General features: G+C 39.4%; 5 protein-coding genes, 1 long non-coding RNA gene and 1 other non-coding gene across 27 annotated transcripts in view; 4 read left to right on the top strand and 3 right to left on the bottom strand.

Moving 5' to 3' along the window:
• The first annotated feature begins 241,095 nt into the window (after positions 1 to 241,095).
• Positions 241,096 to 322,299, top strand: Acvr2a (activin A receptor type 2A). Of its 2 annotated transcripts, XM_034494417.2 has the most exons (13): positions 241,096 to 241,233; positions 241,594 to 241,726; positions 289,924 to 290,131; positions 292,620 to 292,729; positions 292,910 to 293,064; positions 304,795 to 304,818; positions 308,267 to 308,410; positions 310,276 to 310,419; positions 311,529 to 311,674; positions 313,141 to 313,255; positions 315,424 to 315,562; positions 317,593 to 317,723; positions 318,668 to 322,299. In XM_034494417.2, the coding sequence occupies exons 2-13, from the start codon at positions 241,672 to 241,674 to the stop codon at positions 318,860 to 318,862; spliced, it is 1,566 nt and encodes a 521-aa protein (XP_034350308.1). In that variant the 5' UTR covers positions 241,096 to 241,233; positions 241,594 to 241,671; the 3' UTR covers positions 318,863 to 322,299. The 2 variants fall into 2 exon arrangements, with proteins under 2 accessions (XP_034350308.1, XP_076784836.1); XM_076928721.1 differs by lacking the exons at positions 241,096 to 241,233; positions 304,795 to 304,818 and having other exon boundaries at positions 241,517 to 241,726.
• Positions 322,300 to 323,635: 1,336 nt separating this feature from the next.
• Positions 323,636 to 362,822, bottom strand: Orc4 (origin recognition complex subunit 4). Of its 10 annotated transcripts, none has more exons than XR_013108586.1 (15): positions 361,862 to 362,019; positions 354,601 to 354,805; positions 351,645 to 351,712; positions 348,976 to 349,052; positions 348,297 to 348,387; positions 346,753 to 346,828; positions 346,286 to 346,371; positions 342,869 to 342,917; positions 340,527 to 340,678; positions 337,001 to 337,174; positions 331,517 to 331,603; positions 328,556 to 328,612; positions 327,777 to 327,872; positions 327,624 to 327,691; positions 323,636 to 324,551 (listed from the first exon to the last, which is right to left on the bottom strand). XR_013108586.1 is itself a non-coding variant. In XM_034494421.2 (15 exons), the coding sequence occupies exons 3-15, from the start codon at positions 351,693 to 351,695 to the stop codon at positions 324,363 to 324,365; spliced, it is 1,305 nt and encodes a 434-aa protein (XP_034350312.1). In that variant the 5' UTR covers positions 351,696 to 351,712; positions 354,601 to 354,805; positions 362,684 to 362,822; the 3' UTR covers positions 323,636 to 324,362. The 10 variants fall into 10 exon arrangements, 8 of the variants coding, with proteins under 8 accessions (XP_034350312.1, XP_034350313.1, XP_034350310.1 ...); XR_013108585.1 differs by having other exon boundaries at positions 328,556 to 328,615; positions 354,601 to 354,792; positions 361,862 to 362,015; XM_034494421.2 differs by lacking the exon at positions 361,862 to 362,019 and adding an exon at positions 362,684 to 362,822 and having other exon boundaries at positions 328,556 to 328,664.
• On the top strand, positions 362,161 to 715,318 carry Mbd5 (methyl-CpG binding domain protein 5). Of its 10 annotated transcripts, none has more exons than XM_076928712.1 (18): positions 362,219 to 362,284; positions 362,892 to 362,928; positions 435,587 to 435,672; positions 506,113 to 506,163; positions 522,835 to 522,926; positions 533,927 to 534,079; positions 582,172 to 582,276; positions 632,687 to 632,863; positions 649,371 to 650,036; positions 654,085 to 654,187; positions 655,204 to 655,384; positions 660,122 to 662,257; positions 675,037 to 676,053; positions 677,542 to 677,750; positions 681,475 to 682,683; positions 702,555 to 702,628; positions 711,982 to 712,057; positions 714,716 to 715,318. In XM_076928712.1, the coding sequence occupies exons 9-18, from the start codon at positions 649,924 to 649,926 to the stop codon at positions 714,785 to 714,787; spliced, it is 5,190 nt and encodes a 1,729-aa protein (XP_076784827.1). In that variant the 5' UTR covers positions 362,219 to 362,284; positions 362,892 to 362,928; positions 435,587 to 435,672; positions 506,113 to 506,163; positions 522,835 to 522,926; positions 533,927 to 534,079; positions 582,172 to 582,276; positions 632,687 to 632,863; positions 649,371 to 649,923; the 3' UTR covers positions 714,788 to 715,318. The 10 variants fall into 10 exon arrangements, 9 of the variants coding, with proteins under 9 accessions (XP_076784831.1, XP_076784833.1, XP_076784827.1 ...); XM_076928713.1 differs by lacking the exon at positions 362,219 to 362,284 and adding an exon at positions 538,253 to 538,428 and having other exon boundaries at positions 362,786 to 362,928; XM_076928715.1 differs by lacking the exon at positions 362,219 to 362,284 and having other exon boundaries at positions 362,786 to 362,928; positions 649,371 to 649,628; positions 649,729 to 650,036.
• An 8,635-nt stretch (positions 715,319 to 723,953) lies between these two features.
• Positions 723,954 to 739,248, bottom strand: LOC143441304 (uncharacterized). The gene is made up of 4 exons (XR_013108587.1): positions 738,929 to 739,248; positions 735,600 to 735,657; positions 724,205 to 724,308; positions 723,954 to 724,126 (listed from the first exon to the last, which is right to left on the bottom strand). It is a non-coding gene; the product is annotated as an uncharacterized LOC143441304 (long non-coding RNA).
• Positions 739,249 to 798,288: 59,040 nt separating this feature from the next.
• Positions 798,289 to 798,427, bottom strand: LOC117704741 (small nucleolar RNA SNORA29). The gene has a single exon (XR_004606276.1). It is a non-coding gene; the product is annotated as a small nucleolar RNA SNORA29 (small nucleolar RNA).
• Positions 798,428 to 852,958: 54,531 nt separating this feature from the next.
• Positions 852,959 to 942,391, top strand: Epc2 (enhancer of polycomb 2). 2 transcript variants are annotated; one of them, XM_034495753.2, is made up of 14 exons: positions 852,959 to 853,185; positions 881,407 to 881,566; positions 905,032 to 905,177; positions 914,565 to 914,771; positions 919,082 to 919,230; positions 920,232 to 920,364; positions 922,288 to 922,479; positions 925,570 to 925,659; positions 926,845 to 926,993; positions 927,095 to 927,438; positions 936,369 to 936,505; positions 938,074 to 938,233; positions 939,045 to 939,378; positions 940,377 to 942,391. In XM_034495753.2, exons 1-14 carry the CDS (start codon positions 853,033 to 853,035, stop codon positions 940,447 to 940,449), a joined length of 2,427 nt encoding a protein of 808 aa, XP_034351644.1. In that variant the 5' UTR covers positions 852,959 to 853,032; the 3' UTR covers positions 940,450 to 942,391. The 2 variants fall into 2 exon arrangements, with proteins under 2 accessions (XP_034351644.1, XP_034351645.1); XM_034495754.2 differs by lacking the exon at positions 922,288 to 922,479.
• Positions 942,392 to 1,015,298: 72,907 nt separating this feature from the next.
• Positions 1,015,299 to 1,153,433, top strand: part of Kif5c (kinesin family member 5C) — a 157,050-nt gene continuing 18,915 nt past the window's right edge. The window contains exons 1-24 of the mRNA XM_034494594.1: positions 1,015,299 to 1,015,802; positions 1,063,510 to 1,063,600; positions 1,072,138 to 1,072,211; positions 1,079,262 to 1,079,366; positions 1,084,822 to 1,084,870; positions 1,085,127 to 1,085,182; positions 1,085,884 to 1,085,971; positions 1,089,049 to 1,089,173; positions 1,091,529 to 1,091,633; positions 1,091,984 to 1,092,132; positions 1,103,436 to 1,103,584; positions 1,114,999 to 1,115,171; positions 1,119,958 to 1,120,026; positions 1,122,054 to 1,122,260; positions 1,124,667 to 1,124,813; positions 1,128,125 to 1,128,313; positions 1,131,731 to 1,131,848; positions 1,134,008 to 1,134,084; positions 1,134,637 to 1,134,746; positions 1,137,369 to 1,137,470; positions 1,137,680 to 1,137,740; positions 1,142,186 to 1,142,257; positions 1,146,286 to 1,146,390; positions 1,153,214 to 1,153,430. Of these exons, the coding sequence (XP_034350485.1) occupies positions 1,015,677 to 1,015,802; positions 1,063,510 to 1,063,600; positions 1,072,138 to 1,072,211; positions 1,079,262 to 1,079,366; positions 1,084,822 to 1,084,870; positions 1,085,127 to 1,085,182; positions 1,085,884 to 1,085,971; positions 1,089,049 to 1,089,173; positions 1,091,529 to 1,091,633; positions 1,091,984 to 1,092,132; positions 1,103,436 to 1,103,584; positions 1,114,999 to 1,115,171; positions 1,119,958 to 1,120,026; positions 1,122,054 to 1,122,260; positions 1,124,667 to 1,124,813; positions 1,128,125 to 1,128,313; positions 1,131,731 to 1,131,848; positions 1,134,008 to 1,134,084; positions 1,134,637 to 1,134,746; positions 1,137,369 to 1,137,470; positions 1,137,680 to 1,137,740; positions 1,142,186 to 1,142,257; positions 1,146,286 to 1,146,390; positions 1,153,214 to 1,153,430 (2,764 nt within the window). The 5' untranslated portion in view covers positions 1,015,299 to 1,015,676. The remainder of the gene's footprint in view (positions 1,015,803 to 1,063,509; positions 1,063,601 to 1,072,137; positions 1,072,212 to 1,079,261; positions 1,079,367 to 1,084,821; positions 1,084,871 to 1,085,126; positions 1,085,183 to 1,085,883; positions 1,085,972 to 1,089,048; positions 1,089,174 to 1,091,528; positions 1,091,634 to 1,091,983; positions 1,092,133 to 1,103,435; positions 1,103,585 to 1,114,998; positions 1,115,172 to 1,119,957; positions 1,120,027 to 1,122,053; positions 1,122,261 to 1,124,666; positions 1,124,814 to 1,128,124; positions 1,128,314 to 1,131,730; positions 1,131,849 to 1,134,007; positions 1,134,085 to 1,134,636; positions 1,134,747 to 1,137,368; positions 1,137,471 to 1,137,679; positions 1,137,741 to 1,142,185; positions 1,142,258 to 1,146,285; positions 1,146,391 to 1,153,213; positions 1,153,431 to 1,153,433) is intronic.

Consider the following 1,153,433-nt stretch of genomic DNA (forward strand, 5'->3'; position numbering starts at 1 on the left):
AGATACTTATTTTCATTCAAAGGATCTAAAATACTCAAAAGTTCCTTTGCAAGGATCTAGTGATTTCTAAAAGCATCTGATAATCAGATTTGGCTCTGTCTAAAAATTAGCCACTTCCATTATTCTGGATTCTATTTCATCAGATCTTTTGGGAGTAACATTGCTGTTGGCTACCCACTAAGGCCCTCTAAGTGTCTTCTCAGGTTCTCATGTTCAATGACTAAAAGTAGTGCCACAGAAAATTCATCTTTTAAAGGAATAGGGAGTCAGATACTGGGACTAAAGCTGGAAAGGGCAAATGACTAAGAATTCAATCAAGATGGGAATGCTAGCAAGTCAGCTTTAGGGATACTGGCCATGGACATTGATGTAAAGTTAGCTGAACTATAGACTCTGAAATGAGCAAGCATGTTCTTGTCTGTTCCTGGAAATGGGGAATGTGGGTCACCCATCATCCCAGGCTCCCTTGTAACTAGAGTGCTGTCACATGGTCAGCTCTTTGCTCATCAGGTTGGTGAACTTGACTCACCACTCAGGACTTGGCTCAGACTGGCAGAGATATAGAATATCGTTGCAGTGGCAGGTGGCATGGCTCTGGCGAGAAGATCCACTTCCTCGGGCATCACGTACAGAAGACCAGTAAAGACAACAGGACTGGCAGGACCTACACTACAAGCTGAAGCCTTTGGAGTTCCTTGGTGGCAATTTGAAGGCACAATTCTGCCAATGGAAAAAAAGTAATTGCATACAGAAATGAATTAAAATTAGTCAGACAATGGAACAAGAAAAAAAAAAGACTTAGTTCAAAAAGTTCTCTAAATTAAAACTAAAATGTCTGTCTAGTAGAATAGTATGAAATGTGTTACTTTGACCCAGGGGCTAGATCCATACAATTTAATGTCACCCCACAGAAGATAAATAAATAAGGGTGCCAGGCAGTTGGCAGGGACAAAGTGGGACCCTAGATCCTTCTGGGTGAAGTGGGTGGAACCATCATGCACTAAAGTGATTCTTACTTCTCCTGAACTGACTCAAGCAGCACTTTCTCTCCTTCATGTCTTAAAGTGTTGTGACTTCTCCCTATGTAGCAAGACTCTTGTGTCCTGTCTTCCTTTTTACTTCTGGTGTATCAGTAGAAAGTACTCCTTGCCAAAAACCACAGCATCCCTTGCAAGCTGTAGCCCCGCACTGTGGCATTTCAGATTGACTCACTCTGAAAACACTATACCTACCTTCCTACCTTGTCAGACAGGCTGCTCTGACACTCACCTGCATCTTTAAACATATCCCAGGGATGATGTTAAGTTCTGATTCTCGCCCCACTTCCACTTCCCAAGTATTGCAAACATGTGGGGCCACAGACAATTTTTGTAGGGCAAGGTTAGAACCTAGACGTTTGTGCATGGGGAGTAACTGAGCACAAGCTGAGCTGACTACCCAGCCCTTCTTACTTTCTAGTTAAAATCTCTTCATTAGCAAGATGTTATGTACTCACACAGCTTCAAATTGCACTAACATATCAGTGACTATTCAACTTACATATCCAACCTGAGTCCTAGTTAGTTTCAGCTGCCACCTTGACACAGTGAAGGGTCAATTGAAGGACACTCAGTTGAGGGATTGTCCAGATTGGATTAGCCTGTGGTCATCTCCATGGGGAAATAGTCGTGATTGTTGATTGACATGGGAAAGGGCCCAGCCTACTATGTCAACTTCGGTCCGGTGGTCCAGAGTAGTATTGGAAAGCAAGCCAACTGCTAGCAAGAGGGAGCAAGCCAGTAAACAGCTATCCTCCATGGTTTCTGCTTCAGTTCCTGTTTGAGTTCCTGCCTGGAAGTTCCCAGGAAGTGTAAGCCAAACAAACCCTTTACTTCTTGTTGTCTTTGGTCATGATGTTTATATCATCAACAGAAATCAAACTAGAATATCTTGTATCCAAATGATTACTTAACAGAAATTCTCTAATTTCTCAAAAATAGTTCAACTATGTAATTTTTAGAATTAAATCTTGATTTCTCTTTCCAATTTGCTCCAAATCCAGCACTCCCCAATTTTGTAAATGGTATCCTTTTTACCCAGACAATTTCACAAGCCCCCAATTTGGGCACTAAACTCATTTTAAACTTTCTCATTTATCTTCTTATTCAAGCAATCACCAAGTCCAGTCTATTTTACCAACAAAATATATCTGAGATATAGCAACTGCCTTTGGTTCTTTCCCTGGAGTTTAAGGTACCTATCATGATTTTATTTTCCATTAAAACAGACTCCATTATCCATTTTTGCTTCTTCCTCCAGTAGATTTTTCTCATATCTAGAACGTTCTTTACTATTTAAAACATATTGTGTGATTGTTTTATTTACAAGCTTACAGTGGCTTTGTTGTATAAGTCTAGATTATCCAGAGAAGTATCTGTCTATCTATCTATGTATCTGTGTATCTATCTATCTATCTATCTATCTATCTATCTATCTATCTGTGTTGGTCTGTCCGTCTAAAATTCTAAGCTATAGCACTGGTCTGGCTTGATCAAGTTCCCATCACTGCCCATCCATAACACCCTATGCTTCAGCCATGGCTGCTTTTCCATCCCTTCCTAGCTGTGGTTGGTTCTTTTGCACAAAGCCTTCACGCTTGTTCAGCTACATCTTTCAAGCAGTCATCACTCCAGATCACTTACTAACCTGCATGTTGTTTTAGTATCATTCTCAGAGAAGTCTTTCTGACTTCTAAAACTATTATCTGCTTTGAGGTATTCAGTTGACTTGGGAGAGGAAGTTACTGATTTTTTTTTTTTTTTTTTTTTTTTTTTTTTTTTTTTTTGGTTTTTCAAGACAGGGTTTCTCTCTGTAGCCCTGGCTGTCCTGGAACTCACTCTGTAGACCAGGCTGGCCTTGAACTCAGAAATCCGCCTGCCTCTGCTTCCCAAGTGCTGGGATTAAAGGCGTGTGCCACTACTGCCCGGCAAGTTACTGATTTCTAAAGGAAGAAGATAGCGCTACATGACTTCAGAACAAAGAAACAATGTGGAAACCAAGGGAATATCTGGGATACCATGGTGTGACACCTCAACTCAGTTATCTGGATGACGGGTTTAGAAAAAGAGAGCTCAGGGTATGAGCTCAGACCTGCTTAGCGTTCCCAAGCTCCATCACATAGAGTTGAAGCTATTCAATTTAATTTTTGTTTATCTTCATATTGTTCATACACATAAAGGCCCTATTAATCCTTAATGCTTCAAATGTGGTGTGCATACAGTTTCAAGAATTACAAGTATGTGCTTTTGTACATTTTAGAAAGAGGAATGAGGCATACTGTTTCCTATCACTGAGCTGCACTCCGGTCTCTCTGTCCAGAGGAATAAACAAGAACATTCTGCATTTGATTTTATGGTTCAGCTTGTCACAAACATCAAATAATGAGACTGAAAGAGATGCTACATGGATGGCAAAAGAATGTCCAGAGCTATGAATAATATTACTGCAAAATCTCAGGCAAAGTAAAATAATAAACAAATCTCATACCACTCCTGGCCCAGATCTAGTGGTTAAATTGCTGTATCACAGAAACTCAGCTTTCACCATGTTCATTAGAAGTACATGCACTGGCAATGGGAGAGCACAGTCCTCTCATTGTTACCTAAGGAAAAACAACAAAAGCAAAACAAATGAACAAACAAGTCAGATCCCACACTGTGGAAAGTCTGCTTCACATTCATGTTTACATGACACACATTTTTCCTAAAGCAAAAAATAAAACAAAACAAAGACAAAAAAAGAAAAAAAAAACAAAACAAAACAAAATTGTGCTTAAGGTACATCTTGTCCGAAAGTGGAATGTTTAATTTTATTAATTATTTTAACGATGGCTTATACATACATAGATAATTTTCTAGTATAATTATACATAGATAATTTTCAGTGTAATTATTTTCTAATCTCCAGAGGAATCATGCCAAACACATGTAGATTGAAGTGGACATTAGATAAATTAGAAAATAAGTATGAACTTATATCACAAGCCTATAAAATAAAACTAAAGCTTCAATATACCATCTTCCACATGATGTGGCAGCCCACTGATACACCATCAGGAAACTAGTTGAGTAAAACTTAGCCATTTTTTAAAAGATAGTAAAACTCAACCTGCAAGTTCAATGTGCGATGCCATGAGATGTGAATAAGAAAAACTCACTTTCAAATGTATTGCTCTTAGGCATTTCTGGCTCGTTCATGACTTGAGGTTTTAATGAGTCTTGGGTTATTTACGGTTGGTAATCACACTCATAAATTTTGGTCATGAGATGGCATTCACAGGAGATTAAAAGAAACTCCCCACTAATCCCAAATAATCTCATCAAGGTTGGTTTCTTGAGCAAACCACCAGTAGGTATTTAACTGGTATTTTATCTTTTGCCTGCAAAATAAAGATTGTAGAAAAAAAATTCTAGCTAACCAGAATCTGATAAATAAATGACTTTAAGAACATGCAAAATGTCCCCATGTAACACATCCCCTAAACTAGGAAACTTCTAGTTGTGTCACCTTTTGATGACATTCAAACTACCTCTTGCAGCTCAGGAGATGTGGTTTGGGAGAGCAGGTATGGTCTCAGGCTCTCCACTGTATTCAGGTCAGTTATTCAAACTGCTAAGTTTCTCCATGGAAACAACCAAGGTATCAATCTATCTCCGTGAAGAATTCTGCCACAAAACAGTAGTAGATGTGCACCTTGGCCCGTCACCTATGGTACAATGATGTCCCAGATAAACTATGTTTATGCTTTAAATACATACATTTTCCTATGTATCCTGTCTACTTTCCTGGCTCTGGCCACGAAGCAATCCTGTCTGAAAGTTTTGACTTCATTCTAAGAGCCCAGTGCATAAGAACAAACAACATTTAAACTAAACAAAAGTCATGTGGAAAATAGCAATAAATAAAAAGGCACAAGGGCTAAAGAAAGTTAAATAAGTCACGGGGAAAATGATTCCATTTGACACAGGCATATTATTGGGCCTAAACTCTACCCCTACTCTGACAAAGAACAGCCACTCCAGGTCCATGACACTGAGAGCCAATCTTACAAAGGCCTTTGTGGAATGGAATCTGCACTTTCTCACTGGTGACTGTTCAACTCTGCCTTGAAGACATACACAAAAGTAGCCAGCCTCTCTGTGAACCGTTTCCCAGCAGATGTGGCTGCATTCCACAACCCTCCTTCAGAGAGGCTCCAGAGGTACCAGAATCTAGCCATTGCCCTCACTCCCCTTCTCCCACCCCTGTCCTGTCATGAAGTCAAGGTAAACCTGAATCCTAATGACCTCTTCCATCCTCACTAGCTTGCAGAAGACTGGGTCAGAACCAGATTTAATTAAAAGCTGAGCTTACCTGTAGTCTGAGGCCAAGCAGCATTGACAATGGGGCCCACCCACCGTGAGAGGGGAAATAGTCTTTGGCCCCACTGTGTGTTTTCCTTTCACATCTAATACCATCTGCCAAGCCAAAGAGCTGGACAGAGTGCCTCCTGCTTCTGTTAGTTTATTTACGTAAAATGTCACTGATACTATGTGAGTGTCTCAAAGCCGCAGAGCCAAGGAGGGAGAGCAGCAGCCTTCAGCGAGATGGAATTTTGCAGGAGTCACTTCTCCTTGTATGGTGGTCCAGCCACAAGCTCTCTGCTTCTCCATGTTTCCCAGCCATTTTGGCGGCGTGTCATCGTTCCAGCCTTGAAAGTTGCATATGGTGAGGATCTCACTGTATAAACTGACAGCAGAACTGGTCCAAGTTCTCCCCCATAGAAAGGGACTGGTGGTGGGATCCCCTTGTGTCAGAAAAGCAGGAAGAATTTGTATTGCAAATAGCAGCATTTCCATAAGGAAAAAAGGCTCCAAGGTACTCATCCTAAGCAGGATTTCCAACCTGTTTTATTTTTTTTTTACCCAGTTCTTTTTGTCTAGTTTATGATGCTCTCTCATGCTCATACTGCAAAAAGTACAAAATAAACACAGACATTTAAAGGAGACAACTTATATTTAACCACTAATATAAAAATATTTTAAAGACAAACGGGAAGTATAGTATTATTTTTTCCAATGCATTAAATAATGTGATCTAACTGGAGCCTGAATTGATTGAATTGATTGATTGATGAATGGATGGATTGATTGATTGATTGATTGATTGATTGATTGAAAAGATTGTCACACTTTCCTCTCACAGTGTTGGACACAGACCAACTTCATGAGATAGAAGGTAATTGTCAGGAAAAAGATCTTTGACTTTGTATCATTGACTGATACAAGCCAAAGTACTGCAAACACTACAGTTGGTTTCTTGGAATTACATTAAAAGAAAATGCATGTGTGGGGGAGCACCCCTGGGTAGGGGAGCCTCCTCATAGAAGCAGGGTAAGGGGGGATGGGATGGGGGTTTGCAGAAGGGAAACCTGCAAAGGGGATAACATTTGAAATGTAAACAAACAAAATGTTCAATTAAAACATAAAAGTAAAAAAAGAAGGTGTGGCCCCGTTGGAGTAGGTGTGGCTTTTTGGAGTAGGCGTGGCACTGTGGGTGTTGGGCTTTAAGACCCTACTCCTAGCTGCCTGTAGGCCAGCATTCTGCTAGCATTCTGCAGATGGAAATATAGAATTATCAGCTCCTCCTGCACTATGCCTGCCTGGATGCTGCCATGCTCCCACCTTGATGATAATGAATTGAACCTCTGAACCTGTAAGACAGCCCCAATTAAATGTTGTCCTGATAAAAAAAAATATTTAAAAAAAAAAAAAGGGAAAAAAACAGGCTGAGGCAGGAGGATTGGCAAGGCCTGGGCTACACAGTACATTCAAGGCTATCATGAACATGAATAGGAGACTATCAGAATTATAGATTACACATGGTCTTCTATGTATCAGTACTGATTTCCAGATTTTGGTTAATTATACAATGATTACTTAAATAAAAAAAAGTGCAAAACCAAAGAAAGTGCTAAACCAAAGTTTAGCGACCTTTTGATCCAATCCCACAAGATCTCTGAATCCTACCCTGGAGTTCAAATGAAGAACTTTGACCTTTAGCATCTCTAGGACTTCCCGCTACCCATCCACCCTGCCCACCGAGTCCGTCGCACATACACCTGAGAGTTCCGGTTCAGTGTTTTCTAGTGGTATTATCTTGAAGTGCTAGGTTAGCTTTACCTAAGAGACAGTATCGATCAGATTACCCCACTAAGCCAACAGCTAATACATTCTCATTAGCTCAATTAGCACATAAGCAGTGTTTCCAGAGTGAGATCATCACACCAGAAAATAGTGACTATTCACATTCACATATATTTCACAGTAGGCTTTAGAGTTGGGTTTGTTTGTCTCTGAGGCTGCCTGTGCAAGCCAAGTCGCAGATGAGAATAAAAGGTGAAACCCTGGTTAAATGAAAATAGAGACCTTCTTACAGCAGAAAACTAAAGAAAAATCTGCTACACGGCACATACAAGCCAGCTGTTTTCTGCCTTCATCTCACCGAGTCAGGCAAAAATCACAAAAACTCCATTTAATTCATAAAATTGGCTTTGCTTTCTATTTTGCTTGCTGACGTTCCCATTTTCTTACTCCTTTTCTGTAGGTAGTAAATGCACTCGCAAATAAACATACCTCTTTAAGTCACACCCCTTTTTAATCACTGGATATCTGTTTTTACTCCTCAACTAAATTGCAAGTTATGGGGAAGGCAGAATGTATACCTTTCTTGCTAAGGCAGCAAGCACAGTGCTGTGCACATTGAGAGAATTGTAAGTATTTACTCACTGATCAAAAGTAAATAAGAAATACATTTAAAAGAGGAAGCTAAATACATTAACTTCTTTGCTGAACACTCTTCGTTTTTGTGAGTTCTGCTTCAAAAATGAAACAACAAATATGGAAGACTCAAGAGAAGGAATTGGTGTGCTAAGAGTTTGGGCAGTAGTGCAGTTGTTTCTAAGAATAAGCAACTGATTTAGAAGTCTCTCTCTCTCTCTCTCTCTCTCTCTCTCTCTCTCTCTCTCTCTCTCTTTCTCTCTGTGTGTATGTGTGTGTGTATGTGTGTGTGTGCGCGCGCGCGCGCGTGCGCATGTGTATTGTAAGTGTGTATGTGAAGATCTGAGAAGTGCATAAAGTGTCCTATTCTATCTCCCTCCATCTTTTTATCCCTTGAGGCATGATCTCTTGATGAGCGTGGAACTCATAAATTTTGCTTAGTCTGGATAAGCATCAAACTCCAGAGACCCCCTCCTATGTTGGAGATTGGTTTTAATGTTTTAATTCAGTTGGGAATATGCGTGCTTAAATGTTAAATGTTCTTGTCCCAAATTGGTTTTTGATCGATCAATAAAGATGCCAATGGCCAATGGCTGGGCACAGGGTAAGACGCGTAGAGCTGAGCAGAGGACGCAAAGAAGAATGAGAGAGTATCACAGTGACTGCAGGGTAGGAGGATGGGATGCAGGAGCAGCAGGAAATAAAGCCAACCAGCCATGTGAGACTTCCACTGGCCACTTCCCTGATTGGGCTTGGGGTATCAGGTGAAGATTTAAGAGTGCCCAGCCTTTGAAGTAGCCAAGGCATTTTAAAAATAAGCTAACGTGTGTGTGTCTTTCATTTGTGGATCCAAAAGATAGCTCCTGGTTGGGCGCACCACTAATGGTATAGCAAAAACTCCCACTACACGAATCCTGTCTCTGCCCACCCTCATTTCTACAGAGTTATAGGAAAATACTCCAGCTTTTTCTGGAGGCTGGGATCTAAACTCTGGTATTCATGTTTTTGAAGCAAGAGCGCTGACCTGCCGAGCCATGTCTCTGTCCCTTGGAAGGCTGTTTAGAGTAGATGTGATGGCATGGACCTCTCTGTGTGTTCTCGCACTCACTCATGTTTTCATTGATGCCCAGCCTTGCTCAGTGGTAACTAAGAAGAAAACCTGATTTGGGTCTTGAAGAAATCAAAGCCTGGGAAATAACAGTAATCCAGTTAACCTCTCCTTTCCTCTATTGCTGCCCAACTTAGACCTCAAACCAGTGCAATTTCCTACTGTCTTTAGCACGTTTCCAACCATTTGTACAACATAACCTTCTTTTTCAAATCATATTTCTGCCAAATAAATATTATTAATGATGACTGTCAATAACAGATAAATGGATGATAAAGCAAATACCCAATAATAGAGGTATGCTGATGAAATTTTATTATAGTACAATAGAAACTACACTTATGAAAGATTTTAATGTGTTATATTAATGCAATATTAAGTATAAAAACTTAAAATAGGTTCTTTATGCAATGTGATTACCACATGTATGTGTACACACACATACACACACGCACAACCACAGAAATAGAAATGGATTACAACCGATCAAAGTAAAAACCATGATTATAGTTATGAGTGAAATCATTGAAACCACGGAAATTTATTTTCATAAGTGTATAATGAGAATTTACAACAGATATACACTCTAAAACTCATCATTCCCTCTGCTAAATAAAAAGGAATTTTTAAAAACACAAGTCTGAATATATAAACTATAATCCTGGCTCATCAGCTTTAAGTGCCTTGTTCTACAGAAAAACAACACCCATTCTCTACTAAACCAGCTTCCAAGGGGCTAGGAGTGTGGCTCAGTGGTAGGCTCGTGCCTAGCATCCTCAGAAATTCTGGGTTTGCTCCTAGGCACTGAGGGAAGGAACTTTTTCTCCAAGCTGCTACCTCTCCCCTTGCATCTTTCTCTCTCCTCTACTGCAGATGGTACCTTGCATTCTGGGATGTTACTCCCAACCGCTCCAGCCTCCAAACTTTTGCTCAGACTGTTGTATCTTCTTCCCAGCACTAGAAGAAGGCCAGATGGCAACTACCCGGTAATGCTCAAAAATAAAAGGAAATGGGGCAAACTGTGTTTACTAGGACTCCTTTCAGAAACAGCACTGTAGGTGCTAGGGAGGAATAATTTAATAAAGCCATTTAGTAGCAGGAAGGAGTGCCAGAGATTTGTGTGAATACCACAGCTAGACTGTCTTCAAGGAGCACAGCAGGCTCAGGTAACTACAGAGCATTTATCCTGCTAAATAGGGCATGCAAGCTTGGGGCCAGAGCTGCATGACTCACTCAGGGTAATAGAGAAGAGGATTATGTGGGGCATATTCTCGACAATAAACAAATGTTGAACAAATATTTAAGAGCACCATAAACCTGGTCAGTTGTATACCTTTGTCCTGTAGCCTCTATTGTAAGTCTCTCAAACATTATCATTGCCTCTGCTCATGATAGACCGATGAACATCTTCCTTTGATGACTTAATCAACATAGCACATCGTGTTTGTTCAGTCTAGTTACCATTTGTAGATTTTCCTTTGTAGTTACCATTTGTAGTTTTTAACTGAACCTAGTCTGATACTCAACACATATGAAGAAAGTGAATGATTGAACTAATTAGAAAATAGGAAACCAAGTTTAGTGTTAAGCCAACGTGAATAACTAAGAATAACCAAAGGTCCTTCCAATAAATTACAAAGTGTTCTGGGGGACTGTCTTGAGGTGGGGCATTGAGAAGAGAACAGAAACGTAGAGATGACCCCACTTTGGCATGAATGTAACCTAGAGAAATCAACCCCAATGTATCTAGGGCCTTCCTCCGAGCTCAGCTCAGTGTTACTTTCTGATAGCTGGCTATATACAGTCCTGTCCCTTTCCTGAGAAGTGTTAATAATTTGGATTTCTGTGGGAACCCCCTAAGCAACTTCACCCAGACAAGCTGCTCTTCAGCCTGACGTCACACTGAGGTTCTAGGGCAGAGGTAGGAGTTGAACAAACTCAGAACAGTGTGCTATAAATAGAAGAAGACTGCCTCACGCCCTCTAGTAACAATAACCATCCGTGAGCTATTTAGCCATCACCTGCTATATTTCACACTGCTCATATTTCCCAACTCGTTTGCAAGAGTCAGGCCCCTGCCATGAGTCACTCCCCATCACTAGCTCAATCCATTCTTCCTGCATTCACCTCCAAACTCATCAGAAAAGCACAAGTTCCAGAGAAAGCCATCTGGCAAGCCGGCAAGTCAGATCGTCTTGCTTTTCCAGCCTCTGGGATGTATCTACCCAACTGGCCATTCCCTATCTAGAGCCAGGTCAGGTCCTTGCTCAGTCTCTCTGGAACAACTAAAGAACTCCCTCCTTTTACCACCAACAAGGCCCACATGAATCCCTTCCTATACATTCTTCAGTCATAATTTCATGGGTTTGAGTGCTGGCTAGCCATGAGGACTAGAACTTTCTTTCTTCTGTTTGTTTAGATCCTCTCTTCTCTCCTTTATACCAAATAACTTCACATCACATTCGCTTACAATACTAAGATACATAGGTATGGTGTCACTTATTTTCTACTTGGGACTCTCCTACTAAAAATCCTGTTTTGAAAGCAATTTAAAATAGACCCGATTTAAAAAAAAAAAAAAAAAAAAAAAAAAACTCAGAAATGATGGTTGTTACACATTAAGTTTAATGCTTCCTTTCAGCTAATAATTCATACATTTTAGGCCTGTTCTAATGGGTCATTCTAACTTCCGTGGCACTAGGGAAATTATCCAAATGACATTCTCTTAAGAGGATTACAAATCTCTATTTTCAGACCTGCTGAAGTGTAGATTCTGTTAGACAAAAATCTTGCTTCACCAAGGTTCAACCTGTGTTGGACTTGGTTATGTATTGGGGTGTTTAGAACTCCACACAGAAACCTATGGACCATCTGTTAGTTCCCTACCACAGTAAAACACTGTCAGGTTTAGAGCAAACCATAGTCCAGTCACAGGGTTTCCCAGAGGTTACCCAAGAGAAGCTTAAATATTCCCTCCATATCCTTGAGCACAGTGACCAGTAGGATGCCTCCTGCCTCCTGAGGATGTATCCTGCCTCCTGACTGATTGCATCCTCTTTTGAACAATTCCAATAGCTTCTTTTTTTTTTAAGTTGTTTTTTTCCTTAATAAGTACTCATAAAGCAGACATCAAGATCTGCTAACTTAGAACTTACAGCTCTGGCATTTTGTCCTTCTCATTTTATAAAAGAAATTAAATATTACAGATAAAGTTGAGGTTCTTCCTTGTTGTATATATAGACAGTCTCTGTATCCAAAGGAGAGCTCATGAAAGCTTTTTCCCCCCCAAATTTTTTATATTTAGAGTGAATAATAAGGATTTTCTGATATTTGATTTTGTGTTTACCTAGAGTTAAATTTCATCCAGTTCAACATAACTCACATGTTTTGTGAATTAGGTTTCAATTTTTCCATAAATGATATTGTACCATGCATATTAAAATTTTCGTTTCACTCAATACCATGCTTTTAAGGGTCAGCACACATTTAAAAAACTGTTGTTTCTTCAACAGTTGTATGAGATTCTGTTCTGTGAAAGGTGTTGTCTTTGTTAGGGTTTCAATTGCTGAGAAGAGACACCATGACCAAGGCAACTCTTATAAAGGACAACATTAATTGGAACAGGCTTACAGGTTCAGAAGTTTGCTCCATTATCACAAGGAGAGAGCATGGTAGCATCAAGGCAGGCACAATGCAGGAAGATCTGAGAGTTCTCTGCCTTGATTCAACTGCATCTGGGAGAAGACTGGCTCTTTCACATTGGGCAGAGCTTCAAAGCCAACCCCTACAGTGACGCATTTTCTCCAACAAGGCCACACCTCCTAATAGTGCCACTTGCTATGGGTCAAACATATTTAAACCACTACATGTGTCATGGTCTAATTATCTACCATCCAGGGTTTCATTTGTTTTGTGATTACAAAATAGTTTAGCAATGGCTGTTCTTGTCTATTCAACTTGGAGCACTCATTCTGAGGAACTGAGAAGATGGGCAATTATTGGACAATGAAATGCACCTTCAGTAAAGTTAGAGGATACCAATTAGCTGGTACCAGCAAAGACACTAGAAGTTCTACTAACAGTAAATGAGAGCTTTTGTTAGCATCCAATCTAACCAATCTAGACACTGAACTTTCCCACTGTAAAGGGTAAGACACTGTTAATATGATTACACTGTAAGGCCTATTCAGGTATAGTATTCAGATATTACTTCTTCCCCTTCCACCAAAGTCTGTAACTCTGCCCATCTACTACCTTAACCTTTGTCCTCTGGTTCTCTTTTGGTCTTAAAGGTTATTGGGTATGCTAGTAAGCTTATGTCATGTGAGTCTTGTCCATTATTAATATTTACTACATTGGAAATTTTAATTAAGAAACATTTAAATACTTGCTATGTAAAATAATAAGCTGCTCATGCATTAACATAACTAAAGCATTTCATTAGAAATGACAAAATAAAAATGCAGAAGAAGACTGGCATCATTTTGCATCTTTGCAAATTACATAGCTGTCTGACTTCATGAGAAACAGTTGGATTCTCATACCTGTTTCTGCATCCAATCTGTTGCGATACATTCTCAAGTATGTGAAGAAAATCCAGCCTCACATAGATTCTTGTCCTTGGGAAAGAAAAGAGAATTTTAATAGCTTCTGCAAACTACTGGAAATTATTTGACACTATCAAAATCAGCAAGCAGCAGTATCGTAAAGGCTAACTGCAATATGGAATCAGAATTCATGTCAACACACAATCTATCTACTGGTGCATTAAAGCCTTTTGATGTGTTTCACACTTTCATGAATCTTTGACTCATAGATGATTTTGAAGAAGCTCTTACTGGCAATTTAAAGAGTATTTATTCATTTGCTGGGGTTGTGGGACCTTTTAAATATTGGCAGAACAAGCCTTATATAATACCAGAAAGTTACATTCATAGTATAAGAGTCCTTATGACCTGGGAAGTTGTTAAGTTCATGGAGGCAAATATGGGGTTTCCAAAATTGGATTCCTTACCTAAGAGAGTGAATATTATCACTGGTGATAAATGTTCTCTCTTCTTCTGCAGCGACAGGTTCATTTTGTTGTTAATTTTTGAGAAAAAAAATGTCTACCAAATACTTAAAATTGTATAACCGTAGTCTGTCAGTCACTCACTCAATTTAAAATGCCATCTTATGAAAAAAAGCAACTTGCAATTCAAACAGCCGCACTTCCTCCAATTCAAACTTGCCTTTCTCAGAGCAGCCACACTTGAGATGCAGCAGAAGCAATCTATGAAACCCTTCTCATGCTATCACATGGAATGTTGGAGAGCAATGTTCCCCAGCTTCTTGGAATATTCATAAAATTAATAACTTTGTCAAGACACTGTTTATTTACTGAGAGTATAGAAGCATGTATTTGACTCTCCTTGGTTAAATAATCCATCTGTAGGAAGGAAGCTGAGTAATATACTCTATGCTTGCCTTGCATATACTTGCTTAATACTGCTGATGTTCATGTTACCAGAAACTTAGTGTCTTAAAACAAAATAAGTTAATTACCTCAAAATGCCAGACACCAGAATTCCAAGATAATTTTTTTTTGAGATGTTAAGGGTTATGGGGGAGAATTCATTTCCTTTACCTTCCTAGATTCTAGAAAGTATCTACTTTCCTGAGTGTGCAGTCCCTTCTTCATTTCTCAAAGTCAGCAGTAGAGGGCAAGTCCCTTTGCTACACTTACTCCATTGACCTTCTTTTTTGAGTCTGTGGACCTTTGTGATTGCACTGAACTCACACACACACAGCAGGAAAAGTCCTTTTCTAAAGTTGGCAGATCAGAGCCCTGAATCTGGTCTGCAGCTCCATGCCTCTTTTCCATATAATGTGACATATTCACAGATATCAGGGATTAGAGAATAAACATCTTTGAAGAACCGTTAACTAATATCCCCTAGTACAGATTGCTTTGTAGGGAAAAGGGAAGGCAGGTCGAACAGAGAAAATGGCCATCAAAAATGTCGCTATTTTTTGAAGAGTTATGAGCGTTCATGACATTGTACTGTGTTTTACATTTGAGGGTATGCATAGGTCAGTTGGTTCTCTGGGCAGAAGGGGAGACTATAATCTAAAATATGAATATAAAGCAAGCTAGATGTTTGTCCCCCAAAACAGGTTCATTTATACATAGAAAATGCTTTATTTGTCTTTCTTTGCCTAAGCCCAAAGCATCATACTTATAGATAGTAGCAAATGTTTGTTTAGTACAGGGTAATAGCTAGAAAGAGAGCAATAATGTAAATGACAATAGATTTCATACTCACATACATTCTAAAAGGCAAAAATGAAGATACAGTTTAACACAATACATAAAAATAAGTGCCATGGAAATTGAAGGAAAAAAACATGTAAATCAGAGCACATATTACATTATTTTATTTCAAGGGGCTATCAAAAATAGAAAAAAAAAGTGAAGTAAGCTTTCTCTTCTAATTTTAACGCAGGAAGAAAAGGCATCCTTTTCTCTCCTCAAAAAAAAAAAATGCAAAATATCAGCAAAGTAAGTAGCAAGGCAATAACTTTAAATTCAGAGAGTAAATTTTTATAGTTACATTAAATTACAGCCCCCCGAGGCTTCAGTAATGGAAGCGCTGACAGACCCTGAAACACAGCTGCTGTACCCAGAGTCCTCCACCCCACTCTTACCCGCCCCTTTATAGTTCCACAAGAAGTAACCGGGCTACCTTTTAACTAGTTTTTGTTTTCTACATTCAAAGAAAAGTCTACCTTGAATCAGAAAAACGCATAAAAATATGGTGTCCTTTGCCAAAAGCCATAGTGTTTTTTATTGACAGTCTGTCCTTGAATACTCTGTATAAAACCAGCTTCTTCGTTTGACACCAGATACTCCCAATCAGGGATTTCAAAGAACAAAATCAGAAGCAACTTCTGCCAACTCTTTATATCTGCATCCTTTGTTAGCTATGGAAGAGGCTCTGAAGAATGGCAAGGGTGTGGGGGTCACAGTGGGGAGGAATTCTGGGACACACTGCTAGGAGAGTTGTCAGTGCTTCTTCTGTAAAGAATGGTGTCGTTGCTGTAGCCCCCAGGACCACTGTCTGGTTTTCCATCCTGCTGAAATCTTTGGAAGGATTTTAAGTGAAGTCACTGTCTTCTGGAAATTCATTTTATGTACACAATGAACAATTCTTGCTGATCCTAGAAAGGATGAATATCCTCACAGGTTATCCCTCACCCAGCAAGACTGCAGCTGTCTTTGGTTCTGCTGACTGCAGTTATTGGGGTTGCATACAGAAGAGAGTCAACTCTTAGGGGACAGTATAGCACATTGGCATGTCTCAATGCCTCATATGGAATTATAGAAGCAAATAGACAGGATTTTTTACTATAACCATCCCCCTTTCTCATCTTGGGAATGTTAGGAAAACTGCAAACTATACCCTCTTGTTACCACCTGACTGCTTTCAGCAGCCCTTCCCCTAAGGTGCCCTCAGGATAGATAGGTCTATCCTCACCAACAGTATTCTCAACGCTTCTCCCACCAGTTATTGTCTCCACTCAAACTACATCTGTCCCTGTCCCATGCCCTCCATTCTAGAGACCTGTGTAAAATTTAACAGATTCTTTCTAATGAAAAGAAAATTAACCTTAAAAACAGAGAAGAAATTCAATATTATCAAAAAAAAATGTTTGAGGAGTTGAAGAGAGTAGTGGAGTTGCCATCTGTAGTGGGAACAAAGGATCCTTAGCTGGACTGGGTTAAGAAGTATCTGGAAGGTTCATAGGGGACATGTGGGGTGTGTCTGTGAGGGTACTGCTCAAGAAGACTACTGAGGAGCAAAGACCTGCTCTAAATGAATGTGGCAGCCTCCCACAGTTTGGGGACCCAGATGGAGTAAAGAGGAAGACTGGGAGGAGAGCCCCCACAGCATTCACCCTCTCCTTACTGACCCTCATGCTGTGACTGGCTCTTTTCCCCCATGACTTCTCCACCATGACCAACAAAAACCTCCAAAGCCAGTTGATTCTTGTATGTCTGACACAGGACAGAGAGTGTAACTAACGAAGCATCCTCCAGGTCAAACCATATAGATGATCTGTGTATAGGGCAGGCTATGTGTGATTTATCCCTTCAAAACAGGCATTGCCCATTGCTACTCATAGGGAACAGGTCAGAATATTGATGTGTCAGAGAGCTGTTGCCTGTATAAACTTTACAATATGACCGGCAAGACGTGGAGATAAACACAACGAGAGGCACAAGAAAGGAAGACAAACACAGCACCAGTCACAATGTATCAACAGGCTACTGCAGGATGTCTAAGTTGTGAACACCATTCCTCCTAAGGAACAAAATCTGCATATATTTCTAGTCAGTGACACAATATATATGTAGCCACAATTATGCTATTTTCAGCTGAGCACACTACTTTTACGAAAGCCTCAGCTAGATTTAACCCCTTTCTCTGGTTATGATGTAATGGCATTTATAGCAAAGAGAAGAAAGGAAAAAAAAAACTAATCTGATGAGAGAAGAAAGCAATTATACAGTTTTTAAAAATACCCAGTATGAATATATTTTTTTCCTTCATAGCCGTTGCTGGTTTAAAAAAACAAAGGAAAATCCACCACCTCTAAGAAGAAAGCATTAAGTTGGGTGCTGGCTTGATTCTGCACATGAAGAACAGTGTTAAATGCAAGGCAGTCCTCCTTGCATTTAATAGAATGCTGGACATTCTTTGAGCAGCCTAAACAGAAAAGGGCATCTGAAGATTATTCCCCGAGTTCTGCTTATCTACATGTTGCTAGGTAAATTTTAAAATATTCATCAGACGTGCATTTGGATAGTTACTGGCAGAGGAGCCCCATCCCAGGCTCTTGGATATTTCATTGTCACCATCTCCGAAACCTCACCTGCCTGGCAGATTGCTTTGCTTTGAGTGAAAAAAAAAAATAGTGCTCTCTATTTTAAGCATCATGATCCTTAATTTCTTAATCTTCTGTTCTTGAGCTCTATACGAAATCATTCAAAGCTGTACGTATGCATTAAGAAGCATACAAAACTCACCCTTTCCTTTCTCCTCAAAATATTAGTCTTTTAATTCTGTGTTTAAATGGCTTTTAAACCAGTTCTCTGAGCCAACTTTCTAATGCACACACCACAGAACAGGGGGATCTATTCTTTTCTGTTTGCAGTAACTGGTACAATATGTGGTACAGTCATTCACCTACCACAGTCTTAGATGGAGTCGTGGATGGGACTGAAGGGTATGTCCCTTCAAAATTCTAACCCCTATGGCTATGAACTCAGGATGAATTCCACTGGGAGGGGACAGTGACTAAAGCCCTCATGAGTAGCACTAGTGCATTTATTAAAAAGTCTTCAGGAAGATTCATCACCTACTCCACAATGTGAACACACAGTGCAATGCCACTATCTATGAATAAGAAGGTAGACCCCCCACCACCACCACCAAACAAAAACTCCATGCACATCTTCATCTTGGAGTCTGGGTCTCCTGGAGGTATAAGAAGTGAGATCCTATTATTTATAAGCAAACTAGATTATGGTACTTGGTTTCAACTGGTGGAATGAACAAAAACCAAGTATTTTCTGATCTGTGGTAAGGCCAGTTCTAGAACAATGGGATGAGAGTATAGTATTTATAATACTATAATACATAATCATCCTTCTATTTCTCATCAGGGGCCACCAAGTAGTCTCTCACTTGCTTTCTTCAAGCACTGGCTTAATTGATCTGGAGATGTGTTTTAACACCAGAGCCCCTACCTCCTAGGTAGGGTTAGGAGCAGAGCTCTGTGTCTAGAGTCACACCAAGTCTCCATGCGATGCAGATGAAGGTGATGACTTCTCTGACAAGCACAGGGTATATCCTTCCTTGCTTTGTCCATTTGGTACATGATTGTTGGTTGGTTTTAAAATACGCAGTAATATCTAGAGGTTAGCCAATGGTGAATAAAATTAAAAGGGGGCACTGGGACATGAGCAAAGATTTCTCTGGTCCCCTGTTTTATTGGTTATGTTCTTTCCTTTGCTCAGGTCTTTTCTCAGCCTCACTTAAACTGTATTTACAACTCTCTGGCTGGTTCTGGGAGCAACAGCTTTCAAGCATTCTTCATGGGGACATGGTTCTCTGTTCCGCCACCTATTCCAGCTTTGAAAATAAACCCAGGCGACTACAGACTACAAACAATTCGGAGGAAAGTAAAGATGTGTGAATCAAATTTCAGTGTGAAACTGTACAAGGCCTTGCTCCTCTTTTCCCTCCAGCTAGATAGGCACTGGTCTCTGTGGGGAACAAGGAGGTTCTGACTACAGGACTATGTTGTCTCACAGGGGATAAGATGTTTAGACAGTGATGCCAATGCAACACCAGTGGGCTGAGGGAAAAAAAAAAAAAAACCAAATGCTTAAAGCAATTCAAAATAGGTTCTAAAGCTTAGTCCATTGTGCCTAACCTGTGTCTTCCCATCATTTTTACCAAGATGAAGAAGGTAAAGCAGAAGCAGCAAGAGCAACTTCCCAGATAATCCAGTGCTTGGGGGAGGGGCCAAGTGTGAGGCGCATGAGGCTGCAATGAAAGGGTTGAAAAGAACAGATTAGCCGGGGTGCTAATCACAGCTCCTTTACACACCCTTGTTCATTTCAGCTCCACTGTCTTCTTAAGCACATGAGGGAGGAGAAAGGATTGGACTAAGGGGCTTTCTGCAAGTCTAGCATCAAAATAAGCTTCAGGCCTGCGTCTTTTACCAACTGCAACCATAGTTCAGCCTCACCAGAAGCTCACCTCTGCCCTGCAGAATTCTAGAAACCATTAAATGAGAACAAGTTTAATATTGATGTCTAGAAAACTAATAAATGGAAGTAAGCACCTAGAAATGATAGATGATTCTAAATTTGTACAGTCATCTTAAGAATGATGGTGTTCTGCTGTCCCCTTCATTATTAATGAACAAGACAGGCACATTTAAAGCCAACGATGGCAAGTAGCAAGAAGATAAATATTTCACATTTACATTCAAGACTGTCTCTCTATAAAGAAAAACTTTATCTTATAAATATCTCATGTTATTTTTTCAATCACTTCACTGTATTCTGTTCTTTCCTACCTGAAGTTCTATGGGGAAAAGAACTTGCCCCACCCCCACCCCATCCCACCCCCCCCCCATACTTGAAATTCAGGGCCATTCTTTATTTTGCACTAGTTATTATAAAACATTTTCCTTTGTCCCTCACAGATTTTAATACTCAAAACAGTCCACTTCTCTTATTTTAGAAAAGTGATCATTTGCTCAACTCCGAAAGTGTGGGAAATCACAGGACTTAGGCAGACAATGATGCATTTCTGCTATGCCAGTTCTAATCATCCTGCATTTGTGTTACTTTCCAGTTCTCGAGATATATGCATCAGGGCATGAGTGGAAATCTCATTACCACCAACTGAACCAGACATTCTTATTTCAATGCACCAAACACAACCAGCATGTGCTACATGTTGACTAACTGGTTAAAATGTGTCATGGTCTGCTTGGTTACATGATAAACTGCTCACTTATATGAAATAGAAACATATTGCTTACAGCTCTAAAAGCTGGGCAGTTAAAGATCAAGGAGCCAACAAATGCAGTGCCTGACCAGGTTACCTTGCTTGTCCCACAGCTGATGGCTTTGTGCTGCCTTCTCACAAGGCAGAAGTAGAAATGAAGCTCCCTCTGGCCTCTGTCATAGGAGAGCTGAGCCTATTAGCATTCACTAGAGCAAGGCCATTGCATTCAGACTACAACCCCACTCTTTAAACAGCTCTAAAGAGAAGTGTGATGACTTGTATATAAATTAACCTCCAGTATAAAAAATGCTTTAACGTATCTCATTTGATCCCATCAATCCAGCCATTCGCCCATTTTGTAGATTAAGATAAGGTCATTTCATTGCTTTTCGAAGAAGCTCAGAGTCATAAAAGAGAAGTGGGAATTCTTATGACTTTCTGAGTACAAACTATATCTATTATGATAAGGCAAAGCAAGGTACACAGGGTACCAGACAATGGCAACTCTGAGTCCCAGTCCTGGGATGCCACCCTGTTGTAGTAAATATCCAACCCAAATAAGACTGGTCAAGGAAAATACAACTCAATAATTATGAATATACGCTGCATGCCTAGATTGGGCAGATTCACCACTTCACTACTCTATTCCCCAGCTATGAGACCCTTATAACTTGAGGGTTTTCCAGACCCTGCATTTGTCCTTCCACTTCCTGCTTCCCCATCATTGTCCTCAGTCGTCTTCTATCTCCTCTCTCCTCCTGCTCTCCTCCTGCTCTCTTCCCATCAACCTTTATTTCTCCACCTCCCCTTCTTCTGCCCAATCTCTAGCCTTTGATTTACAAATTAAGGTGGGCAGAAAGTTCACTAGAATTCACCTGTGTAATGAGTCACCCCTCTGTAGCCCTTCCCAGGAAACAGGAATTAATGTCAAAATACAAGCCCAAGGCTATCCACAACTGTCAGGAGCCAAACCCAGGAAATTACCTGCTGTTCTAGAAAACCTAGTCAATACAAGGTTAAGAAAGGACTTTCTTGGGTCCCAGGAACTTAAAGAACATCCGGTCTGGCATTTCCTGGGAGCCAGTTATGACAGTGGGATAGTCTTAGGCAATAGGGAGATAACAATGGGATGGTCTTAGTGTGATAGCCCTAAGCAATGACTCTAGCCCAAACTTCCCATTTTGCTGTGTCTTTATAACCTGCCCCCAAAATTAAAGTATCAGGGCTTGATCAGAACCCCAGACTAGCTCTCATTCTTTGTGTCTCTTGTCCCTTCATTCTTTTGCCCCCTTCCCTAGGGTCTCTTCAAATCCCCGCAGGCCAGGACACAGAATATTTCCTCCTTTCTGTCCAATTAAAAGACTATTTTCTCCCAGATATAAATTAAACACAACTATATTACCATATTGTAATTGTTAAAGTACAAGATAGACCTAACATTCAGTCCATCATTTTTGTTAACTAAATAGAAAGAACCTCTGTCATCTCTCCTATCTAAAGGACTTAGCTCTGAACCTGGCTTATGTCCTGTCTTTAGAATGAATGCCATCTGAAAACCATCTTTTCAAAGTAAATAGCCTGGGTTGGCTATGAGACTATAAGTCTTCAACCCCATCAGAAATCCAGAATGACTGAATTAACTGAAGATATGGGAAGCACAAAGCATAGCTTCTAAAACTTAGCCAATTTATAGAGACCGCTGAACACTTGGACAGTCCCTATACTACAAAACGTTGGCACATCCAATCTTCAGCCTTCTGGTCCAGGATCATCTGACAGACCTAGTGATGCAGAATTATTAAGGGCTGATTACTCTGTCTTGGCAGATATAATCAGTTGACTATTCCACAAATGTATCCTTTTCTGGACAGAAATTTGTCTGTAGATAAAAAGAGGCAATTCTTACCTAGTGGCTGTCTCACCACAACTGGAGTAAGCCCAAAGATGCTCAATTTCTTCTTAGAATACAAGACAGAGAAGCTGTCAGGAGCAGACAGGTCTTTAATCAAAATGAACATTTATAGGAATGTTTGTAATGTCAATTCTATAGACTTTTGACATTTTTGAAAACGAACTATCTATGTAAAACAATCTGGACTTTTGTCCATTAACTCTTCTCAGCTATTTCTAATTTAAATCTAGAAAACACCCTAACAATAAACTCAGAGCCATGAATTTGCTATTGGGCCCTTAGCTCACATTGCTTAATCATCTAAAAATGGTTTATAATAGCAGTCATAGAAGGACTGGGTCTAAGCCTTATATTCTTAAAGGTGTTATATAGGCACAATGCCTTATGAGAGTAACAATATTAATCCCAATTTTATATCAGTAAGAAATTCATACCAATAAAAACTTTAAATTTGTACAAAATAAATTCTGTACCAATGTAATAGATTATAACTTCAAATAAGTTATGGCTATGTAATCAACTCTAGCTATTCCTCCCTGTTCCAATAAAATCATTACTTTTCCTTAGAAAGACAGCCTAATATTAACCACCCCAGTTCCCAAGCACAGGGAATTAGGGTGTTGACTCTTCATTAACTTCTTCAAGCTGAATATGGGTATTGAGATATTAGAAGAGGGGTGAGAGGGAAGGTAAATTGATAAGCCTCTGATGTCTGTGTCTTCACTGCATCCAGCTGAAATTCCAGTACTTCAGAGGTTTGAGAAGGTCTGCTCAACTTGCTTGATGAGTAGATACACCAAGACTGTGTATCTTGTATTCTGATACATTCTGATGTATTCTGCAATATACAATTCTCAAAACAAATTTTAGTATCAAGATAATTTTTGTTTGAATTCTGGAATCTAGTCTTCTGGTGGCCTGCCTCTGTCATATCTAATCCATATAATTCTAGAAGGTATAACTACCTTAATGGCCTGTTCTGAAAACACACAGACAAAACTCTTTCCCCAAATCAGCATATCCTTGAACCAATAACCAGACAAACCTTTATCTTGACCTCTTTCCCATAACTTAATGGCTATGTCAGCTTTATCCTCAGCTTTCCTATCTGACCTTCTGGTCCTATACATTTAAGCCACCTGGCACTTTGTTTTATTTGGGATAACGTCCCAACTCCTTGAAACTGGATATCTACTTCTTGAAGTGGCCAACTTTCAGGCCAAGAATTTGAAGAGATAATGGTGACATCTGCTCCAGTGTCAACCATCTCTTCTATCTCAGTATTATTCACTAGTATTCTTAGTTTTGGTCTTTGATCCTCTATAAAAGTTTGTCCAATGATTCGCTTTTTGCTCCCTGTAAGGCCTTCTGAATTGTCTATAAAACTTGCCTTAGCCTTGTCTGGTCTCAGAATATTTGTTTTTGAAGCAGTGACATTTAATTGTCCTGAAGATGAGAACTCTCCCTGCCTGGCATTGGGGCCTTCAAGAGGCCCCCCCTGGGAGTTTTTTGGCAGGGTATTTCCCCATTTGTCTGTTGTTGCTCTACATTCCCTAGTCAGATGTGGGCTTTTGCCACATCTTTGACATATTCCAGAAGGCATAGGCTCCCCTTTTGTATTACTTTGGTTTTTCCTGCAGTCATTTCTGAGATAACGCTGTTCACTACAATTAAAACATTTTAAATCTTGGGTCAAATCTAGGTGTTTAGTAACAGCTTCTCCTATTACGGTCATATCAGCTGAGCAAGATCCAACATCAGCTGTGTATCTAATCCACTCATCTATTGATGCTGACCTTGCCCTCAGTAGTCTGATTATTTCCTTGCATTCAGCATTTGAATTTTCAAAGGCTAAAGACTCAATTATTGCCTTTCTTGCTGCTAAATCTGATATATTCCTTTCCACAGCTGAGGTTAGCCTTTGTAAAAAGTCAGGGAAGGTTTCTTTTGGACCTTGTATGACTTGAGTAAATGGTTCAAGCCTTTTTCTCTGATTCTGCGACTTTGTTCCAGGCCCCTTTAAGGCTGACAATCGACACAATGCCAGAGGTTTTTTTTATCATATACAGCCTGAACCTCTACCTCAGCAAAGCAACCTTCACCAAGCAGTTGGTCTATGGAAATCTCTCTTTCCCTGGCTCTATTTTCTCATGCTATCTCCGTCACCTCATCTCTCCACCATGCAAACCACTGTAAAGTTTGCAGCAGGTTCTAGTATTACTCTTGCCATATCTTTCCAGTCTTGGAAAATTATTTTATTTTTAATAGCCCAAGAAGTCAGGATTTGTTTTACGAATGGTGAGTGCATTCCAAATTCACTGACACTTTCCTTAAATTTTCTCAGATCTAACACATCCACGGGTTGTCATTCAAATTCCTGATAACCCTGTGGATAATTAACATCCAAAGGTCTTTGTTGTATATTAACCAGATAGACTAAAGTTTGTTTTTTAATAACTCTTAGTTGACTTTCTCTAATTTCTACTGTCTCCATCTGAGTATTTTCCTTAATTAAAATTTTAAATTCCTCCCTTAAGGTCTGTGTCCACGCTTCATATCTCTCCTTTTGTCGCTCTTCCTGTTCCTTAAGTTCCTGTAGTCTCTGTTCAACATTCTGCCTCCAGATTTTGAATTTTTCCTTATATTGTAAGTTCAATATTTTACTGTCTATTTTATTTTGATTAATTGTAAAAGGTTATTCTCCAAATCTTGCTTCCATTCCTCATTATTTTTTTCTCTGCTGCTCAGTCTGATCTGTGAGCTGCTGCATCCTCTGTTCTATCATCTTTTTTTTTTTTTTTTTTTTTTTTTTTTTTGTTTTGTTTTTTTGTTTTTTGAGACAGGGTTTCTCTGTGTAGCCCTGGCTGTCCTGGAACTCACTCTGTAGACCAGGCTGGCCTCAAACTCAGAAATCCGCCTGTCTCTGCCTCCCAAGCGCTGGGATTAAAGGCGTGCGCCACCACCGGCCGGCTCTATCATCTTTTCAACCTCCTGTCTCCCACCTTAATTTTCGTCTTTCTGTCTCTTATTCTGATCTATAATTTCCTGTGTCTTCAATTCTATTGTTTCTTCTAAGCCCTGTTGCCAAGTCATAAGGTTTTCTTTCTGATGTTTATGTTGCTCTATAATTTCCTGTATCTTCTGTTCTAAACCCTGCTTCCATAATCTTAGCTTCTCTTTATGTTGTAATTGTAATATTACAGCATCTGCTTTATTTTGATTTGTTAGCTTTTATAAATTATCTTCTAGACTTTGTTGCCAAGTCTTAAGCTTATTTCTCTGTTCCTCAGACTCACTTATAAACTTCTGTTCTAGCATCTCTTCCAGCTTCTGTGTCCAACCTTCATTCTCCTCTTTCTGTTGCTTATTTTGATCAATAAAATTCTGAACCTTTAGTTTTAGTGTTACTTGTAATCTCTTTTCTATGGCAAGGAATTTTTAATTTAAGACCCTGTCTTTTGAGAAGACATAGTAAATCAAGAGAATAAATATTGCAATACCGATAAATGATAAGGTGTCTATTTTTCCTAAGTCGATTCCTTTCAAACCATTCAAAATATCATCACATAAAGCTCAAAAGATATGTATTGTGTTTCTCATCTTTAAGTATCAAAAAGTTATATATCTTTTCTATATCAAAGAATTACCTGGTTCAGAGCTCTCAGTTCACTGTTCCTGCCTGAAAACTATCTCACAGGCAGTTGTGTTCTAGAATCACCTGTTCCTCCTTGCAGTTTTTACAGGGCACTGATCAAGCCCAGCTGCAGGCTGAGTGCTGCTCCTGACTCTGGTCGTAGCTCTTTGTTTGGGGGTTGGAGGAGGAAGCCTCTCTGCTGTTCTTTGTAGGCTCCTCAGATTCACTCAGCTTTTTATGGGGGGTTTTACCTCAGGTTTGTTGAGTTCTAAGCAATAAGTTGGGCACCAATTTGTTTCAGTAAATATCCAACCCAAATAAGACTGGTCAAGGAAAACACAACTCAATAATTATGAATATATGCTACACACCTAGATTGGGTAGATTCACCACTTCACTACTCTATTCCCTAGCTATGAGACCCTTATAACTTGAGGGTTTTCCAGACCCTGCGTTTGTCCTTCTACCTCCTGCTTCCCAGTCATCCTCAGTCATCTTCTCTCCCCTCTCTCCTCCTGCTCTCTTCCTGCTCTCCTCCTGCCCTCCTCCTCCTCCTGTCCTCTTCCCGCTCTCCTGCTCTCCTCCCACCAACCTTTATTTTTCCACCTTCCCTTCTTCTGCCCAATCACTGGCTCCAGTCTTTATTTTACAAATTAAGGTGGGAAGAAGGTTCACTAGAATTCACCTGTGTAATGTTTCACTCCTCTGCAGCCCTTCCCAGGAAAGGGGAATTAACGTCAAAATACAAGACCAAGGCTATCTACAACACCACCTTGTAACTTTGTGACCTTGGGAAAGATAACTCCCCCTAAATCTCAGAAAAAAATCTGACTTTCCAGGTCCTTGGATGGTTAGATAAAACTTGTTCTGATGCCTGTCATAACCGTGCAGAGGGAGATGCTTTATAATAAAAGGGACAATATTCAAGAAAAGTCAGCCCATATGCTTGGAAAGACATAACAAAATGGGTCACTTTGGGTTGGAGAGATACTCAGTGAATAAGAGTGCTTGCTATGTGGGCAAGATGATGTGAGTTCAAATCTCTAGTACACACACAAAAGCCAGGCATGGCTGCATGCATGAGCCTGTGACCCCAGAATTGGAAGATGGAGACAGGTAAATCTGGGGCACTCCCTGGCCATCCAGCCTAGCTTCACCAGTGAGACACTGTCTCAAAACATATAGAGGAAAGCCACAGAGAAAGGTATGCAGCATTCTCCTCTAGCCTCCACACAGGTGGAGCATACATCCTGTTCCCCCTCCCCACGTGCATACACCACACAAGTACACACACACACACACACACACACACACACACACTCACAGGAAAAACTTGTCACTTGATATCAGCAACACAGATGCTATATTCCTTATAATGATTGGGTCTTTATTCCAAGGGTTTTACGGAAGCAGGCCTTCCTTGGACAAGGAAGTTGAGAAAATGGTGCTCCTCCACCTTTGCCATCTGCAAAAAGAAGCTTCATCTACATAGAGAAGCGCTCTATTTTGCTTTAATACTAAACAGTGATATTTTCCATGAGTATTTTATGGACCTTTGTGGCTTGATGTTCTAAGAAGTCTGACAAAACTATGATCTTGTGCTTATCCTTCCCTCATTTCAGTGACCTGACCTGGGAAACAAACATCATTTGCCAACAGAACCACATCACAAACTTGGCAGTCTGTGTTCCCGGCTTCCTTCCTTCCTCACTGTTGCTGCCCAGACCCCCAGCACATGGGATTCCTCCAAGAAGGACTTGCATGGAATCCAATTCAAAGACATATAATTGGCAGTTTTGTCATCTTTCAAAGGCCTTTTCAACAGTCATGATGCCGCTGTCAGACTTGCTTTGATTCTCCCAAAGCATCGCCTCACCTCCCAAACTGTTGCTAGGATATGGTGGGTATCACAACTCCTGAATACACAGGCAGAAAAAAGATGTTCCTCCTTCTTATAAATATCATTCCAATCCTTGCTCTGTTTCTCCTCGAGACTGAACTGAGGACAAAGAACAGAACTGCCAGGAAGAAATATTTAAAAAAAAAAATAAAAAATAAGAAAACCAGAGGAACCAGTGTCTGACTGGGAATGGAGATGGGAGAAACCCTGTGTGAAAAACCTCTTGCTGGGAACAGTAACGAGGTGACTGCTGTGTGGTTACAGTACAGAACCAGAAAGGATGATTATGCATCACAGTCAGGGGAGGGTATTTAGAACAAACCAACCAGATACAAAATTGCCCCTTCCTTTCCTATCTAATGTCAGTAAGTCAGAAATAACCCCAGACTGTCCTGAACAGCATGAAGTCTCATTAGTATCTAACTCTGGTATCTGGAAAGGCTAACATTTAAGAGTTAACCAGTGGAGTACATTGGAAATTTATCTATAAATTTTTGCTATTATGCACCTTAAAAGGTGAAGGCCTTAAGTGTGTATCTTATTTTGTGATTCACTTGCAGCTAATAGAATGGCAGGTGACAGAACACTGGCATGAGACTAGGAAACATCTCCCTTCTCATCTCTCTTGTATCATATATACCAGAGGGGAAAACCAGGCCATAAAGACATTTGAACAAGCCTGTGGAGAATCTTACAAAGGGAAGGACTGAGGCTCCAAACAATAGCCAGTGAGGATCTGGTCCATGCCTACATAAGCCACCTAATAAGGTGAGTCTAAAGACAACTAAAGCCCCAGATGATGACTTAACTACAGCCTCATGAAAGACCCTCCCTAGAACGCCTGGCCAACCTCCTCCCAGATCCCTAATTTAATGAAACCATAGGATAATAAATGCCTGTTGTTCTGAGCCACTCAGTATTGGGTCTGTGGTTTTGAAGTAGTAGATACCTAACACGTATACTTTGATCCAGTAACATATTACTTTGGTTCACTGTTCATTAAGCTACCAAATAAATTAGGGCTGGGACTAGATAGAGTTAAGTGTTAGAAAGGAGAGGAGCCTGATAATTTAAATACTCTTTTATAATTAATTCATATTGACAGAAAAGACAAACCAAAATGGGACACAGTAGGAATTCTTATGCCATCAAATCCAGCAGGGCCCAGCAGGAAATTGGAAGATCCAGGACTTTTATCTTCTCGCTGTCACCTGGCTCACAACTCTGTCATCACAAGCCTACTTCTGCTTTCAAGAGATGAGATTAGCCTATGCCTAATAGGACAAGGCAACAAGCATCGGAAACTGTTCATGTACTAAATGAAAGCAGGAGAAAGAACACTCACAGCCAAGGAAGTCTCCCATACAACTACCCTAGGACAGGATGACTGACAATTCAAACCCTTGGATTTCATGAACATCGTCATGTGCCACATATCACAAGGCTAAGCAATTATACAAGTCAATGTGACTACATCATGATCTCACAGTAATAGTTCTTAAAGCTGATACCAGAGGACCTGCAGAAAATACAAATCACCTGCCCCCCCTCCTAGAACTTCTAGAATTAGAATCTGTGGGAGGCTTAGTGCTACACCTGAAAAATACTAACCTTCTCAGAGTCAGAAAGTCAAAGTCTGAAGGTGTTGGATTGGTGGTTTGGGTTCCATTACTCCCTCACTCAGATTCCCCACTTACAGAGCAGGCTTAAATGCAATTCCACACTTGCTCACAAGATGAAGAAATGATGAGTTTAACAGTGCCCATTCATCAGAAGAAAGGTGCCACATAACACAAGATTTGCAGGTACTTCGATTCTGAACATACTTGATTTTAATCCTCTTTAAGTTGCCCAGATGTTTGTTTTCCTTTGGGACACACACACACACACACACACACACACACACACATTTTGAAGCTGCTCATTATCTATTTGAAAAATCACAGAATGAGATGACTTCCAAAGATATTTATTCTGGAGATAGCTTTTAAGATAACAGCAGTTTTGTTGATTGATAGACTGACTAGTTGGTTGTTTGGTTGTTTATTTGTTTGGTTGTTTGTTTGGTTGTTTGTTTGGTTGGGTGGTTGGTTGGTTAGCTGTTTGGTTGGTTGGTTAGCTACTTAGTTGACTGGTTAGTTGGCTGGTTGTTTGGCTAGTTGTTTGCTTGCTTGCTTGCTTGCTTGCTTGCTTGCTTGCTTGCTTGCTTGCTTGCTTGCTTGACTGGGTGGCTGGTTGGTTGGCTGGATGGCTGGCTGGGTGGGTGGTTGGTTGGTTGGTTGGTTGGTTAGCTAGTTAGTTGACTGTTAGGAGCCGCAGCGAGTGGTGATAACATTCGCCATTACAAGATGGCTCGGGCATCCGGTGATCCCACAAGTAAACAACTAAACTGCGCAGGTGCAAGAGGCGAAAGTGTGCCAAGCCACTGCCCATCCTGGGGCATAATATGGGGTGATGAGTGAACAGCCAATCAGAAGTGAACATACCACTCTAGGGTGCATATAAGCAGTGCCTTTTCCGGGCTTGGTGTCTTCCGCTTCAGCTGATACAAGAATAAAGCCTCGTTGTAGTAACTACCCGAACACTGCCTCCTGTGTCTCTCTTGCGGGCAAGGAGACTCGGAAGGGGCGCGGAACAGTTGACTGGTTAGTTGGCTGGTTGTTTGGCTAGTTGCTTGCTTGCTTGCTTGTTTGCTTGCTTGCTTGACTGGGTGGCTGGTTGGTTGGCTGGCTGGCTGTTTGGCTGGGTGGTTGGCTGACTGATTGGCTGACTGGTTGGTTGGTTGGTTGGTTGGTTGGTTGGTTGGTTGGTTGGTTGGTTAGTTGGTTGGTTGGCTGGCTGACTGACTGGCTAGCTGGCCATTTTTTTTGGGGGGTGCACAGTTGATAGAGACTATCAAGGGCCCATGTCCATGGTTTGCTGTATCTTGGCCTTCATGGTCATCATCTTGAAAACTGAAGTGATATTCTGACAGCATTTCACTCTTATCACAGAAGCTCATATGCAAATCGTAGGCAAAAAGCCACTAATAGCAGCAAGTAGATGTTTCCAAAAGCATTCCCAGTTTATAGTTATTCATAGCAGACACACACAGGAAGGAAGTACACTAATATGTTGATTATGGCTATTGCTGGGTGTTAGGCTCTCTTGCAATTCAACACTTTTCTTTTTATAGTTTTATGGTGTTTCCACTTGTTTTTTTCCATAATGGTCATGTAATATGCTTAATCAGAAAATAATATGTTAGGGTTTCTTTTAACACAAACAGGAAAAGGGGCTGGAGGGATAGTGCCAGATCCCAAATCCAGCTGGATCTCAGCAAGCTGAGCTGCGGAGTGTAAGGATGATCATCGGTATCTGACATATTTGAAAACCAGAGATGCTGCTGAAGCTGAGACCTGAGACAGAGAGGGACCAACCAAGAAGATGTTTTTCATGTCTTCTGTCATTCGTATTTCTTGCTTATACATCTCTGACTGAACACATTGGACCAGGCACAGCCTGAAAAGGGCCAGGAATCAGTCTAAAGACAAACTGGGAAGTGATCGGTATTACTGGTCAGAACTTACCATTTTATCTTTCAGGGTTTAGGAGCAGGGGTGGGAGGGGCAGAGTACCACGGTAACGGTGCTGGTAGTTGTCTAGGGGATTGCTGAGCTCGTTCCTTGGCAAGAACTGGGAAAGACAGAAGACCAGGCTGTGAAGAAAGAAAGTAACAGCTTTATACATTCAGGATGGGAGAAGCCTGAATCTGGAAGTCTGGTAAGCAGACGCTGGCTTGGATATTTATTTTATAGGGCTCCTGGGGTTTCCCCCAGACTTTCCCTTGTCTATATACCTGACCGCTTGCCTTTCCACCATTTTCCACACAATGTTTTCTAGAAACAAAAATCAGTTTTCTCTGGAAGCCTACTCTCACATTCCTTCTTGGCCTCTGCCCCTCTGTCTCTGCTTCACCTGATAGCAAAAAGAGAATGGATTTAAAACACACTACCCAGCTAGATTACATAAGCTGTCGATGTTGTTTGCTTGCTTTGTGGAAAGGCCATAAATCCTCAAAACCAAAAGTAGGATGAAATAGTTTATTATTTCACAAAATGAGCATTATGGCTCTCTGGGGACATTTATACACAGGTTTAGATATCCAGGCTTTTTTCTACAAGTTATGAATGTCTACCATTTGCGCATGGGGCCTCACAGTTTATTTGAGGAAGCAGAAGATATGTAAGTAAGGCCAAACTGTTTAAGTTAGTCATTACTTCCTTTACCTTATTTGCATATTATATAATCAGGCAGAATTCTGAAGCACAGCAAATCTATTATAATTGCAAAAGTAATATATTTTTAAAAGGCAATTTAATACCTTGCTAGCTGGGAATGGGCAGAGATCTTGTGGTTATTCCATGTCTGAAAAAAAAAAAAAAAAGCAAAACACAAAAACAGAAAAAAAAAAAAAAAAAAAAAAAAAAAAAAGGAATATCACCCATGTCTCCGTCACCTGCTCTTATGTTACATTTTGAGAAATATCAGACTGTGATATGTTTTACACTCTACATGATCATCTGCGTGAGCTATCTGGGTCCCATTTTTGAATGATCATCTGTGCAAGCTACCTGGGTTCCATTTTTAAATCTCTTTATTTGTGTTCCCCATTCATTTATTACAATCTTTAAAACTGCAGCTTTTGCTAAAAGCCAGTCCACAAATACAATAAAAATTTCATTAAAATATTTAAAACCCAGAACAGCAGCAATAACATCAAAACGAAGTGCTAGCAGCCTGCAATAGGAACTCTCAAGGGAACCTTTTACCATGTAGCCCTGTTGAAAGAGGCAGCATTTCACACTTTGTCCTAAAAGCTATTAGGCCTGGCCTCCAAAAGGCCAGAGACCACATGAGCCAAGCTTGACAAAGCCTTAAACTGTACAAAGAAAATGTCTGAAAGCCACTTGGTCTCTCTTTTGTATTCTTTTTCTGTTTTCTATACTTACATACACAGTAGATAATGGCAGAATGCATTACCTCGTAGAACTGAGCAGGCTTTGAACTCTGAGCCTCTGAAAGCCCAGAAAGAGTAGAGAGCAGCTGCAAACCCCAAGGACAGAGTGGCAGCTTAGAGACTCCTAACAGAGACTCCTGTGTACAGCACCATCTAACAACACTGTTCAACAGGAATTAAGTGCCTAACATAAGCCAGACATAATTGTGTTTCCCAAACTGAACTCAGGAAACCAACCAATAATAAAGGGTTCCTTGCACAGAACAGAGTTTGAGGAATGAGGAATCATCAGCCTTGAGGTCTGAGTGTAGATTAAAAAGAGCCCATGGGCCCGAAGAGCAGAAGTTAAACCTCTTCTAGAATTTTGTCTATAAGAACCTCCCCACTTGAGCCCATTTCCAGACAATTTTAGAATCTTCTGAAATCTCTTTAATAGGGGTAGAGTTCCAAAGTTGGCAATAAAAACTTCAAACAGCAAACACACCTGGGGCAGGTAATAATGCTAATTTGCTTTTTGTACAAGGCCTAAATAGCTACTTTCCTGAGACTAGTTTCTATGAGCCGGAAGACTGACTGGCCATAAGGGAGAGATTTAGCACAAGAAGTTATATACCTGAAAAGGAGTTGTCCTGCAGAGGAAAGGAAAAATCAGCCAGAAAGGATGTCTGAAATAACTCTTCTATGGTGCATCCCAGGGAAGAACTTCGGTGGTTTTACCATTACATCCACCCCCTGTACACAAATGCATTATGGTTGCTATGTAGGGACATCACTCCACCTTGGCTTAGGGCTTTGCTCCACTCTCCTGGATGGTAGGCAGAAACAGATTTCAGAGCCTGGAATGATGAGCTCATGATTGCAGCAGGCTGGGAAAGAGTCACAGCAATGTGAAACACAGGAGCTATGCAGGGAAGAGGTCACATTCTGAAGAGAAGGACAAACAAGCCCATATTCCCTTAGGTTCCTTGTTCGTTTCAAAGCTCCTGTTTTGTTTTGGAATTGGTGATCTCATCACACTTGCTAGTCATGGTATAATGATGTTTTCCCCATAACAACCAAGTATCCTTTATGTCCAATAGCCAGCCCTGAAATGCCAATGCCATGACTGAATTTTTACTGTAATATTTTTACTTCTTTCAGAATTTTATAATGCAAACACTGTGTTTAAAATGCAAAAATCATTTTCGGCCCTTACTCCCACTGTATCCTCCCAATATCCCCATCCAGCTTACATCATTGAGTCTAATCATTGGTTGATTATGCTCCAGTAGATAACCTCACACCCAATCATGTATTATTGCATTTTTTAAAGAGATAAGCATAGTTACATGACTTGCCCAGGGTCACCAAGCAGAAGTTGAGCTCAGATCTGCTTTTGACTTGACACCACAGCAACTGTGAAAACAAATCTTTCAGAATACAAACCTACCTGTATTTCAGTATACTCAAAAGTAGCTTCTGCTAATATCACAATGTCCTTAATGGAGTACAGAGGTTCACCATGGATCTGTGCCTCGTGCTCTGACACACCCCTTCCTCCTTCATTGCTTCTTGTTACCCTCTGATATTTTCTCTTTTCCTTCTTGGTGCTGGCACTCTACTCCTTCTACACATGGCTGACTGGCCTCAAACACAGTTGGTTTATTCTGATAAAACTACTTCAAAAATGTTTCTCAAGCAGAATTTCTTGTCTGAACCCCAGAAAAACAAGGAATTTTTTTCTGATTCTTCTAAGAATAGACCAGGTTATTATAAGTAGCATGGAAGAAATAATAATTTTGTCATTCATAAATGATGTCTAATCCAGGTGTTGTAATGCATCAAACTTGCATGAGATAATATGCAACTTCAATTAAATAATAAGAAAGAGAAGGCAATACATTAAAGAATAAACTCAAATAGTAATTCGTCAACATTTTTGACATTCACACAACTTTACTATTGTTTTTTTCTATAAACATTATCACTTTCTTACCTTAAAAACCCATATTACTAATTAGATTACAAGTATCTTTATAACCACAACTAAACAATAAACTTCATATTGGTAACTGCGCAAACCTGTCTCCTTTATGCAATCAGGAAAAAAAAAGTGGAAGAAAAATTAAAAGAATATTTTGTCTCCATCAAATCAGTTCCCTCCAGGCTCAGGGCACCCTGAGGAAGAGGAAACAGATAGTCAGAGGGAATGGATGACATGAGGAAACAAGGTCTTCTAAACTCAGCAAGACGGACACAAATATGAAATCACAGAGACTGGCAGCAGGCTCAGGGCCTGCACCAGATTGAAATGGCAGGTATGTTTAAACAGGGTTTAAACTGCAATTTTTGTTTTTTAAGATTCACTGCATTACAGTAAGTAAGGACCACCCCACCCGCCAAAGTCAGCTCTGCCTTCTCTTTGGAAAATATACAAGAATTTGGAGACATGGCTGAGCAGTTAAGAGCATTCACTGCTTGTAGAGGACTCGGGTTCAGTTTCTAGCACCTACATGGCAACCATCATGGATATTCAACACCATCTTCTGGCCTCTAGGAGTACTGCATGCCTATTGTGCACACACACATACACTTATGCACATAAGATAAAAAATTAACAAACTCTGTGTTATATGCAATACATTTAAAGTCCCCAGGCCACAGGAAATCAGGACTGTTGCCTAGGGACAAAAATCCAGTTCCACAGTAAACAATCTATCAAGTGGTAAGAAAAAACTTCCTAAGCAAAGAAAAAAACATTGTATGATTGCAGATTTGAAGGTCTAGCTCATGCATCTTTGATGACATGGGTCATTTACTTGATTCTTACTATTAATTCAAATTCTAAACTTCTGTCTCTGCAGGGGTGTGTTTCCTGCTTATGTTTGAATCTCATTATATAATCATCTCCATAAAGTGATTTCATAATTATTATGAAAATAATCAATGTCCACTTAGTATTACTGTAGCAAGATAGTTGTTGTTAGCTTCTTAATCATACCATGCTCAAGATGCCCCTGTTTCAATCAGTCCATTTTATTACTAAACAATTATATATATTTTGGGCTGGAGAGAGAGCATGATGGTCAAAAGCAGTTGCTACTTTTGCAGATGACCCAGCCAGGTCTAGTTCCCAGCATCCACAGGATAGCTCATCTATCTGTAACTCCAGTTTGAAAGGATTCTATGTCAACGCCCTCTTCTGGTCTCCACAGGCACCAGGCATGTACATGATATAAGAACATTCATGCAGGCAAAACTCATACACATAAAATAATGTTTAAAAAAATATAGATATTTAGAATAGAGAGAAACAAGAAAAGTCAATAAAGAAAGACTCTCCCTCCCTACAGCTGTCCCTGCCATAACTAACTAATGGGGATAAAAGCAGGAGAATGGGTGTATTTCAGCAATAATGATGAAAATCTAATGCCAGACACCTGCATATGATTTTTTTTTACAGTTTTCTTTGTTAAAATATTTGAAACACTGTTTCACTCCCTATGCCAAGTGTCCAGAAATAATTTAAGTTCACTTTATTAGCCCAATGTCTCCAAGGCCAAAGAGCCAGGGCCTTTTTGAAGTCTCCACATTAACAGGGTACACATGTGTAAATAAGGAAAGCCAGCTTGACAGCTTGGAGGTGTGTAGGCCTGGATCCCACTCCCACAATGGTTGAAAAATCCCCAACCTGATTAACTTTCATAGCCTATAAAATGCTTTGAGTTACTCCAAGCAAGATGCTATATTAATACAAAGTCCTATTATTGGGTGGCACTGGAATTTACTAACAATTTAGTTACTTCATCTTGTTTCTTGGGACAATAAATTTTGTTCTGGCTTGTGCGTATCCATCTGCAAGGCTGTAGTGACATTCTGTCCAACGATTCCAATAGGTGTGATCTCTCGGGCAACAAAGAAAGTAAAAATATTCTCATTAACTAGAAAGAGTTAAATGTGTATGCTATGACACTCTCGACCCCCAGTGACCTGAAACTAGTCCTACTAAGCCACACCCAGGTTCAGCCACATGTGACTCTTTTTTGTTCAGGTGGCACCTTACAAGCTGTTATAACTGTACCTACTGCAAAAACAAATACACCCAAGAGAATACTCATATTTTCTCAGTTTGTTTTCTCAGTAATTTAGCTGAACTCCCATGTTTAAATTATTGGATATTGTGAAATTTCTTACATTTAATATTAGCTATCAAAGTCATAATTTATTTGCCAACGAAGTAAGAAATATTTACTTGTACCTCATAATAATTAAAAAAAGAAAACTTCACACGTGCAGTTCTGCAGGGAAGGAATATGGAATGCCAAACATATCCAAAGGATTGGGAATTCAACTAAAAAAAAAAAAGCAGGCATATGCACACTTAGACATGATTAATAACACAGAGCTGATAGTTGCTTCTCATTGAATGAATTAAATCAGACATTATATTAATTACAAGTAAATGTCCCAGCAGGAGGCCAGAGGAACAAGAGAAATTGAGAAATGGATCATCAAAGCCAAACTGAGACTAAATTGGTGGTCCAGGTTCATTAAAAACACCTGGAGAGCTTTAAATATGCTACTGACACTGGGGTCTAGCCCCAGACCAATTCGATTAGAGTCTCAGGAAGTAGAGCCCAGGCATAGTGCTTTAAAGACTCCCAGGGAAATTCAAAAGTGCAGCAGGAGCAAAAAACCAATGGGCGGCACAACCAATGGGCCGAACAAACAATGAGTGGGGACTTAGAACACTCGGTGAAAGAACTACCAGATCCTAGCTTGTGGCCTTGGAGCCCGGTGAGCCAACCCAAAGTGGAGTCAGGAGGTTCTATAAGAGAGTTTGGAGAAAGGAACAGATCCAAATACGCAGGCCATAGAGTCCAGAACCACAGCATGACTGTTATTCCTTTCATGGATTTTGCCAGTCTGGGCTAATCTCTTTATAGTCATTAGAGATTTTTAATATTTAATTTTTTAATTTAAAAATATTCATCGCACTTCTAGAATCTCTTTCCTCATCTACACTAAATCTCTCACAGTGCAGTCGTTTCACATAAGAATCTGAAGACTTCTTAAAATTCAAAGCTCAGAAAACCTTCATCCATAGGATGGGCTTTCCTTAGCCCAGGGGAGCCCTCTCTCCTTCAACATTGGTGCTGGCCAAGGCCCCGAGGTAGTGGGCCCTTCCTGCTTTCTATGTAGGTCACATTACTGCATGCAAATGAGGCTTCTAGTCAACAACACTGCTAAATTTAGGTGGAGGGTTCTTTTGGGGGGGCGGGGTCTGGTTTTGTTTTCATTTGTTTGGTTTTTATAAACTGAGTAGTAATTCTATACATGATCATGTTTTAACTGTACGGACTTCATATTCATCCCTGTTCTATTTCAGTATATTTGTTTTGGCCCGCTCTCCAGCCTCCTTCCTTGAAAGTTAATTATGTTTGATTAACATGATCTGAATGTGTCTGTTTCCAAGTGCCAAAGTGAAGTGTTCATTAGCCCTTCGGTGTGATGCACAAATTACTCCACCAAACAGCAAGAAACCAATTTGGACCCTTGGGAACAATTTAACTCAATTCCAAGATGCTTCTGTGCCACTTCCCTGGTATTCCTCCTACCTAAACAATTTACATGAAGGAAAGGCAGCATGAAATTGATGATCTAAACAAAGAAGAAAGGCAGTCCTGAGCCCAGACTTTTCTATCTGTCTTTGTACGAGCCTGGATCTCTCCACATCATCTTCACTTCTTTTGGAAAAGTCCATTGCAAGAGACAACATTCATCTCCAATCTCCTTCTGCCCCTTTGTTCTGCACCACCATAAACTGATTTATTTCATTCCGAGATCAGAAGCTGTAACCTATTTTCCATTAGAAGCATCTTTGCAATTGAACTGAGAGGAAGGTAATCATATTTAGAAAACGGGAGAGGAAGGCAGAGTCTCCAATTATTCTTCTTCTCCATAGAGCAACCTTCACCTTTACCTGGACTTAGCTGTGGCCAGGGCTCAATTTCCTGCCTGCAGGTCAGAAATCATATTGACCCAGTTCCTTCAGCACAACTCATAAGAAGCTGTTGAAGTACTGTCCAATATAACATGACCCGTAAGTGCTTTGTGTTCGGTGAGTGGCCAGGACAGTCACTCACTTCTAAAATTTAGGTACCATGTGCTAAAGATTGCATCTTAATTACAACTAGGAGAATCCCATGTGTTTGTAAGAGTGTCAATTTTTCCTTGCCAGGTTATCTTAAATAAATTAGATAACCCAATGAGGGTTCGCTATGCTGTTGATAATAGAGTTAATTATGTGATATCTTAGAGCTCCGAGACAGTGTGGCTACACACTGAATGCTGGATCTGTCCGTGTGTGAACATATCTAAGCATGGATGCATATTTGTCAACACACAGTTGGGAGCAATATTTTGTCTATGATGTCACTTGCTCACCTCTCTGAGTAGTGACTGCTCACAGGGAAAGGTAACTCTGGACATTCGAACAATGAAGACAAAAGACTGCTTCAGATGCCAACAGGAATTGTGATAATTGTGATGGTGGAACGGAAGAGTCACGTGGTACCAGCCACTTCACATTCACATTCTGCAGCTTCTAAAAGTGTTCAGCATGCCTAATTTTCCCCCATTGCTGATATTAATAATGATAGCACTTAGCATTTCTAAAACACTTTTCGTCTTCAAAGCACTATATGAACATTACCTAATTAACTAACATTAACTAATTATAATTAAACTTGCCCTGGGCTTAGAAATCAGGAGAATTTGAAGAAGGGAGGGGAAAGGGAAGACAGGAAAAAAAAAAAAAAGACACTTTTTAGACAGACAGGTTCCCCAAGTTTCAGACTGAATTTTTATTCAAATTATCACAGATTTTTAAACAGTCCTTGAGATAACCTAATAGGCCTCCCCTGCTTCCCAATGGTTAAATATTGATGAGAATGATGGCAAATGGTCTCCGAAAAAAAAGAAATTATCATTTTTATACCAACCTGAATTAATAGAAGAATTTAAATGTCACTTAAAAGTATTTGCTCTGAAGCAACACGCTCTAACACATTGAGCCAAAGAAATCTTCCCCTAGAATGACTTCCTGTGCATGCACGTGCCCCACGAACACACACACACACACACACACACACACACACACACACACACACACAAGTTGGCAAGGACACACCCTGCTCTGTGGGGTCAGAATCCCTACTTCCAAGCTCTAAGTGCAATGATCTCAGTGTACTAACTCTTAAAGCCTGTTTCAGACATTTTAATATATCTATTGAATTCCCTTTTTTATTAACCTTAGCAAAAAAAAAAAAATCAGTAATATATCCCAGGATCAAATAAAACATCCCGCTTCCATAATTCCTAGACAGAAAAGCTATATAATCAAATGACTCTATTTGGATGCATACGTTCTATACACTTCTCTAAATGTGTATACTCGATGCTAGGTGGGTGGGGAGACACAGCTTGAGGTCTCTTAAAAGTTCCCTGTTGTTTTCACTCTTGAAACATCCAGATGAAATATGTAGCCACGCTTGACTGGAAGCCATGCTACGGCTTTGTTCTAGTCAGAACTTGCTCAGGCTCTGTCCTCCAGCTTAGAGGGCTGTGTGTTCTGTCTTACAGAAAAATTTAACATTCCCACTTTGCTCCTCTTTGCAGGTCAGTGCTTATCAGGATGAATGCGAGAAACGTGGCAAAAAATGGCATAATTTACCTTGGTTTGGCTTTTAGCTTTATTTCACACTGCTTGCTTGCAGTAGTAAAATCACTGTTTCCAACAATAAAGCCAACCTGTGGAATGTGGCAGAGGAATCATTATAACATGCCTGAATCCTTACAGGTTTGCTTGCTGTAAAGGCCTCCATGCTTGAAACGGATGTAGTTCACTTCCCAGTGAGTCTCAGAGAGGAACAGATAAACCTCAGCTAACAGTGGTTACATTCAGAAGCCTCTCATTAATCAACTAAGATAATGACGTGTATCACTTATCTCTGCTGAATTGGAACTTTTTATTGTGCTCCTCCAGTCTCAATATAACAAGATCCTGCAGGCCCTCCTCTCCTCTGGTCACCTCTACCTTCTGTTTACCCACAAGGCCCCCAAGAAGACACACCTCACTTTTCTCCGCTGAAGCCTGAATCATATGCCAGAGATCACAGAAGGTGGGGCATGAACAGGAACTAGAATGACCATCAAAATACCCCATAAAAAAAAAAAAAAAAAAAAAAAAAAAAAAAAAACCACAGCAAGTCTTGTCACTATCAGGGTTTTGGTTTCTCAGAGAGAATCATTAGGCTTATACTTTACAGACATCCAACCATGTTTGAGTTGTTTGCTTTCTTAAAAGGACTTGGATATTTTTGTTATTGTTGTTTTGGTGGTGGTGGTGGTGGTGGTGGTGGTGGTGGTGGTGGTGGTGGTGTGTGTGTCTGTCTGTCTGTCTGTCTGTGTCTGTGTGTATCTGTGTCTGTGTGCGTGTGTGTCAGTGTGTATCTGTAACTCTGTGTGTGTCTATGTGTGTCTCTGTGTGTTTCTTTTTCTGTGTGTGATGGTTTTATCAGCAGGGTTAATTCAGGGTTTGGAAAGTGTCTAATATCAAAGAAAGCCGTGGATTATAAAGAACTCAACGTGTCAGGTTCTAAGGAGAAGCCCTTGGGCATCCCCAGCCCCATCCATCACAGACCTCCTCAAGAAATCTGAGACAAATAAGAGGAACCACAAAGAAGCAATCAAAAGAGAACATGATTTTGAAGAAAGATATTTAAAAATCCCCTCTCTGTAAAGGCTAATGGCATGTGCCATTTTTATTTGATGGCCTGAGGCAAAGTCACCTAACAGTGCTTAATGCTCACAGGACTGTCTCTTTATTTTTCAGTTGCTCCCAGAGAAGTCATGTGACACCTCATGGCATCTTACGGAAACCTGATTGCCAGTGTGTACCGATTTGAGAAAGTTTGCTTTACTCATCTAAGTCTCCAGAGAGATTTATATACTACAGGGTGAAATTTCATTTTTGAACCCTACCTATTTGCCTTACAAAATTTTAGATTCCTGTGATATAAAATCAGCCCAAACAACAGGCAGCTATTCACAATGAGATTATCCTCAAATACTCTTGAAAAAAAAAAAAAAGGAAATAGACTAAACACCATGAGCACTGAGCCTAACAAAATATAACAAATGACACAGATTTGTACGTGACAGTAACACAATCACAACATAACTCTTTGGAAGCCCAAACTCCCTGTGTAGAGATAGGTTCAAACCCCAGCCTAATTGCACAGTATTTTTCATTATTTAAATTCATTGGCTAAACACTGTGATTCCTGCTGAAAACTCAGGAAGCTGTGATGGGCAGGATCCCCACACTTGTGCCTTTGATCTTTTCTGCTCAAGAGAGGATGAAGACTTTAATTAGAAGTTGAGTTTTGAATAACTTTTTCCTGCATAAAGGTAAAATGACTTCAAAAGCTGAAACCTGTCATCTTTCAGATCAAGCTTGTTTACTTGGGGGTTTTGAAGCAAGGAAGGATCCTTCACAAGATGATAGCGAGTGGGAGGACAACTTTAGGACTGTGATTCTTTTAGATTTCAGAATGTTTGAGCATTCCCAAGCCATTCTCCAGGGCTGTACCTTCCTCCCAGGGACTCCAACCTGTCAGCCTTCTCTAACCCACAACGTTCATCAAATCTGGGGTCAGAAGCCAACCCAAGAAGTTATGGGCAGAAAGGAAACTGAGGACATAAGTAGTGAGTGAGCCAAGACAGTCCCTGAAGTGACTGTCACCTGCTATACTTCATTTGTGCGCCTCAAGAAAAGTGGTGTTAAAAAAATAAAGTCTATATCTTTAAACTAAAAATGTCCCTAGATTAATAGGATAAAGAATCCAGGACTAAACTGAAAAGATCATTACAAAACGACAAAGAGACAAAAAATCTTAGGAATTTTTATATCTCCATATATATTCTCAATGTTTGTCTGGCAAATGCAAATATATGAAACAAAAATGGTTAGCAAGTGAACCAGCAATTTGTTACATGTGAAGAAATCTGTCTTTATACTGAATGGCAAAAATTTGATTTTTCTTCTAAAGGAATTATCATTGGCAAAACTAACATGATGATTCCAAAATGTTCAATAATGATAAAAGGGGTTTTCCGGTCTTAATTGGTTTAAGCAATTAAAGTGGGCAACCCAAAAAAAGCCAAAAGAGTGTAAAAACACAAACCTGCCTAAGCCCCCTCACTGAAAGTCCAAGGGGAAGCATAACTCCAGACTGAGGTTCTAAACCAAGCCAAAATCAGCATATGTGAAGAAGGCAAATTGCCCAGATATGTTTTTCTTTGCTTCTTACCTGTGTTGGTTGCAAGACTAAGAAGATACCCAAAAAGCTAAGAAATTCATAATTTCTTAAGTGTTTCTACATGAAGTGTTTCTACAACGCTACTATTCACCGAACCTGCCACATAAACCTGCCACACTGGGAGCCGGAAACAGGCAGTTTTTTGTCTCCCCCAATCCCTTTTTAAGAAACAAACATAAGACATTCTTGATTTACCAATTTTGAGAGTATTAAGAAATCTAACATTTTCTTTCAATGGGAAACTTATCAGTAAGTCTTTCCCAGAGTGCATCTTGTAGGGCTAGCTGCTTTCTCTAAAGAAATGCCAGTTTGGGGGGTAACTGTAGAATATCCTGCCCTGCTATCCAGCATATTTTCAAGAGATGCCTGTCTGGTTCACTGCTGGTGTTTTCTTATCTACTGTGATCTCAGCAACCTGGAACACAGTCTGTAACACCAGTGCCCTAAGAATCTTCACTATTGAATCATACATCATTTCTCTGTTCCCAGAGAAGATGGCTGTGAACTACCCCCATTTGATCTTACACCTGACACATCTTAAGAATACTGTTTTTCTCCATGGGGAGAGCAACAATACCAACCAACCAGAGCTCCCCAGGGTCTAAACCACCAGCCTGGGAGCACAAAGGGAGGGACCCATGACTCCAGCAGTATATGTAGGGGAGGATGGCCTTGTCGGGCATAGGTGGGAGAGGAGATCCTTGGTCCCATGAAGGCTGAAGACCGAGTGGATGGGAATTCGAGGGTGAGGAGGTGGGAGTGGGGGGGGTAGGGGACACACCCTCATAGAAGCAGGAGGAGGGGGGATGGGATAAGAGGTTCATGGGTGGGGGGGGAATGCGGTAAGAGGATAAAATCTAAAATGTAAATATAATATCCAATAAAAAGAAAGAATACTGTTTTTTTTTAAACCTCTATTTAATGCTTTTGGAAGTACTATTTATTGTCAGAGACAATAATGTAAAATGACAAGACCTGGAAGGTACCTATTGAGAGTCCAGTGTTTCCCTGGACTTAGACTTCCTACTGACCTTCCCAGAGTTGCAGCCAGTGAGTTGCCATCCATTTTATTTCAGGATACTCATGAAGGAAGCGGTCTAGCTGATTCAGAGTACCAAAGACCATACTAGATGCTCTGATCAGTGACACAAACAGCTAATGGGTAGACAGGCTCTTGATATTGTTTAGACCTTGCTTAGCATCTGTTAGTTCTTTTCAGAGGTTACTCAGACTCTGGGATACTTAGATATGTTTGCAGATGTCATCTTAACTGGTGCCCTAGCAGACTGAACATTTTATTCCAGCAGATGGTAAAGGTTTGCTCAAAGAGAATCATACTGTTTAGTGTGTGCTTCATTTACAAACTCAAATTGTTTGATCCTGAGATGTTAGAACTTTTTCACTGAATACATCTTTCACTGAAGTTTTGTGCTTAAATTGTTTCTTTAATAGCAAATATGATAATTTGAATCTTGTCATAGATTTTAGTTAAGGGATGAGTTATCAACCAGGATATCATTTTCAGAGCACCCTCAACTATCTCTCTTAGTTACTATCATCTTACTTAGTTATTGCTGTAAAGAGACATCAAGACAAAGGCAACTCACAAAAGAAAGAATTTATTGGGGGCTTGCTTACAGTTTCAGAGGGTGAGCCTATGAACATCATGGCAGGGAGCATGGCATCAGGCAGGCATTAATGAACTTTGAGCAGTAGCTGAGAGCATACATCTTTATCTTGAAGCAAAGACAGAAGGGATTAGTTGGGAATAGTATGGTGTCTTAGTTGGGGGTTCTACTGCTTTGAAGAGACACCATGACCAAGGTATCTCTGATAAAGGAAAACATTTAATTGGTGCTGGCTTCCAGTTTCAGAGATTCAATCCATTATCACCATAGTGAGAAGCACAGTGGCATGCAGGCAATTCATAGAGCTGAAGAAAGAGCTGAGAGTTCTACATCTTGATCCATAGGCATCCAAACAATGCCATACTAAGCCTATCTTGAGCATATAAGAACTCAAAGCCTGTTTCCACAATGACACATTTCCTCCAACAAGATTATCCTTCCACTAAAGAGGCCATACCACTTAATAGTGCTATTTCCTATGGGCCAGGCATTCACACACATTAGTCTATGGGGCAATTCCTAATCAAACCACCACACATTCGTTTTGGAAACCTCTAAGCTCATCTCCAGTGACATAATTCCTCCAAGAAGTCCATACCTCCTATGTGCTGGTTTGAATATGCTTGGCCCATAGGGATTGGTACTATTAGGAGATATGGCCTTGTTGGAGAAAGTACATCACTGTGGGGATAAGCTTTGAAGCTCCACCCAGTACCAGAGTCAGTTTTCTCCTGGCTGCAGTCAGATCAAGATGAAGAACTCTCAGTTCCTCCTGGCTTCCTGGAAGCTGCTATGTTCCTGCCTGAATAATAATGGACCTCTAAGCTAGCGCCAATTAATGTTGTCCTTTGTAAGAGTTGCTGTGGTCATGGTGTCTCTTCACAGCAATGGAAACCCTAACTAAGACATCCTAATTCTATCCAAACAATTCCACCAACTGGAATCCAAGAATTCAAAGGTATTTTGGGCTGTTACCTCACCCCCACCCCATTCACCTCTCATTACCCTCAATCACCACCACTCAACCCATCTATTATCTCTTGCCCTGGCCTGACTAGCACCTCTCTCTGTCTAGTATAAACTTGTTTATTTTTTCATAGTCATTCATTTCCTTGATCTATGTATTCTTATTATTGGCTGTCTGCTCCTCAAAGTGGAGAAAAATTCTGCTTGCTTTACTTACCTCTCTGTGATCAACGGGTAGGAAAATAACTAACACATTTGCAGGTGCTCAACATTACAAACTGGATTATGTGCTTTATCTTAAGCTAGTATATGGACTTTTACAAGATATTAACAATTATACCATTAAATAATTCAAAATGTGCGTTCATATAAATTTTATCTCAAACAGAGGAGAAAATGTCAAAAGGGTACGAAAACATTACACATGGAAACCAGAGCCTTGCAGACCCTTGTCAGTGAGGTGATGTGGCTTGAAGACCAGCAACATAAACATTACAAAGCGTTCACATCCACATTATCCAAAGCATGTGCTGTCAGTCCTTGGCCAGAATTTGCTGAATCAGAATCACTATTTAGCACAATGCAAAAAGTGTTCAAACATAATGCAGATTTTAGAGGCGCTAGGAGCTACTGCAAGAACCTACACAGGAAGACAGTATTTGGTTGAAAACACCACACTGCTTTCCCTACCATAGATTTCTAGCAGCCACAGGACAGTGCAAAGAGAGAGCAAGTGCCAGTGATTCCTTCAGATCCCTCCAGGTTACAATGAAACTCCAAGACCGCCTTACCCTGCTTATAGGAACACTCTTTTCTTGCTCAGTGATGCTTAAAATTTCTTTAACAAGTAAAAAAAAATCATTTTTATTTCCCAACCAGAAAAAAATTAAAAATATAAAGTGAAATTTATTTAGAAAGATAATGCATAGACAGAAACTTAGTCATACTAAGGTAAAACCCAGCAACAAGATTAAAAGACAGATCAGATTTCTGCAAGTTTTTCTGGAAAGGGAGAAGGTGAGAGAAGAGGGAGAGATTTGGGGCTTTAAAGTTATTCACTAGGGAGACAAATATGACAAAAAAGGGGGAGTAGAAATGAGAAAATAGAATTTAAGGTCCTAACAGTGTTTGTAAGGAGAAGTCTATGTTGTTTGGCTCAAATGAAAATAATATATTCTTGTTCACATAAATTTACAAAGCTTTAAAACTTCTAACTTTGTGGAATAAAGTGCTTCATTCTCACAGTTTTGGTAATCCCAGTACTGTCCAATAACGCCAAATAATTTACAGCCCACTGCCCTCCATCCTAGCATGGGAAGACCCAGCCCCGAAAGGCAGATTGAGAACAAGAACTAGATCATTGCCATTTGGAGAAACCAGGATAATGAAAACACTTTTTCTGGGAACTCGAACTCAACCTGCTACCAGCTGATAGTCATCGTGAGAGGTACTTCTCTATAAATCACTGTAATTTAAAAGCCAAATGCTTTAAAACTCCTTTTGCCAGATCAAATCAAACTGGCTCTCAGTTGGTGGAAGGCCCAGATGTGAGTTTCACAGCAAACATCAATTACTATCTAATCCATCACTTGTAATGACTGAATGTGCTCAGTGCCTTTCCAGAGCCAGTGTCATGGAAACAAATAACAGCACCTAGGCAGGAATGGAATAATAAAAAACTGTACTAGTCACTGTCTGCAAGGCATGAATTGAGCATGTATAAGCACATGCTCTGTTTGGCCTTTTAGTCTCAAGCCATATCATATCTTGGGCTATTTAAAGCACGAGCTGTAAGCAGCCAAAGTTGTTGCTATGGCAAAATGTCAATTTCTCTATGAGCTCCTGGGACACTTATCTGGTAATAACCAAAATTTTCCAAGCAACGGTGTGTCTGCTACCACGCTCGTTAACCTCGGTGACCGCCACTTGTTTCTTCCTCCACATGAGAAGTGTTGGTTTATTTGTGTCCTTCACATCATAAAATGCTTTCAACAGACAAAAACACCTCGAGTCTATAAAATGTGAATAAGCTTACAACAACATTAAATCACACCATATGCTGGTTGAAAAAAAAAAAGTATTGTCACAGCAGACTTCCTAGTCTGGTGCCATCCTTGTGGGGTGTGTCATATGTGACTTCATTTTCTATTTGGGCAAGCTTATTGAACCATGGGGAAGTAAGTATTTTAAGGAGGTGGGCAAGAATCAGCACATCTTTAACATTACTGCAATTTACTTCGGGTTTACTCTGTGCTGGGGACAACTCTGTATATGTCTCATGTAGTAATTTCTTCCTTATAAATTTGTAACATGGCAGGTACTTTTATTATTTGTTTTACAAATGAAAGAACCGAGGTCAGAGTAGTTAAGGAACTTGCATGAGGTCACACAACAAATTGCATTGGGGGCTTAAAACATGTAGTCTATCTCACCGGTCCTTGTTACATTTCATTCGTTTTGGTACACACAGACACATCATCCAGTGTCCCTCGACAGCTACAATATTACCAGAAAGAAAGCCAAAGGACTATAAGAAGCCTACTGGGGAGGCGTCTTTGCATGAAGCACTTCAGCAGTCGGAAAATACCATGCACGAGGCTGGTACTGAACATGCCCAGCCAGATCTGTGTTTCAGAGCTATGCTGTAGGACCAGAAGCCTTCAAATTTCAATACTCTGCTTGAGGAGATGGCCCAGAGGGCACAGTCTACTGGAAATCAGCTTGACAGGAGCATTATTTGCTCTCATGGGTTGTTCATTCCAGCCACTGAAATCTTAACTGTGCCGCTGAGAAGCAAAGACTTCATGCAGACTGCATATGATTCCTGTCAATCATATAGATTCATGGGTATGAAGTAAGATCCATATGCATTTTAGGGAAAAGTAGGGACTGCACATATACATACACAAAAGTGATATTCATGTGACCTTACACTACCCATATACTTTTCTTTTACTTTCATTCTGCTCATTCAATATTTGATGATGACTCTCAGGCAGACAGGGCTGAGACAGATTCTATACAGCTCCTAACACGGTTTCTCCTTCCACTGCCTGTCTCAGTTTGCCTCCTCCATCCGTGGTGTCCCGTCTTTTATGGGATCACTTCATCAGGTAAATTTTCACACTGATGTCTAGAAAATGCCTTACTCTGTCCTTTTGTATCTGCACAGGGCAGGACTTATCTATATTTATATCAGTAGTTCTAAGGTTTGCTTCCTCTGCTAGTTCTCAGAGATTCTGCCCAGCTAAGATGCCTTACTCAACAGGAATTAGTCTTCAGAACTACTCTTGACTCCCTGGTCTACTTCAGTTGTCGTTCCATCTTGCCCATCTGTGACTACCCTGAGGTACTGGATAAGTATCTACTTAGCTAGATTTGTTCCTTTCACTGAAAATAAGTATTCTTCATGTTGGGACATACACAGGATGATTGGCCTGTCTCTCTACTATAGGTGGAGGAAAAGATACCCACCTTTGTCTTTTCATCCTTATGGTTTATTTTGAAACCAAACATTCTTACTGACTCATTGAAGAGTTAGCACATGATGGACCTCAACTCATAGGGAAAATAATTATTTTCCAGACTAGTTTATGTACCTCACATAGGACAGAATTAAAGACATGCTGAGGATTTATCTGAGAATCACTGTCTCTGTGTAAGGAAACCTGGCTTCATTTAACACAGTCAGTACCTTCTACCTTTTCCTTGATCCCCGAAGAGATATTTAGCATATTTTGGTAATAGAGCTAGAAATATTTTTAAATCCCATGAAGTTGTTAACTTTGACCAAGGAGAGAAAAAGATTCCTCAAAAATATGTTTATACAAACTGACTAAAAAACAAGAAAGACTAATGTTCAATTTATAGCTGCCAGAGAAGTTCTTTGGCATATACATACATACATACATACATACATACTTGCATACATGCATGCACATACACATATGTACATATATATACATATACACATACACACACACACACACACACACACACACACATATATATATATATATATATATATATATATATATATAAACTAGAGCCAATATTTTGTATCAGAAATAGGGTTTAAAAATATTGGTTTATTCAGTTCAATAGTTGAGACACTAGAGGTGGGGAAATCACACAAATAGTATTAAAAATGAAAACAACTGAAACCTAATTCAGGATTCATTTGCAAGTAAAGGAGGCTTAATTTAAAATTGGTGAAGTCAAAAGCAAGGAGAAAAAAAATGTATACCTTAAAATAACGTAGTAACATCAGGAAAACTGAATCAAGTTTATAAATATCAGCATCTGGATACAGTTTCTCCCTTCCATTTACACAAACCTGGGTTGACTGTACTCTCAGATAAACCACACTCTCACAAGGTATTTGAACTTCTTGTTTACTTTTACCTACCCCTGTCAATCACTGCGAAAAGAGATCATCTCTTCTCACTTCTAAAAAAATGCCCGAATATTGACAAGGTTATACGTCCATCCCATATCCATAATAGAACAGAGAAGGTGAGAGGGTGATGCTACATACAGTCTCCTTATACAACTCCAGGACTGAAAGAACTGGGGATTAACAGGGCCACAAAGTAAAATCAAGGTGCCATTTGCCTGAAGAGAAATATGTCGTGTCTAATCCAGCATCCAAATGAATCCATTTTCCAGCCTAAACCTATAAACTGATGACAACATGTTTTTTATGAAGCACAATGATACAATGTCATCACTGCCACTCTGGACAAAGCAGTAAGTGAAAACACACATTCACAAATATGTCAGAACAGGACCTTTTCCATTTCCATAACCAGAAAGTGTGTGGGTCACTCAGAAGGGAATTAAAATCTGAATGCTCTCAGAAATGTTGCTAAGTTGGTAACTCGATTTTGCCATTATCAGCGTCCAAATACATGATAGCATGCTCCCATGTCAAAGAGGCCTTATTCCCTTCACATCCGTTTACTTCTAGCCCTGACATTACACCATATGGTGTGAGCCAAGTGCACTTGTATGCAAACGAGTTCTGAGTTAATGAGCTAAAAATGCCTCCTATTCACAATGGCTCTTCTTTCAACTTAACTGTGAACACTGGATTGCTCCAAACACCAAAATAATAGTGTTGCTAATGAGGAGAAGTGCTCATACACACCATACTATCAACTATAATGCTCAGCCATAATGGTTATTATTTATTGATATCTTATGTGTATGCAAAGCAGTGGCTGAAGTCAAAAGCAGCCTTTTAACAGAGCCCAAGTTTATTAAGTTGTGAATACTTATCTCCTTAGATATTTAAAACAAATTTTTTACTCTAAATCTCTGCCATCTGAGACATCTTGATAGAAAAGGCAGAGGCTGAGACTTGAAGTCAGAATGCCTTCTGTAGTCCACCCTATAAGAGAGTAGAACCAATTTCCAAATGAAAACCTGTAGTACTGGTAAGCGCAGAGACAATCAGGCACTTTCATTCATCTTCAATGGGACTGCCTTTGATCCAGCCTTTGGAAGAGAAATCTGACATGACATATTAAAATTTAAAAGCTTATATCCTCTGACTCAGCAGGTCTGCTTCTGAGAATCAGTCCCATAAAAATTAAAGTGCCAGTGCATACGACATATTTAACGAGGATGATTATTGCAAATGCTGTTGTTAGTAATGGCAAAAACTTTAAGCAACTTATATGCCTACAAAGAGTAGAGAGGGTAAGTAGACTATAATACAACCTTATGGTGCCAGTTATCATGTGACTATTAAAATAATAAGTCCCATTCACAAGTCGTCTTGGAGAAGTGTGCACAATGTAGTATTAAGTGAGCAATGCAAGGTACAAGGGAGGACAGGTGGTAGACAGAAACACGCGCACATAGCTTAGCGACATCTTTAAAAAGAAGTATAGAGTTTGAGTTATGACTTTGCAGTTAAAGTCATCTTGTCCTCTATTTCTTCATCTGCCCAATAAAGCCGGTGTTTTATAAAGATAAGATTAGATAATGAGGAAATTATTTGTGAGCAGTAAAAAGTGTTAAAATATCATAAAGCAATACTATTATATTACGTCCTTTCTCAGCACTGAAGAGGTGTCTCGGCAGTTAGGGGCACTTGTTGATCTTTCAGATGACCCAAGTTTACGTTCCAGAACCATGTAGAAGTTACAACCACCTGTAACTCCAACTCCCGGAGGTCATTTTTAAAATATTAATTATATAATCCACAAACGTTAGAGATCTTTCACTTTTCTGAAGTATTCCTCAACCTCTTCAAAGATTTGAAGATTTTATTCTAAAACTTATTTTTATACCCACAGACAAGAGTATCTGTCACTTTGCATTAAAGAAGTTGAAGTTTCTCCTTGCAGTAACTAGCTCATTAGAGACAGCCACACAACTGTTATAATGTAGAACCAACTGACTATGGGAGACAACCCCAATGGATGCATCTACAACACAACTCCTGTACTCAGACAACATTAGGAAACAACAGATAGAAAGATTGCAAGAGTCAGAGGACCAGGAAGTCTGCTGTAAAATTGTGTTTTCCAGAAATGACAGAGAAGCTATACCCATGACGCTAGCCAAGACCTGAACAATGACTACACCAAGAGACATATTAACAGATGAGGAGGAAACTTCCTCTGAGTCCCACCCCTAGACAAAGGACTACAGGCACCTGAGAGAGAGAGAAAGTCTCTCCCAGGGATCAGACCTGAAATCTCAATCTCTCTCTCCCTCTCTCTCTCTCTCTCTCTCTCTCTCTCTCTCTCTCTCTCTCTCACACACACACACACACACACACACACACACACACACAAGCACATACACTCATGGAACACTAAATAAATTAAGCAGAATATATATGCATAGATATACATATGTGATATATATATATGTATATATATGCATATATATACATATATATATTAATCAAAGAAAAAGAAACCATCAAATTGATAGGGACTGAGGGAGCATATGGGGAAGAGTCAGAGGGAGGGAAAGGAAGAGGGCAGTAAAGTAATTATATTTTAATTAAAATAAAAAACAAGAATGAAAAAACATGGTCTCATGAAAGCCCTAGATTTGGGCTCCACAAAGATCTCCGAAAGAACTATTGACTTGAAAAGTAAGTATTTTAGATCTTTCTATGCTAATATCAACCATCTCCTTGGGTCTCCAATTGGATGTAACCAGATACACAAGAGAGATAACAAATGGTGAAATTTAGTTAATACCACTGCAGATCACTCATCCCATGCCAGAAAAATTTGTGCACGAGTTCCCCAAAGGAGCCATGCAATCCATTCAATACTTTCAGACTAATAGGATTATGTTTATTTTGATGTGCAGTTAAGCAGCTGACCATAGAAGATAATAGCCTTAAAGGAATATGGTTATATGAAGAAGAGTTTCCACTTTTTAAAATCAATGTATTCTCTGTTTGCATAGATTTTTGTAGAGGATTTTAATCATACGATAACACAATCTTATACTGTGACTTTTAGATCTGATGACATGTACGTCTATCCTGGCTCTACTTCATTCTAGGATGTAGCTTTTTTTATGCCTCAGTTCATTCTGTTGCAAAATGGGAGTAATACCAATATCCACACTTAAGACTGTGGATGGTTAAATGAATTGAAACATTGAAGAGCTATATTATCTATTGAATACTAATTAATATGAGGTGTTATTATTCTAATCTTTCTGTTTAACAAGTTTACATTCTGTCATCTTTGTAACCATCATTTTATTGATGGTTAGTAGTCCAAAGCCACCCAGCTCTGTCAAATGTCCAGCTTAGCTGGGTATCATGCCAAATAAAGGAGTAGTGATTTCTTATTCCCAATATTTTCCTGGTAGTTCATAGTTATAAATATCTTAACATTTATATAACTGTTATTTATGTATCTTGAGATTTATTTATTTTACTGTGGGTATATGAATGTCTTTCCCACATGCATGCATGTGTACCACTTACAAGGTCCCCTGGAAAAGTAATGTGTGCTCCTGCACACTTATTATAGCTGGGTTAAGATATGTCGGCAGAAAGAGGATAAAGGAAGAAGAATATATCAGTCTTTAGGTATGTTGATACATATTGAAAGTAGGACTTACGGAATGACTGCATTGTTACTTACTCCTTTCCAAACCCCTCTTAGAACTTGGCATGAAGTTCTTCATTCAGCCCTTCAATAACCCCTTGAGATTTACTCTCTAAATTCATTTAGAGATCATTATACAAAATTCTCCGTATTAAAATTAATCTATAAAAATTCAAACTTTTATAACTCAGTCCCCTAAGCAAATCACTTCATTTTAGAGTCATGATACTAATAAGGAAAATTTGAACTAAAAAAAAAAAAATTCCAGGAAAACCCACTTTTCAATGACATTTTTAGAACATCAAATTCTCCCTATGAATCATATGTTCATAAACTATGTGCCCCTAAACATTTAGTTCCTCTGACTCACTCTGAAATACCCTGACAACTTCTCCATTGAAATTTGGCATTTCCCAGTACTGTAAGATCAGCCTTGTCTCTAATTACTTCCCTTCCCATTGGCAAAATATAATAGCTATGATCTCTCTGTATCTACAGACTCTAGAATGAAGCCCAAAGCTGGACCCTCCAACAGCCCACTTCTGTTTTCTCCTTCCTAGGTGTGCCTCTCTTACCCCAACAGCGGACTTCCCCTGCCCTTCTCTCTTGCCACTGCTCCTCATTTCTCTTAGAAGGCATTTTCTCCTTCAAACCATCAGCAGCTGTATAAAACTCTATTTCCATCTGTATTAGAAAGGGGAGCAGGGTAAGGAATTGGACTATGTGATCATGGAGGCTGGGGTGTCTCAAGATTTTCAGATGGCCAACTAACTGGAGAACAAGGAGAGGCACTGTATAAGGTCAGGTCTAAAAGCTGACAAACTTGAACCCCCCAAAGAATAGAAATTTCAGTTTTAGTTTGAAGGCCAAAAGAGACCATGTCAACTCGAATGGTTAGGTGCAAATCATTTACATCAGAGTCTGACAGACTTTCTGTCATGTTTAGACCTTCACTAGGTTGGATACAAGTCACTTAGCATTAGCTAGAACAATCTGTTTTACTTGATTTCCCAGAGTTTATCTAGAAACATCCTCAAAACACACACACACACACACACACACACACACACACACACACACACACACACCAAATACATTGGCAGCCCAGTGGCCCAGGCAAGCTGAAATGTGAAACTACCTATCCCACCAGCTACTACTGAACCCATGTGCTCTGTGCTCTACCTTCAGGGTCTGCTTAAATGATTCCACATTTCCCAAGGTTTGTGAAATTCTAAAGCATAGCAAGTTTTCCCATTATCCTCCTCCTCTCCCAACACCCCTGGGAGGCTCCATTGTGCATAGGGTCACTGTATACGCACAACTTAATCCACAGAGAAGAAAACTTGAATCTGAAATGATTACGCTCAGTGGATCTTTCCTTCATTGCCAGTCATTAGTTATCATTACCACCCTGCTACTCCCCTGCATCAGAATCTGAAATTCATTCCTTCGCATATTTTTCTATTCTGTTGCTACAAATCACACTGGGCTGTTGGTCTTCCATGCTAACAAGTTTCTTTGCTACAAATTTATTGAATTAATTAAATTTCCAGAAAGTTCACTTTTTGTTTTATCTAGTGCATAAGTGGTACTGAGGGATAGAACATTTTATAGGAGGAAAGCAAGCTGAGTGCTAATTTAAGTCATCATAAAAAGCACTTTAAAAGCCCACATCTTCCAAGTAGACCCTTACTGACCATACTCAAACTCTCAGGCTGGACCAAGTAAGTGACTTCGGAGAACTGGAAGTTGGCTGACTTGAATGAACCAAGGCTAAACTTGAATTTAAAGTCACCCTTTGAAACCTCACTGGAAATACAAACAGTATGGCTGGGACGGTTCTCTGGCTGGCAGAACTACAAGTCATGTATCCTCTTTGCCCTTGCCTCTTCATATGTGAAATGAGGAACCCTGACTTCTCAGGGTGGATGCCTGTGTCTAATTAATTAACACTCGTCCAAAAGATAGACTGCAGAACACCTTTGCTCAGCCGCCTAAGTATTCAATGTTCCTTGCCTGATCTAATCGATGTTTCCTTAAAAGTGTGCTCCTTTTCCAATCTATAATATACTTTTATCATCACATGCAGACACTTTCCAACATGTATGCAGACTTTAGTTTCCTGTTTTCAATGCTGCAGTTGTTAAAGGCTCATGTTTTCCTTATCAAATGTTCACTGAGGTGCTTGTTTATTTCAAAGAGCTTTAGAAATCTGTGCCAAAAGATTTTACTTCCCACTAGCACATATCTGGTCAAAGAACCCACATCAAACTCAGTTTTACTTTCCCTACTCCAAAGCACCTTCTGTGGCTAGACAAGAGATGATGGAAGCCTCATCCCAGAACATCAATCCCTGCCAGGCACATTTCCATCTGTCCTGTTGGAGATTGCCAAAAGCTCTTTCCCCCATTGTAAAAGAAGTTAGTCAAAAATCCTTTCAAGCTTAATGAAGACTAAGAATGGTAATAGTCTCTACTCTAAATGTTCTCAAGAACAACGGGAGCATGCCTGAGAAGAAAACAACTAATGCATAACTGTGATGTGTTCAGGATCTACTTTCAAAACACACACACACACACACAGAGAGAGAGAGAGAGAGAGAGAGAGAGAGAGAGAGATCCCTCTGCAGGCAAAGGAAGATAGATCTTTGAGTTCAAGGCCAGCCTGGTTTACAAAGTAAGTTTTAGGACAGCCAGGGCTACATATTGAGACTCTCTCTCCAATAGACAGAAAGACAGATGATAGATTAGATAATAGATGGATAGATTAATAGATAATAAATGTATAGATAAACAGATGTGTGTGAGAGAGACAGAGAGAGAAGAAGAAGGAGGAGGAGGAGGAGCAGGAGGAGGAGGAGGAGCAGGAGGAGCAGGAGGAGCAGGAGGAGCAGGAGGAGCAGGAGGAGCAGGAGGAGCAGGAGGAGGAGCAGGAGGGAAGGAAGGAAGGAAGGAAGGAAGGAAGGAAGGAAGGAAGGAAGGAAGGAAGGAAGGAAGGAAGGAAGGAAGGAAGGGAAAATGCCTTGAACCCTGAAAGAAAAAGGAGCCTTTACAGTAGAACCTGAAGTCAGGAGTTGGAAGAGAAACCAAAGTGACACCAAGTAGAAAGGTTTATGCCAAGAGCTTCGGTGTGAATTATATGGTGAGTAGATAGTTATCTAAATCAAAACACAAACTGCCATGTTGACATTGGAGTAAGCAAAGTCTAGTGGGTGTGTACATGGAGAGCATTAGTGATGTGCATGCTTGTTCGCTTTCTGAGGCTAAATCTAAACCACTAACTAGGAAAGCTTTTTTAGGCTCTCTGTCCTCTGACACTTTGCTAATTAATCAACTTGTGTAAATTGCACCACATATCATTTATGATCCTACTTTTCAATGTCCCCCAATGTCCTTAGGACCTCCAAATACCCTATAACCTCATCTTAGCCTGATTTTCTTTTCATGTTTCCCCTAAACAGTATGTCTGGATGATGCTTGCATAGTGGTATTCAACATGGTAATGAATTTTTTTTTCTTAACAAAGCTATGGAGTACTGATTAAAACTAATCCAAGAAAGCTTCCTAAAATAAATTCTTCATTGTGCCAGTAGAATTTGCCTCTGTAAATACAATTTCACTGGAAAAAAAAAAAAAAACCCACATTAACAAAATAACATATTGACAATTTAAAAAGAAGAAGAAGAAATTTAAAAGACGTAGCTAAATATGCAAAGGCCAGAGGTTCAACCACAGCCCTCGGAAATGAGGTCAGAGCTGACTGGAAAAAGTGACCTCTCTGGCTGCCTTCGTGTTTTTACTTCCTGTTTGTTCTCCCACTCTCCGTCCTCAGCTTCCTTCTGTGATTTGCTTGCTGACAACTGGCTGCTCTCACATTTAATGTGCACCAGGACTGCCTAGAAGCTTATTAGACAAGATCTAACATGGATGCAGGAGGTCTGAGACAGGCCTTCAAACATCCTTCACAAGTAAGACTATGTACTGCCGCTGGACAAGCACCTCTAATATAACAAATTGCCTTAGTCCAACAACCGCTTTACTGTGTTCTTGCCAATGTGTGAATGCTTCCATGATGAGTCAGCTGGAAGACATGTTGATATGAATTCTTGTTCTATGTATTGCATATAGAGAAGTATCAGTCACATTGGGCAGGGAAAATAAAAGGAATGAAAAGGTATAAGACAGTTCTCCAACTATATAAAATGGACCAGGGTTTTAAGAATACAATGTAGAAGGAAAAAAAAAAACATGTGTTCTCTATTCTTGTTTACATGTAGATCAGGAAACAGATAATTGGGCCACTGAGCTAAAATTACAGGAACAAATGCTAAAAGTATTAAGGAAGATTTCATTAGGTTGCATTGGTAGAAGAAGGTAGTAAGCCTGGAAGCCAAGATGCACGTACTCCTGCCTCTGGATGCTTCAAGGAGAAGATGCATGTAGAAGCCCGAAGTGCTGCTGTCCAACATTCTCCCCTCTTTCCTCCTTCTGGTTCCAGCACCATTTTGTGTTTTCACTCCCTTCAATGTAAGGTCTGGTCCCATAACTTGTTTTTCCAAAGGAAGAACAATGCTAGATACATCTCTTCTTGCTGAAGATCTTAGGAGACATGTACAATTAACCACACTTTGTTTCCCTACTGGTGAGATGAATCTCCGGAGCACACATATTAGATGGATGAGCGAACGGCAATAGGGTAAAAACCTAGCAAAATCCATGAAGTCAAAGAGAAGCTTGGCTTTCATGAAGAACAATCGGGACTAATGTGGTCTGACAAGAACATTTTTAGAGAGATAAATGCAGTGTCGACTGAGATCAGAGGTGCAAAGGACTGATATTGTAGCTTGCATTAAGAACCATTAATTTAATTTATCTAAAATGGGAGGTAATTGCAATATTTTAAGCATAGGAGTGATGTAGTGTTATACATGCTTTCAAAGGTAACTGTGCTTGTACCTAGACAAGGTCAACCATTGATTCAGGTAAATCTCAAAAGAGACTGCTTCGAGATTGCTTTAGCGTAACTCTTACTTAAATGGTACTTTCATAGTTAGCACATCTTATCAACATAACCTCAGAGGAGATGAAAAGTGTGATCCCTGGATTCCTGCAAAAGCCAAGTGACATTTTCTCTTGGTAGGGGAAAGCCTAACAGATGGTTGCAAGGTTTTCTTGGTTCTGTTAGTGGTCATTCTGCATTTGGAAGTAAAACACCCTATCATCAGGTTTTGTCATAGTGGTAACCACAGAGCTTAAATTCTGGCCACTGTCTCAGCTCAGCTGTATTCTTAACTAGAAAATAACCCCCTCCCTTATAGCCCTTTCCTGAAGTTACCAAAGCCTAAAAGATGTTGAGGTTAAGATGTCTCCTTTCTCAAGCAGAGTCATGGTATACAACAACATATTCTCTAATACAGACCTGTGATTTAGAATTACAATATTGTTGAGATTTTTACATCAGAACATATCCTTTTGTTACCAGGTGCTTTCTGTTTCTATGGATACGCTCAGAATGCATTTATTTAACTATGGCCCTGCTGCAGTACTTGAAGCTTTCTTGCTTGGATAAAATATAGTTCCACCAACTAACTACTTCCTTAATCTTTCAGATCACAAAGTAAGAGCGGAATCTAGGGTGGCAGAGTGCAAAGGCTTCTTCAGAAGCCTTCTCAATATACACAGCGTGTCTTGGGTAAATTACTTAATCTGAATTTCATTTCCCTCATCAAAAACAATGAGAATAATCTACTTCCCAGGATTAAATTACTATAGCAAAGGAAGTATTTTCTATAATTCTAGTACAGAAAAGGTCTCCAGTAAATGTTTGTTATCTCTGAATAGCTGCCAATTCTCTTGCAAACGAAACCACACACAAATTACTAAATTGTCTTGAACGAACAAGGTCAAGATTACAACAGGGCTCAGGACATAGTTAACTATGCATGAATGCTGTCCCTCAGCTCTACCTCGGGACATGCTTCAGAGCTCCAGCGGCGTCTATGTTTTCATGACATACATACAGTTTTTTCCAAAATGTGACATGGAAATGTAGCTCAGTGATAGACCACCTGTGTATCAAACACAAACTCACAGATTTGATTTCCAGCACCATAAAAATAAAATAATCATATTCTCTCATATTGTGCATACTGTAACAGTCCTCCACCCCATGGAGAACAAATTAGTGATGTCCTTGACGTTTCTGGATGCATAAATTCTTTGGGACAATTCTACTTCTAGGAATTTATTCTATAGACATGCCAGATGAGGTGGCATGTGCCTCTAATCTCAGCACTTGGGAGGTCTCTTTAACAGATTTCTTGAAAGTTCAAAGCCAGCCTGGTTTGCATAGATATAGTACCATATATTTAATATATGCACAAAGACACTTACTGTTTTATTATTTAGAATAAGAAAATATTCAAGGTAATTTAATTCCTACTAAATAAAATAAATAAAGAAAATAAATAAATGGTGATATGTCTATCTATAGCCAGGAACACTACAAATGAAGCAACACAAAACAAACAGAATAATCTCCAAACTAAATCAAGACACAAAAACAAGGTAGAGTATAAATACATTTTTATATTTTTCCAAATAGTAGCATATTATAGTTACAACTTCTCTACTATATACATTTATTCATACCTACATATTTGGGTGTGTGTGTGTGTGAAAGAGAGAGAGAGAGAGAGGGAGAGAGAGAGAGAGAGAGAGAGAGAGAGAGAGAGAGAGAGAGAGAACATGCATGTCTAGTGCTTTCAGAGGTCAGATGCCTGTAACTGGAGATAAGAATTGTGGTGAACCACTATATGGACACTGGGAACTGAACCCAGGTTCTTGGCAAGAACAAGAACTTTTAACCACTGAGCAATTTCTCCTGCCCCTGTTTTAATTTTTTAAGTTAAAATTATTATTATTAGGTTAATTATTCATAATTACTTTTAAATAGTAGAAAGAGAAAAAATATTAGGAAGAAATATATAGCTGGTTAAACCTCCGTTGCCTCCACAGCAGACTGCCCACCAATTCACAAGCATTGCTGAGTTCAGTCCTTAATATTCTGCCTAAAGCAACGGAAAGGACCCAGGCTCTCCCCACAGGGGGCTCAGAGTTTAGACAGATGGATGAGTGAGACTGCCAAAGAAATATTGAGCAGCATCTAGTAATAATGACATATTATAAAGCATGGATGCTGGCTGCTTAGACAGACTTTGCAGGGGCCCCCTTAACAGAGATGCTGACAGTTTAAGGGACAAGTTATATCTCCTTTTCTTCTTCATGTCCTTGTCTTCAAAATGGAGTAATATTCCCTGGTTTCCATCTTACAGGGATGACACTGGGATTAACAAAGTAGTTTTTATTTATGTAGCATCTGTCTTTCTCCTGAAAACCCAGAAGAGTGCTTTGCAAAGTATCCTCATTAATATTCCTAGGCTGGCTTCTAGATTTCCCACCTTTCACTTTGGAAGTGGCACATCTATGCCTGAACACTCTACTTCTTCTCTTCGTCTTCCTCAGCATCACTCTCTTTCTGTACCAAAATAGTGCAGATTTGAGCTTTAAAGTTGGATGGTTTTATATAGCTCAGGGCTAATAACATCACACAGCTTGCCTGCAAAAGAACCCACCTGTACATTCTAAAATTTCCACAGTATCCATTATATCCATATGCATGACACACCTGAGCACATGGTAAGGAATCAAATACCTCAGAGGGAAAACTGTTTATAGTCAAGACTGTTCTCGAAGAATGGTGCATCTCGATAGCAGTGAGGGCTTTGTGGGTTAGATTTGAAAATTTAGGGATAGAGTAGAAGCCCCAGCTCCTGCTGATGCTCCCATGGACCAAATCATTCTGCTTAACTGGGGTCATCCAGGGTCATGTGAAAAGCAGAGCTTATGCAAAGAGAGAGAGAGGAGGTGAGCAGACACAGGAGGAAGGAGAACGGAGGCAGGAGGTCACAAGAGGTCATATAGGGTAGGCTGTGATTCTCCTCTATTATAAAAAAAAAATCCCCACTGAAGTTTATCAAGTACTAGAGGTTTATGGATATTCTTCTGTCTGTATGAAACTGGGCTATTTGTACCCACAATTCACAGAGATGTTGAAGTATAAAACAAACAAGCTAATAAACCTAGAAAATTTATAGAACAACATTGGACTTTCAATGGCTTGGGACTGATTATGATCCAAACTAATAATGCTAAATCCCTGTGTCCGCAGTTCTCAACTGGTGGGTGGGTCACAACCCCTTTGGGACTCTAAGGACCCTTCCACAGAGCTCACCTAAGACCATCAGCAAACACAGATATTTACAGTGCACAACAGTTAGCGAAATTACAGTTATGAAGTAGCAACAAAAATAACTGTATGGTTGGGGGTCACCATAACATGAGAAACACAGTATTAAAGGGTCGCAGCCTTAGGAAGGTTGAGAACCAGTGCTCTCAGTGATAAAGACTCAGCCCACTGTTGAATATAGGTATGTGGAGTGTTTACTCATGTATACTATTTATGCATATTTACAAACACCAATGTGTCTAGGAAGTAAAATTTTACTTTTAAAAAGATGACCTGGTTCAGCAAAAGATGTGAGACAGACAAGTAAACAGCTTATCTTTCCAATAACCAGAATGGAATTCAGCTCCCTTTCCTCTCGGCAGGTGCTGGCTATATATCAGCAAACCAGGCCACCTTCCAACGTGTCTTTCTTCAGGCTGACCTCTGGCCTGCCTGGATGTTTGAGAACAACACTGGCTAAGTACTCCACAGGCTCTGTAGTAGGAGGGCTGCCTACTCAGATAGCACTACCTGTTTGGCCCTAGGCCAGTATGACAAAACAAAGCTTCTTGCCGGCAACTGAGAAGAAATCATTTGCATAACTTAAAGCTATGTTGGAGTGTTGTGCTTCATGTCTGAGCGGCAGAAGTCTTGAGCTTTAAATAGCCCAACCCTAACATATATTTAAGAGAAGTGTTTTAAAGGCTGTGTTACATAAAGTGGAACAGTTAGTGACACCACAGTTAAGTGCCAGGTCCCTTTCTTGCAAAATTGACAGAAACCAGCCTCAGTTAGGCAGCTGGGAGGAAAAGTTTCCGATGATAGGAAACCTAAAAGAGGTCACCTGTCCTCATAATTTGAAGGCTCTTAGACTGTTCTCCAAGCCCCAGTGATCTCCTTTCTTGGTTAGCCACTGTCTTATCAACCTTCTACCAACCACCATGAGGTCACTCTGGCAGAATAGACAGACAATAAAAAGAGGAATCATAATGAAGGAGTGCTGGAATGTGCCCCAGGTACAAAGAAAGAGCCTTGGCTAGGAGACAAAGGTGGTAAACATTTTTTCCCCTTTGGCCTCTTTTCACATATAGACCACAATCTGGCCTCAAACTTGAGCCCCTCCCATTCTCTTACCCGAATTCCGAGATCTATGTTTCTTTTACTTTTCCAAGCAGGAAGTCTGCCCATCCTAGTGGAGACTCTTCTCCCTTGATTGCACATTGGGGTTACTTAGAGAGTTGAATTTTAATTACTTTCTCTCTTCATTTCTAATAGTTGTTTCCCACTCTTAGAGAACATGAAAGACCAAACTCAGCAGATTCATCCCTGCAACTTTTATATACTATGCACGCTTAAAATCCACCCCAAATTTACCACAACAGAATCTGGAACAGAGGTTTGACCAGGTGTGCTTGAAAATACGCCTACATATTCTTCGATGCAAATTCCCAACAGTGAATACAAGCAGGATGGAATAAAGACTAAGCTTAAAGTTGGGATAGAAGCATACTAAACATCCAGCGATTAGAGAAATAAGAGCAAAGCACAGATTTGGTCTGATCATCATACTCTAAGGATGGAAGCACAGTTGCTTTAAGGTAACTTGAAAAGAAGACGAAGATTCCAGACCATGCTTGGAACCTCTCCCACCAAACGGTCTACATGAAATTTAAAAAAAAGAGTTGTAACCCGTAGTCACAGCCTTAGGTGTTGGCGTTCACCTCTTCATTCAATTTAATACTTAATGGCTTCTAACGCCAAGGACAAGGTTGGGTGTTAGAGATAGAAAGAATATTGAGTAAAACCAGATGCAATCTATATACCTGTGAACCTTAGGTTCTAGTCGGGGGTGCGGGGATTAAAGATGTAATTACAATTAGATGTGATGATTGATTTGGTAAGGAAGTAGAGGATACTACGGGAATACATAATGAGGGAAGTAGCTTCTTGTAAGAAAGACTTCTGGAATGTAGATGAGTAGGTGATCATTAGTCTGGTAAGTGGTGTAATATCTAGTGAGGGACTCCATTTTTAAAATTCTCCAAGTAACCTCAATGTGCAACCAAGGGATAGAGCTTCCGCTAGGAACCACAGACTTCCTGTTTAGGGATGTAAAAGAAACACAGATCTCAGGTAAGGGAATGGGGTGGGATGAAGCTTGAGGCTAGATCATGTAAACTATGTTAAAGAGTTTGTATTGTATCTTGAGGTAGCAGGATTATTCTCCATACGGAACATGATGCAATTCACACTTGTGGTCCCTGTGAACAAGAAAGAAATAAAGGAAGACTAGACACAGTGATGATGAAGACTTGGACTGAGGTACTGACAGAGCACGTGAGGGAAGAATGGAAAGGTGAGGATCCTCAAAGGGGAGGAGACAACAGGGCACAGGGATGGGTATAAGGATGAAGAGAGAAGAATGAATCAGCAGTGACTTCAAGGTTTTGCTTGAGCAGCACGGTTGGCTGGATTTTTCTTTATGAAGATGAGGCTTCACAGCCTCAAAGACTTCCTCTTGTACAGATGCCATGCTTAGATCACCCCAAGCAAGTGAGCATTCCAGCAAGATTGCATATCTAAGGAGGTACACTTCCCTGACTTGGAGACATAGGGGAATCTGATCCACACCCTTTGCTAGCTTCTGGAGGTCACTAGAGAGTGCTTGCCTTCCATTACTTGTAGATGGATAATGACAGTGTCTCCTCCCTCACGTGACTTTCTTCTCAATGTTGCTGTCCTTTCCTTATAAGAACTTAGCGTCCACCCTCAAACAATGTTACAGCTCACTCATGACACCTGAGAAGACTCACTTTCCAGATAAAGCACATTTTAAGTTCCAAGGAGATGTGGATTTGAGAGGGGCTTAGCTGCATGTCAAGCTTCGGTGTCACAGATAATGGTTAAAACAAGCTCCGTGTGGAAGGAGTAAAGGTTTCCCAAACATCCATCATGTGTGTGCCCATCATTCTTGTACCAACTAATGAAAAAAGAATGGGGAGGTTATAATGTTTACCTCTGGGACCAGAACAACGTTCTTCATATAAAATATGTACCTCCACATTACATACCTCACAATCAGAATCCATTTTTACAAATTAGAAACATATTCTTTTTGCCTCATTCATCAACACCTTTTTTCCTCTTCTGTTTTAAATCCTAAGCCTAACAAATCAAAACACAGCTAATTTAGATCCCGCACATTTCTGAGCTAATTTTGCATCCTACTCTTACAGAGAAAAAGTGAGGGAAGACCTTGTAGACATTACAGGACAGGACCTCTTGGGTAAGAGGAGTGTTCAGAGTGTGACATTCCACCTAGAAATTATGACCCTCCTGTGGTAATATCTTCAAATACAGCTAGTTACTATCTGAAGGAATTCTGACTTAAGATATTCAAATAACCTAACACATCACAGTCTATTTTAAATGTAACACATTAAAACACACCGCAACATAAACCCATAAATGAAGTGAAGATGTCTTAGAGGAATAGTTTAGCTGTGCTTCTCACAGCCTAAATGCAAACTCCCCTTTAGTCTAAAAGCATTAAAATCATAATAATGAAATTTGCCATTAGGAGTCAGAAAGCACTTTTCTCCTTAAAAAGACAGATGCATTAAACTTTAATTATTGTCTCCCTACCTGATTATCAGACAAGAATAACTCACATTCTGGGAAGACAATACACATATGTTCACCAGCACAGAAATATTTTTAAAGACTCCACAGAGACATTACCCAATACTTACCCCAAGTACAAAAATAAAAACTGTAATTGACTAGATATATGTGTAATAAAACAGAAAAGCCTGTATACCGACTGTGTAAGCAAACAGACATGAAATGGGTACTTCAGAGATGATTTGGGACTTTTAGTCTCACACTCATTCTCTCAGTCACTAGAGACTACATGTACTTGAAGTGGTGTGACCTCCCATAATGCCTTTCTTTCCAAGCTAGGTATGTACAGCATCTGATCCGGAGCATGAAGTCTCGCAGCAGCAGGAACACAGCATATCTCTTCCCTAATTTATGACTGACTAACTGAAACTCCTCACTGTCAGCAAACTCTGCCGTGTTTACTGGTTTGACAGCATACACACATATGGCAGAAGCCAGATGGACCTTCTCCCCCAGCTTCAAGCTAAGGGTGCTTCATTAGGAAAGAGATGCAGCCAGGCTTTGAGATCTTTGAACAAGGCTTCCTAGCACTACACGCAGGCAGGCAGTCTGCAATCTGAACAGAGAGGACCTTCCCCTGGTGAGAGATCAGGTCAGGAAGAAATTTACACTTGCCCAGTTGAAGCACATAAGTTTTAAAGAACACATGGCTTGTCCTCCTAGACACAGAAGTTGGACAGCTGCTTCCAATGAGATCGCTTGATACAAACTTTGCATTCCATCTACTTAGACAGAGTAAATAGGACAATAAATCTACTTCCTAAGCTCTGGCTCATAGTTAGTATTGTGTCAAAAAGTTTGGGCAAACTCACAAAGACTGTGGCAAAGGAGCACTCTAGCCACCATGAGATATTGTCCCTAAGTTTAAAATAACAGCTCTCCGAACTGAACAATTTCATCCTAAAATTTGTGTTTGGTTGTAGTGGGGCTGCTTTTCCTGGGTTATAGAATATGGCGGTGCTCTGTTTTGCTTTTCTTATTTTCCTGGCATGTGATGCCTCTGCTTCTTCTGACCTCTCCACCTACATCCACTTTCTTTCATTCTCTGGTCTCCAAGTTTTTAGTGTATCTTAAGAACATTGTGCTTACAGTCACATTTTCTTATTATCTACCTCTGCGCCATCAAGAGGAGAGATCCTGGTAAGGCAATTCTGAACCTGCCCTCTCCCCAAACCTAGAGCAAGCTTGCTTTGAGTGGTAAAAAGTGACCAGAAGAAAAGTAAAGGACTTGCTGCACTCTCTAAATGATCAAACCATCTCTGACTCACTCACATACATTCACTAATTCTGCTTACAGTGGAGCCTAATTCCAAACAAGAAAATGTATACTTCCAGAGAGGAGGAGAAGAAAGTTACTTGTTTAAGGCATGGCCCTGGCTCCCGTACCAAGTAGATGTTATTGGAATTCTAGAATTCCCCTGCTGCCTCCAAGGCCCCTGTGATGATTAAGGATGAACAAGTGAACGCCACCAGGAGAGAACACTGGACATGGTTGAGAACTACTTCTGCATTCCCTACAATTAGTTCACACTGACTTGAAATTCTCCTCCCTCTCAGAGAGGCTAAAAATTATATATTTCTACAGAATGGGCAATAGAAGCAACTAACAATTTTCTCAACATTCTACGACAGAGTTTAAAAGAAATCTATTTCTCGAGAGCAGCCTTGTAATTGAATGTTGGAATATATAAGGCCACTTCTAACTCCTGCCATTCTAGGAAGGGTAATTAGATGTAATGCTTTCCGTAGACACATCAGGACTCCAGGCTTGGTGTAAGGCATTAACCTTCTGTGTAAATGTTATTTCCCAGTGCTAAGAGCAACTCCTAGCATGGGGCTGTGGGTGGATTTTAGCCTGGTCCTTTTTTTTTTTTTTTTTTTTTTTTTTTTCTTTCTAAAGTGAACTTTGAGATGATTTGAAACACAATGGCTATTGTTGATAAAACTCCATTGAACAAAGCTCCAACCGCAGTCACACACAAGCTAGACAGAGTGCTACAGGGCCTCACACCCTTCCTATCACGTGTAACTCAGAAGAACTGTGAAATGTTCTTAAGAATCCCCTCTTACAGCTAAAGAAGCTGAGGAACAGAGAGCAAACTGGCATGGACCCACAATTCTGTTAGAGACAAAGTAAAAACCTCAGCTTTCTATACCTAAGAAGCTAATAGCATCCTGTTACAAGAGGCTCCTGCTGAAAAGCCAGCACAGCTGCCATTTAAATGGCAAATTTTCAGTTAATGGGAAGAAGTATCCAATGGATTAAAAAGGATAGGCTGTGTTTGATTCCAGCTTATCGTGTGTAAATATAATAAGGTAGTGCAGAGTAAAGAAACGGAGAAGCAAAACAAAGCCAGTATAGCCAACTTCGCTGCTCAGCAAGCTTGCTCCTGAGTTCTCTACAGTTTACACCTCAGACAGCCCTAGTCCATGAGAACGGAAGTGAAAAGAAAATGCAAATTCAGCTGCATGTTACATCCACAGTAAATGCAAAGACAAATTAAGAATTAAAGACAAATGCAAATTACTCTGCTCATAAAAGAAACCTATACAAAAGACAGGGAATGAAAAGGCTCTGACAGTTATGGATGAATCTCTAAAGAGGCACAGAGCGACCGTATTTCCAAATTCGAGCCTTTTAAAAACTGGTTAGAAGAATGAGAACAGCTGCTGCAGAGAAAGGGGGGAAATCTGCTGCAAACAGTAAATGAAACTACAGAGCACAACTGAAAATCTCGTCCTTATTGTCAAGGTGAGGAAGAACAGCAACAAAGGGAGGAAGCCAGAAGAATTCTCTCACCAGAACCTCCACAGCAGACTTGAAAAGCCAAGCCCCTGGCATGCCTCAGGCTGGGGAAGATGCAGGAAGCAGCAGAACAAAGAATAGGCAAGGTAGAAAAAGAGGCGTGATGTTGGCAAAGAGGAAACCCACAAGATGTCAGAGCTGGAAATGACTGTAAAGACGAGGGACTATTTGGAAACCCAGATGACTGACAGGTCAGGCAGGTAATGGAGACCCTGCCTGGCTGGAAGCAGGGCACTGTGGGAAACCATCTAAAGGCTTTCAAATGCACTATTACAGAAACTGTTGGACACCAACACAGAACATGACTGTGCACCAGCCTGTGTCATAGCATAGCTAAGCCCTTTGGTGCCTCTTCAAATCTGCGGCACACGACAGGTATATTTTAAGTGTTAGTCAGATGTGTAGGTGAATAAATTAACCCCTCATTTTCCAGATTCGGTAACAGACTCCAAAAGATTAAATGATGGCTTCTCTGAATCCATTCTTCTAGAAAATAAAATAAAATAAAATAAAAAGCTATCACTTTCACTTATGCTTCAATGCCTCGACAAGAGGAAAGTCAATGCCTCTACCAGACAATGGCCAGGAAAAAGGTTAACTGTGTCCGTGACACCTAAGAGTCTTCATGTCACAGGCTGAACAATCATGTAAGGGTAAAGCACTCGGCTTTAGACTTTTGGCAAATAAATAAATAAATAAATAAATCCTAGAAAGCACATTGAGGCAATGGAGATGAGGCAAGTGGACCTTAGCAAACTACTGGCAAATTGGGAGAAGAATTTGCTCCATCTTCGGGCATTCTACCTGGCTTTAGCCAATCATAACTGTCTAAGAACATAGACCAGCTGTTTGTAGAATTGTCCAATACAGAACATAAATTGTTCTCGGTTTTGGTTTTTCTCTGTTTGTTCTTTTGTTCTTTTGTTGAGATAGGATCTTACTGTATAGCCTAGGTTGGCCTCGAACTCTTAATCCACTTACCTTAGTCTTTGAACTACAAGAAAATTTACCCATGCACCATAACACTTAGGGTTTTTCTTTTTAAATGTCATTTTATTTTTTTTTTAAATTATTTTGATTTCTTTGGGAGGTAGGGCATAAGTGCCACAGCTTTAGGGAGTCAGAGATACATTTTCAGGTGTTGTTATTTACCTTCTACCACCGTGTGGGTCCCAAGGATCAACTGAGATCATGGGGGTTGAGAATAAGTAGTTTCATCCTCGGATCATCTGCTTAGCCTTAAAAATATTCATTCATTCATTTTCAGTATTTTTACTTTCAAAATATAACCATTTTTAGCTTAATTCATATGTTTTTGTGTGTCTGTTGAATGGGTGCAGGTACCCAGGGTAGCCAAAAGAGAATGTTTGATCCCCTTGAGCTAGAGGTATAGGCAGACCAATGTGAAGGGTAGGGAAGAAACTTAAGGCCCCTGGAAGGCCAGCAATAATTCTTAGTTATTCAGCCACTTCTCCAACCCCAGAAATGCTTACTTTTATCTGCAGCATCTTCATTTTGAAATGTAGCAATCGATTCTTTTTTAAACCTAGTGAGTGTCAAACAAAGTCAAAGATGGCTGACCATCTTTTGGTCAAAAATGGTTGAAGCACTGCCAGTCACCTACCTCTGACTAATCTGTAGCTAGTTTAAGACAAGATAGAGTAGACTCATGTCAGAACCCTGTAAGACTTGAGCTCTCAGAGGCTCATGGTCTAACACTGTCTAGTTTTATGAAAAGATCAAATATATGAAGTCTATATTATTGTCAGAACAAGAGTCCCCAGGAAAGCCTCAGAATTTATATGCTTATCTGTCACCTTTCCTAAGGTGCATGTTCTCTTTAGCCCTGGATGATATTAACTTCTGTTTGCTTTTCTTATCTATCCAGTTAGAACAGTTGTCAAAATGAGACCATGGCCTCTTCCTTTCTTGTATTTATAAAATAACTTACTGGTTTTCACACGACAAATGCAGTCAAGTTCGGACCTCAAGTGGTAACAAAGCTAAGTTCTGGCTAAAGTGAAATTTTAGATAATAGACTTGATTAATTTTATAGAGATTTGATCAGAAAAGAAAAATTTGTTTAATGATGGTCCAGATCCATAAAAAAAACTACATAACTCATAACTCCCTCAAACAGATAAAATTGTATTTTAAAGCAACTGTTTTCACTTCATTTGAAAAGAAAAGGAAAAAAAAAAAAAAGGTCTTCTAAAGTGATTAGAAAACTGGTTTTGTGAATTATCCAAGAAATGGAATTTATGTTGTTTTTGCTGCAATGAGCCTCTGAGGGACGATGTCTGTACAATGACCCGGACCTCAGAAAGAAAGCTGTAATCTAAAACCTGGAGGAATGTGGCTTGGTTTAGGGTGCCTGGCCCTTTCTCCTCACCAAACCCCAGGCTTCAGAAATAAAAGTAGTAAATGTTATATAAATAGTGTGTGACATTTGCAAAGGTTAAGAAGACTCTCTTTACTCTCTTTCTTTTTTTCCAAAGCATTATATTTGAGCAGTGAACCCCAAGGTTTCACTATTCAGGTACAAGCTTGCCGGTCAGATTACTGACGATAGAGGAAGATCAGGAATTTCCAGCCTGTTTGTCCCTTGGAAGAAAGCAGGGCCTTGCTGGAAAAGAGGGCACAGAGGTCGCTCCAGCAAGGGGTGCTGCGGCTTGTGCTAGGGGGCCTGGAGCTGCTGAACTAGCACAAAGTGAAAGGGGCTATGCCTTCAGATTCCACACGGAATGCAGGTACAATTTAGAAGTGCCTTACAAAACGACTCCAGTCTGTCCTGTCTTAGCGAGTCTCCGGTTTTTCTTCTTCTTTAATCCTCCTTTTCAAACAGCTAAACAAAGAGGTGGGCTGTTGCTTCTGTGAAATCTGAAAAAGCATTCAGCAGCTAGGATATCCGAGCAGCTAAGGTGTTGGAGTTTCTAGCCCACAAACGCAGGGCTAGAAGACCTCGAGAGCTGGTCATCTATGACCTTGAGGGTTCATTTCTGAAGGAACCACTGGCTCCTCAGACTTTGAGGGGGCATGGGGAGTTCCCCTAGTGTCTCTTGTCTGTGTGTTTCTTTACAAAGCGGCACAGCCCCTCTCTTTGGTAGTGTAGACAGCATGCATTTGGAACTATGTCCACACTCATGCGGCAGTGGTTTTCGGTGTTCCAGGGAACGATGGTTCAGCTGAAGAGGTACCACTCCCATGCCACCACTGGTAGAGATGCTTTGGGATTATTTAGGGGGTTCAATAGCCAACTCTCCCCATAGCATCAGGATATTTACAAACCAGGTTTCGTCTCTGACTCATGAGTATTTATACCTACTAATTCACCATTCAAATGCACTCCCAGAGAGCATATAGCCACTTGGAGAAACTAAATCATAGGTTGACCATGCATGGCTTGATTAATGATTGTAGACAGTGCCATCTTGCCAGAGGCCATTCTGGCTCACTTTCCTAACTCTTTCACTCAACTTTATTTGACAATTCTCTTGTCCTCAGCCTATGTCTACAGTTGCCCTTTTGGTGTACCCCTAGTAAACCAGCCTGCCAATAGTCAACAGTTTAGCACTGAACAAGAACCAGAGACGCGACATCGTTCATTAGGGTCTGCTTTGGATTCCTGAGCATGTGGGTTGATGATGCAGCAGCTGCTCTAATTAACTGTCCAAGATCCTACCCAACTTGTGCCTCCAAGTTAATCTTCTACCTTGAACCTACCAAGAGATGTGCCACATAGTACTAACTAGCTCACAAATGCAGAGGGCAAGGCTGTCACAGACCGGACCAAACCTTATAAAAGCTGATTCACAGGAATCGTCAACAAGGTCAACTGTATTTTCTTAGCATAGAAGGCAATAAGTGAGGTTATTTAAATTTTGTCATTTAAGATGCAGGCTCCCTACCTTGGCTTGATAGTGTTCATGAAGTATGAAACCCAGCAGCAACATGTACACCTGAGAGCTTCTGTTACTGGGGAGATACTGGATGAGTATCTTCACACATCCAGACCTCTAGATGTGCAATATGTACCATAAAGGTTGGAGAGTCCTGAGCTAGGGCATCACTTCTTCATCCTGGCTGGACATTGCTCCAAACTCCTGATGCCATTACCTCCCTATGCTAAAGACAGCATGGAGCTTGGGCTTACAAGGACTCAGCAGAGAATCTGGGAGCACAGTCAGAGTGTGAGAATCATTCCCTTAGGAAAGTCTAACTTCTCCAGGCAGTGGTGGCACACGCCTTTAATCCCAGCACTTGGGAGACAGAGGCAGGCAGATTTCTGAGTTTGAGGCCAGCCTGGTCTACAGAGTGAGTTCCAGGACAGCCAGGGCTACACAGAGAAACCCTGTCTCAAAAAAAAAAAAAAAAAAGAAAAAGAAAAAAAGGAAAGTCTAATCTCCTTTTCAGATGTGAGATGGTGAGATGTCTTTACTTGGCTATATCAAGTGCTATAGATCACATGCTCATTGGAGACTGTTTCGGATTCACACTGGCTCAAGTCACAAAGGCCCAATGTAAGGTTCAAATCCTACTTCGACCAATTTCTAGAAGTGTGACTTTGAGTAAGCGCTTTTTAAAAACCTCTCTGAGCTGTAGTCCTCGTATGAAATGGATGGGTATTACAAACCTGATCTGATGAAGGATTAAAAGAGATAGTGTCTTTCAAAGTCTTTATATTATCCATCTTCTTATTTCCTCTTAGGTTTATAATACACTGGATCCTTTCAATATACAAAGTTTCTGAGAGTCCAGGTTGGAATTGCCAATGTTTTCCTTGAAGCAACACTTACTGGGCACCTGTGCAGAACAGAAATTGAGACTTGAAGAAGAGTGAAACAACTCTTAGCACACCCCTAGCACCCCTAACCTCGGCTGATGGAACTTGTGCCTTGGTTCTGCCTCTTCTCTTAGAGAAATGAGTAGACACAGGTTGCTCTGAGCCTTTGTAAAAGTAAATTTAGGCAGACTTTGAAGATATGACAGTGTACAGAGTAACGCTCCTGTTTGTGACCACAAGGAAATCTATACAAAAGATGTGACATCTGAACAGAAGAAAGGCCTCCAAGGGCACATAGCTTAAGAGCATTCCAGAAGGAAGGAACAGTGTGTACAAGTGCAAGGAAGTGTGCACTTCTGTGCTATGCTAGGAGAACTACAAGCAATTCAGGGTCACTGTAGCGTGAAGTGATCGGAGAGTGGCGGGCTCGTGGGGAATGAGTTGGTGAGTAGGCAGAAGCCAGAGCCCTGACAGCTTTCACTCCCTTGTCAAGCAGTGTGAAACTGACCTGTGGATGACAGAAGCTAGGAAAACCATGAACTAGCTTGTTCTGGTGGTACCTTGCAAGGGAAGCGGGGGAGATCACTCTGCAGTCTTCCAAGATGTGGAGTCAGGAAAGAGAAGAAATAGGGGCTCTTCATGAATTGACTGTAGCTGAGAGGCCCACCCTACAGCGCACGGGAAAGTCTAGGATGGACAGAATTCCTGACTACATAGTCACAGCTGTGCTAGTAAAACAAGAGAGAGAGCAATGAAGAGAGGTTGCTGAGCATATAACATGTTTACAAGGGCTGCCTGTATCATGTTACTCGTGACTCTCTGAGGGTGTTTTCATGAAAACAATTAAATAAACTCAAAAAGAAAAAGCCACTCCACCCCCAGTCCTGCTCTTGGCCATGGCGCTGTTTCAGCTAAACCTTCCTGCAAGCTATGTCTGACCCACTGATGCTTCTCCATCCTTTGATGTGGTCCCAGACCACTAGGATTTCCTAGATACATCCCATCTTAACCTTTCGTTCAGCATTTACCTCGATCACAAAAAAATAGCCATTTTCATGAAGATGATTGGAAAGTGCATATATAGTATAAAACAAAAAAATAAAACCTGTAGTTCTTTCCTAAGCATATGAAATTTGTTTATGGAATAAAATTGCAGTGTATATTTTTATTTATGTAGGACTAACTCTATTGAGTTTCTTTTTAAGAATGAGCAAGAAAGTAATATTTTTGCTAATTACAGGTACCTAGAGAGGTCTAGACAACTTCTCTCCAGAAGGACACAAAAGTCATGAGCAGAGAAAGGTAGAAACAAGACGCCATAGACGAAGGATTCTGGGGAAAGTAACTCCTGTTCTTTGTGGGTTTCTAGTTAAAATTAGAAACTGTGACTCTGTCTACCCTCTTTCTCGCCTTTCCTTGCAGTGTTTTCTGTCTTCCTAATAAATCTCTCTACTTCTTAAGATTCTTTGAATGCATTCTGTTTCATGCACACAAATAATTTCTAACCAAGATAAAAAAAAAAAATCCTGAAATAGACTAAAGAAGATTTGGCCATGAGATGGCAGATGGATGGTAAGTTGCTTAAGTAAACAAACGATGTTTATCTTGAAGGTAAAACTTCCCCCAAAGAGCCAGTTCTGTTCTTGCTGAAGTTTCTATGCCATGTTATTTCTCACCCTCAAATGTTAGATACAAAATTTTATTTAACACACCATGACAACCTGTCAAAAAGAATGACTCCCGTGCATTGTGTGGTCCAAGCATCTTGATTTGTTTTCCCCTCGAGTTGGATAATTGCCTTGCTTATTCCTGTCACCACTGGGGACAAGGTAAAATGATAAAGTGAATCAACATTCAGATTCTGATTGCTCGGTGGTTCTGACCATTACACATTTATACTGCTAACAAGGTGGTAAAACTCTGCAGTTTCAATCACAGAGAGTGGTAGCTTCCTGGTAATGCAATTGGATAAGGGATCAAGACCTTTTGCTAAATATTCCTTCAATAGTACAGACAAAGTGACTGTGCATGTCAGTGGGAATTCTATCAACTTACCTCCTTTAGTCACTCTGTGACCCACACTTTCAAGTATAATATATTACCCATGCTATTTTTCACTTTTTTGAGTTTGGCACATGTGCTCACACGATTACACACAATCAGTGAATTTAGCAAAATATTTTAAAAAGAATCTCTTCCATAAAAATGTAATTCCTCACCCCCCCCCATTTGAGCATGGCTCAACATAGTACCATATTTATCTTTTAATTCTATATCTATTGCACCAGAAAAATGTCATTTTCTCAAGGACCAGAAGGCTCTGCTCATTTTATTACTGGTGTAACACAGAACCTGACATAGAATGGAGTCAATAAATATTTGGTGAGTGAGTGATTACTCAGACGTAACAAACTGAGACTTGGGTAGGGGTAGAATTCCTGGCAGATGGGGTATCTTAGTGTTTCTTTCTTGAAATGACAATACTAATTTATACTTAAATTTGGGCAAGCAGATCCAAGACAATTAGGCACCACCTTTGTAGACAAGCTCATTGGGACACTGAATTTTCTTTATTGGTACCTTACACTCAAACACTGCATCCAGATGTTCCTTCTAGCCTGAAAATGGAAGGAGACAGCAAGTGAGGTTCATGCCATCCCATAATCTCTAATCCTGAGATGCTTCTGTCGGCTTACCTCATACTACCTCAATGAGGCATCATTGAAACTTCAGCAAAAGAGACATTTTAATCTTTTTATTTTAAATAAATGTAGACCACATATGACAAAAATAAAACAAACAGCAAGTGTTAAAAATGGTAAAAATTCTAGGACCTCTGCTTTAATAGATTTCATATGTGAGATCTACAATTTTGAGCCACAGCGAGCATGATATATGCCTACTATACATTTCCAAAATGACTCACCTTTGAATTTTCTCTAATTTACACTCTTCACCTACTCTCCTTCCAAATTACTAGGTCAAGAAATCCTTCTCGTTTTCCTCCGTTACTATGCTGCTGCTGCAGCTATTAAGCATCCCATATTAAGTTTTAACTTATCGGCTCCAGTGACACTCTGATCCCAGGGGGAATAGGGATAAAATATGTGTTTTTCCAAGGTGCTTTCATGCCTGGGTTGCAATTTCTAATGTCTGAACTATTGCTTGCTCTGAATCTGTGAGTCCTGAGGAAGAGCTATTGATCTCTGAAATCTCACCAGCACATTTCCACCATCTTATAAAATCCCAAGGACATTCTAATTAAGGGCAGACTCTAGCTACAAATTAGAGAAAAAGAGGCACTCGGGCATTCAAATAGAATTCAGACCTTTGGCATCCACATCCTGCTCAATTGGGAAGCAGATCTAAGAGTCTCCTTAATCAATCAGCCAGGTTCTGCTGTGTCCCAAAGGCAATAATAGTAAATAAATAACAAACAACCACCAACAAAATAAATGCAAATTACACCCTGTGTTATTACAGGTGAAACTATTGATCCCACAGTGCACAATTTGTGAGTTATATGAAGCAGCTCGAAGCAGTCAGAGAAACACTTGCTGTGGTACCCAATGCCCAGAGTATCTCATATTTTAATCCAGAGGCTTCTTTGACTGGCTATATGTTCATTTTCTCTATGACTCTCAATTCCTTATTTGTACATTAAAAGTAGCAATGACTTACCTCAAAGATTACAAAGAACTGCCACGAGGGTTCCAAAGAGGAGATTTACCAACCCCCTTCAGAGTTTCATATTCTATACTATTAGTCGGAGGCTACCCAAACAGCATTTTTATCATTCAAAGTTAATAAAGAAAAAAAATGGAAAGAACAGAGATGGCCGAAATGGCCGTATGATTCTGCTTCTATAAATATAGAGACAAAGGGAGGAGCCCAGAGTGGGTAGGTCCTAGAAGGTGTGTTTGATAACAGGTAAAAGCCTACTCCTCCAGGCATTCAACCCAAAGCAATAAGGACTGGTAGTGGCCACCAAGTCACTCCTTGGCCAAGGCATAAGTTGGGAGTCAGTCTGAAGCTAAACCTTAAGAGAGGAGACATGACAGCAGAGAATGGCAACTACTCTTTCAAGTAGCATAATTGTGAAAGAAAGTAATTCTCACCTTCTTCATCTTGAGGACTAGAAAATTTAATGGCAGAAATAGTGCAAATGGGAGTGTTATGCTGTATGAAGGTTCTTAGTTACCCAGATAGCTGTCACCTCTCCCCCCCCCCCCCCCCCCGTGACAGTTCGTCAGCTGCGGCTCGCTAGATGCCAGCGTCCTGCTTGACTCTCCCCTGCCTGGAAATCTCTGAGTGGCATTTATCTGGTTTCATTTTTGTCTTAGATCTTCACACAGTACAGTAAGGAGTTAGGTTCCTCACTAGTTCATAAGGATGGGGAATAATACAGACACGGGCAGTATCTTGGCTTTACCACTCATGGACAGCATAAGCTTGACTCGCTTTTTATCTCAGTATCTGCATGGATAACATGGAAATGGCAAGAATTCTTTGGGGGTATTAAGATGACTGAATGTGTTGGGTGGTGGTAGTGCACACCTTTAATACTAACACATGTGAGACAGGAGGATCTCCAAGTTCAAGACCAGCCTGGTCTACAGATCCGAGTTCCAGGACAGCCAGGCCTACAAATAAATAAACCTTGTCTCAAAATGAATTGATACTTGAAAAGCACTCAGGCTAGTTCTTAGCCCCTTGTACTTGGATAAATATTGTTGTTAGAAGTTTTGTGCTAGCCAGCATTCCTAAAGCTAGGGTAGTCCTGCTTTGCCTGATCCTCCGTTCAGGCTGCCTCTGCTTCTCTGCAGTCCCGCACTGTCCTGATATCCTAAGCCAATCATTTTCTTGTTCAGTCCTTTTGTTTTCCATCCTGCTAGAGCCTTTCTGTAATTTGAGGCCTACAGCTAACAGCATCCTATAATAACACCAGCCACGGCAACTGCCTGTTATTATTGCTCTCCACAAGCCAGACTCCATGCTAAGGGTTTCCTTTACAGAACAAGCTCCCAAGTTCACAGGATAGTCATTATAAATAAGGAGCCCTGCCACTCAATAACACAGTCAGGATTTGAATCCAGGTTTCTCTAATTACACAGCTATGTTGCTCAGGTTATACTGCCTGACAGATGGGGTTCAGATATCTTGCTTCTAGGAGAGCCTAGATTCTTTCGTCACTTCTCCTTTAATGTAAATGGTTAGGTATCTGAGTGGTAGATTAAAAAAAAAAAAAAAAAAAAAAGCTACAAATTTTCCCACATGCTCTTGAATTCATGAAAAAGTGAAATTTATCTTTTCAGTCCCAGAATCTGAACTGAGATTGCAACTTGTTCTGGCCAGTAGTTAGAAACAGCTGCAACCTTGTACCAAAAACCTTGTGTGTTTTCACTCATTCTTTTGGAACTCATGAACCATCAGCACATGATCAAGTCCTGGGAAGTAAGTAGTCATGTAGGGAAAGAGTGAAGCACCCCAGCACAAGCCAATCAGCCCCAACTGATGAGGTACTCGGTTATAGTGCCCGAATGATCTCAGCCAAGAGCCATGAAGCTGGCTCTCAACATTTAAGCAGCCAAGCTGTGCACACCCCAGATTATCAACCTGCAAAACCATCCCGTAAATAAATAAACACTTTCTGAATCACTGTTTTGGTCAGTTGAGTTGCTAAAATAAGAAAAACCATCAACAGGGAAGTTAAAATAATAAACACTTATTTGTTCTAGAGGCTGGGAAGTACAAGACTAAGACAGTATCAGCTGTTGGGGGTTGGGGGGGTGGTGAATCCTGGTATGCATATGGCTGCCTTCTTGTCATGCCCATGCACAGCAGTAAGAGAGCTAAGTTTCTCTCCTCATATAGGTTACTGACCTCATCATGGGGCCTCTACCTTCATGACTTTAAACTAAATTCCATCCCAGATATCTTACCTCCAAATTCCTACTGTTTCAATATCTGAGACTATTGAGATGTAAGCATTGGGTCTGAGAGAGGCACTAAACTGGATGGGCTAGGTCTTTATACAGCCAACGCTCACTGATGCAGCTGGCAAGTATCATTTAAGGTTTAAGGTGTTAACTAGTTAATTGGCATTCCAGCTGACCAATCCCAGTGACTAGTCCCATGGACCCCCAACACACACTGCTTTTGATGAGGCCATGTGCAAGAGATAAGCAGTGTTAAACAAAATCTCACTAGCACTTCAATAATAAACTTCTTTGTTTACAATCCAAACCTATTCTCATCACCAAATTCCATGTCGTCATAATTTGCATTACAGTAGAGTATTCAAGTGTTTGCCAAACGTGGTATAACAACAACCATAAATGAATTTACCTTCTAACAGACATCCAGCTAAGACTTAAAGGCCCATAGATTCCCCCTCATCTGCCTCCCAGTTTACAGGTAACAGGAACACTTTCAGGCCACAATTTATAGTCTAAGCTTTACCCTCAGCCTGTAAACTTGTATATTGACTCCCTGTTCAACTTCTTCTCTTCAATATCCTAAAGGCAGCATAGATCCAACTTTGCAAAACTCAAGTCATGTTCCTAAGAAATCCAGACCTATTCCAGTACATTTCATCTTTGTGAGCAATACCACCATCTGCCCAGGTGCTCTGGCCAGAATCATGAATGGTACCTATAGTGGTAATGCTACCTAATAACCTCCCAAAGCCCCATGTCTCCACCAGCCTGGATTTATATGAAAACGTGGTACAGCGCTTAAGAGAAGTCTTATTGGATGAAAACTAGGTTTTCATCCAATGTTTGGGGCATGCCTTTAAAGGGGGAAATTAAGACTCAGGGAAATTAAGACTCTTCCAATTTCTCTCTTTGTTTACTGGTTACAATATGTTAGAGAAATCAATTCTGCCATGTGTGAAAGTCTATGCTACCACTGGCCAAAGCGTTGGTCAAGTGGCCATAGATTGAAACAATGAAACGAAATAAATCTGTCCTCATTTCAAGTTGATTATCTCAGGTATGTTGTCAGTGTAAGAGGAAGCTCATTAAAATGTCATCTTTGACCTTGCCTCTTAATTGCATCTTTAGCCAACACATCATTACAGTTTTTATTGCCTAATATCCATTAATCTACCTATGTCTTTTCATGTCCAAATCTTCCATCATTATCCAGTCCTCTTGCCTTTTGCGAAAGATTCACTTTTGCCTTGAAGCCTTTGCACACCCTGTTCCTCTGTATAGAGTTCTCTACTTTCTTCTCTCACTTAAGGGATGCCTCCTATGCTTCAGAGTTTAGCTTACTCCCCACCGCGGTAGTCTATTCTGAATATCCAGAGCTCTCCTAGAGAGTTTGGTAGTTCAGTATTTTTCCCCACATGTTTCTGTGCTAGAAACGATGTTTTATGGAGACAAGATCACCCTGTCTTGTTTAGAGATGTATTCTCAGTTCCAAGCAAAATATCTAGCATTGTGTTTTCAACAAATGCTATTTGAAGTGATGAGCAGATGAATAAATTATTGAGTTAATAAAAATAAAATCTGCAAGCAGACGGTCTCACTATTCCCAGGAGGTCAACAGTAGGCTTGACATACTCATCAGTGAATGTTCAATCATTGTGTTATGTGTGTGTGTGCTGGGGGATGGGGGCCTGAATAAGATGCTCAGAAATAATGTGAACATGAGTACCTTCATTCACTGGAAGATGACTACTACATACAACCCAATAGGATACAGGTTCTTAGGCAAAGCTAAGCCCAAGAGCCACCAAAATAACCTCTGCTGTAGCAACTTGACCTAATTTACAATACAAACCCAATGGGCACAACAACTGAATCTCTGAATATTACAAATACCTTACATGGTGCCTTGTGAATGGCAGTGCTCACTAAACACTTGCTAAATGAATCTTAGTGTCATGGTTACAAATAACCAAGAAGTATTAGGATACACACATTGAAACCCAGACAAGAGAACTACAAGATGGCATCTAAAAGACAAACAAAAACCTCAGCTATTTGTAAGGGGACAATAGAATCTTTAGTTTGTTTTCACCCAAGCACAAACACCACAGAACATTTCACTCTAATACATGTTAACATTAGATTTTTGCTTTAAATGTACGTATTTTTTTTAAAAAAAAAAAAAAAAAAAAACCAAATACTTTAGTTCCTTTCATCTGTGGAGCATCTACTTACACAATTTGAGCCATGGTGTGTTATTGTAAGTATCATCTGAACCATGCATTAAGGTGTGTTGTTGCAAGGACCATTTGAGAAACAGACCTAGTAAAGCACTTTCTCAAGGTACTATAGCTCACAAAGCAGCTTGGAAGGGTGAAGGGGATGTAAAGAAAAGACACAGTTTCTTCCCTCTACCCACACTCAAGCCTGATCAATTCTGTGACCAGCTCTGTGCACAGTTTTACCCACATACCAAACAAGTATTAAGTCAATACTGCCTTGGTATTCTATAATTTAATGCAGCTTGGCACTACCTACCCAGAGACAGCATCTTTTTTCACAGGTTGGGGGCTTAGTCCCACAGAAGTACCTCTTCCTCCTCCAGATGCCAACTGCAAGGACTCCATTGCCACCTCTCCTTCTGGCTCACTGGATAGAATAAGAAATCCTGTTTCTTCCCTTCTTCAGTGAGATTAGTTCATTAAGATTGAACCTAAAGTCAAACATTTGTTGCTGTTTTTCTATGAAAGATATGGATGAATGACCTGATGAATACATGGAAGGACAAAGTGTGGGGAAAGGACATGAAGACACTCATACCCTACAGGAAATTCAAAAAGTTGAAGCAGCGGGCAAGCATGCTCCATGTTATGCTTCAGCAGGTAGAACATGCTCTTTCACTTCCAATTTCCTTTTTATTTCCACCTTACTAGCTTATGGGATATGGCTACAGAGAAAGAACGAGCATGTCCAAAACTCAGTGGATATGCTCAAGAGCAGAGAAATTGCAAAAAGCTAAAGCGACTGCCATTAAAATGTGTATGACAGTTGCTTTCTCTTGGCTTCAAATGCACATTTCTGTCTCTGACAAATTCGCATTGTGATTTACAAAACAATGCACAGGAGTACTACCTGAATCTCATTGCTATGGAAAGAATATGGTGCTCAAATATTCTGTACCAATGATACAAGATACGATCATTTTTGGAAAGATACTTGCTTTCCCACAACATGCTTCAGTGCATTTTAAAGACTTGATCGTCTAGAGCTCAGCTTCCAAGCTACCCCAAAATAGCCAGAAGAGAAGCAGTCTTCAGGCCCTTCTAACAGAATTAGCACAACTGTCACCCTAATCTTCCTCTGACTTGCACTGGCTGTATTGTGGCCTGAGGTGTTTGCTGAAGCAGCCTTAAGAATCGTTACAAGCTTTCTGAACAGTGCTCTAATTCAGAGCCACCACTGACCCTTGGAAAGCGAAATAGAACACAGCTAGCAGGATTGGGCAATGAAATTGTATGGAAAATAGGTGTTGTCATAGGAGGACTCTGTTGAACTGGGGAGCTTGCTAAAGTGATGAATCTGAATTAGTTGTCTCTATGATGGAATCTGAGACTCTGCCTTGGTGTTAACATCCCGTGGGATGGTAATTGTACAGAGAAGTGGGCCTCACTTCTGAATTACCTAGATTTTTAGACTGGTTTAACAAAGCCTTGCCCATGGTGCATAGCCTATTACAGTGGCCATTTTTGTATTTGTAGGTACATGGCAATAATACCTGTGTCCCCTACATTAAAAAGGTTAAATATTGAGACTATGTCACTTGAAGCATAGTCAGGTAAACAGAGACTTTACCAGGAAGTTTAATAGAAGGAACTGAATTCAGAAAACAAGTTTCAAAGGTAATAAAAGTTGAGAGGCTACTGGCCAGTTGAAATGCCTAGCCTCTGCAGCATCCAGAGTCACTACAGTACCTAGATTCCAGCCAACCTGAATGAACAACTATCCTTGGGAATCCAATGTGGCATGCAGTTTCTGTAGCTGAACAAGTTTCTTTTCCATTAGGCTGTGGTCCAGCCTTAAGAGATAGGGCTGGGTGAATATAAAAGACTCTCGGGACAATTTGGTTTTACAGCAGCATTTATCTATAGCTAGCATAAGCCTGAAAAACTGTTAAGCTGAACTTCACTGCCTAGAGATCCATCTTTGGTACAAGCTCAATTATTTTGCTTGGATCTTAAGAATCATCACAGACTAAAGCAATCACTAATAGCAACCACCTTTTCTGAGAACTCCTTATGTTCCTGGCACTCTCTGAAAAACATTCCATGCTTTCTCTCATCTGTCCTTAGCACAACTCAGGTTGATGTTATTATCTTTGCCATCTTACATGACCGGAAACTGAGCTCAGAGACCAAGTTTTACATTAAGGATAATGTAGCAGGTAAATGACAGAGCTGGACATGGATCCAGGTGATACAACTTTAACTCCCAAGGAAAATTTCCCCGAAAGAGCCTGGATCCCTTCCTGTGGTCTCTGGCACAGAGCACGGCACTAGGGTGACTTCATAAAGCAGACTAAATTTCATGTCTGCTTGTGCCTCCCTTTCTTGGCATCCATATATCAGCCTGGCTATTTGTCTTAAGAAAAGGCTTCTCCTGTTCAATAACTCTTGATAATGTCAGCAAGCTTTTCAAGAGATCAGAAGCAGAGGCCAACAGCGTTCCTTGCTTCTAGTGGCATTCTGAAGTGTAGCTTCACAGTACAGTGAGCAGGATCGTTTGAGAAGTGCTCCCTCAACCCTCTGGTGATGGAAAGTGACTGTGACACAATGCCATCCACTCTGACCCACCTGACCCAAGTCCACAGAACTCAGTGACTTTCTCTGGCAGTCTATTTAGCATCTGTCAAAGCCAGGCTTTACTGAGAAGGACAGGCAGTCTAGAAAAACTGTCAGATAGATTTAGATTCCTGAGGCTGTACTAAGCAGTTCTTCTATGCCCATTACTCTCTAAAAAGTACATGTGCTACCAGGTGAAGTGTTCTGAACCAACCAGAGCCCCTGTGGGTGCAAAAAAATCACAGAGTCATTTATTCTGTCCCCTTACTTTTTCCATTCCAGGGGCTGCCTTTGGAGCTTTCCAAAGACAAAAAGAAGCCAACAGATGCTTCCCCCATCTCTGACTTTTAGGAAGGTCAACACCATTAGCTCAAGAAATTTTCCATTAAAAAAAAAAACAACATATCTTTATAGCAATCAATAAGGGTAGATCTCACCCCTCATCAAAGATGCTTCTTTCACAGTCGCTGGAGACTTTTACAGAGATATACAACTCGTCAAAACACAGAGGATCAGTGACTGTGTGAGTTTCCCAACACCACCTAGTACATCTCCAAGGCAAACCCTATTTCTAAGGCTCAGGCAAAATCTTGGAACAGAGAACAGAAAGCTTTAAAAGCCAGAGGTCCAGGATACCTGCCTCTAGATATTATCATTTAGATGTAACAGAGAAGCTGCGCCCATGAAATCTCAACATTACAGCTGCCCAAATGACTTGCACAATGATGACATCAGTTGATATGCCAATGTGGAATGGGTAAACTTCACAAGGCAGCAGGCAATCAATGGCTGCAGAAAGGGAATCAGTTTTCTCCAAGAATGAGCTCTCTGATAGGTCGTTCAGTATCAGGTGGTCAGCCCTAAATATATGTACATAGGAGCAGCACGAAACAGATTTAGTAAATTATGTAGGTGAAAGGGGGTGTTTGTACCTAACAATAATAATTATTCAGGAAATCATGAATTTGAGAGTGGGGGGGCCACAGGAGGAGTTGGTGAAAGGAGATAATATATAAATAAAGTTCTTGTGTATCAAAGTCTCAAAAATATAAATTCGAAAAGAAAATTCACATTTTCTGGACTAGAATTTTATTATTAAAAGCTTTGACAATCTAATTATATTTGACAGTCACTAGTTATGTGTTGGGCACAGGTATAAGTATAGAAATATAGGTGTGATCCTGCACTTTAGAATATTCTTTTGGAACTGGAGAAATGGCTCAGCTATTAAAAGCACTGGGTACTCGTCCAGAGGACCTGGGTTTAATTCCCTACACCTACACAGCAAGTCACAACCATCTGTAACTCCAGTTCCAGAGACCTGACACTCTTTCCTGTCCTCTTTGGCACCACGCACAGACAGAAGCAGGCAAAACACCCACACACGTTAAATAAAAAAGGGTTAAAGTGTTTTTAAAAAGAGTATACTCTTGCGGTAGGATGTCAGCTCCATATCTTTACCATATACTGCATAACAAATAACCACTCACAGAGTGAGCTCTTAGCAGTTTGCACGGTTGACTTTGCTCAGTGGAGCCCACCTCCACTGGAGAAAACAGTGGAGCTGGTTTCTCTCGCAGATCTAGGCCTTGGCTGTTACAAGATGATCCACAACAACTAGACTATGTTGACTGAGATGGCTCAGTTCATTTCACGGGATTCTCATTCTACCCCTGACAGCCACAGTATGAAAGAGCTCAGGACAATGGCAGATGATTTCTAAATAGGAACTGCTAACATCCTTGCTTTGCTTTGGGTTCTTGGTGCTGAGGATTGAACATGGGACCTCACGCTCTCTAATAAAAAAAAAAAAAGAAAGAAAGAAAGAAAGAAAGAAAAAAGAAAAAACCAATCTCTGACTTGGAGCTCCCCCAGGATCTCAACCGGGATCTTGAGTAATGGATTAAGACTATGGGATGGAAGACTCTGAAATAATACATGGCAAAATTAAGGATACAAAGTTATGAAATAGCTCCACGAATAGGATCTACATACTGCGCGTGACTAATAGAGAAAATATTGAAGAAAGAATATGACCAAGATCCCTAGGCACAACCATGGGTGGTATGGCCAGCTCTGACCTACACCCTCAGCTTGTTTCTTTGATGTGGCTCATCTACCTAAATACCACAGGAGTATTCTCACAACCTAGCTAAGTCTACTTCCATCTATGTGAACGGCACATCTCTCTCTCTTTCATCCGGCCTCACATATTAAAAAAAAAACAAAACCTCCTTACTTTTCAAGCCTCAACTTGGCCTCTAACTTCTCTGGTCTAGCTTTTTAAATCCTAAGACCTGAATTAAGTGGCCATCCTTCGACCTGCTCCAGACAGTCAGTTCTGCCTGTGGCATGTAGGACACTGCATTGTCACTTAGAGCTTTCTTTGACAGTCTTTTGCTTCTCTGAGAGAAAATGTTCTGAGAGCCTAAGCTTGTGGCCCCGGGGGCCCAGCACAGTCTCTTGCTCAAAGCACTAACTAATAGCAACACATATTCCATGAATTAAACTACTCAGCATCTTAACACAGCTGGGGGGGGGGGGGGGGTGAAGGAAAGAAACAGGAAAAGGACAATGAGTTTTAAAACGGAAGAGGTGGTTTCCTCCTCCAACACTTGAGTAGGAGTGACTCATAAAGACAGCCTCAAAAGCAGAAAAGGGCCTGCAATGAATATTGATGGGGCACCTTAAGAGTCCCTGTAAACAAACATGAGGGTAGGTTCATTTCCAGAAGATCCCAGGAAAGGTACTGTCGGACAAAGAATACAATGTGAGCCCCAGATAAAGATCCACTTAGCAACTGTTACAGGTTTTTGGAAGCTACATTATAAAAATTAACAACAGTCAACAGATGAAATCCTCTTTAATAATATTTTTTTATCCCAAATTATCTAAAATATACTTTCACCAGGTAACCAGTATAAAGGATTAGTAGTATTTTTCATTCTTGTGTCATATCCTTTAAATCCCAAAGGTTTTATGCTAATGGGTATCTCAGTTTGAACTACTTACGTTTCCAGTGGCTAGTGACTACTATCTTGAACATTGGAGCTCTGGGAGGAAAGATATTGCCTACAACACCTCCAGGACAGTCATCATGATAACAATGGTGGCAATAGAAGGACTGGAAGAAAGGCAAGTGCATGACATGGCACTGGCAGAGTTATCTGGGAGAGCCCCCAGCACAGGAAATGTATGCATACACACTTGGCCTTCAGTCTGCATTGGAAAGAAGAATCAGTTCACATCCAAGCTGGGATTTTGTTCATATTTCTGTTCTCAAAGATAACTATTTGTTAGTGAAATCTACCACCTTTATCCAAGCCATGAATATAGTGAAAGTACTTCCTGAAGGATTTCAGAAATATACACTAGGCTGACTCCTAGTGTATAAAATGTAACACTAGTGAGAGTTTAGTATACCCTGTGGGATTCAAAGCCATGTGGATCATGGTCAGCTCAATTCTACAGCCATTGAGTGAGTTCCCACTAATTAAGGCCCTGAGCTTGGGAGAGGAGTAAACCAGAGTGTAATTTACTAATTTGCTAACCTTTTCCAGATTCCATAATTTGCTGTTAGAAACCTTTATTATGCTATGCTGTTATGACTTAAAATTATGCAGCTATATTTTGTTAGACTTGATATTAAGCCATTCTTTGAAGTTCTCTATTCTAGTTTTCTTTCAGCTCTAACTTTTCCATTTCACAAGTGAAAAGTAAAAAAAAAATAAAATAAAACTTTCCTAAATTTACTTTGTAAAACATTTACAATCACACTGGGTTTCTTCCTTTTTTCTAGGCAAGAGATTTTGTTGGGTTTATTATATTATTTATGGCACTTGATAGCCTTTGTTTAATTCCATCTACTTGACATAAAAGAAAATCAACAAATGTTCATATACAACAAGTTATGTTTGGGTATTTCTATGTGTGTATATAATAAATGAGTTGGTTGTGCCCATTTCCTTAAAAAGTCTCTGTTTATAGGAATATTTTTAAGTTTATATGTTTTTACTAAAATAAGTTTCAAGTGAAGACCACAAGGCTCTTACAATAGGTTTGATTTGTTCTCAAACTGTATCTTCATATTAACAGATAACTCGCTTTCCTCTTATGTATATCTAACATATCTCTTTAAACAATCTGGATTGACTGTCTAGACTGTTTCAAGTTCCCTGGATAATTTCACAACTCCTTCTTTACTCTGGCAGTCTGCATGTGACCTTGAGTTAGATTAGAGTTTTCTTTCTTCCACATTCTTCATATGTACTTCATACATCACTTGATAGTGGAGGAGATCTTTTGCTTTAAATGCGTAGGAAAAAATTCCAGTCAAGAAATACTAACTACCACTTATCTAAGCTTCTCAGGTTACGTGACTGCACATTTCCAACCTTTTCTTTCTGAAAATGAATCCATTGTTATTGAAATGTAAAGAAATTAATGCATTTTTAATCAAATCAATACACATTTGCTGTAATAGCACACAATCCATTTTGAATTGTGCACTATGGCTTTTTAAAACTAATAAAAATCACAGCAGGTCAAATACTGGAATTTAACTAAAGATAAGTCTCTCTCTCTCTCTCTCTCTCTCTCTCTCTCTCTCTCTCTCTATCTATCTATCTGTGTGTGTGTGTGTGTGTGTGTGTGTGTGTGTGTGTGTGTGTATGTCTTTGGTGCTAAGAATAATGTGGAGCTTCTGATAACTCTCAAGGATTTGATGAATTCAGGAGCACTTGGGAATAGTAGGCGAATATTCAGAATATTCTTAGTTTAGTTTGTTCTGTCACATAACAATGAAGGCAATAAAGAATTCATAAGTCAGTTTAAAAAATACTCACTTTCTCCAAATATAAGGTCATTTCACAAAGCATGATGACCTGAACCTTTCGACCCAAACTTAACACTAAAGAGTATATTTCTAGTTCTTGTTTATCTTTTCTTATAGCATGTCAAAGTCTGATAAATGGAGATTATCTCAAAAGCCTTTCATAACTTTCACTAATTACATTCAGAGTCATGATGTCCAAGAATCTTAGATCTACTTTAATCCTGGTCTTTCAATTGCAGATTCAGTGTGGAACTTAAATTCCATGTCCAGCTGTTGGCACCTCTTGAAGTAAACTTCCATGAATTTGATAAACAGGTCCCTTAGAACTCAACACTATTTCCTTGAAGTCACTTAGATACTATTTGTTAAGCTGCCAATAAGTACAATAATGAGCTAGCACTCGAAGCTTTAAGGCATTGACCGTGGCTCTAGCCTTCAGATGTTGGGTAAGTCTCGAGTCACCCTTCTCAGACCCTTCCGTGACTTTATGTACTTCAATCATATCCCTTCTAGTCTTCAACTTTCATATTATCCCATCCAAACTAAAGACATCTGAGGATCTGAACATTTGGAAGCTTTCCCTTTCATTTCCAGCCAAGATAAAAATAGAGGTTCCATTGTGCTCTCAAGGAAAAAAAAAATCTATGCATTTGGTACTTGGAACTGTCTCAAAAATGGGATCTTACAAAATATCTCTCTGTAGAGGGCATACCAACAAGAGCCAGTTAGGTCGACAAGAGATCCAGGGACAAACACCTGCATCTAGTTTCCTTATGAAAAGACAGCTCTTGCCAGCAGCAGCCTGTCAGAGGTGCGGTGATGACTCGTTTCCCTCTTTGTATGTGTTGAAGGAAACCGTGCCAGAAGAGGAAAGGTACACTGTCCCAAAATATTTCTTCCACAAAACATTTTCTTCTTTAACTTCTGCATAAATGCAACTGATTCCTTTGTTTGAATAGACTCTGAGGATAGTTTTCAAGTCAGAACATTTCCCTGAACATGAGTTTGAAAATGCAAGCACCGTGTTTACTTTTCGGTTGTCTAGAGCTACCTGCACATGGCTTCAATCACACCGTGTTCCTTACTGACACCCAGATGAGATGAACACTGAAAGAAACAGGAGTTTTAACTGCATTTCAACCACTGAGGGCAAGTTGGAAATTTTGCACCACAAAGTAGTACATCACTAGTATGAAATCTGAGGGCCAGGACCCTTAGTTAGAGGGTCAGAAAGGATAGTATACATGGAAAAGGGATAGGAAAAAAGGGCCTATGACCAATGTGCCCAAACAAGTGATTTTACAGGAACATGAAAATTTTATATTCATTATATCATTTAATTCTCACAACTGTCTTGTATATTATTGTCCCAACTATTTTATTGACAGGCATGAAAACCCAGGCACATGGAGTCTAATGAAGTTTCCAAGGTCCACACAGCTAATTTACTGTCCTAATTAGTTTTCTATTGCTGTCATGAGCAACAGACCAAAAACCAAAACAACAACAACCACTTGAAAAGAAAAGGGTTTATTTTATCTTGGTGCTTATGGTCCATCACTGAGGAAAGCCAAGGTAGGAACTTAAAGTAGGAACCTGGATGCAGGAACAGAAGCAGAGGCCATGGAGGAGTGCTGCTCACTGGCTTGCTTCCGTTCGCTTTCTCATATAACCTAAAGCTGTCTGTCCAGGGGTGGTACTGCCTAATGTGTACTGTAGACTCTAACTTCTATCATTAATCAATAAAGTATCTCCCCCAGACTTGCCTACAGACCAATAGGATAGGTGCAATTCATCTATTTGGCATTTCCTCTTTGCAGAAAGCTTTTTGTCAAGTTAGAAAACAATAACAACAACAAACAAATAAACAAACAAAAAAAACCCTAATCAGAACACTCAGGATTTGTTGGATATTATAGATTAAATCATTTAGGTACTTTTCATGTAATCCTCGTAATGATTCTAAAAATTGGATGTTGTCTGCATTTTAAAGTTGTGAAGCAGTGACTTGGCAAACATGAGGTATATTCAGTAATCCAGGGTTAGTAAGGCCCCGTCATAACTCTGATCTCAAAGCAGAAAACCCCCTCCCCCACTCAGGGTTTTGCACTCCCAGCAGCACAGGAGCGCAATCTTGGGACTACTTTGTTGCCTGAGGTTTTAAGCCAGAAATATTTTTCCTCTTCCTTTTTCATGTATAAATATTGTTGTTGTTAATTCTTTGAGAGTTTCAGACAATCTGTTGTGACCCTATCCACTCCCAATTCCTTCCTTTAACTCTTCTTAGATCCGTCCCACCTCCCAACCCTGCAACTTTGTATCCTTTTTTTCTACTTTATTTAATATTTTATCCCAATTTGTGCTCTCTGCCTACTTCTGAGTATGGAGCTATTTCCGTAAGGTGACCATCACCTTAAGGAAAACTGACTTTCCCTCCTCCAGAAACCATCAACTGTCAATTAGGGAAGAGATGCTCATAAACCTTTTTCAGCTCTGTGCTGGAATGCTGACTGGCTTAATCTTGTGCAGGTCTTGTGCCAACAACCACAGCTGCTGTGGGTTCATGAGTACCAGAGTCCAGAACCCTGTCTTCATTGACCTCTGGCCCTTACAATCTTTTCTTCCCCCCTTTCTGTGATAGCCCCTGAGCCATGGAAGAAGGGGTTAACATAGATGTCCTATTTGTGGCTGAACAATCCTGAGTCCTTTTATCTCTCTATTTTGAGGACTTGTGCATTTCTGGATTAATCACTATCCATTGTGCAAAGAAACCTGTCTGATGAGTAGAGAGATACAGATATAGAGTGACTATAATATCCATTTAGCAAAAGAATGTCAGCATGTTCACCCTTGGGGACTGTGAGCTCCCAATGGTGGGTTCTTGGATCCACAAAGAAAACATATTCCTGATACAGGCATAGAACATGGATGATTGGAAAGTGATTGCCTACCCCCCTAACAAATGGGCCACTCTCATACCCAGAGGCATGTCTTACCATGCTAGCTTTCACTTTCAAGTCAGTACCTGAATAATGCTTGATAACCTTTCCCCACAGAATCCTACATAGCACCATCCAGTACTATGAGAGCTTGGGCAGCATAGAGAAAAATTTCTGGTCAGTACCAACTGTATGTAACCAATGTGTTTGCTGTCTTCAGCCATATGGTCTTTCTATTAAGTTTCATTGGGCAAACAATAGCAATGTCAATAGTCTGTATTTTGGGGGTGTTCCCAGGACACCTGTTACCATACATTGAAAGGAAATTATCCCACACCTGGCAATTGGCTTTTAGAAGCCATGGGTTATTCCTTTTTAAGGTGGTTCTTTATATAACCTCATCTCTTTTGCTTTTATGCTTAAATTTACTCAGGAAATTTTCATCATCTCCCTGGTAATGTCTGCTCATGAAAGCCTTTCTCTGAAAACTAAATATCCCAGGAATGATTTTCAGACCTTCCTACATGGTTAGTTGAATGAACATCTTTCCGTGATCCAAGTCACCAGAAGAAACAAAGTCTTGTCTATAGAATGAACAATAATGTTTGTTGCTCTCTTTGCAACAAATTTCAAATCTTATTAGCATGCATTCTGTCTACCTAGATCTTTTCTTAACTATTTAAACCTAGTGATGTTCAGTGAGTCCTAGAACACACTAGGACATAGAAGCTGTGCTGTTTAACCTGTCATGGGCAAGGCAACGTATCTGAGGAGGATGCATATATGCTGTGTTCCACCCACTTATCATCAATAATCCCTTGGGAGGAAGGAATGTAATATAGCTCAGTTATTTAGGGATGACCATTTTACTGTTGCACATTCTCTACACATTGACTATTTTTCTGTTGATCACTATCTGTGGTGGTTAGAATAGGTCTGCCCCTCTCTCCCAACCTTAGACTCATGTGGTTGAATGTTTGGCCTCAGTAGTGGCACTATTAGGAGGTATGGCCTTGTTGGAGTAGGTGTGGCCTTGTTGGAGGGAGTGTGTCACTGTGGAAGTGGACTTTGAGATTTCATATATAAGCTCAAGCTTTACCCAGTGCAGAAGACAGTCCCCTTCTGCTGCCTGCTGATCATGATGTACAACTGTTGGCTCCTCCAGCACCATGTCTGCTTACATGCTGCCTTGCTTCTTGCCATGATAATAATGGACCAAGCCTTTGAAACTGTAAGCCAGCCCCTAATTAAATGTTTGCCTTTATTAAGAGTTGCTTTGGTCATGGAGTCTCTTCGCAGAAATAAAACAGTAACTAAGACACCATCTATTGCAAAAAAAAAAAAAAAAAAGTTTCTCTGTTGAGAGTTCAGAGATGCACTAATCTATGTGGATGGCATGTTATTAGGAGTCAGTTTCATACTTTGTCTATTTAACAAATAAACAATAGTAGGTTGTCTCCTAGGACCCACAACCTATGTAGACATAGGTTCTTGGCCCAGGTAATGATGCTGAGTATGGGTTTCAACTCATGGAGCAAACCACATCTGGTTGGTTCACTCATATCATATACCAGTGGGCATGTCTTGCTAAGTCAATCATTGTTGGGTTATAGGGTTCTTATCTGGGTAAGATTTCTTTCCTTCTCTAGCAGAGTACAGAGCACCATTCAGCACTATGAAAGGTAGCCAGTAAGAATGAAGCTTCTAGGTACGGACCAGCTTGATTTCGCCATGTCCCATGCATCAAGTATGTGGCATCTTCAGTAATAGGGTCTTGATGTTAAGTTCTGGCTGGTTAACAAGAGCACTGAAAGTAGCCTGCAATGCTTGGAGGACTATAAGACTTCAGGTTTCAACAACCTCAAAAGAGGTAACTCATTCCTGGCACTTGGCTCTAAGTTTGTTTATCCCATGATATCTTCCACTATTCCATTTTAACCATTTACCTTATTTTTATTGCTTTTTATCTACCTACTCCCCAAATCCCCCCTCCAAGGCCCTTTTCTAATTTCCTGACCTTCATCGACGGGAACACACATATCTAAAGAGTCAAAATCAACAAATTAGAAAAAACATAAATGTTTGTAATTTTGTGCCTGGATTACCTCATGCAAGATGGCTGTTTCCCGCTTAATTCACTTATCGGTGAATGCTATAGTTTCATTTTTCTTAACATTCCATTCTATAAATTCACCACATTTCATTATCTCTCATCAGTTGATGGATATTTTTACTAGCCAACTTGTAATGAATAGTCAGTATATACCAAGCAGTATTTCATACACCATGCAAAAAAATTATTTCATTGAATCTGAATGCCGGCTTTATGAGCTCTATGCCCTTGCTTGACAGGGAAACTGAGCCTAAAGAGAATGAGTTAGCTTGCCTGTAGTCCCACACTGTAAGTGGTAGAGTGAGGATTGAACTTCAGCTACTACATTTCAACCTATCTATCTTCCTTCTTCTGCTACTTTCACTTTCCTCATAGTAGGATTTAAATGCAAGCATACATAAGATGTCATGGGAGCAGAGACAGCGAACACACGATATACCTAAGGCAACAGACATTTCTAAAAAATAAATAAAATAAAATAGATAAAGGAAGGAAGGAAAGAGAGAGAAAGAAAGAGAGAAAGGGAGAAAGAAAGAGAGAGAGAGAGAGAGAGAGAGAGAGAGAGAGAGAGAGAGAGAGAGAAAGCAAGCAAGCTCAATGTAATGGCTATACCTGGTTGCCAACTTGACTATATCTGGAGTGAACTATAATCTAGAATTGGAAGGCACACCTGTGATCCAGATCTGGAGGCAGAGTGGACATAAAAAGCTTAGGCCCAGGCAAGTTACTACATGCCTTTAATCCCAAGAGACTGAGGCAAAGAGATCTTTGATTTCAAGTTCAGCCTGGGACAAAGCAAGTCCCAGATCAGGTGTGGTGAGGCACACCTTTAATCTGTGCCACACCTTCGGCTGGGGGGGGGGCTACATAAACACATTGGAAGAAGGAAGAGTCGCTCTTCTTTGACTGCTTGCACTTACTTGCCAGCACATTTGTTAGAACCTACTTCTACAGAAGAGCAGTTTAAACAACTATCCTCATGGGACTGAGCAACTTCTAGATTCTTGGACTTCCCATTGTTCTTTGTTGGGTTAGTTGGACTATAGACTGTAAGTCATCACAATAAATTCCCTCAATATAGAGAGACATTCCTTAAGTTCTGTGACTCTAGAGAACCCTGACTAATACAGATTTGTGGTCATTGATATTTCCTTCAAGAATAAAAATAATTAAGTGATATGAAAGGATTGGGTGCAGGTAATTGACACTCAAAGCATGAAAGAGGATACACAGCTAATTCAAAGTATAAAATTCAATGTGAGTCTCTGTAGGTATTCTACTCTGACCCACTGTTTGCTATTACAACTGGATAGAAGTTCATTGAGATTCATAGACTTTGGTACTGGTTAATTTTGGTGCATTACATTTTTATTTGCAAGGATTGGGGGGGGATGTTTTTTGTATTTTGTTGTTGTTATTTTTGTTTTTTTTTCATTTGTTTGGTTAGTTGGTTTGATTTGGTTTTTAAAGACAGTTTCTCTGTGTAGCCCTGGGCATCCTGGAGCTCACTCTGTAGACCAGGCCTTGAACTTGCAGAGATCTGCCTGCCTCTGCACTGAGTACTGGTACCACCACCCAGCCTATTTGTAAGTTCTTTAAAATAAAGTTTTTACAAGATCTAGTTATTCATGCTATTAAATTCAACACAAGCTTTGAAAGCATTGTGACAAATTATCATGAGGCTAAACCTGAGCGAGTACAGAGGTGTAGAGCAAACAATATACTTAAGACTTCACACATAGCACTTAAAACCAGCAAAGGGTGTTTCTTTTAGGGCTCTCTTAATTGAAGTTCAATAAGAAATATAAAGGAATGTTATTGAAGAGGCCAATGTGCTTTGAAATCACCAACATAGGAAACCATCACTTCAGCCTTCACAGTCTCTAGTGACCTGTATTTCATTTGTTTTTCCTAGAAGATCAACTTTTTAAACACTCAGGAAAGAAACATTTGGGGCCTTTTCTTTTTTGTTTGACTTAATTCGTTTAACACAATAGCCTCCACTGTTTATTCTCAAGTTTTAGGACACACACCCATCTCCTAGAAGATTTATTTACAATTTACATTCTAGATGGTGTCCCAGGAATCAGTATTCAAGAATATTTTAATGATCCTGAAGTGTCAGTCTCCAAACTCTTTCAGGGAATGCCATCAAAGGTGTCCACAGAATCACCTTTAGAGAGAAAGGACTCAAGAAATACTGAACTCCACTTTTCTGATTGCGTCTGACCCAAGTCCATTATAGAAAAGGATTTTTCAGAATCCTCTTTTTAATTTACAAAAATGTTGAAGAGCTAGGCCTGTGGGAATGCACCAATAATCTCAGATACTCAAGAGGTTGGGGGACAGAAAGACCACACGTTCAAAGCCAGATTGGGCTGTTTGATGAGGCTCTGCTTCACACAAGCAAGCAAATGTGATACTGAGGATTTGGAGTTTAAACAGTATAAAAGGATCATCTTACTCAGTGACACACTTTGGGGATGCTCTTGAAGACTCAGAGCCAAACCTTAGGTAGAGGTAGAACCCTGTGCGACCCCTGTGCAAGATGATAAGAAAGGAGCCAGAGGGATCAAGGACACCAGGAGAACTCAGTCCACAGAATCAACTAAGCAAGGCTCACGGGGGCTCACAGAGACTGAAGTGACCATCACAAAGCCTGTATGGGTCGAAGTTAGGTCTTCTGCATGTGTTATGGTTGAGTAGCTTGGTGCTCTTGAAGGACTCTTAATAGTGGGAGTAGGTAGGGGGGTTTATCTGAGTCTTTCGCCTACTTTTGGGACCTTTTTTCTTTTAATAGTTTGCCTTTCCCACTTTGATATGACAGTTTGTGCCTAATATTGCTGTAATTTGTTATGCCATGTTCTATTATTATCTCTGGAAGGCCTGCTTTTTTTTCTGAAGGGAAATAGAGAAGGAGTAGATGAATAAAAGTTGAAAAAAGTTGCGGCAGAGCCTTTTTCTCATGATGATAAAACTGAAGATTTATCTGGTACACATCAAAATGGACTTGCCAACAGACTTGGAGAAAGGCAAAAGAGTCTCAGGTTGAATTACTGATAAGCACATTTATGGAAAATCAGAAAGTGCACATACATACCAAAAACATCATTTCAAAAGTACAGTATTATAAGACTAATATAAAAAACATGCATTTGGCAAATAATTTACAGACATTTTGCAACAAGTGAAAAAAAATTAGACAAAGGCAGAGATGTTGAGAGGCATGGAAATTTCTCCACCATGATTGACAGGGAATCTTCTTTAAAAACAAGATTTCTTTAAAATCTTCTCACAAAACAAGCCACCGTGGGGAAGACAGGTTGTTGAAAAGTGGGTAAGTAAGGTCTCTCTTGGGGAATTTCTATGACATGGTCTATGACATAGGTCAGGTAGGAAAAAAGGGGTAAGTCTCAAAGCTGTTTACCCACTGGTCTTTCATTAAAGGCCCTTCCAGATGATCTGGGCAGAGACTGTGCCCAATGACCTGTGAATACTTCATTATGCCTTACATTTAAATGTCAGAGAGGGAGAGGTAAAAAGCATTGGTGGAGAAAACAAGGTTGCCAATATGCAAGGACACATTAGTAGGACCCCCCAAAATTGAGTAGTTTATTCTGACCCCTCTACACTCCACTTCCATCAAAAATCTTTATGTCTAAGTTTAAAAACTCCAGAATCGTAACATGTCCCAGAAAGCAAGGGGTGAGTAACTTTTGTTGCAAGCCCAGGGGAGAATCGTTAGATAATGCAGACCAGGCACTCTGCCTTTTCTGACCCTTCTGACCCCCACAGATATATAGCATGGGCAAATTTATTTTTACTGTCTGGTCTAAGTGTTATATTTGGTTTTGAACTAAACCTAACAATAAAAAAAGATGAGCTTGAGATCAGAAACTCTGAAGTCCGGAGAGGCTGTCCTAGGACATCAGAAGCAAACATCAGGGTGGGAAAGGTTCAACAGGGGGCTGCAAAACTCAGGGAAGAGGAATTGTTTCTGGATTTCAAAGGCACAGCAGGCAAACCATTGGCACAAACATTCTACAGTGTGCTTCAAACTGAGTAGAAGAACATAAACTTTCCAGGGAAAATGGCTATGCTTAGGTTAATGTGATGGCTCACTGGGTAAAGGCATTGCCACCAAGCTGGATGACCTAAAATCAATCACAAGGATCCATATTGTGGAAGGAGAGAATTAGATCCTGTGACCTCTTCATGCCTGCCAGTGGCACGTGCACATTCACACATATGCATAAATAAGTAATAAAAATATTTTTAAATGACTATGTCTGAAAAAGTGGAAGTTTTATTACCCTGATTCAATTATTATGCATTTTATGTTGAATTACTATATATTTTTCATACAGATATTAAATATTATGTTCAAATGCTTTTTTTTTTTTTTTTTTTGAAAATGAAAGTAACATATTGAGGTGTCTGGCTAACCAGACATGAATTTAGGAATTTGTGAATAGATGAAACTTCAGCTCCCAAAGTTTACCCTCTGGTGCTCATACCAAATGACAGTACTAGAAGCCCTGAAAAGAAATGTGATCTGATAAAGTATCCCTTGACTTTTTAGTCAGTTGAAGCATTGTTTGTCTATTTATTTATTTGCTTATTTATGACATTATTGGGCTTTTAAAATTCATTTCAGGATGTTTACAATCCAAAGACTCTCACAGATCAGCCAGATCCAACCTTCTGACCTTACAGGAGAAATCCAGTTCAAAAGCTGCAGTTTCCCAGAAGGACTTGCAAAGAATCTCTAAGCTCTCTCAACGTCACATCATGAATTTGCAACCGTGGGAGCATATTAAAGCATACTATCTTAACAGTTTCCATTTGTTTGTATTAATGGCTGCTTGGATTTTATTTTAGACCCAAAGATAACTAAATACAAAACAGAGCCCTCAGTGCTACAGCTCAGCTCTCAGAACAGTCAAAGGTCATCTTTCAGTGCTCAAGCTCGGACTGGCTCTAACTAGTGAGGGACGAGGAGAATGCACACATTTGCCTTTGATACTCCAGGAAATCCTCAGAAACACTGATAGTTGAGCTATGAAGCCCTCTAGAAAAGGGATCCTCTGACACGTCGCTGTAATGTTCAGATTTTGATTCAGTTAGCCAATATTTATTCGAAGTCAATGAAAATGTTGCCATCCAGGGAGACTTGAATCTTTTGTGAAAATTGGATTCCAGAGTCTGTTACCTGATGTAAAAATCATAGTTAAAAGTTTCCCCCAAGATAAAGTTCTACCAGGAAGTCTGTACTGAGGCCTCCTTGTTCTGTTGATGTACCATATCAGGTTATACTGTGCTTTTCATGGTCATCAGTATGAAAAAGGTTTCATGAAACAGTCCTCAACATGATAAATATGTCAGAACTCAGGCCAACCCATCAAGGGTTTTCTGCATATTTGTTGTTGATCATGACCAGAAGAGCCACATGACCATTTCAGTTCTTTATCATTCCTTCTTTCCTCCCCAAGGTCATCTGGTCCAAGTTACTCATTTGAGATTTTGGGTTCATTTGTGCTTAAGAGCCAAGGCTTCACTATGTTGCCTAGAATTCCTGGACTCAAGCACTCCCCTTGCCACATGCCTGAGAGGTTGGGAGTACAGACAGGCCTATGCCACCATGCCCAAGTCATTTAAATTTCCTTGTCATAATCTGTCTTCATTTTTTAATTCTCTTGTTTAATATAGGAACTGTTTTGTTAAATTGACCCATGTCTACCCGCTGAAGAGAAATTTTTCTAGATTTATTTTATTCTTCTCACATACATTGCATCCGGACTGTAGGTTCCTCTCCCTCTATCTCTCCTGATCTCCACCTCCCTTCTCCCCTAGATCCACTCCTTTTCTGTTTTCCTTCAAAAAATGAGCAGGTCTCCCAAGGATATTAACCAAACATGACATTACAAGTTACAATAAGACTGGACACTAATCCTCATAGCAAGGGTAGACAAGGCAACCTAGCAGGAGGAAAAGGGTCTCAAGAGAAGGCAAAAGAGCCAGATGCACCCGCCCCAACACACACACACACACACACACACACACACTCCTACTGTTAGGAGTCCCACAAATACACTTAGTTATTCAACCATAACATACGCAGAGGACATAGCTAAGACTCATACAGGCTCAGTGATTGTCACTTCAATCATTGTGAGACTCTATGGGCCCTGCTTAGTTGATTCTATGGGTCATTTTTTTCCTGGTGTCCTCGACCACTCTTTCTTCTACAGCCCTTCCTCCCCTCTTCTATGGAATTCCCTGGCTCTGCCTAGAGTTTGCCTGTGTGTTTCTGTATCTGCTCCCAGCAGTTGCTAGATGATGCCTATCTAATGACAACTGGACTAAGCACCGATCTATGCGTATAGCAGACTATCATTAGTAATCAGTTCATTTAATTCTTTTCAGTAATGTTTGATTCTATCCTGGGTCTCTGAACAGTCCTGATGATGGTTCCTGGCCATCCAGGCAGTGCCAGGCATGGGATCCCTCTCATGGCATGGGCCTCAATTTGAACCAATCATTGGTTGGCTACTCCCACAAATTCTGTGCCACCATTACCCCAGCACATCTGACAGCCAGGGCAGATTGTAGGTCAAAGGTTTTGTGGCTGGGTTACTGTCCTAGTCCCACTGCTGAGAGCTTTGCCTGGTTAATATAAGATGGCTGGTCCAGATACCCCATTGCTAGGAGTCTCTACTAGGATCACTCTCAGATTGCAGGGGTTTCCACTGTACTAAGTTTCCACATCACCCCCCAAATGTGCCCCAATTCTCATCATCTCACCCAGTACTCTATCCCTACGTCTCCCCTTGCCCCATAACCTAATAATGAGATGGGGGAGAGCCTGAGATTCCAGCTCTCAATGACTAGGTTCTTAACCCTGCTACTCAGCTGTGCGCTCAGCAATTTTCTTTCCTCTGCCACTGCCATTGACCCCTGAGACCTGACTTCTGCCAACTGAAACACAGGGGAAGTGAGTTTGCATGGTGGTCTCTAAGCCTATCTAGCCAGCAGTAGGCCTCACCGTCCTCAGACTCTTCTTTTGACCCTTTGTTTTCGCACGATCCCAGCTTCATATTAGCCCACAGCTTTGGAATGGCTATACATTAACTGTTTGGGTCAGTAACAAAGTTTGGAAAGACTTCTCCCTATAGTCTATCCTCTCAGACTCCCTAAGCTCTCAGTAGGGAGGTAGAAATTGTACATAAATTGTTTCCAGAAACCATGCCATTCACAGACTATTTATCAACCTTATGGAACAAAGGACACCGTGTGGCACAGAATTATGGGGATTCCTGTTCATTAGAAGCAGGATTGACAGCAACAGCTTATTTCACAGGGTCCTCTAACTGGTCATTAAACCCAGGGACTCTTTGATTGGCTCTGAGTTGGAAACCAAAAGATAAAAGGCTCCACATTTCCCATCTTTAATCGCATGAGCCACTCAGCCTAAACCCAAGGCTTTACTGTCAAGCATCGTGCTACATGGATCAGAATAAGCTTGACCAGATCAGGCTCACCCAAGCTATAGGATAACAGAATCAGGACTTGTAACTTTCAGGCTAGTGGCCACAGGCCAGCAAGAGCTAATCTTTCTCTAGCTTTGAGAAATCTGAAATATCATACCACAAAGAAAAATAGCCAGTGTGGCAGCTGCCAACTCCACTGCAATGTGGAGTTGGTGTGGCTAATTTATTTTTATTTTCCAATTCTCATTATGTTTCCTACACTCTTCATTTCCAATAAACTGATTTTAATGAAAGACTTTAAGGAAAAGGGTTACTAAAATACATGTAAAAAATACTCTTTAATACATACGTGGTAATTAAAATGTGAGCATGCCCCGAGGGCAGAAAATGGATACCACTGTTAGGAATTTCAAAGCTAATAAATACAACAATATAAACACACCATTAAATTACATTGTAACCAACAAACAGATATGAATTATTGAGCTACACATAAATTTAGGGACCTGACTGCAGCAAAGACCAAAAAGCAAACAAAAAGGGGAGCCAGACTAGTTGAATAAGTAATGGAATCCAGAAGGGTAGAAGGTTTCAAACTGGGGTAGCTGGTGCACTGAAGCAGAGATTCTCAAGAGAAGAATGAAGCCGAGCAGGAAGCAGGGGACAATGTACACAGAAAAGCCCAGACATTGTTCTGGTAAATGTGCATTCTGAGTCAGGTGTCAGTGCCGATTTCAGTTTGGTTGTGAAGACAGCGTTTCACTTAGAAGCTCAGCAAGGAAAATAAAAGTTGATTCTCTTCTGAATCTGTGATACTCTAGATGGACACTTCTTTAAAGCCTACAGTAGGACATAAGGGCACTTTCTAGGTCACAAGTACTCTCTCGCATTAAACAGCTTTAAAGACAGACAGACTAACTGTATGGAAGAAGAAAGGCCAGACACTGGATAAGAGAAGCATGGGACAGAAATCCCCTGAACGAAGGAAAAAAGAACTCAAATCTCTGTCTCAGGTGTCTATTTTTGCTCCCTGCTGAGAGTTTTAAAGCCATGACAAAGACTGCAGGAGGATAGAGTGAATGGTGTGTGGAGGATGGCCACAGTGGGTAGACTTGAGGACCAGAGAGAAAGGAGCGGCATGAACCACACATGCTGACCTCAGCAGGTTCCGCCATGCCTTGCCTATGTGCACAGGTATGTAGAAAAGTACTCAACACTGAGCAGAGGAAAAAGCAATCAGACTTCACAGGGGTCTAGAAAGAATCCCTGCTCTGCTCATCACTGTGGGAAACCCTCATTATACATACACAGGTTAGTCAGGTGCTGCTGTCCTTGGGTTGTTACCCCAAAAGTTGGAAAAAATGACTAAAAATTGACTCTTTTCCCACCTAACAAAGTTTATATTAAAAAAAAAAAAATCTCCAGGATTGTATATGTGTCCCAGTTAGTTTAAATCTGGAACAAAGCTCAGGGATGTTCACAAGAAAACAAAAAATATCTAGTAAACAAGAAAAAAAAAATCACAGTAACTGCTATCTAGCAAAGAATACCAAGATAGAAAGAGGGATAATAAGGAAACAAGATGGAAGTTACATGGTCAAAAACATTAACAGTTACAGTATGTAGCCCAGGATTTCTCGACCTGGGCCCTACCAATGTTTGGAGACAGGTAACTCTTCGTTGTGGAGGCAGTCTTACACATTATAAGACACTCAGTAGTATCCTTGAGCTTGGCCCACTAGATGCAGAAGCACACTCCGTACACCTGATATGACAACTAAAAACAACTCCAAATGCTGCCCAATGTCCTGTGCAATGGAATCGCCTCTAGGTGAGGACCATGAAGATAAAGAAAGACATGCATAAGTTAAGAAAAAAAAAGCATGGACAGAAGAAAAAAGTACTCTATTCAAACTGTATTAGTAAAAATCATAATATGGAGGTCAAAAATAATGAAATGAATAGCACATTAGACCCAGGAAAATAAAACACACAGTGGCTCTGAAGATACAGCAACAGAAACTCTTCAAAACTGAGTGAGTAGAATTAAGAAGACCAGCTAAAGGGCTATCCCAGCAGCTCCCAGTGACAGGAGCATGCTGAGTTGAGCATCGCAGACTCAACCATATACATTCGCGCAACGACTTCTACATCGGTGGAGCTAGCTAAGAGCAATGCGGCTCGCACCAGATACTTTGCTGAGTATCTCCCGTGCATTCTTTGTCATTCTGTGTTCGAAGCAACTCTGAGACAAGGTCCTTATCAGACAACTTTAAACGAGCTGATCACAAGGTCACATAGTCACAGACAACAGAAGAATGAAAATCTCTTCTGCTCTGTCACCTGTGTTCTCAGGGTTACTGTCTTTCCCCAACACAGAATGCTTAATTGGAGGAAGAAAATTTAGAGATATTTGAAGAATTAAAATGGAATTCCAATGATTAGCTTGAATCAGGGGGAAAGAAAATGCAATTTAACAAACACAAAGTGTATTACCCAAGAAACAGCAGAAAGGTAATATATATTATGTATAACTCTGATACACACACACAGACCATGGAACTCTGGGGTTGTAAAGACTCTAAAATCTATCTCTTACAAATACATGCACACACACACACACACACACACACACACACACACACATTCAAAAAGATTCAGGATAGTCACTTTCCCTCCTTACATCTTCTGAGTGCTTTAAATGGCTTATCAGTTTCCCCACTGCTAGCTGGAGACTATGCTAAACACTAATTTTCATTCCCTTTTTAATCCAACACTATGCTCCTCCTGAATGAACATGCAAACGTTGCTACCCCATGCTTGCTTAGCACATGGCAACATCTCAATAAATATTAGATGTTTCTATTGACAACCAATTAAGCCATTCAAGATGACTTGTGCATACAGACACAGAATTAGTCCCATAGGCCAGACCCATACTAAAACTGGCTCAGCCTTTTTTTTTTTTTTTCTCGAAATAATCTTATTTACTATCAAGTGATCTAGCCAAGTCACGATTAGGGTAAAGAACAGATGTTCTTAGGATTATTTCCCCTCGTGTAATATGTTCTTGAAGCTCCCTCATGCTAAAGAGCCTAACACTCAAGCAGAATGAAAATAGAACAAACATTTCCCCACAGATAACATTCCTGTGTTTGCAACGTTTTTCCCAGGAGTGAGCTAATAAATGTGACCCACATGAACGCAGTACTGAGGCTAAGTGAGCCCTTCTTTATATGTGCCCATACCAAAGGCTGCCTTTAACGGCTTCATCCCCATGCTCTGCTCACACAATTGACATGCTCTGTTAGACGACTTCTGTCATGTAGAAAAGTGTGTCTTTAAAGAGTTTCTGCACCAACCCTTGGCACCAACATTTCCTAGTGTTTATGATTTGAGAGCAGAGTGTGAGTGCCACAGTGCTTGGTCACACGGAGGTGCCTTTTGCTCTGTCAGTTCACAAGATCTTCAGTTTTATTTAATGGCTTAACTGCTTCGTAATTGCTCATATTCAGCTGCTCCTAAGCCTGAATGGCCTCGGCTTTTAATATGCCTTGTCTAATTCTTAGCCACATCAATTCACACAAGTAGCTCATCACCGCTCTGAAATGCTAATGCTTGTCACATATTTCAATTGCCTCTGGAAGACCTTGTTCTTATGTCCATAAATCGTGATAACATTACAGGACCTTTGGTTTTCTTGCCCAATGATTGTGTGTGTGTGTGTGTTGCACATACACAGTCACATATAAAAGGCCTATTTCCTCTAAGGATAGACCTATTTTAAATAGAGAACATAAATGGTCAATGCCCTGCTTTGCTACTCAGCCTGGGCAGTGTGACTTAACAGCCTTTCATAGCACCACAGTATACTATAAACAGAGAAGAGAAGATGATAGCCTCTCTACTTTCTATGCTTAGTTGTATATTGCCCTTCCTTCCTCTGAATTATACACACATTGAATCACCTGGGAGTGGGATAAGGGGCAGTCAGGAGGGGACTGGGTGGCCAGAAACCACTTTGAAAGATAGTATCTGGGTTGAAACCTGAAAAACTAGACTGACGAGCTGCAGTAAAACTGGTTCCTTACACACACACACACACACACACACACACACACACACACACACACACACACTCACACACACAGAAGAGCAGGCTACATGGTCTGTACTGCATGACAATGACTGGTTTCTACACTGGTACAAGTGATGACATCATCAGAAAGAGTCCAGAGTCACCTGTGCCAACTTTATATGTGTGGGCTACACAATAAAGCACCCCACAGAACAGCAAGGAGAGATCCACAGAGATCCTCTACAGTGATGGGGCCGGAGGTCTAGCTCTGTGTTAAATATTGGTTGATGTGTTGATATTAGTCTGACATACTATCCTTTCTGATTATATTAGAAGGCTTCCAATACAGAAACTACTTCAAATGCCATGCCTCCACTTTGGTTCTCATTTACAGTGTATCACCTTTCAGAGTGCAGAGACTGTCAGGTGGCTCATAATTGCACACCCAGCCCTCAAACTAGGCCCACAACATTCAGGGTGCCAAACAAATGGATTACCAACCTGGTGTCATCACAAATTTATACTAGTTGTCAATGAGACTATGGCTCTTGGGCTTCAAGGGGAGCCTTTATAACTAATCTATATAATTCATATTTTCTTTCTTCCTCTTTCTGTTTGATTTTATGTTCCATGTACTGCCCATGCCTCAGACTGAGATTCTACTAGCTTGGCCTCTCAGATGCATACCACCACAACCATTTTTATAAAATGTCTTAAGACTTCATGTATGTGTGTGCATGTGCATGTGTTTGTATGTGCATGTACATGTGGTATATGTTTGTGAATGTGGACATCCTCTAAAGCCAGAAGAAGACATTAGATCCTGGAACTGAACGGCTATGTAAGCAGTCTGAAAAGGATGCTGGGAACCTGACCTCACATCCTTCACAAGAGCAGCAAGTGCTCTTAACTGCTGAGTCATCTCTATAGCCACACTTATTAAAAGCTTTTATTCATTTATGTGTGTATCATTTGTTTACTGTTGCGCTGAGGATAGGATCCAGGGTTTTGCACTTGCTAGGCAAGTGTTCTACTAATGAGGTACGTCCCTAGCAGTATCTATTTTTAAAAACACAAATAAGATTTCCTATAATAAACAATTATCATGCTGGCCCCATATTCTTTAAACTGTGAGTGCTGGACATGCAGACTCCATGTAACTCCTCTCTTCCAACACCAGGCCGCTCAGAGGCCCAGATCAAAGCAAAAGCAAACCACATTGGCCACAGGAACCATCTATCTGCATCTGGTGTCTGTCTGGGGCATCTTCAAACACCACCATGGGGTGTGAAGGAAGCCTAGGCACCTGACATCCATCTCCAAGCCCTCCTCTTCCTTATACCCTACTCCAGGCAGAGTGGGTACTTAATTTCTTTTCCAGTATCTGATCTCTTGCAAGACCATAGATGAAAGATTCAGGGTTTGTATTCATTTCATTTTCCTGTGACCCAGAGCCTCTCATTTTCAGGACACAATCATTCAGGGAAACAGTTACCATCACCAAGCATTATCCAACCATTTCCAGGTCATGGTGCTCCCCAGAAACTAAAACATAAGGCACTTGACAGCACCATGATGGATGCTTCCACAAACGTTCCAGTGAAAGCATCGATCTCTCACTGCTCAAGTACTAGCTACCTTTAATAACACGTTATGATAGAGGACTTTAGCAAAAAAGACTGTTAGCTTAAAACTGTATCCTGTGAGTTATAATTTTTCTGCTATGGAAAATATTCCTTAAGTACATTTAAGTAATAAATTCAGACGTCCACACTACAGGTACATTTCTTTTTTTCCCCCGTAACTTGTGTCACTTTCTACAAGCTTGGGTGTTTCCAGGGTTGTCTTCAGCCACCAGTAACCAAATATTTAACAAGGTTAAATATTATACACTGGTCACTGAACAATTGATTCAGACAATGAACCATTACCTTATATAGTATATACTCCTCTCAATATTGATACACATGCATGTGCTTCTCTCTCTCAAGTATATACTGAATGATAATTTAACATTTGAGCAGCACACTTCAAATCATGTTTTACTTAGAAGTATCAGAACCCCAGAAATTTTTACAAGAATTATAGCTAACAGACCTTGCCTGGGTCTGATTTCTGCTGTGTTTCATTTTTCAGCCTTTGTAAAGAAAAAAAAAGTGATCTGGGAGATTTTCATAGCTTTCCCCAAAAGGCATCACCCTCTGTTTTAGGTCCTCTTCTACAGTTCTTATGTGAAATGATTCTCAAGATGGAAGGATCAGCTTTCTTCCAACAAGAAAATTGCTCAGGCCTTTAGGAAGCAAAACCATTCTCCTTCTGGCCACCATCATATAAGAGGGTGGCAGACTGGTGGAGACAAAGCTGTCAAGTCTGGTAACAGTCTAAGAAAAGGCAGTATAATCACTGGACAGTTTACCAGCATGTGCATCTAGCTTCTGTTCTGGTTGTTGGCATTCATGCCTTGATTCGGTCATGTCTCTTTCAATCATTTTTGTCTTTGACTTTCATTCAGGCTTTTTAAATTTTGACTTAAACCATTTCAGATCCATCTTCTCATACTGTTAGGCCTTTGCACACTTTTTGCCAATGAAACTGAGTCTTCCACCAAAGAACGATGAAATTTATTAAAGAAGCCAGGGCAGGCAGAGGCATTGTTTTTGCGTGATCTGAGGATTCCAGGTGAAATCTCTAGTGGCCCTACAGGAGAATTTACCTCATCCCAGTGATCAGACATGCGCTGAACCAAAGCTGCTGTCAGAGCAGACCAAAGGAATGTCCTTTTAGACCAAATGACCTTTGCAGATTTGGGGACAGCTGGTTTAAATGACTAGGCTGAGTAGAAACTTAATTATTTCTGGAGAAAATTTCAGAACTGTTCTGCACACTTTGAAGACCAGGAATTAGAGTCACTTTTAGAAACTGTTTGATCTATATATAGGGGAAAGAACTATATAGAGGAAGGAAGCACTGGGCCAGGTCTATATGAGGCACAGCAAAGCCTTTTCTAGCAATTTTTTGCATATGGAGCCAGGCTGGCGTTACATTGAAATGATTGAGGCATCCAGACGCTGCAACAGGTCTTGAGAAGACCACAAATCATCAGTATAACATTTGAGAATCCTTACAGATCTTAACGGGAACAGAATGAAAGCATCTGGGGATGCTATTTTATGCATGATCCCAGCACATGCAAAGCTGAGGCAGGAAGATTCTTACTACTTCAAATCTAGGCAGGGCTGCACAGTGACTTCCAGGCCTGAATAGACTGCAAAGTAAGACCTTATTTTAAAAACAAACAAACAAGTAAAGAAACAAAAAAGCAAGCAAGTAAACATTTAAAACACTACAAAAGCTAAAAAAAAAATACATAGACAACAATGAACAAGATTTCAAATGTCTTCTTTCTTTAAGCCAAACAAACAAACAAACAAAACAAAACACACACACACACACACACACACACACACACACACACACACACACACAAACCCTATACATCTGGATTTGAGCTGCAAGTCTGATCCATGCATACCTGTTTTGGTGAATAGCATCCAACTTTTCTTTTTATGTATTTACAGTTAAAACACATACTCATTTGTCATAGTCAGGGTTTCTATTTCTGTGATGAAACATTATGAATAAAAATCAAGTTGGGAAGGAAAGGGCTTATTCACCTTACACTTCCACAGCTCTGTTCATCATCAAAGGCAGTCAGGACAGGAACTCAAATGGTAGAAACCTGGAGGCAGGAGCTGATGCAGAGGCCATGGAGGGGTGCTACTTACTGGCTTGCTTCCTATGGCTTGCTCGGCCTGCTTTCTTATAGAACTCAGGATCACCAGCCCAGGGATGGCCCCATCCACAATGTGCTGGGCCCTTCCCCATCAATAACTAATCAAGAATATGCCCTACCACCAGACCTTATGGAAGTATTTTCTCAGTCACTTTTTTTCAGATGATTTTAGTTTGTATGCCAAGTTGACATAACACTAACCAGCACATTATCCTTTGGTTCTTATTCATAGGTTCTTTTCTACAAGGAGTCAGGCCATATTTGATGCATAAAGCAGGTCTATCTGTGTCCTATTCCCATGCCCAGGAAGCCTAGACTTGAGGGATGGCACCCTTACACAGAGTTGACACTGCACACCTGTCTCCAGGAATCAGTTAGTGATTCATTTTTCCAGTGTAGAGTTACTAGTTTATAGTCTACTCATGATTGCTTCCCATTGCCATGGTTAATCAAAAAACATTCCACTCCGTCCTCCTCTAGAGGCTATATTTGCAAGTAGAATTTGACAGAAATATTTAGCTAACATGCTATTTCACTGTGTTAAGATAGGCCTTATTCCAATGATGCTTCATAAGAAGATCCCAGATCACAGAGGGAAGGCAGTCACAGACTAACAGAAACAATGGTAGAGTAGGCTGCCTCAAGCTAAGGACAGTTACCACCAGCAGAAGGTGGAGGATGTTGGGACCAGAAAGATAGCTCAGAAGGTAAGGTAAGATCCCTAAGACCTACATAAAAAGCCAGGCATGGGCAACATGTACGGCATCAGATCCTAAGGGCTTACTGGTCATTCAGTTTAGCCAAAACATCAACTCCATGTTTAATGAGAGACTCTGCCTGAAAAAAAAAAAAAGTAAGGTTTAGACTAAATAAAGAAGATATCCTGACATCAGCCTCTGATGCCCACAGGTACACACACACACACACACACACACAGCAAGTCCAATATTCTTGGGAATTCTCCACCAGAGCCTATGGAGGCACCTGCTCTACCTACACATCTAGAGTCCTCTCTTCCTAGCTCTAAAGAAGGGTGAAGTTTTCCATGAGCTGGCAGAATGGACCTGGGAAAGCATTAAAGGATGTGCGTACCTAGGAAAGCATTAAAGGATGGGCTTGACAGTTTGCACATCCAAACTTCTCCAAATCTAAAGCTTTTGCATACTGACAACATGAACATTCCACACCTGGCCTAAGGAAATGGATCTCCGTCAAAGCTCACACCACAATTAAGTATGTAACTTCCTTCAGGCCAGGTATAAAACGTATGCAGAAAATAAATGAATTTTGGGTTAAATTTGAGTTCAATCAATCATCGAGTCCAACCAATTCCATATCTTATTATGTAAATAAATTATTTTGAAAAATAAATAAAATCAAAAATAAATAAATCTGAAAAATAAATAAATAAAAAAAAAATCTGAAATTCATCACAATTCAGGTCCCAAGCATTTAAGACAGGGTAAGATGGTCAAGGTGCCGTGTTTGTATTTACTGAGATTTCACAGTTCTGAACTCATAAGTGATCAACAAGCAGTGTTTGCTTACTAACATGAGGAAGCTTTATGATGATAGACAGTTAAGAGCTGGCCTTCCAGTGGAGTCAGGGGACCCTCCTCAAGATGCCTAAAGAGTTTTGAAGAGACAAATATAGACAAAGCCCAAGAGGTGAACAAAAGCAGAAGAGTCCATGGAAGCTTTTATTTATGGTGCCAATTACTACACCCAGCGGATTTCCTATTCCAAAAGCAATCTCACACCTACATGTTATTTTCTCCTGCTCTTTGAATGGAGCTGCAGGATGCTGAGCAGAGGTAAGAATTCTTTTTAAGAATCACTTTGCTTTGAGCCTTTGATATGTTAATTTGACCGCTAACTTCCATGACCATGTATGGCTTTCAAATTTCCCATATTTATTTGATGATAGATTGCTCTGAATTTGAAGAGAGTGTCCAGAGGGATAATATTTACGTTATCTGGTTTGGAAAGCTGACCTAATTAATTGCCCTTACCTTCCTTCCCTCACCTGCTTCCTTCCCTCTTTGCTTCCTTCCTTCCTTCCAGGAGACTCTTTGGGCTGAAAGTAATAGCAAAAAAAAAAAAAAAAAAAAAAAAAAAAAAAAAAGAAAGAAAGAAAGAAAGAAAGAAAAGAAAAAAATGATTCTGAATGGCTTATGCAGTAAGAATTCATTTCCTACACAAATAAGTTCCGCTGAGTGAAGGGGAGTTATGATATTGGCTCACGGGCTCCCACAGTGCTCTTGTGAATGCCCCGGTGCTTTGTTCCTCCTGCCTGCTATGGGGACACCAGCCATCTGAATCATAAAACCAATTTTCACTACCAAAAATAGTGAAAATTTTTCCTCTCCTCCTCTGTCCCATTTACTAACACGAAGACACTTTATGATGGTGAAGGCAACCTGCTCAAGTCACCTTATATCTCATTGGCCAAAATTGTGCCACACTTCATCTTGATCTCACCACTGACAAAAGAAGGAAGGTTCAGCTTGCATAGATGCTCGTATGGCAAATGTTTGTGGACTGAGAATGGCCCTTCATAAGGAATGAGTTCGCCTCCACGCCAGTGTGAAAGAAAACTCAGTCATACTGTCACTGGTCAGTGTGCTTCTCAAAAGCCACACCCTTCTTCTATACCAGAGAGCATCTTCCAAAGAACTAGATCATGCTTGCCCGTGTGTTTAAGGGATGATTATCTAAACCATCCTGGAAATCCCAGCATGTTTTCCAGATATCAGTTGAACATCACGAACCCAAAACATACAAAATCTGAAATGTTCATGCCTAAATCCTAAACATTTTGAATGTCAACATAATAACAAAAGCAGAAAAATCTACCTAATGAAACTATTGTGCACAAAATTATTCTTAAAATACCATAGAAAATTACGTGCAGGCTATGGGTGTAATGTTTATCTTATAAAATGTGAGTGAATTTTTTGTCTAGACTTATATCTTATCCTAGATTATACCCCAACACAAAATCTGACACCTAAACATCTATGGTTCCAGGCATTTTGGATGAGAGGCCTTAGCTCTACAGGCTTCAGACTCATATGTTGAGTTGTCATAGACAGCTCTGACCTATGAGATAGAAGTGAAAGTCTTCTGGGACCTTTGCGTATATTCCTATGTCTATCAGTGTATATGGGGGGGGGAGGGGAGGGAGGGATACCTTAAACCATTTCATCTCCAATCTGTGCTCACCCTCACTTCTTTATTATTAAATACAGCTACTTCATCAGGCATTGTGGCAAGTGCCCTGTGATGCTGAGCTAACTAGCTCTGGATTAAAACATCGAGGCCCTAAGAAAGATAAGGCCCCTAACAGAATAAACTTGTTTCACTGATGTTACCACTGAGCCACTCAGTTTACCCTGGATATTTACCCTGGGAACATTCTTTATATAAACCTCTGATCAGCCTGAACACACAAAGAACACAGGAAGTAGAACTCTGGGATATGGACATTCTTGAGTGGAGATATTACCACAGATAAATTAATCAACTATCCCTCCATCTCAAATGAAAAAATATATACACTGGTTTGGACAGTATGTCAATGGTAGTCAGGAAAGCACACACCAAGGTAGATTTGTCTAGAACTCTAGTTTTCAGGTATATCAGAAAGATACTCAAAGGATCTATGTCCTCCTTGTTGAGAGGACTGGGGACAGGGCTTCCCTGCTATGATTCAGGCAGCTGAAGCCCCTTGGAGATAAAATTGTGAGGATGAGGCAAGGCTTTCTCAGAGAATCACAACAACTTACCCAGATCTTGTAGACAAAGGACTGTGAGAAAGAACTAGCCACATAGGCTCCATAAACCCAGGATGGTCCAGGTACCAAACCACTTTTTATTTTTTTAATATCTCCTGTCGCTGTTCCTCAAGCTGAGCCCTGATCTCTGACTCATTGGTGACCATAGTTTTGTAACATGCAGGCCAAACACTGAGTTTGGAATTATATTTAAAAAGGGAAATGGAAGAAAACAGGAATAAAATGAGCCAAACTATGGCACAAGCAAGCAAGTGCCTGGAGGCGTGTCACTTGCAGAGAGGAACTTAACAAGTGTATGGAAGTGCTTCACTCATCTTCCTCAAAATATACCACTTAAAGGAAGTAGTGGTATAGGAGATTGTATGCCTTCACCATGTGCTTCCAGTATGTTCAATTAAAGCATTATTTGGTTCATTTATGTGTGCTGTGGTAGTCTGAGAAGCTTAGAAAGACGAGGAAGAGAAGCAATCAGGAGAGTAAGAAGAAGGAATGAATTTTCTAACAACAGGTCCCTGTAGAGGTTCTCTGGTTCCACAACCTTTCCTACTCAGCCAAGGAACAAAGAAATTAGCTTTGTGCCAACAGGAAAATCTGTATTTCTATAATTCCTCTCCAGTGCTTTTCTCAAGGGACTCATAATTTTAATTTCAACACAAGTTTGTCAGACTAGAGGGTGGGAAAATTTCAATCATAAATTATTCACATGGAAGCACATTAAGAACTTGCCACAAAAAAAAAAATATGCATGACTTGAAATCCATGAAAGTGTTGTTTCCCAGATCTTCTAGCTCTGTGGTGTGTCCTTAGTGATTTGTCTGAGCTCAGTCAGTTAGGCTCAGCAGACACAGGAACTTAAGAAAGGCTTAAGAAGGCTTTTCATTGCTGACTTTATCTAAACATGGGATCTATCAGGATGGACAAGTATTCACCAGTACAGCCCGTGCTTTCTGATAGTTTCTGCTTCACTTAGTGACTGGAGGTTTTCCATATGCAGATGACCTCTGCACCACAAGAAACAGGACCAGGGGAGGTGGGAAGGCAGGCCCCAAAGGCTCTCCAGACTTTAAGTGCCCCCTTACCCCTTCCTTCCCAGCCTCCTGATCTTTATTGGCTTCAATCTACAATCCCATAAGACAGCAGAGTCATTGATATCCATCTCTGTGCCCACTGACAGGCATTCCGTGGCTCCTTGTCTCTGCTCTGCAGTCATTAGGCAATCCTCTGTCTATGTGCCGCTCACTCTCCAGTCCTGTGAGCTCAGGTCCCTCTGAATTGAGAGGTGATCAAACACTGGCAGAAACCGAGTACCATCAACTCTGTTTTTCAAAAAATAAGAAGAAAAGGACAGAAATGGTGAAAGAACATGAGTTTAGCTTTGATACAGAAAACTAATTTGGAAAGTTTTCATGTCATGGCTGAAACCAGCACCATCATAGGAGTTTAAAGACCTCCAAATGTAGAGTGAAAAATTATAAAGGCCATCTTATCAAATATGTATAAATTTTTCGCCTTAGACCTTGGGCAGAAAAGCACCTGCCAGCAGGTTTGGGTCCATCTAATTAGTTACAGAGGAGGGGGGAGTTACAGTACAAAGGCCTGTTAAGAACATCCCAGAAACTGACTGGCCAAGGGAAGAACTACACCCTCCCCCATGGTACGGCCTACTAGTGTTCAAAAGAGGTAAAACAACCAATCCTGTGCACCCGCGCGAAAGTTCGATTTTTCCCTACCCCGCCCATATATAAGCGCTATGCCCCTGAGCCACGAGGTCAGTCCCTCTATCCCCTATGTGAGATATGGGATATGGGCTGGCCCAGAGCTCTGATATAATAAACCACCTCATGTATTTTACAGCAAGACGGTCTCTCGTGTGTCCTTTGGGTGCGTGTTATCCTGTGACTTAAGTGGACCCCTTTTTGGGGAGTCCCGGACCTTTCACAAACAACAATGAAACTGATCAATGCAGCTCAACCCTTTTGCTGTATAATCAAAAGATTTAGGTCACTCAGTCAACCCTTGTATTCCCTTCTAGATTCAAGAGTCTATGTTTGGACAAGATTAATAGATCAGAAAAGATGGGCAGATAAACTCCCTATCTATAAACATTTATACACCACATAAGACTGGGAACTTAGAAGAAAAATCTAAGATAGTTAACTTCTTTTCTTTTCTCCCACCCCTCTGCAAGAAGCAGATTGACTAGAAACCCAGGAGAAAGTACGAGTGTATAATATTCCTAACAAGTAACCATTTTCCTATCAGTAAATATTAAACAATGATGTGGGAGAAGGACCTACGTCCCTGGGATCAGGTCAGATTTCTGCAGGCTCTGCCTCCCAAACCAGAGGTAGAGAGCTTCAGTTGATGCTTAGCCAAGAGACACATGTATACCTGCTTGGTCAGTCTCTATTTCCAGATGTGATGGGCGATTGTTCTCACCAATGTGAGCAAGCATCTTCTGATTTGTTAAGGGGTCTGATCAGCAGAAGGTGGAAGAATGATGTGTTAATCTGTCTTTGCCAGGATGCCCATCTTCTCCATCCTGAAGTACAGTGTTCTTGCTTTTCACACTGAATCACGGCACCAACCCCTCAGCCTGATAATAGCAAAGTTTTTTTTTTTTTACACAGGGGACTTCTTTTGAAACTCTGGTTTCTATAATGAGTCTCCATTCTTCTGTGCATGTGTTCAATTCTATCTGTGCATTTGTGCGTGTGTGTGTGTGTGTGTGTGTGTGTGTGTGTGTGACAGAGATAGAGATAGAGAGACAGAGAAAGAGACAGAGAGACAGACAGACAGAGAGAGTGTGTGTGTGTTCAGGATGGTTCTGCTTTTTTTTTTCTAGAGAACTTGTCTGATGAATAGCACATTACCAGTTTGTATCCCTTTTAAGACAAATTTAGACATCTAAATTAAAATTCTTAAACTTAAAGTATATATAATAAAATAGACATCACTACCCTGGGTTATCTTCAGATACAACACAAATTACTTATATACACACATGTATATATTTGTGTTTCAATTTAATAGTGCTGTTAGTTGGAAAATAAGTGTAACAAGCATATAGATGTCTGTATTTGTCCAGTAAAACAGGCCAGCAATAAGTAAGACTCACATTGACAAATATGCCCTCAGTTTCCCTGGAATAAACTTTTTCTGGTATGAGAACAAAATGCCTGAGTTTGGGTTCTTTAAAATGAAAAAAAAAAAAAAAAAAAAAAAAAAGGTTATTTAGCTTACAGTTTTGGAAGCTGACAGTCCAAGATTACTTGTTTATACATATTCAGCCTCTGATGAGGACTCATAACAGATGACATTACAATGGTAGGAGCTTGTGGAAGTGATCTAATGGTAAGACAGAAAAACCAAAGTGAGGCAGGAGCCAGATTTTCTCTGTTTACTATGGCTCACTTTCACAGGAACTAACTGTGTTGCCAGGGTATTGCCTCTTTTAAGTGACAGAACCTACCAATGATGGATTCACATCCCAGTAGCCTCCACCTTCTGGCAGTGCCACACCCAGGATGGAGCTCCTAAATATGAAGTTTAGTATTCAGTGTGCATGATCCACGGCTCCTACCCTTCAGTCAGGCTCCACTTCCTGGAAGTCAGCAACTTCCTCTCACAATGGGGATATTTATCTGCTAGTGGTTCAAGGTATTTCTTTTCTAGAGTATATTTTCATATAAGTGAAACTTTGAGGTGTCACCTTACGTTTAAGGGACTACGCAAGAAAAGAGGAAAGGAGCGGGGTGGAAAATAGGAAAGTGTTTGATGGCAGATTCTCAGTTGGCCAGCAGATCCCTCTGTCAAAGCCCAAAGGAAAGCTGCAAACAGACATCAAGGAATTGAAACCAAAAACTGTCAACTGCTGAACTTGTAGATTTCTTTTAGGTGCCAGTGACAAAAGTATAATTCAAATCAACATATGTAGACATGGGACTTCACTTGCTCATGTCACTCAAAAAAGAAGGAAACAATATATCTTGGGAAGAGTGGGGACATTACCAAACTCCTGAAACTACAAGGCTCTTCCTCCTGTCTGCCATCAGCTCCAGTCTCTCTGTTCGTTGGCACCCTACGAATGCTTCTGACAGTTTCTAAGCCTTTCTCTGGCCCACAGTCCACCCAATGAGAGGATTGATCAGGCAAGTTTAAATTATCCTTTGACTATATAGACAATCCCCAAAGATGGCTGCCAGGACTAGCTGTTTTGTCAGATAGGGCTTGGGAGTGTAGCTAGGAAGGGCACTGGGTTCACTATGAGCAAAGAGCTTGGGAGAACTAGCGATGTACTGAGGGCCACAGGTACCAGGTGTCCTCTATACCCTCTCAGAGCACATGGTTGTTGACAATTTGACATCTTCACTGTCAAGAAAATCCCCACTCCTCAAATCGGGAATCCATTGCTTCTTTCAGTGGGCACTAGTACGTAAAGTATATAGTCCCCTTAGGTTGAACTGCCACAACAGTGAAGCATCAGCGAGGCAGCACTCAAACAAGGGGAAGAATGTGGTAGATGTTAACACTGTATGGGTACCTATAGGTCTATGCTTCTCAGAGCTTCTCTAGGAACTCTTGGAATTACTCCAAGGTGGGAAGGCAGCAAGACCGGTGTTGTAGAGGCTTCCATAATCATACCACTCTTCAACTAAGAAAACAAGAACAATTGTCTATATGAGACACAAGGCAAGAGGCAGAGGAGAAGCCCAGGCTTCAGGGATGGCCAATTCTCCCTCCACTGTTTCGTTGCTGTGTCACTAGGTAAGTGATGATAACTGCTTGCTCTTTAGAAAGAGAGTGTTTCCCTGACAGATATAGAGACAACCTCCTGATAACTAAAATATCCAAAGCAAAGAGTTTCCAATGATAAAATTGTATATATTCAATTATAGTTCAGGACAGAGAGCTACAACTGACACAGTATATATACCATATGGACATCTACCTCACTTCTGTGTCCATTATTCCAGTGGGAGAGGGATACATCCAACCCTTACTCTTGGACTACTATATCTCTAAGAGTCAAGTTGAATGTCACCTTTTCATATCTTCAAACTTTGGCTTGAGTAAAACATGGTGGTACATCTCTGTGACCCCAGCACCCAGAAGATAGATATTGGAGGATCAGGGGTTCGAGGTAGGTTCAGGCTACACAGCAAATTTCAAAACAGCATGGGATGGGCAGCAAAACTTTGTCTCAAATAACCAAGGTGGTTACAACTAATTTGAGGTTGGAGAGACGGCTCAGTGGTTAAGCGGCCTCCCAGCAATTCCAGAGGACCAGAGTTCAAGTCCCAGCACCCACATCTGGTAGCTCAGTACTGCCATTAGCCCCAATTCTAGGAGATTCAACACCCTCTTCTGGCCTCTTTGGGAACCCACATATGTAACACACACACATTTTTTTAATCTGAAATATAATACTTCATCAACCAGATCCCAAATCAGACTGCAGTTTGTGCCCAGCCCCAGTGATTCTTAGACTCTAAAGTTTCTTGAAACTTTGCTGGGGACATGAAAGGGAAAAAAGAGATAAACTCCAAGATAACTGAGGACTGGCTCCCTACTAAAAGAGATAGGAAGCATGGGGGAATTGACGCTGTGCAGCCCAGTGTAATAGTCCAGCACATCTCAGAAGCTAATGATAACACCCAGCTGCTCTCCAAAAGACCAAAGCAAACGGACTCATCCTTGGCCACCTGCCATGGCTCCACAATAATAGAGAGACAGGAGTCAGCCAGGTTAATTCGGGGCACCTGCCACTGAAGGTGGCAACGTGCTAACAGTGGTCTTACCCCTGCGTGAGGCCAGAAAAATGTCAACCTGCTCCAGGATGAAAAGCAGTCCCTCTGAACTTCTGAAGGAAGGCATCCTCGGGTTGTGAATGCAGTAAGGGTCCCTCCCCCACCCCTTGGGAGTTGCTAAACTTGTTACTGGAAAGAGTCTGATTCCTTAGATTGTTCCATATGCCCAAAGCTGACAGCGACACTGGCACACCATGATTCCTCATTTCTAAACTGTGTGTGGAGACGCAACTAAGTGACTTCCATGTCACATCCTGTTCTCTCAACCCAGCTCTGACATTTGCAGAGAACTCTTCCAAAGGGGAAAAAATATATTAGGCACGATAGAACTCAGTCTTTTCCCTTTACGCCATCTCTTGCTTTAACATATTCTTCATCAAAGATACACTAGAAACACTGTCTAGTGCGTAGAGAAGGTGTAATTTTTCAGTTTCTCACTGAGACGCAGGTTGGCAAATAGGTTAATTTTAACTTCACAGATTGCAAGGTGTGTGAATAGAACAGCTATATCAAGAACAAAATAGAGCTGAGAAGAAAGAGCTGCTCTGAGCTACCAAGCTGTTTCATCTCAAAGGTCATGGAGGGCAGCAGGGATTGAAACTGCACTCAATGAAGGAACCTCAATAATATGGGACCCTTTAATTCTCATCAGGGATAATGAAGAGCATGGAACATGAGAGAGAGAGAGAGAGAGAGAGAGAGAGAGAGAGAGAGAGAGAGAGAACTGTCTAAATTACCCATATCATCCAAACGGCAGCTAATATTTATTGAGTACTTACTACATGCCAGGGAGCCAGCTAAGAGCACAGCACACATGATCTCAGTCCTCACACCAAGTCAATGGAAAGGAGACAGTTCTGAGCTCTTTAATGGTTAAGGAAACAAGGGATTGGGATTGAAATAACTGTAGCTAGCAGGTGGAGGTGAGGGCTGAATCCAGCATGCCTGACTTCAGAGAGCATGTCCCTTTTTTCTACCTTGCCCAAACCCTCAGACAGGAAACAGCTTCGTTCACTGACCCTTGGGTGCCAGAGCACTTAGTACAGTTCATGGGCAAGCCAACCTTTCACAGCCTCTTGACAGTACTCATCTGCTCTCCTTCAGAAAAACAAGCAAGCAGGGGGCCATAGGTAAAAGCAAGAGTTAAACATGTCACTGATTTAATTCATACTGGAACTAAACCCCAGGAAGGGAGTCATTAACACCAGGAGTCAGAAAGATTGAGAAATAATTCCAAAGTATTCCCTGTTTCTCACAGAGGTATCAGACCCTGGGAAGGGAGTCATTAACACCAGCAGACAGCAAGATTGAAGGATAATTCCAAAATATTCCCTGCTCCTCAAGGAGGTATCAGACCGGAAGAGGGAGTCATTAAAATCAGAAGATAGTGAGACTGGAAGAGTTTTCTGTATTTCCTGAGCTTCACAGACCTGCAGAATCCAGCTTCCTCCAAAGCAGTCCTGTTTGCTTTGCCCTTTCACCCACCTAATTAGCCTAGACAAAGACATTACTTCTGATCTGAGATGGCAGTCCCCCACAGGACAAATAACTGGTTCTACAAGTAAGTCAGCAGCAAGACCTCACCCCTCAGATCACATGCAATTTAAGGTTGAAGGCCAGTAAGGAGCAGGAAGCTTAAATCATTGGAAGGACTCAACTCTACTGACAACTAAACCAAGCCTTACCGGCTAAAACCAAAACATGTTGATTGGTTTTTCAAATATCAGAAAAGTCCACGGAAGATTGTCATGCTCACCTGAATGGTGGAAATACAAGAGCGTATGAGCGAATGGTGTGTCAGTGCTGAACAATGGCCCTAGCTTCAAGGTGAGAAAAATGTACACATGTAGACTCCAGCATACTTTTTTCAATGACGCTATAATAATTAAGTGAATCTGTGATAAACATTTTGTCAAACCCTTAGTATGGGAAGAAGTCTTGGTGAGTGATGACAGTGTTATTCCCACTTGATCTGGGACAAGTCAGCTAGAACAAGTGCTGGAGTTATGTAACCTTGAACACTAAATACATATCTCTCCTTGGATGAGGTCACAGCTATCTTAATGTCTTGGCAAAAGGAGCTGCCATGTAAATCTTTATTATTATTATTATTATTATTATTATTATTATTATTATTATTATTATTATTTAATCTTTTTTTTACAGTCCAGTTGTTATCCCCCTCCAGGTCTGCCCTCTAACTGTTCCTCATCCCATGCCTCCTCTTCCCATCTCCAGGAGGGTGTCCTCACCCCCCCAACCCCCACCCCACCAGACCACCCCACTTTCTGAGGCCTCACGTCTCTCGTGGGTTAGGTGTATCTTCTCTCACTAGGGTCAGACCAGAAAGTCCTCTGCTGTGTATGTGCCAGGGGCCGCATATCAGCTGGTGTATGCTGTCTGGTTGGTGGCTCAGTGTCTGAGAGATCTTGGGGCTCCAGGGTAGTTGGGAAGGCCATGTAAATCATTTTGACAAAGTTTATCCCCTGAATGAACTCTGTCTTTTCTTGAAGGTTTTAACAGACATTGATGGGTAAAATGGACACTCATAGAACCTATTGGCTAAAACTCCTATTTTCCCCTTATGCATGCAGGTAGGCTGTATTTTGCATCTTCCTCTGCAGGTATATGTGGCCATGGGGCCAATAGGAAGCGTCACTTCTGTATATGGGCCATAAGATCCTCTTATACATGCCTTCTCTACCAGCCCAAGCATCAGCCCCACTCCTTAAGTGACTTCCTGGGAGAGGCAATCTTGCTGATCTGCTTGCTTCCCCATGTCATCTATCATATGAGAAACTAAGAAACATCTGGGTCTAGTATCTAGGTCCAGTATCATGGAAGTTAGCCAACCATGACTATCACAGACAAACTATTCAGGCAAAAAACCGTCTGCAAATTCACAATTTCAGTTTGTGGATGCCCTGGTGTGCTTTAGCTGTCTACATAGACAAAGTCTTAATTCTATTTACATAGAAATGAAGTCCCAGAGATTTGTCCTTGTGAGAAGCAGGCTGATTACAAATCAACATCTCAAAGAGTAACATGTGCTTCTAAGACCATTTACTTAAGACTCTTTTGGATAACCACTGGGATCCTGGCTATTGTAGTTTGTGTAGATTTGACTCCTGTGGACTGAGGTGTTTGAATCTATTAGGGGGTGTGGCCTTGTTGGAGGAAGTGTGTCACTGTGGAAGTGGACTTTAGAGGTTCCTCTTAGCTGCTAGAGGAAGACAGTCCTCTCCTGGTTGCAGTCCGATCAAAATGTAGAACTCTCAGCTCCTCCAATGCCATACCTACCTGGATCCTGCCATGCTTCCTGCCTTGAACCTCTGAACTGAGCCTCTGAACCTGTAAGCCCCAGTTAAATGCTGTCGTTTATAAAAGCTGCCTTAGCTATGGTGTCTTTTCACAGAATGGAAACCCTAACCAAGAACCATCTATGGAGTCTACATATATTCAAAGAGTATCTTTCCTAGCCACAGGCCAAGAGGCTTCCACTTTAGTCTCTTGGGACAGTGATCACCAGTCTCCTTGAAGTAGTTCTAGGGAATCTCTGAAAAAAATCTCTGAAGAAAATCTCTGACATCCCAATGGTAATAAGTAAGGTCGTGCATACTGTGTATTAATTCTTGCCTCAGCTATGGGCATAAAAGAAATATTCAGTATCTTTGACAAGGTGAGAACAGTTGAAAGCAAAGTGCACAAAATCCATATGGGCTAAATACACTTTTATTCTTTGATATCACTTGTAATTACTCATTTTGTAGTGATTTTAGCTACATATAGAATATCTACGGTATATAATGAATGTACACAAATCATTTTCCACATATAAGAACACCAACCCCTCCCTTCCTTCCTCATTTCTGAAGAGCCAGCGTTTTGAGGAAGTAATATGATTCCTCATTTCTGATCCTATCCATGGCTAGAATAGAAAATCAGAATACGGGCCATTTCTCAAAAATGGGAAGAGAAAAGGGAAGAAAAACAAAAGAGAAGGTGTGAGGAGAAGAAATGAAGAGAGCAGAGCTGATCTTAGAGATGTGGTAGAGGGCTCCATTCACCGAGAACATGGAGTAAAGAATAGAACTGAGGTTTGGAGTGGTTATCTACACATTGGCTATAGGGCTGTGTGAGGTGATATGCAGCCCCGACCCCAGTAGGCATGGACCAGCTCATTGGCCAATACATTATGAATATAGAATGTCTTTAATTCTCATGCTCGACTCACAATGGCACCCTCTGCAAACCATCACCTTCCACACTCTACATCCTCCACACTGTTTCCTGATAACCAGTCTCATACAGGAAAGGGCCTGTCACTTATTATTAGCACACTCTTATGATTTATATCACTAACAGATCCATGGGTCAGAAGCTGGAACACTGTAGGCTACCATAAATGAAAAGGCCAGATAAATGGGCTGGCTCTGGACAACCAGTGGTCCTCTCATTCAAACCCTGCCCACATTAGACAGAGGCCAAAATGGGTAATTCTCTGGTGCTAACACCTCTCAGTACTTCAGTTCTTCCTCTGTTGCCTCTAGGCTTGATTTCTTTGTAAGTATGTCTTGAAAGCAAAAGAAATCTCATCTCAAAATGGAGCCCCGTTCTGGATTTTGAGGTCTGCCAATAATTTGTACCATCTAAGGGCATCAGAAGCAGCTATTTTGACCATAGCCAGATGGCTGCAGCTTCCCAAATTATCTATATCTTCACTGTGACATTTTTTTCGCTTGTTGTAGGGAACTTTTTGTGAGCCTATTGGTACCATTTATTTCAGAAACAAAAATTCTCCCAAGGAACATCTTTTCAGCCTCCCCCTCAGTTTCTTTCTAATAGTTGACATTGTGAGGTTAAAATAATCTATTCAGTTCTATAATGCTTCAAAGAAACATCATTATCTTCTTGGTGGGCCATGCTAATTATCACACACTAATTAGCCTGGAACCACAGACTCTACCTCAATATCCACCCATCCCCCATGCTACCTCCAAAAAAAAAAAGACTCCTGACAAATGAGCAAACAAAAGCAAAGTAACATGTGCTGTGTATGTAATTTTATAGTCATATATTAAGTCAGCTTTATTTATGTCTAGAGATAATATATAAGTATAGATGTATAGACAGATATAAATAAAAGCAGATATAGGAAACTATGGGACCAAAGCACTAATACCTGAAGTTCACTCAAGAATGGGAAGATGGAAAGAAGACTCTTTGGGCTTATCACAGTAACCACCTGGATTATTAAAAAGATCTGATGTCTTCCTCCTCCTCCTCCCCTGCTTCCCATGACAACAACATTGATGTTATTAGAATAGGATATTTATGAATCTACTTCTCCTCTTCCCCCTTCCTCCTCCTCTCCATCCTCTTCCTTCTCCTCCTCTTTTCCTTCTTCTTCCTCCCCATGACAGCAACATTGATCCTGGTCTCTTCCTTGTCAAGGACAGGAACAGGACATGGTGACTTCAGAGTCAGCATGAAGCCAGCAGACTTTTGCATCCATTTCAGTTTTTCCCCTAGATCTTTGTGCTGGCTGGTGTTACTCTGGTAACACAATGATAAATAATGCCTCTTCCAGTTCTTCAGCTGGCACTTTAGAGGGAGGAAACTAGGCAGAAAAGAGAAAGAGGATGGCTGGGTGGAGAGCCGAAGGTGGAGAATGTGATCCTAGAAGCAGAGTTGTTAGCTATTGGTCCACACCTTCCACACCTGGTTTCTTTCCTTAATCATAAATCCTTGGGAAATAGCATGTAGTTTAAGTTGAGATACTGGCTGGAATTAATACCAGACCTTGTTTGCTCCAACTGGAAGTTAAGAAAAGCAATTCCCTATGTGTCTACAGCTACTCTGAAGGTTTGAGATGCTTATGTACTCGCCATTAAACATTCCAATTTGGTACTAGCAGGAGAAAGAATATTATGCTGAGATTAAACAAAACCAAGCAAACAGAACCACAGGACTGTAATCTCAGCAGGCAGGAGGCAGAAGGATTCAAGGTCCTCTTCAGCTATACACCAAGTTCAAGGACATCGTTGGCTACATGAAACCCTGTCACAGAACTAAGACACCAACAAAATAACTGAATCAAGATCCGTGTGACTTGATGTGGCATAGGTTAGCTATCTCACTCAAAATATTTCACAAGTAGGTGAGTCAATTGGCCACGGTGGTTGGTCTCCAAGGTAGCAGTGCTCATCCTTCAAATCCTAGGACCAAAATTTCAGCACCACTACTCTGGGACTGCAGTGTCAGGAGAAAAGGTCCTAAAGGTGCTGACCCTGTGATTCACCACCTTGGCCAAAACTTGTCATGGAACATCTCCCCAATGTGAGGAGTACAAGAAAAAGTAGGCTGTTCACAGTCACCGAGAATAACTGATACGTAAAATTTTCTTTCACGTGTTTATGTCAGGAAGCGGACTTAAAATGATGAAAAATATGAAAAACATAGATTATATTGTGAGAAAATTAGGGGCCAAAGTTCTCCGATTCTAATACCATTTCTGTCACTCAACTTGAGAAGTGTCTTCCAAACATAAACCAATCTATTTTACCCATCTTGTGGGGTGGTGGTGAGAGTCAGATTGGACTTTGCAAGTAACAAAGTGTTCTTTATGCAGAGCTGTGACTGGAAACCAGTGCAAAAGACAACCACATTATAACTGAGCCATTCATTCATCGAGCAGTTACTGTTTTATAAAATCTATACTTCCCACTGGATTCTTTTCAGAGAGAAGTTGTGGATTTAAAGAGAAAGATGAACTTCAACCCATGTGTGGGCCACCTTGAAACAAACACAGGGATGGTATCTATAAAAGCTAAAGACACAAAGAAGGCATGTCTTGGACTCGTGAATGGTGTCTGAGGAGCAGTGTCGGAGAATCAAGAGTAGTTGCAGAGAAGAGATCTCTGGTGGAGACATGATAAAGTCAGCTGACAAGTGTGCCCTAGATCCAGGTGCTAATAAGAAGCCACCGCTGGCCACTGAAGAGGAAGGTGACGCATCCAAAACGCTATTTAGCAGGATTAATTGGGCACCATATCTAGGATGATTTAGAGTAAAAAAAATGTTGAGTGAGAGGACCTCACATAATAATGTCTCAAATAGAGCTAAAGGATGGAGAGGAAGAAAAAATTGGCTGTGAAGATAAAGATTAGCACATTGTCCTACTGATGAGATAAGGGGTGAGAGAAAGGAGAGAAAGAATGTTCCATGTTTAAAACTAGGAGATAGCAAAAACTAGTTTGTAATTCTGTCATATAAGGAAGGCTATCTTAAAAACCTTGACATATGGGAGTTGTGCAATTACTTATTACTTAAACGAGGCCTAATGACAAATTGTTCACTTTAATCTATTTGAAATGGCCACATGAGTTTTCTGAGGGAAAACGAAATGCAAGGTTTGAGACACATTTTGTTCTATGTCCTCCCACCCCAAGCCCCCAGACCCACCTCCCCATCACCTCCATATAAATACAGACTTGATTGTGGCTCTTATGGTCTTTGTTAGTACATCTAACACCACAGATTGGAGCCTAGAATTCCCAATAACCTCTCATACACCTTCAGGCTTCTCATTTACACCTGCCTCAGTGCCCCCATATAACTCTGGGTCCTTAGGATACAACTTGTCTTACTTGGTTTGAGATTAGGACTCATGGAAGTCATGTCACTTCACCTCTACAGTGACCAGCTCATCCAGATTTAACAGGCACCTTCATTCCTATTACAAATAAAAAAAAAAAAAAAAAAAAAAAAAAAAAAAAAAACCCAAGAAACATACCATATCCAGACAAGCTGATCACTGCACCACAAACCACAGGTAGAAAGTATCCTAGCCTTTCTGAAATCCATCCAGTATTGATCATAGTGACCTATCAAATAGGAAGGCTGTGCTCACACTATTACTAAGTGATATCTTTATATGTATCATCTTAATAATCACAGCCACATGGCCAGAAAGATATTACTATTATAATTTTACAGATGAGGGAACTGAGGCCCAGAGGAGGTGAACAGCATACTTAAGAAACAGTAGTGTTGGGATTGGCTCCAAGGGGTCAGATTTCTTTGTCCAACAGAGAACCCAGGCATCAGAGGAACTAAAGCCCAAGACTGGCTGGCATTTCTACACAGTTGCCTTTAAACCAACCCCTACTTTCCCTAACAATGAGTTGTTTATTCTAGATTCCAGATATTCTTAGAAACTGTTGAACTGAGTTAATTGATTGAAAGATAGCTAATGTTGAGGTCGGGGAAATATGCACAATGCAGTATCTAAGCTTGCTTTCTATTGCTGTGATAAATACCATGGCCCAAAACAACTTAGGCAATGAAGGCATTATTTCAACAATGCACAGTTGTAGTCCATATGGAGGAAAGTGAGGGCAGGAAGCCAAGGCAGGAACCTGGGGACAGGAACTGAAGGAGAGGCCATGGAGGAGTACTGCTTCCTGGCTTGCTCAGCCTGCTTTCATACACCCCTCAGGACCACCGTCCCATGGACAGCACCATTCACAGTGAGCTAGGCTCTTCCACATCAATTATCAATCATAAAATTGCCTCCACAGTTCTGACCTCGGGCCAGACTAATGAGGTGCTTTCTCAATTGAGATTTCCCTTCCCAGATTACTTGTAACTCTAGCTTGTATAACATAGACATGACCCAACCAGGGCAGGAGTCATGGAAGGCAATTCTTCAATAATTTTCACTGCTGCAAAGGAGAAAGAAGGATGGTAATAAGGCTTCTCATCAGAGCTTAAGATAAAATTGCAGCGGTCTGACTTTCCCAAGTCTCACCTCTTTTCAATCAGATGGAAACCAGGCTCCTTTCGCAACATTTTTTTTTTCCCAGAACACTTCCAAGTATTACTTCTCATTATTCTTATATTATTCCATTTGCATTTTAAGCATACAGTGTAAAGGCTTGAAAACAATGAAACATGCAAATAAGGAAGCTGAGAGTGTTCTTTGAGAAGTTAAGTGATGAAAAGTAAGAGCATTCAAGCTCTTCAAATGCAATACATTATCTATTAAATCGGCTTCTCTGCCTTTCCTACCTTCCCCCTGCTTTTGTTACACTCTGCCTTCAAACAAAAAAAAATTCACAATTGCATTTTGGGGGGGTAGGGAAAAGTAACTTTCAGAGTATGAATTATTTATTTTTAATCTTACAAATATAATGTCTTTTTTTTCCCCCAAAGGAAAAAAAGTGTATCATGGGTGGGCAATTCTATAGTTTTCTATTGATGCTATAAGAGGCATTATTTAATTAACAGGGACACATATGACACTGGATATCGTGAAGATGAAGAGTATTCTTTTTTTCTAGGTCAGGGCCTGTGAATTCCACTAAGAACATTAACTAGTTGAACCTGATCATTCAAGTTTCATTACAAACAGCTAGATTTTATTACTTCTGCTTAACAATAGTCAGTTTCCAAATTGTTTGCTTTAACAATCTGCATGCTCCGGCAGGGGAGGGGAGAGAAAGAACCAATTCTACTTTATTTAACTGACTTTTGAAGTTCTTAAGATAGCCATCTATGCAGACACTACCCAGAGTAAGTATGTCTTCATGACCACAGTGAAAACAAAAGCTATTGGATCCTTCTTCAAGGCTGCCAAGAAGGTAGTAAACTCTTCGATATTTATTTAGAGGCACCTCAAGCGTTCTCTTGGGGGACCATGCTCTCCTTCTCTTCCATCCTTTAGCTCTTTCACTCTCTGAAAATGCTGATTCTACATCTGTTGTCCTTTGTAGATAATACTGAGTAGCATCGGCCCTCCGTGTATGGGTATGACTGATCTCAGGAAGTTTGGACATACTGGTGGTGAGTGACCACAAAGCAGATGATGCTTCTCTTCTGATCTGTCTCTAAGAATTTTACAACATCCTCATTTTTCACTTCTACCTCACAGGCCTTTCTTTGTCCTTTGGAGGGTTCATTTCTGACAGCTTCTCCAACCTGCACAAGTTAGAGGCCTAGGCACACAGGATTTTTTTTCCTCTCACAAGGACTTTATTATAAATTCAGATCCCCAAGATAAAAACAGCTTTACTATTCTTAAGTATAAAATTAATATAAACTTAAGTCATAAAATACAGAAAAAAAATTTTAAAAAGGAAAGAAAAACCCCTCTCATCATCCCAACCAAAGATAGACTATATCTATAAAGATTATATTTTATGCCATCATATATATATATATGTTTATATACTATGAGACCATACACACATGTTATTTCCCACAATTCTATTGAGTTACTGTGAATACTCAAAGCACTTTCTGGAAAATACCTGGTACACTCTCCCTGAGCCTTATTACAGAGGTATTGAAAAAACTATGCATTTAATAAATCAAGTCACTCAACATATAGAATCCAGAACAATTCTTCTAACTCCTTCTAGCCCTAAAACAGTAGGGCTCTGTTAGGGGTGGGACCAGCTCTTGTCTTCCAGAGTCAAAGAACAGTCCTTGAGCATTCAGTGTGTCCAGCCAGCCAGTTAGTCCCTCTGGTGCTTATTTGTAAGGTTTACTTGCTTGTGTCTCTTCTTCCTTCTCCTAGCATCCCCAGGATTATATTACATAATGACTCCAATAGCAAAAAAAAAGGTTCCAGGTCTCTCATCTTGGTTCTCTCGCCAACTGTATTTTCATATATTTCTATTTCCTCTTCCTGTTGTACCACATTCTTAAGGTTCTTTTATTTTTCTGCACTTGCACTAACGTATCTTCCTATTTATTAAAGTAATTTTATATAGTATAGTGGATTTTGTAGTGACATGTTTTTAAATTATCTCCATGTTGATGAACATTTATTTATTTCTCAAGAGTTGTTGCTTCTTAGTTGATCTATTTTATATGGTAATTTCTTGACTTTCTCTAAGAGTTTTTGTTTTTTTGTTTCTTAAATGACTCTTTTTTTTGTTTCTACTGAAATAAGATTTGTTTGCTTTTTTGTTTTCTATTCTGCTTATCTTTTCCTTTTTCCTTGCTATGCTGTAACATTTAGAAAAAAAGTTTCATTGTCACCATAGAAGCCTACCTGCTTGCTGCAGGGGCTCTTGTGTGACAGGACAGCTGAGGTAGGACCATCTGTGAAGAATAAACTAGCAGCCTCCCTGTATGGATGGAGAATCAGAAGCCAAGCTTGAAGAACAATATCCTACTTAATCCCTAAACAGAAAAGGGCTTCCCAGCCCCCAAAGAGACTCTCCCTAGGATTTGTTCATTTATTAGAGACCTGAAGTCTCAGAATAACATTCTAGGTATAAATGACTCCTTGGGTTTCACATTAATTTGAGGGGGAAGGCAGATATCACTAATGGAGATACACGACTTTAACCCTGAAATCCAAAGATTCCTTAAAAAGCAAAATTTTTTCTTCCAAAAGTTTATGGGAGTGATTCAAGGTCACAAACCTAAGATGAACTGACTTCAGCCATTACTTTTACATCTTGGTGTGATGGCATAGAATAAAGCATGAACATAAGGCCTTGCTGTGTCTACTTTGGAAGGCAGCCACTAGTTACCCTGTGGACAAAGAAAAGAGTTTGAGTGAGATGCTTTATCCAGTCCTCACTACAGTGTTTGTAAACTACATCCTCCCCCCAAGGGTATTCCATTCAAAGGACCTTCCCAAACCAAAAATAGCCATTCAAAAGACAAACTGTGAGTTAAATTGGTTTCTATTTTTGCACAGTTGCGTTTTTATAATTTTATAATAAATTATAAAATTATAATTCTAGATAGGTATTTCTTTAAAAATTTTTTTAACTTAAACTTATTAAGTTTAAAGAAATCATTAATGGGGCCTGAAAAGATGGCTCAGAGGTTAAGAGCTGCTGTTCTAGAGGTGCTGAGTTCAATTCCCAGCAACCACACGGTGGCTCACAGCCATGTGTAATGGGATCCAATGCCCTCTTCTGGCATGCACTTGTGCATAAATAAAAATGTAAAGAAAAAAATTAAGTTAGCACTGTGTGTACACACATGTGGGTGTGCTTTAAAAAAAAAACCAATAATAAGTTTTAACTGGGATACTCTATTTTATACACAAGAAGGAAAATTTTTAATGGTTCAAATGTTTTGGTATCATATGAAAATGAGTTTTCTTGACTTCTTCTGAGTTCTTTTATTCTTCAACTAGCTGTTATGTTCTCTGTCTTGTATGTGTGCACACATGGAACTGGGTCAAACTCAGAGCCGAAGACATGCTAGGCAAACGCTGCCTTTGATTGATATCCCAAGCCCACCTTGGTTGCTTTTTTTCCCCTGCCACATGTGCAATAGTCATGGAAACTGAATTTAAATCTACAGGAAAAAAACACTCATGGTGGAAAAAATTATGAAATGAACATTCATCCCCAAATGGCTCCTCAGCCAAAAATATACACATCAGCGCATATAGTCCATCAGTTTACTCAGACAGGAGCATACATTGTTTCCAGGTGCACATCAAGTTAGGAGGCAGAACTCAGATTAACCCCCCCCCCCAACAGAGCCCAAAGCTATTAATATTAAATCTGAGAAACATAGTTTAATTTAAAAAAACCTAGAAACTATTGTCAGACAGAAATCACCCCATAAAATAGTAATTTATAATGCACGCCCTAATTAATAATTTACATTCTAGGATAAAATAATTACCAAAAGTAATTACAATCAAAACATACTATTTCTTTCTTAAGTTTAAAACTGCTTAGAAGCTAGGATAATCTTGGGAAACAAATTTAACTACGGCTTCCTATTCATCAAATTTTATTCCTTTATTGATGTTAGTTTGTTTGTTTGTTTGTTTTAAATCAGAGGTCCCTGTGCTCACGGTCCACTCTGCTTGTAATTGTGACATTGCAAATGATAAAAAACCAAACAAACAATAAAAACAAACAAACAAAAAAACTTCTCGATGTGATCCAGTATAATTCCATCTAAGGAAGATATCTACTCATTTAAAAGCAGTTTAAAAAGTACAACCAGATGCTTAAAGCTTAATAAGAGATTAAAATTGGTTTAAATTAGGCCACACAGAGTTACTGGCCTAGAACCAAACTCTGATTAAACAAGAGATGGCAAGGAGAGTTCAGTGTAAACAGTATTTCCCAGATAGCATTGTTGTAAGAACAGGATCTCTATTTCGCATTGTCGTAGCCCCAGATTGTCCCACAGTGTCTGACAAATGGTTCATACTTAGAACTTGTAATTTTATTGAAAAAATTAACAAGTGTCAAAAAAAAACCCATATGAATGTAAGCAAATTGTGGTAGATGATCTTCACCTAAGAAACAGGACAGACTTCTGCCCCAGTGAGGCAGGAGGGATGCCATAGTGCTGGGTAATAATTTTTCCCGGGTACTTACTTCTGGGAGTCACCAGCTTTAGGCCCACCTGACGTCTGACTTGTTGCCTAGGTGACCACATCCTTTGCCCAGGGTGATCACATTCAGGAGAGACAGATCCATAGGAATGCAAAGGGCCCTCAAGTCTGTAAATGTTACTCATGTTCCCAGACTCACCATGTGGCTGTCTAAGGACACAGCTGGAATCATTTCATAGATCACCTCTTCCTTCTAACCAGGGAAAGGGCTTCTTCTTTTTCAAATTACCAATCACAGAAGCATTCCATAAATACATCCCCTCTTTGTTAGTCCCCAGAGGGAAAGGGTACTTGCCAAGAGAACCCCATCTATGACCAGATGTGTCGTATAGTTGAAAAAAATATCTTAAAGCATAAGTCCCTGGACCCCCTCTTGTATTTCCAAGCTTAGGATGAAATTCGGTGAGCTGGTGAGGAAAAGCTGGAGAAGAAAGACATCCAATGACACAGATAGGAATCCCAGTAGTCAGATGATCACCAATGCCACATCATTGGAGCCAGTCTCGTGAACAGGGAAACAGTTGTCCCCAAGCTTCAATAATGAAGATAATTATACACACAACTATTTGTTTTGTTGCCCATTTTATAATACTTGACAAAATATCTAAAACATCTAGTAGGAACTCACTAGAGGGTAGAGATATGTGTGTCACTAAAACCTATTTATTCATAAGAGAGGAGAAAGGTAACATCTCTTCTATTGTCAATCCCCCAACAGACCACTTCTGTTGCCTAGGGGAAAGTTATCCTCTGCACTTTGGGTTTTGGTGTTCAAAAATGGGAATGCTGGCATTCAGAGGAAAGTAAAGGAAGGAGTCTGGGGGAGTTTCCAACCTAGTGGTTTCTAGTGGTGGACGGAGTGTTTCCACTTCTGCCTATACTGACTTATATACTGCATGGCTTAATACACAAATTATACTTTTATATTTACATACAAGGGGGATGGAAAGCTATCTTCAATGAAGAACTTATCATCCAAACTAAGGTTAGAAAATCTGTGGCTTCCACTATAACAGAACAGAGATTTAAGAAAAATCCTCTCTCCCTAGCTATAAAGTTAAACAAAACATTCAAAGACATCATCTTGCTATTTTGGAATTGACCAAAATTATACCAAAAAAAAACTCAACCAACCAACCAACCAAACAAACAAAAACAACAAAACAGAGAAACATTTATTCCTGAAAACTACTGAACTTTGTAAGAGTATAGTACAGGCCTGGCACTTTGCCCAGGGCTAATACTATTACTTCTTCAGTCTGACTGGGGACAGCTAAGAAAGAAATACACTTTGCTCTTCCTTCTACTAAGGACACACTTGATTTAGCATTGTTAGGGTTTTGGTTTTTTTTTTTTTTTTTTTTTTTTTTTTTTTTTTTTTTTTTTTTTTTTTTTTTTTTTTTTTTTTTTTTTAGCTTGCAGTCAAGGGAAGGCCAGGTTCCATTAGCCTGATGTTGCTGATTTGTTTCAGGCAGGTATTGTCCTGACAGAGCAGGCAGAGTCGCAACCCCGTTAGGGAAAATAAGCCTTCTACAGAGGTCATGAGCAACATTCACAAGAGACCAAGCATATTCAGTGCCATCCTCTGCTCCTAGTTTACAAGAGCTGAATTTGAGCATACAATGCTCAAAATTGTACAATGGGGAGCCTTACTAAGAACATTCTAGTCAAAAGTCAGAGCTGAAGCAGACTTGAAGGTGATCTGAAATTGGAATATGCTACCTGCCCAAGCTCTGTCAGGGGAGAATGAAAGCCATCTGTGGAGCAAGGAATTTGGCATAGCCTCTCATAGATAACTGACTGAAATTAGGCCATTTAGATACAATTAGGCTCCAAACTAAATGTAAGAGAAACAAACTAAGGTCTCTGGGGCTGTAGATTGCAAAGCTGATGGGCTTTCTAGACTTAGTCCAGGAAAGTTATCAAACAAGAAGTAAACAAAAGCAAATTCCTCAGAGGAAAAAGGCCAAACCTGGAGTTGCTGTAAGAGGCCATCTAAACTGTCTAATAATTTGCAAATCAACTCCATTAAGACATAATAAAAACCAAGGAATGGTGGTCTATATTCAGGAGGCAGTGAAAGAAAAGTGGTGTCTAGAAATTGTTATTGAAGGAAACGATGTTGGATTTAGCATACAAAGGCCTGAAAACAGCTTCACAAATGTTTTCAATGAACTAAAAAACTCTATTTCAAGAGTTAAAGGAAAATACAGCAGTGCTTCAGGAGACAGAGAATCTCAGAAACATACAGGTTCAAAGGGTCAAATAAAAACCTGGAGTTGAAAAGTGCATTAACTAAAATAAAAAATTCACTTTTACCAAAATAAATGACATGGCAAAAAATGTGAGAACTTGAAGATACATAGAGAGAAGTTGCCTACCTTAAAATGCTGAATGATAGAAAATGAACTCAGCACTAGAGAACCATGAGAAATATCAAGCATACAGTATACATGTACAGGTGCTTCATAGAAGATAAGGAAAGGGATAAAAGTTAAGGAAATAACAGCCCCCAAATCTTCAAATTTAATTTAATAAAAAGAGCATTTATAAAAAAGATCCAGGGAGATCAACGAACCCCAAGTAGGACAAAATAATCTACACTCAGTAATGTTGTAGAGACAGTTTGGTGACAATCAGAGACAGTAAAAAAAAATAAATTTTGAGATTATCAAGATGTAGGACTTTTTGGCAGGTGGCAGCAATGCAATTGCTAACCAGAAATAACAGAATGACAAACTCAACATGATAAAAATCTATCATCCACCTTCAGAGTTAACTTTTGTGATAGTTAAAGGCTAAATCAGTAAACTTGATGAAATGAAAGCAAGCAGGGAGTAAGAGACCATGGTGGGACTGTTATACCCCCCCAGTTCACACTCTCCCCCAGTTCACACTCTCCCCCAGTTCACACTCTCCCCCAGTTCACACTCTCTCCCCCAGTTCACACTCTCCCCCAGTTCACACTCTCCCCCAGTTCACACTCTCCTTTGTCCTTTTCTTACCCTGTTCTATGTCCTTCACCCCCATCTTCTCCTCCATTCAGGCCATGGCTTCTGTGGCAACTATCTTACAGCTTTGTAGACTGCCATTCCAGAAACAATTCTCAAACACAGGAAAGCCCCAAAGCCTGCATTTAGATTACAGATGTTCTGGCATAGCCATCTCTGCGTTCAGATCTTTCCCTTTTTTTTCCCCCTTTGGAATGTATCTCTATTTCTAGGAAGCAATCTAACTATGGAAATTATTATGAAAAAAAGAAAAGAGGCAAGTTGGATGCGTAAAACTATAATTTCAAGGTGTCTTGCATTCCTAGACCAGTAGCTTAAGAAGCCTAAGGGAGATCATGTTTGTAGCTGGCTCCAGCTACGCAATTACATTTTTATGCACATCTAAATGCCTCAGCACAGTAGGTGCTTTATTTATAGAAAGCTCTTACTGTTTATACCTGTAATATCTACAGAAAAACATGTCAATCCTTTCTGCGCCCTGATTTGAAGTGAGCCTCAGGGAAGGAGTCCTTGAAAATCACCATACTTTAAAGGCAGCATCTTTCTGTAAGATTAATCAGATACAGACAAAATTGGGCAGCTTTTCAGATTGAAACTGAACACGACAGATAGGGGCTAGCATCAGGTGGGAAAGTGACACAGTGTTCTTGGAGCTCGGTGCTAATCCTGTACTGGCTAAGCTGCTACGCTTGTTGGTGCAGTATGCTACAAGGACATTCAAATTAAGCTCCTTTTTACAGTGCTGAAAGGACATAACGTGACGCGAGCTTCACAAAATAAACTTGTATCAAAAATGAAATATCAATTATTAGAACTCTACCCAAGCCAGCAGCTTGATCTGGTGGGAGAACTGAAGGCAGCAGGTCCTCCTAGCAAAGCCTTGGGCGAGGAATCAAGAATCCATTCTCCTTCTACTGCTGAGCCAGAATTTAACTATAAGGCAGCCTTTCCATTTGTTGGGTCTTGGTTTCCCGAGGATGAAGGATATAGGATGTAGGATGAAGACACTGGTTCATTTGACCTCAAGTCAAAATCACTTGGAAAGAAAAGAAGCTTATAAAATGGTTACCCATCCCAACTCAATTTTTTCAATTGCTAACACACAAATATTTTTTAAACTGTTTTGCCTGGGACTTCTTGCTATCTTCCACAAACAATCTGGCAGATGATTCTCTTGCATCAGATCATGAGGGCTCGACAGATACCAGGAAACAACTTGTCATCAAATTTTATCAAATTCTTTATATTAAAGAACCTTCCGGAACCAAATCATGACCAGATAGGAAAGAGCTTTCGATTAATATTCACAAAGTTTCCTCCTTCCAGATCCTCCCCAGGTGGAATCATGTCTTAACTTTCATTACAAGACATTCAAAATATTCTACCTACTTTCCATGGAACTACTGAAAGGTTTGGTTTAGATCTAGTTAGATACAAAGCATGATAGATCCAGAAGCCTTTTGTGCTCTGGTTATCACCGCATGGGTGCCTCACAAAATGTACCTCGTGTGTTCTCTGCATCGTTCTGGAAGGGACTTTCCTACCCCAGTATATGACTTAAGGAAATACATCTTGCACAAACCCAGAGTTAGATGATTGCCACATGGCAGGTCTGTTTTCACTTTCAGATAGTCGATGTTGAACTAAGGGAGACTAGATAGGAGTTGGGGGTGGGCAGGATGGCTAAATTCACCAATGGACAACATGCTCGGGGGCTTCCAACACTGAGTGATAACCCTTCAATCAAGAGCCCTGTTGCCTCTTCTGTTTTCTGACTCAAGTTCCCACTTTTGTGTGCTTCTGCCCAACCTCACTGCCGAGAGGTTAATGTTGCAAGCTAGCTATTTTTTTTTTTCTGATCAATTGTGGAACACTCTAATTTGCATTTACTCTAGTCTAGTCCTGGGAATCCATCCAGTAAAAAGGGAACAAAGTATTCTGGCATTTGGGATCGCTGATTTCTCCCAACGTAATTCACAGGTGAAAGAAAATCATCTTGTAAATACACATTATCTTAAGATGGTCCTTAACTCTTAATGGCCAGGCTCCTTACAGATCACATTTGACAGTAAGCCATGTCTGTTGTCTGTTTCACATTACAGTTCCTTAGCGCAACCATCTTGTAGCAACTTCATGAGAGACAAGTGCTTCCGTTCAGCAACAAGGCATCACCTTTTTCAGGTGTATCTCTATAATGCCATTATCATTTTTCTACACAAATTCAATTCTGAATATATAGAAAGGAATTCCTTTCAGTGGCTGTTCTTGCTTGTAAATTCAAGGCTAACTTACTACCCCAGATTTCCGTTAACTGAGCTGACTCTTTCCCTGAATGAGAAGTGGGAGAGAACTGAGGATGTCTGACAATAGATCGTGCTTCAGGGATGTTGTATATGAAGACACATTTCATAGTCACACATTTCCCCTTTGCCTGACCAAAGCTTATATCATCAGCTCAGCGGTGAGCAGGATAGACTACCATCTGTGTTATTTAGTGAAAGATGATCCGTAGCCATAAGCAGCAGCTAGCCCTCACCACAGCAGCTGGGATCTGTCTCCAAAGAGAGTTATAGAGGAATCATTGCACGCATAGCATTGCTTTGCAAGAATCTGATTAGATACAGCATGGTAACCAAAAATGTGAAACAAGCAGAGTACAACTTTAGAAAGTAGGGTTTACTAGTCTATTCCCGGTTCTCTGTGTGTGTTACATTTTGTCAGTAGAAAGCCACTATTTCTCTAAATTTTGTAGAGGCAAATCATTTTACATTATCTAAATAGAAATAAAATGATGAGAGGAGAAAGATTACATAGAGGTATGAAACTCAAAGCCAAAATTGTACCTCTGCCATTGGTCTTAGACAACGGGGGTGGGGGTAGGGGTGGGGGTGGGGGTGGAACAGCGCTGGGCAGGCAGTGTGTGACCTTGTGAACACAGAAGGGCAGTGAGGAACTACAGCAAAACTAAACTCCTGTGAGGCAGAAAGAGAAAAGTAGCATGTCTAATGAATTTGATGAATTTCAGAGTAACTAAACTTTTCCCACAATATTCCTTGAAACAAATCCCAAAAAGTCACACCATTTTAGAAGATCAAGGGAACAAAATCTCATCAAATGAGGACAGGCCAGTGAAGGAAACACTGGGCTCAGTAAATCTCTGCTGTCTGAGAAGCAGACCCCACATTGTCAGGTTTTCTAGTCTGTGAAGAGGTATGAAGAATACCCTGGTACTTCTACCTCCCCCATGCTGGGGTTCAAACCCAAAGCCTTGCACTTTAAGCAATTGTTCCCTCAGGAGGCTCCCAGCCCTAGGGAAGCCAGAAACCTGTAATGCTCTAAACAACTGTGCACATTCAATTTAAAAATTAGTCTAAATCCCTTATGCTTTACAAAACGAAGACACTGAGATACAAAACATTTAAATCCAAAGTCAAATAGCTGTCTCTGGGCAAATGCGGGTCTCTTGACACCAATTCTATGCTCGGCCCACGCCTGTCAGTAACTGGCTCACTCTAAGTATATCAACAATATAAAGACCATGGGAAAGAAAATAAAACTACAGGAGATAAACCCCTTCCATTCTCTTGCACAAGGGATCCAGTTTGCAATTGTGCTGTTGGAGAAGCGCATTCCAGCCTCCCTCCCTCTCTGCTGTGAGAAAGGAAGAAGCTTATGTGTGCAGCCACAGAGCTGCTGAGATACACAGGGCACTTCTCAGATTAGCATATGACTCAGGGACTACAAGACCCTTTCTTCTAGGATTGTGACACTTTCTCAAACTGACAAGTGTGTTGACATCAGGCAATAAACACAACTGACCAGTATTCACTAAGATGTTTTACTCCTCGATGCCTTGAAATAACAAACACTATTTTAAAACATTTTAAAAATAACTCAACTGCAGTATTTGCTTGTTCCTGTTGAGAGCTACAAACAAAAATAGCTGCTCACGAAAGCTTGCATAAGATATGCTACATTTTCCTATAAAATCAGAACCGGTTCTCTAATGTCAAAGGTTAAAACCAACAACCCTGCCAAAAAGACAAGATGAAGTAACCTAAGAGGGATATTTCATTTCTGTAAAGAAAAAAAAAAATAATGTTCTATGTAAGACTGTTGGTGGGTGCAATGACTTTCATCTTCCGTCAGTGTGGAATGCATTAGGTATGCATAATAGATTTGCAATGAGGCTAAGGATAGGGATGGAACAAGTGTACCTTGAAGGAACCTGCAGCCATGATTTCTAAGATAATTTAAATAACCAATACTGAAAATGTAAGTACACATCAGATTTTTGTTTTCAAATGCATATACTCCTTTGCACATAAGATCTAATACATATAATCCATAGACATTTAATATATTATTATAGTAAGGTTGATAATCAAAATAATCAAAGCCCAGCTTGGCATATTCACTAACTGAAGGGTTTTTATTTTCATCTATTTCTTTTAGAACTCTTGCAATCAACAACTGAAGATAGCTGGAAGAAACTGCTTTACAGAGGGCTGACTTAATTCCTATCAAATGTTACAAGTCACTCAGTACATTCTATGTTATTGAACAATTTCCAAAGTCTTTCTGACTAGGGAAAAATTATACTTACCCAGACCATATGACCAAATGTCCTCATATGTTATCAAAGAGAATCAGATTAGAACAGCACACATTGTAAATAGCTGGTCACATGAGCAGACATTAAGCTGGAAGGTCATTTTTGTTAGGACAGAGATGCTTTAAAAAGATCTAGGAAGACAGAAAACTGAACCGACAACTAAATACTACCATGATCTCATGCTTCATTTTGGGAACAGTGTAGAGGCAATAAAGAGAATTTTCGGACTATTTTAGATACAAGTATGCAAGGATGGTGAGCTTGCTGTCTGCAAGGAGCTAACTGCTCTCGTATAAATGTCAGAACTGACTCTAGAAGGATCTGGGCCAATATAACATCATCTCAAAAAATAACAGCTATTATTATAGATGATGTTGCAAGCAGTACTTTGAGTCATGCCATCCATACCATATTGTGTCCAAAGGCAACTTGTGTAGTTTTTACTGTTTCATTAGGATCTAACATTTGTATAGGCAAACACTGAGCCATGGAGTCTCATTTATTGTTATGTTTTGTATTGTGATTTTGGCTTTCCAAGCATGCTATATTTCTTTAAGGGGAGTGAAAAATCCAACCTTGCATCATAGCACTTTGGATATCTCATGCATATATGCTATCTAGCAGGGATCAGAACGTGCTCATATCTGCAGTCCATACCATGCAATGCTACTTCTAATGGCGTTGAGGCTTAATGTATCTGTAGATTGTGCATCAGAAAAGTGTGTATTCACCCATCAATCATTTTTCTTAGATTATTCAAGATTTTAAAAGCAGAAAATACATAACTTGTGCTATTTGTTTTATATGTTTTCTTTCATGCATTTTTACCTCCCCCCCCCACACACACACAAAAAAAAAGTGTTAGGGGCTTTTTAAAGCAAGAGTTTGTTTTTTCTTAAATGAAGTTTTTGTTTGTTTTCCTGCCCCCTTGACTTTTCTACATTTACTGTTGCAATCAAGGAAAAGTAAAATTCTGACTTTGTTGAGTGTTTACAACAGAAATATAGGTCTTAAGACATATGAGGGTCCCATCCTCTCATGAAGGACTTATATGGCTGCACATATAACATGTCATGATTACATTTCCCCAGGGTCTGGACAAATGTAATTAGAGCACAGCACCATGCTTTCAGAAGCCAACAGGGTACAAACATGAATTCTGGCAGCAGTTAGCTCACCGTTCTCAGCCCACAGGGGTCCCTTCTCCCTTTACCCTGTCAACCTACCCTTTGGCACAATCCCCAAGCCACTGTTGCGTCTGAACTTTGAATCAGCAGCTTTAGCTGAGAATATGAAATTCCGGTTGGCGTGGGCAGCTTGTGACCACTATCTGAGAGCCATGCTTCTGTTGACTATATAGTCTCCACCTCCAGACCAGTTTTCCAAGATACAAATGCTGACAGAGAGAGGTCAAAGCTGGAAGGCAGATGGCATGGCTTTGCTATTAGAAGTGGTATTCTCGGGCAAATAGGGTAACCTTTCCAATTTATTTATTCGTAAGTAGGAATGAAGACTCTGAGAAGCGGTATTTTGTAATGCAACTTCGAGAGCTGAAACTCTGCACTCTTAGCCTCTCACCCCTTTCTCACCTGTTCAGTACTGTACAGGTTAAACAGGGTAATAGAAATAAATATTAGGCCAGAGAGCTGAAAACTCTTTCATCATTGCACTAGCTCCTGTGGACCAGAGCAGTGACTCCCACTTGGTAGGTATCTAGTACATATTTGTCCAGTGAGTCAAGGTATGGTCTGAATAGATTCAGCACAGATACAGTTCCTTCCTAGGGCTACGCTGGTCCTGAGAAGAGGATCCATTATTCTGCCTGGCCTCCGAGAGGTACCCTCCTTAACAGCTGCCTACAGTTTGCATCAGGTTCACTGCAGATTTTAGAGAAGGCTTGTGGCTTGTTTTGTCCTAAATCTCTCAACTCCCTAATTATAGGATTGCTCAGTATTGCCATATTCTTAGTATGGTATAACTTACTTTTTCCATGACACTGATAACTGCTAACATCAACTATAAGACAAAGCTGCTCATTTTCAGATAGCTGTCTGGCAAAGTAGACCATGGATTAGCCATCTATAGTTAACCTCTTGGTCTAAGATACATATCAACCAAAAGATCATAACTATTTAAATTGTAATACTATTACCAGAACATGTGTCAAATGGTTATACTTATACATTTTATTTTCAGATGTTAGTCTTCTCTTTACTTTGTTTACATTTTTTTCATTTATGAAAATTAGAATATTATTTCCCAAGGCATTTTCCCCATATGTCAGTCTAAAAAAACCCAAGGTTTTAGTTTTGCTCAGAAAGAGGATAAGGTGAGTAACATGAAAGAACAATTTCGAGGAAATATTGTAAATACTGGTTGCATGATGAATATTATCAAGATAAAGGCCCTGATAAGTTCTATAAAGAAAAGAAAATCAATTTGTTGTGTGGCATTTTCTCAATCTATGTCCAAGAAATATTTTCCTTTGCTAGTGACATTTGGAAATGTTCATGAAGGAAAGGAACATTTTGAGAAACACTTGCAATCTATCCTAATTTGAGGCTAAAAAGAAAATACAACAGAATTTATTAAGAAATGACAACCTTCAAATTTACACTGCTGAAAACATTTTAGCCTTAAGCTTTACCCATGAATAAACTTTACAGTGAATAGGTAGCCGTGGATTTTATTAATGCCAACATTCAAGTATTAAGAGAATGGGCCCCACTGAGGCACACACTACACAAGAGAACAATTTGTAAGCTCAACAATTATAGGCAAGTGTGGAAATAGGGAGGGGCACATTTAATGGGTTGAAACAAGAAAGCGCCACACAGAAAATGACTTCTAACCAAGGAGGGATGATCTTGAAGAAATGTCGACAGGAGATCATCATCTTTCTGCCGGATAACTCCTCCTGATGCATTTTAGATATGGCAGAATATCAGGTTTTGTTTTAAGATTGATTTAAAGCATATATTCATATAGAAGAAAAACACACATGCTAGTTTATCCCAGTTTGATACATCCATGCAAAAGCAAAAAGAAAAGTTAGAGTCAAAGACCAACACAACTGATGAATGCTAGTTGTGAACTACAAAGTACCCATAATAGTACATACTCAAACAAGACATGGCTTCATGGGCAATGTCTGCCATTTAGAGGCACATATGGAGCTCCATAAACACAGAGAGATGTTCTCAGCTCAATGGCTTAACACCCTGTAGGTGACCCTTGATTTTGGATTTGACAAGGACACTACCGAGGGTTCAGTATAGATCCCTGCATACGCATACCCTATTTTTAATAGCTGAACTATAAGTCCTCTGCATCCTGAGCTGAGGACCACACTCTATTCTCATTCTAAAGATGTTTAATCTCTCCAGCAAAGGGAAGGAGAGAAGCCAGAAGTGAACAAAGTCAAAGAGAAGATTTTTGGCTTCTGTGGCAGGTCCTCCATGTGCCTTGTGGGAACAATGTGAATTTTGACTGAAGCATGATTTGAACTAGAGGATGAAGGTGACTTCCAGTGAGAGCAGTCCACAGGACAATGATGGTTATGGTGACTGAACACAGGGATGTAGGACGATTTCTAAAAACTCCAGAATGTGTCCATATGCATAGTCATCCACAAATTCATTGTGACATTGACCACTTGCTTAACACATGACATAAAAACATCTTTATTTCGCAGTGCTTTCTCTAACAGGCACTACCTATGAGTTCCAACCGTGATTTCCCATCATATAGCCACTAATCATTCAGCTACACTTACTGAATATGTCCCTTACATTTCAAAAGACACATGAGGTGTTGTAAGCATAGCATTTCAGTTACCCATCAGTGCAATGCAATGGTGTGTGTTCTGCTAGGTTTCTTGTACAGAGTGGGGAATGCCAGGTTCAGAGATACTAAAGAACTTGCCTAAAATCACATTGGTAGGAAACAAGTGATAAAGGAATGCTTAAACTATATTCTGCCTGCCCATAATCCATGCTTCTAATCATAGTGCCAAGATACCTGCCACACTCTCTCCAGGGACTGTACCTATGTTCTGGGCGATGCTGATGTCTGTCTTCCACTGTGAAAGGATGCTAGCTGGCAAAATCTGTTTGTCTCGCTAGCATCCTGAGGTAGAATGACATTTACTCTGAGAGTCAAGCATGTTCAGAACGTATTATATTCCCATAACATACACATTGTCTTGGATTTATAAGAATGACCATTGTCCTGTATCTCAAAATGACTAAGAAATACTTGACACCTGCTTGACCTATGCCTAGCTCTGTATCTGCTAGTGCCTTATATTACACTAATATATACGCCTTGCTCTTCCGCTTTCTAGGCCTCCTCTGCTCTGAAGAGTGGGTCCTTTATCCTTCATGGTGCATTATACTAACTAAAGCAGAATTCTAACTAAAGCAGAATCTTTAGACAGATTTCAGATTGCGATCCTAGAATATGTCAAATAGTATATCCCTCTCCTCAATTTCCTTTGGCCAAGCAAACTGTTAATTTTCAAGAACAGATTTCAAGCTTCATTGTAAACAGGTAAACTATCGTTTAATCAGTTCTGCTCACTACAGCAGTCTCCAGGTCTCTGGGGGCAAGCCATAGTAACCAGGCTTTGCTGATCTGGTTTCCACAAAAATCTATTAAAAGAAAATCCTTTAGAACAGATGTGTTGACAAATCCCTGTCCACAAAGCAGTCAGGCTGTTTAAGAAAAATGTTGGTTCAGTATTTGTTTTCTATTGTAACTGTAAGGTATGTTTGTGGGGTGCACCAAAGGAGGTGAAGGGGAGGGGTGAGAAAAAGCATTAGTTAAACCAGGTGAGGCTGAAAGGAGGACAGACACAGGAGAGGGGCTCAGATGGGAGAGAAAGAAGACAGGTCAGGAGTCAAAAGAACTGTTTCAGAGGCATTTGTTAGAAATGGAAGAAAGCTGCACCAGGATATTAGCCATTACCAGGGAATCAGGCCCAAGAGCTCATTTTTTAAGGAAGCAACCTTAAGTGACTTTCTACCTCACATTCCCTGCTCCCCAAGGTACCTTCTCTTAGGAAAAGAAACCACTAACTTCTTATGTCTGAAAAAGAGCCCCCTTTTCCTCTTCCTCATCTCTTCCCATCCCTCTGCTCTCTATCATCAAGTTATAATAACTTCCACTTTACTATCATTTAAAACTGTCCGATCTGTCCAACACTGAAATCACATTCCCTGTAGACTACTCATCTGCTGCTCTCAGTAACATACCCTCTTCCTAGTCCACCCCTCACCCGGGAGCCCTGAGGGCATATCTAGATATGACTCTGTACGGTCTTTCTGCCCCACCCTCCTGTCTCCATTGACATGGTGTTCTAACTCAACTTCATTCAAAATGACGAGTGAGACCCTTGGAGATTAGACTGCACTTACCTTTCCACTCTCCTGTTTCCATGGTCAATCCAAAAAGCATCCTTAGCCCTATCTCTCCTGTCTCTATAGCATTGCACATAGAGAACTCAATACAAAGATGGGTTCATCACCCTGGGGAGCTAGTGCCAGCCCTTTTGTCTTCAACTGAGACCAAAAAAAGTAAAATAAGGAATACTATTTATCTAGTTGAAAAGTCTCCAGATATAAAGAGTTGTTTCTCAATATCCTCAGGGAATTGATTTCAGGCTTGAGAATATAAAACTCTGTGAGTACCAGAGTCAGTTATATAAAAATAGTACAATGTTTTTATATAACCTTTTCTGTCTTCTCATCTAGTTTACTTATAATACTTAACATTGTACGATGTCAGTGCTCCATAAGTAGCTGTTGTGCTCTATGCATTGTTTGAAATTACATGAAAAGTTTGTGTATAGTCAGTAGAGATATAATCTTTAAAAATATTTCCCATCTACAGTCAGCAGACTCCATAGATGTGGAATCCGTGAACATGAAGGAACAAATTGTCCCAGCTGCCTAGCCCCTGCATCCCCACAATCCTTTGTGTTCACCTCTTTCAGAACGTTTGTCTTAGTCATAGGTTATTTTTCTTATGTGTATGTATGCTTTGTCTGTGTGTCTGTTCGTGCACCACATTCATGCAGTGCCTGTGGAGACCAAAGCAAGGTATCGGCTTTGACAGAACTCCAGTTACAGATGGTTGTGAGTATATAATGCTAGAAATTGAACCTGGGTCCTCTAGAAGGGCAAAGAAGTGATCTTAACTGCTCAGGAATCTCTCCAGACCCTCGTCATTGTCTTTTAATATTCAGACATTTTTGCCTTCTGAGGAAGAACTTGGTGCTAGCATTTTATCTAAGCTCTGCCCTAGAGATACCTGGCAACAGCCAAGTGTGCCTAAGTCACTATAAAAGGGGCTTCTTGCCCCCTCTTCTCTCTCTTGCTTTCTTGTTCTCTTGCTCATGCACTGTCCTCTCTCTCCTCCCCTCTCCCCATTCCCCTCTTCCCTTGCTCTCCATGTGCTCATTGTTGGTGTCTACTTCTTCTTCTTCTTCTTCTTCTTCTTCTTCTTCTTCTTCTTCTTCTTCTTCTTCTTCTTCTTCTTCTTCTCTCTCTCTCTCTCTCTCTCTCTCTCTCTCTCTCTCTCTCTTTCTGTCTCTACTATCCTCTCAACTCCCCTCTCCATGCCCTGAATAAATTCTATTCTATACTATACCGTCCTGTGGCTGGTCCCTCAGGGGGAAGGGATGCCTCAGCATGGGCCTGTGGAGACACCCCTTCCCCCATACCTGACTACACATCCACCAAACTTATTCCTTCTTCCCATATCTTTTTATAAAACACAACACTTGAGATATCCTCAGCGTAAGCCAGTGTTCCCCACACAATAGCTATTGGTTCTTGAATGGAAGGAATTATGTCCATTCCAATGCTTTCAAAGGTGTAACCATTATGTATCAAGAGTCTGCACCAGAGCAAGGCAATGGAGTGTAAAATTTTACATTCTACCCTACTACATTAAAAAAAAAAAACAAAACACCAATTTGATGTTTTGAGAATGTCATAATGAAGCTCATTAGTTTGTGAAATTGATATATGACAATAAAAGAAAGAATTCTAGAATTTGAAAAACATAAAATTAAGGATGTGCGTGTGTGAGTGTGTTTTTTGTGGTTTTTTTTCTCCTTTTCATTCTTATTTTTTGAGGCATCTTTTGTTGTTGTTTACCTGTTTGCTTGCTTCATGAAGAGAGAAAATAAGAAAGGGTATGGAATTAAGTGCATGGGAAAGTGGAAGGATCTGAGAAGAATTGAAAGGGAAGAAACTATGATTAGACTACATTGTATGAATAGGATTTTTTCAATTAAAAAAAGAAGAAGAAGAAAAATTTAAAAAATAATTTGAATTTAATTAATCGATCTGAAGCATTGAATTTTCTTGGATAATCTGGATGGTTAAAATGGGCTTTTTGCCTGCAGAGTACAGCAGACACACACACACACACACACACAGAGAGAGAGAGAGAGAGAGAGAGAGAGAGAGTCACCAAAAATAAACAAGCAAAAATCTCTTTGTGTTGTAGTAAAACTGATCTCTCTAGTGGAGTCCTATCTGCAGTTTAATCACAGTATTTATTGACGTTTCCATAAATGTATCTGTACTGAAGCACAGTTTATTTTCTGGACCACAGCACTCTAACTTCAACCACTCCAGAGGATACCCATCATTTTCATACAATTCCTTAACTTCATAGGAGGTCTTCCTTTCTCTTCAATGAGACAAATCAACCGTTTTCCATCATTTAAGCTCACAGTAGACACTATAGGGGAAGACCTTAGAGCAAGAGAGAACCATTCGTTAGACACTCAACAATACTACACTAAGTACGGGGCAGGGGTAGGCATTGATGACCTAGATAAAGACCCTGAGATAGAGCCTCGTTGTCATCTCGGGCACTTTGCTTCAGTATAGGTGTGAATAGTTGTCAATCTTAAATTGCTGCTGGCACCTCACTCCATTTCTCTCCTACCCTACTTCTTTTCCCCACCTCTCTTTTCTGTCTCCTTTATGCTTTTCTATCCCTTCTGTTCACCATACTGAAACACGACATTAACAATCTCAAATAGTTCAAAGTTCCAAGAGTAACACTAAACCTCTTTCTTGTTCCTCTTTCAACTTCTACTACCCGCCCATTCCAAATGGGGAACCCCAAACCCCTCTCTATAAGTGAGGAAGAAGTCCTTTGGAAAGTTTTTTTTTGTTTTTAACTTCTCTGAGCAACAACTTCTATTAATGGAAATCACATCTGCACGCTCTTCTATATCAGTTTGCCTTATCAGATGAGATAATGAATATAAAATATGCTAGCACCAAGAATACTACACAAATCCTATCACCATCCTGACATTTGCGTGCTTTTAAAGTAAAAAAGAAAAATTAAGCAATAAGCTGATGGTACCACCAAGACCAAAATAGCTCACTAACTCTTGATATATAACTGTGCCTAAATGTACAGTCACAAAGTCAATCTCACTATTTAAGTATGTACGTGCTAGGGAGGTGGAAGTTGTGGGGTCATTAAAGATGAAAAGCAAAGTAAATTCAGGGACTGGATTAGGATTCCCACACAGTCCCTTTGGGGGACATTATGACATTGACATAGGGACCATAGGAATAATGTAAATAATGTATAGGGAGAATTTATTAGGCAATCTGCTATGTACCAGGTACTCTTTAAGTGCTTTCCGTAGATTAACTCTCTCTCCTCCAAACAAGACTATGAGATAGAAATTGTTCAGATTCACTTGACAGAGAGAAAAGCTAAGACCACACAGTTGTTTAACTCAGCATCCAGAGCACTGTTCTTAGCCACTGTACACATTGCCTTTCAGAGCAATGCTGGGCTTAAGCACCCAGGTCATAGTGCCAAACTGCCTAAGGAGAGGCTCCTGTACCACCTACCGATGACTTTAGATTAACGAGATAATAAATAGCAAGCACATGGTTAACATGCCACAGATATTAGTCCACAGCACACTGCCTCAATTTGCTTTTCTTTGCTTCCCAAGCAGTGAATTAGCTCTACTGATTGTCCCAATGCAAAGCAGTTTTTGAAGGTAGTATATTTAAAATAAAGTCACTAAATGGACGCTCACACAGATGCTAGTAAACCTGAAATGGGTCATTACGTTCATTACCTCAAGCCCTCCCAGGCTTTGCAGTGGAATGGGACAGCAAGAAAACCAGTGCATTCATTTTGCCATTCACTCAGTACAAAGATGGCCCTCTGTGTATAGAATTAATTGAATTTTTGTTCCCAAATCAATCCATACAGGGTAAAGCAGACACAGCCTAAGGTCTGTCTCTCTAAACAGATAAGGTGAACCAGGGAGCAAGGCAATTTTAGATAATTTTAATGTAGTTAGTCCAGTTGAATAATTTAAGCAGGAAAAAAAATCCCTGTTTAGCCTTAATGAAGGTTTTTTTCTTTAAATGAAATAATTTGGGTAATTGTCTCAGATTTCTATTTCACTTCCCACATACCTACAAATCTTAAATTTGCAATTGAAAAACTCTATACTTATAAGAACAAAGGGCTTAGCTTTCAGTCAGATACAAGGAAGATTGTATGGCAGCTTGTACATCACTGGACCAAGCCTATTCTTAGTGAGGCTATTTTTCATGAGTTCTTTGCCAGGACTTCTTCTCCAGTGTTGCTTATGATAAATATATATATGACCAATTATTTCACAATAGGGTGTGAGTTACTTAGCGTAATGTTTCCCTAGAGTGTTTGCCACTTTTTGAAGGAAGAACATAACAGAAAATAATGAATCATGACTGGTGGCAATTTCAATTACCCACCCAAGGCCTGTATGTTTGAACAGGGCAACTTCCCAGCTTCCTCTCAAACCCACAGGTGTATAGTTTTATACTATAGCAATAAAAAACTTATTTTTTTAATTTTAAGAATCAGCAGCAATCTAGCATGATGTCTTTAAAAATGAAAAAAATATTATCACTGATAGAAGACCACAATCCACTGAAGTATTTATCAATTATATCAAGAAGCTAAGAAATATCAGCATGCATTTTGCCTGCTAACATTTTTGATGACTTGCTACAGTTGAGTAATATAAATCAACAGATGGCCTGGCAGCAGAGATCCATGGTAGAGTGTTTGCCTAGGCTCTGGGTTTGATGCTCAGCACAGGAAGGAAAAGCTGCATGTGCTACTGTGTGCATTCCAAGACTCACAGAGGACACCTGAGACCTCACTTCACTGATGCCTATATGATATGGTGAGGTTTCCTACACAAAATACACCTACGATGACATTTGATTTGTAAATGAGGAGCTGCAAGAGACTAACAATGATATTAAAATAGAACGGTAACAACTAAATAAAACTTCTGCAACTGTGGTCTTTTTTTCTTTAAGCACAACACTTAGTAATTTTGGATGGCATTTGGACATGGGTACCTATGGAAATAGAACTGTCGACAAAGAAACAGAGTTGTGTGCTTTTGAGGTCCCTGTAGGGAATTCTGGTGATTATATTACCAGATACATAATTCTTTAGATATAGAAGAACAAGATGATTATGCATCATGGCGCATGCATGTACTCAAGCACTCACAAGGTTGGAAAGGAATTTAGAGCATTTGGGGTCACCCTTAGCTACACAGAAAGGCCCATTCTTAATATCAAATAAACAAATGTCTCCAAGAAGTAAAGGCAAAGCAAAACAACAAACACATCGGCCACACAAGGAAGACACTGACTTAATAAATAATGCATGTTTTCCAAGGAAGCTAATGTGTCAAACTATGGGCCATAGCTTCAGGTAAGCATAGACATGATCTCTATCCAAGTGCATCCCCAAGAAAAATACCCCAGATAAGCTTTAGGAATATCTCCGTATTTCTTCAATTTTAACACACACACAAAAATGCACAGTTAAATTAAATTTTCACCCTCTTAGGATCTCACAATTTAACACGTTTGGCTGGGACATTCAAACCACATCAGGGCCTCTCTAAAAGGGTATTCTGAAAACCTATACTATATGAGACCATTTTGAAGAAGCAGCCAAATATTGTGTGCAGGAATCTGAAGGAAAGTATTATCACAAAAGAAACAGAACATGCAGGGCTTCTGAAGGTAGCACTAGGTTAAAAGAATGGCAAGGTCATCAGGTTGGGAACTTAGAGAGGACATGAAGAGATCATTCACATCACCCAGATCATGGGAAGAATTTGACACAGAAAGTGCATCTTTTTTACTTGGTGAGAGAAAGTGACAGTGGCGATGTTTATAACTTGCACTGGTCATCTCCTCCTGCAGCCTGCAGTTTCTTGATGCTGTTAGAAGTGAGGAGAGACAGAGGAAGACTCTCTTAGCCTGATCAGCTGGTTTCAGATAGTAGATCTTATCAGAGAACCGGCGAGACCTTGGAGAAAAAGGGAAGTCCCAAGAGTTTTACCTGAGACATGTTGAACTTGACATCAATGGGGACCCTGAGCAGGAAGATAGACAACAGCCTGGAGAAGAGGCAGCTTCAAAGACATCAGCTCTTACATGGAATTCATTAGACTATAAGCAGGAAAGAAGATGAATAAACCATTGCAGCACTACAGAAGAAGAAGACACAACCAAGACATCAAGAAGGAACAACAGACCAGATGCAGAAAAATCCAGAAAGTAGCAGTATTTAAAAAGATGTGCAAAAAAGGAAAAATAGAGTTCATGGATGATTAAACAGAAATGATTGTTACCTTTCTCACACTGAGGGAAAGTAAGATTTAAAGTTCACCATGATTCCTTTGTTCACCCCTCAAGTAACAAAGACCAACATTTGTAGTGTTCTATGGCAATGAAAATATAGGGAAATAGTCTCAGGCCGAAAGGTAAAAGAGGTACATGACGCAACACATTGCCTTTGGGAAGCAACTTGGTAGTATCAATATCACAAGTGTAAATATACCCTTTGACCAAGAACTACGACTTGTAGAGATAGATACAGTAGTATAGTAGGAAGATGCACAATTGCAATTGATTAGCACATACATTCCAGAATTGCAGTCAATAGTAATAAGTTGTAAACAACATGAATATCTTGAGGAAATGATTAAATAAATTATGACTCATCTCGAACACAAAATCTGCTTAATTATTAACAACAGTATGGCACTCTATAGGAATCATACAGAAGGCCCCAGAACATATTTGAATAAGTGAAACAAACCAACTTTATATTAGGATCTTAGTGTATCTGTCCATCATATATATGTGTGTGTGTGTGTGTGTGTGTGTGTGTGTGTGTGTATACACAGACACATATATATGCATATAGTTCATGTATGTTTGTATATACCTAGAATATTTGTGAAAAAATGTCTGATGTCCTATTTCTTCTGAATATTCTGGAAATATCTCTAGGAGAATAGCATGGTTACTACTGGGCATGGAAACTCTGTGGGGAAAATGTTCGTTGAATGCCCTTCTGTCTCATTAATGCCCTGGGGTAATTGTATGTATTCTCTATTCAAAAGTAGTTTCTTAAAGAAACCAGTCCTGCCAACAGGTCAAAGAAATAAGTGCCAGCAATCAAGCATTTGTAAGAAAAAATGGCAGTGAGGTCAGAGCATCTTCAGGATGAATTCTCTGGTGTCATCAGGTAAAAAACAAAGAACATGTTAGGTTGATAAAAAGTGCAAATTTCTAATCTGGACAGAACATGGATTTATTTCTACCTAGAAGATTCACACAGCCTCTGAAAGGCCTGGCACTTTATGAATAAGAGAAAGAAAACCATTTTAAGTCTACCTGCTGGCCGACATTCTTGCTGAGATCAATGAATATATTTTCATTGGTAAGCAATAAGCCCATTTAGATATCATTAGTTTTAAAACTATTACCTTGCCAACACGCGCGCGTGCGCGCGCACACACACACACACACTTTAAAACACTTTTACTTATCCTTGCTTTAACAGCAGCACAATAATGTAGAACTATATGATGTTTTAATGGAAAATCGTGACACCCTCTTTTCCCAGAGATAACTATGATTAACTGGTGTTAATTAACAATAGTTTAGAGGGTGGTAAACTATTCAGCTGGTAGCATGGAATGTTTGCCTAGCACGCAGAAGACCCAGGTTTGCTCTTTCTTACAGCAGAAACTGGCTGTGGCATACATATCTGTAATTCTAACAGGAGGATTAGAAGTCCAAAGTTATCTTCAGTTGCTTAGGAGTTTGTGACCGGCCTGAGATATACAACACATCCCTGCTGGGAGGGGGGAGCAAAAGCCTGCATATATTTTTTAATCTTCCTGATATTTCTCTGTTTAATTCTTTTTAACATCTTTTTATTTTGAAATTAAATGACACTTCTTTTTCTTCTCTTTCCTCCTTCCAATATCATTCATGCACATCCCCTTTGCTCTCTCTAATTTATGGCCTTTAAAAAAATCATTGTTACTACATATACATATATACACATAAAGATATACACACACATTTCTAAATACATAAATACATTCTACTCAATCTGTATAATGCTACCTGTATGTATATGTTCTCAAGGCTTACTATTTGATATTATATAACACATTTTGGGGGGAGGGTCCTTTGAAGAACAGTGCAATTAATATTCTTAAATGTATTTACAAGTTGACCCCTCCTAATGAGTCTCAATCCACAACTGAAATACCGTAACACAGTTCCATCTAATCAACCCCAAAACACACATTATCCTCGTTTATGTTTAACTCCCAATGAAAAAAAAAACACAAGGTTATTTTATATAGCATGAAAAAAAAAAAAAACACCTAAATAAATATGCAGATAGTGACAACAGGCTTGGAGATCAGTTAAATGTTACATTGCTGAGTTGAGCACAGATTGTAGCAGTGAATATAAGTCTTAATCTCCTTGAAAGTTAGTGAAACTGTCTGTATTTTTATAGATGCAGAATAAGAAATACAAACTGTGCTACTCTTTAGCCACGATCATTAAGAATCACCTGATTTAGCTCTGAATACTTAGTGGTGAACAACATGGTCCCACTTGAAAGAGAAATTTTAAAGATGCTATAAATATTCCTTCTAATCAAGTTAATCTTTGTTTGCATAAGCAGACCCATCTCTGGGGCAAACCAAAGAACAGACTTTGTACATAAATCATGCAGCAAACCTCTGTCTGCGATGTGATTTTTTAGTCTGTTGAAATGCAGTATGCATCAGGAATAAAGATCCATCTTTGGGAGCTGAGGGGACAGCTCAGTTGGTAAAGCTAGTGCCATGCAGGCATGGAGACCTGAGCTTGGATCACCAGCAACCACATAAAAAGCCTGCTGTGGTGGCACATATATGCTGGTAATCCCAGCAATGGAAGGCAGAGAAAGGAGAATCCCGGTGGCTTCTTCTGAGTTCTAGATTCTATGAGGGAGACTGTCTTGAAAGAGTAAATAATAACAATAACAATAATAAATTAATTAATGTAGACAGTGATAGAAGAAAACACCTGACATTGGCCTCTTCCTCATGTATATGCATTGGCACATGTATAGATAGATAGATAGATAGATAGATAGATAGATAGATAGATAGATAGATGACTAGATGATAATAGATAGATAGATAGATAGATAGATAGATAGATAGATAGATAGATAGATAGAAAGATAGAAAGATAGAAAGATAGAAAGATAGAAAGATATAGATGATAGATATAAAACATCTCTTTGCAATATACAGAAACCACTACAGAAAAATCACAACCAATCAAACTGCAAAGTTATGGAGCCCAGTTCCAGTAGATATATCTATAAAACACTACATCACCTACGGCTCAGGGAACACTGTGGAAAGGGAGACAAAAAGATGATAAAAGCCAGAGGTTCAGGGAGTTTGCTGTGAGATTGTGTCTTCTAGTAATGTCAGAAGCTAAATGCATAGAGTCTCACCGACATGACTGCACAATGTGAGCTGAACAAGGTTGACACCAATGGACAGGCCAAGATGGACTGGGAAAGGCCCAAGAAGCTTCAACTTTACACAAAGAACTATAGGCAGCTGAGGAAAGCTGGGAGCAGGAGAGATGGCCTTCCCCAGGGAAGAGCACACTAGCTGGCTGTCCAGTGCCAAATGGCCAGCCCAGAAAACATAAATACACATAACATTATATGGAAAGAACATGCTATGAATATATAATGTATTTCCATATAAATAAATATAGGCATTCAAAAATAATCAGTGAAGAAAGGGGCCTAGATTTGGAGTAGAGTGGAAAGGGCTATATGGGAAGATTTTGAGGGATGAACGGGAAGGGAGAAATGTAATTATATTATAATATCAAAAAATTTTTTAAAGAATTTGTTTTCTTTCTCGTCTTTTAATTCTAACATCTATATGCACAGCTAACCCTCTGGGAAAATAGCAAAATTTGGTCATATGTAAAGAAGTGCTTTGTCTTATTGGCTGTAGTGGTCTACTTAGATGCCACTATAAAGTACTTCAGATTGAGTGGCTTACACAATGAACATATGTTCTCACAGCTCTGGAGGCTTGAAACCCAAGAGCAGGTAACAGCGTGACATGGTTTGAGTTAAAGTTTCTTTCCCTAGCTTGACATAGCAACCTACTATTCATGCCTGCATATGGGAGGCAGAAGGCAAATTCCCTGGTGACTTTTTGTATAATCCCATCATGAAGATTGCCTTATCCAACTCTAATTGCTTCCAGTAGAGCCAAGGTTCCAGATGTGACGATGAAGGCTAGAAATTCAATCTACAAGTTTTGGAAGACACAGACATTTACTGCACAATGCCAGTCCTTTCTGGTAACTATAATGATGGGAGGGATAATGAGAGAAAACAATAAGTATCCCGGATTAGAAGCCAAGGGACATGAGATGTGTCACAAAGTCCTATGTGTCCTTGAGCTAGACAACCAATCCCTTTCAGTTTGGTCCACCTGTTCGGTAGAACCAAGATTCATCGTGAGAGCTGACATTCCATTTACTCAAAGGAAAAGGAATGCTATAGAGCTTCATTTTTCTAACACCAACTAAAACTAATTTCTATCCAGCTGTGAAAAGATAATTGAATTATAACCTTATTTCTCTTTTAAAAAATTATCTCTTCCAAACAAAAATCTAGTTTTGAGCCTAAAAATAAATTACAATATCTATAGAAAATGCACTTTTAGTGATGCGAAGCCATTTATTATGTATATCACATGGCTTATAAAGAACAGAGAGACACTGGGGAACAATACACCAGAAAAAACATTTAAATAATTTCATATTTCTTATTAATTTCCTTTCACTGCCTCATTGTCATCTCTGAGTTTATTCCTATACACTAGGAGAATATTATGGCCAGAACCAATATTATTAGTAATTTCCCTACTTTCACAGTATATATAATAATTGCCTAACTCATTTTGTGAGGGTGATATGTGGGTTACATGACTGCCACTTTCAAACTCTGTGAAACTTAGATGGCTATTTGGAATTTTGTTTAGTTTAAAAGATATCCTTTAAACTTCAAGAACAAAAATAACCTCCAAGTTTAGCCAATAGTGTTTAGTAAATATTTATTACTGTACAGTAAGTAAAGCAATGCTTGTTTTATTTAGTTACGAGTAAGTATAGAAGATATTTTATAGTGCCAACTGGAAGCCATAAAAGAATTTCTGTGCAACAGGGAGTATATTTCTCAGGTAGGATCAAGCCAGTAGCTGCTTTCTTATATCAAAACGTCATTGAAATACATATAATCATTTCAAACTATTTAGTTTAGGGCAGATCAAAAACCCTTAGAGAAACTAGCATCATAAATCAGTGGTAGCACATTTGCCTACTGTGTGAGGCTCTGGGTTCCATCTTTAGTACTGGCAGAGGTATAGGGCTCTCAGAGAAACCACGTTGCAGCAATTCCAGGAGAGAACAAACCTGCTCCATACACCAACAATTCCCAAAGAGCCCAAGGGCAAGGCTTTGCAAAATATAGGGAAGACATAGGCCTCTTTAAATTAAATACAACTGTAGACTTGAGAAAATTACACTTACACAATTATCTAAAGAAATGATTAATAATTATAAGAACTGTACTTAAACACTATGTAATTGTAAGGACAACAACTAAATGTCCTCTTCCAATGGTAAATCTGACTCTGCAGCATTGCATGTCCATTTTCAAGAAAGCACCGGCACTAAGCCCAAAGTATTTTTCTGCTCCACACTCACAGGTTCCACGAATTCTCTACTGTGAAGGGAGAAATTTCACTGTTGCAATGTACTCTGATAGTCATATTTTTTTGGATATAAATGCATGTTTAACATTAGGTACTGCAGTACTTATTTTTGCAATGTGCTTTCACTTATTCTCAATTATATAGTTATTACAGACCTTGATAAAAAAAATATTGTTGGGAGTACATAAATCCCAAGACTACAGCTATCAACTAGTCAAGATTTAATACTCAAAGTAAATGGACAGAGTAAGTAACACTATGAGAAGAGGTTGTTTTGACTCATTTTACTTTTTACTACTGCCAGGGTATGTGCTTTATTTGGGGGGGGGGGGGTTGTTAGTTTTTTTGTTTTGTTTTTTTGTTTTTGTTTTTGTTTTGGTTTTGGTTTTTTGAGACAGGGTTTCTCTGGGTAGCCCTGGCTGTCCTGGAACTCACTTTGTAGACCAGGCTGGCCTCGAACTCAGAAATTCGCCTGCCTCTGTCTCCCAAGTGCTGGGATTAAAGGCTTGAGCCACCACAGCCCAGGGTGTGTGCATTTATACTAGCGTTTCCCTAGAAGCTAAGGGAGAAACTACTAAGACAGGGAAACCATTGTCAAGATTTCTAGCATCTTGTTACATAGTTGAAGGAGCACCACTGAAACACATATACTTACAAATCAAGCCAAAAATTTCTATATTGAAACATTGTACTCAGCAGGATTTAAAGCTGTACAAGACAAGCATGGTCCTTGGCCTCAAAATAATTAAGTTTCCTAAGTAGAGTAAACCTAACAAGTAGGGCATAGAAGGCAGCTCAGCTACTAATGTGGTTTTCACAAAAGCTTGAGGACCTGAGTCCAGATACCCAGTATCTACATCGCAGTATGGTATGGTAGTTTTATAAACCTATAATGCCAGCACTGGAATGGTGAAAATAGAAGGATCTTTGAGGTTCAGCAGACAGTCTAGTCAACTAAGGTTGAACTAGGGTTCAGTGAGAGACCCTATCTTAAAAAAAAAGTATAGTGGAGAGTAATTGAGTGAGACATCTAACATCAACCTTCAGCTTTCACATGCATAGTCACACACACACACACACACACACACACACATGTGTGCACCTTCACACACACACACATGTATGCACACAAATAATGACCATAAAATAATAATTTCAAACGTATATAAGATTCACACAATGTGCTAGTGACTACTCCAAAAGATTTATGACAAACTCAGGATCTCATTCAATTTTCATTATTATCAGTATGCAATGGGTAGAATTATTCTTATAGTTTTAATGAGAGTAAATTCCCAAAGCGTAAGCATGAAAGTTAGAGTTATAAATCTAATACTTGTCGATCTGGCATTAATGAGCCGTAACTCATTTCTATGATATCTTCTTTCCACATGCAGGCCAGCCATTGTGATATAGCATGTATCCCAGAAACATATCAAAGAACAACAGGTCCTAATACAACTCATTTCAGCCACAGAATACGGAAAGGGTTTGGTAGAGATGTCCTTTGAACAGTAGTAAAGACTTTTTTCTTCCTTCCTTCCTTCCTTCCTTCCTTCCTTTCTTCCTTTCTTTCTTTCTTTCTTTTCTTTTTTTTTTTTTTTGAGATGTGCAACTGGAGGAAATTAGGTCTTTCCTGAAGGCAAAAGGTGCATAAATGTGTTAGTTAGCTCTTGGTCTCTGTGATTAAGATACCAGAGACAACTTAAAAGGAGGAATTATTTTGACTCATGGTTTCAGATGGTGCATTTTATTGTTAACTGGTTTTCTATGACTTTGGGCCTGGAGTGAAGCAGAGCATCATAGCCACAAGAAGCATATAGAAGAAGCTCACTACACTTGAGTCTATGAGGACAGCATTTAGTCCATTTCTGAGATGCCTTCAAAACATCTTTCTATGTCCCAATGCAAATTCCTTGGTTCTTTTAAAATTCTTTTATTACTTCTTTTACTTTTAGTAATTTTAATATAATTTTATCATTTTACCTTCCCCTTTCTTCCCTCCAAACCCTCTCATATACCCCTCATTGCTTTCCATCAAATTCATGGCCTCTTTTTATCATTAGTTGTCTCCATGTTCTTATATGTATATACATATATACCTCTGAGTACAGCCTGTTTCATCAGTATGATATTACTTGTATGTATGTTTTAAGGACTGACAGTTTGGGATTGTATAAGCAACTGGTGTGCTCTTTGCTGGGAAGACCATTTCTCTCACTCTCAATATTCCTTAGTTGCCTGAAGTTCTTGTTGCAGGGTTAAGGCCTTGTTGGTTCCCTCAGCCCTGCCCTGCCAACTTTATCATGTCTATTATTGCCTTTGTTCAGCTCAGATTTAAGCACTCATGTTGATGAGTCTTTATGGGGGTGGCTTCTGACATTACCAAGAGACATAATCTTAAGCAAACCTGCTATTCCTCTGTCTCTTTTGAACTCCCCATCCTCTCTTCCATAATGATCCTTGAGGCTTATGTGTGGGAGTTGTATTGTAGATGTATCTATTGGACTGAACTCCACAACTCTGAATTTTGGTTAGTTGTGTCTTTCTGTAATGGACTCTGTTTTAAAGAGAAGTTTCCTTGATATAAGCAAAGGACTACATTCATCTCTGGGCATAAGGATAAAATATTTATAATGTACCTAGAGATTACCCTGGTTTAGTGAAGTGGAAAGTATAGGTTCTTCTCCAAGATCTGTGACTTCACTAGTCCTGAGTAATTTAATAGGTTTCCAGTAACAAAGATTGTTTTCTTTTGTTGAAAGGGTCATATGTCTAATTGGAAATCTGTTGATTACTGCCAAGGTGTGTGAGTCATTGAGTCATTACATAACCTTAGGGTTATCTTGCCATACTGGTCGCTGTTACGATCCATAGACATTATAGCAAGGTAGGACTGTTGGTTGCCTCTCTGCTTCAGAATCTTGTGTGGTGTCTTCTGGTACCATGAAATCTACTACTCAAGAGGGAGGCATTACAGTCAGTTCCAGCTCCGGGGCCTCTGGGCCCTGAGTCTTAAGTGCATAGTGTCTTCAGCAATAAGAACTTACCTTTCGTCTCTGGTGGGTGACCAAGTGTAATAGCAAACAGTCTAAAATTTTTTTGGCTGCCCTGACCAACAATTTGAAAGAGGGTTTTTCATGCCAGGTGTGTGTGTGTGTGTGTGTGTGTGTGTGTGTGTGTGTGTGTGTGTGTGTGTGCGCGCGCGCATGTGTGTGCGCATGTGTGTAGAGTGAGGGTGGTGTTAGGTGATCTTTGGATCTTAAAGGGATAATTATCAGCCCAGATGAGAAAATTTTGAATAAATTATATATGGATGGTTATACCTACTTATATGTATTAGGTTTTTGTTTTTAGGTAGATAGTTTAACAGTATGATTTCTTGTAACTTTCTCCCATATACTTACTATTTTATTCTCTCTTCTCTCCTCTCTCTCTCTCTCTCTCTCTCTCTCTCTCTGTCTCTCTCTCTCTCTCCTGTATTTATCCTCTTTCTCTAACTAGAGCCCCACTGTTTACTTCCCCAATCAGATCACTCACACTTTGCTATTCCCTTTTCTGTGCTCTCGTCCTGCCTCTTCCCTGGCAGAGACCCCTTTTACTTTCCTAGGTGTTGAATGTAAGTTTAAGAAATTGGAGTCAGGAGCCTTTTAAATAGCACTAGTCTCTTCAGTAACCATACCTTCCTTAAGCCAACTGTACAAGAACTTCTGTGACCAAACTACAAGTTTCTAGTCTTTCTACTCTCCTTTTGTTCCCAGTTCTCAATGTAAATCTGGCTAAAAGCAGCGGGAAGTAACTATCTCACAGCTGACATGCTTGGCAGCTTTTACATTCCCTTTACCAGATTAATTAGTCTTTCCTCTTTAAACTCAGTCTCCTACACAATTTTAAAGTGCAGACAAAATATTGGTAAGTTCTCTGCCAAATGTAAATTAATGGTCTCTGGTATAATTCTCCATAAAAATCTTTGTTCCTCTCTATCTTATGTCCCCCTATTGTTATGATAAAGTACTTTAACCAAACAACCTACAGGATAAAGAGTTTATTTTAGTTTACGATTCAAGCAAAGTCCATCATGCTATGGAAATCAAGATAGCAGGAGCTTAAATTGTCAGTCATGTTGCATTCACAGTCAGAAGGCAATAAAGATGTGAGTTTTCGTAATCAACTTCCTTTCTCCATTCTAATACAGCCCAGTAGTCCTGCTTAGGGAATGGTGCTTACTACAGTGGGTAGATCTTCCTGTCTCAATTAGTGCTGTGGTGGTTTAATTGAGAATGTGCTCACCCCCACCATAAATTCATGTATTTGAATGCTTGTCTTTAGTTGGTGGAACTGTTTTTGGGAAGGATTCAGGTGTATGACCTTCTTGGAGTAAGTAGTAATGTCACTAGGGGTTGGGCTTAGAGGTTTCAAAAACCCACACCAGGCTTTGTCACTTCTCAGTCTCTTCCTCCAACTTATAGATAAGATATAGTCTCTCAGCTATGCTCCATCAACATACCTGACTGCTACCATGTACTATCCTCCCGCAAGGATGGTCATGGACTTATCCTCTGAAACTATAATAAAATCCCAGCTAAATGCTTTCATTTATAAGTTTCCTTGGTCATGGTATCTCTTCATGGCAATATAAAAGTAACTGTAGTCATGATAATGTCCCACAGATATGCTCAGTGCCCCATCTCCCAGATAACTCTAGATTTTTGTGACAATTAACAATTTTGTTGACAACTGTCAACAGTTAATGTTGACTTCTGAAAGCCTAAGAACACTGCCTTCCTGGCTACATGTCTATTGACATCCTTGGGAAGTACCACTCCGATTTCCCATTACATTCCACTTGTTACATTCTAGAGCTTCTTCAGTCCATGTCTTTAGAATCTCCTAAATTCATTCTGTAGGCCAGTTTAAAGGTATAGAAACCATGGTCAGGTTTAGTTACAGCTACAACCCTACTTCTTTCCTACCAACTGTGCGATTAGTTAGCTTTCGGTAGCTGTGACCAAAATATCTGAAGAAACAACTTAAAGGAAGAGTTGTTTGGCGTAGTATTTACTTTTCTCATCGCTGTAAAAGATACCTGACAAGAAGCCACTTAAAGGAACGTTTTATTTGGATTAAATTCCAAAGGCTGGGGTCTATCATGACAAGGGAAGTACAGGAACAGGAGGGGTGGCTGCTCACGTTACATCCACAGTCAGGGGACACGGATGCTGGCCTTTCTTTTGCCTTTTTATTCAGTCCAGGGCCTCAGCCTATGGAATGGTGGGACCCACATTTACAGGTAGGACTTTCCACCTCAATTAACCTGACCTAAAAATCTCTCACAGACATGTTCAGGGGTTTGTTTTCATAACCATTTAAAATCTCTTCAAGTTGAGATTAGCCATCACATTTGGGTTCACCATCTCGGAGGTCTCAGTTTGTAAAAGACTAATTCCATTACTTTGATGCTGAGGTAAGGCTGAGTATCAAGACAGTAGGAGTGACTTTGAAGAGGTGGTTGCTCATCTCATGGTAGACAGGAAGCAGATATGTGACCCTGGGACATGATGTACACTTTGAGAATTTGCCTCGAGTGACCTACTTTCTCTAAAGTTTTTAGAACATCCCTAAAAAATGTCACAGGCTGGGAACCAAACCTTTGCAGAACACTAAATGACCAAGCTGTAACAATGGGCAAAGTCATGAAGGTGGAGGAGCATAGATTTTGTAAAGGAGAGATGACTGATAAATCCATTTGGAGTAGCAGCCTACAAAAACTATGGTGGTATAGCTTGTAAAAAGCCTGCTTAGAAGCCGGTTGGACTCAGATGATAACAAGCGAGTTCTGTTTTATGTTTAGACTAGTTTATAGGTACCACTGACCTATTGAAAAGTTTGAAGATCTTAAACATTGTAATTAAATGAGAAAAACAGCAATTAGTCAGGATCCTATTTGACGATTGCTAGCAAACATTATCTCAGTGTGAGAAAGTATTAGGAAAGAGCCAGTGCAATGTTTGAAAAGCAGCTAATTAAATGACTACACTCTGACCAAAGGGGTCACAGTCCACGGTAGGTCGTGAAAGTTTACAAACTCAGTTTCCTCAGTGTAACCCTGTCCACCCTAGGAGAAACGATAAAGTAACGAGGAAAATAAAGGGATCGTTATTTCAGTAACAGGCAATTTTGAGTTCATATTGTGTACTGAGCACTGGGCCAGAACTCTTAACAATAACAGTCCAGGGTCTGCTCTGTGATCTCAGGCTCACTGCAAAGGAGGTTGGGTAGAATACAAACTATTGAAATCAGGGTTTCCCAGGGATCGGTGAGGTCATCACTTTTCAGATGACCAGCTCACTGGTGACAGTCTCCTTCCTTTTGAACCATCGTAGATAAACCCCAACAAAAATCCTCCAGTTTGCATTCGCTACCTTCCATTAGAACCGCTAGTCACGAACAGACTTCTGTCTCCAAGATCACAGTTTCTTTTACATTAGTTACATTTCATGGCGCTTGTTTCCCGGCACTTCTGTCTCTGCAGTAAACTCTCTTTCTCTAAATCAGAGTGTAGGATGGGTTATTTCTAGGAAAAGCTCCTCAAATAAACTGATTCCTCCCACTGCGCATTCATTCTGGTGTCTTGTTCCTGCGCTCTGAAGCACTTTTGGAGCCTGAAGCTCGCAATCTGCAATTGCTTACTTAAACTCCTTCCATGTGAGGGGACAGAGACTGTGAAACAGAAAGCAAGAGAAAAACTTCGTGGCCATTATCAATCTCGACAGGAGAAGTAGACTTACTCGCCCACGTTTCTACGCACAAAACACTTGCTGAAAGTGAGTAAGCTATGTGCTTCCCAGCCCCGTTAGGATGGAATGTGGGAGACTAAGCGCTGGGCTTGGGCCAAATCGTTCCTTATAAGTTCTTTAAGGATAGGAAGTACGTTTAATTGTTTTGCATCTCAGGACTGTCTATCACAGTGAATTACACACTCTGAAAATGAATAACTATCTGAATAACTGAATAAATCAGTGCTTTCATAGCAAATCAAAGGTCGAGGGAAGAAAACAGCGAAAATCAATTATGGATGATGTACTTATTTTAACCATGTATGTGAGAGTTTGTGAAAAGGTAAACGATAATCTGAGTTGAACTGAATTTTATAGATCTAATAGTCTGCTTTTCATAGTGTATATGAAAAATTCCTCTAATAATAAATCTGATTATTTAATTCAGCCACTGTGACTACTATGAGCTTGTGCTCTCAGCTAAGAGGCAAAATGTATGCATTCCTCCCCCTCACTCCTCCTGCTTGACTCCCTGTTTTTTCCACTTTTGTTAAATGATATGGCAACTGAATAATTGTCCGAGAAAAGATGTTCAAGTACCCAAGAACCTATAAAGATTGTTGTTTTGTTGGGAAAGGGAGCTTTATAAGAATTCTTAAGCTAAGGGTCCTCTGGAAAGTTCAAACCATAAATTCAGAAAGCGGTCTAAGAGACAGAAAAGCAGATGACAATGTGATGCCTCCAAGAAACACCAGTGACTTCACATGCCACTGAAAGTTGGCCCAGAAAAAAAATAAAATAAAATAAAAGATTCTCCCCCAGAATGAACCTCCAGCAAGAATGCAGCTTGCCAAAAGTAACTCCTTAACTTTGATCTTCTGCCCACCCCTGTGTGTGTGTGTGAAGGCTGGGAGGGGAGATAGAGACAGAGTCAGAGATAGAGACAGTCAGAGATGAGATTTTAAACTACGAGATTTGTGGTAATTGGTCACAGCATCCTAAGATCCTGATTCAAATGGCAATGCCCTCCTTGTCTAGGATGAACCTTAATTTGCTTCTTTTCTTTGATCAATAACCCATTCTTTGGCACTGATTTTGAATTATATTCAGATAGAGCTGGAGAGATGAATCAGTCGTCAAGTATATATATATATTGCTTTTCCAGAGGACCAGAGTTCAGTTTTCAGTAAGCGTTATTAGGTGGCTCATAACAGCCTGTAACTTTAGTTCTCCTTCCGTCATCCTCTTCTGGACTCTGCAGGCACCTGTACACACACACACACACACACACACACACACACACACAATTAAAATAAAGTAAAAGTAAATGTGCAGATCTGGAATCTGAGCACTTCCCCCTGTTTTGCATTCCTACTGATCCAATCCATAATGAAAACTAAGAGTCTCCCTTTATAGAGTCTGCTTAATTCCACCGTGAGTCCTACTGACTAGTCTCCATAAATACAGAAACTGACCCTTTCAAAACTAAACTTACAGTGAAAAACACTATAAGCCTCTCACTCCCAATCAGACCCAGAATTAAAGGGCAAATCCTCATGTTAGCCATAAGACCACAGTCACATTTTGCTTTAGGTTTTTTTTTTTTTAATTAGGTTATAGATTAATTTTGCATAAGAATAGTTTCATCATCACATTTCATATGTGTATGTAATGTATTTTGATTATTTTCATGCCATAACATTTTGTCGTCCCACTAATCTTTCTAACTAGTTCCTCTTCCGTGATCATGTCCCTCCCCTCCCCCACTCCTCCCCTTCCCTTCCTCCACCATTAAGTTGTTTACGAGTGCACAGGCAAGGTTATTTGCAGGACATCTCCTCTCCTTCTTTCCTGATACATTGCTGTTCTAGCTTTGGTCTTTGGACCTCTCTTGTCTTCTTTTCCTGCAACCCAGGAGCATAGTTCCCTATTCGAAAAGTAGTTGTTTCCTCAAGATCCACACAGATATTACATAGATATCACATGAATATCTCCTTCTTAGACATGAGAAAAAAACAACAACAAAAAGGAGAGATTCCATCTTATATGTTTCATAATCATCAATCACTTTTACTTTACAATTATAATGTTTCTCATATTTGTTGGTTTTTAACTATTTGGCCTGTTGTTACTGTCTCGTGAATGTTTTCTCAGCCTATTCAGAATTAGATTTCTCTATCATACGCTATATGTTAATTCCATTATTATTTAGTGACCTTACATGTTTTGGAAACATACACAAATGTCCAATGTTTTCCAAATGCTTGGAAAATACATGTGATAATTCATTAGTGACATCCATAAGTGAAATCAACATTGCTTTTTAATCAGAGAAGCAACTGTTATCTCTTCATTTCCCCACCAGAGTTAGAAACTACTGTCAGAACCACAAGTTGTGATAAGTTAATGAATAATGTAAGATAAATAGTTAAACAACATAGCTAGTTCGCTTCAGAAATGAATAAACCTATCAAAGAAAAAGCTATTTATCCAATATGGACAGGATGGTAGCAGGTATATTATCACTACAGGAAGTTCATCTGATTGCCAAGATGATGAGGAATAATTACAATTGTCAGGCAGAGAAATGATGAGATTGTGGGAAACTGAGCATTCCAAAAGTCTCATGAATGTGTTGACTTCATGTTAGAGTCCCCAAACTCAGTTTAATGCTATATGATCCAATTCACTTCTCCAGAAGTTATGGTTGCCAGGTTTTATCCTGCCAATTGTGAGAAGTTTCAATGTGATTTTTGTGTTTGTTTGTTTTATTTGTTTGAGAATTCATTATCACATTGTCAGATTTCTAGGTCATTGCTTAGAGATGCAATTTCAGAAGTGTTTTAAATCACCCATGTGATAAACCTTTTCTTTGGAAAGACCTCTGTCCCAATCATCCAAAATAATTTCATAATCTCTCTTGGTTGAGTGTTTATGATTCTTTCCTTGGCTAAGATAATAAATTTCCTCAGGCTGAAAGGAACTTTCCCAAACTATGTTGAAAACAAAATTGTGACATTCTACTAAGTGTCAATTTCAACAGATCAATTACCTTCAAAAACTGCAAGCAGATCAAATACTTTTACAAGGGAGACACTGTGTACCTTCTCTTGTTCTGTTAGGTACCTGGGTTGTAATGTTCATAAAGGTGCAGCGTTTCCTTTGAAGTGAGTATTCTTGAAGTCTCTGGAAGCACTGGGTTCAGATAAGTTCCTCACAGTCATAATAGACACAGACCTAGTATAATTTGTACAACGGCCTCCGGCATTACCAGTTCACACTGTAATTTTGCCAGACTTTATAAACTAAGCAGGCGTGGCCCTAGTCATTAGAGAGATGAGAAGCCTCCAGGGTAAATCCAATTGCTTAGAAACTATCATTAAAACTATTATTGAACATCTATCTGGTGCCAAAAATACATCTAACTCACTGTTGTCATTTGGATCCACAGCAAGACAATGCTTCTGCACCTCACAGGGGACACATGAACGCCTTGGCAACACCAACCGCAGGAAATGCTGAAATGGAAAAATGCTTGTCCCAGAAGGCACTCAGGCAACACATCCTGCCCCTTTGGATTCTGGACCAGTTCCAGTTCCAGCTTCCTTTATCATCCTCGTCTGTAGCCAAGACTCTGAAGGGAGGCCCAGATGTAATTTGATCATCTTTGGCCAATGTTATCACTAAAACACTTCTCAAATCTATCCCATATCTCTTCTTGCCAAATGCCATTGCCTTGGTTCAGTTCTGCCACTCATCTGAATAAACACAAGAATTTTCAAGTTGTTCTCTTGGTTCTCTATCTGCTCACTCTGGAAATCTCTTCCTTTATGTGTGTCCTCTATGCTGTACACAGTCATCTGCTGAAACACAACAGGGTTGTTTCACTCTCAAGTATAGTAAGGCTCTGAATTTATTTAGTTCATTCAATGACCAAGTCTCCAGTGTTCTAGAGCTGAGAATACAGCAGTAAACAAAACAGGCACACTGTTACCTTCTTAGGTGTTACATGGCTGTGTGTAAGACAGGCAATAAAGTGTGTGTGTGTGTGTGTGTGTGTGAGAGAGAGAGAGAGAGAGAGAGAGAGAGAGAGAGAGAGAGAGAGAGAGAGATATGAATATGATAGTTTTTGTAAAAGGTAATCAAGAGGGCCTTGTCTCAGTACAAAGAAACTAGGGAGAGGATTTACCATGAGATGGGAGAAAGGGATATAGGAAAGAGTTCAATAAGGCCTTACATTTTAGGCTTGGTAATATCCTAAGTGTGAAAAAAAAAAAAAAAAGCCATCGGAGATGTGAGCACAGAAGAATACCATTACTTAAGTTGAATTTTAGAGTAAAAACTCTTGCTTCTGAAAAGAGGGTAGACTTATAAACAAGGAGATATTCCCACCTAAGTGTACAGCCATGATCCATGTGCAAGCAATGCTGCCTTGGTCGAGACCGATGAGAGTAGTCTCATTTGGGGACAGCTTGACAAGATAATTTGTTTAAACACTGACTGTGGATAATGAAGAAATCAAGGAATAAAGAACTTGGCACTGGCTGAGGATAGAAAGACCAAGAGTGGCATCCAAGTCTGACTCCTTCTTTGACCTCCTTTCCTACCATTCCACATCTGAAACATTTCCCTACAGAACTCTGAATGATGGGAGTTCCCTGCCTATGTCCCCAGGCTATTTCATGCCTCTCACATTCCTCAGATTTCTTTTTATAACCCAAGTTTCTCATCCCTCCTAAACAATTCATTCTCAGCTTTCAGGACACCTTCAAGAAACCTTGTCTTGGACCCAAAGCTTGACTTTGTACCTTCCTTTCACATTCCTTCAATAGTCAGGAGTCTTGTCAATCATGATTCTGGTTTGGAGTTACCTCTCCTACCAGATTGTCACCTCCACAATCTTTTAATTCTTGCTTTGGTATTTCTAAGACTTCACTCAGGACTTGCATACAGCAAACATTGAATGAATGCAGACCTGCCAGATAATGAAATAAAAGCAATGGCACCCTCAAAGAGAAATGAAGAACAAAGCTTTTCTGGAGACAGTATCTTGCTCAGCAAAATGTGCTGGCCACAGGAATCATGCTGTTTTCTTATAGAATGCTCCGGACTGTAGTCAAAGTGAGCCAGCCTCTATACATCTGTGAGTGGGGGATATACATCTGTGAGTCAGGGATCAATGATGAATAACTTGGGAGTAGGGAGAAAGACCACACTTCCTGATTTCGTTTGGACATGGAACAGACATCTAGAGAAAGAAAAATTCAGACACACCATCTGCCTGATTCTTTGACCCAAGTTTCTAAGAGCAGCTCCTGATGCTTTTCTTAGTCATGTCTAGGAGACAATATCAAGAGATCAGTCTGCAAGCTGCAGGTACAGAGCAGTTTTCAGGGGATCTATAATCATGTTACATAAAGTGGGGTTTATATAAAGTTGACAGGATGTGCTGATGTGAGCCATTTACAGTTCAATTGTAACAGAGCAGTCTGGCAAGCAGCTAGCTTTATCTGGGATATGATGTACTTTGGATTCTGCTCTCAAGTCAGATTTAGAATACCAGTCTGAAGGGAATGCAATCCCCCCCTTTTAAAAGTCTGCCTTTTCTTCCTTGGATTTGGGGAAGCTAAAGAAACTAGAAAAGTCTGCAGAATCCCAGCAAACCTTCCATGACTTTTATTTTTACAGAAATGCAAACCATCTCCTTTTTTTTCTAGAGAAACATCCAGTACACAAAACTTAATGTCTACAGTGGACAAGTTCTTTTTTAGAGAAATGTTTTCTTCTTTTTTTTAAAAAAAAAAAATGACACATGAATTAATCAAACTGTTTTCAGCTTAGTTTTACTATGTATCCTAAAATATATGATGAAAATTCTATAAAGGGACTAAATTGTGGAAGAGGAAGAGAATATCCATGTAAGCATGCCTCACGGGTGTGAGCACACTGGAAACTGTCCTCTTTAAATCTTTGATTATAGTATGCCCAATGTTGTTTGCAGGTATATTTAAATGTTTCAAATAGTTCCCCTAATTTCTAATACTCCCTTCTGGGATTTTTAAGGATTTTAAGGGTTCTTTTACTATGCTGAAATGTTTAATTTTTATGGCCAAATATTCCAATATTTTTCTTTAAGGTTTTTTTTTTTTTTTGGTGTGTGTGTATGTGTGTGTGTGTGTGTGTGTGTGTGTGTGTGTGTGTGTGTAATTCTCTTCTGTGTAGGACAGTGAGGATGTACATGTACTCAATGGGAAAAAATGTTCTTCACTAGAGAGTACACACTACTGGCCACTGCCATTTTCTCTTAGTTTAGGGTTTGGGTTTTTTGTTTTGGGGAGTTTTGTTTGTTTTTGTTTGTTTGTTTGGTTGGTTTGGGTTTTTTCTTTGTTTTTGGTACTAATTATTTATTCTATTTGGAATATATTTTAGTGTAATAAAGTCAGTATACAGTGGTTTATGTTCTAAATGGCTTACCGGTTCTGTTATAATCGTCATAAAACAACTCACCATTGCACATCTGCCTTTATTATACAGCTTAATCTTTTATTTATATGTCTTCTTCTGAAGCCATCATTGCACCCTGTCCTGTTTATTTATGTGCTACAAGTAACACATCTCACACTCCCCAACCATCACCTTTCTTTCATAAAGCTTTCATTTGTGCTGTGTGTCTCTTTTGTGTGTCTTAGTTTGTGTGATGCAGTGTGTGTGTGTGTGTGTGTGTGTGTGTGTGTGTGTGTGTGTGTGTGTAGGCCAGAGGTTGACATCAGATATCTTCTTCTATTGTTAAGGTAACCTTGTCTTCTGAGACAGGGTTGCTCACTAAACCCAGCCTCCACTAACTGGCTACACTGGGCAGCCAACAGACTCCAGGGTTTTTCCTGTCTCCACAGTCACACACATTCTCAGTCCCACACTGGGGTGTACACCCCCATATCCCTTGTTTTGTTTACCCTGTGGGTGCTAGCCATCCGAGCTGTGGTCACACTTGGGTAACAGGCATTGTATGCTCTGTGCCACCTCTCCAATCCTTTATAGTTATCAAATCCACTGATGATTTAAAAAAATATTGTTGCCATATTTATGATCCCAATCATTAAGTCAACGTCCCTCTTCCAAGCCTATCTGCAGTTTGATTAGTGTCACTACTGTCTTGTGTTTGAGATGGAGTTTGAGATCACTTTCATCCTTGTATGTAATAAGTGTTTTAGCCAAAGGAGACTTTTCATCTCCTGACTCCTCTTAAGTCCTTTGGTATTTGTGTCACTGTCTTCGTAAGACACGTATGTTGCATGTTTATTTTATTCTTTAGCATTTTGAATGTTAGAAACTTAGAAATTATAACTTGGCCAACTCTCACATAACAAGACTTTTTTTTAAAAAAAAAAAATCTTATTTCCAATTTACAGTGAGCATACCTGTGAATATAACATGAATTTTAATGATTAGCTCCTCTCAAAACTACTGAGTTTTTAAAAATTGTTTTGTTTTTGAGATTGTAATTTCTCCTTTCTCTTTCTTTCCCTCCTTCCCACTCCCCTTCATCATTCTTTACATTGGTATATGCATATATGTATATATTCCTAAACACGACCTCTTGAGTCCATATAATTACTGATATGTATATTTTCAGGACTGACCTCTTGGCTCAGGACAGCCAGTTGGTGGTCATCCCTGAGTAAGACTTCCTCTCCTGCTCCTTGATTTCCTCACTTGTCACTTATTCTTGTGTAGGGTTGAGGTCTCATGGCCTTTTTCTCTGACTGGTTTGGTGTGTCCATTGGTTTTATCCTTGATCAACTCACTTCTGGCAGTCATGTTCATGAGACTTTATGGATGTAGATTCCAATGTTACCAGGAGATAATCTTACAGCAAACTCCCTGATATTCTGGCTCTTACCATCTTTCCACACCATCCCTTCCACACCATTCCCTGAGCCTTAAGTATGGGTTGGAGTGTTTTATCGGCATATCCACTGGGACCAGGCCCCAGGTTCTGCATTTTCATTGGCTATGATTTTCTAGAGTGGTCTCTTTCTGATGCAAAGAAAAGTTTCATTGATGAGAGATGAAGACTACACTTATCTGTAAATGTAAGGACAAATGGTTAATAGATCGTTGTTAGGGATTATGCCAGTTTAGCAAATTAGTGGTTGCAGATTCTCTTCCAATAACCATAAATTCATTAGCACTGAGTAGTTCAGAAATAGGGTCCAGAGACTCCTGAACTGGGGACTGGGCTGCATATCTCTCTCCTGAGGAGTAGCTTCTAGAACATGTTTTCAGAAGGTACCATGCAAACATCCAAAGTAGGAAGGCAACCAATGGTCTTACTCAGATATGTTGCCCATGAACCACAACAATGATCAACACAGAGCAATGACTTTAAGGAGGCAGCAGTGGCATGAATAGTTTAGCAGTAACCAACAGTTTTGTAATTGAATTTAAGACTCAGCAAGATTTGGTACTGGAATCCCAACTATCTACTCACTGAGTTTTTTAGTCAGAGCCTTTGGAACTTTATCAAATTGTAGCTGAATCATATCTTAAATACTATCAATGCTTCGATTAATTCTCTCAGCCTTGCCCACATGGAAAAAAGCAAAAGACACTGTATCTCTAAACTCATTTGCAACTACTGTGCGTAGGACCTAGGCTGCACAAAGCAAACACACCCAAAGCAGAACCAAAATCTAACACATGTAGAAAGTATCAGTGTGAAATGCACAGGAAGATTGATTAGGCACATGACAGTGGCAGTATCTGCAGGAGGTGTCTGCTGTTAATGTCTACATTTGACAACCAGCATAAATGGTGAATAAAGAAAGTGATGCTGTCTTGGACCCAAATTTCTCCACCATGATGAGTGCAGTTCCTGGTAATATTGATGCAATCGGCTACATTCTAACTTGGCCCAATGACCCTTCAGTCTGAGACCTACCCGAAATACTTTGATGCTAAGTTTCTCTCTTTAAAAAAGCCACAGATGCTGCAGCTTGCAAAACAAACTCTAACCAGTTTATAATCAAAGTCTGGGAAGCCTCATGAGGGGTGTAAGGAGAGGGATGGCTATGGGGAAAGGCAGGGCTTTACCTCTGCTTAACTTCTCTTGTTGAGGAATATTTCTTTTTGAAATGTGGGCTTTACTGTGCTAGCTAGTAAGAAGTTTCTGTGTGAATTCCTCAGATGCTGGTAAACCTGGCTCCCTGGTGTGGAAAGTAAACATACTTTCATAACACAGGGCTCTGACCCCTCCATCACATACTTTACGATGTGTTTTGGAAAAGGTGTCAGTTTGTTAATTTGTTTTTAAAAAAATTGTTTATGCAGAGACCATCAGTATGTCTAGGGATTTGACTATGGCTATATTTGAAGATACAAACTTAATATTCATTTATAACAATAAACAAATATATTTCTAAACTACATACTGGTCTCATCAATAACTCAGCTTCCAAGCTGTATTAATAAGTTTTAAAAGAAGTTTTCAATGTAATAGGACTACTATTTACTGCCTTGTTTGTGGGTTTTCTATTTCTGAATACCAATTACAGGTTTAAAAAAAAACTCTAAGACAATTAGGTTGTAAATTATGTGAGTGTTAAATGCATATTGTATTTTTTCTTTATCTCATTCCATTTTTTCCCCTCCATCTCATACACATGGCTGAGATCTTCTCCCATTCTGGCCTGTCTCCAACCCATTTTCTCAACTAGATAGTGGTATGTAGTTGTCCTCTATTTGTCTTTAATGAAAGTTCAAAGGTTTACAAGACTTCCTTTATCAAAACCAAAATCTCCCTTACTCATTCCCAGAAATGTACCTCACACTCTGTTGAAGACATCTGTGGGCCACTGAAACAGCTATTAATAAAGGATGAAGACCCAGAATCCTCACATCAACCTCCGGTGCCATGTTATTCCTTTGGCTTGGGGAGTTATAATGTCCACTTAAAAAAATACTGTCTCCAGAATCCCACATAACTCCTGATGCATAGAAAGGCACAAGTAGTGACTCTAAGTTATACTTTGATGCTGAATTATCAGAAATCAGCTTTTTCCAAGTATAGGAAAATGTATAATACTAAATTCTAATTGATAATTAATTTGAGGTAATCTATAGTCCAAATAGCAAAAATATTCTCAACCAGCACATATTTTTCTTTATGCTATTTGCTTTCAAAACTTATTTTATATCAAAGAGGACAAAAGAAATTTCATATGTAATACTCACCTATTATCATAACTGAATGCCTTTTGAAAAGTTATGTTTGTTATATGAGCAACCATATAAATTAGAAATAGCTTATCCAAGTAAAATAATTAACAGGAGCCATCTAATAAAGCATTGAACTAACGCAGTTAACCAGTGAGAATTAGTAGCATCTTCAGTATTTTGTATACTAGATTATTATGTCCAAATTCCACATCACAATAAAATTATGTGGAAAAATCTGCACAAAATTGGAGAGTTAGATTTTTTTTTCTGATCTAAGCAAAAGTTATCCTTTTCAGGCATAGCCTTTTATTGTAATAAAATGGCAAAAAAAAAAAATTGAAATTCTAGGTCTATCCACTTGGCTTTCTGAGAAGTAAGTCACAATCAAAGGGGCTGCTAGACCGGTCATTTCCTCTTTGGCACAATGATTCTTCTTCATCTACAGACTTTTCCTCAACAATAATCATAACAAAAATTAATAGCAATTGGGAAATCAAGAAGGATTCTACATGCCCCCTGCCAAGCTTAAAAAGCAAGAAGATCTGAAAATTTGAATGGTAGATGCCACTTATGAATCGTTTTCTTGAAACCGTTTATATATTGCCTCAGAATAACCATGTGGCTTAGAATTATTGGCTTGCATATAAATACAACTAAAAAACATTTTCTTTTCATATAAAAAGCAGATGGATTCTTGTTTTCTAATAAAGCAAAAATGATGACAGAATGAAAAAGGAGAAAAGGGAAGCTTTCCAAAATCTACAAAATCATAATTGCTGCTACTTCTTAGAAAATACAAAAGGTCTTTTCTCCCTCCTTCATACCCAGAGAATTTATCTCCTCAGCTTCAGGCATATTTAATAGAAATCTTGTATTTAATGTCTGTATATAACATTGAAAAGAGAGGGCAAATCTCTAGCCATGCATTTTTAAATAATGAGGCTCTTGTGTGAGGCCTTTGAAAACCACTCTGAAGAAAATCAAATACATGATAGTTGGAAGTAGAAGAATAAATAAGTGACACTTAGGTGGGTACTTATAAAGTGCAGGCTTCTTTTACTCATAAAGTCTGTGTATTGTTGCTATTCATCTGTGTGACCCATTTCCTTGCTATTTCAAATTTGTGTCAACTGTAGCCATCTCTTTTCCTTCTGTACCACACTGAAGATTAAGGTCATCAAATTTTCACAGAACAACATGAAAGGGAAAAAAACAATAGAAAAGAGCAAAAACAAAATAGAGCAAGGACCAATTTCAACCTGCCACTAGAGGGGAAAGTCAGTCTGGTAACAATTATCACATGGTCAAGACATGTACAGAACTAGATTCGGGATCGAGAAACAAAAAGTAGAACATAGTAGACATATCTTTTGAAAGATGCCAAATCCAATAGAGACGAAGCAAATAAAAAATGAGATAGAAGAATATAGAGAAAGAGTGGGGCACAGCTCTGAGTGTTTGCCTGGTATTGTGAGACTCTGAGGTCACTTTGTAGTACTGAAAAAAATGTAGGAAAATGTTTATAAATGACCTAAATGTTCTTGCTGAACCCAGTTCAAAGATGTCTAGTTTTCCTATCTTGACTCTTATGATGAACACACACACACACACACACACACACACACACGGGTCTTTACTTCTTTTCTGAATGTACATGATAGATGGTAAGACAAATTGCCCTCCTGCATCAACCTTACACTATTCAGTGTCTTGGACTGATCAAAGCCTCTCTCTCTCTCTCTCTCTCTCTCTCTCTCTCTCTCTCTCTCTCTCTCTCTCTCTTAGTCTGTGTTGGATTTTACATTTTTCAAAAGATGTGGCTACTATGTTCTACTTTCTGTTTCTCCATCCAGATCTTTCTCTTCTACACATCTTGTCCATGTGGCATGGACAAGATGGACAGACTTCTCCTCTTTAGTGGTAGAGTGAAACTGGTCCTTGTTCTATTTTGGTTTTGCTTTTTTATGTTTTTTAATATATAAATCCAAAGGATTTAAAGAGCTTTTACATCCCAAACCCATACTCTAGAAAACCATGAACCTAAATCTTCATTGAAAAGTAGATGTTTCCAACTACCCTCCTGTTTCATAAAAACAATTCAACTAGATCAATATTTTTTCATCAGATTTCTTAAGAAAAAACAAATTTGAGGAAGAAAAGTTTCTTCAATTGTGAATCTGGGCCAAGCGAACAGAAGATGGTGTGAAAGAAGAAAGCTGGCTGCCGCTACCCATGGAGCATCAGGGAGAGCACTGCGTGGCTCCTCCAGCTTCAGCTCAGAGGGAGCTGTCCAAACACCGGCGAGTTTCGAAAATCTGTACAAGATGAGCACAGAATGGCAACCTGGGGGGACTTGCCATGCGTGCCAAATAACTAATGCTCTTAACTTTCTCGTCCTGCATTTCCCAGTATTTGCTGATAATAACCCTCAAAACCTAGGATCCCATGCATTAAAGTGAGTTATACAAACTCCAATCCCAAAAATATAAGTTCCTAATGGGAAGAGAGTAAGCAGTGTACTTGTCCTAGTGGGAACAGAGTATGAGGCATGCTTGTCCCTCTTCAGAAAGACAGCGAATGCTAAGAATGGCAGTGGGTTTTGTTGGGTTTGCCTTTTCTTTACTTTAAAAAGAGTGAACAGGAAAAAAAACTCTATCCATCTGTCCTTAATCTGGAAATGCCTGGATGATTTAGAAGCTTTTGTTTAAAACCCACAGTATTTCTGTACATCGACTTGTCTACCTAAGTGTAAAGGTCAGGCCCCTGAGCAGACGCCCAAGTGAGAAAGTCATGAGAAAAACATAAGTTATGTTTTTAATAACCACTTATTGTCATCCAGTGTATTTAACTTAGTATCTTATGTCTTCCTTGACATCTAGTTAAAATGTTAGTCTCATCTCACTGAAATTGATGAAATCTAAAATGTATAATTAATGACCTCCTTTGCAGAAGAGTAGAAAATTAACTTTATTTCTTTTAGAAAAGGTGTTATTCTCATGAATAACCAAATTTGTCTAAGTTGTTGGAAGTAGTTTAGCTTAATAGTCTTATAAAAAAAGATCACAGAATTTTTATTCTTCCTTTTGCAAAAGAAATGCAAGCTGCATGCACTGTTAAACTAATTCTCCTATCAGAGGCACAATGCCAGTGGTCTATCTTTGTCACACTCATCATGGGCCACATCTCTCTTCTTTATAGTCTTCAGTATGATTTGTGCCTGTTCCTGCCCCACCCTACAAACAGTAAGGTTTATAAGGAACAACAAAGATGTCTCACTCATTAGAGTTCTTAGAGTTTCCACCTCCCTTCCCAACAGTTTCTGTCTACTGGGTACTCTGTAAAAGCTTGCACACAAATATTTAAAATTTTAAACCAATAGATTTGCAAGAGACCCCTTATGTTGTTATGCACAAAGATGACAGGTTATTGACATCACACCCCTGGAAACAGAATGACTTCCAAGTAGACAGATGATTTGTGAGCAACCCCTTTGCTACCTCTACCTTGCTTTTACCTGGCCAGGAGCTGCTGTTAAAGTTGATGATGTAGCAAGTCTTCTTGCTGCATAAAGATGCTTTTGATGACAAATATATGGTGTGTATCCCAAGGTTGATAGTGTATACTATCAACTTAGTGCTGTGAAATATCTCATTCCAAAACAAGACAGAAAAGGTCCTGGACTTCCCCAGCTCTCTTATCTATAAGGAGATTTCAACACTGCCCTATTCAGAAAAAAAGCAGAGCTTCTTAGACAATAAGTATATTCTCAGGAAGATGATCCCATGGTTTAGAACTGACTGGAGAAGGTAGGACTTCTCAGATACTAGAATTTGGTTTGGGGCAGTGAAAACACAATGGTAGTAAGGGTCACAAGTCTAGAGACTGTCTAACTCTTGTGATCAGTTGTGTTTCTGTCTTCAGCAGATTCAGTACTCAAGAACTAATGGGTCAGTGTGGCTAGCCTCTCTTTTCCCCTTCCTACTCAATCCAGGCTGATGAAACAAGGACCTTCAAGCAGGGAGTGAAAAGGACGAAAAGTAATCTTTTGGGTTCAGCACCCACAACTTTAAGAATAAAAGAATCTAGGAGATGATGTGCAGAATTAGCATTTGACTGTGCCCAAAAATTATTTACACAAAGTCCTGCTCCTGCACAAGATGGCTTATAGCATCAAGCCCATGGATGCAGCACAAGAAGGTTGATTGTTAACACAAGGACTGGAGTTTAAGGTAAAGAGGCAACAGGTTCAGAGACAGAAATGAAATGACACACCATGGGAGGAAGACTTTGAAAGTGTTCCATAACACAAACCCACTACTGTGCAAGGAACTTCCCGGGGCCCTGGCAGGTTTAGGCATATTTCCAAGGTTTACATGTGTGTAAGAAGGGGATGTTTATAGGATTCAGGATTATGTTTTAGAGGAGATAGTTTTTAGTATTGAAGCTTGTATGTTTCCCATAATAAGAATCAGAGAAGTGGACAACTGCTCCTGGGAAGGAATGAGAACACTGATGTGGAAAATGTCAAGGATGACAAGGAAGAGAACATTGATGGAGATCTAGTCAGTAAAGTGATGCTTTTGGCTGAAACATATTATAGGAGCAGCCAGAAATCCCAAGTGAGTGTACCTATCTACTATTTTCAAAAACCACAGGTATTTGAACTAAAGATAAGATAGAGGGCCAAAGTAACAAAAGAAGAGCTTGCTGAAGGAGTAGTTATGGGTACTTCTCTGTCTGTGATGTGCTAAAAGATCTGTAAATAACTTGACCCCCATAGTTAGATTACATGGCTAGACTCATCCTTTGGGACCTATGCATGTAGGTCTGGTACTTTTAGGATAGTTTTTGTAGGAGCAGAGGAGACTAGGATTCTCACTGTCATCAGCATCAACAGTACTCAAATGTTCCCTAAACATTCGCTAAACACAAGAGCTTATTCTAAGCTTTACCTATGCAGAAGGGAGTGTAAAAGCCCAAGTCATCATCTTTGTAGATCTTTTCTACTCTCTTCACTGGTTGATCAGTAAGAAAACTACTTATGATAATGTTCATAAGCACGGTGAGGAAAGGTTATCATGATAAATGAGATGTCCAAAGACAATCTCCTGCAGAAGGTGACTGTTTCATAAGCAGAATCATCTAGAACATCTTTTTCTTAACCACGAGCATGTGTATTTCTAAATGAATGGAACAAAATCAAGAAAGACAGAAGAAAATAGATGTCATGAAGGGGTAAGGGGTTTTCTTAGATAAAACAAACCCCTCAGCTTGAAATTGGGTGAGTATCCACAGCAGGCCTGCCACAGAAGCATTTCTTGGGCAACTAGACATTCTCTAGAGTTCCTGCCTTCTTCTACAGGAAAGTGGCAGAGCCTGGACCTCTCTGCTATGCCATTGTGGCATTCTCATTAGGACTACATGTAAATGCTACCTACAAATTCCTCATTGATGGATCTTCTGGATTCTTTTTAACTTTTCAGTATTTTTGGTACTATCTTATAAGCTATGATATTTACACAATATAATATATTATATAGTTCCAAGATTATTGGTTTTGGTCACCACCAGAGTGATGGCTAATAGATATTTGATAAATAGACCCAATCGCAAAATCAAGATAGAAGTCTAGCCAAAGAACCAGGAATTTGAAATAGAAAAATTAATCTAGATCGCCTATAGTTAAGAAATAGTTTGAAATTCATTCCTGAAATTTCCTCTCTGAATACCTATCCAATTAAATAAAGAAATTAAAATTATTGCACATCATTTTTAAAACAGCTATGGGAATTCAGGAGAGTAAAGGTTTACTGATTTGACATCCATGACCTATAAGAATTTAACAGAGAAAAGAAGGCCAGTTTAAACACAACCTTCACCAGGTAGTACTCAACATGGAAGGACAGCACAGTACAGCCACCTGGGCTTGTTACAGACAATTTTTAATACTTACAAGAAGATAATCTAAACTTCTACTACATTTAATTAGTGTGTGTGTGTGTGTGTGTGTGTGTGTGTGTGTGTGTGTGTGTGTGGTATCTGTATGTATGCTGTAGCCTATGCATAGAGGTCAGAGAACAACTTTCAGAAGATTCTTTCTTTCTGCCATGGGGCATCTGCTGAGAGGTCAGGTTATTAGAATTGGTGACAAGTACCTTCATTTGCTGACCCATCTCACCTGCCCAGGATTTTAACATTCTACTACTAATCTAACACATCATTACTCATGTTTTCAGTAACATCTTGTTCCTTTTACCCCCTCTAGACTATCTTTAAATTTTCTAGATAAGGTGGCATTTTCATCTAATATTCTCTTGATATAAATGAATATTATTTACATACATGAAGTGGGTTAAGAAATCAAAATGCTACCCAGTTGATATTTACAGACAGTTTTATCTGCCTCCTTTTTTTTTTCAGTTCCACAAAAGTTAAATTTAGCATTTTTCTGACTCGTGTTCCATTAGATTGGTACACTTAAGAGTTAAGCTGATTTTCTTTCATTAAACTTTAGTTGCTGTGGTTTAATCAGTGAGCATATAATTGCTTAAAGTATTCATTTTTATAAGATTTTTTTCAATAAATTATCAAGGATGCTTAAATCTAAAAGCTGGTGCTATTTTTGTACTGGTGGTCATAGATACAACAGCACACTCTTCCAGCTAGTCAGCTTGAACTACTTTAATCTAATAAACAAGTCGCAAAATGCTTCTCTTTTCTCTCTGATGGATTTATATTTTTTTCTTGTATGAGTATGGCCCTCTAATACCTGATAGTCTTGTTTCAAAGGTCTTATGCTTTTATTTTTAATTGCTTCTTGACTTAGCAGGTAATCGTTCACATTGCTGGAGAGCTTACTATATGTTAAGTATGTTATAATGAACTAAGTAGTTTATACCTCATAACAACCCTAGGAGATATCTACTGTTAGTCGCCTTACAAGGAGAATGAAACTACTGAACAAAGAATTTGACGTTAGGAAATAATACTCACCTTCTGTGTCTGCTGTATTCTGGTGAATAACAAGAGTGCATGTACAAAGCATGTAGCTGGCTAGCTACATATGGTCTGCCATGTTTTTCTTAAATGCAATGATGTACATGAAGCATTCAGCATAACACCTATCATGCTCTGCACTGTAAGCATACAGCTTGAATTAGTCTGTTGCATTTTCTGTGACTGTTGCTCCATTGTAGCAAATGTCTCACCATGTTCCAATTATGTATTTAGCTAAATGACCTTGAGTAAAGTACTTAAGAGCTAGCAAGTAGCACTGCAGGATTCTTCCTGCTTAGAATCCTAGCTCTTAATCAGTGCAATATCCTGCTAGATAAACAATATAGCATTGTTAATTTCATCAAACCAACACATAGTTTACCTTATTATGCTGTTACGCTTCATAGGGATGCCTCTATTACCACACTTATTTAGGAAGGTCACCTATAGTTGAATTGAGATGAGAATATCATGGGGTAAATACAGAAGAAAAATATAAATATGAGACAAGTACCCACAGTAAAATGAAGTGGTCTGTAGTCATCGTAATTACAAAAAAAAAAAAAAAAAATAAGATAGTGTCATTCTTCTTCAGTGCTGCTGATTGCTGTCTCTGAAACACAAATCTGGTATTCCTCTACTGAAATCTTGTGGTGGCTGCTTGCCTCTCACAAGACACACCATGATCCTGTGGTCTCCCCTTCTCTCTTATCCTTCATCTCATCCCAAGCTACTTGTGGTGGGGAAAATGTGGGCTTTGAAACCAGAAAAACACAAATTACAATTTCTTAGACACTAACTGTAAACTGGGCAGTGTGCAGGGAATCCCTCTCACCTCTCTGATCATTACACTTCTTCCCTATAATCTGAAGCTAACTACACACAAGTCCAAGTCCAAGTATTGTTCAAATTAAATGCTTTAAGCAGAAATATACATGACGGCATGATGTCATGACAATCATTTCATCAAATAAGCATTATATAAATCCAATTATCTTCAGCTCGTTACATTTTCTGTATGTTTTTTCCAAATACTGTGAGACATGGCATGTCCCAAATATGAACTCCTTAATTAATAAGACTTTGATTTACCCCCATCTTCAAAATGAGCATAGAAGTAAGCATTTATGTAGAAGATTTTCTATGAAGAGTAAAAAAATAACAGCAACAAGTGTGATAATCACTCAATAGACTATGGGGGAGGGAGAAAGACAGAGACAGAGATAGAGAGAGACAGAGAGAGACACAAAGAGAAACAGGGTTTCACTATGTAGACCAGGCTTAAATTATAGAGCACAGTCTGTCCATTAGCTGGATGTCTTTCTGTCTCAGCTCCTAAATATAGAAGTATATGTGTTTGCTAGCATGCTAGGTAAATATGAGCTGTCTTCTTATCATTTGCTGCTGGCAGTCCATGAGAGCTTTTAAAATAGAATTCCACCCGTCCCTTTTCATCCTGATTTCTTACTATGTAAGAAGTGTTTATCAAAATTTCAAAATGTGAGCAACAGAGTTTTATCTGTTTTAAGTCTCTTATTGAGTTGAAACTTCTTGGGACCCTCTCCAGATACCAGAACTCACCATAATAGTCAGGCTCATGTTTCTAGTCTTTCTGGGGAGTCCAGAAAGGAGCATTTCTCATAAAGGTGGATAACTACAGTCTAGAGAAGAGAAGCCCCCTAACAGCCAGGCTGCTTTACCTCATACTCACAGAACACTTTGGATTGCCAGTGGCTTGTGATGAACGTAAAATTGCCCCAAAACATCTAAATTCCTGCAGAATAGGATGCTTTTTCTGTTTACTTGAATAAATGCTTAAATCACTAACCAAACTGATACATATATTTTATATTCATTCCTGTAACTTCTATACTTAATCTTTCTAGTTTTTTATATGTATATGACCAAAATTAATAAATACTCCATTATAGACAGGGTCTGGATCTTCCTAAATGAACAATCAATGCAGAAAGCATGTTAGGATATGACGAATACTTAGTGGGCTTTCTAGTTACAGGAACTGAGCTAAGTACGTTGACAGTGTTAACCCACTTAATCCTCTCAAACAGCCTCATGGGAGAATTCCTATTATTACATATTATGTTTTTTTATTTTTTATTTTCTAGATGTAGTATCATAGGACTATAATACCAGCACTTGGGAACATGAACAATAGAGGTAGGAGGATCAGAAATTGAAGGCCATCCTCAATGACATAGTGAATCTGAAGTCAAAAGAAAGAAAGAAAGAAAGAAAGAAAGAAAGAAAGAAAGAAAGAAAGGAAGGAAGGAAGGAAGAAAGAAAGAAAGAAAGAAAGAAAGAAAGAAAGAAAGAAAGAAAGGAAGAAAGAGAAAAGAACAAAGAAAGGACAATGCCCAATATTCTGGAGTGCACTTGCACCAGCACTGGGGAATGGACACAGGAGGATCCGGAGGATTTGTAAGTCAGCCAGTCTGGCCTAATTGGTGAGCTTCAGGCCAATGTCTGAAACAAGATAAACCGAATTCCTGGAGATGAACCCAATGTTATCATCTGCTATACTCATTCCCAGATACACAGACAGGCATGCAAGCATACACACACACACACACACACACACACACACACACAAACACACACACATACACACACAATTGTTATCATTTTTAAAAAATCCCAGTTTGAAAATCATCTTTGTGCTTTTCAGAAAGGGTTGTCAGCTCCCCCTTTCACAGCTGGGAAGCACACAAACAAGGTATTTAGTCTCAGAACCTATGTTCTTAATCACATCTGCTATCTCTATGATGGAGCATAGATGGAAGAGAAAGAACATATTTTCAGTTTCCAATTACTGTCTTGGTCTTTACAAAGTGGAAAGGCTGTGAAGGAAACCACGTGGGCAACTTGTCATTAGAAACAACATAGACACAATCGTCCTTTATCTTTCTAACTTTAAAAAGCTACAGCTTTAGTGTAGCCTGAATTGACAGCATTTGAGTTATGAATTAGCTCAGGAGCTGCCTTCTTTGATGCCAAAAAGACTTTTGATTTGGTGTGGGAAAACAATACAATACGGTTTTTTTAAGGCTAACTTCTGAGCTGAACTCAAGATTTGCTTTTTGAAAAAAAAAAAAAAATCTGTAATCATCAGTCACCAATGGCTGATTTCCAGATTCTATTTTGAAAGTGATAATTAGGCATAGAATTTTTTTCTAACTTTGTTATGTAAATCACACCTTGGGTGGGGGGAATTGGACAAAATAGCACAATAGCAATAGAAAACCATTTTACCCTGAATGATTTTTTTTTAAAAAAAAAAAGTCTATTCAGTCAGATGAGACACATGCTCGACTCTTTTGCCATATTCAATGATTCCTGAAACATTTGAAAGTGAAGTCAGTCCCTGATGTATTTCAAAGACCGATATCTGGTTTTATTCATTCCAAGCTAACAGACAACCCAGGGTTCCGCAGGTCTTGAGCTCCTATCCCTTGACTAGAGATTCATCACAGACTCAGCCATTTAAACCTTAAGTACTTTTTTCTTTTATGTCGCATTCCCTTCCCCGCTTCATTTACAACTCTGCTCTGGAGAGAATATAAATAAATCCCTGTCAGTGTTTTTTAAAATTCTCATCCCTGCACCTTTTTAAAACTTTGAGAATGAATTAAGCAATTCCTCCAAAATGTCCTTATTCAAGACAAGCCCAAATGTAGACGTTCTAAACTGCGTGGCGCAAGGAGTGTTGAGATGGTTGTTGGGCCAGACACACAAAAGCATAACTGTACTGTACCTTTTCTATTGTCACTTACAGTGGAAACCAAAATGACAGTGCTCCAACCATGCAGCACTGAGCCTTGCATTCTGGCTACTTGAGAAGCAGTGTCTGGTTTAGATAGGAAAGTCCAATTCCAATGACAGACTCAAGACATCTGCAGAACTAAATATACACTAAATACAGCACAGCTTGAAAAACAGATCAGATCTGGTTTCAAAACACCATGCTGTTAACCCTTTCCAAGATGTGGAATTCCTTAAAATGATAATCATCCCAGTTAAAGTAAAATTTTATAAAAAAAAAAAAAATGTCACTAAAGACCATTTAGATCCAAAACATTTGCTCATATCTTAAAATATGTCATTCCTATGGCGGCTGCATGTTACCATAAATGACTTACTATATAGCATTTAATGGCTTGCCAATTGCTGTAGCTAGGGACAACAGCAAAATGGATGTGATTCTCCTATTCATTTGCTAAGGTTAGAATGGAGAGCCATGGAGTCATAGTCCTTTCTTCTCTGTTTGTTCATTTGTTATTATGAGCTATTGGATTGTTGTTTCAGTTCTTTTATCCGGGGCAGAAACATAAGGTCTAGGCCAGAAAGAATGATGTTCTAAATGGATCTTTTGTCTCTGGCTATCCCACTTGACAGAATGGACAGTTGGAGTATCCAGCCAGTTGAACAAAAATGCCTTTGTCATCCTGCCTCTGTGTGTTTTCTTGCTTTAATCACTCGCCAACATGCTTTGTCTCTTGTCTGTTAAGAGGGGCAGTTTCCTGAGCACATATGCTCTCTATTGTGACTTTATAATAATGTAGTTTAAGCTTTAACGTGTATTCTAACAGTTTGTCCTCTTTGAGAAAGTCACCTTTGCTTTCTTCACATTCTTTTCAATGACAAAGACCCTATGTAAATATGGCCTTTTCCTTCACCAAATCCAGATCCTAATGTATTTAGATTTTTTTGTAAATATGCTGACTCAAAAATTATCTTTCATAATTTCACAATGGTATTGCCCTTTTCTGTTCCTTGGCACAATTATTTAGAACTCATTTTTACTGTAGCTTTCCTTCTGCACTTGTAGGCCTTCCATCAAATACAGATTGAAACTATTATAGAAATGAATTGAATTTGTACTGATCATGTATAGATTTTTTCTGCCAGCATAACCTAAACAATATAGCACAACATGCATGTATGCATGTTGTATTGCACTGTATTATAAGTAACCTAGAGATGATCGAAAGCATTTTAGAGGATGTGTGTATGCTATGTATAAATATGGTGCCACTTTATATGAGCAACATGACTTGACCATTCAGACTTAGGTAGCCGCAAGGGATATAAAACCAATCTTCTATGGATATGAGAGACTAATTTACTGTGTTCTATACTTTTTTTTTTGTCTCAGCTTGATGGCCATCAAGTCTGTTGCACATGAGAAATACCTAGAAAAACTCTATCCACGTAGACTATGTATCACTCGACCGTGAAATCTCCCTAGGACTCCATATTGTTGTTAATAAGCTCTGACATTTTTTTCTTATTTCAATCTTTTTACATCGTCCATATGAATACATTAAGAAGTCCACAAAGTCTTTTAGAGTGTGGCCTGATAAAATCTATTTAAAGTTCCCAGTGACTATGAGGTAGGTAATCCATAAGCCCCTCACATTCAAGAATCTTCATTTGTACTCTATAGGATAATGTGTGTGTGGGGCGGGTGTTAAAGTAAAAATTGCAATGCAGAAGAGACTAAAGTACAAAGAAGGCTCAGCAGTTAGGAGCATTGTCACCAAGCCTGGTGAACTGAGTTAGGTCTTAAGAATCTACAGAATAAAAAAAGGATAGAAGTAACTCCCTCAAAATGTCCCTGATACATATTTGCTGTGGCCTGTACCCTTCCCACCACATACACACAATATGAATGAAAAAAAATAAACAACCAGGTAAGTAAAGAAATGTTAATTTCTATAAGTCTAAGGTAGCAGGAATGTACATGAAAGGGTCAAGGTGATGGGATGAACTAACAAATGGAGACTTTTAAATGCCAAGTTTTAAAAACTGTGGGCTCATTTTGTAGATAATGAAGTGAGACCAGAGCTTCTTAGATCAGGGGTGCTGTGGTTAAGCCACAACTTTACAACTTAATTCTGAAAACATCAAAGGATAGAATTGAGAAGGAAAACCTTGGAGTGGTGTGATGCCACAAATGTACCAGAAATTAGGTGAAGAAGGTCCTGGCTGATAAAGGACAGCAGAGAAGAAAGAGAAGTGGCAAAGGGTGAAGTGCGAAGCAGACATGAAAGGCTAGGTAGCAGAGGAGGTTGAAATACCTTTCGAATCTCAAGATGCAGGAAATCTCAAGATTAGAGGGAAGTTTGGAGTACTATTACCCAGAGAAGAGAGCACAGATTTTGATAGGAAGATGTCAACTGCTGTAATGTATTTCTTACTTGCAAATCAAATTCAACTTGATTATGATATTATACTCAGTAGATAAATAGAAGTTTGATTCTGGAATTCAAGAAGGAGTCAAAACTGGAAAAGTACATAGAGGTACCAATTAAAATGATTATAGCAGACCAATTCTTAGGGATATTGGACTACATGACAGTAAGAAAGAAGACTGGTATCAGTTTGAGGCCTTAAATTTGAGAGTACTATAGCATCTTCTGTCCCCCTATCAAAGCTGTGAGCTCAGTAAAAAGGCCTTTATGGAAGGCATGAGCAGGACTAACCAGGGACAGAATAAAAGGATCCAATAGCAGCAATGACTGCATCTATAAAACTGTGTCAAGCACCATATCAAAGAAGTAGTCTCAAATCTCAGGGACTCAACAGAGCAGCAGCAGCAGCAGTGTGTGTGTGTGTGTGTGTGTGTGTGTGTGTGTGTGTGTCTGTGTGTGTGTGTGTGTCTTGCTCATGTCAGAGTTCAGTAAGGGTAGTGTGACAGGGAGAGCAAGGGTCAAGGAGACGCATGACTCTGCTCCCTACACTAAGAGACCAGGTCTCCACCTTTCAATGGCAGTCTCAAGAACACCCTGGAATCATGCAGACAGAGGATAAGGAAAGAGGTGTCTGGAGAATAAAGGGGGTTATTTCAGAGGTCAGGCTCAGTGGTGTGCACCATCCTTTCTACATTCCACTGGTCAGAGCTCAGTTCTGTCTTTATCTAATTGTAAGAGATGCTGTTGGGAAATAGAGTGAATTTGTCTCTACTCTATTACAAGTGTCTCTGACACATGTACCCTGTGTTTATCATAGATCTTTTTAGGTCCTTCCTACCATAAGAGAAAATAAAAAGAGAATGTGGCAGACACCAAGGTAAAATAAAAATATAGCCATTAAGGTGAGCCTTAATTTAAAATGACAGGTGTCTTTGTGAAAGTGGGAAATTTGAAAACAGATATACAAAGAGGGGGAAATGCAAGGAAGACACAGAAAAGACAAGCAGATCACAGCCTTCAGAAGGAAGCCACCATGGTCAAACTGCTGTCCTCTGACAGCATCTAGACTGTGAGACAGAGTATTGTTCCTGGATCCTCTTAGTGTGGGGAATTTGGTTACCTTTGGCCCTCAGTGAGGGTTTCCTAACAGCCTCACTGTCTGTAGATGTCATCCAGTCAGCGAAAGGGCACAGGAATGTATTAATCAGCATTTTCTAGAGAATGGATATATATTCTAGAAATAAATATATTCTAGAATGAATATATATTATGAGAAAGGCATTATTAGACTGGCTAGGTAGTTCAACAATGGACATCTGCAAGTTGACTCAGAACCTGGTAACTGCTCAGTCCACAAGGTCAGGTACTTCAGCAGTCCCAATGTGACACTGAAGGCCTGGAGAATTGGTTTGTCAGTTATTCACTTCATTCAATCATTAAAAAAAAAAGTCCATTCAAGTTTGTGCAGCAGAAATATTTGCTGAATTCTATTATGGACTGAATTTTTGTTTGACCCCTCATTCATCTGGTAAAACTTCCAGTGATTCAAAAACTAAGGCTTTGGTGCATAATCGGGTTTGTAAGCAATCATAAATATGGGACTTGCAATATGAGGTTAGTGTCATTATAAAAATAAAGGAGGTGCCAAGGAGCCCCTTCTCTAGGCTGAGCACACATTGAGTAGACAGTGAACACACAGCACACTGAGAAGTTAAGAAGGGGGCCATTACCACATCCCTACCATGGAGGACCCCTAACCTTAGATTTCTCATTCTGTATGAAATAAACATTGCATAAGCCACCCAGCCTATGGCATTCTGTTATAGCAGCATGAACTAATCAGTTTATTCTACATGCTAAGCACAATGGTGGCTCTCCCCTTGAGAATCTCCAATTTAATGTGTGGGTGAATAGGCAGGTATATACTTGCCAGTAATAGGGCATTATATGTGTGTGTGTGTGTGTGTGTGTGTGTGTGTGTGTGTGTGTGTGAGAGCTAATAGAGTTAAAGAGAAATCAACTTGTACAAGTCATTAACCAAGAGTCATACTTTAATATATGTGTGTCCACAGTACATGCTGGCGTCTAATAGACACTAGTCACCACACTCCAGCATGGCTTTTTACAGCTGTTGCAGTGTTCCTAGATTATACATGATAATCAGGGACATTAAATTGTAAGTGAAAGGTGGATGGTGAGAAACACATTTATTTTAAATGCCTCTAAGTGGACATGTGTTACTTGTTCTGTGGCAATACTGTAACAAGTGCACTGAAGCATTCAGGCACTGCCCACACAAACAATCTTAACAGTTGTACCCACGTTTCATCCCATAAACCATGCTATAGAAAAGCTCTTCTGCCTTTGCCGTGGCTTGGCTTTCTCTTTGGAATACAGGCGTCTTTGTTCTCTGCATTCCTATCTAAAGCCACCAGTCCCTCATGTCTCTTACGTGCCCCATCTCTCCTACATGTATCAGTCTGCTTCTATCTTCACTTATCTGACCTCACCATTTATCGTACTTGAGAATACTATGCTTACCTTATATAGTTTTTTTCTATGACCAGACTTATAATAAATTGTGCTTTTATATTTTTAGACTTCTGACAGTTTCAAACACATATTTACATACACACATACATGCATATGTATGTATTACAGACATCTAAGTTGCTAGATCTTTTAAATATAATGACTACATAAAGTCTTTTCTAATTAAATGGATACTGGTGTAGCCTTTTAAATCTTTTTTTCTGCATACTTTTCACTTCTATTTTTAAAACGAACATTATTTTGTCTTTCTATAACTGTCAAGGTATCAAAGATTAGTTTAATCTCATATTTACCTTGTGGCCATTGACATTCTTGAATTTTCTCAAATCCTACCCATTCACTGCATCCTAATGTTGAAAGTTAACCTGATTTTCAAAGCTACATATCAGTTACAGGTACTGGACACAGCTGCAGCCTCATGGTTATAATTTTAGAGCATTTGTATAGTGGATTAATACAAGATGTAGGTAGGTAAAGCATAAATTTTCTCAATATTCTCCAAATGATAAAAATCATATATCCATGGGGAAAAATTCTGATCCAATGGCATCCAGTGAAATATTACCAATTAAGAAAAAAATCTCAAAATGTCTTGAATAATGAAAACCTATAAGGTATGTAATTTATAAAATATTTCCATATTGGGATCTGGAAGCCATATTGTAGTTGTTTATAGCTATAAAACAATTATATAGATGCTGGACAGCCACTGAAAATAAAAGGTTATCCTTTAAAGTGAATCATTTTCTGATTTGTGAACATTTAATAAAAGAATGATTATATTTATAATATTATAAATATATAATATATTGTATATATTAATAATATAATATATATTATATAATATATATTAAAGGGTAGCTTTCAGACTAATAGTAAATCAGCATAGTACAAATAAAATGACTCAATTTGAGCATAGAAACAATTTATTTTTCTGCAAATAACTGGCAGGTAGGGCCAGAGATATGGTGGCCCACATCCTTTAGAAGGTTCTAGCAGGCTCTGGCCACTTTTGACCAAAAGCATGGTTTTATAGTTTTATGATGAGCCTCACATACATGGAGAGTGTGTCTTGTTGATTTTCTTGACAGACACATAGTACCTTGTACATTTTTTGACATTCAAATGTACTTCAATATTATTATCAGAAACTTCTTTGTTCATGAGCCTTGAAAACAAGAGAGAAATTTTCACTTGCATTCAAATGTTCTTATACCATTTAACACCCAGCGATTGAGAAGTCTTCTCCACTCCATCATAAAATATTTTTATTATGTCAATTATGGGAAACTCAATCACTCAAACAATGCATGTTGAGATGGAGTATAGCACCTGGAGAGCTGTGTGGAGTAATCATAAAACCAGCCATGGATGTGAGCATAGTGATAGAAATGTCTTCTAATTCCAGTGATTCCTGAAAATTGAGAAAATTAATCATTCACTTCTCCCTTTTGACTACAAATATAGATATAAATGCATTTAAGTAGACACATAAGTACCATTATCACCAATTTTGATAATGGATTAGGTCAATTCAAATAAAGAAAGATAAGGAAAAAATCTAGCAGCGTCCGCTCTCTGCCTCTGGATGGATAGAGATAGATGATAGACAGGAAGATCAATATGATAGACAGATCAATACTCATTAGCAAATCAAAATGTATAAATAATAACAACATAAATAAATCCATCACACAGCATCCAAATAAAGAAGCAAATAGTTGTGGGGTGTGTGTGTGTGTGTGTGTAATTTGTATACACATTCACATGCAAATGTACACAAATAGATTCATGACAAGTGTCTTTCTCATTTATTCTTCACTTCACTTTATTTATATAGGACCTTACGAGCCTGGACTGTCTGGCCAGCCAGCCAACGAGAGCCTCCTGTCCTCACTTCTGCAACACTGGGGTTAATGGTATTTGTCACCACAGAAGGCTTCTTATTGGTGATGGGAATATAAGCCAGTCTTCAGGCTTTCACAAAAAGCCCTTTACCAGCTGAGCTCATCTTGGCCCTCTTGTTTGCTTTACTTTCTCCTTCCTTCCTTCTTTCCTTTTTTTTCTTAAACATACCTAGGCATTTATAGGCATTTCAAACATATCCAAGAGTACATTTTAATTACAAAGTTATTGTGGCATCCTAATAATCTATAAAATGTCACAGTTCTATTTTCCCTATGGCACACACACATACACACACACACACACAAACACAAATGGAGAAAATAACTCCCTTGGTCTTTTTTTGCCTTTATTTTATATTTTAACAGTTTTACTACTGAGCAACTTAACACAAATATGTTCATGAATCATACAAATAAACAAATCTCTGTGCTGTTAAAAGTCTGCTTAAAGTCTTTTTTTTTTTTTTTTGGTCATCTGATTAAAAAGACACGTTCAAATCATATCCTAAATGACACACAAATATTTTTAAAACCAAGAGCTGGTTCCAAGGATTGGTTTTCACCTCATTACAACAGAACTCCTGGAATGTGCTCTTGACAATGCTTTTCCCGGCTCCTCATCAATGGTTCCATCTGTTTTGTGCCTAGCCTCTCTCACTTCACATACACACAAAGGGGATGATGTAAAAGAACAAAGAAGCTCACCTTTAGACTTTGGAGACAGAAGGAATGGAGTTCTACAACTACGTCTCTAGAGAGGTGATGAGTCATCTTCTTCATTGTGTTCACCTCTCCACCCCAGAATGTGGGCCCACAGTCATTCCAAAAGGAAGAGAACTGTCACAGGTCCATCTACTCCTCTTCATAACTAAAACGACAGGATGTCTCTGTGACCCAAACCTATGTGTTATAGCAGATAAATGAGGAGGCACAAAGAAGGGAGTTCAAGGCTGACTGAATACTCAAAAGATGGTATTCTTCTAGAATCAACAATTTGCCAAACCTGACTGCAGACCTTTGTTCAAACAAGAACATTGAGGCTCAAAGCGTGCTTTTCCTGATGCTTCAAGTTGACAGCCTACATTGTCAGAAGGAAACCAAACCAAACTCGTTTCTTTTTAAAGTATTATATGTGCTTGAAGCCAAAGTATTCCTCTGAACAATACTATGTAGTGGGCAGGAGAAAGAACAAGGGGCACTCTAGTAGCTAAGTCTTATTTGTGTTTAATAAGTGCAGCATGGAGTTTACATATATCCATAGGTGCCATGATGTAACCTAATCTCAGCAAACTCAAAAGTTAACAAAGTAGTGTCTGGACATACGCATTACATAGGACAATGTATCTATATAAAATTACCAGTATTGTTGGTAATGAAAAAGCTTTGCTGCCTCTATTAAAAAAATTGAAAACAAATAGGCCTTCCCATAAGGTGTCTTGGGCTCACTGTCCTTGAGGCTCCATAATGTCCCCAAGTGTACCACCAACTGAGCTTGATCCCTGTTCACTTAGAATTGAACTCAGTTTTCTAATCTAGTTTAAGTGAACCCTCCTTCACTATTGCTAGAGAAGATTTGGCCTTAGAAGGGTCATATGTGTGTGTGAGCACTAGGACCCGTCATGCTTGCATCATGCAGAATAGGGTAAGGCATGTTGGAGTTGCTCTGTCCCTCCTCTAAAAAAAAAAAAATCAGTAAATTTATTTTCCCCATTTATATTCTGCCCCAAACTATTAAACTCCCACAAGACAGGGTTATTATCCCATTATTCTTTGTCTCCCTTGGCATTCTCAGTGTCCTTATCCAGCGCTCTACACACAATAGCCCATAGTCGTTGAGCCTGTACTCATCACCATTATACATATACCATTGCATTCAGTCACTTTAGAAGCACTATGGAGCAAGTATTTGTTTCATCCCCATTTGATAGACTATATTATCTTCACAGGGGTGTCCACTTGCTTGCCAAGGTACAAATCCTCATTTGCAAGTGGCACAGCCAGTACTGGGAGCCACAAAGTCACCCCCCCTCCACTAAGCAAGCACTCCATAGAGGTTTAATCAGTTTGTTCGTTTGCTTGCCTTTAGATAATTGACATGAGGACAGGTGATTTCAATAAGCAAGATAATCAAAATAGAGGAAAGAAGCTGAAAGCCAATGTTCCATTAAAGAGCCAAGTGTCCTTGAAAACGTAGTTCTGGTCCTTTGAGCCTGTGTGCAGACACCTAGTGATGCCATCTCTTGATCTGGACTGGACTGTGGACACTGATCCAGACTAAATGATGGTAGGCACTTCTTACCTGGCTTCCTTGTCTCTGATCTCTCCCTCTTGAAAACCAGACTCCATACTATCAAAACTATATCAACAGTCCTAGAACCAATTAGGTCAAAAGAACTTAATAAAATTGTCTCCTTTGTCTTAAAAATCAAAGCTTTCAGAGACAAGGACTGTACCTAAGAAATTTTCATGTCTGCTGTATTGCCTTTCAAATAAGTTCTTCGTGTTGAAATTAGTTACCCAGGAGCCTTGCCAGGCTTGGCTACTCTCTAAGTCAAGCAAAGGGCAGTCATGATTGACAGAGTAATCCAAGAACAAAGTGGAGTAAGCATATGGAAAGTTATGCACATAAATATTTGTAAATTCTCCCTTTGATTCTGAATTTTTAGAAATGTATTCAGCTCTATAACTTATAGAAAACAAAATTACATGGATCAAGCTAATGTATGTCCCCTTGTCTAATGAAGCAAGATCAGGTGTATCAGTGGCCATAGTTTGTGCAGCTGCTTAGTGGGCACTAAGGCTTCAACTACTTTTCTGCTTTGCATCCCTGCCCCTTCCCCAGCTATGCTCAATGCATCAGCTTTTCCTCTGCATGACTTTTATCCCATGTGAACAATGACTCTGTACATCAAATCAACAACAGCACAGGAAGGAAAGGAAAGGGAACCACCAGCCATCTCTTTTCTAAAAACATGTCACCAGAAGTTCTAACTTCCACTTCATGTAGACTTTTACTTACTTATTTCCAGTCAGCATTTGTAGCAGAGTCCATCATCCTAAAGGAAAGCTGGAAGAAAATTAGCATTCCTGTTCCGAGCCCCTCCGTGTCCCCTTCACCTGCGAGAAAGACACATGAGGCAGTGTTCGGGTGGTTACTACAGCGAGGCTTTACTTCTTGTATAAGCAGAAGCGGAAAGATGGAAAGACCGGAAGAGGCACTGCTTAAATACACCCTAGAGTGACGTGTTCACTTCTGATTGGCTGTTCACTCATTACCCATAATACGCCCCGGGATGGGCAGTGACTTTTGGCGGGCTTTTTGCCTTTTGCACCTGCGCAGTCAGTTGTTTACTAGTGGGAGGACAGGATGCCCACGCCATCTTGGAATGGCGGAATGTATCACCGCTAACCGCAGCTTCCTACACGTTCCCATGTGTTTTAGTAAAAAGAGACAGTTGGGAAAGATATTCCCAGTGACTATGGCTCAATCAACCCACAATGCCTGCTACAGGCTCTTCCTTGTGTGAGAGCTTATCCCACAATTCATAGCCATGCTTTCTCCCTACCATCTCTTACCAGCTAACATATCAAAATTAGTTCCAAGGAAAGAATATAAAGCTTACTGTGGGTTCATAGTAGCAATGACAGTTACCATTATGGTGTCTCCACTGGAACCTCTCAGCACACTCACTGTTGGCAATTTGAGTTAGACCAAGCTTTGTTCTGCTTGACTGCTTATGTCGAGAAGTTACCATCAACCCTGTTTCCTTTCCCAATGAACTGTAACAGCTCAAAATGTCTCCTTTGCATCCCAGGTACCCTGTGAGGTAGAAGGAGAATCATCGAACGAAGGCATGGAGTGCCAGGGTGAAGTGTCAGAAACAAAAACAGGAAATTGAGGGTGTGGGATTGTAAAAATGGCTTAGTCTGGGAAAACGCTTGCTCCCCACAGCATCTACAAATGGTAGCCAAATGTGGCACCTGAAATCAGTAAACCCTGCACTGGGACTTGGAGTGAGGTGGAAAGAGGCAGACTCCTAGACCTCACTGGGCTGATCTAGATGAATCAGGGACTTCCATATTCACTGAGAGAGACCTCATCTCAGTATATAAGGTGGTGAATAACCAAAGAAGATACCATACATTGACCTCTGACCTCCACATTCACCTGCACACACATACATATACATGTATACAACACACAAATACAACAAGACACGAAGAAGAAGAAGAAGAAGAAGAAGAAGAAGAAGAAGAAGAAGAAGAAGAAGAAGAAGAAGAAGAGAGAGAGAGAGAGAGAGAGAGAGAGAGAGAGAGAGAGAGAGAGAGAGAGAGAAATGTGTGCTATGTCAACATGGCCTCAGAATCCCTGAAAAATCAATGCCTGCAAGAAAGGAGAACAGCCTCAATAGCTTTTCTTCACTGTCTGCTGTAATCACTTAAAACGAAGACATTAGCTGAGGTCCTTGTCTGACTAGCATCTCCTCATCCTGCAATCTATCAAAGAACACAGAAGGAATCAGAGCAGAGTCAGTTAAAGTTTGCCACTTGTTAGAGAATGGCCAACACACCAGACATAGGTACACACACACACAGAGAGAGAGAGAGAGAGAGAGAGAGAGAGAGAGAGAGAGAGAGAGAGAGAGAGGAGAGAAATTTACAGGAAAAAAAAAAAGAGTTTTCATTGCAATATCACCCACACACCATGAAATTCACCCACGGAAGACACACAACTACAGTTTTCATTCTAAATGGATTTTACTTGCATCTGGGGGTTGAAGAAATAGATTAAGGTGTTCTCTAAAGACATCTGCTGCTCCTAAATTCATAAGCTGTGTTCACTCGTGTGTTCTGTTACCAAAGTGATGACAGTGGACAAAGATTGCCTAGTCTGCAGACATTGCTATTGACAGAGACCCAATTCCTGCAGGCCATGTTTGTGTCTGTGGGTGTACAGGAAGAATAGGACTTTGAACAATGCATGCAGCAGCTATTAATTCCCTAAGGAGCACAAATCCAACACTACCTTCCCGGATACTTATTTCCATGGCTGCATTAATTGGGCAGAGGGTAAGTGTGCTTATTTCAACTTTGTAAGAAGAATTTTTTTTTCAAATGTTTTTAGGTGGCTCAGTCAAGTCCCACCATTTATCACTGAGATTTCCAGTGTGATGGTTCTGTTTTTATCTCTTAAAAGAATAAACTTTAATGGCAGTTTTCTACAAAGTTGAAGAGCAAAAATTACAATAAAACACAATCTCTTTGTACAATGTGCTTGATGTGTTCTTTCAAACCTGATCTTTTGTTATTAACAATGAAGACTTAGCACTTACGTAGCTCTTTTAATCCACAAAGTACTTTTCAAATGTTAACTAATTAAACATCGCAAGTACCCTGGGAATAAGAAAGAAAGTTATTATATTAGAAATTATATGCCTCTGTAGCATGTATATTAAATACTTTATTTTGAGTTTCTCAGAGTATTAGAGACACGGATGAAGAAAATCTAATTTTCCCTAATTAGTTGTCTTCTTTACATAATGCAGTAGAAAATGATAATGGAAGTATTGATTAGATATTCTAAAACTCTCATTTCAATAAAATAATATGGGGCTAGGGAGGCATAGTATATCTAGTGTGACATATCAAGATTTAAAGCATAATACAATAATATCACTAATTGGATTGTTTCCAATCAACCATTGCAAGAGGGTAAAAAAATCATCCACAATAATAACATTTATCAAACATCCATTATGCCAGACGCAATTCTATGTGATTCACATTTATCAGTTATTTTACTTCTGGCAAAAACCCTATAATGAAGTACATGTTTCCATTTCACAGATAAAGAAATGAGGAAAGAGAGGATGGAGGACCTTGAACATGGTTCAACAGATGCTAGATTAGGGTCCCTGGCAAAGGCCATGTTCTTAATCCCCTGAGGATAAAGATTTATAAATTTGCATGTTAACGGCTCATGGGCAGTTATACAATTTGTCCAGGTACCTTATAAGCCTTCAATATATTTGTTAATATAAAAAACCAGCTAAAGCTCTGGCACTACTTCAGGTTTGAAATATATATATATATATATGATATAGTTTGTACTTTTCAAAATGATTTCAATGCTTGATAATTATTCCAAATGTACATATATTAAAAGTATTCCCTAACACTAACGAGAGTTAAATTTTTGAATTTTTAATTTGTCAATTTGTCTGTTAATAACTTTTAAAACAACTGTTAAAGCTAACACTGAGTGAAGGGGAAAATGCCATATGTAAATTTTTGTAGTTATGCAAAACTAAAGACGTGTGTGTGTGTGCGTGTGTGTGTGTGTGCGTGTTATAACATAAGCTAAGAACAAGCAGCATAAAGATCTCATACCAGAAAGAAACTAATTCTGACAAACATTGGTCCACATATTTTGTTTCAAATACCACAGTGAGTTCAATGACTAGCCAAAAGCATTCTCTACACTTACAGTATCTATGGAGCTTGTCCTGTGAATCTCTGGCAAAACAAAGAAATAATATTTGAAAAAATTTGTCTAGCATACTATCTGTATTTGACTCTATTACTACAAATATCTTGATAGAAAAGACAATGCTCACTTACTATGATTTAATGTGTCAAGATACATAATTTAACGTGTAGGCTGGATCAAAGTATAGTATCATCCTGTTTGGTTGTGGATTAGATCTATGATGCAGTGAACTTGAGTCTATCTTTCAGTAAAACACTGGGGAAAAACTACATGGTGAATGTAAATTTTCTCTCTCCTAGTGTTACAGTAGACTCTGTCAACAATGTTCTACAAGTCATCTTGAAGAAAGTTACCACCACCTCCTTGCTGATTCAGCCTAGAGCAAGTCCCCATGGTTCTGTCTCTTCTCCTCTTGCTATGATTCCCTTTCCCCTCCTCAGGTCCCTAGCAAGTGAGAAGCATGGTCATAAAATGCTATGAATAGGCAAAGACGTTAGAAAACTACCTTAAATGTTAAAAGCATTCTGGGTAGCAAATCACTTATGGGGAAGATATGCATTATGCTCTTTTGTTATACACTCTTTCCATTAAGAACGTCATCTCTTTTCCTGTATCCTTAGGATATAAACTTTCATTACACATGGGGTTTACAATTAACTATGCCACTGATAATTGAAAATTCTTATTAGCTTAATGCCAGCCTTATTAGCCCTCCACACTGAGTAACTTGTTTCCTCTGCTTCACCACAAAGACAACCATTTCAAAGGTATATGTCAACAGAAGGACAATAAAATTAGCAATGATTAGATAGCACATGAAAAGTCACTGATCATTTTTCAGTTAATCGGGATAGAAAGGTTTCCTTTCAGTCTCCCTTCTTTTTTTTTTTTTTTTTTTTTTTAAGCACAGCTTTGGGACTAGAAACTTAGGAACTAGAAAGGTCAGCTGTACAAGGCCAGTGGAGGAAAAACCATGCACAGACACTTGTAAATCTTCAGCCTCTCATCCATGTTATAGAGCCTTGGTATCAAACAACTCTTCCAATTTATGAGTCAATCAGTCTGATAAAAGCACCAAATTTGGTGACGCTAAGAGAAAGTTAGAATAAAAAGAGGGAAATGTGACAAAATAGCAGGGCATACTGTATTCTACCTTGTCTCACTAGAGAAATAATGTGCTGTAGTGTTTGATCACAACCTAGTTGTTAAGTGAAGTGACTGTGTGACAGAGGAGTCTAACATACGTGTCACAAGGACTGTCTAGGAAGGGAAGGAGTGTTTCGTGTCTAAGGGCAATATCTTGGTGTCATAACACCATGGCAAGAAGAAACACATTTAATAAAATTTATTGTTTTGTTATAAAAGGAATGTTTCCTGTGAGTGTCTGTAGAGTTTAAGTTGTATTATGGAATACACATTGACTATATATGAGTGCATATACAATATATGTATGTATATACAGTTTTCTTGTTCAGTCTTTTCTTTTAGCTAATAGTAATTTTTTCTTCCTTTTTCATGTGTGTGTGTGTGTGTGTGTTCATATATAGTTGTGTATTTATGTGTTGAGGGAGTATGCACAGAGGCCAGAGATTTAAGCAGGTGTTTGTCTCAGTTGTACTCCACTTTGCTTTTTGAGACAGAGTCTCTCACTGAACTTGGAAGTCACCAATTCAGCCGTATTGGCTAGCCAGAGGGCTTCAAGAACCTCCAGTCTTTGCCTATTCAGTGTTGGGAATGCAGCCACGTACCATCATGCCTGGCTTTTTACTTGGTGTTCACAATCCAAATTCAACTCTTCACACTTGCACAACAAGTGATTTCCTGACTAAACCACCTCACGATTCCCAGTAACACTTATTTCTTAGAAAAGACATAGAAAGTACAATTTGGGGATCCCACTCTACTATGTACCCCCAGTCAAAATGAAGAAGGGACAGTGGGAAAATGCACAGCTAACTAAACATGCGGCAGAACTACTACAGGGCTGTTGTTTATCGCTCAAAAAATGTTTTATCAACATTTACGATCATCTGAATGTTCAGCATAGGAAGGAAGGTGTGGCATGTGAGTGGAGTAACAAAATCCCACTCAAAGTTTCTTACCCAATGAAATAAACTAATCAGTCTTAAGAAGCTAAGGTAACTTGGGAAAGGATACAGTTAGTATGTTTTTGTTTTGTTTTGTTTTACCAAGGAGCCAACTAAATTTCTGTTTTCTGTACTTTGTCTTCTCTGGGTTGATTTAACCTTCTACCATCAATTTACTCCTACAGCCCCATCAATAGAAGTTGTAAACCTGACATTCTGATAAGAAATATTTGATAAATCAAGAACAAAATTTTTAGTTTGAGGTACCCTTTGTCTAGACTGGGTCATATGCGTCTAAACCAGAGAGCCATGTACTGAGATAGAATGAAGGCCCAACCTAGGGCTGAGAATAAGTTAAATACTACTAATAAACCCACTGGCTGAGACTAGAGGGAGATAGGATCACAGGTGAAGACTTCAAGACAAAATAAAAGTAAATAGTAAAATATGTGCTGTTTGTCAGCCTATTATTTTTCTACTATCATTGACTCAGATCAAAACTTTCTTGATCTACAATCTTTACAAAATAGCATTGAGAATGTGAAAATTTCTAGATGGTTATTGAGTGCAAACGCAAACATAACTACGTGTTCAGATTCTTGAGCCTGAAGGAGAAAAAGTCTGAAACAGGTCCAACAGACTGTATAGGAATAGATGCAAATAAAATATGTGATCTGCATTCTTTCCCTTTCTTAAGGATAAAGATACTGGTCTCCCAGGTTCCCTGTAATGAGTTCTTGCTATCAGATTCCCTGTCCTATCACAGAGCTAAGCTAGAATGCACTGTCATTATGGCTTAGAGTGGCAGAATTAGCCTGGCCTCTTGCCTAAGCATCTTGTCACTCATAAGCATAACAACCACAACAAGGGCCAACTTCTACTAACTATGAGCCAGACAGTGTGCTAAGAGTTTTATATGTATGCTTTCGTTTAAGTTTCACAGCTCCATTGGGTGGTAGTTATTATTATCCTTGTTTTGCAGATGAGGAAATGAAGTTGGGTTTCTTCTCTTTCAGGTCAGAGCCTATAAGCAGTGCAGAATTCTTTCTCTATATCCTGATGAGAAGCAGCAGAATGAATCTATACAGAGTCAGCTATTTTTTAAAGACAAGACACAGGGCTTTTTTTTCTTGAGGATATATTTATGTACTCTTCGAGGATAACTACCATGTCTTATGTTTTTTGAATTCTTAATTCATGTACTCATGATGATACTGACACTTGGTTACAATGGGCTGTTGGCGGATGAATTACTCTGGTGAAGGATAGCCTCAAACTATGGTTCAAACTGATCACTCCAATTTAGCAAACACAGAAGACATACTTGTGTCTTAAAAGTTTTTACATGCTAAGTTGACATAAACTCCATTTCTTATGATTAAGTTCTTCTGTATCAGTCAGCTATTTCTACATAAGAAACCAAGAAAATGTTAGAATCAAAGATACATAGCATTACTTTATTTCTCCTTGTATCTGTGGGTTAGCTAGAGTTTCCTTGAGCTGGACTCAACCTGCCCTGTCCCAAGGGTCAAGTGATATTGGCTTTAGGGATATATCCTTTTCTTTGTGAAAACAGGAGAGTGCAAGAAAGGGAAAATCTTAAGTGGAAGCACATACCAAATCTTGACTCACATACCACCATTTAACCTCATTTAACACCACTAAGATCAACATCAGCGTGGTAGGGTAATATACATCTCCAATGGACATATTGAAGGGAAGACACTGGGGTTAACTATTGGTTTAAAAAAATAACTTAATACGCGTCTCCAACCACAGGATGAAGGAGAGAGATTAACATACATTGATCATAAACTCATTTAGCCAGCAGTTTAGAAGACATTATGGAGTCTATTCAGTGGAGGAATGGTGGTGCTACTGGGATAGCAGCAATGAGCAAACATCTAGTGGCAAAACAAGTTCACTGTTGTAATTTGAGTCCCAGTTGTAACTCCATTAGGAGACATATTATTCCTTCTTTTGTACTGAAGAAACTGGGGCATCAAAAGATTCAATAACTTGGTCAAAGTCACCCATATCGTAAGTGGCAGAGAAAACAGTGGAATGGGAAGGTGATCAACTGGAAAGTGAACCTGAAATTCTCCCAGCCTCAGATAGATAGATAGATAGATAGATAGATAGATAGATAGATAGATAGATATGGATGGATGGATGGATGGATGGATGGATGGATGGATGGATGGGCGGGTGGGCGGGTGGGCAGACGGGCGGACAGGCAGACAGACAGACACATAGGTAGGTAGGTAGATAGATAGATAGATAGATAGATAGATAGATAGATAGATAGATACATAGATACATAGATAATCATTAGATTATTAAGGAACCCTAAGTTGTCCAGTTATAGTCATATGCCCACCACATGACTCAAAAAACAAGAGGAAATACAAGATGTCACTATGTCTATTCCTGCAGCCAAAGGCTGATGGTTTGTTGGGGCTGATGTTTCATAAAAATCATTGAGCATCTTCTCAAAGGCTATTCAGGTAACCAGATTGATATAACCACTGTCTCTCTTATCTGTGTGCCATAAGATCAGAGCATTATAATGTTTCCTTTCCATGGGAGGGGAGAATGCTAACGCGTGTGTTACTATTCTTTCCCCTTTTTCTAGAAAGCGTGGCGTGGACTTTAAGAAACACCTGTATTAGTTTTCTGATAACAGATGGAGTGTAGAGGAGAAAACAGCACATATTGGCAATAGAGCCAAATGTAATTTTCTATAGATAGCATTGGCCTGCTACTGTCCAATTTAAAATACATTTGAAAAATTGGCACCAAATGAACTTTATAGCCAGCTTTAGCTTTGAGGAAAATCAAAGAAATCTAATGTCCAGCAGATATCCTATAATGGTTTTCTTTTGCTTGGGATTTTTTTAAGGTAACAATCTTGCATGCAGCTGTCATATATTGGCCACTGACAAATCATGCTTCTAAACCTCTCCCCTAAGATATCCATACATACAAACAGAGGGTCTTCTTAATAGTGAAGAATATCATCCAATTGTAATGGAGTTTTACTTTCAGGTAAGTTGAGAAAAGCTAATTTTTACAGCATGGCTAAAATTATTTTTCTTAATGGCCTCGTTCCCAGACAGAATGTGAATCTCTAAGTAATAACATTGAAATTGGCTCACAATTAAAAGTGCAAAATGATTTATTATTTCACTCTGTTTAGAGCAGCTCCTAGGTGTCATGCACTGAGCCAAGCACCAGGAACAACAAAATGCATGCAAGGCATCCTGGTCTTGAACAGCTCACAGCCAAGCAGGGGGGAACGTCAAGAAACACAGGAAGCGCTACCAACCACTGTGTCTCAACTGCTATGATAGAACAGAGAAGCCAACACTTCACTTTTCCTAGTGGGGACAGAGGGGGACAGCGAACAGCTTTTAGATGAAATTGTACGAAAGGGGAGGAATTTTCTACCAGAGGCCTGGGGAGCATCATCTTCCAAGACAAGAAAGCAGTGCCTTATGACAGTTTTGTAGACTGGCTGTATCACTGACAAGATGAGCCAGTAAAGTAAGGATGACCAACAAGGTACCTGCAGTGAAAACACAGAGAATGGGTGTGGAAATAGGACCCCATGCCAAAGGATTTGAAAAATAACTCTGAAAACAAGGCAAGAGGTGTGTGGGAAACGGGAGAAAATGGTCACAGTAAGAGTGTAGAGGAGGTTGACGGGGACCTATAGGAAGATGGTGGAAGTCCGAGATGTGAAGAACAGAGCTAAAAAGAGAAAAGAATCGAAATGCCCCCATGTGTTCAGTGTAGAGACTGGCTGGCTAGCGTTAGCTTTAAAGATGCTGGAGATTATAGAAGCAGACAAGCAGGCAGGGAGTGCATTTGGCAGGGAGCAAAGCTGTGACTGCCTGTGCCTGTAACTCAATGTTAATTTGCTGTTACTCTGCAAAGAGCTACACGAAATTATCAGTTTTACCTACAGAACACTATTCTTTGATCTGTTTTGATTACCATCAGTTTTAATGTATTCACTGTGTCAACCCGAGTGTTATTAAATAGCAGTATAGAACGAATTAACTGTTTCTATATTCCCAGTACTGTATGCAGGGTGTACTTTGAGTACCAATCATCTCGTGTCATACTTAACCTTTGATCTTTATGACTATGGTTTTTGGGGGAATAAATACTGTCTGTAAAGTATGACTACATGTTTGGAGATTTTTTTTTTCTGACCTCAACTAATGACTTGTTACACTGAGAGCTGATATTTCCTAGCTTCCGTTTTTCATGTGGAGGTGGTGTTATCTATCCATAGAAGTATGTGTTAAACCTTTCCAATTGATACCTTCTAGCTTCTTAGCATGAGGGATCCAGGACCTAAAGATGCTGCTGGATTAGGATTAAGCTGTTGTTTACTACAAAGGATAATATCTACTAGTAGAGAAACATGTGAAAATTTTGTTAGCAATGTTCCAAGGGACTTGCTTGCTACTATAACGTTTATAGTGATCTTAGATAACATGTTAAATCTATATTATAACACGGGAACCGGAGATTCCTCTCACTGGGTATTGGAGGGCAGGTGTCTGCTCTCACACCACACTGAGTCTTTTCCATTTACCTTTCCTAATGCATTCAGGAGTTGTTAAAGTTTCTTATATAAAAATATGACTGATAGTAACAGTGACAGTAATTGCATTCCAGCGAAAGTAACCATTATAGTAATTTTCTTCAGGGAAGAGAAATCTAACTAACTAAAGTACCTAGTTACTTCCTCACATATTAACTCTGAAAATTCCTAACATGAAAATACTTGATAAGGGAAATACAGATTGAAGAACATAAAGCGAAATGCAGTATTTATGAAATGACTTCCATTAGGTGGCTCACAATTTTATGTAGCTGCTAATCATAAATTAAATGAAGCAAAATAGAGGGAGAAAGAATAAAATTTCTGCAAGGGTGGAGCAGTTCAACTAAGTCCTCAGGTGAAGCCTTTTCAAAGGTGACTCTAAGGTTTGGTTTTTCATCTCCATGCTATAGAAGGTAATGCTTTTCTAAAACTAAAAAAGATTTATTCATACCGTGCCCTTAGAAGATTGAATCAAATGCTATATGAACATATTATGATTGCAAATAGAGAAAAAACAATTACACGTGTGCATAGACAAGATGGTGCTGCATACAGTAACAACCTGTACATGTTAAGACGCAAACGAAACAGCATTACCATTTAGTTTTATGTATTCCACCACACACCTGAATAGTAATTAGCAACTAAAATAGGAAACGTGTGGTTTTGCATGTATTCATAAAATCTTCGTGCCGTATTCCTCAACCAGCAGCAATTTAACATGAATTGCACATTGAAAAAAAAAAAAAAAACTAGTTCATAGTTTCTACAGGCTTTTTTTCTTAAGATTACTTTTCCAAATCCCTGAAAGCAACATACCAACTTGAAAATTGATCAAGAGTAAGTGAAATCTTTGTTAAGCTTGGAGTCGCTTTGAAAAATATTTTCATTAGCCATGTTCATCAAACAATAAACTTGAAGCCTCCAACTCCATGTTCAAATACAGATGGTAATTCAAAGCAACTTACACCAATTGAATCAGCTCAACATTTTTTCAATGTTAAAGGGGCACAGAGGACATTAGGACACTGCTTCCGCCCATCCTTATCCTACTGCTGAAGTGGCTGCACAACTTCAAAGGAAAGCTTTATTTTGTAGTGTGACTTTATGATTCTCCTTGGCTGCCTCTCTTCATCTGCCCCCTTCTCCATTGTTTGCCTCTAGATTTAAATTGGCTTTGCAGTGCCTTCTGATTTACTTTTGGAGTTATTGTTGTACAAGAGGATTGCATGTACAAACCATATCATTACACTCACCTTTTTTTTTTTATCCACAATAGCCCATAGGTACTCTATAGTACACGCTAGGTCTTACTACATGTGGTAGAAAGATGAAGTGTGTGTGTGTGTGTGTGTGTGTGTGTGTGTGTGTGTGTGTCTGTGTGTCTGTGTGTGTGTGTGTGTGTGTGCACATGCACACACATGCATGACCATGTAGGTGTTAGCATGCATTCACATATGCCTGTTTGCTTTAAAAATCAGATGCTAAAAATTTAGCATAAAGTTTGCCCCACGTAAACATTCAGCCAAATCTTATTTTTCTTGAAGCCTAGTTCTGTTCCCTATATTATTACAGAAGAAGACAAAGGCAAAAGGCAATTACAAAATAATTATACCAGCAGACATCAAAACAAAAGGTTTCAAAGAAAAGAATCTAATACATATCTTCTAAGAAAAATCACAATGACTCGACAATTAGAATGCTTTTGGAGTTACAAACAAACAAACAAAGTGCCAGCTCAAACTTGAATAAATGCCAGACAGAACATGTGGCTCATGTATCAGAAGACAGAGAGGATTCTGGCATAAATGGTCAGACTTCTCAGCCCACATAGCTGCGTTTATCTCAGGGCTTCCATACTTTGCTAGAGAGTTCCATCCGCAGACTACCTATTTCCAGGTTGCAGTGTCCAAATGAACAGCAGCCAGATGTAGTTCTTTCTCACTCAGATTCTTTATGAACTAGTGCATGGTCTCCAGTCAAAGCATGAAAGCCTTGAGCATCATTTCATTGTGTCTCTCTTGAGTAATCTGCAGGGCAAAAAGGGCAGTTGTATTGGTTTAGATCATCCAGGGCAAATGCTAGCACATACTGATTATGCTGATATGACCCTGTGCATGTAAAGTTATTCAACTGCTTCTACACTGATCCTTCAGGTTCACCCACCCACCCCATATAGTGCTCAAGGCAACAGGAGACGAAAATGCTCTTAGCTTGTCCATTTTCCAGCAACTGAAACATCTCCAGCAGAACAGTAAAAACCCTTTTAAACTCTGATTCAGCAAGTCATCCATCCCTTCTGTTTGGTTGGATCATGCTCTAGTTGCTGAACATTTTAGATACTATCCCAGCCTGCAGCTCAGGGCAGGATTGCCAGCACTGTCTTAGTTCCCTAGGGCAGCTGCAATAACAAAGAAACACAAACTGGGTTCGCTATAATAACATCATTGCAGACTAGAAATCCAAAATGTAGGTACTGGCTAGGCCATGCTCACCCAACTATTCTCTAGGACAGGATTTCTCATTACCGCCCTCACAGTTTCCCTTGGCATATATGAGCATTCGTGAACTCGACTTTTCTATTTACATGGCTGTCCTCATTCTCTGTATCTAAATGTAACTGTCTTCGTCACTGGTCTATTGCTATGAAGAGACACCATGGCCATGAAAACTTATAGAAGAAAGTTTTTGAGAGTTTTCTTACTGTTTCCAAGAGTGAGTCCCTGACCACCATGGTGGAGAGCATAGCAGCAAGCAAGTAGGCATAGTGCCAGAGGAGCAGCTAAGAACTTACATCTGATCCACAATGAGAAAGCTGAGAGACTGATTCTGGTATAGGCTTTCGAATCCTCAAAGTCCATCCTCAGTGATACACCTCCTCTTATAAGGCTATACCTCCTAATCCTTCCAAAACATAGAACCAGGCGTTCAAATATTTAAGCCAGTGGGGGACATTCTCATTCAAACCACCACGTGCATGTTCTCAGATGGACACCAATCCTTAGTCTAGGGCTTACTCTTATCTAATATAACTTCGCCTTAACTTGATTTTTATCTACAAGACTTTGTTTTCAAATGTGATCAAATCTACAAGTTTTGTCTGGACACGAATTTGAGATTGACAGTATTCATCCTAGTACTAGGCAATGGGAAGGTAGAAATATTGTTAGGAAAGTCACCACAGTATTTATTACAGATAATAGATCTTCTGTGTCTTAGCGCTCTTCGTTTACCTGGCTCTAGTCAACAGCTTTATAGTTACCTGGCATTTCAGATTTTACGTGAATTTTCCGAGTTTCTTTAGGCCTAAGTACATGGACTTCATGAAGCATTTTAGGAGGTTGCCTAGCACAGCTTATACCTGTGTGACAGTCCAAACACAGTCAAGCAATCAGGCAATATATTCTACCTATGTAAATCTTATGTTTCCGATTTATGTAGTTGTGGTTAAATAGCAATTCACTTAAGACCTACGATTCCTCTTTTTCATTAGAATTCTTTCTACCAGTAGATAACAAAACACAACTATTATTATACTTTAACACATAGCCCCTGCTTGGAGTAAGAATAATGGTGGGCATATGGCTCAGTTGGTAGAGTGCGTGTGCAGCAAGCATGAAGCCCTAGGGTTAGCTCCCCAGTACTACACAATTATGATTGGATAAATCTGTAATCTCTACACTTGGGAGGAGGAAGTAGGAAGATCAGAAGTTCAAGATCATCTTTGACTTCATAGAAAGTTTGAGGCTTGATTGGACTACATGAAACCCTGTTTCAAAGAGAGGGACGGAGAAAGCAGATGTTTTACTAGGTAAAGTTACCTCATGACCCAAGTTTAACCTCTGGACATATATGGTAAAATGAAAGAACTGACTCTCGTTAGTTGTTCTCTGACCTCCACATGTATCTGTGGCAAGTACACACCCCTCTCCACACATATATAAAATAAATAAACACAATATAAAAAAGCAGAGGCCAAAAATAAACCAGGATAGAGTTCTGATCACGTTATAAGGCTGAAAGGACAATGGCTCAAACAAACATTGATTCCTTTCTGTGTAAAAGCTAGAGTCTACGGCATCCAGGGTCCATGTTGGAGCTGTCTCACATTCTTATAGCCCTAACTACCTTCAGCTTTGGTTTCTATCATCTAGAACACATCGTTTTTCCATCTCATGGCCTGAAACAGCTTTTGTAGCTTTCTCAGGAATGGCTGAACCCTGCTTATATAACACTGAGACAATCCTAAAATACACAGCCAAAAAATAGCAACAAGAGTAGCTGGGAAATGTAGTTTTATCTAAACAACCACAGGCTCAGATGATTCAGAGTCCCTTTACTGAGGAAAGAAGAGGGAAACTAATATGTGGTATGAAGATAATTAATCCTTAACAAAAGCAGCATGTACTGAGGGAGGCGTAATGGGCATTGGCAAAATTTGGCTTTATGTACCAAGCCTTATATATGTACCGGCGCTTTATGTATGATTCTTAGTCTCGGGTGTGTTTTCAACATAACATTCCAGGTTTTTACTATGATGCCTTCATTTGCCTTCTTTCATCTTTATCTCATTTTACTCAATCTAGTTACATAATTGGCCTACATTATGGACATCTATGGAGAGCCTAGACTTGGAAGGAGAGCGGTGAGTATTGAAGTCAGCAGGAAACTTTAGCACCATGAAGAGACGAAAACACAATGGAAGAGTTAACTATTTGGTCAAACAGGAGATGTTTAGCCCCTCTCTTTTGGTGATAAGTTTTTCAGTTACATCAAACAGGCTAAACAAAAATCAAACTAGAGTCTCAATGTTACACTTAACAAACTATCTGCTGAGTGCTCCAGCAAAAATGAGACTCTGCGTGGCTTGGAAAACCTGGAACACTGCTTGAAACCGGATTCTTCCCAAATAGGAAGAGGCATACCAAGGTCGTTATAAATATTTAACAAAACGATGAGCAGAAGAACATTGTAGTAGAAACAAACTAAAACAAACAACGATAATATTGGCACAAAAGGGGGGGGGAGGAAAAATGAAGTATTTTCACTATAAACATTGGGAGGCGATGTGACTGCTTATTTACTATTGCTTGAAGTTCTTCGTAGTAATCAAATGCTCATGGTTATCTTTATGAAGACCATAATTAGGAGCGTTTGTAAATGGAAACAAGAGACAGAACAATCTGTCTCTACTCTTTCCTCTTCCGTCATCTCACTTGCTCAGTGTCCCAGGAGGCTTGCTTGCCCTGTGGCTCTCCAATACATTCTTATCAATGAGATGTTAATGAGATGTTTAAGGTCCGATGGAACCCTAAAAAATGGCTTGACCCTGACCAAACCTTTGTAAATAGTCCTTTCATTGATTCTCCTCAATTGCTTCTTTTTAATGTTTTCTACAGGGACCCCTGGTGATTTTTAAAGAAAGGAATGATTCACTTGCCAAAAGTCTAGTCCTGCATGTTCAGTGGCTGATAGGTTGTTCTCGGGTTTGGAATTGTCTCTTCAACAATCTATGTTCTTTCCTGGTGCTTGACACATTCATAAACCATGTCTAAGCCAGCCATACAGCTCTACCTACACTGACCGTCACTTCCCAGTCCAGTTTATTACCCAACTCTCCTACTTTGGATGTTGGTGTATTTATAAGCCAGTTCTAGATTTGTTTGCTACAGGTTCTCCTCAGCCCAGAACTTTCAATGTCTCCAATACAGAGTACCCTGCCCCACCCACCTCTCTATTTTCTGTAGAAATTTTCTAAACATTTCTTGTGTTATAAACTTCTTAGCAAGCAGATATTCAATCTTTATTTTTTTTAAAAAAAAAAAAATCCCTGTTTTTAGAACTTGATTGGAAAGTATGGTTCACACAGAAAAATCCTCTCAAAATGTATTCCCTAAGCTATACTTTCGTTGGAACAACACATTTGCAAATCAGAGTGTTCCTGTTCAGCTTTATCTCTGGTCAATGCTGCAAGATCCCAGGGTTTTGTCTCTCTCAATAGCTTGTCCACTGATATCAGGTCTTCATCTACTTTGTTTTTTACTTCCGTTTCTATGTCTAATAGGCACTTTAATCTCAAACTTTGCATATGCAAATCAAACTTCTGACCTTCGTTTCACCCCCATTCAAAGCCTGTCAATGTTCTGGTCTTCCACTTCCAGTTCCTTATGCCAAAAACTTGGTGGTCATCGTTTTCTTGTCTCCTTTTTCTTTGTAACTCCAATGCCTACAAAACCCCTTCAGTCCTGTATGCAGACATCAGTCCAGAGTGTAACCCCTTCTGCTTCCTCTGTGACCTAGCAAAGTAGTCAAGCAATTATGATGACTTCTCTGGGTCTCGGCTCAACTTCCTCACTAACAGTTCCCAAGTCTGTCTTGCTCCTCCTAAGAGTCTTTTTTCTTAATGTTCTCTTGCTGTGAAGTGAAACCATGACCACAGCAACTCTTCTGAAGGAAAGCATTTAACTGGTGCTTGCTTATCATTTCAGAGGTTTAGTTCTTTGTCATCATGATAAAGAGTGTGAAGGCAAGCAGGCAGAGATGGTACTGGAGAAGTACTCAACCATTCTGCATCCGCATCTCCAGACAGTAAGAAAAGAGAAAGTCACCTGGCCTGGCTTCTCTCAAAGTCTCAGAGATACACTTCCTTCATCAAGGCCACACCTCCTAATCTCTCCCAAGTAGTTCCACTCCCTGATGACTATACATTCAAACCTAGGAGCCTATAGAGGGCATTCTTATGCAAAATACCACATCTTGCTGGCAAGTTATCTTTAAGAAAAACAAAAATGTCCTGACTTAGCTCATGTCATTTCTTTTGATCAAACTAGTTCACTCTCACTGTACTTACCCAAGGTCCCTGCCGCACATGTAGTATCCCATATGACTTTGTCTTTGCTGGTTGTCTGGCTGCATCTCCAACTCTATACTAGACAAACCAGCTTCTTTGCTTTGGGATAATGTATCTATTTGTTCCTTTCTTCACTAGAAATGCAAATCATCCTCCCTTCCTTCCCTCTGTCCTCCCTTCCCTCCCCTTCTTTAAATCTCCACCCCACTCAGAATGACTCCTGATAGCCTTAGCAGTGACTATCATTTGACATATTAGGTAGCACACGTGTTTAGCTTGATTTTGTCGTTTAGCTTCTTTATAAGAATACAAACTCTTTCATGAATTCAATAGTCATATATATTCTTACTTTTATTTACTGCATGTTCCCAGGTCTTTAAAGTTGTGACCAACATAAAAAGGGTATCCAAAATATATTTGATGAATGTCTGAAATGTATTCTACAATGTTCATCAGATTTATTCATTTATTGACTATATGTGTGCATGCATGTATGCATATGTGGGTGTACATGTCATGGTATCCATGCAGATGCCAGAAGGCTCTGTCCTATTATATGGGTCCAAGGGATTGAACTCATGTCATCATATTTGGTAACAAGTACCCTATCCACTGAGCAATCTTGCTGCCTATAAAAAGGATTTTTTTAAAACCTAAGTTCTTTTTCAAAGATAATAAGCTCTCAAATACCTGAAATAAATTTAGAAGCTCACACATGTAGAGTGCCAACAATGCGTTGAGCTCTAGATAGCACTTTGCAAGTAAGATCTCAGAGAGTTTTCCTAGTGGGTGCAACGTGGTTAGTCTTCATATAATCAATGTATAGCTGAGATGTTATATAATTAAGAAGCACATGAAGAACATGCTCTTGAACCGTGACATGTCTGACTTCAGAATCTATTCCCTTTCTAACATCATTAAAGCATGCCTTTTTCAAATTACATAAAACAAACCATCATCAACAATACAGAAGATGGAATTTGACCTTTATTTAAAATAGTATAGCTGAATGCCCCAGTTAGGAATCTAAATATGTAAGAATGACGTATCCTAGCACTTAGATGAACTCTGAGGAGGCCAGGCAAAAGGCTAAGAGAAGATTAGAATGGCGGACCTACATACACAAATGAAGAAGCTATAGCTCAAGAACCTCTCTTAAAGCCCCAACTTTCTTTTCCTTTTTATAGTCAATTATGAACCAAAAAGGTCAAAATGAAACCTACCCCCTATGACTTCAAACCACAGTAAGAACCATATGAAGTGTTCAGTGCACCAGCCCACATTCATATGAAGTTCATGTCTCCTTCACATGTTTTGTTCAGGGGCTGAGGAGATGGTAAAGTACCTGCTGGGTAAGTCTGAGGACTAAATATGAGGACCTGAGTCTGAATCATAGCATCTATGGAAATCGTGGCATCCGCTGTATGGAAATTCCACTTCTAGGAAGGCAGAGGCTGAAAGATCCCTCAAGGCTTGCTGGCCAGCCATTCTAGTCAATATTTTTTGGTACGATTTCTAATATAAGCAAACAAATAAATACTTCTGAGACCCAAAGTGCTCTCCTGGCTCTGCTTCTGCTGGCCATGTGAGGAGTCCTAGGCTTGCCCCACCTCTGTTCTTCAGACTTGCTTTCCTTTGAAAGATGTACTTTATTTAAAAACAAAACAAACAAATAAAACAGAAGACAGCAAAAATCATGGCATACCCCAGATAGAAGGAAATGCTCTTGGGAAGCATTTGCACGTAGGCATTTGAAATGAGACCACACCAATAAAAGAAGACTCAAGTTACATAAATGACTTTTAAAAAAAGACTCTGTGTGTGTGTGTGTGTGTGTCTGTGTGCTTGCCTACATGTACTGTCTATGTACCGTGTGCATGAAGTACCTCAAAGGAAAAAAAAAAAATGGCATTATATGCCCTGGGACTGGTGTTATATGGAGTTGTGATTCTCTATGCGGGTGCTGGTAATTTAGCTTGAATCCTCTGAAAGAGCAACCAGTTCTCTTAACCACTGAGCTATCTCTTCAGTTCCATAGGATAGCCTTGAATATCAAAACTTCAAGTGTATTTCAAAATTAAGAGTCTGATAAAATGAGACTCTATTCTTTCTAACAATCCTAAGGTCTGTAGTGCATGAACAGAGGCATCCCACTGATGAAGGTACAATTGCCCATAATTGTCCAATAAAGTTTCTTATGATTTCAGCTCTTTGTGGTACTTGATAAGGTTTCTTTATTTTTGTATTTATTATTATTGTAATCATCATTATCATCGTCACCATTATTTTAGAAGTAATGTCTCAGAGCAAACATTTATTTAATACTTGAATTTTAAGCATTTAACTGGCTTTCTTAAGAGAATTTTATAGAAAAGAGGTAAAACACAAAAATTCAGTCATATCTGAAACAATGCAATAAAATAAAATTTACAGGAGCAAAATTAGGATTTTAGGAGGAACAGGTAAAAATCTAATGTTCATAACTCTGACTTCTCCATTTTTTTATTCATTGGCTCAGTGGCCTCTTACATGAGCTGTACTATTTTTCTAATTATTGGAAACATGGCAAAATTGTTATGTGTTTTAAAGGAAGTTCTTCAACAGATTTCACATGGTGACGGCTAGTTCAGTACTAAGTTCAGGAGGCAGCTTAAACACTCGGAAAATAGCACTGAAAGTTGCTGGTATCCAAGGAGCCACTTAAAGGAGACACACTGTTCCATCTAATTTAAGGTCAGATGCTAGGTATAGAGAAAAGTTGACAACAATTCGGGAACCAGAAGTCTATGTCTCCTAGAAAGAGACAAGTGGACAGATCAGCTAAAAGAAATTAAGACATCACTCAAAACTCAGATATGCTAGGAAATATACTCTCAGAAAATCCAAGACTGCTATTTTTAAAAGTTCTATGCCCATCAGTAAATGGTTGAGTACTCCTACATATTTGAGCTAATATAACAAAAAAAGAAAACAGGCTTGGCCACAAAGTCAGTGAAGGTCAAATAAAAGCCTAATCTAAACAGATGAGACACCATCGGAAGATCAACAAAGACTATCAGTGTTTATTTTTTGACCCTGAATATTCTTTGACAGTGAGGAAGGTTTAAAAATTAGCCAGAAGGATTTGCCATGCTTGTCAAATGAAGACCGTCTCTAAAACTCCTACGACACAACCCTACTGTAGGACTAGTGGGAAAGTGGGTTTTTCCCCACCACCAGCCTCTCCCCCATGTCTTCCTTCTTATTTTCTTCATTTCTTACTTTTCCCTCCTCATCTTCCTTTTTGAAGGAGGAGAGACCTGGGAGAGGAAACACAGTCTTACTTATGTAGACTGGTGTGGTAGTTTAAGTGAGATCAGCTCCCTTCAGAACCCTGTGGTGCCCATGTCATTAAAAGGAAGGAGGGCTTTAAGTGTTTAAAGACTCCAGCCACTTAAAGCTCATCTTTTCTGTTTTGTGCTTGTGGTTCAAAACAAAGCTCTCAGCACCCTGCTCCAGCCACTGTGTTCTCATGCTTCACTATTCTCTTTAGAATTACATTTAAAAAAAAAAAAAAAAAATCCCCAGCAATACAGAAGATAGAATTAAACCCTTATTTAAAATAGTATAGCTGAATGCCCCAGTTAGGATTGAATAATCCTTTGGAACTGTAAGTAAATCAAAACCTACAATTGGTTTAGCTTTAAAAAACTTTTCTGACTCAGCTGCCTAATTTTTTTTTTGGGGGGGGGAGATATTGTTGTTTGGTGTTTTATCATGCAGTATAGTAAAAATCGCAAGGGTTCAAGGCAGATATGAGGGAGACAGGGAGATGAGCAAGACTGGGCTGGAATACTTGATGGGAAACTCACAAAGAACCAATAAAAATTTAATAAACAAACAAATACATAAAATTGCTACATTTTGCAAAATATAGAAGGGATAAGATGCTCTATTCATACTTCCTAGTTATTGTGGCTTGAATATAAAATCTTCTCCAATGGGCTCATGTATTAGGCTCATGTGTGGGGAGCAAGCTGACCCAAGTGGTGCTGCTCTTTAGAACGATCTTTGAACATTCAGGAAGTAGAACTTCACTAGAGGAAGTCTGTCACTGGAGAAGCCCTCGCAATATTAAATGCAGGCTCTACTTCCTGTTCACACTCCTTTTTTTGTTCTTGTTGTTGATAATCAATTTGACCTTGATCCTCCAGTTCCTGTGGACACGCTTTCTCCATCATGATGGATTCTATCACCTCACATCTATCACTTCAAACTGAAGCAAAAACTCCTCTAAGTTGCTTCTTGTCCCGGTTTTCTGCTACAGCAGTAAGAAAGGCAAAACAACGCCACCACTGGTATTTGTGAAAAGAAGCCATCGAAAGCATGAAATAAGGACAATGGTGCATGTGTGCAAAAGAGCTGTCTGAACCCCAAACATGGCAAGAACAAAGATTCTCATTGTGTCTTGTCACATTAGAATTTTTTATTACATAGGACATTTTGAAGGAAGGGATAGAGAGCACTACTTTTGCCTGAAGACATACTGCTTGACAATTTAGTAATGGGCAAAGTCAATTACGACCATCTTCTTCACTGACAGAAGAATCTAGCCTGAAGAGCACAGCACTGGTCAGTAAGAGGAATAAGCAAAACAGTCTGTTAATTATGTAAAACAAAGGAGCTTACACACACATGTACACTCTCCTTTATCTTTTGATTCCACCCTTTTAATACAGGAAATCAACCACTTGGTACCTTCAGGGCACACTTCCTAAATGTTTTAAAATTGAATTCTCCTCTACTTTTGTTGTTTCTTGCCATCAATATTGAAGACTTCTCCAGTGTGTCTTCAGAACTTTAAAGCTTTCTCAATGAGTAAATTGTTTAAGTCTGCTATAGAAAAATTGGTGGAAGGCACACTTCTTGAGCTGATTTTTGAGTTCCTTTGTGTTGAAGGGTTGCCTCCTATTTGTCTTTTGATTTCACACTCTTTTTTCATATTTAATTTAATTTGGTTTTACTTATTCACTTTAATCCTGCTCACTGCACCCCTCCTAATCACCCCCTCCCACAATCTTTCTCCCATTCCTACTCCCCTTCTCCCTGGCACTTCAAGCCTCTGTGGGGTTAGGCGCTTCATCTCCTGCTAGTAGAACATATCTCACATACAGGCATCAGCTTTTTGGATAGCTCCCCATCCCAGTTGTTCAGGACCCACATGAAGGTCAAGCTGCACATCTGCTGCATATGAGCTCAGAGGTCTAGCTTCAGTCTGCGTATGATCTTTGGTTAGTGGTTCAGACTCTGACAGCTCCAAGGATCCATGTTAGTTGCCTCTGTTGGTCTTCCTGTAGAGTTCCTAGCCCCTTCAGGGCCTACAATCCTTCCTTCAATTCTTCCATAAGAGTCTCCAAGCTTCATCCAGTGTTTGGCTGTGGGTGTCTGCATCTGTTTGAGTCAGCAGCTCAGTGGAGCCTTTCAGAGGACAACTTGATCCTGTCTGCAGGCATAACAGAGTATCATTAATAGTGTCAGGGATTGGTGCTTGCCCACGGATGGGCCTAGGAAGGCTCAAGTGAGGAAGCTTGAATCTCACTTAGAAGGGGGAATAAAATAGCGATAAGAGGCAGATGGAGAAAGGGAAATGAGAGGGAGAGGGGTGGGGAGAAGAATGAAAAATTCAGGATCAGGTGTGGGGAAGGGCAGGAAAGATGGCTAGATGGATATTTTAAAAAATGAATAGAAATCTGCAGCTGACAGGGGAGGGGGACATCTCCAGGAGGAGACAAAGTCCTGGGATAAGGGAGGTGCCTGAGAATCATTGGGGGTGACTTTAAGTATGACTCACTACATTGGAGATATGGAACCTGAAGAGGCCACCTCCTGTAGCCAGACAGGAACCCCAGTGGAGTGACAGAGGCACCAACTCACCCACAAAACTTTCAACACAAAACTTATCCCATCTACGAGTCACATAGGCACAGGGGAGGGAGCAGAGACTGAAGGAATGGCCAACCAAAAACTAGGCCAACTTGAGATTCACATTCCTTAGAAATAAAATGTTTACAAACTTACCAAGGTCATTTCTCCACTAAATATCCACAGACTTTCCATCTGGATATGTATAATATATCATCTTCTTCATATGGTTTTCTATAAAGGAACAACTATACTGTACTTCTTAGCTTTCTATCACTGTGATAACTGAGATAGGAATGGGGAGACTGTATCATGGATAAAAAACTTTCATGAAAACATGAGGTTCTAAGTTTGATCTACAGTAGCCACACCAAAAAAAAAAAAAAAAAAAAAAAAAAGTTGGACAGGAACTAGCAGGGACTGGTAGCCCTCCTATGTTCTGTGTTCAGGATGCAGAGACCGATCCCTAGGGAGCAAGCTGATCGGCTAGACTAGCTGAATTTCTATTGAAAGAGCTCTGGGTTCAATGGAAGACACTGCCACAGTAAAAGCAATTGAAAATGACTGTAGATGTCACTCTCTGATGTGACTCTCTCTCGTAGATGTCACTCATAGTGTCATCAATGACTTGATGTCACTCTCTGCACCACATACATATATCACATACACCCTCTTGCAAGCATGCATACATACATGCATGCCTACCACAATGTACATGGAATAACAGCCCTGACATCATCAGCTTATAGCAAGACAGGGTTTATTTGGTTCACAGTTTAGAGGGTTCATGTTGCGTTGGGCCCTGGCATGGAAAGTGGCTGGCATAACATTTCATGGCTAAGAAGAAAAAAGTAAAGGAAGAGGAGAGGTTCTTGGAGGGCCCAAGCCTAGGAACCTGAAGACCTCTCGTTACGTTGTACTTCTTGTATGTCCCACCACCTGCCCGGCCCCAATAGCACAACTCTCCCAACCAAGGCTTAACCATGTGGACCCTGGGGAGACTCTTGAGAGCCAAGCTCTCTCAGTTCTTACTCCAGCCTTCACCACTCACCACCAGGTTCATTCCCAGAAGCAGCTTGGTGGCTAAACATTCTGACTTTACCAAGAGGTGGCGAAGGCTAGGCTGTACGTGTTAGTCCCTTGAAGCTTCTGTTTTAGTAGAGCTGTTGCAGCTGCTAACCCTTCACCATAAATATATTCCCAGACCTTCACTGGCCTCTACTGAAACTGAGCCAGTCTTCCTGCCAGAGGTTTCACCAAAGACTGTAATGTAGAGTAACCATGACAACAGTTGTATGATGGAAAAAAAAAAGTAAATTCCAATCATCTAACTTTCCCTTCAGCTATTGTTTCAAGGATCTTAGGACCACTCTCTGTTGCAAGCTGCCTTATGTGGGACGATTACATAAAAGAGATACCCTAAGGATTAGAAGAATCTCATTCCTTTATTTGACTTTGTCTCCTCCTACTTCTTCCACTAGTGCTGCAGACTTGTTTTCAGTCCAGATTTAAAATGAAAATCAAATTGATCTTGGGGAAAAACACTTCATGAAAAGCCATTTTGAACCGTAACCAAAAAAGAAAAAAAAAATGCTTCTCTTAAAACATAAATACAAGCAGATTATAGCTGCAGAAGCTGGGTGGTAGGTACCTAAAAGTTCTGTATAATATTCTTCTGTGTGTGTGTGTGCGCATGCGTGTGTGTGTGTGTGTGTGTGTGTGTGTGTGTGTGTGTGTGTGTGTATGTGTATGTGTGTGTGTATGTATTTTAGTTTCTATTCTCTTGCTGTGAGGAGACCAAGGAAACTCATAGAAGAAAGTGTTTAATTTGAGACTCATGGTTGCAGAAGGTAAGAGTCTGTGACCCTCGTGGTGGGGAGCATGGTGACATGCAGGCAGGCATGGTACTGGGGTAGTAGATGAGGGCTCACATGGAGATATGCAAGCATGAGGCAGAGAGCACTAACTGGGAATGGGGTGAGCCTTTGAAACCTCAAAGTCTACCTCAAGTTACATTTTCTCCAAGCAGGCCATTCTCTCCCAAACAGTCCTATCAACAGCGGGCCACATATTCAAACATGTGAGCCTATGTGAGGCCATTCTCATTCAAACTACCACAGTATATCTTTAATATTTTTCAGGATAACAATAAAAGATCCAGTTTTCTTAATAAGATAACAAACATGTTTATTTGTGTTTGGCTAAGTATTTGATATAGGTAAAGTAGGAAGAGATGCTGTGATTACAAGAGTTTCAGTTAAGGAAAGGGTGGTAAGTAAGAGACCTGAGGAAGTGTAGCAATGGTGACCTGCTCACAGGCTGTCCCAAGCCAATGCAGCCACATTCAACAGCAACTCATCTCTTCTGTCTAGAATTTGTTCCTTAAATTGCCTGAGAGGATAGTACTATTCGTTGTGGGATTGACTCTGTGAACTAGATTTTGGTGACTATAATAGAAAAGGTGTGCTCTAGAGAGAGAAAGGGCTGTGGAGAAGTATTTGGAAGAGACTCTGGGGACTCTTCATTCCCTGGCTTTTTAAGTGGTTGAAAAGGAAAGGTTTCACTCAAGATTAAGGGCAAAGAAAATCCAGCTAAAGCTCTCTTCTGTTTGGGCTCAGAGAATGATGTTGTAACAAGCATTTAGAACTTAATTACAAAAGCATAAATAAAATGCCCAAGCCCTTTATTTTCTTTATAACCAGCACTTTCTCACTCTTCTTTATTTGCCTGAAAAGCAAAATAAGGCTTTCTAGTAGCTTTCCACAAACACATAACAGCTTTGTGGGTCCTACTTTATTAGTCTCATCTGTGATTTCAGAATTTATGTTGAGAAAGTACTTATTAAAGTAGCCAAATATGCAAAATTCTCCGACATGCATATTTCTTGAGAATGATTGAATTATAAGTCATCATCACAAATCAATGATTTTTAATGGAGAGAACTGCAAATCAGATCACTTAAAGAAAAGAAATAGCCGGGTTGGTGATCTCCACTTAGACTCTTAGTGCTTAAAAGGCTGAGACAAGAAGGCATTTGAGGCTAGTCTGGGATACATAGAAATATCCTTTCTCAAGGGGGGGGGCAAAATAGCTCATATTTCTTATGATTATACTTGCTCACCTTATAGTTTTTCAGGAAAATTCTGGTATTTTGGATGAAGTATAAGACAGACAGGGAAATTATGACTAAGACAATAGTTCTAATATGTCTCAGATATCCTCAAAACAATCATAGACCAGTGACCAACAAACCGTTCTCCATTGATACTCCAATGTAGTACAGTAGTATAGAGGGAGATGCAGAAATTCTTGACGTAAGTATTGATGGCTTCTTATTTTTATTAAAAAGAGATTCTTCTCTTATATAATATCTTGCAGGAACAGTTTCCCCACCTTCTTTTCCCCACTCCTTGGTTCACCACCTCCTCTCTCTCTCAGATCCATTCTATCTCCGTTTCTCTTTAGAAAAATGCAGGCCTTCAAGAGACAACAATTACCATCTAAGCTGTGCCATGTTGTGGTGAATGCACACTGAAAATTGCACTTGAGGTCATGCTTGAGTTGGGATGACAACCACTTTTTCTCAGCAAGACTGAAAAGAGAATGTTTCATTTTGGCTAACACTAGAATTCTAAGATCTAGGGTCCTTCAATAACCAGGGTTTAATATCACCTAAGAAATACTGAGCTAAGAGTTCCAGAGTCTTGGCCATGTATCTAAATTTGATATAATAGTGACTAGCACTACTCTGAAGAAACAATGTAAACACTGTGCAAGCAAAAAATGAAGGCTTAGGAAGAGATATAAAACTGCAGAGTACTGTAGAGGAATTTTAATCCAGCAACATGGCTACTATGGAAAGGGATTACATCCAAAGACCTGGGTCTGTGTGATCTGGTAGCAATACAGACACACCATTAGTACACACTTTTAATCCCTCTTCCTGGAAAACAAACAAACCTTTAGTATACACTTTTAATCTTAAAGTGATGTCTAATTGAGGGGTAGACAAAGTGATGAATCAGATAAAGATTTGACAGAATGAATCAGAGATAGGATGTTCCCGACTCTCATGAGGATAGAAAAGAGGTGCTACTTAAGAGCAGTGCAGGGAGAAAGGGGGAATTGTTGAGTTCAGTTGAGTTTGGTGCAGTTCAGTTAAAAGCAGTTGAGTTCAGGTATTCCATTCAGTTATTTGGTTCTTGCAGTCAGTGCAGTTCAGTTTGTGGGGTTAAAAGGCACTTTTTCCAAGCAAAGCAATTCAGTAGGAAGCTGAGAGAAGCTAGTTTGAATCAGTCAGCTTGGAGGGGAGTTTGAGCCAGGACAGCTGAGTTGAACCAGCCAGCAGACTTCAGAAAGAGCTAGAACAAGTGAGTTTATTCGGCAGTAAGCCTCCAAGGTTGGAACATTCTAGGCCTACATTAGCAGATGGAGGTTGAGAGCTGAAGTATTCAAGGTCTGGGCTTACAGAAGATTAGACTGTATGAAGACTAGAAACTTACAGGCCTAGGGCTAGGGATAACTGGGTAAAAATGCTTTGGGCTCAGCCCAATTCATGTATTTGTAAAGTTTAGGTACAGCTCTCATCTCATGCCTTCATCAGAGAAAATAAAGGAGACATTTACAAGTACCAAAGGCATGCCCCTGCAGACATACACAAATACATATACATTCCAAACACAACACATACACAAACACCCACCCATACAACATACCTCATGCACCACATGCAACACTCCCTCACACACATTATACACACATACCATATACACATACCACACATACGTACACACAAACAACCCCCCACATGCCACATACACATATCATACACACATACACACAAACCACCTCACAAACACATACCACACACATGTGCACACACAAGACAATAGCAATAGAACTGTGTAAAAAAGTGGCTTTTCCTTTTCTTTTATGTGATTTAAAAGGCAAATGTATAAAGTCATAGTCATGAAACTTCACTGATTGACCTTCATATATGAAAGATAATTCTTACAATAATAATAGAACTAAAGGGGGGTAAGAAAAGTTATAATAACGTGTTTATTCACTATTGAAATTAAGATACTATAATGTAAAGCACATTGTCTTTATTTTTGCATTTATTTACTTATTTTGTGTGTGTGAATGTATGCATGTATGTATACATACCACTGCATGCTAATGGAGGTCAGAGAACAATCTCTAGGAATCAGGTCTCTTTTTCAATCATGTGATTCCCGGGGAAGCAAACTATGGTCATCAGGCTTGGTAGCAACATTTACTGCTGAGCCATCTTGGCAACCCCTGAATCACATTGTTTTAAGTGAATGTGTTAGTTGCACTCTCCATTGCAACCAGTTAAATAAGACTGAAAATAATATAATACAAGAAACAATGAGAAATTCAAAATGGTACACTGGAAAAGTAAATACAAAAGGAGTGATGAAGAACAAGATATGGCATAGACTATGAATAGTAAAATGAATTAAATGAATCCTACCTTATCAGTTGACCTCAATGTATATTGATTAGTCACTTGACTCAAAAGTCAGAGATTCATAAATGAAATTTAGAAAAAAAACATGAGGTGCTCATGTAGAGTGTATTAAATACACTTTATATTCATAGAAAATACACTTTATATTGAAACCAAAGGACAGGGACGTTTCCTTGGATAATATAATACATACCATATGGTAGGTAAAGGCGATTTAGACTGGTTATACTAATATTAAAGGAAATAGAACTGAGGACAAAATGGTTATAGAAGATGGAAAACCACAAAGACGTTTAACAGCAATAGATGTTGTGACTTTTTCAGGGTGTCCTAGAGGTGTAAACATGGGCACCTAGTGCCAACCACGAAACTACATGGAGTAAAAGACAATAGAGTTGAAGGAAGCAGACCACTAAAAATTAGTGGGACCATTTATTAATCGTGTTAAGCAGTGAAAAGAACAAAAAAATGGATTAATAAGGATTAATAAGGATATAGAAGGCTAGAATAGCATAGGGAAACTAAATCAAATAGCTTTCTACAGAGCCCCCTACCTAAAGTGACAGGACTCATGTTCTCCCTACATGTGCACAGAACAACAGTCTTTATTAAGTCTTTCTATGGCTTAACATTATTACTTCATGTTCAAACTAAAATACTAAAGCCCTAACTTTCACTATGACAGGGTTTGATGATGAGTGCTTGGAGTTGTGGCTAGGTTTAGACATAAGGACAAGGTGCCCAGATAGGATTAGTGACTTTATAAGAGACGAGAGCTGTCTCTGATGTGAGACAAAGTGAAAGCTGACTATTTGTAAGCCAGTAAGTAGATCATCATTAAGAAGAGAACTTTCTAGCATCTTTGTCCACAGGCTTATCAATATCTAGAACTGTTAAGAATGGTGATTAAGTTTTGTTTTTAAAGTAAGTCAGTATATGTTGCTTTGTTATACAAGTCTAAACAATGACACTCTCTGTTTACTTTTAAAATACATTGTTTTCATATATGTTAGTCCTACAGCTATTCTGAGTGTGTTTATGTGTATACAGGTGAACCTGTATGTGGGGTACATGTATGTTTATGAAGGTCAGACATTGACCCAGTTGTTGTTCTGTAGGAGCCACCCACCTTGTCTTTTTTTTCTCATTAAAAAATAAATTTCATTAGATTTATTTTCATTTGATGTATTTGGGGCATATTTGTTCCCTTCCCCCAACACCTCCCATAGCCTTTCCATCTCCCTCCTCTCTCAAAACAAAATAAAACAAAAATGATCTCTCTCAAAAGCAAAACTAAAGCAAAACTGAAAAATCAAAACAAACTTAAAAAAAGAAAGAAAGAAAGAAAGAAAGAAAGAAAGAAGAAAGAAAGAAAGAAAGAAAGCCACAAAGAAATCTAATCATCAATATGTAATTACAAACCCTGTGCTCTACAACCATAACCTGGCTGCCAGATAGCCTGGTGTAATGGTGGCACAAATGTCATGAGAGCAACTAATCACTTTTGTATTGTAGTTAAGGCTTACTCCATAGGATGGAAAATATACCTGGCACTGCTTAAATGGCCAGAAATGAGACTAGATAGATATCGCCCTAGGGACAAACTTTTTTTTTTTTTTTTTTTGAGCTCTCCAATAAGATTAGCCAGCTGACCAGGGAGCCCCAGCTCCTTGACTTTTCTTTTTATCAACAGCCTCATGAACATAGGTAGTTACCCACAGCTTTGCAAGTGTTGCTTTTGTTCAATTCATGCTCTGCTCTTTCTTTAGGACTCTCGTTAGGTATAAACTTTGGTTTCACCTCCCCCCTTACCCTCTATTATCCTCCCTTCTGTATTTCCATTCTTTTTGACTTCTATGTTGGAATTCCAGTGCTTTCTGCAGCTCCCTCTTTCTCTTAACTCATTATTTTTTCTACCATGCCTATCTTATTAGAAACCCATCCTTTAATTCATTTTACTTCTTATAATTTTAGGCTCTAGCATTTCCATTTGTCCTGGTTTTAAATGCCCAGTAATTGTTTAATTGAATTTTGGATGTTCTGAGAAATTGCAACGACTGCATGAAATACACTTTCTGCTGAGAGGCTGGGATTTGCCCCAGCTGTCATATAGTGTGTGGACTTATCCTGTTCTTTCAGTTGGAGTTGGATTTCAGATTTTTTTTAAATGCTGAGAGCCCAGTTTGTCCTAAACCTTAAATCTTAGCCTTTACTTTTAAAGAATCTTCTTGGTTCTTCTCTGACGGCCTGAGGTATTTATTTGGGCTCTCCCTCCTTGGTGGTTTTCAAATTCTCATTTCTTTTTCCTGTGTTCTTCAAAATCTTGGCTCAGCCCTTTGCTAAAGTATTTTCTTGCTCATCTTCAAACATATCCACAGTGGCAAACTCCAACATCGATTTCTCTCTAGCCCAGTAAAATATCCATAAGCCTACAGCATTTCTGCTCTGTCTCTGTTGGCTTCAATTTGCAAATACCAAGGTAAAAACAAAACTGGTAAATACAGACTTCAATCATTGTAGTAACAGTTCAGTATTAACTAATGAAAACCGGGAGCACGAGAGGTGGTCTTTCTCAGAGAAGAGCACACCAATTGTTTGTCCAGTGCCTAACGGTCAACCCTATAAACATACACACAAGTAACATTATATGAACTCAACAGCTTATATCTAGAAACATAGATGTATGTAGATATACGTATGTGCATGCAATTCAATAACTTAGTTTGGAAAAAGGCCATGAAATTAAAAGAGAGTGGGGAGGGGTCATTGGGAAGGTCTGGAGGGAGGAAGAGGAAAGAAGACATATTATAAATGCAAAATAAACAAGTAAATAGAGCTGGTCAAGCTAGAAGGAGCAGTCCAGAAAGGGAAAAAAAAGTAGAGCGTCAAAACTAAGTATTTGCTTCGGTGTACTTCAAATAAGATTGATAAAGACAAGAAATCACATTTTCAAGTATTAAGGAATATTTATACAAATGTAATGCTACTCTTGTATGATTAGTCTAGATAACAAATGGAAAATAGATTGCTAAATAATCTAGATATGTAGATTCAATTTCATGTCACCACTTCTTGGTCCTAGATCTAAACTTACCATTGAAAACCCTAATGGGCTTCTAAGTAAGACAGTTTATGTTACTTTGTAGCATATTTTATGTTTTTCTTTTAAATTTATAGTGGTTTATTTCTAAATAGTCCCTTCTCTCTCCCTGCCTCCTTTGTTACATATGTCTTCTAGATGGGCATGCTCCATTGAGAGCCCTGTTTCCTGCCGGGGCAGGGGGGGCAATAAATATGTTTACAACTTGTGAAGTAGCATGGCTCATTGGACTAAGCTATGAGTCGGCCGTTTAGAGTTATAATCACATTTCTGTTACTGAATTAGTTAATGCCCGTGGGCAAGGTGCTTAACCTTTGTGTTTGTCCACCTGAGAAGGGAGATAAGATGATCATTTGTTTGTAAGAATCTGTATCTCTAGTAATAAGTGTTTTTTCATACAAATGAAGGCACTGTAATATATTTTACTAGTCAAATGACTGCAAGCGCTTGTACAGTTCAGTTTCTCCCTAAAACCTTAGTGATGCTTTTATTACAATCCTTCTGATTCAAGTTAAAATGAAGTACAGTAAAGAGGAGTAAGTGGTTCTTTTTTTTTAAATTTGAATTCTTAAACAGATGTATTGAAGTCTGAAAAAACAACAAAAAATTAAACTAGAAAGAAAATCTTTCTGCCCACAAGCTTTTTATAAATGTAAAAATGTTTTATCATATATATATAAAAGCTTTGGTCACTTTTACCCAAAATAATTTAGTGATAATAACAGTCACATCTTTTAAATCCCCCTTTCCTTAAAAATAGTTTAAATGTAATAATTATAACTAAAACTTTACTCCAGAAAAGCTTTAAAAAATGTTTTCTCCATATTCTAAAAGAAGAAAATATTCAGATAATTTCTTTGTCATTTTGTCTTCATTTGAACTAAAAAGAAGATTAAGATTTTTATCTATAGAAAATTTAAACTAACTTATATCTGAGAATGTGACAATAAAATGAAGCCCTTAAAAAGAGGATTTTAAATATTTAATAAGTAAGCCTCAGCTTATATCTAATAAATCAGTCTAATTTAAATTCTAGGATGTGGGCTAGGAAAAAGGCTCAAAGGTTAAGAGTCAGTATTCTTGCAAAATTCCATTCCCAGCACCCATGTCAGGTGGCTCCCAACTGCCTGTAACTCCAGCTACAGGGTTTCTGACACCTTTTTCTGCATTCTGCAGGCATGTGTGCTCACATGAACATCTACACACAGACATACACATACAAAGAATTAAAAAGTAATAGAAATCTTTTAAAAGGAGGGCAATAAATTAGGATGTGTCTACTTATAACTGTTTATTACTCTAAGAGGTTTTTGACAATAAAGGTTTTCCTTCTTCTATAAAATTATAGTATTATGCAGGTTAGCTTTCTTTAAAAGTGCTCAGAGAGGCCAAATAAGAATGCACACAAAGAGGCGGCCATGGGTCTCCTTGTTACCAATGGGCACTTTTGTCAGTGACTACAGTGGTAGTCTTCAGCTTCATTATTATTAGACAACTCTTAAAAACACTCTAACTTTTATTCTTTCATACTCCTATTTTTTTTCTGGCTCATTTGCTTAAGTGTCTGCCAAGAAATTAACGGGATATCTGCACAGTGTCAACCCTCTAAACCATCACTCCCATAATCTCTTCTTTTACATTTAAGATCACTGGCATGTAGCATTATACATAAAAAGTATATCATTATATTCTATACATGTAAATTATGTGTTTTGATCAGGCTCACCTTCTATTCCCCTCTCTTGTCTCCATTTTAACACCCGTTAATTCGTTAATTCCTTGTCTCTTCTCAACTGGTCCCCATCTTACTTTTTTTTTTTTTTTTTTTTTTTTTGTGACCCAGTTCATTGGGTTGTTATAGGATCACGAGTTTAGGGTTATCTGCAGGTAACTTATTAGTGGTTATATCACTGAAGAAATGTTGCATGTAGTTTTGTAATTACTGCCTTTGGGATCGTCCATCCTCTGGCTCGTACCAGGCTTCCTTTTGCTTTATCCACCTCTGCTCTGGGAGGTGACTGAGCTACCAGCCCAGCCCACTCCTGAGACCTTTGAATTCACCGATAAAAGACACACACACACACACACACACACACACACACACACACATTGTTACTTTACAATTTGCCTTCTTGGCACAATTGCTGGGCGTTACTATCTTCTGCCTGGAAAAGCATGCCCTTACTAATTTATTATCTCTGACTCTCCGCCTGCCCTAAACTTCAGTGGCTAGACGCCCCTAGCCCCTGCTCAGCATCCTTGGCCACCCTCTAGTAGCAGAGGCTACAGGCACCAGCTCTCCCTGAGACTTACATGGTTGCTGCATTCTTCTTCCTTCAACGCATAGCAGGACGACCCCTCTCCTTCCTTACCGCTGCCTTTTCCTCCTGGGACCCAGAAGTCCCCCTGTACCTTCTGCCCAACAATTGACCCCCAGCCTTCTTTACTGACAAATCAAGAACCAATTGGGGAACAGGATGTTCACCCCAGAACCTCCTCTTACAAAGAAAATGTCTTTCTCTCCTTCTGCAGTCAGTCGTTAACTGGCTGTAGATCCTTGAGAGAAACCCTTTTCTTTCATAATGGGAGTTTCTCATGTGCCCAATCATGTGTAGGTCTTATTAAGTTAGTCACAGCTGGTGTGAGTTCATGAGTGCAGAGACTGCATTTATGTCCAGAAGACAGCATTTCATAGCATTGCACCATTTTCTCTAGCATATTTTTTCCTACCAAACTCTTCTGTGGTGTTCCATGACCTTTGGAGGGGGTAACACAGATGTTCTATTTTGGATCCAGCATTCAAGTGTCAGTTATTACTTTAGCCATGTACGAGTCTCTGCAGTGACTATTTCCCACTGCAAAACGAAGCTTTTCTGAGCAAAGCTGATGGAATCACTAATCCATGAGAATAAAAGTCAATATTTAGAATGCAACTTGGTAGGAACACGTTTCCATTTAGCAAAACAACTGCTATATAATCTCCACTATGGCTTACAGACATCCCCAGCCATAATCTTTTGACCAGATTTACATACCAAGCACGAATTTTCATTGAGGAATGAGCCTCAAATCCAGTCAAGAAGCAGATGGTTACCACCATGTGAGTCATGCCACTATTGCTTCAGCGGGCACATCTTGCCATAAGCTTGGTAGCGTAGCATGCAAAACCCACAGCTAGGCAAGACTGTTGGCGACTTTTCTCACTGAGCAGCTGTATAGCACCTATGGAACTATGAAAGCCATCATTTCTTTTTTTATGCTAACTTCTTCTATGTCGCTTCTCTATCCGACCAGCACACAGGAATGACGCAACTCGGAGTTCTTCTCAACGCAGTTTTATTCAGGATCCTTTATTATCCTCTCTCTATGGAAGCCCTTCTCTCCTCTCTTTCTCTGGATGCCCTTCTGTCCTCTCCTCTCTCTGGATGCCTTTCTGATCTCTCCTCTCTCTGGATGCCCTACTCCTATCTCTCTGGATGCCCCTACTCTCCTCTCTTTCTGGAAGCTCTTCTGATCTAGCTCCTTAACTGCCGTCCTTTTTATACCCCTGCCTGTCCCGATCAGCACCTGCTACGTGGGCATGCCTCAAACAGCCCGATTCTGCGTAGCAGCGGGTCGGGTCTGCGCATTGTGGCTCAGTTAGGGAAAAAGCGCTCAGTGTGCAAACTGCCAAGAAGCAGCGCTGGAGCGCACCCGCTTCCTCACACTTCTAGGCTTTTCTTACTCTCCAAACTAAATGTCATTATTCAGTATTTCAGAGACTACACACGATCCCCACGACTTTCTTATATGTCTCTTTATCAAAAGCACTTACTAAATAAGTCCAAATCTTCAAGAACTAAATCCTCTGTCTTCTCCATGATTGTCAACACTTATATGTTTTAGGGAAAAAAAGCTGATGAGTAGAGATAAACACATGATCTCTGACTTCAAATAAACATTCAACCCTGACTACTGCAATCCCTCTCTCCCAATCTCCAAACTACTTCTCACCTTTTAATTACACAAGACCTCACTGTATACTTCAGAGAGATGATGGTTTCTCAGCAGCGACTACTATCATCCTGTACTATCTAGCCCTGTAAATTTCCATGTTTTGTTTACCCTTTCTTTTCTCATTTCTATCATTTTTTTTTTATAAAGAAGGTGAATGGAGAAGGAAAGAGAGGAGGAGAAAAAAGAGGATGAGGGTGGCACTGAGGAGGACAAGGATGAGGACAAATTGGTTACCTTACTCCTGAGCACCAACCAGCTCTCACATTTTGACATCTCCTTTATTGTCATAATCATAGTTTGCCTATATTTTTTTCTCTCTCTTCATTTTCAGTCTTTCTTCCTATGGCAGCACCCTATCAATTTACACATGTAGTAGATCACATTTTATCTGAAAATGGAAACAAAATAAATTTCTTTTATTGTGTATGTTGGAATTGCCCTGTTGTGTAACCAGGCTCAGCTCTCACTTGCAAGCTTCCTGTTTCAGCCTCTGGAATGCAGAGGTTGTAGGTATGTATTACCTATACCTGGCACCACTAAAATCCTCTTGATCGTGCATTTTCTCCTAGCCCCTACCTACCTTAACCTCTTAATTTATATAGCCAAATATTTAAATTTCACTTATCACCAACACTTCATACTTTCAATTGGGCTTTTCCTAAAACTAATTGAGGACACTCCTCCCTTTCTCTTCAGAAAAAGGCCAGATTCTATAGATATCAACTAGCCATGACATATCAATTTGCAGTAAGACCAGACACCTTCTTTTCTATAAAGGCTAGACAAGGCAAACCAGCAGGAGGAAAGGGTCCCAAAGGCAGGCAACAGAGTCAGAGACAGTTCCCGCCTCAGTGTTAGGAGTCCCACAAAAAGACCAAGCTACACAACTGTAACATGTATGCAGGGCCTAGGTCAGGCCCATGCAGGCTCCCTGGTTGGTGGTTCAGTCTTTGCGAGCCCCTATGAGCCCATGTTAGTTGATTTTGTGGGTTTTCTTGTGGCATCCTTGACCCGTTTGGCTCCTACAATCCTTCTTCCCCTCTTCCAAAGGATTTCTAAAGCTCTGCCTGATGTGTGGCTGTAAGTCTCTGCATCTGTTCCCACCAGTTTCTGGGCAAAGCCTCTCTAATGACAATTAGGATTATGAGTACAACAGAATATTGTTAGAAATCATTTTACTGTTTTTGTTTTGTTTTAATTCTGTCTGGTCTTGTTTGGTTCTATCCTAGGTCCCTGGGCTATCAAGACTTGACCCTCCAGGCAGTGTCAGTGGTAGGTTCCCTCTCACAGCATAGGTCTCAAACTACACCAATCATTAGTTGGTCACACCCATAATTTCTGCACCACCTTTACTGGTGCACATCTTGTAGGCAGGAAAAATTTTAGGTCAAAGGTTTTATGGGTTGGTGCCCCAATCCCACCATTGGAAGTCTTCCCTGGTTACAGGAGATGGTAGATTCAGACCCTATATCTCCCATTGTTTGGAGTCTTAGCTAGGGTCAGCTTCATTGATTCCTGTGAATTTCCATTGCCTTAGGTTTCTAGCTCATCCCAGAGATGCCCCTGATTCCAGTTGTCTCTTCCAGTACTCTGTCCCTCCCTCCTTCCCCACCTGATCCCTCCTGTTACCATCCCCTCAAACAGACTCCTTTTCCCATGATGTCTATTTCTTTTTTCTTCTTTTCAGTGAGATTCACCTTGAGCCCTCCTTCTCTGGGTCTGTGGAATGTAGCATAGTTACCTGAAGTGGAAACTTAAAGGTTCTTTGGAACATCAGTTGGATGGTGTTTTGCTGGAGCAAACACATGAAGGAACATTTCATTAAAGTAGACACAGGTGAAAGGCTAAGGCAGACTTGTGAAGGCATGTCTCACTGAAGCAAACACAGGAGAAGAGATGTTCTGCTAAAGCAAGCATGGGAAAGGACATGTAATGAAGGTTGCTAATGACATGCATGTATTGGTCCTCCTTACATTGTGTAGTTGAGCTGCATTTGTTGGGACTCAATAGAGAGAAATGCACCAAAAACCTTCTGGTGGTGTGCTGCAGTTTCTTGCCACTTCCAAGGACTTGGGCTGATTGGATGCATATGCTGAGAGGCAAGAAAGGCACAACTCCTGGTGTCCTATTGACTCGGTCATGTCACTGCTGCTCATTCCTGTTTGCTATTGCAATTCTACCAAACTGGACTGTTGAGGTATCCGTGAAGTGTTTGCAATTGGATTGAGCTGTCACCGCCTGCTGACCTGTGAACTGAACTGGGGAGGGATGTGATATAAAAGTCTCATTTATGTTTGAGAACTTCATAGGCACTTATGCTCTGGACTTTGACCAGTTGAGTCTCTGGATTGACTGCCTTTCGTTGCAAAGATAAAGGAAGAAAGGAAGGAAGGAAGGAAGGAAGGAAGGAAGGAAGGAAGGAAGGAAAAAAGGAAGGAAGGAAGAAAGGGAGGGAGGATGGGAGGGAGTAAGGCAGGACAGAAGAAAGAAAGAAAGAAAAAGGAGAAAGAAAGAAAGAAAGAATGAATGAATGAATGAATGAAAGAAAGAAAGAAAGAAAGAAAGAAAGAGGCTTCTCTGAGGAAGATCAAGAGCTTCACTAATGTATGGGTATAAATGTAAATAGCAAGCAGTTTGACACTGTGCACATTTTACAAAATAAACCCAGCTTCTTCCTCTAGGACTTACCCAGCCACAGACTCTAGGCCCACCTCATCATACCAGATTTTATTTTTCTCCTATCTTAGAGGTGGGGAGATAATAAACTTGATGATACTACATTACTGTAATATTAGCATTGGGGACATGGAAGCAGGAGGACTAAAAAGAGTCATTTAGTGAAACATTGTCCATAAAGAGAGAAAGCCAAAGCAAAAGAAAGAAAGAAAGAAACAAAGAAAGTTTGGGGAGGTTAGAGAAGGAAAGTGGAGTGGGTCAGAGGAAATTAAAGAAGGAAACAATATGTACATGGCACTCTGAAAAGCCCAAAACTATAGATTGTAAGTATAAAAGGAGAAGGATCTCATTTTAAAGACATAGAAAACTGTTTTTTAAACAATTATAACCTGAATTCCCCAGAATTGAGAAAAGAGATACACATTCCTTTTATCCTAGCGTTCAGGAGGCAAACGCAGGTGCTCTTTGTGAGTTTCCAGTCCAGTCTGGTCTGCACATCAAGTTGAAAGACAGCCAGAACTGCTGCATAGAGAGACCTTGTCTCAAATAAATAAAAAACAAAAACCCAAGCAGAGAGAGAGAGAGAGAGAGAGAGAGAGAGAGAGAGAGAGAGAGAGAGAGAGAATGTGATGACAATCCTAAGACATAAAAGAAATCTCAAATAAATAGACTAGACCACAAAAGATCGTTCCCTTGTCCTATTGTAATTATAATAAAAAGTTAATTGAAAACAGGAAAAGAGACAGTCCAAGTCACATACAAAGGCAGATTCATCAGAATGACAGAAAATTAAAAATTATTCACCTGAAATGATGTATTTCAAGTTCTGAAGTTAACTGGTAACCAAGATTATGATACCCAGCAAAGCTATCTGCCATAATTGATAAAAAAATAAAAACTTTCCATTATTTTTTTTTTTTTTAAAAAAAGACTAAAGGACTCTATGACCCCTAAGCAGCTATATAAACATATGGGGAGGAATCCTTAGGCTCAAAAGAAAACCATCCATAAGACCACAGGAAAGAACAAGCCACATCAGAATGATAGTCAAATGAAATAAAGAGTGCTCATCAGTTAGAGCTTTTGTTGCTCTTATATAAGAGATAAAATGAGCAACGTACCAGGCACAGAAATAGACATGTAGATCAATGGGATATAATACCAGATACAAGGCCATGTAAGTATAACCATCTTTTTTTTTTTTTTTTTTTTTTTTTGTCAAAGATGCCAAAATGAACATCGATGAGAAGGTAGTATCTTCAATAAATGGTCTGGGGAAGCTGGATATTTACAAGTATAAAAATGAAAGTATGTCTTTATCTCTCAACATGTACAAAACTCAACTCCAAATTGACCAAAACTAGAAACTCTGTAACTGCTACAAAATAAAAAAGAAGGGAGCATACTTCATGATATAGAAATAGGTAAGGGCTCTCTAAATCATACTCCAATCACTCAGAAAATAAGACTAATAATTGATAAATGGGATCTCATGAGATTCCAAAGCTTATGTATAGCAAAGGAAACTGCCAATCAAGTGAAGAGGCAGACAAAGAATACTAAATGAAAGTCTTTGTGAGGTATACATCTGAGAGTAGATCAATCTCTAGGATATAAAAAAAGTACTCAAGAAACTAAACATCAAAATAACAAATGCCCAATCAAAAAAATGAGTTCTCAAAAGAAGAAATACTAATAGCCAATAAACACTTAAAAATTCACCAAACATCATTAGCCATTAAAACATTTTAAAGTAAAAACTACTTTAAGATTATATCTCTCACTAGTCAGAATGGCTATCATCAAGAAAAGAAAGACCAAATAAGATTGAGGATGTGGAGAAAAGAGAACCCTATTCACTACTGACGGAGTGTAAATTGGTAATCAGTATGTAAGTTTCTATAAAAGCTACCGAAAGAATTTCCGTATATCCATGTATACTAGTCCTTATACTCAAAGGCATCCATAACCAGCTACAGAGAGACTTGGTCAGTCAAGTTTACTGCTGCTCCATTCACAGTAGCTAAACCATCCTAGATGTCCATCAACAGATGAATGGATAATGAAAATGTGAACGTATACAACTATTCTAGTTTCAGCTTTTTTTTTTTTTTTTCTGTGATGAAATACTGTGACAAAAATCATCTTTGAGGAGGAGGTGTTTATTCTGCCTACAATTCAGGGTTAGATTCACTTGATGGGAAGTCAAGGTGGGAACATAAAGCAGATCATAGCCTACTCACAGCCAAGAGCAGACAAAACCAAATGTGTACATGCTACTTGCTTGTATTCTGCTTGATTTCTTTCCTCTTACACGGTCCATGCCTAGGGAATGGAACCACCTACAGTTATCTGGGTCCTCACATGTCAGTAAATTTAGGAAAAGTCCCCACAGACATGTGTACAAGCCAACCCAATGTAATCAGTCCCTCAGTGAAACGCTCTTCCCAGGTGATTCTAGGTTGTGTTGAGAATTTAAGCTAATCATCAAAACATCGGCATTGTATTGTGCTCTTAAAAATATACAATTATAAAATGCATAGGTAAACAGATGATATTGGAAAATACTATAATAAGTAACCTAGGCCTAAAAAGACAAATGCTATATACTCTTTTTTTACATGTGGGTGAAAGCTTTGAGATTTTAATTTGTAAGTTTAATTTTGAATGCCTATCTCTTTAGAAATCAGGAAGGTAGAAATTCCCCATGACTGGGGGAGAGGAAGAGGCCTTAAGTGAAGAGGGGACAGTAGAATACATGTGATATGAAAATGTGGGCTAAAGGCTTAGGTAAGGATATGAAGGGGGCAAGGTAGTGATGGGTGGGTAGGAGGCAGAGTAATAAAAACTAAGAATGTATGAAAAGCTTTATAGAACCATATTTTTATAAGCTTATTAAAAATATAAGTTTGGAGGTGGGTGCAGTGAACTTCATTGATGGTATTCAAGAGGATAGGGTCCCTCATTTTCTCCTGGGGATCTGGGACGGAAACTATGAAGTGAGATGCTCAATTGTTGAAGGCAGAGTTGGGACAGGGACTCCTCAGTGGTTGAGGACCTCTCTGTTTCTCTCATTTTTCCTTCCCCAGGGTTTCTTATTCCTTGGAGGCTGTGTAGGCCAGTAGGTCCACCAGCCTGTTAATGTAGCTTACTCTTTGTCATACCTGGAAATAAGCTTTATGAAGTTGCCATTTAATTGTCATTACAAAGCAATGGTAGTCCCAGCATCAAAAGTGGGAGAGTGGGCTTTATTATTAAAGTCACAGGAGATAATATGGTCTTTGGTGTAGCTCAGGATGCCCTTTAGTGGGCCTTTTAGTGGCTGCTTCACTACCTTCTTGACGTCATTGTACTTGACAGGTTTCTTCAGGCGACATGTCAGATGCATGATTCACACATTGGCAGTCTGAACATGGAAGGCCATGCCAGTGAGCTTCCTGCTCAGCTCTAAGATGACCTTGACCACAGCCTTGCAAGCACTAGTGGATTTAGCCCCACAGCCATCACACAAGTTTCCTGGTGGGGCCATCCACAGTCTTCTGGGTGCCCTTGGTTTAATGGACTGTGGTCATGAGTCCTTCCATAATGCCAACGTTGTCATGGGTGACCTTGGCTGGGGTATGGTGGGAAGCAGTTGGTGGTACAGGAAGTATTGCTGACAATCTTGAATACATAGTCACACTCCTATGGTTCATACCCATGACAAACATGGGGTATCAGCAGAAGGGGGAAAATGATGATCCTGTTGGTGCCATCCTTCAAGTAGGTCCCAGCCTTCTCCATGGTAGTACAGACACCAATAGATCCCATAATATCTATATCATAATATCCATAATGGCACCAGCATCACGTTTGATGTGGGTAGAATCTTGCTCCTGGAAGATGGAGAAGGCTTTCCTCTTGATGACAATGTTCCAGTTCTCAGCCTTGACTGTGCTGTGGCACTTGTGGTGGGTAGAATCATACTGGAACATGTAGACCATGTATTTGAAGTCAATGAAGAAGGGTCACTGATGGCAAAATGGCAGTTACTACTGGCTACTACAGGCAGGCCTGGTAATGAGGCATCCACTATGGCCAAATCAGCTCACTTTGACCATCACCATCATGTCTCAGGGATGAGGCTGGCATTGCACAAGAAGATGTGGCTGCCTCTGTAACCAGGAGGAGCAGAGATCCAATTGTTTTTCAAAGAAGGAGTTTGAACACCAGTACTGTGTAGAGGTGGACATTGCTTTCCCCAGAAAACACGGGTCAATAAATGAAAAATCTCAGTATTCACTATGGGATTACTTCCTTACATGTTATGGGCCAGGCCACAGAGGCCTCCCAAACAATAGGCTATTGCTGTTGATCTTGCTAGATAGAAAGACTCTATAGTTAAAGACACAACACAGTTTGGTTATAAGACATAGAGAAATCAAGCTGGAACTGATCTGTAAACTATCCCCCCAGCTGTTTTTCATAGTGCCAGAAGGTGTTATGCACCTTGGGGCAAAAATTCATCAATAATATTACCCAACAGTGAACCCCAAATGTTGCATTATTGACCTCCTAGGCAAGATGTACACTGCAATAGTGGCATAAATATTAGGAAGATGACCAGCCACTTTCTGATTGGATCTGAGGTCTGTTCCACAAGAATAAATTCAGCATCTCTCAACCTGTGGGTTGTGACCTCTTTGTGGGGTGGAGCAACCGTTTCACGGGGTTGGCCTAAGACCATTGGAAAACACAGATATTGACATTACAATGCATAACAGTAGCAAAATTACACTTATGAAGTAGCACCAAAAATAATTTTATGGTTGAGGGTCACCACTACATAAGGAACTATATTAAAGGGTGGCAGCATTAGGAAGGCTGAGAACCACTGAAATAATGCCTAGTACTGCAAACTAGTCATGGCCCGGAAAGGACACATGCTGTCATGGGAGAACCTACTACTGTTGTTTTGTCAGGCAGAAATGTTGTCAATCTGCCTTCTAAGTATTTGGTTATACCTATATATTAGTGCTGTTGTCATCCTTGGCCGGGAACGTTTTCCTTTGCGGTTGGCAGCAGTCAAGGCAGAGCCTTGTAATTAGTCTAAGTGCTAAGGAGCAAGTGACTGTTGGGTGCTCAGCCCTAAATAGGATGTCTATATTAACCCCAGAAAGCTCAAGGAACACCATGGAGCATGGGAGGAAAGTACCAGCCAGAAGATGGAGTGCTGTGAAAGAAATACTAGCTTCTGGACACGGCACGGAAGTCAGAGGAGCTACGGTAACCCTGGCAAGATCAAGCCAGGCAGCAAATCCCATCTTGATGGGGGAGAGACTCACAAGGCCTTAGCTGAGAAGCCATTGGCGACTGAAGGTTTCTGGGAAGAGAGGGAGTCATCTTTCTCCAGGGATTTGGCTATGGGTAGATCACCCATGCTTATGCAGGCAGCACTACCTGGACTCAGTTGGGCTATGTTAAAAAAAAAAAAAAAAAAAAAAAAAAAAAAAAAAAAAAAAAAAAAAGAAGGCATGAATGTGGGAGAGGTGTTTACTAAGGGGCTCTAGGAGTACTGAGAGGGGAGCATTAGGGGTGGCTATGACCAAAATACATAGTATTTGCAAAATTTTGTCAAAAATAAGTAATATGGAGGAAAAAGGGCAGATTTAATAATTTCAGCTATTTCTATTTTCAATGTGAGCTTTGGAACTGTAGTGGGGATTGAGAACACTATCTTTTTAAGCCACTATTTCTGGATTTTTTTTTTTTTTTAAAGCACATTCTGGGCTCTGGATGGAGCTCATTTGCTTGCTAAGCATGCAGGAGGTTCTAGGTTGGATCCCCAGGACCACATAAATGCAACTCCATAGTGCATGTCCATAATTGCTCCATAGTGCAGCAACTGCAAAGTAGAGGCAGGAGGTTCAGAAGTTCAAGGTCATCTTAGGCTATCTAGGGAGTTCAAAGCTACCTTAATCGCCACAAGACCTCACTCACCCTGGCACCTCTCTGAAGCACACTGAAGAACAGAATGTATAGCTTTTGTTACTGGATGTCACTAACTCTCCCATGGGTTTACTTCAATTCATTGTTTGTAAAAACACTCTAATTCAGAATTTTCTGGAAATTATTACTATAGAAAATAATTTTATGTTCACTCATATGGCAAATTAGGAGGCAAGAGAAGACTATATGTGCAGCTCTTGTTATCTCACTTGCTCTGTTTTTAGCAATGAAGAAACATCGAGACAATGTAGTGACAAGACAACAGTAGGGCCTGATCCATCAAATCCCTGGGAGAAAGGAGGGCAGTTGGTTCTAAAGTAAACACTACTCTTCTATTTTAGGACTGTTAGTGGCAACTCTTAGTTTCTGTCCAGCTTAAAATGTTTGCAGAAGTACATTTGATTACTGAGGCATCTTGAGGACCAGCTTGGGATTTTGTTGCATAATACCATCAAATTCTGAGCAGGGCTTGAGAACTGGAAATCTTGGAGAGAGTTTAAAGAGCCACAATGATTATTAACCCTGACAAGTAGTAGAAACAGGCAGATAATTATAGGATGTACTTAATAGACAGAAATATAGAGCAGTTTATAGGAAGAGAAAAAGAAAACATAAATACAAGTGAGTTTGTGGAAAAATGTGGGTATCAGGGCACACTAAAACATTAATTACCCATCCCACAGTTGTTTCCTTTTTTTATTAAAAAAGAAAAATCTCCAAACACTGTATAGTACACAGAGGTTATTGTATTAAGCAAAGAAGGCAAACCTCTAGGTATTTACATATCTACTGAGGAAGGATTCCTGTCAAAACCTTCAGAGTGCTGGAATAAAGTGGAAAAAAAGGACAAGATTTCCCCCTTTATTATACTGAATTGTGGTAAATGGCAGACGTATTGACTCTAACAATCATTCTTTGCACGCTATAGCTAACTTCTAATATCCCAAATAGCCGAGCTTCTGGAGGTAGGGTTCACATTTTTACATTTTGTATTTGTTTCGGTACTTAACTGAACACCCTAAACAGTTCAACATGGCTTACGGGGTAAAAACAGGTCTTCTAAGAGGCTAAGAATTGATAAAGCCCACGTCTCTGACCGTCCAATACATTGAAATCTGCGGTTTTCACTTCAAGCCTAATACAGACTTTCATGCCAACTAGGAGCAAACCTGTTTGCGACACAAGGCTTTGTGTATACAAGGTATGGTGGAAAGGAGCCGAACCACACATCGTGCTAACTGGCGAGGGTGTCCTGACCTGGCGGACAGCCCTTCCTGCCTTTATTTTTAAGCCCAAAGACAAACGATGGGAGGCCTCCGCGGCGGAGGCGCGGCCGGCTCGCGAGCACCGAGCTCGCTCGGGCAGCAGCGGGTGCGGCTCCCGCCCACTCGGAGCAGCTCGGCGCGGCCTCGGCGTCCCCCAGAGGAAAGACCGGGCGCCGCAGTCGGCCTCGGCATCGCCCATCCCGCTCGGGCGCCGCGGCTCTCGCGCCCGGGCGGGCACCGCACTGGGCACGCCGGGCGACTCGTGGTCGCGGCAGGCACCCGCAGGGCCCGCCGTCCCGTCAGCCCGGTCTCGGGTCCCGCAGGCCTCGCGGAGCGCGCTCCAGCTCCGGCCCCGCCCCTCCGGCTCGCCCCGCCTCCCGGGCAATCTCCTCGCGCTCGCCGCCCGGCACGCGCGCTGCGCCCTGCCGCCGCTCCCGCCGCCGCCGCCACCGCCGCCGCGGAGCGTTTCTCCACCGCGCCTGGCTTCCAGCTTCGGGCCGGAACCGGAAGTGTAGGGGGCGGGGCCGGCGGAGGCCAGGAGACCGAAAACGCGGCCGAGCCGGGAGCCGGGAGCCGGAGCCGGAGCCACAGCCTGGACCAGAACTTGGCCGCCGCCTGCGCCGCCGTCTCCCTTCGCTGTCTCCCGCCGCCGCCTCGCACCGCCACCGCCGCGAGCTCGGCTACCGTAGTCCGCGGACTTTGGGTGTCCGGGTTGAAGGTCGGTCCGGACGTCGGAACAGCTCGGCTCCCGGACCGTCCGGGCGGCTGCGGGCGCCGCCGCCGCCGCCTCGTCGCCTCAGCCAGGCGTTTTGTTCGCTGAGACGCGAGAGGCGAGCGGAGCTGACAGTGATTTTGACAGTGATTCCAACCCGCTTTTGTTGTTGTTGGCTTTTCGTTGTTTGGTTTTGTGTGTTGTGCGTGTATGTGGCGGTTTTTCCCCCGTGGTACATTTTTTTAAAATTGTTGTGCCGTTTTTTTTTTTTCCCCCTTTTTTCAACCCTGTGAACGTTTTTTGCTCCCCCCTCCCCCCCGCCTCGGGGCTTCCGAATATGTTTTATGACGGTTGATTTTACACCAGGAGGTTTGTCTCCGAGGAAGACCCAGGGAACTGGATATCTAGCGAGAACTTCTACGGCTTCTCCGGCGCCTCGGGAAAATGGGAGCTGCTGCAAAGTTGGCGTTCGCCGTCTTTCTTATCTCTTGCTCTTCAGGTAGGTGGAGGAGCCGGCGCGGCGGGGCTGTGGCCGGTTGCCGTCGGCTGGGCAGTTCTCGGGCCGAGGCTTTTCCCGCGCCTGACCCCCGCAGCCCTGACAAATCTGGAAATCTCCCTGAATTCCACTTGTTTTGGGTTGGTTTGGCAAACTGATAGATTGAGTGCTCTGTTGTCGTGCAAGTGAGAAAGTCATGGTTTGTGGCTTTAACACTCGATGACAGCGCTGGTTGGGTTGCTGTTAAGCCGCAAATACCACAAGTGAAAATTTATGTAAAGGTTTGAGACCCAGAAGGAGGTATTCCGAAATGTCGTTTAGCCTAAGCTGTTCCAAAACAAGGACCGGTTTTGGTCGTCATCTAATTAGTGCTTCACCGGTGAATATCGAGACATAGATCAAGTGAGCTGGTGTTTAATTTTGACTGTGAGAAACAATGCATCCTATCAGCGATTTAATCTAGGTCTCGTCTCACGTCTTCTCCAACTTCATTGTCCAGTAGTGTTAAAAATAGTAATAGTTGCTGAGTATTAACCATAACACAGTGCAGGAGAGGTATGCTGCTGTGTGTTGGTGTGTGCTGGCTTTCACCCACCATTTGTGTGCTCTTTTCAGGCGTAGATTCTGCTTACCTACGGAATACTTCTTTTAAACGCTTTGTACCGACACATTGTTTTCAGTTTGGAAAAGGGCATGTGAAATTGTGCTCATGTTTAATACGCTATTCTTGCGAGATGTATTTTAGCTCAAGGTTAGGAGCATACTCTGGCCATTTTAATATCCGAAAATTTGATTATGTGAAGATATTGTATGGTTGCAACCAGTGGTTGGAAAAACTAGGCTTTTGTACTTGAAATTCTGGAAATGCATACATCTAGCTGAAAGGTGTGCAAATGCCTTAACAGGAGAGTTAGTTCGAGGGATGAAACAGTTTAAAAGTCACAGTGAATGCATTCATTATAAAAATTTAGTGTATACTTCCTAGGTTGTGGCAAGGAAGAGGGGTGGGGGACAAATTGACAGGTTTCATGGCTGTGCCGTTCCCTTGTATGTCTCAGGGAAATTAGAAGGTGGTAGTCTTTTCTTTGTGTACCTCTCTGGTGTGTGTGTGTGTGTGTGTCCATCTTCCCTACCCCACCCCCCTTTTAATAGAATCTTTTGTAATGTATAGAATTTTGCTGAATGGTACATTTCCTTGTGGTTAATAAATGGATAAAGTCTAGTCTTATGTCTGTAGTGGTATTGATCAGTTCCGGGTGGGCTGAATGTGTTGTGAAATGGCGATCATTGCCAGAGATTAACCAAAAGAATCATGTCTGTTTAAATGGAAGAAGGAACATGCTTAAGGCAGGCGGACAGTTCTTTTTGTGCTGGTTTAGAGAGCAAGCTAAACAATGGTGTCTGAAATGAATGGAAGCTTTGATAATGTTAAACATCTTGCTTTTCTGAACCGACTTAACCATGTAGTTTTCCACACACACAGTGCTCCCCCCCCCTCCCCCGACCCTATCTATATATCTAGCTGGTAAACTCCTGCTCAGGTCGCCTTTTTTTCTGATCTGCCCGTGAGGAGGAGGGGCATCGTGGCCACTGACCAAGGACTGTAGACATCGTTCTTTCTCAAACCCACCTGAGCCTCAGTGACTGATGAGGGAGGGTATTCTTGAGCAGCCCCAAGGTATCACTCCTGGAAAAGCAAGCTGACACTACAGATCTTACCTTCTGCTTGGCTTGGGAGTAAAAAGAGCTGAGCAGTAGTTCCCTTTACAATTATTTTCACTGGGCTCCCAGGTTAATAGCAAAAATTTTGAGGTTGAGAAGTTCTGCTGTTATAGAATATATAAATAATCTATTGAAATAACTTGAAAAGCTTTAATCTGTATTGATACATGAAAGTGTTTTTGTGTTTAAAATGTCTATTTTTTTAAAAGGACTTTATCAGGAATCAAATGCACTTTTAAAAGGTCTCTCTCTCTCTCTTACTCTCTCTCTTTGTGTGTGTGTGTGTGTGTGTGTCTGTGGTGTCTTCTAATTGATTTTTCTGTGTAATGTGTAATCTGGCACTAGAAGCAGAGGGTGGCTATTTTTATTAGAATTAAGTAATTTACTAAATTACCAGTTTGTTTCTGGGTATCTGACTTAAAAAAATCAAATGGGAAACAGTAGTAGTAAGGAATGTGTTTATTCTAGGTGTTCAGGAAGGATACATGGTTGCTGGTTTTTAAATGTTTTTTAGACTTTGGTTTTTTTCAGCTTCCATCCCATGGTATGTGCTATGGAGACTGATTATGCAGACTATTCCTGTAGGATATGGCCAAGTGTATAATTTCCTCCTTGCTCTCATTCCAGGAGAAACATTTTAAGTTTTGCCCTCATCCTGGAATGCCTTCAGATTCCCTATGATTTTTAATTTTTATTCCTCTTTATCCTTCTTCAGAGTCTGTTTCAAAACACAAATCTGCTTTTTACTATTTGAAGCATCATGGCTAATTTGCGTGTTTTCTTACAATTTGTAAAAATGTGAGGATGAATTTAACATTGCCCAATAATGAGGTTTATCCTACCTAGGCTGCTAAAGCTCCTGTGGTATTTGAGTGGCTGTGAAGTTGAAGATTCTTTAGGGTTGTGTGTGAACTGGTAACAGTATGGTTTTTCATGAAAGTAGCAGAAATACAGTAGTTGATAGCTAGGCATCACTGTGTAGTTGGAGGGGGAGCTGATAGTACAGTCTTCTAGGACTTCTGAATGTTGGCTAGCAAGTCATAGATAGTGATGCTTTTTCTTTTGTCTCCTTTCTTTTCCTTTTTGTAAAGAAGAGACTTATTTTTACTAGTCTTAATTATGTGTAGGTGTGTGTCTGCTTGTGGGTGGGCATGTGCATGCCAGAGGTGTTAGATCCTCTGGAGTTAGTTATGAACTGTCTAATGTAGGTGCTGGGAACTGAACTCTGGTCCTTTGGAAGAGCAGCAAATACCGCTTCTGTAGCCCAGTGCCAAATGGCTTCTGCAGCCCAGTGCTTTGTTTCTTAAAGGTAGAAATCTCTTACATGTATGCTGTTAAATCCCAGTATAATATGCTGAAACGTACAGACTAGATGAAAAACCAAAACAAATTCTCCCTTTCTCACATTCCACTTTGAAATTTTCCTGTTTAGGAGCTGAGCTAGTGTTCTCATGCTGGAGTGATTTTTGTCTCTCTTCCTCAGGAGAGACATCTGGAGAAATTTTTTATTTGTCAAAACTGGGGAGGGGATGCTTAATTGGCACCTAGTGGGTGGAAGACAGAGATGTTGCTAAACTTTTTCCACTGCACAGGACAGCTACAACAACAAAGAATTATCTGTCTCGAATAGTGAGCAGTGCTCAGATTGAGAAACCAATTTTTAAATTCTAAAGCTTTAAAAGCATTGATATGTTAGTGAAAGAGCTATGGGCTCCCTCCCATCAAAGTCAGTTATCTAAGTTTGATATGTGTAGGATATTGGTGAACTCCAAGTGACTCTGTGGTAAGTTTTCATTATCATTTACATTTAGAATGTGATTGAATTCAGAAAATAAGTTCTCACACATACATTATTTCATCCTGATATGTCATTTATAGTATTTTGCTGCGAGTTATGAGTGAAGTCTTTAATGACTTATTCTGACTGTTCCTGAAGACCCTTGTTCATGGACATGATGGATAGTTGGCCAGGGTATCATGTTAAGCCAAATTTGGTTTTGGTCTGGTATTCTCACCTTCTAGGACTGTTCCTTTTCTTCTTATTGAAATTCTGGAACTGCATGGCTGTGGACAGTGGGTGCTAAACATGGTGTCTAAAAAGTTTTGTATCATATAGATAAGAATGAATGCTTTTCCTGAATAATTCCAAGGTATAAGTGTTAGGGTTAGATAAGTTCATTATTTTAAAAGGGATATTTCTTTTGTTTATTTAACTTTAAAAACTTTTAAAGTGATTTCTTGATTGCATAATTTTCTTGAGAATAATTAGCTGGCTTTTGGTTATTATTACGCTCATTTAAAACACATCAAGTAATATTCTACAGTCCCTTAAAGACTTTGTACTTTTTAAGTTTAAATCTTGATTGTAATTAATAGATGCTTACCATGTTTTGAACTCTGGGTTTTAAAAACTTAACCTAGTCAGGCAAGATGAGAATTACAGTGAATCTCTTAAAATATGTGGTACTATATTATTCAAGAGAATCTAGGATATTTGAGATCAGATAGTCTTTATTTTAAATTTATTTTTATTATTTTAATTATATGTTGATGTGTGTGTGTCTGCATGTGACTGTGTACATGAGTTGGAGTTATAGACAAGCTGTTGGCCTTACATGGGTGCTAGGAACAGAACACTGGTTCTCCGAAAGAGCAGCCAGTGTTCTGATGCTAAGGCATCTCTCTAGCCCCTTCATAGTCTTTCCCGCTGTTCTTTCATTTGCTGGGTTTTGGACTATCACACATACTTGAGTAGTGTGCATCTCTGGTTTGAACTTCAAATTGTTCCTATTTTCTTTTTCATATTCAAGGTTTTTCTAACTCTTTGCTGCCTTTTAAAAATCTTTTATTGCCCTCCATTCATGTCTGTTTAAGCCAAAATTTGACCAGACCTGTGAGTGGATTTATTGCCACTGATGGGCCCACATTAGAGTTCCTCTGTTGTAGATTTAATTCTGTTAGGTTGTAACAGTCATGTCTAGACAGAACATTGATTTAAAATTGACTATTGAAGATGAAAGTTCCAGGAATGGAGTATAAAGGAAGAAGACAAGAAAACTATTGTAGATAGCAGTTGGCATTCTGTCATTCTTGACCGGATGTCTCAGTCACTGTCATGTATACCCAGTGCATCTAGTGGTTAGGCCTTGTTTAGTAAAGGGACTTGGAGAATTATATAGTTCTCTGAAGCTGAAATTTTTGAACTGTTAGAATGATGCGCTCAGAAAAAATATTGGGAGATTTTTATGCAGAGTGAACAAAACTGTGGCCGTGATGACTAGCCTGGGCTCCAAGTGCCAGAGCAGTCCATACCTAGGGAGCTTTTGGTTTTATTTTTCTGCCCCCAAGCTATTACTTTCCTCCCAAAGCTATACCCCCCCCCCCCCAACCTATTCTACTTACAAAAGAAATCGGAGGCTGGATATGATGGTACATGCCAGTAGTCCCAGCACATGGTAGGCAGAAGCAGGAAGATCTCAGCAAGTTCCAGTCTGGCTTGGTTTACATAGTGAAAACCTGTCTTTTAAAAAAAAAATCAGTCAATTAATCACTCAATTTTGCTTACAGTCTTTCACTGACAGAATCACCTTTAGTATAGTGACATACTAGGTCCTCCATCATTTGGGTCTTGCTTTTTCCAGTCTCTTGGTACAGTGGTTAGGACTCTGCATTCCATACTCAACTTGGTACAGTGGTTAGGACTCTGCATTCCATACTCAACTCAACTTGGTACAGTGGTTAGGACTCTGCATTCCATACTCAACTTAACTTGGTACAGTGGTTAGGACTCTGCATTCCATACTCAACTCAACTTGGTTTAAATCACCCTCACATCTTTGTCAAACTTAGTTCATTTTCTTGTGCCTCTACAAAATAGGGATATAAATGGTGTACACTTTAGAAAATGGTTTGAATGAGGTGGCACATGAGTGCTAGTGTAGGTTTTTGTTGTTGGTTGTTTGTTTTGAGACAAGTTTCCCTGTGCAGCTTTGACAGGCCTAGAATTCTGTGTAGACTGGGCTGGCCTTGAACTTTGAACTCAGAGGACCACCTTCCTTTGCCACCACACCTGGCAAACACTCCAACAATGTTGCCACTCCTCCGCCTCATAAGTTCTGTGCTCTAGTCTTACAAACTGAAAATGCAGTAACCTTTTATTGTATGCCTTGTGCATTTATGTGTGTTGTTTCTTCCTACTTTATCTGGTCAACTACTGTTTTTTTAAGATTCAGAAGTGTTATCCTCAGAAATATCTGCTCTGCCACCCAACCACTACTGAGGTGTAGTAGCTCTTGTTCTTTAACACTTTCGGAGTGACCTTAGTTTCGGTAATTGCTGTAAATGTTCACTGGCCAAGTACAAATGCTTACCTTGTTTTTATTTTTGAAGAGTTTCCCTTTAACCACTGTGTGTACACCCTGGAATACAGTAGCTACTCAGAAAGTACTTATTTAGTGAATGAAGTGGAACTGTTTTGCGTGTTTGTGCATAGATTTCCTTTTATGTTATTAAGTAATGAACTTGGGTTAGGTGATCTCTAAAAGCTATCTGATTTCTCAGGATTTGATCACAATAGGGACATACTATTAAGAAAATACAGTTTACTAGTGGTTGTTTCGATATCCTTAAGTTCTGTTCGCTTTTTAAAAATGCTTTGTCTCTAATCCTTAGATTAACATTTTGTTAGAATTTGAATTGTGTAGATTTATAGATTCTTCCATATCTTCAAGTTCAGTGATGTTCCTAATTTTTAAACTATAATCCACAGTGAGAATTATATATTGTATCATGACTTAGTCCCCATGTGATAGTGTCTGTGTGTATGTCAGACTAAAGCATCATGAATTATTTACTCTTACGGTATACAAGAGGGACACTTTGATTTATTGCTACATTCTGTTTCATTTATATATGATGAGTATTAGGGCTACAGCAATGTCTCAGCAGTTAAGAACACTGGCCGGTCGATCTTCCAGAGGACTTGAGTTTAGTTCCCAGCACTCACATGGTACCTCACAACTCTCTGTAACACCAGTCCCAGGAGATCTGACACTCTCTTCTAGCTTCTGTGAGTGGCAGGCATGCAAGTGATACCCAGCCTTAAATGTAGACCAAACACCCGTAAACATAAAACAAAGTAAGATGTAAAAAAAGTTGAGTGTGGTCCATTGAGTCAATGGCTAACTAATGGACTGTAATTGTCAAAAACACCTATCTAAGTTCTGCAGTTCCCTTATTCCCTCTGCTCTCTACTGTTTGAATGAGATTGAAAAAAAATGTACCAAAATGGCTTTAATGTTAATCTCTAATAGTATGTGCCAGTGTGTGGAATATAGAGCAGGCTGTCTTAGGAGAGAACTTGGACCTGACTCTTTGGACTCCTTTTTTCTTCTGGTCCAGTTGTTTAAATTACAGTTTCATTCTGTTTTAGCACTTTCTTGTATTTTGGGGATGTTTAGAATTTTTCACTCAGGAAATACTACTAGCAGAAGTAGATACTGGGAATACAAGATCTTGACAGGAAATTTAAAAGGATGTTTATGGGATGTGAAGGAAAAGCCAAGAAGGAGCATCGGAATGACAGGTGATACTTGAACATAAACTTGAGAAAGATTGGAAAGTGAGTTGGGAGAGACCTAATCCAAAGGAAATATTGGTGTCCTCAGGAACTCTTAGGCTTTGCTTAAAGAGATAAGCAGTCTCAGCTGAGGGCATACATTCAGATGGAAGAACAGAAACAGAGGTGACGTTGGAGGGGATGATAAAGATCCTGATGGATGTCCCGAATCCATATATTTGGAGTACAGGACAGAAAAGCAATGTGCAGATTAAGGTAGATGATAGCATTGCTAATACAAGTAGTAAGGAACTAACAGGCCAGAAGGAATTAGAAACTTTTTATACCTAAATAAATGTCTAGGTGGCTATGGTTTTCCATGGTAAACATGAATGAAAGTACACATGTGAATTTAGAAAAATAAAACCGCACTAAAACCCATGAAAAAAAATGTCATGAAATTTTACAAGAGAAGATACCAATGAATAGATAGCCATTGTGTTGTCAGTAATGATTCTGAGTATTAAGGGCTCTGCATGTTTGTGTTTAGAGGATAGTTACCTTCTAGTAGCTACACTTTTAACTCTTCTTGGCGATCTTAATCTTTCCGTTTTTAATTTATGTGAGGCGTTGTTCCTCAGAATAATACTGCTCTACACAAGTACACTGAGGTCTTTGCTGAAGTTGGTGCTATTCATGCTTGAAGTCTACCTGTTCCACAGGCCATTCTTTTTTTGTGTGTTTGTTTGTTTTTGTTTTTCCAGACAGGGTTTCTCTGTGTAGCCCTGGCTGTCCTGGAACTCACTCTGTAGATCAGGCTGGCCTCGAACTCAGAAATCCACCTGCCTCTGCCTCCCAAGTGCTGGGATTAAAGGCGTGCACCACCACTGCCTGGCAGGCCATTCTTTTAGACAAGATAAAAACAGTTTTTCTTTGTTTACACTATTACTGGGTCTGACTTTTATTTTCCAATGTTGCTGAAACAAGCACATGTAAAACAGGAAGACAGACCCCAGAAGGACTGGCTGCACATGTGGGGACAGATTGTTTAGAACATGTCAACTCTTTATATATTGTAATAAAATATGCCTGTTACAAAACTTGGAGCTTTAAAAAATTATAACCTTCATTCTTAGAGTTACTGATTTTAAAATTTATATTTGATAGAAATGATATTGCAAGTGTGGTGGTTTACTCATGTAATCTCAGCATTTGTAAGGCTGAGATAGGAGGATTGTCATAATTTCAAGGACAGTGTAGGCTTCTTAGTGAGTTCTGGGCCAGCCTAGGCTTTAGAGTAAGACCCTGCCCCAACTCTAGAATTCCATTATTTGGAAAAAAAACATTTGTTCACATCTTTCTGAGAATAGGTGTTACATCAAACTTGTAATCTAAGGCATTTCAAGATGACTGGGAGTGGGTGAGTTATGAGAGCTTGGAGGGTTTCTAAAACTCTGAGGTTACATTTTAATGTGTATAAGCCAAGTTGTATTAAATGAGATACACTAAATAGCATAGTAGCTGCTCCAGAATAACACTGTGCATCTGTTAGTAATCTTTGAGTCTAATTTAGAAGGACATAGTATATAAGACATTTAATATAGGTTCAGTTCTTGGGAGATATTTTTAAATTTTTAGTCAAATTACTGAGCAATTACAGCAAAACAATATTATAACAATAATATAGCCAAAGAAAATATAAATATAGAATGTCAGAGAGGTGCTAGGATCCCCTAGGATCTTCAGATAGAGTTTTGCTTTTTTTTTTTTTTTTGGTTTTGTTTTGTTTTGTTTTAAACGAGTATTTCTTTAAAGTTCACTGTTTTAGCATGGATTGAGGCAGGGGAGATTGCAGTGATTTTGAAGTTAGCCAGGGCTACATAGTAGCAGGCCAGCTTGAGCTAAACAGCCAAACCCTGTCTCAGGAAAACAAAAGTAAAAACAAAACATTAAGGTGAATATCTTATCTGATGGAATTTAAAATATTCTTCTTGAACAACTACATTTAAATATTGGGTATTTTAAAAAACTTTTTTATGCAAAAGTAAACTTTGAAGGTTTTTCTTTTCTTTTTTTTTTTTTTTAAGATTTATTTATTTTATATATATATAAGTATTCTATCTGCATGTACACTTGCATGCCAGAAGAGGGCAGCAGGTCCTATTGTAGATGATTGTGAGCCACTGTGTGGCTGCTGAGAATTGAACTCAGGACCGCTGGAAGAGCAGATAGTGCCACTGACCCATCTCTCTAGCCCATCAACTTTGAAGATTTCTTAAGTCTGATTTTAGATACCAGCTACATACGTCTTAAAAGATTAGTTGGTCAGTATGTTTTTTTTTTTTTTTTTCTTCTTTTAGATAAAAGGTCATGTAGCCTAGACTGTCTTCAAACTTACTACAAAGCGGAAAGTGGCCTTGAACTCTTGATCCTTCTGATTCTACCTCCAGAGTGCTAGGATTATTGTACTAATTGATTTGTATGTGCGCGCCTGGATGTGTGGTGAATGCCCATGAGAGTGTGTGTGTTGTAGTGTATGCACATGTAGAGGCCAGAGCAGGTCTTTGGGTTTCTTCCTTTATTGCTGTCTTCTTTTTTGCCTTGAGACCTGGCTAATCTCTCACTGAACCAGTTGTTCAGATGAAGACTATTTTCCTTATCGGTTTTCCATATCAGAAACTGTGGTTCTGTTTATACTGGTGACATATATTTACAAGCCTTGATTTAGGTGACATTTTTATTTATAGTTAGCAGCTTTGTATTGATGTCATGAAAGGGACTCACTTCACTAAACTAGAGAACAGAAGCTGTCAGCCCTGCCTTTACATTTTCAGAATCTTTTACTATTGGAACATGGCACCCTGTAAAGGGCTAGTTAAGTCTGTCTTTGCCTCCTCAGTATTAGGGTTGTAGGCATTTGGAGCCATGTCAGGGCATGTGTAGGATTCAGACCGTGTGCTTGTAGAACTAGCGCTGTTATCCATTGAGTCTTCTCTGTCCTCCAGTTGTTTGAATTTTAAAAATAAATATCTTGAAGACTATGATGTAGCTCAAGTCATAAAATGCTTTCCTAAGGAGCATGGAGCCTTGGGTTGAATTCCCTAGCAGCACATAAAAGGCATGGCCTAAGCTTATACTTTCAGCAGGAGGTTCTGAAGTTCAAGGTCAGTAAAGAGTTTGAGGCTAGGTTGAGCTACAGGAGACTATCATCAAACCAAACCAAACATTGGTATTTTTTCTATTTATTTTTATTTTATTTTTATTAGTTAATTAATTTTATTTGTTGTTATTATTATTATTGTTTTTTAAACTCAGGGTTTCTCTGTGTAGCCCTGACTGACCTAGAACTCCCTCTTTCTGTAGATCCAACTGCTTTTGCCTTCCGAGTGCCAGAATTAAAGATGTGCCTCCGCCATCTGGCAAACATCAGTATTTTAAATGTGTATTTGTGACTTAAAGAGTATGCCACTCAACTTGTTTCTGACCTTTAACAACATTAAGACCTTATTTTACTCATTCCTGTATTAAAGTAGATAATATTGATAACTTGTTCAGATAAACATGTGGATAACATGGTTGTCTTAGGGTTTTACTGCTGTGAACAGACACCATGACCAAGGCAACTCTTATAAGGACAACTTTTAATTGGGGATGGCTTACAGGTTCAGAGGTTATCATCAAGGTTAGAGCATGGCAGCATCCAGGTAGCATCTGAAAGCCACTAGGAGAAGACTGACTTCCAGAGAGCTAGGACAAGGGTATTAAAGCTCACGCCTACAATGACACACCTACTTCAGCAAGACCACACCTCTTAATAGTACCACTCTCTGGGCCAAGCATATATAAACCATCCCAAGGGTCAATGCTAAGTACTGCAGTGAACAGTACCAACATGATTATGTCCTATGGAACTCTTGTGATAAACATGTAGTGAAATAAGTCAAATAATTATGCATTGCTGTATGTGCTGTCAGAAATTAAGAGGTGGTGAGAGCTTAACACTTTATTTGCCTCATGCCACACATTACGTTCTCTATTTTCTAATTGTTTACCTTGTTTTTTTTTTTTTTTTCGTCTTATTACTAGAGTGCAAGCTGAGTATAGGAAGAAGTGGCCCGTCCCTTCATTACAGTGCCCCATGACATGACCTAGTTCCTGATGCCAAGTAGAAATTTCATAGATACTTACTTGGCTGCCTGAAGAAATTTGGGAATGGACAGGGGTAGGAGTTAGAATAAAATGGAAAGGACACTGGGAAGTAAAGAGCTTTAAAGAGGAAATGATTTGGTTAAGAACCTTTTGCAGATGAGAGTGTACAGGGGCAAAGAGCAGCTTCTTACATCAGTGTAAGCTGGAGAGGCTGGCCAAAGCCTCTTCTGAGTTTTCACAATATCTGATTGTATTATATAAAATGTCTCTTATTACCAGTTCCTTTAACATCACCCCTCCCCCAATTTGTTATTACTAAAACCAAAAACTAAGCGATGAACAGGCCAACCTACAAAAGAGATGATCAAATCCAGGCTAGTTTTTTGTGCTTTTGTAAAACTCCTGTCTATGAATTTTGTGCATATGCTATTTTATATTCTTATTTTTCTCTTCAAATATCCACTTTTTAAAAAAAATTGCTAACTCTTTAGTGTTCCAAACATATGGTATACTGTTTTATTGACATGACTGAAGATTCAGAAGTAAAAATGCAAGTGTATTTTGTGTCTTCATCCTCATAAGTTTATCTTCTTAGAAGTTTATCTGCTTAAAAATTTATCTTTTCAGGTTATGGAGATCTTATATAAATGCTGAAAAGATAAATTGTACCTTGGGCTGGTAGTTTTACTCAGGGCTTCAGCCTTTACTAACTATATAGTCAACTAGGTATTTTATTTAGAGATATGTCTAGCCTGAACATAGGCTTTTGTTTGTTGTAGGCAGGTGTACTTGGTGCAAGGAGACCAACTCTTCCTAGGACAGAGGTTCAGTAGCAGCTGCATAGGAAAAACTGCTTTCCTTCAGAGTAGTGCAGAGTGGTGAAACCAGATGAAGCCTGGCCTTTTCCCAGGTTTGAACAATGAGTAGTGGCTGCTCTGTCCATCCTTTTAGTCTGTATAAAATTATGTAACAAATCTTATTTGGTAATAACCTTTTCTTACTCTCGTCTTTACTTCCTTAAAATTATATAAACCTAGCTTGGGTGTTGAATTGGGAATTGCTACTTAAATTTATTTTGTTGTTAAAATGTAAATAGAGATTTCTTATTTCTTATTATTTCTAGCTGAGAGAGCTAGAAATAATAGAGGTAATTAAAGTAGGAAGATTGGAATACTGGCAGGGTCTAATAAACTGTCAAGTAACTTTCTCCATCTGGATGGTAGGCCTAAGAAGACCTATGCAGACCCCAGTTTTGAAGGCAGAAGTGAAGCCTAGGTTAGGATTAGAGAAGGGTAGGCAGACTTCATTTCTAATGGAGCTAGTGAAACTGAGTTTTATCTGTTATCTACAGGCTTTCTTACTGGAGCCCAAGAGTATTCCCATATCAGAAACTGTAGTTCTCTTTAGACTGGTGACTTATATTTATCAACCTTGATTTAAGTGACATTTTTATAATCAACAGTCTTGTATTGATATTGTGAAAGCGACTTAGCGCATTAGAGAACAGAGGCTGTTGGCCCTGCCCTTATAATGACAGAATCTTTTATCATTGGAGCATGGTACTTTCTGAGGACTAGTTAAAGAAATAAAAACCGATATTGCTGGCATAAATGTAGTTGCTTGGTTTACAAGAACAATTTTAAGAGCAAATAACTAAGAATTTCTCTTATCTTGAAATTTAGTATCAGTAATTAGTTATACTATCCTTGGATTAGTATAAGAAAAATAGCAAAAATTTGTCAGAGAGAGAACATAGGTGTTAGGACTTCTCACTACAATGATGTGTAGTTTGTTTTAAACTTGGAGAGATTCTTTAATCTTAGTTCCTTTACTTGTGAAGTGGAATTTGTAATGACCAACTCACAAGATTTATTGAGCATCTAAGACTACACACAGAAACTCATATTCCCATGTAAAAGTATACATGAAATGTAAAATTTTGATTTTAGTCACCAAATATTTGTAAGTAATACAGCCATTTGCCTGAAAGTTGACAATGAATAAAGTTGTTACTTCTGTAAGCAACTTAGTATCAACTATGAAAGGAATGCTTACTTCTACCGTGACCCCTGTTCACCTTTATCATTTGCCATATTGCCTCACTGATAGTTCCTACCAATTGTGTTTTGGCCTCTAACACTCAGCCCGCCCCTGCCACCTCTTATAATATGTAAGAGGACCATTATTCATTAAATAGTTTCCAGTATCTAACATACAGAAGGTTAATAAATGGTCAGTAAATGGTCAGTGCTTTCAAGTTTTTGGGACAGGGGTCTGTAAACATTTCTTATAAAGCATTAGATAGTAAATATTTTACAGCAGTCTTTTAGAGATATTAAATTCTACCTATTTTAAAACAGATAGCCATAATTATTATATAACTAAACCACCATAAATATATTGTAATAAGACTTTATTTGTAAATGCTGAAATTTCAGTTTCATATTCATATGTCACAAAATATTGTTTTGATTTTTTTAAAACCATTTTTCAGAGAGTGTGTGTGAAACCAGGTCACAAAGTAGATTTGATCTGGAGACTACTAGTCTCTTGGATACTTGCAGGTGGCCCATCTCTCTCAATTAGAAATAAATTATTACTAAACAAAATTTTATTTTGAACCTAGACACATTTTCTTTCCTTTTCCCCACCAATTTTCTATTTTAAGTGTGTGGATGTTTGCCTGCATGTGTGTCTGTTCACCACATGCATGGCTCAGTGCCTACAGAAGCCAAAACAGAGGCCAGAGGATGGTGTCAGATGCCCTGGAACTGGAGTTAACAGCTGGTTGTAAGCTGCTACGTGGGTGCTGGCATCAAACCTGTGTCCTCTGGAAGAGCAGCCAGTGCTTTTAACCACTGAGCCAGCCCTGGACAAGATCCTTGTCAACATTTGTTGGCTACCACCCCAGACCAATCCATACCACTAGTTTGCCTATTTTGTATTCTGGCCGTACTGTAAAACTTTATCCTTCGGAATAACACTATCTCTGAAAGAAGATGGATATTTAGTATTCTTTCTTACACCAGAGCAAATGCTCTCCCCATTAACAGCAGGATTTCTGTCTTTCTTGATCTCTCTTCTGCCTCCTAGACTTTGTATCCTAAAACTACCCTGTTCTAGGTTCAAAAAGCTATGTGTGGATGGCTAGAGAGAAGAGAATGAGAGAAAAAAGTTGGGGGAGGGGGAGAGAAAAAAATGAAAGGTAGTTTTCTTTCCAAACTATAGTCTGCAACTTTTTAGAGTATCTTGAAATTTCTGTAGTATGTCCATATTAATAGAAAGAAAGAAAATGGACAGTGATCAGAGTCACTCATTGTAGTAAAAGGATGTTTTGTGAAATTTCAGTTGTATTTGTAAATTAGGTTACAGTGAAGTGTATTGTGCTCAGGAAATTTAAAAGACTGTTTTCTGAGGGTTTGGGATACTGATCTTGAGATTCCACTTCCCCCTCTCCCTGCATCTCTGTCTTGTTAATTTGTGTGAAAGCCAAATGAGTTATGAGCAGGAATCCTGCTTGCTTTATACAATATGCTGTTTGTACATAGGAGACTGCTAGCTTACTACATTAAGAGAAGGCAGGATGACATGTTCAACGAGCTTCATAGCTGTGGCTCGTAGGTAGGAGCCCATCTCATTTAGGTGGTAGAAAGAAGTTATATATGGCCTTTGTGTTTTAGGGGACAAAACACATCTCAGTTTTTGACAGCTCACCAGATTACTAAGGCACCGAATTAGTTTCTGTACTTGGCCACTGGTCCAGTGGGCTGAAATGAACTCTACAAGAGTGACAAGTGAGAGGGCTGATTGCACCTTTATTCTTCCCTCTGCCATTTCGCCTTTAATTTGTATCTTCTTAGTTGGAGCCTTAACTCAATGATAGGAAAAGCAGGGGATTGAGAGGATTCAGTTGGTGAGAAAGAGTCACATAGTCATGTATTTGGCTGAAAGTGAATTAGAAGGAAACTAAAGTAGAAGGGCCATCTGGCTATTCTGAGGTGGCAGTTTACAAATGGGTGTGGGTAACACAGGACCTGCTCATGAGGTTAAGGTAAGAGTCTTGGCTTTTGGTACCTTTGATATGCTGATTGGATGGTTCTCTGAGAAAGCTAGTGAGCTCAGCAACATTAGATTAGTCTAGAATAATTACTCATTTTAAGCACTTAAAAGTCATAGTACATGTCTTTGAGACATTTTTTGCCTATAGTATGTTAAGTTAGCAAATATGGTGAAAATTAACTGATTTGATCTCTAATTTGATTTGGAATGTTATGAGAAGAAAAAGATTGGACAAGTTTTTTATTCATTAGAAAATTAACAAAACTATATATAGCAGATACACATATACTTAGGTAAAAAATGGCAAGATAACAGACTCTTAAAATGTATTCTGCTTTTGAATGGGAATTACCAATCATCTGGAATGAGTATCAGCTAGTACTTCCCAAAGACTTAACGTAGTCTCTTTTAGGCCTGCCACTTGTCTGCTAGCTTCCTTTAATAATGTGTTTGCCTTTCCATGTTATAATTGCTTGTTACTTTTATGTGTTTGTCTACCCTAAGTTCTTTAAACTTTATTCACTGTAAAATAAGTGGTTAGTGTTTACTGAGAACAGGAGAGGCAGATGGCCTGGTTCTCATCTAGGACATGTAGATGACGAATCTATCTACTTTATATATTATTGTGAAGTGTAAGTTACTGTAATGTGCTTGAACTGATTTCTCAGATGTAGTACTGAGTATAACTCAATAAATATTAATTTCTGGTGCTGATTGTTATTATCTAGCAGTGCTAAACTGTTTATGGAATATGAACAAGCCAAAATTTGAAAATCTAGGGCGCTCTGGTATTATTGAGGTACTGCACTTTGGCATTTGGCCATCTTGTTTTCTTCAGAATACAAATAATATTTCTGTTTGTTTGTTTTTTAAATTAGTAATATTTCTTTGACTCTGCTTTAATTTCACAACATTATTTGATTTTTAAAGAGTAATGTTCTCATTTTCAAGCATGTGATTTAGTAATACTATTTATATAAAAACTGAGAGATCTTATCAGGAAATTATGGAATAATTTTTCTTTCACAAGTATACTTCCAATGAGGATGCTTCAGAACTTTCTTTGCAAATGAGATAAAAGGAGTGGCTGTGTTAGGAGAGAAGATGAGATTTCCAAAAGTCATGTTTTCATTTTCAGGATTAGAGTAACAGTACTTCTGGGAAGATAAATTTTATCTATTTAAGTTTTAAAATGATTTTATGTGCCTATTTGATTCTTCGGGGGTTTATTTGAAGTAAATTTTATATGTTTGTTTAATCCAGACTTGAGATGATGTAATTTGTCTGAAATCACTATCTGTAGGGCTAAGACTAAAGGCCTGACTTAAGTTCAGAGTTCTAGAAAGAGTACACACTGGAGCTTAATCCATCCCCATTATTTCCAGACTTGGGGGGGAGAAATATTTGCAGTAATTTGTTATTGGTTGCTTTATACCACACTTTGAAGAAACCATGGTTCAGTCCTGGGGAGCCAGAAATAGTAATATAGCAAGCAATAAGCAGCACTAAAGCGAGTTCTAATTTTAGGGCAAATGTTGTTTTGCTTCTGCACTGAGAGATGGCAGCCATAAACCCATAGGCGATGTTGTTGCCAGAAGGGATTATGTGCAAATGCTGCCCTTGTTTGTTGGAGTGCTTTTCTCATTCATTTTTGCTTTTTGATAAGGAATGTTGAGAATTGTTTTTTTAATAGGTCAGTCTTGTGCACATGTGCTAGATTTTACTTTACTACATTTCCTTAATTAAAATTAGAACCAACCGGCAAGTTATGTCACAGCCCAGCCATATTTTTAGGTTCAATAATAATAATATTGCTAATGATTATCATTTATTTAAACTGCCCCCATCAACAACCACTACTTGGAATATGCCGTGGGTAAGATTGTAAGTTTTGGTGATAGTGTGTGCGAACTACCCACCCTAGTAGATAAATACTATTCTCAACTTTATAGATGAGGAAACTGAGACCCAGTATTACCTAAGGCTCTTTGACTGAATAAGCAGGAGAGCTGGGATATTTAAGCCTGAAAGATTTAAATTGGTTTTGTTGAATCAAATATTCTAAAATGCATATTGAAATATGAATCTAAAATGCATATTGAAATATGAATTACTGATATTTGAACAGTGTTTCCTTCCAACCTGTGAGGGCAAGGTTTCTTTTTCCTTTTCCCATTTTAAAAGCAGCTGATGTTGCCAGCACCTTTTGCAACCTTTGATGTAGCCGGAAATGCTGTTCCCAAACTGAGGTGTTGATGGTCTGTTATTGTTTCTGTGGCTGATACAGCAGAGCTTTCTCCGTCTCTGGAATGGAAATACAGCTATGTAAAGACAGAGAAACATTCCAGTAAGCCAGGGTTAGGACCAGGTCAGCACTCATTTGCTCTGATGACCACCTGAGTAATTAGTGAATTGAGCATTAGAAGTAAGTGCTCTGCATCTTCTTAAAGTGATGAACTGAATTCAGAGAAGCTGATTGGAATTTCTTGTGTGGGAAAAACAAATTTGCATTGTTTCTGCCCCCCATTTGGAAAGTCATTTAGTAGTAATGGTCATTAATTGCTTACTTGGTACGCATTACTTATGCTGGTTCTGTTATTAGGGTTTGTGGTTGCTTTCTCCCTCATTTATATTAAGGTATATTGATAAAAAGATGTAACACATGCTCTGTTTGTCCAAATTCAAGGACCTCAAACTGTTAAAGTAGCAATTAAGCTGCTTTAGTATGACAGTAAAGACAGTAAAATAAAATAAAGAGAATAGGAGGAAAATCCTTTTTTTTCCTCCTATATTTTTTAGAGTAGGGAATATGAATAAAATGACACATGAATGTTAGCAACATTAATTTGATTTGGATTTAGATGACTGAATTTATGGAAAAACATCTCTGTGTTTCATTTATGGATAAATAACAGTAGTCAATAATTAGGGGGTACCTACTAGGTACCTCAAGAATGAAGTCAACTAGAATTTTGTTTTTTTAATTAATTAATTTACTTACTTTATGTTTGGATCACAGCTTCCCCTCCTTTCTCTCCTCCCAGTCTCTCCCTTTCCTTTCCCTTCCCTTCCCCGACTTCCTCCCTGCTTTTCTCCTTAGAGAAGGAGAGGTCTCCAGAGGATATCTTCAACAAATGGTGCTGGTCTAACTGGATGAATGCATGTAGAAGAATGTAAATAGATCCATGTCTTATCACACTGCACAAAACTCAAGTCCAATTGGGTCAAAGACCTGATACACTAAATCTGATAGAAGACAAAGTGGGGAATAGCGTCAAATGCATTGGCACAGAGACAACTACCTGACAGCTCAGTTACTAAGATCAACAATTAATAAACAGGTCCTCATGAAATTGGAAAGCTTCTTTAAGGCAAAGGACACAGTCAATAGGACAAAGAGGCAGCCTACAGAATGGGATTTTCACCGACCGTACATCTGACAGATGGCTAATGTCCAAAATACATAAAGAACTCAGGAAATTAGACACTAATAAACCAAATTATCCAATTAAAAAATGAGGTATAGAGCTAAACAGAGAATTCTAGACAGAGGAATCTCATGTGGCCATAAGCACTAAAGAAATGTTCAATGTCCTTGGTCGCTAGAATTTTAAATCTTACATTCTAAAACTGAGTGGCATATATAAATATTAGGTACAGTGATTTCTAAAATTAATGGTTTCTTGTACCAAATAACTTATTTTTGTTGTTTAGGAATGTATGTGTGCACGTGTCTGTCTGTCTGTCTGTCTGTCTGTCTGTCTTAGTTACTTTTCTACCACTGTGCTAAAACAGCAAAGCAACTTATAGTAGAAAGCATTTAATTAGAGCCTGCAGTTGAGAGGGATAGGAATACATCCCCGTTATGGCCGGGAACAGGGCAGCTGGTAGCAAGTACTCATAACCACTGAACATCTTACCAATCATCAGTTTTTATTTTAATTAATTCATTAATTTAGTGTTTCAGTTACCTTTTTAGTAAGACTTTTACTAGGTTAAGAGTTTCATTGACTCAAAAAAAGTATTTTGTGAGTTTTTTTTTTTTTTTTTTTGCCAATTTTCTTCTGGAATTTACTACTGCTAAATAAAAGCTCTTTAAGGATAAGGATTGTGGGCTTTATATGTGTGCTGTTCTGTTCATTGTGTTCAGGGCTCAATGAATATTTGTTGAATAGATTAGTGGGAAAGAGTCTTTATCTTGTCTGTACCTTTTGTTCTCTTTATCTTACTGTTAACATGAAATAATTCCCACAAAGATTAAACTGATCGATTAATGAGACCTAAAGAATACTTTTCTGTGTTTGGTTTCACTTGACTTTGAGTTTGAAGCTGTTGTCTGCATTCCTTCAGATTTTGTTTTGTTGTTCCCTTAGTGCCTTCCCTTCTTGTGGCTATTGTCAGTTACCATCCTATCATTTATTCTCCCCATTGTTCTTGTGTTGCAGGTTCTTTTCAGTTTATTGGTTATGCAAATTTTTTTTGCTTACGCAAATTTTATTCTACTTGTCCTCTGCTGAAGCAATGTCATGTCTCATCTTCAGCTTTAACTAAATGTGGAGATCCAAGTTACATATCTGACTTTGATCCTCCCTCATAAGTTCCAGACTTATTTATTACTTGTAAACATTAAGTATATGTTGGATCTGGTATTATGGAAGTGAATAAGGCATGGTGTTTTCCCCTATAGGATTCAAAGCCTCACTTGAGGAGAATGATTAGTAAACTAGCAGTGACAGAGCCATTGTATCTATGTGAGAGGGGATAAAGATGGTCTTACTCACTTTGTGCTTTCCATCAGCAGTATTTGAAGTGATCCTGAAGGATAACTAGAAAGTCACCAGGTGAATAAGATGGGAAGAGTGGTTCCTTTGTTTGCTTTTCCTGTTAAGCCTTGTGTCAGTGCTTCCTGGTTGTTAGAAAGCTTAGTGTACCAAGTTTTCTAAGTCCTGGGAGCCTTGGGCTCTGTTGAGAATTAAGGTCAGTGTCATGCCAGCAAAGTCAAGCGTTGAGTGAGAGTGGTGACTGAAAACAGGAGACTCAACAATGTTTTCATTACGACTTACTCAAAACTGCGTGTAAGGGAATGATGTAGATGAAAGCTCAGAAAGTGATGTGTGCTTAATTTGCCCTTTTCTGATACCTGCTATATCTTGCAATTGCAGTAGTGGTCCCAGTAGATTAAAGTATACTTTTTCCAGGGTTTGGCCCTCATGATTCACTTGGAGAAACTGTTAAACTGTCAAGCATTGCTGTCTGTTCAGGGATGGTACTTGGAGCTGAAAGGGATTAAAGAAGCTAAGAGCCAATAGACAAACGGAACAGTTTGTATGGGTATATACACGATTGCTACATGTTTTAGGAAACTAGCTCATGAAACCTATATCGTGAACATATTTGAGACATTAGACAGTTGGGGGATGAATCACTGAAGATGTTGGGTAGAGGTCAAGTTACAAAGGGCTTGATTTGCTAGTGAATGTCAGCCTTTTGCAGAAGGATGATGAGGGACCCTTTTGAGTAACAGTAGTGCAGTTAAATTGACCCTTTATAATAAAGAGATCCATTATTGTCTAGTTGACAGCCTTCTGTCAAGTAAGTTACAGATGTAGGTCCAAGTTGAAGAGGTCCAGCCATTAGATATATTGGCATGGAATAAACTAAGCAGAATGAATGCAAAGCCAACAAAGGCCAAAATTAGGAGAATACCAACATTGGCAGGGCATAGAGGTCAAGGAAGAGCTTGTGTAGAAAACTAAGATGGGTCCAATAATTGAGAAAAGTATTATTTCATAAGAAATCTAGAAAAGGGGGGGGGTATTCAACAACTTGGAATCAAGTCAAAGTCTTAGAGAAATCACTGCTATTTTTTTTCAGTTTAGCTGTAATTTTAGATGATTTTTAACTTTGCATGTTGTTGGTAACTTCGGGAGATGTTTCTGTGAAGTGATGAAGACAAAATACAATGTTGTGAATGAAATGTAGATACAGATAGATTTAGCTGTGGCCTGTCGCTTTTCAAGATAGAGAAGAAAGTTAGGTTAGAAATGTTGGAGGGAGGGATGCTCAAGACTAAGCTTACAGAAAAGGTAACATTTGATCGGAGGCAGAAACGGCTGTTGTTAGTGTTGTGTAACTCTCCCAAATCTAGTAATAAGTAAATACTGTGGACCTGACTTATATTCCAGTCTCGTCTGCAGTTCCATTTCCACTCTCAGGGTTCCAGCCCTCAGACCCTGGGCTGAACTTACCAAGATTTTTCCATCTCTACTCAGCAAGTAAAACAAAAGAGGAGGTGGGGTTGAAATTTGGGTAAAAGACAGTCAGTCTTCCATTCTTCTTAGGAGAAGTGTACAAATCTGACTCAACTTTTTTTGCTAATTTTTTTTTATAATTTATAATTAGGTTATTTCTATCTTCCCTGTCTTCCCTTCAAACCTCTCATGAACCTAAAGCTCTTCATTGACTTGTGCCCCACAAATGGTCAAGCTTTTTCATTATATTTCCTACTATTACATTTCCCCATAAGGGCTATTTTTCTACCTTCATTTCCTGTCAGTTACTTCTTCCTTCTGGTCTTTTAATAACTGCAAAGCCTAGTGGCTTTTCTCCAGTTATGCACTTGATAGTTACCTCCATTCTGCACCCTTTTGTATTTCTTGAGTTTGCATCTCTTTTATTTCTTCCTTAGGGAGGTGTTAAGGGCTCTAAGTTGTGGAGAATATCCATTGTGTACTTACCCATTATTCTGTGTTATTGATGTTTTTCTATTTCTTTCTTCACATGACATCTGTAGGAATTACTACTGATTCATCTCTCTACCTTTGGCTTCTGATTTGTGCCAATGGAGTTTGTGTTTGTTTCATGTTCATTGTATTATGAAAAGAAATAAATGGAAGTTATGGCATTTGACTGGATCTGGGAGGAGTCATTAGATTTCTTCATAGAGCATTTTATGCAGCATATGTAAGAACTTTGCAGCATATGTAAGAACTTTGAGATACTATGTGTGATAGTATAAACAATATGCTGAATACTCCTTTTAAATAGGTGAGTAGAACTTACAATGGGAGGATAGGGCTGGGAAAGTAATTTGAGTACAAATCAAATGGAATCTTCAGTGGCACGTTTAAAGGTTTGTATTCATCGTTGCAATGGGCATTCCTTGTTACTCCAGTAAGTAGCGCTCACTTTTTAATTTTGAGGAAAGGTTTTGTATCCAAGATGTAGATAATTCTGATCCTTTGTTTTATTTTTTGTCCTAAAGAGTATAAGACTTTTTTTTTTTTTTGACTATATGGGTACTTCTGTCATTGTCTTTTATATCTTTAAAAGAAAATAAGTGTTTTTATAGTTTTTCTGAGATATAATTATTTAATTTCATGTTTTATCTTCTTTAATATTTGAATATCCTCTAATAGTCACTTATTTTTACTCCCCTTAGAGATATTTCTCAACTTGCTATTTTTTGGGTTGGTAATTGCCTGTCCAGAATTGCTTGAGGAAATCTTTAAATTTTCATGTTTTGCTATTTATGTGTTCCCCCAGGATATTTATAAAAAATGTTAAAGTTGGTTTTTCATCATTATTCACGAAGGTGAAAATTCATCCTTGCTTTGCTTATATTCTTAAGCCACTATCCAATTTATGAATGTAAGGCCCTTAGAGTTATATGTGTGTGTATTAAAGTGCAATATATTGAATTTGTGGGAGAAAATCCAGGAGTTGAATGTGTTTGGGGAACTATGAAACAAGATTAGGGGAAAGCAGGGAATAGTGTATGAAATTAAGACCCATTCAGAAGAGATGTATTGCTTCTTATGCTGCTGTGAAGAGAACAGAAAGCTTGAGTTTGCTATTCTCTAGTTGTAGAAAGAATTCTGTATATCAATCGAATGTAAATGTTACAATATAGTTTATATCTAAGTGATTGCATGAGAAGGCAGCTGAATACTAGCCGAATGAGTAGGAAACCCAGTAAGGTAACGTGGGTTAGCTTCATAAAGAAAGTGGGGCATCAGTGAACACTGAAAAATGAGTGAAGATATAGAGGTAGATGGGAGAGTGGCTGTAGATATTTGAGGATATGGACAATAAGAATGGCATGCTTCTGGTATAATGACCTGACATGGGAGATGGGTAAAGAAGGTGAGCCATTGCCATGTTTCTTTCTTGTAGGACCTTGGATGCCAGATAATGGCTTAACGCCTGAGAGATGATTAGGGGATGCTATAGGAGAGGAAAGGGTATGTGCAGGAGTAGGAGACAGGTGAGCAGAAATGTGCAGAGAAGGATCTGAGAGACTACGATTGTCTGACTAAAAAAACCAAAAATTATTAAAGAATTGTCTGAAGTATAAGAAGACCTTCAGTATCAGACTTTCCTGTTGATTGTTAACACTCTTTACTTCTGGCTTATTTCTTTTTCCTTGAATATTCTTCTTGATCATCTTTTTTGTTCTTCATTTAATGAAAATGTTACTTTTAATATAACTTTATATATTCGCATCTCCTTGAATGAAGCATACCATACTCTAGCCAAAATACTGTTTAACATGTCATTTTCCATTTTTTCTTATTAGAGCATTTGTGTCTTGAAATAGTGTTGGTGTGTAATTCTTTGGACAGCCTAGTTCCTTTGTGAGTTATCCAGGCTAAAGTTTGCAATAAATAGTGAACATTCACACATTATCCCTTACAGTTTCAAACCAACCTGCAGGAGTTAGTATACAGGGATGCTGAATCCATGAGTATTCAGTGGTCAACTAACTTTCAGAATGTGCACCACTTCCTAGTTTTGCATCTGTCAAAAAATAAATAATAAAGTATTCTCCCTAAATCAGCATAGAATGTAAAGAACAATTAAAAGTCTAGATATGTCTCAATATAAAGAGCTTCTATGCATTAATCAAAGTATCTTCATAGACTGTTCTGTATGTTGTGTAGTCTACTTAAAGCACTGGTAAAATACAATGTATCATACTTCATATTTTCAGAATACTTTCACCCATTACTATTCATTTCTTTTTCTGTCTGATGGCAATAGACTGAAATCTTTTTCTTTTGATATTTTGATTTATCTCTACCATTTCTACAAACTGTCATCAACTTATTTCTTGGCTTATACAATTAAAGATGTAATGATTTTATCTCTTCTTTGAAAAGGAAACTGCTAGATGACCACAGTAGTTTGAGTTGATTAGCAAGGTCCCCACGTCATCTGCTTAGGGCAGATGTCCAGTATTTCCTTTTTAAAATAATAATGATTTTTCCCTTTAATCTTCTAATTCCCAGAGTGTTAAGAGCATCCAATCTTGCATATAAATAGTAATGGGCATTTTACTTCCTATGGGTTATCATTCCTATGGGTTTGTTTTTTTCCTTTGTTAAGTTAGAGAAAATGCTCCAGGCAGTGGTGGCACACACCTTTTATCTCAGCACTTGGGAGGCAGAGGCAGCCGGATTTCTGAGTTTGAGGCCAGCCTGGTCTACAGAGTGAGTTCTAGGACAACCAGGGTTACCCAGAGAAATCCTGTCTCAAAAAATTAAAAAAAAAAAAAAAAAAAAAAAGCTAGAGAAAATGATTATGTTACTACGGGGGCACATTTTTAAGTACACAGAAGACTAAAATAAAGAAAGAAAAAGTCAATAGAGTACTTTGAAGAACTGGATAAGACTACTTAAGGATAGGTGGAGTAGTTTATACACACCTTTGAATTAGGTAGTGCATTTGCTACCTAATTTGTGGCAAATTAACTAACTCTACTTTGGAGATGTTTCTGGTAGCTTTATTTCCAGAAGTGTTCCTTTAAATGTTCACAAACTTATCACTGTTCTGAAACATTGTTTTAAAATTTTTATTATCAAATAATCTGATTGATAACGTTTTGAGATGTTTGGGCAGACTGGGTATGTTTAAAGAAGGTCTTATATTGCATCTGTTATAATGTGGGTAGTGGGCCAGTCAGGTTTAGAATTTTGGAGTCTTTAGAGTTATGTTTATACAAGAAATGTAATGCAAATTACAATGTGAGCTAGTAAATGAAATTTTATATATTTTAGTATGTATATTTAAAAAGTTAAAAAGTGAAGTTAATTTTAACTGTGTACTTAGCACAGTATATATAAAATATCATTTTAGCTTGTAATCAAATTGTAATGAAAATTAGTGATGAGTCTTTTTGTACTTCGTTGAAATCCAGACTATGCTTTACATTTCAGTTTATACTAGTAACATTTCTAAGGCTTAGTAACTAGATAAGCCTAGTGACCATGCTACTGGACAACTCAAGTGTAAACACTTAGCAAAATTGAGGTTATGTCAGAAAATTTAACAAATATGACTCCCTGACAAGCCTGTTAATGACATTCTCTGTAAGAGAGTATGTGAATTGTTTTTTGTTTTGGAGAAGGGGTGCAGAGATTAGATACTCACTCCTGTGACTAAAAGCTTTGGTAGATTCTGGCCAAATTATCCTTAAGTTTAGAGCAGCAGAGGTTCAGAAGTCATAAACACAATGGCAGAGCTGGGCACTCAGCAGTATTCCAGAAGAAGACTAACAGTTGGTTGTCATTTTAAGAAAATCATCTTTCACAACCCAGGGCTTTTTAGCCTAGGCAGTGTGTTGTTCCATATGGAGGAAAGAGGTAGTTAATACAGTGACAGCCAAGACAAACCACTAAGATCAGATAAAATTGATTACAGAAGCATAATGTGGGTGGTAGGTAGGGAGGGAGGATGGTTTGCTTTAATATAGGAGAGAGGGAGAATCAGAGGTAAATGATTGATTTTTATGAAGTGAAAACTGAACAAAGTTCTTTGTGACCTAAGAGCAAATGAAAGAGCATGCAGAATACTGTATCAAAATTTATTGCTTAAGCAGTGGTTAGAGGCCCTAATGATAGGTGCATTGCTCTTCTGTAACTATGGCAAAGAGCTCAGCTCTCTACCTTAGTTCTGTACTGACCACTTAACTTTGTATTCCTTACAAACACCAAAGCCATGGTTTTTGTTTTTTTCCCCCACCCATAAAACTGGCTGAAATAATAGCTTCTTAGTAGAATTATATAGATTAAATGAAACAAGCACTTAGTAGTGTTTACTAGTGTGACTGGTTAATTCTTAGTTTCTCATATGGGCTGGGGGAGTATGTTTTCTTGGAGTGTGTGGATACACCACTGAGCTGTTCACTCCTTAAAGCAGTTTCAGAGTTGAGCTTGGTGAAGCCTCTTGAGAAGAACTTAATGGAAACTTCTTTACATACATATTTCTGTGAGGTGAAGAAAGAACATCCTAAATTTCATTTATGAATGGAGTTGATAATGAAAAGGAGAACAGAAGTCTGGGATTAAGTCTGAGTTTCTCCATAAAGTGACCTTATTTTGGTCTCAGTTGAGATTGTCTTTCAAATTAATATTTGATGACCTTCCAGTGTGGGAACCATTTATGGGTACTGGTTAAAAATTGTAGATTTTTAAGCCCTATCTTAGACTTCCTGAATCAGTTGATGATGATAGAAGAAAGAAAGTTTTACACTTAAGCATAGCTTTTATGTACAGTGTGACCATTTGGAGAGCCATTAGACAGGATGGCCATAAAATTTCATTCAATTCAAGTACATACCTATTCAGGGTAGAATTAGGGTAGGAATACAATCTCTTTCCATATATCTTATGCAATTAGGAAGATCAAATGAGGTATTTCTAAGTTTGTAAAAATTAGATTTAGTAAACAGATTTTTTGATTATAGACTCTGATAGTATAAATGGCAGTGAGTCCTATCTATAAGGATTTCTGTAGATAGGTCTTGGTAGATCATAGTTTTCATCAAATAACTTTTGATGCCTCATTATCTATTTAGAAACTGATGAGCTTGCCTTTATCTCCTTTGTCCCCGGTTAATTTTGAATCTTGTATTAGAACTTGAGCTAAGTGTGATTCTGGACATTCAAGTCAAAGGAAATGGTTGCCATCCATATCCATGAATTTCACTGGACTTTATTTTTACATTTGTATACACTTTTCTTGATTTCTTAAACAACCCATTATATGACTGTTTGCACGTATTTACATTATTTTTGATATAAAATATCTAGAGACAATTTATAGTATATAGGAGATGTGTATTGCTTATATACAAATACTCCAGTAGTTCAGCATTTTATGAAGTACTTTAGTATCTGTGAATTTAGGCGTTCTTCACGGGAGGATATCCTAGAAGCATTCCCCAGAGATGCTGAGGATGTCTACATAGGATTTTAAAGAAAGATTGTTACCTGTTTTAATTTTTAAATTTAGAGGTTTACGGCCTGTCATTATGATGTGTCTCCTCCTCCTTACGATTTCTGTTACTCTTGTTCAGTTTACTTAAGGATTATGTAAAATCTACTTTTAATTTCCACGTTTTATTACTTAACTGCTTAAATCTCAACATAAGAAAGCCCCAACTCTGAACAAAAAGCTACCCTGCGATGAGTGCTTCTTCTGGGCGTGAAATATTGTTTATTTTCTGTTATTTCAGAGAGCAGGCAGTTCTTCAGCATTTATTTTCTTGCTTGAGAGTATTCTTAATAGATTCTTGCACATATTTCTCTGCATATAAAAAAGCAGCTTACTAAAATGCAGAGTTCCAGGTGAACAACTCAGGTTTAGAGAATTTGAGCTAGTGAATCTGGAATAGGCCAAGGAATCAGCAACCTGGCAATTTGGTAGAACTTGTTTTTTTAAGAAACATTGCCTCATGTTACTGTTTCATCAAGGGACATGGTTATAGGCACTCACTATGACAAAACTTACCAGAGGTGTTAAATATCATGTGTGTGTGTGTGTGTGTGTGTGTGTGTGTGTGTGTGTAACTTTTAATGGTACTAACAGATCTTAAATGAAGAAAGAAGCTTGAAGACCTGGAAGTTTCTTTTCAGAGGACTAGCTCATAACATTCCAAGGTGCTGTGTGAACTTCCAAGGGAAAAAAGCAATTAAAAGTCATACCAACAACAACAACAACAAAAAGCCAACAAACTATAATAATATCTAGTATGGCAAGATATCACCAAGGATGTAGTAATAGCATCTATTTCTCCAGGGTACCTAGCAGCTGTCTTATTGGACTTAGGGCCTGCTCAATAGGAGGGATTTCATGCATAGTACTGTAAATTCATGCAGCTTATGTGGCTACTGAGGTCACAGACCCTAGAAGACGATTTACTGCTACCATGTACCTAAACCAATATAATTCCCAACTTCATTCTAAATACCTATCCTTATATTTACAAGTAAGTGTAGCTTTTATCCTTTAACAAAGAAACTTTTCTCTGCTGTAGATAGAGACCATCACAGAAAGGCACAGCTTGTCAGAATGCAAAGAACACTGAACTATGAGATGTCCATTCCCAGTTGACATCTACAACACAACCCTAAGGCTCAGAGAACATCACAGATGAGGGGCTTAACATATTTAAGAGGTCCAAGGCTGTGAGATAGTATCTTCTATATATGACCAGGAATTGTACCCATGAAATCTTCACAATATGTTTAACCAAACAGGACCTAAATAGTGATACCACTAGTTGACATCCCAACACGAATGGAGGAACTGTCACGAGGCTCCATTCCTAGATAAGGAGATAGAGACAATTAATGGTTGTTAAGCGTTCTTCTCTGGGAACTCCTATCTCCAGTCCTTAAACAAATATACATTTAAGCAACATTAGGTAGATTCAGTGGGTGTTTGTTTGTTTGTTTATGTGTATATGTTTGTACATATGCAATAATAATTAAAAACATCTTGAGAGAAAGGGGATATGGGAAGAATTGAAGGTGGAAATATGGGTTGGATAATGATGTAAATAAAGTACTTGTGTGAAATTCTGAAAGAAAAACATGATATATGTTTAAAAGGTCACAATTCAGAAAGAGCTGATCCTCGGTTAAGTTTGTTTGTTTGTTTTCAGCCCTTCTTTTTATAGTAGTTTGAGGGTCCAGGAAATGTACAATATAGTGATCAGACAAAATGCTTGAGATTCGATAGTGAAAAAGAAACAGAAGCAGAAGAGGCAGGCAGTATTTGGCGTTTCTGCTAAGTGAAACTGTTGTGCTTTCTGGTGTACATGTATCATGCTTCCCAGTAGCATCTTTAACAACATTCATGTTCACCTGTTAGGCTTGCCTTTATCCCTATGGACAGTCAGTCCTGAGCTGTTGTCTTTTTTCCCCCTATTATTAAAGAGTCTAGTGCTTAATACTTCTGTTCCTCAGTTTATTAGTCCTGCCTTCCCTTTTTACTATACTATGTAATTTTAAAGTGAATGAAGTAGTTTATAAAGGAAAATTAAAATACCTAATAACCCAAATAAGCAAAAAGCATTAAAAATTAGGTTATATTACCCATTCTGTTTATATCAATGCTCTTTCCTTATTTCATAGATAGATATTTATACTAATGCCTCTGCTGAGGGGTTAGGTATGTACCATAACTTATTTATATTTAGAGATGCAGATATTAGAGATTTAGCTTTATTCTATGTAGCATCTAGAGGCACAGTTATCATTAGCCTGTGTCCTTGTTATCTGATTCAGTGAGGCTGTTAATACATTCTGAATTCTAAATTGTGCTTTTGTCCCCTCTTTTTAATTTGTCTTTAAAGGATAGATTAGGAGCTGGGAACATGGCTTAGTCAGTGAAATGCTTGTCCTGAGAACATGTAGAAGTGTCTTTGGATCCCTAGCTACTCTAGTACCTATATAAAAAGCTGGCTGTGGTGGCATACATCTACACCCAGCACTGGCAAAACAGAGACAAGAGATTGCTTGCAGCTCCCTGACTTGCCAGCCTGCATAGCTGTATCTGAGCTCCAGGATCCGTGAGTAACCCTGTCTCAAGCCATAGAGTGGACAGTGATTGAGGAAGACATGTGATATGGACATCAGGCTTTCACACGTGTGTACACACACTGCACTTACTTACACACATGAGCACACATATACCACACATTCACAGAATGCAAAACAAATGAACAGATGAATGTATAAATGTATTAAAAGCAAAACTATTCTTCATTGGAAATTGATGCAGATGGATGTTTAAGTGATAAGCAGGAAGAGGGTATGTGAATTCCACTAGGAATTGGTTTTCATATTTAGTAGAAAGCCAGGGGTTAGGATTGTTGACCCCTGACTCACTCACCAGCCAGCTGCTTAACTGAAATTGATGGATGGGTGCAGTTGTTTCCATGTCTTTCAACTTCATTTTGTCTCTGTTCCTTTTCTTCCTCTTATGCCTCCTGGTTCCCTTCTTTTCAGTTAGCAACTACACCATTCAATATGGGGTCTTGTCCTCAAAGCTTCTGTCTCTGACAGGCTTCTATGCTGAGGGTCGACCTGAACCAGAAAGTCCACCAGTTGAGCCTCACTTATATTCTGGCATCTCAGAGTAACTCGTAAGAACATCATCTTAGCATTGAATCTTCCTTCAGTACGGTTATTTAGAAGTTTGCCTCATGTTCAAATGATCCCCCTAAGTGCTAGAGTCACCTTGTTCCTTGAATCTGTGGTTCTTACAAGAACACTGAATGCAAACATTCTTGTATGGGAGGGTTTAGAACAATGTTTAAAATGTGCTAGCGAAGTTCCAGTGGTTTTTTTTTTTTTTTTTTGTAAGATTTATTTTATTTAAAATACAGGTAAATGTTTTTATTTAGATAGCACTAGTATTAATATTGGAAAGGTACAGAAAATATTCGCGTGGCCCCAGGAAGCAGTGGCAGCCATGAATACTTGGGAGGAATGAAGCAAGGAGTATTATATTGTTAATGTTTATTATCACTTTTTAAAAAGTGAGTATTTACTCTTTCTCTCTTCTGTGAATCCACATGGTCATACTCTTAAATTTGAAAAACTCCTTATTCTCTCAGCTTACTAAACATGATTTTTCTGGCTTATACTCTATACAGGTAGGAGCATATTAGAAAGAAGTTTGTTCACTTAGACAGTACAGCTCATCAGTCATTGATTACATTTGAAGTAAGCTGACATTTCAGATGCAAATTCAGGACATTTTGTGAACTGGTAATTTTTAACTTTGTCTATGACTGTTTTTGTTTTGCTGTTTTGTTTGTTTGCTTGCTTTTTAAAGTGCTGTAACAATATTTGAAGCAGGGTAAGGGCAAGTTTATTCTGTCATAGTTTTGGTGTCCTGGATGTCTGAGATCAGAGTTGTTAGGACCTTCCTGTTAGGTCTTTTCATGGTACAGAACATGAGGAAGAACACATTTTCAAAGCACCCCCCCTCCCCCCATGACAGTGTAAGCTTCATAGCATACACAGATCCTGTTTGGTCCCCATCCTAGTACCTTCCAGCAGAACTCTTGGAAGGGACACACAGCACAAGCCATGGCCTGCAAACCTTTCCAGGCACTTTCTTAGCTCCTCATTCAAACAGCATTAAGGCTGAGGAGAGAGGGTAGACTGCACTGTGGCCTAAGAGAACTGATGTTTAAAGAAAGATTGCTTATTCAGTATAAGCTGTAGCTGACCTGGAGTCAGAGTCTGAAAGGTCTTCTGAGAGTAACATGTTAGAGATTTTGATTGTGAGATCTACAAGAGTGGGAAGCCAGAGGAGTGGTTTAATTTTGTTTGCTGTAGTAAAGATTTAGCTTGATTTTTTTTTTTTTTCCTTTTTTTTTGGATGAAGAATTGATTGAATTGGGTAAATAGAGGTTGGAGGAGCGTGTGCCTATCTTACATTGTAAGAATAGACTGATCATGGCGTGCAATAGAGTTTTTACTTCAACTAACACCTTCTTAACAACAGCAACAAAGAAACTTGCTTAGACTTTATTTTCTAAGATTCTCTTAAGGTTTTTTTTTTTTTTTTTTTTTTTTTTTTTTTTTTTTTTTTTTTTTTTTTTTTTTTGTAGTGCTTATGATTTAAATCCCAGGTGACCTGATTTTTTATTCTCTTTTGTGGGGTGGGGGAAAGGGAACATCAGTTACAAAATCTTATTTGACAGCCTTAGGTAACATTATCTTAATTGTTTTATTGACTGAGTACTAGTATGAACAGGTGGTTTTATAATAGTGAGTATGAGTGTCTTTATAGAGGCGTATTTTCTGTGGTATCCTTTTTACTGTAGTATCAACAAGGAGTCAGTGTTGCTGCTGGCCTCTTAACAGGCAGCAGTGATGAGTAACCATGCTTCATGTGCTAGAATAGGAAATGTTCCTTAACTTTCACTTTGTTCAAGATAAAATCCTGCTTTTCTATAGACATCCTATATGACTCTTTAGTAAAAATGCATTGATAATGATATGTGCCTAAATTTCCCTAGGCCTTTTGATTTTATGCTCATCAATTCTGCCTTGTTAGCCACTTCACGTGAAAAATTAGACTTCAGTAGATCTTCAGAAGAATCTAAATATAATATAATATAAGCTATATATGCATGTTATGGTGTGTGTGTTGTGTGTGTGTGTGGTGTATGTTATGTATGCACCTGTGTATGCTAGAGGTTGACATTGGATATCTTGTTCAGTTGTTCTCTACTTATTTTTGAGACAAAGTCTCACACTGAACCCAGGAACTTGCTGATTGTCTAGACTGGCTGGCCAGTGAGTTCTAGTAATCAGGTCTTTATGCTTCTGTGACCAATAGTATGGGCTGAGCCATCTCTTCATTCTTGCTTTGTGAGTTTAATTCTACTTTCTGTTCCCCGTTTTGAAAATTAAGCTTTTCATTATTTCTTTCCTCTCAGGTTTGAGGTTAAGATGCTTTGAAATTACTTTCTTCTTCAGTATTACTTTCTTATTCAGTATTTGTTTAATGACAAATATCAAGTGCCTGGGACATACTAATCAATTCTGTATACGGGTTGATGGCAAACAATGCTCTGTGTGAAAGATAGAGAGAGTGTCCTTTAAAATTCTGTGTAGTGTGCTCTCAAAATAAACTTACTTGTAAGTTTCTTAGCAGTTATGGAAAGCCTAGACATGTGAATCCTTCTCTTACTAAAGGGGAAAAATACTGGACTTGTAATACCAACTTGAAATATGTTTCTGAACAACTAAATGGAAGTCATCCCTTAAATGTAAGAAGATGAAAGCCAAATACTGGTGTTTTGACATTTTCCCTGTTTGCATACCAACGTATCTATAATTTTTTAAGACTTTTGTCATTTTTTAGAAGTCTTTTCAGAGAAAACATTTTAATTGATTTCTTGATATTGACTAGTTCAGAATTTGAATTCAGGTCAGTTGACAACTTCCATTTTGGTTAGTTATTTTTAAAATTTGTGTATATTATACAAATAAGTAGGTTTTGTTGTACCATCTTTGCATAGGATGCTTTATCAGTATTTACCATCCCTCCCATTCTTTCACCACCTTTTAAGAACAATCTCTGTAGTATATTTTGAGGAAGAGTTTAAATAATGATTGTTGCAGTTGCCAGTTAATCTCTTCTCTAATTGGCCCGGTGGCATGTGTTCCTCACTACCTGCCTCAGTATTCTGGAATCCCGAATGAAAGATGCACACACACACACACACACACACACACACACACACACACACACACACAGAGAGAGAGAGAGAGAGAGAGAGAGAGAGAGAGAGAGAAGGAAGGGAAGGAGGAGTGAAAACCCTATATTTTAATATGTCTTTAGCATCTCAATGGTTGGGCCACTTCCTAACCTCCATGTGGCCCTCTGATATTTTTGAGTTATTACTTACTAAAGTTTATATTGCATCTTTGCTGTCATAGACCCAATTTGGGGGGGGGTCCCCCTGGGCCTGCTCTTCCCTGGCACTTACGTGAATGATATGCTCTCTCTTCTGGACCTGTCAGGCCTGCTCCTTACTCTTTTCCTGGCATGGTGGTTCTATATCTTCCTGTTCCTTCCTCAGTCTTTTGTCTGGGGATCCTAACTTCCTGCCTCTTTCTCCCTGCCCTGACATTGGCTGCCAGCATCTTTATTTACCAATCAAAACCAGCTGGGAGCAGGGTCCCTCAGCGTAGTGCAGACAAGAGGATTCCCATATACGTTTGAGGACCTAATTAACATAAGTAGCATTAGACCAAATCCACAGCAGATAATTTCCCCTACAGGTTTCATTAATAAAAAAACCGTACTTATTTGTATTATCTCTGTTTATACTTACATGAATTTAAGGAATAAGCAAGTTGTAAAGATGTCTGGCAAAAGGATATCCGTTCTAAGATCTGCAACTTTGTGTTGTAGTATTTTAAGAGAGTACATTTTCAAATCTTGGTCTTTGTTAAAGGCATATTTACTTGGTGTCGTATGTATGGGGAGAAACAGTCATTTATGCATTGGAATACATTTAAGTTTCCCAACTTTGTATTTATATTGTGTTATTCACGCTGGACCCAACTTGCTGTTCTTCTGCCTTAGCTTCCTGAAGATCTTGGTTTTATTTTTGGTATTGTCAGGAATTTGCATAAAGAATTAGTAAATAATGAGTAATTAGATGTGGACTTTAAGTACTTGTACTCTTCACAACATATAAATGTTTGTGGATGGCATCTAGTGCCTCAACATGCATTGTTTATGTTTTCAGCATATTCAGTATTTATTTTTTTAAAATAAGATTATTTAAAATTTATATTACCATATAGATGTTACTTGAGAGATCTAGTACTATTTTGTCAAACTGATAGTAAGTGCTAAGAATGGAAATTACACACACAGCAAACAAAACAAACAAACAAACAAACAAACAAACTAAAAAGTTCTGGGAAACATGCCAGAACATGTTTGTGTTTTCCTTTAGAAATGATTGTTTGGTAGTAGAAAGGTGCTTAATTTAAGGAAAAAAAAAAAGATAAGAGTCTTCAAATGTTGCATTTCTTTGCAGAAATAATATTTAAAATTTAATTCCCTTTAATCAGATACCTAACATATTTATTAGAAATCTTTGAGGATATAAATTTTGGATATTGATTGGTCCTGTAAAGAACTTGCAAATAAAAATCATTATGCATAAAAGTTAACCAGACCCAAAGGCAGCTATACCTCTCAATGAATTTTTATCCATTGAAAATAGCTCTTAAAACAATTAAAAAGTGCTCTGAGCAGTCATGTGTGAAAGGTAACTGCTTTTTGATATACATTAGTGTAGAAAACAGGATACTAAAATATCTCAAAAATACGTATAATTGTATAAAAACAAATCTGAGGAGGAGTTTCCTAATTGGATTTAAGGCCTACTCAATAGGAGGGAAATCTTGCCTGGTAATAGAAGCATAGACAACTAGCTGGGTAGTGAAGTCCTGCATCCTAGAGGAGAACCTATAACCTCCACTTTAATCAAGTGGGAAAGAGATCCTACAACAAACATGTAAATAGAACCTTTAGGTCCCTTTTCTTCCCTCTTTCTCTTTTGTCTTTTTCTTTTCCTCCCTTTCTCTTCTCCTTTTCCCTTCCTGTTCCTTCCTCCTCTCCCTCTGCCTCCATCACAACCTTCTTTCAAATAAAGTCTTACTATGAAGCCCATGCTTGTAAAAAAGTAAGTTTTATTTTCCTGTTGTAATTGTTCTCTGGTAGGCTTACTGCTTCTGTCTGCTAACCTAGGTCTAGTTCTGGAAGCTTCGAGCCTCTAGGACTAGAATGTTTTCAGCCTCTGAAACTTAACTGCTGAATAAGCTCACCCTTTCTTGTTCTTTCTGAACTCTGGCTGGCTGGTTCAACTCAGCTGTTCTGGCTTAAACTCCTCTTGAAGCTGATTTATACAATTTGGCTTTTCTCTTGGCCTCTGAATTGCTCTGCTTGACCTCAAACTAACTCTGGCAATCTTTTCTAATCTTCTGGCTCTTGCTTGTTCTGTCTTTACCTGGGTCTAGTTTGTTCTGTCTTCAATCTATTTCTGTAAAACTCTTGCAGTAAAACTGTCTCCTCCTTCTTCTCTGCCCTGCTCTCCATGAACTCTACTGTATTCCTGCACTATACTCTCCTTCCTGTACTGCCAGTCTTTCCCTTAAGTAGCTTCCCTTTCCTCTCTCTTGTGAAATTTGGGTATATTCTATTCTGTCAAATATTTCTCTGATTTGTCACTTTTTCTGCCACTCAATTAGACATCACTTTCAAACATGGCTGCTTTCTTCTGCAAATTAACTTTACCTTCATTGTTTGGGATTAAATGTGAGTTCTAAGGGTGTGTCTATATTCCAACCAGAGAGATTAAAGGTGTGTGCTAAGGGCTGAGCCACATTCTAACTAGAGACAGGTTCAAATATCCTGTAACACATGCTGCTCTTGAACTTCCAGTGGTCCTCATGCTTCAGCCTCTTTACCAGGTTACCAGGTTTGTAATACCATGCCAGATTTTTATTTCAGTTTTTATCCACTAGAAATTGCTCTGCTTGTAAACTGAAGAAACATAGTTAAAAAGATCGAAAAAGTTGTTGGTGATGTTTCTTTTACAACTGTGTCTGAATATTTTGACCATGTGGTTGTCTTTGAATCATAAGTAATCCTGGTAGGCCAGAAGAGAGCATTGTATCCCCTAGAACTGGTGTTTCAGATGGTTGTGGGTCACTATGTGAGTGCTAGAAATGGAACCCAGGATCCTCTGCTATTAACTGTTGAGCCACTAGCCTCTTAACTGCAGTTTTAAACAGGTAGATGTTACTTAGAAGAAAGAAAGCACTCCTGGTGAGAGGGGCCTTTTGTGTTCCTACTTCAGTCCTCAAGGGTGCTGCTGCTTGTTCCTCCATAGGTGCAGAAATGGTTACTCTCAAGGTCACTCACACTTACACTCATCTCTGCTCCCCCTCTGTCCTCACCTGTATCTTCACTGTCAGTACTGCTCAGGCTCCTTCTTCACATCCATCGATGTCATCAGCACTCTCTGTCATGCTCACCTTCATCTCATTCATTCTCACTTTCACTTTTTTGCATGAGCTTTTGGTGAGAAGAGGGTTTACATCTTCCAAGGACATAAAACATTCTGAGAATTTGCATTTCATCTCTTAATGCAGCTTTCACAATTGTGCATTTAAAAAATAGTTTATAAATTTTAATTTGAATATTCTATGCAGAGTTAAAGGCCATTCCTCAAATATGAACATCTAGTATCAGAAATTTCCTTTTTTTCTTTTTTAAAATTATTATTATTCTTTAATCTTTTTTTACAGTTCAGTTGTTATCTCCCTCCTGGTCTGCCCTCCAACAGTTCCTTATCCCATTCCTCCTCCCCCATCTCCAAATGGATGTTTCCTCCCTGCCCCCACCCCACTAGACTTCCCTACTCCCTGAGGCCTTAAGTATCTTGAGGGTTAGGTGCTTCTTCTCTCACTGAGGCCAGACCAGGCAGTCCTCTGCTGTATATGTGTCGGGGGCCTCGTACCAGCTGCTGTATGCTGCCTGGTTGGTGGCCCAGTGTCTGAGAGATCTTGGGGGTCCAGGTTAGTTGAGACTGCTGGTCTTCCTATGGTGTCACCCTCCTCCTCATCTTCTTCCAGCTTTTCTCTTATTCAAACACAGGGGTCCCTAGCTTCTATCCATTGGATGGGTGTAAATATCTGCATTTGACTCTTTCAGTTGCTTGCTGGGTCTGTCAGAGGGCAGCCATGCTAGACTCCTGTCTGTAAGCACACCATTGCATCAGTAATAATGTCAGGCCTTGGAGCTTCCCCTTGAGCTGGATCCCAATTTGGGCCTGTCACTGGACTTTCTTTCCCTCAGTCTCTTCTTCATTTTTGACCCTACAGTTCTTTTAGACAGGGACAATTCTGGGTCAGAGTTTTTGACTGTGGGATGGCAACCCCATCCCTCCACTTGATATCCTGTCTTTCTACTGGAGGTGTACTCTATAAGCTCCCTCTCCCCACTGTTGGGCATTTTATCTAAGGTTCCTCCCTCTGAGACCTGAGTGTTTCTCACCTCCCAGGTCTCTGGTGCACTCCACCTTCTACCTCCAGAGGTTGCCTGTTTGCATTCTTTCTGCTGGTCCTCAGGGCTTCACTCCTATCCTGTCCTCCCCCCCATACCTAATCATGTTCCCCCTTTCCCCTGCCACTCCCCACTCCTACCCAGGTCCCTCCCTCCCTTTGTTCCCCATGATGGCTATCTTCTCCCTCCCAAGTGGGATTGAGGCATCCTTACTTGGGCCCTTTGGCTTGTTAACTTTTGTTGAGTTCTGTGGATTGTATCCTGAGTATTCTGTACATTTTTCGGCTAATATCCACTTATAAGTGAGTACATACCATGAATATCCTTTTGGGTCTGAGTTATCTCACTCAAAGGCCTTAGTCATCAGGGAAATGCAACTCAAAATGATCGTGAGATTCTACCTTTTACCAATCAGAATGGCTAAGATCAAAAAACTGAGTTGACAGTACATGTTAGTGAGAATGTTAAGAAAGAGAAACACACCGCATTGCTGTTATGATTGTAAACTGGTACAACAATTCTGGAAATCAGTCTGGAGGTTCCTCAGAAAATTGGAAATAGATCTATCTGAAAACCCAGTTATACGACTCTTGGGCATATACCCAAAATATTCCCCACCATGCTACAGGGGCACATGCTCCACTATGTTCATAGAGGCCTTGTTTGTGATAGCCAGAAGCTAGAAACAACCCAGATGTTCCACAATGGAAGAATGAATACAGACAATGTGGTTCATTTACACAATGAAATACTATTCAGCTATTTCATGAGTTTTGCAGGCAAATGGATGGAACCAGAAATTTCCTTTTAAAGACTTGATAAAACTGGTTAGTACCACTTTGATGTAAATCATCCTTTGAAAGATTGCCAGAGAACTGTAGAATCTCATGATTTGACCTGGGCCTTTAAAGATAGTAATCACCCAGGTTTGTGTCTGTAGGCCAAAACTGTTCCTTGGCTTATCTTTGAAACTGTAACTTATAGTGGACAGTGATACTAAGCCATGAAGAGTTAACAGAGAAGCAGAGAGTTTAGAAGGAAGCATTGCCATCTTAGAAGTACAAGACAAACATTTAGAAGCAGCCAACTACCTAATCCAATAAATGAAACCATCTGATTTCTTACTTAGCTATACTGTGGAACTGAGGAAAGTGGAAGCTGGGAAGTATTCTGTGTCAGTCCTATCAGTGCCGTTAACTCCTCTGTCAGTGTGGAGTTAAGAGACCATTAGTTTTAAGTGTTGGTTTACTATGGCCTTTGAAGCTTTGTCTTGGTGACAATAACCTTTATCCATTGAGCAAACTTGCTGGACCTGTATATATTATGTTTGTCAAAAAAATTAAAAATATTTTTGGATAAAATTAAGGATATATATTGAGCATTAACATTCCATTTATTTGTGATAGCTTTTTTATTTTTTACTTTATGCATATAAATATTTTGCCTGCATGAATATATGTGAACTGTGTGCTTGCTTGGTGTTCAAGGAGATCAGAAGAGGGCATTGGAAACCCTGGATATGGAATTACCCATAATTGTGAGTTGCCATGTGGTTACTGGGAATTGAACCTGGGCCCTCTGGAAGAGCAGTGGGTGCTTTTAAATGCTGAGCTATTTCTCCAGTTTTTCTTTCTTATTTTATTTTTAAAGATTTATTTATTTTATTTATATGAATACACTGTAGCTGTCTATAGACAAACCAGAAGAGGGCATCTGATCCCATTACAGATGGTTGTGAGCCACCATGTGGTTGCTGGGAATTGAACTCAGGACCTCTAGAAAAACAGTCAGTTCTCTTAACTGCTGATCCATCTCTCCAGCCCCTCTCCAAGCCCTGTTTAGGAAAGGTTTTAAGTTTCTGTGTATGATTATGTAACAATAACAGTAAAGGACTGCTAAATAATCCTGCTTGAAATAATCATGCATATGTACGTGCACGCGCGCGCACACACACACACACACACACACACACACACACACACACACACACACACTTGCTTACAAGGTTTTCTGATATGTTGAGCATCCTAAAATCATTCATTTGTATAATGTTGCACAAAACATTTTGATGCTGCTTTATTATTTAATTTGTACAATAAGATGAATGAGAAAAATCTTTGGTTTCTTTTATCTGTCTTCTTAAGCTGATTCTCTGGACTTCTAGTTTGTTCCTAGAGTTGTTGAAACAGTGAAAGGGAAGTAAGAATTGCTTTTCAAATTATATTTTAAACATCATTGACTTTTTTCTGGTAGATTAAGTTCCGGAACTTAATATATATACATTGTGGGATGGCTAAGACATATTAATTTACATGTGTATTCCTATACAGACTTAAAATCTACACCCCCCCCCCCCGGTGTCATATATAACTGATTGAAATGAATGGCTGTCTGTGATTAGGCATGGGCATGCAGATCAGCAGTGTATGTCCTGCTCTAGCATACATCTTCGTCCTGTATTCTCAGGTACTTGTTCATAGCTTCTAGGAAAGAACTTCAGATTTTTAAATGGCCAAAACATTTTTTTCTTAATGTTGTTTCACACATAGGTAAGTTGTGAGAGAATGAGGTTGGTCACAGGATTCTGAAAGATGCTTTCTTAATTAGAAAAAATATAACATGGAATTATAATCACAAATGATACTTTATTTTCAACCACATGTTTAGTACTTAACAGATTTTTTCTTTTGTTGCATTGTATTTGCCTTTATCACTTATTAAGTACTTTGTATGTTAGAAGGTAGGTAAGATGGATAGTCTTATACAAAGCATGTTTTTGAAAAGTACATTTGTATATTTTTACTCAAAACTATTGGCCACACAGCTCTATAACATGGAGATGTTGGGATGGGGAGATGGCTCAGTGGTAAGAGCATTGATTGCTCATCCAGAGGTCCTGAGTTCAATTCCCAGCAACCACATGGCAGTTCATACCCATCTACAGTGGAATCTGATGCCCTCTACAGTCATGTAGGCATACATGCAAATGGAGTATTCATACATAAATAAATATATCATAAAAATGGGTAAGTGGTTTTTTATGTTGAGATTAACAGATTACAGCAAATTAATAGTTGTACTTCACAAAAAAGCAAAAGCTTAACAAATAGAAACTGTTGAAAATAAAATTAAGAAAACATGAAATAGTTAAGTAATTATTCAATTTCATGTTAAGTAATATCTAGATATTATACAGGCATCTACATATCTGTGTGCATCAGGTCACCAAATGTTGATTTTCATGTACTATACTAGATATGAGGGTCCAGTCACGAATAAAACGATTTTTTTTGCTAGAAAAAACTCTGGCATTTTGATAGAAGAAAGGCTATCAGTCATCACCATTTATGTATTGCCTAGCTAAATGAACACATGCCATTTCAGCACATTTCAAGCAGATAGCTTTCCTAGTTGATAAACCAGTTGTTCATGCCTTTTTATAAATTAATTTTTCTTTGAAAAATTGAGTACATTTAGCATATACAGCATGTTTTGCAATAAGTATACATTATACAATAGCTAAACCATATTAATTTATATATGTATTACCTCATAGATTTAAAATCTAACAGTCAGTGGCATTCTAACATGGAGAAGGATATATCCACACATGTGTACGTATGCATTCATTCACGCACAATTTCACACACAGACTGACTGGCATCAGTGAATAGGAGCTGGGAAACATCTCAGCGGTGTGGCTAGGCCTTAGGTTGGTCAGCACTGCAAAACCACGTGATAATAATAATAAAAAGAAATTTAGGTTATTAAAATTATGTGTAAAATAAATCAATAGATAGAAATCACTTTTCCATCAGATTAAGCTTAGATCAGTGAGCCAGTGAGCACTTTTGAGACAAGAAAGGAGAACTGAGGAACAGACTTTTAGGGTTTTTCTATGTATACCAGAAGAAAACTTGAAAATATATATATCTCAGATTTAGCCTGCAAAGATTCCTGAAAGAACTAGCATTTTAGGAACTGCTAGGCTAACAATGGTGAAGGGGGAAGAGATTCAAAACTGCTGTTGCTTACACAGTATGAGCTCTTCAGCAATTATTACTGAGAAAGCTACCCTTCCCCTGCATTGCTTTTATTTGTTAAAAGTTAATTGGTCTGGTTTGTGTGGATCTATTTCTGGCTTTGTCTGTATCACACATGTCTGTACTATCTTCCTGTATTATCACACTGTCCCAGTTTGTGTAGCCACATAGTAAACCTCAGCATTGAAAGAGTGAGGAGTAAACTTGCCAGTATTTTCTTTAAAAAAAAATCTGATAAACTTGATATGTTTACAAAAAAAATTGAGATTTTGATTGACTTTAAATAAAACTGTACATAACTTTAGGGAGAACTAACATCTGATTTCGAACTTTCTATTACTTGAAAATTGGATACCTCTACAAGTGTTTAGATACTTATTCCATTAACATTTTATAATTTTCACCACAATTGTGTTTTATTAGATTATGCTAGTTTCTAACATTGTATCTGGTCTTGAATTTTTTAGAATTTGATTTCATTTTACTAATTGTTAGTATATAGAAGAACAACTTTTTTCTTGTCACGAGTTCTAGCAGGTTTTCTTTTATATATAATCCTTGGAATTTTGTTTAGAAAAGTAATGTCATCTGCATATACAGTTAAATTTTTCTTTTCTCAAGATTATACCTGTGATTTCTGTCTCTTGCTTTGTAGCAGAAATCAGAACATCAAATACTGCCTTAAATAGAAGGGTACAAGGAATGTGGATGAGTGTCTGTCTCTGATCTTAGCCTGAAGCCTGCAGCCTTTCCTATTATGTATAGCCATTGAGTATGATGTCCTCCTGGGCTTGGGGTAAATTCTCTTTATGATGCTGAAAAAGTTCTTTTTTTATTCCAAGTATGCTGTTGGTTTTCATTATAAATTGGTGTTAAATTTTATCTGTTTCTTCTATGTTGGTTTATGTGTTTATATTATTTTTCACTAGACTGCAGTGAATAAGTCTGAATGCTGCATTAGCCTTGCATAGCTGAAGTAAGCCCAATTGTGGTGTCTTAGTTATCTTTTTTCTTTTTTAAAAATACATTATTAGATTGTGTTTATTAACATTTCGTTGAAAACTTTTGCATCCAAGATAGTGGTCTGTTTTTCCTGTGCTGTTACTTTATATTAGTGTAGTATAATTTCAAAATTGTATTCAAATTAATTGTTTGAAAATAATTTTTTCTTTGAAATGAATGAAGAAGTACTCTTTTTAATCCAGAAGAGATTGTATATAAAACTAGCATTGTTTTTTTTTATTTTTTATTTTTTTATTATTTTTTTATTAGATATTTTATTTACACTTCAGATGGCATCCCCTTTCCCCATTCCCCCACCCCCCACCCCCCTTAGGAAACCCCTATCCCATGCCCCCTTTTCCTTTTTGCATTTATACATTTTTTAAAAATAATGTTAATCATAGGCTTTATAGGTTTGGAATTGTTCAATCAGAGGTGTAACCCACTGACCAACCTAGATATAACAACTATCTTTGACTGGTGGAGATACTTGAACATCTGCCTCCCTGACTCCCCCCTCTTTCTCTCTTTCATAACCTAGCTTCTCCTCTCTTTCTTCTTCTCCTCTTCTTACTCCTTTTCTTCCTCTCATAAAACTAGCATTGTTATATATTTTAATATTTGGTACAAAACCCCAAATTATATTTACAAGTAATCTTTTAGGTGAAATTTCTTTTCTTTATATGGAAAAGTGTTTGTGATTTGATTGTCTTGGGTGTTTTTTGCTCTACCAAATTTCAAATCCTTTGTATAGCTTGTTTTAACTTTTTTTTCTAATGGTAAGAAAATGAAGCAGTTAGTGCCAGTTATCAATGCAAGTACTTTACATGAAATAGTACATAAGCTACTCAGATACTTGATTGTGACTAGAGTTCCTGATTTTCTACAATTAGACTTGAATTATGGATCTAGAGAAAAATGTAGACACTGAATCAGCCTGCTTTTTTTTTCAGCCTTAATTTTATAGATGTGGAAAGAGGTAGTGAAGGATTTGTTTGCTTTTTCAAGGTTACATATGAGGATGTAGGTTTAGTCCTGAATCTTTTACTAGGAAGGATCATTAGTTCTTCCATGAGGTTTTGCAGGAAGGAAAAAAAACCAAAACAACAATACATGGATATATAAATATATAGTATGTGTATATATGTGCATGTGTGTGGTATATGTGTGTATATATGGCATTACTGTATGTATATATATGCGTGCATATATAATATATGATGTATAATGTATAATATATAATAAATTTATAATATATAATATATAAAATATACAATATGTAATATGTTACATATTGTATATATTATATATCAGCTAAATACACTGTTTAGTTACTTCTTTTCCAGGATATAGAAAATGGCACTGAGTCATAAGAATGCATGAAACAGGATTCAAGAATGCACACTTTTATGCCTAATTATTTCTTTTAAAAATGGCAGTTTGGACTATTGGAATTATTTTGGTAGAATAAACTTAGGGAGAGAGGTTTAACATTTAAGAGAGCATTAGACTAGAATGTACCATCTGAACAATAGCATCCTAGTTTAGAATTATTTTTTGAAATCACAGTGTGAACATTAAAACTTTAAAAGATACAATTAGATACATTTAGTATATTTTCATAAGTATCATGTTACTTTATTTATTGTTTAGTTAGGGAGTGTATGGGACTAAGCTAGTTACCCAACTAACTTTAGGAGGAGGGAGGAGGATTGTCAGATGTTTCCCCATAAAGCAATTTTATTTTATCTATGGGGTAAAAATGATAGTCTGGATCTAGGAAATAATCCTGAAAATGTGTTTAACATTAAAAGATAAATGTTAGAGGTTCTTTCACAGTGATTAAAGTGATGATTTGTTTGTCTTTTATCTACAAACATATACTAATGTTTCTCCTTCCTTGTCATCCTTGTGTGCTACAAAATTTTCTTCAGACTCTCAGTAGAATACTTCAGGAAGCTACTGTTCATTGACTGGAAACCAAAAGTGCTGCCCATTTGGTACTTGGGCTACAAGCAGTGTTTGTTTTGGTCATATTTTAGTTTAAGATATTCCTGTGCTTCAATGGACTCTTCTTTTGAAAATTAAAAATAGCTATGCAGTTTTTAAAATTACTTTTATTTTTTTTAAGTCCAGTTGTTACCCTCCTCCTGTCCGCCCCCCGCCCCCCATAGTTACTCATCCCATTCCCCCACCCCTCTTCTAGCCACACCAAGGTTGCATATTTCCATTCATTCTGCTGGCCCTCATGGCTTCTCACCTGTTCCCTTCCCCCAATATCTGAACAAGTTCCCTCTTTCCCCTCCTCTTCCCCTCTCCTACCCAGGTCTCTCCCTCCTTCCCTCTGCCTCCCATGACTGATGTTTTTCTCCCTCCCATGAGTTAAGTGGAGAGAAATGCACACAGAACACCCATCTAACAAATCAAACAAAGGCAGGTCAGCCAGTCTCTTGGAGCTAGCAATGGCAATGCCTTAAGAGGGAGTTGCTGCTCACACAACCTGTGGGCCAGATGCATCCCAGAATGAATTTCTATATTTAAGTGTTTGGACAAAAATATCAAGGATAAGATTTTGTGAGAATATTATGTTAAAAATTACAAAAAGTTTAGTTTTTAATCTGCATAAATAAAGTTTTATTGGAACACAAACTCTGTTCATTCATTTACTGTCTATGGATACTTTTGTACTTCACAAGCAGAGTAGTTGCTTGTGCAGACCATATGGCCTGCAAAGCCTAAAATACATACTGTCTGGACCTTTACAAAAACGCTTGCCATCCCTGTTTTAAGAGAAGAGTGTGGGCAGTACATGCTTTTAGAATTTTTAGTACAAGAGAAACTTGGTTTGCTCATGTTTTGAAGAAGTTTCTGAAAAGAAATAACTTACATGGTTTCTGATGTGTCCAGATAAATAGTAGTAACAGACCTTCTCTAGAATACAGATGCCATAGTTATCATATAGTTTGCACTATGTCATTTCATGACAGCATTTCTGCACCTAGACACTACAAACTCATAATTACATCTCTGTTAGTACATTCTGTTAGTACACTGTAGAACAGCTGTTCCCAAGACTGACTTAGTGTCTTAGAATTAAGAAACTTGTGTTAGTTTGTTGTTGCTAGGATAACATACCAGCAGTCAATGACTTCAAAGATTTATGCTGGATCCCTGTCTTCTTGTCTCAGCCACTTGTTGGTTGTTTTCGTTGCTGTGGACCGAGTACAGATGTGAACCTTGTGACTGGGAATGTGCAGTCTAGCCAAACAGTTCATGGCAAACAGGAAGGAGAGTGAGGGAAGAGCTTGGGAGAAGGGATTGTGTCCCAAGTGACTTACTTCACTAGGCCTCCAGGGATCTTGTAAAATACCATACTATAGGCACTAACATGGGATTAACTCATTAGGTCAGAGACCTCAGTGTCTAGTCACCTCCCAATAATGCCACATCTGGGGACCAAATCTTCAACACACGAGCCTTTTGGGGTTATATTTCCTGCCCATAGCATAACTACCACAATTTTTTTTCCAGAAATGCAGATTGTATGTTTTCCATGTTAGAAACGAGGACATTTTAAAATGGCAATTTGTTAGATGGCAGGTGTCCAGTCTACATTAGTAAAAGAAATCTTTATGAAAAATGTTTTCTGAATGAAAAAGAAATGTGATGTAGAAAACAATGGGATTCCTTATCTGTTTTATTCAGCTTCCAATGTATGCTACTTTGATTGTATTATTTTGATTTATTCACACACAATTAACTAGTTAGAAAAAAGAAAATGTTTTAATAATTTTTAGAGTTATATTTTTTCTTTTATATGATACCAAAATTTAAGAAGTAGCCTCATTTTTTAAAAGTCAGTTGATCTCTCTCACCTTGATTTTTTTTGTTTTTGTTTTTTGTTTTTTGTTTTTTGTTTTTTTGTTTTCCGAGACAGGGTTTCTCTGTGTAGCCCTGGCTGTCCTGGAACTCACTCTGTAGACCAGGCTGGCCTCCAACTCAGAAATCCGCCTGCCTCTGCCTCCCAAGTGCTGGGATTAAAGGGTTGTGTCACCACCGCCCGTCTTTTTTTATACTTTTTACACATGAATGCTTTGTAACATCACATTAATTCTTTTATAAAATAACAATACTCTGAATTATATGGATATTGGCTCATTTCATTATTCAGAATTCAAAGGCCACTTTTGTTCACATCACCACTGAAACCATTATCACATGTTATCCTATTGCTAGTAGATGCAAGTCTCCGTCAATGCCTGTTTTTACCAACAGATTCAAATTTTACCACTGGCAATGCATATTAATATAAATTGCTTTACTTGAGTTAACAGACTCACTTTAGAGAGCATGTGTGCCAGATTCCAAAGTCTCCATGGCCCTGGCTTGTTTAGTCTACAGAGCTGAAGGAACTACACAGCCAAACTATACAGGAGAATCGTGTTTTCTTAGCTTGTATTTTGTCGCACAAAATATTAAAAAGGAGATCTAACAATGGAAGGGTTGAAATGTAATAAAATTAACAACTTTTGCTACTTTCTGTGTTTTTAAATGAAGCCGACATTGTCAGGAGAAATTTTGTAATATATGTGCGCAGTTTAGATTACTGTGGTTATTTCTATGCCTAAAGCATGGGGATGCAAATTCAGAGCTGCAGCATTGGGGCGAGGAGCTGTGGACATTGCAAGAGTACTTGAAGTGGCTGCCTTCTTCAGAATATTGATCTTAGGAATGGTTAGTTACATTAGTTTTCTGTTATCTTACAGGTGCTATACTTGGCAGATCAGAAACTCAGGAGTGTCTTTTCTTTAATGCTAATTGGGAAAGAGACAGAACCAACCAGACTGGTGTTGAGCCTTGCTATGGTGATAAAGATAAACGGCGACATTGTTTTGCTACCTGGAAGAATATTTCCGGTTCCATTGAAATAGTGAAGCAAGGTTGTTGGCTGGATGATATCAACTGCTATGACAGGTAAGAATTATTTAATTTTTATGATGGAGTTCAGTGACTTTCCTTCTCTCTGTCCCACCTTTAAAAAGGAAAGAAAGATCAATGCATGGATTTTCAAGTAAGAATTTCTTGCCATTTTGAAGATGAAATTATGAAGACTATCATAACATTCATCAGTGACAAGACTTTTCTTTCTAAGTAATAAACATACCTACCATATTTCTGCTTTATTTTTAATAAGTTTTGAATCTACAAGTACTGAGAGCTCTTATATATGAATAATTTTTCCCATCTTTTTATTAGCATTATAAGCTTTAATGCCAATTTAATATTTGCTTTAAAAGAAAATGTATATGTTGAAAAGTATATCCCTAAAGAGGAATAATGATTTGTTTCAGTATTCAGTTTTCATTCAATTTTTATTCCTTATATATTTGGAAGATATTGGGCCCTTTTTTTTTTTTTTTACCCCAAGAGATATTTATGTTGACATTCAGAATTATATCAGAACTAAAAACTCATATAAAGCTATATTTTCTTTAATACATCTTATTTAAATTATTTTATACTGGAATACATAAATGGTAATGCTATTGAGTACTTCTGATCTTTCTGTAGGAAGAAATATTGATATTGGAGTGATCATTTTCCTGCCTGGGCCACAGCTTTTGCACTAGGGGTGGGAGCTGTAGAATGGTAGAGGCCTGCATAGCCCTAGGTAACCAGTTGTTTTGGACCCAAGAAGTTGTGTTATAGCTGCTGACCATTCTGCCTGTTTTTAGGAGCCTCAGTTGCCTAGCGTTGATGATTGATTAGCCATATGTAACCTAGACAGGTATTGAATAAATTATGAAAGTTAACTTAGATCCACGATATATTAAAGTATAATCATGTGGTTATCTATTTAATATTTGGGTTATGCTTCAAAGTCTGTAAAATTTCCAAGTTATTTCTCTATATTGATAGTCTTTACCTGTATTTCTATTAGTATAGGTGCATAATCAAGTGGTATCTGCTATTTATAAAAGGAAATGGGAAGACAGTAGAAAAAAACGTAGAGGTCATCTTTATTCTAACTGATCTTTTATTAGTTTATATAAGAAAGCTGTGAGTGTGTGTTTGCATGTGTACATGTGCATATGTGTTATTTGTATACATACATACATCTGCATGTGTAGTTAAAAACTCCTGTACTTCTTGCCTGTCAACAAAGCGTTTTACTTGTGTGAGAACCAGGCAGTACTCATGCTTAGTGAATGCTTAAGAAATGCTTAGTGAGCCATTCATTGGAACCTCACAGAGAGCATTACTCAGCATAGAGTGCTTGCTCTCAGTGATAGCTCCACCAGCTTTTTTTTTTTTTTTCCTGGGGATTAAATGCTAATAATATAGAAATTCATGAATCCAATATTTATGCTCTAAAATTGATTGAATAAATCAATTGAACAATTGAGGATAGTATGAGAAAGAGTTTTCTTGAGTTAAGTGTTTTTCTTTTCAGTGCTTGGAAGCATAACTATTAATTTTAAAGTTACATATTCCTCATAAAACAGCTTGGTTCATCTTTTAACTTCTAAGTTGATGTTAGTAGATTCTCTTTAGAGTTTGATACTGGTAAAGCCATTGGCTCTTGAACTTTTATCTGGAGTTATCTCAGTTGTTGCTAATGCTACACAAAGCAGGCTCATTGATGTTTAACAGCAGTAAAGTTGATTTTAAAAGGACAGATTTATATAGCTGTTTCTTAGTAGCTGATTGAAGCTTGCTTCTCAAGGGCAACTTTTATCTAGGCTGCTGCTTTTTATTTTAATTTAGTTTGTCCTGATTGTGATCAGTCTGAGGGAGGAGGTCCTATGTGTTTGTTGTTCATATTAGTTTTCTGCTTTTTTGTTATAATAAAATACAATCTTGTTCATCTGTTTAAGAATTGAAATCTACTACTGTGAGAAAAGCTAGTTTGGATCTTTGATGCTGAAATAAGTTCTGTTCATGAGATACAAGCTCACATTACTTAGTGTATGTGTGTATTTATTTAGCTTTATATCTAGTTTTCAGTTTTTAATATTCACAAAATAGGAAGTTATATTTCCCATGAGCAAATGCAACTCCTAGACTAAATTGCCTCACTAACTTTATGTTCTTCTTCAAGCTTCTCTAATAATTAAAAAGAAAACAAAGGAGATAGTTACCTTAGATTGCTCATTTAACCACATTAAAGCAATAGTCAGAGGAAGTCAGTGTGATCCATCATAAACTCAGATGTTTGTTTATTTCTGCTGAGAATTAATAACAGAAGTCTAGGAACAGCTTTAAGAATTTATTAATAATTTATTATTTAATAATAAGAATTTATTTAGGAACAGTTTTAAGAATTGATTATTGGATACTCACAAATGTCTTGAATTTGAATATAATGACTTCTGTCTCAAGAAAAAAAAACCGAATCTATTGTGAGGTGAGTATAATGCTATATGTATTAATTATTCTTTCCTTTTCCTTTTTTAAATAGGACTGATTGTATAGAAAAAAAAGACAGCCCTGAAGTATACTTTTGTTGCTGTGAGGGCAATATGTGTAATGAAAAGTTCTCTTATTTTCCGGAGATGGAAGTCACACAGCGTAAGTGTATAGTGAAAATACATGCTTGTTCTGCTAGTAGATTGAAAAGAAAATACATTTGTGTTGTTAATTTACTACTGTTTTCTTATACTCCATCCCTCCTGCGCCCAGCTGTGGTAACTATTTACTATAGGATTGTATAGACCAAATCTAAGCCATTTCCTCTTCCATCTTTCACAGCCACTTCCAATCCTGTTACACCGAAGCCACCCTATTACAACATCCTGCTGTATTCCTTGGTACCACTTATGTTAATTGCGGGGATTGTCATTTGTGCATTTTGGGTGTACAGACATCACAAGATGGCCTACCCTCCTGTACTTGTTCCTACTCAAGTAAGTTATTGTCTTGTATTTTCTTTTGTACATTTTATATTTTAAAGAAGTGTTAACTAAAGTCTAACTGAATAATATGTTAGTTACTTTCTTTGGAATTCATTTTGGAATGTTTATTGTCATGGAAACTATAGCTAATTGCAGTCTTACTTACTTTGTATGTTGTAAACTTCTTAAAGGTTGAGGTAGAGTCAAGTCTTGACATCATCCCTATTCTCTGTAGTCTCACTATTATCCCAGTGCCTTAAGTATGGAATGCACTCTGCTTTCATATTGAAGTTATTAATGATGAAAAAGCGGTCTCAGAATCTTCTTTGTTTTGTCTGTGCTTTTCTCTATAGAGACTTAATGCTTTTTAAAAGAGCCTTTGGCAAAACACCCTTTGACTGTTAGAAATGACCCATACATAAACTTAGGCAAGAAAGTATGGAAAAGGGAAGTTTTGTAAAGAATTTAGGGATATAGATCTGTAAAGATCTTTCAAGTAAAAGTTGCAGAGAAATATTTCTTACCATGTATTACTGGTAATTCAGATATTTTGATTGGTTTACAGCATAGCAAATATTAATTGGATAGTAAAAACTTTAAAAAAAATGTCTTTTGATTTTTACCCACTTCAAAAATATTTCTCAAAATGTGAATGGGGTAATCAGATTAAACGCCCTGAATTTTCTTTATTATCCATGATGTAGAGTGCTGTCATTAGTCCAATGCCACACAGGACTTTTCATGGAAGTAGCTAATAATCTACATGTAATAATCCAAGAAAACTCATACTTTTGTTTATACTTCTTTGAGCTATCTCTAAATTCCAGTTTTTACTGTGTTTCTTTTAACTATTTAAGATTTGAATACCTTGGCCATTCTCTGTCTCTTAGTTTAACTGTGTTTTTCTAAGGCTAAATGGTAAAACTTGATAAAAGAAATTAGGAAAGTCTGTTTTTTTTTTTTTTTTAAAGATTTATTTATTTATTTTATATGTGAGTACATTGTTACTCTCTTCAGTTACACCAGAAGAGGGCATCAGATCCCATTACAAATGGTTGTGAGCCACCATGTGGTTGCTGGGAATTGAACTCAGGACCTCTAAAAGAGCAGTCAGTGCTTTTAACCACTGAGCCATCTTACCAGCCCCCCAAAGTCTGGTATTTTAATAAGAACAATTCCTTTATCTAAGCATTATTTATATAACATACCTTACACTATGTTGTTACATCATCTCTTTGATCTCTGCAACCTTTGAAAAATGCATATGGGAAAATAAACCCAGTGGTAGATAACTTCCATTCTTCTGTCAATGACTTGAAAATTTAGAAGAGAAAGTAAAGTACTTTGTGTTCTAATAATTCCCTGAAATTACCCTAGTTTCATAAATGTGACAGAAAAACCTAAAAAACACATTTAAGGGAACTTTATATATAATTTATGAAATTTTTATTAAAGGATGTTTTGAACATTAATATAATGTTATAGATAGAACATTGAAGTGTATCCAGTGTGGTATGTGAGTGTTGTTAAAATGTTCTCCCTTCCCCCTCCCCGTGTCTCCGTCTCTGTCTTTCTCTGTGTGCATGTATATATTAGATGACTTTCATAAAAAGTAATAATTAAGAGTTTAACACTTTTTTTTAATAAAGGAAAAACACTATTACAATTCATAAATAAGAGACGGAGATCTGTTATAAGTCCCCCCAGCCCCCCGGGTTTCAGATGTTTGTTGCTATTGATATTCTTAAAAACAAGGAGCCACTTTTGTGGTTGAATGACTTGGCATGGACAAATTTTTATAAAAAGACAACCCTGAACTAACTGACTTTAAACTTTCTTTGGATTTTAAACTGTATATAAAATGGCATTGTTTTTTATGTGGAATCTCACTTTGGTCACCTCAGACTTTCTCTGACACAGTGTAACTTCATGGTTTAAGTCTCATTTTTGATGAGAGTTTTTATATAAATTTTGTAATCTTTTTATATTTTAAAATAACTGAAGGTAATTACATCAGGCATTTACTGATTATTTAAGTGCTTGTTCTAAGGTGGTGTTAAGAAAAATTATACACATACACAAAACAAATACACAAAGGGCTTCTTTTCACTGACTTTTAAATTGAGATACTGGTATGTAAGTATCATCTTTGGGATACTTAAATCATTCACATTCCTCAACCATACTTCTGAAAGTATAGAATGGAACTGTTGATAAAGTATATTTAATAAGCACTGGCTTAATTAATTTTTATCTCACAGGACTTAATGTGTAGTATTAGATTACAGATAAACTGTGATGTCCAAAAGCTTACAAGTATCAGAGCTAGAATCTAAGCCAAGATACGTTCAAGCTTTGCTGCTTCTGCTTTTATGTTTTGCTTCTCTTTCAGAGAGCAGATACTTTTGAGCACCATTTAGGGAATTCAGTAACATCTTTGGCATCTCTGTATCACATCGTCGTCTAGTTTACCTTACTGCTTTAGATATTGAATAGTTGTGAGCACTGCCCCCATCTTGTTAGCTTCTTATGAAGATGAAAGAACATATATCACAGTGTACAGAAAACACATGCTCATGTGCTGTCCTTTAAAAGTTGTTTGAAAATGTACAATACATTTTTGAACAAGTGATTGGGTCATAGACAGACATTTCTGGCTACTGGTTTGATTTTACCAGTGTGCACTTATTGTTTAAAGTGTTTGGTAGTAGGAATTAATGGGTAGGTGAGATATACTTTACACTTAAAGTCTTGAGGACATGCCTGTACTTTACCTGCCAGGTGCCCACCTTTCCAGTTAAAAGACCTGCTAGGAAAAGGTCTTGCAATCTTGCCAAGAACATTTTCTTTGCACTTTGTTTAAGTTCTGTAGAGAAATGGCATAATATTTTTTTACTAATTAACTTTCAAATCTTTAGCTAATGGTTGGTTTATAAATAAACTGATATCTTGTAAATATTTGACCTTAGCAATATCAATTAGCTGGTTATGTCAGTTAAGAAATGGGAGTCATAGTAAAGACATTATTTATTTAGAGTATTTTATTAGTATTATCTTCAGTGATATTAGGACATACATAATTTAAAATCTATTTCTTTTTAATTATGGTTCTTTATGATGAACAAAAACTATTCACTGTAAAATAATTTAGCATGAATAAGGATACAAACAAGGCATTTCTCTGTGTGATTAATAATTGAAGCTACTGATGTTTCTTCATAACTCACCATTGTTTTATGGTGTCACTGCTTTTACAGTCATCTGAGATGAAAGTTGGAGAGCTAAGCTCTGCTGTTTCCCAGACCCCATTCACCACCTTTCATACTGATGGGATTGTATTCAGTAACCTTACAGCCAGTCTTCTTGTTTTCATGCTCTCCTTCACCTCTGCTATTGTTACAATAGTATTTGACATGTTGGATTATGTTTCCTCTGTGATTAAAAGTACTCAAGGGCTCTTACTGCTTTGCAGCCAATCTTATGTGGTCCACCATACACCATCTTCCGATGTTTTTTCTCCATTTTATCCCCAAAGCCGTCTAGTATACAAATCTAGAGTTGTAATTATATTTCTTTCCTCTTTGATTCAGATAAATAATTTCAGGAGAGAAAAGCTCATAGTAATCTGTACACATATTGTATCATATTTCATTATTCTTAAGCTGCTTGAAGACAAAGTATATAACATCTCTGTTTATAGTGTTTGTGAGGGATGACTATCCTGCAAGTACTAAATGCAATGTTGAGTTTGTTTTCTGTAGAGTCTCATTGAGATGATAAGATTAATTCCAGGAATTCCTGTAATAAAACATTCAGATACTTTAGAACCTTGCCTGGAGATAAATTTGTATTTTTAGAGGATATACCATAAGTTGAAGTATTTCTAGCTTTTACAAGACAGTGATGTGATCCCAGACTCAGGAAGCAGTCTCTTACTTTTTATTATATAGGTCACTTTTCTTTTGCTTATGTTGGAACTCTTTCCACACATAGGAAGAGAAGCTCATCTGCAGTGAGTAAATTGAATGTAAACTGGTTTTTCTGGTAATAGTGACTCATGAGTATAAGGGAATTGACAGACTGACTCTATTATTAAGCCTTATTGTGGTAAAGAGTTAATGTGGTTTCAGTAAAAATGTGAACTTAAATTTCCTGTTTGTAAGATCTGTGTTCATACTGATAATACCTACCACTTGATAAAGATTTGAGTCTAGAAACTGCTTACCTTAAATAATATATAAAGTTAGCTTTTTGTTCATTTCAACAGGCTATATATATCTGGCACTTTAGTATTGCAACATTGTTTTTTTTTTTTTTTAAAGTGACATCAGCTTTTTTAGTTCTTATGACATTTTGTCTAGTTGTTGGTTTGAGATGCACTAAGGATCCCCAAGTTGAGCATGCAAAGTAACCATTGACCTTAATATTAAAAGCAATAATAGGATGGCATTTCATGATGCGCCAAATTACTACCCTCTGAGAAACCAAGTCATCTCTGAAAATGCTTTGTAGGGTTTTCTTCTTGATTGTGAACCTATATACATATCTACTTAAAACTTGTAGGGTAACATTGAAGCCAGTTTAGAAAAATGTGATCCTTTCTTTCATGCGAAATATGTAGGGGAAACATACTAAATTTTATTGATAATGTTTAGTGTTTATAGAAGCACCCCTTCTAAAATACATTTTTACTTGAAATATAACAACACTATCCCTCTTTCCCCTTTGCCTTCTTCTGCAGGTCCACAACAAGTTCCCTTCCTCCAACTCCTCCCATGTCTCCCTGCCTCACTCTCACATTGACAGCTTCCTTTGCTCTGACTACTTTTGTTACCTATATGTATGGATAAGTGTAAAGATACAACCTGCTGAGTTGGATTTTGTTGTTTGTATGTTTTCAGATTCCTTTGTTAGGAAATTTATCCCTGGGAAAGACTAGTTTTCCCTTTTCTGTTCCTGTTAATTCCCTGGTTCTTTATCTAGGGGTAAAATTCTATGAGATTTCTCTCAGTCATTTCTAGGTAAGACTCTTTAATCACAGACTTCATGTTCCTTTAGCTCTTATAATTTTTTCCTCACTGTCTTATGTAATATTCTCTGAGCCATAGATACAGAAGCAGTGATGTAGATGTACATATTAGGCTTGGCTTCTCTGTTGATCTCTGTCTGCGTTGTGCCCAGTTGTGGCTTTCTGTGATTGTCTCTACTTGCTGTAAAGAGAGACTTCTTTGATGAGAGGTGGTAGCTTTACTTATCTGTGCATATAAGAATAAGATTTAGAATATAGTAAAGAATTATGCTGAGCTAGCAAAATAGTGATAGTAGATTCTTTTCTAAGATCCATGACCTCATTAGCCCCGGGGAATTTGGCTATAGTTTTGGTACCAGGTATTACTTTCCTCCTGTTGAGTGAGCCTTCAGTGCAGTCCAAAGTCAGATGCTGTTGGTTACATTTATTGTATTTAATGGACATTTCATTGTGCTGGTTATTGTTGTGGTTCAGAGGTGTCACAACTGGGTAGAATTCTAAAGTACTTCCCTCCCTTGGTAGCTTGCATAGGATTTTATAATACCATGGAAGCTGGACCACTGGAAGGAGGTTTTCAGGTCTGATCCATTTTGAATTACTATTGTATGGCAAACTTTTTCCTGGACAGATGAAGCATACATATCTGTTCACCCTAGATAGGAATCCCGCAACAGACCAAAGTCACAAATACCATCAAAGTCAAGCTTGGTGAACCATGAGTTTGATTGGGGTTATAATCAATGTGTCACTTACGGAACAAATATGACTCAAGGACAGCTACATCACCAAAGCCCACCCCAGTATGGGTGACTGCTCACAAACACTGGGAACCTGGAGTGCTTTGTGCAACCTGCAGCTAGCCCAACAGGTTAGAGAGTGTCCTTGCTAAGTGACTCTGGGCTAAATCTCTTTTAGGCAGCTTGGCTGATTGTCACTTCTTCTAGGCAGCTGGGATGGTCTCAGAGTGTTTTTTCAGCTTCTGTTCTTCTGAGTTTTCTTTACAGCTTAGCTTGTTAGGTCTGAGATGGAATCTCAGCTTTTGTTGCTTACTCTGCCAGAGAGGGGCCTAGTGAATCTGGTCAGTTCCAGGGGTTTCCTGAAACTGTTTTGAGTTGTGTACTTTCTTGTTTTAAGCAGTTATCCTGAGAGATGAATGTTTGAATCTGGGAGGAAGCTGTTAAAGAAGTAGGTTGGCAGCTTAATGACTGCAGTTTATTAATACGTGTTGTTTCTCTTCTGTCTGAAGGAAGACTTTGTTTGATTTATGGACACAAATTATTTCGAATGAGTTGTATCAAAATGAGAAATCATTTGCATTTCTTTTATCATTTTCTATAAATAATTTCAAGATTGGTATACATCCTTGGATAACTTTCTCTAGCCTCATCTGTTCTAGTTTATGGATTTTTTTCTTATGAACTATTAAATATACTATTTTTCTTTTACAGACTTTAACAATGTAGAAAAATAGTCTTTCAGCTTCATGTGCTATTTATCTCAATCCATTAAAAGATGCATCTTTAAATGAAACTTAGTAGGGTACTATTGTATACTCAGGAGATACCAACACTTAGTGTGTGTTGGTACAAATTTTGTACATTTAAGGTATACAGGGATATATGTAAATATATATATGTATTACACATACACACCACACACACACACACACATACACACATTTTACCAGTTTAGTCACACACACACACACACACACACACACACACACACACACACACTTTACCAGTTTAGTAGTTTGTATGAGATTTCTGATAGGAGAATATATATTTGACAAATATTTTCAACCATGCTTAAAACATGATATAATGCTGTTTTAAACTTGTTTTATACATCTTTGTATATATATATTCTTAAGAATGGTGCAAGGTTACTATAGATGTTTTTTCTTTTGTGTCTCATTGTGATATGTAATTGTTTTTTTATTCAGTAACTAAATTTTCACCTTCATTTAATATATACTTCTAAGCAAATTTTAAAAAATTATTGATAGACACACAGCTTGAAAAATTACCCTCACCAAGCACATACACTTGTTTTCTATTTACAAGTGCTTAAATACAGTTATTTGGAGATTGAGAATTCTGTATCCAAAAGTAAAAAAGGAATGAGAGAAAGACAAAAACCATGGAGCTTAACCCAGTTAGAGTACAGCTGTATACTACACTTAATTCGTAAAAGTGAGTTTTATGAGTGCTTTGGAAAGAAACATACCACTGCAGGTGACCCATTCAGTTCTTAGCATCTGGAATGCAGCTTTTCTTTTGCCAGCCTAGAAGTGGACTCCCAGAGGGCACACTTCATCTTTTCTTGAGAGCAAGTATTAGCAGGAGTCGGCACACCTTCTTTGCTTCTCCACATCAGTCTCATTTCCTGGACCTTATCCTAGACCTCTCTCTTCATTCCTAGCTGTACCACTGCTTTAAAACCCTTTTCTATTCATTTGAAATAGTAGAAGTAGAAGAGTTTGTTAATGAAGTAAATACTGTGGGTGCCTGTCTGTCTGGTTTTGGTGCTTGCCTCCCTGCTCTCAGCCCTGCACTCAGCACGCTGTTTAGTACACGTGCAGGATGCTCTCTGCTTGTCCTCTTGAAGCTCACAGTTACAAGCAAAGGCAAAAACAAGCTGCTTAGTTGGCTTTGTACTTGGAAAATGAAGGTAAAGTGATTCGAAGGGAGTGGCAGTGCAGGAAAGATCTGATTGACATTTTGTACTGCAGGGAGAACTGCACTTGAGTTGTTGACCAGTGTTAAAATGCTCAGTAAATGTCAGCTGTCATTGTCCTGTAGTCAAAACTTCAGAACTGACCAAAAGGAGTGACTTCCATAGAAAGTGCTACTGATGTACTATGAAATATCTGTTCTGTCAAGTCTATTTAATTGATGAGAAAGGGCACTAATAGGTAAAATGACCTGACTTATAATCCCAGCCCAAGTGGCAATGTCTGCCATTTACTCAGGAGCTACTGTCCACTGATTGGACAGCTTATTTTAATACGTAATTTGATGGGGTCCAAAGAAAACTAAATTAAGGAAAATTAATTATAGTTCACCGTTTCATACTGAATATAGGTTTTTATTTGTGCCTATACAGCCTGGTGGTTAAATAATTTTTGCATACCAGAATTTACTTTTATGTATACATATTCATTTCTATTTTTCATCTTTCACTTAGAGGTTGTAAATGTTAAATTAGATAAAGGTAAGCTTTCTTTATAGCTATTCCTAACCCTCAGCTTTTGAACAGCAACTAAGAGGAGAATAGGCTTTCCCTGTATCTCCTGGAGACTTTACGCCCAGTGCTGGCAACTCTGTGCTGTTAACTGATTAGGGAACCTGTTCAGAGTCCTTATTTTATCCACATTGCAGTTTTTATTTGTTTTCGGGAAAAGTAAGGAGAGAAACTATGAAGAAACTTGGGATCTAAGTAACAGAGCCATGGCTGACCCATTGACAGATGGGTCGGACATTGTAGCTGACCCATTTGACAGATGGGTCGGACATTGTAGCTGACCCATTTGATCAGATTTAGTCATCTATTAATCTATGCCCGTCCTTTTCTAGTTCAGAAACATTTGTTCTCAAGTTACTGTCTTATTTTTTTTATGGGTTTTATTTCTGTTTTTGTTTGTTGATAGTCTAAAAAATGAAGATGTGACATTTCTAAGAATATATGATAATTAAATGTCTTAAGAGAAGACATGTTTAGAATTTGTCAGTTTTTACATAGCATACATACTTGATAGTCCTAAGAAGACATTGTTGTTATGGTGTCTAAATAAATATAATTGGAAACTACTTACCTGTCTAGCTAGATACACTTAAGATATTCTCTCTCTCTTTCTGTCTTTCTCTGTTCATGTATGTATGTGTTGGGATTAAATAAAGTTTGTAGTACATGTTGTATGTGTATTTATGAGTAGTATGTAAAAGTCTCTATTTTTAGAATGATTGACTTGAATTTTAGATGTACATAGCTAACCGCTTACCAGATAGCTGCACGTGGATGTCTTTTAGAACTTCCTATTCAAGGACAATGATTGTTGTTTCCAATCTGGTTTTCAATAAATGTAGCACTTGTCCATGTGAGTGTGTAATCTAAAACCTAGGATGTCTCCCAGTATAGTTTTTCATTTATACCAGTGCCTCTGCTGCCTTATTTATATATTTTCTTCAGGGTGCTCTCCTCAGGGAAAAACGAGCCAGTTTATTTAAGTGAGGTTGCCTTACAGATACATAACAAGGTAGTGACTTCTTTGTACTGCTTTTACTTTTTAATTATACATTTATTAGTTCAAATCATCAACTAGTCTATCTTCTGTGAAGCTCGTAAGAGTTTGAGTAGTTAGTGTTTAACACGAACATTGTAGTCAGTAAACTTTGTTTGAATGAGTGAATAACTGAATGGGTGAATGAAGTTTTATATTTTCTGATGTTTGGCAGTAATTTCCTTTCTTCTTGATAAGCAGCAAGTCTCTTTCTAATCTGGAAACCTAATTACTTGGCATTAAGGTACTGATTTGATGTTTAGTTACTTACACTTTCAGTGCTGAGTGCTCAAAGCCACTGTTTGCACTTTGGGAATCCAGTTTGTTTGGTGAACTTATATCTGTTTGAATAGTCAGTGATCTCTTTTGCTGTTTTGACTATATACTGTAACAATTTCTACTTTGAAAAAGCATGTCCTTGGTGTCTCTTACTTACTTTGTGTCTTTTTGTTCTAATGTTCATTTATTGAGAAGTATATCCATAAAACTATACTTAAAATCTGTTTTTTTTTTTTTTTTTTTTAGTTATTTTTGTTTTTGTTGCCCATTTTTTATCACATTAAGGCTTGGTTTTATCTTCATTTTTGCGTTGGGTATTTTATAGCTTATTCTTTTCATTAGTTAGGAAATTTCAGAGTAGGCATAATATTTTCTAAGATTAAGAGTACCATTTACTTGCACTGACATTGTTAGCTCTGAAAGTTCTTGTATTTAAACAAGATCCCAGTGATTCTTGTGCCTTTGCATTTCCTGTGAAAGAGAGGCTCTCTCACGGTGTGGTAGGATTAAGCTGGCTTTTCCATGGATACAAATAGCCTTGGATGATTATCACAGGATGAAATTCCAGCAAATAACTGGTAGAGATAAGTGAACTGTCATTTCTTTTTATTAGTGGTACTGTTCTCTGTAGAAATAGTGGCAACTGGGGAATGTGGTCCTTTGTTTGGAGTTTTTAAGCTCTCTAGCAGTGGTTAACATGTATTTTACTTAATTTAAAATTTAGGCAGTTATCTCTTTTGTGGTGGCTTGTTTTCTTTTACTGCCTGACATCCTTAAAATCTAGGCACTGAAAAAATGTGCCTAGATACTTATTTCCAAGGGACTACTACTTATTCAGTTGTTACCTACTTTGTAAATTTAAAGTTGTTATAATACTGGAACCATATTTTGAACTGCTAATAAATGCTTAATTCAGACTGTGAACTAAGTCATTTAAATCCTGTTCTGTTAGGATTATTTTGATTTATTCATGTTGCTACAGCTGGACAGGGAGGTTTGAAACAGGTCTAGTTTATCACCAGGTTTTGTTTAATTCTGGCCATTGTTCTTTGTGTTTTCTTCCTGGTTCGTCTTTCCTGAGCACACACATGACATTATTCTGTGTTTCACCTAGTGCCTTCCAAAGAAGTGAGTGAGGTAATTCACTCGCTGAAAGTAGGAAATTTCAGAGGTTCTTATGAAAGCTGCTAAAAAAGCAAAACAAACAAACAAAAAGCCAAACAATCAAACCAAAACAAAAACCCAAACCACCACCACCACGCTAGAAAACAACAAAAACCTCAAACCCAAACCCAAAAACAACAACCAAAATAGCTCCAAAATAACACAACAATACAACACAAAACAAAACAAACAAACAAACCCTAGAGTTGGAGAGACATCACAACTCACAAAGGTACAAACACGCAAGTCTGATCCTTAGGACATATGCGGAAGGCAGGGGAAAACAAACAACTAAACAGGCAGGCAGGTTGGGTGGGATGCTGCATGTTTGTAATCCCAGCAGTATAATAGTTGAGGCAGGTGTATTCCTAGGCCTTACTGGCCATCCTAGCCTGCTTGGGGACACTTGCAAATGGCACTTTTGGAATGACACCTGACGCGGTCCCCTAACCTCCATGCACACATCCCTACACATGTATGCATACACTCTTGAAAGCTGTTAGAATCCCTGGTCTGAGAGAACTGGATTTCCTCAGGACTGATTCCTGGTGTTTGTTAAAGGCAATACTGCCCTCTGCTGTTCAGAAGCTAATTGCAGCTCCTATAGTCCCCAGAATTGCCTGTTTACACTCACGCTTTAGACTTTAAAATCTTTACAAGTAATACCTAATATTTGAAATTTCTTTTACTTGCTGGCTTGAAGCCCATTATATCAGGTAATTTGGAGTTATTTTTACATTAAACATTTTCTACTAATACCCTAATAGGTACAATCTAAGGATTTTTCCTTTATATTTTTAAAAATAACACTTTCCTCTGGTTATAAGGAATGTGTTTTCCATTCTTATCTTAAAAATATATCCCATTGAATCACTGTCAACTCTTAAAAAGCTAAATCATTCTTTCACCTTTGTAACTGATGTGTCATTTTTCATTTCATTCTGAATATGAATCGTAATTTCTTTTGCCTGTGTTTTTTCTTCACAAGCACGCCTTTCATATAATGATAGAGGTAAGATGCATTGATGTTTGTTTTATGGTTGTGAAAGCTGTGGATGCACACAAAACATTTGTCCTTAGAGTTTTGTTATTGTTGCTTTACTTTGCATTTTTTATAGTTTATCTACATTTTGTTATAAAAGTTCCCTCTTTTGTATCCAAATATTATTCATTTGACATAGTAAAAACATTTGGATTTGAAGGCTTGTTAACAGTAGTTATACTTATCTAAGGTAGGCTGTAGAAAGTACTGTTTCTTGTGATTCAAAGATAAAGCCTAATGGGAGCATTAGCCCTAAGAACTCAGTATTTTTAATTTTAATAGTATTTCATATATTTAAATGCCAGCCTGTACTCATTTGAATAAGAGATGACCTTCTGGTCTAGCTCATTATCTTTTAACTTAAAATACACTTTCCAATGTCATCTCTAGCTAATGAATTTGCTGCATAAATAACACCTTTGACAAATCTGTTGCTGTCTTGAAGGTTAGGGCTGTTTGTATTATAATGTACACTTAACTCAGAAATAAGCAGAATCGATGACAGATGGCTTTGCTGCCCCTTTAAGGAGTACCCCAAATGTGTATACTAATGCTACTGTGTAGGTGCTTTGGACAGTCAGAATTTACCAGTAACTGCAATTTCAGCATACTTTCTGATGTCCTGAGAAGGCAGCATAGTAGAGCCACTTATGATGCACATCTTCTTAGTTTTATGTATTGAATGAATGGTTAAAAGAGCACTGGGAACTTGGGGGGAGAATTTCTGTCTTCCAAGAGTTTCTGGGTAGCTCGGCAAAGCTATGCTTCACGAATGCCACCAGGAAGCGTAAGTTCCCATTTGTTGCCTTAGGGGTTCATATGTTTAATGATAGAAGTCTTCATTCCTAGAAACAAATACCGAGGTATTCTGAATAAATTACTCCTATGGATACTAATAAACAGAGTAATTTTTTAATATTCTTATACAATAATTAAAACCTAGATTTTAGGGATTTATTTAAAACTTCATCTTAGTAACTTGTTGCTAAGAAAGCAAAAAGGTCTATCAATGATTTGATAGTTTTGATAGTATTGTGTAGTTATTTTTATGATGACACGTGTTTTAAGCCCAATCTTAAGGATTTGTAAATATTAAATTGTAGTTAAGAGTACATCTCAAAAAGGTGTGATATTGGTAAGAATGAACCTTTGTAGATCACTTTCTTCCTTTTTGAATATTGGCCAGTATTTTGGCTTTTTATTTAAATTTTTTATACTGTCAAGAAAATTTTACAGTTGTATGTTTTGTAGCAATTAATGGAAAAATTATGAGTAAAATTGTAATATTAAATGTTGATCCAAGATTTTTCTCTGAGACAAAAAGTATGTTAAAATTTACTAAGGAAAGGCTTGTAAGCCTATAGGACCTTTCAAGGTTATCTTTCTATCTAGAAAACATTTAATATACTTTAACCTACTGTTATATTAATCTGAGGTACTGAAGATGTGATCTCAGTCCTGTTTCATGGACTAGATTCATGTCTGTACTTGGCGCCCTTCTGAACACAGTAGATGTGTATATTATCTCTCGAGACATTATTGGTCAGTGGCTGTGCTATCCTCCTCTCCTCTCTTCTTTCAGTTAGTGTCTGAAGATTATAGTATTGGTGCTTTGAAAAACTGATTATTGCCATTTCTATTTAGCTATTTCTTTATAAACTTGTACTTATTCTTGAACCTTGCAGACGGGATAGTTTTCTTTGCCTTTGGTAGATTAGTGTTCGCCTTTTCCTTTCCAGTCCCCTCAGTCAGCTTGTTCCTGTTCCTGTCAGTAGAATCATAGTACAGGCAGAGATGGTTGTAGAGTGGTAAGGAAGGAGATGCTTCCCACAGCAGCTATCCAGAGCCTGCCTTCCTGTAGAGCCTGTAGACAACCTCTTTGGTCCATCATTCTGCTAAATGGAAGCACTTTGGCTTTATTAACCTTATATTTTTAGTTTGAGAGGAACAGCAACTTTGTAGACATTTGAAAACAAACATGACTTCAGAATGAATCACAGGAAGTCTTTCTTCTGCCTTACTTTTAAAATAGGAGTTTTCAAGCCTTTAAGGGGCTGCCTACAAGTTGCATTCTTTTTCCATATGTATTTGGAACTCCTTTTCACTGGGGTAATCTGATGCCTGATAGAAAATTCATAGATTCCCTAACAGCCTGGTGCCTGAAGGATGCCTACAAGGAGCACTATAAGTTTGGAACATTATAAAGACCTAAAAAGAGAGAAGAAAGTTAGGGTAAGATGTACTGATCTTGGATTTAAAAATATCATTTTTAAGTATATGAAGTACCACCAGGGGTCCTGCCACAAAGATTTTAGTTCCTTCTCACAAAACTTAAATAGCCATTGAAACATTTCTGATGCTTTTTCTGTTTGTTTCCAGAAGCTTCTTCCATCTTGCTTTAGTTGCAGATAGTAAGCTGATAAAACACTTCGAGCAAAGGGTTGCTAGTCTATTGGCATAGGGATTTTCCTTGCCTTCCGCATTTTCATGTAGTTTCCTGGCCCTATTTTAAAGATCCATCATTGCAACACTCCTGTCTTTTATTTCCCATTCCATCTTTCCAACTATGACTATCACTTTTCTACATTTCTTTATACTTTGTTTTATTTTTCTTTTCAATTATCCTTAGAACATGATCTTTATTTCTGGTCAGTTTTGGAGAATAGTTAAAGGGATGAACTATTAGTATCTTGAAAAGTAAGAATGAACAAACAAAGTTTGTCTATAGAAACATTTCTTTCTTCTTTTGCTTGTTTTTTTTTTTTTTTTTTTTTTTTGTTTGTTTGTTTTTGAGACAAGGTTTCTCTGTATAGCCCTCTCTGCCCTGGTACTTGCTCTGTAGACCGGAGCAGCCTTGAATTCACAGAATCTACCTGTCTCTGTCTGCTGAGTGCTTGGATTATATACTTGTTTGAAATGACTGGACATTGTAAAATTAATGAAGAAAAAAGTTAATGTTAGACAGTCATTAGAGAAAGTATTAGATTTTGAGACTTTTGTTGTTGTTGTTGTTTTTTTTTTTTGAGAAATGCTCATACTTTGCTGTTTTGATACTTTTAAAATCTATATCCTTTAAGAGAATATCAACTGGATAAAGCCAATGACATACTATTAAGAGTGTTCTGAAATTCACAGAACGTCTTGAGAACACTGGTTAGATTGTCTGCCTACTCTTTTCACCTTTTCCTAAAGTAGCAGCAGCACTGATGTTGTTAAACACTGCCTGCTTAGTGGTTCCCACTAATTCCCTAGCATCTACATTCTCACAGGCTGAAAGTTAACATCCCGTTGACGTTACAGTCCCTCATGTGTTCATGGTCTCTGTTAGAGCATTCTTCAATATAACCAGCCTTTCATCATTTCAGAATCAATGTCTTATATTCTACTTATTTATAGCAGTATTATTATTTATCTCTAGGACCCAGGACCACCTCCACCTTCCCCATTACTAGGGTTGAAGCCATTGCAGCTGTTAGAAGTGAAAGCAAGGGGGAGATTTGGTTGTGTCTGGAAAGCCCAGTTGCTCAATGAATATGTGGCTGTCAAAATATTTCCGATACAGGTATGTTTATTGAAGTTCTCTAATCTATCTGCTTCTGTATTTTTAAAGCTGTAACTGGTTAGGACATTATAGCTCATAGACAGCCTGAAAACACAAACTTTCCATTCTAAAGTGATTGTTTGTCATAGATGGGAAAGTAGTCTAGCCTGCCTGTGCTGCTGTCACAACTGAGAAATGGAATGATTTAATGCAGCATTAGGCTTTGTCTGCAGAATTGGAGTCACAGTACATAAACATATAGTCAATCTTTTGTTAATAAAATCTAAAGTATTCCAGTCACAAAAATAAGCTCACTGTCTGGGTAGTTGTCTTGTTGTCTCCTTGACAAGAAAGAGCAGTAGACTTTGTGCTTTACTTTAGAATCAGTGTTTGCAGTTACATGGCCAGACTTTGATTTCTCTTCATTGCATTTTTGAGTATATATAAATACTCAAATAAGACATATATGTCACTTTAAAAAAATTTATTTGTTGGTAATTCCTCAGAGACAGTGATTTGGGTTTCAGAGTATTAGTTTACTGTTTCCCTTCAATGCAGCTGATCCCCATGGCAGCCTGAGCTGTCCCAGTCCCGCGGTGCTGCGGCTTTGCTCATTGCTGGTAGACTTCAGGGGCTCACCTTCCCCTTGCTCTGGCAATATACCCTTAGTAGTGAAGTCTCAGCTACACACCCAATCCCATCACTCCAGAGTTAGACAGAGACAGTTTCCTGAACATACCTAGCTTTTACCTCCTTACCTCATCTCAAGCCTATCTTTACCTTGGCAGCAGGGTAGCTTTTTTAGAGAGAAGCATTTTGTTGTGCTAAGATTCATAATAAGATTCATATTTTGATGAGTGAGGAATCTTAACAATATAAAAAAGATACTAAATATTAAGAGTAGAAATAGCAGCCGTTTTATCAAATGCCTTTATTGACAGAATAATAATTTTACATATTGTATGTTCATATATTATTTAGATATAAACATAAAATAAACACTCTGTCGACCAATAGTGCAATTATTCTTTTACTTCACTGGAAAAATGAATGATTTTTTTGTTTATTTGTTTTGTTTTTCGAGACAGGGTTTCTCTGTGTAGCCCTGGCTGGCCTGGAACTCACTCTGTAGACCAAGCTGGCCTTGAACTCAGAAATCTGTCTCCCAAGTGCTGAGATTAAAGGTGTGCGCCACCACAGCCCAGCTAAAATGAATGATTTTATAAAAGGAAGAAGAAAGACCAAAATTTAAACTAATCTTGGATACAGAGATTTCCTTACCATATAATACAGTATAATGTAACTTCATTGCCCTTTCATAGTGAAAACAAAACAGTATTTTGTAAGGAAGTATACAGTCGACATAGATCACTTGCAGGAATGAGTAATTGATAATTTAAAAAAAAAAAATAACCATAAGGCTCTGATGACTTTGGGAGATGGGTAGGGCAGGCCAGAGAGACTGCTCTCTGAGGTTCTATCTGAATTTATCTTTCAGGGAGATGACTGAGGTGATTGTGACTGGTAGCATAAATAACTGCACACTGTAGAATGCTTGTAGTAACTTGTAAGCAGAATGTGTTGCCATTTAAGATACAGAAATGTGGTCATTTTTGATGAATCCTTGTGTTTATAAACTTAGCCACACAGAAAAGTAGATTTTGAGAGACTGGGAAAGAATAAGGATTTATTATGGATTATTGTTATCACCTATCAGATTTCTTTTATAAAAAAGTAACAGAAGACCACTGTACTGAACTCATTTTGTTGTTGGACCACTTGTATTAGCTTGTTTTGTTGTGGTCACTTTTTACTGTAGTAAGCTCAGTGTGATTTGTTTTCTTGTCCTCTGTGTTCTTACTGTGCTTTCATTTTTTTTACTATAGGACAAACAGTCCTGGCAGAATGAATATGAAGTCTATAGTTTACCTGGAATGAAGCATGAGAACATACTTGAGTTCATTGGTGCAGAGAAGAGAGGCACCAGTGTGGATGTGGACCTGTGGCTAATCACAGCCTTTCATGAAAAGGTATAATGACTGACTACTTAAGTTTAGTTATGCTAGACTTGGTTTACCTAGTGTTAACTGCTGTATTTCAAGAGAACAGTATATTATCACAGTTGATTAATATTTGACACAAAATATATATCACTTATGAATAAAAATATTAAAAAGTGACTTTAAGGAAAGAACAGCTTTTTACCTAACTGTCTAATGATAGAAAATCTTTAGTCTTTATTTCCTGTGCTGCAGTTAGGAGTACTTTAGAATAGATAGTGCTGATGGTTTTCATGTATTACTTATGATACAGTTCATTTTATGAGCTTCACTTCGTTTTAGCTTTAATTTTTGTCTTATAATTTTTTAATGATGAACACAGAGTCACTAACTTGTAGTTATTACCAAAGCACACTTGCCATTCCATCATTTTGCAGTTAAAATTTTTTTAAAAAAACAAGTCTTCAGTGTAGCGCAGGCTGGTTCCAAGTGCGTGCGTGTGTATCATTATGAGTAAGGTGCATGTGTGGAGGCCCTGAGTTGTATTGTCAGTGTCTTCCTCAGTTGCTTTTCATGGTTTTTGTTTTTTCTTTGTTGTTGTTGTTTTCCCTTGAGGCAGGGTCTCTTGCTGACCCTGTAGCTCACTGATGCTTCCAGGGATCTACCTGTGTCTGTGTCCTCCTAGCACTGGGCTGAAGACTAATATGGGTTTAAGGCTTGGAACTTAGGTCCTGTGACCGGCACTTTACCAACTAAGTCATTTCCTCAGGAAGAGTCTATATATTAGTAGTTATTTATGTTTTCAGTGTAGTTCTATAATGTCAGTCTGTTTCACCTTAGAGATTAGTTTTTTTTCTAAGATTTTTAACTAGTCTTTTTTTGTTTGCTTGTTTTTAACCTCCCAAAGTCAAGGAAATGAACTTATTTTTGTAGTAAGCCTTAAAGTCAGTCTTTTGTGGTTGAATGTTCATTACCACGAATTGAAAGGAAATCTGAACAGCTGTATATAGTTTTTTTTTTTTTTTTTTTTTTTATTTGAAAGGAATGTGTTGCTTTCATATCCAGAGAAAAGTTTCTGTTTATGTAAAACTTTAATCAAGAGCTCATGGGTGTTTTCCTCCCACCTCTCCTTTCCTTAGGGCTCACTGTCAGACTTTCTTAAGGCTAATGTGGTCTCTTGGAATGAACTTTGTCATATTGCAGAAACCATGGCTAGAGGATTGGCATATTTACATGAGGATATACCTGGCTTAAAAGATGGCCACAAGCCTGCAATATCTCACAGGTAGAACAAGATTTGTATTGTCTTTCCATCAAACTCAAATGTTTGCTATTTAAACTTACAATTCTTGGAGTAAACTTTATTTTTGCTGTGGTTATTCAATCATATTTGAAGAGGCAAAGATTTTCATGTTTTTAAAATTAGGTTTGAGATTGGCTAGGATGTATTTTTGTTATGTACATGTTAATGTACATGTTAATCTCATTTATGAAGTCTAATGATCCCATGTTTCAATTTGTCTAATTTCTGAAGCTGTGTTTGAGAATAAAAGCATATTTTCTCTATTTCAAAGGAGAAATGATTTTAACTCAATATTTTGATTAAAGACAATTTTTAGTATATACACAGTGATAGGATTAAGGATAGATTAAGTATTTCTTTGTCTTTTGGATACATATACATTCATTCCTTGAGCTAAAGTATAAGTGATCAGTCAAGAGGAGACAGCTGTTCAGTTAAAAAAAAAAAAAAAAGTACACATCCAGTAAAGAAACTGTTAGAATCTTAAAAAGGAAAAATGTTTGTTTCTGGGAAATAAAATTAGTTTGCTATTATTTACCTTTCTTGGAAAAATATGGGATTGAGTTGTTGTCTTCTATTCAGTTTTAAAATACCTGTTTTAAAAGTAGGTATTAACATATTGATTTAGCAAATGTGTAGTTGAGTGTCACCAGAATGATTTTGCAAATAGTGACTTTAGAAAGTCCTCTCTTTCTTTCATCTTTATGAGTCCCCTAAATTATTAGTTATAGGGTCCTTTAAAATGTTTGATACTGAAACCACTTGGTTTCTGGAGCATTTGATTTTACCTTCATCCTGTTGTAGGACTAAATGACTACTTCTGAGTATACCTACTGATGAGAGCTTAGACATGTTCACTAGAGTTGTCTTTAAGTTGAACCACATGAGGCAGATGTATAGAAAGAATATAATCCTGACTTACAGCTGAGAGACTTTTCAAAGTACCAGCTCTGCGTTACGGCAAAAGGCTTCTGTCCTGTATTTGCAGAAGTGCTTTTCTTGAAAAATGGCTATGCAGTTCAAGAACTATTGCAAGGAGAGGGCGTTCGAAAATGGAAGTCTTTATCAACGACTTTATCAAATTTTAAAAATTTTCTTGTTGTTCTGAAGTTTTGGTTCTATGGGATTTTGTAGCTAAAAGATCTGAAGCATGCATTACCTTAAAGAAAGCGTAAATTCTAATCATATGGGAGTAACATAGATGAAATGCATTTCTGGAGTGACTATAAAAGTGCTTTATGGAGAGGACTCCTTCTTGCTCCTTTTAGGACAGGTTTGTTCTACATTCATGTGCTTTAGGCCAGGTTGAGACTCTGCCTAAGCATCTTAACTCTTTCTTTGCTCTTCTTAGTTCTAAGTAACTTTATTTTTATAGCACATTCTTCTTGCATTCAGTAGAAAAACTTAAAAGATAACTTGCTTAAGACATTTTATTTTTCTGTTTAAAGGGACATCAAAAGTAAAAATGTGCTGTTGAAAAACAATCTGACAGCTTGCATTGCTGACTTTGGGTTGGCCTTAAAGTTTGAGGCTGGCAAGTCTGCAGGTGACACCCATGGGCAGGTAAGAGCAACAGCTATAAAGTGGGAGCTGAGCTGAGCACATGGTGCTGTTAGTACTAAATGTACTAGTAGCTACTAAATGTACTAGTAGCTTACTAAATGTAAAGTAGACCAGCACTAACTTGATCTAAAGTTGGTGGGGTAGTCTTTGAAGCATCATCTACTAAAGAGAGATACATTTTTGTTTGAGAAGGCAGCATTTTTACACTGTTGTGTTATTCAGGTTTAAGCAAGCACTAGAACAGCATTCAGCTGTGATAGTATTGTTTTTTAAAAACAATTGGTCAAAAAAGAATCCAGTTCTAAATAATTTATCTTTAGGGAATATTTTCAGTGGTTAATTCCTCATCCTAACAGTGGAGAATAATGGGTCCCTTCTTACTACAGTTTATTAAATTCTCATTTCTCTCTAACAGTTTATTGCTCTGGCTCTTTATTGATTCAATTACAATTTAATTTTTAAAAAACTTCTTACTAGAGTTCAGAGTTCCTGAAAAGGCCAGAGCAAGTTGTCTAATTCTAGTTATGGTTTGCACAGATATATTTAGCACCCTTTAGGAAGGCTAAAGGAGATACAAACCCCATATATTTTATCCTCAGAAAAACCATGAGGCAAGGAGAGGTGCTACACTCGGATAGCTTGACCTCTTCACAAGAACAGGTTAGGAGTAGGAGACATGCCCCAAGGATTAAGAGTGCTTACTTCCTTTGCAAGAACCAAGTTTGTTTCCTGGCTCAGGCTGCTCAGATGTCTGTAAGACCAGTTCCAGGTAACCCACCATCCTTTAATGGGCTCTGGGGGCACCACAACAACATAAGCACATACACCTTCCTGTCTGTTCAATTAAAAATAAAATAAATATTTTCTTAAAAATATCTTAAAGTGTGATATTTCCTAGAAGGCCAAATGATTCTTTCAAGGCTTTGCCCTTATTAGTTTTGTTTTTCAAATTATTCAAGTTATTTGATTATTTCTGAGTTCTTTTATCTCATTCCATATTCCCTCGATCACCAGGAATATAGCTGTATTCAGTGTCATAGTATGCGGATTCTGGCAATGTTAATTAACAGTTTCACATTTGTTTCAATGTAATGTCAGCAGTTGTAGAATATTAGAAAGGCTGACATGTTTGGGAAGAGTACTACTAAGAATGGAGTGGCCTAGAGATAAAGTTTTGTGGTTATTCTATGATTAACAATCACAGGACAGTATGTATGCAACAGCTTTATCTTTTGGTATATTGCAAAACTAATAACTTAAAAAAAAACCTGACTCATGTCATTTTATAAATGTCCTTACAATTGGATTACAAGCTTAGGCAAAAATAAGAAATTGCCTACATGAGTAAAGAGTTTCCCTACTGTCTACCTTTGATTCATAAAAGAGCATATCTTAGACTAAAATTAGATAAGCTGTAATAGTAAAAGAAGTGAAAAAGTAGGCCTCTGAGAGACATTCAGAATATAGTCAAAATGTTTGTGCAGAACAGGAAAAGCCAGAAAGCCACTTTATGTTCTCATAAGATGAGTTAAAAGGTGAACTTAGTAGTTTCACTAATCTGTCCTTTCTTTTGAAAACCATTGCTCTATGTGCATTGAACTGCTAAAGTGTTGGTCAGAGTCACTTGACATTACCTCAGGGTGAAAGCCTGATGCCAAAGCTGCCTCCTAGATCTAATTAGGCATATACTGGTTTACAAGTCATAAAATGCATTTATACTAAAATGCAGTCAAGACCAACTAGCACCAGCCGCCCTAGTTTAGTGGCCACAGTTAAGGTACTACAAAATAACAAATTGTTGGGGACAAATGTAAATAAAGAACTAAGAAGAATTTATGAGTAAATAAGATTTTCTTTAAAAGTAGAATTAAAAAAATAATCTCAAACAATAAGTGAAGTGTTCTGTTTTCTCCATTCCATCCTTCTCCCAGCAAACCATTACTTGGTTCCTTGTGATTAGATCTAGAAAGGGAAGGAAAGACCTGTTAGCCTGTCTGGTGAGAGTATCCAGAAACCATCTTATTATATATCCTATGGTGTTATGATCATAATTTATCTTTCCCTGGATAAATAGACCATATTTGGTTTTCTTTCTATAAAACCATAGAGAAAACATGAGTTCATAAAGTCAATGAGGGAGTATTGTTTGATTTCAAAATCTTTTTCAGGTTGGTACCCGGAGGTATATGGCTCCAGAGGTGTTAGAGGGTGCTATAAACTTCCAAAGGGACGCGTTTCTGAGGATAGATATGTACGCCATGGGATTAGTCCTATGGGAACTGGCTTCTCGTTGCACTGCTGCAGATGGTAAGAGAAAAAGTAAATAACTACATTTTCTTTTATGAACTCCATAAGGTGGCAGAAGAGACAGACGGCAAGGTGAACTTGGAGGGTTGGGTATGAAAGGAACTGGCTTGACACTTTAGAGATAGAAGTAGGTTAGATAGCACATACTAAAAGAAAATACATTGCTTCAGAACTTGAGTGTTAGTCCTTCCTAGCAAACTGTGACTTGGTGGGGTGGTAAAGTAATACATAGTTAAGGTGATAATATACCTTCTGGAGAATGAACTCCAGAGTGAGGGAAGTGTAAACCATTAGTCCCGGACCTGGTATATAAGACATTCAAGTAACTATAATGAGGTGCTAAGAAATGGAAGGTGTGGTTTAGGGATTAAGAAGAGTTACTTTGTGGGGAAAGGAGTTATAGGGGATTCACAGAGTAAGAGGCAAGGTTATATGCTAATTTTTCTTAAATACCTTCTATGTGCTGTAAAATACTTAAGAGCAGGCTATGTCACAAGACAGAAATCAGGGCCAAAGGGAAAGTGAACCATATTTATGAGTGCATTTAAGTTTTTATCTAGTTGTTAGTTAAAATTCAGCAGTTCAAACTTGACCAATTTCTAGGAATCTTATTAAAAATAAGCCTCTGAAGGCTGGGGAAATAGGTTGGTTGTTAAGAACATTGGTTGCTCTTCCTTCATGGGTGCCACTCATAGTTGTGGTGCACACGTGCAGGCAAACCCACCATACACATTTTTAAAAAGAATCAGCAGCCTGGGCTGAGCAGTCTGTATTTTTATAAACTGTCATCGATTGGTGCCAGTGTCATTGACCCGTGAACCAAACAAAGATTGAAATTCTAGCGTGTTAGTACTAACACTGGACATACTAAGCAGTTCTTCAGCTATCCAAAGGTTTCCACAGGGCGGGTGAAATGGCTCAGTGGACAATTCTCATGACCTGATTTTGGTCCTGGGTCTCATATAGTGGAAGGTGAGAAGCTACCATTCCTTGCAAGGTGTCCTCCGATCTCCATATGAATATTGTGGCATGCACATGCAGGTACAACTGAGTGTAGCAATAAGAGACGGTGCCTAAACCACTGGTCCAGGGCTCAGTCAGTGCCTCTTTCAGTTCAGGATTCTGTTTGAAGTGTTCGCTACATCTTTATACTTTGCACAAAGCTAATATATGCACATCTGTTTCTCTCTGGTCAATGAAACTGTGCAGAAGTGACATGTTTTGAGTGACGAGGAGGAAAGTACAGACTTTAGATTTAGATTTCAACTCCACTTCTTAATAGTCACATACCTCTGTTCCAAAACTTTTAACTTTCTGAGCTATTTTATTTACAAAGTAGAGCAATTCCAACTTCACTGGTAGATAAAATATGTGCTTTCATGTCTGATATCTAAGAAAAACAAGTTATGTCCCTCAAAGCATTTTGTCATGAGTTACATTTTGACTTGATGGAAATTCTGGTTGAAGCACCTTTGTTTCTTGAATATAAAAATAAATAGCATTATAAGTATAATAAAAATATGTTTGTGAGGGGATAGAAACTCAGAAAGTGCATCAGTTACTCAAGTGGTCATGTAGGGTGTGTGAGCATGCCATAGATGTCTAGTTTTTGGAGGTGCTAACATGCTCAGAATGTTAATATTCTTATATGACTTGTTGAAATGAAGAGGGATTCCCAGCTTGATTTCTAAGTGCCAACACCTCTTTGTCATATATAGACATGGGCATTCAGCATATGTATTGTAAAATAGCCTGGAAGGCTGAATGTGAAGTTCAAGAGTTCAAAGCCAGCCAAACTCTTTAGTCTGACCCTGTCTTCAACAAGCAGCCATCAAAAACTCATAAAAACAGACCTTTTGGTTTCTCATAAATTAGATTCTGGTCCCACTGTGATACAAGTACAGCTAGGAGTCCATTTCTCTCCTTTCATTATCTAATACAGAATGGGAAAAGTGGGATACAGAATGTATTTTAAAGAGCTTGTACTAGTCAGGAATCATTTCAATGGATTTTCCTTTTTTACATTTCAGGACCTGTAGATGAGTACATGTTACCATTTGAGGAGGAAATTGGCCAGCATCCATCTCTTGAAGATATGCAGGAAGTTGTCGTGCATAAAAAAAAGAGGCCTGTTTTAAGAGATTATTGGCAGAAACATGCAGTAAGTTTATACACTTGTTTTCTATTTGAGATTTCAAGAAAACACTTTTAGGAGAATGACCTATCAATTCTATGAACATTTCTCTTCTGGGAAGGTGGTCTTCATACAGGGGTTTTGTACCTAAGCTTAGAGGCAGAAAGCTTTGTCTGAAGTCACAGAGCCTTATAGAGAAGGCTCTTCTTCAGCAATCTAATTAAGTTCAAGTATCTTCTGTTTTGAAAGCTTCATGAGGAAACAAATGCCTGGCTCTGAACCCATAAGTATCGTTTTAACACTTACTAAGCACTGAGTTTTCTCCATCCCATGAAGTCTGACGTCATTTCTTTCAAGACTTCACTTTACAGTTAGAGTGGGCAGAAGAGCATAGAATTGTGCTGGCAATTTGGTGTTCATATCACTAGAAACCCAAATAGAAATAAGGAACTATACCCTGAAGCCAGAGATTTGATTCAAGAGTGGCCTTTTAATTTTAACTCAAAGGGAGAAAAGCTAGAATCAACTTTAGAAAATGATTATAAAAAACAAACACACAAAAAACTTGTAACCCACATTAGACTTAGTTGTAAGTCTACTTGAAAAGCTCAAGTATTGAAATGATCAGATTTATACACACAGATTTTTGGAACTTAGAAACATACCTGTTGTAAAGCACTAGTGCTTGGAAAAGTGACGTATTTTAATGGTATGAAAATGGCATTCAGTAAAAGTGAATGCAATGATGCCATTCCATCTCATTCACATGTTTGAGGCAGAAAGATAAAGATTGTGAGACAAAGACTGGCTTGCATAATGCATCCATTACAAAGACCCAGAGTTGGCACTGGTCAGCCTTTGCTCATCTTGAAACCACTGTCCATGGAAATAGCTATTTCAGTATGACACTGTTAGCCTGCTTCCTTTCAGGAAACAATAGCTGTTAAGTTTGACTGTTCTTCTCCTCTTAGGGAATGGCAATGCTCTGTGAAACGATAGAAGAATGTTGGGATCATGATGCAGAAGCCAGGTTATCAGCTGGATGTGTAGGTGAAAGAATTACTCAGATGCAAAGACTAACAAATATTATTACTACAGAGGACATTGTAACAGTGGTCACAATGGTGACAAATGTTGACTTTCCTCCCAAAGAATCTAGTCTATGATGGTTGCACCATCTGTACACACTGAGAATTGGGACTCTGAACTGGAGCTGCTAAGCTAAGGAAACTGCTTAGTTTATTTTCTGTGTGAAATGAGTAGGATGCCTCCGGGACATGTACGCAAGCTGCCACTTGTGGAAAGCATGGATCTGGGAGACTTCACTGCATCGTCTGCAGCAGATATGAAGGGGAGTCTAAGGGAAAAGCTGCAAACTGTAAAGAACTTCTGAAAATGTACACGAAGAATGTGGCCCTCTCCAAATCAAGGATCTTTTGGACCTGGCTAATCAAGTGTTTGAAAACTGACATCAGATTTCTTAATGTCTGTCAGAAGACACTAATTCCTTAAATGAACTACTGCTATTTTTTTTAAATCAAAAACTTTTCATTTCAGATTTTAAAAAGGGTAACTTTTTATTGCATTTGCTGTTGTTTCTATAAATGACTATTGTAATGCCAACATGACACAGCTTGTGAATGTGTAGTGTGCTGCTGTTGTGTGTACATAGTCATCAAAGTGGGGTACAGTAAAGAGGCTTCCAAGCATTACTTTAACCTCCCTCAACAAGGTATACCTCAGTTCCACGGTTGCTAAATTATAAAATTGAAAACACTAACAGAATTTGAATAAATCAGTCCATGTTTTATAACAAGGTATTACAAATTCACTGTGTTATTTAAGAAAAAAATGGTAAGCTATGCTTAGTGCCAATAGTAAGTGGCTATTTGTAAAGCAGTGTTTTAGCTTTTCTTCTACTGGCTTGTAATTTAGGGAAAACAAAGTGCTGTTTTTGAAATGGAGAAAAAATATTGGTGTCACTCCCCCCACCCTCTTATATCCAGGTCCCAAAATATTGCATACTTAAGTAGCTCTTTTTTCTTTAAGGTGTGCTGTGTTTGGGAAAATTTGAAAACATAAAAGCATGATTTAAAATTTTTTAAGTGAGCTGTGACACTGGAAAGCTCTTCATTTTTCTTTTAAAATAGATTTCTTTTCCTATTTATATATGTTAAATGGTGGTGTATTTCTTCTTTTCACCAAACAGTGTGTGGGATATTCTAATCACTGTTTTATGATCACCTCAGGAAGTGTCATTACTCAGAATTCTTCACTCTGCTTCTAGACTTGTAACTTTTATCACTGTACTGCGTGGTGCCATCTTGTCAGAGTAATATTTGATGTCTGTGATATGGAGAGAATTATCTTAGGATAAAGATAGTGACCTTTAAGCACAGATTTCAGGTATTACTGCTTTAAAACAAATCAGGGATAACAAGTTGAACTTATAATATGCAATGACATTAAGAGGTAACCAGTGCTGGTCTAAGGAACACAGCTTAGCCTCCTCCCCACATTACTTTTACAGCTAATTCTAGACAGTTCATGCCTTATCCTTGCGAAGAATAACGGAATCGATGACAAGTATGTACCAGAGTGCTTTTAAAAACAATATTAGAATATATTTGGATCTTTCCTCAAGCTTACATAGGCCCAAGAAAAAAATTAATTCCCTGAATTTTTACATTACCAACAGATAGCCAGTATTATGTTATATACATTTTTGTTGAGTCACTTTAACATCCATACATTAATTTTTATAAACTTTTTACATTACTATCAGGAGCTCACTGTGAATGCATTATCTTCAGATGGTTAAGACATCAGACACTACATTTTACATATGATGTGCACTAATCTCTGGGAAGAATTGTAAACAATATTCATAGGTCAACAGACTTTAAGCGGGGAGGATAATAGCATTCTTGTCTGTATGCCACATACCATAGAGAATTGTGCGTTGTCTATGTACCCAAGGTCTCACTGTATTCCTAAGATTGCCAAGTTTAGTGTTCCCTGTTTTGATTTATACATATTTGGCCCCTCAAACTCTTGATTTAGGTTTGCTTCCATTTGTAAACTAATCAAGGAAGACCACAAGAAAATACGCATACAAGGAAATTAATTGTTCACCTCTATAAGCAAACTGCTACTGGTTGTAAACATTCAGCCTCCTTTAAAAACTGATTAAATGAGAGAGATTATGACCATTTGGCTTAAGAAAGCACTACAGATAAATTTTACCAAGACTGGTTCATGATATAAAATGCTTTGTCTTCATACTAGAAATTTTTTTTAAAAGAAATCTTGGGTATTGTATGTAAATCTAGCTTATCAATTTTAAAACGTGTATTCTCTCAAGAACTACATTAACAGAAAGCCTTTTTTATAAGCAGTAAGATTAAGAATGTTCCAGTGACTACCTGTCCTTATACCTAGTCTTGTTAAAACTTTCTTTTGCAGGGCATTTTAGTGTTTGGTTTACAGTAAGTGCAGAGTGGGCAGATAAAAAGATTTGAGTTAGGATACTGAAAAAGAAAGATCAAAGAATGAAAATGATTTATTTTTAGGGAGATGGCAAATTTGGACCCCTGTATATCTTCATGTGTATGGTGCTCATGATGTCTTGTACTTTGCCTTTCTGATACCCACCAGAACTGCTGCTCTTACTCTACCTTGCCCAAATCTCCCATGTGAGAAATGCTTTATGATCAACTGCCATAGGACTGATGGAGTAACCAGTGTTTGAATTTATTTGAAGTCTATCTATGCCCTGCACAGATCTTGTATGTATTTTAGATGCTAGGAGTTTTAGCATGTGATTTGTGACTCTTGTTTGGATGTTTTATTACAGGTACCTTGTGAATTCCAGAACAGAGACTGTGCCTCACAATTATTGGTCCCATGAACTTGCACTATCTTTCATGGTGATATTCTAAAAATACAACCAGGAAAAACAAACAAATACCTTTGGACTTAAAAAAAATCATGTATCACAAAATTATGAAAACATCGCTCTGACCCTTTTTCTTATCCTTAATAATTAAGTCACATTTAAGTAAAATTCAAATGGTTGGGGAAAAAAACCCTCACCAGATAGATGGTAGTTTAGTGGAATAGACTGATTACTGTTTTTTAAAAAAATGCTTCATCAGATATTTTCCAGTTTCTCTTTTTTACTTTTTTCAAAAATTACTTTTTAGGAAGATTTGGTATAATGTGCATAAAATTATTTACAATTTATGGACAAAGATACAAGTAGCATCTTGATTAAACATCATTTACCTCAGATATTCAACCAGCAGTACGTTTTTTATGCAGTCTCAACCCGTATCTCCCTATTTGTTACCTCTCAAAATCTTGGTAAACAATTATTTTAGCTTTACTCTGTATTTCTTGTCAGTGTTTTGGGCACAGGTTGTTGTACTACTGTCATATTGTACTTGCTATTTTTTTTTCTGCAAGTATTTAACAGAAAGCTAAAAATGAAAAAAAATCCCCATAAAATCCCACCTTGAATAAGTGATTGTTAAATATTGTACAAATAAAATGTATGCTATCCCCATTCCATCCCCATGTTAAATAAAAAATGAATATGGTATTATTTGCACATGCAGTTTTTCTTTAGTATTTATGTTGTTAAAGAGGGTAATGAGAGCTTTCCAATTTACAGTGAGGCTTCCGTCTTGAGATTTTCAAGGGTCATAAAATCAGGGAGGTTTGTAAATAAGGGAATTTTCCTTCTTCTGTTATCTGACTATGTTGGTCCTTCTTGCCCATTACCATAGGCTTATTCTTAAAGTCACAGATTCATCAGATTCTGTGCTCTCAGGTTAACAGTGAAGGTAACAAGAACCTGCACTGTCATTTTACTCAAATCAAAAGGCACACCATGGTAGGAAGTGCATTCACTGATACAAAGACACCGTTTTCCATTGCACAGCCTAAGATGTCTAACTCTTGTCAGTGGATACTATGTCCTTACATTATAAGACATTACCATATGGAAGTTTGAACAATAGATTTTAATAATTTTTCAGACATGTGTCTGTGTAAAATCAGGTGCCTTTTAAACAAGCTTCAGTAGGCCACATGGAGAAAGACTACATGGAAAATTCTTTTGTTTGTTCTTCCATCTCTTGGCCCAGGGGTCTTGAGCAGAGATTTTAAATTCTCTTCATTGCACAGAAATTTTCAAGTCAGACATTCTGTTCACAATCATTCCAACCTCTCCCCACCCCTTCTTGTTACTGAGATAACTCAGGCTAGTTTGGAAATGTTTATTTAGGCTCCTAAAAGTATCCACCTTTCTTGCTTAAGTTGTGGAATTGTATGTTTATAGACAGACACTTCCATGACAAACATTCTTATGATTTGTTTTTTAGTATCTAAGTTTTCTCATTTTAGAATTATCTAATAATGTAGTTTGAACAGCTTATAAGGTGAAAGTGTTTAAAAATTGGACATATATGTCTATGGATTCATTTTTATCTTGATTATTAAAAAAAGACATAGAAAGCTAAACATGTTTACTATAAGAAAGGCAAAGGCTGTGTATGAAGAAAGTAGGTTTTAACTGTGAGGTACTACATTAATGCACAGAAAATTTGTATTTAAGATTTCTTAAAAGTCAAATTATTTCCTACAGTATCCTGTAAAAATAGTAAAAAAAAAAAAAAGTGTTGTTAAGCTTTAGTTTTTAACAACACTGGCTTGAATGTTACTTAACCAAGTTGCATTCAAGGTCATACCAGTCATTCCCATACTGTGATCCTGGACCCTGACAATGGTGAGATTTCTAATCTGTAAATAATAGCATTTAATTCTGCAGATACCTTACAAATTGCACATAGAGGGTATATGTATTCTATAAAATCTTACTATAACTAAATATACAATCAAATATTCTTGAAAAAAAGGAACTCACCGAGATTAAGTACCATTTTAACCTGCTAGTTTTATTTATGTCTATGAATTTAGGAGGTGGACTCGGACCAACATACCATGTTCTTAGAGAATTCCGTTTTTTGAAGCTAACAGCTAATATTGTATTTGTGGAAGCAGCTGCCCAGAAATCCTTTAAGGTACCTGTTAGATGGCAATTTTGGTCCCTTCTGAAATAAAGTATACCCAGAATGTACATTAAAAAAAAGCTTCCTACAATTGTGATAAGCAGAGAAGAAAATGCTGAATTGTTTGGACTCTTTCCACACAAGCCCTTCAGCCCAAGTGGGCTAGTCTACTGAACTAGAACGCTGGAGATCTGGAGGATCCTATAGGAACCAACTCAGGAAAACCAGCCCAACCCCAACATTCCTCATGTATTTTCTGTTCCTATTTCTCCAGACTGCTTAAGATTATGATCTGTAAACTAAGTGCTTAGTTGAAGTTAACCTTTCCAATGGACCACATACACTTTACAAGAGTATCAAATCATCTTCTGGACCACCCATAAAATAAGCACAATTTATTCTTTTGAACTGCTACTTTTGTGGTGTAATTTAAATTAATAAAACTGTGTCCATGCATGGTCATTATTCAAAACACAGCCAAGATACTAAGAGCAAGTTTCCCATAAACAATATTTATAAACAAAGCAATGTAGTAGCATATCTTATTAAAGAGCAGTACTTTTAGGTCTTCACAGAAATGTAATTAAAATCTTCATAGCCAGCTTAGTGAAGATGTTGCCCACTGCCTAACATCTGTAGGGCAGTTGGAGTATTTCTGTAGAGCATTCATAATTTGAGTATTATCCAAAAGTAGTTTCACTAGCTGGTATTCTCTCTGAGAATTTACTGAAGTTCTTTCCATGGGTTTTATTAATTCCAATTGTTGTAAGTGCTCAAATGCCTGCAAGAAAAAACACAAAGCTTAGACTAAAGGGGACAGACACTTGTAGAGGACAGTTACTGGTTTTCGTAAGGTGTGAAAAAGAAGAGAAAGCACATTTGAAGAGCCTCTTTCCTAAGTGCACGCTACCCTGTGCACAACTGAATTTATATAAAAATTTTTTACTCATTTGCCCATTCATTAAGGTTTTGAAGACAGGATTTCCTTGTGTAGTCCTGACTACTGGAACTTCATTTGTAGACTAGGTGTCCAACTCAGAGATCCACTTGCTTCTACCTCCGAAGAACTGGGATTAAAGGCATGTACCACCAGGGCTAGGTCTAAAATCTTTTTCTTAATAAACTCCCAACTTTGTTCATGATAGGGGAGAAAAAAAGAATGGGAAGGTTGCCAATAGAGTTAAAATCACCCTTAGGAATGGGAATTTAGCTCAGCAGTATAAAGTGCTTACCTTGGACCACTAAACAAAATAGCCCCACCCCACCCTCAGATACAAGTTTAGTCAAATCCATAAAAACTGCATATTTGGAGAGAGTTTTGATACAGTTGTCTGTCCCCATAAACAAGCAAATGCCATAGACCAACCCAGCCGGGTGTGGAGGTATTTTACCTAAACCTTAAATCACTAGGTTTTGTGTCTAGGCAGACTGTACCTCACAGGTCCCTTTAGACTTTTCCAGTGGTGGGTGATGGGTACTGTACCTAAATCTTACTCATGCTCATCATAAACTCACCTGAGCTACATAGCTCCAGTCCTTTGTCTATTACTTTGATCTGAAAACCTTAATCTGATGAGTTTTGCTAATGAGATAGGTTACTAGAATATACATTTTCTTTCTCAATAAAACCTTATTGAACATTAAGTACAGCTATACACTAGTAGGTACCACTTAGTGAACATCAGTAAAGTTTCTCCTGCAACAGATGGGAACTGATACGGAGACTCACCACTGGAACCTGTGCAGAATGAGAGCCCTTGAAAGACTCAGTCCTAAGTGGAAGTTTTTCATCAGAACCCTCCCCTTCAGAGCTCAAGGAAAAAGGAAGCAAAAACACTGTCCAAAAGAGATGGGATCTCAAGATGGGGAAGTAGACTCTCTTTCTCTAACCAACAAGTTACCTCCAATTAACACTTGCTTGCAAAGTAGAAAATAGTTCTCCAATCTCTCTGGGTATGCAAATTACACTTAAGGATACAGACCATGCCCAGTAGCAGATAGCCAACAGAAAATGAACCCAAAGGTGGTATTATTATTATTATTATTATTTTTCTGTCTGCTTCATAGGGCTTTGTTTTAGCATTTTCTCCTGTTACTGTTCTCTGGCTTATGTATTATGACTTCCACTTTTGTTTATGGGTTTTATTTGTATGCCTCTGTGCATGCTTTCTCCTGAGGCTCTTTCTTTCTTTCTATTGTCAGTTTGTTCATTCTGTTTTATTCTTGCTTATCTTTTCTATCTGCCTGTTAGAGAGAGAGAGAGAGAGAGAGAGAGAGAGAGAGAGAGAGAGAGAGAGAGAGAGAGAGGGAATATGAATGAGTATGTGTGGTGTTAGAAGGGTGAGGCAGTGAGAAGAATCTGAGGGACTGATACCTGAATGCAAATAACTACTTTCAATAAAAAATTAAATAAAATCTTAAAAAGAAAAAAACCTTTAGCAGTTGTAAAACAAGACAGGTAAGGAAGACCCCAGAGTACAGGAAGGCCTATTGGGTGCATCATGTAAGTAAAGGATCCTGTAAAATGGCAGACCTGGGGTCAGGCAGGGGATATGTTTGTTTAACCCCCAGTTTCCTTAGTTACCTTAATGGAGTTCTTCATTGTTAGGTTCCTCTTAATCTACAACTCATGCATCACTTGATAGTTGTTTACATATGCTACTAAGAAAAAAACTATACTATGATGAAATACTAAAACAGTGACATACTGAAGTAGATTCTTGAACATTCTTACAGTTCCCCGTGAAAAGTATCACTGGAATATAGTCTGTTTATCATAAAAATTCTTATTGGAAGAAAAAAGCTCAGACACCATTTTGAAAAATGATAAAATATTAAATTCTTGAGGTGTAGCTGAACAAAATTGAAAACATATTTCCAAGATGCAAAATATACCCTATTTTAAAATGTACAAATAAGCTCCTAAAAAATTATTTCTAAACACTATCAGGTGCTCTTTTCAAAATTGCAACAACAAGACTGGTGGTTAAGGGAAGAATCTACCCTCAGGACTCTATGACTGCTGCAGCTTGATCTGGCAAAAAAAGAATGCTCACTTTTAAAAACTGCTACAAAACAAAATTCTCACTATGCTCTATATGGAATACCAAAGGATCAAGCTTCTAGTGCTTAAAACAAAACAAAAAATTTTCTCCCATATAGAACCCAGAACCACACTGTCTAAACAACACTGGACAAAGACAATCGCAAACTGTGTGGCTTTGTATTTACATTTTATTTAATTTTCATTTAATTAATGTAAGGTAAAAATACTTAGACTAAATTTACTTAGAAAAATGACTATAGTTCATATAATTTTAAAATGTAAATCTTTTTTTTAGCTATTTAATGAGTTTAAAAGAATGAATTTCTAAGGAATGTGCATTAAATTGGGATCTACTATAACTATTTATAAATCTACCAAATTTTAAAGACACAAAAGAAAATAGTTCAGGAAATACGTTTATCATGAATTTGGAAATTTTTTTTAATCAATTGGGTTATACTGTTACAACTTTATTATGCCTACTAGATAATGTAAGAATATATAATGTGATTTACATTTTCTTTGTAGTGGAGGATATCATTTTAAAGTTGTAAACTGATGTCTTACCCTAAATAAAACTTAACATCTTTTAGTTCCTTCTCAGTAGGCAAATGCTAAGAACAGACAGCAGAGGGCAATATACCTTCACAAACTGTAAAACAGGCTATCTACAGAATTATTGAAGCATTTCATTTTTACAAAATTTTGCTAAAAATATTCCTATAATACCTAAGTGTTCAAAAAGTTATAAAGTAAATAATAAAAAAAAAATCAATGGATCTGATAAAAAATACAAGTCAACCATACCTTCATGACCACAGGTTTCTCAAAGTTATAAACAGAATGGGCCTTTCTTTGAATGAATTTCTGAAATTCTGCAGAGTAAGCAATGAGAATATTAGTACTTTCAAATAAGGAATAGGCAAGAAATCTAGAAGAAAATGATGAACTTCATCTCACCATTATACACCATTTGAAAATTAAAGGGTTCTTCTTCATATATGTCATTTAAATGTTTCATTGCAATTATGAGACAGATTTCCAAGACCGACAGACCTAGAATTAAAGGGAGATGGACTCTTGAGTTGTAGCCAAGGGTTCATGCCACTAAACTAACTGCTGTCCAGAAAACAACGCAAGCTTCTGAAGGATAGAGGAGGTCAGGATTTCTCTGTATTTAAAGGTATTTCAACAAGTAAGTCATCTAACTTCCTGGACTTTAAGGCTTTTTTTCTGGGGGTGGGATGATCTATAACATACAGATTTTTCTAAACTTAAAGGGATGTGTTATAAGTATAAAAGGTTTGATACTATATCGCCCACAACAAATTGCACATATTATGATTATCATGTAATTTCAAGTATCATAGGCCTTTGGGAGGCATTTATTCAGAGAAGTTCTGGAAATTAAACCTAAAATATATCTTATATTTCAAAAGGGATAGTGAACCCAAATGAGCAAGTACCAACAAATAGAATAGCACTTAGGGTAAGCAAGGAGAATATCAACAATAGTCCTACCTGGAATTCCCATGTGGTATGGGATGTAGAACACAAAGTCTCTTTCACTTTAAGTGAGAGTGATAACATACTTAATACAGTACCAATTCAAAGTTGTATATAAAGCATTCTGTATTCAAAGCTCCATGCTCAAGACTAATTATAATCTCAGAAAACATCTAAATCTAAATTTTGAAAATCAAAGGATCAAAAGAAAGATTAACAAAGTAGTTTCTCACCATGTACAATATTTGCTTTAGAATCCAGGCTACACAAATGCTGTGCCTCCATCAGATCTGCTGAAGTCATAAATGGATGTGATACGGTTACTCGACTTAAAGCAAGCATCTAAAGAAAGGTGTATTTTAAAAAGTACTTATTTACTTGAATATTTTGGAGATATTTTAGAACAATTTTAAAAAATATTTTATAGTTTATTCTTGTAAGATAGAAACTAGAAAAATAACCTTAAAAACTTTGCTCCATGAAAATGTAGCAACTGTTCAGTTCAGACGCTGCTCTCTCTACTAGTTTGCATTTGAATCTTATTACTCTCCAAAAGAAAAAAAAAAAAAAACATTTCTAAAACGTCCAATAAGAAAAAAACTGAAAGACTACTAATCAAATACTATCACACACCTTAGAAGAACACCTATGTTTTATACAAATTTTTACAAATAATATGTAAAAGTAAGTTCAGTGTAGAAGTTACTAATTTTGAAAATAATTATAAACTTAGACTATCCTCTAAAACTATCCTCTTCATTTATTCTTCTTAAGCAAGCACCACCTTCTGGACTAAGTTCACCCCTCAATTAATGATTTTTATTTGGAATTCAAGAATGTAGAGTTTGTAGATGCAGCAGATATATATAGTAATTATATAGATATATGTAGTAATATATATACATGTAGCAAACATACAGCTTCAGGTTAAATGTGTGTGTCAGATACTCTACAGTTAGTGACAAGAGGCTGGAAATCGCTGACGTTCATTCTTCTACAAGTTAGAACTCAGACCATTTGTGGCTCTTTCCTTTTCTACTTTTTTTCTATTCATTGTAAGATATTTCTTACATTAAAAAAATCAAACAGAATAATATATCTATATGATATCCCTTTTATATTTTATAAAATATACCTGTTATAGATCTGTGGATACTGTTCTTGATTGTACTACACCCTTTGCCACATAAAACTGTCAAGAATCTTTATATTAATATATTCTTATAAGCTTTAAACTCTATACTGTAGGTATTACTAGATAACACAATTATTTTTCAAGCCTTCTATAACCAATGCAATCTAGTGTTAGAACTTTGAGTGAAAATTATAAGAATTAATTTACATTGTGATTTCAATTCTAGTTCACTCATTTTCTATTGTATTCCTTTGTAACTACCCACATTTCCTAATTTCCTGTTGATAAACATATGCCATTTTCATTTTGTGTAATGATAAACAAGACTGCAAATAAATATAATATTTAAAATGCAAATAATATTTAAAAAATAAATATTATACATGTTGTTTTATACATCTTTATGTATCTGTGGAAAATTTTTAATCTAAAGATTCTAAAGATTCTTAATCCATAACTTCATTATTGCCAAGTTGCTAAAAATGACATTGTAGTTTTGATGGGTAGAAGGGAATTAAACTAACAAATAGGAAACTTATTTGGAGAAAGACAACATTTGTTAGTAAAAGCAGATGTGGGGAATAAGAATCAGTAAAGGTAACATGGTAGAAATGTAATGATGCGTGCCATAGGCGTAAACAGCCTAACGGTGGGACTGAGCTTTGCCATTTACCTGCTGTGAAAGAAATGTTTAACTCACGGGTTTCAATTTTTTTTTTTTAAGAAGAAATATCAAAGAATAAGGGTTTCCTTTTATTATTATGATTATTATAAAATACCTAGATATTATGTAGAAAAATAACTAGTTACAGAGCAGGTATGCTACTTAACAAATGGTCAGTATTACTTGTTCCTATTATTGAAAATGACCAGAAACAAAAGGACCAAGAAATACTGTCTCCCTGAAAGGCATGTAGTATAATTTTCTAAAAACACTAGACTAATTTCAAATATTATTAATAAAATGAATTATAATTCATAACAAAGTATTTGATTAATACTGACATTATTTAAACACCCAGACATGACTTGCTCCCTTCACCAAGTGATAAATAAAAGATAAACAAAACCATGTAAACAAATCACCTTAAAAGAAGTGAATGTAATCTAACATATCAATCATTAAAGAAAAATTATATGATCATATCCACTGACCTAGCATCTGACAAAAATGTTAGATGGGTTCATAATAAACTCAACACATCAAGCATAAGAAAGAAGTTGAAAATGAGCATGTACAAAAAAACCTTACAGATAAAATTTATACCATACTAAAACCGTGAATATCTTCCTCTTAAAACTGGCAACTAGGAAAAATGTCTACTGTCACTACTCTGAACCAACAAGTCAAGGCGATATATAAGAAAGAGAAGAGAGAAGAAAAAAGAAAAGAAAAAAAAGGACTACAAAGGGAACAAGAAAACACACCTATTAGAAGATAATCTGAGTATGACTACATAGAAAATTCCAAAGAAACTATTTTTAAAAGTCTGAGAGTTCAGCAAAACTGAATGCAAAACATAAAATTAACATACAAAATCCAATCACATCTTTGTATAGTAAGAATAAAAATGCTAATCCTAAAACTTAAAAATTATTTACAACGAAATGCTTCAAAGGAAAATGAGATGCTTAAGTATGATATACTTAAAATATGTACTGGATCTGTGTTGGAGAAGAGTATCAATGAAAATAACCAAGCAAGAATCAAGTAAACTATGTATTATATTTAAATATCAGCACAACTAATGTAGTAAATGACATTTTTCCCCAAATTCATCTTTAAGTTTAAAATTTTCAAATCAAGATATAAGCAGTACTCTTGACTTATATACTATTAGTAGAAATGTAGAAATAGTTTAGCTATTAGTGAAAACGCAAGGCACTTCAAAATGTTAAAAATACAGATTATACATGTATGAATGTATCAAAACATAAGATAGTTCATTAATATGTATAGTTTTTATATGTAAAATAGGTATAATACTTATGTATTTATAATAATATAGATAATAATTATTTGTATAGATCAGGTAAAAATACATTTAAAAATACAAACCAATAGCATATGTAATGACTGCAAGTTTTTGTTGACATTGAAATGTTTCTGTAGAACTTCAAGCACAGTTGAATCTTCAGAGAGACACTAAAAAAAAAAAAACAACAAAAATCAATGCAAGTATAGCTTGACCCCAAATTTCCAATCTAATATGGAGAAACTATATAATCAAAACTAGTGAGATGGATGAACAGAATGTAGCACAAATCACAGCAGAGAAAAGTTCTAATACTTGAGAAGACAGTGGAGTCAGAAAGAATGTAGTGGGGAAATGAAGAGCTTTAAGAACATGAGCTGAAACAGATCATGTCACAGTGACAACAAAAAGGAGTCATCATGCACTTTAAGCACAGCCATTTGCAAAGGGACAGGACAGGAAGAAAAAAGAAAGCCTAACTGGAGCCAATTACAACTGTGGAGAGAATTCAGACACTTACACTAGACTTGCCTGATGAAGCCTTCATTGAAAAGGGGGGAAAAAAAAAAGAAAAAAAAAAAGATTGCGGGTGTGGGTAGGGGATGGGGCCGGGCAGAGTGCTTGTGCAGAGTAAGCTATGGTCAAGAAGTTATAAAGTGGTAGACAGAAAAAGGAGCAATGAAAAAAGACACACTAAAGCCTGGAAGAATGTACAAGAGACCACAGCAATCTAGAAAACATTCCTAAAGATAAAGCAGCTAAGAGAGTGTTTATTTTGGCCCTACTTTTGAAGGGTACAATCTACCATGGAGGGGAAGGCACCATAACAGGAGCTGAAAGCAGCATGTGCCAGTGAAAAAGCACTGCATCAGGGAGGAGGTGATGACGAATGTCACTTCTTAGCTCACGTTTTCCTTTCCATTCGGTATGGAACTCTAGCACATGAAATGGTGACACCCACATTCAGGACAGGTCTTCCCTCTGTAATTAAATTTTTCTGGAAATAACCACATGGACTTATGCAGAAGAATGGTTCCATGGCAATCTAAACTAGTCACACTGACATGAAGATTAACCATCACACAAGCAAAGAAGCTTCAAGAGGGAAGTGATAATCAATGATACAATACAAAGTATGTAAAACTAAACTTGAGATACATTAAGATGCCAATGGATACAGAAACAAGGGATCAGTTTTAAAGAATTGGGATTTTTAACAGAAGGTAAATACAGATGAAAAGAATGAATTTAACAAAAGCAAGCAAAGATGCAACAGCACTTGGCATAATTTTTCAAAAGTCCTCTGCTTGGTATAAAGGTTCCTTTTCTTTAAACAATTTGAAACAAAAACAGTAACAAAATAATGACCAGCATGGCAAGCTATGTCCATGGGACCAGAGCAGTAGTGTGCAAAAATTATGAACTAGATTTAAGATTCTCCACAGGAAGCACATGCCTAGTACTGTAAATATGGCCAAACCTATGGCTGGAGCGCTCTACTCCACTATTCTACTATATGGACACTTTATCTAACTGCCCTCTAAATTCCTATCTGGTACAGTGCTCAGACTTCTTTTTAAAGTTTATATAGAAGATGGTAGTTAATGGAGAAACTCACAACTGGTCAAAGTGCAGAGTCTAAGTGACTGATTAGTATTTGGCCAGAAATGGGACATCTATATATTAAAACTGAGACCATCTCAGAAGAGGGGTGAAAAGATTCTAAGAGTAGAAATGGTATATTTATTAACTAATGGCAGCTGTGGCTATCCAGACAATATCAAGCCTGTTAGCATTCTAGTACGATATGGGAAGGGGCTCATGAGCCCCAGCATTGGCTGAGGGTCTAGGACAGTTGACAGGTTCTAGAAGAGGTAAAGTCAGTTGTTCCTGGCAGGCTGGGCAGTCTTTAGCAGATGGCCCCACAACCGAGTATATGGGTAGCACAAATAGGACAGGGTGAGTTGTAAAAGAAACAAGATCAAAAAACAAAAACCGTAAGATTGAAAGACATTGTATAATATCTTTTAAAAATTATTAAAGACATTAACAAATCCCAATAAACAAAAAAATGAACTAAACCTCCATAAACAATGACAAAAAGAAAAAAAAAAAAGCCCCAGAAAACTAAACGTTTTTATTCCTACTAGAGCTTAACATCAGGGTTTGCTTCTTTCACCTCAGAAATATCTAAATTTAGGGAATAAGCTTTTGTCTCTTGAAATGAAATTTTACATTTTCAGTAGATATATTTTCTACTTTATTATTATTTTTCAATTGCTTTTAAAGGGCTTGTCGAAATTACAGGTTTATCTTAAACGTAAGCAAGCAAGTAAACAAACCAAGAAAAAGCGCACTACAGTGTCAGCAATGGCACAGAGGCTAGCTCCTCAAGCCACCTTCACCACAAACTCACCCATAAGGGAAAAAGTCTCTGGCCATGTTACTGACAGTCTTTCTAAATATATTTTATAAACACACCCATGCGAGGCAACACAAGATGACTGTCTGAAGAGAAGAAATCAAGAGCTCCAAGCCCGAATAGTGCTAGCTCTCCTTTGATCACTAAAGCTACAAGACTGCCACAAGGAAAGAGATCATCACCTACCATGTACCATTTAAGGCAGGGGACTATAAAGTCTGGTAAAAACAACAAGAAAACTAAAAGCAGGTAGTCAGGGAATCACACCCAGGGTAACAAGAAAAACCGCAGTTGTACCTAAGTAGCTCAGTACCCTGCTCAGATGCGGTTGGGCAAGAAGGAAAACTGCATCTGTGTCTTGAAAAAGGTGTTTCCCAATGGACATATGCTTTTCTGCAGCTAAACATCCTTGAAAGTAAAAGTAGCTCTTACCACCATATCGGAAACTAAGGTCTCAGGGAACTTTTACATACTAATGAAGGATTTGCATCCTCAAAAAACTTGGCATGTGGTTGTTTCTAAAGGCTCACAGGAAATAAAGAACCTAAAGAGACACCTGGTTCACCATGATTTTCCAGGAGGAAGACAGTAATGCTACCTCATGATCATGTCATCCATAAACAGTCACAAAACCTGAGAGGACTCAATGTGTTGCTACCTCATTCTTTTTTTTGAAGCATCATGTCCCTGTCTCTATGGACTGGACTACTTTGCTAAATAAATGTCACTTAAGCTGTATGTGTCTTGGTTAAATTCTTTACTTTGAGAAGCTTAAGACCAATCAGACAGACAGCTGATAACAAAACTAGAGCGGAACCACCCTATCATCAAATAGTATAGACTTTTAAATTCACCTAAACTAAGACTCACTAGTACTTAAACAGAAATCTCAATCATTCTTTATCTCTATTGATTACTGTGTCTATAGGAGGAACTGAATCAAGGAACTACCTCAGACAAAACGAAGGGAAATCCTGTTCTCTGATATGAGAAGATAGGGTAATCTGCGTACAGTATTTTGCATGTTAACACCAATGTACATTTCTACATGTCTTTGGATTACATATACTATATTACCTAACACAAAGTAAATGTATGTAAGTAGCTTTTTGTGCAGATTAGTAATTTTGGCAACTAGATCTAAAGTCTTGTGGGAAAACAGGCTCTCAACTAAGTAACTACGTCAAAATCAAACCTATCTGTCAGCATGTCTATGGGTGCATTTTTTTGATTAAGGATTGAAGTGGGAGGGCCTAAACCACTGTGGGTTGAACCATGTCTGAGCAGGTAGTCCTTGGCTGTATAATGAAGTAAACTGAAAAAGCTAGTAAAAAGCATTCTTTTGTGGCTTTCACTTCATTTCCTACCTTCAGGGTCCTGTCTTGGCTTTCCAGTGATGGACTCTAACCTGTAAGCCATGTAAACCCTCAACATCTCAAGTTGGTTTTGATCATAGTGTTTTATTATAACAATAGATCTAGGTCATTATTATACTGAATTATTAAGGGAATAACAAATAAAAACCTATATATGTGCAGTACATGTGTCATTATCTTATTGTTTAATTTTCATTTGTGGCTGCACCTCACAATGTAGGGCCCATGGATTTAATACATATATAGTTAGATTAATGATGGCCTTGGTTGTAAAGTCACCATAGGAAAAGAGAATAAATAGGCATGGAAATAGTAAAATCAATGGGAAAGCAGACATTTATATGTGAAGGAACAAATGCATTCAAATCTCTCAAAAACATGACAGAATAAGACTATTAATTAGTTAAAGGGCTATATAAAAAGAATGAAGGCCAGGAGGGCACTGAGAAGTAAACCAAGTGGCCAGAAACCTAGATGTTAGATTCCAGACGATAGTAAGAAAAAGAACAACGTAAAATACCAATTACAAGGAATATGCCCCATAGAGATCTTGAATCAGACACAGTGTTGGAGAAAACTTGCCTAGTTAACAATCTCCTGAGTTCTATGAAAGATTAGTCTGGTGGAAGGAAAGACTCAAACTAATTACTCTTAAAATGAAGAATACTATACATCTTAATATACAGTCTATTAGAGTATATACAATAGTTGTGATGGATAATATTGACTGTTGACTTGTTAATGAGAAATTATCTAGATTAGGATAAGCTCTGGTATATTCCTGTAAAGGATTATCTAGATTAGTTAGTTTAACGAGGTGGAACTTTTGTAATGGTATGAATAAGAATGGTTCTTATAGGCTCACATATTTGACTGTTTAGTCACCAAGAAATGGAACTGTATGAAAGGATTAGAAAGATTAGGAGATGTGGCCTTGGTGGAAGAAGTGTGTCACTGGGAGTGAGCGGGCTGTGAGATTGCACAAGCCCCTGACAGGCTCAGTTTCTCTCTCGGACTCTGCTTGTGGATCAGGATGTAGCTCACAGCTACTTCTCTAGCACCATGCATGCTTGTGTACACACTCCCTGCTGTAATGATAATAGAATATGTCTCTGAAACAGTAATATAGCCTCCAATTAAATAGTTTCTTTGAAAAAGTTGCCTTGCTCATGGTGTCTTTTCACATCAATATAACAGTGACTAATACAATACATACAAATAGGTTTTCCTATGTATTTTTTACAGCAATAATTACAGGTGGGCAATTATGAATCAGAACAAAGTTAAATATAGAAAGAAATTATATCTAACCATTGAACCTGTGTTAAACAAAATTTAGTTTGCAAGTAAGGTGTAGTTGTCTGCTTGCCTAATATACATAAGAGAGGCACCACAGCCTAAGCAGTCTCTTAATAAACTAATGCTAAGAGTCAACGATCAGCTAATAAACAAAACTCGTTTATGAGAACTGAAAATAAAAACATATATAGAAATAAATATGAAATATTAATGTGGTTTCTTGCCAAAATACAGAAATACAGAAAATTTAAACTATGCAAATTCACTAAAAATTTATCTAAAATGTAAACCAGGTATGGATAAAAACTTCAATTACTGACAAGAATTTTAAGGCTTAACCTGAAGTTCTTCTGAAGAGATATTTTAGAAGACAAGATACTCTATTATTCTTAAATAAGAAGTTTATAATTTGTGTTCCCTTAGTAATACGTAAAGATATACATTGCTTTGTGATTCTGCCTTTAACTTACGTGAACATTCTCATTCCATCTCTCAGCAAAAACCTTATCTGGGAATTCTGCAGGTAGAGATAATTGTTCTTTAAATATTTTCAAATATTGTGGAAAATCAAATGAATTCATTAAATGTATCTGCCGGTGAGAGAATCTTGACTTCACTCTCTTTTCTAAGAGTTCCAAAATATCCTTGAAAACAAAAATGAAATCCATATAAAATGCATGTTGACAAAAAGGATGTTAGAGAATAAGCGGACTACAGCTTGTAACTAGTAACATTTATAATCTACAATGGAGTATAATTGGAGGGGAACTGAGTCCGTGGTTCTCAAGCTTACTGATGCAGTGATGCTTTAATACAGTTCCTCATGTTGTGATGAAACTCCAACCATAAAATTATTTTCATTGCTACTTCCTAACTGTAATTTTGCTACTGTTATGAATTATAATACAAATATCTGACATGCAGGAAGTCTCAGCACTTTGATCCCTGAGGAAGTGCTGTTCAAACCCTAAACAGGTTGCCACCCACAAACTGATAACTACTGAACTAAATAACTCCTTTCTAGGCACCAGTATCTCCTGACTGCATTCTAGCCCCATTATCAAGTGCTAACATTCCCAAACCTACTAGGGATATTCAAAAAGTTACTGTTCCTAAACAGAGACTGTCAGTGACATTAAGCACACCAGTATGGTATTCTGCATAGCCTATAAAAAATAAAAAATCACATAAAAATTTGAGGTAACAAAATGCAACAAGACTTAATACCATTAACAAAAATTCAGAGATCTTTCATGATTTTGTTTTAAGAGCCTCAAGAATACGATATATAACACAGCAAACTCTATTTGCTGAACTACAAATAGTATTAAGCTAATTTGATCTGTGGAAGGAACCAGTACTGAGAACTGAATTCTCATCCTTTCCAATGAGAACAAGTGCTCTTAATGGCTGAACCATTTCTCCATCCAATTATTGTTTAGTTTTAAAGTGTAATTACATGAAAATAAACTATAAGAAGTTCTCATCTTCTTAAAATAAATGGAAAAACATAATTATGAGATGAAGCTTATTGTTTTACCTCAATATTTTATAGGAAAGACAGATACAATTTAGATCATTTTGTGATAATTACTAAAATTACACAATAAATGCAGGAGAGCCAGCCTAATTATACCACTACCTCCAACAAGTATTGGTATTTTCAACAATAAAATATTCTTTTCTAAAAAGATAGTGGCTCCAGAAAATGTATTATTTTACTTGAATGATCTTTATAATATAAAACAAGCAAAAAGGTTAATAAGCCCTGATACACATGAAAAATTTAAGTAATCATAGTTTATTTAGGAAGTAAAACAGCAAAGACTTATAGTGGTGTGGATTCAAGAGAGAAAAACAAATGTTTTCCTAAAACATTTTTAATAGTTTCATAGTGAACAACAGTTGAATTATAGTGATAAGACTCAAAGATCTAAATTTTGTATACACGCTCATTTATTTTCTACTAAAGAGAAGTTTTAAGTTACTAGTATAAAGAAGTAGTGAAAAGGCAATGATTAATAAAGCAAACTCTAGTCAAAGATTAAGAAACTGTACTTGGGTCCTGGGAAGACCTCTAAGAGTGAAAAGGCCCCTGAAGTCAAGGCTGAGGACTTGTATTCAATCCCTGGAGCCCACGCGTTAGAAAGAGAGAGATCCAACTCCTCCAAGGTGTCATCGGGTAGTCAAATGTCCACTATGGCATGTACCTTCCAAATAAGTAAAGGAAAAAAAAAAAACTCTTGCATCTGAGAATAGAGAAAAGAGGGAACATAGAAGCTGCTCTGGTGGTAGTCAGTAATGACAAAAGTTAAAAATAAAAGGCTACAGGGACAAGAAAGCAAAAGCAAATACTAAAGGAAAATTTTTACAAAGGGGGGTTTCTTGCTGACATAGCAACTATTTATACCTATGCTTTGGTTTTTCTATATATGCTTCCGTAAATATAGGATCATGATTCGACATAATAGAAGTACAGAATTAGACACATATGCATAAGCTACTTATGAATGTTTGTATATGGAGTGTGTGTGTGAGGGACCAGAGGCTTAGACTGAATGTTATCCTCAACTGCTCTCCAGTTTAGTTTTTAAGACAGAGTTCCTCAGGGACAGCGATCCAGCTCAGTAGTAAAAGGCACTTAATACCCAGGACTCACACGGTCGACTGAGAAGTGACTCCTACAAGTTATTCTGTAGTCCACATACATGCATGTGGACATACCTATTACAAATACATACAAAAAAGACAGAAACAGCAAGACTCTCACTGAACCTAAGGCTCACTTATTTAGCTAGATAGGCTGGCTAAGAAGGCAGAGACATTCTCCTGTTTCCACCTTCCCAGTGCTTGGTTTACAGTGGCCCAAATCTATGAGTGTTTAAGTTTGAAATCAAATCTTCATGCTATTTTCTTATGTGTATGTGGTGGCATGCTTTGCATATATTGGGTGTGTATGTATGTGTGGAGGCCTGAGTCTGAACTCAGGAGTATTCATCATGGCTTTCCATCTTTCTTGTTCATTGAGGCAGAGTTTCTCAATTTAACCCACAAATCTACCAATTAGGCTCGTTTGGTCAGATAGCTTGCTCCAGAGATACATTGTAGACCTTAAAGTACTGGAATTGCAAGTGGGCTATTATACCCATGCCCTTCAGGTAAATAAGTATATTCTGGGGATTTGAACTTTGTCTTAACATTTGACCAGCAGGTCTTATATCACTAAGTGTTCTGCTCAGCCCCACTTCCCTATCCCGTTCTTTAAAGAAAGAAGTGTTTCTTTTAGCCTGGTGATAGCTTCTAGTTTGGGGGAAAGATAAATACAGAGTATCAATGATAAATAAATGCAAAAGAATGACCTCAAAGCATATAAAGTATAACAAGATCTTTCTGAGATTCACAGTAAGTTAAAGGACAGTCTGAGTAGAGTGAACTTCTCTATCACAATAGTGACTACAGTTCAGTGGGAAAAGTACTTGCCTACTATGTGTGATGTCTTAGGTTCAGTTCTCAGGATTGGACAAAAACAAAACAAAAAAAGTTAAACACAAAAAGACTCATGTAGGTGTCTAAAATTTTTATTACTTAGAATTTAGGTGAAACCATTTTAAAATCTATGTCACAGCAAGAATTCATTCTATTGTTGATAAAAATCTATAGAATTTATAGATATATTCTTAGTAACTTATTCCAAATTATAAAAATAATCTTGTATGAAAAAGTAAAATGTATTGCCATTTTGTATAAAATATTACAGATATTACATAACTGTTCTTTTACTTGCCAGGGTAGAAATTTCACTTATTAGTATTTGTGAGTTCTATTCCATGATTTCATTAGTAGGACTAGAATCATCTTATAGAATATGTAGCATTTTTTTCTTGTTTACCTCAACTGAAAACAGGATTAATGTCTAAAGAATAGACTTCAAAATACTTTCAACTAAATGACTTACGTCAGTATAATTAAGTTTGAATTTGATCTACACACACTTACCAATCTACATGTAAGGCCAATAACTGCTACTGGTGTCTGTGCAGATTGAGAAATGTCAAAAAGATTATAAAGGAGTGTTTGGTTTTTCTGATGAGCAAAAAGATCAAATTCATCCAGTATGAAAATCACTGGGCAACTGCTAGTCCGGTCACCTAAAAAAAATTGAGTTTTAGATTAACAAAAAATTACATCAAATTCTCTTATATTTTAAAAATGTTATACTTCAGTTTAAATTTCAAGTCAACACACATTGGTAAGTTACTCTGGGCTACATTTACACATGTAGGCTTACTTATACATAGAAAGTTATCCACAGGACAAAGACGGCCTTTGCTGCGGAAAAGCAGTTTACAGTCTAATTACAGGAGTATAGCAGTTTGATGAAAAAAATTGAGAAAAGTAATTTGCAACATAGTATTATGATTATGTAAATGTAGTTCCTTAATAATTACAATGCTAATTTTTCAATACTATCAGACACTCTAAGAGTAACTAATGAATAAAAACTGTTTCATAGGAGACATATTTAGCTAGTAGAAATGAAAGATCCACCTTCCCATTTAAGTTTTCTCTACAAACACAAACTAGAATATAAAGTGTAATTTAAAAAACAAAAACAAAATAAAACAAAAACAGCCACTTATAATTCTTTTTTAATACAAGTTTTAACGTTTCATTCAGGAGGAAATGTTCAGTAGGCCTCAATACATTTTCTCTATACACTGAATGAAAAATTTTGAATGGAAACTATTTTAATAGAAAAATAATTAAAACTTTAAGAATAAATAATTTACATTTATGTAAGACCTTTCAATCAAAGAATAAGAGATTTATCCAAATAATAAAACAAAATGACCTGAGCTTAAAGATATAAATTTGCAAAAACAAACAAACAACAGCACTAAAACCAAACAGAATTAGGAACTAGTACAGAAAAATGTATTTGTATAATATGGCTATTCACATTAGGGAAAATAGTTTATTCCACGTCAAATCACTGCATGTAAAATTATATCTCTGACTTTGTTGACATGTACAAGTAATCCCAGCAATCTGGAAGGTAGACACTGGATAGCAGGCAGTTTAAGAATCAGCTTCTGAACTTGATAAGCCAAGGTTGGGTGATATCCTTGGGACACCTGCCCTTTTCTAAAGAGAAATGGAGGAGAGGACAATCTGGGGGAGGGGAATTGAGAGGGAAGAACTGGAAAGAGAGGAGGAAGAGGAAATTGCAACCCAGCTGTTACAGAAATAATCAATCAATACACACACACACACACACACACACGCAAGTGTGTGTATATATTAAATGGGAACATTGGTGAGTTTATATTCTTTGAAGGAGAAACAAATACCTTCGAGACAAAATGAATTATGTAAAAATTTAAGACTTCTATTTAGTCAACAAGTATAAATAATACTGAAGGCAATGAAGTACAACAAGTTCTAGAAATATGTATGAGACAAATATCACCAAAATAGGATGAAGAATCAACAGGAAATAATAAAAGTCAGTCAAAACATCAAATGAATGGCCATCACCAAGAAGTCAGGCAAATTAAACAAAAAAAAATTATAGAAATGAAACTGATGCAGACTCTATTCTAAAAAGAGTTAGCAAAAGATAAAATTTTGTAATTGTTTTTGAATTCTGGATAAAAAGTACTCTCAAACATGTTTCAAAGATAATTATGCAATAATTTTTTCAACCTGGTACTTTTTTTAATCTAAAATTCTACCTATTATAACCTACCTACGAAAATACATGAATAATCTTTTAAACATTTCTTCCTTGTTATAAAAACAAAAGCATGTAACTTCTATAGTATCTTTCTATAACAGAATTCAAGACAACCATAATTACCAAAAAACAGGAAAATATTATTTTATTCTTGATGTCTGAGACATAGTCTCATTTCTTCCTATCTTGAGCTCCAAACTGCTGTGATTACAGGTAAGTAATTTTAGCTTTTTAAATTTGAATTTATTATTAGTGTGTCTGAGTGATGTCTTTGTGTACATGTTTTAGTGTGTTATGGTGAGTGTGTGGAAGTCAGAGGGCAACCTCCCATCTTGGGCTCGAGAAGCAAGCTCAGGTTATCAAGCTTGTGTGGCAAGTGCTTATTACATGCTGAGCCATCTCACTGATACTGATTTTATCCTGAAAAAAAATCATATTCTGAGAATCATTACAGTGTCCATTAGCTTAATTATTTAATTAGATTATTTAGTTTAGTTCCCATACATTTTTCTTTGTTTTCTTTTTTATTTTTTGGCAAAAATTTTTAATATTTAAATTATCAGAGAAGACAAAAGTAAAATTAAGTATCCTAAACATGTACCTTTTTGCAAAGCTTCCAGAAGAAATGAAAGGTTTTCCGCAAAGCTTCCCTGCATAACAAAAATAGATAAGATCAGAGTTTAATAAAATAAATAAGGATCCATATTAGAGTATTTACAAAAAAACCACACTCATGCATCGTTTTTACTAGGAAATTAGACATTGAATAGATACTTACTTGAATATCTGCATTAATTATCCATAACCCATAACTTAAATACCAAAGGAGAGAAAGGGGAACAATGAAAATGACAGTACTATGCTATATGGGTGAAGTTTCATATTTTCTGGATAATACTGATAGAAATGTCAGATAACATTGTAGTTTCTGGAGGATTGCTACATTCTCAATAAAGCTGAGGATTAGAAATATATTCTACTTTGTAGCTTTAAACACAACATGTTCCGCCTAGTGTCAAATTAATTTGCACCACCAAAAAAACCCCCTTAATATAGATTAAAATCAGATCAAAAAAAGAAAAGGAGAATTTGCTTAATATATTAAACATAAATTTTCTACAAAAGAATGCCTATTTAGGAATTTATGTTTACTACATTATCTGTTTCTTTGGAATACATCTAAAGTATTTTTGGACAAAACCTAAACATTGTGAGAGAATGTCTGTCTGCATGTGGGTATGTGCATGTTGAGTGCAGAGACCATAGGTATTGGCTCCCTGACCTAGATTTAGAAAAGTTATGAACCACCTGACACAGGTATTTGTAACCAAACTCAGCTCTTCTGGAAGAGCATTAAATGCACCTTACTGCTGAATGTATCCACCTTCTCAATCATATATTTTAAGGAAAAAGTCAACTTTAAATTTGAAGAACTATAAAAAGAGAAAAGAAACATAATAGTTTTTTTTTCTTCCAGAAAGAACCTGATATTGCATAAACATTTTTATTTTTTTTACACTTACTTATTTTGTGTGTTTGTACAGCACAATGTACATTTGGAGGACAATTTGTAGAAGTTAATGCTCTCCTTCTACCTTTAAGTGGGTTTTAATAGGTTGTCAAGCTTTAGCAAGTGTGTCCACCCACAGAGTCATATCACCAGCCCAGCATAATGACTTAAATGCATCCACATACAGTAATCATCTCATGCTGTGACATAAGTACTACTACCAAGAATGGGTAAACACAATTTACTGTCACTAACACTGCCTCCATAGAGATAACCTATTTGAAAATCAGCAGTCAGTTACATCAAAGATATTTGTCTTCTGGTTTTTTCAATAGTTCATTATAGCTCATCATAAAGTATGCACACACTTATTCAAATATATATGAATATATATGAAAAAGTATATGTATATACATAGACATATTTTATAGGTACATCATGCAGTATGTCTATGTATTATATATATGCATATATATGTGTGTATATATTATATATGCATATATATAATATATACATATATAGATATACATAGTTGCATGATACACCTATAAAATATATTTACTCAAAGACTATGAACACAGTAAGTTCTTGCTTAAGTGACTTTCGTTCTTCATGTCCAGACTTCACAAACCTATGAGCTCAGGCAAACCAATTAGTCTTTACACCTTAAAGACCTAATCTCCAAAAAAAAAAAAAAAAAAAAAAAAAAAAAAAAGGGAGACTATACGCTAATAATCTTTTAACAGCCATCTCGTTATTATGGAGGATTGACTCTGGGACCCCTTTTCATACACAAGAATAACAAAATCTGTAACTCATCAATCCTGCTAAATGAAATAACACAGTGTTTACAAATGAATTGCACACCATAGTCCACTACCTATATATTACTCTCAATACCTTAATAGAGAGTAATACTATGTACACTCATATTTAGTTTATGCCTATTTTAGTCATATTTAGTCTTTGCCTATTTGACCAAAATCTATACAGATGCAGGAAGAGAAAATCTTGACTGAAGAACTGCTTTCATCAGACTGGCCCATAACAAGTTTGTAAAGCACTTTCTTGACTGCTAATTTATATAAGGGGGTCAGCTCATAGTGAGCAGTAGTAATCCTGGGCAGATGGGCCTGAACTGTATAAGAAAGGTAGCTGAGCAAGCAAATAAGCAGAGTTCCTCCATGATTTCAACCCCTGCTCCTGCTTGAGTTCCTGTAATCTGGAAGCAGCCAGATAATTAACCCCAGACTAGTTTTGATTAATGTATTTATTACAGAAACAGAAAGCAACCTAAAAACATTATCTAGCTATTATTTATTAGCTCTTCTAATAGATTATTCAAAACTATAACAACAAAATACAAAGTTTGTACAATTTTAACATAAATGCAATTTTTTTCCTTTAAATATCTTCAGTTTGTTATTGGTTGCATATACAGTTATAGGACCTAAATATACGAAGGATTGACTGTCATGATAACCACAATAGCCATGATTAGAATGAGATTGTAATAGAATTGTCTCTTTCATTAATATATACAAATATAGTACCAATATATCCATTTAGTAACATTAGAATTAACTCTCCAGATAATTTGGAAATTAAAAGTTTAATAGGAATTCTTGTTGAACATAGTATTTATAAAAAGGACATTCTGACTTTATTTCCCAACAGTTTGTAGAGCAGGAAAGGAGAAAATATGGTTGGTTCAACCTTTCGCTGCTAACGTAAAGCATTCCTAGATACTAGAAGTGCGCATAGCTGTGTTCAGATCACTGTAGCCAGAGCAAAGAGTTGTAAGACAGCACTGCTGGAACAGCAGTGGACAGAAAATGGACTCGGGATATGTGCATCTCATTTGTATATGGAGTCTCTAGATAGTAGAGTAGGACAGTGATTACTCATGTTCTCCTTAGGTCATGTATGTTAACTGTAAACAGTCTAATGAGACATTTCAAACACTTCAAATCATTCTGAAGCACTATCAGTGCTTTAAGACTTCAGCATACTGTAACTGATGGACATGAAATAATAGATATCCATCCAGCACATTAGCCTCCAGCAGAGTGGTTAATCAAGAGGCAGTTTATTTCTCTTGTTTAGAATAATCTTGTGAAATACAAAAAATAGGTCTACTTAGTAAAGAATCTGATATTGAGAGACATTCATGGACCCGAGAGCCTAATATTATCACCAGGGAATCAAATCATAGCAACAAATGAGCCAACCCTCTACACTGTTTTTAAATTCAGAATATTACCTAATATGCTCATGCTACTTCACAAGCCATGATTTAAAAAGAACTTTTACTTAAACAAATAAAACATAAAATACATCAAACCCACCAAAATAAAAGCTTGATGATTAAATATATCCTCATACATTAAATCTTTTCCTAAGAAAAATCTTACATCAATTTCTAATATGTAGGTATGTGTGTATATATAACTTTCTAAAACGATTCTCCTAGCCTTCCAGAAATAAAATATCTAAAATGATACTTACAAAAACTTTATCTCCAACTACATTTTCTAGATTTAATTGTCTTGTGATCTCTTTCAGAGCAATTTTTTCGTTTGTCTGCAGCAGTCCTAAAACAGTATAATTAATAGAGACTAAATAAAATGAAGCAAGTATTTATGATAATTTTCCAAATAAATACATTTTCTAATGCTTTTAAAAATTTAATTAGAAAGAATATAATCAGTCTGCTAGTTTATGTTACTTCTTCTAAAAATATGGTAGTCAAAGAATCATTCCTTGGAGATGACACTATTTAAGAAAAAAATTATTTGAAAATATACATTTTTACCTTATATACGTTCCTTTATTTTCTAAAAGCCATTAAACTGGCATACAGTTTTTAATATATAATATTTATACAGACTTAAAACACAATGAATTTGTTATCATCATATGCAAACCAGAGTAGTTTACATTGATTCTTAATGGAAAAATAATGATACACTCACCATTTAAGTGAACTTGCAACACATTTTCACTTACTTCTCCTATTTCCATGAATTCTTTCAAAGCATGATTTAATAACTAAATATAAAAATATATAAAATGATTAATATGGAAAAGATAAAATGAAGCTATTATTTTTCAAAATCATAAATGCTGAGAACAAATATAAACAAATAAATCACTCTATAGCTAAAAGGTTTAAAAATATATAACCCACTATGTCTAAGTCTAATGGCAAATCTTAACAATTTACCTAAACTTTGGAAGCAATCCTAAAGCTTTCTCTATATTACTGATTAAACTATTATCTTTTATGCTCTTTATAGTTCAGTATATTTTACTATCCAGTAACATTTCTCTACCAGGTGTCATTGAAAGCACCTAAAAGCTACAGAAAATAAACCTAAATAGTTGTAAAAGGTTTGTCCTCCACTAAACAATAGGAAAGTTAGTGAAAGGTTACATGCAATTATAAGATTACCAATAATACTATGCAAATGTACTTATACTCAGAAGGTATTATTATATTATAAAATTTGTAAATGAGGAAGACAAAGGGAAATGTAAAACACTTCTATTCAAATCAAAAATGGTCCAGGAAAACAGATGTTAAATGTACATATAAGTAAAGAGAGTAGACAGATTTCAAAAAAGGATAGTAAACATAGAAACTAACTTTGGTATAGCTGTGTGGATTTTAAGGACACGGAATTCTACTTTAGATCACAGATACTCTTGATCTAGATTCTCTTAAAAAAAACTAACTCTCTGGTACAGTACAACTAACTGTCTGACTATTGCAGTAGCTCAGCTGAGAAAAAACAATAAAAGCAACCGTAAGGGGCAAGATGGTACTTTCCTATCTTTGGATCAAGTCAACTCTACCACAGAGAACATCTGTGACTCATACCAACTTTCACGCTAAAAACACTACTTTCAAATATTTTTAAAAAAAAGCATTGTGTGCTGCCTCCTATCTGTTGTATTTCACTGACACTTATACTTTATTTGGGAGCCATTTTCTGTTTCAATTCATGAGTCATGCATTAGAAAACATTTCAAATCCTTTAAAGAATAGACATTAGTAAAACTTTCATTAAGTGTATCAGGAGTCTGAGCACTCTCCCATTGAACTCATCTACACAGACTTACTTTGATTTGTCCATTACTGTTATGACAGACAGTACAAAGGAACAGAAAATGTCCTAGTAAGCCACAGGCATCTGAGACTTCTGTGTAGCTTAGCCATTTGCATAATCTAAATACAGCAAAAAGAAAAGAAAAACTAAAGAATATCTTATTCCAGGATTTTCCTCACAAAACAAAATTTAAGCAAAATTCATGCAATTTTAAACAAAAAGCATGATCAACTCCCATATCACAACTTAACTTTGTAGGATACCTGCATGGTTTTTAGTCATTTAAAAGGAACAGAAAACAAAAAATGTTGCAATATAATGAAATGAAAAACATTTTTAGTGTCATATGATATAAAAACTTCAAACGTCTATTAAAGTAATGATGAGATGAGAAACAAGTCTTTTACCATAGTCTTTCCTGATCCTCGTGGTCCAACAATGAGCACAGAATTACTTTCTCCATAGATAGCAGTTCTTTTGAGTAGCTCAATCAAATGCCTAAAATGATATGGAAAGGCAGAAAAAATAAATAAGGTGTAATAATTTATTGGGTCATACCTTTAAAAGGCTAAATTTGAAAGCAAATATTAACTCTATCCTTTTGGCTCTCTAGTTCAAAGGATCTAAATTTTCCTGAATATAGAAAAATACAGAGAAAAGAATATTGTCCAATGGAGATTCTCTAGAGGCCAGAAGAGGAAATCCAGGAAAGTGGAATTCATTTGGTTTCATAGTGGGAGAAGATAACAGACAATTAAGGTAACTTTTAGGTCCTCTGGGCTTAGAGAGAATTATTTTTGCTCGTACTTTGGTCATCATCACCTGAACTAGGTACTAGGTGTGAAGTACAAGAATGTCAGAATTCTTTCAATAATAGCAGATAATTGACACAAAAGAAGTATTAGGGACCATATGTCCTAGTTAATAACATAGTAAGACATTAAGTACTTATATGTGTTCATGTTCAATATTCAGTTTCTATATGTAAAACAACTTCAGATAAAGTTTGTGTATGACTAGCCTTTTACAAAACTTGGAGAGCAAATGAAATGAATTTATAATAGAGGAGCTGATAGTTAGACTTACTTGTATTGTACTTGCACTCCAAACAGGTTGCTATGTGGACTGTGATGACAAAATCTTTCACGTAAAATTCTTTGTACCTGGTAAACATAAGATGAACAAATGTAATAATAACAATATTACACATGTATTAAAAATGAATGAGAAAGTTTATCTGTAGCAGCCAGGAATTAAATACTAACAGTTTGGGCACTGTTTTTCTGAGTTATAAAACTAGATTCTTCATTTATCTCTGTATCAATGCACAGGCAATGCAATCTATGCAACAATGCAGTGCAATCACACAGGCAATGCAATCTAATGCAACAGTGCAGTGCAAACACCCAGGCAATGGTTTCTCTAGAGACTAAGACAACAAAAATGTCTTAGCTTAATCACAATCAATCTGGACCTAGCCTAAAAGTCAGAATTCTACAGAAAACTAAGCTTGGAGACTTATGTAGTATCAAGTATCCATTAGATTCTGAGCACAGAAAAACTACAAAAGTATCATTCATGGCTGAAAAGACACTGCAAAAAAGGCAGAAATATAAATTCAAATAACAAACTACAAAACAATACTAGTTCAACCTACAAGCCAGTATTTAACTATGTGAAAGAAATGACATTTAACTAATCTATAAAGTAGGGAATCAGACCCAGGAATGTAGTTCCATCTTCAGCCCTGGTTTCTGTTCTTTAACTCCAAAAATAAATTTAAAAAAGAAAAAACTTAAACCTATTACTTCTTTTTCTGCATCTGGTACTAATACAGTAATCATTCAGGGACAATCCTCAGGTAGCTGTCTAAGATTTGAACAAAGGTGCTGGAATAAAGACTGCAGGATTATTTGCTTCTCCTAGACTAACAGCTGTCAAGAGTCTAAAAGTGTCAACGATGATATAGTGAGGCAGGTTTTAAACACGTATGAAAGGATAAAGTAAATGATTCATGTTTATTATATTTTAGATGAAGCACAAATAATGGGATTAGTGCCAAAGGAGTCATTCAAGTCAACAATAAAAGATCGAGTCTTTTCCAGGTCTAAACACCTAAATAATAGAGCAGTAACACTTTTGCGTCAGGCCTATTTTGAAGATTAAAGCTGCATTATCTGTAATATAATACAGGAATTACATAGGTAATTCCCATTAAAGTAGTATTATCTGTAATATAATATAGGAATTATATAGGTAATTATCATGGGAATTGATTCCCATTAATCATTAAAATAGATTATTAGACATCTAAAGAATTATATCCAACCACAAAGTTAACATAATATTAATTGAAAGAACTATTGGAAGAACTGTTCATTCCACATACAAAAAAAAGATCTTATTTTTTAAGCAGTAATTTTTCTTAAAAAAGAAAAATGAGGTCAAGGTTGAACAGATAGCTCAGTTGATAAATTGTTTGCTGTGCTGAAGCTAAGTTCAAATTCTCAACACCTATATAAAATGCCATGCACAGCAAGTTCATGCCTGTAACTCCAGACCTGCAAAGTGGATAAGAGACTATGGAGGTTGCTGTTCAGTCAGTTTAGCCAATTGACAAGATCTATGTCCAACAAGAGACCCCATTTAATAATATCTTGTATAATGACAGAGAAGGATACTTAGCAGCCATTATTGGCCTGCAGATACATATCTAACATATATACATATATTTAAGGGAAAAAAAGGTGTTTTAAATCTTTCAAATTTAACATTGCTTTTCAAAAGTAAATATGGCTGAGGTCAATGCAGATCCATGTTAGGGTAGAATTAACATGGTAATTCCCTATTATAGACTTCATATGGAAAACACACATACATACACACTTAGCATGCTTAAGATAAAAATGCTCAACAAACTAAGAATATAAAAAGACTTGCTCAAATTGGTAAAAGGTATCAGCAAAGTATGTTGAAAGACTGTCTTCCTTTTGCCATCAGAAGCTTGTAGCTCAGAATAGTACTTTTCTAGCACACTAGCATGCTCAACCCTCTGGGCATATTCCTAGTACTGCCCTTTCCACTGCCATAGCTCTCATTAAAGAAAAATAAGAAAGAAAGAAGGAAGGAAAGAAAGAGAGAGAGAGAAAGAGCCCATTCAAACTGAAAGGAGAAAATAAAATTTCTATCTAGAGACGAAACAACATTGAACATAAAACATTCCAAACTAAACTAAAAAACAATAACTAATGAGTTCAGTGAGACTATATTATACTAGTATTAACTATAGTTCTATAAACTATGACCTAAACAAAGATGAATTTAGGAAAATAGTTTCACATACTAAAGCATATAAAATAAAAACACTTAAGAATATATTTAACAGAAGCTGTGCAAATCTTGTATGTGAATATTTAACTAAATTTAAACCAGACTATTTTAGAAAGATATAGTAAAAGTTAGGATTCAACTATCCAAAAACAAAGGATGAGGTTACACAACACCTCCAGAGATCAAGAACTTAATGGAACAGAAGCCTTCAGTAACTTCAACAGTAAAAACACAATGTATCACTTCACATTTAATTTTATAATTTAGAGAGCTTTTTCTACCCATTGAACTTGTTAAGACATCTCCCCTAAAAAAGTGCTAAAGAAAAACAATCGGATTAAAAGAATGATCATTTTTCTAATCACCTTTAGCAAGCTTTTGAGATTAAAGAACAGGCTTTTAGATTAAGGATCATACAGACTAACCTGTGAAAGACACTCTGCATGTATGGTATTCTTGGTTTTACGATTGCTCATTTTGATTAACTCAAATCCTAAAAATAAAAAAATAAAAATAGGGTGAATAAACACTATCTGCTTTATAAGATAATTTAAACATGCATTTATAGAGTCAAATACAAGTTCTTAAATAAAAAAATGTCTAAAAATTTCAAATGAAAAACCTACAACTACTTTCATTTGCTCATGAACAAGCTTATTTGGCATTCTCATTGATATGGCTCTCCTGATTATTCCCCCGTTCCCCTTCTCCATAAATGTACAACTCAAATACTTTTCTTTCATACAAAATGTTTCCCTTACCCATCCATCTACTGGAATCATTCTTTATAGGACATCTTCCATCTTTTGTTCTATTCAAGAACATCACACAACCTATACACTAACATTTAATTAATATCTTAGTTCAAGAAAGCACGGTATATGGGTGAATGAAATGACAAAGACAACTCAGGAATTCAGCAAAGAGAAAGACATATTGAAGACAGCACAAATTTAAATTAGGATGGAACTGAAAAACTTAATAGCCAAATAGGAAACCCAGGGAAAGTCTTTCTAGTAGACTAGAACAGAAAAAAACACCTAATATCAGAACCAAATTAAGACTTGGACGATTCCAGCAAAGAAAATGAGGGGATTGGGGAATGGTGACATCATACAAGAACAGTGGAACATCATGAAAAGATCTAATCTTAAATTGCAGACATAGATGAAAGAAAAGAACTCAAAATAAGTAGAATACATCAGGTTAAAACACAAACAAAAGAGATTAGAAAATTCTCCCAAATTAAGGAAAGATATACAGACACAAGAGTATACAGAACACCAAATAATACTAGAAAATAGGTCCCTATCTCATATTATGGTTAAAACATTAAATAAGCAGGAGAGAGGATACTGGAAGCAATAAGAAACAAACAAACAAATCAAAACAACTACAAGTTAACTATGATGGAAATATACTACAATAATAGCTGATTTATCAATGGAAACTTTTAAAGCCACAAGAAAAGACTATCAATGTCATCTTATATACTGTAACCACCGCAACTACCTAGTTGAAGTAGAAAGAAAAGTTTTCAGTGAATGAAACAAGCTAAAATAATTCATGTCCTAAGTCCAATTAGACAACTGTAGGTTGTTGCCAAGATGTAGTTCTACTGAACACTTAGGGATAGTGTATTAGTCTTAGCACTTGTGCTAATATTACTGGTATCCTGCTCAGAAAGTCAATCCCTGTGCCTATAAATTTAAGCCTCTTCTCACTTTCTCTTATATCAGAATTAGATTGTTTGATCTTATGCTGGGGTCCTTGATCCATTTGGGTTTGAGTTCTGTGTGTGTTGATAAATATGGATCTATTTGCATTATTCTACATTCAGCCATAAAGTTTGATCAGCACGCATGCTGTGTTTTCTCCAACGTTGTATTATTCCAGTGTTGTATTATTAGCTTCTTTGTTAAAAATAATAAGTTGTCTATAGTTGTTTGTACTGAGATGTGGGTCTTAAATTTGACTTCACTGGTCAATGTATCTGCTTTCATGCCAATACTACACTGTTTGTACTACCTGCAATCTGCGATGATGATACCGCCAGCATTTGTTGTTGTTTTTTTTTAAATTCAGGATTGTTTTGACTATCCTGTATGCACTTCCATATGAGGCAGAAAATTGTTAATTCAATTTCTGTGAAGAATTGTGTTGGAATTTGGATGAGGATTGTGTTGAATCTGTAGATGGCTTTAGGTAGAATAGCAATTTTCACTATCATAATCTCTTAACAATCTATGAGTATGAAGATCCTTTGATATTCTGGTGTCTTTCTTCTTCAATTTCTTTCATCAGTGTCTTACTACACAACTCTTTCACTTGTTCGGTTAAAATTTAACTGTGCTGATAGTACTCCCAAGAGCCAAAGACCATCTAATGAAAACCCCAACAGCAAACACGAAAAATCATATTTTGAATTATCAGCCAGGGCCTTCTAGGAGATTCCCAAAACAAACATCCTACTGTTGTTTTTCTTGGTGACACCAAGAGGCAGAAGGCCCTGATGAAGAAACAGGGCCCAGAGAGCTCTGAGCTTGAAATGACCTGAATACCCTTTCCATGGCGACTAGCATTCATAGTACCAGAAGGTGCCATGCAAGATTCCAAAGGAGGGAACAACCAACAGTTCTACCCAGCTATGACACCTATGAACTGTGTCAATGACCAGCACGGCCTAATAACTCTACACGTGCAGAAGTGTCACACATATTTTGGTGGTTATCATCTAACTAGCTCTCTAAACAGACTTAAGACTTACTCAACAAAAGGGAAACCACTCCTATTACTAGAAACCTAGCAACTATGCAGAAATAGTGAAATCATAGTTATTAGAGGAGAATATATAATCACTAATTTAATAAACCAGCTGTCTTAGTTAGTTTTTATTGCTAAAAAGAAGCACCATGACCAAGGCAATTCTTATAAAGAACAACATTTAATTGGGGCTGGCTTACAGGTTCAGTCAGTGATTCCGTCCATTATTATCAAGAAGGGAGCATGGCAGCATTCATGCTGGCATGGCATGGGAGAAGCTGAGAGTTCTACATCTTGATCTGACTACATGCAGGAGAACACTGTCTTCCAAGCAGCTAGGAGAAGGCTCAAAGCCCCCACCCCCATAGTGATATACTTCCTCCAACAAGGCCACACCTCCTAACAGTACCACTTCCTGGCCAAGTATATTCAAACCACCACAGCAACAGAATCCCTAACAATTTAAACACTTGTTTTTATTCCCAAAGATAAGCATAGTTTTCACAACTCATTAAGCCTGTGTACCCAGATTGCAGCCTACGATTAGCCCAGGACTGGGGTGGAATTGGCTTGGCTCGAAGTGAAGTGTCAAATGTATGGAGGGGCCAATCTAGATACCTCATTAGTATGGAGAGATTTTTATGCTCCATGAGCAGTTGTCATGGTCCTCTTAGTGGGGTGTAGTGGTCACGTGCTCTAGTACAGGAACCTGGTTGGGAGCCAGTTCAAACTCCTGCCATTCTCAAACTTGCCAGTTTCTTCTGTCTGGTGACATGGTCCATTGCCCCACAAAATTTCTCCTTGAATCATCTGGAGAAAACAACTATAGAAAATCATAACCAATTAAAATGCAGAGTTGTGAAGCCCAGTTCCAATGAATACACATACAAAATATTCCAGGAACCTAAGAGAGGTGGAAAGATTGTAAGATCCAAACTATGAGGGAATTTGCTGTAAAACTGTCTCCTAGTAACACCAGAAGCTATAACCATAAAATCTAACCAACATGACTGTCCAAACGGAAACCAAATTAGGATGACACCAATGGACATTCCAAACTGGACTGGGAAAGGCCCACAAGGCCTCAACACTACACAAAGAAATATAGTTAACTGTACTAGTTAACTATAAAGTTAACTAGTTGCCAGTGGGAGAGATGATTACAGTGGTTTGAATAAAAATGGCCCTATAAACTCATATAGGTGTGGCCTTGTTAAAGGAAATCTGTCACTGAGTGGGTTGGCTCTGAGGTTTCAAAAGCCCAGGTCAGGCATCTCGCTCGCTCTCTTGCTGCTCTCTTCCTCTCTTCTTCTTCTCCTTCTCCTCCTCCTCCTCTTCTTCTTCCTTTCTCTCTTCCTCTTCCTCTCTCTCTCTCTCTCTCTCTCCTTCCCTCCCTCCCTCCCTCCCTCCCTCCCTCCCTCCCTCCCTCTCCTTCTTAGCCTGTGGATTATTATGTAGTGCTTAGCTACTGTTCCAGAGCCATGGATGCGCATTGCTCACTGCCATGATAAAAATGGGGTAAATCTCTGAGACTGTAAGGAAGCCCCCAATTAAATGCTTTCTTTTTAAAGTACTGCCTTGGTTATGGTGTCTCATCACTGTAACCCTAACAAAGATAGTAGTCTTCCCCAGGTAGGAGCATACTAAATGGTCATCCAGTGCCAAATGGTTAGCCCTAAAAACATAAATACAAGTAACATTTTATGGACCCAACAGGCCATATTTAGGAACATACATGTATGTACTAACAATTAGTGAAAAAGCAAAAGAGGGCATGAATTTGAAGGAGGGTTGGAAAAGGTATATGGGAGGCTTTGGAGGGAGGAAACGGAGAAATGTAATAAAATTATAACCTCAATAATAAACAACAAAAAAAGAAAGAAAATGCGAATACACTGAAAACAACTGTTAGTGCAAGAGTACTAAGGTAACAAGGTAAACAATTTCTTCCTACATGGAGAAGCACTGGCAGATACTTAAGATCCCAATGTAATAGAGCAAGAGCAAAAACTAGATTAAAGATGGTTTCAAGTCACTGCTGAATGCTCTCAGTGTAAAGAAGTCAGCCAGGCGTGGTGGCATACACCTTACTTCCAGCACTAGGTAGGCTGAAGCAGGTGGATCCCTGAACTTAAGGATAGCCTGGTCTTCAGAGGGAGTTACAGGATAGCCAAGGCTACAGAGAAACCCTGTCTTGGAAAAACCAAAACCAAACCAAACCAACAACTAAACAAACAAACAAATTGAAAAACCAAGCCTAAGGGAAGTCTAAACACTTTCCTAAGCTTATCTGCAGGAATTCTACTAATTTATCATTCAGAAAAACTACCTTTCTATGGCAGGCATATTTTCTAAGAGTTAAAATATTCACAGAATATGTTACAGTTCTTAACAAGATTTGTTTTCAGAAAAAGTACTTTAACAGTCCGTAAATAACTAGAACTTTGTCAGAGAGCCTAATGATTGCCAGGAAGACAAACAATCAACTTCAGTAACTATATAGTTAGTTATATATAGTTAGTAGACCAACTTCAGGACTATATAGTCCTGGGAAAACACAAAACTTGAGATCTAATGATAGGAATATAGAATTTTTCCTACTTCCACACATTCATATAGGTTCCTATACCAGTTGAAGATCTTATTTAAGAGAAACCCCAAGCAAAACCTTACAGGAACAATAGCAAGAACTTTTAGCTTTTGGACATGTTTATTCAGCAAACAGTAAGTAAGTAAGTCTGAACTAGATAAACATAAAATCTACTACAGATTTACTTGCTGCCAGTCCTCCAACCCATACCAAGTTTTGTGAGACACCAAATGAAACCCACAAGTATTAAAGAAGGAAATATCATACTTAATAATTAATTTAATAATAAATAATTTAATAATAATTTAATTATTGTTTAATAGTAATTAAACAAGTACACAAAAAACACTCAACAAATACAACACTGAGCCTTGATTTTTTAAAAAAAATATGAGAATATTTATCAACATTGTAAATAATACTAAGAAAAATATCTAGAGCTAGTTTGAATATGCTTGGCCCAGAGAGTGGCACTACTCTATTCCAAATGGTATAGGAAGCCTTATAAAATGTTAGGTAAGAAAAGTCAAAGACACAGCAGATATGACAAGGTAAAATGGTCTCGTTTCACAGATATTATGACTGTCCTTGTATAAAATCCTTAAATATCACTTAATATCAATTAATTAATCAATATCAATAAATTGATTAATATCAATAAATTAATATCAATAAATTAATTAATATCAATAAATTAATTAATATCAATTAATAAATAATATTATGTTGTTTATGGGTAAAAAATATACAATGCTTATTGCTTTCATATAGCAAACCTAATTTCCACATTAAAATAATACAATTCACATTTGCACAAGCCAAATGCATATGTAATTATGTACTCTTGCACTTGTGTGCGCACACAAACACACACGCATACGCACACACACACTCCAGGTATAAAACCATCAAAAAGTGTAAATAATTTAGGATAAGTCACCCAGTGTGAGAGAGAGATACAATTCTTTGGCCTTGGTGTTCCTGATCTGTTTAAGTATAAAAAGAGAGCTAAACCCTAACATCATTGCATTATTAAATCACTGGTCCTGGCTTTTGACAGTGGATGTAATCTGACTTCTCAAGTCACTGTTACTGAGACTTTCTTATTTGAGGAAAGGTAATAGGGGACAGTCACAGAAAAAAAAATTTTTTTTTACATGTCAGCATACTAATGATACCGTAATGACATCTCTCAGAATATATAATACAAAGACAATTTCATTGTCAACCCTGGACTTAAACTAATACAACTTACTAAGGCAAGAGTTCATACTAGAAACTAGGTCAGTAGTAGAGAAGATTGGACAACGTTTATAAGCAGGGATGTAGAAACTTACTCTGTTTAAAATTATATGTTTAACTTATATTTCTGTGTAATACTGAAATCAAATTTGCTTCTATGGTACAAGGAGACATAATATATTAAAACTAAAATATTTTTAACTAATTAGTTTTTGTTATAAAGCAACCATTTCAAAGGTAAAAATCACTACTTTCTGTGGTAATACAAGCTTTAATTTTGTATTTTAGAATCTAAAGTCAAGAGACTCATGGTAAATTCAAGGCCAGCCTAGGCAACACAGAGGGCCCTACAACAGTCTGAGACTACATAGGAAAATCTTGTCTCAAAACCAACAAAAAAATCAAAACACACAAACAAAAGAAGATGTACTTCTACATGGTCTGTATTTAAAACCACCTCATTACTCTTTGTTATAGGGGAGACTAAAATATTTTGGTCTTTACTTAGCACTTTGCTTATTCCAGGAAGGTTATGATAATGGAGGTGGTTGTCAATTTCATGTCTCAGGACATTTTTCAGTTATTTTAGCTAATTCTTCTAGTATTAAACTTCAAATAACATTGCTTTTCAATTTTAGGAATAATTATTAAGGATGATGTAGATTTAGCTTTTTAATACAAACACCCTAATCTTTTATATATCCTTTATATTTGATATGGGAGACATCAGTATATGGTAACAAAAATGTATGAACTATAGCTTAATTGAAGTTAAATCTTGACAGCATAAGAAAAAAAGGTGAAATACAATATATAATTTGTTTACATATACTACAAAAGCCAAACTAATTTTATATTTTTACTGACATAGGTGGTTAAGAATGCTAAAAGGAAAGCAAACAACCAGAGCATGCCTATTCTCTCCCTGATACTTTACTTTTGGATAGACAGCTGTTGAGTATTTCTGTAATTTCAAAGTATCACTTGTTCAGTCCTAAACAACTGCTCCTTGTCAACATATCCTTGCCACATATTCACAAAAATCAAGAGCTTCTATCATTTAGATCAACAACAAAAAGAGTATATGAGGTTTAAAGTTATGGTTAAGGCAAACTGGACAGATATCTTGCTGAAGCCAAAACAGACAAATGTGCACACTTGACAATAAAAGAAATATAGCAATCTGAAATTACATGGATCTAGAAAGAGGAAAGTCAGTAACAAATTCCATATCAAGTCATTTCTGCCTAATAAACAGGATGAGTCGATTGAGGCTTTGCTGGGTTAAGGTACAACACCACAGCTCAATGTCCACCAAAAGTGGGTACTCAGAAATTACCCAGCTTAAGTTGAGAAATCAAGGGCCACCTAATCAGGATAAGGGAAAATAGCAAGATTTCAACATATTTTTAAGTCCTGCAAAATGTTATGTCTATAGTGAGAAATTCAAAGATTTAGATATGATAAAATCATTTATAGCTAATAGTAACCTTAGGAATCTTTCCTAGGAAAGTTTGATTTCTTAAAAACACCATTATTCCATACGTCACATATTCCTCTAATTTCCCAAAGGACATAACTGCTACACTGTAAGGACATAACTTACTCCCCTGAGAAATAAGTACATATTGTACAGAAACAGACTCAAAAAAATTTAGAACCTTGAATTGAATACATGGCAACGAAAGTGAAGATTTTAATTTTTATGAGGTTAAGTACAAACAGTTCCTTCTATGTTTTACAAAGATAATGATATACTGATACCAAAATCCAGAGGATCCTAAAGCATGACTAAGAATCCCACCTCCCCCCTCATCAGAGTAAAAGAGCAGACAACCATAGCTAACAAACTAGTTTTTAAAAAACGATTCTCTTTAAATGCACCAGGAATTAGATTTAGAGCTAATTTCTGCAAACTAGTAACAGAAGCTAAAAAACCAAGTAGAATGTTATCTTCAAAGTGTTGAAAAATAACCACAAAACTGTGAGAAACCATAATTCCTCAGAACTGAAGACAAACAAGGGCTTTGAAGCAAAGAAATAAGAGAACTGGTTAAATGCATTAAGGAATTTCTGCAGACTATCCCAAGCAAAAGGAAAAAGAAGCCGAAAAGACAGTTAGAAATGCAGGATATTAATCAGAAGAAAGTGACCAAGATAGAGAAACCTCTATGTCAATATTTATAGTTAAGAACACTGCTGTCCAACATAAATGTAAGTCCTAAGTAATTTAACGTTTTCTAGTATATTTAATAAAGCAGAACAAAGTGAAAGTAGTTAAAATTTTAACAAGAAAATATGAGAAGCTGAGGTATTTTAAACACTTTTCAAACATAAAAATGAAACAACAAAACACTAAAAAAAATCCTACTATAAGTCATACTACCTACAACATACATTGAAAGTGTTCAAAAGCCAAATGGGGCTGGTGGCAATTGTACTGTCTAGCACAAGTTGAAAACTTATGTCCTGGAGATAAAGCTAAATATAAAATTCAAGAAACAAGAACAACATATAAATTAAGACAGTTCATATACTATCCAGAAAGTAATACTCCAAGAACAGATCATCCATCTGCCACAATGCTATAAATCCTTATGGAAAACAGCAAAATAGAAAAAAAAAAAAAACTATACGAATTACTTATCACACCTGAGGCCGGGGTATAAAACGGCATACCGTAAAACTGAACACACCCACATACAACTCATAAAAATACATAAATGAACACAAGCCAAAGTTCATTAAGACTAATTGTGGCTTAAACAACAAAAAAAGAACTTATACCGCACACCACAACGAAAATATATAAATTACAGCAAAATATATTAACAGGGTCAAATCTCAGCTGAGTAGGTAAAGGCTTCCTGAACACTCTGCCTTGATAGGATATATGAACGACCTACAAATAGGTTTAGAAGATGCAAACTTGTATTTGTTTTGAGATGCTGACATAAGGTTTTACTAAAAGAAAAGCAGTGAATCACCAGATAATATTAAGGTGGCACAGGAGGAAGAATGATCTGGAAGCCATTACTGGGCCTGTGCTTGCCAGCTGCTACCCATGTTTTGGTTCTTGATTCATACACCTGTGTTTTGTGCACTTTCCCACACATTAGGCCCTTAGACAAAACAGGATTTAAAAGCTTTAACTAGGCCATAATAGTTTTCTTGCTAAATGGCGTACTATATAGACTCGCACCAAGAAAAATTTGGAAACCTGTAACTTTAACTGACTGTGAATCCTACTGAGCAGAACTGAAATAGTTAAGACTAACAGCAAGTTCGAAGATCTTCGATTTAAAAAAAATTTTAAGGTAACTTGAATTATTAAAGATGAAGTAATAATCCTCCAAAGTATCTTGACAAAAAAAAAAAAAAAAAACCAACAACTGCAAGACTAACGAATAAAGTAAATGTGGAAAAAACTCGTTATTTCACTATAAAAAGAGAAGAACCCAGATAAAAACCTTTCTCTTTTACTCCACAAGAAGAGAAAATTTCAAGGTTTCTTGTTTTTTAATGACAAAACTCAGTATGAAGGACCACACAATCCCAAGCGTCCTCAAATGGGCAGTCTTTTGTGTTTGCAGCAGTAAGGCTCAAACCTTTCCTGTCCGTTCCTTGCCTACAGCTTCTCCAAAATTCCAAAAGAAACAGAAAAGTAAGGAAGGCGGGAAGGGTACACAGCCAGTATAAGCAAGGCTACCTACAGCTGATCAAAATTCACACATCCGGTTTGGTTTTTCCAAATAGGTCGCACGCTCTAAAGCAGGTAGTGCTTCTCTGCGGAGAACCCGATCTCTAACACTGGCCAATCACGTTCCTCACCCACAAGCCGCCTTTAACCGGTCTCAGCAGAACTTTGTGCCCTGCTCAGGGCTTCGTCCACAGCATCGCCGGGAAGCCAAGAGCCAGGCGAAGGCCGCCTGCCTTAGGCCTACCGGGCCTACACAAGCCTCCCAGTCTCCTCAGACTGAAATCTGAGCACTGTCCACCGGCCAGTGTCCACTGCGGCCCTGACCCTGCCTGCAAGACCAGCCTTACCTCCCGCAGTAAAGCCTGCCTAAATCGGGCAAAGGCAGCCGTCGACGACAGTGAGAACCCAGGATGTTCACCGCCTTCTCAGCTCTGGTTTACCTACGGCAGCCAAGCGCACATAGCAACTCCCAGCATGCCTGGCGCGCGCCCGGCCGCTGAGGCCCCGCCCCGCCCCGACACGTGACCTCCGCTCACCTCGGTCCACGCCTACTTCCGTCCCTCCACTTTCCCTAAGGAGGGAGGAGGCAGCTGGGGGTGTTAAAGAGTAGCGACTTCCTCCCTCTTCCCGCCCCCGCCCCTATACCCCCTGCTACAATGTCTTCCGGGTCGACAGCGCCTTGGAGCCTTCTGGGAAAACATCTCATTTCCTCCCCTCCCCCTCCTCCTGCCTTCAACCAACCAGCCTCCCGTCAGAAAGGGACATGCGCAGTGAGTGCCTCCCGTCTCTTCTACCCGAGCCCCCCCCTCCCCCCCAAGCAGAGAGACCCCAGCAGCAGCAGCAGCTGATGATGAAGAGAGAGGCAGTGGCAGAGGGGGGGCACCTTTTATTTCTATTTTTAAAGGGACAGGACACTAATTTTACCCCACTTCAACCTTGAATTGAGGGGGGTGGGGGGAAGACGGCTGAGTTCCTCCCCCACCCTCCAGCTCTGAGCCCTGAGTGGGGGATTGAGCCTGAGAGAGGAGTTTCTTCTTCTTAGAAAACCCCCATCCACGACTCCTACCCCCTCAGCCCTCTACTCGCCTGCTTCCAGAGCCCCCTCCACCCTCCTTCTCTGTGGCCGTGAGAGGAGAGAAAGAGACCAAAAGCCTCTTAGCAACACAGACCCTTTGCTGCTGCTGCTGCTGCTTCTGCTGCTGCTGCTGCTGCTCCTGCTGCTGTTGCTGCTCCTGCTGCTGCTGCTGCTGCTGCTTGGCCCTGGCTGGAGACATCTCCCTACACCGGGAGCAGCCACTTCCCCAGCTCTCCTCCTCCTCCTTTGCCTCCTCCTCCTCCACTCCCCCCCTTTATTACCCTTTGTGTCATCCTCCACAGCTCCAGGGAAGGCACTCAAAAGTGGGGGGCAGGAAAGGTAAGTGTGTCTGTGGGGGCTCCATTGCCTTCCTCTGGCTCTGACTTTCACTCCGGGGCAGCAGTAGCACCAAACCTCATACGCAGTGGAGCTCCGGGGTGAGGAGGGGGTGGTGCTGGGGGGTGAGTGAAGGAGGGGCCGGAGTGAGGAGGGGTGTGTGAGGTGGGGTGTCCACCCTGTCAGGGAGGGAAGGACACTTTTATTTTTATTTGCTGTTGTCAAAAGTGGTTTCTCCAGCTAACATCTGATTGTGTCTTGCTTCAGTGGGGGAGAATACAAAAACAACCCCCTCCTTCCTCCAATGAGGCGCCAGGGAAAAAGATACAGAAAGAGGCATACTTTTTGGATGTCACTTGAAAAAATTACATTTAGAGAGATTTTTTTTTTTTCTCTTTCCTCAGGAAAATCTGCCTGCATTTGTTTCTGAGTGGGAAAATGTCGGGATCTGAATTGTGTTGGAACTGCTTTAACCAGTTGTAGACCTGAGTGTTTTCTCTCTTTGCTTCTTTCTGTCTGTGGCTTGGATATTGACTTTAGTGTTGGAAGATTTGACTGGTTTTACGTTAGGTGTTTAGCTTCTCCATTTTTCATTTTGTCTGAATTACATAGCAAATTTCAAATGTTAGTTCATAAGGCCTTTGGTTGGATTTTACACTTGTCTCTCTCTCTTTTTAAATATCTTTTTCATGTTGACTATATATTCAAAGCTTAAAATGTTTAGTGTAAATGCCACTGGTATCATCTTTTTCACACATACCTTTCTGGTATTTATTTTTCACAACATGAAAATATTAGCTATTTCATAACTAACTTTTTCCCCCTCTAATCTTTGTAACTTGTCTGAACAAGTAATCCCTATTGAAAACTTTATGTTGTTCTTGCTGCATAGAAGGCCAAATCTCTCCATCCATATTTTGCTGGATTGGTACCACTTCAGTTTTAACTGAATTATTTATTTACTGTTGTAAATCGAGACGAGGTTTTCATCTCAATTTTTGTTGTGAACAAATTGTTCACAACATATGTAGGAAAATAAATTCCAAAATAAGCTTTCATGATTTAAAAAAAAAAAAAAATCATGAAGTTGTAGTTTGTTATAGCTGGCTACAAATCCAAAGGTAAATCTAGATTTAGATTTATAGAATAACAGTCTTCATAAAAATAACTATTCTGTATTCCTATATGATATATTCTTATGGCTCTCATTTTACAGTGCTATATTTTATTTATATTTATATATTATACCTATATTTCAAAATAGAGTGCCATATTTTATTCCACCAGTACTAAAAATATATTTCTGTTGTAGGCCTCATAGTTACAGCTTACATTAGGAGGTAATATTTTGTTTCATTTATTCATTTCTTCAGCCTTTCTTTGAAAAAGGATACACACATTCATATTCATGGTCTATCCGTATGCCTCTCTCTCACTTTTTAAAAACTGCATTGATTTCTTTGATTCTATAATTTATGTCAGCAATAGAAAAACAGAAATTTGATCAGCAAAAAGGATTGAAGAAATAAATCTATGAAGATATTTGACATTATCTTTGACTTAGTATTACAATGTGATGATCCTTTTTTGTTTTATATTTTTTTGATTGTAAAGCCAATACATGGCATATGCATATTTTAGTAACCCATAAGCATTTCATATGTAGAAACTTGTCTAGTAAAATTTTAATTACCAACCATGTATAAAAGTAGACATTTATATAGAGGGTGGGGAACTGGCAGTGAACAGTATGGTTCTATTTCTTTCATTTCTGTTATGAATTTGAACCCTTTTTTTTTTTTTTTTCACCTTTCTCTGAGATGTGATTGCTTCACTTAAGCAGAAATCTGTGCTAATTCTGAGTTATTTCTCCCACATCAGTACTACTATTACTGGTCCACCTCAGATTTCCTGTCTTCTTAAAAACTCACAACCATAATGTAATGGATAGAATTAAGTGTGCAACTTGTATAGACGGTTGGGATAGTCTAGGCCTAGTAGGCAGCTAGGTAAACATTTACAATCTTGAATTTAATACCTGTGCTTAGTTTGGGTTTCCTTTTCATTGAGACAGGGTCTCAAAGATACTTAACTGAGGCTGGGTGTGAACTCATGCTCATCCTGCCTCAGCCTTTTGAGCAGTGGTATTATAGTGCTACCATACTTTGTATTTTCCTTTGAAAGTTCCTATTCATCCTACTTAACCCCTACTATGGATAGAAGACTCTGTATTTTCTCTAGATGAAATAATGGCATGACTTGAAAACCTTTTATTTTAGTTTTAATATGGGTTATATTTTAAGTGTAAAATACTGTTGATATTTTAGGAGGATAATCTTTTACCTAGATACTACCTTGTAGGTCACATTATCTAACTCTTTATGTGCTGTGATATTTAGAAATCCTGAAGAATTCAAGGATTCTATGCCTTTTTTTTCTTTTGCTGCTTTTGTATTTTATTCATTTATTTATTTATGCCAGAAATGAAACTTTAATGCCTAATTCTGTGTGTAGCAGTTGAAAGTATTATACATAGGCTTTTTTCAAGACAGAGTCTATGATCTGGAAATCCATATCTAGACCAGACTTGTTTTTAACTCGTAGAGATCCACCTACCCTCTGCCTCCTCCATCCCGGGAGTAAAACTGAGCAACTACCAGGCCTGTCTAGGCTAATTCTTTTCTATGAATGTTAAGGTATATGGCTTTAGAACTATGATTTGCCCATTTGTAAAGTGGTAATTTGTTGTTGCCTATTTAAAGAAGTACTAATTTTACTGCTTATGGATTATTAGTTTTCAGAATCAGTTCTACTTTCTCAACTATTAATCCACCTACCTCAAACCTATCTCTTCCTCTTGTTTTGAGAACCCCTATTTATAATAATTAGAATTATAAATATTTACTTGCAAGCTTGACTTAATGAATAACTTAAGGACAAAAGTTCGTCTGATGAGAATTTGTATGCAATATCATTCATAGCAAACATGATGCATAGTAGGGCCAACTGGTTGACATAATCCATATTAGTTTTAGAAATAGATCTATTTGATTTTTTTCAACTAAGAAGTGTAAGATTAACTTCTCATCTTTTCCCTCCTGATTGATATAATTTTTAATACCATGAAAGTTTTTTATTTTCCTCAGAATTGTTTTTCTTGTTGTGGCTGTCACATTTTCTAATAACAACCAAATTAAATACTGTTTAAAAGTACAATGCTCATAAGATTTAAATACATATTTCTTCTAATCCTCATCAGGATAGAATTTGACAGAAGTGGCTTATTTTGACAGTACAATGACATAAAACTTGCTTAAACGTCCATTTGTTCAGGGTACACTGAGTCTATGTTGCTGTGAGTAGTTGGGATTATTAGGCTGTTCTTGCCAGCTCTGTAGAGCAGTTGTTGTTTAGGTGACATGTTTCCCTGACTTTGTTTTTTTGGTCCTTACCCAGAGAATTATCAGCTTTCCAGTTTTCTATGGATTTGAAGATTACATCTAGTCATCAGTGGGACCCCATGAAGTCAGCCAGAAATCCTATATCCAACTTATGTATCTTTGTAAACTTTGTGGCATTTTGAATGTATGTGAAAAAGTAGATTGTTCTTAAACATCTATAGAGTATCTTTGTCTCTCAGGCGTGTGTTAGGCATTTGACAACAAGGATGGTCCCTGCAATTCCATGTAAAGAAATTTCTTAATTGTAATCCACAGATGTATTGGTCAAATCTTTATTTTTTTTTTTGTACCCAAAAAATGTATTTACTATATTAATACAATTAGATAGAACAATGTATGGTTTAGGAGATTATATTGCTATATTTTATTAAAATAGACAAATATAAGGAAATTTCTATTTGATACTATACTTTAGGGATTTTCAATTGACATACCATTCACTAGTTTTAGACTATAAAAAGTCATCTGTGTAGCTACCATTGCTGGGTTTCTATTCTAACTATAATTCTTTAACTTGAAGATATTTTAAAATGTTCATTAATTTTTTTCAAATTAAGAAAGACAATTTTCTCCAAATTTAAGGTTTTACTCTCAATATATATTTAAACCTCATGCAGCAGGTATTGAAGGTGTACATTTTCATTTTGAGTGTTTAAATACTATGTATCATATTTTAAGCAATTCACAACAATATTATTGAAGTCTACTTAAATTACTGAGTGAATTAAATTAGTCCACCAACTTTGTATGAGTTTTGGTATTTTTAGTATATACTGTATATATTACTTCAAGATCCTCGTAAAAAAATTCTCATTTTATTTCTAAAACAGTTGCAATGTTTGATACTACTTATATAGTTTTAATAAAATGAGTTAGAACTTTTTCAATAAATGAATTCTTAAAAAAGCAAAGAATCATATATCAGTTTCTGTAATAGCTTTAATACAAAATTGAAAAGTACCTTGGAGAGAAAAAGCTGGATTTGCTTCTCAGTTTTTACCATGTATGTTTTAGAATAATGTTGATTCACAGTTGAAGAAAAGGAGTACATGTCTCTGCTGGCTATACCTTTTAGAAGTAAATAGACTCCAACTGGTAAATTCTTAAGGCTTTCACATTCATTCTTAAGTTTCTATTCTAGAAGTATTCTAGAAGTATTATTTATTGTAAGTGTATATCACCTTAGTGAATATATCAGTTTTGCTCACTCTTTACATTTGCATTATTGTGTCATTTTCCATATAAGGAAACTGTTTACCAATTAAGTAGTGTATAATTATTAGACAGTATTGTGTTAGTTACAGGGTACTTCTTAATTCAAAATACAATCATAATAAAGAATTTTACCAATCTGTACTGTGGAAAGAACTAATAAAATAATGGCTCCAATAACTTTAGAAGTAGGATAATAGAAACATTTTCATAGTGTATGAGGAAAGAAAAACAAACCAAGCAAAACTCTCTTATGCAGACCAGTGTGCCACTTAAATCAGAAAACCAGTCTTTTCTTTACATAGCAAAATAACACAACAACAGTCTTCATATTGAGCTTTCTTTAGCTTGCATGGAGTTATATGCAGTGTTTTGCTAAATGAAGTTGGAGGTTACAACAGTATGTACCAAGATATTTTTTCGAACAGTTTTTATACAAATGTTTTATTGGTGGAATACCACAAAACAGAGTATTTAAGAGCACCTTCAAAAGTAAAATGATTTTTAATTTAATCAGTCAGAGTTGTTTTTGTTTTATCTTTTTTGCTTCAGTTGCTTTCTTAAAAAATTAATTTTTTTGTTAATTAATCTTTCTGTTCCTTCTTAGTGAACGCATTTTTCTACCATATAATCAGGTTGACTGTCATCCAAGAGCAGTCTTCCACTCTTGGAAAATATTTCATGATAAGGAACTCTGTGTTTCTGCTGTAGCTCACAATAGATAATTACAAATGGTATCTGACATATAGGAACACTTTTTAAACTTGGGAAAGAATAAGTCTGTGGTCCCAAATAATTTTTTTTTAGAAAACCTAAAAATAAGTTAAAAGAATTCTAATTCTTTTATCATTTCTATTTAAGGTATAACTATATTATATAATAATTTAATGTGGGAATAACTCTAAGTCTTCAAAGAGAAAAAAGAAGCGAGATATTTATAGAATAACACACATTAATCTTTTTTTTCTAACATAGGTTGGCATACTGGAAATCAACATTGCAAATGACGTTGAAGCTTCTACAAAGCTTGTACTTCATTCAAAGTTGAATATGACAAATTTTGATCTAGCATAGTTGGCTTGTAAAACTTTATATTAGAGACCTTTTCATTAAATTCCATAGCATTAAACAAATTATTAGAATATATTACTTTAAAGGAATAAAATGAATTATGCTATCAACTATCAACCTTGCAATGGTAGAAAACTTGTGAAAAAATTGGATTTTACTAAAACTTTTGTTAAGTAAACAGATTTAGCAAGCTGGAAGTTTTTTGTTTTTTGTTACAGTTAAACTTAAATTCTTGTCCCTACCTTTCTACCCTACTTCTTAACCGAATGTCTGTTTGTTAGAACCTAGAAATATATACGGAAATGTTTCCTGGGACCCAGTCTTAAATTTTATTTCATCTTTCCTTGTTGCTATGGTTATTGTTTTTTATTACCACAAGTACAAAAATTAGCCCTTGATATTAATCCGTTCTTGATACTAGGGCTCTAAAAGCATAGCCACGAAAAGAAAATACTGATGTTTAAGTTGTTTCTTTATTTGGGATGTGCTAATTAAAGTGAAACTGCCATCAAGTGAAAACAAGAGACTTTTATTAGAGAAATTAACTATAAAGTTTGTTATTCTTAAATATTATATAGTGAAATATTTTAAACCTCAGTTGCATACTACAGTAGAGACAGAATTTATTTTTAAAGCATTATTCCAAAACTATGTTCTTCTTTCCACATTTATCACAATGGAGCTTGTGCTAAAGGATTTCTTGGCCATTTTAGAGACTAATCTAGTTAAAAGGTTTGTTTATGCTTTCCAGCTCTGTTCTGCTGATGGCATTAGAATGCTGGCCAGAGCCAGACATCTAACTGTTTATAACATTCAAATTTCAATTAAAGCTACAGTGTTTAGTTCACTATGTATCAGCAAGCCCATACCAGCTAAGAGACTTGCTGGTGGTGGTTGTGGTGATTTTGTGTTGCACTAAGCTTTGCTAAATTTTGCAACTAAGAATATGTTTTATTAATATAGGAAGCATTAGGGTTTAATTCTTTTATAGATATATAAAATCAAACTTACTTTCTACTAGCAATAATATAGTATTTTCTATTTCTTTTTAACAATTTCTTTTGAAAATAATAAAGCCTAACTGTTTGCTTAAATGGTTCAAGTTTTTTTTTTATTTGTTTTGTTTTGTTTTAACTTTTCACATTCTATAATGGATGTTACTTTGCTATTCAATTGATTTGGATCCTGGTTCTAGTTTGAAGAACTAGAGTGATATGCTGCTTTTTCCCACATAAAACTAGTAGTTATATTATTTTTGATGTTTCTTATGTATATGAAAGAAGTCCAGGTGGATTTTAATTTAAACCTTTTATACTTTCTGTCTTGTTCCTCTTGCTCTTTCCGGTTCTGTTTTTAAGTATGTTGTTGTTTAGTTTTCTTTTTATAAAGATATAATGAATTTAATGTTTCTTCAGTTGCTTATCTATTTTTGTATAACTTATTGAGACTAATCCAAATTATATGAGAATTTAGTTTATTTTAGTAGCCATTTTTGCTAAATTTATTGCTTTTTCTTAAAGCTGTTTTACTTCATTTATACATTGACTTAATATACATATTATAGACATGATTTTGCTAAAATCCAGTTACATGCAGTATAAATGTATTATTTAGGAAAAATAAAAATTCATATAGAATAAATTGCTAGTAAAATCTTTAAATATTATTATTGAAAGATATATGTGGCTTACTTTTTTAATACTTTAAGAAATACTCCTTTGATATGGTATAATTTTAAGATAGAAAGGTAAGAAATACAGTATAGTATCTGAAGTTAGGAGTGAAAACTATACAAAATTTAGATTTATAGGTTAAATACATGGCTAGAGTTCTAAGATAAGCTAAGTACAAAAGTAAGTCAGATTGTACAGTGTGCTGTCATTTTATAAAAAATATATGTAGAATATTTTGTTTAGTTTGAGAATATATGTTTATACAGGTAATGTAGTGCTTATGTTCTCATTCATGTATAAACTCAGCAGGGTGTGTGTGTGTGTGTAAGTGTATACAGATCTAGGATATATGTACCAAGTTGCACTTTTTATATATAGAAATTTTGTGTTTGGAATTCTGATAGATGAAAGAACTCTATTTTATATTTATTTTAACATTAATGTATATTTAAGCATTACTTAGATTTGATTTCAATAAGTTTATATTTTTACAGCAATATTATCATAAAAAATATATATTAAAGTAACAAGAAAAAAAATTGCCCAGAAAAATTACAGGCCTGACCAAATGGTCACATGAATAGATGGATCCCTGTATACCTTAAGGAAATTTAATATTGTTAAGGTTATTGTAGATTTATTCACAATCAAAGAGTGATCTAGTCTTCTTACATAAGAGCATGAAGCCTTGTCCTATGAGAAAGGAACAATGAATATAGTGTAACTATACCTTGAAATACCTGAAAATCCTTCTAGTATACCCTCACTAATACAGAAGGATGTCAGTTATGAAGCTTTAGTCTGAAATAAAAAGTATGTTTAGACATGCTCACCAGTGATACAAGTTACTGTGTGTTCACCAAAGTACAGATAACCTGACATTTCTACACATTTTTCAGTATTAAGCTACTGGTTTGGATAGAGGGCAAAAACAAAACAGAAGATTTTAAAGAATATGCATTTTTATTTTCAAGTGATGTTCTTGAAAAATCACTATAGAAACTTTTGTAAAATTGTATGAAAATGAGCATGTAAATATGCTTAATAAAGAAGGTGTTAGGACTCGGTGAGGCTAATCATATGCTTTTTGGGAAAGATAAATTAATGAGGATGTATATTAAAGGGGAAATATTAAGTTGTCATAGAAGGGAGAAATTTTGGGTAAGGACAAAGCTTCCAATGAGATGATGTCTTTGGTAAATTTGTTTTTTATTGTTTGTTTGTTTGTTTTTGGAGACAGGGTCTTACTCTGTAGTGCAGGCTGGCGTGGAATTTACAGAGCTCTACCTATCTGTCTAACTACTTCACAAGTGCTGGGAATGAAGGCATGCGCTACCACACCCAGCCCAGGAGATTTGTTTTTAGTGCATTAAAAACAAATGTTAAAGTTCCAAATAACCTGAAAAAGTAAGGATGTGATTAGAAATATTATACATGTAAATTTCTGGTTTTACTTTTTTTTTTTTATTTCCCAGAACATAACTCAGAAAGGAAATAAGCAGGAAAATAATCTAGGCAAAGATTAAGAAAATGAATAATGGCATAATAAGAAGTTGATATCTGTTGACATCTTAAGCTAGTGTATCTGGTTATTAGTTGGTGATTAATCACTGTAGTTCAGATAGTTAAACATTTCTAAGATTGCTGCATATTTTGTTTGTTTGCTTATTAAAATTCATACCCAGGTTGATTCTTTAGAGCAGTTATGAAGTATACATATTATATGTAAATACTAAAACAAAACAGTATAGTTTATGTTTTCTCCATTGAATTCATAAGTTGTGATGGATCTGATCTGTCCTGAAGTAACTCTGCAGTTAAAATACTATGGTATTCTACCCTCATCACCAGGGATTTGTTTTTTTTTCCTTTTGAAAACAGGAAAATTTATTTTCAAAAATGTGTATCTTCTTCTCAGCTGAAAAGAAATTAGTATCTATTTTAGAATTTGTGGTTCTCATGAACTGAGTGTTTGTTGTCTGTTGTCTCCAACCAATGGCTTGCCAATACCTTTCTTGAACAAATGTGTTGCTAGCTATTATGTGCTCTCTGGGATGTATGTTCAGGAATTGTCATAGTTCTTTGCCTTCTACAGCTAAACCCTGGAGGTGGACTAGGATTTAATCAAACAATTGTACTGAATAATGCAGAATTAGAATTTTTATCATGGAAAGTTACATGAAGTGTACTTAGAGAATTTAGTCGAAGCAGGAGACATCTGTTATGAGGCACTGCTTATTTTGTTGTCACTCCTCTGAGAAAGAGTTACCTTGATCATGATGGAGAAACATTTGCTAAAAGAAAAGCCCAAGGGCTGCTACAGGCATTCATGCATATGAGCGGAAGTCCAAGACATTCGTTGTTAGCAATATTTGTCTTGATCTTTAGGTTTAATACTTAAAAACAGACAGATAGATATTCTTTATTCTTAATGAGAAAAAACATAAAATCAGTTATAGGCAGGTTGTTATGGAAAAACACTTTATTTCAGTATAAAACTAATAATGTACTTTACCATACAGTCTTGAGTTTAGTTTCAGATTTTACAAGGTTTTTAACACAAATAGATTGGAAACTATGAACATAACATACTTTTCTAGAGATAACTAGGCAGAACTTAAAAAAGGAATTAAAATAATATGTCTGATTCCAAAAGAGAAGGACCTGGTTGTGGTTGACCAATGTATATTATGAAGAAAAAGCCTCCTTCAGGTGCTAGGTTGATAGAGGATAGTGATAACAGATAAGGTAAGGGACAGAGTGTGTGGGACAGCTCGTGGAGCCATTCAGCTGCCTCTAGCGACAGTACAGTAACACATGCCACAAATCAAAGGAAATAGGAGAAGACAAACCATTATAAATCTATGCAGGTTTATACCACTTACTAGAATATAAAAATCTTACGAATTATTTCATTTGTCAGTAAGAAGAATGGGGTTGCACAGTAACAATACAAAGATTAGCTTTTTTATTGTTATGCTCCTATTAACCCAGTCAGAAATGATAATAAGTGATTAGGTTGTACTCCCTATCTCAAGGTATGAGCTTAGCTTTAAATATATTGGTGTATCTGATTTGCTTTAGTATTTTTAAAGATAAGATTGAAGAAATGTTATTTTTATTTTGTTTAAATAATCACTGAATTATCCTATTGCATTTGGGCTTTGGACACTACCTTCTATTTTTATTAAAAAGCCTGATAACTAGAGCCTCAAGTAACAGAATATTATGAAAATGATAAAATTAATGGATTAAGTCAGTTGTTCACAGTTGTACTACAATAAATATAAAAGAAAAAAAACACACATTAAATAGATTAGCATATTGCTTTACTTGGGAGTTTATAAATTCTTTCAGTGCATTACTTTTAAAGATGAACAGTATGTAAAATAAATTTGAGCCTAGTTTTCTGGGATTCTCAGTTATCTCAGACCATCTTCCTCTCCCACTGTTTGCCTCCTCACTCTTTCCTGTCCTTTTTTTTCCTAAAAATTAAATCTATTTGTATAGTATTTTGTGTGTGTGTGTGTGTGTGTGTGTGTGTGTGTGTGAAAGAGAGGGGGGTAGGGAGAGAAGGAAGGAGGGAGAGGACCATGGTCATGTAAACAGGTCAGAAGACAGCAGTAACAGTGGGTTCTTTCCACATGTGGGCAAAGGATTGAACTCATGTCTTACAGTCTTGGAGGCAAATACCTTTACCATCTGAGCTGTCTTATAAGCCCAGACTATGCTTTTTTAAACATATTTTAATCTCTAAGAATGACAGAAATGTTTAGATTTATTTATTTACTATGAATGCAATGCTCTGAATGAAAGTATAGATAGCATTGATACGTATTTTTTTGTAATACCTAGAGGAATCGTGAGTTCATAGACCACCACTACTTGAAAAGCTTATAATATTTGACAACTTACTGAATTCACTAACCCTGAAGCTTCAGCTGAACCTTCTAAGTGGGACTAAAGATTGACTTGGACATTATTCAGAAATTGCTGTATTCCTTCTGCTTTATACCTCATTTTTCTAACAAAGCATATTCTAAAGACACTAGTTCTGTGATAAATGAGTAGTACTTCTGTCCCCAAGGACTCTGTTATCAAATAAGGTTAATCTATGGTTATAATTATAAAATGGTGGTAGGATTTATAGCATATATTAGGATCTATCAGTACTAGTTTCAAATCTCTAATGTAATTGCTGATAACCTGATTAGTACTTTATTGTGTCCCATGCACTATCCTAAGAATTTTATAGGTAATATATTCAATTTTTAAATTTTAGTGCATACTTTAATATATATGAATGTGATCTAAAAATTTGTTTTTGCTTTTTTCTTTTATTGAAAATAGATTTATTGTTCTTCATGTAGTATATTCTGATTATGCTTTCTGCTCTCTCTACTCTTTCCAGTTTCTGCATCCCTTCTACTCTCATACAGAATAGAAGACAAACAGGCTTCTAAAAGATAATAATAAAATACAATTATAAAACAAAAACTGATACATTGGAATTGGACAAAACAAACAAGGAAAAGAGCCTAAGAGAAGGCACAAGAAAAGAGATCCACACACTTATTTGCATACTCAGGAATCACATAAAGGCACTAAACAGAAGCCATAGCCTATAAACAAAGGACCTGATGCAGACCCATGTAGGCCCTGTGCATGCTGCTTCAGTGTCTTTGAGTTCCTATGTACTTTGATCATTCTGATTTAGAAGACCTTGTATTCTTGGTATCCTCTATTTTTTTCACCCTTTTTCTGCACCCCTTTCACAGGGTTCTCTTGAGTCCTGAGAGGAAGAATTTGATAGAGATATTTCATTTAGGGCTGAGCATTCAAAATTCTCTCACTGTGTAATGTCTAGCTGGGGTTCTCTGTATTTGTTTCCTTCAGCTGCAGTAGGAGACTTTTTTGGTGATGGCTGAGCAAGGCTTTGATACGTAGTTTTACTCTAGGTCTCTGGTATCTAGTCTGAGGTTCTTGGTCCCCAGCCAGTGTTGGGTATGGGTTCCATTTCATTGAATGGGCCTTAAATCAAATCAGATATTGGTTGTTTATTCCTACAAATTTTGGTCAACATTTCACTAGCATATTTTTTCTGGCAAGAAACCATTGTTGATCCAAGAGTTGTGGCTGATTTGGTATTTACATTTCTCTTGGTAGCATACAAAGTACCTTCCTATAACAAAGATGCTAGCATGTAGAAATAAAGGCTCTATGAGGTACCAGCTGGACTAATTCAATCTCAGTGAGTTTTGCAGGTGTTGTTTTCATCAATAGGGCCTTGCTGTTTGTGGAGAGCAACCTGTAGTCTTGGCAACAACCTGGATTGTTTGGGGCTTTACTTGGAACCCCTTTGGCTATAACAACTTAATCATCTGTAACCAGTCCCAGTATTGGCAGCTTCATTTGACAGTTTATTTGGAGATTTTATTTAACTCATCTTCATATATGTATACATTTTAGGAAAACTTCTACTGTATTAGTTTTCCATATTAACCCTCAGAATGGCCCTTAACTTAGCTGTCTCTCCTAATATTTCTTTCCTCATTTCCTTCTCCCCTTCCCATCTCCACTTGGTTCTCCCATTCGGTCATCCTCTTATTCCCTGTTAATACCTGTCTATTCTATTTCCCTTTCTTACTTGTTCATTTGACTCCCAGTTACCTACTCTATACCTAACCTCTGTGGTTCTGCAGATTGTAGCTTGCTTATTATTGACTTCAGGTATTATATTTAATTTTTTTAACAGGCAGCCAAAAAGCATTCTAAAAAATAAGTAGGAAGTATTTCCTCATATTTCTTTCTGCTTATAAATACACAGGCAATTTTCTGTAAAGAATATTAGAATAAAATAAGTATCTTTTTTTTTTTTCTGTATCTTTATAGCACTGGGAAAGAAAGGTCACAGGCTTTATCCATAAAGCTAAATACTAAATATATTATTGTGCTTTTGTACTTTTCTGGCCACACTGTTGACTGATATCAACAGTAATACATTCTATTCTTTTTTATTACTAAGCAGCAAGCATTGGAGCTTGAGAGATACCCCTTGGCCTGAGAGCCAGCTTTGTGCACTGCATACTAGAGTGCACAGTCTTTGGGGAGCTACTGAGATTCTCTGCTATATTATTTTATAAGGAAAATTGTTTGCTAATGCTTTTCTCAGCAATATTTTGAGCTTTTAATGTAGAGCATATGAACTCTTAGCATCTTGTGGATATTGATTAACATTTTCCTTTTACTCTCTCCTGTGTTTTGTCCTTTATAAAGTTATATAATGCCTTGTAACTGATGATCTGGTCTAATTCATCTGTTCTAACCTGTGCTTTCTTAACAGTTAAAGATATTCCTATAAAAGTTGTAGAGAACACATTATAGAGAATGTCGAATACTTATCACTAGCTAATACATATAGTCAATATGGATTTAATACATTGACTTTTGGTAATCTTTTACCATAAAGACAACAAAAATATAAATATATTCAGTCTTAATTTCTGTTTTAAGTTGATAGTACTGTAAAAATGCTTAAGATCATGGACTCTAGACCTAAATTTGTTGGATGTGATACATTTTGATTCAGTCTAATTAATAAAATGGATCTAATAAAGTACCTTTCTCAGTTTTGTGTCTGTGTGCACTTATGGATGCTTTAAAAAAATACCTGATACATGGGGAGAGATATAAGTATGTAATGTATGTATGTATGTGTGCATGTATATATATATATATATGTGTATATACACACATATACACATGTATATATATAACATATTTATTATAATATAAAAGATAATAGTAAATAATTTACACAGTTTGACTTTTAATTATTTTATTTCATTAAGAATAAAAGAGTCACTTTAATTTGTTTCTTTGGAATAGTTCTCCCCATTGTCATAAAGAGACTGAGATACAGAAAAGTTAAGTACTTTTTAAAAAGTATAACAGTAAAAAGACCAAGTAAAACTAACATAGGAATGCAAAACTAGTCTTTGTGTCAAGAGTATTTGTGATCCAAGCTATTTTCTGTGTTTTATTGAGAATTAAAAACACCTATCAGTTAGCAAAATAAATGTTCTTTAGAAATTTCATTGTTTTGTGTTGGTGTCTTCTTATTTAAGACTAATTAGATTCCTCTAATTAAAGTCAAATGGTGGCCTAGCTATCCCTTAGGATACTTCAGTATTGAGTATTTTATCTTGATCATCAAATATCTTTTCCCTCTTTTATGAACTAGGTCAAAACTTTCTTATTCCTAATGATGTCAGTACTCCCGTTCCTGTACTTCCTCTATGGATTCAGTAGGTTTTTGTGAACTCTCCTTGATCCACTCAGTATCTTTTTCTATGAACAGTAATACCCAAGTTTAAAGGGTGTGCTGATATAAAATATTTTTAAAAATTCTAGATTTATGAGATAAATGCTCTATTTTTGTTAAGGCATTAGGGAACAGTTTGTTTTAAAGTGTTCGACTTTTCTCGTATCCTGTAAAGCTCATCAGTTTAAGAATGTGATAAACTGAGAACCAGAAGAAAAACATTTTAACACTGAAAGACTTAAGCGAAAACCACGTCTAAGAGAATTGTAGATAGTTGTGTGGACAAGGAAGGAAGGAAGGAAAAAAGAGAAAGAAATAAAGAAATAGAGTATGCAATTTCATATAGCTTCATCAGACACACACATTCATACATGCACTCACCTGTGCCTGAGCACACACAGACATAAAAGCAGAACGAATTTTCTCTTTAAAAGTAACAAACAGGAGCTAGTGATGTAATTGAATGATAGACCATTTGCCCAGAATGTCTGAGACCCTTGGTTTAATCTCCAGTACAAAAAAAAAAAAAGAAGTAAAATTTAGTTTTAGAGTCTAATTAACAAGGCAACATTATTGAAGAATTTTACACATACAGAACACTTAAAATTTTCATATTTGTGTGTGTGGGGGGGGGCTGTTGCACACCTTAGGATAAACATGTAGATGAATGTTAGAGGACCACTTCTGTGGAGTTGGTGCTACCTTCCACCTTTGCCCTGAATTCCATGGATTGGACTCAAGTACTTGGGTTTGTGTGGCAAATACTTTAGTTGTGAGCCATCTTTGCCAGCCTGTTGAGATATAGTTCAGGTACATAAAATTCATACTAATTTTTATATTAAACCATCTTTACATGCGATGGACCAGTACTTAAAATACTATTTTTGCTTGTTTTGATATTTATTTTGCTGGTTTCATATGAAAATTTAGAAACCTAGTTCACCCAATTATTCCAGCTTAAAAATTCAGATAATTTTGTAAACTCTTATATAGTTAAACTACTTTAAATTTCTACCAGGAAATGTTATACTTAAATATGTTTTTAAAGTTATACTTCATAGAAAAGTTTATTCTTTTAAAATGAAATTGTTTCTTGCATTTTAGACTATTCTGAAGGCTAATATTGCTAGTAAGAGGCATCAGGGACTAAATTAAGGTAATAATAAAAATTTCCAAAGAAAGAATTTGTCTTAAAGTCAAAATTTTGTTTTGTGTTTATATTAATATTATATATATAGTCAGAAAAGAGAGCCCTCACACCTGAGACTTGGTCTCATATTTTACATATGATACAGAAAAAGACAAAGGAAGGTCTATTCATTATTTTCTACAAATATTAAGTACTTGGCCATAGACTTGACTGAATTTTAAGTCAGGCATTTCTAAATGATAATCATAAATACTAACCTTTTTATGCTCTCAATTTTATTGTTTATTAAAAAAATAAGAGATCTTGAAGAGTTTTATAGGTATCCTAAGTCATGTAGGAAATATTACATCTGGGACTAAGATCACCTGCTTCCTAGTTTACTTAATTAAACAAGATGATGACAGAAAGGAAAGCTAGGCAAGACACTAGAAAGTTATAGCAAGTACGTTACATAGGAAAGTATTTTAAACACGTCAAAAGGCTGTAGCACTTGTTGTTCTTGCAGAGGACCACAGTTTGTATACCAGTAGACCCACATGGCAGTTCCGGGGGATGCACATATATACATATAGGTGAACAGCCATAAACATGGTAAATCATCTAAACATTCTTTACATTTTAAAATTAATTTGAGTAATTTAAAATGACTTTCATTTCTTTTAGCATTTATTGTTACAGAATGTTTTTAAAGACCATCCTTGTATAGGATTTCTCACAGTGAGCATTGTAACCATGCTAAAGCTGAGTGCAATGGTATATTGTTAAATCTCTCCTCTATAAAACCTAATGTTGTATGGTTTTACTATGATTCTCAGCAAAGAAAATTACTTCCTTTATCTTGAATTTACTAAGCTATAGTCTTGGGTCTCTTGGGTAATTAACCCAACTTTTCCTTAGATTGTGTCAATCTAACACTGGTTTAAAATTCTGTACTAGGGTTCAATTGTGAATATACATGATAAGGAAAGATTTCATAATAAATTTTAAACACGTAAAACAATTGTGTACATGTGCATGCACATCTGTGTGTATGCATGTGCATACCATACCACATGGTACATGTGGAGGTTAGAGAACAACTTTTAGGTGTCAATCTTGCTTCCTATGTGTTGAGGCATATCTCTTCCTTCTGTTGCTGCTCTCTGTACTGGAAGCTAGCAGGCCCTAAAGCTTCTGGCTTCTGCCTGCCAACTTCTCTCTTAGTGCAAGAGTACAGGATCACAGAGGCGTGTCAGTGTATCTGGATCTTTACTGGAGTTCGGGAGTGGAACTGACGTGATGAGGCTTTTGGAGCTAGCACTGTTACCTACCTAGTCATCTCCCCAGCCCCATAATAATGTAAAGGCTATTCTACCACAGATTTTGACTAATGTAACAGATAAATATTTGTAAGAGATGATTTTATCCCAGCTTGTTTTATGTTGTCTTAATTTTGGGTTGCCGTAGTAATTTTGGATTACTTAGATTTTGGATAAAATCTAAGGATTCATTTTTTTTTATTATTTCCAAAATTTAGTAAGTATATTTAATAGAAGAACTAAGTGAATGTTTATCCTTCTTTTGAAGGATCGGAGAAACAAACCAATAATATGATTAAATTTTCTGAAGTAAACAAATATTTGAACGTTGAGTTTGCAAAGCTAGACATAGTAACCACAAGAAGCGTCCCTCCTACAATGCATATGGCAAAGAAGAAATGAAGAAAAGTTCAGCAGACAAACATACACGTTACAAGTTAAAAGTGAGTGTTTTGATTCATAAACTTAGATTTCTGTATCAACTATGAAGACCATTTTTTCAGATATAATGAAGGGATAGCAACAAATTTTAATTCATAAAATATATTTCCCTAAAGTAGTAAACCTTCTGTTTTACACAGTTACTAGTTAGCTTATAATATACCCTGTATGCTTTAAGCTACATTGGTGTTTTTACTGCATATCTTTTCTCTCTTAAGAACTAGTGATATTTTTTATTTAATTTTGGGCCAAAATTAAGAATTTTTTTGAACCAACATATTGTACATACAGAGTTAAAAATTATGTTTCAACTAAAGATTTTTCTTAAATAGAGAATTCTACTAATATATTTAAATGTTTGTAAAATCACTTTCTACTTGAGTTTTAAAAGACACAAGGAAACTCTTAAACTGTCAAGTCATTACTTCAGAATAGTAATTAGAAATAAATCACTAATAAACATTTAATTAGAAACTAAAGAAAAATTATTCTGTGCATAGAGAAATTCTATTTTCATGCAACTTTAAATATATTTTTTGAGTGAGTTATAGCTTAATTTATTATCTTTCATATAGTTTATATAATCTATATTAAAACAGTGATTGGAGTTATCTATTATGTTAAGCACTAAAATGTTGTGATAATGTAGTTAACTATGCTTGCTAGCTATATTTCAGACTATTTACTTTCTTTAGGTTAAATTAAACGTGCATACATGTCTGTTTCTCCTCTAGTGAAAAATAATGCGTACTGGACTATTGTCTAGCTTGATTTTTAATGGTCATATAATCCTACTGATAAACAATATCTTCTCTTTTAGATTAGGAATAAGTCTGTATCCATAAATCTGAAAATAGTTAATATTTGCATAGTAGAATATGCAACATAACTATTCATTTTATTTTCTTGAACTCTGAGGGAAATTGACATAAATTTTGTTGTGTATTAGTTTCTTGTATATTTAATTTTTTTACCATAATTTTTGTTTTTTTTTATTTTGATAATTGGGCAAATGTGAGTAGTTGTTGTAAATTACATTGATTGCTCTTTAAAAATGTAGCCCACAGTTGTCTTATTTTATTTGTCCTGGCTTAACATGTGATTTGTTAACCCATAATTTATTCTTGAGCCATATTCATTATCAGATAATTTATTGTTTCACTCTCATTAGCATGCTAAAGCAAAACTTTTTTTTTTTTTTTTTTTGGATTTGCATGTATCTTTTTTCTCCTAGTCTAGAACATTGGTATTTAAACCTGGTTACATAAGAATTTATGAATGACGATACCTGTAGCTTTGAAGTCACAATTTTTGATTCTGTGGGTCCAGGTATTTTGATTGGTTAGAATCAACCTTTCTGTCATTCTAAAATATAATCATTGTTAAAAATCATTGTTCCAAAGCTGACATATTCCCTGCTAACACTTTGTGCTTTTCTCTTTAGTGATCTTAAAACTAGGTCTTTGCCACAATAGAATCTGTACCCTAGAGAGTAGCACTAGGTTCTGATGAGGATGAATTCATTTGAGGATAACATGAAGATTCTTACTTGTATTTCTTGATACTAGAGCAAGATAAATAAAAGTGTCTCATCTTAGAGCATTTTGGTTAGATGAAACCAGAGTTTCAAAGATTTAGAAAAGATAATCTAACTGATCAGGTTCTCTGGTTTTTAAGTGGACTTTTATAAATCCTCTCTAGGCCACTGAGAATTATCTTTCCTAGAGAAAAAAATAAGGCCTAGGTGTTAAAAGTCTATCATCTTCATAAGTACGTCCTCTAGTATCCCCAGATGATAAGACGCCCACTATTGTTCCTGTCCATCATCTTTTCTACCACCCTTCATCTATTCTAAATCAAGTAAGGACATCTCATGTTCTATTACAAAGGTTGCAACACGTTAGGGCTACCTGTATCCCTCCTTTTCCTATGTGTTCTACCTGTACCTACCCCAAACCAACAAATGACTATCAATATTTTTTTTTCTTGAAAGTTCCTTAAGAGAACTGGATCTCTTTAACCAGTTAAGGAGAAGTGAATAGTTGCCGTGTAAACATGGATGTTGTAGTCTTTTAACAAGTTAAATATCTCTGTGTTTTAATCTGAAGTTGAGAGTCAGGATTAAAACAAAAAAATTTTCCAATTCCTTCCTGGTTGCTGATTTAATTTATGAACTGAGGCATGAAAGATATGCACTGATATCCTTTAACCTCCTAAACATCTGTTAGGCAGCCTGATTTATAGGTTTCTAGAGAATAGTGCTTTTGCTTTGAAAAGAGACAAAATCTCAGTAAACCATCTATGTGGGTACAAATAGCTCAACTTTATAATCAAACTTGCTAGATAGATTTTACTATGACCTAGAAAAGACATGTATTTTCATTGTTCTTCCTTTCTAACTCTACATAATAGCCATCAGAATAAGCATTCTAACAAAAACATACTGGTTTTTTACCTTTTTTCTATCACTTGTTTTTAGTGCCTATATAACATTTTAGAGTTGCAACCATCTTTATATTACTGATGAGAAGCATATGCTGCATTGCAGAAGAAAGCAAGTTTCTGACATAAAACATAAACATTTCACTCAACCAAGATAATGCTGTAGGTAAATCCAAGGAAAAAGCCAAATAAACTTTTTCTCCTTTTTAAAATTTAATTATGTCCTTGGATTGCTAAAGATATTTTAGACAAAGATTTTGAAAGAAGGACAGTTCCGATGATTCACATTTTACCAAGGCTCATTATATTATGTTAAAACAACAATACCCCTATGGTTTTACCATGCACAATAAATGTAAAAGTACTTATTTTAAGAAATTTGAGATGAAGAAAAGACACTACAGAGTAAAAATATGACAAACCCCAGGCTAATAAGGAAACTATAGAGTCTATTTTTTTTTTCTTTAAATTGGCAAGGTCTTATTTATTTAGATAGGCTGTCGTCAAACTTGCTGTGTGGCTCTGACTGGCTTCAAACCCCTTATCTTCCTCCCTCCACATCCCAATTGCTGTGATTTGCTACCATACCCAGGTTTTCAAAACTTTTTGAAGGAAAACTGATCTAATAAAATTTCCTTATGAAAATTTAGAAACATTATGAAGACTGCATGAGAACCTACACAGATAATGAGAGGGCAGTGGTGGGGCTGCAGTGCTAAAGGAGAGCTGGGAACCTCAGCAGCTATGTGATATTCCAGTTCTGTTTTCTAAAAATCTACTGGAATCGTTTGACTCTGGGGATCTAATAATATCCGAATGAAAACTTGTCTGTGGGTGGGCATGAATATGCTAGCAAACTTTGGAAAACATGTAACTTTCTAGACTACTGCTTTAGAATCGCCAGAGTTCCCTGTTAGCACACACAGGCCATGAGATCCACCCCAAAGAGGCTGTTTAGAAGTGTTAATAGCTCAGCCCCAGTACTGCTTTTTACAAGCTTTCTCTTGAAGTGTGGTTAATGACACTCTGAGAACTGCTGCTTTATTGCTCCATACATTAATCCTACCCTCCTGTTCTAGGAGGGGCATTCCTCAGTTCCCAGTTCAGTGACCCTTCCCTTGCTGTGTGCTGTAACCTACATCTACATTTGTATTTTATTAAATATGGAAGGCTGTACAAGAAAAAAGGTGACCAGTGGACAAGTCAGAAGTAACATTCCTATGCTAGAATATTTTCTGGTCTTACTCAGTTATTTCTCTGAATGATAAAATTCATAATAAATGTTTATCTGTATATTTTTTCTTAAAGGGGAAATTAAACCGTTCAGTGGGTATTATAATGTAAGATATGTTATTTCTAAAATTCTTTGTGGAATGTAGGTGAAACTTCCTTTTAAGAAATTTGTGTGTCTCCTTTGATCTCTACATTTTTATGAAAAGAATAGTTAGTCTGCAAAAGTTATGATTTGGTGATTTTCCTGATGCTTCTAATTTTGGATGGTGAATTCTCTTATTTTCTTGTTACATTTAGGATATATAACTTGAGTTGGTGAATTCATTGTCTTTGTTTCTTCTGACTTGTGATTTTAGGAACACATATACACATAGAGAGACAAAATGTCCGAAAATCTATTTTATCTGTGCAGTGAGAAGTATATGTCATTTTCATTTTTTGCACAATGGTTATAAGAATTATAGTAGAAACTTTTTTTATTAGCTTCTTAGCTTGTACATGATAAATACCTGGCTTACAAATACAGTATATCACTTACTCTGCAGTCATCAAATTCAATATAACTTTTATTTCCACCCATGACCACACAAATTCAAGCAAGATTAAATGAACATTAAATTTTTCCTTTTCTCTTTATTATTATTCTGTTGTTGTTTGAGACAAAGTTTCTCTGTGTATGTAGCCTTAGTTATTCTAGAACTAGTTCAATAGACCAGGCTGGCCTTAAACTTAGCGATCCTCCTGCCTCTGCCTTGCAAGTGTTGGGATCAAAGTCATGAGCTACCACTAGTGCCAGGCTTGAACATTACATTTTTAACTGGATTTAAATAGCTCTTATGTGCCATATTTTACCTTTAAATGACTTTAAAACATGTTCTTTCTCTTTAAATACAACTATCAGATATAGATAGATAGATAGCTTGATTGATTGATAGATTGATTGATTCTCCTTCCCTGTGAAGAAAAATAATAGACACTTAATTGCTTCCTGTGTATACCATTCATAATTAATAGATTTGTATATATATATGTATATATATACATATATGCATATATATATATATAATATAATATAATTGTTATTGTGTAAAGTAGTTGTTCATCCTTTTCTACAAATTTAAATTAAGGGTTCAATTTATTAACTTTAAATTTTTTCATAATGGAATAAAATCACTATGACATTTTATTGCTTCTTTCTAATAAAGAAAAATCTAAAATTGAATCAGCTCAGTTTCTCAGGTAAATTGGAGACTAGTTACAGGGTCTAGGAAAAATAGTAGATAGATGAAAAATTAGAAGCATATATCTTCAGCTAGTAGTCAATATAAAGTGGGAAATGATCCGAACCGTCTTTGTGTTCTGTCCTGTGCTATACAGTAACTGAGCATTCATTGTAGATGTCAGTCCAGACATTGTGAAACCTTTACTGTCAATCCCACAGTGGTTAAAAAAATTGTATCTTCATTTATGGATGCCTCTGTAGTCTATATAGATCAAACCAGCTTGCCGGAATTTATTGTTTTATTGAGGGTTTTCTATGCTACAGCTACAAAGGAAATACAATGCAAGGTCTTCAAGGACTTTTCACATTCCCACGAAACTCTTCTTTTCTTCTTCTTGTTGGAGGAGAAGTTTACCACACTCCTTGATGTCAGTCTTCTGCCACCCCCTGCCTTGCCACATGTTCATTGTAGTTGCTGGAATTCATTCTTTGGATAGAGGGTGACAGTAAGTCTTTTTTTTTTTTTTTTTTTTTTTTAGCTAATTAATCTACCTCTTGCTTTCCTTCTTTTGTCTTCTCCATAATGTTGTTTGTGAGTTATATGTTCCCAAATACAAAAATAATATCTGTCAGGATTATTCCTTCATTATGATTTTAATAAAATCCCAAGTTCAGTCTTGTGTACATGCCCTCACCTTTACTCTCTGTCTTCAGTGTAGACCTCCAGGCTTATCACCCATTACCTTTTTTCTTTATTTAAATCTCACCTCACATAGCTGCTCTCTCTTCATCATGCTGTGTTCTTCAGTTCTTGCCTGTGCACATGCATTGTGTTCTGTCTGGTGCCCACAGCTTTAGCCATCCACCTACCCCACCTTAATTTGACTGTAATCCCTACATTGGCCATTTCTTATAAGTCACTTGAGCTTAAACAAGCATACTTAATTTGTCCTTTTTTTATTATTTGTGATTACTTCTTACTTTTTGTGAAGATCTTCTTGTATTGTTTCTGTACCCTCATGACTCTAAAGGTCTTTGTTTTTATTTTTACCATCACATGTAGCCGGCATCGTCACATGTCTTCGCATTGTTGTAGTCTTTAAGCTTTGCAAGGACTCAGACAATTCTAGATGAAAGTAAGGATTCTGTAGCAAAGGGAATAAAATACAATTTATGTGGCAGTAGAGGGAGATTTTAAGAGGAAGGTACATAAGCAATTGCAAGTGTGGATGTTTTTAATATCATGCTTATACACTGTTAGATCTGAAGCCTCCCGGGAAGTCAAAGTAGGAACTAAAAATATAATCGAGTATGTTTTACTAAATGCCTTTTTATATACATGGGTTTATGTTCTCTCAGCACCAAAGATACAATGATGAGTAAGAATGGGCCTCTGCCTTTTAAGGAAGTTAGAGTGACTAAGTGAGACATAAACAAATTTGATGTCATCTATAATTGAAGTAGTTGTGAGGAATGGTAATGTCTCATGCTGAGAATTTTTCCTTCGTCAAAAGGATTCACATATGAAGTGAAAAGAATTTTAACTGTGAGTTGGAATTTCTGGGCAAATAAGATTGATTGGGGCTTCCTAGCCTAAAGGAGCTGTGTGTACAGAAACACGGATACAGAAATAGCAAGGCCAGCTCAGTAAATGAAGACCTCACACAAATGAGCTCCAGCAAGGTGCAATAGATGCATTCCAACATCATTTCTAAGTATGCTTTTTATTGCAATCATTTATCCATTATTTGTTACACCTTTGCTATCATTAATAGTGTAGGTTAGAATGTGAAATTTTTAAACCTGAATTCAAGTTAAAATATGGAAGTAGTCAATCTCTTCGAAGCATCTTTTATACATTCAAAACTCCTCTTACTTTTCAAGAGTTTTTAGGAAGATTCTGAAATAATGAAGACAAAGCTGTTGGTAGTACCTGGTTCATAAAAACATGTCAGTAGGACTCAAGAAATGTTAACATGGATTGTATCTGCTGATAGTCTTTATTTTCCCCTTTCACTCATTTATTTAAGAAATAATTTTTTGAGTCTTCCTTATATATTAGGTACTGGAATTAACACGGATGACTAATAAACTCCCTCTTCCCTTAATAAATTTGATGATTTCATGAGGATATGTTTATTTGTGTGTTGGAAATGAGTAACCTTGACTAATGACTTTAGGGGAGAAATTTTGAAAAGTAGATACTGAGAAAAGGAAGGAGCACCCACTGGAAAAGTGGTCATTCTCAAGAGTACTGACTGGATGATCAACAGCTGGTTTGCAGGTGAAGAATAGAGAGGTCTGACACTTTCTAGGAAAGTTAATGTTTGAAACACAAAGTCAATGTAACATTGTTTACTCAGAGAAAGAAAAATGCTGTGATGAGTTGAGTGAGATGTCTCAATAGGGAACAGTACTGGCTATACATGTCTGCAGATTTGAGGTCAATCCCCCAAAATGTTTTTGAAATGTGGAAAGCTTAAATGAAAGAGCTGGGTCCTGAGACTTAACCTCTGAACTCCAAGTTTGTGCCCTAGTACGAGAGTGACTGTACACACAATACATATACAAATACACATCACAGCCTACACAGGGTAATGATGGCAAAGAAGAGGAAGAGGAAGAACATGACAATGGTAATGATGATGACAGTAATAAATTGTTAAGGAAAGTGGTAAAACATGTCTTGCAGAGACGAGAATTTTTATTGTAGGGTGTTGGTGTGTGATTCAACATTATGAACTATAAAGTCTAAAGTTATAACTTTACTGCCTTGATAATGAAAACATTTAAATCTAATGTGGGTATGAAAGAAAACTATGTGAAAAATGACCCTTAGTGTGGGATGCTGAGCTACTGCATCAATTACCATGAAGTCTCACCTAACTTAACAAAACCTAACTAGAACTCAGAAGGAAGGAACAATTTTGGATTAGAGATGGTAGTGCCTAAGATACAACAGGTGGGAAACTGATCATCTTGTTGGCAATAGTCTGAATGAAGCCTTTTCCTGTTGTGTAAATTTCTAGCATATATTTGATAGATTGACTAGATGAGATACCTATCTATCGATCTATCTATCTATCTATCTATCTATCTATCTATTTATTTCCGGTTTTCATAACACACTGATTTATACTCAGAAATTAGACAGCACGTTGCTCTCTATAAACTGCAAATTATGTGACACATGGACTTTGTAGGATATCCCAGGTACTCATCCAGGCGTGACCTTTCTTTGTTCCAAGGGAGAAAATAGAACACTGGAAATTTGTAGAAAGCAGCAAGTAGGAATTGGCAACACAGTAACTACTGTGCTATCTCTTTACATCCCAGCCCAGCCATATTTCTAACCTGGTAAAGAATAAGGCAGTATTAGAATGAGGATGCCAGAGGGAAATTAATACTCTACATCTACCACTGTGGGCTTCTAGGTCTGTCTAACTCTGTCTCTGTCTCTCTGTCTGTCTGCCCTCACCCTCTCTCTGGGTGTGTGTGTGTGTGTGTGTGTGTGTGTGAATTTAGATGAAATTAAACATAAACTTCATAACTTAACCAACTTAGCATATGCACATCACTGCTGTCTGTATAAGTCTGTGGTTATGGGCACCTCACCATGAAAGGAAACTCTCTACCTTTGAACTGTAATGTCTAATTCTCCAATAACTTCTCATCCTATTCTTAACTATAAGGATTTGCTTATTGCAGACAGTTCATACAAATGGAATCATATTATCCATGGCCTTTTGTACTTGGTTTCTATTATGTCCCAGCATGTTTTATTCTTACAATATGTTTTATAGGCAACTTTTGTGGCTAAATAAATTTCCCTATAGGATTGTATTGTAATTTGTCTATTTATCGGTGTTTAATGACTATTTTTGAGGGTTTCACTTTTTGGTTATTGTGGATAATATTCCCCAGTATTTGTGTACATCATGTTTTCATTGCTATTGGATACTTACTTAGGGTATCCAACTCCCCAGTCACTTTGTGAGTCTCTGTTCAACATTTAAGAAACTCAAGACTTTCTTTTTTTTTTTTCTTTTTTTAATCATTTATTTATTTATTTATTCACACTCCAGATTTTGTTTAAACCATTTTATTTAAATCTTGAGTCATAGGAGACATAGTAAATACATCTTTGCTTAGATACACGATATGGCTTTAGAATGGTTATTATCCATAAGAAATTGACATTGTGAATAGTAGTATAGAGATAGATAGGTGCAAGCATCCTCTTTTTTTTCTATTTTATATTTTATTGGATATTTTATTTATTTACATTTCATATGTCATCTTCTTTCCCCATCCCCTCTCCTCCTTTTTTCTTTTATGCCATTTTAATATCATGCAAGATTAAGGTCAGTTCTAGGTTGAGGAACTAGGAATACAATAGATGCAAATAGTCAAGGAACAAGCCAGACATTAAACACAAATAATCAAAGAACAAGCAAGGCAATAAGCAAAGTTCCATGAAAACTCCGGTGATCACTGTTTCTAAGGGCTTATCAGGAAGACCACATTATCTGAGCCTACTTCTCTGTCCTAGCCCAAACTCATTTTCATGTCTGAAATCTGTTTCTTGTTCTAGCCTAAGATTTAGATTCCTGCCTGAATTTACTTCTTTGTTCTAGCCTAATGTCAGATTCCTGCCTGAAGCCCAGATTTTGAAACTCCAGATTTTATTCCCCTCCCAATCCACCCTCCAGCTGTTACATCCCATACCTTCTCCCCGTCCCCCTCTCTCCACAAGGATGTTCCCACCACCCACCCCACCAGACATCTAAATTTGCAGGGGCCTCCAGTCTTTTTGAGGGTTTGGTGCATCTTCTCTGACTGAACCCAGTCCAGCAGTTCTTTGTTGTATATGTGTTGGGGACATCATTTCAGCTGGTGTATACTGCCTTGTTGGTAGTCTAGTATATTAGAGATCTCAGGGGTCCAGGTTAATTGAGACTGCTGGTCATCCTACAGGGTCATCCTTCTCCTCAGCTTCTTCTAGCTTTTCCCTAATTCAGCCACAGGGGTCAGCAGCTTCTGTCCATGTGTTGGCTGCAAATATCTGCCTCTATTTCCGCTGCTTGTTTGGTCTTTGGGAGGGCAGTCATGATAGGTCCCTTTTTGTGAGCACTTCATAGCCTCAGTAATAGTTTTCAGCCTTAGGACCTCCCCTTGAGTTGGATCCCACTTTGGGCCTGTCACTGGACCTCCTTTTCCTCAGGCTCCTCTCCATTTCCATCCTTGCAGTTCTTTCAGACAGGAACAGTTATAGGTCAGTGATTTGACTGTGGGATGCCAAGCCTATCCCTCACTTGATGCCCTGTGTTTCTGCTGGACGTGGGCCCTACAAGTTGCCTCTCCCTCTTAGGGCATTTCATCTAAGGTCCCTCCCTTTGAGTGCTGGCTTTCAAAGTGGCCACAACACTCAATATCCACTCTCTCCTCCCACACTCAGACCTTGCAGTATTTTAAGTTTCTACTGTTTTTGTTTGCTTGCTTGATTGCTTATTTTTTTCCTGCTTGTTATGATTTTTGAGAATGGCTTCTCTGTTTAGCCCTGGCTTTCCTACAACTAGGTTTGTAGACCAGGTTGGCCTCAAACTCACAGAGATCCACCTGCCTCTGTCTCCTGAATATTGAGATTAAAGGCATACACCAACACCAAGGTGTTTTTGTATGTTTACTTATTTACTATAGATTTTTTGTTACAAAAATATGAAATGGTTGTTCATTTGGGTTTAATTTTCTTTCCATAATGGATAATGTTCTAAATATTTGTGCTTATTAGTTATTTTCGTATCATTTTTGAAGTAGCTATTCAAATCCTATTTGTATTTGGTTAGTATCTTTGTTAGAGTATAAAATTTAGTCATGTTTTGGGTAATAGACATTTATGAGATACATGGTGGAAGTTACTACCATTTCTTGAGGATTTTCATACTCTTGATAATATCCTTTCCTTTTTAAAGGTTTGTTATTTTAGTCAAGGCTTCGAGATGGCCTCAAATTTGTTAACCTTTGCCTGAGTCTTAAAATACAGACATGTGCTATTATGCCTAGACTGGTAAATTCTTTAATTCACAATCTATTTGCCATTTGGTGCTTTAGTTTCCAATCTCATCGCAAACACACTCACACACATGCCTGCTTCAAGATATTGAAGATTTTATACCTCTGTTTGCTTCAAAAAGTTAAAATTATATTAAGCGTCTTTGCTCTGCGATCCATTTTCAGTTGTTCGTGCCCACTGTAAGATCTAAATGCAGGCAACTTCCTTTGTTTCTTTTAACTTCCCTTTGCGATTGTTTTCTCCTCATCCAATGATCTTGGCTATTTCTCAGAAACACATGGATCATATATGTGATTCAGTTGTTCGTTTTTCTGTCCCCAAATGTGTTAGTACCACATTGTTTTGATATCTTTTCATATACTGAATATAAGTCATGTGTTAATTCCAGTACTTAAGTTTGTTTGTTACAGTGTGAGTACCTGACATACTCATTGTTTTGGTCTATCTAGATCACCCCTTTTCCTTGTGAATTTTAGAGTTTCTAGGAAGGGACACACACACACACCTTTTTGAAATTTGATGGGGAGTTTCTTGATAGTAGGTCATTTTGGAATTATCATCCTGCCTATAAATCCAGAATTTAGGAAACTAAGGCAAGAGAATCTTGATTTCAAGGCCATCGTGGTCTGGTATAGGAGATATGTGTATCAGGTTAAGCATGAGAACATGTACCTATGGATTAGATATGTGTATCAGGTAAAGCATGAGAACATGTACCTATGGATTAGATATGTGTATCAGGTAAAGCATGAGAACATGTACCTATGGATTAGATGAGCTACTATCACGAAGAGGATGGTAATTCCAAAAAAATAAGTCCACTTATAATTATAACAAAGAAATTCAATACTTACTAAACAGAGTAGTTTGTTGACAATTAAGATGATGATGATGATGTGTGTGCTAAAAACTACACTGTTTAAATACATTAAAAGCCAGCCTTTAGCATTTTTAATTATTGATTCATTCTGTTTACTTGTAATAGGTATATTAAGATTTTCTGTTTTTCTTAAAACTTAGTTGATAATTTGTGTGTTTTTAGGAGCATATCTACTTCATATTCTTCAATTTCTTGCCATACAACTGTTTTGATTGGTGTGTTCACATGCAACAGACATGCATGTACATCCATATAGAGACCACAGGCTGACATAGGATGTCTTTCTCTGTGGTTCTGCAGTTTAGTCACTGAGATGGGAAATTGGACTAACTAATCAGCTTAACCAAAGGGCTCTTTGTTTCTCCCTCTGGATTATTATAGCTGGGCTGCTACCACATGAGTCAGGCTCTTAGTATGGGTTCTGACCTGGATGAGTAGTTTTGCTTCTTCAAGTGCTTTACCCACTGAGATCTCCTCAGCCCCATACATTGTACTGTGCACAGTATTTTCTTCATGTCTTTTGTTTCTGCAAGGTAAGCATTTGTTGGGCCTTATTCATCATTCCTGATTTTAGTGACCTCGGTGTTCTCTTTTTTTTTTTATTGGTCTCATCAGTGGTTTGCCAATTTTATCATTTTAGAGAAATGTTTTTATGATGCTTTTAGTTTCACTGATTTTTTTTTTCTCTCTTTAATTCTTTTTTGTTATCTCTGTTGTACTCTCTTCTTGCTTGGATTTGATTTGCTTTTTCCTTTTGTTAAGGTGGTAGGAGACTAATTTGAGACTTTTTTTTTAATATAATGTCGTTATTTCCTGCTGTAACGTTTCCTCTTAGCGTTGGTTTAGATGCACACAGTAAACTTTCAAATGCCATGCTTTCATTTTCATTCGTCTCTAGGCATTTATAATTTTGGGGTGATTTTTTTTAAACCAGTGGTTATTTGGGATTGGGTGTGTAATGCACGTACATTTTTTAAGTTTTCCAAGTATTCTGATTTTGTTTAGTCATGGTTTAAGAACTACTCTGATTATAGTCTTCAAAAGTTTTATTGAGACCTGCTTTTTGACTAAATATATAGTCTGCTTGGTAAATACTTTGCTCATTTTAGAAAAATGTGTTCTGCAATTTTGGATAGAGTCTGCCATTAATGTTACTTCTTATTAACTTACAGTGTCACTCAAGTCTCTTGCCTCCTCCATCCTCTATCCAGTTGATTCTCATGTGTGAGAAAGTAGGATGTTGAGGTCTTTAGCTCGTGCTGTTGAGCTCTGTTCTCTCTCATGCTTCATTTTGCTGTTTCAGGTAGTTTTGTGCATATAGGCTTATCATTGCTATATCTTCTTGACTGTTAGATTCATATTACTATGTGACACTCTATATACTCTTAAAACAATTTTGTCACAGTGGTTGTATTTTTAAATGATATTTTAACATGTGCATTTCAAATGATTTATTATATAATGTTAATATGTTGACTAAAATATGTGGCATGTTTAATTTTTGAAGCTTAATAATAAAATTAATATGAATCTACAAAATCACTCAATATTGAGACTACAAATAGTCTGTCTACCGCCTACCCCCTCCCCTTTTCATTCTATCCTTAGGTCTTTCATAGTTGGGGACTGAAGCTAGAGCTTTGTACCAGCAGGGAAAACACTCACTGTTAGCCACATCTCCAGCCTACCTGTGTTACTCTTATCATTTCTTATCTTTTCTAGAGAATCCTACTAAGTGATTGGTGATTACTCATGCTATGCTTTTCCATTTCAAATTTATTTATTTATTTACTTATTTATTTAATGTGTGTTTGCATGCACGTGTGTGGGTGGGGGAGTTCACATGTGTGTGCACATCATAGCACCTTTTTGGAAGTTTGAGGACAATTGTAGGAAAACATTATTTTATTTCAGGTTATAGTTCCTTTTACCTTCTGAACTATTTTGCCAAACCCCTGCTGTAAAAAATAATGGTTTAGTCTGTTTATTTATAGCAGTGTATTTTATTTTCTTTAATTATGATTATATTTGTAGATGAGGGCAGTCCTGTATAACTTAATGATGCTGATACATTCTAACAAAGGTGGCATCAGGTTGTTTTGTTGTATAAATATCTTAGAGTATATTTGCATAAAGATGTCATTAGGTGAGCAGTCTTAACATACCACCATCATAGAGACATTCTAGCCTTGACTAAAATACCGTTCATTACCTTACTATATGAAGTTTCTGGTTTATTCAAGTAGTGTCATAATTTTCATTCATATATATATATATATATATATATATACATATATATATGTGTGTGTATGTATGTATATATATATATATAGTTGTATGTTTAACTAGTTTTGTGTTTTAAAAAATACTCTTCTCTTAGTTACAATTTATTTACCCATTGTACTGATAAACATTTGAGTCATTTCCAGTGTTTGTTGTTCAATTAGCGTTTTCTTACCATATGTGAGGATCTCTCCTAGTGTACATCTTGAAAGAATTTCCCTAGAGCTGTGCTGTCCACTATAGTAGCCACTATGCATTTGCTTATGTTGTACATTCTGAACTTAAAGTCATTTTTAAAAATTTTCTTTTGGTTTATTTTTAGCCACATGTTGTAGTGGGATATTCTGAACAACACAGAAATAGAAAATTTCTATTATCTCAGATAGTTCTTTTAGAATGGCTTGTTATAGCACAATGCCTTTTAAAAAGTATTTCAAGGACCAGTGTTGATTGAAAAACTGCTACCAGTCTACCACAAATAGAACATAAACTGACTCTAGGTAAAAACATAAATGCTAGCTTGATATTGTGGCCACATTCAAGTATGTGATTGTTTTTTATATTGAGCCATCTTAGTAATTTAGAGATATTAGAGTTTAATAATTAACTTTGGTTACACATACATTGATTAGTCAAAGATTTGACCTAATAGTGTTTAACTAGTTAATTTGCACTGAATAGTTTGAGAATGACTAGATATACTGTATAGAATTGGAGGTTCACAGTCTCATACATATGTTCAACTTCGTGAAATAAAATTGCTTTGTTTTCCACAATTGCTAAATCAAGGCTATATCCTACTATTAAGAATTGAGTGCTGCCTTTTCTCCTTTGTTCTGCTTTGTATTAAATTATTGGTATTTACTAGATATAAAATTGCATGCTTGCATTTCCAGATCGATGATTAAATGAACTCAGATATATGTACAACATATTTGATTTATAATTTGAATTTATAGGATATTTATGTTAGATACTGATCTTGTAATCATTTTTATGAACTTGTATTTTGTTTGTTTGCTTGCAGTAGCTATTGCTTTGATAAATGAAAATATTAAATTTTAATTTACTAGAAATTTTGATGACTTTTTTCATGTTTAGGAACTTTTCCTATTACATACAAAAGCGTGTATGTGTGTGTGTGTGTGTTGTTTCTTTAAATATTGTCTTTTACCTCTATGTCTTTGATTCCATCAAAATACAGATTTTATTTTCATGTGAGATGTAAACAGGATGGTTTAGTTATCTCAGCATTGCTATTGAACAGGTTCTCCTGCAGTTTTCATTTCACATGCCCAGTTGGTCTGAATGTGTTTCACAAACATGTTGCTCACTTTCTGGGCTCACTCTTCCACTTGTCACTTTGCCTTGGCTAAGCTACAGTAGCTGAGACTCTTGATAGCTGATAGTATGAGGAAAGGCTTGTCATATAGTTTTCCAGAGATGTTTCGCAGTTCCCTTGGTGAGGTTTATATTGAGGGAAATTGGTCACAGTTTTTATTTGCTAGATAATGAAGTATTTCACCTAAAATGTCTCGGGGTTTTGAACTGTTCTCTGTACTTTCATTAGTCTTAGTACTTTAAACAATATTTTAACTTGTTTGATATAGGAATGGAAATGACTTTTATATATGTATTTAGAAAGATTAATAAGCACTCTTTAGTTTTAATTTATGTGTAGATTCTTGGAAATATTTTTATAATTGATGTTTTTTAGCAAACAATATTTTATTTGTTTTTGTCATTTTCCAAACCTTACACATTTTATTCCATTTTGTTTGTCATGCCTGGCAGAGATACCAGTTCTGAAATGGTCATTCTCCTAATGTTGTTAATGTTTCATAAAGACAAGGTTTTTCTATTCAGTAGCTTGGAGAGCCTATTGCCTCAGGTTCTAAGTACTGGGTTTATTGGCATGTCCCATCATGCCTTGCTTTCCTTACAATGTTTTCTGAGTATTATCTTGAAGGTTGGTTTCTAATTTGGTCTCAGAGTTCTCCTAATTTACACTGTGAACAAATGCTGTTACATTTGATGCATTTGTAGTGTTTATTATTTTTGTATCTTGATTGTTAGACAATGGTTATACAACTTTCCAAATGAAATTCAAGGTAATAAATACCTGGTGTATCTTTTTATATTAGACTTTTTAAAAATGTTTGGCTTGAGTGTTATGGCTCCTTATTAAAGAAACTGTTTTTAAATAAAAAAATTAGAAATAAAAATAAAAAATAAAATAAATTTGAAAAAGAAAAAAGAAACTTTTTAAAAATTAGTAGGAATGTTTATCTCTTATTGTAATCTATTATTTTGAACTGCATTAAAAATATTTTATTGACTACCTAGTAATATTCACCCATCTGAGATGGCTGCTTTGGGTTCAGATTTTTAATGTTTATTTAGTCACCGTGTTTGAATTTTTTATCTGTAACAAAGTACATCAAATAAATTAAAGGAAGACAGAATTATTCTGGCTCATGGGTTTGGGGGCTTTTGTCCATAATAACATTTTATACTGCGTCTGTAGCCAAGCTTAAGGTGGGCATCATGGTGGGCAGCGTGTGGTGCAGAAAAACAGTTTTCCTTAGAGTCAGCAGAAACAGAGGGACTGTGCGAGGCCTTTAGGTAGCAGGTTTCCACAGGCCTACTTCTTTCTGGGTTTTCTCTACCTCCCAAAATAGCACACACTGGCATTCGGGACCAGCACATGACAAGAGCATTATTACACTCTCAGCATTTGAGTCTTTAGAGGAGTGTTTGTGTCTCAATATATTCCCTGACTACTGTACATGTTATGACTTAAAGAGAAATTCCTGTTTTTGCATCTGTTGCCATAATGTTCTTCCAAATATACCTTTATCTATTTCCACACATTACTCTTTACATTATGGGTTTTAGTAGGAATCTTTTTACATATTAAGCCTACTATTGTCTTTTACTCCTGTATTCTGTGGTTTTCTACATTAAATTCTGCTTTTCATTTTAGATTCATTTAAACTTTTCTCTTTAGAAGCTTTTTTATTTATTTAGATTGATTTATACCTTTCAGCTCTTAAAGTGTAAACATTTAAGGCCATTAGATATCCTATAAATATTGCCTTAGAATTCTTTAATGTGTACAAGTTTTAAAACTTTTTTGTAAATTTTTGTAAAATATATGTGTAAATATTTTACAAAAATGTATGGTAATTTATTCACTGCTTCCTGAATTTTTTGGAATAGTTTTCTTTTGTTTCACTTCTGTGAGGATCTGTTTATTTGCTGTTGATTGTAATATGTATGTAAAGTCACTTAATGTCAGGCCTTTGGGTCATGTGAAAACCTTGACAACTTACTAGAGAGAGCCTGAACTTAGAATATCAGCCTACAATATTCAGATTTGATTTTCCCATCGTTACATTCAGTGTGCGTTTATTATTTGTGTGTGCATGTATGTATGTATGTATGTACGTACATACTATGTATGTGTGTGTACATGATTTAGAGCTTGTAATTTACTCACATTCATTTTTTATATTAAAGTTAGAGTGTAAATACTATCTTGTTATTGTTTCTTTTTTGTATTGTAACTTGTCGGGTTCGGTCCTTTTTCGGCACTGGGGTAAGCACAAATTCATGTTTGAGACTTTGATTTTAATGAACAAGAGTAAATCCTCCAGTGGGATTCACAGTTCATTCAGAATACATTTTTATGAACAATTATGTTTTTCACACAATATTTTAAATGCTTGAAGCCCCACTCAAAATATTTACCCAAGTATGCTGTTTTGAGAGGGGGTGTCACTTCATACCTCCAACATCCTTTTTACCTTGGTTGGGTTCACATTTTATTCCTAAGTGTTTTCTTCCACTGTCTTCTTAGAGTGTAATGTACTTGGTAGTGTTTAAGCTCAGTATATATTGGATAGCATTTAAACTCTATAGATTTTGGGTTTTGTTTTTGTTTTTCTTTTATTTGTTTTTTTGTTTGTTTCAAGGAAAAAAAACAGAAGTAAATGTTAAACTGTTAGTCATTTATAATAATTAAAATTGAAAGGAGACAGAATTCAAGCCAACTTCTCTTCAGTATTGCTTGTGTTTGCTTTACAGTATGTTTGTTTTATAGATCATTTGTAGTTCAGTGTGATTAAGGAACAAGTGTAAAACAGAAATGATGGTGCATGCTTTCAGGAGGCTAGCTCAGCAAACCGGCAGCCCTACCCAAATGTGGAAATATGAATGCTAACAGAAGGAAATGAAAAAGAGAATGAAAGGGAGAAAAGATAAGAGGGAAAAAACATGCTTAGATCATGGATAACTCGGTATGTTCAAATATTAGTATTTTCAAATTGCTTGTTAATTTAAATTTGATTTTAAGAGGTTTTAAGGGGACTCTTTTGTGTTTAGTATTTAATGTTATCCAATGTGACTCACTTTAGTTGCATTACTTCATTAAACATAATTGAACAAACTGTCATAATAAAGTCTGGTTTTATCTCCCTACCCTAAGTACTGATAGAACAGACATGGTGCTTCAGGTTGTCTTCATGTGGATTTCAGTATTTGTATCTGACTTTAAAACTTAGATCAAAGACTGTCCAAGCAAAGAGTCTGCTTGAGTTATCAGTCTAAACACTTCCCACACAAGGGACTTGTGTGGGTGAAGCATTCTAGAGCTTAATGATAGTATAGAAGCTTAGTAAGAAATTGTTTAGGCTGGAGAGATGGCTCAGTTGATAGGAGCACTGACTGCTCTTCCAGAGGTCCTGAGTTCAATTTCCAGAGACCACATAGTGGCTTGCAGGCATCTGTGATGGGGTCTGATGCCCTCTGCTAATATGTCTGGGCATAGCTACATGGTACTCATGTAAATAAAATAAATCTGAAATTAATTAATTAATTAATTAATTAATTGTTTGGACAATATCAGCCTGTAACTTAAGTCCTTGTAATAAAATAGAAGAGCTTCATAAAATGCAGTGGATGGATGGATGGATGGATGGATGGATGGATGGATAAAAGGTAGGATAATGGCTGGCTAGCTAAATAATTATGCACACATATTTTATTTACAATATTCGGTGTCCTGTGTCTTTTGATATTGTGGATGTTAGAGATAGCATCAAAAAAAAGAGTTCTTGGATAATGAACCTTGATAATAATTTCTTATAATTCCTTTACTGTGGTCACATTTGTTTATAAAAGGTCTTTGTATACATTTGACCACACTATTCTAGCATCATTTATAAATAACTTGTCAGTAGCTTTTTAAAATATGAAAATATTCTGTACATGAGAAAGTTGATTCTGATAGTTAAAAATCTACCACTTGAATTCCATATATTATACCATAAATACATAAATTTAAAAAGTGAGGTGTCCAGTAAACAAGTTTCCTTTCCTGTTGCTCCACTATTACTAATCAGTTTGTATGCAGCAAGCAAGTTTTCATTAATAAGTTTAGCTATTAGAAATTTAAATAATGTTAAGAACCTATATAAATATGCACACATAATTAAAATGTTATTTTTGTCATCCATACTTAAATATATACATATTTTTCAATTATGAAACACTAAAGAAATATTTATTAATTTGTAAGCACCAGTGGTATCCTGATATGGTCAAAGGAATTAAACCAGGCCAATTGGAGGACCCACAGCAACACTTAAAGCTGTGGCAGGTTTATTCAGAGCAATCAGACCATCTATACCTTTATCAGAAACAGAATATAGTAGCAACTGTTTGGATCAGTGCAGTTGTAGTTGCCAGGATACAATGACGTTTGCAAGCCTTCCAGGGTACACAAGATTAATGTCTAAGTCCAATTGTCCTGTTAAGCTCCCATGTGTTTTTGACTTCTGGGGGAACCTAACCTGAAACCTAACCTAGCCTGAAAAACCTAGGACACGTGGGAAAACAGTGGTTCTCGATGATTACTCAGATACTTTGCGGTGTTGAGAGGACAGAAATATATGGAGCTCTACTTTTTTGTTTGTTTGTTTGTTTGTTTTTTCAAGACAGGGTTTCTCTGTGTAGCCCTCGCTGTCCTGGAACTCACTCTGTAGACCAGGCTGGCCTCGAACTAAGAAATCCGCCTGCCTCTGCCTCTCAAGTGCTGGGATTAAAGGCCACCACTGCTGCCCAGCCAGTTTTCTTATTAGTGGTAAAAGTTTTATTATTTTGCATTAACAATTTATATACTTGAAAATGATTATTTTAAGACTTGATATGAGTTACCCTCAAATAATCCAGATTATATTGCAAAATTGAAGGTAAAATTGTTTGGTTTTTTTTTTTTTTTTATAGTATTTTTAGTGAGAGCCATTTTGATGATTTCATTTCTGGGTTAAACAGAAGCCTGTTATTGTATGGTTTTTGAGACAGACTCCCATGTATCCCAAGCCTGACTAGAACTCATTTTGTAGCCCTAGCTAGCCTAGAATTTATAATAATTTTGTCTCAGACTTCCACATTAGCTCAGAAATGAATGTTACTTCTAAATGTTCTTTTGACTGATAAGTTATATTAATTTTGTCAGTAAATATGTTTATCATTGTCTCCTGACCCATCTTCCTTATCTGGATCTTTGCTTGGTTTTACCTGCTCTGCATGAACTGAAAAGATGGATTTTCTGTGTCTCAATGCCTTGTCTGTGAAATGTAACCACTAACACAGGAAGCTTGTACATAAATGAGAAAAAAACTAATTCAGACATACATGGTGCTTACCCTCTTGGTATTCATAGTGATTATACATGGTCCTCTCCATGCAAAAAGGTTTTCTAATCCCAAAGCCAAAATTTAAAATAGCCTTGAGTTTAAATTTTGTTAAGCTGCTTAAAAACAATACACAAATAATTTTTAATTTTCATTTTTTTATGATTATTTACTACCCAAGAGACTTTTTATTTGTGATGTCAGTCCTGTAGGATAAAAAAGTGCTTCTCTTTATTATAACTGTTTTTCCTGTCAGAGATGCAGAAGTCCCTGCTCTGTAACTACAATATTTCAATATAAAAAGCTAGAAATCTACTCGATGATTAGAGTGTAGTCACTGTGTCTTTCTGTTTCTGTTTTTTCTGGGTGTCACTTCCGGCTCACAGTGTTCTATCTAGGAGATAGATACGTGAGTTTCGAGAACACTCTGGCAAAGGCTTTGGCTGAATGTCCTCTGTCCTCTTCATTTCTGAGAACATACTGTGTATCTGCTTGTCTTCCTTAGGAAAAGGGGAGGGCAATTTATGCAACCATAAATACAGTTTGTGTTTTTAGAAAGTTCAGATACATAATTCCATTGCACATGCACTCCATAATTTAATTGCCCTATATTCCTATATTGTTAGGTCTTATGTTAGGTTGTTTCTGATATTTAAAATTACCTAACACCACTGTGATTTTTTTTTTGCATTATGCATTAAGTACACGTGAAAATTTTTGAGCATGAAAGTTGTGAATTAGAAGCATGACATATATATATATATATATAAATGTATTAAAATATGTGACAGTGTCTTGCTAGCAGTTAGAGTATGCATATTATACAATCAGAATGCTTTGATTTATTTTCTTTAACATTTATTGTTTTATGTTCTCAGTAACTTTTTAGCTATTTCCCATGTATTTTGACATTTACATTTTCTTTAATTTTAATAAAGTATTGATTATTACTTCATTCTTTATGGCTATTGAGGGTATTTCTTCTATATGTACCAAGATTTGAATAATTATATATTATTATTTGGCAATATTGAATATTTTCACATTTTGTTGATAATTAGATTAAAATCAAAATTGTTGTAGAATTGCTCACCTGATTCTCTTCATTATGCCCCAGAACTTTCAATTACTATAATAATGATTCTGTACATATATAATTTTATATGATATAATACAATTAAATGTAATATATTATAACATATACACATATACATATATATAAAATCATTTTATCTTGAAAGTGGTCTTTTCTTTTTGGTAACAGCATAGTTTTTGTTGTTTTGTTTATTTTTTAGTGTACAGTTATTTCATGTTTGTGCACCATGTTCATACTGCTGCCCGTATAGTCTAGAAAATTGGCTACCCTGTAACTGGAGTTACAGACAGTTTTGAGATACCATGTGAATGCTGAGAATGTAACCAACTTCCTCTAGAAAACAGTCAGTGCAATTAACCACTAAGCTATCTCTCTAGATTCTGCATTAAAATTTTAAAAAATGCTAAAATTAGGCAGTAATCTGTAGATTTGTAATTTGTAAAAATTGAAATAGGTACACGGTTCCTGTTTTCAAAGAAGCTTGTTGCTTTCTTTCAAACGTAGTTTATTTAACAATCTTTTAAAATACATTTATTTTGTTATATGTATGGATACACACCTGCGTGTGTATCTGTGTATGTGCAGAGCGCATAGAAATCGAAATGGTTTTGAAAACCCTCGAACTGGATGGTTGTGAGCCACCTTGTGGGTTCTGGTAACTGAACCCATTTATTCTATGATAGCAGCAAGTGCCCTTGACTGCTGGGCCATACATATTTCTAACCCTGAATTTTAAGATTTGTCTAACCAAAGAAAGGATAAGTCATTTAATATGTTGACCACTGTCTAACTCTCTTGATGTTCTGAGATGACATACTAGGTGAAGGCTTAAGATTGAAATGTTTGCCCTTTCTCCCTGTGTCCTTTGCTTCCTTTCATCCTATTGTCTTGACCTTCTTTATTGCTTTAGTAACTGATGTTTGAAAATCAGCTTACAATATTGGCAGGTAATACACACACACACACGTGAAGTACACACATGTATATGTTTCTAACTGCTTTATATTAAATTTACTTGTGATAACTACCTGAGAACTGAAATCATGTTACATGCAATTTCTGATTATCTTTAATCACAGTTTCAATTTATGTTGTCTTTCCCAGGTCTAACAACCTAATAGGCAGGTGGGAGTCTTACCTCTTAGGAATCTGGTCGAGATGGCAGTTTTATAGCCAGTATTTAGAAGTAACAAGCTTACTAATCACTATTTTCTATAATGAAGATTAAGAGTTTAACATCCAGGTTTCACCTTAGTCTTTTCAAAGTCAGCCCCTGTTTCCAGTTGTAGAATGTAAAAGGTGAGCAAACATATTTGTTGTCTTCTGTAGCATGCACAAAGAAGAGCTTAATAGACTTCCTTTGAGCTTCATGAGGCTGTCCCATCTTCAGCAGCCTGGGATTTACCAGCATTGTTAAGATAGGAAGAAGGGGCATCCAGTGGATGCTGAATCATTCATTTTGGATGAATTATAAATTCTGGCATGATTTAAGATTAACCTACTGAGTTTGTGGGATGCATCTATGTTTCTTTTCCCTTGCGAGAATTCTAGAGCCTATAATTTCCTTTAAGAATAACAATTAAGAAGCAGTGCTGTGAGTGTTTGAAATCATCATTCAGTAACAACAACGAGAGGAAGGAAGGAAGGAAGGAAGGAAGGAAGGAAGGAAGGAAGGAAGGAAGGAAGGAAGGAAGGAACCTTGCTATCATAGTAAGAAAAGTCATCTTTCTTTAAGGTCAAATGTTTTAAAGTTAATGACTGCTTACAGGGCAAACTATAGTTGAAGAGAATTGTGGGAATAAAATCATCACAGCACATAACTAAATTTGGATATTTTACGTATTCTAGACTTAAAAGTTTTACAGGTTTGTCTTTTTATCTTCATTGCCTGAAATACAAAGCTGTGGTAAAAAACATGAACATATAAGTTAATTGACAGGCAGTTAATAAATTGTATCTGTTGTATAAACAATAATCTTAATGTTTTTGAGCAAGAAGGGGTGATAAGGTCAGATTCCCCCAAATGAGACATTATCTTAGACTTTGAAATATGTGTTTTAAATATATCTATTAAAAACCTTATTTTCTATTCTAATTAAGAACCTTTGAGTAATTGTTAGAATAATAACTAAGGCATTTTTATTACATTTTATTTTTCTTATTAGTTCTCATTAGACATAGAATGTCTTGGTTACTTTTCTATTGCTGTGAAGAAACTCCTTGAGCAAGGCAACTTATAAAAGAAACATTAGGACTGTAGAGATGGCTCAGTGATTAAGAACACTGACTGCTCTTCCAGAGTCCCTGAGTTCAATTCCCAGCAACCACATGGTAGCTCACAACCATCTGCAATGGGGTCTGATGCCCTCTTCTGGTGTGTCTGAAGAGAGCAATGGTGAATACATAAAATAATCAAATAAATCTGAAAGAAAGAATGAGGGAAGGGGGAGAGAGAGAGAGAGAGAGAGAGAGAGAGAGAGAGAGAGAGAGAGAGAGAAAAAGAAGAAGAAGAAGAAGAAGAAGAAGAAGAAGAAGAAGAAGAAGAAGAGAAGAAGAAGAAAGAAAGAAAAGAAAAGAAATATTAACTGTGGGCTTACGTACAGTTTCATAAGGTGAAACCATGCTTATCATGGTGGGAATGATGGCAGCAGTCAGGTATGACAATGCAGCAATAACTAAGAGCCTGATTATGACCCACAAGTTAAAGCAGTGAGAGAGACTGTGCCTGGAAATGGCTTTTGGGACCTCAGAGGCCACCCTCAGTGACACAGCTCCTTCAACAAGTCTACACTTCCCATGCCTTTCTAAACTGTGCTACCAACAGAAAGCAAACATTTCAATACCTGAGCCTATTGGAGCCTTTCTCATTCCAACTATCCCATAGAGCAAGATACATGTCCTAATTTCAATTCGGTATATATCTTATTTAATCAGGCATACCAATTTTCTTTCTTTCAGATAACTCTTAAGTGTGTTATATGATTATTTAGAATATATGTATACTCTATATCTGCTTACCTATAAAATGAAAAGTGAATTTAAAATTTTATTAAATTTGCTTGCAGTTTAATTGAATTATATGTAAGAGTTGGTGGCAATCTTCTAATACCAGCACTTGGAAAACTAATGTAAGAGGATCATAGGTTAGGAAGCCAGCTTGGGAATTCATAGCAAGTTTTGGGAAGGTCTAAACTACATAGTGAGATTATATCTCAAGAAAGAATGGCAGGGGACAGGCAACAATCTCGTTCAGTATTACAAGAAATTTCATTTTTTCCTTATTTTTCAGTATCCTGTGTCTCTAACTTTTCTCTATCTCCATTCCACTAATATTACTTCTACAAGTCTTATGTAACCAATTATTTGTATTTTCATATTTTACTCGTTGCCCTAAGAGTATATGTTCTCATATTTAGAGCAGGTTTAATGTTTTCCTCTTGATCTGAACATTTAGCCTGCCCATTCTCTCATCTGATGGTAGCATGGTGGCTGTGTTACTAAGCAGATTGCTAATTGTATTACTAACCTTCATTGGCAGCCTACATTTGATAGTTTTTTGTATCTACAAATACCTGAAGGAATTTGTTTGGATTTTTTATGGATGATGACTCTTAGAAGTTGATGTCCTTTGGAAGGATTCTAGATCACATGGCTGTGGAGTTGTTACAAGAGACATTGGTTCTTGATAGAAATAAAGCCTGAGCTTAGTAAAGTCACCTCACCTACTGGATGCAAAGCATGTCTTATACCTCAACCAAGATCTGGGAAGCCATCCAAATCTGATATTTGTATGTCCCTGCTATGGACTGCCACAGGCATCTGAAGTATAGATAATGCCCTGGTTCTTGTCTTCTGACATTCCACCAAGACTGGTGCTCAACATAAATGACAGTTGTCCTATTAATATGTAAATCTAGTTGAAACTACAAAGATAGGTCCCCACAGGCATTGTAGGAGTGCTGGTCTTTAGTTGCCTGTAGTTTATTGAGAGAAGATAAGGAACAAACAGAACACCCATGGTACACTATTTTACAGTCATTGTCTGTGGTCATAACTCTGACATCATTGGGTTTAAGGGCTCTTTCTGCAAACGATTGTTTAAAAGGAAATGCCATGTGTTCAGCAAATCTCCTGTCCTGAGCAAGTAGCTAATAGTATTTGCAACTAATTAACATTGTACATATTTAGTTTTTAGTATGTTGATATTTTTGTTACCTTAAAGGCTAATATTTCTAACTTTACTAAGAAAATCTGGGGCTAATTAGTTTTCATCAACTTGACACTAGAGTCATCTTCTAATAGGGACCTGCAGTTGAGGAATCGCCTCTGTCAGATTAGCCTGTAGTTTTTCTATTTTTCTTAATAACAGAAATATTTCTTCATATCTTGCAGTAAATGACCATTTATCCAGTGTTTGATTCTAGATTTGCTACTTATATAGATTTTACCTTATGTTAATGTAGTTAGCAGTTATTCCTCACAGTTGGATAATAGGAACCTTAGTATAGACGTATGCTTTGAAGAGTAAAATTAACTCATTGATGCATATTAAAAATAAACAATATAAATAGTTTATACATATATACACATATGAATACCAGAGTGGTGAATAGTATGCATACTGCTTAGTAAGTCAGAGAAATAGTCCTAACTGCTTTTTTCAAAAACAGCAGTACAGTTAGTAAGACGTAAATTGTGAAGAGCTCCTCAGGCTAGCAGCTGTTTTTACCATGGTTTTCCCAAGATTTCTCAGGTAGAAATTGGTAGGATATTAGGTACACAAAGCCAAAGGTCTGTAACTCTAGTACACATATAACTATTTTGTACAAAAGAATACGTTGAAAAATCATTTTGTTATAAAGTTTTGTTTAATTGCATTTTAAAAAATACGTTGTTTGTGCTTGTGCTACAGCATGTGTGTGGAGGTCAGGGGACAACTGAATCCCAGGGATAGAACTCAAGCCCTTAGAGTTGCTGGAAAGCATCTTTACCTACTTAGGTATCAGCTAAAGACATTTGTTTTTTGAGACAGAGTATCATGTATCCCAGGCTAGCCCAAAACTAAAATATGTAGCAGAAGATGGCCTTGAATTCCTGATACTTCTGCTTCCAGGTGCTAAGATTGTAGGTATGAGCCATGCATGTCACCTGTCTTTCTAGGAAATCTTTTATGTATTCCTTTAGTAGACTTATTCTTCCCTTTAATAATACTAGGGACACTTTAGATCTTAAAAATACAGAGAAGAGTCAAGCAACTTGATAGGCATGAAAAGGTAAATGTAAAAATAACATTAGATGGGGGCTCAACACTAACTTGTTGATAAACAATTTTAATTGCAGTATAAAAGCTGTACTAGCACCACAAATTACCTACCATAAGTAGATATTTTAAAAGACATGGTAAAATATTGATAATTTTATTGAAATTTAAAATTATTAGAGACAAGTAAACATATTCTCCTTTCTGACATAATCCAGCTACCTTGCTTATACAGATACATTGATATGTATATACGGCAGTTCTTTCTCTGTATGAGCATATGTTGGATGTTTAAATTTATGTATACATGCATGTAAATATGGAGATGACTGGCATGAGCTCTTTGTTTCTTGAGGCACGTATTGTGATTATCTAGGGAAATTTTCCCTAATTCCTCCTGATAAATAATGAAACAAGTATTTTACTTATCTGATTCTTTTTGAGTTATCTACTGGTTCATAGTCATTTACTAGTATACCCTGAGTTAGACATTTGGATGGTATTGTTTCTGGCTCACTGATTGCTCTAAGTTTTCTTGTTGAGAATTCCAGACTGTTAAAAAAAAAATGATTTTTTTTTTCCTATCTGATCATTCAGTATTACCTATTTCACTAGCTGCATTCCTTCAGACTATACTGTCTTTGAAATGCATTGTTTTAAAGCACTTTTAAAGGAACAGATTTTATATTTCATGCTTTAGAACTCTCTTTTTAGTTGAAAAGTTAGGAAGCATAGCATTACGAATTTCACAATTGTTAAAATTTTTGTCAGTTTTAAGATAAATTAACTGCTTGTGTGATGAAAGCTTAAGAACTTCCTTGGAATTTTCAAATAATTGTCACCTGACAATGGACCATGGTGATACAGCATGTGCCTCATGCTAACAAAATAAAGAGTTCTGTCCTGTGACTTTCAGAAAGAGGAGAAGCAGAACAAACAGAAGCAGAAGCAAGTGCAGCTACATAAATGACGAAGCAGTTTCACTTTCTGGAGAAACATACATCTGTGCTCCTTTTAAGCATTCTTGAACAGTGATGATAATGTTATATGAGCACATCATGTCATAGCATCCAATAATATATCATCAGTATTAGTATCTGCTAAAATTTGCTATAGGTCTCATGTAGAGAGAAATTAAAGTAACAAAAATCTTTTTGTAAAAGAATTATGTGAACAGTGACCTGGAAACTCTGTCCTGAAAATCAGTCATTTGTAGTAAGTTTCCCATTTCCATGGCATTTTAGCAGTGTCTTTATTTATTTGGATTACAGTTTTTAATGCAAACACCCGATTTCTATTTTCTCAGCACAGTAGGCTGAATTGTATGTGCTGTAGACCAGACTCAGCAATCATGTTTGTTCTTTACCCAAAACTTATTATTTTATATGTCTGATAAAAGATAAATAAAAATAATATTTCTATTTATTAGACATTATTTTGTCTTAGGAATGTTTTTCCCCTAAGGACATAATGTATATGCCAACCAAATGTTTATTTAAAAGGTAAGTTGAATAATTTTTCTAGCCTAAAGGCATATACATTACTTGTATGAAAACTAAGCATAGGCTTGTCTTGGCTACAGAATCACTAATTCCATAACAGGCTCTAAAGTGTGAGTGAATTGGGCTTACTTAAAGTTTTATAGTTCTAAATTTTCAAGAAAAATAACAATTACTCCTTTTCCAGGTGAAACCATTTAAATATAGCTGTTTCATTGTTATTAAATGTTACTAGTTTTTGAGTTTTGTTTTGTTTTGTTTATTTTTTTATATAAGGTGGAGAGAGAGAGAGACCTAGCTCTGTGGGGTTATCTTCTTCCCTACACATGCATGCCATATGGTACTGAAAACATGTTTCTTACCGCAAATAAAAAGAACTATAATGAAAAATAAAAAATAAAACAAGGAAAGATAATTTGCCCAAGCTCATTGACTTATGAGGAAAAAAAGGTAAGCTTTAGACAAGGGTACAGTCTGGTTCTCCAGCTTGGAGTTGTAAATGCTACGCTATTTAAATCTATGCTGCCAACATGAAAATCTCTGTCACTTTTAGAATAACAGGTAAACCATTTCATGTTAAGTATGATTCTATTTATAGAATCTATACTATTCTATTTATAGAATTCTGGACCCGTTTTTTTGGCTTATTACAGTTTGGGACTGGGTATGTGATCATTTGGTAGATTGCTTGACTCGCTTGTATGAAGGCTTGTATTTCTTCCTTAGTACCACAATAGGACAAGTTTGATAGCACATGCCTATAATTTTAGGACTCTGGAGGTAGAGGCAAGAGTTTCAGTTCAAAGATACATGTCAAGCTCTAGTTCATCCTGTATTAAATGTTAGCTGTCTAAAAAAAAGAGAGAGAGAAAACAGATTTATAGATGATAGTATTTCATTTTAGGAATAGTGTGTATACTGGAAATAAGCTTTCAAAGAATGGCAAATAATGATTTGGAAATAATATTTCCCTCTTCCTTCTAACTCTTGTAGTATTGTGCAAGTGTCTTTGGAAAAGAAAGACTTCCTCGAGGGAGATACCAGCTACAGTGTACATTGTGACTTCTCTTAAAATAGAGGTCTCCAAGGGGGGACCTATAAGCATAAGGGGTTGTTAGCTAGTAATTAATAACTACAGCTGCTCTAATAGAGATACAGTTAGCACTTCATGAAGAGATGGTTGCAGCAGTGACTCAAACAAGTAGAACATTATAGAAGAGCTATGAGTTCACACTTCAGGCTATGACCAAAGAGAGGGAAAATCATGAGACACACTGGGATGAATTGTAACTAAAAGGTTCTATGGTTTTTTTTTCTTTGTTTGTGTGTGTGTGTGTGTGTGTTTAAAAGCAGAATGCTGGTCTAGAATTTTGACTACACTACATCTTTGTTTGTTTGTTTGTTTGTTTGTCTTTTCTCCATCCCATGGTTTTACCTTACAAGAGAAATGGGAATAACCTTCTTTTCAGATTAATGCATAAAGCTGTTGATACTCTCTGTATGCCTGGGGGTGTGTGATAGACACAATTTAAACATTGCTACAATACCATTATTAACACTAAAGAAAATTTCCTTATTTTCTGTAATAAACTGAAAAGTTTATAGATTTTTCTAATCATAACATTAACTGTGAGTTTTCTTTTTTTCTTTCTTTTCTTTTTTTTTTTTTTTTTATTACTTTTAGTTTTTTACAGTTCAGTCATTTACCCCCGTCCCGGTCCTCCCTCCCACAGTTCCTAATCCCATTCCTCCTTCCTGCTGTCTCCAAGAGAATGTCCTTAACACCACCACCCCACCCATGCCAGGCCTCCCCACTACTCCCTGGTGCCTCAAGTGTCTTGAAGGTTAGGTGCTTCTCTCACTGAGGCCGGACCAGGCAGTCCTCTGCTGTATGTATGTCAGGTCCTCATAAGAGCTGCTGTATGCTTCTTGGTTGGTTGCTCAGTGGCTGAGAGATCTGGGAGCTCCAAGTTAGTTGAGACTGACTCCTGGTCTTCCTATGGGGTCATCCAACTCCTCAGCTTCTTCCAGCCTTTCCCTTCTTTAACCATAGGAGTTCCCAGCTTCTGTCCATTGTATAGGTGTGTGTATCTGCATCTGACTCTTACAGTTGCTTGTTGGGCCTCTCAGAGGGCAGCCTTGCTAGGTTCCTGTCTGTAAGCACACCATAGCATCAGTAATAGTGTCAGGCCTTGGGACCTCCCCTTGAGCTTTGTCCCAATGTGGGCCTGTCACTATACCTCCTTTCCCTCAGTATCTTTTCTATTTTTGTCTCTACAGTTCTTAGACAGAAACAAACTCTGAGTCAGAGTTTTTTCTCTGTGGGATGGCAACCTCATCCGTACACTTGATGCCCTGTCTTTCTACTGGAGGTGGACTCTGAAAGTTCCTTTTCCCCACTTTTGAACATTTCATCTATGGTCTCTCCCTTTGAGTCCTGAGAGTCTCTAACCTCCCAGGTCTCTGGTACATTTTAGAAGGTCTCTATCTCCTACCTGTTTCCATTCTTTCTGTTGGCCCTCAGGGCTTCACTCCTGTTTTCCCCCACCTCTCCAATACCTGATCAGGTCTCTCCCTCCTTCCCTCCCCCCAACCCTCATCCTTCAACTTGTTAACCTTTTTGAGTTCTGTGGATTGTATCCTGGGTATTGGGTGCATTTTTGGCTAATAGCCACTTATTAGTGAGTACATACCATGCATGTCCTTTTGAGTCTGAGTTACCTCATTCAGGATAATATTTTCTAGTTCCATCCATTTGCCTGCAAAATTCAGGATGTCCTCGTTCATAATAGCTGAGTAGTATTTCACTGTGTAAATGAACCACATTTTCTGTATCCATTCTTTTATTGTGGGACATCTGTGTAGTTTCTAGCTTCTGGCTATCACAAATAAGGCCTCTATGAACATAGTGGAGCATGTGCCCCTGTGTGTATATGCCCAAGAGTTGGATAGACACGACCAATAGTTCTTTAGGTAGACCTATTTCCTATTTTCTGAGGAACCTCCAGATTGATTTCCAGAGTGGTTGTACCAGTTTGCAATCTCAGCAGCAATGGAGGAGTGTTTCTTTTTCTCCACATCCTTGACAGCATCTGCTGTCACCTGAGTTTTTGATCTTAGCCATTCTGACTGGTGTGAGGTGGTACCTCAGGGTTTTTTTGATTGGCATCTCCCTGATGACTAAGGGTTTTCAACATTTCTTTTGTTTTCTTTTCATATATTTCAATTTTTATTTATCTGCTTTTTATGTATACGAATAGTACATAGAAAATTTAGTGATTTATAAAGGATTAAACAAGTAAACAAAACATCATATGTTCCATTATACCCAGATATACCTCCTCCTTCTCTTCTCTCTCTGTATCTACATATCTATTTATCTGTCTGAAAATATATGTACAGTTAATTAATAATTGAGAGTATAGTAATTATAATCAATATTTTGTTCATACCTTTTTCATTTTATAACATTAGGCTTAATGAAACTATTATTTTATATAAAAATGGAATATTCCTTAAAAGGAGTAGGTATAATTAAACTAATAATGAAAAAAAGAAAGATTCAAGAAATATTTTAAGTGTGAATAAATATCTATCATCATCTAATCTTACTATTTCCATGTTGTCTTACTACAAAAGTTCACTTTACAAATTGATACATATTCAATACAAAGTTTGGGGTTTTAGCTGCCAGCATACACTGTTTAACAATTATTTATCTAATTGTTCCTTACCATTATCTTAATGCTTTTCTTTATTATTTTATACTTTAACATTCTGCCATATGTGTTTTGTGTTATTTCCTCTTAATTTGCTGTCTAAAAAAATATTTTGTGATGTTTGTAGAAATCAGTTTTTAATTTATATTAATTCAAATTTATGGGGTGTCTATTTATTTTCTCTTCTTCCCTTTGAACATTTCTCTAAGTGCTTCTCAGCCTTTCAAGATTCCTTTGTTGTGAATTCTCTGTTTAGTTCTATACCCCATTTTTTGATTGGGTTGTTTAGCTTTTTGAAGTTTAGCCTCTTGAGTTCTTTATATATTTTGGATATTTGTCCCATTGTCTCTGTCCTTTGCTTTACAGAAGCTTTTCAGTTTCATGAAGTACCATTTATCAATTCTTGATCTTAGAGCCTGAGTCATTGCAGTTCTGTTTAGAAAATCCACCCCCCCCACACACACACACACACCTCCCCACCATGCCAATCAATTTAATGCTGTTTCCCACTTTCTCTTCTATTAGATTCAGTGTATCTGGTTTTATGTTGAGGCCCTTGATCCACTTGGACTTGAGATTTGTGCAAGGTGACAAATCTGGATCTATTTTCTTTTTTCTACATACAGACTGCCAGTTAGACCAGCACCATTTATTGAAGATGTTTTCTTTTTTCCATTGTATATTTTTGGCTTCTTTGTCAAAGATTAAGTTTTATAAGTGTGTGATTTTATTTCTGCATCTTCAATTCTATTCTCTTGATCAACCTGTCTGTTTCTGTACCAATGTCATGCAGTTTTTATCACAATTTGTTCTGTAGTATACTTTGAGGTCAGGGATGATGATTCCCCCAGAAGTTCCTTTATTGTTAAGAATTATTTTCCCTATCCTTGGTTTTTTGTTTTTCCATATGAAATTGAGAATTGCTCTTTCCATGTCTTTGAAGAATTATGTTGGAATTTTGATGGGGATTGCATTGAATCTGTAGATTGCTTTTGGTAGGATGGCCATTTTTATTATGTTAATCCTACCAACCCATGAGTATGGCAGATTTCTGATACAGATCTTTCATTTGCTTAATAAGAATTACACTATGATATTATTTGTGACTATTTTGAAGGGTGTTTTTTCCCTATTTTCTTTCTTAACCTGTTTATCATTTGTATAAAGGGAGGCTACTGATTTGTTTGAGTTAATTTTATATCCCGCCATTTCTCTGAAGTTGTTTATCATCTGTAGAAGCTCTCTTGTAGAATTTTTGGGGTCATTTATGTATTCTATCATATCTGCAAATGGTGATGCCTGACTTCTTCTTTGCCAGTTTGTATCCCCTTGATCTTAATTTGCTGTCTTATTGCACTAACGTAGAACTTTTAGTACTGTACTGAATAGATATGGGGAGAGGGGGCAGCCTTGTTTCTGATTTTATTGGGATTGTTTCAATTATCATTTAATTTGATATTGACTGTTTGTTTACTGTATATTGCTTTTATTATGTTTAGGGCCTTGAATTTCTGATCTCTCCAATACTTTTAACATGAAGGGGTGTTGTATTTTGGCAAATGCTTTTTCAGCATATAATGAGATGATCATGTGATTTTTTTTTTCCTATTTGAGCTTGATAATATAGTGGATTATGTTAATTGATTTTTATATATTGAACCAACCTTCCATCCCTGAGATGAAGCCTACTTGATTGAGGTAAGTGATGGTTTTGATGTGTTTTTGGATTCAGTTTGCTAGAATTTTATTGAGTATTTTTGCACAGATATTCATAAGTGGAATTGGTCTGAATGTCTCTTTCTTTGTTGGGTCCTTGTGTGGTCTAAGTATCAGAGTAATTGTGGTTTTTCATAGCATGAATTAGGTAGTGTTTTTTCTGTTTCTATTTTGTGGAATAGTTTGAAATAGGATTTTAGGTCAGCATCTGGTTTTTAGGTGTGATATGGTATATATGGCTTGCTGTGGTGAGAGAACTGGGTTCTGATGATGCCAAAGTATTTTTCTTTTGTTGCTTATGGTCTTATGCTTGCTTTTCACCATCTGGTTTTCTCTGGTGTTCACTGGTCTGGGTATTTTCTGTCTGGAGCCTACCTCCTGTGTCCCAGGGTTGCTACAGGTCTCCTTAGAGACCTGTGGCTGTGGCTGTAGCAGACCTCCTGGGAAGCATTTTAGACTGTGGGGTCTTCAGAGGGGCAGGTACATTGATTATCTGCCCTGGCAAAAGGTGCAGGCCAGAAGGGAGGTGGAGTTCAAGCAGAGGGGATGGGTCTCAAGTCCACTATGTTCCTTGGGTGTCCCAGCTGCTGACATTATTTGGGAGGGTTCCTTACCTGATGCCCTGGTGCAGCAGATCTCCTGGGAGGCCTTCAGACTGTGGGGTCTACAGAGGGGCAAACATGATGATCTAGCTGTGAGTTTTCTAAATAGTTGTTTATATGAAACTCTAAATATGATCTATGCATTACAGTTGGAATCTTGCCAGTTTTTAAAAATCAATTCCCACATAAATATATTAGTGATTAAAATAACTAGTTTACAAGAAATGCAGAACCAATAGTAATTAGCCAACTTATTCAACTATAAATAGCATCTGCTGTAGTTCTTGCCCTGAATGTTCTTCAAAGACTTAAGTGTTTAAAAAAAAAAACTAGTTATAAACTTCGAAGATGTGGGAGGTGGTGGAATTTTAAATGGGTAGTTGTAGTGGTTGTTCTATATTCTTGCTGTCATGCCATTGACGTGGACTTTAGGACTTCAGGCTTTTCCTAGTCTTCCTAAAGAGATGAGTGGTTTCACCACAAACTGCTGCTACCATGGGCTGCCCTTCCATTCATAAGCATTTAGAGCTAAAAACTCATGAATTAAAACCTCTAAATCTATGGAGCCAAATAAAATTTAATAAACTTATTCAGCTATTTTCTCATGACCATAGCATAAAACAGCTGTCTGGTTGTTTTTAAATTTACCTACAAATGTAGTATTTAAACATAAACACTAACTTTATTCTACTGTGGTTACAAAAGCATGATAAAAATAAAAACTTCATTTGCTCTAGATCACCAGTAGCAGTGCAGTTGAAAACTCAAGACACTTTTTGTTTTAGGAGATGATAAAGATTCTCTAATTTTTCTGGTTTGTAGCACAGCCAGGAATAAGTTGTAAATAGGGTCCATGTTAGCCTAAGGTGCAATAATAATTGGTAATATCTCAGTCAGGATAGGCTAAGTGCTGGGATTAAAGGAGTCTGCCACCACTGCCCAGCTAGCACTGTTTTTAAGGGATCCAGGAAAAGAAAGACTTTAAACAACCTGCATATGAAAACAACCAACCAACCAACAAACAAACAAACAAAAACTATTTAAGGTTTTACAGAAAACTTGTCTTCAAAACCTGATTTATTATATCTGTACTTAAATTTGAAGTGTCTACAACAAACTCCTGTGTAGCTACCTGTTGGATAAAGTGTAAACAGCTACCAATAAGCTTTGCATTTCTCTTAATAGTATGCCTTTTCTTTAGTGGGATGCATAATTTCTATGGGACTGTGATCCCTTATTGTACCAAAATATTGGCTTTTATTAACCTTTTAGACACTATTGGAACTAGTCTTTAAAGCAGTGAGGCAGTTATTTGATTTGATGTATAGATTGTAATGAGATAAGATACCTGAGATGTCTGTATACAAATGTTAAGTGATGCTTTGTTTTAGAACAGGAAATAAAAGAAACTATGGATAACTGCTTTTTCAGAAAATAAGACTTAAATCCACTTATCTTGGGAATTTACATTTAAAAGGCACTGATTAACTTTATGAGGCAGGGAACCTCCAAAGATGCTGGTGAGTTTGTTTCTTTTAGTATAGTCTACTGCTGGGCATTTAATCCAGACTGAGGAGTAGTTTGTATGGAGAAAACTAATTTTGTATTTGCAAGTAGACATCATTTACAGATAGCTTCTGGGTTACTGTACTGGCTGATTTTGTGTGTCAACTTTATACAAGCTGGAGTCATAGAGAAAAGAGCCTGCGTTGAGGAAATGCCTCTATGAGATCCAACTGTAAGGCATTTTCTCAATTAGTGATCAAGGGGGAGGGCCCATTGTGGGTGGTGCCATCCCTGGGCTGGTAGTCTTAGTTTCTATAAGAAAACAAGCTGAGCAAGCCAGGGGAAGCAAGCCAGTAAGTAACATCCCTCCATAGCTTCTGCATCAGCTCCTGCTTCCTGACCTGCTTGACTTCCAGTCCTGACTCCTTTGGTGATATGTAAGTATAAGATAAATAAACCCTTTCCTCCTCATCTTACTTCTTGTTCATGATATTTGTGCAGGAATAGAAATCCTGACTAAGACAAATTGGTACCAGCATAGTAAGGTATTCCTGTGACAACCTGACCATGGTTGAGGAGGACTGTGGAAAGACTTTGGTACTTTGGACTAGGAGAGCCATAGGGTGTTAAGAGCTCTGTAGGATGTTCTGTAGGTCTCCTAGTCAAACCCTGACCATGTCAATATATGGATAATCTTCTTAATATTTATTTATTTATTTATTTATTTGTATCCTAAGTGCTGCCTGCCTCCCTAATCTCACCTCACAGAATCCCCCCCTCCCCATCCCTTTCTGTTTGCCTCTGAGAGGGTACCCCCTCCCAGACCCCTATCAGGTATAGTCCCACCCTGGTCTATCAAGTTTCTGCAGGATTAGGCACATCCTGTCTCACTGAGGTCAGACAAAGCAGCCTTCTGCTACCTCTGTGCTGGAGGCCTCAGAATAGCCTGTGTATGCTCTTTGGTTGTTGGCTCAGTCTCTGGGAGGTTCCAAGGGTCCAGGTTAGTTAGCACTGTTCTTCATATGGGGTTGCCGTCCCCTTCAGTTCCTTCAATCCTTCCCCCTAACTCTTCCCTACAGGTCCCCAACTTCCATCCAATGCCTGGCTGTGAGTATCTGCATCTGTCTCAGGCAGCTGCTGGTAGAGCCTCTCAGAGGCTAGTTATGCTAAGCTCATGTCTGCAGGCACAGCAGAGAATCAGTAATAGTGTCAGGGTTTGGTGCTCGCCCATGGAATAGATCCTAATTTGGTCACTGGCTGGCTATTCCTTCGATCTCTGCTCCATTTTTGTCCCTGCGTTTCTTTTAGATAGGAGCAATTTTGGGTAGAAAGTTTTATAGCTGGATTGATGTCCCCCTCTCTCCACTGAGGGTCCTGTCTGACTACTGGAGGTGGTCTCTTCATAGGTGGTTCCATATCCCTACTGTTGGACATTTTGGCTAAGGTCACCTGCATTGAGGCCTGGGATCATTCCCATCCCAGGTCTCTAGGACTTTCTAGCAGTTCCCCCACCCCACACCCATGGCAGCTACATATTTCCATTCATTCTCTTGGCCCTCTGCTCCTGTCTCCTGTCTCCCCCTAGACAGATATGGCAGCCCTTTTCCCCTTCCGCTCCTCTCTCCCACCCAGATTCCTCCTTCCCTCTGCCTCCCATGATTATTTTGTTCCCCCTTCTAAGTGGGATTGAAGATTTTTCACTTGGCCCTTCCTTTTTAACTTCTTACGGTCTGCAGGGTGTATTATACTTTTTTTGGCTAATATCTACATATCAGTGAGTACATACCATGCATGTTTTTTTGGGTCCGGGTTACCTCACTCAAGATGATACTTTTTAGTTCCATCTATTTGCCTTCAAACTTCATGATGTCCTTGTTTTTAATACCTGAATAGTATTGGATAATCTTGCTGGCCAGTTTGCTGAGGGATCCTAACTCTTTGCCTTTAGAGGCAGGAATTATAGCAGTCCCCAGGCCCACCTGGCATTTACACAGATTCTGATGATCTGAATTCCAGTCATCATCTTTGTGTAGCAAAAACCTTAACCACTCAACTATGTCTCTGACCTATAAATATGCCAAGATTCTACTTACTATAATTTAGTATTAACCATTGGTGCTTAGTTCACTTCTATCTCTACAAATTGAGGTCTATGTTAGTTTGTAGAACTCAGTTTTTCACTCTGTTTAATATGTTCTGATATGTGGAAAGTAAACTGGCAATGTCAGAAACACTTGTCTTAACAGTCCTCAGAATTCTAATCTAGCTCTGCAGAGTACTTGTTGTTACAAAGATTATGGGTTTTATTCCCAGCCACATAGAATACTTTCTAACACTAGTCTGTAACTGCATTCAAGGGGATCGGATGCCCTCTTGTGATCTCCACAGACACTAGACATGTACATGGTACACATATACACATTCAGTTAAAATATATGAGTAAAAAAAATTTACAAAGACTACTAGTCTTGCGGTCATCCGTGTGTCCTATTGAGTGTTAATAGGGGGTAGGTAGACTATGATAAATGTTTCAGATACCTTGCTTCAGAAAGAAATCTTCAAATGAATTACTTCGGAAATAAAACCATCACTGACTTTTATAAGTAGTATAGTCACTTTGTTAGTATGCAACAAGCATAGTTTTCCAAATGACTCCTAAAAGTTTTTGTAATTTCTTTGGTTGATTAAAAATATGCAACAGCCTCCAATAATGCTGAGCGGATTCTGGGCCCATATACTATGGATTCTAAGTGTCTTGTGGATACTTGCTTACCTGTACATCACATTGATACCATGTTTTATCAGCCTCTGTCGGGGAGCAAGAGGTTGCTGTATAAACACAAATATGTCAGTATTCACTAATGATTCTGTACAATTCACTTTTCATAACTTAAATTTTACTAGGTAATTCAGAGATTGCATTTAAAAATCTAATTTTCTTTTATTATTTTCTACTGCACAACTTTTGCCAATGCTCCTTTAGAAAACAAGGTCGTGAGACTGCCCTTTCTACAGTAGATAATCTACAGAATATTTGTAATGCAAGGTGGTACTCCCTTCTACAGTACAAATGTAGCCTTTTTGTAATTGGTAGCAGAATTTTTTTTGCAAATGTAACTAAACAGTTTTGCTTTGTACCCATGAATTAATTTGGGTTCCTTAACAATCTTGTCCTTATATAGGAAATTTTAAAGTCATAAAGTAATAAATAAATTTGTAATCAAATTTATTTTGCATGGATATATTAATACAGAGACTAAAACAACCTCATATATAACTTTCTTAAGACATGTTTATGTGAAAATGATTAATATTGTTGACACATTTCTTGCTTGGATTTGGCATTTACATAATTTTGTTACCTTTCTATTGTCATTTTTACTGTCCATTGAAATAATATTTTTACTCAACATAATTAATGTTTTAAAAACAAGACAATCAGGTATCTGAGTTACTCATTGTCCCCTGTACCAGTTCTAAATCACAATGTGCTGAGTTGGTATTTTAGTAAACAATGAGTCATTTACCTCTGCCTTCCCAATTTAAAACAAGATAAAGTAAACATTCATAAGCTCGCCTTCACTAGTGAGCTTATATGAAAACATATTCTCATTTGTATCTGAAATTCTGTCAGAGCAGTAGCCCCACTCTCCTCTTCCAACAGCTCAAGTTTAAGTGTCACTGTTCTCCCTATTTTTGCCAGTTTCCTGAATCTAGTAAATTAAAACCAGATTGTCAGTTTATCACCTTCTCTCAGGATAAAATAATAAAATTATTAATAATACTCCTTGGAATTATTAATACCAATATCATCAAAATGTTTTTGTTAAAGAAATTTAGGATTAAGTGTGCATGGGATTTAGTTCTGCAGAATTAGAGGCAGGGGGTTAATCTTTTCCTCAATTAAGCATTCAGGAATTTCTCCATATGCTAAATTTAGCAGGAAGCATTTTTGTAGGAAAGCAAGAGAAGTATGAAAATCACAGCCCTTTGAAATCAACATAAGATGTCAGTGCATTTTGCAGTTAGTTTTAGGCAATTTTCCAGATAACTAAATTTCAGTACTTTTAAAACTGACATATTGATACTGGGTTATAAAAAATATATGTATGTGTGGTTAGATAAATATTATTTTCTTCAAAAGAATTATTTTCTGAACTATACATGAAATTTTCTAATTTATTAGTACCTATCTGATAATTGAAAGAAAAAAGTCTACATTATTTTTCCCATTTCTATTTATCTGTAAATCTAAAGGACAATTTGGTGATGATATGAACACAGGGTTTTTATATGCTAATGCATTTTTAAAATATCTGATAGCATATTTGTACTTAGTGTTTAGAAAATCCTTTAGCATTAGGGTTCAATTTCAAGACATGCTTAAAATAGACTTTTTTTAAAAAAAAAAAATAGACTTTCTTTTTGCCATTCTTGAAGTTTTTAGATGATCGGGGGGAAAACTTACATACTGTTCTCCTTTTTGTGGGTTTCCTCTTTAAATAAAATTAGGAAGTATTAAAAAACACTTAAGTTATATGTAATATTTTGAAAATTGTTATGCAGTATGGTAAACACTAAATGAACAGCAATTTGAAGTAGTTATATGTTTGAAGTGTTAGATAAGAATTTGTTGAAATGTTGGTTGTGTTAAAATGCTGAGAATGGGACCTTTTTCTTCTAGATTGGGATCCTTCAATAGTGTACTTTAATGGTGAGAATAAGTGGGTTTTTAAAAAGCTGCATTGTAGAAAGGTAAGGTTAAATGTATAGAAGTTTTGGCTACCTCAGAGTGTTTGAAGGGCACCTACTAGATACAAATATATAATTTGTCCAAAAAAAATTGTCCTTTCTTTAGGATTTATTGCAGCATAAGAGGCAGCCCGAACTGAAACTGTCAAGGTGCTAGACAATTTTAAATTAATATCAAATATAAAATGGGTTAAATCAATGGTACATTTTTATTGTCTTTCTCTACCTCTCATTCTGTCACATAACATTTCCAAAAACCTCTACAAGTATTTACTTCATGTCTGCCATTTTAAATGGTGGTTTCCCTAGTATTTTGGAATAGCTCTATAACAAAATAGGAGGTTGATACGTATTTGTTCAATCAATAAAAAAGATAAGGGAAGTATGTAATTAAGTGAGAATTATATATGCACAGGATATTTCCAGTGTAAATTACTTTTGTTCCCTTACTGTTTTCTTAGACTATAAAATAAAAGGAATATGAAATGCAGTGTAAAGATGAAAGATGCCTTAAGCCTCCAGAAAGAGCCTATGACCATGTAGAGCTGAGTAAGATCAAAGAACATCCTGGCTTCAGGGAAGGAGTACATTAAGTAGTCAGACAGAAAGAAGATAGGAGTTTTACACAGATGCACCTTGATAGCCACACACACAGAGGCTTTCCAGATGGTCCTGCACATGTGTGAGTGACATGACAGGCTTAGTACTGCACTTCCCACACCTTTGGGGCTTCCCCTGTTTCTTTATTCCACATAGCATGTACTAAACTGTAATGCATGCCTATATTTGAAATTTTCAGCTACAATACAATACAAACCACTACAGGACACAATTAAATTACCATCTTGAATGTGTATTGATCTGATAGGTGAATAACTTCATCTCAAAACAGACCAATTTTTACTGTATATCATTTCACTGTGCTTCTGTATAAATTCTTAGACTTTCTGAATCATTCTACTTCTATGTATTCTGCTGTGTACTTTGTGCTTCTTGTTGTTGATGGAAGGCTTTTAATTACTCTTTCAGTTTCTACATTTACTATGGGTTTCTTTCAATTATTGATTTCTTTTTGGTTTTGAAGAATCTAGAAATCTATTTCATTTAATTTTGTCAATTTAATGGAATATATGGTTTTAAAGTATTGTCTTATACTTTTTAATTTTTTGTTTTGAGTGTGTGTGTGTGTGTGTGTGTATGTGTGTTTGTGTATGTCTGTTATCTTTTTCTGTTTGTCATTAATTTTATCAATTTGAGTGAGAGTCCTGTGTCAGAGTCAGCAAAGGAGTGCATGGATGTAGCTCCTGTCTGGACCTGGACCAAGAGCACTCATGGCCACTGCTCCTTCCTGGACTGGCTGGATAGGTTGAATGGGCACATTGGAGTGAGAGTCTTAAGTCAGAGTAGTTCCTTTTTAAAAAAAAGAAAAAGACAGTCACCTTCACAAAGTTAAACTTTAATTGTTTGATGGTTTGATCTATGAACTAACATAACTTTTGAATTATTGGGAAACATGTATTATGAAATAGACAAGTTTTATGAAAGGGATTGATTGTATTTTGCTTGTATTTCTTAGTTTTTGACTGTGTATATACATGGTATGCATAGGAATACATGTGCCATGTCCTGTAGATTGAGATCAGAGGACAACTTTTTGTTCATGGTTTATTCCACCTCATCAAGTGCCTTTAGCCAGGCAGTACACCACTTAACTGCCTTTGCCTGATTGTGCATCAGTAAACATGGCTTCTTAGCAGGTGAGCCATCTTATCTATGACTGGCCGATTTGGTACCGATAAACATGGCTTCTTTACTAAAAGATTTGTTTTGTTTGATTAACGTAAAAATACATGTCTGTGGTTTCTGGCAAGGAGCATTACATGTTTTTCAATGTTACAATATTTACACAAGCAGAAATCAAGATCCTATTTCATCCTTCTACACTGTTTACATAATGTGTTTTAAAATATTTTGTATAATTTCATACTGATCATAGTTATCATTAGTTCACATGGCCAGGCCTTTCTGCTGTATGTAAATATTACATAAAAAGACTTCTCTTACCCACTTTGTGATTCACAACTGTCTGTAATTGTAGTTCCCGAAGATCCATGTCCTCTTGATCTCTGCTGGGACTAGGCATGCAAATCATACACACACACACACAAAATAAATAAAAATAAATTAAACTTACCCAAACTTATAATTTTTTTAATTTGTCATGACTGCAAAATGTATATCACCATGATAATTTTGGAAACTGGTCATTATATTAAAGCAATGCATCTTCTTACTATTTATAAAATAATTTTACCATTTTCTTATATTGACAGTTCGATGGAAATTCTGACAGTGTTTATATCAAAACCATTTTCAAAATAAAACCATCTACTGTATATTACCCTGACCCCTCAAACATAGTTTATCTGCACAGCCTTAGCTTGACCTTTAAGGCTTTTGCTAGTTCATGCAAGAAGTATAAAGATTTCAGTAAGCTAAGAAAACAGCTAACACGTCATAGCAGATTTGGCTGTTGTCTTTCTTCAAGCCCAGACTGACTTTAAACTCACCAATCCACCTCCCATCTAAGCCTCCCACATGTGCAGACAGCTGTCTCTGTGCCCTTTTAGAGATGGTATTTCTGCCTCTCCCAGTTGCAACTTTATGTCCTTTTAATTCTATTCCTCTGCAGAGCCTGCTTGCCTCAGTGTTCCCACTTAATGATGTCTGCTATCTGTTGGAGAATATCTGGGCCTGCATCCTTTCCTCCTGTGCTACTTACCTTTCACTCATTTGACATTTCTCTCTCAGTGTGTCCCATTCATAAGGGAGAATGAAAAATAATGTTTTGTATTGCTAGTGAGGAAAAATGTAGTTCAAAAATACATGTTAGATTAAAACTACTAAGAATCTGAGGGGGCGGGGCTAGAGAAATAGTTCAGTGTTTAAGAACACTGATTTCTCTTCTGGAGAATGAGGAGAATGAGGATTAATTCCTAGGAACCACATGGCCACTCAGAACTGTCTTAGTTCCGGAAGGGAATTCAACACCGTCACACAAACACAGGCAAATACCATGCACATGTAAGATAGATAGACAGACAGAGAGATAGATAATTGTGCCTGGAAAAAAAAAAAAAAAACAAAAAACAAGGCTTTTAAGAAAAAATATTGACAACAACGGGCAAGAAATAGAAATGCTAGTTTTGTCTGTTGTGACCAATTTATCTTACAGATCTTCAGTTTATGAGAATCAATTTCCTAAGCAAGCTCATGTTAAATATTTTCTTTACCTTGTCCTTAATCTTATTCTATTTTATACTCAACACATATTATATGCGCTCATTGCTATTATGTTTGAAACAACCCACTATCCATGCCGACTGTCTTCTAGGAAAATAGCAGCCACAGAGGCCGTGTTCTTATTCCATTGCTTTTAAATTCTTAGAGACCTCTGGAGTTCTTTGCTTGGGCACAGTACTTCATTGCTTAAACAATTTGGGGAAAACTTAGGCTCTCTGTAATATTATTGTGAATGTTATCTGTCTCATTCATTTTGGTGGCTAAGCTCTATTAAGATGAGACTATCTTATTTTTACGTGCTAATTTTACATCATCCATCTGAACTATTGGATCATGTTAGACAATTACACATAAAATTAACAGTATGTGATAACCTAGCGCTTTCTTGCTTTTTTAGGGTTTGACTAAAAACACTTAAAAACTGAAAACCAGAACACCATGGAGCCATTGATCTTATTGTACTAGCTAGAGATGAGAAGGTTCAAGGCTGTTTTGAAAAGTTTAGTCTTATGAATCCTATACTTTAAACAAATCATATTGTGTATAGGAGTTTGTATATTGATTTAAAGTCTATGATCATGATTATTTTATGTTTTTATCACTATGTTAAATAGATAAATATTGCCACATACAGACACTGTCATTTGAAGAATGGAATGGCAAACTTAATCTGATAATTGCTAAACTATTAAACTATATACTCTAGATCATTTAACATGCCAATATATATGCCAGAAGAGTTTTCTAGAAAACTTAGCTTCTTTCAGTTTTTCTTTGGTTGTTGAGTGTATGCATATATATCTGGAAGAACAAATGCAGTCTTGTGTGCCAGTCATCCTAATATTCTGGAGGCTGAGCCAGAAGGATCACAAATTTGAGATATACATAGAAATCACATCTCAAAAACAACCAACCTATAAATCACCCAAAATAAGAAATAAGGGAATGGTTTATATTAGTATAAATAATGTTACTGATATTTATTAACCACTACAAGTTAAATTAATCTTTAATAACTTGTATTCTTTAGGTTGATTATTAATATGCACAGGAATTCTTGTAGGCTTTCAACCTGATACTTTTCATTTGTTACAGAAAATGAGTTCTTGAGAGCTTAAGTGACAAGACTTACTTACCTTACATGATTGTAAGTAGCAGACACAAGCCTCTGACTTTTTTTAACTTAATTTCTTAGATTATGCTTAATGCTTCTGGTAGTATCATTAACAAATTAGAAATTTATTCTGAGAATACCAAAGACTAATTCTAGTGCTTACTATTTAAATATGACACATTGCATCACTTCTACAGCATAGAAACCTCCAAATTCTTCACACTGGCCAAAAGACTTGCCTTAAACATTAATAATCTCAGCTGGCCTGTCAATGTGTAATATACCAAGTTCATTCCAGTGTTAGGAATGTTAAGTTATTCCCTCTTATAACACTTTTCCATTGGGCTTTTGGATGGATGGGTCCTGTTAGTCAGGCCTAAACTTTGTAAATATTAATTCCTCCAAGAAATCTTCCTGAAGACTTCCAAGAACTCATGCTCATATATATCCATAAGGTGTTTTCTATCTACCTTTAGTGGCATAAATAAAGTGGTATTTCAAGACAAGAATGAGCCCAGTATGCACTAATAATTTGTAATACTAATGATGTTTTTTCTTTTATACATCTGAACATAAACTATGATGAGAATATGTTAGGATTTAGAAAGCATAGTAACTCAATACGAAAGTAACTCACAACTCAGAAACCAGGCATACACAAATATTGCAATTAACTGGCCTAGGATTCATTACTCACCAGGAGCGATCTGACCAAATCCTGTGGTACTGGTGTAGTTCAGATTACAAAATGTCAGATTCCAAAGACTAAGTTTTCCCACTGTCCTTACGGCCTCAGAATCCCAGAATGTAAACGGTTAGCTGAAGCATCTTGAATTATTTATTTATTTATTATTAGTTATTTATTCTGTGCTAGACCTTGAAAGATAAACAAAACAAAAGTCTAGTTATCTTGGGGATGATTTATAGGTGACCATCTCATATCTCATATTATTGTTTAGAATGCATAATTCCATTAGTATGCACACAATCCATATGTAAGTAAAAAAATTAGTTTGAAGGGTTCTTTCTATTTAATAAAACTAATTCCTTTCTTGCAAAAGGTGTGAGCATTTAATTAGTGAATTTGACATTTATATAGATTTGGTTACATGTCAATATAAATTACTTGTTAATAACAATACACATCCACAATATTTATTTTTAATTTAAATGTATTACTGTAAGTTAGATTTGGTAGGTATTTATCTTGCTATCCTCACCAAGTTTGTAGAAAGCACTTTGAATGAAGAGACTGTTTCATATATTCAGGGTTTGAAGTGTAAAATGTATTTGGGATTTGCTACATTATAAACCTCTCTGAAACCATTTTATATTTTGAGAGGGAAAAACTGAGATTCCATATTCTTAGAATAGAAAAAAGGAAAGCTAACTGGAAATATTGTTATGAGTTAATACAACACTTATCAATTTTCAACTATCCATGATGAAATCAATTAGCATGGTATTATCAGTTTAATATTTACACTTTTTCTGTTTTCTTTCTTTCTTTCTTTCTTTAATAGGCTTTTGAAAACTTAGAGTAAATTACAGACTGGATAAAGAACAGGAAATGGCACAGAGAAAAGCGTCCGATTTCAGCCTTCTTTCCTTTTATGTCTTAAAGAAGTTTCCTTCATTAACACTGCAAGCTTTGGACACTGCTAACCATAAGTCATAACATTTATGAATGGCTTTTTTATTAGGGGTTATAGGACTGTTTAAATAGTTTATCTAATCTTGATTAACTTTAGTAGTGGGTATTTATGTAGAAATTCATTCATTTTATTTAGAATTTCCAATTTTGCAGAGCACAATTGGTTTCTAATGCTTTTGAAGTAAGACCTAATAATTCTTTGAATTTTTTCAGTGTCTATTGTTCTATCTCCCTTTTCATTTTTCATTTTGTTAATTGCACATTGTCTCTCTGCCTTTTAGTTGTTTGGCTAAGGGTTTGTCTATCTTGTTGATTGTGTCAAAGAATCAGCACTTGGTTTTGTTGATTCCTTTCTCCTACTTGGACTGCCTGGTTGGGCTTCAGAGGGAGAAGATGTGCCTACCTGCTGGTCTAGATGTCCAAGGGTGGGATGGTACCCAAGGGGGCCTTCCACTTCTTTGAGAAGAAAGGTTGAGGAAATGGCAGGGGTAGGATTTGTAAGTGCAGGACTGGGAGGAGAGTTAGGAGGGGGCTGTGATTCCTATGTAATGTGGGGAAATATCAGGAGGGGGGATTTGTAAGTGCAGGACTGGGAAGAGAGGTGGGAGGGGCTGCGATTCTTACGTAATGTGATTAAGAAATAAATTAAGGGAAAAATTGTACACCTAATGATACACTTAGAAAAATTTTAATAAACATGGAGAAAATAGTTAATCTTAAAAAAAAACAATGAACAGTACATGATCTTTTAAATGGAAATGTTAGTAACATATTTGTAAGTACATATGCTAAACAAGTATTGAAATGCAACACTTAATCAGATAAATATATGTAATTATTATGGGCGGGTCAGAATTATAAGTATCTTCAAGAAATTGAAATGTTAGTTACGCTAGTTTGGTCATTGTACACTGTATAATCTATTATGTTATAATAGTATATTCTATAAATCTTCATAGTTTAAAACTTCAAAACATTTCTCCTGTATCTTTTAAAAAAAGGTTTTTTTTAGCTCTTCTTTTTTATTTTCTTTTTATTTTTTTATTTTCTTTTTATTTGATACTTTATTTACATTTCAGATGTTATCCCTCTACCCCATTTGCCCCTCTCCCAAGAACCCCCTATCCTATCCCTCCTGCTCCTGCTTCTTTGAGGATGTGCCCACCCACCCACCTACTCCCACCTTACCAGCCTCGAATTCCCCCCAAACTGGCCGTCCAGTCTTCATGGAACCAAAGATCTCCTCTCCCACCTATGCCTGGCAAAGTCATCCTCCCCTACATATACAGCTGGAGCCATGGGTCACTCCCTTTGTGCTCCCAGGCTGGTGGTTTAGACACTGGGAGTTCTGGTTGGTCACAATTAATATAAAATACCTTGGTGTGAGTCACTTAAAAGACCTGAATGACAAGAACTTCAACTCTCTGAAGAAAGATATCGAAGATCTCAGAAGATGGAAAGATCTCCCTTGCTCATGGATTGACAGGATTAATATAGTAAAAATGTCCATCTTGCCGAAAGCAATCTACAGATTCAGTGATATTCCAATTAGAATCCCAACTCAATTCTTCACAGAGTTAGAAAGAGAAATTCTCCAATTCATTTGGAATAGCTCTCTTCTTTTAGAGGAAATTTATTGACACTGGAAAAAGAAAAGACATTTTTAAACATACCTCGTTTTTATTCATTTGGGTGTTTCTGCTTTCTGTTTATCAATTTTGAGTTTATAATATAATAACATCATTTACATTTCCTCCCTCTAAACCCTCCCTATACTAATGCTTGCTTTGTAAAACATATGTGTGTGTACACATGTATATTCACACTCACATATATATATATATATATATATATATATATATATATATATATATATATATATACATACATACACACTTGAATAAACACACACATACATATACACACATTTTTCTAAATAGAACTTACTTGGTCTGGACAATGTTATTTATATGAATGTTTGAAGAGCTGATCATTTGGGGTTAGTTATACCTATCACTTGGTATGCTTTTCTCTGTGAAGACTATTCTGCTTTCAGCCATCTTTATTTGCCTATAGTTCTTTGTGTAGGATTGAAGCCTCATGTTCTTCCCCTGTCGACTTTTGCATTCCTGTTGTTATCTTTGTTCACCTTGTGTAGTCATGTTGCTGAGACTTCATGGGCATCTCTTCTGACATTACTACAAGATGCAATTTGACAACATACCACCTGATCCTTTGGATCTTACAATCTTTCCAATCTTTCTTCAGCAATGTTCCCTGAGTCTTAGGTACAGGAGTTGTTTTGTAGATATAACCATTGGTACTGGACTTCAAAACTGTGCATTTTGATTGGTTGTGGTTTTCTGTAAGAGTCTCAGTTTGTTGCAAAGGGAAAATTTTTGGATCAGGGATGAGGACTATACTTATCTGTGCTTATAAGGGCAGATATTTTTAGTGTACTTAGGGATTGTACAATTTAGTAAAATGGTGGCAGTAGGCTCTCCTCCAAGATTCATGACTTCATTAGCCCTGGATAGTTGAGTAGGTTTCCAGTGACAGGCATGATTTCCCTCTGGTTAAGTAGATCATAGATCTTATTTGAGAACTACTGGCTACTCTCAGTATAAGCTTGTTTCCTCTGCACTTTAGTGGTTATTGTGCCTTCATGGTTGTTGTGGTAAATAGGTATCATGGCTGGGTAGAACTGTTGGTTGATTCCTTACTTTGGAAGCCTTCATGATGACCTAGTACCATGAAAGCTAGAACTAGAGGAGGCACTCAGGTCAGTTTCAACCCAGGGGCCTTTGGGCCCTGTGTCTGAAATATATGCTGTCCTCAAAGTAGGGACCTACCTTCCAACTGTGGTGCGCAACCAAGGGTAATAACAATAGTCTGTAATGCTTTTTGGGCAGATCTGAACAACACCTCAAAAGAGGACTTCTCATACCTGGTGTTGTGGTTTTTCTTAGGTTGTCTTGAGTCCTGCAAGGAGTATTGTTAGTCAATATGAAAAAAATGTTCAGTTAAACTATGTAATTCAGTATATATCAAAGCTTACAGGTATTAGAAGGGTTTTCCACTAGATAACTAGTTAATATGAATTCATAGGATGTTTTCAGAGGCCCTTACTGTTTCTTTACCCTCCTCTGTCCTCTATTCCCTCTCATATTGATTATTAGAGCCAAGCTCCCCTCCCACTTCTCCCATTATTTTTATCAGATCACTTGTACATTGATATTCCCCCTTTTCATTCCGTTGGTCTACATGTCTACTTTTGTGCCAGCACCATATATTTTTATTAGTATGACACTGTAGTATACCTTCAAACTGAAATTGTAGTCTTTCTAGCACTCTTTCTGATTTTGTTGTTGAGTATTTTTCTATCTTATTCAGCATCATTTGTGATTTCATATAAATTTTAGGATAGTATTTTTCCTATTTCTGTAAGGAATTTGATAAGGATTTTATAATGGGGTTGCCTTATATCTTTAAATAGCTTGTGGAAAAATGGTCATTTCATAATATTAACTCTACCAATCAATCAGCATGGGTTATCTTTTTATTTTCTAGTGTTTTTCTCTATTTTTTCAAAAGTTTAAAGATTTACTTAGTGGATATTGTGAATGGAGTGTGTCTGTATTTCCCTTCTCTCTATTCTTGTTGCTGGTATATAGAGAGTTATTGATTTTGTCCTGCCACATTGCTCCATTTATCCTTTCTAGACATTTTTTACATATTTTTTTAGTTCTCTAATATCATGAGATTTGCAAATAATAGTTTGACTTCTTTCCCTCTTTGTATGTTTTTAATTCACATAGTAGTTGAACACAATATTGAAAAGGAGTTGGGGTAGTGACCATCAATCCTTCCTCCCTGACTTGAGTCGATGGTTTAAAGCATTTCTTCATTTAGTATAATGTCGGCTCTCGATTTCTCATCCATAGCTTTAATTCTTTTTCTAGCTGGTTAGGAATTCAGCCAGAAAATTGGAGAGTGAAGTTCTGCAACTCAAAGCTGTAGGATTATCAGGCAGTCTTTCTTCTTTACCATTGAGCAGCTGTCCTCATTTGATAGGACATTGCCTTAGGGGGACTGTATTGAAAGGTTTGTGAATGTTTTATATGAATAGACCAGAAGGACTCAAGGTAGTGCTGTTGGCGTCTAGCTTCATAGAGATGAAGAGTGCTAGTAAGCATTATGCCATGCTCAACGGAGACCCCAGCAAGAAAAGAATCAGCCAGTTTAAAATGCCATTGCTGTGAGGCTGAAAAGCCCTGCTTTAGACAGCTCTTACCTAGGAACTGAGAGAGAGACCCAGACCTCCTGAAGCTGTCCCCTTCCTTGATGACCTGTTGGTTTTTCCATCAAGACCTCAGATCACCAGAGCCAGTGCAGAGTCTCCATTTGTTATTTTCCTTTGCTTTTGTTTCCCTTCCTTCCCTCTCTTTTAGAAAGGACCTTAAACTGCAACCAAAGCTTACCTGAAATTCACTATTTAGCCCAGACTGGCTGGTCATACTTCTTCCTCCACCTCTTGTGTGCTAGGATTATAGATGCCTGGTTGTTACATTCTTTGGAATTGCAGGGCCATTGCGTTTATAATTCATTTGCTCTGACGTCTTGTTAATACAGCACCAAAAAACACCCATTGTTTTTACATTAATTGCTTTGTTTGAAATTCATTCGGTACCTATTAACAGTTTTGGCATCAAGTCAAACATACCATGAAGTATAAGACTATTAAGACAAAATTTAAACTTTTAAGGAAAATACAGTCTAAAAAGAAAATCTAACCTAATATGGGGAAACTTATGAAAATTATTATCTTGAATAGAGAAAGAAATAATGAGCTATCTAAAATTGATGATAGAAAAATCTAGATATCCAAAACCAGGAAATATTTGGATTCATTATAATATTATATGTAAATAATTATATGCTTATGACATATGATTTGTTGTGAATAGCAGCTCCTTACTTATTAAATTTAAATGTATGATATGTCTATGTAGCTATTTTAAGCTAAAATTAAAAGGCATTAAACTACTAGAAGACTGAATATGTAGTATACAGTATTTCATTATCAATAATGGTGACATAATATTGTACTAAGCAATGTAGGTTATATCGAAACATGTGCCTACTTTTTCTTTTCTTTCTGCTAAAAATTACTTTGCTAAATACTAGAAATATGCATTGGGCAAGAATAACACATTTTTATCTTTAAGTTTGACAGACAAATAAAGGTCAACCAATTATGTTCAGTAATAAGGAAGTCCTGTAGGAGTTTTTGTCATCCTTTAGTCATTGACATAAGACTATTACCTGAAATAATTTTTCTGTCTTTTTCCTGGTTTATATAAGTACATATTTCTCAGGTCATAATTTTTATTACTAACCATAGGCTAAACTTGCTATTGTAACCAGGTGAGCCAAAAATTATAATATCATGAAGGAATTTGTTTTTCATTTCTTTAGTATATTAGGCTATCCCTGTCCTCTGAACTGGCTTTTCAAATTGACAGGGTAAGAGAGGAAAGATTGAATAATCTTATAGGAAGCATTTAAGGACCAGCCCTGGAGTTGGCTCCTTCCTTCATATCTTATTGGCCCAAATAACCCTTACTTCCACAACCTACCTGAAAAGCAATCTGAGAAATGTAGCTAAGGCTGTCTATTACATAGGCTACCAAAATCATGCCACTCCTCATCACCACAGATCAGAAAAGATTTTCCCAGAATTATGACATGTCATTTTATGACATGAAAACTAAGTATTTACGTAGACAGAAAAATTATTTCAGGTAATAATCTTACAGCTTACAGTGTCTGAAGGAGGAGGAAGAGAACTCCCACTTTAACAATGAATATGGATGCATGGTGAAGAGGACCACAGTCATCAACCTGTGATAAGCTGTTTATATATGAGTCTGATTACATTGAGAAGCCAATTGAATGTTTAAAGTATGGCAAGGCTTGAGTCATCAGAGAGCAATGTAATAAAGCTTGAATTAAAGAAAGCTCATTCTGACTGCAGTGAGTAATGTGTATTGGATGAAAGGAAAGGTGAGAAGACAGCTAAGAAATTTTAACCTAAGTCCAAACGAGCAGTTGCCCTGTGTAAACAATGAAATGATAGACTAGATAGGGAGGATAGGTAACAGTGCAGCACTTGGATTTAGTGAGTAATAGTAAGGGTAATGAGTGTCTCGGCAATGGAAAATGGTCTCTGATTGTGCCCTGTCAAGTTTGCTTATGTGTGAACAAAAGAGTTGAACATTAATATAGAGATTTTGAACAGTTTGTATTGACTTGTGTGTTTAGCGGGATATATGTCTTAATTTTTGGTTGGTAATTTAGGTTATGTGCCCAGTAGGGAGAGTTGAATACTAGAAAAAGAGTGTGTATTCAGTGTCTTTGGGAAAGCAGTTAAGGTTAGGATTCTTAACATTTCCCTTATATTTAAATAGGTTAGTGAGACTGATGTAAAATACCTGGCTACTTATTGTGCTCTTTTTTTAAGCCCAAGTAATGATCAAAAGTCTAATTCCATCAGATTGTTGTTATTAATATGAACTAGTTACCTAAACTAATGGTCAGAAGTCCTAGTTAATCTAATTCTTTATTAATTGGAAGATAGTTGTTTTATTGTTAAGTATTGTTTTTGCTATCTTGATTTTTTTGTTTTTCCATATGAAATTGAGAATTGTTCTTTCCATGTCTTTGAAGAATTGTGTTGGAATTTTGATGGGGATTGCATTGAATCTCTGTAGATTGCTTTTGGTAAGATGGCTGTTTTTACTATGTTAATCCTACCAATCCATGAGCATGGGAGATCTCTTCTTTTTCTGAGGTCTTCTTTGATTTCTTTCTTGAGAGACTTGAAGCTCTTGTCATTCAGATCTTTCCTTTGTTTGGTTAGATTCACACCAAGGTATTTTATATTCATGACTATTGTGAAGGGAATTGTTTCCCTAATTTCTTTCTCCACCCATTTATCATTTGTATGAAGAAAGGCTACTAATTAGTTTGAGTTAATTTTTATCTGGCCACTTTTGTGAAGTTCTTTATCAGCTGTAGAAGTTCTCTGGAAGAATTTTTGGGGTCGCTTATGTATATTATCATATCATCTGCAAATATTGATACCTTGAATTCTTCTTTGCCAATTTGTATCCTCTGGATCTCCCTTTGTTGTCTTATTGCTCTGGCTAGAACTTTGAGTACTCTATTGCATAGATACAAGGAGAGTGGGCATCCTTGTCTATTCCCTGATTTTACTGGGATTGTTTCAGTCATCTCAAAAAACCAAAGCAAAGCAAACAATAAAAACAAATTTTAATTTCTTCAATGAATTTTGTGAAAATGAAGAGAAAGGAAGGTAATCAAGTGAAACTAAATGGACTAGAAACAGAAATGATAACAAACTTGAAACACAAAACAGGGCCCAGAAAGTAGTATATTTCCATTGTAAAAAGAGGGAAGGAATAAGTATTGGAGATTTTGGAGTTGTAGGAATTGTGATACTCAGTAACTGTGGAGTGTTACAGAGCCTGAAGACAAGGCAGCTGATGGTATTAACAGGCTGTACTCTGTCCTACATGGAGGACATTGACAGGGATATTTCTGCTATCAAGAGAGTTTGTATTTCATGTTTTACACAAAACAATCAGGAAAAACAGTTGTGAAAGGGGTGTTGATGGTATTTATAACTAGGTGGTTGAGGAAGTCTGAACAGAATAAAATCAGAGTAAAGAAGGCAATGGAAAACAGATTAAGATTAGTCTATAAAGTAGTCACTAAAGTTTAAAAAAATGTACAAAGCTTATATATAATACTTAACATTGAGTATCATATGTATTTTATATAGCCTTTGCAGAATTAGAAGTTTTAAGAATATAAAATAGAAATGATAAAAAATACATATAAAAATAAATGCTTTGTTCTTCTGAATCGTCTCTTTTTTTTTTCTTTTCTTAAAGTTCTCTTCTGAAGATAACTTCTCCAAGAACCTGTGTATTGGATTTTAACTAAGACAAAATGCTTGAAATCAGAAGATCATGAAAATGTGAGTAGAATTTCTCAATTTACTATTTTTTGGATGTGACAGCATAGAAAGTATGTCTGGGTTGTTTATATAGTATATTGACATTGTTTACTTGATCCCAGTGTTTGAATAGGAGGAAAAACCTATGAGAGTGGTCCAGAGATTTCTAAGTTTAAAAGACGAAAAGGATTTTTGAAAAAAATTACCTGGAAGATGACAGCAAGGGAAATAGGGAGATAGGAGTCTGCAAAGACAACAGAACAAACTATAGTTTCCACTCTGTGACAATTTATTTATTTAGATCAGTTGGATTAGGTACAGTTAATAGTGAGAGATTTTCATAACTCAAAGTGTTTCTTCACATTATTTGATCCCAGTAATTTATCTGAATAAGTAGGTTCTCATCTGTTGATAACCCTTGAAAAAAGGTTTCATGGCATTTCATTGCAGCACAAATAACCATAAGGCAAGTTAGTACCAGGATGGTGTGTTTTTGCTTTGAGAGACCTGACCATGTTCTTGTGGGGGATTGTGGAAGCACTTTGGAACCTGGGACCAGAAAAGCCATTGGGTGTTGAGAGCTCAATGAACTATTCTGTAGGAGCCTGGAAGATAAAAATGTTGAAAGCAGTAATGATGATGGAAACCTGGCTTGTGAAGTTTCAGAGAGAAGCCAAGACTATATGGGGCCTTTTCTGTGCAGAAGATATGCTGTCTGCTCAGCTGGAGCTGAAGAATTGCCTATGATTGACAAGAGACCAGATCCAATAAAATGAACCTCTGCTTTGCTGGGGCAGGAGCTAATCAGCTGAGGCTGAAGTGTTTGCTATGATTAAGAAGAGACGAGGATTGTGAGGTGGAGTGTTGTGTCAAGTGTTTCTTAAGGGTCAGGCACAAAGAAGCTAGTTTTAGAAGTGGCCACAGTAGTTTCTCATGCTGGCTGCTATACTTAGGTAGTATGGCTGACCTAGGTAGTACTGGGTTTTAAGGCACAAAGGGGTTATGAAGAGCAGCTGAGGTTTGGTATTGTGATGGCGTAACAGGAGTCCCTAAATAGAACCAAGGAGACACTTTTGGTGAAATGCAGCTCAGTTGCAGCAGAAGACTCTAGCATTTTGGAGTTGACAGTACCATGAGATGACTGCCAAAGACAACAACAGGTGTGGAGTGAGCTAGCCTAATCCAAACAGACTTTCTGTGTGTGCGGAGCCTGAGGGCAGAGCCAAAAAGGTGACAAGCCCTTTGAAAGAATCACAGATCATTAGTGGTTCTCAGAAGTTGGTTACTCAGGTAAACAACAGGTTTTACAGTTGGAATTGGAGCTTGGTTTTGGTTTGTTCAGATGTGACTGTGACCTGGGTTTTCCCTCTGAAACATTTTCACTCATTTTTTATTTTGTAGTACCCACAGTGGAGAGCTATTGGATTTTAAAAGACACTGCATTTTTTAAAATAAATTGAATTTTTTAGTATTTGCATTTTCAAAAATTGTAGGTCTTTTAAGTTTGTAAATGTTTTACACTATATTATTACATTGTATTATTCTTGTCATTATTAATGTAGGATCTTGGAGATGGATAAGAAAGGAAAAATTTAACAGTGAGCTACCTGTGTGTCAGGTTGACAAAGGCTCACTTATATTGGTTAATTGTGTAAGAACTTGAAACAAGCTAGCTTAATCTTGACATAGGGGAACTCTACCTGTGAAAATGCCTCTGTAAGATTGGTCTAGAAGCAACCTGTAAGGTAGTTTCTTAACTAGCCCATTGTGGATGAGACCATCCCTGAGCTGATGGTCCTGGGTTCCATGAGAAGGCAGGCTAACAAAGCCATAGGGAACAAGGCAGTAAGCAGCATTCCCCCATTACCCCTAATCAGTTCCTGCCTCCAGTTTCCTGTCCTGTTTGAGTTTGAGTCCTGGCTTCTTTCAATGATGGGATACAGTGTGAAAGTGAAGCCAAATAAACAATATCCTCCTGAACTTGCTTTTGGTTGTGGTGTTTCTTCGCTGCAACTCTGACAAGACAGCTGTAAAACTAAAATCGCTGGCAAAATACTTCATTCACATCCAGCAGATGATTCTTAGGTCCAGGACTCAGTTCTTCAGTACAAGTCACCATGTATGTATGTATGTATGTATGTATGTATGTATGTATGTATGTATATATGTATATACACACACACATACACACATACATATGCATGCATGCTATCATGCATGTTAGTTCATGCTTCCTCATAACATAAAGTCAAGGTCTTCATACAGGAGTGTCTAGAAAAATCTAGTTAGGTGGACTATTTGTCCTTTTGATGTCTAGCTTCTGAAATCACAAAGTATTATCTTTGCCGTACTCACTCATAAGCACAAGTTCTCGCCTATATTCACAGGAAAGTACAGAACATCTCCCATATGGGTGAAATGAGTATGGGTGAGGGCTGTTTGATTAATATTTACAAATGAAGTATGGGGTTGGAACTTGGTGGCATAATATATAGTTAGTGTGTTCCAGGCCCAGCAAACAAAACAGGTTCTTCTTTAGTTAGGTAAAGTGGGCACATGTTTAATCACAGATGTGTGAAAGACTGAAGGACGGAAGCTCTTTTATGCCCAGGTGACAACATAGTAAGACCATATTTCTCTAGAATATATACAGAATAATGAAGAATGTTCACAAATGAAAACAAACCTAGGGAAACTGCAGCCAGAGGCATCCTAGAGAGGTCACTGACTGCAGAGCTACAGGTAGGAGGACCAGCACACCGCCCTAGGCACCAGAAGCACAACTGGCAGTAGGGAGCCCCCAGAGCGCAGCTGGCATCAAGAACCCGCCCCTGCAGAAAACCACTCCCCTTCCGCCCATTGCCCAGAGCCAGCAGCTGGAGCAGTCACACAGCTGATCAGCTCCCCTGAGGAAACAGTGTCCAGAGGCATCCTAGAGAGGTCATGAACCACAGAGCTGCAGAGCAGGGGACACCATATCCTGAAGCATCCTAGAGGAGCAACTACACTCAGAGCAGCAAACACCTAGCTGGTCTACTACTGTGGAGACATCATATCCTGAGATATCCTAGAGGCGCCACTGTACCCAGAACATCTGGAGCTCAGGATCATAGAGACATCCAGACCCCAAGGAGTTCTGACACAACCAGGATAACTGGAAAGGCAGACTCCAGTCAGAACCAGTGAGTGCAAGTAGTACTACAGCTAACCAAATGGCGAAAGGCAAGCATAAGAATGTAAACAACAGAAACCAAAGTTACTTGGCATCACCAGAACCCAGTTCCCCCACCATAGCAAGTCCTGAACACCACATCACACCTGAAAAGTGGGACTCAGAATTAAAATCATTTCTCATGATGATGATAGAGGACTTTAAAAAGGACATAAACAACACTCAAAGAATTTGAGGAGAACACAGGTAAACTAGTAGAAAGCCCTTAAAGAAATGCAAGAAAACACAACCAAACAGGTGAAGGACTTACACAAAACCGTCCAGGATCTAAAAATGGAAGTAGAAACAGTAAAGAAATTTCAAAGGGAGACTACCCTGGAGATAGAAAACCTAGGAAAAACATTCGGAGTCATAGATGCAAGCATCACCAACAGAATACAAGACATAGAAGAGAGAATCTCATGCGCAGAAGATACTGTGGAAAACATAGACACAACAGTCAAAGAAAATGTGAAATGCAAAAAGCTCCTAACACAGAACATCCAGGAAATCCAGGACACAATGAGAAAGCCAAACCTAAGGATAATAGGTATAGATGAGGGTGAAAACTCCCAAGTTAAAGGGCCAGTAAATATCTTCAACAAAATTATAGAGGAAAACTTCCCTAACCTAAAGAAAGAGATGTCCTTAAATATACAACAAGCCTACAGAACCCCAAATAGACTAGACCAAAAAAGAAATACCTCCCGTCACATAATAATCAAAACATCAAATATAGAAAACAAAGAGAACATACTAAAAGCAGTAAGAGAAAAAGGCAAAGTAACAAAGGCAGACCTATAAGAATTATAGCAGATTTCTCACCAGAGACTATAAAAGCCAGAAGATCCTGGACTGATATCATACAGACCCTAAGAGATCACAAATGCCAGCCCAGACTACTATACCCAGCAAAACTCTCAATCAATATTGATGGAGAAACCAAAATATTCCATGACAAAACCAAATTTACACAATATCTTACCACAAATCCAGAGCTTCAATCGATAATTGGTGGAAAACTCCAACACAAGGAGGGAAACTACAACCTAGAAAAAGCAAGAAAGTAATCTTCCAACAACCCTAAAAGAAGGCAACTATACAAACATATCTCCACTGCCAATAACAAAAATAACAGGAAACAACATTCATTTTTCCTTAATCTCTCTTAATATCAATGGACTCAATTCTCCAATAAAAACACATAGACTATAAGACTGGTAAACAGGACCCAACATTTTGCTGCATACAGGAAACGCACCTTTGTGAAAAAGACAGACACTACCTCAGAGTAAAAGGTTGGAAAACAATCTTCCAAGCAAATGGTCCCAAGAAACAAGCAGGAGTAGCGATTCTAATATCAAATAAAATCGTTTTTCAACCAAAAGTAATCAAAAAAGATAAAGAAGGACACTTCATATTCATCAAAGGAAAAATGTACCAAGAGGAACTCGAAATTCTGAACATCTATGCCCCAAATGCAAGGGCACCCACATACATAAAAGAAACTTTACTAAAGCTTAAAGCATACATTGCACCTCACAGAATAATAGTGGGAGATTTCAACACCTCACTTTTAACTATGGACAGATCATGGAAACAGAAACTAAACCAAGACACAATGAAACTAACAGAAGTTATGAACCAATTGGACTTAACTGATATCTATAGAACATTTCATTTTAAAACAAAAGAATATACCTTTTTCTTAGCACCTCATGGGACCTTCTCCAAAATAGACCATATAATTGGTCACAAAACAGGCCTCAACAGATACAAAAAGATTGAAATAATCCCTTGTACCCTGTCAGACCACTATGGACTAAGACTTGTCTTTGATATGGACAAAAACAACAGAAAGCCCACATATACGTGGAAACTGAACAATGCTCTACTCAATGATAACTTGGTCAAGGAAGAAATAAAGAAAGAAATTAAAGACTTTTTAGAATTTAATGAAAATGAGGACACATCATATCAAAACTTGTGGGACTCCATGAAAGCAGTACTAAGAGGAAAACTCATAGCTCTAAGTGCCCACAAAAAGAAAATGGAAACAGCATACACTAACAACTTGACAGCACAACTGAAAGTGTTAGAACAAAAAGAAGGTAATATACCCAAGAGGAGTAGACGGCAGGAAATAATCAAACTCAGGGCTGAAATCAAGCAAGTTGAAACAGAAAGAACTATACAAAATATCAACAAAACCAGGAGCTGGTTCTTTGAGAAAATCAACAAGATAGACAAACCCTTAGCCAGACTAACCAAAGGGCGCAGAGACAGTACTCAAATTAATAAAATCAGAACTGAAAAGGGAGACATAACAACAGAAACAGAAGAAATTAAAAAAATCGTCAGACCCCACTACAAAGGCCTATACTCAACGAAATTGGAAAATCTGGATGAAATGGACAATTTTCTAGATAGATACCAGGTACCAAAGTTAAACGAGGAGCAGATAAACCATCTAAACAGCCTCATAACCCCTAAAGAAATAGAAGCAGTCATTAAAAATCTCCCCACCAAAAACAGTCCAGGGCCAGATGGTTTTAGTGCAGAATTTTATCAGACCTTCCAAGACGACCTAGTACCAAATCTCTTCAAACTATTCCACAGAATAGAAACAGAAGGAACAATATCCAATTTGTTCTATGAAGCTACAATGATGCTCATACCTAAGCCTCACAAAGACCCAACAAAGAAAGAGAACTACAGACCAATCTCTCTTATGAATATTGATGCAAAAATACTCAATAAAATTCTTGCAAACCGTATCCAAGAACACATCAAAGCAATCATCCATCATGATCAAGTAGGCTTTATCCCAGGAATGCTGGGATGATTCAATATTCTGAAATCCATCAATGTAATCCACTACATAAATAAACTCAAAGAAAGAAACCACATGATCATCTTACTAGATGCTGAGAAAGCATTTGACAAAATTCAACATCCCTTCATGTTAAAAGTCTTGGAAAGATCAGGAATTCAAGGTCCATACCTAAACATACTAAAAGCAATATACAGCAAGCCAGTAGCCAACATCAAACTAAATGGAGAGAAACTTGAAGCAATCCCACTAAAATCAGGGACTAGACAAGGGAGCTCACTCTCACCCTCCCTATTCAATATAGTACTGGAAGTCCTAGCTAGAGCAATTAGACAACAAAAGGAAGTCAGAGGGATACAAATAGGAAAGGAAGAAGTCAAAATTTCACTATTTGCAGATAATATGATAGTATACTTAAGTGACCCTAAACCTTCCACCTGAGAACTCCTAAACCTGATAAACAACTTCAGCAAAATGGCTGGATATAAAATCAACTCAAACAAATCAGTCGCCTTCCTCTACTCAAAATATAAACAGTCTGAAAATGATATTAGGGAAATGACACACTTCACAATAGCCACAAATAATATAAAATATCTTATAGTGAATCTAACCAAGCAAGTAAAAGATCTGTATGAAAAGAACTTCAAGTCTCTGAAGAAAGAAATAGAAGATCTCAGAAGATGGAAAGATCTCCCATGCTCCTGGATTGTTAGGATTAACTTAGTAAAAATAGCCATCTTGCCAAAAGCAATCTGCAGATTCAATGCAATCCCCATCAAAATTCCAAATCAATTCTTCATGGAGATAAAAATAGCAATTTGCAAATTCATTTGGAACAACAACACAACCCAGGATAGCATGAACCATTCTCAACAATAAAAGAACTTCTGGGGGAATCCCTATCCCTGACCTCAAACTGTACTACTGAGCAGTAGTGATAAAAACTGCATGGTATTGGTACAGAGACAGACAGGAAGATCAATGGAATAGAATTGAAGATCCAAAAATGAACCCACACACCTGTGGTCACTTGATCTTTGACAAAGGAGTTAAAACCATCCAGTGGAAAAAGGACAGCATTTTCAACAAATGGTGCTGGATCAACTGGAAGTCAGCATGTAGAAAAATGTAAATCAATCCATTCCCATCCTGTTGTACAAAGCACAAGTCCAAGTGGATAAAGGACCTTCACATAAAACCAGATACACTGAAACTAATAGAAGAGAAGGTGGGGAAGACCCTCGAATGCTTATGCACAGGGGAAAATTTCCTGAACAGAATACCAATGGCTTATGCTCTAAGATCAAGAATTGACAAATGGGACCTCATAAAATTGCAAAGCTTCTGTAAGGGAAAAGATACTGTCAATAAGACAAAACAGCAACCAACAGATTGGGAAAAGATCATTACCAATCCTAGATCCGATAGAGGGCTAATATCCAATATATACAAAGAACTCAAGAAATTAGACTCCAGACAACCAAATAACCCTATTTAAAAAACGGGGTACAGAGCTAAACAAAGAATTCTCAACTGAAGAAATTCGAATGGCCGAGGAGCACCTTAAGAAATGCTCAACTTCCTTAGTCATCAGGGAAATGCAAATCAAAACAACACTGAAATACCACCTCACACCAGTCAGAATGGCTAAGATAAAAAAATTCAAGTGATGGTAGATACTGGTGAGAATGTGGAGAAAGAGGAATACGCCTCCATTGTTGGTGGGAATGCAAGCTGGTACAACCACTCTGGAAATCAGTCTGGAGGTTGCTCAGAAAATTGGACATAGCACTACCTGAGGACCTAGCTATACCACTCCTGGGCATATACCCAGAAGATGCTCCAACATATAATAAGGACATATGCTTCATTATGTTCATAGCAGCGTTATTTATAATAGCCAGAAGCTGGAAAGAACCCAGATGTCCTTCAACAGAGGAATGGATACAAAAAATGTGGTACATTTACACAGTGGAGTACTACTCAGCTATTAAAAATAATGAATTCGAGAAATTCTTGGGTAAATGGATGGAACTAGAAATTATCATCCTGAGTGAGTTAACCCAATCACAAAAGAACTCATATGGTATTTACTCACTGTTAAGCGGATGTTAGCCCAAAAGCTTAGAATAGCGAAGACTCAACCCACAGACCACATGAAGCTCATGAAGAAGGAAGACCAAGAGGAGACGCCTCAGTTCTACTTAGAACGAGAAAAAAAAATACTCAAGGGAGCAAATATGGAAACAGAACATGGGACAGAAACTGAAGGAGGGGCCATCTGGAGATCATTCCACCTGAGTATCCATCCCATGTACAGTCACCTAAGCCAGACACTGATGTGGATGGCTGGAAGTGCATGCTGTCAAGAACATGATATAGCTGTCTCCTTAGAGGTCTGCCAGAGACTGACACATTCAGAGGACGATGCTCACAGCTATCCACTGATATGATCAAGGGTTTCCCAATGGAGAAGTTAGAGAGAAGACTGAAGGAGCAGAAAGAGTTTGTGACCCCAGGAGGAAAGCAACAATACCAACCAACCAAAGCCCACCAGGGTCTAAACCAGGAGCCTGGGAGCTCATAGGGAGGGACCCATGACTCCAGCTGTATATGTAGGGGAGGATGGCCTTGTAGGGCATAGGTGGGAGAGGAGATTCTTGGTCCCATGAAAAATGAACACAAGGGGAGGGGGAGGGAATATGAGGGTGGGGAAGGGGTATTGAGGTGGGGGTTAGTTTGGGGCACAGCCTCTGAAGCATGAGGAGGGGGGATGGGATAGGACGTGTCTGGGTGGTGGGAGGAAGTGGGGTAAGGGATAAAATCTGAAATGTAAATATAATACCCAATTTTTTAAAAAAGGAAAAAAAAAAGGAAAACAAGGAAAAAAGAAAGAACAGGTGATTTAATAACACAAAGGGAAGGATTTAGAAATTTAGGAGACCATTTATGTTAATGGAAACAGCATTATAGAAACACCCTCTTAGAAGCAAAGGAAGGGGGATGGGATAAGGGGTTCCTGGGTGGTGGGGGGAATGGGGTTAAGGGATAAAATTTGAAATGTAAATATTATAACCAATTTTAAAAAAGGTAAAAAAGAGAAAAGTTGTTAGAACCAACATCTTTAATAAAATGTCAGGCCTCTAAAAAAAAAAAAGAAAAAAGAAAACAAACCTAGGTTATAGTAAATGCTTAATAGTTACTGTCATTCTGCCTTTATTTTGTTATTCATCTTTTTTAAGGATATGTAGATTTCAGAAGCTCTAGCCTATCTTCTATGTGCCGGAATAAAAAGAATGCTAAAGAAATAAGGAAAATCAGTGTGCGTTTTGTAATTTTATGTAAACAAATTTCAAGATTATATCTTCTTCATAAACCTGCTAAATATAGGGTATCATGTGTAGGTGTGTATTTCTTGTGTATATATCTAACTTCATTACATTATGCTGTCTGCTCACTCCAGCACAATTCAGATGCTGTAAACCTAGAAAAATATTATATTCTAGTAAAAGTATATGCTAAATTTAAGACATCCACATATTACACTTCTGATAATTTTTCTTTTATTTGTTCAGATTGTCTTATGTAAAAGCTTGATTTTTAGATTGGTTTGTAAAGGATATTTGCCTATGTACATTCAGATATGTTAAATATGTTCTATGTTGAGATTGAGATTTTATATTTATATATATATGTGTGTGTGTGTGTGTGTGTGTGTGTGTGTGTGTGTGTGTGTATGGGAATATATATATTCCCATTAATTTAAAGAAACTTTATTTTCTCTCTTAGCTCATGTGCTGTCTTTCTTGCTTTTAAAATAGTGTAAAATATTCTGAATTAAATTTAGAAGAAAAGTTTAAAAGTCCAGTGTCAGTTCTCAATGCCAACTTTATTATTGCATTTAATCTTTCTCCTACCTTAGAGATATTCTAAGAAGCTTGAACTAGGCTTGCAATTAAATAGGTTATTGTTTTTATTCATTTTGGCCAAATCTCAAGATCACAGACCTGAAGGACCTTCTCATGCACTTACTGAAACCTTAAAACCAAACAAAAAGTGGGTGGCCACTCCTATGACATTTGTGCTGCTTTTGCACCAGTGTATCTTACAGACGAGTCGCTGTTGGGTTATACTGACAATCCTTTTCCTTTAGTACCATGCTGTGTACATTCAGTACCAGGAACACTGGTCAATAGAGGTAAAGCTTCTAGTTAGGCAGTAGCTTAACTTGAAAGTGTTTGGTAACATAAGCTAAGTGTTTTCTTTTGTATCACTTAACATCATTTTATGGACAGCAAACTTTACAGCACCTTTGTCCTATGACACTCTTCTTGTGCTCCGTCTACCCTTCACCTAATGGTCTCTTTCTACTATCCTGGATTCTAGGGGTACTCAAATGTGGTGGTTTGAATGAGAATGGCCTCATAGACCATACATTCGAATCCTTGGTTCCTAGTTTGCGGAATTGATTGTTAAGGATTAGGAGGCGTGATTTTCTTGGAGAAGGTACATCACTAGAGGCAGGCTTTGAGTTTCAAAAGCCCATGCCATTCCCAGCTAGCTCTCTTTCTCTCTGCCTCCTACTTGCAGACCAGTATGTAAGCTCTCAGCTACTGCTCCAGTGCGATGACCGCCTGCCTGCCTGCCTGCTGCCATCCTCCCTTACCATGGTGGTCATGGATGATAACCTGCTGAAACTATAAGCCCTACTAAACTCTTTGTATGTTGTTGCCTTGGTCATGATGTCTCATCATAGCAATAGAAAAGTAACTAAGACAGCAAGGTTACATTAAAACCTAAAGGTTCATATTTTGAATTTATACTTAATAGAGAATGTGACATGTTCTTTTTGGCTATAGCTTATTTTATGCAGTATATTTTCTGATTATATTTGTTTTCCAAAAAATTTTATCATCTCAGTTTCTTTAAAGCTAAGTATGATTCTTTTGTGTTTATATACTTCATTTTCATTATCTGCAACTTCATTACTTGGCAAACACCTAATATGCTTACCTTCATGAAATATGTGAATAGAGCAGCAGTTAAACGTGACCAAGCAAGTATCTCAGTAGTACGATACTGTGTCCTTTGGAATTCTGCCAGAGAGTGGAATAGCTCTGTCATACGGCTCTTTCTAGCTTTTGGAAGAACCTCCACACTGATTTCCATAGTGACCACACACAGCAGTCTGTACTGCCAGCATCCATGAATAGTAATGTTTACTTTTAAGATCTTGTCTTTATGTTCATTCTCTTTGGTTTTACTATAGGAACATAAAATAGTATTTTCATCTGTTGTACTTTGGGACTTATTGAGATTCTAAAATGTTTGAATACAAGGATTTTTTAAAAAGGATATAAAGATGTTGCCATTATTGTCTGCTTCCTTCTAGTCCTCCTTGAATTCTCATTTAGGCATATGCAACGACTGTTCATATTGTTTTACCTGCTTTTTAGTTCAAAAGACTTATTTGGTGGGAGGATCTATTATGTCTATTATGTCTTCATTGTAGTTCTCTTACTGACTTTCAGCTATACTGTAATAGCTAGCTATTGGCTAAATTTTGTTCTTTTGCTTTAAGGTTTATCTTCTGTGATTTTAGAATGGTGATTTTCATGTTAGAGTCTATGTTCTTTTAGGCTATTGACCTATTGTTGAAACATATTAGTCATCTTGTATTATAGAATATTAATCACTAATACTAACATCTTAGGCATAGACCTATCACAAATTTATTATTATACACATAGGGTTCTGTATTTTATAAAAATAGACTTTATATTGGTTTATGCATCTTTCTGTGAACTTGATATTTGAAAATATTTTGATATTTGTAATTAAAATGGAATTTTGAAGAGAATGTATTTTTTTAAATGCTCAGGAACATAAAGTATTATAAAATTTTATTACTATAGGACCACTTTGAATACTTAGCCCAAGACATTATAGCATGAAGAAGCAGAGGATATTCAGACTATAGAGTTCAGTGAGAAAAACTGGAATTATAGCTTTATAGAGAGCTTGTTTTGTTTTGTTTTGGTTTGGTTTTTTCCTATACAAGCCCAAAGTTTTACTAGCAATTTCCCCTGTATTTCCTATAGGGAAAGAGCCAGGCTAGAAGTAGGGGAACTGCCACTAAGCACAGTGCTTAGTCTATTGACACCTACTGTTAGAAGTACCTTTTGACTCAGGTACTTTTGAGTAAATTACTTGATCTATCAATTAACTATTATAATAGTGCTATTTAATGATTGCTTGGCATGATAAATTCATATATTTGAAGCACTTATATTACTATAAACTACGTGTTCAGTATTCTCACTATCACTTTATGTGCTCATGCTTCTTACATTAAATGGATACTGCTTTCTGGGTTCAGCACTGTAGCTGGTCTACTTTTAGATAACTCAATTCTCAAGCTTAGCAAATATTTCATCTTGTTTAAAATTTTAAAAGCCTTAAAATTTTTGAATTAACATCAAATATTTCAGTCATTATTAATCTCATATTATTCTAACATTTCTTGGTGATTGATGGGTAAATTTAGAGAGAATTTTCTCGTAGTTTATCTAGTATCTTAGTAATTCTTCAGTTGTACAGATTTTACAAGAAATATAAATACATTATTCATTAGGAAAGGCTAAATTTCAAATTGATTTTGAAATTTTGCCAGAAATAATGGACCAAAACACAAGTAGATGTGTCCTAAAAGATATCTCTCATAGGCAATGCATATTCAATTTAATTGTAATGCTAATGCAATATTCTAGTAAACATTTGTTTAGCGTGTATCTTTTCCTTTTCTTTAAAGATTTATTGAGGTTTTTTTTCCCTCGTCTTAAATCTGTTCCCATGTAATTTTTTTAAGAAAATAAAAGAAAACAACCACGACATCCAAGTTTCACAGGGTTAATCCAAAGCGGGAAACGAGTCCAAGACAAGGCACAAGAATCAGAAACTCACTTGTTCACACACTCAGGAGTCACATTAAAAATACTAGCCTGAAAGCCATAATATAGACACAGAGGACCTGGTGCAGACCAACTTAAGCCCTGTGCTAACTGGCTCTGTCTTCATGAATTCATATGAACTTTGCTGTCTTCTCCCAATGTCCCATATGGCTCCCACACTCCTACCTTCTCTTCCTCAAGGGTCCCTTAGCTCTCAAGGGATAGAATTGATGGAGACATCTCATTTAGAGCAGTGTATTCCAAGGTCAGTCAGGTGGTCTATTCTTTCCCCCTCCTTCTCTTTTCCTCCCCCTCCCTGTATGTCTTGGGGGGGGGGGTCACATGCACACATGTGCATGTATGTGTGCGTGTGTATAAAATGTGGTGGGTCTCTATATTTGTTCCCATCTGCTGCGAAGGGAATCCTTCAGAAAATGGTTGAATAAGGCACAGATCTATGAGTATAGCAGAATGTCATTAGGTTTCATTTTATTGTTAACTTTAAAAAAAGACCGTTACTTTTGGGGTTTAATCCTAGGTCTCTAATCTATCTAGTCTTTGATTTTTGGTTGTTTTGGCAGTGTTGGGTGTGGGTTCTATCTCATGACAAATGACATTGTGGGTTGCTCACACAAGCTTTGTGCTTCCATTGCTCTAACATATTTGTAAGCAGCACAGACAGTAGATCAAGAGGTATATGGCTAGGTTGGTGTTTCTGCTTCTCTGTTGGTAGCCTACAGAATAACTTTCCTTTACCAAATGCACTAGAACACAGAGGTAATGGTTCTTAATAGCCACCAGCTGTAGCTGTACCTGTCCATAGTCAGTGTGAATTTTATGGGTGTTATCTTCAACAGCGGGTATTTGCTGCCAGTTTGTAGACAGCAACTTATTGTCTTGCCAACAGCATAATTTGTTTGGGCCTTGTATGGGACCCCTTTGGCCAACAACTCAGTTGGATATAACCCAGTCTTGGTACTAGAAGCTTCATTTGGTTACAAGAGATGGTCAAATGGAGCTCTACCTCATTATTTGGAAACTTCATCATGATTGCCTTCTTATATTTTAGGAAGTTTCTACTACACTAGTTTTCCCTGCCCCCCCCCCAACACACTCAATTCTGCCTACCTCTTCCCATATTCCTTTCCTCAACCCCATGTTTAATTTGCATTTCCCTGATGGCTAAGGATGTTAAACATGTCTTAAAGTGCTTTCTCTGCATTTGAGTTTTCTCTATGAAGAATTCTGTTTAGATCTGTACCCTATTTTTTTTAATTGAGTTACTTGGGCTTTCTCTCTCTCTCTCTCTCTCTCTCTCTCTCTCTCTATATATATATATATATATATATATATATATATATGTGTGTGTGTGTGTGTGTGTATGTATATGTGTGTATACATGTATATATGTGTGTGTGTGTATATATATATATATATATTCTTTTTCTATTTTACATATTAGTCCTCAGATGTGAAATTGGTTAAAACAAAATCCCATTTCATAGGCTCCACTTTGTCCAAATGACTACATCCCTTTCTAACAAAAGTATTTCATTTTTATGAGGTTCCACTAATTGTTGTTCTTAGTGCCTGTGCAAATGACTGTCTGTTCAGAAAGTCTCCTCCTGTGGCAGTGAGTTCAAGGTTATTCCCGACTGTCTCTTCTGTCATGTTCAGTTTGTCTGTTTTTATGTTGAGGTCTTTAATCTATTTGGAATTGAGTTTTGGGCAGGGTGAAGAATGTGGGTTTATTTACATTCTACATTCAAACATCCACTTTGACCAGCACAGTTTGTTGAAGATGCTGTATTTTTTCCACTGTTTATTTCTGGCTTTTCATTAAAAAAAAAAAAAAAAAAAAAAAATCAAATATCCATAGGTATGTAGGTTTCTGTCTGAGTCTTCAGTTCAATTTCAGTGATCAACATGTCTCTGTTTATGCCAGTGCCACAGTGGCTTTATTGCTATAGCTCTCTAGTACAAATTGAAATGAAAAACGGTGAGACCCATTCCTCCAGCAGTTCTTTAGTGTTCAGAATTACTTTAGCTATCCTGGGTGTTTATGTTTCCATGTAAAGCTGAGCATTGTCCTTTGAGGTCTGTGAAGAGTTGTATTGGAGTTTTGGTGGGGATTACCTTGACTCTTTAGATTGCTTTTGGTAGGATAGCCATTTTTTACTACATTAATCCTACTTGTCTATTCACGTGGAGACTCTTTAGTTCTAATTTTTTTCTTCAGGAACTTAGATAGTTTTTATTGAACAAGTCTTTCATTTGCTTCTTAGAGTTACATCAAGATATTTTATACTATTTGAGGCCATTGTGAAGTGTTCTTTCTCAGTCTCTTTGTCATTTGTATACGTGAGGGCCAGTCAGTGCCCCCCTCTGAGTCCACCCTCCAACAGATCCTCATCCATTCCTCTTCCCCTCTGTCTCCAAGAGGATGCCCCTCCTCAGACCTTTTCAGTCCCTGGGGCCTCAAGGGTTAGATGTGGCTTCTCCCACTGAGGCTAGACCAGGCAGTCCTCTGCTGTGTATGTCAGGGGCCTCAGACCAGCTGCTGTATGCTGCCTGATTGGTGGGTCAGTGGAGTCGGAGGGCTACAGATTTTTATGAGTTGATTTTTGTATTCATCTATATTGCTGAAAGTGTTTATAAACTGTAAACAAAATTTCTTTTGTCGAAGGCTTTTTCTGCATCAGATGAGATGATCTTCTGATTTGTTTTTCTTTATGTTTGTTTATATCATGGAATTTTTAGGGTCACTGTTATATCATCATATTATCTGCAGATAACAATTCTTTTTACTTCTTTTCAATTTGTATGCCTCTGATCTCCTTCAATTGTCTTATACTTCTAGCAAAGATTTCAAGTAGAAAATAGAATAGGTATGGAGAGAATAAACTGATTTTGATGGAATTGCATTGAATTTCTCTTTTGTTAAGTTGATATTGGCTATGAGCTTGCTGTCAACTATGGCCTCTATGATGTATTATAGGTATGTTGCTTGCATCACTGATCTGTGTAAGGCTATTGTCATAAAGGGATACTGAATTCCCTTTTTTTGAGCAAATTTTTTTATTATGAAATTTCAGAAACTGATGGTTCTTCAGACTTATTGTTAAAGAATGATGTTGCCTTAGTAAACATATGATATATAATGTTCCCATGCAAAGAAAGAAACTAAATATATTCATTTGGGATTCAAATAAAATAATGATTAGATTTAGATTAGATTTTCATTCTAATTATTGGATAAACTTATCCCATAGCAAAATTTTTGTTCATTACTTCAGGTACTGAAAAAATGTAATTTTAAAATAACTTCTAAAATCAACTTACTTTTTATAATAAACTTATGCCATCAGGTAGGAGAACTTAATCTGAAAAATATCCTCTTCCTAAAGCTTATTTCAATATTCTATCAGAAAAATCCTATAGGTATAAAGTAGAAAATAGTTTAATCTTTGATCCATCTTACTACATGTGCCCACAAAAATTTCTTTTATTCTAATGTGTATTTGCATCTGTATAGGACTTTTCTTTCTCTTTTGTCCTCAGACCTCCTTGAACATCTATCTCTCTTTGAACTGATTCCCAGGATCTCCTTTATAATGTCCTTTCTAAGCCAGGGATTTATCTGTTTCCTGTGTTTGGGACTTTACTCTTGTATATAAAGCCTGTGTATCTCTGTGTCCTCTTCTCTCTGAAGATTCCGTATAGTATAACTTAGTATACGTTTCTTAGTATTCGGGCAACAGGAGTGCAGAAAGCTCAGAGGTCTTACCACTTTGCTGAAGTTCTTTTTTTTGTTTTCTTTTGTTTTGTTTTTTGTTTTCTCGAGGCAGGGTTTTTCTATGAAGCCCTGGCTGTCCTGGAACTCACTCTGTAGACCAAGCTGGCCTTGAACTCAGAAATCCGCCTGCCTCTGCCTCTCAAGTGCTGGGATTAAAGGCGTGCGCCACCACCGCCCAGCTTTTGCTGAAGTTCTAATGAGACTATAGGAACTATTTTGGAGCCTTGCAAAACTACTTGAGCAAGCCCTTCATTCCTCTAACCCCTAAGCAAAGCATCCCATCATCCCTGATACACAGACAAATTCTCAACCACTACTCCTACTCACAGTGAGTAAGGTTATAACAGCACTCCATGTCCTTAATTCATCTCCCTAAAGGACTTTCTAGTCAAGTGGCTAAGAAAGCTTCAAGTTTTCTGTTTATTTTGGATTTGTAATTTAATCACAACATTTTTCCTCCCCTCTCTTCCCTCTAACCCCTCCCACATACACCTCCCACCCTCCTTCAAATCATGACCTCTTCAACATTTGATACTGCACACATATATGTATTTTTATGTATGTATATATTCCTAAATATACCCATTCTGTCCATATAAGGTTACTATCCTGTATGTTTCCAGGGCTGACCATATGGTACTGGACAGCTATGTGGTTTGCTCTTTCCTAGACAGGCCTGCCTCTCTTATTCATTGTCTAGAGTACTCTGTGTAGGGTGGAAGCCTCATGAGCTTTCCCTTCTGCAGGTTGGCATGTTTGTTGATGTCCTCCCTGCACAGCTCACATTTGGATGGTCATGCTGATGAGACTTTATGACTATAGCTTCTGATGTGACTAAGAGACACATCTGAGAACAAACTGCCTGATTCTCTGGCTCTTACATTCTTCTTGCCCCTTCTTCAAAACTCTATACTCTAAGACCATCAGATACTGGACTTATGAAAAACATAGGAGAATCTAGCTTGAAGGTAAAACATCATAATACAGATAGGCATAGAATGCAAAAAGGAATAAATAAAATACAGTGGAAGGTTCTATACAACATAACTTTTTATTTACACGTGTATAATATTTGCTACTGAGATAGAAGAAATATATATACTAAGAATCTTTCTAAGATTTATCAGTTAAATCTAATCTGTTTGCCAATCATGTAATTGTTCTTCGATCTACAATATTGAAAATGAAAATCCAATTATAGTTATAAACATGTATATATAATTTTAATTAAATTTTGCAGATTATTGTATATTCTAAGTTAGCTCACCTATAATTATTATTCTAAACAACTTGAGTTCTTTCATAAATGATTTATGTTTCACTTTAATTTTTATGCAAGTATCAAATGGTGAATGTTTGAAACAGACCATCTGCCTAATCTAAAACATATGTTGAATTATAAGACAAGCATCTCTCTAAGTTTGATTGCTCAAAGTTTTTCATGAAAAAGGAAAACATTCATAATTTAATTGTTTTATACATGATGTCTAAATTTTGCAAACTTAGATATCTAATCAGATTAGATATGTAATATTCACTACACTAGCTAATGAGTATATATAGTATAATACTCCTTCTTTTAGCTATTTTCTATTTTCTTTTTTTTATTTATTTTTAATTGGATATTTTATTTATATTTCAGATACTATCCCCTTTCCCCATTTCCCCTCCCTAGAAAACCCCTATTCCATCCCCTTCTCCTTTTTGCTTTTATACATTTTTTTTAATGTTAATCAAAGGCTTTATAAGTTTGGTAATGCTCAATAACAAGATGCCCATACAATCAGAAGTGTAGCCCAGTACCCAACCTAGATATATTAACTATCTTTGACTAACGGAGACACATGAACATCCACCTTCATGTTCCATCCCCCCTTGTCACCTAGCTCCTCTCCTCCTCCTCCTCCTCCTCTCCTTAATCCTTCTCTTCTCCTTACTCCTCCCACCTTAGCTCCTCCTACATATCACCCTTCCTGTTAAAATAAAACTTTTCTCTCAAAATACAATTAGAGCATAACTATACCAATTTGTGTCAGTAAGGTGCAAGATAGGCCTAATACCCAGTCCATCATTTTGTTGACTAACCAGAACCTTTGTTATCTCTCCTAAATAAAACACTTAGTTCTGAACCTGGTTTATTTCTTGGCTTTAGAATGAATGTCAGTTGAAAACCATCCTCTCAAATCTTTTCCCTCAAAGTTAATAGCTGGGATTGGCTATGAGACTATAAGTCTTCAATCCTTTTGGAAATCCAGAGTGACTAAGTTAACTGAAATTATGGGAAGCACAAAGCATAGCTTCTAAAATTTAGCCAATTTATAAAGACCGCTGAACACATGAAAAGCCCCTATACTACAAAAGGTTGGAGCATGTGATCTTTAGCCTTCTGGCCCAGGATCATCTGTCAGACCTAGTGATGCAGAATTATTAAGGGCTGATTACTCCGTCTTGGCAGGTATAATCAATCGACTATTCTGCAAGTGTGTCCTTTTCTGGACAATAATTTGTCTGTAGATGACGAGGCAATTTTTGCCTAGTGGCTGTCTCACCACAACTGGAGTAACTCCAAAGATGCTCAATTTCTTCTTAGAATCCAAGACAGGAAGCTGTCAGGAGAAGACAGTTCTCTAATCAAAATGAACATTAATACAGAAATGTTTGTAATGTCAATTCTGTGGACTTCTGACGTTTTGAAATCCAACTATCCATGTGAGGAAATCTGGACTGTTGTCTGTTAACTCCTCTCAGCTATTTCTAAAGAAAAGATAGAAAACACCCTACCGATAAGCTCAAAGCCATGAATTTGCTGTAGGCCCTTAACTCACAGGCTAACCATCTCAAATTAGTTAGGAAAGTTAAAGAAGGACTGGTTCTAAGCCTTGTATTCCTAAATGTGTTATATAGGCACAGTGCCTATCAGAGTAACAATATTAATCTCACTTTTATATCAATAAGAAGCTCATACCAATGAAAACCTTAAATTTGAAATCAAAGTAAATTTTGTACAATTTAAGAAATTATAACTTCATCTTAATAACAATTATACACATTTCTACTAATAGGTTGGTTATGGCTATGCAATAAATCCTAGCTAATCCTCCCTGGTCCGACAAAACCACTACTTTTCCTTATATTAACCACCTCAGTCCCCAAGCCCAGGAAATAAGGGTGGAGACTCTTCATTACATTCTTCAAGCTGATTATGGCTGTTGAGATATTAGAAGAGAGGCAGGGGGAAGAGTAAATTGATAAGCCTCTGACTCTGTGTCTTCACTGCATCCAGCTAGAATTCCAGGACATCAGAGGTTCAAGCAGGTCTGCTCAGCTTGCTTGATGAGTAGATCCACCAAGGCTGTATATTCTGCAATATACAATTCTTAAAACAAATTTTAGTATCAAGATAATTTTTTGCTTGAACTCTAGAATCTAGTCTTCTGGCAGCATGCCTCTTTCATGTCTAATCCATATAATTCTGGGAGTTACTATGAGGGTGTGCTCCTACCCTCCTCCCATTCCCACTTCCCTGCTCTCGAATTCCCCAACACTGGGGAATCCAAACTTTCAGGCATAAAGGCTCTCCACTTCCACTGATGCCTAACACCTTACCCCATCTCCCCTCCTCCAATTACTATGAGGGTATGCTCCCACCATCCTCCCATTCTCTCCTCCCTGCTCTGGAAATCCCCAACACTAGGGAATCCAAACTTTTATGCACCAAGGCCTGCCACTTCCACACCTGGCAAGGCCACCCTCAACTACCTATACAGGTGGAACCATGAGTCCTTCCCTTTGTGTTCTCTGACTGGAGATTTTAAAATGGCTACTCCAGCTTGTTTCTTAGGACCATTTGCTTGAAAAAATGTTTTCTAGCCTTTTACTCTAAGGTAGAATCTGCCTTTGTCACTGAGGTGGGTTTCCTGTATGCAGCAAAATGCTGGGTCCCGTTTACATATCCAGTCAATTAGCCTATGTCTTTTATCTGGGAATTGAGTCCACTGATTTTAGGAGATTGTTGCTTCCTGTTATTTTTGTTATTAGAGGTGGAATTATCTTTGTGTGGCTATCTTCTTTTGGATTTTTTGGAAGAGGATTACTTTCTTGCTCTTTCTAGGGTATAATTTCCCTCCTTGCTTTGGAGCTTTCCTGCTATTATTCATTGTAACGCTGGGTTTGTGATAAGATATTGTGTAAATTTGGTTTTGTCATAGAATATCTCGGTTTCTCCATCTCTGGTAATTGAGAGTTTTGCTGGGTATAGTAGCCTGGGCTGGCATTTGTGTTCTCTTAGTGTCTGTATGACATCTGTCCAGCATATTCTCGCTTTTATAGTATCTAGTGAGAAGTCTGGTATAATTCTGATAGGTCTGCCTGTATATGTTACTTGGCCTTTTTCTCTTACTACGTTTAATATTCTGTCTTTGTTTTGTGCACTTGGTGTTTTGATTATTATGTGACAGGAGGTATTTCTTTTCTGGTCTAGTCTATTTGGCATTCTGTAGGCTTCTTGTATGTTTATGGGCATCTTGTTCTTTAGATTAGGGAAGTTTTCTTCTATAATTTTGTTGAAGATATTTATTAGCCCTTTAAGTTGGGAATCTTCACTCTCTTCTATACCTATTATCCTTAGGTTTGGTCTTCTCATTGTCTCCTGGATTTCCTGGATGTTTTGTGTTAAGAACTTTTTGTATTTTGCGTTTTCTTTGACAGTTGTGTCAATATTTCTATGGTATCTTCTGCACCTGAGATTCTCTTTTCTATCTCTTGTATTCTGTTGGTGATGCTTGTTTCCATTTCTTTCCTAGGTTTTCTATCTCCAGGATAATCTCCCTTTGAGATTTCTTTATTGTTTCTACTTCCATTTTTATGTCCTGGATACTTTTGTTCAATTCCTTCCCTGTTTTGTTGTGTTCTCTTGTAATTCTTTAAGGGATTTTTGTGTTTCTTCTTTAAGGGCTTCTACCTGTTTACCTGTGTTTTCCTCAAATTCTTTGAGAGTTATTTATGTCCTTCTTAAAGTCCTCTATCATCATCATTAGAAGTGATTTTAAATCTGAAGCTTGCTTTCCTAGTGATATGGGGAATTCAGGACTTTCTTGTGTGGGAGAACTAGGTTCTAATGATACCAAGTACCCTGGGTTGCTGATGCTTATGTTCTTGAGCTTGCCTTTTGCCATCTGGGTCTCTTTAGTGCTACCTGCCCTGTCTCTGACTGGAGCCTGTCTTTCTTGTTTTCTTGGTTATATCAGAACTGTGCGAGGTGGGTGTTACTACTGGGGTTAGAGCTGGGGCCCAAGATCTGCTCAGTGCTCAGGGGCAGACAGGAAGGAACCAGTGCTCCAGGAGAGGAGTGACTTCCTGAGTCCTAGAAGGGCCCAGTTACTCCCTGTTTGGTGCGGCCATTGCTGTCTCCTGACCTAATATACTGCCCAGGTTAGAGCTCCTGGAAGACCTGCTTCTTCTGGGTTCTATGAGATTGGGGACAGAGCTGCAGCCCGGGATCTGCTCATTACTAGGGCACAGACAGGGAGGAACCAGTGCTCTGGGCCAGGAGTGACTTCCTGGGTCCTATTGGGTCCCAGTTACTCCCTGTTTGGGGCGGGCATTGCTGTCTCTTTACCTAAGATACTGCCTGGTTTAGAGCTCCTGGGAGGCCCCTTCCTCTGGGTTCTGTGAGATTGGGGGCAGAGCTGCTGCCCGGGATCTGCTCAGTGCCACGGCCTAGACTGGAAGGCACTGAATTTTCTCAAAGGCCTTTTCTGCATCAAATGAGATGGTATTATGATTTTTTCTTTTGTTTTATTGGATGTTTTCTTTATTTACATTTCAAATGTTATCCTCTTTCCTGGTTGACCCCCAGGAAACCCTCCATCCCATGCTCCCTCCTCCTGCTTCCATGAGGGTGCTCACCCATGCACCCACTCCTGCCTCCCCACCCTGGCATTCCCCCACAATGGGGCAAAGAGCCTTCACAGGTCAAGGGCCTCTCCTCCTATTAATTCCTGAAAAGGCCATCCTCTGCTACATATGCAGCTGGAGCTGTGTGTCCATCTATGTGTACTCTTTCGTTGGTGTTTTAGTCCCTGGGAACTCTGGGGGTGTGGGGGATCTGGTTGGTTGATATTGTTGTTCTTTCTATGGGCTTGCAAAACCCCCTCAGCTCCTTCAGTCTCTTCTCTAATTCCTTCATTGCCAACCCCATCCTCAGTCCAATGGTTGGCTTCTAGCATCCACCTCTGTATTTGTCAAACTCTGGCAGAGCCTCTCAGGAGACAGCTATATCATGCTCCTGTCAGCATGCACTTCTTCATATCCACAATACTGTCTGGGTTTGGTGACTGTGTATGGGATGGATCCCCAGGTGTGGCAGTCTTTGGATGGCCTTTTCTTCAGTCTCTGTGCCACAGTTTATCTCTGTATTTCCTCCTATGAGTATTTTGTTCCCCCTTCTAAGAAGGACCACTTTGATATGTCTTAGCATCCACACTTTGGTCTTCCTTCTTCCTGAGTTTCTTGTGGTCCATGAATATTTGTTTATATACTGAATTATATTTCTTACTGTTCATATATTGAACTCTCCCTGCCTCTCTGGAATGAAATCTGCTTGATCATCATAGATGATCTTTTTGATGTGGTCTTGGATTTGGTGTGTAAGTATTTAATTATTTTTGCATATATGTTCATAAAGAAAATTGGTCTGTAATTTTCTTTCTTTGTAAAGTTACAATGTAACTGTGGCCTCATGAAATGAATTGAGCAGTATTCCCTCTGTTTCTATTTTATGGGATAATTTGTGGAGTATTGCATTAATTCTTCCTTGAGAGTCTAGTAGAATTCTGTGCTCTTGCCATTTGACCCTGGGGTTTTTGTTTTCAGTTTTTGAGTGTTTGTTGTTTTGGTTTTGGCTTTTTGTTGTTGTTGTCCTTATTATTTAGGATACTTCTAATGAGTCATTCTATATTACTTTAGGTGATGTTTAAATTGCTTATCTGATCTTGATTTAACTTTCTTAGTGGTAACAATTGAGAAAATTATATATTTCTTTTATACTTTCTAATTTAGTGGAATATAGATTTTTAAGGAATATCTTTAAGATTTTCTAAATTTCCTTGGTGACTTGTTATGACCCCTTTTCATTTCTGCTTTTGTTAATTTGAATATTCTCCATTTACCTTTTAGTTAATTTAGAAGAGAACTTGTCTACATTATTGATTTTCTCAAAGAACCAACTTTGTTTTAGTAATTCCTTGTATTGTTCTTTTTATTTCTACTTTATTGATGTCAGTCCTCAGTTTGATTTTTTTTTCTTATAGTCTAACTTAGGTGTGATTTCTCCTTTTTTCTTCTAGAGCTCTTAAGTATGCTGTTAAATTGCTAGTATGAGATCTCTTGAGTGTTTTTGTTTTGTTTTCTTTTGTTTCTGTAAGCACTTAGTGCTATAAACTTGCTTCTTTAAACTATCTTCATTGTGTCCCATATGTTTAGGTATGTTGTTTATTCATTTTTATCCAGTTCTAGAATGTCTTGTAATTTCTTTTTTTATTTCTATCTTGAACTACTTTTTCATTCAGTAGAGTGGGTCAATATGTGATTTAACCTGTAGTAGTATTTTGTTTTGTTTTACAGACTTGGATGCCCTTGTGTTTGGGACATAGATGTTAAGCGTTGAAATATCTATCATCTTGGTGGATTTTTTTTTTAATGAGTGTGTAATGTAATTCCTTTTCTCTTCTGATTAGTTTTGGTTTGAAATCTATTTTGTTAGGCATTAAAATTACTACTTTGTTTCTGGGTCTGTTTACTTGGAATATCTTCTTTTAATCCTTTATTTTGAGGTAATGTCTATCCTTGATATTGAAATGTGTTTTTGTGTTACAACAGAAGAATGGGTCTTGTTTTCACATCCCATTTTGTTAGTCTGTATCTTTTTTATCAGGGAAATAAGACCATTGGCGTTGAGAGATATCAATCACCAATGATAGTTGATTTCTGTGATTTTATTTTTGTTGGTGGTGATGTTTTGTATTCATGTTTCCCTTTCTTTAATTTTGCTAATCTGAGATTATTTATTCCCTGTGCTTCCATGGTTGTAGCTAACCTCTTATGTTATATATATATATATATATATATATATATATATATATATATATATATATATATATTTTTTTTTTTTTTTTCCCCTAGCACACTGTTTTTCAACTGTTGAAAAACACTTCTTTGTGGGCAGTGGTCAAATGAACCTTGCACAGGAATTTCCTAAAATCATCCTGTATTTCAGATATTTCTAATATGATTCATAACAGTAGCAAAATTACAGTTATGAAGTAGCAACAGGAATAATTTTATGGGTGGAGGTCATTATAATATGAGGAACTATATTATAGAGCCATAGCATTAAGAAGGTTGAGAACCACTGTTCAACACTTTCTTTAGGGCAGGATTTGCACACAGATATTGCGTAACTCTGATTTGTATTGTGGAATATCTTATCTTCTCCATCTATGGTGACTGAAAGTTTTACTGGGTATAGTAGCCTAAGCTAAGATATGTGGTTTCTTCCACTCCCCGCCCCCCTCCCCCGCCTGGCCAACATTATTATTTTATTAATTATTCCACACTTTATTAGGAGATGATGTTTTCAGGAGCATCAGGTTACCATTTTTCAACACTTTCAACTCTTACAATTCATGCTCTATACTGCTCTATAAGTATAGAAGTTTGATTTACCTCCCATATGCAGGTACCATCTTTCTAAGATCACCTGTAGCTCATTCTTAAGCAATTCTCTTCCTTATTTGAACCACCAGTGTCTGTGATGAAGATGTCCATTCTTTTCTGGCTTTTAGTGTCTTCATTGAGAAGTAAGGTATAATTCCAATAGATCTGCCTTTATATTTTTTTTGGCCTTTTTTCCTTGCAGCTTTTAATATTCTTGTTGTTGTTCTCTGTGTTAAGTGTTTTGATTATTATGTGGGAAAGGGACTTTGTTTTCTGCTCCAGTCTCTTTGGTGTTCTCTGTGCTTCATGTACCTTTGTAGGCATCTCTTTCTTTAGGTTATTAAAATTTTCATTTATGATTTTGTTGAAAATATTTTCTGGACGTTTGAGCTAGAATTCTTCTATTATTTTTAGATTTAGTCTTCTCATACTGTTGTAGATTTCCTGAATGTTTTTTTATCAGGAGCTTTTTATGTTTAATATTTTCTTTGACTGATGTACACAATTTGTTTGATTGCTTTTTTGTTTCTTAATAGTATCTTCAATGCCTGAGTTTCTTATGTCCATTTCTTATGTTAATGATGCTTGTCTCTATACTTTGTGTTGGAATTCCTAAAATTTTTATTTCTGCATTTCCCTTAGTTTAGACTTTCTTTATTTAATCTACTTTCATCTTCAGGTCTTGAGCAGTTTTATTCATGTCCTGGTACTGTTTTTATGTGCTTTCCTAGATTTCTTTTTGTAGTAATTCAGTTCCCGACAAGATGTGCTTGTGTTTTCCTGATCTCCTTTAAGGAATTCACTTGTCTTTTAAGACTTCTATTATATTCATACAGGTTGTTTTAAGTTTGTTTGCAGGAGAGAAAGGAGAGGAGTCCTCAGCTCTGTTAGAATATTTAGGGCCTGTTGAGATAAGGTTGCTGGGCTCCAGTGCAGACATACTGTCCTGGCTGTTATTGATTGGGTTTTCAGCTGGTGTCTAGGCATCTGTTGCTGTGACCTACTCAGCTGTTGTTTAAAATCTATTTTTACCTATTGTTTAAATATTTGTTTCTCTAGCAGTTACCTATCATGGATAACATATCAATTAACATTTGAAAGTGATAATTCTTCAGCTAATTTTAAAAGCAATAATTTATACATCATGATACCATATTGAAACCCAAAAGACACACACTTGAGAAATCAAATACCTGATATAGAGTTTTAGTCAGCATTTACAAATAGTTCCTGAAAAGGAATAATAACTATCCTAACCAAAAAGTTGGAAATAGTTTTAAATAATTAGATTTACAACAAAGTTTGTGTGTGTGTGTGTGTGTGTGTGTGTGTGTGTGTGTGTGTGTGTTTCTATATGCACATGTATATGTGTGTCACAGAGGCAGGAAACAATATTGGATTAACTGAAGCTGAAATTGTAAGTGGTATGAGCTGGAAAACTCTGGATCTTAACAGCAAGTGCTCTTAATTGTTGAGCCATCTTTTCAACCCCTCTATAGCTTTAAAACAGCAAAGAAGCACAGGCAGCATAGATAGGAGAATGCCAATTAAAAACATAACATAATTTCCTATTCTCTAAAGTCTTTACAATTAAAAGATAATAGCAACTATTCGTGAAGATGTAGAGGAACCAGAATCCTGAAATATAAGTGTTAGAAATATAGTTTCTTCTCAAAATTTCCAAAATTAGTAGATATAATTTTACTTAATAATTGTACTGCTGAGTAGCTATCTTATAGAAAGCAAAACAACTTTTCACAAAAAGAACTTTATGCATGGCATTTATAGAAGCATTACTTGATGATGATGATGATGATGATGATGATGATGATGATGATGATGATGATGATGGCAAAAGCCCAAATTTCAAGAAATTATTAGATGAACCAAATATCATCTGTGCAAAATTGGAATATTATCAGTGAAAATAATGAAGTAAAGACACATGTTACAACACAGATTAACCTCTAAAATATAAGTGAGTTATACCCAAAGACCACATATTATACAATTTTTTAAATAGTTTTTTTATATGTATAGGGTTTTGACTGCATGTGTGTCTGTGTATTACATGTGTACATTGCCCCTGAATGTCAGGAGGAGGCATTAGATCCTGGGGAACTTCAGTTACGAATGGTTTTGAGTCCTCATGTGGGTATTAGGAACTGAACCAGGGTTCTTTAAAAGAGCAGTAGCAAGTGCTCTTAACTGCTAACCAATCTCCCAAGGCCTGTTATTACACAATTCTTAATAAAATATCCAATAGGCAAATATTTATGCAAAAACAGTATCTTAAGTGATTGAATAGTTGGGAACAGGTTGGATCATAGAGGAAAAGGAATTGATTGGTAATGGGTGCTGGTCATTATTAAAGATTAATTTTTATTGGATGTGTATGTATGTATATATACCAAATGTGTGCAGGTATTAACACAGGCCTGAAGGAGGGAATCAAATCCCCTGGTGCTGGATGTAAAGGTAGGGGCTGTGAGCCCCTGTTGTGGATGCTGGAAACCATACTTATATTCTCTGCAAGAGCACCAAGCACCCTTGAGCACTGAGCCAATTTTCAGCCCCTTGACATGTTTTGTTTTGTTTTGTTTTGTTTAATTATTGAATTATAAACTTTGAATTAGGTAAGTGACAGAATATAGGCCACACTTGAATAAATATTTGCAAAATAATTTAAGCATCATCTTAATTAATATACAGAAGATGCTGAGGGTTGCTTTATCAGTAAAATTTGTCTGGAATGGTCAGGACAGTTTTTGTGTGTTAAAAAATATCTAAAACTCTTATAGAACATCAGTATACTGTAGAAATTAATTTTTAATTCAGTTTGATTTTCATCTGAAACCCTGGGAAGATTGCTGAAATTCTCTTTGCCTCATATTCAAAACAGGCATAAAAATAACATTATCATTCTCCTTTGAGATTAAAATAAAACATTTTCACTGTTTATAGCAGAATAAGGTACACTGAACTCACTAACAATCCTCAAAACAAGAAATTAACAAACGGTTTCTCTATACACATACTGAGGCAAAACTGGATGTTAACTTCTTATCTATTTTATTTTGCTTTTAGATAGAGTCCTACTACATAGCCCAAGTTGAGTTGAATACAGTATCTTCATGCCTTTGCTTTCTGAGTGATAAGTTTACAAATGTGTGTCATCCATGTTAACAATTAGAGAGCTTAAGGGTTAGTAGTAAATTTTGTGAGATATAGATATAGATATGTAGATATAGATACATCACCAGTTCAAGTGTGAAATCGGGTGATTTCCATAAGGCAAAATTCCCAGTGGATAAAGCACAGCTTGCTTGCTATATTCTATAAGTAAAAAGGAAACAGTTCTAAAGCATTGACTGATTATGAAAGTAAAAAAGAAGCATAGGTCATAAGCCTATCTGAACCCAACTGTAACTCAAAAGGTAAGGGTTTCTATGACTGGAGAAGTAAGCTTTTCACTGTATATTAGAAGCAATCTCCCATTGAAACCATATAATAGTGACAATAAGGCAACTTTTAATATAATCTGGTCTAGTAGAACATCAGGTAGATCTAGATCCTTAAACATTCAACAGATGACTGAGGTAGAGAGCTGGTGACAGAACTTGGGCTTCCTAGGCTTTCTGGACCTAGATTGAAAGTTTTTTTCTTTTTCTAAATTCAGAAATAAAGACTAACAACCCATAAGTAGAATATAATGAGATACAAATTTAAGTGAATGACAAAGTATGTGATGATAACAAACATTGAAAACTATACATTTTTAAAAACAGAAAGCACTTAAAACTGCTTCTGCAATTGCTGTGACACGAGAAGTTAAGACAGCTACTTTTGTTAATCATTTAGCAAAAAAATGTTACTAATGTGTTGAATATACCAGAGGATTTAGATAGGCATTTGGAAGAAAGGATTGATGCTCTTTATCCTATTCAAATTACTAGAAAGGGGTTCAGAATTTAAGGGTAAGGAGCCGGCTTGAGTGTCATGCCAAATATCATTGGATTCATGTTAGTTCTACAATTTACAGTAGTAGTCATTATAATTAGAAAGAAGTTTAATGACACATGCAGTGTATGTGGCATAATTCTAACACCTCTTGGGATGTTTCAAAGATACATAGGGAGCTTATGAATCTCAAGAATGCTACTCTAGTGAGCATTGATGCAGTAGATATTGCAGATAAAATTACCCATGGCCTGAGGTCAGTATTTCTATTTTGGGCAAGCTTCAAAAATGCCGAATATAGCTTGATCATGCTAGCTCTTTTTGTCCTGGGAATACTTTTATTCCTGCCCATTATTATTGTATTGCTTATTCCTTGACTATTTGCATCTATTGTATTGCTATCCCCTCAACCTAGAATTGACCTTAATACATGCATGTAATCAAAGTGGTGTAAAAACATAAAGGAGGAGGGAGGATAGGATAGGGGGTTCTAGGGAGGGGAAATTGGGAAAGGGGATGACATCTGTATTATAAATAAATAAAATGAGTAAACTATTTTTTGTGAAGTACTAAAATCCATGATTTGCAAAGAAGTTCAAGTCATCATTCTTCATACTTACTGTGTAATATGTTGAAACTCTGTGACAGCGTTTACTTTGCAACAAGTAGATATATCGTTTTAGGAAGTTATTTTTAGAAAAGTTAGTGAATGGTATGCTTACCACTTTGGTATAATTTTTAAAAATGAAGGTTAGCTGGGCAGTGGTAGCACTACATTAGTCCCAGAACTTGAGAAACAGGGACAGGCAGGTCTCTGTGAGTTTCAGGACAGCAATGGTGAAACCACTTTTCGGGGAGGAGGAATGGGATGAAGAAAAGTGGGAAGGGGAACTGGAGGTGGGGGAGGGGGCAATGACTGAAATGTAAATATAATAATTTATTAAAAATAATTTTTTTAAAAAAGGAAAGAAAACTCCCACTGATCAAAGCATATAAGGTTAGAGTAATAAATGATAATAAAACTGCAGCCAGCTGTTAAACAGAAAATAGGAAGAAAAAGAAGCAGCAGCATCAAGGAGGAAGAGGAAGAAAAAATAAAATTTGGAGGAAGTGTTAACTTAGTTTTGTTTTGTGTATAGTTAGCTGTTTTCTACAAATGACTGATTTTTTAGAAACATTTCTTCTTAAGAGACTTTTTGTTTTCTAAGCCTTAAAACTTTGGTACACACATCTCCTGGCTCTTCTCCATAGTTATCTGTTACTACTCTAGTTGGTGACATGAACCTGGGAGAGCTGGGCCTAAAAATAAAATGGGCGAAATTCTCATGCAATAACCGTCTTTATTCAGAGCATTGGACAACTTATACTATGATGCTTAAGAAGAATTACTCAGTAAATTGTATAGTCACAAGGTCAAGCCACACTTGGCAAAAGTATGTTTTTTTTTATAGAGGCATATAAACAAAATAGAACAGCAATTGTACTCAATAATCTAAAGTGAACTCACTACTGTATACTACATCTGGGAGGGGCACAAAAGCACATTCCAAGAATAATTTTGTATTTACAGAGCTGAGGTCATAGGACTCTTGTTCTGTTCCCTTGGCATTTTCTCAACACAATGAGTATTCCTCTCACACAGTTTCATTCACAGATCTTGTTTTCACAACTATGCAGACTTTTTATGTAGAGAACCCTAGTGAATAGCAAAGAAAAGCAGTGTGCTTGTTTTCAGGGTTCAGATTAATTATGGCTATGTGATCATTTGTAAAGCTACTTTTCGATAGGTCATCTTATCAGAATTAGTCAATCATATTACATCCTGAAAAATACTTCAGATTATAAATTGAAGGAATAAGAATATTATGATTGTTTTACTCGTTACATAAATGTGTAAAGGTTTAAAATGAAACTATTCAGTCACTAGGAGAGCTTCCATGTTAACATGTCAGATTCCTTAAATTATGAAAGAACACTTACTGTTGCGTTTGAAAACTCTCTACTTAACCTCATTTTTAATAGGTACTAAAATTTTGTACGGGCATAAATTTGAAAATCCAGAAGCAAAATAGTATAAAGATACAGAACATAAGAAATAGTTACCCTGAAGCTCTTTCCTGTATCAAGTCTCCCTAACCCTCTCTTTAGATCCTCACTAATTTTTGACTTTCAGTATACTTTTCTAATTACCCAATACAAAAATTGTATGTGGATAAAGATATTTTGGCAGGAAAGATACAGCCTTTATTAAAATAGCAAAATAAAAATGGGAGATACAAAATGATATTACAGTATAAGTTACTATCCATGGATAGACTAATTATCAAATTGTTCTTTGCCTTAGGAAAATTTTAGGTATTTATAAATTTAATAATGAATATCGTACCCCAGAAGATAATCCTTTATCCTTTTTAAATTTAAATTCCTTTTCAAATATTCTTTTATATTTGAGTTACTTAGAACATCAATTATCTAAGCTTTTATTTTCTTAAAGATACAAAAATGATTTTTTTTCTAACATTTTCTTTTTTCATTAATGATCTCAGCAGTTCTTTGTATAGACCAACTTATCTTTTGCTCTTTTTAGAAAAGCATTCTAAACAGGGCTGTGGTGACCTTTAATCCCCATAAGGCAGATGCAGCCTGATCTAAACAGTTCCAAGACATCCAGGGCTACACAGAAAAACCCTTCAAATGTTGCTTTTATTTCCACAGAGGAAGAGATGAAATGAGAACTATACCGAAGCTAAGTGCATACAAGGCTTGGGCTAAGCCCAAAGCTTCTCTTTCTCTGTTCTATCTACCAGTAGCTTCTTACCTCTGTACAATCTAGTCTTCTGAGCTGACTGATTCAATCTGTCTTCTCTTGACTTCTGACTGAATTGCTGTCTGGTTTCATACTAACTTTAGCAATATGTTTTTCTCTTCTGGCTCCTTCTCATTCTCTGGTTAGTTCTGTCTTCACTTGGGACTGACTTGTTCTCTCTGCAGTCCTACTACAACTGCCATACACAGATAACACCCACCACACATCAAGCCTCTCTCACTGCTCTTAAGTAGCCTCTCTTCATCTACTGTTCTTCTGTTCTATCTCTGACTCATTCAGTCAAATCTTCTCTCATTGATCATTTTCTCTGCTCCTCAGTTAGACTTCACTTTTAAACATGGCTGCTTCCTTCTGCAAACTAATCTTACCTTCACTGTTAAAAATTAAAGGTGTGTGCTAACAGTATGTCTGTATTCCTGTCAGAGGGATTTAAGGTCTGTGCTGAGGGTGTGTCTGTATTCTAGCCAGATCATTCTATAATTCAGGGTGGGTCTGCAGTCCTGCCATATCACATAGTCCTAGAAGGTCTTTGGATGTGATCCTTTACCCAAGCAGCTTTGCTACTGGATTAAAATTCCCCCGCAAAACCCTCTCTCAAAAAACAAAAACAAGAAGCAAATAAAACCAAAGCAAAACTTATGGTATCTAGAAGTAAAAACAATAGATAAATGGACCGTAATTATGTTTAAAGTGGTAAATATAAAGAGTCTTTATAAAGTATGAAGTGAACGCAAAGTTCTTTCTGAGCAGTTTTCATTAATTTAAAGGTGATTGTTTATTTTACTTTTCACTGTAACTTTCTTACAATATATATATGACATGAAAATAAGAAAGGCTATTTAACTGTGCAAAATCAAAAATCACCAAAATGGCCGGATTAAGTGGGCAATGAAACCAGGTATATTTTAATGAGAGCCAGTGATACGCAGCTTTCTTGTCCTGACAAGGTCTCTTTTCCCTGTTTTTCACCTCCAATTCTAGCAACTTGAAATTCACATTTATAGACATAAAATATTCAGTGTGAAAATGTTTATAAAAGTATTTTAAAAAACTGAGGAGTTTGAACTTTGTTATAGAGTAGCTTTTTAAAGTTTTAATACTAGCAAGTGAAAGAGTCCAGAAAGCTGTTCTAATCCAAATGAGACATGGGAACATTGTGGGAATTTTCAAAATATAGAAGGTAAAAGCAAGATAACTGTCTATTCAACATCGTTTATACCCTGGTTACTGAATAAAAAGGAGGAAGTCAGAAATGATTCTGACCTGTTTATTTTGATAGTTTTTTTTTTTATTTTCTTAGCTCAAGCTATACAACAAATATCAAGATAATATTGGGGAATGTTTTAGATTTGTTTATTGTGCATTGGGTATGGGATAATACTCATTTTGAATTGTCTATCTGCAAACTGAAATGGGCCCCTAATAGTTAAATGTAAAACACTAAGTCAAGAAGCACATTTTAATAGATAGGTTTTGACCTTTTAAAATAAGCAAAGTCTTTTTTTATTTATTTATTTATTTATTTATTTATTTAATCTTTCTTTACAGTGTAGACTTTATTCCCCACCGGGTCCACCCTCTGACTCTTCCACATCCCATAACTCCTCCTCCACCTACCCACCCCACTCCCCGCCCCTGGCTCCTCCAGACCTCCTCACTCCCTGGAGCCTCCAATCTCTCCAGGATTATGTGCATCTTCTCTGTCTGAGTCCAGACCCAGCAGTCCTCTGCTGTATATGTGTTGGGGGCTTCATATAAGCTTGTGTATGCTGCCGGGTTGGTGGCTCAGCGTCTGAGAGATCCTTGGGTTCTACATTGGGACTGCTGGTCTTTCTAAAGGGTCGCCCTCCTCCTCAGCTTCTTCCAGCCTTTCCCTGATTCAACTACCAGGGCTCAGCAGCTTCTGTCCATTGGTTGAATATAAATGTCTGGATCTTACTCTTTCAGCTGCTTGTTGGGTCTTTCAGATGGCAGTCATGATAGGCCCCTTTCTGTGAGCACTCCATAGTCTCAGTAATAATGTCAGGCCTCTATGCCTCCCCTTGAGCTGGATCCCACTTTGGGCCTGTCGCTGGACCTCCTTTTTCTCCGGCTCTTCTCCATTTTTGTCCCTGAAGTTCTTTTAGACAGAAACAATTATGGGTCAGAGTTTTTGACTGTAGGATAGCAACCCTATCCCTCACTTGATGCCCTGTCTTTCTACTAGAGCTGGGCTCTATAAATTCCCTTTCCCTACTGTAGGGCATTTTCTTAAGGGTCTCTCCCTTTCAGTCCTGAGAGTCTCTAACCTCCCTGGTCTCTGGTACATTCTAGAGGGTGTCTCTACCTCCTAAGTCCAGAGGTTGCCTACTTTCATTCTTTGTGCTGGCCCTCAGGGCTTCACACCTGTTCCCCCACCCACCTCCCCAATACCTGATCATGTTCCTTCTCTTCCCTCCTCCTCCCTCTCCCACCCAGATTCCTCCCTCCCCATGATTGCTTTCTTCTCCCTCCCACATGTGATTGAGGCTTCCTCACTTGGACCCTTAGGCTTGTTAACCTTTTTGAGTTCTGTGGAGTGTATCCTGGGTATTGTGTACATTTTTGGCTGATATGCGCTTATTAATGAGTATATACCATGCATGTGTTTTTGAGTCTGAGTTACCTTACTCAGGATATTTTCTACTTCCATCCATTTGTCTGCAAAACTCACAATGTCCTCAATCTTAACAACTGAATAGTTATATGTAATTTGTGTAAATAAACCACATTTCTGCATCCATTTTTCCATTGTGAGACATCTGGGTTGTTTCTCGCTTCTGGCTATTATAAATCTGGCTGCTATGAACATAGTGGAGCATGTGTCCTTATTACATGTTGGAGCATCCTCTGAGTATATGCTTAGGAGTGGTAAAGCTGGGTTTTCAGGTAGATCTATTTCCAATTTTCTGAGAAACCTCTAGATTGATTTCTAGAGTGCTTGTAACAGTTTGCAATCCCACCAGCAATGGGGAAGTGTTCCTCTGTCTCCACATCCTCACCATGTGCTGTCACCTGAGTGAGGTTTTGATCTTGGTCATTCTGATTGGTGTAAGGGTTGTTTTGATTTGCGTTTCCCTGATCACTAAAGACTTTGTGCATCTCTTTAAGTGCTTCTAGCCATTTGAGATTGTTCCGTTGTGAATTCTATTTGGTTCTATACCCCCTCCCCTTTTTTTTTTGATTGGGTTGTTAGGCTTTTTGGAGATTAGCTTCTTGAATTCTTTATATATTTTGGATGTTAGCCCTTTATCAGATGTGAGATTAGTGAAGATTTTTTCCCAATCTATAGGTTTACAATTTGTCCTATTAACAGTGTCCTTTGCCTTATGGAAGCTTTTCAGTTTCATAAGATACGATTTAGCAACTCTTGATCTTAGACTCTGAGGCATTGGAGTTCTGTTTAGGAAATTTCCCCCTGTACCAATGAGTTCAAAGCTCTTTCCCACTTTCTCTTCTATTAGATTCAGTGTATCTGGTTTTATCTTGAGGTCCTTGATCCACTTGGACTTGAACTTTGTGCAAGGTGACAAGTACGGATCTATTTCATTTTTCTACATACAGACTGCCAGTTAGACCAGCACCATTTATTGAAGATGTTTTCCTTTTTTTTTTTTTTTTTTTGGATATTTTTGTCTTCTTAGTCAAAGATCAAGTGTTCATAAGTGTGTGCTTTTTATTTCTGGGTCTTCTATTCTGTTGACCTATGTCTCTGTACCAGTACCATGCAGTTTTAATCACTGTTGCTCTGTAGTATAGCTTGAGGTCATGGATGGTGATTCCCCCAGATGTTCTTTTATTGTTAAGAATTGTTTTTGCTATTCTGGGTTTTTGCTTTTCCACATGAATTTGAGAACTGCTCTTTCCATGTCTTAGGAAAATGTCCGTACATGAGAAAGAATGCTGTGAGCTAAGATGTAGTGGGTATATATAACGCTGGTGGATCTGGAGATGGTAGTTTGTTTGAACCTCAGTAAACCAGAACTCTGAAGAAAATGGATGATGTGAGGCAAAGGGTATATTACTACTCAATGAGAATAGTTATGAACCGTCAAGAATTTTCTATAAAAAAAAATGTTAATATGAAAAGGAATAGATTTGTGCCATGAAACTTCACTGACTTCAAAGATAAGTGTAAGTGCCCTTCTGCCCACCAGGCTCTTCCTTAAAAGTGCTCATGTGAAATCTCTTTTCCATTTTCCAAATCATCTTCTTTCATATGAAATCATTACTATATTTTCTCCATTTCAAGATATAAATATTTTCCATTTTATACTTTTGAAAGGGTTGGTTCATTTATAACACGAATGTCTAATACATGTAATGGAATTTTCCCCCAAAGAAATTGGTATTTCATTAACATTTGAAAATCAAAAAAAAAAAAAAAAAAAAAAAAAAACTAGAAGTGAATGAAAGATACATACATATCCATAGGATATAAAGGAAAACTATGTACTGCAGTCAGACTTCTGTAGTCCTGAGTTGTATAGCAATTAATTCCATCAGTCACACAGTGGAAATATTTGTGAGGGGGAAAAAGTGTGCTCTGAAATGGACAACCCCACACACACACATACCATTATTATCTAAACAATATAGCATGGCGAATATTATAGATTATATGCATTGTACTAAGTATTATTAGCCATCTAGAGTTGACTTAAAATATATGGAAGGATGTACATAGGTTACAGCAAACATTATAGTGGAGCTGAACTACCTTGATTTAGGGTACGTACAGGGGGCTTAGGACAATTCCCAGATAGTACTGAGGGTTGGCTCTAAATAAATAGGATCTATTACATATATTTTTGTATTCATACACACACACACACACACACACACACACAAATGATCTAGCCTCTTATATAAATGGAATCAGGAATACAGACACATACTAGTTAAAACATGTTTAAAACATTTTTTAAAATAGAGATAATTATATATAAAATATTTTATTACATCAGTTCTGAGGCATACTTTCCCACATTTTAATCTCTTGAATGCAAATTATATTTGATTCTGCTACCAACTTGGACTCAGTGAAACTGTAGTAATTATTTCTTTGGTTTTGTGGCACATTACTCTATGGGCCTTTCTTTTTATTTTGTTTTCTTTTTTTTACCTCCAAGGCTTCGCAATAACTATTGTAATTATATAGAAGTTCACTGAAAACTGGAGAGATAGCACAATGGTAAAGATCACATCCTGTTTTCGCTGAGGATGGAGGTCTTGTGTATACACACACACACACACACACACACACACACACACACACGTGGCAGCTAGCAAGCCAACTGTAACTCTAGTTTCCTCCAAGGACACTGCTTGCACATGGAACACAGACATACATGCAGACAAAACACCCATATACATAAAATAAAAGGAAATAAATCATTAAAAACTAAAAAAATTACTTTATTGAGATATGGAGAGTTTGGACTTGGCAAGTCTTTGAGTAGCTAGCTTAATCTATGTGATGTTTTGTGAATTCATTATAATAATGTGATTTTTATTTTTAAAACCATGAAAAATTTTGAACTATTATAATTCCAATTTGTTTGTTAATGGTGTTATTTTTGTTCAGTATAGTTTGGGTTTATTGTGGGGTTTTTTTCATGATTTTTATGATTGACTTTCTGTACTATCATTTTAGTCATTTTTCCTAAAAGAAAATGTCATGAAAATATGTAATATATAATTCATAAAGTAACTTTTGCTGGAAATATCCTTCTTAATTTGATATTTTCTGTTCTGACTTCAAAGTTTGACTTTGATAACAGGAAAAAAAAGTTATCTTCAACCTCAAAGATGCTCATAGCATAGGCTGATGGCCTATACACATGTGCGCACACATGCCCACATGCAGGTACATGCTTTACTCATGCTTTACTAGTAACTCATAACACTTTGTTCTTCAAATGTGCCATGCGTTATTTTTTCTCTTATACTAAGTTTCCTCAAACCTAGGATTATCTAGCTACCAGTTAATAGTTCAGTAAACATTAAAATAATAATGTCTATAAAATATTTTTCAAATTATTTTGAAGATATGCTTTGAAAAGCTATTTGTTATGTTAAAAAGACAGTAAAATGGAGATTTAAAGATGTACATGACTACTTTAGAAGGAAACAAGGATTTATTGGAAATGTATATGTGCTTTATAGATGTCTTTTCAAAGGAATTAGTAACTGAAGTCAAGATAATATTAAAAGGTTTACTAGATAGCCAGCAGAAGTCTTTAAGAATTGTAGTTCAGTTAGTAGGTAACTTCACAAATGAAACTGTTTAAAATAAAAGAAAATAGAACGTGTTATTAGATGGCTAACGATTACCTTCTTTGCATGTAAACCAGAGTGCTGAAGTTAGCTTCCCCTTTGTATTGTGAGCTTCTTCTCACAGGTGCTCCTCACACTTAAAGGAAAAAGAAGAAGCAATCCTGTCCATTGACTGGGACGATTGTAGTAATGTGAGCAGTCACTGTAATGCTTTCTTATTTAATCCTTTCTATTTAAACACTACTTGGTACCTCTTATTTCATATGACTACATGATGAACAGTAGTCCCTTGTACCACACACACTTAACAAAAAGTATGTCAGCTTGTAACTAATGGAGAAGCAAGTGAGGGGTGAAACTACAGACAGAAAATATAATTCACTGTGTAAGTATAATACTGAATTTTTTGTAGACTAAAAATAAAATTTTTAACCTGAACTTAAATCTTATTATCAAATTAACACTCTAGTGAAAAGTCCTCTTTAAAGTATCTGTGTATATTGCTTTGTATATATGCAGTATGTACAGAAATACATAAGCATATTATTGATCCTTATAAACCTGAACATTTGATGTACTGTGCCCTTTTATAGTGAACTCCAATAGCCAATAAAGATCTAAAGCCACATTAATTAGAGTGGAACATAAATATCTCTCATTTTCCTTGCTTATTGGTCTATTTTTCTTCATACTACATTTCAATGTAATAGACTAAAGTGGCATCCAACACTAATACAGCAATGCATAAATTTTTATAATTACATTCTGTACAGACACTGGGATATACATATATTGCCACTATTGTTAATACCTAAACTTGACTCCTACCTCTGTCCTGAGTGGGATCTAATTAAAATTAATGTATTCCATGTGTATAAAATGTTTGCACTTATCTTTATTTCGTATGTACCACAGTTCATTTCATTAAAAAAATAAAATCTGAAATGAATGCAACTATATCAGAAGGGAAAACAAATCCAACATCTGTTTGAATATTCCTCTTAGCTTACTGTTAACTCTGTTACAAAATTCTAATATCTAAAACTTGACCCTATACATCTATTTATTTTAGGCTGGTGATTTCAATTTGTTTTTGCCAATGTTATTCTGATTGTTTAAATGTTTTAACATTAAGGTCGAAGGTGTGACGCGTCATTTCAGAGTACTGACTGACGACCCAGGTTCATTTTAACATGCTCTTGGCAGTTCACAACCACCCATAGCTCCATCTCCAGGGAATCTGATCCCCTCTTCTGGCCTGCATGGGCACTGTGTGCATACAATGTGAACTCACTCATAGGCACACACACATACACAAATAAAAATTTAAAGGAATCTTTAAAAATGCTTTCGTCCATTTAGCCACAACTTTAAATATCTTCACATACTCAATTAGCAGCAAATTACTGTTAGCAGTTCAGAACAATAGGACAAATGGCTAATGAATACTTTTAAGAACTGCTTAACCAAAATAGTGACTCTTGTTGTCTGTGCCTTAACTGCCTTAACAGTACATACTCAGTAAAAGTACAGTTGATCTACAAAGATTTTGATCCACTGTACTGAGAGTGTTACTCAGTATGTGAAGCAAGGAATATTTTACTGGTAATACATTTTAAATTGTTACTTTAACAACTAAAAATGTAATAAAATTTTATTAATAAACCTGAGGGGGCCTACCTCTCAGAGGAATAGGACAGAGGAGATGAGAGGAGGGACATTGTGAGGGAGAGACTAAAAGGGGGGACAGCATTTGGGATGTAAATTAAAAAATTAATTAACTAATTTAAAAAGCTTCTAAAGTATCCACTTAGGTCATGATTAACATATAATTACCAGTATGACAGAAATACCTTCATACTATTTGACAGTTACCAGAGAGGATGATATCACAGTCTGCCCTTTTGCATATAAACCCAGAGGACCTGGGTTTTATTCCCAGCTTCCACATGCTGACTCATAGCCACCTCTGGATCCAGATCTAGATGATTTGACACCCTTTTCCAGCTTCTTTTCATACCAGGGATCCATGCTGTGACATCCATTTAGGCAAGAAACCCATACACATGTATACTTAAAAGAACGTACTAAGTCTTTTATAACTCTTGCTTTACCATGCATGTAAATATAATAATATCAGAAATTATTAATATAGTACATTAAATCTGTGAATATAAAAAAGTAGAATTTGGTACTCATTATATAATAGTAGGTCTTTAATTTTTTTTTCTATTAACTTCCATAGAATGTAGAATACTGTTTTCAAAGGGTGCCTTTTATGTCTGCATGACATCCTTGGAGTGATAGTTAATGTTTCCTTTACTGTTCATTGTTGAACCAATAAAGTCTGTGATATATTACTTACATATAACTTAAATGAATTCTGAAATTTGGTCTACCTTTCTAATTGAGACGTCCAGATTTTATTACAAAATTTTTTTTCATGGTTGCAATGTTTGTGTTCTATTTCTAAATTTAAATAACTCGTGACATACCATATATTTTCATGACTTTAGTTGGATCTCTGGAAATGTAGGAAATAGAATGGTCTAGTAAGTGATAGAGCAAGTCATTTATAACATACAATGTTGTCATTAATTTGTCCATTAGAAGGACATTTCTATTTGGAAATATGTAAGTAGAAATACACATGTAACAAGTTCTCACCAAAATTGAAAAATATTATCTATGATGGCTTTATAAAATATGAAGAATGTTATGAAAACAGAATTTTTATTCTAGAAACTTCAAAACCTTTATACAGCTCAGTCAAATGACTACACCCAGAAAACCTTCCGGACTTCTATCAGAAGGGACATATATGTATCTTAAGACACTGTAGAAGAAATCAGTAGTGACAAATAGGAAGTACAAGTGTAAAATCCTGTAGGTGGACCTATTAAATGATGTGGTTTAATTTGATGCCCAGCTCTTTCTCATAAGACACAGGCCTGTGTAAACAGTACTAGGAATTTACTCAGTCATGGTTAGTGACTCATCTGGTAAGAGAGCAATGGGACTCCCTGAGCTCAGCCTATTGTTTGGCTGTGGTTCTCAGCTTCTGTTCCTATCAGTTGGAGGAAGACTTATGCTAAGATTCTGTCTATAAGGATAACAAAATATCATTAGAAATTATTTCATAAGCTATCTGGAACAGACTACAGAGCCAAGAACTATCTACATAGAGCTGTCTAGGGAGCCATCTTGAGCAGAACACATTGAAACCAAAATTTGACTTCCAGTCATTTGTTTTCACATCTCCCAAACACTTCTCCCAAGGACCTGGACCTAGCTAAGTTTAAAATTATTCTGGGCTATATAAGATAAGGTCAAAAATAATAATCTACTTTTTTATGTTTCTAATAATTTTTAGTCTTATTAAAGTAAAAATTCATTGCTTAAAAAAAAGAAATTATTTCATTAATGTTTTGGGGGTTTTGATTCTTGGGGGTTTTTTGGTTGGTTGTTTGTTTGCCAGTGGTGTGTTTGGTGTCTATCCTTCATCTCTAGGCTAACCAACCTTTGATTCCTGGTCCTCCAATGTCAGACATGGCTCCCTCTCATCATATGGGTCACAAATTGGACTACTCACTGGTTTGCCACTCCCATGTTCCCCAGAACATCTTGCAGATAAGGTCGAAGATTTTGTGGCTGGGTTGGTATCTTATTCACTCCACTGGAAGCGTTGACTGGTTACAGAAGATGATTAGTTCAAGTTCCATATCCCCCATTACGAGGAATCATAGTTAGGGTCACCCTCAAAGACTCCAGGAGTTGCCATTGTACTAGGTTCCTACCTTAGCCACAAAATGCTTCCCAGTTTCAGTCATCTCTCTTAGTACTCTCTCCCTCCAGCCTGCCCCTGATCCTTACTGTTCCCATCTCCACCTGCCCCCCCAGACCACCCACAAGATCTATTATACTTTCCTTCCCAGGGAGATCAGTGCATCCCCCTTTGAGCTCTTCTTGTTACTTAGCCTCTGGGTTTGTGGATTGTAACATGATTATCCTTTACTTTGCAGCTAACATCCACATGTAAGTGAGCTCATACCATCTTTGTTTTTCTGCCTCACTCAGGATGATTTCTTTTCTAGTTTCATCCATTTGCCTGCAAATTTCATTTTTTAAAAATAGCTGAGTAATACTCAATTGTATAAATGTACCACATTTCAGTTGAGGGTCATATAGGTTGTTCCAGTTTCGGGCTGTTCTGAATGAAGCTGCTATAAACATAGTTGAGGAAATGTCCTTGTGGTGGAATGGAGCATCCTTTGGGTATATGCCCAGGGGTGCTATAACTGGCTCTTGAGTTAGCTGGATTTGACGTTTTCTGAGAAACTACTATATTGATTTCCAAAGTGGCTATACAAATTTGCACTCCAGCAATGGAGGAGTGTTCCTCTTGCTCCACATCCTTGCAAGCATTAGCTGTCACTTGAGTTTTTTTATCTTAGCCATTGTTTTGAGTTGCATTTCCCTGATGACTAAGGATGTTGACTATTTCTTTGCTTTTCAGCTATTTGAGATTCCTCTGTTGAGAATTCTCTGCTTAATCTTTACCCTATTTTTTAATTGGATTATTTGGGGGTTTTGATACCTATTTGTTGAGTTCTTTATGTATCCTGGATATTAGTTTTCTATCAGATGTGGACTTAGTAAAAAACCTTTCTCCTTTCTGTGAAATACTATTTTGTCCTATTGATGGTGTCTTGTGCCTTATAGAAGCTTTTCACTTCGATGAAGTCCCAGTTATAAACTACCAAGCTTAGTGCCTGCACTATCAGTGTTCTGTTTAAGAAGTTATCTTTTATGCCAATGTGTTCAAGGCTATTTCTCAGTTTCTCTTCTATCATATTCAGTATATCTGGTTTTATGCTGAGGTCTTCAATCCACTTGAACTTGAGTTTTGTGTAGTGTGATAGATATGGATTTGCATTCTTCTACATTCAGACAGCCACTTAGACCAACACCATATACTGAAGATGCTTTTCCCCACTGTATATTTCTGGCTTCTTTATTAAATTCAAGTGTCCATATATGTGTAAATTTATGTCTGGGTCTTCAATTTTGTTGATAATTGTTTGTTTTAATTTTAATGTTATGCAGTTTTTATTACTATAGCTCTGTCATATGACTTGAAATCAGAAATGGTGATACTTATAGAAGTTCTTTTATAGGATCGTTTTAGTTTTTTGTTTTTCTGTATGAAGTTGAGTATTGTTCTTTCAAGGTCGGTGAAGAATTGTGTTAGAATTTTGATGGGGATATCGTTGAATCTGTAGATTGTTTATTATAAGTTGGCCAGATTTACTTTGTTAATCTTACTGATCCATAAACATGGGAGATCTTTCCATCTTCTGATTTCTTTTTCAGTTTCTTTCTTCAAAGACTTGAAGTTACTGTCATGTAAGTCTTTTGTCATACAAGATCAATTTAACTGTGTACATAGATGCAAAACTACTCAACAAACTCCAAGAACATATCAAAAAGGTCATCCATATATGCCTCAGCCAAGAGGTTCAGAAATAGTTTAACATATGAAAATCTTATCATTGTGTTCCACTACATAAAGGAACCGAAAGGCAAAATAAAACAACACATGTTCATGTCATTAGATGCTGAAAAGGCCTTTGACAGATTTCAACATCCCTGCATAATAAACTTCTTGGAGAGATGAAGGATACAAGGGACATAGCTAAACATAATAAAGGGAATTTCCATCAAGCCTGTATTTACAATATTCACAATATTTATTGAAAGGGTAGACAAAGGGGAATATAGAAAGGATGAAAGATCAGTTTGTTTTATCATTTGCCTATCCTACAGTTAATGAAAATTTTTTATTTGTTTCCTATTACTGTTTTTTTTAATATGAATGGTTTACTAGGCAGTAGTGGGCATGTGTACAATAAACTAATACTAGGAAATAGGAAAAACTAGTAGGAATGTTTTGAGAAATCAAAACCATGGCTATATGAGTCCTATTAAACTAATAGCAAATTCAAGTACATTTCCTAACAGAAGGCCCAGTGCAATCATAGAACATTTGTTAAACTCTCAATTCCAATTTTTATAAGAATGAATTTGCATTATTCCAGGAAATCTACATTGTTCTCTATTCCTTAGAAAATAGAAGTAGTCTATGCATTTAAAAAGGCAGCCTTAAATATTAAATAACAAGCCAATGCATTATCTGGAAAAGAATATGGTGCTCCAGATTTTCTAGTGCCTTTGTGGTTATAAATGCGTTTTGGTAGGGGATGTGTCACTTTTCATCTCCTCGTTATTAAAGACTACTATGCTCCTAGCCCACAGATAAATACTTTTAATCTATGACCTTTGCTTCATTTTTACTGTACAGAATTTAGAAGCCAAACTTGAGCTTTAATTTTGACCATATGATCTCTTCAGATAAAATGAGATATAGAAGTTAAATGAGAATAATTATGCTCAGTGGCTAAAAATAAATATGATAATTTGTTAAGTACAATGTCTGGCACATGAAAATATTCAAATATCCAAAACTGTTACTAGTGGATTTAGCAAGAGAATTTTTTTTGTAATTAATAGTGTTTCTATTGTTTCTACTTCAAGCTTTTATTTTTCTAGAAATTAAAATCTTTACTCAAAAATTGGAACGGTAATAAAATGTGCATAGATGATCTATAAATTTCATCTGTTACTTTTATCACTTATTAAAACAGAAATTCTTCACGCTTTCAGTAGAGATTAATTTTCAAGGAACTATATCCATATGGCAGTTTTAAAATGTAAAAATAATCTTCTTTTTTAATGTTGAATACGCCTAAAAATCAAATTATGTTCCTTAAACAGGAATACTCATACTTTTTTTCTCATTTGTATAACATAAAAATAGCTAACCGCTTTGCTTACAAAAACGTTTGGAATATGACTAAGCATGAAATACTTCTTAAGAAAATCTTTGAGAAACTTATGCATGAATAAAAGTGATATTTCAGTTGTAATTATAGCATATGTTAGTTCCCTGAAGGTAGGGTGTTCAATTTTTTAGTTAATTAAGCATGCACTATTTTTAATATTTGCAAGTTTATTTATTACGCAGTTTTTGTCTGTGAAACTTGAAATTATTTTCTTAGGACAAAACCTTACATGGTTAGCTATTACTACTATGTACTTAATTTCTTAACAGGTACATTATTTGTACCAAAAGTATAAAGCAGTGATGTAATATGTAAAGGATATCATAGTATCGTGATTTATGTTTTGTATTCATATTTTATGTTTGCTACCCAAAGTAATTATGTGACTCATATTAAATGATACGGTTTTTACTAGAAAATGTGGATTCTTATAATATTGTACTAGAATGCCACTTTTTTCAGTTTATAATTTATATCAGTATATGCAATTCAATGGGTTTATAATATCAAATATAAAGAAAAAGCTTGAATAAATAAATTATCTTATATCCTATTCAAAGAGGATATATTAGAATAATTCTGTGTTTTTCTTAGGGTTCCTATTTGTCACATTATTTCAGTTGACTTAGCCATATATTTTACCTTATAATCATAATAAATTACAAATTAGAGTGCACCATGTAAATTATACTCAGTCAAATACTGAGGTGTGATCTGTATGGATAGACTTTCTCTGACATGTCCCTGCCCTCACTTTGTTTGCTTTTTCTTTTTGTTCCCATGGCTTGTGGAAATGGACTCCTCACAGGTGTATGACAGGTGCTTTACTGACTGAGCTTTCACCTCAGCCAAAAAGACTTTCTAGAGGGGGTGTTTGTAATAAGGTAATGCTTAAGGATTACTTTTTGATTTGAAATTCTACATATTCAAAAGGATCCTGTGTTTTTTAATGCCTTGTTAATATGGAAGCCTGCTGCTCTTCCTTCTGATATTCATTGCCTAATACATATTCCTCCATAATTCAGTGGGAACCAGAAAACAGGCCCCTTTTGAGTGACTTCTGTTGCCTCCACTGAATGAAAAGTTGAGAATTCATCATTCCGCCCCCACCCCTCACCATTCCATTCTTCTCAGATGAGACCATCATAAGGCCTTTTCTTTTCTTTCCTCTACCCACTTTGAATTCCTCACATGTATTGAGAGTTTCGTTCTTTTGGTTCTAGATTCATTAGCTTTTTCCCTGTTCCCATGTCTCTTCTAGTATTAAAAAATCTTAGTCATTTTATTACAAATACCTGTTACTGGGCATGGAACAAGGTCTCCTTGTACAAATACATTTTAAGTCGTTTTCTGTTTTAATGTTTCCTTACCTGCCTAAGCTTGGCTCTCCTGGAACTTGCTCTATAGATCAGGATGGTCTTGAATGTGACTCAGCTTCCTGAGTGTTGGAATTAAAGATCTGCACCAACACAGCAAGATCTAAGCTTTTCTTTAATTCCTTTTCAAAAATTGGAAGGTTAGCGGGGTGGGGCCTTGCCTGAGGTCACCACTCCCTTTAGTCCATTTGATATCAGGCTTTTCTTTAATCTGTTTTTCTCCTTGAACACAGGGTTTAGCTCCATTTCACTGCAGGGAGCCCTCTTTACCCTCATCTGTTCTATTTGCATTTTTCCTTACTGAGCTTGCTCCATTTCATTATAGATATGAATAAGAGAGAACACTAATAATCACTCAACAGAGTTGATACTATGCTGTTTTGAAATTTCCTCTGCCAGTGCAACTAACCCAAAAATCTTTGATTTAGTTTCCGGCAGACTTTTCTGGCAAAGGCCACAATCTAATCCAAAATAGTATAAGAACAGTCTTTAGACCACATATTAATAACATTCCTCTCCTGTGAAACCTCTTGAGCCAACCCTCACATTTCAAATCACTCTCAGCACCAATGTCTTCCCTGTTCCTATTTCTGTTGCCCACTAAGGTCCACTTAAAGGATTCTACTGCTTTCCTTTTTTTTTTTTTTTTTTAACTTTTCTTTAATTGGATATTTTATTTACATTTCAGATATGATCTCCTTTCCCCATTTCCCTCCAACCCAGGAACCTCTACCCCTCCCTACTCCTCCTTCTATGAGGATATGCCCCTGCCCACCCTCCCATTCCCATCTCCCCACAACCATTTCCCCCACACTAGGGCGTCCAGCCTTCACTGGACCAAGGACTTCCTCTCCCACCTATGCCTGACATTGTCATCCTCCCCTACATATACAGCTGGAGCCATGGGTCCCTCCCTATGTGCTCCCAGGCTGGTGGTTGAGACCCTGGGAGCTCTGGTTGATTGGTATTGTTGCTCTCCCCATGGGGCTTCAAATTCTTTCAGCTGCTTTAGTCTTCTCTCTCACTCCTCCATTGGGAACCCCACAATCAGTTCAGTGGTTAGCTGTGAGCATCTGATGCCTCTGTGTATCTCAGGCTCTGGCAGTCTTCTAAGGAGACAGCTATATCAGCCTCCTGTCAGCATGTATTTCCTAATATCCACATCAGCATCTATCTTTGGTGACTACACATGAGATGGATACCCAGGTGGGATAGTCTCCAGACAACCTCTCCTTCAGTTTCTGTCCTACGTTTGGTCTCCATATTTGCTCCTATGAGTATTTTGTTATTCCTTCTAAGAAGAACAGAAGCACCCACACTTTGGTCTTGCTTCTTCATGAGCTTCACGTGTTCTGTGAGTTGTATCTTGGGTACTGTGAGCTTTTGGGCTAATAGCCACTTATCAGTGAGTGCATACTATGTGTGTTCTTTTGTGATTGGGTTACCTCACTCAGGATATTTGGTAGTTCGATCCATTTGCCTAAGAATTTCATGAATTCATTGTTGTTAATAGCTGGATAATATTCCATTGTGTAAATGTACCACATTTTCTGTATCCATTCCTCTGTTGAAGGACGTCTGGGTTCTTTCCAACTTCTGGCTATTATAAATAAGGCTGCTATGAACATAGTGTAGCATATGTCCTTGTTATATGTTGGAGCATCTTCTTGGTATATGCCCAGGAGTTATATAGCTGGATCCTCAGGTAATGCTATGTCCAATTTTCTGAGGAACCGCCAGACTGATTTCCAGAGTGGTTGTACCAGCTTGCAATCCCACCAACAATGGGGGAGTGTTCTCTTTCTCCATATTTTTGCCAGCATCTGCTGTCACCTCAGTTTTTGATCTTACCCATTCTGACTGCTGTGAGGTGGAATCTCTGGGTTGTTTTGATTTGCATTTCCCTGATGACCTAGGATGCTGAACATTTTTTAGGTGCTTCTCAGCCAAGTCAATCAATGTAATCCACTATATAAATAAACTTAAAGAAAAAAAACACATAATTATTTCAGTAGATGCTAAGAAAGCATTTGACAAAATTCAACATCCCTTCATGGTAAAAGTCTTAGAAAGATCAGGAATTTAAGGCCCATACCTAAACATGGTAAAAGCAATATACAGCAAGCCAGTAGCCAACATCAAACTAAATGGAGAGAAACTTGAAGCAATCCTACTAAAATCAGGGACTAGACAAGGCTGTCCATTCTTTCTCTACCTATTCAATATAGTATTGGAAGTCTTAGCCAGAGCAATTACACAGCAAAAGGAAGTCAAAGGGATACAAATAGGAAGAAGTCGAAATTTCACTATTTGCAGATGATATGATAGTATACTTAAGTGACCCCAAAACTTCCACCAGAGAACTTCTAAACTTGATAGACAACTTCAGCAAAGTGGCTGGATATAAAATTAACTCAAACAAATCAGTAGCTTTCCTGCTTTCCTTCCTCTACTCGAAGGATGAACAGGCTGAGAAAGAAATTAGGAAAATGACACACTTCACAATAGTCACAAATAATATAAAGTATCTTTGTGTGAATCTAACCAAGCAAGTGAAAGATCTGTATGACAAGAACTTCAAGTCTCTGAAGAAAGAAATCGAAGAAGATCTCAGAAGGTGGAAAGATCTCCCATGCTCCTTGATTGGCAGGATTAATACAGTAAAAATGGCCATCCTTTCAAAAGCAATCTACAAATTCAATGCAATCCCCATCAAAATTCAAAATCAATTCTTCATAGAGATAGAAAGAGCAATTTGCAAATTCATTTGGAATAACAAAAAAAAACCCAGGATAGCAAGTATTCCTACCAATAAAAGAACTTCTGAAGGAATCACCATCCCTGACCCCAAGCTGTATTACAGAACAATAGTGATAAAAACTACATGGTATTGGTATAGAGACAGGCAAAAGATCAATGGAATAGAATTGACAGCCCAGAAATGAACCCACATACTATGGTCACTTGATCTTGGACAAAGGGGCTAAAACCATCCAGTGGAAAAAGGACAGCATTTTCAACAAATGGTGCTGGTTCAACTGGAGGTCTGCAAGTAGAAGAATGCAAATCAATCCATTCTTATCTCCTTGTACAAAGCTCAAGTCGAAGTGGATAAAGGACCTTTACATAAAGCTAGATACACTGAAACTAATAGAAGAGAAGTTGGGGAAGACCCTCGAATACCTAGGCACAGGGGAAAGTTCCTGAACAGAACACCAATGGCTTATGCTCTAAGATCAAGAATTGACAAATGGGACCTCATAAAATTGCAAAGTTTCTGTAAGGCAAAGGAAACTATCAATAGGACAAAATGGCAACCAACAGATTGGGAAAAGATCTTTACCAATCCCACATCCAGTAGAGGGCTAATATCCAATAAATACAAAGAACTCAAAATACACTCCAGACAACCAAATAACCCTATTAAAAATGGGGTACAGAGTTAAACAAAGAATTCTTCACTGCTTTCATAAACCAGTGTTCCAGAGTCCACATTCCTCCAACACAAACATGGCCTGGCCTACACAGCAATAACCCAGTCCTGGATACCAACTTGTATCTTGGGGTTTCTCTTGCTATGAAGAGACACCATGAACATGGCAACTCATATAAAGAAAAATAATTTATTATTTTTTTATTTGAGGCTGGCTTAGAGATTCAGAGGTTTAGTCCATTATTTTCATGAAAGGATGCATGGTGGCCTGCAGGCAGATCTGGTACTAAAAAAGGAGCTGAGAGGTCTCCATATGGATAAGCAGGAAACAGAAAGAAATTGGAACACACTTCCTCCAACAGAGCCACTTCAACAAGGACATACCTAATAGTGCCTATGGGTCCATTTTCATCCAACTACCACAAGGAGTCATCTGTTCTCTCAGTTTTCCCTTATTCAGAATTACCTTTTAATCAACTTTGGACAAACAATAATTTGGTGGCCTATATTTAGTGTTTTGGTTTTTTTGTTTTGTTTTGTTTTTCTCTCAATATTCTTATAACTTTCAACTTCACATAATTGGAATATAAACTAAGATATGATTTTACATTTATTTTGTATGTAACTTATTCTTTCTGGAAGTTCATAACATTTTCTGTCAGAAATTTCACTAAAAGCCATCTTATTTTCTGCCTTATTTTAACGAATCTTCATGGAATTCTGTGAGCTCTTTCAGTCACATATTTAATTCTTCTTCAAATGGAGAAACTTTGCTTTTGTTATTTCTTCCTTCCTGAAAGATATTTTCATTCTTACAGATTTTTTTTTCTTAGCAAAGTTTTTTTTTCCCCTTTGATGCAATTTCTATTTTTGTTTTCCCTTGAAGATTTCCTACTTCTTCACATTTTGAGATATTCCATTTAATGTTAAGTGCCAATAATTATGGCCTATGTATTACTTTTTAATTCCTCAGTTTTTCTGGGCATCAGATCACACTTCAAGTTTCAGGATATGTTTTAAAGCTGATCACACCTGTTTTGCTGTCAAGTTAGGCCACTGTGCTCTTAGAGTCCTTCTCAGACAGCATCCTCCTCTCTTTACCTGGTACAATGTGCCTGTCCCTCAGCAGCAGTCCTGTAAGTCTGTGTCCCTGGATATGATGAATGATGTATGTATTTGTGTGCCACTGAGCCTCAGTCTCTGTCTTTCCTTGCCTTCCCTATTCACCATCAGCCCGTGAGAAAAAGTAACTGATATCTGTTAAGGACTGAATTTCAATGCTACAAATGCTGCCTAAATTATCTATTAGAGAATAATCTTTCTGTAAAATATTTCCTTGAGGTAAATATGCTTTCAATCCTTTAATAGCCAGGAATGTGTCTCAGTTGTATAGCTCTTACCTAGAGTGTTATACTTAGTAAGGTTCTGGGTTCAATCCCAACAAACTGAAGATAGATTGGTTGACAATGAAAAGACAGCACAGAGAAATTAAAAGCATTTGCCAGATTCAAAATGCTGGTACTGGGCTGGAAGCCAATTCTTTTTTCTTTATTCAGAATTTTTTTAACCATATCTATGAGAGCTGTGACTTAGATATTATCCTCTATGCATTGTGTTTCCCTATGCATAATAGTAATGACTGTTTAGTTTGAATTTTAGAAAAACATGCATTTGAAAATACTAAATGCCAAGTATATAGTAGTGTAGATTGATCTATACAAAAGTATATAAAAAGAATTCATTTTCGGGCAATAGGCTTATGTAATGATTTTAAATATTTGACCATTTGGGTGAGTTTATTTAGACTTTTTTAGTTCCACATGCAAGTAATTATCTGTTGACATTTTTTTTAATCTTCTGAGGGAAATACTCAAATGCTATTTTAAATTCTGCAAAATATAAAAGTTGATCTTACAATTTCTCATAATCTTTCCTTGTGCTATAGTTACCTGAATCAGTGCTATTTAGAATTTGAATTTTAAAGTGCTTTCCTTTCCAAAGTACTTTAATCCTAATGCATTTTCATGTAAGTAGGATGTAAAAACACATTTTACATATTGTGAAAACCCATGGAAATGTCTTAAATAATTTGCACTTTATTAAAGATAATGCATTTTAAAATAGACACATTTAAAAGTATAATTTAATTTAATTATAGAATAATTTGGGGTTGCTCAGTTTTTAGTTGACAAACAACTACATATATTTATGGGATATACCATGTTTTGATTTGTGTATACATTGTAGAATGATTAAATCTAGCCAATTAGCATATCTTTCAGCTTAGTAATTAATATTTTATAGTGAGAATATTTAACATTGCTTAGCATTTTGAATGCATATGAAGAACAGTATTAATGATGGTCACTATGCAGTACCCTGGAGCCCTGAAAGGTAAACTTTGTCTAACTAGAACTGTGAACTCCAAAGTCAACATCATTTTCCTTTTTTTTTAATTTTATATTTTATTTACATTTAAGATGCCATCCCATTTCCCCATTTCCCCCCCCCCGTCCCATGCCCCCCTTTTCCTTTTTGCTTTTATACAATTTTTTTAAAATGTTAATCAAAGGATCTATACGATTGGTAATGCTCAATCAGAAGTGTAACCCAGTACCCAATCTAGATATAAAAACTGTCTTTGACTGGTGGAGACACAGCATCATTTTCCTATTCCTCATATTCTTGAGCCTCTACTTTGTCTCTCATAACCACCTTTCCACTATTTCCATGAGATTCTACATTAATGAGATCAAACTTTGTTATTTCTAACTTCTTATCATGTCTTTCATGATCCATTCATGTTGTTATATATGCTAAGATTTTTTCACTATACAGACATGTAATATTCATTCTATATGTGTAGCACATTTTTCTAAATCAGTCATTCATTAGTGGACACTGAGATTTCTTTAAATCTTGCCTGTGTTTATAATGTTGAAATATACATGAGGGTACCAGTCTTTCCTCAGCTGCTTTCAACTCTTTACCCACTATCTTAGCTTAGCAAGACTGCTAGGTGATATTCTATCTTTAAATTGTTTTTAAGCATCTTTCATAATTATTTTCCTTATTATTTTACAGAATATACCTTACTTCATTCCCACCAACGGTATATGTTTGTTCCATTTTCTCTAGATTTTTGCCAACTTCTGTTGTCATTTTTATTTTGAAAATAACCTTTATGGGGTAGTTTTATCACTTTGATTATGGTAGTTCACATTAGCATCAGGTACATTTTTTTAAGTTTTGTAATAGGAGCATTAGTTATCAAAGTATATAGCTTATTGTATGTATCTTCATCCTTATTACATATCTAGATATGAACAAACAGATATGAAAAGGGGTTGTCCTAATTTGGTTTCTGTTGCTATGATTAAACACTGAACAGACAGCAAGCTGGGGAAGGCAAGGGTTTATTTGACTTACAGAGCTTGATCCTAGATGGTCACTAATGGAAATCAGGGCAGGAATACAAGCACAGAGAGGCAAAGGCCGTGGGGGAAGTTTTATACTGGCTTGCTCCCATGGCTTGCTCAGCCATGTTTCCTATACAACCCAAGACCACTTCCCCCAGGCAACACTCATAGAAGAAGACTGAGCCCTCCCATGTGAACACTTAATGAAAACAAGTGTGCCCCCACAGACTTGCCTACAGAAAATCTTAGAGACGCGATCCCTCAATTAATTATCCCTCTTCTCAGATAACTCCAGTTTATGTCAAGTTGACAGTACTAACAGAACAGAGGAAAGATTTAAAAGCGTTACTCCATGAGTCAGGGCTACATGGAATTTCACATCTCTTAGTGAAAGCCTGTGGAGCCTGTGTGTGTAAGACTACACCATGGATGTAGTGCCATGAATGTTGGATGTGTCTTGAGTGACAACTTGGTACATCACAGAAGGTCCTTTTCTGTTGCCAACCTATTCTGTAGGAACAATTCTGACCCACCTAGGATCTTTATAAAAGAAGAACATTAGGGAATTTTGACGTAGGGACAATAACTCCTAATAACCATCTTGATGGACATAGGATGATATCCCCATTTGGTTTTGTTTGTATTTTCTTGGTAATTAACAGATTTTTTATTATTTTTAATTATGTGTTTGGCAGACCCATCTTGACTTTTGAGAAATACATATTTAGATCCTGTACTTACTTTTAATATTCTTTTTTTTTCTTTACTTATATTAGAAACATATATTTTGGAGACTAGCTTGTTCTTCACCTATATGGTGGGAGAACTATTTCCTCTTAGTAGGTTATTTGCTTCTTTTGTCACAATCTCTTAGTTCATACAGTCCCTTATGGCAGTTATTCTCTTGTTCCTTGTGGTTTTGGAGTCCTAAGAAATAATTTTCTAAAACAATGTTATAGACTATGTAGCATTATTATTGTAGGTTTTATGTTTAAGACTCTCACCCAATTGTAGTTAATTTTTATATATGATAAAGATAATTTTAAAACATGGTGTACAATTTTAATCTTCTCAGTATAACCATCCAAAGCCATTTATTGAAAGTACATTTTCCTCCACTGTACATATTTGACGACTTTGTTGAAAATCAGTTGACTACAAAATTCTTGAGTACTTCTTGGATGTCCTATTCTATTAGTAAATCTTTCTGTTTTTGTAACTTCTTTTTATTATTATAACTTTATATTTTGAAATTAAGGAGTGTCATGCTTCCATTTTTAGTATTTTAGCTCAATGTGGCTTATTTGTCTTGAATATGTAGCATTGGGTCTTGTCTGGATCTATACATACATTGTTTAGGACTGCCTTTTCCTCACATATAAAAGAATAACTCTGTTTACAATGATATATTGAATTGTGTGTCACATTAGTTCCATAGACATTTTCACAGTATAGCCCCCGTTAACCCATGATGATGTATGTTGCTACATATGTTTCTTCTTTTGGTTTCTCTCATTAGTATTTTATATTAGTCAAGGTACAGATGTTTCATATCCTTGGTTAAATTATTCCTAAGCCCTTCATTTTTATATGAAATTAGCCAGATTAGTTCTTAGTGATATAAAGCAGAGGCAGAGTCTTACCCACTGAATTGTTTTTGGTATTTCAGTCTTTATGAATGAAGTTTCAGTTGTCAACTCTAAAGTTGTCCAATAATTTTAAGGAAAGCTTTCAGCAAACAAACAAAAAAGTATTCAATAGAATCATGAGGAAAATGACAGTGAAAGTAGACAAAATATTAAGTGTAAAATAAACAAGAAGTAAACATGGTTAGAGAAAAATATTCTCAAATTGGCTAAGGTTTAGAAGCTATGCTTTGTGCTTCCCACAAGTATAGTTAACTCAGTCATTCTGGATCTCTGACAGGGTTGAAAACTTATAGTCTCATAGCCAATCCTGACTATTTACCTTGAGAGAAAAGATTTGAGTGGTTTTCAGCTGACATTCATTCTAAAGCCAAGGAAAACGCCAGGTTCAGAACTAAGTGTTTTAGTTAGGATAGATGACAGAGGTTCTGGTTAGTCAACAAAATGATGGACTGGGTATTAGGACTATCTTGTATCTCGCTGGTACAAATAGGCATAATTATGCTCTAAATGTATTTTGAGAGAAAATTTTTATTTTAACAGGAAGGGTGCTATGTAGGAGGAGCTAAGGTGGGAGGAGTACTGAGAGGAAGAGAAGGAGTATGGAGAGGAGGAGAAGAAGAAGAGGAGAAGCTAGGTGATGAGAGAGAGAAAGAGGGGGAGACAGGGAGGCAGATGTTCACGTATCTCCACCAGTCAAAGATAGTTGATATATCTAGGTTGGGTAGTGGGTTACACCTCTGATTGAGCATTACCAAACTTATAAAGCCTTTGATTAACATTTTTAAAAAGTGTATAAATGCAAAAAGGAAAAGGGAGCATGGATAGGGCTTTTCTAATGGGGGGAGTGGGGAAAGTGGATAGCATCTAGTATAAATACAATATCCAATAAAAAATGGGAAAAAAAAGAAATTAAATATTGACTAAAGTAAGCCAAAAAAAAAAAATTCTACAAAATAATATCAACATTAAATAAACTAGCATGTTACTTAAGAATTTTCAATAGTAAAAAGTCAGGTACTTTAATTTTAAAATATAGCAAATATCAAAATAGAAAATAAAAATACCCTAAAAGTAATTGCAGAACCCTCCCAAGAAAATTGAATAAGCAAAGAATTAAAATATAAAACTCAAAATAACCTGTGAGTCTTTACTGAAGCTTATCACATTGAACATATGAGACTCAGAAGAAAACAGAACGTACACATGATCGGAGAAGAAAACAATGAAATGTCAGTAAAGAAGGGATCTGAGACTGAGAAGTGACCTAGTACTTCCACAGAACTAGGAGAATATAGCCTTCAGCCTGATGAGGCTCACTGAGGATGACACGGGAAACACAAAAACTACATCAAAGGAAGCACAGAGATTCACATGCCAGTAACATAGGCTGCACAGAAAGTATTCCAAAAAGTATTACAGTTATGAATCACATTCTTCAAATGATAATTACACTGGATTATGTAATGTTTATTAGATATATAATAGAATATAGAGAAGACTAGCTCCCACCTTCAGAACAAGTTTTTCTTTGTTTTTGTTTGTTTTCCATGGAATATTTACTTAATAAACTACTAGACAACATTTATAGAAATATTCAAGTTAATCAAAAAAGACAAACACATAAATTGAACAATATACTCCATTCAGGGAAGGGCAAAAATTTTTCTGTATGTAATAAGCTAAAGAAACCAATTCAATATTATACCCTACAAGCAAGCCATTTCAGAGAAGAGTTCTTCAGGAACCAGTAGGGACTGTTTTAGCATCAAGAACAATATATCTATATACAGCTACTGTTGATGTTGAAAACACATAAAACTTATAATGTACATAAACTGGGAATATGTAAAATGTTGTACCTAGTTACCTCCAGAATAAGAAGTCACTATTCTAATTCATTTCTTGGCCTTTGCTGTTTATAAGCCATCAGTACCCAAACAATAGCCACCCATTGAACCCCAGATTTTAACAGTATTTAAGAAATGTAAACTATTGACACAGGAAGTATATTCATCCATAATTTTGATACAGCCATTGCTGACTAAATCTGATGAATGAAGAAAGAAACAAAAGATCAAGAACTATTGTAAAATTAATGCTAGATTTAAACAAACAAACAAAAACAAAACAGATAAAAGCAGTTGACTCTTGGGACAGGGAAAATAGAGATGAATTGGGTAGAAAGTGTTAGTCTTTTAGTATTTTCATTAAAATTATATAAATTATAGAAGTATTGCAGCAGTTCAGTGTAATGGTGCACGCCTATATTTGTAGTACTCAGAGATTCGAGATAAAAGCATTTTGACTTTAAAGCTATTCTGGGCTATGAAGTAAGACCCTATCTCCATAACAATAAATAAAACAGTAGTCTTTCTTTTGCAAAATTAAGATGCAATCATTTATTGATATAATATAGATCATTTAAAATAGCAAGGAAGTATTTTATTGAATGCCTTTGTTTCATGTATTACCTAATTTATTGATACCTCCTTATTTATGTTCATAACTGTTGATTATGCTCAAGATGCTCTGTGTTTACATTTTTATTTTATGTTTGTTTATTTTATTTTGTGTGGACTCTGTTTTGCCCAAGTGTTAGTATGTGCACTACATGTGTGGCTGGTGCTGGCAGAGACCCTGAAAGTGGAGTTACAGATGATTGTGAGTTGTTTTTTAGGTACTAGGACTGAACCCTGGGTGTCTGCAAGAACAGTGTCCTTAGCTTCTCAGCCATCTCTCCAGTCCCTCAAGTTACTCTTGATTTTAGTAATTTAAGTGTTGTTTATCACTCTAGCTGATACACAGTTTCTTTCTATATTACCAACTTGGGATCACTTCCTTCTTGTGTTTCACTTACTTAAATCTGAATTTCACTCTTTCTCTTCCTCCTCATACTCCTTGTCCTCCTCTTCCTCCTCATTTTTTTTTACTCTTTCCTAATATCTGATTTGGATTTTATTAGACTCATTTTTAAATATTTTTTTTAATGTAAACTTTTCCTGTTTCCCTCAAGATACTTTTTGACCTGGTGGCTATTTATGAATATTGTTAAATTTTTTTATGTGTGAATGCCCATATTCACTTGAGAAGAATGGTGTTTTAATTAGGTTTCTGTTGCTGTGATGAACACTATGACCAAAAGCAATTCGGTCTGATGCTTTACAATCCATCTTTCAGGGATGCCAAGGCAGGAAATAAAGAAGAGACAATGAAAGAATGTTCCTTACTAGCTTGCTTCCCTTGACTTGTTTTTCTTGCCTTGCTCAGCTACTTTTCTTATACAGTACTGGCCCATCTGCCTAGGGATGCTATGACACAGTGGACTGGACCCTTTCCACATCAATTAGCTATCATAAAATGTCCTGCGGTCACGCCCACAGCCCAGTCTGATAGATGCAGGTGAGGTCCCCTCTTCGCCAAATGTGTTGACAAATGAAGTTCATTATGACAAATGGTTTTCACGCTCTTGTTGGACAGAGTATTCTCATATGTACTATGCCTAATCGGTTTATTATGTTACTCCTGTCTTCTGTTTTTTGTTGGTTTTCTGCTTACTTATATCACTCATTATTGAAAGATTAGCTAAGTCTCCAATCACTGCTAACGTGTCTTTTTTTTCTCTTCAGTTCTATGATTTCTGGAACTTTTTTATTAGGCTTATTTGTGCCTAATAGCTTTGTCTTCCTGACACTTTTACTATTAAAAATATCTTTGTCTTGATTATAAGTCCTTCCAATACAAATGCGTCTTGTCCAGCTCTCTGGATTGCTTTTCTGTCTTTGAATGACAAGTATATCTGTATCTGGGTGTGGTGCAACATGCATTTATCTCCCACATTCAGGAGGCAGAAGCAGCCTGCCTCCATTAATTCAAAGTGTGTGTGTGTGTGTGTGTGTGTGAGAGAGAGAGAGAGAGAGAGAGAGAGAGAGAGAGAGAGAGAGAGAGAGAATTGTAAATCTATCTTACTTGTTTCTTTGCTTGAGTCATATATTGCTTCAGAGTTTCTGTAACTTAGTTATAACTTGAACTTACTGTGTAGCTGAGGTTGCCCGTAAATTCTTGATGCTCCTGACTACACCTCTCCTAGTGGGATTATAGGCTTGGCCTAACCTGACATGGCTGACCTTCTGTATCTCTTTTAAATTCTAAAGGACATTTTGTCTGATATTATGTAAGGTAATTTTTTGATTTAATGTAAATAATGTTTTGTATGTTTTTACTTTTGATATTTGATACCCTTGTACTATATATATGTATACATACATACATATACATGTATATATATAATGGATAGTGTGTAATTGGGTCAGGTCTATTTTCCATTCTGCCAATATCATTCTATGCTAAAATCTGTTAATAATTGGTGTTTGGGTAGGAATTACATCTACCCTGTTGATCTTTGCTTTCCGTATTTGTCTTTCCATCTCTAGTCCTCCAGGACTACCAGCTGTTTCTTGTTTTGCTGGATTTCTGACATTTGAGGATATTCATCTAACCTCATAGAAAAAAAATAAAATAAATGTATATGCAATATAATATCTTTTCATTGTTAGAGAAAACCTAAATGTGGAATTTTTTAAGAGTAATTGCAGTAGATAAAAGCAAAGAATCCATGAAAACCTTAAAATCACTGTTTCTAAAGCTAACTATATCATTAAATGCCAGCTTGGCTTAACTTTTGAATAGAGGAAAATAAAGTAAATATTTTGTATATTCTGATTCTTAGACAGAGAAACAGAGATATCCTTTGTCATTCCAAGTCTATCCCATATATAAATATATAAACATATAAACAAGTACATATATATATATGGTTTGTGACAGGCATCTCTCTGTAGCTCAAGCTGACTTAGACCTCTCTTTGTAGACCAGACTGGCCTCAAACTCAGAGTTTCACCTGCTTCTGCTTTCTAAATGTTAGGATTAAAGGTATGTGCCACTATGCCTAGAAGTCCTCTGATATATTTGATGACTTTTTAAAGATAAGTTTAAAACTAGAATAAAAGATAGCATTATAAAATATTTGTGGTGATAGTATATTGTTTTTTAAAGTAAATCTAACACACTTGCATTGCATAATAGTGTTTACATGGTGAGATGCTCTCACTAAAAGGCAAAACTAAACAAAGAAAACAAACAGGTGAGTCAGTGAGTGAAGTGTTTGCTGTACAGCATGAGAACTTTAATTGGATTGTAAAAGCCAGGGTGTTCGCTCATGTGCAGTTGTAACATAAATTGGGGTGGGCAGAAGCAGAGGTTGTAGCGGATTGCATCCCAGTATAGTCTAACGAAATCTAGGTATGAGATTCAGTGAAAGACCTGACTCAAATAAGTACTTAAATTAAATGAATATGTGGGAACAATCAAGGAAAGGAATCCTAACATCAACCTCGGGCCTCCATAGAAGCATGCATGCTTTCTCACATGCACGCACATACGCATTCACGTGTACATATAAAAGCATCAATGTTCCCTACTTAAACATATTAAATGTTCTGGAGTTACTTAGTTCTATTCTTCCAGTAAGTCTAAAGGCTTAAATGATTTCTGGAATAACTGATAACATAGGTTATTGTTGGACTGTAGATTATTATCTTTAAGAAATAGTGTTTACAGTTGTAGTGAATTCTTCAACTGCATGCAAACATATAAGGCATCGAAAATCATTTTTATTTTTAGTTCTTCCTGTCTAGGAAGGTGTAATACATGCAACAAAACATATTTGTTCTCAAGGAAAACAGATTCAAAGGCATTTTCTTGTTCACCCAAAAGATAAGCTATCATAGTCAGTGTTGAGATGGTAAAAGATTATTGCAGTTAGCAGTTTCACTTAGATTATGTCTCTGAACAATGATGTTTACCCAGTTTGAGGGTTAGAATTTTCTTTGATCACCAAAATCAACAGGAATGCAGCCTAACACCAGCAAGGAAAGAATTCTCTTCTTCAACTACTACAGCAACCAAAACCATTGTGTTCACACTTAGAACGTGTAGTTGGTACTGTGAGATGCTTCATCACTTTAGTGCTACTCAAATGAAGTAAGTATCATCCAGGATAACAACAAAAACAAGAGCATCAGTCAATATTTTATTGTTAATTTTTTTTTTGTCTTCTGGATCCGTGGAGGCTTTAGGGTCTTCACCATCTGACTGTAATCTTCAATAAAGATATTTTATAGTCATGATTAATGCCAAAACTGTAAACACCTTTGTAAACTGTATATTAATCAAGAAACGTGATTTACTACTTCAAACAGACTTTCAACTGTTAGACACAGCTGAAAACATAGCATCCTTCTTCATGATGACAGGCAGAAGAGTGTGGAACACTTAAAACGGATTGAAGTGCTTCTCTGCTGCTTTTGTCAACTTCCTGTACAAGTCTGAGTAAAAGGTCATCTCCATGAAGTTACAGCCCATCCCATTGTATCTGTAATCATAAGACATACAGTTTCATGTAATAGGTTTCCATAGGCACCATCTGGGTAGAGAATGGACTGTAACTGGGTTTGTAAGTGTTCACATTGCTTCTTTCCAAATTCTGAGATGGCCTTGGAAGACTAGCTATGGGTCCACTGGTAAATATTAATTGTCAAGGTCTTTTCAATAGAGTAAAAGTTAATATATGGAAACACTGGACTGCATCCCTGGTATTATATGGCATCTTGAACTTTTCTCCAGTGTTTCCAGAGAAGTGGTGACTATGATCTCATTTCTAAGACTTTTTCAATCTCTTAGTTGTCACTCTACCAAAGTTTGAACCTTGGACAAGTAATTTTTAACATTCTATTTTAACTCCCTTATTGTTTCCCTTTTGTGTGTGTGTGTGTGTGTGTGTGTGTGTGTGTGTGTGTGTGTGTGTGTATCTGTCTGTCTGTCTGTCTGTCTGTCTGTCTGTCTGTATGGCGGGGAGTGTGTACACATGTACATGTTTATGGCTGCAAGTGTGAAGGTCCAGTGAATAGTCAGTTTTCTTCCTCATTCACCTCACCTCTTAATTTTCTGACAAAGGGTCTCTGACTGAACCAGAAACTCATACTGGCTAGATTGGCTGCCAAGTCCTGCTGTCTTTGCTTTTCCAGTTCTGAGATTGCAAGCAGGCTCTGTCATACTTAGTATTTAAGGTGGGTGCTGGGAATCCAAATTGAGGTCCTTATGCTTGCACAGCAAGCTCTTTTCTGACTAAGTCATCTTCCAAGCCCTCAATCATTGTTTCTGTTGCTCTATGTTTTAGTGTTGTTTTCTTGCTGCTTTTTCTTGTGGTTCTAATTAACATCATAACCTAAAACAACTTAACTCAGATTAATACTACCTAATTAAAATTCCAAAACTTTGATTTTGTATAATTTTATTCAGTCTCTATCTAATTTATACTAATGTTCTTCAGATTATATTTCTACATGTAAACCTAGTCAAACAATTTTAAATTATGTCTTTGTCTTTTAAAACAGATTGGTGGGAAAATGCAAACAAAAATGTTTGTGTGTGTGTGTGTGTGATGTATGTGTGTGTGTGTGTATATATATATATATATATATATATATATATATATATATATATGCTTACATATACAAATTGTATGAATAATATATATGTATGAATAATATATTGTATGAATATGAATAATATATTGTATTAATCTGCATTCATATAAACCTTTATACTATTGAGCATTTTTAGTATTCATTATTCTTCTATATGGATTAAAATTTCTGTGTAGTATTCTCTTTGGTTTCAAGGACTCTTTTTATTACTTTTGCCAGAATATTGATGGTTTTTGAAATTTTAGTATGGGTATGAGTTTGTGCTTAAAGATCTTAATTTCTTTATCTGTGATATATTGCATGCTAAAAGTATATTCTTGTTTAATATGTTTTCTTTTCAGTGCTTAACCTGGAGAGTGATATTTAAATCTCAGGGGGAAAAGATACAATTGCTTTGAAAAGTGCTCTAGAAAAAATGTTTGGACAGTGGTAGACTTTGGTGAGCTGAAATGAAGAGTAGTGTGGAGATAAGTGAACTAGCAGGTCAAAAATAACAAAAGTTCTGAGTAACGAGTATTGGAGAGCTGTCGTCACTAAAACTGGTGTATCAACTGCTGCTGCCTATAGGTTTACTCAGCTGCCAGAGTGATATGATATTCATGCTACTCCAGAGCTAGGGAAGAGATGGAGAAGTGTCTTAGTATTTTCTTGAGATTTAGGCACTTCTTTTCCCCTTTGTTAGTTTGTTCCTGTGTTGTTTTGAGATGCAGACACTGTAATTTAATAAACACTCTTTGGATTCTTTCAAGCCTTTAATTCTTAATGTTCTGATAAAGGTTGAATTTGATAATTTTCTGCTATTACTATTACTGTGTTCATGCTACCAGTCCATAAATATATTTTTAAAGAAACTCAAATGATCCAAACATTTTAAAAATATATTGTGAATAAAGTTTCTACCATAAGTACCTACTCCCTTTGGTTCTAACCAGTATTTTAACTAGTGTTAGTGATTATTACATATTTATAATGCTGTCTAGAGAAGAGTACTCGATACTCTTCACTATACGTGGCTGCATAGTTAACCTTGGAGACCAATGCATAATGATAAAAGAGTGTTCAGATTTAGTTAGTTGGTATTTTTTGGTACATTTTGCTTTCTACATTTTTTAAATTAACATATATTTATATCATTTCTCTCCTTCCTCCTCCTACAGCTCTTCTCACATCCCACCCTCACTCACTTTCAAATTCACATTGGCTTTTTCTTTGATTGTTAATGTTACATACATACACATGCATAAATATGTAACATCTACTGAGTTTGATTAGTGATACTTATCTGTACATGATTTCAGGATCAACCACTAGGACCTCATCCCTGAGGATGACTAATGCTCCCTCTCTGACCATTCCTTATTTACCCATGGTCTCTGTCTACTGTGGAGTCCCGTGGAATTTCCTCCTTACATGGCAGCATGTCCTTGATATTGTCCTTTATCAGGTCTTTTTTAAGCAGCCACGTGGTGGAGGCATTTTGGCTGATACTTCCCTACCATTTCTAGGCGTAACAATCTCACAAAAGACTTCTGGTCCTGTGTCTCTTAATGTCTTTTCCTCATTCCAATATAAGTACCCTGTTTCATTCCTTCATTCACTCATCAATAATTAAACCAATGTTTGTTGACTACCTACAGAATTCTAGACAGAGCATAGTAATGAATTAAATTAAAAATAAATGTATCCTTACTTTTTAAGCAATTTATATTTCTAATGAAAGAAACTGAACAAATAAATTATATTGTGTGTCTGATGTTGATCAGTTTTGTAGAGGAAAATGAATCAGTAAAGATTGCCAAGGAATTAGAATAGGGTTTTAGTTCTAAATAAGGCACCTCTTAAATAACCAATCGTCAGAAGAATTGATAGAATGAGTCATATAAATATCTGGGCAAGATGTGTCCAAGATATGCAGGCTATGAAGTATTAATGTGCTTTACATTTTGCAGAAAGAATGGTAGCCCTTCTGCTGGCCATGTGTGGAGGGGTACAGTAGAGATTGGTAGAGTAGCTCGGTGCTCAGTGACCACCAGGAAGTGTTTTTCTTGGTATTATAGCCCTGTTTGTTTTTTCAAATTTTGAATTTTCCTTTAATTCTTTATTTCTAACAATCTCTTCTTATCTTTTACTCCTCTGACAATTAGTAAGTCACCGCATTTAACTTATATTTCTTTTCTGATTATTCTCTTCGTGTTCAATAATTTTTATTGGTCTGCTGCCAGCCTCTCAGCCTACATCTTGTATTCATTTAAGAGTCTTCTTTGTTTCAGTATTGTGCTGCACATTGTAGATATAGTCATCAAACTAGAAATGAGCAGCTGTTGCAAGAATCTCTATGGAATGAGCACCCTGACACTAGTGAGAATGAAAGGCATGTATTCACTGGAGGCCATAGCTGTGGTACCTCCTGAAAGACTTGGTTTCCGAGTACAATTTGCATTCTCATTTTGCATACTCTAAAACCACAAGGTGACATGAGCAAGCACATGAGTAGGGTTTATAGAGCACCTGTGGCAGGTAGCTTTGAGGCTTTTACGTTTGAAAGACATATGTTACAATCAACAGGTCTGAGCTTTTGCGGTCAAGTTGCTAAGGGCAGTGACCAATTCTACTTCAGCTATTTCTTCAGCTGAAATACTATTCTGTTCTAAGTAGCAAGGTGAAATTATGTTTGGCGATAAGCAGTACAAACTTGCTTTACGTAAATCACCAGTTTCTAATAACTGATCCTTTCTGCCTTCTTCTATTTCATTGTTCTCACAAAATTCAAAACACCAGGGGGAGGAAGTTGGGTGATATAAGTAGTTAGTGAGGTGCCAGAGGAATAAGCATTTCAAGAACAAGCAGTGTCCATTCAAATGAACATCTGTGAGTGTGCATACAAGCTTTCCAGAGGATCGTGTACTACTCTCGGAAATATATATATATATATATATATATATATATATATATATATGAGGATTAGACTTTCAGAGAGAAAAGAAATAGTGACCAAACAAATGGTCCAATTGTGCAGATGCCAAAACAACAATTTGATGTTTCAAGGACTGAAGTGAAAGTGACTTGCATGGAACTAGATGAGGGTCTGGTGGAGGTGTGCATGGTATTTTCAGGCCCTAGTAAAGTGTCTGGTGATCCATTTGTTACCAGTCAGCCACTGTAAAGCATCGCCATGATTACTTATCTATCAGAGTAGGTTTTTACCAGTGGCTGCTATGATGTAGCTCAGAGGTAGAGAGCTTGCCGAGTATGCTCATGTCCAAACTCCATCCCCAGCACTGGTGGGGAAGGGGCACCAGTTCCTGTTGACTTGAGCAGAACAGCACATAAATAGTGTTAATTTAAGATTTATTTCTGCATCATTAGATTATTAGTCCCCACCTTATCCTTAAGCTCCAGTGGTACAGAACTGCTTATAATTGTACCCCAGAAGAAAGACTGCAAGTTTCAGACCATACTAATCTTTCAGAATGATCTTCAGCTTTTGCCTACCACGTGAACCCATATTTATCCTTCAGAATTGATGTCTGAAGTGATCTTCTATAGAAGTGCTGTATTAGGATTTGAATAGAGCAGGCTTTACTAACTTGTCTATGCCTGCTCCTTTGCGACCTTTTCATTGCAGTTACTTTATAAAACAGTTTGACTTCTCTGATAGTGTGAACTCTCATAACTTTTGCAGGCTTTTTTTTTTTTTTTTTTTAGTCAACACATGTATCTCCTAACATAGTGTCTGTGCCTTAGCTTCATTAAATAAATAGTGAATCTGATTCATATGAAGGAAGGCTTGATTAAATTTGACTAATAAGTTTCATGGCCAAGATCTAAATTAAGGCAGTGTGAGCTGGCACTGGCTTTAATAACTTTCTTAACATGGTACTTTGGCAACCACTACCGAACAACCAAAATTGAATTGCTAACCTCAAAAGGAAATCTGTCTGCTATTTTAAATTTGTCTTGTTCTTAAAGCGTGTTAACCCACTTCTTTGCATACTAACTGGGAGAAGGAAATCCAGACACATAGACCCAGCTTCAAATATGGAAATATGTAGTGAAGATAGTCCCACATCAGTTTGGTGTGCTGTGTAAGATAGTTCTGTAAGTGTACATTGATACTACTTTACATATCATGGTAACATGATTAGAGATAAATCAACTTATTTATTTATATGAGTACTGTAGTTGTCTTCAGACATACCAGAAGAATGCATTGGATCCCATTACAGATGGTTGTGAGCCACAATGTGGTTGCTGGGAATTGAACTCAGGACCTCTGGAAGAGCAATCACTGCTCTTAACCACTAAGCCATCTCTCCAGCCCTGGACCTTTCTATAGTAATAATGATATCTATACAGGTCCTGTGAAACAAGAAGCTATTGAATAGGCTCATTCCAAGAAGTATAGTGTGTTGTAGTGGGCATCTTTGAAACGAGGCAGAAGTTTATGAAATATTTTTATTGAAAAAATGTATTTAATATGAATTTTATAGTAAGCATCTTTCTTAGTATTGTTACTTAAATCTTAATATACTAAAATTCTATTTTGTCATAGTTTTCTAAGACTTGCTTATAAACTATTTACTTCTCTATTACCCTAGTTGAAATGGCAGTTTATTTTTACCTGTATTTTAATAGTAACTTCTGGTTTTCTATTTGATATTCTTTACTTCTGTTTTTAAAACATCCAACAGCACCAAAACCTACCTTGCACAACATAGAATTTCAAAATGTTGTAATTGCTACATAAAACTCAATTATTCATCTTCAATATTAATCTGAGAAAATATAATTATATTTGTTAAATACATGTATATATTATATATAGATGTACAAATAATGCTGAAAATATGGAAGTCTAAATAATAAAATATATCCAATTGTATATTTGCAGTATTTTACGTGATAGAATAAAATGCAGCTTTGAAAGCCAGATTTTATTAAAACCAGTATTAGCAGATAATGAAAGTTATTTGGCTATTTGCTTGTTTGCATGTTTTGTTTTTTGTTTTGTTTTTTATGTGTATGGATGTTTTGCTTTCCTGAATGTCTGTCTACCATGTATATGCTTGGTACCTATGGAGACCAAAGAGAGCTTCAGAGCCCATTGATACTGGGATAACAGGCATCTTTGAGCTGCCTTGAAGGTGCTCAGACCTGAACCATGTCATTTAAATTCACACACATCACACAGATGTGCGCATGCAGAACATGCAATTCAGATACCACTATAGAGTTAGACTTCTTTTTCTTAGCTTGTCTTCAACAATGTCAATCAATTTAGAAGCTAGTTGTGTGTTTGCTAAGAGGATCTTGTTGTCTTGCCAAATATTAAATTCCTGGGTTCAGTTTCCCAAGGGCCAGGGCTATAGTTGTACACCACCCCTCCCAGCAAGGCACATAAATTTAAGTATCAGAAAGCACACCAGATACATTGTGCTTTAGGCCATTCGCGTTATGTGTTTATGTATCCATTTTATCACAGTAGTGAGAAATTCATATTACAGATTGAAAAGCACATGTAAGATAAAAGCTGGGATTGGGGTAAATCTTGTTAGAATTTGCACTGTTCTTTTACCATGTTGATACATCTTGCTTCTTTCCAAGAAGACAGTTGACTTGAACTCAAATTAATCAATACAAGTACAATCAATACAATCTTGATCAAATCAAAAAGACACATTTCAAAACAGGTCATAGAGATGTTGTTTGAAGAAGGATTGATACTTGGATGATGTTTGACATTTTTATGTGTTGTTTCATAATTCATATATAATATGATTAAAATTGGATAATTGTTTTGTTTATTGAAGTGTGTTTACTTCAATTTGAATTGAATTTTTGGTGGGATATACATACATTGTAACTAGAAAATCTATTGGTCATTATTGTAGTTCTCACCTAGATTTTCTATACTATATTAATAGGAATTAAACTATATTAAGGTGAATCAAATTGGCGGTTTTATGATACAAAGATTTTTTTTCTTTAGGAATTTGCTTTTTGGAATTGAAAATCTATGTCTGTTTATAGAAACCATGTAGTAAATGGAACTGGGTTTCTAGGAACACGTTCCTTGGAGACAGCTTGGTCCTGGTTATCATCAGGAAGCACAGCATTGGCAGCGTTTCTGCCATTGTTGGCATCTATGTCACTGGAAAGAGCAGGCCACAGCAGAGAGAACTTCTGAAGGAATTCACATCTTGGAGTGTTATAGGTCCTTCGTGATGATTCTATTTTGTAATAATTTTTTGGACAGCCTCTATTCTGTTAAAAATATTTCCTATAACTCTTAATTTCTTAATCTTAAACTTTTTGTCATTCATATTTCCCTTTGTTATAATGTCCTCATTTATTTCAATTTTAGCATATGGTACTGGCATTTTCTTAGCTGCCTTAGTCATTTTGAAATAAAACAAGTAAGTAATTTTAAAATGTGATCAGTATTCAGCACAACTGAGACCCATTTTCTAAATAAGCCCAAAAGCTGCTTGGGAAGACAGAGGGTAACTTCAGGCTGAGGTTCAATTTTAGTGTCACTTCTCCCACTGAGCAAAAATGAGATGATACGTATGGCCTAAGATTTTAGCGGTGATTAAATGACGTCTGGACTAAGGAACATCAGTTTATAAGTAAGTAGAATTTTAATTTAGTACATTTTATCTGAAACTAGATGAGATACAATATTTTTATTTTCATTCCTGAAAAATCAGTGACTAAATTATTACAGTTGAGCCTATATATTAAAAGTATGAGTTGGGGCTGGAGAGATTGCTTAGCAGTTAAGAGCACTGACTGCTCTTCCAGAGGTCCTGAGTTCAATTCCTAGTAATGACATGGTGATTCACAACCATCTGTAATGAGATCCAGTGTCTACATTTGGTGTGTCTGTAGACAGCTACATTGTACTCATATAAATAAAATAAATAAATCTCTAAAAAATAAAAGTATGAGTTAAAGAATTCTAAATTGTCACCATCTGATTGACAAAGGCATAATGAATATTGAAAGCGACTGTGAAGCTCTGAAGAGGCAGGGTCATTCATTCTGAGCGTCTGTCCATGTTTCCTCATTGCCAGTACAAAGCACTCTTACCAAGGAAAACTTGTCTCCCAGCCTATCAAATAGGAAATAAAACACATCCCTGTACTAGCTTTGTTACATAAATAGGGATTATTTTATTGTGTTTTCCCTTACAAAGAAGTCTCATTCTTAAGATAATTAAACATCTTTAAATTTATAAGCTGTAATCTCTAATTATATATGGTCCTATATTTTATCTTAACTAGTTTTTAGAGACCCATTAATCTTTTTTTTTTGTCCTTCATTCTCAGTCAGATATTTAAAGACTAGACCTTCCTTCAGCTGATTTCCCTTCTAACCATCAAACTCTACACTCACATGGTTTGTTAGCACAGTAGGATTCGTCAAACTGAAAACTGTCTTTTGTGATTTATGAAGAGCAACATAATTGTTTTTTGTTAAATTAGCATGAAAGTAGTGCAAATTAAAAATGCGACTAATGGCAAACCTGGCTTTTATCCTTCAGGTGCTTTTGAATGTGTGTAGTTTTCAGAGGAGAAAAGGAGAACGACTTTGGGTAAGAGTGCTAGAGCAATTTCCTTTTAGAATTCTTTTCAATGTGTATAGATGGTTTACATGCATGTGTACTACGTATGTGCCCGGCGCCCCTGGGGATTAGAAGTGGGACAGGAGGTACAGGCAGTTCTGTGAGTGCTGGGAACGGAGTCTAGGTCCTGCAGGACATGCTCTGAAATGCTGAGTTATCTCTATAGCTCCTAGTGTCATCTGTATTCCTCTTCTTTTTCTAACTTGATTTATTTTCAAAGATCCTCCTTTTAGAGAATAGCTTTGTCATTGAAATTGATAAATTACTATAAATGTAAATAAAATGATAGTCATTCAGATATATTTCTTTATTAATGTAATTATTAAGGATATATGTAGTTCAAGCCTTACTCCTAATATGTAGCTATAAGCAAATATCTGTACTCAGTCATTTTCAAAGTAAGAAACATTAGTTAAAACTAGCAATTTGTAGCGTACCTTAGCTTCCAGATAAAACTTAGTCTTTGAACTAATTATCACCATAGTGATTATGAATGCCTTTTGATTTTTCTAAGATAATAAATGGTCTGAGTCCTCTGACTGAATCCTCTAGGAAGTTCATGGTGTTATGTGTACACCAGTCTTCCAATGGCCAGTTCCTGTATCTAAGCTATAAGACTGGCATTTGACCTGATAGACTCCACTGAAACAAGACTTCAAGCAAAAATTGTCCTGTTTCAGAATAATAGGCAAGGCTTGTATCTTGTGCTACGTGTGTTCTCCTCATGCAGTTAGCTGGTGCTACTGTGCCTTATACCATCTGCCCATACTTCTTTCCTGTGTTCTTAACTTTCCTCTAGTGACAAAGTCCCAAACAAGTTATTTTTCCTTATTCCTTTCTTTTTCTTTTTTTTTTTTTTAAGTTTATGCTGTTCAGTTTACTTTTGTGCTGTTATTTTCTCTTTAGGAAAGATCTGCATAAGCATAATCAATAGGCTTTTTATTTTGCTGTTTGTCTTTTAAAATTATCTTTTTTGTTTTTGAGATTATAATATAATTGAGTAATCAACTTCTGGAGGAATCCCAACTACAATATTATTATTTATACAATTGATAAATTGTTTAGACAAAAAATGACAGCTATAAGGCTGTTTTATTATGAACATAAATTTTTTTTAAAAAAGTCTTTTTCCATTTCCTGTTGACTTAACAGATACCATTAAAAATTAGCAAAAGTGTGTGACTAAATAAAGCATCTTACATACTCAATATATCATTACAATTCTAAACATAATTTATAATTCTAAAATCAATATAAGTGATGTCTTAACATTGAAAATAATAATACATTTAGTTTTTCTTAAGTTTAAATTTACATATATATACTTATGGGCTAAACTAAAGCAGACCTTAATATAAAATGCTCATGTATGAATGTTAAGAGGCATTTAGCATGCTAAAAAAAAATGAAAGCAATAGAAATAGTATAGAATAATATTCTAAGTTAATGAAAACTAAAATTCAAAGAACTTAATGTACCTCGAAACTAATAAAATATTTATCAGCTCTTGATACTAAAATAAGATGTAATAAAATGCTAAATGAAAGTATTAGGAATAACCTAAAAATACTGCAAAAATTGAAAATGGAATGCATTTGACCACACCGAGCAGTCATTTGTAGCCAGAAACGGTCACAAAGCACTCAGAGCTTAAGAGTAAGTCTGGCAGTCTAGGTTTAAGCAGATGGAAGTCAGAGATGGGCACAGTCTTTTGATCTGTGATGTGCTTGGCAAGAGCTTGGTCACTGTTAGGTAAAGGCCTGTTTGCAAACTGAAAAGGAAAACCAAAACCAAAACAAAACAAAATTTACAAAAAGAGATATCAAGCCCATCTCCAGAATCCGAGTTTCTGAATTTTTCATTCTTTATTAAGTTTTCAAAAAGCCAATAATAGATCTATAAATCAAGAAAAAAAAAGCAAACAAACAAACTCTCAGAAGCATTGCTGTGTGGAAGATCTGATAGCAAGTTGGCACGCCAATATGAGGGAAATTTCACAGGGTCCCACCTCGATGAAGAGCTGTAGGCAATCAGTTGTGTTAAGAGGAGAATTAGACAATCCCAAATGATAAGCCCTGAACACATCTATGTATGAACAAAACTAATAATATCCTTGGTGGGTTGTATATTTATTATACATAAATCAGGCTGGGGAGATGGCACAGTACTGAAGAACAATTGTTGCTCTAAAAAGGACCTAGATTCAGTTCCTGCTATCCACATGAAGGATCACTACTCGGACAACTGTGCACATACATACATACCAGTAACACACTCATACACTTAAAATAATAAATAAATAAATTTTATTTGTATGTATACATATGTATGTATATTAACAATATTTAAACAAGAAGTTCAAACATGGATTTAAGAAAGCATCGAGGAAACATGGTAGAAATGACCAAAATATGATAATATGTTTTAGGCAAGGTTCTGTAGAGGAACAGAACTGATAGAATTAAATGTATGTATATATAGGTATATATAAAAGGAGATTTATTAGAATGGCTTACAAGCTGAGGTTTGGCTAGTTCAACAGTGGCTGTCTCCCAGGGGGATAACTAATAAGACTCCAGTAGTTGTTCATTTCATCTCACTTTGTCTTCAGTCTGCCTTGGAATTCAGAAGAAGTAGGTTCTAATGCTAGTGAAGGAAGCCTCAACAGCAAGATAGATGAACTCGCCAGCAAGAGTGAGGGCAAGCAGAATAACAAAAGCTTCCTTCTTCCTTGTCCTTTCATGTGCACTGCCACCAGAAGCTGTGCTGCTGTGGTCCAGGTTTAGATTCAGTCTTTCTACCTCAGATGGTCCAATCAAGAAAATCCCTCAGAGATGTGCCCAGCTTCTTGGGTTTTAGATGCTTCCAGGTGTAATAAAGTTAACAATCAAGCCACAAGTTCATTTCTTGTCAACTTGACACGGAATCGTGTAACTTTATGCCGTATTTAATTTCCAAAGAAGAAAAATAATGGAAGCTATAATTCCACCTAACATGATGTAACTGTGTCATCTACACCCACAAGTTATTAAGTAGGTAACATTATCCCTTGAGGAGTGCTTAGTCTTTTAGTATTTTATGACTTACTTGGATAAGAAGCACTGATAATATCTCAATTGATGTTGCAATCCATATTGAAGAAATAGAGAAATACAAATGTTGCTTAATGTGTGTATATACACAAACACACATCAATTATACCCCCACATTTCTTCAACTGTTTTTGTGGCCTTAGTTGTTACTTGTAGCTATCTCCCTCTCCTACCCATTCTGTATTTCCTCCAGGAATATATGTCAGCAAGCACCTCAGCAGTTCTTGGTTCTTTCCTGGAGAAAGAATCCTTCCTTCATCCAAAGGGTCTTGTCCCTTTGTTATCTTGTCTGGATTAGATTGTTATAGTTTCCCATTGACTTTAAGCGTAGGATATTGTAACACCAAGAAACTCCCTAACCTCCATACATAATCTTTCATGCCTCCATTATGGAGAAACAATTCAATTTCTCCTAGGTATTCTGAATCATTAACCCTTGCTAACACTGTTATTTGGTTTGCTTCTTTGGTTGGTTGGTTGGTTGGTTGGTTGGTTGGTTGGTTGGTTTGGTTGGATGGATTGGGGTTTCTGTGTTTTTTAGCCTGTTTGCTTGTAGGTATCAGAAGCTCAAAATGGCCAGGGGACATCTGAGCTTCCACTTGAATGGAATGTGTGTTGAGTCTCCAGACAGGAGCATTCTCCTGTCTGAAAACAAAAATTCTAGGCCAGAAAACATTAAGTTAAATTTAAGCAAAGTTTCATCGTCATTGGGAGTGATAATAAATAGAACTATTCCCATTTCAATCCCTTCATTCCTGGACTTATGAATCTGGCAATGGGAGAAACTATAACATATATTGGATACGGATTCAAAGCATACACTACTATCCAGAGAACCCTTTCTCAGCCTTCCTGGCTACTGTCTACTCACTGTTGCTATAACAGTGTCTTCAAAACATCATCTACCTGTTCTCTCAGTTCCCCTGCCTCAGGGTGCAGAACATAGTAAGATTCCATGAACAGGCTCCTGTTGCACTTCTTTCCCGGTCAGGTGACTTCCTTTTCAGAAGCATTGCTCTGTGAAATACCACGATGCTGGGTAAGGCATTCTGTAAGTCCATGGATGGTAGTTTTGGCAAAAGCATTATATTTAGGAACACCAAGTTCATTACCAGAATATGTGTCTATTCCATTAAAAACAAAACGTTGTTTTTTCCATGAAGAAAGTGATCTGGTGTAGTCCACCTGACACTAGATCACTGAGTGGTCATCCTGGGGAATGGTGCCATATCAGGAACTCGTAGTTGGTCTCTGCTGCTGACAGGTCAGCACTCAGCAGCAGCTGAAGCCAGGTCATCCTTGATGAGTGGAAATCAATATTGCTGGGCCCATGCATAACCTCTGTGTCTTCCACCATGGCCATTTTGTTCATGAGTGCACTGGACAATGGGCAGGTATGGCTTGGAAAAGAGATGGACTGTCCACGTGCTAGATCATCCTATCTACTTGACTGTTGAACTCTTGCTCTACTAAAGTCAATTTTTATGAGCATATACATGAGACACAATTATCTTCATATCTTTTGTCCAGTGTGAGAGAGATACTCACTTAATACTTCCCAAAATGTCCTTCTCACCAATTTTTCCATTCATATTCTTTGTAAGTATCTGACTGCCAAGCTGATTCATTGGTTATAGACCATGTATCAGTAAACAGTCTCACAATTGGCCATTTCTCCTAAGTAAAACATTTTTACTGCCCAAAGTTCTGCCCACTGTGAAAATTTCCCCCTCATTGTCTTTCAGGGTTGTCCCAGAAATAGGTTATAATGCTACAGTTGTCCACTGCAGGGTGGCGCTTGCATAAAATGATGGACCATTTGTAAACCAGGCCCTAGTCTTTTCCTCCTCAGCCAACTGGCAATAGTCTCTTACCCCATGAGACTGTAAGTGCATACTTGGAAGCAGATGGCATTATAGATGGAGTATAAACCATAGACACTTGAGCAACTTCATCATGTACTCGTGCTCTCAAAGTCTGCTCAGGTCCAATCATGTTTATTTATCTTTCATTTGATAATGGATTGCTTCTGTGTGCATTGTGGTTTTATAGGTCAGATGATATCCAATTCTTGATAGGCTGCTCAGATCACATGGTAACTTGTCAAACATTCAGATTCCACTAAGGCCCAATAGCAATCTAAGGGTTGTCCCTAAAGGTGAGAATAACTGTCTTAAATGATGGTAGAGTTCTATTCCAAACTTCCAAGATCTTCTGCATGATTTACCTTTAGCAGCTTGACAAAGGCCTCAAACACTGTCACTGACACCTCAGATATCATAAGTGACAGAGCAGTCTTCATATCCTGAACCTGTTACGGAGCCTTCTCCTATTCCAAGACCTATTTAAAGCTAACCGTTTTCCAAGTCATTTGGGTATATGACAAGACACCTAAGTGAGGAATAAGCTGTTTCCAGAATCCAAAGAGGACCATTAAACAGCTTTGTTCTTTATTCTTAATGGTGAGAGGGGCCCAGAAAATAACTTATTCCTTATTATAGAAAGGATAGCTCTGCGTGCCACACCGGGCTGGATTCTGAGAAATTTTATTCACATAAAAGGCCCTTGAAATGGATTTATTTCCCATTTTCTGATATATTTATGTGCTACCAACAAACCCAAAATGGCTACTGCTGCCTGCTTACTTGGTCTAGTCTACATAATGGCATCCATATAGTGGACCACTGATGTGCTATAGAAGAAACAGAGATCAAGATCCGCTTGAACTAAGTTTTGACATTGGGCTGGAGAGTTGATATATCCTTTAGGTCAGACTTTAAATATATATTGATGGCCTTTTCAACTGAAAGCAAAATTGCTCATAATGGTCTTTATGGACAGATTCCTAGAAAAAGATGCCTACCTTGTACCATGAGATATGTTAATCTTCTCCAATAAGGGTGCAGCTGCACTATGAATCATTACTTGATTAATTTTTTAATCGTCAACTCTCATTCTATGTGATCCATCTGTCTTTTGCACTAGCCAGATAAGAGAACTGAAGGGACATGTCGTGGGTAGTACTACCACTACATCTTTCAAGTCCTTGATTGTGAAATTAATTTCTGCAATTCAGTCAGGGATACAGTATTATTTTTGATTCACTGCTTTTCTTGGTAGACCCAAGTCCAATGACGTCCATGTGATGTTTCCAACCATAATAGCTCATAATAGTTCCACAAGGTTTCTGTCAACTTTTCAGTATACCTCTCTCAATGATACATTCTATAAGTAAAGGAATAACCACATAATGAGTACGGGGACCCACTGGAACAACTTCAACCAAAATTAATTAAATACCTGATTTCCATAAGATTCTCTTTTACCAGGAGTGCCACAATGCAGCTTTGAGTCTCTGGGAATCATTGTCAATCCAAAACTAGTCTCTAATAGACACGAGAAAAATCTGATTGTTTTTTTGCAGTGTACAATTATTCTTATTAAAGCCTATGGCTCTCTATGGGGAATGATAGGGGAAAGGCTAACAGTATAACTCCGGTATTTTAGCACAGTACTTCCTTGGGAGGTGTGTTGGGGGAGGGGAACATACCTTCATTGACAGAGTGCTGGGCCTCAAATCTGGAAATTAGTTCATGGGCCAAGACTCCTTGTTGCTACTGTCCAGTGTAACCTTTCGTCTGTTCAAGTTTTTTTTTTTCTACTTCTACAGATCAAATGAAAATATTATAGGCTTCATATCTGTTTCATTCCTGGAAACACCATGACTGATAGCCAGTACCAAAGGTCCATAGAAGTCATGCCTCCATAAAATCACTTTCCCTGTGCTGTCCATATGAGGTCAGGCCATTATTGTCCATTTCAATAACTATGTTTACCTTGCCTTTGATTTTTCAGTGCTGACGTAGGCTCTACACTGATGAGTTATTTCCCTCTCTGTTTCTATATGCAAAGTTTCAGAGTTTCTCCAAGTCTCACATTGGTTGATTAATCTGTCTCTGCCTGCCTTTTTCCCCTTAAGCTACCAGTCTATATAAAACATTTTTTGCTCAATTTGACCGGTTTTGTCTCTGCTACAACATGAGTAACTTTTGTATGTTTTTTCTAAATTTCGTATTGTTTAAATCTTAATGTTTTATAATTCAAGTAATTTCAAAGTGAATGTAATTTTAAGAATTAATATTGTAAGTCTTAGAGAATAATTGCTTGCTTTACATCCTGGCCTTAAACCTGTCAACTTTTGGTGTTATTTTCATCTCCTTTCCTTGTTATCTTAATTTACTGAATAAAAATGGTTCAGAATATATTCCATAAGGATGCTTTGAATAATAACTATATTAAATGTGCAAGATTCACAATGAGTGATACCTGATGAATAAAAATGCTCACTATTTGTTTTCTTCATGTATAATAACACATTCTAAATGAATTTTAATTAATAAAATTATTGTAGTATGTTGTTGCGGCCTGAGCTGCCCCACAATTGGGGGCCAAAATGTCCGGGACCACTCTATCAGTGTTGGAACCCACACTGCCAAAATCCTTGGGGGCTAAATTGTTAGAGCCCACGCTGCCCCAAGCTGCTTCAGTCCTCCGGTCAGGGTTCAGCAAGAGAGAGAGTGAGGACAGATGTGAAGAATGGACCAGACGGAGTGTGATTCAATCTCGTATATTCGTCAGTCTCTCTTCCTAGTCCAAGTCCCAAGTCTTGAGTTCCTAGTCCCTAGTTCCTAGTCCCTAGTGCCTCCAAGTTCCAAGTTTCCAGTTCTAAGTTCTAGTCTCATCCAAGTGCAAGTGTCTAATTCCTAGTTCTCTTTCCAAGTCTCGAGTGTCTAATCTCAAGTGCCTACTACCTAATTCCAAGTTCTTCCTCCAAGTGCCAAGTCCCTAATACCTAATAATAATTTCTTCTGTCTGCCTCTTGCCTTTTATATGTCTCACTTCTAAGCCATGCCTTTAAGTCATGCCTTTAAGTCATGCCCTTAGGCCTTGTCTCTAAATCTGATCTCTAAGTCACACCCTTAAGTCACACACCTTTAAGTCCCACACACCCAACGGAAAATCCTGGGTATCTAAAACAAGATGTTATCAGAGTGTGCTCAGCTGTTGTAGGCTATTGTAATTAAGTCTCTTGTCAGGGTATATGGCTCAAGATGGCTGCAAGGATGATAGCTGCCTTCTGTCGGCTCCCCACAGTACTTCAGCATTTAATGTAATACTTTTTGTGGAGATGATGTATCCTAATGACCAGAGTACAAAAATAAGTGTTTGACATACAAACCATTTATAAAGAAAGAAGAATAATTTGTAAGTATGTTTTCTATGTACTGACTATTAAGGTAAAAAGAAGGTGAATGTTATGCCTATTGTGTGCTCTCTTCAGCTGTCATTTTTTTATTGATCTTGGTCATTCTGACTTTTTGTAAGATGAAATTTACAGTAGTTCTGATTTTCATCTTCCCTGACAGTTAAGTATGGTGACCATCCTTTTAAGTGTTTCTCCACCACTTGTATTTCAGCTTTTGAGAACTCTGCTTACTTCTATAACTCATTTTAGTTGAATTTTTTTATGTCATCTTTTACTACTTTATAAATTCTAGATAGTAACCCTCTATCAGGTATATAATTGGTGATGTTCTATCCCCAATCTGTAGAATGGCACTTTTCACAAATAATTACCATAAATTGCTTTTAGTGTATGCTATGGTATGTCTGTGTATATCCAGTCTCTTCAGGGCTTTTGTCATGAAGCCTTTTTGCATTTTGTCTGAGGTCTTTTCTGCATTTAATGTGATTATCATGAGGTTTTACCTTTCAGTCTACTTGTGTGTGGATAACATTTATTGACTTACAAATGTTGAAGTATGTCTACATCTCTTGGGTGAATCCTACTTGATCATAGTGGATGATCTTTTTGATGTGTTTTTGGACTTGCTTTGCAAGTATTTTATCAAAAATTTTATCATCCATGTTCATAAAAGATAATAGTCTGTAATTTTATTTGGTCTTTGTTTGGTATCGTTATTGAGGTATTAGTAGATTAAAAGATTTTGGAAGTGTTCCTTCAGGTTCTGGTTTGTAGAATAATTTGAGAAGTGTTGGCATCAATTCTTTGAAGGACTAGTAGAATTCTGTGCTGAATCCATGTAGTCCTCAGCTTATTTTGGTTGGGAGACCTTTAATTCCTACCGTGTTGAGTCTATTTAATTTCACTTATTTCATCTTGATTTAACATTCACAGGTTGTATATATCAGTAAATGGATTCATTTCCTTTAGGTTGTCCAGTTTGGTAGAATGCAGATTGACCTTAGGAATCTATGCATTTTCTTTGTAATGTCCTCCCTTTTCTTTCTTATCTTTTCCTTTCTTTCTTCTTTTCTTCTTTTTTTGTGTTTTGTTTTGTTTTGTTTTGTTTCTGAAATGGGATTTTTCTGTGTAGCTCTGGCTGTCCTGGAACTTGATGTGTAGAGCATGCTGGCATCAATCAGAAATCTGACTGCTTTGGTCCCCTTTTCCTTTTCATCTGTAATTTGGGGGGGGGGTCTTCTTTTAATTAAGTTGACTAAGGGTTTGTCAGTGTTGTTGACTTTCTCAAACAACATTCATCTCATTGATTTTTTTTTTCTCCATTGATTTCATCCCTGAGTCAGATCATTTCTTCCATTTCTTCCCCTTTGGGGCATTGTTTTCTTCTCTTTGTTCTTCAGCTTTCAGACATATAGTTAAGAAGGTAATACAAGGTCTCACCAGGTTTAGATATACTCACTTAGCCTAGCCCTTAGTGCCTTCATGGTTTGCTGGACATTGGGATGTATTGTGTTTTCATGTTCATTCCATTTAAGAATGTTTGTAATTTCCATCTGGATTTCTATCATGACCCATTTTTGATTTGTGGTAAGTTGTTGGGTTTCTATGAATTTGTATAGTTTTTGCTATTTCTATTGCTGCTGATATCTAGCTTTAATTTATCGAACTCAGATAGGATGCAGTGTGTTATTCAGTTTTCTTATATCTGTTGAGACTTGGTTTATATCCTAGTATTTGGGCAGTTTTGGATAAAGCAATGAGCAGATTAGAAAAAAGCATATTCTTTCGTGTTAAATGGAATATTTTGTAAATATCTGTTAAGCCATTTGATTTATGTAGTTATTTAACTCTGTTCTACTTGGGGTTTGTGTCAATAATCTGTGAGAGTTGAGTATTAAAGTCGCCATCTATCACTGTGCCTGGGCAAGGAGCGGAGGTTTCTTTCTTTCTTTCTTTCTTTCTTTCTTTCTTTCTTTCTTTCTTTCTTTCTTTCTTTCTAGAAACCTAACTAAGTCAGCAAGGCACATCCATCTTGAGCATTCAAGATAATTTATTTTGTTATGTGCCAGAATTACCTTGTTGTGACTTTGTTCTTTTTATTTTTTATTTCTTTTTTTATTGGATATTTTATTTACATTTCAGATGTGATCCCATTTCCCCCACCCACCCAGGAACTCCCTATCCTATCCTCCCTCCTCCTGCCTCTATGAGGATGTCCCCTCACCCACCCACCCACTCCCACCTCCCCACCCTGGAATTCCCCCATACTGGGGCGTTCAGCCTTCACAGGACCAAGGATCTCCTCTCCCACCTATGCCCAACAAGGCCATCTTCCCCTACATATACAGCTGGAGCCGTGCATCCCTCCCTATGTGCTCCCAGGCTGGTGGTTTAGACCCTGGGAGCTCTGGTTGGTTGGTATTGTTGCTCTCCTCATGGGGCTGCAAACCCTTTCAGCTCCTTCAGTCTTCTCACTTCTCCATTGGGAACCCCATGATCAGTTCAATGTTTAGCTGTGAGCATCCACCTCTGTATATGTCAGGCTCTGGCAGACCTCTAAGGAGTGGAGGTTTCAATATGTGGTTTTAGCATGTAGTGTCGTTTCTTTTTGGAATTTGGGTACCCTTGTATTTGGTGCATAAATATTTAGAATTGTGAAATCATCAGTGAATTTTTTTTTCTTAAATGAGTATTTGGTGTCCTTACCTATCACTTCTGATTAGTCTTGGTTTAAAATCTTTTTGTCAGTTATGAAAATAGCTACATTTGCTTGCTTGTGGATCTATTTGCTTAAAATACATTTTTCCCATTCTTTTACTTCAAAGTGACATAGATTTGGGTTTTTTGTTTGTTTGTTTGTTTGTTTTATTTTTGGATGTGTAGAATGAATACTCTTTGCTAATGCAATTTGTTTTATTGGGAAATTAAGGTCATTGATTTTGAAAGTTATTAATGAGTTGTATTTATAGAATCCTATTTTTTAACTTTCCTTTTCTATGAATAGTTCTGGGATTATTACTTGTGTCTTCTTGGATATAGTTAACCCTTTGTAGTGCATTCTATAGAGCTGTTTTGATGGACTCAAATCGCGTTGATTTAGGGCTTTACTGGAATATTTTTGTTTCTTAACTGATCATTATTGATAATTTTGCTGATGTCTGAAATCTAGGCTAGCATCTGTGGTTTCTCCAGAATTTCTAAAATATGAGTTCAGGACTTTCTAGCCTTCGGAGTCTCCTTTGTGAAGTTAGGTATTCTAATGTGCCTGCCTTTATATGTGACTTTGTCTTTTCCCCATGAAGCTTTTACAGCCATCCTTTGTATACTGGATATTTGATTATTATGTGTCGTGGGGAATTTTTTTTTCTGATCCTCTTCTATCTGATGTTCTGTATGCTTTTTGTAACTTGATAGGCATTTTTTTTTTTACATTGGGGAAAGTTTCAAAGTTTCATTTATGATTTTGTTTTCTGTTCCTTTGACCTGTGTTTCTTCTCTTTCCTCTATCCATTCATATTATATTCATAGATTTTGTCTTTTTGCGTATTTCCAAATTTCTTGGATGCTTTGTGCCAAGTTTTCTTTTTGGCTATTTTTATTTTGTAAAACATTCGAGATTCTTTAAAGTAATATAAATGTAATCTAGACATGCTTACATCATTTTATCCTTTCACCTTGTTGTTCTCTACAATCTATCCATTTGTTTAGCCTTGAGTGGTTTATAATTGTTTTTAAAAAACTCATTTTTTTTTTTTTTTTGAAATCTGAAAGAAGACCTTATAGAAGTAAAAGTAATGGGAATTGAACTCAGGACCTCTGGAAGAGCAGTCAGTGCTCTTAACCGCTGAGCCACTTCTCCAATTCCCAGGAGAGGAGATCCTTGGTCCCGTGAAGGCTGAACACTGAGTGGGGTTAGTGGGGGGGGGGGGGGATTCGAGGTTGGGGAGGTGGGAGTTGGGGGGGGAGGTGGGGGCACACCCTCATAGAAGCAGGAGGAGAGGGGTATGGGATAGGAGGTTCCTGGGTGGTGGGAAGAATGGGGTAAGGGGATAAAATCAAAAATGTAAATTTAATATCCAATTTAAAAAAGTGTAATGGATGAAATCACAAACCTATTCAGTGGACTTCATCCTGCTGGCTCAGTAATTGTTTCTGTCAGCAAACCTAACAAAAGAATGTCCATATATACAGTGTTCTTCATGACTCCTAGGATTAACCTAACAGAGGCATCAAGGAGAATGAAGCACAAACTTGCAGATATAGGGACAGAAAAGTAGTGAGATCAAGTGGGTTGGGCTCTCATGAAGAAGCCATAGCAACCTGAAGTCTCAGTTTCTTTATTATATACAGTTAAACAGTTATAAACAGTTAAACACAAAAGCTTGTTGTTGTTGTTGTTTTTAATTTTTATTAAATTATTTTATTCATTTACATTCCAAATGTTGCCCCCCTTCCCAGTCCCCCTTTCTTAGTTTTTTACCCCATCCGCATTCACCTTTGCTTATGAGAGTATATAGCCACCCACCCTAACCTCACCCTTGCTAGCATAACCCTTCCCTGGAGCATCAGGTTTCTACAGGATTAGGCAGATCCTCTCCTACAGAGGCCAGACAATGCAGTCTACTACATATGTGCCAGGGGCCATGGAGGTGCCATGTATGCTCTTTGATTGATAGTGTGGTCTTTAGGTGCTCTAAGTGGTCAGGGTTACTTGATACTGTTGTTCTTTCTAGTGGGTTGCAATCCCCTTCAGCTCCTTTAATCCTTTCTTTAACTCTTCCATAGGGGTCCCCAAGCTCAGTCTAATGGTTGGCTGCAAGTATCTGCATCTGTCTCTGTCAACTGCTGATACAGCCTCTCAGAGGACAGCCATGCTAGGCTCCAGTCTGCAGACACAACATGGCATCAATAATAGTGTCAGTTAGGTGCCCCTCCATGGGATGGATCCCAAGTTGGGCCAGTCACTGGATTGCCATTTCTTCAGTCTTTGCTCCATTTTTGTCCCTGCATTTTTTTTTAGACAGGAGTAATTCGGGACAAAATTTTTGAGGATGGGTAGGTGGCCCCATGCTTTTTAGAAAGGAGGCATAGTTATTGTATACACAGAAAGAAGGAGGTGGAACTAGTATATACATCTGAAAAAGGAAGTGGATCTCACTAATCTCAGTAGGCAGAGTCTCTATGGGGCACAGTCATCAGACCATAAACATTTAGAAGAGAAAGCTATGGTGGACATTTTCTACACAAACTGTCGATATTCACACTCGGGTTTGCTGTCCCAATGAAACTCACCCAAGGAAGTCTTTGCCACTCTCATAGGGCTGATGTGGTGTAGTACTTGGCATAGACATAACTATGTCAACAACATACAGTAACCTGGGCCATTATTCTCTCTCTTTCTATGCATATGAATGTTCTCTGTTACAGTGTTTGAGAAAATTTCTTTTTTTTTTTTGGTTTTTCGAGACAGGATTTCTCTGTGTAGTCCTGGCTGTCCTGGAACTCACTCTGTGGACCAGGCTAGTCTCGAACTCAGAAATCCACCTGCCTCTGCCTCCCGAGTGCTGGGATTAAAGGCATGCGCCACCACCGCCCGGCAAGAAAATTTCTAATTACTTCCTAAAAATCTAATTACACTAGAAAATAATCATAACCCCAAATTAACTAGTTTCCCCCGAATAATGAATATAATGAAAGTATGCCATTGGATCTGAACATGACAGTACTGCTATTTTCCCAGCACAAGAAAGGTTAAGGCAGGAGCATTGCATTTCAAGGCCAACTTGCCCTTGCAGGTAAGGGAACAGTTCTATTGGACCAAACTGATTATTCCAACCAAGAGTTTGCTTATTTTTACAAACATAATTCATTTGTTATTAGTGCTTTGTGAAGCCTAAAGATTATCAATATGAAGGGAACTTCAGATCCTCCATATTTTAATACATTGCCTAATGAAGCCAGATTATGTAGACATGAGCCAAGTGAGCTGAAGAAAATGTTGTCAGTGGGTAAGAGTCACAGTCATATTTGAATTTTTCAGAGGGTCATAGCTAGATCTAGTAGGATCTTTTGCTCTTAGCCACAGAAATGTAACAGTTACATGTGAACCACACTAATTCAAGGTCCATTGAAGAAATAATTTGGAATAAACATTCTAGTGATCTTAACTAGTATTAAGCAGCAGTTTTCATATACTTAGGTAAAATTATTCTCTTTCACAAAATAGTTCTGAACATAAATCATGCATGGATTACATGATTAAAATTCTTGTTAAAAAATTGGAGACTTTTACAAAGGAAACATAATCTATAAATATTTTTATTTATTCAAATGTTTAATTACTGTTACACTGAATTACTGGGATTTTATTTTATTAATTTCTTACAATGATAATGTTTTGATTGAATCACTGAAAATGTAAATTAAAGTGTTTTTAAAGTTACTTTTAGGATTCATTGATTAGTATTTTGAAAATTGCATAGATGGTCTTCTACAGCTATGGGAAACATGATAGCATGCTCACTACTATAGCTGTGGGAGACAAGACAGCAGGTTCACTACTACAGCTGTGGGAGACAAGACAGCAGGTTCACTACTACAGCTGTGGGAGACCAGACAGCATGTTTTTCCTCTACACATTTCTAAATTTTATAATTACATGTTCAGAAATATTTTAAGAAAGCATATTTTTAAGAGATTGGAAATATGCTAAAGCTATAAATTTATATTTCAAGTTTGAGCCATGGTTAATGGATTTTAAGGCATATAGAACACTGCATTTCAAATTAGTCTGTTTTTTAATATAAACTGTTAGCATGATAAAATTTAAGACAGAATAACTTACAACCAACCTCATGTTAGTATTTTTAAAAGTGTCTCAAGTATGTTAATGTGCAGATACAAACACAGGGATCAACAGTGATGAATAAAAGGAACAATGGTAATGTATTCAAATTTATTTGTGTGGAGCTTGAAACTTGGTAGACTCTAAAACCACCTGTTAAAGGAATGACCCTGTAGCATTAAAATTTTCTCCACGATTGTACTGTCAGGTAATAGAAACAAAGCTTTTTGAGTAAAGGGTATGTTCTCTGGATAAATCCATTTGTCAATCACAGTCATTTTCTTCATAAAAATACTTTTTCTGCCAAGCTTTCATAAGATGGTATAAAATACTGATTGGGGTATTCAAGTGATAAGAAAAGAGTTTTAGCTTTTTCACAAGCCAGAAATTTTGAACTTAGTAAAGTTTTTATGTAGCTCTAAAACAGTTCAAATATAATTCAGATTATATTTTGTAAGAACTATGGATAAGGAACAAATTTCTAACATAGAACTGAGTGAAGATGGGAAATAGAGAACAGTCCCAATTAGCTGTCCAGTGACAAACAGCCCTGAAATTTTTTTTTTGTTTTTGTTTTTTTTGGTTCTTTGGTTTTTTGGTTTTTTGAGACAGGGTTTCTCTGTGTAGCCCTGACTGTCCTAGAACTCACTCTGTAAACCAAGCTGGCCTCGAACTCAGAAATCTGTCTGCCTCTGCTTCCCAAGTGCTGGGATTAAAGGCATGCGCCACCACTGCCCGGCCCTGAAAATTTACATATTAGTGATATTACCTGGAATCAACAGGTCATAATTAGATGTGTGTGTGTATATACAAACATGCATGCAATAATAATTGAAAAAAGAGGCCATGAATTTGAAAGTGAGCTGAGAGAGGAATAGGGAGGAAAGGGAAGAGAAAAATGCTGTAATTAAATTACAATCTGAAAATAAACTAAACATATGCACAGAAAGTGGATAGTTTAGAAGTCCTATAGAAAATGCTCCCCCTATGGCATGCATCTAAATCTGTATCAGTGGCTCAGGACAGGCCTCTGCATGTCAGAGTTTGCAGACAGGTTCAGCAGCTTGAACGCCATCTCTAGACTCCACATGGTGAGGAGAGTACTGCCTCTTGCAGGTTGTCTCCTGACCTCCATAGTGCATGAAGACTTAAAATCCACCACACTCCACTCCAACCCAATAAACAATAAATTCCAAATATATAAAAGGAGAGAGAGAAATGCTAAAATTTATATTGGACAGAACTGCCTGATTTTTCTAAAGAGAAATTTCGATGTAATTTTTAGATTTGTTTATTTACTTAAATTAGACCTAACTTCTCCTTGCATTAGATAATTAATTTATTTCTTTAATAAGAAAGTCAAACTTGAAGATTTTTCTATTTAAATAAATGAAATTCTTGTATACACTTGTTCATATGATCGTATGCTTCTCTTTTAGGAGAGCATCAGAGATGTCCACTTCTGCCTCCGTAAGATAGATATTAAACGCTGTGTGGTGTAGAAAATATCTATAGAAATTGGACACTCAAGGTAAGTAGAAATTGCAGCTTCATAAATAATTACTGTGCTCACTCAATTAGAGTTTAATTTGCCATTTTTTTTCCTCCAGCATAGACTTTTATTCAGAGTTATTGGTGTATGACTGCTTACCTGTATTTACAACTACAAATCCCGGCTGTATATGAAAATTTTCAAATGAAATATGAGCTATACAAACCAGAAAAGGCACATTAAAATTTACCTACCACATTGGGACACTGTGAATATATGACCTAAAAAATGGGCCACTATTGTCTATCTCAGGAAGTCTTGTAAAGTGAAATGAGGGACTATGAAACCAAACTTTAGTAATCGTTTTAAAATAAATTAGAAATAGAGATTTAAAAATTCTTTTTTCAATAACAGTATAAAACTTAGCTTTCTTATGAAGTGTACTTTTGTCACTATTTGAACCAGATACAATTGATACATCCCTTGAGGCAAGAGACTTTGTAGCTACCTCCCTCTCCCCATAGTGCTCTACTATCCAGATTCCGTTAGAGTACACGTACTTAAAATCTGGTTTCTCTTGAATTTTTAGTTAGCAATTAATAATAGTTTTGCTAGGTTTGGGAAGGTTTAGTTTTTGTTGGTTTTGTGTGTGTGTGTGTGTGTGTGTGTGTGTGTGTGTGTGTGTGTGAACTTGGGCTCTTTTGTATTTTCATACAAACTGTAAGATTGTTTCTTCTGATTTCTTTTAATATGAGATTCAAATTTGAGGGAAGTTCTATTGAAAATGCTGAGATACCAACTGTCCTGGTATGAAGAGAAGCTATTACCCAACCTGTATTACTCTGAACAAGTTCAGATAAAAGGTAGAAAAACCTCAGGACACTTGAGAAAGCACTTAATTTATTATATCATCAAAATGATACATCGAGTCTCCATAAGTTCCCATTTCACCAGGGAGAACAATCCATTTAATGAGCAATTATAACTCACCAGCTCAATGTGCTGATTGAAAAGGGCAGACAGTTCTAACCCATGCTTAGTGCTCATCTGTGTTCTGAGTATTCTTTTGACTCTGATGACACATGTACATATATAAACTGGGACACATTTAAACTGTGTCCCTGCACCTACCTTGTAGATTCAACATGAAACTGCCTGCTTGGTTTCTTACTGTCTTCATGCCTCAACTAACATTCTGTAAAATGATCTACTGGATTTTGTTTTTCAGATTGTTGAAAGACTAAATTAAAATAACTCACATAAAGCATTTACTTGACTAATGATGATAATTTATAATACATTTCAAATATTCTGAATAAGTAGGTTTTCTCCCATAAATAAACATACTATTTTATACACTTTGTAGTAAGTCTTTATTAAGGTTTCATATAAGAACTTGGTTTTATTTTTCTTACTGTCATTTTCTTTTCTAGATTTTTAGTTCATTCTATAAAATTTTATAAATTTTGACACAATTTCTTCTTCTATATAACAACAAATTACAATTAGCTGAATTAAAATATCCTTATGATAATTCTTTTAAGTACCAAGTTAGACCTGTATTAAGTGCAAGAGTCCCAGTACATGATGCCTTTCAGAAAAAACAATCTGAGATAAGGACTTTCAGTGTTCTCCAAGCAGTCTGTGATGAGCCTTTTAGCTACAGTCTTGTGTCAAATCAATATGGATATATGTATGTGATTTGTATATGTATATGTGTATATTATTTTTAGGCATTTCTATATGTATGTATATACATATACATATAGATAGACATATGAACTTATTTTTTAAAATTGGCTCAAGCCATTTTCTGACAGGTTACAAATTTTCACTCAGTGACTGATGCTACCATTTTGTAGCACTGCCTCTGTTTTAAAGAAATCCCAACTTTAGCTTTATGTTGTCCTTCAATTATTTTAGTTTGGTCCATGTGTGCACATGCACACTTATCCAACATACATGTGCATGTCATTTGTGTATGAATGTGGAGATGAGCAGACAGCTTGCAGAAGTGTATTCCTTTCATCCACCATAAGGTCCTGGGAGCAAAGTTACTCAGACTTGGGCACAGGTCTTTACCAGCTGAGCCGTCTTCCCAGCCTCAGCTTTGGTTCTGGTTATGTTCATCAGAATGTGTAAGATAATCTTTTCCAGTTACAGTCAGTTGATTGTAGAAGTTATTGCCATCAATAAAAACATTCACAAATGAGAGAGGCTGCTCTACCCATTCTCAAAGTCTTTCTAAAGAGCAGTCACTTGATGTACTCCATTTAAAATGAGCCACAATTAAGAAAGAATGAAACAAGAAAATTAAGGAAAAGAAAAACTAAACATATCCCACAGCTATACCTAGCTTAGGCTTAAGTAACTGGGAACCTATGTCTCTGCCAAATAGTCAGTAAACTTACCCTCACAAGCGCATTTGGTAGTGTATAAACTATTAATACATGTAAGTATTATTTTAATACCTCTCATTATAGCACTGAAGATAATAGAGTAGTGGGGTTAATGTGTGAAAGGGGGTCTGACTGATACCGATTCCGCGGAATCCTTCCTTGTTTTCTTGAGTGCTGCTGCTCTGTAAAAACTACAATGTGTGGTATACAAGGTGTGTAAGCGGAAAGTGATTTGATTTCGAAACAAACAAAAACCATGTCATCTAAATGGATATGAAATCTAGAATGATTACCTTAGGAGGCTCTAAAATTGTCTTAGATTAAAATTCATCAATATTTTGGACATTCTTTTTTAAAAAAACAATATAAAGAGTCCACATGAATCACTTTTTAACTATGGATAATCCCCTTCTCTGTGTAAATATTTTGCTCTGGTATGTATTTGATAAATCCTGCCCTGACACTTTTGTGTCATCTTGCTTTATTGTTTTCTTTCAATTTAGTTTTGAGCTAAGAGTTTGCTTTCTGCCCAGGCTTCTGCTTCTTCGGCTTTAGTCTCATATTAGCTGAAACGAACTGTGTGCTACTTCTTGATAATTCTATTTTAAATTATCATTTCTTCTATACTTTACACCCCCTTTGTAACACTTGAATTTTTTAATAGTTATACAATCTCCATGTCTATTTTCCGCTCACACTAGAAGTCAAACAATACTGAGGCAGTCTTTGTGCAGTATGATAAATATACCTTCTCAAAGAGTTTATTGATGTGATATTCACATTTTAAATAAATTTTAAAGGAAATATAAATCAAAGTAAAGTTGTTTTCAAACAGAAAGTGATATCATTTCACTAGGAAAAATGACATGTCCATGTACTGATGTATTCTAAAAACTCTAAAAAATACTCAGCTCAACATGAGGGTACGCTTTAAAAGCAATAACTTATGAAGCCCTTCTGGTATAATTGGTATAATTAATTAATTCTGATATAATGGTATAATTAACTTTATATGCTTGTTTTTAGATCTTTGGAAGCATTTTAAACTTTTTTATTTAAGTTCAACATTAAGGTTATTACTCATTTATTTATTTCTTTTAAAGTATATTTGTGTGCCATCAAGTTGACTAGGAATTGTTTTAGGAATTATCATAAATACTAAATTCCTATTGGTGTGTAACATTTTATTAGGGAAGACCAAGCAATAAATATGTAAATAGTTACATAATTTTACAAAGTAGATTGCTTGAGCGAGGTATCAGTCAATGTGGTGGTTGCTATTCAAGCATGAGAGTACCTGAGCTCAACCCCTTGGACCCACATAAAAAGCTTGGCATGCTGCCATGTGCTGCTAATCTCAGCACCAGAAAGACAAAGACAGGAGCATTCCAAATGCTTACTGAACAGTGAACTTACTCTAATTCAGGAGCCCTTGGGATTAGAAGGCACCATGCATACTCCCAAAGGAATGAAGCAGCCCGCTGACACATATGAATGACAGTGACCACCATAACCTGGTAACCTAAGGGCGCAGTGGTAGCATGTTTGCCTTGGCAGTGAGTAGCAGCTCTCTACTTTGATTAGAGTTTCCCTCAAAAAGCTAGGGAAACCTAGCCAACTATGCAGGAGTAATAGTCACTGATCTTGAAGGAGAATCTATAACCACCACTTAATTAAACCATCATAATCCCTAACTAAATTCTAAATACTTGACCTTTTATGAACATAGACGTGTAGTTCTCACCATGTCCAAGAAAGTTCTCTTTGCCACAAAGAACATTACAGAAAAGCATAATTAATCAAATTGCAGAGTTGTAGAGCCTAGCTCCAGTGGATATAGCTGCAAAACACTCCCATTCCTAGACTCAATGAACATTTTAGAATTGCAGAAGATGGATGAAGAAAGGTTTTAAGAGTCAGAGAATCAGAAAGTTTGTTGTGAGATTGTGTCTCCACAGAAAGTAGCTACACCCCAGAAAGCCTCACCAACATTACTGACTAAACATGAGCTGAACAAGAACAATAGATATGCCAAAGTGAGCAGAGGAAACCCAGAAGGTTTCACCCCTACATAATGAACTACAGGCATCTGAGGCATGAGAATGAGAGAAATAGTCTTCCCCAGGAAAGAATACACCAGTTGGTTATTAATACTAAATTGTCAGCCCGAAGAACATACATACAAATAATATTATACAGACTGAGCAGATTGTTCTTAGGAATGAATATATGTGGGGTGGGGTTATGGGAGGATTTGGAGGAGGAAAGAGAAGGAGTGCTTCTTAGAGGTTTGTCGCTGTGATAAAACACTATGACCAAAGCAACGTGGCAAGAGCAGGTTTATTTGACTTATTCCACATCACTGTTCATCATCAGGAAAAATATATGTCTATGTATATACATATTCATATATACACACATACATATACACACAATATGCATATATATATATGCTTATGGGTGTGTAGATAAAACAAACATGTGTGGACACAGCATGACCTGAAAAGAGAGTAAGAAAGGCTAAACATAAGGGTTGAGAAAAGACTGAATGCAGAAAATGAACACATTATGAAAAAGAATATAAAGCTAATAGGTGTTGTAATTCTAATTCTATTGTGGATATTTTGGTTTGGGTGGGTAAGTGCATAAAATACATCATATACTAAACATATAAAATTTACTGTAAAACACTATAGTTCCCTTTACAAATACCTATTCTAACTATGAAGGTCATTGAGTTGTACAAAAGTACATGTGCATAGACTTTGGAGGCCAGTTACTGTTGGTGTGTGATGTTTTTATTTTCTTGCAAGTTTTTGATACCTCTTTTTTATAATCATTTACATTTCATTATTCATTTACATTTATTATTCATTTACATTTTAAATGATATATCCCTTCCTGGTTATCCCTTCACAATCCCTTCATCCCATCCTCCCTGTCCCCCCTTCTCTTTGCCTCTATGAGAGTGCTCCTTCACCTACTCACCCACTCCTGCCTGTAGGATCCCCGTATGCTGGAACATCGAGCCTCCACAGGACCAAAGGCCTCCCCTCCCAGTGATGTCAGATGAGACCATCCTCTGCTAAATATGTATCTGGAGCCATGGAACCCTCCATGTATATATACTCTTTGGTTTGTGGTTTAGTCCCTGGGAGGTCTGGGTGAAGAACTTAATTACATCATTCTTTCCTTTCCCCCCTCTGACCCTCTCAAATACCCCTAATTCTTTTCCAAATTCATGGCTTCTTTTTGTCATTAATTGTTCTTATATTGTTTGTTTATTAATTGTATGTGTATTTGTGTGTGTGTATGTGTGTGTGTGTGTGTGTGTGTGTTCCTAAATATAAAAGTATAACTTGCTTTGTCTATATATGATGTTACTTGTATGTGTTTTTTCAGTGTTCTTTCTTCTCTGGGGAGGTCTGTTCCTTACTATCTATCTACCTCCTGTTTTACAGTGTTCCTTTAGTTTGAGGTGCCAGAGTTGTGTTGTAGATATTTGCATCGGGACAGGTTCTACAACTCTGCATTTGGAGTGGTTGTGCTTTTCTGTAGTGGTCTCTGTCTGAAACAAAAAGAAGTTTCTTTGATGTGGGATGAGGTCTGTATGCTTCTATTAGTATAATAACAAGTACTCAGAATGTAGTTAGGGATTATCCTAGTTTAGGATACTGATCTTTGTAGATTCTACCCCAAAATCCATGACTTTACTAGTTCTGGGTAGTTGGCTAGGTATCCATTATCAGGCCCGAGTTTTCTCCTGTTGACTGAGACTTAAGTGCAGTTAGAGAGCTTTTGGTTACCACCAAGACATGTTTACTATTACTGCACCCTTGGGCCCTGCTGGTTGCTGTGGTTCATAATCATAGCAAGGTAGAACTTCCCTTTGAGGTTTGCACTGTGGCTTCTGGCACCATGAAAGTTAGTCCTCACGGAGTCTTTCATGTCAGTTCCAGCTCAGGGGCCTCTGGGCCCTGCATTTGAAGTACATGCTGTCTTATGCAATTAAGGCTTACCTTGCACGTCTGAGGCCAACAAAGAATAGCAATAGCTTGTACTGTTTGAGTCTCTTTTGGAAAACCCTGACCAACAGCTAAAAAGAGCTTCTCTATACTACTAATAGGGTTTTTCCTTTGACTCTTGCAAAGGAGAGAGCATTGTCAGCCCAGATGGGAAAATTGCATTTAAAATATATGTGTTTGTCTACATATTATATAATTATATTTTATGGTAAAGTATATAAATTTTTAAACAGAAAAAAAATGGGGAATGAAAATTGAGATGTGAAAGAACTGATCAGACATATATGTACGTATGTGTGATGTAAATACTTGTTAATAAATAATTAGTAGCAGAGTATGCATCTGATTGGGGTGTACATGAGTGCAGTAGCAGACGTGATAGAAGAGGCCGTAGGTAAGATGGTGAATGAGAAGTTCCACATTCCACAAACTCCTAAGCATCTTCATTTCACTTGGTACCTGACTCCTCTGTAGAATGAGTTTGCAAACCCAGAAACAAGCAGACACTGTGGGTTATAAATACAACCTATGTTTCCTAAGGAATTAAAAGTGCTCTTTTTTACAGCTTCCAGTCTTGAGTTTGTTGAACACTAGAACTGAAGACAAGGTTATGTTCCAGTCACAGTGAAGCATCTCAATAAATATAAGATTATAATTTTTCAGTGTATCTATAATTGATACATTGTGGCTCCATGGATAGAATTACTACAAGTCTATCATAGCACAAAGGTTGGAAATACAAGCTTTCCTTTTATTAACTCATCTATAACTGAAAGCTAACAAAGTACTTAGAGCACTTTGATATCATGATGAATTTTAAGTGAAATCAGAGACAAATATCAACTGCAGAAATGTTCCTTATGAATTGCTACCTGGTATTGTCTGCTATTCATTACTGTATAGCAAATCTATCAAAGATCCTTTCTCAAATTTGAGACACTCTAAATCATGAAATAATCTCTCCCCAAGAAGTTAGAAGACAAGTGAACAAGATGTATAGATGTATAGCAAGAATGCACTTGTGCTATTTCTTCTCTGGGAAGAGGAAGTGAAACATTTTTCTTCTGTGTTAAATTTTGACTTTAAAGAAAATTGCCAGATATCTCATAAGTAGGGCAAAGATCAGCTTTCCTTTTCCTGTTGAGTTTCTGGTTGGGTAGTATTCCTAATCAATAGGTCTGAGACAGCACAGACTCCTATGTGACAAAGTGGATAGAGCGCCGCCCTACACATAAAGCTGAGAATTTCTCTCTGTCTTAAAATATGCTGAGAATCTGAAGAGTGGGAAAGGCAAGGGATGATCATACCAAAAAGAAGGTGTGAGGCTGTATACATGGGTTGATCTAGGTATTTATACAAATTATTTGTTTTCCCTTTCTATAATCTAAGTCTTTTGTCACAGATGTATCATATTTGAAGATGCTCCACAATTCTTGGTGAGCTTTTAGGAAATCAAATCCTGATCAACAGTGATTACACAGTTGCATTACACATGCTTCCCACTCCTACATAGGCCCCTGTGCAGCCACTGAGCTTCCTGAGGAGATTGTCTTGAATGGCTGCCTTCCGGCAGATGCACCTAAACCTCCTGAACTGCCTGGACCATCCATCCACCCTGCAGTTCAGCAGAGCAGAGACATCTTTGTTTAATCTTTAAACATGTTACTAAATCACTAAGTCATTTTTTCTCAGAATTTTACTTCACACATTAACATCTTTTTTTAATTTTCTCTAACCACTACTATAAATTACACATAATGCTAAGATTATGGAAGACCAGTAAAATAAGACTTCAGATTACAATCTAAGTATCTTTTTTTGGCTTATTAATGATATAGTCATATGAAATTAATAAAGAGCAAGTGGTAGCTTCTTTGTATGTATATTTATTTATTTATTTATTTATTTATTTATTTATTTATTTATTTTACTTATTCACTTTACATCCCACTCACTGCCCTCCTCCTGGTCACCCCTTCCCACAATCCTTCCTTTACCCATTACTATTCCCTATTCTAAGTGGGTGGGGGCCTTTCAGGGTTTCCCCCAAACCTGACACTTCAAGTCTCTTCAAGACTAGGTGCTTCCTCTCCCACTGAGGCCAGATAAGGCAGCCCACCTAGAACATATTCCATGTACAGGCAACAGCTTTCGGGATAGCTCCTGCTCCAGTTACTCCAGACCCACATGAAGTCCAAGCTGCACATCTGCTACCTACATATGGAAAGACCCAAGTCCAGCCCATGTGTGTTCTTTGTTTGGTGTTTCAGACTCTGAGAGGTTAGTTGACTCTACTGGTCTTCCCATGGAGTCCCTGGCACCTTAGGGGCTGCAGTCCTTCCTCCTGTTCTTCCATAAGAGTCCCCAAACTCAATTCACTGTTTGGCTTTGGGCATATGCCTTCGTCTGAGTCAGTTGTTGGATCAAGCCTCTCAGAAGACATCCATGCTAACTGTCTGCAAACGTGACAGAGTATCATTAATAGTGTCAGGGATTGGTGCTTGGCCATGGGATGGGTCTCAAGTAAGGCTGGTTATTGGGTGGCCATTTTCTCAGTCTGCTCTATCCCCAATCCCTGCATTTCTTATAGAAATGGTAAGTTTGGGGTAGAAAGTTTTGTGGGTAAGTTTGTGCCCATATCACTCCACCAGTGTACCTGCCTGGCCACAGAAGACAGCTTCCCCAGGCTCCATATCCCAGTGCTGTGAGTCACAGCTAAGGACACTCTCATTGATTCTTGGGTGCCTCTGCCAGGTCTCCATCTCTTCCTGGAGATGCCCTCTGTTTACCTCCCCCCCCCCCATTAGTTGCAGATTTTCATTCATTCTCAAGGCCATCTGACCATTCCTCCTGCACCTCCTCACACTGAATCTTGACCTCTCCCACTGGCTTCATGATCCCCTCTCTGACCCAGATCACTCCCTCCATCTGCCTTCCATGACCATACCCTTCTAAGTGAGGCTCAAGCATCTTTGCTTGTACCCTTCTTACTGTCCAACCTCCTTGGGTCCATGGAGTGTAACATGGGCATCCTGTATTTTATGGCTAATATCCATTTATAAGTGAGTACATACCATGCATGTCCTTTTGGGACTGGGTTACCTCACTCAGGATAACATTCTCAAGATCCATCCATTTGCCTGCAAAATTCATGATGTCTTCATTTTTTTATAGCTAAATAGTATTCCATTGTGTAGATGTGCCACATTATCCATTTTTTAGTTGAGGGACATCTAGATTGTTCCCAGTTTCTGACTATTATGAATAAAGCTGCTATGAACATAGTTGAGCAAGTGTCTTTGTTGGATGGTGGAGCATCTTTTTGGGTATATGTCCAGAAGTGGTATTATGTTTTAGTGGCTAAAGAATAATTAAGACTAGTAGAGTAGCTCAGATAAAAACTTGCTGCAAGGATTTAGGACCTGAGTTGGAGCCCTGAGACCTGCATGGTGCAAGGAGAGAACCAGCTCCTGCAGTGTGTCTTCTGACATCCACATGTGCACTGCAGCACACATGGACCCCACGCCCTCACAAACAAATGTAAAACAAAAATAATAAAGAGCAACTGAAGCAAGACACTATACATAGATGAGTTTAAAAAGACATTTTCAACAGAAATTTGATGAGCAGTTAATGCAGAACATAATCTGTGATACTATTTCTCTTAGCTAAAAATCAGTCACATTCTACTATTCTTTTCAAAAGTAACAAAGTGGTCCATTACTGGTACAAGTTGGATCACATGTCTGAATTACTCATGGATGTCTATGGAAAGCTAGATGGATATAAGTTAGGATCATACAATAAACATTTTACCTTTATTTTTAACAATACTTAATCATCTCTCCAGGACCAACAGTATATTCATGAATTGCCCTGTCAGCTGTAAGAGACAACATTTGGCGTTTAGGATAATTTGGGAAGCAGTCCTAAAAGATTTCTTGTAATTGTGAATGACTCTAAAATGTAGTATATTTTATATTTACTAATTTCTTAAGGTAAAGGTATTTTCCCCAAACTGTAAGATAACTTTGTCCTTTGACAGTTTTGTAAACTATAAATTCAAATATATATAATTGTCATATTTATAGATAATTAAATATCAAATAATCTAACTAGTATAGTGTTATAGGGATCTAGTATAACTGTTAAAATATAGATTCTTGAACACTTTCATATCCCAGCTCCACCATTTAGATCCTTATGAAAGATTATGCAATGTAGTCTTTACCATTCATTTTCATTATCTGCATAAACAAAGGGAGCTTCTATTTAAAAGAAAACTGTTTACCATGTACCTCAGTAAACATTTAGGTTTTGCTCAAGTGTTTGATGAAAGCAGCAGTAGGTGTGTTCCAGGCTGGACCCAGATGCCCTGGGTCCAAGTAGAAGTGCGTGTTTTTTGTTTGACTTAGTGTGAAACTTGGGAGTCATAGCACCTGGTTGATGCAGCTCCTTATTGCTCATATTATTAGCACACTATCAGTGTCTGAAACGCAAATTGTATGACTATATTCAAACCTCCTAAGAAGCTTATAGTTTTTAATGTGAGTCTTAGTACATAAGGAATAACTGTTCAAAGATGGTAAATGTTCCCTTGTTTGCTTTTTAACAGAGCCACAAAAATAGACAAGAAATCAAGAGCACAGAATATTTCCTTCAATCGATCCTCAGAACCCTGAAACGTCTCTTAACTCCATCAAACACAGAGCACAGAGAAGGCCCACCTTGGCAGATGGCTACAGAGGATGTCAACAATTTCTTGGAGGCAAGCAATTAAATATTTGTGGAATAAGTTTTCTGTCTTTTAACCATATAAAATCAAATAAGGTTTTAGTGAATATTGGGTTCTTGTTAACATGTCTATCTCTTTTCACTTCCTTCTTTTCTTCAGCATTGTTGCATATCAGAAGTTATGGTAGGGTGCTTATCTCTTACCTGCAGGATTACACAGGCTAAAGAAGCATTAAATCCATAGGTAGGAAATAAGGATTTAAATAACAAATTAACTACCCACATTTGAAAATGAGTCTGTTGAATTTATCTTGGACAAATCTAAATGAAAATACTAAATATATTTTGAGATTTAATTATTGTTTATTCTTTTTAGAGGTATTTGCACCATTTATTAATTTAAATAACTTGAGTATTTTTCTCTCCTATTTTTAACAAGTATTCAAGAGAGTCTTGGCAAGACATGACATTCTGTCCTCCCAGCATTTGATTTTATCAGTCTACAGCATCAAGAGTGTTCACTGAGCTTCTAGATTTTTTTCTGGCAGATGTTATTATTTTCAGATGAGTAGGGGCCGCCATCTTAAAAATTGTAATTAATCACATTGTCATTAAGGGAAAGTTTACATATATAGAAACTAACATTTCTTTTTAAAAATATTCTATAAGCAGTCTTCCACCCTTTTCACATTCATAAAAAATAAATCCCAAGTAGATGGGGAAAAGGGTGAAATTAAAAAAATAACTTCTTGGGGCTGGAACTATGGCTTGGTGCTTAAGAGCACTGACTGCTCTTCCAGAGGTCCTGAGTTTAATTCCCAGCAACCACATGGTAGCTCACAACCATCTGTAATGGAATCCAATGCCCTCGTCTGGTATGTCTGATGACAACTATAGTGTACTCATATAAATTAAATGAATAAATCTATAAAAAAAAACTCTTTAAAATGTAAGGAAGCATGAAAGTTTCAAGTAGAGAAACTACATGTAGTAAGACTTTGAATTTTTTAGTTTTAATTCAACTCATAGTCCTAACATCCTCAGAAAGTACATCTACCCTGCTAGACCTATAGCAGTGCTTTCTGAAACTAAGTGAGACCATACATGTTCAAAGAAAAACCTAGGGCAGAGCTTAGGAGTTCTCCTTTAGGAGAACCACAATCAGTCTTTTGTTTAATTGGGAAGCTTTGGGACACCAGATTGTCAGCACCAACTTTGAGGCTGCATTGTCCTTGCCACACGGTGACAGCAGTAATGCAGTGTGTAATCGTGCGATGTCTAGCAGGGACACACCTGAGCTTATGCGCTGCTTCTGTGCGGCCTTGTGTCTGCAAAGGGCTGCAAGGTATGCGTCCAGAACCACCTGCGCCAGCCTGCCAGCTGCTCAGAGAAGCGGGAACAGCTTCGCTTAACCTTACATACTTTACTAAGTCTCTGTTTCTAAATCTTTTTTCCCACAGATTTTTGCATCTTTACTTAGTTTACTATTGCTAACCACTAAAGTACTTTTAAAACATATTAGAACTTTACTAATTTTTAACAGAAAAAAATAATTTTGTGGACTAAGTTCTTCCATCAAATATCTGTTCAAAAATAACGCATCTATATACCATATCTTGTTTTTAATTACTCTTCATTATTTTTGTTTTACATTTGTTTGTGGGGGAAGGGGTACATGTGTGCCTTAGTGCACATGTGGACGTCAGAAGACACACTGCAGAAGTTGGTTCTCTCCTTTTGCCATGCAGGTCTCAGGGCTCCAACTCAGGTACTAAGTCTTTGCAGCAAGTATGTATGAGCTCGGCCACCTACTGGTCCAGTTTTAATTATTCTTTAGCCACTACAACCTACCAGTGTCAAATAGCTTTAATTTCTTTTTTCCCCACAATATTAACACGTCACCCCTTATTCTTGATTAATTTCATCCTATTTATGACCATATCATTAATATGTGAAGATACTTAGATTATAATTCAATATCATATTTCATTCATCACACATGATTTTAGGATTAGTTGCAATTCACAGTACTGAAAACTTTTACAAGTTCAAAAGACAACTAGACTATGTAGATAGAAATTATTAGCTTCATAGAGCGGATTATGTTTGACCACTTAACCTTAAGTTAACCTTAACGACTCAGGCATTCACCAAATGTGGGACCTTGTAAAAAGTTACTAATTTTCACCCCCAATTTATTTAGCTTTAATTTTTGAGCTATAGTAATACTAATATTAGAGCAATATTGAGGGTTAAATAATATAGATATGTAAGTAACAGCTTAGGTATTTAGCAATTGCCAAAACTCACTATTGAGAAAATATTATGCCAATAGTTATTTTCCTGAGTGTTATGCAAATTGTATACATTCCTAATTTTATTAAGAATTTTAGGATTTAAATAGACTTACTAAAATTTTGTTACATTAACTACTGTTATTTGAAAAAATATTCCATTCATAGGTAAAAATGATTGGAGAAATCATGAGTTTCCTAGTCAATAAGAAACTACTTTACACTTAGTGACTTAAAATGTAAAAACTATTCTCTCAAAGTTGTGTAAACTAGAGACACCAAATGCAGTAATCAGGGAGATTTTGTATGTGTGCTTTGTGTGTGTGTGTGTGTGTGTGTGTGTGTGTGTGTGTGTGTGTGTAGTTAATGTAGTTATGTACACATGAGCATTCATTTAAGCAGTGTATGTGGAGACCAGAGCTCAACATTAGATGTTTTCCATGATAAATCTCACCTGATGTTTTGAAATATCATCTTCCACTGTACTTGAAACTCAGTGATACTGCTAGGCTGGCTGAGCTCCAGCAATTTACCTGGCCCTGTACTCCTACCCCAGTGCTAGGGTAACATGCACTTCAGCAACCAGACCAAGATTTACATGGATTCCGGGTCTGTTCAAGATTTTTACTGTTCAGCTGGAACTTTGCTGATCTATCTCTACAACCCACTTCTTCCTTATTCACATTGGCCTACGGTCTACGGCTCATGCAGGAAAGAATTTTTTTTTCTTTTTTCTTATTTTTTATTGGATATTTTATTTACATTTCAGATGCCATTCCCTTTCCCCATTTCCCCTCCCTAGAAAACCCCTATCCCATACCCCTTTCTCCTTTTTGCTTTTATATAATTTTTTAAATGTTAACCAATGGCTTTATAAATTTGGTAATGCTCAATATCAATCAGAAGTGTAACATAATACCCAACCTAGATATAGATATATCAACTATCTTTGACTGGCGGGGACATGTGAACATCTGCCTCCGTGTCTGGCCCCCTTCTCTCTTTCTCTCTCATCACCTAGTTCCTCCTCTCCTTCTCCTCTCCTTAAGGGCTTCTGCCTGTTTACCTGTGTTCTCCTCAAATTCTTTGAGAGTGTTATTCATGTCCTTCTTAAAGTCCTCTATCATCATCATTGGAAGTGATTTTAAATCTGAATCTTGGGGAATTCAGGACTTTCTAGGGTGGGAGAACTAGGTTCTGATGATGCCAAGTACCATGGGTTACTGATGCTTATGTTCTTGAGCTTGCCTGTTGCCATCTGTATCTCCTTAGTGCTACCTGCCCTGTCCCTGGATCCACTCCCTTTCTGTCTCTCATTAAAAAACAACAGGCTTCTAAGATATAACAACCAAACATGGCAAAATAAAATGAAGTAAAGCTAACATATTAAACAGTTGGTCATGGCAACCCAATAGTAGGAAAAGAGTCCCAAGAGCAGGCACAAGAATGAGAGACCCAGTCATTTTTATACTCAGGAATCCCCATAAAAATGCAAACAAAGCTAATAGCTAACTATACATGCAGAGGATAGGTTTAGATCCATGTAGATTCTGTGCTTGCTGTATCAGTCTCTGTGAGCTCATATGTACCTTGCACAGTTGATTCAGAAGGCCTTGTTCTCCTGCATCTTCCATCCTCTTTGGCTCTTAGTCTTTCATCCTCCTCTTCTGTGGGCTTCCCTGAGCTTGCCCCCCACCTCTCTCTATAATGTCTAGATGTGGTTCACTGGCCCTGTTCCCATCTGCTGCCAGAGGAGGCCTCTCTGATAATGACTAGATAAGTCACTGCTCTATGAGTATAGAAGAATTTTATTGAAAATCATTTTATTGATGTTTGCTTGTGGCTACCAGTATTTGGGTTTACCCTAGATCTCTGTGATTCTTGGTTACCCAAATTGTGTTGTGTGTGTGTAGGTTCCTTGTCATAGAGTGCTGGACCTCAGATTAAATCACACACTGGAAGCTGGAGAGATGGCTCAGCAATTAAGAGCATAGACTGCTCTTCCAGAAGTCCTCAGTTCAATTCCCAGCTCACAACCATCCATAATGGGATCCGATGCCCTCTTCTGGTGTGTCTGAAGAGAGAGAGAGTACGTACTCACATATGTAAAATAAATAAATGAATCTTTTTTTTTTTCTTTTTTTTTATTATTATTAGATATTTTATTTATACTTCAGATGGCATCCCCTATCCCCATTCCCCCCCACCCCCTTAGGAAACCCATATCCCATGCCCCCTTTTCCTTTTTGCATTTATATATTTTTTTTTAAAGAATGTTAATCATAGGCTTTATAAGTTTGGAATTGTTCAATCAGAGGTGTAACCCACTCTTAAAGAGAATAAATAAATCAGACATTGGTTGGCCACTCCCACTATTTCTGTGCCACCATTGCCTTAACATATTTTGCAGGCAGGACAGATTGTAGGTTAAAAGTTTTGCGTCTGGGTTGGTTTGGTGTCCACGTTTCTCTTTTGGTAGCCTATAGAGTACTTTCCTGCACCAAAAAGACTAGAACATAGGCTCCAAATATAGGCACCAGCTAGACTTTTACCTGTTCAGTGTTTGGCTTGGTGTAGTCCTCAGCAATGGGGCCTGTCACTGTGTGGAGATCAACTTTTTTATCTTAAGGAAAAAATTAATTTTCTATTAAAAAATAAATATTTCAGTGTTTTCTTTTAAGAGTCAAAATGGAACAGCCTCCAGACTTAAAGATAACATGGGATTTGTGTTTAGAATTTCTGTCGTAATTTTCTTTGGAAAGTTAACTAATGGGACTCAAGAAATGACTCAGCAGTAAAGAGCACTCAAGAGAATCCGAGTTCGATCCCCAGCACCAGCCTGTACTAACCATGGTTTATAACTCCACTTCCAAAGGAGCTGACCTTTTTGTGGCCTTCAAGTGCAAGGCTTGCAAATGGTACACAGACACACATGCAGACAAAACACTAATACACATAAAATCAAGCTAAATCATTTTCAGAAATAAAAGAACTGATGATGTAATATTAACTTTGCTATACTGTGTAATCTAGGGCTCTTTTTTTCCTCACAAGTAGAAAGATTTTTTAAAAATTATTAAATTTAGAATAACTTTTTATTTGAGTTTTTTAAATGAGTGAGCATGTTTATTATATATTTTAACACTGTTCTATCATTCTAGTAAATTTTAACTTGGTGTTTGATATAAATCATAGGACATGCTTCCTGCTCTACCTTTTCATCATGCCTGTGTTACTGTCATAAAGGTTGTACACTGCGAGCATTTTAAGAGGATTTGTGTATATTTTCTTCCTCTGACATGTCTAAAGGAAAGCGAGGTGAAACATGAAACTCTATTCAGAGGTTCTGGTGGTTTTCTGTTCTTGTGTAAAACATAGGTAATAGCATAGATAAAGTCTGCCTCAAATTATTCATTGCATGTGGTGGACATGCCATAAAAGTGTTGTCAATTGAAAGATGATTATTACAAACATGGTGACTTGTAGACAGCATTCAAAGGAATGCTCTTTAAAAACTGATGCAGTTCTGAAGCCAACTGAGTTATATAGGTTCCATATTAAGGATTTCCATAAGTTTGTATAAAAGTAAACTAGAGAGTTTATAGTTTTTGACTGTGTCTTAGCTTTTTTTTTTTTTTTTTTCTTAGACTTTATAGTCAAATGTAGGACTTAAGGCTTTGGTTTGTATTGGGTTTCTCAAAGGATTGCTAAAACTTGGAGAGGTAGGACAGACACATAGAATACATCATCGTGTCCTTTTTACGGAGAGGATTGGTTGTTCTACGTCTAAGGTACTAGAGCAGCAACCTTCCACTCCAGTATTATGGCCCTATTTGTAGAGTTTAATCTTAATTCTTTCATTATCAGCCTTGTGACATTAATTATTATTTAATCTACAGAATAAAATCTTTTAGAAGTTAGCATCATAAAGTAGATGGTTTTCAATAAGAAAATACTCAATTGCAATAAAAATTAAAATGTTCTAATCAGGAAAGATTAAACTTTAAAAATTATAGATTTGTAACAATAAACAAAAAACAAAGGGGATTTTATATCCATAGCCAAGACATATCCTGCCTATTGGTTAAAAACCCAGGGAACCATTATGAATTGTACTTTTCACCCAGATATTTACATTCCAAGAGTAAGGATAGGAAACACAGTAGTTCTAGTAGTTGAAAGATTTGTTACTTTTTGCACACCTAGTAATTTTTGTCTTGTGTATTGAATATACATGGTTTACTTTATGAGCAAATTTTGTTACCTGGCACCAAATTGTTTCTTTTTTAACTTAGTGAAACCACTAGCCATTTGTCTTCATCTAATGAAGGCTTATTTTTATGTTGTAAAACAGATGAGTTTATGCTCTGCCTTGATCCTAGTGTATTCCTGTGTGAACCTTCAAAGACTTGTGGAGAATCAAAAGTTTTACCAAGTAGCTGTGGTCATTTGAAATTCAAACTTCAGCTTTTCCTCTCCTGTAATGACAGTTGCTATTTGCACTGCCATGATGTTACTTTCCATGGGGTACTAGCCATTTTCCCTAGGCAGTGCACACATACATAAATATCACTTATAATGCGGGGTCACCATAGGTGAGATTTTGTACCTTCCACCACTTCTTTTCCTTGTTTCTTTCCTCCTCCTTCCATCCTCAACTTACGTTTATTCTGCCTAATCTGAGTTCTGGCCTCTGATTCTTCTAGCAAGCAAGGCAATAAATAGGGCTTTCTGGTTAAGGAATATCTGGTTCTATGCTTTCATTAGCGTATATTAATTATGACATTTCCACAAATAAATATACAGTGTATCTTGATCACACACACTCATGTTCCCCTCTTGTTTTCATGCTCTAATTGAACATCTTCATTTCCCATGCTGTGTGTTTGTGGCCATTAATATCATTAAGGTTGATTACGCAGATCTCACCCACTGGTCTGCTCTCTTTTCCCTCTTCATCTGGTTATTGGAAGTGAATCTCCAGGATAGCCTCAAGAATGTTCTTTGTTTTCTTTTCTTTTTGTTTTACATTGTCCAGGATTTTAACATAGTTGTTGTCATCATCACTAGAATTATTGTGGCTTAACTCCTCCATTGTTATCAGAATTGGCATCCTTGGGTCTTTATATTTTTATACTTACTTAATAATGTGTATAGTCAATTAGGTCTAGCTTTTATTCTTGACTCTGCTGTTTATTACTGAGTTATTTCAGATTTCTGATCGTTAGGGTCCCCTATATATAATAGAAATAAACATTTGTACTTTTAAAGTTTCCTTCAGACATGTAAAACATGGGTATAGGATCCAAAACTCAATTGGTCCTTGTAGATGCTGCTTCCCTTTATGACCATAACTACCTTATAAGTTTGTAAAGTTGGATATTCTCATATATGGTGACTCGCCCAGGACTGTGCCTCATGGTATTCATAATACAAATCAGTGAAGTTGATCCTGGGAGGCGAGCTTGTGCCTCCAGGTGTTCAAGTTTCTATGTGGGAAAAATTGTTCATCATTTGGAGAAGCAACATTATAAGAAATATTAATCACAGTACCAGGGTTCTAATCAATGTTATTTTCTTTTTTGAGTGTCAGGACTACTGAACTTTTTTGTATCAAATATAAATGAGTCTATTGAAATTTTTGACTTTCAAGGCAGACCAACTATTCAGTAAGAATTGTCTGACTTAGAAAAATAGTGTTTATGTATATGGTCTATATAGACTGATTGATATATATATACATATTTGTAAATATATCATAGATATTAGTATATTGATATATTTATTATATATTAAATATGTATAGTAACACATATAATATATATCAAAAATATATAAAGACCCACTGTGGAATGAGCCATTCTATCCTTGAGAGTTTAGTTGTGACTCAAAACTGAATGATTTGTATCCTCAGCAAATGTGGTATTTCAACACTTGCTTATTGAATGGGCTTTTCTGTAAATCGTTAACATCTCTGCCTGACCTGTCTGTGAGAACTGTGTCGAGATTGTGTGTGTCTATTGTTTTGTGTTATATTTAAGCTATATAATAAGATTTTTGTATATGGTTTCAAAAACAGTTTGCTGCAGTAGAAGCAATTTCATGCTGACAGTAAAAGAGGAAGCCGGTTGAAGTTGCATTAGCTCTGTTTCTCTGGTAAACATTTCACAGTTGCTGTTCACATTTATGCCTGGTCAAATAGAAACCCATCAATCATGTAAAGCTGGGATGAGAATCCGAGCTCTAATGCATAGCATAAGTTTCCATATGCTCTCCTCTACAACAAAAGAATGTGCAGTAACATTTCAAATTAAAATCTGTCCTTTCCAATTGACTTCATTGTTACTGAAGAATCAAATGTGATATTATGTGAGGAAATAAAATAATTTCTGTCAGGGTGTGGTTTTATTCAGAGCAAATGTTTATATATTTCTATGATGATTATAGGTCTATAATTTTTTTTATTAGATATTTTATTTACACTTCAGATGGCATCCCCTATCCCCATTCCCCACCCCACCCCCCTTAGGAAACCCCTATCCCATGCCCCCTTTTCCTTTTTGCATTTATACATTTTTTAAAATAATGTTAATCATAGGCTTTATAAGTTTGGAATTGTTCAATCAGAGGTGTAACCCACTGACCAACCTAGATATAACGACTATCTTTGACTGGTGGAGATATATGAATATCTGCCTTCCTGTCTCCCCGCTCTTTCTCTCTTTCATCACCTAGCTTCTCCTCTCCTTCTTCTTCTTCTCCTCTTCTTACTCCTTTTCTTCCTCTCAGTACTCCTCCTACCTTAGCTCCTCCTACACATCACCCTTCCTGTTAAAATGAAACTTTTCTCTCAAAATACAATTAGAGCATAATTATGCCAATTTGTACCAGTGAGGTACAGGATAGTCCTAATACCCAGTCCATCCTTTTGTTGACTAACCAGCTCCTCTGTCATCTATTCTAACTAAAACATTTAGTTCTGAACCTGGCTTTAGGATGAATGTCAGCTGACGACCATCCACTCAAATCTTTTCTCTTAAGGTCAATAGCTATAAGTTTTCAACCCCATCAGAAATCCAGAATGACTGAGTTGACTATAATTGTGGGAAGCACAAATCATAGTTTCTAAAACTTAGCCAATTTATAGAGACCTATGAACACCTGGACACTCGCTCTACTTCAAAACGTTGGAGCATCTGTTCTTCTGCCTTCTGGCTCAGGATCATCTGACAGACCTTAGTGCTGCAGAATTATTAAGGGCTGATTACTCTGTCTAGGCAGATATAATCAGTCGACTATTCTGCAAGTGTGTCCTTTTCTGGACAGTAATTTGTCTGTAGAAGGAAAGTGGCAATTCTTGCCTAGTGGCTGTCTCACCACAAGTGGAGTAACTCCAAGGATGCTCAATTTCTTCTTAGAATTCAATATCACTTGTGCACTATAGGGTGAATTATCTTTATCCTTGTATAGTTATATACACTAATTTGAATTGTAGAAAACTACATTTTATAGTAAAGATTACCTAAAATTATGATACAAAAAGTAAACAAAGCCTATTTGCATAGCCATGAGAATTATTCGTTTAATATTTTTATGTAAATATAAAATGTATTTTATATTCATAAAATTTGAGCATTTTTATTAAAGATGAACTCAATAAAATGTTTATAATTATAAAAACAATTTGAGCATTTAGGTATTTTTAATTATAAGACAATTGGCAGAGCGTTGATTACAAATATTTACTTAAATTCTCAGCTGAAATGTTGAATTATTCACACTAGCATTTATACCAACACTTATTAAGAACTTTTTATGAGGCTTAGCTTGTTTTCCTACATCTTTAGAGGGCAAAAGCAGGCAGCTATCCGAGTTCTAGGCTAAGCAGGAGTCTATATGTGAGACTCTGTCTTGGAGGGGAGAGGGGGAAACGAGAACTTGTTATTAAAAGTACCAACTACACATTTTTAGGGTTGCTATAAATTAATCTCATCGAAACTTGCCTCAAAGAAGTGTGAGGTTTTATAGAACAAACATAAGCAAGTAGGTACATACAGAGTAAGCCAATATTAAAAGCATAGTGCTTAACACAAATTTGCCTACGATGAATGCTTATACGTACCAGTTTTTAATTACATATCAGAATTACAGGTAATCTTTAAGAGAGCCCATTATCATACTGAGTATGAGATAAGTGTTGAAAGAAGGAGTGACTGTTGTAACTGGAAATGTTGGGCACGATATTGTGTACTATGAGACTACATATAGTATATGAACAGTCTCTGTAAGTAAGTCAGTTATTTCAGAATTATTCTGATTTTTTTCAGGGTTCTGCCATTTTTGGAATCTTAAGTAAAATATTTCTCAATTCCAGGTTCTTCATCTCTAACACATAGTGGTAATGTCTCTCTGACTAGTTTCTTGGAACAGTTAATGAGAAAATAAATGAAAAGTCTATGTTATATTGTATTGTCAACAGCTTAGGTTAAAAAAACATGGTTGTAGTAACTATTCCTATTGATATTTTGTAAAACTATAACACTGAATTTACCTGAGAGTACACAGAAAAATTTATATGGCCAACAGGAAATTGAAAGCACTTCATATTATTTATTTTTATTAAGCAAAAATGTGTTGTGATTTATAAATAAAATTAACTTGATATTTAATTTTATACTTGAACATGGTGTCTTTAGAAGCTGAAAACTCAAAAAAAATAGGAATTATTGTTTACTCTTTCTGAATTCGTATATCATTTATTTATTCATTCTTAACAGGTATTGGGGGTAGATTCTGGTGATAGAATATTAAAGCCTAGCAAATAACTTATCCTCTAGAAGTTTGCATGTAGTGTAATAGTCCTATATTTACACTTCCAGCACTTAAGAGACAGTTCACAGGTGCTTAGCAATGACTTGAAATACAAGTAGGTGTCCCATGAGAAAGAGTATCTTCATATAACTCCAGGAATCATTGGCAGGGTTCCATTAGACCTGGAAAGTTAACTAGCCCACCGTCCTGGAAATCATCTGACCCTTCTTGTCATTGTAGTGGAAAGGTAAAATTTAGAACTTTTTTAATGAAATTATGAAGCTCCAGGTGCAAACATATAACAAAGGTAGGATCATAAACATACATGACAGTATCAAAGCTCACTCATTTTTATCTTTGAAAAAAAATATTTTTCCTTGTTTATGCAGTGTTCCAAAACCTAGGACCACAATGTCCACATTGTCTAGAGCTTTTCTTTTATCTTTCCCATGAATGATTCCGCATTTCTGACTATAAAGAACTTCCTTGAGTCCTTCCCCTAACTCCTTCATTGAGGTTCCTGTGCTCAGTACAATGGTTGGCTGCAAGCATCCGCATCTGTATTGGAAAGGCTCTTGCAGAGACTCTCAGGGGACATCCATATCAGGTTCCTGTCAGCAAGGACTTCTTAGCATCAGCAATCGTGTCTGAGTTTGGTCGCTGCATATGGGATGGATCCCCAAGTGGTGGAGTCGCTGGATGGCCTTTCCTAGAATCCCTGCTCCACTCTTTGTCCCTGTATTTGCTTTAGACGGGAGCAGTTCTGGGTTAAAATTTTGTGGATGGCCCCGTCCCTCAATAGGGGCCATGCCTAACTTCTTCTGGATAATGGTCTCTACAGGTTCTCTTTCCCCTTTGTTGGGTATTTCAGCTAATGTCATCCCTGTTGGCTCCTGGGAGCCTCTTGCTTTCCTGGTGTTTATGACTTTCTGTTGGCTACCCCCAGTTCCCCATCCCCCATTGCTACACATCTCTATCTGTGTACCCCTGTCTCCCCCCAACCCTGATCCTGTTCCCCCTTTTTCTCCCCCTCTTCTCTTCCTTCCAAGTCCTGCCCACCCTCTACCTCCCATGATTATTTTGTTCCCCTTTTAAGTAGGACTGAGTCATCTACACTTTGGTCTTCCTTCTTCTTGACCTTCATATGCTCTGTAAGTTGTATCATGGCTATTCCAAGCTCCTTTCCTAATATCTACTTATCAGTGAGTACAAACCTTGTGTGTTCTTTTTGCTGGGTTACCTCACTCAGGATGATATTTTCTAGTTTTGTCCATTTGCCTAAGAATTTCATGAAGTCATTGTTTTTAATGAAAAAGAACATCCCATTGTGTAAATGTACCACATTTTCTGTATCCATTCCTCTGTTGAAGGACATCTGGGTTCTTTCCAGCTTCTGGCTATTATAAATAAGGTTGCTATAAACATAGTGGAGCATGTGCCCTTGTTAAATGTTGGAGCATCTTTTGGGTATATGCCCAGGAGTTGTATAGCTGGGTCCTCGGGTACTGCTATGTCCAATTTTCTGAGAAACTGCCAGACTGATTTCCAGAGTAGCTGTCAAATATCAGATGGCCGTAATTATAAATATTTGAGTCTTCTGTTTTACCCTGTTGGTCTGCATATCTGATTTGTGCCAATGTGATACTATTTTCATTACTAGTGCTCTATAATCTGTCTTGAAATCTGGAATAATAAAACCCACAGTCTTCTCTTTGCTCTGGGTTGTGTTGGCTATTGAAGGTTTTTTTGCAGCTCATATGAATTTTAGGATACTTTTTTTTCTCTTTCTGTGAACAGTGTTATGGGTCTTTTTGATTGAGATGGCATTGAACCTATAAATTTCTTTTGGTAGGGTGATAATTTTCACAGTATTCTACTAAATCCAGAAACAGATATCTAGAAATCTCATGTTTTATGTTGTCTTTTTAAATCTCTTTCTTCCATAATTTGAAGTTTTTGCTGTAAAGGTTTTTTGCATCTCTAGTTAAATTTATTCCAAGATATTTCATTGTCTTTGATACTAGTGTAAATGTGACTGTTCCCCTGATCTCTTTCTCAATGTGTTTGCTCATGGTGCATAAAAAGGTTACGGGGTTTTGTAACTTGATGTTGCTAAAATTGTTGATTATTTTTAGACTTTTTTCCTATGTAATTTCTGGGTGTCTTGTATGTAGAATAAGCATCTGCAAGTAAGATAATTAGATTTCTTCCTTTATTACTTGTATCCTTTTAATTTTCATCTGTTGCCTTATTGCTCCAGCGAGTATTTCCAGTGCTATACTGAAAAGCAGTGCACTTAGTGGGCAGCCTGTCTCATTCCTGATTTTAATGAGATTTCTTGAAAGTTTTCTCTGTTTAGGATAGTATTGGCTCTCAATTAGTCATATATAGCCTTTATGTTGAGGGATGATCACTTCACCCTTAATCTCTCTAGGACTTTTCTCATCAAAGCATTTGAACTTTCTCAAAGGCATTTTCTGCATCTGTTGAAGTGATCATTTGATTTTTTTCATTAACTCCATTTATGTGACTTATTATTTATTGACTTACATATATTGAACCAACTCTGCATTTCTGGGATAAATTCAATGTGATCTTTGTGACAAACTTCTCAATATGTACCTGTATTCAGTTTGCTAACATTTTATTGAGAATTTTTACTTCTGTGTTTATTAAAGATACCTGTCTGGAGTTTTGGAGGACTTTTGTTTAGCCTTTGCCTTGTTTGGCTCTTAGAGTAATATTGATAGAAGTAGTTTGGGAGCACTGCTTCTGTTTCTGTTTTGGTTTACATTTGGTTTTTAAAAGTTTAAGAAGGATTACTTACAGTTATTTCCGAAAAGTCTAGTAAAACTCTGCTGAGAATCCATGTGGCCATGGCTCTGTGTGTGTGTGTGTGTGTGTGTGTGTGTGTGTGTGTGTGCGCGCGCGCGCGCGCGCGCACTCATGTCCTCACCCATGCACGTGAGTGTGTGAGTGTGAGAGAGAGACAGAAAAAGACAAAGTCAAGTCAAAATTTCATTACTTTTCCAATCACCTGTACTATTCCTTAATCCATTCAGCTGCGCTGTGTCTTTTGATTTGAGAGTTGATGTCAGCATTGTTCAAAGTTATTGAAATATGTGTATTGATTACAGTTTTTTTTTATTTTTATATTTATGTTATTATTTCTTAGTTGTGATTTCTTGTTCATTATAATTGTAGTTTCTTCTTCAGTTAGGAGTTCTACTTCTAGTATTCTGGCTAGTACTTTATTGTTGTATATGAATTTTTCTTCACTCTTTAGGTCATGGAAAGGTTTTTTTGTAGGGGTTTTTTTGGTTTGGGGGATTTTTATTGTATATTATACTTACATTTCAGATTTTTATCCCCTTACCCCCATCCCCCCACCACCCAGGAACCTCCTATCCCATCCCCCCTCCTCATACTTCTATGAGGATGTGCCCCCATCTACCCCACCCACTCCCACCTCCCCACCCTCGAATTCCCCCACACACTCAGTGTTCAGCCTTCATGGGACCAAGGATCTCCTCTCCCACCTATGCCCAAGAAGGCCATCCTCCTCTACATGTACAGATGGAGTCATGGGTCCCTCCCTATGTGCTCCCAGGCTGGTGGTTTAGACCCTGGGGAGCTCTGGTTGGTTGGTATTGTTGCTCTCCTCATGGGGCTACAAACTCTTTCTGCTCCTTCAGTCTTCTCTCTAACTTTGGGAAACCCTTGATCAGATAGATCAGTGGTTGCTGTGAGCATCTACCTCTGAATGCATCAGACTCTGGCAGACCTCTAAGGAGACAGCTCTATCAGGCTCTTGTCAACATGCACTTTCTGCCATCCACATCAGTGTCTACCTTTGGTGACTGTACATGGAATGGATACCCAGGTGGAATGGTCTCCAGAGGACCCCTCCTTCAGTTTCTGTCCCACACTCCATATTTGCTCCCTTGAGTATTTTTGTTACTCCTTCTCAGTAGGACCGAGGCTTCCACACTTGGTCTTCCTTCTTCATGAGCTTCATGTGGTCTGTGAGTTGAGTCTTGGCTATTCCAAGTTTTTGGGCTAATATCCGCTTATCAGTGAGTAAATACCATACATGTTCTTTTATGATTGGGTTAACTCACTTTGGATGATAATTTTCTAGTTCCATCCATTTACCTAAGCATTTCTCAAATTCATTATTTTTAATAGCTGAGTAATACTCCATTGTGTAAATGTACCACATTTTTTGTATCCATTCCTCCGTTGAAGGACATCTGGGTTCTTTCCAGCTTCTGGCTATTATAAATAAGGCTGCTATGAACATAGTGGAGCATATGTCCTTGTTATATGTTGGAGCATCTTTTGGGTGTATGCCCAGGAGTGGTATAGCTGGATCCTCAGGTAATGCTATGTCCAATTTTCTGAGGAACCACTAGACTGATTTTCAGAGTGATTGTACCAGCAATCCCACCAACAATGGAGGACTGTTCCTCTTTCTCCACATCCTCACAGCATCTACTATCACCTGAGTTTTTTATCATAGCCATTCTGACTGGTGTGAGGTGGAATCTCAGGGTTGTTTTGATTTGCATTTCCCTGATGACTAAGAATGTTGAGCATTTCTTAAGATGATTCTCGACCATTCAAGTTTCCTCAGTTGAGAATTCTTTGTTTAGCTCTGTACCCCATTTTAATAGGGTTATTTTTTTTTTTTTTTTTTTGGTCTGGAGTATAATTTCTTGAGTTCTTTGTATATCTTGGATATTAGCCCTTTATCAGATGTAGGATTGATAAAGATCTTTTCCCAGTCTGTTGGTTGCTATTTTGTCTTATTGAGAATGTTCTTTGCCGTACAGAAGATTTGCAATTTTATGAGGTCCCATTTGTCAATTCTTGATCTTAGAGCATAAGCCATTGGTGTTGTGTTCAGGAACTTTTTCCCTGTGCCTAGGTATTCGAGGGTCTTCCCTACCTCTCTTCTATTAGTTTCAGTGTATCTGGTTTTATGTGAAGGTCCTTTATCCACTTGGACTTGTGCTTTGTACAAGGAGATAAGAATGGATTGATTTGCATCCTTCTACATGCTGACCTCCAGTTGAACCAGCACCATTTGCTGAAAATGCTATCCTTTTTCCATTGAATGGTTTTACCTCCTTGTCAAAACTCAAGTGATCATAGGTGTGTGGGTTCATTTCTGGATCTTCAATTCTATTCCATTGATCTTCCTGCCTGTCTCTGTACCAACACCATGCAGTTTTTATCACTATTGTTATTTTATCACTATTGCTCCTTCAGCTATGACAGTTTAGTTGGGTATCATAGTCTAGTTTAGCAGTCATGATCTTGTTGAACTTGGAGCTTTACAGTCCCATTGAGACATCAGGAATTATTCTGGTAGGTTGTTCTTTATATATGATAAATTTTTAGCTTGCAGTTTTCAATATTTCTTCCTTGTCCTGTAAGTTTGGTGTATTGACTATGATATGCTTTGGGTGTTTCTGTTTTGTTCTTGTCTAAGTGGAACTCTATATGCTTTTTGCATCTGTATTGGTATGTTGTTTTTAGTATGGAAAAGTATTTTTTTATGATCTTTCTGGCCTGTGCCATTGTCCTGGAATTCTCCCTTTCTATGCCAGTAATTCACGTATATGGTCTATTGATGGTGTTCCTATCCTGTACTTTTTAGGCTTTTCTTTTTTTTTTTTTTTTTTTTTTTTTCCAGTTGCTTCATGTAGATGCCCTACATTATTTTTAAGTAGTGATATTTCATCTTTTTCTTCACTCATTGTCCTTCTAAGTCCTTCCTCTGAGTCTGCTAATTTGGGAATTTTCAACTTCATCTTCATTTTGTCTTGTATTCTCTGTACTGTTAATTAAGTTTTTGCTCATGCCTTTCATAATTCTTTGAGTTCTTTAATAAAGTTCATTATTGTTATTTTAATCTCTGTGTCCTGGGGTACATCTAACTACTTGTAATTGGAGAATACTTCTTTGAGCCTAATGGTTTTGATCAGAGACATCCTGTTTTGCCATTCATGTTGGGTTTTCATGTTGTCGTTTGTTTGTTTGCCTTGAGCATGTAAAATTTTTTCTGTGGTTGTGTGTCTAATTTAATAATCTGGCTTTCCTTAGATTGGGCCAGTGGAAAAGATTCATAAACTGAGCTAAGCCAGATAAAGCTGGTAGATGTATCAAATGTTTAAGGCCACATGTCTGGAACTAAAATTTTGGGTTTACAGATGGTGGAAGGTTAAGGTAAAGGTAGGGAGAGGAAAGAAGGAACTTAACAACAAAGATGGCTTACACCCAAAGATGATAGCAGGGCTGCGGATCTGGATCTAGGATTGTTAAGTTTGCAGATGACCTCAGATTGGTGGAAGAGTAGAAAGAGAAGTGGCTTAACCAAGAATGCTGTCTAGTGTCCAGAGTGTGTTTATACGTTTGTATACAAATACCGTAGTGTTTAGTTCTTGAAGCTCCCCTATGAATTGTGGGATCAAATAGCATTCTTTCAGCTTTCTTTGACCTCGAGATGGCTTTGTTCATTAAGATGATTGTCATCTCTATTTTTGTGAAGACTATTAATGATATTTTGATGAGTGTTACAGTAAATCGACACATCCATATATTTGAATAGTATGGATATTTTTACAGTATTAATTTTTCTTTTATTTAGACACAAGATATTATTCTATTTATTTGAACTTTCTTCAGTTTCTTAATCAATGTTTTGTATTTTTTGAATAAAGAATCTGTTGATTTTGGTTAAATTATTCCTGCATGAATATTTTTATTTTAGTATTTGTCTGTATCTACCTTATTATTTAACTATGAAGTTCTTGTAATTTGATGATTCCTTGAGCATTTTCTAAATAATAGATTATATTGTTTCTCTACAGGGATAGTTTGAATACTTCTCTATTCTGGTACTTTTTTATTTTATGTTTTTACTGGCTAGACTTTTCAGACCGTACTCTGGTGAATACAAGTGGGAAAGTACATCTTGCTTGCTTCTGGTCTTTCAAGAAATACCAGGTTTCTTCTCCCTTCCCCTCCTTTTTACACTGTCTGGAGGGATATCAGTGGAGTTGGAGGAGAGAAATAGGGTCAAATATGATCTGATTTCATTGTATAAAATTCCCAAAGATTAAAAAGTATATAAAAATATGAAAAGTATGTAAGTTTAAACAAGGAGGCATGGGATTGTCAGACATTTTTGAAAAGATGTACAATTTTAAAGTATGTTAGTACAAATGTATACATTCATAGACAGAGAGAAGAGGGTAAATGGGGCTTTGGGAAAGTGGTAGTGCTCGTCATGGAGATGGTTCACTGGAAACAAACACTTTTTTCCCCAGGAAGAGTCATCTCCAGACAGCTATCCTCTGGCCTCCACATGCCACCGTATTTTACAACCCCAAATAATCAAAATGTTGATGTTTTTCATATTACCTTTAACCTTGGAGTCATTTTCTACTATTCTTTATTTCTCTTACTAATTATTATTTTTAAATTATTATTTTTAATCATTAGTTGTTAGTGAAGGTTTCCTATGTCTTGCTGTGAGAAGAGTCCATAGCTTTGTCTTTCACCTTTCCACTTTTTCCATCCCACATGGTTCTACTAAATGTTCATTATCATCTGTGTTTGATTACACTACCTTTCTAGAGCTCTGATATATTAACCGTCTGTCTGCCATCTCCTCTGCTGCTCTGTGTTTGGGGGATTTGGAGCGGTTTCTATGTTTGTTTCCATTGTAAAATTGTTAAACTACCTTTGCCACTGGTAGATTATCTTTCCTCTTTGTTCCATACTGTTTGTTTTACCTTTATGTATAGTATTCTTCAGTGCTATTTTAATGAGATCTCAAAAGAAGGAAATGGAGTATGAGATCATTGAAATCCACATAAGACTTTTGTTGTCCTTAATGCTGTTCTGTTATTTGTTTTGTTTTGTTTTGTTTCGTTTCGTTTTTATTTAGAGTACATAACAATGTTTTGGTTTCTTCGTTGGAGACTAATATTTAGTGTCTAGGCAGTTTCATGTATTCTCTTTATCTATAATTAGTATTTTCCAAATTTTGCCCTATGATAAGTCACGGACTCCTAATTTTTTTATTTTGGATATCAATGATAGTTTCTGCCTTTTTTCTCTTTCTTTCTTTAGATAGAGTCTCTCTACATAGTCCTGGCTGGCCTGGAATTCACTATGTAGACCAGGCTAAACTTGAAATCACAAGATATACCTACCACTGCCTCCCAAGTACTAGGATTAAGACATGTGTCACCATACCTGACTGAAATTGTCTTTAAAGTATAGGATAGAATCAATTTTGGTGAGCATTTCTAGAACATTTAAGGAGAATTTTGTTCACTGTTATACAGAGTTGTATATATATTTGGATTAATTTACATTAGAATGCCTGATTTATAATTTGTAATTAACTCTAAGTGAAATTACCTCTCCAGAACAATTATTTCTGCTTTTTCATGTTCTCCTGAATTTTAAATAGCTTTTATTAATATTCCAGCGCTCTTACTTATAGTATAAATGTTCATGAAATATATATCCTCATTATATAACTTTACATTTTGATGAATCTTATGTTCACATTACAAATATAATGCATTTTGCTTTCATTTCACAAGCATATTACTAATGCTGCCATTTTTTTGCTTTATTGTTAAAATTGCCAAAAGAAATGTTTATATATTTATCATGTATACCATGTTTGAAAGTGTGCATACCTTGCGATATGGCAAAATTAAGTTAATTAACATATATAGTACTCCCATGTAATTATTTTTCATAGCAATATTCAAATATCATTTTCTCCTCCTATATTTTATTATGCCTATCAGTTTTTTCTGGGTTCTCATATGAACATTTTATATCATAATATCCTGCTAGTGCATCATTTTCACAATAAAATTATGTAATAGTTTTGTACATATACAGTGACTTTACATCTTCCTCCTATCCCTTGCTCACCACCATTTTGTATTGAAATTGGTGACATCAAGACTATTATCAAATGGTTCTGTAACATGCGTTAGCCTTGGTGCCATGTTAATTTAGGCCAACAGAAATGTTTCATGTCTCATTGCTGATACTCAGTGAAGAGACTTGTCTATGTATTAAGTCATATTGTTAAAGAATGATAGTAAGGTTGCAAAGGATAGAAGATACAGTTATCTTTAAAATGTTTATAGAAGGTTGCAGAGATAGCTCAGCTATTAAGAGTACCGGTTACTCTTGCAGAGGACCCAAATTCAGTACTTACGTGGCATTTCACTACCATCTAGTCTCCAGTTCTGGAGGATCCCACAGCCCCTTCTGACCTCCATAGGCATCAGGTGTACATGTGGTATTCATACATAAAAACGACTTATACATATAAAATTAAATAAATAAATCTAAAAAAATTTTAAATGAATGCTTAAAGTTCTAAACTAAATATCTAAAGTTCATGCATGAAAATTTTTACCATTAAAAATTTAGCATGTTCTGTAATCCCTTGTGTCACGTGGTTATATAATAGAAGTCTAATTAATATCAGCTTCATTTTTTGTAGCTATTACGTGATGATTTTTCTTTTGATACCCTTGCAAGGTTTTCTTTAAACCTCTTTCAAATCTTTCTATTTGTAGTATAAGATTTGTAATTTCTGCAGGTATGTTGATTTCTTAGTAAACTTGAGTAAGCTCTTCTGTTTTAAAATTTTACTTTTCCCTTCCTTTCAGGAAAAAAAAATCCTGGTATTATTTCTTTATTTTCTTCCATTATCATTATATCTACTCGAGCTCTTATTTCCTTCTGAATCAGTCTTCTATTTTTAGTCAAGATTCTCCATAGAAACAGCACCAATGGGTGTCTTAAAGAAATTGCCTGAAGTGATTGTGGCAGTCGGCTGGCAGAATTCCTTCACAGCCTCTGAGTGAATGGATGAGACCTAGAATACTCTGCTTCATTCAGGATCCCTACTAATTTAAATGTTAATCGAACCTGAAAAAAAATCAGCTTCACAGCTCTATCATACTCATGAAATGGAGCTTGTCTCGACCATAAAAATGCTTCCATATTCATTTATAGTCAATCTGTCTTCCCAGTATTGCCAGTCCCCAACAATCCCCGACTCTCCTTCCCTATATTGCCTTTTCAGAGTGTCATGTAAATACAACCATACTTGTATAGACCTCTGTGTCATTTAATATTTGGAATCCATTCATAATATTGTATAAACCACTGTTCTCAGTGTCTGCTTTTCTGCTTCAGATTCTTTTACATTTATGAAGGTGTGATCCATTTTCATGACTGGTCCATGTATGAATGCTTGAAAAGAATTCCCTATAGTTCTGTTACGTAAATCTACATGTACCTGTCAGAAAAGCTTATCAGTCTTCTTGTTGAAATCTATTTTCTTAGGAATGTGTGTTTATGTGTTTGTGTCCATGTGTTTATGAATGTAAATATATCGTTAGTGAATTTTTTCAATTTTGTCTATACTATTCAGTATGTTAAGGCTCTATTTCAAAATACTGACATACCTACTTTATAAATGCTACTTTTCCCATATTTAACACTTGGCTCTGAATTCATGTTTATTTTTTTATATTTATTGTCTGAGTTTTCTAGATACACAGCCAGTTACATTCAGAAAGAGGCTTATTTTGGCACTTGTGTGAGTGAAGCTAGCTTGGGGTATAAATTACTTTTTCTGACTTTGTTACTGGAGCTTTCAGTTTGAAGTATGCCATTGATCTTTTATTCTGAAAATACTTAAGGTTTTATAGCTCAAACATTGCTAAGAAGGCACAATTTCTATATTATTTTTGAAATTTGATGTCATATATTAAGCCCTCCACCCGCTGTGACTTCAATGGCCATTGCAGTTTTCTTCTCATCTGAGAGACCTTCTTAGTCCTGTTTTCCAATTTTGTAAATGTCACTTTTATCTCCTCAGAAGGGATGACATCAAAGCTGTATCACCGCTGTACAAATACACAATTTGGGTTGAGCCCAGAGCATTTTCTTCTCTTTTCTAACTATTCCTAGGCCTAGGGCTGGGAGGCTCTAGCCTCCATACAGTCTAATATTCCAAGATGACTGATTCAATCCAGCTTTTCTCAGCTTCTGACCAAATTGCTCTACCTGGCCTCATACTTCCTTTGGCAATATGTTCTAATCTTCTGGCTCCTTCTCCTTCTCATTCTGTCTTCACTTCTGTATCTTCAACCTGTCTCTGTCCACTTCCCTGGTAAAACACACATCGCACCATACATAGCACCAACACCACACCACACCCTTTTTCTCCCCTTGCTCTTAAGTAGCCTCTCTTTCTCTGCTGTTCTCATGTTAATCAGGCCTATCCTATCTCTGACTCATTCTGTCAAATCTTTCTCTAATTCATCACTTTGTCTGCCCCTCAATTAGATGTCACTTTCAAACATGGCTGCTTCCTTGTGCAAACTAGCCTTACCTTCATAGTTAGGGATTAAAGGAGAATACTAAAGACATGTCTGTATTCCAGCCAGATCATACTATAATCCAGGGCGTGTCTTCGGATATGATCCCTTGTCAGAACAGCCATGCTTCTGGATTAGAGTTCCTCTACACAGTTTACTAATGATATTTTCTACCGTATCCAGTATAGAATTTGTATTTCCCTCTAAAGTTTTCTTTTTCAGTTGGTGAATGTTTATTTCTAATAATTTTGCTGTGGTTCTCTGTATGACTGGTTTTTTTTTATTGGTTTGTTACACAATTTCTTATTGTTTTACATAGGTGTTCTTCCCTTTTTATGAATCTAATAGCTTATTTTGAGATAATTTCTGAGCCAGGTAGTAGTAGTGCATTCTTTAATCCCAGCACTTGGGAGGCAGGCAAATCTCTGAGTACAGGGCCACCCTGGTCTACATAGTAAGTTCTGGGACAACCAGGGCTACACAGAGAAAACCTGTCTCGAAAAACCAAAAACTAAGTGTATTAATAATAATTGTTTCTGTTTTGTTATGTGAGCATTTCCATCAATTTTTATGGTTCCATTTTCTTAGTCTGCAGATGCTTCCCTCTGCTGTACAGTTTTTTACTTTCTTAGCTTTAGTTTTTTTCAGATGCTTTAACTTTTTAATTACAGGTTTATTCTATTTTTATGTTTCCTTACTGTACCATTTAGTCATTGGATTGGCTGGCCTGAATTTTAGGACCTAGGCATTTTATATAAAGGTTAATTAACTCCAGAGGGTTCTTTCTCAGTCTGTTTCACAGTTTGAGAACTCACATCTCAGTGCAATTTCATGTTCTGTGAGACTGGCCCACTCTCATTATTTACGACCTGTGACATAACAGTTTCTAATTTTAGTGCCGCTTTGTTTTTAAACAGCCGTGCTGGGTGTAGGCTATCCTTAGAACTCGCCAAACTCATAGTCATCCTATTTCAAGATCCCAAATTCTAGCATTTTAGTAATAGGCCCCCATGCCTAGCCAGCTATATCTTTTTGTAATGTTTTTTGGAAATTTCTTATACTTTATAATTTGTGCTTTATTGATGGACGCTGAGTATCTGATTCAGAAAACTGTCTTAAATATGTACTTATAGTAGCATCCATATAGTTTCCACAGTAAGATTTGGAAATTACAGTCTCAATCTTTGTCAAGCCTGTCATATATGTCATGAATACAGGTTACACTGCTGCCACAATAAAAATATGCATAGCAGTTCATATTCTGGAACCCAACTTGTAGACTCAGATTGAATAGATTTAAAACTTGTTGACAATGATATTATTTTCTTATAAGATTCAACTTTTTAGTCTTTGTTTCCTCATCTGTTTTTTTTAAAAAGTGTATCTACCCCATCAAAATTCCTAAAAGACTAATGTGGGAATATATAAAGCATTAGCATATAAAGTAAGTCAGGTGGACTTTTTAAACAGTGCTATTATATGTGTTTGTGTGTATGCATGTGTTTATGCGCGTCTATGTTTGTGTGTATTTGTGTACAGATATATATATTACATATATATTACATAAATATATATATATATATTACATAAAGTATATAAGTATATTTAACATATATACCCTGATGTTCATAGCATTAATTTGTATTTTGACATGAAATATCACTGAGGTTATTAACTGTGTACATATAAATTATCTTCAAAGGCAACTTGACTACTGAATATTTTATTATAAACTGACTATTAATACTTAGTCCCTGCCCTTGACTTGCTCTGCACCTTCACTCCTGATGTGGAGCTGTTATCTCCTAAGGGGAGATAAATCGCTTCTCTTTGGATATATGGTTAGCGCTTGGGGCCCATTCCCTGGTGGATGGCCCCATTACCTATGTGCGTATGGACTCAGTGGTTTCTTTTGTTGATGTTGTTGTTTTGTTTTTGTTTTTTAAGATATGACATGAAGTTGGAAGGGAGATACATTGGAGAATCTTGGGGGGAAGCTAGAGAAAGGTAATGCATAGCAGATATGATTTTATACACTTATTTGCATATGTGTAATATTTTCAATGAATAAAAAAGGCTTAGCTATTCTCAGGACTGGGGTTAACTCAGATGCCTGTCACACCAGAATAAGGACCTGAAGAGACTGTTGAGCACTTGCATGTATTAGTTAGGCCAGGCTTAGGATCTCAGTCTAAGGAGACTCGAGTTCAATCTGCGGAGCTTTCTGTCCATCCAGACTTGGCTAGTCAGCAATCCCCAGTTCCCAGGTAAAGACCCTGCCTCCAAAACAACCAAGTATAGCTTTCAGTAATGGCACCCAAGGTCGGCTGTGGGGCTCACAGACATGTACACATGTGCAAACACACACATATAGACTTTACCAACCTTACCAGTGCTCTTTAGCTCGTTTTCTGAGCCTGGTGCATATTTATGTCAGGTAAACTGTGCCATGGTAGAAAATTATTTGGATCTAGGGTTAGAACAGCTGTGTTGCAATTTGACTTCTGTCATGATGGGCTATAGGCTGTTATCCACTCGTTACTCTCTAAATGTTAGTGAAGTTTTATTTATCAAAGAGAGACAGTTTTTTTGTAAACAACCAATGAAATAAGGTGTGAGGACAGATCAGTGTGACTCATTGCACATGTAAACTGTGATTGCTTGTCTTTGTCTCATAAGGAAGCTTCATGGAACTGATAAGAAAAATGGTTGAGCCAGAGCCTGGAAAATATGTTGGATCTCCAATTGATCCTGCACTTTTGGAAATAAGGAACAACTCTCAATGAGTATTATAAAGAATAGATAATTTCAGGAGATGGCAATACAGAGGAAGTACATTATCTAGTTCTCCATTTGACAGTTCAGCTTCTAAGACTGAAGTATTAAAATCCTTTGCTCTTTCAGACACATCATTGAATGTTTAGTTTGTAGCAATTTGAAACAAAATGAAAGAACCTAATTTTAGCTCAGAATTAAGTTTCACAGGCATTTCTTTCTTGTCCATATAACATTATCACATACCTTTAGTAGACTGGGCTGAACACTTCTAAAAACTAAACTATTTAACCTTAACTGCTATTTTGACTTTTAAATCACAAAAAAAAGTTATCCTTCTTAGACCCCAGTAAAGCATTTTTTCTTGTTTCTTCATACTCATATAGCAGAAACTTATCTAAATGCCATATGGCTTTGTTCATGACAGCACAATACAAAGATTAAATTTTGCTACCAGGGACCGAATAAAACAGAAATATGTAAATGTAAAGTTCTACTCTTTACATTGTAGCTCTCTTCTTTAACTGTCTTCTTACCTTTCCATATGCAGTTCAGAAATCTAAACAATGTTGTATGACCCCCTTTCTGGGAAATAAGAACAGGCATCTTCTCATCACACATAGGAAAACGAGGACAGCAAAGGAAGGATTCCACCAAAGTCTAGTTTAGTGAACCGGTGAGTTTTTTCGGTGTTGCTTACAAGAGGTAAGGATAAAAGGTTACTTGCTGACTAAAAGACACTTGTCTCTCCAGAAGCCCATCTCAGCATGGATAAGAGCTTAGAAAAGCTGAAAACTTGAAATGTTCTGCATAACTTATGATCAGCTCAGCAGGTTGGAGACTGGATTTTCAGGGCAATGCAGTTAGTTCCTATGAGCCTCTTTCAAGTGGTTAGCTTGGCTGACCATGTCTGTCAGCAGTTTTGCTACTCATATTTGTCTGGGGAAAGTGGGCAAGCTATACATGGGCAGTATCTGGAAAACAGAAGCCTTTGAATTATTTACTTCCTGTATCTTAATGAGCCTCCCTTTAAACATTGAGTCATAAGCTGTTTCTGTCCAAGGTGAATTGTTTCACCTTAGAGGAGACTGCTGCACAACACCCAAGAAAATTGTATTGAAATGTTTAAGATATTTTTCTTACTGTAAATATAAATGTTGTACAACCGTAACAGCATATTGGCAATTCATTTTTCTCCTAAAACTTTCTAAAATGAGGGAATATTGTGTAAAATCTAAATCCCTGATTTCCCTTGCATAATTGTAGTACATAACCACAGCTGCCCATGTCATCATATCCTAGCTGTCAAGAGTGGTGGCCAAGACATGCCCCTTCACTACTTCTTAATGCCTGACAGCTTCATTCAGTTTTTTAGTTACTCTTCAGAATACAGTAGAATTTAATAAAAATTAAGATCAGGAACCACTTGTTTTGTTATATTATTCTCAGGTAATCAAACAGTAATGTTTTATTTATAATATATGACTCTGATTAAATGTGGATTGTTTTAGACTGACATATTTCACATAAACTTATTTCCTTTCTTATTAATGAACATTATTTTACTATATTGATATGCTATTACTGATTTGTATTACTATGTAAACAATTCGTGGGTTTTTCTGCTTTATATATTGATTATTCTAATATGCATGTTATTTGACTTTTAATATATAGACCTACAAAATTTCACAGCACGGGTAACGAGGGTTGTGATCACATTTCTCCTGTGTTTCAGTCTCTAAACTGAGAGGCAGAATTATCCTACAATTTCTCATTGGTTTTAATCTTCCAGTCTACAAACACGCATTTTATCACAGGTGTTTTAGTCATGTCTTCATCCTACTCCTTACATTCTCTACACTGAAATCTATCATGGTATAAGCATTTACATCTACAGTGTGAAATGGATATTTAACACTCTATCAAATTTATAGATCCTTTGCTCACAAGCACATTTAATTAAGGTTTACATCTGTATTACAGAAAGGTTTGCTAAACATGGCTGTACATTTTGAAGAATCCACTTTGTTTTGCACTCTGTAAAGAAGTGGAGCAAGATAATAAAATGAGGAAGAACTCCTGTGCTCATGAAGAGGGACAGCTAACAGGAATTAGCAATAGTTCCCGAAATAGATGTGCAGATTCAGTGCATCTTCCAGTAACATTCCAAAGCCATTCTAAATAAATAGATAAAGATAATACTAAAATGTATATGGGAGTACAAAAGATGTCAGATAACCAAAGTAAGCATGATCAAAAAGAATGATGCTAAAGTCAAACCATACATGTTTTCATGTTATACTAGAGTCATAATAACAAAAACACCATGAGACTGGCATAAAAACAGACATGTGGATCAATGGATTAGTTTGAAGGAGTGCACAGTTACAATCACTTGATTTTTGACAATGATACTAAAAGGAGTGACTCTTAAACAAATAGTGCTAGGAAAACTGAGTATTTGCAAGTAGAGGATAGGAAATTAATCCTTGTCTCTCACCCTCCACAAAAATCAACTCCAAATGTAGCAAAGACCTTAATCTAAGACCTGAAATTCTGAAACTCCTAAATGAAACAGTAGCAAAATCACTTCAAGATATAGGCATAGTCAAGAACGTCCTGAATAAAATTGCAGTTGCACAGGAAGAACAATGCCAACAGTTTGAGAAATTTGCCCTCAGGAGATCAAATTAAGTTAATCAAAGTCAAAGACTGGTGGAAATCTATGCTCTCTGTACCTTTGCTCATGTGATTAAATACTTGCTCCCAGTCGGTGGACCTATTTGGGAAGAATTAGGAGTGTAGTCTTGGAGAAGGTGTTTTTCTGAGGGATAGCTTTTTAAAAGACTTGTGCCATTCCCAGTGTCTTGCTCTCTCTGCTTCCAACTTGCAGATCGACTTGTAAGCTTTCAGCTGTTCTGCCACCCTACCTTTGCTCCAGTATCAAAGACTAACCCTCTGCAGCTGTGAGCTCCAAATTCATTGTCTTCTTGGATAACTTCCCTTGTTCATAGTGTTTTATCACAGAACTAGATAGCTAACCAAGACAACGTCTGACAGAGGATTAATAACAATACTATAAAAAGCACTGCAACAAATAGAAATCATCACAGTCGATAGATAGGATAATGAAATGAATGGGAGTTTTCAAAATACGAAACACAGCCTCTAAGCAAAGATGTTCACCTTATTAGCTTTCAGAGAAAAATGAGATTCCATCTTACCTCAGTCAGAATAGCAATTGTTAAACAGATAGCAAAACATACTGGAGAGGATGTGGACAAAGGCAAACACTGTACACTGCTGGTGGAAATGTAAAGTAAAAGGACCACTATGGAAATCAGTGCAGAAGCTCCAGAGAACTGAAGATAGACCTGCTCCATTGCACCACTCCTGGATATTCACAGACAGGACGTGAAGGTAACATCATAACATAGGGACTTATACATCAGTGTTTAATCTATTCCTTTTCACAACAGCAAAGACAATACAGTCATCCTACAGCAGAAAAATTGATAATTAATTAATATTTAATATTTAATATTTAATATTTAATATTCACTATCCAAAAAAAGATATTTTTCTATGTGACAGACACAAACTAAAGCACCTAATAGTAACTGAAGCACTGTGACATTATACTAGGTATCTAAGGACAAGTACATACCAAGGAAAACTTCTTAATCACTGTGCTAGGTGAGCCACAGTGATATAAGTAACTGAGTACAGTATGAAGTTAGTGTAATCTCTCAGAACATAATCTGTTAGTACTTTTTCATATATAAAAATAATAAAAAGTCTTGTCAATATCTAGCAGTGGGGAATTTGAGTTGTTTCTAAGAGTCAAATTTTACATACACTAATTAGGCAGAAATTTTAAGATGCTTAGCTGAAAGGTAGTTTTACCTTGTCTGCATATTTAGTAGGTTCTGTAGTTAAATGAATCTCTCATATATTGGTACACAATTTTAATTTCAACACTGAAACAACTGACAGTTCTCAAATTTGAGACCAGCCTGGGCAAAATACCTCATATCACACACATATACACACACACTCACACATACACATATACCTGACATAAGAAGTTCTCAAGTTTGAGACAAGCCTGGGCAAAATACCTTATAACACACACACAAACATACATACACACACACACACACACACACACACACACACACACACAAATTCAGATTCTTTGTGAAACCCACAAACGCACTTTGAGCACTTCTTTCTCCTAACCTTTATGTTAAACCTATCTTAATATCTTAAACCCCAATACGACTTTTAAAAAATTTAAGAATAAGCAAAAATAACCTCATCCCAACCTCAAGTGGGATAGGTAGCTATGTAGGTAGGTAGGTAGGTGGGTGGGTGGATGGATGGATGATAGACAGATCCTAGACAGACAAATAAAGAAAAATAGGTATCTTTCCTTCTTTTATCTCTTACTTCACTCTCTTGCCTTGTAACTTCTGGAAACAACTCTTTGCCAAATAATTCTGTCCTGGTCATAACCTCCTCTGATAGTTTCTAAAGCTCTTTATTTGAATTTTATATAGTTATTAAAGTACATTTGTGCCTTAACACTCTAAACAAGTAATCTGTCATACTCTGTGACCTATAATGTTTTGTTCCTAAGACATGTCCAAAATGCTTTTTAACTGGACTGAAACAGATAGAAATGTGTATTTTTTTCAAAATAATCTTGTCTCCTTATGATTTGCACTTGTAATGTCCCCAAAATTTCAGATGTTAAAACTCGATTTCCAGTTAGGCCTTTGAGAGAGTATCTGATTTATTAAGACTAAGTAGTTGAAGCCGTTGATGGATTCAAAAGTTGATTACTGTGTTCTAAAGTTTTATAATGAGTTATTCTTTCAACAGAGATTGTAACTGGAATGTCAAGTACATACTACAAGGGTAAGAAGATAGTACTCATGAGAATAAAATGTGTTTGTCAAAGCATGTACAAATAGGTGTTTTCTTACGGTGCTAATTGATAGAGGCTACAGGTATCAGGTGACAGAGGGAGGAGAGGGAGAAAGCCAGATGACATAATATCAAAATTCTATAGGAAGAAATTGCATGAACCATATGAAACAAAAAGCATTACTAATAACTGAACTTGGAAACAACCCAAATGATACACAATGATGAATTGTAATAAGCAACTCACGGGGCATTTATTTATTTATTTATTTATTTATGTTATTCTTACATAAATTGCTTTAAAACTATTGTTGAAACACAGACTTATTTTACATATATAAGTGTTATCACTTTTTTGCAATAAAAAGTCAGGAAAATTATCTTTTGAAAAATGTGTAAAAGATAAACTGTTTAGCAGTTTATGGCTTTTCCTTGTAAGTTTTACACTTACTTGATAATTAAATAATTTACTAGTTTAAGAACGGATAATTGAATTGTTTTTTAAACTGAGAATTGACTACTTAAAATATTTTTTGAAAGACATATTTCCCAAGGTTTAGCTCCATCCTTTTGATATGTATAGGGTATTTCAGAATAAGAAATGGGAAGCAAAACTGGTTTACCACACAGAAAGCTGATCAGATGCAGTCTGCCATTCATGCCTTGACAGCCTTCTCTTAACTTATAAACTCAAAACCATCGAATGTATGTCTGTTTTCAGTGTGGTCACCCAGACTCGTGCCCTATCCAGAATGTGCTCATGATTTTCTTCTCCTGAAACCAGCCATGACTAAAATTTTTCCTCAGACTTTCAACCTGATCCTGATACTAAGTCCTATGCTGTGTTTTAAGTAAAGCATGAAATCATTCTCTGTATGGGTTGATATACGTGTGTGTGTGTGTGTGTGTGTGTGTGTGTGTGTGTGTGTGTGTGCGTGTGTGTGTGTGTGTATTCATAAGGGTAGGTGTAGAAGCTGGTATATCTGTACACCTGAATATGGTGAACAGAGTCGACCACAAGTCTTTCTCTAGCCTTCTTCACCAATTTGTAACATCTATTTGCCCATTATTTAATGTGTATATGTGCCTGTTTCACAGCCCACATGCGTGGACAATTTATGGGAATTCTCTGCTTGCACCATGTGGGTCCCAGGGATTGAAATTATGTTGTAAACTCTCAGATTCCTGCTCATGGCCTTATATCTACAGCTTGCTGCCAAGCTTCCCTGTCATAATAGACTCTTATCCCACTGGAACTGCAAAGCAAAATAAACTCTTCCGTGTGTGTGTGTGTGTGTGTGTGTGTGTGTGTGTGTGTGTGTGTGAGAGAGAGAGAGAGAGAGAGAGAGAGAGAGAGAGAGAGAGAGAGAGAGAGAGAGGAGGGAGAGGGAAAGGGAGAGAGAGAGGAGAGAGAGAGAGGAGGGAGAGAGAGAGAGAGAGAGAGAGAGGGGGGGGAAGAAGGAGGAGGAGGAAGAAGAAGAAGAAGGAGGAGGAAGAGGAGGAGGAGGAGGAGGAAGAAGAGGAAGAGGAAGAGGAGGAGAAAAGAGAAGAAATTAGGTTATAAGGCTTGGCAACCTGACCCATCTCACTGGTCCCACCAGATTTTTTGAGGCAGGTTTTCAATAAACCTGGAGCTCATTAATGTAACTAGACTGTTGCCAGGCCTCTGCCTGTCTCTACCTTCATTTGCTTGAGTTACAAATATGCACTTTTAAGAAGTGCTGAAGATCATAACTCAGATCATCATGCTTGTACTACAGACACTTTACTCACTGAACCATCTGCCCAACATATATATACCAAACCAATTCATAATAGCAGGAGACTACATCCTCCATGATATTTAATGATACTGATTGTTGACTCAGTCTCCTCTGGCACAGATGCTTTGCTGTTTTAAACACAAGTTACGTCAGAGCTACTTCTCTATTTTGCAAATACTAACTGAGGTGGTTAATACTGAATGTCAGTGTGACTGCATTAAGGAGAAGCTAAAAAGCAATGTACCTGTGAGAGCATTTCCAGAACAAATGCCTAAATGGAACACTACTCTGAGTGTGATTGAACTGTGCCATAACCTAAAGACACAGATGAAGTGCAGGGGAGGAAAGTAGAAAGCCAGTAGTGCAGTCAGTCTTCCTGTGTTCACTGACAGCCATGAAGTGAAAGACCTTTGCCAGATGCTCCTACCAGCTCATCACAGGAACACAATCTACAGACCAGACTAGTCTGAAACTTCAGAAACCTTTTATGAATAGTTCATACAACTTCTCAATTCTTTAAATCAGGTATAGTGTAGAAATGATACAAAAGTCTAATACACTGGTGCATTTAGACTATTACCTATTTTAAATATATTAGTGTATAAGCCATGTGTTATACAGGTTAATCTTTTAAACAACCAAGGCTGTTGCCAGGACAATAGATTGTTTTCCATAAGCTGACAGCAAGTCCCCAATTATGGAGACAATACACCAATGAACATGGAAAAGTTGAGTTGGTACCTACGTAGACCCTTCACTCCTAAATATTAGCATCTTTGCCACAGAAAATACTCTGCATGCATGCTACCAAAAGAGAAACAAACACTAAGCCAGCCACAAACCCTTTGATCGATACTGGTGTCCTGCCTTCAAGATATGCTAGGGCAATGGTGTCACAAAGCTTGTGGGAGTAAAGAGCCAATAACTGATTTGACTTAGTCTCCACACGAGGCAATGGAAACCATACCCCACGCTGCTCAGATGACCAAGAGAACCAGAAACCTAGGATAAAGCCAAACACTACTGGTCTTAAAAACAAACATACAGAAAAGCAAAAGAACAGCCTGGTCTACAGAGTGAGTTCCAGGACAGCCAGGGCTACACAGAGAAACCCTGTCTCCAAAAACCAAAAAAAAAAAAGAAAACAAGCAAAACTACATAATGATAAAATGACTTCTATGATACTGTGCTATACTCATTAGGTCTGAGCCTTGTTCAGCCATCATCAGAGAAGCTTCTTCCTGAAAGAGATAGGAACAGAGTCAGAAACAGAGACAGGGACCAACAACCAAACATCATGCAGTGATGCACCGTGGAACACTCATCTCAGTGTGAGGTTTTCATCAAATACCTCCCCTCAAAGCTCAGGGAACACTATAGAAGAAGAGGCAGAAAAAGCGTATGAGCCAGAAGGCATGGAGGACCCCAGGAATACAAGGTCCTGTCAATCAACATGAGCAAAGCTCGTACGAACTCAGAGACTGAAGCAGCATGTATAAGGTCTACCACATCTAACCAGGTCATCTATGCATAATATTATGGCTTCCCGTTTAGTGTTTTTATGGAATTACTGAGTGAGTAAATGAGTGGGTCTATGATTCTTGTGCCTTCTCTTGGGCTATTTTCTTCTGTTGCTTTGTTTTGTTCAACTTCCACGTTATAATTTTGTTTTTTCTTATTATAGTTTATTGTGTTATATTTTATAATTATTTCTTAGAAGCCTATTATTTTCTAATGAAAGAAAGGAGTAGCTCTGGATAAGAAGGGAGGTGGAGAGAAATTGGGATGAGTAAAGGGAGGAGAAACTATAATCAGATATAGTTTGTGAGAAAAAATATTTTCAGTGAGAAAAGATAAAGTATATAAATCTTTGGCTTTTTTTTCATATTACACAGTTGAACAATTTCTCCACATTATATTTTTGAACATTCTCATTGACCCACAAAGTATCTAATTCTAATAGCAATAAATAATATTTCATTTGCTTCCTGTTTTCTTCCTACCCTCAACACCTCAGCTTTGCAGCCATTAATCATTCTTGTATTTACATATTTGTCAACTTTTTACTATTTATTTTTTATTTTCATTTATTTATTCACTTTACATCTTGATCACAGCCCCCTTCCTCCTCAGCTCCTAGTCCCACCCTCCCACACCCCCTCCCATTTCCCCTTCTCCCTCGAGAATGGGAGGCCCCCCCATAGGTACCAACCCACCCTGGCACTTCAAGTTGCAGCTGACTTAAGTGTGTCTTCTTCCACTGAAGCCAGACAAGGCAGCTGAGCTTTGGGAAGGGAATCCAAAGACAGGCAACAGAGTCTTACATTCCCACTCCAATTGTTGGGAACGAACTTGAAGAATAAACTGCAAATCTGCTATATATGTGTAGGGGCCTAGGTCTAGCCATTGCGTGCTCTTTAGTTGGTGGTTCAGTCTCTGTGAACCCCCATGGGTCCAAGTTAGTTTTCTCTGTAGTTCTTGTAGTGTCCTTGACCCCGCTGACTCCCTCAGTTCTTCCCCCTGCACTTCACAAGTTTTCCAAGCTCCACCTATTGTTTGGCTATGGGTCTTTCTATCTATTTTCATCAGCTGCTGAATGAAGCCTCTCAGAAGGCAGTTATTCTAGGCTCATGTCTGCATGCATAACACAGTAACAGTAATAGTGTTAGTAGCTGGCTCTCTCCCCTGGGTCAGGTCTCAAGTTGGGCCAGTCATTGGTTGGCCATTCCCCCAGTCTCTGTTCTATCTTTATCCCTGCACTTCTTGTAGGCAGGACAAACTTGGAGTCAAAGGTTTTGTGGATAGGTTGGAGTTCCCCTCTCTCCACTGGAAGTTGCACCTGACTATAGGGGATAGCCACTTAGGCTCCATATCACGTACTGATATTTCTTATTAATGGAATCATTCTATTTGGTCTTTTGTTAGTAGTTCCCTTCACTTAATCTTTTTAACACTCATCATTATTACAACAATTACATTATTTTTATTAATAAATAACATCTCATATATACATAATCCCATATTTGATTTATCTATAAATCAATTGTTAAGTATATTGGGTTGTTTTCATGATATAGATGCTATAAATGATGACATGAATATGTGGTTACTGGGCTTTATGTAAATGTGGTTTTATTTTACATAGTGTAACTAGGTATGAAATTACTGTTGTTTAGTTTGTATATCTCTCAGAGAACCATAGAGTAAAGCCTTTGTCAGTAGCCTGTGTCAGGCTTGGGTGGAGCAGCCTGGTAGAAAGTTATATAATTGAAGGCATGTCGTGGAAGGGAAATTGAGAACCCAGCTGGTCTTGCTCTCTCCCTTCCCCTCCTCCTCTTCCCCTCTCCTTTCCCCTCCCCCTCTAGTTCCTGGATACCATACTCTTTATGTGAGACCTCCTCTGATATTCATACCCACTATGGCATACAGTGCCATGAGAAGATGCAACATAGTGAACCAAGTGACCATGGACTAAAGCCAAAATAAACTTTTCTTCTTTATGTCCGTGATTTGTCACAACAGAAAACCAGCTCCACATGACTCAAGCATGAGATTATATTTCACATATGAGTAACTGTGAATGTTTTTTTCAAATGGCTGTACCATTTACATTACTATCTAGAGAGCATGAGAGAGTCTGTTCTGTGTCCTGGGCAATTCTTGTAATTATTCATCTTGTTTCAATCGTATTAGTATATATAGAATGATATCAGATTTTGGTATGCTTTTGGACTTCTTAATATCAAATGGAACTGAGATATAGTGTAGGAATTTTTATTGGCATATATTATGTGTAATCAGGAATATCTCTATATATGTCATTATATTTGCTCTCTTACATCCCTCTTCCCAATACCCTCTGCATCTCTCTCAACTCTGTGTTTTGCTGGTTCCTCTTTCTTCTACCAAAAAGGTTCTCCCCACTTCCTTTCTGTCTCATGCATGCCATTACACACTTACATATTGTCATTACACACAGACATTTTTCTGCTGTGACAAAATACATGACAAAGTACCATGCCTCAGAATGCAAGCCAACGCAGCTTTGAACGTCCATTCCCCTGAGGGTTAGTGATGTTGAATTTTTTTCAAATACTTATTGGCATCTTATTTTGATAATAGATTGTTCATTTTACTAGTCCTTCCTTTGATGTCCTGACGATTAGTTTTCATAGATTAATGCATATAGGACACAAAAACTTTGCCAGGGATACATCTGACATGGCAGTATGAAAACCACCATCCCCACCAAAGTCACACATACAGTGTGATATTCATTCAGATGGTGATTTTCTTGTGCTTTCTTTTCAGAAATTTCTTACTTAAATCTTCAAGTGGTTTATATTTGTTATCCTGTAGTAGTTTTAAAGGTCTTATGACTTATATTAATGCTTCATGTGTATTTTAAATTCTTTTGTGCATAGTAAGAGACATGTAGTTTTAGTTTTGTACAAGTTTTGCAATCACGATTTGGTAACAAGATGGTAATCATTAGTTAAAAATTAAATTATGTAACTTGGTTTATTTGGGGAAGATCTAGTACATTTCATTCATCTACATTGCTTTTTGATGTAGCTTTATAATGTAATTGAAATTATATGTTGTAATGCCTTTATTATTGGTTTTTCATCTAAGGTTGTTGCTATTCAGGAGGGTCTTCTGTGCGCCCATAAAAAATTTAGAGTCATTATTTTCTAATTCTATGAAGAACTTATTGGAATTTTGACAGAGATTATGTTGAATGACTAGATCACTTTTAGTCTTATCAATTTTTATTACTTTTGCTAATCAATCAACATAGGAAGTCTTTCCATCTTCTAGTTTCTTCTTAAATTTTTTTCCTTAAGTGTCATAATGTTCTCATTGTAAAATTCTCTACCCTCCATGGATAGGTTTTTTTTTTTTTGTCTATGTATTGTTTTAACTATTGTAAATGTTTTTTTCTAATCCATTTTAAGCAAGTACATTTTGCCATATAGGATGGTTTTTTATTTTGAATATATTCATTTCATATCTTTCTATTTTGCTCAAAGGTTTTATCATGCCTGAGCGTTCTCTTGAGAGTCATTAGGAACTTTTATGTATAGGGTTATGTTGTGTTCATTTAGATTTTTTTCTTTCATATTTCATCCCTTTCACTTTTGGTGTCTTCTTGCTCTGGCTGAGATGTTAATCACTGTATTGGGAAAGAATACTGAGAATGGTGAGAATACTGAGAATGGGTACTTTGCCCTATTTCCTGTCTCAGAAGAACTGCTTTCAGATTCTCCTCACTTAGGATAATGGTTGCTATAGGTTTGTAACATCGCCTTCATTTAAATATTTAGGTATCTTTCTTCTGGCCAGCAATTCTTATCTCAAAGTGATATTAAACTTTGGCAAAGACTGCATATTTAGATTGTCACACAATTTCTAACTTCATGTCTACTCATGTGTTATATTCCACTTACTGATTTGTGTATGTTGAGCCAACATTGCATGCCTTAGATAAAATGAGCTTAGTCATTGTGTATGATTTCCTTCATGTGTTCATGAGAATAAACAGCAAAAATTTTATTGTGATTTTTCTGTAGCTCTGTTCATTAGTATCTTTACTTTGCTGTATACTTTTGGTTTTGGGTTTTACTTCTTTCATTTTTTGTTGTTGTTATACTATTCTGGTTTGGGAAGAAAGATAATACTGATTTTGTGGAATGAATTTGTAATGTTCCTTCTCTTTCTATTTGATGGAACAGTTTGAAGGTATTCGTATTAGCTTTTCCTTTAGGATTTTGTAGAATTCAACAGAGAATCCTTTTGACCCTAGGTTTGTCTTCATGCAGAAACATCTGAAATTTTTTTAATTCTACAGTTTCATTTTTTACCATTTTATACATGTTTATAACATATTTACTCTGTTCCCCAAGACCCTCTAAAATCTCCTTCCAATCCCTTTTAGAATTCCTGTATCCCTACTAGTATAATTTATCCTTTATCCTTTATCTTTTTAATCTCTTTCTTTATCCTTTTATCTATTCCCCAGATTCGTGATGTTTCACCTTTTTATGGCCCATATAGTTCAACCATGGTCATTTGTGGGACCATTGTATTGACACTATTCATTGGAGTCTGAAGAGGTCATTAGAGGGTATGCAACCATCTTCCTAGGGAGTACCAAATAGTTCAGCAGTTATGGGAAAAGCCCCTCCATCCATGCCCATTCTTTTGCAAACCTAGTGCACACTTCACACAGGCTATAAATTGAGTTTGTAGTGCCCCTATCTTCTCCAAATGTCACTCTCCACACTTTTCCCTATCTTCAAACTGTTACATTCTTCTGCCCCCTCCATAACATACCTAGAACCTTAGAAAAGATGATATAAATGTAGATGGTGGGTGGATGGATGGATGGATGGATGGATGGATAGATAGATAGATAGATAGATAGATAGATAGCTGCATAGACTATGGACACATAGATGGGAGACAGAGATAGATACCTTGTAGCCATGTTTTATATGGATCTCTTTCAGTTGTTTATATCTTGTTTCATTTTAATAAATGACATGTATCTGAGAAAATGTTTCTTCTAGATTTTTCAGCAGTTTGAAAGGTTTTCAAAGTACTCCACACAGATCTAGACTCCATTCATATCTGTTGAAAGAATCATTTAATCTCTAATTTTATTACTTTGAATTGTTTCTTTTTTCTAGTTGTTAGACTAGAAAATGATCAATCTTGATTATTCTTTCAAAGAATTACAGTTGGTTTGGTTGATTCTATGAATTGTTCTTTTAGTCTCTAGTTCATTTATTTCTATTCTATTCTTTATTATTTCTCATTCCTACTCTTCTTGTTTCCTAAGACCTTGAGCTACATCCTTAGCTCATGTATTTGGTGTTTCAGTATTTTTATGTAAGAATTTATAGCTAGAAACTTTTGTTCTAGAATGGCTAGCTGCACTGCAAAAAATTCTGGTGCCTTTATTTTCATTTGATTCTTGGTCTTTTTAAGACCCTTCCCTGGTTGCTTCTTCACTGACCCCTGCTCATGCAATATTACTTTGCTAAGCCTCCTAGTATTTGAATATTTTATGGAGTTTCTCTTGCTATTGATTTCTAGTTTTATTCTACTGTGCTCTAAAATAAATTTGGTTCTTCAGTACTTGGTGAGACTGGCTTTGTAGTGGAATGAATTGGAAATGGTGGTGTGTAACATAGTTGTTTTGGTAGTAGTAGTAGTAGCAGCAGCAGCAGAAGTATTGTCCAGACAGCTTCACAAATATTTATTGCAATGAATGGTTGGTCTGGTTCAGGGTTTCTGTTTTCTGAAGCACCATATATACTTTACCATCACCAAGATTAGTTTTGGATATCCTGCTGTTGGCCAGAGTCATGGCGATCCTGCAGCTCTGGTTCTGCAGGATGGACTCTTTCACACACTCCAGCAGCTCATACGTGGGGTAGATGTTGGGATGGACTTACTCAAAGCACTGCTGGATCTGGGCCCAGAAAGTAGCTGAGTTGGTCAGGCAGTGGTGTCTGCCATGGCCCCGTGAGGCATGCAAGTCTGGTCAGTTTTACAGTAGGCTTTTTCTGATGAACTTCGGTTGTCTTTTCTGTGTGATCTCTTCATTTTAATTCATATTTTGTCATTTTATGGAATCCCTTTTCCAGTGTAATCTTTTCTTCAGTTTTGTGTGTGTGTGTGTGTGTGTGTGTGTGTGTGTGTGTGAGAGAGAGAGAGAGAGAGAGAGAGAGAGAGAGAGAGAGAGAAACAGTATTACTTTCTTGGTTTTTCAATTATAAATTGTAATTTCAGTTATTACATCATTGCTATATAACAGATTTTTAATATGTTTACTCTGTGTCCAAAAATATTACTTAATTTTACTAACTGTAAACTCTTAGAATATAGTATTTACATTTTTCTGCATATAAAATCATGTTATCTATAAGCGGGGAAAATTAGATCTCTTTCTTATTTAGATGTCCTTTTGATAAAACTAAACCAAGTACTGTTATGGAGGTATACTGTGACCTTTCTGTATGATCAGAAAATCTCAGTTTGTAGACTACATATACTTAAAGAAAATCCATGTTTTTAATATTAGACCACTTGTTTCTTTATTAACTGTATATCTAATATTTTTTAAATATTTTATTGTCATACTTGTTAAATGAATAACTCACTATTGTTTTTACAATGTTTTGACTGAATTTTATTAAGTATTTAACTTTGTAACTTTTATTTTACAAATTTCTTAAAATCAAATAGTAAGAGTTGGGAATTTATTGTGATGTCAAGGCTTTGATTGAAATGGCATATTTGAGAATTTTATGAATACATTTAGAGATTATCAGGCAGATTTTTTTAAAATTAGGTTTAGTGATGAAGTTAATGTTTCCCAATGCTTACCACGGCTTCTAGAAATACTAGCTTGGTCCCTGGCATTGAGTTTTCCTAATCTTCTAAGCTAAGTAAAGCATTAAATGGAGGAAACTCGGCACCCTCAAGTTCCAAAGATGGAAGACTTCACTGAAATCTGCAGGTTCTAAAAGTAGCAAGTGCCTGTACAAGTGGCAAAATATTAGTTTCTTGGTTTGCCTAATAACCTGATTTTCTTCCTTGTGATATTTATAAAATATTAATCTGAGATTTCTTATGAAAATTTCCAGTGGAGAAAATTTTAAAATGGGTCTATGGCAGTAGCCCTCTGTCTTCCTATGCTACAACCCTTTAATACAGTTCCTTATGTTCCAGTGACCACCAAAGTTATTTTTATTGCTACTTTATAACTATAACTTTGCTTCTGTTATGAGTTGCAATATAAATATCTGATATGCAGAATAGTCTTAGACCATATAGACCATTAAAATAGCATAAGATCCACAAATCTACATATTTAAGCCAATTTCCAACAAATACAACAGAACATAGGTATATTAAAGCAACTTTATTTAATAAATAATCCTGATATTCATGTACAGGTTGAATAAAGTATACTTCAATTCTCTCCATATACATGAGAACAACATGGATCATATTTCAGTTTAAGATCAGAAACTAGCAGTTCCCATTTATCGCTACTCAGATTGATCCCTGTCCCTGTGGCGGGAGCTGCGGCACTCCTCACTACCCACCCCAGTGTCCTAGGTTCACAAATAAAACACACACACACACACACACACACACACACACACACACACAGCCTTATATTTTAATATGCCTAAGTAGCCCAATGGCTGGGTCACTTGCAAGCCGCCATGAAGCTAAGACACTCCCCTCCGCTATTCCTCAGTTATACTTACTAAAAAGCCCTCTGGGGCTAAGGTTCCCAGCACCTTCATGATGGCTATGTTCTCTGTCCAGTACCTCTCAGTCATGGCATCTACTCATTTCCTGGCAGGGCAGCAAAGGATTCCCTTTGTGATACTGCACCGATCAGATAGATTGTGTGTGTGTGTGTGTGTGTGTGTGTGTGTGTGTGTGTGTGTGTGTGTGTGTGTGTGTGTCAAAACTCCAAAGCAAGTCACACACTAATAAATGGTATTACATCAAGTAAATGACTCCCACGAACCAAAAGAGACAAGAAGAAAGAAGAGACAAGCTAGGAGAATATAAATTTTGAATAATTAATTAAAAATAAGATGAATATCTATAATACATACATCTTATACATAAATGGCTATCATTACTGATTTAAGGTGCTCAAAATCCATAATCAATGAGGAAATGCAAATCAAAACCACAATTAGCAGTTGCCTCACACTACTTAAGTGATTATTATCAAAAGGACAAAAAAAAATAAGTTCTGGCAACAATGTAGAGAAAAAGGAACCCTGGCCCCTTCACCAACCCTGTTGGTGAGAATTTAAATTACTATACCCACTGTGGAAAACCATATGGAAGAATTTTAAAATCAAGAAACAACAACAGAAACCTAGACTAGGACTATAGAATATAATCCTATACTTACCATTGCCTTTGGCTCTAAGGGTTTCATCCCATCTTTCACAAGGACCTTCCTTGAACTCTGGGAAGAAGAGCATGGTACAGATAACCCAGAGATCACACTTCTGGGTATGTAGCCAAAAGAAAGGCAGCCGGCCTGTCAAAGACATAGCTATAGTCACACGACTACTGTGTGTCTGTTCACAGAAACAAGTTTTGAAATCAGCTCAGTCCCTACTAGCAGAAGAAATAACTGATAAAGAAGCTATGACTAAGCTATATGCACCCTGACTGTTGCTCAATTTAGAGAAAATTCTGATATTTTAGTGATGTGGATAGAAACAAAGAGTACTAGCAATCAGTGAGGCACAAAGATCAAATCTAGGCTTTCACTTACATGTGGACACCAAAGTTATCTTGCAGAATGGAGTAATGGTTACCAGAGAATGCCAAGTGAGCAGGGAAGAGGGAGCTGAGAGAGGGGGGTGTGCGATTAGCCAGCACATGGTTCTGCAACAGATAAATGAGTATTTCAAGACAGCTAGTAAAGAGCATCTTGAATGTTCTCAGTGCACAGACTGATAAATGTTTGATAGGGATAGACAATCTAGTTTCCCTCATCTAGCTGTTTACGTGCATTGGAATACATTTAGAGTACATTTAGGTAGACTAGGCAGCGTTGGGATGTTCCATAGCTATAGTAAGTGCATTCTCGGCTTAACAGTGGCTTCAGTTTTCAGTTGGTTTATCAGCACATGAACTCATAATTTAATCTGTAATTTAAAATGCTACAAAGCCAAGACAGCTCTTTTACTTTTAGTAGATGAGGAAAATAATTTCTAGCTGTACATTACTAGGGTCTTCAAATGTAAAACCTTATAAATCACCCAGAATATCAGCCTGGCCACACAAAACACTTGCTATCTGTCAACTCTGCACAAGTTTTTCATTTAATAACTTGTTCTACTCTTCTCATCCAAGACCAGCCAAGCATCCTCCTTACTAAAAATGTTCTCCTTTTCCCCCGTCAATGAACACATACCTTCTTATCCCTTTGGTACCAACATGATTTTGTACATTTATGTGTATAACTGAATTTTCTAGTTTTAATGTTTGGGACTTAACAGTTTTAGAATATTAGACTGCATGCCCATCAAGCAGAGAGCATAACAGCAGGCAAACAGTTCCAAGTAGGAAGCAAGTCTTCAAGTATATGAGCCTATGGGTGCCATTCTCATTCAAACCCCACTTAGTAGAATTCTTACTTATGTGCTTTGCATAGTTACTTTCCTTTCCTTTTATTATTTTTTATATTCCAGTTTCATGTATTGGTTTTAGGTTTTTTTTATTGGATATTTTTTTTTTTACAGTACAGATGTCATCCCCTTTCCCCATTTCCCCTGCCTAGGACCCCCATCCCATCCCCCTCTTCCTTTATGATTTTATACCATTTTGATTACATGCATGTAATAAGGTCAGTTCTAGGTTGAGGGTCTAGCAATGCAATAGATGCAAATAGTTGAAGAACAAGCAATACAATAAACACAAATAGTCAAAGATAAAGCAAGGCATTAAACCCAGTTACATGAACACTCCCATGATCACTGTTTCTAAAGGCCTATCAGGATGACCAAAGTATCTGATCCTACAAAAGAGGACTTACTTATGAAATCTATGTAAATAGTGGACTGCATCTTAGAAGGAAGGACGTAGAACTTGTCTAGAAGCTGTTTGAGTGTCTTCGAGGCTATCCAGCTATTTTTTATTAGCCTTATCCTTTCTTTGCCTGGGAGTTGGAGAGGTATTATTCCTTGAGTGTCACAGGTGGTAATGGGCATCACATTTTTAATGAGTGAAGGAGTTGAATTAGAAAGGGAAAGAGAAGTCAGTAGGCATGAACAGAGGGTAGAGCTTGAAACCTTAGTAATTCAATGTGGAACAAAAAGAGAGCTGAGGGAAGGTTGTTGTGGTTAAGAGCTGGAAGGAGGCCTGAATGAAAAGGAAGCCACTTTGGAGACTTCCCACATTTTCCAGGGTGGCCAAGAGAATGTCACATCATCCTTAGCAGATAGCTAACAGTAAAGACTGCATGAAGCTAGTATCATAGTGAGACAGAAGCAGGATCAGTGGGCTCACTAAGAACTGGAGAAGAGGAAAGAATGGAATTTCCCTGCCAAAACAGGCACCACAATCACTAAAGAAAATGTAATGGCGCCATAAAGGATGATAATAAACTTTATTCAAGGGACCATCATGCAAGACATAGGAACCCCTACAACAAACAAGGATGGACATTTGGCTCAATTTCCACTCTAACAAGGACAAATGGGTATTTATATCTGACAAGTGGACTGGGGATCAGTGAATGGGAATTAATAGTAAGGTATGGCATAGATTGTGGCTAAAACAAAATGATAGAAATATTGAGTGAAGACTGTGAACCAGGGTAGTAGTGATGCTTACCTCATGTTTCAAGAATGAGAGATTTTCGCTAAATGGATGCAGCATGATAATTGCTAAAATCGACTAAATAGAAAGTAAAAAACTCAGAACAAAACCTAAGCTTGGGGTCTAGCACAGTGGTTCTCAGCCTTCCTAGCATTTTAACCCTTTAATACAGTTCCTTGTGTTGTGCTGACACCCAACCATAAAATTAGTTTTCTTTCTACTTCATAACTGTAATTTTGCTACTGTTGGGAAATATAATATAAATATCTGATATGCATAATATTTGACTTGTGACACCTATGAAAATGTCATGACTCATAGGTTGAGAACCACTGGCGGCCTAGTGGAAGGGGACTGTAGGAGCCAGACAGGTCAAAAGCACTACGTAGTTCTCTTCTGAGTGCTCCTGCTGGAAGCATCATTTCAGTAGCTCTCTGTCCGGAAGATAGATATTTCCTTGTTCCCCACATCTTGATGCAGATTGGTGTAAGTACATCATCACTTTGGTTCTGTTACTTCCTTTGTCAAAACCTTCTCATCATTGTACATGTCCATTGCCATCCAAGGCCATAACACCTGCCACTAGCATCTGGTGGCATAGATGAAAGCTGCTGCATGCTAGGGATTAGCCTGGTGATAGAAGACTGCCTCACAGGTGAAAGGCCCCGATTCCACATCATAGTGAACAATACAGAAAGATTCACAATGCAATCAAAGATATACCTCTTTATTTTAAAACAACAGATATTAATTGTCCCTTGTGATACTTCTCCTTACTGCCCTCCCATCCCCTACCTTTAATCCTACTACTCTAGTTTCCCCTTTTTCTCTTTAATACTATCTTCTGCTTCTACTTCCTTGTCAGATTCTCCTCCCCCATCCACTCCAACCCCTAAGTAACAACCTATGTGATTATTCTGAATGAAACACATATCTGATACATAAAACTTAGCCTCCACATATTACAAAAAGCATGAAATGGTTGTCTTCTGAATCTGTTAGCTCACTCTGAATGATTGTTTCTAGCCCCACCCATATATCTGAAATTTTCGTTTTCTTAATATTCCATTTTGTAAAGGTTTTACATTTCATTATTCATTTGTCAGTTGATGGACATCTAAGCCATTTCTAATTTCTGGCAATTATGAATAGAACAGCAGTGAACATGGGTGAGCAAGTGTCCCTGTAGTATGATGTAGAGACCAAAATTTGTTTATATGCCCAAAAATCGTATAGCATGCCCACCAATGATGAATAGGAGTCCCCTTTCCCCACATCCTAACCATCATGTGCTATCCCTTGTTTCCTTGATCTTAGGCACTATAACTGGATGAAATGAAATCTCAAAGTCATTTCAATTTGCATCTCCCATGGCTAAGTTTGTTGAGCATTTTTAAGTGTTTCTCAGCCTTTTGTGTTTCATCTCTTTAGAACTCTTCTTTAGTTCTGGTTCCCATTCTTAATTGCATTACTGTTTTGATGTTCAGTTTGTTTCGTTCTTTGTATATTCTACATATCATTTATACGTCACTTTGTCAGATGCATAACTGACGTTTTCCCATTTTGGTGGCTGCCGCTTTGCTAAAATGGTAGTGTTGTTTCTGTACAGCAGCTCTTTAGCTTTGTGGGGTCCTGTTTATTAACTGCTGGTCTTAATGCTTATGCTATTGGTGTCTTGATAACAAAGTTTCTTCCCGTGCTAATGAATTTAGGAATACTCCTTAACTTTCTCTTCTGTAAGACTCGGGCTATCTGGTCTTTTGTTGAGGTTCTGGATCCATTTGAAGTTGAGTTTTGTGCAGGTTAGATCTATTTTCATTCTTCTATATGCAGTCATTCCTATAATACTTGATGATTCTAATATACAAATGTATGATAGATTACATTTTTGTATTGCATAGTTGTTAAATGTCTCACAATTATAACAAAATACCATAAAAAGCAATTTAAAGGAGAAAGGGTTTGTTTTGGTTCACAGTTCAATTGTAGCATCCATCAGGTTAGAAGTTCTGGCTGTAGGATCTGTCTTATTCTGTCCAGAGTAAGGAACAGAGGCTGATAGCTGATGTTCATCTAGTTTTCTTCTCCTTATGCAGCCCAGGTCCCAGTACCCAGGACAATGGTACTACTCATTGTTAGGCCAGATCTTCAGTTAAACTAATCAAGATAATTTTATCAGGGGTATGGCCAGAGACTAACATGGCTTAAAATCCCCTCAAAGAATGCTCGAAGACTCGTTTCGTAGATTAATCTTGATCTGTCAATCTAATTCACTATTAACTGTCACAATTTGTAAAGGTAGATTTTGCATGTAAAACCTTACAATGTATCAGTTTGGATATACAGGATATAAGTAATCATACAGTCACGTTCCCTGCCCTCTCATGGACTCTATGTGTTTCTAACCTAGTGAACATTTAAAATTTTAAAAATGGACATTAGGAAAAAAAAAGTAATGCAAGTTGAGTAATTTTTCTGACATGTGTGTTTGTGTGAGTAGATGTCATGTGTATCCAGATGCAAGGAGGCCAGAAGAGGATGTTGGATTCATAGTTACAGCTATGAGTTGCCAGACATCAGTGCTGGGAACTCAGCCCGGTTCTCTGGAAGGGCAGAAAGTGCTCTTAACCGTTAAGTCATTTCTCTGGTTCCCAAGATGAGAAATCATACACCCAAAGGGAGACTTAATTTTTAAGTTGTAATTATACCGCAATGTGTTTTCATGCTACTATGTTCATAGAAAATAGTTCTTTGATCAAAAATTTTAGAAAACTCTAATTATTTGAAGTGAAGTCTTATAATGTATGTGACGTTTTTCTAAATCTCTAAAGCTTTACTGTTTTATCCAAAACCACCTAGCATTATGTTCATTATAAATTATCATGTTGTGTATGTGGATAAGATCTTGAAAATGATTTGGTGTCACTTGTGTTGGCCACCAACTGTACAAGCTTGGGAAGTCAGATCCCTTTTGATCCCTATTTATTAGTTTATGTGTTTCTCCCACCATCTTCCCTAAATCTCTAATGTATCAGTCAGCCACAATGTCCTGGAATTCCTCTACTATATTTTAAATACCCTTTTTTTTGGGAATATAATATGATTATATCATCTCTTCTGTGTCTTTCCTCCCTTCAAACCTCCTGTCTAACTGTTTCTGCATTCCTTCAAATTCATGCCCTCTTTTTTATTAATTGTTATTACATAATATATGTATACATATACACATGGATATTTCAGGGTTTTTTAAGTGTCTTTGCTACTTTTTTGCCTTCTTGCTGTTAGGATTTGTTTGTGCCATTTGTCTGTTTTAAGGCTTTCTTCCTGCATCTCTGCATAAGATTCCAGTTTTCTCAAATGCCACTTTCATTTTGGAGCTTCTCCTAAGTTCTTCAGTGAGACTAAGTGCTGGAAATACCAAAGGACAGGAAAAGGATCTAGCAAACTACTGGGCAGAAAGCAGACATTATGGACATTATGCACATTACAATTCATATAAGCAAGTTGACAGTTATTAGGTATATCTCCTTGAAGTATATAACATACATGTGAAAACTGTACTGTTCTCTAGTGGTTAATCAAAATGCTCTAAAGAAAAAGTATAGCAAAACCCCTCAACCTTTTCTTCTTTGTCAAAGGCTCATTGATATTTCTGGCAGACTTTTTGGGATGGGTTGGGTCCCAAGTTCTAAATCAGGGTGTGCCCATGTTCTTCTTTTCCAGAGAGAAACAGCACTCCCTCGCTGAGCACAGTGCCCCTGGACACTCGCCACCATTACACAGTTGGAGCTCACACTTGCTATGTTTGTCCCAGTTTCTCTCCAGAAGGTAGGGATGGTGTTTGTCTCCATAGATTCTTTATACAATTATGGTTTTCTTGTCCTCATTAGACATGGAAAGTATGCAAATGTGTCATCTTTAGGGGATATTTCCATTATAAAATCAGTAAACACTGACTGTATAATTAGTAATGTAGAAAAACATAATAGTACTACAACCTAGAAATACACGTGGTGTTTTCTGACATTCTGTTCTGAGTTAACTGATATATGTATAATATATCTCTGATTGTGATTAGGACCTGGATGTGTGTGGCATAAATGCCCTGTGTTTGCCCTGCCTCTTTTACTTAGTGATTCATCGCAACATTTTCTTTGTTGGTATCTATCATTCATATCACTATTTTTAGCGACTATGTAACATTTCAATTTAATATTAAGACCACAGAATATAAAACTTTCTTATAATTGCACTTGAGATGTTTCCAGTCTTCTATGATAAACACGACTTTTATGCACATCTTGTACATATCTTTGTACTGATGTTTGATGGTTTAAAATTATTTTCAAAAGTATATGCTATTTGTTCTTAAGCATGCACTCCTTAGATTTTGATGTACCTGTATTCAGAAACAAAGCTGTGTGTCACATCCCACTGAATGCTTGTGAGAGGCTAACTTACCATATATTTTTTTTGAAGTAGCATTGATTCATCAAAGGGTAAATAAAACTTTGAATTTACATCTCACTAACACTTCATAAGAGTACTTCTTTCTCTGTAGTTCTGTCAACTTTTGTATAGTTGTTTTTGTTCTGAAATCTAATGAAAGTTTATTACATCTTAATTTTTATATTATCACCAGAGTGATGAACATTAATTTTTATCTGAACTTTTCATGCTGACACTTAGAGAGTTTTTAATAAAAATGGAAATCATATTAGAAATATGAAATCTGTACTGAAAGTTCTGGCTCACGCTTGCAATCCTAAAACTTGGGAGGATGAGGCAACAGGACTACCATGCGTTCAGTGCCAGCATTGGTATATAGTGGCTTCCAGGCCAGTGGTGTCTACAGTGGGGGGAAAAAAACCCTAATTCAAAACACAAACATTAAATCTGTAAATCTTTTTTAATGTAAGATGCCTTCTGAGTTTTCAGTTTTTAATATTTTTCTTTCATGTTTTGATTTTATTTTGTATATAAATGTATTTGAATTATTTCTTCCCAAAGAAGGTTAGTAATGGGATTATAAGGTGCACATCTATAACACAACCCCTACAACTAAGGCTCAAAGAACATCACATAAGAGAAGGCAAAAAGAAGAGACACAGGATGAGGGTCTGCTATGAAATAGTGTTTTCTGTATATGACAAGGAACTGTAGCTATGAAATCTTAGCAGTGTGGTAGCCTAACGGGTGTGCAGGTGTGGGTGTGTGCAAAACAGTAATTAAGTCATAAATTTGAGAAGTCAGGGGGCATGGGAAGAGTTGGAGGGAGAAGAGAGTGCACTGGTAATTAATACATTGCTTATGTAGCTAATCCTTAAAAATTAATAAATAAGTGGAAAGTATTACTAATGAATCATCACACTCCTAACTTGGTATCAATAACTAAGAAATTGTGGATAGTCTTGTTTTATTTATACCTCTTGTTTTAATTTGAAGTAAATTACAGGTGTTATACAATGTCATCTGTTAAAGTGTTAATGTATACACTCTAGATGTAATTTTACCTAACTTATATTCTACATCTCTGTGGTACTTTGGCTGAAATCACATACTTCTAAATAACAGTACACTTAAAATATTATATTACATATCAGCATTAGCCAAGATTAACATTACTTAATTTGCTGTTTCAAAATGAATCCTATAAGAAGTTAATTGTAGTAACCTACTTCTAAAACATTTTGGTTATCACATAGTAAAAGCAGATTGCTCACAAACCTATAAGAAAAGCGAGAAAATGTCCCCATGATAACTACAGCCAAAGGAACTACAAACTGTTGTCAGGTGTAATTCCTTAGATAATGACACAATAGCAGCTTAGTCCCAGCTAGAAGTAGATTTGTCCTTTCATAGAAAAAGCATGCATGACAACTAAATCTTAGTCATAGATTAAAAAAACATCCTTGGGGATGCTGGAAAGATGTCTCAGTGCGTAAGACCACTTACTGCTCTTACAGAGCAGTGGAATTTGCTTTCCAATGGCTCATGACCACATATAACTCCAGCTCTGAGGAATTCAAGGTGTTTTCCAGCCTCTGCAGGCACCCACATACTCATGCATGCACGTATACATACAGACACATCATACACATAATTAAAACAGCAAATACTTTTAAAACAAAATATTTGGAGTAATAGCAACTCTTTTCTTTTTCCTTTCTTCCTTTTTTTATTTTTTCTCTCTTTGGGATTAAAAAGAGCAGGAAGTTAAACTTCAGGTTTGTCTAAAGTCACACATATTGAAAGTTGCTTTCAATTTTCCTTGATGACTTTTGAAAAGTAAATGAGGTTCTAGAAAGTTAGTACCAACAATTACTGTGTGCTAAATGTTGTTCTGGTACTTGCAATTTTTTTAATCTTTATACTATCTAATTGAGGTAAAGATATTATCTCTCTGTAGGGAGACCTGAGACACAGGACTCCCAATCACTCTTCTCTGAAAGAGGAGCTCCTTTCTCCAGCTATACTGATATATTTATATATTGTGAAATTACCACCTCACATTAATTACCGCAGCCAGCACTTTTTATTATTATAGAAGTACAGAGACATGGTGTCAGTGCCATTTTGAGAAGACAGTATGTTGTAATTATAATGACTATGGTATAGAGTAGAGGAACATCTAGGACTTTTTTCCATAATGGAAGAGCTAATGCATATTCCCCCTAGTAATGAACATTCGTCTCTATACCAGCACTTATACTTTACCTTTCTAATAATAGGGAAACTAATAAATATGGGGTGGTTTGCAAGAAGAGATTTTTTAATACAATATTTAGTAGGAAATTGTATCTTGCACTCCATTGAGGCAGATTTCAATTCAAGGGGATTGTAACGGTCTGTCTTAGATACAGAGTAAGAGTAAAGACCTTCAGTATAATATAGGCAATAAATAATATATTTATTTACTATCTAAGAAAGAGTAAGAATAAAATTAGTTTTGGGTATGGTGTGACTCTAATTTATCCCTGGATTTCATAAGACCTTACATCTTAAACTTCATTTTTGCATTTACTGAATTTATTTTGTTTTTCAAATAAAAGCTAACTTATGAAAATTGTATTATAAAATTCTAAGCTTATGGCGCTCCTCTCCGTCATCACTGCTGTTCATAAGCTTTGAGGGTCTTAATAATAAGCTGGGCTCATTACAGAATGTCATGCATAGGCATTTTTGTTATTAGACTTTTCTTTTCTAAATGAGTCAAGAGAGCCAACAATCCGATTTACTGCTATTAAGCTTTACTACTTGGTCAAGTTATATCTGAAGGTACATATGAATTAAACAAAAACTGAACTCACGAAAGCATAAGAAAATATATTTTAAAATGAACTTACAAGTGTAGTTCTAAGTAGCCATCACAGTTTTAACTTTCGTCTTTTCTAGGGATTGTGAATAGTGATTAGGTGAGCTGTGGGCCTCAGACGTGTGCTCCTAGCCAGTCATTCATTCTCAGAACCTAGTCCTGCATCTGTGGGTATTGTTTATAATACCAGAGAGAAGGAAACCTGAGCTGGACCCTTCATCCAAAGGATCATCTCAAGAGTCAGATTACCAATACAAGACACCTCTGTAGAGTTCTAAATTGCACCTTTATTTTTAATGTTTTAGCCTAAGTATTTTATTTACCCTCAGAAATAGTTACATCTAAAGCTGAGACACCAAGAATATAATCACTACGTAAAATTGGGTTCAACAATTTTGACTGTTTACTCAATGAGGTTAAGATTTTTTTTAAAATAAACTCTACCTCTCATTTTTATTAGAATTTCATGGGAAATTTACAGTTGTAAATTCTGATAACCTCACTGTAGTTGCAAGTTTTCTTCTAGTCTGGTATGGTAAAGTTTGAACTGAGTATTGAAACTTCTGAAAACAGTGAAGTCTTGAGTGAGTTGTTTATCAGGTATTGAAACAATCCCTTTTATCCTCAAAGCTACTTTCTTTAATGAAAACTTTGCATCTGAAAGTTGTCGAAATTAAGTATCGACTTTTAAAGTAGGTGTGGCTGAAGAAGTAAACACACTAAGCATTTCTAGTTCTCACTTGGTCTCTGGGATCACATTGGAAAGAAAGTTCAGCATAAAATAGCCAGGGTATGAGGTTCATGGAAAAACTAGCTCCACTCTAGTTAACACTTTGTTATTTTCATCTCACTTTACAACAGAGAACACTGAATCACTAAGAGACTAAATAAAGGACCAAACATACAGAAAAACTAAACAGATTTGAAAATATTTCCCATTTGTAGAAATTTAGAATTTAGAATTCTTTGTCTGCTAAGATCATTTTTTCGTAATGATCCCAAATTTATTCTTTTTCTGATAAAATAAAACTTTATCATTTCTATTTCATGTTCAAAGTAATTTAAATATAATTAATAATGTAGAGTAATTATGCAGCTCACTTATGAGTCTAAGAATCCTTCTTCCCTCCTGACCCTCATTGAGGCTCATTAGCTTGAAAGAATGAACTCACTTTGTTCCACACATACTTGCTGAGAACCTACTATGTATCAGACTTTATTATTGGGTTCTTTAAATATCTACATCAATATTTCCTTCTGTTGAAAGTTGAAAACAAACTTTTTTACATTCAGTTTCTTACTAAGAGTATCACCGCTCAGTTATTAACCACTCCTACTAGGTTTTCAAACTACAGTCAAAGCCTTTTTCTTTGGGTTTAGTTTTTAAGAGTTCTAGAGATCAAACTTAGTGCCCTAACATTAAATAAGCAAGCACTGTATCTCAGTGCTGTAACCTAGACCCTAAAAAATTCCATATTTCTTCTAATGCACATAGCTTATACTTAACTAAGCAGCTATTTATTCTGTTATTTAATGCAGTGCACTCTGTGGAAGTAATTCAGATCATGTAAGCCTTCATTTTAAAATGCTTAGAGTGAAGATTTTAAAAGCGTATTTCATTATGGAGGAGACTAGCATACAAGAGGCTTCTCTAGAGAGGGTCCAACAGATTGATCATGGATGGCTCTTCAGAATGGCTCTTGCACATTTAAAACCATCCTTTGAGCAATATGGATTTTTACAGGAGACAAAGAAACCATAGATGGTGAAATAACACTCAAGAAGGGATTACGGAACATATTGCCAGTTTTTCTATCACAGTAACATGAGTGAAACAAGACAACCTAGATTTATTTTGGCTAATGGCCTCAGATATTTCAGTCCATCAAGTTTTCTGAAAGGAAAAAAGGATTCAGTGGAAAGACACAGACAGTTAAAACAAGTTTACATAGCAAAGTAAAAGTGCATAAAGCATGTGCTTTAAAGCATGGTATTACAAAGGGGGCATATCAGACCATGTGCCCTGCACTGTGAATGGAAAGAATTTTATGAATGTATATGAAGTCTTAGTTAGGGTTTCCATTGCTGTGAAGAGACAGCAGGACCACAGCAACTGGTATAAAGGAGAAGCACTTAATTGGGGTTGGCTTACAGGTTCAGAGGCTTAGTCCATTGTCACCATGGCAGGGAACATGGCAGTGGGCAGGCAGACATTGTACTCCAGTAGTCAAGAGTTCTGCATCTTGATCCATAGGCAGCAGGATGAAACTGTGTGTGACACTAGATGTAGCTTGAGCATAAATAAGACCTCAGAGCTGGCCCCCACAGTGACACACTTTGTACAACAAGGCCACACCTACTCCCATAAGGCCACGCCTCCTAATAGTGCCACTCCCTGTGGCCAAGCTTTCAAACACATGAGTCTATAGGGGCCATACATATTCAAGCCAACACATTGAGCCTTTTAGATCATGGAGGAGTAGATCTCTCTTTTTGATTATTTTCCTCCTTGATCTTTCTAGAAAGTGAGGGATTGGTTTAAACCACAACACAAATGTTACTACATTTCTGACAGCATCTTTTGAGGTTATGGACCCTTTATTATTAAATATATGTGACAACTGGAAAGTGCTCTGAAACCTTAGTTTCTGAGCAACCTGACTGCACCTTCAAGAATGTTTACCCACAAAAGAGCATTCTGAACCAACTGGAAACACAGCTACCACAGCACAGCTGCAGGTTTCCTTCATCTCCTCATATCTAGCTCCTTGCCTCCAGGTAGCAACAGATTGTGTCCCATTAACTATACATGATGTATTATGACTGTCCCCTCTGTCACTAGGTTCTAAGTATACCCTACCTGTCCTTCAGCTCATCACTTTCTACAGTTCTGCCCTTGCTTATCTTATCTTGGTATTTCTATAATCGGTGTTATTTATGTGTCTTTTAAAGCCATAATTAAGCATCTACATACTTCTTCTTTATGTAATTACTTGTATTTTTTATGTGTTTGAGTGTTTTACTTGTATCAGTGTGATTAAACAACACGTGTATCTGGTGCTTTCCAAGGTTAAAAGAGCATATCAGATTTCCTGGAACTGTGGTGTTGGATATGAGCCATCATGTAGATTCTGAGAACTGAATGTAGGTGCTCTTCAAGAGTAACAGGTGTTCTTTTCCCCTGAGCCATCTTCCTAGCCCTCTAGTATTTACATGGTTTAAAAAAAAAAAATTAAACACTTCACAATTGCTGTGTGCTCCCAGTTAAATTTCCAGGGTAGATACAGTCCTTTAGCCCTCCTTTCATTTCCACTTATGTCTGTCCACCGTTGCCATTGTCTCAGTGGCTGAAAGAATGCCACAAACACAGCTGCCACTAAGCAATTAGTATTTTAGCTAATGATCATAATGCCAAGTAGTCTTTTATATCTTTACTCATGTCATCTGTACTAGCTGGTTTTGTGTGTCAACTTGACACAAGCTGGAGTTATCACAGAGAAAGGAGCCTCCCTTGAGGAAATGCCTCCATGAGATCCAACTGTAAGGCATTTTTCAATTACTGATCATGGGTGGGAGGGCACAGCCTATTGTGGGTGGTGCCATCCCTGGCTGGTAGTCCTAGGTTCTGTAAGAAAGCAAGCCAGAGGAAGCAATCCAGTCAGCAACATAGTCTTTACATCAGCTCCTGCCTCCAGGTTCCTACCCTGTGTGAGTTCCTGTCTTGACTTCCTTTGGTGATGTGGAAGTGTAAGCTGAATAAACCATTTCCTCCCCAACTTGCTTCTTGGTCATGATGCTTTGTGCAGGAATAGAAATAAATCCTGACCAAGACATCATTTTTCAGTTTTCTTAAAATTTCTATCTGGTTTTTTTGGTTTGTTTTTCTTGAAGTTTTGCTTTGTTCATTACAGTATTTTACAACTGTCTAGTCTATGAAATGCTCTTGCATCTTCCTTTTTTTTTTTTCATTGAATTTATTTCTTTACTTTATATCCAGATCACAGACCTCCTCCCTTTTCTCCTCCAAATCCCACCCTTACAAATACCTCCCACGGCCATTACCCTCTCCCATTCTCCTCAGAGAAGGGGATTCCCCCCTCTGTGTACTGCCCTGCTCTGGGTCATTCAGTCCCACCAGAACTAAGTACATCCTCTCCCACTGAGATCCAACTAGGCAGTCCAGATACAGGAAGGGGATCTGATGGCAGGCAACAGAATCAGAAACAGCCCCCACTCCAATTGTTAAGTCATCCATATGAAGACAAAGCCACACATATGCAATAAATGTATAGGGGGACTAGTTTCATGCTTTTTAGTTAGTTCAGTCTCTGTGAGCCTCCATGGGCCCAGGTTTGTTTACTCTGTAGGAATTGTGGTGTCCTTGACTCTTCTTGCTTGCTCACCTTTCCACAAGACTCCTGGAGCTCTGCTTGGTGTTTATCTGTGGATCTCCGAATTTGTTCCAGTTCACTGTTAGATGCAGCCTCTCAGGAGACGGGTATGCTAGGTTCCTGTCTGCAGGCAGAGCAGAGTATCACTCATGGTGTCAGGGGTTGGCTCTCACATGGGATGGGTCTCAAGTTGGGGCAGTCATTGGTTATCCATTCCCTCACTCTCTGCTCCATCTTTCTCCCTGTGCAAGTTTGTAGGCAGGAAAAATTTGGTGTTAGTTTTGTGGATTAGTTGATGTCCCCCAAAGTGGTTGTAGAAGATTATACTCTCGACAGCAGTAGAGGAGTATAACTCTTGCTACACATCCTCGCCAGTATGTACAGTCACTTGAGTACTTGATCTTGTTCATTGTGACTGCAGTAAAACAGAATCCGAGTCCCTTTGATTGTCATTTCCCTAATGGCTAAGGATTTTGAACATTTCTTTAATTGCTTCTCTGCCAGTAGAGATTTCTCTATTGAGAGTTTCTCTGTACCACATTTTTTTGTTTTTGCTTTTGTTTTCTATTCCTCTGTAATCTTTTTTTTACAGTCCAATCTTTATCCTTCTCCTGGTCTACCCTCTGACTGTTTCTCGTCCCATACCTTCTTTCCCCTCCCCCATCTCCAAGAGGATGTCCCCACACACACCCCTATGCCACCAGACCTCCTCACTCCCTGGGCCTCAAGTCTCTTCAGGGTTAGGTGCGTCTTCTTTCACTGAGGCCAGACCAGGCAGTCCTCTGCTGTATATGTGTTGGGGGCCTCATATCAGCTGGTGTATGCTGCCTGGTTGGTAGCTCAGTGTCTCAGAGATCTCGAGGGTCCAGGTTAGTTGAGACTGCTGTTCAATCTTTGGGGTCGCCCTCCTCCTCAGCTTCTTCCAGTTTTTCTCTAATTCAACCACAGGGGTCCCTGGCTTCTCTCCATTATTTGGGTGTAAATATCTACATCTGACTCTTTCAGCTGCTTGTTGGGCCTTTCCGAGGGCAGTCATGCTAGGCTCCTATTTGTAAGCATACCACAGCCTCAGTAATACTGTCAGGACTTGGAGCCTCCTGTTGAGCTGAATTCCACTTTGGGCCAGTCACTGGACCTCCTTATCCTTGGGTTCATCTCTATTTTTGTCCCTATACTTCTTTCTGATAAGAAAAATTCTAAGTCAAGAGTTTTTGACTGAGATGACAACCCCATCCCTCCACTTGATGTCCTATCTTTCTACTGGAGATGGACTCTCCCCACTAAGGTCCCTCCCTTTGAGTCCTGAGAGTCTCTCACCTCCCAGGTCTGTTATATTCTAGAAGGTCCCCCCACCTCCTACCTCCCGAGGTTGCCCATTTCCATTCTTTCTGCTGGCGCTCAGGGCCATTTTTTAATTGGGTGATTTGGTTTGTTGATGTCTAATTTCTTGAATTTGTTGTATATTTTGGATATTAGTCCTCTGTCAGATACAAGATTGGAAAGATCTTTTTCCATTCTGTAAGCTGCTGTTTTGTCCTATTGATGGTTTCCTTAGCCTTTAAAAAGATTTTCTATTTCATGAGGTTCTATTTGTTAATTATTAGTGCCTGAGCTATGGGTGTTCTGTTCCAGAATTTGTCTGTTGTGCCAATGACTTCAAGGCAGTTCCCCACTTTGTCTTCTATTAGACTTAGTGTGTCTGGTTTTATGTTTTATGATTTTGTTAAAAATTTCTGCTCCTTGGAGCTAGAACTCTTTACCTTCTTCTATTCCTGTTGTTTAAGTCTTTTCATAGTATTGCAGATTTCCTTGACATTTTGTGTCAGGAATTTTGTAGGTTTAACATTTTCTTTGACTGATATATTTGTTTCTTCTCCCTGAGGTTCCTTCTTCTATCTCTTGTCTTCTATGGGTGATGCTTGCATCTGTTGTTCCTTTTCTATTTCCTAGCTTTCCCATCTCCAACATTCCCTCAGTTTGTTTTCTTTATTCTTCTTTTCCATTTTCAAGTCTTGAACAGTTTTATTCATTTTCTTCACTTGTTTGGTTGTATTCACCTGTATTTCTTTTAGGGCTTTATTTGTCTAAAGGCCTCAATCATCTTTATAAGGTTGGATTTAAGGTCATTTTTGTGTGTTTTGGTTGATTTAGGATCAAAGCTTGCTGTAACAGAATAGCTGTGCTTTTGAAGGTGACATATTGCCTTAGCTTTTGTTGATTGTGTTCTTACTCTGCCCTTAAGCCAACTGGTTGTTCTTGGATGTTCCTTGTGCAATAGACCTCCAGTGGCAGTCTTGGGCTGGACGGTGAACTCAGGGAGTACTTCACATCTCAAAGCAGTTGGGAATGTTCCTGGGGATGGGTGGGGCAGAGGAATTGGGGTTCTAATCTGTATGTTCCCAATGCTGCATGCCTGTTGAAGGCAGGCAGAGAGGTGTTCTTACACCTGTCTTACCATCTCCCCTGCTGGAGGTGCTCCAGTGATGGTGTCCTTTGGCTGCCCAGTGACACCCTAGGCTTTCCCTCCCCTCATGTCCTAGTTGGCACTACTGGAACAAATTTTTTTTCCCCTCTATAAATGTTGTATCCGCAGTAATTTAGCCTTAAGTATATAAATAATCAAATTTTCAAATTTGTAGATGTTTGAAATCTATTCTCATGAGAAATGTATCCGAGTTTAATATTAGATTGTACCAGTTGGGCTTCACTGGAGGGGACAAAAATAGGGTTGTGTGTATATCCTTACTCAAAAAGAAAAAAAAAAACATTTAAAATGCTACTTTTGGTTAAGAGATTTTTGTGAAATACTGTCTAAAAACTTAGCAATTCATAAAACTAGTACTAACTTTTTTATAATCTTATCAGTCATTTTATTTTAAAAGTATTACTTTTAAAAGATTGCGTTGAAGACAAGCAGTTGTTACTCATCTAACATTGTTTAATTTAGTTCTAGGATTCCAAGTAACGAACCATTTACCTTGTAATATTCACAGGGAGATTTAATATTCTTGGACAAAGGAATCAGGCAGGCACTGCAGGAACTAGCGTATGCCCTCAGTGCTACTTCTCAAACATGATTTTTTTTCTCGGATCCTGATCTCTTACACGGTAGGCACTTCTGTGGTATGCCTCCGTGAATAGAAGTGCCTTTTCCCAACATACTCAGTTGCTCTCCCCTTTTCAGCCCTGCCCTCACTTGCTTCCCTTTTATCCATCATCTCTAAAGCCCTGTGCTTTCCTGTGCTTCCATAGAATAATGCGCCCAGCTACTCTGGGCCAAGCTTTTCTGGCAATTCTCTTTTTCAGCTTACATTAATTTGTTGAAATTTCTCAGCTTTTGTTGGCCCATCCTCCACCTGTTGGGATCTTACTTATTTTTTTAATCCCTGTAATGTTATTTTATTGGGTCCTGACAGAAATAAAAACATGTGCTCTACATTCTATTCTTAGATAAAGTCAGAGAGTTTTTAAGCAGGAAAATAACAAGACCAATTAGAATTTCACAAAGTTTATTATGGATACTGTTTGAGTTGTGGCAACATAAGCTAGAATAGTAGGATGGTGGGTACTCTGGTATTTTGCTGATTTTTTTTTGTGTGTCAAGCAGTTGCTTTGTGTGCTTTATTATGGTGTTCATTAAAGAGATTGCACTGAGTGGTCTGGAAATATTTTTGATAATGTGAGGTTCTTTTTCTACATAGTAATTTTTAATGTTACTCCTTTTAATTGTTATTCTTGCAAAGTGAAAGGCTTTTTTTCACATAGGCTAAGAAAACTGTAAGACAGTTGTTTTCATTTCTATCTCCCGTAAAAATAAGAAAAAGAGGCCATAAAATTGGAAGGCGGTAGGAATAGTCAGACACAGGGCAGAGGAAAGGGAAAGGAAAAATGATGTAATTATAATTTAATTAAAACAAAAATAATTTAACAAATATGAAAGTATAGTAATTGTTATAGGTTTTTAGGGATCTGTGTTTTGCTTGGGAATATATTTATTTCATGTCTTTCACACACCATTTGGAAAAAACTCGACATTTTAAATCTATAACATATTCTGTAGACTTCAAGTAAAATAATAAAATAGATTATTTAGACTCAATATATCTAAAAATAGAACTATTATGAAATTTCTAAAGCATTATGTATTTTTCATAATTAAAATATAAACATTCAAAGATTTTCTTGTAAATAAAAAATAAATCTAAAGATCATTAATATCATATTCCTTTGCCTGTATTGTAAATGGAAGATATACTTTCTAATTGCTCCTAACTGCTGCAAGATCTCTCCAAAAATTGCATATGCTTTTTGATTAGCAATGCGTTTATTTTCACTATATGCCCTTTTGTTTGCTTCTGACTGTTCAGCATGCGTGTATAAGCGAGCACACACACATATCTGAGAGAGTGGTGGAGACAAAAGATATTTTATTAAGTAAATAATACTTCTCAAAGGCTTTATTTTATTTACATAATAAAGAAATTCATATTTAAGGTTTTGTCTTTTATTTTACATGGAATTTATATTTTAAAAACCATGTTGTGCTGTTTTTTCATTCTTTGAATGTCATTATGGTTTCTTGGTGGCTCTCTAGAAATCCTCCTGCTTTTTTCTCTCTATTCACAGTATTCAGAGTAGTCTGTGTGACCTAGATATTGAAAGTGAAGGAAGGGTGTGTGCTGCATCGCTGAGACTCACTGCTAAAACACTAGTTTGTTGTGCTAGAATTCCAGGAAGCACACTGCTTAATTCTGTGGTGTTTTAGAAGTTCTTCAACAATATGTAATTTTCAAGGTTGCTGTTAAAATATTCTTGAAAGCATGTTTAAATAATCAAATGAAAAAGCAGTGTTTTTATGTTATGCTGAGATGCCTTCGTCAATATTCATTTATAATTTATTTTTAGATCAAACTAGATAAGACTAAGTATATTTTCTTCCATTTTTTACGTCATATTGGAATTACAGTCTTGCAGTTAACTTAGATATCTAAGAAAAATTAATCTGATTTTCTTCTTTAGAGAAAGCATTGTTAAGAACATGTATTATCTAGTAGCTACATTATAAAATTGATCAGGCTAGGTTAATTTTGTTATACTTCAAACTACTGGAAAATACTTCTTTAGGTTTTGTGTTTTCTAAGCTGCTTTGCCAGTGTGGAATGCTGTTTTCTTTAATGCTTTTGTGTAAAAAGCAGCACCACAAAAGAAAAGCTTGGAATGCGTTATGATGGCAACACAGGTAGCTCCTCTGAGGTAGAGACTGGCATTGCTGAAAGGCCTTTGTTTATTTACTCCTTATACAGAAAATCTCAAAAACATAAGAAGTGGAATTGCATCACAAGTTCCTGCAGAGATATTAAAATATGGGCTTGCTAAAGATCAGAGTTGTGATTTTTTCTGGGTTTTGTTGATAAACGAGATCACCAAACTAATTGATAGGTTTCTTTGTACAACTAGAGAAAGCCACAGAATTCCAGAGCAGACTGTAAGAATGAGACAGCTTTAAACCAGAAATCTAATACAGTGATTCAAGTGGAAGTGCAAAGAGAATCAAAAATAAATAAGAAATGCAATTGGATAAGGATAAACTAGACATAGTTCCAAGCAACTAACAAACCTAAGAAACTGCCTTAGAACAAGGACACACAGAGTGGAGATGTGGGATATGGGCTTGTGTAATGGGAGTGTATGTGAACAACAGAGTGGAGGCTTCCTTCAGGTAAATAGGAAATCTAGCTCTGATTCTTTTCTAGCAATATTGAAAACTGTTTTTTAAAGGGTGTTTTCAAACAGTAGGATACTCTGAATTCACCCACTGTGCAAAATTGTCCAATACAATCCTGTATAGCTACTGTACTTGGCATAGGTCAAGTCTGTAGCAACAAAGGGCTCACATTATAGTCAGACAAACAGGAATGCAATTCCATGTGTTACTCAGTTTCCCATCATTGTGACAAAGCAGCACCTGACAGCACAGCTTAAAGGAGGACAGATGTGGGGTTTTGAGAACACAATATTATACATTATTTCTCCTTTCCCTCTCCTCCCTCCTAACCCTCCTTTCTCTTTTTTCTTATTCATGGCCTCTTTTTCATTAATTACTTTTAACATGCATACATGTCTATGTATATACATGTATATTCCTAAATATAACCCACTCATTCTATATAATGTTTTCAGGGCTGACCATTTGGTATTGTATAACTAATTGATGCTCTCTTTCCTGGGGAATATTGTTTCTCCTGCTCCCAGCATTCTGTAATTGCCTATAGTTCTTTTTTAGGGCTGGGGCCTCCTGTGCTTTATTTTCCCCACCCACTATGGCATGTCCGTTGGTGGTGTCCTTGCTTAGCTCATCTTTAAGCAGTCATGTTACTGAGACTTTATGGGTGTTAGTAACTTCTGACATTAATTACTAGGCGATACCATCTCAACGCAAACTCCCTGTTCCTCCGACTCTTAGAATTTTTCCATCCCATCTTCTGCACTATTTCCTGAGCCTTAGGTACAGGAATTTTTTTTTGAAACCGTGTCCACTGAGATCCCCCACTGAGCCAGGGGTATACAACTGCACTTTGATTAGTGATGGTTTTCTGTGATGGTCTCTGTCCATTACAGAGAGAAGTTTCCTTGATGAGGAGTGAGGGCCACACTTATCTACGGACATAAGGACAAATGCTTAGATGGTTGTTAGGGATTTTGCTGTTTGGCAAAGTGGTGACTGTATGTTCTCCTCTGAGATCCACCAGGCATGTCTTCTCTCTTGTTGAGTGGGTTTTAAGTTCAATTAAATATCTGTTGGTTACCGCCAAGGCATGCATGCCATTACTGCACCCTTAGGCTTACCATGCAATGGTGGTTGTAGCAGTTCATGGGCTTCATAGTTGGGTAGGACTGTTAGTTGATTGCCTTTCTCCTTTGGTAGTGTAGGGCACCTTTTTATTAGTTTTTTGAGAATGTCATATAATGTGCATTTTAATATTTATTTAATATAATATTTACTCTTTTACAGTGTATTTTGAGCATATTCTTTCTCCTCCCTCAAATCCTTCCAGATCCTCCCTCATCCCTACATATCAGACTTTTTATTCCTTTCCTCTCAATAAACAAAACAAAACAACACTAAAAAATGCATGGGTCTGATTTGTGTTGGTCAACTACTTCTGACCATGGGGTCTACTCTGGAGTCCAACAGATACACCGTAAAGCCTATCATCTATGTAGTCTCATAGGTGATGAAACTTGTCCTCAGTAACAGTGTCAGGTGTGGGCTACACTCTCAGAACACTTGTGCCACTATTGCCACAATGCACTTATCCTGGAGACAGGTCATTATTGTACATCACAAGGTTTGTAGCCGGATCAGACTGAGGATGCTTTCCTCTCCTATAGTGTCTATTGTATCTTCCATTACTATGGACACAAGCCAGTAGGGGTGAACTTCCAGTTGAGTACCAGCTTCCAGTTGAGTACCAGTTAGATTTCTGCATGTTCTGTGACATAAGTATGTGGTCTCTTCAACACTAAGGTTCTTACAGTTAGGTTGTAGAGAGTAACCAATAACATTAGAAATAGTCTGTAATTTTTTTGTGGTTTCTGTGGATTCCTTTTGGCCAATAACTCAAAAAGATGTATCCCATTCCTGATACTGGAGGTTTTGTTTGATAACATATGATACCTAGTTGGAGTACTGTTCCTTCTCCCTCCCCCTCCATCTCTTCCCCCCCCCCATATATGTGTCTGTGTTACTTGATAACTCTATTTAAACTTTTATAAATATACATATTTTAGGATGCTTCTACAATAGTAGGTTTCCATGTTGCTTTCCAAACGTCATTAGTGTTAGTTATCTCTCCCCATATTTCAGCCTCTACCCTGTCCTCTCATCTACTCCCTCATTTAATTATCCTGTTCTGATTACCCAATGGTAACAGTATAGTCTATTTCCTCATACTAACTGCAGTGGGGAGACAGAGTCAGGAAGATCTTTAGAGTTCAAGGACAGTCTGGTCTACATAGTGAGTTCAAGGACAGCCAGGGCTACACAGAGAACCCTCTCTTGAAAACATAAAACTAAAACAAAAAGGAAGAAAAAGAAGATCCTCTTCTTCCTTCTTTACTAGATACCTAACCTCTGTGGGTATTCTAAATGAGACATGCATACCTACAGAATAAAGGCTAGCATCCACATAGAACAGAAAGCACGCACTGTTTGTCTTTCTGGCTCTAGGTTTCTGACTAAATATGATTGTTTTCCATCAATTTACCTGAAACTTTTATAATTTCATTTATAACAGTTAGAAATTTTTCCACTGTGTAAAGATACTATGTTTTCATTACCCATTTATCAGTTGATGGACATCTGGGCTGCTTCCAATTTCTCTGACTATTATGAATAGAACAGCAATGAATATGGATGAGTACAACATGTTTTGATCATATTCACCTGTCTCCTGCAGCTCCTCCTAAGGTGCAGAGAATAAGAGACTACAGAATTCTTGGCCCTAAATGGGAAATCTATCTCATACTTCTTCCCCCAAGGCTCAGGGATCTTCATGGAAAGGGGGACAGAACGAGTATAAGAGCCAGAAGACATAGATAACAAGGAAACATTCTCTGCATAAATCAACTCACAGAGGTTAAGACAACACGCACAAGACCCATGCAAGCCTAAGAAAGATTACAGCTCAGCTTGGAGTCCCACCTCCTAGTCTAGGAGCTGTTGTAGTTTAATAGCTGTAGGGTGAGGAAGAAAGTCACCCCTGCTCCATTGGAAGAACATATCCAAAAATATCTGGGCAACACAAATTGTACTTGATGGATGTAAGGAGCGTGTGTTTTGACTTACAGTCATCCTTGTCCACTGGTTCCATTGCTTTTGGGCCTGTGGTGAAGCAAAGCATCCTAACTGAGAGGCTAGGGTGGAAAGAGCTATTCTCTTCGTATTGAGTAGGAAGCAGAGCAAATGCCTATACTAGCAGGATTCCCTCAGGAATGCCAGCCAGTGATATAGTGCTGCCACATCAGGTAAACAGTCCTCCACTTAGTTCATTCTTTCTAGAAATTCTCTCACAGCACTCCCTGCCATCAGCTTTCTTTTACATTGTAAAGATAATTCTTTCCCAAGATCATTCAGGTAAAGCTGTTTGCACCAAGTCTGACAACCTGTGTTCAACACAAGAACCAACATAGTGGGAGAAAATCAGTTCTTGAAGTTGTTCTTTGTTTCTACATGTCCATTCTACATGTGCACACATGTACATGCAAATGAATGAATGAATGAATGAATGAATGATGGATAAAAGCCCATTCTCTAGTTCTTTACTCATATTTGGAGAATTACATGCATATTTTATTAATATACATGTACACTTCTTAAAGTTCTCTGTATTGCCACATGTCTGTGCCACATACATTAAGGGATCTTCAGAATATAGCCTAGAAAACACATTCTAGTTGTGCAATGATGTCATTCAGTAATTTTAATATATCTATTGAGAGAAAGAAAAGGACAAAGATTTAAAGACCAAACAGTAGGATAATACATGGGAGGAGAGTCTTAAATTGAAACATTGTACTTCATGAATTTAAGCACATGTTTAATTGAACCTTTTTTGATGAGAATATTAGAATATGATTTTGGAATTTTTCAATTTTTTACTTTATTAAAAATAGATTTTTCTTTTATACAATATATTTGATTACAGTTTCCTCTCCCCCAACTCTTACCAGATAATCCCCACCTTTCCACCCAACCAAATCCATCTCTTATTAGAAAACAGGCAGTTTATCTAAAAAGTAATAATAAAATAAGATTTTAAAAATATGAAAGAATTGTTTAAAAGAATAGGGCAAAACAAACAGAAAAACAAAGAGGCAAAGAAAAGGCCCAAGAAACACATGTAAATGCCTAGATACACATTTGCACAAACAGAAATCCCATAAAAGCACCAAACCAGAATGGCAGTACATAAGCAAAAGACTTGTAAACAAAAAAATACCTCCAAAATATCATTTTGTGTTGGTCATCTACTGCTGGGCATGGGCCCTTTCCATACGTACGACTTTGTTGAGAAAACAAACCTTTCCTTTGTGAATGGTTATCAATCTTGATTAGGAAGTGGGCTAAATTTAAGACAAGTTTAAAATATTAGTCCTTATGAGTTCTAGGTAAAATACTCTTAACATTGTGAATAATTTTTAGATACATGTAACATTCTCCACGTGTAAGGAAATAATAAGAAACAGGTTTTTTAGATTGGAAAACTAATGTTTTCCATCATTCAGTTAAAAATCATTATACAGTAATTTTTCTGACAGCCTTCTGGAATCCATTCAGAATTAGCTACTTTCTATTCAAGTAAATAATGGAAGAAGAATGAGGATAGATAGGTAATAGATTCATCACTGGCCAGAAAAAAATGGGCACGGTGTCAGTATTTCCAAGTGCTGAATAAAGGTAATGATAGTTCCTTTTCTGGTTCTTGCAGCTTTTCAGTAAGTTTGAATTTCTGAAATAACTTGGAACACATTTTTGAAATGTAAATATGCCCCACTGCAAGTCAAAGGCTTTCTTATCATAATAGGCCTTAATGTTCCATATGTGCAAGAAGAAAACATTCATTTTACAACACGAAACCTTAGAAATTATTATATACTTTTTATTCAAGTCAATGCAATTATGAAATATTTAATGGTAACTAATACTTTCCATCCTTCAGAAAAAGGTTATTTATAGCATATTTTTGACCCACATGAATTTCTTTATATTAAAGGTAATATACGAATTCAAGATATTTTAAATGAATGCTGTTAGAAGATATATAATAGACTGTTGTTTCAAAAGACACACAAGAAACTCATTTAGTTCATCTTAATCCCCTGTTAGAGTAGGTTAATGTAAATGTAATAGAACCTTTATCTAGAAGCAGTTTTCTCCAATATATTTTATAATAAATTATTTGATCTCTTTTGTTATTTAGTAGCTTACTAAGAATTGGCAAATGCGTATTTCAGGAAATAAACTTTTATTTTCTGCTCAGACTTCGTGAAAGCCCACTAAGGATTTCATAGTCTGCATTCATAATTTATTGAATAAAATATGTTAACAGTTTCTTGTCCTTTCAGTAATTATATAATTTCTATGAAAAAATAACATGTTACCATGTGAAAGTATTTTACAGGATTTAAACTTAGAGCTTTTGTTGGCAGCAGAAAGAATTCTACATCGGTATTAACCTTCATTTTTTTTCTTGGTTAGTTTTGTTTTTTAACAGTCAAGTTTCACACCAGATATGAAACTACACTTTCTACTGTTACAGTAAACAGGAGGAGCTCATGCTTGCTGTGGTTTACTGTGTTAGCAACTGACAGGTATAGAAAAGTAGCTCTCAGAATCTAGATTGTATATACTAGATTAATCTCATACACATAAGGTTTTCAGATTTTACTAAAGTGTCCCTAAACTGTGTTTTTTTGGTTTGTTTGTTTGTTTGGTTGGTTGTTGTTGTTGTTGTTGTTGTTGTTGTTGTTGTAAGAAATTTAGAACTTGGTGTTGAAAAGGTGTATAGAATTTGTAGTCAAATTCTATTTATGACATATAGTTTGTCTGGTCTTACACTTAATGTGAGACCCATATTTGGTTTTATACATACTTAACTTCAAAAAACAGCCTTATTGGTAATACAAAAGTGATTTTCCCCCATCACTATTCTTAGGCGCATCCAGTGACCTGCCTATAAAACATTAATGTTGGTTGATTAAATTCCCTGTTGATATGTGTTTGACATGTGATGACTTGTTTATTGAACTTAAAGCATGTATGTATGCCAGCTATGATAGTAGGTATACGGTGTAGGCATAGAAAATATAGTTCCCGCAATCACGTTGTTTTAAGACAAGCACACTGAACTGTGGCAACACAATATAATGCAATCAAGGTAAGCACAGTGGATATGACTCTCAATAAGTGTATTTACAGCTAAATATAGATATTCGTATTCCTGTATGTTTTTTACAACAAAGCCAAAGAGAAAGTGAAATAATTCTGACTGTATATTGTCAGTGCTTAACAGTCCTCAGTCATATTGTCTCTATAATAAACCCTTAAGTAATACTGAACAGATCAGAGAAAGTTCTGGGTTGTTTGTTTTTTTTTACTTTTTTATTGGATATTTTATTTACATTTCAGATGTAATCCCCTTTCTCCAGTTCCCCCACCCACCCAGGAACCCCTATCCCATCCTCCCTCCTCTTTCTATGAAAATATGCTCCCATCCACCCTCCCATTCCCACCTCCCCATCCATGATTTCCCCCGCACTAGGGCGTCCAGCCTTCACTGGACCAAGGACTTCCTCTCCCACCTATGCCTGACACTGTCATCCTCCCCTACATATACAGCTGGAGCCATGGGTCACACCCTGTGTGCTCCCAGGCTGGTGGTTTAGAAGCTGGGAGTTCTGGTTGGTTGGTATTGTTGCTCTCCTCATGGGGCCACAAACCCTTTCAGCTCCTTCAGTCTTCTCTCTCACTCCTCCAGTGGGAACCCCATGAGCAGTTCAGTGGTTAGCTGTGAGCATCTGCCTCTGTATATTTCAGGCTCTGACAGACCTCTAAGGAGACAGCTATATTAGGTTCCTGTCAGCATGCACTTCTGGCATCCACATCAGCATCTACCTTTGGTGACTGCACAAGGGATGGATACCCAGGAGGAGCAGTCTTCAGATGGCCCCTCCTTCAGTTTCTGTCCCACACTTTATCTCCATATTTGCTACCATGAGTATTTTGTTACCCCTTCTTTTTTTTTTTTGTTTTTTTTAATTAGATATTTTAGTTATACTTCAGATGCCATCCCCTTTCCCCATTACTCCCCCCTTAGAAAACTCCTATCCCCTGCCCCCTCTTTCTTTTGTGCACATATACATTTTTTTTAAAATGTTAATCATGGGCTTTATAAGTTTGGTAATGCTCAATCAGAGGTGTAACCTACTACCCAACCTAGATATATCAACTATCTTTGACTGGTGGAGATACATGAACATCTGCCTCCCTGTCTTCCCCCTCTTTCTCTCTTTCATCACCTAGCTTCTCCTCTCCTTCTTCTCCTCCTCTTCTTACTCCTTCTCTTCCACTCAGTACTCCTCCAACCTTAGCTCCTCCTACGTATCACCCTTCCTGTTAAAATGAAACTTTTCTCTCAAAATACAATTCGAGCATAATTATGCCAATTTGTACCCATGAGGTACAAGATAGTCCTCATACCTAGTCCAACATTTTGTTGACTAACCAGAACCTCTGTCATCTATCCTAACTAAAACATTTAGTTCTGAACCTGGCTTTAGGATGAATGTCAGCTGACGACCATCCACTCAAGTCTTTTCTCTCAAGGTAAATAGCTATAAGTTTTCAACCCCGTCAGAAATCCAGAATGACTGAGTTAACTATAATTGTGGGAAGCACAAAGCATAGCTTCTAAAACTTAGCCAATTTATAGAGACCTCTGAACACCTGAAAAGCCCCTATACTACCGAACGTTGGAGCATCAGATCTTCAGCCTTCTGGCCCAGGATCATCTGACAGACCTTAGTGATGCAGGATTATTAAGGGCTGATTACTCTGTCTAGGCAGATATAATCAGTCGACTATTCTGCAAGTATGTCCTTTTCTGGACAGTAATTTGTCTGTAGAAGGAAAGTGGCAATTCTTGCCTAGTGGCTGTCTCACCACAAGTGGAGTAACTCCAAGGATGCTCAATTTCTTCTTAGAATTCAATATAGGAAGCTGTCCGGAGCAGACAGGTCTCTAATCAAAATGAACATTAATACAGAAATGTTTGTCATGTCAATTCTAAGGATTTCTGATAGTTGGTTTTGAAAACCAACTATCCATGTAAGGTAATCTGGACTGTTGCCTGTTAACTCCACTCAGCTATTTCTAAATAAAACATAGAGAACACCCTTATAATAAACTCCAAGCCATAAATTTGCTATAGTCCCTTAACTCACAGGCTGACCATCTCAAATCAGTTTAAAAAAAAAAAAGTTAAAAAAGGACTGGGTCTAAGCTTTGTATTCCTAAATGAGTTATATTGGTACAATGCCTATGAGAGTAACAATACTCATCTCACTCTTATATCACTAAGAGGCTCGTGCCAATGAAAACCTTAAAATTTGTAATCAAAGTAAATTGGTGCCATTTAAGAATTTATATCTTCATCTTGGTATTAATTATACAGATTTCTACTAATAGGTTATGGCTATGCAATTAACCCCTAGCTAATCCTCTCTATTCCCACAAAACCACTACTTTTCCCTAGGAAGACAGTCCAACATTTACCACCTTAGTCCCCAAGCCCAGGGAATAGGGGCGCTGACTCTTCATTAGCTTCTTCAAGCTGATTATGGGCATTGAGATATTAGAAGAGGAGTGGGGGGGAAGAGCAAATTGACAATCCTCTGGTGCTGTGTCTTCACTGCCTCCAGATGGAGTTCCCGGATCTCAGAGGTTTGAGCAGGTCTGCCCAGCTTGCTTGTTGAGTAGATACACCAAGGCTAATCATTCTGCAATATACAATTCTCAAAACAAATTTTAGTATCAAGATAGTTTTTTTTTAAGTGGGCTGACATTTTATTAAGAATGTTGGTTCTAACTGCTTTTCTTTTTTTCCCCTCTTTTATTGGATATAATATTTACATTTCAAATTTTATCCCCTTACTGCATTTCCCTCACCACCCAGGAAACCCCTTATCCCATCCCCCCTCCTCCTGCTTCTATGAGGGTGTTTACCCACCTACCCTCAGCCTCCCTCCCCACCCTCAGATCCCCCCCCCCAGTGCTCACCTTTCAAGATACTGATGATCTTGTCTCCCACCTATGCCCAACAAGGCCATCCTCCCCTACATATACAGCTGGAGTCATGTGTCTCTCCATATGTGCTCCTAGGCTGGTGGTTTAGACCCTGGGGAGCTCTGGCTGGTTGGTATTGTTGCTCTCCTCATGGGGCCACCAGCCCTTAAGGCTCCTTCAGTTTACTCTCTAACTCCTCCATTGGGAACCTTTGATCAGATTAATGGTTAGCTGTGAGTATCTGCCTCTGGGTATGTCAGACTCTGGGGGACTCCTAATGATACAGCCTTATCAGGCTGCTGTCAGCTTTCCCTTCCTGACATCCATATCAGCATCTATTTTTGGTGACTTCACATGGAATGAATACCCAGGTGGTATGGTCTCCATATAACCTCTCCTTCAGATTCTGTCCCACACTTTGTCTCCATATTTGCTCCCTTGAGTATTTAGTTACTCCTTCTAAGAAAGACCTAGGCATCCTCACTTGTTCTTTCTTCTTCATGAGCTTCATGTCGTCTGCTAGTTGAATCTTTGTTGTTTCAAAATTTGGGCTAATCTCCGCTTATCAGTGAGTAAATACCATGTGTGTTCTTTTGTGATTGGGTTACCTCACTCAGGATGATATTTTCTAATTCCATCCATTTACCTAAGCATTTCTCAAATTCATTATTTTTAATAGCTGAGTAATACTCCATTGTGTAAATGTACCACATTTTCTGTATCCATTCCTCTGTTGAGGGACATCTTAGTTCTTTCCAGCTTCTGGCTATTATAAATAAGGCTGCTATGAACATAGTGGAGCATATGTCCTTATTATATGTTGGAGCATCTTCTGGGTATATACCCAAGAGTGGTATAGCTAGGTCCTCAGGTAATGCTATGTCCAATTCTCTGAGGAACCACCAAACTGATTTCCAGAGTGGTTGTACCAGCTTGCAATTCCATGAACAATGGAGAAGTGTTCCTCTTTCTCCACATATTCTCCAGCATCTACTATCACCTGAGTTTTTGATCTTGGCCATTCTGACTGGTGTGAGGTGGAATCTCAGGGTTGTTTTGATTTGCATTTCCCTGATGACTAAAGATATTGAACATTTCTTAAGGTGCTTCTCAGCCATTTGACTTTTCTCAGTTGAGAATGCTTTGTTTAGCTCTGTACCCCATTTTTAATAGGGTTATTTGGTTGTCTGAAGTCTAATTTTTTTGAGTTCTTTGTATATATTGGATATTAGCCAATGATCTCTTAGGTAATGATCTTTTCCCAATCTGTTGGTTGCCATTTTGTCCTATTGACAGTGTCCTTTGCCTTACAGAAGCTTAGCAATTTTGTGAGGTCCCATTTGTCAATTCTTGCTCTTAGAGCATAAGCCATTGGTGTTCTGCTCAGGAACTTTCCCCCTGTGCCCAAGTGTATTCAAGGCTCTTTCCCACCTTCTCTTCTATTAGTTTCAGTGTACCTGGTTTTATGTGAAGGTCCTTTATCCACTTGGACTTGAGCTTTGTACAAGGAGATAAGAATGGATCTATTTGCATTCTTCTACATCCTGACCTCCAGTTGAACCACCACTATTTGCTGAAAGTGCTGTCCTTTTTCCACTGGACAGTTTTAGCTCCTTTGTCAAAGATCAAGTGACCATAGGTATGTGGGTTCATTTCTGGATCTTCAATTCTATTCCATTGATCTTCCTGCCTGTCTCTGTACCAATACCATGCAGTTTTTATCACTACTGCTCTGTAGTACAGTTGGAAGTCAGGGTTGGTGATTCCTCCAGAAGTTTTTATTGTTGAGAATGGTTCTCACAATCCTGGGGGGATTCCAAGTGAATTTGCAAATTACTGTTTCTATCTCTTTGAAGAATTGATTTGGAATTTTGATGGGGATTGCAATGAATCTGTAGATTGCTTTTGACAAGATGACCATTTTTACTATGTTAATCCTGCCAATCCACAAGCATGGGAGATCTTTCCATCTTCTGAGATCCTCGATTTCTTTCCTCAAAGACTTGAAGTTCTTGTCATACAGATCTTTCCTTTACTTGGTTAGATTCACACCAAGGTATTTTATATTATTTGTGACTATTATGAAGGGTGTTGTTTCCCTAATTTCTTTCTCAGCCTGTTTATCCTTTGAGTAGAGGAAGAAAGGCTACTGATTTGTTTGAGTTGATATTATATCCAGCCACTTTGCAAAAGTTGTTTATCAGGTTTAGTTCTCTGGTGGAAGTTTTAGGATCACTTAAGTATATATCATATCATCTGCAAATAGTGATATTTTGACTTCTTCCTTTCCTATTTGTATCCTTTTGACTTCTTTTTGTTGTCTAATTGCTCTGGCTAGCACTTCCAGTACTATATTGAATAGGTAGGGAGTGGGCAGCCTTGTCTAGTCCCTGATCTTAGTGGGATTGCTTCAAGTTTCTTTCCATTTAGTTTGATGTTAGCTACTGGCTTGCTGTATACAGCTTTTACTGTGTTTAGGTATGGGCCTTGAATTCCTGATGTTTCCAAGACTTTTAACATGAAGGGATATTGAATTTTGTCAGATGCTTTCTCAGCATCTAGTGAGATGATCATATGATTTTTTTTCTTTGAGTTTGTTTATATAGTGGATTACATTGAAGGATTTCCAAATATTGAACCATCCCTGCATTCCTGGGATAAAGCCTACTTGATCATGATGGATGATGGTTTTGATGTGTTTTTGGATTCAGTTTGCCAGAATTGTGTTGAGTATTTTTACGTTGATATTCATAAGGGAGGTGGTCTGAAGTTTTCTTTCTTTGTTTTGTCTTTGTGTGGTTAGGTATGAGTGTAATATTAGCTTCATAGAACTTATTGGGTAGTGTTTCTTCTGCTTCTATTTTGTGGAATAGTTTGAAGAGAATTGGTATTAGGTCATCTTGGAAGGTCTGATAGAATTCTGCACTGAAACCATCTGGTCTTGGGCTTTTGGGGTGTTGTTGGAAGATTACTTTCTTGCTTTTTATAGGTTGAAGTTTTTCTCCTTGTGTTGGAGTTTTCCACCAATTATCCTTTGAAGCTCTGGATTTGTGGTAAGATATTGTGTAAATTTGGTTTTGTCGTGGGATATCTTGGCTTCTCCATCAATATTGATTGAGAGTTTTGCTGGGTATAGTAGTCTGGGCTGGCATTTGTGTTCTCTTAAGGTCTGTATGATATCAGTCCAGGATTTTCTGGCTTTTATAGTCTCTGGTGAGAAATCTGGTGTAATTCTTATAGATCTGCCTTTATAAGTTACTTTACCTTTTTCCCATGCTGCTTTTTTCTTTGTTTTGTGCATTTAATGTTTTTATTATTATGTGACCTGAGGATTTTTTTTTTTCTGGTCTAGTCTATTTGGAGTTCTGTAGACTTCTTGTATGTTCATGGACATCTCTTTTCTTTAGGTTAGGGAAGTTTTCCTCTACAATTTTGTTGAAGATGTTTACTGGCCCTTTAAGTTGGGAATCTTCACTCTCATCTATATCTATTATCCTTAGGTTTGGCCTTCTCATTGTGTCCTGGATTTCTTGGTTGTTTTGGTTGAGGAGCTTTTTGCTTTTTACATTTTGCATCTTAACAGTTGTGTCAATGTTTTCCATCGTATCTTCTGCACATGAGTTTCTCTCTTCTATCTCTTGTATTCTGTTGGTGATACTTGTGTCTATGACTCCTGATCTTTTTCCTAGGTTTTCTATCTCCAGGGTAGTCTCCCTTTGTGATTTCTTTATTGTTTCTACTTCCATTTTTTAGATCCTGGATGGTTTTGTTTAATTTTTTTACCTGTTTGGTTGTGTTTTCTTGCAATTCTTAAAGGGATTTTTGTGTTTCCTCTTTAAGGGCTTCTACCTGTCTACCTGTGTTCTCCTTAAATTCTTTGAGAGTGTTATTTATGTCCTTCTTAAGTCCTCTGTCATCGTCATAAGCAGTGATTTTAATTCTGAATCCTGCTTTTCCGGTGTGATTGGGTGTCCAGGACTTGCTATGGTGGGAGAACTGGGTTCTGATGATGCCAAGTAACTTTGGTTTCTGTTGCATATGTTCTTGCACTCGCCTTTTGCCATCTGGTTGACTCTAGTGCTACCTGCACTCACTGTCTCTGACTGGAGCCTGTCTTTCTAGTTATCTTGCTTGTGTCAGAACTCCTCAGACTCCAGATGTCTCTGATCCTGTGATCCTGAGCTTCTAGGTGGAAGTACTGCTGGGACTCTGGACGCCCCTGGGATCATGAAATCCTGCTGCTCTGAGTGCAGTGGCTCTTCTAGGATGTCTCAGTATATGGTGTCTTCACAGGAGCAGACCAGCTAGGTGTCTTCCTCGGCCAAAATGACCAAGTGAAGGGAGGAAGGGAAGTGGTATTCCGGAGGGGCGGGGTTTGGGTGGCTGATGGGTTCTGGGCGCCCCAGGCTCCCAGTTGTAGCTCTGGGGCATAGGGTAGTGGGAGAGGATTTTTCCCCGTTGCTCTGAGTGCAGTGGCTTCTGTAGGATGGCTGAGGATATGTATGGTGTCTTCACGGGAGCAGACCTGCTAGGTGTCTACCCCAGCCAAAAGGCCAGTTTTTTGTTTTTTTGTTTTGTTTTGTTTTGTTTTGTTTTTTGTTATAGCCTTTGGTTTTTCTTGTTTTGGTTTTTATGAATTCCATGGAATATAGTGAGTTAAAAAATACCTGTTGAATATTTTCTAAGTGTGTCATAATGCTTATAATTATATTATACAGAAGACAATGAGTACATACCCCTGTTGTTCACCTGCTATTTAAATATTCTTTCACATTTGGAGAGCCTTAAGGTGGCTTATTGATTCCTTTAGCCTGCAGTGAAGGTGGAGAGAATAGAGTACCTCTTTGCAGGACTCTGGGATACCAAGGAAAGATGAATTCTCCGGTGAGATATAAGTTGATAAAATAGATATAAAGTGGCAGTAGTCGATTCTACTGTCTTCCTGAGACATAAAGGACAGTGCCTATTGGTACTCAAGCAATTCAAGAAGCTATGGCAGTATAAGATTTTAAGCCAAGTTCAAGACCAGCCTAGGTAACACAGCAAGTCTTATCTCAAGACAATCAATCAAAATACATTCATTTCCTCGTGTGTTGCCATATCTAGCTTTCTTTCCGCCTTATTACTGTGACTACAGTTTGGTTTGGTTTGGTTTGGTTTGGTTTGGTTTGGTTTGGTTTGGTTTGGTTTGGTTTGGTTTTTTTGGTTTTTTGGGTTTTTTATACATCCTAGGGGGAAAACTTAGGTACTTGTCTATAATAGGCAAACACTCCACTATTGAACAGATTCTTGGTTGTCACACCTACATATATTTTCTCAGTATCAAAAAATATTGCTGTTTTAAATAATTGTCAAATTCACTGCTCTTATTTTGAATTTATTTAACTTCTTAGCATGTAATATTTAATGCCTTATGTGTAAACATACTCATTCTGAAGATTAAAACCTTTGATTTTTTTCATTTTAACCATCCTAGAGTATAATACATATATGGCATTAATGAAAATATTATCATTAGCAGTACCAGCAGGTCATAGGTCAATAGCATGTCTTATGTCTAGTGCTGGATCTTCAGCAACTTGATACAAAAGAATTTTAAAAAGTTGTTTCTGCACTTTTACATTGTTATATTAGTCAAAAGTTCTTAAAACAAAACAACATATACCTTTCTTTAACAATAAAAAGGACAAATTAAAATTAAGACCACATCTGGTGCTGACCCTGTTGCCAGGTTAGTAACACTGTACAGCACATTGCAGAGTCTGTTGTGCCAGAATCACTTTTCTCTGTTGATACCCCATATCTGTGACCTCTTCAGTTGAATACCTTGGTAGGTCCCAAAGACCCTGAAACCGTTTCAATAAAGAAAGTCCTCAAAGGAGAGTCATGCCCTTGTTTGCTTGTGATTTTAAATCACTCTGGATCTGATTATTATCTTTTCCACCAGAAAACATTCATGGAAAGCTTAAGATTAGTATCATGTTATAGAAAAATTAGCAGAATCTATGGAAAATATTTAAATTTTGGAGGTAGGCATACGTGGCTGATATCCAAGGAGGAAGCCAAGGAACTACATTAATTTCATCTTAAATTTCTGTGTCATTTAAATGTCTAGGTGCTCAGCTACAGGCCTTGTTCTGGGAAACTTATACTGATTGTTTGGAATTCTTTTTTTTTTTTTCAAATTGTTTACTTTATGTATCACTTCCACCAGATTTTTGGTTTTTTACTCTCCACCACTCAAATTTAAACTGGAAAAGAGTATATCCAGTGTTGTAAATATGGCTTTCCAAACTTGGCACTATTGATCTTTTAGAATACAGAATAGGTAACCTTTTTGTGTTGTGAAGGGTCCACAATGCAGAACGTTCCATGCCCTCCTGGACTTCTGCCCTCTAGAGGCAGCAGGATGCATGCGCATACCGATGATTACACTCAAAATTGCCTTCAAGAGGGGTCCAGTGAAGACCTGGGAATGCTGCTTTGATTTTTCTCTCTTGCCTTTGTGTATATAAAATTTTCCTAAACTCCACATGTTTAATTTTTGTGCTTCGTCACTGTTTGTGTTATACTTCAAGAAAAATAAGTTTATCAAAAAGAAAGCCCTTTCAGCACTGATCATATCTTCTTTAGTGTACAAAGCAGCCAGTTGAGAAGCAAAAATAATGTTGTATCCTTGATTCATGAGCCATCGGCAAATAAATAGATACCACCTCTACCTACATCCTCTGCTCCTTTTAGTTTACTCACTAATGTAATTTTGTCTTTCTTGTTACTCTTCCCCTAAATTCTTGTTACCAAATTATATGGACCTAAAAGGACGCTGAAGAACTGCCTCTCTAAGGGCTCCAGTCACTGACCCATCTGCCTCGAAGGCTCTCTTTGCCTGCCATCTGCCCCGAACGTACATGAGTGCTGCTGTGCGTCTTCCTTCTCCAAGATTAGGCTTGAGAGTGGCCAGAGAAGGGAAGGGGAGAGTGCATACCTGGAGTGACTAGAGTGTGCCCATGTCTCTTCAGGTTCTCATGAGAGCCAAGGAAAGCTACCTACATTGTCGTGATATCAATTTTACCTGACATTCTATTTAAGAGACAGTAATGGTTCTTTAGTCCGTATTTGGCACCAGTCTTTAACCTTCCTGAACTTCCTTTATAATTTAGAATGTATGCCAAAAACTTTAGATAAGCTATTGAATTGCATTTTTCTTCTTATAAGCCTACAGTATTCATTAATTTATACACTTTTACTTTAAGAAATTATAGTTTATCTAAGTAAAATTGTTTGATATGTTAATCCTGAGCTATTCTAAGCATAGATAGAATAATATAAAAATTGGTTTCATGGTATTTTGGGTTGCTAATAAATTTCAAAGCTGACCTGAATACTATTGGTACTTGCTACATTAACCTCCAGGATGACTGCCCTGTTTTCAAAGCTAAGAAACATGCCTTTGCTACATAGAAGAGCGACATCTCATTTTCTTGTTTTAGGCATTTTTTTTTTACAGCATAAGATGTTACTGCCTTATGATAATGAAAACATGATTCAATTATTTTTTCTTAAGGAGTATAAATAATTCCATTTTATCACAGTGGTTTCAGGTTTTATGGTATATTACGAAAAGTTCAACAGTTTTAAATAATCCTTTTCCCCCTTACCACAAATAGTCAAACTTTTCTTCTCTTAATAAGAGAAATGTTTTAGTCTATCTTAAAGGAGAAGTAATTCTGGTAAGGAAACTTTTTTAAATTATTTGTTTATCTAGCTTTTCTTAATGTCTAACTCTAATGTTCATTATTTTCACTGAAGTGCACAGACATACAGAAGTATCATTTAGATGTGTTTAACAATATGTATCAAAAATATTTACAAAATCTATGATTAGGTAATTAAAATGTTTGACTTTTCACTGATCCAATTGGAAAACAATAGATTTTTTTTTATGTGTGGCTGAATCCTCCTATTGTTACTATTGGTGGAGTTTAAATTGTAAATTCTGTTATATCAAATGAGAGGAATTAGGAGAAACTGACATGTCCTAGCAAAAAATATAATTAAACATGAGAGGTAAATAGTTGTTATTTTTCATCATTAACATTAAAAGAGGTTTGTCACTGGGAAAAATGATATAGTGCACCTTGACTAAAGTTTATTTAAGTATTTCCTAAACTGTAATTTTCATCATAAAATACTAATACATTTTTAAATATTTTTTAAAACACAATGGTAAAATAGAAAATTATTACCAGGATATCTGTTTCCAGCAGTATGCCAAATTGTGTACTCTGAATGACTCTCCTAACACAACAACCAAATACCACATGAAGCAATGGATTATTCATGCAGGAAGTGAATGCCTGAATTTCCAGCCACTCGTGGTGCTGAGACAGGAGGATTGCTAGTGAGAGACTAGCCTTGGTTGCATTAGATTGGTTTGTAGTTTTCTTTCTTGCTATTGTGGTTATTAATGGTCTGTTTGTTTTTATTATGTTTTTCAGTTTTTTAATTTGATAGGACACAAAATCAGATGCTTCTTTTGATCCTGCTCCTGTCTAGCTTTGACCATGTCTTCCTCTCTCATCAGCATCCCATCCCACTAAAATTGGGCTTCCTGCTTCTGGAGCGGCTCTCACCCAGGCCCTGGGAGTCCTCTGACTGTCATGTTGGGGGGGGGGGGGCGCATATTTCAGTTCTTACTTCACTGCTCGCTTCTTAAGCTTGCACACTCAACCCATGGCAGCTTTCTTCCACAAGTATCCTACTACTTGTTTTTTTGACTTTGCCCTTCTAAGGTGAACTTATAATCCAAATATTGTTACTTTTTACAGTTTCATAGTTTTAAGCTGTTCTTATCCCACTTGCCCCTTAAATATTGATATTTACAGATTCTGTACTCAGTAGTTTTCCCCTGTATCCCACTTTGTCAACTCACGCATAACCTGTTGATTCCCAGATTTCTGTTTTCAGCCTCACTCATATAAACACAATAGCTACGGTGGGTAACCTTGTCAAGGTGACTACATTAAGATTCACCATGGAAACACATTTTTGGGTGTGTCATAAGAGTATTTGCAAGGAAAAACCCACCTTGAATGAGGACAGCAGCATGCTATGAATTAGGGTTCTGGATCGAGTATGAAGGAGAATATAAATGAAACGCTCATTCTTTTCTCTCCTGTGTCTGGATACAGTATGGCCAATGGCTATGATAGACTGCTCTCCCAAACTATAAGCAAGGAAATCCTTTCTTAAAGTGCTTTAGTCAAGCATTCCATCACAGCAGTAAGTAAAGTAACATAATAAATAGCATTTGAGCATTTCAAAATCAGTATCATCCCTACTCCCAATTTTATCCCTTTTGTGTGTTTTACTTGATTTATTGGTATAGTGTTAACAAAGTCAGGCAAACAAGTTTCTCTTATTAAGTTTTATAAAGTCCAAAGTTGTAAATTGTATAGCACTATACTCAGACTCATGAACACACATGCTGAAGCACGTGCCTTTCATAGTTACAGATCCTTGGAATGCTGGATAGTGCTTCAGGCTACAACTATCTATCAATTAAAATTAGTACTCCACCTCTGCTCTGCCTTGCTGCCTCTGCAGTTACCTTTGTGATACATCAAAGGTCCTTTTCTACTCCAAAAGTAAGAATGGGAAATTATAGGCCAGCTGCATCTCCTTACTTTCAGTAACAGAAATTGCTCTTTTCTAGTGTGATCAGACCTTTCTGGTTTATTTTCATCCCTGAGGTCATCCACTAACTCTTGTTGGTTCCCCTAAAATTTTCCCTTACATTTGTTATATTTCCGCATGTTATCCCATTTGAGTATACTGTCTTATTTTCTGCTTGAATTCTGATTAGTAAAACATGTAAATTCACAATTATTTGCCATTATTTTCCTGAAGTCCTTATGTCAAGTGTACCCATTCCTTTTATTCTCACTTTGAAAGTCCTAGCTGAAGTAGTCAATAGCAACTAGAAAAATTTTTTAAAGTGTGCAATTTAAAAGAATTGATGTCAAAGTAAGTGATTAGCAAGGGTTGATAACCTCTGACAAATTGACTACATGGTCAACTAGATTGTATTTGATTTCGTAATTCTCTGGTTAATTCATGAATGTGCATCTTGACCCATGCTTCTGTTTTCTGATCCTTATAATTTAAAAGATTATATGTATTTATTTTATTTTTCCCTGTCATGAGCTGATATTTTTTGCCATTATTTTATTGGATATTTTATTTACACTTCAGATGCCATCCCCTTTCCCCATTCCCCCACCTTAGAAAACCCCTATCCCATGCCCCCTTTTCCTTTTTGCACTTATACATTTTTTAAAAATGTTAATCAAAGGCTTTATAAGTTTGGTAATGCTAAATCAAAGGCATAACCCACTACCCAACCTAGATATATCAACTATCTTTGATAGGTGGAGATACATGAACATCTGCCTCCCTATCTCCCCTCTCTTTCTCTCTCTCATCACCTAGCTTCTCCTCTCCTTCTTCTCCTATTTTATTAATGTAAGATTTTTTTATTGTAACAGATTTAAGTGGAATCCTAGTATAAAATAAATTAAAGCTGGTTCTAGTTTAAAAAGGGTTAACACCTAAAATGAATAGAAAAATTACTTCTCAACATCTACTAGCAGTGTGTGTGAGCTGTTTGCCTGCCTCCTTTTCTCTAGCTCTAGCTCAGCTGCCATCCTGGCCCTGTGCTGAATGGGCACATCGACATATCCTCACTTGATCTTAGCCATGATACATTAATAAGTAGGCTACTCCATTTTACTCACAGAGGGCTTGTCATGCTCACATCCACCACCATATTCAAACATTGGTTATAATGAGATCCTGGCTTCTATTCCACCAAGGCAGAATGGTTTCTCAAGAAAGAGTCTTTCTTGTTTCAAAGGCATCTGTAATTTCCATCTGTCATGGAGATTAATTTATTCTAAATTTTTATCCTTGACAAAATTTGCTGAGTGAAACATGGAGAATATCTACTTTGTCAGAAGAATCCTGTATACTAATGTAGACTAAATGCCTTTCTCTGATAAATATGAGTTCCCCTTGCCCTTTTACCAGTTCTGTCTATAACTAGACATACTGAACTTGTGCTTAGCCATAAAGCATCTTTACCTCCATATACTATAAATGGCATCTCTATTTTCCCTTTAAGTTTATTCTAAGGAAATTCTTTAAATTTTTTCTATATCTATTCTTCTAAACCTTCGTATTTTTACAGTTGAACTTGTCTTCATACTTATTAATGGAAAATGATATTTGTTTGCCTATACTTGCAATGAATGTGTTTTCATTGATCACTAAAGAATTCTAATACCTGATTGGCCTTGAACATGGAGTCTGTGGCCTTGAGCCACAGATCTATGTGGTTACTCAAACAGTAAAAATACATTTGACTTTTGGGTTATTTAGCTCTATTTTGCCACCTTGGTGACAAGGAGACTTTTAAGTTTATTTATTATTTTATGAATATATGTGTATGCATTCTGTATATGTGTGGACATATGTGGCTCAGGGAGCTCTGGGCTACATTTTAAGCTGGCATTAGTTGGCAATGCCGTAGGCATCATGTACTTAATACTTGTTTTGAAGGCAAAGATGCAATATTTGGGGGTTCATGGAGAGATGCTGGGGCTAGACACTATAGGGTAGGCTCACAGTCTCTGCAAAGAGGCCCTGAAGAGACTCATTTCATGAACCTTTGAAAGTAAAGCCTCAGTTTCAATGGAAACCCCAGAAGATGCCACAGTCATAAACATCTGCCAAAAAAGACCTGGAGGTTGGAGGGGAGCCAGCCTAAGCCTGTGAGAGAAGTGCTGTGCAGAGCTGGAGAGGTGAAGATACTTGCCATTTGCAGTACCGATGATTACATTATAAGCCCCAGATCTCAGCCGCAGAGCTGCAGGATCTGGTACTTTCTACTAGATTTGAGGTGTGGCTCAACTTTGGAATAAGAACATTTGCTCTGTGTCATTATATACTGAGATTATATAACCCACTTCTCATCTTTCAATATTTTTATTCTTTAAGAATTTAATAGGCATTTGATCACGTCCACCACTTCCCTACTCACCCAGCTTAATGCCCTCTTTACTTTTCTTTTAACACAAGTCCAATTTGTGCAGCTTAAATATTCTTGAGGGTGGTGTTACTCCCAAATCAAGGCCATCACACATTTAGTCAAAATAGACTCTTCTTTCAGCAGCTATCAGTTGCCAATAATACCTCGGCTAGGAGTGAGACATCATGCCTACCTTCCCCGCACTATGCTTGGATTTTATCTAGCTTCTGCATACTATTATAACCACTGTGAGTTCACTCTCACAACTGCTGTGACAGTGGTATGTCTATAAATACCATGTTCTGTTTGGAAAACACAATTTTATTATAATCTACTAGTTCTGGATCTTACGCTCTTTCTGCCCTCTCTTCCACCATGATCCCTGAGCTTTGGGAGGAGGGCCTGCCATATAGATGTTCCATTGAGGACTGAGCACTTCACAGTTTCATGTTCTCTGACCATTTGTAAGTTTCTGTGTTATTCACCAACTACTTCAAAAGGATGCTTCCCTGGTGAGGGCTGCAGTATCCACCAATCTATGAGTATAGCAATAAATCAATAGGAGTGTGGAATACTGTGTCCACTGAATACAAGTAGGAAGTTCTCCCTATACCATTCGACCTATGTAGCCAGTTTCTTGGTCATAATATTGGTGTCAGATATAGATTACATCTTGTGAATAGGGCCTTAAAGACAGTCAAAAAAAATCTTTAGTTACTCCTGGAACTATGCACTTGCACAATGGAGCCTTATCTTACTGACAAACCTTTAGCAAAATTAACTGATCAAAGGATCTGAATTAATAAAGTCAGAGGTCATTACAATGATCACTAAAGAAATTCAAAGAATTATAAGGACATACTTTAAAAATCTATATTCCTGTAAAATGGAAAAATCTAAAAGAAATAGACAAATCTATATGTACATGTGTGTGTGTGTCTGTGTGTGTGTGTGTGTGTGTGTGTGTCTTACCAAAATTATCTCAGGATTAAATAAACAACTTAAATAGACTTTGTTTAGTTTTGTATCCCATTTTTAATAGGGTTATTTGGTTCTCTGGGGTCTAACTTCTTGAGTTCTTTGTATATATTACATATTAGATTTCTATCAGATGTAGGATTGATAAAGATCTCTTCCCAATCTGTAGGTTGCTGCTTTGTCCTGATGATAGTGTTCTTTGCCTTACAGAAGCTTCTCAATTTTATGAGATCCCATTTGTTGATCTTAGAGCCTACCTCCTCTTCCACAGGATTCTGTGAGCTCTGAAGAAAGAGAATTGGGGTGTGTGTGTGTGTGTGTGTGTGTGTGTGTGTGTGTGTGTGTGTAAGAAAGAGAGAGATCTGACTGTTGGTCTGTGTCATTTTTTTCCCATCTGCTACAGGATGAAGCCTCTCTGATGATGGCTAAGCCAGGCACCCATTTATGAATATTACAGAATATCATTAGATATCATTTTATTGTTACTTTTTTTTTAGACCAGTAGTATTAGCTTTTATCCTAGGCCTCAAGCTATCTAGACTATGGTTCCTGGTCAGCAAGCAGAGTATGAAGTTCATCTCTGGGAGTGTACCTCAAGTCAGATCAGTAATTGATTGATTACTTCCACAGTTTATGTCATCACTGCCCTAGTGTATTTTGTAGGCAGTGCAGATTGAAGATGAAAGGTTTTGTGGTTTGGTTGGTGTTTATGTTTCTCTTTTTAGTAGCCTACAGAATACCTTTCCATGTCAGTGTCACTAGAACACTGAGGTGAAAGTTTTATGTAGGTACCAGTTTAACCTCTCCTGTTCAATGAGATGTATGGAGGTTGTCTTCAGCAGTGGGGCCATGCTGTAAGTTTTTGGAGAACAACCTATTGTCTTGGCAATGGTCTAATTTGTTTTGGCTTCCTATGGGACTCTTTTGGCCAGAAACTTAATTACATGTCTGATGGGGGTGGGGGAACAACTCAAGAAACTTGATAGGGAAAATACCAAGTAGCCCGATTTAACAATTATATACACAGCACGAATAGTACAAAACAGCAGGCTTCAGGATGAAAAAACATTTTCACCAACTCCACATCCTATATAATATATATTATATAATAGATACATATAATATCTGAAAAATAATAGGAATTCAAGATTCTGACATCAACAAACCAAAAAAATCCAATTAAAATTAGCTCTAGGGTATAGAGCTAAAGCCGATAATTTTCAACAGAGGAATCTCAAAAGGCTGAGAAACAAAGAAGTGTTCAGCATCCTTAGCCATCAGGGAAATGCAAATCAAAACTACTTTGATATTCCATCCTACACCTGTCAGAATGACTAAGATCAGTAACACAAGTGACAGCTCATACTGTCGAGGATGTGGTGCAAGGGGAACATTCTTCCCATTCCTGGTGTGAAAGAAAACCTTGTACAGCCTCTTTGAAAATCAATATGGTGGTTTCTCAGAAAATCAGGAACCCGTCTACCTCAAAATGCAGCTGTAGCATATACCCAAAGGTTGCTCCATCCTACAATGGACATAGCAGATTTATTCATAATAGCCAGAATTTGGAAACAACCTAGATCTCTCTCAACCAAAGATTAGATAAGGAAAATAGTACATTTGCACAATGGACTATTACTCAGCTGTTAAGGAAAATGACATCATGAAGTCTATCAGGCAAATGGATGGAACTAGAAAAAAAAAAAAAAAAAAGGATCATCCTGAGTATGGTAAACTAAACCCAGAAAGACAAACATGGTGTGTACTCACTTATAAGTGAGCATTAGCTGTTAAGCAAAAGATAATCACGATACAATCCACAGACCCAGAAAGGCCAAGTAACAATGGGTGCTTTAAAGGTACTCATTGATCTCCCTAGGAAGAGGAAAAAAGAATAGATTTTGTGGGTGCACTGCTGGTAAGTGGGGATGGGAACAGGAAGAATCAGGTTGGGGAGGGAAGAACAGATGGAGAGGGTACAGGGAGAGGTGACTGGATGGAGGACATTTGGGAGTAATGTGGAAACCCAATGCAGTGGAAACTTCTGGAACCTATGAGGGTGACCCTAGCAAGGACTCCTAGTAATGGGGGATATAAAGCCTGAACCATCCAGACTAGGCTCCCAGTGATGGGACTAGAACAAAACCTGTGACCCACAACCTATCCTGCCTACAAGATGCATTGAGGCAATGGTGGCTTCAGAGGCTGTGAGAGTGACTGAGAAACACTTAAAGAATTTTTCAGCATCCTTAGTCATCAAGGAAGCGCAAATCAACACTACCTTGGGATTCAATCTTCTACCTGTCAGAATGACAAAGATCAATAACACAAGTCACAGCTGATGCTGACGATGTGGAGCAAGGGAACAAACCTCCATTGCTGGTGGGGTGAAAACTTAAACAGCTACAGTGGAAATCAATATAACGGTTCCTCAGAAAACTGGGAATTCAACTACACCATTCTTGTACATATACCCAAAGGTCATTCCATCTTACCAGAAGAACCCTTGCTCAACCATGTTCATAGCAGCTGTATTCATAATAGCCAGAAACTGGAAACAGCCACACCCAAAAAGATAAATGTATATTCACTTATAAGTACATATTAACCATTAAATAAATGATACCAAGCTACAACCCATACAGCCAGACAGGTTAAGCATAAAGAAGGGACTAGAAGAGGTACATGGATCTCTCTGGGAGAGAAAAATAGAGTAGATTATATTTTGAGGAGGGAGAGGAGATGGGATTGAGGAGTGAGTACAGAGCCAGCTGGAATTGAAGGGCATGTATGGGGTGGTGTGGAAACCTAGTGCAATGGAAATTTCCTGTAATATATGAAGGCATCCATAGTGAGAGAAAAGGAGCCCCAACTGCCTATTGTCATCAAATGAAGCTTCCAGTACTGGGTTTGGGTTTCATCCCATCTTAGCTCTTTATAATTCAGCAATAGACTTATGGTATTGTTAAGCCTTAACAATAGTGTTAAAAATACCATGCCTTTAAAAAACAACCTGTCATGAATTAATTCTGTGTGTAGGTCTACAACACGTGTGTCGTAGCAAGTGTGGGAAATAAGGACAATTTGCAGGAATGATTCTCTCCTTTCACTATCAGATCATCAAACTTGGAAGCAACAGCATCTATCACTGAGGCCCCCAGCCATGCCCTCAGGTTTTGATTATTATCTGAAAGTCACATTGACAACATGTTCATACATAAAAATAAAATTTAACATTTCAGGTTTATATTAAAGTATTGTCTTTAAAACATCAGGACCAGGAGTCTGGGGAGACAGTTCAAACAGCAAAGGCACTGCCACTCAAGCCCTGGGACTTGATTGCAGATCCTAGCACTCATAAAAAGTTGGGCTTTGAAGCATACACTTCTAATCCTAGCCCCAAGTTAAAAGGGACCAACCTTTGACCTACATACACACACATACACGGGGAGGGGATCAGAGACAACAAGAAGTATTAAAGCTTGTCTTTGGAATTGCTCACTTTTGCTAAAAACAAATAGTGTTAACAACTAACTGAAGTTTGAGGACCTCGGGATTATTTTCTTACCTTTGGTAAATCCTCTTCTTTGTCCCTCTTGTTTTGGGTGTGAAAACACATGCTCATATTTTTGCTGCTTTTAATAACTGATTTGTATGTCATCATCTATTGTTAAATTCCATGCACATTTTTTTCTGATAAAAATAATGAGTTAATTGTAGTGCTACTGCTTAGCCATGAACTTTGTCTGCATCATCACCAGACACACTTAGAAGCTGATGGGCTGATATAACTCACCAGTGTCCATCCTGAGTATTACTAAAATGAAAATGGTAAAAACATTTTTAGAACAAAAATGTTTTTAAAACAAAAGCCACAGTAAAGTCTTCAAACAGTACCAATAATTAGAGATGAAGAAAAATGTTATCATTATATTCTGTATCAGTTGCCATGGAAATTTTTCACTAACATTAGATTGATTTACCCCAAAATAAAATTGTTTGCAACATTTTATTTCCCAGTGTTCCTAAAGACTCACTTCAGCATTTTAACCTCCAAAGCTTTCCAGATCCCCAGGAGCTTCCCTGTGCTGGGTGTTCTTATCACTTAACTGCAACTCACTGATGCATTCAGTGTCAGTATCAAGGTCATGGTCTGTTTTCGTTCTTTATCAGTGCAAAAGTAATTTTTTAAGCTTTCTAAAGCAACGTAAGGTAAAACTGTGAATCGTACACTGATGACTGCGAAAGCCATTTATGTACTAAACATGTTAAAATCAAACGTTTTCAGCCAACCTTCAGTTTAATGTTCTGGGCGTTTTGGTTGTTGTTACTGTTTTTTACTGTGAAATAGTAGATAAGAGAACAATATGGATAGAAGTGAACCCTGTAACATATTGAGTATAAGCCACAAAATACCGGAAACAAAACAGAGATGTGATACTTGTAATTAAATGTCAAAATATTCCAAAAAATAGAGAGAGGAAAGCGGAGAGGAAGAGTGATGAAGTCATGGTGGCAAGTGTTTGCAATACCTGGGGCTTTGTGGAGCCATCCAAGAAACTGTTGTAACTGCTGTGTGCCTTAACTTATCTGAATAGAAAAGGTATCTTTAAGTATAAAAAAATTACACAAAGGTTAGAGTGTGAGTGAACAGAAGGCAAGTGGGCAGGTAAAGGAGATGGCAGCTGTAGGGCTTCAGACACAGCAGATCCTTGCTGACAGACAGCACAGGCCATCGTGAAGGTAAAGAGAACGCAGCTCAGGTGCCAAGGCAAGAAGAGGGGCTGTGTGTGCAGAAGGAGAAGTATCAAGCTGAAAGAGTAAAAATGTTAAAAAGACAAGAATAGACCCATGAAAATTAAAACACAAATATGATTAAATGCACATGTAAGTAATGATGAAAAATTATATATGAGGTTAGAAAAGATCTTCGTAAAGAAATACTCTTTCATACAATACGTCTTCCCCTCCCTCCACTCCTCCCAGTTCTCCCCAGTTCCCCTCTGCTCCAGATCCACCTCCCAAAAAAGAGCAGGCCTCCCTGCCACATGAAACGAACACGGCACTACACGATACAATAATACCAGGAACAAATCCTCACATCAAAGCTGGGCGAGGCAACCCAGTAGGAAGAAAATGGTCCCAAGAGCAGGCAAAAGAGTCAGAGACAACCTCAGTCCCACTGTTAAGAGTCCCACAAAAACCCCAAGCCATCAACCGTAACATATATGCAGAAAGCCTAAGGCAGAATCATGCAAGGTCCATGACTGGTGCTTTGCTCTCTGTGAGCCATCATGAGCCCTGGTGGATGTGCTCTCCCAGTGTTCTTGACCCCTCTGTTTTCCACAATTTCTCCTCTACTCTTTTATCAGGGTTTCTAGAGTTCCAAAGGAAGGCACCCAGTGGAGACTGCCAATCTGGTCTGTCTGTCCGTGTCTCTTTCTCTCTCCTTTTCTCTTCTCTTCTCTTCTCTCTTCTCTCTTCTCTCTTCTCTCTTCTCTCTTCTCTCTTCTCTCTTCTCTCTTCTCTCTTCTCTCTTCTCTCTTCTCCCCTCCCCTCCCCTCCCCTCCCCTCCCCTCCCCCTCTCTCTCTCTCTCTCTCTCTCCCCCCCTCTCTCTCCCCGTAGTATTTTGCTGTGGGTCTCTGCATCCACTCCCATCAGCTGCCAAAGGGAACGTCTCTGAAAATTAGGCTAGGCACAAATCTATGAGCATAGCAAAATATTACTAAGAATCATACTGATTTTTTTTTTTTTTTTTTTTTTTTTTTTTTGGAGAGCGTCTATTTAGGGCTCAGGCATGGGCTCCCTTTCAAGTCTTTAAAAATAAAAGAAAGTGAAGAAGGAATCAGAAGATGGAAAGATCTCCTTTGCTCATGGATTGGTAAAATTAACATAGTTAACATAAAAATGACCATCCTACCAAAAACAATGTCCAGATTTAAGGCAATCCTCATCAAAATCCAATACAATTCTTTATAGACCTTGAAAGGACAATATTCAGCTTCATATGGAAAACAAAACAAAACCTAGAACCAAGCATAGGTAAAACAGTCCTGAACAATGAAAGAACTTCTGAAGGTAACACCATGTCTGATTTCAAACTGTACTACAGAACTATAATTTAAAAAACAAAACAGCAAACAAGAAAACCCTAAGTGGTACCGACATTTAAAAAGACATATTGATCAATGGAATCAAAATGAAGACCAAGATATAAATCTGCACAGCTGATTTTTTATAAAGAAGCTAAGGACATAATAGAGAAAAGAAAGCATGTTCAACAAATGGTGCTTACCTATCACCGGGCATATTTATCACCCAGCACAAAACTCAAGTGGATCAAAGACCTCAATATTAAGCCAAAAACAGTAAACCTGATGGAAGAGAAAGTGAGAAACAGCCTTAAACATACTGCATTGGCACAGAAGACAACTTTCTGAACATAACACTAACTGAAAAGGCACTAAGAGCAACAATTATTAAATGGGACTTCATGAAACCATAAAGGAAGGCAAAAGGCATTGTCAAGAGAACGAAATGGCAGCCTACAGAGTGGAAAAAGATTTTCAGTAACTCCATATCCTATAGAGGGCTAATATCCAAAATATGTGAATAATTTGAGATTCTAGATATCAACAAACCAAACAATCCAATTACAATTATCTCTAGGGTATAGAGCTAAAGCAGATAATTTTCAACAGAGGAATCTCAAAAGGCTGAGAAACACTTAAAGAAGTGTTCAGCATCCTTAGCCATCAGGGAAATGCAAATCAAAACTACTTTGGTTTTTATCTTACACCTGTCATAATAGCTAAGATCAATAACACAAGTGACAGCTCATACTGAATATTACCCCACATGGGCACATCAGGTCACTTCAGGACTAGGCACATTCTCTCCCACTGAGGCCAGACAAGGTAGCCCACTTGGGGGAACAGGAACCACAAGCAGGCAACAGATTAGGAACTGACCCAGCTCCAATTGTTAGGGGATCTCCCATGAAAACCAAGTTACACATCTGCTATATAAATGCGGGAGAGGCCTAGGTCTACCCCATGCCTGCTCTTTGGATGGTGGTTCAGTCTCTGGGAGCCTTCAAGGGTTTAGGTTGGTTAACTCTGTTTGTCTTCTTGAAGAGTCCCTATCTCCCCTTCAGGTCCCTCAATTCTTTCCCGAACTCTTTTACATGACTCCCTGAGCTCCATCTGATGTTTAGCTGTGGGTCTCTGCATCTGTTTTCATTGTCTGCTGGGTGGATCCTCTCAGAGGACAGTTATGCTAGGTTCCTGTCTCCAGTCATGATAGAGTTTCATTGATAATGTCAGGGATTGGTTCTTGCTATGGGATAGGTCTCAATTTGGGCCAGTCATTGGTTAGCCATCCCCTTCTGTCTTTGCTCTATATTTGTCCCTGAACATCTTGTAGACAGGACACATTTTGGGTTGAAGGTTTTGTGGGTGGGATGCTGTCCTTGTCCTGCCTCTGGGAGTCCTGTCTGGCTACAAGAGATGGCCACTTTAGGATCCATATCCCCCAGTGCTACAAGTCTCAGCAAGAGTCAGCCCTATAGACTCCCTGGGACCTCCCATCCCAGGTCTCTGGCACATCCTCTGGGAGGACAAGAGGTGCTGATATTGGCATATAAAGTGAATAAATAAATAAATGGGCTCCCGTTGCCCACAGTCAATTTCCGTTCTCCCCTGCTCTCCCTACACCTCATTCCCCCACCACTTTCTCCTCCCCATCTTCTCTCCCACCCAGTTCCTTCCCCTCATCCACCTCAGATATCTATTTTATTTCTCCTTCTTAGAAAAATCCAAGCATCCTCCCTTAGGCTCTCCTTCTTATTTGGCTTCTTTGGGTCTATGGATTGTAGCATAGTTATCCTGTACTTTCTGGCAAATGTCTACTTATGACATTATACATACATTATACACTATGCATGTCCTTTTGGATCTCAGTTACCTGACTCAAGATGATATTTTCTAGTTCCATCCATTTATCTGCAAAATTCAAGATGTCCTTGTTTTTAATAGAGACAAATGAATCACATTTTTTTTTTTTTTTTTTTTTTTTTTGGTTTTTCAAGACAGGGTTTTTCTGTGTAGCTCTGGCTGTCCTGGAACTCACTCTGTAGACCAGGCTGGCCTCGAACTCAGAAATCCGGCTGCCTCTGCCTCCCAAGTGCTGGGATTAAAGGCGTGCGCCACCACCGCCCAGTGAATCAAATTTTCTTTATCCATTCTTTAGTTGAGGGACATTTGGCATGTTTTCAGTTTCTAGTTATGAATAAAGCTGCTATAAGCATAGTTGAACAAGTGTCTTTGTGGTATGGTAGACTATCTTTTATATATATGCTCAGGAGTGGTATAGCTGGGTCTGGAGGTATGTATGTCCAGGGTATATGTGGGTCTTGAGGTAGAACTATTCTCAATTTTGGTTAAACAAGTTTGTACTCCCCCCAGCAATGCAGGAATGTTCCCCTTCCTCCACATTCTCACCAGCATGTGCTGTACCTTGAGTTTTTGATCTTAGCCATTCTGATGTGCGTAAGGTCACCCTAATCAATCTCAGGGACATTTTGATTTGCATGCTCCTGATGACTAAAGACATTGATCATTTCAAATGTTACTCAGCCAGTAGAGATTCCTCTGTTGAGAATTTTCTGTTTAGCTCTATATTCCACCAGAGAACTCCTACAGCTGATGAACCCCTTTAATAAAGTGGCTGGTTACAAAATTAACTCAAAGGAAATCAGTAGCTCTCCTTCATACAAATGATAAATGAGCTAAGAAAGAAGTTAGGGAGACAATACTATTCACAATAGACAAAAATAATATAAAATATTTTGGTGTAACTCTAACCAAGAAAGTGACAAGAACTTCAAGTCCCTGAAGAAAGAAATCGAAAATCTCCCTGACTATTTACTTTGAGAGAAAGATTTGAGTAGATGGTCGTCAGCTGACATTCATTCTAAAGCCAGGTTCAGAACTAAATGTTTCAGTTAGGATAGATGACAGAGATGCTGGTTAGTCAACAAAAGGATGGACTGGGTATTAGGACTATCTTGTACCTCACTGGTACAAATTGGCATAATTATGCTCTAATTGTATTTTGAGAGAAAAGTTTCATTTTAACAGGAAGGGTGATATGTAGGAGGAGCTAAGGTGGGAGGAGTACTGAGAGGAAGAGAAGGAGTAAGAAGAGGGGGAGAAGAAGGAGAGGAGAAGCTAGGTGATGAAAGAGAGAAAGAGGGGGGAGACAGGGAGGCTGATGTTCATGTATCTCCACCAGTCAAAGATAGTGGTTATATCTAGGTTGGGTAGTGGGTTACACCTCTGATTGAACAATACCAAACTTATAAAGCCTATGATTAACATTTTTTAAAAAATGTATAAATGCAAAAAGGAAAAGGGGGCATGGGATAGGGGTTTTCTAAGGGGGGGAATGGGGAAAGGGGATGGCATCTGAAGTGTAAATAAAATATCTAATTAAAAAAGAAAAGAAATCGAAGATCTCAGAAAATGGAACAATCTCCCATGCTCATGGATCGGTAGGCTTAACATAGTGAAAATGAGCATCTTATCAAAAGCAGTCTACAGATCCAATGCAAATCCCATCAAAAGTCCAACATAATTCTTTACAGACTTTGAAAGAACAATCTTCAACTTCATATGGAAAAACAAAAAAAACCTAGCATGACTAAACAATTCTGTACAATAAAAGAACTTCTGGAGGTATTGCTATTCCACACTTCAATCTGTACTGCAGAGCAATAGTCATTAAAATACTGTGGTTTTTGGCATAAAAACAGACAGATTGATCAATGCAACTGAAGATCCAGAAATAAACCCACACACCTATGGACATTTGATTTTTGACAAAGAAGGCAAAACCCTACAATAGAAAAGAGAGAGCATCTTCAACAAATGATTCTGGTCTAACTGGATGTCTGCATGTAGAAGAATGCAAATAAATGCATATCTATCACCTAGACACATATCTATCACCCTGCACAAAACCTAAGACCAAATAGATTAAAGACCTCAACATACAGCCACATACACTAAATCTAATAGAACAGAAAGTAGTGAATTGCCTTGAACTCATTGGTCCAGGAAACATCTTCCTGAACAGAACATCCATACCTCCAGCACTAAAATCAACAACTAATAAATGAGACCTCATGAAACTCAAAAGCTCTGGAAGACAAAGGATATCATCAATAGGATAAAATGACAGTGTAAAAATTGGGAAAGGATCTTCACCAACCCTACATATGACAGATTTCTATCATTGTATTGACCTTATTTGTTGTGGGTCTGTATAAATTGGTAATCACTTGTTTGGTGCTTTGGGTGGTTTGGGTGAGTCTAGAAACTTGTTCATGCTTTAGATTTTCTAACTTCATGGAGTCTAAGACTAGGTTTTTAAAGAATTCGCTTAAAATAGTCTGAATTACTTTGGTGTTCTGTTCATTTGGGTCATTTCTTTCTTTCTTTGAGCTGACTGGGCCAAGGATTTATCGATCTTGTTTATTTTTTCAAAGAATGACCTCATATATTCATTGATTGATTGTATTATTAGCTGTGTATCTATTTTGTTAATTTCTTGTTTGATTTTTATTATTTCTTGCTATCTACTGGATTTTGGTTTTGTTCTTGTTTCTTCAAATTCTTCAGTTGCATCATTGTTACTTACTGTGGGTCTTCTGATTCTTAAGATAGTGCTTAGAGCAATTTCTCTCTTAGGGCTGCCTTTAATGTCTCCTAGAAGTTCAGTTGTGTTATATTTTTAATTTTTATTTAATTCTTGGATCTGTTTGTTTGTTCGATGGTTTGTTTCCTGACTTGTTTTTGGGCACGATTGTCATTCAGTACTGCGTTGTTTAATCTCCATATAATTCTGTACTTACTAGAGACTTGTCTGTTGTTTATTCTCAGTTTTATTGCATTACAGTAGATAGGATGCATAAAGTTAATCAGATCTTCTATGTGTTTTAATGTTTGTTTTTTGTCCCAATATGTAGTCTATTTTAAAGGAGCTTTAGTGGACTGATGTCTAGAATGTATTTTCCTTTGTGTTTTCTTGAAATATTCTGTAAATACATTTTATTCATTTGATGTATGATTCTGTTTCATGATTTATTTATTTGTAAGTCTATGGGTGTTTTGCCTACATGTATGTACACTAAGTACTCTGCATGCCTGATATCTACAGAGGCCAGAAGATGGCATCAGATACCTTGAAACTAGAGTTATAGAAGCTTGTCAGCCACCTTGTGTGTACTGGAACTGAACAGGTCCTCTTGAAAACCAACAAGCCCTATTAACCATTGAGCCATCTCTCTATCCCTACATGATGCCATTTAATTCTGGTGTTTCTCTTTTCATTGCTTTTCTATGGCCTGCTGTAGGAGTAAGTGGCGTACTAAAATCAGCTGTTCTTACTGAGCTAGAGTTAATCTGTCTTCATGTCCAGCAATATGCTTTTTAAGAAAATGGGCGTGTTTGTGTTTAGAGTTGAATTTGGTGCCTGAGTTTGGTGCATATATGTTTAGGATTATAATATCTACTTAGTTGATTGTTCCTTTAATTATAATTAACTATTCTTCTTTATCTCTCCTGACTTGTTTTAGTGTGAAGTCTGTCAGATATTAGTACAGAGAAACCTGCTTCCTTCCTTATCACAGTGGCTTAGAATATTTTTTCCATCCTTTCACTTTAAGGTGGTTCCTATTTTGAAGATGAGACGAATTTCTGAAAGACACCAGAAAGATGATTTTTATTACTTCATCTATTCAACTAACACGTGTCTTTTTATTGAGAAATTAAGGCTATTAAATTGAAAGTTATTAATGATACGTGTTGCTTGCACTCAGTTTTTGTTTGTTGTTAGTTTTTGCTGCCTGTGTCCTTAGTCCTATTGTTTGTCTCAGTAATTACAGCTCCATTTGTTTTCCTCCCACATTCTCTCAGCTATGCTTCTTCTTCTCTGGTCTGAAGTACTGTTTCTAGTATTATTCTTTATATTACTTTGTTTGCTTTTTTCAGATTATAATTCCATCACTTCCCCCTTCCCTTTCCTCCCTCCAATGCCTGTTTGTGCTCTTCCTTCCTTTCTTTTCATCCATGGCCTCTCTCTTCATTATTTGTTACATACATACTTACATACATTCCTAAATATACAGGAACAAGCAGCTCAGTATGCATAATGTTACTTGTATGTATGCTTTCAGAGCTAACTATTTGGTATCAGATAGCCAATTGGTAGGTTCTTCACTGGGGAAGACTATTTCTTTCTCCCTCTCTCAGCAATCCTTGGCTGCCTTTAGTGCTTTGTGTTTAGAATGTAGTTAGAAACTCTGCTGATGACGTAGAGGGCATATTTCTCCTCCAGGATCCATGACTTCACTAGCACTGAAAAGTTTGCTAGGTTCTTGATAGCAATCATTTCTTTTTTACTAAGTCGTAAGCCCAATTAGAGATCTTTTGGTTACCACCAAATTATGCATACCACCCTTAGGCTTCTCAAGGCATGGAGATTATTGTTGTGGTTCATAAACATCAGAGCTGGGTAGGACAATTGGGTATTTCCTTCCTTTGGAAGTTTGTGTTGTGTCTTCTCGTACCATGAAAGCTAGTCCTCAGGAAGGAACCTTTCAGGTCTGTTCCAGTTCATGGTATAGTATTATGAATACTACATTAATGTTTAGTTAGACCTCTGTTGTGATGGTTGGGAGGAAAGATGAGTTGGTATTGCAGATAAATTTTGTCAGTTGAGCAATGAACATCATGAAATACAAGGATATATCATATTATGTCTCAGGTATTCTTCATGTTTCAACTCCTAAGTTTTCTTTGAAACAGGAACTGTATTCTGTAGCCCCTAACTTACAGTGAGGGTGATGAACATGGAGAGGATATGCTTAGTAGTGATGGGCTGCATTTATGATCTACTCAGAAAACATTTTTTGGAAAATACTTTAACTCAAGCATTTGTAAAGTACTTTATATCTTGGGGGGGAAGGAACATGCTACAAAGTAAGTCTTTGAGAAGTTACTGAAATCAAAGCAAAAATTCTCAAGGATTTCTGTCTGTTATAATGTCTGCTGTATCCCCTGTGCTTACAGTGCTTGCCTTCTTCTCAGAGGAAACAAACAGGAGTATGATAAACAGTAAAGTGTATGAATGCTAGACAATGATAACACTTGGGGTGAAGAACGTTGGTGTGAACTACACCAAAGCTGGAAAGGTGGTGAGGTTGCCTCACTTCTCTGGCACTAGTTTCACTCTATAATAAAAATAAAAAAAGCTCTTGCCTTGTAAAGTTGTAATGAAGAGTAAATGACTTAACATATATATGTGTAAAGTGGCCAACATATTTCTAGGTGGTAACATAATCCAAGTATCATTCACATATTTGGCTGTTTAGCACTGTAGCCAACATGTTTGCTTCACTCAGGATTCCTTTCATACAGAAGGATATTTTCTCCTATAGCTTGAAACTACATTGTCTAGTACACTGTGGCCTATGTTTAGCCCCTTTTGACTTGTTTGTGTGTTTGTTTTTGTGTGTAAGATAGGGCACCTTTAGCCAAAGCTTGCCCCAAGTACTTTTTGTATTTAAGATTGACTATGAACTCTCGAACCTCCTACATCCACCTCCCAGATACTGTTGCACTCAGATACCTTTTCAACTTTTGTTTACATGCTTTAATTTTTAATATTCCTTTCTTACTAAAATAAATAACCATTCTGTATTAATATATCCTGAAAATGTCACATCGTCATTTTACATTTCAAAAATGAAGCAAATAGTCAAAACTTTATCCCTTACTATATCACAAAGTTAAAAGTCTGATAAAGTGAGACTTTTATATCTGATTATCTGCTAAAATTCAGTACAGTGTTGGAAGTGTTATCAATAGACAGAAATGTAAACTCTTTCATATTGATGTTTTGGAATGGAAATATTCTGAATGAATTCAGTGAAATCTCTAGTCCCCTGATGACCTTTTTTTGCCTGTCTAACCTCGTGCAGTCTAAGATGTAGCCATAGCCCTCTACCACCCTTACCCTTGAAAACTAGACTAGCTCTATGTGCTTCTAGTATTCCATGCTTATCTCTGCCATGGCCAGGACCATCAAATGCTAATTTGGCTATCTAACTCCTCACCATTCTCTTCCCATGTAGCAAGTACCTTAAGATGTGGACTGTGTTCTCCTAGTGTCTGGGTTTCCAGTGGACATCATATTGTTTTACACAAATTTGGTATACCAAGATACTGGTACACAATCCTGTAACAGTGAAGATATAGACGATAATGGCTGGGGGCGGGGGGCGGTTCTCTATGTAGACATTGGTTCAGAAATCTCCAGGCTAAGGAGCCAAGTCAGCATCATTAGTAAGACAGTTACTTGTGTGCTTATGGCTTTTAACTGGTTTAATGGTATTTCTTTACATACAAAATGTGTGCTGACTAGAGAGAGAGAGCTCACCCTCTATCCTTTTAAGGAAATGCAAATATACTTCAATAAAGAATAAAATTTAATTTTGACTCTTATCAGGGCTAAAGTGTGTGCTTCAGCCCTTATCTCAAAGTCCTTTCTGTTCCAGAAGTTGGAAACCTAATCGTCTACAGAGGCCAGAATGGTGGAATGAAACAGGAAGCCCCTGAAGCCAGCTGGACAGCCAAGCCCCTTCTGGAGGAGCAGCCACTGCTCTGCTCCAGATAACCGTGGCGAGTCAGGAATGTTCAACCACTCTTACCACACTCACTGTCCAGTTTCTCAGGTAAACAACAATTATATTTTTCATTGAGGTCTTTTGATTTAAATATTGTCAATTAATTTTCTATTGTTGTTATTGCTTATAAACCCCGTATAAGCCAAACACTTTTGTATGTTGGGTTTTATCCAAGGTCCTCCTGCTTATAACCAGTATATTTCTTTAATTTATTTGTTAGAGACTTTATTTTCTTCAGGTTTGGCTTTTTATTGCTTTGTGCTCTGAGTTACTTTATGCTTCATGTTGGGCTTTTGAAGTTGCCTTCCCAGTCTCTAACTTGACTACTTTGTGCTCAGATTCTCTTTGGTAAACACATTTTTACACCCACTTCCAGCATTCCAATGAGTATCAATACCATGTGAACATGATTCTCACTCAAGACACTGTATGATCTCACACATCTGGAGACATCACTACTCATCTTGTTTCTCATGTGTGAGCTTAAACACAATAAAAGATCGTTTATCTCATGTAGCTTTTGTGCTTTAGGGGATCGCTCTTTAAAGTACATACAAAAGCACTCTCTTCATCTTGTTTCTTGAGAAAACTTATTAGAATTTTTATTAGACCACAGTTACGCAATTTCTAATTATGTTGTCTGGAGATTGACAGACAACATAATTGAGTGGTCCTAGTGATTTGTATATATGCTGAGACACTGTCTTGAGTGAGTGTCTCGCTGAAGAAGTTGCTGCAATGTTTTCACTTTAAGGGTAACTTAATTTTCATTTAAAATGATTTTATGTGTAAACATAGCACCTAACCTTGTAATACTACAAGAAAACTTAGAAGAAATACTGAATGGCATTTGCCATATATCCAAAGGATGGAATCAGTGTGTGGAAGAGAAATCTAAGAGAGCAGATAACAAAAGCAAAACCAGATGAGGCTGCACTGAACTAGAGTGTTGTTTGCACTTTATTTCTTTATACAACAAAGAAAATAATCAAAAAGTAGAAGAGGCAACCTACTGAATGGGAATATGTATTTGCCAACCATACAAACTGAAGAAAGCTTAATTTGTAAAACCTATGTTTTTAAAACTATATAGCAAAATAAGTAATCCAACCTTAAAAGAAAAAAAATACTTTGTTTTTTTTTAATATTTTATTTACATTTAAGATGCAATCCCCTTTCCCCATTTCCCCTCCCTAGAAAACCCTTGTCCCATGCCCCCCCTTTCCTTTTTGCTTTTATATAATTTTTTTTAAATGTTAATCAAAGGATTTATAAGTTTGGTAATGCTCAATCAGAAGTGTAACCCAATACCCAACCTAGATATAAAAACTATCTTTGACTGGTGGAGACCTGTGAACATGTGCCTCCATGCCCCCTCTCTCTTTCTCTCTCTCACCACCTCTCTTCTCCTCTCCTTCATCTTCTCTCCTTACTCCATCTCTTCCTCTCAATACTCCTTCCCACTTAGCTCCTCCTACATATCACTCTTCCTGTTAAAGTAAAACTTTTCTCTCAAAATACAGTTAGAGCATACTTATTCCTAATTGTACCAGTGAGGTACAAGATAGTCCTAATACCAAGTCCATCATTTTGTTGACTAACCAGAACCTTTGTCATCTCTTCTAACTAAAACGCTTACTTTTTGATCCTGGCTTTGTTTGTTTGTTTGTTTGTTTTTTGGCTTTAGAGTGAATATCAGCTGAAAACTATATACTCAGATCTTTTCTCTCAAAGTAAATAGCCAGAATTGACTATGAGACTATGGGTCTTCAACCCCGTCAGAAACCCGGAATGACTGAGTTAACTGAAGTTATGGGAAGCACTAAACATAGCTTCTAAAACTTAGCCAATTTATAGAGACCTCTGAACACCTGAAAAGCCCCTATACTACCAAACATTCGAGCATCAAATCTTCAGCCTTCTGGCCCAGAGTCATCTGACAGACCTTAGTGATGCAGGATTATTAAGGGCTGATTACTCTGTCTAGGCAGATATAATCAGTAGACTATTCTGCATGTGTGTCCTCTTCTGGACAGTAATTTGTCTGTAGATGGAAAGAGGCAATTCTTGCCTAGTGGCTGTCACCACACAACTGGCATAACACCAAGGATGCTCAATTTCTTCTTAGAATCCACAACAGGAAGCTGTCAGGAGCAGACAGGTCTCTAATCAGAATGAACATTAATATAGAAATATTTGTAGGGTCAATTCTATGGACTTCTGACATTTTAAAAACCAACTATCCATATACGGTCACCTGGACTGTTGTCTGTTCACTCCTCTCAGCTATTTCTAAATAAAATATGGGAAACCTCCTAACAATAAACTCAAAGCCATGAATTTGCTATATAGTCCCTTAACTCATAGGTTAACCGTCCCAAATCAGTTAAAAAAGTTAGAGAAGGACTGGGTCTAGGCCTTGTATTCCTAAATGTGCTATACAGGCACATTGTCCATGAGAGTATCAATATTCATCTCACTTTTATATTATTAAGAAGCTCGTGCCAATGAAAACCTTAAATTTGAAATCAAAGTAAGTTTTGTACCATTTAAGAAATTATAACTTCATCTTGATAATAATTATACAGATTTCTACCAATAGGTTATGGTTATGCAATAAGTCCTAGCTAATCCCCCCTGTTCCAACAAAGCCACTACTTTTCCCTAGAAAGACAGACCATTATTAACCACATTAGTCCCCAAGCCCAGAGAATAGGGGCGCTGATTCTTCTTTAACTTCTTCAAGCTGATTATGGGCGTTGAGATATTAGAAGAGGGGTGGGGGGAAGAGTAAGTTGATAAGCCTCTGATGCTGTGTCTTCACTGAATCCAAATGGAATTCCAGGACATTGGAGGTTTGGGCAGGTCTGCTCAGTATGCTTGATGAGTAGATACACCAAGGCTGTGTATTCTGCAATATACAATTCTCAGAACAAGTTTTAGTATCAAGAAAAAAAAAATTTTCCCCCCCTAGGTGGCTGACATTCTTTTTAAAGATGTTGGTTCTAACAACTTTTCTTTTTTTCCCCCCTTTCTAAAATTGGTTATAATATTTACATTTCAGATTTTATCCCCTAACCCCACTTCCTCCCACCACCCAGGAACCTCCCATCCCATCCCCCTCCTCATGCTTCTATGAGGCAGTGACCACACCTACCCCCCCCCACTATCCCCTCCCCACCCTCACATTCCCCCCCCCCATTCGGTGTTTATTTTCTATGGGACCAAGAAACTCCTCTTCCACCTATGCCAGACAAGGCCATCCTCCCTCCATAAACCGCTGGAGTCTTGGGTCCCTCCCTATGTGTTCCCTGGCTGGTGGTTTAGACCCATAGGGACTCTGGTTGTTTGGTATTGTTGCTTTCCTCCTGGGGTCGCAAACCCTTTCTGCTCCTTCAGTCCTCTCTCTAAGTTCTCTATTGGGAAACCCCTGATCATATCAGTGGTTAACTGTGAGCATCGTCCTCTGAGTGTGTTAGTCTTTGGCTGACCTCTAAGGAGACAGCTATATCATGTTCCTCAGATTATGCACTTCCAGCCATCCACAACAGTGTTTAGCTTAGGTGGCTGTACATGGGATGAATACCGAGGTGGAGTGGTCTCCTTATGGCCCCTCCTTCAGTTTCTGTCCCATGTTTTGTTTCCATATTTGCTCCCTTGAGCATTTTTGTTACTTGTTCTAAGTAGAACTGAGGCATCCCCTCTTGGTCTTCCTTCTTCATGAGCTTTATGTGGTCTGCAGGTTGAGGTATGTTTTTAAAACTATATAGCAAAATAAGTAATCCAACTTTAAAAGAAAAAAAAATACTTTTTTCAAAAGAAGACTTACAGAAATTCAAGTTGAAACCATAACGAGATGCCACTTCACCCCAACAAGCATGGCTGTTACTGAAAAGACAAAGGTGCTGTCGTGGATGTGGAAAATGAAAACCCTACATACTGTTGGTGAAAAAGCAACTTAATATGACAGTCCCCAAAGCAAAAACTAGAGTAGAACTGTTATCTGACACAGCAGTCTCATTCCAAAGGATGGAATCAGTGTGTAAGAGAAGAGATCTCTTTACTTATATATTGATTGTAGATACAGAGTATGTGCATATGTATGTATAAGCAGATGAGTGCATAAAGAAAATGTGATACACACACACAGGAGGGTGGAATATAGTGTAGGCATTACAAAGAACAAAATTCTACCATTTATAACAGCCTGGAGGACCCCACCTGAAGTGCAAAAGTTAGACAAATATAAATACCACATTGTCTCACTCATTAGGGAAATATTAAAAAAATATTTCACAGAAATAAAAAATAGAATGATAGCTGCCCATTGGCAGGGTTGGCTGTGGAAATAAAGTACTGAAAACGATGGTGGTCAAATGGAACATCAATGGAAGATGATTACAGATGGGATGGATAAATTTGAAGAGATCTGTTGGGTAACTACATAATGACTAAGTGATTATTTTCAATAATAATTTGCCCTGCATAAATTAACCTGCCTCTGAAGTAGCCAGAATCCTATTCATATAAGGATAAAATGCAAGAACTACCACTTTTATCTTGTGTGTTTATATAAATATGCACCAGGATCTGTTATCACTATTCTTCATGACAGTCTTTGTAATACAAAAAAGCAAAAAGGTAACATAATAGGATTAATATGTAGAAATAGATCACAGATAATTTTCCTTCAGAATATAATAGTGAATTTGTTATTTTATAAATACCTTGTGATAACCTATAATTTTTAAAACTAATTATGAAAAAGACTTAAGTATATGTAGTTGAGATCAGTTATTGCTCAGTTTTTCTGTTAAGAAAGAAATTATTTACTTGTACATGCAGGCCCTCCATTTCCACATGCTTTTCTATATTTGTGAAGTTACAAAAGAAGGCTTTAAGGGGAAGTTCTGAATCTCATTTCTTTTCTTTACAATTAGGTAGAATGACAAAAGGATAGCCAGGTGTATTTTAACTCTTATAAAAGAGAGCTGGATATTACAAGAGAGAATTACAAGGGAACCTAAATGTCCCAGGGTTGGTTGGTTGGTTGGTTGGTTTTTGGTTTTGTTGGGGGGGGGGGGGGGGGTTTTGTTGGTTTGGTTGCTTGGTTTATTGTTTGGTTGGTTGATTGTCTGCAGTGGGGGGGTATCTCCAGCTTGCTGGAGGGAGGGAAGGTGAAGTCGTCTTTCTTCTCCTTTTTGGTTCTTCTTGAGGCAGCTGGGGGGGGGGGGTGCGGGATGGGAATGGAAGCTCATCGGCCAGGTGTAATACTTGGTCTTATGAGATTCGGGGTAAGGCCTTGGGCCTTACAAGATTCATGGTAAGACTTTGGTCTTAAGATATAATTTGGGTTGCTGTTTAATAAAATCTTATTTATCTACCTTACTAAAGTTTACTTGCTAGGCTACTGTAGCTGACCTGCTATCTGTTTGATCCTCTGAGACCAGAAACTGCAGTTTCTGGCCACTTAGCACCTCAGCCCCAAAATAGCAGAGGATTAGGCAAATAGCCTTTGTACTATCTCAGCAGGAGCTGCTGGGCCCTAGCTTATGCCTGCTAGTCCAAGGTCACAGAACAAAAAAGACACTTGGAGATGTGGTTATAGCATTTATTACTAAGTTGTTAAAAGTTTCCTATGAATGCTATCTAAAGGGAAAAGTGGAAGGGTCCTAAGTGAGGAAAAAGGAAAACTTCTATCTAGGAAAAGAAAAAACTCTATTCTATCTTCTATTCTAACTCTATTCTATATCTAACTATTCTAATTAACTCTCATCTCTTTGTCCTCAGTACTTATGAAAGGTCCGGGACTCCCCAGAAAGGAGGTCCACTTAAGTCACAGGATAGCACGCACCCAAAGGACACACGAGAGACCGTCTTCCTGTAAAGCACATGAGGTGGTTTATTAAATCAGAGCTCTGGGCCAGCCCATATCCCCATATCTCACATAGGGGATAGAGGGACTGACCTCGTGGCTCAGTGGTCTAGTGCTTATATATGGGCGGGGTGGGGAAAAAGCGAACTTTTGCGCGGGTGCACAGGATTGGTTGTTTTACTTTTTTTGGAACACTAGTAGGCCGTACCATGGGGGCAGGGTGTAGTTCCTCTCTTGGCCAGTCAGTTTCTGGGATGTTCTTAACAGGCCTTTGTCCTGTAACTCCCCCTCCTCTGTAACTAATTAGATGGACCCAAACCTGCTGGCAGGTGCTTTTCTGCCCAAGGTCTAAGGCGAAAAATGTACACATATTTCATAAAATGGCCTTTATAATTTTTCACTCTACACTTATACATCTTACAGAGTACATGGTCACATGTGACAAAGTTCATCACAAGTTCACACCAAAATTCAAATCATAAATTGAAATAGAAGTTTACAACAGAGAATGTTTACATGGATATCCATTAGGAGTAATTATCTGGCTAAACACTCATCACCTGTCTAGCTCCACAGGTTCACTGAAGGTTTAAAACTATAACTAAGAAATTAGTGAAGTTTTGTGTAGATAAACCCAGGCAATTTTTTCTCTTCTCTCTTAGTACCTATAATAAATCGTGAATTCCCTTTTAGTGACCTTTGGGTAATTGTTTTATAACCTCTTGGAATGTGCTCTGAGCAGGAGAAAGTCTGGTTACTATCTAAAGGCAATTAACTGATGATACTCGGGAGGAGGCTGGCAGAGTTCTCATTGCAGTTTTGACTATCAGAGAGGGACCTAATAGCAGTACCACTATAAAAGAGCTTAATAATCACTGATATAATTTTAGGTATTCTTATAGGATCATCATTAAGACTTAAAAAGTCATCTATGTGTTTATACAGCATCACTACAAGACAGTACATCTTCGTGGATCTGCAGGGATCTGCTCCAAAGGGGTGTGCTATTGCTTAGTGATTGTCACATATGTTTAAATAATAATAATAGGAAAAGCATATTAATAGCAGGAACTTTCCTAAAATAAGTCCCTCACAGCCTTGCTGAATGAGGGCTCACTTGTCACAGATTATATAATAATCCAAGGCAAGCATTTCAGGATGATCACCTGATGATTATTGGCTTGTCCCATTATAGCTCCTGGGAGTTGTCAACTTGACTTGAACTAGGATTATCAGGGAAGAGGAACTTCAATTGAAAAACTGTCTCTATATGATCACCTGTAGGCAAGTCTGTAGGGCATTTTCTTGATGAATGATTAATCTGGAAGGGGTTAGCCCTTGGGGAGTGGTGGCACCCATAGGCAGGGAATCCTGCATAGTAAAGAAAAGCAAACTGAGCAAACCATCAGGAACAAACCAGCATGCACTGTCCCTCCATGATCTCTGCTTCAATTTCTGCCTCCTGGTGCCTGCTTTGACTTCCTTCATGCAGGTCTGTAAAGTGTAAGGTAAAGTAAACCCTCTCCTCCCCAAATTACTGTGGTCATGTTGTTTATACTAACAGAAATGAAACTAGGACACTAATATAAACGTGAGGTCATACAAAAACTGGAAAATGAGAAAGGAAAAAATGAGTGACATTTTAAAAAATGAAACAAATAAGGAATACTTTGGTGATGGGCAAGAAGCTGGGGTGGGAAAATGAAATCCAAGCAGAAATGTAGGTGTGATCCCAGGGCGGTCTAGAAGCCAGCAAACAGACAGCCTCAGCTTTCCTTCATTCGGATCATCCAGGTTAAGGGCTTCTGATTCCCTGTATTCTGTTCTTTGGGGAAAAAAACCATAAAAATAAATTATAACCCAGTCATAAGCACAAAATTCATGAAAGTTTCCATTAAACAGTTTCCCTGGTACTTCTGAGGAACAGAAACCACAAATTCCCTGTTCTATGGATTCTATACTTAGGTTTTTAAAATAATGTTTTTCCAATTATAGAGCTGATGTTTGCTTATTGTACAAAAAATAAAAATAAAGAAAATGTGTTTCTGTCACCAAAGAACATACAGTAATAATTTGTAGGACACTAGTGTCCTGTTTCTGTGCATCAGTAGTTGGGAGCCGGCTGCTCTCCTGTCTTTATACTGACACATAAGTAATCCTTTGAATACTACTATGTCCTAAGCACATAGAAGGTAACTTTTCCAAGAACAAAGTATACAGTTTTAAGTTCTATGTTATGAGGAAATAAGAGTTAAGGCTTACACTATTAACCAGTAGTGCTAACTACCCTCTCAGCTCAATAACCCAACTCTGTCTTAGCCTTTATATCATCTCCAGTGTAGGTTTTAGCTGCTGTAATACTAAGAGTTCTGTATATTTGCAGTTTACTACCCAATCAGTTGAGCCTTCTCATCCCTATTCCAAAAACTGGTCCCTACATTCATTTCCCTGACAGGCCTCAGCTGAGACGGACAGACAGTTGGGCTTCTTTCTGTCCACATCCCTTCTCAACTGCAAGGGACTTAGCTGAGATTGTTGACGAGATAGTGGCATTCCAAGGAAACAGAATGAGAAGCATGAGACTTCTGGATGTTTAGAAACAAACCATGAGCCGTGTCACACCTGTCATACTTCGCTGCAGATGACAAGGCCCAGTGAAACCACAAAATTATGTGGGGCCACTTATAATCTGTCATACATAATTTAAGATAGATTTGATTGATTGAATGATTGATTGAATGATTGATTGATATTTGGTTTTTCAAGACATATTTTCTCTGTGTATTCTTAGCTGTCCTGGAACTTCCTGTAGACCAGGCTAACTACAAATTCATAGAGATCTGCCTGCCTCTGCCTCCCAAGTGCTAGGATTAAAGCATGCACTATCACCACCCAACAATTTAAGGTTTCTATATGACTCAAACATGGGATTTGCTAAAATTTTATAGCCAAAGTCATTGTCCTGGTTATAAGTAATATTCTTGGCCATACATGTTCCTCTGACTCCGAAGAATACCGAAACTCTTTTGAGCCTATCCCAAGACCTTAAGATTTGTGATGTATGTCCTTCCTGTATGACTAACATGTCACTCTCATGTTATAAACTTTTATTTTTTTTAATGTTTTTGTTTTTATTTTGTGCATATAGGTATTTTGCCTACAGGTGTATCTGACCACCAATTGCATGCTTGGTGCCCACAGAGGTCACAAAAGGGCATTGGATTCCTCTCTAGAACAGTAGTTACAGACCATTGTGAACCACCATGAGGGTGCTAGGAATTGAACCCTGCTCCTCTGCAGGAGCAGCCAGTATTCTTAATGGCTGAGCCACACAGGTTGGGAACTTTTAATACTTTTGGTTCTGAAAAAGCAGGACATCTAGAATTTGAGAACTTTCGTTGTCAACAAAGGAAAGATACACTCATTGAGGATGTTCTAGTCCAACTGATTAACAAAATACAGTTATGCTGATGCTTGTTGGAGGAAGCAGAGCCTGGAAGAGGGTTTTTGGGTCTCTTACAGAAGGTATATCAAAAAGGTATGATTAAAAGAAGTGGCAACCAAGTCATAATAACTACCAATGGAAGTAATAAGTAATATAAATGGGTTAATATGTTTTAAAGATTTCTTTAAAATGAGAGAGGATAAGATGATCATAAATAAAAATCCTTGAATAAATATGTGAAGATTGACAAGGGCTGGATATGTGCAATGAAAGGCACATTTAAATAATTGATATTTTATGTAAAGGTAATTTGGGAAAGTGTGGTCTATGGCTACTGTAAGAAGCATAATTTAACAAATAGTAGAAAGGTTGTGTTTATTTCTTTTAGTATTCAGTCCAATGATAACTATGTTGTAGTCATCTAGATACAACTCTCTATAGTGCTAATAATGTATTTTATTCCAGTCACATTCATGTTGTACATGTGAATGTTGGGATGTAAGTGCAGAGGATTGTTCTATATGAAACTTACTATCAGTTTGAAGAATGAAGCATTCAGTCTTGCCAATGCAGGATGGGAATAGTCTTCCTTCCTACTTATAAATATTTTGTGAGCCAAGCTTAAAATCATATTTTAAATAGTTTGGCAATGATTTAGTTGTATGACATTATACATTTTTTTTTTACTTAACCTACAGTCTCTTCCTGATAATTGAATAATCATTTGCTGTTAATTCTGTGCTACCCGGTATCTAAGGTCATCCACTGAGCACAAGACCAATTAGTAATGTGCATTGATACAGGATATCATCATGCAAAAGCCAGTTTATTATGTTTACTGTTAATAAAGTTTGACATTATTCCTACAACTTTATGATATTTTAAGTACTTTTATGAAGAATGTCTATCTAGTACTTTCATGATGTCATACTCTCAGATATTTAGTTTTCATAGTTTTTTTAGTGTGACTTAAAATACATTTCATAATACATATTAAGTTTACTTGTATGTTAACAAGAACATAAGTAAAACAAATTGAAAAGGAGGGCTGTTGTATTAATAACATCCTGTTAAAATATAAGCATAATTTTTATATTGCTGCATTCATTTTTTAGTTTATTAATACAATTAATATGTTACTTAGTAAAACTGATAGTTGGCAAGTTCTTCATAGAAGCCTTGTCTTCTATACTGATGTATTTACTCAGAAGTTGTGAGATCCTTAAAGAGAAATCTAGAGGACAAAGATGCTTTTTAGATTTTTATCAGCATGTGTAAATTCATTGCCTTAGATTTTTATCAACATGCGTGCACTCATTGGCCTACATTAAAACATCTCTCATTTTAGACTTGTAATGTTAAAAGGTATCATAAGTGTGATAAAAATTAAAATGTAAAATCATGTTGACTAGAATATGCACACTCAACAGGAATTAATACCAGAAGTATGAATATAGGAAGGATAGAATGAGTCAAGATTCCGCTCCGTGTGTATATCCCTGTAGAAAGAGAGTCGGTAAACAGATTAATACTGCTAATAGGCATAAAACAGGAAGTATCAGTGAATTAATTATGGATAAAGGAGTGTTCATATTTAATGTAAATTATGGATTTGGGGGGAAGTAACATCTTACTTAAATTCTGAATGGTCAGAAAAAGCCAAGGTAACAAAGAAATCAAGCCACTGAAATTAAACTCTTTCAAAGTGAATTTTTATACACTGATTTGCATACTGAAAGGAAGCAGGAAAAAATGAAAACATTGGTAGAATTATAACAGCGATCTCCCTCAGAACATGCATATACATAAATACACACATTTGGCTTTCATCGTTACAGAGCTGTCTGCGAAATAAATACAGATTAGCCTGCAGCATAAACTGAATCTTAGATCCCAAATGCTAATGACAAGGGGTTAGCTTGAATATCACAGTCTTTTCTGTTTTAACCTGTTTTCCTGGAGTTTCATGAAGACACATAAACAAGATTGGTCTCCAAGGAAAAGGAGAGAAGCAAGCTGTGGAATATAGGGTTTTTTGAAGCATAGTAATATTAAAATGCTAAATTTGGAAAACAGGAGAAAGTTTCAGTTTTTATATTGCATTATTTAAAAAATATATATGGCTACATCTCAGATAATGGGTCGGTCTCTATAAGAGATAAGATTACCAGAGTCCTAGAAGCAAGTAGAACATACTTTAATATTTTACAAAAGAATGCAATGTATAGGCATCATAAATTTTAGAAATATTACCGTAAGTCCTTTCCTAGGATTTCTTTATACATTTAAGGAATATCTGAAGGATCCAAAACTACACTTCTATTTTAGCAAAGAATTCTGGGTAGATTATTAAGATTATGTAGCTATAGGTGTAGGAACATTAACCAGATTTGTTTATGGTTATGAAAGCTTGGAGAAAAGCTATGTCAACAAAATAAATGAAAGTAATTAAACTCCCAAAAATCCACCCCAATTATTGAAAGTAATATTGGGAAAATATTTAATACCCTACAAAAATGTCCAAGGGAAAAAATACAAACTGGTAATGATTTAATACTTGAAAAAAAGAGGAGCTGGAGAGATGGCTCAGAGCATTTAACTACTCGTGTGGAGAACAAAAATGTAGTTTTCAGCACACACAAGGCAGACAGCTCAAAACTGTCTCTAACTCCGGTTCTGACATCCTCCTTTGGCCTCTTCAGGCACTACACACTTGTAGCATGCATATAATCAAAACACCCATACATCAAATAAAAATAAGTACATTTTATATATAAAATTTTCAAGAAAAAGAAAACAAGTACATTAATACATGGAAAATATTTAGAAGCAATACAGTTTGTTTAAGAACAAAGCCAAAGATGAGGAAGTGTGCTTCAGGCAAGAATGTGACATTAAGCTAGAACAAAGAAGTAATTTCAGGCAGGAATCTAAATCTGAGGCTAGAACAATCAACAGCGTCTATACAGTTGAAAATATTTGGGCTCAGAGAACAAGAATCATATTCCTCAGTAGCTCAGTTCTTCAAATAGCTCTCTCTCCAACTCTGCCCATGTAAGAAATCCTAATTAAATCCAGTGGGTCTCCAAAAAATAAAAATAAAACTATGAAAGTAGAAGGAAAGGCTGGGAAAATGGATTTGTTGAGTGGAAAGAGAGGATAGTGGATAGAGACTTGGATCAAAGACCATTTTATTGTCTCTCTCTCTCTCTCTCTCTCTCTCTCTCTCTCTCTGTGTGTGTGTGTGTGTGTGTGTGTGTAATTGCAAAAAAAAAAAAAAAAAAAAAACAAGTAATGTTCAGAATAGCCCAATATTCAACTGTTATGCCAGTATATAAGTGATTATATAGTAAGAACAAATAACAAATACAGCTCAAATATTAAAATTTAATGTTAGGGCACTGGTGAGTTTCTCAGCAGGTAAAAGCTTGCTATGCATGCCTGGCAATTTGAGTTATATCTCTAGAGACCACATAAAAGTCTAAGAAAAAGTGTCTTAGTTAGGGGTTTACGTCTGTGAACAGACACCATGACCAAGGCAACTCTTGTAAGGACAACATTTTATTGGTACTGGCTTACAGGTTCAGAGGTTCAGTCCATTATCATCAAGGCGGGAACATGGCAGCATCCAGGCAGAAATGGTGCAGGAAGAACTGAGAGTTCTTCATCTTCATCTGAAGGCTGCCAGTAGGCTTCCAGGCAGCTAGGATGAGTCTTATAATCCACACACACAGCGACACAACTACTCCAACAAGGGGATACCTTCTAATTGTGCCACTCCCTGGGCTGAGCATATACAAACCATCACAAAAAGCAACTTTATAGTGTTGTCCTCTGACCTCCACACACATGCATATGTGGCCACATATATCATATGCAAGTATGCACCTAAAGTTCAATAAAAATTATTAAATGGATTGAGTCTCTATGTCTACAACAGAAATATAAATATCTGAAGAGATAAAAATAAGTAAATTTTATATATAAAGTTTTTAAGAAAACAAGATACATTAATACATGGAAAATATTTAGAAGTAATACATTTTCCCCAAAAAAATGCTAAATTGTAAAGAGCAAGTTGTTGAATTGCATATAATTGAAATACAGATGTAACAATATACATATTCCTTATATAAATACATAAAAATAAACAGATATAGACCAGAATAATGGTTGTGATCACCTCTGAGGAGAAATAAGGATGATGAGTCTAAAAAGAGAAATGAAGTGGTAATTGGAGATGGTACCTAACTAGATCTGCAGTGTTTTGTAAGTCCTTTATTGAGGGTGACCCCATAGGAAGACCAGCATTCTCAACTAACCAGGACCCCTGAGATCTCTCAGACACTGACACCAAACAGGCAGCATGCACCAGCTGGTCCAAGGCCCCCAACACATATGCAGCAGAGGACTGCCTGGTCTGGCCTCAGTGGGAGATGAACCTAACCCTTTAGAGAGTTGAGGCTCCAGGGAGAAGGGAGGCAGGGGGCGCGGGATGGTACATCCTCTTGGAGACATGGAAAGGAATGGAATGAGGAACTATGGGAGGGCAGACAAGAAGTGGGACAATGACTGGATTGTAAAAAATTAAAAGTAATAAAAAATGAAAAAACAAAGATAATATTATTCATTTCACATTGTTACTATGAAGATTACTGACATTTACTTATCAATTATATTCAGTTAAAGCTGACATTTTTTATATTGTGACTATCAATATCATTGTGAGACTCATAACAATAGCACTTGTGAAATAAAATATATGTATAAATCTATGTTTAAAATCTATGTTAAATATATGTTAAAGTTTTTACATTGAAATCTGACAAAACACACTGTAAAATAGAGTGGTGATACACTGTTGTTAACTATGTTAGCTATTTTAATGTGCACTTTAACATTTCTAGAAACAAATAACTGAAATATGCAGTTGTACAGTAGATATTATTCTACAGTGAAATTATGGCTCCATTTTTAGTTTTTTTTTCTTCGAGCTTTCACATAAGCACCTTAATGCAAAGTATTACTAGTTGTTCTGTCACTCTGTGTAGGCTACTAAATTTACATGACTTATAAACAACAGAAACGTATTTCTTACCATTCCTAAGTCTGAGAAGTTCCAAATCTAGGTAGCTTCATGTGCAGTATCTATTGAGTGGTCCCCTGCTGTTCTGTGCATGCCTGTCTTTTCACTGTAAGCTTGCACAGTAGAGCAGATCCCTCTCAGACTCACTAATCTCCTTCATGACCTCTATCCATGAACTGATCACCTTTCAAATACTAACTTCCTGATGCTAACTAACATCAACTAAACTAGAGGGTCAAATTTTTCAGCTTGAGAAGACACAGATATTAGTACCATAACACTCACTATCTTTGTATTCCTAGAAGGTAGTACAGTGCTTAATACTTCCTAACTGCTCTTTGAGTTTTGAATAAAATGTAAATAAACATAGTCAATGTCACAAGTGTGATGAAAGGAAAACAGAATTAGAAAAAATACTGAGCCTGAAAGTGGCTCATTTATGTAAGAAGTGTAGCACAGGAGATGGAGACTCGTAATACAGTTACCAGCTCCAGCCCCACTGAAGCTGTTACTATGTAGCACTATTCTTCACACACTGAATTTTTCCCAATAAATATTGGGGAAATTTCCTACTTTCCAACTGTCTACCATTGTTTGCCACACCTATAAACACAGTTCCTGCTTTTCAGTGAAATGAGTGGGTGCTTCAGTATGCCATCGTTACCCTGTCTCTGGGTCAAGGCACACATAAAACATATGTCTAAATCTACAATGGCCTTCATTGTGAGAAGGTTTCTTGCTTTCCTAATGAAAGACCTCTGAACAATTTTAGACCACTTTAAATATGTAGAGTCTAAGAATAGAACTAGTTGTATGCCCACTTGCACTGTTTAACTTGAGTTATACTGACAAATTGCTTAACAATATGTTAATTTCTCACTTAACATCTTTTGAAATTGCTTTAAAACCTCCTTTGAATCCTGTCGTTTGTTAATTATGCTCTCACTGGAAACTTTTTGATAATGAACCACATGTTTTATTCTTAAAATACTAGGACAGCATTCTTAGTTTTTTTTTAAATGTGGTTTCATGGCTTCAGTGATATGACTCTCTAGTACATGTTAAATTCACCACTCAAGGACTTCTTTACAACACAGTTCTACCAACTGTGACACCACATTCTCCATAATACTGAAAGATTAAATCAAATCTTTTTAAATTTACTTATTGTTTTCATTTAATTGCTTTATCAAAATTACCTGTGTAAGCATGCTATACATACTACCACTGATCCCTGTTTTTTCAGTCACTATGTCTTTTTCAAATACACCTTGTAACTTAATAAAGAAATTTACAGAGTACACCATAAGATAAGAGGTTTTGGGAAATCTTGACTATAAATCAACTGTAAGAACTTTCCTTTACATTTGGAAATGAATAATTTTTTATTTCTTCTACTGCTTCCTTTAAAAAGAAAAAGCTTAGTACAATATAATGATTAGGAAAGAAAGCTTAATCATAGCTGAATTTAATAGTAAGTAGTAATCAAAATGTGATTTCATTAACATGTTTTTCTAGTAGACAGATCATGAAAGGTGATGGGTATATTTTTATTTCAAGTTAGTGGAAGAGAGAGTGAGAAACCATAATTTTGAATCTGTTTCAAGTAATTAAAAAGTTGCTTGTAGTGAAAAAAATAAATCAAGTGATTTAATTACAGTAAATGGATTAATCTATAAGAAAATAAGTTTGTAAAAATTAGCCTTTCCTAGTGACAAGCCCCTTATTAGTTGCCCAGTGTAGAATGGTCAGCACTGAAATCATGTACACACAAACAACAAAAAAGAACTAAGCAAGTTGTGTTTGTGTGTGTGTATGTGTGTGTATACTATATGTCTGTATGTAACAATACTAATCAAAGAAAACAAAACTATCCACTTGAGAGTGACAGGGAGAGAGTTATTCATGGGAGGGGCTTGAGCAAAGGTATGGGAGGAGCTGGAGGAAGGAAAGGGTAGGGGAAAGTGATATTATTCTATTTCAATTTAAAAGACTATAAGATAACTGTAAAAAAAACAAACAATTTCACATATGATTTTTGACAGCAGAGAACATAAAAATGGCTGGGTTTAGAAGTTTATTTTAAAATTTTGTAGCTTCTCAATTTTCAACATTAAATGTGCAGCTTTCATATTTACATATATTTCAGGCTACATCAATGGAATTTTGAAGTCATGAAAACATCAGATGAACCGGCCTGCAACACCTTGGATTCACATTGGAAAATGAAGTGGAAGCTTAAAGCATGTGGCCTTTAAAGGAGGGCAGCACTGGAGACAGTAACTGGCTGGTGGTATCAAAACAGACCAGTTTCTAGACAGTAGAGGTTATTTTAGTCCAGTATCAAGGTTCAAGACACAATGTACAACTAAAAACTTTTCATCCCTTCCTCTTCTGCTTCAGACAGGTACCAGCATAGGTGAATTATGATTTTCCCTGGTTGAGAGTGTTTGGTTTTGCCTTTGTAGACCATGCCTAGGAATGAAATACTTTTTTATTTAATGTAGATTATAATGGGAAACCCTTTCACAATGGCTGATTTCAAGGACTTGGTTCCAAACTGAGCCAACGTTTCCCTATGTACTTTGTAGTCCGGGAAAACTGTGCTGTGCTGGCCCAGTTTTGAAGGCCACCATGCTCTGTAATAGAAGGATATCATCTTATTGCTGATATCTTTGGAGCACCCCAAGCAGACACAGAAAATGAATGGAGGCAAAGAGTCTGACGGAGGAGACAAGGAAGGAGGTCTTCCAGCTATCCAGGTTCCTGTGGGTTGGCAGCGTCATGTGGACCATAATGGAGTGCTTTACATCAGGTGAGCTCTTGGTATCTCTTACCTCCAAGTTTGCAATTTCAAGATTAAGGTAGTAAAAGACTGATCCTCATGAAGGGAACAAAATATTTTGATTGACAGCACCTAACATAGACTTGAATGGATGAACCTTGTGCTAGAAATACACAAGTGTCTTAATCTGTACTGTTTAGCAATGTAAATTTCCTTAGATTATTGTAGAGAGTCTTCAGGTATTTCTTTCATCTATGTAAAGTTATCTTTCTGCTTCTCTATATTAATGTGTTGTAATAATAAAGTGTTATAGTAATTATTTTAAAAACAGCCTGCAGTCAAGCCGACTGTCTAGGCTACAGCATCTCAGCCTAGATCAGACACCATGTTCTGAGGCCATGAGGCCACATGCACGCCGCAGCTAGAAACAGCCAGCCAGAAACACCAGCCCTGCCACCCACGAGATACCAGTGTGGGAGATGGCTCTGCCAGTCTTCCATGCTGTCTCCACAAGGCTGGGCAGTGTCCAGACCATCCCACCAACCACACGGGATTGGTACAGATGAGACTCTAATGCGTAGATTATCCAAAGGCTTATATATTTAGTAATGATCAATAACAAGATACCCTTACAATCAGAGGTGTAACCCAATACCCAACATAGATATACCAACTACCTTTGACTGCTACAGACAAGCGAACATCAGCCTCCATGTCTCCCCCCTCTCGTCTCTCTCCTAGCTCCTCCTCTTCCTCTCCTTCTTCTTCCTCTTTCTCTTTACTCCTCCCACCTAAGCTCCTCCTACACTAAAGAAAATGCAAAACTTTCTCAAAGAAATATAAACAAGAATACTATATTCACAAGAGAATGTAAAATACTAAAAATAGACCCAGTATCTCTTTTTTAAAATCACCCTGCTTCAAAATACTCTATCTAGCTTTTCTGAAGCTAATTAGCTATTTTCATGGTTAGACTTCTTAACTTAAAGTAATTTCTACCTTTTCTGTATAGATTTCTAATCAGTTTTCTTACTTTTATGGCAAAAAGAGAAAAGTTATGATGCTCATGTTTTAGCAAGTATATAAATGCATGTATGTGTGAAATAGAGAAAGGGGGAACAAATTAAATGGAATAAACTGGCTAGCTGTTAATAAAGTTTTAGCTCCCTAGCTAGCTAGGTAGATGGTGGCCCCGTCCTTTAACCCTAGTGTTTGGGAAAGAGAGTTCAAGACCACCCTGATGTACATAGCAAGTTCTAGGCAACCCAGGGCCACATAATGCGTCCAATTCTAAAAAAATAAAATTTTAGCCTTCTTTATTAAGTAATTTCTGCCTAAATTCATTTATAATTTTTTAATAAGTAATGACAGATTGGATATATAAATTTTTGTGATACACTTAAAAATAGAAATTTTTAAGAGATACAGTACATCATTATACTGGTGGTATGGGTTTCAGTGTTGTTTTTATAACCTAGCTTCAACAAAATTCTTCAGTTATATAAAGATACGTATATTTGGTGGGCATTGTGGTGCATTCCTATAATCTTAGAATTTAGGAGAGAGATGTAGGAAGACCAAGAGTTTAAAACATGCTTTAGCTACATAGTGAGTTAAACCAGTCTGGGATATCAGAAACCCTATCCTTAGAAGAACAAAGTAAAAACCAAAAATATATGAATGGGATATTCTTTGAATAAATGAGATATTCTTTGCTATATAAATATAAAAAACGATATTTTATAACTCAAGAAGGCAGTTTAGATATGGGTTTTTTTGGTTTAGGTTAGCAGTTTCTTGAGGTAAACTTAATTCCTTTCTTTGTCAGATATATTTCTTTTTTCTATAATTTTAAAGGTGTTCTCTTTTCATTGTAGTGAAGGAATAAAAAGCGTAGGAATTGGAAATAAGATACACAAACACTCACGATTAATTTTCTCAAAGTATTCCTTCTGCCACCATTGTTCATAGATTGCCAGAAATATTGTTTTACTACTATAACACGGCACATTATCAGAGACATGTTTGTGTTCATGCTGTTCAAGTTGTATAAAGGAAAAAAAAAGTGCCTACAACCTGGACCAAGTGATTCCAAAGTCTAGATAACTACTTATGAAATTAGCTTTTCACATCACTGTGACCAAAAGTCAGGCCAAATCTAGGAGTCAAAAACCAAATTAAGGTCTAAGAATTCACAGTGACCTTGTGTGTGAGTTTCCAAATCCCCCTAATCTCCAACATCTGATAATCCTCTTAGCATAACACCTCCAAATTAGATCTGAGCACCAAGAATTCTTAGAGAAGTACTTCCCAGATAAGGTAAAATTAAAATGCTTTCACGTTAAGTCAAGCCAACATGGATCTGATCTGTTTGGCTGAGGCCAGTTAAATGACTGCAGGAACATTTGTTAGAAGTTAGCCCACCTTCTGCTGCTCCTGTTCACAGGCAGCCCCCTGCACAGTCGTGCATGCAGCTCATTGCAGCTCATCTCTAGGCTACCTTCCTGCTGCCTCTGCCTCATGGCACAGAGGATGCATGGTAGTTAAGTTTGCCGCCTCTTTCCAACCCTTTAAGCTTTATCTGTGATTTAAGACATAACTATTTTGACATTAATTATTACTACCAAAAGTTAATTAAAGAGCTAAAACTAAAAAAAAAGACTGAAGTGAGTGCCAAGGAAGTATTTTTAAAGTGTCTGGAGTATTCTTAATAGACTTTAGGAATTCTTCACTTTGGGCTAAATTTTACAATTAAATCCCTCTAGATTGCCGTCCATACACTTAAAGTAAAATACCGAACAGTTTCTTTGTATTAAACTTACTAATTCTTCATGAGAGAAAAACAATATATTTTAGTTACACTGCTTTATTAAAATTATCAGACCTATAAAAGCATCTGTGCTTTTGTCTGCCATAGTGAGATTATTATTCTTTCATGTCATCTAAAACACACCAAATAGATCACTTAACTAAGATGGGAAACTTTTTTAGAATCTTTCTTTGTGCCAAAGTCACGTGTATAATTTTTTTATGAACACAACATAAGTTGCATCTTAACCTAGCCCATTTCAAGTACTGCCTGTGTTTCTGTGGAGGCAGACTAGACTATCCAGGAGTGATGCTTTGCATGTGAAACACAATATTATTCTAGATGAATTTGAACAGAAGGCTTAAGGGAAGGTTTTCCTAAAGAGTCATAAATAAAATATATTCTCTTAGTACATATAAATTTCCAAATGCATTTATGTTGTAAAAAATCAACCTATTAATAATAAAATATCCTAAATTGAAGACTTAGTTCTTAATGTATAGACTTGAGGTGATTCCATGCTTACTTATTTTGCTGACTTCATGACCTGAAAACCTGAGCCTGGAGACCTAGACAGTTCTTTGTGACACCTAACACAGCTTTTCTTCAAAAGTTTGCCATCTTCTGTCAACTCTTCCTAATACCTCTTCCCTTTCTGTCAATCTCTCTGTTCAGTAGAATTTGAATTGGGTCACACTTAACCCATCTTCAGAGATACACACAGAGGGGATGGGAAGAATCCGGGATGGGAACTCCTCTGCTTCCACAGAAACAGGCAGTAAACACAGGATGAACTTGTCTCCAACTTCTTTGTGCTTTACCGCTTCCTGGCTTGAGCCTTGTTGTTGAGTATCTCGCATGTTTGCCATTTCACTTTTTCCTTAACCTTAAAGCAGACCTTATGGTTGGAATGAATAGCATTACTTTTGCATACTTTTCCTCTTCCTTTCTTACCTATTCCTGTCCTTTCCTAAGAATAGGAGTTTTCCATCTATAATCCAGTCCAAAGCTTTCAAATTACTTTGTTTCATTTTATATGAAAATATGTATTTTCCTGAAAAATATTTCAATTCCAAAGAAAGAGATAGTTTTAACATCTGTAATTTAGTAGCTAACAAAATATTGGAAATAAGAAGTCTTTTCATACTAGGAAAATATCATCTTATGAAGGGCCAATAAGTCTATAAATTTTACTTTTTTATTTAAAAAAAGACACATTTATATATGTAGTCAAATTATTTCCTGATGTTGTTTTAACTATTTTTACAGTCCCAGTGGGTCTTTGTTATCTTGCTTGGACCAGGTTAAGACATACCTGCTTACTGACGGAACATGCAAGTGTGGCTTGGAGTGTCCTCTTATTCTTCCCAAGGTAACCATTTACAGCAGAGCTACAGCAGGGTTTCAGCCTGGGCGTGGGTGGAATCATTTCATGTATTTGCTTTTCTCATCTGGCATCTCCCTTTTACAGTAGTTTTCTAGCTTACATTCATTTCAATTATTGCACTTTGGAATGCTTAAATATTAGGAAAAAATAATTTGATTCATTTTCAGAGGTGACATATTGACTTTCATTGTACCTTTTATTGGAGCTTTGCTTATATACAGTATGTTCATTCCCTACTATGGCTACTCAAATCTGTAATGCTATTCTTTGCACTGGTATTGGTAAACCTGCCACAGATACTCTTAAAATCACAAAGTTCAACTCTCATCATAAAAATATGAAGCAGTTTTACTGCTTTACAAAGTAAAAAAGCAATATAATTGAAGATGGTGAAATATTATTCAGTATAAAAATAGATAATTATTCTCTGAAATGTGTTTTTAGTACTAATTTTTAAACTAAAGATTAATAAACACCTTTTTCTTTTGTATATTACCATATTTTTAAAAGTCATTTTTATAATAAGAATTTTTGACATGCAATAGATTTTCATATCAAGAAGGAGGTAATATTAATATAGCAATAAAAGTAAGCAACAGGGAGAATAAGCAGACGGGAATGCTGTAGTGAAAATAAGGATGTAGGATGCTGTGGCTTTTCACGTCTTTCACAGTGTGCTCCATTTGTTTCTGTGCTGTCACACCATCAGGAAGTGCCTAAATTATAAACATCATTAGATTTTATACCTTTCCCGGTCTTTAATTAAATTAACTATTATAAAATTTGTATAATTTTCATTGTCTGTCACTAAAAAAAAAATATTATTTGGCCAGAAGTATTTTTAAATTATGTAAAGTTGTTTTCCTTCCATTTAAAACCTTAAAGGCTTAATTCCTATTTGTAGCTTAATCTATGCACAGCATATCTCTGTGTAAACAAGAGGTTTTTCTATTAAATGTTTCATAGACATACTATAAACAGAATCTGTGGTTTTTTTCCAGGTGTTTAATTTTGATCCTGGAGCTGCTGTGAAGCAGAGAACTGCAGAAGATGTTAAGGCAGATGATGATGTCACAAAGCTATGCATACATAAAAGAAAAATCATTGCAGTGGCCACACTCCATAAAAGCATGGAGGCCCCACATCCTTCTCTGGTGCTCACCAGTCCTGGAGGAGGAACAAGTATGTAATATTGTTGCAGGGTTAGGAAATCTCCTGACTCCATTCCAAGAGAAAAAATAGCTAAAAATCACCTTGCAAGGGGTCTCTTAGTATCTATTTTGAACATCCACAGTTTTGTGTGTTCTAACATTTTGAGTACAAACAGCAAATTTTCTTTGAAAAAAAATTACCGTGGATATGTTTTTCAAATTTTCTTATTCATAACATATAGTTGCATAATCAAAATCAATACTAACCAGCAAATTAAAATTCTGTGTGTCTGCATACAGAAAAGCTAACAGGAATAAAGGCTACGTTGTTTTATAGAAAACATCTACTTATATAGGGCTAGATTTCAGTGGATAAAATCAAGTCCTAAATATAGCTTACCAATATTATTACAAGTGTGTTTTATCTTACTATGTTTTATTTTATTATTATCCCTTAGAAGCTGCTTTCTAATGGGAGACAGATGGGGGAGGATCCAGATGGGCAGGGAGAAACTGGGGGGAGTAGAGCTAAAGGGAATTGCAACCAGGATATAATTCATGAGAAAGTCCATTTTCAATCACAGGTAAATAAAAAGAAATTAACCATGTTACCTTTTTTTTAAATCATAATAGCTATTTATTAAGTACCTACCCAAATACAAATCATTTGGCCAAGAGCTTTTTTATGGCACACTCCCACAACACACACACACCTCTTTTTTTTTAAGTAAAATTTTTAGTACATCTGTGTATGAAGTGTGTTTGTGTATGCATGCATATGCATGGTCAGGGTGCATATGTGAAGGTCAGAAGGCAACTTGCAAGAGCAGACTCTCTCTCATGGGTCAAACTCAGGTTGTCAGAGCTGGTAGCAAGTGGCTTTACTCACTGAGCCACCTCACTAGCCCTGACACTTTCCTTTGTTTAAAAAAAAAAAAATTGCATAGGTACAGAAAAGTGCCAGGGTATTTGTTGAATTCCCCTGTGCTGTGAAGTTTGATCTTCCAGGCTGTACATAAATATTCTTGGTATCATCAGGTACTCACTGAGGAAGAAGGATGTAGTATATCATCTGTGTGTAAAGGTAAAGCATATTCTCCTGTGCCACCACAATCCAATGACACTGATAAAATAATCTGTAGCCTATATTCCCTTTATGTTCCTACTACTAACCCTGCTAGCTTTTTTAAAAGTTCATTACTGTTTTAGAATATAACCCAAGATTGCACACTGTAAGATTGTACATTGAGGCTTTTACATTTCTATAATCTTCAATCCCCCAGTTTGTGTCAATCTTTCATCACATTGACATTTTTCAGGCACATGGGCTAGTTTTGCAGAATGTTCCTCAGTTTGGATTTCTTAATTGTTTCATCATATTACATTTACACCCAGTTTGGCAGGAATGCTATGTGAATGATGTCTTATCTTCATCAAGAAGCACATAATGTCAGCTAATCCTGTGTTGATAACATTAAATTTGATTACTTGCTTAAGATTGGGTCCATTTGACTTTCTCACTGTTAGGGTATTTTTTTTCCTAATGATTGATTTGTACTCTGTGGGATTATTTGAGGCCGAGGAACTTCTGCTCATAACATTCACGTAAACTACCTTCAAAATAATATTAGCCTATCTGACGTTGAAACAGTAACTCAAACAAATCCAGCCAAGCTCCCAAGTGTCTGTTCGATGGACAGCTGATTCTGTTCTACAAAGTTCTGAAAAGTATCACCATGATGTATCTAACCATCACCTGAGGTTGTATGGCAGAAGTCAAATCAAGACTAGCTTTGAAAAATAGTTTACATATAAAAAGAATAGAAACTTTATCCCATAACTACATACCATATATGCCATAAACAGTGAATGGCATGGAAAATAATCTGAGTTGAGTAGGAGATTAAATAATAATAAATAAACTAGAGCCAAACCAATGATAGCCCTGGATGCAGAAAGATTTGTATATCATACAAATAACTAAAAGGACTCAGACCAAGAATGCAGAGAAAGAAAAATTGGCATTTAGTTGCTGTTCACATAGAGCTTCTATACAATAACCCACTAACTTCGAACAAGGAGTAGTCAAAAGAAGTGTTCCACTGAGGCTGGTAAGAAAAGCAGAGCTTTCAGGGAACTTTTCTCCTAACAACAAAATGTAGGGTCTAAGTTCACATTGACTCTAACAGTAAAAACGAACATTTGATAGTAATAAGTTATTTAAACTATTAACCACTTTGCATGCATTTTGCACATTTGCATATGTGCTTGTTTTTAGATTTAAGGCTGCCTGTATATCTGTGCACCATGTACATGCCTGGTGCCAGCAGAGGTCAGATAAGGATATCTGATCTCCTGGAACTGGAGCCACAGATGTGGTCAGGTGCCGTGTGGGTGCTAGGAACTCAACCCAGGGCCTCTGTACAGTGTTGGGCCGTCTTAACATGCTGATTTCATATCCTCCTGAATCCCAACATTTGCCTGCCTGTGCAGTCTCAACTGTTGCTCTGAAACCCCTAGCAGAATTGTGTTCTAGAACTTTGCCTGTACCTGTACATACAAGTTCCGTTCTTGAAATTGAAGATTCCATGAGAAGTGTGTTGCATCTCCTTTTAGATCAGTGAGCTTTGTTGAGTTAAGTGTAGTTTTACTAGCTTCACACTTGACCTTCATTTCCTAACTGCATGCTGTCATAAACTGAGGTTTAAGTAATTAAACATTCAGATGTGCAGAGCAGCTTTCACCTTCCTTTAGCATAAATGTTAACTTCATTTCCATTTGTTCTTTTAAATGTTCTACCTGTATATACTTGACAGTACCTGGCCAGCACCAAGATTTCACACTTGCTAACTGTACTTTAGCCCCGTCATTAAACATCAGCCTGACTCTTATCTACTTAACATTCCTATTATTTTAAAGATAATAATTTTTCCCCGGATATAGAAGAAATCCTTTCTAAACCACAACTATTATATAAATTCTGTTAGCTGAATATAAAAAAAATGCCACTACTATCCATATCTTAATTATGGGACTATAGATAATTATATAAATATATTGATAATTTTAAAAAAAATGAAAGCAGGTGATTTGTATTACTATACAGAATACATGGTCTTGCTAGTGATGCTACCACATTTAACTCTATTCTCACTATCCACCAAATACCATAAACCACATATCTTAATCCATTGTTCCTTAACAAGAATATCAGCCTCAGTTAAGTGTATCCTCTGTCTTCTGTTATGTTATTTAGTCCCAACATAATTACTCTTTCAAAGAACCTCTAGCATACTAGAATCAGAAAGTCCACATATTCCACTCAGGAATGGGAACATATGCTCACTCCTCTCTATGCTAGAATCTATGCCCATGGTAGAGAAATGCTGTCTTAAAAGTTATTGTATGATTTGACCTGTATACTCTCTTGCAAATAGTAGAAGTTGATTCATTTTAAGTGTGTAATTACCCCTAAGTACACCTATGATTGCAAATGAATCTAAGTATAATTGCTAATATGCTTTTAAGTCTCAAAATAGATACAGCAAATACACAGTATGATTGGTGGCACTTTCATCCCCTGTGCCTTAGCAGACTGCCGTTCCTCACAGAGCACAGCTCTCACAGTGTTCTTTTCAACACTGCTCTCTAAGCAGCCAACACAAATTAATGGGAATTGGCATATGAGAGTACTATTTGCCATCTTTGTTTTAGAAGGTGCAACATTATAAAATACTTAAGTATTCTTAGGACCCTACAATTTTTTTTTAAAAAATCTTAAATCTAAAATTCTGACATGATAGGCTGAAAATTCTGTATGATGAGCCGGCTTGCTTTTGTGGCCTGTATTCTGTCTGATCTCCAAAGGAACTGAAGGGATTCTGAAAAGATGGAGAAATGAGCTGATGTGAAAGAGAATACTGGATTGCAACCCAGTCCTGAAAGCTCTAATATCCAACTACATTTTACATGAGAAGTCCGTCCTTAGAAAAGGACTATAATATCTTAACCAAGCTGGTTAGCTAAAGCTGTCTTCACAATAAGAACAAACTAAGAAATTGTGTTATACAGACTTACAGATAGTTCCTATCCAGGAAGCTAAGCGTGGTTATACACTACATGTATTCTTGTTATCACTGCTGCAGTAAAAAAACTGAAACATCATTTACTCAAATCACAGAAACTAAGAGCCTTGCTCTCACTGCAACAAATTCTAGGGTAAGGAACTGTTTTCATAGCATCTCAGGAGGTTTTAGTCAAGTAACCGAAACAGTTACAGAGTAACTCATTGTCTTATGCAAATAGCAATTTACTTATGCACCTCCAGAAAAAAAAAAATGCCACAAAGATTACAAGTTTTCTGTTGTGATTGTTCTTAAAAATTACAAATGCAGCAAAACAGCAACACTGCCATTACCATCTGGGCTGTCAGTCTTGGTTTTTCAAATTCTGAATATTAAAATGACTAATGTCAGCCTGTACTGACGGTTGTGGCCATGCATTCTTAGCAGACAAGGAGTAAACAAGGATAATAAGTAGTTGCTAAGAACCTTTTCTCAGTTAAGGATGAATAATATACTTTGTTTAAATCAGAGTTTAATATAGCTTACAAAATTATTTTAACTATGTACAGTCAGTTAGCTTTCACTTGCAACTCCACATTCCCAGGTGTCCTTGTCTTACCCTCTGCAACCTTCTCTTTCCTCTCTTCTTCCCAACACAAAATAATTGAGACCATTAACAAAAGTCTTTTTCTCTTTCACATCAGATGCAACTCCAGTAGTACCTTCACGAGCGGCAACTCCAAGATCAGTAAGAAACAAGTCTCATGAAGGAATTACAAATTCTGTAATGCCGGAATGTAAGAATCCTTTCAAGTTAATGACTGGATCATCAAATGCCATGGGAAGGCTATACATGCAAGACCTGCCTGGAAGCCAGCAGCAGGAACTCCACCCTGTCTACCCCCGCCAGAGATTGGGCAGTAGTGAGCATGGACAGAAATCTCCATTTCGTGGCAGCCACGGAGGCCTACCCAGCCCAGCATCATCAGGTTCCCAAATCTATGGAGATGGCTCAATCTCTCCGAGGACTGACCCACTTGGAAGCCCTGATGTCTTCACACGAAATAACCCTGGTTTTCATGGAGCTCCCAATTCCAGTCCTATTCACCTGAGTAGGACTCCTCTTTCTCCACCTTCAGTAATGCTACATGGTTCTCCCGTACAGTCATCCTGTGCAATGGCTGGAAGAACTAATATACCTCTTTCCCCAACCTTGACTACAAAGAGTCCAGTAATGAAAAAACCAATGTGTAGTTTTTCAACTAATATGGAAATACCACGAGCAATGTTCCACCACAAACCACCCCAAGGCCCACCTCCCCCTCCTCCACCTTCTTGTGCTCTTCAGAAAAAGCCATTAACATCTGAGAAAGATCCACTTGGCATTCTTGACCCTATTCCTAGTAAACCAGTGAATCAGAACCCTATTATCATTAATCCAACCAGTTTCCATTCAAATGTCCACTCTCAGGTACCTGTGATGAATGTAAGCATGCCTCCTGCTGTTGTTCCTTTGCCAAGTAATCTCCCTTTGCCAACTGTAAAACCTGGTCATATGAATCATGGGAGTCATGTACAAAGAATTCAGCATTCAGCTTCAACCTCCCTGTCCCCTTCTCCAGTGACATCCCCAGTGCACATGATGGGGACTGGAATTGGAAGGATTGAGGCATCGCCCCAAAGATCACGCTCATCTTCCACATCATCAGATCATGGAAATTTCATGATGCCACCTGTAGGACCCCAGGCCACTTGTAGTGGCATAAAGGTTCCACCTAGGTCACCAAGGTCAACAATAGGTTCCCCAAGGCCATCAATGCCATCAAGCCCTTCTACCAAGTCTGATGGACATCATCAGTACAAGGATATCCCTAACCCATTAATTGCTGGAATGAGTAATGTACTCAATACCCCAAGCAGTGCAGCGTTTCCTACTGCACCTGCCGGAAATGGTTCTGTAAAGAGTCAGCCTGGTTTGCTGGGAATGCCTTTAAATCAGATCTTGAACCAGCACAATGCTGCCTCCTTTCCAGCAAGTAGTTTACTCTCAGCAGCAGCCAAAGCACAGCTAGCAAATCAAAACAAACTTGCTGGTAACAACAGTAGCAGCAGTAACAGTTCTGGAGCTGTTGCCAGCAGCGGCAACACTGAAGGACACAGCACTTTAAACACCATGTTCCCTCCAACTGCCAACATGCTTCTCCCAACAGGTGAAGGTCAAAGTGGTCGAGCAGCACTAAGAGATAAGTTGATGTCTCAGCAAAAAGACTCATTACGGAAAAGAAAGCAACCACCCAGCACAGTGTTAAGTTTGCTCAGACAGTCTCAAATGGATAGTTCTGCAGCTCCTAAACCTGGACCTGACTTGCTAAGGAAGCATGGGCAGGGGTCATTTCCCATCAGTTCAATGTCTCAGTTACTACAGTCTATGAGTTGTCAAAGCTCTCACTTGAGTAGCAATAGTACCCCGGGTTGTGGGGGATCAAATACTGCTTTGCCTTGCTCTGCTAACCAGCTGCATTTTCCAGATCCTAATATGAATGCCACTGTTCTTCAGAATTCACTGACACAGAGCATACCTTTGAGAGGGGAAGCCGTGCACTGCCACAATGCAAACACTAACTTTGTTCACAGTAACAGTCCAGTCCCCAACCACCATCTTGCAGGTTTAATAAATCAGATTCAGGCTAGCGGGAACTGTGGGATGCTCAGTCAGTCGGGCATGGCTTTAGGAAACTCATTACATCCCAACCCACCTCAGTCAAGAATTTCAACGTCCTCCACTCCAGTGATACCAAACAGCATTGTTAGCAGCTATAATCAAACAAGTTCTGAAGCAGGTATGATTTTATTAGAAAAAAGTACCCAAAGGTACTAAAGTTTTCTACAGTTTTTAAATTTTTGTACCAAAATATTTATTATGATAAGAGATGTTCCTTTCCCCATTGTGAAAATTCTTTTCATTTCTTTAGTATTTATAATTTTATTTACAGAATGATAAGGACTTGTCTTTTAGAAAGAATACCAACTAAGGAGATTCCATGTGTTCTTGTTATTTGTTGTCCATCTGTGTCATTTTTGAATATTGTTTGACTTTCAATTGATTTCATAACCATTGGACTGTACACTGCAAAGGAAGCCGCCGAAGGCAAGGTGTCCTGTTTCATGAGATGTGTCCTTGGCTTTTGCCAATATAGAAGTTGTTTACCTAGCTTTGGTCTGTACACAGGTAAATGAAGCTCATCTTGGAAAATCCAGAAAGGCAAAGAGAAATGAATTTCTTTTTTTCTTGCTGCTCAACAGAAATAGGTCACTGGGTAGGAAGGGTCGCTAGAGGCTGTGTGAAGTGCTGAGTTGTCTTCTAATGTGTTTCTTACCGTAGCTTGCTGCCCTTTACTATTTGTTCAAGAAAATTCAAACATGGATATTGGCTACTTCCTTTTTAAAAAAAAATAATAATAATTTAAATTTTCTAATAAAATGAGGCTTGAAAACCTGATTTCCAGAATTTTTTATCATGGAACTGCTTTAAAGTTTCTCATAGAGCTGAACTATATTTTTAGCATCCATATTAAGGTTTTGAACCCAAATAATTATAAATCTTCATGCACCATTAATAGAAACAAGTTTATACAAAAATAACACATTAGAAAAACTGTGTTTTGCACAATAAAATCTTTAGAAATCATTATAAAAACTATACTGTAACACTAGAGATGTAAATCATTCAAGCAACAGAAAAGTGGATCATGGAAATATAAGAGAAAATACTCAGAATGTAACACTAATGCTTTCAGATGCGTAGGAAACATCAAGTTGGTAATAAAAGAGGAGGACAGGGACATTAGCACTCATATTTTAAATGAGCAGGATTTAAAGACTAAACCGTCCAAGGTTGGAGTTAGCTCAGTGGGAGATCCCTTGTCCAGCGTACACAAGATCCCGAGGTCAATCCCAACACCACAAAGTAAATAAAGACCAGGCCGCTCTTCCTGATGAGAAAACTGCTGAGACCTTTGCTAATATGCTACCATGTAGATGTGTGTAGGCTGCATATACCACTGTGCGGGAAGTGTTCCCATCCACATGTCTGTTACAGGTAAAGTCAAGTGTTTTCTTTCCTGGTGTTGCCACCTTACACTGCCATCTTTCACCATTCGTGTTTTGTGTTGTTTGGATGTCAGTATTCTATGAAGAACTGCACAACTATCTCCTGTGTTTAAAAAAAAAAAAGAACGCAGGTTTAAAATGATTTGAAATGACTAGTGCCTTCTTATATTCTTAGTTTAAAGACCCTCTTGAAACTTTGTGTTTTAAGGGTGCATAATGGGCTTCCAACTTCTCGCTGACTCGTGCTGTTTTAGCTAATACTGTACAAATAAAAGTTTAATATATGCACTTAGAAATTAAATCAACAGTAAGTCTGTAAGTGTTTTAAGATGTACCATATTTATTGAGCATGCCTTCCGTCATTTGGGTGAAACATTGTTAGTGTCATTTATTATTCAGTTTTTATACCCCTTATCATAGTCCGCTTCATGTCAGGTCTACATTCATATGTGCAAATGTATGTTTCAATAATGATGTATTTCTATGTTTATATTATGGGAAAGACATTTATTTATATTCTTGTTTCTTCTGATTGTCAAGTTTAGACCTATTTTATATAGCCTTGGTGATTTATTTTCTTGTTTCATTTATTCATATAAATATATAACCTAGATTGATACTGGGGTATCAAGGCATATGGGCTGAAAGTTTATTAATATAAATAAGAAAAGCTTTAGCATATGAATACCTAAAAGACTAATAAATGTTGAGCAATGTGGTGCATATGGCTGAGCATGTGTAGGCTAGCATGAAGTGTACACGTAGTAAAAATCTAGGTCAGTTAAAATTTTGAAAATATTAGACCTAATAAAGTTAAATACCAATTGTGTAGAGATCAACTGGTTATGAAAATGGATTGACTTACTGATGAACTCTTTTGGTAAGGTAAATACTGAAAAAGATTTTAACCCCATAATTCTTTTTGTTATGAAGTAAATTATGTCAACTGAATGTACTATCATAATTGCCTAGCATAAGTACCTGTCTACACTGGTATTTATTCTTTCATTAATACCCAGTTGATCAGTGATGTTGGGCATTCAGAATGAAGCAACAGGATAGTACAGCTTTTGTTGTAACAGTAGAGAAATGCCCCCTTTGGTCTTTTCCTGTGTTGAGGTAAGGTACACAGCTCATGCTGAAGTCAAACTCATGATCTTTCTGTCTTGGCCTTGAGTGCTGGAATTGAAACCATGTGCTACCATATTTCATTTGTAAAATCCTGCAAATAACTATCATGGAATACCTGTTGTTTGCCAAGTGGTCCATGCATTATTCATAACCTAGATGCCCCTAGTATAAAATGTTGTCTTCATTTAACAGATGAGAAACTTGAACCTCAGACACCCTCACTAACCAAAATCTTCTAACTTAACCAGTATTAGAACTCAGGTTTCTCTGATCCTGAAATATCACCTTCTCAGCTACATAAGTTCATCTGAAATGTCTCCAGAATTACTGTTTTCCTTTTCAAATAGCACATTAAGTCATGTGACAATCCACAGATGTAAATTTTTAATATACTTTTAGATAAAAGATAGCTCTTTTTTTTCCCCTTCTTTCTTTGGAGTCTGATATCATAGCACACATGATTACAATGTTTCTGTCAGTGCAGATGAGCTGTTCAGAGTATCAAGAGAATTCCCTGAATATGTGAACTATTTTGGGTGACCTTTCTAACTGATGAAGGATTGGGTCCCTGTGGGTAATGTTTCTGTAGACCTTCAAAGCAGGATGATGTCAGCTCTTTGAGTCTTGCATGGCATGGTGGTGCAGTGGCAGGATGATAGGAAGCGTCATCCAACCCTACTTTCTCCGCAACGCCTAACCACAGGTGACCTCACTCCAGTGCCTTGCTCAGTCTTTTATGTATAAATCAGAAATACAACACGAAGTCATTAAGAAATGACTTGCTCTTGTGCTTAATTCAATTAATAACTAATTTTCAAAAGACTTTTTTTTTTTTATTATTGTGTGTTTCCATGCTGTGGGGAAGGCAAGCATGCGCCACAGCACACGTGGCTGTCAGAGGCAACTCTGAAGTCTGTTCTCACCTTCCACTTCAGTGGGCGCCAGGGTTTGACCTCAAGTGGCTAAGCCTGCATGCCAGATGCCCTTACCCACTGACCATCCCTCTAGCCCCTCAGAACGTCTTCTAAGAAGAATCATTCTGCCTTAAACTCTACAGATATTGGTTTGTAAGCCTATATGTGAATTCTGTATTCACATTTTTAAGCATTCAGTTCAATTATAGCAATTGGAGGCAAAGATTATGTGATTATATAAAAATACTAAATTTCTTTATTCTAAAAACGTAAAGCTATGTGCTTTTTAATTAAGTTACCTTTCCATGAATGCTTCTGAATATTCTGTATTGAAGTGTATGCAAGTATCTCTTACCTTTTGAATATCAATTTGCAAGCGAAGCCTAATATCCCCAATTAGTACATAACATTAAGATCCTTGGTGATGTGCTTAAATGGTCAAGAACTGTTCTGGTGGATCAAGAAACTAGACCTCAAAGTCCCCTACCTTAATTCAGACACAGAGTGCCACCACACTGCTCTGGAAATGTGTAGGTCATGGACATTTAAAATAAATGTCAGGAGCCTCGAAAATGTCAGCAAAGTGTTTACTGTGAAAGCAAGAGACCTGACTTTGGAGCCCCAACACCCATGTGAAAAGCCATACGTAGTGGCACAGTCCTGTAATCCTAGTGTTAGAAGGCAGAGAAAGACCCCTTGGGCTAATCTTGCCAAATCAGTAAGTCTCGGGTTTAGTAAGAAACTCCGTCTCAGGAAGTACAATGCAGAACAATTAAGGAAAACAACTCACAGTGACCTCCAAACCCCACACAAACTCAGACCCACACACATAGCACATGCAAACAAAATTTTTAGTTTTTTTTTTTTTTTTTTTGAGAGACAAAGTTCAGCACCTAAGTATGGTGTTCCAGTTTAGAGGGAAGTTTAAAAATCAAGTGTTCTTGACCAGAAAACTTAAGCAGGCTTACCAGTCTGCAAGCTTACCAGTCTGCTTCAATCTGCTTACCAAATAACAAAAGCACCTGTGCCGTAACCCAGGTTCTGCTTACAGCCATACCACTAGTCCCTCTTTTGGTCCTGTGATCTTTCACAGAGTACAAACAGAAGGGTTTAAATTATTTTATGAATATTCTTAGTAACAACCATGCTGCTTTCCATATAATAAATCTGTAAAATATTTTTACTAGAAAATACTTCTTTTTCCTGTTAAAAACAATCATCTCTGCTTAAGCACATGAAATTATAATGCTCTGAGGGACAGGAGTATGGGTTTGTAACAGAAGAGAAACATACAAACATTTGCCTTAAGTCTATGCATTAACTCATCAAGATATAAATAAACCTATGAATAAATATATGTTCATGAGTATGTACATATATGTGTGTGTTATGTAAATTCTTACTTGCAAACAAAAATGTTTTCATTTAGCACAAAATGCATTTGAAACTCAGGACAGCTAATTAATTGGTAGGTATAAGACCATGAAATAGACCACAAAAATCTACTTAGTGTATTAGCTCAGTGTATTTATTGTCATACCATGCCAGTAAAAAAAAGCAAAGGGAAGTTATTCCCTGCCCTTCCCAGAGGAGATTACAAGTGCAGACAGGGAGAGATGACCATGTTGAAGAGGCAGCTGTGAGGTGTTTGTTAGCCTGAAGAAGGTGGCAGGGCACCGTGACAGTTGTAACTGGTCTGATGCTGGTTTCTAGCGGAAACATTTCAACCTAAGTTTTTTTAAAGCCCGGGGTCTCTTTCCCTTGTCATGCTCATGATTTGCAAGTTTTAAGTGCTCTGTGTTTTTGTTATTTAACCAGACAACAAACTGCTTGAAAATCTCTTCCTTAATGTTTTGCAGAATGAATCCTTTTATATTGACGAGATGTTTTCACTATAGGCAGTGTCTCAGTCCTTCAGGTATCCTCATATCAGGGTTACACCACGTGTTCTGTTTACATAGTATAGGCTTAATGTTTCCTTGTATGCAAGAGGAGTTAAAATATGTTTTTACTTCAGACATTAAGTAATTTGTAACCAAGAGTTATGACAAAGCTCAGTGATACGATGTTTGCTGGTTCAGTGATCTACTTTGTACCTTTAAAGAAATAAATTGTTCTAGTATACTAGTTGGAAGACTTTATTCCATTGTAATATATTAAGCATTCTTACACAACCACCAATTCTTCCAGTTCCCAAGGAGATGCCTAAGCTATTTTTTACTAAAATCTGGTCCAAAAATACTTAAGTTGGCTCAAAAAGTATCCAGATATTAGGAAGTAATATCAACCCTACAAAAGAATGACTTACAAAAAACAATGCTAAAATATATCCCTGTCACAGTAGATTTCATTTCCACATTTATGTAGCCCTAAATAATTCAAAATTATAAAACTCTTACATCCTATGAATATAACAATCAGTGCCAGCCAAGCAAAGAGTAAAAATGTTTTTTTTTTTTAATTATCTTTCAAAGTAACAACTCACCTTTTATAACCTAGAAGTTAAACCAAAAATAGAAATCCAGAAGAGCTGCTGAAAGCCTCAAAAGTCGGAACTGGTCCAGGGAGATGCACCCATAGGCACAGGCGTGAGCATTCATCCTATACCATGGTGTGGGGTTCACTGGCAGCACAACTCTGGAGAGTACAACTCAGTGATGGAGCAGCCCAGAGACCTGATCCTAAAGTAGTGCTTTTCAGTTTCTTCCTACAAAAGAAACTCACTAGAGCCTGCCAGATGGCTCTGCAGATAAAAGTGCTTGCTGCCAAACCCAGCCTCACATGGTGGAAGGGGAGCTTCCACTCTTGTAAATGCCCCTTTGATCTTATAGCCACCATGGCGTGTACTCGCATACATGCACACATACACACACACAATGTTTTTTAGATTGCTGGCTTTACAGTCTACTAAGCATTTTAATGTATAGCAAATGAAAGTTTAAAAATAAAAAAACACTGTAGTCTGGTATTTTCAGCCTCATTCCACCTACTCCACTTTCCACACAAATGTTTAATCACAATCATGACACACTGAAGTGATTGTAGCACCCACTAACACTTATGTGCATAAGCTATCAGAAAGACTTTTTGAAAATAACACTACAATGTTCTCCAAATGTTGTATTTCATTTCTCAAAATAAAATACGATTTGGAGCATAATAAATTGTCTTTCGTAGCTCATTGGCATGATACAGTCATTTTAGAATATTCATGAAATAATTCAGTGTTTATTGAGCACCTGTGATAAACTAGGCACTATAATTTTAGAGTTGCAGATAAAATAGGATATATGATATGAAGTTGACTATATTAAAAGCTCAGTATAGTCTCTTGAAATGAAACTTCTAATTGATACTTAATGATGCATTTTAACTCACTCATGCACAGGCAGAAAACAAATCCCACCAAGACATTTAACCTCCTTTTCCAGGTCTTGCCATCACACAAATATCATGTTTACAGAAAACCAAATGAACTTTGTGACTTGGCCAATCTGACACTTCCCAAATATTTTTAAAGTAATTCTAATACATTCTGGGTATTGATCAGGATGGGGATGTGGCTTTGAGTAGAAAACTGCTGCATAGCAGACATGAAGTCCTGGTTCCATCCCCAGCACCAGAAGAGAAAGACTAGAATCACATATGTACTTTTTTTCTTTTTCTGAATTCATTTGATCATATCTAGAGACTGGTCTCCCTAACATCCTAAAATGTAGGCTTACATCTCTTTTTGCCTGCCACCTTCTCTATTCCAGCATTTATTAAGGGAAAGGAACATTTCCTTGGGTCTTGCAATTGCTTCCTTCTCCATTCTCCATCTTCAGTGTGCTTTTTATGGTGAGGGGGGTCCCTTTAACAAAATAACTACAGGTCCCTTCCTCTGTCTCCCTACTACTTAGCTGGGAATATCAAGAATCTGTGTTAGAATCCAAAACAGAAGGGTGAAGTTGGAGTGTTTATCTAAATGCACACTAATGTGGCTGTCACTAAGGCTTGAAAATATTAATAAAGTTTTACTGCAATACTTAGGTTTCTTATAAAAGTTATCTTTCAATTTACTCTGTTATCATTAAAAAAACAGTCCCTTAAATGTAGAAGACACTTTTTCATATTTCAGTGGAACTGAGAACTAAAAATATATTAAACTTATGGAGCATATTTTATCTCTAGAAGGATTTATTTTTATTAAGGATTACTTTTGACCTGTTTACAGTGAAAGTACAGTTAGCAAAGCAAATCATAAAGGTCAAACAGTGGAGGAATATTATTCATTGGACTTACTATTTTTCATAAGTCTCGTATTTTTCTTAAGCTCTTGAGTTTCATGGCAGTGTGGCAATTTCAGTTTAGAAGAGTTCTTAATACAAAATAATATTCATTCAAAATTAGAGTTAAGTGAATCAAACTGGTTAGTGACATTTTTTTAAACACTTCATTGATCTGCTCGGTATGGGCTTTTTTCACACATACATTATTAACAATAGTAATATTTAAGAGGTAGACATATATATAACACGGTTGATCACAATATGAACTTCTCTCAAGCAGTCTTGGTGACCAGGGAGACAAATCAGAAGAGGCAAAAGCAATTCTAAAACTAAAGCAAATTAAACGTCTTAAGAATTTAATAATGAGAAATACCTTTGGTAAATCCCTCAATTTCTTTAGCCTATTTGTACATACACACAATACATGAGCATATGAGTTGTGTGTGCATAAGGCTTAGGTGCAGTATTCAGTGAGCAGGTTAGCATGTTCACCCCCTCACCACACTAGCCTGCCTGCCTCTGTAGGTCTAGCCTAGGGAATTTGGAACTACTTTCTTTAGTTTGAATGGTTTTCCCTTTCTCCTACTTTGAAAACACCAGTGGTTGACACAAAGTAATCTTGTATATCTTTATTAAGTAAATGACTGGAACTTGATAACTTCTTCCAAATTCCCAGATACCTATTTAATTATCGCTACATGTTTCATGATATTTCATCTTACAAAAATTATTTCTCTTCTATTAAGTAAGTGCCAAACATCCTGGATAGGGAAAAAAAAAAACTATTTTAACTAACACGTTCTTTACGTAATTCAACAGAATATAGGTTTTTATACAGAAGTCTGAAATAGTATCACAAAATAGTGCCTGTTTACACTTAATGGTTCAAAAATCCAATATAAACTAAAAATTCATGTAAATTCAGGTTTTTCTTTGAGTAACTCTGTATTAATAACCTTACAACTGTCCTTTGAGGTAGATGTCTCCTGCTGTGAGGTAACTTTTAACTTCCTGAGAAACTTGAGAGCATTCTAAAGTAATCTGTCATCTTTGAACCACCTTTCTGATGTCCCCATCTCCTGGCACTGGACCAATAAGTTGGAAAGATGCATTCAGCCAACAAACACTTTTTGAATCCAACCATGTGTCATGACTGTGATGTCTTTGAAATACAGAGAGAAATAACGAATGATACTTATTTCAGTGGTTTAAAATATTTATTCAAATTTATTTACTGCTTGCATAAACTGGCAGATTTATCCATCGGCTGAGGGAGTCAGGGTCTATGAAAGCCATACACTTATTTCAGATATTTTTGTATTTGTGAAACTCGGGACTCATTCCCCATCATCTGCCTCACTTTCCATATTTAAGGAAAAAGAATCGGCTTCTACATAGAAGCACTTTTTATCTTGTTTTCAACCCTCAAATGCCTGATCAAGTGTATAGTTTTCTCAGACACCATCAGTTTTATAATTCTCCCTTGTGTAGACATCTATATAGATGTTCCAACCCTTAGCATGTTGCAGTCTCCTCATCCTGCCTAATATATAAAAAGACATTTAAAATTTTCTGCCATGTAATTATATATTCAAGGAGAGGGAAAGTACAGATTTCTGCATTTACCACTTGGCCTAAACTCTGAGTTTTGGGGGAGAAAATGGCAAGTTTTTTTTTTTACTGGATATTATATTTACATTTCAAATATTATCCCCTTTCCAGGTCTCCCCTTCAGAAGCCCCTATCCCATCTCCTCTCCCCCTGCCTCTATGAGAGTGCTCCCCCACCCACCCACCCATTCCCACCTCCCCACCCTGGCAAGGTTTTTAAACTTCTCACACTGTTTCAATCCTGTTCTCCAGCAGAATGTACCTGTTTGTTGAACTGAGTTGTTAGAAATTGGAGAAGATCAATGTGTGTGTGTGTGTGTGTGTGTGTGTGTGTGTGTGTATTTACATGTGTGTCCGGGTCTGCATCCTGCTTGGATTTGTCCTTTCTTATTGGCAGGGTAAAAACACTCCCAGTAACTGCGTTTTATTATAATTTCTCAAGAATATTTAGATGGAGGGCTTTTAAAACAGTGTTATCCCCAAATGGCTACTTCTTGAATCATAAATATGGATGCTTCTCAGTGGCCAATATAAGAAATTAAAAAAAATAACCTCTAAGGAATCTCATCATCTACAAAGCCTTGCTACATACATGCTAAATATTTTGGAAATAAACTCTGCATGTGGTCAGAAGAACGGTGAGCTCCACGTTTAAGCTTGCCATTATCATTTAGCAGGTAGAAACTTGACAGTGACGGTGAGTCCCAGTAAATGAGATTCCCTGGCTCACCTAACATATGCACTTTACATGCAAATGATCAACTGTATGTATGGAAATAGCAATTTGGGGAACCGATGAAATATTTAAGGTGTTGATTGCTTTGTGAAAAAAATCTGAATTAATATTTAAAGAGTTGTATACCACATGCCTACTTCAGCATTCTGTATGTCTTCTTACTCTAACCTTTGTGAACATGTCATTATTTCATGGTAATATTTCATAAATATTTATATATGTTCAAAAAGCCTTCTTTTTAATCTCAGCCTTTAAATAAAACACTGAGAGCTTTAAAGAAATCGGACTGACAGATGGGAAAACAGAAACCATTATTCTAGAAGCCGTCTGGAGGTGATGGTAGTCCTGGTTTGTTACCACTATGACTGCTGCAGCACCATCCTGCTGATGCCAGGAATAGTGGCAATGTGTATGGACTTTCCAACTGACAAGCTCTTTTCACCTATCTCTGATTCTCATAGCAGGCATCACAATGATGATATTTTTTTCTGTGATCACTTTAGAATAAACCTCCTTAGGAAAGAATTCAGTGATAGCCGGATGTGGTGGTATGTAACTAGAATCCTAGTATCCATGAAGCTGAGGCAGGAGGATCACAAATTCGAGGCCATCTGGGCAACTTGAGAAAACCCTATTTAAAAATAACAAAATTCAGTGATATAGTTCTAGGATTTGAGGCTGAAGGTTACATCAGCTGTTACATACAAACACACACTCATGTACGCATGCTGCACACATACACACATATCAGCAAGGTATATGAGAAAATGCTCACCACTGAGTTTATATGTGATGACAGAAATCAACATATAAATGCTAAACTTTATCAGTGTGGCTTAATAAATAGTCACTTTATATACTACATAGTTATAATTTTAAATGTAACTTCAAAGTATATAAAGGAAAAATTATTGCATTGTTCCATTTGATGAAAACAATATACCATATTTTTACTATTCCACAGTTATGGAAACATTTCTGTGTATTTGGAAAAAAAACTGTTGCTTACATTGTCACATGAGGTTATTCTGATGGCACAGCACCACGGGAACTAGTTTCAATTCCTTTAGATTTATGGTGACAGTAGTAGTATTCATTATATCATATATGTATATAATAGTTGAAAACAAAATATTTCCCAATGAATGTATTACATAAAACAATCTCTTAATGGAAAGAAGACCTTTTATTTCCCCAACACCTGCCTTTAAAAAAAAGTGTCAGGCAGTGGAGAGTAAGGGGTTGTTTGTAGATTGAGATTTATCTTTCCTATCTTGCCTACTCTTTGTGCACTTGGGTCACCAGGGTTGATTTTAAAGACAATTATTGCCCAGGTTGTTCTCTAAGAGATGGATTTTAAGCTGGTCTGGGTTAGGTCCAGGTACTAGCTTTAGTTTTATTGATTGTTTTCGGTTTTGTATTTCATTTCCCTAGGTAATTCTGTTGTGTAGCCTGGGTTGGGAACCACTAACAATAATAAAATAGTAATTATATATCAACTAAAATGTTCTGTTTTCAATATTAAGTTATCTTAACTTTAACCTTTAGTACAGAGTTTTAGGAATATAGGTGCTATTCTGGAAGACTGGTCTAATGTAAGGACATTTAAGTGCAGTGTCTATACTATCAGAACAACAGATTATTAATAATTATGTTTTTCACTGTTAAAAATAACGATAATGTGTTGCTGAGAGATACGCACTATTATACAGTTTAAAGGAATTTAAATTCAGTGTGTATTTATCTATTTCATTTGAGCACAGTTTGGCAATACATATGTAAAGCTTTGTGACTCTGGAATTCCATATCCAAGATTTTATCCTTAGGTAATAATTGTGTAGCCCAATATGGTGGCTTACACCTTAATACCAGTATTTGGGAGGCAAAGACTGTGAGTTCCAAGCCAGTTTGTTCTGCCTAAAGAGTTCCAGGTCAGCCAGGGCTACACAGTGACACCCTGTCTTTAAAAAACAAAAAATGTGGGCAATTGTAAAAGATACATTAATAAGAATATTTATTGAAGTGTCACTTATTTTCAAAGTGTTGCAAAAAAAATTATAGTCTTAGAGTGGTTAAGTTATCAGATAGTAATACATGAAACTACTAAAATGATTTAGTATATATAAATTCACAGGGAAAGGTTTTCACAGTAAATTGATAAATGAAAAGCTACAAGATTATAGCATAATTCCGTTTTGTCTCCAAAATACATGGTGTGTGTTTGTGTGTGTGTGTGTGTGTGTGTGTGTGTGTGTGTGTGTGTCTGAGAGAAAGAGAGAGAGAGAAAATATACCTGAATGTGTGTATATGCATGTGTGTGTGTATATATATATATATATATATATATATATATATATATATATATATATATTACCAGAAAGGTATACAATAAAATATTATTTGATACTTCATATTAACTAGGTACCTTTTATTAGCTGATTTATGTTTTTATGTCCATTCTAGTTTTAAGGAAATTTGTTTTGTTCATTAAAAGAAACTGCTAATCTTACAAATGAGACCAAAGAGGTATACCAAAAGGTATCATTTTTGGGGAAAAAAAGGAAGCTTTTTTTTTTCAATATACCAAACTGCGTGGATGAACTATAACATCATTGCCCATGTTCACTTTGTGGAGCTATGGACAGAAACCTCTTTGCTACTCAGCAGACTTCATCAGACACCAGTTCTAAAATTTAAGTTTCATTAACAGATGTCAAAACATCTGTGGTACAGTTATTCTATTTACAACCAAGTAAGTAGAACAACCTGAAATGTATCTCAGGAAGCTTTATGGGTAATATTGCTAACTGTCCATAACTAATAAGTGTGTTTCTGCTTTCATTTTAGGTGGTTCAAGCCTGCCCTCCTCCATAGCTATAGCTGGCAGCAACCACCCTGCCATCACAAAGACTACATCTGTTCTCCAAGATGGTGTCATAGTCACCACCGCAGCTGGAAACCCACTGCAGAGTCAGCTGCCCATTGGGAGTGACTTTCCTTTTGTTGGCCAAGAGCATGCCCTTCATTTTCCATCCAACAGCACTTCAAACAACCATCTTCCACACCCCTTGAACCCCAGCCTCCTCAGTTCTCTACCTATCTCTTTGCCAGTGAATCAACAGCATCTCCTAAACCAGAATCTATTAAATATCCTCCAGCCTTCAGCAGGAGAAGGCAAGTCTGAGATCAACCTCCACCCTTTAGGTTTTCTCAACCCGAATGTAAACGCTGCTTTAGCTTTTCTCTCCGGTGACATGGATGGGCAGGTATTACAGCCTGTTCACTTTCAGCTTTTAGCAGCCCTGCTTCAGAACCAAGCCCAAGCAGCTGCCATGCTTCCCCTGCCGTCTTTCAATCTGACCATCTCAGATCTTTCGCAACAGCAGAATACCCCTTTACCCTTATTAACACAGATGACAGCCCCACCAGACCGGTTGCCAAGCAATCAGTCAGACAACAGCCGAGCTGATACCCTTTTAGGCAGCCCCCTGGGAAACCCTTTAACAGGCAGTGACACTACTTTTAACCCCCTGCTCCTCCCAGCTGTCACTGGGGCCTCAGGATTAATGGCCTTGAATCCCCAGCTGTTGGGAGGTGTCCTGAACTCGGCATCGGCCAACACCGCTATTCATCCAGAGGTTTCCATAGCAACCTCCTCCCAGGCAACCACTACCACAACCACTACATCATCAGCAGTGGCAGCACTGACTGTCTCAACACTTGGTGGGACAGCAGTGGTGTCAATGGCAGAAACATTGCTGAATATATCTAATAATGCTGGGAATCCACCTGGTCCAGCTAAACTCAACAGTAACTCTGTGGTGCCACAGCTACTTAACCCTCTACTGGGGACAGGTCTGCTTGGTAAGTTCAATTTTTTTCACAAATTTTTTTTTTAAGAAACGTTTTTCTAATTCTCTATTCTCCTTTTTAAAACATTTTGTCACACTATTTTTTTTTAAAATGTCTTCATTATTATGTCACAGCTTATTTAAGGAATTAAATATAACAACACCCACACAAAACCATAGCTAAACAAACATCGAAATGGCTTTTTCCTTTTCTGATGCTAGCATTACTAAATACCACTGTAATCTGCTTCCTCTTCTAATTCTGATGCCACCTAAACCTAACCTACCTACCATTGTCTTCAGCCAAGTTCAGTCTGCATTGTCTAAAGAGCCTGCGTTTCTGTTTTAGTTGGTGTGGCATCACAGGGTTGTATGAGCAGCTGCACTAGGACTGGAGCAGTCTGAGGAAGTGCTTCCAGGCCAACCCTGAGAAGCAAAACTAAAAAGGCCAGCCATCAAAAGACTCCAAGCTGAAGTTTCATCTAAGACCAAGGAAAAACTGTCCCTCTAAATAATACTAGGTTTCCTCAGAATTACCATTTTTTATAATTACATATTTGTCCATAAAAGCAGTTTTTTCATAGGTTAGCTTATCAGAAAAAAAAGTTCAAAATTAATGTCAAGTGTTTATAATGGTGGGTGCAGGTAACAACAAGGAAAGGAGAGGAAGTGTCCATAAAACCCAGGAATAGGTGCAAGTGGAACTGGTGTTGTCAGGAGCGTCTTGTTAATGCTGTAGAACTCATGGATATTACTGTACTTTATGGAAACTTTTATAGTGCAGTGCAGTGAGTTTTGTCTAGACCTTAAATAGTTATAGTTAACCCAAAAATCATAATACACATACAGACTCGAGTTACAAAACTGTTCTCAAAAGAATTTAAACAATTTAAAACAATTCCAAAATTAAATGTGTATCAGTTATTAATGGTATCCATTGATGTCATTGATTTTAAAATCTTTATAACAACTATAGCAATGAATTCTTTTCTATTGTTGGGTTTACAGTTTTAATTTTAGCTGGCTACCATTTTATTGCAAAACAAAATGCATATTTCAAAACTAAGCATTTAATTTAATTGGTGGTATTTATTGATGATTATGACTTAAAACTGAATTTTTATAAATGAGACCATATCATACCCCACTCCTTACCTTCATCTGTTCAACTGCTTAACTGCTAAGTAATTGCTAAGGAAAACTTTCAACCTTTAATTTTAGATGTTCTAATAAAAATAGCCATAGGGACACTTAGCTCTGAAGTTTAACATTAATGACTAATCTTTATGTAATATAAAATAAAAGATAATCATGCAGATAAAACTAAATGCTAAAGGCATTCTTTACTTATAGCTAAATAAGGCTGATAAAAATGACCAATTTTCCCATGAAGCTCAGCTTTCAGTTTTTGTTTTCAGAACTTCTCAGGTGCAAAGACAACCATAACTTAGTTCTCTGAAGAAGTGCGTTGACTTATACTCTATGTTTTTCAAAACTGTAGGTGATATGTCATCCATAAACAATTCTTTGAATAACCATCAGCTGACTCATCTGCAGTCACTGCTGAACAGCAATCAGATGTTTCCTCCGAATCAGCAGCAGCAGCACCTTCTCCAGGGACACCAGAATCTTCAGGCCTTCCAAGGACAACCCACAGTCCCTTGCCCAGCTAACAATAACCCCATGGCTTGTCTGTTTCAGAACTTCCAGGTACTTTCCTTCCACACATGACTTTAGCTGAAAACAGTGTCTGGTTTTATTGAAATGGAGGAGGAATGAAAAAGTACCCTTTAGGGTCTACTGACAGTTATTTCCTTCTTTCTCAATATTGAGTACTGCTAAATATTCCAGTCTTTTCTATAAAGATAATTTTATTTTGTGTAAGGCAGCAGTCTTTTTGGAATTGTGAATAAAAACTGGTAGTGTTACCCTCTCACGGCCGCCCACGTTACTCTCAGAATTAATACACACTTTCTTCTATGTTAGCTCCCACTTCCCTCTCCTCCTGGCTTAGGCCACATGCTCAACTACTTCTACGAAGGTGACTAATACACTAAAGATTATATAGAAAGAGTAACATTATATGAATGTAAGAAAGAAATATACATTTTTTAAAACATGTAACACTTTTAAAAACAGAAAAGAATGGAGCACACTATGTAGTCCAAGCTAGCTAGTCTTGAATTTGCACCCTCTTCCTCAGACTCCCTTATGCTGGACTTATAGACATGCACCACCACAGACTATAAATAATAAGACAGAGGACGCTCTTTAAGCAAGATGTAAAGCCAGTATGACAAAAGAAAAATATATGAGAAATACAAAAATATTAATTTCTATATGATCAAAGATATTCTAAAGTTTATAAAATACCAAATATCAGGAAATATATACATAATGCATGCTACATATGGACACCCTTCATATTAATATTCTTTCTATAAATCAAGAAGGAAAAAGATAATTGACTAGAAAAATAAGAAATAAACATGAACAGACAATTCACAGGAAATGAAGTATGAATTATTAATAAACATGAAAAGAATAACCAATGTGTACATTACTCTGTATGTTATGTACGTTATATTGACGGCATGCGCTGCTGGTAAGAGCATGAAGGAACCAGTACTCTCATATTATTGTTGGTCCATATGAATGCTGGTTAAGCTTTATTAGCTTTTTTTTTCTTTTGTGATAGAATTCAAACCCAAGTAAGGCCTTGTACAAGCTGAGAAATGCTCTACCACTGAGATGTATATCCAGCCTGGCTCATTTCTTTTGGAGGATAATTTGATAGCTTATCAAGTTTTTAAGCATATTTGTATATACATGTATATGTGTGTCTAAACACATATATGTTCACTAGCCCAGATGTTTAATTCACATATGTTGACTTAAGAGGCATCTTCAAATGTGAATAGAAGAGCACATAACAAAACATTCATTGCATGAGTCAGAAATTAAGAGCCTCTTAGGTATTGATGAATCAGAAAATAAATGCATTCTATAATATCCATCTATCCATAAACTTAAAAGATTAGGTAGACTTATTCTCTCAAATATGCTGAGACCTCCAAGATGACAAAATTCTACAACTGTAGTATTAGCAGAAGAATGGTGCAGTACATTTCCACATACATGAAAGGGAAAGAAGGAGGGATGGAGAGACAGAGGGATGGAGAAGAAAAACTAGGTATTGCTACATGCTTTAATAGTTTCAGTGTCTGCCAGGATGCTCTACAGCCCTGCTTTCTTCTGAGAAAGGAGGTAAGACAGAAGTAGGACAGAGAAGTGCTGGCTTAATAAAGAGTAGTGATGAGCACACCTTTCACCTAGGATGAAATATACACACATATGTAATAAATTAATTCATAATGGAAGTTATGCGTCCCTACAGCACCCAGAAAGTAATCAAAAACCTGAAACCAGTTCACTGTGCCATTATGACATGAGAGTGACTCCAGAAGAATGCATTTTGTGGAGGTGGCATAAGCAGGGTCATATTGCAATGGTCAGAATGATGAATGGGACACTGAGACTTACAAAATGAGGTATTGCTTCAAAAACCAAACTGGGAAGAGCGAGAGACCTGGGTTAATGCTCCGGAGGGGACGCTGGGTTCTACACAGGGAGGCATGAACATAATCACATGCTAAAAAGAGCCAAAAAAGCACATGAAAGTAAGTATGAAGAGAGGGAAGTCCAGGTCCCTGAGAAGTGCGGAGCTCCCTTCCGTGGAGCAGATGGACAACTGGACAAGATCTAAGCAAAGCACAACTTCTGAGAAACATATGCTCTTAAGGATGAAGAACTGTCAGAGTGCAACAGATCTTACCATGAGTTCCATTTTTTCTGGTAAGTAGGGCTATCTACTAAGCGTAGGGTAAGAGATGATATGGCAGTCAGCTTGAAGAAGTACAGGAAGTCTTGAACTGTTGTGTAGAAACTGACTCCTGACTGGAAGATCACAAGATTAAAGGAGCAGCAACAGGCCAGGTTGGAAAAAATAAATTTCTATTCATAAAATACTTTACCTTCCTGTGGATGTAGATAAAACCAGAATTTAAAATGATCTAAGATTTAGATTTTATCTGTCAAGTACAGACAAGGGAGCTGGTAGCAAAAGAGCGGCTGATGTGCCACTGGATCCTAGGTGCTGGTTAGTAAGAAAGTAGGAAGAGACCAGAGAGCAGTGATCTCTTGGCCAGAGCTGAGTAGAAATTAAGATTGATAACTAATGATTATGTTAGACCTAAAGTCTGTCACAGAATTTCTTACATAGTGTTAGCAAAATTAAGAGAAGTAACAGAATTTTTTTCCAATCTGCATTAATGCTTCCTATACAGAAATTCCTTCCCCTTGCCTCTTCCTAACTGGTAGTCACTCTATAGACAGCCTTTTTGGCAGCATGAGGATATACCTCAAGAAATGGCTAAATAAAGGTTGAAGAGAGGGAATTAATACGTCTAAATCTAAAACATCAAGAAATATCATGTCTGGTTGGCAAGATGACTTAGAGGGTGTCTTAGTTAGGGTTTTACTGCTATGAACTGACACCATGACCAAGGAAACTCTTACAAGGACAGCATTTAGTTGGGTCTGGCTTACAGGTTCAAAGGTTCAGTCCATTATCATCAAGGTCGAAACATGGCAGCATCTAGACAGGCATGGTGCAGGAGGAGCTGGGAGTTCTACATCTTTATCTGAAGGCTGTTAACAGAAGACTGGCTTCCAGGAAGCTAGGATGAGGGTCTTAAAGCCCACACCTACAGTGACACACCAACTCCAACAGGTCCATACCTTCTAATAGTGCCACTCCCTGGGCTATGCATATACAAACCATAACAGAGGGTAATGGCTCTTGTCTCACAAGCCTGGCAACCTGAATTCAATCCCCAGATGACATAAAGGTTAGAGAAAAGAAATAACTCCACAAAATTATCCTCTGACCTCCACAAAAACATCATATACACAAAAATAAAAATATAAATAAAATTTACCATATGTAATGTCATATCAAAGTAATGCATTATTAGAAAATTTTATTTTTATTTTATCTTATATTTAACTTGCTTATCAATCTTAAGTTTCACACACCTGTAAGACCACTGAGGAAACAACTGGAAACACCTTATGTCCAACTACCTCAAGCTTAATTTTTCTAGAAAACATTTGGCAATGATAAGTTTAAAAGGAGATCTGTTGAACTGTTTCAACTAAAGAATTACCCAAATATAAAAATACAGTCAATGTGTGAGGTTTCCTATACAGAATGATTTTTTCCTTTCATTTTTATTCTTGTTCTTTGTGCTTCCTTGTTTATCTTTTGGTGAATCTTAAAATTATAATCTTTTTTAAGATCTTTATATTTCTCTCTCTTTCTCCTCTTCCTCCTCCTCTCCCTCCTCTTCTTCCTCCCTCCTAATTATTTAAGGTGAGGATGCAAGGAGATGCAGCTCTTCTAAATAAAAGAATAAGCAGTCAGCCTGGACTCACAGCACTTCCTGAGAACCCAAACCTTGTACTTCCACATTTCCAAGATACACCTTGTGAGCTGCAGCCAAGGATTGACCAGTCTCTTGGTCAGCCCATGAAGGACGGCCTCATTATGGGTGGCCAAGGCGATGCCTCCGTAGACGCCATTTACAAAGCAGTTGTGGATGCAGCCAGCAAAGGAATGCAGGTTGTCATCACCACTGCTGTCAACAGCACGACTCAAATCAGCCCTATCCCAGCCCTGAGCGCCATGAGTGCCTTCACTGCCTCCATTGGTGACCCATTAAATCTGTCCAGTGCTGTGAGCGCCGTCATCCATGGGCGGAACATGGGAGGAGTGGATCATGACGGCAGGCTGAGGAATGTGAGAGGGTCACGGCTACCGAAGAACGTAGACCATGGGAAGAACTCCAGTGAAGGAGACGGGTTTGAGTGTTTCAAGTCAGCGAGCTGCCACACATCCAGAAAACAGTGGGATGGAGAGCAAAGTCCCAGAGGGGAACGCAGCAGGTGGAAGTATGAGGAGTTTTTAGATCATCCAGGCCATATCCATAGTAGTCCTTGCCATGAAAGGCCCAACAATGTCTCTGCACTGCCATTTCTAGCTGGGGAGCAGCACCCAATACTGTTACCACCAAGAAACTGTCAAGGTGATAAGATTCTAGAGGAAAATTTCAGGTATAATAACTACAAAAGAACTATGATGAGTTTTAAAGAGAGACTAGAGAGTACTGTGGAGAGATGTACACACATTAATGGAAACAGACCTCGTCAGAGTAGGGGCTTTGGAGAGCTGCTTAGCACTGCAAAACAAGACCTAGTCCTAGAGGGGCAGTCTCCAGGTTCTTCGAATAGTTTGGAAAGTTCTCTGGTCAAAGACTACATCCATTACAATGGAGACTTTAATGCCAAAAGCATTAATGGGTGTGTGCCTAGTCCCTCAGATGCTAAAAGCATTAGTAGTGAAGATGACCTGAGGAATCCAGACTCCCCCTCTTCACATGAGTTGATACACTATAGACCAAGGACGTTCAACGTTGGTGACTTGGTCTGGGGCCAAATCAAAGGACTGACTTCCTGGCCTGGAAAATTCATAAGAGAAGACGACGTTCACAATTCATGCCAACAAAGCCCCGAGGAAGGGAAGGTATACCAATCTTTATCCATTGTCAAATACTAACCTCTGTTCAAATATCAATTATTCTTTTTTGTTATCATCACTTTGGATTCTTTGGATTTGATTTTAAGATTCTTCATGACTCATTGAGGTCTCACAAGCTTCTGGAACATAAAATGAAGAGGGGATGGTTATAGTCACCAAAGTGTCATATTTCCAAGGGGTGAGTTATAAACAACTTATAGACCCACTAGGCTCAGAGTGCCCCTAACCCTAAACCAGATTTCTAGAATTCTGTCAACTCTGCCTTCCTTCTTTGTATTTATGTAGCCCTTTATTCCATAAATAGAGAAAGACAAGTGTTAATGACTGGGGGAAATACAGCAGAGGAAGGGTTGCTTCCAGGGAGCAAGGTGTGCCAAAAGACACAAGCTTTGTCTTGTCTTTGTCTTGTCTTTGTCTCCTCACAAGCTTACATGTGACAACCAGAGAAGTAGGGCATTGGTAAAGTCTGGGTGAAGCCACAGCCATTACAGAAAGCAGCCAATAACACCTGAATTCCTTTTGGAGGAAGTTCTAGGTCTTTATAACATGTGGAAATGTTTGTATCAATAGTCTGTGTCTACTTAACATGATCTGACCATATAAATTAAATGAAAATATCTCCATGAACTACCATCTGAGATAGAAGAAATAAATAGGGGTTTCTGACCTCTCTTACAGTTGGTAAAATTGGCTGCAAGAGACATGCAGAATGTTTAACTTAAATAGAAACTTTTTTTTTTTACTGGATCAGAAGGAGAAAATCATGTCCAATTCCCTCATATGAAGAAACAGAATTTCTCATCTTCTTAGCTAGTAAGAATCTTACAGGTATACACTGTTCTCATAAAGATGGTGTTGTGCAAAACAATTCAGCTCTGCTCAGACTTAAGCTGGCACGTAGATTTAATGGCAGGAAACCAAGAGCAATTTTGCCAGCACAATAAAAGGACTGTCTTTCGTCATGGGGCCAGGAGGTCCTCAAAGCCTTGTTTATAATGCCTGGTATATACTTGTTGTGATACACTTTGAGCCTGGCGTTTCTACTTTTGATAAGGAAATGAATTCCATCCTGCAGTTCACAAAACCTTTTATTCTTAATGCTCTCTGGGGCCAGCCAAGAATCTGTTAAGTAGATAAACCTAAATATTTTTGACAGCTTATTCAAGAGATAATTAGAAACAGCAAAATTGGGCTGCTTATACATGGGACTGCTATCAATCCAAAGGAGATCCACTAAACTGCTTTACAGTCTCTGTGCAAACGAACCAGGGCTGTCCAGGTGCCATTTTATAAAAACATACAATTGAAGAAAGATCATGACCCTCCTCCAAACGTTGTTCTTGCCTGAGTCTGCTCTTAGATGCTATTGGGTACCCTCACATGATAAAAGCATGTATTGTTTGTTTGTATAAGTCCGTATGGTATGCATATGTGTTTGAATGTAGGTAGGCACATAGTGAGTATGGGTACATATACACACGTATGTGTGTGTCTGTGGAGATTCTGGAGGTCCCTGGTGGATGTCAAGTGTCTTCCTCAGTATCTGGGTCCTTCTCTGCCCCTGGCTTCTTCGTTTCAACTAGTCTGGCACAGCCCTTTGTCCCCGTGGGCCACCACACCTGCCTGGCTTTTACATGGAGATGTGAACTCAAGCATTTCACCCCCTACATCAGCTCATTCCCTCCTGATCTATAGGTGGCTTTAAGAACCATTTTTTTCTGCTACATTTAAAACAGCTATTTATTTTCATTTTTACTGAATATAAAATAAGAGTGCTTTTAAAAACCAGATTCTTCCTAAAAAGAACATGAAATTGTTTGGTGAAAATCATTTTTCTCCCTTCATTGACATTAGAATATTGATTTCTCAAGTTAAAATTTTGTTATCAAGACACATGAGAAGTATTTTTAGTAATTCAAAATACATAAAGCATACATTGATGTGAGCACTAAAATATGTAATGAAATATTAATGATAATACATAGAAGATTTGCCATATTTGCCTATCACTAGAAAGCAAGTTACAGGGCTAACAAAATGGCTTAGCAGGGAGAGGGATTTGCTGCCAGGCCTGACCACCTGAATTAGATCCCCAGGAGCCACATGATCAGAGGAGACAACTGAACTCTACAAGTTGTCTTCTGACTTTCTCTCTCTCTCTCTCTCTCTCTCTCTCTCTCTCTCTCTCTCTCTCTCTCTCTCTTTCATACAGGTCATACAGGTACATGTCATAATAGACTTTTAAAGCAACATAAAACATCAGTGAACGCTCTAGACTACTTAGCATTTTTTAAACATTAGTCTTTTCAAGACCTATATTGCGTTAGTACGTAAAAAGGCAAAGTACTTATTTTGCTGCACTCATTTTTATGTGTATTTCACAAAACAGAGAAAAGGCTTTCTCATCCTACTTAATGATGCTAACGTTTCTCATTTTCATGAGACTCAAAAAGACTCAAATAAGACTGTCAGAATTCAAGCCAGGTGGCCTTTGCGCCGGGTAGTAATGGCCCTTATCATCACGGAAAGATTAAAATATACTCAGTATCTGAGTACAGCAAAGCATGATCTATTATTTGAGAGAGGGATCGAATAGGACAGTTTTTAAGTTTATCCTTTGATCTAGGTGAATAAATTATAATGAGTTTTATTTACATAGGACCTCTCATCAGTGCTGGGTAAATAAAGCCTTGAATGCTAAGAAGCAGGCTTCTGCTTTTACAAAGTTAAAACCATAGGTTTCCTCTGTGTACTAATGAGTGATCAACACTTTATATAAGCCTAGGTTTATTACAGAAAAACCTTATTAGTTCTACCGGGCCACTGGGGACTGCAAGGCCATTTCTCCTGGTGTTTACCTCGATGGTAAGCCAAACAGCTGTCTTATGTTGTCATGTTAAGCCTTCCTAGCCCTTGTCTTTGATGCTATTTGTATGTACAACAAAGTAAGTTAATCCAAGATCCTGTCAGATCTTATGAGATAAAACCCGTTAACTCGTTTGTAAAATAGATTTGTTACCCCCAACCCCACCCCACATTTAGTTTTTTTTCCTTTACAATCTTTGTTCTGAGCAGCCACTCATGATTCTTTTTAGATGCATGCAAGTTAAGAAAATAAGTAATAGCAGGATCACAGACTACTATGCAAAACCAAACTGTTTGCCTCTTTTGTCTCCCAGTTATATGGAGCAGTCTTCAGTTTAGATTAGAACACTGGTATTGGCCAATGGCTGACTTTAGCAGAGTGCAATCATTCTAGGAACTAACACTTGCTTAGTTTATTCTATTAGAAAGGCATTTTAATATTTGGAACTGTATAGTAGATAGCAGAAGACTGATATAAGATAGGCCTAGTATCTGAGACAGTTTGTATCTGAAGATACAATGTTACTCCATTATATAGAGGATATGACAGACAGTTAAGTGTTGCAGAAGGAGCAAGGAGCTCTGGACATTCTGATAGGAGCTTACCATAGTACTACCAGACAATTAAGTGGACCTGCATGTGTAGTCCTTAAGGGCTTAGTCTCCTCTAGTGGAGACAGTAGTTCCTACTCTTAATAGTGTTTCAAGAGTTGAATGGGATTTCTGTATGTTCTCAGAACAGAAGAGGACTCAGCAAAGATTAGCCTGCTTCCCCTATTTAAGACAATTATATTAATTTGAACTCCACTATGGTTGAATTGAGGTAGTCGATCTTAGTTGTTGTTGGTTTATTATCCATATATAGAAATTTACTCACCAGGTTGAGAGTAAAAGCATCATTAGGATTATACTAAGCAAGTAAAATAGTTTGTGATGGTTTTATGAATGTTATCACATAGCATACAAATTGCATTTCTCAATATTAATTAGTGTTAGCTGTTCATTTCAAGAAGGGGGCCTGCCTAACAGTGTTTTAGAATACTTAGTTAAGTGAAATTGACAGTCTGTAGTTTCTCAATTATTTTTGAAAACTTATCAATTCAGACTTTCTTCCTCTATCCCCCAGCCCCCAGCCCCTGACAACATTAGCTAGTAGAGGTTTTTAATAGTGTGTGAAAGAAGCCAAGTTGGCCTTTGCTGTGTGTGTGCCTTGTCTTAACACTAATCAGAAAGCTCCAATTTCTTTTTCTTTTGTTCGCTTGTAATGAACAGTATATTCTGAGAAACAGAATTACACACACACACACACACACACACACACACACCCATTGCCAGATACAGATGCCCCTTGAATCTTGGCATAGCATTAGAGAATTCTTGGAAAGATAAATGGCTAATTCAGTCACTACAGACATCTTCCACCATTGTGCTGTGATTGTGAAGGAATGTGGTTATTTTTGTGTAATTATTTAAATAATTTTTAAATAAAGTGCACACTGTAATAATTTCACTTCCACTTTTAAAAAGCATAAATAGTAATTTGACAAGTCCATATGTATACAATGCACTTTAATTATTCTACTCCCACCCCCTCCTATCTCCCTTGTTCCTCCCTCCCCACCAGCAACTTTCCTAAATCCATGACTTTTGAGTTTGCTTTGGGATCCATTTAGTTTGACCAGGACCATCTATGTGACCACTGTATTGAGACTATCCGCTGAAGCCTATTGGGTCCTCTGTGGGTTCACAACCAAAACCAAGGACTCCCCCAATTGCTGAATCTATCGGTAGCAAATAGTTGAGCAGTACTACCCCCAGCTCCTCTTCCAGTGCACTGTTGACAGGCCTGTCATGCACACTCAGTACAGGCATTCACAGTGACTGTGAGTTCAGTATCACAATGGATTTTTTTTTTATCTTGCCCAGATGACATAATATTTACAAGTGAGCGGTCAAGCTACCCTGTATTCTCAACATCTTATATTCTCATGAGTCTCTGCATTAAAACCAGGGGATTCTCTGACTGAAGCTGCAAGTAGCGTTTGTCTAGGAGTATAAACATAAATGCTTAGCAGGCAGTTTAACACTATGGCAGTTTAATTAAACAGCAGTTTAGCTGGGGCCTTTGATTCACGCCCTCCCCCCCACACACACCCATGGTTTTTTTGGTTTGGTTTTGGTTTTGGTAGTTTTGGTTTTGGTTTTGGTAGTTTTGGTTTTGGTTTGAGCTTTGTCTTTGGCTAAATTTACTGTACCAGGAACAAGTTCCCTCCTGTGGAGTGAGTGGCCTCAAATCCAATTAGGAAATGGTGGTTGGTTACCCCTATAACTGTCATGCTACAATTTCAAAAGTGAGAGGTTCCTAGCTGGGAGGGTCCCAGATGGGTGTGTTGGGTATAGCTGGGTATATCTTGAGGGAGATTTATTCCCATCTTCCTGGGGAGCCACCATACTAGTTTCCATAGTGGCTGCACAAGCCTCCTCGCCAGCATGAGCTCTCACTTGTGTTATTGAGCTTACCCTTTATGACAAGTGTAAGAAAGAATTTCAAAATAGTTTTGATTTGCATTTCCCTGATGGCTAAGGATGTTGAATTTTCTTTGAGTTTTCTTAGCCACTTAAATTTGCTCTACTTGAGAATTCTCTGTTTAGATCTGTATCCTATTTTTAACTTGGGTTATTTGGTATTTTATACCAAGTTTCTTGAATTCTTTAAATATTCTGGATATTAGCCTTTTATCAGATGTGGAGTTAGCTAAAAAAGAAAAAGAATCCTTTCTCATTCTGTAGGCTACCACTTTATCTCAACAATAGTGTCTTCTGCATGCAGAGCTTTTCATGTCTCATGCGGTCTCATTCATTAATTGTTGATCTTAGAGCCTGCATTAGCAGTGTTCTGTTCAGAAAGTCTTCGTGCCAATATGTTCAAGACTATTCCCCACTTTACCTTCTGTTTTTATCATTATAGCTTTGTAGTATAACTTCAATCAGGAATGGTGAAACTTTCTGCAATTCTTTTATTGTTCAAGATTGTTTTAGCAATTGTGTGGGTTTTTTTTTTCTCTTCTCTATTTCCATTTGTCATTTGTATATTGGAGAGCTATTGATTTTGTGAGTTAATTTAATGATATCCTCTAATGAGATGATTATGTGAGTTTTTTCTTTCAATTTGTTTATATAGTGAATCATATGTACTGATTTTCATATATTGAAGCATCCCTGCATCTCTGGAATAAAGCCTACTTGATCATGGTGAATGACCTTTTGGATGTGTTGTTTGATTTGTTTTGTTAGTATTTTATTGAGTATTTTTGCATCTGTGTTCATAAGGGAAATTGATTTTCTTTCTTTGTTGTCTTTGTTTGGGTATCAGGGTAACTGTGGCCTCATAAAATTAATTTGGTAATGTTCCTTCTGTTTCAGTTTTATGGAATAATTTGAAAATAATTTGAAAGTCTTGTAGAATTCTGTGCTAAACCATTTGGCCCTGAGCTTTTCTTAGTTGGGAGACTTTTGATGACTGCTTTTATTTCACTAGGGGATATAGGTTTGTTTAAGTTACTTATTTGATCTTGATTTAACTTTGATAAGTAGTGCCTATCAAGAAATTATACATTTCTTTTAGACTTTCTAATTTGGTGGAGTGAAGATTTTTAGTGATTCTTTGAATTTCTGTGGTGTCTGTTGTTACATTTCCATTTCTGATTTTATTAATTTGGATATTCTCTCTCTGCTCTTAGTTAATTTGAATAAGAGTTTGTTGATCTTATTGATTTTCTCAAAACATCAACTCTCTGTTTCATTGGCTCTTTGAATTGCTCTCTTTATTTCTATTTTATTGATTTCAGCTCTGAGTTTGATTATTTCTTGCCACCTACTCCCTTTGTGTGTGATTCCTTCTTTTTATTCTTTCAGGTGTGATGTTGAGCTGCTTTTTTTTTTAATGTAGGCACTTAGTGCTATGAACTTGCCTCTTAGAACTGCTTTTGTTGTGTCCCATAAGTTTGAGCATGATGTGTACTCATTTTCATTGAATTCTAGAAAGTCTTTATTTCTGTCTTGATCCATTTATCATTCCGTAGAGAACTGTTCAGTTTCCATGAGTTTGTAAGCTTTCTGCCTCTTTTCTTGTTGATATACAGCTTAATCTAGGGATCTAGGATTGGAATGATTAAAGTAGTTCTGGTTAGTGATATCTGGTTTTGTCTCTTTTGGGTGAGTATTTTGTTCCTTAGTTTCTGCTTCCTCCATGCACTGTGGTGGCTGCCTGGGGCTTAGATCTGGAGGAACAGAAGGAGAGTGTGGATCCCCTGGCAGTCTACTTGTTGCCCTGCCAGAAGCTGCACTCGGGTTAGCAGGGAGTAATTAGTAGATCCTCTGTGGGACCCACAGGAAATAGGTGGTGAGGAGGTGCAGCTGGTGTTCTATTACAGAGTTTGGGATGAGATGGGATGGAGGGGGGATTGGATTTGGAAGAGAGGAGGAAATGGTGAAGGGGTTCACTTGACTTACCTGGCCTGCTAGGCAGGTATAGTCCCCGTGAATGCTGGTGTTGGGGTTTGGAATTATAGGATAAATTGAGAGAGGGAAGGTTGGAGGAGAAGGGCTTTGTGATTCATTGAGGGTGGGGTCAGAGAGTAAAGGGAGACCATACAGATTTTCTGCTGTAGAGCTGGGCATGAGTCTTATTACATAGGATCTGGAGGAGCAAAAAGCACAATTATTTTTCTTTTCTTTCTTCTTTCCTTCCGTCCTTCCTTTTTTTTCTTTGTTTTTTATGATTTTAAGATTTTATTTTATGTTTAATCAGTAGTTTTGCCTGCATGTGTGTATCTGTACCACAGGAATATCTAGTGCCCATGGAGGTCAAAACAAGGCATTGTATTCCCTGGAGTTGCAAATGGTTTTGAGCAACACATGGGTGTTTCAAATTCAACCTGGGTCCTCTGCAAGTGCCCTTAACCTCTCAGCCATCTCTCCAGCCCCAACTTTTGCTGTATAAAGGATATTTTCTTTAGTTTGGCTACCAGTTGGTTTGAATAGACTTTTCCAAACATCATCCGTTTTGGTGGACTTTGCCCTCTGCCTGATTATTTCCTCTATGCACCCCCCATTACCTTCTTGCTAACTTTTCTATCTGTGGATTCTCTCTTCTATTTCCATATTCTTAGCTTTCCCTTCACCCTCCCTTATACACGCCTCTTTTGATAGCTTCTTTCTAGCTTCCTGGCTTCTGCAGTCACTCCAAGTGGAACATGCAAATTTAGAGATTGGAAAACTAAGATCCACAAGTGAAGAACATGTGACATTTGTTTTTCTAGGCTCACTCAACATAATTTTTTTCAAGCTCCATCCATTTACTTTCCGGCTTCTTAAGTTTATTTTTCTTCATGGCTAAATAAAATTTCATAGTGCACATGTACCTCATTTTCAATATCCATTCATTAGTTGATGGACATATACGCTGATTTGATTTCCTAGTTATTTGTAAACAGAATAACACCAAATAGGGATGAGCAAGTAAATTTTTTTTCACTGTCATTAAATAAGGGCTCCTTTTTTGCTACAGCCTTGAAAATATTTGTTGTCATTTCTTGATGGTGGCCATTTTTAGTGAGGCAGAGACTGAAAAAGAATTGAATATGCATTTCCTCTTTCTAATGATGTTGAACAATTGTTAACATATTAATTAATCATCCATATTTCTTGTGAAAAGTCTCTTTTCAGATATATTCCTTTTTCTTTAAATTTAGGTCATTTGTGTTCTGTATGTTTTCTGCTTTTAAAGGCCTATATGTTAATACTATTTTGGATAAATGGGTGTCATCTGCCACTTTTGATCTTGTATGAACTAGCCTCAAAAGATTGCTACTCACTAATAATCAAAGCAGAAAATTCTTATTTTTCGTGAATAAATCCTTTCACTGTTTTCAGTGCTATCCCTTTGTTCTTCATATTTCACTGGGCTTTTATGTGTATTCTGAACCTTAAAGAAAGACTTTTCAACAGAGGGGCTAAAAAATGTTTCTTTTCCATGAAACATTTATTGTAAAACAAGTAGGAAGACACCTGTTAATTACCAGAAAAAAAAAAAAAAAAACTTCTACAAAAAGCATCAGTGTGTTGGAGTTCCCTCTTTGATTCACACTTTGACTTTTTCTACATATATTTGCAGTGATAGTGATAAAGATGGCTCTCTGGTTGGTTGCTAAAAATCTTAATCCTTTGGGGGCGACATGGTTACTGTTTTTCAGTTTAGCTTCATAGAATACACAGATTTTTGAGAGCGTGGTACATAACCAAAAGATGGCTGTTTCTATGTTCCAGGGATATGAACTTAAGAAGTTGCACCTGGGAACCCACTCTGGGAGGTGTAGCATTTTATTTTTAAAAATGTTCTTTGTGTACTTGATTACACATGGTAGCTAATCTGTAGTCTGTAATACTGTGATCCTGTGTCCAGTATGTTCCTTATGAATTCACTTTTCCTTCTCTATCTTTCTAACCAGTGTTGGAAATGAATCTTTTTCTACATAGCCACAGTCTTTGGGCTACATTTTGGCTAGCGTTATGGCAAAGGCAACCAATGTTCTGCTGGTACCAGAATCTTCTTAGAAATGAAGCAGAATCATATTGGAAGTAATAAGAAAGATAAAATCTAGACCAACAAAGTCAGTCCCTAATCTAAATTTGAAAGATAATGAGAATGAAGAACTAGACCAGTCGAAAGATGTGACTATCAAGAAAAATATTAAATTGACCGAAAAGCTAGGTAAGGCTATAAACTTTAACTGTGGTGACCTTTTGTTCCCCTAAGCAAGATTAAACTAGAATCAGAGGTTTGTCCCTCCACAGACTGATAACTAGGATTAATGTAGATGGCAGTCCCCAAGCTTTAGAAAGACTTTTATCTAGACAGCAGCAAATGAAATCTAAATTCTCAGGCGACTCTAACCCATGTTTCTGTGACACATTTTCCTAGAAATTCAAGTTTGCCCCAAACTTTTATTCTGTTCATATATGATGGCATGATAAGGTACTTGATATCAAATTGGAGGATTTACTTTTTCTAGTAATTTTGTAACACTTAAAAATACTAAAATCCCAGTAGAACGGAAGTGGCTGCCAAAGTGCTGTTGAGGGTGTCACTGGATGGGATGGTGCTAATGAGAGTCACTAGATAGGATGGTGCAGATGAGTGTCACTGAATAGGAAGGTGCTGATGAGAGTCACTAGATAGAATGATGGTGATGAGTGTCACTAGATAGGATGGTGCTGATAAGAGTCACTGGATAAGATGGTGCTGATGAGAGTCACTGGATAAGATGGTACTGATGAGAGTCACTGGATAAGATGGTGCTGATGAGAGTCACTGGATAGTATGGTGGTGATGAGAGTCACTGGATAGGTTGATGGTGATGAGAGTCACTGGATAGGATGGTGTTGATGAGAGTCTCTGGATAGGATGGAGGTGATGAGTGTCACTGGATAGGATGGTGGTGATGAGAGTCACTGGATAGGATGGTGGTGATGAGAGTCACTGGATAGGATGGTGTTGATGAGAGTCTCTGGATAGGATGGAGGTGATGAGTGTCACTGGATAGGATGGAGGTGATGAGTGTCACTGGATAGGATGGTGTTGATGAGAGTCTCTGGATAGGATGGAGGTGATGAGTGTCACTGGATAGGATGGTGGTGATGAGAGTCACTGGATATGATGATGGTGATGAGTGTCACTGGATAGGATGGTGCTGATGAGAGTCACTGGATAGGATGGTGGTGATGAAAGTCATGGAGAGGATGATGGTGATGAATGTCACTGGATAGGATGGTGCTGATGAGAGTCATTGGATAGAATGGTGGTGATGAAAGTCATGGAGAGGATGATGGTGATGAATGTCACTGGATAGGATGGTGCTGATGAGAGTCACTGGATAGGATGGTGCTGATGAGAGTCACTGAATATGATGATGATGCTGATGAGAGTCATTGGATAGAATGGTGGTGATGAAAGTCATGGAGAGGATGATGGTGATGAATGTCACTGGATAGGATGGTGCTGATGAGAGTCACTGAATATGATGATGGTGATGAGAGTCACTGAATATGATGATGGTGATGAGAGTCACTGGATAAAATGATGGTGATGAGTGTCACTGGATAGGATGGTGCTGGTGAGAGTCACTGGATAGGATGGTCCTGATGAGAGTCAATAAATAGAATGATGATGCTGATGAGAGTCACTGGATAGGATGATGGTGATGAGTGTTACTGGATAGGATGGTGCTGAAGAGACACTGGATAGGATGGTGCTGATGAGAGTCACTGGATAGGATGGTGCTGAAGAGACACTGGATAGGATGGTGCTAATGAGAGTCACTGGATAGGATGGTGGTGCTGAGTGTCACTGGATAGGATGGTGCTTATGAATTATTTTTATCCTTCTAATCACAAGTAAATCAACTTTTAATACTAAACAGTTTTTATTTATCACTAATAACTAATTTCAGTTATCGCCAAAGTACTGAAATAGTATTCTGCTAAGTTAGTGGCACTTTTTAGTTTTAAGATATTTTTATTATTAAGTATTGACTGGTATCTTCAATGTTTCTATTTAATAATTTTATAGTAGCTAATGGATACTTTGTATTTGTATATTATTTCAGATCTGCATTTCAGACTTTAAGTAGCACTACATATTGCCTGTACTGTTACTTATTTAAAATTTTTCTTTTTATGTATTAATTTATTTTGTCAACAAATACTAGTTGTGCATTCATATACTAAACTTTATGCCACCTTGGAAGTTTAAACAATTTCTTTATTCTTCAGATATACTATGTGAGTATTTTTAAATATGAATTGATGTAAATATGTAACAATTAAAATGTTGAAAGATTTTTATAATGTTCTACTATAAATAACATCACATACATTAGTAGCATTTTGGGAAAGAATACATTGGTGTTTGTAAGGCAGCTTTATATCAATGTTTGTTTTAGATCAGAGTAACTGATCATGATGTATATCTTTATCCCCACTTTACAGAGACATTTGGTAAAGATACGACTCACAGGCTGTTCAGGCAAATTCAAACCTTAGCCTTCCAACTCTACACATAGTATTCTTCATTAGCCCAGAACCCCAAGACATGCTAGAAATAAAATGAGAAGCTTGAAGACAGATGTCTCATCTCAGTTATGAAATCTGTAATATGGATGGTATTCCATCATTGTCCATAGACTAATGGAGAGAGACATACAAATTTAGAGGAGAGTTTGGTAATCATGTCAGTTTAACAAAATAATAGTAGTAAATTCACCCTGAGGCCTGGATTCTTGACCAGATGTACAGAACAAGGCATATGTTCCCTTCTTCGGGGCAGTTCTTAAATCCTATTTAAAAGTGTTTGGTCACCCCCATAGCATTCACGCCACTGTTGCCATGGATATTCTTGACCCGCTCATCATCACATCTCACAGAATGCACAGCTAGGTAAGATTGTTGATGACTTTCTCACCCTGAATCCTATACAGCGCCTTATGGTAGTACAAAAAATTAGTCAAGGAAAAAAGCTTCCTGTTTAGTACCAACTTGATTTCTCCATGTCCTGTGACCAAAATGTGTATCATCTTCAGCAACCATTGAGTTCTTGGTGGGAAACCAAGAACCATGCAACATCCTATAATGTTTTGGGGGTCTCCAGGGCACCCCTGACCAACAACTGGAAAAGAAGATTCCAATACTTGGCAAAAGCTTTCTGTTTGGTAATCTATGGCTTCTGGAAGGAGCATTTTCCCATTATTAGAGTAACACCAATTAGATGCTTTTCTATGAACATATGTATATATGAAACTTATAAAATAGTAGGCTTTCATGGATTTTTTTTCAGACAACCTTAGTGTATCATGTAGTTAAAAAAAAAAAAGATTCACACTAATTCCAGCTGTGTACCCACATTGGCAGTCTTGCTCACCCCCATGGCCAGCCCTAAGCCGCCATCTTGTCCTGGTTCCTAAGGCCAGACAAAACCCGCTCCCAAGCTAGCTCTCTTGGTCTCCAAGCCACTAAGGTGACAGAACCAGTCTTTCTTGAAATGACTGGAGCTGTCATTCAGCATCTCCTAGCCCCATGAAATGAAAGCACTAGAGACTTATAATATACCAGCCAGATTTATAACAGTAAATCTCCAACCCCAAAATGCCCACACAAAGAGCACAAAATTCAATTGGTATGAATACAAGCCACACACCTAGATTGGGCAAATATACCCTACACTACTCTGTTGCCCAGCTATAAAATCCCTAGCTACTTGTGGCTCTTCTAGGCCACATATGTCAGCTTCATCTTCATCGCCTTCTCCCTCTGTCCCTTTCATCTGACCCTTCTCTTCTCCCTTTCTCTTCCTGTTCTGCCCGGAAGATCCCGCCTCCATATCTTTGCCCAGTGATTGGCTTCCTGTCGTCTTTATCAGCTAATCAAAATACTAGGGGAAATTCCCCCTACACCTTAGTGTTGTTTATCTCTCACTCCATACTTTGTTTTATACTCCCATTCCTCTATTTAAACCACACTTCTGATCTCCCCCTTAAATTCTTCATGTAACCTATGTTCTACTATCCTTATCCTTAAAGTCTGTCTTTCGCCTTCCCATTAATCATCCCTTTCTAGTTTTCCTGATTCTGCTCCAACTTAAACACAAATCAAAAGATTCAAGGCTAAGGTCCACATATGAATGAAAACATGCATCATTTGTCTTCCTGGGTCTGGGTTACCTCAATATATTGTTTTCTAGTTCCTTCCATTTACCTGCAAATCTCATGATTTCTGTTTTCTTTACAACTGAATAAAATTTCATTGTATGCAGGAACCACATTTTTATTATCTGTGCATTGAATGGTAGTCATCTACACTGCTTCCATGTCCTAACTATCGTGAATAGAGCTGCTATCTGAGGACATGGAGGAACATGACTCTTTGTAGTTGTACATTTCTTTGAGTATATGCTCAGCTATGGAATGTTTATCACTCTAAAGGCAGTAAGACCTAGGAAGATGGGGCTGATCAATGAGGCAGACTGCAGTCTCGTGCAATATCCAACTTTATTCAGAGCATCAGACAATTTATAATCTGAGGATTAGGAAGAGTCACATAAGTAAATTGCACAGTTACAAAGGCAGGCCACACATGGTGGAAGTCACATGGGATGGGTAAGCCACATGGGACAAAAATTGTGTTTTTCAATAGAGGGACATGAATAACAATAGTTGAAGTTACAATTGTCTCACAAGTACTCAGAATTCTCTTTACACAACTCTATTCTTGGACCATGCTGCAACAATGGTATAGCTAAGACATATAGTCAACCTGTTTCTATTTTCTGAAGAACTGCCACACTATTTCAGTAGTGGCTGTACCAGATTGTACTCCCAAAAAAAAAAAAAAAAAAAAAAATTAATGAAAGTTTCTGATTCCCCAAATCCTTGCATACATTTGTTGTCTTTTACTTTATTTTAGCCATTCTGACTAGGGTAAGATGAAATCTCAAAGTAGTTTTAATTTACATTTCTGTCATAGTTAAGGATCATAAACAATTAAAATTTTTTACTCTAATCATTTGTGTTTTATCTTCTAAGAACTCCATTCAGTTCCATAGCCCACAATAATTGAGTTACTTGTTTTTCTGGTATTTAGTTCTTTGCATATTCTAGGTACTAATCCTCTGTCGGATATATAGCTGGCAAATAATTTTTTTCAAATTTAATAGGATGCCTCCAGTTTATTATCAGTTTCCTTTGCATTTCATGAAGTGTTATTTGTTGTTGGTCCTTGTCTTAGCCACTATTTGCGGGGCTGTTAGCTTGCACGTGGGCCCTGTTGGGCTGTTGTGGTTCCCACGGCTCCAGGGAGCAGAAGCACAGGAATTTGACTGAGTTCACTTCACGAGGCATGGAAGGACGCTGCAGGCTCTGCCCAGGTGTAGGGAGATCTCAGTCTGAAGTCCCTAGGGGCAGGGCTTTTGAGTGGTGGTCTCCAGCAGCTGACCCTTGAGGCCGGTGGTCTATGTCCTTGGGCTCCCAGATGCCACTGGGAGCTGTGGAAGAACAGAGATGCGAGGGCATATGGGCTGGACCACAGCTGAGAGGGACTAGAGGGAGAAGGGAAAAGCTCTGGCAGCACCCCGTGGGGTGAGAGACTCTTGGTTACTGACACTTGCTTGGCTGGGTTGGCTAGCTTGTTTGAGTTGGAGGCCTCCTGGCAGCCTCCATGGTGGGAACGTAGAGAAGTCCTCAGTGGGAGATTAGGCGGCAGTGGCAGCAGCTCATTAAAGACCTTCTCTACAGTTTCTCATGATGGGGCCCCAAAGACACGAGGAAGTCCATGGTTTTAAAGGTTTATTGTCTTGGCGGAAAGTAGATGAATCTGGCTATACTCCCCCCTCTCTCAGGGCAGACCTGAGTTAAATAGGGAGGGAGAAAGGTCTAAGAAGGACTGCTTAATTGGCTACACCCTCTGGCCTTTAGGTATCTCATTAATATGGAAATCCCTTGAGGCTGAGGCCTGTAGTCATGCCTCCTACCTGTGGAGGGGCTGGTATGGCATTGTCCTACATGACTGAAAGGTGTGGCTCAATGGAGGTCTTCAGCTGTGTTTCAGGGAGCCTGGAGTCTGGGAGCTTGGCAAATGTATGCCGTCCCTCACAGGGTCTACGGCCATTTCTAGCCAATGCTCTACCAGAAAGCAAGCTATCCTTTTCATGGTCCCACAACTATTACCATTGCCATTGCCATTACTAGCACTGTAAGAAACACCATGACCAGGGTAACTTACAAAAGCAAGCATTTAATTTGGCTAGGGGACTAGGTTCCATGACACTGGAGCAAAAGAACAGCTTACAGCTCACATATTGATGATCTATATCCACAAGGCAGAGAGAGCACTTGGAGTTTAAGGAGTCTTTTGAAACCTCAAATCCAACCTACAGTGACACACCTCCAACAAGGCCACGCTTTCCCAAATCTTTCCCAAACAGTTTGACCAACCAGGGATAAAGCATTCAAATAGAAGAGCCAAAATCGTTCAGACCACTGTAGTCCTCTTCCTCAGTGACCAAAGTCCTATTCAGAGTGTCCTTACCTGAGCCTGTATCCTGAAATGTACTCCCTACTCTTGCTTCTAGAAGTTTTAGAGTTTTAGTTTCAACACTGAGTTTTTTGGTGCATTGTAGTTGATCTGTGTGTGCAAGAAGAATAAAATTTTATTCTTTTACATGTAGGTATCCAGTTTTCCCAAACCATTCATTAAAGATGCTGTGAATCTTTCCTCCAGTGTACTCTTTTTTTTTTTTTTTTTTTTTTTTTTTTTTGTCATCTTTGTTAAACTTCAGATAGTTATATGTGCTTAGAATTGAATCAGGGTATCCCAACTGAGTGCATTGATTAGTGTGTCTGGTTTTACACCAGTGTCATGCTGTGTTTGTTACTGTGGTTGTCAGGAATGAAAATATCTCCATCAGAGTTTTGGGGCATTTTGTTTTGTTTTGTTTTGTTTTGTTTAGAAATATTTTGGCTATCCAGGATTCTTGTACTTCCATGCAAATTTTTAGATTATTCTATTTCTGTAAAAACTTTCATTGGATATTTGATGGGAATTGCTTCTTATACTTGTTAAATGTGCGTGAAGAGTAATGACAGCCGTTGCTAGTGGCTGCATTTATTAGAGTGAAACTTTGAGATTATGACCAAAGATAAAATGAGAAAGTTGTCTACCAGTTTTTCACTAAGGTAGAAATTAAATAATTTATGGAAGAACTAACTTGTAAGCATACAAAAATCTAAAATCATAATTATACATAAATCATTAAGTATCTTCAAATAACTTACTCCTTCAGTGTAAGTTTTATAACTGATATTTGTATATTTAATATTTTAATGTTATATTTATATGCTTGATTTCCCTGTTTTTATTTACATAACTAATTTATAAAGTAATCTTATTAAATCATTAAGTATGATTTCCATTTGATTAGAATTTGAATATATTGTGTTTCTCTCTGATGCCATTTTTAGGAGTATTTTTAAAGAATTTCTTAAAATCTTTCAAATATTCCACTGTTTTCCCAGAAACAATATACAGTGTGTGTGTGTGTGTGTGTGTGTGTATCTGTATACATAGGAAATAAACATTTTCCTGGGGATAATTGTAGTTTTATCACAGAAATGCACAGTGGTGTGTACCTTCCTTTTGTTTAGTTTCAGAAACCACTACCATTCCTCCTCCCTCAAGGCCACTCAACTATCTATCAACAGTGTAGCTCAGTGTGACTGTATCTTAGAGCTTCAGAAGCAGATTTAAATCAAGAAACTATGGCAGGTAAATAAATTCGAAAAATTAAAGACCATTGGAAAACCATCCAGGCATTGAAAAAACTGAACAAGGCACAGTGGATAAAGGTGCTTGCTCTCAAGCCCAAGAGCATCAGTTCATTCCCTGCAACCAACATGGTGGGAGAAGAGAACTAGCTGCTGCAAGTACCCTCTGACCTCTGTGGGCTGACCACTAGCACACGCATGCACACACAGAAGTGTAAATAAAACAAAAAAATCAACTGAAAATAAATTTGGGCATGTTAATAAATATCAGTAAACAGGTTTTTTTAATTTTGAATAATTTAGCCTAGATTTCTGTGATATATATACATATACTCATGTATATTTATGTATACACATGCTTTTTATTGTAACTTTCTTAACAAAATTATAATTTAATGCTAAACTTAACATGGTGGAAAGAGGATGAATATTCTGGAGTCAGAACTATTCAATTATAGCCATATTGTTTAAACTCATTGCTCTCATATGCAAAATAAAATCAGTTTGTAAGATCATCATAGTAAATGATAAAGTAGTTCCTTCTACATAAAATGCACTAGATATTTTTACTGTCCCTTATTTCTTACTCAATTAAAATTATAAATTGAGAACTTAAAAAAAGAAAAACATTTCAGCCCAACCAGGTTTTAAAATTAAAGCCAACAGGCTAATCTTTGCATTTTTCTGTTTCAATGTGAACTGGCATTCTGTGCCTCATCACACTTCTGAGGTCTCTGTCTACTGTGAGGTTGAATAGATCTTTCTGTGCAGCAGGGTTTCCCTCCTACTGGCAGGAACTTCATTTTAAAATGTGGAGTTAGGCATGAGCTGTACTAGGAGACAACTGTGTAATGAGCCCTGTCTCAAAAACAAGAAAGGTGTAACTATGTATTAAAGTTCCATAAAAGTAACATATATAACATTTTGTATGTTCCTTTCATGAATATGAACATAAAATAGAACCTTACTTAACCATGAAATGTGAAACTGTACTAGAAGCCTTCTGTGTTTTAGAGATGTGACTATATATTCAGCTCATGTGAGCTTTTCTGGTCGGTAGGACACATCTCTTTATGATGTGTGGCAGGAACAAAGATGTCTTTTGTTCTAGCCCATATTGGATCAGATATCCCCAGCAAACTTGGTTTCTTTGAGACAATGTACAGAACTACATAAACAAACACCTTTGTGTTACTTGACTAAACAGTCGGAAGTGTCACACTCAGTCATGAAAGTAAAAGCACTTTGTTATTCTTACTATGCACGAGTTTGAGGAGGAGGCCACAGAGAAATTATTTATAAGTGACATTCATGAGTGCCATTAAAATTTAAAGACAAAAGCTCATTTCTTTACCTATAAGTATTTATTTTTTTATCCATGAAGCTTTCCCCAAACTCTGAATTTTTAAATCAGAGTGGCTTAGTAGAGATGCGCATACAGATAAGGGAGAGCTTGCTTTAAAACAAGTAGCAAAATATTCCCCAAAGCATTTTGATGCATGTACATTTTCTTTGCTTTTTTGTTTTTAGTGGGGGAGGGAGTGGCAAAAGCTCTGTACATCCCCCATGCATGTGAATACCCCTGGGTAGCCAAGCTCTATGGAGGAAGCCAACTTCTTCATAGATTTGCAGTAAGGGCAGGACAGAAGAGGAGACAAGCCCACAGAGTATTAGCCCCTCCTTCTTATCATAGCAAGGACCCTTCTTGGAGTTTTTGTTTGGTTTGGTTTGGTTTTTGGCCTCTAGGGAACCTAATGCATCCTACGTAATAGTGACCTTTAACTAGGCTGTATACAATGTGGCCTTTTATTAGTTACTTTTAACTAGGCTATGTACAGTGTATCCTTTCATTAGACTATGTACAATGTGGCCTTTTATTCTAAGGATCACAAAACAGTGGTGAGATAGGTATTACTGGCCTTTTGCACAGGGAAACTGAGATACAAATCATAAGTGTCTGAGAGTGGAGAGTTAGCTCATCCGTTAAGAGCACTTTTACTTCTAGAGGATCCAACTTCAGTTCCCAGCACCCACATGGTGGCTCACAACCATCTGAAGCTCCAATTCAAGGAACTCTGATGCCCTCTTCTGATAGCCACAGGCCCCAGGCATGTATGAGGTGCACATACGTACCTCCAAGCAGAACACTCTAAAATAAAATAATCTAAAACTTTAAAAAGAATATTTTAATGCTTTGTTCATCTTAAGAAATGAGGAGGTCAGATCCCAGTTCCAGCTTATTGCCTCCAAAGCCCACCCCCTTCCCGGAGCACCACTCTTCTCTTTCCCCTGTGAGTTGTGAAGATGCAGCTTCCGAGAGCATAAGGCATGGAAGAGAGTAAGCCAGGGTTTGTGAGCTAAATGATTGGTACATCATGAAAGTTAAATTCCAGAAAAGACGTCAGTGTCAAAGCCAAACTTTCATTTCCACTGATGCTTCAACGTCAAGTCCCAGAATCAGCTTGTAATTGAGCAAGGATGGTACATTTGTTGGGGGGGCAGGGGGGGGGCTCCTTTCCCCAGTACCACAATTGCCGTCCAGCAAGAAAGTAGAGTAAAAAGCATGTTCAACAATTATAGGTCTGGGTAATGTGGTTTGGTCTTCGTACCTTCACTCAGGTGGAGCCCGAGAAGTTGAAGACCCTCACAGAAGGTTTAGAAGCCTACAGCCGAGTCCGGAAAAGGAGCAGAAAGTAAGCGCTTTGGTTTTCTGTTCTCTCTTTCCTTCAGAGACTGTGAAGTCTCAATGATTTGTTTCGCAGTAATATTCTTTGATATTTATCATCCGAAGACCATAACAGACACACCAAACATACTGTTGCAGAAAGACATTTTTCCATGTAATTTGTCCATATGGCATGTAGGATTTGCTTCTTCACCCATACTGTCCCGCCCCCATCTTCACCTCTTTGTAGGATGGGGGGTGGGGGGGCGGGGCCTGGGTGGAGCATGCAGTTACACACGTGTAACGAAGCTAGCAGATTACCTACCCACCAGTCAAGGCGATACTAGTGATGTCGGCTGTTCTTTTGCCACAGTTATGGACTGGAATATAATTTCTCTTTGAAATCTAACATGAAATTAAACTTTTGACCATTATTATTCAAGTCTTTCTGGATTGATATTTGAAGAGTAAAATATACAGATATGAAGGTAATAATATAAAGTATTTATGATAAGGTAGTTTATGAATTGCTATTATCATTTCATATGAAGGTAGAGAAACAAGTGTAGTTCTGCATTTGTATACAGAGGATAATTTTAAACCATGTCACTGGTATACCTGTTTAGTTCCCCATTTTCAAACAACCAAATATTATATAGCAAGGCTGGCAAGATAGTCCTTGCTACTGAGCCTGGTGACCAGAGCTGGAAACCCTGGACCCACAGACTGGGAGAAGAAAACCAGCTCCTGAAAGTTATACTCTGATCTCTATGTGTGCACCATGGTGTGGGCAAACTGTGCATGTAAACACACACAACTGGATAGTTTTGCCAAAAAGAATCACACATTAATCTTTGTTCATTTGTAAAATGATTCTTACACACATCTTAATGCACAGGCTTAGTCTTTGCTGGTTTTGTTTTGATATCTTATTGAAATTTTTATTTATTTTATATTATGTGGTGCTGGGGATAGACCTCAAGAGTGTCGAAAGTTCATGAGTGTTCTCCCACTTACCGCCCCACCCACCATCCTCTTAAACATACCAGCTTCACTTACATGGTTGATAAGAGACCGTAAAAGTCCTAGGGCCCTCTACACTCAAGTGGCACTTCCCCTGCAAAGTTTGGATATAGGACAGGACCAGTAGGATTAACACAGGTACAAACAGGAAGGGATAGTGTGAAATACTGACGTCACACATGTGTAGTGAGTCAGTGTGAATTCTCAGTGGTGCCCCTGCTTTTGCTGTAAAAGACTCCAAATGCTTCTGCCAGGGAGGCACACTACATACTTGGGTTATTTGCTAGATGTATTTGCTAACACAGAAGTGATACTTACAAACACTGCTTTGAGATGAACTGGGTCTCTCCCCCGGCACCAAATTTTCAGGTAGGCCTGAAAATTTTCTAAAAGGTGATGCATAACACAATTTTAAAATTGTTTCTTTAGAGCCAGTCTACTGTTTGTGGTGAGTTGAAATGGGACTATATTAAGCACTGTTCTTTATCATAAGAAATCATAGAGTTTAGCATACAGATTGAAGCGACACAACGCAGAAGTAATAAGATGTAGCCTTACTGATTATACTGCTGTCAGACTACACTGGCCAGCCTCATGTACATCAGAGCAGTGTTTTGCATTTTACACGGCTGTTGTTTTCTTTTGTGTTATTCTCCCAATCTCAAAATAATCCATAATTACCAAGCCCATTTGCAGAGGAGGACACTTAGACCCAAATATCTTGACTAATTAGTTCAAAGTTAAATAACTGGTAAATGATGTTGAACCAAATCTCCTATTTATTCACTTATTTATTCCCAATTTTATCTGTTCCTAATTTAGAAAAAAACGTGCCACCCACAGTGTTATTGTCCTTAGAGACATATCCCAAAACACACAATTAAAATGTGAAAATAACAAGGAAAGCAATATATGTAAGTATATATGGAAAACAGAGAAGTGACAGTGACCTCAGCAAAGATGGTTCTAGAGCTGGGCATCCCGACATGCACCTTTAGTCCCAGCACTCAGGAGGCAGAGGCAGGTGAATCTCTGTGAGTTGAAGGCCGGGGCTGGTCTGCATAGTGAGTTCCAGGTCAGCCAGAGCTAAGTAGAGAGATCCTAACTCAAAAAAAAAAAAAAAAAAAAAAAAAGGTTCCTAGAGGTGATACCAAAGCCAAAACCTTACACAGTACCAAAGTGGGGTGGGGTGGGACAGTACTTAGATAAGGTCCGTATTGAATTTGGGGAAGCATCAGACAGAAAACTCCAAGAGATAGAACCACAGAAGTCTAAGCAGGAGCGAGCATATTGTCTCTTTATTTGAAGTATCCAGACCAGGAAGGTAGTCAGATTTTTCACCTTGATATGAATGTGTAAGAGGAAGAATCTTAGGGAAACAGTCTCAGTAGTAGATGATCTTGGAGCTCATGCCAGGAGACAAGAAAGGATAAGAACCCAAGCAATAATGAGAATGGAGGAGAAGAAATATGATCAGGAAATACTTAGGAGACAAAATAAGGAAACCACACTAATGATCAGAATAAGAAGGAAAGCAATCACAGACCTGGGCTTCCACAGTGAGGACAGGGTAGAAACACTGACCTACAGATATATGCTGCATCTGCAGGGTGGCTGACAGACAGGTCTGAAACTGGAAGAATGGTATTTAATATGTAAAAATGTTCTACTCACACAGAGTTATCTGACCAATTTGGAGATTAGTGCACTAAGGATTGAATACTGGGAAAGCAAAACATTTAACAAAATGAAAAAGATGGAGCAAAATGCTAGGGAAAAGAAGAAGAACCAGGGGGAGGGGGAAAGCCATAGAAGACTAAAGATGGCCATGGTGGTTTAGGAATGTAATCCAGCACTCTGAGAAGTTGAAGCAGGAGGTTCACTATAAGTTCAAGACCAGCTCAGGCCAAAAAGTGAGAAACTGTCTCAAAAAGAGACAGAGCACAAAGACTGAAACAATCAACAGAGATATAATAAGACAAGAATGAGTCTTCTCCATTGGAGTGGGCAATTGGAGGCCATTGTGGCCATGGCAAGGCTGCTTTTCAGGTTTTTGGTTTTTTTTTTGTTTTTTTTTTTGTTGTTGTTTTTTTTTTGTTTTGTTTTGTTTTTGTAGCATACAAAGTTCTTATGGATTAAGGAATGAAATAAAGAAGTAGAGAAAGGAGAACATAGATGTTCACTTTCTATTCTTCCTGTGAAATTTTCTGGAAAAAACACAATAAATTTGGAGTCTTTTATTTTTAGGGTTGGGGGGGGTCAGATTTGATTTGTTTATTGTTGTTTGGGGGGTGCATATGTGCATTTCTATTCACCATGTGTGTGCCTGGTTCCTGGTGCCATGGAGGTCAGAAGTAGGAATCAGATCCACTAGAACTGGAGTTACCTAGAGCTGCAAGCAACAGGAAATTCAAACCAGGCTCTCTATAAGAGCAGCAGCTGAGCCATCTCACCAAAGCTATCATAGATTTTGTAGTTTCTTTCTCATTCCTGTGAGGAAAAATACCCTGACAAAGAACACCTGACAAAAGCAACTCACAGGAAAAGGTTCGTTTTGGCTTACAGTTCCAGAGGGACACAGTCCATCCTGATAGAGATGCAGGCAAGAACCGGAATGTTACAGTATGGGGCAAGAACCGGAAGCTGGCTGGTCACATTGTATCTGCACTCAGGAAATGAATCAGCAGGAGGTGGAGCCAGGTTATAAAACCTCAAGGCCTATCCTTCAGTAGCCCGGTTACCTCAGCAAGGCTCCACTTCCTAAATACTTAACAATCTTCCCAAACAGCAGTACCAGCTTAGGCACCAAGCATTCAAATACATGAAATACCACAACAATGGCAAAGCTTTAAGTATTACTGTAGACTAAGAAGAGGAAAAATCTGAGAAGGGAAAGTGTTCAGAGAGTTAAGATGGTGATTCTTGTCCTGGATACAAACCTTATTTTTTTGTGGCTTCATAGCTGTATACCTCTGGGTGTGTTGCTTAATCTCTCTGACTCTAAATCCACATTTCTAAAGTGTGCATATTAATTCCTTCTTCAGTACTCTACATAGATAATAAAGAAAGCCTTACATACAGAACTTGGCCTACACAGGTGAAAGTAAAAGAAAGAAATTGACCCATACTTTTGCCAGTTGAAACATGTTATAGTAAGTGTTTACAATTTTATGTAGTCATTTAAATCATTAATATGATAAATGAATATTCTTAAACTGTCATATCTATTACATCCTAATCATAAGAATTAGGAACATTTTAACACTTAATTCAGGTTAATCTTTTACTTAAAGAAGTGGCTCTACTAAAGAAAAATTCTAGAGCTTTTAGATGCATTATTATTTTCAATTATCAGGGGATCTAAGCCTTCCATGTGTATAAATTCTTTTAGTTACCTGCTATAAAGATGGAGAATGGTAGATGATCAAAATGAGCCAGGTATTTTTTCACTTTAAAACTGAGAAAGGTCACCACACTTGAGTCATGGAGCATGTGAAAATCAAGCTGGTAACAGTGTGGAAGCTTCGTCCCCTACTGGACAGCCTTCATGGTGCTATATAGAAGATGCTATGTGGGCTACTAAAAAAAAAAAAAAAAAAAAAATCAACTCCCTTGCCCAGCTGTGAACACACCAGGCTATAAGAATGCCCAGCCTGGAGGTACAAACCCACTAGTGCAATAGTGGCATGGGTTTAGGGAGTAACCAACCACTTTTTAAAATTAGATTTAAGGCTTGATCTATAAGGCATAATTTGTGCCTGATACTATTAACTGGGCCAGCAGTTCATGGCTGGCCAGGTCACAGGCCCTGACAAACTACTACTATTACTCTGATAAATGGACATAGTAATAAACTGCCCCTAAGATCTTTATATCGATAGATTAATGCATCTCTCAACCCTCATCAGAGAAACTTATTTGGTAGATGGTGATGAGTATAGAGACCCACAACTGATCAACATGTAAAAAATAAGAGGTGTTCAGTTCTAGATAAGATGCTTGTATCACACCTTTCTCAAACTAAGGTTTGAGAATCATCTCAGAAGAGGGAGTGACAGAAAGAATCTAAGAGCCAGAGGAAGTGAGTATCTGCAGAGAAGCAGGCCAGTCAGCATTCCGGCATGGACAGGAGAGGGACTTGGGACATTCTGTCTCAGATGAAGAGCTATTGGCAACAGACAGCTATGGAAGACAAAGCAGCAGCAGCAGCAGCAGCAGCAGCAGCACGTGAAGTTGGGAGGGAAAAGTGAGAGGAGGAGGAGAAATAGCAGGAGTTGTGGATTTTACGAAAATGAATCCAAACATTAAAACTCCCAAACACTAAAAAAGAATAAATTCAACTTAGCTTTTTAAAATTGTCTCCAGTTTTCATACTGCTTTATAGTTTAATTTTCAGAGCACAGACTTCTTGATTTTCCATTCTTATCCAAATTTGCTATGATCTACCCGAAGTGAGTCATATTCTCACAAAGTAATGTGTAATCTCTCAGCTCATACTTACATCTAGAATCATTCATTGGTTCTACCTGCCTTTTTCCTTTGTAGTTAGTGAAGATAAAGATAGTATGTGGCAATGTAGTCCAAGGGCACGAGAAGTAGCAATTACCTCCATTAATAACTAGAAATGTGATTATATGGACGTCTATTGCTTAATCAATTAGGGCTTAGAGTGTCCATTAGTAAAAATGTTTATTATTAATTGTCAGCGGGAAATACAAAATACTAGCAGAGACTCCACAGGGGGCCTCTCAAGACTGGAAAACCAAATTCTGACTAATTGTTTCCTTTATGAACTCATGGAGCTTTCTCTTCCTCTCTTGAGCTCACTTGTCCCTGGCAGGAATACTGTGGAAACCATCGTGTAGATGCGACAGCTGGAAAAATGTCTTTACATCTTGACTCTCATGATGTCCTCAAATAATGTCATGCTCCACATCTGTGTATTCTCTCTCCAGAAATAGTCATTTCTCCATCTAGTACCTGTTTAAGTTTACTCTAAATGCAGCACTGTACGATTTAGTCTAAATTAACCTTGATTTTTTTTGGGGGGGGAGGGGTACACGCACATGCCATGGCAAATGTGCGGTCAGAAGACAACTTGTGGGAGTCGGTTCTCTTCTGTTCCCACATTGGTTTTGGAACTCAAACCCAGGTGATCAGGCTTTGATAGTGAGTACCTTTACACGCTGAACCACTTCACTGGCCCATATTGATGTATTTTTACAAATATTGTTTTTAATAATTGGGTAGACAATGAATTCCTTATGTTCTAACTTTGTATTCAATAAGTAATGTTATTAAATCATTTTTGTACTTTGGTCAGGTTACTGTGTTCTTCATAGGAAAATATTATGACTCTTACCTTGGAAAGTTATTTATAGTTAAATATATATTTTTCAAATTACATACTGATAAAGGATTTCACCCTGTCACCTAAAAAAATTTATGAAGTACTATATACACACAGTTGTCATAATACCTACTTCAGGAGATTGCTCTGAAGATTAAATGAGACAACACATAAAGATCTAACACAATTCTTGGCAAATACAAGCCTTTCAATAAATAGTAAGTACTTTTGCTCTTAAAATTCCAGAAAGAGGTGGCAAAGCAGCCCTGTGGCCTTGTAAAGATGCTTTCTGAGTTCAACCCTGGCTTCCATGTGGTTGGAGAACCAACTCCCATAACCAGACTTTTAATTTCAGCACCAAGACTTGTACACTCTCACACATAAATAAATATTTATAAATATCTGTATATATACTTACATGGCTTGTACACTCATACATAAATATTTATAAAGATGTATATATATACATATATATATTTATATATAAATGCATGGCTTGTACACTCATAAATAAATAAATAAAATATATACTTATGTATGTATTTTAAAAGATTCAAGGGAAGAGAACAAGATTCCCTAATGGATTTTTTTAGTGAAATGTTTTATCTTCTTTTTAGCTATGTAGAACTTTTTAGGTATAGTTCATTATAATCCATAATATGTTATAATGAAAATACATAAAAAATGAAATATCTTTGAAACAAATGCATATGGAAACTGGAGAAATAGTTAAGAGCACTGGCTGCTCTTCCAGAGGACTGAGGCGCAATTTCTAGCACCCACACAGGAGCTAACAACCATCTATAAATCCAGTCCCAGGGAATCCAACACTTTATTTTGGCCTCTGTGGTTACCAGGCATGTGCATGGTATACAAACATACTTGTAAACAAGAAACTCATACACATAAGTATATATTTTTAATCCAGTTCAAAAGACAGATTAAAGATAAGCTTATTGAATGCACTGCAGGAAGTGTGATATTATTGATCAATTTCCCCATGGATGATTTATTTTATCAGGAATCTCAGCATAGCCAAACATAGAAGGTTCCATAGACCTGGATTTGAGTTTCCTCCCAACCACCAGAGATCATACTTAGCAAACTCCTCACTGGAAAAACAACGCAGAGTGACTCTACAAGATGCAGGGCTCCCTTACCCTGGAATGGCAGGAGGTGTATATATGAAAATGCTATGCACTGGGAAGAAAGAATGAAAAATTTATGTCAACTACAATAGTGCCCGAAATAAAGACACTGGAATACTGGTGTGGTGATGCATGCCTCTCACCCCAGCACAGAGGCAGAGGATGCTGAGTTAGTTCCAGGTTGACACTGGCAAGACCCTGTCTCAAAATAATAGTAATAATGGTGGTGGTGGTGGTGGTGGTGATGGTGATGGTAATGATGATAGAGGAGTGGGGAAAGATGAATTGTGTATCATGACAGGTTTTTATATGTATAAGTACATAAAGCAATTCTGTCTATAGTGTATCATATAAAACATGAGCTAGGAAGGCATATGAGAGTGAGTGTGACTGAAAATACCGACCAAGTAGAAATACTAGATTTATCTTTTTGATTAAAAAATACTTAATAAGAACATATAATTTATTAACAACCCATTCTGGAGAGTGGGTATGTTGGGATTTTCCTGAACTTCTCTGCATTTTTTAGTTTTTTTTTTTTAATTAGTGGAGACAGACAGACAGACGACAGACAGACAGACAGACAGACAGACAGGCAGGCAGGCAGGCCAGATCATTAAGAGCAACAAATGCTAGAGAGAATTGTTGGTGGTATCCTTATAACTGGTTCAAGTTAGTAGGTTGATCTTTCCTTCCAATTGAACCGACTTAAATGAACATTTGTTTTAACAAGATGTAGGACCATTTATGTTCACTTTGGACAAAACCGCTTAGCAAATGTATGGAGCCTTCATAGTGTGTTTAGAAGTGTGATACTCAAAGGTAGATAACTAAGTATCTGTAAAGCTCAGAAAAAAAAAAAAAAGGCATTGTCAGGTCATTGTGTATAAAGGATAAAGCCTAGGGAACACTGTGGTAAGTGGAAAGACTTTGTCTGAAGGCATTCCGCTGAAGTTAAAGTGTGCTTTCTCCCATAGCTGCACATTTCCAATCTCCATGCAGATCTATCCAGAGATAGGACTTAACTCTTGGAAAGCCATGGTAATTGATAGCCTGCTATAGGAGTTTGCTTCAGCTGCTTTCCCATCAGTTGTCCTGATAGGATGAACGCCAGTAGATTGCCTGAATATTCAGAAGATTGAGGAGTACGATTTATATATGTAAATGAGGAGAAATAAAGTAGGGTAGGCAAAGACCGTGTAGCCGCAGAGAATTGCCTGACTGTAGTAACAGGCGCAGCTTCATCAATACCGGTTTTTAAAACATGACATGTGTGGTATGTTATTCTCGGAATGCTGAGCGAAAAGCAATAGTCAGAGGCGTCTGAGACAATCATTGTGTGTCTGTTGAAAGGATCACGTCATTTCGGTTTAAGGGAAACTGGCAAAACCAGCCTCCGAGCCTCGGGTATAACAAGGTAATAAGCCTAACCCATGCACCAAAATTTAGCTTTCTTTTTGCTCAATTCTACTTAGCTGAGATGAACCAGAAAGGGCGGAGGGAGCTCCCTAGTGGCCAGAGCTTGCAGTTCAGCCCCGGTGTCCTAGCCACAGCCTGTTTCCTGGTAGGAAGCACAGGTTTGGCGACCACAGAGCTCCTGAGCCAGTCTTCATCAAAATGCAGAAGAAACACACAGTGGAGTGGGCTTCCTGCGTTAACCTTAGCTGCGGTGTTACTTTCATCGTTAGTGTTCAGTGCTGGGAACCCCAGAGTGATGCTTTATCGCCTGAACTTCCCAAATCTGAATCTAGATGGACTTTCTCTGATAGAATTGGTATTTTTGTCTTCTGATTAGGGAATTAAATTGAGGCTTTTGTTTCTTTAATTGTTAATTTGGCATGTTGTTTTTATTAATTCCAGAAGTGGAAAGCTAAATAACCATTTAGAAGCTGCTATTCACGAGGCCATGAGCGAACTGGACAAAATGTCTGGGACTGTAAGTTAATTTATTTTTTTCCATTATACTAGTTTCTTTGAAAATAAATTGCATTAACACTTCTTTTGTTAAAATCTCTTAAACATTGTGGAGCAACTCTCCTAGCAATACTAAACTGCCAGGCAAGCAAAGACCAGTGGCAGAAAAGCATTTAAGGAAAGGGAGCCTGTATTAGCTATGGATTGTTTTTCTGAGATAAGTAACTTTTGTTTTCTTAAAAAGGTTCATCAAGTGTCAGCAGCAATATGGTGAGGTCCCAACCCCAGCTTTCTGCATTTGGCTGTGAGAAGCAGTGACCATCACTGTAACCAAAATATTCAGCAATGCAACCTCCCTCCATTCATTTAAAAAAAAAAACAAAACAGTTTGGTCCAAAAAAAAAAAAAAAAAGTTTGGTCAATCTTGAGGGTATATTAACTTCTTATTTCCTTCTGCTACCTTAAATTAAAATGTTTTGTGCAAATTTCTGTTACTACTAACTGTAAATCCTGTGACTGAGAAAGAGATGTGCTTTCTCTTCACGTTGTTGTTGAACTATGCATCCAGTCGTTTGAGATGAGAAGTATAAAGCTTTCTCTCCATCACACACAGACTCAAACACATAAATATAATTTTAGTAATCTCCTTAAAGGAAGAATTATTTCAGGCTGTGTGTAGGAATGACAAGTCATTTACTTAGGTCATCTGAAACTAACCGTCCATCCAATGGCTGCCTAACGATGGGTAACAGTTAGTGGGCCTCAAGATGTGGCCATTGGTGTGGGTCATAGAAATGTGTTCATCTAACCTACGACTGGATGACACTGAGTTTCCTGGTGAGCCTGTAGGTCTAGACCAGTGGCCATCAACTCAACATCCTCTAGAAACAGGCGCATAGTATCTGTCAATAAAGAGGATCAGGAATGAGAGCAACATCAATTCTAGGTCATGCCTCACTTGATTCTGGTGCCTGCTGAGGATGGTGCAACTCCACTCAGCCACATCTGGGCCTAGAGCCCTTCTCGGTGGAGTGCCCACCGCCCCTGGTGGAGAACTTGATACTCTCCTGTTCATATAACCTTTGCATCCTGCTTAATACTAACGAGAGAGAAGGCATGAAGAAATGTCAGCATAGCTCCTATGAGCCCAGACGGCCTCAACTCAAGTAGGTTAGGAAATGCATTAAACAATTTACTTTCCCAAGAAAAAGATAAGAATGGGTTGGCTTTCGTTTCATTAATCTCTGCCTTGGGACATTTGGCCTTTGTGGCTACTAGGCATTGGCACCTAATGGAGCAATCTTGGAATGTATTCTTCAGAAACACTTTCTCCTTCACGATGAGCAGAGTTGAGCCATGTGGGAAGGGGCACTGGATTTGCCTCAACTCTCTTGAGAACCAAAAACTAAAATTTCTCATGTTTACAATGGTTTCAAAGATATTAAAGCACTTGCACACACCAAAAAAAAAAAAAAAAAAAAAAAAAACATTAAAAACACTGTACAGCTAGTGAAACATGTTTTCAGGCCACAGTTGATCCACAAACTACTAAACTGCTATTGTGGATAAAGACTCTTTCCTCAATTAAATAATTCCTCGTTTCTGAATCTTAGGTGTGCTTGTTTTTAAAAGTATGTGTGGATAGGGTCTGGAGAAAGGCAGTCTGGGAAGCTTAGAGCATTACCTTAAAGTCTTAAATACTATTTGTAAAAAAGACTTTTACCTTAGATTAAAGACAAACATTTGGTGTTGTCTAACTTTATTTTAATTGGCTCATTGTTGGTAATTGAATCTGGGGCTTCATGCATATTTGGCAAGCACTTACAGTTAGCCTCCAACCCCTAAACATTATATTCTAAACACATAATTAAACCAACTGATTGTTTTCCTAACTCTAAGTCCTGTGACATCATGTTAATAGGTTAAAAATCATCTGTGATCGAAGTATTTAGACCATGGTAAATTCTACAGTGCCTTTGTTTTCAAATGCTAGCTGTTTAACATTTACTTTGGCCACAGCTTTAGGTCTACTCTGCCTTCTGGACCTTACTTCATTCTCTGACATCAGTAGCCATGTTACAGCTTAGGAGATCTGATTATTTGCCTCCTGATCCTCAAAATGTATTTGGTACCATTCAACCCTCTCTCAATGTGACTCACAGGATGAGATGCCTCTAGTTCCTTTGTTAGTATATACCAGGGCAGTCTATGAATTACTCTTCCCAGTTTGCACAAGCTCAGACCTGCTAGTGAATGGCAGTGATGGTCTATTGTCCATGCTGACTCTTCTCATGGACCAACATCCTTGGACAGAGCTACATGTAGCAATTCTGATTTTTGACACTTTGTAGCAGTTATAAAACAAGTAGCGTTATGAAAAGAACGATTGGATACTTGATATTGTTTTCCTGGCTCTCCAGGACACAGTTCCGACTCCTGTGTGCTCCACTGTTCAGTGGAGTTTTCTGGGTGTTGCTCTATCAGCTTTTGCTGTTTCCCACCCCTTGTTGAGAGAAACAGTGTACATACAGACTCAGGTCTTCATAAAATTTTAAAGTGTCCCAGGATATAGTGGCCGAAAGTGAAGCAGACTGTTTTCCTCCCTACTTCTTTATTAGAAGTCATATGGTGTTTGGGATTTCAATCTTCCTGTTGTTTTTTCCCACCTTCTTATTTCCAGGTTCACCAAATCCCACAGGGTGACAGGCAAATGAGGCCTCCCAAACCCAAGAGGAGGAAGATCTCCAGATAACAGAGACTGTTCCACTGATGCACAGTGTTTATCAAAGGAGCATGCACAGACACACCTTTATGTAGGTATTCATGCGGCCACTGTTAGATCACTCTGTAAACTATGGCAGATAGCTACCACCACTACAGGGCCCTAAAGGGAACAGCGATGGAGACGAGCGTTGATCAGGAAGGAAAATGAATGTCAAAAACAAAACAGAACAATCAAAATCCCTGTATGAACAAAAAGCGGTAAATGGTCAAGTGATCACTGAGAAACGTTTTCTATTGTACTGAAATTGTGATTATAAGAAATAGTCCAAATGTTTCTGAAGAATTTTCAGTGTTGTATATAGAAAATACAGAATTTCATGGCGATATTAGAAATGTAAATATTGTACAATATTGTCATGTACAAGCATACTTAATGCACACTTTATCTTTTATTGTACAAAGAAATAGTGTACAAAAATCTTTGGTTTCTATGGAGTACACCTACCAGAGACTACCAGTGTAAAGTGATAAATAAAAATACAACCTAAATGCTTTTCTATGATAATGTAGAAGATGCTGGTTTTGTATTTAACGGCAGAGAAAAGGCATGGTGGTGTAACACACACGTCATGGCGTCCACTGCATACCACTGCGTGTTCACTTATAATGTCTCTTTAGACAGCCCAGAAACACTAGACTGAGATTTGGGTGTCTAGGAAGCCCCCAAATTTCTGAAGAGAGAAACGCTCAGGGGGCCTAAGTCAAGAATTCATAATCTCAACCATGTTGCATTGTCATTGTCTTACAGTTTTATACATTTATACAATGAGTTCGAGTCACTTCTGCTCCCCCACCCCTTCTTTATCTCCGCGCTCTTGCCAGTGAGTGTTCTCCTACTTTGCTGTGTTCCTGTGCCTGACCTACTGAGGTTGATTAGAGCTCCTTGCCTGTGAGGGGGTGAGGAGATGTATTTACTGACACAAGGGCAACTTGTCTCTCGCTACACCAGGAGGGAAAATGAGGAGGCTACCCAGCAGTCATTAACTGCTAACTGTCCCTCCGGTGGAGTGCGGAACATGGGCCCTTCCGCCATTCATGGGGAAATAGTGATATGTTCAGTCCTGTGTGGGTTTTGTGCAGATAGCCACAGCTGCAGTGATTTCATGGGTGAGATGGTCATGACACATCCGGAGCACACTGCCCTCTCCTCTGGTCTTACGGTCTCTCCACCCCCTTTCCTACCTCGGAAAGGTGACATAGCTGTCTCATTCAGGGCATTTAAAAAACAGATTAAGTTTTATAAAATTAAAAAAAACTTAGATGAACTGTTTTTACTCAATCATTTATTTAGTAAGTCTTTGATGGCCACCTGTTGATCATTTTCTATCATTGATGCTCAGAATCAAAGGATTTATTTATTTATTTTTTGCATATAACATTTGACAAAGTAAAACTTGGAAAAACTTTTCATCTCCACACATGAAGGCAGAAGCTGTACTTTGAAACCATCTACAGACATAAGGAATGGAAACATAAAGTCAAACCACATTTTGTCTCATTCATCACAAGCAATGGTAATTTTTATTAGTATTATGTAACATATCAGATTTATTTTATTTAAAGAATTATTTATATCATTCAAAGATTATTTTTATATATACATATATGTTAATGTGGCCAAAATATGTGGGTTGAGTCTTATTAAGCAAATTATTTATGTTGCATTAAATAAGAGAAATGTAAAATAAATGTAGAAAATTACTACACTACAAATATACAAACCTAAAACTGTGCAAGGTAATGAACAATAACCATGGTGTGCTATGGTGGCATGAACAAAATTTCAGACCCCCTCAGTTAGAGATTGTCAGAAGAAAGGATCTGTTATCTCTTTTTCTTAGAACCAGCCTCCACCCAAAACCTCAGAGAGCATTGGCTGTCCTCCAGTCCTGTACTCAGCTGCTGGGAGAAGTCCCCTACTTCTGGAGGCTCTGGACTCCAAGATGCTATTCCTTTCTGACACTCATCCTTTTAAACTCTGTAGTCTCATCAGGTAACGGCACTCCAGGAACTCAGGACAAAGGAGACAAAACTCAGAGTCCACAGGACATACACGCCCACACCGAGACGAGGCTGTCCTGGAATACACAGAGATCCTCCTGCCTGAGCCTTCCAAGTGCTGGGATTAAAGGCATGTGCCACCACATCCGTCCTTTACCAGGCTCACTTTTGATATCGAAGTTCTGAGGTTTCGCCTCAGATATTTGTGTCTTTCTATCTGTTCTGTTCTCACCTTAACCCTTATCCTCAAGTCTGATGGGATGCAAACAGCTGCATCAATACTTCCTTCCGTGGTATGTTCAGTTTGTCCTTGGGGAAGGGGGTGACTATCAAGAGGGAGGATCTCAAAACTGCCTAGGCCTTCATAGAGTCACAGGAAGTGACCTTTTGTGTCATGTAATGGACACATGTTTCTTACAGGTTGATGTAGTTGCTCTCTTTAAGCCACTATTGGTTTTGTTTTTTTTTGTTTTTGTTTTTGTTTCCTTTGCATCAGCCTGTTTCATCCTGTTTGTGTCCATAGTTGTATGTATTCTCAGATAGACATGGACGTGTTTGTATGCCCGGTGGGTCTGCATGTGTTACATGTTGCTGTACAAAAGACAAGTCAGCCTTTGCCCTTCATCTTTACACCGACTTGGCCACACCTTCTTTGTGTATTTCCATTCGCACCATGATATACTTTGCATCAGGAAACCATGTAAATCTGTTTCCGTCTTGACCTCACGCTTGCTCATGGCTTTCCTATGGGTGCACAATGTGATAGAGCCTGTCCACACGGGGCTTTCTCCTTCCTCGTCCACTTGCATGGTTTCATGTGAGCAGGGAATGTAAATACTGTCAGGATTTTAGGTCATGCAAGGCTGTAACACTTTTTAAAACGTTACATCTACCTTACAATTAACAATATTGGTCTCTCATACTTCCTCTCCCCATAGAGCCATTTCCTTTGTTGTACTGAAGCCAAATTATTTTAAAATGAAAACTAACACTTTTATGTTACTAAAATTTATATTTTCTAAAATAACCATTTTTAAAGAAAAAATGAAACATTTGGAAAGAATGAATTTTTTTTTTCCTTTTTAGAACATAGTGGTCCTAAGTACCAAAGGAAATGTAAATCATTTCGTGCCCCTTCACGGTTCTGGGAAGCACACAGAATAAACCACACATCTAAGTAACTTCAACAGACTATTTTAAATGAGGAAAACTTAACTAAGAAGGCCTTGTGTGATTTGTTCTGTAGCATTACAGGCAGCCTAGGACTTGTTTTTAACAATCTGTTTAAAGGAACATTTTTTGGAACACACTTTTGAGATACACTTTGAATGGAAATACTTGAAGAACATCCATCCCGTATAATATCATGAGCCATGTTTAGTCATTTCTGAAGACCCTGACTCAAGAGTTCTATTTTGTCTGTCTTTAAAGTAAATGTGGCCTTCTCACTTTGTAGCAGTGCAGCTGTGTAGGAGGAGCTAAGGCTGACAGTTCACCTTCTGTAAGGTTCTGTAAGATTCTCAGACCACAGAGTTGCTTTTTCACTTAGGATGATAATAATACATTGTTGTTAACCAGGACGTCCTTCCATGCAGACTGTGGTCTTCACTTGCATGTTGCAAGCCATTTCCATTAGGATCTAAGGTCTGGGAAGATGCTTGGGAAGCTGGTAGCATTATTCTTTCTGAAAAGAAGGCCAAGGTTCTAAATCTCTAATTCCCTTTGACCATTTGCCCGAGCGATATAATACAAGACTCAAGTTATGAACAGAAGATAACAATTTATAGCTGTAATGCTGTTAGTCGATCTTTTTCTTTGACTCACTCTATCATATTTGCATTAGCCAAAGATATCAGAACATTAGCAACTCATCTGTGTAAACAACCCAAAAGTGAGAATCAAGTCAGTGAGCCAGAAAACAGTGAGCTGTAGAATCATGGGAAATCCTGCTAACAACTGGGGAATAATGACAAAAGTGTTCTCTTTAAATATAAAAGCTAATTTGTATCTACTGTAAATTTGTATGATCAGTCTTATCTGCTTTTATACACACTGTGTGTGTACCTCAATGACCTTTTATAAACCCGAAAAAGTGGTTGATTTAATCATTTGTTATGTAAATACAAAGTTGTCTATAAATTGGAAAATGTGATGCCATATGGCTTCATAATATACAAATGTTTTTTGTAACATTATGCCTTCATGAATTAAGTATAAATACATTGGGCTATTTGTATAGAAGAGTAGTAGTTTGCATCTCACTCAAAGGGATATTTTTATCTAGATGGTTATACCATTAGAAAAAGAAAATGGCCTGAAACTTTTCAAGTGAAAACCAACTATGGTTCCACTTTCCTGAAGTCCCCTTTTAAATACAAGGCTGTTGAACTCTGTGCTAAATACCGTGCATAATGAGATTTCCATAGGAGATACAATGATCTGTGTCAAGGATCAACATAGAAAAACTTTCCAAAGGCAGATATTCTACTTGAGAACCTACCAATCTTCCTTCCAGACATTAAGCAGGGAAGAGTCCCAGCATGCTTCCTGATTTGTTACTTACTCCTCTTTTCTGCTGTGTTCCCATGGATCTTAGAAAGTATGACGTCAATGAAAAGTCCTTAACTCTTTTGTTTCTCAAGAGTCTAGCAAGTGTCACCTCAACACTAGGCTTCTGAGCCTTGGTACTGGTGACATAGAGGCCAGGTCATTTCTGATTGAAGGGGCTGCCTTGTGCATTCTAAGACGTTTCACTGTGTCCCTTTCCTCACCTTTCTGTCAGTAACACCCTCTCCCAAGTCCTAACAATCAACAGTGTACTAGACAGCACCAAATATCTGCTAAAGTAGAAGAGTGTAGGGGTTCAAATTGGAAATTTGAAAACACTGCCTAAATTGAGCCAGTTTGGGAGCATATGTAAACTGTGAACAGATTTGCATTATATAATAATTAGGAACCTAATTCCAGAAGTAGCCAAAATTGATGTCAACTGAGTCTGTCTTGATCCATCATAGTTAAGGAAGTGAAAGCATTAATATTGGCTACACGTTGAACTTGATACTTTTCAAGGGATATTCAACATCATTTGATACTGCAGTGCCATCTACAAATGTGTTAGGCTACATTTATGGCTATCCTGGGGCACAGTGCCACTGGGCTGCAAATTGGACATACCTGCTTAACTATGAGACCCAAGAAAATCCTTGGACCTTTAGGGGGTGGAAGTTCAAGATAGGTGTGTGGATGCTTTTCTTTGGACTAAGATGACACCTTTGCCTGTGAGGTCACGATACATGTTCTCTACAGTTGCCTTGCTCGGGTAGTTTTGGAGGAAGACCAGGGTATGTATCAGTAGTTTTAGGTTACCCTCTCAACAATCTGACGGAAGTGATTCAGATGATCTTACAGGTATCATTGCTATATTTATTCACTGAATAAATCTTTACTAAGTGCCATTATATGCGACACCATGTATGAAGCAGTGGAGATTCTGGTAAGCAAAATAAGCCCACCCTCTGCCTTCACTGAATGGATAGATGAGACAGACAAACATGTAAGTATAATAAATATAAGGAGACAGTACAGGGACATTACATGTCTGCTGACTCTATTTGGGGGAATAAAGGGTTAAAGCACAATTAGTGGGCAAAGAAGAATGTGTAATACATGATAGTATGTAGATGTCTTAGATACAGCAGAATAGTGTGTGTTAAGGCTTAAAGAAAGCATGAAAGAAAATGCTGGAGGAACCATGGGGGCCTAGTCAAGTACCATGATTCTTCACTGTGTATTGATAAGGAACTGTTGTATGGGCTTTTAAAGAGTCTATGACTAGGTTTGTGTTTTATGAAAAGTATTCTGGCTAAAGTGTTAAGAACCAGAGAAAAAAGCCGGGCCTGGTATACTAGTCCAAAACTGAGGCAGGAAGAGCAAAGTTCAAGACTAGCCTACCAGTTCAAGACTACGAAGTGATTTCAAAGCCTAGGCAACTGAGTGAGACCCTGTCTCAAAAGGAAAAGTGAAAAGGGTCCTGGGAATGTCATTCAGTGGCAGAGCTCTTACCTAGTGTATACGAGGCTCTAGGGTCAAATCCCAGTCACACACACAAACACACCTGTGTGTGTGAACTCACACACAATGAAAGAGGTTAAAACTGAAGAGCATGAAAATTTCTTCTGAAGAATAACATTCTTCAAGTGCATAAACTTTCTAATTATTTTAAATAGTAGCCTACTGTAAATTTTCAGATTTGTCGATCAAATGCCATCCCAGTCTTTGTGTGTGTCTGTTTCTAATATACATTGAACAATCTTAATCTGAATCCTTTGAAAGCCTCCAAGATACAAAAGTATTTTAGAGAAAATACCATACCTAAGGTACAAAATCCCATACCTATGACTCACAGTCAAAAGTGGGATGCAACCAAATTTTTGTTTTAAGTTACCTCAGTGTGTATTATGTAAAAAATACAAACATAAAATTAATTGGGGTTTACTTCCCATATACCTCATTATATATATGTAAATATTTTAAAGTTCAAGATAGCCCAAAATCTAAAAGAGAGCTCACCCCTCGCGTTTTAGGTACAGGCTTCTGAGCTGCAGTCATAAGGAAATGTTGTATGTGCACACCGCAGTTGGCTGTAATCTGTGTACACCGCAGTTGGCTGTAATCTGTGCACACCACACTTGGATGCAGGCTTATTCCTATTTCTCCTGTCTTTCCTTTCACAGGTAGGAAAACAAATGTGTTTCTAGTCTGGTTACCAAAGGTTGGGAGGTTTAAATCCCTAGACTATTTTGCTAGGACTACTGATAGGAAGCTGGTCGGAGCACACAGGTAAGTGTAGGTCAGGCCTTTGGGATGAATAACTTGTCTGTCTGTCCTCCTGGGAAATAAGAAACTATGATGAACGGTGCACAATGTCCAAGTACAAGGGAGCACTGAAGATTGTGGAAGGACTGAGGGCAGAGTAAAGGTGCTTAGGTCCTACAGTAGGCCACTGGACTGCTGGATATCCACCCCATCAGGAGAAAACATACAAGCCTATGTATGTATGTATGCATGTATATATGCATGCATGCATGTATGTACGTACCTATGTATGTATGTATGTATGCATGCATGCATGAGTTTGGCAAACATCCCAACCACAATTAGTCACTTTTTTCCTAAAGATTTATTTATTTATTTATTTATTTATTTAATGTATGTGAGTACACTGTCACTTTCTTCAGACACACCAGAAGAGGGCATTGGATCCCATTACAGATGGTTGTGAGCCACCATGTGGTTGCTGGGAATTGAACTCAGGACCTCTGGAAGAGCAGTCAGTGCTCTTAACTGCTAAGCCAGCTCTCCATCCGCAATTAGACACTTTCTATGCTCAATGAACAGTGCAATTGGGGGCACTTCAAAGCTCATACTGGTTTACAAAAAATTAAACAGACACCAACAAAGCAAACAATAACAAGTATCTGATCCAGTGGCCTCTGGGCCAGCAAATGTCCCTTTCCTGTAACAGGAGGTCATGTACACAGAAGTGGACCCTCCGTGAATGCAGGCCATTATAATGGTAACAGGCTGAGCCCTAGAGAGTCCTGATGGATATGCATTCAGATATGGTTCTGAGTCTAACTGGTAGCTTGACTTTGGGCAAGTCCTTCATCTGAAAAATAGAATAATGGCACTTGCTTTATTGTGTTGAAACTGGGTGACAGAACAGATAAAACTCATAATGTCATGCACTGCTAACTTGCAATGTAAAAATGTTGATCAGCAAAGGGACCCCCTGGCAGAAGAAGGGACTGCCAGACACTAGCATTGTCTAGAATACTGGAAGTCCTGGGAAGCCCCTACAGAGGACAAGGTATCCTTTCCAGGGTCATGCTACCACAAGTGAATCCTCAGCGATGCCTTTTGTGGTTCCTCTTCCCAGCCCCAAGTTTCTGGACTGACTTAGCTGTGGTGTTTTCTGGATCGATTCTGCTATTCATGTTGCTACAAACAGAAGTGAAGTGGGCCAGCAAAACTATTCCCCAATGAAGTAATTTAGAAATTTGTTTCTCCAAGAGGTTACATGAGTTGGTTATAGTAACCAGGGCAGAGATAGAATGTGGGAATTTCTAAGCCTTGGCTTCACGGTGAAATTGAGTACAGCTCTACACATACATAGCTAGACTTCAAACATGTAAACAGCCAACAATGCAGACCTTAGGGCAGGTGAGGATATATTTGAGATAAGAAATTCGAGGCCTCAGTCATTATCACTGAATGGCTCCATCTTATAGGATAACTCACTAGAAAAATCCTATGGTCAGACTGCTAGGGTGGGACCTCTCCGTTCCTCCATATCACCTGAGAAATATCAATGAACTTAGAAGCTACCTCATAAAACTGTTGGAGTGTTACTGAAATTGATGTGGATAAACTCTATACACCAAGTGCTACATAAATGTAGTTATTACTACAATAGTTATATATGTAATGCCTAACTATATCCACCTTAATATGAAAGCTAAGCTTCTAGTTATTCCGTGAACAGGTAATGAATGATACAGCCTCAAGTAAGTAGCTTAAGCAATCTCCCAGGTGTTGGCCACTTTAATGGACCTTGCTGGTCACAGTTAACTGTGTGTTGTTGAATATGTCTTCTTAAACATGAGTACTCAGAATTATTACCAAGCTAGAGTCAAGAAGTTCTTAGAAGATTTGCGTATGAGAGTTGGGAGGATGTGGGTTTGGGTGGATTCATAACTATCCTGGGATTAGTTTTTTTTACCCGAAAGAGTAGCATGAAATGAAAAGACATGGTGTACTGAGAAGTGCTTTTAAAAGAAAAGAAAGGACATATATCATGGTAGCATTTAAAAGTATGATTAAAGAATATTTCTTAATTGGGAATTCCTATCTAAATTCTATGCTCAGGCTTCTGCATACTGTGAAGACTTAGGTACACCTTGCTGTAAAAAGAAGCTGAAATACTCCCGGTAATGGAAAGGCAACTGAACGCTTACTCCCAGACAGGGCCTCCATAGGGTTTCCTATCCATGGAGCTGCTGGGTATGAGAAAGGCTGTGGGGAACTCAACCAGGAGGACCAGGACCTCAGCTCTTCCCAAGGTCATCCTCAGTGGCTTTCCTGGTCATGAGGAGAGTCTTCGGAAATCTCTCATGACCCTGGGCAAGTGCTGCTCCATTTTTGCACAAGCAGTGATTATTTTGAATAGACAAGTTTCTTCAAATTTCAGTATAACCATGGAGGTAGAGCTGTCGACTTTAGGCTGATTCTCATTGCTCTGGTTTATCTGGCAAAGAACAGGAAACATCATTTCACAGGAGCCGAGAAACAAGCATGCAAGAACTGGACTGAAGAATATACCCACTAGCTCTGGTAGAGCCATGTTTTGGGGATGAATCAGTGAACGTTGGGTAACTCACTCCTCCTTTCTCTTGGCTTCCTGCCTCTTCTCAGAGGAGCTGAGGCATCCTGGAAAGGGGCAGAAGCAAGCACTGTCACTTTGCGTGTAATCAGAGACCATACCTAGAAAATGCCATCAGGAGCTCATAGATTTCGGAATGGAGGAAAAGGATGAAAAGCATGGCTGGGCAAAACAACTCCTCCCCTCCCTCTCCCCTTCCCCCTCCCCTTCCCCCTCCCCCTCCCCTCTTCTCCCCCTCCCCTCCCCCTCCCCTTTTCCCTACCCGACTTCTCCTTGTTGAGCCACAGTCTCACTGTGTAGCCCAGGCTAACAACCCCAGATCCTCCTGTTCCATGGAGCTGGGATTACAGGTATGTATCACTCACTATGACTGGCTAGCTTTCTTTTTTCTTAGTCAATGGTTTCCACCCTTTTCTTAAATCAGGAATTTGTAGCCAATAAAAATAAAATTGAAGGTATACTACATATGTGCGTCTATAGTGTTATATGTACTGTTACATTTTAGGAATACTCAACATAGAAGTGAAGAAACACTGAGATAAGCTAAGGATGGCTTTTCATCTCTTCATTCCCACAGATTGCTTTGCATCACACTGGGGCTAAGTGCATGTGACTTTGAGAAACCCTAGTCCAAGTAGCAAGACACCAGGATATTGTATGTTGCTCCTGTGAATATCATCAGCTATGGAAGCAAACAATCAAAGCTCCTGGGGTAGAGACCCAGCTTTTTTACTCAATGTGGTATACTTAGTCCTAAGTAAATGGTGATAGAATAACCAAAGGAAGCAGAGAATTCTGGGACATCTGATAATTAACATGGAGTATTTTGTTTGAGAATGACCTTGATTTTTCTGTAAACTCAAAGTATCCAGATATATCTCCGTGGATCAGAGTCAGGTCACTGCCAAGCCCTGTCACCTGCTTTGAAGAGACACCCACCCAGAGTGCAAGAGAGCTAGCAGAGGCTCAGGACGTCATCTGGGAAAAAAGGAAGGAAGGAAGGAAGGAAGGAAGGGAGGGAGGGAGGGAGGAAGGGGAAGGGGAAGGGGAAGAAGGGGAAGGGGAAGAAGGGGAAGGGGAAGAAGGGGAAGGGGAAGAAGGGGAAGGGGAAGAAGGGGAAGGGGAAGAAGGGGAAGGGGACGAAGGGGAAGGGGAAGAAGGGGAAGGGGAAGAAGGGGAAGGGGAAGAAGGGGAAGGGGAAGAAGGGGAAGGGGAAGAAGGGGAAGGGGAAGAAGGGGAAGGGGAAGAAGGGGAAGGGGAAGAAGGGGAAGGGGAAGAAGGGGAAGGGGAAGAAGGGGAAGGGGAAGAAGGGGAAGGGGAAGAAGGGGAAGGGGAAGAAGGGGAAGGGGAAGAAGGGGAAGGGGAAGAAGGGGAAGGGGAAGAAGGGGAAGGGGAAGAAGGGGAAGGGGAAGAAGGGGAAGGGGAAGAAGGGGAAGGGGAAGAAGGGGAAGGGGAAGAAGGGGAAGGGGAAGAAGGGAAGGGAAGGGAAGGGAAGGGAAGGGAAGGGAAGGGAAGGGAAGGGAAGGGAAGGGAAGGGAAGGGAAGGGAAGGGAAGGGAAGGGAAGGGAAGGGAGGAAGGAAGGAAGGAAGGAAGGAAGGGAAAGGAAGGAAGGAAAAGAATACTACAACCACCGTAGAGCCTCTAGATCACAGTTTAGCCAGATACTCTAAGCTGTGTATTCCACACAGCTCAGCCTCGGGGCATGGAGGGAGGAGATCAGGGACATGAGATCACAAAGGCATGGTATTGTCAGAAAGGGGCTGATCTAGGTTCTATCCCTAGTTCTGATGTTAGCTGTGTGACCTTGGGTAAGTGCCTTTGTTTCTCTGAATTTGAGGTTTTTTCATGTGTACCTCAACTGGCACACATGGTTGTCCTGATATCCACATAAGCAGGCATCTAAAGGCATACAGAAAATTGTGTACAAATAAAGTCAGAATTAAGCCAGGCCCATGCATTAAGACATTTCATGGCATAAAGCTATTTCTTAGGGTTTATCAGCCTGAGGAATTTTCCCTTCAGGTGTAGACATTCTAAGCTTAAAGAATAGCCAGGTTGGGAGCTGAAGGATGGCTCAGCAGTTGAGACCACTTGTTATTCTTGCAGAGCACCCAAGTTCAGTTCCCAGCACCCACACAGTAGCTTATAGCCATTCATAACTCCAGTTCCAGGGGATCCGCCATCTATTCTGACTTCAGGCACTGCACATATATGCATGCAAGCAAAACCCTTATATACACAAATTAAACAGTTTTTTTTTTTTTTAAGAATAAGTCAGTTGTTTTAGGGTTTCTATTGCTGGGACAAAACACCATGACTAAAAAAGCAAGTTGGGGAGGAAAGGGTTTGTTTGGATTACACTTGTGTATCCATCCATTCATCATCAAAGGAAGTCAGAACAAGAACTCAAGCAGAGCAAGAACCTGGAGGCCCGAGCTGATGCAGAAGCTGTGGAGGGGCGTTGTCTACTAGCTTGCTCTAAATGGCTTGCTCAGCCTACTTTCTTATAGAACCCAGGACCACCATCCCAGGGATGGCCTCACCCACAGGGGGTTGGTTCCTCCCCTATCGATCACTAAGAAAATGCCTTCCAGACAGATCTTATGGAGGCATTTTCTCTATTGAGATCTGATAAGTCTAGCTTGTGAGTCAAGATGACAACAAACAAACAAACAAAAAACAAAAAACAACAACAACAAAAAAAACCCTAGCCAGCACACAAATAGACGCTGAAATTTTCTAGAAATCTGTTTGGTAAATTCTCATGCTTCTGTAGAAGCTAAGCTTTTCAGGTGATAGTCTGCTTCTTTTCATTCACAAATATTGATACATATCTGTGAGATAAAGAGTTCTTCAAAGGGTCCTATGGGGTGGATGAGCAAGGCATGCAAACAATAATTGCAATACACGTTTTGTTTTAGAGTTCTTTTGTGTTTACCAAGGAGTGTGTCATTGAGAAGCTTGATTATCAAGGAATGGGGAGAAATGACTTAGAGTAGGAAACCACATACTTCTGTCAGGGACAAAAGACATTCAAGAGAGATCAAAAGGCCAATGGTTGTCCTCCTGAAAACCAAAGGAGCATGTGTAAGCTAGGAATGTAGTGGAAGAATAAGGAGAAATGACTGCTCAGAGAAGCAAAAGGAACCAGACTTCAGTGGAAGCTTGTGGGATCCAGAAAGCTATTGAAATAGTTCTTGTTGGTTTTCTTGTTCATGAATATTTTAATAGTCATACAAAATATGTTTCTTGTGACATTTTCCATGTATATGTATCACTGCGCAGTGCTCATATGCACCTCTCTTGTCCCCCATCCCACCTCTTCCTGGTCCCCTTACACCCCTCACAGAGTTCCCTTTTGGTTTCACTTGAAATAGTTAAGCCAGGTAAGTGGCAGCCATGGCACTCAGCTAGGCTGGAATGGCAAGCTTGACAGCTGTATGCACCTTTACAGGATACATAGTGTAGCAATGGAGAGAGTCCAGATCAATAGCTAGAATTCCCAGAGTGTGATGATTCTGAGGCCCCTTGTCATCTGTGTGAGAGGTCACCCTGTCCAGAGGTCCAGAGAGAGGTGATAGCTTTTCCTACTCTTTTAGGAAAATACCCACAGGGAACTTTTCCTCCACTGACCCAAGGAGAGAATTCTAAGTGCCTTCTGAGAGGCTCAGGCAAGGCAGAACTGACCCCCTAAATTCAAGACTAGGGAGCACCAAATACACAGTCAACAACATAACAGGGCTACATTTCAAACCCAGATGGCAAGGCTGTGTCAGAGGCTGTCATCTAGATATAATTGTAGTGCCGTCATAATTATATATGTGGCTTTGGATAAGTACACCACTCGGTGCCTGGCAAGTCTGAGGAGTCAACAGCATTCCTTTCCCACTGATTCTGTAAGAGTCTATTAAAGAGACCTGCCCTTAGCATGTTGTGTTTCCCTCATGTACTGTTTTCTGTGTTGATCTTTGTAATGTTTATCTACTAGTGAATTTGGAGACACAAAGGCAGTCTGAAGGATTGCTCTTACCAGCTGTCAATTCTCAGACCTCCCTACTCCTACCTCGAATGGTCCATGTTGAATTCAATACATGGAGTCACGAGGAGCAATCCACTGTACTTTTATCCTCCCAAGAATGAGGTTTTTGGTTTCTTTTTTTTACTACATACCAAAGGGGGAGGGGGGAGGAAGAAAGAAAGAAAGAAACAAAGAAAGAAAGAAACAAAGAAAGAAACAAAGAGATAGATAGATAGATAGATAGATAGATAGATAGATAGATAGATAGATGATAGACAGACAGACAGAAAAGTCACAACAGATGGGACCACATGACTTCTATGCCCTGGCCTGGCTCTTGAGGTCGCTGTCACTGGGGTTTCACGGCAGCCAGACCATGCCTGAGGAGTCACATGGACTCACTGTAGTGTGTTTGAAAGAAGCTGCTAACTGAGACCTTGATTGACACTGTTGGCCATAGGGCTTTCACGTGGTCTCTCTGGGGTATGGGCTTCCTCTAGCATGGCATCTGGGTTCTAATGACAAGAGCTCTGGAGGAGAAAGCAGAGGATGGGGGCAGTGTGCTTTGTCTGCCTCAGATCCAGTGACACTGCTCTTGTCAACCTCTGTGGTTAGATGCAGGGTTCCACAGCCATCCCACAAACCTGAAGAGAACTCAGTTTCATCTCCTGACAGCAACAAAACCCTTGAGACCCATTAAACACGTCCATAGAAGTTTTTAACAAAATAAGTAATTATTATAAAAAACATCCTGACAAGTATTGCTAAGATGGAAATAATTACTAACATTGGCCAGTGAAATGGAACACAATTAGTTCTCCCATTTTCTTTTACTCCAGGAATCTAAATAGTTTAGGAAATCAGCCCATGTCACCCAGATAGACGTTGGTAGATCAGAACCTGGAGAAACTGGTGTACAAACACCCACTTACCAAGCCAAAATTCTAACATTTCTTTAGTCTGTTTTACATATACAAGGAAAAGTAAATGTGTTTTTTAAAGGTAGTAACGACATACCTAACATATCCAACCTTACACACAAAAAGTGTTTATATAGCTCATAATATAGAAAAATATCTCACTAAGATTTTAGGTAAAAGGCTTCTGTAGAGGAGTTTGTCTTTGAAGGAAAGACCGACCAGGTTGTGAGGTGCTAAAGCTTGGGTTTAGAGTACCACCCCACCCTCTGCGCTGCCCCTACCCAACCACTTCCAGAGGCTTTGCATCAGCATGTTGGTGTCCAGGGTGATGTTATTCGGACTTGGAGATAGGACCTAGTTCCAAAATTCTTAGATCCATGGAAGTGCACTTTCCAGTCGGATTTTGGGGACCCTCTTTGTTTCTCCCACTCTCTGAGATAAGATGCTTGGCTTTGCTCTACCACCCACTCCCCTGAGAAGTGCTGCCCACACCACAGATCCACAAGCACCAGGACAAATGACCATGGAGTGAAACTACCAAACAGTGAGCCAACATTTTACTGTATAAGGCCATTTGTTATAGCTGAAAACTGACTACCACACAAGGTGAAAGAGGGCCTCCATAGTCAGCTTGCAGGGAAGGAGGGAGTTCCCTACAACAAGAACTTACTGACTGTAGGGAAGATAATGCAGGAGTTAGGTCCCTTACCCTTCATACCCTCTTCAGTTTCCATCAGGGGATATGGGGGAGACTTTACAAGAAGAGACTTTAAAAGATTTATTCCTGTGAAGAGATTTACAAGAAAGATATCTTTGTGCCGTTCAATATAAACTCTCCCTAGATTTCTTCAAGTCTAAAGGTGAAATTGGGGCAGGGGGATTACCATGGATTTTCTGTAGTTGAATTTCTTGTTATAACTGGTTTCCAGGCTGAATTTTATACCAAGAATGTCTCAGAATCAGTTCTTAATAATAGGAAACTGACTTCTGAGTTCTTAACATGCAACTGTAACAAGTAGTTCATGCTTCCAACAAAGTGATCAAAGCCTTCCTGGTAATTGATATTAGGACAACTCTGCTCCAGGAAGAACAAGTCTCTATCAAATACGTGTCCCTCAGTGCATACACCTCCCACCACAGGCACACACAAATGAGCTTCACTAAACTAAATTCAGCCTTGGGAGCCTCTTCACCTTCTTTTGCCCACTCTGGGACAGAAATCAAATAAGAAAGTAAACCTCATTCAATCCAGATATATAAAAATCTCTCTGCCAGACATGGTGGCTCACAACTATAATTCCAGAACTGGGGAAGCTAAGGCAGAAATGTGTACCAGCCTTGGCTACAGAGACTCTATCTGCTAAACAAAATTTCTCAAGTTAGTCTATGAAACCAAGTCCAAACCCTTGAAACTGAGCCAGCACTAAGGTGAGAACCAAATAGATCATTCCCTGTGCTTAACAAAGAGCCTTGCCATCACTGGCTCTGCACCCTCAGAGCAGTGGCAGTTACTTAACCTGTTTCATTGAAGGCACAGCACTGGGCCAATCTGGGTCATCATCTGGGCTTTGTTGTTGACCCATGGCACCTGCTACCACTTGCTACAGATTTCTAGTAGTCTCAGCTTTCAGAGGGGAAAATAGCCAGCAAACACCAAGTGTTGACTATTTTCTATAACACGCTTTGATTTCCTCTATCAAACTCAGGAAATTCTGGCTTCACATTGTGGCTTTGTAGCTTCCTGTCTCTCCAACTATGACATTCTGAAGGTAGTTGCATTTTCCCTTCACAGATAAACATTCACAGTACCAAAGGGGCAGACTTCTTAACCCTTCTCGTACTGAAAGTTAGCTATACTCTGAGTAGGGTCATAACCTCAACTGGATCCCTCACTGTGTGAAAATACACATCCCACAATTCCACCTTTGTTGGTAATCACTTAAACAGTTCTTTCTGGTCACTTTGAAGAATGTTGTCTCTGTCTTGTAGAAGCACATAGTCTCAGATACTTAAGAATCTGCTGAAGTCCAGAAGTCGGAAATCTGAGGCATATAGTAAGAGGAACCTCAGGCTGGTTAGCAGTCAGCAAAGGAAACAGCCGAACCATTATACAGAGTGTCTCACCGGGTCCTGGAGCTCAAGTAAGTAAAGGACTAAAGTCTCTGTGGAGAATTTCCAGGAGATAAACAAGAGTTCATGGAGATAGTTCCCTGAGAGTGGCTAGAGGGGCAGTCAGGTGCTCAGGGGCTAAGGAAGAGAGGAAAAAAGCCGTTTTAAAAGGTTGTTCAGTCTGATGTGTCTGGGAAAGAAAGCTCCTCATGGGAAGGCAGAGACGTGATGTGGTAGCACATACTGATGATGTAAGCATAGGGGCGGTGCCTCCTTGTGCTCCTTTCCTGGCAGCACATACTGATGATGTCAGCACAGGGGCGGTGCCTCCTTGTGCTCCTTTCCTGGCTTTCACCCTTCCTTGCCCAGCTACTGAGTGAAGAAGAAGATGGTTCTTTCCCAGACTTGGATGACTAAACCAAGGCTGGGCCTGCGTGATTGGAGAAAGAACTAACTAGGTTTCCTTGACCAATCAGACAAAATGATGAGTAGGGAACTTTTAAGTTCCTTCCTGTAGGAACTGTGACCCAAATACCATGGTTTTTTTTTTTTTTTTTTTTTTTTTTTTTTAAATCACTATGGGTCTTTATATTAAAAATCAAGTTGGTGAGAATGAAGTGGCTATCACTGGGTGGCGTCCATGCCTAGGCCAGAAGAATCAAAGAAGCAGCTGGAAAAGAGAGAACATTTAAACAGCTGGAAGCCAGACCTGGTGACACACGCCTTTAATCTCCGTATTAGAAAGGCTGACACAGGAGGATGGCAAGTTCCAGGCCAGCCTAGGAGGGAACCCTGTTTCAGAAGAGAAATAGATGCAATGACAGAAGCCAGAGACCCTGAATAAGAGGTAACAGTAGCCCTCGGTATCTCTCAAAGGCTAGACTCTACGTTTAAAAATGAGTCCTTTCTTCCTCACGATAATTCTGAGATGAGAACTAGGGGGCCTCCTTAGAGATTATATCAGTGAGGAAACCAAGACCAAGTTTATTCAAAGTGAAAAGCTGGCTCCTCAGTCCTCAGCCGCTAGATAATTCTAACAAGCGAGGGGTGACCCCTGAAGCCACCTGGTATGAGAACACAGAAAGAGCTGTGGGAGAGGTGGAACTTCATCCAGAGAATTCCCTCCTGAGGACGTTAAGGGGAGACTGCTGAGTGTCTCTCCTCTCCCAAAATCTATTTCCAGTAGGAAACAAGACTTTGAGAGGTGAATAAGGTCCATCGAAATGATGAGCAGAGACCTAATCTGATAGGACTGCTGTCCTTCTAGAAAAAGGAGAGAAACTAGGAAATGCACACATCAGCGTTAAGACAGGGTAAGAGGAGGCCATGTGCAAGTCAAGGAGAGCCCACTGACCCTTGCTCTTGCATGTCCAGCATCTGGAACTGAAAAATAGTTGTCTATTGCTTAAGCCACACACTCTGGGACGTCTTGCTCAGGCAGCCTTTCTGACTAAGACGAGGAGACAAGCTCCTGGGAGGCTAAGAGAACCGAAAGCTTGGTACCAAAAGCAAAACGGACCCAGGACCTCAAGATTTTATCCCTTCTCTCTTCTGGGTTTAGGGGGCTGTGTCAGAGGGGTGTCTATCGGAGGCGGGCTTTACCAAGGCCCCATAAAACTCTGAATGCCCAGATGTGAAGCAGCGGAAGTCAGGACTCCTTGTTTCACATCTGCATACAGCAGCTTCCAGCTCTGTATTCCCAGCGGCCATGTTTGAAGAAGTGAGGCAGCTCCCGCTGCTTACTCTTTCATACTGGCTTGTTGGCCGTTCCAATGTCACCTATCAGAATTCAGCTCAAAGAAAACTCTCTCTGTCTGTTTGCATTCCAATTCAGAATTTTCGTTTAAAAGTATGAGCCTGTTCGACCAACATGCAAATCAAAGCAAGAAAGATGACAGCCGCCTTAACTCAAAAACAGGCCAGTTACCCCAGATTTATGTGAGGGTTTTCTTCTTCTTCTCTTTTATAAGCCACACTAAAGCTTTCTCCAAAACAAGTGTTAGAAGAAGTAGAAACAGGAAGTGCACAAAGACAGAACGCTTTAATGATAGGGGAAGACTGAGGATGGAGCTATCTCTTGTCTCTCTCCACATCCCTACCTTCACAACTCAGTGCAGGCAACAAGACTCCCAGAATCCTCTCTGCCTTGCAGAGGGGCAAGTCCTGGCACAGGGAAGTTGGAAGCAGCAGGCAAGAGTCTGCTCACCTCCTAAGACCTAATTCCTCTTAGCCCCTCTGCAACATCGGCTCCTCTACCAGCCTTGTCGGTCTCAGCCAAAGGGCTTGCTCTCCTCACGAGCGATTAAACAAGATCTAAATGTAAAAACCCTTCCAGTCTGTTCTCCTTTTTCACCCTTCAGAAGTGTGGCAGAGCTCATCCTTTCTATCGTGTATCTGTGTTCCGAGTGCTCTTTCTACATGCCCGGTGTGATTGCTTGCTAATTTCTCGATTGCATTGTGAACTTCAGATTGCATTATTTATTTTTGCTTAGTGAGCACAAAGGTCTTGATATTGTTTGTGCTCCTTTGTGGAGGAAGTTTGACCGGCACAGACCTCCGGAGACTTGGATGGCATCCTTCCATTAAAGCCAAGAGCACCAAGCTCCCCCACCACCTTTCATTGGGTCCATTTGTTCTTATTTCACATCCGACATGCTCCACCAGCAACTCAACTTGGACACTCACCAGCTGCCCAAGAACACGATTCTAGCTACCTCTGCTACCTCCGGGAAGAGCATCTTGTCCACCAGCTCTTCCTCCTCTCCACCAGTCCCAGCCAGCTCCCTGACATCTCTCACTTCTTTGCATTCCCAATGCCATTAGTTCAAACCACCACCATCTCCAACCTGTGTTACTGCCGTAACTTTCTGGCTCAGCTTTGCTTCCCTCCAGACTTCTCTCTAAGAATCTCCATTACTGACAGGATAGACTTTCAAAGTGGCATGTCCTATCTGTGACCCTTCAGGGTAAAATTCGGGAGATAAAATTCAGTTAAAGTAAAAAGCCTTAACTTGACTTGACTGGATTAAGGTATGCCCAGAACATGCCCATGTTCAATATACCTCAGGTTGTGTCTGTGAGAGTATTTACAGAGAGAATTAAATGGAAAGGAAGACCCACCCTGAACATACCAGCACACAATCTCCTGGGGGCCCAGACACCAGCATTCTTCTCTCTCTGCTTCCTCATCTGCTAGGATCTGAACTGTTGGGGGCCGACTTTTAGCAGAAAGCGGCTATCAGCTTTGCAGCCATCTTGAGCCATATACCCTGACATGAGACTTGGATTACAATAGCCTACAACAGCTGAGCACACTCCGATAATCTTGGTTTAGATACCTTGAGATTAAAGGTGCGTGAGATTAAAGGTGTGTGAGATTAAAGGTGTGTGAGATTAAAGGTGTGTGACTTAGAAGTATGATTTAGAAGTATAGAGATCAGAGTTAGAGACAAGACCTAAGGGCATGATTAAAGGTGTAACTTAGAGGCGTGGCTTAGAAGTGAGACATATAAAAGGCAGAGACAGATCAGAATCAGACTGAGATCAGAGAATCAGACACAGCAGACAGAGGAGACAGAGAAGGAGACACTTAGAGGAAGAGAGACTGAAGAATAAACAGGATTGAATCACACCCTGTCTGGTCTCCATTCTTCAAGTCTGCCCTCACCCTCGCTCTTGCTGAACCCCGACCTGCAGACTGGAGCAGCAGCTTGGGCCGGGATACAGTGGCTGCCCAAACGTGGGTCGGCCCCGGGCCTCAACATTTTGCCTGGGCTGCGACGTTTTTTGGCCACCCCAACGTGGGCCTAGTGTGGACCCCAACACTGAACAAGCAGATACTGTATACAGAGTCACCCATAGTCATGGAGCTGTCTACTACCATGGGGCCTCTGGTCACCATGTTTCCCCTCCAACTGTGAGCTCAATGAATTATTCCTACCTTAAGTTTTTCTTGTTAGGTATTTGAAAATAGCAATGAGAGGAGTAACCAGTATAGGCAAGCATACCTTCAATTGTATTAGGCTCCGTTACAGCCCTATTACCTTACATGACTATATTTGGAGATCTGTGGGAGGTTCCTACAGGCTTTACAACAGTCACAGGGAGGTAAGAATGAAACTCACTCCAACCCCCACCCTCCACCCCCGCGATCATCCTGTTCCCCCTCAATGCTGGACTGAAGCATCCACACCCTGGTCTTCCTTCCTCTTAAACTCCATATGGTCTGTGGGTTGTATCATGGGCATTGTCAGATTTTGAACTGATATCCACTTATCAGTGAGTACATACCATGTGTGTTCTTTTGTGTCTGGGTTACCTCACTCAGGATGACGGAGCGAGCAGGCACCTGGGAGGGAGAGAGGAGGGGGAGGAAATAAGGGGGTTAGTATCAGGTACTGAATAGGACAGAGGAAAGGTACAGAGGGTCATAAAATCAAATAAAAATATGTAGCAGGGAAGGATGAGGAACTGGGGATAGCCACTGGAGGGTCCCAGACACCAGGGAAATGAGAAGCTCCTGGGACCCAACAAGGATGATTTTCGCAGAGAAGGGAGATAGAGACCACCTCCAATAGATAGGCATGGCCCCTGGTTGAGGAATGGGGTCACACACCCATTTCAAAGTTTTTAACCCAGAAATGTTCCTGTCCAAAATAACAGGGACAAAAAAAAAAAAAAAAAATTGAGTAGAGACTGAAGGAAGGGCCATCCAGGGACTGCCCCACCTGGGGATCCATCCTGTCTGCAGACACCAAACCTTATACCATTGCCACTGCCAAGAGGTACTTGCTGACAGGAACCTGGTGTGACTGCTCCTTGGGAGATTCAACCAGCAACTGACCAATGCAGATGAGGATGCTCTGAGCCAACCAACAGACTGAGCTCAGAGACCCTGGTGGGGGAGCTGGCGGAGGGACTAGAGGAGCTGAGGGGGATTGCAACTCCATAGGAAGAACAACATCAGCTGGCCAGACGACCCAGTGCTCCCAGGGACTAGACCACCAACCAAGGAGTGTACAGGGAGGGATCCATGGCTCCTGATACATAGGCAGCAGAGAATGGCCTTGTCTAACATCAAGGAGAGGGGAGTCCCTTAGTCCTGTGGAGGTTTGGTGCCCCAGTGTAGGAAGATGCTGGAGGGGAGGGATGGGAGAGGGTGGGTGGGAGAGCACCTTCATAGAGGCAAAGGGGAGGGAGGAGAGGAAGTTTGAGCGATGGGGGGCTTGTGGAGGGGTAACTGGGAAGTGGGATATCATTTGAGATGTGAATGAATGGAATGATTAATAATAATAATAAATTAAAAGAAAAGAGTGAAACCCACACAGCTTAGGTAACCTGTGCTCAGCTACAACTTTGAGGGACTGACACTAGTTTGTTAAATGTAGCCATACTTAAGCAAAGTACAATTTGGGGAAATAAAGGTTTTTCTGAAAACAATTAGCTCAGCTGTCCCGAGTACAACAAAACTTAAAACATGTTTACACTGAAGCACTTTACAAAGGACATATGGCTACATCTGTAAGCTGGGTTCTGTTGAATTAGAAACAATGTTTAAGGTAAGGGTCTGGGGAAAATTACCCATGAGGCAAACATAAGGCGGTGAGAGTCAGGATTGGCCTGGTCCTAAAATAACATAGAAGACACTTAGGCTGCTGTAAAGTACAAATGGCATCTCAAGGCACAAGTAAAGCTCAGGGGTTTGGACCGGGAGGGGAGTCTGGGATGAGCCTATTATTCTGGAGGATATGGGTGGAGCCTGGCTCATCGGGAGCAAAGGAGCATTAGGTTATAAACTACATCCATTCCTGGCATTCCAGGACACGTAAACAGTTTCTTCCTTTGAAGGAAGCCTGTGTGTTTGACTTCTGCAGTGCTTGTCTGTGAGCACAAGGACTTTGTGCCCTCTGCAGAGATGGAACCTTTAAGGGAGCCGGTGAGGTTAAATGAGGCCAGAAGAGTAGAACTTTAATCTGTAGGACTGCTGTCTCTATAAGATGTAAAGCCACTGGAACCGCATGCCAGCCAAGGACACAACAAGAAGACAGCCATTTGTAATCCACAAAGGAAGACAACACAGGGCCCAGGAGCTTAGGCCTTACATCCAACCAAGACAGGAGAATTGAAAGTTCAAGCAAACCTGGGCAAACTGAGATCCTCTCTCAAAACTTAATGAGATAAGTTAGCACGATACGTTAATTGTTTTTAACTTTATATTGATTCTTGTGAATTTCACACCACACAACACAATCCCGCCCATCTCCCTGTCCTTTCATATCCACCCACTGCCCTTGCAACTTACCTGTCAAAAGAAAACAAAACAAAATGAAAAAAATTAGTAAATAAAAAAGAATTTTTAAAGCATCTTGCTGTGGAAGCTGTAGTGTGTCACAGTGTGTCACTCAGTCTACACTTTTGTCCACACTTCTTTACTTGCAAATGTTCATCGCACTGAGTCGTTGGTCTGGTTCGAGGCCTCTGTCTTCTGCTACACTAGCAAGACTGGATCCTCACCAGAACTCCTCTGGGATATCCTGCCGTTGCTCTGTGGTCCTGTAGCCTTGCCTCTGTGGGACTGGCTCTTTCACATGCTCCAGCAGTTCATAGATGGGGTAGATGCTGGGCTGGCCCAACTCAGAGCCCTGGATCTGGGCCTGAGAGAAAGCTGAGTTGGTCAGCCTGACAGCTCTCCTGCACCTACACCATGAGGACTAGCTCTCCCAAGTGTGGTAGCTGGTAAAAAGTCAGCTCAGCACAACACCAGGGACGTCTGCATGGCTTTCGGTAGTAATACAGGCCTTGGTCTTCAATACAGACCCTGGCTGGGATAGGACCATGGACACAGACATGACCCCTGGCAGCAGCATGGAGCAGGCCACTCAGATCAGTATGTCCTCCATTGGTGGCATGACCCTCAGACAGTCACACGGTCTTCGGTGGCAGCTCAGGCCACTGATATCCACATGGCCTTTGGTGCTTACTCAGGCCATGGCCATTGACAGAGACCCCAGCAGGACCATGCACCCAGACATGGCCCTCAAGGACAGCCTGGGGTCAGCCTGACATCACCATGGCCTCAAGTAACAGCTTAGGATACTCAGATCAGTTGGGTCCCCCCAGTGTCAGTATGGCCCCCAGACATCAACATGGTCTCAGGCTGCAGCCCAGACCACTGACATCTGGATGGTCTTTGGTGGCAACACGGGCCACAGACATGAGCATAGATCCCAGCTGCAATAGGTCCTTGAACCCAGACATGACTCTTGACAACAGCCCAGGCTAGACCTCTCCATGGCTGCAGGTATTTGTGCAGGCTCCTCCATCCTCCTGTTTCTCGACTCCAGTACATCTCCAGTTCCTCCTCTCTCCACAGTGCACAGAACACTAGGCTCAGTTTTCTCTCTCATCTCTTCACTGTGTATTCCCCCTTCCCATCCCTCCATCACATATGTGCTTATTGTAGTCACTAGCCACTCCCACCAAGCGACCTGAGGATGTGTGCTTGGTACCTCTCCCATGGTGTATTAATTTTATGTTGCTGTGATAAGATAGTCTGAGAAAAACAGCTTAAAGCAGAAAGGGTCTATTTTGGCTGACAGTTGCACAGTGATAGAACTCACCATGACAAGAAAGACAGGGCCACAGGCAGCGAGGGCAAGGCTACGGGAGCAGGAAGCTGGCTGGTCACATTGCATCTACATTCAGGAAGCAAAGTTAAAACATTAAGCGGACAGCTAGGCTATAAACTCTCAAAGCCCACCCCCCAGTGATGGTCTTCCTCCAGCAATGCCCCACCTGCTAAAGGTTCCATAACCTTCTCAAACATCTTGGGACCAAGTATTCAAACAGTTGATACCACAGGGTACATTTTATACTCAGGCCACACCACCCTGTGAGGCAAGCGGCAGGAGGATCAGGAAGTCAGGATATTCTGAGCTACAAAATGACACCTAAGCCACTGGGCTACATGAGACCTTTAGAAAAGTAAAAAGTGGTCTGGAAATACAGATATCATTGGCAGAGTTGTGTCTCACACAGATAAAACTGGCAGGGGTGGGGAGCCATGCTGACAGCTTCTACACTTTGGACTCCCAGCTTCCAGAGAAATCAGTGTCATCACATCCTTCATTTGAGGTAATTTGGTATGGCAGACAGAACAGCTAAGAATCTCTCTCTAGGCTCTGCCCAACCTTCCATCTCTACTCATCTCTCCTGACACCACTGACCTCCAGAGCCCAGCCAGAGGGAACAGCTGCATGAGCATCAACACACATCCTGCTCCTCCTCCAACCACACTCTTACCATTTCCTCTGCATGAAAAGATCCTGCCTGTGGGGAGCAGAACTCAAGATGGCGCCTGGCTGGGTGCCAGACGCCCCTGGCGTGTTGGCTAGCCATTTCAGGAAGCCTGGGTGGCACGTAGGCTAGGCTTTACTACGCATGCGCATGCATTTTGCTTGTTCATCATTACGTAAGATCAGGCCATGTGACGTATGCACTCAACACCAATCAAGAATGACTGCGTGGCAGGTTCTGATTGGAGAGGACACAGAGATTTAAGGGCTGGGAGCTAGAGTTCGTGGGCCTTTCGCGATACTTCAAGGTTCCTGACTAAGCCGTGTTGGGAAGGAGATCCGGTGTCCGTTGTCTTCTGTCTGCTGGTCCGTTCGGGAGACAACACCTGCCACCTTGCTAGCCCTACCAACTGGATGCTCACTCTGGTGGCTGGCCCAGTAGACTGCCATCATTTGGAAAAGAGGTCCAGAGAATTGTGGATTGATTCTTAGCTCTATGGTCTCCTCTGCTGGGCATTAGAATTTTTCTTTTATATGGATTAGCAATTCTAACATTGTTTTCTTGACTTTTATTGGTATTTCTTACATTTCTGTTATTTTTTTCCTGGGCATTTTTGTGGGCTTTGTAACCATCCTCTTCAAACCTATATTCAATTTATGGTTTCTACTCCATTTACAGTGCCTACAAAACATTAGCTCAAAATGAAGCAAAGACTTACAGAGTCTTACAGACTCTAGAAGAGAAATACAGATATAAATCTTCATGACCTTGGATCAGGCAGCAGTACGTTAATGGTTTTACATTTTAGATATGACACCAAAATCCGGAGCAATGAAGGAAAGAAGAAACTAAATTATCAGCAAATAAAAAGGTTTGTGCTTTCAAGAGTTCTTTTAAGAAAGTAAAAAATGCAACCAACAGAATGGAAGACAACTTTTATAGAAATTACATGCCTTCTACAGAATTTTTATCTAGAATGCATAATAAATGATTACGATGCAGTTGCAGAAAAAGACACAACCCATTAAAAATGGGCAAAGGATCTGAATAGAGTCAAAAGGTAAGCAAATGGGCACTAAACACATGAAGACATGTTCAGTATTGGTAGCTTTCAGGGAGTTAAAATGCAAAATGTCTGCATTATATAGTGAAGAGCCTCTAGGGGAGAGGAAGCCCAGCCCTTGGGCTGTAAAGTTCAGGTAGGGGCCAAGGAATCCTGGGAGAATCTTGAGGCTTGGTCCACCTTGGTATGTTAAATAGGCACCTCAGCAACATTCCCTGGTCTGAATCTCAACAACTCCTTGTGCCTGACCCATATGCTGATCTCCAGATGAATATCTATTCACTTACCAGACATGTCCTCTGAGTGACTGTCACTAATTCTTCCTTTAAACATGAACTCATGTTGGTTGTGATCAATGTTCTTCCAGAGAAGTTGCTATTAAATGCTACCACATGCTTGTATGTGACTTAAATTCGATTCTTATTTAGGAGAGGGGGAGGGGGAGGGGAAGGGGGGGAGGGAGAGGGGAGAGAGGGAGAGAGGGGAAAGGAGAGGAGGGAGAGGGGGCAGAGGGAGGGGGAGAGGGAGAAGGAGAGGGAGAGGTAGAGGGGAGGGGAAGGAGGAGGAAGAGGGGGAGGGAGAGGGGAGAGAGGGAGAGGGGGGAAAAGGAGAGGGGGAGAGGGAGGAGGGAGAAAAAAGGGGGAGAGGGGAGAGAGGAAGAGGTGGAGAGGGAGAAGAGGAGAGAGGGGGAGGGAAACAGGGAGGGGGAGGGGTAGAGGGAGAAGAGGAGAGAGAAGAGGGAGAGGGAGGGAGCGTACATAGCAACCATGTGGCTTGCTGCCATCTTGGCTAATGACTTCAAGATGAAAGCATCCATGTGGCTGGCAGTCATCGTTACTGAAGAGAAGCCATGCCATGTAACTTCACCATCATCTTGATTAAGATGACTGTGTGGTATAAACCACCTGAGTTAGCACCCATAAAACCTCTTAGTCCCACGGAGCCCTTTGCTTGTCATTGTGACTCCTTTTCAGACTAAGGACTCAACAGCAGAGGTCTCTCAATAGTTTGGATTAGGATGAATTTTTGTATGACGATTTTTGTCCTGGAAGTAAACATCTCAGATGAGGAGCGACATATATTTGGTGGATAGAGTATATTTGATTAAGATTATTCCTAAGGGAGAATTTCAATATCTTAGTGACCCAGGAGGGCATACAGGGCTGCCTGATGAACCTGCAGGCTTCAGCCAGAGGGACAGAGACAGAACAGGAGAAGAAGGAACAAGGAGGAAGAGAGAAGAGTAAATGTTCTGGTGACAAGAATTTCAAGCCAAGCCATCTCAAGTGGCCTGAGAGACTTGTCTGGGTGAAATGTCCCAAATCACAAAGCAAAGGTGTCACTTAACATGTGGTAGATGCTCAGTGTGAGAGACGCCACCTGGCATACTGGAACAACTGGTGTAGCAGTAGAAGGCTCCAGGATCAGAGAGAGACGGAGCGGGCAGCTCCAAGGTGACGCTCCAGTAAGCAGAAGAGAGCCGGTGGGGGGGCAAGTGGCTAAAGAGATGGACTTTAAATTTTGCAGTCAAACAAGACAGGTAGCAGAAGCCAGCAGACACAAATGATCCATATCTCAGGAGAGTCGGAAAAGTTAAATCAGCAGCTTGGTTCCATTGGGAAAGGCTGGGCTCCTTAGAAAGAGATCCATTTATGCCCTCCTGGGTTTCGGCGGCACCAGATGTATAAACTGACAACATGTCAGCTCCACGGCGTGGCTAGAGGGAAAGTTTTTATCATAAATGTGAGAGAGAAAACAGCCAGAGGCATTTGGAAGTGTCCAGAGCAGAGAGAGAAAGAAGACTGGACAGAACCAGTAGACTGGACACAAAGAAGTCAGAGAAGAGCAGAGGTGGGGGGGGGGTAAGAAGGAAGGAGAATGCAAGAGAGTGGGGGTGGGGGACAGAGACAGAGAGAGGAAGACAAAGAGAGCAAGAGCAAACTACTTGAAATAGCAGGGTTAAAAGAATGAGCAACTGAGGGGAGGGAAGCCCATGAGCTTTAGGAAGAGAAGATCTGGGAACGTGTAATGCAGAGTGAGCCTGGCAGCCCGCATGTGCTTTGATATAGGAATACACACCATGGATAGCCTTTGTCCCTACTGCCAAGGATAAGGGACATGGCTCATTTAGGCAGAGGGGAACCAGCTTCATAAGTTCCTGAGGAATCCTGGGTTCTGTCTAGCCCCCAGAATTTGGGAAAGGAAGTTTCCCTCGGACCTGACACTGGCTGTTAAGTAGACTTTAGTCAAAGGAGTGAACTCAAGCAGTAATTTACAGAGCCCTTGTAAAATATCAAATATGCTCATTTTGAGAAGGTAAAAATCCTTACGTTTTTAGATCATTTTTTTTTTCTCTTCTTGTTGTTATTAAGCCAAACGACTTGTAAAGAAGTATAAGAGACTTTGCCGTCAGTCTTAGATAAGTTTCTGTACTTTCTTCTGCACTAGGCTTTTCTGCAGAGTTTGAGTCTCCACCCTGGGAAGCTCTTTACACTACAAGTAAAGGCACCATGAATGGCAGCCGTGAGACCTGGTGTGAAGAATCTTCACCAAAGCAGGAAGCACCACCAGAAAACAGAGAGGAACAGTTACACCTACAAGGTGTGAAGAGATGGTGTGAAGAGGATTAGGCAGAGCAGACCTGCAGGGTGCCGGATGCTATAGTTCCCACTTCCTCTTAAGGATGGAGACCAAGTATTCCTTAGGGGAACAGAGATCTGACAGAATGACTATATCTCCATATGCACACATATATGTGTATATGTGGTATTTATTAAATTGGCTTTCAAGGTAGGATCTAGGTAATCCAACAATGACTATTCACACTGGTGTGATCAAGAGCTTGACGGCTCAGCTCATGGGTCTGGATGTGCCACAGTTAATAAAGGCCTAGAAGATTCCTGGAGAAGAGCTGCTGTTCAATCTTGGTTGGAAGCCTGAAGAAGCCGAATCTAGTAGCGACTATGCAATAATACCACAAAAACAGGATGGATGGACTTGACAGTGAGCATGAGGGCAAACAATCAAGAGGAAAGGTTTCGTTCTTCTATGTCCATTGTTTTGGGTTGCCTCACGTAGGATGGGTCTTCCTGCTTCAAACAATCTAATCAGGAATTGCCCTCACAGGCGTACGCACTGCTCTGCTTCAGCTGATTCCAGATCCAGTCAAGTTGACAACCAAGATTAGCCATGACAAGACCTGAGTCTTCCCGTTGTTTCAAGGCTGAATTGAAAGGCAGAACATGCACACAGTGACCTTTGTCTGGCCTTTAAACTCTTAATAAAAGAGTTTCACTGAAAAGAGGTGTCCGTGCACACACCACAAAATACAACACATACTGAAAAACAAAAAATGTGTCTGAAGAAATTAACTGCTAAAATCAGGTGGAAGAAAAAATGTCAGAGAGTAGCAGAAACAGAGCGTTTTTTTTATTCTCCTAACACAAAATTCAAGATTTCCTGTGGCCCCAGTCCTGCAAAACTAGTGGAAGGTACAAGCCCATCTTTGTTCAGACTTAAAGGTTCCAGAACCTTGTTTGGCACAGGGGTACTGCCAGGCTCCCTGTATCTCTGTCCTCAGTGTTTCACAGAAGAGCATTTACTTTCCCAGCGTTGGTATGGGGTCCTGCCCACCTGGGAACACTGCAGAAGACAGAGAGCATTACTCATGGAATTCAGGCCTCCTTCCACTTTGCCTGTGGCCCCTCTGTCTCTCAGACAATGCTTCTCCTGCTCTTCTCTTTCTCCTTTCCCCAAAACATAAGCTGTGGCTACTTGCTTGAAAAAGAAGCAGGAGGAGGAGGAAGAGAAAAGAGAGGGAGGGAGGAAGAGGGAAAAAGAGAGGGAAGGAGGGAGGGAAAGAGGGAAGGAGGGAAGGAGGGAAGGAGGGAAGGAGGGAGGGAGGGAGGGAGGGAGAGAGAGAGAAGGAGGGAGAGAGTGCTATTTTACAGAGCCAGAAGGGAATACACCATTTGCATCCTCTATTCTCTGCCAGGACATTGCATTAAAGACAAAGGTGCCCAGGGTTAGCCTAAAGCCACCAGCTAGTGAACCTCAGAGCCAGAGAGCCTCTGCTCTCTCCTAATGTGTCTTCCTCCCCACAGAGACACTCCCCAGGGAGTGTCTGCTAACAGCCTCTCCTGTGGAAGAAGAGAAAGATGTAGAGGGCAGCTTTGTGGTCTGGGGGTTGAGGGGTGAAAGGAAAAGAATATTTGGGGACTATGGGGGGGGCTAGAGGGCCTGGCAAATGGGGGCAAGAAGAAACCTGTAGTGCGAGCCTGCCCTGGACACTCTAAGGAAGTGTCACCAGTGTACTTCCACACACATGGTCCAGCAGGAGGAAGAGGCTAGAGAGATAGGCAAGCCAGGTCGTAATGTCCCTGGCTATCCTTGCTAATCTGTGCCTGTGTGGTCACCCTTCCTAGCCTGCCTCACTATTGTTCTAGATCAGGGTGGAGACTGGCCTTTGGGGCCCAGAACTGTCGTGTCAGGTTTTTTTTTTGTTCATCTCTCCAAAGTCATCGTTGTAATAATGGGCATTAAACACGTGTCTCTCAAATTATGGTCCAGGGATCACCCCCTTAGCACTGTCTGAGAAGCTCCTGGAAAGTGCAGAATTCCCAGAAACACCAGAGACACCAACTCACAATCCTGGGGGTGAGACTTAAAACCCCAGTATCCCACACCAGCTGCCTAGTCCAGGCAACCCAACACACGTTGACCTGAACAACTGAAGGAAGCTTGAATTCTGATGTAGCCTTTGTATGGCTGTTGCTAGATGTCTCCGTGTGTATGCAGGAGTCTACTTCTTTATAGCTCTGTGTCCATGTATTTCTAATGTGTCTCTGTGTGTATGTGTACATGGATGTCTGTGTGTATCTAGACTGTCGATCTATATATGTTCTCATAGTGTTCAATAACAGTCCTCCTCCAGCCTCTCCTCCAGCCTCCTGGGAATGCCCCTAATGAGGAGGCTACTTTCTGTGCTTATTCTAGTTGACTTGGACGTGCCACTATTGATACACCTGCCTGAAAAGTGCCCCACTCCTGTGCCCTTTGCTAATCCCTCTGCCAATACACTGTCTCCTTCACTAACCTCTGGATATTCTGAATGAGCCAGACCTCCTGGCTGGTGCTCTCAGTTTGGAGGTGGCAGATGAGAGCAGGAGGACGTCAGCCAACAAACAGCTGTTAAAGATGGCTCCCAAAGATGCACTAGGCAGTAGGCTTAGCCCGAACTCAAGAACCCAGGAGCACTGTCCATTGGCTTTTCCCCCCCAGGACCGTATCCTGCCAATACCTGGGCTTAAGCAGGCAGTGGTGCTGTCTAAATACCTGTGGCAATACCTGTACTCAGAAAGCAGCTGAAGAAAAGTGGGGGAGACCCTCCCTGTCTCCTGTAAGATCAGACTCTTTCTCCCCATTGGCTTCTTAAGCTCTAAAACAACAATTCATAAACTTTACAGTCTCAACTGTCTGAGGCTGTCTCCTTGCCAAACACGGAAGAACCAGGCAAGGACTTAGCCTCCAGCCCATGGCCCATGTTCACTAAACCAACATTTGTTTAGTACCTACTGTGTGTCAGGCTCCGTGGGCACTCTCAGCAGTCATAATGATGTGATCCTGTCATGGTCATAATGGGTAGGAACTGAGCTTGAATGTTTGCACGCATCATCTCGCTTGAGTCCATACCCACCCATGTCTGAGGGAACAGTTATTACACTGTGGGGACACTCTGTGACTTCCTACCACCCAGGGTGTGAGTGAGTGACAAAGCTGGCATGAAGCCCAGACCACTAGTCCAGGGCCTCAGCCCCACACCTGCTTCAGAGGAAGGAACAAGGCTCTTGGTGGCTTTCTGCCAATAACCTGCCAAACATTAACCCAGTGATCAAGTGTGAGAGGCAGTATTTGAACCTGGAATTGTGGAGTGCCAAAGGTGCACTTCATGTTGTGCTGCTGAAATGTGCTCAGCCCAGGAGTGGGTCCTACTGGCCTCAGGAAAGCAGAAGGCAGGACAGGGAGCTGGCATCTGCTGAAGGAGGCAGTAGCAGGACCTGGAGGGACAGACCCTCACCAGGTCAACTCACTCAACCACTGAGAGCAGGATAATGACATCCTACTCAGCCACCAGTAGGAGACTCCAGAGCACCTCCTGGTGACCCCTGGTGTAGAGGTGGCATCAGGAACAAGCCCTTCCCCATGTACAAAAGCAGCCATAGTAGAGCCAATTCCAGGATCATACAAAGTTCTTTTTCTTAACACAGGCCAAGAACCCTGTTTAGGGACCTGACCTAAAACAACCTTGAGGGTTAGGATGTAGCTCAGGGGTAGAACACTTGTCACAGTATACAAGGACCTGGGCTTTATCTCCAGCAACATAAAAATAGATAAACTAAATGGCCTTGAGACAGAAGAAAGCAAAAGAACCCTGCAGAACAAAGTGAGACTGTCAGCAACAGCTACAGGACAGAAGAGAATATTTCATGAGTTTCATGGATTTCTGCACCAGTTGGTGGTACATGGATAGTAAAAGACATCCACATACAGCCAGTCACTTTCCCTGGACCCTATAACTGGGGCCGCATAACAAATGGGGGCAGGCCAGGCAGTGGTGGCATACACCTTTAACCCCAGCACTTGGGAGGCAGAGGCAAGTACTCTGTTAGTTTGAGGCTAGCCTGGTCTACAGGGTGAGTTGCAGGATAGCCAAGGCTACAGAGAAACCTTGCTTTGAAAAGTCAAAAATAAAAATATGTAAGAAGGAAGGAAGGAGGAAAGGAGGGAAGGAGGGAAGGAAGGAAGGAAGAAAGAAAGAAAGGAAGGAAGGGAGGGAGAAAGGGAGGGAGGGAGGGAAATGGGGACAGAGATTTGAGCAGCCTGTCCTATCAGCTGGCCTTCAATAAAGCTCATCCTATTTGGAATGACCCAGTGTTGATAGTGAGCCCTTGCTTCATATCGGATAGGTAAGCCAGCTGTAAGTTCCCTGTGGGTTCCCTGAACCACTACCCTGACCTTCACTTACCCAGATCATAGAAGGCAAAAGGATTGGAGAAGGGAAGGGGAGGGGAGGGGAGGGGAGGGGAGGGGAGGGGAGGGGAGGGGAGGGGAGGGGAGGGGAGGGGAGGGGAGGGGAGGGGGAGGGGAGGGGAGGGGAGGGAAGGGAAGGAAGGGAAGGGAAGGGAAGGGAAGGGAAGGGAAGGGAAGGGAAGGGAAGGGAAGGGAAGGGAAGGGAAGGGAAGGGAAGAGAAGCCCTTAGTACTCACCTTTAATACCAAACAATGAAGGTAAGATTAGTTTGCAGAAGGAAGCACCCAGGTTTGAAAGTGATGTCTAAATGAGTGGGTTTTTTGTTTTTGGTTTTTTTTTGGTTTTGGTTTTGTTTGTCAACCTAGATAGCCCTAACTCATGGCTTGCTTTAGGAATGCAAGTAAATGACTGGCAGTTAGTCTAGTCTAATGCCACCAAACACTACTGGTAATGCCAGACCCAAGGGGGCCCAAAACCAAACTTCATAAGCACGGAAGAAATAGACTCAAAGTTGAGGCAGTTGTCTAGAATGGAGGGGATACTGGAAGTGAGCCTCTCCTCTCTACAGAATGTCCACAGCAGAAGCATCTGGTCAGCCTGTACACACCCTTGACCCCAGAAGGATGGGGGTTTAGGGGGAGGACGTTGCCTTCAAAGTCACTGAGAAAGGTCCCCAAACTCCTTTCTACTGATAGTGGCCTCATAGGCATCTGTGGTGAAGAACGGAGACTGGGCTGGAGAGATGGTTCAATGAATACTGGCTACTCTCGAAGAAGAAGATCTGGCACCTATATGGGAACTCACAACCATCTGTAATTCCGTTTCCAAGGAACCTGACATCATCTTCTGGCATCCATGGGCACTGGGCATGCAAATGGTGCAGAGATACACATGCAGGTGAAACTCTCATACAAATAAACTTTTTAAAGAAAGGGAATAGAAGGCAGGACGTCAGGAAGTCATCATTGCAGTTGGTCTGAAGGAAGACACATTAGTTGAGGCTTCAACTGTAAAGTACTATAACTTTTATTCTCCTGTTGTAATTGTTGTCTGGCTGGCTCACTGCCTCCATCTGCTAACCTAGGCCTAGACCTAGAGGCTTCTAGCCTCGGGTATCTAGGACTAGAATGTTTGGAGCCTCTGAGACTTGCTGTGGAATAAGCTCACCCTGTCTAGTTCTTTCTGAACGCTGGCTGGTTCAATTCAACAGTTCTGGCTCAAACTCTCCTAGCTGATGTATTCAATCTGGCTTTTCTCTTGGCTTCTGAATTACTCTGCTTGGCCTCAAACTAACTCTAGCAAACTTTTCTAATCTTTTGGCTCCTACTCATTCTCTGGCTTGTTCAGACTTTACCTGTGTCTAACTTGTTCTCTCTTCAAACTGTCTCTGTAAAACTCCCCCAGTAAAACTTCCTCCTCTCTCTGTCCTGCTCTCCATGAACTCTACTGTATTCCTGCACTGTACTCTCCTTCCTGTACTGCCAGTCTTTCCCTTAAGTAGCTTCCCTTTCCTCTCTCTTGTGACATTTGGGTATATTCTATTCTGTCAAATATTTCTCTGATTTGTCACTTTTTCTGCCACTCAATTAGACATCACTTTCAAACATGGATGCTTTCTTCTGCAAATTAACTTTACCTTCATTGTTTAGGATTAAGGGTGAGAACTAAGTGTGTGTCTTTCTTCTGTTCAGAGGGATTAAAGGTGTGTGTTAAAGGTTGAGCCACACCCTAGCTAGAAACAGGTTCAAATATCCTGTAACAATAGACTAGATGGTTTAAATGGTAGGAATTTTTTTTTTCATTGTTTTAGAAGTCTGAGGTCAAGAGGTCAGAAGGGTATTTGTCCTGTGAGGCCTCCTCGCTGTGGATGGCTCTTTATTTGCTGCCCTGTCTGATACGTTTGAGTCCTGAACTTGTCTTATAACACCAGCCATAGTGGACCAGATCCAACTCCAACTCACTCAGTCTTAACCACCTCTTTAAAGACTCCATCCAAATGCAGTCATGTCCCGAGGTATGAGAGGCTAGGAATTGACATATGCCTGCCAACAGGCCACAGCTCAACTCCACAGAAAGAGTCCCTTCACTTTGCTAAAGTGAAGCAAAAGAAGAAAAGCCACAAGCAATTGTTTGTGGAATGTTTCGAGCAGTGGGGAAGGGTGGGATGACGAGGAGATTGAGTCAGCTTGGCCAGTCCTGACCAGAACCTTACAAAAGCCTTCTGTACAGAAGAATAGACAGCGTATGGAACATGCTGGTCTTAGCAGAAGCACGCACTCATACACACACACACACACACACACACAATGAAAGGTGTTCACTGGTCCCAAGCATATTTGGCCCATTGTCCCACATAGTAGAAATAGAAGCAGCAGCATCTGGGCAGGCCCAGCATAATCTGACTTCTAGGAAGAACTCCCAGGAAGCAGGCCCTGGTGTTTCCTCCCCTTTCCTAAGAACTTGCCTTTAAATTCATGTTACCTCTCTGACCTGGGTCAAATTTCCTTCATCAAATGCCATTCAGTCCAAGCATGAGATGTCTATCTCTGTAATGGCCCTCATCTATAGGTAGAAGGACAAAGGCTCTTGCTTCTTGAGGGGGTGAGGTGGGGTGGGATGAGGGGAGTAGGAGGTTGGGAGATCCCTTGGTCATGTAGCAAAAATTTTGCATTACTGTTTTGGAGAAACACGGACCCATCTATGCACACAATTTATATATTTATGATATTATGGTACGTTAGAATACTCAGCATCAAGCAAGCCAGCTTGGAACCCCTGTGCCATTTAGATAAACACGAAATGTTTGCATGCTTCTTATCTCCACTCTGACAAGAGTCCTCCTGGTCCCTCCTGTTCCAATCTGCCTCTAGCAACCAAGAAGTAGAAACCTTACTGGCCCAGAACCAGATAGGTGAAGCTTCTACAATTCTTTTTTTCATCATCAGCTCATATTTATTAGAAGCAGATACAATTTTTCTTCACATGGGTTTCTATGTCATAGAATATCCATCTTCTTACTAATACCATATCTTCCTCCAAGTAAATGAAGAAAGTTTCTCATGAAGACAGTTTACATCTAAGGACTGTGGCCATTTCTTATCACCCAACCTTTATATGTCAGTGTAAGAAGGCCATGGTGCATTGATAGAGTCTGTATTTCCAATATTTTTGCAAAACCTCTGTTTTTGTTTCTGGTCAAGCACCAGCTAGAGATGGCTGGAGACCCCACAGGTTGAAGATCCCACAGGTTTCCCTGCAAGGGACAACATACATTTCACCATGCTCCCAGACTCTAGGCTCCTGACCTCCATCAATCAGCACCTTCCAGGCATGGGGGACAATGCCTACTGGCTCCTCCACAGGTAGGGGGTGTGACTACAGGACACAGAGCCTCAAGACAGATCTCCACAATAATGAGATACCTAAAGGCCAGAGGGCGTAGCCAATTAAACATTCCTTCCTAAACCCTCATTCTTACAAAAGGTATTTAACCTCAGGCCTGCATTGAGAATATGGGGTATGGTTTTCCTCCACTTTCTACTATGAAAATAAGTACCTTAAAATCATAGCCTATTTCTCTTCTTTGGGACCCACGATGGGGAACCATGGAGAAGGTTTTTAACTACTGAGCCACTGCCTAATCTCCCACAGATGACCTGTCTACGTATCAGGCCATGCAGGCCACCAACTCGGCAAGCAAGCCGAGCCAGCCATGACCCAGCCAAGCAAGTTGTTACAAGCTTTTCCCTTCCCAGCGGTGCCTGAGAGCCCAAGGGCCTGAGAACCAACCAATTCCTGGCCACCTTTTGGGCTGGGGACCCCCAAGCCAAGAGCTCTGCCCCTCTCTTGGGACCTCAGACTGTGTTCCCTCACCCCCTGAGCGGAGTCCTGAGGTTTCACATAGCCCAACATCTGCCTAGTGCCAGCATAGAGTGAATACAGTCAAATTCTCACACCTCTGCCTCTCTGAGCCACAGCCTTAGCCTCTTGGGGGGAGGGCAGACACGGAACCCACAATTCAACACAACGGACCCACACACGCTACAACCCCACAGCCTCCAATTTTAAAAAATTGAATATTTTATTTATCTATTTATGTTTCAAATGTAATCCCCTTTCCTGTTTTCCCCTATGCAAACTTCCTATCCCATCCCCCTTCCCTTGTTTCTATGAGTGTGCTCCCCCACCCACCTACCCACTCCTGCCGCACCGCCCTAGCATTCCCCTACACTGGAGCATCAAGCCTTCACAGGATCAAGCCCCCCCCCCCCCCCCCCCCAATGATGCCAGATAAGGCTCCCCAGCTCTTTCAGTCCTTCTCCTAACTCCTCCATTGGGGTCCCTGTTCTCAGTCCAATGGTTGGCTGCAAACATCTGCATCTGTATTGGTCAGGATCTGGCAGAGCCTCTCGGGAGACAGCTTTGATTAAGCCCAAAAGAACAGGAATTGAATGAAGACCTTACCAGCTAAGTGCTGCCATTCACCAGTAGCAAGGGATCTGCTTGGGCACCTCCTGCTTTCTTAGTCTGAACCTGCATCACACCACTTGACCTTCCTCCTTTGTGCGTCTTATGAGAAGCAAATGGTACAGATGAAAGTGTAGTCCAGGACGGGCCATACAGGGTGAGGTACCAACGAAGTAACTGTCGAAGCAAGGGCTACCTCCTCTCCATCCTCCCACAGTGGCTCCTCGGCCTCAGCAAAGGCTGCCAGTGCCCAGGAAGGTCTTCCCTTCCTAATCCATGGGCCCACTGCAGGGAAAAGAGAATTAAAAAGGCCACCAATCCCTGAGCTTCCTACCGAAGCTCACCAATCCCTGAGCTCCCCAAGCTCAGGACTTGAAATCCCACCAATCCTCACCCTGGAAATCTCTGCCCTGAAAGGCTCTGAGGGCTAAGAAATCTTACATGAGCCCTGCCTACTTACTGTTCAATTTGCTGCTGCCTCTCCCCAGGAGCAGAGGCAACCACTCCTGATTCTTCCCTCCCAGTAAATCTCCTGTGTGAGGTTTGCTGTGTGGTGTAACTTCACGGAGCTTGTAATAGTTCTGCTGGAGAAGGGCAGAGCTGTAACACTGCCTCCTGCCCCAGCACAGAGCAGAACAGAACTGTTAACACTTTTGCCAGACACTTCTGTAGAGGAAGTCTTTCTCTTCAGAGCTTCAATACTTACAAAAGGTATTTGTGAATGGTAGAGAAATATGTATATGTATCTGTATATGATGTATATGTATATGATGTATATGATGTATACGTATATGTATTCTCTCAGTGTGACTGCTGGACAACTTTATGTCATTTGTAGGCTCTGGACTGCATGTGGACTTGATCTTTTTCCAGTCCCAGGGGCTAAGAGTTTGACTTAAGTTCTGGCCAAGGAATACTTGCCAGCCTCCCAGCCTTCTCCCAGCAGGGACTGGTCTTCAGACACCCATTCAGTTCTTTGGCACTTTTTTAAAAATGTATTTTGTTTAGAACCTTCACGTTCTTTCACACATTGTATGGTAACCATCACTTGAGAACATTATCTAGTAAACTTTCTTCACCCGGCTTGCAAAAGCCAAAGCAGCTATACCAATTTTTAAAAGTACAATAAATAAGTGACTATATATTCAATCCATCGAGTGCCAGCTTCCTCGTCCACGTGACTTTTATCTTCACTTGTTTTTCCAAAAAGAAGAGCAATGTAGGAGAAAATTCTGACAGCCCACTCTGCGGTGAACAAAGTGAACAGGTTAGCACCGGTTCCACAGGCACATCTACCACGGGCTTTGTGGGGGAAGATTTAAAGCAATACTCTTTTGGAATAAAGATTACTACTTAATTCACTGAGAAGTAAAGGCATGCATTTATTTGTTTGTTTGTTTGTTTAGATTTTTTTCTCTATGTAGCCCTAGATGTCCTGGAACTCACTCGGTAAGCCAGGCTAGCCTCAAACTCACAAAGACTCATTCACCTGCCTCTATTGAGTTATAGGATTAAAGGTATATGCTACCACATACACCTGTAGGATTAAAGGTGTATGTTACCACGGCCCTGAGGCAAACCCTTTGATACTTGGGTTCTACAGCATGTGTGACAGCCCAGCGGAGGGGAGTGAGCCACCACAGAAACAAATACCAATCGAGCATTTCTGAAGACTGGCCGAAGATAAAAGCCAGACATGTTCCATCCATTCAAGAAATGTACAGTCTACAGGGAAGCAGGCTTGACGAGGGATAATGCTTACTTGACAATGTATGTGTCTTTTGGAATCAAACAAAAATTATTCCAAGACAAAGCTGAAGAATACAATGGGTGATCAAAGCAGCCAAGTCCCAAGTGTGACGCGGAACAGCTTTCCAGTCAGCCCCACAGATGACTCTGAAGATATCATGGGCATCTTAGAGTTGGTGAGTCACCTCCTGAGACACCACTCTGGAGAGGAAACTTCATTGTGTGTGCTGTGTACAAGCTCCAGCTTGCTTGCTTGGTTTTGTTTTAAGAACATACACAAGAAAGAAAGATCCCATGACTAAATACTGGACAGGTGAAATTTTCCTCTGAAGTTCCTCAGACCTCTGAGGATGTGACTGTTTTTAAGGCCACAAAAATATGAACATTAAACTGCAATTCTCCCTGACCTCTGCCTGCGCTTTACCTCTGAGCTCCACCCACTTTCCAGTCCTGCTAGAGTCTCCCCGGGGAGAAACACCATTCTCAGCTCTAGGACACTCTGTTTGGACACCTGGTTGCTGACCACAGCTACTTAAGAAGGGATATTCTGGAAGCACTGACTTCTCCTTGGGACCCTATTTACCCTGTAAACATAAGACAGAGATTTGCATTCAAACCTCACAGTGTATCCACATCCTCTGGACAGGGTCTCCTATGGCCAGGAGATCCTTGACCGCCTGTAGGCAGCTGCTTCTCAGGGCACCCTCTCATCTACAAGCCATAGATGAGACCACAATATCCAGCTCCATCTGTCCCATCATGGCTCGAAATTGAAGCACTTTATGGCTTCCTCTCTTTATTCGAACAGTCCTGAACATCTGGCCACCAGCAGATGGCCCCACCAGACAAAAAAGTGCCCCATGAAATTAAGCCAGAACCTCAAGACCAGGGCAGGAGGTTCTTAACAGGCCAGGTTCTCCTGCGATTTCTCTTGGTTTAAGAGAGAGTTGAGTGCAAAACAAAGCTTGTGTGCCGGCTAGGGTTTTTGGTCAACTTGACCCAAGCTGGAGTGATCTGGGAATAGGAACCTCAGCTGATGAATTACTGCCATTGGCTTGCCTGTGAGTCTGTGGAGCATTTTCGTGATTAATGAATGATTGGTGTGGGAGAGCCCAGCCTCTTGTTGGCAATACCACCCCTGGGCAGGTTGTCCTGAGTTGTATAAGAAACGTGATTGAGCAAGCACAAAAGAGCAGGCCAGTGAGCGGCGTTCTGTGCTTCTCTTTCAGTTCTTGCACCCAGGTTTCTGCCCTGAGTCTTGACTTCCCTCCATGATGGGCTCTAAGGTGCAAGATGTAATAAACCCTTCCCTCCTCACATTGCTTTCGGTCATGGTGTTTACCCCAGCAACAGAAAGCAAACTAGGACTGTTTACATGTGATTATCAGAATAAAGTCTGGATAGAAGGATGCCGTTCTCTATGCAGAACATAGAGACGGTACCAGCAAGTGACCATATAGTGGGAACAGAACTCACAGACTGCAGGGGACAAGGGTGGTCCGACAGAGTAAGGCCATGAGAATAAAGGTAACACAAATATTCTTTACCAGGGTTTTCCTTAGATGAGAAGGTTGTAGGGGTGTTCACAGTATGCTTTATAAAGGCTGAAAACACCTTAATTCTTTTATAATAAATATATTTCTTCTAACCAAAGTATCTACTTGAAGGGCTATGTTGGGGAGAGAATTAGCCAAGGCTTCAGCTGTGAGGGGCCAAGCTTTCTTTCTGCTCACTTGCCACCCAGCCCCCCTCTGCTGGCAGCTTCCTTGAACTGTCATATTATTTGAATAGTTAAAGGAAATAATATATTTATGCTAAAACAAGCATGAATAGATTATAAAGTCAGATGCAAAATCCACATGAATTTTTAAGATAGAAAAGGCACTTGAAAGAAATTTCCTATCTGTTGTTTGGGGGGCAGGCACTCATTCTTGTCAGGGATACTTCAGAGAAGTTTGAGAAGGTCTGAGGTGGCTCCTGAGAGCCACTGAGAAGATGACTCCAGAAGACCAAAAGAGATATGGAGGCCCTGTGTAGTCAAAGTCAGGGCCGTTCCTAAGCTCAACCCCTGAATGAGAGTACAGATTGCCCGCTGGTCCCATGGGTTGTAGAGCCATCCTGTTTAGGCTCACTACCAATCTCAAGTCACCACAGGACAGCCCAAGACAGGTAAATATTTCTATGTCAAGAGACCTGAAGACCCAGCCAACCACGAGCTTCTAAAAAACTGTCTCTGTTGTCCCTATCTTCTGCTGGTTGCCCCCAGACTCACCTCCAAAGGCCAAGCCTAGCTGGGGGAGCCCATGAGATTGTATTTACATCCTTGACAGATTAGTTTCAGGCATTTCATGTGTAGAACCAAGCTGAAGCGAACCTCTTGGTTTTCTAAACACAAGAACACGTGGAAATGAGATTCAGGGAGTAGTTAACTTTGAAGACAAAGAATGCTCTCATGCCTTCAGCGGAAGAGGCTGCCATAGCATCTTAGATGGTGGAACACAGCTTCAGATGCAGGGAAAAGGTGTGTTCTACTGTGATTGCATCTCCCTCCTTTCAGGAAGTCAAGCTGTTCCAAACCCCCAGGTGGCTTTGGTATGGTTCCTCACCCCTGGGTGTCAGAGTTTGTGTCACAGGACCTCTTCCTGGATAGTGCTGACTTGGGGATTTTAAAGTCCCCCATGTATCACCTAGGAAGCTGGAGGAGGATATGTGTGCCCCCTCTTTCCCTGGATTTTGTAATTGGTGAACAGGAAAAAGCTTCAGCCTTCCTTCTTCCTAATTCTTTCTGTTTGAGTCACATAAACATTTCAAAATAAATAAAATAAAAACAAGTCTACTTACAAGGGGAATGTTCTAGATTCTAATGAACAATTTTCTCCCTGGAAGGCAATGACATTGGACTATGCTTTTGTCTGTGACTATGTTCCCTCCCCGCAACAGGAAGGAGCCTGGGCAGGGATAATGCACTGACATTACTTAAGCCATCCCGACTTAAGGTGCTGTGAGGCTTTAATCCCAGCATTCTGTGGGCAGAAACAAGCAGACAGAGCAAGTTCCAGGACAGCCAGGGCTTCACAAAAAACCCTGTCTCAAAAAACAAAACAAAGAAAAAAATCAAACAAAATAAACAAAACAAAACAAAACAAAACAAAACAAAAACCAAAAAAAAAAAAAAAAAAAAAAACAACCAAGAAGCCAAGTAGGGTCTTAAGGGAACACACATTAAATATATATAATATAAAATATATATATTGAGACAGGCTGTCTCTATGTAGCTCTGGCTACATTATATACATCACTATATAGACCAGGGTTGCCTACTTCACAGTACTAGATTAAAGGCATGAGCCACCAATGCCCTGCCAAACTTTTTAAATAAAAAAAAAAAAAAAAAAAAAAAAAAGGTCCTGGAGGGATAGCTCAAAGGTTAAGAGCACCGACTGCTCTTCCAGAGGTCCTGACTTCAATTCCCAGCAACCCTATGGTGGCTCACAACCTTCTGTAATGGAATCCCATGCCCTCTTCTGGTGTGTCTGAAGACAGCGACAGTGTGCTCACATACATACATAAATAAATAAATCTTTTATATGTATGGATGAATGTGGGCACCTGAGGACACCCTTTTCCTCATTCCAGCTCAGACCCTGCCTTTCCTTAGTCTCTGTACGTCTATCTGTCCAGTGTGCAGAAACACTCCCATGAGTAGCTCTCCTTGGCAGATGATACCTGGCTCTGGCTCCTCTAAGATCTTGGGGTCTTAACCTCTGACCCATTTCCCTAGCCCTTATTTTATTTTTTAATTTAAAAGGGTTGGCCACACACACACCATAGTGTGTTGGCCCCGTAGTCACTGGCGATACACCTGGCACGGTATTAGGTAGTTGGGATGACTGTGGAGCAATGTGCACACATCTCTGTCTTCTTGATCCTGAATTTTAGTGGGGAAGAAAATCTTTAAAAGAAAACTGTTTCCAGTTCTAGTGAGTATTGGAGGAGCTTGGACAGGAGACTGACACACATAAAGAGGACTCAGCTGGGTAGAAGCAAGAGCTGAAGTCAGAAACCATCCTCCTCCAGAACTAGTCCTGAAGAAAACTTCTGAATGCATCAGCAACCCAGTAAAGGACTGAGAGATGAAAACGTGTGTGGAGAGCGCTGGACTGCTAGAGATATGGAGACTAAGGAAAGGCAGTCTGAGCTGTAAGGAGGGGAAAGGTACCCTCAGTGCAAGACCTGACCCAGCTAAACTTGTGAAAGGAAAGGACCTAAGGAATGCTTTTCTCTTAGAGAGGAACAACTAATAAAACCCACTTCAAATGAGATTCTGTAAGGGCCCATGATTCCCCTAAGAATGGCATCCTAGACTCCAATAGTATGTAAATGCAAAGTGTTTTATTCTGCAGAAGTCCAGCATGCTGGGGTCTCCCATTACCAAGATACAGAGACAGCCTAGTGAGCTCGTAAGTCAAATTTAAAGCACATTGGAATTCCGGAGTAGACGGGCTTTATCTTTATCTCTAGGCATTCTGGAACCATTACCAGGGCATGGTGGCTGGAAACTTGCTGAGGATTCCTGGGGTAGGCAGGCTTTGCCTTACTCTGTTTCAAACATTCCGGAACTATTATCGGGACTTGAAGGCTGGAGCCTGGGTTTTTTTTTCTATTAGTCATTGATTTGTCTGGGCTTTCCAGGACTTGCCCAGGTCTTAGACCTAGTCTCCTTAACTGCCAATTTGAAGTCTGTCATTGAATCAGCCTAGCCTTCTCAATTCTAGAGGCCCAGGTTCGCCCAAAGTTGGTAGCCTAACTTGGCTGTGTCATCGACACATGGGGTTTAGAATTAGGAAGGACACACGGTCATGGAATCTTCTTCTAAGGTTACTGAGAGCTGCTGACTCTGGCAGGGGAGTCTCTGCATGGAGGCCATGAGAGACCAGTGTGGGAAGCTGTGAAGCCTGGTTGCTCTGGAGACCCCAAGATGTTAGAGGAGTCAGAGCCAAGAAACCATCTGCCAAAAAGAGCTGCTCACAGGGAGTCCTTCTGCACAGGAACCAGCCCGAGAGAGAAGTGTGTTGCAGGCAGCAGAGGTGGAAGGATAGGCTACTAGGCCTTCTGACATCAGACATGGGCCTACAGGAGTTGGAGTTCATCATGCTGGATTGTGGTCTTGTTTTATTGCAGTACTCTCCCCTCCCCCCCTTTCCTCCCTTTTGGAATGTTAATGTATATTGTGTGTAGTTGTATACTGGAAGTATGTAATTTTTGTTGTTGCTATTGTTGTTGTTTTTGTTTTAACAAGGTTTACAGTTAAGAGATTCCCTTGAGCTCAGAACCTTGAGATTTTGAACCTTGGGCATTTCAATGTATGGAGACTGAGAAACTGTGGAGCCTGTTGAAGTTGGATTAAATGTACCTTGCTGCACACCTATGGAGGTGGGGAGTGAAATGTGCTGGTTTAAATAAGAATGGTCCACATTCCTACTCACAAGTTTGGATATTTGGTTCCCAGTTAGTTTAACTGGTTAGGAATAATTAGGAGGTGTGGCCATTTAGGGAGGAAGTGTGTCACCTTGCGGGAGGGTTTGAGCTCTCTACCTCCTGCTCGATGATGTGAGCTCTCAGCTGCCGCTCAGTCTTCTCCTCACTGACCCACTCCTTTATAAGGTGCCTTAGCCATAGTGTTATATCCCGGTCATAGACAAGTGACCAGGCTTCCAGTTCTGACTTGAAATTCTCCTCCGTGTTGATAAGGATGTGTTTCCATGGGTGAAAGCTCTCAGGGTGAACACTGTCTGTATTCATGATGTCTGAGGTGGTTTGTTAAGCCTGACCACCATGTCCACCCCTCCAAGGTTCCTTTTTGGAAACATTCAATGTCCTGCTGGTAACCATTTCCTCCTTGCTATCATTGACTGAAACCCCAGGGGGTTCTTTTGCTCATGTGCAGACAATAACTATTTGCTGAGTCTACCCCAAAAAAAAAAAAAAAAAAAGTCTACAAAAGACCTTTCCATCCTAACTAACATGAAGCAACTAAGTTGTCTATTGCATCAGGGGCAGGAGATGGAAGGGATAGAAACAATGACCACAATGGTGAAATGCTAAAGAATGAATGTATGCTGCACACACCCTCAAGCCCTGCCATTAATGGAGCCACCGCTATTGTGAGGTAGGACCAAAACTTCCCAATATTAACATAGAAAAGCCCTAAGGCAGAAATACCACCATGGAACTGGGTGGATGGTACAATCTATTGGAATTTAAAGAGAGGCATTATGGTGAGGCAAAGAGGACAGTGGGCAGATCTGAAGTGAGCTCCCACTAGCTCTTGAGAGAAGAGAGGGGGTGTGACCAAAGTTAGCGGCATGGGCTTAGTCATCAGACACAGTCAGCAGGCAGGCAGACTCAGTACACTAAGCAGTTAGTAATCCCAGGACAGACAATACCAGGTGGGTGGTCCTTGAACCTTCTCCCCTGGGAACGAGTGTGTTCTTATCACAACCCAAATACAAAGGGTCTGGGTCTGAGTTATACAGACAAACACCAGGCATTTTCTACTTTAGAAAATAACATCCTGAGGTTTGGCAGTGGGCACTTCAGATGAAAGATCGGGACAGAGGTAATCGAACATCCGATACTAACAGAAGATAGTTGTTAGAGCAGAAAAACGATCCTCCCGGGAGAGGGGGGAAGCCGACATCTTCTACAATGGCTCGGGCTCATTTGCCCCTCTCCCCACATTCACAGAACAGCGGACCATTTAGGTGGCTGATGAGGGGTACCCCACGGGGTGCTTGCTTCAGCACATTGTCCAGAAGCCTTAATGAAGATGCTGTGGTGGGAGAAGCGAAAGTCGTGAGAGTCGGCCTGCAGCAGTGCTAATGTTCAGTCAGTTTCTGAGGAGGGACGAGCATTAGCCACTGAAGTTAGCATGATGGAGTGAGTCCTAACGTCGATTAAGCCAGCCGGGTTCGTAAGGCGATTGCTTTTCTTTACGACAATTATAGACAAATTAAACACATGCTACAGAAGTTATTAACTGATGTGTGAGATGCCACCCAAAGGCAGAGAACGAGAGAGCATTCACCAATACTTTAAGTGTCTTCTACTGAAGGTTATCCAGATCTTGTCCATGAAGTATCTTCATTTTCCTCATCCATCTTTCCTTTCACTCCACTGGACTGCTTTGGACTTCAGGGTCCTTTTGGCCTCTCTCCATGATAGACACCGCTCACACAGTCGGTCCACCTTAAGGTGTTAGACAGATGCCTCTTTTGCTACTTCCTGGCACTATAGGTCTTTCTGTTGATGGAAGGGGGCCAAATGCATCTACCCTCTTTGCCCTCTGTGTCTTTTATGACTCTGCAAGTAGACAGAGGTGTGGGTTTTAACTAGGGAATAGGGCGAGGCTGAGGGGCCTTTGAGCTACGTCTTATCTGAAAGGTTAGCACTGATTGCTCAATACAGAACCTGGTAAGAGACAGCTGTCAGTAAGCATCTGCTACCTTCTCAAGATGACCAAAGGATGTGGAGTGAATGAATGCTGCTGACAAGAGCCACGGCATACGTAAACTTACAGAAGTCAACTACAAATCGCTGAGCCAGGAATCGGGCAGGGGAAGTTTTCTGAGTAAAAGGATATGCTGTCAGGAACTCTGCCCACCACGCCAGTGGGGGGTGGGGGGGGGCGGATAATCTTTTTGTTCAAAGTTCCAGGAAGTTAGAGGAGACAGGGCTCCCCACACCACCCTCAGAAGTACGTGTGCAACATTCGTATGGCGCATGAGTCTCAGGTTAGAGGAATATATAGGTACAATGTGGCTCTACACATGGACCGAAGAAACGGTTATTGGGCAGAAGGGAAACGGGACCCTGAGCAGGCTGTTTTGAAAGATGGCATATTGGTCTCCAATGTGGCACCTATAAGCACTCCATAAGCCATTTTCATGCCCAATTTCAAGGACTTGGAGGAATAATTTTGTCTCCTTCTGGGTCTGACATCACTGTGTATGAGGAATATGCTGTAGCCAGCCGTGACACCCCACACCTGCCTCAACCCGAAGTTACTGGGTAGGAGGGGAGGGGCTGGCAGGGAGAAGGGCGGGGTTGGAGCAGAGTCCACTACTGGTCACAGAACGACTAGGTTTCACTTTCCCCTGGTTCTTCCTAAATCCCATGAAAACCGGCCCTTCGTTTGCCACTTTGTAGTCTAAATAAACAAGGACATCACGGAGGGCAATCCTGCCAGCCGCACAGCCAGGGCCACCCTGCCTCACCCCGCGGCAAATCGTCCTCTCTTCATTTCTCTTCCTAAATTTCAACAGAAGCTGCGGCGCGACTGCATGACAAAGTCATCTTCCTTCTTCCCCTGACAGCTGTTTTCAGACTGGGAAGAAAGTACATCTAAGGCTGTACAGACTTCTCCGGGGCACAAAGGTCATGTTAGAAGGGCTCCGTCGCTACTCTTAGCTCCCAAGGACTGATTTCTACAAGCGTTTTCCGAAAGTCCCCCAAGACCCTTCTCCCCCGCCCCCTGTAAGCTCACCACAGAGCCTCGTTCTGGGGTGGGAAAAGATCCTTGAGCCAAAAGAGAGAAGATGAATATATTGGTTTCTTTAATGATTCACCAATGCATCGTCACCCCTCAGGGCTTCCTGTCTCCTGGCTGACGAGCATGTTCCATCACGTCTGGGTAGTCCCCATGTCGTCATGCCCACCGTGTCCGACGTGTCTGTGTCCGGGTCCCCATGTCTCCCCAGACCCCTCCCACCCTGTCTTCACCTGCCCTGTGCCGTGTTTCTGTCCAGGGTAAAGTATGCCCCTCTGAGGTGCTCTAAATTTAGACTGGAGCGCCATCGGTTAGTGATGACAGACTTGTTCGCATGATTTCCTTCAGAGTTACTCTGCATTATTCAGTAATTAAAACTTATTTTATCAAACCAGCCCATGAAATATTTATTCCAATTATAGCCACTCCTCATCTCATTTCATCATATGAAATGTTTAATCTTTTATAACTCCTAACAAAAATAAACTCTCAAGCCAAGGATGAAGCATTTAGACGTCAACATTTATTTGCACAACAGATACACAGAAGCTTAAAGCTGTTTTAGGGTGCACTTGAGCAAAAATATTTAGAAACTGAAACCCAGGGTATCTTCCAGTTGGGCACTGCTCCCATTCAATCCTTCCTGTCCTGGAATTGTGATGTGTGATATAATGTGAATTTTGTTCATTATTTCTTAATCTCACTGGCCCAAATGCAGGATATTCCTGTCATCATGAAAGTTCTCTAGGACAGCATAGGTCTAGTGCACCCTGAGAACACCCATGACCTGGAAGGGCAGACAACACTCAGAAAAGTTATGATAAGGTACAAATAATTAATCATTCAGTATAGTCTAAGAAGTAACTCCAGCAGAGAATGCAAAATTCAAAACATTCAAAATGATTTATACACTAAGTCTCTTTCTGTCTGTCTCCAGTGACCCAGTTTTTCTCCCAAATTCTTGAAAATCCCTCAAAAGATATTCTACTCGTGTGTGTGTGTGTGTGTGTGTGTGTGTGTGTGTGTGTGTTTCTATGGCAGTTGCAAAACACAGGCACAAATCTTCTGTGACACTCCTCCCATACCTTGGAGAGGTTTTCCCAGAGCCCAAGCTTCTGGATGGAATTTAACACTATAGCAGAAATGCCACCTAACTCCCAAGCAAGGACACAAAAGGCCTCAAGGCTGCCTGCCGTCTTGTTTTCTAGAACACCCGAGCTTGGAATCTGGAGCTGCCAGATGAGAAGTCTGGCCACCTATAACCACCAACCTAGAGCCACCACATTTAAGCACAGGGTCTGGTAACACACCCAGCTGAGCTAAGTTTTAACAGCATTTGCAAAGGTATCAAATTTGAGAATGAAGAGGCAACTCGGTTAATCATCTGTGACCCAGGAAAGAAGCTATATAATTTGTTTGGCAAGTTTAGAAAAACTTAGTGACATTAAAAAAAAATGAGGAATGAAAAACAAAATAATTAATAACTCCAAGAAAATCAAAGGTAACCCAGAAAAAAAAATAACATTCTATATGTTCAGCTGTGGGTACCTAACCGCCATGGTAATGCATACACACAACATGGATTAGTCTAGCCAAAGATGGTAATGCTACTCGCTGACAGGAAGGAAGGGAAAAATGAATTAAAGAGGTGAAGACCTGCAACAGAAACAGTTCAAAGATGAAAGTAGCTAAAATTAGCTGTATTGGAATAATACAGATAGAATGTACAGGAGGAACAGATGGGGGACCCTGCAGTATCCGTGAGTTACAGTAGGAATGATAAGATGGAGTGGACTCTGTCGAGGAGTAAGTAAATGAATAAACTCTGTGTGTGTGTGTGTGTGTGTGTGTGTGTGTGTGTGTGTGTGTGTTCATGTGTGTGTTCATGTGTGTGTTCATGTGTGTGTTCATGTGTGTGTTCATGTGTGTATGTTTGTGTGTGTTCATGTGTGCATTTATGTATGTTTATGTGAGTGTGTGTTTGTGTGTCTGTTTGTGTGTATGCATGTGCCTCTGTGTGTGTGTGTTTGTGTGTTCATGTGTGAATTTGTGTGTATTTGTGTATGTGAGTGTGAGCATGTGTGTGTTTGTGTGTGTGTGTTTGTGTGTATGCATGTGCCTGTGTGTGTGTGTGTCCACTCAGAGTACTTGGTATACCTTGAGCTTTTGAGAGGGATAATACATCTGAGTAAAGGAAAGAGTCTGGCAAGAGAAGATTGCCTCGTGGATTTTAGGTAGGAAAATGAGGATTCTCATCCTATCCTATCTCCTTTCTCAAAGAAACACGAGGATGGCTCATCAGTTAAGATCGAGACACAGGAAAGTGTTAAGTGAGGGTGTCAAGGATGAGTCATGACAAAGCCTAGAGGACTAGAGTTGGGCTGAATATCACACAAGGCTTGGAACTGAAAGTAGATGCAGTCCTGCTTCCAGGGGAACATGGAGGTACGTTGTCATGCAGAGAGGAAGCAACGGGCAGGCCTCTTAGTGTTTTGTAGGAGACCACACTTGGGAGATAAGAGGCTGCTAAGGATAGGAGAGTTTGAAGAAACTGGTCAGAGTGGTGAGCCACAAACCCTCAGAAAGACAAGATGGGTGAGCGTAGGAGAGCGCTGATGAATTGTGAAAGCACTGTGCTGGCTAGCTCTCCCAAGTGCTGCAGCCTGTGAGTAGTGAGGCCAGCTCTCTGGCTCTCCCATCCTCATTCGGTCCTCGGGCTAAGTCTTCTGTGCCTTTGCCACCATCGCCAGCTCTACTAGGCTACCCAGTCCTCAGCTCCAGGTAGCAAGGGATGGGGCCAGCTCTGCACAGTTCTTGAATATCAACATGGTCCCTGGTGGCAGCCCAGACCAGGGACATCTTACATGGTCTTTGGTGGTAACATGGGCCCTGGACATCAACAGAATCCCCTGCTGTTGCATGGCTTCGTTTCCAGACGTGGTGTTCAGTGGCAGTACAGGACGAGATTTTACCATAGCTGCAGCCTACTCACAACAGGCTGGTTTTCTCTACCCTCACATCCCCAGCTCCACCTCTCTTCACAATGCTTTTTCATGCAGTGGTTGAGCTTCTGGGTGTCTTCCCTCTGCCTGCCGGTGCAGAGTGGCAGCAGAGAACGGCTCTCTCAACATTGATCTTCTTCCCTTTTTTTTTTTTTTTTTTTAAAAAAAAAAGGGTCTTTAAGATTTATTTATTTATTTAGTATGTATACAGTGTCTGCCTGCATGTATGCCTGCACGACAGAAGAGGGCATCAGATCCCATTACAGATGGTTGTGGGCCACCCTGTGGTTGCTGGGAATTGAACTCAGGACCCCTGGAAGAGCAACCAGCGCTCTTAATCACTGAGCCATTTCTCAAGCCCAACATATATTTCTTAAATATGTTTGTTCGTCTGCCCTACAAGAATGCAACTGCAGAATAATGGAAGAAAGGGATGTGGGTATTATTTTGCTACTATGTCTCTGCCTTGGGGTTTTATTGCTATGAGGAGACATCGTGGCAATGCCAACTCTTATAAATGAAAACATTTCACTGGGGGTGGTTTACCGTTCAGATAATGGTCCATTATCACCATGGCTTTAAGTAGGGTGACATGTAGGCAGACATGGTGCTGAGAGTTCTACATCTGAATCCATAGGTAGAATAAAGAAAGAGTGAGCCACTGGGCCTGGCTTTAGCATCTGAAACCTCAAACCCCACTCCCAATGACACACTTCCGCCTACAAGGCCACACCTACTCCAACAATGTCACACCCCCAACAATACTACTCCCTATGAGTCTATGGGGGACATTTTCATTCACACTACCGTAGTCCCCTAGAAGAGATGCTGGCATATAATGAATAGTCAATAATTGCTTTCTAATAGAAGAATTAATTAATGAAATACAATAAGATAAAACTTTGATATTTATAGGCTTTGTGTGTATGAAGATCACTTATCAGATCTTCTCAGTGACAGATACTGCTCACTGGGTCTGGGATGTGACCTCAGATATGTATTTCTTATAAGCCCTCCGTGGTTTGATGCTTCTGGCCCAAAACACTCAAAGTAGCAAAGTTTTACAACAAACCCTTGGATCTTTCTCTTGTGATCTCAAAGACTTGGTGTTTGGGTGGTATCCAGACACATCCCAAGCATCCAGTTACATCTGTGATGACTGTATTTGAAATATTTTCTGGCCAGGAATAACAATTTTTCTAAACCAGTTCTCTAAACCAGAGAAGAGAGATGTTTGAGCCTTCTCCAAAGATTACAGAGTAGTGAAAAGAGCATACACAAGAAGCTACTGCTTTAAAGAGAGCCAAGTTCTGCTGGATACAACTCAGCAGGAGCCAGTCTCAGAATTAGACTAATAAAAGCAAGCATAGATTGTTGCATCCTGTAGGAAATCTTCCAACTATAGGGTGAGGCACAGTGGGATCCCTGAGTAGGAATCCTGAGAGGAGTGTCCAGGGTGCTCACTGCCCCTTCTCTGCTTACATTTGGCTATGCTCCCCAAAGCTCTTTTATTATTAGATATCTAATCTCCAGAACCTGGAAGTCCTTCTAGAGTCCCAAGAGACTCTTCCTCGTCTCATCCAGTTTTGGGTGGCTATTGGCTTTTTTCTATGATTCGTGGCCACATCTTTTCTAGCTCCACCTCAGTGATTACACCATGTCCTCTTCTATATTTCGATTCTCCTTGTGCCTTTCTCCCTGATGATGACATCCAAGATAAAAGTAATCCCACATAATGCCCTCACTTTAGTGACAACCAAAGAATGAAAAGTCCCATCCACCCCTCGGTTTTGTTTTTGAGACAGGCCCTCAAATAGTTCAGGTTAATCTCATTCACTATGTCTCAGAAGAAGGCTCTGAACTCCAGATACTGCCTCTATCTCTCAAGCTCTAAGATTACAGGTTTGGGCTACCATACCCAGCCAGAATGCAATAAATAAATAGCCATACACTGGTTCCCAGGGATTAGAACATCTTTGGTGGCCCATCATTGAGTCTACTACCTAATCCAAGATAGTCAGAAATAGCATAAGGGAAAGAGATACTTTTCAGGAAGAACCATCAGAGAAAGGTATGCTGCCGGTGGCCTTCAGTGAGAAAGCTAGGGCGATCAATGTTCTGGCATTATGCCCCCACCTCTGTCTCACCCCCTGCTGGCCTTTCCCATACCCAAGTCCAGCCAGGGCTTTAACTGTGGTTCCTAAAGTCAGTGTCATCTCGCACACAAAACAAGCTCTAAATGGAGGGCTTATAGGGATAGTGAGAGATAAGACACTAGAGTGACCTAAGGCAGCTGCAGGAGTTAAGGAGGGGCAAGGGACACTGAGGGGCAAGTTCCAGGGCCACAAGGCCCCGTGTTACTGCTCCTCACACTGCCAACTTCAACCATTTCAAGTAGCGCTGCCATGAGACAAGCAGCTAGTGTTGGCAAAAGCAAGCAGTGTCGGTTAATGAAAGCCAAGACCGTGAAGAAAATACTGTCTCCCAGTGTTGTCCAGAAATACAGATGTCCTATCCTCTCAGCATGGACGCAGATGCATTTCAGGAGACAACCAGACTCCAGAGCTGCACAATGCTACTTTTTTCCAACTAAGATATTGTGGGATTATTCTCCATACTTTCATTATTGAAGGATAGTGTAATTCTTTTAAAAATGTCTTTTAAAGATTTATTTCTTTTATTTTATATGCACGAATGTTTTACCTGCGTGTATGTCCATGCACCACGTGAGTACATGGTGTCTTCAAAGGTCAAAAGAGGACACTTGATGACCCTGCATTGAGGATGTTTGTGAGTCACTGTGTAGGTGCTGAGATCCAGACCTGGGACCTTTGCAAAAACTGCTAGTACTCTTAAACTCTGAGTCATGTCTCCGCTCCCGTGTACTTCTTTAAAAATGGGGTGCTCATGTGCTGTGGTGCACTCATGGAAGTCAGAGACTCTCTCTCTCCACCATGTAAGTCAAACTGAGGTCATCAGACTTGGCAGCAGTAGCCTTTACCTGCTGAACCATCTCACTAGCTGCCATTTTCTTTTAAAACTATATAGTATCCTACTACATCCTTTCTGGATCTTGGGGTATGAAATCACCTGGGCTCTGCTATCATCACACTCCTAAAGACTAGCAGCCCACAGGGCCTGACAGATGCCTGGTTCGACAGTTTGGAATCCTGCCAATCTAGTCAGGTTGGCATCTTCTAGAACCCAGGACAGGTACCTAGGCTGGGGCCAGCCTAACCTGTCAGTTCTCATCTTTCTTGCTCTATCCTGTGCCCACCTTCCCCTGAAGGGCTCCCAGGGATTCTGGTACATCCTCACCACCTACTGTTGAAGGACAACCTACCCGAGGTACTCCAGAAGCAATACAGTTAGCTTGGGTCTTCCCTGTTTCTCTCCACACTTCAATCCACAATAACTATCTCCTCCCTCTCCCCCTGCCCAGACCATGCAGAAGCCCCAAACATATTTACTATGTTAAGGTATTCCTAGCTTAATGTTAACCCCCTCCCTTGGGTTTGTGTTGCCAGAAAGTTTGTTTTGTTTTGTTTTTAAAGCCCAGAAGTGTAAGTTTCAGGCATTAGTAGGTCCTAGAGAAACCCGGGACTCAAGCTACATCTTAGACCCCTTACACGGTCACTTAATTGTACAGAGCGGGCCATGAATTCAGGGTCACATTTCATGCCTGACACTTGGGCCAGAGACCTGGGTGGTCAAAGGGGCAGTAACTTCCAGTTTTCCCACAAACAACCCTCATATTTCCCATTCCTATGGCCCACTTTGGAGACCAGTGCTCGATCTGCATCCTGCTAGTATCCAGAGCTGCCTAGTAAAAGACTCAGATTTCAGTGCTCCTTCCCAAATATCTGAACAGACTCAGGACTCGAAAAGCTGAGAATCATTTACCAGGAAGCAAAGGGCAGCATCCAGGGGAGTCGGGAGGCTCAGCCGGCTTGGAAGCCTCGCTCTTGGCCTCTGATAACGAGAACCAGACTCTAAGCAGGGCTCAAGGTGCCCAGCCAAGGTGACCAGAACTGGGAAAGGGAGGTGGCATCTCTAGGTGATGGCAGAAGGTGGCGCTGGAGGGATAGAGTGGCTTGTCCCACACTTTCCTATCATCCCTCGGGCACTTGTCCCTTTACTAGAAAACTTAGTTCATTACCTTGACTTAGACACTTCTCCCGGCCTCTCAAGAAGTCAGGAGAAAGCCCACCAAACCCAGATTCCTAGAAAAATCAGGACTTGAGGAGTCCCAGCTGGCTCATAATCCAAGCCAGGCTCCATTTCCCAGAATGTCCATTGCTAGCGTGTGAAATATTCTTCATGGAAATAGATAGGATTTCAGTTAGAATTCTCAAGGAAAACTAGAGAGATGGCTCGGTGGGTAAAGGCGCCTGCCTTGTGAACAAATTTCAGTCTTTTGAAACCACACAAACGTGAAAGGAGAGAACTGACTTCACAAAGCTGTCTCCTGACTTCTACCCGTATCCCGTGGCGCACGCACCTCCACCGTACACACTTACAGTAGCAATACATATAAACAACGAAGGTGAATTCTTCAGCCAACTGTGTGATCCCTGAGGTTTCTGTGCTGCTTTACTGGATGCCGGCTACGGTTCCAGCTTCATACTGCAATGGAGACACTTAACTCCGTAGCAGCCACTTCCTGGTTTTGCCTAGCTCCTCCCTTACTGGTCCCAGGGCACCTCTGTCCCTGCATCTTTCTTAGCAGCCTGGCCCTTTGTGGCATGAGGCTAAAGTCTGTTCTCTACCCAAAACCATGTCCAAGTGAAGAGGGGAAAAGACCCCTTTTTCCTGCCACAGTCCCTCAAGGGCCCAGAAACTCTGGAAGGACTTCCAGCAACTGAGAGCAGCCCCTCCTCTGGGAGGCTCAAGATACAGATCCAAGGAGGGCCAAGAATGTGCTGTTATAGACCAGACTTCCTGTTTCAGGTGCTCCACTGACCTTTGGTAATTAGAGCTTCGGAAATGGTTGGTTCCCCTCTAGAAACTGGAGATAATGAGCCTCGATTTCTGGGGCTATTGAAGGTTTAATTGGTTCATGGTGGTGCTCGAGTGGTTGGCAGTCCCGGCCCGGAATCCAGTGGAAGCTGCTCTGTAAGACACGGCATGAAGGAGCTGGCTGGATGCCGTGCATTCAACCCCAAGTTCGCCACTTCCCTGAAATTCTTCAAACACTTTCTGTACCCTGCTTCTAGAACATTCTGATGGGCATGATTTCTGTGTTGGTGGCTAACTCCTTACTGTGAGTTTTGTCCCGTACACAGCAGGACATTCAGCAGCTGCCCTGTGCCCTGGATACCAGCAGTACACACCTTTTCTCTTACCTGGCATACTTTTGTGGAATGTTGTCAGAACCAAAGCTATCTTCGGCATCGCCAGAAGTCTCTGAGGGAAAAAAAACAAAACAAAACAAAAAAAAAACATCCTGAAGCGCTGAGAAGCATTACCATAGGTGCTGGGATCTGCGGTTTGCATGGAACACCATTTGAAAGCTAGAGCTCCAAAGCCTTCACTTAGCAATGGGGCGCATGCTTCAAATAGTTTCGTCTCCTCCTGTAGGGACCCTTTACTGGACTTCAACTCCTTGCAAGCAGAGAACATGTCGTTATGAATAGTGGCTTGCTCAGTGTGGTACCGAATATTTGTTGATTGATTAATAGAGACATGGTCATCTGCCTGTGCTAGCTCACAGAGATAACTTGAGAGAAATCTGAAATAGGAGATGTGGCCATGTCTTGGAAGCATCAACGAATCTAGAAATAGAGCAATAATAAAACTGCCAAAACACATTTGTTCGTCTACATTTCTTGTCACCCTGTCTCCCTACAACCAGAAATAGGAACAAGAGAGACTCCTTTCTCCTTTACAAACAATGTCTTTATTCCCATGGAGGGACACCAGTGCTGCCATTTGCTAGCCGTGAGGTTCTCAGCACTGAATCCGTTCCACTCTCAGTTTGCCCATCTGAAAACTAGAGATGACAGTACTCATTTCATAAAACCATCTTGAAGAGCAAATGAGGTAATAGAGGTAACGTTAGTACTTAATGGCCCAAGAAACGCACAGAGGAAACACTTAGTAAACATTAGCTGTTTGCTTTGTCTTTGGGGTGTCCTTAAGTCTTCCCACTTTAAAGAAGAGCAGCGTCGAAGATAATATAAAAAAGCAGATAAGCTAATCTCTTCTCAATTTAACTTTGAAAGCACTTTCACTAACCCCAGTCCTTCCTTGTTTTCATAACACACATGCACGCACATATGCGCGCACGCACGCGCGCGCGCGCGCACACACACACACACACACACACACACACACGCGCGTGCGCATGCACACACATGCACACACTCCCCTATACTCAGCCCTTGATCTGCCAGCACCCACTTACCACATGCGCATTCTCTGTTCCTTGAACCCTCGTCACCCACTCTAGATACTCAAACCAGCAACCAGGAAGTCACTCCTCCTGCTGATAGAAGCTTTCCAAGATCTAATGATTCAAAAACTAAGTTCTGGTTCAGTGAGATGGTTCAGCAAGGAAAGATGCACAAACCTGATGACCTGAATTTGATCTCAAACCAACAGTAGTGGGAAAAAACCAGCTCCCCAAACCTGCCCTTTCATACAGACAACAGACAAATACACAGATACACAGAAACACACACACACACACACACACAAATGAATGAATGAATGTTGGGAAAGGATTAAAAAGTAATTTCCTGTGGATTGTATTTCAGCTCAGGCCTTCACTTCTTACCTCCACCACAGCAATCTTTAACATTTTTCTTTCTGCACAGTCATGGTTCTTCTGAGCCACTCTTTATGTGCTCATAAGGGGCGTTAGTTTATTGCAGCGTAGAATGACCAAATTCAAATGTCAAGTGTCAATGTGTTGACTCAGCCCCTGCTCTCACACGCAGGTGTGCATTCTGCACTAACTATACTGCCCTTACATGTGACCTTTGGAAATACTCCTCCCCCTGATACGTTTGTCTGACTCTGCATGTCTGTCTGGACACTCCTTTCATCCCTTGGTGGCTGTCCCACTGACACAGGCCTGTAATCAATGGCAAGAATTTTATGAATAGTAAACAGCTCCTTCCTCTGTCTAGTACTCCAAGAATGAGATGCTGGACAAATTGTCTCCGTATTTACATTGAGAAGTGTTATCAACCGAAGATTCTGTGTAGTATAAAAACGGCAGATATGACTTATTTTGTGTAGCCTGACTTCCTTGAGAGTTCAGGCACATCTCACCCAACAGTTGACACTGAATTAATTTCCTAGGCTGACTTTTGAAATTCTATAACATCCTCTACAGGAGTGGCCTGTCTTAGAAATCCTCTAGCTGATCTCCTTTTGATTGCAGAGGAGGCCTGGAAGCATCTTTTGGGGAGATAGACTCATTATCTTGTCTTCGTGGTACCCAGCGGCACTTAAGAAATGTGAGACCCCAGCATCCATGAAGTCTAGCTCTCACTTCTCTTCCAGACCCCCCCCTCCCTTTTTTCCCTCTCATATTCTTTTTCCATATCTTGGCTTTTCCCCCCTTCACTTTTTTATCTGCCGGGCAAAGACAAAGGTTGCCATTCAGGAAAGGGAAAAGAAAATAAGGTGTTGGTCTAGCTCATTCTGTTTAGCACTTCTGCATATACACCAGGGCTGCAAGCTTCTCCTGGACTTTCTTGGCCCATCTTCTCAGTGAGCCTACAAGATGGGGACTTGTATTTCTTTTGTAAGTGAAACAAAACAAAACAAAACAAACTCCAACTGGAGAGATTGAGCCCCTTACCCAAGGCTTCGAAGCTAGAAAGAAGCAGAAGCAGAATCTGACTGTGGTCTGACTTTAGAGTACATGCTGCCATGTCCCATAGGTGAGTGGGATGACTCCCAACAGTTCCTAGGGCTGTATTCCAGTCCTCCTCTCAGGGGACTCATGGTGGGACTTCGTGGCACCACTCCTCCAAAAGGAAAAACATTTTGGAAAATAGAGACAAAAGAAGAAGAAGAAAAAAGCCCGTACTTCTTTATATTCCTTTTCTCTTCCTGCCTTTATGATTGCAGGCACCGTAACTCAGTCGCAGGTCTTGGCACTAAGCTGCCACCATCTTTGCGTCCTGGGGAGTAGGATACAGACTCGTATATAGGAGAGATGCTGTTCTGTAGAAACGAACACAAAGAAAAAGAATCACAAAGCAGTGAAAACCAGCTCACACCACCCAAAAGCCAATTTGTCTCACCCCCTCAGTGGTCAGTTAGAGGGAGCCACGGGCCTGGAGAGATCGCTAGACCCGCAGGTGGTGGGAGGTGGGAGGCAAGCAACACACAGATGTAGTGACATGTTCAAGAAGAGCATCTGTGCCCCTGGCAGAGCACAGAAGACTTTCAGGGCCGAGTGTGGGCAGGCTTGCCTGACCACAGGCTGTCCTGGTTGATTAAATGGTTTCTGTATGGAAATGAAATAAGAGCTTTCTGGACCGTGGTAACAGAATCTGTCCTCAGCAGGCCCATTGTTGTTCAGGCTTGGGAGTGAGCCAGTAACAGCAGCGTGGGTAAGTGCACACGCTTTGATGTGCACCACACCACACACCCCAACAGCCTGTGGAGGCTGATTGCGTGGTACTCGGGAGGAAACAGGCACTTCTGTGAAACTAGCTCAATACAAGAAGGCTCCTAAACCTTCTGGAAGCTTCCCCACATCTGTCTTCCCTCAGGGAATGTCAGAAGACAAGACCAAGGTGATAGAGTGATTGAGTGGGAGACAATGTGCCCATCATCAGAAAAGGACAGGAAAATGGAGGAGGATTCTGTTATGCCCACGAATATCTCTGAAAAAGCATATGCCAATCGGGTCAGAGAACTGCTGAAGGAAATGGCTCTAGCATCACTCCCATTCCTCTCCTGACATTCATGTTTCCCTGCTTTCTGCCTGGGAGACTTCAGGCTGAAGGAAAGAGTGGGATGGCAGAGATTATAATACCAACCAAGCAGCCATCTCCTATCATCGCTTCCTCAGACATGAATGAGTACCAGAAAAGACTATTTCAATAAGTAAACAATAGCCAAAGAAGACACTTGATGCCAGCTCTGTCACATACACAAGCACATACATACGTGACCTCTCTCTACGTGAACATGCATATAGTTGTGAATATCACACACACATGCACACAAAAAGGAAAGAAGAGAAAGAGAAAGATGTTAAGTCAGGTCTTGCCCACTGAGCGTCCCCTGGTCTCCCTTTGAGAGACATTTAGAGGGTGGAGGCTGACAAGAGGCCTTTTGAAGATGGTCTGAAAACCAATCAAAACCAAGGTAAAGGGCAAAGAGAAGAGTTCTCTGGTTTCTGGATTTGAAAGAATCTTTGGAGGAAGAAGATGCTGGAGGCTGGTCAGCTATAGGACCTGGCTGTGCTCCTGCTGACACTGTTACCATTGGCTGAGACTGTGCTGTGACCCTGGTATGTGTTTAGAATCCTTTCTGCAGCTGTCCCCATTACCACAGAGCCAGGATTGCTTCATCACCAGCAGGGTGAGCAGGAAGTGACTGGGCCGAGACTAGACCCACTCTAGAGACAGAGACTTTGAAAGCTACAAACCATCTCAGTTAATAAGGAACTAAACCCAGAGGCACGTGCTGTTTTTCCACATCTCACAGGAGACCCAAAAGGTCAGGTTGGAAAGGTACACAAACCTTTACACCATGAAATAACAGCTTGAGGATGTATGGACGTTTTGGAGAAGGCTGTCTTTGCTTCTGGAAGATGGGGTGATACCGGGTTGTTTGCCTTAACCCGGCCTTGGCTTGAGCTGATGTGAAATTAGATTTATGTTGAACTCAGACAGAACTAGTTTCAGGTTTTCCTTTTTCTCCTACCATGTCTCTTTGGAAGGATCCCACCCTTTCAAAGGTCTTTACCCAAGCCCCTTCAATATCAAATACTAAAGGCAGCAAGTTAGTGAACCAGATGGCAGCCTCTGTGGTCCTTAAACCCAAAGAATAAGAATTGCCCATGTGTGTTTTACCCCAATTTTCCATGGTCCCACATACAGGGACACCCAAGTTCCAGATTTTACGTCTTCCACTATGGGAACCCCTATTTGCTTTGTCTTTGCCATCACTTCCAGATTATGTCCTCAGCCTCTCATCTAAGAATTAACAAATGCCTGGGGGTTGGAGCAGACATCTCTCCTGCTGTGGTTCACTGTAATATATGCCCATGGTCACCAGGACCTTAGCCCTTATTCCTGTCTACCTTGGTAACTCTCTGATTATTCCAAACCAGAGATTTTTTTTTTAACCTAGCTGTTTTAGTCTTCAATGGAAAGTTGATTTCACACAAGTTAAAAAGTAAAGCTAGAATGAAAATCCAATTGATAAAGCATTAGATAAAAAGTTTACATGTATGCAAATGTATGTGCATTTTGTCTGCATGGATATCTGTACACTACATTTATGCAGTACTCACAAAGGCTGCAAGAGGGCATTGGATGTCCTGGAACTGGAGCTCAGACAGTTAGGATCCTCCTTCCTTGTGGGTGTTGGCAATCAAACCTGGGTCCTTTGGAAGAACAGCCAGTGTTCTGAACTGCTAAGACATCTCTCCAGCATTGTGTTGTAGTTGTTAATTTCTTTTTTTTAATTGAAAATGGATTCTTCTCTCATACACTATATCCCAATCACAATTTCTCCTCCCTCCACTCCTCCCAGCTCTCCCCCACTTCTCTCCCCATTTGTACACCATTTCCTTTTACAAAGGAGCAGACCTCCGAGAGACAATCCAATAGGAGCAAGACAAGAATCAGACTCACCAGTTCCCACTGTTAGGAGACCAATAAAAACTAACAGTCGTAACATATACCCAGAGGACTTGGCAAAGACCCGTGGAAGCACCACTTCAGTCTCTGTGAGCCCATATGTGGTTTAGTCTAATGCTACTTGTATTATGTTAATTTGGGCCCTCAAAATTACACAAGAATCCACACATCCTCACGGAAGACACTGAGGAGGTTGGGAGAGGCAGGACCTCTGGCTGGTCCCATAGGGAGAGTTCTTGGCTTGGCAGGCAGCAGTCTTGGGCTTGGTGGCTGGGAGTGTAGAGAGGCCTTATACAGATTAGATGGTCTCTGTAGCCAAAGGCCTTCTCCATGGCTCCCCATGGCAGATCCTAATGAAAAGAGGCAGTCCATGGTTTTAAGACATTTAGTGTCATGACGGAAAGTGAATGAGTGATACCATACTTCACTTCTCAGCGTAGACTTGAGGTTAAATACCTTTTGCAGGGAGGAGCATCTGAGAAGGAAAGCTTATTTGCTAAGTCCTCCAGGTCTTTAGGTACCTCATTAAAATGGAGATCTGTCTTGAGCCTCTATCTGTGGACAGGCTTGGGGCATTGCCCTTATGTGACAGATGGCCACAAATTCATAAGTGGCTGCGGCTAGAGACAGGGGCCTAGTGCCCAGGAACAGGTGAAACACCTACCATCCCTTCAAGGTCTCTGGGAACCAAGCTACCTTTCACAGTTCCACAGTGGAGATATGGATCTTGAAGTGGTCACTTCCTGTCGCCAGGCAGAACTCCCAGTAAAGGAATAAGGATAGCAACCCACCCACAAACCTTTCACCCAAAGTGTGTCCTGACTTCAAGATATGCAGGGACAAAAACAGAGCAGGGACTGAGGGAATGGCCAACCCATGAGTGCCCCAACTTGAGACTCATCCCATGGGCAAGAACCAATTCCTGCCACCATCAATGATACTGTGTTATGCTTGCAAAGAGGAACCTAACAAAACTGTCCTCTGAGAGTCTCCACCCAGCACTCAATGGAAAGACTCACACCCAAACATTAGATGAAGCTTGGGGAGTCTCACAGAAGAGTTGGAAGAAGGATTGAGGGATCTGAAGAGGACAGAGAGACCAGCTGAGTCAAGTAACCTGGACCCTTGGGGGATCCCAGAGACTGAATCACAAACCAAAGAAAGAGCACAGCCTGGACCCAGGCCCCTGCATATATGTAGCAGACGAGCAGCTTGGTTACCAACAACAGGAACGGGGGCTCTCTCTGAATTTGTTGCATGCATGCCTGTGGATCCTCTTCCCCTAAATGGATGGCCTTGTCTTGCTACAGTGGGAGAGGATGTGCCTAGTCCTGCAGTGACCAGATGGGCTGGGGGTGGGGGAGGATGATGCCTAGAGGGAAGCTCCCTCTTTTCAAAAAGAGAAGGGGAGAGAGGAATGGGGGAGGTTCTGCCTGAGGGGGCACTGGGAGGAGAGGGGAACTGATACTAGGATGTAAAGTGAGAAAACAAATAATAATAATTTTAAAACCCTGCCATATTGATTCCCATAGTGGCTGTACAAGTTTGTACTCTCACCCTCAGTGAAGCAGTGTGCCCCTTACTCCACAGCCTCACCAGCGTGAGCTGTCACTTGTATTATTGATCTCAGCCGTTCTGATATGTGTAAGATGGAATCTCAAAGTAGTTTTGATTTGCATTTCCCTGATGGCTAAGGGTGTTGAACATTTCTGTAAGTGTTTCTTAGCTATTTAAGATTTCTCTGTCAAGAATTCTCTGTTTAGATTTGTACCCCATTTTGAATTGGCTTATTTGATTTTTTGATATCTAGTTTGAGTTCTTTTTATATTTTGGATATTAGTCCTCTCTCGGATGTGGTAGGTAAAAATCCTTTCCCATTCTGTAGGCTGCTGCTGTCCTTTGACAGTGTCCTTTGCCATGCAGAAGTTTTCTTCAGTTGAGATCCCATTTATTATTTGTTGATCTTAATGTCTGAAAATTGTCTCCCTTGCCAAAGCATTCCAATATATTCCCCCACTTTCTTTTTTCTGGTAAGCATTTTAAAAACATCTACTATATTCTGAACGTTGTGGAACTTTAGAGCAATTAAGAGAAATACAGCGTTTGCTCCTGGCTTTTGATTCATCAGGTGGGACAAGACAGCAGTTGACAATATTAGAGCACACTATAAGAACAGTCATGACTGGGAAGCTAGAGAGGCAACAACAGTGAACTGTCGTAAAAAGAAAGCTTTCTTTGTTTTTCCACTTCAGAGCATCACAAGGCCTCCTTGTTGTAGAGATGTGTGATCAGGTGGATGTGTTTGTGTACAGGAGTTCACATGGAGGAGAAACTAGGTATGGAACACAGAGCAGAGTGAGAGAAACATGTGGAGCCCATGCATGTCACCCAGCCTTGGTGACATCTGAGTGGAAGTGCTCAGGACACAGGAAGTCTGTATTAGAAGACAGGCCCTCGGAGCATCTGCTGTCCTGTTACCACTCTGCTCTCTCTCTTTTTCCTAGCACTCCTTACACTTGGGACTGTATTGAGATATAGTCACTGAAATGAGCAGAGACATTGCCTCAGAATTGTTGTATAGGCAAAAATGGCGCAATTCTGCACTTCTCACTGACATATCTCCCACCTTTGAATGGGAGTAATGTTCCCTGTTTGACAGGTTGAAAAGGAAATCAGAGAGGCTAAGAGGTATTTTTACCACATAGTAAAAACCACCACACCCAGTGGTTTATATGCTTTTCTAAAAATCTTCTCAAACACAGCACGATTTCCTGCTTTGATCTCTTGTAGGCTCCTCAGAATTCACTTGCAATTTTCTGACATCACAATTCATGATCTTTCTAGAGGATTCCACACATTTTGGAAGATGACTTTTTATAAGTTTTTAGGTATCTTATGAAAAGTTTCCCTGAGCAGAAAGTATCTTTTAGATTGGTTGACATCATAACATTGAGGTAAAACAATGACCATAAATGGTTTAGTTATGAGCAAAGTGCAAGAGGTAAAAAGAAAGAGGGAAAAAAAATCAAAAGAACCACCAAAACCACCTCCCACTTTGCAGCTTTGTGCCTTGGTCTTAGAAACAGCTATGAGTGTGTTCTCTACTCATAGGAAGCAAGTAAAAAACAAAACAAAACAAAAACAAAAAAACAAACAAAAAAAAACCCAATGTGCTTACAAATATGAATCAAAGCTTCAAGCAGCATCCTGGGTGCTATGGTGATTCTTCCTCTTATTTTCAGCCTCATTGGACCACATTTCCTCCAGATGTGCCATTTCTGTTCATTCTGTTGACCTTTTTATTCTCAGACGAGACCACCACCCATCCCTTGATGGGAATTGTCTTCTTCTATAAGGGACGGAGAACTCAAAGCAGCATGTCCCAGAATCTGAGTTGTTTGAGAGACCTGGATAAGTGGCTTCCTTAGCTTTCGTAAAGCAGCACGTAGTAACTTAAACCCAAATTACTTTGCAGGAAAGTCAGACAAAAATGCTAGCAGGAGTGGTAGCTTGGGAAAAGGTGTGGGGAGCAAGGAATGGGGAAGAACAACAGAAAACAATGTCACTGTTCTTGTGAGCTTTTCTTCTCCTGAGAAGTGGCAAGTTCTTGAAACCAAGTGTTTGTTTCCTTTCTCTACAGCAAATGATGCTTCCTTTGGAGGAACACAATACCAAATGAGACCACAGCCATGATGTCAAAAAGGCATTATGAAACTGGAAGGAACCACAAATAGTGTTGTCAAACTAGCTTATGAGGAAGCAAGATGTAAACCATTGCATCTTAGACATCACAGAAAAAAAAATTACATCAGATTAGATTGTTTCTCCAGAATCAAAGTCCTAATTCTAATATCTCAGACTGTAACAGGTGATAAGGCCTTACAGAGGTAGTGAAGTAGAATTAGGTCTTAGATATCTGTAATAAAGTACAACCAGTGTTCTTACATAAAGAAGAAATGGAGAAGTTGGGGGTGGAGCAGGGAGAGAAAGAATGCAAGGCTTCAGCTGACATGGTACAAGCCAAAGAACAATAGAGACTACTGGTCTACCACTTGAAGCTAGCAGGGAGAAGTACAGATGAGATTCTTCTTCATAGTCTTAAACTGGAACAAACTTGCTGGCTTCTTGGGAGAGTCCAGAACAATGAAAAAACACATTCTGTTGCTTAGGCCACCCAGGATTTCATATTATGTTTCAGCAAGCCCTGCCTATTTCATTTCCTTCTGCTGTTCAGTTCTAATCTGCAAACATATTTCCCCAGGTGATTGTAATCACTTTCAGTAAAAAAAAAACTGACAAAATGAAGAATGTGAAGAAGAAAGATATGTCAAACTATGGACAATGTAGTCAATCGCTCATAAGCCAACCCCCAGGGAAGCTTTTGTCTCAGAAAAGTGAAGGCCATGTGGTTGACACCTCATATAATTGCCTTAATCACAATGATTCTCTACCAGTTAAATATTAATAGGGCCAAGAGTTTATTGATAATCAGTACTTAAAAGTCTGAGGAATGCTGGAACATTAAGAGCAAAGTTAAGTTACAGGAGGAATGAGCTAAGAAATGGGATACAGGAAAAGTGGTAATTGGGAATCTTGACTGCAGTGTCAATGGGGTGACATACGGTAACATAAACTAACAAAAGGGGATGCTTGGACCCATGTATTGTCATACATTATATAACATATACATATATTCTACCTCCTTCTAGAATCAAGCCCTATTAAAGTGCTGGAGGTAGGAAGGCTATAAGGTTATAGCTGCTCAGATGTCATCATGAAGGTCTCTTTATTGATGATTCACTGTGATATCATGAATACACATATGCCATATTCTCAAGAGCATAAGGAAAAACTATGCTCTCTATTATTACATGAATCAAAATAAATTGTCCCAATTGGAGTAGACATCTGATTGATGTGTGTGTATATATATGTGCAGATAGAGAAGAGATAGATAAATGGTAGATCAACCAGTTCACATCCTGTGGGTCCTGACCCCTTTGGTGGTCACATATTAAATATTCTGCATATCATATATTTTCATTACAATTATAACAGTAGCAAAACTGCAGGTATTAAGTAGCAACAAAATAATTTTATGGCTGTGGTCACCACAGCATGATGAGCTGTGTTAAAAGGTTGCAGCCTTAGGAAAGTTTTGAACTACTGTGATAGATAGATAGATAGATAGATAGATAGATAGATAGATAGATAGATAGATAGATTTTCCAAGTGTCTCTACTGTATAGCCAGAGTGAAGAATCACACTACAATATAGTGTTTGCTTTAGACTTTTAGAGTCCAAATCAGTACCAGACATATAGTAGGCTCATTTCTAATGTATTTTAGTCTAGGTACTTGATCTGTCTTTATTTCTTCCCACACTATTAGCATGGTGAGCTCTAAATGTACACGTTAAAGGACTTTTAAACTCAAATTATGTAATTTTTATTTGTCTAGATTTACTAAAGTCCTTTATTATATATAATCACATGAGATAATGTTCTAATAATACCTTATCATCCCTGACAGCAAGTGTTAAGAAGAGAGTTGAGCAAGGTAAATGTGCTAGAGAAATATAACACAGACATGGCCTGGAGAAAATAGTGGGCCAAGGAAAGTTTTCAGAGTAGATACCTGGGACTAAGACACAAATACACTTAAAAAAAAGGAAGTATCTTCTATCTAAATATTAGATTATGGCTTACATATTAATCACCATGGTGATTTTTTTAGGTCTGTTTGTGCTGCGATTGGATCCTTTCATTTGGCCTTCTTCAAAATGAATTTCTGCTTAGTCACCAGAACATTTATAACTGCTGATTTTATATGATTGCTGTGATGGAGAAAATGTGGTATCAAAGACCCCATGGCAAGACGCCATGAGCTGAAAGGGGAAGAGGTTTTGTGTCCCTGGGGGGAAGTGATTTCATTCACTCAATAAATAGTGACAGAAAAAAAGGAAGGCATAGGAACCCAAGAATGGTAAGGAAGCTCCCAGATGAGGCCTCCCAAGGAAAATGCTTCCTCAAAAAATATAAATGTGAAATTATTTTTTATGTGCATGAAATCTTTACTTTATATGGATTCTGTACATCCAGTGTCACCCAGAAGCTTTCAGTTTACTGATAGGTTATTTCTCTGCCATTGTTGAAATGAGTCAATTTAAACCAGATTAGATTAAAGGCAGGTTTATTGGGAAGCTGCTTTCAGGTGGGTGAGTTTACTGGCCCCAAGGACCAAGGACAGGGAAGTCACCATGGGGAAAGGAGGAGTACAGGAGGGAGAAATAAAGAGAGAAGGGGCAGCTGGAGGGGAGGAAGAGGAAAATGTCTGGATTATGTAGGAAATAGCTCTGGGTCAAGGGCAGCCCAGCCCCTGGGCTGAAAAGTTCAAGATTGGGGGCAGAGTATGCCAGGTAGGGACTGAGGGATGCTGGGAGAACCTGGAAGACAGGTTTGTTTTGGTGTATAAGATATGCACCTCAGTCCCTTGTCCTAGGGTCTGGACCAAATATTTACCACAGAAGACAGAAATGTTTCTGAGTCAGCAAACTCAGGGACATGAGACAGTACCGAGAGCTGGTGGGAAGAAGGAAGACAATGCTGTGTACTTCCTTTTTAATTTAATCTCTATCATACTTTTGTGTACATATTTTGTGTGCCCCTGTATGCGTGTGGGTGCATGTGCCACAATGCAATTACAGAGGTCAGAGAACAACTTGCCACAGTTGATTCTCTCCTTTCACCATGTGGGTCCCAGGGATCAAACTCAGATTATTGGCTTGGCAGTAGACACCTTTACCCACTGAACCATCTTGCCATACCCACACACAGCCATTTTAACCTTATTCTTAGCCTTGGGCCCTTCATTAACTGAAAAATCAGCACTTATGGTTTGGCATTCTGTTTTCAGTTTAGACTAGTGTAACATTCTTCAAAACAAAAGACTTCCTAAGTCTTCTGGGTAATATGGTGTATTATTCAGGGTTGAATACAGCTGAAAGAATAACTCTCTATATAATCAAAAGTGGATTTATTAGAGTGGTGGCTTACAGGCTGTGGTCTGGATAGTCCAACAATGGTTGTCTTCCAATGGAAAGTCAAGAATCCAGTCATGAGGCTGGAAGTGTCAACTGATCTTAAGTCTTCTTTGGAATCACGAAGAAGTAGATTCTAACGGCAGTGAAGGAAACCCTCAGCAGTAGGAGAGAGGAACTTGCCTGCAAGAGTGAGGGCAGGCTTGCTTGTTCTTTGACTATTTATGTTTATTGTCTTGCTTGTTCCTTGACTATCTGCATCTATTGTATTGATAGTTCTTCAACCTAGAACTGACCTTAATACTTGCATGTAATTAAAATGGTATAAAAGCAGATTGGGGGGTGGGGGGGAAGTGAAGGAAGACAGGCAAAAGCAGAAACTCCTTTGGTCTGTGTGCTGTAGATAGGCTGCCGTCAGCTGTGGCCCTGATTTAGGGTGGGTTTGTGATGAAGATACCACAACAAAAGCAAGCTGGAGAGGAACGGGTTTAATAGGCTTACACGGTCCAGTCACAATCCCACCACCAAGGCAATCTAGGACAGAAACTAGAGGCTAGAGGCAGGAACTGAAGCAGAGACTGTGAGTTAATGCTGCCTACTAGCTTGCCCCATGTGGTTTACTCAGCCTGCTAACTGCCCAGGACCACCTGGCCGGGAGTGTTCCCAACCACTATGAACTGGTCTCCTCCATGATAATCAGTAATCAAGAAAATCAGTTGAAGTTCTCTCTTTCCAGATGACCTCAACTTGTGTCTCATTGGCAACAACAAGCCAGCACACAAGAGCTTTTGTGTTCAATCAGACATCCAGTCTCCTTGTCAGCTCTTCAGGGATATGATATATCTATGGAAGTTATTCAAGTAAACTCTGGCTATGGTAGGCTTCCATGGCTTAGAGTAGAACTCCATAAACTTTAACATATATAAAAATCACATGGGACCAGGAAAAAGGCTGATTCCAACTCATAAAGCTGTAGGTAGGAACCAGGATTCTTGCTGTAAGGGTCCATCGTTCACCAGACTCAAATGGTATGTGAAAGCACAGATCGTTTTATTCTGCAAAAGTCCAGCATGTGTGTGTGTGTGGCAGGGGGAGGGGGGAATCTCTCATTTCAAGATGAAGACAATGGAGTGAGCTTGCAGGCCCCATTTAAATTCCATTAGGAGAATTCCAGGGTAGGCAGCCTTCATCTTGCTGCATTTTTAGGAATATTCCAGAACCATGACTGGGATGTGGGGACTGGAAACTGTTGCTGACCTGTTGCCCTTGCTTCAGGCCAGGTGGGGCAGCTTGTGATGGCAGGGTAGTTTCTGACTAGCTGCCTGAAGCCTGGCTGTTTGTTTGTTTTGTTTTTCTACTAACTGACTTGCTTAGGCTTGCCTGGACTTACCCAATTCTTAGGCCTAGTCTCCTGAACTGCCAGTTTGAAGCCTGTCATGGAATCAACCTGTCTCATTGCCAAAATTCATCAACACACTTTAAGTAGAAAGGGCTCAGAGACCCTTTGCCTGGAGGAAATAAAGGGAAGAACCCGTAGTTTCTGCAATCATTTCTTCCCAAAGGGGTTTTTCTTATGCTGTTTAAAACAAATTCACTTATGACCCAAACAATTCTTAGGGGAAATAAAAGTCCCTTGTGTGTATGTGGTGGTTTGAATAAGAATTCAACAGGTTCATAGTTGGATATTTGTTTCCCAGTTGGTGGACTGTTTGGGAAGGATTAGGAGGTGTGGCCTTGTTGGAAGAGGTGTGGCCTTATTTGAGGACACATGTCATTGGGGGTGGTCTTTGAGGTTTCAAAGGCTCAAGCCAGGCCCAGCCACTTTCTGTCTGTCCCTGCCTGTGCCTCAGGCTATAACCTCTTAACTACCTTTGCAGTGCCATGCCTGCCTGCCACCATGCTTCGCACCATGAGATTCATGGCCTAGCACTCTGAAACTAAGGAAGCGCCCCCCCCCCCCCATTAACTAAATGCTTTCTTTCCTAAGTTAGCGTCACAGCATCTCTCTACAGCAATAGAACAGTAACTAAAATACCAACATAAAGTTCTTTTAACCTCAAAATTTAGTAGTTTCAACACAATTGTCCTCACTTTAAAACCACCATTGGGGTGGAGCGTAGCTTAATGGTAGCACCTTTGTCTAGAAATAACAAAGGCTCTGTGTCCAACTTCCCAGTAACTGTGCAGGGAGTATGCAGTTAGTTAAAGGATCTTGGTTTGATAGTGCCCTCTTTTAATCCCAGAACTCAGAAGCCAAAGGTAAGCAGATCTCTATGAGTTAGAGGCCGACCTGCCTCAGAAAAGAAGAAGGTAAAGAATCTATCATTTTATATACTCTCCCTGTCAAACTCTTTTTAATTTTTCTCTCATATATTATGTCCTGACCAATCCCTTCTGACCACCTCCCTCTCAGATCCCTCCCCATTCTTTACCTTCAGAAAAGAACAGGCCTCCCAAGGATATCATAGAATATCAAGTTGCAATAAGACTAGACACATCCCCTCATATTAAGGCAGGACTAGGAACCCAGTAGGAGGAAAAGGGTCTCAAAAGCAGACAATAAAGTCAGAGACAACCCTCACTGTTAGGAGTCCCACAAGAACATCCAGCTACACGACCATAACATATACACAGAGGACCTAGGTCAGTCCTGTGCAGGCTCCTTGATTGTTGGTTCAGTCTGTGTGAGCACAGATTTTAGTGGAATTGCTTTGATTTTCTCTCCGTATAATTTGAGATTGACTATAGGCTTGCTATACATTGCCTTTATTATGTTTAGCTATGTGCCCTGTATCTTTGATCTCCCCAAGACTTTTATCACGAAGAAGTGTTGGATTTTGTCAAAGACTTTTTCAGCATGTAATGAGATAATTGTGTGGGGCTTTTTTTTTTCTTCAGTTTGTTTATATTCGGGATTACACTGACAGATTTTTGTATGTTGAGTCATCCCTGCATCTCTGGGTTCTTTTTTGATGTGTTCTTGGATTCGGTGTACCAGTATTTTATTATTTTCTCATCCATGTTCATGAGGAAAATTGGTCTGTAATTCACTTTCATTATTGAATCTTTGTGTTGTTTGGGTATCAGGGTGACTATGGCCTCATAAAATGAATTTAGCAATGTTCCTTCTGTATCTATTTTGAAGAATAATTTGAAGAGTGTTGGTGTTAGCTCTTCTTTGAAAGTCTAACAGAATTCTCACTGAAACTTTCTGGACCTGGGCTTTTTGTTGGTTGGGAGACTTTTTTTTTTAAATGACTGCTTCTATTTCCTTAGGTGTTATAGACCCGAATTAAATTGTTCATCTTATCTTGATTTAACTTTGGTAAGTGGTATTTATCAAAAAAAAAATTGTCCATTTTTTTTTTAAAGAATATGAGTTTTTGAAGTATGACCGAATGATTCTTTGGAGTTCCTCAGTGTCTGTTGTTATGTTCCTCTTTTGTGTTTCTGATTTTGTTACCTTGGATATGTTCTCTCCATCTTTTAGTTGGTTTTGATAAAAGTTTGTCTATTTTGTTGATTTTCTCAAAGAACCAACTTTGTTTCATTGATTTTTTTTTGTATTGTCTCTGTTTCCAATTTGTTGATCTCAGCCCTGAGTTTGGCTATTTCCTGCTGTCTACTTCTCTTGGTATGTTTGCTTCCTTTTGTTTTACAGTTTTCAAGTATCCTGCTAAGCTGCTAGTATGAAATCTCTCCAGTTTCATTTGAAGGCATTTAGTGCCAAGAGCATTCCTCTTAGCACCAGTTTTACTGTGTCCCATCCATTTGGTCATGCATTCATTTTCATTGAATTTGAGGAAGTCTTTAATTTCTTTATTTCTTCCTTGACCCAGTAGTCATTCTGCAGACAGTTGTTCAGTTTCCATGGTTTGGTGGGATTTCTGTTGTTTCTGCTATTGTTGAAATCCAGCTTTAATTTGTGGTGCTCTCTGAGATGATTCAGGCTATTGTTTCAATTTCCTTGTGTTTGTTGAGACTTGCTTTGTAACTGAGTATGTGGTCAATTTTTGGAGATTAGTGAGATATTGAGAATAAGGCACAATCTTTTGTGTTTAGACGAAATGTTCTGTAAATATCTGGTAGGTTCATTTGCTTCAAAAGCATCTATTAGATACAGCATTTCTCTATATTTCTGGATGACCTGGCCATTGGTGAGAGTGGGGTACTGGAGTCTCTCAGTATTAATGTGTGAGGTTGGATACGTGATTTAAGCTTTAGTAATATTTTTAAAAACAAACAAACAAACAAACAAACAAACAAACAAATGTGAGTGCCCTAGTATTTGAGGCATAGATGTTAAGAACTGAAACATCATCTTGGTGGATTTATCCTTTGATGAGTATGAAGTGTCCTTTTCCATCTGACCAACTTGCTTCTTGAGTTCATTTGCTTGCAAAATCTTTCTCCAACCCTTTACTCTGAGGTAATATCTATCTTTGGTGTTGAAGTGTCTTTCTTATATGCAGCAGAAGAATTAATCCTGTTTTCATATCCATTCTATCTGCCCATTTATTTTTATTGGAGAATTGAGTTCATTGATATTGAGAGATATTGATGACCAATAATTACTAATTTCTATTATTTTGGTGGTGGTGGTGGTGGTATCTGTGTGTGCTCACATGCTTGCTTCTTTTTTGGTTTCTCTGATGTGAGATTATTTATTTTCTGTGTTTTCATGAACATAGTTGTTACCTTGGGTTGGAGTTTTCCTTTTAGTACCTTTTGTAGGGCTGGATTTGTGGCTAGATATTGTCTAAATTTGGCTATTTCATGGGATATCTATATATCGAGATTAAAAGTTTTACTGGGTATAGTAGTGCGATCTGACATCTGTGATTTTTAGAGTCTACAAGTCATCTGTCCAAGGCCTTCTGGATTTTTAGGTCTACATTGAGAAGTCAGGTGTAATTTTAATAAGTCTGCCTTTATATTTTACTTGGCCTTTTTCCCTTGCAGCTTTTAATATTCTTTATTCTGTATGCTTAGTGTTTTGGTTATTATGTGGTAGGGAGCTTTCTTTTTTAGTCCAATATTTGATGTTCTGTAAGCTTTTTATACCTTTATAGGGTAGAAAATTTTTCTTCTATGACTTCATTAAAAATATTTTTTGGGCCTTTGAGATGGGCTTCTCCTTCTTCTATTCCTATTATTCTTGGTTTGGTCTTTTTTATAGTGTCCCAGATTTCCTGGATGTTTTGTGTCAGAAATTTTTTTTAGATTCAACATTTTCTTTGACCAGTGTACCAAATCTTTTATAGTATCTTCTATGCTTGAAATTCTCTCTTCCATCTCTTGTATTCTGTTGGTGATGTTGCATCTATAGTTCCTGTTGGGTTACCTAGACTTTCCATCTCCAGTATTCCTTCTGTTTGTGGTTTTTTTTTTTAATTAGTTATATTTCCACTTTCAGATCTTGAACAGTTTTATTCATTTTCTTCACTTGTTTGATTGTTTTCTTCTTGGCTTTTAAAAAAGATTTGTTTATTTTTCTCCCATTTGTTTTGTTTGGGCCATATTGCCCTAGCCATTAATTAATGCTTTAATTATTTTTAATTAATTAATTAACATTAATTAATGTTTATTGTGTTTTACACAGGCATCTAGGCATCTGGGTTTGGAATGAATATAGGTCTAAGTGCCGATTTCTGAGTTTGTTGGATGGTTGTTTTGTTCCGTGGTTTCTGTTTCCTCTTTTGTCTTCTGGTCTTTGTGGTCTGTATTTCTGGCAGCTGACATGACCTCTGGTCTAGCAGGGAATCTTTGTCAGAGCTGGGGGCTGGACTTCTGGCAGCTAGGGTGGCCTTTGGTCCAGTGTGTGGTCTTTGTTCTCCTAACTGGCATGGCCTGCACCTGAGCAGGAGATATCTGCTTGTGTAGATGCCTGGGGCATGGCATCAGGGTGGATGGTCAGCAGAAAGGGATGTCAGTGGCTTGGGTCTTTGAGATCTGAACTGGGAGTGTGGATATTCATGTGAATCTTGACCTTAAGTTTTCTTTATTGTTTGAGAATTTCAGACACGAATATGTGTTTTGTTTACATCTACTACCCAATTTTCTTCCCTCCACCTCCTTCCATACTTCCCCACTTTCCCCTCCCAATTACATGAACTCTTTTTTAAATATAGCAAGTCTATTTACTGTTGCCAGCACGTATATGGATACAGAGTCTTCCACTGGGCCAGAAGCAGTCTACCAGGGTGTTCTGGTTAGTTGCTTGTCAACATAATACAAACTAGAGACTTCAATTGAGAAAATATTTTCATTAGGTAGACCTACAGGATGTCTGTGGAGAATTACCTTAATTTATCATTGATGTGGCCCAGCCTAATGTGAGCGGTACCACTCCTGGGGCAGGTGGTCCTAGGTTGTATAAGAAATCAGGCTAAGCAAGCCATGAGGACCAAGCCAGTAAGGAAGTTCCTCCATAGCCTCCACTGAAGTTTCTGTTACCAGGCTGTTGCCTTGAGTTCCTGCCTGACGTCCCTGTCAGATGAGATAAAGGTTTTCCTTCTGAAGTGGCTTTTTTGGTCACAGTGTTTATCACAGCACTAGGAAGCAAACTAGGACACAGGAGCTTCCTTTGAAGATTGACTCTCCCATGCTCAACAGCTCTCAGTTGCCAATACCTCTGCAGCTAGGAAGCTAGGAGTGGGACCTCATGAGCCCCTCCTCCAGGTATTGGAATTTTGGCTGGCTTGATCTTATGCAAGTCTTTTGGGTGCAGTCACTGCACTGTGAGTTCATCTGTGCAACATCCCTGGCCCATCTGGAAAACACTGTTTCACAGAAACCCTCTACTCCTCTGTCTTTTGCAATCTTCTGCTCCTCGTCCATAGTGACCCTGTGATCTCTCTCTCTCTCTCTCTCTCTCTCTCTCTCTCTCTCTCTCTCTCGTGTGTGTGTGTGTGTGTGTGTGTGTGTGTGTGTGTGTGTGTGAGAGAGAGAGAGAGAGAGAGAGAGAGAGAGAGAGAGAGAGAGAGAGAGATGTATGTATGTATGTGGGGGAAAGAGGGAGAGAGGTCCCATTTAGAGCCGAACACTTCACAGTATCTTGTTTTCTTCACTTTGATTAGTTATAAATCTCTGGATTAATTGCCATCTATTACAAAAAGAAGCTTCTCTGATGAAAGTTGAGACCAACATTAATCTATGGCATAAAGATAAGTATTTAGGGATTTAGGGTGCAGTTTGATGCCATGTCCATTTAACAAAGGAATAGCAGTAACTCTAGGATCTATGACCTACCCAGCTGAGGTTCCTGGCCCAGTTATGAATTCTTATAAAGCAGATAGGCCTGAAATCCAATCACAGTACTTGGTTACTTCCAAAGCATTCATGCCACTATCATACCAATGGACATATCTTACCAGGTTGGCTGTTACTATAGGTCACAGTGTTCACATCTGGATAAGGCTGTTGATGGTTCCCTCCCCCAGCAGCATATTCAGAAACTTCTGCCACTATGAAAGCTATCCAGTAGACTGAGTTTTCCTTGTCAGTACCGGTTTGATTTCTCTAAGTCTTGTTACTTAAGTATATGGTATCTGATGCAATAAAGTCTTACATCAAGTTCTAGAGGGAAACTAAAAACAATGGCAATACCTGATGCTGTTTTGGAGAGTATATGGAACTGCATTAACCAATGACTTGGAAAGAAGTAACACATTTTTAGCGTTGTACTTTTTGTTTGGTAGCATATAACACCTCTCATTGTGGATTCATGTAGGTAAGTCCATTTAAACTCTTCTCATCCATGTATAGCTTCTACAATACCAAGTTTCCATATGACTTTTTCAAAGGTCTTCAGTGTTATTTATCCATTCTTGTTGCCCCTCCTTCTACCCTCTCTTCCATCACCATTCCACATAACCCTCTCTGTCCCATGATTCCCTTTTCCCACTTCATGTATCTGTGTTCTATTATACTCAGTCTAGTGTGAAGCCTCTTTCTTCCCCATCCTTACCTATGCCCCACTTCTGGTTTCCTGACTTTTATAAGAACCTCAACCTAAAATGAACGTATCTAAAGATTCCAAGCCAGACCCCACACAGAAGAGCAAATATGCAGCATGTGTCTTTCTAGATGACCCTGCATTTGTTGTTATTGTTTGTTCGTTTGTTTGTTTTTTATGTTTGCTGGACAGATTCTGTGTCTCTGAGCTAGAATCATAGCAACACATTGCAAGAACTAAGAGCCTATCGAGAGATGAGCTAGTTTTACGTCTAAGCTTGGATAGGCTGCCGCTAGAGGTGAGGTGACTTTCGGTAGAGCATGAACATGCATTTGATAGATTTTTAGCTTTACTTTTTATTTTCATTGAAGTCAGTGTCTCACTAGGTGGTCCTTGCTAGCCTGGAACTCTCTGCATAGCTCAGAATAGTCTCATGCTTCCATGGATCCTCCTCCCTCTGCTTTCCAAGGACTAGAATTACAGGAATGCATCACTATACCTGACCTTACATATGTTTTCATACACAAAACATGTCATATATTAGGGGAATCTATAACTAGGTATAAGTATATTGTTTTAATTTTTTTTCTTTTAGAAGTGCTTGGGGTTGAAGCTCAGGACCTTAAACAAGGCCAGTTGTCAGTGCTTGCGAGCAAGCTGGGTTTTGTCTTATTCAGTGCACTCAAGACCCCATGTTGAACTGTGGTGGTAGATGCCTTTGTTTAACTATGAAAGTAATCACTGTGCTAATATAGCCTTTTAAAAGAAAGAAATATTCAGTGTCAGCAGCAATCATGATTCTTCTTCAGCAGAGGCTGTGTGATACACAGGCTCTGTAATTAATCCCACCCAAGCCATCTCCCAAATCTTTGTATGATGAAAAGCAATTGTACTATTTGAACTTTCTTGGCGTTTCTGAGCTTGGTCCATAGCATTTACTGAAAATGGTGGGGGTGTGGTGGGGGGAGATGGGATCACAGAAGCAGAACTCCTTCGAAGATACAGTGCTGCTAGTCATCACCTGCTTGAAGCCACAGGCACCAGGAACCAGAGGTATGAAGGAAATTATTGCTCACCAAGGATAAGGAGCTTCTGAGACTAGTGATGATGGTTGAGAACTTGCTGACTATTCTGAAGTCCATTGAGCTGTCCACACAAGAGGGTGGTTTCCAGTCTGTGAATTATATCTTAGCATTGACATTTTTTAAAAAAGGAAATGTGTAACAAGAGAGGTCAGTGAACTCTTTAGAGACGTCTCCTATTAGCTACTGATAGATTTTTGTTTCCTAATGTGTGTTTTCAGCTTCACTAGTAATGAGGTATTTGAGCCTATTGGTTTCCTTAGTGACAGAGTTTCTGATGATTATCAAGCTTTCTTTTCTGGTTACTGATAGAATTGGTACCACAACCCAAATTTGTAAGCCAATCAGTTGTGTGTTTAGAGAGAACTTGTATTTATCATTTAAAATATCTTGCCATCAGTTCCAGCAAAGTCTAAACAGCGGTGTCTATATGAAAAGAGTTCCCCAAACATTCAGCCATTTCTTCCACCCAGATTTCCAAGACATACATGGATATTCTTGTTCCTCCAATCCTGTGTCAGGCATTTTGTTAGGCATGGGCGATTTCAGGGATGAGGATGGATTGGACACACTCTGCCTCCAAGGAAGTTCAAGAGTCATTCACTGCAAGCATGCTTTCTCTGCCATCTGGGCAGATGGCTTGCAAGACACTTTGTTTACCTCTTTAAGATATTGTCCACATACACTGAATCCACCCATGGAAAACTAAGATACTGGAACTTGGAAACACAAGACACGTTTATCAATTGTTTAGAAAAATGCTTCTCCAGAGGGGGATCTGCCCCCGTCTTAGATTCTCTGAATCCAGAAACAACTTCCACTGTTCTCATATCAGTACAGCAGCCCAGGACAGCTGCCAATGCTGTCACATTCTTTGATCTGCCGTTTTCTCAAGGTAGAATGAGAGGAAGTAGTATTCACATGAAGCTTCCTAGGAACTTCAGACTTGCAAACAGTTTTTACATGTGAACACTACTCTGCAAGAGAAGCAGAAATCTTAACCATCTGCATGATAGTCTTTTGTAGTTACCGGTTGATAAGTTAGCTACAGATAAACAGATCAAACAAATGAATGAATGAGATGCCCTCAGATTTCAACACTCAGCATGCAGAGATGTTTGAAATGCAGAAACTCAGACTAAAAGCACTCAGGGTCGGCAAGATGGTTCCATGGGGAAAGTCAGCTGCTGCTGAGTTCATGTCCTGGGACTCACATGGTGGACAGACAAAACAACTCCTACAGGCTGTCCTCTAACTGCCACGTGTATGCTGTCACGTGTGTTTATGCATAAATTCATGCATGCACACACACACACACACACACACAGAGAGAGAGAGAGAGAGAGAGAGAGAGAGAGAGAGAGAGAGACAGAGAGATGCAAAGATTTAGAAGTTTTGTAGAAGTCTGTGTTGGTGAGAATTTGGCCAACTTTCGCACCTGCAAAGAATAGGAGATTGGTGTGGCCTTTTTAGAAAGCAGTCAGGCAGTTATTGTGGAGAGGAACAGAGAAGGTCATTCTTGTGCTCCTTATAAGAAGAGACATCTGAACAGTCTACTCTGCACACTGGCTATTCGCTCATGTGACAGAGAGCTGAAGAACACTGCAAGGACAAACTTCCTTGGCTTATTATTAAGGAAAGATTCAAGTCACAGGGAGGAAACAACTAATTTTTTTTCCGCACTAGAAAAATGCTTGATTTTGACATAGAGTTCACAAAGTTTGGAAAGAAAATGGTAAAAATTGGAAACAAGTCATTCGTACCAGAAAGTTGCCATAACATAACTTTTCTTACACTGTTTATTTTGTCTGCGTATATATGATCAGACTCCTACCAGCACCGTGTCTAGTGGCCCAACTGCATTATCCTTACATGAAGCCAGATGCTGGCCTTTATTCATTATACTTTTTTAATTAAACTAGTGTGATATTTTTTAATTATGTTAATTTAAAGGATGTTGTCTTGGGCTCTCAAAGATTTTAAAATGACTTTAAATACTTGAGTCTTTATATATGAGCACAAGGACTCAGTTGCTAACTATCATGGGTAAAATCAAGCCCATCATAGCAATTAAAAATAAGTTGAACCTGGTGGGGGAGCTGGCAGAAGGACTGGAGGAGCAGAGGGAGCTTAAAACCCCAATGGAAGAACAACATAGGCTGGCCTGACCACCCAGTTCTCCCAGAGACTAGACCACCAACTAAGGAGTGTACCTAGAGGGATCCAGGACTCCAGATACATATGTAGCAGAGGATGGACTTGCCTGACAGAAATGAGAGGGAGGCCCTTAATTCTGGGGAAGTTTGATGCCCCAGCATAGGGGGATACTGGAGCAATGGGACAGGAGAGGGTAGATGGGTTGGGGAGAACCCTCATATAGGCAAAGGGAAGAAGGGAGGAGGGATGTCAGATGGGGGGTTGGTGGAGGGATACCCAGGAGATGTAAACAAATAGAATGATTAAATAAATAAATAAATTTAATTAAATGATGATTTTAGTTTGATATTGGGACCTGACAACTTCGTGGCAATCAGACTTACTCCTTGACTTATAAATGGCTGAAAACTGGACAGAATGGTTAAAATGTTTACCCAGTGGTTCTCAGCCTATGGGTTACAACCCCTTTGGGGTTGCATATCAGATATTTACATTATAATTTATCACAGTAGCAAAAATTACAGTTATGAGGTAGCAACAAAATAATTTTGTAATTGGGGTTAATCACACCATAGATAACTGTATTAAAAGGTCGTTTTTGTAGTTTTTGGTTATAAAGAATTGTTTTTTAAAGAAAACCTCGTGAGTTTATATTGTCATTTAACTCCCAGAGATTATAAATCTGAATGGAAATAAATACAACGCATCATTTCTAACATTAAGGTGACCGTGTTCATCTTCTAGAATCTGAATGACAAGTACTTTTATACTTCATCTCTAAGATGGCAGTCCCAATGAACAGATAAGATTAAAAATAATTTAGTAAGGGCCAAAAAGATCACTCAGTGGATAAGCATGTGGACCTGAGTTCAAATCCCTATTAAAAAGCCTGGCATGGTCATATGTGTCTATAGCTCCAACACTGCGGGGGTGCAGAAACAGAAGGTCTCTGGTGTTTGCTGGCCACCAGTCTCATTCTTAACTTAAGGGTTAAAGTACTCAGGAGACCCCCAATGGGGATGATACAAACAGTACCCAGAAGGAATGGAAGGAAATAGGCTTGGTGTGATACAGGTAAATCCTGAAGAAGAGAACATCAGCCTGACTCCACAGAGGACCTTTTTAACAGGAAAGGTGTATTTCATAAACTTGTCTTTACATGCAAAGCAAGAAAATTTACCTACATACCTATCCCTTGACCAAGGACCAAGAGCATCCAACCCCGTGTGATCAGGAAAGGCTGCTCCAGAGGCCCTGGGCCAACTCCACAGGGTAGAAGATATAGAGGCTGAGGGAGTAGCACATAGAACAGAATGGGTCCCACAGGATGTGGGGGACTGCAATAGTGCCCATGGCACCCCCAAATATCTCTTTTCCCTAGTCGAACAACAAATCAGTGCAAACATGCACACTGATGACATACAGATGAGAAAATGCATCATAAAAATGAGTTCTTCCCCCCCCAGAGGAGATTCTGCTGACAAAGATGAGGATCTCAATTCAAGACCCCAGAACCCATGCATAAAGCATGGTAGACTGTACTTGCTATCCCACAACTGGGGAGGTGGAGACTAGTGACTCCTGGGGACCACTGGCCAGCCAGCCTTACCTAGTCAACAACTTTCAGGCCAGGCCAGTAAGAGACCTAGTGTCCAAAAAGGTGCATGGCGTCTTAGATGAACTGCACCAAAGACTGACCTCTGGTTTCCATAATGCCATGTAGACATGGAACTTTGATATCATATGATTTTGATTATGAAATACTGTTTCGGATCTTTTCCCCAACACCTAGAGATGAAAGCCATTCGTCACTTGCAAGCCATACACTTCACAGGCCTTGGATTTGCTGTGAACTGTGATTTGTTAGCACCAGCACAAGGTTGGTGCCTTTTAGATTCTAGACTATGAATATAAGGAAAGCATCTGATTTTATATTAAATATACAACATTAAACACACAGAAATACATGTACATACAAGCACACACATGCACACACACGATGAACTTGGACTCCATAATCTTGGAACTCCTTTACTGTGGAGTATAAACTCTAGTATGCTCCATTCTATCTCACTTGATTTTATTTGTCAATCCTCTTGAGATGTCCTGAATTTCTTTTCCAGCTTCCCTGTGTGTCATATCATATCCAGTCTGAAAAAAAAATGCTCAAGGTCAATTAAAATCTGTGTTCTGGACAGGGGTGGCATCACAGTCACTGGCCATTTCGTATTCCTCAGTGCTAGTTTCACTTGGAATTTGCCAGTAAATAACACAAAGACTGAAGAAAAACAGCAACAAAGACACTATCAGAGACCTGTGAAGGACAGCCTGACTGGATTGTCTGCCTCAACAGGAACTTCCAGACGGCTCCCTGCCTGTGTAGATGGGTGATGTGTCCATTTTGTTTGAACTGAGCAGAATTCACAACAAAGAAAGAATTTAAAGCAAGTGCAAGTCCCAGCCTGAAACCCACAGTGTGGCACATCCAGGAGTCTGAACCAACACATGCAGCCATGCTGCTGCCAGCTGAGGTATCCAAGAGGTATGACAGTTGCAGACTGTTACCTCTTTATGCCACTCAACTAAGTATTAAAATAGAGCAGACCGTGTATGATTTTTTTTAAGGTTTGCTGTAATTGGAGAGCAAAGGCTACTTGGCTCCTTACCTAACTGTGGACAGTTTGTGTTGTCACTTTGCAGAGTTGTGGCTGGCCACTGGAAAAGAGGCAGCACTTGAAAGCTGCCTGGTGACAGCTCTTCTGTCACTCTTGGGTCTTGTGTCCTCATTTATTCTTTGAGACACAGTTACTGTATGCATTTGTGAGACAATGTGTGATATTTCAATACCCGTGTATGGTGCATCTAGACCCTATCCTAGCTAAATTTAAAAGCTGTTCTGAAGGAAGCAGAGAGGGATCCATTTGAAATCCTCTTAAGGCTAGCCTCTCATAATGCCACAAGTATGTCATCCCAGCAGTCTGTGGCCAGCATGGCCTACTTGCTGAGACATTATATTTTCCAATATATACATATATATTGGAAATATATATATATTAGAAATATATATAACATTAGAACATATATAGAACATATATATAATATTAGAACATATATAGAACATATTATATATAATTTTAGAATATATAGAATATATTATATATAATTTTAGAATATATAGAATATATTATATAATATTAGAATATATAAAATATTATATATACATATATATCATATATATGTATATATATGTATTACATATAAATATATATGTAATATATTTTCTATAGAAAAATATGGTCCATGCTTAGTCAAGGTCCCCAGACACCCCATCCCCATTTCCCCACCAAAACTTGTGGTGACAGAGAGGGTTTTACCCTTTTCTGTCCCAACTTCACTTCAGATTAGAAAACAACTGTTGGCTTTTTGCTTTGTTTTTCGTTAAAGAAAGATTAAATTACCCAAGCTTAAACATGCAAGCAAGCCAAAATTTATACAAATTTAATGATAGTTTAAGAGGGGATTAATTTTATTTCAGGTTTCAACTCTGTGCTTAAGAGCAGCACCACATTTATTACCATATTAGAGGAGTCATCGCTCACCCCACTAATTCGGAAAGCCATAGATGCATTAACATTTACTGACATAGTGCACTGCTTCCCTGTTTAAAGGAAGAGGGATAAAACCCCTTACAAGTCCATTACTCAAAGTTTTGGGTTTTACCACATGTAGCTTAGTGTCAGCCAGAGGCACAATGATGGCATGTCTAGCCATTTTGTAAGAGAGAGAACACGAAAAGCCCTCTCTCTTCATATTATGACAATTTTAATCTACTCCATAAGTATAGCCACTATATCTAGTAGTAAGAGAAAAAAAACAACTATTTTATGTGCAATGCCTAAGCAAGTTTGTGGCAACACCGGAACCTGCTCTCACGGGGCACAGAAAGCTGCCCAACTCAAGCTCAGCAAAGTGTGCACTAAAAGCCACTGGTGGCCGTGAAGTCAATGCTTCCCCATGCTGGCCACTGCTCATTCCTCAGAAGCAGGGTCATCCTCCGAGTAGCAGGATTATGGTCCCTCAGCACAACCCTCTTACTCCCAAAGTCCAGCTTTTCCTCCTTAGATACAAAATGATATAAACTCTTAGCAGATATAGGATAGAACTATTTTTTTGAAAATTAATACATGATAAACATGTGTTAGACAAAACTAAAAACTAATCCAATCAAGGATAACATAAATGGTGAGTTCTAGGAAGTTTTGATTTTTATCTCTCAGATAGATGTTCTCTTTAACATGCCTTAAATATAGTATCTATAAAATATAGGCATATATGTGTGTAAATACATGTACATTTGGTGATATATATATATATGTATATACACATACATATATATGTGTATACACACACACACACACACACACACACATATATATATATATATATATTTGTTTGTAATTATGATATGTTGTGGGTTGCCCTGATGCTGATTGTATTCTGATATTAATTCTGATTTCCTCAGAGGGGCTGCCTGTGACCAGCAATCAATCACATACTCAGGTGATCTCAAGTGAACCTTTTCCCCATTTTAATTGGTCAACAAAGGCTAGAGCTAGGCTATAATAACTGGATTGTATGATTTTTATATGGGCTTATTGGGGTTAGAAATTACTACAACATTGATACATTTTAAAAAACCATATTGTGGGAATTCTTTCATTTAAGTTTACCTTATTCTGTGGTAGCTAGTTTTCCCTTGTGTGGCTAAGTTCTGATAACAGTGCTATAATCAACAGCATTTATATAGGTATGTACAAAAGTAAAAAGCAAAGACTCAGCCTTTGGAAGCAAAGATGTTTATTAAATTAGGGTTGACGTGCATGTGTTTGGGGTGCACATGTGTGTATGTGGGGGACAATCTCATGTGGTGACATCCACCTTGACTTTTGCTGGGACCTGAGTGACATGCTGCTTGGGCGAAGCCCCACAGCTCTGGCTAGCTCTGTTTCCACTCTACAGCATCACAAACACCACCATGTTTGGCTTTTTACGTGGCTCCAGGGGACTGAACTCAGGTTCTTATGATTATGGGGCAAATACCTTTCAGACAAAGCCACCTCTTAAGCCCTTATTAAGCTTCATCTTTACATTTATTTATTTATTTATTTATTTATTTATTTATTTTTACATTTTTATTTAATTTTATACTACTCATGCATTTAATTTTATACTTGCTATGTAACCCAGACTGGCCTCGGTCTCACTGTCCTACAGCCTCAGCCTCATAATACCCTAATTAAAGGCAGGTGGCACAACACCTGGCTGGAGGTGGAGTTTTTTTTAAAAGTGATGTCTTGATACCCTAAACAAAACTAGATAAAGCTGTTTCTTTGTAGCTATGTAATAGTATGGTATCACAAAGCACTAAGTATTTCATAATACAATAATGGAAAATGAATCTGGGTTGTTGTTAAAATCATAATATTCAAAGCTGAATATTTAATTTGTTCATCTTTTGTCTTGCTTTTTAGTTAATTTTTTGTCAGATAACAGAATAATTACCTGCCTTAAAAGTCACTGTTTTAAGACACAACTTAGGTAGGTTTGGTGGAATATATCAGTGATCACAATGACTCTGTCTCAAAAACAAACTAGCAAAAAAGTGCCTTTAAAAAAAAAAAAAAGGTATAATTCCATGGCTTTAGCAACTTTATGAACTTTATACCACCATCACCATGATTTAATTCAAGAGATTTACATCACCCCCAAAAGAAATCTCATATACATTGCTAACAGTCACCATCCCACCCTATCTCCACACGCTAGTCCCTGGCAACCATAACTCCCCCACCTCTGGTTTTCAATAACTGAAATCAAATAACATGTGATTTTTATGAATGGCTTTTTCCGTTTAGCTTGTTTTCATCCACCCTGAAACATCTATCAAGGCTTTGTTAGTTTTGTAGCTTAGTAATAATCTAGTACACATACTATTCTTTTGTTAAATGAACACACTACCAATTTATCCTTTAAATAGTCTCATTTCTATACATAAGGTTAATACAGTTCTCAGCACTCAACGGAGAGGCATCTGTGCAGTGGGCTGTGGCTAAGACAGAGGCTCACAAGTGGTCACAGGGCAGAGAAAACGCGCATGTGTTCTGTTAGGCTACAAGTGGTACACCTGTATTTTATCTGCTCCCCACAGAGCTCAGGGAACATAAGATGTGGCAGAAATACTCTAAAGAGCCAGAGGTTGGGAGAACTAGAGAAAAACAATATTTTCTGCACATGCTGAGTTGCTGCATTAGTGCACTTACAAGCAACCTTTGTTGCCTGCACAAGACCTGAGCAGGATCAAGCCAGGCATCATTGTAGCACAGAGTTCGGAGGGGCTCAGAAGCCCCTCCCCCTAGCTGTAGAGCTTTGTGGCTGCTAGGAGAGCAAGCGTCGGCAGACATGCAGTGTACACAGACACTACAAATCAGACTCAGGTTATTTTTTAAAAAGAAGAGAAAGACATGAAATTTGGAGGCATATTTTGGAGGCTAGGAGGACTTAGTGAGAATATGATCAAAATGCATTATACCTACACGTTGTAAAATTCTCTCTCTCTCTCTCTCTCTCTCTCTCTCTATATATATATATATATATATATATATATGTATATACTTATATATATCTACATATATATATATGTATATACTTATATATTCTTTTTAATATTTTATTTATTTTATGAATGTGAGTACACTGTTGATCTCTTCAGACACAGCAGAAGAGGGCATTGGATCCCATTATAGATGGTTGTGAGTCACCATATGGTTGCTGGGAATTGAACTCAGGACCTCTGGAAGAACTGTCAATGCTCTTAACCACTGAGCCATCTCTCCAGCCTAAAGTATATATCTTAAACAATTCATTGTTTAAATAAATCCCATTTATTTATTCATTCAATTGATAAACATTTGTTATGTTTTTACCTTTTCCTATTATGAATTACACTGCTATAAACATCCAGATACAGGTTTTTGTATGAATATGTTCCTTCTTTGTATTTTTGCATTGTTTGTGATGGTCTCTGGCCTCTAAGCTGGCTTCTTACAAAGCTGAGGATGGCCTTGAACTTCTGATCTTGTTGCTCCTACCTCTTGAATGCTTGGGACAGAATCCAGAGATATGGGCACGATAGGCAGGCACTCTACCACCTGACCGGCAGTCCCTGCATTTGATGTTCTTGAAGGGTGAAATGGCTGGGTCCTGCAGCAATTTCACATCTGACATTTTGAGACCCTGACAACTGCCTTGCTCAGAGACTGCCACATTTGCTTCGGCGTTAACAAGTTGAGAGTTTAGTCCTACGCATTCTCATGACACTCGTGACGCCCACGTTTCTTTTTTAAAAGTATAAGCATCGTGTGAGGTGGAACACCACTGCAGTTTTGATGTGCATTCTCTAAAGGCTGGTGAATTTTAGCAGCTCTTCATCTTAGCCATTGTTCTCCTCTGAACAACACGTATAAAAATGCTGTGTTCGTTTGAACTTTGTCTTGTATTTTGTCCCTGAGTTGCAAGCATTTTTTGTAGGTTCTGTATACCAAGCCTCAGTGGATGGATGATTTTTTTTCCTTCAGTTTGTTGTCTCTTCACTTTCTTAGTTATACTCTTTGACCCACAAAGGTTTTTACTTTTGCTAAAGTACAGTGCCCCTGACTTTTCTATGCTTTTGCTGTCTGTCAGAGCTTTGCCTGTCCAAAGTCACAAATACACTTTTCACTTGTAAGAGTTTTGTAGTGTTAACTCTTGCATAGTATAAAACAATTTTTAAATAGTTTGTTCATTGCTATCACATATATGTATATATACATTTATATAGAATGAAGTTAGAGTCCAAATTCCTTCCTTTTCCTGTCAGTATCTGGTGTTCTATCATCTGCTTGCCTTGTTAGCTCTGTGCAGTGCTCACATCTTTTCCCTGTTTCTTTCTATTTTACTATTTTAGGATGTTTGTTTGAATTTGTAATGCTCCTCTGGCTAGAAAGAAAGGTAGTCACATGGATTGTAAATTTTTTCTCACTGTGCTTGTTAGTTGTTGTTGTTGTTATTGTTGTTGAACTTCTCAACCTTACACAAGCTAGAGTCACTGGAAGGGGGAACTCCTTTTGAGGAACTGTTTTCATCAGATTGGCCCATAAGCAAGTCTGAGGGGCATTTTCTTGATTGATGATTAATATGGGAGGACTCAGCCCACTGAGGGGAGCACCACCCCTGAGTAGGTAGTAGGTGGTACTAGGTTATATAGGAGGAGGTCACTAAGCATGTCAGAGTGTGCTGGTTTGACTGAGAATGGGCCCCATAGGGTCATTTATTTAAATACTTGGTCCCCAGTTGAGGGAACTGTTTGGGAAAGATTAGGAGATGTGACCTTGTTGGAGGAGGTGTGTCATTAAGGATGAGTTTTAAAATCTCAAAAGTCCAGGCAGGCCCAGTCTTCCTTTTATAAGTTGTCTTGGTCATAGTGTTTTGCTACAGAAATAGAAACATAACAAAACTAAGACACAGGGGAAGCGAGCCATTAAACAGTGTCCCTCTGTGGCCAAGTTCCTTTGGTCATGGTGTTTATTACAGTAATAGAAAGAAAACTAGGACACTCGCTTGCTGATTAAATTTGTTTGTGGTCAAGTTAATTCCTTGGCATTTCTTGTTTTGTAGTTTGGCTTTCTAGGATGGCAGTAAGCAGGCAGACTCAGTCTTTCATATGGCTTCTCTTACGGAGCATCTTCTGGAGTGTGACAATGTACAGAAGTGACAGAGACTGCACCACCATGAGACATCTGCAGGTGTATCAGAGGCCAAGAAAATGGATGGATCCACTGGAGAAAGTGCTCAGAGATAGTAAGGGGGGAGGGGGGAAGCAAAGCATTGTGAGAAGAGCTTGGCAAGGATTTATGGGAAAATTAGAGAAGCGATGGCTGGATGTGGTGTTGGGAGAGAGCAAAGAAAATGGATCATTGGTGAGCAGAGCAGGTTACTGAGAGAGCCAGCACCTTGGAGGGAAGTCAGGCTGCACAAGGTCCCCAGGGAAAATCAATTGTTTTCACAATGATTTAAGATTAAGAACCAAGAGTGATATTTCTAACAAAAAGTTAAGGATTAATTAACTCTCATGCTACTGGGATTTTATATTTTTAAGAATTCTGAAAAAAAATCACACGTTTAGATTAATTAATGTGTGTTAAGGGCTTACAGCAGTACTTGGGTTTGTTTCGGTCTCTGGGGAAGCAGGCTCTGAGATAAAATTAGGAATGCAAAAGATCATGGAGGGGTATGCTCATAAAAAAAATAATAAAGAGACAAGGAACAGGAGTAGACTGCAGTGCACCTGCCTGACATGCATGAGGCCCTGGCTTAGGTTGCCAGCACAGTCATGGGAGTACTGGGAGTGGAAGCAGAATTGGGAAGTAGCATCCTTCAGAAGAGGATATAGGTCTGACGGTTTGGTCAGCCCACTGGGGACCTTGACGAATGTTCATCCTAAACACCCTGTCAGACAGTGACAAGACAGAATCAGTCGCTTCAGAGGTAAAGAGGTAAGTACGGCTAACATGAAGAGAGGGAGCAGAGAGCAGAAGATGAGACCAGAGGAGGAGTGGAGCATGAGGCGTATTATATTAATCACTGGAAGATTTCTGAAAGGCAAGGCTTTGGGTGGGACAGTGACATCCACTAACTAGTGTCTCACAAAGATCACAGCTGGCAAAGCCAATAAGCCCCATGTAAAAAGCAGATCATGCCAGCATGTTCTTATGACACCAGCAATGTAGGGAATGGGCATAGGATTTCTGTAGTTTGCTGAGGCTAGCCAGCCTAGCCAAAAAACAGTGAGCCCTGAGTTCAGCAAGAGACCCTGTTTCAAGGGAACAAGGCAAATAATGACAAAGTAAAGAAAGTGGATCATGGAGTCTGTGTGCACTCATAAGCATGTGTATCCCCACACACATACACAGTACACATACACACACACACACACACACACACACACACATGCACACATGCATGCACTCAACACAGTACCTCACTTGAGACTATTAGAGCTACAAAGCTCTGGAAAAAAATACTTTTATTGAAATAAAATAAATATGGGAGTGGTTAACAAGCATTAACCATTGACATTAACAAGAGCCTCTGTTCCTTGCTAAGTGGGCATCTCCATAGGGCTGTTTGAGTTCTCTGGAGAACAGTAGGCAGAGATGGGAGGGAGGAGGGCCTGATGACATGTCAGCTGGCTTCTCCCAGAGCAAACTCACTCACCATACACTTTTTTAAAAATTGTGATCTATTATACCTTCAAGGATCAGACATCAGAAGTAATTGTATTATATCGGTTAATTCTAGATAACCATATTCACTGTGGGAAAGGACAAACAAAAACAGAAATGACTAAGAGGTCGGGATCTTTGATGACATTCCTAGAGTCTGGGTGCCACAATGTTTCCTGACCTTCACTTACTGTCTTAGTTAGGGTTTTTACTGCTGTGAACAGACACCATGACCAAGGCAAGACTTATAAAGAACACCATTTAATTGGGGCTGGCCTACAGGTTCAGTCCATTCTCATCAAGAAGGGAAGATGGCAGCATCCAGACAGATATGGTGCAGGAGGAGCTGAGATTTCTATGTCTTCATCTGAAGGTTAGTAGGAGAAGCCTAGCTTCCAGGAAACTAGGACAAGGGTTTTGCCTACACCAACAGTGACACACCTACTCCAACAAGGTCACAACCTCTAAATAGTGCCACTCCCTGGGCCGAGCACACACAAACCATCACTTATTCTGTACCTCCATACATGTAGAATTACCCTTCCTAAACCTCCTGGAAAACATGTATCTTTATACGATTTGATTTATATGATATGATTTAAATTCCAGAACTCTGTTCTCTAAACTAACTTCGTGGTCAAGCACTCTCTGGACCTGAGCTACTGGAAGCCGCAGAATGCCCCTATCTTCATGGTCAAGCACTCTCTGGACCTAAGCTGCTAGAAACTACAGTCATAAGGACTCAGGTCCAATAACCCACAATTAATAATGTACTTATTTCTGTACTTATATCTTTGGTAATTAGCAACTTATTATTTGTGTTTATTGTGTTGATATTGATAGAGTCAATGCATAGGAAATGTGGTGATAATATATTGTTCGCTGTGCATTATTAAAGAGCAATTAAATATCAAACCTCTGTCTCCGGCGTACTCTCTCCCCTCTTGAGGAACTGACCATCTCACAGTCAATCCTGTATACGATTCCTGAGTGGAGAGGACCTGTCGATCCTCTCCCCACGAGGACCCTAAAACCTTACCACAACCTGCTCACCACAGATAACATACTGGGCTCTCGACAATGGTGATTGACACAGACACCCACAGCTGGCCATGGTATAGAGAATAAGAAACTGCACAGTACTCAGCCATAAAGGATATGTATATGTGTATGTATATGGATGTGTATATGATGTATATGTATGTGTATGTATATGTATATATATCACCCCTCACCCCTCCTCCCAAGCTTGGGGATCTTACAGGAAAGGAGGAGGAATGAATGTAAGAGCCAGAAGAGGCCGACAGCAAAGACACAGTAGGACGGCTGCCCATATGCACTTGCAGAAGTCATGATTCCGTGCAGAAAACCTGTGCAAGCCCAAGCCAGACCAAATCCCATGATGGAGAGAGGGACTGGGTGCAGGACTAGTGGTGGGGTAATTGACAATCACCAGCTACTGAGGAAGGAAGGGTTTTCTCTAAGAGTTTAGCCCTGATAAGCTGGCTGTGCTCTAGTGGAAGAACTACATTCCAGAACATTCTAGGCAGCACAAATTGGTCTTGGAGGGTTTTTTTTCTTAAAGGACACAAAGTTGAGTTGATAGAGAAGGGGGTGGATCTGGGAAGAGTTGAGGGGGTGAATGTGATCAAAACACTTTATATGAAACTAGAAACTTACAAGGAACTTTAAAAATGGACATGTCTGTTTAGTGCGATAGACATTTCAAGTATATAACCAAATGCAAAAAAACCTTACATTCAAAAAAAAAACATCTGATCTAGATTTATACATTTGAGAACTTTCTAAATATCAATGGCAATTTACAATTTATTGAGGACTGGAGAGATGGCTCAGCGATTAACAGTACCTGCTACTCTTCCAGAGGACTGGTCTTAGTTACAGTTGTTACTGCTGTGATAAAACACCATGGGGAAGAAAGGGTTTGTTTGGCTTACAATTCCAGATCACTTTTATTCACTGAAAAAAAGTCAGGACAGGAACCCAAACAGGGCAGGAAATTGGAAGCAGGAGTTAATGCAGAAGCCATGAAGGGGTGCTGCTTACCGACTTGCTCAGCCTGCTTTTTTTTTTTTTTTTTAATAGAAACCAAGGTTCTTATAGAACCCTAGCCACCCAAGAATGGTTCTATCCATAATGAGCTGGGTCCTCCCCCATTGATCATCAATTAAGAGAATGCCCTACAAGCTTGGCTGCAGCCCAGTCTTATGGAGAAAGCTTCTTTCTCTCCAATGACTCTGGTTTGTGTTGAGTTGACATAAAACTGGCCAGCACAGGTTCCAAGATCTGTTCCTAGCACCCATATAGAGCAGCTTCCAACAGCTTAGAACTCCTCTTTGGACACCTGCATACTGGTAGCTTTCACACATAGATAGATAGATAGATAGATAGATAGATAGATAGATAAGATTAGATTAATAGATAGATAGATAGATTAATAGATAGATAGATAGATAGATAGATAGATAGATAGATAGATGACAGACAGACAAATAAATCTTTAAAAATTTGTATTGGGATAAACACAATGCATGTAAGTGAGTGTACTTGATAGCAAGAAGATGGGGAAGTAGCAGGAAAGAAACCCATGTATTCTGAAAAGGATAAAGAGTGGGAAAAACAAAAGGACCCCTGCTGTGGTGCCTCCCTGTTTGGTTAAACTTCCCATGATGTCCCGGGTCCCATTGTCATTGCCCTAGCCTTACTCCTGTCTGACCAGGCAGGAACCAGGGAATCATGCAATCTTCTCTTTCTTTTGTTAGTGTCAAGTATAGCGCTCTCTCTCTCTCTCTCTCTCTCTCTCTCTCTCTCTCTCTCTCTCTCCTGGCCTCCCTCCTGCCTCCTCTTGCTGCCACGTTCTCCATTTTATCTCCACTCTGCATTCATGCCAGGCATTCCTGTTTGCTCTCCCCACTTTACAGTGGAGCCTGGTTAGCCCAGTATGACACATAGTCACTCCTGTCCCTGAAGTTGCCATTGTCACAGTAGGGTCTACCTTCAAGAACTTTCTTCTACATAGAACCCTTTGAGGAATCAGAACCTTTAGCATCCCTTTGGAACCAATTACAAGTGTCTCCCAACTTTGGCAGAAATCTCAGCACCACAAATCCCAACACAACAGACGACAGGTGGAGCAACCAGGCATTATAGCTACCGGCCTTCCTGTCCAGAGCTGATTCTGCACCCACACTTTAAGGCCCACCTGTATGTCTACATCAGCAATTTGTTCTTACTGTGTTTATGAAGGAAGCCAGATCCTGCGTCTCTTTCTCCTCTACTATCTTTATTGAAGGCAGGGTGGCACAAACAGGGTACAAGAGCGTCTGGGTTTCTGTGAGGCTATATGTGTACCAACATCCAGTGCTGGCGGCTGCCTTTACGGCTAGAGCCTCTCAGTGGGTGCTCTAGTAGCACCTGGGGAGACAAATCTTCACTTTACAGGATTGTCCCAAATACCATATAAATACTGTATTCTTGCTCTATTTACACCAAAGTACCAGTAATGCCAGTCATTGTGACAAGTGCACAGGGCTTGTTCTTCCCTGCATAGTTCTGCTCTATCTAGAGTAGATGCTGGAATCAGTCCTCTCTCCTACGTCGTCTTTGTCTTTGAGAATAGAGAGCTCATGTGGTAGGCAGACTTCTGAAGATGCTTCACAAGATCCCTGCATCCTGGTAACTAACTCACACCTTGTCTAGTGCCCTGAAAGGATCCTGCAGATATACATAAGGTGACTTGTCATTTGAACCAAAATCCTTGTAGGGTCAAAATAATCATATGCGCTGTTACACACACACACACACACACACACACACACACACACACACACACACCCTTGCTAGGGAACAAGCAAACATGCTTAGCAAACACTCTGAGCTACACCCATCCCTTTCATATAAACCTTTAAGAGAAGCTGCAGATAGCAGGACTCTAAGGAATGAGGCAGAAGGGAAAACAAACAGCCATATCTAATTAGGAGAAGGATCCAGCCTGCCATTGCTGAGGAAGGCGCAGACAGGAAGCATGGGAAGAAATGCAGTAGCCCTGAGAATAAAAGGCACAGCCGGTGAGGGAGCAATGACCTGATGACCATAAGGAACTGAATTTGGCACACCGGATGAGCTTGGATGCTCAGCTGTCCCTCAGAGATCACAGGATGGCACACAGGCTGGCCAGCGCCCCTATTTCAGCACTGCGAGAATCCGAGAAGATCCAGTGGATCCCACTGTGCCTGGACTTCTGACCTCCTGAGCTGTACAATAATAAATGGCTGCTGTTTTAAGAAGCTAAATTCACGATGATTTGTTACCGTGGTCACAGAATGCTAGTACATCCTCCCAAACAGCTCGTTCTATCTCTAACTAGTACTTTTAAGAAAATGTCTCCTCCTCATACTAAGATCTGTTACTCTGTTTCTCATGCTACCAGATAGAGTCCATTGCTTGTAGCCAGGAAGACAGCCAATACTATCTACTGATGATGCTCACCTTCCTTCGGACCAAAGAGCCCCTGTGGGTTCTTGTTGTCCTGGTTACTTTTTGCCAAATGTACTGCATTTTGCTTAAGTCCCAAGATTTATAGTCTACCTAAGTGAGAATTTGCTCTAACAACAAAATAAGTTTTTGAAAAACCATTCTGATCTGGGACACTTTGCTCTTCCATTACAAAAGAAAAAGAAAATTTTCCATCTTTATCACCAGAGAGAAATATTTTCTAAATTATTCGTCAAAAAAAGCACTATTTTAAAATGACCTGGAATTGAGGAAGTAGAAAGCTAGAAAACAGTTAGGAAGGTTTCAAAGGGATGGATCTCTATGAACATCATAGGCTGAGATAATTAGGATTAAAATTCAACACTTAGGTAGTTAGCAGAAATTACCCTGAGAAATAGGCTCAGCAAAAACTAGTATCATCTGGGAATTAGAATGGTGTCTTTTATCTGTCTGGCTGTGCTTTGATCAGAATAAAGTCTTCAATTGTTCTTGGAACAAGGGCTCTGACAAGACATCGGGGAGCTGGAGGGGGGCTGGGGATGGAGCATTACTTCCCTGATCCTCCACTCAGAGAGCCTGAGAGCTGCTGAATTCCTGATTAGCTGCAATGAAAATGGAGACCCTGAGATCAAAGGCAAGCTAGAAGTAGAAACAGCATTTGAACAGCCATTGCAAGAACAAACTGATCCATGAAAGTGTTAAAGGACACGTGAACAAAAGGAATCGGGGCTGTTGGGAATAGTTTTGGGAAGTGATCAGGAAGAAAATAAATTGGACAGAGTGAATGTTGATCCTCTTAATATCACAATCAAATGGTCCCAATTTTACATATACAGAGGTGGTTCCTTTTAATTAAATGTTACACACTTTTGGAAGAATGGTTGTCTCATGATTTCTTTGCATGAGATAAATAGTAATTACTCAAAAAATACTCTTTTCATGGAACTGACTGGAAGTGCCTGCTGATTGGCTGAGTAATGAGTGAAGACGTTGTTCTAATTGCAATTCAGATCCCTTGGGAGAAAGCTAAATTGAGTCAGAAGAAACCATATGTCCCCAATTCCTTATCCTCCTTTTTTACATGACCTGCCACTCTGGGGGGAATTTCTGCATTAGAAGCAGGTGCTGATCAGGAATGAACAATTGGGGCTGGAGAGATAGCTAAATTGGCAAAGTGCTTGCCTTGCAAGCATGGGGACCTGTGTTGAATCACCAGCACCCATAGAAAAAGCTGAACATGACGGCATACATTTGTAACCCTAGTGCAAGGGAGGTGGAGACAGGCAGATACTGAGAGTTCAGTGGCCAGCTAGAATAGCCAGAAAACCCCGGGTCCCAGTTAGAGACCCTGTCTTAAAAAACAAGGTGGACAGCTTCTGAGACATGACATCTGAGATTGGCCTCTGACGTATGCACATACATTCAATTACACACATACATACAAGAATAAATTCTCTACACCACTGCTCTCCAGCCCCACTGGATCAGAATCTAGGAGAAGAAATGCTTGTGCTTTAAAATACAGGTATGAGAGATTAAATGTAGATTTTCTTAAGTGCAGTGTTCTATTGGGTTTGATGAATGTTTATAGTCCATATAAATACCATCCTAAACAAGACTTCTTGTGCCTAGAAAGCTTCCCTAGCTATTTGCCCAGTCAAACACACACACACACTCTCAGAAGCAACCACAGTCCTGATTCTACATGTATGCATTCTCCTGAGGCACTGAGACCCATCCCCTAATGACAGACAGAGGGCTTCTTTTTAATGCTAAGGAACATTCATTGGAGGCGAGCGCTACAATGTGCTTATATACTCACCTGCTAATGAACACTGGGATTCTATGTTCATTTCCTTTATGCTGTGTGATAAGTTGCCACAGGTGTAGCAGAGTGATCAGCTTACATTTATTGTCATTTCCATAGGTTAGAATTTTGAGTGTTTTCGGCTTTTAGCCCATGTCTTTGTATAGACACTTGCTTTCACTTTTTTTAGTTATAAAAGTCACCTTATTGTAAAGAACTTTCAAGTCGTCATAAACAAGAACTTGATGTACAGACCTAGAGTCTATACATATCAGTGAGCTTCAGTGCGGTTAGAGTAACCACTGGGAAGCCACAGAGCTTTACTTTGGATGGCACACCTTCACTGTTAATCCTATTGTAATGCACTTTCCCACCACCAAAGGAAAAGAAAACGGAAAAATCCACGCCAGGGTTTAACTAGAAAAACAACTAGCTTTATAGCCTCTTTACAGCTCACATCCTTTATCCATAGCCCATTTTCTCATCTAACAATGCTGCCGTTTCTTGTTCGCCTTTCTCCATGTTACATTGTACCCACATGTGCACTTGTTTGCAAATAGTCGTGTGTGCGATTACGGTTTGTCCGATTCACTCAAACCTAGACATATCTGTGAAGAGGGACTCTCATTTGAGGAGTCGCCTCCATCAGATTGGCCTCTAATCGAGTCTGTGGGGCAATTTCCTGATTAATGACGTAGATGGAAGGGCCCAGGTCACTGTAGGTGGTGCCACTCCTGGGCAAGCAGTCCTGGATGGTATAAGAAAGCAGGCTGAGCAAACCATAGGAAACCAGCTGGTAAACAGGTTCCTCTATGGCCTTTGCTTCAGTTCCTGTCTCCATGATGCTGCTTTGAGTTCCTGTCCAGGTTTTGTCTGTGATGAACTATGACATGGAAGCATAAGCTGAAGTAAACCTTTCCTCTCCTACTTTTGGTCAGGCAACGGAAAGCAAACTAGGACAAAATGAACAACTTACATGCTAGGATCAGATATTAAGGAAAACATGCTGCTTTTTTCATTCTGAGATTGAACGCCCTCACTTAATAGTACATACATTGATTGCTGTTCAGTTTCCTTCTTTCCTTCCTTCCTTCCTTCCTTCTTCTTTTTTTTTTTTTTTTTTTGAGTCAGGGTTTCTCTGGGTAGCCCTGGCTTTCCTAGAACTCAAGCTGTAGACCAGGCTGGCCTGGAATTCATAGAGATTCACCTGCCTCTGCCTTCTGAGCACTGGGATTAACGGTGTGTGCCACAACTCCCCACAGTAGTGCACACCATGATATGATGTTAGCACTAGACAGGAGTCAGGAGGAAGACAGCCTATTAACCAGATCATCACAGCCAGATGCTTAGCACAGAGCACTGAGAGTGTATTGCAGGGCTGGCTTACTACCCGAGGAAGTACCAGACTTCTCCAGGAGCCTTATTGTGTAGCCAGCATTTTTATAAAACCAGGTTCACATAAATAGAGTTGACTGAGTTCCTCTCTGAACAGCAGTGTTATCCTCTAGGCCAGTGTAGACAACCACCCAGCAGGAGAGCTTACAAGGAAATGCTAGGTGTCCTGCCAACACCGCACTTGAAAGAAACAGATGGACAGAAGGACAAAAAAGACAGGCAGTATGTAACCACTGGTGCCTAGTATTGATGGGATGTACAGCAGGGTAGAACCACGAACCTTTCGCCCTTGCCGGACAGCTAGCTTGTCTCTTTGAGATTTACAAAATGTTTCTTTAACTAAAAATAAAATCAGTGTGTCAACAACCTGTGGACAGGGGATATTGAACAGCCTGAGGAGATAAACCTGTTTAAGCAGTGCGCTATCCTGCTTTCAAGTGATATACTCAAGGATCTTTTTCATCAGTCCCCAGACAGTATTTTAAATAAAGGTTGTTCACTTTCCAGTACACTAAAGGTAGTTCAAAAGGTCCAGAAACGAAGAAGGGAGTGCTAACTAGACTTTCCTCAGATGAACAACTGGACTTCGTTTAAATTGGGAAGTCTTTTATCTAATCTGAAATGACTGAATGAAAATAGACTTAAAACTGTGTTGGAAAATATGTTTTAAATTACTTTGCTTATGCTGCCCAACCCTTCAAACACTCTGTGCACTGTCCATTTAAAAGCAAGGAGGGTGGCTGAGGCCGGGACCTCACATTGTCTGTCCAGGTTCCTTTGGATCCTCGAAGTCAGGATTCATGATTTTCATAGACCACCTGCCTGAGGCCAACCTCTCCTACTTGCTCTTTTGCTCTTCTGGCAGCACCTGTGAGATTGTTCACCACACTGGGGTGGGCATGGGCTTTCTACATGCTAGGCGTGGTAGTGTGAAATTTTAATCCCAGGCAGAGGCTGGTGGATCTCTGTGAGATCAAGATCCATCTGGTCTACACAGGACAGCCAGGACTACACAGAGAGATCCTATCTCACAAACAAACAATAAAACAATAAAACAAACAAACAGAAAACTTTAGGACCATGATATTTCCATTGCACCCCGATTCTATTAAGAATGGGCTTCTTAGTGCAGCCTTTTTGAGGCATCTTGAAAAACCATAAGACCTCTCCTGAGATGGTTAAAACCTCACTCTCAGTCCACACTCAAGTTTACCTAAAGATTGGGAATCAGGGGTTCTTATAAAGAATCCCATTTATTTTGCCTACAAAGACTGACACTTCTGTTTCCTTACCGCCAACTATATGGCTGGCTCTGGAAACTTGGGTCTTGCATTCAAGTGTTTTGGGAACTGGGAAATAACATGAGGAAAAGAAGGAAGAGCAAGCCCTTTCCTAATGCTCACGTGATGAGAGCAGTAATAGACTTAGGAAGTAAGACTTCTCTTCCATGTCAGCTGACACCCAATGATTGCAAAGGCAGAGCCAGCTGTCAGTGCCATACTTCCTGTCTGTGTTATCACACAGGAATGTGTGCTGGACCTGAATTCCAGCCTTGACTGTCCCTTGAGAGTGGAGACACAAGAGAGGACAAGGCTATGAACGCTTGGGTCTTTTCCACAGGTGTCTAGGAGGCTTAGAAGCTTTATTTTTAACTCCTTTTTAATTTTTATTTTACATGTATTTATTTATTTTGAACAGGCAGGTGGCTATGAGTACGTTATAGTGTAAATGGGAGGTCAGAGAATAACCTTTGAGATTTATTCTTTCCTCTCACCATGTTAGTCCCCAGACTGAAACTCGAGTTGTGAGGTTGTTCGGCAATTATTATACTTCTAGTATACGTAGAAACAAACCTTACTGAAAGGAGCTTGTCACTTTTCATGTCTGTCTTTTATTACAAAGAGCCAAAATGATCTAATGCTATTTGTAATTTTCTAGAAAAATGGTCCAGTATCATTCCAACTTTGAAAATACTTTTAATGATAGAACATTCCCTACTTCCAACCCTCAAAATATGTAGGGAATAAGTTAGGAAACTTCAATTTTCTCTCTTGAGCGTCTCTCAGTCCCAGCTCCCTCCCACCACCATCCCCCAATTCTACCATGCCTCAGCATGTTTACCCACCATCCTGATGGTTTTATTGTCCCCCTTCTCACAGACAAAGGTAAGCAAGACATTCAGCTTGCACAGATATCCTCCACCTTGCAGGGGGTTGCCAGATACTAAGGGAGGTCGCCAGGGGGCTTCACAAATGAAGAAAATTAGCACGGGATGAAGAAAACATGAATTACTGATCATTTGGGCACAGCCTTTCAATAAGATGAGACTGAGCAGTATCCAGCTCTTGGGAAGTGGTTCCCAGATGCATCATCTACATCTTTAGTGAATATGTTCTGCCTGGCTTTATACCCGGGTGGACAGCTGCTCACAAGAGCCTCTTTCGCGAGACATAAGGCATGCACACATGCACTCCTTCATCTATCCAATAAACACAATGACTCACTATGTATGTACCAAGTACTATGCAAAGTACCGTGGATGCTTCTATGTATGCCAAAGAGAAAAACAGGGGTCTTAGAAGCAGGTAGGACCAGCACAAATGGACGACTTAAGGGAATGAACTTGGAAGTGCTTAAGGAGCAATGGAGGGACTTGGCTGCCATTCTCATATAAGAAAACAGTGAAGACCTTAGAGGTGCTGGCATGCTGAAATCTGCTTGTATAGACTTGTATAGACTTGTGTGGTCAGAGCCCATCGTCCGACTTTCCTCCCAAGGCTATAATCATGGATATCATGTTAAAGACTTGAAACCAGTCATAGGGAAACTTACACACAGAAATTGCCAAACATCATCGAAGGCTTTAATACCTGAAAAGCAAATTAATAAATATTTACTGATATAAATGAGTCAAGGGGCACGATAAGCTATGAAGCTTTCAGAAGGGCACCTGGCAGAAACTTGGAGTATTAGATATTGTTTATATAGCAAGCCCCCAAGACTGGTAAATACATTTAAAAAAAAACCATAGTTTAAATGGCCCTTAGTTCCTAAGGCTCAGAATTCTAAAGCTGCAGAGCCAGCCTTTCCTCAGGGGAGAGTCTTCTCACTAGATCCCAACATGCAGAGCATGACATGGCAAAGCAGACTGAACACTCTGGCTTGGGTTGCACTCCTGTTTGCAAATATAATAATGACACTGTGGAAGTTCCTCTCTCATAACCTCTTCCAATCACCTCCCAAAGGCCCTACCTCCAAATGCCACAAATGTCATTAACATCTGTGTTTGGAGACTAAATTTCTAATAAATAAATTCTAGGGGACTAACACATTACAGCATCTATCCTATCTGATTCTGGATAGCAGTGGCAGGGGTTGGTCACCTTTTTGTTAGTATGATAACATTTCTGAGGCCATCAACTTTAAATGGAAAACTAATTACTTCAGCCCACAGCACCTATATGTAAATGACTCTCTATACGTTCATATAGTTTTAGCTGAATTTTACTCACTGAGCCTTCATGCCTGACCTGTAAACTAGAGAGGGAAGTCTCACTCTATCATCTCTGAATGTTTTTTTCAGTCCTACCATATATGAAGCCTGCTGATTTTTTCTGAATGTCAACTGGGATCCTGCAGGAAACAGAAGACCTGCTCACCTGGGGACTTGGGAAGCTCTGCAGAGTAAGGGATGCCAAAGGCATCCTTCCTGCAGCTACTCAGCCAGTTACCCTGAACCTTAGTGATATGAAACAGTAACAGCCATTTTTTCTAGTATTCCTCAGAGGTTGAATGGGCTCAGTAAAGTTGTTCTCATGAAACTGGATAAAACAGAATCATCCAGGGGTCACCCACCCACACATCTTTATCTGGATAGGAGACCAGATGGGTACAGATGGGTGCAGGAAATAGTGAGGGTCCTTGGGCATCTGTCCCTACCTAATATCTTCATTGCATAGGCTTCAAGGTAAGCAGACATCTGGTGGCAGAGGCACCAAAGAGGTCCCTAGAGCCAGGAGCAAGGATTCTCAATGTCTCGGTCTACTTTCAGTCAACTTAACAAAATACTTGAGACTGGGTGATTAACATTATTTTTTGAAACGGGATCTTGCTATGTAGTCAAGACTGGGCTCAAACAAACTCATACCAATTCTTCTGAGTACCGAAATTACAGTAACCCAGGGTGATTCACAAAGAAGTTTGGCTCATGGTTCTGGAATCTGGTTCATCCAAAAGCATGGCATCAGCACCTAATGAGAACTTTGTTGCTGGCTCATGTCTCTCACTCTTCTTCTAAAACCACTGATGTCACTATAGGACCCCCTCATGATTTCAACTCCAAATATCACTGACATGAATTTGGGTATGACAGTTCCAATATGAAAACTTTTAAGAGCTATGAGCAAGCCATAGTAATTTCCTTTTAGGCTTAGGCTTGGAAGTTACAACTTATCCCTGAGGTTTTATTTCATGTGTGAGGGCAAACACAAAAGTCAGACCATGTTTTAAAAGAAGGAAACATAGGCTCCATCACTTTTCTTTCTCTCTCTCTCTCTCTCTCTCTCTCTCTCTCTCTCTCTTTCTCTCTCTTTCTTATATAGAACACGTTTTTAATAGAGTTTCACTGTAGATGCCATGGAATTCATTATGTAGACTAGGCTGTCCTTGAACTCATGCAGCTCCTCCTGCCTCTGCATCTGGAGTGCTAGGATTAAAGACCTACACCGTCATGCTTGTCTAGACACCTCCTAATGGGGAAGGCAGGGGAGAAAAGCCTGAAAGAGAATGTGGGATGGGAAACTTTATAATGGCTAATCTAGAAATTATAATTAGTTACACAGAGGTCCCAACAGTCGAGCAAGGGCAGGATGTTATCACACCTAGTTTGGCTTGATGCCCAGGAAGAAGAAACCATGAGAACTGAACTGCTGAAGGAGCCAAGTAATAAGAGATGGAATCTAGAGAGATAAGGCCACTGAAAGATCACAGTACCAAGGGCAGAAGAGGTGAGGTAGGAAATGCTCACCCTCTGTGTTCTCTCATGTCTGATCTTACGTTGCTGTCTTTCAACAAGAAACGTGAGGATGAGATGGACATGATGGAACACACTTATTATTACAACACTGGGAAGGCAGAGACAGAAGAGGCCAGTCTGGGCAATGCTGTCAGACCTTACCTATGCACACACATACGCACATGCACAAGCACAGACTGAAGATGTAGCTCAGTAATGAAGCACTGCTATAGCATGCAATAGCACAAGGCCCTGTGCTGCTCTATCCCAACACAATATCAAAGAAGGGGGGTGGGGGGCTGAACAGGAAGACATGGCAGGCCTAGGAAAGAGAAGTGCAGATTTGAAGACTAACCTATATAGCCCTGGAAAGAGAGGAAGAAAAAAATAATAGGGGAGGGATAAAGACAGATGACAGACAAAAAGAGAGAGAGAAAGAAAGAAAGAAAGAAAGAAAGAAAGAAAGAGGAAAAAGAACAGTTAACAATTTTTAAATCTATAAATTACTTATTTATGGCACTTGCCACTTAATAATTTCCAGACTGACATTAACCATGAGTAATGGAAACCACAGAAAGTGGACAATAGTTATGCAGGGACTACTGAACAGGAGAGGATGAGCCAGGCTATACAACTCTCCTTAGAAGACAGGATGAGGAAGCAATAAACGAGGCCAAGAGAAGCCGAGTCTGGAGCTGAGGCAGAGCATTGAGAGAAATTACATGGTGCCGCTGGGTCTTACGCATGAGCAGAAAGGCTAAAGGAAACAGAAACTGAGACGAGGAAGCAAAAACTACAACAACAACAAAAAAATAATGAGATGAGATGAGGAAAGAACAGCTTAGTGTTAACGGCGGGAACAGGACGATTTCTCCCTCCTTCGCCTGACTCGCTGAGGTTCTCATGCTCTTGGTGGCTAGGATATGTGGTTCTTCTTGGGTTCCTTGATCGTTTATAAACCAGACGCAGGCAAAAGAATCACTGCTCTCAATGCCTACTGCGGTAGCTTGAATGTGTCTCTGTCTGTTAAATGACTCAGCCTCGTTTTGAATGATATTGTTGCAGCAGCTCTACTGCTGAACGACTTCGTGCCTGCTTCCCGGATGTACAGGCAGTGAGGTGGTGATGCACGTATTCCTTTACTCGCTGCTCATACGGCTTGCTAAGTTCCACACCTCAAATAAGCCGTGACCCTAGAGGGGCCCTGCCATATTCTTCCTAACTTTTTCACCTGGCAACTGAACACAGAAACAGGTTGGCTCTGCAGCATCTTAGAAATTTCAGAGTTTGCTGATCCCAAATAACAATACTACAGAATACTATGCAGGAACACTGTTCCTTTCTGAAGCTGACTTTGTAGTGATGAACATTTATTAGGGACCAGTTCGCTTCGTAAAAAAAAGTCTCTAAAACTGCTTAAATCTTCCCAGCAGACTGAAAGAATATGTATATTAAAAAAAATGTATCTGATGTCAAGCCCCCATTCCCATTCCCTTTGAGTAATATGAAAAAAAAATTTTGAGCAGTTCAGATATTTAGCTCTGAAAATTAGCCAATAAGGAGCCACTTGAATAATGTTTAGCATTTATTTTATTTTATTTTTTTACAAACTCTCCTTTGAAATAAACCGGACTGAGGTTCCTTTCAGTTCCATGGGAGTTTTCAGCAAAAGGATAAAGGAAGATTTCATATGCTCTAAACGGCATCAGAAGCCATTCATACAAGCTCTCGGCCACTTCCCAGTGCCGGGCCCCTGAATGACTTCTCACTATTGCCATTGTCCCTCTTAGACATCAGACTGGCAGCTGAGCCCTCTGAAGCTTATAGCCTTTGGAGTCTGGGAAGAAGTTAGCATCAGACAAGTTCAGAGAAGTGATGAGCCAGGGACTGGTTGTGCGGAGGAGAAGAGCACACAGGGCTGTCTGCACACACGTCTGAGCCCCATTTCCTGTGTCCCAGGCCCAGTCTTCCCGCATGAAGTCTGGGAAACCCTGTCGTGGGAGCAGACAGGACCAAGCTTCTCTCTGCAAAGCGTAGTAGGTTGTTTTCACAGTACCCACCGCCGTCTTCATCATTCCTTAACGTTCTTATCATGTTTGCAGCCATGAATAAACTCCCAAATACCATTTCTGGTAAGATTTCCGAGTGATGAAATTACTCTTGACTAACCCTAAAAGGGTCCCTGGTATGTTGTACCTAGAGAACTTTGAAGTGAGGTTCACCCATGCTTAACTCTACTACAGTAGCCGAACAAGTCCCCATTCTGTATCTATCTTACCCCTATAACATGGTCTTCCTTAAACCTGAGCCTTATGCTTTTGAGACTTGGAAGCAGGATAGTCTAAGTAAGTGTTGACTATAAGTTACAACCTGGGGAACTAAGAAAGGACAGCTGTATTTGCAATATATTTCCTCTGTGCATTAAACTGAAAGCTTTGGGGGCTTCAAATAAAAGGAAGATGTAACTGTGGTCTAAACTGCTTTTCCTAGGGAAAGGCAAGTTCAGAGTTCAAGCTCAGTAATGTCACAGAAACACACTCTACTTTTCTGTTCAGAGCCCCATAGGAAGATGTCTCTCTGTCCCGCCCCCATTACCTGCCAGATACCTGGGGGTTACATCCTCACACCACAACAGGTGAACACAAAGGTTGCAATCACTCTACTAATCTATTTCTGTATCTGGAATGGGAGTCACAGCTTGGTCACATATGCACCACTGAACATGTCACTGTTGGAGAGAAATCACATCTCCATGACTAAAGAATCTACCATTTTCTCTCTGTGGAGTTGTGCGTTAGCTTTGGTCTAACCTTCACTCAAAGCAGCACTATTAGTAGTCCTTTAGCATGGAAAGAAGGCCAAAGGCAGAGTGGAGGGATGCACATAGTCAGCCTAAAGGATTTGCCATGACCACAAAGCTTGGTGATACATGAAATAATCCAATCTCTCAATCTTTTTCCATATTAATTAAAAAATTATTTTTTTTAATTAAGAGATTTTTTTTGTCCCACTGAATAAAGTTACATTTTTCAAGACATTTGTGCCCACACAATTTACTTCCCCATACTGTTAGGACATCCAACAAGAAATTGAGCAGGGCATGGCATATGTGGAATCGCATCACTGGGAGGCTGAGGAAGAAGTCTGAGTTCAAGGCCAACCTGTGCTACAAAGCAAAACTCTTCCTCAACTCAGATACCAGGGTGGGGTGGGGGCCACTGAACTCAAAGGAAAACAGAAAGCAACCTCACATTTATTATGAGCACTAGTGGAATGCTTGAACATCTTTGGCTGCCAACTGGGAGAAGCCCTGACTGGGATTACTGACATCTATGGTGTGAGTATTCCTGCCGTTGTACTTCCAAACTACCAATAGTTTGACAACTGGCTAACAGAATTCATGAAAATGGAGCCATCTGCTTTTATTAGAATGTGTTAGCCATTTCCAGCCTGATACTGAGCCTGGTGTTTCTAGGTAATTGCATTGTACACTTTCGTTTGTGTGACCCCACATTTTATCTAGCAGTCACACCTTAAAAACTAGGTATTATCACGGCAGTTTGCAGCTAGGAAGCCTAGGCTCACAAAGTACAGGTCACCACCCCACCCCTAGCTATAGGTGACAGCCCAGGTTGCTTCTTTGTGTGTTTGGTTTTTTTATATTATTTACTTTACTTTATTTTATTTTTCTGGGTACAAATAGCAGGCCCATGACTCCTTGAATCATTTGAAAAGGCTTCAAATACTGAGGATTTTACCCAGGTAGCAAATACTAACACTATGTGTTCTGACAACTCTTAATGTCCTTGAAGTTATAAAGATTACAATACACAGGTAAAACCAGATGCCTTTATTCTTGCTTTGAAGAAAATAAAAAAGGAAAAAAAATGTAAAGATTTCATCAGAGGCATCCAAGGCAGAATACCTCCTGCTCTTGTTGAGAACGCACTGCATTTTAAAAAAAAAAAAAAAAAAGTTAGGTTCTTTTCATTGTCTGTAACATCAAAAGAACCTTCTAGAAGCATCGAGATTGGGCTTCCAGCTCTGCCTCTGTACCAAGGAACAGCCTGTGATGCAAACATGCAGACAGACTTTACAGCTCGTGTGTTTCCTTATTTTGGAAACATCCCCTACCATTTCTGCAAGCAGAGGGGCCCCTGGCCTGCTCCGGCTGGTGGAAGAGAAGTATAAATATCGTAAACATGAACGTTGCAAATGGAAAAAAAATGTCAGAACAGTTCAAAAGGGCAAATACTTCTGAAAGTGTAAAGTGCACTGTTCCTCCATAATAGGCACCTTTGGTTGGAGTTGAGATTTCGTCAATAAGCCTTTCCTCATGAGAAGAAAAACATGCCTCTTTCCCTCCTCTTTCTCACACTGGGTTTACATTCCAAAATGGTTTCCCCTTCAGGCCACTGACACATCAGGTTGAGAATAGTCTCTTGGTTCCAATTCATCAATGGGAATACAAAAGGATCTGTGTTCCTAACCGCACGCCAGGGACCTAAGGCAACTATAGACCTTTTTCTGGGATTTCACAATCATGTCACTATAGACCTTTTTCTGGGATTTCACAATCATGTCTACCTCAGTGCCCCACCACCAAGGTCTTAAGAGGAAACACCATCTGGAGACACGGTAAGGCCTTGGTGTAAGCCTAGTTCCCAGGGTGGATTGAGTCCTGCCCCAAAGGTCTACCTCCATAGCTTAGAGCCAGAGAAGATGCCAAAACTGAGCTAACACTGACATGATGAACGTGACCTGTTCCACTTCCACATTCTACCTTTATGGCATCTCTCCAAGGTCCCCTCCTTTAGGGCTATTCATGAAGGGACAGAGCCCTATGAGCCCTCCTAGTCACTGTAGCTTGACTGTGAATAACTTCTGTGCTCCACCCAGAGAATGACTACGGCTCTAACAATCTTTAAAAGGATGGATATGCTCTTCATTTTAAAAATAAAGCCCTAGCTGCCAAATATAAACTTGACTTTCTCACAACATTGTCCTCTCCCAGATGTCACCACACACTTGCTAGCAGCCGTCAAACACACTGTAGGCATCCTGGAAAGAGAAAGTAGATACAATAAAACTGGCCAGAAGTGAGAGCTCCACAGAGATTTGGGGGAGCAATGGAATTTGTGCCAGCAAGAACTTTCTGATTACATAGCAAAGACAAGTCCTCCCTGAACTCCTGTGCTGTCTCTCCTCCAAAACAAACTCAGATAACAGTTGAAGTGGTTCACACCTTTAAGCCAAGAACTTGGGAGGAAGAGGCAGAGGGATCTCTACCTTTAAGTAGAGAGTTCTGGACCAGCCCAGTCTACATAGTGAGTACTAGACCAGCCAGGTTTATGTAGTGAAACTTTGTCTCAAAAACAAGCAAAGAGCTCATTTTATGTACTTTGAGATGTAGGAACTCATGGAAACCAGTATATAGTAACCACAGAGATTGCTCCCAAATCATTGTTCTTCGAAACATGTTACAGGCAAAGCAAATGTCTTAGTTAAGGTTTTACTGCTGTGAACAGACACCATGACCAAGACAAGTCTTATAAAGGACAACATTTAATTGGGGCTGGCTTTCAGGTTGAGAGGTTCCACATCCTTCATCATCAAGATAGGAGCAAGGCAGCATCCAGGTAGGCAAGGTGCAGGCAGAGCTAAGAGTTCTACATCTTCATCTGAAGGCTGGTAGTGGAAGACTGACTTCCAGTCAGCTAGGGTGAGGGTATTAAGACCACGCCCACACTGACACACCTACTCCAATAAGGCCACACCTTCTAATTGTGCAACTCTCTAGACCAAGCATATACAAACCATCCCTTCAAGGAAGAGTTTAGAACCATCACCACTGCCAGATGCTTACAAAGATGCTATCATAAAATCACTTGTTTATAAATGATCTCTACTTTCCTTCGTGTCCTTTCTTTTTGAACCCCTTTTCTGTTTCAGGCTTACCCTGTCTTACAGGTGCATTGCCTACTCATGGGATGGTAGAAAAGAATCCCACAAATCTTCAGAAGGCATTTGGAAAGTTTATTACCACGTAGATGGATACAGCAGGTCCCGGTGTGATCTGCAGCTTCGCGGGTAATACATACGACCCTTCCACGGTATTAGAGAAGTCAAAATTATTTCCATTATAACGTGGGACTAGGCTCCAAACAGCAGTCATCAAATCCTTTACTGTCACAAACTCATAATGAAAAATAATAAAAGAGAAAGCTCGCTTCCATTGAGAAGGTCTTGGTAGATCATAATATTATTGTGGTGGTTTGAATAGGAATGGCCCTCATACATTCATGTGTTTGAAAGTTTGGCCAAAGAGAGTGGTACTATTAGGAGATGTGGTCTTGTTGGAAGAGATGTGTCCTGGTTGGAGAAAGTGCATCACTGTGGGGGCAGGCTTTGAGGTTTCCTAAGCTCAAGCTCTGCCCAGTGTGGAATTCCAGTCTTCTCCTGACCTCCTTTGGATCAAGATGTAAAACTCTTGGTTCCTCCAGCGCCATATCTGCCTGCAAACAGCCATTCTTCCCACTATGATGATACTGGACTGAACCTCTGAAACTGTAAGCCAGCCCCAATTAAACATTTGTCTTTATAAGAAATGCCTTGGTCATGGTGTCTCTTCACAGAACTAAAACCCAAACTAACACAACTAGTAATTATACTCAACCATGACCTTTGAACACAAGCCCTTTAAATATTTTTTTTTTCCTGGAAAAAGTGGGAACTGTGCATGAATACACTCTGTACTCCAAAGTACAGTGTAGCCCAAAGGAAAGGATTTATAGGACCCCTTGAAATGAGAGATAAGCCACCACTTTTACCATGGTTGTTTGGTAGGCATTAGCTTAAAAATAAAGGGGAACCTGACATAATCAAGAGAAGTAATACTTAGTAGTATTTTCAAGGGAAAAATCCAAGCTCTCAAACAAAACTTACTAAAAATACAAATCATAAAAATTGGTATCAGCTACCATACAGTTTCCCAATACTAACAGCACCCAATAGCCACACCAATTAATGCCATTCCATTTGGAAGGACCAGATAATTCGGTGAGCGATACATTCTTTTTAACATAAATTTTTATTGATTCTTTGGGCATTTCACCTCATGCACGATAACCAAATATATGATGTTAGAAAAATCATGCCTGAGTCTATCCTCAGTTCAACACAGAAGAATGGATTTTAATATAAAAGAATACAAATATTTCACAGCTAATGGCTTCATAATTCACTGAAGTAGCTTCGGAGGAACTTAGGGTTTAGCCTGACGTGGGCCCCACAAGATATTGTGTTTGAGCATTTGGTCCCCAGCTTTAAGAGCTATTTCAGGATGGTATTGTCCTTCGGGACATAAAGCCTAGGTAGCAGCAGTAGGCTACTAAAGGCAAAGCTTTAGAGGTTAGAGTCAGCAAGAGTACTCTATAACCTGATCCACTGAGATGTGACGACGTGACCTCATCCTCCTAACAACAGACTGATACTCACATGATGCCTTTCCTACCATGAGGAACTATAGCCTCTAAACTGTGAACCTGAATAAACTGCTTCTCTTTCATGTGCTTCTGTCAGGTATTTCATCAAAGTAATGAGAAAAGTAACTAGTGTAGAGACTACCAGTCACTGAGTTAGGGCAGAATAGCAACTATGTCCATAGTTAACCAAAAGAAAGCCTACTAACAACCATCCCCCTTTTCCAATAGAATAATATACCAATACTGTATACATATGCTATGTTTGTAAACAAATACCTATGTATACACAAGGCACACATGTATATACTATGTGTATTTGTATGCATACGCCATATACTTCAATCAAAACATATTGACTAAGAAATTATTTTGAAGCCGGGAAGTGGTGGTGCACGCCTTTAATCCCAGCACTTGGGAGGCAGAGGTAGGCAGATTTCTGAGTTCGAGGCCAGCCTGGTCTACAGAGTGAGTTCCAGGACAGCCAGGGCTACACAGAGAAACCCTGTCTCGAAAAAAAAAAATTTTTTTTAAACTGATTTAATAGTTCAAATTTCAATTTCTCAGTGTTAATTTTCAGTGTGGTAAATACCTCCTTATTTTAAAAGCTCATTAGGATTCTTTAATAATTTAACCTTTTCTTTTATTGTTTTTATGTTGTATGTGGCCGTGTGCCGTACATCATGTGTATGGAGGTCAGAGGACAACTCTGTGGAGCTGATTCTCTCCTTCCACTTTTACAAGCATTCTAGGAATTGGCCTCAGGTCCATAGACTTGTTTGGCAAAAGTTGTATTAGATAATCCATTTTGCCAACCAAATTCTTTCATAGTTTTAAAGAGTATCATTTGTGTTCTAATGTGAAAAAACTTGGAGACTCTAAACTAGGTACACTGGAAATCTAATTAACGATACAGTCAAGCTGGAGAAACGTTGAAGAGGGAAAGCACATAACCTCACAGAGAAGTCTGGTTTCTAGGACCTGTGAGGTAGCTCACAATGACAACCACCTATTACTCTAGCTCCAGGAGGATCTGATGCCGCCAACCTCCAAAGGTACTTGCACTCATGTACACATACCCCATCCCTGTACACATGATTAAACATCTTAAAAGAAAAAGCAAGAAAGCATTCAACAGATGTACTAGAATTTATAAGCCAGTGAGTTATTTTCCATAGGTCATACACAGGACTCTTGCCCTCGGGCACCCATTTAGATCCCTGCAGCTTCTGTGCAATAATGTGTGCACATGTACACATACACACATGCATATACATACATACACACACTTGCATACATACATGCATATATACACATATACACACACATATATACATACACAAATATATACATATACACATACACACATAAGCACTCTCACCTACACACATGTATACATATACACATGCATATACACACATACACTCAAACACACACCCAGACACATCTTACCACCTTGTTATCAGAACACATTTGAACTAGAGGTCCTTATCTAATACTGGCAAACCTTCTTGTTGTAAATTTGACCTAAACAGATGCTTATCTCTCTCTGAGAAGAAAATCTACCTTCAAATGAAGAGGGTTTGTTTTCTAAGCAGTAAGCAAACACTGAAGAACATTGGTCACAATTTAGGTAGTGTTGGGAGCCGACTTTAGTAGAAAGCGGCTAGATCAACTTTGCAGCCATCTGGAACCATATACCCTGATAAAAGACTTGGTTTTCAAAAGCCTATAACAGCTGAAGCACACTCTGACAAATATATTGTTTATCCCACATAGCTTGTTTTGCTGTTTAGTGACCTCAGCTGTATGGTGCACGTGGTAAAGTGTTTTCACCTGTGTTCTCTTGCTTGCGTATATAAATACCCCAGATTTCCTTTCAATAAAGAGAGACAGGAGAGAGACGGGACGAGCATTAAGACCTGACCACACACCCTGTCTTGTCTCCATTCTTCACGTAGCTTGCCCCTCCAGCCCCACTCTCTCTCTTAACCAGAGCACTTAGCCCCAAGGCGTTGAGGCAGAGTGTGGACCTCAACAAGGTAGTGTATGACAATTTGGAAGGTTCTTGGATAAGAAGGAGGCCCAAAAGAAGACCATTCATTACTTCGTTCATTTGAAAGATATCGACTGAGGCCTGCTATGGGTCAGTTGCCATGCTAAGTGCTGGGGACGTAATGTTGAATAGAAAAGACCCAGTCCCAAACCAGAGTGTTCCATCCTAGAGGTACAGCTGAGGTGAAGGTCATAGGTTTTGTTCTTTCTGGAACATTTTTGGTACCTGTTGCCTGTGGCTAAGAGCACAGGCAGCACAGTCTTAAAGCCTAGGCTTTGGTGTAAGGAGCTCAGTATTTAGTGAAGGCACTTGGCAGGGTATAAAGGCATGACATGGGTTACCTTGAGCCTGGGGTAGGGCTGAAGCTGCAGAGAGACATGGTTAATCCCCTTCACAGCAGACACACCTATGATCTAATGCGCACTGCACTTTTATCATATAAAGTAAAAAATGAAAGTATTCACTCACAAATATGCATTTCCTGTGGATTCTAGCAGATAATTATTTGCTAAGTCCTCAGATCAGCAGGGGAAAAGAAAAAACCAGTAGCAGTGATAAGATGTTGGTTTCAGGGACTTGAGACAGTTGGGTTTGGGTTCAAGTGCCCTGATGAGAGTGTCCTGAAGTTGGTTTAGCATCAAGCCCTGCTCTGTCCTGGTTACCATCTAGGAATCATTCTTTTAGAACTAGGACAGTACCAGTCCCACACAATTCAATCATGGTGGTATGCACCTGTTACCTTAGCACCCAGGGGGTGCTAAAGAAAGGAGGATTTCAAATTTAAGGCTAGCCTGGACTACATAGGGAACACAGGGCTGGTTGAAACTATAAAAAGAGACCCCGTGGAAGAGGAGGAGGAATGGGAATAGGAGAAGGGAGGGGAGGAGGAAGGAGAAGGAGCAGCTCTGGTCAAGCAATAGACAAAAAGTATTAGAGTTTTTTGTGGGGGTGGTTGATTTGGGGGGATTCTGTTTTGTTTTGTTTTGATTTGTTATTTTGATTTTTTGAGACAAGATTTCTTCGTGTAGCCCTGACCATCCTCAAACTCACTGTAGAACAATCTGGCCCAAAACTCAGAGATTTACCTGCCTCTGACTCTTGAGTGTTGAGATTAAAGTTGTGTGTCCACCACGACCTGGCTGGACAAAATCTATTGTTAAGAAAAGCACAGGCCATTAACCTCAGCACTTAGGGGACAGAGTCAATTGGATCTTGAGGCTAGCCTGGTCTTCAGAGCTATTTCCAGGATGGGCAGGGCTCTGTCTCGAAAAACCAAAAAAGAAAAAAGAAGAAAGGAAGAAACAAAGAAACAAAGAGGAGGGAAGGAAAGGAGAGGAAAGGGAAGGGAAGGGAAGGGAAGGGAAGGGAAGGGAAGGGAAGGGAAGGGAAGGGAAGGGAAGGGAAGGGAAGGGAAGGGAAGGGAAGGGAAGAGTGGTTTTCCAAGTCTGTGAGCACAGGCATGCTAGGTCTTGAGTTTGCAGGAGGACCTCATTAAAGATACAGACAGATAGAAGCTGAGGTTACTTATCAGTGAGGCTCCCAGGCAGGAGCATGGGTGACAAGCTTACATCAGGACTTGAGAGATGGGACAGGCAGGAGGGATTTGGTCTCAAAGAGCAAGCTGTCTCATCCCAAGCGGACTTTGGGCTCTGTTATCTTAAAGGAGCTCTGTTTATGATAGTGGCCCCCAAGCCCTCTGCTCAGTGTTCTCCTGTGCAGTGACACTGAGCTGGGCTTCTCTTCACCTCTGCATCTTCCATGATGCCCTGGTGGAGGTCTTCTGAGAGTGAAGGCATGACCTCACAAAGGCATGACCTGGTAATTCTAGGCATTTTCTTCTTGAAATGTAATCCCTAGCCAGATGGTCATCTGTTCTTTGCTTTCTTCTGCAGCCCACATGGAGGCTGGGATAGTTTATGGTCTCTATCTGAGCAGCTTCATATTTAGAAACAAAATTGGGGAGCAATTGAAATCTCTTAAATGTTTACAAAAAACTCCCAAGGGGAAAGACTCGCTATCACACCACACAAGGACAAACATCTTATCCTTGTTATCCAGTTAGTGTCTGAAGAACTTCTTGTCCTGCAATCAGCTGCTTTTTCTTCTCTCTGCTTCCCCCACAGATTTTCTCAAATCCTTGCACACACCTTAAGCCCAATGACTCTTCTCACTTCTCTCTTTTCATCGAAGAAAAAGTGAAAAAGGAAGTTGTGGTATGGCGGCCAGACTGATAACACCCCTGCCTGCAGGAGAGAGACAGGCGTGGAATTTAGTTAAATTCATGCTCGGAAGTGTGGCACGAAACTACAACAACGAAGGCGACCAGGTCTCTGAGATGGCGCACACCATTCATTTTTGATGTGTCAAATTTCAAAATTTATTCCATTTCCTAATAGAAGCTTTGTTGAACACACTTAGAAGTTGTTGGCAGTTATGTCTGACATAGGATTTTTTGGGCATTAGGTTTGTTTGTTTTTTTGTTTTTTCCTGCTATTCCTTCCCATGCTGTTCGGGCCCCAGGGAGCTCCAGTAGACCCTGTTGCAGTTTCAGGACTGGATTGCTATCAGTCAGGGGCAGCAATATGAGGCAGCAGAGAATGGGAAAGTTATTTCTGTGCTCATCACCTGGTCACCTCATCCCTGTTCTGAAAGCCACAGATCACTGTACACAGCCTCTCCCATTCCTTTATCACCCCTTAGACCAAGAGATGAGACAACCAGAGTACCTCCCCTTTCACAAGACCTTGGCTATGGCGCTAGCCCTGTGGTTTCCCAACAGGCTTTGTAAACCCTCTCTTATCGATTTTTTCTTTTTCCTGTTCAGACCCCGACTCTTAACACTCTTCAGATAAACAACAAACAAGACAAAGCATAAACAGTTGAGAGTAAAAATGGCAAAAACAAGTTTAAAGTCTTTTATTTGGAAAGATGCTGTTAGCCAGGAGGAAATGGCTTAGTTCTTATTTTTGTTTGCATCTCCATAAAGAACGATCCATTATCCATTTAATAAAGGAAAAAGAAACAGCTTTTGTTTTTAACTTAGCCACAAATACATTACGCTGGAGAAGCTGGAAACAAATTCTTCACCTGTTTTCCTAGCTTGTCCTAAGGTCCCTTGCTGTTACTGCTTGCCGTGATCCAGATCAGAAAACCCTTTCTGTGCATTATGGCCTTCTGGGAGCTGTGGGTCCTGCTGTATGCCAACCTCCATCAAATGCTTCTTGCAACCACAAACAAACGTCTATGTTATCTGTCCCTTTGTGTCCCCAAGGGTTTAGCAGATACTTCTCTGCCTTGTTGGTTTTTATGGATGCTCTTCTCTGTCTCCCAGATTTTCAGAAAAGAATATTCAAAGCTCCTGTCCTTTGTAAACTATACCACTTCTTAAACACCTCCAGATGCAGGGCAATCATCAGGACTTCTTGAATTTTCTAAGATGTCGCTATTGGGTGAGAGATTATACAGTTCTTTCATGGAGTCTCGCATATGAGCCAGGTAACTGCTAAGGGGAAGGCAGGAGCAGCAGATTTCTGCTCTGCTAGCCTGGAATCATGCTGTGATGGTTGGTTTTAGGTGTAAATCTGACTGAACTGAGGAGTGCTGAGAGAGCTAGAAACCATTACTTACTGCTAGGGGTGCCTGGGAAGTGGCTGGAGGAGGAAGGCATGTGACTCAGGGGGAAGAGCAGGAGATTTGCCCTAGACATAGACCAAGCCATCACATTAGCTAGACCTAAGAAAGAACAAAAGGGAGAGAAAGATTTCCTTCCTCCTGGACATGAACGATTCTCCTTCCACTCTTGGACTTCAGAACTGTAGCTTGCCTAGTCCTGAAACTCGGGATTTGGATCAGTCGTCTTAGGGTTCTCTTGCCTTTGATGGCAGCTGAGAGCTTCCCTGGCTCTAGTCTTGCAGGGTGAGAGTTCCCACTTTCCACTTTTCAGACAGTGGCTCAGGGATTTCTGGGCCTCCATGATTGCATCTGCTCTAATAAAATAAATCCTATTGGTTCTGTTTGTAGAGAACTTTAATATACATGCTAATAACTAGACAACTGCAAGTCTTAATATATGTTATGAAGGAGCTGTATACACTATTAAAAGAGAACATATTGAATATGTTAAAAATGTTAAATATTGAAATAAAACAATAAATAATATGTTATGAAGGGACTAAACACACTATTAAAAGAACTACCTCTGGAGAAGTAGCTTGGTGGCTAAGAATACTGGCTGATCCTTAGAGGACTCACTCATGTTCACTCCTAGTACCCACATGGCGCACCATACAACTGTCTGTAACTACATTTCCAGGGTATCTGATGCCTGCTATAGCTTCAAGGGCATCAGGCATTTACATGGTACACAGATATACATGCAGGCAAAACACCCATACTCATAAAATAAGACAAAAAATAATGAAACATCTGAGAACAGGGCATCTGATTTACTCTAAGGGGCTAAGAAAGACTTCAAAAAGACGTGATGGCATATTAGCTAAAATTTAGAGGACAGCCATAATTAAGTCAATCATTCTCAGTCAAGAGTGATTTTTGCCCCAGAAACACTTGTCAGTTGTTTGAAGCCATTTTTCATTGCCCTAATGTGTGGACACTGCTGGCATCTAGTGGGTAGAAGCAAAGGATGCTGTGGAATATTCTGTTGCCATGAAAGTCCCCTCCCTGCCAACAAGTAGTTGTATAGGTCTAAGCTTCAGTGGTACCAAAGGTGCAATCTCTCAACTAGATAATTGATGATAGCTGGAGAAGGGCAGGTATGGAGATGTAACCTTAGACTTAGCCTGGCACAGAGACAATATCCAAAGCAGAACTGGATTTGAGTTTGAATTGGGATATTACCTCCATTTTTCTATTCTGTTATTCTTTATATTGGGTTGATTTCTGTTCACAAGTCAGGAGTTGGAATGACTATGGTAAAAATTGTTCCTCTTCAAAATGTATGTGTAACTGAAATTGTGATGCCAGAGAGAGACTGAAATATGGCCAATGAATTGATCTGAAAGCTTCTATTTCACTGTAGACTAGCGTTGCTTGCAAACAGAGAATGGCCTTTGACTTCTGACAGAAGATGTCTGTGGTCAGGCTGAGCTGAAATGCAAACTGTGGTTCTAAAAACTAAATAGAATAGGCGAGCAGAGAAAGGTTGAAAAAGAACCCAAGATTTGTAGAATATTTTACGAAGTCCAAGTCTATAGGTATGTTGTTCATCCATTTAACAAGTATCTTATTAAGTTCCACTGTCTTAAATTTCTAAAAATTTAGCTTGGAAAAAAACAAAACACTAGAGGTCTCTGGATCTGATGTGGAGACCAACAAACAATGACAACCTGTATGCTCGGAGAATAGCATATGTGTGGCAGAAGTGCTGAGAGAGTAGCTGAGTCACTGAGGCCACATGATGAGCAGCAAGGCCATCAGGGTGGCTTTTTGAGAGAGGGGCAGATGTTATTTGATGGTGGAGCTGTAAGGGCACTGAGCAGAAAATCCAGGGAAGGGCAATGCAAGAAGGAATTTGGAAGCGTATAGTCTGCTGAGAAGGCAGCAGTGCTCACTAATACATAGGATGTGGACATTAGGACTTGAGGAAGATGGGAAGGGGGAAGCGACAAAGAAAGGAGAGACTGGGGAGGGCTTTGTGGACCATAGGAAACCTAGGAAAGGCATGTACAGGTTAACACACAAAATGGCCACTCTCACACTGCTGTGGAGACACGGAGGGCAAGACTGGACAAGTAGGTGTTAGGTCTGTGGAGTCCAAGACTAGTTGGAGTTAGATCATGGGAGTCCAGTCAAAGCTTCTGCAGAAAAACATGATGCCACAAGACAAACAAGTTGCTGGGCAACAAGGAGGAAGCTGTGCTCTCTAGAAGTCTTAATGCCATTACACTGGCAACTACGTTTCAACACAGGCATTTTGAGGGATAGTCAGACCACAGCAACTTGTAGCGTGTTCACAGGCTTCGCTACACTTCGTGTTCGAAATCGCTCCGTCGGGCCGACAGCTAGCTATTTTTACCATCTGCATTAGCAAATGCTGAAAATGGAAAGTATGCTGGTAAAATGCTTATTAATAGACAGAACCTAGACTGGAAACATCACTGGTTTATTCATAGATTGCACTCATCCTGCTCCATTCTCTGGGTTCCTGAGTCTGGAATGAATCCCATCCTTCCTTCCTGTGTGTGCTTGCTACAAGCACATTTTTTAGTCAGCAAAGAACTTTCTGTCAGTATCTACTTGCTTACATCTTTTTCAAAGCTCAGGTCATATTTCATCTCTTAAGTTTTCTCTGACATACCACCGACCCCATCAGCCGGAAGTAATCTCTTCATAGTTTCTTTCCCCATTATTTTTTAGTGTTGAATTTCCCATAAGACGCCTATTATTTTGTATGTTTTTGCAATGTAGTTAACTATGTTTATTTACACATTATGTCCTATAGTATGCGCAGTGTGCACCAGGTTCCAGATCTTGTAGGCTGTCACCAGGCTACAGAGAGCTTGTGTCTTTGAGTCATCTTTGCTCCTATATGTAACCCCTCATTCATATCCCTCTAAGTAACTCTAACAAAACTCACTGGTTCACCAAATTGGACTTTGGTGGTATCTGTACAAGCTCTGTTGTGGCCTCATTATCTGGGATGAGTAGAAGTGTTTTGTGTCGCCCCAAGAAAAGTTTTGTGGCACTACAAGAGGCAGCTCAACTGCTTACATGAAATCACCAGGCATAGAACATGAGTCTAGATAGTGGAGAACCTCTTAAGCTTGGGTTTTGCTTGCTTATCATTTCTGATTAAGAGCAAGGGCTCAAAAACCATGACAAGGAAAGTCCTACCCTGAGTTTTTCAGGATACCTTCCTATTGCTTTTCTACCCTTATCTTCATCAGTTCACAAATGTCTTCAACTCAAGTTCCAGGAGACCAAGACCTCTGGTTTTCAAGGTTACCTTCACTTATTTGTCCAGACCTCCACATATTCATGATTAAATATTAAAAATAAATCTTCAAAAATTAAAATATAATAAAAGCTCACTTATTTTTTATAATTATGCATGCCTACTTTTATCTCAAAGCTTTATAAAAGATTAATATGATTTAATTTAGCATAATTCTGGCACCAAACTGAGCATTGTAGGTAACTCCCCTCTCTTTGACAGTAATGGGCAGCGAGAACTGAAAGGATGCATGGCATGCCAAGGATCAAGATTGACTAACGCTGGGGGCTTCTGTGGGTGCAGTTCCTCTGGCTCCTAGGTCAAGGTTCTTCAAACAGTATTACTTGACTATGTTAGAAAAATAAATCTGAATAAGTCTCTCTATGGCACAAATAAACAAAGGCAAGTGGTCACAGAACAGACGGAGATCGGTGCTGAATACTGGGAAATGAAGACAATAGTTGCTCTAATTCTGGTTTTGCTCTGGGCATTTCAGATGCAGCTTCTTTTAGTTGGCAGAACTAAATTTGGACGTTTGCAGGTTTTAATCCAAAATCCATGCCCATTTTCCCTGGCCTCCATCTATTGACCATGACTGTAGAAAATTCGGTAGCCTGACGGATGTGCCACAATTGCAGGGGCATGGAGAACACGGTGAGGCTATGGACTGTTTGAGAGCACAGCTTGAAGCTGAGATTGGCAGGGTTCTTTCTTCTTTATTCTTGGGGTTCTCTCTGACCAGTCTCCCCATTCTTGTTGCCACCCTCCTTCAATATCTTCTTTCTATTTCCAGAAAAAAGAAAAGGAAAAGCAGTCAAAGAGAAAGAGCAAAGAAACGTAAGAGAAAGAGGAAGATAAAAATTGGAGAAAAGAAAAAACAATAAGCATAAAAGAGGAACCGCAGCATGGAATATTCCGAGGCAGAATCACCTGTTTTGTGAAATGTACATTCTGGGCCACTTCCCAGATCAGCCAAATTGGCATCCATGGAAACGGCGTCATTTAAGAGTAAGCTTTTTGATAAAATAATTACACTCCTTTTTGCTAATTTGATTTCAAATTTTATTTTTATTCAAATTTTAAAATCCATTTGCCTCTTTAAAGCTAAAAAAAAAAAAAAAAAAGTCTATCTCCTTGCCTAAAAGGCTCTTCTTTTTAATTCTACACAATACTTGATAACCATTACTTTCACAAAGATGTTGGTGTATCTCCACACACATCAAAGCAGCCCCGAAACAGCACCTTCCATCAAAAGGATCCACTCTAAGGACAGTATCAGATAATATCAAATGTGTTTTCTCCTCTGCCACAGGCACTGGAGCTGAGCATGCAGGAAATTCACAAGCCACACGGTGTGTCTTGATCTTTCCTTCAGTCCATTTGCTAGAATGGTTTCTAATTACGGACCATTCATTGTTCATCATGAGACATTTTCTTATGCGCACTTGGCAAAAGTTGGAATGTTGGCGGCCGTGCTTACAGTCCCACTAGGAGATCCTTGTCTACAGGGTCCAAATGAGGGCTTATCTGCAGTGCCCATTTTCCATGCTGGAATTACACGGCACAAAAAGAAGTTACATTCAGTTGGACATTGGGTGGGTGAGTGGGCTGAGCACATAAAGCACACGCTGCCAAGCCTGACAGTCTGAATTGGAACTCTGAGATCCGCATGGTAGAAAAAGAGAACTGACACCTGCAAGTTGCTTCTGATCTCCACATGTATGCCATACCATGCATGCCTTCCTCTCACAAAGTAGATAAAGGACTGTAACTTAAAATGTCTTAAAGAAGCTTTATTATTCTTACTTAAATACTTCCAAATAAACAGAGGCAGGTGTGCGTTATAGCAATAATTTCAGCATCCAGTATAATTTTTAAGTTATTTTTTTTTATCTTTGCTATGTTTATTTCCTAAGTTTCCTATGATAGAAACTTGTATGTTAGTGACCCTCCTCCAGGATGTTGGCATCTGAGTGTAGTGAGGAGATAGGTATTCTGTGGTATGTCCTCACCAAACTGTTTCTATAGAATAGCGTTACATTTCTGATGCTCACCAGGGCCTGGTATTCTAGTCAGGGTTAGGTTAGGAACCATGTTGAAAGGACCTGCTGGACAGTGATGATGTTGTCATGTCATGTTAGACAATACCTATTTGATAAGTGATCATATTGTATCTGTACCAAGCTGGGTCTGCTACAATAGTGACTCTGTTGTGTGTAATTGCATGGCCACCCCAGGAATTTATTGTTATAGATCATCTGGCTGAGGAGATGAAAAGCCAATAATTATGCTGGCTTTGGGCTACTGGTTGTGCCATTGAGAGCAAATGCCACCTCTGAGTGTATGAAGAAAACCGTTGGTTTGGAAAAGAAAATAAAGCTGACATTTTCAGTTCTAAGTATTTGAATTATACTTGTACTTCACGTAATGACAAATTATTTGTAATTAGTAAAGTGTCTCTAAAAGTGAGGAAATACGCACAGACTCAAGTGGGTCCATTAAAATTAACAAAGCTCACCACGCTTCACTTTAGTTTACTTAAGTAGAATGCTGGAGCTATTCGTAAATTCATAAAAATAATAAAGAACAAATATTTTGTCAGAGAACACAGCGCCAAGAAGGATAGCTATTGTTCAGTTTCCCCCTAAACTCTTGCTAGGAGCATTTTCCTACTTCTTCGGATTCAGAAATATTGATAAAACCAACTAAGCCTACCAGCCTTCTATCCCCAAAATTCCTTTGAATTTATTTATGTCAATGATAAATAAAAAGGGACAAAGTGGGAGGTGCTAATGCTAAAGCCCACTGGTAGAATACTTGCCTAGCACATGTGAGACACACTTCTTCAATTCTCAGCACTAGAACAGTAAATAAATAAATAAAACTGATTAAAAAAAAAAAAAAGAGGCCAAAGGGTCAGTAAGTCAGGTCCTGTTGTTTTGTTTTTAGTTTGTTGTTTTATTTTGTTTGTTTATTTGTTTGTTTTGGAGTCTGGGTCTCATGTCCTAGGCTGCCCTCAAATTCCTAATCCTTCTGCTTTTGCTTCTCAAGCACAGGGGTTATAGGCATGTGCCACCACCACACCTGACCTGGGACTGATTTAATAACCACACAATATGTGTATCCAACAGTTGACTCTTTAGCAGTGGAGGCTTGGGAAAGCTCACTTGGTCCTGGGAACTCTGTTTGGAAAGGCATTCATAGTCATAAACCTTGTGAGCAAACCAGTCTCTTACTCTAATGACAGAAAAATAAAAAACCAATGCCAAGGAGCTCAGCAGTTAGGAGTGCCTGCTGCCTTGTCGCAAAGACTGGACCTTAGATCCCAGAGCCCATGTAATAAGCCTGGAATCCCGCCACTCCTGTAACTCCAGAGCCCATGAACACACAGATGCACACACACTCACAGAGACACAGATCTCTCTCTCTCTCTCTCTCTCTCTCTCTCTCTCTCTCTCTCTCTCCTCTTCTCTTTCTCTCTGTCTCTCTCTGTCTCTGTGTCTCTATCTCTGTCTCTCTCTCTCTCTCTCTCTCTCTCTCTCTCTCTCTCTCTCTCTCTCTCTCACACACACACACACACACACACACACACACACACCTAAATAAACACATCCTGCCTTTCATTCCCGCACTTGGGAGGGAAAGGCAGGTAGATCTCTGTGATTTAGAAGTCAGCATGGTCTACATAGCTACATAGTAAGACTCTGTTGAAAAAAAAAAAAACAAACAAAAACATCCTTTTAAAATCTAAACACAACAAAGATAACCAGACATCTACTGAAAGGCTTGACTTCTACAAATGTCTGGTTCCTCATTAAAGAAAGGTGAAATGTGCAAGGGAACTTATTGGAGTATGTATAAACTGACAATCAGACAAACCTTTTCAAAAGCCATAATTTCTTTCAGAAGTCCTCCCCGTGTGTTGTAGAGATATGTCTTTCTGATTTCTGTTAATGTCACTTTTAGGCCACTTGTGAACATGGCAGCCTATTTCCTAAAAGAACAGACAAGCCAGCCCATTAACTATAATGGGTCTTTTCATGGAAGCCTCATCTCTTTCTGATTTTGAACAGAAGCTACCCTATGGCTAAGCTTAAAGATCTGAGTTCAATTTCCTACACCCACATACAGCCAATTCTCACAGATGTCTTCTGATCCCCACACATGTACACATGCATAGACATAAAATAAATACATAAGAAGGTGATAAAAATGTTTATATTTTAAAAGATGGGATGGAAAAAGAAAAGGAGGAAGAAGGGCCTGTGAGATGGCTCAGCAGGTACAGGTGCGTTCTGCCAAGCCTGACAACTTGAGTCCCATGTGCAGTGAGAGGAAAGAACCAACTCTTGCAGGTTGTCCTTTGATCTCCATAGCTGCAGTGCTGTGGCACATGCACAGGCACACACACATACATACATACACATACACAGAAGCATAAAAATACACAGGCATACACACACATACACACAGGAACACACATACACACAGGCACACACACAGGCATACACATACACAGGCACACAGAAATGTACACACACATATACATACATACACACACACATACATACAGGCACACACACACAGAGACATACACACCTATATACATACACACATATAGGCATACATACACACACACAGACATACACACACAGGCATAAAAACATACAGGCACACACAGACACACACACAGGCATACACACAGATAGGCATATACACAGGCATATATACACATGCATACATACACACATACATACATACACACAGGCACACACACATACATATACAGACACACACAATAAATAAAGGGAGGGGAGAGGGAAGAAAGGTGAAGGAAAGAAGGTAGGAAGGACAGGAATTCTTCACATAATTCTTTCCATAGCTATGGAAGGAAACATTTGGAATTTTGTTTAGATTTATTATTTTACGTGTAAGAGTGTTTTGCCTGCATATATGTATGGTACTGCATGCATACCTTCAAAGGTCAGAAGAGGGTGTCATATCTTGAGACTAGAGTTACAACAGATGTTTGCAAACTGCCATATTAGTGTTGGGAATCAAACTAATTCCTCTGCAAAAACAAGTGCAACCCTCCAACCTGGAATAAAACTTTTGGCAAATCAGACGTTTTAAGAGCAGTGGCTCTCAACTTCCCTAATGCTACGATGCTTTAATACAGTTCCTCATGTTGTGGTGACCCCTGACCATAAAATTATTTTTGTTGCTACTTCAAAACTGTAATTTTGTAGTTATGAATCATAATGTAAATATCTATGTTTTCTGATGATTGTAGGCAACCCCTATGAAAGGGCTGTTAGACTCCCCCAAAAGAGTCCCCACAGGTTTAGAACCACTTTTAGGGTTTGATTCAAGATTTAGATACAAGAGAGTCTCTGCTAAATATATAATTTTTCTCTAAAAAAGATATAGTTTTCAGGCCAGCTATGGTGGTGCATGCCTTTAGTTCCAGTAACTGGGAGGCAGAGGCAGGTGAATCTCTGTCAGTTTGAGGCCAGCCTTGTCTACAAAGTAAGTCTAAGACAGCCAGGGCTAGACAGAGAAACCCTGTCTCCAAAAAAATAAAATAAAATAAAATAAAAATATAACTTTCTTATTTGAAAAGTTTAAGGTCATCTCTTTAGCTGGGCCATGAATTTTCTTTGTAATATATACATATTATGTGTGTGCATACTTGTATTGTGATGGGGTGTGTGCACACACATGTGCACAGATATGTGGAGGCCAGAGAGTTTCTTATTACTATATGTGTATGGGTGTTTTGCCTGCATATATATATATATATATATATATATATATATATATATATATATATATTTGTACACTGCTTGTGTATGTGGTGCATGACGAGGTCAGAGAAGGCCTCAGATCCTTTGAAACTGAAATTACAGACAGTCATGAGCTGTCATGTGGTTGCTGGGAAACTGAACCCCAGGTCTCCCGGAACAATCCATGCTCTTATCCAGTGAGATTTCTCTCTAGCTTTCTCAACCTTGCTTTTTTGAGACAGGATCTCTCATTGAACCTGGAGATTCAGATTGGCTGAAATGGCTAGCCTGCAGTTCCCACCTTCCCCCCAACCCCGTCCCCATGTCTGCCTTCTCAGCTGTGGGGTTACAGGCATGTTCCACAGTGCGTGGATTTTTGCACCGGTCCTGGGTTCTCATGCTTGCATAGCAAGAACTATATTGAGTGAACAATTTCCATATCCTCCCTGCCCCACCCTGATTATCTATCTATCTATCTATCTATCTATCTATCTATCTATCTATCTTCCATCCATTGAAATAGGTCTTACTATGTAGCCCAAGCTGGCTTCAAACTTGCACTCCTCCTGCTTCATCCTCCTGAGTGCTAGATTATGAGCATAGCTCCTCAACATCAGGCTTTGGCCATGATCATGTGACTAGTTATCCCCACACCTGGCTAGCTGACAGGAATGAAAAAGGAACAGAGAGGGGTTATTAAAGCAAGAGTGTGCAGGGAAAGAATGTTTCATTCTGCTCCGCTTTAAATTAAAACATTTAAAATTTAAATGACCATTGTATACTTACTTTTCTCACTTCTGCAACAATGTAAGTAACAAGAAGCAATTAAGAAAAGGAAAGGTTTGTTTTGGCTGAGCATTGGAAGGGTGTCTTAGGCAGTGTTTTATTACTGTGAAGAGACACCATTGCCAAGGCAACTCTTTTTCTTTTTTTTTTTTTTTTTTTTTTTTTTTGGTTTTTCGAGACAGGGTTTCTCTGTATAGCCCTGGCTGTCCTGGAACTCACTCTGTAGACCAGGCTGGCCTCGAACTCAGACATCCGCCTGCCTCTGCCTCCCAAGTGCTGGGATTAAAGGTGGTGCGCCACCACCGGCCGGCGCCAAGACAACTCTTAACAGAAAAAGCATTTAGCTGGGGCTTACTTACCTTTTCTCTAAGGTTTAGTCCATTATCATCATTGCAAGAAGCATACCACCACGCAGGCAGACATGGTGCTGGAAAGGTAGCTGAGAGCTCTCCCACTAGGGAAATATTTTGGAAATAATTCCAGCTTTAGATCTATGCCTCAGAGGGACTGGAGATATCAGCAGTTAAGAGTACTCATTGCTGCCGGGCGGTGGTGGCGCACGCCTTTAATCCCAGCACTTGGGAGGCAGAGGCAGGTGGATTTCTGAGTTCGAGGCCAGCCTGGTCTACAGAGTGAGCTCCAGGACAGCCAGGGCTACACAGAGAAACCCTGTCTCGAAAAGCCAAAAAAAAAAAAAAAAGTACTCATTGCTTATACAGAGGATCTGGGTTCAATTGCAAACACCCACATGGTGGCTAACAGCTCTTCTCTAACTCCAGTTCCAGGGAATCCAGTGCCCTTTTTCTGATCTCCAAGGACACCAAGTGTGTGCGTGGTGCACATACATAAATGCAGGCAAAACATCCATAAAAGAAATAAATCTTTTAAAAAAGTTCTAAATGTAGTTTTCTGTTCCAGTAAGATGGCTCAGTGGGTTAAAGCAACTGCCATGTGTTACGGTTCCTTTTGAAACAACGCAAGTCTAACAGCATGACCTCTGTAACCTCAGGCTTTTTCAGCCATGCCTCAGTTAATGCCATGAATCAAGTAATGATTCAGAGGCTTGTTTATTTATGAATAAATGCCTAGGTCATGAGCTTCAGCTTGTTCCCTGTGTAATGGGAAAGTGAAGGGCTTAACTGATCCTGTCTGGAACAGTTTATGATGCTGGATGATCTAGTTAGCCATAAAGAAGCTTTTTGGGATGCAGATTTCAAAGGGAACAGCAACTGAGGCAGTCTGTGAGGCTGAAGACACGTGGGCTATTTGTCTTGTCTTCTTTGGTGTCTGGTCCTTTTATTCTGCAAACATATATAAACTTTCAAAGGTAATATGCATGTCTGCATTGACACATGTACAGAGTGTGCAGTGTGTACAATGTAGTTAAAGATGATACTCTATTCTTTGAGCAGGTGAAAGGCATCAAACTTTATAAGTCCATTTGGACTGTATAGACAAACTGTACTATAAATTTCCATCCATGCCATTTGAAATGATGGCATGATAAGTCCTGAGGACTCCATAGCTAACAAAATCTATTGGCTATGCATAGCCGAAGTCCTGGCTGTAAACATTCATTTCTCAGCCAGTTTCAGAGATGTTCCCATGTAGAGGGATCAACATTCACATTACCTGTTTTTCCCCCCATGGCTACAGCCTAGATCTTCAGGAGGTCTCCTCTAATCTAATCTTTATTAATTTTGATGGAATCCATAACTTTTCTTTTTCTGTTGAAGCAAAGACAAAACCTCTTCCCCAACGCGACATATTTTCTGCCTTCCATTCTGAGGTTACACTTACTTCTGCTGATCTAACTCATCAGTCCTTTCTAAAACCCAGTGTATTTTAATGGCTTGTCTTTTCTACCTTATTGACATTTTAAAAATTTAAAGGCAATAAAGAATTGTTTAATCTATCTCTGGAAGATCCCATGTCCCCCTCTGTTCTATAAGTATTTCTTTTAAAAGTCCTGTTAGTTTTCTGCATAATTGTTTGACCTGTAGGATTGTGAGATGTATCTGTAACATTTTTCTATGCCATAATGTCTAAAATATTATATTCTAATGGATACACATGTTGGAGTATCATCAGCTTCAATCTGTAATGGTGTCTCCAAGATAGCCACCATCTTTAATAAATGTGCAATCTCAGAATCAGCCTTGTTAGAACTCAAGGCAAAAACATATTGAAATCGAGTAAGTACCAATTGTATGATGTATTGACATATGTACATATTTTAATTTTCCAAACTCTACAAAGTGAAACACACAATCTATTATATGATAGTGGTCTAAGGTGGCCTCAAACATAATCTGTACTCTTAACTCAGTAAATTGAATTTCTATGGGTTGCCATCCTAAGTCCTCAAGCCTTCATGGTTTTTTTTTTCTCATACAGAACTAATTTTTTTGATGATCATAGGCCCACTGTCACACTCCTCTGGTTGTGAAATTAGTTCCTTGGTTAATATCAATACTGTGAGAAATATTGTAAGGGTAAATAAAGCAATCTGTAAAACCATGGATGGTGGTTTTGGCAGAAGCATCACGTGCAGGAAAGGCAAATCCATAACCGGAATAAGTATCTACTCCAGTAAGAACAAAATGTTGTCCTTTCCATGGAGGAAGTAGTCCAATGTAATCAACCTGCCACCAGGTTGCTGGCTGGGCACCTCAAGGAATAGTGCCATATCTGGCGCTCAGTGTTGGTCTCTGCTGTTGGCAGACCTGGCATTCAGCAGCAGCGGTAGCCAGGTCAGCCTGGGTGAGTGGAAGTCAGTGTTGTTGAGCCCAAGCATAGCCTCCATCTCTGCCACCGTGGTCACTTTGTTCATGTGCTCATTGAGCAATGACAGGAGCAGCTGGGGAAAGAGGCTGACTGTCTATAGAGTGGGTCATCTTATTAATTTGATTATTGAATTTCTCCTCAGCTGAAGTGACCCTTTGATGAGCATTTACATGGGACACAAATATCTTCACATCCTTTGCCCATTTGGAGAGATCTATTCACATATTTCTTCCCCAGATGTCTTCCTCATCAATTTCCCAATTGTGATCTTTCCAAGTCCCCGACCATCCAGTCAATCCATTGGCTGTGGCTCATGAGTCAGTGAGCAATTGTACATCTGGCCATTTCTTCTTCCAAACAAACTGTAATACCATGTGTACTGCCTGAAGTTCTGTCCACTGTGAAGATGTCTCTTCACCAGTATCTTTCAGGGTTATCTCAGAAAGGGGTTGTAATTCTGCAGCTGTCCACTTCTGGGTGGTGCTTGCATAACATGCAAAGCCATCAGTAAACCAGGTCTTAGTCTTCTCTTTTTTCATCAACCGGTCATAGGGAACACCCCATGAGGGTATAGTTGAACTCTTGACAGCAGATGCCATTGTAACAGGAGTAGAAACCATAGGCAGTTGAGCAACTTCTTCATGTAATTTGCTTGTGCCTTCAGGACCTGCTCAGGCCTGATCATATACATACCACTTCTATTTGATAATAGCCTGCTGCTGTGCATGTCCTACTTCATGACTTGATGTGTCCAATAACGCAGAGCTCATGATGGGCAGTTCAGGGTCCATAGTAACTTGGTGTCCTATTGTCAAACATTCTGTTTCCATCCACTAATGCCCAATAGCAGGCCAAGAGCTGTTTTTCAAAGGGAGAATAGTTGTCTGCAGATGATGGTAGAGCTTAGCACCAAAACCCCAAAGGTCTCCTCTGGGATTCACCTACAGGTCTGCCAAAGAGGCTCCAAACAGCATCTCTATCTGCCACTGATACCTCAAGTACTATCAGGTCTGCTAGATCATATGGTCCACGTGGTAGACCATATGCTGTGTATGCACAGCAGCCTGGACCTGTTGAAGAGCCTTCTTCTGTTCCAGGGCCCACACAAAACTAGTAGCTTTCCAAGTCACTTGGTAAATGGACCTGAGTAACACACCCAAGTGAAGAAAATGATGGCTCCAGAATCCAAATAGACCCACTAAATATTGTGCTTCTCTTTTGGTGGTGAGAGGGGTCAGGTGCAATACGTTATCCTTCACCTAAGAAGGAATATCTCTGCATGCCCCACACCACTGGACTCCTAAGAATTTCACTGAGGTACATGGTCCTTGAAGTTTGGTTGGATTTATTTCCCATCTTTTGATATGTATATGTGTTACATATGAGTCCAAAGTGGTTGCTACTTTCTGCTTATTTGATCCAACCAGCATGTCATCAATATAGTGCACCAATGAAATATTTTTTTTGGAAGTAGCAGACCATAATGGGGAGGTCATTATGAATGCTGTTTTCTATGCTACCCATTATAAGAACTATGGTCACCTTGTCTCTGGCGAGTCAATGCTCCCTGCCACCTGGCCCTTGCTACCTCGGGGTCCAGTTAAACCCATTGCATTTAATTCATAGAGTTGAGCAGCAGCATCTCCAACCCTAAGGTTCAGCACAAGGAAAAGGGCAAGAACAAAACTCTTCACATGTGCTGGTGCCCCTCTCACCAGTTTGCATCTTATAGAATTCCTGAAGGGCGCATCTTCTTGGCCTACCCATTGTAGAGAGTTAGGTTTTATACATCGTATCCACTTTAGCATTGAAATTTCCCTGAGCCTTAACATCCCTTTGTCAACACTAAGGAACATCAGGCATCTCCAACTCCCTTTCAGTAGGCCATCTTTTGATAAGTGCTTCAGCCAACCATTCAAACTTCTGACAATTTTTTAAAAACTGTGTGAACCTAGAATCTCCACTCAGAGGGCCCATATCTGTAAACTCAGCTTGATCTAATTTTTATGTTCCGTCCACCATTATCCCTCACCCTTAAAGTCTATTCTCACACATATTCCCCAGACTTCTGCTGGAATGAATTAGCAAACTCACTACACTCCTTAGTAGTGTAGGGCATTTCCTCATGGACTACACTTTCTACCTCCCCTCCAGGGGCCTGCTTTGCCTTGAGTCTGGTTCTAGGTCTAGAAGAAATTATTGGTGGGCCTTGAGGAACATCAGTATTGTCTTGCCTGGCATTTTCTTCAGAGAAAGTCACTGCTGGTTTATCACACCCTGAGGGATTAATTTCCTCATGTGAAAAAGGCATTATTTCAAGGGTTGGGGCTGAGGATACCACTTCCTCAAGTGAGGTAAACCCTTAAGAATCTGAGGATTCAAAGATCTCAGCTTCAACAGGATCCTCCCCCACATCCTCATCCCAAGTTATAGGATCCCATTCTTTGACAATTAATGCCCTCACTTTAACTGCTGACACCCTCTGAGGCTGAGTGTTGAATTTTTGCTGTAATTTGGCCAATCTTTTAATGAGGGCTTCAGTTTGATTTTTCTGCAACCCGAGCTCTACGGTTTCTGCAGATTAGATCCTCTTCAAGGGCACACTTAGAAACCTTTAGATTGTTTATTCGCATCTGGAGCTGTTCAGTTTCATCACACAGCTCATTCTTTTCCTTTATCAATTTATCCAGAGACATTAAGAGCAACAAGCCAACAAAATCATCTTCCTTCTTTTCCCCCAAACTGTAGAAAATTTCATATACTGGCTCACCTAAGTCATTGTCAGTCACAATTGATGGACTGAGACGATCAAAGGCATTTGCTTCTTTAAGTTTGAAATATAGTTTTCACCACAGACCTTTCATATTCTCCAAGCTCCCAGGAGAGGAAGTATCCGGAGAGGTTTCCGTAGTTGAAGGTGCTGGTGGATTAGAAGGTGCTGGTAAATGATTAAGCCAATTCCATATTCTAAAAAGTTCATCCTTAAACTTCTGCTCCTCTAGAACCAATCCTGGTACCAACTTCTGTATTAGGGGTCTCTAGAGTCACAGAACTTATGGAATGTCTCTATATATTAAGGCAATTTATTGTAATGATTTACAGTCTGTAGTCCAACTAACCCAACCACGGGCAGCTATGAATGGGAAGTCCAAAAGTCTAGTAGTTGCTCAGTTCACAAGGCTAGTTGTTTCAACTGGTCTTCTGTATAAGCTGGAATCCTGAAGAGGTAGGTACCAACAGATGTGCTGGCAAGTAAGTGGGAGCAGAAGAGTGACTCTTCCTCCTTCCAGTGTCCTTATGTAAGCCTCCAGCAGAAGGTGTGGCCCAGATGGAAGGTGTGTACGGGCACACCTTCATCTGGAACTTGCTTTGTTCCAAGCTGACCTTGACTCAAAGAGCTCCTGGCCTCAATCTCCTGGCACTGAAGGCTTGTACTACGTTGCCTGGGCCTAAGCTTTTCATGGCCACTTTGCCTCAAGATCTCCATGCCAAGATCCAAGTCAGAAGCCTGTATCTTCCAGCCTCAAGATCTGGATCACAAGCATACCCTCCATTTTTGGATTGTAGTTCATTCCGGATGTAGTCAAGTTGACAACCAGAAATAGCCATCACACTCGGCAAATACAAGAACACTTTCTCAGCATCCGCATCCCCCAGTGCCATCCAACCTGAGATGGCGATACCTGCCTCAGTTATCCAAGGTCAAATGTCTCTCGACTCTGGAGGGTGGAACCCTTAGCTCACTGCAGAGAAAGCACTGGCACTTGTTAAGCTCCCTTTCCACCCCCACAAAAGGATGCTAACTTCATGCTCTGTATCGTGGTCACTGGAGGAACATGAAGGTAACTGGGCACTTAGAAGAGCCATAGTCCAGGGGAAAAGAACAGAGCCCAATTTTCAGCCCAATTTATCCAGAGACAGGAGAGAAAAAAAGTGCTATTCATGAAGGGTTGCCTGGGGGCACAGTGTCCATTTACTCTCAAACCTGTATGGGCTTGTTCTCCTAGCCCCAGACATCCAGGCTCATTTTAATCTCATAGCTTATATGGATGGTCACTGCAGGAAACATCACTAGGGGGCCCTGTTATGCCTATTGTAAAGATACGGTTGAGGTTAATGTTGCTCTAACTGTTCTGTTTACTTCTAGACATTCTGATTGAGAGCAGTCGTAAATACCCTGAGTAATCATGTTATATAATAGGCACCATGAACTGTGAAGCTGACCTATTTATTTCATGATGCTGGGAATTCTGAGTTCAAATGCCACCCTACTATGTATGTTAGCCACCTTCAAAAGCCACATGAAACTCTTTCCGAAACGAGGTGAGTGGCTTAGGTACGCCAGTAGAAATGTAAATCATCAGTGTTTTATTTCAGCGGGTCTCTTTCCCGGCAAAGTCACCCCCAACAGTCGATGAAAGGTAAGGAAACGTTTACATCTGATTTGGAGATATAAAGCTGCTTTCCTCTCTGCCTCCTGACTGTGGAATCCAATAAGCAAATAGTATAGGGAATGAGCTGTTTTGTTCTAGGACAACAACAATAAGCTCAACGCGGCATGGCTCTTATTCAACCAGTTCTCCATCTTCTTTTAGCTCAGGATGCCAGCTGCACACTTCATTCACAGATCTGTGCTTTTATGTTAAACGTCAGCTTTTTGTTAGTGGGAGGGATAAAAACAACAACAACAACAACAACAACAAACCAAACAAACCAAAAATCAGGTAAGAGGTGGGAGAAGCGTTTAACATAGCTGAGACCAGATTTCCTAGCAATGAAGTCCTCTCAGCTAACACTTTCCGCCCCAGAGGGCTGAGTGCCCTGAGCCTGTTCATGGTCTCCTGACTTAGGAAGGGTGGAGGAGAGGGAGAATATGAATAACTAAATCTACCTTCCCAGCTACCTTCCCGGGGTGCTTGAGAAAACGATGAGCCAGTAGGCAAAGTCAGGGAAGGCAGCTGAGATGAGCCTGACACAGGAGACCTAACCATCGGCACACCCACAGGGCCCTGCAACGCCCCAGGTTCTTCATTTGAATGCCTTTTTGGAAATTATAACATAAAAGGTCCCACTAGTTCCGTGAGCTTTAGCTTCATGGGAGCAATATTAAAGGTGGAGAGTTTTTCCTCAAATAGTAGCACTGAAAGATATCTTGTTTTACCACTCGTGACGACGTTGCTCCCCCCACCCCTTGTTTCAAATCCACTTTCCCCAACAGCCATATCATGCTTTATTAAAATAAATAGGACCATATTCATCAGCTGAATAGAACCTAATACCTCTAAGAAATTCAAAGTCCTGAAATGAAATCGAAGTAGCTCACTCATGCACAGGTTAGAACACAGAAAATTGTCCAAATCAGAATTATTAGGCCCATCACAAGAGCTTTAATTACTTCTCCCCCCATCCCCCACTTAAAAGCCTGAGTCAATCTATTCCATATGTGGGACATTGGGTGTGTTTTCCGGTCAGGGGTGGGGAGAGAAATGAAACAGGCTGCCAGACTTAAAGTGTTGTAGATTCTCTGGGAGTTTTCAAATTTGTTTCCTTCAATTAATCCGTCTCATCTTTCCCTGGTCAATAAGATGCAGTGATTTGGGGCAGACTTTTTTTTTTTTTTTTAGTTTGTCTGGAGCCTTGGTAAATTGTCAGCTCATACACAAGGTGGCACCCTGTGATTCCAACCAGGTCTCTCAGACGAGATGCTGCTCCTCCGGTACCTGAGCCACAGCTACAGAGTTTTATTTACTGTCTCAGGTTCCCTGTGGCAAATGAAGAGGTGGAAGCAGACATTTGTCATGTGTCCCCTCAGCACTGTCTCTATCCCAACATCTGAAACAGTCAAGAGTTGCCTTCATAAAGTGCTCTGGGACTGCGGGATTGATTCCAGTTGATTGTAGTGAACTCGGGCTCCCACATTCACATTACATATGGGGAACAAGGAGGCTTTATTAGTACTAGGTTTATTCCTAGAAACATAGAGGGGGGAAGGGTGGAGATACAGTCCACATACCAACCCAATTAACTTTCAATTGGGTTTGCTGAGACTGGGAGTCAATTAGAAAGAACGTGACATTTGCAAAACCCTGAAATCACTGAATAGCAACTGTGTTTACTAGTTTAAGGGTTCTTTTTTAAAAAAAGGAACTTGTCTATTATTTGGAAACCCTGATTATTATACTGGGCATTGGAAACTCGAAATGTAATTTCCATTTTTTTTTCCTTCTTTTAGTTACTTGTTTGTGTGTTTTTCATGGTTATGAAACTGGTTCTAATTCTTGGTGTTTATATATTACATTCACTAGGTTAAATGACTGTCATTTGAATCGATCCAGAACATATTTGAGGTGGACTGATTTCTAGGATGGCTGTACACATACATGTGTGTTGCATATGGACATTAGAATAGGTTCAGCTGCATAACCATTCCGAACAGGTTTTGGTAAGTTTCCTAAGAGGATTTACTTCAAAAGCTGAAAAGATATTTGTGTCTTTAGCACTAACAAACAAGAGCACCCAACAAATAGAAATAAATAGTATAATGCATAGTATTTGCATATAAATAAGAATACTTTCCAGATGTGAAAGAGGCATTTGGGTTTAGGCACCGCATTAGAATCTAAGGAAATACAGACTGTCTCAGGTGAAAGGCAATTGTGACATTTGCTTCAGACTCCTTTGTTCTTGGCTCTCTAATCATTGCCTACAAGGCAAGAAGAAAAGGGAACTTTGGAGGATAAGATGGTTACTCATTCAAAGCCAGACCAGCAGCAAACCAACTATGATGCAAAAAGCCATTCCCATGGTTGAGTTTTACATTAGAAAAAAAACGTTTGAGATGTTCTTATTGTTTCTAAAGTTCTGATGGCTAAAGGTAGAAATCTGAAGAGCTGGGTAGGCCAAAGAAAAGGAAAATTAGCATCAATGGCTAAGCCAGATGCCAGGCCAGGAAGGCACTTACCCTCCAACCTGGGGTAGAATGAGCTCGGCAGCACTGAAATTCTTCACGTAGCTGATATGACTTCATAGCTATCACTAGACATACTAGATACCTGCTTTCTGTGAGGTATGGAACTGGGGTCAGAGAAATCAAAGAGCAAATGCCATTCTTCTCACTGGCCAGACGGCCTCACTAACTCTGGAGGCTTTCATTAATTAACTTTAGGTCAGAAACTTTTGAACACTGGATGGCCAATAAACCAAAGACCTTGGATACTAAAGTGTGCAACTAGGGGAACAAGTGTTTTGGAGTTAGGATAGACTCAGATTTGAGTTCAGGTCTGAGGTCCCTAGTATTGGAACTTGACAGGTTATAGGTCTGAGTCTCAGTTTCCTTTTTAGCAAAAATCACAGTATTTTTCCCTATGTAGAAGAAGTACATAGTTGTAAGAATTACATGAACTTCAACTGCTTGGTACTACACCACACACACACACACACACACACACACACACACACACACACTGTTCACACGTCTTTTTCCGTGTGTAACATTAGGCACAGAGACTAGAAGGAAGCTAACGTTTGTGAGCCTGAGAATGGCTGGGCATCTAGATAAAAGGCCCTCATGACTCATTTTTTTCAACCACTGTTTCCCGATTTTTAGACCAGCATTCAGTAATGACGCCCCCCCCATCCCAACCCACCCCCCTTCTGAGAACTTCTTGTTCTTCCTTACAAAGGTTGGAGCTACTCCAGAGGGTAACACTCAGAACAGGGCAGGCTCACAAGCATGAGGAAGGTGTTGCTTCCAAGAACCGAGCCACAGTCTGTTTGCACTGTTACCAATAACAAGTGGACATAAAACACAAGGCCACTGAATGATGTTTCAACATGTCCCCAGACAGACTGGTTAGATTATTTAGATGCTACCAGGAAGTTCATAACCACCATTCTGCTTTCAAAGGAAAAGCTGGAGACAAGGGGAAGAGAAGGGGAGAGAAAAAGCAGGAAGAGAATAGAGAAAAGTAATGGGCGGTAATGAAGAGAGGTGGGTTTGCTCTATTAAGACATGACAAAGAAATCCGTTTTTACTGTTGGGCTTTAGCAAACCATCGACCCCTTTATGAGCTAGGTAGGGTATTTTTCAATGATTAGAAAATGGTAAAATTGTTGCCATTTGTGAGAGAACTTGCTTAGAACCCTGTAATGCTTAAAGACTAAGAAACTGCAACAAAAAGGTTTGTGTCAACAGTAACTAGTATTTAATTGAGTCAATTTGATTCTTTTTGCAGAGCTTTCTCTAACCACTTCTGGCCAAAGCCATGTCTCATTTCTTTGACCTGTCACGGCAACTGTCCAAGGATGTCCTTTGGTAATTAACTTTCCATCCCTCTTTTGTGTCGTCTGTATCGTTTTCTGCAAGTATTTACATTTTTTTTTTTTTTGGACTATCATCTTTGCAGCTGCCCTTTCAAGTATTTACGACTCTTGCTACTAATTATCCAACAGTTTAAGTTGTAACACAGTAACACGCAAGCTAATTGGAGTCGGGAATTTTATTAAACTCCTTTGCGCCGTCAAGGTAACCAGCGTTTCTACATACATCTAGGTTTGGTTAGAGATGTCAAGTGGAACCTCTAAGAATTGGCTTTTTTTTTTTTTTTTTTAAATCCGAGAAATACCTCCCATCAAACTAAGAAAGTTCGGATGACAGGTGCAAGTCCGCTTGTTGCGTCCAGCAACTCCTCAAGTTAGTAGTCTCAAACTAGGAACCCTCATGTCTATCATGAGCATCCTCCAGGTGAAGGCGAGGGTGAGCGGGCGCGGGTGCCTAACTCTGGAGAGCTCCTCTGGACTGGGACTGCCCAAGTTTTCAGGGCGCGAGACGCAGCAGGGCTGTGCCTCTCGGCGTGGGCAGACGCAGCGGACTTCTCATCGGACCTCCCCGGGATGCGCAAACCCGAGGCGCGAAATCAGCCAGCAGGCGCCCGGGAGAGCAGAGCCGTCTAAGGGCAGGCTCCAGGGGCGTCCGGTGGCCCGGGGTGGACGGCCTCCTGCCCCCTGAAGCGGGCGGTCCTGTGCGCCGAGCCTTCCCGAGGGAGCCCGGCGCGCGGAGCGAGTCCGCGGCGGAGGCACAGGCGCCCGCTCCGGAGCCCCGGCCGAGCGCACCTGGCACCTGCCGCCCCGCCTGCGTGCCCAGCGGCCGGCCGAGGGCCACCCGGCCTCAGCTCGCTCTCGCCGGCTGGCTGGCCGCGCCGCGGAGAGAGTGGGTGGGCAGGCAGGGGAGGGAAAGGAAGGAGGGAGGGAGGGAGGGAGAGGGCGACGCGCGTCCCCGCGGCGGGGGCGCGCTCTCGCGCGGGCTGCCGGGATCGCTCGCCGCCGCTGTGGTAATGTCCGCCATGTTGGCCATGGCGCAGGGAGCGGATCGGGCGGGCGAGCGGCGGATCTAGAGTGTGGAAGCGGCCGCGGGCGGCGGGGGGCTGTTTTTGGGCGGGGTGGGCGCCCATGCTGGGGCCGGGGGCAGTGCGGAGGAGGAGGAGGAGCGGGCCGGCCGTGCTGCACTGAGGAAGGAGGTGGAGGAGGCGGCGGGAGTGCTCCCCCCCTCCCCGCCCGCCCCGCCGCCGCCGCCCGGGCTGTTCCTGTAAGGCGGGGAGACAATGAGTAAACTCTCCTTCCGAGCGCGGGCGCTGGACGCCGCCAAACCGCTGCCCATCTACCGCGGCAAGGACATGCCTGATCTCAACGACTGCGTCTCCATCAACCGGGCCGTGCCCCAGATGCCCACCGGGATGGAGAAGGAGGAGGAATCGGTAGGGACTCGAGTGTTTATTACCCCCCTTCCCTCCTCCCCCTCCCCTTTGTCAGCCGGGCCTCGCCATTCACAGAGCGCTCTACGCTCGCTGGAGGGCGCCGCTGCCGCTGCGCGCTCCGGACCCTACGCCGGCGGAGTAGCGTAAACCTGTCGGCCGGCGCAGCGCCCGCCCGCGGCCGCCATGTTGTTGCGTCCCAGTGTTGTGATTAGCTCTCGGCGCCGCTTACGCTGGCGTAAGGGGGCCCTGCCGTAAGCAGCGGCCGGGAATGGCGCAGGGATGCGCCGGCCGCACTTGGCGTACAGCCTCTGTTTACCTTGTAGACGTCTCCCCGGGAGCGGGGTTAATTGGTCGAGAAGGGTCCTTTGGCTAGGCGATATACTCGTTACATTTTGAAATTCATGTGTGCATGCAATTGCCTTTGAAACGATTTAGGGAAAGTAAAGCTCTTTCAAAACATGCATCTTCCTGCTAGCAGGGTGATGGTTTGCACTGGCCGCCGGAGGAGGGGCCGCAGGAGTAGGCGATGCAACCCTGCGGCCGGGCAGCGACCCCGGCCCGGGCTCTGTGTTAGCGAGTCTCCCGAACCGCACGCGGGCTTTGCCTGCCGGGCTGGTCCTCCTCGGTCCTGCGGAGTTAAGACGGAGCCCGATTGCTTGAAACTGTCCTCCAGGCCCGCGCTCCCCGTGCAGCGTCCAGGGAAGTTGCATGCGAGATGACTGTTTACAACTTGAGGACTCAGGGCGTCCACATTGACAGTTGCATTTTTGAGCAGGTGTTAAAATTTTGGCAAAATGCTGTTTGCTTCCTCCCAGGGGTTAAATTATACCCAAGATTGAATTTCCCCTGATTTGACAGTGTTTACGATTCCGGAGTGGTGTTACTTGTGTGAGAAGTTCATAGTAACTGCACCCTGAAGAATTTCTTCAATGAACCTTCAGTCCCGCCTTATTGTCAACCACGGGTGTGTGTGGATTGGTTCCCTTGCTTCTGTGACTGTCAAAAGAAAGCTGGAGGTTTCTGTGATTGGTTTTCTCTTTTGACTATTAATATTGCAGGAAATGCCTTTAAGCCTTTGATTGGCTGCTCGAATTGTGACCTCACTATGTTGGTGCTTTGACTTAATCACATTTCTCTTCGGGGTTTGATTACCTGACTTAACATTTTCAGTAGAATAGAAAATCTGGCCTCTTTTTAAACCCTCTAAAAAAAAAAAAAAAAAAGCCCAGCTTTTATACCTAAAATTTAGACAGAGCTGAATCCTGTTTGAGAAGTTTGCTTATGAGGTTATTGACTTAATTTTGAGCTACCTTCTGACAGTCTCTTGATAAGTCATCTAGAAACTGCTTTTGGTAGCATGGTTCTGTCTTTGCTGATCACATCTTTCTCTTAGCCATGAGTCTTTACAACGTTTTCTTTCTCTTCCTTATCTTTTGCCTAGGGTCTGCCAGTTGAAAACTCAGGTGATCAGTTAATCAAGCTGTCATTTCTTCATGAATGTTGTATAGTGGTACTTACTGTTTTTATTACTTCCTGTTTGTTGAATATTTAGATCTAAGATATGTACTAAGAATTTTATGTAAATGTGATATAAATTTCTTTAAATTACTTTTGTGAGTTATAAGTACAGGCTTTTTTTTTGATACTCAGGTTTTTTTAACAGATAGCTATGGCTGAAATATTTTTTGTCCTGCATTAATTAAATATTAGAACTATGGGCAGATTTCTGTGAGAGAGATCTTCAAACACAAGCCAAAGTCTACATGAATCATAAGATTTAGCATTCATACACACACATATATGCATACATACATTCACCTACAGATATGTATGTTCAATTTTTTCAAGAGTCCTACTTTGTAGCCAGACTGGCCTTGGACTCACTGTCTTCCTGCATCCATCCCCCATGGAATTGTAGCTGTGTCCAGTGCACCTTTTAGCTTACTTTCAAAGAAAATAGGACCGACTTGAATTTGTAATTTCCCCCATTACTACTTCTTGATTTCTGTCATTTGTATTTTAAGTTACATTTTTTGAGTGAAATATATTGAGTCTTAGTATGTTTTCAGAATTAATTTAGACACTGATGTTTTCCATGATTTCTGATAGAATATAAAATACAGTTTTGTAAGTTATATTGTAAAAATATGACAAGTGTTATATTACTTACTTAAATGAGATAATGGAATATTAGTTATTGAGATGCATTGGATATCAAAGTTATATATAAGCCACTGTGCAGAGGTATTTAGTTTTTCAAGAAAAAATATATATCTTGATTTCATGGAGTTTAAAATGAGTCAGTTGAGGTAAAGATTATGTACAGTATAGGAAACGTTAGCAGAAACTAGGGTAACTTAAGGTAACATGGCAGGCGTCAGGGGATGTCAGAAAAAATGCCAGTGTAATTGGGAGGCATGAGAGAAAACTTTCTGATGTATAGAGTAGGCTTCCTGCAGAAAGAGAATTTTGAGTTTTCTTTTAAAACATTACATTGTGTGAACTAGTGCACACATGCCGGGTTGCTCCTGTGAGGGTCGGATAGCTTCATTGTATCAGTTCTCTATTTTGTTTGTTTGTGTTTTGAGAAGCGTTCTCTGTGTAGCCCAGGCTGTCCTGGAGCTTGCTTTGTAGATCAGGCAGGACTTGAACTCACAGAGATCCGCCTGCCTCTGCTACCACCACCTGGCTGCATCAGTTCTTTTTCCACCTTTAGGTAGGATCTGGGGATCAAACGCAGGGCACCAAGCTTGTATAGTAAGTGTCTTTACCCAGTTGCTATCTTGCTCACCCCAATTTTGAGCTTTCAAGCTTGATTATATATACATTATATGTTGATACAAATATTTGAGCGCAAGGTATTTACTTGGTTTTTTGTTTTTGTTGTTGTTTTTTTCCGAGACAGGGTTTCTCTGTGTCCTGGAACTCACTCTGTAGACCAGGCTGGCCTCGAACTCAGAAATCCACCCACCTCTGCCTCCCAAGCGCTGTGATTAAAGGCCTGCACCACCACTGCCTGGCCGAGCGCAAGGTATTTAAAGCAAGGTTTATGAATGTTACATAGACAAAAGGAAGGTTCTAGATTCTTTATCATTTACTCATAACCTTCTACTGATCCAAATTCCAGGAGGAGACAGTGATGCTCTATCCTAATTTTATTATTCTTTTAGCTTTTTTTTTTTTTTTTTTTTTTTTTTGGATATGCAGACTTAAAAAAAAAACACCTTTCTTTTCTAACATTTCCTATCTGAAAGCTTCTACCTTCAATGCTGTTTAAAATATAGTAGAAATTCCATAAATGTTTGGTAAGTGATTGAAGAAAAATGGGGTAGAAGTTAAGTTGAACAAAGCATAAAACTATACCAGATTCTAGGTGGCTTTGCCTTTAGGCCCAGGAGGTGAGAGAGTAGTCTGGAAGAAAGATTTTTTCAGGTGTGGGTCTGGAGTCAATTTTCTAGTTCTGCTCATTAGGTGGCTTTTTACTGATGGAAGTTCCCTACCTTACCTGAGTCTCAGGTTGTCCATGTTATGTAACATGCAGAGTGTGTTGAGCATATACCTTTGTTAAGGTCAGCAGATGGGTTAGAGTTCATTACAGCAGTAGGATATATATGTGTGAATGTCTCATTTCTAGAGGGCAGAAATGGCCCTTTAGAAATTAAACTTGTCCAACATGAGCTATCTAAAATAAAATACAGTAGTGTCAGAAATTGAATGAGGTCGTCCTATGTCTGACTTCAGGACTCTGAGCCTTACCTTTGTATTGCTTCATCTATTAAATTAGTGACTTGAGACAGATGGTATTATTAAAGAAATGGATTTTTTGTATACATATTGCTTTTAAATGTAAAGGAATGCTTTATCTGAGGTATAAGTTTATCATTTGTTTCAGGCTCTAAATATGAGGCCCTATGTTACATTTTACAATTAAGATGATTTTGTTGATTTTAAGTAGCAGAAAACGAATCTAGCTACTTTAAGGAGCCCTGAGAATTTTCACAGAGACAAGTCCAGGCGCCGTGGCAGTGATAGGCCCTTTAGTAGCAAGTGACATCAGTGTCACTGATAGTTATGTTTAAGAAGCACTGAACAGTATTGGCTAAGTGTACAAGTTTCTAGTTCAGTTCCTCTCTCTCTTTCTCCCTCTTCTCCCCCTTACATACCGTTTTACATCCTTAGACATGCCACTATTTATAACATCCCATTAATTTGTTGGAGGATGAATGTTGTATTTAAAAAGTTAAATTGGCATGGAGTAAACATTCACTAAATATCAGATATTTCTATCTTTTAATTAAAATTTTCAGTTGCTATTTAGTGTGTGCATGTGCACATGTGTGTACATATGCATGCAAAGTCTGGCATATGTGGAGGTGAGAGGACAGTTTCTGAGAATATATGGGGTCTGGGAGTTGAACTCAAGGTCGTTAGGCTTAGCAGCAAGTGCCTTCCCTCCTTAGCTGCTCCCTTCACTAGCCCTACTGTTTTTATCACTGCTAAATCTCTCTCATTTTAAAATTTCAGATTTTTGGGATGTGGAGTGTGATTTCTGTGAGACTTGCATGAAGCTTTTCTCTTTAAGCCTGGTAGTTACAAAGGTGGTCTACCCTAGGCAGGAAGTCTACCAGACAGTTACTGCTTTGTGTATGGAACAGTTAGGTAGAGTAATTTTTTTAAGATCCATGGTTTGAACTGTAGTGGATTCATGTACTTAGTTTTACAAACCATGAATCTAAAAGGGTTTTAATGAGATTAGAATAAAAAAATTTCTAAAATATGTTTAAAGAAAGCAAATCCTTCATACTTTGCAGAATTGTATAAGTTTCTGTGGCTTCAAAGAACTTGTTTAGCCTTCTTGGCCCTTAATTTCCTCATTTCTGAAATAGAATTAGACTGACCTTTAGATGACTTTTGCCTGTAAAAATGAGTTGCGTAGCGAGTTTCCATTCTGTCTAACAGTCCAGACATAATAACTGAAGAGAACAAATATGGCCCTGGGTATTGGGGTGCTCCTATAAAGATTGACGTCTGCAGCTCTTATAGCCATTCCTTGTTTTGACATGGAGTACTTTTTATATGAAAATTGATTATGTTTATCTACTGTCTGATACCTTTTTGTCCTTAGATAAAGGGATAGAGCAATTTAGTCTATATTTTGACTGTTTCTTGCACTATCTTACTGCTATTAGTTATTGCTATTAACTGTTTTAGTCAGCTTTCTGTGTCTATTGGGTTTTTGTCTAGAACTGTATGAGTATGAATGTTGTATATGAAAGGAGAGAATGAATATACATTTTCCCAACTAGACTAATGGGCATAAGAAAGTTATTATGTTTGTTTAATGTAATACCTAACACAAGCAGGATATTGAGCAGGAACTTAATGTCCCTTTTTACTTTAAATGATAGAAGGTTTATAATATAGGTATTAACTGTGCTCACAGCTACCTGGTTAAGTTTGATTGTATGACTGCATGTATCCTTGCATCTTCAGTTCAGGTAGAGTGGAAATGAAGAAAGAATAGTGAATAGTAGGGCCAGCAGAGGAGGAATAAGTTACTAAGGAGACCAATACAGATGGCAATTCTCTTACAATTATTAGACTTTGTCTTAAAGTTAGTCTTTAATTATGTGCCTTCCTGTACTATATATAAATGGAACAAACAACTTCAAATCTTCCTGCCTCGCCATTCAGGACTGGTCTTTGTGGATTTAGTATTGTGCAAGTAAATGGTAGTCACTTCCAGATTTTCCTCAGCAGCATTCCCTTTCGTTATCTAATTTGTTTTGTTTTGTTTTTTTGTTTTTCGAGACAGGATTTCTCTGTGTAGCCCTGGCTGTCCTGGAACTCACTCTGTAGACCAGGCTGGCCTCGAACTCAGAAATCCGCCTGCCTCAGCCTCCCAAGTGCCGGGATCAAAGGTGTGCGCCACCACTGCCCGGCAGTTATCTAATTTTTTAGGTCTCTTTTTCTCTTAAGCGAGTGTAGTGTTGAAATCAGATGGCTGCATTGTGAGAGTCGGCCTGTCCTTTTTACTTGTCAGTGCATCTTCTCACCAGTGCCCTCCTGGGCGAAGGGTATAAAGCTTTTGGTTGACCAAGACTTTCACAAGTGGTAGTTTAATAGTACTGTTAATTGGACAAAATAACCTTGGCTTTTGCCTCTTCCATGGACAAAAGAAGTAATAACCATCTCAAAAGTAATTTTTGTTAAGATTTATTTATTTTTATTAAATGTATATGAGTGCCTTGCTTGCCTGTATTTAAGTAAACTGGGTGCATGCCTGGTGCCCCCAAAGACCAGAAAAGAGTGTCTGATCCTCTGTACCTGGAGTTACAAATGGTAATGACCTGCCATGTGGGTGCTAGAAACCGAACCCTAGTCCATCTTAAGACTAACAGGTGCTCTTAACTACTGAGCCATCTCCACAACCTCTCAAAGCATACTTTTGATTTCAATCTGCCTTATATGCCATTTGATAACATCTATTATTGACAAACAATTTTCAATGATACAGAGTAAAGGAATGGGAAGAATAAAATATGCAGTATCCCCAAAACATTCTTCATAGTTTCCCAATTTTTTTTCTTTATCTTGCCAGTTGAAAATATTTTTATTTTTAAAAGCTTTAGTTTCAATGCACTAGCAAGTTAATATGTACATTTTTTCTCTTTCCTGTTTTGTAGCAGAGTAATTAAGAGTCAAACTGACTTAGAAGTTAAAATTACTGGCAAAAAGAACAAAATTTTTAGCTACTTTTAAAGCAGTAATTGGGTTTTAAAGTAATAGATTATTATTATATTTGTTTTTCAGAGTTGATTTTTATTTTAAAGATTAGATAAATGCATAGTTGTGAGAGAAAATAGATTTGTGGTGGCAGCCTCTTCAGGGGTTGTGGAATACACAAGAAAAGTGGATGAAAACAATTTGGTATACCAGTGAGCTTCAGGGGTAACACATTTAGAAAACAAGATAACTGGTGAATGTAGCGGTACCACGTTTTATTCTTGTGGTATTTTAGCTGGAAGATTATTAGCAACTCAGACTGTAGTGAATGATAACAGGACTATTGCAGGCAAAATGAGAAATGTTTACATCTGCCCCCTGCTCATTAATTTCTGGTAGCATTCCAGTTTAGATAATTAGGAAATGATTCCTCTCTCAGTTTCCAAATGGAGGCTGTAACACTTGATGTGAGAACCTTTATCTAGGGATTCTCAGCTTTTTTGGGTTATGGATTCTCTTGGCAGACTGATAATACCTTAATCTGCAAAATCAGAGAAAGTCCACAGAGGTGGGTCATGCCTTTAATTTCAGCACTTGGGAGGCAGAGGCAGGCAGATTTCTGAGTTCAAGGCTAGCCTGGTCTACAGATCGAGTTCCTGCTCTGGGCTACACAGTGAAACCCTGTCTGAGGGGGAAAAAAAATCAGAGAAAAGTTATACTGGAAAACAGTTAAAATGATATTAACTTTAAAACAGGATGCAGAGTTGGATCTGATTATGTTAAATTTGAATTAGTGATGGGTATAAACAATATTTTGACAAATAACATTGTAACATGGCATGAAAAGATATAGTTCTGTTAGTATTGCTAGTACTACTTCTGTTGACTACGTTAGTGAAACCAAAGGAAATGTTAAATTTGCTTGAGGTTAGGGAAATTAAGAGATGATTATTTTCTCAGCCATTCTGTAGTTTCTTCATTCAATTATTTTCTGTGAATATTTTGGGGATCTCTGATTCCTGGGGAAAAAGGTTTGTGAAAAGATGTCATAAGAAACATTGCAGCTTGCCTGTTATGTAGGAGATATATTCATTGTTACTTACTTATGATAAAGGACAGTGACTGATTTCCCTAAAGACTGAGAACAGGACTGTCCATGTATAGTGCTTGGTAGGTAGGCCATGTGAGATAGGTTAGCTACTTAGCAGGACTTGTAAGGCCTTCCTCCCATAATACCCCAGAGTACCGTAAATGGTTTAGTTCATTAAGTCTCCAATGTTAACATGGGCCAGATTATTTGGAAGGTTTACTAAAACAGACTTTTGGGGTTGCAGTCCCAGTATCTCAATCAGTAGGTCTAGTATGGAGCTTAAGAATTTTCATTTTTAAGATATTTCCAAGTGTATCAGTTACTTTTCTTCCTGTTGGGACAAAATAATTTACAAAAATAATCTATGAAGGGACGGGTTCATTTTTGATTCATGATTTAAGGAGAGATGCAGAGTCCACTCTGGTAGTAAAGACAGCAGACAGCAGGAGTTGTGACTGTAGTCAGGAAGCACAGAGGAATGCTAGTGTTCAAGTATGGTTCTCCTTGTTTTCATGGGATAGTGCAGCCCGCATTCAGGGTGGGGACTTCTCTACTCAAACCTTTCTGAAAGCATGTAGACAAACTTATAGGTGTGTTTTCATAGTGATGCTAAATCCAGTCAAGGTGACAATGAAGATTGTCTAGCACTGTAAGATCTTGATACCATTTGTCTAGGGACCTAATTTTGAGATCTGAGATAGTCTGTCCCCTCCCCTCGCACCCTGCCCCCCATTGTTTCTTTTTTTCATTTTTTTCTTTCTTTTTCCTTTTTTATTCATGTGTACATGTTTACATATGCCATATGTGTAGAGGTCCCCTAAACGGCCAGAAGATTTATTGTATCTCCTGGAGCTGGAATTACAGGCAGTTGTGAGCCACCCAACATGAGTTCTGGAAACCAAACTCGGGGTCTCAGCAGGAGCAGTATGTGGTAACTATTGAGCCATCTTTCCAGCTTCATTCATATATATACATATATAAAATATATGTGTGTATGTATGTATATATCTATATATACATACACATACATACACATATATACACATACACATATACACACATACATACTATACATACTTACTGCAGGATACCATTCTGTGTTTCTTTATTCTCTATAGTTTCTTTATCAGTGTTTTATGGTTCTTACTGGAGAGATGTTTTTCTTTCCTTACATATCCAATGCTAGACATTTAGTTCTGTGCCCCACCCCCATCCCCTTTAGTAGCTATTGTAGATGGCTGTGTACTAGTCTGGCCTTGAGTTCGGAGATCTACTTACCTCCTGGGATTAAAAATTCATCTGTATTTCAGCTAAAGTAGGTATGTTGCTAGATTAAAATTCCTCTACATTCTTGAGTTTTTTTAAATGCCCTGTTCTGTTGAATTGATCATATGGCTTTATAACCTTTATTTTGTTTATGATGGCATATCACTTTTGTTAACTTCCACATTGTGTACTATAGGTATGGAATTTTCCCCTTGTGGTATCCTTTTGGATTTCCAGGTTAAGTTTGTGCATTCTGTAACTACTTCTCTATCATAACAATATTAAATATGTGAAAAGATGCCAGAAAAATATGGAAACAAAACATAGATACCTACGTCTCAGCTACCTTCAGAAGTCCATGGTTGGGTTTTAGGTGAATGTACTGTTTACTGTCTTTGCCTTTTTCTATACAAGTATCCTTTTGTAGTACCCAATTAAAAATTTAGTACCAAATGAAAAAGTAAGATACCACGCCTGAGAAGGTGCCATACTAAGAGCATAGCCACCATGTAGGAGTTGGGGGATCGCAGCCCAAGAGGGGGCCCAACTGGGTCCAGGGCAACAAAGGTGGAATATAGAATTTAGTAAGTAATAACTCAAGAATATTGGAAGGAGATGGATTAGCCACATGGAGGTTAGGAAATGGTCCGACCATTGAGCTGTTTCAGGCATATCAAAATATAAAGGTTGTGCATGTGTCTTTCATTCCAGAACCCAGAGCATTAGGATGGATGGTGAGGAACGCAACACTGACGAAATCAACTAAGTATTTAATTGGGTACTACTACAGTATCCTATATATGAATATGAGAGAGGGGAACAGACACTTACAGAGAATTGATACATTTATGGGTACTCTCATTTGCTGAAGTCTGTTTATCTTTGAGGAATGCTTTTCTTAATGATTTGTTGTTGTTGAGCTTATTTATAGGAGTTTTATGTGGTTTTTATTGTAAATACCATTTCAGTATTCCCTTCTATTATCATTGTGTTTACAAAAGCTGTTGGGTTTTTTGGCTTTCAAAAGTGTTTTTGTTGATTATATGTATACATATGAGTACTTGCATATGTATGTGCACCCTCTGTGTGCCTGATGCCCTTAGAAACCAGAAAAGGACATTCCCTGGAATGACAGTTACCGACAATTATGAGCCACCTGATCTAGGTGTTCTGAACCAGCCTCAGGTTCTCTGCAGGAGTAACACGTGCTCTTAACCATTGATCCACCTCTTTAGCCCAAGCTATTGGTTTCTATATGTTATTTCATACTCTACAACATTATTAAATTATGTAATTGTGCTGAGTGCATCGATTCCCTTGGGTTGTTGAGTTAGATCTCTGCCTATTAATAGAGATAGTTTACCTCTGCTTCTCAAACACTAGGCCTCAAGTAGTGCTTTCTTTTAATTCTCTACAAAGGATCTTGGACATCTTAACCAAAGATGGCCATCCCAAAGCTTCTGTAATTCATTTTTCTAAGTTACTGAGAGATAGAATATGGTTGGCTAGTTGAGGTTACATTATCTAGTCTGGTTTGGTTAACTGTGACTTTGATTGATCAGCTTGGTTGATGGCTATTCAGTCTGTGGGAGAGAACAGGAATAATACAAAGTTCATAGCTATAGTTATTAATTATAGTTGGACTGTCGAGATCGAGGTTTCTCTTCTGATACATGGCATCAGACACCTGGATCATCACTGTCTATTTTGCTCTACAATACATGTGTTTAGTGGTAACCTAGAACTAAAATTCTAAATGGCCCTCAGAGTCAATCACCTACCATTCTCAACCCCTTAAAAGACAGAGTTCTTATATTATGTATACTTGACACACTATACATATTATGTTATGTAATTGGATAGTGTTGGTGTTTGTACACCTGCAAAACTATTTCCACAGTCATGATAATGAGCATAAGTGTTCTGCATTCTACTACCTTGAGTTTTACATAAGTAGCAGTCTTCCTATAATTGGAGATTAATGATAATACTTTCTAGAGTTTTGTATAAATGGAACATAATATATGTTTATTCCTCTCTAGCTTGTTGTTACTCAGAATTTAATTATTTTAAAGATCTTACTGGATGTGGCCATACAAACCTATAATACCAATACTCAGGAGACAGAGGCAGGAAGATCACCACAAATTTGTAGTTACAGACCTGCCAATGATACATAGTGAGACAACTGTTTTTAAAAAGTCTTCTCACTTTTGAAAGGGAGCTTCATCCTTTTTTATTGCTGAATAGTATTCCTTTTATAACTTGAACAGTAGCCATTTACCTGTTAGGTGACATTTGGCTGTTTACATATAAAGTCACTATGAGAATAATGGCTTTTAGTAAGTAAATGCCTGTAGTGACATGGCTTCAGGTAATGGTAGTTTTATATAAGTGGGGACTTCTATTATAAAACATGCTCTCAAGCTGTTTTCCATAGAGGTTCTACCATAATGTTACCTTTTTAGATATTTATATAGTTGAAAACCTTGTTAGACAAAAGTTTGAGATTTTGATGGGAGAATATTTAAAATGTTAAACACCAGATCCCATCCTAAGGTTAGAGATTCAAAATGTGAATTTTTACATGTAATTTATTATTATTAATCATTATTTTATTTTAAAAGATTCCCCAGGTTGTTTTCAGTGCTCTTTAGGATTTGAAGCTCTTTGGTGAGCAGAACTTTTCATGTTTGGTTGTTTGGTTGGTTGGTTTTGTTTTGTTTTTTGTTTGTTTCTGTTACAGAACATGTGAAGGCATTGACACAGTTTGGTTTGCAGATAGTTGTAAGATACTTGTTAATTAAAACATATGACATAATATTGATAATGGAGAATATTGTGGTTAAGGTTGTCAACTTGACAGGATCTCAGATTACTAGGAGACTAGTTTCTGGGTATTCTAGGGGGTAATAACCTCCTAATCCTTCCCAAACAGTTCCCAAACAGGAGTAGGGGTGGGGTGGTGTTGAGACACACAAGCCTATAGGAGTTTTTCAAACCATCACACCTGATGAGTTGGCAGCCTGCTAGCTGTACCTTACATTCTTTATCCTTTTTTTTTTTTTTTTTTTTTTTTTTAAAATACAGTCAATGAGTCTTAGTTACGATTCTATTGCTGTAAAGAGACATCATGACCAAGGCAACTTAAACCAGTTTCAAGTTTAATTGGAGGCTTATTTACAGTTTCAGAGGGTTATTCTATTTCCATCATGGTGGGAAGCATGGTGGTAGGCAGGCATGGTATTGGAGCAGGGAAGTAGCTGAGAGCTTACATCTGATCCACAATTTGCAGGCAGAGAAAGAGAGCAAGACTGGGCTTATTGTGGGCTTTTGAAACCTCAAAACTGACCACCAGTGACACAACTCCAACAAGGCCATACCTTTCCTAAACAGTCTATCAACTGTGAACTAAATATTCAAATATTTGAGCTCATGGGGGCCATTCTTATTCAAATTGCCATACAGCAATACAGTTCTTGGATATTTGTGTTTGCATGTTTTTTGGGGGGTGGGGGTGGGGATTGTGGTAGGTATCTGTAAGTGTGCCTGAACCTGTGTGGAAGCCAGCGAAAAATGTCAGGTATCTCCACCTTAACCCCTCAGGATGTCTCTCTGTTTAAGGAGCTCCCTATATTTTGGTTAGGTTAGTAGGGATGATTCTTCTATCTCCATCTGTTTACCTCTCTCCAGCAAGGTAGTTATAGGCACACATGACCACAATTGGCTTTTGTGTAGGATACTGAGGATCCAAATTCATGTCTTCATGTTTGTTCAGCACTGGCCCACTGAGTATCTCCCCAAACCTTGATTCTTGGTTGTTTTCAAGCGAAGTTCTTGACATACTGTATGAGGTTATCAATCCTAGCATAATAGGAATGAAAGATAATTTGAGAAATGAGGATAAAAAAATTAAACTGAGGATAGAAAAAATTAACTGTCAGTAAGTCATTTTTTTTTTTACAACTAAATGTCAGTAACTTACTTGCCTGCTGCTCTGAATCTTCTGCTCATTTCTCTGTTGAGTAAGTGATTATAGACTAAATGCCATGGATGTTTGTTTGTGTGACCTTCCTAAGGAGAGTTGATGTTGAAGATTATGTCCTTACCTGGCATTAGCAAATACATGATTCAGAACAAGGTTTCAGACTCCAGCAGTTAAATATGAGAATAAAGGGCAGAGATTTGTTACTTTATCAAGTGGAGCAAGTTTGTGTTAAAGTGACTACAATGAGGTTTTCAGACGTTGATCTGTAAGTCAAATAGTAAAGTTTATAACATTTCCACACAGTTGAGATGGCTTCCAGTTTTCCATCTGTGCTTATAATGTAACACACTGAATTAAAGTCCCTTACAACACCTTGCCTTCATATACCTCCTAAGCAATTCTAGTAAAAAGAGAAGTTGTGGACATGTCAGTTCTGAGTCACTTAAAATCCACCTCAGCTGTTTTTTAGGACAGAAAAAAATCTCTACTTTGTTTTTCAACCTAAAGGGAATTTATTGCAAATGGACACTTAATTTGTTTGGTAAACATCCTTAAATATACATTAACAGAAAGAACAGGAAGTTTAATATTTCAAGCTAAAACTTGTTTCTCTTCTTTTTTACTTTTTTTTTCTACTTTTTTTTTTTTTTTTCATTTTTGTCTTTGTTTTTTGAGACAGGGTTTCTCTGTATAGCCCTGGCTATCCTGGAACTCACTTTGTAGACCAGGCTGGCCTTGAACTCAGAGATCCACCTGCCCCTGCCTCCTGGGTGCTGGGATTAAAGGTGTGCACCACTACTACCAGGCAAAGGTGGCAAAATTAATGACCTTCAAAAAAGTGTATGTTTAAAAATACCAGAGAGGTGGATATTCTTCAGATATATCTCATTATTTTAAAGAACATTTTTGTTTGTTTTGTTTGTTGTATTCTTTTTTTTTTTGTTTTCTGTTTTTGTTTGTTTGTTTGTTTTTTCGAGACAGGGTTTCTCTGTGTAGCCCTGGCTGTCCTGGAACTCACTCTGTAGACCAGGCTGGCCTCGAACTCAGAAATCCTCCTGCCTCTGCCTCCCAAGTGCTGGGATTACAGGCGTGCGCCACCACTGCCCAGCTGTTTGTTGTATTCTTAAGACAGGGTTTTTCAGTGTATTCTTGCCTGTCCTGGAACTCAATTTGCCAACCAGGTTGGCCTCATAGAGCTCCTCCTACCTACCTTTTTCTGCCTTCTAAGTTCTGGGATTAAAGGTGTGTTTCACTACTACCTGGCTTGAAGAATGTTTCTTAATAAACATTAATTTTAATAATTGTATTTCTTTCACTGCATAGCTATACCTTTGTCAAGTAAAATAAAAATATGTTACTAGAAAAGTAAGAGTGGTAGAAAAATATAAAACCAAGTATTTTATTAAAGTATTGGTTATACTAAATTATTGCCAAATTGTTTAGTGTTAGTGTTTAGATGTTTACTGTAAAGTTTTGTGATTATAGAGGACCACAGTCTACGAGCTGTAGTGCTTTAAGCAGGTACTTCTTAAACAGATGGTTCTCAGAGTGTAGTATTCAACCCTCAACATCATTATCTTGTGAGAACTTGTTAGGGATATGCATTGTCTAACTTCATACCAGATGTGCTGAATTAGAGACTCTGAAGTTCATATTAGAGTGCTAAAATAAGACTTGTCAGATCATCCTGATGCTTAGAAATGTTTGAGAGCTGGGATTGGGTTTTCTTATTTTCAGAATATTGATGTGCTTAGTCCAAACTGGAAATCACTCTTACGAAGTAAGATTGGGTTGGTTATGACATTTTAATATGGTACACACCCTGCATACAAACTTTGGCGATTAAACTATACTAGGTTGGTGCTTTACCACTGGGCTACAGCAGATTCTTAGATAAAAAATAATAAATGTGATTAGAATTCAAGATTATACTGTTAAAACATGTGCTAAATGAAAAGGAACATTCAAGCTGGCTGTGGTGGTGTATATATGTCCTTAATCCCAGCACTTGAGAGACAGAGGCAGGTGCAGGTGCATCTCTGTGACTTTGAGGACAGCCAGAGCTACAAATAGTGACAACTTGTCTCCAGACAAACAAATAATAGAAAATAATTAAGAAAGAAAGGTAGATTCTGAGATTTTTAGATACTAGAATTAGAATTTGGTTGAAATACAAAGCTGAGAATCCCACTGATCTTGATATTGGAATGAAGACTTTGTAGGCCAGAACTTAATAATTTTAAGACCTCAGAGCTGCATAGCAAGTGATATCAGACAGTTCTAAGAGTGTGGCAGGTTGTCTGATGAGTCTCAAACCAGTGGAGAATGAATGATCTTCTCAGATCCATTCAGATTAGTTTATTTTCTCCTCCCTCCCTTCTGCTTGATGATTATGCCATGAACTTCCAGTAGGTATTAGGTAGACAATGAGTAGTGATTGCTGTATGGTAGTAAATACATACATACATACATACATTACCATAACCAGCTTAACTCTTAACGTTCTTGAGCTAAACCCCATTTATTTGTGTAATAGTATTTTAGTACACTATTGGATTCTATTTGCTCAGTTTTTTATTTTGAGTGATTACATATGTAGGAGATATTTAGTATAATTTTCTTTTTTTTTCCAGTGTTGTTTTCTCATTTTAGTGTTAGAGAAATACTGTTCCATAGAATGAATTGGGGACAGTCCATTCTCTTTATAGTTTTGCAAAATTTGGATAGAGTTGCTGTTGTTTTCATTTTAGTTATTTATTTGAAGACATCATTTAGTAAAGCCTTTGTTTATGAGTTTTCTTTTTGTGGGTTTTAAACGTATATTTTGAACATGCCAGTGCTTGCAAGGTTACTCAGGTTATCTGTGTCTTCCTGAGTAAGCTTTAGCAGTTTGTTTTTTTCAAGATCTATCTCCAGTTGACCACTCACAAAGGAAAAAATTAGTTTTAATCAATGGAATTTCACTGGGTAGATTAATCACACTTAAGAGTAGACCCCACATTTAACAGTAGATGGCCAACTCAAGACAATGATATTTTTGTGGGTTTTTGTGTGTGTTTCTGAGTTGTTTGTATGTCTAATGGGTTTTCCCTCAATTTTAGTTGTGTTTGTCTGCCTATTTTCTAAAGAAAGAGGAGAAAAGGAGGTGAAGTTAGATAGGTGGGGAAACTCTGGAAGGAGTTAGGGGAGGGGAAACTGATCAGAATATATTGTATAATCTGAGGTGGGAGGAACCAGAAGGGTTGGAAAAAGAAATTTGTCCTGTTAGCTGATTGTCCAGTTTCATGGCAGTAAATTGATTAGAATCTTTGCTACTGGTAGTTTGTATCTTCTTTTCTCTTGAATTTGTATTATCATCAGTTTTGTGGATTTTCTTAAATTACCTGCTTTTTCATTCATGTATTTTTTGGTTTCTGTTTAACTGATTTCCTCATTTGTCTTGATTATTTCCCTTTTTTTTGCTTACTTTGCATTTAATTTGTTCTTTTTCGACTCTCTTAAGGTAGTTGTTCGGGTTATTAGTTTATTTTATTTAATTTTTGTGTTTTGGGGGGATTAAGCCCAGGGCCTTACACATTGCTAGACCAGTGTTCTACTAAACTTTAGCCCAACGTCTTTTTTCTTCATAAGTGTTGCTTTGTTGATATTTTACATTTTTTAATTTAATTACATTTTGTGTGTGTGTGTGTGTGTGTGTGTGTGTGTGTGTGTGTGTAAACACGAACAAGTGTGGAGGTCAAAGGACAACTTGTGCAAGTTGGTTATTTTCTTCTATGTTGCAGGTCTTGGGAGTTGAACATAGCTTGTCAGGATTGGCATGAAATGCTTATACTCTCTAAACAGCTCACTGTTTCTTGTTTTAATTTTTTTAAATTCACAATATTTGCCAGTTCCCCTTTCTTTTTCTCTTTGGTCCATAGTTAAAGAGTGCTGTTTGGTTTCTGAATATTTAATGGGTTCATAATGTTATCAATTTTTAATTTAATGCCATTGTATCTTAGAATTTGTGTGACTTCATTCCTTGTAAGTGACCATTTAAATTTGTATTATGTTTACTAAAATATTCAGTATCCTTTTAAAATGAATTTTTGAAATGGGCTTACTGTGCAGCCCATGTTGCCTTGGAGCTCTCTTGGACTGGTTTAACTCCTATATGTTAGCTCTCCTTGGCAGACAGATGTCTCATGGCTCTGTATTTTCAACACACTGGAATCTCCACTGCAACTTTGATGGCTTCGGCAATGATCTTTCAGGGCCTCCTCTCAGCAGCTCCCGAACTCCCACAGGTTGCCTGCTCTTAGCTCTCTGAAGTCATAGAGAAAGAGTCCATGGTCCCCTCCCTCTTAGATCTTTTATATTTACAAAGATGGGATGGACTCTTGTCCTCTTGGGCCATATTAGCAGCCGTTTTAGTATGCTTTTATTTTCTAGGAGCAAAATTCTTAGACATTTTACTAGTTGGAAGCTTGGCTGGGTGGGGTCTTGCCCTGAGGGTGCGTTTTCCCTTGTTCCAGTGCAGAACAGGCCTCTCCTTAAAGCCATGAGTCTCCTTAGTGTACAGTTTCTCTACACCTGTCTTCTGTTGTAACATTAAATAAAGTTCCTACTGCACATTTTCTCTCCAGACTGTACAATTTGTATTTCTTTTTGTTCCACATGTTGTATTTATTGAAAATCTACACAAGAGCTATCAGTAACAACTGTTCTTAGGAAATTTCCTCTGCCAAAGAAATTATTTTTTAATTTTGCCTCAGAAAAGTTTTTAGGACAAGGACAGAAGGCTTCCAGATTCTTTGGCAACATACCATATAAATGGCTTCTACCCCAGTTATTAATATTCTTCCCCTCTGAAACCTCTCAGCAGGATTTCTACCACCAGAATTTTCCTCAGCCTTGCTAGCTTCCAGACTCCTACTAGAATAGCTGTCTAAATTTTCCTTAGATCATAAGTCCATACTTCCAGAGTCTTCCACATTCCTCCAGGAAACAGTATGATGACATTATGTGACATTATGTGGCTGAAACAGGAAGCTGAACGAGTATATCTGCAAACTGGAAGCAGAGAGTGTAAACTGGAAGTGGGGTGAGGCTCTGAAGTCTCAAAGCTTGCCCCGGTGATACATGTTCTTCAGCATGCCTCTACCTTCTAAAGGTTCCACATCCTCCCCTAAACAGCACTGGCAACTGGGGACCAAGTGTACAGATGTGTGAGCCTGGATGCCACATTTCTTGCTCAATCACCACAAATTTATCTTTATATACTTATTTTATTTATTTATTTATTTATTTATTTATTTATTTGTGTGTGTGTGTGTCTGTCTGTCTGTCATATAGTGATCTTAGTTACAATTTTTCAAGTAACCTTAGTTTGTACTGATTTCCATAATGGTTATGCCAGTTTGCACTTCCACTAGCAATGAATAAGATTTCCTCTTTTCTCACTTCCTCAACAGCACTTGTCAGATTCTTCACTCCTCCCCCTCCCCCTGCTATCCCATCCTTCTTTCCTACCTTTCTCTCTCTCTCTCTCTCTCTTTTTTTTTTTTTTTCTGAGACAGGTTTTCTCTGTGTAGCCCTGGCTTTGTGGACCAGGCTGATCTCAAACTTATAGAGATTCACCTGCTTCTGCCTCTTGAGTACTGAGACTAAAGGTGTGTGTCACCACTGGCTTAGACTTGACACTTCTAAAATTATTTTATCCCATTGAATTCTATTTTGTTGAGTAATAGATACTTTTGTATTCTCATTAATGTTCTTAACATTTTGGGGGGGGATGTAGTTCAATTACTTGTAAATAGTTGACTACTTTCCTGTTTTGCTCTATTAAGATTTTGAATCTGTTCTTTTTTCCACCCACCATAAACTCTTGTCTGTCATGGTTTCCTGACTAGTTTTATGACACAGACACACACACACACACACACACACACACACACACACACACACACATTTAAATATAGTTTCTGCTTATTTGTGAGAGAAATGCATGATGTTTGTCTCTCTGAATCTCCTTTTGTGTAGCATTAATGAGTTCCAGTTGCATCTGGTTTTTCTCTGAAGGTGATTTTAGTTCACTGTTGGGCTGAGAATCAACTTTAAAGTTTACTAGAAAAACTGCAAGTTTAATTAGAATAGGAGAATGATTTCTAGAGGTTTGTTTTTCTTTCTTTCTTGTCTATCTTCCTCTATCTGTTCCTTTCTTTGCTTTTGAGAGGAAGTGCCAATACACATGAGTGGTTTTATTGGTGTTGGCTGCTTCTGTAACACCTGCCCTTTGAGAAAATTGTAGAGAAGACTTAGAGGAGGGCACTAGGAACCAATTACAGTGCCTGATATTTGAACACATCTTTCAGGCTTTTCCTCTTTTTCTGTTTCTTTTTAATACTTTATCCATGCATATTGTCATCTATCAGTCTCTTCACATTACTATGTATGAGATAATCTTGATTATGTGACTTGGTTTCCTGTCTTTTCTACTTGATGTATAATTACTTTTTAAGTCCTTAAATTAAGATATGTACTCAGGAGGCAGAGGCAGGTATATCTAGTAAGTTCAAGTCCAGCCTGGTCTACATAACAAGTTCTAAACCAGCTGTGGCTACATAGTAAGACCTTGTCTCAAAAAAAAGTCCTTACATTTTTCAAAAAGTGTTAAATGGCAGTGGAACAGTTTATTAAGTAAATTGCTAAAGTAAACTGGAAACTCTAGTCATTTCCAGTTATAATGATTATATAAATAATAACTGTTAAAAGTTTATTAAGGTAATATTATGCTTCCAGAACATACATATTGCTTCCATCTTTGTTCACTTCATAGATTTTTTTTCTAGATATTGAAGTTTATAGAATATACTGTGCTTAATTTCTGAACAGTTCTGTGATTTAATAATGATTATACCACTGTAATCACCACACCTGAGTCATGATCATGTTACATACAAGATGATCCTAGTCTTGTTTTTTAATCTGCACGCTGTTATTTACACTAATTTGAAACTCGAGTACAGTGGTGATTAGACATGAGAGCAGCGGTGTTTGCCTTGTACTGGTGTTGGTCACAGTGTAATGTGAGGGGGAGTTTTCATGGTTGCTTATCTTTTATCAAGTTGACAAAGTTTCTATCTGGGAAATTTCATGTATGGATGGGTTACTGAAAGTTTGTAATATTTAAACATTTAAATTTTATAGTCTTTTTTGCTCTTATTCTTAAAATTCTATTATTTTGGTTATCTTGGACATGTAAGCAACATTCATTATGTTATACAGTAAACTGTTCTAAATACTTTAATGAGCTGTATGATTTCCACAACAGTTTTAACAGCTTTTGACAGCCTCACAGTGTCTTTGGCATGTCATTGTCCTCTGAGCTTCTTGAAAGTTACCAGATACGGAAGGCTTTTGGCCATTATTTCTTCAAATAAGGTCCTTGTTGCTTTCTCTTTCCTGCTTTCTCCTTAATTTCCTTTAATATGTGTATTTTCCCACTTGATTGTGTCCCATTAGGATTAGATTTTCTGTACCTTCATTCATTTCTGCGTTTCCCCCTCTTAATAGTTTCATGTAATCTGTCTCCTGAGTTCATAGATTATTCTGACTGGTTGAGCCTCTTAAGTCTTCAATTCAGGTATTTTGTTTTGTTTTACTAATACACCAAGGCTCTTTTGATGTTTGTTCAAGTTTACTTTTCTGTTGCTGTGATGAAATATTTTGACCCAAACCAACTTATTGGGGAAGATGTTCATTTCAGTTTAAGGGTTACATTCAGTCATCTAGGAAGCCAAGGAAGGAACTTAAGCAGAGACAATGGAGACTGCTTACAGGCTTCTTGTGGCTTGCCTCAGCTGTCTTCCTCATTATACACAGAACAAACTTCCTAGGGTGGAACCTCCCACAGTGGCCTTTGGTCTCCACTATCAATTAGCACTCAAGAAAATGCTCCACAGACATGCTCCCCCCATACACACCTCCCTCCCCACAGACACTCAGCTATGTTGACTTGAAGGAATGCTTGAAAATGGCATTTCTTTCTTGTCAGCTTGCCTGGCTGGAGAACTATAAGCTTTGAGGTGGTTTCTGAAGGCTCTTTGGACCATGATATCTTACTCTTATTTGGAGGAGCATAGCTTGAGGCATACTCCCTCCATTTTGCTCCCCAGTAAGAAGCTTTACTTAATATGTAATTTTGTAGTTTTTAATTTCAAGATTGCCTGGAATCTGGTTTGTTGTTCAGTTTTATTTTTATTAGTCTTTAAAGCCAGGGTCTTGCTTTATAGTCCAGGCTGACCTTGAACTTTAGGTCCTTCTGCTTCTGCCTCCCAAGTATTAGCATTACTATAGCATGCACCCATATTCCCAGGTCTGGGTTGTTATTTTGAGACAATTTTTGCTGTGTAGCCCAGACTACACTCAAGCATTGATCCTCCTGCCTCTAACTCCTGATTTCTGGGATTATTTATAGGTATAGGCCGCCACATCCTGGTTTTGGGAGTACAGTTTTATATAATCTGTAGAATGTTACACAATCAATGTTTAATGGATTTTTTGTTTGTTTTGTTTTGTTTTTTATTAGAGAGTGATCTGGGTCACTGTTATTATGCAGTCAGTCATTGCCCAAAATGTTGTTATATGAGATAGAGCTGGATTTAATTAAGTTTGGATCTTTTTTTTCTTTTCTTTTTTACACCTTCATCCCAGGAATAACAAGAGTATAGGTAGTATAGTATAGGAATAACATCAGTACAGGTAGAGTTGAATGATACTTTCTGGGTTTTAAATTATTGAATAAATTTACTAAGTTTTGTTCTCTCATTTTCATTTCTATAGATTCAACTTTTCCCATTGATACACCAAGGCTCTTTTGATGTTTGTTCAAGTTTACTTTTCTGTTGCTGTGATGAAATATATTTTTTTAATTATGGCTTTTTAAAAAAATTCCAGCTCTTCTTGCTAGTATTTCAAAATTGCTGTTGTCTGATCTTCTGTAGGTCAGGTAGGCTTGGTTTTTTTGTCCCCCTTTTATAGGAGTTTGTGTCCTGTGGTCTTCTGCGTGAGTATTTTAGTTTCCAGAATTTTGCTTTATGGTCTGGTAGTGATCATCTGTTTCCTTTTTCTTTGAGGTTTATAAGATGCTTAGTTTTCTACTAGTAACTTGATAATAGCAAAGTATAAGTGGCCTGTCAGCTGCTTTAGTTGTTGGTGTTGCCTGTGGATTTTTAAAACTGTGACAGATAACTCTGATTTAATGCCTAGCTCCTTACATTCATTCAATGAGTAAATTCTGAAAGGCAGCAAGTTAGGCTGTGAGTATTGTAAGATTCAACAGGACTTAAATTTCAGTCCTGATTTCTATAGAACTATAGGCCATAGAACCTCAGCTAATACCTTCCCAAAAGGAAAAAATAAAGAGATTGTGGTACTTACATGACTAAAAGTCATAAATTACTTAATTTGTTTGCTTTTCATAGCTTATATAATAATTCCATGGTTTACTAGGAAAAATAATCTATAATAATCTCTATGAAAACACAAAATAGGTGTAATTATAGTAATGGCCAGTTTTATCTTTAAATTTTACTTATTCTATGTTTATGGTATGTGAGTACATATTACATGGTCTTACTGTGAAAGTCAGAAATTAACTTTGAAATTGGTTCTCACTTTCCACATTTATGTGGATTCAGAGTGAGGTCACTGGGTTTGGTGGCAGAGCTATGTACCTTAGTGAACCATCTCACCAGCCTTTTTAACTTCTCTGTTGTGGTAGATTGGAAACAGGGTTTCATGTAGGTCAGTAGGTAGCTCAGACTTGGATAACCTTGAACTTGTAAGCCCCAGGGATGGAATGGCAGGCTGTTGGTTCCTGGGTTAAGAGGTGCCTTGCTGTGTGATATGCTGATGCTATACTCTCTGAGCTACTCTAGCAGGTAGACTTTAAAAAAAAAAATTCTTTTTAATTACAGTTTATTGAGAAAAGTGTGTGTGTGTGTGTGTGTGTGTGTGTACAGCTTGATGGTAGAGGTCAGAGAACTTTTGGGAGCAGATATTTCTTTTTCTACCATGTAGGTTCCAGATCTCAAATTCAGATCGTCAAGCCTGCTGTCAGATCCCTTTACCTGCTGAGCCATCTCTAAGGCTCCAGGGATACCCCTTTAAAGGAAAGATCAGGTAGTACTACAATTTTAATTACTTTGAATGACCAAGTAACCAACTGAAGTATAATATAGCATATAACAAGAACCTGATAATCCTGTTAATCCCTCTGTCCCAAAAGACAAAATTTCAGTATCTACTTCCATGAGGTGCCCTTTTGCTATTTAAAATCTGAGACTAGTTATGATCATTACCTGAAGCACAGGCCTCTAGAAACTCTATTATGCCTGTTCTGATGGCCAATTTTTTAACAATTTATTTTATGTGTATAAGTGTTTTGCCCAAATATATGTATGTATACCACATGTAAGTCTGGTGCCCACAGAACTCAAAGAGGGCATTAAATCTTCAGGAACTAGAGTTCCACAAGGTTGTGTGCACATGTGGGTCCTCTGTAAGAGTTGTAAGTGCCCTGACCACTGAGCCATCTCGCCAGCTGTCCTGTCCCCCTTATTGAGACACTACCTAAAATCTGATGAAGGAAATGATAGCTGAGCATTTACTTTTAGAAACAATTTTGGCCTCTCAAGTTAAAATAGGAGAGTGTCATAAGTCTTGCTTTTTAATTTCTGGCTACAGCTCTGTCATCTGCCAACTCTGCTAATATAATAATTTCTGATCTACTTTAAAATTTTTTATTTAGAATTGGAGATAGGTGATTTTAAGCAGGAGGCATTTCTTCGCCAGATTAAATAAATTTCTTAATATTTGTTAGGAATTAGCATGAAATCCTCATCTATTATGTTTTGATAGTTTTAATACTTTAAAACTTGATTATATTAATACTTTAAGTTGTTTGTACTTGGAGGAAAGTGACATTTATATTAGAAGAATCTGGATTGTAAAACGTGGTGTTATTCAATCCAGATTCTTATTACCCAAATCTGAAGACTGTTAGTATTATAAGAACGTGGTTTCTCATCTCTACTTTAACAAATAAATGCCCTTGTCCTGTGAGGACAGAATAGTCAAACAACACTGGAACCAGAGTCCTGAAATTTGATTCTCTAAGATACAAGTAATTTATCTAAGAACAGATCATTTGTTTGATTCTCAAGATTGTTGTTATTGTAGATGGTCTCTAAGAACTAGAAAATACTTTGTAACTTAATGGGAGGCATTGCCTGTTGTGTCATACTTTTTTTGGGGGGGGGGGGAGTTCAAGACAGGGTTTCTCTGTGTAGCCCTGGCTATCCTGGAACTCACTCTGTAGACCAGGCTGGCCTCGAACTCAGAAATCCTCCTGCCTCTGCCTCCCAAGTGCCGGGATTAAAGTCGTGCGCCACCACTGCCCGGCTGTGTCATACTTTCTATGGCCAGCCTTAAGTATTAGAAATTAACTTATCCAAGGCCTTGCTTCTTAGTTCCTGAATGCTATTTGTGTTGTTTTTATGTGATCCTTATAATTGTTCAGTTGACTAAAATTCTACCATTAATATGTTCTAAGTTTATAGCATAGTACTAGTTATTAATATATGAGAAAATCTAATCGATGAACTTGGGTCCTACCCTGTAAAGGAAAGTCAGTTGAAAGTGTGGAAACAAAGCTAATCCTGTCCTAAGCAGCCTTCCGTTTGTTGCTGAGCCTTTGTCCATTTTTTTTTTTCATGTTGGTTTTGCTGCCTGGATTATTTCTTTTATGGCTTTGTCAAATTGTCAGTCTTCCTAAATGTCTCAAATTAGATTTGCATTCTTTGGACATCTTTTCCTGTTGTCCAGAAACAGTGGTTTGACTAATTGAGAAAAGACATACTTGTCAGGTTCAAACATGATTGCATACCTGAGCATTTCTCTTCTATCAAATAAGCTTCTTAATAGCAGAGACTGTGCTCATTCACTCTAAAACTTCAAATGAAAAGATAATATCAAGTCTTAACAGCTACACTTAAACATGTTGGAAAAATGGATGACTGATAATTTTTAAATTTATCTATTGTAGCATTAGCTGATTTTTGTATTAGCGTAGTGCACTTCCTGTATCTTGAAGCCCATTTTTTGCATGTATGTGTGCTATGTATATAAATACTTGAATATATGTGAAAAGCATCAGTAGAGCTTGAAGTTTACAGTATTGAGTTGTTGATCAATGCTTTTACGTAGAGTGGAATATCGGAAGAATGGAGAGAAGATGAATAGTCTCAACAGTATATTCCAGACCTGGATAAAGAATGAGGGCAATGATAAGTCTGATAGGGAAATGCAAAGGTTGATAAGCTGAAGCTTTTCATAAAATTGAGGAACGGTTAGTAACAGACTAGAGATGTGTGTGTAATCAGGAGTGGAAAGTAGAAGTTGTTTGTCTTCAGGAGAGGACCAGGATTTTGAAAGGTGAAGGTAGGCAGGAGGATGCAGAGGAAATGGTAGGCAGTGTGATTTTGGGGGAGCATGCTTGGGGAGAGACATGCTGATAGAATGAGAGGTTGTACTGATGAAGCTTAGGAAATGAGACAGTAGTTGGTGGTAGGTAACCTGCCTTCCTTTATTCCAGTATGATGGAGGAACTCTTTGAGCATCATAGCCCTAAATAAACAGATAACCAAAGAAAAACCTGTGAGTCTGAGGGACTTATAATAGGAAGGTATATGAATTTGAGAAATGATAAAAAAGAACTTAAAAGAGGACTTAGAAGGGTGAGGATGATTCATAGGGCCTAGAGTTTGATTTCCTAGGAAGGAAAACGTGTATGGCTAGATTTCACTTTAAATGTGCTGTTGTAAACATGGGTCCTATAGACCTTGTTATTTAAAAGTAACAAGGATACTGTTATCTTAGGATATAGTATCCTAAGGATGGTGTTTATTTATTGCTGAGGATACTACAGACAAGATAGCAATTTTTATTACTATTTGATAATCTCTAATCTCTTGAAGGCTGTAGATTAATTTTACTATAAGCAGTAAGATCTTTGAACATTTATGGTATTGAAAGTCTTTAGAAATTTTGGTTATGAGTGATAATAATGTACACATATGTGACTGAAACATTTATAGGATAACATTCTTTCTTCATTGAGTGTCTTCTGATATTTTTATTTAAAATTGCTTTTTAGCTGTAAATTTTTAAAATATTTTACATTATATTTTACTTATAAAAGATTTTATTATTTTTAAAGCATAAAAGTTAGTGGAATATTTGACATTATTAAAAAAATGACTCGGAGGAGGTCAGCGATTAAGAACACCTGCTCTTGCAGTGGAACTGGATTCCATGCCCATCACCTACATAGTAGCTCGTATCATCTGTAACTTTTGAGTGACATAAAATAACTCTTGCTTACAACGGTAGACTAAAACATTATTGATAATTGCTGCATCTCACTTTCCAAGTTACTATGAGCACATGTTATGTCTGATGGTGTAAATTGGATTGTGCTTGGAATGTGACACCAAAAAGGTGCACATCACCTGCAAACTGAAGCCATGTATACTTACAAATAGTGAGAACATACCACATTTATTTGGCATGCCATTATGATGGTGTTCACAAAGTTCATGGTTGAGAACCACTTGAATTATTAAAAATTATCAAAAATCTCAATGTTTTAAGTAAGTCTGTGGTTACGTATTGAGTCACATTCATAGTTATCAACACCATTGTGGGGCTGTGGTTGTGAGTGTGGCTGATGCTGGGAGATCCCTACACCAAAGGCTTGAATGAAGTTACTAGCTAAGTTCTTAGGCTTTATAGAACTTCAAAAATTAAAATTGTATAAATGATATAATTAAGAATTTGGCTTTGCACATATGTAGCCAAGTTCATATATGCTTTATCACTTAGAATTGTATGATCACGATAAGTTAGTTACTAAGCATATTTACACCTCAGTTTTTTTGTAGGCAATATATTTTTCATTCTCTAAAATACTAGGAATCGAGTAGATTTAATTTATTAAATATATATTTATTAGCTTTTGTTACTGTCTTGTGCAATTTAGAGATATAAAAATTTACAGAAGGAACAGAACTAGCAGCTCCCTTAGAGCATACTTACACTTAGCAGGTGGGTGGACAAATGAGACTTTTTATATATCATATATAATGAGACTTTTTTATAGCATATGTAACTAATGGTGTGGAGGAAAATAAGGCCTTTCAAGAAATAATGGACAAAGAAATTCTAGGAAGGCCTTTCTGAGAGATGAAACTAAAGAAATTCAAAAATAGGCTATTTGGATACTTTCAAAAGTAGGCTATTTGGATACAACTTCAAAACAGGAAGAAACATTGTGGCTAGAGCAGAAGGTGAGAGGCTGACATGTTGAGAGATACAGAGCCTTAAACATCATTGAGGAATTTAACCTTTTACTGACACAAAGGGGATCTTTGTGGGAGTGGCAGGAGTGGAGTGACTGGCTTACTGTCTAAACGATAAAGCTGCTCTAAGGGGAATAAGTGTATTAGGACATTTCAGAGGCTGTTGATGAAAAATGACCAGAACCTGCATATGTTTTACAGGAACTTTTTGTTTAATATTTATGAAATGTTTCCTGCCATGGTTATTATATGATTTGTTGGACTCATCTTTATTTTAATTATTTAGTTTTAAGTGTAGAAGATACTTAAAATTTATAATACAAACTTATTTCCTGTGACTTGAATATTTTTTTCTTAATCTGGTAGTGGTAACACTACCTCAATTTATTTAGCACACAAGGTATAGACTTATTATAAACATATATATATATTATATTATGTATTATGTATATATTATATATCATATAATATTATATATTATAAACATATAATATATATACATATATATATGGTCTTTAAGAATTCTACTTTTTAAAATTGTTACAAAGTTGTGATGCTGATAAGCTGCAGGCATTAAGGGAGAATGATAGTAATGCTTTCTTGGGTATGCAGAAAAAACTATGGTTCAGCAAAGGGGAACTATTCATAATTGATTTTTGCATTTAATTAACAAAGTAACTTTTAAATAGAATTATACATCTAGTTAATATTACTAACACAACTTATGTTGCCTACTTTACATTTTCCAGGAACATCACTTACAGCGAGCTATTTCAGCACAGCAAGTATTTAGAGAAAAAAAAGAGAGCATGGTCATTCCAGTTCCTGAGGCAGAGAGCAACGTCAACTATTACAATCGCTTGTACAAAGGGGAGTTTAAACAGCCCAAACAGTTCATTCATATTCAGCGTAAGTTTGCTAATTGATTGTTTTCTGTTTGTAATTTTAAAATTATCAGCCACTAAAAATATTCTGTATTTGTCTGAGACTTGAGCTTTCAGTTCATACTCTTTGGTGAGTAGAATGTTAAACATTAGACATTTAAATCTGTTTATATTTTCATGTGAGCTTGGAGATCACTTTGAGTTTAATAATATTTGGACCTGTAATGTTTATACAGTATAAGATTTTTAGAACACAGTTTATTATACCATTAAAAAGAGGATGGTTTGCCATTCTCAAATAAGATTCATTTTTAAAAGGCCCCATGTCTATAATGATCACTAGTAGGGCTATATCTTTAGCAAAATTCAAAACATTTTTTATTTATGTTTTATAAAATTCTAAACGTAATTATTGCTAATATTCTGCACACAAGTGTCAGTCTTTCATACCTTGTCAGAATTATCATGTGCTTTACATGTTGGGTTACTTGTTAAGATAGAGATTCGGGGCTTTGGAGAATTCCGGCTGAAGCACTTCTCTCTGACTGTCTACAGGTGTGCCGAATGGAAATGTATATTTAAAAGCTCTAGGGATTTAGGTCTGGGGTTTGTTAATGCTTGGCAGGTACTCTACCCCTAGATTACATCCTCTTAATGATACAAATTTTAATAAATCCCCCTGGGTAATGCTGAAACATCAACATGCCTAAGATTGATTATCTTTCATTGATTTTAAGATGCCCATCTTTGTTTTTTATCTTTGAATTGAGTTCCTCTTCAATTCCTGTTGGTCCTAACTCTTTTATATGCATATTGACTCATTGCTTTTAAATGATACTAAAAATTAAGCCCTAATGTGAGAGAATGTTCTCAGGATGGGACAGACCTAGGCAAGTACTGTCCTACTGAACCACTGCAGCCCTTTCTCTGAAGCAGTCAGGAAATATATAGAGATATTTACAAGCATTACCTATGTGATTTGTTTTCTCTTTGACTTTGAGTCTTTTCAGTTTTTAGAATTTGCCTTTATTTTTAATATCAATGAGAAAGAAGGCAGATTCTCATTTAAACATTTTTCCAAGCCAAAGAAACAGTTGTTTTGTGTTTAGCAAGCCTAATCATAAATTTTTCTTGGGAAATAAAAATGCCAAAACTAAGTGTAACACCTTTGAATCAGCCCTATTCAATAAGCATGACTCTTAGGTTGATCTTTATTTTATTCTAATTTTGACATTCATTTTATTTTACTCTAATGTTAACATGTAGTATGTACTGTATTATATTTCATATTACACATGTCGTTTTATAGTCTGCCTTTTCCACTTATATTTCAAATTTTAAGATTTTGTATTTATAACCTTTCATTTTAAGCTTATATGTAATTTTCTGTGAAATTGCTATTCCAGTTTGCTCACCTTATAGACCAGTTGTATTTAAGGTTAAGCATACTAGATCTCAAGTTCATTTTTTTTTTTAATTAGATTTTTAAAAGAAAGTTTTAAATTTAAAACACAACTTGTAAACCCTGTAAATGCAAGACATTTTAGAAAATGCCACTAATTTTTTTCTTTCCTTCTTACTGAAGATTTCTAAGTATCCGACCATTTACCTAGCTAGGGGCAAAAACTACATTATTAGATATTGATTAAAATCTCCTGTGGTTGTGGGTTTGTTTTGGTTGGAGGAAGAGTAAAGGCTGCTTGGGATAGAACTTACTCAGAGTTTATACTTTGAGTCAGTCATATGTGCTCCTACAACTGTCGTTAACCCTGAAAAATGTCTCAGCACGTCTTTGTCTATTATTTATATAGCCTCTGTATAATGTAAAGCCTTTCTTTGCATCTCACCAACCGTGTTGGGCGCTGCACTTTTTTCACTATAGTGCCAACTTTACTGAATGAATTAAAATTGGGTGTCTTTCCCCTTCCCTCCTCTGCATTCTAAGCTCACTAGGAGCCCATCACATTCACTACAGTAGATCATTACCCGCTGTGGTCGGAAATTGCAGTCACAGCAAATTTGGTTTTCTAATTTCTCTAGCCTTTTGTGCTTTAAGCTATAAGGAGTGGTGACTTGCTTTATATATACCTTATTATATAACTTGCTTTATATATGCCTTATTATATAACTTGCTTTATATATGCCTTATTTGCTTGCACCTTCTTAATCCTCTACACTTATTTTTACTACAATAAGTTTCGTCCTTGGGATGGCTTTTGGAGTATTTTCTGGATCCATTCAGCAAAATTCTTAGTACTGTTTGCTTTAAAGCCCCCTTCTGATATCTCTGTAAACCATAAAGCACATTGAGATCTAAGATTCACATTTTAAAAATCTAAATCTCCTTGCCTATTATACTATGTAACATGATTGGGATTACAATTAAATGTTTGTTGAATCGCCCATAATCAGCTTGAAGAAGTTAATGAAGAGTCGGCGCCTCTATTCCCTGGGCTTGGGGACTGAGGTGGTTAATATTGGGCTGTCTTTCTAGGGAAAAGTAGCGGTTTTGTTGGGACAGGGAGGATTAGCTAAGATTTATTGCATAGCCATAACCTACTGGTAGAAATATGTATAATTGTTATTAAGATGAAGTTATAATTTCTTAAATGGTACAAAATTTACTTTGATTTCAAATTCAAGGTTTTCATTGGTACAAGCTTCTTATTGATATAAGAGTGAGATGAATATTGTTGCTCTCATAGGCATTGTGCCTGTATAACACATTTAGGAATACAAGGCTTAGACCCAGTCCTTCTTTAACTTTTTTAACTGATTTGAGATGGTCAGCCTATGAGTTAAGGACCTATAGCAAATTCATGCCTTTGAGTTTATTGTTAGGGTGTTTTCTATATTCTATGTAGAAATAGCTAAGAGGAGTTAACAGACAACAGTCCAGATTACTTTACATGGATAGTTGTTTCCAAAACATCAGAAATCCACAGAATTGACGTTACAAACATTTCTGTATTTATGTTCATTTTGATTAGAGGCCTGTCTGCTCTTGACAGCTTCCAATCTTGGATTCTAAGAAGAAATTGAACATCTTTGGAGTTATTCCAATTGTGGTGAGACAGCCACTAGGCAAGCATTGCCTCTTGTCATCTACAGACATATTACTGTCCAGAAAAGGACACACTTGCAGAATAGTCAACTGATTATATCTGCCAAGACAGAGTAATCAGCCCTTAATAATTCTGCATCACTAGGTCTGTCAGATGATCCTGGGCCAGAAGGCTGAAGATCGGATGCTCCAACATTTTGTAGTATGGGGACTGTCCAGGTGTTCAGCTGTCTCTATAAATTGGCTATGTTTTAGAAGCTATGCTTTGTGCTTCCCGTAATTTCAGTTAACTCAGTCATTCTGGATTTCTGATGGGGTTGAAGACCTATAGTCTCATAGCCAATCCTGGCTATTTACTTTGAGAGAAAAGATTTGAGAGGATGGTTTTCAGCTGACATTCATTCTAAAGCCAAGAAAAAAAGCCAGGTTCAGAATTAAGGCTTTTAGTTAGGAGAGATGACAGAGGTTCTGGTTAGTCAACAAAATGATGGACTGGGTATTAGGTCTATCTTGCACTTTACTGACACAAATTGGTATAGTTATGCTCTAATTGTATTTTGAGAGAAAAGTTTTATTTTAACAGGAAGGGTGATATGTAGGAGAAGCTAAGGTGGGAGGAGTACGGAGAGGGAGAGGAGGAGGAGAAGGAGAAGAGGAGCTAGGTGATGAAAGAGAGAAGGGGGGGGGGAGACATGGAAGCGGATGTTCACATGTCTCCGCCAGTCAAAGATAGTTGATATATCTAGGTTGGGTATTGGGTTATATTTCTGATTGATATTGAGCATTACCAAACTTATAAAGCCTTTGGTTAACATTTAAAAAAAATTATAAAAGGAAAAAGGAGAAGGGGGAATGGGATAGGGGTTTTCTAGGGAGGGGAAATGGGGAAAGGGGATGGCATCTGAAATGTAAATAAAATATTCAATAAAAAATAAATTTAAAAAATGTTTGTTGAATAAGTGAGTAAATGAATTGAAAATTAAAGATAAGTACAAATCATGATCAGTAATTTTGCAGGACATAAAAATTATATCCTGAAGTTAAATATATGACTAAAGTTATTAACAGTGAAATCTGAAGACTTACTATGTGGCATCCATGTTAGAAATTAAAAAGTGGAGTGTTCTTTTTTTTTAATTGGTTATTTATTTATTTACATTTCAAATGTTATCTCCCTTCAGTTTCCCCTCTACAAACCCCTTATCTCACCCCCCTGCCCCCTTGCTTCTATGAGAGTGCTCCCCCACTCACCCACCCACTCCCACTTCACCACCCTAGCATTCCCCTACAGTGGGGCATCAAGCCTTCACAAGACCAAGGGCCTCCCCTCTCATTGATACCAGATAATGTCCTTTGCTACATGTGCAAAAGTGCGTTTTCTTAATTGTCAGCAGTGTTAGTTAAGACTAGATAGATTGGGTGTGGATCAGGTTTGACGCCACATTCCTAAATACCACCATATGGGAAGTAGAGTCAGGAAGGTTGTGAGTTCAAGGCCAGTCAGCTACATAGTAAGAGTCTGACTCATATAAGCAAAAACCAGAAAGATAGGTTAGTGGTAGAACATTTATCTAGCATATACAAAGCCCTGGGTTTGACCACTAGCAAAGACTCCCAACCCCCACCCCCAAGATGCAGAAAGTGGAACAAATTTGGATGTGAGATAAATATTTTGTTCATTCCTGTCTTTTTCAGTGTCTGTTTTCTATAGTAACTGAGCTGGTATTCTGAGAATTTACTAGTAACACATGAGGGTATTCCTTTTGGACTTCAATAAGTTAATTAAATTTAGATCTCCTTATGAACAGTGGTGGTTACTTTCAGTCAGTTATTTAATTTCCCATTATTACCCTTTTATTTAATGGGAAAATACTTTATTGTTGTCGTGTCAGAGTTTTAGAACATGAATGAATCTGAAGTGTTGTATTATATTAACTTGCATCTGCTTTTGCAGCCAGTAGAATGGTTCTTGGCAGCAAGGCTCTGTTTCTTGATTTAAAAGGAAGGTTCATCTCCTTTTTCACTGTATTACACCTGTGTCTTAATTAGGGTTACTTCTGTCATAGTTAGGCTTTTACTGCTGTGAACAGACACCATGACCAAGACAGTTCTTATAAAGGACAACATTTAATTGGGACTGGCTTACAGGTTCAGAGGTTCAAGCCATTATCAGCAAGGCAGGAGCATGGCAGCCTACAGGCAGACATGTGGCTGGAGGAGCTGAGAGTTCTGCATCTTATTCCAAAGACAGCTAAAAGACTGGCTTCCAAGCAGCTAGGAAGAGTCTTAAAGCCCATGCTCACTGTGACACACCTACTCCCACAAGGCCACACCTCTTAATAGCACTACTCCTCCAGCCAAGTATATACACACCATCACAACCTACAAATATGTATCTTTAGAATACCTCTCCTGCTGAACTAGGAAAGAGTTCAGGATAAAGAATTGGTGAAGTGGCTTCTTATTACCTGTCAGATTGAAAACACACTCAAGAAGGATTGAGTTGTTCTAATCTGTTTTTAAGATCCTGAAGCCAGAGAAAATAGGTATATGTGTGGACAATACTTTGACTTCATTGTACTTGGTGTAGGCTGTTTGGTAAGCTGATCATTTTCAGTCTTCATGGAGAAAAAGAGAAATGTAACACTTGATATACAGTGAGCTTTCATATTGTTTTTAGTTTCAACAAGTAAAATACATGCCAGACTAATATCTAATTTTACTTTGTTATTCATGCAGTAGATCTTCAGTGTTTTTCCCAGTGAACAAACCTGATCATAGACCCTTTTCTTTGAGACAGGGACAAGCATAATTCTATTGAAGAGTTAGGAAGATCTAAGTATACTTTGACTGAAAGAGAAAAGTCCAAGGCAGTTGCTGAGCCTTGTTGCATTTCTGCTCTGCATTAGAATTACTTGGCAGAAGGAATGCATTTCTGGGATCTCTCTCCCTTTCCCCGCCCCCCCCCCATCACTGAGTATTTAATCAAGAAATCAAGATGAGTATAGATTGTATGAAATGACATCCTCTATTAAAAGTAAGCAAGCACTAGAAAAACAGCACCACCAGTTAGAAGCAGACTGTATCTGATTAATCTGGCACTTTCCAGATTAAGTTGGTTCAGTTGTTTAGAAGAATGACTGAGATAGCAACTGCAGTTCAGATCAGCTGATTCTAAAATTCTTCCCCCAGGTTATTGAATAACTCCCACCACCTCCTGAATGTAACATGAGGTAGCTAGAAGTGACAAAGCAGTATCTGGATGGGTGCTAGTTCAGTCAGGAGGGATGTTCCTGACCTAGAAGATGCCATCCAATGATGATATTTTGGGAAGAGCAAAGTAATCAATCCCTTGTCCATTTTGGTAGAAAGATGAAAAGTCTTGAATTCAAGGAGAATTCATGTTCCTTTGACCTCAGTAATTTGTATGTCTGGTATTTAAAAGGAGGGGAATGGATTTACCATCACCTAATTTCAAATATAACAGACTGTTATGAGTAAAGCAATCAGGGAGAAAGTAAAACCACTCTAATAGTTAAATTGCACGTGTTGTGGCATGTGTTTTATGGCTATTAAAATGTATAAAACATAAAAAAATGAGGTTGGCTGTAGAAAACACATTATCTATTGATAGAAAAGGATGGTACATACAGCTGTTGGGAAAACTAATGAATGGCAGAACATTGTTCATGAGAAGGGGCAGGGTGCCATCAGATTGGCGTTTTATGATAAAACAGCAGATTAGGCTCTGGTGAAATAACTCATGCTATTTTATTTTATTTTAGAATTTGCTAAGAAATAAATTTTCTGGTATATTTCAAAAGGCTTCACTTTCCTCTCCCACCAGAAGCACTGAGGGACCCTGTATTTGCTGAAAACCTACTCATACCTGAAGGTGAAAAATAAAAATGTATGCAGCACCCCCATGGCTGGGTGCTTACTCTTGTTCTGGCCACCTTTAGTCATTCATGGCTTAAGCACATTTTAAGTTTGGCACATACCTCCTAAACTGGTTCTTGGGTCTCTAAATTCACCTGTCTGTCCCTACAGTTTTGGTGACAATGACTTAAACTATGACTTAACCTTGTTAGTTTTGTTTACCTTTTCATGTGTTATTAAGATGTAGTGGCAAGTTTTCAGTTCCTTACCTGGAAACCTGAAGTTCCCTGTATAATTGGTTTCTGGCTTTCTCTGACAATCTTTATACCTTTTTCCTCTAATTAAAACATAGTTGTAGTCTGTAGATGATAGTACTGAAAACAAGCACTGCTTGTGTTTGTTCTTTTGTCTTCTGTGATGGCTAGAGACTTAGAGAAAAAAGTAAAAAATGTGAAATTTTTTATGGTTTGTGTTTAAGATGCCTTCAGTAATTATAAATATTTGCCTCTTGGCCTGATGGAGTTTATCCAGCTTTAGTTAATAACTTTGGTATTATTTGGTTTTAAAGAAAGTCTTGCTGTTTGTTCTTTCCCCTCCCCTTTCTTTTCCTCCTTCTTCCTTCCTTCTTCCTTCATGCCTTCTTTCTTTGTCATCTCCCTCTTGGGTCTGCTCTAACACTGAACTTAGATATCCCTGCTCTGTCTCCTCATGCTAGGATTGCATACATGGGTCTTTTATAATTTATATCCTATCCTAGAGGTGGTGGCAAAGATTGGTTTCTCAAGTATTTTTTTTTTTTTAGAATATATGTGCAACTTATTTACTTTTAAAATCAATTTTCACTTTAAATGGGACCATTTTCATTTTTTACTTCAATTAAGGTGATGTGACTATATATGTATCTATGCATATACATATTTTAGTTGCTTTAGGTTTTGGTTTGTTTGTTTGTTTGTTTGTTTGTTTGTTTGTTTTAGAACAAGGTCTTGCTCTGTAGCTCTTGATTGACCAAAACTCACTGTAACCCAGGGTAGCCTCAATTACATAACCTGCCTCTGACCCTTGCTTGAGTACTGGGATTTCAGAATGTACCACTAGACTAGTCCAGTTTATTCAGTTGTACATTTGCTCACTGTTTATTAGGTCAATTTTGTTCATACAAAGAAAATACAGCTTTCATTTACATTTATCCAAGAATTTCATTTTCCTATAGCAACTAGGAATTACTTTGCTGCTCTTTCTAGAAGCATTTTCAGTGAATTTTTAGGCACTGATAATACTGGAGCAGGAATTCTTGGCCAAAATGTTATGTTAGATATGAAGGAACAGACTATAAGGAATATTTTTGAAGGATTTAGAATTAGGCAGGTCGGTTGTGGGTTTTGCTTGTTTGTTTTTAGAAAGAATGTGTCTGGCACTGGGTGTGAGACCCCAGCTGCAGATCAGCCTCCTCTTCCAAGGGACTGAACTGTCTGTTATCACTGTCACCACACACTGGGAGCAGAAAACAATTTACATCTCTGGTTACCAGTAGTGTTTAATTCAGACTTAGTTCAGAGTCAGATTGATATATTTATGAATTTTCTATTTGAGGAACTATAAACAACCTTTAGTTTATATTTGGTATCTGTATGTTTAAATGGACTTGCATTTATATTAGAAGATAAAATTGGTAGTGAGAGAAAATGGTGCCTAAACATACTTTCTGAGAACTTTTTATTTTGATGTAATTTAAATTAAATTCTTAAAATTTCACATAACTTCCAACTCAAGGGAAAGCTGCCACAATGGCGTAGAGAATTCTGTAGACTCTTGTCCATGCTTCACTGAGTGCAGACTTAGCAGCACTCATTGCTGCTTCCCCAGTCTTCCCTGTCCTCTGGCATTCCCTTCCCTCCCCAAGGTAGTTTTCTTTCTGAACTTTTTTCAAGTAAATTTTAGATTTACTTACAAATACCTCACTGTGTGTTTCTTAGGAACAAAGGTATTTTCTCATTTAACCACAGCATGGTTATCAAAATGAATAAATTATCTTTGGTATAGTATAATTAATTAATCTCTGTGCATAATTTAATAGCTTTCTTTATATAAAATCTTTATAGTTAAGGAAATTCCCAAGGAATGTTTTTTTGTTATCTGTCATATCTACTCAGATTACTCCTAAAGTTTTCTTTTGCTTCATGCCAGTGATGTATTTAGGGGACAGCCCAGTTACTTTGTAGAAAGCACCTTAATGTGGATTTACCAGTTGTGACATGGTTCCAGCTGAATGTTAGTCTTTTGCTTACCTTTTTATTGTAGTAAAGAAATGGCAGAGCATAAATGTACCTTAATAACTTTCAGTAAATATTATTAGCTATATTCACATTTTTATACAAAAGATCTCTGGAACTTCTGTTTCATTTGGCAAAACTAAAATTCTATATCATTTGAATAACAGTTGTTCAATTCCTCCCCAGTGCCAGCCCCGGACAACAACTGTGTCTACTTTCTGCTCTATGAGCTTGAGTATTTTAGATAGCTCTTGAATTAACTCCACAGTATCCTTTGTGACTTGCTTACTTCATTTGCATAACGTCCTCGAGATTTATCTATTAGCTTCATAACAGGATTTTGTTTTTATAGTGTTTTAATATAGTAGTCTATAATATTCCACTGTGTCTACCATATTTTTTTAAAAATCATTCATCAGTATATGAACATTTGGGTTGCTTCTCTTGTTTATTCTAAACAATCTTGCACTAAGTGTGGCATCCACACAGCTATTCGGGATCTTGTTTTCAGTTTCTTATGGGCATTAATCCAGATTCGACTACTGAATTATTATTATTATTATTATTATTATTATTATTATTATTATTACCATCATCATCATTACTACTAGTAGTAGAATTTGTAGTGCTTTGAGGAACTGCCATACTAATTGGTGCTTAGCAGTCCATTTTTTCTTACGCTTTTTTTTGGTGCTAGTGCCCATCTTAACAGGAGGAAAGTTAGATCTGATTGTTTTGATTTGTAGTCTCTGATTATTGATTTTGAGCATCTTTTCATATGCTTATTGGCTGTTTATATTTTTTTAGAGAAATACTTCTTCAAGATCTCTGCAAGTTTGTGAACTGGATTTCTTCGTATGGGTTATTCTTGAACTGTAGTACTTGTATTGTGGATAGTATCCTCTTATTACATATATGCCTTGCATTACCCTTGGTTTTTGTTTATGATGTTCATTGTTTCCTTTGCTGTGCAGAAGCTAAGTTTGTTTTGGTGCTTTTGGTCATAGCAAACAAGCCAGAGGAGTTTATAGGGAGGCTTAGTTTGTGGGAGTACTGTGAGTTGACAAGTTCCAGATCTGCCTGGCTTATACTGTCAGGCTCTGTTAGAGGTGAGCTGGAAGTACAGGAAGGGAAGTTAGTGTGAAATCTTATCACAACTTCCTGTGTTTTCTTCTAGTATTGTAGTTTCTGGTCTTAAGCCCATTTATAGTTGGGTTTTATAATATGAGAATCATTTTCCCATGTAAACATTCAGTTATCATTATCTGTTTCTTCCAGTTGGTCCATTTTGGGGACCCTTGTCAGTCATTTTAATACACACCTGAGGGTTCGTTTCTGAGTTCTCTATTTTGTAAACCTCATGCTCATATTTTACTGTTTGGATCACTGTAGCTTTGTAATTTATAGTTTGCAATTTAGAACTTTCATATCCTCGGCACAGCTATTTATTTTAGAAAGAACTGGTAAAAACCCTTAGCAAAGAATGCCATCAGTAAAGAAAACATTTATTTGCCCACGAAATTTTGCTTTATATGCTTTTTTTTTTTTTTTTTTCAGATCTAGTAAGACTGTTTCAGATCTTTCTGATTTCATCTATGTACTGAGTTCAGACCTGAGTTCACTGTCTTGTAAATGTTGAAACAGCCGGTCTGTTGGAAAACACTGCTAGTGTTCCTGCTCTCCCCCTACCCCATTAAGATTCTAGAGATACATTTTGATTTTTGGAATTTATACTATATAAGAAACTAATATATTTTTATTCTTATGTATGTGTTGGTTTTGGGTTAGTTGATGCTGATTATCACTTACTTAGTGCCTGACCTTGGTCTAGATAAGAATTTCAGCTCTCATTTTCCACCTGACAAACTTGAGAGTGAACAAGAATGATGATAGTTTAGAGGGAAAATCTGAGAGTGTCAGAGAGTAAATAGGAACCACTGTCCAAGGACTGTTAAAACACAAAGTGGTTTTTTATTCACAAATATAAGATAACTTTAAATAAACCAGGCCATTTTGATTCTAAAAAAACAAAGCAAAACAACAACAACAAAAACACCCTGAAACAAACCTCCTTTGTGTTTAGCCAGTGCTCTTGACCACTAAGCTATCTCTCTGGTCACCTGTATGATTTTTCTATACCTTGCTTTTTTATGTTTAAGAATAGTTTTAAAAAGGACTGTAGTATGGAAATCAATCTTATATTGGCATGTATAGGATGTCCTTATTCTCTTTTTTAATAAGCCTATGTGTGTGTGGTGTACACATGCCCCTCCCATCCAGTTTCTTGTTAAAGAAGACTTGACTGTTTCCAGCCTTCTGTTACATATAGTTAAGTATAGTGCTTTAGTGAATAATCTTGAATATAATGAACTTCATAGAAGCATGATTCTGTTCATCATAAAAGTTCAAATATAAATTTTTTTGGGCATTTTACCATTTTATATTAACTTGAAAATGCTGATTTTGGGGGGTGTAATTAAAATGCTACTTTAATGTTTGGAATTTTTAATGTTTGGTTTAATTATTGAAGGAAATAATTTACCTTGGTATAGTATATTTTTCTTTTATTTTTAAAATTATAATATAATTACATCATTTCTCCCTTTGCTGTCCTCCCTCCAAACTTTCATATATATCTCTTCTTGCTCTTTCAAATTCATGACCTTTTTCCATTAATTGTTGTTACATGCATAAGTGTATATGCATGTGCATATATAGTTATAAATGCAACCATCTCGTCTTATATACTATTTTATTATATACTTAGATATCCTATATGTATATAAATGTATATTTAATATATACTGTATTATTATATACTATTACTTATATACATATTTTCAGACTGATTATTTGATACTGGATAACTGGTTGGTGTTCTCGTCCATGGAGAAGACAGTTTCTCCTGCTCTCAGCATTCCCTAGTTTTCAACAGTGTGTGTCCTGGCTAAACTACCACAATATTTTAAAGTTAAATTATTAAATCTTTTATTTTGGAAATAGATTTTTTTATTTAGAGAAAAGTGGTACAAATGGTTCCTGTACACTATCAGCCAGTTTTAGATTCCTGTAATAATCTCCTTTATTTTACTTTGGAACCTGTGTCTTCTGTTTCTCTTGGTAGCATTATAACGCATATTTCTTATGAAAATGAGCGTCTTCAAATGTTAGCATTTTTACTTTCAGAACTATTACTATCCTTCACAGAATTTTCTCTTGAGTAACAAAGCAGCAAAAGAATGAGAATCTGAAAGAAGAAAATAAAGACTGAGAAAATAATACAGGGGAAATAAAATTATCTTGACACTTCCAATTCTGTATGTTTTCAGAGTTAACCCTTTGATGATGGATGACCAGTTGGTGTTCACATCCATGGAGCAGACAGTTTCTTCTGTTCTTAGTATTCCCTAGGGTCTGTGTATGCGAGGCAAGTGCTCTACCACTGAGCCCGGCAGCCCCAGCACCTTTCTGAAAAGGAAAGGGACGGGTGTTCCTTGCTTTGCCATGTTACCAGGCTGCACGTTCAAACTTAAAAGAATTAATATTACCAACTTGCTCATTATCATTGCTTATAGTTCAGTAATTGTTATTGCTGTTGGTCAGTGATATTTATTATTTATTTATATATAATGAGTTTTTGGAAGTGACTGAAAAGTTGGTTGACTGAAAAGACCAAGAATAATCCTGATTGTAGAGCTTTTGAAGAATCAAATTAATAAATTAATCAGTGGTTGCTTGGATTCACTGCACAACATTGTAGAACTAGCTTTGAACTTGGCTGCAGTTCACTTTCTTTGTAGGTTAGAGATGAGAGGTATGAACACTACCTCTGGCAAAGTCTTAAAACTCTTAAGAATCTGGGAGAGTCACTTTAAAGTCCTGATTACCCATATTCAGAGTGATTTGATTGATGGTTGTCAGGAAGGCACTGGTGTTGTTTCAGAACCTTGGAGAGTTCCCTACAGAGTTGCGCTTTACTTCTCTAATAGCTTTCAGTAGCTACCTTTAAAAGTTGTTTTAACCCTGAGGACCTGGAAAGTTAGCAAATTCTTGAAGTTCAGTGTATTTTACATTAGACACAATATTTATGATATTTTAGTGCACTAGAGTTGTGGTTCTCAGAATAGAGTCCTATAGGGTCATTTGGGAGTTAGAAATACAGACTTATAAACCCCACTCTGAACCTACTACTAGATTGCAAATAAGTGATTGATCCTAGTATTAACAAGTCTTCTATGTGGTTTCTAGTGAATGATGAAGTTTGAGAAACACTGGCTTCAAGACTATGTTGGTAACCATGTAAATGGGAGTGGTGTGTGAGAGATCGTAGGCAGATACTGTTTTGTTCTACTTAATGTGAGACTTGGATATATAACATTTATTGATACTAAGAGTGTACTGAATGTTCATACAACTTCTTCAGCTATGTAGTCTTGGATACTTGTTTTACTTTGAAAGTAGATCTGGGTCACATGACCTCTTGCTCAGTATCATGTTTGGCAATTTATATCTTGTGGTTAAATATACCCCCCCCCTTTATTCCTTTTGCTCTTTCTAAAACACCTTTGTATTCACTTTCTCTGTATTTTATAGTATTGATATGTTGCTTGCTTCCAAGGGGCACTTGCTATTGTATTGTACTTGAGGAGTCAAGTGTTAGTTGCTTTTAGATAAATTGAAGTAATAATGGCTTTGAAAAGTCATTAGAAAGAACTGGAGAGTTGGATAAAAGATACAGTCTGTTTAGTCTTTAAATATATGCTTCTCTTAAAGTACTGTTATAAGTACTCAGAGACAAGCCTTTAGGGACAAGATATACTTGTGTTTCTGTCTTACTTTGTTGCCTACAATCAGAGGGATTTTTAAAGTGGTTTCCATGGGTAAACATTTAAGAAATAGATGGATGTGATTAATACATTTTAATGTATTTAATTAATTAATTAATGCATGTGTTGGTGTTTGGCCTGTCTGTGTGAAGGAGTTGGATCTGCTAGAATTTGAGTTACCGACAGTTGTGAGTTGCCATGTGGGTGCTGGGAATTGAACCTGGGCCCTGTGGAAGAGCAGTCAATGCTATTAACCACTGAGCCATCTTTCTAACCTGACTAATATGATTTTTTAAACTACTATAATTCATAGGTAAATGTTGGAAATGTAGCACATGTGCGGAGATCAGAGGAAAACTTTGTAGAGTCAGTTCTCATTTTCTAACTTTACATGGCTCTAACTTAAGTTAGCAGGCTTATAAGCCGAGGACCTTGATCCGCAGAGCCATCTCACCAGTCCATGATAATCTTTTTAAATTGTCTTTGGTTAAGAAATACAGTTGGTAAGCTTAAAGATTGTTCAAAATAAAACAAAAACTATTTTTGACATATTGATATCTTTATTCCATTTTAATGTTTCAAAGACTTTCATTGCTGCAGCTAAGACTAGAAGATGTGATTAAGCCTCTTGTGTGTAATTAAATTGCCAGTCATTTTATGACCCTGAGGCCTGTGCTCAGCTCACCAGGGTTCTTAACCATTTTCTGAGCTGTAAGGTGTGGTCCTTCAACTCGAAATTATATAACTTTACTCTGTCAACACATAAATAAACTCATACGTCTGTCTTTATTTAACTTCCTTGCTTTTTTTGAAAATAAGGCCTCAGCAGGAGTATTCTGGCTGGGCCTGGGGATTAAACCCACATAAAAGACACTATTAAAAAAGCAGCATACAGATTATTACAGCTGTTTGGGGGAACCTCATAAGTAAATGAAGATCAGAAAAAAAAGTAGGTGGATCTAGGTACTGATGTACTGTATTGAGCAAACAATAGCAATTCTGAAAAAGGAATGGGAAAATGAAAGGCAGATAACAGGTCTGTTTGTAGCCTTACTCTTGGCTGTTTTGTTCCCCATCTTTGTTGGGTGAGGTGTCTTCACATGAGAGCTTTGTTTGCTTTGAGGAAGAAAAGGGGAAGGTTGTCGTGCTCTTCTTGGATCTTCTGCTTTCCAAGTATCTTTATAGTTTTGGGGCCAGTATGCCATATTTTGGGGTGGCATACTCTGTGTATTTTATACATTTCTCTGTATTTCATACAGAGAAAATAGTGCTAGTAAAAAGAGAATTTTAAAAAGTTCAAACTGGATTCCAAGAATGAGTGAGCACAGCAATACAAATTTTAAGACTTGATTTTTTTCTTTATTACATATTACATGAGCAACCATAGTTAATTGCATAGTTTTTCTACATACCTAGTGTTTTTCTACTAAACATGAAAAGAAGGACTTATGTCACTCTTTGAACATCTTGGCTCTGAGCTCTAGGGGCTGTTTGTTTTTAAGACACTTTTTAAACCTCTTTCCACCAGAATCTTCCATTTCTAAAGAAGAACTATAAATCATCCTACCCAATTTACATGGTAGCTAGTATTCTCTCTGTTGCGTGGTGAGATGAAATACAAAACACAAAACCTATTCTTGCTCTTTGGATTTGAAAAAAGGAGGGTTTGTATACATAACTAATACATCAACATACATAGTTATGTTTTTCTGAGTAAATTCAGAGAGATGGTTTTGTGCATTCCTACCAACAACTTTGTTGAGGCTGTTAGCAAATATGATGTTTCTTGCTCTCTTTTGATGTGTGTTCTAGCTCTCTTACTGTATGAAGTATATGTTCTACAAATGTGTTTCTAAGTTTTGATGATATGTTTGCTTTGTTGTAAATGTGATGGGTCTTTCCCCTCTGCATTGGCAGTGTGTTCTATGAACACTGCTACCTGCCTTCTTTCCTTGTTGTAATTGTCTGCCTGATACTTCTTAGGAAAGGAAAACAGGAGAGGTGGTTCCCCCACCCCTAACCCAAACTCCTTTGGAAGGGAAGCTGCTCAGTAGTATTCAGTACCCAGTAGTGGTTTAAGTTCATCACAGAGAAATCAAACTCAGAAGTCCCTCTAGGTAACTTATTTACTGTGAGTAATTCAAGTAAAAGGTGACTTACAGAGAAACCTAAAATAGATATGGTCAAAGTAATTCAAAGGATACAATTTTTTTCTAGCATTTCCATACATTTTTCCCCCTGAGCTGGGTAACCGCAAGGTGTATTTGTGAAGAAAACCCTGGTAATCACTAGGTTTCCTATTCAGGTATGTTTTTACATAGAACTTGGTCATCCTTGAAAGCCTGGAAGCCCTTTGCCTGTTTTATCATCTCTCTGCAACCGTAATATTTTTACTGCAGTTTTTGCAGCATTACAAGAAAAGGCAGAGGGAGATGATGATGGGCTAGAACATGCGAGGTGCTTCTGAAGGTGGAGGAACAGCAGTGTGAATGTGCTTGCTGCCATAGGAGTGACCATGATGGTAAAGAGTGAGGATTTATGGTGGCCAATATATTTATGTGTTTTATTGTTTAATATACTTTTATTAAAGTAGTAAACCATGCATCATTATGGCCAAATTGGACAACCAGTTTAGTGTGTATGCATATATAAATGTAAATTTTTGCTTCTGATTAGATACAGTTTTCTCATTTTATTACTTATTGATTGTGAGGTTAATAAATATCACATTTACAAAGGGTACTATTTAGGATTGTATCATTTAAAATTTTTTAAAATTTATTTTAGATTCATTTAGTTTACTTTATGTGTAGGAATATTTTGCCTGAGTGTCTGTATACCATGTACATGCCTTTTGGATCCCCTAAAATTAGAGTTGGGATTTGTCTTTGCCAACAGAGAGGCAGAAAGGGTCATTATTTTTGCAACAGAATATTATTTTCTGCTGTAGTTGAAACTTACCATATTTAATTTAAAAACATGATTCTTGTATATTTATTATAATGGGCATCAATACAAAAATGAGCTGTAACATTGTATTGTACTTTAATTACTTCACTTCTGCAAAATTAGACAATAGTCTTGATCAACTAATGATAAAGAATTGAATCATAGAAGCTGTCCATATTGCTTGATTGCTTGCTCAGTTGTTGGCATTATGATAGGTGCAAATTATTTTATTCTTATGAAAATTTAATGAAATACGTAAGTTTATTGTTATTGTTTTGTAGCTGTTAATCTTTTGTCTAGCTTTATAATTTTTGTCATTTCAAAAATGTTATATAATGGAATATACATTGTGTAACTTGTATAATTGACATTTTTTCTTTTTTTTATTGGATATTTTATTTATTTACATTTCAGATGTCATCCCTTTCCCCCTCCCTAGAACCCCCTCACCCCAATCCCCCTCCTTCTTTTTGCTTTTATACCATTTTAATTAAATGCAAGTATTAAGGTCAGTTCTAGGTTGAGGGACTAGCAATACGATAGATGCAAATAGCAATTCACATTTTTCAAAGTGATGTCTGTTTCAGTAATTTGCTCTTATACGTTGTTGACTGTAAGCCCATTGCTGTACTCGTGACTGCTTCACTACTGGAAGACATTTTTGGCTATTGTGAATAAATGTGCTATGAACATTTGTGTTGACTTTTAAATTTTTTAATTATATTTTAAAACATATTATTCAGAGGGAATAACTGTCAGAACCCAGATGTGGAGGTCAGAGGACAACTTTTTGGGTCAGTTTTCTTCTACTTTTACATGGGCTCAGATTGTCAAGCTTGTGCAGCAGGCACTTTGACCAAATGAGTCATTCTGCTGGGGTGCCAGTGCTTTTACATGAAGGTGTTTCACCTCCACTGATGGCACCTCAGCATGTCTTTGATGCAGCCAGTGTTTTGAGTCCACAGTTTTCTGAAGAAGCCTTTATAAATTAACTTTCAGGCTGATATTTGAGCAGAAAGTGGTTCTTTAGCTACCCTGAAAGAAGAAAAGTCTATCTTTATAAAGATTTTCCAATCAGTCTTGTTTTCAAACTCACACTCATCTCCTTTGAAGGAAATGTGATTTTACCTAACTCCTAGATACAAAGGAGAAAGGGGACTTCCTGATTTGTACTGTGAATTTCAGTGTTCTCTTACCTGCTAATCCATGACCTATAATTCTGAAACATTATTTTCACTTCATTCTCATTAGCTCTAATGACTTGCCATTTGTTTTTATAAGAATGGAATTTTAAGACAAGCCTCATGATCACCTGCCTTATTTATGTTCATGTTTTTGTTGGAGGAAATCTATCATATATACTTTAGACTCCAGATGTTTGAGTGAGTAGCACATCTATGGTACAGTTCCCTATGGAAGTGTGTCAGATACAGCAGAAGGGTCCAGGGCAAGGGAGACATCTATATAAGGATATAAGGATGGTTTGTGCAAAGAGTTCTGAATTCACAAACGAGTGGAGACTTGATCAGTATGGGGTTTGTTCTTTGGAAAGCCTTGATTTTTTTTTTTTTTTAAGCTCTCTGATAATCATGTTCAGTAGTCATAGAATACGTATGCTACACACACTGCTGCACGCTTATGTAAGAAAAAAGAAGACTGTGAATAGATAAGGGTTGTATTATAGATCAAAAGCCATGAGATGGAAACTAAACTAGAGAAATAGAATGTTTTGGTGTCAAACAAAAAGGAGGAGCAGAAAATATTGACTGCTTAAAATACTATATTGAACAAAGTACCATTTCTTTCCCTTTTCTACTTAAAAAACTGGTAAACAGACATAGCTTTAATTAGTACTATTAGGTAAGAAAAAAGTATGTGTCTTAAAGGACACATAATTTATAATTGAGACCTACCTTAGACACCCTTATCACACTACTTGTTGATGGGTCAATGGGAGAGAAGGGGGCAGGAGGGAAGGAAAGGAGGAAACAGGGGGAAAGGCAGAACAACCGGTTAAGTTTTCCCTGCTCCACCAGTGATTACCATTCAGTGGAGGCCGGAGAGGGGGGAAGGGAGGAAGGGAGGATGTCTTAGCTTGGTTTTATTGCTGTGAAGAGACACCATGACCGACTTATAAAGGCAACTATTTAATTGGGGCTGGCTTACAGTTTCAGAGGTTTAGTCCATTATCATCTTGGTGGGAAACATGGCAGCTTGCAGGTAGAAATGGTGCTAAAGGAGCCAAGAGTTCTATAACTTGATCTGAAGGCAGCCAGGAGGAGATTAGATTCCACCCTGGCCGGACTTGAACATATACATGAGACCTCAAAGCTCTGGTTCCACAGTGACACACTTCCTCTAACAAGGCCACACATCCTCCAATAAGGCCACACCTCCTAGAAGTGTCAATTCCCACGGGCCAAGTATATTCATACTACCACAGAGGACATAAGAGAATAAATTTACACCCACTTAAGTTCTTCCAAATCCACATGCCAGGAGGAAACTGTGAAGGACTTAGAAACCAAGCTAGTATTACCATGCCTGGAGATTAGAGAGGAAAGACAGAGGAAGAGAGTAAATGTTTCTCTGTATCCTACAATATATAATGAGCATGATATTATGTAGTAGTTAACAATCATATTGATAATGATACTTTAAAGTGATGACAGCAACTGCCTGTCTTTGTTATGTGCTCTACTGAATTGGATTCTCCTCATTTTATACCATGCTTAGTTAGCTGTTTCCTTCTGAAGCCATATCACCATATTTCAGCTGTTGGAAATCTGGTCTTCCTGGTTTTCATTCCATTATTAGAGACTTGGGTATGAATATGGTATAATGCTAAATAACTTTGAAAGGCATTCCTGGCTAAACTATGCATATGTTCCCAAAGCTAACACCATTCAATGTGTAAATATGTCATATATTCTGTCAAGAGACTATCCTGATTTCTTTCCCATACAGTAACTCTTGCTCTTCTTACAGAAAGTAACCACACTTTCTTGGTGGACACTGCAGGGAATTTTCTGCTTTCTTTCTGACTTTGGTTTCCCTTCTCAGTGTGATTAGTCACACCTTTAAATCCTCTCGTGTTTCCCCTTTTGTTCATTGCTGATACTCTTTTACCACAAGAAATCTACATGTAGGGAGAGACATACACCCTTATTCGTTTGTCAGTGCCTTTTTAAAATTTTTATTATTTGAATTATGATATAGTTAAAACATTTCTCCCCCTTCCTCACTCCAAGACCTCTCATATTTTCTCCCTACCCTCTTCAAATTCATGGCCTCTTTTTTTCACTGATTGTTAATATAATCATGTATGCTTATGTATATACATAGATATTCCCAAATAAAACCTGTTCAGTCCATATTATGGTACTTGTATGTATGTTTTCAGGGCTGACTGTCTGGCACTGGGCAACTAATTGGTGTGCTCTTTCCTGGGGATGACTATTTCACTTGCTCCCAGCATTCCTTAGCTGCCTGTACGGTCAAGGCCTCCTGGGCTTTCCCCCATGTACTCTGGCAGTCTGTTGTGCTTGTTCAGCCCATGCCTGGGCAGTCATGCTGATGTGGCTTTATGGGTGTATTTTCTGACATTCCTAAGAGGCACAATCTCACAGCAAACTCTCTGGTCCTCTGGCTCCTACAGTATTTCTGCCCCCTCTCCTTTAACGTTCTCTGAACCTTAGGTACAGGAATATTTTGTGAATGATGCCTTACTTTGTGTCAGTCTGTTACATCAAGACATTTCCAGCCTTTTTGTCTCTCCTCTCCACCTCCTTTTCTTATGTATAGGGGGTGTTTTCTTTTTTTTCTTTTCTTTTTTTAAATTGGCTGACTGTCCTATAACACTAACCCATTATTTTTATCATTTGTTATGTAGCAAGAAAAAAAAATGTTATCTGGGCTTCATAAACTAAGATATCAATAAACTAAAAAATAATAATCTTATAGTTTAAAAGAATGTTTTTATACTGTATTTAACAAATGCTGGTTTAGTCAACAGCATTTAGTACTCATTTTACCCCCGAGTACTATGAAGGGGTATGTATGTATGATGAAAACAGTGACAGCCTTTACAAGAGAATCCTCCTTTTTGTCTGATAAAATAAAGAACCCAAGTATATAGTAAACAGAATGCTGAAACCCATATACCTGGTTTGCAAACAGTAGGAAGTCTAAATCTCTAACAATTCTTGTACAGTTTTCAAATAAGAACAGTGGTAATGCTAGACTAAAGGGGTGCTTGTGTAAGTCAGATCTCCTGTCGATTCTCACTATTAATCTTTCCAAACTATTTCCCAGCTTTTCTTGTCCTTTCCCCTGTTTCATAAGCAGGGGTGCAGGCTTTTGTCAGAATAGAGTCTAGATAGAGCAAATAGGAGGTGAAGGAGCAACAGGTAAGTAAGTAGGTAGGTGTGCACAGATGGCCATGCACATTTTATATATAGCTCTGCCCCTGAACCTGTGGGGACTTCTGTTCACTGTGCAAAGTAACATACTGAGTTACTGCTGCTTAGCACTTAGGCAAGCCTTTCTTTAAAATAGCTTTGACTTGTACCGGCTACCTGGGTAACTTGTTAGTCTGCATACCAAAGGTGTTTTATTGTGTGCAGCTGCAAATAGCATTTTCTTTGCAGAAGAAAGAGTAGTGTTTAATAATCTGTATAGTTTATAGGATCTGTAACATCTCATTGAGTTTAATCTGAAGTAGGTTGACTTTTTGAAAGCTTACTTGTAAGTAAATGATAATCATGTAATTAATATAATAAAGATAAGAATTAAGTTCACCAATAACTAAGAATGTCCTGACTTATTAACATTATTATGTAGGATGTAATACAAGTTAAATTCATTAATTTCAGGATGTGAGACTTGTTGGAACATAAATCATCTCCTACATAGAGAGGCTGAGACAGCCATTTTAGTGGGTAGATAGCACATTGGCCATGGCCTGGTTCATAGTAAGTGCTATAAAAGTTTATACATCTTGGCTAACATTTATTTTTATTCTTATTGTTACTGTTGGTAAAATAGTTTAAAGAATTAGAGTTCCAATCTTATCTGTAGTGACTTGGTTTTATTAAAGTTTATGAGCATACACCTTTGTTTCTACTGTCACTGTTAGGAATTACCTTTAAGAATGATGTGCTAAATCTGTGAATGGTACCGATGTGGAGGATAGATATATTTGGGTTCACCTTCATATGTAGGCAGCATTAAATAACCAGCATGATGGTGATTGGTCTTTCTTAATGCTTTGTTCTAAAATCTCACCAATTATTTTCAGTACATATTTGTGTATGTTAGCCTTTTCAGTAAAGACACGGATACATATCAGAGGGAAAATTATAATTCTCTTTTCCATTCTTGAACTCCTATCCTGATAACCTCTCTTGACCAGAAGTAGATAATTATCAGCAATTTCTTTTTTTTCCTTCAAAAGTGTTCTGCACTTATGTATGTATGTGCACCTAGGTCCTTGCTATACCTCGGCCTTCTGGCTCCCTTTCTTTTTCTTTGCTCACATCACGTGATCATGCCTGGGCTTTGGTTAGCATCTTGAGTATATGCACACTTCCATTTCTTTTTCTCTGTAGACTGTTTATTTTGCTTTTTTTTTTTAAACTTCTCAAGGTGCACAATTAATACTTTATATATTTTTTCTATGTAAATTTATATTATTAGAATTACCAAGTTTGAGAGTGTATTTTAAATTTATAATTTCCTCCTCACAGCCCCAAAAGAGCTTAATATCAACTTTTAAATCTTAGTGTAGTTGATGACAAAAAAATACTGTTTGTGTCTGTTTAATTTGCATGTTTAAAAGTACATTGGTATTTACTGTCCACTTAAAATTCTTGGCCAGTGTTTTTAAGGTATTAGGGTTTTTCTTACATTTCTGAGAAGTTGTAAGAAAAGTGGCCCTTTATATGTTACTTTTTCCTTGGTTCTTTGTCTACTGATTTATAATTTTTTATGTAAAAATTTAAAATTTATATAGCAAATTATTTTAAATTAGTTTTTGTGATATTTTTAATTTAAAACTGTCCCTATAGTTGTTCTTGTAACTTCTTTTTATATTTTAGTGTATGGTTTTTTTCTTGAATGTTGTGATATGTAATTTATTAGCTTCACAAGAGTAGGCTTTAGCCTTAACTTGTTTTGTAACTAGCCAGCTATTCTGACACCTTTAAAAATTATTTTTATTTTACATTTTATCTTCAGTGATTTACACTTTGTGCTGTGTGCTAAGCTTAATTCTGGATTTTTCATGTTATTCCATAGTCATCACAGTGGCATGCTCCTCTCTTATAATCTGTTTTATAGTGTGTCATATATGGGAGATACTTTACAAAGTGGTTTTTCTCGGTTGACATTCTTATTCCATATGTAAAGCAATATGCTTGTCACTGTACAGTCTCTCAAACTGTCTGTGGAACTTCATAATTTCATCTCAATTTGAAGAATTTCTCTGTTTCTCTTCTAGCTTTTAACCTAGACAACGAACAACCAGATTATGATATGGATTCAGAAGATGAGACATTATTAAATAGACTTAACAGAAAAATGGAAATTAAACCTTTGCAATTTGAAATTATGATTGACAGACTTGAAAAAGCCAGTTCTAACCAGGTACTGTACCACATAGAAGTGTCTCTTTATAATTAAACAAATTAACACCTTTGCGTCTGCTTTTCCAAATATGTTATCTGAAAGTGCTGCATTGAGTTTCTTTTTCTTTTTTTTCTTTCCCTTTCCCTACCCTCCCCTTTCCCCTCTCCCTCTGCCTCTCTCTCGGCATCCTAGAATTTCTATTTGAACAAAATACTTCATAAGTTTTTGGATAGGAGCTTAGAGAATACTGTTGTGACTTCCTCCCACATGGGTAAAAACATAATGTCATAAAGCCTTGATCTTTGCATAGTTACTATGTTTTTGATATTTTAGTAACTAATTTTATTTAATTGGGTATCTGAAGTAATTATCTTAAATCTTGTTTTCAGTTGCCTAAATTTATACAAGTTTCTATTATTTTTTAATGAATTTTACCTTTAATACCATACTCATTACAGTGTTGTTAATACGAAATTATTCACGAAGTAATTGAGAAATTTCTTTAGTGAGCTGTTTTAATTTCACAAGGAATTTAAAATAATGACTATCTTTCTAGAAAAATTAGACATCACATGTTAGGAGGTTTTAAGTATTTATCCTTTTGACTTAATGACCTCATGTCTAGAATTATTCTGTGGAAAAGTAACTAGGTGGCTGGGAATATAGCTCCGTGGTGAAGCTTCTACTGAACATGTGTAAGACCTGGTAGCCTCTCTCTGTACGAGAGAGAGAGACAGAGACAGAGAGATTTGCTTGTAAGATGGAGGATGGAGTATAATGCAGCTATTAAACTAATGAGTTTAAATGGTGACTCATACCATGGACATTGTTTATGTTTCTGATTTTGAAAACAGGATATAGAATTTGTTTAGAAAACTGTGGTTTGTTTATTACATTTGGAAGAAGATACAACAAAATACCAACAATGGTTGTATTTGGATGTGGAAATTTGGGGGGATTTTTGTATTCCTTATGTTATTTTTTGTCTTGCAAGCTTGCTATAATATAGGATGTATTGTTACATGATTAGATTTTTAAATAAACTTTTTAAAATTATTTTTGGTATACCTGTGTGGTATATTAATGTAATAATTACTCATTAGGAATTTAGGGATATAACAAAATTACAAATAATTATACAATAGGTTCTTAATTTGTTTTTTGGTTTTTTGTTTTGTCTTTTTACCAATTTATAAAAGTCAATTTCCCCTACAACTTAAATTCTTTAAATCTCTAAGGTAATGTGGGCTGTGACCCTTTAGGATCAGTCCATAACAGAGCTTTAGCATTACAATTCACAATAGTAGCAAAGTTACAGTTATGAGCAAGCAACGAAAATAATTTTATGGTTGAGGTCACCATATGTGAGGAACTGTATTAAAGGGGTAGAGCATTAGGAAGGTTGAACACCACTAGTCTAAAGTATTAGCAGCTCTTCAGAACATTTTCAGAGCCTTTCCATTGGGAAATTACTTAGCTCTACTGTTAGCCAGTCTTCCCTTTGTCTTGATAGAAAATAATACCCAGTGTTCTATCAGAAGAAGCACACTTTGAGTCTGAGGCTAAAACTTAGTTGAGAAAGTGCCTGGAATTTGATCCTTAGCATGGTCATACAACCAGGTGTGGTGATGTGTGCCTGTAATCAGAGCTCTTCAGAGGTAGGTGGAAGTATTACAGATTCATCAATTGACAGGATGGCAAATTTAAGATCAGCCTGGGAAACATAAACCATGTTTTAAAGGGAAGTGGGAGAGCATTCTTCAAGTTAAATTTTGTAGTATTAAGCCTACTAATATTTTAGATATCTTTTTTATTAGATTCTTCTTTTTCATTATCAGATTCACTAGATTTGTGCACACAGTTGTCATGAGTTTATATCCATAGGTATCAAATAGTTTCTGGGGTCCTTTTATATACAGATGTTCCCAGCAAAGTTAGGCTGGGCTAATCTTTTGGAATTTATTCTATTTTCCATAATGGCTTAGAAATTCACTTGGTATGGCTAAGATCATATGATCAAATGTCTTCTGTTCTGTTGAGTGGTTTACTTTCTTGGTGTCTAGGCAAACAAATAGTTGATAACACTGAATGAGACAGATGACAAGCTTATTCAAGTAGGAACAGGCTAAACAAGGCACACACACACCTGTCAGTTCACTGTATGTCTGCTCAGTGCCATCTTGTTTTCTCTTTGCTTCGGAATGAGATTCTGGGATTTAAAGGAGTTGCTGAGCAGAGTACTTGATAGCACTTACTTAAAAGCAGAGAGGTAATAGCAGAAGTATTATCAAAGGACTGTGATAAGATCCTGTTACCAGAGCTAAGAATTTACAGACCCCAAAGGGCCATCTGTCCTCCTAACTCCCTGCTCTATTACTTCATGGATCCCTTGCTCTTCCTTTTGGGGGCTGCCATAGCCTCACAGGGCAAAGGATTGAGTTTATTAGGTTGGTGGAGGAAAACTTTAAAAGATAGGCAAAATTTTTGCTCCTGTCATTCTGGAGATTCTATCAATGAAGTTGTTTTTAAAAACTGTTACCAAATGCGGTGACTAGTTTCAGTCTCCATCTATGGCTGATTTCTGTGTTCTCCTATCCTCCTGCTTCTGTAGTGCTGGACAGTGATCTCAAGGCCTTGTACATGCTAAAAATTCCACTGCCGCTAGGCTGGCTGTCCTCTTTAGCTTAAAACTGTCTCGGTGTTGTTAAATAGTTCTGTTCCTCTGGTTTTATTTCTCTGAACTGCACTTTGCTGGTTCTGTTTTCTTGTTTGTTTACATTTCTTTGAGGCAAGGCCTCACCTTGTTTCTCAGCTATGGAGTTGGCCTTGGGTTCCTTCAGTGCCAGCAGTACAGCTGACTTGGTGGAATTCCATTCTCAGTGTTCTTACCTGCACTTGGGGCACTATCACCTTAGTGCTGGCTTTAATGGATTTGCTAAGCCATGGTCCTCTCTATCCAGGACTTCTTTGAGGTGCTTCAGGATTTTTTCCCCTTTTCTGATATAACTAGCTTCTTTGCATCTCCACCGAGACCCCTCAAGCTTAACACCCTTCTAAGACTGGATTTACCATCTCATCCTGAATATACTCCTAACGTGTTTTCGCAGAGATTACACAGACTCATCTTGGTTTTTTGAGACAGGGTTTCTCTGTGTAGCCCTGGCTGTCCTGGAACTTACTCTGTTTACCGGGCTGGCCTTGAACTCAGAAATCCTCCTGCCTCTGCCTCCTAAGTGCTGGGATTAAAGGCGTGCGCCACCACTGCCCAGCCAGACTCATCTTTTTTAAAAAATCTTTTCAGTCATGACAGCTATTTCCAATGCCTAAACTTAGATTTCATGTCATACTAGAAAGTTGTAGGATCCTTTTCTTAATCACTTGACAAAATTAGAACATGGATGATAGTTTGGATAAAAGTATTAATGATAGCAGTGAATGAGTCTAGGTTAAAAAGTACACAGGTCTTTGAAATGGTTCATACTTGCAAGCTTCTTTGTACATTTGCAGTCATTTCTAAGTGAAATGTTTTTTGGCGTTTTGTTACAGGGTTTTGATTTTTTTTTTTTCCCCTGGTGTTTTGCTTTTTGGTTTTGAGTAGTTTGTTTCCCACAGCTACTTTAAGTTGCATTCTTTTTCATTGACTTTCCTCTCGATATGAGTACCTTAATCAAATACTTTTTAAACAAGTTTTTTCTTCTCTCTTTTTTTCATATCTATGATGTATTTATTTATTAACACTGCTCTTCACTTAGCACACATTCCCATAGAAAGACTATTCCTTGTCTTCCAGCATCCCTGCCCTGGGCTGAATGCCTTTAATAATGTGTGGAGAAATAGACTCCCGTCTCCAGGAATTGGGTAATTTTCCTCCCTTCCTATTTACAGGCCTCCTTTTTGCAGAGGCTGACTCCCAGTCCTTCCTGATTTGTATGTATCTTTCCTCACACTTCTTAAGTCTTTGTTTTCTCAAAAGAAGCGTTCAAGGATCTTTGTTTCTAAGAGCTTTCTTTTCATCTGATCTTTCTCAACAAACTACCATTTTGTCTCTCTCTTTTGAAAATTTAATTTTCAAAGGATAAGAAATAACTTGCTGCTTCCTACATTTACGATAAGCTTTTACTCGCAAACTACTAAGTTGGATCCTCCCACATTCATACTAGTCTCCAGGTTGCCATCCAGGAACTTCTTCCAACCCACGCTCACCTCAGTATCCCTGTGTTAGGAAATGTTGCCTACATTTAATGATTTTCTTTTTTCCACTTTTTTCATTGCCCTTTGCTGTCACATGTGTTATGTTAATACTCATTCAGTGTTCTGACCTCAGCTCTTACTCTTCTATAACTTAGAAGTAGCCTTTTGCTGGTCCTCAAATTCTGTCTGCCTGCTAAGCTCCAGACAGTAGTTCTCCAGAACACTTCTGACATAGCAGCAGGATTTTCAAATTCATCATCTTCAGGCCCCTTGTCAGTTCTCCAGCTCTCCCTGTCTTAAGGGATCGTCCTGCATTTGGCTGACCGTACTTGTACTGTTGATAATCATCCACAGCCAACTGCACCTCAAGTGAAACTCGGCCTTCATGCTGAAGCGTTGTGTTGATTTTTCCACCTCTTCCATTTTATTGTCTTTCATCTGAATCCTTTTCTTCTAGAAGCTTTTATTAATAAAACCCCCTTTTTTTTTAAGAAGGAGGAAAGTGTTAATCTTCCACCTGACTCCAGGTGCATAGCTTCGCTCTGGTTCCCCCAATGAATGGCCTGGGGCTTTTTATAGCTCTTCACTGTTTCCTTTGACTAAAAGGCCAAGTCTACATTTCTAATGCTGTGGTTTTAGTAGGCAGTGGTCTAAATCCCAGTGGAATGATTCTTTCCTAAACATTTCACACTTGCTCAAAGTCCACCATCTCCACAGCCACACTGTGAAGTAGTACAGAAGTAGCCACACTAACTTCTGCCCTTCCTCTCCTCAGCCAGGGTCCATGCTAAAGTTGCAGCATTTGCAGCAGTTGTATTTTTCTGGTGCTGGATTCCTGCCAGAAGCTATGAGGTTAGAAATAGAAGGGAGCTAGAGCTGTGGGGTCTTCCTGGGCATCCTGAATAGTTACCTTGTTGTTGTTGTTTTTCCTAAGAGAAATAATATAAAGTGCCATTTTATAGTCTAATCTTTATGGCTGTCAAAAAGTACAGTTTTTAGTCACACTGTATGCTGTGATATGTTTAGTACATGTATGTTACTAAGCTGATGAAAGAGAATCTAATTTAAAGTTTTTCTAGATTTTTAAAATTTAATGAGCAAGAGTATTTTGCTGGCATGTTTGTACACCATGTCCATGCCTAGTGCCTGCAGAGATAAAAAGAGGATTTTGGATCACCTGGAACTGGAGTTAGGGATAGATGGTTGTAAGCCACCATGTCAGTGCTGGGAAACAAATTAGGGTCCTCAGCAAAGCTACCATGCTAACTGTGGCGCCATCGCTCCAGCACCCAAGTAATCTAACTTTTAAAACAACTCGCTCAAATTTAGTGTTTATGATTTCTATTACAGCTCAAAGTGGTTTTGGACCCAGATTTGTTTTAACTTTGAGTTGCTGGAAAACCAGCGCTTTTTTACACATTGCTTTGGTTTCAGCACATCTTATCAGCAATCTTATCAGTATGTGGCTAGAAAAAAGTTCCTCAATAAAGCTATAATGAAAGCTTTGAATGAAAAAAAAAATAGACTACAAAGATTTTTCTTAAGTAGTTAACTCAAATAAGCAGAGAACTGGAATAGTGCAATTTATTTGCTTGCTTGGCTAGTTGGTTTTTTGTTTTGTTTGTTTTGAGGCAAGGTCTTATATGTAGATCAGCCTAGCTGGAAGCTCCTAATCTTCATGCCTCTGCCTCCCAACTGTTGTGGTTACAGTGTTTGTCACTACACCGGGTAGTTTTTAATTTGGACACATGTCCTTTGAAAAACAGTACATGGCTGATGTTAAAATGCTTTCTCGGTGATCTTGTCTTTGAGACTGAGATTCTGTCAAAGCTTCATTACCATAGTTTGAAGACCTCTGGGAAAAAATAATGCTTTTTCCTCAAGTTAATACATGTAGTATACTCAGTGTGTTACAGTGTATATTTCTACTTAATTAAATGATGATATTTTTCCTCACATTGGCTTTTTATAATTGTGTGACACTGTAAATTACAAGTGATTTGATAAGTAAAAGTGTTTCTCATGTTATCTGCATAAAATCATGACACTTCTCACTATATCCATTTTAAACTGAATGCAGTTATTCATTCTTAGAGAGCAGAAGGTGAGAAGGTATCATTTAACACTTTACATTTAATGTGAATGGTTAGTTATTTGGAAACCACTAGATTTGAAAGAAGAGAGTTAAGACAAAGAGGGCCTGTAGCAGTCACCCTCACGGATGCAGACTTCAGCAGATGAAGCGCCTCCGTCCTCTGCTGTGTCTGGCTGCAGCAGTACTCTGGCCAGAAGTCACCACATTTGCTTTCGCCATTGTTTGTCTTGGTATCCAGTTTGTCAGTGTCTTTAGCCAGAGAATTTATCTTAGTTTATTTTCCCTTTCTCTACCATCTGTGAACTAATCGAGCTGATACTTTTCTTTTTGCCTAATTGGCTGACATATTTTTAACTTTAATTTTCCTTTCTAATTTGTTTGTTTATTCAACATCTATTGAAATTGCAAGACCTTGGGTTTTGTCTGTTCGCTAACTAAATGGTCCTTAGTACCACAGAATTTGTAATGGTCTGGAAGAGAAGCCCAGTGGTAAGGAGTTTCCTCCCTGCCTTTGATGCCCAGATGATCAAGCAGCCCAGAGCTGTTTCAGAAGTAACACATTTACTACAAACCTTTTTGCCAGTTCACTACTGGCTTTCACTGCTTTTTTAGTGAATAGAATGCATGCTGAGTGACAGATTTAAAAAAAAAAAAAAAAAAAAAAAACTTAGTGCATACTGGTAGAGAAGGCCCAGGGCAATCATGCCTTGCTATAATCCCAGCAGTGAGAAGGCTGAGGCAGAATTATGAACCAGGACTACAGTAAAGCAACACCCTGTATGCATGAACAAACAAATATATAAGTATCATGGGTTGTCATTTTATAGATGTTTGGAAACTAGAGTTGACATTGAAAATGTCAGAATGTTTAACTGTAAGTTGTATATTAAATTATTAGCTGTGATATAGAATATTTTAAAAGGTAAAAAGAAATTACAAGCTAAAGCAAGGAGCATGAGAAAAAGAGAGGTAAACAGAGGTGATTTAATCCTCTAGCACGTGAAGGAGCATAGGAAGTGGTGTGGGATACACTTTTGCTCTGCTGACTGGAAAAGAGCCCTTGTTTTCCTCCTTACTCTACAATTATTCTAAGATCTTGATTTAATTAGCAAAAATTATAAAATAGTATCAGAAATGGAATGATCAAACAGCTGAAGCACTTGCAGCATAGCAGAGCATTGTTTCTTCTGGGCTCTAGAACACACACGATTGCTGCCAATAATGCCATGGTGCTGTCAGTATGAGTTAGAATCTGTGAGCTTCATTTGGTCTGTTCTGGATTCACAGTGCCGGTCAGTAGGTGAGTGCTCAGGAGCCTCATTAGGTGCTGAGTTAATCTACTATGCTCTCCCGTGCATACATGGGTACTATGCTCTCCCATGCATACGTGGGTGTACAGGAAGGAAATGGGACAGCTCAGTTCTTGTTCTAGTCTTGTTCTAGTAGACCTAGGGATCTAGATTACTGTTCAACAGAATGTTTAATAGTTTGAAACTTTCTATTTTAAGAAATTTTATTTAGAGGGTCAGGGAAATACCTAGCAAGTAAAAGCAACAGTGGCCTGAGTTCAGGTCTTCGAACTTGTGCAAAAAGTCAAATTACATAAATCTGTAAATCCTAGCATAACATCATAGGACGGCTAACAGATAGGAGAATCACCTAGAAGCCCCCGTGCTAGCTAACCTACAGTTCACAGTGTAGCAGCAGAAACAGGAGACCCTGCCTCAGCAAGAACCTACTCCTGAAATTGTCATCTGCCTCCACACAGGACCTGTGGCCTGTGTAGCCATGCATTTATATACATGCATAAATTAAATAAGCATAACTTTTAAAAATAGCTTTAAGAAAAGATGTTTAGAAATACTAGTCCTTTTTTATCCTCAGCTGACTGTCATGTAGACTAGAGTACATGAGCTGAATTATTATATTCTCTTCCTTGTAGGAATTACATATAAAAGTAAACTCACTACTTGGGCTGGCTTAGTGCTAGAAAATTCTTGTTCTCAACACTGGTTCAAGATACTGTCAGCTCCCTGACAGATACTTTCCATAAGAGCTCTGACATAGGCGTTAACGGGTTTATTTCTCCTTTATGGATTCATCAGGTAAAATGTTTATATAACTCAAAATAAAATGTATAAAAATTTGCTTAATCATATACATTGCCTTACTCCTTGGGAAGATCAGATTACTCAATTAGCTTTTTAGCAGGATGTAGATGGAGGTGTCAGTTACCTCCATCTACACCCTGCTAAATATATAAAGTTATAATTTATAACTCTAAATTAGAAAAAGAGCAAGTAATTTCAAGGCTGGAAAGCCTACCAGAAGTAATACAGCATGTTGTAATGGTTTAGCTGAATGTAGCTTAACAGTGTTTACTGTCATTAGTTGTTCGAACACAGAGACACTGATGACCTGCTGAAAGCCTACTATTCAGTTGATCTTCTGACCACATGTTTACAGTGTTTGTTTAACCTGCCTTATTTAGCATAATTAGGTTAGACTTCCAGTTGGAGCAATAGGAAAGGGCAGCCAAATTATAACAGACCAATGAATCAACCTTAGAAGTCAATACAGTAGACTTGGGAAATCCAGTGATCAGTACATTTATTCTGTAAGTTTATGTCAACACAGGAACTCACCTGAGCTTACACATGCATGTGTTCCAGAGGTTGACACCTGCTTTCTCAGTAACTCTCCACCTTAGTTTTTGAGTTGTTCCTCACTGAACCTGGAGTTTGTTGACTGGACTGGATGTGCTTGGCACGGGGATTGCAGGCACACACACCGCAAACTTTTTTTTATGTGGGTGTCAGTGCCTGATATCAGGTCCTCCTGCTTACAAGGCCGGCACATTTTTAATTGAGCCATCTCACCAGCTCCTTAACAGATATTTTAAGTAGTGGAACCACTTCCTCCTGGGGAAAATGCAAATTTTTAAAATAACATCCCAGCTTAAGAGACTTTTGTTAGGTTGAATAGAATTGCATCATCACCTGCTGTCACACTATCTAATTGTAATTATTTCAGTGGATCACATTTTCTGCAATTGCTGTAGTTTATCCTGATTTCTTTCCAGATGTTTCCATTGGTGACATCTTGTGCTTTCTATTTAGCTTGTAACACTTCAAGAAGCAAAACTGCTGCTAAATGAAGACGATTACCTTATTAAAGCTGTATATGACTACTGGGTGAGAAAACGGAAGAACTGCAGGGGGCCATCCCTCATCCCCCAGATTAAGCAAGAGAAAAGAGATGGCTCTACCAACAATGATCCTTACGTTGCCTTTCGGAGGAGAACAGAGAAAATGCAGACTCGGAAGGTAATGTCCGATTGTAATTTAACTGACTGTAACTTGATAGTGTTTACTGTCATTAATTATTTGAACACAGAGACACTGATGACTTGACCTGCTGATAGCCTACTCTTCAGTTGGTCTTTTGACCACGTGTTTACAGTATTTATTTAGTCTGCCTTAGCAATCTGATCACAACTAGTTTAGACTTCCAGTTGTAGCAACAGGAAGACTTTCTTGTGCTTATAACTTAACAGGTTTTGAGTTCCTTGCTAAACTGTATGCACTCATGAATCACTTCTATTTGGGAAGTTAAGAATTTGAATGCTAATTATCCTTATTGGAGACTTAGGAGTTTTGAAATGATATTCTTGTTCCTGCAAATGAGAATAGGTCTTGGTGCCTCTAAGTTTATGGGGTAGAAAGTAAGGAAGAGTTGTTCTGGCAATCTCCAAGAGTAACAGTGGCTTTTTTTTTTTTTTTTTTTTTTTTTTTTTTTTTTTTTTTTTGCTTATTTTCTTAGTTGTTGGTTGTGTCAGATTCCAAATTGACAGATAATGAATGTCTCCATCTGAAATTCAAAAGTGTGAGCCAGAATTTAAGAGAAATAGAATTTCGTACTGTGGAGTGATATGATATAGAATAAAATGAAAATATTGTTTCAGTATGTTATTCACTGCCTTGTATTTCTCATAAGGAACAGTAAATACTACTCATGGTAACATATTCTCTTAACATCACAAGGAATCAGGAACACATAGATAAATACTGAAGAATTATAATTTGGAACAAAGCATCTTCTATGGATTCTTGTTTCTCCTAACATTGAAAGCTTATCCCTGTCAGCTGTTAGTGTAACAGCTGGGAAGTATAGCAGATGCAGGCATTGTGTATTTGAGGAAAAAAACTCTCCTACTGGTTAATAACTAGAAATTTGTGTATGAGTCTTTATTATGAATGTGATTTTCCTAAACATCAGAGGACAAATTTTCCAAAAATATATAAGTGGCACAATCACAGGCCTAGTTCTCAGTTTAGCACTCCAGTCTTGACTAAGGAGATATAAGGATTCGGAAGATGTAACATTTTAATTAGAAAAGACTAAGATGAACTAGGTTTTTGAGCACAGTTAAACTTTGCTTTCATGGAGACTGGCGATGCAGAAAGAGACTTGTTGGCATTGGCAGTCTGAACTACTAGATGCCTTTTAAAGCAGTGTTATCAATTAGATTTCATTTAGATATGACTCATAATCTTTGCTGAAAAGAAAGAAGTGTTGTGCTTCTTTTAGTGAGTAAATGTGGAAATTTGTTATTTACTTGCAAGTTAGTAACATTCTGGATATAAAACTATACTTTATTCTTTTTTAGCAGAGTATTATGAGAACTACTAGTAACTGTTTGTTAAAGTAGGCGTGTCACCACTCCATGATCACCACTTTCTCCTAGCGGTGCTTCGCACCTTTTCCTATATTATTTTCATTTTCCTCTGCAGGCAGGGTACTACTACATTTTCTTTTCAGTGCCCTTTGTTTTTTATTCTTCTCAATTGTAGACCAAATGGATTATCTCTGCCGTGCACTATATGCTATCAACAGATGTTTATTGTGATTCAAAATTAGAAAGATAGGAAAGTGTTTCTTTCACTGGTTGTACTGCATACTAGGTAAAGAGGAGGTAGGCAGGATGGAGCATGCGGGGGTAATGCTGCTGGTACCAAGGCCCTGTTTCCTTTTTTGCATCATTAAGCTTAAAAACACAGCTCAGCTTATGCAAAGACCAAACGGACTACTGAAATGTTTACATGACAGTCTAGAACTCAGCTATAATTCACTGAACTAAAATTAATTTGGCTATGAATAAGTACTTTAGGACATTTTTACACCACATAATCTTATCTAATATACTAGTTGGGAAATCCTAATCAGCATGTGTATTTAATATGCTAATTACATAGATATAGTCTTATTTATTGCTTGTGCCATCTGTCTTCCTCTGTTTGGCTCAAAAAAAAGTAATTAGGTGGGAAGAGAAACTCCCAGGTTCTCAGTTCTGTCTATGCACATCAGTCAGTCACCTGTGAATTATCTTACATTATAAAAAGATATGCAATTACTGGAAATGACAGTAGTTTAAAAATCATTTGCCTAGGGATTTGATTGTAGGTACAGAAGTATAATAACATAATCCTAAGAGGCTGGAGGGATGGAGCAGTTAAGAGGACTTGGTGCTCTTAGAAAAGACACAAGTTTGATTCACAGCTCACAAGTACCTGTCACTTGAATTCCAGGGTGACTCAACACTTCCGGCTTCTGTAGACACTAGCTTCTGTACTCTTGTACACGTACCTGCACACACATAATTAAGATAAAACAAAATGGAAAAGGTTTTTAAAGGAAACACACGTTGACCCAGAGTAGAGAGACCATTATAAGAAGGAGTAAACAGTTAGAAACTAGAAAATAAGGCCATTGGAAGAGATTAGAAGTAGTGTCAGCATGGACTTCCAATTTTTAATGTTGATCTAAATAAAGATAAACCTGGAAAAAGGATTCTGCTGTTCAAGAAAATAAGAACGTTGGAGCCATAGTAGGGAACAGGCACCAATCCAAAGTTAGGTGGGAATGTTTAGGCATCAGAGTAATGAGAGTAATAAGGCATAAGTCATAGAATATAGAACTCACAAGCCCATACTTACAGAAGTGGGGGTTAAGGTAGAGATGGGAAGCACATAGAAGTTAAGTCAGTGCTCAGAGTGCCAAGTTCACGTGTCTTTACACTGTCCTCATTGTTCCAATGCTCTTCTCCATGTGCTGCTCTTCTCACATCTTCCCTTTACTCACTATCATTTCTGTGGTAGTTGGACTGAATTTAATAATGGAAAAGCGTCAGTGAAACTCAGATTGAAAAATACACTACAAAAGTAACTATTTTCCATGTGCTGGGGTGTGTGTGTGTGTGTGTGTGTGAAACATATATAGCATTAGCAGTATAGTAAGCACTTGTTTGCTCTTGATCATGTTAGATTTTTTTCACATACAAGTATTGTTGCCTGTTTACTCCCCAGAATTGCTTAAAAATCTGTTCTATATTTTACTTTTGTCAGAGTACTAGCCAAGGACAGGGGATAAAGCAAATTTTGTTTTGGTTAAATGAGACAAACTGTTAGCATTTTAAAATACTCCATATGAACTACTATAAAGGAATATGGCTTATGCTATTTTCATAGATGATTATTTTCCAAGTGCAGGAGTGGATGCACAAAAAGAAAACATAAAACTCAGGGTTTTCATTTTTCAGTTTTTATTTTCATTCATAATCTTATATTTATGAAATCTTTGACATTTCTTAGGTTCTTTCTAATTCTATATTCAATTGTTAACTCAAGAATGAAAAGATTGCTTAAGCAAAAGTTTGTGTGAAAATTGAAGTATTAGAGGTTATGTTTAAATGAGATCGCTGTGGGGCTTTTGAGTTAATGTGTACATCATTGGTGATTTTATATTCTCATGAATGCTGCTTATTACAATGAAGCCAACTCTTAGTTGAAGTTATGTTTCATTTTTACAAGTAAGAAATTAGCAGTACTCTAAAGCCTAGAGTTTTTGCTAGAGCTCTTTCATCCCCTGTAATAAGGTATATATACATGGAAGTATGAAAATGTCATTTCTTTCTTTCTTTCTTTCTTTCTTTCTCTCTCTCTCTCTCTCTCTCTCTCTCTCTCTCTCTCTCTTTCTTTCTTTTAGATTTTTTTTTATTGGTTGTTTTATTTATTTACATTTCAAATGTCCCCCTTCCAGGTTTCCCCTCCACATGCCCCCTGCCTCTATGAGGGTGCAAGAATCTTAATTCTTGAGGTGCTCAGTATACTATTTTCAGTCTTCTGAGTTGCTAGAAGTGAATGTTTTGTCTTGATTATATTTAACCCTTTAGCTCCCTCTTACAGATTTGGATGGACATATGTTTAGACACTCATTTGGGCTATTTTTTAGGTACCTTGATCTTGGTAGAACTATTTTTTATCATTGGCTAACACATTATTGCAATAGAAGGACTTTAGTTTTTATATACTAGGTTCAGGTGGATTTTTTTTTCTTTTCTTTTTTTCACATTGAAATTATTCTTTCTGTGCCAATAGTTATCAGCATTTTTCCTCCTAAATATGTGCTTGTACTTAAGTTTTCACAGTTACACAGAGGAATTCTTGTGGAGTTGCTATTTGGATATTTGTTTGTTTGACTAGTTTAAAACTTATGGGATAATTGAGATTTAGACAAATCTTGTTAAATAAAAGATAAGTAAGTTCATTATTCTCTAAAATTGTCATTATTTCAAAAGAACCGTAAGAATGATGAAGCTTCTTATGAAAAGATGCTGAAGCTGAGGCGGGAGTTCAGCAGAGCCATAACTATTTTGGAAATGATTAAGAGAAGAGAAAAAACCAAACGGGAATTATTGCACTTAACGCTGGAAGTTGTGGAAAAAAGGTAACATTGCTGCTCTTCCGTACTGTAAAGGCAGGGCTAGCTGGTCTTTGTGACGGCAGACTTGGTTGTCTAGTAGAATGTTGTTTCTACCTTTTTTAAAATTGGTAGTTCCTAGTTGTTTTTAAAATTAGATTGTTAGAGATTTGAATTTCATTGGAGTGGGCATATTTGGATATAGAGCAGTGGCTCTCAGCTTTCCTAATGCTGATATCCTTTATACAGTTCCTTATTGCTGTGATGACCCCGACCATAAAAGTAGTTCATTGATACTTTATAACTGTAATGTTGCTACTGTTATGAATCATGATATAAATAGTTGATAGGCAGGATATATGATATGAACCAAAGAGTAATACCACATACATTGAGAACCACTGGTATAGAGAATTGATGGTTTTAGATATTTGCAAAATCATTGGACTTTTCCTCAATGAAACCGAAGGATTATCTTGCCTATTTGTCTCTATTACTTTTTCTTGAACACTAAAGGAAATGGATGGTTAGAAGGCAAAATTTCCTGTTTACACTCGTCAGAAGTATGATCTATAAAGTATTTTCCTGCATAATGAAATAGACTAAAGTTCTGTTGGGTTTTGGGGAATTTTGTGTTATTGTTGAAATAACCATTCAAAGCAATATTTCTAGAGCCTGATGAACCTCATTATGTGCTTAATTTATATATTGTGTACCTTCGGCATTGTTAAAGTTTCTTGTTTATTGTAGTTTTAACTGAATCTCAAATATGAACTGCTTTGTTTTTGTAATGTTTCTCTTAACAATAATCTAATATTCGAAAGCTAGGCTTGACAGCAGGAGGATCAGGAATTGAATCTATTTTGATGCCACCTGGCTGGACCCTTGAGGCCCTGTCTCACCCCTTCCCTTCCCCCAGAATTGATAACTCTATTTTGCTGATTCAGTTACTTAAAATGTCATTGTTTTGAATATTTTTTTATTATTAAACTCTGGTTTATATTCTTATACTTTATTGTCTTTTGAAGATATCATTTGGGAGACTATGGGGGTGAAATCCTTAATGAAGTGAAAGTTAATAGATCAGAAAAAGAGTTATATGCCAGTCCAACAAGTCTTCACAATGGAAATCATCACAGAGTTCAAGAATGTAAAACTAAGGTAAGTATTCTTTGGAGAACATCACGAGTGCTTGTATTAATCACATAATATGCTGGTAAAGAAAGAAAACAAATAGCACTTTTTTTAATTATGCCACCACTTTGATGGTTTTTATATACATACAAACCCATTAGTCCCTCAAGAACTCTACCTCTGTGACTTCCAGATCATAAGTATTAAGTGTTAGATTCACAGTTTGAGTTCATGTCTACCAAAGTGGATTGTTTTTAATGTGCTGTCTGCTTCTCTAGAAAACAGGGTCATTGCCAGAACCAGTATTTGCCAGTTACATACCTTGATTGCTGTTAGAAAGCCCTCTACGTTCTGGATAATAGTTTGTTCGAAGTAAAAGAGCTAGCCTTGGTGAACATTGTACTTTTAGCTAAAGATTTGTATTTCTTTAGTACTCATTTGCTATATTCAAATATTACTTAATTTGGATATGCAAAAATGTATAGAACCTTTAATTTTAAGAAGTTTAGATTTAAATAAGCATTGACATGAACCTCTAGACAGACGTATATGTGACTTGGGGTATTTGTGGAAAATTCATCTTTGAAAACTGTGTAGTAATAATTGTTCATGGGTTCATTTTTAAATACTAAGGAAGAATGTGGAGCAGTCTGACTCCTCCTCATTCAGCTCGTGTCAGTTCAACCAGCAGGTTCTTATTAATCACAGGCATCTAGCCCACCTACCTGATTCCCTTTGAATCACACATGTGTTGATAGCCCAAAAAAGTTATCAGCACAACAAATGTTGTTTTGAAAACTATTTTTTAATCCAGTTGTATCAATCAGTGCTTTTCCCAAGAGTATAATTACTAGGCATTCAATATAAAATTTTAACCCATAATTACTGACAGAATTATATTGAATCTTACTTTAGGCCTTATCTGAGTAAATAAAAGTAGTTATTATTTTTAGAGATACAGTATAACACAGTGTTGTCTAACCCTGTGCACAGTTAGTATATTTAATTTTCACTCATCCCATTTTGAATGTGGAAAATTGCTAAGACTTTGGAGTTTCCTTTTTAAACCAATAGTTTGTGCCCTTACTCATCTCTCTCAAGCAGCCTATCACTCACTAAGTATTGACCTGCCCCTCAGACAGCATTTCTGTCGTGTGCACTCGTTCTCCCTCGAAGGTATTTTTAGTATCTGTACTACATGAGACAATATATAACTTCCTTAATAATTTTAAACTTTTAATATTGTTTTTAATTTATTGCTTAGAACAGTCATTTTTCAGCTTTTTTAAAAGAGACAGTTCTTCTTTTATCAAAAGCAATACCAACCAGTATATAAAACAAAAGCCTTGTGGAGAGGGGAAGGGACCAAACCCTTCAGTCAGACCCTTTGCCAGATGGACTACACAGAACCCTGGGGTACTTGAGGACCGTTTGATTATTGTTCAGTCAAGGCAATAATTACATGTTGTAAACAGTGAAAGTGTTTGTCTAGCTCATAAATTTATTTTTTCAAAAGATTACCTCACATAGACATTTTTATAAATTGGAAATTAGTGTAGCACTAAATTAATAAATTAGTTATTTAATTCAATTATTTTTAAAAATAAAGTAATGAATTTTGTTCACCAACACAATGGATTTAAGTAAGAATTAAATTTAAATACCTTTTAAACATGGGATGGCATAAGAATAGAATAGTCTAAAAATTATAGATTAGTTATTCATAAAAAACAAACTTAAACACCATAATTATTTTTCATTATAAATTATAGAAAGTAAATCTAAACCATGTTTCAGTTTATGACATAATAAAGTTTTCATACTTAAAACAATAATTAAAATTAACTCCTAAAGAAAAATGTATGTTTTTCAAAGAGGAGCATAGTTTTTCATGATTTCTAAAATGATTTTCATTTCTTCCTTTTGGGGGAAAATTCGTCATGTAAACAGCACCCTCATCATTTGTCTTTGAAAGAAGAGGCTTCTGATGTGGTTCGTCAAAAGAAGAAGTACCCAAAGAAGCCTAAGGCAGAGGCTGTGATAGCACCTCAGCAGCCCACTCCTGAGACATTGCCTGTGATCAATAAGAGTGACATTAAGCAATATGACTTTCAGAGCTCAGATGAAGATGAATTTCCACAGGTGCTTGTTTGAAACTGTTTTACACACATACCCTCCTACTCTTTTATATTGCTGTGTTTTGCAATGTAATTGGCATCTTCGTCTTGATTCTGCTTCGCTCACCTAGTGTTATAAAACACTTTCTACGTATTCCATAAGTATACATGTATACACACACATATATGTTGCCACTAACTTCGTATTTTACTCTGTTATTTTTTTTGTCAGCTGTAGAAATGTATTTTGTATGGGGCATTTACATAGTTTTCAGGTTTCACCTTTTATAAAAACAAGCATCTTTGTCTTCTTCCTGTTTCTAAGCTTTTAGAAATAGCACTGACTTTTTAGAGATAGCATTACTGAGTCCAAGATGGCAGTATTAGAAAGCATGACACATAAATATAAATATGTACCAGCAGTGTTCTTTCTTTCATATTCTACCAATATAATCTCTTTTTGATTTACTTTAAATTTTATTTACTTGCCAGATAATAGCAATTTATTTTAAAGATTTAGAAGAACTAATTAAAGTTTTAACTTGTTTTCAACTATTCAACAGTTTCTTGGCAAAGTATTTAGGATTAATTTTTTTTTATTTTATTTTTATAATTGCAATTTTTATATGTCTATATTAAAGGATCAGGTTATGATTTTGAAAAAGCACCTGGTATGACAAAAACCTATTTCTCCTTTTTCTATATGACCTAAAGCATTCCAAAGAAAATGCTATAACCACTTAAATCTACTAGTAGATATGTCATATTTTAATGTTTTATTTATTTAAAGGCAATTTTCTTTTAAAAGTCAACATCAAATATACAACTTTAGGCACAAGACTGCTTGTTGTAAAGCCTTTGATTGTTGCAGTGTTCATATGCATTAATAAATATACAAAAATATGCTTTATGTTACATGTTCTTAAGAACCACTTAATAAAACCAGTCATTATATTTGTCAGAAGAACTGTCCAGTTAGTCTGGGATACCCCTTTGCAGTCATGGGAAAGTCATCAGATGATCACTTTGAAAAAAGGAGTGTAACAAATAGTGGCATATTAAGTTCTTCCAGGTAGAGAAAACAGAAGGTGCGAGCAGAAATGTAGGGTGATGAAAGGGAAATGGAGCAGTTTGCCATGGCTGGAGCAAACAGAAGAGAGAGGGAGAGATAGGAAGGATGGGGTAAGGAAAGTAGGCAGATGGGAAATTATTAGAAAGCCTAAGTCAGAAAATGGTACAGTTAATAAATGCATGTAAAACTTGCTGAGTAGTTGATTGTCGGTGCCAGTGAAAATCTAGAACATCTTGCATATGTTCAAGTCCTATGAGAAGGATGCCATGAGATGCTGTGACTATAGGGGAATGTTTTCCTGATCGCTGTTCCATCCACTGCCTTAGAAAAGGCCTCATTCAGCATAATTTGTCACGCATTCCTTATGTATTAAGGAGTTTTCATTTCAGCTCAAGTTTTTTATTATTATTTACATTGTTCTTCTCCCCTTCATACATTAAAATTGCATTTTACAAGTTTCCTGAGACCTTTTCCTAAGTTTTAAACAACTTTTGTTAGTTTTTATGGTATTTTCACATTATTAGAGACTGCTTGCCTGTATGTTGGCATCACTAAATAATGTAGGTATTTAGACTGTAGTTCTAAATTCTCCCAGGAGTGGATTCCGGGACACATGGGGAGAGATAAGTTATCCAGTAAACCATGAACAAGGGAGTAGATAAGTTTAAGAAAGCATTCTAACCAAGGCTGACCAGCAGACTGTAGCTGGGAAGATGCAGAAACCCTGTCTGTACTAATTGTACTTCTGGTTCTCCTTTGGTTGCTCTGTGGTGCTGCCTTTCTGTGTGTGCTGGAGTCCATCCTAGAGAGTGATACTTGGAAAGGAGTGAGGCACTTCATGCAAGAAATTGACAGACACCTACAGAGAAACCAAACTGTAAAGTTGAGATTAATTTACGATTTGAGTTTGGGAGTTGGTACCTCAGGAAGGAGAATCAGCCCAGCTCACTATGCCTTTCTCCCCTGTGGGCTATTGAAGGCATATTGGAACCTCAAATAAATGCCCTTCTTCTGAGGTGACACAGCTCTATGGTAATCACCACAGTTTGGAATTAATGTGGAGGGGAAAATAATCTTCTCTAAAAAGGAATGTAATTTTTGAGATTCAAAACTACCAAGTTAATAAGATGAGGCGGGCATTTGTGAGAAAAAGATGTGAGATTGAGAGGCAACCCAAACTCAAGGACTAAGGCTTTTGTTTTTATATTTATTGTTTCTCTACTGTACCAAAGTATATTTTATTATATATATATATATATATATATATATATATATATATATATATATGATATGTATATATCATTTAATCTGTTCTTATGACATAAAATTGTGCTCTATTGAGTCAGTTCTGCCCCAGGGGTCCTTTTCAGATTATATAAGGATATTTGGCTGGTAGCATCTGGTCCTGGCAAAATCCTTTTTAATGTAGCAACTCTTTAAAAGTCTTTACACTTTTCTTCTACTGTTGTAGTCTTAAGATTTCTCTCAACAACCAATGTTTGTATATACTTGGCTAAAGTTCTGTTTCTGACTTGTTAGGTTTAAGCAGTGATTTAAGGAGCTGGAGAGATGGTTCAGTGGTTGAGTTCACTTGCTGCTCTGACAGAGGACCTGGGTTTGCTTCCAGTTCCCACATGGCACCTCACAGCTTGCTGTGGCTGGTTCCAGAGAGTCTAGCGCCTCTTCTTTAGCATTTGACTTTATTGTAGAAAGAAGTTTCTAGATAAAAATTACAACTACCTATAGGTGAGGCATAATTGTCATCATCAAGCATTTATGACTATATAAATGGGATATATAAAAACTATACTGATATGTCTAGCCTTTGTTCAAAAACAGTACCAAGTGTGCTTAGATGCAAGAATGAATCTTAAAAAGGATTTTTAGCTACAGAAAATATTTACCAGTCATTGAATGTTTCAGGCAAATTAGCTACCTGCTGGATGTAGGCAGGTGTGTTTGTGATCTGATTTGATTTTCAATCATTATATACATTAATATGTTAACTTGGTAACAGCTAAATGGAGCACCTGTTTTATCCAGGTACCATCTCCAGCATCAGAACCTGAAGAAGAAAATGATCCTGATGGTCCCTGTGCTTTCAGAAGGCGGGCAGGATGCCAGTATTACGCTGTAAGAACTTTGTTTTTTGTGATATTTTTGTGAGCTGGAATTAACAGATCATTCATGTCAAGGTAACGTAGGCTGAGTCTAAAAGTGGGAAGCGCATCAATATTCCTTATTTAATGCCTCCTGTGGCATGTGAATACTAGCAGAAGAAGATGAAAGATGCCAAATTCTTTCACAAAATATTAGAATTCTTTACTTAGACAACTCTTATTTTTGAGATTAGTTCATTAGGAGCTTTAATTAAAGCTTTAGCAGTTGTGAAAATTAATTGCACATGTCTAAGTTGGCTTTAGAACTTTTGGTGGTTTCTGGATATTCACTGAATGTGTGTGTGGTGTGTGTGTGTGTGTGTGTGTGTGTGTGTTACACCCAATAAGTATAATTTTTAAAGGTTATGGCAAAGTTGTCTGATAATTGTATCCATAAATTTCAGACACATTAAGAAATCTCTTTTTGTTATTAATGCCCCATTTTGGGTGCAGTGTTTAGAGAATGGCCCTGATGCCCCAGACTAAGGTTTTCTACGAGGTATGTAACTGTAGAGTAGAGAAGCTCATTTTGCCCTTTTAGCATGGTTTGTGCAAACCATTTGATGCATTATGGTATGCGCAGATAGACACCCTTTTTGAGGGCAGACTTAATGTAGGGAGGATAGGGATTTGTTTTCAAGTTATGCTGATAGAAGATGGGAAAACTACTATGCAAGGGGGACAAAGTGCTGAAACAGAAAACAGGGTGACACATATAAGAAAAAGGCCAAGAAACAGGCTCTGCATTTCTTAAAAGCAAAGAGAAAGCTTAAGCTTGGCATGTGCATATACTTCCACTAAATTTTTAGTTGCCTCTTGCACCCCCTAAAAAAACTCATTCTAGTTTATTAACAATTATATTTCTCTCTCTAGATGAACTTAAAACATTCTTTATAGGTATTTTTAAAACACATACTAAGTGTATGTAGTTTAGAGTGGGTAATTTGGATAAGGAAACTTTTTATCTAGTTTGATTAGCTTTTGATTTTAATTTTATAAATTTTAACTAGATTAATACATTTTAGCCTCAATTTACAGTTTTTCACCTAAATTTTCATTGTTCTTCTAATACCATTTGCAGTCATTTTATTTTTATCATGATTTAACTTTTCTTCATTTTAGAATTACACTGAGTTATCTTTTTTCTCTTTCTTTGCAGCCGCGTTTGGACCAAGCTAATAAGCATACGTGTGAAAATTCAGAGTTGGCAGACTTGGATGGGTTGAGGTATAAGCATTGTCTTACAACACTTACAGTTCCAAGAAGATGTATAGGATTTGCAAGAAGGCGAATTGGCAGAGGTGGGAGGTGAGCTGCTTTGACCTTGGTATCATTTTCTACTTGAAAGGGAATCAGTAGAGAAAAAGTTATATGTGGTATACACATGTATGTCTTATATTGCTTTACAGGGTCATAATGGACCGAATATCCACAGAACATGACCCCGTCCTGAAACAGATAGACCCTGAGATGCTGAATGGGTTTTCAAGCTCTTCCCAAACTATAGACTTTTCTTCTAATTTCTCTCGGACCAATGCTTCCAGTAAACCTTGTGAAAATAGACTGTCTCTTTCTGAAATATTAAGCAATATCAGATCATGTCGACTACAGTGTTTCCAGCCAAGGCTACTAAATGTACAGGACATTGATAGTGAAGAATGTACCTCAAGAAAACCAGGGCAGACTGTGAGCAGTAAAAGAGTTTCTGCAGCATCTGTAGCTTTATTGAACACCAGCAAGAACGGCATATCAGGTAATCATCAAAAAGTCTTCCCAACTCTCTGCTGCTGGCTGTTCTTTCTTCTTCCTGTCCATTATGTAATAAATGAACTCATAATACATTTTGGAGACTTATTTTCCTACTTCTGTTTGGGAAATAAATTTTAGTTTAGTTCTCAGCCTAAGAGATAGCTCCCTACTAAGTGACTTGAATTTTACATGTGAGTGGTGTGGCAAGTATGTGGGCTGAGCCCAGTGTTCCCTGTGAGTTTACTGCTTACTGGCTGCCTCCTGATCACTGGTCTACAATGCTGTCTACGTCTTATGTTTAAAAATGTTCACTAACTTGGATGGAATGTAAGCAGTGCTCCTTGAGAGTTCTGTTGAAAGCCTTTCTAGAAAATGATTTTTTTTTAAAGGATGCCATGCTATTGAATAGTGATTTCTGTCTGCATGCTTACCTTTCTAGTTGAGATCAGAAATATCTTTCATTTTAAGAGATACTATGCTAGATATAGTAATGTGTTTATAATCTCAACATTTGGAAGGTAGAGGCAGGAAAATCAGTTCAGGGTCATCCTTAACTACATAGCTACTTTTGAGGCCATGCCTCCGTATGTATGTATGTTTGTATGTATGTATGTATGTATGTATGTATGTATGTATGTATATAATGAGTTTGTGCTCGAATAATTTAGTGTTTTTATGGTATATACATTAAGAATAATTTGAATATCTGGGCATTCCAAAATATAATTTTGATTTGTTTTATTCTATGGATAATCTTCTTACATGTTTATAAGTATATATAATTTATAAATATGTTTATTATATATACTGCAATTATGCATGGTAGCCAGTAGAAATAAATTAAATAAAACTTGTTATTTCATTTTTAAAATAATTTATTCAACAGTTCATGAAAATAAATGATATATTCTGGTGGCATATGTTCCTCTCCTCCTTCTTATTTCCTCCCAGCCCTTTCAGAGCCCCTCTTATACCCATCAAGTCCCTATTCCATTTTCTTATCTTTTTGTTTTGTTGTTCTTTTGTTTGCCGACTCACTGGGTTTAATCATGGCTCTTAATGTGGACGTGGGAGTCAGTCTATTCACAGGAGTATGAATGACTCACCAGTAGCTACATGACTGAAGATAGCTGACTTCCTCTCCACCAGCAGCCCTAGATTGCCATTAGCTCTCCTGAATGGTGCAGGGACCCACAAGATCCTCCCTTGTCTGTGAATATTATTTACTGGTTCGCTCCTGTATATGCCCTGTTCAGTCAACAACAGCTGTTGTGGATTCCTGAGTGCGATGACCATATCATAAGCATAACACAGGATTTCACAGCCTCTTCCCTATTGTTCATCTCATAGTTCATTTTACCCCCTTTTTTCCGTGTTTCCTGGATCTTGCATGGGATAGTTTGCGAGCTGGCTTTAAAGCTGAGCACTCAGCAGTCAGTTGTCCTTTGCCTCTTTGCCGGCTGTGAGTCTCTGCATGGACTGCTATTCATACCATGAAAACATAAGCATATCTAAATATGGTCGAATGCTGCAGTTGTAACTAAACTTCTCTAAAATTATGTTAAATTCTTTCAGTTTGGAATCTGGTGCCAGTGGTGCTCAGTCTTGTGTGTGAGCTGTTTTTCAATTTGGTGTAGACATCCATCCATTTAAAGGTTACAGTAGAAAATTAGAGTTGTTTGAATGAGTGGAAGTTGGCCTACATTTCTCTGAATATCTTGGTTCCTTTTCTCCAAGCTGAACTTTTAAGAAAATGATGCCCCTTTATATAGTTTGTGAGTTGGTAAAGGTTAATGAGCCTTTGAATCTGAAGTGAATGAAAATATCTCGTATAATTTGAGATCTTTGAGATTCTAGAAATCTGTTATTACAGGAAGTTAAACAGTGTTGAGTCTTTTTCCAGCCAATTCCCAAGATTATTCAAAATTATATGAATAGAAATTTCTGTACCAAAAAGAGAATTCAAAACATATTCTATATAGGTGTTGATAATTGTGTTTGACTATATGTTGTCTTTTTAACTCTACCAATATATAGCATGTTTGCAATGACTTAAATGGATTCTCAATTTGAATATTTACAGATTTCTACTATATGTACCAAATGAATTCTGTATTTGACATAAATGTTTTCCAGATATGTTATATGTTTTCTGTTGCTATATCAATTCTGAATATATATATTGATCCAAAATTATAACTTAATATAACTGAAACTGTTTTCTAATAATCAGCTATCATAATGAGGTACATTATCCATGTATCATCATGAAAAAAAGTTTTTAAATTACCATAAGTGCACATGCCATCTGTCATTTTTCCTGTATTTTTAAATATTCCATACCTTTCAACCTCAGTTTGAGCTCTAGAATGTACATACACACTCGCAAAGGCAAGCATGGTAGTATATTCGTATAATCCCAGCACTAAGAGGGTGGAGACTGGCACATCTCTGAAGCTCTCTGACAGCTGGTTGAGCCTCCTTGCTAAGTTCCAAGCCAGTAATAGAGTTGGGTCTTTTTTTTAAAGGGTGGATAGTACCTGAAGAATTACACTTAAAGTTGTTCTGTGGTCTGCACATATGCCCATGTACTTGCACACACACAAGCGAACATGCATACACACAAAATAAATGTTTGTATTCAAGTAATAACAAAGGTACATTAGAGGTCATTCTGTGTGTGTTTATTTGTGGTGTATATGTGCCCCTATGTATATGGTTATGTGTGTGTGCATGTATGGAGTCCAGAAGTCAATGTCAGTTGTCTGATGCTTTGCAGTAACAGGAGCTTTTACTGAGCCTAAGTTAATAATTACCTGAGCTGACCAGCCAGTGAGTTCTAGAAATGTACCTACCTCTCATCTTTGTGGTACTGGGATTACATGTGCTGTCTGCTTTACCCTTTTTCCATGAGTACCTAAAGTCGCTGTAGTTATACAGCAAGAATTTGACCAACTCTACCATCTCCCCAGCCCTAGAATTCAATCTTTTTAAATCAGCTTTTCACATTTAGATGTTAGTAAAACAAAGAGTTTATTTACTTCTAGACTACCTGAGGTCTTCTTGTCCTTGAGATCATGAGAGTTTTTGTTTTTAGTACATTTTTACAACATTGGGCTTGTTGGCTGAAGAAGTTCGTGTTCTTTCAGTGGTAGAGCTTGCGTAGGCTGGACAGGTCCTAGGTTTGGGTCTTTGCACCACTTTGGGAGTGAGAGTCTCAGACGTGGAAATGTAGGTATCTAGTGAGCTGTTATAAACAACAGCTAGATAACTGAAAGGCACTTCCCAGTGCAGTCAGTAAATACCCATACTGGTTCCCTTCTATGCCTAAAAATTTTGTCATTTACTCATTTGGGTAAACTTTGGTCTCGAAAGCTGTTTATTTTTTAAAACTAATAGAACAGACATATAATTTTACCTGTTTGAGTTTTCCTTCCCTGCTGGGAAATCCCAGTAAATGAAGAGTTTAAGCAGAGATGAAATCTCATGTACTTAGCAGTAGTTCTTGTTTCTATGGCATGTTCTTAGTTCTTAAGGAAAGCAGGTAAGAAGGCTGTGTCATGTGCATACTCAAAGGCAAGTGGTCTAGAGTCTTTTATGTTCATGTTGTTAGTGAACATGGTTAACTTTTTAAAGTCAAGTCAAAATCTCTGTGTTTTAAAAATGTTTCATTTAATGTATTGATTGTTTAGAGATAGGATCTCTATGTAGCCCAGTCTGGCTTCTTCCTGCATCAGCCACTCGGTTACTAGGATTATATATGTATCCCATTATATATAACTTACATTTATCATTTTTGATATGCTTCAAAGGAAACTTAAATGTGTGCCCTAAATAGTAGAAAGACTAAAACAGAAAACGAATTTTAAATGAAATGAGAAACACTACTAATTACTACATAAAGGTATTCTTAATTTAAAAACTCAGCCAAACTGAGAAAGGAAAGAGGCTGTATTGAGCATAATTAGTAATAAGCAGAAAAATTATTTCATATAAAATTATTTACACTGTTTTATATACAAAGCCCTATGTTTGATGATTGAAAAGTCAAGAAAGAAAACGATATCTTCAAGGAGCTGGCAGCACATGGCAACATTTCATTCTTTATAGAAGTAGAGGGTGCTATAGTCAGTAGTCATTTGAAACTGGTACTGTCAATTTAAAAAGTGTTTTTCTTTAGTATAAAATTCAAGAAAACATGTTTCATATGTAAAACAGCTTTATTGATTCAAACTTAAAGGGCCAGATGTTTGTTCAACATGGTTCTTACTGATAGACTGTTCATGTTAGCATGATATAGTTTTCTTTTATTTTTTTTAATGCATGCTTTGATAGACACCAATAGCCTTTTTGAGCATCTCCAGATAACTTACAATTGTTAACAGTTTCTATAGTGTTCCAGGAGGAAGTCCTGAGTTTTCATTTATTTAGTTTCTTTTCCCATTCTTAAATTGCCATGAAATGTTTGCAAGGATAAAAAGTGTTGGGAAGTGGAATTGCTTTAACAACTAATGTAAATACTCATAAGGTTGTATTTATTTAGGGAGATTATGGCCACCTCTAAAGGTAAGAAAAAAAAAAAAAAAACTCAGACCTAAGCTAAGATATTAAAATAGTGTGACTGTTAAAGGAATTAACAGTACTTTAATATTAACTACTGTGTTTGGACATTGGAAATCTGTAGTTATCTCCCAGTTGTATCCGTTTGTTCCTCATTTCCCAGCCCTTCCAACTCTGGCAGTTATTTTCCTGTATCTACAAGCTATGCTTATAAAACATTTGTAGACTTGTACAGTAATTCCAACTCCCCTAGCTTTTCCCTGGAGTACTCCAGTGTTGTATGAGAACTGCTGCTTGCTCTGCACTGTGACATGTAAGCTGTAAGACAGAACCTCCCCATCTGCCTGCCGCCAGTTCAGACCCAGATCTGTCCCTTACAATGAAACCCTGGTGTGGTCAGCATCGCTTTAAACCATTTACTGTAATTCACAACAAAGACTCATCAGGTAGAGAATGCAAGGTAACATAATCTTCACCAGCACATTAGGTGTTCTCCATTAAACTGTAGAAACTTGGTCTAGGCCAGTATTTGAAAAAAATCATGCTTTCTCAAGAATATATCTTAGCCCAATTCAAGAAATTCTGTTAAAAATTAAAAAGCAAAGGTGGGCACAAGTGAAAAAAGTTCATATTCTGTAATTGGATTATCATACCAGAGTAACTAGAACATGTTTCTGTTTATTTATGTCTTTGGTTTATCAGTGGACAGCAATACAAAATCAAGAAATACTTGAATATATTTCAAATAACCAGAAGAATGCCTCTGCATCCAATCTTAGAACTCTGTAGTTATGTCACTATATAAAGTCTGTGAAGTATCCAGAGTGTTTTGTTTTGGTTTTTTCATGGATCATTAAACCAGAGACCTGGAGAGAAAGGTATAAAGAGCTTAGCCCCACCAGAGCGCCATATAGGAAACACACAGTAGAAAAGTAATGGCCATTAGTGTCTGTAAAGGCTATATGGAGTCATCTGAAGAATAAAAGCCAACTAGTACAAGAAGGGTAGCAAATCCAGTGTATAGAAGGGAGCCAGAAAGGGTGCTTTTGGAAATACTGGCAGTGCTGTACAAGCAGCAAGAATTGCAAGGTTCTACTGTGTACAGTGTTGAATGTATAAGGAAGAAATTCTTTAGTGGATATACCAGTCTGTCAAAGGATATTAGGCAGAAAGATTTGTAAAGCTGTTTACTTAAGGAAAAGAATGCTTCCCATATACCTAAAGCAGTTAAGTATTGTCACCTTTCAGGATGGACAGGTTTGTGGTAATTGTGACCTGATAGAACTTTGGGGAGTGAACTAAGTTTCTTCTTAAGCTGCCAACTTGTAAACTAGCAGGAAGAGAGCTTGTTTGATCCATCACCACTTCTGTCTGTACCACTGCCACCCCAACCAATAAGGAGTTCCTTTCCTGCATTTCATCCCAAATGGATGTGTTCACTGTAACCGTGACCTTTCTGATGCATTTTAATGTATGCCACTAGATGATTCAGTGTGAAAAAGAAAATAAATCTCTCGGAAATATCCCAGTAACTTTGGAAAAATAATCCACTGAGAAAGTGTTTTTAATCTAAGTTTTACTCTTTCCCACAAATTCATCAACCCTGAGAATCAGGTCACAGCTGTGTCTGTATCTCGCACCACCTTTCCTTTTCCACCGCTCCCGCTAACAAAGGAATTAAACAACAGTACTCCAGAAAATTCTAGATAAAGAACAGTTTGAAACATGAAACAACCCAATGACATTCTATTCCTGAATGTCAGGAATAGAAATAGCAAACTTAACTTGAGTAAAGGGTGCAGGGTAATTTTAAAAGCTTATCTGTGTTGTAGAATTAGGTTTTGTTTCATTTTAGGTTTTTTTTTTTTTTTTTTTTTTGGCTATGGTTTTTTTTTTTTTTTTTTTATGAGTGATTCTTAACCAGAAGTGGGATCAGGAATGAGAGTTTTAATACCCCTTTTAAATATATACATAATTACTACTTGCTCACTCAGTGGGCAATATTTTGTTAGCTGTAGAGTAACTCAAGAGTAATTGGTTCCTGTGTAGCCTCAGCCAATCTTTCTGCCTTAGCAAGAGCACAGCCAAGAACCCCCACACTCAATTCAAAAAATCATTTATTCAATTAAAATTATACTTCATTTTGTTTACTAATTTAGATAAGTTAACTGTTCCATATCTGACATAGTTAAGAATATTTTAGAATATTTGTGTGAACTTTAGTGGTTAAATATCCATTATCAAAATATTTGAAATCTAAATGCTCAGATTAAAAACTCTTTGAATGTATAAACTGTTTGAATACAATGAAAAGGTTCTGGATGGGTTTTGGAGCATTTCTGATTATCAGAGTTAGTGTTTTATTCTAAATTACTATCACCTTACCAACTGCCTCACAAGGCTTTGGAAAGAGAAAAAGAGTCTTGCTCACATTTCTGTTGTTAAATGGCACTAAAAGTGTGATATCTTACTATTTATCCATAAGTTAATAAGCATAAGTTTCACTTTTCCACAACGTAAAGCTCAGATCGCGTCAGAGAGCATGGGATCCTTGGACGTAGCTAGCTTTGGAGTCTACCTTTTCCTTTCTGCTAAATTATTTAGATTTATGGTTTTTCTTCTTGCCTTCATATCTAATAAGCTATTTTTTCATCTCTTTCCCCAAGGTTTTCAAAAGCCTGGAAATTCATGAATACTTCATGTTTTCACTTGATTTTGAAGATTGTAACTTTAGACTTAATTATTTTATTTAAAAATAGAACACTTGCAGTGAATTTAACATGTAAAAAGAAAGACTTGATTTTGTTGGTAATTCAGTAAAATAACTATTGTATACTTCAAAAATACAGGTAAAGATTCTAAAGTGAGCAGTATAATAAATATGCCAGTGTTTGGAGTCTTCTAGAAATAAAATATTTATTTCCCCTCATAATTCAATAGAAATGGTGATGCTGTATCATATAAGAGAGATGAAAGTATATCTAAAACTTTGTCCATCTTGCTAAGCACAGCTTAGCTCTTTGTCTATATTTCTGTCAAATTACTACAAAATATTCTTATTTGATAGTCTTACTGAACAGGAACTTTGGGGGAGTAAGGCACCTCGGTTGTAGAGCGTATTGATTAGACTGCTCAACACTGGAAGCAGTGACTGACATCACTCTGTTTCTTCCCAGGTGTACTGTGGGACTTTATAGTAATAACCCTTTTTCTAATTCATTTTCCCCTATAGTCACCAAGATTCCTAGGGCACATTCTACATGGGAGTAGACAGTAAATTATTAGTGATTGAGTAAAATAGAAAAGAAATCTTTTTTTTTTTTTAAATAAGTAGAATTAACCTGGAGATGCAGCTCTGTGGAAGGATTGATGTAGCACTGCAAAGAGAAAAGGAAGGAAGAGTGAGAATTACTTTTAAGAATATGTGTATTCTGGTGTCATTGGACACTTATATTCTAAATGAGTGCTAATTTTTATGAAAATACTGTGTGTTTGCTATGTTGGCTCACTTAAATAGGAGTTCATAAAATTTCATTTACATTTCTTGGAGAAAAAAAATGTACCTACTGTAAATCTTTTGAACTGATCCTTCTGTCGCCTTAAGAAAACAGGGGTCTTATTGTTACTAAAACCCATAACTGAGTACACTCTTCAGAGCATTCATTGTTGGTTGCATCTGAGGGTCCATCGTAACTCTAGTTCTCTGAAAATGTCTCCTTTCCAACCCTTGCTTCTATAGTTTATTTCAGACATTGACTGTACTGGCTTACACTGGCTTACACTGGGGCTTATGGCTGCTGAATGTGATTGTTTTCTACTCCAGGTTAGAATCAGAAAGGAAAGTATTTTCACTTAAGTGTCATAAAAACTGGCAGAAATAATTTGTCTCTCATTAAGGCTGTAACTTGGTTATTATTAATATTTACAGTAGTAAATGCATTTATCTATCATTATTATTACTGCTCTTACTCTGTGGGCACCCTAATGTGGAGAACTAAGAGACTCCAAAGCTGGGGCCAGCAGTGAGTAAAGAAAGACACTTGCCACCAAGCCTGAAGACCTGAGTTCCATTCTCTGACTTCTGTGCATGCATTGTGATACACACACCCACATGCTAAACACACAAATAAACATAAAAAAAAACACAAAAATTCAAAGACAGATTTCAATTCCATCATGTTATGCAGTTAAAATACTGCATAGGAACAAACGAGATTGTGGACATGAACATACAGTACTCAGAAAGATTTGCCATTGGGATTCTACTTTGCAGATATATACTGTGGCTTGTATTTGCTTTTTATCTTTACGGGTTTATGTTGTATTCTGCTTATATCATTAAAAATACTCTAATACTCTTTTATCCTTTATCAGTAACAGGGGGCATCACAGAAGAGCAGTTTCAGACGCATCAACAGCAGCTAGTTCAAATGCAAAGACAGCAACTTGCGCAGCTTCAACAGAAACAGCAATCCCAGCATTCCTCACAGCAGACACATCCAAAAGCACAGGTGACCTCTCACTCTCTTCTTTCTCAAGTTCCTACAGGTGACTTTGCATCTCTGTTCTTGAGTTTGAGAATTAACTCAGATTTTCTTTTATTAAGTTATATCTTTCTGAATAGCTAGTTTCTAGACTAGTTCCTGGTTATATTGAGAGCTAAATATGGTAGTTTTGATATAGGAAAGAATTAACTAGTTTTTAGAAGGATTGTTGAGAGTTTATAAAATAATTACCTATTTTTTTAAACCCCCTTCATTTTTTTTCAAGAATATGGCTTTTCTAACCTCTTCATCAAGTTTATACTTAAGTACTATGCCAGTATAGCTTATGAGAAGGAATTCTATTAAATTGTGTAGTAAATCTAAGCTTCACAGGCCCCTTTGCCTGTGTGAACCACATTTTCCTGAAGGGAAAAGAAATGCCACCAGAAGTTCCGAGACACATAAATACAGATACAGTGATAAGAGTGAAAATACTATAGAAGATTGCAGGAACCGACTCAGCAAAAGCAAACCTTGATATGAGCCTTGGGAGATTCCTTGTGGGCCATGGCTTCTAGAACTGTGCAAGAATACAGTACAGTTGCTTTAAGCCATTGAAAGCAAAACAAAAATAAAAGGACATAGTCTCAAAGTTGAATTCGGCAAAATAAAGTCACGTTTAAGGTCTGAGGTTTCATTTCCCATAATGTTGAAGAGCAGGAATGTCAGTAATAACTAGAGTAACTGCATGTGGTCACACTCTGAGCTCTCAGACCAGGGTCTCCAACAGTGCTTTATTTAGTTCATTCTCAAGAGTCTGTCCTTTTACCTTAAAGTCATGAGGCGACACCATGGAAATCTTGATGACCCTGGTTGCTATTCTATCCATACCTCTGGGACAGTCCCAGTAGATCTGGAATTAGCCTGTGGCTATCTGTGTTAGCAGCAGCCAGTTCTATACAGAAGCATGGATGAGTGGCCACTGTACTTTTGGTTTGATTTGCTTTTTGTGAGTCTCTTCAGATAACTAACCTGAAGTGTTTGCAGCCTGTGTCAGTCTAGGTTGTTACATTGTGATAGAGTGGCTATGAATCATGTCTGTTATTTCATTTCATCCAGTGTCTACTCATCAAGCAGTTTTTAAAGTGTTTATTATTATGTAGAAAAATTAATAGAGCATGGGTTCTTCAGTTTGATAGTTCTTTTTCAGAAATAATTGCTTTCTAGTTTCTGGTGATTTTCATGCTTCATATACAAAAAAAAAAAAAAAAGGCCTGAAGTCCTAAATCTCTCATGTAAGAAATTATGACTATTCAGGATCAGAAAGGCAATATCCTTTGAGTCCTACACATTTCCTAATATGTTATTAATCACATCTAACAAAACAGAATATAGGCAGGATGGCCTAGCAGGTACAGGCACTTGCTGCTAAGTATAACAACCTGAGTTGGATCCCTGAAACTGACATAGTGGAGGAACAGAACAACTCCTGACAGTTGTCCTCTGTCTGACCTCCCTCCACACGCAGAAAGAGAGTGCTTAGATAGATAAACAGATAAACAGAAAACTGAACTGTGTTGCTGTCCATTTTATAGGGCTCAAGCGCCTCTGACTGTATGTCGAAAACACTTGACTCAGCCAGCGCCCACTTTGCTGCATCTGCAGTGGTCAGTGCTCCTGTTCCAAGTCGCAGTGAGGGATCCAAGGAACAGAACACTGGCCACAACAATATGAATGGAGTTGTCCAGCCTTCAGGTACAACTGAGGTTTCTGGAATACTTATTAACTTGAAATTGCCATTCATCAAATCAAATTCAAGTTGGATTTGATTTTGTCGTATATATGGGGAAATGTATGCAATGCTGTTCAAAATGCCTTGGACTAATATGGATAAATAGCTGGATGTTCTCTAGCATTCTCACCTGACCTTATATATACCTATCTCTCCATTCTGATTCCATTCGTGGACTATCAGTTGCCTCACATGTTTTAGGAAATCCATTGAGTTCATTGTTAACCACCCCCATTGGATCATCTATAAATTGTTTATCAAGGGAAATAAATACAAAACAACATGGTCTGTTAAAAAGTCTGAAGTCAGGTTTGCTTTCCCACATGCGCATATGCAAAGAGGCACTTCCCCCAGCTCCTCCTGTGTTACATTGTTGGCTGTGAAAGCCATTTGCTGCTTACTGCCTGAGCCCCACAGACATGCTGCATGGTCCTCTCACAGCTCCCAAGCTCGGAATTCTCTGGGTTTGTCTACATGTACTCAGGATCACTTTTTCTGCAGTCTGCCCTTGCTGACTCTTGTATGCCTATAAATCCTTAAGGAGATCCAGCTATCATTTTCATCTGTCCTATTGTATTTATCTCCAGAGTTGACACAAACAAAGGTAGCAAAATGCTTTGGAAACTTACTTACATGACTGTAATATGGAAACTTAGCTTTGTATTTGTTTAATTAGAATATGAGTACATTTATTTTTATTACTGAGTTCCTAATTTTTTAAGCATTTTTTATTGTCCCATCACACTAATTGAATGATTTCTCCCTCTTTTGCAGGACCCTCTAAAACATTATATTCCACCAATATGGCTTTATCATCCAGCCCAGGGATTTCAGCTGTACAGCTTGTAAGGACAGTTGGCCACACTACTACAAACCACTTGATCCCAGCGTTGTGCACAAGCAGTCCTCAGACACTTCCCATGAACAATTCCTGCCTGACCAATGCAGTGCACCTCAATAATGTCAGTGTTGTTTCTCCTGTCAATGTGCATATCAATACACGGACTTCAGCACCATCGCCAACAGCCTTAAAACTTGCCACAGTTGCTGCCAGTATGGACAGAGTGCCAAAGGTTACTCCCAGCAGTGCCATCAGCAGCATAGCCAGGTGTGTGGTGCGGGTGCCATTCTTGAGCTGTGCACTAGCTGTACTGAATCAAGAGAAGGGCCTTTTTTGCTTTGTACTGCTCAAGTGTATCTTTTGACAGACTTGCTTTTTCAAAAGCTTGAAGATTTACTTACTACAAAGAAAGTTCTTTGCTTAGTAGCATCCTTAAATGCCAACCAGAGTTATAAAAAGACAAAACACAAAAAAGCCAAATTGACTGATTTTAGACACTTCAGTCAGTCTCATCATTGGCATGCACACACACATTTGGCGTGTGTGCATGTGCATGCATATGTGTGTGTGTGTGTGAGAGAGAGAGGGGGAGAGAGGGAGAGAGAGAGAGAGAGAGAGAGAGAGAGAGAGAGAGAGAGAGAGAGAGAGAGAGAGAGAGAGAGACAGACTCTGGAGTTACAGATAGATGCAAACCATTATCTGGATGCTGGAAATCAATCCTGGGTCCTCTGCAAGAGCAACAGTGCTCTTACTGAGCCATCTCTCCAGCCTCCATCCTGTCTCATTTTTATAGATTGACAGTATAGGTTGAAGCTGTTATTAGTTACCAGAGCTTAGGTTGAAGTCAAACTGTTATTCTTAGCTTTATATTTTTAAAAATAATTTTTATTTTTATAGTATGTATATATGTGTATAAATTGATGAATTTTCTAAAACTAAAGTCTTACAGGGCAAGTTTTTATTTTCAATAACACTAATGCAAAGGAGAACAGTAAATCAGAAGAAAATTGATCTGTATGGGTTAGTGAGTTTATGATCTTAAGCCTATAAAAAGAAACTTGGATTAATCGTGTTATAGATTCCCTAATCTATCATTAGTATTAGAAATTAGTGGAATTTCTGAACTGAAGAATGAAAACCTTTTCATTCTTACCTGGAAATAAAAATGGAGGGTTTTCTGGAATTCTGTTTAGTTATTGTGACTTTATATAGTCAATATATCCTCAAGAGTGCTAATGCTTATTCTCCTCTTTGCCTTCTTATAGAGAGAACCATGAACCAGAAAGACTGGGTTTAAATGGAATAGCAGAAACAACAGTAGCTATGGAAGTGACATAACGTAAAGCATGTGGCTTTGACCTGTGTGGATGGTTGCAGTCATTCATATTCCAGCGGAATAGAAAAGGCGACACTCTGTGGTTCACAGAGCAGAACAATGGACCTAAATGGAGTGCAGTATACCGGATGTTAAGTCCATATATGATGTATATTTTGTAAAATTGGGAAAATCACTACCTTGTAAAATAGTTTATTTGTATCATCAATATTATTTCTGTTACTTGAATAGTAGATATTCATCATCATGCTTTTGCACTTGAATTTGCAACTGAATGGATTTTAAAAATAATTCTTTAATGGGATCATGAGCATGAAATGGGATCCTGCATCACTTGTTTTAACTATTTATTTTGCCATGTTTACATTTTGTATCTTGTAAAAAAAATAAATCCAACTTTGTGTCTAAAAAGTTAAAAGATTCATAGCTAGGAAATGAAATTCTTGTAATTTTTTTCTAAAGGAACTGTAAAGTTTTCACTTGGTTCATTTTGTTTCACAATTTGACTAGATGGACTTTTTGGTAAATACTTTAGTGGCATTTCACTGTCAAATATGACTTCAAGGCAAAATAGTATTTTCTATTACTGTGCAGGGGAAAGGGATGGATCGATACATGCAAATTTAATGTAGTAACTCACTTTTCCATATATTTTGAATGTATATTTCTATTTATAATACCAGTTTATAAAAAATAATTACACAGAAAAAGTGGACTAGGAAATTATGCATCTAGCACATTTAAACTGTGCAGATATGAAAATTTTTCATGGATTACATTTTATCTGAAGACTGCATATTTTAACTGGCTTTAAAACTGTAACACACCACATAAAAGATATTTACCAGGTATGTATTGCATCATATCATTGCAATAATTATTGGAAGTCTATATATCGAGCCATCCCAGGTTTTGGGAGGGGGGAGGGTTGTGGCAAGATTGTCTTTTCAATTTTGAAGAGTTTTCCTGTGGCTACAAGGCAAGTAACGGGTTGGAAAAGGTCTGACTGTAAGTGTTGGACACCTTCATAGTGTAGTGTTTTAGTGACTTTTTTATACGGTTCTTGTAAATTAGATATGTGTAGTGGTGTTTCAGAATGTTTGTTTATGCACTAGTTCAGACAACTTTCCCTGTTACTTGTTCTTGATAAGTGAAAACTGCAGGGAAATAAAAAATACATATCAAAACACGGCCATGCTGCATATGTGTTTATTTCACCATGTGCACACAGCGTAAGTGAGGACAGGAGGGACAGGCCAGCACGTGCAGCACTTGTCGTCCCAGGCTTTCAGGTGTTGAGGAGAAGGTCTAAGGCTCGTCTCTGGGCTCGATTGGGTTTCAGATAATCCAATATAAACTACCTTTGCTATGAAAGTTCTTAAAATATTTTACAGAATGTAAGTAATTGTAGTATAGCAGTCGTTGAAATCTCATAAATGAGCCTCATTTTATAAATAAATAGAGTATAGTGTAGAATTATATTGCGAGGGGGTTTTGGAAGTCCTGGGAAATGTAAATATTTTTAATGAATACGATTAAAACCATTTCAAACTGAACATAATTTTATACCTTTTTTATATCTGCAGTCCTGAAAGTTGTAAACTTATTGTCAGTTAAATTAATGGGCCAGGATTTCTGCTGAGAGTGGTTTTTATTCAGATCCTAAATGTAAAGAATTTATGGTCAAAACCACAGGGGAACAAATAAATTTAATTACTTTGTTGGTTGTGGCCTGATAGGATCCATGCTCGTTTTTGCCATACTACCTCTGGGGTTCACTGCTGATGATATAAAGGAAAGAATTTGATTGATATGTATATGACTATGTTTATTCTGCTTACAGTTGGATGTATCTTGCTATGAAGAATTTGAAACAACTCAGTGCTAATTTCAGAGAAAGCTTCTTCCCTCCCCCCATTTTGCTGAAGTAAAGCATGAAGTTAATTTGCCTTATGTGATATATGTGTGTATGTGTGTGTGTTCGTGTATGTGTGTGTTATAAATAAGCGAAACGAGAACTATGCATTTGTGCAGTTTCTGGAAGTGATAGCAAGTTCAGAACTTGGAAAGACTGGTGGCCAGTTGATCTGTTCCGTTTGAAGTAAAATAGACAATCTCAGCCTTCCTTCCTTCACTGGTTGTACCTGCTTCATAGAATGCATTTCAGTTATCCGTGTGCACGGTCCCAGCACTTCTCCAGGGCTGAAAGGAAGAGGCACTGTTAACTTTAAGGGTAGTTATGTGGCTGCTCTGTGAGCTGCCAATTCTGCTGTGTCTTGGAACTTTTCAGAACACTGGGCAAATGCATTCCTTTGGAGGGAGTAGGCGTAGGAAGAGAGATTTTACGTGTGTGTGTGTGTGTGTGTGTGTGTGTGTGTGTGTGTGTGTGTGTGTGTGAGCGCGCGTGCGCATTTGTTTAAATTACAAAATGACTTGTGTACTGGTCATCCTTTCATTGGTATAGGCAAAATATCAGACAAACTGCATATTTCTGCCTTACTGAAGGGAGTACCCCCTTTCTCAGTAAGTCAGAGTCAATATTACCATAAGTATAATATTATTATAATATATATAATTATAAGCTCTAAGTATATTGGAAGAAAGACCAAGAAAAAATGAATTATTTGCGGTGTACATTTTTTAAATGTATACATATAGCATTGTAGGTCTTTTAAAAACAGAGTGCAGTGTCTGCAACTGTGTTTAGTATTTTACTGTTAATATGACTTGAGGGCTGAAAGGCATTGAGAATAGTGAAGAAGGCCGATGGTTTAGAAACTTTGACCTAGTATGTTCAGCTGAACTTGAGTATGACACTACACTTTTCAACGTAATTTGTGTTTTATTGTCCCTTAACCCCTTTGGCAAACAGTTTTAGAAAGTACTATTTTATTTCACAGGTCAGAAAAGGGTTGGGGCAAGCTGAGTTCCTGAGCCAAGTATTAAACCTAGGTAGTCACTGCACTTCTGAGCACCGTCTCCCCCTTTAGTGTGACAGCGTCTCTGGAGCTGCCTCCCTGTGCTGCCCTGTCTTGCTACAATCTGCAGCAGCCCAAAGCTTCCCCTGGAAGACAACCTCCTCCTCACCCACACTCTTCCACCACCAAGCTGCATGCATTTGAAAGCCTGGCTTCTAGCTATGTTCTGGTTCTCCAGACCTAGCCAGTGAGTGCTCCAAAACTCTCAATGTGCGATCACCAGTGGGAGCAGGACCAGCCAAGTTGGCCCTTTCTGGATCTTTATTTCCCCATCTGTAAGATAAGAAAGTTCCTGAAACTGTAAAAAAAGGCTTCACTGATAAGCTTGGTAGAGGCTCACGGGTGGCCTCTGTGCCACTGGTTGTTTGCCAAGGAAGTAAGCTATGTCAGATTCAAGTTAGTCTAGAGCTCTTTCAAGTCATGTCAGAAACTGACAACTGTGAGTATTGTAGCAAGCATTTAGATGCACTCACACAGAATAATTGTAACCAACTTAGTGACTATACCAAGAGAATACAGAATGTAGAATATGAAAATTTAAGATGGGTGTTTTAATCCTTTTCTAGTCTTCTCCCTGAGTTAATATCCTTTAGGCACCTACTTCTCCAGGCATTCCAGAAACATTCTCTTCCCTGCCTTTGTCAGTATCCATTGCCTTATTAACTATATAGTATCAATAGTGAGTTAGACGAGGGCCTCCCATACCTCAGACTGTCTGAAGGGCTTTTTAGCTGTCATAACGTTTTACCATAGGTTCAGGAACAGCCATGTACTTCAGTCATCATTTCTTTGGTGCAGAATTTAAGATCGCCCCAAAGTAGAGTCTGACAACCGTATCAGATATTTTACCTTCAGTGTAGAAATCAAAACCATTTTAGAAAATCACATTCCCAAAACAATGACATACATATTCAAACCCTGTAACTACTCATATATAGAATACTTCCTCTGCTTAATTCTGGGCTACCAGAGCACATGGGCACGCAACTTTTTAAAAAATGTGTTGAATGCACTTGTCTCACTGAAGAAAGTTGACTTTGGTCAGTAACAAAATAAGGTCAGGTTAGGTAAGATAGGCAAGATGAAGGCTTTGGGTTTCAACAGAGGATACTCGTATGTTAACACTGCTGAATGATGTCACTGTGTAGGTCTGGAATTGCTGCAGTCTCCTGATACTTGCGGCTTCAATCCAGTCTAGTTGTTCAAATAGGGAGGGATCCATTTCCAAGCTCCTTAGGTTGTAACCATTCATTTTCATATGGCCATGAAATTCATATTTTTGAAGCCATCACTGAAGGTCATATCTGCTGCCTGGTGATGAAATTATTTGCCAAATTGTATAAAGAAACAAGGCACTCAAGTACAAACAGCAGTTTTGTTGGGCAAGCTATCAGGTCAAGACTAAAAAAGACAACATCGGCAACCTCAAAGCCTTTGTAGAAGGTGGATTCAAGAACAGTGAGCAGCAGAACCTGAGCACCTGCCTACATGACCGAGGTGGGGAGGAGCCAAGGAAAGAAGAGGGCAGACATGATAGAACCATGCAGAAGCCGAGTGTGGGGGAAGAAGGAGCACTCTGAGGAAGTTCAGGCGTAGAAGTCCTCGGGGTGTAGGAAGTTGACTGAGGTGTGAGGAAGCCTGAGAACAGTTCCATTCAGTGTTACTGGGTCTCAAGAACATCTGAGATTTGAGATCTACATATGCAGGCCATGGCTTGGCACACCTACAGTCCCAGCTCCTTAGGAAGCCGAGTCTGGGCCACAGCGATACCAATCCAAGTGGCAGAAAGTTCCTGAAAATAAAGGTAGGTGCTCACACCTTCCAGGCTGATTGGACTAGGGTCGCCAGAATTGAGTCGGGATGTTATTTTGTCTTCGTTTCAGGTCTTTGCTTGTATAGCTTAGTGGGTCGATGGGTTGGCTGTTTCCGAGCTTCCTTGGCATGTAATAATTACAGTGGAAGTTAACGTTCCTGCTTTAAAGTTGTGATAGCATGCACACAACTGCTTAGAAGCACAGAATTGATTTCCTTGCCTGGCAAATAAGTGCAGCACGTTATATTCCCCTCCCCCCAACTTTGTTAGCTTCCCTAAAATATAAACATTTCTCTGACTGGGCATGTTTCCAGCCACTAGAAATCATGTACATGTGTGTGGGGGCGGAGAGTACCCTTTCAACAGTCCACTGCAGATTTTAAACGTGGCTCGTTATTTTCTACATAAGTCTTAGACACACTTCACACCTTAACCATCTCAAGCAATCCAGGCTTCCAAGTAACTTCCAGAACATTCTTCTCCAAGAATCACTCCTCCATGCCACTGCAATGAGCACATTCTAGAGTCCGTTCATCTATTTACTGTTCAAGGTTTGCAGCCTCTCCAGACCACCTCTGCCCGCATGCCTTCTCTAATTTGTGTGTGTCACTGTGGTAAACCTCCAGTGGATGCCTGAAGCTCAGAAAAGAGCATGGAACCCTCTGATCAGTGCATCAGTTATCTAAAAGAAAGGTGTTCCAGGACCCTAGTAGGTATCAAAATCCCCACATATTTAGGTTTCAACTGTAAATGGCACAGCATTTACATGGGCTCACACACATTCTCAAATATATTTTTTTAAATACTATTATTTTTTGAAGTTATAATTAACCTCATTTCTCCCTTTGTTGTTGTGGTTCATAGGTTCCATAGCTGGGTAGGAGTATTGGATACTTGCATGTATCCAATGTATCCTTGGAAGCTTGCATGGAACAAGCTAGTCCTTAGGGATGAGGCTTTCAGTTCAGACCCAGCTCAGGTCCTCTGGTCTTAGATGCAAGCTGTCTTCTGCAGTAGTAACTTACCTTCTGCCTCTGGGAGGCAACCAAGTGTGAGGAGCCGCATTCCCCATTAAAAGATGGCGCAGGCTTCTGCTTCCTGGTTCTTCACGGAAGCTTTACTTGAGAATGCGCCTGCGCATGGTGCGAAAACCGAGTATAACAATTGGATGAAAGATTTGAGCCAATGAGGGATCTGCATGTCTCTCAAAGCTCTATTTAAGCAGCGGGCTTTCTGAGCTCGGCGTCCTTCCCCTTTTCTCCATCTTGAAGAGCTGTTCAATAAATGCTGTCAGAAGAATCCTGAGTGTGGCGTTCTCCTTATGGGCGAGGCTGTGCGCTACAACCAAGGACAACAACAATACCTTGTAATGTTTTGGGAGTCTCTCAGCTCTGACCAAAACCTTAAAAGGATGCTTCCCATACCCAGTGTTGGGGTTTTTGTTATACAGTCTATGTCTCTTGGGGGGAGTATTGTCATCCCAGATGGAAAATTTTTATTTAAACTAAATTTGTAATGTGTATACACTATGTGTAATTTTGTGTGGATAGATAGTAATTTGACATAATTTGGTTCCTTGTGCCTTTTTCACTCATCCTTACTGGTATTTAACCCTCATCTCTCCTCCTCCTGCATTTATCTCCATCCCCACTCCCTAACCAAAGCCCCCTTCATTTTTCTCATGGCCCCTTCAAATCTCTGTAGACTGCTATTCACCCCTCTGTCACCCCCTTCCTTTTACTTTCCGGCTTTCTGCAGTTACTCCAGGATGTGTACTCATCCAAAGACTTGGAGCTAGGAACCTCAGATGGGAGAGAACATGTGACATTTGCTTTTCTGAGTCTAGGTTACCTCATTCAATATATTTTTAGTTCTCTCCATTTACCTAGCCAGACTCTGGTGAAGGATGTCCCCTCTCTCATACACTTAAGTCATGGCCGAATTGCTTATAGCATCTCAGACAAGGTCAGCACTGCATAATAGCTATTCTCTGGGTAATAACCATGAAGGAAGTTTGTATTAGTTCAGAATGGAAATGATGTTTGTAATCATTATCAAAGGAAGTGAAAACGCTGGGTGTGGAGGGCATGGGGATCTGCTTTTCACCACTCGGACAAATGCCTCAGAAACAACTCAAAAGAGGACATGGACGATCAGCCGGCTGTGTTGTTTCTGGGCCTGTTTGAGACAGAACACCACAGCAGAAGGACATGACAGTGCAAAGCTTCTCGCCTTATGGAGGTCAGGAAACAATGAACAAGACAGACAAAGAAGGGCCCAAGACAAGATATGGTTTCAAGGGCACAGCCCTAATAACCTACCTTCTCCAAATAGATCCCTGGCTACAAAAGTGTGTATCACCTCAGTAATGCCATCTAATTGGGAATCTAACAATGGACTACTCCACTGATGATGTCAGAACCCTCGGGATCCAATCACACATCAGTGATTGGGTTTTCAGCAGCTGGGAAGGAACATGCCTTTAGCACGTGAGCCTTTTATTTGCTTTTGAGAGTTTTACAAATCAATACTGTTTGTTTGTTTGTTTTGTTTTTTACCCTTCCTCTTCCCATGTCTTTTCCCCTCCCTTTCCAATTCGTGACCTCTTCTTTAACTAAATATGTATAGTTACTATAACCTGCCAGGTGTGTGTTGGTCCTCTTAGTGTTGCTATGTGTGTGTATGTGTGTGTGTGTGTGTGTGTGTGTGTGTGTGTGTGTGTGTGTGTGTGTAGGGATGGTTGGTCTCTTGGGATTAAATAACCAAATAGCAAAGACATTTTCCCCTTCTCTCAGCAGCCATTTATTTCCTGTAGCTCTTCCTCTAGGTGCGGGATCTTGTGAGACTTACCCTGCCTTCACTGGCATGTCAACTGGTGTTATCATCTCTCAGGTGTTGTTTCAATGACCATGCTGTTTTAGATTTCATGGTGCAGCTTCCCTGTCACACATAGAAGACACCATCTCAGCATATCTCTAACTTGATTTTTTCTCTAAAACTTATTTTTAATGATGATTCTTAAACACTTCAACCTCCCTTATAGCCCACCACCCACCAGAGCTGGTGAAAAAGGAAGGATGCGAGAGGGAAGTGGACCTGTCTAGAAATGGTTCTTTGGAGCAACCCCTATCTGTGTTGTCTGGAAATCGGCAGTTCAGTTCACAGGTTTGCAGCGGCAGCTCGATCCACTAGCAATCACGTCACGGATACACCAGCAGTCCAGTTCAGTAGAGTCAGGATAGCAAAAATGATTCAGCAGTGGCGGCACTGCCTAGCAAAGACAGCCAGGCCTCAGCCTCAGCTCGAGTCAGCAGGGGGGACCAAGGCCAACAGGAATGCCAGGAAAGGTTCTCAGCTGTGCCTCTCTCAGTGAAGTGAAGATCAGCAAAAAAGTGTTGTACAGCCAGCCCTATAAGCAAGTTAAGTTCAGCTTCCATCACTGTAGAGTCCTTTTCATATTCCCTCCAAACATCACGTGTCCTCCACAGGTCTTGCCTCAGCACGTGTCTTATCTCAGTATATGAGTCTGCCGCAAATGACATCATCTGTCAACCCGAGTCCACGGAAGCGGCAAGAATCTATAGCACACCACCAGAAGTTTTTGGTGGGTTTTCTCTCTATGGAGTTATGAGAAATGGAGCTCAAGTATGCAATGTATGGTAGACCAATACATGTGTGTTGTTAGTGAAGAACTCTTCATCACGTGTCCTTTTATGTGCCTGCTTTAGCAGAACATCCTTTCACCTGTGTCTGCTTCAGCTAAACCTTCCTTTACGAGTCTACCTTAGCCTTTCACCTGTGCCCACTTCAGTGAAATGTTCCTTCATGTGTTTGCCCCAGCAAAAGACTATCCAACTCAACTGACTTTCCAAAGAACCCTTAAGTTTCCACTTCACATGTCTTGGTCCTCCATCTCTTACAATACTGCCACTTCCTCATTCTCAATGTTGCCTGAGCCTTAGGTGTAGGGGTTATATTGAAGACAAACATGTAATAGGGGTTAGGCAATCCACAGTTACTTGGTTTCTGCTTTTTAACTAGTTGTGGCTTTCTGTAATGGTCTCTATTTAAAAAAAAAATCTTTGATGAGGGCTGAACTTTAGAGTACAGTTAGGGAATTGTACTGAAATATAGGAATCATAAACTGAAAGTTCTGTCAGGGTTACCTACAGAAACTTGGGTGAGGGGTGAGGACCTAGTTTCATTCTTCTCTCGATGGACACACAGCTTTCCCAGGACCATTTGTTGAGGGGGCTATCTTCTCTCTGGGGTGTGTTTTGGTGTGGGTCTATACCTCAGTCTTTAGTCTCTTGATCTGTCTTTGCTCACGGCAGTATCAAACTCATTTCCTAATTATGGCTCCATAGTATACTTTGCAGATATTGGAATGATATCAGAATTTCAATGGGGACTGCATTGAATCTCTAGGTTGCTTTGGGGAGGATGGCCATTTTCACAATATACTTCCAATCCACGAGCATGGGAAGCCTCTTTCTACTCTAGAGGCTGCCTCCATTTTCTTCATCAGGACTTTCACTACAGAGCCTTTCGTCTCCTTGGTTTGTTCCAGTGTAGGGAGTTTTAGGTTGTTGTGAATGAAATTGTTTCCCTAATTTCTTTCTCAGTTTGTTAGTAGAACACAGGAAAGCTACTAGTTGTTGGGTGTTAACTTTGTGCCCTGACACTTTCCTGAAAATGTTTACCATTTAAGAGTTTTCTAGTTGGTTCTTCATAGACTCATAGTCTTCAAATAAGAATTCTTTGACTTCTTCCTCTCCCAGTTGTATCACCTCTGTTTCCTGTTCTTGTCTGATTGAGCCAGCAAACACTTCAAGCATTAGCTTGAATATGAGTGAAGAATATACATGTCTTGTTTCTGTCCCTAGAGGGTCAGATGCCTTGAGGGTTTCTTCATTTAGCATGTTATTGGCTATAGGTTTGTAATGCATAGCTTTTATTAAGATCTCTCATTTCCTAATCTCTTCAGGATATTTTTTTTTACTATTTTAAGAATTTATTTGTTTATTTTTATCTTATGTACATTGGTGTTTTGTGTATATGTGTCTGTGTGAGGCAGTCAGATCCCTGGAACCAGAGTTACAAATAGTTGTGAGCTGCCATGTAGGTGCTGGGAATTGAACCTGGGTCCTCTGGAAGAGCATTTTAACAGCTGAGCTGTCACTCCAGTCCCTCTCTTCAGGGTTTTTATCATGAAGTTATGTTAGATTTTGCAAAGGCCCCATTGAGATGATCGTATGGTTTTTGCCCTTGCATATAGTTACATGATGTATTACACTTATTGATTTGCATGTGTTGAGCCATCCCTGCATCTCTGTAGTGAAGCCAGTTTGATCACAGTGAATTCTTTTAATGTTACTGTCTTTCTTATTTGCGTATTTATTTATTTATTTATTTAGAGACAAGGTCTCACTATGTAGTCATAATTGGCCTAGAACTCATTATGTGGACCAGACTGGCCTCAAAGTCACAGCAATCTGTCACTTTGTGCAGGAAGTAAAGTATGTGCCACTATGCCCAGAAATCAGTGCTCTTTTCAGTATGTTCTTGCACTCAATTTGCAAGGATTTTATTGCTAATTGTTGTGTCTATGTTCCACATGGGGATTGGTATGCAATTGTCTTTCTTTGTTGTGCCTTTTTCTGATTGGGATATTAAGGTAATTAATACTGGCTTTGGAAGCATTCCTTTTTTTGTAGTTTATGGATCCAGTATTAGTTCAGTATTAGAACTCAGTGTTAGGTTTTTGTTTGATTGGTTTTGTTTGATTGCTTTTTGTTTGTTTGTTTGTTTGGTTGGTTGGTTTTGGTTTTCTTGAGACAGGATTTTACTGTGTATCTCTGGCTACCCTAGAACTCAATCTGTAGACCAGGCAGGTCTACCTGCCTCTAGTAAGTGCCGAGACTAAAGGCATGTACTGCTGTCACCTCTGCCACCTGGTTCAGTGTCAGTTTTTAAAAGTAGCATCCTGGTACTATAAAGCAATGAATCTGTCTGGACCTGGATTTCTCTTTTTCTCTCTTTAAGTTGAAGAAATAATAGTTAATGCTTCAATCTTATTGGCGTTTAACTTGTTCATAAGATCTTGACTTAATTTTATTATATCATATACATCTAGAAATTTATTCATTTCTCTTCTTTACGTGTGTGTGTGTGTGTGTGTGTGTGCGCGCGCGCGCGTGTGCACGCGCGCACGCACGTGAGTTTGCACATACAATGGTGAGGGTGTGGAGATGAGAGGACAACTTGTGAGAGCTGAGCTTGTCTGTTGGTGGAATGTGGTATCAAAGCTACTCTCTGTTACTGTGGCTCTATATGCTTCATACTTACTTGTCTCGTGACGTCTACTGCACCAGCTTCAGCGTGCAGATCTTCAGAACTGTAAAGTGCTCCTGACGGCTTGTTGCCTTAGTATGAATGATCTTCTTTATGTCTTATGGCTTTGGATCTATTTCGGCATCTTTATCCCGAGGTTTCAACTTATTTATGAAGATGAACTCAGGACTCTGCTCCAGATGCTACTCTTTTATTTTATCACCTTGTTGTTCTGCTAGCACCTCCTCTTCCTGCAGATCCTCCTCTCCAGAGAATCCCCGCTGTTTGTTTTAGCTAAGAACTTGCCCTCTGGCTCCTCCCCTAGGAGCATGGGACCTTATTTTCTGTCCCAGTCCTTACTAGGAATGCTAGGAATGACATGACTGTTTTGTTTGTGAGGTCACTGGTTCTTTGATCTGTCTCTGAGCCTCATTGTGGTAGGACGTGTTCTCCATTGCATCTCCGGTACCTGGCACAGGATCTGGCACAAGGTGATTATTGCAATGCTTTTGAATAAGTGAGTGAATGAGTAACTATAGTGCTGTTAAGTAAGCATAGGAGACTCCCACCAGTAATCATTTAAACTGAAAATCCACTGGCCACCAAACGTGGCTTCAAATCTTAGTCCAACAGACTTGAAATCTAAAATAGTTTCTACTGAAACAGGATGACCCCTGGCATCACAGCTTGCCTTTCCTAGGGAAGCCTTCCTGGGAGGTAGTGGCCATCTTACGCATCTCTCAGCCGTCGCCTGGCAGATGGTCGTGGGTGGAAAGTGACAGAAAATAGAATTTACGATGTCCCGAAGTAGTTTTTCTGTGTATATCCATATGAATAAGTACTTGTGTTCAAGCATGAGAGAATCCAGGAGCAGCCTGACAGCAGCCCTGTGGCCATCCTGGTTGTAAGAGCGAAACATTTCATCATTGGTTACTGCGAGACACACGGTAGCGTCTTCTGTGTTCCCTTCTTCATGGTGTTGTCCAGGTGATTTGTCAAAAATAATCAATCATTCTGTTAGCTTTCCACTTCAGCTATTTTGGAATATATTTTGGAATATTTTGGAAGGAGGCTACTTACAGCCATCAGAACCACTTCCGATTGTAAAATATGAACTCTGCCTTCAGAGATTGATAGTCAACACCAGTTATCCAAAGGTAGTTTGGACTGAGCTAATTTGTCATCTATAAACCAATCTGCTCTAGCTGCTTTGAGGAGTTGTTTCTTGTGTTTACAGATGAGTGCCAAACCTTTCTGCCAAACAGAATGGTTGAGCCTTAAGGTGGCTCCTAACAGCCTTATGAGAACAGACCTCAGGCCATTGTTTGTCAGCTCCAACTTCATGAAGTTCCAGTGTGTATGCTCTGTCTGTGGCAGCTCCCGAACAGGATTTGTGAGTTAGAGGACATATACAATTGCAATTTGGGAGGGAATGAACAGTGTAAGAGTGTTGTGTGTATTCTTGCCAGTAATATTTTTGTGTCTACAGTCATGACCAACAGAATTTTTTAAACTTTGGAATCTTTGTCAGTGTCTTAGTTAAGGTTTTACTGCTATGAACAGATGCCATGACCAAGGCAACTCATAAGAACAACATTTAATTGGGGCTGGCTTACAGGTTCAGAGGTTCAGTCCATTATCTTCAAGGCAGGAACATGGCAGCATCCAGGCAGGCACGGTGCAGGAGGAGCTGAGAGTTCTACATCTTCATCTGAAGGCTGCTAGCGGAATACTAGCTTCCAGGCAGCTAGGATGAGAGTCTTAAAGCCCACACCCACAGTGACACACCTACTCCAGCAGGGCCACAAATTCTAATAGTGCCATACCCGGGGCAGAGCATGTACAAACCATCTCTTCACATTTTACATGGCACAGTGTTCTTAAGATGTATATGTTGTGACATGTCTCAGCACAGTCATCCTCTTTATGACTATATATTATATGTAATATAATATGTAACTAATATGCAACTAATATGTTGAGAGATATTTTGTATCATTTATACCTTTAGCATCATGCTACATGGACATTTGTATTTATTTCTGACTGTGTTTAACTTTTTGAAGACTCATTGTGCTCTTTCTAGCCATGAGCAAACCATATTACATTCTTATCATTGATATATAAGATTTCCAATTTCTCCATGTTCTTGCCAATATTTACCCTTTTAAAAAAAATTATGACCATTATGGGTTTAATTTACATTTCCCTGATGAGTAATGAAATTTAATATACTTAATGTGCTTGCTGGCTATTTTGTGTGTTCTTTGGAGAAAGGTCTATTCAAGTCCTCTGCCTGTTTTAAAGGCTATGTTGCTTGCTTTTTTGGTTAAATTATGGGAATTTTATCTGTTTGTCGAGACAAGATTTACTATGTAGCCTCAGTCGGCCTCAAATTTAAGGTCCTCCTACCTCTGCTTCCTTGGTGCTGGGATCACAGGCTCTGATGGAAAGTTTTATGTCAGTTTGACACAAACTAAAGTCATTTGAGAGGAAGGACTTTAATTAAGAAAATACCTCCATAAGATCTGGCTAAAGCCAGCCAGGCCTGTAGGGGTGTTCTTAATTAGTGATTTATTGGGGAGGGCTCAGCCTATTGTGGATGAAGCCATTCCTGGACTGGTGGTCTTGGGTTCTCTAAGAAAGCATGCCTAGCCAGCAGCAATGGAGGTGCACTTGCTGTTAATTCCAGCACTTGGAAGACTTCTGCAGTCTGAACACATTCAAGGCCAGCCTGGTCTACAGAGTGAGTTCCAGGACAGCTAAGGATACACAGAGAAACCCTATATCCAATAAAGAAGAAAGAGAGAAAGAAAGAAAGAAAGAAAGAAAGAAAGAAAGAAAGAAAGAAAGGGGAGAGGGAGATGGAGAGAGGGAGAGGAGAGAGGGGAGATGGAGAGAGGGGAAAGAGGGAAGAGAGGGGGAGAGAGGGAGGGGAAGAGAGGGGGGGAGAGAGAGGGAGGGTGAGAGAGGGAGGGGGAGAGAGGGAGGGGGAGAGAGGTAGGGGGAGAGAGAGAGTCGGGAGAGAGAGATGGGGAGAGAGGAGGGAGAGAGGGAGGAGGAGAGAGGAGGGAGAGAGGGAGAGAGGGAGAGAGGGAGACGGAGAGGGACACACACTAGATCCTCATGGGAGACATGACCCATGAAGATTTCCTCTCTGCAGCTGGCATTTCTACTGTTTTTGAGAATGTCAACGCCTAAGTCTTCAATTTTGAAGTTTAGTTTATTATCTTTATTGTTGCTTGTGCATTTGGGTCCCATTATCTGAGAATACACTATCAAAGCTAATGGCATGAAGAAGGTTTTATCCAATGGCTTTTAGTCAGATTTTTGTGGTCATCGGCTCTCCACTTATTGATCTGTTTGGGTGAGTTTTGCTTAAGGCGTGAGAACAACTTCATTGCCTGTTACACAGGGCTCCCAGTCACAAGGCCAGGCTCCTCAAGCCTCACCTCTGGACAGAGCGTGAGGTGCCTGCCCTAGCACCTTTCCTCTGGGGTTCCTCGGGTCACACGTTCCAACCTTGGGGTTCCATTAGTGAGCCTGGCAAAACCATGGCCTCCATCCTTGCTCTAAAAGCTTTGTCCCCTGTTCCTTCATCCTCCCATGCCTCCCACACCCCCATCAGCTGAGCTGTGTTCCTGCTACTGACACGGTGCCAAGGCTCTGGGATCCCATGCCAAGAAACCTTTTGTGCTAATTTCTATTCACAGTGCCATGAACACCTAACCTTGAGGACATCTGTGGAGCACATGCTCTCCGCAGTGCTGGCGGCCACACAAGAGCACGCCTGGGAGAGAGCTGTTCAAATGTGGTTGCTGGGTACTCAGGACATACTGTGGTCAGTTCTTCCTTGCTGGTTTGGTTCTATTCAAAGTTCCAGCCTTTGCCAGAGAAGAGGGACAGAGGAGTCCCTGTAGGCTTGTTGCCTGAGAAAGCTATGGCCTGTGCCTGTGCCTCTCAGCTGTTGTCAAGTTGTCTAAACTGAGGCAAATCTCTCTTCAGCCCTCTCACCATCTGCCTCTCCCAGAGAGCCTTTCAGATCCGGATTTGTATGCCATTTTCCAAGTACCTCTCCTGACCAATGCTCAGCATGAGTTCCCACCAGCTTCCTTTGTTACATTGATGTGTACACAAGCTAAATCAAACTGCAAAGATCCAGGCCATCCATCCGTCACACTGCTCATGCCCCAAATGTTTGATGGCTGAAGATTGCCCCTATTATACAGTTCCTGATAGCAGTGGCCAATGTGGAGGGGCCTTTAAGAATCCCACTTTATTACTTCATGTATTAACCCACCTTTTGTTTCTGCAGGGAAAGAGAATAAGAAACTCTGCTTTGGGGGTTCCTAGAGACACCCCCATGGGGAAGCTTCCCTCTGCAGACATGCCAGCCAGGCAGAGTACCCCTCATATCTCTTTCCTTATCCCAGGATGGAGATACCTTTCACCTGTTCTAAAGACCGCATGGCCAGAAAGCAGATAACCAAGGACCCAGCTCTAGGGGGATGATTCACACTAGTTAGGTCTAGGCCTTCGGGCACTGCCCCACCCACCCCACCGTGCAGAAAGGCAGGAGTCCAAGGAAGGCTCTAATTAAGCTTTCTCCCTCTCCTGGCTTCCCAGAGTCCCTGTATGATACCAAGCTCCACAGGCCCCCACACCCCCCCGGAATCTGCAAGCCCACTACGCTTCTTTTTCTTTATTGTCATCTTCATGTTTGTGTGTCTTTCCAAACCAGCCTAGCACTGTAAGAATACCCTGATTTGGGGGCTCATCTTCACACCCCCAACCTGTTTTTCTCCATGTCTCTCTGCTTTGAGGATGAAATTCTTCTTGTTTGTTTTCGAATTGTTTATCTTGCTCCCCGCAGTCAGCTGGGGTCTGATGTTCAGTCTGTTCCTACGGGCTGAGAAGACTTCCAGACATCCCCACCCCCACCCCTTCTCTTCTTCCCAGTTTCCTAGCTTCCATTCATCCGGTATCCTTTCTAGGTGTGTCTGCAGACCTGGTGCGCCTGGAGGATGGGGCACTGCTTATGCAGCTGTTCTGTCACTGGATCTGACTCATTCTTCCAGCAGCCACCTGGAATAGCAGCCAGCGGTCAGCAAAGCTTTGCTCTCAGCTTTCACCTGCCTAGCTCACACACATCTCTACACGGCAGCAGCAAAGAAATGACCAGGAAGAACTAACTGCATCGGGGTTCTTCCCTGCTGGTCTCTTGGCGCTCACATTTTCCAAGAGAGATAGTTTTTTCTGAGACTCTTTCAGTGGCTCAGAATCCCTCAGAATCACCTGGAGGGCTCCTGAAAACACAGGTGGTCGAACCCCAGCCCCAGAGACTCTGCTTGTAGGAGATCCGAGATTGGCTGAGGGGTTTCCTGTGCCCGGTGATGCTCATGCTAGCATAGCAGCCCATGGACCACCCTTGAAAGCCATTCATTGTTCTGGGTGTGTGCTCTCATGACCCCACCCATTCCTAAGGTGCCCCTAGCCCCTGTCTCTGTTCTGATGAACAGGGTCCTGAGCTTTCTGGAGAGAGTGACTCTTGGTGAAGATCGTTTGGCTTCCCTGAAGCAATCCTTACGTGGTGCTCTGCACAATTTGATGGCTGGGAACAAGCATCGTTTGCATACCATGTTTTTTTGACACTCTAATGATGATGGCAATCTAAGTGTTCCATGGAGTCATTCATGAAATTCCTCTTTTCTCTACCTCAAACAAGTGATAGCGGGGGTCGGATTCTAAAATAAATAAGAATCGCTGTGGCTCATCACAAGGAGCTATAAACATCACAGGGAGGAACATCAAGACAAGTATTATTTTAGAGAGAGCTATTTGCTGGAGGTTGGGGAATGCGGCTTAGCCTCTCAAAGCCACAGTCCTGTCGATAGAACGCTGCAAAACAGAGTGGGCCCCTCCCCCACCACATAGCGGCCTTCCTTGAAGGACCATTAAATGAGAGCAAATTGAAAATTGTCAGTGAGAGAGCTGTTCGCATGAAACACTGAGACCCCTCTGCAAGTGTGGATTGCCAATTGTGACTGCTTGCCTGCAAGGACACCTCGGATGGCTCCCCAGGCTGCTGCAAACCTCCAGAATTGGATCTGGTTTCTGGAGCTGACGTCTGGGTGTGCTGCCTCCTGGGAAGTGGGGGTGGAAGACAGAGTGGATTTTTAAAAAGAGTTCTTAAATTAAAACCTAAAGCATCTCCAGTCTCATAGCGAGAACTGCGTCAGCCAGGCGCTCTTTCTGTGCGCACAGTCTGGGGATGACGCTGATACAGACTCAGGATGGTCTGCTATTTAATTCTTCCTGAGCTGATGGGCCAGCGATTCTTAAGAGCCAAACCTTGAGCAAGGGACTCAAAGTACATTTTGAATTAGATGTTCTAGTCATCAGAATCAGCTAAGGAATTTTTAAAAATATCGGTGTCTGAGAGCTTCTCCAGGGCCAATTAAATCCGAACTTCTGAGGTCAGCGCTTTGCACCAGACTTTTTTTTTTTTTTTTAACTTACTCGCTCTCGCTGCCTCGTGGTTTAACTTGCAGACAAGGCTGAGGATCGCTACTCAAGGCCTACCAGCCACTTTCTGACTATGAGACATTAGGGGGCTTTTTACCCCCTATTCTCTGTCTGATCACACACAGTGGCTGTTTGTCTCCTAAAAGTACAGTATGTGTGGTCCCTGGATATGAAGAACCTAACAGAGTAGAGGATCCAAAGTAACTGCTCAATAAATGAAGAAATCTATGAGCGCTTGGGTTACAGTTGAGGGAAGACCCTGGAGCATCAGAGACCACTCCAAACGTACTATAGCTCCCAGAATTTGATGGTCTCCTATCGTAGCCCAGTGCTGGTGCGAATGGGGGGATGTTGGAATGTTAGCACAGTAGAGTGAGAATTTGTTGTGCTGCAGTCACTTGGTAAAACTCTTAGAAGTATCTCATAAACACATAATCCTGAAAATCCAAGCCCAGTTTCTGTCCAGGAGAAATGAAAGATGGGTGTCCACTGTAAGACTTGTGCTTATATCAGCTTTAGTTAGCATAGGCAGAACCTGGGAACAATCCAAATGACCATCAGATGGTGAAACGATTGACAAATTCTGATGTGTAGCCACTCCGTGCTCAAAAGAAACAGACCACCACCAACAGGAATTCACATTAAAAGGGTAAAGAAGAAACCAAAAACTGGAGAGTCCGTTCTACAGAATCCCATTTGTAAGTGTTGGCGTTTTGTCTAGGCTTTCGCCCCACAGTTACCTGGCAACAGCTAAGCGTGCCTGACTCACTATGAAAGGGGCTGCTGGCCGCCTCCTTTTTCTCTTGACGTTTTGCTCTTGCTTTGTCCTCTTGTCCCTTATCCCCTCTTCCTCCAATCCCCTCCCCCCTCTCTCTCCACATGCTCGTGGCTGGCCTCTATTCCTCTCCTCTCTCTCTCTCTCTCTCTCTCTCTCTCTCTCTCTCTCTCTCTCTCGCTCTCTCTCTGCTTTTCTCTATCTCTACTATCCTCTCAACTCCCCTCCCAATGTGTTGAATAAACTGTATTCTATACTATGGCTGGTCCCTCATGGAGGAAGGAATGCTTCAGCATGGGCCCACAGAGGCACCCCTTCCCCCACACAGGACTTCACATCCACCAAACATATTCCTTCTCCTCTTTATTTTTTATAAAACACATCAGTAAGTCCAAAACAAACAAACATGTTTCAGTGACTAAAAACAAACCAGTGGTGCTGAGTGATAAGGTAGTGACCGAGAGGAGTCAAAAGTGGGACACTTCTGTAGATGGGGACAGGGCAACCGACAGACACACAGAATGTGCATCTATTGAAAAATAAATCTCTATCAACCTGTACACACATGAAACCTGTGTGTGTAAGCTGTGTATCCCTTGGAAAAAATATCAGAAGAGCATATAAAGTTTCACAGAGAGATTCTTCGTGGTACAAAGAATAAACCAATATAGGGAAACAGAAGACTGTTTGACTTCCATGGTGATGACTTGCTATTTGCCTAGATCCCGAGAGGAGAGGGAGTGAATTTACCTGTAATGAACATTAACCCAAGGAATGTGTTTGTCTCTGCAGAAGAGCATAGCCTGCTCTTGAGTCATACAGCCCTTCCTCTGGCAGGCTAAGAGCCTCTGTATTATCCAAGGTTTGTACAAATGCAATCATTGTTAAGGTGAACAGCTCCCATGTGGGTTTTTCACCCGGCATGTTGACCAGGACTAACAGCAGTGGTATGCTGGCTGGTGATGTCTTTGTAAGGCTCGGGAAGCCCCCAAAAGGGGACCCCACTCGAATCACGGGATGGCGCGCACCCAAAGGACACACGGAAGACCAACTTGATGCAAGAACACGAGGTAGTTTAATGGCGGAACGTTCCGGGCCGACACGTGTCTCAATGTGGGAGACAGGGGCATCGACCTCGTGGCTCCAGGGTTTAGGGTTTATATAAGCTCGGGGTGGGAAAAGGAGAAACTTTCGCGCGGGTGCATACGATTGGTTGTTTTCCAATTTTTGAACATCTGGCCAAACCGGTCCATGGGGGCGGGGAGCAGTTCCTTATCAGGATCTTCATTCCTGGGATGCATTCCTGGGATGCCTCGGTAGCCCTTTGCCTTGTAACTCTGCATTCTTTGTTTAGGGATTAACTGGCCTCTGGTTGGCAAACCAGAGGGGCAACTTTAGCTACTCAGGCTAGGGAAAAAGAATCTATAATTCATGGGACCCATAACATTTTCTTTTATTTTCCCTCTCCCTCTCCTGAATAATTTTAACCTTAAAATATCTAGCCTAGGCTCTAAAAATCATTTTCTACCTTATCAGGATCTTCCTGTGGTTGGCACTGTAGTCTCAACACCATTCATTGGACAGCATCAACTCTATTTTTGACGATGGTCATAACTCTATTTATCACACATGGGCCGAAAATCAAAATTAAGCAAATTATCATCACCGGTCCAGCTAAGGCAGAAAATAAGGTAGTCATCCAGGGAGATCGTGAGAACCAGGACTCGAACCAGCCCTGTTGGGCATCTCGATCTTTTTGTCTCTTATCTAGTCTTTCTCTAAGCCTCTGCATCGAGTCTCTGACTACTCCAGTATGGTCAGCATAAAAGCAACACTCTTCTTTAAGGGCTGCACACAGCCCACTATCTTTTAAAAACAACAAATCGAGCCCTCGTCTGTTTTGGAGCACTACTTCTGATAGCGATGATAAAGATTTTTCTAAGTTGGAAACAGATTTTTCTAGTATTTTTAGGTCTTCATCAATAGCAGTACTGAGAGCATTAAGGCCTTGCTGGCCGGTGGCCAGTGCGGCAGCTCCTGTTCCTATGCCAGCAGTAATGCCTGCACCCAGTAAGATGGCTAAAGTGAGGGAAACTGGCTCTCTCTTGTATATCTTTGGCCTAATATCGAATTTATCTTCGAAACTACCCACAGCATGATAATAAATTCTGGGTACCAGCTGCACAAGCACACAAAAGTCTGTAGTTGGTTCGAATACACTTGTAGACACACAAGGGGTGAGTCCTGTACTGCAAGCCCACCATCGGTTGGGCCCTGGTACCAAATAATAGGTGATAGATGTTTTAGGACGAGAGACTGTCTGATTACACAGATGTCTGTGGGAGGCAGGTGGGGTACCTAGGCAGAGTCCTGAACCTGACCCCGATACTTCAGTTAGAGTTAGTTTTCTCTCAGTTCCCCAAGTGCAGGAGTGATGGGAAGTGGTGTTATTAAAGGCACCGTTCATGGCGATTCCCTCATAGTATGGGGGTGTTATTGCTAAACATAGCCAGCAAGATTCAGTAGAGTCTGGGCTTGTATTATTTAGAGCGTGGAAGGCTCCAACGACCAAATTAAATAGTCTCTGTCCTGTCGAAGGATCGGGTGGTGTGGTCAAGATCTTGGGGCCTTGTGAGGGGGTAAAATAATAAAGACCAGCAGTCACTGGCGCAGGTTGTACTGGTGTTTGAGTAAGGGACTTTGGAGGGGGCCCCTGAGCAAGAAGGACTTTGTTAGGTCCCATAGGTGTTGGAGAGGGGGTTTCTAGGGTCAACTTAATTTTAAAAATTAACCCAGGGTCTTTTCCAGCAGCATCTATACGCAATCCCCAGTTGTTTCCCTTAAGCCAACTCCGATGGTCTCGTTTCCCTGCATCAGTGAATCTTATAACTATGGGGTTGCAGTAGCTGTTTTTACAGGCTCCATTGGGACTATTTTCAAATCCACACCCATTCTCAGGATATTTAGAACTATCTCTCTCTCCTTGGTTGGACTTATCATAGCTGCTATTCCTCTTTACCGTAATCAAGTCCCATGTGGAAGTAGGATTCCAGTAGGCCTCACCAGTAGTTTCACATCCCCATGTAGCGCAATAAAAATCAGAGGTCCCCCCACACTTGTGTCGGAGCTTCCGATTGTGGCCCTGACCAGGGCAAACATAAAATCCTGAGGACCGGAGATTAGCTCGGTAGAATTGTCCTGAGCACCCAAGTGTGCCTCCTATCCCGTTAGGAACACACTGTCTTTCAGCGGGTGGTTTAGTTAGGTCTGTGTGGTCTGGAAGATCCCAGGTAAGCAATCCGGCTGCTAACTTACAAATATCAGGCGTAAGATCTGGCCACCAAGTCCATGGAGGATGTATAGCAGAAATTGACCACACAGTGTTTTCTTCTTCATTAATCACCTCCCAGGTTTGTCGCATCGGGGCATGGGGGTTGCTGTCCTGACTCAGGGTTGCGTTTACGACATAAACGCAACTTAAGAGGATTATTAGTCTTTTCCAAAATCCACTCATCTGGACTAGTTTCAGGAGGGGCCCTTTTGACATGTGAAGCATGAACCCAGGTGGGGATCCCTTCCACCTTAATGGCGGTTGGAGTTGTCAACAGTACCAGGTAGGGTCCTTTCCAGCGCGGCTCGAGATTTCCCGCCCGATGTCTCCGCACCAGGACGGCGTCTCCAATCTCAAACTGATGGGGAACTGCAGGATCTCCGGCGGTGTAAGTGTCTTTCAGCTGTTCCCAAATATCTCTCCTGATCGTCTCAAGGGCCTTTAAACGGGCTAAAAGGTGGGTGGAAGGTATAAAATTATTGTCATCAGGGCGTGTCACACTATCTAGGGTTTCAAACAGAGGCGGAGGTGCACCAAACAGTATCTCAAAGGGGGTTAGTCCCAAAGGTCCGGGTGTGTTCCGGACCCGGAACAGGGCTAGGGAGAGAAGGGCTGTCCAGTCAATCCCGCGGGCCTCAATCGATAATTTCGTAAGGGTCTCTTTAATCGTTCTATTCATTCTTTCTACCTGTCCTGAGCTCTGGGGTCGGTAAGCACAATGTAACTTCCAATTTATCCCCAGTTGTCTGGCCAGTCCCTGACTTACCTGGGCGACGAAGGCAGGCCCATTGTCTGACCCAATTACCTTAGGTACTCCAAATCGGGGAAGGATGTCTTCCAGTATCTTCTTGGCCACTACATTTGCTGTTTCTTTCTTAGTGGGAAATGCTTCAACCCACCCTGAGAAAACATCTATGAAAACTAGAAGATATTTGTTGCCGTATCGGGCAGGTTTTACTTCTGTGAAATCGACCTCCCAATAAGTTCCAGGTCGATCTCCCCGTAGGCGCTTTCCCCCACTATGCCTGCTGGATCCGGCATTAGTGAGGGCACACGCCCTGCAGTTTCTTACCAGATCTTCGGCTGTCTTTTGGAGCCTAGGAATGTGGTAAGGGGATTTGTTGGATAGTTCTATCATTTTTCTGGCCCCCAGGTGGGTGAGGCGGTGCATACTGGTCAGGTATTCTAGCCCCTCTTCTTCTGTGAGGGCTGTCTTTTCCAGGGCCCTCTCATCCTGGCGGGACCCCACTTTGGCTATAAGAGTCATTGGTCCGTGTGCCGCCTCTTTAGCCATCTGATCTGCCATCTGGTTTCCCTTTTCAATAGGGCCAGTCCCCTTCTGGTGTCCTGGGCAGTGGATGATTGCCACCTTTCGTGGCAAGTGGATAGCCTCTAGTAAATCAAGAATCTCTTTTTTATTTTTAATGTCTCTGCCAGCAGACGTCAGCAACCCACGCTGTCTGTAAATTGCCCCATGAACATGGGCTGTTGCAAAAGCGTATCGGCTATCAGTATAAATGTTTACAGACTTCCCTTCTGCCAGTTTTAGGGCTTGGATCAGAGCAATAAGTTCTGCTTTTTGCGCCGAAGTTCCTTCCGGCAGGCTGCTAGCCCAAATGATAGTCCTTCCATCTACTACCGCTGCCCCAGCCCTTCGCTTACCTTCTTTCACGAAGCTACTTCCGTCGGTGAACCAGGTCTCCGCCCCAGGCCACGGCTGGTCGGTCAAATCTGACCGGGTCCCTGCTTCTTCAGCCAGTATCTCTTCACACTGATGTACTGGGGTCTCATCGGCTTCAGGTAGCAGGGTGGCGGGGTTGAGGACGGCAGGTGGAGCAAAAGTCACTCGCTCTGTTAGTAACAAGCTCTGGTAATGGGTGATTCTAGCGTTGGTTATCCAGCGGTCTGGCGGTTGTCTGATGATGTTTTCGAGAGCATGGGGGGCCACTATTGTCACTTTCTGGCCCAGAGTTAGCTTATCAGCATCTTTTATCAGTGTGGCTGTTGCAGCTATCGCTCGCAGGCAAGAGGGCCATCCGCTAGCCACAGGATCTAGTTTTTTTGACAGATAAGCCACCGGACGCTTCCAAGGTCCTAGAGCTTGGGTGAGGACCCCTCTGGCAACCCCCTTTCTCTCATCAATATATAGGGTAAAAGGCTTGCTTAAATCTGGCAGTGCTAGGGCAGGGGCCTGTAGCAGTGTCTTTTTAAGAGTTTCGAAAGCCACCTGGTGTTCTTTTGTCCAGATGAACTTCCCTTTTTCTTTTGTCAAGGGATATAAAGGGGCTGCCAAGGTGGCGAATCCTGGAATCCAAAGCCTACAAAATCCCGCGGTCCCCAGGAATTCCCTTACCTGGCGAGGGGTGGTTGGGGTTGGGATTTGTGTGACTGTTCGTTTTCTGGCTTCTGTGAGCCACCGCTGACCATTTTTTAGGGTATATCCCAAGTATGTCACCTCAGTTCGACATAGCTGTGCTTTCTTAGCAGAGACCCGATACCCCAACTCACCTAACTCAGCCAGGATCTTCTGAGTCCCCAGTTCGCAATCTTCTCGGGTCTCTGTGGCCAGTAAAATGTCATCAATATAAATGATAAGAGTCACCTGCGGGTTATTAGCGCGGAAGGGGGCAAGGTCCCGGTGTAGAGCTTCATCGAACAGTGTTGGGGAGTTTTTGAATCCTTGGGGTAACCTTGTCCACGTGAGTTGTCCGGTTCTCCCACTCTCAGGGTCCCGCCACTCGAAAGCAAACAGGGGCTGGCTGTTTGGATGTAACCTCAGACAGAAGAAGGCATCTTTTAAATCTAAGACGGTATACCAGGTTCGAGTGGGTGGCAATGTACTGAGCAAGTTGTAGGGGTTGGGCACTGTAGGGTGGACATCTTGTACTCTCTTGTTGACTTCCCTAAGATCCTGTACCGGACGATAGTCGTTTGTCCCCGGTTTTTTTACTGGCAATAAGGGGGTGTTCCAAGGGGACCTGCAAGGGACTAAAATCCCCTGTTCTAACAGTCTCTTAATGTGGGGGCGTATGCCCTCTCTGGCGTCCTTGCTCATGGGGTACTGTCGGACCCCAATGGGGGTGGCTCCAGACTTGAGCTCAATCACCACAGGGGGGGCCTGTCTAGCCATTCCCGTGCCTCCTGTCTCAGCCCACGCCTGAGGAAATCGAAGTAACCATTCCTGAAGCTCCTCGGGGGGCTTCTCTCTCTCTTGGTATAGCCGGTATTCTTCTTCTAGCTGAAGGGACAATATTAACGTTTGGGGTGTCTCAGTTCCCCATGACAGTTCCGGTCCAGAGGGGGCAAATTTTATCTGGGCCTTTAATTTGGTTAACAAGTCTCTGCCCAGTAAGGGCGTAGGGCACTCTGGTATTACTAAAAATGAGTGGGATACCTGGTTTCTTCCAAGATCCACTGTACGAGAAGTAGTCCACGGATACGGTTTTTGTCCTGTAGCCCCAATCACCAGCGTCTTTTTATCTTGTATCTTTCCCAGAGGTTTTTTAAGCACAGAATATTCTGCTCCCGTGTCCACCAAGAAATCTATAGGGGTCCCCTCTATTTTCAGAGTTACCCTAGGCTCGGAGAGGGGAACCGAACCCCGACTTCCCTAATCTTCATTATCTAAGGACAGCACTTTGGTCTCTTTCTTTTTAGGACACTCTCGGGCCCAATGGCCCTTCTCCTTACAGTATGCACACTGATCTCTCTCTAGTAACAGCTGGTCTCTTTTGGGTCTCCTTGGCCCCTGCCTTCTGCCGTCACCCAGGTTCCCTGTCTGTCTAGCCCTACCAGTTCCCTGATGCCTTCCTTCTCCTACCACTGCGGCCAGTATCCTAGTTAGGTTCTCTTCTTGTCTCTTTTCCCTTCTATCTTCATCCTCAGCCCTTTCTTTCTTTTCTCTCTCCTGTTTCTCTTCCTCTGTCTCTCTCTTATGATACACTTTCTCAGCCTCCTTCACCACATCTCTGATAGTATAATCTTGCAATCCCTCAATACGCTGTAACCTCCTTCTAATGTCCGGGGCGGACTGCCCAATGAAAGCCATGATTACAGAAGCTCGCTGCCCCTCTGACATAGGGTCAAAAGGAGTGTACCTACGGTAAGCTTCCATGAGCCTCTCTAGGAACACAGAGGGGGGTTCAGTCGCTCCTTGCATAACCTCTCTTACCTTTGCCAAATTGGTGGGTTTTCTCGCTGCACCCCTGAGACCAGCCACGAGAGCCCGGCGGTAAATGGACAGCCGTTCCCTACCTGTTGCCGTGTGGTAATCCCACGGAGGACGGGTCAAGGGAAACCCCTCGTCTATAGCAGCCTGAGTGGCGGGGCGTCCTTGATTATCTCGGATATTTTTCCGAGCCTCAAGGAGAATCCTCTCCCTCTCTTCGGTAGTGAACAGTGTCTGTAGGAGCTGCTGACAATCATCCCACGTGGGTTGGTGGGAAAACATCAGGGACTCTATCAGGCCTGTGAGTCCTGCAGGATTTTCTGAAAAAGGGGGATGGTTAACTTTCCAATTATAGAGATCAGAGGAGGAAAAAGGCCAATACTGCAGGAGCTGCAGCTCGTTCTCGCCAGTTGGGGGCGGCCCAACGGCCCTAAGGGGCAGCGCCATGGTGGAGTCAGGTCCTACAGGAGTGGCTCCACGTCGGCTCCTAGTACCTGCTGAGGGCCCCCCTGTGGCCCCGGAGGCTGGGGCCAGTTCGGGGGCTGAGGGCAGGGGTGCAGGTTGGGGAGCTGAGGGGTAAGGTGGAGGCAGGGGAGTGGGCCATTCAGGGGGTTCTTCTATATCAGGGTATATCTTTGAAACGGACACCGGCGGGGTGCTGGGCTCGCCTTCATTCTGACGTGGTTTCAGTCTTCCTTCTGTGGAGCCCTCTCGCACAGCCAAGACCCGGGAGCTTGGTTGGCGAGGTGGGAGGAAAGGCTCGACCCACGGGGGTGGATAGCGAGCCAAGTTTTCCCACACGGTGATGTATGGTTGATGATCTGGATGCGACCCTGATCCTTCCTGAAAAACAACTGCCCTAACGGCTCTAATGGTGGGTAAATCAAAAGTCCCTCGAGGTGGCCATCCCACATTGAAAGTTGGCCACTCAGAGGTGCAAAGGGTCCGCCAAGGCCCCTTTTTTACAACTACTGACAATAAGCGTCCTCTGTCCCTAACATCCGACCAATGGTCCATAGACAAAGACAAGGGGGTTGTCACAGCCTGTCCCATCTCGTCCACCAGAAAACGCAAAATCCGGATAGGAACACAAGACCCTAGCACGAAAACAGGGTAAGAACACAAAACCCTATCACAAAAACAGGATAAGAACACAAGACCCTAGCACAAAAACAAATAAGAACGCAAAACCCTATCACAAAAACAGGATAAGAACACAAGACCCTAGCACAAAAACAAATAAGAACGCAAAACCCTATCACAAAAACAGGATAAGAACACAAGACCCTAGCACAAAAACAAATAAGAACGCAAAACCCTATCACAAAAACAGGATAAGAACACAAGACCCTAGCACAAAAAACAAATACGAACGCAAAACCCTATCACAAAAACAGGATAAGAACACAAGACCCTAGCACAAAAAACAAATACGAACGCAAAACCCTATCACCGCCAAACTCACTCGCCCACGTTTAGTCTTATATAGTCAGCCAAATGCAAGTTCCGATGGGGCAGGTCCTCTTACCTTCCCCTATAGGGGGAGTGCTCCGTCTCCTTCATTCAAAAAATGGGCAGTCAGGCTATCCTGACTCCCTACCACTTGGGACGTCTCCCAGATTTTTCAGCCTCAGGCCATTGGACCTCACGGTCTCACAACGGCAGCTGTCAGAACCTAAATCAGAGCCAGAAACCAGAATCCACACCCAAACACCGCACTCAAATACACCTCACTCACAGACACACAGACACACAGACTTAAACCCACCTCCAAGAGGTCTTCAGAGGTCCTAGGTGATCACGCAAACCCCGGACGAGCTTCCCGGCCAATGCACCAGGATGTAAGGCTCGGGAAGCCCCCAAAAGGGGACCCCACTCGAATCACGGGATGGCGCGCACCCAAAGGACACACGGAAGACCAACTTGATACAAGAACACGAGGTAGTTTAATGGCGGAACGTTCCGGGCCGACACGTGTCTCAATGTGGGAGACAGGGGCATCGACCTCGTGGCTCCAGGGTTTAGGGTTTATATAAGCTCGGGGTGGGAAAAGGAGAAACTTTCGCGCGGGTGCATACGATTGGTTGTTTTCCAATTTTTGAACATCTGGCCAAACCGGTCCATGGGGGCGGGGAGCAGTTCCTTATCAGGATCTTCATTCCTGGGATGCATTCCTGGGATGCCTCGGTAGCCCTTTGCCTTGTAACTCTGCATTCTTTGTTTAGGGATTAACTGGCCTCTGGTTGGCAAACCAGAGGGGCAACTTTAGCTACTCAGGCTAGGGAAAAAGAATCTATAATTCATGGGACCCATAACATTTTCTTTTATCTTCACCTAGTCTGTTGTTGGGAGCACAGCAAGAGGTGCCACTTGGACGATCTGGGTGTCACTAACACCCACAATGATAACTACAGCGGACCAAAAGCACACCGTATATATTTAAATGCATGAGTGTGTAATAGTAGGAAAGTGGTAAGGACAGCAAGAATAAATTTAAACGGCCATCATTGGAGGATGGAGGGAAATGCAGTCATTATTTTGAAAACTGTTAAGTAAAAGAAAGAGTTAAATTGTTACCCAGTCTTATCTTTACTAACCGTGACACGAGGCAAAACAGGACTCGACAGAAAGTTACTTTTATCAAAGTATTCCAGCCATGAAGAAAGAATGGTCAGTCTGACATTCTAGGAAAGAAACCAGCAAAATCCAGACTTGGGGCTGGAGAGATAGCTCAGTTGTTGAGAGTATTTGTTATTCTTTCGGATACCTGAGCTTGATTCCCGTCATCCACCTGGAAGCTCCCAGCTACCAGAAGCTCCAGTACCAGATGATCTGATGCCCTTTTTTGACTTCCTGGGATACCAGATACACATGTAGTACATACACATACACGTAATCAAAACTCTCATACAGATAAAATAGGAAAAAATAAACCTTCAAAAAAGGCCAGACTTGAGAAACAGTGACACAAACAACCCATATTTTTCAACAGATACATTGAGGGAGGGTTTGGGAGGTTATGGAAGAAAACCTAAAAATGGAACAACAGCAGCAACAAAAAAAAAAAATTACCTTAACTAATTGCAGCATGTGACCTTTGCTTTCCAACTCAAACAAGCTACAGGAAAAAGAACCCAATGGCACTTATGAGACACTTGGGATTCTGGGTTATTTGATGTCCTTGATTTATAGGTATAACCTTGATATCATATTTGGATCTATACAAATCCTATGGAAGAGCAGCCAGTGATCTTAACCACTAAGCCATATCTCCAGGCCCTACTGTGCAGTTCTTGTCACATTGGTCGATTATTGTAGGTTCAGGACTGGCAGCTGGGTAACACTAATGATTAATTTCCTCCCTTGGTAGCACATGTAACACATTTTAATGCTATGACAGCTAGCCAGTAGGTATGAAGCCTCTCAATTTGTACCATGTGTAATGACTCAGGTATATGGTGTTGAGGGAGCCGGTGGGTGGGGCGCAGGGAAGTCCTCCATGATGGCTGCAAGATGGCAGGCTCCAATGACACGAGGAAGTCCCGGGTTCCAAAACGGCTTTATTGGCATGGCAGATGGTAGATGGTCTGGATGTGCGCCCCACCCACCCCAAAACTCAGGGCAAACCTGAGTTAAATAGGAAGGTTGAAGCAGGGAGGGTCTGGAAAAAGGAAACCGTAATTGGCCACGCCCTCTGGCCTTTAGGTAACTCATTAATATGAAAATCTTTTGAGGCTGAGGCCTGTAGTCATGCCCTCTACCTGTGCTCTTTGGGAGGGGCTGGATCCTATGTGACTGAACGGTGCAGGTAAATGGAGTTCTACGCTACATGTTAGAAGCCTGGATTCTGGGAGTGTGGCCTTGCAGGGTCTCTGGGCTACTTTCAGCCAGTGCTTCTACCAAAAACCAAGATCCCTTTCACAGCCCTATACAGTGTCATCAGCAATATGGTCTCACCATCAAGTGCTGAAGGTAGACAAGGAGCAATGGCAATAACCTATAACTTTTGAAGGGTCTATGGGTCCCCACTGACCAACAGCTCCTAAAGAGGTGACTCGTTGTTGTCATTGGGCTTTATACTTGATAACCTATTGTGTCTGGGAGAGGTTATGTCCCCTTGTTATAGAGTAACTACATTTTAAACCCTTTTTAAATATATATGTATGTATATATGCAGTCAGGTAGTAGTGACACATGCCTCAATCCCAGCACTCAGGAGGCAGAGGCAGAGGCAGAAGCAGAGACAGGCAGATATCTGAGTTTGCAGCTAACCTGGTCTACAGAGTGAGTTCCAGGGAATCCAGGGCTACACAGAGAAACCCCGTCTTGAAATACATACACACATATATGCACATATCTGCATATGCATATATTCTAGGAAGTTTCTAGAGTTGAAGGGTTCCCTTTACCAAAAGTCTTCAGTGTTAGTTTTTCTTCTCCATACTCCTTCTTCTCCTTTGCCTTCCCATCTTCTACCCCACTTAACTAAGCTGGAAAATCTAAGAGAAATAGACAAACTTATAGATATATACGACCTACCAAAGTTGAGTCAAGATGAAGTATATAACTTACATAGACATGTACCAACCACTGAGATAGTCAAGAACATGGCAGCAATTAAAACATCTCCCAATTAAGGGAAGTCAGATGGGTTCAGCATAGAATTCTAACAGACCTTCAAGAAAGAACTAATACCAATACTTCTCAAATTGTTCTGTAAAATAGAAAAGGAAGGAATATTTACAAATTCATTTATGAAGCTATTTTTACATTGATACCAAAACCAGATAAAGAGCCAACAATGAAAAATCTTAAGGACTTAAGGACTGACAACCAATAGACTCAGAAAAGGCTTTTGACAAAATCTCAAATCACTTCATGAAAATAGTCCTGAAGAGTGTAGAGATACACGGGTCATATCTCAACATTGTAAAGATAACTACAAGCCCACAGACGACATCATGCTAAACAGAGAAAAACTCAAAGCATTTTCACTTAAATTTGGAATGTGACAAGGATGTCCACTCTCTCCACTCCTTTTCATCTAATGTTTGAAGACTTAGGTAAGCAGTAAGACAAGTGGAGGAGATAAAAGGGTTGCAAATAGAAAAGGTCTCTGGTCACCTCATGTGAAGACAGCATCTCTACCTGCTGAATCAGCTTTACCAGACCCACATGATATTTAAAAAAAAAAAGAAGCAATACTAGTACTATTGGCACTGTGGGATTATAAAAGTATAGATATATATTTATCTAACATTGGCAGAAACAATTTAAATACTGTTATGAGAATACAACATCATATAATTAGAGCTAAAATACATAATTTTCAAATCATCAGGAGAGGGTATCATAGTTTCAGTTCTGTTATATTAAAATATCTTGTCACAAAGCAATACTGGAGAAAAAGGTCTTATTTTAGCTCACAGTTCCTGGTTATTGTTCATTTATTGTGGGAAAGTCAAGGTAGAAAGAAACAAACAAACAAAAAGAAAGAAAGAGAGACAGAGAGAAAAAGAGAAGAAAATATCCACATGCATGAGGAGAGAGGAAGCAATGCACACATGCTTGTTTGTTTGCTTGTGCTCTGCTTGATGTTTCTACTCTTATACAGTTCAGGATTTTTTTTTTTATTATTCATTCATTTATTTATTTATTTATTTATTTATTTATTTATTTATTGCCTAGGGAATGGTACCACCCACAGTGTGCTGGGTCTTCCCACATCAATTAACTTAATAAGATCGTGCCCCAAAGAACTGTCCAAAATAGACAATCTCTCACTGAGACTCTATTCTTGGGTGATTCAAGGTTGTGTTAAGTTGGAAATTAAAACGATCTATCACAGGGCAATCGAGAACCCAGAATACTTATAGTTCATGAGCAAAACAGTGAGGAAGCTTTCTCGTGCTTGCAATTGATTCTGTGTGTAAAGAAGGCTGTTTAAAAATGCTAAGATGGAAAAGGGAAACCAAGGTCCTTGATTCTGAGGGGAAACATAGGATTTCCATACGAATGAAAGTGTTCACCCATCTTCCTTTATAAACCTGAGTGATGGCTAATTTTAGGTGTTGACTTGATTAAGAGCTACTTAGGCATCTGGGAGAACATTATTTCTGATATATCTATGAGAGTATTTCCAAGTTGGTGGACCAAGTAGGAAGATTTACTCTCACTGTTGAAAGACTTCTCACATATTGAAAGACTTTCAGCTACTATAACTTAGTAAGTCAATTCTCCTAATTAATCCAATAGCATCTGTGTTTTTATGTATGTATGTATGTATGTATGTATGTATCAATCATCTATTTATCCATCTTCTATTGGTTCCATTTCTCTAGAGAACCTCATTACAATGTAACATTATGTTAAGTTTTTTATGTAGAGCTATTAGCTTTGGGAATGGTATTAAAATATTTCAAAAACAGGTGACTAATTTATTGGCAGGGACTGCTTGGCCTGGAGAAGGTCCATGTACTGCCTTTTTATTCCCACCACAAAGATTCACAGAGTTCCTACCTCCCACACATCCAGCCTCCACTACTATTTGTATCTTATGTTACTATGGTTTGTTTATCACAGCTGATTAGCCAGTGTAGATGTTCATAGTTAAAGCTCCTGTTTTCTTCAAGTCTTCCCAAGTGTTCTCACTCTATCCTAGCACCCTACTTGGGAAATTTAGTCACTAGGTGTGGCAATTTGAATGGGAATAAGTGTCATAGGCCCACATATTTACAGGCTTAGTCTCCAGTTGATAAACTGGGAAGGGTTAAGAAGTGTGGGCTTGTGGGAGGACGTATGTCACTTTTGAGGTTTCTAAAGCCCACGCTAGGGCCACTGTCTCCGTCTGCCTGCTGCCTGTGGATCAGGTTGTAAAGGTCTCAGCTCCAGTGCTATGCCTGTCTGCTCCCTGCCATGATGATAACGGACTAACTCTGAAACTGTGAGCAAGGCACCAATTAAATGCTTTCTTTTTAAAGAGTTACCCTGGCGACAGCAATAGAACAGTAACTAAAACACTCCGGTCTCTTCAGACTCTTCTCAGCTGTGACATTCTCAAACTTTCCTTCTTTTGGCTGACCTTTGACGTTCTGAGAAGTACTGAATAAATATTTTGTAAAATGTCCCCCAGTGTTTGTCTCATAGCTTGATGTTTGACGTGACTATGGGTGTTTGAAGGGACCATTGTCTAGCTGTAGAGTCATTTCTCAGTTCATGGAGTCAATTAAGGGTATCCAGTGTTGAACTTGATTATCAGACATGTTTGTGCCAGATAAAGTTGTCAAAATACATTCACAACAGACATTATTAAATACAAGTGTTAGGAGTATACAATGTCTGTCTCTTTTTAATGAGCCAAAGATAGATAGATAGATAGATAGATAGATAGATAGATAGATAGATAGAAATACATTACATTAATTAAATTAGTTCCAGTATAGTCTTGTGACTTCATAGAGTCTTGTAAAAAGACAACAGAAACAATGAAGAATTAAGGGTAGGAACGTTATTCTTTACCACATATAAGGATCCAAGCTATTGCCTGTAAGCACATGGGATCTATCTACTCCATGAGGTCCTGCAACCTTCTGGGCTGGGGTTTGTGCCTTTCCATTGGTTGATTTGCAGCTCAGCATCAGCCTAAGCTGGTCAGCACTCTACACACAGTAGATGGCCGACATACACCTAGAAACAGCCTCCAGGTGCTTAATTAATGAAAGAAGAGGGGTCTGTTTAGGGTTGTGGCTTCCTCCCGGATGTTTCTCCTTATGCTATCAAGCATGGCTTTGCACACAGAGGTAAAACAGCCCTTGTCTACAGACCATACCACATGCTTGGCATTTAGAAAAAGAAAGGTTGACTATAGTAAATGTGTAACCCTTACAGCTAGTATGCAAAGACCTAAAACCCCTTGTCAAGAGTGTGGCCATCAAAATCATCAGACCTGGCCTTCCAAGGCTTCATAAGTGGACATAGAAAATGTAGAACATCAGAGGAGTGTCCCATAGCACTACGACCAGCTAGGAGACTGGACCATGCATGGGCTTTGGGGCTTTTTTTTTTTTTTTTTTTTTTTTTTTTTTCATTCACTGGGCTGCTTTTTTCTTCCATGGATTAGCTTCTTTAGCCATATAACACCTCAAAAGAAAAGTATTTTATCTTAGTTATAGAACACAGACCCAGGGACAAGATCCTGGCTAGAGTTTGCCCGTTGGAAAGTAAGTACTGAAGCCAAAGGTGGCAGAGAGATGTAATGATGGGGTGACATGAGAGGTGTCAGTTTGGAGGCATTATAGAGACAGATGTCACAGTCAAGAACAGCTTGCCTTCCCTGGAGTCACAGGAGAACTTACCTGCGACCGCCCCAGCAGCCCCCGTCTGCCCTTCATCCAAGCTGCCATGGAGCATTTCTTCCCTGCACCCCCAGAGCAGCCATCCCTCTGCTTCAGAGATGCAGCACAGGGTGAGGATTCTGGCTATGATGCTCTGGCCTGAGCATCTGGTGCAAAAATGTTGGCACAAGTATGAACGTCCAAGAATGGAAGTGTCCACACTAGCTCAGCTGAAACCCAAGGCAGCTGCTGGGTGTGGGCAAGCCACCAAAAGCTCTGCAACGGACTGCAAGTAGCATCCACACATGGAAACGGAGGTGTAGAGAGACAAACCAACATATCCAAGGACACACAGCTTAGGAAGGTGCCCAGCCTTGGCAATGTGTTCATTGCATCTACTTTAACCATAGCTCTTCTCTGTCCATTCCTTTGATTGCACTTAGACCAAGCCTGAGTCTTGCTGATGCCCAATAGACTTCATTCAATGTTCTCTTGCTGATGTACTTTCTCCTGGTTCTGTGCCCATCATTTCTAATTTAGCAAAGTCCTTCCTGCCTTGTTTATCTTTTATTCCCCGTGTCTCTTCTCTTTGAGCTTTCAAGCTGCACCCCAGGCTAGAAATAATCCTACCATCCCCTACCTCTGCCTATTCTGTCACCAAGGAAACAGTTTCTCATGTCACCTCTATTGTTTGAATATTGTTTACTCAAGTTGGAATATGTTTATAGTTTATGTTTTGAATGTCTCCTAAGTGTTGCGTTTTCTAATGGTTTGGCCCTCAGCCTGTGTCACTAATTGAACTGAACGTGTTAGAAACTTTAGGACCCAGTAGAAGGAAGTTTGGTCATTGGTGTCGTCATGTCCTTGAAAGGATTAGGACTCCAGCTTTTTCCTGTCTCTTTCCCTCCTGGCTGCCACAAGGCAAGTGGTTTCTACCTGCTTCCACGATAATGTGTGGCCTTCCCCAAACCCTAAACCAATGAAGCCAACTAGGGGCTGTGAATCCTGACTCTGCAAACTAGAACAAGCCCTTGCTCCCTTTAAGTTGACTTACACCAGGCATTTGTCACAGTGATGCAGAGCTGACTAGCACAGACTTGGGTTGTTGAAGAAGAGTATTCACAGAGCTTTCCCTCATCCAAGTCAGGTTGTGCACCGGGGGCTCTTGATCTCACTTTTCAGTTGCCTGCTTCACATCGAGTCTCCTACCCTGACTTTCCGACCATCTGTGATATTGAGCGTCAAGGTTAGTTGACCTTGGGATAAAGGTTTCCATTCAACATTGTTCCAACCACCTTTTTATTTTGGGTCCCAAAGTCACAAAAATCATGGGCCAAGTCTGCATCTGTTATGAGTGTCAAGAGTCTTGTAGCCTGATTCTACAGTTAGATCAACATCCCTGGGTTGGATCAAAAAGTAATAGGCAGAAGTACAATAGAGGGAAGATGGTGCCATGCAATAAAGGTGACTAGGTACCAGCTTTTACACATGACTAATGACTTTTGTTCAAGATGTGCCTATCTATCAGCCTGGGGTGAATGGCCACAGAAATGCAGGCACAGGTAAGGAGAGGGAGAGCCGCTTCCTTGTCACGGGCACTTGCCAAGAAGTTGAACACAGATTGATTGTAGCGTTCAGTGAGCTTGGGCTTAGGCAATTAGCTGGACAGGGAGAAGACTGATAGCTAGAGCAATAAGAAGTTGCTGTGTGGATGCCCGGAAATACAGAAAATGGTACACTCTGAACCTCAGTACCACAGGGTATTGGTTCCAGGACCCCATGAACACCAAAATTCACAGATGCTCAATTCTGTCTTGTGAAATGGCATAACATCTGTACCTAACCTTGCACATCCTCCATATACCTTAAATCATCTCCAGGTCGCTTATACTACTTAAAGTAAAGTAAATGAAATGCAGATACTCGTTATGTTGTATTGTCTAGAGAAAGAAGACAAGAAACAGTCTGAATGTGCTCTTTACGCATGCAGCTTTTTGAATTGTCTTGATCTACAGTTGGTTGAATACTTAGATGCAGAATCAGTCTACAGGAGGGCCAGCTGTACAAAGCTATGTGAATTCACAGGCTGGGCTGAGAATCTGGGGTCAAGAGAGCAACAGAAAAATCTCAAGGACTCCAGCCGGGACTGGATACAGAATTCAGGCACACATAGTCCTGCATGGGTGGAAGAGAAGAACAGGTCGTACATGGCCTGCTATTCATCTATATCTGTGGGGGCTTGAACAGGCTGTCAGAATGGGCAGCCAGGGGTGTACGGGTAGCCAGAGGCAGGCCTCTGAGGACATTATTGCCTCTAGCAGGGACAGGCTATGCTGCATGTGAAGCTCCACAGGTCTTGGGTCCTTTTGGCCATCCTCATGTGACCTTCACTTCCCAGAGACCTCACCAAGTGACAGTTCCTCTGGACAACCCATTGACCACCAGCCATGTTTGCATTCAGAGGCAAGCAGAAGTCATAAGAGAGCAGCTGCATGTGGGTGCACGCAGGAGGTGGGAGCCAAGCTTGAGGGTCCAGGGTAGACAATTCGTGGACTCTTACACAGCTGTACTTCAGAAAGCATTTTTTTTTTTTTTTTTTTTTTTTTTTTTTTTTTTTTTTTTTTTTTTTTTTTTTTTTTTGCTGGTCCTCTGAGCTCAGTGGCTCAATTCCCATTATAGCTTAAAGTCAAGTTGCAATCATCACAAATTGGAGAGACAGGTCTAATGCAACAGAGTGGAATGCTGGCACACTTGCTAGACTCCTGATGCAGAATTTGGAAAAACACAACTTGCTGAGAACATCATATACTTTGTTCTAAAGGATGATGATGGATTGCAGTGCAGACCAGTGAGGCTGCCTCAGGCCAAGCGCCAGTGTGGCCTTCAGTTTACCTCTTCTTGTAGCAGCCTCTTTCCTGTGTATCTCTCCTTTCTGTCAGCATTGGTTTTGATAGCTGGGGAGAACCGAGCACCTTCTGTGCTCCAAACATATCAGTGCTCCAAACATATCAGCTGTCACTGGTGGTGCAATGATGTGTACCTCTGAGCAAGGGCACCATCACCTCATTCACAGAAAAGGCTAGACCAGGGCTGGGTAAAGATGGCAGATGTGTTTCTTCTGGCCTGGTGACAGATGGACAGTTGTCCTCTAGTCTCAGTGACACTGTCTCTTTGCAGCTCACATCTTGTGACTGCCTTTTTTTTTTTTTTTTTTTTTTTTTTTTTTTTTATACAGCAGTTCATCATGGATGCTTGGCAACACTGTTAGGGATGCAGAGGCAGGGACACTGGACAAGTACTAGATTTTTCTGACCCCTCCTGTCTCTTTAGTTATAAAACGAAACAGCTGTGCTTTTCAGGGGACACTAACCAAACACAAAATTGGTATCATTCTGTTAGCACTTGGTATCAATAGTCCACTGCTGCTCTTCAGAGCTCGGCACACCTCCACCAACCACCAGCAAAACAACAGGTTCAATAGACTTCTCAGGCCTCCAGTGGGGAGACTAGTAGTTTTGGGCACCTGGAATTGGCTTTGGATCTTTGGGCAGCCATAGAACACCAAGGTTTCCCTAAGCCCTTAGCTTCAATGTCCCAAAGTGGCTAAGGAAACCTTGTAAGGATTCCTCCCATTCACAGGGTGGGCAGCCTCCCTGGACAAAACCCATGCATAAAGTCACACGCTGAGCATCTATTTTCCACAGTCACCCTTGAGTGTCTTCAAGACCTATGATAAGCCTCATGTATTGTTATAGCTGCATGTAACTTGTCAGCTTTAGGTGCCTTCATATTGCCCCACAGAAACAGAGGCATGGCATTTGCAACCCCAGTAACCCATGCTTATTCACTCATGGACACACTTTTCACACCCCCCCACAGCCTCAAAAGCTTCCATTGATCCATCTCTTCCCTTGGACACTCTACATTCAAAGGTTTCTATATTGGTATTGTATGTGTATATGCTCACACACTCATGCATGTGTGTATACATGTGGAGGCAAACATTCAACCTTGTGTCATTCCTCAGGAGCTGGAGACTCTCTCTGAGATGGTCTCACTAGCCTAGGGCGCACCAATTCAACTAAGCAGGCTGCACAATATACCACAGAGATCCATGGGTCTCTGCCTCCTTGGTGACATAACTATATAAATAACTGGGGAATTAAAATGAAATCCTTGTGCTTGCAAGGCAAACACTTTAATGAGATACCTCTTCCCAGCCCCCAAACTCTACACTCTTACTATGCCTTTTTTCCCCCTTATAGCTCTAGTTTATAATCTGGTCCCGGCTGGCTTCTATGACTCCCTCCTGCTGTCTCCACTCCGCTCATTGGCCTGCTGCTCTCGTCATTTCTCAAGCTCTTCAGTTCATTCCTGTCTGTAGTAGCCTCTTCTGAGATGCCTGGTCCGTGTAGTCACAGGACTATATGTCTCAGCCCTTCACATATGTCACCTCAGAGCATCTGTGTGATGCATAAGACCTCTCCACTCTGTCTCCCTTATTCGCTTAGCATTTATTCCTCTACAGTATTCTGCATGAAGCTTTGTGTACCTGTTCTCTCCTCTCCGTGCTAGATTGGAATCTCCATGAAGTTAGCTGGCCCTTAAGCATGGTAAATCCAGAGTATTGTTCATGGTAGACTCTTAATATTTGGTGAGTGTGTTAATGGATGCCTGCCTCAGTTGGGGGCTTCAATTTTCCTTGCCAGGGCTATCTTTTCCTTTTGATCACAATCCACCACCATCCCCCTTTCCTCCAGTACCAAGTAGCCCTGTGGCAAATTCTCATAAATGCATGTGGTTTGTTGTTTGCAACATTGTTGTTGGTTTCTTATATTCTTATGCTTTGAACAGGACTTTTTTGAGGTGTTTATAGCATTTATTTATTACAGTTTATATAGAAGATAACCATCATGACAACCAATTTTTGAATATTTTTATAAGCCCCAAAGAAATTTTATGTCTCTTGGACTTCACACCCCCTACAGGTCCTCCATGTTTCCAAGCCTAGACAGCTACCACTCCTTTCTCTACGGAGTTGCCTAGTTGCCTATTCTGGGAATTTATGCAAATAAAATTGTATAACCTGTAATCTTTGTGACTATAAAAGAAAATACTTTTGCTCGGATGATAGCCGCCTTCTGTCGGCTCCCCACAAATTGCTATGGCTATTCCACAATATAGCACTTAGCATTTATAGTGACCAATGAACAATATTCTATTGTGTAGATAGTCTACAGATAAACATGTTCTTGGCTCAGTGTCTGGGGCTTGAGTTTCTTTAGGAAATTGTTCACCTCATCCAAGTGATTCAATTAGTCCACACATATTCCTTAATGTCCTTTCTATTGAATAATAATGTCCTTTTCATGTCTTAAAAACTTAGGCCTTTTCTCTTTTGCTTTTCATCAGCTTAACTGATGAAGTCAGTTTTGTTAATCTGTTTGCAGAACCAACTTCTAATGTCATAGTTCTTATTCTAGACCCTAATCCATGTCTCTGCTCTAATCTGTAGGGCTTTCTGTATGCATGCTTTAAAAAAAATTATCAAAATTTACTTAATCTAGAAACATTACTCATTTTTATGTTTCTGTAATTTTCTTCCCCATCTTTATGCTATGATATTGGTATGTGTATATATGTAACATATCATGTTGTACATATATATGTTATACCTAGTAATTAATTGTTAAAACTATTATGTACTTAATTTTATGTTTATTATAGAGTCTAAAAGAAGAAAATACTTATATCTTTTTAAAAGCGTAATATACTCACTTTCAAATTTGCCGTTTCTGGCTTTCTCTATGCCTGTGGTTTGAATTACCACCTAGTGTAATTTCTTTACTTCAGTCCAACTCTGCTGTCACCTAATTACTACATGCTGTTATTATGTTCTATACTTATAGGTCAAACAATATAGTTATTAACATATTATCTAATAAAGTTGGTTTTCAAATACAGCTACATAGAAAGTATCAACCCGTACTATTTGTTAATAGTTACAGGATTGCCTTTATGAGTACTGTTTGTTTTTCATATGGATCAAAAGTTCCATTTTGGTTTATTTAGTTTCTGGTTAAGGAAGCTCGCACAGTATTTCCTCTATAGCAGATCTGCTGGTAAGAGTCTCGCTGCTTATTTCCTTTCCATTTTGCAAAGGCAGCTTTGCTGATGCACACTCTCGGCTGATAGCTGTGTTTCTGTATCCTGCCAAACCATCATCCAACCGCTTCCAGCCCTCACCGGACCTGCCGAGAAGTCAGCTGTCCATCAGTGGTCTTCCAGCCCCCAACCCCCCAGCCGCATGCTGTTTCCTTTTCTTTCTTTCTTTTTTTTTCCCCATAGGTTTCAAGTTTATTTCTTAGCTTTTTGCTTCCATTTTTTTTTTTTTCGTCATGATGAGGCTGTTTGTGGTTGTTTGCATTTATCCTGTTTGAGGTTTGTTGGACTTCTTGAAGGTGCAGCTTGGTGTTTTACAGCCAACTGTGAACATTTTCATCCCTTATTTCTTTAAACGATTTTTCTGCTTCTTTCTCTTATCTCCTTCCTAACATTAATGTGCTTAGACAGTGTTCATTTTTTTTATGAGTCTCAGTTCCCTTTCTCATCATATCTTCTCTTTGTTCTTTGGGTGGTTGGCGGGGCAGGCTTTTGTTGTTTGTTTTGGTTGTTGTTTTGTTTTTTGTTTTTATTTTTGAGGCCGTGTTTCTCTGTGTAGCCCTGACTCCCCTGGAACTCGCTCTGTAGACCAGGCTGGTCTGAAGCTCACTATTCCGTCTGCTGTGTCTCCCGGGTGCTAGGACTAAAGGCATGTGTCATCCCTTCCTGGTTGCTTGGCAGGGTCTTATTTGGATGTGCTTTGTGAGAATTTGTCCAGCTCTGTGAACACCTCAGCCACTGCCTTTCTCTTCCATTGTTTCTGAAGAGCTGTATGCTGATAGTCTTAAAAGGATTCCTTGTTAGTGATGAGTTCTCTCTCCTGCTGTCTAAAACCTTCCATCTAGCTGGTCACAGTGCATTTTAGATGGGATCTGAGAGTTTGCCCTGTTTGAAGTTTTTTTTGAGCTTCTTGGAAGTCTGTTTATGTCTTTCAGCAAATAGATACTTTTAGCCATGGTTTCTGCGGGTATTGTCTCAGCATGCTTTGCTTTGTCTTGTTCTTATGGGACATTCTATAATCCAGCTGTGAGCTCATCCAGCTGACATGCCCCACGGCTTCCTTAGGTCACCTTTCTTCAGCTTTCTTTGGCCTTCTTCAGCTTTTTTTTCTTTTAATTTCCCAGATTTGATTTAAAGAAAAAAAAAAATCCCTTCTTCCCTCTGTCGATCAGTTTGCTCCTCAGTTCCTATGATGAATTCGAACTTTGATTCTAAGATTTCTCTTTGCTCCTTTTAGGCTTTGCAATTTCATTTCTTTCCTGCCTTTGAACCACCCGTCCTTTAGTTTATGCTATATGATATTTTTGTTGAACTCTGTCCCTTAGATTTTACAGTTTATTCTGGAAGTCTGACTGTACCCCTCTCCTGGAGTTCCTAGGGAGTTTGGTTTTGATCGCTAACCACAGAAATTGACTAAATTTAGTTCTTAATTGGCCTTGTTCTACTTTTTGAGCCTTCCTCTAGAGGTTAAGACCTGCAATGGCTTTAGGGTTCCCAAAGAGTGCCCTCGTCTAATTCTAGGGATGTCTAGGGATAGAGGTAGCTTTCTAATGCCTCTTTCCTCCACTGTTTCCCAGGATCCTCTGGGAACAGGTTTTGTGGCCAGTCTTTGATACACCCTCTGATCCTGCAGGGCTCTCTGCCTTAGTTATTTGTGGTAAAGTGGCTAGCCTGTGGTTTTGCCTATGGCTCTTTAGTAAAAATGAGAGTTTTTAGGCTTGATCTACCTGTCACTATTTGAAATGGAGTCAGTTTCTTTGGCTGGAGTTCTCTTATCTTATGGATCGCCTTTCCCATTGAACAGACTCTCCAAGCCTCTTTTCTGACAGCAGAGTGGGCAGTGTGGCAGCCTCTGCCTTCTCAGTTTGCCTTGATCCTTACAAGTGAGTAAAGTAAGATAAAAGCAATTGAGCCTCTGGTGTTCTTGGGTTTTGGTTGTTTTTTTTTTTTTCCCAGGAGAAGCTCTGTAACCCATGAGCTTTCTACTTGGAGCTAGGGGAGATGAGAACTGGGGTGGCCTGGTGCATCCAAGGAGATTTGGTACCTCATCTAGGAATAGGAGCCCTTATTTTCTCTACCACTCCTGCTGGGAGCAAAACTTCTATCCAACTAACCCAGAGTCAGGGGAGGGAAGGTCTGCTCAGATACCTCAGGTGCTTGCTATGGTCTAGAGTCTAATTCAAGGGTTTGTTTGTTGTGTGTTTTTAGGACACTTTGCATAGAATTTAAATGATTTTTGGGGGTTGTTTTGTTTTCTCCCACTTGACTTATTTTGCTGGAGAATGGGAGAATGCTGCAGAGTGATGTGATAGCATACTGGAGATAGAACCCCATCTAAACTTTCATGTTACCCCTTGCTCTTGAGGCGTTGTTATTTGGGGCATATTGATTGACATTTCTTTTCTTTTTTAAAGCAATCTTCAGAATTTCAGTGCGAGGGACTACTGATCAAGATTTTATGCTCACATCCCCCTTTCCCCTCCTGTTGGGGGCCGACTTTTAGCAGAAAGCAGCTATCAGCTTTGCAGCCATCTTGAGCCATATACCCTGACATGAGACTTGGATTACAATAGCCTACAACAGCTGAGCACACTCCGATAATCTTGGTTTAGATACCTTGGGTGTGTGAGATTAAAGGTGTGTGAGATTAAAGGTGTGTAACTTAAGAGTGACTTAGAAGTATAGAGATCAGATTTAGAGACAAGACCTAACGGCATGATTAAAGGCGTGACCTAAAGTCGTGGCTTAGAAGTGAGACATATAAAAGGATAGAGACAGACAGAGAAAGTAACAGATTACTTGACATTAGGTAGGAGACACGTCAGACATTAGGAAGACACAGAAGAGAGAACCAGACACAGCAGAGAGAAGACAGGTAGCAGGCACTTGGAAGAGAACTTGGAAGAAGTAACTTGGAACTTGGAGGGACTAGGAGCTAGGGACTAGGAACTCAAGACTTAGGATTTAGACTGAAGAATAAATGGGATTGAATTACACTCTGTCTGGTCTGCATTCTTTGAGTCTGTCCTCACTCTCGATCTTGCTGAACCCCGACCCACGGACCGGAGCGGCAGCTTGGGCCGGGATACAGTGGCCGCCCAAACGTGGGTCGGCCTGGGCCTCACATTTTGCTTGGGCCGCGACATTTTTTGGCTGCCCCAACGTGGGGCTAGTGTGGACCCCAACATTTTTTTGGCGCCTGAACGTGGAGCTAGCTTGGACCCCACCACCCTCACGCACAGAATCTCAGAATTATTTAAGGCTTACCTATTGTAGGTACCTCCTAAAGATCACAGTTGCTCAGTGAGGTCGTAAAAATACATTTTAGTCAGGGAGTTTGAAGTGAAAATTTTGTTTGTGTCTTGAAGAACTCCCTGTAGTGAGTCATTTGGTCAGGAAGATGAACCCTGGCCTTTCTTGTGGCCTAGAATCTGGCCTTGGAGGCTGGTACACTCGCAGTTAGTTGTCTTGGGCAAAGAAGCAACCTTAAGTTCTGTGCTAAGGACGTCAGAGCAGAAACAGAAGACCTTCTGGTTTCATTATGGTTCTTTGTAACCTGCAAAGGTGCCATACCGATGCTAAGTTGCTTTCCGATGAAGAGTATAAAGCTATGTGTGTTTAAATCACTATTTTGTTCCCTCAAATGTCACTGTCCCTGTGAAATTTTGCCTTATCTCGAGACAGATAGAATAAGTTCCCGTTCTTCTGAATTTTCATAGCGACCCTGACTTCCCTGTGGTACAGATTCTCAAAATTGCGTTTTTCTTTACATTAATGCTTCTAGGTTTGAGGCTATAAGGAAGCCAGAATGCCAGCCCAGGTCCTCTAAGACTGCTGCTGGGGAAGGGCCACTGAGTATGGAGTGCTGGCTAAAATTCAAAGCCCAGTACCTTTCCCAGATTCACCCTCCCCCCACCCAGTACTCACTAATTACCATTACTGACCACAGGCTGGACCTGGGACCTTTGCTTTCCTTTTGGGCATTTAGCCCATGTATTAAGGCTCAGGACCTTTTGCTTAATTCCATTTGGAACAGCCAAGGACAGGCAGAAAGCTAATTAAGACCTCGGGGGAACAGAGGAGAAACACATGGCGACAGTAAAAGGCATTGAGCAATCTATCTTACTGGCCATCTTCAGCTCAGGGATCCTGCTGTATTCCTTCCTGCCTCCAGGTCACAGATACCATCAGTCCCTTATCTCAAAGCCTTTTGGAACAGGAAGGGAGTGGAAATGTGTCTGGCAAGGTCGAGTTGAAATCTGGGTCCTAATATCTATTTTTAATCTTTAAAAACTGAGGACTTGCTTTTATTTTCTGTGTATGAGTGGTTTTGCCTACATGGCTTGTGTACCACATGTGTACCTGGTATCCACAGAGGCCAGAAGATGGCATTGGATCCCCTGGAACATGAATTATGGACATATGAGCTACCATGTGGGACCTAGGTCCTCTGCAAGAGCAGCTATGTGGGGCAGTGGGCTGTGGAAGGCAGCTGGGCACCTAGTCGAGCACAGGCCTCAAACCCCGGACCCTAATGGGATGGAAGGTGTTTGGCTTTGTTTCTGGGCCTCTGGTTTCTCCACAGCCCCTCCCCAAGAGAGGTTTGTGTCACCGAGCACAGGTAGAGGGCATGACTACAGGCTTCAGCCTCAAGAGATTTCCATATTAATGAGATACCTGAAGGCCAGAGGATGTAGCCAATTAAGCATTCTTTCCTAGACCCTCCTCCCTCCTTAGGTCTGCCCTGAGGTTCGGGGGCGGGGGGAGGGGGTGCAGCCAGATTCATCTAACATCCACTGTAACAATAAAGCTTGTAAAACCATGGACTTCCTCGTGTCTTTGGGGCCTGCCATGGGGAACCATGGAGAAAGCCTCTAACTAATGAGCCAAGCAGCCCCACCTAGTCTCCCACCTGAGGCCCTCTCTACATTCCAGCTGGGAGGCCCACCAATTCAAGCAATCTAGCCAAGCCGCAGAGTCAGCTAAGCAAGTACAGTAACCAAGAGTCTCCTTCCTGAAGGGCACTGTCAGGGCTTCCCCCCTCCTTTGCCCCACTGCAGGCCAGCCATGTCTCTGTTATTCCATGGCCCCCTAGTGGCGTCTGGGGCCCAAGGACAGACTACTGGTCAAGCCACCTTGGCCAGGAGACAACCACTCAAAAGCCCTGCCCCCGAGGGAATTCTGACTGAGATCTCCCCATGACCTAGCGGAGCCCCCCAGCATCTGCCCAGTACTTCATGGAGTGAACTCAGTCAAAATCCTGAGCTTCTGCTGCCCAGAGCTGTGGTTCTAGCCGACTGGGGTGGCAGACCCACTGGATTCACAACAGTCCAACAGGATCCACACCCACCCACTCTCGAGAGCTAACTGCCCCACACAGCTAGAGCTCTTAACCACTGAGCCATTCCTCCAGCCAAGATCCTAACATCTTTGAAAATCTGGTAACTGAGAAGATATAACTTTCTCGATATGACAAAATTTCTGATAAAACAACTTATGGAAAGGAAGGTCTAGTTTGTCTCACAGCTTGAGGGCACATTCCATCATGGTGGGGAGCACATGAAGGCAGGGGTGTAAGGTGGATTGGTCAAATTAAGGCTGCAGTCAAGAAATGGAGAGATGTGAATGCTGACATTCAGCTTTCTTTTTCCCTTTTGATTCAGTCCAGAACTCCAGCCTATAGGATGGTGCCACCAACCTTCAGGGTGAGCCTCCCTCCTCAGTGAACCTTCTCTGGAAACACTCGGTAAATGTGCCAAGTTGAGTTTCCTTGGTGAAACTCAAGTTTCCAGGTGAAAATGACAATCAGGTGTCCCAGAACTAAAACAGGTCCATCGTTTAAAAATCTGTGTGTAGAATAATTCTTTGGTCCTGATCTGACAGTAAATGGAGATCTTAGCTGGTCCCTTGTAAGACTAAGATTCTTGTCTGAGTAAAAGGGCATGAGAACTGACCTTGTGGGCGCGTCACCTTCTCTGGAGGTAGCTTTGTGCTTCTTCAGACCTTGGTTGTTTTAATGATGGAAAACGAAATATCGCCTGGGCCTTGACCTTGGCCTTTGGCTGAACTGCTGTATCCAAAGGCTGGGAGATAATGGGAGATTCTTGGGAGAGTTTGTGATAATGAAGTTCTATTGAGGGTAAATTTTTAGGGGGAGGTGACAAAATGTGGTCAACCACTAGTAACATTAATTGGTAATGTTAGCAACAAATGTTTTAGTGCTTCTTCCTTGTCAGGGTGGCTCTGACTTGATGTCCACTACATCACTACATGTCACAGTACAGTTACAGTACAGTTCTTTTACAGATGGAGAAGTTTAAGCAGAGGGAGACTAGGTAACTTCCTCAAAGTCACTCAACTAAGACCAGGAGGGACTCCAGAGTCCATGTCCCTGTGCCCAATTAAGACCACTCTGGTAAGGGCCCATTTCTTCCCATTGCTACATAAGATCATAGTTATGAGCTGGTATAAAACACCACCAACTTGGTAATTTATAAACAACAGAAATACTGTAGTTCTAGTCCAAGGTGAAGCCTCTGAGATTTGGCGTCTGACTAGGGTCCCTTCCTCATCTGCACCTTCTCTCTGTCGTTCTCACTTGACAAAAGAGACAGACATACTATCTTGGTGTTATTTTGTAATCTCAATCATCTCAGTGCTGAGGAATCTGTCCAAATGTCCTTGTCACCTCCCAATGACCCCGCAGCTGACACCACCACATTGGCGATTACATTTCAACGCAAATCTCAGATGGTCTTGAACATTCCGACTGTAGCCCTGAGTGCTGGTAGCTCTCAGCAGTAGGAGTCACTGTCCCCTACGAAGCTGAATATCCCTACAGAACAGAAAAGCCAATCAAAGTTCCAACTACTTGTTTTGACCAGGCACCCTCAGATATCAGTCCTGTTAGCCTGTTAGCTGATTCTCTTGTGCTATGTGGTGGTGATAATCATCTTTCCTGTAATTTTGTATGATTTTGTTTCCATTTTTTCTGTAGCTATGTTTCCTGTTTCTATTTTCTGACTCACCACATCAGCTCTAATTTAGGGTAAAAATAAAGCTGAGTTCCCTGGTGTTGTCAGACCGACCCATATGAGAGGAGAGGACACACGGTTATTGCAGGAATTTAGGTGTGATGTCAAAATGGTTTATCTAGGATGATGGCTAAGGACACATTTTAAAAATGTTTGGGCAAAGAACTACCTTATCTTGTGGGTGAGCAGTAAAGTAAATACATAGTACTTGAAACCAAGATCTATGGGACAATTACATCTAACAAACATCAGGATGTATTGAGAACATATGGCTGGCTGAGAGTCAGAGGTGAGAGTCAGAGGATGAATGCCAAGTCTCCATGAGGGATAGCATTAGCATATGTCTTTTGTTTTGAGAAAGGGTTTCACGGTGTTCCTCAACTTGGCCTCAAGCTCCCTATCCACCTGCCTCAGCCTCCCATGTTCTGGCATTATGGGTGATAATAGATACAAGCCACAGTTTTTAAAATTAAAGTGCCACGGTTCAGTTTTCTTTTCTATCTGTCCTTGCTTTCACTTGCTGGCCTCACCCATGAGTTGCTCTCTCTATCTGGACCCACCATCCTTTCCTTCTAAGTGTTTTACCCCATTCTGGTTTATTTTTCTGCCATCTTGCTTTGATGGCCCCTGCCCAAGATATCCTTCAGTATGTCTCCAGCTCAGGGACGGGTTTCACTCTCTTTCATCTTTCTGATGTTCTCTACTGGTGACAGTTTGTCTCCGTGACAGTGTGGTCTGTTTCCCTGACCTAAACTGGTAGGATGACCTAAGCTTCTTGAGGCTCGTGTTTATCCCTGTTGGATACAATGTACTCATGACTACCCAAACAGCCTTTTAAAAAAAAAATCATGCTTTTATTAATTCTTTGATAATTTCACTCATGTGTGCAATGTACTTTGATCATATTTGCTTCCATTTCTCACCTGACTCATCCCAGACCCATGCCCCACCTCTTCCTTCATCAACTCCCTCCCGATTTTATGTCCTTTAAAAAAAAAAAAAACCCACTGAGTCCAATGTCTGCAGCCTATGAATTCATCCCATGTGGAGCCATCCACTGGAGAATGTTTCCCCTACCAGGGTCTACATCCTTAGAGAAAACTGACTATCTTCCTCTCAGAAGCCACCAACTAACTGTCATTAGCTCCTCAGCTAAGGGTGAAGATGTCCAGCCCCTCCCCCACTGCTGATGAGTATTTACTGGCTTGACTTTATGCAGGTCTAGTGCAGGTAACTGTACCTGCTGTGAGCTCCTGAGTGCAGTAGTCAAGATTGTCTGGAAGACACTGTTTTGATTCACTTCACCCCAACCCCTTTTTTATTGCGCTCCCTCAGTTGTCTCTGAGCCTTGGGGAGGGGGTATGATCCAGATGCCCCTTCATGGCTGAGCATACCACAAACATGTTACTCCCTGTACTTTGACCAGTTGTGAGATCCTGCATTAATAACAACTGTCCTCTGAACAAAGAAGCTTCTCTAATGAGGTCTGAGAGCTGTGTAGATTTATGGGTAGAAAGATATGAGTTTAGTGACCAGGGTGAGATTTTGATCACTAAGCAGAATGGTGACAGGGGATTCAGCCCTGGGGCATGTGAACTCCCAAATCATGACACCTCACCAGTTAGAGCACATGACTTGAATTTCCTCCTGTGGAGTGAGCCCTACATCCTAACAGAATGCAGTGCTTACCCCCATAATTTGTGCCACTAGTTCACCCATGGGCACATCTTGCCAAGATCAAGACATATCCTAAAGAACGAGGAGTTATATGGTACCTTCTAGTTTACAGAGCACACCTTATGTTTATTCTGCCTCGTCTGGGTTTGACATCAAACCTGCGAGAATTACAGATCTAGAGTTCTTGGCTGTCATCTCAGGGCATTCCATGGGTTCACTGGTCCCAGTGTATGAAGCTCTGGACATGTTATTCTCTTTATACCGGCAGGTCCTTTCCTCAACTGAGCATGTCTCCCACTATGGATGCCATGTGCCCCACCTGTTATTTTTCCAATGAGTATCCTTCCTTCGAAGAACTAAGAATAAAGCCTGCTCTCTGGGAGGAAGCAACACACAGCAGTCTCTGACTAGATAGAAGGCCACACCTCAAAGTGATGCAATTTTAGAATTTCCTCACGGCAGGTTGAGGGTGGGATCCTGAAGAGCCACACCCTTGCTCGCCTCCTGCTGGGTCCTGTTCCACTTGGCGCCATGCTTGCAAGAATCCCTGCCTTCACCCTGCCACATACTCTAGGCCTGGTTCGTCTTGTGTGCCTCTGTCCTTCCACAGTCCTTTCCCACTAGAGGAAAGCCCCCTTCTTGGAGCTGCAGAGGCTCTGAGCACAGATTGCATCATCCAACGAGAAAACGCCTGGTCAGGCAGGCCTGTAGGTGTGGAAGAGGCACCACAAGTGGGTGTTCATGGGAGCCACTCTAACAACTCTGAGAGCTGAGGGAACCTGTCTTGGGCACAGAGCCTTCATGCCTTTATGAGCAATAGTCACTCCTTTGGCTCCATTCCCCTAATCTGAACGCCTGAGCAGACATTCATATGGATAGATGATAAGGATTCACTACCACCTGACCGCTCGGCACCCAGCTTCCAGAAAATCCAAGGAGAACTGGACCTCTCTCCTGGCTCTCTCAGACTTGCCTTACTCTTCCAGTAAGTCAATTATGGGCTTGTCTTCCCCTCCCCATTCATAGACACTGCCTATCCTCTGCTAGGATTGGTCTTTCTCCTGTGATTAGCCCAGGCCCACATCTCTGAATGCACAGAAGAAAACCCCACATTCATGGCAGAGGAGTACATACATAGTGCTCTGCCTGGCTCACCCCTCCACCGCTGTGTATTTATTAGATGGTAAACGCTGGGAAGGTGGGAACAGTGTGTTGCTAACCTTAATGGGCTTCATGATAGAAAGGATGTAACACTGGGTTTGCATATGTGTGTTTTACTTTGTGTTTTAGTTAAAAAGCAACCTTAGAGAAGGCTGGGGACATAGTTGAGTGGTAGAGTGTTTGATTAGCATGTGTGAAGCCCCAGGTTCAATCCCCAGTAAAACCTTCTTCCCCAACACACAGAAAAATCCTTAGTGGTATGTAGTACAATTTCCTAAAACAAATACAAAAATGAATACTTTTTTTTTTTTTTGCAAGATCTTGTAAAAGCTCAAGCCAAAATATCTTAAAGAAACTTCTCTCATTAGAACCATTTTCTATTTATATTGTAGAGTAGGGAAACCTACAAGTATCCTCTATTGAATAGAAAGTTAATTTTTCTACTTATTTATTTGTTTATTTATATTAACTTTACATCCCATTCACAGCCCTCTTCCTCCTCTCTTCCCTGTTCCACCCTTACAAATCCATCCCCCTCATTACACACCTCCTTCTCCTCCAAGAAGGGGAGCCCTCCTTGGGTACCACTCCATTCTGGGACATCTAGTCCCAGCAGGACTACGCACATCCTCTCCCACTGAGGCCCAACCAGGCAGTCCACGTAGGGGGAAGGGGATCTAATAGCAGGGAACAGAGACTGAAGCGGCCCCTGCTCCACTTGTTAGGGAATGCACATGAAGACCAAGCTGCACATCTGCTACAAATGTGGTCCAGCTCCTACATGCCCCCTGGTTGGTGGCCCAGGCTCTGTGAGCACCGGTGGCCCCAAGTTATTTGACTCTGTGGTTCTTCTTGTAGTGTCCTTGACCCATCCAAATTGTTCAGTTCTATCCTCCGTTCTTTCACAAGACTCCCCGAGCTCCACATGATGTTTGGTTGTTTGTCTCTTCGTCTGCCTCCATTACTCAGAAAGATATTCTTAAATAAATCCATTCCTAAAGCTTGCCTGTCATTTTGAGACAGAAGGTGAATAGGCTATGACGGGAGTCCTCCAGACAGAACCAGAGCTTTTCACACACTCTTTGTTCCGTGCATGGAACATCTCCAAATCATCTCCATTTATTTTTGGAATAGGGTGAGCCAGTCCCAGGCTCCTTCTCTGTCCCTGGTTCCAAGGCTCTTTCCCTTCTGGTTGTGTCTGGTCACAGATGGAGACTGCAAATAAATCACAAACCTGATTACCAGATAAGAGGAGGAGGGCTTTGCTTATATTTTCAATTATTCACATTTAAAAGAAGTCATCCCCTTTTTTCTGTCCCTCCTTTCTCCCTTCCGTCTTTCCTTTCCTCCCCTCCTTCCTCTCATCCTCCCCTCCCAGCATCTTTACCCCATTCCTTTTGGAGGTAGAAGACTATGAATGACCTCTCTGTGCCCACACCTATCTAAACGAGCTCATCCTGCCAGAACAAAATGTCGAGGGGGCCTGTGATGGTTGGTTTCAATGTCAACTTTCCACAAATCAGAATCACCTGACTAGGGAACTTCAGTGGAGGAACTGCCCGATTCATGTTGGTTGGTGAGTGTATCTGTGGGTATGAGATGGTTTTGGACTGGTAATTAATATTGGTGGGCCCAACCCACTGTGGGCAGATGGGCCTGGGCTGTATAAGAAAAGTAGCTGAGCAAGCCAGGAATTAGCATTCCTGACCAATCATTGCTTCAGTTCCTGCCTTTCTACCTGGAGTTCCTGCCTTGGCTTTTCTCAGTGAATTCTTTCCTCCTGTGGGCCAGAGAGTTTTTATTATGGCAACAAAGAAGCAAAGTAGTATTCAGGGTTCACAGAATAGAATGTGATCTTTTTCACAGTTCTGGAAACTGGAATTTAAAGGTCAAGGTTGTTCAGTTTGGTGAGGGCCACTTTCCTCTCCTGTAACATGTTCTTACTGTGTTCACATGGGTAGAGAAGGACTCTTTCTCTCTTCACTTTCTGTAACAATATACCTATTGGATTAAGACTGCAACTTTGCTGAGCCTCAAGGCTCAGACCTATAACCACAGCTTACTCAGGAGGCTGTGTCAGGGGGATTGGAATTTCCAGGACTTGAGATCCACAGATAGGACCCCGAAGAACCCCAAACTTACAAACCCATTGCAATTCTATTCCCTCCTACAGACCCTGTCTCCAGATGAAGTCACATGAGGTTCAGGGCTTACGAACTGGAGGGAGAGGTACAATTCAGTCTGTTCTCTATAGTCACATTCTTTGCTGTCTAATATTTTTAGTCTCCTTTAAGTGTGTCTGGCTTCAGCTATGTGGTCTGCCTTGATGAAGGTTATCAACAGTGAGGCAAGAGAAATCATGAAGGTATAAGAGCATGCTCACTGGTTATCTTGCCCAGTCGTCTTGCTCAGACTTGGGTCTCTGACTCTGCATGAGGATGTTCCTGGCCACGCCTTGCGGAGCCAAGATCACACCAGGATCAGCAGACAGACATCCAACGCTTTGAGCCCATGTCCGAGGGACCTGGCAGAGGTCAGCACACAATACCTAGGTGTCCTGTGGATTGTGAGAGATGAATGGTTGTTTAAGGGGCTGGGGAGATAGCTCAACGAGTAACACCAAAAAGTACCTACTGCTCAAACATGGAGTTTGGATCGCCAGTATCAAAACAAACAAACAAGCCCTGTGTAGGTAGCAATGTGATTCTGTAACTTTAGTGGTTGAGAGTGAGTAGACAGCAGGTCCCTAGAGTTCACTCAATAGCCAGTGTAGCTTGAGCCATGAGCTCCAGGTACACAGAGAGATCCTAGCTAAAAAATTAAGGTGGAGTATGATGAGGGAAATATGACACATCTGACATTGACTGCTGACCTCTGGCTCACACATGCACAAACATGCATGTATACCACATATGTGTATGTACTTATATGGACACACACAAACACACACAAACACATACAGCCAACTTTTGGGGTGGTTTATTACATAGCAATTCCTAATCCCCTCTCCAGTCATCCACACCCCGCCCCCACTTCTGGTTTCTGGTTTGTGTGTATGTATGCTGAAGCTTAAGAGTTAAAGCATAGTCTCAAATTCCTTCTAAGTTCTAATCACCTGAGCTAGATTAGAACCCCATTCCTCACTGGCGGTTTACCTCTCTTACACCATCACTCTAGTTGACGGCCCTTATTACTGCTTGGCTATCCTGTCCTATACTTATGGGTCTATTGGCTAGCTCCATCTGGCTTGGAGCCCATCTGATCACCTAAGACAATGGCTGGCACTTACAAGAAACTTTAAAGATAAGCCTAGAAGGAATGAGTAAGCGGGTCTTTCAAAACGCTAGAACAAGATCTCTATCCTATATGTAAATGTGCCATGTATATGCCCATATTTACACATATCAGCATATAAGCCTAGTGCTTATAGCACGGAGCTCAAACTGTGAAACAGTAGAACTCACTGTGGGGGCTAAGGTTTTGCTGAGGTGCCAAATGAACGCCAGTAAAAACGGACAAATAAACAGGTCAGGCTGTTCGTTTTCATTAATCAGACTTGTGTAGCCCTGCATTGTTGATGTAAGTACTGGAGGAGTAAGGAGCCCTTCACACAGGGCTGGGAATATTTGCCAAATGGCTACAAGCTGTTGTGCTGCCCACAACTATGTGCTTATATGAGCAGAGTCTGGAATCCTCTCTGATGATGACAGGGTTGGCTTTTTAAAGTACTGTACAACTTCATCTGTTTTCTGGGTTAGTTCAGACTATCTTATTCAGTTAATTCCTTGGTAACCCAATGGCTCTTTTCATCTCAAAATGAACAGGTCATGGAAAAACGCACTAAAGCCATGTTCCATCGATGACCATCCAGAGACAAGTGAGTCTGCTGGTGGAAGTAGAACCTGTTAGCACAGGCTGGCTGTGGCCATCTCAGGACTCCTTTAGATCTAGAAGGTGGAGCATTTGCTTGTGGTAGAACTGAATGGCATTGTGGAGGACACACAGTACTGACTACCCCAGCATCTGTCTGAGGGAGGATTCCAGGGGACAAGGTTACTCCTTAAGTCTCACTGTTATCAACACTGTGATTGTTTCTCAGGACTTGCCTTCCTGGCACATCCCCCACCAATCTTCTGTCCAACCCACAGATTAACCAGGTCACTTATGACACCCGGGATTGTTAAATATAACATTGTCCTGGTTCTGGATTAATTTGCCTGCCCTGAGCTGAGACACTAAAACAGAGGGTAAGAGCTTCTGTCATCCTCCAAGTGGTGGGTACGAAACTGAGTGTTCTGTGGAATTGCTTGGAGAAGACAAGGAGCCCTTGGAGAAGAAAGGAGGACAAGATACACCCACCAAGCAGCAAACACCAGATGAGGAGAACCTTTGCAGCTCGCTGGATCCCGTTTGTTTCTGAGTCTATCTGCAGTTTAGACTTACAGCGGTTAAGAGCACTGACTGTTCTTCCAGAGGTCCTGAGTTCAATTCCCAGCAACCACATGATGGCTCACAACCATCTGTAATGGGGTCTGATGTCCTCTTCTGGTGTGTCCAAAGAGAGCAATGGTGTTCTCATATAAGTAAATTAATTAATTAATTAATTTAAAAACTCTTCAAGAATATATAATTTACTTGTGTTTGTTTTAGATAATTTACATATTTTTCTATTGCTTGGAACCCAAAGACTCTTAACGAACTGCCATGGCTTAGGAATCTCCATCCTTGAAGTTCTTGATAACGCCATTTCTAGGCCTGGAATGATGCTATCCATCTCACAAGGCCGTAGGCTTCACCTGTCAATGTCAGAAGAAGCCCAAAGGCTGAGTACTAAAGACACTTTGCCTAGAGATTGTGAGACCAAGAAGAGAAGGCCAGAGTTCTACTGGGGGGAGGAAAATGTCTTCCAAATGCTATTTCTAGATCCCAGTATTTCCTAGAGGGCTTGAGTAATGTTTAGGGCCCTTTTCCTTCTGTTTTGTTTTTAACCTGTGTACTTCACTTACGAACTCCCAGGGGCTTTCCACTGTCCCTCAAGGCTCCCAGAAGCTCTGCCTTCTTTTCACGGCTCTCTAAGACTTGGCAGATTTTCCCACTTTAGTTCCCAGATGTCTTTACATAATGTTGCAATTCTTGTCTCCCTTGGGGATGGAGGGGTCACATGCTTATATCCTGATGCTTTTGCCTCTGATGGCAGAAGGTCCATATCTGTACATGTGTCAAGTTCAGATTTATGTTGCCTTCCTAGAAGAAAAAACCCACACAAATCTACCTCCTTACCAGTAGGACAAGTGAAGGCTACCTTTCTGGCTTACTTTGGAGTGCACAATCCTATTATTCTTTGTCATTTTTGCCAATTTAACAGGCATTCCCCTGGTTACTAATGAGGCCAAATAGCTTTCCACACATTTCTAGGTAATTTATAATTCTTTTGTGTGTCATGTTTTAGTGCACCAGGCTAGCTTTTCTCCTATGCATTTACAACTGTCATATTGATTTGTAAGAATTCTTTATTAAAGGTATCGACTCTTTGTTATGTATATTACAAAAAACCTTCTTTGGCTGAGTTTTAAAATTTATTCTCTGGTATAGATTTTGAATGTATAGGACTCTATTTTTAATGAGGTTATACATTGCTATTTTGCTTTATGACTACTGCCTTGAATATGATATTGCTTAAATGGTGGTATTTCGCTATAGCTTATACTTCAGACCAAGGCTGTTGGAGAAAAGGGTGTATTTTGGTTCAAAGTTATGTTCATTCTTCTAATCTATGCCTCATTCTGTGGAAGAGATCCAGGAGTACATGGCTGCTTGTTTAAATGATTCTCAGTGGGCCAGCCCTCTGACTATTCACTCTATGGAAGCCTTACTATTGAATGTCCACTAAACCAGTGACATGCTTATACTAACTGGAAAGTGGTTCCCATTTTCTCGTCCTCTGAGATGGTGCCTACTGCAGAGGGAGGCCCACAAAAGGGAGAACTAAGAGCAGCTTCTTGCCAATGACCATGAAGCACCTTAGAAGTGGATCCTTCCCCATGTGAGCCTTAAAATGACTACAGCCCTGGCTGTATGACATAGCCTTGAGCCACAAGACCAAGCTACAAGCATCCAAGATTGCCGACCTAAAAACAGCAAGTGCTTCTTGGAGAGTTGAGGTGATTCGTTACCTACAACAGATGACAAACACAAGTGTCAAAAAAAAGGCCCCTTGTAACCATGTGCTCCCTGTTGAAAAGGACCTTTAGTAACCACATGCTTCCCCTTGACCTCTATTGAAGAAAACCTCACCTCATGTATTATTTACAAAAGAAAAAAAAAAAAAAAAAGACTCTATGGGAAGTTCTACCCCACCCCACCGATTGTCTCCAGGGACTGTTGACTATATACTCGGAGTGGGTTTGCTGTTGATGCTGCATTATCTTCATGGTGTCTTAGGGTTTTCATTGCTGTGAAAAGATGCCATGACCCAGGCAACTTTTCTAAAGGACAACATTTAATTGGGCCTTGCTTGCAGTTTCAGAGGCTCAGTCCATTATCATTATGGCGGGAAGCATGGCAGTGATCTAGGCAGACAGATGCTGAAGAAGAAGCGAAGCAGAGTGTTCTACATCTCGATAGGATTGCAGCTAGGAGAGACTCCACAGGGGACAGAGCCTGAGCACTAAGAGCCCTCAAAGGTCCATTCCCACAGCGATGCACATCCTCCAGCAAAGCCATGCCTATTCTAACAAAGGCCTCCCGTCATGGGCCAAGCATATTCAAACCACCACAGTGGGAAATGGAAACTCTCACTTCTCCTTTCTTCTTCCCACCATCTAGGAGACAGAGTGCTGATTGATTGCGAGAGCACGCTTTGTGTTTTTTTGGAGCATGGTATTATAGTTGGGCCGCAAATCTGGGACCCACATAGAGCCGGGCTACTGTGTTCTGACTCTGTCAGGGAGGATTCTTCTCAGAAGAAAGGAGCCGCACAGGGTATCATAAAAGAAAGGACTCCTATGGTTGCAGGACATGAGAAACCCAGCATCATGAAGTTTCCAGCAATTTTTATGGAGCTTGGTGTGGGGTGTATAACAGATATCTTCATTGTGTTTCCTGGTTCATTTCAGGAAACTTGATCTTCTTAGTGATTTTCTGTGAGTGAATTTTAGAGGACCTCCCAATGCTGAATTTTGTGTCCAAGTGGGCTTTGAATAAGTTACAGAAATTTGACTGTTTCGGGTTATCCCTGAGAGGGCTGGGTGCCCTTCACCTCCTGTAACTCTGCCACTCCTGATGGGCGATGTTCATTCACAGGTGCCTTCTTACTCACATTTTAGAAATTGGACATTTCTTTTCCTGTCTTTTTTTTTTTTTTTTTTTTTTTTTAGAACCAATGATTCCCCCATGTAATTCTTCCATATCCTTTATTCTGTTTCTGTAAGATCACTAAGGGATTTAATCCAGTAAAATCTCAACTAATGTGTCAGTCTTCATGAAAGAGAAAAGTGGTCCTCCCACCCCCAGTGATGGGATGGGATAGTTGTTCCTTCTTCCTCATTGACAATACATTTTAAAAGACATCCAGATTTTTCTAATCTATGATAGCACATTATTTTTTTTTCAAGTTTTAAAGGGATTTTTTTTTCAGCATCCTTAAAACTGGTTCATCTGCTCCTCTGGTTTTGATCTTCACTAGGGTCAGAGCTTTCCTTTTCACACTTATAAGAATGGGGCTGGGCCTGGGCAATCAGAAATGATTAGACCCACATGGTATCCTGCAGACCCCAGGGTTTCAGTTAAATGGCCATCCTGGGGACTGCCAAGACAGGAGCTGACGTGAAAATTGAAGCAATTACCTGGATCACTCAGGCAGAAGAATTTCTGAGGCTTTTTTTTTTTCCTTGAACAATCCAGATAATTGCTTCAATTTACAGTTCTTACTGGCAGTGGAGATGGGGACAGAAACTATTCTCTAGGAGTGGGTTGAATAAAGGGAGGCAGAATGCTGGAAAATGATTCCGATAAAGTAAGGTTGTCAGGAGGGTGGAAAACTCACATGCTTTGGCCTTGATTTCTATCAGATGCAAGTCGCTTGAAGTGAGACTGCTCATTGTCTGAGTGATCCAGATATTTCTCTATTTTCTGTTTCATTTCAACAATGAAGCTTCAGGCTGTGCAACTCTTCCTGGTAAAGGTGAGGCGAGACTAGGAGCCTTCCAGTCTGCTTGAGGCCCCTTTCCTGCAAGCTGTGAGTTCCTCAGTTTGTTAACCTCTGAAAGCACCCGCAAATCCTTGCTGTTGAGAGGACTTGCTGTGTCCGGAAGCTCAAGAGTAAGCAAGTGGCCTGCAAGGAAACCACACTATGAATTTAACCATGAATAGAACCCAAGGCAGCAGGACCATCATTCTTCAAATCGAATGTTTTTGACTGGGGTCCCCTGGATCCATTTTCCAACAACTGAAAACTCACATTTGCAGAAAGGCTGAAATGGCAAATGAATTCATGAAACAGCATTTATTGAATTGCATTATGCTGGGTCTTGGAGTTAGAAACCAACTTTATATTAGTGTAAGCTTGTTTTGAGCCAGGGTGATGGTGGCTTATGCCTGTAATTCCAGTACCTGGGAGGTGGAAGTAAGAATTCAAGGTTATCCTTGGCTATATAATGAGTTTGGGGCTAACCGACTTTAAAAAAACTAGGAGCCAATGAGGTAGCTCAGAGGTGGCTCAGATGTGAAAGTGCTCACTGCACCGTCCGACATCCTGAGTTCCATCCAGGGAACTCATGTAAAAGAGGAAGCAGAGAACTGACTCCACAAAATTGTCCCCTGACTTCATACCTCCTCCTCAGTAATAATAAGTGAAACAGAAAAAAAAGCTATATGTGTTATACGTATATACATGTATACATACAAATACACACATGTATGTATGCATACATATGTTTATCATTCCTACTTTCCTTTTTTGTTTGTTTGGTTTTTGTTTGTTTGGTTGGTTTGTTTTTTCCAGACAGGGTTTCTCTGTGTAGCCCTGGCTGTCCTGGAACTCACTCTGTAGACAAGGCTGGTCTTGAACGCAGAAATCCGCCGACCTCTGCCTCCCAAGTGCTGGGGTTAAAGGCATGTGCCACCACTGCCCGGCACATTCCTACTTTCTTTATCTCATATTTTCTTGGGAGGAATAATTCCTTCAATTTTTTTCACAGTCTTTTAAAGATCTTATTTCTAAAGTACTTTTTTCCCCCCAAATATTTCTTTTTCCAATCTGTATATAGTTAGAATAGCTATTTTTAGTACCATTTCAGCAGATGGGATAAAAAAAAAAATAGACCAAAAAAATTCTTTTAAGAAAAAAAAATAGACTATCTTAACCACAGAATTTGTTAGCAGAATTTGTTTCGGAATGAAAAGCAAAGGACCCTGTGCCCAAGGTTTCATCTGTATAATTTAACACTGCTTTCAGGTTCCTGGGTGTGTCCATTGGTTCTTGCTATGACGAGGAATACAACGGAAGTAGACCAATCATTCAGAAAATAATTATTAAGCATGAAAATAGCGCACACGTCCCACGACATCCAAAAGTGGCTAAGACATACACACAAAGCGTTTGACATGAAGGCCACTGTAAGGCTGCCAGTGGTTAGGCTCTGCATCGAACGAAGATTAGTACAGAAGTGAATGAGATGTTTTTAAGCTCTTTCACTGTAGTAAGTAAAGCAATCATAAAACTTGCCATCTTAAACCATCTTAAGACTTCCGGCTCAGTGGCATCAAGTATATCCAAGACATTGTTCAATCATTGCCACTGTCTAGTTTCAGGATGTTTTTTTTATGGCTCCAGATGGCAACACCATGTCAGACCATTTGATAGGTTCTTAAATATCTGGGGTTTGGAGAGGTGAGAGAGAAGTTCCAGACATGGACATGGACAGACTGGGAGCTGATCCTGTGAGCAGGGTCGGGAGCTTGAGGAACCCAGGTCCTGAAGCAGAGTGATGGGGGGGGGGGGGGTGTGGGGGTGCTGGCAGACCCATGGGGACCTTTAATAGTGCTGTCTTGCCCTGTTCCTCTCAGCAGCAGCATCCAGTAACTGATTTTTGTTTCTTTTGTTTGTTTATGCATTAGACAGAGTTTTACTCTGTAGCCCTGGATGGTCTGGAACTCTCTCTCTTCGGCTACCCTTGAACCATGCAGATCTATCTGCCTTTGCATCCCAGTGCTGGGATTAAAGGTGTGTTTCACCATGGCAGTCATGTCTTCCAGTAATAGGTTTGGGCAAACAGGTATTGGGTTTGTATCCTTCCCTAAGGGAATAGCACATCTCCTCAGTGGTGTGCTCCTAAGGGCTATCTCAGCCCTGCTAAACAGCATCCTCTGCCTTGTCCTATCATAGCCTCAGTGCTCCAGTTCTTCTTCAATATACTACTGCTGCTGCTGTCTCCGTGCGGGTTTCAGGCAGGTATTGATGTGGCACATAGTCTTCTGTCCTTGCCCCAACCTGCCATTCTTCCTGGTATCTTTGAGTCTTATGGGATGGAGATAAATAGAGAAAAATCTATCATGGAGTTTATGTGGCTTAGATGTGGATTGAGTGCCCTCCAAGGTATAGGTGTTGAAATTTAATCTCTCTTATGTAAATATAAGCAGTCAGAACTTACCTATCTAATTAGAATGTTTAGTGAGGTGATCATTAGGGTGGAGGCATCTTGATTGCCCCAGTGGCTTTAGAAGAGGAGGAAGAGGGACAAGTACACACAGACACACACACACAGACACACACATACAGACACACACACACACATACACACACAACACACACAGACACACAGACACAGACACACACACACACAGACAGACACACACACAAACACAGACACACACAAACACAAACAGACACACACATACAAACACACAGACAGACACACACATGCACAGACACACACACACAGACACACACACAAACACAGACACAGGCAGACAGACAGACACACACAGTTACACCTCTCCACCTCTTGTCATGTGATTCTGGGTACCCCATCAAGATTCTGATAGCAAAAAGGACCCTTAACAGATGACTTTATACCTCCAGAATCTGAGCGAAAATAAATCATTTTAAAAGTAAAGTAAGCCTGCCCCAGGCCTTTGTTATAGTAATGCAAAAAAAAAAAAAAAAAAAAAAAAAAAATCCTGATATGAGGGAAAATGTTTAAAACTACACTGTAATTTCCCAGAGTCCAAATGACTAAGATCATCAACGGGACACACAGTTCCTCGCCAGTGCAGTCGCTCATACTTATTTATTGACCACACTGAATTTTAGCAGCCAGAACTGTGGTTCGATCAAAACACCATGTGAGTCATTTATGCTAAAAAAAAAAAAAAAAAAAAAAAGGTTTTTAGGAGCCCCAGAGGTGGCACATGCTTTTAACCCCAGCACTTGGGAGGCAGAGGCAGGCAGATTTCTGAGTTCGAGGCCAGCCTGGTCTACAGAGTGAGTTCCAGGACAGCCAGGGCTACCCAGAGAGACCCTGTCTTGAAAAACCAAAAAAATTACTAATAATAATAAAATAAAATAAAAGGCCTTTAGCCAGGCAGTGGTAGCATACACCTTTAATCCCAGTGCTCAGGTGCAGAAACTGGCAGATCTCTGAGTTTCAGGCTAGCCTGTTCTCCAGGACAGCCAGGGCTACACTGAGAAACTATGTCTCAGGGAGTTAGCTTGGTGGTGGGGGTGGGGAGAAACTTTCCTATAAGCCAAATTAGAAAGAAAGAAAGAAAGAAAGAAAGAAAGAAAGAAAGAAAGAAAGAAAGGAAGGAAGGAAGGAAGGAAGGAAGGAAGGAAGGAAGGAAGGAAGGAAGGAAGAAAGAAAGAAAGGAAGGAAGGAAAGATTCCTTTGTGTCTCCTTACTGACCTGCAGAACTACTCTCTCCTACGGATTAACATCCAGCATACTCTGCTGGGAACCCCTGTTACTGCATTCAACACTCATCTGAGAAGCTTCTTCTTGCAATAGATAATCATTAACACAGAGATCCACAACTGGAGACCATGCAGGGGGAGACTTCGGCACTCAGCAAAGGGATGTTTGTGTCAAACCCTTTTGCTCAGGGCTCAGAAGGTCTATTTGGAAGAGGACACAGGAAGAGACAAAGGTGGTGAGTGACTCCAAGAGAACAGCATCCTTCAGACACAACGGGGCTGATGTACATATGAGTCACAGGCTGAGACTTGAACAAATTCAAGCCAGACACATTCCCAGCACAGAGAAGAGGAACTGGGCACAGGGCCCTACCCGTAGCCAAGAAGCTATTTGCAACTGATGTGTGCTGGGAAAGGGGAAATCAGTTTCGTCTAATGCAGTGTCACTGAGCTTATCAGCCTCACTCCTCAGTGTTTGGCCAACACAGAACAGACTTCATACTTTTGTGTGTGTGCCTTTTTGTTTTATTGTTGTTATAGTTCTGTGGGGTTTTTGTTTCTTTGTTTTTCTTGGTTGTTTTGTGTTGTCTTAGTGTTCTATTGCTGTGACGAGACACCACAACACCATGACCAAGACAATTTGTAAAGCAGAATATTTAATTAACTCGACATGCTGACATAGCATGTGTAAGCACAATCCTCCTTCCACTCCTTGTTCTCATTGTCTCATGGCTATCTCACAAGCAAATGCATTCAGCCTACCTTTAAAAGTCCTCACAGTGAATGTGCAGAATCGAAGACTCGGGCAACCCCTTAACTGTACAATCCTGTACAATCAAAAATAGGTTATATACGTCTAAACACAATGGCTGTCTTAGGAATTCTATTGCCATGAATAAAAGCAACTTGGGTAGGAAAGAGCTTATTTTTCTTTATACTTTCATATCAAAGTCAGGACAGGGACTCAGAGCAGCATCCCGGAGGCAGGGACTGAAGCAGAAGCTATAGATGAATGTTACTTTATTGGCTTCCTCCTTCCTGGGCTTTCTCAGACAGCAGCTTTCTTATAGACCCCAGGACCATTTGCCCAGAGGTGACAACACCCACAATGTAATGGCCCTACCACATCGGCTCACTAATTAATAAAATGACCCACAGTCTAGCCTCCAGACTAATTTTACTGAGGCTTTTTCTCAACTGGTTATCTCTTCTAGGACAAATTTAGCTTCTGTCAAGATAATAACAACAAACAAAGAAACAAACAGGACAATGACTTAGAGAGTAAATACTGCTATTCTAAAGAGGAACTGTGGGGCCAGGGGATCCCTGGAGCCATGTGGAGCAGGCCTAAAGCAAAGAGTGGGGCCAAGGTGTATCCAAACCCCATAAATTTCATCCTGAGATCGGCAGGAGTAGGATCACTTCCACTCTGCCCCGTGCACACAGATTTGTGTCCCCCATTTTTTGCCCCACCAGAGGAGATCACATAGCTTGTAGCCGGGTTCAAACTTCCTTTCCCCTTATAAGGGAATGTGTGGAATTCCTCCTTAAGCAAATGAAACATTCCCAGCACCCTGAGCCCTGCCAATGCTGTGTGTACACTCACCAGGATCGCTCCTGCTCATCTCCAAAAGGTTTAAATAGCCTTTGTTCCCCTCCCAATTAAATAAGGTGTCTCACTGAAGCCTGTCTCCCGAGAGTCTAATCTCTCAGAATCTACCAGTTGTGACCTTCGGTTGATCACGCCCTCAGGGGTCTCAGGACAACAGGGAACGGGAGCCATAGCAACAGAAGATTGGACTAAACCAAAACAACCCCAGCAAGGCAAACACTAAATCTAACAGCTCCATGTCAGCCATCTGGGGCTTGTGATGAAATCATCTGGGCTACAAAGAGGTTAGCTCCACTCCTCTGCTTCTGCTGCCTGCAGCACATAGCTTCTCTCTTGGGTCAGCTCCGCTTCATGCCTGTAGCTTCTCTCAGCACACATCCCATGGTACTGGCATCTCCCAAATCCTGGAGTCTTCACCAAAGCTTAGGTTTACCTTCATAGTTTCACAGAGTGGCTTCTCAAGGTCTCCTTTCAAGTACTTTAGTAATGCCACATGATAAACTCAGTGGCTTACTGTCAAACCCCGACACCAAGCTTCATGAACCCTTTATTTCTGTATTTATTATGCCTGTAGAACCAGTACTACATAGACAATACTATAGCTGACATTGTCAGGTGTGGCCTGCCCCTTGGACTATAATTGCAGTAGTCTCTTTGTGTATAGGTAGCTGGTTTTGTTTTGTTTTAAATGGAGAACTCCTTCAATGACACTATCAGCTCCTTTTCCCCACTATCAAATGAATTTTCACTTCCTTAAATTGGAGCCTTCCATCATCCCACTTCCATTTCCCTTTGGATGCCTTTTCTAGTATCTCCATGAAGGTTTCTCTGCAATAGTGACTCTCTCTCTAACCATTACAGATGCTTTGCCCACATATTCTCGTCTACAATTTTAAACTTGCTCACATACCTTTTCACAGTAAATTTTCCTTATCTTCTCTCTCTCTCTCTCTCTCTCTCTCTCTCTCTCTCTCTCTGCTGATCTGAAGAAGAGCAGTGAGTAGTAACCACACCATAGCCTAAATGTTACATGGTTTTGAAATTTCTTCTGCTGAAGAAATTGATCTGTTATTTTGAATTCGGTGTCACTCAGGTTCTAGGCTGCTGGTAGGACATAGCCAGGCTCTTTGCTAAGATGTGACAGAATAGCCTTCAGCATCGTTTCCATTTATTTATTTATTTATTTATTTAAAATACATTTCAGATTTTATTCCCTCACCCAATTCCCACCACCACCCAGGAACCCCCTATCCCGTCCCCCCTCCTGCCTCCACAAGGGTGTGCCCCCACCTATCCCCCACTCCCCCCTCCCCACCCTCGAATTCCTCCCCACTCGGTGTTCAGCCTTCATAGGACCAGGGATCTCCTCTCCCACCCATGCCCGACAAGGCCATCCTCCCCTAAGTATACAGCTGAAGTCATGGGTGCCTCCCTTTGTGCTCCCAGGCTGGTGGTTTAGACCCTGGGGAGCTCTGGTTGGCTGGCACTGTTGCTCTCCTCTTGGGGCCACCAACCCTTTCAGCTCCTTCAGTCCTCTAACTTCTCCATTGGGAACCCTTGATCAGATCAATGGGTAGCTGCGAGCATCTGCCTCTGGATATGTCAGACTCTGGCAGACCTTCAAGGAGACAGCTGCATCAGGCTGCTGTCAGCATGCACTTCCTGATATCCATATTGGCGTCTATCTTTGGTGACTGCACATGGGACGGATATCAAGGTAGAGTGGTCTCCCGATGGCCCCTCCTTGACTTTCTGTCCCACACTTTGTCGCCTTATTGCTTCCTTGAGCATTCTGTCGATCCTTACAAGAAGGACCGAGGCATTCACACTTGGTCTTCCTTCTTCATGAGCTTCATGTGGTCAGTTAGTTGAATCTTGGCTATTTCAAGCTTTTGGGCTAACATCCACTTATCAGTGAGTAAATACCATGTGTGTTCTTTTGTGAATGGGTTACCTCACTCAGGATGGTAGTTTCTAGTTCCATCCATCTACCTAAGAATTTCCCGAATTCATTATTTTTAATAGCTGAGTAGTACTGCATTGTGTAAATGTGCCACATTTTTTGTATCCATTCCTCTGTTGAAGGACATCTGGGTTCTTTCCAGCTTCTGGCTATTATAAATAAGGCTTTAGCATCTTTTCCAGCCGGGTCCTTACGCTCCTTTCAAAACCTCAAGAATCAGGCCTTTAACTGTCCACCTTTCCCTCAGCACTCTGCCCTTTCAAACCCCCATCAGAGTAGCCAATCATGCTCTGCTTATAGTCTTCTATAGCTTTCGAGCCCAACGTCCCAAACCTCTTCATGCCTTTTCTGCTTATGAAGTGCATGACCAGGTTTGTCATAGCAATGTCTCCGCTGCTGGCAATCCATTTTCTGCACTGGTTATTTTATTTATTTATGTACTTATGTATTTATTCATTTTTTCACTTTCTGCTGCTGTGATACAATATCTGGCAAAAGCAACTTGGAGGAGAGACGTGATGCAGGAGTTCGACAGAGCTGGTCCCACTGCATCTACCACCAGGGAGGGGAGGAACGATGAGGTGTTCAGTTCCTTTTCTCCCTTTTATTCAGTCCAGAACCACAGCAGGTGGAATGGTACGACTCACATTCAGGGTGGGCTGTCTCTCCTCAGTTAACCTAATTAAAACCCCCTCACATTTATGTCCAGCAGAGTGTCACCTAAGTGACTCTAGATCCTGTCAAGTTGACAATCAAAATAAACCATCAAGCCCACCCTGGGGAAGAGATATTATGGTTTCTGTGGATCACCCTGGGATGGGGAAAAGCAGTAGAGGTGGGGCAGGCAAAGTCCTTGGGAGGCATCTTGTACTCTGAGGCTTATGGAGCCCCAGTGTTATTTTTAAAAGGATTAAAATATATTTATTGATTTATAGCTGTATATAGAACAAAGTGCAAAAGGATAAAAAAGACAAAAAACAAGAAATGAAACTCTGAACAGAAACTAAACTGTGTAAACACCACATTTACTTTGTTGAAGAATAACTTCCTGCCTAGCAGTGGCGGTGAATTCCAGGTGGCTCTCTGAGTTCAAGGCCACCCTGAAGTACAGAGTGAGTTCCAGGACAGCCAGGGCTATATAGAAAAACCTCGTCTTGAAAACCCAAAACCGCTAACAACAACAACAACAAAACAACAACAAAAGCCAACCCAAACCAAACCAAACCAAATAAGAATAACTTCTTGTGCATATTGTGAGGAACATGATATAGCTGTCTCCTTAGAGGTCTGCCAAAGACTAACACACTCAGAGGACAATGTTCACAGTTAACCACTGATATGATCAGGGGTTTCCCAATGGAGAACTTAGTGAGAGGACTGAAGGAGCAGAAAGGGTTAGTGACCCCAGGTGGAAAGCAAGAATACCAAACAACCAGAGCCCCCCAGGGTCTAAACCACCAGCCTGGGAACACATAGGGAGGGGCCCAAGACTCCAGAGGTATCTGTAGGGGAGGATGGCCTTGTCGGACATAGGTGGGAGAGGAGTTTCTTGGTCCCATAAAGCAAATAAACACACAGTGTGTGTGTGTGTGGGGGGGAATGTGAGGGCGGGGAGGGGATAGTGAAAGGGGATAGTGAGGGGGGGTAGAAGCATGAGGAGGGGGATGGGATAGGAGGTTTCTGGGTGGTGGGAGGAAGTAGGGTAAGGGGATAAAATCTGAAACGTAAATACTACAACCAATTTTAACAAGCAAAAAAAAAGTTGTAAGAACCAACATCTTTAAAAAAAAAGTCAGCCCCCTGGGGGGGGGGAATTTTTTTTTCTTGATACTAAAACTTGTTCTGAGAATTGTATATTGCAGAATACATAGCCTTGGTGTATCTACTCATCAAGCATACTGAGCAGACCTGCCCAAACCTCTGATGTCCTGGAATTCCATCTGGACTCAGTGAAGACACAGCATCAGAGGCTTATCAACTTACTCTTCCCCCCACCCCTCTTCTAAAATCTCAACACCCTTAATCAGCTTGAAGAAGTTAAAGAAGAGTCAGCGCCCCTATTCCATGAGCTTGGGGACTAATGTGGTTAATAATGGTCTGTCTTTCTAGGGAAAAGTAGTGGTTTTGTTGGAACAGGGGGGATTAGCAAGGACTTATTGCATAGCCATAACCTATTGGTAGAAATCTGTATAATTATTATCAAGATGAAGTTATAATTTCTTAAATGGTACAAAATTTACTTTGATTTCAAATTTAAGGTTTTCATTGGTACGAGCCTCTTCTTATTAATATAAAAATGAGATGAATATTGATACTCTCATGGGCATTGTGCCTGTGTAACACATTTAGGAATACAAGGCTTAGACCCAGTCCTTCTTTAACTTTTTTTTAAACTGATTTGGGACAGTTAGCCTATGAGTTAAGGGACTATAGCAAATTCATGGTTTTGAGTTTACTGTTAGGGTGTTTTCCATATTTTATTTAGAAATAGCTGAGAGGAGTGAACAGACAACAGTCCAGGTTACCTTACATGGATAGTTGGTTTTCAAAACATCAGAAGTCCATAGAACTGACGCTACAAATATTTATATATTAATGTTCATTTTGATTAGAGACCTGTCTGCTCCTGACAGCTTCCTGTCGTGGATTCTAAGAAGTTGAGCATCCTTGGAGTTACTCCAGTTGTGGGGTGACAGCCACTAGGCAAGAATTGCCTATCTCCATCTACAGACAAATTACTGTCCAGAAAAGGACACACATGCAGAATAGTCGACTGATTATATCTGCCTAGACAGAGTAATCAGCCCTTAATAATCCTGCATCACTAAGGTCTGTCAGATGATTCTGGGCCAGAAGGCTGAAGATTTGATGCTCGAACGTTTGGTAGTATAGGGGCTTTTCAGGTGTTCAGAGGTCTCTATAAATTGGCTAAGTCTTAGAAGCTATTCTTAGTGTTTCTCATAATTTCAGTTAACTCAGTCATTCTGGATTTCTGATGGGGTTGAAGACCTATAGTCTCATAGCCAATCCTGGCTATTTACTTTGAGAGAAAAGATCTGAATAGATGTTTTTCAGCTGACATTCATTCTAAAGCCAAAAAAAAAAAAAAAAAGGAGCCAGGATCAAAAGTAAGTGTTTTAGTTAGAAGAGATGACAGAGGTTCTGGTTAGTCAACAAAATGATGGACTGGGTATTAGGACTATCTTGTACCTCACTGGTACAATTAGGAATAAGTATGCTCTAACTGTATTTTGAGAGAAAAGTTTTACTTTAACAGGAAGATTGATATGTAGGAGGAGCTAAGTGGGAAGGAGTACTGAGAAGAAGAGATGGAACAAGGAGAGAAGATGAAGAGGAGGAGAAGCTAGGTGATGAGGGGGGGGGCATGGAGGCAGATGTTCACATGTCTCCACCAGTCAAAGATAGTTTTTATATCTAGGTTGGGTATTGGGTTATGCTTCTAATTGAGCATTACCAAACTTATAAAGCCTTTGATTAACATTTTTTAAAAAATGTATAAAAGCAAAAAGGAAAGGGGGGCATGGGGCAGGGGTGTTCTAGGGAGGGGAAATGTGGAAAGGGGATGGCATCTTAAATGTAAATAAAACATAAAATGAAATTTTATATTAAAAAAAAAAAGAATAACTTCCTGTCCCTCCCTCCCCAGCTCCTGGCAACCAACACTATTCTGGGTATTCACAGAAATAAAGTCATACAGCAGTATTGCTCCTCCTGGTCTGTGGTTCTGTATCCACGACGCCGCTGTCTGTACGTCTGACAAGCTACAGTGGGAAAACACTCAAGAACTGTGTGCACACTAAGCTGTGCAAAGTTTTCCTTGCTGTTATTTGCTGAATAATACAGTCTACCAACTATTTATATAGTGTTTATGTGGAAGTAGACATTGGAAGTAACCTAGAGGGCTCGCTTGGGTGGGGAGCAAGCCTGAGGTGACCACCAGTTCCGTGACATAGGGTTCTAGCAAGGAGTAAGTGTGAAGCAACCATCAGTCCAGTGCCTAGAAGCCCAGGCAAGACAGATCTCCATCGAATGCCACGTGGCTTGGGTGGGACATAGCACTCCTGAGACTGCTCCTGTGATGGCCCCAGATACCCAAAGTCCCTGGGCACCAATAAGATGAGCAAGTAAGTGGGGGAGAAATGGAAGAGAATGAGAAGCAGAAAGATGTGGGCACAATGAAGAGAGGCAGAACTGGAGACTTGAGGGTAGTGAGGAACAGCCTGATGTGAATAGCCGGTGATGCCACCTAAGGCCATGGTAAGATGCTAGCTTATGCTGCCACTGAGGTCTAGGTCTGTGGTCATGTCTAGGTCTGTGGCTCTGCATTGGGGGGGGGGGGTGCACCAGGGGTGTCTGTTGCCACTGAAGGCCAATCGGCCATTCCTGATCTCCACTGCTGCCTGGAGCCACATTGATCTCTGAAGGCTGTGCAGAACTGGCTTCTACCCCTCATCTGGGCATTGTGGAAGAGCTGGCCCTGAGGGTATGAAAGCAGGAGCACTGTCCCTGTCCCTCACCAGGTGCATGGAGATTTCCCAATGCACCTAGCCTGGGCAAAATAGAGCTGGCCCTGCTGGTGAGGGTGATCCAGCCCTGAGGGCATGAGAGGAGGAGGATAGCTTTCTCTGCTCCTTGCTGGCTGCAGCACTGAATAAGCTAGCAGGGGCTATGCTGGAGAGCTCACCTTGGTGGTAGGTGGGAGAGCTGGCAAGCTGACCGACCAGTTCAGATGCTTCCTAGGTCCAGATACAGGGCTCTGAGTTCGTCCACTCTAATATGTACTCCATCTATGAACTGCTGGAGTGCAGGGTCTGGTCCTACAAATCCATAGCTGCAGAATTTCCATGAGACAAGGCAACAAAAACCTAGAACCAGGCCAATGACTCATTTCAAAGAACATTTATAATAAGCAAAGAAGTGTGGATCCAAGGGTGTATTGTGAGACACGCTGGTACACTACAGCTTCCACAATGAATTTGTTTCCTTTTTGAGGGGAGATTTCAAGGAGAGATGGTGGGAATGAGGGGGTGAGGAGATGAGTGAGATTGGGGTGCATGGTGTAAAATTTGTAAGGAACCAATAAAAAGTTAAAAATGAAGTAACCTAGAGATGACTTAAAGTACACAGAAAGATGCCTATAAATGGTATTTGAAAACTATGCCATTTTCTATACGAAATTTCAGCTCCCTTCTGGTATCTTCAGTGAGGGATCCGGGAACCACGAGCGGTCTGTTTTCTCCTGTCATTGACTCATCTTACTTAACATAGACTCGCCAAGGCTTATTCATGATGTAGCATGTGTCAAGAGTCCCTTGCTTTATTATATGTTTATACGTTTACCCGTGAGGAACACTGGATTGCTTCCATCTTTTGGTGAATAATGCTGCTATGAGCAATAATGTACAAACTCCTGACTGTGAGCTGATTGGGGAGCATGCACTTAGAAATAGAATTCCTGGGCTGCGTGATAATTCTATGCTTTTTGATATTTTTGAGGGGTTGATGCTGTTCTTCACAATAGTTCTACCATTTTTACCAAAAACTGTGCCCAGGAGATTCAATCTCTTCACATTGTGAATGTTTTCTTTCTCCCTCCTCCTCCCTGTCTCCCTGTCTCTCCTCTCTCTTTCTCTCTCCTTTGACATAATCATCCTAATCTGCTTTAAGTGATGACTCTTAGAGCTTTTAATTTGCTCCTCCATGATGCTGTATGACGATTGTCTTTTCATGTGCCTATTGGTCCTTTGTACTTTTTCAGAGAAAGTCTATTCAATTCCTTTGGCAACTTTTTTTTTTTTTAATTAAACTTATTTGGTTTTGGTTGTGAGTTGCGGGAGTTCTTTTTATATATTCTGTATATATAATAACCTGTATCATGTATATCATTTACAAATTCTTTTGTTCTGCACATTGTTTTTGTTGTTGTTGTTATCATTCTTTACTTCATAAAGGTTGTAAGTTATGTTTAATGTCTTTATTTTATCTATGCATGGTGTGTGTGTGTGTGTCAGCTATGGTGCTCCTGTGGAGGTCTAAGAATGACTCTCAGAAGTCAGTTCTCTCCTTCTACCAGTGTGAGTGAGTGAGTGAAAGGGGTTGCATTCTTGTTATTAAGGTGACAGCTGGTCTTTACCCACTGAGCCATCTCGCCAGGCTCCAAAGTTTACATTTTTCACGTATTTAAGCTTATTAAATTTTCTCATTATTCTGAAGACTTTCATTTTTTTTTCTTAAATCCTACTTGGTCCATTTTCTCAGACACATTGAACATTTTATTTTCTGTTTCTCGTGACCTCTTAAATGGGATTCATCTAATAACCTCCTTGGTAAAAGTTCACTTTATAAGTCTTAGCAATTGGGAACTGACAACTAATATTATTTGCTTGGTTAAGAGATGGTTGAATAGATGAATTAATGAGTAAAGAGGGAGCCCATCGGCACATGACTGGATCTCTGTGTATCCTGAGTTATTCATAGCTCGGACACTCTGAGTGTACGTAGAGTTCTGTGCATCCTCTATGGAGTGCAAAGAAACTAGTAAGGTTGGCATCACTGGTATACAGAGTTTTAGTTTTGTTTCTGTTGCTGTAACAATCTGAGGTTGGGTGTCTGATAAAACTTAGTTTGAATGATCTCATAAATCTGGGATTGCTTGTCTCTGGCTTCTGGTGAGGACAGTTTGTTGCTTCATACCTGGTGGACAACCAAAAGAAGCATCTGTGGGTACGATCACACAGGGAATGAAAGAGAGAACCAGAAGGAGAGCAGAGGACGTTGAAAGTGGTTAGTAATAAACATTCTCATGGTAACTAATCTAGTATCATGGGAGCAAGGGCTTACTACCCGTGAAAAAGTTATGAACCCTTCTAATGAATGAATCACCTCTTAAACACCTCACTATCTCTCAACCAAATTTTGACACAGATTTCCCAAAGAACAAGTGGTCCATGAGCCAGAGCCTGAGACTTGCTTAGTGAGACATAGGTGAGAAAGCAGCACCAGAGATTTCTTCCCCTCTAGATTAGCTGAGCCAAGGAGAGAACAATCAAATTGCTATTGCCGGCAATGGTTTAGAATGTTCACTTCAGTGGCTCTGTCTTCTCAGGTAGGCAGGAAACTTGTATTCCTGGGTACAACTAGATGTGTGCAGTAGATACATTTCTAAAATTAAAGAAGTTGTTATTTACAATCATTTATTTAGTACTCAGTAAGAACAACACTACCTAAGATGCTTTACCATACTAAACACACTACAAGTAATATTGCTGTTAATTTGTTAAAAAAAAAAAAAAAAAAGAAAACCTGTGAGGCAATATTGGTATTCTAATGCCGTAGAATAGGGAACAGAGTCTGAAGGAAGGTAAATCTCTTGCCACAGGGGCAGAGGAAGGACTCATGTTCGGCTGAGTTCCCCATCAGCGTGCTTCCTACTCTGCACTCCGAATTCGAGTGGAGCAAAGGCCATGAGGAATTCACCGTTTAGATGTAGTGATACAGAGGATGCTTGGGCAGTAAGTAAGGACAACCAGCTGCAGGCCATCAGGGAAAATCTTCTGAAGAAAGAGTCCTGGGGTTGAACATTTAGTGTTGACAAAGTCCAATGGACACCAGCTATTGGCCAATGCATTCTCGTGGGAGGTGGGAATGCACCAGGTTTCTTTCAAGAACCTTCATACCACGAGGTTCCTTCATAGAGTTACAAAGTCTTTGACTCTAGGTTACTGTGCTAGAGGTAGATGCTAGGCTAATCCCAGGCCATTCATAGACCCACCCATCTATCCTTATCTAAACTGGAGAGTGACATCCACAAGCTGTTGGCATTGATAGGTGGGGATGGATTTTGAGTAAGAACAAGGTCAGTACAGAGACCGTGGTCCCTAAGGCAGTTCCAGTGTCGGCCAGTTCTCTGGCGTGGCTGTTGAGTAGCTTCTTAAATAAATTAGCAAGACAAGTTGTATTCTGCTAAGTTCTGCATTTGTTTCAGCGGCTTTGGCCGTGTTCCATATCAACTTTCGCAGGGCCTCCAAGATGCTTACTTACTGATGGATGGGAATGGGCCAGTTTGGCAGAGCAAATGGCCCCGGAGCAAGTATCAGAAACAAAGCAGGACAAGTGCAATTGGAGAAGTCACAAGAAGTTTGGTGTCTGTTAGACTGTAAACATTATCGGAGAGGAGGGAGCCTCAGTAGGTAGAGGGAACTGTGACTCTGAGAACCTGGACTTGTCTTCTATACATTCTGTTCATTTCTGCAGGATTCCAAACATAGTTAGAAATTGATCTGTGATTAGTTGTAACTGAGAGGTCCTGTTTTCTTTTTCCCTTTTTTGTTGTTGTTGTTCGTTCGTTTGTTTTTTGTCCCAAGTTGCCTTCTGAATGCTGGGATTCAAGCATGCACTGCCACTCGATGATGCTGAGATGTTCCTGACACAGGACAAAAGAGAGAGAGAGAGAGAGAGAGAGAGAGAGAGAGAGAGAGAGAGAGAGAGAGAGAGGAAAAAAAGGAAAAGAAAACCAGCTTCAATCCTCACACTCTGAAGTAGCATGCTAAATACGTGGGTGTGTGAATGTGTTTTCTGACTTAGTTTTGCGGTCATAAAATCCTTGATTTTGATCAGATATGAACTGTTAAGAATGACCTATGTTGAAGCATTGCCGTTATAACTGGCTTCCATGCAAATCTCATTTTTTCCCCTGCTTTCCTTAGAACTCTTGATAAAACTCTACAACACAGGGAAACACTCTGTGGCTCTTTAGTTGTATACTGTTGATAAGTTTTTTTTTTCCAGGAAAAGATGTGACCTGTTTTTTGTTTGTTTGTTTGTTTGTTTGTTTGTTTTTTAAGAGAGTTTAACTGGGAATATTAACTCTCACTCCCATTCTGTTCTTGGCTTGTGGAGCCCTATCAGTCTTGCAGTCTTGTAGTTCCTGGAGGAACTCACAAGCTAATCCAAGCCTTGCCCTCCTCTCACCTGCAGGTAGAGTGACTGACTACAAGTCCCGGGAAGCGCCGCGCTCACACCCAGAGTGAGGCGGATCTCTGCAGTGACGTCACCGTGCCGAGGCGGGGCAGAGGGGCGGGGCTGGAGGTGCCGGAGCGCTGTGGTGCTGATGCAGGATGGCTGAGCGCGCCGGAGCCCGGGAGGTCTGAGCCGGGCGGGGATTGCTCCCTGAGCATCGCCTAGTCCGCTCGCCGCGTGGTTGCGGGCAGGTGGGCCAGGGGCGCAGGACCGGGCTGGAGGTCAGCAGCAGGGCGGCCCTGTTCTCCTTCCCGGCGGCGCTGCCCGGCATCCAGCTCAGGCTTGCGATGACCTGCTGAGAAGCTTCGGGAGGCGGCCTAGCAGCGGGCAGCGGTTGGTTCGCGGCCTCCCCGGTGGCGCTGGCCAGCCGTGCCCCCCACCCCATCCCCGTGCTCCCTCCTGCCGCTGCCCGAGATGGCGGATCCAGCAGAATGCAGCATCAAAGTGATGTGCCGGTTCCGGCCCCTCAACGAAGCGGAGATCCTCCGCGGGGACAAATTCATCCCCAAATTCAAAGGCGAGGAGACGGTGGTGATCGGGGTAAGTGGCCTTGGTGTCTTGCCCCTCCTCCGGCTTTGCACCGTAGCCTGAGTGGAGATCTTCCGGACGCTACCTCGGGGCTGGGCTCGCGGGTAGACCCTGAGAAAGCCCTTGGCCGGTGACTCCCTCTCGGCGGTGGTGGTGGCTCGGGGTGGCGGGGGAGTGCGAGGTCCGCCATTGTTCGCGGGTGGGGGCACGGGTGGGCCTATTGTTCCCACTCTCGCCGCCGCGTGAGCAGTGTTTCGGCTTGCCAGCAAGTAGGGATGCCCAGGCCTTGGTCAAAGTGTATGCTCTACAACCCGCAGATGCACCCAGGCATTCCAGGGTTCGATTTGTCTCAAGACTTTAGTTTAAAAGGTAGGGAGGAAAGGCGCAAGAAAAACAAAATCTCCTGGGCCTCGCATAGGCGGTTTCACCTTGCTCCCTTGTGGAAGGTGAGGGGTGCTCTTGGCGTCTCTGGGCGGTCTCTCATGTTTCCTGCTTCCTATCACCCCAGTTGTCCTGGATTTGTGCTTTCTCTGCTGGACTCCCTCCTTCCCCCAACCAGATCCTTTCTCCCTAGTGTCTGCAGATAGCCTCATATGCTTCGTTCTAGATGGAGAGAAGATTCTAACTCCGCTAAGAGAGGGAGTTCCCAAATAACCCTTCTGTGTCAAGAGCAGAAGTTACTTAAGCAAATCCAGGGTCTCCGTTTGATCACCTTTCCCCACCTTCCCTCCCACATCGCTTCCTCCAACTTAGCTCCCTCTCTGCAGTCTGGCTGCCGGAAAGGGGAGGGAATACTCCCTTATAGTTCTTAAGGGAATGCACCAAAGGAAATAAACTAGTCTTGTCCGCGCCCCCTTTCTTAGCCTGCTCTCCCTAGAGTGTGTGGCCCATGGTGCCCTCTTTGTATACGAGCCGCGTGGAGAGAGATTGAGTTAATGTGAGCCTCTACGTCCCCACTGATACGTTCCTGGCATCCCGCTCCAGGCTGCTGATGCAGCCTTCCCGGCTCCAGCATTGATTAAGTGATGTCATCTCCATCACTGAGCATGCTCGGACTACCCCCTCCCCCCATTCCCCCAGTGACTGTTGTATTTAGGTCAAGTGATTGACAGGTGACAGCTTTCTGAGTGTATAGCTAGAGAACACCTAGCCCTTTTCAATCGTGAGCCCTGCGGTTCTTCACTCAGTCTGTCCCCAGCATCTTTGGCAAGGTTATCTGCTGCAGTCACTGCAAAGGTCTTGGACCAGCAGGTGCTTCTCACTGCTAGGCTTGTGTTTTCCACCATCGTGCATTAGAGGCTAAGTCTTGGCCTGGGGGCTTCATCTTGTATTTTGCTTAAGAAGGCGCCTCCTCCCACCCCCTGCAGAGTATGATCTCTTTCCTCTGGGTTTTCAGTTATAGGAAAAGGCATGCCTCTGAATACTCTGTGGATGGGCAGCCACTTTGATATCTGACCTATGGGGAGGGAGAGGGATTTCCTTTCCTTTGCTTAGGGTTAACTTGCAGAAAAGATGTATGCTACAATGATTGATGAAGTAATTCTATACTTAATGGCATATACGGGTTAGTGATATATCCATGGCCGACTGGAGCTAGGGTCACAACTCCTAGCCTGAGATCCCATCTTTGTCTGATCTGCTCTTTCCTCACTGAGGTGTGGTTCAAGCAGAGTGGCAGTTGCTAGGGACTTCTAGTCCCTCCCTCTTGGCTTGTAACAATTTTTAAAGGAAAAATTGCTCAGTGTCTGAAAATGTTCTGGTGACCTTGTGTTTTGTTTTATTTTGTTTGTTTGTTTGTTTTCTCTCCTGGTGTTTTAAAGGGTCTGAAGTCCTTCTCATACCTAGCTCTTCTTCACTCTCTGTCCTCTGTCTTCTCCCCCACCTTTCCCCTCTTCTTCGAGGACCAGTGAAGTAGAGTAATAAATCCACTGTTGTAAAGAAGAGATTCTTAACTTTAGTACTCTTACTATGTGTATATGCTTTTTTCCAGTCTATGTGTACACAAATAATACTAAGTTAAAACAAGCAGACACAAACATTTTAACAAAACGTTATGGGTGGGAATATATGTATCGCACTTAAATTGTAAGGTGTTTTTTTTGCTCATCCTATTACTTTAATTTACTGAAATAAAGCATCATATAGAAAAGCATTAACAATTATCCCGATGGCTTTTCAAAGAAACAGGCATTTTCGGAATCTTACAGATTTCTCCAGTGTAACCATCAGACCCCAACACCCCAGAGTAACAACATTCTGATTTCTGATATCACACATTAGTTTTGCTTGTTTTTCTCAGTGTTAAACCCTACAGTAGGTTGTCTGTTGTGTTTCTGTCAACAGCATTTTAACATTATGCTTGTCAAATTGGTCTTGTTTGTAGTGGTATTTCACCATATGAATATGCCTAAATTTACTTATTTCTTAGATATTTTTGAAGAGGGTCTAGCTTTGTAGTCCAGGCTGGCTTTGACCTCATGATCCTTCTGCTTTAGCCTTCACAATACTGGGCGTACAGGTGTGAGCCACCAAGCCCAGTGAGTATCTTTTGAGAGATAGTTGGCTTGCATCCATTTGGGGCTATTCTGGAGGGTGCTGCTATGAACCTTGCTGTGTATATCTTTTGTTTGATGAATACATAAACCAGACCACTCTGAAATAATAAGTGTGAAGATTTGTGTTGGCATGGCCTTAGGACCCTTCCCCTTACTAATTATCTATGCAGATGTAAATATAGCCTGTCAGCATGTGGAATGCCCCCAAGTTGACAGCAGCATGCGTGGCTCAATTTTGGGTAGAATTGATCTCAGTGGGTACATGGTAAGGATGTCCAAAGAATGTGGAACTGAGAATCTCCTAGAAATCTCACTCTCAGTCTCAGCAGACACAAGGAGGACATTGGTGGAGTTCCCTGTTCAGGTCAGAAACCTGGAAGTTCTTAGTTTTGAAGTAGAGTTTGCTTTTTTTTTTTTTTTTTTTTTTTTTTTTCCTTCCCCTTTAAAGTCCTGTTTAGTTCTTATTGAGTTGTACATCAAGAGAGAAAGATTGTCAGGTGGAATTTCTAGGTTTCCCTTTAAGGAAATGTACAGTCTTGGAAGAGTCTCTTTACCATCCGTGTGTTCTGTTCGGAGCTTTCATGTAAATCCTTCCTCCTCCACTGTTCCTCTGCCCTGACTTTCCCATCCACAAACCCTGTCTCTTTACTTGAAACGAATGGTATTGTAGTCATTGCTTTCCTGTTGCTGTAATAGAATGCCATGGCTAAAAACTTTCCCTAAGAGTTGATTTGGGCCCCTGGTTCCAGAGGGAGAGTCCATAATGGCAGGGGAGACGTGAGAGCAGACAGCTAGAGCAAGAAGCTGAGCTAGCACCTCCTCAAACACAAACTCAGGCAGAGAGAGCAAACCAGAAGTGAGAGTGAGGCTTTAACTGGCTCTCAAAGCCAGTCCCCAGTGACTACTTTGTCCAGCAAGGCCACACCTCCTAAAAGTTCCATAATCTCTCTAAATATCCCTTCCACCCAGAGACCAAATATTCAAATGTGAATATGTGAGGGTATAGGAGACATTTCTTATCCAAACCATTGCAGATATGTTTGTTTTGTATATGACCTCACATGTTTTCTCTTATATTATTCTTAGTTCGATTACATATGTAGTGATATTGTTAAGCTACTGTAGAGATGAGGACTATCTAGGTTTTACTCTAGGGCCTTATCCATAGATCGTATTGCAGTGTTTATTGATCTCTGTTAGCCTGGGAACCTTTAATATATTTTTTATTATATTACACACACACACACACACACACACACACACACACACACCGCCAGAGGTGTCTTCCTCAGTTGTTTCCCATCTTATTTTTTGAGGCAGGGTCTCTCAGGGAACCTGGAGTTTGCCCATCTGGCAGGACAGGCTGACCACAGAGACAAGTGCCTGCCGTTACACCTGCCTGCTTATGTGGGTACCAGGGGGTTTAAGTTAGATCTTAATGCTTGTGTAGTAGGCACTTTCCTGACTCAACTATCCTTCCAGTCTCTACTTCGTTATAGTAACTTACCTCACTGACTTAATTTTACAAACAGGATGTGGGAAATAGTTAAAGCAAACAAATGCTCTAAGAACATTCATTATACTTAAAGGGCTATAAAAAACTGGAGGAAAAATACTGTGTTCAGCTTGTTGAAAATTAGGAGAGCAACTGGCTCTGGTGCTGAGCCAGAGTGGGAGGGGACGGCTTATGACTAGAAAAGGTCCTTTTTCTTGTATCACATTAATTCTTCAGAGAAAATTACTGGCTTTAGAGGATTTCTCAGAGGACACCTTCATTATCTGCTGAAATCCTGGTGACTCATTCATTACTGGGGGCTCTGCCTCTCGGTTATGAAGCCCCTGTACTGATGGGAGATCTCTGGGTTGGCCAGTTTCTACTGGTTCTTTAGTACGGCCTTTTCCACCTTAGTTTCTTCCCGGGTATTTCTGTTTGCAGCCCTGAGAATGTAGGCCTTGCTACACCTGGCTGCTTCTCCCTGAGACAGTGTCATCTCTGAGAGTCTTGGAGTCAGTCACAAACCCAGAACAGGCCACGGGTGAGGAAAGAGACCTTGGGAACTAGGAGCTTGCATTAGCTTTCCACAGTTGATGGCCAGAAAGGGAAGGTACCTGACAGAGCCTGGAGATTAAGGTGTGAAGAGATGGGACAGTACTTGAGAATTTTTCTTTTGGTCTACTCTATTTATTGATCTTTTAAACTAGGAATTGAAAAACTATTCAGCACTAGAACTTTGTTAAGAATATTGTTTTGACTGAAAACAGTGTTTGATGTCACTTCCGTTAGGTTTAGTAGTAAGTTGCTGTGACTTTAGAGGCTTAGCATAACCCAGATATTTTGTCGGTTTACACAAGTCAGAAACCCAGTAGGTTGGGTGTTTTCTCCATTTTGAGTCTCTAAGAATCCAAGCCTGACTGCCGGTGGGGCAGTGCTCTGGCTGGAGGGTCCAGGCAGAAGCTTTAGCTTTGCTCACTCAAAATTGGTGGGAGAAGTCAGTGGTTTGTAGACCCACGCCATGATCATCTAAGATTTTCTTATCATGTTGTCAGATGATTAGTGTACTGGCTGGTTTTGTGTCAACTTGACAGAAGCTGGAGTTAACACAGAGAAAGGGGCCTCCCATGAGAAAATGCCTTCATGAGATGCAGCTGTAAGGTATTTTCTCAATTAGTGATCAAGGATGGGAGGGCCCATTGTGGGTGGTGCCATCCCTGGGCTGATGATCCTGGGTTCTATAAGAAAGCAACCTGAGCAAGCCAGGGGTAGCAAGCTTGTAAGCAGCACCCCTCCATGACCTCAGCATCAGCTCCTGCCTCCAGATTCCTGCCCTGTGAGTTCCTGTCTTGACTTCCTTTGGTGATAACAGCAATGTGGCAGTGTAAGCTGAATAAACCTTTTTATCCCCAACTTGCTTCTTGGTCATGATGTTTTGTGCATGAATACAATCCATGACTAAGACAGTTAGCAAGCTTAATTCTATGTACAAAGTCCCGTTTATCATATAACATTAACTTATATTGGGGTTAGGGAGTGTGGGCATCTTTGAGGAATATTAATCTGCCTACTATATAAACCTTACTAGGGTATAAAGTATTTTCATCAAAACAACAGCAACAACACACACACACACAGACTATTCACCCTTCTGTCACTCATTGGTTTTCCTCTCTGTAATTTTGCTTTTGCCAGGTTGTCATAAAATGTTAAATATCTTTTTGAATTTGGGTTTTTTTTCACTTAGCAACTCTTTGTGGTTTGCTTCTGTTGTATATATATCTATATATACATAGGTTTGTCACTATTTTGCATAATAACTTTTTATTGTGTATATGGACGAACCATGGTGCTTATTTCATTTGTCTTTTGAAGGGCATTTGGATTGTTTCCAGTTGGTGTGATTATGAAGAAAACCACTATAGGCTTTTGCATATAGATTTTGTGTGAGCATACATTTTTGTTTCTCTTGGTTGAATGCCCAGAAGTGGGATTGCTGTATCGTTTGGTAACTATATGTTTAATTCTGTAAGAAACTGCCAAAGTCTTTTTCAAAGAGGTTGGACCATTTTGCATTCCTGTCTAAAAGTGGTAACATTATAAGCCAAAGTTTTAAATAGCTTAGTCAGTCACTTTAAGTGCATGCTAAACTAGTAGCGTCTCAATGTATCAGCCCTTCATCTCCTGTGCTCTAAATTCAGAGATGTTTTTAGTTCCTGAAAGTAGATTAGTAATTTTCTATAAAAATGCCATGTAAGATCAGAGTGCACAAACTCAGGGGAGTAGTTATAAGCTGGCACACACTTTGCAGTGGGACTCACTATTCCCAGGGAGGAATACAGTTGGTGCTTCATAATATAAAGCTAAGTAGAGACAGCTGCAAAGTCGGGCAAAATTGAGTACGGACACTGTCATGGTTTGAATAGGTTCAGCTCTCATAGACTCAAGTGTTTGAATGCTTGGCCTATAAGGAGGTGTGGCCTTGTTGGAGGAAGTGTGTCATTGTGGGGGTGGCTTTGAGATCTCCTATGCTCAAGCCATGTCCAGTATCACATATGGTCTCCTTCCAATGCCTGTGGATCAAGATGTAGAACTCTCAGCTTCTTGTCATGCCACCATGCTTCCTATTGTGATGATAATGGACTGAACCTCTAAAACTATAAGCCAGTCCCAATTAAATGCGACAACATTTAACACTTTATAAGAGTTGCCTTGGTTACAGCAATAGAAACCCTAATGAAGACAAATACCCTAACTAGTAGAGAGAATTGTCTAAAAGGGTAATAGGCTAAACCGAACTGGTCATCATGTGGCACAAAGAAAATGCCCAGTGTTAATTATCTCCCAGGTTTCCTATCCCCTGTATAAATTCCCTCCTTTCCAGAGTTAGATTTGTTCCTGCAGGTTCTTGCGGTATTTGGCTCTCCTCTGAACACCCTTCTTGCATCTTAGACGTCCGTTCACCCCCTTCTTCTGCTTGAGTAGCCACTCTTCATCTTATTTGTGGAGGAAACTCATGCTCCATGTAGTTACAGGCTCTAGTAGCTGCTTCTTTATTTGAGGCGGTCATTCCCAACACAGCATGTCTGTGTGTCTTCCCCTGCCGCATTGTAAGTTCCTTGGGCAGAGGTTGCTTGTTTGTGTATTTATGTATTTGTCTACTTATTTGTTGAAGTGATTTTGTCTGCTTTACTGTAGTTTGCATAGACACTTTGTAAATGTATTCTGACTGAAGTTGTTCTTTCTCCCAGCTTGGCAGCGAGTCTGCATAATGCTGATATCTGCGTTTCTTTAAATAACGTGGGAATCACGATATTTAAAGGAGAGATTCCTCTGTCTACCTGCACTCATATGGCCCAACTCTGCATGTTAAGAATAATGTTTTCCACTCTCCATCCTCCCTGTTTAAAGTCTAACACTCCCCTATGCTTCCCCGTGATCCTTGCCTCATGTTTCACCTGTGTCTTATTAAAAAAAAAAAAAGAAAGAAAGAAAGAAAGAAAAGAAAAGAAAAGAAAAAGGGAGGGCCTGCTTCCAAATGGTTTCTCTTGAGGTAAAAAAAAAAAAAAAAAAAGTTTCCCAGATGGGTCCAATTCCATCTTATTTCTTTCTTTTTCAAACAATTAAAAAAAAATCTTATTTTTGTGGCTGAGAAAGTACACTTCTTATCCATTTATTGCACATCAACTAAATTTCTTTTAGTAGAAATTGTTACACACGTTTGTGATCATTTGTAAATACGGAGAGACTGGGAGCGAACAGATGAAATCCATTCTAGTGTCTCGAGCCCCAAACATATGTGGTCAGCCTGGGAGGGACGCCCAGATCTGCCATCTCTTAGCGTGGAAATTGGCTAGCCTCTACTGAGTTCCGGCTTCCTCAGTTGGAAGACAGCGATGGCAGCAGTTCTCTTTGGGAGTAGCATGGTGTGAGGTACTTAATCCACAGACTCAGAGGCTGGTATTGAACAAGCATTCAGAAATCATTTCCTATATGGGACAACTAGTGGCTGCTTCTCTGTACTCCCATGGGACTCACTCACCTTGGGAAACCACAGGTTTTTCAGAGCTTCTTGGTGTCTGCAGGAGGGACCCAGATGCTTCTGTGAGTTATCTCACTGGCCCAGCCTCTCCCCTTCCTCCAGTGGCTCTCAATCTTCCAAATGCTATGGCCCTTTAATACAGTGGTGACCCCCAACCATAACATTGTTTTCATTGCTATTCATAACTCTAATTTTGCTACTGTTATGAATTGTGATGTGAATGTCTTTGTTTTCCCATGGACTCTGGGGGCTATGACCCACAGATTGAAAACCTCCTTCCAATTCATGTTCCAGCTGTGTTGTGTCCTGTCTCAGTGACCCCCTCCCCATCCCCTACTTCCAGCTTCTTACACCTTCATGCTCCAGAGACTGCCTCCATAGCTTCCCTGCAAGCATCTAATCCCCTTTGCTTCTGCTCCTTCAGCGCTTCCTTGGGTACTCTGACCAGCCCTCCTTTCCTATTCCTGTCAGTAAGGTAGGGTTAGCCCTTTCCCTATATTTTCCCAGTCAGGCGCAATACCTACTTTTCTCCCATTGGGCTGAAAACCATACGAATGCCAGGAAAGCATGCTTTTTCATTCTGTTCTCAAGACTGGGAATGGTGCCAGGAACAGAGATGTTCAGCAAGATGTCCGTGCAAAGGAGCCCCTCTTGCCAACCTGAGCCTGTGCTTATTTTCTTGGGACACAATCCTGACTTCTCTGGTTTTGGAAACACGTCTCTCCTGCCTTAGCTACAGCCATGGTTTTGTTATTATCATCGTAACAATATGAATAGCTTTTCTCTGACCTGGGTGTGGTGGGGACCCACTTGCAATCCAAGAACCTATGAGGCTGAGGCAGGAACATCTTCTCCAGCCTGGGCTGCATAGTGAGATTCTATTACAGAAAGAAAAAAAATTAGTTTTTAATAGTTTTCAAGGGTGCTTTTAAAATATATGCTCACTGAAAAATGTCAGATCATGAAAATCATGAAGGCAGCAAAAATAGCTCGTTGTCACTGAGCAGGAAATACCAGTTAACATTTCCCTGTGAATGCCTCTTCTTCCTGTATATTTGATTTTAAAACAGATTCTGTTTTATAGTGTGTATTCTGGAATCCAGCTTACTAAGTGGCATGCTTCAGACATTTGCATTTTGAAGACTGTGTATGATTTCAGTGTTTTCTAATCAATTAACTGCTTTGAACTGAGGGGTTTTCTCCATTTCCACCCATTATAAATGGATGTTATTCATCTGCCCAGTTATTTTGGTAAAGTATATTTCTAGAGTTGAGATTGTGGCACTGGTTAGCTCTGACTCTAGTGCATCCTCAGTCTGTGGAAGGAGCAGCTCGGGGATGGAGAATCTTGTCCTGTGTCTTATAGTCTCACTTCCCTGCTTGTCCTGTGGAATTGCTGCCAGTTTGTCTCATCAGGCAGTCCTGTCTGTGCTAAATTAAATTTTTACCAGAGCATGTCTTCGTCATGCACTGTTAACCCCTAGATCCAGAGTGCGGCACTGTCTTCAGATTTTCAGTGTGAACCACTGGGGTTTGTAGCAGGCCTCTCCTCATTTTCAATATCCCAGAAGATGCTGTTTCTTCCAGGTGATCAAAAGCTAAATCTTTCTCTTGAGGTAGACAGAGATTGTAGTCTTAAAGACAAATAGGATGGTTGTACCTAGCCTTCTTGTGCTGACATTGGATACTCTGTGATAGCTCTGGGAAGTGGGGCACTGAGTAGGGATTAAATACTCTTCTCAGAAAGGCCTTAGGAAGAGGACCTTAGTTTCTTTTTTCCTTGGTCACTAGCTAATATATATATATATATAAAAAAAAAAAAAAAAAAAAAAACAGTAACAATTCAAATGTACATCAGAGAGGAAGGAATGAACAGGTACACTCCTAGGTGCTCCAGGACCAGGCTTAACCATCGTCACCAAATAGCCAATTCCCCCACCCTCACAGCCTCTCCTAACCTTTCCCATATTCTCTAAATTCCTTTAGTATAGAAATCTTGAGTTTCATGTAAACTGATCCCCAAACTTTAGTACAAATCTCTAAAAAGTCAGGACCCGTTAATGTAACTCAAAACACCACAGTAACTAAAATACTACTAGTGATTCCCCACTGACAAGCACCCATTGGCTCATAAATTCTTCTGAAAGTGAGCTTGGATTGGATTGGCAGGTACTGTTGAGTCCACTGGGGAGAGAGAAATGTTCTTGCCATGCTCACCTTGAAACAAGTAGGGGTTCGACTGGGATCCAGCCCTTGTGGAGGTAGGAACAGGCACCCAGCGATGAGGGCTCGTCAAGGTTCCAGAACTAGCTCTGCCAACATTATCCTTTCTGATCAAGCAAGGGTGGTGCTTCCTTTTCACAAGGCACCTGAAAAAGCTCCACACTCTGTGACTGTGCCTTGCTGCTTGCTGCACACTCCCTGGTTTGAGTCAGCTTGCGGAATCGCCAGGGACAGGCAAATGCATGCCGTTTGTCTTCCAACCACGATGCTCAGCCTGGTTTGATCAGCGATTTGAAGAGGTTCTTTCTGGTGTGTTTGGGAGATTTTCATCTTATCTTTTCATCCTTGGTGTGAATTGGATATTGGGGAAACACATTTTCAGGGGGTGAAGTGGTTATTTGAGAACAAAATTTGGTGCAGCACATAAAGAAAATAGTTCAGTAGTTTCCGTCTTTTTTTTTTTCATTAAAAGACAAGAAAAATGGAGAAAAACAAATTCAGATACTTTATGTTTTGACACTTTGCAGGATAGGTTCTGAGGAGCTGCAGACCAATAATATTATTTTAGAAGCATTTTCTATGAAGATCTTGGTTCCATAGCACTGGACTGACAAGCCTCAGGGACCTGTCCCAGGTTCCATACTGGCCTCCCTCCAGTTCTTTTCTTGCCCTTCACCTCTGGAGAAGCCCAGAGCTGTCTGCTTAAATCTCTGGGGAGGGTGTTCTGTAGTTTTCCTCAAAGCCTGTCTGGAACCTTGCTTCTCAGAGGTTATTGATTCCCACCTAGGAACTGGGGCAGAAAACTGCTGCCTCTGACATCAGAAACTTGGTAGATTCGCCGGGGGAGGGGCTTTATTTCTCCTATAGCTGCCATCTACTGCAAAGAGAGGGACAGATGCCCATCTGATTGGCCGGTGTCTAGGCCTCTCTTAGATTTCATCTGAAGAGCTAAGGTTCTGAATCAGTACTTTGTTTCTTGTCTTTGACTTCTGTGATAAACTGAGGTAAACTGACCTTTGCAGGGTCTAGCTTTTTTTTTTTTTTTTTCTTTCTCCTTGTTAAGTGGCAGTCAGAACTCACAAATTCCAGGCCCAGCTGAGTTGTCTCAAGTTCCTGCAGGCTTGGACATCAGGGGAGTAGGGTGGTGGGGTGAGAAAAGGAGGGTTTAATCCTCGTCACTTGACCTTGAGTTTTGTGCCTGTGTTGGGATGGTCCTACCTAGGCCATGACACATACTGTGTGTGTCATGGGATGCCTGGGGGACAAACCCAGTGGACAGGTGAAGTAAAGGTGGGGCTGACTTTTAAAGGGGAGTGTGGTATTCTTGGATTGCTGTTGCTAATGCCATCGCTATCCATTGAATTCATGATACCATACAACAAGTTCATGTTTATAATATATGTGAGAGAAACATTAGCTTTAAAAGAAAAATGTGTAGCTCTTTAGAAAGTACTAAACAAAACAGTAAACCAGTTACCTGTTTAGACAAGTAGGAAGCAACATTCTGTGTATTCTGTCCTAGACAAACAGAAGTTACTTGTACATGCGCTTACTGAATTTCTATGGTAAACACGGCTCTTGGCAAAGGCTTCCTTCAAGATTTATTTTATATGTTTTTCTGATCTATATATTAAATATCTAGATATTTGTCCAAAAACATCTGCAAAGGTGAAAATAGATACCTGGTCGTCACTTTCTAGCCCTGGTGGGGGGCAGGGAAAGGTGAGCTCTGGTCTCTCTGGCTGGGTAGTCTAGAATCCTGTGACTCTAGGCTCAGTTAAAAGACTGTCTCAGAAAATAAGATGGAGACAGAGCCCCAAAGGAAGATACTCTGAGATTATCTCTGGCTTTAACACACACAAATGATTTCGTGCACCTGTTCCCCCATCCCCAAAGTCTATATAAACCAAATCTAAAGTAGTACCAAGTAGATTATGTGGAATTTGATGTTAAATTATCACCCAAAAATGTTCCCATTTTTAAAGAGGTGTTTTTTTTTTGTTGTTTGTTTTGTTTTGTTTTGTTCTTGTCTGAGCTGCCCAGTCTGATAGCCACTGGTCACATTTGGTCTATTGAGCAACTTGAAATATGGCTCGTCGACGTTGGGATGTTTGGTAGTTGCAAAATATATACCAGACATCGAAGAGTTAGTATCAATAAAACAGCACTTCCCTCAACCAAGCCAACAAACCCACAGTAAAAGACATCATTACCATGGATAAGAGCCATTACACACTGCAGGGATATTTTGGATGGAATGAGTTTGACGTCAGTTTTGCTTTATGGAGGTGTGACTAATACGACATTTTAAACTGCACCTGGGTCTAGCATTAGTTCTCTTGGGTAACACTGCCCTAGCGTTTAGGTAGTGTTACAATTCTACATTCACAGGATGTAGCTCCTCTCCAGTGTATTGAGGGCCTACTACATACTCAGCTCAGGTAAACATTGTGAGCCCTGCCATCAACAGAAAGGAAGAATGAACCTTGTAAATACCTGTCCAGAGAAGTGGAAGCAAAGCCTTGAACACTTGGTTCTCCGTTGGGGACAGCAGGGGACCAACACTTTGCCCCTCATCTTGAGGAATCCACTTTGCAAATGTAAACTTGTCTCTAGTTACTTTGCAGTTCTCCGTAACGATTTTCTATATTCCAATCTGTAATCATCGGGGTCCCTTCCCTCCCATAATGCTGGGAGACTGAGGGTCACTTTTGAGAAGTCCTGGGCGCGGCAGCCCAACAGTGCCCCTATTAAGGACAAGATTTCTGGGGACTGGTGACTAACGGATGAAAGAGAATACCAACATGTGACTAGATCCCATGGATTCTAGGAAATGCCACCTTACTACCTTGCTTCCTGGCTCTGTGGTCAGCCCTACGTCAGCCTTGCAGCCAGTGTTTGGCAGGAACTCCAGGCCCAGGTCCTTGCCCATGCCCGTATATCTCCCGAAGCTTGGAGCACCTGGTCTTGCTTCTCCCGGAGACTTGCTTTCAATTTCCAGGCAAGAAGCATCACAGATTGGAATCTGCCCTGTTCCCTCTGTCATTGCGATGTCGAGGTCTCTGGTGTAGGAATGATGAGCTCTTTTGTCCTGGTGATGAATTTTCCATTAGCATGGTGACTTCTAATGAGGTCGCTCTGCCTAGTGGGATAAAAGCACCCATTAGGGATGTGGGGGACGCAGAGCTGGACTATAGTGTGAAGCCAAGGAAACCTTTTCTCACTCTCAGGTGCCTTTTCTTTGTTTGTGCATCTGTTGGAAGAGCTTGCCTTGAAGGTGAAGAAGGGCTACACAGCTCTTTGCAGGAATCTGATTCAGTGCTGAAAATCTACTCCCCTCCCCACCCCACCCAGGCCCCTGGTATCTGAATCAATGGAGAATTGATCGATCCTCTTTGTAAATGGTGGAAAACCACAACGAGGGCAATGCAGGCAGCACAATTAAAGAAGCCACAAAAATCATCACAAATTTGCCATTTAATATTTTTATCCTCCCTTCTCCCATTGGTTTGTTATTGTTAAAAAAAATGTTTACCAATCATGGATATACAAGTAGCCCATATTCCATGTGGTATAATACCTTCATGATGCTACTTTTCAGTGGTTGCTTAATGTCCACTGGGCTAACATAACGATTTGCTAACCGTCTGTGTATTTTGACACTGAATTCTTTGTCTTGCGCTTACTTTGATCGTAGTTGCCGAGCGGCTTTATGCATGGAGCTGTTTTCACTAGCTCAATTATTTCTACAGAATTTATTAACCAGAAGCAGATTTCATGGGTCCAGTTCGGGGGCGGGGGCACATAAGTCTGATCCTGTTAACTATCAGCCTATTGTTTTCCACAAAGGCTCCACTAATTCCTGCAGCCTTCAGGGATGTGTGACTGCCCCATCTGGCAGCAAATCTATTTCTGAAGTAAAGGAACTGAAACATTTGAAAGGGTGATTGGCTAGGACTTCGGTTAAACCATTACTTTAAAGTTTAGTAAATGGAGATCCAAACTAAACGGCGCTGAAGGAGATAAAGAGAAAAAAAGGTCAGAGTAAGTATTTTCCAGGGGAGGAAAGAAGGGCAGCTTCTTGAACTCCACGTTCAAAGGACAGCGAAGCTGCCAATGGCCACGCCTGGGAAGCTGGTGTGGAGGAAGCAGTGAGAGACTCAGACAGCAAGGTCTTCAAGTGGCCTTGAGGAAATGAAATTTGTCTAGGCCAACTTGTTTTACTCTTATGGCTTGTACCTGGGTTAGAAATAACTTCCACAAGACATTTCTTCAATGCTGCCTCCCTTGGCCCCTCAGCCTCCCAGGAAGAAGGATGCAATTAATATTTGCTTTCTATAATTTTATGGCTGATGGTATAATGTAGAACATCAATTTCCCCTTGGTCCCAAGTGACTTACACCTGTTGGATGCCTTTGACTTAATGTCAGAAGGATGAGCAAATCTCATTTAATCCAAGTAGCTGAGGGATCAAGTTGTTCTTTTTACTGGAGACTGTATATAGATCACCACAGTCCCAGAATTGCATGCCATAGTGTGTGCGTAACTGAGACACATTCCACGTAATGTTTTGCTCATGGTATCCGTGTACCTGGGAGGTTGCTGCATTGTGGCTGAGACTTGTCCAGTTCGGATCCGGTGTACGCTGTGGCTCCCCTACAATAGTAGCTTCAAACTATGTCTGTTGGCCTTTTCTCTTATTGTTAAGAACTAGAGATTGGACCCCACACCTTGTTCATTCTAGATAAATGCTTTCCCGCTGAGCTACCTTCCCCACATTTTGAGGGACGCAGGGTTTCTTCTTTTTCTATTTTGCGGGCATGTGCACACACGTGATGCATGTGTGCTTCCCTGTTTCAGGACCCACCTGGAAATACTCCTTAAGCAGTATTGTCCATTTCTCCACTGCTGCAGTTTGCTTCTAGACTGCTCTAGAAAAGCTTGTGTGTTAAGGATTACTTCTCGATGTGGCACTTTTAGGGGGATGGTAGAAACATTTAAGAGGAAGGACTTAATTAGAAGATCATAGGTCACTGGAGTGTGCCCTCAAAGAGGTCTGAGCCACACTGTATTCCGATCCTTTCCCTTGGCCATGTGCTGCCACCACCAGGACCAGTTGATGGACTTAACACCTTTAAAACCACGATCCAAAATAACTCTCTATCTAGTAAGAGAGATGAGCAAATACACAGGCACATTGGAACACACACACACACACACACACACACACAAGCAAAACTGACACTGAATAGTTTCACTGAAGATGAAACATAAGAATATAACAGATTTGGCAAAGTGGTTTCATTTCGCAAGTAATAAAAACTCTTTTGTACTGAATACATTCATATTGTTTTGAATTGAGTGTATTCAGATTCATTAAGCACAGGGGATGATTGCTATGAAATTATTTCCTTTTCTACTAAAACCTGGAAACCACACACAAACACCCCTCTCTTGGTTTGCAACATCCTAATCTTAAAAAAATTATTTTAATTTCAACTGAAAGGTGATTTCATAAAGGAAGATGAGACCAAGAAGCTCTAAATTGAAGACATTAATATAAATGAGCCACACTTAACATTCTGTTGATAGTCCTGTACTCTGAAAGAAAAATGTCTATAATTTACCTAAATTGCCTTGAGAAGAAAAGAATACAAACTTCCTCTTTTGGATGCCTGTCCCCGTGCTTCCCTCATAAGCAGGCAGTGCTCCCCTCATAAGCAGGCAGTGCTCCCCTCATAAGCAGACAGTGCTCCCCTCATAAGCAGCCAGTGCTTCCCTCATAAGCAGGCAGTGCTCCCCTCATCAGCAGGCAGTGGAGCCATTGAGTGCTGTTACAGCGCCTCACTTATTATCTTCATTCCCAAAGAGTGTGGGCTGATTTCAGCCAATCTTACATCTCAAATAAACATACATACAATACCCATAATAAATCAATCTGAGCCACTGAACCTGAGATTCAAAGCTAATTTTAGGTCAACTGATATGCTTTTTAAAAGGATGATTAGTGGCTTGAGCTTGCTTTTTCTAGGAGGAGAAAAAAGAAAGAAAGAAAGAAAGAGGAAAGGAAAGAGAGAGGGCTAAAGAAACTATCACTGATCACACATATTTTATTTTGCTTGGTTTTTAAAAATTTTGTTTTGTTTGTTTTATTTACATGTATGTGTGTGTCCTTCTGTCTGGGTATGCACATATGGACATACATGTGTCTTCAGGTGCCCAGAGAAGACAGGAGAGGGCATTGGTTCTCCTGGTGTGAAAGTCGCAGGTGGTTGTGAGCCATCTGATGTGGGTACCCGGAATAGAACTTGGGTCCCTGAAAGCACTCTGAACCACTGAGCCCTCTCTCTAACTCTGTTTTACTCTCTTTAGTTTTCTTTTTATTTCAATTGTAAAATATTCTTTAGGTTCACTAAATATTCATGAGGGTAAAATTTGGAAAGTAGAAATGCCCCCAACTTGTCCCTGAATAACTGTCTGATGTGGGTTAAATTATTTCAATACCATGCTTATCAATTCAATTCTAAAATTGGATTGGAATTGAATTAAAAGGAATATGTAACAAGGGACAGGTAGGATGGCTTAGTGGGTAAGTTGAGTTTGCAGGACATTGTGTGTGTGTGTGCGTGTGCGTGTGCGTGTGCGTGTGTGTGTTTTGCTTGGTCTTGAATCTATAAAATTTTGTTTACAGATATTGTGTGCTTTCTGTATCTTATTTTAATATTTATGTTTCAAAATAGTTTCTTGTAGTTTCTGAGAGATCTGAGGGTAGAAAATAAGGGAACATTGAAACCCAGTTCTATTTAGGTAGTGTAAGTACTCGAGTGGGCACAGTAAAGAAACTGCTGACATTCCCACTCCATGATACAGGAGATTGTAGATAAGAAAGAAAGAAAACAGTCAGGGGCATCTGGAAGAGTCCAGAGCAGAGAGCAAAAAAAGCAGACTGGCCATGGCTAAGGCTACCTGTGAAAGAAGGAAGAAAAGCAAGAAAAGAGAGAATACTGCAGAAAGACAGACACATGCACACATGCACACACAGGCACATGCACACATACGTGAGAATATCAGGAGTAGCCAGGGACAAAGATTATAGAAAGTAAGAATCTGAGGTGAGAAGGGGCAGCATGGGACTTTGAAATGTATCACAAATACTTGTGAACAGGGACTGAAGGAAGCTGGAGGCCTGCACAGGCTTTGATATACAACCACAGGTATATGTCAGTGGGATCATTTGTCCCTTCTGCCAGAGGTCAGGGAAGTGACTCCTTTTGGTAGCTGGGAACTGGTTTCAAAAATTCCTAAGGAATGCTGGCTTTTGTTTAACTGCCAGAGATTTTTTTCGAGTCCAGATTAAGATGGAGCTAGACTCAATTTTGAACTGAGTCAGTAGGCCTGCCCTTTTAGGGGAGGGAGTGGGGGACCCTTTGGACCTAACTGTATTAGTCTATTAGTCTGCTTCACTATCAAAACATGCAGTCAGAGTGGCTTAGACAACAGAAAGTTGTTTTCTCACTGTTCTGGAAGCCAGAAATTTAAGATCAGGTTACCAAAGTTGAGTTTTCATGAATTTTTTGCTTTCCTAGATTAAAGATTTCCTCATGTGTCCTTAATCTCCCAGCCAACACTGCTGTGTCTGTGTGTGTGTGTGCGTGTATGTGTGTGTGATCTGGTGTCTCTTCCTTTCTCTTTTAAGGATACAGGAAGCTTATTGGATCAGGGATTCTCACCCCCCATCATTGGTTAGGACTTCAACATCCAAGCCTGGGGACAGATGCACCTTAGTCTCTCACAAAACACACTTTATTCTCTAACAGATCAGACTTGCCCTGGGATTAGAGCCTATGGTGGCTTCCTGGCTTCTTCCTAATAACATGGTCAAGATTCCCCAGCAGAGAGCCTGAGGTGAGCCCTCTTAGAAATTGGCTGGTGTAAACAGGGGGAAATAAGACCTGTTCCGAGGATGCCCACAGGGAGCAACGGGGCCATGCTAGAGGCATGCCAGCCTTCCCTTATCCCCCCAGGGGTGGATTTATTGGACCTCAAGGCCTGTGTATTTGGAGACACATCCCTGAAATTGGGTGCTTCTGTTGTAGTGTGGTATATCCTGCATAGGTCGATGACACGTAGACCATTCCTCTCTGGAGCAACATAACTGTGATGCCCTGCCTTACGCAAGGAGAAAAGAGAATTCCAGACAAATGCTTTGATAAGGAATTGGGAGTGTCCTGGTACAGAAAGAGGATAGTAATTCTCTTAGCATCATCCCCTTATCTTGCCTCACTGGAACTGTCTGGGATGAAAGACAACCACAAGTAAGAAGTTAGGAATTGACAGCCGTTTAAGACCTGGCTACTGTAAATGCATCATCTTCCGAAAGCCGGGATTCTTGTGAGAACAGTTCTTCTAGAGCAGCTGTTTGGGCTTTCCCTTTTGTTTTTAGGTACCATTGTTTATTTTACCATGAAAATCAAGAAATAATTCAGGCGACAGCTTAGCACACAGGCTCAGAGATACATCCCTGACATGCTGGTTTTATGAAATGACACTGATAGTCTGATATTCCCTATTGTCGGTCTCATAGACCTTTTGTGAAGAATGCTAGTTTTCTTAGGATTATTACTGATATGATGAAACACTGTGACCAAAAGGAGGTTGAAAGGAGAGGGTATTTGGCTTACACATCATTGTAGTCCATCATTGAAGAAAGTTGGGGCAGGAACCTGGAGGCAGGAGCCAGTGCAGAGACTGCAGTGGTTTGAATAAAAACAGCCACCGTAGGCTCATATAGTTGCATGTTTCATCACCAGGGACTGGCACTGTTTGAGAGGATTAGGGAGTGTGGTCTTATTGGAGGAAGTGTGCTACTGGGAGTAGACTTTGAAGTTTCAAAAGCCTATGCCAGGCCAGCCTCTCTTTGTCAGTGGATCAGGGTGTAGGCCTTAGCTATTTCTCCATGCTGACATGCCTGCTACTATGTTCCTGGCCATGATGATAATGGACTAAGCCTCCAGAACTGTAAGTAAGCCCCAGTTAAATGCTTTTCTTTATAAGAGTTGATGTGGTTCTGGTATTTCTTCACAGCAGTAGAACAGTGGCTAAGGCAGGCCATGAAGGAAAGCTGCTTACTGGCTTGCCCTCCATGACTTGCTCAGCCTGCTTTCTCATAGAACCCAGGACCACCAGTGCAAGGTTGTTGCCTCCCGAAATGGGCTGGGCCCTCTCCCATTAAGAAAATACCCTACAGCTTTGTTTGCTTGCAGCTCAATTTTCTGGAGTCATTTTCTCAATTAAGGGTCCCTCTTCTCAGATGACTATTGTTTGTATCAAGTTGACATAAAATTAGCCAGGACACTGGTTATGGCTTTTAATGAGTGTGATTTGCAAATCAGCACATAGTAGGTGCATTTATTGAACTGTGGGGTTTATAGATCCCTGTCAAGTACTGGATTTCTCATGATGCCTTTGAAGAGCCAGAGAATATCAAAACTCATCCCTTCTCTCTCTCTCTCTTCCATCAGAAGGTGGACCTCTTCTAGCACAGAGGTGTAGAGGCTTCCAGACATCCAGAGTAAAAAGCCCTACATGAAGCAATTCTGTCCAGTCTGAAAAAATCACTTGCAGCAGAATGGGCAGGTTTATGTTAAATGTCACCACCAAACCATCTATCAAATCAGTGGCTCTAAACCTTTCTGATGTTGTGGCCCTTTAATATAGTTCCTCATGTTGTGATGACCTTCAACCATAAAATTATTTTCATTGCTACTTCATATCTGTAATCTTGCTACTTTTTTATTGGATATTTTATTTATTTACATTTCAAATGTTATCCCATTTTTCGGTTTCCCCTCCACAAATCCCCATTCCATCCCTCCTCCCCCTGCTTCTATAAGGTGCTCCTCAACTCTCCCACCTACTCTCACCTCACCACCCTGCCATTCCCCTACCCTGGGACATGGAGCCTTCAGGGAACCAATGGCCTCTCCTCCCATTGATGTCAGATAAGGCCATCCTCTGCTACAGTTGCAGCTGGAGCCTTGGGTTGCTACTGTTATGCATCGTGGTGTAAATGTCTCTGTTTTCTAATTGTCTTTACGCGACCTCTGTGAAGGGGTCTTTTACCTGCAAAGGGGTCGCAGTCCATATGTTGAGAACCACTGTATGAGATGCACATGGATGCAGGACTTTGACAGGGTAGCTCATGAGATGCCTCTCTGTGGTAGGCCGAATAATGGTCTCCATACATGTTTACTTCTTAATCCAGAACTGGAATGTGTTATGTGCCCGTATGAGAAGAAGTTAAGATTGCAGATGGAATTAAGTTGATATCCAGCTGACTTTCAAGTAGATTATTGTGGACTCTCAAGGTGGGTCCTGCCTGAACCATTGTGAGGAAGAAATGAGGGCCACCATTGCTGTGAAGATAGAAGGGGACATGAGTCAAGGGATGCAGTAGCTTAGAGACTGTCAAAGAGGAGGAGGGAGTGGCCCTCTTGAGGCTATTCTGTTCTGATGATACCTTGATACTAGCTCAGAGGGACCTGGGCCAGACTGTGAACCAGTATGTGAGACCCGAACTATAAGATCGTAGAGTTGTAGTGTTTGTGTGTGTGTCTGTGCAGGCTAGAGGTCAACCTTGGGTCATTTCTTAGGAGCTATCTGCTTTGTTTTCTGTGACAGGATCTGTTACTGGCTCAGAACTTACCATTAGGCTAGGCTGGCTGGCCAGTAAGCCCCCGGGATCCTCCTCAGTGATGTGGTGACACGTTCATTCCCCATGACCAGTTTCTAAGGACCAAGCTCGGGTCCTCAGCTCAGATTGTTGCTTTGAAACTGGATTTGTGGTAATTTATTGTGCTGGCAATGGGGAACTAGTACCATCTGCCGCTGCTTTGTATTATATCTTTGATAAACCAAACACATGTTTATTTACTAGAAATGAAAACGAGATGAGAAAAACAGTACTGTTTTGAAGAGTTCGTTTTCACCTTAACGACCAATAGGCACCATTCAGACATCCGTATGTATGTAGTGAGCGTGTCCATGGGCACACCTTGCCGGAGCAGTAGAGACCCATAGTAAATGTCTGCTGTGTGTAAGGGTAGTTGGTTTAGAATTGAAAATTGCTAATCTATGTCCTTTTTTTTTTTTTTTTTTTTTTGACACAGATGTTTAAAACTTAAAATGTAATCATGTGACAAAGCATAGAACGCCTCTATCTTACTGTTCTCCCTTTAATTTTGTTTCCAGACTGCTTTATGGTTAAATTTCCCTGCAGTCTGAGCTCTTGGGTAGACACAGGTGAAATAGTTTAGAGTATTTATAACTCTGTTGAAGGAATAGATCCTAGGCCTGCATTGCTGGTTGTGGGAAGCAAACTGGACAGTTAACATGCCACACTTGTCTTCCCATAGGCTCCTTAAAAGTGGGGCCAGCAGCATGGCCCAGGCCTTCAGGACTTCTTCCTCAGAATCCTGAGATTGATTCCACTCTCTCCCATACCCTGTGCACGGTTCCCGATCTCATGACAAAAATGTACACTCTTCCTGGACCACTGAGGCAGCATTCTACATAATCACTGTGGACACTCTGTTTGAGTACCCCATTCCCCACCATCTTACTTTGAGCTCACAGTCCAGTGGTCTGGCCCCACCCACACGGGGGTGCCTTCCTTATCTGTGATGGTTTCATGTGAGTCCCAAGTAAGCTCTCTGTTCACCCCAACTTTTCTAAATCAACTCTTGGAAAATTCTCTCTGTCACAAGAGGCAGATGGCTGAGGCAGGCCCTCTGTGTCTTTCCCCTCTTACAGGCACCTTTGGCCCTTTGCAAGCATCGTGCCTCCTTTCTGACAGCGACTGTCACTGTGAGATGACATTTGCATTTAGTCATTTCCATAGCAACCTGGAGCAGGGAATGACACTTCTGCTTTCTAATTATAAACTGGCTTTGGAAAAGGACTTAACAAACATTTAGTTGGTTCTTTCTCAATAGATCCTATTGAGAAAGATGCTTGGTCATAGTGAAAAGGACCCTGAATTTGTAGAAAGTGATCATTCCAGAGGCCACCGTGGCTCGTGGTGGAGGGAAGTACAGGTGTGGGTAGCAGCAGGCCCCTTGGTCAGGATGGGATGTGTCAGGGAGCTTGGCTGGAGATGAAATGTCTTCTGATGTTCATGGCCACTTCTGAATGGGTTGTCTTTGTATCCTTATAAAATGCAAACAAAACCAAACCAACTCCACAGTGCCGTACTGTGATGGAAAGTAAAAGTAAGTAAATGCTGACATGGAGCTGACCAGAGAAGATAAAAAAATGCTTAAGGTGATTATTACAAAAGTATATATATAGTCAGAGTCGTCCAGTGGAACCCTATATATGTATGCGCTTGTTTGTAAATTAAAAATAAAACAGTATGAGGATGCTTTCTACTTGTGTAATAACACATTTGTCTAGCCACAAATGTGGGGGATGGGTTCAAATGCCTCCTCCATCCCTTCTCCACAGACATCAAAATCCACACACTTGAGTTTCTTCTATATAAGGGAAGCGTCTGCATCTTACCTATGTAACCCTTCTGTATGTATCCCTGAAGTTATCTCTCAGCTGTTTACACACATACTATAATGTAAACGCTCTGAAGCTAGTTGCTATACTCTATTGCTAAGGGAATAATGGTAAAAAGCCTACATGTTCAGAAGGACATTTCAGAGATAATTTTAATCTACAAATAGGTAAATTCCCAAATGCAGAACTTCCTAGACTAGTGATCTAGGGGGAAACCTTCAAGATACATTAAGTTAAAACAGGCAAACAAACAAACAAAACAGGGTGAAGGCAGAGCCGTATGAAATGCCCCTTTCCAATACAGCTGGAGGAAGTTAAGGATGGGTGAGAGTCTGCTCATACACAGAGGACTTGGGGTGATAGGCAAGGACCTGGTGGTAATGTTGGGCTGTAAAGTGGTAATCAGCTGGCGTCTCTCTCTCTCTCTCTCTCTCTCTCTCTCTCTCTCTCTCTCTCTCTCTCTCTCTCTCTCTCCTCTGCTTCTCTCTGTGTGTGTATATGTGTGTATGTCCATGTGCGTGCATGTGTCTATCTTAATACTTATTAAATCCACTTAGTGCCTGTATGCCCATGGGTGTGGGACCATCTGCTGTAGCATGGGTAACCTCTTAGGGTCCACATCTTTGAGGAAATCCACTCCCGAGGATTTCCCAGAATCGATCACTTGCCAATAGCTTCTCAGATAAGGATGGGTCTTCATGAGTTTCCTCCTCCATCCATGCTGGCTTGATCTTGTGAAAGTCTTAAGTATGTGGTCACAGCTGCTGTGGGTTCATGTATGCAATGGCTCTGCCTGGAAAATATTGTTTGGAATAATATTCTTTGTAAAAATTGTCTGGTAAATATTGTTTTGCTGCAGACTCCCTCTGGCTCTCACAGTCTTTCTGCGCCCTCTTCTGCAATAATCCATGAACCTTGTCGGGGAGGGGATCTGATAAAGATGCCTCATTTAGGGATGAGTACTCTACAGTCTCCAGTTCTCTGCATGTTGAGCAGTTGTGGTCTCTCTGTTAATTGTCATCTACAGCACAAGGAAGCAGCCACGCATTACAGACCATTGCCATTGTTCTTGCATTCTCTCCATCTCTCTCTCTCTCTCTCTCTCTCTCTCTCTCTCTCTCTCTCTCTCAAAAAACCTTTTTGTTGATTCTTTGTGAATTTCACATCATGCACCCCAGTCCCACTCATCTCTCCATCTCTCCATGTCAGCCTTTCACCCTTGAAACCTCCCCACTAAAAGAAAACCAACAATAAAATAAAACGACAACAAAAACTATCTCCCCGTGGAAGCTGTAGTGTGTTACAGTGTGTCACACAGTCTACCCTTTTGCCTAAATAGCTTTTCTTGCAAATGTTCATTGCAATGAGTCATCGGTCTGGTTCAAGGCCTCTGGCTTCTGCTACACCATCAATACTGGATCCTCACAGGGACTCCTTTCAGATATCCTGCTGTTGTCCTGTGTCATAGCGAGACTACAGCTTTGGTTCAGCAGGACCGGCCCCATTGCAGCAGTTCATAGATGGGGTAGATGTTGGGGTGGACCAACTCTAAGCCCTTGATTTGGGCCTGAGTGGTCACTAAGTTGGTCAGCTGGCCAGCTCTCCCTAAGTTATGCCCTCAGGGGTTGGCTCAGTCACGCCACTGTGCTGGCCAGGACAGGTGCTGGCTGCTCTCCTGAGTGCTGCAGCCAGAGAGGGGTGGTACCAGCTCCGTGCAGTCCTCAGACATCAACGTGGTCCCAAGTGGCAGCCCAGAAAAAGGTGTGACCTCTTGGCCTTTGGTGGTATCATGGACCATGGACACAGACCCCCTGTTGTTGCAGGGTCACAGCCTCATCGTGGTCCTCAGGGGCAGTATGGGCTAGGACCTCACCATGGCCTCGGGTAGCAGAGCAGGCTGCTCACATTAGGCCTCACCACCCTCCTGTCTCGAGTCTGCCTCTCTTACACTCACACTGTCCCACTTCTCTTTCCCATCTCTCCACCACTTAACTCTCATCTTAGTGGTTTCCAGACCTCTGGTTGTTCTCTGTCCTGCCCATGCCTCATGGCATTATGTGGGGGTCATCTGGGTGCCCTCTGTCCCCTCTGAGTGTTCTCTGCCCCAACTCATTCTCTTAATTGACAATAAAAAATATCTTGCTGAGTCATAGAACATGGAGAAATCCAGCTTGTACCAACCTGGAAGCTTTTATTCCTACTGGCTAGTTTTCATAGAACTCCTGACTGTTCTGTACATGTCTTGGAAAGCATGTTCTACACATGCTACTGGAGAAGAAAACCATCAATAGTCTTACCTAGCTGTGAACCCCGAGAGCTATAATAATGATTGACTGGCAAGATATGCGCAGTGCAACAGTGGCATGCATATGGTAGCAACCAATCACCTTTAATTAGTCTTAAAGCTTTCTCCTCAAGATGGTCCCCCCAAGGCTTGGTACCATTAACTGGGAAATAAACCCATTTCTGGTTAGTTTGTAGGCCACAGGAGAGAACTCACTGCTATTATTCTGTTCAATGGACAGAGTAATAAACTGCCTCCCCTGTACCCAAAGATCAACACATCTCCCAGCTCTGGCCAGAGAAGCATCTTGTTGCAGTAGATGGAGTTAATACAGAGGCCCCATGCTTTCTTAAAGATACTCTTTGGTGTTTGAACCATGCACATCCTTTTTTTTTTTTTTAATTTAAAAAATTAAAGAAAAAAACCGATGACACAGAACTAAGTGATTTGGAAGCTGAGGCAGGAAGTGGTTTCAATTATCTGTTATGAAAGGATATTTACAAGTGAAAGGGTTTAGAGTGGCATCCTTGTAGCAGTGCTGTGGTAACCAACTTGACAGAAGGCTTACCCGCTTCCTGAGTGTCCATAGCAGGTACTCCAGCCCCTGGCTTTCTTCCTTCCTCACTCCTTGCTCCTGAGAATGCCTCGGCCAACCTCTCCCTCCTCCTCTTTGCTTTTCTCCCTCTTGCTTTCTTTTGTGTGTCTTTTGTTTCTGTGTGTCTGTGTAGACACATATGTGCACGTGGAAATCGGAAGATAACTTCCGGAGGAACTCATTCTTCCCATCTACCATGCCGGGTCCCAAACAGACTCCTAAGTCATGTCTTCCCCTTCTTCTTTCTGTCTTCTTTTTATCCATCTTCCTCTCCTCTCCTCTCCTCTCCTCTCCTCTCCTCTCCTCTCCTCTCCTCTCCTCTCCTCTCCTCTCCTCTCCTCTCCTCTCCTCTCCCCTCCTCCCTCTTTTCTCCTTCCCTCTTCTCTCCCTTCCCCTCCCTTCCCCTCCTGTCCCCTCCCATCTCTTTCCCCTCCCATCTTCTTCCCCTCCCATCTCCTTCCCCTCCCATCTCCTTCCCCTCCCATCTCCTTCCCCTCCCATCTCCTTCCCCTCCCCTCCACTCCTGTCCCCTCCCATCTCCTTCCCCTCCCATCTCCTTCCCCTCCCCTTCTCTCCCCCCTCCTCCTTCCCTCACTGTGTAGCTCAGAGTCGTCTGGAATGTACAGCAATCCTACCTAAGCCTCCAACATGCTGATATTACAGGTGTGAACCACCATGCCTTGGCTTTCCTTAGTATCTCTGAGGAAGCCTTAATTACCATCTTTATATTCTAAATGATTAGTCTCTGTAAGGCCTTTTTATAGTGACAACTTTTTCTTAGAGGCTTGGTAGCCCCTGCTGAGGCCCCAGTGTCTTAGGAACTCATTTCTGCTTCTTATCTCTCAGGGTGGGTCGTGCAGGGCAAAGACCTCTTCATTAAGTTCACTGGTTTTTTGCACAGTAAGCTGAGATCTTATAGTCAGGCTATACCCGGGCATGAAGGCTCGAAGGTCTTTCCTGTTTTAGTGTCTGCTCTCTAGGCAGCAACTGGACTTGACACCTGTTCAAACCTTTCATGGATAAGTGCATAGAGGATGTTCTGTTCATGTTTCTGGACTCTGCCTCCTCTGACTTGTCATTTGACTGCCTGGTTCTCTTCAGTGGGTCTATAGGGGTTCAGGTTGAGTTGGCATCTATCCAGCAGAACGTCTTTAATGGGCACCTCATATCACAGTCTGTGTTCCCTCACTCTTGTCTTTCAGATGAGGGTGCTTCCTGAGGACCCTGGAGCGGAGAGAGATGCATTGTGTGTTCCAGGCAGGAAGCATCTCACATTGCAGTGGGGTGGATTTTGGACCCTTTGTATCTTTGCTTCACAACTCATGCAATATGGGTTACATATCATATCATTAACGGTTTCAAATCAAGTGTCTTATTGAAGGAACGGAAGTAGAAGTAACCTGGATGCTGCACCTTAGTCCCAGGCCTCATTCTCTGGCTGCTTACTTAGACCTTCATTTCCAGAACTCAACAAGCGAGCTGTCGGGAATGCCTTCCGATTGTGATTGATGGGCGATGTCTGCCAGGAGAAACAGGAAAGAAGGCAACATCACTTGTTACTTTCTATTTGCCAAGTTAGCGAGGTGAAGTCCTCCCTAAATTTCTTTTTGTGTTAGGCAGTACTTGCTACTTTGTGCAAAGTTCATGCCAAGTAAATACTCATTCATGTTGCTGTTTTGGAGTTTGTTCTTTTGGAAACTGGGTTAGCAGAGTCAGCAAGTCTGTCCTAGGAACAAGGAGGCTACCTCTCATACCCATGCTGGACAAAGGTTCAAAGGCCTCCTTCCTGAACTTTTGTCATTACTCTTAGCAGTTTTAATGAGAACCATCAAGTTTCTCCAAGCTCTCCAGGCAGTAACTTGAGTGGCCAGGTGGGGCTCCAGGTACATGCATGCAGGTTCCCAGGTTTTCAGATGCATCCAGTCCTTTAATCCCAGGAAACACTAAGACGTGGTTACTCTTATTACCATCCTGACTTGAGCTCAGAGTGTTTGGGTGACTTGCCTCAAGTCATTTCGATGCTAGATAGTAGAGTCTGGCTTCCAGCTTTGGGGTGTCTGGATTTAGCTTATTGTAATCCCCGCAGTGCCCTCAAGTGCTTGCCTACGACACAGAGCTCTGTATGTTCTTGGCAAGTTGTATCTTTTATCCCCTATTTTCCTAGCTGTACAAGGAAGGATTGAGCGTTGTGTCTTACGTCTCCCCCCAGCCCCAGTTGTTGATTCTCGGTCACATACTAAAGATGCCCGTGAGCCTCTGGAGGAACCGATGTGAGATCTGATAATAGTAAATACTGCTGGAGGGACACAGATCCCAGTGAGGACCAGAACCTCAGCACATTCCGGAATTATAGCTTGTCAAGAGCAAAGGACTTATTTTCCCAAACAATTAGAGGACACCAGTAATTATGTTTAATTGCACACCAAGCAGTGTTCCTGTTGTCTCAACCCATTGTCTTAATTGTGCTTAAGAGCAGCAGGCTATTATTTTGCAGTCTGTGAGGTTTAAAATGGCTTCGGGTTGTAGTCAGGGAAGCAGAAGAGTTCAGAGCACAGGCTCTGGAATTGGGCAGATTTCGCGCAAATCCTGAATCTGCCACTTATAGTCAGGCTTAACGTCTATAAATGATGCTCTCTCATTGGGAATAACATGGCAGTAACTTCAGGAGGTAGTGAGGCCTAGCTAGCATGTATGTGAGTGAGCTGCATGAATGCCAGTCGCTCAGAGTTGCCGATGATGATGATGATGATGGTGATGGTGATGGTGATGGTGATGGTGATGGTGATGATGATGATGATGATGATGATTGATTATTACTTTCATGACTGAGGCCATGTTTTGCTTACATTGCCCAGGCTCATTTTAGTTCCATCCTCCTGATGCTGGGACTACAGGCAGCATACTCCATCTCGTCTTAGTTTGTTAATATTGATAATAAGTTGGCCACAGGCTTTGGACACATTCCAGGCTCCAGCCCCAATGTGTAGCCCCCTCTGGGCTAAGTGTAGGCTCCAACCTAGATGGATTGCTATGGTTCTGTATTTTTTTTTTTTTTTTTTTTGCATTAGAAGATTTATTATTTCTTTTGTTTCATAATGTTGTCTGTAATCTCATTTGCTAAGGGTAAGTGAAAAGGAGTTAAGACATACAGTTAACCATTGAAGAAAGTATAACTGAAAGACTCTTGATAAAAGCCTTGGGAGAAAGGAGGAAAACCCTGCACACAGTGGACAATGGTCTTGGAGATTGATTATTTTAAGCAGCACACAGATGGGGCCTTCCTAACAAGGGAACATAGAAGGAAAAGAGACTCCTTTTAATTTCTCCTTAAGGCTCTGTGAATGTATCAAAGGGAAGCCCTCAGCTGGCTGATAGTCTTTCTTTGGAATTTCCCTCTTTACAGAAGGAAAGGGTAGGCCCAAGGCCAGGAGTCCGTGTTCAGCAGTGATATTCATGAACGTGTTCAGTAGCTACGCTCATTGACGTTGTGCTGTTTGCATCGGGTCCATCTTTAATGTCTCCCGTTGTAGCATGTAATTCTTTTTGCTCGTGATAGTCGTATGAAACTTCCACTGACAATACATTTAAGGAAGAACAATTTAAGAAAACATTACGCTACGTGTAGAATGAATGGTATGTGGTTACAGACCAGCGAGGGGGAACTGTATTAAAGGGGCTGCAGCATTAGGAGGTGCCACACAGACCCCTGAGCCGGGTGACATCAGTAACATCAGCAGGGTGGTGGTAGCGGTGGTGGAGGTGGTGGGACAAAAGGCTGTTAGCCCCAGGGAAGACCAGTGCTTATACAGAATAGAAATTAAAAAACATCTAATGCACAAGGGAAGTCATAGCAGAAGAGAGAGGTGGCGGTGGCAGTCTCTGGTAGAGAGAGCAATAGATGGACGCAGGGGAGACATTGTTGCCTTTGATTTTTGCTGCTGTCAATTTAACAAAAGACCAGACCCAGTGAGATGCTTTTTAGAGCACTGGTTCTCAACCTGTCGGTAGAGACCACTTTGTGGGGGTGAACCCTTTCACAGAGGTCGCCACGGCCATTGGAAAACACAGGTATTTGCATAATGATTCATAACAGTAGCAAAATTACAGTTGTGAAGTAGCAACAAAATGGTTCTATGGTTGGGGGTCAGAACAACAGGAACTGTGTTAAAGGGCCACGGCATTAGAAGGTTGAGAACCACTGGCTTAGAGGTAGGATCTGGAGTGTGTGATGGTGGATCAGAGGCAGATGGGAGGCTTACGCTTTTTAGAGTTACAGAAATGTGCACACTTTTAAGTAACTGAGAGAGAGAGAGAGAGAGAGAGAGAGAGAGAGAGAGAGAGAGAGAGATGGTGAAAATAAGTATCCCTGAGAGGCTTTGGAGAGTTCAGGAGCAAGGAGGTAGGAGGACAGGTTCACCGGGACAGAGAGAAGGATGAGGCCGTCTCTGAGGCCAGCCAAGAGAGGGGCAGGACACCTCTTTATCGGTAAATTCTGCAAGTAGATTTTAGCTGATTCTTGATGTTAAATAATTCAGCAGAAAGTAATGGTGGAGATTGAGGTTGTTTGCCTGGAGGGATGCAAATAAATGGCATGAGAGACAAGGAACTCAGGTGAACACTCATGGTTTGGTAGTCTCGGGGAAGGGTACTCTTGTAACTGAATGGCCTCTTCCAAGGGAAGGGCTCTGCACACTGGAGTGGGATGGCTAGAGAGCCGAGAGGCTGGCTTCGAGGAAAGCCAGTCTTTGCAGACCATGCAGGAGTATCAGGTTAAATCTCCCTACTAGGCCACAGTTGCTTCAGAGAGTTTTTCCTTCACTGGATCTGATTAGCCATCTGTGTCAAAGGGATGATCTATTTGGACATGTGGCCTGCTACTGGCAACCTGCCACTGTCGCAGTGGGGGCTTCACCTTGGAGATTGTGAAGGTCAAGAGCCTTAGACACAGTGACATCAAAGCATCCTAGTGTGAACTTAAAACAGGGAGTGGACCCGGCTCATTGCGTGACAGGCTCCAAGCTTTGATGGTTGACTGAGGAACATAAGGTCTCTTATTGTCTGGCTTGGTTTGTGCTCACTCTCCTGTGTTGTTTTCTTCCAAATGTGGGAGTAGTGTCATTTGGAAGGAATCTGATGGGGATTGGGGGTGGGGTGGTTTCCATGTGTGATTCCAAATCCGGGGCTTCTTGATCTCAAACCAAGGCCCATGACATCGTAGAAGACTGAAGAAAGCAGAGAAGAGACGGGTCCTCTGAGGATCCGACTCATGGAGGTTGCCCTTTGTAACTGAGTGGCCCACAGTGAGGGAAGGGGGGTGGTATTGTGTACACCAGCCCTGCCACCTTGCTCAGGTGCTTCACCAGGAAAGGGGAGAGACTGTGGGTCAGAAGATTCTCAGGTTAAAATCAATGTTTGTGTGGCTAATGGAGAGACCAGTCCATCACCCACAGACTGGGAGGCGCCATTGGTCTCATCGTTCTTTGGATCTCAGATCTATCCAGCCTGTTCAGTCTCTTCTGCCACTGTTGACATCCACAGCTTGGATTGGTGCCATCCACAGTCACAGGTGTGGAACTGATCCGGAACAGGCGTCCACGGGCTTACCAGGGGTGGACATAAATCTTTCCAGGCAGCTCCCATGACTGTCTTAGAAGTATTATCCGTACTCATTTCCCAGTAACTCAACTGGGCATAGACTAGGTAGAAAGTCCTAGCTGCTGTGTACAAGATGTCCTCTCAGAAAGGAGTACCCCTGGAAAGAAGGCTTTGAAGCAGGTGGGCTGTGTGACAGAGAAGGGATCAGAAGAGAAGTTGATGGTTGGTAAGCAGTTACAGACTTCACAGTTCTCCTGAGTCCCCCTAGACCCCACTGTCTGGACACTGTATCCTATCCTCACTGGCCACGTGGACAGTGAAGACCTTTTCTTCTTAGGAGGGATGCAAAACAGTGATCTCAGCCCAACTTTAAAATATTCTGTATGAGCACCAGGCACCCTGCAAAATGGCTCTGCTCCACACAACAGAGTTGAGCCCATGAGCCCTGCTTGTGATTTCTGACCCTTTTAGTCACAGTCCTGACCTTAGCAGAACAAAAGAGGTAAGAACAGAGTGTTCCATCCCACATATAACTAGATAAAAACTTTATTATGCAGCCACCCAAGCCTCAGTTTCTCCCACTGTGAAGTGGGCATCCTTATATCTAGTCCGTGGGACTGTCTGAGGATTCAGTGAGCTGTTTTTTTTTCACCCCGCCTCATGCTAGGTTCCAGAGCTGCTTAACCTCCTCCATCACCGTCGTTCCCTCTCTGTGTGTAGCCTCCATCATAAGCACCCTGACTGGAGGTGCTGTGCAGTACCGCCAGCATTCTGAATGCCTCCTTAAGATAGACACTTACTTCATGTGAGACTTCGCATTTTTTCAACTGACACCTTTTTGCATTAGACAGCACTATTACAGAATAATACAATGGAACGAATCTGTGAAGTTATCTACATAATGAGGCCAGTGTGGCACGAAAGCAGCAAAGTCCTCAAAAATACCGTCTGAATTTTCACCTATTTATAGAGCTTTGAAGTATGTGCTTCTCGTACTTTTTGCTTCTTTGCTGTTCTCATCAGACCCTGAACACTTGGTACTTGGGAACTGTCTCCTCACTATTGGCTTCCTGGAATCTAGCAGGCTGCCTGACTAGGGAGCATGACACCTACATGTCAAATAATAAAGATACTTATACTTAGACAAATTTGCCAAAGAAAATGGGACTGTGGCATTCAGAGTGGTACAAAGAATGATTTGGCCAGCTTGTGGCTACTCTAGCTACTGTGAAGGTCTCTCTGTCTACAGACTGTGGCTGAAGGAACATGGGCGTTAGAGTCAGAGACACTGGGCTGGGTATGGATTGCCTCCTACCCATTGACCGTGTTGAGGAGTTGACCTGCTGTCCGTGTCATGGCACAGGTGATGACATGAGGTTCACTGCCATGGGGATGTAACTTGTCAAACTTGTGGTATCCCTGGGTTCCCTCTCCTCCTTGTTTCCAGCTGATGCACTTGAACTTGAAGGAGGGAAGAAGAGAGACAATCTCTAAAGCGCGTGCCAGATTAAGATGGACAGCCCTTCTTGTCACAGTTAGCACTGATACTGGAAATGATAGGTGACTTGTGGCTCAACATGGTGACCAATGCATTAGATTCCTAGTTTCTGCAAGAGCTTATGACATGGTTCTTTGTTGTTGTGTTTGCCTCGTTGCCTTCCTCCCAACCCCGCCCTGTCATCTCCATTTGCCAAGCGGCCTCAGCTCTCTCAGGATTCCTACCGTTGCTTACTGATTGGTCTTAATGATTATTTTATTTGATAGTTTCTATTCCCAAACATCAGGCCTCCACAGAGTGGCAACTAGAAACCAGAACAGGCTATTCCTTTGCTTTTAGGATATCACAGAAGAGTGTGCCGAGGGGCATCCAGCGCTGTTCTCTGAGCTCTCCACCTGCCTCCTACCATCTGTCTCTGGATGGAGTGACCCACTTTTCAGCAGATCAAATGATTCTTAAGTAAGGCTCCTTTTCTGTTACCTGGGCCTGGGGCACTCTGCCCTTGGTTTCCCAGGCTGGCAAGCCTTCAGGCCTTGGCTCTGCTGTCGCCTCCTCTAGAGCCACGATGCAACCTGGCAGAAACTCCCTGGTACAGTTATCCATTCCGAAGTGCTGAATTGAGATGAAGTGGACTGGGTCTGAAGTCTAGAACTTTGGGAAATTGTGGGCTCTGAAATCAGAATTTCTTGCCTCTGCTCCTTGCTCTACTGTGCCAAAGTTAAATATTATTTCTGTGGCTTAAGATGGGTGTTTAATACTCACCTTAGAGCTTTGCTATAGTTGTTCAAGATGGAAATCTGCTCTTGCCACATAGACTTTATGTTGGGAGTATTTTGGAGTGACATTTTGAAATGACTATATTATTTAAACATCTGTAATGAATGTTTAAACACTGCAAGGAACTATTCAGAGAAGAATGAGGTAGGAAACAATTTTTTTAATATAACTTATTTTTATTTTATGTGCATTGGTGTTTTGCCTGCATGCATGTCTGTGTGAGGGTGTCAGATCTTGGAGGTACAGACAGTTGGGAGCTGCAGTGTGGGTGCTGGGAATTGAACTCTGGTCCTCTGAAAGAGCAGCCAGTGCTCTTAACCACTGAGCTATCACTCCAGCCCCAAGAAACAAATTCTTAACTAAAATTCTCTGAAAGTTGTGATGTTGGTAACATGCTTTGCAGCGTCTACAGTGATTTTTATATGCCTTTTAAAAGATGGCTTATTACTGGACTCAAGCTGGTTTACTATGACCTGAGTAGTTTTGAACAAGTTGTTGGCACAAGGCCAAAAGGATTTCCTTGGAATGTTAGTAAAGAAAGATGAGGGAGTGACATCTGGAAAGAAGCATCCTAGTCAGTCATACATTTCAGGCTCCTTTCATCCTTAGGCAAAGGGAATTGATGGGGCCTTAGTTTAGGCAAGGTGGGTGATGGGGCCTCTGCATGATGCTGTGATGTATGAAATGGGACACTGGGAAATGGAGTGGTTGGTTTGCTCAGTGACCAGGTCATGGTGGCTCTATAAATCTTGGCACTATCTCCACTTCTTCATCGTGGTGTCATTACTTCTGGTTCATTTATCCACCAGATCCCAGTGCAGGCCTAAGTGAAGAATCAGTGATTTCACAAAAGTGGCCTTTGAGTTTCTGGAGAGTAATCTAGGCAACAGCTGTCATCACAACCCACACATCCAAAGACTTGTCTGGAGCAAAGCTAATGGGAGAAAATAGTGCACCTCTCAGCTGTGTAACCTCAGTAACTTTAAAAGCCACTTAGAAGTGAGTGCAACCGAAGGGTTCCTTTAGACTGTCCCTTGTTTACATGTTCTCAAACCAACATATGAAGCAAGTGATGTAGGCTTGTGACCCTGTGCAAGCCACGGGCTTTTCTGAATCTGACCTTGTTCCCTATAAAATGTAGAGTAGCAATTACATGAAAGTGTGGTTACTTAGAAATGTACATAGCATAGGGACTAGCATGCTCGATAAAATGTGTCAGCCCTGTCTTACCTTGGGCTATAAACCAGAGCGTTGCTTTCTTTCCTCAACATGGTGCTTCCAGATGCCTGCTGTCTGGAGTAAACTGTGATTAGAGACCCCCTGGAGGAGGACTGCTGTGGATGCTCAGAAGACAGAGAGAGTACTTGTTAGGTGAACATGTGACAGCAATTCTGGAGGTCACACAGCTGAGCAGTTCGTATCCCACTGGTTTCTAAGAAGAGGAAGAGGCAGGGAAGAGTCTCAGGGAAAGACTTTTTCCTAATGTTGGAAAAGAGAACGTTTGGCATGAGTCTTAGAGGATGGGCTGAATTTTTGACAGACAAGGTCAAGCTATTAAATGGTGTTCAAATTAGAGGGGAAGATGCAAGCAGTGGGGTGGCAGTAGGGAGGTTGTAAGCTCACTGCCAGATGTTTGATGGGCAAGGACCCACCTGGCAAATAGTGAGAAGCATCTCAGTAGGCTGTGTGTGTGTGTGTGTGTGTGTGTGTGTGTGTGTGTGTGTGTTGTTGAACACTTTAGCCAAAGAAGATGCATTTGGAAAAGGATACAGAGATGTACTGAAGGGAAGGGAGACTAGATGACCACTCAGAAGGCTCGTGCGGAAGCTTTGGCAAAAAAGTGATAAGAGTAGCTGAGATGTAAGACAAGAGAGACCAGAGGCATGAAGGACCACTCTGACCCTGATGTGGAGAAGATGGCTGGCCCTGAGCTTGTCAGCCTAGGTGAATAGGGATAGAAAGAAGAGGAGGCAGAGGAGATGGAGAGGTGAGCTGAGTTCTCTCTTCAGCCTACAGCTGCCCCACAGCATCTGTGCAGGACTGGCTTCAAGGTACCTTTTGGACTTCAAACCTCCTAGATCCATGAGTCCTATGTGTGAAATCATGTGGTGTTTGCAAGTAGCAACACATGCCCTACACTTCAGATCATCACTAGATTGCTGGCATAATAAATCGTATTTGTTTCTGTCTGAAGATAACAGGGCTCTGGAGCCCTGAGTCAGAGGGTGGACTTTTGTGTCTTCCCTTGAGGCTGAAACCACAGATATACTTTAAAGCTCTTCCAGGGTAGATTGGACAAAACAGATGGTGCAGAAGGAGAGAGAGCATGACATGATGGAACTTGGATTGACAAAAGGGAGAAGGAGTGTCTGACCTAAGGAGGTCAGGGAAAAAGATGTCTAGCTGGTCCACGCAGTATCCGGCATCCAGGGAGACGGCAGTTTTAACAGGCTGGCTGTGGCTCGGAGGCCAACAGTTGTTATTTCATAGTTCTGTTAACTAATGAATCTGATAAGTGAATTGATGATCCAGGTGGAAGACTGGGATGCTGGTCTTGATGAGACATCCTTGTCTAACCCACTAGTGATTCAAGGAGTCCAGTCCAGGATCAGAAAGGAGGCAGGTGAGGCAGAGAACACTGGGCAGACTTGAATTTTGCCTTCTCTTGTGTGTGGCTACCTAGCCTTTCTAGTGCTTTAAGCATTGAAAAATGATGTCCTTTTGTCGTCAAGTAAAAAGTAAAATCATTTAAAAGACTGGTGATCTTCCTACACTTGACAGGACTCAGGTGTTTTTGTCTAGAAAATTGTGGTTGTGTTCAGGGACACTGATTTTCTGCAGGGAGAGGGGCTTTAAGTACTTCATCTGTTGATTTGGGCATTGCACCACTGCACTGAGGACCAAATGTCCTATCTGTCTCCTGAGTGAGGATGCCATCTCACTGGATTAAAATGTCTAAGCTTCATGCTGCCCACATTCAGCCCTTTCATCCTTGATTTGGTCAGCTAAAGAAGTCCTGCGTACAGTTTGTATCCATCAGCTTTCTCGTTTGAGCATCATGAGTCTTGTGTGTGTGTGTGTGTGTGTGTGTGTGTGTGTGTGTGTGTGTCTGTGTCTGTGTCTGTGTCTCTATATGTCCTTAGCCATCAAGACAGAGCTGCCAGAGCCTACTAATTTCTGCCGGCTTTAGTTAGTGTCATCTTCATGGGAGACTTCTTTCTGCAACTTACGAAGTTATCTTAACAGGGAAGAACGAGCTATCGCATTCTGAGTGACATGTTCTATTATAGCATGCTGGAGCCAGAGGGATCCCACCTCTCATTTTCTATAGAGGAGGAAGCCTAGAAAATATGGGTAAGTCGTATAAGCTCACAGATTTGGTCAAATTCGTGGAATTCATAGAAAAGCCCCAGCTGAGGAATGTATGTGTTCCTGGAGGAACTGACAAAATGCCTCTTATGAGTGGTCTTATGCATGGAACCCGAATTCTGGTGCTCACCTCACCTCACTGCCTTCCACGTGTCCTCGGAAGCCATTTTCCTTTTTGCAGAAAGGGAAGCTAACGTTTTCACTGCATAGCTCCGAAAAGCAGCCAGACACGAGGCACCTGGTATGTGCATACCATGACAGTGAAGTTGTCATCCAGCGGGTTGGCTAGTTATTAGTATGTGAGCTGTTTCCCATCGGTGAGAAAATGAATAAATGCCAGCTCCCCTCTCTGGCTTCCTGCAGTGTGGCTTGCTGAGCTGGTCAGGTGATGGTCCCGGCACAAGCTCTCATATCAACGTCACATTGCTGCCCATGTGGCTTTGGTGTGTGTGCCGCCACAGGCCTCAGTCTACCTGTGAAGAAGGAGTATGTGTTGCTGCTCCCAGCAGCTGCTGCTAGGCCACCATGCCCCCAAAGGAAGGGAGACATTTCCTGTGATTGTGAACCTGGCAAAAATAATTTCTCCATTTTGTTTTTAGTGAAAAAAAAAATTTTTTTTCTGCCTCCCCTCTGAGGAGAGTTTTATTTTGTTTTCTCAGACTTGACTTGGTACCAGATCTACTGATAACCATAGTAGAGGTTTTTATTCCCTTTCCTGAGTGAGCGAACAGTGAACTCTTGAAGCCTAAAGCTTGCCTTCCCTGGAGTTGCATGTGCCTGAGGCAGAAGCCACTTGTGAGAACATTAGAGACTCTGACCTCCCATTATTATTATAGTGTGTTAGAGCTGCAGAGATTCATCATTTGCAGGGAAAGTGGAAAACACAGGTCAGTGTCTTGGCTCACAAGAATGAGAGGAGCAAGCTTGGGGGAAGGACCAGCCATTCCGACCTTCTCCTTCTCCGTTCTCTCCTGCATCCTGGCAGGTGGGAGAGGAAGGAGTGCATTTTGCTTTGATTGGAAGCGAAAAATCACCATGTCTTTGAAACAGTTTTCATTATTCTCCTTAAAAGAAGTCATCCTTCTGTTTCCAGTCTCCTGTTAGCCAGGCGATAATTCTCAATTTCTGAATTTCTTTATTATCGCTCTGGCAGTATGCCTCCCAGAATATTTTTTTCCGTAGCTGTCTGCGATCTTGACAGCGCCTGTGTGTCCACGCAGCAGGGAGTTTGGCAGGAGGGAGAGAACTGCAGCCCTGTTTCCTGCAGGAAGGAGGCTTACAAGATTCATTCTTGTGTGCTGCTTTTGTTCCTTTTTGATCTGTGAAGTGCTTGGCATTGCCTTGGCAACTCCGCTGGGAGCCGGGCACCGCTTTGTGGACGTCTGCTTCATTATTGACTCTCCTGGGAGCAGCCTTGGCTTCAGCCAGCATGGGCACCAGCCACCTTCCTAAGGGCAGAGAGCCAGTGTGGGGGAGGGGCAGCGGTATGGATGCTCTGTGGCTTAGTGTTTCTAGCTCCATTCAGAGCATCGCCCCAGCGCAGGCAGGGGAGTGAGAGTATGCAGCTGGAGTGGGGAAGACAGGCTGGTTTTACAGCCCCCTTGTTAGGCAGCTAGAGACTGGTGGGCTTTGGGGAGGGTGTGACAAGGATGGGGATGAGCGAGCTGCTGGTCACTACTAGGTACGGGAAGTTTGTGCAGAGTCCTTCTCCGCTCGCCTTAGGAACTTTCTGGCAACTTCCCGACAAACAAGAGGGTAGACGAATAATAAAGAGAGATAAATGGGTAGAGGAAGACAGGGGAGCCCTTAGGACTATTAAAATCTAGGAGTGGGAGGAGAATGTAGACTTTCTGACTCAAATGAGAGATACTGCTCATCTCTTCTCCCCTGCATCACATTATGAGGTCCTAGCATCCCATTTTTAACCTCTTTGGTGCCCAAGTACCATGTTAGTCCAAGACCCCCAGCAGCTAATAGGGCACTGTTGTACTAATTAGGGCTTAGTGATCTTCTGGTTAAGGATGGCCCTTCTCCAGCTTGGAGGTGACTAGCATCTGTATGAAGGAAAAGTCACTTCCCCTCCGGCTCCCAGGGCCCAGGGCAAACCTTGTTATTTTTTTTTTTTTTCCCGATACAAGGTCTTGCAGTGTTCCGAGGCTAGCCCTGGATGTTGGGGTGAGGTGATCTCGCTCCAGCTTCTTGAATTGCTGGCACTACAGCCATCTGCCATTGCACCGGATGAGCTCAGTGAATTTTTAGCAGTGACTTGAGTTTCCATTCTTCCCCTCTGCGTTTCCTCGCCTTGCCTGTGCACGTTGGGTAGTGGCCACATGTTTGGCAGTGATTTCACCAATCTGAATTCCTACTGCACCCAGCGCAAGGGCAAAGTAAAAGGCAAAAGGGAGCAAAGCGGCTGGGTTTTACCTTGTTTGGAGTTCTCTAGCATCATAGGTTGAGATCAGAATAAAGTGCAGAGTGAACCAAGAAACCCTGAAGAGGGAAGTGAGGCAGGGGGCAAAGGAACCCCCAGTGATGCTTCTCTGGAGTTGCTGCCACAAGCAAATGGAACTCCAGGGGCCAGTTGGAATACCTACCCAGTGACCCTTCACATTAATCCTGGCCCAGACAGCTGAAGTACTGACCCCCAAGTTTTATCTGCCATTGGCTGAGGACTGCTGGGTTGGAGGCCTAGACAGGCATTATGAGCCCTTTTCCTTATGAGTGCTAGGAGGATCCCACCAACCAGCACAGCCAACAGACCGAGGGATACAGGAGCCGGCACCGGAAGGTCAGGCAGTCTGTAAAGACTGGGAGTCGAGTCAGGTTCCAGAGCTCTGCTTCACGGTGGCAGTGGGTATTTCACTCATGTTTCTTGCAGGCTCCAAAGCTATAGTAGTAAAGTGGTTGGGTCTATGAGCGCCCGAATCAGACCCAGTTCCTCACCTGCCCTGCATGGGCTTTGTGACTGAACATGCCACTGATTAGTCTGAAATAATATAGACAGTTGTTCTGGGGAAAAAGCCACTGTTTTGTGTCTGTGCCCCCTCATCATTCTTTGGAGCTGAGCTCTGGAGTCACAGGTCTGTGGGCTTGGGGGAGCCCAAGATATGATTCCACATTTGGGTATCATGAGGGCAACAGGGTGCCAAGTTCTGAGCAGGTGCACCCAAAGTTTCACTTTTCTGTGTCTTTCCCTTGACAGCTCATGGCTTGGGAAGTTCGGTGGGATTCAAGTTCTTGGTATAAGTTGATCTTCAGGCAATAGAGAAACCTGGCCATAGAGAATAACACTGCTCCCATCGGCATATTTTCCGGCACCAAGCATTGTGGTAGAGCCTCTATTTGCATGGTTGTATTTGATCTTCACAGGAAGCCTGAATTGTGGCTGCTGTTGGCTTTGCAGCAGAACTATAATAAAGGAGACAGACAACAGACAGTGTTGGCAAGGATATAGTGACACTGGGACCTGCATATACTGCTGGTGGGAATAGTAAATGGCTCAGTCGCTTTGGAAGATAATTTGCCAGCTCTTCAAAGCTAAACTTAAATGTAGAGTTATAATATGGCCCAGCAGGTCCACTACTAGATACATTCCCAAAGGGAACTTACATTCACATAAAACCTTGTGTGTGAATATTCATAATAGCCCCCAAATAAAATCAACACAGTGGTCTCATCCATTAATGAATGGTACATAAAATATTATATATCCAAGCAGTGGAATATTGTTTGGTCTTGAAATGAAGCCGTGATACTCTGTGGATGGAACTTGAAACACACTTGGTGAGGGAAACTGCTCAGAAGACCACACACTGTGATCCCTTTTATGTGAAATACCAAAGACAGGCAGTTCTGTGAAGTCTGGAGGTAGTGGTTGCCTGGAACAAGGGAGAGTGTTGGCGTGACCGACAGCTAATCCTGTAAGGGGTTCTTCTGAGGGTGATAGGAACTTAGGGCTCTGGACTTAGATGGTGTTGTAGGATTTGAATGTTCCCGGCACTGTATTTCACAAAGGGATGAAGTTTATTGTGTGTCAGTTACATTTTAACAAACAACTCCTCAAGCTTCCGGTGACTATACTCATGTTAGTAAAAAGTGAGCATCAATACTCGCCCAAGGACTTGGGCTTTTTAGCTAATGTTTTGGAAACATCCTTTCAGACAGTTATGAAAGCCCTTCATAGTTTAATTTCTCCTTGTGCGTGCTAATATGACACTTTACTGATGTCCCAATCGTGGGTATCTTTAGAGTCCTTCAATTAAAACCAAACCCATACTGCCTTCAGAAGCACCCGTTCTTCTGTTTGTTTCCCACAGGAAGAAAGTGCTTTGGAGGGTGGACACTAGCTTCCAAAGTGAGGCAGTGCTGCCTTAGGCGCAGGCCTAGTCTTTGTTAGGGTTTTACTGCTGTGAACAAACATCATGTCCAAGGCAACTCTTATAAGGACAACATTTAATTACAGGCTCAGAGGTTCAGTCCATTAGCACCAAGGCGGGAGCATGGCAGCATCCAGGCAGGCATGGTGCAGGAGAAACTGAGTTCTACATCTTAATCTGAAGCTTGCTAGCAGAATACTGGCTTCCAGGCAGCTAGGATGAAGATCTTAAAGCCCGTGCCCACAGTGACACACCTACTCCAACAAGGCCACACCTCCAAATAGTGCCACTCCCTGGGCCAACCATATTCAAACCATGGCAGGCCTTGTCTGTCTTGTTCTGGAAATAGTGCCAAGCTTCATGTTCCAGGGAGGTGGGCTTAAAGTTGATACTGCACATGTCTTTCTAAAGGGTGTTGCAGGCTGAGCCGTGTGCAGGCTCATGGAGATGGGCATTACCATCATAAGCAGACCGAAAGGCTGCCATACGTGCTCGGCTGGATTGTAGCGCCCACAGCACAGGCTCTTTGTTCGCTGGCCTAATTAGTTGTGTGCACTCAGAAATCATTTAGAGTTGACTGGGGACAGAACAAGGAAATATTTTAAGAAAGGACCAGGGACTCATGCCCTTTATCACCTTGATTTGTAAGTATAAGTGATTCAAAGCAGAGATTTTAGTGTTCTAGGTAGTGGCCCAGAGTCTAGACCCCAGTCATGTACCCGGCTGCCCTCTCCAGGCATGCACTGCTGCCCACCTAGCTGCTTCTCCCAATGTCACTTGTGAAGGACCTTTGGGTGCTGAACAGTTCTAGAATTTTTCTTAATATTTTTCTCACCATCATGAAGCTTACATCTGTCTTTTTCCTTGCCTCTGATAGAGTGCTGTCTGTCTGTCTGTCTGTCTTCCTTTTCTCTGTTGGTAAGAGTGCTTGCTATTAGCATGCCTACTGGCTTTCTTGCATTTCTGACTTCTTCCCAGCTCTCAAGCCCTTCCCTTTGGTTCCAGGTTAGTACCATGCCCATCCATGCCTAACAATGAATTGCCCTTTGTCTTTTGCTACCACACTAATCAAGTTACTTCTGCCTTTTCTATTAATCCCAGAACACACTGTTTGGTTTTTCCTGCTTTACAAATATGTCTATGCCTATGTCTATGTCTATGTCTGTCTATGTCTGTATCTACACACACACACACACACACACACACACACATACACACACACACACATGCAAATCTCTTAGGAAGATAGCACCATGTAAAAGACGAGCGCTGGAAAACCAACGTCACAAAGGTACTTCTACAAAGCATGGAGCTGAAAATGAGCTTTCCGCTCTGTGACACACGGATGCTAATATCTCATAAAGTCCTCATGAGGAGTGAGATGGAGCATACATGGGTGAGGACCATTGCCTTGGACAGTCACAATGGAGCACGTCAGTTGAGGTTGAAATAATTCATCCTCTCCTGCACTCTCTTCCTGCACTTTCAAGAATGAAGTCATCCAAGCACCCATGACTAATGATTTCTCTCAGCAACCAGCAACAATCCAGTGGAAATAGTAGCCTTTTTTTTTTTTTTTTTTTTTTTTTTTTTTTTTTTTTTGAAAAAACATTCAAATATGGACAATTTTGGTCACAACTCTTCTTCAGTCTTTAAGATTGTTCTTGGATATTTTAATAATGTATTTATAAGAACAATTTATATAATGTGCCCTATGCTTGCTATTCATCTTCTGAACATTGTCTTTCCTTTGTCTTTCGCAGTTGAGTTGCTTGCAGGCGGGGAACAGTTCTTGGCTAATAGGTCAATGTATTAATAGGCAGGCCATATGGTTCGCAGACATTTTGCTCTCAACAACTTGAGAGGAATTCTGGTGGCATGAGTTTTGTTTTTAATTTTAACTAGAGAAGTGTAAGGACCATCTGCTATTATTTTTTTGTATGTGATCCTGGTAGGTCATTAATTTTTAGTTTTCTGCTCTCATGCAATTGCACTGCAGTGCATAGAGGCTTCATGACAACGATGGCAAGCTTCATTATCGGTAGTAATGAGTGTGGAGTGTGCTATCCAGATCCCTTGCCGGAGGTTCAGTGGGTTTGCCTATCTGATTAGAATAATCTTCCTAGAATAATTAGATCTGTTCCATTGGGATACTTTAGTTGCTATGGACCATTTGGTTGGTTGGAAATGGGTGCTACACTCCTTATCATGAAGCAAACCAAATCTTTAGGTAATAGTTATGTCAGTGTGAGGTGGGGTTGCTTTAATTAGAACCACGAAAGCCCTGAAGGATGAAGAATGTGAGATATGAAGAATGTGAAATATGAAGAATCTGAGATATAAAGAATGTGCTGGTTGGTTTTTGTCAATTTGATTCAAACGTGGAGTCACCTGAGATGAGGGAACCTCAAGTGAGAATAAGCTTCCATGAGATCGCCTGTGGGCATATTTTGGGGAGCATTTTCTTGATGAGGATTGATGTACAAGGGTCCGGTCTACCATGGACAGTGCTACCCCCGGGCAGGTGGTCTTGGGCTGTCTAAGAAAGCAGGTGAGCAAGCCACAGGGAGCAAGCCAGTGAGCAGTGCTCCTCCTTGGCCTCTGCATCAGTTCCTGCCTCCTGCCCTAGCTCCCCTTGAAGATGAACTCTAACCTCTAAGATGTAATAAACCTTCCTGCCCCCAAGTTGCTTTTCATTGTAATATTTTCTTACAAAACAATAAAAGCAAATTAAGACAGCAGTGCATAAGGAGTAGCCAAATGCAGGTGTGAGCTCAGAGAAGTCTGAGAGGAAGGGAGGTTGATAACAAAGGCGTTGAGAAGGGAGTGAATAGGGTGCAGGAGGTTTCACTGGGCCACACTGCAGAAGAGGGGAGAGGGCTGCCTGCCCTGGGCAAAGAGTCAGTGTGTGTGGACAGGAGCCACAGGAGAGTATCAAGTGAGAAGTGATGTCATCTTATTTTTGGAATACTCACTCTGGCCAACAATTTTATGGATGAAGAGCAGCAAAGGGACTGGCTAGAGGCTTTGGCTGTTTCGTGTAAGAGAGTGATGGAGAGAACTGTGTGGTATAGTTACTATGAACTGATAACGATTGGGGCTATATCGCAGTTGGGATCTCTGAATATCTGGGTGATTGCTGGAATGCTCAGGCATGGAGAGCATAATGGTTTGCTTTTTTCTAGTGAAGTTTGGGTGACTAAGGGGCACCCATAGCGGTGGAACTCTTTAGGGTGGAACTCCTGAACCTCAGTGTTACAGGAAGGCTGAAATGGTTATTTCAATTTTCTAAAAGCCAAGTGCACAGCAAAGAGGCTTGGGTCTAGGCCAGTTCTCGACTATTTCTGCCTGAAAGGGATGCCAGCTGAGGACTTTGGCCTGTGTCGTCAGAAGGGATGGAGAGGCCACGAGCTGAGAGGACACCTGGAAGGAACCGAGTCCTCAGAGGCTGGTGGATGGTGGCCCCATCCAGGCCAAGTGCCAGTGTCCACCTACACAGCAATGTTACTTGAATTTTGTCCTCTAGCTGCAAACGGTCGAGCAGGTGGGTTTGTTGCCTGCCTACAGAATCCTCAGCCATTGCAGCATCAGAAACATTGACTCGTGTCTCCTTGGGGATTCTGGGTAAGGGTCTGTGCTCCCGTTTTGATCAGAATTTGTGAGATGCTCTTAGTAGTAGTAGTAATAGTGTGTGTGTGTGTGTGTGTGTGTGTGTGTGTGTGTGTGTGTGTTTGGGGGGAAAGAGGAAAGGAGAAGATGGGGGCAAGTGTATATACAATTGGTACAAGTCAGTTCTCTGAAAATATTCAACAACATTCTAATCTCTCTCTCTTTTAATACTTCAAGGTTTGTTTTAAAACAAAAGCCTGTGTGAGTACTTAGCGCATGAAAGACATTGAAGTGCATACATTTCTAATTAATGTGCTAGTTCTGACAAGACGGGTCCTGTAACTAATGGTTTTTAGAGTTTCATCTTTCTCAGTGTCAACTCAGCCATAAAGTCTTGCAGGCAGTTAGTTGCCTTGGGGGATTTAACTTTAGGTCATTTAAAAGTGTCATGCTGTTTGTAAACTGATAATTGATAGTATTCTTAAAGGAGAATAATGAAGTTTTTTCTTCCATCTCTCTTAAAGGAAAATATACCACATTACAGCAAGCATTTAAACTGGAAGGCAAATTTAGAGCATCCTGACTGTCTGTACAGTACACCGTCACTCAGTAGGCCATTTTTTTCTGCTGCATTAAATATATTTTCTCTAAGACTGAAAGCAGGATCATGCCATGGACAACACAGTCTACGCTGGCATTCCCTCTCTGTTTGGAGAAATAGTAAATTTGTTTTTAAGTTTCTAAAGAGTTCAGTGGACGACTTAGGCAAATTCTGTAAATGTTTATTCTCCTATGTTTTCAGTACATGATATGAACCCTGGGGCTTCATGTGTGCCAGGCAAGAGCTCTGCCACTCAGACATAGCCCTCTGTGAGTGTTTAATTTTACTTTTTATTCTTCTGGTATTGGCTGAATTTTTAAAATCACTTTAACTGGATGTGTGTGTGGCTGTGAGTGCTGGTGCCTGAAGAGGCCAGAGGAGGGTCTTGGATCCCAGGAAACTGGAGGTTCGCACCATTGTAAGCACCTAACGTGGGAACTGAACTTGGGTGCCTGTAAGAGTAATACTCACTCATAACCAAACTGAGTCTCTTTAGCCCCTGCCTATGGGTTGAATGTGAAAATGGATAAGGCTAGTAAGAGAGTTAGTGGAGCATTTTGGTAAGGAATAGTTTTTGCTTACTCAACCAAATAAGTACCTGGTTCATTAACCAAAGTACAAAACAGGTACAGAACTGTGAATGGAACGTAAGGAAGCGACCCCTTCTCACCCTTCCTTGCAGAATGGCTGTAGGTCTGCGTCTGTGAATGATGCTCACCTTGTCCCTGCCCCTCCTTTTTGTGTTTTCTAAAAACTCTCCATTTTTTTTTCCCCTAAGGTAAAGATAGCTGTAACTTGTTTACCTGGCTTGTCAATTCTGTTTTCAGAGACTAAAGATCAATACTAAAACCAGAATCTCGCCTCCATTTGCCTGGAGCCATGGGACAAATGATTGACCGTTTAGCCTGCCCAAAGGCCTTGTGTTTCTTGTCGGAAGGTTATAGGAGATAGCGGATCTTCTCTTGGAGCTCTGATGGGCAGTTGTTTCTGTCCCTGACTCATTGGAGGCGTGGTTTTAGCTCTCTCTTCTCTTGCCTTCTCTCTTCTCTTTCTGATTTGTGGGTCAGGCTGTAAAAGGCTGTGGTGATTTGCCTGGGCACTGTTGGCAGAACAAACTGCAGTTTGGACTCATGTCTTGCCCAGTCTCCCAGTGTTCAGTGCTGTGCCTGGCCCTGAGATACCCATTCGTTCTTACTGAGCAGGGGATGACAGAGGCAGCCAGACCTATCTGGTGCTGTGGTAGAGCGTCTCCCTTCCCCTGACATGCCAGCTTCTCTGAATTTTTCACATGTAGCTGCCAGCCAAACTCCTAGACAACCGTTCTCCCTCACAGGTCTTGATTTGTTGCTTAGAAGGGCTCCTTTGTTTTGGAAGCATCAATCTACTTTAGACATTGCTTCTGTATGACAGGAAACTGAATTCCACGGGATGATAGCAGTGCTGTCTATTGAGAATGGCTTCTTAAATCTGATCATGTCTCTCCAGTAAATATGACACAGGCAGCTTTTATTTGGTTACTTATTTGGCCAGAAGTACCCTACTTACATGAACAGGCTCCATATTTTCCTGCTAGCTCTAGGCTTGTGGTACCCTCTTGTTTTCTGAATACACCAGACCATTTGCTGTCTACTCATCCTGTGCCTAGAATGTTCTTCCTGATCGATACCCATCTTTCTGAACTTTCCATGACCCTCTGAACTGAGACTTCTCTAGTCAAGTCTTCCGTGCTTGTGGTCACCTCTGTCATCTCTGTCACGTTACCATATCCCTGGACACATTCTTGTGCCAACTTCTTGCCTATTAGCTATCCGCTCCACTTGATGGGACAATTCATGAATCTGCAGCTAGTCCAGAGTAAATTCTCAAAAAATATATTCAAAGGAAGGAATTGTCTACCTTTTTAATCCAGAAAAGTGGATAAAGACTTAGAGATCTGTGCCTTCAGGCCCTTGACGACCAGCATTCATGCATGCGGTGTGCTTGTGGCTTAGGCTGTAAAGGCCCCATGGTGAGAAAGGGCTGGCTTAAAGACTGGGTTGGCGAGATGTAGTTGCCTGCAGTTTAACTACTAATATTAGTGCCTTTTAGGCCCAAACCCCTAATGTGTTTTCTCCACCCCTTTCTTTCATCCCGTTTCAGCAAGGAAAGCCATACGTCTTTGACAGAGTGCTGCCGCCCAACACAACCCAGGAACAGGTCTACAATGCCTGTGCGAAGCAGATTGTCAAAGGTAAGTGCCACTTTGTCTCCTCCTGGGATCTCACTAATGAAAACATTAAGTGACACTTGCAGCCCTGCCGTCAGTGTGCCTCCACTGTAAGCAGAGGCCTGTTAATTGGAAACACTAAATTGCTGTCTTGGCTCTGGCCCTGACTTGCTGTGTCTGACCTCAGTCACATTATTCAACCTCTGCGGTTAGTTTTCTCCGTTACCTTTGCCATCTCTTTGGTAGGGTTATTCTGCTACCTAAGAGCTGAAAAGGCAAGGTAAGCAGTGCCACAGAATTTCTGTCATGGTCCCAGGAAACTACAGGTAGAGTTCTCGTCTCCTTTTTGAGGGAGGAAATGCATTGCTCTGTGCTTTAGCTGGACATATTTGGCTGGTTTCTTTTACTAATAACTCTGAGAATATAGACTTATAGGTGAAAGGTTGCTCTTGCCTCCAAGGGATATTCTACAGTGTCATAAAGTCCCCCCCCCCTTTGAGGTAGCTGTGCAGTCATCTCTGTTCTATGGCATTCCTTAATCTCAATTTCTTCTAACCCACTTTCAGCCGTCCTCCATATCCTGACATGTGTCCCTCCAAACAGGTGCTTTCAAGCTTGCCTTTGTGTCGCAGAGATCAGTCCTTTTCACTGGGACTGGCCTTGGCCCTGGAGGATTTGTGTCAAAATAACAGCAGGGCAAAGAAGCAATTTGCACATTGCTCTCTCTTGCCCTTTCAAAGCAGGAGCAGGTTGGAGCGTGCTGTGGCAGAGCCTGCCATCTGGACGGGGCCGAGGGGCATCTCCTGCTCACCTGTTTTTCTTCATCAAATCCTCACCTTCAGATGGTAATGCCATGGCAGTCATGTTCTCAAAGGTCCTAATGCCACCACCCGTACGGGCAGCCATGGGTTTAAAAGACAGAAGCATCTCGCAGCTTTCAATCTGCTGTTCCCAGGAGCTGAGCTGACTAACCTATTTGAAATTCATGAAATTCAGCCCTGGTACATCTGCTAGATGAATTCTGACCCTGGACACCTGTGTGGGAGGCTCACGTCAGCATGCAATGTTCCCTGCTAAGGTGTATCCTTATTCACATTCTTGTTACAGACATCAATTAATTCTGAAGGTCTTCTCAGTGAGATTATTATAGAAAACTGACAAGGAAAAAAGAATAAGCCTAGATTTTAGCTGTTTAGAAAGAACAGTTTTGGCCGACAGGGGGTGGTAGTTTTTGTCTTTTGCCTCTTCGGCCTCTCTTTGAGTGATTTCTGTTTTTGAAATGTATCTTCGTGGCCTCCTCCTATGCAGGGCTGCCTTCCCTTATGGCTCAGCATGTTCATAGGGTTTGTGGTTGTTATTGTTGTTTTTAAATTAAAGTAAGATTAATCACAAGTGCCAGAATTTCCATCTTTTTCTCTCCCCAATTTCATTATCGGAAGCAAATAGTATTTGCCACGTGCTGTGCTAAGCACGAAGGCCATTTAAATACATCCAGCTACCTCTGTGCCAATGTAATTAGAAATGGATGCACTCCACTTAAAGAACAACAGTGATTAACAAGCGATAGTAATCACCTTTGCTTTTTCATTCACTAGTATGTGGTCTCTTTCAGTGTTTGGATATTTTCTTAGTATGAGGGGTCAGAAACAGACATTCTCATCCCCATTAACGTGGACATTCTTTGTCTTCTTCTTCTTCTTCTTCTTCTTCTTCTTCTTCTTCTTCTTCTTCTTCTTCTTCTTCTTCTTCTTCTTCTTCTTCTTCTTTTATAACGTGTCAGCTAAAAACTAAATTAAGAAGAAGCAGTCTCTGTGAATTTTATGTCCTAGCTCTAGGTAACCTGCTATCCCACATAGATGGTGTTCTACAAAGAAAACCCTTTGGAAGAACAAGGTTAAGCATATGCTAAGCAGATGTTTCTAGGTCACAATGGCTATTATGTGAATATACTCATTTGGTAGCAATGAAGAATACATTATTCTCCCTTGCAAAGAAACTGCTGGGATGACAAGGGCCTAACAGAACATTTGTTAAACATTTAAAGAAATAGACTCTTATTTATTCTTTTCATCCATGAAACAATACACCTTGATTATTTGTGCTGATAACTTCTTTCTTCCACTCTCCCGAGAAATCCTCAACTCCTTCCTTCCTCATTCCACATTCCTCCAACATGTCTCCCTCACTACTTCTTGCCCCCCGCCCCCTTTCTTGGACCCGGAGTTTGATTAGTGATGTCTGTGGAAATGCTGACTCATCTCACACTGCAGTGAGTAGATGGGCAGAATGGCCATGTCGTGTCCCAAAGACAGCAGTTCACAGCAGCTCCTTCTCCAGCTCTTTCTGCCTCTCTGAGTTGTATTCTGGGCCTTGGGGAATGTGGGAGCCTGATGTCCTATCAAAGGCTGCGCAGTTGCTCGCAGAGACACTTATTCTCAATACTTGGACCAGCTCCGAGTCTCTACTTTAGCTGTTGACTGCTGCAGAGAGGCGTCAAGACTGAGGGCAGCTCAATCGATGGGTATAGGCATAAATATTGACAAGGTGGTTTGATGGCAAGACTGGTTAGCAAATAATAATAATATGTTCCTCCCTAGGGCCAGTGACCTCCTGAGCTATAGGCAAAGGCCAGATTTAAAGTATCAGGCTTAAATTCCTTTCTGTGAAGTAGGCCTCAAATGCAAGCCAAGACTAGTTGGTTATCTGTATAACTTCATGCTGTTATTGCACCGGAGGGTGAGTCTTCCCTGGTGGGTTGGTGTTGTAGCACGGAGGTTTGCAGGCAAACCTTTGATGCCCTTTCTCCCACAATGACCTACATAGCACCTTCTGGTACTATCAAGCTAACCAGCAGGGAGGAAGAAGCTTCCAGCTGATTTCTCTATGTTGTACAACCAATGTGTTGGTGTCTTTAGCAAGAAGACCTTATCATCTAGTTGTGCTGTATATCCGAGAACAATGGTAGACCTGTATTGACCCTCCCTGACCAATAGCTTGCAGTGAGCCATCCCGTAACTTGGTACTGAGATCTCATTTTATAACTGAGAATGGCTTCTAAGGGGATCATTATCTACTCATGCAGGGTATCTATGTTCAACCTCTGTGTGTGTGTTACGTGAGTGAGTGTGTGTGTGTGTGTGTGTGTGTGTGTGTTTAATTTTATTTTTTTAATGAATTTCCAAAGTAGTAGCATTCTATTGATGTTCTTTTTTCACATCCTTAGTTTGGGTTAGCTCACCCTGCCCACCTCCTGTCTCTTCATTTCCTGTCTCCATCCCTGATTAAAACCTTAGATCCCTATCCTCTCCCCTTCATACTATAGGTTTTCTTCTATCCACTCTTGTTCTTAAGACCTCTTCACCTCTCCCTTTTCATGGGCCCTTCCTATCTTCCTGGGCTTGACAGATACCTGATTGAACTTTTAAAAGTAACCTCCAAGGCTCCTTCGAGAGGAAATGGCTTTCCTTCCTGCATCAGTGAGGTAAATCATACATATATAAGCAAGGCCTTCTTGGAGTACACAGTGGAGTGCCACTGGGTCATCTTGTCATAAGAGCCCTGCCCAAGTTAGGGTTGGGACTGGGTAAAGAGACTGAGATGTGAATCAAATGATTCTGACAATTACCATGGTCTCCTGATGCTGTCATAGGCTGGTGAGCTCTGTCATCTAGTCTAGCTAGACCCTTACAGAGCCCGATTTATGATATTTAGAGTCCTGGCATCTGACATTATCCACACTCCCATCTTTGAGTTTTTCAAAATGTTGGCTGAAAGAGCATGAAAATTTCTCGACTTATGTGGGAAGAGTTTGTAAGGTTTGTGACTATAATCATGGCAGATAAAGCTCCTATGGGTGCCTAGGTGTTAAACTCCATGGTTACCAGATATTATTGCTGAGGTCCTGGTAACTGTATCTCAGTCAGCAGAAGCCGCTCTGGGCCTTCTTCATCTTCCAAAGCAATTGAATGTGGACTGCCCAAATGCTTAGAGAAGGTGGTTTTAAAAAATTTTTTTCCAGTTGATTTCTTTAAGCTACAGTTATTTATTTATACAGGTTATATTAAGTGCTTACTACCTGATAAGCACTACCAGGGACTTGAATCACCAAAACATCTAAGACTGTCTGCCAGGAGCTCTCAATATAGAAGAGGCATATGCATATACCATTACCATGTATTTAGGTGCTATGCAGGTTAAGATGGGTGTGTGTACCGTGCCAGGACCACACAGAGGAGTGCCACTTTGTGCTGATTTGCTGGGTGAGGGGAGGGAGTAGAGAACTGAGGAAAGCTTCTTAGAAAGGCTGGGCCCTGAGGACTACAGATAATAGTGGAGCTGTAGTAGTAGCAGGGACTGCGAAAGCCTGAAGATACAAGCAATGTGGCATGCACGCTTGGGTAGCTCAGAGGGCATGGTGTGAGGTTTTGAGTACACAGTGGCAAATGAGGTTGCCAAAGGCAGTCTGGATCCTCTGGTGGCCATGCTGGACTGTACCCTAGAGGCCGTGTGGGCAGACTGAAGAGCTTTACGCTTAGGAAGATACAGTCAGATCTGTTTCATTATTCTGTATGCTCGGTGTTATGTCTGTTCTCAAGCACCTTAGATGTCGCATCTTCAAGCTTCAGTTGGTGAGGCGTGAACACTACTTTCCCTACCACATTAAAGTGGAATTTGGTGCACAGAGAATAAAGCGCTTTGGCCAAATCTAGAAGAATGAGTGGGTCTGGGCCTTGAGAGCTAGTTTGCCAACTGACTGCGCTCTGAGTTATCTTGCCTTTCCTTTAGTTTTCAATCAGACCATATGGACTATTAACTATCAGCCCAAAATGCTGGGGTTAGGAATGAGCGTGTGAGGAGAGTAGAGGAGAAAGAACAGCCACCGTGGCCCCAGAGCCTTGTGCTGGTTGGTCGTGGGTAATCTTCCATTCTGAAATGGAGAGGCTCTTGAGGGGTCAGTGTGTGGAAATAGTCACTCTGCTCCGCAGAGACTAAAGCAAACGTGTTTCTCAAGCCCAAGAACTGTCTGCCATTAACTGCGATGAAAGTATCTTTTTGCTGCCCTTGGTGCATGGAGCCTGGGGTCTGCATTCTACAGTCATGGGCGGCTTGATTTGTTTGGTTTGCTGGCAAACCTTAGGATCCCAAACAGAGCATCCTTTAGCTGTTGTCAGAAGCCTAGTGCCCCTGACACAACACCATTTCACCTGGAGAGGTTAAATAGACTGGGCAGCCTCTTAGGAATACATCGGTGTGATGAACTGTCCCCAGGTACTTACTTAATGAAGCACTTACTTCTGCTCCTGTCATACCTGGGCTCAGCTGTAAGCAGACCCTAGGATGTGTGCTCAAGCTTCTGAACTCCGTAGCTGGCCAGTGTCCTCTGTCTTCTCCCCTCCTTTCTGGGAGATAAGATGTCACTTGTTAACCTGCAGCAGAAGCTTCTGGGTTTGCTGGGCTGCTGGATGGACAGACGCTGGCCTGAGAGGTGTGGGGCTCTGTGACGTGAGTTGAGCTCACATCATGCCAGACACCATCACAAAGGAAGCTTCTGTCTGGAAGAACACGGCCAGGGTGTGGAAATAGTCACTCTGCTCCGCAGACACTAAAGCAAATGAGTTTCTCCAGCCCAGGAACTGTCGGCCATTTACTGCGATTGGAAGTTTGTAGGCCTTTTGGTTGAGAGCCGTGGCCTGGCCCAGGAGGCAGCATGTGGCTCTGCACAGGGCCCAGCACAAGGCCTGCTTGAGTCTCCTCTCAGCAGACTGTGCTGGCTTCTCTTTCAGCCCTTGAACTGCACTGTTCACCCATGGCTTCCTCTTGCCGGCACTCTCCACTAACCATAAAGCACACATGGAATAAACAAACACACCCTCTCAAACCCTAGAAAATAGACAGGACCTTATGTTTTAAGATTAGCTTTTAGTTCAGAATTGAGTTGACAGAGGGCATCATCAGCTGCATTCAGTTTTGATCCGAGATGTTCTCTAAAACGTATTACTTACTTGTCCCATGATTCTGGGTACTTCAAAGGCCAATCAGAATGTGCTTTAGTGGGTTCTATATGTTTTCTACTAAAAAAAAGGGGGGGGGGGAAATTGTGCTTAGCATTGACATAATAAAGAGAAGGGATTTTCTCTGAGTATAGTCCCACACGCCTCTCAGTACCTCAGCCCAACATGAGCCAATGCCGCTTAGGCATGTTCCTTTTTTTTTCCTTTTTTAAATGAGGTCTCATTTAGCTCAGGCTATCCTAAATGGGTTCTCATATAGCTCAGGCTGTCCTCAGGGCCTCACAGAGCTGGGGGTTACCTTGAAGTTCTGATCCTTTTGTTTCCATTTCATCGGAGCTGGGATTGTAGGTGTGTGACATCACTCCTCGATTGTGGGGCGCTGAGGACTGAAGCCAGTGTTTGTGCCCTCTAAAGAACCACTCTATCAGTCGGTCCCAGACTTGACCCTATGACCCAGTTTGTAAACACAGGAGAACAGGCACTATAAACTACCTACTTGGTGAGACTGTGTCCTGTGCTTGGTGAGAGCAGCCTCTGAGGCCTCATGGAGATGCCAGAGGAAGAGGAAGGAGTGTGGGCTGGATTTAGGCTCTGAAGTCAGTTTCCTTTAGGGCGTGGCAGGTTGCCACACTTCAGAAAACAGGAGCTAGGTCAGGAGCTGCATGGATGTTAGCCCCAGACCAGTAAGTCTAGAGCCCTACATACAGAGGAGTGTAAGGTAAGGGAGGCCCTTCAGTTTGAGGAGAGATGTTTAATTTCTAATAAATAAGAAGCTCTCTGTTTCGACAGTGTTTGGCATTCCAACTGCCTGAAGTTGCTTGTGTTATGAGTATTGAATTTGAAAATCACAACTGAAGGATGGATTTGAGTCTTTGAGTCTCTCAAAGTACATGTTCATCATGTTCACGGCTGTGTGGAGGCACATGGCACTGGCACTGTCTCCAGCCCCAGAGGAATCTTCCTCTGAGAGTTGATATTTTTATGGAAACAGAAGCTTAAACCTCTAACCCTAACACTGACTTCTTCAGTTTTTTTTTTCTTCTTTCTGCTGTTACTAGGGAAACCACTTTCAAAAACCATTTGTAGAAGACAGATACATGTGAGCATTCCCCACCCCCAACTTGATACAAACACATATGGAAAGGCTGGTAGGATTTTTTTTTTCACTGAAATTCCTTTCTTCTCTGATCCCAAGTCATACTCAAACAATCTCAGATTAGTAAAATATGTATGTCTTCTTTTCTTCTTTTTTTTGCGCTTGAAAACCTAGCAAGCAAAACAAACCACCACCACCACCACCACTACCACCACCACCATCACCACCACCACCACCACCACCACCACCATCACCACCATCACCACCATCACCACCACCATCACCACCACCATCACTACCATCACCACCACCACTACTACCATCACCATCACCATCACCATCACCATCACCATCACCATCACCATCACCACCACCACCACCACCACCACCACCACCATCACTACCACCACCACCACCATCACTACCACCACCACCATCATCACCACAACCCCCAAAGCCAGCATAATAAGATTCAGAGAGGAGAGGGGACCATCCGAATCTGAAATAAATGGAGGTGACTGGCTGGCACACTTTCTCACATGGCCCCAAGTAGCATCCTCTATTGAGGGCACTTCTCCTTGCCCTCACTGTCAACCACATTAAGAATTCTTCCCTTGTGTGCAGAGTGGTGGGTCAAGGAAATTAATTATGCATTGTTTCCCTTTCTGTGTTGGTTGTAGCGAGGAGGGGAAGGCAGGAGGGAATATGCTTTAATCACCTCTGCTGCTCTGAAAGAATCCCCAACGGTCATCTTCAGCTCCACCACATGAAGCAGCCCCCGCCTGCACGCCTCCCCTCGTCCCTGTGTGAAACGGAAGCCAGCCTGCCTCGCTTGTGGGCTTTCACAGTGTGCTTACTGTGTAATTAAGAGAAATTCCTGAAGCTGATGGGTCCAGGCCGGCCTGCTAGCAAGGCAGTGAAGAAAACCAGACGCATTACATTTTAAGTCAGGCTTGCTGGTTTCCAGGGCGACTGGATCAGCTGCGGAGCTCAGTTTGCAGTGTGATGCCTTTCACTCTCCTAGTTCTGTTGTGATGGACTCTGGTGAGGCCTTCATGGGAAATGGCCGGAAGGATCCAGATTTAGCTGACTGAGACCAAACCTACAGGCACAACATTCTATTCTAATCTCCAGAAACTGCAAGCCTGCTGGCTTTTCCTTCCCGAGGATCTCAAGAGACTAACACCTAGGCGAAAGCTTCAAGTAGCTGAAAAAGGCTCTTCCCCTTCAGTCCCACATTCTGTAGAAATGAGAATCCCTTATGTGTGGGACAGCAGACTCTCATTTCTGTTCTTATTTCACAATCATACTTAAAAAGCACATGCAGTTGGTACATATTGTTTGTGTAAGAAGATAGACATGGGCCATTTGGAAACTGTAACTTTACCTCATACAATCAATGCCAGCGTAGGATCAACGTAATGAATTAATGTTCATCTCTCTTATGCTTGCAGATGTCCTTGAGGGTTATAATGGGACAATTTTTGCATATGGGCAGACTTCATCAGGAAAAACTCATACCATGGAGGTAAGTTTGCACTGTCAGTGTCTGAGGAGGCTGGTGCTTCTGCAAAGCCTGAGATGCATGTGACCACAGAGATGGTTAGGTTTAGCCGGACTGTTCTATCCCTGTGGAGTTCTTAAGTACCAGTGAGTAGTAAAGTCTCAAAAATTTAGTTTTCAAAACGCCTTTGTTGGGCTGTCATATTAAAACAATAAATTTCATTAAGAAATAGTCAGATATGGGGGTATAGCTTAGTATGCCAAAGAGCTTTCGTGGCTTGCAGGAGGCCCTGGATTAGATCCCCAGTGCGCGCGCGCATGCGCGCGCACGCACACACACACACACACACACACACACACACACACACACACCCCTTCCACTGCTGCTACAACCATTATGAAGAGATAATTAGTGGTGTGGATTCTTACGGACTGCAGTTCACCCTAACAGACAGGACCTGTTACAAAAATTATTTGGTCATTTGCCATGTGGAGGGCCTCTGTGGAAGGCAGTCTCTTAAGAATAAATCAAGAACAAAACAAAGCAAAACCCTATAGGTCAGAGACTTAAAGAGGTTAGGTTCTAGACCAAATTTGGACTACAGATATACTTTTATTTGACTTGCAGGATGTCTGTTTGTTTGTATGTATTATGTATGTATGTCTGTATATGTAAATATGAATTTAATTATCTTCAAAATAGGATGATTTCACAAGATTCTAATTTTTTCACGATTATGGTTTTTTTTTTTTTTTTTTTTCATTTTCTTAGCTTGAACACTGAAGATTTTGCAGCACTGGGTGAATGTAGCAAAAACTGCAATTTCCCAAAGCAAGAATTTTCATGGTCTTGTTTTTATCTTTGTGATTTTTTTTCTTTGTTTTCATTGCTTGGGCTTGAACCCAGAGCCTTATGCATCCTAAGCAAATGCTTTACCACTGAGCTATGCTCTTAGCCCTTGTCCATTTTTTTTTTTTTTTGTTAGCATGTATTAAAAGTGGCTGTCACTGAGAAGACGGAAGAGGCCCCATAAACTATTTGTTAAAACAGTACCAGTGTAGTGGCTCTGCCCACCGTGTGTGTATGGGGCTGGGTTCTCCAGTAGGCCCCAGTGCACTTTGCCACAGCCTGAGTGAATATGAACAGATGCCCCTTCTGATGTGAACTGGTAGGGTAAGGGTACTCACCAGGACTGTGTAAACAATGGAAGGGATGGCCTCACTCCAACTTTGACTGCGAGCTTGTGGCTTCAGGCTATCTTCTAAACAGGAATTCTTTATTGCCCCCTTTTCTGCTTTTTACCAGGAGGGCCTGAAGGCCTCTGGTGCTGAATAATTTGCCTAAAGCAGTGGTTCTCAACTTGTGGGTTGTGATCCCTTTTGGGGGCCACATATTAGATATCCTCCTGCATATCAGATATTTACATTATGATTCATTACACTAGCAAAATTACAGTTATGAAGTAGCAATGAAAATAATTTTACAGTTGGGAGGGGCACCACAACATGAGGGACTATGTATTAAATGGTTGCAGCACTAGGAAGGTTGAGGAGGTCTAAAGGCTGGGCCTACCTCACAGGTGAGATGAGGTAAGGCCAGGAGAACAGGGAGAGGAGAGGAGGGGAGGGGAGCGGGGAGAGGGGAGAGAGGGGAGAGGGGAGAGGAGAGGAGGAGCGGAGAGGGAGGAAGGAGAGGAGGGGAAAGTTATTATATGAAACGGAACCACGGAGTGAGTTTGGAGAATTCAGCTTACAAGCAGCAGGGTAGGATGAATCCTTAATCCTTCAAACTAAGGGTTTTTCATTTATGAATCCCTCCTGGGAACAGCCCTGAGACGGCTGCTGCAGACTAGATTTAGCTCATGAATCATTCCTATTGAAGAGGAGATTTCAAAGGCTCGGGCTAAACTCTTCGGTGCTCTGATGCTCTGTGCACTGACTGGGTGTGAGTGGGATGCTGACGACCTCAGTTCTGTTGTGCTGACTTTCTTTTGACCATTTCGCAGAAGACAAAGTGGTTTGGAGACCGTGCAAATGAAAGAAACACGAGGCTCGTTTGCTTTTCTTCTCCATCAGGACTGTGGCCCAGCACATGGGTTACATCAGCTAGTTGTCTGCACACCTCGCTCCCCAAGCAGCACATTTCAGAAGACCTGGCCTTGGTGTTTCCATGCCTTACTTTGGCCGCCCATCTTTCTCTCTCTCTCTCAAGGGCGACCAGGCTCTGATTTTGCAGGAACTAGTGAAGTCGTAGTTGCATACTTAGCCAGCCCCACTTCTGCTGAAGATGGAGGATGGGGGGGACTGCCAGAGAGGAAAGAGAAAGAGAGGGAGAGTGTGTTACTTTGGGATCTGAAGAGGGAACCCATCAATTTTTAGGTTTTGGAAAATCAGTAAGGTGTTATGTAACACAAAAGAAGAACCCTTTACTATTTTAAACCACCAAACTATTAGGGAATGCTTACAAGAGTGAATTCTAAGCTTTGGAGATTAATTTATTATTGACAGATGTAAAATATTTTGCTAAATGTCATAAACTTAAAAACTGTAGACATTGAGAAAGATTGCCCCGCAGAGGAAGACGTTGGAAGACTGGGTAGGTGTGGCCGATGGGAAGACTGTGGCTGTCCTGTGCTGCTGTGGGGACATTTGAGCCTTTGGCGCCTTGAGCACACTCCTGAGGGATCTCAGAGGAGCTGGATTCCATATTGCTCTCATCTGAGTTCTCCAGATCCTGTCACCTGTGCATGTTTGTCAGTCATCATGAGTTACTTCTTTTTGCTGTGACCTCTGCCTGCAGCTGGAAGGAGTTGGCTGAACCTTTTCCATGTCACCCAGCCTCCGTGCTGGATCCTGTTGCTCTGTGGGTGCTGAGAGGCTGAAGGAAGGTAGGGGTCAGTTAAGCGGAAGCCAGGGGAAAGGGATTGCTGCAAGCTAAAGTCACAGACTGTAGGAAACAGAAGCTCAGAATCCTGGAATGCAATTAAATAAGACATGTTCTGCCTGCATTGTGTCTTCTAAAAGGAGGATTTTATATATTCCACATTACACATTACACACAGAGATCTTTCAAAATAATTCAGAAGGGATGTTAGTTCCTGAGTAGAGCAGACTGTCACATTTTTAAAGAGTTTTTGTTTGTTTGTTTGTTTGTTTAATTCCCCAATTTTGGGTCTGATATCCAGTGGTGTTGCCCTTATCTTCTTAAAAAAAAAAAACACACACATAATCCTCCATAAAACTAGAAAGATTAGCTTCTCATGATACTGCATTTAAGGGGGATTTTCAAGTAAAATAGGACTCACTGGGCAGTATTGGTTCTGAGGATGGTAGGCACCTTTATGCAAGGTGGACTTTTCAGGAGAGTATGCGGGTCGGTGGAGAGGATGCTGGGCTGTTGGCTGCAGAAAGGCTGAGGGTGGGACTTGTCTCACCACTTGGTATGTTGCTTGGAAGGGATGATGCTTGGTCCCTGCACTCAGTGGCCCACTGCAGCATGCTGAGAGAGATGGCTGGAGACACCCTGTGGTTTTCTTTCTGTTTAAAGGGACATCTGGAGGCTATAGGAATCCTGTAGTCTCTCAAGCCACCTTGCAAACCTGCCTAATGATTCTGAACAAAATGAAGAGTGCATGGTGCTCAAATGCTGCTGGCTTCTTGACTTTCCATCTACAGCGTTTGAGGAAACTGTGGACATCAAGGAGGCCACTGGCAGAGAACACAGAGAGTCTTGTTGAGTGGCCAGTGGACCATGTCTTGGTTCTCCCTCTGTACTTGCTCCTGGAAAGCTGTATTCAGTTGGAAAAGTTTCTGGAGAGAGTTGTACAGAGTGCAGTGTTTGTCCTATTTACTCCCTCGGAGGAGCGGTAGACAGCAGCCCACCTCTCTCTACTGTGCCTCTCTTATCACTAAACCATGCTACACTTTGGCTGCCTCTGATAGGGCACACTTGCTCTCAGTTCCTGTTCTTGCTGCTGCCAGCTTACCCCTGCTGCCCACAGCCTCTGTCCAGCCTAGATCTCAGTCATCCTGCACACTCTGGGGGCTCCCAAAGAATCCATCTCTACTACCTCAGCTGGAAGGGCCTTCATGGCCACTGAATTCACCTTTTTTCATAGCTTGGTGACCACGTTGTATCTGTGTATGTATGTTTCATTTAGAAGCAGTATGATCTTTAAACACACATACACACACACACACACATGCATGCACACACTCACACAGACAGGCATTCGTATATATTATACATACACTTTCCATATATGTCACAAACAGACATTCTCCATGTATCATACATATCTCCCACATATATCATATAGTCACAGACACACTCTATGTATACAGGAATATTCCACATGTTTAAATATATGCCACACACATCCCATATATAACACACAGAGCATATACTGTTCAGACATCCTCTACACACAAATCATTATATGTACATATATACACACACACATACACATACAACTCTTTTCACACTGCCACATAACAGACACATATCTCACATACACAACATCCTCCCATATACCACACATATGTTCCACATGTGCATATACGTTTACCATAGCAGATGCATACACTGTTTAGTAACACACACACACTCCCTGCCCCAGGTTATTTAGGCAAACTAATTTGAAGTCAGAAATCAATAAAAGATGATCTATTGGAAGAGAACCATCTAGGAAAACAAATCTGAGTAGAGTATCAATGACTTTTAGATTACCAATTATTCTCTAGTTGTGGACCACGGAGAAGAAGCTGCCGTGGATTATCATGGGTTATCCAAGAGCCCTGGAGGTTTTGTTGAAAAGACTTGATTGGCTGAGTTGGGATGTAAAATTTAACTGGAGGAGGATCTCTCTTTTAATCCTAGCGATTCTTTTGCCAGTAGTCTCTGCAGTGTAGAGCTTGTGGCCGTGCTCTGTTTTGCATGTGTTTATGATGACCTGTGTGATTTAAGTGTGATCAGGATTTGAAACCCTGAAGCTCAGTTATTTGGTGCTGTTTTCCTAAGATGCCATAAGGTAGAAGCCTCAAGTAGGGTGTTGTCTTATAACTTCTTAGGTCAAGTCAGCTCCACCCCAACTCAGTGAGGACCTGTGGGGAGCTGAATGTTATACACTAACAAGTGTTGAGTCTTTCCCGTGGCAGGAAACACTTTAGGTGTCCTATTGAACTCGAACTTCGCACTAATTTTATGCAGTAACCCCTGAATGTTACTCTATTTTTAGTGTGTCTAGAAGCAAAGTAAAACACAGTGGAAATACATCATTTGATTTATCGTTCTTGATAGATGAGGGCAGCATGCCAGAAGAGCCAGATGAGAGAGTAGCCAGGCATATCTGAATTCTACGTTCCTATTGCTTATAATAGAGTAGGGAGTCAGGAGTCAGATGTGCTGAGAAATTGGAATACCAAGTGCTTGGTGACAAGTCTTTAATGCTTCAGTCCATGTGAGTTTTTGCTCTTGCAAGCTCAAATGTTCTTGGAAGGTTTTTTTTTTTTTTTTTTTTTTTTTTTTTTTTTTTTTTTTTTTTGGAAAGCACTGTGTGATGGAGACCTGGAGAAAAAAGAGGATTAATCAAGGAAAGCAAAGTTGGCTTTCAGGGCACTGGGCAGATGTGCACCAGGTGTCTGTGGGAATCTGTAAAGGTTGCTGACTGGGCAGATGTGCACCAGGTGTCTGCGGGAATCTGTAAAGGTTGCTGACTGGGCAGATGTGCACCAGGTGTCTGCGGGAATCTGTAAAGGTTGCTGACTGGGCAGATGTGCACCAGGTGTCTGCGGGAATCTGTTAAGGTTGCTGGGCATCCCCAAGGACTGAGGAGAAAACTGGCCTTTGTGTTACTGTTTCTAGAATTTTATAACTTCCTAAAAGTCTAAAATCGTCACACCATCACTGTAGATCTACAGGCTATGTTCATGGCAAATAGGTTCTTTAACACTTGGGAGAAGACTTGAATAGTCATTTCACTGTGAGATTAAGAGTCTGTGGAGATGTGTACCTTACAGTCACACCAAGGCCATGGCTTTAAGTACGTAAGGAGTCCTTTAGTGGGACTTGTCAGATATTGTCTCTCCCATTCCCTCCACAGGGCTTCTACATCTCGATCCTTATGACATCTCTTGAGAGCCCTCATAGGTGGAAAAAGAAATTCTGGGCATAAATGTGTATTTAGTAATGCTTGAAAGGAGTATTTATTCCTCCACCTGGTCAGTAAAATGAATAAAACTGGGAAAAAGGAATATAAGAATACCCTTCAAGTTAATTTACGTATTAAAAGGAGTAAAAAACATATTTAGAACAATTCAGTTGGAGAATTATAGATTTCACAAAGAGATCAATGGAATGGATTTTCTTGGCTGGTCTGTAAAATGATCCTGAAGAGGGTAGTTTTGAGAGTAAGGATTTTAGAAAATCTTGAACAGTGGTTGAATCTATCCATTTTCAAGCAGATTTTATGTGGGATTAGCTTATCTGGATTTGTTTTCTGGCCAGTCTCTATTACAAGTTAAACTAAAGTGTGCTCATTCGTCTCCTGCCCTCTTCCTTCCCAGGGTTTCACTGCTTCTATGTGTGTGGATTCACGCAGGAAGGGAGATGGTGCCCTTCCTCCACACACACACACACAAACACACACACACACACACACACACACACACACACACACACACACACACACACATAGCCAGGACAGCCCTCTGCTGGAAACAGAGGGGAGCTCCCCAACAGCGTGTGTGTGTGTGTGTGTGTGTGTGTGTGTGTGTGTGTGTGCGCACGCCCGTGTGTATGTGTACACATGCACACATGTGCATACATGTGTTTGCTTCCTGTTTTGTAGGTTCTACTTAAGAAGCCCTGGGTTGAGTCAAGACTTATGCCTATTTCTTGCCTTCCCTACCTATCGTTCTAGAAACTTCTGTTTGTTGTACAGGAACGAGCAAAACATGCCCCACACAATCAACTTGGATTTTGCAGATTAAACAATGTTATCTGAAGAAGACAGATCCTGTTTCTCTCCTGTATTTCGCAGTTCTCCTTTGACTGCTTTGTGTCCTTTGCTCCTAGGGGAAGTTGCATGACCCTCAGCTCATGGGCATCATACCGAGGATTGCACATGATATTTTTGATCACATATATTCCATGGACGAGAACCTGGAGTTTCATATCAAAGTAAGTGCTTTTTGCTAAGAACAAGACAGACCACGAGGCCCCAAGTCATATTACTCAGTCTTTCTCCTTTTATATAGATGTACGAGATGGTTTCTTTTAACTCAAGTATCATTCCGTGGGAAGCAGACGCTACGGTTAATAATTTCAGTCAATACCAAGCATTTGGATTGGTTTTCTTGAAATAGGAACATAAAAACATACAAGCCTACTCTAGGATGGAATCTTCATACTCGTTGCCTGGATTCTCCCCTTTTCCCTATGTGTTTCTGAGAATAGTCCAGGAGTATGTCTGTGTGTGAGTCAGGACACCATTCCCCAATGAGTTCCTTGGGAACACAGTCCATTGTGTTACCAATAGGGAAGCTGCCAGAGAAAAGCATTATATGGCCAGATAAACTTGGAAAATACTTTTTTGACCAGGGCTAAACTTATCACAAGTTCAAATGCTGTCGTGAATAGTATGACTCTCAAAAGGAATGCGTCCCCCACCCCCCAATCCATCCAGCTTTGGGAAGTGTTGGCTGGGAATTCACCTGCCTTTTTTCCTCTTCCTCTTTGTTATTATTTTATTTTAACCCAGATACGCTAATCTTGCTTAAATTGGAAAGGGAGACCTCTACTCTATTATTATTATTTCTGTTGAGTTATAAAATTTGAACTTCTTTGTAAATTCCAGGCTATTTGCTTAAACAGAGAGAGACATGTCATAAGGTGGTGACTGTGTGGCCAGGGTAGATCAGGAAATTACAGCCCTGGGTTTTCCTTTGTTTTTAGATTAAAGAGAGAGAGAGAGAGAGAGAGAGAGAGAGAGAGAGAGAGAGAGAGAGAGAGTTCATATGGCATAAAATTCATTCTTTAAAAATATATTTTTGTGGAGCTTAGAATATATCCCAAACAGTATAGTCATCGTTCTTATATAAGTCTTTAATATTTTCACCCCCCCCCCCAAACACACTACCTTGTACTCACCCTCTCTTCTCTCTTTGACTTGCCTCTTTGATTCTAAACTTCACTCTCTGTTTTGCTGGGTGTGGTCTTGGGCAGCATGGAAGCCCCTTGGTGACTGTTCCTATGTTTCCAATCCTGCCTTCTCCTGGAGAGGGGATGACTGGCCAGCCTAGAGCAGTCCCTGCCCTACTTCTGTGATCCCAGATACTCACAATGTCTGCTTCTCCATTTTTATGCCTAGTGAGGTTGAGAGTGCAGGGAGGAGAGAGGCTGTTCTAAGAAGGCAGAGTAGCTCAGTGGAGAGAGGTTGTCCTGAAGGATTGAACCTTGGTACACATGACTCAGTGGGTTAGTGATGAGGGAGCAGAAGTTCACACACAGACAGATGGTCCAAGTTACAAATAGACCTTAGCACCAACTGATACTTGGTACCTTTTTCATTGTATTAGGCTTCTATCTGATGTGGCAAGATGGCTCAGTGGGTAGAGACACTTGCTGCCAAGCTTGACAACCCAGGTTTAGTCCCTGAATGTCGAATGTGGAAGAGAACTGCCTCCCACATGTTTTCTCCACATGTGCTCCAGAGCTCGGGCCCTTCCCATACTCACACAAAATAAATAAACGCAGCAATCAAAAAATTTAAACCTCTCCCCTTATTTATTTCCACGACAGGCTGTTCCTAAATTTACATTTCAAAAAGCCATTGCTGTTTGCGCAATTATGAGTTGCATCCAGCACACCACAGGTCTCTTCGTTGCAGAAAGCTTGCTTCTCTGAACCCAGCCAGGCTTCCTTATGTCTGAGGATACAGAGCTTGTTGCTTTGATGGGATCAAGATTTAGAAGCTTAGTGCTTCTTTAAGGCTGTTTATGCTGACACACTTTAAACTACTGTAGAGGTCTTAACTGATAATCCTGAGTAAGACGTTAAACCAATTACTGCTCTGGAAATAGTGCCTTTTATCAGAATCTTATTACTATTAAGAATGGCGCTGGCTTGAAATGGTGGGGGGAGGGGAAGAATATTCTCTCAGTCTCTAGAATCAAATCTTACAGTGCAGGCTCCCATTGTGCATTTCCTAGATAAATTTGCTTTTCTATTAATAAGAATTGTAAGTGGACAAGTTAGCTGTGTGGACTCTGCATTCTGAACTTACGTGCTATCAGGCAAAACCAAAAGGGCCCAGTTAAGGCAATGTTGAAAATCTGCTCCTTAATGTGTCCCACAGAGGTTTTGAACGGTATTTGTAATCATGCTGTTGTTTTTCTTCTGAACAATGCCTATTGGTTTCCCTTCTGCCTGTTCTTACAAAGCATTTGAAATAACAAAATGAAATTTGACACCTCACGAAAGCTGAAATTAATACATCAGCATTCCATTTTAACTTGTATTAAGCAGGAACAGGAATTCATTTGCCAGGCTTGGCAGTCTATGGTTCGTGGCTACTTCTTAGCTGTAACTGATTTTCTCTGTAATTTGTGGAAGTAAAGTCACATGTTTAGGATTTCCCCAAAGCTGAGATGTGAATATGGTCGAATGCATTGGGTGCATGTATGAGAAAACATTAAAAAAAAAAAAAAATCTCAGGGGTAGCAGGAAATCTTAACGGCAGTGGGACAACCACGAACTGGAATAGACTGACACCAGAATGAGGCCAGCTTCAGGAGAGCTTGGTTAGAGATGAGTGAAGTTGGGCTTTGAGGACTGCACAGAGGTGAGTGTGGCAACGGGAAAGTCTAGAGAGAACAGTTAGGGGCTGGCGGGATAGTTTAGTGGTACAGTGCATGCCTTGCATGTGTGAGGCCCTAGACAACCAGCAAACTAATAAAAACAGAACCAGGAGGTGAGAGCGGTGAGCCTTCTGAATGTCAGGTGGAAGTGTCCAGAGAGATGGAACACATTGGACAGGTGAACAGAGGTACAGGTACCCAGAAACAGCTGTTGCTTGTAGATTTCAAAGTAGGAATCTCAAAGCTGTCTGGAACTGGGATGCTGGGCTCTGGGTGGGGGCACACAAAAGATAACAGGCCAGGGCTGAGCTGCCACAGAGATTAGTGTCAGGGCAGAGGGCTCTTCACATTCTCCAGATTGGAGGTAAGGTTGGTTTGGTCCTGAAGTTTCATCTGGGTAGGCACAGCCCAGCTTTACAACTGTACGGCGACAATCATGGCTGAGTTAATGATGAGATATATCCAGAGAAATGTGTTGCAAGACAGTTTTATCATTCTGTAAGCCTTATAGTTAACTTAGGCAAAACAAGGAATCTATAATATCACTAGGCAATACCATCTTATGGGACCGCTACCATGTATGTGGTCTGTTGTTTAATGTTATCATGTAGCCCACAGCTATATTTTTCTTCTTTTCTTTTTTTAAGACTATTTTATTTATTTATATTTCAAATGTTGCCCCCCCTTCCAAGTCCCCACTTCATGAGTTCTTCAACCCCTCCCATTTGCTTCTGAGCGGGTGCTTCCCAACCCACCTCACCCTGCTAGAATTCCCCTTTCCCTGGGGCATCAAGTTTTTATAGGATTAAGTGGATTTTTTTTCCCACTGAGGCCAGACAAGGCAGTCCTCTGCTACATATGTATTGGGGGCCATGGACCAGCCCATGTATGGCCTTTGGTTAGTGGTTTAGTTCCTGGGAGCTCTGGAGGGTCTAGTTGGTTGATATTGTTGTTTTTCTTATGGGGTTGCAATCCCCTTCAGCTCTCCAGTCCTTCCCCTAACTCATCCATAGAAGTCCCCAGGCTCCGTCCAATGGTTGGCTGTTAAGTACCTGCATCTGTCTCTGTCAGCTGCTGGCAGAATCTGTCAGAGGACAGCCATGATAGGGTCCTGTCTGCAAGCACAACATAGCATCAGCAATAGTGTCAGGGTTTGTTGCTTACACATGGGATAGATCCCAAGTTGGGTGGTCTCTGGATGGTCTTTCCTTCAGTCTCTGCTCCATTTTTATCCTTGCATTTCCATTTTTGCATTCTCCCATTTATATTGCAAAGGTTCTTATGAGTATGGGGGAAATTTTTATCTGGGAGGAAAGAGTCTGATCTAGACAGTGTGTAAAATCCTGGGAAGAATTTTTCACATCTTAAAGACTAATAACTTCATTTGCCAGATGAGGAAATTGAGGCCATGTGTACGTGAGATTCCTCAGAACTCATTCTTAGTTTAATCATCACATTACTTCAGCTATCAAGACGAGTCACCTGGGAATTCAGAAGCTGATTCTGGGTTCTGGTGTCTGAGGCTCTGATGCAGTGGGATAGCAGCAGTTATCGGGACTCTATGTTTCTGTAGCTGATACTGATTTGTGTGGGGCTGGCTAAAGCTTGAGAATAATTATTTAGGCTTCCTTTTTCCTTCTGCAGTCTGATCATCATCTGTTTAGTTTTGGTTTTTGAGAGAGAATATCTTCTCTAGCCCTGGCTGGCTTTAGATTCATGAAAATCCTCTCACTCGAAAAGTTGTATTTTTAACAGGAAGGGTGAAGCTAGGTGACGAGAGAGAGAAAGAGAGAGAAAGAGAGGGGGGGCATGGAGGCAGATGTTCACGTGTCTCCACCAGTCAAAGATAGTTGATATATCTAGGTTGGGTATTGGGTTACACTTCTGATTGAGCATTACCAAACTTATAAAGCCTTTTATTAACATTAAAAAAAATGTATAAAAGCAAAAAGGAAAAGGGGGCATGGGATAGGGGTTTTCTAGGGTGGGGAAATGGGGAAAAGGGATGACATCTGAAATGTAAATAAAATATTTTAAAAAAAAGAAATATATATTTGCCATACTTCAAGACTACAAAAAGAAAGAAAGAAAGAAAGAAAGAAAGAAAGAAAGAAAGAAGAGAAGAGAAGAGAAGAGAAGAGAAGAGAAGAGAAGAAAAGAAAAGAAAATCCTCTCACTCAGCCTTCTGGGATCACAGCTGGCCAGTAGTCTTTGTTAAAGCACATGTGTTCCAATCCTTCACAGAGTCCAAACCTGGTGACTTCATCAGTACCTTCTCAGGTATCTTTCTGAGCTCCTGTAGTTCCAAGCATCCTTAGCCTCTCCTTTCTTCCTTCATGTTAACGGGTAAGCAGTGTTCCTGTGGATCTGTGAGGCTGTGGCACTGTTCAGTTGGGTGAAGTCTACTATGTTTGACCAACTTTAGGATGCTTTCTCTTAGGGCTCTTACCACACATGGGCATTTGCTTGGTATTCAGCTAAGGCTAAACTTGGGTTCTCTTGTAAGAGGCTATCGAGCAGCTGACGTAAGGAACACCTGGGACCAGAGGAGTCAAAAGTGTGGAGCGAGAGTGGTTCACAGTTGACAGATGGGTAGGTCACAATGGCCAAGCAAGAGGAACACCCGAGGGGTGGCTGCAGCTCTGTGCTCAGGACTCTGACCTTTCCCTTGGTGTCCCCTCTTGTCAGCCACAGTGAAAGCTTTCGTGAGTTTGATAGCGATGTTTTTAAAATGTGGCGTGATATTTCTATTTCAATTTCAATTTGTCTTTAACTAGGTTTCCTATTTTGAGATCTACTTGGACAAAATAAGGGACTTGCTTGACGGTAAGTCCCACCTGAATGCTGTGTTTGCCCTGTAGTTGAAGTGCGGGGGTGGGGGGGTGTGGGGGGGTGGAGATGAGTTAGGGCGCTTCTGCCTGGACAGCTGATGAAAATTTAGAGCGATGTTTGCCTCGGGCTGTGCTCTCTTCCCAACCGCAGCTTAAACTTGCCTATTCTGTAGCCAAAGCTGTTCTTCTGGGAGCGCAGGGTTTCTAACTTCCCTTTCCTTCTTTACATGCTGTCATTTTCACCACCACAGTGTCCAAGACCAACTTGGCTGTTCATGAAGACAAAAACAGAGTCCCCTATGTAAAGGTATGCAAAGACTTGGGTCACTGTCCAAATACTACATGAGATGCTGTAAAGAGTATTCAAAAGGCATAGTTATCTATAACATTGATATGGCCATAAAAAATTAACATTTAGTTTCTTCAAAGGTAGCTTTCATGTATGCAAATTATCATTATTATTGTTGTTGTTATTCATTTGCTGGGAATCTAACCCAGTGGTTCATCTATAAGCTGTGAGCTATTATACCCAGCCCTCTTTATGAGATCTATTATTTAAATGTTACTGTTTAGTCTTTAAAAGAGGTTTGGGGATTTACTGCAATGGTGTTTGCTGTGCACCTCACAGAAGTCTATTGCAGCATCATGTCTACTGTGTGATGGCTGAAATGGTAAATGGCGGAAAGGTGAGGCAGTGCATTCTCATTCCTCTCCTCTCATAGATTTTCTTCTTTTAATTTCTGCCTCCTGAAAGTATTGCTTTAGGGTAAGGACATGAGCTTAAAAAGCGTTGACCAGCTTTACATTTAGCTTTCCCAGGGCTAGCTCATACTTCTCTTTAATGTAGAATCCAAGCCCGAGGCAAGCGGGGGAAACACTGTTGGTCAGCATCACCGCCTCTCTGTTTAGCTGTACCTTTAGAGGGAGAAAGGATGCTTAGCCGCTTTGAGGTGCTGTTGCTTTGCAGCTGCTGTAATGGCTGACCTGTCTTGCCTTTGACTCTTGCAGGGGTGCACCGAGAGGTTTGTATCAAGCCCGGAGGAGGTCATGGATGTGATCGATGAGGGCAAAGCAAACCGACACGTGGCTGTGACAAGTAAGCGCGGGGTGATGTCTATGCTGTCATGTAGCACAGCAACATCTGCCCTCTGTGCAGGACAGCTGGGTAATGAGGATGTGGGGGAAGGGAGCAGAGAGCAGTGAGCAGACAGGCCCTGGCCCCTGTGCCGCGTGAGTGCATACAGCATGCCGAGGTCTTGAAGCGTTGCCTGAGATTCCTCGGGTTCTGATAAAAGACTTAGAAAAATCCAAGCTAACAAACGCATGTCAAACACAAGGAAAAACAGTTGGAGTTCTACCTCTGTAGAGAGAGAATAGTGTGAAGAGGGTGTCAGAGCACAGTGGGCAGCTTCCAAGGAGTCCCTGCAGCACGTGCTCACAGCAGGCACACTCACATGCTAATGTGCCAGGCAGCTTTTGCCCAGGTGTCACATCCCAGGGAGCTGCACGTGTGTCTCAGAGCGGCAGAGGCTCCTTAAAGAGACTAGCACTGTCTCTTTCTGAGGGATGTGGACAAAGGAGTGTAAGTTCACACAGAGCTGAAAGAACTGAGAATTTCAAGTTCAGAAGAGAAAAAAAAATCAGGAGAGGGTGCGTGGGCAGTGCAGCTCATTGATGCTCTGGGTCCTGATGTTGAGGAAGGAAGATATGATGCGCTTTTTGAAGCTAGGCACACAGGCTTGACCAACTGTCGGGACTGTAAGCCTGGTAGCTGCCCCAGGTGAAGCCTGCTGCTGAGGAAGGAAGTGAAGGCGCTGTATAGAAGAGATTCAAGCAGTAGTTGGTGACTGGTCTAGCCCCTTCTAAGAGCTGGTCCTGTGTGGATGGGCTCTAGTTCCGTGACTCAGAACTGAAATTCTTAGCCTCTTCTTTACCCCACATGATCATGTGAAATGACGCACATGTACGTGGAGGTTTTCAGAGCTGACCTAGGCTTGCATACAGTGTAGGAAACACTGCTTCTTGCTGCTCTGCCCAGAACTCACATGTACACAACAAATCTTTCTCGCTGTGTTTCTTAAGCTGTCAGTCATGAATTATTCACAGCGTACCAGAATTGGCTGCCAGCTTCAGGGCTGAGGATCTAGAATGTTACTAGTGTCCTTATCATTGTCAGGGTTTTTTCCACATTGTGTGTGTGTGTGTGTGTGTGTGTGTGTGTGTGTGTGTGTATTTATGCTATGTGGATGTGCACATAGAAGCTAGGGAGATAATACTTCCAAAAATTTTCCTCTAGCATGTGGGTCTTGGAAATTGAACTGGGATGTCAGGCTTGACAGCATCTTTACACATTGAGTCATCAGCTCTGGTTTCTATTTTAGTGTGGTAAGTATATTTAACAGTGCTCTGTTGCTAAGTCCATTTACATTGTGGACAACATCTTATCATGTCTCTCCACAATGTTCCATCTTCCCTCGCTGAGACCTGAATACAGGGACCTTTGCATTAGGTGCTTCACGGGCTGTACCATCTCCCCGTGTCCTGTTTTAATTTTCAAGATCAGTTTAACTATTCAGGATCCTGTGTGACTTTGTAGAATTTTAAAAGTTTAGGGTAGATTTTTCTACTTCTGTAGATGTTATCATTGAGATTTTGATACTGTTGAATTTGAATGGATTATTTTGGCCAAATTTACATATGTATTTTTTGTGTGTATGAATGTCTGGTGTGTATAAGCAGGATCACATGTGGGATGGTCCATGTGCGTGTGTGCATGTTTTGTGTGTCTGTGTATATGTGTGTGTAGGCCTGAAGTTGATGTTGTATGTCTCTTTGACTCGGTCTTCATGTTTTATTTTTATTGAGGCAGCCTCTCTCACTGACCCAGTACTTATCAGTTCTAGGTAGTCCAGCCAGCTCTGGGCCTCCTCTGTCTCTCCAGTACCAGGATTACAGATAAATCGCCATGCCTGACCAGCTTTTAAATGGGTCCTGGGATTGCAAACTCCAGTCCTGCTGGCTCAGCAAAGCTTTAGCTATTAAAGCCATTTCTTCAGCCCCAACTTTGATATCTTAACATTACTTAATCTTCTAATAAATGATCATGGGTTATGGTTCCATTCATCTGTATCTGCTTTAATATCTTTAAGTGACATTTTGTAGCATTTGTCTAAAAATATGCCATTTTCTTTAAGTTTACCCCTATTTTATCCTTTCTGTTGCTAATGTAAATAGATTGTTTTCTTAATTTTTTTAGGTCAGAAATAGAAACATCAATGCCTTTTACACGTTGATTTTTCTAGCATGCAGCATTGCTAAATTTATTTCTTTGTAACTTAAAAATTGGGGTCTTCAGAGGTTATTTTTAAGGAACAATCTGGTGAGATGCTTTCTGAGGGATCGTGAAAGTTGACTGGGGTCTGCTGAAAAGGAAAGCATTTTCTTTGGTATCCCGACCATTTAACCTGGGAGGCCTCTGCGTGTTTAACACGAATTATAGAGCAATGTGCTTTAATCTTCCCTGAAGGAAGCTTATGGTAGTTCTGGGAAGCTCAGGCTGCACACATGAGTAGGACAAACTGTATCAGGCACTACACTGTGATAAAATCCCAGGGCTTCCACAGGACCAGCAAGGAAGCTGTGAGCTTCTTGGAGGTTGAGATAGGGTGGGGTATGGGATATAGGGCTTTGGGGGACCTGAGAGTCTGTTGACTTAAATTGTTCAACAAGAATGTTACGTTAATAATGAAGATGAGGACTCACCAAACAAGCTCTATACATTGGTAACTTATGTGCCTGTTACCACATTCAAAAATCTACAGACGGTCAATGTGGATGAGAACTAACCTGAATATCAAATAAAGTTGCAGTACTGCCTCTAAAAAAAAAAAAAAAAAAAAAAGAATGTTACGTTAATTCCTTTGTTACTTGAAGGCATTGTAAATCTGTCCTCTCTACAGTGAGTGGGGGTCTTTGTTTTGTTTTATTTTATTTTGTTTTGTTTCTTTTTAAAAGAAGAAACAGTGGCCTCAGATAACATCCTGAAATTGGCTTCACTGACTGCAGAAAGCTGCAACCGGGTGGTCGACATGATTGCCTGTGTTTTAAAGACTAGAGGCTTGCTACCTATGCTGCCATGCTCTCTGCGGAGCAGTAAACCATTCTCCTTTTCAGACATGAACGAACACAGCTCCAGGAGTCATAGCATCTTCCTGATTAACATTAAACAAGAGAATGTGGAGACTGAAAAAAAACTCAGCGGGAAGCTGTATTTGGTTGACTTGGCTGGGAGTGAAAAGGTAATTGGTTCTTATTTATATTATCCATAACTTCCCTCTGTTATTTGCTCAAGTGTACAGTTGCGTAAGTTTTGTGCCTTTTACTTCCTGGTTTTAAAGAGGTTTAAAATGTGGAGGCCTGGCACTGTCGGGTTTCTTTGCAGTCTCGTTTTGTCCTGTGGTCTGAGAGTCCCCTGTTCATGTCAGAGGCGTGTGCATCAGAGGCTCAGATTCATTTATGCTTTGTAGCCTATGGCTTTAAGCAGGTGTTAGTATGACCTAGCCTGGCAAGACAGCTGCACAAAGGCAGGATGGCCGCCCTTAGGATGGAAGGAGCCATCTCTTGTATGGACTCCAGTAGGCTGGGAAAGGCTCTGCCCCTGGAACATGGTTGGCTCTGCTTCTGCGCCTTTGCTTTGCTGAGAAAAAGTCTGGAACCTGGGGTCTGCCAGTGTTTCCATTCTATTGGAAGTGGGTTTGAAGTAACAGGTCTCATATGAGTGGAGTTGGGTCCTCTGGGTTGGGAAGCCTTCTTTGGTTTTGTTGTGACCCTCTTTCCACACCTGGGCTCTGTTCTATGCTCCCAGGCACTGGCTAAGACCACATTCAGAATCACTACTCTTCCCATACCAGCCCCCTTCCTCAGCACCAGGGGATGTTCCCACGGCCATACTCTGACAGGCCATAACCCATATAGCCAGCATCATAGAGCCAGTACACATGCACAATTCCTATTTCTGCCATCAGCAGTGACATCATCTGGTTGTCCTCACCACGGCAGGCACACAGAAGCTCTGTCAGTCTCCCTAGCTATACAGGTGATTGTCACTTACTGCCTCACACTGCTAAGTTTCTGAACACTAGCTATGGCTACAAATGTCCCCGTAAGTCATGGTTTTTGAATTGTCCTCTTACCTGGCTGGTTATCTCAGATGTTATGTGTGGGATGGCCACATTCTCAGCCACTCTTCAGGATGAAGGGAGCACATTGCCCAGCTCTAGACTGACCACTGACTGGACTGCCATGCTGGGTACAGGCCCATACAGAGAGCCATGTGGCGATGAGTTATTTAGGGCTGAAGTACACCTGACAGCTGACTCCTACTGGCAGGTGGTGCTTCTTGTTAAGGGTACTTGTGAGGTGTTTCAAGCATCCTTGCTTGGTTGTTTTCTTCCTTTTCCCTGGATGAGTCTGAATGAATGTACTGTCTTGAGAACAGAGCTCTGGGCTTTCGATCCCATCACCTCAAAGGGCCATCCTTCTCTTAGGCTGCCATTGTCTTCTCTTGGGGCTCATTGTCCTTGCCTGCCAACGGAAGGTGATAGACGATCCCTGCTTTGAATATTTCATGGAGTTAAGATGCTCAAATTAGAGATCATCTAGAAATGCCTGGATAGGCTGCTGGGTTTTGTGGCCCATTACCCCATGATGTCTCTGTCTGCAAGCAGGCTGCCCTCCACGGTTTTGGGGGCAGAAGAAGTCTGTACTGTTTTCAGAAACTTGCTCCTGGACAGCATTCCCCTCTGTTGTTGGGGGGTGAGGGGAGTCTCCTTCATATATATTTGAATCCATTGTTGTTCAGTTTAAAGTTATTTCTCCTCTTTCCTTTTTGTTTTCTTTCTTCTTTTTTAGAGAGCAGCTGTTCACCCTGCTTTTGCTCAGATAACCAGGACAAATCTTACTGAGTCCTCTCCCCTCCTTTAAAAAAAAAAAGGCAGCATTTGTAAATCTCTCTATATCCATTAAATGCTGTAAACGTAAAATTATCTATGCTAACACAGTGGAGAAGGCACTGTGTACGGGCTATAGAAGAAAAATCACATTTATAGTGTAACACACAGGTCCTTGTCATTTCATGTCTCCCTAAGCCTTTTGCATTTTAGACACCCCCTTCTTTCCTTTCGTTGCTCCCCACTCCCTCCCTCCCTACTACGGGAAAAAAAGTAGAGTCAGAACACCCATTCCCAATTCTTCAGGTTTTTGCCTGAAATTCGGGCTCATAAATGTTTTCCTCACTGTGCCCAGCAGATCCCATGTAACTGGGAAACTGTGGTTAAGTCCCCCAGGACCCAGCTCGCTGTGGTGACAGCACTTCTGGAGCCTGGTTTTCCTGGATGGATGTCCCCCAGGGACGCATCCACAGTTCTCCCACCTGAGGCGTTTAAATCAGCCATTCCACTAAAGCCCAATTGAGAGGAAAATGACAGCGGGAGAGATCTGATCCTCAGCTTCCGGCTCCAGGGAGAGCTGGATGGGGTGGTTCTTACCCACCTCCATTCCCTGCTTTGCTGCAGGGCCTGCCTGCTGCCCTTCTGTGCGTGCTTTTCCTGCTCTGTGCTCTCACGGTCCTCACTGCCTTTTCTGTCCCTTGGTAGGTCAGCAAAACGGGTGCCGAGGGAGCTGTTCTCGATGAGGCTAAAAATATCAACAAGTCTTTGTCTGCTCTCGGAAATGTGATCTCTGCCTTGGCAGAAGGGACAGTAAGTAATCTTGTCACCATCTATTATACAGTATTATGGGAAGCTGCCTTTGGGATTTGTGTATTCTTATTGGGATGGATTGCCACACATCCCAGACACTCATTTATTTTCCTCTTTGGATGAGGGATTCCTGGCTGGAGTGCCTGTTGCTGGGAGCTCCACTCCACTAGAAGTCTGAATGGTGTCGCTAACTTCCTATGACACGGGCCATAGCATGGACAGTCTTTGGCAAGATCTGAAGACCTGGCTTTAGTTCCTCATTCCACGTGTTTCTAAGTTTGGCCAGCTTGCTTCTGTAGTTTTTCTTTGAATGGGCTGTCAAAACCAATCCTCCTTCTTTTCTTAAATAGAAAACACATGTGCCATACCGGGACAGCAAGATGACCCGGATCCTCCAGGACTCTCTGGGTGGGAACTGTAGGACCACCATTGTCATTTGCTGTTCTCCTTCAGTCTTCAACGAGGCCGAGACCAAGTCCACGCTGATGTTTGGACAGAGGTGCGTGTAGGGGTCTCAGAACCCATGCTCTGAGCTAGGTAATGGATCTTAGGCGTGAATAGCTTGGGGAAATGGTCAAAAGGGCCAATAATTATTCAATTGCATCTAGCAGGTGACCTGTAAACTTGAGGCATTATTTAGGGAGGCGACTGGGATTGTGTTTTCAGTAGTGGTCAGGAATGAGCCTGTCAGAAGAACGATGTTGAACAAAGCAAAGCAAAGCAAAACACCCAACTCAATGGTGCAGTGACTTTTGTTCTTTGTAGACTCGAAGCCTAACCTTTAGCTCTATACAGTTTCACACATGTAAATCTCAAGATTGACACCCACTTGTAACTCCAGTATTTGGATTTTGAAATCCATTGCAAAGTTGTTCATAAAATCAATCAGAAACTTAGATAAAGGCAGAATAAAAGCATGCATAATAGAGGAAATTAACCGATGCATTAACCCTGAGAGTGGGAGGCATGAGGTGTGTGTGGAGGAGAGGGCAGAGGATGAAAGGGGCAGACCCTGCCTCAGAATGTTAGCAGGTGCACACATGAAAGTGCTAAGCCATCTTCACATGTGTGGATGGGTGTAGGGTTGTAAGCCCTTGTCCACCCCACCACAGTGCACAGCTGCTTGGGGAGGCAGAACTCGGGGAGTTTGACTGTGCCTACTCCACAGGTTCTGGGCCTTACAGAAGTGTGAGATGCTGCTCCAGGGGTGGGAAAGTGCAGCCTGAGATGTGGGGATAGCCCAGAGCTGGTTCGGGGGTTCCTGGTCCTGTGAAGAGGCTGGGGGCTGTGAGGTTCTCAGACTCTTGGACCTCCAGGCATAGCTGGGAGACACGGAAGAGCAGAGAATGGAGCCTGGGGCCAGAAGGCAGGGGCAGCATCTTGTCCAGGCCAGGGATGGTGCAGTGGGGGCAAGGGGAGCTCTAGCTTTTCCACCTGGGGATGATAGTCTTTGGTTTGACAGTGGCAGGCTTGGTGGTGGTTGTGGCTGTGAGCACAGAGAGGCCGTCTACCAGAGATTAGGCTGTGGTTCTGTAGGCGAAGGCCTTCTTCATGGCTCCCCACAGTGGATCTTAGTGAAAAGAGAACGTCCATGGTTCCAGTTTATTGTCATGGCTGATGCATAAAAGCATACCCCACTTCTCAGAATGGGCCTGAGATTAAATACCTTGTGTAGGGAGGAATATCTGGGAAGAGAAGCTTATTGGCTAAGCCCTCCAGGCCTCTAGGTACCTCATTAGCATGAAGGACTCTGTTTTGAGCCTATATGAAGTCTCTTTTCCTATTGTTTTGGTCTGAGATGTTAGGGATGCCTCATCTACCTGTGGAAGGGCTTGGGGGCATTGCCTCTACGTGACTGATGGCCACATATCTCTCTATGGAGGGCTGTGGCTATGAGACAGGGGCCTGGTGCGGGAGCAGGCGAAGCTCTTACCATCCCTTCAGGGTCTCTCAGGCTTCTAGCTTTTATCTAGACTTTACCAGGCTTCCTCTCATGGTCCACCGCCCCACATGTGGGTTCTTAACTTCTTTACCTTCCCCCACTTTTTTCAGGTTTTTAGTTTTTTAAAGAATTATTTATTTATTTTATGTGTGTGAATACACTGTAGCTGTCTTCAGACACACTAGAAGAAAGTATTAGATCCCATTACAGATGGTCATGAGCCACTATGTGGTTGCTGGGAATTGAACTCAGGATCTCTGGAAGAGTAGGCAGCGCAGAGTAGTCAGCGCTCTTAACCACTGAGCCATCTCTCCAGCCCCCCTTTTCAGTTTTTCGAGACAGGGTTTGTTCAGTGTAATCAACTCTGGCTGTCCTGGACTCTTTGTAGACCAGGCTGGCCTCGAACTCACAGAGACCTGCCTGCCTCAGCCTCCCGAGTGCTGGGAGTAAAGGCTTGTGCCAGCAGGCTTGGCTTCCTTGCCTTTCTTAACACATTCCTTTCATCTACCTTGCCCTGATGCCCACTGCTGACCTCTTCAGTCTTGTTTGCTCAGTTCCCAGGCCCCATCTTCTTAGCTGTCTTTTTGGGTGTTGGCTACCTCAGCTTGGGATGCTGTGGACATCGATGGTCTGAGCATTGTTGGTGCTCATTGGGCTGAGCCCAGACAGATGTGCTGGGCAGATGACAGATGCGCTGGGGCAGATTCTCCTATCATTATTACAGTCAGTACTAAACAGCTGCTGATCTGCCTCTGTGCTCCCCTACTTTAGTCCTGGGAGTATGTGTTGTATGATAATGCCCAAGAAGTCATTTCAAATGGGGATGGGTGCTCTGTATGGGAAATTGCTACAGCTGTTTGAACTGTATCACACATGGTAGACATTTTCTGAGTCTCAACAGGACGTAGGATTCTTCGGCTGTGGGCTGTCTGTACAATTGTGTTGAAATGTTGTAGGTCTTAGAGTGGATTGGGATCCTTTGCTTCCTCCTAAATGACTTCATGCTTGAGGCAGTGGCCTTGTGGCAAAGCGACACCTTTGTTTCCTGGCCACTGATTCACCCTCTCCTTACTTCTCTCTGAGCTTCATACCTCTATCTTAGAGATGGAGTGGCTCTTTCCAAGGACTTGTGGGAGGATGATGATGGTACAGAGGAGGCTACCACTAACTTCAAGCTCATCTTAAATACTCTGGTGGGGCTGGAGAGATGGCTTAGCAGTTAAGAGCATTGGCTGCTCTTACAGAGGACCTGGGTTCAATTTCTAGCACCCGCATAGCAGCTCAGAACTGTCTGTAACTCCAGTTCCAGAGGATCTGACACCGTCACACAGACATGCATGTAGACCAAGCACCAAATGTACATTTGAAAAGTTATTTTAAAAAATTAAATACTCTGGCAGCACTGAGGGCTGGAAAGATAGTAGTGGATAAGACTGGACCAAAAAGAAGGAATAGCGTTGTAGTCTAAAAGAAAGTTTGAATGAAGTAGAATCTCACTTCTGGAACCAATGCTACAGGAAATTTAGAATTCCAGGAAATCAAATGTAATATCAAATATGCTTCTAGGTGAAATAGTTGGTCTGCTTCTCTTATCAGACCCTGAACTGCATGAGAGCAGAGAGTACATTGCCCTTGGCATCATCTTTCCAGCGTGGGAAGTGTACAGTGATCAATAGGATGCTTTTTGAGCAGTGAAGTGAGTGAACCTCAAGTTAATGGTGGAGGATCCTTGTGGGGTGGTGTCAACTGCCCCTAGAAGTTGACCTAGGTTTGGATCCAGTTTGCTTTCTAGTCAGTAGTCTGGAATATGTGATAGTTTCTTCCTTTCTCTCTGTCCACATGTTAATTGATTCTTTAGGGAGAGTGGATTTGTTCTTGGGCCTTCTGTCTGCTTTACTATTAACTATATGCACTGAACGCATTTATACACCAGACATGGGTCTGAACATTAGATTAGACATGGTGTCTGAGAGTGAATAGGATTGAATACTGGGATGGAGAGATGGCTCAGCAGTTAGGAGCATTGACTGTTTCTCCAGCAACCACATGGTAGCTCACAACCATCTATAATGGAATCTGATGGCCTCTTCTGGCACACAGGCAGGTATATATGCAGATAGAGTGCTCATATACATGACAAATATATAAAGCTAAAAAAAAAAAAAAGAATAATAAGATTAAGCACTTTGAACCCAAAAGCTGTTCATTATGTCCCAAGTACCAGATAACCAGTGCTCTTGTTGCAGAACTGTGGACAGCATAATTTTTATGGTTCTCCCAAGGACACAGTGGAGGTGTATATTTTTGCTAGGCTGAAATGCACTGATGTGCTGAATCCATCACTGCAAGTGATTTCAAGTTGTAGAAACTCAACAGAGTCCACAGATGCCTGAAGCACCCAGGAAAAGCCCCGGCAGCGTGTGTTAGGGTTCTAGGTTTAGTACTGGATTCTCAGGGAAAATCCACCCCAACAGACTCTTCTTATTTGACCTGCCTTTTCCCATCCCATTAGCTCTCTAAGTGCCCAGAGTCTGCCAGAGGAGAGGTAGCCACTGCCTCCTGTGCGTCAGAGAGCAACAGGGAGCCCAGATACCTGAGAATCAAAAAGCCAAATTAAAACATTTTGTCGACTGTTTTTGCTTTCTAGACTCCAGCACGTTATTCTCTAGTTTTAAGTCATTCTTCCATAGTACCTTCTTCTCTAGCATTTTTCAGAAAAGATATTTCTGAATTTCAGATGTGTGAACTCAAATCACCCCATCATCTGGGAAGTCTGTTTAATATGCCTTGATGTGGCGGAGGTGGCCCAGATCAGTGCGTCTCGGTCCAGCAAGGATAATTCAGTCTGTTTGCATGTTGACTGTGAGGGGAGATTGGCGGCTCGGGGAGAGTGTGATAGTATTTGTGTTCCTGGTGTGCACTGCTCTGAGAAGGAAACCATGTCTCTTTACTCAAGCCACCTGCCATAGTGACAGCTGGACTCAGCAGAGACTGAGTAGTGTATATTTAAATTTATGACACGAGAGTGTGAGGACAAATTACCTGCAGAGGCAGAGTGAGCAGTTTACTTAAGACATACACATTGGTGCATTTGACGTGAAACCAAGAGTTCAGTCACCTCTGTTGGAGACCCTGTTGCTGGGACACCAGTGGGGTAACCATAGTCCTTGGAGGAAGAGATGCTGTTTGGTGTAAAGTTTAACTAGAGGCCCATGAGAGCTTTAATTCTTCCTTCATGATGAACATTTCCTCAGAGGCTGGGAGCCCTTTCGAAGCCTGGAGCATGCTTTGGAGCAGAAATACGTTCTGAGGAAAGTGTAGATGTTTACACAGCAGTGAGACGCGGGCAGACCAGAAGTTGTGATGTAAATTTCACACCCAAATGGCCAAGCTCTTTAATCAAACGTGAATCCAGCCATTGCTCTGACTGTGTTTTTAGACCGCTAATGTTTGCACTCAGTTGACCGAGTCAACTGGATGACCCTGGGTAATGAGCGTGGTGGCCCTCCTGATCATTCAGAGGCATTGAAGAGCAAAACCCGACTTCTCGGGGAGAACTAGAGACCAGAATACACACTTGCACCTCCATTTCAAGCCAGCTGCTTCGACTTGACTTAGCTGTGTGGCCCCCACAGACTCATGGGCCAGTTTCCTTAGAAAACTAAGTGGAGAACATGCTGTGTCCTTCTCTGTCTCTGCTCCCCCAGCCCCTGCAATCCACCCCAGCCACACCCGTTTCCTCAGTAAACCCTGGTAGATGGAGATGGGATATTGGACTACCCTCCAAAGAGACCACTGTCCTCTGCCCTTTCTCCTACCCCCCCTCCCCTACATTTCCTGTGCAGAGCATACATTACAGACTTTTCTGGCACCTTGAAGGTGTGAGGTTGTCTAGAGTCTCCTTATTCAAATATGAGTACTCCCTGGAACACCTGGAGAGCAAAGGAAGATGCCAAAACGAGAGGCACCAAGAGCAAGCATCTTCTTCTAGCTCTTTAAGGAGGCCAGAGTAGTTAGAAGAGACTCTTAAGGTAGCCAGCGTGCTTGTCACTTAGAGCTACGGCCAGCAGATATAAGTACAAGACATCAGTTAGGAGACAGGCAAGGGTGGGACTCTCAGAGCCACTGGCCGTGTTTCCCGACGAATCAAGGGCTTTTTTCAAGTGCACATGATGGGGACGCAGTCAAGAGTGTTAGGTGCGAGCGCTCAGCCTCAGCTGTTGAAGGAGACATGCTTAGTCCTCTTAGGACCTAAGTGTGTACCTTTTCATGCACAAACTGGACACTCCGGATGGAGGGCCTGAGGGGTGCCGAGAAGGTGATGACTTTGAGAGCTGAAGGAAGGCCGTCTTCTCATTCTGCAGTAGATGCTTCTAATATAACCACATCGGTGTTTGCCTCCAATGGAAGAAGGTCCTCTGATCACCGTTGGCTGCACCTGCAACTTTATATTCCCCAAGGTGTTAGTTTTAAGGTCTTTAAAAATCAAAACAAACAAACAAACAAACAAACAAAACAAAAGCAAAAAAACAGCTTCATTCCCTCCCTGGAGGGGAAAAATATCTAATACCCAGGCAAACCCAGATGACACACTACTGAAATGGTATTTGAACCTCTGCAGCAAGGCCACACAAGAAAGGCTGTAAAACAGACACCATGCTAATGGCATCCACACAGTAGGTTACTGCTTGCCAAGTGGATCTTCTGTCTGTCAGGGCTGAAACAAGATTGAACAAGGACTCTTCTCCTAAGGAGCCGTGGACTAGGATTTTGTTCAGTGCTGGCTAGAGCATCAGCTGTAAATATGCAAATGTGTTAGCACACAGTGGGGCTAATCACAGGGTCTCAGAGCTTCAGTAGTAAATAGCTAGAATACAGCTCCAAAGGTCACCTGTGTCGGAGACAGTGTCCCCACCCTGTATGACTGGGCTTTGCTGCTCTTGCCATGCTGTTTGCATAACCACAAAGCATCATGGGAGAGTACATCACACTAGTGGTGTCTAATCCATCGTAGTGAGATCATCACACTCTGCTGCAAGGCGGGTACAATGCTTCCTGATGCATTTCTGAAGAAACCCTATTTTTAAGCAATGTGTGACTGACTGTTAGACTTCAGACAAAATTATAGAATTGGCCTTAAGAGCCTTTCTCAGTTCCTGCTGTCTTACTTAGTTCATGCATGGTTGTGAGCTAACTGAAATTCTTTTGGAAGCCAAGCTGGACAATAAAGACACATATCTGAGTCATGGGCACCAGGATCCATGTTCACTTATCATATCTAAGTAGATTAATGCTCTTCAGTATGAATCTAGGCAATAAATATGCAAGGAAAAACAAAAGATCCAGAAACCCTTCAGTATACTCCTCCTTGTTCTCATGGCCTCTTTTTTTTCGTTGACTGTTGTTACATATATTTATATGTTATAAAATATATGTGCGTGCATGTAGGTGCATGCATTTATAGTTATATAAACATTTATACCTATAAAATAAATAATTGTTTTTTTTGTTTGTTTGAAATAGGCTTTTTCTGGGTAGAGCTGACTGTCCTGGAACTTGCTTAGCAGATTAGACTGGCCTCAAACTCACAGAGATCTGCCAGCCTGTACCTCTGAGTGCTGGGATTAAAGATGTGTGCTACCACACCTGATTGAAAATGGATCTTATTACTAACCCACTTAGTTATGTAAACACACACTGCGATCTCACTCTGTAGCCTAGACTGATGCCACATAGCTAGATGGCCACAGGAGGAGAAGCAGTTAGCATAGAAAAAGGTGGGGGGGGGACTGATCATTCTGTCTTATTCACTTCCAGATTTGTTAGAGTTTGACATTTTACATTTCTATATATTAATATATATTAATTGCATATAGGTGGAGAGATGTTGACTTTCTATATGTTTATTTCTATAATGTGTTTTTATTAACATACACATGATATGTTAATAAATATATATATATCATACATACAGTAAGAAGCATAACATAATGGATACAGTTATAAACACTCACAAATGCACACAAACATAACCATCTGCCATTGCCTTAGCAGCCTCCCTCTTGCACCTGCTTAGCCAGTACTCTATGCTCAAGAGTAACCACGATCTTGACTTCAGTCCGCACGGATTGGGATTGGCATGTTAGGCCTTTGAACCTTACATGCATAAGATCTCATAGTTTTTATTCAGCTGCTTTTATACAGTGTTGTATCTGAGAAATTAATTCACACTGCTGGGTGTAGCAGTTTAGTGTTTATAGTTGTATAGTATTCTATTGGATGTATTCATTGTACTGTTGGTAGGTGTTTGGTTGGATTGCTTTCATTGGGGCTAGTGTCAATAACATTACAGTATCTGTTGCCTGTGAACATGCTCTTTGGTAAGAGTAGATATGGGTCACAGGGTGTGACATAGTTATAGCAGGTGCTAGAAACCGCTTTTCTAAAATTATAGTAACAATTCATACTCACAGCAGAACGTCAGAGGTAAAGTCGCTGCCCTTTCTCACTGGCTAGCTCTTCTGTCGGGCATGGGAAGGCATCTCGTCAGCTCACTTCCCTTCCCCTAGAGATCCTAGTATTCTTCTTGCAGTGTGTATTGGCACTTCTTTCAGGAACTGCCCATTCAAATCTTTGCCTGCGTTTCCCTTCTTGACTTACGAAAGTTACTCCAATTAACTGCTGTCTATAGGTATTGTAGTACCTTCTCCTGTTTTACAGTGTGCCTTTTAAGTCCTACTTTTAGTGAGGGAAGTTTTAAATTTTATAGTCAGTTTTTTTTTTTTTTTTTTTTTTTTTTTTTTATGTTGTATTCAAGAAATCTTTACCTAACACAAGGTCTTGAGTATATTTTCTGTATTTTCTTTTAGACATTTTACCATTTTCCCCTATGATGCATCTGGAGTAGAATTCTTATGTGGATGGAGGTTTTTTGTGCCCCCCCCCCCCCCGTATTTTGAACGGACCACGCCCCTGCTCTGTGGTGGGAGCACTTCCCATAGATCAGAGGGCAGTGGTATGAGTTTCTGTCTGGACCATTTGTCTATTCTACTTCTAGCCTAAGTTTCAGACTATGTACTCATGTTAAGGACTATGGCTTCTAAGTACTGATATTCATGTGTGTGCACACACATAAGCCGTCTCTTTCTAAAATATGGGAGATATTTTAAATCTATGGAGCCATTTTGGTAGCGTCATCTCTCTTTTTCTTAGCTGATTTCTCCATCCCTGGCCTCTGGATGCAAAAATTTGCTCAAGTCCCATTTGGAGCTAAGAAAACTCTAAGGATCCAGCGTGAGAGTGTTTTCCTACCGTTGCCTGAACTCCAGGCCAGAGTGGGTTGTATTCCACTCCATCTCCTCAGATTCTGTTGTCTCTGCCTAGCTCTGGGCCCTGTTTGCATCACTATAGTGGTTCCCTTCCCTCTGGCCTCTGTCAGGTCAGACCAATAAGAAAATGGGTAGCAGGGAGAGGGAATGGGTGCAAGGTATGTATTTCCCTGCAGGCTCATTTTGGGCTGGATTGGTCTAGACCACCGGCCATTGTGGTCCCCACAAGTAAAGTTGGTCTTCTAGCTCTTTTTGAGGCTTCACCATATTTAGTAATATAGGCATTACACTGTCTTCTCTTTCTCAGCACCTTTCCACTCCTTTGTTAGACTTGTCAAACTGCACAAGTTGAGTGGGTCATTGCTTCACTGCCAGGCCCCGGGTTACTACAAAAATAGAAGAAAAAAAATTTTTTTCTGGGCATCTCGGAAAGTTATGCTGCAGTAAACTTGACAGGTCTACTTGAGGAATGGACCTCTGAGTAACGATGCCTAGAGGCAGCACAGGGGCTCCATCTTTTTCTCTCTGGTACCATTTGGAGTCTTCAGGGCACTATTTATGACTTAAATAAAATCAGTAGTCTTAAAGTGTATCCTTCAGTGGCAGCAAGCATCTTAGCTATGAGGTGGTTTTTTTTTCCCCCTACTTCCTGGCTTAAGTTGATAACAGTGGACACAGCCGTGCCTGTGCTTGCAGCTCAGACGCAGCCATCACTCCGCCTGAGGATGTTAGAAGGCGGGGTGAGAAAGCCAGACCACACCAAGTCTTAAAGTAGTAACAAAATTACCGCCATTGAAGAATTAGAATTGAGGCGGTTCTGGGGAGAGCAGCCTCAAGGTACAGCAAATGAGAACCGTCCTAATTCTTTACTGAGTCCAGCACTGATGTAGTTTAACTCCGCTTTCGACAGTTGGGTTATTTAGTTGTCTGCTTTAGGAATTAATTTGGCAGTGGCATCTGTAGCACTGGGGAGGATGGTTGAATTACTTGCACCAAAATAGAAATCATGTCCCGGACGTCATTTGATGACAGCAGTAATTAACCTGGATCACACATCAGCTGTAGCCGCAAACACGACAGTCCTAGAATTGTTTGGAGATTAAAATGAGAATGTCAGTGGCAAGTAATACAGAACACCATGTATTTTTACATGCGCTTTGCCTGCTTAACAAGTAGGGAACAAATGGACGAAGAATTTACTTTTTTTCCTGGACATGGCTGAACATGTCTGTTTCCGTGCAGGTCTTGGTGAGCCAAGCCTCTTGTTTAATCTCACCTAATGCCGATGCTGATTTTTTTCTTTCCAACTTCTCCTTTCATTAACTTTCTGTCTGTCATGCACATGACATCACACCCCTAAGCCACACGCCCTAGGAGACCATGAAAAAAAATGGTGCCCATGAGCCATGTTTGTCATGCATTATGTTTTTCAAGACATTCTGCATTTGTATATACATTATATATATTATATATATTATATATATTTATTATATATATTATATATATATTATTATATTATATATTAAAAGTCCCAGCTTCTGGCTGTTTTTAAACAGTGGGGTGATTTCAGAATAACCAACCTTTTACTTCATTTATGCTGATGCTTGCCTTTGCTGAGGGGATCAGTAGGAAGCCATGGTGGCTCCTAGTCAGCCTATCTCACGTGGTCCACCTGCCTTATAGCCATGTGTTGGCATGTGCCTGTCACTTTGGCTCTAGGCACCAAAGGCAAATAAGAGAAAAGTAACTGATTGTTCAGTTTGTGTCATTGACGTAAGAAACCCCAAGCTCTAAGAGGTGGGGGACTTTGTCCATCCTTCTTGGTATGTTCCTAGTGTTTTATGAGTATTTATTGAATTGATTGGGAATTCTATTTAGAAGACTAGTCTGGCAGAGGTCTTCAGGATGCTTAAAGGAACATGCTGAACACTGGGCTAAGCCTATCACTCAAGGCCTAAAAACACACTGAGAGAACACAGAGGAAGTTAGACATGATGGGACCCTAAGACATGATTTGAATGAAAGTCCATTGGACTGAGAGGCTGATGGAATGTGAAGGAGAAGAAGAAAGGATGGCTCTGGAGCCTCAAGAAATAAGAGTGTGAGGTTGGAGCATTGGCACAGAGGTTAAAAGTACCTGTTCTGTCATCAGGACGGGAGTTTTAGACCTACACATCTACATCAGACAGCTCACAAACACCCATAGCTCCAGTGCCCTCTTCTGGTCCCCAAGGGTACAGGCATGTGCACCTATGTGTGTATATACATACCCCACTCACGTTCACCTGTACGTACAGTCACATAGACATGCATACATAGAAATACACACACATACTAAAAATAAATCCTTTTTAAAAGCCGTAGTAGTATTGCCAGTGACCCAGGCGTGAGGGCTGTAGGTAGATGTCATAGGAAGTCTTCGATATCCCAGACCTTTTTGGATGTGAAGGGAATCTGAGGCTTGGTTATATATAAAAAATCAGTGAGGGCTAATGGCTTTTCTCAGAATTATTCCCTATGTTTTAATCCCAGAGCAAAGACTATCAAGAATACAGTCTCTGTGAACTTGGAACTAACAGCAGAAGAATGGAAGAAGAAATATGAAAAAGAGAAAGACAAGAACAAGGCCTTGAAGAGTGTCATCCAGCATCTGGAGATGGAGCTGAACAGGTGGAGGAACGGTGAGAGCGAGGGGAGCAGGGAGGAGACTGACATGTGCTTCCCCCTTCCTGTGGTGGTTGGCCTCTTAGGAGACTCTTGGGAAAGGGGGTGACTGGAAGTCAAGTGTTTCCAGTTCCTGTGATGATAAGTGTTTTATTATTTTGTTTTATTATAATGTTTTATTATTCCTGGGCACCATATCCAGCTCATTCCATCCTGTGACCTGTGCACAGTGGTGTGGGCCTGATTCAGGTCGCTCAATCAATCTCTTTAAGTGTGTATATGTGCATGTGTGGATTGAGGGGTACACATATGTGGGGAGCGGTTCACATCTGTGTGTATATGTGTGTGCAGGAGCGTACATGTATCTGGAGGGGTGTGTGTGCGTGTGTATGTGTGTGTGTGTGTGCAAAAGCATGTGTAGAGGCTAGTGAATATAGCCTGAGTGTTATATACCAAGGAAAACTGTCCACCTCCTTTGAGACAGGGTTTCTCATTTGCCTAGAGCTTATCCATTAAGTTAGACTAGCTCGTGAGCCCCCATGGATCAGTCTGTCTCCGCCTCCCCAGCTCTGAGATTACAAGTGCATGTCACCATGCCTGACATTTTTATGTATACTCTTGGGATAGAACTCAGGTCCTTGTACTGAGCATCAAGTGCTTTCCTGAGAGAGAGAGAGCAGTTCCCTAGCCTGGCTAGAATCTGTTTCTGATGCTCTGTTTCTAGATCCTTCACTTCCAGGGATCCTGGCTTCATATTTACAGGAAAGCTTCTGAGGGTTCTCCCCACCCCCGAATACAAATTGCTTTGGCTAAATGAAAACTAGGATTTGCTTCAGTCTTGTCATTTACTTGTGGGTTAATGTCACCTCTGGCCAGAACTTGCCTTTTCTGACCTGCCTTACCATCAGGTTCGCCAGAAGTAGACATAGTGGGCTGAAGAAAGAAACCCTTTGCTAAGATGGACCCTGACAGGCCTGCTTCATGACTAGCCTTTCTCCCCCTTCTTCAGTCTCTTTGGTTTGTTCTATAGGAGAAAATATCTCCTAGAGCTGGCGTGCAGCGGGTGGGTGGGTTGTGGGGGAGGTGTGAGGGGTGGCTTCCAGATTCTGGGCAGACACATTATTTTGGTGACTTTAGCATTATGATGGAGTTCAGACGGTAGCAGTCTGATTTAATCTGGAAGCAAGGCGGTTGGAGCTGTGTGTCAGAGGATGGGAATAGCTAGAAGTCATTTGTTCCTCAGACCCTTTGCTTCCTTGTGGTGTGTGTATTTCAGCAGCTACCGCAGCCTGTGGTTCCCTGAGGGTGGGAGCCTGGGGATTGCTGGTCTGGTCTGGAGGTAGCACTGGTCTATTTGCAACTGCGTGGTGAGCTAGAAGCCGACTGCTGGTGATGGTATTTGTTGCTGCTTCTTGCTGGTAAGGCTTGGGTATCAACAAGCTCCGTGTTTACTTGAGTAGCAATTATGTAGCAAACAAGAATTCAAGAGAGGATCAAAATCTGACCTAGTAGCCTAAATAACAGGATTCTCTTCTCTTCGGAAGCGTTTCTAGCTGCACATGTGTTTCAAAAGCTGCTAGAATAATTGAATAACTCAGCACCTGCGCTGAGTGACGATCCATGCCGTTTGGCAGGAGCGGCAGAGTAGGGTGTGTGGAAAGCAGGATGGGAGGTGGCTGTGGGAAGCTTTGTGGTGGTTCCCTGTGGGATGCCTGGGTCACTTGGTAAAGCCCTTTGGTAAAGGGTTGGCTCGCTGGCCTTAGAAAGCACCGTGAGTTGGACAATAACCTTGTTTTAATCGTTTCTCATCTCTTGCCTAACTCCAGCAGTCCAGTCCTCCAACACATATCCAGGGCCACCTTGTGGAATCTGGCCTGTCTGGTTTGCCTGACTTCCTGCATGCCTAGCATCCTTTTGGGGTCCTGCATCCCACTGGCTTCTGTATATGCCACCACTTTAACTGACTGTCCCACTTCATTCCCACTGCATAGCTTTAAAAAGTGTGATTTATGAGTCTTTTGGTGACATCTTACATATACCCTTAAGCTACATAATTTGGGGAAAGTAAGGCATGGTTTCTGGTATATCATAGACCTACAATAAATTTGTAGTACATAATTGTGGGCTTAACATGGAATCTGGGCAGTTAGGCAAGACCCGTGCTTTGAACGTAAAGGGAACTTGTAGTCACTGTCAATACATGTATGGTAATCGTGTGTGCTGAACACCAAGAACAGAGTGTGTCCAGAGATTTTATAGCAGGCACGTAACCTCTTTGAGAAGCCAGTGAGGGCTTCCTTGAGTAAGCAATACAGAGAATTAAGCAGAGAGAGCAGTTAGCTGATGAAGCAGGAGGTTTAAGGTGAGCTCCCCCTTCCCATGGAGGGAACTGAATTGACCTTATAACTGAACATGGGAGCGGAAGGCCAGTGTGGGGTCTGGGCTGGGGAGCCAGTGGTCTTGGATGAGCTTGTCAGGTAGATATAGTTGTTCTTCAAGCAATGAGAAGCCACTCAGCTATAGAACACTTAAGAAGAGTTACCTTTTGAAGGTCTCTTGGTTATGCTGGAGAAAGGACTGGGGTAGGCAGAAGAAGGTGTGGTGGAGACAAAGAGAAGGCAGTTAAATTGCAAGATAGGAGGTAGAAGGGAACGAATTGGATTGGTATTGAGACAGAAAAATTTGTGGGTTTGGTGAGGACTAGCCATGCAGGAAGGACCATGTCAAGATGGGTCTAAGGTTTTTGTCTTGGCTAAGTTGGCTGGAAGACAGAACCGTTCCCTTAGACTGGAGATACAGGAAACGAACCAGACTGGGGAGTAGTGCAGGAAGAAGAAAGCCTGGGGTGCCCAAGAAACATGCAAAGGAGGGTCATATGAGAAGGTACTCCGAGGCTCTTCGTAATGGAAGAGGGAAACTTGAACATTACTGATCTTTTTTGTGGTTGAAGGCATAGGTAGAGGCAAGGCTCCTATAGGTGGTGGAGTGGAGAGGGAAGAGAGGAAGTAGAGGTTGACAGACTCCTCCCACAGCCTATGGCCTTGTAACCTCTGAGTAGCTGAGATGGGAGCTGTCCTGCAGAGAACCTTGCCTTCCAAGCTAGTATTTGTATTTTAAAGGTGATGTTCCTGGAGGCAATGGTTTGTAAGTGCAGAGAGCATGGACTGACGGAGAGAGAGACTATAGGAAATAAGAAAACAGTGAGGGAGAGTGAGGAGGCTGGAGTGGTGCTATCCCGAACCACTCCCGACTCCTTGTACCTGAGTCCTGAGGCATGGTAACCATGTGGAGAAGAAAGCTGGGACGGACACAGTGTCAGCTATCCTAATTCATATCGGAATGGCAGGATATTGCCAAGTTCCTTTTGAAATGTGAAATACATTGTTAGATCTAAACTTCTAAGAGGCAGCTATTTAATTTTTACTTCAGTATTCCCTGGGTATTGATGTTGCCACACCGGGATCTGAACACATTCTAGAAGCCCCGACAATAGGTGCTTTCCATAGGAAAGATACTCCTTTCTTTGCATGGTGTGCTTATAATGTAAAGCTTCACTGCTCTATTCCAGCTGTGAGAGAGCAAGGAAGAAGTGTGTGCACACATATGTGCCTGTGAATGCTTGGTCTTTCTGCAGTTGCCATCACAGAGAATGCAGTGGCAAAGCAAGGCAGGAGGAAATCAATTACAAACCAGGTGCAGGCAGATAAATGGATAAATAAGGACACCTGTCTAACCAGTTGGTGGTGACAGATGATACAAGGCATTACTAAAGAGGCATGCACTGTTATATATCTAGAGACTGATCTAAGGTCTAACCCCTCTTACCGCCACCTTGACGAATCTTCAACCTTAGAAGCTCAATTGATTGAATACATTGTAAGTTTGTGTTCCCGCTAAGATCCATGTGGAAATCGCAGATCCTGAGGTGATGGTATTAGGCGTTTCTTTGGTAGTTGTCCTAGTTAGGACTTCTACTCCTGTGATGAAACACTATAACCAAAAGCAGCTCGGGGAGGAAAGGGTTTATTTGGCTTACACTTTCACACTGTAGTTCATCACTGAAGGAAGTTAGGGCAGGAACTCACACAGGGCAGGAGCCTGGAGACTGGAGCTGATGCAGAGGCCATGAAGGGTTGCTGCTTACTGGTTTGCTCCCCATGGCTTGCTCAAGTCGCTTATCCAACCCTGGACACCAGCCCAGAAGTGGCCCCACCCACAATGGGCTGGGCCTTCCCACATTAATTAGGAATTAAGAAGATGTCCTATAGGTGTGCCTGAAGCCCATTTTTTTTTTCATTTTATTTTATTTACATTTAAGATGCCATCCCCTTTCCCCATTTCCCCTCCCTAGAAAACCCCTGTCCCATGCCCCCCTTTCCTTTTTGCTTTTATACATTTTTTTTAAATGTTAATCAAAGGATTTATAAGTTTGGTAATGCTCAATCAGAAGGGTAATCCAATACCCAACCTAGATATAAAGACTATCTTTGACTGGTGGAGACCTGTGAACATCTGCCTCCATGCCCCCTCTCTCTTTCTCTCTCTCATCACCTAGCTTCTCCTCTCCTTCATCTTCTCTCCTTACTCCATCTCTTCCTCTCAGTACTCCTTCCCACTTAGCTCCTCCTACATATCACTCTTCCTGTTAAAGTAAAACTTTTCTCTCAAAATACAGTTAGAGCATACTTATTTCTAATTGTACCAGTGAGGTATAAGATAGTTCTAATACCCAGTCCATCATTTTGTTGACTAACCAGAACCTCTGTCATCTCTTCTAACTAAAACACTTACTTTTGATCCTCTGAAGCCCATTTTTTATGGAGGCATTTTCTCAACTGAGGTTCCCATCTCTGAACTGACACTAGCCTGTGTCAAGGTGACATAAAGCTAGCCAGCACAGAGGTGACTATTTCTTTGTCATTTCATGAAACTGAGGTGCTGCTTATTTGGTGAAGATAAAAAGAGATGTCATCGGCAAACCCAGAAGAGCTCCTCACCCCATCCAAGAACAAGATGTCTGTGTTGCTGCTCTGACCTCCCACTTCTAGCTTCCAAGTTAGGAGAAATGTTTCTGTTGCTCAGAAGACCCCATCCTGTGGTACTTCGTCATAGTAGCTCTGAGTGACTAAGATGGCAGCCCCTGCATACAATTGGGCCTTGGTTCTCAGAAGAGGACCCGTGACTTGGAACATATATTCTGCAAGCCTTATTCTTTTTGGCATTGCTTCTGAGGCATGCTGGCTCTCTACGAATGCATAGCAACCTAATAAGAGACCCTATCTTTTCTTGTTTGCTTTCGCTTTGGTTTTGGTTCTTCAAGTTAGGGTTTCTCTGTGTAGACCAGGCTGGCCTGGAACTCAGATCTGCCCCTGCCTACCTCTGCCTGCAGAGTGCTGCAATGAAAGGCGTGACCCACCACCACCTGACCCACCACCACCTGACCACACCTTTTTTTTATATTAAAGAAGGAGTGGGGAGAGTCACCTCATGCCCATGGCTTCATCCTCCAGTGAGCCAGTTATTGTCTTCTGGTTGCAAGCAGTGGCAGCTACAGCAGCAACCGACCCTGCCCGGCCTAAATGGAGCAAAGACCTGGGAAGACTATAAAAGAGACACAGCATCCAGAGTGTCTGAACACAAGGCTGAAGTGGGGAACAACCAGAGGATTCTTTGTTTCCCACATCATTTTGAAGATTTGGAGGACCAAGATAGAAGTGAGGATAGCATGCTTTGTGTGGCCTAGTCTGTGACAGACAGGGTACTTTGATGATATGACAGATAAAGCCTGAGTTTAGTCCCTGAGGTGAAAGGCCAGAACTGACTTGGGGAATTATGCCCTACCTTCACATGTAGGCCACGGCACATATGTATGTGTATGGACATACACTGAATAAACACCCTACTATAAATTTTAACATAAGTCAAGTCCCAGCATCATAGCTCACGCCTGCACTCCCAGCATTCTAGAGACAGAAGTGGGAAGAGTCCAGGTTAAAGCTATCCTGGGCTATAGAGAGACCCTGCCTCAAAAAGAGTCATGAAAGAGAAAACTCAACTATTCTTTTTCTAGTTTCGACTCCATTTTTTGGCATGAATATATAAATAATAATGTAATTTCTAAGCAAAAGGGGGAAAGAAGGAAAAATCCAACCCCCCAAAAAAACTGTTTAGAATTTAAAAAACTTTTTTTTAGTTTTGTGATTATAATTCTATGACATCATTTCTTCCTTTCCTTCCTCCCTTCAACACACCCTCCCTGCTGTCCTTCAAATTCATGGCCACTTCGTGTGCTAATTATTAATGCCCAACTTACATTTTAAAAATGGCATGTGTTTATCTCTCTCTCTCTCTCTCTCTCTCTCTCTCTCTCTCTCTCTGTGTGTGTGTGTGTGTGTGTGTATGCCACATTTTTTTTTATTAATTAATTTATTTATATGAGTACACTGTAGCTGTCTTCAGACACACCAGAAGAGGGCATTGGATCTTATTACTGATGGTTGTGAGCCACCATGTGGTTGATGGGAATTGAACTCAGGACCTCTGGAAGAGCAGTCAGTGCTCTTAACAACTGAGCCATCTCTCCATCCCTACATGCCACATTTTACTTGTGAATGTCAGAGGACAACTTTTCATGACTTAACTCTTTTCTTCTGTCCCAGAAACTGAACTCAGGCTTGGCAGCAGGCATCTTTACCTGCTAAGCCATATTGTTGGCTCCTAAACCAAAATTTTTACAAGGGTTCATGTCAGGAAAAAAAAATGACCCAAAAATCTAGGTGTTGGGGTAGCAGGGTCTGGTGTGTCTGTGGGGGTCTCTCCTGTTGAACAGCTAGGTAGCGCACTAGTAAATGCTTTCTTTTGTTTGGTTTTCTTGAGACTGGATTTTGCTGTGTTGCTCAGGCTAGTTTTGACCTTTGATCCTCCTGCCTCAGCTGGCCCAGGGCTGGAATTTGAGGAGGGGACCACTGTGCTTGTTGAGATTTACTCTTTCGGCCTTAAGTCTGTTGGAGGTGCTGGTCCACTCTTCGGCTTCGTAGGTGTGAGCTCACAGAAATTAGCATTTCAGTCAAGATGTCTAATTTGCTATGTGTTCTTTCTTCCTTTGAGAGGACAGCTAAATTAACAGAAATACTGACTGCTCAGCAAATCACGTGGCCTCTTCAAAAGGTCGGGAATGTAAAGAAGGCCACAGGCTCTGGTTAGCCTGTGCATTAGAAAACTGCTGCAGACAGGATTGGGGGTGCAGAGGCCGCTCACAGTATTTTTAGGGACGAGGGTGAAGGATGCTATTTGTATGCAAAGCAGTCTCATAAAGGAATGATGGTTGTTTTTTTTTTTTTTTTTTTTTTTTTTTTAAACTTCACATTTATATAATGACATCTTGTCGCCAGCTGTTCCTGCCCAGCTGGCAACTTAAAGAGCTCCCTTTTAGTGTCTTCGATACAGAAATTGCTTAGAATCAGGTTTGCCACTAGGCCTGTTTAATTGGTATTAAAACAAAACACCTCGTTTGCCAGATCTACAGTGGTTTCTGGTGGGAGCTGTGAGTGACCTGTAAATCCCTGCCCTGGAGTGGCTGAGAAAATGCAATTACCTCTCTGTGTTCTCCAGAGGCTTCGGGGACTCAACTTAGGGAAAGAATTACTAGCTTGTTGCTATTTCATGTGTGAAATTTTAATGATTTCCTGGCAATCTAATAGTATTCCTAAAGAAAAAAAAAAGATTCAAATAAATCCATTAAATCCATTTTAGAATTTTTAATAAACCTAATGTTTTTTTGTAGTCTGCCATTCTCATCCATTGAAATTGATAGATTCCCATTTTTTTCCAAGAAATATTATTTATGCTCTCTGGCGGGGGGGAGGGGTTCGTTTTATAATTAGAAGGTTCTGCAAGCCGTATAGGTATGCTCCAAAAGAATGCTCCTGTGTAAACACAGATCTTTTTAGTCCTTAAAGGTAATTACAGCTGACAATAGTAAATGCCAGGATGCTTATTTAAAGACAGGAGGCCTTTCAGTGCAGGAAACCAGACGTTTTCCAAGGTTAGAAGCTTTTCTATAGGCAGCAGATACAAGCCTTGTGGGTTGGACTTAAAGAAATCTGCTTTTAATAAAACAGAGAGAAAATAAAAATCACTGCTAATCTCCACTTGGTGGTCTCTCTTTCTCCCTGGTTGGTCGAGGGCATCATTCCTCCAGGGTTGGGCTGTAGCCCTCCTTTCTGTTACAGTCAGTTATCTCATAATCATCTTGTAGAGTGCACTGCAGTGCAGGGAATATTCTCCATTAACACGGGGAGATTGCCATGGAGACAGATTGCCTGGTGTCAGCTCTCGCTCGGTGTTCAGAATTTACAGTCCCTAGACATCGCTGTGAGCTGGACAGAGTAGGTACCAGGGTCTCTTCTGGAAGTCATTCCCCTGTCCTTTGAAGGGCAGTGGTGTTTGGAAACCCTTTGGTTCCTCCCTGGGCAGGAGCTGTGTTGCTGTTGCTTCTGCATGTGGCTGCTTTGTTCAGCTCCGTCTGAATGGCTGTTGCAAAAAAAAAACAAAAAAACAAAAAAACACCATAATCCTGCCTGCCTGACCTTTAGAATATGAACTGGTGAGAGCTTGCTGTTTACATGTGGCTTTGTGGGAGACATGTTGATGCTTTGATTCAGGGAAGTGCTCATGAGAAACCAGAAAGGCTGCTGTGACTTTCAAACACTGTTTTCATAATGATAAATATAAACCCTAAAAGGGACTTGCATGACTGTTAGGGGTTTTACCCTTTAAAAGACCACTTGGGCACAAATGTATTTTGAATATGCTAGAAAAATTAATTGAGAGTCAGTACAAATCACATCACTGCCACGCATGTGCAGTTACTCACTCCTCGGGGAGCAGAAGTGGACTTCCATCTGTGATGCTGACCGTGCTCCTAACTTCTACTGTCTTCCTGCATCTTCAGGACAATGATAGGTGCCTTCCATGATGAAAGGAGCGTTGCTTCCTCATTTTTTTAAACAGAAAGCAAATGAAGAGACTAAGCAGGCTACATGCCTGTGATTAATTAGACCTGTGAAAACGTGTAGCGTGGCTTCAGGATCCCATTGCAGCACTGAAGATGTTTATGAGAGTCTAGTGATCATTTTCAAGGAGACCATAGCAGCAGGGTCAGCTTTCTGGACCTCTGTAACCTGGGGCACCACCTACCCCTCGATAATGCTGATGTCAGAAGAAGACAGCTTTAGGGGGAATCAGATCTGTGTCTTGATTTGAGCAGGTCACTTGTAGGTCACAGGAGTTAGTTTTTGGTCTCTGCTTGCCCAGATAAATTTAAAAGTGTGTGTGTGTGGGGGGGGGGGGGGGGGCAGTTATTAGTTCATCTAGCGTACAGATATCATTGCCTGCCCAGCCATTTGGAACCGAAGCGCACAGGGAATACATTTCTTCCAAATGTCGTGGATCTTATCTCTCTCTGCAGTGAGTGTCTGTGGATAGATAATATGGTCATGCTTGGAGGATTTCTGGGTCAGGTCAGTACAGTTAAAAAATCTCACCTTCAGCCTGTTGAAGCAGGAAGGTTAAATTAATAGTGGATTTCTGTGTTTCCCAAATTTTACACACTGTTCCTGAAAAAATCCAAAATATAACCATATGTAGGACTTTCACAAATGCCAAAGTGTCAGTGCCAGATTCTTAAGAAGAACAGAATTAGAAAGGGAAAAAAATAAAAGGTTCTGGTGTATGCTGTATGTACATTTTCTGAGTTGTTTGAGGGCATATTCTGATTTATCCGTGTGGCTAGAAATTATGTCTGTATCTTCATCCACCCACTCACCCACTCATCTGTCCATTCATCCATCTCGTCATCTGTCTTGCCGCTCTGATAGCCCATGGGTTTAACAGGCCGTAGAGAATATAGATTCTTTAATTGAATGAAATTCATTCCTCACGCTAACGTTGCTGATGAACGTTTTGAACCAGCGATTGGAGTTGGGTAATATACTGATTTGGTTCAGGTTCAGGTTCAGGTCAAAGGCCACCATGATTTGATTTTAATTCAGGTCAATAATTTCAGAGAAATGCTCACACATAGTGGGTAGTCCCACTGAAAGGGGAGCATAAGGAGGCTTTGTTGTCACTGTAGTGAAGCATGCGTTATCTAGGGCGTGCTTCCCTTTGCTATTTTAAATGGAACTGATACAGAAGTGAAGTCACTGGTGTTAGCCTTTACTTACACAGAGGCTACACACAAGCCTGAAAACCAGGGCATCCCAGTGTTTTGTGTCTACTGAGATAACGTGCACTGTGTTCAGGTGGGTTCCTGGAGGCATGAAATATACTGTTCACAAAAGAACAGTATATTTCTCAGTTCTTCTGTCTTTTTCCCTACTTTTGGCTCAGGGCAGTTTTCCGGGAAATTTTCACAGAACCGATATTATGAGCTGAGAAGCCGAGTGTGGCCTGAGGTGTTCTGATGCTCAGGGCCTGGAGTGAAGTTGCTGGCTACACTGTGGTGGAGAAGTGTCTGTGGTGGGGGTATGCTTTCAAATATTGAAGCTGAAAGATGGAATCAGGCCTGTGTGGTTTCCATAGAATCTGTTTCCTGCATTCTATCTTTGCATGGTGATTTTCCTGTTGGGGCAGCCCTTGGTCAGCTCGAGATGCGCGGCTTTTCCCTTATTAGCACTGTCAAATTGAAGAGTGCTTCCTTTGAAGGCCCAGCAGACCCTGCTCGGCAGGCTGAGAAGTGGTGTGTAGATTCTAGATTGGCTGCCTTTTCTTTAACTGGGACTACCTGACATCACAAGAAATTATTCTATTTGAACTCTCCAGCAGAGCCAATTAATTTGGGCTTCCTGGGGGAGACTGTGGTGGTGGAGCTCGTGATTGCGCAGGGCTGGTACAGTCCTTGTTTAGTCCAGGCTGCCCTGACTTCCATTGGCTCCCAAGAGTCCGAGATTGGGAGGAGTGAAGTCCCACCGCGTTCTGGTTAAACAGTGTCGCTCTGTTCCTTGCTTTGGCTGTTTCTACTAATGACACAGTAACATAATTAATTGGTAATTAGGATGCCTCAGAGGTCTATTTTCCTTTGAATCGGTGACTAGAGAGACTATGATTCTAGTAAGCACTAGTGTATTTCTCCACAAAAGGAAAAATATATGTAGGAGTTCCCAGGCAGTGCTGGGCTTGGATCAGTTGGGTCAGCTCTGGGACCAGTGCAGCCATTTGATTTCTGCTGTGCATTCTTGGTCTAACAGTGGTCAGTTAGCTACACCTTTCTTCCCAAACAGAAAGAATGGACTTTAGCTCTGCACAAGGACTCTTCATTGTGTCTGCTGTGTCTTTTGTCACTGGGAGAGACTATTTTTAGACTTCTTCCTGGAGGGTTGCATGCTTGATCTCTTTAGTTCTCAGCACCCCGCTTGCTGTATTTTCTCAGGGGAAGCTGTGCCAGAGGATGAACAGATCAGCGCTAAGGACCAGAAGAACCTGGAGCCCTGCGACAACACACCCATCATAGATAACATCACTCCTGTTGTTGATGGCATCTCTGCTGAGAAGGAGAAGTATGACGAGGAGATCACCAGTCTGTACCGACAGCTGGATGATAAGGTCTGTGGTTCAGAGCGGGAGCCCTGTCACTGTGGGCCTGAAAGACTTCGCTCAGCCCCAGTGGGCCAGTTAAACAGATAAGTTATCTCCTAATGGTGAAGAGATAAGAAGAAGATTCAATAAGTGTTGCCACATCAGGGGGAAGAATGTGGAAGGGGCTTCGTGACCCCAACTCCGTCTTCAGGGCACAGATCTAAGCATTATGTTTAAACAGGGGAGGCATGGGGGTGGCAGGCAAGAGGTACACATCATGAAGCCCACCGTCCTGGTCAATGTGTGGTGATTGTCTCTGTTTTGGTTCTATTGGGTGCTTCCAAGAAACCTTGCTAGTGTGAACATGTTAGTCCCTAACTGCTGAGTGTTCCCATCTGAAGACTGATCTCACCCTGTGATGACGTGTCTCCGAGGCTCTGTTGTTATTGGAATGCGAGGGCACTACAGGTTGAGGTTAGTGACTGCAGACATCCAGGTACCTTTGAGGGAGTCTGGGACAGGACACTGATTGCAGAGTGCCTCGGTTACTCTTATCTTTGTACTGTCAGCCTTGAAAGGGGATGAGATAGGTTAGGGATCATGAATTTTTACATAGGCATTCCCCTGAGTGATTAACGTGCTTCTCTGTCAAGTTAATCAGGTGACTGGCACCAAGTAAAGAGAGATACAAAATGAAGATAGAGATGGTGGGCTTTTATCCTGTTTTTCCTTGTCTTGTGGGGTCAGTGCTTTCTCAGAAAGCAGCTCCTGTGTGCCTATTGTATACATTAGCCAGAGACGGGTAGTCTTCACTCTGGTATAAAGACAGAAGGTGGCAGGCATAGTCAGCCCCCTGGAGCTGAGGTAGGCTGCAGACCGCTATGGATGTGTATCTTCCTGATACCTGCTTTCTAGCTTGATTACTCTAGGAAGTTCTAATCGAAAAGAGCTAAGGGGTCGGTCTAGATAGACAAGTCCTCACTTCCAGAAATCTGCAGAAATTATTGCAGGAGAGGACAGAGATGTGAGAGTACGTGGGCGTTAGTCTCTTTCCTTTCTCCAGGCCTCTCCTTTTCTTTTCGAGAAGTCAACAGTAGACCCACTAGGGACAAGGCAGGAGACTCCTAAGACTCAAGTGTGAGGATAATCACATAGCTCCACGGCCCTGAGCTTTGGACCTATTCAATTAAAGACTGATTGATACCTTTCTCTTTGTGAAGCTCTTTTCAGAGGAAGATTGTTGAGTGATGTAGTTTGATCATGTTAATCGGGATGCTTACTCCTAGGAAAAACTCGAATAGTCATGTAACTATGAAGGTTAGACTAGAGAGAAAGACTCCTTGAACAGCAGGTATCACTCATCCCCAGTAAAGGTCCACTTAGGAATCCTAGAGGTCACAGTGTGTCATGTGGCCCTGGCATATTGCCCTTGGGATATCCTAAGCTCTTTTAGTCCATCACACCAAGGTTGCTGATATTTTCAGTCTGGTTTAATCTCTTCTGTGGTGGTTTGGCTCAGGTGCTATGGGGACACCTCTGGCCTGGATGTAATAGTTTTGTTCTGAGAATGTCACCATTAATCTTACAGGGCTCTGTCTTTGGGATACAGCCCAGAGTCTGGTCTGGTATCACCTTTGCAAGCTGAGTGTGACTGGTTGAGGATTCTCCTTTGCTTGTCTGTGGTTCTGGGTGTTAAATGCTACCCAAACATTAAAGCAGGTGACTCTACCATTCTGTAAACACATCTCACAAAACACCCATACCCAAGAGAAGTGGGTACTTTGCCCTTCATGCTCTGAGTGTACCCCCCACCCTGCTTTTTTTTTTAAAACCTGGGTATTATACTCAACACCTCAATGCAGAAGTAGATCAATAGTAAGTTAATAGTTTATGCAAACGTCTTGATTTCTCCCAAGAACTGCTATTGTTTTAAGCAGTGAGGAGAAGCCACTAAGCAGTGAGGAGAAGCCACATGCAATCTCTTCCTCACTTTACAGATTCCCACATCTACAGATTCTGGGATGGCAGATTAGAATTGGTTCTGTGATGCTGAGAGATATGGAAGAGAACAGAGGACAGATGCCTAGAAGGCATCCAAGCTCTTGGTCTGCTGTTCAGCCGTTTGTGAGCCACTTGATTTTGTCCCGTTGGCCATCATTCTCAGGTGTCTGTGCAGACTCTAGAGGATAGCCCCGTGCTTCCAATGATTTAGATGTTTAGATACTTTGGGAATGCATGAGTTGGGGCACAGTGTCTTCTTCGATTACTGAGTGGTAGAACTGGAAGCCTCTGGGATGAAGTGGGGCATGAGCTGGGTGGGTTGCATGTCTTTCTTCAGTTGGTAGAGCAGGGATGAGTGTTCACAGCTCTTGACCGTGAGCCCCACGTTCACTTCATTTTGGCCTTAGCCCTTTAACCAAGGAACTGGTTAACCTCAGTAAGGCTTTTTAGGACGCAGTGGGGGAAAGATTACACAGTTTCTCCAAATCCCTCTATGCTATTCCTCATGGGTCTAAGAAGAGATAAACCCAAGGTCCCGTTACTTGATGGAGAAGCTTGCACTTTGTAGTAGACCTGCAGCTTAATGATAAGAGGTGCAGGGAAGATGCCCGTGCTTTCTGTACGCTGTTCTTATCTGTAACTCAGGGCTCACAGATGTCACTTCAAAGATTGTTATGGGGACTAAAAGTCCTAGGTATATAACAGTATACTATAAATACCAGGTTTCTCCTCTGTGGGTTCTCTTTGTTTGATGGAGAAGACACCTCATTTAGGGACCTGAAGGGGTGTCAGTACAATGGGGGACTGGGTTCAAGCATAAAAATATTGATGGTGGCTTTGTCTTTCTCACTGAAGGCAGTAAATTCAAGAATTGTAAGTTGACTACACATTGTGCTAGTGACTGTTTATAAAAAAAAAATCTCCACAGTTAGTGACATTTTGACAGCTAAGGCGACTGTATCATTTCATGTATAAGAAAAATTCAACTAAATTAATTTTTTGAAAAGTGCTTTGAAATCTTTTATCTCAGAATGAGCATGCTTAAATATATTCTAAGAGATACACTTGACATGCAGAAAGTACAGCACACCTTTTTCAGAAAGGCTTAGGAAATCACAGTGAAATCAGAATAGACAACACTAATTCCTTAGAAAGTTGCCCTTGTAAAGGGCAAACCTACCTCAAGGCTTGTCTCTAGTGCTGATCTGCTTTCTCATGGAGTCCTGTCTTCACCTTCCTGGATGGCTTTTCATCACATCTTAGCTTGTCACCTGTCAGGCGGGAAGGCTGCATCGACAGGCTTTGCCAAGAGTGCAGTGTGCAAACGCACGTCACCTCACTCTGTCCCTTCTTATTTCTGTCACTTGGGGGCAGTTGTGGATTTGGGGTTGTTTTGTTTCATTGCCTTGGGGAAGAGATGAGGTTGAACTTTTGTGTTAAGCTGTTTACTCTTCCTGTGCTGAGGAGTGAAAATACACAATTGGTCCTTGTAACTGACATGCTAAATGTATGAAGTTGAGGAAAAACACAGTTTACAAAACAGTGAGTTAGCTATGGAAGTGCCAGTTGCTGTGGCAGCTTTGCTGTGCTGTAATTTCTCTAATTCTTTTTGCCAGAAGGATTTGGCAAGGAGGAAAATAATCAATATTTTTATACAGCCATTGAAGAAACATTGGTGTATAAAGTTCAGTGTGAACGGGCTTTCTGAGCAGACTAGTGAGACCAAGTATGTAGGAAAGACCAAAGACACAGGATAAGGATGTGCAGAGCCTACCCCACAGATGTGAGAATGTCAGTGCTCTTTGGAGAGTACCAGCTACACCATCACTTAACCCTGTGCCAGCTGGCATAGACTCCACCATACATGTTGCAGATGTCTGTGGCAAACAGGTTCTGTGACCAGGCTCTACCACTCACCTGTCTCACCTCACCTTGGAATCAGATCCAAAGAGCAGGAGAAGGGTCTTTAATGAGGAAAACACCAAGGCAGGACCTAGTACAAAGACAACATAGTAAACGAGCTGTATTTGACTGCTTGAGAGTACCATTGGAGACCAGTATTCCAATAGGACTTTTATAAGGGAAGGAGATGTGAGCCTGGCACCCCATTGCCAGTTTTTTACAGAATGTACTTAAAATTTCATTTGCAATCATGAACACAGAGCAGGAAAGGCCACATTCTTCCATAGTGTCCTTCATTGGAGGTGGCTTGCTGGTGGGGAGAGAGCCAGGTAGAGCATTCTTGCTTTCTCAACAGCATCACCTAGTGGCGGTGAAGAGAACTGTTGTTTTCCTGTGTGCACACCCAGATGGCTACAGGGCTTCTTTGCTTTTTTTTTGCCTTTCAATTGACAAGACTATTGGTTGCCAGTCAATCAAGAGGGCTGTCTATTGGAGAAAACTCCACGTAAGCACTAGTTCTTCTACTCTAAGTAAATGGGCATGGCATAGTGGTCCTTCCTTCCCGTCACTTGGCAACATTCCTGGGCACAGATGTGCTTGACAGTCCATTCTGTTTACATCTTTGTTTGGGGGAGGAAGTCTCTGTAGTCCCTTTCATCTCCCAAGTATAAGAGCTCTGGTTTCTGGATGGGCAGGATTTGGCTTCTCTGGGTAGATACTACATTTCCTAGAAAGAACTCTGGGTGAAGAAACACATGAATCAACAGGCTCCTGGAACGGCTCCTGCTGCACTTTTCCAGTCTAATGAGGGAACTGGGGACTGGCCTCGCGGTGTCTGATTCTGGAAGGGAAACCAGGATATCAAAACCGACACGACTAACCAAAAATTAAACATGATGTTTCATTTCAGGATGATGAAATTAACCAGCAGAGCCAGCTGGCTGAAAAGCTGAAGCAACAGATGTTGGATCAAGATGAGGTAACAGACACAATGGATTCCTTTTTACAGGGCTTTGGTTGTTTTTGTTTGTTTTTTTTTAATTGCTTTTTGTTGATAATATTAGTCCGAGAAATATAATTTATAAATAGCCTTCTTTAGAACCTTAAAGCAGGTGGAGATTTCTTGATAACTCTCCTATCAGTGCCTGCTAAAGGTTAATTGTGGCTATGTGTAGTGGGCAAGCGCTTGACTCTGTAGTACTCGGGGGCCTCAGGGGTTACTCTGTGCTGCACTTAGTCTTTGGAGGGGGCACACACCTCTCTCCTGGTGGTTAGGTGAAGGCGGTTCCTTCTCAGTCTCAACGTGGCAGCACACTGCTATTTTAGGATACTTCACCTCTATGAACTACTTCATATAAACAGAATGGTCTTCGTATCCAAGTTCAATTGATCATATTCGCCCGTCAGCCTCTCCTGCTGCTCTCCTTCCTTTCCCAAGCCCCCAGGAGTCCATATAGAACAGAAAGTGCATGACATTTGTCTTCTCGAACATGGCTTATTTTGCTTAACGTGATGATGTGTCAGATCCCTTCCTGCAAATGACATGATCTCCTCTTTCTTTATTGCTAAATAAAACTTCGTGTGTATTATATATCTTTAATCATCTGTCTGCTGTCTGCCTACCCATCATATATCTACCTGCCTGTTCGATTTGTCCATCACTCATCCAAAGCCTATCTTCCTCACACATTTTCTCTGCCTAGTCACCTGTCCATGGGCACCCAGGCTGGTTCTATAACCTGGCGGTTGCAAGAGTCCCCCTGCTCTGTCCTACAGGGAAAACGCAAACAAAATCAAAAGTAGACCATCAGAGAGGAAAGCCAGCCGGGCCATAGTGCTGTTAGTGTGTATTTGGTACACTAAAAAGGAGGCCACCTGGTTTCAGCCTCCCCACCCCCTGCCCGCATTCAGTTCTACTGTAAATGTCTTTATTGCACTCGTTTTGCCATGGATTTTACAAATAGGAACTCAAGCAAAACACAGCCAGCCAATCAACCAGAGACAGAATTCTCTTGCTGAGATCACCTAAGTATTTTTTTTTTCTTTTGTGCTTTAAGATGCTTCATTGCTAAAGTGCCATTGATTGGCTTTTACAGTGACGGCAGGTGGCGAGATCGATGTCCCAGTCTCAGGCCCCCACACCCAGGAAACACTATAACCATTTCCTTCCTCTCCGCACCCCATCATCTTCCCAATGTAATGGTTGTGATTCTGCAGGGAGGCAGTCTATGCCTTTGGAGTCACGTGAACCATATTTAATAGCTTTCTATCTTAGCTGGGGTTGTGGCTGCTTGCTTCTGTTTTCTGTTCTCTGCTTCCACACTGTTCTTTGCATCTCCAAGAGTGGTTCAGCTGCCTTGGATCAATTCCCTTTTTTACCATTCAGACATTAACATTTTTTCCTTGCAAAGCGATGAACACTCATTAAGGAAGTCAGAAAATAACAATAGTAACAGCCAAATAAAACACAGCCCCAGAACTCATTTTGCCGCGTGGTAGTGTTTGGAGTATATTCCTCTATACAGTTCTGATAGACATTCAGGAAAAGTGACTTCATTTTAAGGATTGTTTGGATGATTTTCAAATTGTAGCACTGTTTGCAAAGGCTCTGCCAGGGTCGTCATTAGAAACGGTTCAGCCAAGCAGCTGTAGTGCCCTTTGTGTGTGTGTGTGTGTGTGTGTGTGTGTGTGTGTGTGTGTGTGTGCGCGCGCGTGTGGTGTGTGGTTTGTGTGTGTGTGTGTGGTGTGTGTGTGGTGAGTATGTGTGTGTGTGTGTGTGTCTTCGTCTGACTTAGCATAAATTCCTTAAAACTTGAAAGGAAAAAGAAAAGATTTTAGAAATAACATTTGAAAATGTGTTTAGCATCTGTAACACACAGTGAGAGTCCCCCACAGCCTGAATGCTTCCAACTTGTTCTCCCATATCTGGTTTTAAAATTGCTTTGTGCCTGTAGCACGCAGGTTGCTGACATATAATGCACTCACCTGGTCTTCTCATTTCCCCAGCTTCTAGCTTCTACCAGAAGGGACTATGAGAAAATCCAGGAGGAGCTGACACGCCTCCAGATTGAAAACGAGGCAGCTAAAGATGAAGTGAAAGAAGTCCTCCAGGCCCTGGAGGAGCTGGCTGTCAATTACGACCAGAAGTCGCAGGAAGTGGAGGACAAGACCAGGGCCAACGAACAGCTGACTGATGAGCTCGCCCAGAAAACGGTTGGAGCCGTGGTGTCAAAGGGGGCGGGACTTTTTTGTTGACTGAATGCTTCTCAGTGTAAGACTCAGTTTGCTCCCTGAGGCCTCTCCAGCAGTCCCTTCACCGCAGACTGCCTATCACAGCTGTTTTACACCCAGGAAGCTGATGACATCAGCAAGAATGCTTTCTGGAAAAAGTTAAATGCAGACTCTAGATCCAGAAAAAGCTTAGTGAGAAATTTGACTCCTTGACTCTTCTGGCCTCAGGCCAGATGTTTAACCGTCCTGAGTGTTTGTTGCTTTAGTTATCAAAATGACAATTATGTGCTTCTCCAGTGGTGCGTGTGTTAGTGACGGTTTGTGTAAAGCACTTAGCAAGGACCTCAGTGTGTGGTGAAGTAATGATGATCAATGAATAACCCTGAAAGCATTGTTATTAAAGAGCAAAGGTGGGGGACCCACCGGAGTTAAGCAGTCCATTGTTTCCGCCCTACTGAGTGTCACTCCCCACCTTCCCAGCTTCTTGTCCTAGCTTTGGAGGACAGAGGTAAGCTGGTCCTGTCAACCAGAATATTGTCCTGTCCAGCCAGAATATTGCTGTATTTCTGGTTGTTCCTGAGAGACAGAGGCTGTGGGTTTTACCGGGTGAACTAGTGACAGGCAGTCTGCTGTGAGCAGTGAGCACTTGGTGATATGGCAGATGCCATGCCCTTTGCTGTCTGGAGATGGCTTACGGAGTTGAGTGGCTATAGCCTGGTGTCCTTGGTGCTTCTGCCTGAATGGCCTGGGGTCCTGGACTGTGCCTTACTGCCTTATGGAAACATCAGTCCTGGGCACTCAGAGCAGATAGGGAAGAGAGCTGGCTGCAGCGGTGGAGTGGTCAGGGAGTGCTACTTGCTCCACACCTCCTATACCCTGAGTGAAGGAAGAACGGCCTTCCTAATGGTTTCCAGGAGACAGGGCTGCTATTGTCTGTGGTGTTAAATAAGGTGAAATAAACAGTTGGCAGTGCTGATCTAAGTCACTGCAGACTCTCTTAGAGAGGACTGCTACTCCGCTTCTGCTTTGTGTCTCCCTGGCTTTGTACAGCTTGTCCCTTGTGTGTTGTGCATCTTAAAGCAAGGCAAGGTTTTCTATCGTGTGCTTCTCATTTTGTGTCAGAACATTATCAGACTGCTTTAATACACTATTTTTAGTAAATTGTGGCGACTGGCTGCAAATGCCTTTGAATTAACTTGCAAGGCCCCAGGAGTAGAGGCTGAGTTAGCACCAAGATGCTAGAAGAGGTAGCATTATTCCATTGCTGTGAATAAAGAACTTGTCGGGAACCTGGAGGATAGAAAAGAGGTTAGCCTGAGGAAGATTGGTGAGAAACTAGAGCTTTGGCTGCTTATGAAGCAGCTCTGCTATGGAACCTGAGTAATTTTGAAGAATTACAGTATTTAATTTGGCTTCCCTGAGGATTAGCAGATGTTCTAAGTTGTTCTTTATCCTCATTAATGTTTGTCTGGGCTATTGATTCCAGACCCATTACTCGGGGTATTTGGATGTGACCCAGGGAGCAGGGTTTTTTTTTTGTTTTGTTTTTTGTTTTTTTTTTTAGCAGGGAGCTGGGGAACCTGAATTAGAACAAAGGGGGATGAAAGAACATTTGGTGAGTTAGAAAATGTAGTTAAATCCTGTAAACATAGGGCCTCTTTTTGTGCCAGTGTGTGCACGTAGAGATCAGGTCGGCCCTCAGCATCCTTCTTCAGTGCCGTCTGTCTTGTCATTGTTCTGGAGCTCACAGTATGGTAGATAGCTGTCCAGTGGGCCACAGGAATCCTTCCAGTCCTGCACCCCCAGACCCAGATACAGCCCCCAGGAATCAAACCTAGGTCTTCATGTCTGTGCTGCTGCAAGCACCCTTACTGATGGAGCTGTCTCTCCAGCCTTTTATTGACTTAAAAGGCCTTATTGCATTTTATTTATTTTTATGTTCATGCACTGTGGTACACGGGTGGAGGTCGGAGGACAGTTTGCTGGAGTCAGTTCTTACCTTGACCCACTGAGCCATGCTCTGGGCCCTGGATTCATTTGCAGTAACTCACTTTGCTAGCACAGATATTACCAACTAATAAATACAGACCTAGTTTTACGATAACGTCTCTGATTTAAGTTCCTGTATCAGAACCGAGGGCTGAGCACTAGTCGGCCTTCAGAGTTCTCTTCCACTGAGATCAGAGGATGATTCAAAAGCTGGTCTGGCATGTGTTGTTTGGGTCTGGCATGTGCTGTTTGGGTCTGGCATGGGCTGTTTGGGTCTGGCATGGGCTGTTTGGGTCTGGCATGGGCTGTTTGGGTCTGGCATGGGCTGTTGAGCTCTGGAGGTCGCAGGTGGGAATTCATGGGCCATCTTGGTAACTTGTGGCTGACTTTGTTTTCCAGACGACACTGACAACCACCCAGCGAGAGCTGAGTCAGCTACAAGAGCTTAGTAACCACCAGAAGAAGAGGGCCACGGAGATCCTGAACCTGCTCCTCAAGGATCTGGGGGAGATAGGCGGAATTATCGGCACCAACGATGTGAAGACTGTGAGCCAGACTTCTATGCTCTCTTCCTACTCTGACGGGTGTGATCTGAGTCAAGCTTTGCAGCACCCGAGGCTCAGGGCTGTGTTCTGCACGTGTGGCATGCTGGGAAATCCTTGATGGCAGGGAAAGGAGAGCTGGTGCATAAAGCAGGGGGCTGGGGGAGGGGACGGAGGAAAGGAACAATTTGCCTTTCAGATCTGGGGAGCATCTTCCAGCCTTGGTTGGTTTTGTGTGACTTGATTTTTTTTTCTTCAGCCTTACCTGCAGTGTCCCCACATTGGGGCTCCTCTGGGAGAAGCTGCAGGCCAGGTCTCAGTTGCCCTCCCCACTTTAAGAACCCAACGCAGTGAGAATTCTCCAGCCAAGCAGTATGAATTGAGAAAGCTTGCAGCTGAAAGTCACAGGCAGCTAGCAGTGGCTGAAAGAGTAAACCACACTTAATTATGTGTAACAGGAGGAGGCAGAGCCTCTGTTACTGAGGTCATCTGTATCACCTGGGGCTAATTAGTAATTTAGACCCCAGGCTGACCTCAGACATACTGAAGCAGAGTCTATCTTTTAACAAGATGACTCGTGGCTTATTAAAGTTAGAGAAACTGGTTTTGTTTCATTGCAGTGGCTCCATAATACAGAGGATCCAGCCATTCTATTTCCTTTCTGCGTGTCCTTAGTCTCTTTCATATTCATATCTTTAAGCTTTTGCCTCACATAGCAAGATCACCGCTGTAGCACCAACTGTCAAGTCTTCATTCATTTACATCCAACGCAGTGTGGGCTGCATCACTGACGACTTTTATCCAGGAGAGGGAACTATATGCCAGAAATCCCCAGTAGATGTAACCTCTGCTGGCTGGCCAGGTATAGGTCATAAGGACCATCCCAAAGGAGAATTAGATTACCATGAATGGCATATACCCTGGAGTCATGCACACTGGTTTACCCTGAAGACAAGGAGGTGAGGAAGGGAGGGAAATGGAGAGTGGTCTAGAGTTGTCTCAAAGCTGGGATGAGAAGGAAGAGAGAAAGAATGTTATCAGTGAAGAACAACAATGGTTGGCCACAGTATAGGTTGTTATTAAACAGAAAAATAGGATAGAGAATTACGAGCATCCCTTTCGTGGGGTTAGCATTACATGAGGTCGGCTTCACACTTTCTCAGTGCATTGTTGGATTGTGTTCTGAGGATGGCGATGACCCCACAGCCTACCTACCCCTCACTCCCAATGCTAGGGTCTATAGTTTTGACGGACATAGCTTTCCAATGACAAAGCACCTTGGACTGAGTAGTTCCTGTGTTTTGTTGAAGACACTGGATGGAGGAATGGTGTCCCTGAACTTGCCCCTTATGGACCTGACAACAAAAACTTTCAAGTGTAAACGTCTTACCTTTACTCGGTGATCCTTCAGAGAGTTGGCAGTGGTTCAACCCTGGGAACCCACAATCACCACTGGGAAACAGAAAGCCACTGGATGGCGCTGCAAGTCCAGGCTGAGCGCCTGGGACTCTCCACCTTGTTCCAGGCTGAGTGTTTGTGAGTGCTGTGAGTGAGCGCAGCAGCGGTGCAGCAGCGGTGCAGCCGCGGCGGTGCAGCTGTGGTGTGGTGCAGCCGTAGGGTGGCAGTTTCAGGCCCTGCCTGGTTAATCTATTAAGTCCTAGCTTGGCTAGTCTGCACTCCGGGGTTGATTTTTAGAGCCACGTGTTGGTGTTGAGCAGTGCAGTTCTGACACAGGGCTGATTAAAGGCTCACAGGACCACGTGGCACTGATCTGTGAGATGTTGGCACCTCCTGCTGATAACAAAAAGGAAAGGTATTTTTTATGCTAAGTTCTTACACAGAGCTGATGAACACATTAATGAAATCCAAGTGTGTCTGTGTTTTGCCATTAAAGGTCCTTCCTGCCGAAAGTCACAAGCATGAGGAGAGTGTTTTTAAATCCTTAATTGCATGTTTGGGGATTATTTTTAGGCTCCAGATACTAGATGCCCAGTTACTTTCATTGATGACTCTCACTGACAGATCCCAGTGTCCTCTGACAGCCTCCTTCCATGCTGGACCAATGACAAAGGCCGCAAGTGGATCTGTGCTGTTGCATTATGGGATGGATGGAATGAGGGAGCAGCACTGCAGGCAGTCACAAACCCAATTTAAGCTTAGCTTAAGCAGTGGAGTCACCGCTGATAATTGCAGATTTTCCTGCTGTCCGCTCGGTATTGTGCTGCAGTCATTGTTAGGTATTGTTGAATTCTTAGAAGGTTAAAATCGCACTACAGGCATGCAGAACTGTGTACTTTCATGCTTGCTACCAATATTTAGGGCTCATACCCAATACCATTTTCTCTCAGTTCTCAAGTGTTTACACAGAAAAATATGTGACTTAATGACAGCAGTGACAGCATTTGAAGGGGTGGGAGGGGGCAGAGAGGGAGGACAATGTAACATCAGAAATTGCTGGCTTTCCTAGGCTGGATTCTGCTGGGACGAGCAGTCTTCCTAAGGTGCAAGGCTGCCCTCTGGTGTTTAAATATAGCTCACACAAAGCTACTTTCTTCATGGCTTGTGTACGTACCATGCATTTCAACGGATGGGTATAACCCAATACCTTGTTTCCATTTTTGGTTTCTAGTGGAGTTCTAAACATTAGAAACCAGATATATCTGATTCAGGAATTCTGTCCAAACCATCTCTTCTCAGTGTAAACTTAGGCTTGTTCTTAGATAGCTTAATAAGTAGGTTACTATCTACTTGGAAGGGCAGCTCCAAAAAGGCAAAGAAAACGGTTGGTAGCAGCAGATAGCTGAGCATGGGAATCTTCACGTAAGCAGGCGCTGGACCAATGGTGCGTTCTCCGGCATTAGAGGTTCTGTTTGAAGAGCGTGGCCAAAGTCTCTGCTAGTTCATCCATTGCACATAGACTCCTCAGCACTGTGGAAAGTGTAGAGAATTGACGTGCTGGGAGGAACAGGATTATTAAGGCCCTACTAGGGTCACTGGGTCGCTGTTGTAGACGTGCAGGGTGAGGCTTCTGAGGAGTGCTCTCCTTTGAAAACTCTTCAGTAGTGTTTCTTGTGATGTCATCCTTTCTCTCCTCAAATCAATAACAAGGAGATGTGTGGTTAACTGGGGAGTACGTGGTTTTCGATGGGAACTTTCTCAGTGTGTAATCTCTGAGGACTTGACGGTGACTTCCTCACGTTCGTTTTCAGCTTGCCCCGTGGCTGCAGTTTTTGCCCCAAAGCTAGGCATGTCTCAGGAACCCATGGCCAGGTCTCAGGAGCGCCACAAACTTCTGATGTTGCCTTCTGTGCTCAGCTGGCAGATGTGAATGGAGTCATCGAAGAGGAGTTCACCATGGCGCGCCTCTACATTAGCAAGATGAAGTCGGAGGTCAAATCTCTCGTGAACCGTAGCAAGCAGCTGGAGAGTGCCCAGATGGACTCCAACAGGAAGATGAATGCCAGTGAGCGGGAGCTGGCAGCTTGCCAGTTGCTTATCTCGCAGGTAGGCTATCCATTCGGCCCTGTTCACACTCTCCCTCCAACCCCATGCCCTTCCTGGGATTAATAGTGTGTTCTATGGAGAGTCGATGTACTCGGCCTTATGTGAGCATGCCTGAAGATAGCCCACACACCTCTTCTTGTGTTTTTGAGACAGCTCAGATTGGCCTTGAACTCATCCTCCTCCTGTCTCAGCCCCACCCCCTCACCCACTACTGAAAAATGAGTGATTGGTGTGTATTACCAAGCCCAGTCTCTGGGTTTGTCCTTAAAGCTAGATTTTGTTGTGTAAATTACACAAATCCCTCAAGGCTTCTCTGTCTTCAAAGTATCTATCTCTATTTCTCTGCCCACCCATGGGTGACTACGTAGTTGAGCCTATATGCTCAATCTGTAAGTCTCCTATCAGCTAGGGAAGCATTCCTTCATTTGTAAATCCCTACCATGGGCACAGTGTAAGATAGAAACTGCTGCTGTTGGTGGTGGTGACAGGGCAGTTTCACTGTATCACATGTACATGCAATACTAAGCATTTCATGTGCATGTTTTTTTGTGTGATCTTTAAAAAGTTCTGTAGGAAGATTTTATTCTTTTCTTCAAATAAAGGTATGACTGTGATTAAATACATTATCCAAATACATGAAGCTCATGTCTTTCTCAAGCTCGGGGTATGTTTGTTTCATTGATGAGTTAGCAAGCCAGATCTTTCCCCATTGGAATGCTGTTTCTATCTCAGGAAGGAAGTTCAGAGGATCGTGGGACAGTTCTGGGCTACACGGACGTGTAGCTTACATTTGGGTTTGAGATTTCTGAGATGGTACCAGTGTGTGCTGCGTACTACCTTGTAACAGAATCATCTGGGGAAATGGGTACCAATGTGGACAGACATGTCTAACAGGACCAAGAGACAGAACATCAGATTTTGATATGGCTTTGAACATATTATGCAGTAACAGAAAGAGCCCCAATTTAGACTTAATTGTCTAAAATGGATTCTATGGATTGTTTTTATATTAAGTAAAATGCCATTTAAAGGGCTCTTCAGTGCTGGTATGTGGTCGAAAGTCAATAAACATGATGAGATGTAACTTAGCAATCCTTTTGAAAAACACTTGGAAAATATAAAACCAGAAAAAATACATATCTGATGTTCTGTATGTGTGAGCTTGTTACAGGTATGCTCATATGTCTGTGCACATTCAGAAACCAAAGGCTGACCTTGGGTACCTTTCTCTACTGCTTTCCTGTCTACTATTTGAGACAGGGTATTTGTTCATGATGATGAGTCTAGTGCTTGTGTTTTGGCTAGACTGGCTGGCCAACAATTCTCTGGGACCCATCTGTCTTTGTCCATCCTCAGCACTGGGGCTGTAGGTGAATGCCACCACTGTCAGCTTTTATATGGCTTCTGGGGACTCAGATGCAGGCTGTTATGTTTGTGCAGAAGGCTACTCTTTGTGCATCTTCCTAACCCACAAGTGTCATTTGGTCCAGTAATTTTATATATACTATTTTTCATTGGTAATGGAGATGAAATTTTTTTAAATGTCATATGGCATTATAATTTTCCGATTAAAATATTAAAAGTTTATGTGGAAACTATTGGGTGCACTATTATTTGACATTATTGTAAAATATATTATCCAAATACCTGTTGATAGACAAATGAAGTTATGTGGAAGAATATTGTATAACATTTACAAAAATTTATAAAACTTGGGTATTTGGGAAGTATAATTATATATAATAAGTTAAAAGAGAGGTCTGGAGATTCAGAAGTTCTGAGTTCAACTCTCAGCAACCACATGGTGGCTCACAACCATCTGTAATGAGATCTAGTGCCCTCTTCTGGTGTGTCTGAAGACAGCTACAGTGTAATCATGAATAAAAATTAATTTAAAACGTTTTTAAAAACGAAAAACAGAGTTTAATCTATGCTGTTTTATAACTTTGTAGAATATATATCTTATTTTGTAAGACAGTGTGTTTCTTTTATAACTATATTGTCATTAGCAGCAAGAACTTTTTTTAAAAATCTGTAGCAAGATATGTTTATAATTTATAAAAATTGAGAGAGAAAGGTAAACATTAGAGAAAAGTACAGCCTAACTCTACTTTCTAGGTCATTTTTGAGACTATTTGCATGAGCTTATGGGTATTATGGTATTCCCACTCCCAAGAGTTGGGGGCTGAAGTCAGACACAGGCAGAGCATTCATGGCTGACAGCCCTGCCCTTTCTCTGTCCATCTGGACATAGGAGCTCCATGCCCAAATCCCACCTGCACACTGTACACTGACATGACTAGTCGGATCAGGTTAGCTGTGCCCTGTGTGGATGAGTGAGGAGGAGATGGTACAGCCTGCAAGGGGGTAGGGGAAAGCAGCACTCACTCTCAAGTGTGAGGTCCTGGGCTTTGGAGTGACACTGACTGGTACATGAGAACCAGGCTAGCAGCCAGTACAGTACCCCAATCTGCCGCAGTACTCACAGAAAGCCATCGACTCAGCCTTTACTCTATCAGAAACCTTGACTCTTCCTTTTCTGGTGTAGTTTAAAGAATCTAAGAATATTCCTCACTGAAATCCTTTCTTCTTTGTTCATATTGTCTCCCTCTACCCCAAAGCTGTTTTTATATCTCTTCCAACTGAGTTCCTGAAGAGTTATATCATTGGAATTCATTCTGCTGGGTCGTCCTGCCCAAACATGAGTCCCCAGATCTAGGGGGGAAACAATCTGCATATTCCATCTGTCTAAAAGTCACCATCATGCCTGCTCAGCCCCTGAGCTCTCAACCGTTTATTGACTCATTCCATTGGTGTTTATTAAGTATCTCTCATGAGCAAAAAACAGTGATGTTAAGTGGAAGCCAGGGGCTGTGAAGAAATGGCAGAACCTGGTAAGGAGCCAGCCAGGGCATTGTGTGCATGTATGGAAGGTACCAAAGCTGGTGAACTGTTTCTGAGGGACAGAAGAAGAGCAGATTTGATGTTTGAACCTATAGGTACATGTGCAAAGGATGAGGCCTTCAGTTCTGGATGTTTCCCATCCCCCCTCTCCCTCCTTATGGTGCTTCATTTGAATCCAGGCCGTTGCTCATGCTAGGCAGGTGCTCTAATACCCATCTACCCTTAGCCACTCAGCGTTTACCACGAGGAAGGAAAACAGGGCAGACTTTGGTCTCCACATGAAGTGGGAGAGCACAAGGACATGGCCCTGCAGCATCTGGAAACAAGCTGCAGAGCACATGGAAGAAACAGAGAATTCCCTTGGGCCTCAATTTTGAGTCCCAGGCAAAGGACAAAATATGAGCCATCCCATGGTGAGGTCTCTAACTTGTTTTTTTCTATTAGCTCCAGATGACCTGGGAAACCAGATACTAGGTACTCACCTTTCCTTCTGATCTGTTTTCTTACCCAAAGCATGAAGCCAAGATCAAATCTCTGACAGACTACATGCAGAACATGGAACAGAAGAGGCGGCAGCTGGAAGAGTCCCAGGACTCCCTCAGCGAGGAGTTGGCCAAGCTCCGGGCCCAAGGTAAATATTGACTCCTTTGCAGGTGTCAGACACTTGGCCTAAGCCAGTCTCTAGCTGGCTGAGTTCTGATGTTCAGTTTTGTTCAGCTATAGCATTTCTGGGAACTGCAGCAGATCTGAAAGAAACCCATGTTACCCCACCGTGTATCTTCTGCTCCCCAGCCTCCCTCTGTCCGCCTAGCTGACTGGGCCAGCATCCTCTCCTTCCAACCCAGTTGGCCTCTTGTTCTGCAAAGCTTGTCCCTCAGGCTTGTCAGATGTGTCTCTTGTGCGGCTCATTTCTGTTATGATTCCCTTGGAGCAACCTAGTTAGTGATTGTGGCTAAATCAATATAACTGAGGGGTCTCACTGCAGTCTTCTCTAGACTGGTCGCCCTGCTAGATCCCAGGGCTGATTCTGAAGTGCAAATTCTGTCTTCTGGCAGACCCGATGGGTCGTGCCCTTCCCTGGGATTCTGAACTTGGACTAGGTGTTAGGCTTTTGGACAAGTTCTTCCCTTAGCTGTGTGGTGCCTGGCACACAGCTAACACTTAATAAATCTGAGTAAACAGAAGCAAAACTTAAAGGTGGCCACCAGAAATGCAAAAACCAGAACAGGGTTTAAGCATTGCAGTGTGCAGAGTAAGGCCAGCTACACATAGCGAAGGCTGCCGTAAAGATCAATTCTTTGTAGAACAGTGTGAATTACCATAACAGTTATTCAGGCCATTTAATTGCAGCATTTTATTTTATATTTTAAAAGAGTGTGTGTGTGTGTGTGTGTGTGTGTGTGTGTGTGTGTGTGTGTGTGTGTAGATGCCCGAGGAGGCTAGAAGAGGGTGTTCATTGCCCTGTAGGTGGAATTATTGGCATTTGTGAACCACCTGGTGTGAATGTTGAGACCAGAACTCTGTCCTCTGCAAGAATATCAAGTGCTCTTAAATACTGAGCTATTTTCTCAGTCCCTTATCACAGAGCTTTAGATCAGAAAAGCATAAACAAGAATGCAGAGAAGAGGAGAAAAGGAAACCACCCAAAAATATCTAAAAGTTCGATAGACTTTACTAGAATATCGGTCTTCATGTCGGAGACAGAACGTGCGGCTGTGTGGCCATGGTTATGATGCTGTGTTTGGATAAAACCTTTACTGCAGTCACTAAAGATAAATGGATCCTTGTATTCTTAGAAATTAATATTTAAAATAAAAACACTCTGACGTGTAGTAGGATTGATGATGTTATTGTTTCATTTCTTTTACTTTCATATAAAGCTATTTACTAGATAAATACATGCTGCGTCAGGTTTAAAGGCCAGTTAAGAAGAAAGAGCCCTGCCATAGCTTTGTAGCATTTGCTTTCTGTGGTAAGGAATGGCTGTTGAGGGTGAAGCACCTCATACTGGACAAAGAAAAGCATTTTCCCATCTTGCATGTTCGCCGCAATGGGGCCGTTGAACGGAAATACAAACAGAGAAAAGCCCAAAATAAAGTGAAATGGACTAGAGAAATGATGGACCAGATGTCACTGCCCAAACGACATTTGCTCCCCACCCCCACCCTCCAGCTGTGGGGCTCATGGCCCTTGCACGCATGCTCAGGGAGCCCTATGTGCTGGCCACAGCCCTGCCCACCCAGGCCTCCCCTGGTGAACCCATAAAGTGTTAGAGTTTATTTCTGTTTCCCTTGTTTTCCTCTTTAGTTTGTTTTCCTGCTCCAGATTCTTAGAAAATCAACAGCTACTCCTGGGAGGTAAATTATCTCCTTGTGGAATTCTCCCGGTGACATGAATCCAGATGTCACCTCACACTCACAGGGGCTTTTATAATCTGCAAGGCATGATTGCTGCACCCTCAGGGCTTGCTCCCAGAGACCAGCTAGGAAGCAGTTCTGGAGCCGCCTGCTTCCAGGTAGCCCCTTCCTATCCCTGGATGCTCTCCAGCAGGGATGCAATCCCTGTGGCTCCCAAATACCAACACAGGCCACAGGACAGGACAGGACAGGTCAGACCGAGATGTCGGGTGTTTGCCAGGCTCCCCCTCCTCCATGCGGGCACTGGTGCTGCTCAGATACAAGCTTCCTGGTGTTTTCACTGTGTCTTCATGGTTTTGTTTTCTAAGTTTTTGCTTCGGGGTATGAATCCTGCTAGTTCAAACTCCGGTTGCTTTTTACCTGTTTGAAACAGAAAAAATGCACGAAGTCAGTTTCCAAGATAAGGAAAAGGAGCACCTGACGAGGCTGCAGGATGCTGAGGAAGTGAAGGTGAGTGCGCGTACACATCTGGAATGATCTGTCCCCAGACCTGTGCCTGTCAGTGAGACAGAGAGGAGAGGAACCATGGCTGGGCCTTCCGAGCTGATCTCATGGGGCCTGATGTAGTCACAAGATGCTGATGGGATTGTGCAGGAAACCAGAAACGTCCCTGCATACACCTGTGTTGCACTGATGTCTTTGTGTTCCCTGTCCCTGAAGGGGTTAAGTGACTTGTCTGGAGTCACCCAGGTAGTAAGAAAACTGTGTTCTGACAGGCCTGGCTTGGAAAACCACGGGTCTCCAATGAGAGGTAGAAGAGCAAAAGTGAACTTCCTGTGCTGGTTGGGCTGCTTTGCCTCTGGGGCCCCCTCAGTTTTGTGACAGATCTATGGGCTGTGCTATGCAAACGAAGCAAGGCCAGGAACTTGGGCACCAAGCCGGAAACACCCTTAATTTGGGGATTTAACATCTGAGGGAGGTAGCTAGGGATCCAGGGCTTGTCACTGAGTGGGCAGAATGCCACATTTCTTGATACCACATTTCTCCTGGCCTGGCTTGCAGAAGGCTCTGGAGCAGCAGATGGAGAGTCACCGGGAAGCGCACCAGAAGCAGCTGTCCAGACTTCGTGATGAGATTGAGGAGAAGCAGAGAATCATAGATGAGATTAGGGAGTGAGTTGGCTGGGGGAGGGGAGGGGGGCTTACGGTACATGGGCGGGCATGGGCAGGCCTTGGGAAAAAGACTTAAAGGATATGGCTTTTAGCCAGGGTCCCTTGTCTCTCTGTGCTTGGACTCTGTGTTCTGCCCAGGTGGTGATGCTGCCTCTGAGGTCTGTTCTCCCACCTGGAGCTCAGCTCCCCTGCTGCTGTGGTATAGGAGGTGGCATGCAGGCCTTCACATGACCCCAGCCAGTTCAGGGGTGACTCATCTTGGAAGATACATGCCCAGGAACCAGAAAGACTAAATGAAAGTATAAACACACACCACACACACACACACACACACACACACACGACTATTCCTCCCCCAGGAATTAATAAACACTCCAGAGAAGCTGTTTGGCTTTGCTGCCTCTTTAGCCCAACAGATTATGCACCTGTAGCCACCTGGTCACCTGTGCACACATCTCAAAGACCTGTGCCAGTACGAGTCTGTGCACAGTAGATGCCAATATACCTTCCCGCTGCTATCAGAATGACATTGTTGCAGCTTAACTCTGGTTGCTACCTTGTGACCACATCCTGCCTTCTCAGAGTCCGTGGGGAGCCCCCTGCTCCACAGCACCCTTTCCTTTTCTGTAGCACACGTCCCCCAGCTGCAAAGCTCCCTTCTGGGAGGATCTTATTCTGGGGTTCTTTATGCTTTTTACATAGTAGATCTTCTTGGTGAACCCCTTTGCAGAACAGCCTTTTAAATGCTCCCCCCAAAAGGCATACTATTTACAAAGAAAACATATCAACTGAAATAGAATTTCACCTACTGTCCCTCCCCCTGACTAGGGCAAGACCCCCTCCAGCACCCCCACCACCCCGCTCCCGCCATCACCACCGCTACTTTCTATAGATGAAGAATTAGATATAGGAAGCAAGGTTGAATTATTTACTTAAGGTCACACGGCTAAATAGGAATCAGACTGGGGCTAAGCGTTTAATTCTCCAGGCTACTGATCCAAATCTTTTCAGAGTATGTGAGCTGCTTGCAAAGGCATTTGCATCTTGAAGGAGAGGAGGAGGGAAGCAGGAGTCTAGCTGGTGTGCTGGCTCTGTGCAGCCTGCAGAAGAATAGGCCTCAGCACGCCCTGTCCTCACCCCTTCTGTGCCACCCCTTCTCCTGGACACAATGATAATTAACCTCCCTCAAGACATTCTGCCGAAAGAGAAGAAAGGAAAGAAAGGGAGACAGAGAGAGAGCATCAGTGCATGAGTTCCCTGTGGGAGCTTTCAAGACTTGGGCTCTTGGTGCTTCTGGCTTCCTTCACACAGTCTTGTGGTCTCAGGCTCTCGGATGGTTTTATGAGCACTGGCATGGATCAGAGGTGGAATAGACCCTCCTGTCTGAGAATGTCTATTGCTGTGAGAAAACACCATGACCCAAAGCAGCTTGGGGAGGAAAGGATTTCTTTCAACTTAAACAGTATACAGTTCATCATCCAGGGAAGTGAGGGCAGGAACTTAAGGCAGAGGCCATGGAGGGGTGCTGCTTATTGGCTTGCTCCTCCTGGCTTGCTCAGCCTGCTTTCTTACAGCACTCAGGACCACCAGCCCAGGGGTGGCACCTCTTCTGAGAGCCAGTTCCTATCCTATCATTCATTAATAATAATAATTACTACAGTCTTGTCTACAGGCAGATGTATGGGAGCAGTTTATCAATTGAGAGCCCCTCTTCCAAAATGACTTCAGCTTGTGGCAAATTGACATTAAATTTGACTAGCACAACCAGATGCTGACTTTCTGTCTCCACAAAACCTTAGTGGTGGTCTTCATAAAGCCAGTCTGAACATTCAACCAGACCAAGGGCTTCCCCCATGGCTGCTGCTGTCCATGGAAGACAGCTTCCGACATTTGTGAATTGTGGTGTTCAAACCGACAAATAGTTAGTGAGTATACAGCTGTTCTCTGGGTGTGTACAGCAGCAGAAAGTGTATATTAGGGCTCTCTCGCTCTCTCTCTCTCTCTCTCTCTCTCTCTCTCTCTCTCTCTCTCTCTCCCTCTCTGTCCCTCCCTCCCTCCCTCTCTCTATCTCCCTCCCTCCCTCCCCCTCCCTCCCTCCCTCCCTCTCTGTCCCTCCCTCCCTCCCTCTCTCTCCCTCCCTCCCTCCCCCTCCCTCCCTCCCTCCCTCCCTCCCTCTCCCTCCCTCCCTCCCTCCCTCCCTCTCCCTCCCTCTCCCTCCCTCCCTCCCTCCCTCCCTCCCTCTCCCTCCCTCCCTCCCTCCCTCCCTCCCTCCCTCCCTCCCTCTATCTCTCTTTCTCTCTCTGTCTCTCCCTCTCTATTTTCAAGCATTCTTCTTTCCCCAATGTCATTATATCTCCACAGAAGCCCTTGCACACAAACAAACTATAAATATACCCGCAAAGCCTTTGTTTCATTTCATGCTTCCGAGCTGCTCCCCAGAAATCAGTTTTCACTCGGGCAGAGAAGACGCTGCGAGGTTGTTCTCTGATCCCTCAGAATCCTCCCGAATTGTTGCCTTTATTGCACAGAACTAATGGGGCTGGAAAAGAACCAGGGCTTTAGGAGGGTGACTCAAAAGTTCAAGCTGACCTGGAATATATTGCTTTTTCCTCTCAATTTCAGTCTGAATCAGAAACTGCAACTGGAACAGGAGAGGCTCAGCTCTGATTATAACAAGCTGAAAATAGAGGACCAGGAGAGAGAAGTGAAACTGGAGAAGCTCCTGTGAGTGCCTTAAACCTTCCCTGACTTCTCATCCTTGGGAGGATTTGAGGACCAGCCCTAGTGGAGCCCCGGAGATTCCCACTAGGTCCCGCTGTTGAAAGCAGCAGTGGCTTGGGTTGTTCTTTGCTTAGCCTAGCCTTAGGTGCAAACTGCATCTGCTCTAGCTCCAGTGTTCTCTTGGTAGCTCATGATTCCTTTCTGTCTCTCAGATTGCTCAATGACAAAAGGGAGCAAGCCAGGGAGGATCTCAAGGGACTGGAGGAGACTGTGGTGAGTCACTTCCCAACTCAGCTCACTCTCAGAGGCCTGATTTATTTGTGATCTGCTGAATTGTCTATTCTAAGATTTTATCTGCACGTACCTTTAGACACGAAGCATACGGTGGCAGACTGGGATTTGTAGAATTACTTCTTAACAGAATGAATCCACTGGATACTTGGTTATTAGTGTGGTAATCCTGAAATACTTGAGGAAGAACTGAACAGAGGGGATGCAGGAGCAGTAACTTGTGGCAGTAACAGGGACATCAGTGCGCACTTGTGTGAAGGGGGATAGAAGGCAGGCACGCAGGACAGTGCCGGAGCAGGTGCCTTGGAGGTGGGTCAGAAAGAAGAGCAGGAGATCCCGCTTGCCTCTGAACGGGTTCAGTATTTGACATTGCCATTGGTTTCTCTGTGCTATGACTCCAGCCGTTGGCTTCCCTTGGCAGGTTTGGTTTCAGCGGCTGTGCAGGGTAGCAGCTGGGTCACTTGTCACAGATGTGGCGGCTTATCACAAACCATCCTAACAGCGTAACACAGTGAAGCTGTGTGTAGGCTTGTACACGTTTAAATTCAGCGGTGCCTTCTGATCTCACTCATGTGTCATGGGAGTCTATGTGGGACAGAGCCCATCTGCACCAACCTGGAGAGTCAGACTATAGGCAGATGGCTACTTCCATCTGGAGCTGAGGCTGCATGCTGGCTCCTAGGTCAGTACAAAGTGCTCCTCAGAGAAACGAGAACACAAGCCTTTGGGACAGGGATCAGATGCCTGTGCTGACAAGAAGTTAGACCTTTCAAGGTGATGTCTATAGGGAAAACAGACACAAAGCCATGGAGTCACCTCGTCTACATAGTTCAGTAGAGCAATGCAGTGCATAACTGAAGGTTCTTACAGAAGTGCAGGAAAATATTGAACACTGAAAGTTTACTAGATTCCTGCCATCCTGGCTGTGTGATAATTCCAGATGTTCTGCTTGTGCCCCATGTACACCCCTACACCGTGCACCCTTGTTAACCTTCCATGTCTCTGCTGTCCTCACACAAAGCTTGCATGTGCGTTTGCACATATGACTAGTCAGCAGATGACACACACACACTTTTGTGATGTCTTCTGGGCTTGACCACATGCCCTGATTGTCCATATGATGTTCATATGTATTCCTATACACGCACATACAGCTGCATCTCACTAGTGATTTTTTAAATTCAAAAACCTTCTGCTCACTATACACAAGTTGTTGCGTCCATCAAACTCACACTTGCCTCTTCTCATACCTTTCCTGACACTTACAGACCAATGTGCACAGATGCTCAGTAACTCAGATGTGCACATTCAGTCCCAGCCACAGCTCACACGCATACACAGCACTCTCATGGCCCCCAGCTCCCCCCACACACAATCTCTCACATACACTCTCTCACACAAACACATATACACACAGGGCTCTTTTTATCACACATATACACACTCTCCCTCTTCACATACACTTTCTCACACATACTTTCTCATACACACTTTCTGTCCCACACACTCTTTCTCACACTTTCTCTCACACACAACCTCACATACGCTTTCTCACACACATAATCTCACATACATTTTCTCTCACATACGCACAATCTCTTTTACACACACTCTCTCACACATATAATCTCTCTCACACACACTTTCTCACACACATATGATCTCTCTCACACTTTCTTTCTCACATACACTCACACACACTCTGTCTTGCACATATAATCTTTCTCATACACACTTTCATACACGGTCTCACACACACACCATATATGCTCACACACACTCTCTCTCATACCTCCACCACACCCCCTGTCTTTCCCCACTCACATCCGGACTTACTCTCACACGCCTACCCTTCCTTGTTCCTATCCCTGTGAGCATGATGAATAAAGAACCAGTAGCCGGTCCCCTTGCTGTCTTAGGCTCTCAAATGTGTATTAAATGGCACGTTTCCTCAGTAGCCTCCGTCATCTACTCAGTTACTCCCTGTTTCCCTCCCACAGCTCATTTCCTTAGTGATCTGGCTGTGCCCACACACGCTCGCTTTCACAGGCTGCACCCCCCCCCCCCGCTCTCCCACTTACGAACATGTCCATCCATCCCACACACAAGGACAGACCCACTGACGTGGTGGCTCCTCTTCCTCTCTCCCTCACCACCCTCATGCCCCCTCCCTTAAATCCAGGACTAGATTCCTACAGCGTGTGCTGTTTTAGACTTGACTGTTTGCCCTCAGCCTTGGACTCCTCCCACGCTAAGCTGCAGATTTTCTTCAGAGACAGGCTCTTGCTGTCCTTGGCTGTCCATTTTGTTCTCAAGGTCTCCTGTGCCAGCCTTCCCTGCCACCTGAGTATTGTGGGGCAGGGGAGGCTGCTGCCCACAGATTGGACTCTGAGAACCACACTACAGACTGGCCATCTATGCTGTTCTTTGGACACCGACCACTTCCTCCTGATGCCACCTCACGCTACACAAACTGCCTCTCAGGTGCTAGCCCCACTGTCCACCATGACAGGAAGTTAACCCTTGAGGTCTTGAATGGAAGTCAGTAGCTTCTTGAGGAAGGCTGGAGGATGTAGAAATAATTATGAATGTGGTGGAGGAAAGACCATTGCTGCAGAGACCCAAGTGACAGCTGCCTAAGGACAGCAGCCTAAACCACCTTAAATGCCTTTGACTGTCCCTGCCAAATGGTTAAAATAGAGAAAAGAGGCAGCTCAGGACTCTTGTATTGTACTTATGTTCCAAGGAAAGGCCTGGCTCTTGGGCAGGGTGTCAGGCCTTCTTGTCTCCCTTTTGTGTGGCAATGCTTTTCATCAGAAAATATCAACTGTGATCACAGGGTAGGCGGAAATAAGAGATCTGAGGTGGAGGGGCAGCATGCAGAGCATTTGTGAACATTAAGGGATGTTGAGACTGAACTCTCTCGGCTGGGGTGTAGGGCAGTCTGGATACTGGTGAGCACTGTTTCTATGCTGTAAGGTGCCTCACTCATGGATGGGACTGTGTACACATTAATCATAATACCAGACCTGCTTGGCTTCCTGCAAAAACCAATTTACCCCGTCCAAGGTGAAATTGACTTCAGATGCTTCTTATTTCAGCACAGAATTGGACCTAGTAATAAAGTCTTAAATTAACAGAGAACCTTATTCCAAGGAACTTAGTGTTTCTTTAACTCTGGTTCCTGTTTTAACCTTTTTAACCTAAGCCTGTGTAGATTTCATCCCCTGACATCACATCAATTTACACAGATGAAAACATTGAAGATTCTCTGTCTCCTCTTCACTTATAAGGAAATAATTTACATAAAACTAATAGCTTGTGTAAAAAACCTATCACAAGGTTGGAAAGATGGCTCTGTAATTAAGAGCACTTACTACTTTGGTAGAAGATCCGAGTTCAGTTCCCTGCACCCCACACAAGGCAGCTCATAACCACCTATAATTTCAGCTCCAGATGATCCAATGCTCTCTTCTCAAACCTTCTAGCATCTGAATTTATGTATGCACATAGACATGAATTTCAGACCAATCAGAGCTACAGAAAATAACATACCAACTAAAATGTATATATAAATATTATACATATTTACATATATGTGTATAGGTATGTATGGAGACAAAGACTTGCATAGAAGGAAATGTTTAGATCTTCTGATTTTGTTAATAAAGCTCTCCTGGTTCAGGCTCTTGTCTCCTCCCTCATAGTCTTCAGTGTTCATTCATAGAAAATAATCCAAAATGAAGGCGGAAATTGCAGTTGCCGGCTTTTGGGATGTGAACTCATATTAACCATCACACTGACCATTTACTGAGGCCAGAAATCATCCTAAGAGATTTCTAGATCTTCCTGTTTGGTCTTGATGCCAGCAAGTCAAATCTTTGTCTCAAAAAATGAGACAGGACGTTCAGGTGACTTGCCCAGCGCCACCAGGTGGAGAGTCTGAGAACTGCTCACTCCTGAGCTACTGATGTGAGGCAAACATACTTGTGGACTGGGGCAGTGGTTGGGTAAAGAATCATGGGAAATGGCAGCCAGATGAACCATGGTTACCTTTGGGTTTAGCATGTTGGCATGAGATGTAATATTTATATAGGAGGTAATCAAAACCAAACCAAAGGGAGACCTTATTCTAGCAGGTAACTTAGGAACTTTTGGCTCCATTGAGAGGAGAGGAGAGGAGCTGGCTGTGTTCTGCTTTACAGCCAGTAGTCAGAGTTCCCAGGCTCCTGCACCATGTGCTCCTGAAAGCCGTGTGAGTTGAAGAGTGGGCAAGGCACAGATGGTACCACGGTAGCAACAGCATCAATGGCAGCTCCAGTGTCGCCGGTGGGGGGGTGGGGGGGGGAGAGCTAATGACATCTAGAGCAAATGCAGCACCAGTTCAGTCCATCACCCACTGACTGCTCGTGAAAAATCTCTTCCAGTCTAGAGAACTCCAGACCCTTCATAACCTGCGCAAACTCTTCGTCCAGGATTTGACCACCCGGGTAAAAAAGGTGAGTCCTGTCATTTCTGAACAAGTTGAGGAGAAAAGTTGGAGCCATGAGGCATCATCTTCGGCTGAAATATCACTTGCTCAAATTAAGGCTGGTTATGTTTAAAAATTAATTGCCTCATGCCAGAAAAACCTTATTAAAAGAATGTGCTTCAGGCTGAAATTACTTAGGAATATTTTACCGTCTGATTTTTTCCTTCTTAGCAGAAGGAAGTTATAATGCTATCCCTGGCTGGCCTTTATTTAAAATGACATATATTTGTCTGGCCCCACTGTGTGAAAATCACTGTTCTGGGCCAGAAAAGTCTAGAACATTCTTGTCAAAAGACTGCGTGGTCTCATAGTGTGCAGAAGAGAGATGGCCAGAGCGTCACATTTGTCTTTGCAGTGTGCGGGGTGTGTTAGAATAGAGTTTGTACTTGTTTCCCAGGCCACGACAGTAGGTTCTAGCATCCCTGCATTGCAAGTGCGGATCTAGGCTTGGGTGTGATTGTGGGACTGAAAAGGGCTGGGCATAAGTCTCAAAATCATGTCACCTTAGGGGTCTCCATATTGCTGACTCAATAGGTCAGCTCAGAAACTTAATTGAGAAGAGTGAACACAGACGAGGCATGGGAAGACGAAAGGAAGGGATTAAGAAAAGCACACGAATGTTTAGTAACGGCATATACGTGTCCGAGTCTGAGTGCATGTGTGTGTATACTCGTACACGTGGGTGTGTTTGAAGGAGCAAAGGAGAAAAGGTCAGATACAGTGAAAAGGGGATGATTGCCAGAAGCAGATCTGAGAGGGACAGAATTAACAGCACAAATGGATATCCTGCTCGGTAAGAGAATGCATTGATTTTTCCCAGAGTTCAGAGAGAGTTGAGCTGCAAGCATTTGGAGGGAACTCCACAACAGTGGAAAGAGGCCATATCTGATGGCTGGTGTCTTCAGGGGAGGAGGGAAGAGAAGGTGGAGCCCAGGGAGATAAGATTCAGCCAGCCGAGCATAGAGTCTACAAGGGATAGGTAAAGTGGGTTGCTTAACAGTGCAGTGCATGCCCAACAGGAAACAGTGTGCAGTTGGCAAGCACCTCTGACAGCATGGCTCCTGGGAGATTTTCTTTTTCTTTTTTCTTTTCTTTTCTTTCTTTCTTTCTTTCTTTCTTTCTTTTTTTTTTTTTTTTTGAGAATTATTATAGTTTATTAGGAGAGCTCACCGTCTTTACTATTTGAATCTTCAACAGACCATGACACCATACTATACAATTGAAAGTAATTAGACCATGACCACTAACCACTGAGGCCATACTATATGCTACAGTTGAAAGGAATCTGACCATGATCACCACAATTGAAAGGCCCTGGCCCTACATATTAAAGTTCCCAATTCTCAAATTGATGAAACAATAAAAAGAAAAAAATTTAAAAGCATGCGGTCTTCATCTTGCAGCCTAGATCTGGCCTGTGGTGCTTTACTTTATTGCGCTTTTATCAGATTTCCAAAGCTGACCTGCCTCCATCTTTTATTTTTCTTTTTTGATATTTTATTTACATTTCAGATGTTATCCCCTTTCCCCATTTTGCCCCCCAACCCAGAAACCCCCTATTTCATCCCCCCTCCTGCTTCTATGAGGATATGCCCCCACCCACGCCTCCTCCCAACTCCCCACTGTCAAATTCCCCCACACTGGGGCATTCAGCCTTCACTGGACCAAGGACCTCCTCTCCCACCTATGCCCAACAAGGCCATTCTCCCCTTCATATACAGCTGGAGTCATGGGTCCCTCCCTATGTGCTCCCAGGCTAGTGGTTTAGACCCTGGGAGCTGTGGTTGGTTGGTATTGTTGCCACAAACCCTTTCAGCTCCTTCAGTCTTCTCTCTAACTCTTTCATTGGGAACGCCATGATCAGTTCAATGGTTAGCTGTGAGCATCTGCCTCTGTATATGTCAGGCTCTGGTAAACCTCTGAGGAGACAGCTATATCAGGCTCCTGTCAGCATGCACTTCCTGGCATCCACATCAGCATCTACCTTTGGTGACTGCACATGGGATGGATACCCAGGTGGAGCAGTCTCCAGATGGCCCCTTCTTCAGTTTCTGTTTCACTCTTTGTCTCCATATTTGCTCCCATGAGTATTTTGTTACTTCTAAGAAGGACTGAAGCACCCACACTTTGGTCTTCCTTCTTCATGAACTTCATGTGGTCTGTGAGTTGTATCTTGGGTATTGCGAGCTTTTGGGCTAATATCCACTTATCATGTGTGTTCTTTTATGATTGGGTTACCTCACTCAGGATGATAGTTTCTAGTTCCCATTTGCCTAAGAATTTCTTGAATTTATCCTTTTAATAGCTGAGTAATACTCCATTGTGTACCACATTTTCTGTATCCATTCCTCTGTTGAAGGACATCTGGGTTCTTTCCAGCTTCTGGCTATTATAAATAAGGCTGCTATGAACATAGTGGAGCATATGTCCTTGTTATATGCTGGAGCATCTTGTGGGTACAGAGCTAAGCAGAGAATTCTCAACTGAGGAAACTCAAATGGCTGAGAAGCACCTTAAAGAAATATTCAACATCCTTAGTCATCAGGGAAATGCAAATCAAAACAACCCTGAGATTCCACCTCACACCAGTCAGAATGGCTAAGATTGAAAACACAGGTGATAGCAGATGCTGGCGGGGATGTAGAGAAAGAGGAACACTCCTCCAATGTTGGTGAGATTGCAAGGTGTTACAGCCACTCTGGAAATCAGTCTGCTGGTTCCTCAGAAAATTGGATATAGCATTGCCTGAGGATGCAGCTATCCCACTCCTGAGCATATACCCAGAAGATACTGAGAGATTTTCAAGGCCTGGGTGGCAGTGGTGCATGCACTGTATGAGGAGCACACGCTACAAAGCACATATTGCCTTGGGGCCTGCACCAGGGAGGAGGATGAGGCCAGGATAGATGTGATGAGCAGGAAGGGCACCTGATGAGAGTTTAGGAAACCAATGAAGATGAGCCTTGTACCACGGGGGGGGGGGGGGGGGGGGCTCTCCAGAGGAAGGTTAAAAGGTGGAGTCAGAATCCCCTGACTTCATTTTATACAACTTCCTAAGGATGACCTACTTTTAGACTTCTGGCCTGTGGGCCTCTGGCAGCTACATTGGCATCTCCTGGGAATTTGTTTAAGTACATAATACATCCCAGATCTGAGGAATCGGAGATGGAGCTGGGCTCCGCACTCTTAGTTTTAGTAAGTGTCCTGGGCTCCTGATGTACAATCATGTTTGAGAGTTCCTGTTGGGGCTGCATTGATGGTAGAAACCATTACCCTGCTGGAGAAGGATGGTTTCTTCTGCTGTCACGCCAGACAAGCATGTTTTGCTAATTTTGAACATCAGGTTGTGTTTTCACATGCATTTCCTAATTTATCTGTGGCACCTTGCTTGTCAAGAGTGTGGAGCTGCCGCCAGTTTCAAGATCTGATAAATCTGAAGGATTTCCCCAGCACCTGGATGCTGTGACGGGGTTGAGCCTGGCTCACTGAGGAGCTGCGTAGCTCTGGGTGTTTAAGAGACAAGCAGAAGCTGTTAGACTCTCCCAGTGGCAACCATGGCTCCGGCTGTCATTTCTCATCTGATCTTGATGGTTAAGCTGAAGTTGAACCTTACGCTTATCTTCACAGTGGATCTTCTTAATAAGTTGTGAGCTCTTTCTTTTGAAAAGGGAAATCTCTTTATCAGCAGGAGAGAGGTACATTTCATTAGAGAGAAATGTGTGTGCAGCATACAAAGGCAGATCTGAAGGCGTTCTTATTCCAGCATTCCAGAATAACTCCACACAACACTTAAGCGGAAAGCACGGAAATGTATCGGGAAGTCCCCTGAGTGGAAGCTTTTACAACTGCTCTGCATTTTCACTTTCAGACTGTCCTTTAGTGAGGTTGAGGATTTTTTCTTTTTCGAGAGCGTTAATGTATCTTGAACACTAGGTAGATGACTGGGTGGGTGAGTGGGAAGTGGGTCATGCCACTAACTGTCATGTGTGGATGCAGAGTGTGGAGCTGGACAGCGACGATGGAGGGGGTAGTGCCGCTCAGAAGCAGAAGATCTCCTTCCTGGAGAACAACCTGGAGCAGCTTACCAAGGTGCACAAGCAGGTGAGTGAGCTCACTGAACCCTTCCCAAGCTTCTGCTCTCTCCTGGGCACAGTTCTGGCTAGTTGGCGGCCACACAGAGAGAACAGTTATTGGATATTGGATATCTGTATGTGGTCAAAGAACATGTGTGCTGAAAAAAAAAAATGCAAGTCCTCAAAATGTCCTGGATCTTGGCAGGAACAGTGGTCTGAACCTGTATTCCTGGCTACTAAGGTGAGAAGATCACTTGAGACCAGTCTGGGCACCATAGTGCGATTCTATCTCTAAGTGACAAGAAGATGGTAGATCCGGGGGAGTTAGGGTGAGGAGTGAGGAGTAGATGTGATCAAAATACATTGTGTAAGTTCTAAAAGAATTAATAAAACAGGGAGAAAAAGCCCATGCCTGTAGCCTCAATAACTTCCTTTATGTATGAAAAACTTCCTTTGGCTAACAAGATAGCTCATTATGTAATCATGTGCTGTGGGATTGGTGAGCTGAGTTTGATCCCAAGAAACCCACAGAGTAGGGAAAGAAAACTGACTTTCGCAAGATATCCTCTGACCTCTGCACTTGTGCTATAGAATACATGTGCCTGCATATACACACGAGGCAAGAATATATATCCTCATATATTCCCATATATATTTCCATGTGTGTGAGTGTGTGCACGCGCGTACGTGCACGTGTGGGTGAGGGTCTGTCTGTCTGTGTAAGAGAGAGAGAGAGAGAGACAGACAAACAGACACTGAGACTGAGACTATTTTCTTTGATGGAATCCGTTTATAGAGTATGAGCTCTCTATGGCTTGGAGAGAGTAAAGTGCTGATCCTTGTGTCTCCATCTTGCTTTCATTCCACTCTTGGAACTTGACTGGCCTTGTGCTCTCCCATGGCATCTCTTAGGCTTCTCTGTAGAACAGAAGTCTCCACAGAGTGCATGTGCTGATCACGCTGGTTCAAGTCCCTTAGTTTACATCTAAGGAGACATTGCTTCATTTCACAGGTGGTGTGGTGGTTTGAATGAGAATGGCCCCCAGAGTCTCACATATTTGAATGCCTAGTCGCCTGGGAGGCTCACTGTTTGAAAGGATTAGGAGGATTAAGAGAGATATATGGCCTCATTGGATATAGGTGTGGCCTTATTGGATGAAGTGTGTCTCTGGGAGTGGACTTTGAGGTTTCAAAATCCCATGCTAGGCCTAAGCTTTCTTCTGCTACCTGTGGATCAGGATGTAGAACTCTCAGGTACTTCTTCAGCACCGTGTCTGCCTGCATGTTGTCACACTCCCCATCATAATGATAATGGACTGGCATCTAAAACTGTAAGCAAGCCCCAGTCAATCACTTTCTTTGATAAGAGTTGCAATAGCCATGGTGTCTCTTCACAACAATAGAACAGTGAGTAAGACAGGAGACCAGAACCAGCATCCTCTGAGCTCTGTTGTCCTAATCCCACCATGGCCATCTAGGGTAGCCCTTAGGATCATTGCTCTGACATCTGTCCAGAGTGACAGAGAGGAGTATGTCCAGTAAACCAATGACTTCGGCAAGCCATTTGCCTCCCTTTTCCATAAATGCCAGCATGCCTGTGACTCTTCCCTCTTTAGGGTTTGGTATGGGGTACAAATGGTCTGATTCTTTGGGCCACATATCACTTCTCTTGACATGCTAGATCTGTTTCCATAGGGCGGGTGATGACATTTTCCCCAGAGAGAAGATGGCAGATCAATATAGTGAAATCATTCAAGCAAATTGATAATGAGAAATACAGAAGCAAAGACTGCCAGGCATCTTGAAGTCTGGCTCTGCAACTCATTATTTTATTCATGAATTCAAGGAATATTTATTAAAAGCTAAGTCTGCCGGGCATGGAGCTGCTGCTGGCGTAAGCAAAATAGGTCAGAATTGCAGCAGCTTGCTTTGATAAAGCTTTTTCTGAGTTTTGATCCTTTCCCTGATCCATCTGGATTCTAGCAATTGTAACGGGAGTTTAAAGTGCAAAACCCTGGGTACTGTCTGTGGCCAGACTTGTGGCTACTTATGGGTTCTTTTTTCTTTCACCCTTTCAACCCCCTAACATAAGATAGGAGAGAAAAAAGAGAGAGGGAAAGGGGTGATGTTATCTAGACTGCTTCCTACTGATTAGGGGCATCAAATTCCTTGGAAATTTTGATCTTCATCGTCAGGATATCTAATTTCTTCTTGTTGTTTTTTATTTGCACATGACTGTGTAACAAATTATAACCAACAGCATCCACCCAAAAACAAACAACCCATATGCCTCTTGAGGCATTTATATATCCTCCGAAAAGTTCCCAGAATTTCAAACATCACACACTTGCAGAAACTGCCTGCCCCTGGCAAAATCATGCCCTTGCTAGAGCTCGAGGCAAATCACAGTCAGCTGCTGTGAAGGAGCCCCATATTCCACATCTGGGATTAAAACAAAAACATAGTCTTATAATATTGCTGGGGGTTTTTTTGTTTGTTTGTTTGTTTTTGTTTATTTATTTATTTTTTTGAAACTAAAATTCTCAGTACATCTGGCAGCACCATCAAGCTAGGCTGGGCAGGTCCCAAGCATGAGGATCTGCAGGCAGTACTGGAGCCTCTCCTTCATGACCGTTCTCATGCTGGGGTAGGATGTTCTGCCTCTTACTTGGGGATAATGTCAGACCCTTGTCACAAAGATTTTTATGGATCAGTCCTGCTGTTCTCAGAAACCCAAGATAATTCAAGAGAAAAGATTAAGGACAATGTCTTATCTCTGTGCCTTCAGCCTTGAAGGGAGATGATGCAAGTTAGGTAGCAGTTGGTAAATCAGGAGTCTGATCTAAAGAAAAGAAGCAGAGATAAAATTATGTCAGACTCCCATCCTCCTTTTGTAGTATCTCGTGGACCTGTATCACTTACTCTTCTCATCCTTGTGACCAAATAACTAACAAGAAGCACCTTTAGGGAAAACAGATTTGTTCTAATTCATAGTTTGAAAGTATGATCCATCATGGCAAGGAGTGCATGGACACAGGATTAGTTAACAACTGTGAAGTATTACTAGAGTTTTTAGGGTACAAGCCTGGACCTTTGATCCTAACAAGCTAAGTTCAGCCACTGCCAACGATAATACCAATTAAAATACTGTTACAGTGGAAAGCAGAGAGATGGTTCTCCAGTGTGACCACACTGGGAAGAGGAACAAGCAGGGAGGTTCAATGACCCCAAATTTATCTTTGGAGTTTGTACATGAGGTCTAGGATTAAATTACAGGTAAGAGGGATGTATAACTAAGCTGCCCTAGTCAAGATATGGTCCTACCCATCACTGACAATTATTGTCTCTGTCTCTGGCTCAGCTCTGGTACGTCTTGCAAAAAAAAAAACCATGTGAAATCTCTTCCTGGGAAACAAGATCCTCCTCTGGCCAGCACCAGGCCTTTAGCCTTTTTATTTTTCCAGTGTGAAATTTCTTGGGAAATTCTAATTCTTTGGGGACCATTGTCTCAATAGTCTAGTAACCAAAGGAAGGGATACAAGTATCTCTCTTTAGGTCTTAACTCCTGCCAGGATAGCTACAGGGGAAGGAATTTGCTCACAATTGGGCAGATCAGAGATGGAGTTGAATGCTGATGTTCATCAGGCCCTCTTTTTGTTACATTTTCCTCAGTCCTGGATCTTCTAGGATTATGATGCCCACAATTCAGGGTGGATCTTCCCTCCTTCTGCCTCTCTGGAAGGTTAAGAACCTCTCTGGAAATTCTCAAAGATATACCTAGACAGTCAAGTTGACAATTAAGCATCATAAGTCTACTACCTGTCAACTGAACACCTTAAACGATCAAATTTTCTATCTATCTATCTATCTATCTATCTATCTATCTATCTATCTATCTATCTTTCTATCTATCTATTGTTTTTTTGAGACAGAGTTTCTTGGTGTAGCCCTGCTGTCCTGGAACTTCATCTACAGACCAGGTTGGTTTCCAACTCAGAGAACCACCTGCCCTTGCCTCCTGAGTGCTAGGATTAAGTGTGTGCCATCAACTTCCCTGTCAAGTTTATTTTATTTTTTAATTTATTTCTAGTTTATGTGTATGGGTGTTTTGCTTGTATATATGTCTGTGTGCCAGATACATACATACCTGGGTGCCCAAAGAGGCCAAAAGAAGGTGTCAGATTCTCTGAAACTGGAGTTATAGACCGTGTGAGCCACTATGTGGGTTCTGGGAATTGAACCTTGTCTTGTACAAGAACAAGTGCCCTTAACACTAAGCCAACTCTCTAGCCCACTGATCACCTTTAAGCCGAAATATTACACCTCTGGTCCTTAAATATTTGTAGCTATCTTATGATGCAAAGTGCATTTTGTTAGCCTCCAGGAATCCTCTAAGCCTTACCAACACCAACACTGTTTGAAAGCCCAAGTTTGTTGTCTGCCCTGAGACTCAAGGTAATACTGTGAGCACCTGCATGGGGAACAACACAACCAACAGAATGGTATGTGTGTTTCTAATATGCAGTGGCACACAGTCAACATTTCTAAAAGAAAACACAAGGGGAAAGCATAAAAAGATTGGATCAAATCAAGTTAGAAACCCAGCAGGGCAAACACCAAACCCTACTGCTTCATTTCCAGCATCTTGGGTTTGTGATAGCATCATCTATGCTCTAGTTGGCTTGTGTAGCCCTGCCCCTCAGGCTCTGTTGCCATGGATACCTGTGGCTCTCTCTCTCTCTCTAAGGCTGGTTATACTCAGTGCCTGCACAGCTATCGCAGCTTGCTCTTTACCGTCACAGCTTTTATGCACACCTCACACATAAGTTCCACAAAGATAATCTTCCTGTAATACAACTGCCAGGCTTTAGTGGCTCTTTGGAACACTGGTGCAAGCTACTGTGACACCTCCCCTCTCTTTTGGATGTTACATGCCTTTAAAATTAGTATCATGTGAATGATACAAAGTTCTGCTATCTACTCAAAATGTAGCCTTGCCCCATGGGACCCCAGCTACAATGTTCTTTGTGTGTCTTCCAGGCTGAGCCTGAAAACACACTTCCCTACATGGCCCTACATGATCAGTACACCCTAGAAGCTGTCTTAGTTCAAGTACTCTATTTCAAAGGAAAGTTTTCCAACCACGTTTGTGGGTAGGGTGAGGATCTTTCCCTAAAGGCAACTTTTCTTCTGTCCGATTTCCAGTGTCTGAAGTTTGTTTGTAACGGCTTTAATCTCTGTAACAGTTACAGCCATCTTGTCCACACTATAAGCTCACACAGCGCCTCTCCTTGCCAGACTTCAAGTTTTTAGATCTTTCCACTCCTTGTCACCGTAAATCTAAGAACAAATAACAGTAACCATGTCACAGCCAGAATCTTAAACTGTCTTGAAATGTTCTTTCCAAATTAATTTGTCCATAACTGTTGAATTTAGCTCTGCTCAAGATTTCAGGGCAGAGACTACAGATCACTGTTTCTGGAGTCCAATGGGGCAAGACTACATTTTGAGAGGACACAATACACAGAGAATACAGCTAGATATTTTTTTTTTCTTTTTGCCATTCATGTTGTAACATGAATGATCTCTAGGTTGGTTCACAACCATTACTAATTACTACCCATTACTAACCCAGATTACTCAGGTCACTACATGAGCCTGGCCATCACTGTCCTCCTTTCTGTTGGCATTCTCCAAACTCCCACAAGAATAGTCCACTAAGCTCTGCTTATGGCACCAGAGGGCCCCTTAAACTTTCAGGTTCACTGCAGGGCTCTTCCATGTTCCTCATATAAACTGACCCTAAGGCCCATCAGGCTTCTTACAGTGGTGCCTTCCCATTCTGGGTCCACTCTTCTGTATTTATAACTGTTTTCATTTCTTTGGCCAAATACCTGACAAAATACCTTCCAAGGGAGGAAGGCTTGAGGCCATGGCTTGAGGGTAGAGTCTTTTAAAACAGGAAAAGCATGGTGGAAATTGGCTTGTGACTATGCTGGAAGGGGGTTGTTCACATTTAGGCATATCAGGAAGCCAAGAAGATAGACACTGGTATTTATCCAGCTTTCTTCTTTTCCCTTTTTCTTTAACCTGGGACCCCAGCCTCTGGGATGACTCTGTCCACACTCATGATGGGTCTTCTCCATCTGGAAAATGTCCTCAGAGAGCCCCTTAATGTCACCTTGTATGTGATTCCAAATAGGGTTGTGTTGACAATGACAACGAGCTACCACAAAGTTCAAGCGAAGAGTCAATACTGTTTAATGGGAGCAGTTTCAAAGTGACTGTCTCTTTTGTTCTGTGTATGAAACACCTAAGACTCGGAGTGGCTCAGCTCCTTTCACCAAGTCAGATGGCAGGGATAATAGTACTAGCATTGGGGCCTACCATTTCCTAGGGTTCTTAGGAAAAAGGAACAAACAGCCCCCTCCCGTTTCCTGCGAGCCTTTGGATATGTCGCAGAGCTGGGTTTCAACCCAATGCCAGTACAGACCATGGTCTGCAAGGTGTGCAGGACTCTGGAGTGTGCCTATTTACTGACTTGGAACTTCTCAGCTCAAGAGTATATCCTATAGTAATAAATTCCTCATAGTCCCTTTCCTTCCCAAACATATTCAAACAAAAAGAGAAAGCTTGTCCTGTCCCAGAATAAACCTACCCTGTGGCTGGACATGGCTTCTACTTTTATGCATCCCCTCATTACTGTTCCTGTGAGTTGGGGTTACATGGACTATCAAAGACAACCTAGTAGGTTCGGCTGCTGATCAGGGTTGCCTTTCTTCCACACCCTTGTCCTGCCAGGAAGTAGCGCAGCCTTGCTCAAAACTGGCTTCTTTGCCTCTCTGCTGCAGCTGGTCCGGGACAATGCGGATCTGCGCTGTGAACTCCCCAAGCTGGAGAAGAGGCTCCGTGCTACTGCAGAGCGGGTCAAGGCTTTGGAGAGCGCGCTGAAAGAGGCCAAGGAGAACGCCATGAGGGACCGGAAGCGCTACCAGCAGGAAGTGGATCGCATCAAGGAGGCTGTGCGAGCCAAGAACATGGCCAGGAGGGCACATTCGGCTCAGATTGGTA

This window comes from Arvicanthis niloticus, chromosome 2 (genome assembly GCF_011762505.2).
Source record: "Arvicanthis niloticus isolate mArvNil1 chromosome 2, mArvNil1.pat.X, whole genome shotgun sequence".
NCBI classification, from domain to species: Eukaryota; Metazoa; Chordata; class Mammalia; order Rodentia; family Muridae; genus Arvicanthis; species Arvicanthis niloticus.

Coding starts and splice junctions, on each gene's coding strand:
- Acvr2a (XM_034494417.2), top strand. CDS start 241,672: ATGGGAGCTGCTGCAAAGTTGGCGTTCGCCGTCTTTCTTATCTCTTGC. Junction 293,065..304,794: donor CTGTACTTGTTCCTACTCAA/GTAAGTTATTGT, acceptor TTTCTTCACAAG/CACGCCTTTCATATAATGAT. Junction 317,724..318,667: donor ATTATTGGCAGAAACATGCA/GTAAGTTTATAC, acceptor TTCTCCTCTTAG/GGAATGGCAATGCTCTGTGA.
- Orc4 (XM_034494425.2), bottom strand. CDS start 351,695: ATGAGCAATCGTAAAACCAAGAATACCATACATGCAGAGTGTCTTTCA. Junction 348,388..348,975: donor GGAGTGCAAGTACAATACAA/GTAAGTCTAACT, acceptor ATATCATTTTAG/GCATTTGATTGAGCTACTCA. Junction 342,918..346,285: donor TAGTTGGAGATAAAGTTTTT/GTAAGTATCATT, acceptor TTTGTTATGCAG/GGAAGCTTTGCGGAAAACCT.
- Mbd5 (XM_076928716.1), top strand. CDS start 649,924: ATGAATGGAGGCAAAGAGTCTGACGGAGGAGACAAGGAAGGAGGTCTT. Junction 655,385..660,121: donor CAGTCCTGGAGGAGGAACAA/GTATGTAATATT, acceptor CTTTCACATCAG/ATGCAACTCCAGTAGTACCT. Junction 662,258..675,036: donor TCAAACAAGTTCTGAAGCAG/GTATGATTTTAT, acceptor CTTTCATTTTAG/GTGGTTCAAGCCTGCCCTCC.
- Epc2 (XM_034495753.2), top strand. CDS start 853,033: ATGAGTAAACTCTCCTTCCGAGCGCGGGCGCTGGACGCCGCCAAACCG. Junction 881,567..905,031: donor ACAGTTCATTCATATTCAGC/GTAAGTTTGCTA, acceptor TTTCTCTTCTAG/CTTTTAACCTAGACAACGAA. Junction 922,480..925,569: donor ATGAAGATGAATTTCCACAG/GTGCTTGTTTGA, acceptor TGTTTTATCCAG/GTACCATCTCCAGCATCAGA.